The sequence below is a fragment of the Typopeltis vanoorti genome, chromosome 22 (genome assembly GCF_054136105.1).
Source record: "Typopeltis vanoorti isolate ZY-2024b chromosome 22, IOZ_Tvanoo_1.0, whole genome shotgun sequence".
In the NCBI taxonomy this organism is placed as follows: domain Eukaryota; kingdom Metazoa; phylum Arthropoda; class Arachnida; order Uropygi; family Thelyphonidae; genus Typopeltis; species Typopeltis vanoorti.
Genome location: NC_143570.1, coordinates 29,777,123 through 30,930,555, shown reverse-complemented (window position 1 = coordinate 30,930,555; position 1,153,433 = coordinate 29,777,123). Strand labels below are relative to the sequence as shown.

At 36.0% G+C, this 1,153,433-nt stretch overlaps 5 protein-coding genes across 11 annotated transcripts in view; 3 read left to right on the top strand and 2 right to left on the bottom strand.

Annotated features, from left to right (window-relative positions):
- The window catches only part of Bet3 (blocked early in transport 3), a 164,255-nt gene extending 5,180 nt beyond the window's left edge, over nt 1–159,075 (top strand). Inside the window, exons 2-5 of one of the 2 annotated variants that reach the window (XM_090412326.1) lie at nt 27,526–27,623; nt 40,679–40,775; nt 75,631–75,813; nt 158,860–159,075. In XM_090412326.1, coding sequence (XP_090268452.1) covers nt 27,526–27,623; nt 40,679–40,775; nt 75,631–75,813; nt 158,860–158,931 — 450 coding nt within the window. In that variant the 3' untranslated portion in view covers nt 158,932–159,075. Of the gene's footprint in view, nt 1–27,525; nt 27,624–40,678; nt 40,776–75,630; nt 75,814–101,543; nt 102,056–158,859 lie in introns of those variants that run through there. The other variant, XM_090412325.1, reaches the window with a different exon arrangement.
- Nucleotides 124,597–233,393, bottom strand: LOC150094273 (transcription initiation factor TFIID subunit 12-like). Its single transcript, XM_090412324.1, has 8 exons — nt 233,196–233,393; nt 194,983–195,066; nt 192,894–193,033; nt 178,516–178,692; nt 161,425–161,502; nt 140,493–140,607; nt 134,011–134,099; nt 124,597–124,942 (listed from the first exon to the last, which is right to left on the bottom strand). The coding sequence occupies exons 3-8, from the start codon at nt 192,993–192,995 to the stop codon at nt 124,904–124,906; spliced, it is 600 nt and encodes a 199-aa protein (XP_090268450.1). The 5' UTR covers nt 192,996–193,033; nt 194,983–195,066; nt 233,196–233,393; the 3' UTR covers nt 124,597–124,903.
- A 93-nt stretch (nt 233,394–233,486) lies between these two features.
- LOC150094272 (coiled-coil domain-containing protein 174) lies at nt 233,487–342,366 on the top strand. The gene is made up of 10 exons (XM_090412101.1): nt 233,487–233,851; nt 239,216–239,317; nt 251,591–251,691; nt 266,491–266,552; nt 278,660–278,819; nt 285,353–285,504; nt 292,130–292,224; nt 303,089–303,218; nt 312,570–312,737; nt 342,016–342,366. The coding sequence occupies exons 1-10, from the start codon at nt 233,804–233,806 to the stop codon at nt 342,288–342,290; spliced, it is 1,293 nt and encodes a 430-aa protein (XP_090268227.1). The 5' UTR covers nt 233,487–233,803; the 3' UTR covers nt 342,291–342,366.
- A 48,263-nt stretch (nt 342,367–390,629) lies between these two features.
- Dlc90F (dynein light chain 90F) lies at nt 390,630–455,874 on the bottom strand. Of its 2 annotated transcripts, XM_090412140.1 has the most exons (6): nt 455,749–455,874; nt 455,443–455,634; nt 425,802–425,843; nt 404,861–404,984; nt 394,374–394,451; nt 390,630–390,869 (listed from the first exon to the last, which is right to left on the bottom strand). In XM_090412140.1, exons 2-6 carry the CDS (start codon nt 455,473–455,475, stop codon nt 390,799–390,801), a joined length of 348 nt encoding a protein of 115 aa, XP_090268266.1. In that variant the 5' UTR covers nt 455,476–455,634; nt 455,749–455,874; the 3' UTR covers nt 390,630–390,798. The 2 variants fall into 2 exon arrangements, with proteins under 2 accessions (XP_090268266.1, XP_090268265.1); XM_090412139.1 differs by lacking the exon at nt 455,749–455,874 and having other exon boundaries at nt 455,443–455,705.
- A 159-nt stretch (nt 455,875–456,033) lies between these two features.
- LOC150094270 (protein DOP1A) lies at nt 456,034–1,069,382 on the top strand. 5 transcript variants are annotated; one of them, XM_090412136.1, is made up of 30 exons: nt 456,034–456,172; nt 489,177–489,344; nt 504,534–504,886; nt 533,147–533,336; nt 565,542–565,717; nt 571,235–571,403; nt 589,160–589,299; nt 595,892–596,213; nt 618,784–619,564; nt 645,306–645,736; nt 686,100–686,200; nt 710,708–712,238; nt 742,659–742,833; nt 757,123–757,345; nt 781,665–781,911; nt 808,003–808,185; nt 823,600–823,725; nt 839,847–839,984; nt 868,033–868,196; nt 881,441–881,507; nt 898,275–898,413; nt 905,512–905,624; nt 939,096–939,205; nt 939,295–939,506; nt 943,916–944,068; nt 950,197–950,333; nt 967,926–967,981; nt 1,001,401–1,001,568; nt 1,043,024–1,043,168; nt 1,068,496–1,069,382. In XM_090412136.1, exons 2-30 carry the CDS (start codon nt 489,198–489,200, stop codon nt 1,068,832–1,068,834), a joined length of 7,236 nt encoding a protein of 2,411 aa, XP_090268262.1. In that variant the 5' UTR covers nt 456,034–456,172; nt 489,177–489,197; the 3' UTR covers nt 1,068,835–1,069,382. The 5 variants fall into 5 exon arrangements, 4 of the variants coding, with proteins under 4 accessions (XP_090268262.1, XP_090268261.1, XP_090268263.1 ...); XM_090412135.1 differs by having other exon boundaries at nt 456,044–456,172; nt 489,147–489,344; XM_090412137.1 differs by lacking the exons at nt 1,001,401–1,001,568; nt 1,043,024–1,043,168; nt 1,068,496–1,069,382 and adding an exon at nt 981,463–981,580 and having other exon boundaries at nt 456,044–456,172; nt 489,147–489,344.
- Nucleotides 1,069,383–1,153,433: the final 84,051 nt, after the last annotated feature.

The following is a 1,153,433-nucleotide window of genomic DNA, read 5'->3' as shown; positions in this document are numbered from 1 at the left end:
AGATTTTGGAAAGTACATAGAAAATAAATATCAGAAAGGTGGCAAAATATTCCCAAGGCAATTGAAAAAGCTTAGAAATAGAGGAAAGTGTATTGTAAAAGAAATCAGAGATGATAAAGGTGACATGATAACTGAAGATAAGGATATTCTAGATGTCTTTAAAAGATCATAAATGAAACAATCAGCGACAGCATGATGGTAGAAAACATTCAACACGAGTGCATTCAGGAATACATGTTAATACTCGAAACAGAAAAAGCCATAAAAAAAATCTGCTGCAATACTGAGGACTCGGACCAATAGAAGAGTGGCGATTCCATTATATAAATCTCTGATTGGACCACATCTGGATTGTTGTGCTCAGATTTGGCCACTGGTATTTGAAGGGGATAAATTAAACTTGGAGAAGGTGCAGAGGCAGATAACGATATTCTAGATGTCTTTAAAAGATCATAAATGAAACAATCAGCGACAGCATGATGGTAGAAAACATTCAACAGGAGTGCATTCAGGAATACATGTTAATACTCGAAACAGAAAAAGCCATAAAAAAATCTGCTGCAATACTGAGGACTCGGACCAATAGAAAAGTGGCGATTCCATTATATAAATCTCTGATTGGACCACATCTGGATTGTTGTGCTCAGATTTGGCCACTGGTATTTGAAGGGGATAAATTAAACTTGGAGAAGGTTCAGAGGCGGATAACAAAAATGTTATTAGGACCATACAGTGTTAGTTGTGAGGATAGACTGAGGGCTGTATTGCAGAGTTTGGTAGATATAAGAAGAGGTGATATAATTGAGATATTCAAACTGCTGAGAGGTAGTTATGGAGTTACTAGTGGGTGGATGTTTCGTGGGTTACAACGAAGGAGCAAGAACAAACTGCCATTTCTGGAAGTCAACTTCTTGCTTCTCATGGAAATGAGAAGTAACAGGGTGAGAAGTGGCTTTTTTCCATGGAGGGTGGTTCAACTGTGGAATGCATGACCTGATGGGGGTAGTGAGAGTCTGAACAGTGAATTATTATTATTACAGGACACCTTCAAGGAGTCCAAAGATTCGTCAAAGGAGTCTCCACCACTCAATCCATCAACTATAGTGAACCACATCATCTACACAACCATCTACTGCCCACTACCACCACCACCACTAGTATTTTCACAGACAATCACAAACATCCATGCCCACGGCAGGATTTGAACCTGCAGCCTTTTGGCTGGTGAGGGGATACACTAACCACTCGGCCAACCAGGTCGGCAGGTATACTATCTTATTATTATACCGTATCTCCATGGAGTCTGGAGGCTCACCATGAGACACCTGAACTGACTATTGACACAAAATTTATCTCTCCTTAAATTTATTCACTGTCAGGGAACTCGCATCTAATTATGGTAATCAATTCCACCCATTCACCACTCTCCACACAAAAATCTGGTCTGTCTGCACATCCCTACTACCACACTCATACACAAATTGCATGATTGTCCCTAATTATCTATTTGTCATATATCGAAAAATTTCCTTTGCATCAATTTTATAAAATTCCTTTGATGTCTTAAAATTTCTATCACTCCACCTCTCTTCTGCCTGTCAGTTAAACTTTATGTAACCCACAAACTTTCAACCTATCCTCATAGGGAGCATTCCACAGATCTGTTACTAGCTTAGTCACTTATCTCTGAATTTTTTCTATCACCTTCTGGTCCCTAAGAAAAGAATGAGTTTAAGGAACGGTATGATAGACTTTTTTTTTTTTAATGGGCCTTCCACAGTGAGTCTTGTAAGTATAAAGGTCTCTGAATAATAATAATAGGATAACAGTTGCCTTCACTTTGCCAAACTCTACTTTTCTGTAATCATGAAAACTATAATGCACCTTTAAAGAAGCCAGTTGTCAACAGTGTGTCTTAAACTTTTTGAGACTGTGGAAACCTACATAAAAAATATTCCTTTTTTTTCCTGCAGCAGTTACCATTCTACCACTTTTATCCATTAACATTTTACCATAATCATTCATCCTTCAACTTGCCACATATCTAGAAAACTCCAAGGTTTTTTCCTCACAGAACTCATATGAAAATTTTCATGTAAAATTATCAGAAAGGAATTATAACAATGAATCTTAACTACAAATATTTTAATCAAGGTAAATTATGATACACAATATTACAAATAATAAAGTAATGTAACTATTCTACACTGATGTCCAAAACCTAAGGACGAACACTATTTCTGAAGTTTACAACCACAAATTCAGATGAATCAGCTTTAGCAGTTTGTATACCTGATGATTTGAGTAGAAAGTGGGTACACATTCAAATTTTTTAATCATGCACAAAGGAGTCACATGGTGGCACTCAACAGAATAAAAGGCAAAAGACTGCATGAAGCGAATTGTGTTTGAAGGAAGCTCTTTTCATGAAAGAAAGTTGCAAACTTGGATGTCTTCTAATGGCTCAAAGACATTATCTAGATGATTTCATGCAGAAAAGAATTATTGGAAAGCTTGAAGAAGTCTTCAGAGTTACTGATATTGCCAGAGAATTTGAAATCTCACTAAAATTGTATCCAGCCTCTGGGCAGTGTTTCAAAACAATGGAACGTGTTCCAGAGGTTGTCCTCCCTCTACCACGGAGCATGAAGACAGATTTTTGGTTATAACAGCAAAACATAATTGACATACTATGGCAATTCAGCTTTCAAATTATTATTAACATCTAACCTCAATGGAGTCAGAGACTCATCGTGGGAGGTACTATCACACACAGTGCTCATCCAGTTGTGCCTTAAACTGATTCACTGTGTCTACATTCACAACACACACTCGCAGTGCATTCCACTCACCAACATACTTTTCATGCAAAGAACTTACTCTCTCCTTATACAATTTCCAGCAATGGCCTCTTGTTCTACATCCCTTTCCCATTCTATGAAAAATCTCCTCTATGCCGGCCTGATTGGCCGAGTGGTTAGCGTATCTGCTCTCCAGCCAAAAGGCTGTGGGTTCAAATCCCACTGTGAGCATAGATTTTTGTGATTGTCTGCGAAAATACTAGTGGTGGCGGCGGCAGGCAGTAGATGGCATTGGTGTAGATGATGCGGTTCACTGTATTTGGTGGAGAGTTGTTGAGTAGATGTCCTCCCTCAATGAATCTTTGGACTCCTTGGAGGTATCACATAATCATAATAATGTCAACTTGATAACCCGACTTGCTTATATGTCTCAATAATATACTTCTCCCCCTCCTGCTATTCACGAGACTTTGCAGTTTACACTCTCTCAATCTGACTATTATAGACTAACCACTGACCACCTTTGTGAATTTTCTTTGGACCCTTTCTAACATATCCTCATCACCATGAACACCTGGTTAAATCTGTGCACAATAATCTATATGAGGCCTGATCAAGGTCTTATACAATGGCATCATAATCTCTGCATGTCAGGGTCCTCCACATTATTTGATATGACATCGTCACAATTTGTGCAGTGTGACTCTGAATTTCAGCTCCTTGGCCACCATCGCTCTCCCAGATCTCTAATGTCTTCTACCTCCTTTAAAGTTTCCCCACCAAGTGTATACTTTGCATCCCATCACTGTTTACCAAATTTCAAAACCTTACACTTTGCAACATTCAACTAACAGTTCCACTTACCTGCCCATTCATGCAACCTATTCAAGTCCTCCTGTAAGGCCATAACATCTGCTTGACTCTGCATCGCCATATACAACCTTCTGATACCTATCTGACAGCCAGTCACCAATCCAACTCACAAGTCTGTTATTCAGTCCCATCTGTTTCAATTTATTTAACAGCTTGTCGTGTGGCAGTCTATCAAAAGCTTTTGCAAAATCCAAGGTATTTGTCACCTTGTTATAGTACATAAATTAGTTAGTAAAACATGATTGTTTAATAATAATGATTTCCCTTTAACAAACCCATGCTGATAACCACAGAGATATACAGATTGGTCTATAATTTGTAGCCACAGCCCTATCACCACCTTTGTGCAATGGAACAATTCTATCTTTGCATTCCCTTGGAACCTGTGCTGTAGTAACTCTTATTAAACAAACATACCAATGCTACTTACCAATTCCCTGGAACATTCCCTTAAGATGCTTGGTGATATGTCATTAAATCCTATCACCTTATTGACATCAAGGTTATTTATTTCCTCAAATACCTCCTCCTCACTCACAATTAAGTCATCCTCTCCTATGTGCTCTACACTTAAGTTCCTCATGATTCCATCCTGATGAGAATGAAACATCCTTATAAATTGATCGCTGACTTCAACAACGTCTTCTGCAGCAGTTACCATTTTACCACTTTTAACCGTTAACATTTTACCATAATCATTCATCCTTCAACTTGCAACATATCTTAAAAACTCCAAGGTTTTTCTCTTCCTGATTTGCCAATTTCTGCTCATACTTCACTTTTGTTTTGTTACTAACTGAGTCACTCTCCTGGCTCATTCTTTATACTCTTCATGTAACTGATTATTATCATCATGCGCTATATATATATATATATATATATATATATATATATATATATATATATACACTGATTATTACTGCTTCCAAAGTACCTTCTTCCTCTTCCAGATTTCATGCTTAAGCCAGATTCCAAGATTCCATGCTTAGCACAAAACTGGGCCAGTTTTGTGCTAAGCATGGTATGATGTTGTGAGAGCTGCATCGCAGTTCAGGGTGACATATTCCATACTGAAATGTCTCTCTCTCTCTCTCTCTCTATGCATAGTTTTCTGTAAGCACTGTACATTAATTCCTTAACTACATTGTTAGGAAATTTTTAAATTTTCCCGAAAATGTATTTCAATTTAATTTGCTTGAAAAATATAACACATTTTTCGTGTAACATAATTTATTAGTATGCTGGCAATTAATTTATGTTCACATTTGGCTGTAGTCATGAAAATATTTTTTCATATACAGGTAAAAATGTACTTCATCCTTAGCTTTTGGACACCAGTGTAGAAATAAGTCGCTAAAAATTGGTATTTTCTCCTTCCGCTTAAGGTTTTTTTTTTCTGTAACTGAATCTAATCTTCTTCACCCATAGTCTGTTTAGACGGTTGGAGCACTATAAAGGTGACAGTCCTAACATATTCTCTCCAGATGTTTCTTATGTCTTGGGATCTCCTTAACGAAGTGGAGAATGAAGAATTAGTCCACTTTCTAATATTATCTATACAGGTGATTTTAGATAATCTCTGATGTCTTTTACTAGAAGTCAAGCCCTCTAGTGCTAATTTACTTAAGCTATCTGATCTAGTTATGTGGGCCAGCTGCCTGAGCTGTTTCTGATGTATTTTATTGATGATATTTTCTTGTGTTTTAGCATTGGAGTAGATTTTTTTTTATAACCTCGTAATTTGTTATGTGCATCGTATATGGTATCTTCAAAAGTTTTCTATCTCACTTTATCTCAAATGTCAATAATCTTTTCTCATATTCCTTTAGCAATGTCCAACTCTCACATCAATATAGTAAGACACAGTTAACAAGGGTATCGATGAGGCAGAGTCTTGTAGATAGCTGTATTTTATTGTCCTTCCAAAGTAACTTTAATCTCTGAAGGGCAACAGTTGCTTCAGCAATGCATGGTCTAATGTTATGTTTTAACTGGCCATCTCAGTGTTGTACTCTTGTCATGCAGCTGAATCGTTCTACTACTTCCAATTTTTCATCATTAACTGAAAGTTCCATATTGGTTATTGCCTGAAGACATCGTTTTAGATTTGAATGCTGATCTTTAATCCATATTTACGAAGTGCCTCCTTATAAACTCTGTCTGTTAATTCTTGTAACTGATGTTCATTCTCTGATATTAGGTCAATGTCGTTGGCAAATCTGAGGTTATTGATTTTTTCTGCCACCAACTGTAATTCCAGTACCACTCTTTTACAAGGCTAAATTTTTTATATATTCCAAATAAAGATTAAAAAGCATTGATGAAAGTGTGCAGCCTTGATGCACATCTCTTTTCATTTTGAAAAGCTTGCTGTAATTGCCATTGGTTTCTATTAACATTTGTGAGGAACAGTATCATCATCATCATCAAATTCTTGCCATGTACCCTCAAAGGGTGTACAGGATATGATAGTACTACATGAAAAAAAAATTACATCATTACTAACTTCCTATTACAATTTTCCTCCAAATCAGTCTGTTACTTGTCGAGACTCCAAAATTATCAGATCTTATATTTCTGTCGTCTAAGGCACTTTGTACGTATCAATCCACCTATATCTTGGTCTTCCTGTGAGTCGTTTTGCTGCCAACCTGGCAGAGAACACTTGTTTTGCAAATCTTTCTGCACCCATTCTGTTTAAGTGACCATACCACCTGAGATAAGTTCTACTAACGCATTCCTGGATGCTGACAATGTCAAGTTCTTTCCTAATATCCTCATTTTTAATATGATATTGCCATTGATGCCATCTGTTCACGCCTATAATATTTCTCAGGACTCTCATATCTGCGGTCTCTTGTCTTTGGTCAAGTGTTTTACTTCTGACCCAGCTCTCAGATCCATAAGTTAAAACTGGTTTGGACACTGTCTTGTATACAGCTAATTTAGTGTTCCGACTAATTTCTCTCTTATTCCATATGAATTTATTCAATTGACTTCCCACCATACCAGCTTTGCTGATTCTGTTGTCTATTTCTATATTTAATTTACCATCTTCAGTAAAAATCGTGCCTAAGTAGCTGAAATATTTCACTTGTTCCACAGGTTCTCCATTCACAACACAATTGACATTTTCAATGATTCTGCCTATTTTCATTGTCTTTGTCTTTTTATTGCTGACATTCATACCACATCTTTTACAACAGTTATTCAATTTAGTCAGAGAATCTTGCAGACTTTTGGCAGATTTATATAGAAGTAAAACAGCATCCGCATAAAGCAAAGAGCTGAGATTAACATCTCCAATTTTGATGTCATTTAATACCACTTTCCTTCATAATGTGATCCATATAGATAATGAATGACAGAGGGGATAATGTACATCCTTATCTCACACCAGATTTAACATTAAACCATCTTCCTGTACTTTCTTCAATTCTAACTGCTGACTTACAACTCAAATTAAGACTAAGTATTGCTTGATATAATGCCCCATTGACACCATATAACTGTAGCGTATTCAATTGCTTCTCTCTTGGTACCTTGTCATATGCCTTATCCAAATCGACAAAACCTAAATACAGATCTTTGTTATATTCCCATGCTTTCTCGACTATTTGTCGTAAAGTGAAGATCTGATCCTGACAGCCTCTATTTGCCTGAATCCAGCTTGTTCTTCACCCAGCTTTTCTTCCACAATTCGTCTCAACTGTTTCTCAAGTATGCTTGCATAGATCTTGCAGGGAACACTCAGTAGGGAAATGCCTCTGTAATTCTAACATTCAATTTTATTTCCCTTTTTATATTTTTGCTTGTTTCATTTAGCAGTTTTTCAAAGTAATTACTCCATACTTCAAGGATATCTTTTTCTCCCGTTTTCATGTCACCTTTATCATCTCTAACTCCTTTTACAGCACTCTTTCCTCCATTCCTAAGCATCTTCAACAACTTCCAGAATATTTTGCCACCTTCTTGATATTTATTTTCTATATTCTTGCCAAAGTCCTCCCATGACTTTTGTTCAGCTAGTTTTACACAGTGTTTAGCATTCTTGCATTTGTCTCTGTATTCTCTAAGAGCACAAGCTGACTTATTTGCCAGGAACTTTTGATATGCTTTCTTCTTTTCCTTCACTGCCTCTTTAACTTCCTGTGTCCACCATTGAGTTCTAATTTTTCTATCCTTGCAGACAACTTCGCCACATGCCTCTCTAGCTGAGTCAATCAGGGCTTTCTTCAAGGCTTGCCACTGAATCTCCAAGGTTTGATTCCTGTTCTCACTCTTTCATTTTTTCTTCAATAATTTTTGTGTATTTTAGTCTACAGTTCACATCTGAGAGCTGCTCAACTTTTATTTGCTTTAAAACTTTCTTACATGTTATTCTTTTCAATATGAAATTCAATTTTATCCTGCTCAAGACTAAATAGTGATCACTTCCAATTTCAAATCCTCTGTACACTCTGGTGTCCTACACCAGGGAGAAAACATCACTATCAACAATAACATAGTCAATTAGACTTTTCTTATTCCTTGCCTCTTCTCTCCATGTGAATTTGTGCACATTTTTATGTTGGAACATGGTGTTAGTAATAACCAATCCATGTCCTGAGCAGAAATCCAACAGGTATTTGCCATTATTATTAGCTTTGCTCTTTTCTCCAAATTTTCCCAAAATATTTTTGTATGTCTCACAATCATTTCCTACTCTGCTATTTAGATCCCCAACAAGGACCAACTTTTCCTTTTTCATTGTGTCAGTTGCTTTTTCTAAAGCGTCAAAAAATTCCTCCACTTCTACCTTAGTAGAACCTTCTGTGGGACCATAGGCACAAATAAGTCTCATTGTCCAGTTCCCCATTCTCATATTTTCCCACAGTACTCTACTTTAGACTGACTGCCATTCAAGAAGATTAGCCTCATATTTTGTGTTGAATACTATGGCTACTCCTTCTTTTCCTTGATTGTCCTTGACTGAATATAACATTTTGTATTTATTGCTCAGAAAGCTCTCACCAGTTTTTGTCTTTTTTGTTTCAGTCACCCCTATTATGTCGATCTGGTACTTATCTAATTCCTCAGCTAGGTCCATTTCTTTGCCATTCAGGCTTCTTATGTTGATAGTATCGATCTTTAACTCTGGTGATGTTGAGTTAGGGTGTGTTTTCAGATTTGTTCCAGTAGCTGACTTTTCGATGTTCACCCTGGTTCCCTGGTGAAAACAACGGGGGCCTTGTTTAACCGGGCAACACTCCAGCCAGCCTGAAATTTTGTCATGTTGTACCATCAATTTTTATTTTGGTTTAACCAATAAGAATACATTACTTAAATTAAGGGGATATTAAATCCCACATAGTTTTAAAACCGAATGAGAAACTCAAAGATTGGAATCAGAGAGTTTCTTGCCGAATATAGTAAACTATAAAGTATCGGCAACACTAGCGTTAGCAAATGCAAGTGATCCTAGTACGTAGTACAATACCGGACGACTCGTTGCAAAGGTGGAGGAAGTTCAGATCGCTATTCTTAGGTATTTTCCATAATGTAAAAACACATTTCCTAGGAAATGTATGTTGTTATTACATTATGGAGGGAGGTCACTACCCAGACCGGTTTCAGCCTTTTTTGAGGCTTCATCAGTGAGTAGCTAGACCTAATACCGAAGTGTATAGCGAAAAGAACTTATATACTCTGTGAACGAGTTTTCCAAACAGGTGCAACCATTAAGTTACTTAAGTATAAACTTCGGTATTAGGTCTAGCTACTCACTGATGAAGCCTCAAAAAAGGTTGAAGCCGGTCTGGGTAGTGACCTCCCTCCATAATGTAATAACAGCATACATTTCCTAGGAAATGTGTTTTTACATTATGGAAAATACCTAAGAGTAGCGATCTGAACTTCCTTCACCTTTGCAACGAGTCGTCCAGTATTGTACTACGTACTAGGATCACTTGCATTTGCTAACGCTAGTGTCGCCGATACTTTATAGTTTACTATATTCGGCAAAAAACTCTCTGATTCCAATCTTTGAGTTTCTCATTCGGTTTTAAAACTATGTGGGATTTAATATCCCCTTAATTTAAGTAATGTTTTCATTGCCGAAATGAAGCTTATTAGCTCTTTATACTTAAGCAATAAGAATACAATTTGGTCGGCTAAATCCCAAATTGCCAGCCCATCCTCGTTTGTTCAGTATCCAAGTAGATACCCAACACGGTGCACCACGAGAAGGTGAGAATTGGACACTAGGTCAGAAGCCCTGGTCGGTTCTCTGCATTCCTTTAAAGGCTATGTGGAGGTCTCCTCTCAGTTATACAGCTTTGACCCTTAAGCACCCCATGAGGAACAGTAAAGTGTTTTAATTAGACATACTATTTTATTATCTATTCCATATCAGACTAGTATTTTATTATGTTCAATATATTTTTCTGTGGAGATATATTATAAAGAAATGATCTATTGTCTCCTTTTTTATGGAATACTGCGTTCTCTGAAAGTATAATTTCTGTTTTTCTCTCTATCCTGGAGGGTATGATTTTTAGGAAAATTTTGCTTAGATGACTGATTAAACTGATTGTTCTATAATTGCTACATTTTGTACTATTCCCTTTTTTAGGAATAGGAATCAAAACAGAGGTGCACCATTTACTTGGCCTTGATTCACTGACACATCTTGGCGAACTTTGAACAGGGCATCTATGATAGGTTTTTTCCCCTTGTTTTTAGTAGTCTGTGCCTAGTGATTTTGCCATTTATAAAGAATTAATTGCTGCTTCTGGTTTGGCTGAGTGGTTAGTGTATCCACTCTGCAGCCAAGAGGCTGCGGGTTCGAATCCCACATAGGCATGGATGTTTGTGAGTGTTCTCTTCTAGTATGAACTGGGTCACCATGGAAGTAGTAGATCCAAAACCTCCTGCAATGGGAGAGGCCTTCACTCTGTAGTGGGTAAAAAAATAGGCTGTTAATTTATTTTTTAATTTAATTGCTGCTTCTATTTCTCTTACTATAGGGAAGTCTTATAAAGACTCATCCAATGTCATTTGTATTGTATCTTCAAGGTTTTGATCATTAAGGCCATCTTAGAAAAGGTTAGCCAAGTAATCATGCCAATGTTTCCTCCTTTCCTGTCAAAAGCTGGCCATTTTCATCCTCAGTTGAATAATTTGTATTAGTGAAGGTTTTGTTAATATTCTTATCATTTGGAAAGCACTTCTACGGTTGCTTCTTTGCAGTTCCTCTTCAATCTTTCAACATTCATTCAGAATCAAATTAGTTTTAGATGTTTTAATTTTGTTTTGTATTATTTTATTTAGTTCTATTTTTCCTTGCTATCATTTCTGTTTATAGTGGATTTCAAGGTTCTCCTTTGATCACATAGTTGTAAAATGTCTTCTATAATCCAGGGATTGATTATCCCACGAGATTTTCCTTTATGGTATCAGCTGCTTCTAAAATTATTATTATTATTATCATTTTACCCTCCATGGAGTCGGCAGACTTATCGTGGAAGGTTCATTCAACAGACGACATATTTATCATATAGAATCTTTAACACTCCTTGCATTAACAACACATTATGGTAACATGTTCTATTCACTGACAATTCTCCATTTAAAAAATCTACTCCTCACACCCCCTCTTCACCACACCTTTACATAACTTCCAGGGATGACCTCTAGTTCTTCCTGGATTTATCTGATAAAATCCTCTCACTAACTTAAATGTCTCTATCATATCACCTCTTTTCCTCCTATCCACCAAACTCTGTAATCCAGATCTCTTCAACCTCTCTGCATAGCCAGCATTCCAAAGTCCTGACATTGTCTTAGTCACTCACCTCTGGACCCTGTCCAATGTCTTCACATCACATTGAAAACCAGGTGACTAGATTTGAGCACAATAGTCCAAGTGTGGTCTGACCAGTGCTTTATACAGTGGCACAACCACTTCCTTGTCCCTACATGTTAGAGTACTTATCATAGCAGCACTATGATGTGCAGGCTTTGCAACACTAGCAATATACCCTCTAAACTTCAGTGTACTGTTTACGATCACTCCCAAATCTGTAATCTCATCCACTTCCTGCAGTATGGCACCATCGATATAGTACACAGCCTTTATTTCTGCACTCTCCAAAATGCAACACCTTGCACTTATTGATATTAAAACTATAACCACACTCTTTTGTTCAAGTAAAAAGTCTATTTAAATCTTCCTTCCTAAAGGGAATTAACATCAGCAGTGCTACTTATAATTCTTCCCAACTTTGCATCATCAGACTACTCAAACAAGTTAATCAGCAGGGGCCCAAGAACAGAACCCTGGGCATGCCACTGGTTACCCTTGTTATTTGAGACACTGCTCCATCATACACAACCTGCTGGTATCATTCAGAGAGCCTATGCTGTCTATTTCCATCCCCTGCAGCTTGTACAACAACTTATCATGTGGTCATTTATCAAATGCTTTTGCAAAGTCTAAGAATATCACTGTACATGATTCTCCCTTATCTAACACACTCGTCACCTTATCATAAAATGCAAGTAAATTACTGAAACAGGACTTACCCTTTACAAATCCATGCTGACCATTATAAAGACTGTTCATGTCCATCAACCCAATTCTGTATTCTATTCCGTACTAATCTCTCCAACACCTTGACCATGACTGCAGGTGTAGACTGGCCTATAGTTGGAGACTTCTGTCTTAGAACCATGCTTGTGGAATGGTACCATTTTGCATTCTGTCCACTCCTTATTAATCCTACCCACTGCAAGGCTTTCATTAAAAATCAGGTCAAGGACATAGCCAACTGTGGTGCACATTCTTTAAGAATATGTGGTGATATGTCATTCATTCCCACAGCCTTATCTGATACACCTCTGATTCTTTCACTTCCAATTTTCCCAATACTTTCCTCTGTTCTATATATTGCATGGCATCATTTACACCAGTATGATATATGCTAATTAAGTGCTCATTCGATAATTCCACAATGTGCTTTGCAGCTGTTATTCTGCTGCCATGGCTATCCACCAGTGTTAACCTGCCATAATCATTCTTTCTCTTGCTTGCCATATAGTGGAAAAATTTCCTTGAGTTAACCTTGGCTACCAGTCAATCTCCTCTCATACTGCCTTTTCTTTCTTTACCATGCTCATCACACCTTTCTAGCCTGCACTTTATACTTTTCATGGATCTGATCACCACCAACTGTCTTGTATCTCCTCCATAACATTTTCTTTTCCAGCACAGCTTGCTTGATTTCACTCTTACTCAGTTTACTTGCTTAATCTCTGGTATGCAGTTATACATTGCTTTTGTCAGATGCTGCCTTGTGAGTTTCAATGCATTGTCAGCATCTTTTCCGCTCAGTTCATCTGTCCAACGTACTGATGTTAGCCGACTACAGACAACAGAGCTTCCTATAATCACCTTTATACTTTCACAAGTATCCATTTTTGGCAGTAACCTTTTCTTGTTTCATCACTTCCCAAACAAGTTTCTCATGATCACGCTCACCAACTGGCAGCAGTCTCAACACCTGAAGCAACCACATCTTATGAAGTTATCACCAAATCCAAATCCTCTGGTTGCTTCAATCACATGCTGCTTAAGACACTTATCTCTCAGAAATTACACCAATTCACTTTCCTTGTTCCCATACACTATCTCCTCCTTCCATTCTATATTCCTGTAATTAAAGTCTCCCATCAGGATTGCCTACTTTTTACATGCTCAGCTAATTTGCATAAAGATTTTACAATTGGTATTTTCTGTGTTCTCTGGCCTGTAATAGCATCCTATCAGATATACTAACCTGTTTATTTCAACTTCACACCACACAGATTCAAAATCTGTGCACACTATCAACTTCCACACTTTGCAGGCACAATTCCTCTGCAATCATTGACAACACTCCCCCTCCTCTTTTCACATTTCTATCCTTCTGGAAAATTATATATCCTTCTTTTTCTATTCTTGACATCACATCCTCCTCAGAAAACCAAGTTTCACTTATTCCAATTATCTTTGGGCTTACTGGCTCAATCAATGCAATAAATTCAGCTCTCTTGTTTTGTGTATAAACATAACAATCCCTCTGTGTTTGAGGCTATTCTACCAGCACCAACATTCTCTATTCTAGCTGCTATTATTATTATTATTATGGGCAGCTCCAAGGAGTCGTTAGATTCATCGAGGGAGGCCCAACATCACATCAAGAACAACTATTCAACATTCACACAGTATCTATCATACTTCACCTTGAACTCATTTACAGTCATGGCACCCACAACAGACTCTGGCAGCTTATTCCACTCATTTACCACTCTCTCTCCAAGTAAAAAACCTAGCTCTAACACCCTTGCTAACCACACTCTTACCAAGCTTCCATGGATGGTCCCTAGTCCCACTACCAGTCCTATTCTTAAAAATATCTTCTGAATTAATCTTATAGAAACCCTTGAGTAATTTGAATGTCTCAATCATATCACCCTTTTACCACCTATCAACCAATTTCTGCAGCCCACAAATCTTCAACCTGTTCTCATAAGGTTCATTCCATAGTCCTGCTATTATCTTGGTCACTCATCTCTGGATCCTGTCCACCTCCTCCCCATCAAGAAGAAACCCTGGCACCCATATCTGGGCACAGTAATCTGAATGGGGGTCTTATCAAGGCTCGACACAGAGGAACAATAGCCTGTTTGTCTCTGCTCGTTAAAGTGTTTTTCAGCAACCAAGCGATTTGATGAGCTGATTTTGCCACTTTTGCGATGTGTCCCCTAAACTTCAACTTCCTATCCACCAACACTCCCAAATCCTTGGCCTCATCAATCTCCTGGAGTACAGTTCCACCAATGTGATATACTGCTGCTAATCTTTTCACCCCAAAATGCAAAACCTTACATTTTTCCACATTAAATTGACATCCATTCTCCTTAGTCCAGTCCTCTAAACTATCCACATCATCCTGCAAAATTTTGACATCCTGAGCATTCACTATTGCTCTACCCAACTTTGCATTATCTGTAAATAGATGCGCAGTTCCTCTCAGATCCTTCCCTATATTGTTAATGAACAAATTAAAAAGTAGTGGTCCAAGAACAGAACCCTGTGGCACACCACCAGTCACAGGCCGTCTTTTGGACTCTACTCCTGAACAAACCACTCTCTGATATCTCTTCATCAACCACCCTCCTATCCATCTCACCAACCCTATATCCATTCTCATATGCTGCAGTTTACTGATTAGAATTCCATGTGGTATCCTATCAAAGGCTTTAGCAAGGTCCAGTAGAATCACTATAAACCCGTTACCCTTATCCAGTTCAGCCGTCACTGTGTTATGGAATGTGAACAAGTTACTGAGGCATGATCTACCCTTCACAAAACCATGCTGTCCTCCATACAGTATCCCATTTTCATCTACCAATCTAGTATTTTCCTCTTGACTATTTTCTCCAAGACCCTGACAATAATTCCAGATATGCTGATCGGCCAGTAATTTTTAACAGCAGTCTTGGAACCTCCTTTATGCAATGGAGCTATTTTCCCCTCTTTCCACCCCCTTGGGACTAACCCAGACCCGAGACGGTCAAAGGTACTGACAATTCTTTAGCCGCTTCACGTACGACACGAGCTGGTATATCATCCAATCCTGCAGATGAATTGACATTGAGATTTTATAATAGACTATTCACCTCCACTTCATTCACCACAATTCCTGTATAAGCTGTTGGTTCTTCCATTTCTGCAATGTCACCACCTGGATGATATACTCTTGCAAAGTGCTCACTCAGTAATTCTACTATATCAACTGATTTGGTTACCTCGCTACCATTGGCTTTCTTTAAAATCAATCTGCTGTATACATTTATTCTTTTACTTGCAACATATCGAAAAAAACTGTTTGGGATTCTCTTTAGCCTGCATGGCTAATTTTCTTTCACAATCTGCTTTTGCTTTTCTTACCACACTTGTTACCCTTCTGGTCTGGGATTTATGCCGTTCATGTGCCTACAGGTCACCTTTCTCTTTAAATTCCCTCCACAGTTGTTTCTTTTTTTGCAGCTCAAGCTTAATGGTGTTATTCATCCATTTAATCCGTACTTGATTTATTATTCAGACTCTAGATATACAGTCAGCCATTGCCTTCTGCAAACACTTCTTAACTGCCTCCCATGCACTATCAACATCCAGCCCTTGCAGTTTTACATGGCATGGCACTGAACCAATCAAACTCCTAAGCTTGTCATGCTTACTAGCCCGATAATTCTACATGTACCCTGTCTTAATTGTAAATTCCGCACCTTTAGCCACCCCCCAAGTCAAGACCCTACGATCACTCTCACCAATTGGTGGCAATGTGGTCATATTCGTTACAGCCAAATTCTCAGATGCAATTACTAGGTCAAGCACTCTCTGACCCCTAGTATTTTCCATTACATGCTGTTGCAGAATAACTGCATAAAATCCAATTCCTTCCTTCCATGTGTCCTCTTCTCTTTCCAATCAATGTTACCATAGTTGAAATCTCCCATAATAATTACCCTCCTTCCACTCATTTCTTCTATTTGCTTATGCATACTATCTCCACCATCTATTCCATCACCTGGTCTATAGCAGCACCCAATTGTATATTTTGTTCTGTTAGCCTCAATCTCACACCAAATAGCCTCAAATGTGCTCTTTTCTCTATCCTGCAATTCAACTTCTATTTTCTTCTATTTCTGATTGTAGTGACTTTTTAGGCATTGCCCACAAGGTATTCCTGGTGAGATTTTTACAGGGTAGTTCACCATTGCATTCCCCCAACTCCCCAATTTTATCCGGGACCGGCATAAGGCTGAGACGTATTCATGACTGCAATCCATGTGTTCATGGGGCCAGTTTGCTTGTTCTGTGGGATGGTTCTTGGAAAAGATCTAGTCTTAGGAAGGTTTAACTGATGTTTTATGTGTTGTCCGAACAAGTATATAATCTATTAAATAGTGCGCAGATCCATTAGGTGAAGTCTATGTCCACTTTCCTGTTGGCGTATGAGGATTGGCTATCTGATAGGTATCAACAAGTTCTGTATTGGGGGGGGGGGCAATATCCCAGAAGAGAAAAGTCACTAGTGGTGTGCCTCAGGGATCTGTTTTAGGGCCATTGCCACTTAACTTATATGTTAATGATATTGGGGAAGATTTGAATGGAGATATTCAGTTGTTTGCAGGTGATGCAAAGTTGGGAAGAACTATGCAGAGTGGAGCTGATATTGTGGCCTTACAAGAGTACTTGAATAGACTGAGTGAATGCGCATGGGAATAAGGATGGCAGTTCAATGTTGCAAAATGTTAGGTTTTAAAATTTAGAAAAAGAAACATGGGATGTAGAGGTTACACTTGGTGGGGATACATTGTTGAAGATGGTGGAAATAAGACATCTTGAGGTGATGCTGGATAAGGATCTAAAATTTAGAGGGCACATTGCCAAAATTGTGAAGACAGCACAAATTCTGCAATGATGTAGAGGACATTGATTTGTAGAAGTAAGGATATTCTGGTTCCATTGTATAAGGCTCTGATTAGGCCACATATTGATTAAGTGCACAGATTTGGTCACCTGGTTTTCAGAAGGATGAAGATGTTGGTGGAGATGGTCCAGAGGCGATCAGCCAAAATAGTTTCTGATCTCTGGAATGCTAAATATGAAGAAAGGTTGAGACAGTGCAATTTGCAGAGTCTAGAAGATAGGAGGAAGAGGGTGGTATGATAGGGACGTACAAGTTGATAAGTAGTTGTTATAGAATTACCATCTCAAACCATGTTCATAAAATGGTTTCAGATTTGGGGAAATAAGAGGTCATTCCTGGAAGCCTTATAAGGAGGGTGTGAGTGCAGGGGAGTGAGAAGCAAGTTTTTTGCATGGAGTTGTGAATTATTGGAATGCATTGCCCGAGAGTTGGTGTCTGCAGAGAATTTGAGTGTGTTTAAGGTGAGGTTATGATGAGCTATGTGTATGACAGGGGGTGATCTCCTTAGATGAGTTTGTGGCTCCATGGGGCATTGGGATGATAATAATATAGAGTATTAGTAATAGTTAAAATTATTTTGAATGGCAAAATCAGTAAGTTTGTAATCTCTGTCATTGGTTCCACCAAAACCAAATACACCACGGTATAGTTTCGTTTGGAATTTGTTTTATCACAGAATTAATTTGTCTCTAGAAGTCATTAATATACTCTTCATGATATAATGATGTAGGTGCAGAGACCTGTATTATTGATACATTTATTGGTTTTCCTTTCAGTTTGCCAAGAGCATTTCTGTTATTTATAGGTTTAAAATCCATCACATATCTTTTGACAGTTTTATGAATCAAAATACCAATTCCTTCTCTTCCTCAAGGATGAGAACTGAATCTAATACAAATTATAAATTGTATGCACTGGGGAACTCTTAGAAGTCTTTGTGGAATCCTAAGGTTTCCTGGGAAAATGTTTAAGAAGCACTGGTATGCAAGTTATATTTTTCCTACGAAATTTTTCTGTAGGCCAGACATCCGCTTATGTTAATTCACATGGGTGAAATATTTAAAGATGTACATAAAAAGAGAGTGCATAAATCAGGTTTTCTAGTAATAAACATAATGTTTTATGGCAGTGAACTGAGATGCCTTACATATCATATAACAGTTACATCAGGAAAGTTCAAAACATTTGAAATAATTCACTCACTTGCACTGTGCATTAAAAACCAAGGTTTTAATACTCAGTTATGTGTCAATGGTTTCTACTTTGGCAGAAGCAATATAATCACCAGATAAACAATATAGTACATTTGATATTTAATCTCTTTGTAATAGAATTTATCTTTTGAGCATTGTAGAAACCTTTTTATTTAATTTTGAAGAGTCCACAAAACTTCAGATTTTGAATTAAAAAAAAAAAAAAAGAAGTGAATATAGCAGTTGTATGAAAAATAGTAAAAGAATACATATATGGAAAAAACAAAAAACTTTTTAACAGTTTCATATATTTTTTGTAGACCATATGAAGGTAGATAGCAGATACTGAGGGATGATGTATTATTATTAATATTATTATTATGTGATACCTCCAGGGAGTCCTAAGACTCATCGAGGGAGAGTGTGACAACAGCATAGAACGATTGATCTCCATCCAACTACTAACCACTCTAAAACTTGCTTAAGCTATTAGTAGCAGAGGCTCTACCAATTGACCAACCTTTGATTCATACAATCCATTATGATATGGGAGAACATAATGGCCTAAGTGATTTTTGTTCCCATTGAGACTGTTGGTAGACCTGCCAGTACAGATGTGTGTGTGTGTTTGTATGTGAGAGAGAGAGAGAGAGAATGAATCAATGAATACTCAGCTAGGGTATTTACTCATGCACATACAACATTATCTGAAGTGCTGCTGGAGGTACAACAATCAGTAAATATCTAAGTGGTACTCCTGAACTGAAGACATTTTGTGATGTGAGAGGCCTATGGATCAGTTAGACAAATGTAATGGAATGAGATGCCTATCTGAAATGAGCATATTGGAATGCATGATGCATTGCTGACTATAGAGTCAGTAATGCAGTGAGTTCTAATTTCTGTGGGCTAAAAGAGAGTTTGGGAAAAATGAGAGAATTTGGGTTTGTAAGGAGTGCAGCATACTTATGGATTATGAGATATCATTGAATGTAAGTGGTGGCAAGCAAAAGATCGTGGATTCAGCTACAGGAGTAGGCTGAGTTGATGGTATCGCTGAGTGCTTGAGCAGTAACAGTACAGCAGCGAGTGAAAGTGGTGATGAGTTAGTGATGTTGATTGGTAAGACTGCACATGTAGATGATGGTGAGTTAGTGGCAGTAAGCAGTATGAGAGCTGATGGCAAGTTAGCAGTGGTGAGTTGTAAGACAGTGAATGGGCAATGTAATAAAAATACGATTTGTGTAAATGGCACTGAAAAACTAATTCAAGATATGAAAGCAGGGTTGGCAAAGATGAGGCAAGAGATTAAATGTTTGAGGAATGAACTGAGGAGAATTATGGATTTGCATATAAATGTGAGGAACAATGGGACAAAAGATTTGAAAGAAATATCAAATGATTTGAGAGTGGCAGCGTATGGAGTGTATTCGATGATAAGAGATGTGGTGAATGAAAAGATGCACAAGGTCTATTATCTGGGAGGTAGAATGAGCAGGGTGGTTGAAGCATTGAATAAGAGGAGTACGTAAGCAAAAGAATTGATAGTGGTAGTTGGCATGAATGATCTGACTGGTAACAAGAAGAATATAAGGAGGGATGCCATGAGGCTGTTAAGGAGTGAAAGATAACTGTGTGGTAGGTAAGGTAGTCAGCATGTTACCCAGATATGATCATGAGTTGAGAAGGCAAGCAAAGATTTTGAACTGCTAGCAGAGTTGTGTGAAGAGGAAGGAGTTCATTTTGTGAATGTGTGGGATTAGTTTGAGGAATGGATAGATCTATATGAAAGAGATGGGCTACATTTGAATGGATTTGGTGTGAGTCAGTTGGAGAAATTATTGCTGCAAGAGAGAGAGAATGACTGAAGTGAATGTAAGACTTGAGGAAGCAAGAAGTGTTGTGGAAGAGCAGGAGAGTAAGTTCCGCAAGTTTGTGAATGGAGAGGTGAGTGGCACGAGTGGAGAGAATAAGAAGGAAGGAACATAATTGACATGGAAATGGGAGAGGTCAGCATGGACAGGGGTCACTGTGTGAAAAGTGTAGATGATGGTTTCAGGAGTAGATCTGTGAGTATGCAAGAAGGGATTAAGACAGTCAAGGATGTGGGGTGATATTTAGTGAAGAGGAAGGAGTTCATTTTGTGAATGTGTGGGATTAGTTTGAGGAATGGATAGATCTATATGAAAGAGATGGGCTACATTTGAATGGATTTGGTGTGAGTCAGTTGGAGAAATTATTGCTGCAAGAGAGAGAGAATGACTGAAGTGAATGTAAGACTTGAGGAAGCAAGAAGTGTTGTGGAAGAGCAGGAGAGTAAGTTCCGCAAGTTTGTGAATGGAGAGGTGAGTGGCACGAGTGGAGAGAATAAGAAGGAAGGAACATAATTGACATGGAAATGGGAGAGGTCAGCATGGACAGGGGTCACTGTGTGAAAAGTGTAGATGATGGTTTCAGGAGTAGATCTGTGAGTATGCAAGAAGGGATTAAGACAGTCAAGGATGTGGGGTGATATTTAGGTTTGGGAAGGGATATAATATCAGTGATGATAGACAGGAATGGATAAGGAAGAGTGTAGAGGAGTCATGTCTGAGAAGTGGGGTTAGTGGGACTTGTTATAGAAACAGAAATGAGCTAATGTGTATGTTTACAAATGTTAGAAGTATTTGAAACAAGGTGAATGAAATTGTAGCATTGATAGAGTTCATTTGTCCCAAAATTCTTGGTATAAGTGAGACATGGTTGAACAGGAATAGAGATGAAGGGATATCTAGTCTTTCACGAAGACAAAGTGAAAAGGGAGAAGTGTTACTGATGATGACAGAGAGTTGTGCTGATCTAGGGTTGAGATACAAGGAGCAAATACTGACAGTGATTTTGAAGCAGTATGGTGTGAAGTGGATAGGTTTAGTTTAGAAATGTTTAGTAGGATGTTGCTATAGACCTGGTAATATAGAAGGCAGTGAGAAGAAAATGTTGAGACAAACTGGTCTGGCTAATAAATAAAGGGTGATCATTATGGGCGATTTCAATTATGGTACTATAGACTGGAATGAAGAGATTGCATCAGGAACAAAATGATGATTTTTTTCAGTTTTTTAATGTATAACTACCTTAAACAGTATGTAACAGAGGCCACATGTGGTTCGAGGGTTGTGGATTTGATTATTTCATCAGAAGATATTGTTGTAAATGAAGTATCACATCATCCTCCAGTTGGTTAAAGTGACCATGAAGTGATCATTTGGGTGGTGGCCAACACATCAGGACTTTTGTGAGAAAGAGTTAAATGTGGAACTATAAGGCAGGTGATTATGGCAAACTCAGGAGGCAGTTAGCAGTGATATCATGGAATGAGGAATTACATTAGAAGGAAATCATTGCAGCTTGTTCTCTGCTCGGGAATTATCTGGCAAAGGCAATGACTGAGCATATTCCAAAGGTCAGATGATTAAATAATGTAGATATAAAATGGATGACTGAAGAGTGCAATCTTGAAGAACAAGGCATCACAAGATTAGTGGAGATAATAATTATTATTATTATTACGTGACGCCGCCAAAGAGTCAAAAGACTCATTGAGCGAGGGCACTCTCTACAACTTTCCATCTCCACCACTCAATCCACCAACTACAGCAAACCGCATCATCTAAACCAACTTCATCTACTGCCCACCTCCACCACTAGTATTTTCACAGACAATTACAAACATCTATGTCCACAGTGGGATTCAAACCTGCAGCCTTTTGGCTGGAGAGCGAATATGCTAACCACTCGACCAGCTATAATCAGTCACATGAGGAGTACAAAGAGCAAGCAAGGAAGGTGGTTCGCTTAGGTAGCAGAAGTGCAATATGAGCAGCAGTTAGCAAATGATGCTAAAAGAAATCCTAGGGAGTTTATGGCCAGTAGAAGGAGATTGATTACGGGAGAATGATGTTGGTCACTGATATTGGGAGAATGATAAACACTGAGGAGGATAATAGTAGAGGTGTTAAATGAGCAGTTCATTAAAGTACTCTATCCTTGTGATTGTAACATAATGCAGAACTTAAGAACTGTGGGAATGGGGGAGGAACCACTAATGGAGAGTGAGCAGGAGGTATATGAGGAATTGAGTAAACTTAATGTCAACAAGGCTATGGGATTTGATGGTATATATCATGTGTCTTGAGGGTTCACAGACAGTTCATCACAAGGAAAATTCTTCGTGAAAAAAATTTGCTGAAAATGTTATTCGCTAGAAAATTGAAATGATATTGCTTTATACTGATATATGAAAAGTAAATGCAGTGCAAGATAAATTTCACAAAATATAGTTTTTTTATGTATTATTTATATAGATTTTAATTAGATTTTCATAATATTTTTATTCTTATACAGTGAAAGCAATATTTTATTGACTGGTGTGTTTCCCAATTTTTGTGTCGTCTTAAGAAGTTATAAATATTCTTTCTTACTTTGATACTGCAGATTCTGTTGATGGAATATTAATATTTACAAAACTGGAATAGTGTGGTTTAGGGAGAAAGGGAACTATATTTAAGAATATTTATTCTGCAAACCGTTCGTTATTTTTCTGCGCACCTAGACACCCATCCAGATCTGATATATATATATATATATATATATATTTATACTGTATATACACACATTTTATCTGAACTAATTCAGAAGATGAGGTGTTTCAGTTATTGAATGCACGTGTGTTGTGAAATGACTCCACTTTTCCTGCATAGGATTGATATGTTGTATGCTGTTATCGTTTACAGAGATCATAGGTGCACTTTTGAGTAATTATATTAAAGAAAATTATAATAAAATTACATAAATGCTATCATAATGATGTAAATCAGCATAAGCTAAATTGCCATCTGCAGCTGCAATACTTTACCTTCTCCTCTAATGCTAGTATTTTCAGATGACAAAATTCATCTCTCACCTAAAAAAACAATTGCAAACAGCTATACCCATTGTGAGCAGTGAATCCACAGCTCATTGGTGGGAGAAAGTATCTATCTAATTGGTTGTTAATGGTGTATTTCTGATTACAGTTTATTTTTGAACAGTTCACAAGAGAAGTAATTAATTACGTATTTCACTTTGGGGGCATGAATCTATGTATTTTTTTTCAGTAAAGAAGACTAAATATAAAATTTAAAATTTTTCAATGTCATAAAATAGTAGTACAGTAAACTCTCGATTTAACGGACTATTAGGGGCTAAGGGTTGTCTGTAAAATCAAAAGTCTGTTAAATCGCGAATCTTAGGAATAGTATTGAAAATAAAGCACTTTCAGTGGTACAGTATTAATATATTTTAATGAGAACATTTTTATGTAAATACCATTTTACTGAGGATTGGGCTTGAAAAAAGTAACAAAGTTTCAGTTGCTTTCCACTTTTATACTGTTTCTTAATAATTAACGATTGAAATTGCCGAAAATGTTCATAATAAGCAATCCCTCTGGATCTGAAGATGCGCCTATGAACGAGATGATGCCGTCCATGTGTTCTCTACCACCAATAGTTTTGGACCAGCTGGAACTGCTTCTTCTTCCTCATTGTCAATCTCCTGATTCTCCTGTAGAACATCTTCAGCAATCTTTTCCTGGCTGAGAATTTGGTAGCCTGTGTTGTCCTCGTCGATGTTTAGCCATTGTTCAATGTCTTCTCATTGACATTATCACCAGCTTGCAGTAAGGTTTCACCGAAATCAGAGGTTTCAAAACCTCTGAAATCATATTCTGGTTCACTCTTATTCAGTAACTTGGTCCAGCCATTAGCCAATATTGTAGTCTTTATCTCCTTCCAAGCGGCAGCAAAATTTTGAAGTGTCCTGGCTCCTCTTGTATCTTCTTTGGGGTCACGCGTGCGAACTATTATGAGTACGCACAAAATATCACGAAATATATGCGAATGTATCCAAAGACACAATTTATAAACACTGCCGATTAACCATCGTATTATTATTTTTTTTTATTAATTATTTCATTATCTGTATTTATTTCTCAAATTATGTCCATTAAATCCGAAGTCTGTTGAATCGGGGTCTGTTAAATCAAGAGTTTACTGTATTGGAGGAAAAAGTAAAGACTAGTATTGAAACTGCAGATGGCAATATAGCTTATGCCTTTTTACATAATGATGATAGTTTACATAATTTTATTATTGTTTTCTTTAATATAATTACTCCAAAGTGCACCTATGATCTTAAAGTAGCTCTGCAAATGATAGCAGCATATATGATGTCTTTGTATGCAGGAAAAGTGCAGTGATTTTCAAAATACATGTGTATTCAATAACTGAAACACATCACCTTCTGAATTAGTTGAGATAAAAAAATATATCACACCTGGATGGATGTCTAAATGTGCATAAGAAAAATAGTGAACGGTTAGAAGAATAAATATTCTTAAATATTGTGTCCTTTCTCCCTAATTGTTCTTAAATATTTTATTTTCCCTAATAACTATTCTAACTATTAATAGTTAGCATAATTAATAGGAATATGTAAATAGTGAACTATAAATATTAGCCGGAAATAACTATTATCCTTAAATATGGTGCCCTTTCTTCCTAACCATCCTATTCCAGTTTTGTAAAAATTAATATTCCATCTACAGAGCCTGTAGTATCTAAGTAAGAAAGAATATTAATAACTTTGTATGGAATAAAAAATTTCAGAATGCTAAATATAATCAAAATAATAATACATAAAATATTTATTTATTTATTTATTTTTTCATATATGGAAATGACATGACCATGGGATTTCAAATTTTCTCACGATTAATTTTCCCCACAATGAATTGTGTGGACGTGCCTGTAACATACATTTTTAACATGAGTCTTATATTAGTCCAGGTCCCAAAGGAATGGAAAGATGGCAAAATTGTTCCACTTCATAAAGGAAGTGATAAGACTAAGGCTTCAAATTATAGGCTAATCTAATTGTTTAGAGTTGCGGTCAAGGTGTTGGAGAAGCTAGTGAGGACAAGGATTCAGAACTGAGTGGACAGCAGTAGAATTCTCTTTAATGGATAGCATGGATTTGCTAAAAGAAGATTGTGTTTTAGCAATCTGCTTACTTACTATGAATACATTGGACAAGGGAATGCATATACAGTAGTATATTTAGATTTTGCAAAGGCTTTCGATAGATTACCACATGACAAACTAGTAGTTAAATTGGAACAGATGGGGTGGATAGTAGATTAGTGCATTGGATTGGCTGCCTGATAGGTATCAACAGGTTGTGTATAGGGGAGTGATATTCCAGAAGAGGAAAGTCACTAGTGGCATGTCCCAGGGCTCTTGTTGTTGTTTAATTTGCATGTGAATGACATTGGGAAAGGCTTAAATGGTGATATACAGTTGCTTGCAAATGATGCAAAGTTGGTGCGAGTTATGAGAAGTAGAGCAGTTGTTGTAGTAGTTTTGCAAGAGGACATAAATAGACTGTCTGAATGGGCAAGTGTGTGGGATATCAGTTTATTTTATACAAAGTGTAAGGTTTTGAAATTTGGGAAGCAAAGAATGAGATGCAGAGTATAGGATTGGTGGGAATATTTTGGAGATGAAGGATTTGTGGGTTGTGGTGGATAGAGACTTGAAATTTTGTGGGCATTTTGCTAAACTTGTGAGGATGATACAGCCAATTATGGGAATGATGTGGAGAACATTGACATGTAGAAGTAAGGATGCTTTAATTCCATTGTACAAACTTTGATCAGGCCGCATATGGATTACTGTGCACAGATTTGGTCACCAGGTTTTCAAAAGAATGATGAGATGTTGGAGAGGTTTCAGAGGTGATTGACTAAGTTGGTCTCTGGAGTGTGGAATTTGAGGACAGATTGAGAGAATGTAAATTCCAGAGCCTAGTGGATAGAAGGAAGAGGGGAGACATGATCATGACGTATAAGTTGGTGAGGGATAATTACCGATTAGCATGGATGAGATTTTTTATAGAATATCTGGAGATGGGGGGGCAGAATGAGAGGCCATCTCTGGAAGCTGTATAAGGTGGGCGTGAGCAAGGTGCATAATGAATGAATTTAGGTCGAGGTATGATGAGCTGTGCATGTTAGAGTGGGACCTCCAACGATGAGTCTCTTGACTCCATGTGGGTCTGTTGATGATGATAATAAAAGCAAGCATCTAGAATCAGTTGGCACAGGAATACCAACACTTGACACTTAATGACATTGAAAGTTTATTTTTCACTTGGCTAGACTATAATAAATTTAGTTTAATCCTTTATCCAAGTGTGCGCAAACAAAGTTTGCACCTGAAAGTATCTTCAGGACTGGAGTAAGGTGGTACAACACCGGGCAACTCGTTGCAAAGGTGGAGCAAGATAACATCACTCCTATTTCAGTATCTCCCATAATGCAAAACACATGTGTTGTGTTTTGCATTATGGTAAGGTGGTAGATACTGAGATAGGAGTGATGTTAGCTTGCTCCACCTTTGCAACGAGTTTCCCGGTGTTGTACCACCTTACCCCAGTCCTGAAGATACTTTCAGGCACAAACTTTGTTTGCTCACACTTGGATAAAGGATTAAACTAAATTTATTATAAACTTAACACTTAAGGAATTGCAAAACGTTATCTGGTTAGTCTGAACCAATTTTTGCTCTACTTGCCTCGATGTCGGAAAGGCTATGGTAGTGACATCCGCATGATTTAACAGATCTATTGTGTTAGTTGTGGTGGCAGGAGTGGGAGGTTCTTTGCACTTGTTATTTTCTCTGATACTACCAGAGCAATATCTGAGTGTCGCAATCTGCTTAAACATGGTTGCTGACCAGGGACATCCTTTTGTATCCAGTTTATCCATTCATTAATAGTTCTGGTAGTAGTAGTAGCAGTATAGATTGTTTGAAAATGGCTCAAATACGTGTTTACTCCATTTATATATTCACTTATTATATACTTAATCTCAGATTGTGATATATTTGATCATCTATTGATTGAAATGGGTGTTATAGCATTGGATAGGTGTACATAATAAACTAATAGGTGTACATAATAAACTAGTCAGTGAATATGATTAAACATGCAGTATTTTAAGTGTTTTAATGTTCATGGTATCTAATTTATTTTATTGTATTTTTCTTTCCTCTAATTAAGAGTTCAGAACTTTTTATGCTAACATACGGTGCACTGGTATCTCAGATTTTGAAGGATTATGAAAATGATGAAGAGGTGAATAAACAGCTCGACAGGGTGTAAGTTGTAGCTTAAAAAATTAGTTTTGATATAGCAATGTAAGGAATATATTTATAAGTGATAATAAGATTAAGTTTCTTTAATTTTTTTTAAGAACAGAAACGATCAAAACATTCAGCATAGATGGAAATTTGGACAGCATTTTGGTATTTTATAGCTAACAGAAATTAGCAATTCCATGTGCAATTTGGTGGTGCACCCCTTTCATTTTGGAAATTACAGTATCAGTGTCAAGCTGAAACTATGGTGTTCTTGAGCTAAAATATAGAGAAAAATTACAAACGGTATAATTTGTGGCTGGCTTTAAAGAGAATGCAGATAGGACATGCTAGGAATATGTTATCCAGTATTTTTCCATTAAAAAAAATCACTTAGAATAAGAACTATTTTTTTTTTATTTTCTCAACTAGTTTCATGAAATTCTTTTGTTTCACTTCGTCAGAACAATTACATGAATAAACTAAAAAAAAACAAAAAAAAAAACAGAAAAGAAATAATAACAGTTAACAACTCTAGTGAAAATATTTGTGCATGATTAGACAGTGGAAAGCACTCATTCGCTATTATGCCGACTGGTTCATGGGTTGCTGTATACTACTGGTAGATATGAGTGTGTCGTGAATTAATGAAGACTAAACTTGATGTAAAATTATACCTTGTTTTTTATTGCACTGTAGAGGATGTTTCATCATGTTTTCAGGATCTGCAATGTCAGTTGTAGTTTACACTACATAGAACAGACAGGCAGATCAGGAGAATACTCTTTCAAAGACATTGAGAACAAAAGAAGACACAAATTAGTACAAATGGAAGTATGTACAACAGGAATAAAGCATCAAGTAGCATGGTGTTGGATTCTGATTAAGGAGAAATTTAAATTATTAATATTCCTTACAGAATCCAACTTAATCCACCATACCAAAGGCTATACTTGTAAAAAGTATTTGATATTAATCCCATGATTGTAAATTGTTATTCATGTAATTGCCTTGAGTTTATTTATTAAATTTTATTAATTAATCTAAAATGTGTGTTAGCAATGATAGGACCTTGTATTGAAATATTATTCTGTTTATTTTGATTATTCCTAATTTAATATTATGAGGAATTGTATATATAAGCTTAACATGCCTTATGTGAATTATAATATTTTGATTTTTTATTTATCACTACCAGTATGTAAAGGTATAATGTTATACAATATTTCTGTTTTTATTTTATTTTGTTTGTTACTATGGAGACAGGTTAGAAATAGCTAGCGCGTACATGGATCGCGAGATATGGTATTCAACTGCAGAGAAGGAATTGAGATAAGAGAGCGTGAGAAACAATTTTGGGTGGGAAAAAGAAGGGAGGTATATAAGCTGAGAGCAGAGAAAACCGGGGCTCTTCTCCTTTTCAGTACCGACTATTCTGGGACACGAGAGCATTGGGGATAGCACAGACAGACGAGGAGAACACAGAGAGGCAGCAAAGTGAATGCAAAGGATTGCTGTGTCTAGAATTTTAGCGCTGTAATTGGACTATTTAAGGACCGGGAAAGTAATAGGCAACTGAGAATAATCCTAGAAGTTAAAGAATTACTACGTGTTCTATTGGTTATATGGAACTTTAACAGACAGCTGAATTGGTCGAATAGTGTTAAAGAAGGAATGAGCATTTTCCTTTATCCAAGTACGTCTATACACATGAAGTGCGACCATTAATAGTTCAGTTATCATTGAGAAGATTTATTCTAAATAGTGTTGCCATAGTGTGCTAAGTAAATATAGTTATAAAGTGTGCCCATAATGAAATTGATGAGCAAAGGATTTATCCGGTAAGAACTGTCCAATTTTATGTTACTTCAATGCAGAGATATATGTGTAATTCCTCCTGTTATTCCCCACATTAACCATAATGTTTTTTGCTGAAATCAGCCGGAGTATGAAGTATGAAAATGTATACTCATGAAGCAGTTGTTGCCACCATTAATGTATTGAGACTTTACTGACAGTGTGATAATAGTAAAATTTGTTACTAAGAGATTTTGTGATATTGAACTCTATTAAAAGTTGTTTTAATATTGTGAAAGCTATAAGTCTGATAGCAGAATGCCCATAGACTGAATCTATAAAATGTTGTGACCAGTTAAGATAAGACATTTATATTATCTTGTTCTCAGAATTGAGTTTATATGTATAGTATATAACCCAGAATTAAATGTTTTGTTTTGATGATTTTAAAATTGTGTTTGCCTGAATCTCTTTTACTGCACTGTCCATGAAATTATCGGACCTAGCGGGAGCTTCAAACATAAGAGATAAACTTGGTCTACTTAAGAATTTTAGTGCTTTAGAAGTTTAGAATAATATTGATATAAAATTAGTTGATGGTTGGTGTCACTACATTTCATTAGACTAATCTAGATATAGAGTGGTGCAGTCTAAAAATATAAATTTCTCTGTATTTAAATTAGTAATCAACCAGCTACTTATTACTTGTTTAAGAACAGAGTTAAAACAAGTTGGCGGATCAAAAACAAGGAAGTATGATCCAACAATGGGAACAAATAAAAGTGCTCCATGTTTTTTCTCAGGAATGTTGAAAGAATCAGCTGAAATGCATCATCTATAATGCAATAAAAAACAAGGAATGATTTTACATCAAATTTGGTCTTTATCAATTCATCACTACACTCTCATATCTACCAGTAGTATACAGAAATCCATGAAACAGCTTGATAGTGCATGCACACTTTCTATTGTTTAATCATGTTCAAATACAGGGTGATCAAAATTAAAGTATTCCTGTTTAAGGCCTTGTGGAGCATCACCCCAATGATCCAAATGCTGTGTAACTTTGCAGAAATACATTGTGCATCAAGTGGAAGTGATATCTGAGAAGCAAAAAAAAGTAGTTCTGTGGGCATTGTATGATGCACCAAATGTGATGTAATTTTTCTGTGTATAAGGAGAAAAGCAATAAGCATAAATAACATTTTTATTCACTTCCATTATGTGTTCATGGGGTGTACTGTTCAATGTGCTGCTCTTCCCTTTGCCACAAACTGTATCCTCTGCACAATGTGTTCGACAGCAGAACACAGCTGGTCAGGACCGATGTTGCACACATTCTGCATTATTGTCTTTCAGGGGTAGCAAGTTATCAGGATGATCTCAATAAACCCTGTCTTTGAGAAATCTTCAGAACCAGAAGTCACAGGGGGTCAGATCAGGTGAACGAAGTGGCCATTCAGTTTCAAAACGCATGGCTGATCATTCTGCCTTCCATGAAATGTTCTTGAAGATTCTCCTATATGGATCAACTGATGTATGGAGGGGGGGCCCCCATCCTGCATGAAAATGACTGAATCCATTCACAGGCTCTGCTGTAGCTGTGGCACAACAAAATTGTTTATCATATCACAATATCTCTCAGCAATAACTGAGCAGGTCACAGAACCTGACTGGTGAATATCCTCAAAGAAGAATGGTCCAGTGATGAAGTTGTAAACCCACACCAGACAGTAACTTTGGGCGAATGCAAAGGAATTTGTTGGATTGCCTCATTTCTTCACAAAATCACCCACTACCATCTAGCATCCAACTCCACTCGAGCAAGAAATGTCAGTTGACTTTCAAAGTCCTGCAGGCACAACTCCTGTGTGAGGGTTATCTTGAGTGGATAGAAATGCAGAATTTTCCAGACACTTGTGTAAGCCACATCCGTGTGTCTTGATACAGCATGTGTACTGCAGAAACCAATGCTGTTATTCATGACCTGCTCCATAACGGCAGTAGCAACTTCATACATGGGTTGTGATTTGATTGGTTTGCGACCTCTGTCAGGTGTAACTCCCAACAATTACGTTTCTTCAAAATAACTAATCATTCACTGTATAGTACGTGGAAATAGTGGACCTCGTTGACATTTGTTCAGGTGATGAAATTTGCTTAGTGCAGTAACAGCATCACAATTGTGTAGGTAGTACAGCTTCACAAGCAAACATGTTGGGGCAAGGTTAGTACCATGACTGTGGGCGGTATTAACAACTAGAATGAAGGGGAAAATCCCATGTCCATCTTTTTAAACCCTCCAGGCACCTACAGAGTTGCATGATATGCAAATTATACGCATTTTTTTGAACAACTTTTATTTTTCTCGGTGTGTTTAGTTATCGCTTCTGCATGACGTACAATGTATTCCTGCGAAGTTTCACAGCATTTGGATCACTGGATGATGTTCCACAAGGCATTAAATAGGGATACTTGAATTTTAATCACCTTGTATTTTCACTAGAGTAAACTGTTATTACTTGTTCTCTAATTTTTTAGTTTATTCCAGAGGTTGAAATAAATATATGTAGAACAAATCCTTTTTGATCCTCAGACAATTATTCTAGATTGCAACAATGTATATTTTTGTAAATATATTTCTAGCCCACTGAAATAATTGATGTTTTGGTTATAGGCTATCTATCTTTGAGAATTTAATCCAGAGGAGCAAAATTTTTTTCGCTCCTCTGGATTACGAGACTTGCTAACTCACCTTTAGTTGAAAGAGATCAGATAAAGGTTCCTCACGTCATAGACGGGAATTGATCCCAGGTCGTTTTGACCAAAGGGCTTCATCTATGCTGAATGAGCCACAGAGGCTCAAGCTTCTATGACAGTGCTATATATGATTAAGTTTACATTATTATTAATCTTATATCAACAATTTTCCTCCAAATTGGTCTGTTACTTTGTCCTCCAGTGCTGTCAAATCTAACATTTTATTCTTCTTAGGCACTTCTGTCTAAATCACCCACCTAGATCTTTATCTTTCTCCTAGTATTTTTCTTGCCATCAAACACCTATTTTGCTAACCTTTCTTCTCTCATTCTGTTTAAGTGACCATATTACCTTAGATTAACTCTGCTCGCACATTCTTGAATGCAAATGTTTCTTCCTAATGTTGTCATTTTTAATGATTCTGGCATTGACGTCATCTATTCTGGCCACTCAATTTTCTCAGAACTCTCATATCTGTGATCTCTAATCTTTGATCAAGTGTTTTATTTTTAACCAGCTCTCATATCCATAACATAAAACTGTTTTAAATGCTATCTTATATCCTTTTCATTTAGTGTTTTTGGTCAATTTCTCTCTTATGCCACATAAATTTATTCAACTGGTTCCTTACCATATCAGTTTTTCTTATTCTGTTATCTCTTTCCAAACTTAATTTGCCATCATCACTAAAACTGTGGTGAAATAGCTGAAGTATTTAATTTGCTTTATAGGTTGTCCATTGAGAACGCACCTGAAGTTTTCTATGTTTCTGCCTATTTTCAAATTTGTTACAGCTTTAATTCAGTTTACTTAGAGAATCCTGGAGACTTGCATTGAATATGTTTAAGAATAAAATATCATCTGCATAAAGCTCAGTATGACATCTTTTATTCTAATATTAGGTTTAATGATACTTTCTTTCATAATGTTGGAAGTTTCTCCAATTGGTTATACTATAAAGTAAAGATGCCAAGAAATTATATTCTAGGTTTAATCCTTTATCCAAGTGTAAGCAATCAAAGTTTGTGCTTGAAGTAATTTCAGGACTGGGCAACTCATATACAGAAGCTAATGACTTCACATCACTTGCCTTAGTATCCCATAATGCAAAGCACATATCTTTACAGACAAGTTTAATGATATTCATTATGGGATGGGTCACTACCCAGACTGGTTTCACTATATAATTGAACTAAAGTCTCCGAGAACTCAGGCAATTCTCCAGATCACTCTATGCTCAGCAGGTGCGAGCGACCAAGAGGATAATTTTACTCAGCATTAGTTCCATGCAGTGACAGGCCTACCCTGCCACAGAGAGGAACCCTTAGTAGAGGCTCTGCCCAATGACAGGTTCACCTCCACCACCAAGCAAATCCATAATCTCACAGTGGTCCTACTCAGACAGGCAAAAACCTGTCCCCAAGTAGAGCCACTCATATCGTAGGGAAAGGAGCCCCTTCTACACAACGGCACATCAGTGGGAGCCAGACCCAGAAGTGATATCAAGGTTGAAGTAATGCAGAAGTCATATTTCCATATACGAGTAGCCAAAAGGTGTCACACCTTATTATTAAAATACTCTGGATTAGAGATAGATGTTGGAAGATTCTCCACTTGGTAATACTATAAATTAAAGATGCCAAGAAATTATATTCTTGGTTTAATCCTTTATCCAAGTATAAGCAAACAAAGTTTGTGTCTGAAGTAATTTTAGGACTGGGCAACTCGTATATAGAAGCTAATAACTTCACATCACTTCAGGTGCAACTTTGTTTGCTTACACTTGGATAAAGGATTAAACCAAGAATATAATTTCTTGGCATCTTTAATTTATTCTTCCATAATACATTCCATATAGATGATGAATAAGCATGGAGGTAATGTGCATCCCTCATAATAATGTGTAATGCTATAAACAACACCGAAAGGGGAAAAAATGAATTTATTAAACTTCCTAATATTTTGCTGGAGTACAGTTATAACTGTGACAGGCATACAGCACTGAACTAAATAATTATGGAAAACAATTCAAATTGTAACTGAAAATAGAACTAATGTCCTTAGATGGCCCCATATATGGGCTTGATAAACATAAAATTAATTTCGAGAAGTCAGGTCTCAAACTGATAGTCTCCCAGATCTTTGGTAAATTAATGCAACCATACTTACTTAGGTTGGGATTGTGCCTCATAGTGGATGCTGATTCTAAAAATAGTCTCTTAGACCTATAACGACTTCTATGTAATATAGATGTTTTCTTCTATCTAATCCTATATGAAGGAATATTCAGAGCATGATCTGCCAATCCCAACTTGCCATATAAATGATTGAGGATGTAATTTTTGTGTTCTTCAAGGCAGATATTAACTGATCTCCTGGTCTGTCCAAAGTATGCTAAACATCAGGCACAAGAAAGTTTACACTCCAGAATGTTCAAAAGAATGCAGTTGATCTTGAGGAAAATGGAGGAAGGTAGCTAGCTGAATGAAAGATTCGAAAGTGGTATGGAGATCATATTTGCAGAGAACTTTGGCTATTTTTATAAACACACTTTTAACATATGGGATAGTTTAACCGTGATCCTGTGTGTTTGGTGTAGGGGAATGCAGGGTGCAAGCATTATTTTATCAGTTTTAAATGGTCTGTAGCAAAATTTGCTAAAAAGGTGTTGCAAAGGTCCTTGAAATCAGTGAGTAAATCTTTTGAGAATACTTTGCTGTTAGGAAGGATGGGTGTGATTGTTTATGTAAATACCTTCCTGTTTGTTTCAGTAATGTATACTGTGAGTTGGCATATCGAAAAGAATTATAAAACAGGAGTCACGTAAAAAACTCTATTAGCATAGAAATTTTGCTTAGGTATCATAGGCATAGACAGTACAAGATCACAGAATTGCAATTAGATATTAACAGACAATTCTAAAAAGAAGTAGCTAATGTAAGATAACTATAAAAGGTCAATAATTTCCTAACTTATTATTATTATTTTTTAATTATATATATTTATATAATTTTTTATAATAGCTGATTTAAAAAGTACAATCTCCCACAAAGGGGATCCATGTAAACTATTAGATCTGTTTAAGTTAGGACAGTGAAGTAAAGTTCTCCACATTTCTTTATAAAGCTGTTCTGTTAATGTAACAATTTTTACAAAGAACTCATTTCTTGTTCCAGTTAACTCTGTTTTTAGCGTCGATAGCATGTTCCATAAGTCTAGACTCTACAGGCTCATGGTATTTAATATAAGACTTATGTTTTTCTAGGTTATCTTGTCCAAAATAAGATAACCTACAAGAGCAAGGAATCTGGTAGATGGCTGGATAATTGAGAGGTGGAAGTTTGTCCTTAGGAGAAGCGAGAAAGGTGGAGATATTTCTGATGGGGCAAAAGGCAACAGAAATATTTAGTGGTTTTTAAAACTTTTGCAATGTGTTCAGGACATATACTGGTTATTACTAACATAATGCTCCAACATAAATGTTGTAATAGGTTTCACGGTATAATAAGAACACAGATGGTTAAGAAAATAACTATTTATTAACTTAAAAGCTAATATTTCGCTGGTATTATATCCAGCATCTTCAGAGCACACAACACAAAGTTTGTTACAAAGGCAAGACAACCACAATCCGGTGTAACAGTGGGGCTAGTAAAAGTGATTACGGCGTGCAACACAAGACTAAAGTCCTAATATGGCACCATCTAGGTTAAAAAAAAAAAAAAAAAAAATCAAAGTTTTGAAATAGTAGTCCAAATGATAGTCTTAAAAAGTTTGAAAAGTATAAATTAAAAAATAAAAGTAATAAATATTAATTTGGTCTTAGGATGACTGTCTCCGAAATCTTTGGTAGATTTATACAGCCATACTTGTTAAGGTTTGGATTATGTTTTAAGGCTTCTGTTGATTCCAGGAATAACCTCTCTGACTTGTAGAAGCTTCTGTGCATTACTTTTGTTTCTTTCCAATTGATCCTGTGTGCAGGGGTATCCAAAGCATGGTCTGCCAGACCCGACTTACCATAGCGAAAGTGTCGGATATATTTTTTGTGTTCACTGAGGCGGATGTCCACATTTCTTCCTGTCTGTCCATAGTAGGCTTGATGGCAAGAACAGGGCACTTCATAGACACCTGGATGTGATAAAGGAGTGTATTTGTCCTTAGGTGAACGGATGAGAGTTGCTAATTTTATATAAGGTTTAAATACTGTGCATAGTTGGTGTTTGTTAAGCACTAGAGATATCTTTTCAGATGTGCCTTTAATGTATGGAATGGTAATGGTTTTGTTGTATTCTTCTGTGGTAGATGGAGGAGATTTATGGGTAGCATTTAGTATGTTATCTATGTAAGAAATTTTAAAGCAAATAAAAGTTGAGCAGCTCTCAGATTTTAACTATAGACTAAAATACACAAACATTATTCAACGAAAAATGAAAGAGTTTGAGTACAGGAACCAAACCTTAGAGATTCAGTGGCAAATCTTGAAGAAAACATTGACTGATTCAGCCAAAGAAGCATGTGGTGGGTTGTCCGCAAGGATAGAAAAATCAGAACTCCATGGTGGACACAAGAAGTTAAAGAAGCAGTGAAAGAAAAGAAGAATCATATCAAAAGTTCCTGGCAAATAAGTCAGCTTGTGCTCTTAGAGAATACAGAGACAAATGTAAGAAAGCTAAACACTGTGTAAAATTAGCTAAACAAAAGTGATGGGAAGACTTTGGTACAGAGGCATACTATTGAGGGGCAGAGGGTGAAAGTGCACCCCGGGCAGCACTTTGAACTTTTGCAGTTAATTTTAAATACAGTCTCAAGAACTCATTTCCAAATATTGTAATACTATTGCAAATTTTCCTCACAATTGCTGTAGGTGTTGCTAGTTATGAGAGGAGTTTTTATAAATGAAATAGATTAAGAATTACCTACATTATTATGAAATAGACTTTACCAATATCATCGACCATTTTGCTATAGAAAAGTAAGAAAAATAACATTTTAGAATATTGAAATTAAAGTTTTATTTAAAAAATAAACATAGTGTTTTAATTTATTTCATTATAGTTGTTTTGACTTTTTATGGTATTTTTGGTGTGTATTGAGAGGGGCGGCAAACTCAGGGACTGCCCCGGGCGGCAAAAGCTTTAGCTACACCACTGCTTTTGGTAAGAACATGGAAAATAAATATCAAGAAGGTGGCAAGATATTCCGGAAGCTGTTGAAAAAGCTCAGAAATGGAGGAAAGAGTACTGTAAAAGACTGCTGAATTAGAGATGATAAAGATGATAAGAAAACAGGAGAAAAAGATATCCTTGATGTATGGAGTAATTACTTCAAAAAATTGCTAAACGAAATAATCAGTGACAGCACAGTGGTAAAAACATTCAACAGGCATGAAACCAGGAATACACATCTGTGCTTGAAGTATAAAAAGCCATCAAAAGTCTGAAATTTGGAAAGGCAGCTGGAGTAGATGATATTCCACCAGAAATGCTCAAGTAGGGAGGTATAAAAGTCTTACACTGGCTGCACTGCATAGTTTAGAAGGGCTGGTCTGAGTGACGAATTCCAGATGATTGGAGTAGAGCACTCGTAATAATCATATATAAAAGGGAAATAAAACTGAATGTGAGAATTACAGAGGTATTTCCCTATTAAGTGTTCCTGGTAAGATTTATGCAAGTATACTTGAGAAACGGTTGAGAAGGAAAGTTTGGTGAAGAAAAAACTGGATTCAGGCCAGATAGATGCTGTCATGATCAGATTTTCACTTTACGACAGATAGTTGAGAAATCATGGGAATATAATGAAGATCTGTATTTAAGTTTTGTATATCTGGAAAAGGCATATGACAAGGTGCCATGAGAAAAGCTATTCAAAACTAGTTATATGGTGTCAATGGGGTGCTTTATCAACCAATACTTAATCTTTATTTGAGTTGTAAGTCAGCAGTTAAAATTGAAGGAAGTACAGGAAGATGGTTTAATGTTAAATCTGGTGTACATTATCCCCTCTGTTATTTAATATCTATATGGGTCACGTTATGAAGGAAAGTTGTATTAAACCTGATATCAAAATCGGAGATGTTAATATCAGCTCTTTACTTTATACTGATGATGCTATACTTCTAAATAAATCCAGTACAAGTCTGCAAGATTCCCTGACTAAATTGAATAACTATTGTAATAGATTTGGTATGAATGTCAGCAATAACAAGACAATGAAAATAGGCAGAAGCATTGAAAATATTAACTGCATTGTGAATGGAGAATCTATAGAACAAGTAAAACGTTTCAGCTACTTAAGCATGATTTTTAGCGAAGAAGATAAATATGGAAATAGACAACAGAATCTATAAAGCTTGTATGGTAGGAAGTCAACTGAATAAATTTATATAGAATAAAAGAGAAATTAGTTAAAACACTAAATTAGCTGTGTACAAGACAGTGTTCAAACCAATTTTAATTTATGAATCTGAGAGCTGGGCTAGAAATAAAACACTTGACCAAAGATTACACAGATATGAAAGTCCTGAGAGAGATTAGGGAACATGAAGAGATGGCATCAGTGGTATTAAGAACGAGGATGTTAGAAAAGAACATGACATTGTTAGCATCCAGGAATGTGTTAGTAGAAGTAATCTCAGGTGGTATGGTCACTCAGCTGCTTGAAAAAAAAAATTCAGTAACTTGAATTGCAGATATACTAAATGTTGGTTTGTATTAAGTTATTGCTATAGCATTGTTAATATTCAGAAATATCTGAGTCATTTTGTTTATTTAAGAAATAGAAAAGAAGAAAACCTTTGTGCTATGCTTTTTAGTGCTTCAACTTAATGTAGTACATATTGTATTTTCAATGGGAAAAGACCACATTGCCTTTCAGGAATGCAAACTGACTGCAGCTTATGACCTAATATCCAATCCTCACCTTCATGTGGTGTGCTCCATTAGTAGGTATGTACTGAGTACTGAACTAAGAAGGATGGGCTGGCTTAGGACTTAGTCAACCAAATTGCACTTTTTATTGGCTTAAACCATATATGCATATGATGGTACAACATCATGAGATTTCAAGCCGACTGGGTGTCACCTGATTGAACAAGGCCCCCACTGTTTTCGTCAAGTAACCAGGTGAACAGGGAAAACGTCAGCTACTGGAACAAGCTCCAACTCATCTAGAAGGAGTATCAATAAAAAGGAAATCGGACTTGCAGAAGAATTGGAAAAGTACCACGTGGACATAATTGTCATTACTGACAAAGAAGACAAAAACAGGTGCGATATTACTAAATAATAGGTATATGATGCTGTTTTCAGACTATAATGATCAAGGAAAGGAAGGAATAGCATTCAACACTGAACTTGATGATACATTTCTTGATTGGAAAGCAGTTTTAAGTGGAGTTATGTGGGCAGACTTCAAATTGGGGAAATGGACAATGAAACTTATTTGTGCCTATGGTCCCACAGAAGGTTCTTCTAAGGAAGAAGTGGAAGAAGTCTCTTCATACCATTCCATAACAGCTGCAGCTTTGTGGGCATGGGGCATTGTCATCTTTGATAGTAACATGGGTCCATTCCATAAAAACTCCACAGTATAGGCAGCACCTGATTATCCAGAATATCAAGGTACTGAGCTCCCACTCCAAACCAGCTGAATGTATCCCACACCATTACTCCACCACCACCAAACTTTACCAAGCTCCAGAGTACCGTTTTCCACTGGTCGGTTGTCCAGTTCACACATTCTTTCACCAGGCCAGAAGAGCCACCTTGTTTGTTGTTGTTGTGATGTTCTGCTCGTGTACTGCTACTCTACTGTGGAAACCCAGTAAATGGAGTTCATTTTGTACACTATTAGTGCTCACCATGTGTTACTGGTGCTCTGGAACTCATCATGGATGGTCTGTGCTGATTGTTGCTGGTTTTTGCATGCCACCCATTTTAACACTCTCCTGTCCCTGTCAGTCAGAGTGACAGCCACCCTGGGTATTTTCCTACACTAGTGATGCTAGAATGTCTCCATTTGTTGATTACATCACCAACCGTTGATTTTGAATGATCCAGTTGAATGGCAATGGCACATATGGATATTCCACCATTGTGACAGCCCACGATGCCACCTTTCGAAGTCACTGAGTTCATGTTTTATTGACATACCACCTGTATTCAAGTGCTATGATGAAATACTGCTTCCTACTATCTATACACAAGTTTTTATGTTATTAACAAACCTGGAATGTTCCATAACTTCAAATACAGGGGTGTCTGGATAATTATTAGTAGATAAGTGTATATTTGATATATATATATATATATTTTTTTTTTTTGTATTTTAGAAAGGTTATTTCTGCCATCAAATTTTGGCTGGAATTAGATTTAGATATTTGATGCATTTTTTTTTTTTTTTCCCCTCACCATCCTAGCATCTAGTTATTCTTACCATTTTCTCTTTATCCAGAAGGATTGAATCCCAGATAAATGATAGAATTTTGATTTTGTGTTTTTTCCATATTTTTTTAGGGGATATAATATTGGTTTACGATTAATAGAAGATTTTTTAGCTCACACTGGATCAGGAAAATGCTATGATTTTAAGGACACTGCAGATAAAATTCAGGTAAAATTTTACTGTACATAATTGAATCAGTACACAACTGAAACAGAGTTCATAATTGAACTGTTTATTTACTGGTCACATTAAAAATATTTCTTTTATAGACATCAGCATTGTAGTGGAGCTGGATTGCACCTGATTTTTATTGTTTTTTTTTTCTTGATCTGAGCATGCTTCATGATGATAAAGAGCGAAAAGAGTGGTTACAGGGATTGAAGGTGAACTAAATCTAATTACACTACACTGCTGGTAAAAATGTACTGATGTATTGATATATTCATTAATGAAATTTTTCTTGAATGGTTGCTACTCTTAATGTATCTGCTTCTTAACAGAAATTTCTTTGCTTGTTTCTTACCATCTTGAGTGTAGATATTGTACCATATATGCACTGCAAATGATTCTAATTTATGAACTCCAAAATATGCAAAAATAGATATCCTACATGTAACAAAAATAATTAACACTGGGTTTATAGGTCGTAATAGTTATTTAATTAAACCTATTGGTTTCACCACATGTGCTAGTGACTTCACCTGGGTTCATTAAAAATGAACAAACAAATATACAATAAACAGTAAATATGAATCATTATATAACTAAAAACTGAATATGTAGGAATCATTACACAAAAATAAAAGTAAAAACAGAAATACGTGGCATGGGTCAGTCATTATTCAGCAGGTGTGCACAATCGTTTGCAGAAAAATTGAAGTCCAACGTGTTGAAAGGTCTAATAAGTCAGTGGTTCTTAACCTTTTAGTAGTTGTGCCCCCCCCCCTAAGTATCCTAAAATATTTTCATGGCCCCTTAGTTTGTAGTAACATAATGATAAACTTATTTAAAAAAAAAATATATAGTGGTTTTACTTTCTGATTATAATGACAAAAATCAGAAAACAGAAATCAACTTTACTTAAATATTACTGTAAAAACCTTAGGAAATTTATTTGATTTAGGAAATCAAATAATGTTCTTTGTTTGCTCATTTTATAATGGGTAAATTTTAAGAAATAACAAATCAGTATTACAGCACTGAAAGTTTCGAAAATTAATTGCACTCAAGTAGCACTTAACAACGTTAAGTTCTATGCATTTAATTCTATGCATTCTATGCATTTGTACTGTATTGTTTAAACTTCAGAGAAACACTTCTATCACACGTCCAGTAGACAGATGCCACGACTTGCAGTGTTGCAAGCAGAGAAAAGTCGACTCGTAGCACCACCACAAAAGAAACTACCGCATTAAACTGCATAATTCAGATTACTAATACAAAACGATACAAGTTTGAAACAAAGTAAAATAAAGAGCAAAAAATAATTATTTTAAGAGATTTCAAAATTTTAAAAACTAGAAATGTTCTATAAATTTTCTGCAGCCCCCTAGAGGGCCACTACCCACTGGTTAAGATCACTGTAACAAGTGACTTCCGAATGTCACATAAAATCATTCCTTGGTTTCTGTTGAGACTGCCTTGTGAGTGGATTGCCATCTTTGCCTTTTTGGTGTTGCTGGTGCTGAAGTTGTCTTCTTTGTAAGATATGGAGCTCTTGTGCCATTCAGTATTGTGGTGAGTGTGGGAGAAATGGAATGCCAGGCCTGAGCTGTCTTCTATGTTATTTCTATTGATGTCTCCAATATGCTCCTTTTGCCTTATTTCTAAACTTCTTGATGTTTGTCCTATCAAACTTCCGTGTTCTTTTTTTGAAATTAGAATGTCTAAGAAAGGTAATTTTCCTTCATTTTCAAGTTCTAAAGTGAATTTGATTTTATGATGGGAGGAGTTAATAGATGAAAGAAAATTGTGTAACTCACCACACTGTTTTCCGTATCATAAATATATCATCTATGTATCTCCACCAAAGTGATGGTTTAGGATTTGTAGATTACAAGTCTTTTCAAAGTTTTCCATGAATAATAAGTTAGCACACGGAGGAGTTAGAGGGCTTCCCATTGCAAAGCCAGATATAATAATTGTTTGTAGATTTTCCCATTCTGTCGGAAAAAATTTGAGTTGAGACAATGTCTAAATAGTTGAGAGATTTCTTGAGGGAACAGATTAACTATAAGTTCGTCCACAGGAATATTTGTAAACAACAATACAATATCCAGACTAGCTAGAATGTCTGTTGATGAGATAGAAATTTCTCCTAGTTTTTCTACAAAGTGTTGTGAATTTTTGATGTAGGCAGTTGTGTATCTGATGTGCTCCTTTATAAGATTAGTCAGATGTTTAGATAACAAATAAGTAGGTGAGCTAATACCATCTATGATATGCCGAAGAGGAATATTGGTCTTGTGTACCTTCAGTGTTCCATATAATTGTGGAGCTAGGGGTGCATAGATTTCAATCTTTTTCTGAGATCTGTAGGCCATGTAGTCATGTTGCCTAAAAGGTTATTGGTTTCTTCACGGTTTGTCCAAGTAGGGTCATAATCTAATGGAGTGTAAGTAGAGGTGTCAGAAAGTAGAATTGAAATTTTGGACATATAATCAGTTGTATTCAAGATGATAGTTGAAATGCCTTTAACAGCCTCGAGTACTATAATATCTTTGTTCTTCTTTAAATTTGAAAGTGCTCTTTTTTTCCTAAGGAACTGATGTTCTTTTTAGGAGGATGAGAAGATAAGAGAAGGATTGCGGTCTTCAATCTAATGTCATTTGCAACTGGTTGAGGTAGAAAATAAAGGGCCTTTTCTATGTTGTAAATAATATCTATTTTAGGGATATACTCTGGTGTGACTGCAAAATTGAACCCTTTCTTTAAAATGCTAGCTTCTGCTGATGTCAAGTTATGATTAGAAACGTTAAATAATACCTTTTTGCAGGGTAGCTCTCAATTCTGAAATCTTCTCTTACAAAGTGTTAAATTAGATATCTTACATATAAGTTGACTGCAATATATGCACTATACTGATAAGTATTAAGATCACATGAATGGAGACTATACACCTGTAGACCGCCTGTAGACAGAAGAAGGAACCAAATTTATTATATCCTTATTAACAAAAGATGGAGGGCGAAAAATGTTAAAGCATTTCCCAGAGCTGATTGTGGCTCTGATCACCAACTCCTCATTGCTGATATGAAAATATGCTTGAAAACAAATAACATATCCACCCAGATAAGACTTCACAGGAATTACTGAGACATATAGCATTAAAGTGGAAAATAAATTTCTAAAACTAGAGAATTACTGATGAAACAACCCCAAGAGAAGAACTTTGGGATAAAACCAAAATAATATTACTGGAAACTGCAAAGTCAATGCTGCCCAAAAAATACAGAATCAACATACCCTGGATGTCAAATGAAACTGTGAAACGAGTCAAGAAAAGATGAGAAATAATATCAAAAGAACTTTCAACGGAAGATGATAGACAGATCTGTAGTGAGTTATCCAAGCTCATCAAAAAACTTTGCATTAAAGATAAAAACAACTTTATCAACAACATATGCAGAGAAATTGATGATCACTTAAATCAAAATCAGAACAAAGACCTATTTAGCAAAATAAGTCTGTTGAATAGAAAATTTAAACCACAGTATTCAATTATAGCTGATGTCAGCAATCGTCTTACTAATCCAATGGACATCCTTAGTAGATGGAAAGACTATTGCTCAAATCTATACAAAGATAATTCAATGTCATTCAACAAAGAAAACACCAGATTTCAACCTCTTCTTTCCCAAAGAAGAGGTCGAAGAAGCTCTAAAAAAAACTCAGAAAAGGGAAAATCCCAGGCCATGACCAAATACGAAGTGAACTTCTCACATCTAGGACCCATAGGAATTGAAATCATCAGAAAAATTTGTAATAAAATCTGGAAGACAGGAGATTGGTATGATGATTGCATAAAATCCATTTTTATCCCAATACACAAAATAGGAAATGCCAATGAATGCAATAATTATAGAACTATAGCCTTGATCTCACATGCAAAAAAATTAAGACAGACTTAAACAATATGTTGAGCAACATAACTTCCTGCATAACAGGCAGATTTTAGAAAAGGACGTGGAACCAGAGATCAAATTTCTAAACTAAGGCACTTGGTTGAAAAGGCTCAAGAATTTATTATTACCTTGTATATGTGCTTCATTGCTTATGCCGAAGCATTTGACCTTGTCAAGTGGGAGGACCTGTGGAAAATACTAAGTAAAATGGGCATCCATGAACATTTGACACACCTTTTAAAACAACTCTATGAGAGGAATCAGGTTGTGGTGAAGATGGATGGAAAAACATCCCAGTGACTCAATACCAAGAAAGGTGTGAGACAAGGATGCCTACTCTCCCCTGATCTATACAATCTTTATGGAGAATACATTATGAGAAAGGCAGTTAATGAATACGATAGTGGTTTCTCAGTTGGTGGTTTAAATTAAAATTAAAAAAGATAAATAACCTTAGGTATGCTGATGATACTGTTCTTATTGCCAGCAGCAAAGGAGAATTGAACTTCCTCATTAAAATTGAATTAGAGTTGAATGGGAAAGCCTGAAATATGATTTAAGAATTAATCATGATAAAACAAAATACATCACCATAGATGAAAATGACAATTTCTCCCACAACATTGACTTCAAGAAGGAAGATGAATTCATTTACCTTGGAGCTCTAATAAGCCCCAAGAGTAGATGTCAAATAGAAATTGAAAGAAGAATTACCATGGCGAGGTCAGCAATGGTGCAATTGCAGGAAATATGTAAAAGACAGCAACATTTCTATCACCACTAAATCAAGACTGGTCAATAGCTTGGTGTTTTCGATTTTTTCATTTATGGTGCAGAATCTTGGATACTCAGTAAAAAAGATATGGACAAGAAAAATAGTTTTGAGATGTGGTGCTTGTGAAGGATGTTGAGAGTCTCCTGGACGGACAAAAGGTCTAATGAAAGTATAATAAGTTAACTGAAAATCAAGAGGTGGCTATGTGACATTGTAAATGAAAGAATTCTCAGATATTTCAGTCACATTTCAAGATGTGAAAATGACAACCTGGAAAAACTTATCATCCAGGGCAAAGAAAAAGAGGATGACCAGGATGGTTGAACCAGATTAAAAAAGATCACCAGACTTATTTTGGAGTTGGCCACCTCTTCAACAAAAGACAAAAAGAAATGGAGAGACATTGTGGCTAGTGTCACGAGTCCTCAGACTTGAGGAGACTGATAAGTATTAAATAATGTAAAATGAAATGATGGTTAGATGTGATGTATATCTAGTTTATTAATAATTTTGTCTTTCAATATGATGTAAATTGCAGTTAGCTTATCCAGCAGTCACGCAGCTGAGGAATACAAAAAATATTTAAATTCTCAATATTTTGAAATCAATAACACACAGGTTTTGATTCACTGAAGGATTTTAAAATCCTTCAGTGTTTGATTTTTTTATCATTCATAGTCAAACTAGTGAACAAAAGACAGCATCTGAAATTCCATCAAGCATATGTATTTTGAATTTCTTTGTTTCATTATTAGTAATTTTGTTATGAAATTATTGACCTATTGCTCTGACCAGCTGTCTTTGTAAAATATTAGAGAAAATGGTTAATGTCAGAGTTCTCTGGCATTTAGAAAGCAATGATCTACTCTCCAATACATAATGTGGCTTTTGAAGACGTTGTTCAACTTTAGACCATTTGGTCCATTTAGAAATTTGTACAAGAGATGCATTCCTGAAGCACGAATGTCTGGTTTCAGTTTTCTTTGACATGGAAAAAGTTTATGCCACAGTCTGGGTGAACTTTCCAAGAGAGTGGGAAGTTTGCTATCTTGGCCATGTAATCAAGACCAGGGTGTTCCCAAAAGCTCTGTCTTAAGTGTGACACACCTTTAGCTATCAAAGTTAACTCAATCACTGAACAGTTTCCTTCCACTGTAGACAGTACTCTATATGTTGATGACTTCACAATTTACTGTCACTCATAACATTAGGGTAACTGTGAAAGACAACTTCAGCAAGCAATTGATCGTGTTTCTCTATGGGATCTTAGTAATGGGTTCAGGTTTTCAACAGAAAAAAGAGTCTTTGTACACTTCTGTTGAAAACACACACTTCACCCAGATCCTCAATTAAAAATGTGAGGAACTGTTATTCCAATAACAACAGAAGCCAAGTTCTTGGGACTCATCTTTCAGAGAAAACTTAAATACCTTGCACACATTCGTCAACTAAGAGAAAAGTGCAAGAGATTGTTGAATCTCCATCACACTCCATTCTCTACTGAATGGGGTGCCAATCAGTCCTCGTTGCTTCATTATTTTGTGCTTACACATTCAAAGCTGGATTATGGTGGTTCTGCAAGTCAGAATAACCTTGAATTCCATCTATCATCAGGATATACAGATAGCTACTGGGGTCTTTCGCACATCACTCACTCAAAGTCTTTATGTTGAAGCAAATGAACCGGCTCTATCACTTAGATGGAAAGAGTTATCTCTTAATTATGCCTTAAAGATGAAGTCTTTTCTAGATCATCCTACATGAACTAGTCTGTTTTCTCTGTGTTTGGAAGCTGAATATTGCACACAGCAGACTGCCATATGTCCTTTTGGTATGCATGTTAAAGAGACTATTCAAGCTATTAGCATCAGTGTTGACAACATTGCATACACTAAACATAACAGCATCTCTCCATGGCAGGTTTGCACTCTATCCTGCAGCCTCTCACTTTGTCAACTACAGAAGTCTCATACTCCATCATCTGTCTACCTGCAATTGTTTAATGCACACAGATCAGCCCTCTCTGATTTCTTACCCATCTGTACTGATGGCTCAAGAACTGACATCTGTGTTGGCTGTTCTGCTGTGTTTCCTGACATTACTATCTCCAACCAGATTCTACCTGATTGCCGCAATTATACAGCAGAGTTGCATGCCATTCAGCTTGCACTTGTGCATATAAAAGAAAACTATTACCAAAAGTGTGTAATTTATATAGACTCTTGAGCTCTTTACATGCCAACTCCTCTCTTTGTATAATCCATATCCAGCATAATATGAGGTGTTACATCTGTTGTACAGAATGAAAACTCTTAATTTTGATGTTTGGTTGTGCTGGATTCCCAGACATATCCAACCAATCGACCAACCGTTGCTGGATTCCAGCAAAGGTTGGTCGATTGGTAGAGCCTCTGCTACTAATGGCTCATGCAAAAAGTTAAGCAAGTTTGAGCGCGGTTAGTAGTTGGAAGGGATCAATCATTCGATACTGTTGGCATACTCTCCTTCGATGAGTCTTTGAACTCCCTGGAGGTATCACATAATAATAATAATATTGGAATTAAGGGAAATGAAACTGCAGCTGCAAGATCAGATCATACTTTCTCCAATGTACTATTTGTCAATATCATATACAGACTACAGATAGTTTATATGATCAAAGCTAATTGCTCAATGGCAGTCATCATGGCAGGAAGTATTGACAAACAAATTACATGACATTAAGCCTGAAATGTACAACATTCTAGTAAACATAGAAAGAGAAGAGAGGAAGTTGTTCTTGATAGGCTTCACATAGGTCACAGTCATCTTACGCGTTTTTATGTACTATGGGCTGATGACCCACCTATGTGAAAAAATGCAATATGCATCTTGCTATTTGTCGTATTCTTAATTTGTGCAAGCCCATTTGACTTTAATTTTATTTGTATGTAGACACTGCATTGGTTGTCCACGCGGTTAGCCTAGTGACTTTGAACTTCGCAACCATATGCCTGGGGAAGGAGTGTCCTAGGTTTGATTCCCTTCAGCGACATGAGGAGCTTAAGGATCTTCCTCATCCATAGCCAAGTTAGTTGGTCTTGGGCATGGACAGCAGGGTTCCCCCCCCCCCCCATTTTATCTGGGGTTTTTCATCCTGCAAGCAGACAAACCAGCCCCATGAACACACAGGATACAGTCATAGGATATAGTATGGCAACAGGAAACCACCTTGCTCATCATCATTTCCCTAGTATGATAGCATATAGCTACACCCACCAGCTGTATTGCCGAGCGAGGGAATAGAACCACATTGGTTAACATACGATGGGGGGGGGGGCTTCTGGAAAGTTCTGATAACACCTAGAACAAAAATGATATTAAAGCAACTGTTATAACCACAAGAAAAAACATATGAGGATATAAGAACATAAGTTACCCTCATGACTCTTCTACTGGTATGTTCTTTCTTGTGGTTATATCAGTTGCTTTAATATCATTTTGTTCTAGGTGTTTATCAGAATCCATTCTTTTGGTGTTGCACGGTGATCAGCATTCATTTTAGAAATTATGGACTTTACAACCATGTTATAAATAACTCTTTTAATTTCTCAACATTTCGATCTTCATATTAAGATCATCATCATCTAGAGCATATACAAATATACAGGACATGTTGAGTTACATTACATACAGTAAGCTAGAAACAACGATTTGATCACAGGTTATTCTACTGGCATGACCTCTAGTGAAAAAAAAATAAAAAATAAAAATAAATAATTATAAATTAATTAATTATTTAGAAACTACATCAAACAAAATTCTATTTATGATAACATGAGCAGACATTCTTTCTTATAGATAGATTTCTTTCAGTAACAATGATATCCTATTTTTAGCATTACAATTGTTATTTTTGATTTAGGATCCTGGATTATCTACAGTCCTGTTTATAGTTACTCTTAGAGAGGAAGGTTCTGTGGGTTGAATATGTGCCTTCCATATATTTGGGATTTTTAGACCATCATTATTGTTTAGATTGGGGCGGTTGATAATAATCTCATAGGTTTCTTTAAATTTGCGTTCATGCCATGTTTTGTGTGATGTAAACAACTAGTGCTTTTCCAGTCAATTTTATGTAAGGTGTTCAGGGCATGATCAGAAAGGCCAGCTTCACCATAGTTATTATATTTAATGTGTCGTTTATGTTCTTTTTGTTTAATAGAAATTGTGCGTCCTATTTTCCCTATATATGGTACAGGTGCAATAAATATGGTATATACTCCAGGGTGGGCCAGCAGAAGGAGTGGGTCTTTGGATGAATTGAGTAGGCTTTTCAATTTTGCAGGAGGTTTAAAGGTGGCTTTGAGGTTGTATTTTTGTAGTATTCTGTTTATTTTATCTGATGTCCCTTTAATGTAAAGAATGGTTATAGTTTTATTGTAGTGTGGTTTATCTTTGTTTTTTATTGAGGTCTCGTAGAGAATTTTGTTAATAGTGTTTGGCTGTAACCATTTTTTAGAAAAGTATTGCTGATAACTTTAAATTCGTTTTTCATTGCATGTTCACTGGAGCAGATCTTCAAAGCCCTGTTAGTATTAATGACACCTAGTTTTTGTATTGGGTGGTGGTAGGAGTTTATGTATATATATTGGCCAGTATGTGTCGGTTCCCACTAAACAGTGAAGGAAAGATTGCTAGAAGGAAGATGTGTGACAAGGGTATCTAAAAACAGAAGTGTGTTCTGTTTGTCAATCTCAATTGTGAACTGTATGCATTTGTGTTGTTTGTTTAGGTGGCTAAGGAAGGTGTCTGATGGCCATGGGACCAGATTGCAAAAACATCGTCAACGTATCTAAGCCAGACTTTGGGTTTTAAAGGAGAGGAATCAAGCATGTTGCTCAAAATGTTCGATATAAATGTTAGCAATGGGGGGGGGGAATAATGGCGAGCCCATGGCTGTGCCTTTTTTTTTTTTTTTTTTTTTTGTAGGTAGAAAGCGTTTTGCCATACAAAATAATCAGAACGTAATACATGCGCAAAGAGCGCCGTGATATCTGGAGGGAATTTGTTCTGTAAAAGAAAGATTGTGTCATTGATTGGGACATTCATAAAGAGTGCAGAGACGTCAAAATTGACTAATAAATCATCTTTTTCTAATGTAATGTCTTTGATAATGTTTATGAAGTGTTGTGTGTTTCTGATATAGGAGGGGGAATGACCTACCAACTTCTTGAGTGTTGCTGCTAATTTCTTGACTAGGTGATAATTTGGGCTATCTGTCCCTTCGACTATTGGCCAGAGTGGTGTGTTTTGTTTGTGTATTTTTGGTAGCCCGTAAATTCTTGGGGAACGAGCGTAGTGCGGAAATAGTTTTTTGACCGTATCTTCGGGCCATGTGGTAATTGATTTAAGTAGTTTCTCTGTTTTCTTTTTTATTCTGTTGGTCGGGTTGTAGTTAACGAGTTGGTATGCATTATTGTCCAAGACTAGCAGATTCATTTTTTCTAAATAAGTGGTTCAGTTTAGAATAACAGTGGCACTTCCTTTATCGGCTCTAGTTATTACGATATTCGGATTTGATCTTAATGATTTCACTGTTAATTCGTAGATAATCCAGGATCCGAAATCAAAAATAACAATTTTAATGCTAAAAATAGGACATCATTGTTACTGAAAGAAAACTATCTATAGGAAAGAATGTCTGCTCATGTTATCATAAATAGAATTTAACTTGATGTAGTTTCTAAATAATTAATTAATTTGTAATTATTATTATTATTATTATTTATTTTTTTTATTTATTTTTTTTTTTTTCACTAGAGGTCATGCCAGTAGAATAATCTGTGATCAAATCATTGTTTCCTTAGCTTACTGTATGTAATGTAACTCAGCTTGTCCTGTATATTTGTATATGCTCCAGATGATGATCTTAATATGAAGATCGAAATGTTGGGAAATTAAAAGAGTTATTTATAACACGGTTGTAAAGTCCATAATTTCTAAAATGAGTGTGCATCAGAACTTTTCCAGACTCCCCTCATGATTTTTGTACATACATAGGGTTTACTAATTTCTCTTTGACTGTTTATGTACTGGTGTAACCTTTGCTATAATTTTATTTATATGTAGATACTGTATTGCTTAACTTAATATTTGGACATACATGTTATTTACTAGTTTACCTCTGATTATTTATGTACTGCTGTAGCCTTTGACCTTGTGTATTGCTGTGACCTTTGCTGTTCTTGCTAATAAAACATAAACCAACCACCCAATCAAAATCATAAAATATCCTCATTTTGTTATATGTATGCAATCAGAGGATAACCATTTCAGTCACATTTTTTTCTATGTACTGAATGGTTTCTTTAAGCTTTATCTAAGTGCTGTAGCACTAAAGCCACCAACAGGTATCATAGATCAGTGAGTTATTTTCAGGTATTAGCTTCATTTTTGTCATTCATGCATTTGATTGAAATGTTTAATATATGAGAAACAATAAATGCAAAAGATGTATATGCAAAAATCTTAGCATATAAACTTAAATCTATAGTAGACTCAAAATTAATAGAACAACAAAATGGATTCAGAAAAGGCAGGTCTTGCATACATTATGCATTTACATTAAAATTACTAATTGAAAAACACAGAGAAATAAACATAGAAACACACATAGCTTTATAGATTACATCAAAGCATTTGATAAAATTATCAGAGGAAAACTATGGGAAATCCTGGAAGAATATGAAATACCAAACCAACTCTTTAGAGGGGGGTGCTTAAGGGTCAAAACTGTATAACTGAGAGGAGACCTCCGCATAGCCTTTAAAGGAATGCAGAGAACCGACCAGGGCTTCTGACCTAATGTCCAATCCTCACCTTCTCGTGGTGCACCCTGTTGGGTATCTACCTGGATACTGAACGAACGAGGATGGGCAGGCAATTTGGGATTTAGCCGACCAAATTGTATTCTTATTGGTTAAACCAAAATAAAAAAAAATGATGGTACAACATGACAAAATTTCATGCCGGATGGGACTTCGCCCGGTTAAACAAGGGCAAACAGCGAAAAGTCAGCTACTGGAACAAATCTGAAAACAAACCCCAACTCAACACCACCAGAGTTAAAGATCGGTACTATCAATATAAGAAGTCTGAATGGCAAAGAAATGGATTTAGCTGAGGAATTAGATAAGTACCAGATCGACATAATAGGGGTGAATGAAACAAAAAAGACCAAAACTGGTGAGATCTTTCTGAGCAATAAATACAAAATGTTATATTCAGGCAATGACAATCAAGGAAAAGAAGGAGTAGCCATAGTATTCAACACAAGATATGAGGCTAATCTTCTTGAATGGCAATCAGTCTCAAGTGGCGTGATGTGGGCAAATATGAGAATGGGGAACTGGACAATGAGACTTATTTGTGCCTATGGGCCCACAGAAGGTTCTACTAAGTTAGAAGTGGAGGAATTTTTTGAGGCTCTAGAGAAAGCTACTGACACAATGAAAAAAGAAAAGTTGGTCCTTGTTGGGGATCTAAATAGCAGAGTAGGAAGTGATTGTCAGACATACAAAAATGTTTTGGGAAAATTTGCAGAAAAGAGCAAAGCTAATAATAATGGCAAATATCTGTTGGATTTTTAAAACACTTAAAGAATTGAACAACGTAGTTAAGGATATAAATTAAATTATACTTTAATAAATATTTTCCGATATTTCGGCAATGTCACATTTCCATCTTCTAAAGGAACTTACAAAAAAAGCACGTGCACGTAGGCACTACAAACACAGTAACTGGGAATGAAGAGATGAAACTATTGTTCTCCTAAAAGTCCTGGTGGTGCCCTCTAGTGGGCTAAGTAGGTGTTCTTGGCCGTTGGGCTGAAGGTCTGCTGATGTAAGCCTCCCAAATTTTGGGCAGTCACATACAACCAAATTTGTTGAGGTTTGGAGAATTTCTTAGGGCTGAGGCCGATTCCATAAATAGTCTTTCGAATTTGTATTTGCTACTGTGTATTACTGTAGCTTTCTTCCACCGTATTCTGTGGCGTGTATCCAGAGCATGGTCCGCAAGACCAGAATGACTGTACTTGTGAAACCGGATGTAGTCCTTGTGTTCAGAAATTCTGATATTCGCTGTCCTGCCTGTTTGGCCAAAGTAAGACAGATTACAACTGCAAGGGACCTGGTATACACCAGGTAGGTCTAGGGGAAGTGGTTGGTCTTTAGTGGAGCGGATAAGGGATGCCAATTTTCTGTAAGGTTTGTAACAGGAGGTCAGGTCATGCTTGAGTAATTTAGAGTAATCCTTGTTGTGGAGGGGGGATCACTCCCCCCCTCCACAACAAGGATTACTCTAAATCCATCATCATTCCCTACATCCGAGGCACCTCAGAAAAGATTACCAAAATCTTTAAAAAGCATGACCTGACTTCCTGTTACAAACCTTACAGAAAATTGGCATCCCTTATCTGTAATTCAAAAGAACCTACAATTCTCCTTGCCTTTTTCTTGTGAGGAAATATCTTTTGCGTTTCAAAACAAGGAAGGCTCCTGGATTCAATAATATTCATAATGAATTCCTGATACATTGTGGACCTTATGCTAGACTGTGGTTGGCCAAATTCTTTAGCAACATACTTGAAAGTGGTTGCGTCCCCAAGAAATTTAAAAGGACAAAAATCATCGCTGTGCTAAAATCTGGTAAGCCAGCAGACAGAAGTGAAAGCTATCGCCCCATAGCCCATTTAAGTGCAACCTACAAACTGCTGGAGAGAGTGATTCTGAATAGGATCAGTGAGAAATTTCTGGAATGTGTTCCAATAGAAAAAGCGGGGTTAAGAAAAGATTGTAGCTGCACAGATCAGGTTCCTTAGCCTAACAACTTACATTGAAGCAGGGTTTCAAAGATGCTTGAAGACTACTGCAGTCTTTGTTGACTTGACAGCAGCCTACGATACTGTCTGGAGGAAGGATCTGAAGTGGCTGTTGCCATGTTTGGTTCCCAGAGCAGGGATTCCAGTTTCTGTTCACCCCCCCCTCCCCCAGTCTTTCAAAATGCAGTATGAATAGCACCCTTCAAGAGCATGACAGACATATCGCAGAGATCCAATGCCTTCCTCATCTTTGATGGTTCAGCTATGAAGCAGAGGCACTACTGAGGCAACATTATGGCGTGAAGTATCTGATGAGTTTCATTCAGATTCACCACATTTTTTTTTTTATTGAGTGACATATATAGTAAGCAGTCTTAATAAAAAGAATTGGAAAGAAATAGGGTTAATCAAATGCACATTTCTTTCACCCCTCCGTTTACTGTAATGTAATAATTCCTTTAATACTCTGTCACAAAATTTAATTTAATGTTGTAATTAAGTTCACTTGTCTTTCTCACCATAAAGAGAGTGAAAGTTTTGAAATTTATTTTGTAAAATGTTATGTAAAATGTTGTAAAATGCCGGCCTGGTTGGCCAAGTGGTTAGCGTATCTGCTCTCCAGACAAAAGGCTGTGGTTTCGAATTCTGCTGTGAGCATGGATGTTTGTGGTTGTCTGTGAAAATGCCAGTGAAGGGGGTGGGCAGTAGATGCTGTTGGTTTAGTTGTGGTTCGTTGTGGTTGGTGGATCGAGTGGTGGAGATAGGGAGTTATAGGGTAGGTGTACTCCCTCGATGAGTCTTTGGACTCCCTGGAGGTGTTGCATAATAATAATAATTATTGTTAAAATAGATCGCAAGTTTGGTTTATGATGTATTGCTAATTTTGGCCAAGGTTATCTAATGGCAGCGAAAGACAAATGCATGGATTTTGCAGTATACATAGTTCAAGTACTGCACTGAACTTTCATCCAGTAACTGTGAGTTTGGCGTGCACATGTGCAAAAAGAAAAATAAATGAGAAGAAAGAGAGAAAGAAACTCATGGTGACATAAGGAATGTATTTGACTACTGATGGATTTATCTGAAAGTAGTTATTTCATTTGACTGGTGTGTGACCACCAGGAGATAATCTAGAGGCAGGCCTCGAATATAGTTTTTGTTCCCAGCCACATTAGAATTAAGGGAAATGAAGCTGCAGCTTATAAGGAATGACAGTTGCTCGAGTTTGGAGAAAGCAAATTCCAACATGAGGTGTGTCTACCGTTTATTATAATTTTGCATTTGTTTCTATCAGTAGATGGAATTAAGTCAACATTTTATCGCAAGCAGAAAGTTTTGACTACTCTTCTAAACAGTATTCCTTGTGATAGTGTATATATTACAGAACATTGAAGACAAGAAGAAGACTGTTATTCAGTTAAGGATGGTAACTGACTACAAGTAATGAAGATTGCATTTAGAGTACTGTAGGCAGATGATTTACTCTAATGTATTTTATCATCATATTTCACTTTCTGGAGTGAGGCAAATATTCCTGAAGATAATTTGTATTCAAGTTATAGAGGAATATATGTGTTCCTTATTTTGTAATGGGTAACTTTCAGCCAATGTGAAAAGATTCCTTAATTGAAATTGATTGTATTAATATGCTGTAGTTGTTTAGTTCTAGAAAAGGATTACTAAAGAAATGTGGTTTCTTTGTTGTTTAATGACTGTAGTAAAAAGCTACAAAATAGTTGTTTAATCCAAGAGAGGATTAATAAAGGAATTTGTTTCTTTTGTTGCTGGAATTTTTAAAATTCCTGAATTTAAATTTCAAGTGGATGAATGTGAGAGAGAGAGAGAATGTGTAATCTCTTACAGTTTTTCTTAATGTAAGTAATTGTTTGTTAGTTATTTAATTGAACATCGTTTCTTTTGTATTACAATTTCTCTTGTCTTATTTTAGAGATAAAGATAAGTGAATGTGTTTTTAAGTTGCACCCACCCACAAAGGGTTATTAGTGACCTAAATACATTTTGTACCATGGGCATGTTAAGGATTTTATTTTATTTTTTTCATTTTTATCAATTTTATATATTTTTTGGTATTTTTAAATTTATTTTTACAGTCTAGAACCTCTGCTCATGGTGACATCATGAGCAGAGGTTCCAGACTGTAAAAATAAATCACAGACCATACATGGAACTTTTTCAAGCCACTTCAGGCCTCCAATAAGCAGAGCAGTGGTCTCTCACCATACAATGAAATTCATCTCCCACTTAAAGACAGTCACAAACATCCATGTCCATAGCGGGATTTGAACTCGCAGCCCACTGGTTGGAGAGAGCAGGTATGCTAACCACTCGGCCAACCAGGCTGGCATATATACACTTGATGGACAAAACATTAGAGATACCTACCTAATAGTGTGTCAATCCTCCTCTAGCATTAATAACAGCTGTACTCTCTGAGGCATTGACTCCATCTGATTCCGGAGGTAATTCCAGCCATGCCTGTTGCAGCATTGTCCACAACTCTACCTTACATGTTGGTCCTGGATACATAGATCTGATGTCTTGCTCTATGGCATCCCCGAGAGATTCAATTGGACTTAAATCCAGGGGCCTTGGGGGACGCTGGTTGGTCCCAAACTCAGATGAGTGTTCCTCGAGCCATGCCTGGGTGGTTACAGTCTGGTTAGGCAGTTCATTGTTCTGCTGAAACAGACCATTGGCTGCAGGATGCACGAAGGCCATGAAAGTGGTTGGTGATCATTTAAGGACCTCTGCAGACACGCCAAGAGACCTAATGTGTCACATGAGAAGGCTCCGCAAACCATCACAGAGCCACAGCCTCCTTAAACAGAGCTGACCTGGCATGATGGGACAATGGCCTCATGCTGTTGATGCCACACCCACAACCTCCCATCAACTTAGTTCGATTGATAATGGAATTATCACACCACACGGCTCTGGTCCACTCTGCAGAGGTCCAGTTTTGATGGTCTCGCCAGGGGCGGCACAGTGCGTGATGACAAGCTGTCATCTCCTGTAGCCCATGATATGTAGGGTATACGCCACACCATTCATTTGCTGACATTGCTTGGACCTTTGACATTGAAACTGGATGTGATTTGTACTGTCATTTCCCTGCAGTTGATCTGTATGAACCTGGACAGTTCATACAGATGGCCAACCACATGAATGGCATGTGGTTGGCCACCACTTGCTCGCTGGGCACTGTTACATCTGTTGATGGTATACTCACAGTACAGCCTTGATACAGTTGCCTTCAAGAACCCTTTCTTACCACTTGGGTGAAAGAATGACCAATCTGTCTTGTGCCAATAATATGTCCACGATCAAAGTTGTTAAGATCACTACATTTACCCATGTTTGTCGATTGCAGTACACTTTTGGAAAGCCCCAATGGCTGACTATTTACTGTCTGCATTTAGTTTAGGTGCAAGTGGGATGCCAGTGTCAACTTCCCATCACCCCTATCTCTAATGTTTTGTCCATTGAGTGTATATGTAATATATGAGTTTCAATAGTTTGGGGAAAATAGTATTGTTTTCAAAGTAAATGAACATATTGGAAGGAGACCAGAGATGCTTTAATGATAGCATTTTAAATAGATGCAGATGAACACAGATCAATAGTCAACACAAAATGATTACTGGTCTGATGTATATTAATGGTGTCACAGAGTCTGGATGCTCTATGTATGGGTAACATGTCTATGAGTCTATATCCTCTCACTGTACGTTCTTCTGCTCTTCACCTTTTCAGTGCCAGCATGAGCATACATCTAAATAAATGTGGTGTTACTGCAGTTAAATTAAATAACAAACCTGCCTCAAAAAGTTTAAAAATCTTACAAAAAACACTTCCACATTAATTTCACCAACATTGTAGTTTAAACACCATCCTAAATTATTTGCATCATCACCTACAGACATCCAAACCTGATATCTATGAAACCTCAAATCTCTGCCATAACCAATACAGCCTGCATATCATAACTGTCCAAATTACACCTTATATGATTCCTTCTGATAAAAGGGTGGTGTACCTGTGCTTTTGTGCAATTCAATATTCATTTGCAAGGGATGCCTAACCTTGAATCTCCCTTTTTTTGACCTTCTGTGATTTAGTATTCCCTTGTCTCATTCACCTGATGTCTTTACCTTTTCTCAAGTTTTGAGAATCATGCTGATCTCTTTAACTTCTTATATATGAAGCTTTATTTCATACGGTTCAAATTCCCAAACAGCAAGGTCATCTTCCTTGGTGATTTTAATGTCCACAATTTTAACTGGCTCCCTTTTTTTTTTGAGTTTCACTGGAAGAGAAGCAGAAATATTTCTTGTGAGTATCAATTTAAATGAAATCATTCATTTTATAACCATAATACCACATACCCAACACTGTGGATCTTCTCTTAACTAGTTTCAGCATTTATTGAGGTCTCGTCAGTGGGAAAGAAAGTTACTGTCTTTAAATCAATGCAGAAGTCATATATTTCATATATACAAGTAAGAAAATTATGTGTCACCATATTTTTAAAATACTCTGGATCAGAGATAGTTGTAGAATGGTTTTTTTTTTGCTTGGTTATTATATTTTTTAATCCGATACCATGCATAAGCAAACATCTGGATAGTGATCCTTTCCAAAATGGATAGCAATATACATATCTGAAAGGAACAAGTGTGCTTTGTGTTATGCAATACTAAGGCAATTGATGCGAAGGCAGCTTTTATATACAAGTAGCTTAGTCATGAAGATACTTCACATGCAAATTTCATTTGCTTAAGCTTGGATTAAAACAAGAAGATAATTTGTCTGTTATAATTTATTTGATAATCAAGCAAAAAAAAAACTTTCTACCACAACTGAGGATAAAACATACATGATTTGACAGAAATCTTACATAAAGAAAATGACATTACATGAAAAAGGAACAATAATGGGAGAAAAAAGGTAAGGGAGATCTTGAAAGATATGAAATAAAAATCAAAATTCAGCAGAATTAATATGTAAATTTCAAAATACAAATAACCCTCATATAACGCGGATGTTAGGATCCACAGAAATGGCGCGTTATGTGAGACTCAGATCACATAGAAAAAGTAGGGTTATGTTCCGAAATCATTTTTTTTTTTTTTTTAAATTGTATAAACAACAATGACATATCCAACAAAAAATATTTTTATTTAATTCAGTAATTCATGTAAGTTAAGAAAACAAACTATGAAGCAAAACATAGTATAAACTTATAAAAATACAAATTGTATGTAAACTTCATTGCCCATAATGCAGAAATATTTTAGGCAAAATAAAATAAAGTGCATAATTTAATCGTAGTCACTGTCTTCAAAACGAACATTTCTTAGATGTACTTTATTTATGAGTGGCTGGATGTCATCATCACTTGAAATCTCTTGGACATCATTTGTATAATTCTCATTGCATACTTCGGCTGGTTTAGTTATCAAGAAGTCAGTAATAAGACCTTGCTTACCACGATGCTGCAATTTTTTATTAAGTTCATGTTATGGAGCTAAACAAATCTCCAATTGTCTCGTGAATTTTCCGGAGCACTCCATTGAGGGATCATTATCCGTAAAATAACTTCCTAACTTTCTTGCCAAGTTCAATCCTTCTGCTAATTTCTTTAAGCTGAATTCTTTAACAGATTCATCACAATCTTTGGCAGAACTTTCCCTGCCATTTGGTTCAACAGCATCTATTAATTGTATCAGTTCCTTCTATTTTAAATCTATTTCCCCATTAATTAATTCACTAATTTTGCTTTCAATGATATCACAAAAGCCCTCTATGTGGCCATTAGTATAAAAATAAAATTTTTTCATAAAAAAAGCATTACATATTGTATGTAACTCACAATTAAAGTGCTCAGCTTGACATTAACACACTTATGATTTTTAATATGCTTTCCTGTCAGAAAACTAAGACAATTTTCAACAATAAACAATTTATACAGTAAACAATTGACATACATGTGTGCCAAAGGGTATTTCCCCTTTAACTACATGCGCGACGGGCAGACGCAAATTTAACAAAGATAAAATTTGATTTTTAAGTCACACGGTGAAAAATATATGAAAAGATAAAAGGTTACTACAATTTGTAGACGTGTTATATCGAAACCACGTTGTATAAGTACTGCGTTATACGAGGATTACCTGTATTATGATAGTTTCAGTTAATAGCACTTACCTGCAATCTTTATAATGAAATTAATGTATGCAATACATTAATTTCATTATAAAGCCCATGAAAAGGAAAGATGATTAATCTTTAAAACAATAATTAGACTTGAAATTATATTCAAACTTGCAAGAAGTCACTATTGAAGAAAATGAGCTGATAGAAATCTTATCCTGTATACCTGTTATTGACTTGAGTAGTAAGGCAATTTTGTAATTGATCAAGCAGGCAAATAATGGATTACTGGCATTCATAAGTTTCTTGATTGGTAGCTTAAGTCATGCAGGGGAGAGATTGTCATGGACATCTGGCTAGTATAAGTTAATACTGTTATTTCTAAGAACTGTAAAGTAAGGAAATTCAGTATGTAATGTGTGTGTGTGTGTGTGTGTGTGTGTGTGTGTGTGTGTGTGTGTGTGTGTGTGTGTGAATAACCTTAGATATAGAGGAGGAGGAGTGGTTTTTGTGTTTGAAAAGTTCTTAATTCAACTTCATTTTTGTCTCAAGCAATGATGAGAAACACTGCATTGCAACCTTTTAAGTTCTAGTTTCATTAAACAATCATAGAATGTTTAATGAGACTTGAACTCATTTTCCTTATGAAAAGAAAGTATTTTTTAATGAAAATAGCAACGCTTTTATGGTAATAGTGCCACCTTTATATTCCAACCTTAGGTAAAAAGTTACACAAAGTTTTACTATTTAAAAATTTATTATATTAGAAAGAGCATTAATTTGATACACCTGGGTGTATATTTTTTGAAGGTAGGGATAACATAGTTTTTGAACATGTAACTCCCATTCGCAAAAGCTATAGTATAATTAGTTATCTGTGCAGACTAAGGATTTTTTCTATTTTTATTAACTTTATTTTTTTACATTTTTTATGTAATCCAGAAATTCTTCTCCAGACAAAACTTAGATTTTTTTTAAGCAACTTTAGGCTTCCATAAGCAGGGAGATGGTTTCCCACCATGATAATTCATATCCCACCTAAAGGCAATCACAAACATGTGTCCTGTTAGTTCCAGAGTTGATATGCTAAACCATTCAGCAAACCAGGCCAGCATTTGGTACAAAACTAGATAATTGAGCCAAAATAGTATGAGATTTGAAAAAAATGTTGAAGGCAAAGAAGCAATAAGTGAGCATAAGAATATACAGGGTGATTATAATTAAAGTTCACATTTCAAATGGCTGTAACTGTATCCAGTGGAACAATTTAATATTTATAGAATTTTATTTTGCACAAAAAAACCAACATTAATTCTGATAATTGTCAACAGGGCAATACCATAGTGGAGTAATTCAAAACAGCACAAAATGCAGGGTACACACGGCGTGTTGTGTGGTTACACAACAACATGTTTGATATGCTCTCCTCAGTTGTTGGCAACATGCTGAAATCGCAAAATCACATGCTCAACCACAAAATATAACGTTTCACTTGAAATGTTGTGGATATGGCATGTAATGCTGGACTTGAGGTCCACTAAGTTGGCTATGTGTCTACGATAGACAATGTCTTTGAGATGTCCCCACAGTCAAAAGTTGCAGGGGATTCAGATCCGGTGAGCATACTGGCCACGCTGTACAAAAATGGTGGCTGATGATTATGTCCTTGGTAAAATGTCTCTGAAGCAACTGCTTGACAGGGGTAGCAATGCAAGGAGGGACACCATCCTGCATAAAAACTGTTGAATCCAGGCACTGATGCTGTTGTGTTGTTGTTGGGATCATCTGATTGGCTAAGAGAAATGTATATCACTGGCCATTAACAGTGCAGGTAACAAGACCAGCATGACAAAGCTTCTCGAAAAAGAAAGGTCTAATAATGAATTTTGCTGCCACCCCAAATTGTGACCTTCAGAGAATGAAGCAGAATCTGTTGCACAACATGTGGATTTGGGTTTTTGACCTTCAGAGAATGAAGCAGAATCTGTTGCACAACATGTGGATTTGGGTTTTTGCCCAAATTCTTCAGTTGGGCATATTCACAGCACCTTCCAGATGGAAGTGAGCTTCGTCAGTCCAGAAAATGCTCCATGGCAAGCAGTTGTCCAATTCAGTCTGAGCAAGAAACTGCTGAATGTGGGAAATCTTGTAAGGATAACAGCATGGAATTTGCCTTACGATTTCTTACAGGTTTGTCTAAAGACCATGCAATATGCAGTCCACTACTGCTTCCTACGACATTTGCCATCCTCTCTTCCAGTAATGCTATGACCACTTCCTCTGCTGTCTTGTTCGATGGGCTTCTACCCTGTGCCAGGTTGACATCTAAGGAGCCTGTATCTTCAAATTTCTGGATAATTTTGCATAAACCATTTGCAGTCATAGGACCCATTTTTAATTTCTTTTAATTTTTTGGAACAGCCGTGCCTTGACAGCTTTAACAATGCTGTCAAGGCTGTTGTTTTAGTAAAATGACTGCATGAAAAGTGTGCGATCCTTTGGTAATGGTGACATTGGGTTTTAACACATCTGCTCACAGTCAGTGAACTGACGCATTCTGCAGCTACGTGCTTTTATTGAAGCTTCTTTCGAAGCATGCATCATTGGGGACATCTGTCATTTGAATAAATGGCACAGTTGCAGAATTTCACTGGATACCAGGAGTATCATATATAATTTACATGTCTTGCAGTGCTATGTATTGCCCTAGTGACAACTTTTAGAATTAATGTTGGTTTTTGTGCAGAATAAAATTCCATTGCTGCATGCATCATGTTAAATATTAAATTGTTCTGCTGAAGAGTTCCCAGTTGCAGCCTTTCAGAATGTAAAGATTAATTATAATCACCTGTATATCAAATAGAAGAAATGAAGCATGAATAAAAACAGTAATGAAGATAGTGAATAAAAACAAACAAACCGAATTTTTAAATGTTAAGAATTAAAAATTAAAGAACAGCAAACTGCATGCAAGCCAGCAGTATGAATGACGATGTGCTGGCCATTTCTTATGATTTGTCATCAGATTTTACACTGTAGTAGTTTATTTAATGTAATTGTCTATAATAGAAATGTGTTACAAGAAAAGGGGTTAACCAGTTGTGTACTTCTTATTTGTAAAACCAAAGGAGAAAATTTCTTCCAGGAAAGTTGTAATTCTAATGTTGTAAAAAAGAAGTATAATAGCTGTGTGGGATTTGATTTTAGGATCATCATTATCATCAAATTCCTGACATGCACCCTCAAAGGGTGTACAGGATATGATAGTACTACATGAAAAATTTACGCCATTACTAACTTCCTATCTACAATTTTCCTCCAAATCAGTCTGTTACTTGTCAAGATTTCTATCGTCTAAGGCACTTTTGCCGTATCAATCCACCTATATCTCGGTCTTCCTCTGGGTCGTTTTCCTACCAACCTGGCAAAGAACACTTTTTTGCTAATCTTTCCTCGCCCATTCTGTTTAAGTGACCATACCACCTGAGATTAGCTTTGCCAATGCATTCCTAGATGCTGACAGTGTCAAGTTCTTTCCTAATATCCTCGTTTTTAATATGATATTGCCATTGATACCATCTGTTCACGCTTCTAATCTTTCTCAGGACCCCCATATCTGCGGTCTCTAGTCTTTGGTCAAGTGTTTTACTTCTGACCCAGCTCTCAGATCCATAAGTTAAAACTGGTTTGAAAACTGTCTTGTATACAGCTAATTTAGTGTTCCGATTAATTTCTCTCTTATTCCATATGAATTTATTCACATGACTTCCTACCATACCGGTTTTGTTGATTCTGTTGTCTATTTCCATATTTAATTTACCATCTTCACTAAAAATCGTGCCTAAGTAGCTGAAATATTTTACTTGTTCCACAGGTTCTCCGTTCAAAACAAAGTTGACATTTTCAACGATTCTACCTATTTTCATTGTCTTTGTCTTTTTATTGCTGACCTTCATACAATATCTGTTACAACAGTTATTCAATTTAGTCAGAGAATCTTGCAAACCTGTAGCAGATTTATTTAGAAGTATAACATCATCCGCATAAAACAAAGAGCTGACGTTAACATCTCCAATTCTGATATCATGTTTAATACCACTTTCCTTCATAATGTGATCCATATAGATAATGTACATCCTTGTCTCACGCCAGATTTTACATTAAACCATCTTCCTGTACTTCCTTCAATTCTAACTGCTGACTTGCAACTCAAATAAAGACTAAGTATTGCTTGATATAATGTCCCATTGACACCATATAAATGTAGCGTATTGAATAGCTTCTCTCTTGGCACCTTGTCATGTGCCTTATCCAAATCGACAAAACTTAAACACAGATCTTTGTTATATTCTCATGCTTTCTCAACTATTTGTTGTAAAGCGAAGATCTGATCCTGACAGCTTCTATTTCACCTGAACCCAGCTTGTTCTTCACCAAGCTTTTCTTCCACAATTCTTATCAACTGTTTCTCAAGTATACTGCATAAATCTTGCCCAGAACACTCAGTAGGTAAATTGAATATGGGTACTATTAGAGCTCTACTCCAATCATCAGGAATTCGTCCCTCTGTCCAGCCCTTTTGAACTATGCAGCGCAGCCACTGCAAGACTTTTATACCACCATACTTCAGCATTTCTGGTCGAATATCATCTACTCCTGCTGCCTTTCCACATTTCAAGCTTTTGATGGCATTTTCTACTTCAAGTATGGATATATATTCCTGACTGTATGCCTGTTGAGTGTTTTTTTACCACTGTGCTATCACTGCTTCTTTCATTTAGCAATTTTTTGAAGTAATTACTCCATACTTCAAGAATATCTTTTTCTCCTGATTTTCATGTCACCTTCATCATCTTTAACTTCTTTTACTGCACTCTTTCCTCCATTTCTAAGCTGCTTCAGCAACATCCAGAATATCTTACCACCTTCTTGATATTTATTTTCTATGTTCTTGCCAAAGTCCTCCCATGACTTTTGTTTAGCCAGTTTTACACAGTGTTCAGCTTTCTTACATTTGTCTCTATTCTCTAAGAGCACAGGCTGACTTATTTGCCAGGAACTTTTGATATGCTTTATTCTTTTCCTTCACTGCCTCTTTAACTTCCTGTGTTAACCAGGAAGTTAAAGTTCTGATTTTTCTATCCTTACAGACAACCTCACCACATTCCTCTCTGGCTGAATCAATCAGGGTTTTCTTCAAGGCTTGCCACTGAATCCCCAAGATTTGGTTCCTGTTTTTAAACTCTTTCATTTTTTATTCAATAATCATTGTGTATTTTAGTCTACAGTTCACATCTGAGAGCTGCTCAACTTTTATTTGCTTTAAAACTTTCTTACATGTCAATCTTTTCAATATGAAATTCAATTTTATCATGCTCAAGACTAAATAGTGAGCCATTCAATTTCAAATCCTCTGTACATTCTGGTGTCCTGCACCAGGGAGAAAACATCACTATCAACAATAACATACTCAATGAGACTTTTCTTATTCCTTGCCTTTTCTCTCCATGTGAATTTGTGCACATTTTTATTCCAAAAACTTTGGAAAATTAATGCAGCTATACTTGTTAAAGTTAGGAGAATGCTTCATAGCCATTACTGACTAAAAATAATCTTTCTGACCTGTAATGACTTATATATATATATTGGCACATTGGTTTTCTTCAATCTAATTATGTGTGAAGGGATGTCCAAAGTATGGTCTGCCATTCCACACTTGCCATAATAATTTAGAGTTAGCAATGGCTATGAAGCGTTCTACCAACTTTAACAAGTATGGCTGCATTAATTTGCCAAAACATCTGGGAGACTGTTATCCTTAAATCAACTTCTGCACAGCTGTAATGCTTAATCTTTTTTATAACATTAGAGGGTACCAAATTAGGACTCGAGATCTTTTTTCCCATTATAATTTGAATTGTTTCACTTACTCGTTGTCACCCTGTAAACGGCAACATGTTGTTTGCTCTGAAGATGCCGGTTTGAAACCCATTGAAATATAAACCAATTAATAAACATCTTTTTATAATTTAGTTTGTTTTGTGTTGTAATACCATTAAAATACCTAACTCTAACCCAAATTGATAACTCCTAAGCTTGTCATTTAGACAAGCTTAGGTGTTATCAATGTAAATGTCTTTAGTGGTAAATGAATTTCATTGCGTGGTATGAAATCAATTCCTTGCTTTTGAGGCCTGAATATTTTATTTATTTTTTTTTGTCTCTAAGAGCAAGAAAGTCCTGTTGTTATACCATTACAACAGGATTTCCTTGGAATGTACCTGCTTCACGCACTGTATATAGTACTATGCGTGAATGTGTTGTTACTTACCATCACACCTTAGTGGGAAAGGTAAAAAAAAAAGTCCATTTTGCGATTTTGAAATTTGCTTTATCCATTTGACATTTCTACCCAATCTTTTTTTGTGTGTGCGTGTGTGTGAAATATTATTCAGGGTTTTTGTAAGGTTGCGCAACACAGAAATAACATCTGCTTGGTTAATTACAAGTGTATGAAAAAATGAAACAGCTACAAATAGCAGGTTATAATTGGACCTTTATAATAACAAAAGAAGAAGAATAGGAACCGTATTATAACATATGTTAAAAGTGGCCACCTCCTTTGTGAATGCAAATTCACAATCTTTTTTTACCAGGTTTGATGCCATCTTGTGAAGTACCTGCACACTGATGTTTTCAATTGCTGTAAATGTTCATTTTTCATTCAGTGTGTGAGGATTATTCCAATAAACAACATCTTCGAGATACCCCAAAAGGAAAAAATCTGGTGATCTTGGAGGCCACAAATCTTTCAAGATTAGATGGTCACTAAAAAATTCTTGTAAAAAATGTACGGTACTTTTTGATGTGTGGTACGTGGCACTATCTTGCTGGAACCAACAATGGCATTTGCTAACATCAAAGAGTACTTTGAACTTTGTGATGATGTCTTGGTAGACGGAACTATTCACCATCGTTTCAAAGAAAATGGGTCCCAGCTAGAAAAAATGCAGCTGGAAAAAAGACATTTCACTTCCGCAGTGAACAAAGCTACACTGAGAAAACCTGTACCAGTCACAGTGAACTCGGCATACCTGATAGTTTGTAATAATATTATGATGACATCTAGATAGGGAAAAATATAATGATTTGGAAATAGTTGGTAAAAACTTTCAGTTGTGTAACTTTATGATCGTCCTGTAGTTATTCTTCTTTCCTGATAGCTGTTTAAATAAATTATCTTATTACATAGAAGATTCTTGATTGCTTTAATCATATATTTTGGTTTCGTCAGATAATGTATAATGTTTTACATAATTGAATAGAAGTAGGAATTAAATTCTTGTATAGTTAAACAGAAAATAATTTCCCTCTTTTGTTTTGATCACTTATGGCTATCTTGTGTTTTATTCTTTTTTGGAGATTTTTAGAGGTGTTTATAACTCTGTCACATTATTATGACTTCTGAAAATCAATTCACTTCAGATGTAGAAGAATATGCTATTATTCCCTACCTAGATAAACTCTCTATAAATCCATTTCTCTTCTTTTATCAAAAAAACATTTAAAAGAAATTAAAGTAAATTTAAAGCAAAGAAAATTGACACGGCAATTTTTGAAATGCTTATTATAAAATATTTAAAAATAGATCAAAGCTGTTAAATATTTTAAGTCTATTATAAATTCTGCATGGGAGACTGTTTGTTGACCAGTTGTTTTATTGAGTTTTAAACCTCTACATGTTGTATTATAATGTCTAGCAATGTGATAAGAAGAGTGTCGGAGATTCGTGTGCATTGGATTTTTGGTGAAAGATGATCATACCTGTTGTAGGGTCATACCAAATTATTTTAACATTATTAGCGACTCCTCTTTGAATGTTCTGATGAAGAAATTATAGTCATATAGGTTCGTTTTGTATATTGCCATACTTAATGTATTGTGTATGTTGTATGTACTGCTACTACTGATTGATGTTTTCTTTTTTCTCCATGTCCTTGATGTATCTTGACATACATCTCCCCCCCCCCTCAACTGGACTATTTATCTCATATTTGCTTCATGACTATTTATCTCATAAAGCAAATTCCACTGCACAAGTGATCTTGTATACTCCTTGTTTTTTTTTAAACCTTGAATGAGGAAGTTTTGGAGGACAAAGGAGACTAGAGATTTTGTTTGGCGGGGAGAAAGCAACTTTTATTACTCGTTGATGCAGTATTTTTGATATCTTGTCGATGACAGACCATATGTAAAGGAGAAATACTACCCCTCTATATTCTTGTTTTTTCTATCCATTTGTCTAGTGAGATGCTGTAGAATGTTCTCAACCATTTTTATAATGTCTCAATGAGTTGTAATAATAAATTTTTTGTGATTGGAGGTAGCAGGACTTTACATGGAGTTATCTTCGCGCACACATGCGTGCGTGTATGTTTACTGTAGACAAAACAGCTAAGTTTATTTTGTTCATATTCCTCCAGGAGAGTGTTTAATAAAGTTTAGGTCATAATTTGTAATTCTCCAGGGACTTTTTCAAACAATTTCATAAACAGGTTAGTTAAAAGTGAAAAAAAATGAATGCTAGGATTCTTTTTTTAGAATTGTAAGAAGGTGTTGTTGATGCAGTATTCAAATAAGATCACAGCATCTGGTAGAAATAGTTCTTGTAGCAGTCCTATAGTTTCTAATTGAGGTAGATTGGTGAGAGTAGGTTGACAATGTCCAGGCTTAAGAACTTTGTGTTTCTTATGTACGTGTCTGTCTTGCAAAAAATGAGACTGTCGGCTGTGTGAGATATTTAGAAAAAAAAAAAAAAAAAGAGGTGGTCAGATATCCAGATCCACTGGGGACTACATTGTATATCTTGCTTGTGTATCTTAGGAGTGCTGTAAATTCTGGGAACTAGAGGATGTGTACATGGAAGATGTTTCTTAACATCCTCAGGTCAGTTGACAAGGTCTTCAAGTTGGTCATGTTGTGGATGTGCCAAGTGGGGTTATAGTCAGGTAGTTGAGATGTTGATTGTTTCATTGAAATAACTTGCATTTTTTTCAATCTACTCCTATGTACCCATGACTGCTGTGACTTTATGATTGCCCACTTTTAATATTCGAGTGCCTAATAGCGCAGTTGGAAGAATGAATGATTCCCCTCGTTACGACAAGAATCAAATGGGTTTGATTCTTGTCGTAACGAGGGAAATCCTTATATGGGCTTTTTCAGTGGGAGGTGAGTTAGACAATCTCATACGGAGTAGCAGGGTTTTTCCTCCCGCAAACTCTGGTTTTTCATCCCGCCCACAGACAAATCGGTCTTCAGAACAAATGCAATTTACAGACAAAGAAATACAGATGTTGGTGATGATGGGTAGTGGATGGCATTGATGATAGTAGTATCATAATAGAATTAAGTAGTAATAGTAGTAGAGAGGGTGAGATGTATTTAGCAAAGTAGAGTGTCGTCCTGCAGTGAGTCCTTGAACACCCTGGAGGTGTCATGTAATAATAATAATAATTCCTGTCGTGCCATAATATGTGGATTATCGACTTTTACATTTTTGAGATATTTCTGTCATACTTAGAAAAGCAGTCATACTTAGAAAAGTATGACTGCTGTTTGGATGTTGATTAAATCTATGACATCTTTTGATAATTTCCTTAGTCCCTCTCTACATTAACAATGATGTTAAACTTGGGGATATTAGATGGAGATAATTCAAAATTAAAACCTTTGGACAGATATTAAGTTCTCTATTAGTAAACATGTGAAGCTATATTGATCAAGACCTTGTTGTGGGCTGGGTGCTTGATGTGCTGTTCTTTTTGTCTAATAACTTATTGAAGTTTATGTAAATTTCTTATTATTGGCTTTGGAAATTGAATTTTCTCTGTTTGAAGAATATGTACATTTTTCCATAGTTGATTTACTATGTAAGGAAGCATTAACTCTGAGTAGCGAGTTAATCTGTCTGTTGATTTGGGGTAATTGAAACCTAGTAGCTTTTGCCCCTTGAGGAGGGCAACTTCTGTTTGCTGGTAGATGCTTGTTCAGAGGAAATTTATCTCTCTACAGCTGATGAGGAAAATGAGTCTATTAATGAAAATTTTTTTGCTCGATGCACAATTCTTAAATCCTTTCACTTCATGTAACATCAACTCACCATGAGTTTGGATCCTGCTTCTGTGGATGCAGAAATGTTGTTTTAGTTTGGTATTAATTCTACATGAAGATTGTTTGTTAGCCAGTTATTTTATTGAGTTTAAGCCACTGCTACTGGTTTGTGTGCATTATAGTACACTTCATCAGGTGAGTGAAATAAAAATATGAGTGATAATAGTAATGAGAATGTTTGAAATGGATTAACAGTCATTATTATTATTATGTGACACCTCCAGGGAGTCCAAGGACTCATCGAGGGAGGGCACTCTACTCTGCCTCGCTAAATATATCTCACCCTCTCCACTATTATTTAATTCTACTAAAACACTACCACCACCATCAACACCATCTACTGCTCATATTACCATCAACAGTATATTTTTGTCTGTACATTGCATGTGTTCTGAAGGCTGATTTTTCTGTATGTGGGATGAAAAACTCAAGTTTCTGGGAAGGAAAAAACCCTGTTACCTCCACATGAGATCATCTAACTCACCTTCAGTTGAAAAGCTCATATAAGGATTCCCTTCGTCATGATGAGAATCGAACCTAGGTCTTTTCCAGTCAAAGGGCTCAATGTTCCATTGTTCTTCCAATTGCACTACAGAGGCACCATATTGTGTTTTGATGGCTAGCAGTGTGATGAGTTCCTGAGATCTGGATGCTCAAGGTTTTTGGTGAAAGATGAACAAAACTGATGTAGGATCATACTTGATCATAGATTTTTTTCTTGTTACAGGATCATTCTAAGTGAAATTAGTGGGGGGGGGGGGGGGAGAGCTGATGCTACATGATTTTTGATATTAATGAAAGTAAGTTATTTTATCACCTCATAATTAATAGGATGCCAGGAAAAAGAAAAAAAATTTTTTTTTAGATTTTTCCTGACATCCTATTATGATGGCAATTTTTTTCAGCAGATCCACAGAATTTTCACAGTTTCAGAGGGTTTTCAAATCAATTTATTTCCTGATTGTGAATGAAAAAATGACATTTTAATGCTTTAATTTTTGATTTCTGATTTGCATTTCAGCCCAGTGCCGTAACTAGCTTTTCATGGGCCCTGTGCAAGATTTAATTTTGGCCCCCCCCCCCCTTTTTTTTTTGGAAAAAAAATAATAATAAAAAATGATAGAAATAGATTGGTTAATTTTTAACTTTAACCAAAAACGTTATGGAATTGCCCCCCCCCCCCCCCACGGCAGCAAAATTTAAAATTTGTAAATGAAAATATAATACTGATTATTTTTTGATACCCCATTTCAGGCCCCTCTCATCCTGGGCCCTGTGCCTCTGCACCCATTGCACCTGCCTAGTTATGACACTGTTTCAACCAATTAATTTTTTCAAGGTGGGGGACACCTGCTTTGTGTTCTAAGTGCTTTTTTTCCCCATTTTGTACACTATTCTGTAGGCCCTAGGTTGAATCCAAGTGTGATTTGTTGTATATTTTATGTATATATGCAGTTGAATATGTATACTTCAAATCATCTTGACAGAAGCATCTCTTCTATGAAAAAAAAATGCCCCTGAAACTTTTTTAAAAAAATTAAAGACAGCTAATATTGAAGAGTGGAAAAGTTATGTAGAGGAAACAAATTTGAAATTTTTATGTGATTCTCATGATTAGGTGGCTATAAAGTAGAAGTAATCCTATTCTGTTATTTTCATCATTTCAGCTAAATAATCTTTTGAAAATGGCAAAAACAACAATTTTTTTTTTTGTTGCATCTTTCATCATATTTTAGTACATCTACTCACCAAGACCTTCGAAAAATTGCTAAATGAAACATTAGTGATGACAGCACAGTGGTAAAAAAAAAAACACTGACCAGGCATGTAGGCAGTCAGAAATACATATCCATACTTGAAATAGAAAAAGCCATCAAAAGCCTAAAATGTGGAAAGCTAGGAGGAGTAGATGATATTCAACCAGAAATGCTCAAGTATGGAGGTATAAGAGTCTTACAGTGGTGGCTTGTACATAAACACTGCAGCACCCCCCAAGGAAAAAATTAAATTTTGTTTGTGTTTATAAATAATAACAATGCTTACAACATTATATAAATGCAATACAACATGTTAAAGATTACAACTTATGTTTCGACATTAATTGAATAGTTAATAAACGGAATTGTTCGATTAACGCTTTAGATTACAAAACAAATGCACTGCAATCTAATGCAGTGTCGGAATTATCACGTTCGACCAATTGCAGCTAGACTCGCCGATATTCGTTTGCACTTGTGATTGCATGTTACAAGTGATTCCAACACTGCTCGTTTGGGCAGTGTCGCTTACAGATATGAAACTTTTATTATTGGTGTTTGTTCGTGTTGGGTATGAACTATTTTTAGTAAACTTATTTTATTTTGTTAAAATAACATATAATTATTCATTTATTATAGATAAAAGGTTGAATTATGACGAGTGTCACTGTTGAAAATATGAAAATAATTATTTTTTCAAGTATTGCAAAACAAATGCACTGCGATCTAACGCGATGTCAGAATTATCGCGTTCGGCCAATTGCAACTAGACTTGCCGATATTCGTATGCACTTGTCATTGCACATTACAAAGAATACCGACACTGCTCATTTGGGCAGTGTCGGTATTAATTTAACATGAGGTTTGAATACGGTGCGAATGCCATGTTTCATTAGTACTTTGGCTATCTTTTCTGATGTACCTCTGACATAAGGAATAGAAATGGTAATGTTTTGTTCCTGTGTATTAGAGGAGGGAGAAGTAATGGGCCTGTGTAGTATTTTATTTATTTTATAGGAATTATAGCCATTGGCCAAGAAAGTATGGTACAGATATTTGAGTTCTGTGGACAGAGTTGTATCAGTAGAACAGATGGCTTTGTGTGTGTTTTTAAAATGCCATACTGTAGGACTGGTGGATAATGATGTGATTGCTTATGTAGATATCTTCCTGTGTGTAGGCTTTCTGTAAATGGAAAAAGATAGTGATTCATCTGACAGGCAAGTGACCAATGTGTCAAGAAACACTAAAGAGTTATTATATTCTTTTTCTACTGTGAAGTGGATTTTGGAGTGTTAGTTGCTTAGGTAGGTGACAAACACCTTCAAAGTATCTTGTCCATGGGGCCAAATGGTAAACACATGATCAACATAGCATAACCACACTATGGGCTTGTATGTAGCTGTGGTAAGTACTTTGTTTTCAAAGTGTTCCATATAAAAGTTTGCTAAAGGGGAAGGGGGGGGGAACCCATAGTAGCAATACCGTTTATCTGTTTGTAGATTTTTCCTCCCCATGTAAAGTAACTTGTGTACATAATAAATTTGAATAATTCAAAGATATCAAGGGGAAATTCAGACTTGATCAAATCAAGAGTGGTACATTGGTAAATAAAGAAGTGACATCAAAACTAACCATTATGTTTGAATTTTTAAGGATATGATTTTTAACTAGTGATTTGAAATGGACAGAATTTTTTAGATGAGTTGCCAGGAAAGGGGAGGGGAGATTTGGCTAACTGTTGGACAAATTTATAAGTGGGACTGTCTGTTATTGACTATAGGGCATAGGGGGGGGGGACATAAAATTTTATTTTTATAATTATTTATTTATTTATATATTACATTAGAGGGTGCCAAAATAGGACTAGATCTTTTGTCCATTAATTGTATTGTTTCACTTACTCACTTTCATGTATACATGCTGTGTTGTGCTCTGATGATGCTGATTTTAAATTCAGCAAAATATAAGCAAGTTAATAAAACATCTTTTTATAAAATAGTTCATTTGGTGATGTTAATACCATTAAAAATAAGTCATGAATTACCTTATGTTGATGCAGGTTTTTTTTAACATTTCTGATGACTGAATACTCGATCGAAAAAAGCTGTAGTCAGTATAGGGCATTTTTATAGAATGCCATAGTTCTCAATGATGCTTTGTGTCTGTTGTATGTTCTGCTACTCCTTTATGTGTTTAATTTGCATATCTTTCCTGATGTGCCTGCTTGTTTGTCCCACATTGCAAATTCCATAAAAATAAATGATCTTGTATACTTCTGGTTTTTTGAATGGTGAATGGGTAAATTTCATAGATCGAAGGAGACTTGATTTTGTTTAGCTGGGAGAAAGCAACTTTTATTCCTTGTTGATACAATATCTTCAATATCTTGTTCGTGAATTGACCATATATAAGGGCAAGTTTATAAGTGGAACTGTCTATGTTATTGACTATAGGGCATAGGAAGACATAAAATATTTTGTATGTGCCAAAATACTGCTTGAAATATTATGTCCTGTCTCAAAGAGTTTTTATATTATCAATTTTTTGTAATGGATGGTAATGGGACTTTGCATAGAAGTAGCTTTGTGTGTGTGTGTGTGCATTGGTTGTCTGTTGTTTGAATAGCTGAAGTTTTTTGAGATCTCTTGGAAAGCATCTAAAAATGCAATCTATTTCAGTAGTGAATGTATTGCAGGGATGAATGTTAAGATGTCTCCCAATGAGACAGTTGTTCATCTTAACAAACATTCATCTTTATGCAAAACTCTTAGTGGTTTAAAATCAAAAGAAAATAATTGGTCAGCAGTCTTTATGTGGAATTTATACCTAACTTAAACATTTAACTCTCTCCATAGAAGTCTCAGAATCAAGATCACACCTGATCCAAAAGATTAAACCTATCTGTTATCGATAAAATGAATTGAGAGGTATTTATTTTTACCCTTCATATTCTAGTTCATTATTCATAGAATTTTTATCGTCCTAATTCTGGGCTGGAAGTTTTGGAAATTTTTGTAAGTGACATCAATTGATATAAATGACTCTGAATAGAAGATTGTAAACAACATTTCACAAAATAAATAGTGCATATTAAATATGAATAACCTCGTTTCATTAGATTTATAAATAGCTTTTTTGCTTCCTTTCTTTTTAGTTGGCATTTAAGCAGTACCTAGGAATTACTCCTTTGGTAACTAACTGGGGACCAGGTGGAGATGAATTTTCTCTTATTATGGAAAATAATCCTCTTGCTGAATTTGTGGAGCTTCCTGAAAATCATGGGAATTTGAAGTTCTCTAATGTTTTAGTTGGTGTTATCAGAGGAGCTTTAGAAATGGTAAGTTACTTTATTTAGATATGCACTTGTGTATTATTGACTGTTGAATGTAGAATGGTAAATTTACATCTGAATCCATATACAAAGAAATGAATCTGGGATACTTGGGTCTCATGGAAATTTCATAAACTGGAGATCCCACCTTCTAATTTTTTGATATTGCAGTAATTCCTTCATTATCAGATGATTCAAAATTGAAAATGTTAGTTGTTGGAAACAGATTTATATACAAGCAAATTCATTTTTCATATTGGGGAAGGGAACAGCATTGTATTCCATGTTATATAGTGTGTTAAATATAATGTTATTTTGTCATTATTAAAGCCATCTTCACGTTTATGGTCTAAGTCAGCCCATTCTGAACGTAGACCATTCTGAAGTAGCAGTGACCATCATGCTGGTGACCAAAGGATGGCTTGTCTATCTGCTTCATTCTTGATGATATAAACTGTCAATGTCATATGTTAGAGGCTAAAAAAAACCCTCTGTGGTTGCTTTAAAAATATGAAAGCATAACATTGAATATCAAATGCCTAATTTATTAAAGACAGAGTGAGAGAGAGAGAGAGAGAGAGACATTGTCACCATCATTATCAAATTCCTGATATGCACCCTTAAGGGGAAGTGTACAGGATACTATAAGAACTATATGATAAGTTTATAGTATTGCTAATATAATAGTTCTCAACAGCTTTTCCTCAAAATTAGTTCGTTATATGTCACAACCCCCAATGTTGTAAGATCTTATATTTTGGTCATCTGAGCACTTCTAACTGCATCAATCCACTTAGATCTTGGTCTTTGTCTGGATCCTTTTCCTGTCACTGTTGCATAAAGCACTAATTAAGCAATCATAAAACCTTAGATTAATTCTATTCACATTCTTGAATGCCAGTGCTAATGATATTAAATTATTATTTTATCTTTCCTCCAGGAGACCTGAGTCCCTCAAAGATGGCAACAGCATTAACTCTTAATTTTTTTCCATTAATTAATTAATTTATTTATTTATTATTATTTATTTATTTATAATTATTATTTTTTTTATGGGGAACCCATCCACAAGAGGTTGATCAACTTACAGTGTGTTAGTACTGTGGATAGGCAAGAAGGAACTTGTTCATATTTATCTTGAAAAGCTGTGGATTATATTCCTTGGGAAGCATATAAGATGGCAGACTGTTCTAGAGGGGCAGCAGTGGTAGGGATGAATGAAGAGGAAGAGAAATTTGTTCTGTGAGTTTTAAGATGTATTGTATGGGAGTACTGGTTAGTTACTGCATCTATTTAAACTGATTTGACAAAGAGTGGGGTACTGATGCTAATTCTGATGAGCAGCAGCCAAGAAGATGCAAGCAGCATAAACTGAGCACTTGTGTGAAAGTGAGAAGTGTATCAGTGAGTGGGGAATCATTGAATAGTCTGACTGCCCTTTTCTGTACAGAGTCTATCTTCAGGGAGCTCTTGGGGGCATCACCCCAGATATGGGAACAATATTCAATGGTCAGATGGATTTGTGATTTGTATAAAGTTAAGAGTTGTTTCGAGTTAAATGTTTCAAATGAAAAAGTAAACCTAATTTTTTGGAGACAGAGAAGACAATATTTGTAATATGTTTGACAAGAGAGTTTTGAGGTTAGTGTTATCCTGAGAAGATAAATCTCATCATGCACAGGGATTTGGGTGTTGTCGAAAGTAAGGCTGGAAGAGAAGGGTTCTTTTTTGTATGATATAAGACAGAGTTGTATTTTGCTTGCATTGAGATTGACCAGATTATCCAAACCCCACTGGTTATTTGGAAATCTGTATTTAAGGTGGTAGTGGTTAGGGCATTACTGTGTTTGTCAAATGAAAGGGAGGAATGCAGTGTGCTGTCATCAGCAAAACTATGCATTGGGTTGGTAGTCTGCTGGAAAGTCATTATATTTGTAGGAATCCCCTGTATTGGTTGTATACTTAGAAGATAAGTAACTGGTCCACCATTACCAAAAGTGAGCATCCATTCAGAAAGCTGGAAGTCCAAGTGTAGAAATCAGGGGGTAGACCAAATGATGGGAGTTTGCTTAACAGGACTTTTTTGCCACACCTGGTCAAAGGCTTTGGAGATATCAAGAGTGGCCACTTGGACAGGTTATCTTCTAAGTATACAACCAATACAGGGGATTCCTACAAATATAAATATTCTTACAAATATAATGACTTTCCAGCAGACTACCAACCCAATACATAGTTTTGCTGATGACAGCACACTGCATTCCTTCCTTTCATTTGACAAAAAAAATAATGCACAAATCACCCCAATTCCAGAGCCCTAACACCTGATGACCAAACTTTTCTGTGGTATTTCTCCAGATGTGGATGACATAAGTGAGTAGATCATCTGTTGACTGTCAGTGATAGAACTCATATTGGTGGTCATTTATTAGCTGAAAGTCTTCGATATAGCATAGCAGTTGGATGTTGATAGTTTTTTCCATTACTTTGGAAAGAACTGGAGTGAGAGTAAGAGGATGGTAGATTGAGGGTATTGATTTGTCTTCCTTTTTAAGGATAGGTTGAAATATGAGCTAATTTCCATACTGCAGGATGGATATCGATCCATCCTGCAGTATGGAAATAAGAGGGTGAAATAAGAGGGTGTGAAAAAGATGAAGAGTCATTTCTGGAGCACAGACCAATAGGACTATTGGAGGAATGCCATCAGGGGACTTATTGGTATCCAATTTCAGCAAAATTCTCCTGATCTCTTTTTTTGGCAAAAGGGTGCACTGAGTGTAGAGTGGATGGATTGGTTTGGAGACATTTACCAAAATCAGCAGTACAAGAATTGGAGGAGACGTAGCAAGCCAGGAAATGGTTTTTTTCTGTGGGTGATGATGCAACAGCAGTGAGAGCAGAAGTTGTGACCAATGGCTTTTTCTAGAGACCAGAATGCATGGCTGCCATGTGGGCAGGATGCAAGTTTCCTGCTTTTAGCTCTTTCAAAGTCATTTTTTTTGGCGTGTGGATAGTTTTCTTGCAACTATTCTGGGCTTTGGTATAGGTGGATGGACTTTTGGATGCAGGCCACTTATGGTATGCTTGGTTCTTTTTGGCACACTAGTGGAAGAACCAAGGTTTAGTTAGGGGACAGGAACTTAGGATGAAATGGGGGATAAATGTTTCCATGCCAATAAGAATTATTTCGGTGATATCCTCAGTAAACAGGTCTGTGTCAGATGGCTGGAAGCAGTAATTGATCCAAGGAAATGTGGCATAGTAGTTGCATAGATCATTCCTCTTGGCTTTCTTGTAATGCCATACGATGCCTGGATGCGAGTAATTGTGTTTCTGTTGTTGTTTCATGGGAGAAGAGATCAGCACGAGATTGTGGTTTTCAGCTACCGGACCAACTACATTAATGGTGTACTTGAATGGGTCACTAGTGAGAAAGAGGTCCATGGTATTTGGAGACTGGTTGGAATTACTCATTATTTGGACAGGCATGTGTACAATTTGTGTAAGGTCGTTGGTGATGACAAATGACTCAGCCTCTTTACCTGCTTGATCTGTGTAATTGTGGTAGGAGAGCCAGATGAACAGTCTCCAAGGAAAATGACCTTACTGTTAGGAAAGTCGAATCGAAGAATATTGACTTGTAAGGAAAGGAAATCAAAAAGTTCAGAAGTTTGTGACATTAGAGGAGCGGTAGAGACAACAAATGAATTTGATGGAATGGGGTACAGGGATTTTAGCCAGAGAAGGTCAAAATCAGGAAGTTCTTGGTTTGGCGCTCTTTAACATAGTTATGTTAGCATGAACACATGTACAAACCTACTTTTGGTGTTTCCCAGAATATGTAACTGGGAAAATTGTGAGTAGTGCTTGGGGTAGTAGAAATTTGGATTTCTGTCAGGAAAAGAAAGTTGGGTTTTGTAGACTAGAGATGGGAATGGACATCATTGAGGTTTGAACGAGGCCACGTGTATTGATGTAGTATATTAGGAAGGTTCTGCAAGGTTTGCTGTTTTCTGCATCAGTTGTTGGCATAATTTTCTATTTTGTCATTGTGCATGGTGAGATCTGGCTGGGCTCATACCTGACATAGCGATGATGCCTTCTGGCATGTTGTTCACAGTGATTATAAACACTGATCTGCATACTGGCATATCACAAGTCGCTTTGACAAGATGCAGGAAATTCGTTCTGTTACTCTGTGTGTTAGTGGGACTGAAGTAGTGATACCTGACAATTAGTGGGGTCAGATTTTCATCCTTTGGTGAGTTTGTAGATCTTGTTGTTTAGAATCATGTCTGTTTTGGAATGAAAGTTTACTACAGTGACGTATTTTTTATTTTCTGCCTCCATGGTGTCTTGGACTGACATGGCAATGAGATTGCGAAGTTTTCTGTTTTTTTTTCATTAGTGGGTATGTTAACATTGAGTCATTACCTGTGAATGAATCTCTTCTAGTTTTTTTTTCTAGTGCATCAACTTTATGTGAGAAAGTATTATCAAGCATAATAAGATGCTGTTCTAGGCTGTCCATGCACTTTCCAAAATTTAGAAACTGTTTATTGGAAGGGAGGCACTGGACAAAAGAATGGGTGACTGAGGTTGATCAGGAGTTTTACTGCCAATTTGTTTATCTTTGCATAGTTAGCATGTATTGATTAGCAGCGAAATTCAGACTGAAGGTTTTTTTTTTTTTTATCCAGCTGGATATTTTTATAATATCCAGCTTGCAATTATGGCATTTCTGAACTTCAGCTGGCTTATCAAAGTTAGTGAGATTTGTAGCACTCTTTCACCACTTGGCTTTGTTGTTGCTTTGCTTCGTGCTGCAGGCATATCTGTACATAGTGTATGGGTGTCTGCTTGGCCAATGTTTAAGTAGAAAAAATCTTGTTGTTGGAAAGTTCACAGTGCTTACAGTTTTAAAGGACCTGAAGATCCCAAGACATCTACAGCTGCTGATCCCTGGGATGTAAAATTGGGTAATTCACTTTAAATAGTGGTAAAATTAGAGAGTGCAAAATCTAAGCAACATACTCCAGAGCACAATACATCATTCCACATTGTGGTCCAGCAGTCATGAAATATGTTATAGACCATATTTAATGATTTTGAGATGAAAAATAGAATACTCAGAAGGGGGGAAAAAATCCAACCCAGCTACCAAAATTTGGTCCTTGTACCTGGCTATTCATCACTGTAATAGCAACTTAAAACCTGTGATACAGCTTCTTAAATTTTCAGCCTTGAACAGAATGACATATCTTCATTCCTTTCACTCTGTTTTTTAATATAAAATCACAACATTAACATGCTCATGTTGCTAATTGCACGTTATCAAGTGACCTAAACATTACTGTTTTTTTATTTTTAGAGGAACCTGTGGCATAGTATAATTATTAAAAACAACACGTAAGTCCCCAGTAATAACTTTAATTAATAAATAAGGTAGATATTTCATACTAAAACTAATAGTACATCTTCAGTGTTACAAACAGATAGGACTAGAATACAAGTAACGAACATTCGGTGGATCACCTATTAAAATACAATGTTGTCACAAGCTAGGAAATGAAAGAAATTAATAAATAATTAATATTTAAGATAATTAGTTTTTTAATGATTACATAAAATAAGTCTCCCAGATCTTCAAGAGAGAGAGGTAATCATTACTGTTTTCTTGAATGTCCATATCAAATACATATTATAAAGCAACTGTTATTCCCATTTATCAACATTAATAACTTCTTTTTTTTGTTCTTATGTCCCTACCCAAATTCGCCTTTGGCTTCCAATTCTGCTTGTCTAAAACTATTTCTCCAGTTTGAACATTGTAATATGATGGTTCTATCTTGACTAATGTTATGTATCTATCTTGTTGTAGGTTTTCCTTGTCATCTTTTACAAGAATTTTACTGTTTATTGTCTTATTAAGAATACAGTCATTTTCCATATGAAAAACACATCCTGCCCACTGCAACTTTTTGATTATACTAGATATCGTGGATGGTTTTTTATAAAGTTGATATACCTCATGGTATCTGATCTTCCAGAGACTATTATCATTAATTGGACTGAATATTTTTCTAAGGATTTTCCTTTGGCAAGGGTTGAAATCAAATTCTCAACAAATATATATATATATACTGATTTTTATATTATATATATATATATATATATATATATATTTTTATATATTTATCTTCCAATGAATATTTTTTGAACTGAGCACACATGAGAGAGAATAGAAAGCCTGATTACCTCTGTATATTTGATTCTGTACTTCTACCATCTCATTGGATTGGCTAGTGATTGTTACTTATAAATATTTAAATTGTTTCACTTTTTCTCTTTCAAGGTTTCCAGTTTTCACACTTGTATCAGTTAACTGATTCTGCCTAGCATTAACCATTATTTTGGTTTTCTGTTGGAATTTTAGCCCTATTTTTTGCTAATTTTTTAAGTTCCAAATACAATTCTTCTGCTTTCTGTTTGGTTCTTGACATGATGTTGATGTCATTTGCATATGCTACCATCTGCACTTATTTGTTTATTAGAGTGTCTTGTATCTATCATTTATATGGGTAGCCCATGGAGACATTGCAATTCAATCCAGTCATAGCCAATCCATGGAGTTTACTGGCAACAATTGGATAATATATTCGACAGCTAAGTTAAAAATTATTGTAGCTAGATTATCCACCTTGTTTTAATCCTTGAGTTATTGGGAAAGGATCTGTTAAATCATTTTGAATTTTACATGCACTTCTGAATATTTTGTTGTTAACCTTGTCTTATTAGCTTATCTGATATTCCCAAGTGTATCATATTCTCATATAATTTTCATCTATTAATGCTGTCATATTTGTTTGAAATTAACAAAAATCTAATTGATACTTATATCAAATTCTCAAAATTTCTCTAATAATTCTTTGAGTGTATGTATCTCATCAGTTGTGGATTTGGCTTTCCTGAAATCACCTTGGTAGTTACCAATTGTCTTCTACAGAGCCATACCTCTGTAATTTTCACTAGCTGTTTTGTCATTCATAGTACCAGGCAGATTCAGACTCTTTCTCCATTCTTTTGGCATTTGCTCTTTCTTCCATATGTTTAAAATAAATTCATATATTTATCTTCAAGTTTCTTTCGTCCTGCTTTTGATAACTCTGCAAGAATTTTATCTATTCCTGGGATATGTTGATACTGAATGAATGCATTATATTGTTAAGCTCTTGCCTTGATGGTAACTGTGCTGAATCATCTTCTTCAACAGTAGTTGATATGTAATTTTGAGTTGTAGATATAATGTTTTTATTTAGCAATTCATGATAATATTCTCTTCATCTGTTTTTTACTTTTTCTGGGTTTAACACGTTTCCTTGTCCATCTGTGCATATACTTCACCCAGGCTATAATAACAGGTCATAACATATCCATTTTTAGCTACTTAATAAGTTACTTATCACTTTGCTGACATACTTAAACTTATCACACACACACACACACACTACTTTCCCACAGAGATCCCCACACAAAAGGTACAGTAGTACCAGGAGTGGGCATAGGAATTTTTTTTTTTTCTTTCTGTTTTTATTAATTTTATATTTTTTGTATTTTTGTTTATTTTTTACATAGGGAAACCCTACTCTGTAGACTAAACATGGAACTTTTTCAAGCCACCTGAGGTTTCCAGTAAGCAGGGCAGTGGCCTCACACCAGACCACTCACACCAATGGTTACATAAACCATTTCATTTGATTTTGTTGACTCCAAATAAATTTCACACTTCAGACCGTCATCCACAGTATTTGTTACTGCTGCATCGAATACTTGCACTCCTTTTTGAAAACATTGTATGGTGCTGCATGCTAAGGTTGAAAAGAAAACTTTGAATGAGAAATATTTACATTTAATGAGTTATAATCACAGATCATGCCATTAGCAGACAAGAAGAATGGAGTTGTCCGCACGATTAGCCTAGTGGCTGTGCTCTTTGCAACCATATGCCTGGGAAAGGAGTGTCCTAGGTTTGATTCCCGTCGGTGACGTGAGGAGCTGAAGGATCTTCCTTGGCCATAGGCAAGTTAGTATTTGGTTCAAATACTAACTTGGCTATGGATACACCTTATCCTGTGAATGGTTTGAGGTCCGATGATTAATAAACCCTCGACACCGCAAGGTAAGGGAGGGTAAAAGGAAGATGAGATGAGATGAAAGGATGGAGATAGTGAATTGTGCAGTGTAGCGTGCCATCCTATGATGAGTCCTCAGACTATGGAGTAGTGTGAAGAAATATAAGGAAAATTTGGATAAAACTGCAAAGCTAAAATAATGGTAAGTACCTGCTGGATTTCTTTTCAGGACATGGACTAGTTATTACTAATGCAGTGTTCCAATATAAAGACAGGCACAAATTCACATGGAGAAAAGACACAAGAAATGTCTCATTGACTATGTTATTGTTGATAGCAATATCATCATACTAGTTCAGGACACGAGTATACAGTTCAAAAACAAGAACCAGGGATTCATTTGCAGATTCTGAAGAAAACATTGATTGATTGAATCACTCACCACTTGCCAGAGAAACATGTAGTGAGGTTTTCAGCAAGGATAGAAAGATCAGAATTCCATGGTGTACTCAGGAAGGTAAAGTCAGTCATGGAAAAGAACAGATATCAAAAGTTTCTAGCAAGTAAGACAGCATGTACCCTGACAGAATACAGAGAGAAATGTAAGAAAATTAAGCAATGTGTAAAAGTAGCTTCAAGCCATGGGAAAACTTTGGTAAAAAATATAGAATGTAAATATCAGAAAGGTGACAAAATGTATCTTGGAGGCTGTTGCAAAAACCTTAGAAATGGAGAAAATATTACTGATTGCCTGGCATTTCGAATGCATCTCACATTTATGATAATTTCCTAAATGTGAAATTATAATGGAGGTACAACCCTGCTATGCACATTTACAATGTGCATAGCAGGGTTGTACCTCCATGTCATAAGACATATGAAATAATTTATCAGATTTTCAAACAACAGTCATGTATATCTGATATTTTCAATTTCTCCTGTGATTTCTTTCTCCTCACTGTCTTTATCTTCTTTATCCCCAAAAAGATTCTCACCAGCAATTTCTTCTAAAGTCAGTAGCCAGGATCACCACTTCTTTCCTACAGACACATCTAAACATCCTCCATTGTGACATCACATTCCTCAGCAGCCATTAATGTCCTCTGGAAATTATCAGTTTTGAATTGAAACCAGTGATTTCAACATAACTCAGTTTTATCATATTGAAGTAATTACTTCCTACTGTTTTTCAGTGTAATTTTCTTGATGCAGCAAAGTTGCAGACTTTAGATTATAATTTTTATATGCTGACCTAAGGCATTGTTTTCCAAATCTTCCTCACACTTGATCACTACCAAAACTTCACATAGATATCTCCTTTGATATCATCTTTTACAGGCTTTAACTTCCTTGATCACTACCAAAACTTCACATAGATATCTCCTTTGATATCATCTTTTACAGGCTTTAACTTCCTCATGATCAAGTTTTAGGACTTACTCCTGGTATTTATGGATCTCTGTGAACAGTGTTTCAAAAGCAAGTCAGAAAAAATATCTCTGTTGAACCAGTGTTTCTTGACATAATAATAAATCACTTGCAAATCTCCTTCATGCAGTCCTTGTAAACATTGCTGCCTTGCTAACTGCCCAATCACTACTAACTTTAACCAGTGCATGCTATCAACATTAAGCACAACACATTGCTGAAAAGCGTTCTTTACTTATCTTACAGCCAGGTGTCTGTGCCTTCTGCTTGAGTATTTTGAAAGCAAATGCAAAACAGTCTTGTTTATCAGTATTAAACAGGACTGTTTTGCATTTGCTTGTAATGTAATAATTGCAGGCTCTTTTTTTTTTGATAAGGTTATTTAACTTTAAACTAAATGGTTCCACTTCTTTAGTTGCAGCACTTCTGCCTTTACCATGTAAATTCTGTAATTGTCATGGACTAGTAACGGTCCATGATAGTTATAGTATTCAGCGAAATTTTTAGTGTTCAAATGCTTAGTTAGATTATTAACAGCTGTATGGAGCTCTACCCCCAACCATTACCACCTGCCAAATACATCTTCATGTGCCATTTCTTAACTGCTTCCTCGAGGTTTTTATTCCCAGTGACTTTAATGTATTTTCTATTGCTTATTGAGGAGCCAGACTGAAAATAATCTATGTTGTACTTTAGAGAGCATACATGCTTAGTTTATTTTTATCCTTATAGTTATGCAGTTTGTTTCTTAACACCATGCTTATTACATAACTACACAACTAACACACCTGACTACAACTTTTCGTATACTCCAGCCTTTTAACTTTAATAAATCAATATATATGGTGGCATAGATGAAGGAAAGCCACCAATAACAATATTAAAGATAAATGATAAGGGATCTCCTTGTCCAATTCTTCTGCCTCTGTTCTCACATCAGCCCCCTGTCACCTCTGTCATAACATTCTTCCTCTTACTTGCCACATAATGAAAAAACTCTGGGATTTCCTTTTTTCTAATTTCTTCTCGCAGTATGATTTTGATTTCCTTACCATTCTGGTCATCTTTCTTGTTGGTCCTTGTACTGTTCATGAGTTAGCTGATCATCTTTCTCCTTATACCCTCCACAGCATTTTCTTTCAGCTCATGCTTGATGATACTACTCATCCATCTAACCCCTACCTGATTTATCCTCCTGATCTTGAGTATACAGTGTAATATTGCTTCATCTAGATATCCCTTGACTATCCTTCATGCATTGTGCACAAGGAAAATATCGTCAACATACCTTGGTCATATTTTGAGCTTTGTGTGGTATTTTCAGTGAGCATCTTTTCGAAGGATTCTATGTACACATTTGCTAAGAGTGGAGAAATCGTATCTCCCATTGCTGGATATTTGTGTTCTTAGTAAAAGAACACAAATTTGAAGAACATATTATTATTATTACATAGCACCTCCAGGGAGTCCAAGGACTCATCGAGGGAGGGCACCTACTCCACAACTCTCCTTCACCACCACTCAACTACATTCATCATCTACACCAACGCCATCTACCACCAACCACCACTACTAATAGTATTGTTCACAAACATCCATACCCACGGCGGGATTCGAACCCGCAGCCTTTTGGCAGGAGAGCGGATACACTAACCACTCGGCCAACCAGGCCGGCTATGTTATTATCTAGATTTGTTATCTAGATAATGTTTTAAAAAGGTTGATGGTGTTAAGTGGAAAAACTTCTTCCAGCAACTGTTGTGTTATCTGAGAACCTTGGTAAAAAGATTTGTCTAAACTCTCTAAGATACTGCCAGATCTAAAATAGTTTCTTAATTTTGTTGACGAAATCCTTCAAAGTCTTGAAGTAAGGGAGATGTTTTTCCTTTATGTGGAGTAGTTAGAAGTTTTGCTAAATATTTGGATAGATAATATGTAGGTGAATTCCTACATATTATCTTCATGATGAATTATGGATATCTTCATATCCACAATTAATCTTCATGGGATACCTTCCTTATGAATTTTACATGCACTGTGGATCCATAGAATGACTAAGTGGATCTTTAAATCTTTCCATATTTATTTTGCCACCTTCACTACAATTTGTTCCTGGCTGAAATATTTTACTTGTTCTATAGATTTGCCATTGAGAATGCAGTTGATGTTTTCATAGTATTTGTCTTTTCTTTGCTGATTTTTATTCTGATTTGTTATTGCAGCTATTTGGTTTAGGGAAAGAGTCCTGAAGACTTACTGAATCTATTTAGGAGTATAACATTATCTGTATTAAGGAAGTAGTTGCATTGAATAACAGCAGAGATAGCATCTTGTCCTTGTCTTACATCTTCCAGCACCCTCAGTTTTAGTTGCTGATTTATTACTTAAAATATAGACTGTATATCATCATCATCATCATCATCATCATCAAATTCCTGCCATGTACCCTCAAGGGGTGTACAGGATATGATAGTACTACATTAAAAAAATTACATCATTATTAATTTCCTATCTACAATTTTCCTCCAAATCAGTCTGTTACTTGTCAACACTCCAATATTATCAGATCTTATATTTCTATCGTCTAAAGCACTTTGTACCGTATCAATCCACCTATATCTTGGTCTTCCTCTCGGTCGTTTTCCTGCCAACCTGGCAGAGAACACTTGTTTTGCTAATCTTTCCTCGCCCATTCTGTTTAAGTGACCATACCACCTGAGATTAGCTCTGCTAACGCATTCCTGGATGCTGACAATGTCAAGTTCTTTCCTAATATCCTCGTTTTTAATATGATACTGCCATTGATGCCATCTGTTCACGCCTATAATCTTTCTCAGGACTCTCATATCTGCAGTTTCTAGTCTTTGGTCAAGTGTTTTACTTCTGACCCAGCTCTCAGATCCATAAGTTAAAACTGGTTTGAACACTGTCTTGTATACAGCTAATTTAGTGTTCCGACTAATTTCTCTCTTATTCCATATGAATTTATTCAATTGACTTCCCACCATACCAGCTTTGCTGATTCTGTTGTCTATTTCTATATTTAATTTACCATCTTCAGTAAAAATTGTGCCTAAATAGCTGAAATGTTTTACTTGTTCAACAGGTTCTCCATTCACAACACAGTTGACATTTTCAATGATTCTGCCTATTTTCATTGTCTTTGTCTTTTTATTGCTGACCTTCATACCATATCTATTACAAGAGCTATTCAATTTAGTCAGAGAATCTTGCAGACTTGTAGCGGATTTATTTAGAAGTATAACATCATCCGCATAAAGCAAAGAGCTCACATTAACATCTCCAATTTTGATATCATGTTTAATACCACTTTCCTTCATAATGTGATCCATATAGATAATGAATAACAGAGGGGATAATGTGCATCCTTGTCTCACACCAGATTTAACATTAAACCATCTTCCTGTACTTCCTTCAATTCGAACTGCTGACTTACAACTCAAATAAAGACTAAGTATTGCTTGATATAATGTCCCATTGACACCATATAACTGCAGCGTACTGAATAGCTTCTCTCTTGGCACCTTGTCATATGCCTTTTCCAGATCGACAAAACTTAAATACAGATCTTTGTTATATTCCCATGCTTTCTCGACTATTTGTCGTAAAGTGAAGATCTGATCCTGACAGCCTCTATTTGGCCTGAATCCAGCTTGTTCTTCACCAAGCTTTCCTTCCACAATTCTTCTCAACCGTTTCTCAAGTATACTTGCATAGATCTTGCCAGGAACACTAAGTAGGGAAATACCTCTGTAATTCTCACATGCAGTTTTATTTCCCTTTTTATATATGGGTACTATGAGAGCTCTACTCCAGTCATCGGGAATTCGTCCCTCTGTCCAGGCTTTCTGAACTATGCAGTGCAGCCACTGTAAGACTCTTATACCACCATACTTCAGCATTTCTGGTCGAATATCATCTACTCCTGCTGCCTTTCCACATTTCAAGCCTTTGATGGCTTTTTCTATTTCAAGTATGGATATGTATTCCTGACTGCATGCCTGCTCAGTGTTTTTTACCATTGTGCTGTTATCACTGCTTGTTTCATTTAGCAGTTTTTCAAAGTAATTACTCCATACTTCAAGGATATCTTTTTCTCCCGTTTTCATGTCACCTTTATCATCTCTAATTCCTTTTATAGCACTCTTTCCTCCATTCTTAAGCTTCTTCAACAACCTCCAAAATATTTTGCCACCTTCTTGATATTTATTTTCTATATTCTTGCCAAAGTCCTCCCATGACTTTTGTTTAGCTAGTTTTACAGAGTGTTTAGCATTCTTGCATTTGTCTCTATATTCTCTAAGAGCACAAGCTGACTTATTTGACAGGAACTTTTGGTATGCTTTCTTCTTTTCCTTCACTGCCTCTTTAACCTCCTGTGTCCACCAAGGAGTTCTGATTTTTTTATCCTTACAAACAACCTCACCACATGCCTCTCTGGCAGAATCAATCAATGTTTTCTTCAGAGTTTGCCACTGAATCTCCAAGGTTTGATTCCTGTTCTCAAACTCTTTCATTTTTCCTTCAATAATCTTTGTGTATTTTAGTCTACAGCTCACATCTGAGAGCTGCTCAACTTTTATTCGCTTTAAAACTTTCTTACATGTTATTCTTTTCAATATGAAATTCAATTTTATCCTGCTCAAGACTAAATAGTGATCACTTCCAATTTCAAATCCTCTGTACACTCTGGTGTCCTGCACCAGGGAGAAAACATCACTATCAACAATAACATAGTCAATGAGACTTTTCTTATTCCTTGCCTCTTCTCTCCATGTGAATTTGTGCACATTTTTATGTTGGAACATGGTGTTAGTAATAACCAGTCCATGTCCTGAGCAGAAATCCAACAGATATTTGCCATTATTATTAGCTTTGCTCTTTTCTCCAAATTTTCCCAAAATATTTTTGTATGTCTCACAATCATTTCCTACTCTGCTATTTAGATCCCCAACAAGGACCAACTTTTCATTTTTCATTGTGTCAGTTGCTTTTTCTAAAGCCTCAAAAAATTCCTCCACTTCTATCTTAGTAGAACCTTCTGTGGGAACATAGGCACAAATAAGTCTCATTGTCCAGTTCCCCATTCTCATATTTGCCCACATTACTCTACTTGAGACTGACTGCCATTCAAGAAGATTAGCCTCGTATTTTGTGTTGAATACTATGGCTACTCCTTCTTTTCCTTGATTGTCATTGCCTGAATATAACATTTTGTATTTATTGCTCAGAAAGATCTCACCAGTTTTTGTCTTTTTTGTTTCAGTCACCCCTATTATATCGATCTGGTACTTATCTAATTCCTCAGCTAGCTCCATTTCTTTGCCATTCAGGCTTCTTACGTTGATTGTACCGATCTTTAACTCTGGTGATGTTGAGTTGGGGTTTATTTTCAGATTTGTTCCAGTAGCTGACTTTTCGCTGTTCGCCCTGGTTCCCTGGCGAAAACAACGGGGGCCTTGTTTAACCGGGCGACGCCCCAGCCGGCATGAAATTTTGTCATGTTGTACCATCATCTGTACTGTACATAGACTGTATATTGCTCTGTATAATGTCGCTTTTACACCATACAATTGTAGTGTTTTGAACAGCTTTTCTCTTGGGGGCCTTATCATAAGTTACATCTAATTTCTGTGATTTCAAAATAGTTCTACCTTCCAGTAGTTGAGAGAAAATTAAGACACTGCTTCCATTTGAAAATGAAGAATGAAAGTGCTTGCATAACATAATGGAAATACATATTAGTTTCTTCTGTTCCAGTCACTGTAAAAATTATCAACAGTTTTTTTACTTCATTCAAACAAATTCCTGTAAGAAGTAGCTTGAAAATATTGGCACATACCTTATTATTATTAAAAGACCGACCTCCAGGGAGTCAGGAACTCATTGAGGAAGGCAATACTATTCGCACCAGATGTCAGTACCTGTTCTTGATTCATTCACACTACTTGCATACACAACATCCAGTGGCAATCCTTTCCAATCACGCACTCTATGAGAAAAAAATCTAGGCCTAACCTCCTTCTTGACAGCATTCATTCTCAACTTCCGTGGATACCCTCACTTACTTTCTCCCTCCTCGATAAAATGAAAAATTCCATCTACTGAAATTCTGTATACTTTTTCAGAAGTTTGAAAGTCTCAATCATTACTCCCCTCTTTCTCCTGTTTGTTAGTGTCTACAGCCCTACAAATTCTCAATCTGTCTTCATAATCTGTATATTCCACAATCCTGATATCATTTTTGACACTCCTTTGCATTCCCTACACTGTATCAGAATCGCCACGAAAACCAGATCTGCGTGCAATATTCCAAGTGAGGTTTTATCAAGGCCTTGTAAAGAGGCAAAATGACTTCCTTATCTTTATATCATTGCCATTATTCTCTGAGTATGTATTTACAATTTTTGTTATATGACCCTTTAACTTCAATTTCCTGTCTGCTAAAACTTTCTTAGCCTCATCAGTTTCTTCAAGCATAATCCCACCAGTACAATGTGACATTGGATATCTAATCACACAAAAGTGCACTTTACATTCATTAACATAGAAATGACAGCCATTTTCACATGTCCACAATTCCATCCTATTCAAATTATTCTGCAAGTACTGCATATCAGCAGCACTTCTGATTACCGTACCTATCTTTGCATCATCAGCAAATAGCTGTATGTCGCATGTCAAATCCTTTCTTATGTCATTTATGTACAGATTGAATAATAATGGACCAAAAATATGCCATTAACAGACTGTATATCATGTACTTTTTTAAATAAAGTCTCCATTTCATTCCTGAAATTTAATGAAAATTCTGGATCCAAATTATTCCATACTCGAATTTACCTCTCTCAATGTTGCAGTTTCCTTCTCGGTGCTCTCTAGCTATTGTTTCCTTTTAAGTGTTTCCTGCTGCTAACGAATGAAATGCATGATATCACGCAGATTGTGTTGGGCTCATCCATGTTCTTCACTCTTATTTTTAGTGATCAAAGCTTTCAACATGTGCTTTTTTCTGAAAGTAAACATCTTCCAAAAACCTCTGAAATATTATTGCATCACACTCTTCTTTGGTATTTTCTCACTTTATACATCTAAAATTTCTCTATGCATGCTAAAGAAAATTAGTTTTGGTTTTGGAAGTGCTCTGTTCTGATGTCAAATAATGGTAAGTGCTAACAGTACATGTACTCTACACAATTGTTTACATAAATATTCATTCTTGGCCACTTTTACATTGTCAGTATTTTATGAAACAAATATGAATTGTAATAATTCTTCTAAGGATTTCTGCTGCAGAGTTGAATCTTGCTTGTGTGGCCATTTTATTCCATGTAGCTTCATTCTTCATTTATGACCAATGCCTATTTATATGATGCTGCATTCATATTTCTTATTCCACTGGTATTTGTTTTTCAATTTTGGAAATTGGTATATATTTAATCCATTTCTAAGAAGGACTATAAATCTTTACCATCTAATTTCTCCTACTTTTAATTATTTCTAAAGTAATATAAAAAAAATTATGACCATTCAACTATGCCATCTGGAAATTCTTAACTAATAAACCATCACTAGTGTGGATTCTGCAGTTGTCGATCCACAAGAAGTCTTCTTCCATATGTTGCCCACTAAAAATCTTTGGCATCTTAAGTGGCTGCTCTTGATATATATATATATATATATCATGTTTGGCACAAAGGCTTGTTAAATAAGAACTTTATAAGATCTGCCTTTTGCACCTTTACTGGTTTGTTTATGTTTATGTGTGGTGGTGAATAGCTCTTCAGACTTTGCAACTGATTTTGAGGTTCTGCAGTGCTTTGTCTTTGTTCTTTCATCAGCTTTCTTCCTTTTGTGTACAGTAATACCTACCCAGCCTTATAACAGTCCACTCATATGACACATTTCAGTTATGACCAGTGTGCATTCATATATCTGACTGTTTTAGCAATATAACACTTCTGTGCATCAATCAATGTGCATTTTGTTTCATTTCAGTGAACTATTTTTTGTTTATGATGTCACTGCCCACTTACACTACATACTAAGATTAAAATGATTAAATTTAGTGACAGTGGTTTATTGAATACTGAGAGATGCTGCAGGCTAAACTTACTCACACTGTTATTGTTACAGTTGTTAAAACAAAGATAAAGCACTTAGCAAAGTGAAAAATGTGACACTCTTATTGCCAAAATGGAAGAACTTTTAAAGGTGTCAATTGGTGTCCAAACTCTTTAGTGTATTCTCTTAAGCCAAATTATTCAGAATAACTTTTCATTTGCATATCTGATGTCAATAAAGAATTTATTTGCATATTTATTTACACACATATATGACTACTTAAAAAGTTATGTGACAGTGGTCTGAAACCAAACATTTTGTATAACCAGAATATGCATTTATCAAAAAGTTTTTCCAGTGTTTTAAAAATCTGATACACAATTTTGCAGATGACAATACATTGCACTCCTCTTTTTGTTTGATAAATTACCAAAATTTCCAGAATATGAACAGAAGCAACTTAAATTGTTCTTAAATTATTCTTCATTGGAGTTCTGATAGTCTGGTTAATTTCATTGCCATAAAGCTCAATTCTGTCACATTACTAGAAAAAAAAAGGGGGGGGGGAGAAATCTTTCACTGTGACACACTTAAATCTCTAGATAAAACTAAATCTCTCTCTCTTGGGATAACTCACTTCCAATCTTTCTTGACATAAACATATGCCTCCTCAGCATCCACAAAATTAGGTTTTCCTCTTTTATTTACCAATGAAGAGCTATTAACATTATATAAATCATAATTCCATTGAATATTGTTCTCATGTTTGAGATGTTGCCCTAAGAGCTCCGTCAAAACACTTTTCTGTATGGAAGAGAGCAGTTAAATTGATTTATGATTCATCACTTCACCCTACTTACTCTTTCACACAGCCATTCAGTTTCTTCTGAGTATTTCAGCAACCACTGTTCTAATTGGCATCTGTGATTCCCCACTCTTATCTAAATCTGTTAAACATGAGCAGCAGAAGCTAATTAACATACATTGACAGTTCAACTCCAAACTCATAGAACATTTTAATTCCTCTTCATTTATTCCTTCTGCTTTTTGCTCTCTTTTGAACAGCCTCTTATATATCTCCCTTCCCACAAAGAATATAATCTATGTGTGTTCAAATCCAGTGATTAACAAGTTTATTCTTTCTTTTTTTCTTAACTTTCTGTCCACACACATTATTAACATTCTGTAGTTTTAAAAAAAACTCATGCATGAGAGTTCGTTCAGATTCTAAAATAATAATGCTTTTGATTTCAGGGTTTTGGTATATCCTCATCAATAACTGCATCTATTTTATTAAGAAATGCAGTGATATCTCAGTTCTCCTGCATTTAATTAACTGGCTAACTCATATTGGCTTTGAAGCATAATGATAAAATTTATATATATATATATACTAGTGGGGGACTCTGCCTCCCCTACCGCCTACGGCGCCCAACTCCCCTGAGTTCCAGGCTGGTAAGACAAAAAACATGACATAAAAACGTTTCAAATTTTGGCTTATCTTTTTATATATATAGAGTAAATATATATATATATATGCATTCCTTATAAATCATATGTTGCAAGGAGGTAGGGGGGGGATATATGTTCCTTATAGTATCTCTGAAGAAGCCTGAATTCTTACTGAGATAACTTTATTGAAATAATAGTCTCATACTTGAAGGGTTGTGTAATCTGATAGCACTTCTCTGGGTTAGGACCATCTAATTTTTGTTTACCAAGATTGTCTGAGAACCTGCTATAGACCAAATATGGCAATCATTCTTCTGACTCTTGAATGGGCTTATGGTACGGCCCATGTAATTGCACCTTCAGTTATTCAACTAACAAATTGCTCTCCCACTGTGGTTGAAGGCTTACTGTACTATATTTGGTCTACCACCAAAAAGACATTCATAAACAGCAATCAGTGGAAAGTAGAAATGCTCTCCATTTGCTAACTATGTCAACAATTGCAACTGGTCTGGATCATCCAGTTTACTTTTGTATTCACAGATGATTATTCTATTTCAAAACTATTCAATAAAAAAACAATGCACCAGGTGTGAATAATTGCTAAATTCTCAAGTGTTGCCTTAGAATATTAATGTTTATAGTTGTATACAAAAATTTGTTTTGCATCTAGTGTCATATTAGTGTACAGTCAGCTCTCACTATAGCAAACATCATTATAACAAATACTATGTCCATGCCATAAAGTCCTGAACAAGCTCAATAGGTACAATGCTGCTGTTCTTCGACAGCTTAAGGGGACCATTTATGTCTAATGCTGCCATTACTAGTTCTCTATCTGTTTCTGTCATAATCTACATCTGCCTTAAACTTTCATCACCACATATACATCATGTCTGGAGGTCTTCCTGTGGGTCTATTTTTGTCAATTTTATTTGTAAGTTCTTGTTTGATTCACTGGTATCTGCTCTCCAAATGCAACTAAATGACAGTATATTGGGACTTTTAAAAAGAGGTTTTGTAGGTCCTCATTATGTCATATTTATATTTCATATCTTCATTCATATACAGTCCAGTATTTTGATTGTAAAATGGGCTAAAAGGTTTTCTGAGTACTTTTCTTTTGAATGTAATAAGTTTTCTATTATCTCAATTTGTTGTTGACCATGTTTCAAACCATAGGTTAATACGAGTTGTAGATAGCTTAAATATAGTTTTTCTTTGGATTTTCTAGCTGGCCTGGTTGGCTGAGTAGTTAGCTTATCTTCTCTTCAGCCAAGAGGCTGCAGGTTGAAATCCGACCATGTGCATGGATATTTGTGATTGTCCTACTAACTCTATGTGGAAAGGACATCTGCGACCCTACCACTTCTTCTAGCATAAGACTTCCCTCCCAAAACCCAGTGATGTATGGGAGTGATCATATGGTGTCTACGGATGTCAAATGTGAAGGTTTTTATTATTTATTTTCCCTTTCTTCTTCTTCTCCCTCCTTGATAATATTTTAGACTATCCACAACAATTGACCTTGTCAGTTTGTATCTCTTGATACATAACATTGTAGCTGTTAATGGTGACTCCTAGATAGTTAAAATTATCCACTTGCTCAAGGATATAATTATCAACAACTAAGTTTGATTGGTCTTGATGGATCCCTGAAATGCACATACATATGCTTTAGTCTTTTCCTAGTTTATGATAAGACCCATAGCCTTACTTCCCTTGATTAAATTAGACATGGTTTTTATAACATCCTGATGAGAGTCTTCAAGGATAACAATGTTGCCAGCTAAAGCTAATAGGATGATGTTGTTCCCAGTCATTTCCATTCTCCTTTATTCAGTTAGGTCTCTAATGACTTTTCTAATGCTTGATTGAACATAATTGGAAAGAGAGAGAGAGAGAGCATCTCCTTGGCAGAGTCCAGAAAACTTGATGAATGTTCCCAGGAAATGTGCCTTGCAAATGGGTGGGATGATTTCTAAAAAGCCTCATTGCATTGTGATATATAATGTCATATGCTTGCTTATAGTTCACAAATACTATATGTAATTCTTTATCAAATTCATAATGTTTTTCTAATCCACCTTTCCTTGCAGAGTCACATTGATATTCTCCTAGATGTTTGAAGTATATACATTAGTTCTATTCAAGATCAATATAAACAATATTTTAGTGAGAGATTACTCTGTAGTTACTGGTTATCATAGGGTCCCATTTTTAAAAAATAGGGCATAATATGCTCTATTCCAGTAAACTGGGATTTCTTCTTTTTGCTATATCAGCTTGATAAATTCATAAAACTCTGTTGTTAAAGATGTTTCTCCAATTTTAAGAAGTTATGCTGTAATTTTATTTTCACTGGCTGCCTTATTTTTTAGTGCTTTAATGACATTCTCAACTTCAGAGATGGTTCCTCACTTGTGGATTATTCAACATTTTCTTCTATATATGGTGCCTCTGGTGTAAGGTTTTTTCTGGTGATACTTGTTTAGTAGTCTCTCAAAATACTGTGTGCAATTCCTCAACAGTTTGTTTATATAACATCCTTTGGCAATTAAATCTCCTTGGTTATTCAGTATTTGAGTTTGTGGTTTATATCGCTTTTAAGTACAGGAATCCCTTGATTAATACATCTGTGATTAGTGTGTTTTCAGATAATGCACCTATATACATCTTAAAAGTAAATGTTACAGATTTTAAAAATTTTTCTATCTATACATTTTTTATGGCCAACTATTTTAAAAAAATCACTCACCAGGATGAAATAATTTAGTTACCAATTTAAAACATTTTACAAAGTTATTTTTTAATGGCCAATGTACACTATGTTCCAAATTTACCACCAAAATTTGTTGTCTTGCTAATTACATAGCATTTTGCTGATCATATCTCATGCCTCTTTTGCAATTGTTTTCCTTACTTTTTTTTTATTTTAAAGTATTTTCCCAACCTTTCATCATGAGTAAAAGAATTAGTGAGCAAAAAAGTGAAAGTGTGTAAAAGATTCAAAAAGTAATCTCATTACTTTTCATTACATAATTTTTTAATGTTGGAAGAAAAACTTGAAATAGTAAAGAAAAATGAACAAGGTGAGTCCAGAGCAAAGATAGGACAAGAACATAAAAAGGATGAATCGATTATAAGAGCAATTTTAAGCAAAGCTGCTGAATACAAAGAGACAGGTAAGGCTGCTTCAAGTTCACCATGCGTGCAGACCACTCGAAATCAAAGTATTATAATGATTGAATTAGAGAGACTTCTTTCTACATGGATCAAAGATTGTAACCAAAAATGGATCCCACTAAGCACTGACCTTATTAAATCAAAAGCATTAAGTCTCTTTGCAACCTTGAAAGAAAGGGCTATCAATGATAGAAAAGAAAAATTCCACACCAGTGCTTGGGTGGTTTGAGCATTTCAAAAAGAGAAATAGGCTACATAATGTTTGAATCACAGGCGAAGCTGCAAGTTCAGATAAGAAGGGGACTGTTGTGACCAACAAATATTTAATGTTGATGAAACTGGCCTTTTTTGGAAGCGAATGTCTTCCAAAACTTTTCAGGCCAAATCAGAGAAAAATCTCAGCTCTGTTATAAAGTTGCAAAGGATAGAATGACACTTCTATTAGATGGCAATGCCAAAGGTGATCTAACGTTAAAACCCATGGTAGTTTATAGGGCACAAAATCTTAGGATCCTCAAAGGCATTAATCAAGCTTCCCTTCCCATTATTTGGAAGTCTAACAAGAACACATGGATTACTAAAGCTTTATTCAAAAGATAGTTCACAAGTTATTTACATTCAACAGTTGAGAATTTTTGCAAACGAAATATCTTGATTTTAAAGCTCTGCTTATTTTAGACAATGCACCTGATCACCTTACTTCTCTTGATTCATTGTGTGAGAACATTCAAGTGATATTTTTACCACCAAATGCAACTTCTCTCATACAACCTGTGGACCAGGGGATTATTGCAATCTTTAAGGCATACTATCTGAGAAGAACATTTAAACAGGCAATAGAAGCAACATCTGGGGAGAATTTTATGACATTACTAGAATTCTGGAAGAAATTTAATGTTAAATCTGCTATTGAAAATATTCATTAATCTTGGAACAAAATTACTGGTAGCAATATGCGAGCCATTTGGAAGCACATTCTTCCACATTGTGCAAATGATTTTAGAAGCTTTTCAAATGAAATGGATAATGTTGTTGAGGAAATTGCTAACATTGGACTGAACTGGGTTTTGACGAGATTGACAATGATAATGTCCAAGAGTTAATTAAATCTCATTTTGAGGAATTGAGTGATTCTGACTTGCTAAATTTAGATGAACAGCAGGAAGATCCTAAAGAATATGAAGAAAATTTAACCACTGACAGTCAGTCCAAAGAGATTTCACAGCAACAATTTGAAAATATTTTTCGTATAATTGAAGTTTTTAAGCAGCAATGCTTAGAGGCTGACCCTGATGAAGAGAGAAGCAGTAAAATTTGCAGAAGCGTAGAAAAGGCAATAGGACCATATAACGTCAATTGTATGAGAAAAAAAAAAAGAAACAGAATGTCTTCCAAACTATGTTAGCTCAATTCTTTGTTAAGAAGTAGAATAATAAATTTAGTTTCATCCTTTATCCAAGTGTGAGCAAACAAAGTTTGCGCCTGAAAGTATCTTCAGGACTGGGGTAAGGTGGTACAACACCAGGGCACTCCTTGCAAAGGTGGAGCAAGCTACCAACACTCCTATCTCAGTATCTCCCCCATAATGCAAAACACATTTCCTTGCAGATATGTCTAATGTTATGCATTAAGGGAAGGGCCACAACCCAGACTAGTTTCGACCTTTATTGAGGTCTCTTCAGTGGGAGCCAGGCCCATGTGGAGATGACCTGCTAATGCTTCTGCCTGGTATCTCCACATGGGCCTGGCTCCCACTGAAGAGACCTCAATAAAGGTCGAAACTAGTCTGGGTTGTGGCCCTTCCCTTAATGCATAACATTAGACATATCTGCAAGGAGATGTGTTTTGCATTATGGGGGAGATACTGAGATAGGAGTGTTGGTAGCTTGCTCCACCTTTGCAAGGAGTGCCTGGTGTTGTACCACCTTACCCCAGTCCTGAAGATACTTTCAGGCGCAAACTTTGTTTGCTCACACTTGGATAAAGGATTAAACTAAATTTATTATACTCTAACCAAGTGAAAAATAAATATGTTTGTCTTTCAGCTTCATGGTTTCCCTTTAACTAGGCCCTGAGATATACCCTAATTTCTTTATAAATAAAATTAAGGGCCAAAAAAGAAATATGAGGAATGAATTATATACAGGGTGTTCGGGATAAATTTGACAGTTTCGTAAGGAAAAAGAAAATCTTCTTTGTATCTATTAAATTTAATGAATTGACAAAAAAACATTACAGGCAGAGTTAATTACAATACTATCAACAAGATTTACTCAAAATAACCACCATTAGCATCGATCACAGCTTCAATTCTGCTTCGGAACCTCGAACAAGCTGATGCTACAGTCTCCCTGGGAAGGGCCGCAAAAACTGTTTTAATTTTATCCATTAACTGGGCTTTTGTATTACTGGAAGTGCGATTGGTGTCTTTTTCAACTGCGCCCCATACAAAATAATCCATGGGGTTAAGGTCTGGGGAGTTTGGAGGCCAAACATTTGGACTGGTGAAGTCGTAGAAATTTTCAGACAACCATTTTTGACTTTTCCCAGAGGTGTGGCAAGGGGCCGAATCCTGCTGCCATACATACGGCCTACCATTGCCTACCCTTGTTATCCAGGGCTTGACTACAGTTAGCAACTCCACGAACAAAGCCCGAATTCCAATGCCAGGGTTCTTCAACACCTGTTCCTGCAGATTTGCGAGGAATTCTGCTGTACGAACGCAATCAGATCGTCTGCTAGGGATCTTTCTTCTTGCTACATCCTCTTAGTCACCATTGCAAGTCTCTAGTTCATGCCTGATTGTTTTTACTGTATTCAGGGAGCATTGGGCAGCAGTCGTAATATCCTTATTTTGATGGCGGGCACGAATCATCATGATACAAGTTATTCTCTTCCATGATTCAGGTGGGTTCCAGCTATCCATCCTTTCTGACATCTTGTATGTGAATGAAGAAGGGTCCAAACTTTTAAATGAAGAGAAGTGTGTGTTAATACATGTAACTTACGGAAAAATATAATTAATTATAAATATGTCAAATTTATCCCGAACACCCTGTATACTTTTTCTCATAGGCTATTATATTTGATTAGTGCATTAATCGAGGGATTGCTGGATTCCACTGCATCTGAAAAACCTCTAGATTATTTTCAATTTCTTCAATTAATTTTTTCCTCTGCCAGGTACAATGGCATGCCAAAAGAAATTCACTATAGCAAAGTGCCATTATATCAAATTTTTTGTTGGGTTCTATAGTGTGAGAGTCAGCTGTAATTTTTGGTTGCATGATGTATTTGTATAAAATAAAATCCAAAGTTTAAACTTTGGATATGCTGTACTTTGGGGAATGGATGTTGGTTGGGAGAGTTCACATTTAGAAAAGATTTAGATTAATTTTTGTTTATTAATTATTATTTTTTTTTTTTGTGTGTGTGGTTGGGTGTAAACAGGTACAGGTAGAAGTTGCAGCATGGTTTATTCAAGACCAGTTAAAAGGTGATAATGTAACAGAACTGAGAGTGAAGTTCATTCGTCGATTAGAAGATGCAGTTCCTGCTGGAGAAGATTAATATTCACTGTATTCAGCTGAAATATTGAATGTACTCAAACACTATCTAGCAATAGTGTCAGTCTCATGATTCAAGCTAGTCATCTCTGAGACTGGTCAGCTGATGTCACTCATTTAAAGCCCCACATATGCTAGTTATTGAGTGACGGTCGCAGAGTTGACCACTTTGCAGTATGAACTGGATATCTACTTCTAACTGTATACTTTAGTTCTGAGATGAAAAAGAACATTTTTTTTAAAGTTTTGAAATTGTTTAAATGTCTGAAAATATTTGCTTATGAGTTTGAGTGGAAATATGTTGTAATTACATACATATTACGCAATACAGTTCTTTTATGTACTGTATATTTGTACATACTTTAAATAATTAAATGGTGTGTTTTGTTTTCATCACATTATCAAATTTTATTATACTTCGTACTGATAGAGCAGTACTACTCTTACATAATGTCCAAAAGGACTTAAGAAAGCCGAAGCCTTTACATAAAAAGAAAGATTACAAGGGTATCACCCGACACCATTCTTTGGTATCCTATTTGTCATGCGCTGATGGTAATGCCAAGTCACCAGTGTACCCTGTAGGGTCCTCAAAGAAATAACTTTAACATCACTCTTGGATAAACCAAGTAAGGACAAGTCTCTATAGCCAGCAGCACTCCACGCCACTCATAGAGACTGTGGCGCTGGTAAAACGAGGAGCCACCCCAAACTCCTTTTCTATTTGCCTGGCAAGGTCAGCATTTTGCTTGTAATAGTGAACCTCACTCTTATGGCAATAGGTAAGTGAGCACCCAGTATCAATCACCCAAACACCACCATCTTCTCCTCATTACTATATCTGGCTTTCTAATACCAGCAGTTGTTCTATAGTGTGGTTCAACTGTGGTCTCCCAACCTTTTTTATTAAAACGGTTAGCCAATATGGAAACTAAAGCATCATGTCTCTGCACCTGGACACCACATGTCCGGAAACAGCATTGGGAAATATGAGAAAAAATCTCGCTGTAACAGTAGCCAGCCCTACAGCTAATGTCTTTACTGCCCTAGTGGGCAAGTCATTTATTCTGATCCTTATTAAATCAATAAACTCAAAACCTGGAAATAATCTAGTCCCATCACATACCCACTGATGTTGTGGGGGTATCAAGTGTGACTCCACTAAGGAGGTAGCATCTACAGAACTGTAAAGCAAAGACCCCCATCTCTTATACTCATCTATTGCTGTCTCAATCTGGATATCCTGATACTAGATCCACCCCTTCATACATCTAAAGTCCTCTTGGATACTAGGGCTATGGAAATCCTCTCTACAGATAGGAGAGGATGAAGCTGCAAGTTTTCCTATTCTAGATAAGCACAGCCGTGGAATCTGCAACCTTAGTGGTGGGACCCCGAGCCAACCGTCTTTCACCCGAGCATGGAAATACGTTATTGGGGTGTCTGGCAGTAATCAGAGCCATGATCTAATGGCAGCTCGAACAGCCCTATCCATTCGGGACAGTACTGAGACATACGTCCTACGAAGAATGAACTTGTGGTAAAATCTAGGTAGGAGATAATAGGATAGAATAAAGAGCCTTTGCTGGGGCTTAAGAGAAGCTTGCCTCAAAACGGTAAGCCCAGACTCTAAGGCAGAAGGGACAGAAGACCTCCCCTTTGGAGTGAACATAACACCAAGGTATTTCCACTCCTCTAGGATGGTCAAAGCATGCAATGGTCTCGCGTGCAGGGAAAACTCTATACTCTCGACCTTTAGCTTTTTGTCGTGACCTGAAGGGACAAGAGCTAATGAACAGAACTTCTCAACGTTAATATTCAGGCCTCTAATATGAAAGAAGTCAACTGCCTGGTCAAAGAGTTCCTGTAAGCCTATCTTTGTGGAGGCTGCGAGAATAAGGTCATCAGCAAAGGCTATAGTATTGAAGAAAGAGGCACCTAGAGAGTAACCAATATGGTTAGGAAGAGAGCAAAAAAAACTCATCTATGATGCAGAAGAATAAAGGAGATAGAGCTCCTTAGCATAGGTAAGAAAAGGTTCTGAGCATCTGGCAACGGATAGCAGGAAGGAAGGAAGACGCTATTAAAGGCCTTTTGGAGATCCAGGGATGCCATGTATAGAGGCTTAAGGTGGCGTTGGGAATCTGAAAGAAGAGAGGAAAGGAGGTAGACGTTCTCAGCACAGCTATCCAAAGGGATAAAGGCTCTCTGCCAGTAGTCATGCTGTACATATTGCTGTAGTCGTCTGACCAATATCTTATGGTCACTGTAAATTATATAATTTACAGTTTGATAATATTACTAGAGCTGATACGGGCAATGCTTCTGTGGTCCTCGGTACCAGTCAGAAAATGAATTTCTCAAACACCACTTACAAACTTAAAATTATGACCACTAATTCCCAGAAGAAAATGTTAAAAAAACTTGCCACCTCTTGTTCCCCTGGATCTTATATAAAAAATTCCACCCATTTCAAATCTTAGATCCAAAATTTAGTTTTTAGCAGTAGTAAAATGGTCGGTTTTGACATCACTTTATTTACCAGCATCCCCTTTTCTGACAACTGAATTTCACTTACAATGCCATTTCCAACATTGCTGATCTCTTTCAATTTTTTATTTTTTTTGCCATCTGTTATTTAATTCACTTGGCAGGACACTATTTATAAACAGAAGGTGGAGCTATGGGTTCTTCCCTTCCTTAGTCAATTTCGAAAAATATGCCTGATACTGCCATTCTCAAATCTTCTATTGTTAAGACACACTGATAAGATAATATGTTCTCCATTTAGTTGAAACAGTTCTGAGTGTCCTCAGATATATCACTCTTTCCTCCTCTACCTCAGAATAGAGTTCAATATAGAAAACAAAAATAACTAGTATTTTCTAGACACTTTAATTACATCTTCTCAATAACATTCTTTCTCCATTTACAGAAAAATCTACCTGTATAGGTAGGTACAAATCCCCCCCCCCACACACACACACCTTCAACAATATGGTATCACAAAAGCTCTTGTTAACAGAGCTGCCAACTTCTATTCCAATCTCATCTCTCTTAACATACAGATTAGACTATAAGTACTATTACTATTCCCTATATTCAAGGTCCCACAGAAAAATTAGCTAGAACTTTAAAGACATTAATATAATGTCTTTAAAATGGCCTTATCTGCTCTCCCCAGGTTCAATCCCTCCCATCTCTATTGCAAGTGTGTACAAGGATCCTTATCTTGCAACTAGTTGTATTATGGACAAACTGGGAGATCTGCCTAGAAGAACAAAAGAAATATATATGCCAACACAGCCATGGTCAATCAGGTGGAGTTGACCATACTGTGGACACCTTCCATATCGGAAAAAACTACTATGCTTCACTGTAGCAAATAATAATAATAAAACGATCTTAATAAAATTGTGTGAAATTTCCTAAGATTTGGGTAACAACAAGAAAGCTACAACACCCATAGAGCATACCCCCTTAGGATTTCAGGATTCTAGTTTAACATTTTTTACTTATTTGTGTGGCAAAGAAGAAATAATAGAACTATTAAAATGTGATTAATTTCATTGTGCTGTGCTTATTCTATTGAAGATGATCAGAAAGATTCATATTGGCTGATTTTATAGAAGTGAGCCATGAAAACATTACCTTTTCAATTGGGATCTATTTTCTTTTATATAAAAAAGTAACCTTGATTTCATCTCTCTCACCTCACTGCATATTGTTCTTTGAGAATGCGGATTAGTTGTCAGTATTGTTTGCTAAGAAGTGATCTAAGCAGTTTTGCATTGATTAACTGTATATTTTTGATTGGGTAAGTGATAGGTACTGTCATGATTTCTCCCAAGTTACCAATAACCCACACACACATCCTACTTGGTAACTTAAGGACAATGCTGATCAGTAAACTGTATACAGTAGATAGCATTTAATTTGAAGTTCAGGGAGCTGGCAATTATTAGTTTTGAATTAAATGAATTTGAATGGTATGTTCATACATTCCCACCCCACAAAAAAATTCTCAAGTTAGAAGAACAGACTAAAAATTACAGAAACCAAGTCACATATAAACCATCTATACATTTTTTTTACCATTGTAAACTTCCAAGTATGTGAATCTAGTTCCATTGCAGTTACAAACTTCAATAATTATAATTGTAAGTTCTTTGAGCTCTGCAGTTATATTCAAGTTGTCCTTTCATAAGTTTGGCAAGTATAGTATTATTAGTTTCTTTAATTTTTATTTTCCTTGACATGAGTAAAAAAAAAAAAAGAATTACAGAGGAATTTATGTAAACATACATCAGAAAAGGCTAAGGGAGGGAAACTTGTGTTCAGGCCAAATAGACATTGTCAGGATCAAATTTTAAGACATATTGTTGAAAAATCATGATAACACAACAAGGATCTGTATTTGAATTTTGTAGATTTAGAAAAAGCATATGACAGCTGTTCAAAACACTACAATTGTATGGTGTAAATGGTACATTATATTGAGCAGTACCTAGTCTACATCTGGAATTGAAGTACAGGAAGATGGTCTGATGTAAAATCACATGGGAGATAGTGATGAGTTAGAAATAAAACACTTGTTGAAAGACTAGATAGTTCATATAGATAAGTTTTGATCTAAGGTTCTATGGTCACAACAGAGTTTCTATACTATCCTATCCCTAGTAGCTTTAAGGCCCACTACCTTCCAAGCATGCTTGAATTTCGTAACCACAGTATGAGGATAGAATGGTTACCCATATGCCTGTAAGTATTCCTGGCTGTATCCCTGTGTGTTCACGGGGTCAGTTTGCCTGCTTGCGGGATGAAAAACGCCAGATAAACTGACGGAAAAAACCCTACTGCCCGTACCCAAGACCGGCTAACTTGGCTATGCCTGAGGAAGATCCTCAAGTTCCTCACGTCTTCGACAGGGATTGAACCCGAGACACTCCTTCCCCAGGCACATGGCTGTGAAGCGCAAAGCCACTAGGCTAACCATGCGGTCAGTTTCTGTACTATGTAAAAATTAAAACATATACATAAAATTGATAAATATATATATATATATATAAAACAAAAAATCCTTATCCCATCCATGTTACAAAATGTACTACAGGTTTGTAAATAACTTTTCGTGGGTGGAAGCAACATAATAAAACCCTAAGACGACTGAGGTTGGAGTCCTGAAAGATAAATTAATGTGGAGAAAAACTGTCATTGGTAATAGTTTATAACAAACTTTTTATGTAGTAATATCCTGTACACCCTTGAGAGTACATATCAGGAGTTTGAGGATGAGAAACGGAATTTGGGCTTGGAGGTCTAACTGAAGAACTGTGGCATGTGGGGATTATGCAGACCATATAAAGGTAAAAAGTTGGCAGAGATAATATAAAGTTTATTCAGAAGCATTGTACAGAAATAGCTGAATTAAATTAAATACTGTAGATAAGTAACTTTGGAACAGTGTAATATTTCTTAGTGTAATATACTAAGAAGGGGTGCTTAAAGGTCAAAGCTGTATAACTGAGAGGAGACCTCCACATAGCCTTTAAAGGAATGCGGAGAACCGACCAGGGCTTCTGACCTAATGTCTAATCCTCACCTTCTCATGGTGCACCCTGTTGGGTATCTACTTTGATACTGAACGAACGAGGATGGGCTGGCAATTTGGGATTTAGCCGACCAAATTGTATTCTTATTGGTTAAACCAAAATAAAAAATGATGGTACAACATGACAAAATTTCATGCCGGCTGGCGTGTCGCCCGGTTAAACAAGGCCCCCGTTGTTTTCGCCAGGGAACCAGGGCGAACAGCGAAAAGTCAGCTACTGGAACAAATCTGAAAACAAACCCCAACTCAACATCACCAGAGTTAAAGATCGGTACTATCAACGTAAGAAGCCTGAATGGCAAAGAAATGGAGCTAGCTGAGGAATTAGATAAGTACCAGATCGACATAATAGGGGTGACTGAAACAAAAAAGACCAAAACTGGTGAGATCTTTCTGAGCAATAAATACAAAATGTTATATTCAGGCAATGACAATCAAGGAAAAGAAGGAGTAGCCATAGTATTCAACACAAAATACGAGGCTAATCTTCTTGAATGGCAGGCGGTCTCAAGTAGAGTAATGTCGGCAAATATGAGAATGGGGAACTGGACAATGAGACTTATTTGTGCCTATGGTCCCACAGAAGGTTCTACTAAGGTAGAAGTGGACGAATTTTTTGAGGCTTTAGAAAAAGCAACTGACACAATGAAAAAGGAAAAGTTGGTCCTTGTTGGGGATCTAAATAGCAGAGTAGGAAATGATTGTGATACATACAAAAATATTTTGGGAAAATTTGGAGAAAAGAGCAAAGCTAATAATAATGGCAAATATCTGTTGGATTTCTGCTCAGGACATGGACTGGTTATTACTAACACCATGTTCCAACATAAAAATGTGCACAAATTCACATGGAGAGAGAAGAGGCTAGGAATAAGAAAAGTCTCATTGACTATGTTATTGTTGATAGTGATGTTTTCTCCCTGGTGCAGGACACCAGAGTGTACAAAGGATTTGAAATTGGAAGTGATCACTATTTAGTCTTGAGCAGGATAAAATTGAATTTCATATTGAAAAGAATAACATGTAAGAAAGCTTTAAAGCGAATAAAAGTTGAGCAGCTCTCAGATGTGAACTGTAGACTAAAATACAGAAATATTATTGAAAAGAAAATGAAAGAGTTTGAGAACAGAAATCAAACCTTGGAGATTCAGTGGCAAACTCTGAAGGAAACATTGATTGATTCTGCCAGAGAGGCATGTGGTGAGGTTGTGTGCAAGGATAAAAAAATCAGAACTCCCTGGTGGACACAGGAAGTTAAAGAGGCAGTGAAGGAAAAGAAGAAAGCATATCAAAAGTCCCTGGCAAATAAGTCAGCTTTTACTCTTACAGAATACAGAGACAAATGTAAGAAAGCTAAACAGTGTGTAAAACTAGCTAAACAAAAATCATGGGAGGACTTTGGCAAGAATATAGAAAATAAATATCAAGAAGGTGGCAAAATATTCTGGAGGTTGTTGAAGAAGCTTAGGAATGGAGGAAAGAGTGCTGTAAAAGGAATTAGAGATGATAAAGGTGAAATGAAAACAGGAGAAAAAGATATCCTTGAAGTATGGAGTAATTACTTTGAAAAACTGCTAAATGAAACAAGCAGTGATGACAGCACAGTAATAAAAAACACTGACCAGGCATGCAGTCAGGAATACATATCCATACTTGAAGTAGAAAAAGCCATCAAAGGCTTGAAATGTGGAAAGGCAGCAGGAGTAGAATATATTCGACGAAATGCTGAAGTATGGTGGTATAAAAGTCTTACAGTGGCTGCACTGCATAGTTCAGAAAGCCTGGACAGAGGGACGAATTCCCGATGATTGGAGTAGAGCTCTCATAGTACCCATATATAAAAAGGGAAATAAAACTGAATGTGAGAATTACAGAGGTATTTCCCTATTGAGTGTTCCTGGCAAGATCTATGCAAGTATACTTGAGAAACGGTTGAGAAGAATTGTGGAAGAAAAGCTTGGTGAAGAACAAGCTGGATTCAGGCCAAATAGAGGCTGTCAAGATCAGATCTTCACTTTACGACAAATAGTCGAGAAAGCATGGGAATATAACAAAGATCTGTATTTAAGTTTTGTCGATTTGGAAAAGGCATATGACAAGGTGCCAAGAGAGAAGCTATTCAATACGCTGCAGTTATATGGTGTCAATGGGGCATTATATCAAGCAATACGTAGTCTTTATATGAGTTGTAAGTCAGCAGTTAGAAAAGAAGGAAGTACAGGAAGATGGTTTAATGTTAAATCTGGTGTGAGACAAGGATGTACATTATCCCCTCTGTTATTCATTATCTATATGGATCACATTATGAAGGAATGTGGTATTAAACCTGATATCAAAATTGGAGATGTTAATGTCAGCTCTTTGCTTTATGCGGATGATGTTATACTTCTATATAAATCCGCTACAAGTCTGCAAGATTCTCTGACTAAATTGAATAGCTGTTGTAATAGATATGGTATGAAGGTCAGCAATAAAAAGACAAAGACAATGAAAATAGGCAGAATCATTGAAAATGTCAACTGTGTTGTGAATGGAGAACCTGTGGAACAAGTAAAACATTTCAGCTACTTAGGCACAATTTTTACTGAAGATGGTAAACTAAATATAGAAATAGACAACAGAATCAGCAAAGCTGGTATCGTGGGAAGTCAATTGAATAAATTCATATGGAATAAGAAAGAAATTAGTCGGAACACTAAATTAGCTGTATACAAGACTGTGTTCAAACCAATTTTAACTTATGGATCTGAGAGCTGGGTCAGAAGTAAAACACTTGACCAAAGACTAGAGACCGCAGATATGAGAGTCCTGAGAAAGATTAGAGGCGTGAACAGATGGCATCAATGGCAACATCATATTAAAAATGAGGATATTAGGAAAGAACTTGACATTGTCAGCATCCAGGAATGCGTTAGCAGAGCTAATCTCAGATGGTATGGTCACTTAAATAGAATGGGAGAGGAAAGATTAGCAAAACAAGTGTTCTCTGCCAGGTTGGCAGGAAAACGACCCAGAGGAAGACCAAGATATAGGTTGATTGATACGGTACAAAGTGCCTTAGACGATAGAAATATAAGATCTGATAATGTTGGAGTCTTGACAAGTAACAGACTGATTTGGAGGAAAATTGTAAATAGGAAGTTAGTAATGATGTAATTTTTTCATGTAGTACTGTCATATCCTGTACACCCCTTGAGGGTACATGGCAGGAATTTGATGATGATGATGATGATATACTAAGAAGAAACTTTAAGTGGAAAGTCACTGATGATTATCTGGTATTGGATTAGTTGAGGGCATATTATAATTTCCAGTGTAAATTATTCCACTGCAGAAAATTTGTGAGAATGGGGGATACAGTGGCCGAGGGTTTTTTTTTTTTTATTTTTGAATAGGGCACAGACATCAAAGGTCATACTGTGTCAGGACACAGCAGTTATGGTAATTGGTTAGCAGGACAATCCAAAGCATCCGTGCCCTTTGCAGGATTCGAACTCACAGCCTCTTGGCTGTAGAGCAAGTGCTACGTTAACCACTCAGCCAACCAGGCTGGCAGTGACTGGTTGGCCACTGCTAGCACAGATAAGTGTCTTGAGAGTGACAAACTTGGGCTAGATCATACTCATTTTTGGTGAAAAAAAAAGCTGCCTGTGTGAATGAATCTGATGCAAAGAAAGATTTTAATAAGCAAGATTGAGTGTGTGTTAGAAACAGATTCTGGTATAAGAGATGGTGTTAAAATCTTTGACAATTCCATAGTAAGAGAGAAAAAAGTTACTTGATCACAAGAATGTCACTCAACTATGTTTGCCTGGAGCTAGTTTAAGTGACCCAAAGTTGTGTAAGGAAAATTATAAAAATTCTGAGGTTTTGTTAGTATCAATGAATGTCTAAAACTGCTATTTAAAAGACCACAAGGAGTGTTTCAGCATATATATATATATATATATATATATATAAACTGCTAAATAAAGAGTTCAAAATGGTATAATTAATAACAAACTTTATCTGGTTTGTTATTAATTAGCCTATTGTGAAGATTTCTGAAGTTCACTTTTGATGACATTAATTATCATCAAATTCCTGCCATGTACCCTCAAGCGGTATACAGAATATGATTGTACTACATGAAAAATTTACATCATTGGTCAAGTGTTTTACTTCTGATCCAGCCTCAGATCCATAAATTAAAACTGGTTTGAACACTGTCTTGTATACAGCTAATTTAGTGTTCTAACTATCTACAATTTTCTTCCAAATCAGTCTGTTACTTTTCAAGACTCTCACATTATCAGATCTTATATTACTATCGCTAGCACTTTGTACCCTATCAATCCACCTATATCTTGTTCTTCCTCTGGGCCGGTTTCCTGGCAAAGAACACTTGTTTTCATAATCTTTCCTCACTCATTCTGTTTAAGTGACCATACCACCTGATATCCCTGTTTTTAATATGATATTGCCATTGATGCCATCTGTTCTTACCTCTAATCTTACTCAGAACTCTCATATCTGCGATCTCTAGTCTTTGGTCAAGTGTTTTACTTCTGACCCAGCCTCAGATCCATAAATTAAAACTGGTTTGAACACTGTCTTGTATACAGCTAATTTAGTGTTCTGACTAATTTCTCTCTTATTCCATAGACTCCCTACCATGCCAGATTTGTTGATTCTGTTGTCTATTTCCATATTTAATTTACTATCTTCACTAAAAATCGTGCCTAAGTAGTAGAAATGTTTCAATTGTTCGACGGGTTCTCCGTTCAAAACACAGTTGACATTTTCAACGATTCTACCTATTTTCATTGTCTTTGTCTTTTTATTGCTGACCTTCATATCATATCTATTACAACAGTTATTCAATTTAGTCAGGGAATCTTGCAGACTTGTAGCGGATTTATTTAGAAGTATGACATCATCTGCATAAAGCAAAGAGCTGACATTAACATCTCCAATTTTGATATCATGTTTAATTGCACTTTCCTTCGTAATGTGATCCACACAGATAATGTACATCTTGTCTCACACCAGATTTAACATTAAACCATCTTCCTGTACTTCAATTCTAGCTGCTGACTTACAACTCAAAAAAAGACTAAGTATTGCATGATATAATGCCCCACTGACACCATATAACTGTAGTGTATTGAATAGCTTCTCTCTTGGCACATGCCTTTCCCAGATCTACAAAACTTAAATACAGATCTTTGTTATATTCCCATGATTTCTCAACTATTTGTCATAAAGGGAATATCTGATCCTGAGAGCCTCTATTTAGCCTGAATCCAGCTTGTTCTTCACCAAGCTTTTCTTTCACAATTTTTCTCAACCGTTTCTCAAGTATATTTGCATAAATCTTATCACAAACACTCAGTAAGGAAATACCTCTGTAATTCTCATATTGTTTTATTTCTCTTTTTATATATGGGTACTATGAGAGCTCTACTCCAAATCGGGAATTCGTCCCTCTGTCCAGACCTTCTGAACTATGCAGTGCAGATGCTCTAAGATTTTTATACCACAGTACTAAAGAATTTCTGGTCAAATATCATCTGCTCCTGCCGCCTTTCCACATTTCAAGCCTTTGATGGCTTTTTCTACTTTACTAAAAGGATAGCTTTTTCTCCCATTTGCATGTCACATTTATCATCTCTAACTCCTTTTACAGCACTCTTTACTCCATTTCTAAACTTCAACAATCTCCAGAATATTTTGCTACCTTCTTGATATTTATTTTCTATGTTCTTGCCAAAGTCCTCCCATGACTTTTCATTTAGCTAGTTTTAGACAGTGTTTAGCTTGCTTACATTTGTCTCTGTATTCTCTCAGAGCACAAGCTGACTAATTTTCCAGGAACTTTTGATATGCTTTCTTTTCTTTCACTGCCTCTTTAACTTCCTGTGTCCACCATGGAGTTCTGATTTTTCTACCCTTGGAAACAACCCCACCACATGCCTCTCTGGCTGAATCAATCAGGGTTTTCTTCAAGGCTTGCTTTTGAATCTCCAAGGTTTGATTCCTATTCTCACACTTTTTTCTTCAATAATCTTTGTGTATTTTAGTCTACAGTTCACATCTGAGAGAGCTGCTCAACTTTTATTTGCTTTAAAACGTTCTTACATGTTATTCTTTTCAATATGAAATTCAATTTTATCCTGCTCAAGACTAAATAGTGATCACTTCCAATTTCAAATCCTCTGTACACTCTGGTGTCCTGCACCAGGGAGAAAACATCACTATCAACAATAGCATAGTCAATGTGACTTTTCTTATTCCTTGCCTCTTCTCTCCATGTGAGTTTGTGCAAATTTTTATGTTGGAACATGATGTTAGTAATAACTAGTCCATGTCCTGAGCAGAAATCCAACAGGTATTTGCCATTATTACTAGCTTTGCTCTTTTCTCCAAATTTTCCCCAAATATTTTTGTATGTCTGACAATCATTTCCTTTTTCATTGTGTCAGTTGCTTTTTCTAAAGCCTCAAAAAATTCGTCCACTTCTACCTTAGTAGAAACTTCTATGGGACCATTGGCACAAATAAGTCTCATTGTCCAGTTCCCCATTCTGATATTTGCCCACATCACTCTACTCGAGACTGCCTGCCATTCAAGAAGATTAGCCTCGTATTTAGTATTGAATACTATGGCTACTCCTTTTCCTTGATTGTCATTGACTGAATATAACATTTTGTATTTATTGCTCAGAACGATCTCACCAGTTTTTGTCTTTTTTGTTTCAGTCACCCTTATTATGTCGATCTGGTACTTATCAAATTCCTCAGCTAGCTCCATTTTTTGCCATTCAGGCTTCTTATGTTGATAGTACCGATCTTTAACTCTGGTGATGTTGAGTTGGGGTGTTAGATTTGTTACAGTAGCTGACTTTTCGAAGTTTGCCCTGGTTCCCTTGCAAAAAAAAAAACGGGGGACCTTGTTTTACCGGATGACGCCCCAGCCGGCATGAAATTTTGTCATATTGTACCATCATTTTATATTTTGGTTTAAGCCAATAAGAATACAATTTGGTCAGCTAAATCCCAAATTGCCAGCCCATCCTTGTTCATTCAATATACAGGTAGATACCCAACAGGGTGCACCACGAGAAGGTGAGGTTGGACATTAGGTCAGAAGCTTTGGTCGGTTCTCTGCATTAATTATATTACGTGCATACTGAATAGGAAAAAAAGAGGAAGGGAAGAATGGGACAGTCTACCTAGTAAGACAGATTGTTAGAGAAACTTCATGATAAGTATCTGAAGAGCATACATGAACCTGCTAGAGAAGATGGAGCGAAATTAAGACAGCATCAAGACTGCTACATTACTTAAAGAAAATAACAAAGTTACCTACAAACCTATCTGAAGACTTAAGATCCCAAAACAGTAACCTTTATAAAATATATATATATATATCCAGAAATCTATAAAATTTATTGCTCATGCAGTTACTGTCTGTAAGTCATACCTGTAAAAAAAAAAAAAAAAAGCAATAGCTCATGAAAGGAAGAAAAAAATCATGCCTAAGTACATTGTCTTCAATAATAGAATAGAACTGCTCTTCTAGATGCTTTAGAAGAGCAGTTCTCATTGCAAATCAAAGAATTTACTGCAGTGATTCATTCTCATAGTTCTCTCAACAGGAACTAATGATTTTCACATGATGGCTGGAGGTCTAGCGCTATGATATATGAATTCAATTATGCCAATAATCATCTGAAAAGTTCCCGAGAGAACAGATAATATACTCTGCTGAACTTCTTGTCTTTTCCATAATGGTTTGTTCTGTACTCTTTATATACTTACACTAAAGAAGTAACCAGCCAGCAAACCCAATTTTATAAAAATAGTACACTCACTTATCTTGGAAATGAATCTTTGTCAAGTTTCTTGCATCAAAAATTTACTGTTATGAAAATGGAAAATATAAGTTGAGAACTTATATTTTGACTAAACCGTTTTGCCTTTGCACATATAAGCAGAAATTACTGGTCTTCTGCTAAAGTTCACTGCATGGCTGGTGTATGTAAAATATTACTTTTTATTAAAAAAAAAAAACTTTATACAGGTTCAGTTCTCTACACAGTAGTCTACTTTCACTGGCAAACAGTGCTTTAACAAATTACTAAAATCCTCACAGGCACAATCATAGAGTGAATTTTATTTGGAATAGCAAAAAACTAAACAAAAACATCTCCTGTTGAGATTTATTCAATGCTTTTAACACTATTCAGCAGTTTCCTATAAGGTAAATATTTACAAGTATCTGTGTGTGTATTTTTGGTCTTTCATGTTAGCTTCAGTGGCCTATCATGGCCAAGTAACTTGGCATCTAAGAAGCCTGATTACTGCTTACGATAAGGAGTTAATCCTAACTGCATTGTCTATAAATTGCAGTGTTCTTCTGACTGGTTTGACTGCTTTGTGGGATAAAAAAATAAGAGTAACTGGAAGGGAAAAACCTTGCCACCTCCATATGGGACCAGCTAAAATCAATTTCAGTTGACAAACCCTGAGAAGGGTTCTTTGTGTCCTAGGTGAGTTTCCAACCAAAGAGCACTGTTGATATTATGTGAAGCATTCTGATCTGCATCAGCAATCCTAGAAACCATTCTAATAGCAATGAAAATTATGGCAAAGCCACTTGATATTTTCTCATACTACAGTATTAGTGCTACAGTTTATCGGTATAAGCAAATAGAAGTATATGGAAAACTGATATTCATCGTTTTTACATGAAATCACTGAATTACAAATAAATGTCTTCTACAATTCCTTCATGAATAACATTTGTTTACAAAATGTATTTTAATTTCTTTTAATGTGGGTCAATAATTACTAAATAAGAATACTGAACCCATAATAGCACTATTTTCAGATGGTGCATTTCAATTAAAGAGGCAGGTTCATACAGAACATCAAATTAATTTCAAATCCAAATGTTTGTTTAATGGAACTACATTCTGTGTGCATATTAGAATGTTTAGCACTTTAAATGAACTAAAACACATACAAATAAAGTTTTGCAGTTGTGCATAGTGATGATATTCAATCAGAGGTTTACAGAATTTGTAAATATATTATCTGACCACAGATTCGAGATCCTAGTCTGGCAACTTGCCAAGAAGAGTCAATTCATGTTGAAGGGGAAAATGAAAGAAACTGATGTATGAATTGGTCACCAACATGAAAAATCATGTGCTTTATATGTAAATTTTTCCAACTGTTATACAAGTAAAATAGTTACCACTTTAAAAACTACAATGTTCATAAAAGAAAAGTTAATTATTTTCCGACACGTAATAATAACTCATCCCACAAGATGGACTGTGGGATGAGTTATGGCAGTCTTCCCTACCCTATTATCAGAATGGATTCTCCTTCTTCTGACATGTGCAGAAGTGTCGAAAGGTCTCATATCTGTGTGTGTACAGTATTGGTGGTCCCCGACTTATGTAAGAGTTACGCTCTGCAAACTGTATGTAAGTCGCATCTAACTCTCTCACCTGTTAATCGCCCTATTGCTTATGCATTTACAGCACATGTATGCTGTAATGTGTTATCATGTTTTAAAGTTAATTTCACACACAAATTGGATTTCAATATGTAACTGTTAATGCAAAGTATAATACATTTTAAATTATAAGAAAAATTTTCTGCTGTTTGACCTGCCTTGTGAAAGTATTATGATATAACCGAACAGTGGCTTGTTTCTTTTCTTCATCAATATCTCAATAACAGGCTAACACGTTACCTATTTTCTCTGTAGACTACTAGACTAATATCAAGATCGATGCAATCGATAAATTTATACAGCACTTAAACACTAAAAATATAGTGCATGCATGTGGAAGACTGCCATTAGAATGGCATGTGAATCACAGGGGGTTAAGTAAAATTTTAATAATTCACCAGTTTCTAGCCCTTTCAGGATAATTTGCTTAAGTCAGGGTCTGCCTGTATGCTGTCATCTGGTAGGAATGATGGTATCAACTTCACCTGAAAGTGGCTATTCATTTCACACAAGTTATGGCAATTTACCATTATAATCCACAATGAGTTCAATGTTTGAAATGTTTCAGAGACCAAAAATAAAATCCAGCAAATAAAAGTTTCTGTTGAGTTACATATTTAATTAAAATAAAATTGTAAATGAGGTGCAGTTTGTATTCAAGTTAGAAATTAAGCATATTTCAAAATAAGGTGTAAAAGCATGCAAACTATTGCAGAGGAAGATAAAATTCACCATGGATTAAGTAGAATTTAGTGTATTTTGAAGAAAGTTAGCATGTGTGTGTCTGTAAAAAAATGAGGACAACTCAGTTTTTAATTAGTAACAGTAATTATACAGCTTTAATTCAACATGTTTTTTTTATGAGCCTATTTTTATATTATTGCAGTTCAGCTAATGGCACCAAATAGTGGACAAGACATCAGGAGAGTCAACATGGAGAAGCTTGTGAGATTCTCCATGTTGAGAATTGTGTGTGTACTACATTATTGAGTGACTGTGTGTGTATTTATAAGAAGTGTTTGTTACATGAATGAATGTCCAAAGGGAGAGATTGGTAAGGCAAACATATTCATTAAATACCTGACATGTACCCTCAAGGGGTGTAGAGGATATGATAGTACATTACATGAAAAATTTACATTATTACTAACTTCCTATCTACAATTTTCCTCCAAATCAGTCTGTTACTGGTCAAGACTCCAACATTATCAGATCTTATATTTCAATTGTCTAATGCACTTTGTACCGTATCAATCCACCTATATCTTGGTCTTCCTCTGGGTCGTTTTGCTGCCAACCTGGCAGGGAACACTTGTTTTGCTAATCTTTCCTCACCCATTCTGTTTAAGTGACCATAACACCTGAGATTAGCTCTTCTAACGCATTCCTGGATGCTGACAAGGTCAAGTTCTTTCCTAATATCCTTGGTTTTTAATATGATATTGCCATTGATGCCATCTGTTCATGCCTCTAATCTTTCTCAGGACTCTCATATCTGCGGTCTCTAGTCTTTGGTCAAGTGTTTTATTTCTGACCCACCTCTCAGATCCATAAGTTAAAACTGGTTTGAACACTGTCTTGTATACAGCTAATTTAGTGTTCCTACTAATTTCACTCTTATTCCATATGAATTTATTCAGTTGACTTCCTACCACACCAGCTTTGTTGATTCTGTTGTCCATTTCCATATTTAATTTACCATCTTCACTAAATATTGTGCCTAAGTGGCTGAAATGTTTTACTTGTTCCACAGGTTCTCCGTTCAAAACACAGTTGACATTTTCAATGATTCTGCCTATTTTCATTGTCTTTGTCTATTTATTGCTGACTTTCATACCATATCTATTACAACAGTTATTCAATTTAGTCAGGGAATCTTGCAAACTTGTAGCGGATTTATTTAGCAGTATAACATCTTTACTATTTATTTATTTATTTAGCAGTATAACATCTTTACTGCCTATTTTCATTGTCTTTTTATTGCTGACTTTCATACCATATCTATTACAACAGTTATTCAATTTAGTCAGGGAATCTTGCAAACTTGTAGCGAATTTATTTAGCAGTATAACATCGTCCGCATAAAGCAAAGAGCTGACATTAACATCTCCAATTTTGATATCATGTTTAATACCACTTTCCTTCATAATGTGATCCATATAGATAATGAATAACAGAGGGGATAATGTACATCCTTGTCTCACACTAGATATAACATTAAACCATCTTCTTGTACTTCAATTCTAACTGCTGACTTACAACTCAAATAAAGACTAAGTATCGCTTGATATAATTCCCCATCGATACCATATAACTGTAGCGTATTGAATAGCTTCTCTCTTGGTACCTTGTCATATGCCTTTTCTAGATCGACAAAACTTAAATACAGGTCTTTGTTATATTCCCATGCTTACTGAACTATTTGTCGTAAAGTGAAGATCTGATCCTGATAGCCTCTCTTTGGCTTGAATCCAGCTTGTTCTTCACCGAGCTTTTCTTCCACAATTCTTCTCAACCGTTTCTCAAGTATGCTTGCATAAATCTTGCTGGGAACACTCAGTAGGGGAATACCTATGTAATTCTCACATTCAGTTTTATTTCCTTTTTTATATATGGGTGCTATTAGCTCTACTCCAATCATCAGGAATTCTTCCCTCTGTCCAGGCCTTTTGAGCTATGCAGTGCAGCCACTCTAACACTTCTATACCACCATACTTCAACATTTCTGGTGAAATATCTACTCCTGCTGCCTTTCTACATCAAGTATGGATATGTATTCCTGACTGCATGCCTGTTGAGTGTTTTATACTACTGTGCTATCACTGCTTCTTTCATTTAGCAATTTTTCGAAGTAATTACTCCATACTTCAAGGATATCTTTTTCTCCCATTTTCATGTCACCTTTATCATCTCTAACTCCTTTTACAGCACTCTTTCCTTCATTTCTAAGCTTCTTCAACAACCTCCAAAATATCTTACCACCTTCTTGATATTTAGTTTCTATATTCTTGCCAAAGTCCTCCCGTGACTTTTGTTTAGCTTTCTTACATTTGTCTTTGTATTCTCTAAGAGCACAAGCTGACTTATTTTGCCAGGAACTTTTGATATGCTTTCTTCTTTTCCTTCACTGCCTCTGTAACTTTCTGTGTCCACCATGGAGTTCTGATTTTTCTATCCTTACAGACAACCTCACCACATGCCTCTCTGACAGAATCAATCAATGTTTTCTTCAGAGTTTGCTGCTGAATCTCCAGTTTGATTCCTGTTCTCAAACTATTTCATTTTTTCTTCAACAATCTTTGTGTATTTTAGTCTACAGTTCACATCTGAGAGCTGCTCAACTTTTCACTTTAAAACTTTCTTACATGTTATTCTTTTCAATATGAAATTCAATTTTATCCTGCTCAAGACTAAATAGTGATCACTTCCAATTTCAAATCCTCTGTTCACTCTGGTGTCCTGCACAAGGGAGAAAACATCACTATCAACAATAACATAGTCAATGAGACTTTTCTTATTCCTTGCCTCTTCTCTCTATGTGAATTTGTGCACATTTTTATGTTGGAACATGGTGTTAGTAATAACCAGTCCATGTCCTGAGCAGAAATCCAACAGATATTTGCCATTATTATTAGCTTTGCTCTTTTCTCCAAATTTTCCCAAAATATTTTTGTATGTATCACAATCATTTCCTACTCTGCTATTTAGATCCCCAACAAGGACCAACTTTTCCTTTTTCATTGTGTCAGTTGCTTTTTCTAAAGCCTCAAAAAATTCGTCCACTTCTACCTCAGTAGAATCTTCTGTGGGACCATTGGCACAAATAAGTCTCATTGTCCATTTCCCCATTCTCATATTTGCCCACATCACTCTACTTGAGACTACCTGCCATTCAAGAAGATTAGCCCTGTATTTAGTGTTGAATACTATTGCTTCCCTTCTTTTCCTTGATTGTCATTGCCTGAAGTATTTATTGCTCAGAAAGATCTCACCAGTTTTTGTCTTTTTTGTTTCAGTGACCCCTATTATGTCGATCTGGTACTTATCTAATTCCTCAGCCAGCTCCATTTCTTTGCCATTCAGGTTTCTTATATTGATAGTACTGATCTTTAACTCTGGTGATGTTGAGTTGGGGTGTGCTTTCAGATTTGTTCCAGTAGTTGAGTTTTTGCTGTTCGCCCTGGTTCCCTGGTGAAAACATTTTGTATATTGGTGCTTAAACCAATATACAACTATTTTGTATATTGGTTTAAGCGAATAAGAATAGAATTTCGTCGGCTAAATCCCAAATTGCCAGCCCATCCTCTTTCATTCAGTATCCAGGTAGATATCCAACAGGGTGCATCACGAGAAGGTGAGGATTGGACATTAGGTCAGATGCGTTGGTCGGTTCTTTGCATTCCTTTAAAGGCTATGTGGAGGTCTCCTCTCAGTTATACAGCTTTGATCCTGCAAACATCTGTATATATAAAAAAAAGTGCAAATAATGAGAGGGTTGCAGAGAATGAAAAGAGAAATGTAGAAATAAGTGAAACTGAATGAAGTATGAATGATGAGTTAGAAGACAATGTGAAAGAAATGAAAATGCCAAGATGGATTTAACAAGTGAAATAGCAAGCTTGTGCACATTCTTTCATGAGAAATGGTGAGCTTGGGGGGGCACATTTTGAAAAGCACCTGGGAAGTGTTGCAGCAGAGAAGTACGAAAGGAGAGCGGGAAAGTAAAGAGAATATTCCATCCATCTGTTCGTTGGACATCCACAGATGCAGTATGATCACTCAGATGCAATCCAGAGGATATCAAGTTCGAGCAAGAGAATATTAATAAACAATAAAGGCAATGCAATGAGACATTGTATGGTGATTCCATAATAAGATATGTACTTGATGCAATGTGTCAATCACACATGTCTGGTGTGAATATATATGAGTGATGCCATTAGATTTCAAAAATGAGAAAGTGAAAGAGTTATAGGAAGAAGCAAAAAACAGGAGGGAGAGAGTAGTCTTTTATCTCTTACCAAGGTATGTCAGGAGTAAATTGAGAAGGGCCAGGATTGCAAATGAGTCCATACGTGGGTTGTGTATGAGGAATAGCATATGTTTTTTTCCAGATAATTTTCTTGTATACCATATTCACTCAAATATAACTCATACTTTTTCCCAAAAAATTAAAGTTAAAAAATCGTGGTGCAAGATATATGCAAGGATTTCCTGAAACTAAAGTTTTCCAGGCAAAAACTAAATTGAGGTTTATAATTAAATCCTAATATTCATTATAATTTATACTTACATTATTTATAAAATGAATGTATTTAAATTTTAATTATCAACATTATTTACACGATAGGCTGTTCACCTTCATCATGCGATATATTTAAATCTTTTGTGACAATGCTTTTGTAATTAATTATTTCTGGCAAAATCATGTCCCAAGCTCTCAAAATCCAGTTGCACAGCAGTTCTAATGATAGTCTCTTACCTTAACCCTCCCCCCATGCAATCCATGATCGAATAGAATTTAATGTTCTTACTCCCACATTTCCTCTACTAATTACCTCCATCACTATGCATATGATTGATGCGGAATTAACAAAAGATCACGCGACTCAACGACATTTGTTGAGTTGAAATGCTGATTCTCTTCAACCAAATTCCAAAATATCTGAAACTGCCATAATGACATTCACTATCTATTTCTTAAAGTTTTAAACTTTTTTCGTGTGCGAACTATATGTGAAGCGTTTAAATTTTTTTTTTTTCATAAAGTAAATCAGGGGGGTGCAAGAGAGCTATATTCGAGTAAATATGGTATGTCTAATGGATTGCATTTGAATGGATTCAGAGTTAGATGTCTGGATAAAGTCTCTCTCTCTCTCTATTCTCAAAGAATAGAGAGAGAGAGAGAGATAAAATAGACATTCAAAATCAGAGAAACTCAGTAGTATGAAGGTGAATATGATGCACACGCATTCAAACTGAGCGAGTTCAGAGGACTGATCACAAAAGTTAGCAAAAAAGCTCAAAGGATTGGATGTTAAAAAACACTGAAAAGCAGGGTTAAGAAGGTTGTTATCCTTTAAAGGCTTTTGCCATATTTGGACTACGTGTGCACAGATTTGGCCACTTAGGTTTCTTGAGAATGTAAGTGGCGGAGAGGATTCAGAAGTGAGTGATCAAAATGTTGATGGATTTGTGCAATGCACCCGATGAGGATAGATTCAAAGTTTGGATTACAAAGTTTAGCTGATGAGCAGAAAAGAGAGGATAAAATAGAAATATGTTGCTAATGAAAGCTTTTAATACCTAACTGGACCTGAGAGAGAGAGAGAGCAAGGAAGTAGTGTTACCAAAGATAATAAGAACTAAATTCTTTACTTGAATAGTAAATGAGTGGAATGTATTACCTGAGATCATGGCAAGTGCTCTGTCAGTGAACAAGTTTTAAGGAAAAGTGTGATAGGCAGTGTTGCAATAATGGTTACTGTGAGTCTTTTGATTCCATAATAATAATTCTACAGAACTTGAAGGTTTCTTCTGAAAATCAACTCCATTCACCTGTAATGATATTTGCAGCCATTTAAATTATATGGAACTGATTTCAAATGTTTTCCAATAACCTTGAGTGTGGATTATTCTCCTGTCCCAAATAAGTAGATTGCAATCATCATCTTACAAATTTTCTAGAACTGTGTGTATATAATGTCTGCTAAACATGGTCAACAAAGTTCTCCTAGAATTCTGATAGTTTAAGCCTCTTGGATTTGTGATTTTATTTTTTTACAGACCTGAAAAAAAGCTTTCACCAAATATCGGCAGGTAAAATCTCTTAGCTACAAAGAACACATTATAATAATGTTCAAGTGTAATATCAATGACATTAAAATCACTATCTTTTCAGAAAATCCTACATGTATTTAAGAAATTAGAAATATGATACCAGTCTCAGAAGCTGACTTGCTTTCAGTGATGCCCTTTGGCTATAGAGACCTGGGTTTGAATCTTGTATAGGATGCCAAGAACCTTTATCAGGACTTTTAACTATTCAGGTGAGTTAGCTGGGTTATCCTACAAAACAGGCAAACTGTTTTGTAGGTCAATTGCATGGATAGAATACATGCAACTGGCGTAATACACCATGCATATAAGATTGAATGTCCCATCAGAGCATTAATTAGGTTCAAACAGGCACTTTGGCTTAAAACCTACGGAAAAATAGGGTGGGATAATTGCTGATCATAATTTGAATTAACAATGAAGGCAATTATGTGAACCATTCCACCTCTTCATAAGACAGTTGAAAGGCCATTATAACAGTTCCTCCACATCCTAAATAAGATTTAAATTCAGGTCTCATTATAGTAAGCTCGTTATAACAACTGAAATGCTAAGTTACAGACATATAGGAACAACTGTTTCATATGAAAATTGACCTGTCTAGATAGATGTATGTATGCAAACACCTTTAAATTTTAAGCAGAAAGTACTTTCTTCAGTTTCTGATTTCATTCAGTATTTTATGTGCAGTCAATGCAAAAAAAAGATTCTCCCCTTATATCTCACATCATGGAACCTACTGAAAAAAAAATCAAAATGTTGCATGCACTTTATTGCATAATGTATGCATTTTATGCTGCTGAATTTCCCACAAATTATGAGCTCACTGTGCCAGTTTCTAGCACAATATAAGTGGAATAATCTGAAAAAAGAAATGTAAAATATTTTTCGAAACAGAGAAAAATAAGATATATTACATACAGTTCCAATTTTCAGAACATTCACATGAACAGTGCTATTTAATATTTAGAAGCAAATGAAAGATAATGATTTCATTTAATAAAATTTCTGGTTGACTGGTTGAGCATTTACATTTATATATATTTTACAGGTTTCAAATACTTAAAAAAATTACTGTATTTAAAATTCACAATTTCAGCCCTTACATACACACACATACACAATAATATACATTATGAAAAGTGCTGACCGTTACATTACATTAGGCACTAATCCAGTTTATTTTGGAGTGAAGTAGTCCATTAAAATACTTTGTGAATGATAATCTTTTCACATCATGACAAAATTTTACAAGCACAAGCTGTTAAGGTTACTTTTTTCCAATTTCAGTATTTCTTAAGAGTCTTGCGGATCAATGCCATCCTCTGAAAGAAAATATACATTTCAATTAAAATATACAAATATACATGAAATACATTTCACACTAACTAAATTTATTTCCACTTCTATAATTTTAGAAAATTCAGTTATATTAATTCGTGACAAACTACATTGTCAGTTTTCATTTACACCTGGTCTTATAACAATTTGATACCTCAGTAAGGAACTAGATTACTTGAAATACTTTTTTAAAATATTAGTTTACTTTTTATTACTGTGCTAAGTACAGAACAGAAAATGTGTAGGAGAATTTATATAGAGATATAATTGCAGCAGAATCTTCAAAAATTCTATTAGATCAAAAAAATAATCAAGGAATAGCCTGCACAACCTGTATAACTGAGAGGAGACCTCCACATAGCCTTTAAAGGAATGTGGAAAACCGACCAGGACTTCTGACCTAATGTCCAATCCTCACCTTCTCATGGTGCACCCTGTTGGGTATCTACCTGGATATTGAACGAATGAGGATGGGCGGGCAATTTGGAATTTAGACGACCAAATTGTATTCTTATTGGCTTAAACCAATATACAAGATAGTACAACATGACAAAATTTGATGCTAGCTGGGGCATCGCCTGGTTAAACAAGGCCCCCCCATTGTTTTTGCCAGGGAACCAGGGCAAACAGCAAAAAGTCAGCTACTGGAACAAATCTGAAAGCACACCCCAACTCAAGATCACCAGCGTTAAAGATTCGTACTATCAACATAAGAAGCCTGAATGGCAAAGAAATGGAACTAGCTGAGGAATTAGATAAGTACCAGATCAACATAATAAGGATGACTGAAACAAAAAAGACAAAAACTCATGAAATCTTCCTGAGCAATAAATACAAAATGTTATATTCAGGCAATGACATTCTAGGAAAAGAAGGAGTAGCCATAGTATTCAACACAAAATACGAGACTCATCTTCTTGAATGGCAGGCAGTGTCAAGTAGAGTGATGTGGGCAAATATCAGAATGGGGAACTTGACAATGAGACTTATTTGTGCCTATGGTCCCACAGAAGGTTCTACTAAGGTAGAAGTGGACGAATTTTTTGAGGGTCTAGAGAAAGCTACTGATACAATGAAAAAGGAAAAGTTGGTCCTTGTTGGGAATCTAAATAACAGAGTTGGAAATGATTGTCAGACATACAAAAATATTTTGAGAAAATTTGGAGAAAAGAGCAAAGCTAATAATAATGGCAAATACCTGTTGGATTTCTGTTCAGGACATGGACTAGCTATTACTAACACCATGTTCCAACATAAAAATGTGCACAAATTCACATGGAAAGAGGCTAGGAATAAGAAAAGTCTCACTGACTATGTTATTGTTGATAGTGATGTTTTCTCCCTGGTGCAGGACACCAGAATGTACAGAGGATTTCAAATTGGAAGGGATCACTATTTAGTCTTGAGCAGGATAAAATTGAATTTCATATTGAAAAGAATGACATGTAAGAAAGTTTTAAAGCGAATAAAAGTTGAGCAGCTCTCAGATGTGAACTGTTGACTAAAATACACAATGATTATTGAAGAAAAAAATGAAAGAGTTTAAAAAAAAAAGAACCAAATCTTGGGGATTCAGTGGCAAGCCTTGAAGAAAACCCTGATTGATTCAGCCAGAGAGGAATGTGATGAGGTTGTCTGTAAGGATAGAAAAATCAGAACTCCATGGTGGACACAGGAAGTTAAAGAGGCAGTGAAGGAAAAGAAGAAAGCATATCAAAAGTTCCTGGCAAATAAGTCAACTTGTGCTCTTAGAGAATACAGAGACAAATGTAAGAAAGCTAAACACTGTGTAAAACTGGCTAAACAAAAGTCATGGGAGGACTTTGGCAAGAACATAGAAAATAAATATCAAGAAGGTGGTAAGATATTCTGGATGTTGCTGAAGAAGCTTAGAAATGGAGGAAAGATGCAGTAAAAGGAGTTACAGATGATAAAGGTGACATAAAAAACAGGAGAAAAAGATATCCTTGAAGTATGGAGTAATTACTTCAAAAAATTGCTAAATGAAAGAAGCAGTGAGAGCACAGTGGTAAAAAAACACTCAACAGGCATACATACAGTCAGGAATACACATCCATACTTGATGTACAAAAACCCATCAAAGGCTTGAAATGTGGGAAGGCAGCAGGAGTAGATATTTCACCAGAAATGTTGAAGTATGGAGGTATAAAAGTGGTAGCGTGGCTGCACTGCATAGTTCAAAAGGCCTGGATAGAGGGACGAATTCCTGATGATTGGAGTAGAGCTAATAGTACCCATATACAAAAAGGGAAATAAAACTGAATGTGAGAATTACAGAGGTATTTCCCTACTGAGTGTTCGTGGCAAGATTTATGCAAGTATACATGATAAACAGTTGAGAAGAATTGTGGAAGAAATCGGTGAAGAACAAGCTGAATTCAGGCCAAATAGAGGCAATTAGGATCAGATCTTCACTTTACAACAAATAGTTGAGAAAGCATGGGAATATAACAAACACCTGTATTTAAGTTTTGTCAATCTGGAAAAGGCATATGACAAGGTGCCAAGAGAGAAGCTATTCAATACGCTACAGTTATATGGTATCAATGGGGAATTATATCAAGCGATACTTAGTCTTTATTTGAATTGTGAGTCAGCAGTTAGAATTGAAGGAAGTACAGGAAGATGGTTTAATGTTAAATCTGGTGTGAGACAAGGATGTACATTATCCCCTCTGTTATTCATTATCTATATGGATCACATTATGAAGTGGTATTAAACATGATATCAGAATTGGAGATGTTAATGTCAGTTCTTTGCTTTATGCAGACAATGTTATACTGCTAAATAAGTCTGCTACAAGTTTGCAAGATTCCCTGACTAAACTGAATAACTGTTGTAATAGATATGGTATGAAGGTCAGCAATAAAAAGACAAAGACAATGAAATAGGTAGAATCATTGAAAACGTCAACTGTGTTGTGAACGGAGAACCTGTTGAACAAGTAAAACATTTCAAGTACTTAGGGCACAATTTTTAGTGAAGATGTTAAATTAAATATGGAAATAGAGAACAGAATGAGCAAAGCTGGTATGGTAGGAAGTCAATTGAATAAATTCATGTAATAGATATGGTATGAAGGTCAGCAATAAAAAGACAAAGACAATGAAATAGGTAGAATCATTGAAAACGTCAACTGTGTTGTGAACGGAGAACCTGTTGAACAAGTAAAACATTTCAACTACTTAGGGCACAATTTTTAGTGAAGATGTTAAATTAAATATGGAAATAGAGAACAGAATGAGCAAAGCTGGTATGGTAGGAAGTCAATTGAATAAATTCATATGGAATAAGAGAGAAATTAGTCAGAACACTAAATTAAATACAAGACAGTGTTCAAACCAGTTTTAACTTATGGATCTGAGAGCTGGGGCAGAAGTAAAACACTTGACCAAAGACTAGAGACCGGATATGAGAGTCCTGAGAAAGATTAGAGGCGTGAACAGATGGGTACAATGGCAATATCATATTAAAAACAAGGATATTAGGAAAGAACTTGACATTGTCAGCATCCAGGAATGCATTAGCAGAGCCAATCTCAGGTGGTATGGTCACTTACACATAATGGGTGAGGAAAGATTAGCAAAACAAGTGTTCTCTGCCAGATTGGCAGGAAAACGACTCAGAGGAAGACCAAGATATAGGTGGATTGATATGGTACAAAGTGCCTTAGACGATAGAAATATAAGATCTAATAATGTTGGAGTCTTGAGAAGTAACAGACTGGTTTGGAGGAAAATTGTAAATAAGAAGTTAGTAATGATGTAAATTTTTCATGTAATACTATCATATCCTGTACACCCCTTGAGGGTACATGTCAGGAATTTGATGATGATGAGGACAATTGAAAAAAATTGTATATGTTAAATACGACACCAAATGTTTCTTTCCAGAGAGCTTTGGTTAGGATTGCAGATAAAGCACTCACAGCTATGACAGCAGTTATCTGCATGCATGTCTTTTTCATGGGATAAAAAAAACCTTGGCTTTCTAGGAGGAAACTCCATCTCTGTATGAGACTTACTAACTCACCTTCACTTGTAAAGCCCTTATAAAGTTCCATCTTAGATGGCATTCAAACCCAGGTTTTTCCAACCAACAGGCAAATTGCCAGGTCTTTGCAACTGCAATTTGGAGTATAAGGTAGTTTTGAATGGGTACTGAAAGAATATGCAACGACAGCATAGAAATGAATTTGCATCTGGTCTCCAGAGCATGCCTAATAATTGAAGAATCATGAATCTTTGAGACTGAAGGCCCTCAAACATTCCTCATATACAATTAAAGATATACACAAAGGCTATATATATGGTATAACACATAAAAACAGGTTCAACACATGCAAAGGAAATTAGAATTTGTTAAAAACTAATATTTTGCTCATTGTAACATGGTCCTCATTTAGGAAGAGAGCAAAAAAAATGATTACATTCAAAATATGAATACAAGAATGAGTTATAATAAATTTAGTTTAATCCTTTATCCAAGTGTGAGCAAAGTTTGCACCTGAAAGTATCTTCAGGACTGGGGTAAGGTGGTACAACACCAGGACACTCCTTGCAAAGGTGGAGCAAGCTACTAACACTAGTACAAAAGTAGCATACAGGTTGTAGATGCAAAGAATCCTTATTATTTGTTAAGAAGTACCTTTAGTGGAAATTCTTGATTTTTATCGATAAGTTAATTATTGATTAATTTCTGGATGATGTTTTTTTATATTATTAGATGACAACGTGATTTTCCTCTTTCATTTAATTCTTCTAATAGAAGAGAATACGCATAATAAATTTTACCTGACTTTTGATAATGCCTGTCTTTTGTGAAGGATGGCGACGTAAAGCTGGGCAAGTATAGCTGTGAAGGAAGGCCTTTAGTAAATTGAAAATTAAGTATTACCTGTAGAGTTACATCTTAGAGGAATGTATCCGGAAAGGAAAGACTGTTAGATTCATACTCAATAGTGAACTTGATGTGGGTGTATAAGGAACCCAAAAGCTAAAGAAATTCTGTTTCAGAGTGGGACCAGACTGCACAGATATCAACAAAATGTAGTCAGGTGTAAAGTCACATGTTCCATGAAGTAAACAGCCAGAGCAGGTGAGATGGGACTACTGTATATAATTGCTTATTTAATTTATTCTGCCACATATAGTATTTTGCACTGATGGTAAATTTAAACAATTTAACAATGTCATCAAGAAAATTATACTGTAAAAAAAAAAAAGTTTCCTGGAGCAGTATGTCTGTAAATAGAGAAAACCACATCGAGAGAAACCATAAATATCTTTTTGAAGTAAAACTATTTTTGATATAGAGTTCATTTGGCCAGTGAGGTTTCGAATAAGATTTGGAAGGTATTTTATGCAGCTCCACCTATAAAAAGCTTTTTGTGTGAACCTATAATTATATTAGTACTGTGGGAAGGTCACAGAAATGTAGGAGACAAGCATGATGAATTTTCAATTTTCAACAGCATCTAAAGAATGTTTGGTACAATAATTTATTTATTTAGCTTTGAGTAGAATCTCTACCAATTATACTCCTTAGTATCCATCAACACAGTGACACTGGCTTTAATGGCGACTTCAGCAAAGAGAATGAAAGGCACGCAGTTCTGACAATGGAATATTCAAAGGAGGAGGAGGTTTGGCTGTATACAAAATCTGTGCAATTTTATACCAAAGTTTTTTTAACTATTAATGCGCTTTTTCACACCTACTATAAAATCTAAATAAGGCACTTGTTGAGGTCATAATACAAAATGCAGACCTTTTAATAGTACACTTAACTCTTCATGGGTGAAAGGCCTGTTAGTTAAAATTCATAACCCATTTCAAACTTGTGAATCAATCTGCACTTGTAATTTAGTGTGCCTGCTGGCCAAGGAAAGAGAAATTCTACAAGCTAAGTAAAAATGTTTATGCCTAAGCTTGTTCTTTAGAAGGTTTAAGTTTATAGATTTCAGCATTACTTCAAAAGAAAATGTTTCTTAGTATAATGAATCAGATCTAATAAGAAGGCCTTGCTGGCTCTTTGATACGGATAAGCAAGCTTACCAGGAGAAGTGCTGAAATTTTACCTGTAGGGTTTAGGTGATAGACAGGATATGCAATCAGAAATCAGCTACAATAAAAAAACTGATGTTATAAGTGAACACTGACATCTCAAACAACGAATCATCCTAACAAACTCTTGTTTTGCTAATTTTCATAAATATTTGCTTTATTTATAGATTAGGACATTGTGATGTAATGTGTACATTAAAAGAAGCAGGGCTAGTAATGAAGTATGATAAATAAGACATCAAAGTAAGAAATAATGAATTCCAGAGAGCTGACGTTAGTGCATATTTTATAAGATATCTTCCTTGACTAGTAACAGTACAAGAAATTCCAACCTTTGATGTGTGTTCCAAAACACCAATCTGTTTTCTTTAAGCTGTACAAGCCATACAACCACTACTGGCTATCAAGTACTCTGGCAACAAACAAAAATGTCATACATTGATTAACTGTTTCACAAGAAAATTTAAGGAAGTCTCACAAATGCTTAGGATCCCTACACAATGCAATAAAAATCAAGGCTTAATTTTACATCAAGTATGATCTTTTTTCATCAAAAATCTAATTGCCACAGACCTAGGATATAGCATGCATGATACCACAGAAAGTGATAGCAACAACTAGCAATGTTCCAACATACATACAGTAACAAATTTGCCATTTGTATTCATCATCATCAAATTCCTGCCATGTACCCACAAGGGGTGTACAGGATATGATAGTACTACATGAAAAAATTATATCATTACTAACTTCCTATCTACAATTTTCCTCCAAATCAGTCTGTTACTTGTCAAGACTCCAACATTATCAGATCTTATATTTCTATAGTCTAAGGCACTTTGTACCGTATCAATCCACCTATATCTTGGTCTTCCTCTGGGTCGTTTTGCTGCCAACCTGGCAGAGAACACTTGTTTTGCTAATCTTTCCTCGCCCATTCTGTGTAGGTGACCATACCACCTGAGATTAGCTCTGCTAATGCATTCCTGGATGCAGACAATGTCAAGTTCTTTCCTAATATCCTCATTTTTAATATGAATTTGTATTCTGGCTTATCAATTATATGTTACAGTTGTGAAGTTATAAAATACATCTATTATGTGTAATTAATTGTTAATAGGGGCTTTTGTTGTGTAAATCTTTTATGTACCACTACCCCTGGTGATGAAAGTCTTACGATGCAGGAAACTTGTTGGGTTTTAATTATTTATTTTTCATAAACTCCTTATTACAATGTAGTCTCAATTCTGTAATCTTCCTACAGAACTGCTAAACCACAGAAATCTACATGTATAAATGTAGTTTGTCCTTAGCTTTTGGACACCAGTATAATTTTGGCAATTCATTCTACTCTCTTCAAGAAAAAAATCTAGCACACCCTTACTTACTCCACTCACATAACTTCCAGGGCTGACCCCAAGTTCTCTCTATTTGTCATTTATTGAAAAATTTCCTTTGTGTCCATCTTATAAAACTCTTTAAATAAGTTGCTATCATATACCCTCTTTTCCACCAATCAACTAAACCTAGTAAATGATACACCTTTAACCAGCTTGGTTACTTGTCTATGAATCATCTCCATCACTTCCTGATCACAAAAAACCCAGGTGATCAAATCTGTTCACATTAGTCAAGATATGGCCAAATCATACATAGCCTTAGAGATAATAAGCTCCCCATCTTTACTTGTTAGTATTATTCAACATCCAAGTAATCTTTTGAGCTATTTTACTAACTTGAAAACTTCAACTCTATTAATCCTAAGTCCATAGCTCAATTTCCTGCAATCCACCACCCTCAATGTGATGCACAATGCAACCTTTTCTACTTGAAGTGCATAATCTTATGTTTTGCAACATTAAATTGACAACCATTATTGTTTGCCCACAATGCCAATTTATTTAAATCATCCTGCAGGATATCAACATCACCTTTCTCAGCTATTGCCCCATTGCCTTCCCCACTTTTGCAACATTAACAAGCAACCGAATATCCTCTTCCTCCCTTAAATCTTTCTGTACATCATTAATATACAAATTATAGAGGAATGTTCCTAGTACAGAACTCTGAGATACTTCATTAGTCGTCACCCTCATTTTCCTGGATTCCATTCCACCTATATATTATATTACTCTCTGGTGTCTGTCTGTCAGCCATCCCCCTATCCATGATACCAGCTTCACATCCATTCCCATTTACTCCAACTTTTGTAATAGTTTACCATGAAATATTCTGTCAAATGCCTTGGACAAGTCCAGCAGTATCATGGTATAGCCATTTCCCTTATCTAATTCTGCTGCCACTATTATAGAATGTGAGTAAATTACAAAGGCAGGACCTATCTTTTACAAAACCCTGCTGTCCACCATAAAGTATTCTTATCCACCCACTGCTGGATTTTACCTTTAACCACCACTACTGAGATATTAATTGATCTGTATTGACACACCTTTGCAAAGTGATCATTCAGCTACACAATATTTCTTTTGCTTCTGTCACCTACCTACTATTAGCATTGATTAAAGTCATCCTTCCTCTTACTTGCTACATAATGGAAAAACTCTTTTGGATTTACTTTGGCCTGCTTAGCTTTTCTCTCATGATCAGATCTGACTGTTCTTACCATACTAGTCACCCTTCTTGCTTGTGCTTTGTAATGCTGCTCATGAGTATGCTTGATCACCTTTCTTTATATTTCCTCAAGAAAAAAGTGAGCATAATACTCATTTGTCAACTTCTTTGCTTTTATTAGTTTTAAATGACCAAATAGGTTCAATATCTTTTGCAATTGTAATGGTGCTGTATCATATCATTCATCAAAACAATCTTTGGCTTTATTATAACAGCAAGCATGGATTTCAATCTTACTGTGGATATGGACATTTGCAAAACACCACCTTGTAAATATTAATTTCTTTCACTCATGACTAATTATATCATAACTTAAAAAATCCTTTGAAACTTACCTGTTTATGTGCCTCTGTTGTGCTAGATTTCTTATATGGTCTAAGCTCTTCCGATCCAAACCCAGGTATCCACATATTCCAGTTTTTTTCTGAAAAGTAAACTTTCATTTAACTTAAATACAGTTGTGCTAATTTACATGAATAAGTAGATGTAATATTTATTTACTTATTATTATTAATTATTATATTTAAATTTGGCTTAAATGATAGAACTCATTCTGCCGCAGACTGTTTCAGCCCTACTGAGTTTCTCAGTGTTTTTTTGAGAACACTGACCACTCAAGATTATATATTTTTTTTTTCAGGGGCTGATTCCTGTGCCTTGTTTGATCCAAAAGAGGCACAGGAATCAGCAACCTTCTGAAAAATGTTTCCCCTTTTCTCAGGAGAGTAAAGCATATCTTTTGCAGCGGATATGCTGAACTGTCCCGAGAAAATGAGAAGTGCTGGTCTATTTGTGATCTGTTATTTGCACAAGAATATGAACTTTATTTCAAATTTTTAAAGAAAAGATTAGACATGTTTTGGTAGATCAAGTTATATGCATGAATAAAAAGTAACTCAAGTGTAGGGAGTATTTCATTGAAGATGGGAAGAAATTATGAATACTAATACAGTGAATTACTTAAATAGTACGTGCTATTTTAGTAGTTTATGCTGCAGTTTTACTCCAAGAGTAAACATTAAGGTAAGTGTACAACTTCAGTACTAGTATAGCTATCTCACTGTCTACTCCCAAAGTAAATTTCTAGCATCAGAAATATACTGTGATGTGAGCTTCTTTTATCAGATTACATATTTTTTTTATATAAAGTGTATATAAATTTAATTTACTTTTCAAAACCCCTTAAAAATAATAAATAAACAGAAATTCAGCACTGTCATCCTGAATTTCTGTTTTATAGAGTCCATTATACAAAATAAATGTATGAACACCATGTATCAAAGTAAGTGATAAAATGTTTTGCCTCTTTCATAACACATTTTCAAGCTACTAGTAAGCTTGGAAATTTTAGTGTTAGAGAAGGAAACACTACTACCAATCAACCACATCCAAAGTGCCATCTACTGCCCACCACAACCAGTGTTTTTTTGTCTGTAAATTGCGTGTGTTCTGAAGGGCCAATTTGTCTGTATGCGAGATGAAAAACCCAAGTTTCCAGGAGAAAAAACCCTGTTATCTCCAAATGAGATCAGCTAACTCACCTTCAATTGAAAAAGTCCATATAAAGATTCCTTCCTTCACGATGGGAATCGAACTTAGGCCTTTTCTAACCAAAGGGCGTACCATCGTTCTTTCAACTGTGCTATGGAGACGTTATAAAAAAAGGAAACAAAGATGATAAGGGAGATACAAACATTATGAATGTCTGCAGAAACCACTTTGAAAAGTTATTAAATAAGACAGCATTAAACCATATGAAATATCCAAAATAGAAAAGCCACCAGAAACCTGAAATGTCAGAAGGTAGCTGGTGCAGATAATATTTGGTGTGGAATATCAAAATATGGAGAAGTAAAAAATTTACTGCAGTAATCAAATTATCGCAGCTACTAATTGAAGAAAGTAAAGAATTTGGATTAGATATAAATGCAAAAAAGACCAAATTTATGAAAATCTCAAGAGAAAGCAGATCTGAGCCAGAAATATTCATAAACAATATTAAAGTTGAACATACAACAGAATACAAATATTTAGGCACCTACTTCACTGCAGATGGAAAGCAAAATAAAGAAATAAAAATAAGAACAGCCATAGCTAAAGATGCATTCTGGAAAAATAAAGATCTGCTCATCTTTATTTCCTGATATATACCCCTCAAGGGATGTTGTTCAGGCTACTATGGAAGTACCACATGATTAAATTTACATTATTAATCTCCTATCCACATTCCTCCAAATTAGACTATTACTTGTCAGCACTCTAATGTTTTTATATGTAACATTTTTTGCTTTTAAGACACCTCTGACTGAATCAATCCACCTAGACTTTGGTCTTCTTCCAAGTCTCTTTCCTGACATCTTGGCATAATGAAATTATGATTTCCATGATGATTTCATAGAATGGAAAGCTGTTTTAGGGGAACAAAGTTAATAACTGGGCTGTTTATCTCGATTGTGTTGCCGGTTACAGGAAAATTCATTGAAAAAACAGCTAATTGAAAGACAATTTAACGAATAACAATTCATCAAATGACCAATTCGTCGAAAAAACAATTCACCGAAAATTTTTCGATTACTCCTTTCATAATTCACCGAAAAGTCATTTTTCTTGCAAAGTATTGTTTAAAAATCTTCAGTAACAATATGGAACATTACTCATGATACAGACTACATGTGGAAGTGGTCATTGAAATGTAATAATTATTTTCTTGCATTTTAGAACATTTAATGTAAGTGTACATACCGCTTTATTGTGCAGATAGTGATTTATCTGTAGAGAAGACATTTCGTTTTCTACCAAATTTTGTCACAATAACTGTAACCCGACTGAAATTAAAAATTTCATTAAATTTCATCCAGCCAGAGGGAATTGTTAATATCATTTCGGAACTTCTTTACGGAAATGTTATGATAAAAGTGATCCATTTGGAACCAAAACTGAACCATGCAGACAGCTTCTTATACTGAAAACTTCTGCGAATTCTGCTAAGTCAGCGAGTTATTGTAATACATAATTTCTACACTTTTCTTTGTAGCCCCGAATATAGCTGAACTGAAAACTGGAACACTTCGACAATTTTTTTTTGTAAAAGTTTTAAATACCGAATCCGAGTAAAATTTGTCCATTAATAAATGTACGAGATGCATAATTTTTATCAGTCCTCTTCAACTGAAGGTAAGTTAATAGGCCTATGGATTTTAAGATGTCATTAAAAGAGTTTTTTTTTTTTTTTTTTTAAGGGGAAGGGGCAGAAATATGCTACTGCACGGGGTGACAAAATACCTAGGGCCGACCATGGGGCCAGATCTGGTGAATATGGTGTTTGAGGTAGACATTGAAATCCCAAGTTGTATATTATCTGTTGGATTTCATAAGCAGGTGCATTGTCCTGCAAAAGCAACATGCCTCTGCTTAGTTTCTCACAACATTTTTCCTTCAGTACCTCCTTCAATTCCTTCAGAGCTGCTGTAATAGTTTCACCTTTTTTTGAGGTACTTTGTAAGGATTATACCATCCATATCCTAAAAGACAATGGCAAGAACCTTCCCTGCTGACTTTTTGGTCAAAACTTCTTTGGCCATGGGGAACCTTTGTGTCTCCACTCCAATGACTGTTGTTTGTTCTCTGGGTCATAGTGACGAAGCCATGTTTCATCAACGGTCAGAATACAAACTAAAAAATATGCACCTGATTTCTCAAAATGATCAAAAATCCCTTGAGATGACAGCAAATGTTTCCTCGTTTGATCCAAACCTTTGGGGATACTTTGCTGAGAGTATCTGCATGTCCAGATTTTGGTAGATAAAGACACCAACTCGTTCCCTGGATGTCTCTAGAGTCTTTGCGATGTTTTTGGCTGGCATTTGTTCATCAAGGATCATGGCATGCACTGCATCGAAGTTTTCAGGTGTGATCTCTGTGAAAGGTCTCCCTGACCTGGAAGGATGCCCAACTTTCAATTGTTGGTTATACTGGAAGGCACAGTCCCCTAAATTCTTACACAATGCTTGGTGAATCTCAGTTGCAGACTTTTCTTGCAGCACGAAAAACCTGATGGCCTGCACCTCTGTGTCTTCGAATTTCTTCAAAATCACTAACATGTTTTCTTACATATCCTAAATGAAAAACAATAATTATTACAATTTCAGGAAACATAGGTGTTACAGGGTTTTAAGATATGGTCTTCCTTGTGGTTTATATCAGATGCTTTAACATCATTTTTGTTCTAAGTGTTTATCAGAACCCCCCCCGTACAGCTTGTTACTTTCTACTGGTCTTTTCACCACACCACTAGTGACTTCCTCTTCTGAGATAGCACAGACACACATGTTGATATATCAACAAGTCCTACATGCTGACTGATATAGAGTTTACTGAGTTCCTCAATATATACCTCCAACTCACTTACCATCACTGCTCTTCCTCCCTCCCCACTAACCTCAAGTTCTGTAGGATGTTATTTTCATGAGGATGAAATACCTTTATGAAATGTTCATTTAGCATCTCAACTATATCCTGCAACCAGTATACTCCACAAAAAAATCGCTTTCCAAACGAAATCGGATAAATAGTAGTTTACCGCATATAAGTGACTTAAAAGATATATCCCTCTCTCTCAAAAAAAAAAAAAAACCCACACACACTTCACCCCCCACATGCCTTATAATTGCGTTTTTGATTAACTGCTGATCAGTGAATTGCTTTTTTGATTAACTGTTGTTCAATGAACTGATTTTCGATGAACTGCTTTTTCGATAAATTGTCTTTTGGTGAACTCTCCAGATACCTGTGTTGCCATCGTATGGTAAGGAAACAGTGCCTCTGTAATTAATATCTGGATTAACACAGGAGTTTATTCAGAAAATAACACTTTCTTCATAGCTTCTTTGAGTAGCTGTTATGGAGGAATTGATGAAATAGGATTTGATGTTCCCTTCTTTTAATTTCATCATTCTAATATGCAAAATTTTATTTGTATAAGATTGCACAAGACACTTGATCACTCCCAGACTCTATACAATCTGAGAGTGATCAGGTGTCTTAAGTTGCCTTTTGAGATCTTCTGTAAATTCCTCGTTGTGGTGAAAATAAGCTGTATTAAACAGTCATATAAATAAGAAATATATGAAAATAAACTGTATTAAACATACTTGGGACAAAATGGGAGAAACTTAAAAATTTGTAAAAAAAAAAAAAAAAGAACACAGGTAATGTTGAAAATAAGAGAAAAGAAAGAAGCTGACGTGGCATGCATCTTCACAGAACATCACACTCTAGACAACACCAAACAATTTAATGAAAAGATGTTTTATTAACTGCTTATATTTCGCTGAATTTCAAATCAGCATCATCAGAGCACAATACACTTGTACATGTGACTTAAAAACTTAAGTAAAACAATAAAATTGCAGTGTACAAAAGATCTAAAGTCCTATTTATGGTGGTGCCCTCTAATAATGATGGGGGGATCACCCCCCCATCATTACAGTCTCCCAAATTTTTGGCAAATTAATGCAACCATACTTGTTCTGGAGTGTATGAAGTTCCCTGTAACTGTGGCCTACTATGGACAAACAGAAACATCAGTTAACATCTGCCTGGAAGAATTTAAAAAATACATTCGCTACTATTACTATGGTAAGTCAGGACTGGCAGACCACGCTTTAGATACTCCTTCACACAGGATTAAATGTGCTATTTAGGAGTTGTTACAGATCTGAAAGGTTATTTTTTGAGTCAGCAATGGCTTTGAAGAATTCTCCTAACCTGAACAAGTATGGTTGCATTAATTTGCCAAAAATTTGGGAGACTGTCATCCTAAGAGCAACTCCCACATAGCTGTAATGATTCCCCCCCCCCCCCCAATATTAGAGGGCACCATAAATAGGACTTTAGATCTTTTTGTACACTGCAATTTTATTGTTTTACTTACTCACTGTCGTGTGTACAAGTGTACTGTGCTCTAATGATGCTGATTTGAAATTCAGCGAAATATAAGCAGTTAATAAAACATCTTTTGATTAAATTGTTTGGTGTTGTTAATACCGTTAAAAACTTAAGTTGTGAATATATTTCATGATATCTGGATTAGTGTATTTAACACTTGGGACCAATGTTACGCAAGCTATCACATACAAGGTTTGCACCACAATGTACATGCTTTGCATTATGTGCCTAATAGTATGTATGATGAAACTGCCAATCAAATATCTTTCAATTTATAAAAAATAACAGCTGTTTGAGATTCCCCCCCCCCCCTCGATTTGTTAAATATCTTTATGAAGATGCTACAACCAAAAAGACAGCAAAGCATATATGAAGGGGGAGGGGTCTGGAAAGTTTTGATAAACACCTAGAACAAAATAATATTAACCACCTATCCGGCCATGTGGATAAAATACACATCCTCATACGTTTCGTATCCATCATATATTTCAATGTAATAACAATAGTATTACAATTTTAATATGCACTTTGCATCCATGATAACCGTCATGGCCGGTTGGGTGGTTAAAGCTACCGATATAATCACAAGAAAAAACATGAGTATATAAGAACATAAGTTACCTTCATAACTCTGCTACTGGTGCGTTATCTCTTGTGGTTATATCAGTGGCTTTAATATCATTTTTGTTCTAGGTGTTTATCAGAATACCCTCTCCACCCATAAATATATCATTAATTTTAAATTAATATATCCTTTCCATTTGACTATTCTTAGCAATAACACATATACTGTATATTAATTTTCAATAGCTTATCATATATGCATACTTATGTCTGAACTGTACCATTAAAAAGAAACTAAAATACTAACCAAGACTTAACTGAACATCTTTGACTTCCAAAGTGCTGGATTTACGATGTTTTGCTAACAAGCAGGAAGTGGTCACTACATTTTCTATAAAGTCATCTGCTATTTGAAGTAGTAACTGAAGGGGAAAAAAATTAAGAGCAGATATTACTTTCAATTGCTAATCCAATCCATAAACTAAATTAAAATAGTTTTTAATGATTATTAATAATAAAATTTTAATAAAGCATAATAAAAATTCAATACTATTGTCCACTGAATTTTCAACAGAATTTTTTTTCCTTGATACAAATATTATTACGTGACATAATCCAGGGAGTTCAAAGACTCATCGAGGGAGAGTGTGCCAACGGCATCAAACGAATGATCCCTTCCAACTACTAACCACACTCAAACTTGCTTAACTTTTTGCGTGAGCCATTAGTAGCAGAGGCTCTACCAATCAACCAACCTTTGCTGGCAAGTATGTAGTGCTCTTAAGGGTCATGTACAATAGGGAATATTTTACAATCATATAAAGTTTAAAGGTGTAGCCTAAGAATCAACCACTAGATAAATGGGAAAGTATCGTCACATAGCCTGTATGAAATATGAATTAGTGAGCAGGACTCTGATCCATTGTTACAATCATCACCTTCTTGTAGTGTGTCCCATTATTAGGAGTCTACATGGATACTGAATGAACAAGAGTTAGATGGTAATTTGGGACTTACTTCACCAAACTGTATTCTGCATTGGCTTAAACTACAAAAACAAATATATCGCACGATTGAATTTCACCCGAATTTTTGTTTCTTATCCTATTTCAAGTTCATGTTTCCATCATTGAACCATGATAAACAGTAAAAAGTCAATTACTTGAAAAACTTGCCATCAGTAGAATAGAAAATAGGCACCATCAACATGAAAAGTATTATATGTATCATATGATATGCAACTTACTCATATCTATGGTCCTACCATCATGCTCTACAAAAGAAGGAACAGACAAGTTTTAAAAGTAATTAGAAAGGGCAGCTAATATAAGTAATTCTTGTCAGAGATCTAGACAGCAAGGTAGAAAACAAATACCATTCATACAGGTTTGGGTAAATTTGGAGAAAGTACACAGCTTTTCACCAAATTTACCCCAAATAATAATGATAATTATGTTCTAGATTTTTTTTTCCCCTTCTCAAGGTCATGGCATACAAATATCACATTTCAACATAAAGATGTGCATATTCACATTGAGATAATAACCAAGAAGTCTTACTGAATATGTTATTGTGGATGGTGATGTCTTCAGAATCTTGTACTGGACACAAGAGTATACTGCAGGATATATCTGTATTAAAATTCAGAGATCCCATAAGTTAAAATATATTAAATAAATTGAAGTTAAGAAATTAGTAATGCTGTATTTTTAATTAGTTAAACATTTATTTTTGTATGTCGCAAGCAACACATTTTTCAACATTATATTTTTTATCTTTGATAACTTAGATGTGAAATAAAATTTTTTGTTTAAATTAGATATATTAGCAGTTAATTGTGATTTTGTATGAGCTGTCAAGTGTTGAAATGTTTGTGCTATTTGTATGTACTAAAATGTTACTTACAAGACATCTTCAAGTAAGAGGGAAGCGAAAGTTACTGCCGTATTTCATGTCACATGAATAATTAAATACGCTTACCTAAGTGAATAAGATTATGGAATGAAGAAATGTTTTAAATCATGGCTGTTTTCTAGAGAAAATATAACAAATAAACTTTTCTAAACTGTGAAGAAAGAACTTCATTGTTTCAAGCTCAATGCTGGAAAGCAGTAATGATGGCATGATGCTCGGAAATAAAAAGAATGCGACCAAACATTGGTAACATTCTTCCACACATGCTCGGAAATAAAAAAAATGTTACCAAACGTTGCTAGTGTTCAGCTGTCCATGGAGTAGAAAAGGAACACATACAAAAGAACACTGGTGTTTGTGTCTTCAATATGTGAAGATTGGACAGAAATTAGAAGTTAAAAATAGAAGACTGAGGGAGGATATCCTTGTATAAAGAGATGAGTGAAGTTTTTATAGTTATTAATCCATATAGGATTTATTTTATTTGAAGCTGAAAGGAACTTAATTGATTTTCAGTTTATATAGAATGGGCCCAGTAAAGTTTGTTTTATTTAGGATTCTCAGTCTGATAAGTAATTTCTAACTATGGATATGGTTTTAGTTATTTCTTTAGAAGCTTTCATACAGAAGGTTAATTCATTTTAAATGATGCTATGGTTGCAATAGTTTATTCAGTGGAGCTTGCTGTTACTTCCATATAGAAAGTGAAGTTATAGAAATGTCTTGGATGAAGTCAAGTTAAGTGTTTTCGTCAGTGTTCTGTGATTTTAGGACAAAAGAAGAAGAAGAATTTACTATGTTGTATTGAGAGAGCAGTTTTGTTTTGTGCTAGTCTTTCTCTTGTGTTAATTTAAGATGGAATAAAAGTTCTCTAGCTGGCAAGAGACTAAGATTCCAGGAATTTTTTTCCAGATTGGAAAAAATTTGTTGGTTTATGTGATTGTAGAGCAGTTGTGTAGCTATAGCATTTTACTTGTTGTGATTTGAAGAAAATACACTTGGCTTGCATAGTAGTTAATTTGATATTGTATATTTCTGTATTATTTTTTTATTTTTTTTATAAATTAAAGATTTTTATTTTGGTTAAAAAGCATTTGACTTAATCTCTTAATGGGTTAAATGAGCTAAGAAGTTATTTTAGAAGTTAGATTACATATAAGATATCCTGGCATATGAACCTGTGTCAAGCTAGATTTGGAGTTTAATTTCAGTGTTTTCTTTTTATTTTGAATTTAGGCATTTTAGCCATTTAGTATGAGTGTGTGTGTGAGAGAGAAGTGAGTAAATATGTATACCCCCCACACACACACACAAAATGAAGGGTTCATCACTTTAAGTAAGCTGAAAGTGAACATCCTACTGAAAAAAAAAAAAAAAAAATCAAATTTTCTCTTCAAGATACATAACTGAAAAAGCAAGAGAATAAAAGAAGGATCCATATTTAAGTTTTGTAGATCTGGAAAAGCATACAACAAAATTTCAAGAGAAAGCATGTTTAAAACATTAAAATTAAACTGTGTAGGTGGAAATTTAAATTGAGCAACACAGTCTATATTTAAACTAAGTCTGCAGGTAGAATTGAAGAAAGTATAAGTGGTTTGATGAAAAATCAGGTGTAAGACAAGGGTGTGGATGAAGTCAAGTTAAGTGTTTTCGTCAGTGTTCTGTGATTTTAGGACAAAAGAAGAAGAATTTACTATGTTGTATTGCTGCCATATAGAGAGCAGTTTTGTTTTGTGCTAGTCTTTCTCTTGTGTTAATTCAAGATGGAATAAAAGTTCTCTAGCTGGCATGAGTGTGTCAGGTTATTATTATCTATATATCAGGGATGGCTAACCCGTAGCACACTGGATCCCAATGATAATTTTTAATATATATATATATATATATATATATTAAAAATCAAATCAATGTTTCAGAGGTAAAATGTAGCCTCAAATATCAGTAAAGAAAAAAAAATGTAAGCATCTGAAAACAAGAGCCAAACCTTGAAGATGCAATTGCAGAATCTGAAGACAACACTGACTGATTTAGTCAGAGGAGGTAAGTAGTGAAGCTGTTTGCAAGGAGAGAAATACCCAAACTTCATGGTGGACTACAAAAGTTGAAGATGCAGTCCTGGAAGAGAAGAAAATCATACCAACAGTTTATGGCAGGTGGTTTGAGAGAATACAGAGAAAAATGTAAGCTAGCCAAGTTTGTTTGGTAGAATAGCTAAACAAAAGTCATGAGGAGACTGGTAAGAATGCATAGATGGTAATTATCATGAGAGCGAGAAGGCGATTGAAAAACTTAGAAATGATGAGGGTGGTATAAAAGGAATCAGATGATAAAAATTGATATGACAACTGAAGATAGCTATTTTCAGAGTCTAGCATAATTCAAGATTGTTAAAAAAAATCATGAATGAAAACAGTAGTAAAAAAAAAACACTCAAGAGGTATGCAGTGAGGTGTACATATCAATACTTGATGTAGAAAAAGCCATCAGAAACTTGAAATTGTTAAAAGAAGCTGGAGTATATTGATATTCAATCAGAAATCAATCAAACATGGAGGTCTAAGTTTTTCATTTTCTTATATAAAAACCTGTAGAATATCCAAACTATAGAATAACATGCATACCATGCCACAGTAAAATAAAGTTTATTAAGCAAATATTTTGTCTTATGTATCATAAGACATCATTAGTACAATTATCAAACAATAGGAATTGAATTAAAAAAACTAGTGTGCATCCTTGAAATCCCTCTACGTATACAGTTGTGTGTTCATGGATTAAAACTAATTAAAATATATAACAGATAAATTTATTTAATACAACTTAGGATAACAATTTCCTAAACTTTTGGAATAGTGAGACAGTCGTTATGATTAAGATTAGGTCTATTAAGTAAGGCTTCATCACTTTCTTTATATGAATATTCATGTTTATATATGATCTATGTAGCAGCTTAGCATTTTGCATTGGATCCTGTGGTTAGTGTTTTCAATTCCATGTGGAAGGCCAGATTTGTGAGCTTTGATAAGATGGATATGGTCTTGGTGTTCAGAGATACGTTTATTTATAGAACTTTCTGTTTGTAAGACAGGATACATGAACATGGTACTTCGTATACACCAGGCAGCATCATTGGTGAGTGTTTGTCTTTTGGAAAAGGTAGCAAGGTGTGAATTTGGTTGATGAGTTTATAGGTAGCATTGATTTGATATTTTTTCATAATTTTTACAACATGTTCAGAGATGCCTTTAATATATGGTATGGCAGTCCTGTGGGCTTCATGTCTGGGTTACTTTATAGGAGAGTGGTTCATTATTTTTTAGATTATATCCATTTATTAAGGCTGTTTCTTTGACAATTTCCAATTTGTAATTTTAGAATTACAGAAGTATTTTTCTGCTGTGTGTTCCAGGAAATATTTGTGCAAGTATACTTGAGAAGAGGCTGGGGTCAGGCCAAATTAGGGGTTGTTAGGATCAAATTTTCTCTTCAAGATACATAACTGAAAAAGCAAGAGAATAAAAGAAGGATCCATATTTAAGTTTTGTAGATCTGGAAAAAGCATACAACAAAATGTCAAGAGAAAGCATGTTTAAAACATTAAAATTAAACTGTGTAAGTGGAAATTTAAATTGAGCAACACAGTCTATATTTAAACTAAGTCTGCAGGTAGAATTGAAGAAAGTATAAGTGGTTTGATGAAAAATCAGGTGTAAGACAAGGGTGTGGATTTCTAAGGTTATTATTATCTATATATCAGGGATGGCTAACCCGTAGCACACTGGATCCCAATGATAATAATAATAAAAAACATAAACCTATTTTATGAAAAGAGTATTAACAAAAAAAAAACAATTTGTAGAAAAAAAGCTAATACTTAGTAATTATTTTTAGCAATTTTATTGTTTTGTGCACATTCACTTATTTGATTTGGAGGCACCAAGCATTAGCAAAGCAGTGCATCACAGGTTTTTGTCAGTCAGTTTACAATTGATCATGCACTATGGAGTTGTGCTTTGTTCATCCTTTGTGAATATTTGAAGTTTTGTACTTTTTCAAAAATTAAGCCTTGTTTTTATTCATGTACCCATCACAGTGCAAAAGAAAAACAGAAGGCAATAGTAAGCATGAATTTAACGAATAGTGGGAAAATGAGTTCTCCATTTTTGAATTTTTTGAGTTCTCCAAAATTGAAACTCCAGTTACAATTTTGGATATCACTACATTTCATTATATATTCATTATATTTCATTATATAGACGCAATTGTGATTCCTATCTTTAAAAAAGGTAATAGAGATGACCCTAAAAACTATAGAGGTATCAGTATACTAAATTTCTGTTACAAAATATATAGCAGAATCTTAAATAACAAATTAATGAAATATTTCGAAAACCTTATTCTAGAGGTACAGAATGGATTTAGAAAAGGACGATCATGTATAGACCCAGCCTTTTGCCTAAAATTAATAACAGAAAAAAGAAGAGAATATAATTTAGAAACACATATTGCATTTATTGACTTTGAAAAAGCATTTGACAAAGTTAAAAGAAACATTATTTAACACATTAAAAGAAAGACAAATACCAAATAATATCCTAAAACCTATCACAAGCATATATGAAAATAATCAAATACAAATAAGATTAAATCATGAGCTATCATATACGAGAGAGATAAACCAAGGGATCCGACAGGGATGTCCCCTCTCAGCAACACTTTTTAATATCTACTTAAATGAAATAATAATAAAATGGAGTAAAAATTTACATCAAGGAATTAAACTTTCACCTACAGTTAACTTAAACACTCTCCTCTTTGCAGACGACCAAATAATAATTACAAATTCTGAAGATAACTTACAGAAAGATATTTTAAATCTAAATGAGATATCTAAAGAGTATGGTATGATAATATCAATGGAAAAATCAAAAACTATGGCCTTTAAAGGACAAGATCCAGCAAGAACTAAAATAGTAATAGATAATAAGATCTTAGAACAGGCGAATTCATTTAACTACCTAGGATGTATGATCACATATGAAAATGAAAAAGATATAAACGTAAAAATTGCAAAATATTTAAAAATAACAGGCGTAATAAACTCTGTATTTAAACCAAACCTAGTTCAAAAACAAACTAGGCTAAAAGTATAAATACATTAGCCTTACCGGTCTTAATGTATGGAAGCGAAATCTGGACAATAAAACAAAAAGACAAACAAAGATTAACAACAGCAGGAATGACGTTTATGAGAAAAACTGCAAAGTATACCCTATTTGATCATGAAAGAAACGAAGATGTTATGAAAGAATTAAACCAAGAACCAGTAATAGAAAAAATTAAAAAATATAAACACAAATGGATGGAACACGTTCAAAGAATGAAAACAGAAAGATTACCAAAAGAAGCCTTAAAGTACAAGCCATTAGGAAAAAGAAAACCAGGACATCCTCTTAAACGATTCAATGATGACCTCTAAGGCTGGAACAGGCCATGCTAGGCCTAAATCCTTGATACGTATGATGATGATGACTATATTTCATTTCATGTGCCATTTTATGGTTATATTGTGGTCTAGCTTATCTGTTAACGTGAAGTACATATATCTCGTTTTATTGGTATTAATTTTAAGACCATTATTGCTAAACCACTTATTTAGTTTCAACATATCATGGTTAATCAGACTTTCTAGATCCTCAAGGATCATTTTGGTGTATGCTAATGCCATATCGTCAGCAAACGATATTATTTTGCCAAAAAGTTTGCATTTACACAGATCGTTAACAAACATTAAAAATAGGATGGGTCCCAGCACCGAACCTTGCATGATTCCGTATTTTACTATTTTTGTTGTGCTGTTAAATGTGCCGTAGTTGGTATATTGTTTTCCATTATTTAGATAGGATCTGAACGAGTCATTAGTAACTCCTCTCATGCCATATCTAGACATTTTCAGCAGTAGTAGGTCACGATTAACACAGTCAAATGCCTTATATATATATATATATATATCAAGAAAAATGGCTGCTGTGTACATTCCTTTATTTATTCCACTATAAACTGTTTTATGGAACTCCAACAGCACTTTTTCTGTATTGTATCTGGATCTAAACCCATATTGATTAGATGTGTAAAAGTATCCTTTTACACATTAATCTTTTTTTTTTTTTTTTTTTTTTTTTAAATTAGGATTTCGATAACCTTTGAGATTGTGGATAATTTTTGATTTCATTTCTATTACCTCCTTTAAATAAAGATTACTTCTGTTATTCCGTTAAGTGTTTGATAAATTTTCCTTGTTCAAAAGATTTATTAATCATATATGTAAAAAATTAACTTATGTTTAAAGATAACATTTAATTTTTTGACATTTATATGGTATGGTCACATCTCATTTTTTTTTGCCTTTTTTTTTTTATTCTAATTACTACACTGTTTACCCGATCTTCATTTACTCCTTACAGATGCATGAAATTCTTAATCCACGGAAGGTGACTCACGTACTTTATCCTCTCCGTAGAATCAAAATCACAGCTACCATAGTTTGTAAAGTGGTTGTTCATTTCATTAAATACATTGCCCTCTGGGAATTCATACATTTTCTGCTTTGTATTAACCAATTGTGTTAAAACCAACCCTCATTCTTTACTTTTATCATTCATACAAGAAAGAAATTTCTTGTATGAATGATCCTTATCATATTTTTTAGTTGATCTGTTATCTAGCACGTATGAACATCCTTTTTCAAAGTAACTCTCATGTGATATTGTGATTTGCTGTCTGTATATTTAATCATTTTGATCAATTCCTCATATAACTGATGTGAATTTAATATATTATTTTGAGGCAGTTGATAATTTTTTTATGTAATTCTCAAATTTATTATAATTGGTGCCAATTTCAAAATTTTTATGACTACCTGCACAGCTCATGTCAACACTATTAGGTAATGATAGATTCAACAATATAGAATGATGATCTGTAATTTTGCTAAAATAGATTGCAGAGGATACCTCATAGGCCATTTTGTTTCTTATGAATATACAATCAATACAATTTACTGAGTTGTTTGCTTCTCTCATTTTGCCATCTGTGTATGCAAGAAACCCATGTGTCAATAATATATTTTTATATTCTTCAATTTTGCTTTTATTCTTGTATAAATCCAAATTTATATCCCCACTAGTATGAAATTATCGTGTTTTAAGGTCTTTAGGACATTATTTAGCTCTGATAGAAATGTATCAACCGTGCCCATCACGTGCATGGTATATAGCAAATATAAGTATATTCATTATTATATCATAAATCATTACAGTTTCAGCACTATGAATATTTGATTCCAGTTTATGAAAATTAAAAGTATTTTTCCTAGTATTTAATATATCCATATTAAAGATGTTTATCTCACCAGCTCTTTTGTTTATGTGGATTGTATCAAGGTTTATATTGATATAATTTATGTAGATGATGTTATCTTCATCAAATTCCTGACATATATATGCTTCCAGGAAAAGTACAGGGTATTATGATAGTACTACATAAAAAGTTTAAATTATTAACACCCTACTGACAAATTTCCTTCAGATTAATCTATTACAGTAAAACCCCGAAGTTACGCGGTAGGTGGGACCAACAAAAAGTACGTAAGTCGAATTCGCATAACTCGGGGTATAATTTTACATGTAATTTATATATACAAACATACAATTGAAACAAAGGTTTACAAAAACACCTATATTTTTTAAGAAATATAATCATAATTGTAGTTTTTCGTACATAAAAAAAAGAAAGTTATTTTGATGTCAATGGTTTCATAAAATCTAATAGATTCGTCTGACGACATAATGTTTTTTTCTTGTCAAGTAAAAATTTCTTCACAGCAAGCTAATGATTTTTTATTCCTTGCCTTGTGGCTACAATTCGTTCCTCGTTAGAATCTATGTCCTCCAAAATCTGTAAACCTTTCTTTTATGATTGTTCTTACTGTGGATTCCTGTAGATCGAACTTCTTTGCTAGCTCACAAATTTTCATTCTGCCTTCAAAATCCTTAATAATGTTGAGTTTTGTTTCCAAAGTCAATGTTTTTCTTTTCTTGCTAGCAGTAGAAGAATCAGACTTGCTTCTTTTGGACGACATTATTATTTTTTATGTGATAAAATTTTTATCAAGAACATAACATTAAACAATCACAAAGTTTGTAGACTATAAAAATCGTATATGAATGGAGACTGCGTGAAACACATCAGTGCTTGTTCACAGCATGTCCAACACTGGCGAATGCGGCCGGTGCCTGAAAGATACGACTAGTGGTGAGGCGTGAAGGGAATACATACATATAAGAAACTGTGCAACTCCGGATTCGCGTAAGTCGGGGTATGACTGTATTTATGATAATACCATATCATCAGATCAATGTACACTCTAATTTATTCTGGCCCATATGCACAATAAAAGCATTTTGTGCGCAAGTTTGCAGTTGCAAAGTGTGCGCATTAATTTCGACAGCGGCAATCTGAGGGTTTAACAGTACTAAAACTACTAATGTAATATTTCTCATATAAATGTTGTCCTTTTTTCATCTAGATATAACCTGTAAAATTGCAGGCACTAAATTAATTTGCTTAAATATGTGTAACTACAAAAATTCATCACCATTTATAGGGGCTCAACAAAATGTGCAAAACCTTACTTGCCATGCAAAAATCTATCTCCTGCCCCTAATTTTTAATATGTCCTAATTAATCAATAGGAGTTCCACAAATGATTGGTAATACTATATATTGGTTGGAGATTTTTTTTTATGATTAAAAAAATATTCTATTTTTTTCCAGCCTGCAACTACTTGCCAGTTAGTAAAATCTACTCACCACAGGCGAGTATATTTGTCAAGCCCTGACCAGCAGACACTCTAAACAAATATGCCTCTGCAACTTGCTAACATCAACATCAGTTCACCCACACAGTGCAGAAGTTAGGATGGGTTAGAGAAGCGTTTCTCAAACTTTTTGGTCTCGGGACTCCTTTACACTTTTAAAAATTACTGATGACCCCAAAGAGCTTTTGTTTATGTGGATTATATCTATCAATATTTACTGCATTAGAAATTAAAAGTGATAAATTTTTATATATTTATTTATCGTCATTTAAAAATAACAATAATAGACCCATTACATGTTAACATAAATAACATTTCTTTACGAAAAATAATTATTTTCCAAAACAAAATAAAAATCAGTGAGCAGAGTGGCATTGTTTTACATTTTTGCCGATGTCTTTAATGTCTGGCTTAACAGAAAACAGCTGGATTATTATATCACTTTCTGCATTCAGCCTGTTGCAATATTGTTTTAGATGTCTGTCCTAATTTCTTGTGTTTTCTCTCCGAATTTGTGCACATCTTTATGTTGAAACTTGGTATTAGTAAAGTTTCGTATTAAGAGAAATCCTGTAGGTACTTGCCATTATTAGTAGTTTGACTCTTTCCTCCAATTCTTATTCTACTGATTAAATCTCCAACAAGGACCAACTTTTTTAAGTCAGCTTCTTTTTCTAATGACTCAAAAAATTCCTCTACTTCTTTCTAAGATACTATCTGTGAGCTCATAGGCACAAATAAGTCTCGTTGTCACAATTACCCATTTTGATGTTTGATCATAAACTGGCTAACTGGACAATGAGACTTAGTTATGATGTTACACTTTTAAAGAACTCTAGTACAAGTGTAAGGTTTCATAACTAAATTAAATAACTGCTGTAACAGATTTCTCATGAAAATAATATGAAGACAAAAAACAAACAGTCGTGAGAGTTCTAAAAAAATTAAAGAAAAGTGGTCAGTGGTATGCATAGCAGAATCATGTTAAAAATGAAGATATCAAAAAGAAACTATACATATTTAAGAATGTGAGAGCAGAGTTAACATAGCTAAAAAACACACGTACTAAGCACAGTAATGACAATTTAATTCATAAATATTTCATCCCAAGTATCTTGGGACATCATCAGTACAGTAGTTCAAACCATACTAGGAATAACATACAGTTAGGGTGCATGAGTACAATCTCAATATGCGTGAAGTAACGTGTTATAGAAGTAAATTAAATATAACTGAAAAAAAAAAAAAAAAAAAAAAAAAAAAAAAAAAATATATATATATATATATATATATATATATCATCATCATCATCATACGTATCAATTTAGGCCTAGTATGGCCTGTTCCGGCCTTAGAAGTCATCGTTGAATCTTTTAAGAGGACGTCCTGGTTTCCTTTTTCCTAATGGCTTGTACTTTAAGGCTTGTTTTGGTAATCTTTCTGTTTTCATTCTTTGAACGTGTTCCATCCATCTATGTTTATATTTTTTAATTTTTTCAATTACTGGTTCTTGGTTTAATTCTTTCATAATATCTTCGTTTCTTTTGTGATCAAATAGGGTATACTTTGCAGTTTTTCTCATAAACTTCATTTCTGCTGTTGTTAATCTTTGTTTGTCTTTTTGTTTTATTGTCCAGATTTCGCTTCCATACATTAAGACCGGTAGGGCTAATGTATTGTATACTTTTAGCCTGGTTTGTTTTTGAACTAGGTTTCGTTTAAATATAGAGTTAATTACTCCTGTTATTTTTAAATATTTTGCAATTTTTATGTGTATATCTTTTTCATTTTCATAAGTGATCATACATCCTAGGTAGTTAAATGAATTCACCTGTTCTAAGATCTTGTTATCTAATACTATTTTAGTTCTTGCTGGATCTTGTCCTTTAAAGGCCATAGTTTTTGATTTTTCCGTTGATATCATCATACCATAATCTTTGGATATCTCATTTAGATTTAAAATAGCTTTCTGTAAGTTATCTTCAGAATTTGTAATTATTATTTGGTCGTCTGCAAAGAGGAGAGTGTTTAAGTTAACTGTAGGTGAAAGTTTAATTCCTCAATGTAAATTTTTACTCCATTTTATTATTATTTCATTTAAGTAGATATTAAAAAGAGTGCTGAGAGGGGACATCCCTGTCAGACCCCTTGGTTTATCTCTCTTGTATATGATAGCTCATGATTTAATCTTATTTGTATTTGATTATTTTCATATATACTTGTGACAGCTTTTAGGATATGATTTGGTATTTGTCTTTCTTTTAATATGTTAAATAATATGTTTCTTTTAACTTTGTCAAATGCTTTTTCAAAGTCATTCAGTTATTTCCTTTTCAAAGTTTTGAAAAGGAAATAACTGAAGAAGAATTAGAAATCAGCCTGAAAGAAACAAGAAACGGAAAATCACCTGGAGAAGATAAGCTAGGTTCAGAACTATATAAATACGCAGGAACAAGATTCAAAGGAAGACTCTTATTATTTTTAAATAATATTTACTCAACTGGTATCCCCCCAATAGAATGGAAAAAAGCAATTGTGATTCCTATCTTTAAGAAGGGTAATAGAGATGACCCTAAAAACTATAGAGGTATCAGTATACTAAATTCATGTTACAAAATATACAGCAGAATCTTAAATAGCAAACTAATGAAATATTCCGAAAACTTTATTCTAGAGGTACAAAATGGATTTAGAAAAGGACGATCATGTATAGACCCAGCCTTCTGCCTAAAATTAATAATAGAGAAAAGAAGAGAATATAATTTAGAAACACATATTGCATTTATTGACTTTGAAAAAGCATTTGACAAAGTATATATATATATATATTTTAAAGAATAAATTTTAAATTATTTTAAACCGAGATAAAATATAAAATTTTAAATTTTAATGATATATATATATATATATATATATATATATATATCATTTTTTTTCAGTTTCAGTTGCTACACTGCATAATTCAGAAGGTCTGTGCAGACGGTTGAATTTCAGATGATTAAAAGTAGAGCTCTCGTAGTTCTCATCTATAAAAAGGGAAATATAACTGAATGTGAGAATTACAGAGGTATTTCTCTATTAAGTGTGTTCCAGATATGACTTATTATTATTATTAATATACAGGGACCTCCATGGAGTCCAAAGACTCATCACGGGAGACCAAATCTATCATACCTCTCCTTTAACCCACTAACAGACAAAGCACTGACGACTGACTCTGGCAACCCATTCCACTCATTCACCACTCTCCAAGCAAAAAATCTAGTCCTCACATGCCTACTAACCTACCTTTATTCAACTTACAGGGATGGCCCCTTGTTCTGGTCACTCTAGCCAAGTGCTAAAACATTTCCCCTGCATCTATCCTATAAAACCCTTTAAGCAACTTAAATATTTCTATCATATTCCCTCTTTTTCTCCTATCAACCAACTTCTGCAATCCACAGACCATCAATCTATCCTCATAGGAAACATTCCACAGGCCACTCACCATCTTGGTCACTACTCTCTGAATCCTCAGCACTGCTTCCTCATTCTCAAGAAACCCAGGGGACTAGACATGAGCACAGTAATCCACATGTGGGCATATCAAGGCCTTATAAAGAGAAATGACAATTTCCTTATCTCTATTTGTAAATGTGATCTTCAACAGCCAAATAATCTCATGTGCTACCTTAGCAATGTGTCCTCTATACTTTAACTCTCTGTCTACCACCACCCCTAAATCTCTAGTTTCATCTCCTTCTGGGAGTACGGTGTCGTCAATGTGACACACAGCTTGCAATCTATTTATCCCAAAATGCACAACTTTACATTTCTCGACATTAAATGATTACTCTTTTTGTGCCCATTATCTCTATTTGCATTTCTTCATCACTAGCAACCAATCCACCAGGTCTGTAACAACACCCCACTATGTAATTGATCTTGTTAGATTCCCCCTTACACCAAATGGCTTCAAATTCACTGCCACATGAAACACTGTTACTAATACTACAATCATAGGTCTTAACACTAACTGGATTCAAGTCATCCAATATCACTAGCAGCATGTCCAAACCTCTCCTATCCTGTCTATCCTTCCTAAAAATACTTGCTTTTACACTTGATATCAGTATGTCTGATTCTGATTGCCAGGTCTCACTAATGCCCACAATCTGAGGTCCCAACATATTGACCAATGCAACAAACTATCCCTTTGTTTCTGATACTCCTAGCATTTGTGTATAGACATAATAATCTACCTGCATGTTCTTTTGTATATTCTTGACTGCAGTCTGCATGACACAGTTGGACAACTTGCAGATTTCTATTCTTCTTTAGTGCCTTATACACAAAGATATCTTTGCACACATTTGATGGGTTCAAAATGGACAAAGTATGCATCGTTCTCTCTTCATAATCATTTCCATGATAATGCCCATTCCTGATATTAACACAATTGTATAACATTGTTGCTCTTGAACTCATATTCTCACCATTCTTCCCATTATAATTTAGTTTCACTGACTCTCCATGTTAGGTCTCATACCAGTTATTAGTTTTTCAAGACTCCTGATACCAAATGCATTCATGTTTAGGCCATCCCACTTATACAAATCTAATCTTCATTCAAACATGTTTAATGCCACTTTCTTTCATTATCTGATCTAATTGATGATGAAATTGTAGATATAATGTACGTGCATCTTACACCTGATTTTATATTAAACCACTTTCTTGCTTCCTTCAATTCTAATAGCTGATTTACAACTTAAGTATAGAACATTACATATACGAGGGTGGTCTGAAAAGTTCTCGGCCTCAACCATAGAGGGCAACACCATCGGCAAGAGATTTTTTTTTTCTAAGTTGGTACATATCTCATAAGCATCCATGTGAAATTGCAAGTTATTCTATCAAGTAGTTTGTTTTATACAGCTGTCTGAAGTAAAAGTGTTGCCTGTATCCCTCGAAATGGATAAAATAGAGTATCGTGCGGTTCATAAAATTCTTTGTAAAAGAAGGTTTAATGCCAAAAGAAATTCATTCGAAGCTCATAAAAGTTTATGGGCACTCTTCTCCTTCATTTTCAACAATTAAGAAATGGGCTTCCGAGTTTAAATGTAGCCATACCAGCCTTGAAAATGATCCACGTGAAGGACGTCCAAAAAGTGTAACAACATCAGAAATCATTGATCAAATACACGATATGGTATTGGATGACCAGCAATTCAAGGTACGTGAAATTATTGAAACTATAGGCATTTCAAAAGAACACATAGGATATATTTTGCATGAAGAATTGCAAATGAAAAAGCTTTGCACAAGATGGGTGCCACGCTTGCTCACAGCAGATCAAAAACACACTGGCATGAAAATCTCTGAACAGTGCATGGAGCGTTTTAACAAGAATAAAATTGATTTTGTGCATTGATTTATTACTATGGATAAGACTTGGATTCACCATTACACACCAGAATCCAAACAGCAGTCAAAACAGTGGACAGAAGCCAGTTGTTCAGTGCCAAAGAAGACAAAGTCAGTTCCATCAGCAGAAAAGGTCATGGCATTGGTGTTTTGGGATGATAAAGGCATTTTGTTTATTAATTATCTTCAAAAGGGTAAAACAATAACCAGGGAATATTATTCCGATCTTTTAACCAGACTAGATGATAAAATTCATGAAAAAAGAACTGGTTTGCAGAAGAAAAAAATCATCTTTCATCAGGATGTACTTGCCCACAAAAGTATTTTGGGGATGGGGAAATTAAGGGATCTGCACTATGAATTGTTGGAACATCCACCCTATTCCCCAGATTTGGTTCCTTCTGACCTCTATCTATTCCCAAAACTGAAACTCTTCCTCGCTGGTCAGCATTTCTTCGAATCAAGAGTGATTGCATCTATAGAGGGGTATTTTGCACCAAAGGAAATTGTGCTGGAATAAATGTATTATTCCAGCACATATAATTGTGCTGGAATAAATGCATTAGTCTTAAGGGAGATTATGTTGAAAAATAAAAATAATTTTGAAATTATAAATTTGTTTTTTCATTATTAGGCAGAGAACTTTTCAGACCAACCTCATATATCGAACATTACTTAACAGGCTATAGATTGCTCTATATAATGTTTTCTGCACATCATCATATGATTGTAGCGAACAGCTTTACTCTTGGCATATGTCTCTTCCAGATCTAGGAAACTTAAATACCAATTCTTGGTATACTCTCATAATTCCATGAAAACTTGTCTTAAATTAAAAATCTAATCCTGACAAATCCCTACCTGGACTGAGCCCAGTTTTTCTCCCTTCCAAGCTGTTCAATTTTTCTTAGCCTCAAGTAACCTTGCATGGATCATACCTGGCATACTCATTAGGGAATATCCTCTAATTCTTACATTTATGTTTACTTCCCTTTTTATTTATATGTTTCTGACTAGGCCATCCCTTTGTGAAATTTTTGTACCTCCATATTTTAATAATTCTGGTTAAATATGATCTACTCCAAGTGCCTTTCTAAATTTCAGGCTTATGAGGGTTGTTTCAACCTCAAGTAAGTTTGTTAAGTATGTACTCTTGATCACATTCCTCTCCTATATTTCTGATATTTAATTCCTCATTTCAAAATAACTACTCCTGACCTCTAAAATAACTCTTCATGTCAACTTTATATTTATAATCTCCGATTTCTTTTACACTAGTCTTTGCCCCATTTTAAAAGCATCCACAACATTTTGCCACTCTCGTGGCAAAACTCTTCTATATTCTTATCAAATTACTTTTGTGTTTGCTACTCATATACACTGCTCAGCTGTCTTACACTCATCTCAATATTTTCCCAGTGCACCTGCTGACTTATTTGTTAGGAACATTTCATATGTTTTAATTTTCAAGAGCAGCCTGTTTAACTTCTTGAGTCATCCTTGAAGTCTGCAGGATTTATCTATTGTTGCAAACAACTTTAGCACATGCCTCTCTCTCTCTCTCTGAATAATATTTTCTTCTAATTTTGCCACTGGTTCTCCAAGGTTTTCAAGCTCATGCTTTCTCCAATAATTTTGTATATTTGATTCTACATTTTATGTATGAAAGCTGGTTTACTTTGATTCTTCTTAAAGTTTTGCATTTTTCTAACATTCCACCCCCTCTTTTCAATGTGATATTCACTTTTTTTCCCTACTTAAAATTAAATAGTGATCACTTCTTATTTCAAATTCCCTGTATACTCCCTTGTGTCCTGCACAAGGTACTCAAGATACCATCCACAATAACAGTCAATAGGACTATTTGTATTTCTTATGAGTGAGCATGAATTTATGCATATCCTTATATTGGAATATGGTGTTTGTAATGACTAGTCCATACATGACTTGAAGAAAAATCTAGCAGGTACTAATGATTATTGTTATATTTGTCCTTTTCTCCAAACATTTCTATATGTTCAGTACATTCATTTCTTACTTTGCTGTCCAGATCTCTAAAAAGGATCAGACTTTCCTTTTTCTTTACATCAGCTGCCATTTCTATTATTTGAAAAACTCCTCTACTTCTTCCTCAGTAGAATTTTCTGGGAACCACAAGCACAAATAGTGTAAGTATTCAATTTCCATTTTTGAAAATTCTCCTCATTACTCTACTTGAAATGACTTGCCATTCAAGAAATTTATCTTCATGTTTAGTGTTGACTAAAGCTACTCCTTTTTTCTAATCACAACTAACCATATGTAACATTTTAAAAATATTTATATATATATATAAAACAGAGTATTTATATTTATTTATTTAAAAATAGATATCAGAAGAATCTTACCTGTTTTCTCAGTTTCAATTATTGACTATACCTATTGAATACCAATTATGTCAGCATGCTACTTCTCTAATTCTTCTTCTAGGTCTACTTCTCTTCCAGTATACTTCTTACGCTGAAAGTGCCTATCCTCCTGCTAATAACAAGTTTGTCCTAGTAACTGATCTTTCACTGTTCATCCTAATTCACAGACAAAAATTGAAGGGAGCCTTGTTCAATTGGGTGAAATTGCAGCTGATATGATATTTCATCATGTTATACCATTATGTCTGTTGTGGTTTAAGCCAACACAGAATACAATTTGGTCAGCTAAGTACTAAATGGCTACCCCATCCTCCTTCATACAATATTCAAATGGATAGCTAATAATGGATTGTATCATTAGATATGTGTTCATTAAAGGAAAATTTCTCTAGGGATTTAATATCCAAAGACTGCAAGAAACTGATTTTATAGTCTGTTAAAATCGATTTGTTTTTGTACATAACTCTTCCCCCGCTTTTTTTTTTTTTGATCCAATGTAATTTTTTTTTATATGGCATTCTCAAGCACAAAGTTGTAAATCTGTAGCAGATTAATTCTGAGTGAATGAAAAATTAGAATAATCTGGAAACCATTCTAGAAATCCAACATGGACCAAACACTTGTTTTGTTCTACACACTGATGGTGTATTATTGGTTCTGCAACCTCTCACATATAGAGATGATATATCATCTCTAAAAAAATATATTTACAAGTATATTTATAAGTTAAATATATTTAAGCACGTGTTCTAGGTAACTATTTAAGAATGCTACTGGTTAATAATCGCCAATAGTTGATCACAATGGGAAAAACAAAGGATCTCTCAGAGTTTGATAAAGGGCTCTTATTGTAGGTGCCTGTCTGGAGTCACAATTCTGAAAACAGCAGACCTGACTGGTTTTTCAAAAGGTGAGATATCCTGGGTGTTTAAATTGTGGAAAGACAAGCAATGTGGAAAAATAATCCACATTGCTTGTCTAAGAGGCATAACTGTGGTCCTAAGACAGTCCGTTAGGAATGAGATCACATTCATCTGAGAAGGCTTAAATGGACAAACAGAACTCCTGCATGCAGCAACCGACAAAATCTGGAAACCATTCTAGAAAGCATTTAATGAAGGCTGTTTCCAACCCATGTCTCACCAAAATATGTGCAGGGAACTGAAGAGAATCAGTATTAGCAGTTGCATGCCTATATGAAAATCAGCAATTTTTGCAACGTTTCTAATTCAGCAGCCAGTATGTGTACAAAATCAAACCCAAATTCTAATGACTAAAATGATAGATCAAGCAGGCTCTAGTCTAAAAGGTCTACTATAGCTCATATTTTTATATTATTTATTTATTACAATTTATCTTCAAAAAATATGCAAAAACCTTAACTGAAGAACCAAATTTACAAATAAATGACACAAATATCAACCACAAATATGAAGATCATGTTATTTTTGCAGAATCTTGAGCACACTTGAAAAAGTCAATAAAACTTTTAGTGAAGAATGCAAAACTTATGGGATGAAAATCAATCTAAGCAAAACAATAAGAAAACAGGAAGAGAAGAGTAAAAAATTTATTGAACATGTAAATTTCATTACATGCTCAATAAACTTAGAAAATCATATACTTGAACATGTAATGATTTGCATATCTCAGTAGCCTAGTCACAGAAATGGGAAAATACAGACTAAATGTAGATGGTTTAATATGAATAAATTACACAAAATATGGGGAAAAAATAGTATTTCAAAATAACATGATCTTCAAAATATGAAGATCATGTTATTTTTGCAGAATCTTGAGCACACTTGAAAAAGTCAATAAAACTTTTAGTGAAGAATGCAAAACTTATGGGATGAAAATCAATCTAAGCAAAACAATAAGAAAACAGGAAGAGAAGAGTAAAAAATTTATTGAACATGTAAATTTCATTACATGCTCAATAAACTTAGAAAATCATATACTTGAACATGTAATGATTTGCATATCTCAGTAGCCTAGTCACAGAAATGGGAAAATACAGACTAAATGTAGATGGTTTAATATGAATAAATTACACAAAATATGGGGAAAAAATAGTATTTCAAAAAGCCTCAAATTAAGAGACTAAAACCATTATTATATGAAGTCAAGACATGAAGATTCAATCAGAAAGAGATACAGAAAATCACAGCATTCAAAAAGAAATGCTTAAGAAAAAAAAAAAAAAAGACTCACTGGTCCAAACATATAATAAATAAGTCAAAAACTAACTGAACTACAGAGAAGATATCATAGATATAATTCTCTAGCAACAATTAAAATGGTTTGGAAATTTTCTGAGAATGTCTTCTCAGAAATTACCCAATATAGCCCTGAATAAGGGAAGATGATCAAGAGGAGGACCAAAATGAACTTCGCTACAATCACTGAAAGAAAGATCACAATTATCCAAACTTCAGCGAGATGACAAAAATGGTTAGGGATAGAGTGAGATGGTGGCGATTTGTTCAGGACTTAACCATCATCTGACAGATGAGAAAGAAGAAATCTATTTAAACCACATAAAAATATATATATAAACAATTGTTAACTATAAACATAAAAACACCAAGTTTTAAATACAGTTTCTCTTTAAATTTAAAATTACCTCTTCAACATCATCATCCAACTGTTCACTTGGATCTACTTCTCTTACTAAGTCTTGGAGGCGCTGCTTATTGAGTATCTAAATATGATCAGAAATGAATTAAAATTGTGTAAAATGTAACCCCCCCCCCAGAAATCAGACTCTAGAGCTACAAAACTAATTTGAGAAACAAATAAATTTTTGAGATTACGAATCCATTTATTTGTTTGTTTTTTGGATTTAATGGCACAACTGTGCCAAAAAACACATGTAATAAATAAGGGGTTCATATAGGAATAAAAACTATATATAAAAGTCAAAATAATAAAAAATCATAAATGAAACAATTCTTAGAAATATAATATTTAATAAATAAGTAATAAACATAAAACCAGTGTAGTAAAACAAATGTAAAAGAAGAGTATAAAACAGATGAAAAGCACAAAATGTACATAAATCTGAGATTTTATTAAAAAGATATTTACTATAACTAAAACACACACACCACTTATATAACGTGGTAAAGATTAATACTCTGTAAAAACTTAAAAATCAGGTGGACAATTTATGAGTCTGATAAAATCTGCCTAAGTGGGTAGGTAGGTAGGGCTCAAAAAGAATATAAAAGGGGCTAAAAGCGACTGTGTTCGTTGGTGAAACGAGGGCAGTCAATTAAAATATTGGGTGATAGTTCAAAGTCACAAATAGGCATGTCATCATCCCTCAGAAGGATGGAGTGGTGAGGTAACAATGACTTATGTGGAGCAAGGCAAGAACAACTTCCTCTGTTCAAACCCTGCATATGCTAGACTGCCATAATTTAATTTCAGGCTTCATTTGGTAGAGCTTATTATTACTCTCTCTCTCTCTCTCTCTGTTCCAAAGATAGCTGCCATTGGAATAGGAGCTTTTGTCTGACAATCTTCAGATAATCTGTGTATATGGTACAAACAGATGGTGGATGTTTGAGAAACAAGCTGACCTTCATGCAATATCTGCAGCAAGGTCAGTCAGATGCTGAAGCCTTGTTTCCTTTAATACCAACATGCTTAGAATACAACAGAAGCATACATCAAAGTGTAGCTTCTATAACTGGAAAAAAAAAAAAAGTGTCGACTTCAAGAGTGCACCGGATGTTGCTATAGTTCTAGATTTCTTATTCTCTGAAGAGAGCTTTGAGAGTCTGCATATATCATACACCTTTGATAGCAGTGGAATCTGAAGTATTTTAGAGCAAGCTCTATCGCATACAGGCCTGTTGTAAAGTTGTTTCATTCTAGTGGGATTTGTACAGAGTCTGGAAAGACAGTAGAAGATCCCACTAGATCCTCCAATTTTGAGCCATCTATTCAAACAGGCACAAAATCAGAATATTCAGTTCTATAAGCTTCAAGAAGCTGCTGGTAGGGATGGAAAATTTCAGTTGCTTGCTATAAGAAAAGCTGCATGCTGGCATGTATGATTGCCACGGTGGATGCGAGTTTGGTGGCATCTGAGTTATGTTGTCTAATTGCTAACTGCTATTTCTGGAGCTTTCTGCAAACCAGAGGATTTTATGGCAGTCTGTCAAGTGTTGTAGAGATTCTCTCATTGTGGCTAAAAATTAGTTGAATACGTGGGATGATCTGGAAGGGATTTTATTTTAGTTATGTACACAAAAACTCTGCCATAGGTGGAGCTTATGCTCATCCCTATGCCAGTCCTAAGCCCGGTTAAAAGAGGAAGGTTGAGCGATGGGCTAATCACCCATCCTTGTAAAAAATCCTTGATTACAGAAACCATAAGTGAAGCAAGAAATCCCTTGCTACAACCTGTAGTCTCCCAACAGACGAATATTTACAGGACTTGAGAGGGGAGCCAACATCTATGATGCAGATGGGGCCAAGTCTTATGGAACCTCACTTGCAGATGAAGTCAATCACTCACCCTAAAATTAAACTTAAAATCGGAACATGAACATTCGCACAATGTATCAAATTGGAAATACTAGACAGATAGTCAATGAGATGAGTAAATATGGTATTGATATCTTAGAAATTGCTAAGACAAGATGGACAGGTTTTGGTGAGATAAGAACAACCGACAAATACTGCATATTATATTCAGGAGATGATGAAAGACACGAGAAAGGAGTTGAAGTGATTGTAAGTGAGAAAGCAAGGAAAAGTCTGATGGAATGGAACCCAATAAATAATTAAATAATTAAAACTAGTTTTTTTCCAGACTTATGAAATTGACCATCGTACAAGCATATGCACCCGCAAATGATGCCGGAGAAATGGAGAAAGCACAGTTCTATGATCAACTCCAAAAAGGGATTGACAAAGTTCCTAAACATGACTTGTTAATTTTGATGGGAGACATGAATGCTTGAGTAGGGAAAAGAAAGACGGAAGATGAATGTGCTATAGAAAACAAAGCGAGTGGTGAACTTTTTACATCCTTCTGTGAATTAAATTGGAATAAGAAGTCCAATAAAGATGGAAAGTTAAATGTTAAATATGACTCTATAACAAATATTGAATCCCCTTTCAAAGAGATACCAAATAATCAATTTGAATTTCATGTAAACATGAGAGAGATCATGGTGCAAGAAATCATGGAAGCAATCAAGATCCAAAAAAATAGAAAAGCAAGTGGAAATTATAACATTAATGCTGAACTGCTCAAAGCTGACCTAAAAACATCAGCAACTATATTGTATGAACTGTTCAATTTCATATGGAATTCTGAGAAAGTTTCAAATACCTGGAAAGAGTATTTGAAAATCTTCACTAGAATCATAATAAACAGAATAAAAAATAGTACTGAGAAAATTCTGAGAACAGAACAAGCAGGCTTTAGAAATGGAAGAAGCACATTGAATCAAATTTTTATTCTTAGAAATATAATTGAACAGTGTTGAACTAAATTCAACTATGCATCTCAATTTTATTGATTTTGCCAAAGCTTTCGACAGTATAGACAATGAATGCCTATGAAAAATCCTGAAAATTTATGGATTCACAGACAAAATAATAAATATTATAAAACATTTATATGATGGAGGTAAAGGACAAATTCTATTAAATGGAACAACTTCCGAAAGTTTTTACATCAAAACTGGTGTTAAGTAAGGTTGTGTCATGTCTGGAACACTTTTCAACATTGTCATAGATTGGTAATGAGGTACACCCTGAAAACTGGAATAAGATGGAACATTAACACCACATTAGAAGATTTGGACTATGCTGACGACATTGTACTACTATCATCTAAATTCAAAGACATGAAAATTAAGACAGCAAAGTTAGAGGAAACTGCTAAACAAATTAGTTTTCTTCTAATTGATGTGTAAACCTAACTATTAAAGATCAACAGTAAAAAGAATGACCTAATCTTTATAAATGGAAATCAAGTAGAAGTGACAAACACTAAACACTTTTAATTACCTCAGAGCAACTGTCAACATGGAAGGTGGTACTAACGAAGACACTGCAATAAAAATAAAAAAATCTTGCTACGAATTTAAGACTTTACAGAAAATTTGGAAACCGTCCAACATAAAAACAAACTTAAAGTTGCAAATTTTTAATTCAACTGTTAAATCTGTACTACATTATGGAAGTGAAACATGGAAATTAACCAAACAACAAGAAAATAAAATTGATGCCTTCCAAACAAAATGTCTTCGCAAAATTTACTGGCCAAATAAAATCTCAAATATTGAAATTTATAACAAAACCAAAACCAAACCCATTACAATAACGTTAAAGAAATGCAGATGGACATGGATAGCCCATGTATTGAGAATGCTAACATCAGAACACACAAGAATAGCATTGTAATGGACGTCTGATTGTAAAAAGAAGAGGGGGAAGACCCAAAACGACATGGTGCCGGATGGTAATCAAAGAACGAAACAAACTAGGACGGCCGAGCTGGGGGAGTGCAAGAGAAGTGGCACCGGACCGAAGAGGATGGCATGCTAAACTCGTGGCCTCATGCACCTTATAGACATAAAGAGCAATAAGTCAAGTAAGTCATGTATAGCAGAGACATCTGCTATATGTAATGTGATGTGCATGTACTGGAGTGACATTGTGCTGAATCGAAGCGACAAATGTGGTTCATTTGCTTCATCATACAGGCTAGGAATAGGTAATGTGCAAAATGCTCCAGTTGCAACTCTGATGGCTTGATGGTGAATAGGATCTAGTCATCACAGCATACTCTCGGTGGCAAAAGCATAGACTTGGGACCCACAGTCAAGTTTGGATCTTATCAATACCCTATGCAAAGAACATCTGTCAGCACCTCAGCAGATGGAAGATAGATTGCATAGAATGTTCACTGCTTTACAGCACTTGTCTCATAACTGACGTACGTGAGGGCAGAAACTGAGTTTACTGTTAAATATCAGTCCCAAGAACTTGGCTTCTGATGCAACTGGGATTAGTGATTGTCCTAGTTGGAGTTCTGGGTCAGGATGAAGACTATGTTTACAGCAAAAGTGCATACAAACTGTCTTCTGCTGTGAAAATATCTGAAACCATTTTTGTAAGTGCCCATTTTTGAGAGATGGTTAATGGCCTGCTGCAACTGTTTTTCTATGACCCTCATATTACATGAGTGACAGAAGATGATCAAGTCATCCATACATAAGGCATTACTAACTGTTGAAGGAAGTTGTTTGTTATCAAGTTAACCTTGATTGGAAAAAGCATGATGCTTAACAAAGAACCTTGTGGGACTCTCTCTTCTTGGCTATAGGGGCAGGAGAGGGCAGTTCTCATTTGGAAGGTTTAGTTAGATAAGAAGTTTTTGATAAAAAGAGGGAGATTCCCTGCAAGATAAAAATTATTTAAGCCTTTGAAGTATTCCACATCTCCAAGCAGTGTCATATGTTTTTCCATATCGAAGAAAACTGATACTAGATGCTTGCATTTAAGAAAGGCATGTCTAAGGATGCCTCCAGCTGAAGAAAATGATCAGTGGTAGAATGATATTTTTGGATGCCAGATTGTGTTCAGGAAAAGAGGTTATTTCTTTCTTTCTTTCTTTCTCTCTCCCCCCCAGAAATTCCAGAATCTTGCACTAGCAGCTGGCCAGAGCAATTGAATGGTAGCTATTTAGGAATTTTGGATCCTTTGCTTAGGAAAGACAATTATAATTGCCTTTTGCCAAGTATCGAGAACTATGCTCTCAAGAAAATTTTGTAAAGATGCAGCAGTTAGTCCATGGTGATTGTTGATAGATGTTTTACCATCTTGTAATGGATATTTTCTGGTCCAACACCAGTTGAACAACATTTAAGCAAAGCAGCTTTCATTTCTCCTTTGATAAATAGTCTGCTGTTTTTTCTGCATTCCTTTTTTGGTCCCTGCCCAAAAAAGGAAAGCAACATCTTCTTACCTCTCCAAAAAAGGACCTTGGAGAGGTACAAAGATGTTGCTGATGTTTTTGCAAAAGTCTCACAGAGTGTGTCAGCAATCGCTGTTGGATCCGCAACTGTGCAAACAGTGCTCGAAGATAGAGAGCCAGATTTATTCTCACACTTTGCTGTTGGTAGATGTTGATATAGAAGTAAACTGGATTCAGGATTCCTTTTTGGCTCTGATGCCTGATGTGTGTCTTGCTCAGGCTCGAGCTTGTTTGATCAATTGTTGTTGTTGTGGGGTTTCTGCAAGAAATACACCAAGCTTTCTGAGCTTCTTTGGCTGCTGTGCAATCATCATTCCATCATGGCTTAGGAAAATGTAGTAACTGACTAATGTTTTAGGAATTGCAGTTGTGGCTGCTGCTATAATTCACTGTTACAATCATTGATAGGAGATGAACTGACTACTGCAGAATCAAAAACTGCTAATGAGGAAAAGGTGGATCAGTCAGCATGCTCAATTTTCCATTGTGATATCTTCGATATAGCACATGGTTGTCCATGTAGAAGAGTGGCTATCACAGGAAAGTGATTGCTCCCAAACAGGTTGTCATCAGTTTCCCACTTAAACAGTAAGAAAAGGGAGGGTGAGCAGATAGATAAGTCAATGACAGTGAACGTTTGGGTAGGCATAAGGAAGAAGGTATTGCTTCCTGTATTTAAGAGGGAGAGAGATTATTGTCGTCAAGTATATGTTCAACAACACTTCCTCTGATGTTTGTTTGTTTGGGTACTACCTGACAGTGTTATGTCCATTTAAACTGGTCATTAAAAGGGATTTGTTGGAATGGGGGGGTATGATTGCCCACAAGGATGGTGATTCCTCATTAGGTATTGCCATACCCTGTCCTGTCTTTATGAATAATGGTAACATTATGAAAAGCCAGATCATCACTCAGTTTTAGGTATGTTTCCTACAAGCAGAACCATACTGGTTTATACTTCTGTAAAAGAGCCTTGATGTTGTCTCTATGTTATGTTGGAATCTGCAACAATTCCATTGTAGGAATACTTCCATTATTTCTTTTTGGTAGTATCATCTGGCTTGCTATGATAAGTGGTTGTGTTTTCATTAGTCATGAATTTTTTATTTTTATTTTTTTTTCTTTTTGGAAAATTGTAGACGGCCAGTATCTATAATTTCTTCTTCTTCAGGAAAATATCCAACACTTCATTAAATTCCCCACCCTCTAGGGCACTCGGTCTATTGTTTCATCTTCCTGAAGAGGAGCAGAGGTATCCATGCTATCTGCTGATGGGCCATCTAATAAATGGTCTGGAGGCATATATTTGATCCTTTGTTGTAGACGTTGGAATATTTTTTTAATAAGAGGGTTTTCACATAGTGGGATCCTTTTTGGCATATTTTCGGGAGTGAATCCATAATGATTTCTCTCTCCTTCATTTGCTCAAAGGAGATAGAGAGCAAATATATCTTTCAGGAATTTTGTAGTTGCTAGAGGATGGGATTGATATCCTTGTTAATGTCCAGCAAACTTTCTTTACAGTTGCCTACTCAGCATAAGAGGGTTTAGCAGATGCTGTTGCTACTGTTATGGTATACTGCGCTTTTTGCTTCCTGGTATGTGATGCACTGCTTTATTTGTAACTTTGGTATCTCCGTTTCTTCCTTTCACCTTCGGCATCTTAGTAGTATGCCGGGTGGTCTCCCTCATAGAGAATTTTGGTATTCTGCTCTTGCAGTCTTGATTTTATTTTCATATTCTTTACTGCCACATCGGGTATAGATCGCAGAGCCACGACAGACAGTTTGAGAATTACCATATTTCTGATATCTGAAGCACTGTAAGGGATTTGGGATATAGAGCCATACTGGACAGTTGAGGTGTCTCACTTTGACAGATGTTGGTGGATTTGGTTTGTTAAAGGTAAAGATGATATTTCTAGTGGGAACCAGATGTCCATCACTATTCTTTCTATGGCTGTCACTCCTTGGTTTTTGATTTTGGAGCATATCTCTTCATTGGGAACAACAAGGAGTTCCTACTTGGATATTACACCTCTAGAGAAGTGTACAGTTTAGGGGCAGATGTTTTGCTCTTGCAGTCTTTATTTTATTTTAATGTTTTTTACTGCCACATCGGGTACAGATCGCAGAGCCACGACAGGCAGTTCGAGAATTACCATATTTCTGATATCTGAAGCACTGTAAGGGATTTGGGATATAGAGCCATACTGGAGAGATGAGGTGTCTCACTTTGACAGATGTTGGTGGTTTTGGTTTGTTAAAGGTAAAGATGATATTTCTAGTGTATAACCAGATGCCCATCCCTATGTATCACTGTTCTTTCTATAACTGTCACTCCTTGGTTTTTGATTTTGGAGCATATCTCTTCATTGAGAACAACAAGGAGATCCTACTTGGATATTACACCTCTAGAAAAGTGTAAAGTTTAGTGGGGGTGATTGTAATTGGTATCCTCCTAATAGATGTGGAGCATTTTTTCTGATTGTGCTGATATAACTGCTTTAATAAGTATATCTCCTGAACACAGTTTCTTTACATTTTTTGGAGTTCTTTCCAACCCTTCTGAATAAAAAAAAGTAAATTTTTCCAATTGGACATTCACTATTGAGTGTATAATTAGGAACTGTGGTGTATTTGTTGCAGCCTCTGATGTTTTTCGTTTCTTACTTTGCTTTTCTGTTGATAATTCTATTGTGTCTGTACCTGTTTGGGGACCCTGATAAACAAGAGGAAGAAGAAATGTTCATTCTCAGGAGTTGGATTCAGTGCCAGAGTTCCTCACCCACCACAGAGATGCAAATGGACACCCATTCATCAACAAGCAATGACTACACTCAAGAGTGGAACACAAGAACTATCCCAGATGCTATATGAGTACCACAGCGAGCCTTGGCCCTGTACTCAGACCATGGGAAAGGAGACTTACTCCAACACTCTTGACTCTTGCAGGCAAGTGAGCTAGCTGATTGATCCTGGCCAGGCCATCCAGGACCACCCATCTTACTGAAGCAGAGGCCAAAGCAATACAAGACTACCAGCATCCCCCTTTCTGGATGTCCACAGGTTGCATCACATGGCAGCAAGGTGTTAGATCCCAGTGATGGTAGCCTGGAATACAGAATAGCAAGAAACATTCAGGGAAAGTAGAGCGAAGTATATGGGAAGAAAAGCATTGACAAAGAATAAACATGAGAAGGGCCAGTACCATCACGGGGAGGTCCTCTCCACCATGAACAGGTGCCTCGCATGAAGGGGATCTGATTGTGTACTGAAAATTCTGATCTTTATTATTAACAAATACAGATGTTAAAAGAAAAAAAAAAAAAAGACTGAAGGAGGAACTGTAGTGTTATTCCCAACAGAATCACACTACATTCAGAAACAGTAGTTTTTAAAGTTTTTTTCCCCTATGCCTTTTTTCTAAGCCTTACCAAGAAATTAAAAAATAATGATCATATGTAGATAGCCAATGGATATAACTGTTTAAACATTCAATAAATCATTAACAATACTGTCATGTACAAGAACAGCAGAGACATCAAGTGAGTTTCAGCTTATAAGAATTCTAACCAGATCTGCCAAGTCCACTGCTTTTTACTGGTTATAATTCTAATTAAAATTATATTTCTGAAAGGAAAACTATTATTATAACTCTCAGAGTGAACTCCATTTTCTCAAAGATATAATTCTAATTATAGAGATACATTTTCAAAAACTTGTACTATTATAACCTTCAAAGAGACAACTTGTCGTAGAATAAATTAATAGGTTAATAAGCTAACACTTTTACTCACAGGTTTGAAGATGTGATATACAGACCAAATTTGATTAGAATTCTTGCAAACTATTTAGAGATCCTTTTTATATAGGATTCAGAAATCCTCTGGATGTCCCTTAGGTAGCCAATACTATTAATGATTTATTGAACAGTTATATCCATTAGCAATCAAGGTATTTATTTATTTTGGTTTGAAGATATATATTTCAATTCCCTAGTTATGTTCAATTCAAAATACAGTAAGTACAAGCATGGCACAAAGAGCCCTGACAACTTCCTAATTTTTGCAGTAAATGATGTCTGATAAATAAAATTACCTGTGAATGTGACATTCTGTAACACAAAAAGGAATCATATAACCTGCAATAATACCTTGCACCCATGACCATTATGTCATGCATACAAGTTACTAGTGTCAAGAAATGGAAACTAGAGTTACTAATTTCATTTTTAAGTAAATTGGATGTGTATATAAAGAATTTTTATAAAATGAAGTATGGTCTGTTTTAGAGCCAAAAACTATACAGGTTGTAAAACAGACATTAAAAATTTGAAACCATATGCAAGGTTGCAGGAATATCATTGTAAGCTAAAGCAAGAGATACCTGACTAATAACTACTATATCTTCAAACTGTTTGAAAATTTTATTCTTTCAATTAAAATATTCAACATTAATAGAAAAACTGAAAAGTTCTTTAATATCTTATGAAAAATCTCAGAAGAAACCAATGTTCTGGATGTGAATGTTTACAGTGAGACCAAAGGACAAGTAATCATAAGTTAGTTATCTTTCAGTTTAAAATCTTTTTGTTTTTTAAAATCAGCTGTATTCTTTATATGAATGGTCAGTGAATTTTCCAAGAATGCTAGACAACTGTTCATCCAGTCAGTGAGCCAATGGATCTACCACAGATCTCACAAGAATATTCTTTTTTTTTTTTTTTTTTTTATCTATTTTAGAGAAATCATAAGTCTGGGGATTTATGCATGGTAAATGTAGCTTGATAATAAGAGAAGATTCCCAGAAAACCACTTGCTTTATCTAATTTCATTTAGCCAGTTACGTTGAACTAGTTATTATATTACATGCAGATCTATCATGGAGCAATTTAATTTCTAGTTGTATTCTTAGCATATTCATAATTTAGCTACATCTGGCATTTATTGATCTGGAGAAAGCATACGATAGAGTGCCAAGGCAAGAAGTCTGGAGGTGTCTGAGGGAGAAGAAGGTTCCGGAGAAATATGTCAGGTTGGTGCGGGAAAAGTACAGAAATGTGAAGACGAATGTTCGGACCTGTCTGGGACAGACAGAAAGTTTTCAAGTAACAGTTGGCTTGCATCAAGGGTCAGCATTAAGTCCGTTTCTGTTTAATATTGTGATGGAGGTGGTAACAGAGGAGGTGAGAGAAGATGCGCCTTGGACAATTTTGTATGCAGATGACATCTTGCTGTGTGAGGATTCAAGAGAAGATGCAGGAACTAAACTGGAAAGATGGAGAAAAGTACTGGAAGAGAGAGGTATGAGACTGAGCAGAAGTAAGACAGAGTATATGTGTTGCACAGTGGGCAGCAGACAGGAGACAGATCTGCAGCTGGAAGGAAATGTCATCAGGAAGGTGAGAGACTTTAGATACTTAGGTTCAACATGGAAGAAGATGGAGGAGCTGAGAAGGAAGTGGGATGCAGGATACAAGTGGGTTGGAGGAACTGGAGGGAGACGGCTGGAGTGTTATGCGATAAGAGGGTGCCGATCAATCTGAAAGGCAAAATCTATAGGACAGTAGTAAGGCCACCTATGACATATGCTATAGAAACTGTGGCCCTGAGGAAAAATAACATCAGCAGGACGGAAGTAGCAGAGATGAGAATGCTTAGGTGGATGTACGGTGTGACCAGAAAGGATCATCTGAGAAATGACTATGTCAGGGGAACAGTGAAAGTTATGAACTTAGGAGCGAAAATACAGGAGGCAAGGTTGAGATGGTTTAGTTATATGATGAGGAGGGAGGATGAATATGTGGGAAGAACGGTCATGCAGATGGATGTGTAAGGAAGGCGGAAGCGTGGGCGGCCAAAGAAGAGATGGAGGGAGCTGGTAGAAGAGGACTTAAGGATGAAGAACTTGGATGTGGTGACAGCCCAAGACAGGAAGGTGTGGAGGAGACTCATTATCAACAGTGACCCCACTTAAGTGGGAGAAGCTGCAGAAGAAGATTCTTAGAGTATTCATAATTACTGTGATTTTGTCTTTATCTGAAATAATTATATTACTGTTAAAGCAGAGAGAGAGAGAGAGAGAGAGAGAGAGAGAGAGAGAGAGAGAGATCATAATGCCTGTATTTCTGGAAGAGGCATATCATACACTTTGGACTTGTGTAATATCAGTGAAACTTATTCTGTTTTTTTTGCTTTTTTTTTTTTTTAATTAATTAATTATAACATCAGTATAAGTTATTCATCATGTTGCTGAAGTATAGTCAGTAGTTCATTAATGCAGTGACTGATATGACAGGATTGATATGATATGAGTAGAGAAAACTATGACTATGAACCGTAGGTTTTTAGGATATTAAGAAATCTCTATTTGAGTAAGAGATTGGATGAGATATCAATTCATGTTTTACAGAAAGTGCAAGAGAAATGGCAGTGCCAAAAATAGGTGGTGTAAGGCTCAGCAACTACAAGAAATTAATAAGGCTAGGGATTCAGAAGTAATAGTGGACAGAGCTGAAGTTCACAGGAGAGATTACAAAAGTCAGCAAAGTTAAGAAACATACTGACAAACAGGATTAACAAGGTTATTATAAGAGGGAGAGAAAACAGTTCACAATCTGGACTAGTGTACACAGATTTAGTCACCTGGGTTTTTTTCTTGGGGGAACATAGAAGTCACAGAGGATTCTGCGGAGAATGGCCAAAATGCAACTAGTTTGTGGAGTGCTTCCTATGAGGATGGACTGATTCTGACAGACAACAAAGAAGGGATATGGTGGAAACATAAGTTACTAAGTGGACTTTTATAACAGAGCTAAAAATCTTTCAATGCATGACTGGACAAAAGAGAACAAGGGGTCGATCCTTGAAATTGTACAGCGTGGTTAGCAAAGATGCAAAATAACAATTTTTTTCTTGAGGTCCAGAGGTAGTTGTGAGCAATGTCAGTAAAAGCATTTAAGGAGAGGTATAATAGGCACTGTAAATAATGTAACATTAGTGTGAGCCTCCCTTGATATGTCTTCAGACTTCATGGAGTAATGTAATAATCACTTATGAGAAAATTAACTGCAGCTGTCAGATGGGTATGGTGGTATTTTTGCCAAGTCTAGAATTATTTTTGTTAATACAATGAATATGCTTTAGCCATGAGAATTCTTTAGTTCAGTGGTCGGCAACCTTCTTAATATGAAGGGTGCAATACTGCAAGCGCCATGACGCTCGCAGGTGCTGCATTGTCGACTCCTCCTGATTTAAATAATTAAACTTAAAATTACAAATGGCATGAATGGTTTTGAAATGTCTTTCTATATTACTTTTTTAGCCACACTCTATTATTGCATAATAAACAAATACATTTGCTATTATCATTGATAAAGCAAGGCGCATCTGAACTGACAGGCACATGCTAATTGTTAATACGAACATTCTTTTTGTATTCATTTTTAATGGTATTTTATATTCATTCATATATGACAAAAATATGTTGTAAAAGCAAGGTAAATAAAATAATGTTAAAATTTGAAATCTCATTTTTCGTAAAAACAAGTAACCATAGAATTTCTAAGAGTGAATGAGAGAAAAAAATGCTTGTGTCAAGAGCCCTCCGTAATTTTCAAATTTTATATTGCGCTCTTCATATTAAAAAAGGTTGCTGACCTCTGCAAGATGTGCTTTACATTTATGGAAAATACTAAGGAAAGAGGTCTGGATCTTGCTCCACCTTTACTACGAGTTGCCCATAAGTCACTACTTATGCTTGCATCCGCCGAAACTTTTAGTTTCTATATATTTGGCACGAAACTCTTGTAGTTTCTATATTCGGCTATGAAATAATATTGGATTCAATATTCACTTAATTTGTACCATCACGTATTATATTTGAAGTGTTTCTTCTTTATGTTTTCTTGCATTTTAACACATACTAGTAATGAATATATCTCTCAGATATACTGCGATCTACGCTGCAAACACCAAAGCACTTTTCAATAATTTCTCTGAGGGCGCACTAAAAATTCACTGTGGGAGCCATGGTGCCTGCAGGTACTGCGTTGCCGACCTTTGCTTTAGTTTATTCCAGTTCTCTCAAAGAATTCAATTTGTGTGTGTGTGTGTGTCTCACTGAGTTAATTTTTTCCCAGATACCTCTGTCTTGTGTCAGCAATTCTGCTTTTCTCCATCTCTCCCAACCAGCCATTGTTCTTTCCAATGCTGTCATTCTCATCATCAAATTCCTGACATGTACCCTCAAGGGGGGTGTACAGGATATAATAGTACTACACAAAAAATATACTTCATTACCAATTTCCTATCTACAATTTTCCTCCAAATCAGTATGTTACTTGTCAAGACTCCAACATTATCAGATCATATATTTCTATTGTCTAAGGCACTTTGTACCGTATCAATTCACCTATATCATTGTCTTACTCTGGGTCGTTTTCCAACCAACCGGGCAGAAAACAATTGTTTTGCTAAGCTTTCCTTACCCATTCTGTTTAAGTTACCATACCACCTGAGATTAGCTCTGCAAACGCATTCCTGGATGCTGACAATGTCAAGTTCTTTTCTAATATCCTCATTTTTAATATGATATTACCATTGATGCCATTCACACCTTTAATCTTTCTCAGGACTCTCATGTCTGCGGTCTCTAGTCTGTGGTCAAGGGTTTTACTTTTGACCCAGCTCTCAGATCCATAAGTTAAAATTGGTTTGAACACTGTCTTGTATACAACTAATTTAGTGTTCTGACTAATTTCTCTCTTATTCCATATGAATTTATTCAATTGACTTCAAACCATACTAGCTTTGTTGATTCTGTTGTCTATTTACATATTTAATTTACCATCTTCACTAAAAATCGTGCCTACGTAGCTGAAATGTTTTACTTGTTCCACAGGTTCTCCATTCACAACACAATTGACATTTTCAATGATTCTGCCTATTTTCATTGTCTTTGTCTTTTTATTGCTGACCTTCATAGCATATTTTTACAACAGTTATTCAATTTAGTCAGGGAATCTTGCAAACTTGTAGCGGATTTATTTAGAAGTATAACATCGTCCGCATAAAGCAAAGAGCTGACATTAACATATCCAATTCTGATATCATGTTTAATACCACTTTCCTTCATAATGTGATCCATATAGATAATGAATAACAGAGGGGATAATGTACATCCTTGAAAAGGATATCTTTTTCTCCAGTCACCTTTATCATCTCTAACTCCTTTTAAAACATTTTTTTCTCCATTTCTAAGCTTCTTCAACAATCTCCAGAATATCTTACCACCTTCTTGATATTTATTTTATATTTTCTTGCCAAATGACTTTTGTTTAGCTAGTTTTACACAGTGTTTAGCTTTCTTACATTTGTCTCTCTATTCTCTAAGAGCACAAACTGACTTATTTGCCAGGAACTTTTGATATGCTTTCTTCTTTTTCTTCACTGCCTCTTTAACTTCCTGTGTCCACCATAGAGTTCTGATTTTTTATCCTTGCAGACAACCTCACCACATGCCTCTCTGGCTGAATCAATCAGGCTTTTCTTCAAGGTTGCCATTGAATCTCCAACGTTTGGTTCTTGTTCTCAAACTCTCAAAATCTTTGTGTATTTTAGTCTGCAGTTCACATCTGAGAGCTGCTCAACTTTTATTTGCTTTAAAACTTTCTTAAATGTCATTCTTTTCAATATGAAATTCAATTTTATTCCTGCTCAAGACTAAATAGTGATCACTTCCAATTTCAAATCCTCTGTACACTCTGGTGTCCTGCACCAGGGAGAAAACATCACTGTCAACAATAACAGTCAATGAGACTTTTCTTATTCCTTGCCTTTTCTCTCCATGTGAATTTGTGCACATTTTTATGTTGGAACATGGTGTTAGCAATAACCAATCCATGTCCTGAGCAGAAATACAACAGGTATTTGCCATTATTATTAGCTTTGCTCTTGTCTCCAAATTTTCCCAAAATATTTTTGTATGTGTGACAATCACTTCCTACTCTGCTATTTAGATCCCCAATTTTTTGAGACTCTAGCTTTCTCTAGAGCCTCAAAAAAATCCCTCCACTTCTACCTTAGTAGAACCTTCTGTGGGACCATAGACACAAATAAGTCTCATTGTCAAGTTCCCCATTCTGATATTTACCCACATCACTCTACTTGAGACTGCCTGCCATTCAAGAAGATTAGCCTCGCATTTAGTGTTGAATACTATGGCTACTCCTTCTTTTCCTAGAATGTCATTGCCTGAATATAACATTTTGTATTTATTGCTCAGAAAGATTTCACGAGTTTTTGTCTTTTTTGTTTCAGTCATCCCTATTATGTTGATCTGGTACTTATCTAATTCCTTAGCTAGTTCCATTTCTTTGCCGTTCAGGCTTCTTATGTTGATAGTACGAATCTTTAACACTGGTGATCTTGAGTTGGGGTGTGCTTTCAGATTTGTTCCAGTAGCTGACTTTTCGCTGTTTGCCATGGTTCCCCGGCGAAAACAATGCGGGGCCTTGTTTAACCAGGTGACGCCCCAGCTAGCATCAAATTTTGTCATGCTGTACCATCATTTTGTATTTTTGTTTAAGCCAATAAGAATACAATTTGGTCGTCTAAATCCCAAATTGCCAGCCCATCCTCGTTCGTTCAGTATCCAAGTAGATACCCAACAGGGTGCACCACAAGAAGGTGAGGATTGGACATTAGGTCAGAAGCCCTGGTCGGTTCTCCTCATTCCTTTAAAGGCTATGTGGAGGTCTCCTCTCAATTATACAGCTTTGACCCTTAAGCACCCCTGTTGTCATTCTCTAGAAGGTTAATTTCAGTCTTTCCCTTTTCCTTCCAGAATCCATGTGAAAGCTACTATTGGAATCCCTGCTATCCATTCTCAGTACATGCACAATCCATTTCCATTTCCATTTTTTTATTTTATTTATTTCAATGGTGATACTTTTCTGCTCAGTCAGGTTATATAATTCATTGTTTGTTATATGTTGCGGCCAAAACATTTTTAATATTTTGTGCAAACTAAGTGATTTAGCTCCCTGTGTTCTGGTCAATTTTCACATCTCTGATCCATATAATAATATGGTCTTAACACTGCTACTGAGGATATTTATTTTACTTTATTATAACACTGGATGATTTCCATATATCATTCAATTTCCTAAAAGCAGTATTTTCATTTATCAATCTTTGCAACATACATATGTTGGTGTCAACATCAACTCCCAGGTATGTAGAATTCTTAACTTCTATTGCATGTTGATTAATTTTAATTTCTTTGTATTTGCTACTCAATTAAAAAGTTTTGCTTTATTCATATTTATTTTAAGATTAATGTTTTCGGCTGTTTTTATACAATACCTCTGATTCTGCTTGTATATCAATGTATTTTGATGATATCAAAACTATCTCATTGGCATAATCGAGATCTTCCAACTATAACATAGGATTCCATTTAATTCCTCTTCTTACACCTGTAATTTTGCTTATAATCCAACCAATGACTATGTTAAACAATAAACCAGACATTACACAATCCTGTCACACATTAGTCCTTATCTCAAACCATTCTGATGTTGTTTGCTGTGTGATTTTAGAGAATTAGAATATCAAACCTAAATATATATAACCATCATATAATCATGACCAAAAATGTTCAGAAAAAAATATCACACATAGAAAAAACCTTTAAAAATACATACTTGAGTGTTATCAGAACTTAATGGTAATCTGTCAGCTGCAGCTTTTAATACTGCAGAAACAGTATTTTGGGCAACAGCAGGAGAGGATATTGTAACACTATTTGCAGAATTTGGAGTAGCACTGATTACAGATAATGGTACAGTTCCTGGAACTACTGGTGTTGGCTGAGCTAGACCCTAATTGAAAAAAAAAACAATAATAAATAATTAAAGAAATATTTTAAACAGTACTTAACTATTTCATTAAAGGTTAAATCTCATCTCAGAGTGAGTTTCATTATAAAATTGAACATATGTTGCTCAGGAAATTCTTTATGGTTCATTATCCACTATAAAAAATGCATATAGATTGCATTCTTTAAAATACAATGAACTGCTTTCAATATTTAAAAAAAAAAAAAATCATGAAGTTACTCCATGTGCAAACTACTATTTGTATAGCTATGCCAGTGTACAACACAGTGAAAAAGAATGTAAGTCAAAAATACAATACAGAAAACAAAGTACAATTTAAAATATTTAATTTGACATAATTTAATTTAATAATAATCATGAAATTATTATTAAACTAAAAATAATAATATCAAATTATCATAATATCAAAAGCATACTGTTCATATCAGTTGACTATGCTATATCAATTTATTTGCTAAATGAATATTTTTGTTGAAATGCAAAACATTCAGTTCATGTTATTTGATATTAATAGAAACAGTAGTTTGGAGAGTATTCTAAAAATGCCAGTACAATTACTATCCTCACATATTAACCAAGATAGTAGGAGTTAACGAATATAATTTTTGCACATATAAGTTGTGGATTTTGGAAATAAACTTCATTGTATAAGCAATATTCAATAGGTTTTTGCATGAGGCATGTTCAGAAATGTCCATGAAAAGTGCAAGAAATATTATACATATATTTCTATTATTATTAAGAGGAATCTCCACAAAGTCATGGACTCATTGAGGGAGGTCACATACTACATGCACTGGCTATCATACTTAGTCTTGAATTCATTCACACTGCTTGCACTCACAACATCCAATAGCAAGCCATTCCAATCACTCACCACCCTATGAGAGAAAAATCTAGCCCTCAACCACTTTCTTAGTGGCATTGATTCTCAGCTTCCAAGGATACTCTGTTGTCGTTTCCCTCCATAAATTGAAATCCTGTATGAGTCTTTCAGAAGTTTGTAAGTCTCAATCATATCACCCTCTTTCTCCTGTCTGCAGTCTACAAATTCTCAATCTGTCTTCATAATCAATATTCCACAATCCTGATATCATTTTTAATACTCTACTTTGCACTCTCTCCAATATATCAGAATCACAATGGAAACCAGGAGACTGGACCTGCGCACAATAGTCCAAGTAAGGTCTTATCAAGGCCTTGTAAAGAGGCAAAATGACATCCTTATCTTTACATGTGAACATTCGTTTCAGCATTGCAATTATCTTTTCAGTTGTATTTGCAAACTTTGCTACATGGCCCCTGAACTTCAACTTCCTATCTACTAACACTCCAAGATCCCTAGCCTCATCAGTTTCTTCTAGCATAATCCCATCAATATAATATGACACCGGATATCTAATCATGCCAAAGTACATGACTTTACATTTACTGACATCCATTTTCCCATGCCCACAATTCCAGCCTATTCAAATCATTCTGCAAGTACTGCATATCAGCGGCATTCCTGATGACCCTTCCTATCTTTCCATCATCAGCAAATAGCTGTATGTCACTTGTCAAATTCTTCCCAATATCATTAATGTACAGATTGAATAACAGTGGACCAAGCACTAGTTACCTTATATCTTGCAGACTCACATCCTGTATCCATCCTACTAAAGACTAACTCTCACCTCTCACAATTCCTAGTATTCGTATATAGAGAGAGTTCCCTGTTCATGCAAGTTGGCATGCTAAGGGCAAACAGAAAGATCAGCCACTATCCACATAAAAGAAAATAAAAAGTATACCTGTAATATGTTCAATCAGGTCTTGCCAAACACGTTTTAGATACTACTTACAGAATTAACTGCAAAAAACCATACTGTTCCATAACAGCAAATTTAGAAGAGAGTGACTCTTTTTAGAATCTAGAGTTACCTTCAGAAATCACCCTTAATTAAATAGATACATATTTAAAAAAAAAAAAAAAAACTTTCCAAAAATAATGAAACATTAATTCTTTGAGATCCCAGTTTAAAACCTAGGTCTCCAACAGGCATTCTCAGAGGATTGGGACTTCTGTCTTTTCTACATGATTTACTTAGGTTTGTGGTATCTTTGCATGTGTGTGTGTGTGTGCAGGTGCTACAAGTTTTATATTTGTACTTCTTGAAGAACTAGGATTATTGTTTACAATAAATAAAATTAATTTAGAACAAATATAAAATTTTAAAACCTGAACATATGTGATTATGTTTGGCCAAATAATGTTTCATGATTATCTGGAATAAAAATTCTTTAGCGAACAAAAAATGCACCTTCAGCTAAATATAATTAATCAAAATTAACACATAACTTTGAGATTAAAACTGAACATTTTCTTTATGGTCTTCCTAAGTTACATAAAAAATGTTCTGTTAAGACCTATAGGAATTGCATAGGATGTCCAACTTATAAACTCTCAAGATATCTAATCTTCTCTCTGTGGTTACAGGAAACTGCGTCTTTCATAAAAAATTCAACAGATTTCAAGAACAAAATATCGGGATTATCCTTACAACCCACAAATCTTCTAGTAAGTTTTAATGTAGTCTCACTCTTTACAAATATTCCTCTGACTAATACAACTGAATTACTTCATATGATTTTCCTCCTGACATTGTAAATTTAGACTTCAGTTTGTCAGAAATTATACAAGCAGATAGAAGGAATAGCCTCCCATTTCTCCTATTCTGGCTAATTACTTTATGAAACATTTTGAACAGTATATTCTCAACATTTTTTTTTTACCTAAACCATTGACTTGGTACAATATGTTGATGTTTTTGTTGTATGGAACTCTTCTTTGTGTAATCTTCATGAATTTCTTGAGAAAAATCAAATTTACCATAGAAGAAGAAGATAACAATCATCTTCCTATTCTGGACATTCTTATTCAACAACCAAATGGCAATCTAAAGTTCTCAGTATGTAGAAAACCAATGTATACTGGCAAACATTGATTCTAATTCACATCGTCACCATGTCAGAAATCTGGTGTACTTAAATCTCTAGGCAATAGAATTCATAACATATGCCTCAACAATTCTCTTCTGAAAAGGAACCGTCTATTATCAGAGCTACCTTTATTTCTAATGGTTATAATACAAAAACTATCAATAAAAGAATGAATAATTATGGCCTTCATCAAGAATAAGTTTCCAGAATTTGTCTTCCATATGTTAAAGGACTTTCAAATAGAATAGCTAGATTTCTTTACCGGATTGATATGCAAGTCTCTGTCCAGTTCATAAACTAAATCCTTATCTCTCCAAAGGACAAATATCCTCCCTTTTCTTATCATGGAATTTACAGGATCCCATTCTTGCGGCTTATGTTATTATGGGTAGATTGATCATTCTGCACAAATTCATCTTGAAGCATCAAGACCAATAAATCTGGTTTAGAAAGCCATGCCTTATCTACAAAACACAGAATTCAGTGGAATAATATCCAATTTCTACACAAAAGTTATTTTCTTCTGGAAAGACTGTATAAAGAAAGCTGTGAAGCATACATTCACAATCCTACCCTTAATAATGACTGCCCTAAACTTTCTCGATTTTGGGAAGTTATCCTAATACTCACCATTCACGTGTTTTATAAATTGTAATTAATTATTTAAATTTAAAATATTTTATTAGTTATTTTATTTTAATTTGTTTCTTAATATCTATTAATACAGATGGAGTTATTCTCCTGCAATCAATAGCACATATAATATCAGATGCTTTCAATTTAATTGTTGTTCTCTCTTTTTGTGGTTATCTTCCTGTACTATATTGAAAATGACTATGAAACATAGCGAAAAAATTTTATAAATAAATAATTTTATGTAAGTGGTTTTTTAATTATTTAGTATTATAATATTTAATGAACATAGCAAATTAAATATGGAAACAGACAACAGAATTAGCAGAGCTGGTATGCAGTCAACATTAGTGGGTCACAATGGGCAGGGATGTGCAATATACAGCTTCTACCTGTCAAGTCAACCACACCTTCCCAGGATGTGGCTTGTTTCCACAAAAGGTGATCTGCCACTTGCAGTAAGCATTCCTGCTGCAAAAGTATATCTTCCTCGATGGAGGAAATTCCAACTAGACCACTAAGTGGTAGATGGCCTTCGTCACCCTGTGAAACACCACCACCACGCTGCTTATTGAGGGCCTGAAGGCGAATGATATGTTTGGTTTCCAGAGCAAAGGTTCCCAGTCTCCATCCTCCCTTTCTCTTTTCCACACAGTGTGCGAGTGATTCTCTTCAAGGGCACGCCTAACATACTTAGAGATCCAGGCCATCCCCCATTTTGAGGATACAGCAGTTAAAACAGTAGTAACACAGGCTGGCCGCTAGATAATATATATATATATATATATATATATATATATTATATTCCCTCACCAGGTCATGTCTGGTGAGGGAATCTGAGTAGTGGTATGCACTGTCGAAGACACAGAATGGTAAGGAGACTGGTCACTCTCTGTATGGGTGTTATGTTCAAGAGTCTGCCCCCCCCACCACTGAATGTCACCACTCTTTCATCTAATAATAAACCAAAAATGAAATGCCGACAACACTGCAAACAAAATAAATCTCCCTCAACAATCATTTCATCCAAACAAATCAAACTAAACATAATATTTCAAACTTACCATGATCCCTACCAAAAAAAAAACCATTTTCACATCCATGGATTAAATTCCAACATAAATGCCATTCATCACTGCTTACAGACATCCAAACCAGACCTCCTTATTTTAACAGAAACTGAAATTGCAGTTATATCAACCTCAGTTTACTGTATGACACTGCAGGCAATGTCATAACTGTATGTTATGACATTGCCTGCCAGATAATGCCAAATTTAGAATCCCCTGCTTTTGACATCTGGCTGAAGCCCCACTTAGTAACATTCATCTGACTCATTTACTGGTCTCCAAACTCTGAAAACCACAAAGACACCTTCACCTTCCTTTCCACGAAACATCAACCATCTACAATCCAACTATCCAAACAACAAAGTCATCATTCTAGGTAACTTGAATGCACACAACTCCAACTGGCTTCCCTTCTCCAACATTAATGATCAAGCTGGACATGATGCAGACGTTTTTGCTATAAGCAATGATCTAACACAAATTGTGCAGCTACCTACCCAAATTCCAGATAATCCCCTCCATTTTCTCAATATGCTTGATATCTTTTTTTTTTTTTAAACTAGTTCTCCTTCCAGCACAGTGTGGAGGTTACCTCTCCTCTCAGTAAATCAGACCGCAATCTTGTGCAAGTCATAATGGGATGATCTCCAGAATCACTACTCTTCTTCTTTCCCATGGCATGACTACTGCTTCTGCTCTTCTGACCCAAATACCTTCACTGAGCGAGTTGCAAAAATCATCCATTGTGGCATGAAGGCATTCATCTGCCATATGCCATCTTGCATTCCATCCAAAATTCCTGCCCACTTCAACAGAATATATATGAAAGCAGTCGAAAGAAGAAAAAAAAACAGCTTACTGCAGATGGCCTGCATCAAGAACTCAAGCTTCATACTCAAATGTAAAGCAACTATCAGCAAATCCATATCCAACTTCATAAAGGCCATAGCAGAAAACTCTTCTCTTGTCCAAATGGTAGCCATGTCCTTTGGTCCTTCATAAAAGCCATTGGTGAAAAAACCTCTCGCCAATCCAGATGGCACCACTGTTATGGCACCCAAAGAAAAAGCTGACCTCGTAGCATCACTCTTTTCCTCTAACTCCTGCAAGATTACAAAGGCAAATCACTTCCTTCTATACCAGCAATTGAGCACCATATGCCTCTCGACAGAAAGACATAAGAAGAATATTAGACAACCTGAATACTAGAAAGTTGTCTGGTCCCAATGGCATTTCTCCTACTGTACTCAAACGTTGAGCTCCAGAGTTGATACCTGTCCTATGTTGTCTGTTCCATCTTCTGTCTCTCAGGGCTCCATTCCTATCTCATGGAAACTAACATATATCCAACCCATTCCTAAAAAGGAAGACAAAAGCATGCTGTCCAACTATCAACCAATTGCCATCATCTCAATTCCTCTCCAAATAATAGAGAAAAAATCAATGATCAACTTCACTACCTAGAAGCTCACCAGTTAATCAGCAACCACCAATAATATGGATTCTGCCAATTCAGATGTACGATGTTATCTTAGCCTATATCACTCACCACTGAACATGCCATGGAAAGGTTTGGAGAAACACATGCTTTGCCTTCACATTTCCAAGGCTTTTGATCATGTTTGGCACCAAGGCCCGCTTTTCAAACTGCCTTCCTTTGGTCTACCACCCACCCTCTGTAATTGGATAGCTAGCCTCTTTTCTGGTCATTCACTGCATGTCATGGTGGATGTCAACCTCTCTTTAAGCTTTACCACCAATGCTCAGGGCTCCATTCTCTCAGCTATCCTTTTTCTCTTATACTTCCAACCTCTCTTGGCACAAACATCACACTAATGGCTTCCTCAGCTTCTAAAAAACAGCAGCACTGCTTTCTAGTTCCTTGCAAAAGCCACTGGATGCAACAAAATTGTGAAAGGGAAGTTTGCAGAACAAGCAGTATTCAGGCCAAATAGAAACTCAGGATCAGATTTTCACTATTATGGTGAGAATAGCTTAGACAAATAGCTAAGAATTCATGAGAAAAGGCCTAGACAAAGTGCCAATTAAAAAGCAACTCAAAACGCTAGAATTATGTGGTGTAAATGGTACAATAAGCAAAACACAGCCTATATTCGAGATATGTCAGCAGTTAGAATTGAAGGCAGTTCAAGAAGATATCAGAAATAAAATTAGGTGTGACACTGATTTTTCTTCAAGTGCCTCTACACTATCTCCATTCTTATTCATCATTTATATGGATTACATTATGAAGGAATATAGCATTAAGCTTGATATCAAAACTGAAGATGTCAATTTCAGCTCTGTTATATGCAGAGTCTGTGGGATTTAACTAAACTGAATAACTGCTTCAACATTCTTATGAATATGAAGAAAATAAAAATCCATAAAAAGCTTCTGATGTAATTATTTTTGATGCCAGTATTATCTGTCCAAAGATCTGTAAAGTAATCCAAGAATTCTTTTACATCTATTTCACAATTTATATTTGCAGTTTCTATTATATCAAATTATTATTTCTATTATATGAAAATCAGCAATAAAAAGACAGATCAGGAAAATATACAGGAACACCATTGATGCCTCTGTAACTAATTACGAGTATAGACCATATTGGTCTGTTCCAGTCTCATTATCCATCCAATATCCTTTTTTGAGGTCTACCCTGTCTTCTCTTTCCAATTGGCTTATATTTTAGTATTGTTTAGGATATCGGGTGTTGGCCAATCAGTTTACATGTTCAATCCATTTTTGTTTATAATTGTTTAGTTTTTCTTCTATTGATTTTGTTTTTAGTTCTTTTAAGATGTCTTCATTTCTTTTTTGTCTAATAATGTGCATTTTGCAGTTCTCCTCATAAATCTCATTTCACTTGTTTTTATTCTTTGTTTATCATCCAAATTTCACTGCCATATAATAATGTAGGACCTACTAAAGTATTGTACATTTTCAAATGCGTGTTTCTTTTTGTACTATATTTGGATTGAGTGTTCTATTTATCAGGCCTATAATCTGTAAAAATTTTGAAGTTTTTAATTTTATGCCTTTTTCTCCTTCATATGATATTTCACATCCAAGATAATTGCAAGTATTTATCTGTTCTATTATTTTATTATTAATAACTATTTTGCTTCTAACTGGAGTTTGTCCACAAAATGCCATTGTTTTAGTTTTATCTATGGGAATTTTCATTCCAAACTGTTCTATTATAATGTTTAAATTATATTGCTCTTTGTAAATTGTTTTCCTTATCTGATATTATTACCTGATCATCTGCAAATAATAGCGTATTTATTTTGTTATTCCAGGAAATTTGTATACCTTGATTGTTTAAGGTGTTCTGTATTGATATTTGATTGTTCACTGTATTGATATTTCATTAATGTAAATACTGAAAAGTGTTGGAGACAGAGGGCATCCCTATCTTACTCCTTGGTTTATAGATTGTTTTTCAGACAACTTTTCATTTATTTTTATTTCATTATCTTTTTATTTATTTATATATATATATATTTTGCATGTAGTAAAATATACGTAATATTTATTCTTTGTTATATATCAAACAGTATATATCTTTTTACTTTGTCAAATGCTTTTTCGTAATCTATAAACAAAATATGAGTTTCCAAATTAAATTCTCTTCTTTTATAAGTAGTTTTAAACAGAAAGCTGCATCCATTGTAGAGCGTCCTTTACTGAATACATTTTGACATTCTAATAATATTTTTTCACTGTATATTTTTAGTTTTTCATTAAGTATTCTGATATATATTTTGTAGCATGTATTCAATAAATTAATACCTCTGTAGTTAGCAGGTTTTGTTTTATCCCCTTCTTTAAATATAGGTATTACTATGCTTGTATTCCATTCCATTGGTATTTGTTCATTTGTATATATTTTATTTAAAAATTTTAGTAATCTTTGATGAAATTATTTTCTAGCAAATTTATACAGTTCGGAGTTTATCCCATCTTCTCCTGCTGATTTGCCATTTTTTTATTTTATTTAGGTTGTCCTTTAATTCTTTCATTGTATTTTGTAAGCTTCTGGTGTAATTATTTTTGATGCCAGTATTATCCATCCAAAGATCTGTAAAGTAATCCAAGAATTCTTTTACATCTATTTCACAATTTATATTTGCAGTTTCTATTATATCTGCATTCATGTGTTTCAGTATTTTGTACATGCTGGGTCTCATTTTGTATATGTCATTTTCTAGATATGATACAAATTTTTCCCAGCTTTCTCTGTTTCTCTTTTGGCTATTGCTAGTCTTTTTTATATTCAATTTCATGTTCTTGTTTTTTGTTACTTAACTATCTTTTAAAAGCCAGCTTTTTATTTTCGATTATTGTTTTTATTTCATTGTCCCATATATGTAATTTTTTATTTTTATGATATTTTTTGTGTGTTCCTAGACTTTCATATGCTGCTGATGAGATAATTTCTTTTATATTATTCCATTCTTTCTCAATATGTCTTCATTTTCTTGTATTTTTTCTAAGTAGTTATTAATCCTCTGTTGGTATAAATTTCTTATACTTGAATCATTTAGTAGTCTTACTTTGTAATTAGATTTTGTTTCTCTAGTTTTTTTATTATTATTATTAAATTATTATATATTGTAATCAATGAGTCGCTTTCCATTTTTGTTTACTGTTGGTTCTCCAAATTTTTGTATATTATTGTAAATTTTTTTCATTCCTATTCTGGCATTAAGATCTCCGGCTATAATTATATGGTCTGATTTATTTAATTTTTCATATATTCCTTGTAATTCTGTAAAAGTAATCATTTTCTTCTTCTTTTCCTTCTTCAGAAGCATACACTCCAACAACTGTTTCAAATTTTCTTTATTTAATTTTAATCACACTTCTAATATTCTTTTATTCCAGTATGGAATGAAAAAGACAGACCAGAAAAATATACAAGAACACCATTGATGCCTCTGTAACTAGCAAAGTCAGTATTGGCCATGATAAATTTAGTTTAATCCTTTATCCCAGTGAGAGCAAACAAAGTTTGTGCCTGAAAATATCTTCAGGACTGAATATAGTGTTGTACTATCTTACCTGGGTAAGTAGTACAACACCAGGCAACTCGTAGCATTAGTTGGAAATACTCAGGTTCAAATCCCATCGAGTACCTGAAGAACCTCCATAATTTTTGAAGTGAAGGTGAGTTAGCTTGTCTCATGTGGAGATGGCAGGATTGTTCATCCTGGAAATTCATGATGCAGTAGATGTTTTCACTGTCTCATCCCATTCCCTTTCATGTTAAGAACAGTGAAAGCATCTATTGCATCATGAATTGGGAACCTATAGAAATGTAAAACATTTCAGCTATTTATCCACAATTTTTAGTGAAGATGATAAATTAAATATGGAAATAGACAACAGAATAAGCAAAGCTGGTATGGAAGGGAGTCAAGTGAATAAATTTGTATGGAATAAGAGAGAAATTAGTCAAAAACTAAAGTAGCTGTCAGGCTGTACTTACACTTTTCCCAAGGCAGGCAGGGCCTGAGTGCTCTGGGGGTGCCCCCCCTCACTGTTTGGAGCACTTAAATTGGCCCTAATATTTTGGGGCCCCCCAGCTAAAGCCTCACACACCTGTGCATTAGTACGGCCCTGTAGCTGTACCCAAGAGAGTGTTCAAACTAATTTTATTTTATGGATCTGAGAGTTCTGAGATAATTAAAGTAGTGAACATCACACATCAATGGCAGAATCATATTAGAAATAAAGATATTAATTAAGAAGGAACATGACACTGTTAGCATTCAAGAATGTGTAAGCAGAACTAATTTCAGGTGATATCACCTAAACAGAATAAAAGAGGTAAGGTTAGCAAAATAGGTGTTACTTGCCAGGATGACATGAAAAAATACTCAAAAGGAAGATCAAGCTTTAGTTGAACCAATATTAGAAGTGGCTTTTGGTTTTCTAAGACCAAAACATAAGATCTGACAACAATGCAGTCCTGATAGATAACAGACTGCTTTGGAGGAAAACTGTTGACAGGAAGTTAGTAATAATGTAAACTATTCATGTAATACTATCAAAGTGTCTGTACACCCAATGAGGGTTTATATCAGGAATTTGATAATGATGATAACTCTTCACATAAAAACTAAGAGGTTATCTAGCTGTTAGGTGGCAATCTCAAGCATTCTCCTTATAGTTCTAGGATAAACTTTGCATTTAGCGTGGACCCTCCCAAAATGAGTCTTTGGATTCAATGGAGATGCCTCTATACTAATATTATAAACTAGCCACCAACACTGTAAGCAAATTCAAGTAAACTTTCAAGAGTTAGTTCTCTAAGTAGACTAGAGAAAGCAGATATATTATATCAAATGTATATACTGCAATCTCTGTGAAGGTTTATTAGTAATCATCCATTCCACTTTCAACATGAGACAGCAGAAATTTAACTGAAGAAACAAAATAGCCCTAACTCCCAGTAGTTAAGAGAATTTACAAACAATACTTCCATTCAAAATGAAGAATACGACTTCTTGCATAACATAATGGAAGTATATATTAGTTTCTCCTGTTCCAATCACCAGTGAGGAATTATCAACCATTTCCTTATATCATCAACTGAACAGATTCCTGTAAGAAGTATCTTGAAAATATCAGTATATCAGTTGCCAGTAAAAGACTGCATGTCCATGCACTTGTAAAATGAAACAAGTTTTCATTCCTTCAATTTATGGAAATTTTGAATCCATATTATTCCATAACTTCAAATTTTCCTTTCTCTGTCTATGCTATGCTCTCTCTCTCTCTCCTCGGCTAACTAGCTGTTATTCTTTTTGTTTTCAAAAACAAATGCAGCATGACATCATGCTGATTGCTTAGTTCATGGCTATCAACAGATGTGTTTGTCCAGAGGTACATATCTTCAGTAGAATATTATTCGGACTTTTCTTCAGCATTTTCTTGTGTAATATATCCAAAAATTCTCCCTACACTAAGGAAATTGATTTAATTTGCAACTGCTCTGCTACAAAGAAAAAAAACGCTAGCCCACTGTCAATTACATAATACTCAACTCAACATATTTTTATATATATTCAAACCTTGGCTACTTTTAAAAGCATTATCAATAATTTACAACATCTATTTACATCAAAATAAAACATTCACACACACATTCACTGATATCATTACCAAAATGGTAAATATGGCTAATATCCAAACAATATATCAGTCATATTTTATTTCATTTTATTAGATTATTTCAACAAAGTATATGCAACTACATTTCTTAATAGTCAAAATGTCTCTTTTTAAAATCTGATTAAAAAAAAAAAAAAAGACGCGCAATTTCACAACTTTTTAAGTCATTTCTAGTTTTAAAACAATGGTTTAAATGCTGCTTTATTTATAATCCTAAACCACTGATGATCACTAAAGAATTACATATTTCAGCCATTTTGTGTTGTTTCCAAGGGATTACAGGCTTTTGTAATCGCTTTAACTCTTTTTCTATAACAAACACTGTTGGAGAGAAATCACCATGACAAACACTTGAAAAGTACTGGCTGAATTATCAGAGCATTGATACTGTGCCAAAAGAAATTCATTACAACAAACCGTTTTTGGCCTTACGAGTTTGCTTTAATGAGAGCTGCTTGTATACAACACATGTAACAGTCAAATGATACTTATGTGAGGTGAATATTGTTTATGTGGTTCCCGTGAGCACATGTTAATAATTACATGGCTTTTTTGGTAAAAAGAAATAATTCTTGAAGCACATTTTATTCCCTGAATGGAGTACACAGCTCCTTTAGCCCCAACCAACTTTTTAAAGTACAGAATAAATAACGGAAAAAAACTCACGTAGAAAGATTATTATTTATTAGTATAATTTTCTCCTCAGTACATTAAACACTAACTGACAATTCCAAAAAACGCCACCTAAGTAGCTGGTGTAAGATAACTAAAAAGGTCAATAACTTTCCTTAAAAAAAAAAAAAAAAAAAAAAAAAAAAAAAAAAAAAAAAAAAAATTAATACAATAAAAAGTTAGGAAAGATTAGCTGATTTGTAAAGTACTATCTCCCATAAAGGGGACAGACGTAAGCCGTCAGATCTGTTTAAGTTAGGAGAATGAAGTAGAGTTTCACATGTTTCTTTATAAAGGCGTTCCATGAGAAACTGACTTTTGTGAAGAACTCTTGTCTTTCTCCAATGAACTCTGTGTCTAGTGAAGATGGCATGTTCAGAAAGTCCAGACTTTTCAGGTTTAAAATATTCAATATAAGATTGGTGTTCTTCTAGCCGAATAGAGGCAGATCTTCCAGTTTGTCCGAAATAAGATAATCCACAAGCGCACGGAATCTGGTAGACACCTGGATGATTAAGATGTGGAAGCTTGTCCTTAGGAGAAGTGAGAAAGGTGGAGATTTTTCTAAACGGTCGAAAGGCAACAAAAATATTCAGTGGTTTTAAAACTTTTGCTATACGTTCACTGATGCCTTGTACATAAGGGATAGTAATGCGCGTTATTTCCTCTGTGTTTGAAGAGGAAGACATATTAAAACTACTCAAAGTTCTTTCAATGAAGCAATTCTTATAACCATTAGATAGAAAGGAAGAAGTTATGTATTGTAGTTCTTTCTGTAAAAGATCGTCTGTAGAACAAAAGGAGTGGGCCCAATGAACCAGTGTTTTAATAGTTCCTGCCTTTTGACTGGGATGGTGACGAAAATTATACTAATAAATAATCTTTCTATGTGAGTTTTTCCGTTATTTATTGTGTACCGATATGTCTACTCACGGTTTACCTCTTTTAAAACTTACAACTTTTTAAAGACAGATGAACAGCCAGTCTCCATTATTCAAGCTTCACTAATAGTGAGCCCAAGCTAACCCAGAATCAAGGCTTATCCAAGGGAAGGAGGAGAACAGAGTACCTCAGATAACTGCTGTACCTTATGGTCCTAAATCCTAATGTTAATATTAGTAAATGTAATAGTGAGTTCTATGGTAGATTTTTTTGAGATGCAGCATTAAAAACCAATTTCCAAGGAGAAAACCAAACTTGCCCATGCCTTACTTTCTAAACCTTCTACCACTTCCTGAAGTGGCAGAAGGTTTAGAAAAAGTTCATCTAGTCAGCAAATAGTATTAAACCTATAATGGGCTTTCCTCAGTCAGCCTAGTACTATGAATGTGAACATCATTTCCACTGTGCTACACAGGCATATTTTCTGGCAATTATAAATAAAAAAATATTATGGGAGAGGAATTTATTTTATTTTATTTATTTATTTGTTATGATTTAGCTTAAGGCAAAAGGTCTGAGATATATCATCAATTATCATGGTAATTTGGCCTTGAACTTATAAGAATAACCATAAATTAAAAAAAAAAAGAAAATATTCTTTACATGCACACTAGTTTTGTAAATAAAAATTGTATATATATATATAAAAACATTTTTTCTTTCTTTCTTTCCCCCCTCCTTTTTGTAATGACTTACTGTAGATGTTAATGCTACATTTACTGTGGTTGTTGCTGATGGCACAATGGCTGTGGAGGCAGCAGCTGAAGGGGTAGCCACAGTGGATGTTCCAGTGGACATGTCAAACTGTGATTCTTTCTTAGAATTCCATTAAGAAACTGGCAATAACAACAAGAAAAATTTTATCATTACGTAATGTGTTTTCTGATATTAAATACAAATATTGCATTTTTAATTTCATTATACTAAAATAACATGAATGTAAGAATTTTTATTAGCATTGTTACGTCATTGTCGAGGGGCTTTGTGCCTATTGTTTGACGTCGACCTGTAGTGTGGGTATACTCTGTCTCGTCCTCCGATGACATCAGGCTGCTTTGTTTCGCTTTTTTCTTTTCTTTTGATTCCGTTTCTCTTGTGCGCTTTGTTGGGGCGCTGGGTGTGACTTCTTCCTCTTTCCTGCACGTTTCATGGTTTGCCACCTTGATGCTGGCAATGTTGTCATGCGTGTGGTGGCTTGCCTTGGGTATCTTTTGGATTTTTGTGGAGGTTGTGTTTTCCATTGATGCTCCCTTTTCAGCCTGTTGACAGAGCTCCGGAAAATCGCTCCTTGATACTGTCTCAGGCTTCCCGATGGGTGTAGCCCTAATCGGTATTATGGTCCCTCCAGTTGCTTCTGAGAGTGTCCTGTTTGGACATGTATCCACTTTGTAGGTCAGATCCCCACACTTCAGACAAGGTTCTGTACAGCTTTCTATTTTATGTTTTGATGCTTTGCAATTTCTGCATTGTATTCGAGGGCAATCTGCCCCAAGGTGTTCCTCCGAGTTACATCTAAAGCACCTTCTTTTCACACCCGGGTAGTTGATCATTACCCTCGTTCCCCCCCAAAAAAACGAAGTTGAGGACTTCTTTTTTCATTTCAATCTGGATTTCGACGTCTCCAGAGCTTATGCCACCTTTACCACGAGTTGCCTTGGTCTTGCACTACCTGTAGGATCAGCTAGACTTGCATCACTTGCAGGCACAAACTTGACTTGTTTGTCTGTTTGCTTACTTGGGAAATGGAGTAAAACCAGGTTTAAAATTGCTTGGTATTTTTAACATTTATTATACCCAAGGTAAAATACTTTCTACATTTATATCTCCTCCAGAGATTTTTATTTAATAAGGTTAAAACACCTTATGGTAACTTGTTCTGGTAAAATACTTATAAGCTCTGTATTACTAAATCTTGGTATTTCTAGCCTAGCTCCCACTGATGAGACCTCAATAAAGGTCAAAACCGGTCTGGGTAGTGGCCCCTTGCCTTTAATACAAATCATCGTGCATCCCCTTCTTGGAGATGTGTTTTGGCATTAAGGGTAAATATTAAGATTAGTGATCAGAGTTTATGCCACCTTTACCACGAGTTGCCTTGGTCTTGCACTACCTGTAGGATCAACTAGACTTGCATCACTTGCAGGCGCAAACTTGACTTGTTTGTCTGTTTGCTTACTTGGGAAATGGAGTAAAACCAGGTTTAAAATTGCTTGGTATTTTTAACATTTATTATACTCAAGGTAAAATACTTTCTACATCTAAACAGATATGCTTCAGCAACTTGGTGACATCAGCATCAGTTCACCCACATGATGCAAACTAAAAGTAACTAATTAGTATATTAAGTTGGAATGGGTTATAGTAATAATGGAGTGAAGACATTGGAGAAATTAAATAAAATAAGTGACAAGATTTATCATATAATTAATTTTTATAGTTCATTCAAAAATTAAATTAGAATTCTGAAAGCCAAATTTTGTGCACTCAGTTACTAGACGTGTGCACACCCTTTTTGATTGGTGTATGCACACACACACACACACACACACACACACACACACACACAGCTTATGGGGAATGTTGGTGAAGAGAGTTGTTCTGTAAATATATATGAAAAGCTAATACAATAAAATTTCAGTTTTTTTAAAAAATAAAATTTTGATTAGCAAGGCCTATTTGATACAGTTAACATGACTGACAAACCCTAAAGACTAATAACAACACAAAAAGCTAAAAATTTTCTTATTAATTTCATTCATTTTGAAAGATATTGATATATACATACCAGACATCTTTGAAAGGAAAGAAATCATTTGGCAGAATCTTCTGAATTACCAAGGATTTTTTGGAAAGAGCACTTAAAACAACACTGAAAGACAGGCAGTATAAAAGTGAAAACATAATATGTAAAGTGTAAGAAGTGATAATAATGTAAGAAACATACAATAACACAAATATAAACCAACTGAACATTACTAAGATAAACATGAATAGGAATGAAAAACTTGTAATGTTAGCAAACCAGCAAATCAACAATGGTATGCTGGCCATTTTCAAAATGTTTATGTACATTTTTGTGAAGCTTTTTAACTAATTTTTTTAAAATTAATTTTATTATGAAAATCACACCTAAGAAAAGTTACAAGACTACAGCACTTTAGCACTAGGGGTGTTAGATGATCTGAGTAAGGCACACACTAAATAGACGTTTTCAAGCATTTAGGATTCTTCTGATAAGTAACTCTCGTGATCACATATCAGCAGTTTAATCTGAACTCGCAGCCTACTGGCTAACCAAGCCAACATATAAATTTTATTTGTCATGACTATTACAAAGTTGTATATTACTATTAACATGTTCATTGCCAAACATGCGATATTGCGCGATGCGAGTTCTCACCAAACGGCCGATCACGGTTTATCGCGTGGATGTCGTTAACTAAATAAAAAAAATAAAAAAAAGTTGGCCACCACATGAAATTCCAATTTTCAGCTTGGCAACGAATGATATCGTGCGATAACGCGATGCGAGTTCTCACCAAACGGCCGATCACGCATTATCGCTTGGACGTCGCTAACTAAATAAAAAAATAAAAAAAATTTGGCCACCACACAAAATTCCAATTTTCAGCTTGGCAATGAAAGTGTTAACAATCATGCAATCAATAAAAAAAATTCTTACTCTTGTTTTTTCTTTCAAGTGAATTTTCCTCTATATTATACTTTCGCAGTGGTCATTGTGGCTATACTCGGCAAGATGACCCTAAATTGTACTTTGAACCTTCACTAATGCCAAGCATAAAGGAATTATGCTGAGGTGAACTTGTTAACATATACAAGGTGGCCATAATTAAAGAGGAGGTGTTCAGAGAACAAAAATAGTACAAAATTCTGCCACCAGGGGACATTTTGCACTATAAGCACATGGTTTGGGATTAATTAAACAGTAATAGCTAGAAGAGACACAACAAATCAAATTTCGTGTTCATATAACCACTACAGATGTGGTTCAATATGTCCTCCTTTCAGATGTTCTAAGAACTGCATTTTGTGAATGACATTTTCTACAGCGGAAAGCAACAGATCTACATTGATCTGCCTCACATGCTACATTATTCTGTTTTTCCAGGTTGCTAAATCAGGAACATGTCCTTCATGCACCATGTGTTTCAGATGGCCCCACAACCAAATGTCACCACAGGGTTAAAATCAGGCAAACGAGATGGTTTATGTTGTGGAAAATGCATTACTAATTACTCTGTGTTCTGTGAAGTGTTTTTGTAACATTAGCTGTACTGGCAAACCAATGTGAGGTGGTGCTCCATCCTACAAGAATATAGTAGAGTCAAGACAATCTTTGCTGCTGCAGTTGTGGAATAACAAAGTTGGACAGCATCTTTCGATACCTAACAGCAGAGACGGTACAAGTCACTGGTCCTGTCAGCCAAAGTTCTTTGAAAAAGCATGGAGTGATAATAAACAATGCAATAAAACCACACTACATTATGACTTTTGATGAGTGTACAGAGGTCTGTTGGAACATGAGGATTATTCGCACCCCAAATAAAGCAATTGTGTGGGTTCAGATAAAAATGTGTCTTTTCACTCCACAAAATCTTCCACAGCCATGCATCAACCATGTGCATTCGAGTTAAGAATGTCAGGGCAAACTGCAGTCGAGTTTCTACACCATGAGTTTGAGTATGGGAGATCTTGTAGGGAAAAAACCTCAGCGTCTGATGCAGGATTTTCCACACAGTTAAGTATGGCATGTCCAGTTGCCTTGATATTGCCTGAGCACTGCTGGACTCTTGTGCATTATTCATTCCGTGTTCCACAACGGCAGTTGCAACTTCATCAACTTGTTGAGGAATAATCTGTTTGCATCCTCATCCTGGCCTCACACTGCTAAAGATCTGCTATTTTCAAATTGCAGAATCGATTTTCTAAGATATGTTATTGTCATTGGACCTTTTCCCTTATCCTTCAAACACTGGAATTTTTGAAGCACAGCATTAGCGTTACTGCAATGTTGATAGTAAAGCTTGACTAGCAACGCACATTCCAGTAAGGTGAGATTCATAGCACTTCACTTTTGAAGTGCTATGAATCTCACCTTACTGGAATGTGCAGAACGATGCAAATCTTTTTCAGTCTTCCTTATATCCACAAACTCGTCAGTAGAAAAGTGAGATCATGAAAATGTCTAGTGATTCTAGTGCCAATTGTCTGCTGGTAGCAGAATTTCGTACTTTTTTTTTTTTTTTTTTTCTGAAAATCAAAACCCCATGTTCCAGAGTGTACTTACACTAAGTTTGGGTGAATTTCTTACAATAGATTTTTTGCTACAGGGCTCTGAATATCTCCTCTTTAAATATGGCCATCCTATATTTCATCAAATTCTCAAAATCAAATATTTGATTTCAAGAGCATAGCTTTAAAAACAAAAATGAAACTAAAGTATTCCCAACAGTCAGATATCGTGTAGACAGAAATCACCTACATGATTATTTTACCTTCAACATATGTTATTGTTGACAATATTAAGAATCAAGTATGTAATCATCATGCATAATGCCAAGTATGGTTATTTAGATCAATAATAATTCTAATATCTAATTCTAATATAATTTAGATCAATAATAATAAAAATATTTCTATTATGCTTGTTAAAATTGTCCAGATACAGCAGTAAAACAAAAATTAACAAATATGTAAACCAAAATACAATGAGTTAGAAAAAAAAAGTATTATCTTTTGAATATATACTGCTATACTATAAAAATTAAAAATGTCAATATTCAATGCAACTGAAAAATTTGCATTTTGGATAAAATTTCTGATGATGTAACATTTCATATAGACAATGGTCAACACTCAATACCACACCACAGAATACGGTGGAAGAAAGCCACAGTAATACACCATAGTACATTCAAATTTGAAAGGCTATTCATGGAATCAGTCTCAGCCCTAAGAAACATGCCGAACCTCAACTAATTTGGTTGCATGAGACTGCCCCATATTTGGGAGACTTACATCAGAAGACCTTCAGCCCAATGGCTGAAGGTCTTCTGATGTAAGTCTATAGGAGAAACAACAGCTTACTGCTTCGTCTTTAAGGCACTACACACATTTACTGTGTGTAGTGCCTGCGTGCACGTGTCTTTATTTTAAGTTCCTGTGAAAATGGCAACCAATTCTGAAATATCTGAATTATAGATTAAAGCATAATTTAACTTATATCCTTTGTAAGTTGTAATATCCTTAAGTAATTTAATAAACTCAATACCACCAATAATCAATTGCTCTTGATCTAAGAAATATCACTACACACAACTGAGAAAAGTTGGCAGTGTAAGCAAGCAGAGTGAGTAGCCAACTTTATACTGAAATATAGTATGAGTAAAGAGTGGCAGAGGGCATCCTAAATTTGCTATTGTAGGATGCCCCAGCATATCTTGAAAGATAATACAACATTAGCACATCATTATTATTCACTCTTTCCTTTTCATCACACATTTTCCAAAATATTTCCTGAATCTATGGATTAAATGAGAACAATTTCTTTTTTTGTCTTTGTGTAAGGTAACCTTGACAATGACTAATAATTCTTATATGCATTGTTGCAATAAATCCACCTTTCCCAAAATATTAGTTTCAAGTGGTAATATGGTGGAGGAAGAGGAACAACATTGCTTTTGCTTACGCCAACTTGTTGAAGTCATATATCTGGATAATCAAATCAATTTGGATTTGATGGATGATTCTGATAAGAAGGATGATGATTTTATCAAACTATAATACAGCCACATGCTGTGACGCTTGGCTGGTAGTTGATTTAGCTGTATAAAGTTGTTTACGCGTTTTAGTGAAATATTTTTGTTGTGGAGTATTTCTTTTAAAATTATGATGTTTAGGTTGAACACACTGCATATAGGTTTCTGTAAATTGTCTATTGGTTTTTAGTGAGTATATTTTATAAAACTGTAGTGGTAGAGAATGTGCGAGCAACTAAGCCTAATTTGAGTAGAAGCTTATTACAGTACTTTGTTGTATGCAACTACTTAAGGAGTTCAGTCGCTAGTACATGCTGCTCAATTTAGTTAAGGAATCCTAATATAAGGGGAGGGTTAGCGAGGGGCCAACCACACCTCCTGTAAAAACACTATTGGTTACGAAACAAGCACCACAGAAGCCTCGGAATTTGGATGCCTTTGCAACGATGATTATTAATCGTTTTGGGACCTGGAATATACGAAGTTTGGTGAAAGAAGGAGCTCTTTTTAATGTGACGAATGTCTTACGACAGTATAAAATTGGACTTTGTGCTGTACAAGAGGTGCAATGGCCGGGTCATGGCTCGACCCGCAATCAGAGGTACTTGCTATACTAGAGTGGTGACGACAGAGGACGAAAAGTACTCGGAACTGCGTTTTTAGTTAGTGATAAATTTTTGTGTAATATTTTAGATTTTGAACCTGTGAACAAACAATCGGCTGTGTACTATTAGAGTTAAGGGACGTTGCGAACTGTTATGCGCCTAATGAAGAGAGCTCGGAGGAAGCTAAAGATTGTTTATACGAAGTGCTTGAGCGTACTTGTGCTAATCTACTGTCCTATGACATTAAGCTAGTAGTGGGAGATTTCAACGCGAAGCTCGGGAGAGAACGTGTGTGGCGCCCTTTCGTGGGTAGTAAGAGCCTACATGAGGAGTGCAATGATAACGAGATCAGACTTGCGAATTTTGCCGCTGCTACAGGATGCTTTGTAAAGAGCACTATGTTTGTGCATAAAGACATCCACAAGCAGACCTGGAGATCACTGGACGGTAGAACTACTAACCAAATAGACCATGTACTAGTGTATCGACATCACCACAGCTCCATCTCGGATGTGAGAAGTTTCAGAAGAGCAGATGGAGATAGCAACCACTATCTGGTAGCCTACGATTTCAGGCATAGAATTGCGGTTCAGAAGCCCACGTGCCTTACCATATGATCGGCATGGGACCTGGACAAGTTGAAAACAGCAGAAGGTAAGAAGGCTTTCCAGTTAGAGTTACAGAATCGTTTTGGGGAGTTACAGGAGGAAGAGGATAATCCGGATGGGATGTGGGACACCATCAAAAACACGGTTGCGTTAGCTGCCTCAAGAACTGTGGGAAACAGAAAGAGGAGGAGAAAAGCATGGTTTAATAGAGAGTGTGAAGAACTGCGAAATGAAGGGAAGTACTATTGAACTACCTAGCGGATAGTAGGAAGAAAGCTGCATATGAGAGGGTGAGAAGAGTGGTGAATAGATGTCTACGCAGGGAAAAGCAGAAGTATCTTAATAAGAAAGTAGCTAGTATACAGAGAAATAGGGTAACGAATAATGGACGGGAGATATACCGGATGATCAAAGCCATGCGAGGGTGCCAGACACAAGTGGCAACCATAAGAGATGAGAGTGGAAATCTATTAACAAACTTAAAAGATGCTCTCGCTCGGTGGTGTAGATATTTCACGAACTTGCTGAATGCCAATATCGGAGGATTATACTCTTTATCATACTGCTGAACCATTTATTGAAGAGCCGACATTTAGTGAGATTACTCATGCTATCTGCATGCTGAAAAATAATAAGGCTCCAGGAGTGGACTGCATACCGGCGGAGCTCCTGAAGAATGGTGGGGGACATCCTGCTGGAGCAGCTGCACCGGCTCATCTTGATGAACTGGCGAGAAGAATGGCTGCCAGACGAGTGGAAGGAGTTGCTGATCACCCCATTATATAAGAAAGGAGATAAGGCTCAATGCGGCAACTATAGGGGCATCTCACTTATGTCGACTGGCTACAAGGTGCTGTCTAACATCATGCAAATGCACCTCACACCATATCAGAAGAGTGCCTTGGTGACTACTAGAAGGGCTTCAGGAGGAACCATTCTACAACAGACCAACTCTTCACGTTGCACCAAGTTTTTGAAAAGTGCTGGGAATATAACTGGGAAATTTATAATATTTTCATAACTTTTCTAAAGCCTATGACTCAATAATACGCCCAAAAATATGGCAGGTGTTAGAAGAGCTGGGAATTCCTCAAAAACTCCGAAAAATGGTGCAGGTGTACGTAGCTGGTTCGAGAGTGAAAGCAGAAGGTGACCTGTTGAACCCATTTCAAGTATAGACCGGTGTGAAGCAGGGTGATGGGCTTTCTCCAATTCTCTTCAATCTAGTGTGTTGGAAAAAGTAATTAGAAACACACAGCAAGTGGCAGGTGGAGTCGACATGGGGGGGGGGGGGGTGCAAGTTAGGATTCTTGGCTATGTGGATGACCTGAACGTCATGCCGCATTAACAGGACGACACAGCGGCATTGGTTACTGTTATTGAAGAAGCTGCAGAAGATAAACTCCGAGAAGACAAAATACCTTTTTATGAGTCGCCATGCTCCTCAAGATTCAGAGGGAGCTGCACAGTTTGAGAGGGTGAAGGTATTTAGGTACTTGGGTTCTTTCGTGACTGAAGACAACAAAGTTGAGGCTGATGTCCAGAGTCAGGTAAATGCTGCGAATGTGGCCTATTATCATTCGCCTCGCGCTTGCTGTCTTGGACTACAAAGGTGGGACTATACAAGACTTTGATCAGGCCTGTTCTCCTCTACGGTGCTGAAGCGTGGACTCTCACAGCAAGACAAGCCAATCACCTGAGAGTATTCGAGACCAAGATGCTACAACATATCTATAGAGGGATCATGGCAGACGGAGTCTGGAGGAGGTAGTCCAATGCTGCCATACATGCTTTATACAACTCGGCAGACGTCTTGATGGAGCTGCGAGCCCGGCGTCTTCAGTGGCTGGGGAACCTGTACTGTATGGGGTTCTGAAAGCTGTGAGATAAGTGTTGGAGGTCCAGCCCTGATCAGGGAGACCGAGAATGAAGACCTGTAGGCTGTCGGGATGGAGACCAGAAAGTGGCAGACAGTCACAGAGGACTGTGCCCAGGGCGACATGTGGTGCTTGAGGCCAAAAGTCCCCCCCCCCCGGGCTGATTGCGCCTGGCTAATGCAATGTAATAATGCAAAAATCTTTGCTAAGGCAAAATTTTGTTAATCAAAATCTTAATGAATTCTGGTGTTTCCAAATGACTGCATATCTAAGTTTTGGCAAGCAATGTTCTTTTAGCATTAATCCCATTTGGTGCAACCTACCTATGCAAATCTGGATTTTCAACATTAGTCAGTGTGAACAAAAAGTTTAGAAATTGCCAGCCTGATTGGCCGAGTGGATAGCGTAGAACAAAAGGCTGCAGGTTCGAATCCCGCAGTGGACATGGATGTTTGTGATTGTCTGTGAAAATACCAGTGGTGGTCGGCGGTAGATGGCATTGGTGTACTTGCAGTCAGTTGGTGATTGAATGGTGGAGATGGACTTGTAGAGCAAGTGCCCTCCCTCGATGAGTCCTTGGACTCCCTGGAGGTGTCAAATAATAATAATTATAAATTGACTGGATGCCAGACATGATATTCATCTAGAACTGTCAAAGCCTGTTCCTTGATTTTCTGTCATAACTGGTTGAAAGAAGCAACATCCATCTCATTAAAGGAATTATGAAGAATTATATATGTTTAGGATAAATAATTATTTTTGTTCTATTTGAACATTTGTATTTTATATATCTTTATTAAAAATAAAGTTCACTGTTCATTTGTGTTAATTTTAATGTTTGGATTTTTAGATGAGGTGTGTACATTAAGATTACACTACACAGAGGTGTGATGTTTAGGAACCCCTGTTCTAGAGCATTGCATAACCTGGATAAGAATTTTTGCAATAAAGGCAGAGGGGGGGGGAGGAATATCAGCACTGAAAGAATGCTCAAATGAACTGTCTAGGCCTTTGACATGCTTCCTAATTAATCTCGGCTAATGGAAAGAATGTACAATGATTTCCATTGCACAAAGGTGGCAAAAACACTGATATACTTAACTACTGACCTATCACATCTCAGGAGTGGCTGTATAGATTTTAGAAAAATAGTAAAAACATGCATGCAGAAATTGGATGAGAGATAAGCTATACTTTGAAAGGAACAGCATGGTTTACTAAAGGGAGGTCATGTCTATGCAATCTGCTCATAATAATGCTGTGGCTGATTTGGACAAAAATCCCTATGGAGACACTATAATACTGTTGGACTTCGCAAAGGCATTTTGTGGGATACCACATGAAAGGCTGTTGCATAAACTGGATAATATGGGATTGGTATATGAACTATTGACTGGTATAAGTGGTTGGCTGAGAGAAAGAAATCAAATTGGTATATGGAGATGTGAATTTGTTAGATTTAAAATCACAAGTAGTGTACCTAGGGATCAGTCCTCGAACCATCAATATAAGAATTTAACTAAATTTATTACAGTCTAATCAAGTGGAAAAAAACTTCCAACATCTTTCTCTAAATCCAGAGTAATTTAATAAGGTGGTACACCTTTTGGCAACTCGTATAGGTAAATATGACTTCTCCATTGCTTTTGCCTTAGTATCATCACTTCTGGGTCTGGCTCCCACTGATGAGAATCTTATTTGGTGGAATTTTGGTAAATTTAAAGGTTTGTTAATTAAAACTCTTGCCGTGTATATAAAGGGATTGTCGCAATTAATTTCAACGCGTTAAGCAAGGGATACCTGTATATAATTTCTTGGTATATTTAATTTATAAATTAATAAGAGCTGTTGATGAGGTAGAAGTATATATATTGTCCCCCCCCCCCTTTTTTTTTTTTACAAAGGCATTGGACAGGGTTCCACCTAATAAGTTGATATTTAAGTTTCACATATGCATTAGATATTAGGACACTGAACTGAATGGGAGACTAGCTAGGCTCACCATACATCCCGGTTTGAAGGTATGGTCTCGGCCAGTTTGTCATTTTGTCCCGGTTATTTGGTAAAAATTTTAAAGTGCAGAATATACACGCAGTACAAAAAGTGCAGCCTCGGAAAATGGTGATTAGGCAACACGAATACCCCACTTTGATTCTGGCCTGTACGCTGCATTGCAAGTCATTGTTGAGCACACGCAATCTTGGTTGAGTTTAGATTGCTACTCAGTGTTTCTTTTCGGCGTGTTGTTTGCGATTTTTTTTACTTCGTTAAGTTAATTTAACTCCAAAATGCCAAAAAGAAACTGTGTTTACGGATGAATTAAAAAAGGATTATCCGTTTTTGAAAAAAAGTTCGTGGTCATATGACAAAGTGAAATGTGAACAGTGCTTCAGAATTTTCTGTGGCTCATGATGAGCATTCAGACATAAAAAATCACTTGACATGTGCGAAACATAAGGCTAGTCTAGCAGCGGCAGGAACTTCCTCAAAGATAGTTATATTTTAAAGGTGCCGATCCAAGTGACAAAGAATTTTTAATAGCTGCTAAAGAAGCAACTTTTACATTTCATGTTGCTATTCACAATCTCAACTTTAAGTCTGCCGATTGTTCATCTAAATTGATATCAAAGCTTTTTGAAACAAAGTTTAGACTGGGTAGAACAAAACATGAAGCTGTCATTGTTAATGTGATTGAGCCACTGTTGTTTCAACAACTTTGTGAAGATTTAATCAAAACAAATTTTGTGACGATATCAATTGATTCTAACAACAGGAAAGAAATTAAAACTGTGCCATGTGTTGAGCAGTATTTTGCACCAGATTGTGGAGTAAAAGTTAAACTTTTAGACTTTCAATCAGTTCCTAGTGAAACTGCAGAAATACTGACAAACCATTTAATGTCAGTTATGAAAATTCATAATATAACAAAAAAAATTATTGGATTTTGTGGAGATAACTGCAATACCAATTTTGGGGGTGTAAAACGGAGAGGAGAAAACAATATTTATAGTCGATTGAAGAAGGAACTAGGAAGAAATATTTGGACATTGGTTGCGGTGCTCACATCGTTCACAACTGTCTTCAAACTGCAGTTGATGTTCTACCTATTGAATTAGAAGCTTTAGTAGTCAAAATTTATAAATATTTCCACATTTATATGGTTCGAGTCACTCAACTAAAAGCGTTCTGTGAATTTGTAGATGTACAGTATAAAAAGGTTCTTCAACATGGCAACACCCGTTTTCTTTCACTACTTCCTGCTATTGACAGAATAGTTGAAATATATATGAGGGACTGAAATCAAATTTTATTTCACAAGAACAATGTCCGGTGATGATAAAACAGTTCTTTGATAATGATTGTGATGAAATGTATTTGTGGTTTGTGCAAGGGCAACTCAAATTGTTTAACAAATCTATCTTGATTATGGAAAGTACAAAAGTGAGTGCAACAGATATTGTCATTAAACTTAGAAAATTAAAAACAAATCTTGAGGAAAGGCTTGATAATAAATTTATACCTCAAGAAGCAAAAAAGCTTTTTAGAATACTGAAAAATAATGGAAGTATTAATATTAATACAATACTACAAGAGTTTACAAAATTTTATGACCGATGTCTTTCTTACATTGAGCTTTGGGAAAACAGCTTTGGTGGAGCAGAATCTTTTATTTGGATAAACAACAATGAATTAACTTGGTTGGAAATTAAAGCTTCAGGTGAAAAAATTAATGAAACTCTTGCAAATAATGCAATAAACACGGATGAATTGTTTGATGAAGTGGTGATTGCAAAAGCTTTTTGGTCGGCAAACTATGACATTTTGAAAAATACAACATGAAAAGAAAATCATCATCATCATCATCATCAAATTCCTGCCATGTACCCTCAAGGGGTGTACAGGATATGATAGTACTACATGAAAAAAATTACATCATTACTAACTTCCTATCTACAATTTTCCTCCAAATCAGTCTGTTACTTGTCAAGACTCCAACATTATCAGATCTTATATTTCTATCATCTAAGGCACTTTGTACCGTATCAATCCACCTATATCTTGGTCCTCTGGGTCGTTTTGCTGCCAACCTGGCAGAGAATACTTGTTTTGCTAATCTTTCTTCACCCATTCTGTTTAGGTGACCATACCACCTGAGATTAGCTCAGCTAACGTATTCCTGGATGCTGACAATGTCAAGTTCTTTCCTAATATCCTCGTTTTTAATATGATATTGCCATTGATGCCATCTGTTCACGCCTATAATCTTTCTCAGGACTCTCATATCTGCAGTCTCTAGTCTTTGGTTAAGTGTTTTATTTCTGACCCAGCTCTCAGATCCATAAGTTAAAATTGGTTTGAACACTGTCTTGTATACAACTAATTTAGTGTTCTGACTAATTTCTCTCTTATTCCATATGAATTTATTCATTTGACTTCCCACCATACCAGCTTTGCTGATTCTGTTGTCTATTTCTATATTTAATTTACCATCTTCACTAAAAATCGTGCCTAAGTAGCTGAAATGTTTTACTTGTTCCACAGGTTCTCCATTCACAACACAGTTGACATTTTCAATGATTCTGCCTATTTTCATTGTCTTTGTCTTTTTATTGCTGACCTTCATACCATATCTATTATAACAGCTATTCAATTTAGTCAGAGAATCTTGCAGACTTGTAGCTGATTTATTTAGAAGTAAAACATCATCCGCATAAAGCAAAGAGCTGACATTAACATCTCCAATTTTGATATCATGTTTAATACCACTTTCCTTCATAATGTGATCCATATAGATAATGAATAACAGAGGGGATAATGTACATCCTTGTCTCACACCAGATTTAACATTAAACCATCTTCCTGTACTTCCTTCAATTCTAACTGCTGACTTACAACTCAAATAAAGGCTAAGTATTGCTTGATATAATGCCCCATTGACACCATATAACTGCAGCGTATTGAATAGCTTCTCTCTTGGCACCTTGTCATATGCCTTTTTCCAAATCGACAAAACTTAAATACAGATCTTTGTTATATTCCCATGCTTTCTCGACTATTTCTCGTAAAGTGAAGATCTGATCCTGACAGCCTCTATTTGGCCTGAATCCAGCTTGTTCTTCACCAAGCTTTCCTTCCACAATTCTTCTCAACCGTTTCTCAAGTATACTTGCATAGATCTTGCCAGGAACACTCAGTAGGGAAATACCTCTGTAATTCTCACATTCAGTTTTATTTCCCTTTTTATATATGGGTACTATTAGAGCTCTACTCCAATCATCGTGAATTCGTCCCTCTGTCCAGGCTTTCTGAACTATGCAGTGCAGCCACTGTAAGACTCTTATACCACCATACTTCAGCATTTTGGGTCGAATATCATCTACTCCTGCTGCCTTTCCACATTTCAAGCCATTGACGGCTTTTTCTACTTCAAGTATGGATATGTATTCCTGACTGCATGCCAGGTCAGTGTTTTTTTACCACTGTGCTGTCATCACTGCTTGTTTCATTTAGCAGTTTTTCAAAGTAATTACTCCATACCTCAAGGATATCTTTTTCTCCCATTTTCATGTCACCTTTATCATCTCTAAATCCTTTTACAGCACTCTTTCCTCCATTCCTAAGCTTCTTCAACAACCTCCAGAATATTTTGCCACCTTCTTGATATTTATTTTCTATATTCTTGCCAAAGTCCTCCCATGACTTTTGTTTAGCTAGTTTTACACAGTGTTTAGCATTCTTGCATTTGTCTATATATTCTCTAAGAGCACAAGCTGACTTATTTGACAGGAACTTTTGATATGCTTTCTTCTTTTCCTTCACTGCCTCTTTAACTTCCTGTGTCCACCAGGGAGTTCTGATTTTTTTATCCTTGCAGACAACCTTACCACATGCCTCTCTGGCAGAATCAATCAATGTTTTCTTCAGAGTTTGCCACTGAATCTCCAAAGTTTGATTCCTGTTCTCAAACTCTTTCATTTTTTCTTCATTAATCTTTGTGTATTTTAGTCTACAGTTCACATCTGAGAGCTGCTCAACTTTTATTCGCTTTAAAACTTTCTTACATGTTATTCTTTTTAATATGAAATTCAATTTTATCCTGCTCAAGACTAAATAGTGATCACTTCCAATTTCAAATCCTCTGTACACTCTGGTGTCCTGCACCAGGGAGAAAACATCACTATCAACAATAACATAGTCAATGAGACTTTTCTTATTCCTAGCCTCTTCTCTCCATGTGAATTTGTGCACATTTTTATGTTGGAAATGCAAAGTATACACTTGGTGGGGAAACTTTAAAGGAGGTAGAGAAGATTATAGATCTGAGAGTGGTGGTGGTGGCCAAGGACCTGAAATTCAATGGCCACATTGCACAAGTTGTGAAGTCATCATATCAGATAACAGCAATGATGCAGAAGACCCTGATTAGCAGAAATAGAGGTTATGATTCAATGGATAAGGTCTCAGAGGATTATTGCACACAGAATTGGTCACCGGGTTTTCATGGTGATGAGGAGATGTTAGAACAGGTCCAGAGACGATTCACCAAGGTAATCAGTGGTCATTGGAATGTGGAGTACAAGGACAGATTAAGAGAATGTAAACTGTATTCTCTCAGTGAATAGGAGGAAGGGGGGGGGGTATATAATTGAGACATAAAAGCTTGTCAGGGGGTTGTTATCAGGCTGACATGGAATAGATTATTCATAGAATGGGAGGGGGGGGGGGGTAAAAAAGAGGCCACTACTGGAAACTGTATAAGGAGGGTGTGAGCAGAATAGTGAGGAGCAGGTTCTTTGCATGGAGAGTGGTTGGTGGAATGCATTGCCTGAGTGTTGTGAATGTCGACACATTGAATCGGTTTGTAAGGCACAATTGGATGAGCATTGCATGTACCACCCACAATGAGTATCTAACTCCATGGAGGCTACATGTTAATAATAATAACATCCATCTCAACAATACTTGTGGCAGAAATACCAACTTAAATAAATGATATATACCATCATCAGTTCCAGACATCGAAATCTCATCTGTTTTTGATGAAATCCTCATTCACAGAATACCTGTCTACACCCAGCAGCATTCCTTCAGCAACTAGATGGGATATGTGTTTATATGGTCTACTACCTAGTACTAGACTAAAACAAACAATCTTAAAATCTGTTATTCCTTGTCACAGGATGCTAATTCTAGAATCTTCTATTTTTGACCTTCTCTGGCTGAAAGTTTTAATTTCTTATCCTTTACAACCAACTACAGCCTAATTCAGACATCTTCATTGCAACCTCCCCCCCCCCTTGTTCTATTATAATTAACTTAAAGATGCTAAGAAATTATATTCTTGTTTAATCCTTTCTTCAAGTGCAAACAAACAAAGTATGCATGTGAAGTATCATCACGACTAGTCTGCTTGTATATAGAAGCTAATGAGTTCACATTATTGCCTTAGTATTCCATAATGCAAAGCACATCCTTTTGGATGTGTATAATACTATGCATTATGAAAAGGGCCGCTACCCAGACTGGTTGTGACCTTTATTAAGATCTCATCAGTGGGAGTCACACCCGGGTTAACTGTTCTGCAAGATGGATTCACTGGACATACACTCCATTATTCCTTTGTAAGATATGCAATGAAATTTATGGATTAAGGCATATTATTGAGCACTTGGCTCACTCCTTGTGGACTATTGACTGAAAGTGATGTTTTTTTTTTAGAACTACTTGTTCAGTATGTTTTTTTTTTGTTTTTTTGGTATTTTTGTCGGGAGATATTTGTTTGTTTCAGTCTAGTACTAGGGTAGACTATAACAGACTTGGGATTTATTGAGCCTTTGACCTGCCCATTTTGGGCTTCTTGGAAGTGGGTTTAAAAAACTTACTTCTTCAGTAAATAATAAATTACACGATAACCACAGTAATTAATTTTAATGAAATAAAGGTACAAATATTTCATACTCAAATTAACAGCACATCATCAGTGTAAACAACAAACAGTTCAATGGAATGGAATACAAAGTATATAACAGTCGGTGGATTACCAATTAAAAACTGTTGCTGCGTGCTACAAATTAATATTAATAAAATATTATTAAATAATTCTTAAAAACTATTTCTTTGATGGTTATATAAGATAAGAATCTCCCAAACTTTTTGGAGAGAGAGAGAGAGATGATCATTTTGATTCAAATTTGGCCGACGTAAAAGGGCTTCGCAACTTTCTTTGAAAAGGCAATTCGTATTTAAACTTGCATCTATGGAGAAAACAAGCTTTATCTCACTGGATATTGTGTTGTGGCATGTTATGTCAGACCAGACTTTTGAGGTTTCATGTTTTTGATATAATATTGATGTCCCTTCATTCTTTTTTCCACAAAACAGCCTGTTTGTCCAAAGTATGTTAAATTACATTCACATGGTATTAGATAAATGCCTGCTAATGACAGAAGTGTCAGTTTGTCTTTTGTAGATGGCAATGAGTGAGAAATTTTGTTGATAGGAAAATATGTGGGATTGAGATGATACTTCTTCAAAATTCTGCCAATCGATTCTGAGATACCAGAAATATAAGGGATTGGAACCCTGCGGTCTGTTGAAGTATCCTGAGGTGTTGGAACATAGCAGTCAATTATCTGCTGGATTTGATTAGGGTTGTAACCATTAAATTCTATTAACCTTTTGATAGTGAAAAGTTCTTGTTGTAAGCTTTAGGGAGAGGAGCACACTTCATGTGCTCTATTAATTAACAACTTGATAACACCAATTTTTTGAGAGGTATGATGAACAGACTTTTGATGAATGTATCTGCCAGTAAAGGTAGGTTTATAAACAATGGCTGATAAATTACCAGAGGCTGTGCATGTAAGAAGGATGTCCAAGAATGGTAAACTACCAGTCTTTTCCTTTCCATGGTGAACCGAATGTGTAGGTGAAGGCTACTGATCTGTTGTAGGAATCTAGTAAGTTCCTCTTCAGCATGTGGCCAAATAGCAAAGACATCATCAACATAACGAAACCAAAGAGAGGGTTGGGGATGAATGGATGAGAACAAGGTGTCTTCCAGATGGTTCAAAAAATAGTTTGCCAAAGGTGGAGACAGAAGGCTACCCATGGCAGTACCTTCAACTTGTTTGTAGATCTTGTTTTCCCAGCTGAAATATCCTGAATGTATAACAAATTCAAAAATCTTTGCAATATCCAGACGGTAATCATATAGTAAATTGACAGTGTCAGATAATGGAATATTGGTAAAAAGGGAAACAATATCAAAACTGACTAACAAGTCAGACTCATGTGTTTGAACATCCTTGATTTGTTCAAGAAAATATGTCGAATTTTTGATGAAAGATCTGGATTGTCCAGTATGGGCAGTTAATGAACGTGACAGAAACTTAGAAAATATATAAGTGGGAGAGTCAATACAATTCATGATGGGTTTTACTGGATAACCTTCTTTATGAATTTTTGGGAGGCCATATAAACGAGAAGTTCTTCCAAAACGAGAGCACAACTTGTCCATGGAATTTTGATCCCAACTGACAACTTCATCAAGCAGCTTATTTAATTGTTTAATTTGTGATTTTGTACAGTTATGATTGATTTCTTAATACGTGGAGGTATTTGCAAAAGGTAGTCTACTTTTCTCTCAGTGTCAGCCTGGATATTGCAAAGATTTTTGAATTTCTTATACATTCAGGATATTTCAGCCTGATAAACAAGCTGAAGATACTGCCATGGGTAGCCCTCTGTCTCCACCTTTAGCAAACTATTTTTTGAACCATCTAGAAGTCACCTTGTTCTCATCCATTCATCCCCAACCCTCTCATTGGTTTTATGTTGTCTTTGCTATTTGGCTGAATGCTGAAGAAAAACTTACTACATTCCTATAGCAGATCAATAGCCTTCACCCATGCATTCAGTTCACCATGGAAAGAAAAGGCTGGTAGTTTATCATTCTTGGACATCCTTCTTACACGCACAGCCTCTGGTAATTTATCAACCAGTATTTATCGAAAACCTACCTTTACTGGCAGATACATTCATCAAAAGTCTGCTCATCACACCTCAAAAAAAAATTTATGTTATCAAGTCTTTAATTAATACAGCAAGTAAAGTGTGCTCCTCTGTTAAATTGTGAATGAAGATATTTTGTATGTTTTAATATTTCATTCACATTTAACATAATCCACCATGTTATAAACAAGACTTGTAAATATTATTTGTTGTTAGTCTCTTGCTTGTAATATATTATTCATATAAATGCTTCGAGTTTTGTTTGTTATTAATTAATTATTTAATCTTAGAATATGTAATAATAATGAAAAGACTATATAAATATGTCATTCATTTAATTGGTTTATTCTATAAAATTTATTATAAGAAACTGTGTATAAGTAAATTTAAATGTATATTATATGAATTATGATATATCTTTTTTATTTCTGCTTGTAAGAGTGATTTTATGTAATTCTTCTGATTGAATTTGATTGGCTGCTGAAAGAGAAACGGAGCTTGTTTTTAGTCAGCGCTTGTTTAGAACGTGAACGGCTGTGATATGAAGTGAAGTCAGTAGATGTAAGCTGATCTGGCTAGAACCGGATTTTGGCGGGAAGAATGAACGATTTTAATTGGAAAACGAAAGTAAAGAGAGGAGAAACCTTCAGGACAGCAAGGAGTGAAGTAAAGGGAGGCAGTAAGGGGATTTGGAAATGCCGTAAATCGATTAAGAAACGACAGGGAATTAACAGGCAATTCGGAATTCTAAAATTACGAATTCCAATTGTTTTGAGGAAGAATAGCGCAAAGCTGAATTTAATGCATAGAAGAAAATAAGGAATAAGTAAATTACCTGAAACGAGTGCGTCAAGACTTGTGAAACTATGTTTAATATTTCAGTTATTATAGTGAAGATTTCTTTTGAATAGTATTACTTCAAAGTAATAGTTAACTACAGTTTTAAGTGTGCCTATAGTAAATCCAGTGTAAAAGGTGTAACCCACTAAGAGCAGTGCTTTTTGTATTTCAGTGTGAAGAAATAAGAGTTAGCTCCACCTGATATATCTTAACATTAACTGTGGCGTTCTACTAAAAATAGCCGAAGTATGGAGCTTTAAAGTGTTTCCCCCTTGAAATGATAACTACCTCATAATTAAATTAAGTGTTTGTTGACTAAGAGAGAATTAGAGAATATTACCTTAAGAATAATTACTGCAAAATTCTGGAGCTTTGAACTGTGTGAACCATTTTCAATTATTCAGAAGAATATAGAATTGACAGCTGAATGTTTAATACCTAATGTATTATGTTTGTTATGAGTATTTGAACTAAGTAGATGTATAAAAGAATTGAATTATCTCATTGAATAGAGACAAGTTGTGATAATGGTATTTAAGCGTTGGAGAATAAGATCTGAAAATTTAACTTCAATCTTTAAACCAAACCGAGAGGCTACTAGTGTCTCAGAGATATTTTGAATATTGTTCAATTAGATTATCTTGCTTAGAAAATTATGCTTGAATGTACATGTTCTATAACCCTGTATTAAATGTTTAGTTTATTGAATTCAATTTGTTGTTTGCCTGATTTTTCTACATTGCACTGCTCATAAATTTTATTCGAACTTTGTGGAAGCCTTAAATGATAATATTAACCTCGGCCTGTATAAAGTGAGATTGCAAAAGTTAGTTGATGATTGATTCCTCTGTATTATATAGACTAATCTGAATATAGGGTGGCGCAGTATAATATAAATTTCCTTATATTTGGATCAGTATCAATCAGCATCTAACAAAATAAAAAGAATTTAAAAAAAAAAAGAATAGATCCAATTAACCAACATAAATGGATCAATTAGCAAGATGGACGACACAATGTTATCAAGTCTTTAATTAATAGAGCACATAAAGTGTGCTCCTCTCCCTCAAGCTTACAACAAGAACTTTTCACTATCAAAAAATTAATAGAATTTAATAGTTACAACCCTAATCAAATCCAGCAGATAACTGACTGCTATGTTCCAACACCTCAGGATTCTTCAACAGACCACAGGGTTCCAATCACTTATATTTCTGGCATCTCAGTATCGATTGGCAGAATTTTGAAGTAGTATCATGTCATTCCCACATATTTTCCCATCAACAAAATTTCTCACTTGTTGCCATCTACAAAAGACAAACTGGCACCTCTATCATTAGCTGGCGTTTACCTAATACCATGTGAATGTAATTTAACATACTTTGGACAAACAGGATGTTTTGTGGGAAAAAGAATGAAGGAACATCAGTATTATATCAAATATATGAAATCTGAAAGTCTGGTCTGGCACAACACAATATCGACACTAAGCACAATATCCAGTGGGATAAAGCTCGTCTTCTCCATAGATGCAAGTTTAAATATGAATGGCTTTTCAAAGAAAGTTGCGAAGCCCTTTTACATCGGTCAAATTTGAATCGAAATGATTGTCTCTCTCTCTCCAAAAAGTTTGGGAGATTCTTATCTTATGTAACCATCAAAAAAATAGTTTTTGAGAATTATTTAATAATATTTTATTAATATTAATTTCTAGCATGCAGCAACAGTTTTTAATTGGTAATCCACTGACTGTTACGTACTTTGTATTCCATTCCTTTGAACTGTTCGTTGTCTACACTGAGGATGTACTGTTAATTTCAGTGAAATATTTGAACCTTAATTAACACAAAACAGATGTTTGGATTATAAGACCATAGGTTTAACACATATATGCACAAATTCATCGACTAGTTTCGCTAGCAAAAACTGACTAGCTTTGTCAAGACTAAACAGTGAAAAAGAACTAATAAATGCAAAAAAAAAAAAAACAAAGGAATACAGTAATGGTTTACACCGGTTAGACAACAAAAAAATAGTTGGAATTTTAAAACCTTATAACATCAGAGTGGTGTTTAAACTGACCGCTACCATTAGACAGTTTTTAAGATCCCCTAAAGACAGAGTACCTTTTTTCAAATATGCAGGTGTTTACAGCATACCTTGTACATGTGGACTATCCTACATAGGCCAAACTTCAAGAAGCTTAGAAATTAGACAGAGGGAACATGTCAGAGATGTTAATCATAACAGAACAGACACCTCAGGTTTGGCACATCACTTCTCAACTTCAAACCATGCTATAGATTGGGATGACAGTTCAATGCCATATATGGAGGAAGATTACAGATGTTGAATATTTAAAGAAGCTGCAGTGGTCCTACGAACAGGAAACAACCTTAATAGAAACCAAGGAAATATTGAAAGATATATAGAAAAATCTTATTAACTCATTAAGTTTAGTGGAACTGCAGTATGCCCAAAACTATGTAACGCGTATTTATAATAATGACTAAAGTATATTGCTTCACGCACACCATGTCATGTGGTGCCTTCCAATTTTTTGTTGTCTAACCGGTGTAAATTGTTACTGTATTCCTTCGTTTTTTTTTGCATTTATTAGTTCTTTTTCACCGTTTAGTCTTGACAAAGCTAGTCAGTTTTGCTAGCGAAACTAGTCGACGAATTTGTGCATATATGTATTAAACCTATGGTCTTATAATCCAAATATCTGTTTTGTGTTAATTATAGTTAATAAAGACCAAATATAACTTTCAACATATCTGAACCTTTATTTCATTCAAGTTAATTATTGTGATTATCGTGTAATTTATTATTTATAGTTATGCCACAGGTACCTTCAAAGATCAGACTTACTTCTTCAGTATAGTTTTGGGACATTTCTATTTTGCAGGGTGATGCTCACTGTAGTCTACTGCTTGGCAAATTAATGGATTAGGGAAGATAGCATTTGCAGAGAATTGTGCAGTCTTTTTGAGTAGAAAAGTTCTGATCTCAGGGATATCGGATTCTCGGTGAAGTTGCATGTTTCTTACTAACCATGATGCATTGAACACTATTCATAAACATTTTTTTGGATAATCTGTAGTTTGCTAATGTTCGAATCTGCTATGTGACCCCATGCAGGGGCTTGATCAGCATCTCGTATAGTAGTAATTTAAGTTCCATGCTTAGCTGGCTATGACAATTCAAAAACAGGCATAGATACCCCACTGCCCCATTTGCTTTTCAGAAGATATGAATCTGCTGTGAAAAAAAAAGCCCTTTATCTAGTTATATGCCTAAGTATTTGGCTACTGGTACCATGGAATAAGGGTGTTAAACATAACTTTGCCTTCTTATGAATAGCAATGCAGTGCTCTTGTCTGCATTAACATCAATTTGCTAATTTTTGAGCCACCGTTGTAGTTCCGAGACTGTGTTTTAGTTCTTTTGGTTGCAGGGAGAAGACCATTATTACAGTATTTGTCTACATTATAGAACCATTATGGTGGCAACTGTGCATGGAATGTCTGACATATAGATAACAAAAAGCAGATGTGATAGCATGTTGATCCTGGGAGATGGCGGCTATGATTTTGATTGAGACAATATAATACCCTGTAGCTTCACTCAGAGTTCGTTATTACTGAGGTATAATTTGTCAAGTTTTACCAGTCCTAGGAATTTGGCTTGCAGGAGTTTGAAAAGAAGCCCATTGTACCATATTTTGTCAAATGCTTTGGCAATGTCCAGGAAGATTGCCTGTTTCCAGATGAACCCTAAATTGTTTTCCACAACTCTGAAACCTTACTGTTACGTGGAGTGATTGTCTTGAAATCCAAATTGCTCATCTGAGATGGGATTTAATTCTTTAGCAACTTCCTATTGTCTTATTAGCATTATCAACTCGGCCATTTTTCCTAGGCAGGAAAACAGGCTGATTGAGCAACAGTTTAAGAGAAGATATGCTGTTTTTCCTGATTTGGGGATTAAGATTACACATGCTGTTTTTCACCAGGAAAGTAATTATATCTTGATATTATTGCATTAATAATAGCAGAAACTGCTTTATGTGGCAGGCATGTGATGATTTTGTTAGAAATCCCACCTGGAACTAGTGCTTTCCTATTCTTAAGTTTGCTGATGATTTATAATGTTGGTTGGATGGAGTTTATATACTCTGTGCATTTTAGCATACAACATAGTCAGGTGCATACTTTACTGAAGAAGTCTATATCTACATGGGTATCATTTAAATTACACTGATTTTCGAGGATGCCGTAAAAAATTCAACCTTGTCTACATCACAGTAAACCAGACCATGCTCACCATGGATTGGTGAGAGGTGTTTATAGTCTGTGCGTAGAGCTTTGGTAATTTTACAGAGCATCTGGTCTTCTGTGTTTAAGTACTGAAGTTTTGTCTCCCACCGTTGAAAGTTTTTAAGTGCACATCATACTTCCTTTGTAGTCCTATTTAGCGCTTGGCAATGTTCTGGGGCCAGCATTCTGGTATCAGCATCTGGCTCTGCTCTTTTCATGAATAAGATTTTTAGTCTCATCCAGAAGTTGGTTGGAGTTTTTGCATGGTACATCTGCAGTGGCAGCTGTTATCGGCTTTTCCAATCTCAAAATTGAATCATCGATTTTTTCCTTGTGAGTTAATGGTTGGAACTGGGCCAAAACAGATTCATATAGAGTGGTCATTAGTTTTGTCCAGTTGATGGATCTGGAATATTTTCATGTTGTGAGCCCAGCTGGAGTAAAACTGGGTTGTGATCAGAGCTTGAGGTTGTCCATTACATTTATTTGGTATTTGCATACTGTTGGTAGTGGAAGGGTTTATGATTTCACTGTGTTCTATACTGAGCTTCAAAAATATGGAGTTTTTGCATGGTACATCTGCAGTGGCAGCTGTTATCGGCTTTTCCAATCTCAAAATTGAATCATCGATTTTTTCCTTGTGAGTTAATGGTTGGAACTGGGCCAAAACAGATTCATATAGAGTGGTCATTAGTTTTGTCCAGTTGATGGATCTGGAATATTTTCATGTTGTGAGCCCAGCTGGAGTAAAACTGGGTTGTGATCAGAGCTTGAGGTTGTCCATTACATTTATTTGGTATTTGCATGCTGTTGGTAGTGGAAGGGTTTATGATTTCACTGTGTTCTATACTGAGCTTCAAAAATATGGCTGCCCCCCCCCCCCCACCACACACACACACAGTGTTGGGTCTATCATTGCCGCATAGAACATAGTTCCTGAGTTTTGGGTTGTCAGCTGGTTGAAAGTGCATGTTGTTTACAAGGATTACCTCAACATTATATCGTGTTGTAAATTCTTAGTTCATTCAGTTTGTTTCCAAAATCATTGGCATTCCAGAACACAATCTGTAGAGAGTTTGGCCTTCTACGTTATTAACTATCAACTAGAGCAATAGTCTCACAAACTTGTCTGAAGAGTCCTAGCTAGGGTTTAGATTGCTGAACTTTATTAACAATTTGCCCACAGTGGATGCTACAACTGCAGCTTTGTTGGATATGGTTGGCCATAAGGAGTTCAGTTCTTCCAGCCAGTTTTATACCACTTCTGCATATGAGACACGTACTTGGGTGGTGTGTTGTGCTGTTGGGAGGAAGGTATCTGCATTTGTTGTGTGTGCTTGTGTATTTATTCGTGGGGCTCTTTGGTTTTCTTTTGATGATTTTTGAATGGCCGAGTATTGCTTGTAGTTGGTGGATTTAGCTGGCCCTTTTTTTTTATTTTTTTTTTTTGCAGGATGCAGTTGTATGGTTTTCTTTGCATTTAATGCAGTGGAAATCAGTATCTTGAAGCTGTATTGCAGGAAACCGAATTTGACAATCATGCCATTATCTAGTTGATGTCTTCCATCATAATGGTTCTGGTTTTATAGCCAGGTCACCAACAGTTTTTAGGTTGTAGATTTCTCAGTACCTGTTTGCTGATTTCCACTAGGACAAGAGGCATTGGCTGTTTATTTTCTCAGCGCATACATCTAACTTTAACAGGATTTAGCCTGCAGTTATGGAGATTTTTTTTTTTCCATTTTAAAATATCATCTCATTCACTTCCATATTATTTGATCACAGAAGCCTCCATTGAATATAATGAAGTTTTATTTTCAATCAAGAGATAGTATCATATGTAATTAATAAATTAATTCTTTCATATCTGCATAATTTTGAAATAAACAGTCAAGTATTCCCAAATGTTTTATTTTGTGTAATTTGCAAGCCATCACTATTCTCATAAAAATCAGAGATACCATTAAAAAAAAAAAATTTATTTACCAAGACCAGTTTTCATTTGTTTCAATGTCAACTGTGATTCTCCGAACACCCTCTTTAACCACTGCAATTGTAATGCACTATTGGCATAAGTTATTTTAACAATCACAAGATGAATTAGCTTAGTGTAATTATATACTTGGACATTTTACAAAACAAAATGGAAAAGCTTTTTAATAGTCATTGAAAAAAAAATAAATTATCTTGCAAAGAAGAATCAGAGATCACATCATGCTATTGACATTACGTTGTGAAAAGTTACTCTAGTCCCACTGCTAATGTTAATCATATTCTGCTGTTTTCATAAACTTTGTCTTTTCCAGTGAATTATTTTTATCGATAATTTATATAAATTCACCCTTCATGATGAACAATAAATGGAAGGAAATGCAAGCTACACTTTTCAGTTTTGCAGAAACACTGGAAAAAAAGAGTTCTGTTGTGTTATCGACAAAATACATTTAACACATGCATTCCATGACAAATGGCTCAAGAAATTCAAGTGGGATGTGCCATGAAGACGAAGTTGCATTCGGTAATATATAAAAAATATCATGGGACTGTTCACAGAAACTCTAAGTTACAAGATTTTCAAGGCCTTTTTAAAGTAGAAACATTCAGGTTTCATGAGGCATTCCATTTTCACAAAAAATTGCTGTGATATATATTTTGCAAGAAATCACCAGAGTACCACCAAGCTGCTTTCCAAAAACTTATTTTAATACAGCCATTTATAAAGTTAAATTTAATAAACCATTTCAAAAACTTCATAGGTTCACTAGTAGAATAGCATCAAAATGACATTAAATGTAAAGAATGTGTGTATCAATTATTGTTGATGTTGAACAAAAAGTAGCTAAGGAAATGAAAGACTCCAGCAGTGAGTCTTCTAGATAAGTCTACAGATATTTCAAATGAGGAGAAACTCATTCATTATATGAAATGCATAGATAAAAACTGGAAGAAACATTTGCTTACATAATTCCTCTCCAAAACTCACTTGCAGTATAATTTGATAGATTAGAGAGTGAAATGAACAGACTTTTCTTGCCAAAAGAGTGGTAATTAGTTAGCAAAAGCAGCAGGTAACATGCCAGAAAGAAAAAGGACTACTGGCAAAATTATCTGGATCTTACAAATTAATGCACATGATTTGTATTTGGCTATTAAAATTCTATTAAAAATGTTCCCTTTGTTGAATGAAATGAAACAGTGGGTGTTCATATATACATACATCTTTTACAATTCATACTATGTGAATAAAACTGTTTTGTGACTAGTAGATTTAAGTGGTATTTCTGGAAGCCTTGTTGTGCCACAGCATAAGGCACTAGAAGAGATCACACATCGACTACTGCTCAAATCTGATTAACTTTGTTTCAATGCAATAGAAAATTCTGGAAAATTCAGGACTGGTATGTTGGTTAGGGGAAAAGAGTGAAGAATGTAAATTGCAGAGCATAGTTGATAGGCAGAAAAGAAGTGATATGATAGAGGTGGTTAAGTTGGCGAGGAGATTTTGCAAGATTAATATAGAAGGAATTATACATAGAGTGAAGAGTGAAAAGGGAATAATGAGCAAGACCATCCCTGGAATTTGCTTAAAGGTATTGTAAAAAAAAAAAAAAAAAAAAAGGAGGTAGAAGTTGATTTTTCAGATGAAGAATGGCTGATGAGTAGAATACATACTGGAATGTGTTGTAAATGAATTTACAGTTCAGTATAACATGGTGCTTGATGAGTGAGACTTCTCATGTTGACTATATGAAGGTTTATTATTATAATGATAACAATGCAGAATGGGTTATTATGCATTGACATCATTCAGCAGCAGCCAACTGACACACACACACACAGTTACTGACACAAGTTACCCCAAATCATAATTGGGTAACTGCAGAGTTTGGTGGATAGAAGGAGGAGATGTGATATGATTGAGACTTTTAAACTGTTGAGAGGTGGTTACAGGGTTGACACTGAGGAGTTCTTTCGCTTGGTTGAACAGTGGGAAGGAGTGATAACTTCCATCCCTGGAAGTTATCACTTCCAGGGATGGAAGTGATAACCTCATGCTCACAGTTTCCTTTCGTAACTTCCATCCCTGGAAGTTACGAAAGGAAACTGTGAGCAAGAGGGTGTGGAGTGGTTTCTTTGCATGGAGGGTGGTTGAACCATGGAATGCATTGCCTGATGGAGTGGTGAGAGCAAGAACGGTCAATGAGTTTAAGGAGTGGTATGATAGACTGTGTTTCTTAGGAAGGGCCTCCCACGATGAGTCTTTTGACTCCATGGAGGCCTGAATAATAATAATAATAACTATCATAATGGCACCATGAACCAGTTCCTGAACCATCATAACAATCAACACTCCAAAATACAATTTACCAAAGAGTTGAAAGTAAGCAGTTCTCACCTGTTCCTGGATGTCAAACTTACTTGTGTGTCAGAAAAACTAAAGATCTCTATTTACAGAAAACTAAAGTTTCTTCTTACAACCTTCTAGAAGAACAGTTATCGTAAACAGACTATTAATAAGCTGTTATTTAATCCACCTGCTCACCATATCGAAGAAGTAATAATGTAAAAGGTTTTATATTTCTGCCGTATATCATTTCTGTTTCACCACAGTCAGCTAAAATTCTCATAAAATATAAAATCGCACTACTTTCACCCCTCTAATCAAACTCATTCCTCACTCAGTACATCCAAACCTAAATATGACAGCCTAGAGCAGGCATTGGCAACCTTTCCTAGTTTGGGGGCCAAATTATCATTCTGTCTCTGAGTCAAGGGCCAGACCAAATTATTAAATAAAATAAATTAATATTAAATGAATTAAAACAAGTTGCTACTTCATATTTCATTTATTTATAATATAATGCTTTGGTATAAAGCTCTACATAAATTTTATAATATAATGAACGACATAACAATTTAATGTGAAGATTGGCCTTGTACTTCAACTACGAGACTATCAATATTGATGGTAATATTACTTAAGGATAATGCAAAGATTTTGAGGTTTTCGTCCGTTATTTTTGTCCGAATTTTTGATTTATTGTATTTCATCCCTGAAAAAAACTGTTCACACATATATGTGCTACCGAAAAGACAAATGATTTTTCTTGAAAAGGCGCGTAAATTTGTATATTTTTTTTCCAACAAATAAAATTTATAAAAATCTGTCAAAGCAATGTTGTTAAATTGTAATTTTAGCACTAAATCCGTCTGAAGCTCAATAAGTTCCATCTGTAAGTTTTCTGGCACATTATTTACATCAGCATCCATCGGACGAGTAAATATAGCGAATGTGGAGTCTTTGTTTTTGAAGTCGGCAAACCTTATATCAAATTGCTCTATTAATGCCTTCAGTTCATCTTCATAACAATTATAAGGGATATTTTTTTATGAGTTGCTAGAGTAGGAAAATTATAACAATTTTTAGCTCTTATCTGACTTTCCAACAATCTTAGTTTATTACAAAAAGCTTTGACATGTCCATGCAGTTCATGAACTAATTGTCCTTGTTTTTACAATTTAAGATTCAGTTTGTTTAGGTATCCGGTGACATCTACATGGAATGCTAAATCACACACCCACTCATCATCTTTTACTTGGTTAATTGTGTTTCCTTTTATGTCCATAAAATCTGCAATGTCTTGTCTCAGATCATAAAATCGTTTTAACATTTTACCTTTACTCAACCATCTCACTTTACAATAATAAGACATCTTCATAATTTGAAAATAGGTCTGCCAAATACTCCTTAAATCGTCAGTGATTAAGTGCACTTGACTTAATAAAGTTAATACTGGCTACTACAACTTCCATAACATTTGTGAATTTAATCGATTTTGCACACAGATTTTGTTGGTGGATAATGCAGTGAAAATTTGTTAAATTTTCCAGATAAATCTGTAGTTCTATTGCTCTTTCATGAACTATTCCAATAAATCCCTTCTGTGCATCAACCATTACAGGGGCTCCATCAGTGCATATGCCAAATAGTGAACTCCATTTAAGCCCAAATCTCTCAAAGACTGTGTTGACTGTTTCAAATATATCTTCACTGGTAGTTGTTCCTTTTAATGGCCGAAGAGCCAATAATTCTTCTGTGATGTTTAAATCCGCATCAACTCCTCGAATAAATATTGCTAGTTGTGCTGTATCGGAGGCATCGGTGCTGTCATCCAAAGCAATTGAAAATGCTTCTAATCTTGCAATCTTCTCATTTAAACTTTTTTTGATATCATCAGCCATAATTTCTATCCGTCGGACAACAGTACATCTCGACAAACGAATATTCTCAAAGTCTTTTTTCTTTTCAGGACATATTATACTTGCAACATCCAGAAGACATTCTTTGATAAATTCTACTTCACCAAATGACTTAGAATGCTTAGCGATTTTTTCGCTTACCACAAAGCTGGCTTTGACAATGCTGTGGTGCTGCGCTCTTTGCTTGTTGAATATTTGCTGCTGGGTATCCAAGTTCTTCTTCAACTTTGGTATTTCATCTTTTCGTAGTTGTCCATCAATTTTTGGGTGATCTGCATGTCTCGAAGTAAAGTGTCTCTTCAAGTTGTATTCTTTGTTGACGGATACGGATTCGTTGCACAGCAAGCATACAGGCAAACTTTATTTTTCACTAGGTTAGACTATGATAAATTTAGTTTACTCCTTTATCCCAGTGAGAGCAAACAAAGTCTGCGCCTGAAAATATCTTCAGGACTGAATATAGTGTTGTACTATCTTACCTGGGTAAGTAGTGCAACACCAGGGATTGGCCATTACCCAGACTAGTTTCGACCTTTACTGAGGTCTCTTCAGTAGGAGCCAGGCCCAGAGTTGGAGATACCAGGCAGAAGCAGTAGCAAGGTCATCTTTACCTATAGGAGTTGCCAAAAGGTTTGCCACCTTTTTTTTTTATTAAATTATTCTGGATTTAGAGAAATTCAGTCCTGAAGATATTTTCAGGCGCAAACTTTGTTTGCTCTGACTGGGATAAAGGATTAAACTAAATTTATCATAGTCTAACCTAGTGAAAAATAAACTTTCAACATCTTTCTCCAGAGTAATTTAATAAAAAAAAAGGTGGCAAACCTTTTGGCAACTCCTATAGCTACGAGTTGTCTGGTGTTGTACTACTTACCCAGGTAAGATAGTACAACACTATATTCAGTCCTGAAGATATTTTCAGGTGCAAACTTTGTTTACTCTCACTGGGATAAAGGATTAAACTAAATTTATCATACAGGCAAACCTTTATTCAGAATAAAATAATAATCCTTTGTCCAGTTGTCTTGAAGTTGACGATTCTCTGCAACTACTTTTCTTTTTTTTTGCAATAACCCCTGACACTGTCCCAAATTTATAAGCAATATTCAGAACTGTCAAACAAAACTGTCTTCTACACCGCAGGCACTGAACAGAACACAACACAACATCAACGCAGGCACCGAACAGAATGCAGAATCAATGCAGGCACTGAACGTTGTAACATGTTCACACAAGCCGCTAGTCAAAGTGAGAAAGAGACCTTGGTTGGAGAAAACAGTGTTTTGCGCTAGTCACATGATGTCAGTTTAATGTGAGTTAGTAGAACATGTTTTCTCCCACCATGAATCAGACAAACTTCGCTTAAATAGATTAGGGCTGGATCCGGCCCGTGGGCTGCCCATATGTGGCCTAGAGTATCAAAAGGTTTACAATTTTTGGTGGTAAACCTCTTATTTTTTTCAGACAAAAAAATTAATCGAGTTGCACATGGAGGGGCATATGAGGGATAGCATGTATTGCAGAACTAGAGACAGCACTCAACCTAATCATGTTCTTAATTCTGCTAACTCTCATGAAGATTCTATCACTCATTCAGTGATCTGGAACAAAACAGAAAATATTTTTAGATGTTACAATGAGCTTGAGAGAAGAATTATCGAATTGATAGAAATTGTCCTCAATCCAGTCCACTTTAATACTAACCTAAGATATAACCTGATTGTTACTCCTAAGCTATCCATATTTGGCATATGTGAGATCATGCCCACATGAACATACTCAACAATACTATGCCATATTATTGAGTTTTTTTTTTTTTTTTTTTAATCACACTCAACAATACTATGGCATTCCGAACACCTTCAAATGTCAGTATTCTGTTTGCAACTTAATTTATAGCTATTGTTCTCTGGTAATGCATATTTTTGTATTTCCATTTTCATGTTAAGCAAATGAAGTCTCAAGAAGACAAAACTAGTTGTGAACTCATATAATAAATAGTTTTGTCTTTTCTAGGCTTAATATCATAGAGCCAAGTATATCTGTTGCATATATGTAAACCTTATACGTGAGGAAAAAACTTAACAGCGCCAAGTAAGAAGGTACACATTTATTTCATTCAAAAGTTAACAAAATCTGTAGTTTTTCAAGGAAGAGTAAAAGAGATTGGCTGCAGGAGAAAACTGTTCAGGCCACAAATGGACAGGAGCCCGAGTTTGCTCTGTGTGGGCAGTATGTTTGCAAGTCTGTCACCTCGCACTGCATGCCCCACTTCTTTTTATCTCTTCCTCACCAAATACAATGGAACACAACCCAAACAAATGCAATTTTACTGAAGATCTTGAAAATTCTCCCATAAAAAAAAAGTCAAAACAATCCAACCATAAAAAACATCAAAAAATTCATAAAAAAACAACAGAAATACAATCAAACAACTTAGTAACATTAATTCTTACAGAAAAAAAGTTTCACATTGACTTCACCAACATCTGTGGCCTTAACAGAAATATAAACAATGTGAACCACCATCTACAGTCATCTAAATCAGAATTACTATTCATATCGGAATCCCAAGTCTGCACGGTTAGCCTAGTGGCTGTGCACTTCACAACCATATGCCTGGGGAAGGAGTGTCCTAGGTTTGATTCCCGTCGGTGATGTGAGGAGCTTAAAGATCTTCCTCAGCCGTAGCCAAGTTGCCGGTCTTGTGCATGGACAATAGGGTTTTCCCCCAGTTTATCCTGGGGTTTTTCATCCCGCAAAGCAGGCAAACCGGCCTTGAGAACACTACAGACATAGGACACACCAGGGCATAGGGCTGACCACCTTATCCTGTGAATGGTTTGAGGTCTGATGATTAATAAACCCTCAACACTGCAACATAAAAGAGGGAAAGAAAGATGAGATGAGATCTGAACCCAACTGGCAACCTCAACAGTTACTGTCCACCTCAACTGCTTAAACAACACATTACACAGTTCTTTGGTTTTGCCACAAGGGTGACACGTACATTCATCAGAATCGACATACCTGCCAGAGACTGCAAATCCTTGAATTCCCACCATTTCATCCACTTTGGCTCAAAATTTCCAAATCAACCTGCCCTTTTCATATGCTCTCTTTTTTGCTCCACAAACTCTGTCAACCACTCTGACCTCTTCGACTATTTCTCTCTAAAGCTCAACTTTCTGCAATTGAAATACCCCAATAGTGAGGTCATCCTTCTTGGGACTTCAATTTCCACAATTCATATTGACTTTCATTTTCCAGTTTCACCAATCAAGCAAACAGGGATCCTCAGATGTTTGCTATCAGCAATGACTTATCTTTGATCATCAATCTTCCTATCCTAATACCTGACAATTCTCTCCAATTTTCCAACACACTTGACCTCTTTCAAATATACTGTGGTTGTGATTTTTCCTCTTGGCAACTCAGATCACAACCTCATACAAGTCTCTTTAGCCTCTGAACAATCACCCATCAGTTCACAGTTTCATGTCCTTGGGCACTACAAGGGTACCAACTGGAAAGACCATGATGTCTATTTCTCCTTCCCATGGTCTGATCTTTAGTTCATTTGATCCAAATACCTGCTCAGACAGTGTAACTGAAATCATCCTCACAGGAATGAAGGGTTACAACCGTTTTTTCCACTCCAAATTCTCAGCCACCATCCAAGCCTTGGTTTCTCAAAAATGTGTGCCAATGCTGTAAAGAAAAAAAACCTCTTCTTACCACGAATGGTTCAAGACCAAAACTCCAGCTGCTCGCTCTGCCTACATTGCAGCTTGCAACTCTTCTAAAAGAATCATTAAGTGAGACTTTGAAAGGACCAAATGTTGCAGAGGTTTTTTTTTTTTCTTTCTTTTTTTTCTAGTCCCTTGCCAAGACTTCTGTCCCACCCGGGTTTCCACCACTCTCACATCCCGATGGTACTGTAATGACCTTACCTAAAGACAAGGACAACTTACTAGCATCACTTTTCTCTTCTAATTCCTGCACTGATGACCTCAGCAACGTTCCCTTCACTCTACCACAGCTCCCTTCATGTCACCCATGGTTTTCTGACAAAAAAAGAAATCCCAAGAATTCTTAATAACTTGAACACAAACAACGCATCTAGTTCTGATGGTATCTGACCTATTGTGTTAAAAAACTGTGCCCCAAAACTAACACCTCTCCTGTATTGCCTCTTTAATCTATCCTATTCAACCAGTATCTACCCAACAACATGGAAATAGGCCCACATTCGATCCATTCCAAAGAAAGGTGTTAAAAGTCAACCAACAAATTACTGTCCAATTGCTCTCAACTTCTGTTCTCTCTAAAATTATGGAGAAGGTCATTAACAACCAACTACTGAACCACCTAGACACATACTAATCAGTGATCAGCAGTATGGATTCTGTCACTTGCAGAATTGTATGGATTCCGGCACATTCAAGCCACATCCATGAAGTTACTCATTGCAGGAGGGGGGGGGGGTACTAACCATTATTCACACGATGTCTATCATATTTCTACTTTAAGTCATTCAGTGACAAAGTGCTCAAGTGCTTCTGATGACCCATTCACCACTCTTCAAGCAAACAAACACTGATAACCAATTTATAGGGGTGGTTGCCCTCTGTTCTCTCTCCTCCTACCATATATTCATCATAATCATTTATTCATGTATGAACAGAGAACTATATACAAAAACATTCATATAGCAAAAAAAAACACTCATGGAGTTAAGATCTATTAAGATGAAAGTAATAAGCTGGGTTGCTCTGTTCTGTGCCAATTGGTAAATGTCAGATGGTTCAAAAACCTCATCTTCAAAAAGACATTTGCTTATATATATATATATATATTGCTAAAACTGTTTTCTTGATCTTACTTTCCATATGTGTCCATTAGTCGGCCTGTAGAGAGCACTGAACATAGGTGAAGGGGGATGTCTAAGTTGGTGTCCAAAGCATCTCAGTTGATTTTTTTAAATTGTTTCTGTTAGGGGTCTCTGCTGACTTTCTTCAAGAATGACAATATTGGAAATATGATCTTGCAATGTATATCCTAGTAATGTTCGAAGGCATGTTGTCCCAAAGCTATTGATGATATTAACTGCTCAAATGTACAGACGAATTTTGGAGTTTGTGGTGATGAGATTGGATTACCAGATAGGAAGGGGATCTGGAAAGTTCTGATAAACACCTAGAACAAAAATGATATTAAAGCAACTCACATAACCAGAAGAAAGAACATACTAGTAGCAGAGTTATGAAAGGTAACTTATGTTCTTTCTTGTAGTTATATCAGTTGCTTTAATATCATTTTTGTTCTAGGTTTATCAGAACTTTTCAGAACCCCAACCCATATTAGTTCAACTTTTATGGAACTGAAGAGCTTTGTGTTTTCTTTTCATTATATCAGTTAGATTATCGATGCATGAGCCAAGGTACTGAAAATCATTTACTTATTCAAGAATGTGGTCATTCAGTCCAATATTTCCTTTTATTCTATTCTTTAGAATTTCAGCTTTATTGCTAGACTGCCAACCCGATGAGTGCTGCAATTTTACATAAATTATCTAAGTGATTTTAGCAGTCTGAATGTTAGAGTCAATCAATACAATATCATCTGCAAAACAGAGACTGATTATGTGGGCTGGTTCTGCTGAATCTTTGAGAATTATTTATATGCTCAATTCCTGAGTCTGAATATATAATCAAGGATAATAATGAAAAGATATGGTGCTTGAAAAACTCCAGTGGAAATAGGAAATCTCTCAGTGATCTCTCCATTACCTTTGCCTGATAGTTCTGGTACGGTTCTGCTATTGCTTTGATTATTTTCATGGTATATCATAATAATTAAGAATTTAGAACATCCTCTGTGTATTGATTGAATCTAAAGCTTTTGAGAAATCTATGAAATTTAAGATCAAAGGAAGATATCTCTTGCTCAGTAGATACGTTCAACAGTGCTTCTGTTTTTCAAGAAACCTGCTTGATATTTGAGTAGAAGAGGTGTTACATATGGCTTGATTTGGTTTAAAAGCATCCTGTGATAGATTTTCAGTGTGGTAGGAAGCAGTGTGAATCCTTTGTAATTTTCTGGGTTGTTCAGATTACCTTTCTTGGGTATTGGTATTGTTAGGTCTTCTCTCCATTGTGATAGAATGATGGATGAGCTAGGGCTGTATTACACATGTTTAAAAATTGTTTCCAAAGCTCTGGTCCTGTATGTTTAATGGCTTCTGCTGTTATACCATCTAATCCGGGTGCTTCCTCATTCTTTTGGGTTTTTAGTGCAGTTTCAAATTCTTGCATCATAAAATTGCTACTTGTAATGGAAAGTTCTTCTTGGATTATTATTTCTGGCAAGGCATGATGAATTATTCAATAGTTTTTTTAAGTGGTTCTTCACTTTTATTTTCAGGTATCTTGCCATTTTTAGCTTTTATTCTTAGTCGTTTGGGCCTCCTCTCTTTTGTACATAAGGAATTATCTCCCTTATACATTTCTCTAGTTTTATGAATATTTTGATAGAGTTCTAGTTTTTGACAGATAGTCAGGATACGATTTTCCTTGTCATTTCGAAAGGCCATATATACTTTGTGTTTCTGTATTTCTGCTTAATGTTATTGGCATTTCACTGAAGAATTGGCATTTCTTTGCCAATTCTTCAGTGAAATGCCAATTTCTTGGAGAAGATCAATTCTTGGCAACCAAAGTTTTTGCTGCTACCTCATGGATGGATTGTACAATATGAGCAAAGTTTTGGGATAGTTCTTCAGGCATCGAGCATTCCATTAGTTTGTTTTGTAGTGCTTTATACTGAGTTTGTAATGAAAGAATTGGAATGACCTAAAGAGTTAGGTCATTCCAATGATATTTATTTATTCTTCTTCTTTTAAGTTTAAAAGCACTCAGACAAAATTTTAAATGTGCACTTACTATTCTATGATCACAGCTTAGTTCCATGTATTACAGAAAAAAAAAGAGGGGGGGTGAGAGGAATTCTGTTTCAATGTTATAAAATCCCTTTAAATACACTGGTGTCCAAAACCTAAAAACAAACATATTTCTGAGGATACCACAAATTCAGAAGAATCAGCTTTTGGCAATTTGTATAACTGATGATTTCAAGTAGAAAGCAGGTGCATACATTCGAAGGTGGTGTATGGAGGAGCAGAGTCCAGAATGAGGCAGGTGACCAGTGGTGTGCCTCAGGGCTCTGTGCTTGGGCCATTGTTGTTTAATTTGTATATAAATGATATAAGAATGGCTTAAAGGGAGATATTCAGTTGTTTGCTGATGATGCAAAGTTGGGTAGCGCAATAAAAAAAATTAAGCTCATGTTGAAAGCTTGTAGGATGATTTAAATAAGCTGGTAGAATGGGCAAAAGGTAATGGATGTCAGTTCAATGTGGAAAAGTGTAAAGTTATGCATTTTGGGATTAAAAGATTACCAGCTGTGTACTACATTGATGGAACAGTACTCCAAGAGATTGATGAGGCTAGGGACTTAGGGGGTGTTGGTAGATAGTTCAGGGGACATATTGCTAAGGTGTCCAAGATTGCAAGGATTACTTGGTTATTAAGGAACACACTGACATCCAGAGATAAAGAGGTTATTATTTCCCTTTATAAAGCATTGATACTTCCACATTTGGATTACTGTGCTCAGGTCTGGTCACCTGGATTCCTTGGAGATGAGAAGGCTGTGGAGAGGGTTCAGAGAAGAGTGACTAAGTTGGTGAGTGATGTAAAAAATGCTCTCTACATTGATAGAATGAGAGCTTGTGGATTGCAGAGGTTGGTTGATAGGCAGAGAAGAGGGGATATGATAGAAACATTTAAATTACTGAAAGGTTTTTATAAGATTGATGCAGGGGAAATGCTTCAGCTATGTGATAGTGATGGAAGAACAAGAGGTCATCTCTGGAAATTAAAGAAGAGTGTGGCTAACAAGGGTGTGAGAACAAGATTTTTTGCCTGGAGGGTGGTGAATGAGTGAAATTCATTGCCTGACTTAGTTATGAGCTCTTCGTCTGTAAATGAATTCACGAAGAGATATGACAGATAGTTTTGTTAGTTTGGGTCTCCTGCGATGAGTCTACTGACTCCGTGGAGATACCCGTAACAATAATAATAATAAAAAAATAATAATAAAATTTTTTTTTTGATTAGATTTTTGACTAACTTAATTTCTAACTTCAATGCAAGAAGCTGAATGATGCATATCAAATAGTACCTCACACTGTATCATGCTATTCATTATCGTTGTTTAGGAGATACTGGTGCCATGAGAGGCTTCTTCAATTAACACAAAAAAATATGAAGGATAAGCAATACTGTTTATTGAAGCTATATATTTCAGCCCATCAGTGGCAACAGTAGTTTTTAAATTTTTTTTAGCAGCCAACGAATCATAATGTTTTCTCAGTTATACCATTACATTGTTTTATGCATAACATCATGTGGCTCTTACTTTTTTCAAATCAATCCATTGTTCGCATTCTATTTGTAATTAACTATTGTCATCACTGGCATTTAATATTCAGGTTGAAATATATGGCATTAAATAAGTAGTATTACCATTTGTGTTTTTATATATTAATTGAAGAATCCATTCATCATAGCTACTTGGTATTTGGCTTATAGTACAAACCAGTCATCTCTCAACTGATCATACAAAACTAGCATTTACATGTAGCATTAATAGCTGCTATCTCATTACCAGTTTTCTCATAGTTGCAAAGATGCCTAATTTGTAGTATAAACCAAATGCTAAGTTGTTAATGAGTGAATGGACACATGATTTACTGTCACTACTGGAAACTAAGGTTGTGATTTTTAGAAAGGTCAAATAACTTTCCATCTAACTAACATCTCATATTTAACATTGGCTACTGACTTCATATCAAACTGCCTCAGCATCCCATGATGCGCAGCACATTCCCCTTTTGGGTATGTATACTTCCATGCTTTATGAGAAGTGTCACTGTGTAGACTGGGTTTGAGTTTAGTGAGATCTCATCAGTGAGTGATAGACCCATAAGAGATAGTGAGCGCTAAATCATAATGTCTCCATAATGTTGCAAAAACAGCATATCATTATATTATCAAAATATCTGGATGAGAGATAGCTGTAGCAAGTTTTATTATGCAGTTTTACTGCTCTTCTTCTTTCCCACTATCTATGGATGTTTGGCTTGTCGGAAGGAATTTTTTCTTTCTTTTTTTGATTTCTATAGTTAATCTCTTGTTAGTAATAGCTTCTAGCAACCTTTAAAATAAAGTGACAACAAAGTTGCCTAACTTTTTTTTTTCTTTTTGATATTTGTCACTATTAGGTAACGAATATTTACGTGTTAACAGCACACGATGTATGGGCTGTGGTGGTCAGGAAAGCATTCGTTACATCAGGAATAACAAGTCAATCATCCTATCTCCCTGAAGCCTCGCATGAGATTAATTATTTACTTCATTACAGAGAATGAATATCTATTAATGAATTAGAAGCAATTACAGCTGCTGCTACTACCACCAATATGATGAGCAGCCTGAGCACTGTTCAACTGTATAAATTGAACTGATTAGTTTTGAGAAGATATATATCACATAATTTCTTAAGAATAATTCTATTGATGAAAAATGTTGAAAACAGGATCATGTCATATAGCTTCATCAGTTACTTACCATATCTACATAAACGACAGGTACGTTGTAACGTGTCACCTCTATATACCACACACAAACACACATCCATAATCATGTTTCTCGATTTCTAAAACATTTAAAAACACCAAATCAGCGCCTTAACTGCCAAACACTTCTCACTATCTGGAAGATAATTAGAATTAAAATTCAGTGATGTGCGATAGTAGGTAACGTGGTTCTTAACTTTTTATTGGATAGTGAGAATCACGTGCTTACAATTGTTCATATAATACGCAACAGAGGTCGCTCTTTCTGTAAGGATGACAGAAAGGAAGTTGATACTCGCATGAGGTTGTTGTAGGTTTAATTTAATGTACGGTACACGAAAAAGATGTGTGTATTTAGTGTTGGACTTAATCTATAGCATCGTGGCTTTCCTGGGAAAGAAATATTACAAATTGTAAACCATAATTGTATATCTGTTATGCACATGTAACATCAAGAAACACAATACGAAATTGATACTATGTACATATATGTTGTAGAGATGAAGAAATATATGCTTTCATCGAATGTTTTTTTACGTCGGACTAATTTTTATGAATTGTTTTTTTAATTTTTTTCGCATTGTGCCATAGAATGTAAATATGTGTGAGGAAAAAGAAGTGAAGCCAATTCAACTGAATTCTGCTGCAGTAAGTAAAATAGTACTTCTTTAGAATTTTGTGAAATAATAAACGCTGTATCATAACTAGTAACACGAGTTACTACCCCTTGTAGGTTCAGTACCCGACAATTCCCTATTATCGTCATAGGTGCATAGTCATCTGTCAAGAATATTCGGCATGCATTTTACAGACCTCGGATTATTATTGTTACCTTAAGTAAATTCGTTGCTTTGTTTAAATTATATCAAATAGCAAGAAAAGTAATCTGTGCTACATATTTGGTTTGTTACATTATTATTATTACATAACACCTCCAGGGAGTCCAAGGACTCATCAGGGAGGGCACCTACTCCACAGCTACAATCCACCAACTACATTCATCATCTGCACCAACGCCATCTACCACCGACCACCATCACTAGTATGTTCACAGACAATCGCAAACATGCATGCCCACGGCAGGATTCGAACCCGCAACCTTTTGGCTGGAGAGCAGATACGCTAACCAGGCCGGCTTATCCTTTTAGCATTTTATCCAACTTAGCTGTCATGTATTATAAAATGTGAGCAAGTTACTGAGGAATGACCTACCCTTCACATAAGCCATTAATTCTGGGTATTTCTCTTGGAAGAACAAAATCTACAAACAGATAGAGGGAACCGCCATGGGTTCCCCCCTCACCCCCTTGCCAATTTCTATATGGAGGATTTCGAAAAACGAGCCATAGACTCAGCCCCACTCAAGCCTTCTATCTGGCTAAGATATGTAGATGATATGTTTTCTATTTGGCCTCATGGCCCAGACACGTTAGACTCCTTCCTCAGTCATCTCAATAGCCTACATCCAAGAATCCAGTTTACTATGGAAAAGGAAAAGAACAATTGTTTGCCCTTCCTAGACACCTTAGTCACATGCCTGCCTAATGATACACTTGGCTTCACTGTATACAGAAAACCCACACACACACACAGGCAGATACATTCACAAACTCTCCCACCACCACCCCTCACAACAATATGGCATCATCAAAACTCTTACCAAAAGAGCCCACAATCTTTGTTCCAGTGGAACTGCCCTTACTACTGAGCTTAACCACATACACAACACTTTCTTCTCCAATGGCTACAGCGAACACAGTATCAAAAAAATAATCAGTTCCTCCCCCATTCCCCGTCCTTCTCGTCAACAAGATTTTAAAAATGCCATCATCATACCCTACATCCGTGGCACATCTGAAAAAATAGCCAAGATACTAAAAAAGTATATACTACACACAGCATATAAGCCCTACCGCAAACTTGCTACCCTTATCCGTTCTACGAAAGATCGGCTCCCTCCTCTCTCGTTTACAAAGTACCCTGTTCCTGTAAGCTGGTGTACTTTGGACAGACAGGCAGATCAGCATCCATCCACCTGGAGGAACACAAGTCTTACATCTGTAAACACAACTATGGCTATTCAGGCTTGGCTGACCATGTTTTGGACACCACCCACAGAGTATCATGGAAGAAAACCACCATGCTCCACCACAGCAAATTTAAGAAAGAGAGACTTTTCTTAGAAGCAGCAGCAGCTCTCAGAAACCAACCAAATCTTAATAAATCCGGTTGCATTAAGCTTCCGAAGATTTCGGAAACACTCATCACCAGAGGTCCCACCTTACATTCCAGGCCACCTACTACTGCCCTTAGAGGGCGCTCCACCTAGATAGGACTTTAGTGTCACCCACGTGGTTGGGCTTAGTATTGTAAGATTTGTGTGTGCATGTTACATTAATTGTTTTTGTAATCGCCATAGATGTCCTAGTGACTAGGACGAAATATAGGAAGTATTAAATTCTATTTTAATTCTTTTTTGAGTGTTGTAAAAAATCCATTAAGCCTCCAACATGATGTCCTCACAGCACTTAAGCCTCTACATAACTATGCTGCCCCCCCCCCCCAATACAGTATCCCATTTCCATCTATATTCCTGTATTTTGCTCTTGACCAACTTCTCCAATCTTTGACGACTCCTGATATGCTGATTGGTCAAGGGCACTGACAATTCCCTTGCTGCTTCATGTAAAACTTGAGCTGTTATACCATCCAATCCCACAGCTGTATTTACATTAAAGTTCTGTAATACAGTGCACTTCCATATCATGTAGCTGAGTTCTTGTATAAGCCTTTGGCTCTCTGGTTCCTGCAATATCACCACCTGGATAATTACGTTTATACATATTTATATGTTTGTATATGAAGCACTAGTTAGGAAGATGAAAGTTGTCCAACTAGGTCAAGCAGACCGAAGAAGAGAGTATATAATAAAGTATACAGGTAACTTATTAGATTTGTACAATTATCAGGAGTATAGGGAATAAAGGGCTTAATTATTATTATGTGGCACCACCAGGGAGTCCAAAGACTCGTCGAAGGAGAGTGTGCCAACAGCATCGAACGATTACCACCCCTTCCAACTACTAACCACGCTCAAACTTGCTTAACTTTTTGCAAACCATTAGTAGCAGAGGCTCTACCAATCGACTGACCTTTACTGGCTAAAGTTGCTGGCTTATATTGAGTGAATATGTTGTGGCTGCAGATTATTGGCATTAGTGACAACTGGCTCTTAGATGCAGATGTATTGACTGGTGTTGAGTTAAAGGGTAGCATATTTTTAGGAAGGACAGACAGAAGAGGAGGGGGTGTGATGCTAATGATATCATATGATTTGAGTTTGGTTAGGGTAGATAACTATGACTCCAGTATTAGTAATAGTTTTCCGTGTAGCAGTCAGTTTGAAACTATATGGTATGAGGTGTAGTCTGACAGGATCAAATACATAGTGGTCTACTTCTTCAGACTTAGTGGATTATCTGCTAGTGATGATGAAATGTATAACCCAATAAACCTGATTGTTCATAAACAATTAATCATCATAGGTGAATTTAATTATCCAAATGCTAACTGAATAACAGGTTCACATGTCTATGTAGAAACAGAAAGGAAAGAAGGAACTCAAAGATATTAGACCTGATTATAGTGTCAGAGGGAGATTGGTTTCAATATGACACGTGTTGGTTCTGCCTCCAATTGCTGACAGCGATCATACTGTACTTACCTGGGAAGTGGCTAACTGTATCTCTCTTCATGCAGCTTCCTCAGTGAGAGGGTGCAGCACCATGTCCTTCCAGTTCTCTCTGTTGGTGGCTTTCCTTTCTGTTTCTACATAGACATGTGAACCTGTCCATGATCTTATATCTTCAAGCCATGTCCTTCGTTTTTTACCTCTTGATCCTTTTCCCATAGTTTTTCCTTCTGTCTAAAACTGTTAGTATCCTCTGTCCTGTCCTGCCAATCTCATCTTTCTCTGGATCATTTTCTGTAATAATGATCTGTGTTCTCATTCTCTGTAGGACATCTGGCTAACTGTATAGATATTCCTTTTACTATTATTACTATTACTATTATTACGGGCAACTCCAGGGAGTCCTTAGACTCATCGAGGGAGGCCCTAAACATCATGTCCACACAACTATCTTACGTTCTCACAGTATCTATCATACCTTGCCTTGATCTCATTCACTGTCATAATACCCACAACAGACTCTGGCAGCTTATTCCACTCATTTACGACTCTAAAAGTAAAGAACCCAGCTCTAACACCACACTCTTGCCCAGCTTCCATAGATGTCCCTTAGTTCTCCCACCACCAGTCCTGATCTCAAAAATATCCTCTGAATTAATCCTATAGAAACCTTTCAGCAATTGGAATGTCTCAATCATATCTCCCCTTTTCTGCCTATCAACCAATTTCTGCAACCCACAAATCTTCAACCTGTTCTCATAAGGTTCATTCCATAGACCTGCTATCATCTTGGTTACTCGCCTCTGGATCCTCTCCACCTTCTCTCCATCAAGAAGAAACCTAGGTGACCAAATCTGGGCACAGTAGTCAAGATGAGATCTTATCAAGGCTCGGTACAGAGGAACAATAACTTGCTTGTCTCTGCTCGTCAAAGTATTTTTCAGCAACCAAGTGATTTGATGAGCTGATTTAGCCACTTTTGCAATGTGTCCCCTAAACTTCATCTCCCTATCTGCCGACACTCCCAAGTCCCTGGCCTCATCAATCTCCTGGAGTACAGTTCCACCAATGTGGTATACTGCTGCTAATCTTTTCACCCCAATTCAAAGGGATTTTGTTCAAATTCCCGTTGGACTGTACACATGTTACATACAATACTAAATGTTAAGAGAAAAGACTATTTACAGGTGTTTTGGGTTCTGCCTAACTGTAAAAAAACTCGATGCGTTCATTATACAAAATTTATTCTTGTTGCATCAAATTTTTACATTATTGTAGCATTATCTCTATCTGTTGGTAAAATCAGTATTTAGGTATTATTTCATGGCCTTTTTTTGAACATATCTCTCCAGTGGTGTACGATTGTTGGCTAGTAGTTGTAATTTAAGATAATCGGTTTAAAACAAACAAGGGAAGTCTCATGTGGAGCTAAGAAAAATGTTGCATGCTCAATTTTCGTTAAAAGTTCTTTTGGTACTTTTCTAGAACATTGCAAAGTTTAGGCCTTTGCTAAGAACAGTTTGTTCTGCCATGGATAATGCGTATTTTGACCTGTTCATAACAGTTCACACTAAATGACTCTAGTAATAGCATAAAGTACTGGAAATAAGGTAAGGTGATATCTTAAGCTATCATATAAGTCACCATTGATTTTAATTTCATCACATTTAAAACATCCAGGATTAACTATTGCTGACATCATTAAAAGATGGTAATGTTATTTGCGAAAATATCCATCCACCTACCCCAAAAAAAATGGACACACAGACCACTGATATACATATCCAGAAGTGTATAGAATAATCTTAATTTGTTTTACATAGATGTCTTTATAATAGATTGATTTAACACCGGGCTCTTACTTTACTTTCATAATTGAATTGTTCTTACTTTCATCACATGTAATTGTGTAATTTAGTTATTTTCAGTTGTATACTTGCTGTTGATGATGAAACAAATATAAATTTTTTAAATAAAATTTAAGTGTAACAGAAATTCTGACCTGAATATCACACACTAAAATTCTGATCCTGTTAGTTATACCTTTGGGAATTTTACTGTCAAAAAAAAAAAAAAAGCAATTTGAGAAGTACACATATAGTATCCCAAATTGAAAATCTGCAGGCATTTACAAAAAAAAAAAAAAAAAAAAGTTCCTTCTTTATTATCTGATTATTATGGAATTTCTGAATAGTAATGAAGCAGAAATAATTTGCATAATATTTTTTCATGCTTAGGTCATTTCACATAAAATATATAAAATTTTAATGCCAGTTTGACTATTTTTGGTTTTATTATTGATATTAAGAATATTTTTTCAGCTTATTGGATTAAAAGCTGAATTATCCAGGAAGAAAGAGGCCTTTAAACAAACAAAACTTCAGAAAGAAGCCGGAATATTTGTGAAACATTCAAAACCAAAGGTTAGTAAATGTTAAGATTTTCTCTCACCCCTTCCCCTTCTCACTTTGTTGCATTTTGCAGGAAGCCTCTAAATTAAAGATACCAAGAAATTATATACTTGGTTTCATCCTTTATCCAAGTGTAACTTGAAGTATTTTCAGGATTGGGGTAACTCGTATAAGAAAGCTAAGACTTGACATCACTTGTCTTAGTATTCCATAATGCAAAACACATCTCCTTGCAGAGTGTATAATGCTATGTATTATGGGAAGGGTCACTACCCAGGCCAGTTTTGACCTTTATTGAGGTCTCTTCAGTGGGAGCCAGACCCAGAGGTGATACTAAGGTTGAAGTAATGCAGAAGTGATATTTTCATATACTAGTTGCCAAAAGGTCTCGCACCTGATTATTAAATTACTCTGGATTAGAGGAAGGTTGTCCGAAGTATTTTCACTTGGTTATACTATAAATTAAAAATACAAAGAAATTATAAACAGGAATACCTTATTGCAATTATTGTTGCCACGAAAAATACCGCAATAATCGAATCCGCGATAATCGGGATAAATAATGCGTGTAAAATGGGTAATCATTACCAAGGATTTTTCAAATCTATTAATTAAATTTTATATATGAAGTAAAAAAAGAAATGTGTTAAACGTGTTAAGTAAAAAATGAAGGTTCATTTAGAAAAACAAGATTATTTAATCTTTATTTATATATAAGGAGTACATACAGTACATGCAATTATTCTTTCTTGGATAAAAATTGGTGTAGAGTTGTCTTCGTATAAAACCGAGTTTTATATGAAGAAAAAAGAAAGAAAAAATTCCATTCTTTTTTCTTCGTATAAAACTCGGTAGCAACAGATGGAATTTTCAATTCCCTGACGAACTTTCATTGATTGCTCGAGATTAGGATCGCTGTTCAAGATTTTTTTTCTTTAAAATTTTCAGCAATCTAAACATTTCGTCCATTTCTTTGAGGGTAAATTCCTTCGGTGGCACATCAATTTGTTCGTCATTATCATTGATTTGAGCATCATAAACACGTTCTCTCTCTCGCAATTAATTAGGTCTTCATCATCCAGCTCCTTATCGTGTGACTGAAGCAGGTCCTGAACATCACCTTTTTCAATTTCTTTTAGTCCTCGATCGAAGCGAAGCTTAGTTATGTCATTGATAACACGGGTTACTTAATTTTGAAATCCTTTAAAATCATTTGCACAATGAGGAATAATCTTTTGCCACGCCGCTCTCAGGTTGCCAGATTCTCAATGCAATTTTTGATATTGAATGCCTTCCAGAATTCTGTCAAAGTCATAGCTTCATCTCCTGTAGTCTTTTCTATTGCTTGTGAAAAAGTTCTTCATAGGTAATATGCCTTAAGGGATGCGATTACACCTTAATCCATTGGCTGGATGATGGAAGTGGTATTAGGTGGTAAATAAATAACTTTTACATTTTCGCACAAATCATTCAGTGCTGTTGGATGACTAGGTGCATTATCTAATATCAACAAGATTTTAAAATCAAGATTTAATGACTTGCAGTACCTTTCAGCTTCAGGACAAAAACAGTTTTTAAACTAATCCTCAAAAATAGTTTTTGTCATCCAAGGTTTTCTATTGAATCTCCAATGAACAGGGAGAAAATTTTTATCTAAACTTCTAAGCGGGCGAGGATTTTGTGAATGATAAATAGAGGCTTCATCTTGTAATCTCCAGAAGCATTGCCACATAGTAAAAGTGTTACACGCTCCTTCGAAACCTTGTAGCCAAGCTGTTTTTTTTTTTCATTTTTTGCTAAAAATGTTTTTCTGAGCATTTTTTTCCATAATAAGCCTGTTTCGTCAGCATTAAATATCTGATCATCAGTATAATTTCCTTCTTCAATGATCTGTTGCAATTCACCAGGAAAACTAGCTGCTGCTTTTTCATCGACACTTGCAATTTCACCTTGTACACAAACACTATGAATGCTTGATTGCTTTTTGAACCAATCAAACCACCCTGAATTTGCAGAGAAAGTTTCTTCCACTACTGATGCCGAATCATTTTTTCTTTCTAAAGTTTCAAACAAATTCAATGCTTTTGTTTTTATAGTTGTTTGACTAAGAGGAATTCTCTTTTGGTTACAATCTTTTATCCACACTGACAATAGCGTTTCCATTTCAATCATAAGATGGCTTCTGTTTCTCGTAGTTTGGGACCCAAACGAGGTCGATGCACTTTGTCCTAGTTGCTTATAGTTTGCAGCGTGTTCTAAAATATAGGGAACAGTTGATTCATTTAGACCGTACCTCTTACAATTTTGGCTTTGGTTATACCTGCTTCATACTTATTTATCATATGCAACTTATCTTCTAAGCTGATCACTCTACATTTCTTCTTGATAGCTGTAGACTTGATATCATCCTTGTTTCTTTTAGCATTCATTGTAGGGGTAAATAAGAAGAGAAATAAATATTCACATGTACTTCAGGCAAAAGCAGACAGTTACTGGTGAGTAGGCACCGTCGAATAAAAACGAAGCACTACAACAGAGCGATACCTGGAGAGTGGCGACTTGAACTAGTTGCATATGTAGTGGGCTACATCTCACGGCTGCGATAATTCGAATTTGGAGCGCAATAATTAGAATTTTGGTATCAAATTATAAACTGCGATATTCGAGGTATTGCTGTACTTGGTTTAATCCTTTATCTAAGTGTAAGCAAATAAGATTTGCGCCCGAAGTATTTTCAAGACTGGGGCAACTCGTATAATAAAGCTAAGACTTCACATCACTTGTCTTAGTATCCCATAATGCAAAGCACTTTGCATTATACATGTCTGCAAGGAGATGTTCTATGGGATACTAAGACGAGTGATGTGAAGGCTTAGCTTCCTTATACAAGTTGCCCAGTCTTAAAAATACTTCAGGTGCAAACTTTGTTTGCTTACACTTGGATAAAGGATTAAGCCAAGTATATCATTTCTTGGTATCTTTAATTTATAGTATAACCAAGTGAAAAAATTTCCAATAGCTTCTGCCTCTGTTTTTATGTAATTTATTATTAAGTGATCTATCATTTACATTGTATCAGTAAATATTTTACTGAGTATGCATTTTTTAAGGATTTCAGACATTTTGGAATTGGGAATTGCCTAAGTTCTTATGAAAATTTCATTTCATAATGAAAGGTGAAATCTCATTTCACCTTTCGTTTCCAATCATTCTGGTTGCAGGGACACACACTTGTACAAAAAAGACAAAATATAACAAAATTATATATTGCAATAACTGTTCTCACTTAATGAAATTCAATAAAATATTGTTTTGGATAAAAAAATATTAAAAAAAATGTTTGTTTCAAGTTTAGTTTTATTTGGCATATTTTTATGGGAAATATTTGGTAAATTGACTGATATTAATAGTTCCATACTGGATGGATTGGAATGTAAGGAAATTCAGTATTGAGAATCGTTCTCTCTGTGTGTGTGTGTGTCAAATAATTTTAGTTTTGGTTGCAGTTGACACATTTTTATTGCAAAATTTAGGGAAAATATTCAAACTGATATTAATTCTGCACTGAATGAATTGAAATTTAGTATTTAAAATTTCTCAAATACTTTGTTTGGTTTCAGTTAGATTATTTATTGTCAGAACTTAGGCAAAAAAAAAATATATATATGTTTACAATACACCAGCCGAAAACAGGGTCAATGTGTTTTAATAAATACATAACATCATTTTTACAAATTATGTAAGCATATGTGTGATATTTCTCGCATTATTATTATTATCACCCCAAGACCTCAAGGAGTCAAAGACTCATCTAGGAGGTCCTTTTATCACACACACACACACACACACACACACACACACACAGCTCGTCATACCGTGTCTTAAACACATTCAAACTCCTTGCAGACACCACACTCTCAGGCAAGGCATTCCAATCATTTACAACTCTGCATGAAAAAAACCTGCCTCTCACTCCACTACTCACACCCTCTTTATACAGTTTCCAGGGATGACCTCTAGTTCTACCCCTATCTCCCACTATTTTATGTAGAATTTTTCCAGCATTGATCCTATAACAACCCCTTACCAACTTGTACACCACCAGACTCTGCAAATTACATCTCAATCTTTCCTCATACTCGACATTCCAGAGGTCAGAAATTACCTTAGTCAGTCCCCTTTGGACCCTTTCCAGCATCTCTTCATCCTTCTGAAAACCATATAACGATGATTATCATCATCATCATCATCACCAAAATAGTCAACTAATCATACTGAACAGTTATTTAAATGGTAGGAAGTTTCAAGAAGAAACTATTTTAAAATTATTTTTACAATTGTTTCTCTATGTTAGAATTTTATTAGTTTTGGTTTCGTAACCATGTATAATTGGCACTTGCAATGTGCTCTGATATATTGATATCTATGTTAAAATGAAATGTGAAGTATTTGAGATTTATGTACTTACTAGATTCTAATAACTGTAATAATTTTAATGGTTCTTTATCGTAATTAACAATTTTTAAGACAGATATCACAATTGTTGTGATTATCTGTCAATTGTAAAGACATTCTTTTTTCAATAACAATGTCAGCCATTACTAACTTCTTGATTTCCGCTTAGTGGAACAAGTGTGCATGCTCACCAAAGAGAACAATGGGTGAATGACAGTTGACATGAAGAGAATTCGTTATGGATTCTAATAACTGTAATAATTTTAATGGTTCTTTATCGTAATTAACAATTTTTAAGACAGATATCACAATTGTTGTGATTATCTGTCAATTGTAAAGACATTCTTTTTTCAATAACAATGTCAGCCATTACTAACTTCTTGATTTCCGCTTAGTGGAACAAGTGTGCATGCTCGCCAAAGAGAACAATGGGTGAATGACAGTTGACATGAAGAGAATTCGTTATGGAGGTGATGGAAAAAAACAAGAAAAGAGAGAGAGAATGGAAGTTAGAGAAGCAGACCAGAGAATTTTGTTTTATGAATTGTAAGTGGGGGGGTTTCTGTGGTTTAGAAGTTCATAGGCATATTCTGGTAATTGGTCCACTTTTTGCTTTTTGTTTTTTTTATTAAGCTAAAAGCACAATAAAGAAATAAAACCCGACAAGTTTCGTAAGGCGTTTGACTTACGTCTTCAGGGGTAAAAGGTAACTTAAAGTTTAAAACAACAAAAAAGAGAAATTCATAGTTCATACTATACAGTTGTAGCCGTCTGACTGTTTATATTGTTTATTTGGTTATATTGTAATATGATATCTTTACTCTATCTTTATTCTAATTAACAGTGTGTGCTTTTTCTCTCGTAACGTTTCTCACTTATTCTACTGCATACTATGTTTATCCACCTTCTGTATTTACTAGTCATATGCCTATGAACACTGGAAAATTTATTTGTAAGACTGCGCGCCACCAGTATTATTTATATTGGCAGAAGATTTAGTAATACGTCTAGTAGATCTCTCTCTCTTCCCCTCCCCCCCCCTTCTTTTATTAGCGCGAGTTCCTTCAATAAAGTTTATATAAACAATCGTGGTTCTTAAGTACTTAAACTGCACTTTTATTACCTTAGTTGTTTCCCTCTCACAAGTCAGATTTTTTTAGGACCAGTGTAGTTGTAAAATAAAAAAATTAGGCGGCACTCTATTTGCATATAAATAAAACAGATTTAATTACAATAATAACAAAGTACATTAAATAAGTGATAGGCAGGTTACTCTCTCTACCTATCCTTTAGACTTTTATCTTAAAGAAACAAACTTTCCCTTTTCAATACTAAATGACTATACAATATAATTACACTATTATTTCTCTGTTAAACAAAATCAAATTGCAGAGACTAAATTACTCATAAAGAGATTAGCTAGCTATGGCACGTTATCTTACAATTTATATGCCAGTTAACAATAAATCAGAGGACTCTAGAGATTAGCTATTTCTTATTTCTATTTCTTATCAGTCCATCTATGACATATCTCCTAGATTACAAAAAGAATGTACATTAAAGATTGAACTTACAGAGGCTCTTTGTCACATTCTTCGAAAGGTTCTGCATTAAAGTTTCTATGCCCTTTTCTTTCCTCAGGCCTTGGCTTTCATCTGGAGAGTCTTGCTTCAAGGGGGTTTGTCGGATTACTGTCGGGCCTTGGACTGCAATTTTTCTGGTATTCAAAAAGCTCAGGCAAGAAGTTTCAGCATACAGGCTTGAAGATCGTTCTGTGGCCTTTGACTCCTGTTGACTTCCCACGGCAAAAAGGACATCCGACACTCTTGGCTCGTTCGCCGTAACTTCTAACGACTGCCTCTGGTTCGGACTCTGCCTATGGTCTGCAGCTCACCTCCGCTCTGGTTCTGACTGTCCTCTCTTGTGGTTCCAACTGCCTCCCTCTTTAGTAACTGGGGCCTCTTTTGCCAACTTCTGATGCCTCTCCTCTGTAACTGTGGTCTTGCCTCTCCTCTCAATGTTCGGCTCATCCCCTTTTATTTTGCGATAACAGGACCTTGCACTAAGGGTTATAAACCCTGAAGAAAATCAGCATTTCTCCTTGATCCTTTTGATAAGGCCGGCCCATTCTTTCTTCTCATCCATGCACCTTTTTCCTTGTTTTTTCGAACAGCGGAAACTTTTCTGAAACTAGCAGATCTCTTTGATACAAACTCCAAAGATGTTTATGCTCAGAGCCTGCAACCACCTCTTACAGATACTTTATCGAAAACAACTTTCTTGTGGTCTTTATACATAGCTATTATACAAAGTAAACAACTTTTACATACACTTAATAGTAAACAAGTTTCTTGTGCTCTTTATACATAGCTGTTAAACAAGGTTCCAATGGCAAAGTATTGCCTTTATTTTTGACATTCTAGAAACTTTAGTTAGAGTAAATACAATTAATTCTCATAGGGTTACTTGCAAAAATATCTAGCATAAAAAACATAGAAACAGACAAGGTTATTTACAGTTCTCTTGGGATCTGACCTATGTAAAAATTGATGTAAAGCGCTATTGTATTTCCAAGCTACATAGAGTTTTTACACAATGAAATATCTAATGATAAAACAATAAAAATGCAGTTCTTATGAACATGAGTGTGTATTTATATAGGCCTGTGTGGCTCAGTGGAAGTGATATTTGCTTCCTCAGTGCTAGGCCACTCAAAGGCCTAGGCACAATTCTAGTCGGCACCAAGAGGAACTTTTTCGAAGTCTTTCCTCAACTGGTTTAAGAGTTAGTCAATCTCTGGTACAGGCAAGTGGGGTTTTTGTCCTGTAAGCATAAGAAAATTAACCATAGAATCCACACTATTACAAACAATAACTTATTGTGTTAGGATTAGGGATCACAAAATGGTGACACTTGTCAGTCATCTCTTTGGTGGATGCCACCTATAATTAGTGATAATCTTGGGCCAGCTGCTTCTGATTGGCTGTCAGTGGAGATTGAGTAGTCCACTCAGTCTCCAAAAATGAGATAGGGCTAAAATGGCCTCACCTAATTCCTATAATGGAATAAAAGGCATTAGCTGATCTTTTTTTTTACTACCTTGTCACACATGTTGGAAAGCCAAGGTTGAGATAGCAGTCTGACATGGGAAAATGACTTTCATTCTAGTAAGAATTATTTTAATTATTTAGTTTGAGTAGATATATGGATCAGAAGAACCAAAATGGTAATCAGTCCTATAAAGTAGGAGCAAATGCAGTCATGCCATTGTAATGCTCAAGGACATGAGATTTAGTGTGGCTTGAGTCATTGATGTTTTGAAGAAAATAAAACTGATGTTTATGACCTAAGGTACCAAGGAGAGAGAGGTGATATTTGATGGGAAAGTGTAGAAGATTATCTGACATTCAATAGTGTGTACATTGCTAACAGAAAATATACCTCAGTATCTCTTAATAACTGAATGCTTGTGTTCCTATTGAAGATGGTGCTTCACTGTTAGAACTGCAGCAAATTAAGCTGCAGAGACAAATAATATGGAAGGTTGAATGGTTGGAGTGGGAGAGTGTAGATCAGTGTTGAGGTCATTCACAAATGCAGGTTCCATTCTTGTGGCATAAGGAAGCATATAGAGTTTAGTTTGGAAAGTTGAGGCAGAGACGGTTGTGGTTACACCAGTGGATCTACTATCATGCTCTACTATTCTGTCAGTAATAGTAGATCATGATGATCAGCATGACGATTTTTTTAAGATTACTATGCTTTTTAGACTGAGTTTAAAAAGCATAGATATGTTACAGTTGAGTGAAACTGTAACATATGAGAAACTGATTCTTCAACATCCTATTCAGCTAGGGATATCTATAGAGGTTGCACATCTTTCCATTTAGCTCTTTCTGATCTGTTTCCCTTTTGTTGTCATTGTTTTGTGTACATGTTACCATTGTTAAGTTACATCCCAATGATATCACTGTAACAGAGATTCATTGATGAAGTACTGGAGTCATTAAACCATTTAATTAATTCCTGGTACTGCCTTCATTCCATCAAATTGTAATATGAACAGCAATACAGTCACTGTGTCTTCATTTTGTAACTCATATTGTCCTCCAAAAAAAAAAAGTGCCAATGCCTACTGAAATTTTAGTTCATTCATTTTGTATTTTATTGATGATATATGAGGGTGATCTGAAAAGTTCTCAGACTAACAATGAAAAAACGAATTTGTAATTTCAATTTTTTTTTATTTTTCAATATAATCTCCCTTAAGACTAGGGTTCATATATTTTTGAAAAAAAAATACGGGACACTTTCGGTTTGAATAAACCAACAAAAATTTTTTTGCTTTTCTTACTTACGAACATCAGCAAAGGGAAAAGAATTTAATTAATTATAGCAATCTTAAAATTGAACTTCAAACAATACTAAATCATTGATCTTTGCCTGTGATATACTTCTCAGATGACTGTATTTTCTCAAGTGAAGAATGATTATGGTTTACCAAGTTATGAAATTCCACACAGTCCTTATTGAAAAACACTTTAACAAGGAGCATAGCTTTCACAGTTTCTACAGATAACCTATTCTTTTTATTTGTCCATAAGGAATCCATCTGGGAAAATAGTCTTTCAATACTAGCATTTGTGCCAGGAATGCAGCAGAAGAACTCGACAGTCTTCTTCAAATTTATTAATTCATTTACTCCAACACTGTTGAATAATTCATACGAAATTTCTCCTGTAGATTTTGCTTTAATTTCTTTCTTCTCTGTAATTGCTTTTTTCAAGATCATCACCTCATCAAACAGTTCAGTTTCATTGATTTTTGTGTTTGGGCAGACCTCTTCAATAATTGCTACACTTTTCTGCACACTTTTCCAACTGAGACTGGCTTCTGGATTCTTCAATAAAATCCAAGACAAACTTTCAAAAGTTAGAGTGTTAGAAGACCATTCTTGGATGTATTCTATATAGGTGTTATATAAAATTCGTTTTTATAATTACCATAATTCTTCTCAGTGATGAGTCCATCTTCAATTAATGCCATCGGTAAGGACTGTTCTTTCCTTGTTGTAAAATCATTATCTCGTCTCTGCTGAAGTTTCTCTAAGAGGCTTTCAATAATGGATTTTGCTTCAGCAAGAGTGACTTTCTCACCTTCAATTGCACAAATTGTTGCATGAAACATTTCAGATCAGCATTCTAGAAATGTGACTATTAGCTCTGAAGCTGGATTACTAAAGAAATTTTTTAGGAGCAATGGTGGTTTATCAAGTGAAGGAACATATGATTTGAGAACTTCGTACATCTCATTCATCCTTTTGAGAGCAGGGTACAGAGGCAACCATCGCGTTTTTGAGTGCCCTAACACTGTCTTGTACTCAGTATTTAAAAAGTCACAAAAACCTTTGAGTGTATGCACTCTAACAGTATAGATATAAAAATGTTGATATAATTTTTCAATGACAGCTGGAACATCCATAGGCAATGTATCAGCTGCACATTGTATAGCATTATTTATGATATGGGATGAATAACCAACTCCTATCAATGTACGATTCAATTTTGATTTCGATTTATGAAAAACATTGTTCTTTCCTCTTCTGGAATTTCCACCAAAATTTGTATTAGTATTATCTGCTGACAAGGCAACAACTTTTTTTTCAATATTCTACTTTATCACTAGTTGCCATACATATTCTGTAAGTTGGTCTGCAGTTTCACATGGTAAATCTAAAATCTCTGGAACCATAGTTTTGATGGCCTCTTCTGGTATGAAGTATTGAACTGGAACTATTTTCAAAGCACCGTGGTTAGAACTGTCTAGCATTATTGACACATAATTAGCTTTCTCAAGTTTGTTTCTGAAAACAGCCATTGCATAAGGTGCTAATACACTCACAGTTATAGCTTGAGTCTTCTTTTGACCGCAAGTGAACTTTTTGTCATATAGTTTCCGGATTATTTTTGATGTGCAGTCCATCGAACTGAAACTCTGGTTGTGCATGCATACATGATATGCAAATGTAGCTTCATCAGCTGCAAGATTTCTTTCCATTTCACCCATTGTTTTTTTAGAAAAATAATCTGACACTTTATTACTTACACTTGCATTTTCTGCTAATTTGTGTCTCTTCGTAGCGATGTGCTGCGTGATGTCTGACCGACCGCCGTGTTGTATGCTGAATATTGCATTACATTGTGTACATTTCACTTTCTTGTCGACTTTGCCATCACAATTACAATAAAAGGTATAATAAAAGGGTATCCAGTCCTTAGATTTTCTGCGAGAGCACACTTTCTCTTTGGCATTTTAAAGGCATATAAAATAATAAAACTAATTATGTTTCATAACAGATCTGTGTCATATCAAATAAGCCGTGCTTAGTTATTACAACGTCCACTAGTTGCACTATTCTCACAACATGTCAGTATTGTCAATCGATAAGACAATTTTATGATCAATAACTAATATCGATTTCTTGGCAATTACATGTTTTATGTTTAAGAATGGGAATGTTAAACACAAATCCACAAATTACGGGACAATTCTGCATCCCAAAGAGTTTTATCGGGACATCAGGACACAAACTCATAATAAGGGACAATCCCGTAAAATATGGGACGTATACGAACCCTACTTAAGACTAATACGTTTATTCCAGCGACGATGCTCCAGCGCCATTATCCAGTCCCTGTAGTGGTCGGTAAGGTCTGCAAAATACCCCTCTACAGCTGCAATCATTATTGATTTGAAGAGAAACACTAACTAGCGTTTTTGTGGGCAGGTGCATTGTCCTGATAAAAGCTGATTTTTTTCTTCTGCAAACCAGGTCTTTTCTCACGAATTTTTTCGTCTGGTCTGGTTAAAAGATCAGAATAATATTCCCTGGTTATTGTTTTACCCTTTTCAAGATAATTAATAAATAAAATGCCTTTAGCATCCCAAAACCCTGATGCCGTGACCTTTCCTGCTGATGGAACTGACTTTGTATTCTTTGTCACTGAATAACCACCTTCTGTCCACTATTTTGACTGCTGTTTGGATTCTGGTGTGTAACAGTGAATTCAAGTCTCATCCATAGTAATAAATCGATGCACAAAATTAATTTTATTCCTGTTAAAACACTCTACTGTTTGGAGATTTTCATGGATGTACATTTTTGATCTGCTGTGAGCAATCAAGGCACCCATCTCGCACAAAGCTTTTTTATATGCAATTCTTCACACAAAATTTACCCTACACATTCTTTTGAAATGCCTATAATCTCAGCAATTTCACACACTTTGACTCGCCGGCCATCCGATACCATATCGTTCACTTGATCAATGATTTCTGGTGGCGTTACACTTTTTGGACGTCCTTCACGTGGATCATCTTCAAGGCTGATATGGTCACGTTTAAACTCGGCAGCCCGTTTCTTAAAAAAAAGTTAATGGGCACTCTTCTTCTTTGTCGAAAACAAAGAAGAAGAAGAGTGCCCATTAACTTTTATGAACTTCAAATGAATTTCTTTTGTCGTTAAACCTTCTTTTACCAAAGAATTTTATAACCACACAATACTCAATTTTACCCCTTTCAAGGGATACAGGTAACACTTTTGCTTCAGACAGCTGTATAAAACAAACTAATTAAACTAAAATAAAACAAAGCAATCAATTTCACATGAATGCTTATGACAGATGTACCCACTTAGAAAAAAAAAAAATCTTGCCGATAGTGTTGCCATCTATGGTCGAAACTGAGAAATTTTCATACAAACTTTTCAGTATGTTATATTATTACATCCTGTAATGTGTGTATTTATTTATTTATTTTCTATTTACAAAGAAAATATCAGTATGGGATAAAAGTAATGCTCAAGTTGCAGAAAGAGCACAAAAAGATCTTGTGTTGAAAACTGAAGAGGAAGACGTTCTCAAAAAATCAAGGTATATGTCTTTATCTTTGTATTAAGATGTAGTATAATAATTAATTATTATTATGTGACACCTCCAAGGAATCGAAGGACCTCATTGCAGGAGGGCCCTCCACTCTGCCCACACATCTGACTGTCTCACTTGCCACTTAATTCTACCACCACCACCAACAACAACAACAGTAGTTTTTTGTCTGTGAATTGCATGTGTTCTCATGGCTGATTTGCCTGTATACATGGGATGAAAAACCTGAGTTTCCAGGAGGAAAAAATCCTGCTTCCTCCATGTGAGATCGACTAACTCACCTTCAATTGAAAAAACCCATATAGAGATTCCTCTTGTCACGACGAGAATCAAACTTTAGCCTTTTCCAACCAAAGGATGCAACATACCATCAATTCTTCCAATTGTGCTATGGAGGTGCTTAAATAAGTATACTAAAACCTCTTAATATTTGAATTAAATATTTTATGACTAAAAACAATGAGAATAAAAAGGATTTTTTTTTTAGTCATTAAATTTTAGAATGTGTACCAACTAGTTTTGCTCACAAATAATTAGATTCTTCAGGGTTCATTAAAATCTCCATTCTTTTCTATATTCTGGAAAAGAATGGAGATAATTATTGGAAAAATTAAAATCTGTGTTGAAATACCTAATGAGAGATTTCCAGGTGTCATTTAATCTAAGTTCTTGGTTTCTGTTAAAAGATCCATGTGAATGAATAACTGTTACAAACTCTTCTTTTGAGGAGTGTAATGTAAATGTTTACTTCTGAATAAAGCATGGTAGATATATCCTGGTATACTGTATAGCTGGTAGTTAAAGTATTGTGGACCTAATAGATCTTTCATTTCTTTTGTGCTCATTGTCTCCAACATATTTCTTCTTTCTCATCTCAAATCATAGTGATTTTCAAACTTATTCAAAACATTTACATCCTTCTCAGATCTTCTAATGTCCTTAGAAGCTCTCCCTTCTACAAACACATGGGAATCTACATGATACCATGCTTGTGTGGTTTATCTTACATAGGGTAGACAAGCCTTGTGTGAAAAAAAATTGCATTGATATTTGCAAAAAATTAAAAACCGAACAAAGCCCAAAAATGCTGGACCAAATTTTTAAATTTGGTCCAGCATTTTTGATAATTTTTAAAAACAAAAATGATATCATTTCTTATAAGTGCATCATTTTAAGGAACTTTTCAGAAAACCACTTTGCGAAGCAAGATGAAGACAGTCATTTCACTGCATATATGCAGAATCCACACTGATCCATTTGCGGTATGTTTAAAAAAGAAAAAAAGTAGTGAGTAGCAGTTATTTTTATTTCTTAGATAAATAAAATTAGATACAATAGAAAAAAAAATTATCAGCACTTCAAACTATAGTGCACTTCTTCTTTACAAACCCTAGCAGTAAAATTATATTACACATGCCTAAGATTTTTATGGAGAACCCAACCACGAGAGTTGGGTCAACCTATAATACACAAATACAATGGATGGGTAATAAGGAATTTGTTCACATTCAACTTGAAAAGCTGTGGATGTGGTAGGAGACTGTTCCAAAAGACAGCAGTGGAAGGGATGAATGATGAGGAGGAGAAATTTGTGTTGTGAGTTTGGTATTGAGCTACAAGAGGGTGTTGATTGGCTGCTTCATGCATTTGTATGGATTTGACAGACTGGGGGAATTATTGATGAACAATTCTGATGATCAGTGACTATACAAGTATTTATACAAGCTGCAGAAACTTGAATGCCTGTGTGAAAGTAAGTGGAGTGTATTAGTGAGAGAGGGGATCATCAATCACACTGCCATTTTCTGTATAGAATCCAGTATTTTTATGGAACTCTTAAGGGCATCATCCCAGATGTAAGAGTAGTATTCAATGGTCGGGTAGATTTGCGATTTTTATGAGGTTGTTTTGAGGGAAGGAGGAAACCTAATCTTATGTTTTTTAAACCTAATTTTAAAAAATGCATTTTTTAAAATTTTTTTATTCCACTTTTTCAGTTGATAAGTGGAGTGCTAAATAAGCTAAAAGATGCAACAAAATTGTAGTTTTCTTCATTTTCAAAAGACTGTCTATGCTAAAGAGATGAGAATAACAAAATGGATCAGTTTTGCTTTATAGCATCTATCAAGAGAAAATATTTTTAAAATATTTATGATATTTATGATAATATTTGAAAATGTTATGAGATATAACATTTTCAAATGAATTTAAAAATGTTATATCTCATAACATTTTCAAATTTTTATTTGGTTTCCCTACTCGTAGCCATTTTAGGCCTCAAAATCTGTCATTTTTAATTTTTTTGGCAAAGCTTGAGGCAAGTTTTTCATTTAAAGAAAAAAAAATTGGTTTAGGTGATTTTGTGTGTGTGTGTCCCACCACATGTATCACAGTCTTGCCATAAATACTGTTTGAACTTCGGCGCGCGCGCACACACACATGCACCCTGCACTGTGTACAGGTTAACATGCAGTGGAGAGATTATGAAAACCTCCTAGATTTACATAATAGTACTTCACAAGGTTGCGATGCAGCCAGCTGTTATTTTCAACAGGCTAAAAAGCACTCGCGATGAGTAGGATGTTTGTGTATTGGACTATTAATTGTTATACCGATACAGAAGACATATCTGACTGCCAAAGAACAGGTTGACCATGCTGCTTTAGGACACAACAGCCTGTGAGGATTGTGAAGGCATTCCTCCACCATAATTCTGTGAGAATGCAAAAATTGATGTCACAAGAGATGAACATTTCACAGAGAATGATGTCACTATAGTAACTGATGACTGGGGGGGGGGTGAGAGCCTATTGTCATTCTACTGGACATTTCCTAACACCCCAACTTATCTGACAGAGGGTGATAAAATCAAAGGCACTTCTCTGGCAGTACATGACAAACAGACACAGAGATATCCTCTTCATAGATGAGATTTTAACCATTGAAGAGTCATTTAACCAACAAAACAATTGAGTATATGCTCTAGATGGTTGCACAGCACCAAGGATTCAGAGAGGTCATCACCCCACATCAATGATGGTTTGGTTGGGGGGGGGGGGGATAATGTATCAGGGAGTATTCAAGTTGCATTTTTGGGGGGGGAAAGGGGGTCAAAACTTTGCAAGTACAGATTTATTTTTTGAGGGTGTGAGCAGAGGAGTGAGGAGCAGGTTCTTTGTATGGGGAGTGATTGGTCAGTGGAATGCATTCCCTGAGTATGTTGTGAATGTAGACATATTGAATCATTTTAATTCATTGAATCATTTTAATCATTGAATCATTATTTCAGTTGGATGAGCAATGTGTGCAATAGCGTGTACCTCCCACAATGAGTCTCTGACTCAGTGGAGGTCGGATGTTAATAATAATAATCTCTGCCAAAGTGTATCAAGACACCATGCTGAAACCTGTGGTATAGTCCTGAACAACCCCTTTTTTTCATAGTAGCAGTAGACTTTTCAATAGGACAGCCCCTGCACACAAGGTGAGGACCACACAACAGTGGTTGGAGGTGGAAGATTCCCCAGCATTCCAAAGCCTGAAGGTGGATTTGGAGTGAGCAACGGCAGCATTTCTGTTGGATGTTGTGTGTGTGTGTGTGTGTGTGTGTGTGTGTGTTACCATCTAAGGCAAAAGGGGAAATTTTGAACATTGAGTGCTGCTATATGCACGTTATACATGTGGTTTTTGTGCTGAAAGCTGTAAATTATTTACTGATAGATTAAAGGTTTATGTGCTGTTCATTGTAACATTATTTATGGCTAGACTAGGTACATGAAACACACACAAAAAAAATCAGACTTGTGGATTCAGCAGTGGGCCTGCAGGGTACAGTACAAAATAGAGAAAAAATCACTCAGAACACACCTAAAGGAGGAACCTGCCACACCTTGCTTATTAAAATGGCAGGAAAAAAAAAAAAAACCATAAATTAGACAATCTTCAATTAAGTTGTGATTACTTTAAAAACTCTGCAGAATTGTGAACATTTTATGGGTATGCTAAATAAAAATGGTTGCCATACTTCTTCTATCAAAAGGATAAGGAGAAAAAATAACTTGCTATCACCAAAATCCAAAATTATACTGCTTCAGCATCAGGATAATTTCACTTGGATTATCCTCCCTACACACACATCCATACGATAATTTGACATTGTCAAGAAACAGTGTTTTATGAATGGATATAGAAATACAGAGCTTAAGAATATACGGGGATGGTCTGAAAAGTTCTCAGCCTCAACCATAGATGGCAACACTATCAGAAAGAGAGTTTTTTTTTTTATAAATTGGTACATCTGTCATAAGCATCCATGTGAAATTGCAAGTAAGTAATTCTATCAAGTAGTTTGTTTTATATAGCTGTCTGAAGCAAAAGTGTTGTCTGTATCCCTTGAAATGGATAAAATTTGAGTATCGTGCGGTTATAAAATTCTTTGGTAAAAGAAGGTTTAATGCTAAAAGAAATTCATTCAAAGTTCATATAAGTTTATGGGCACTCTTCTTCTTTGTTTTCAACAATTAAGAAATGGGCTGCTGAGTTTAAACATGGCCATACTAGCCTTGAAGATGATCCATGTGAAGGACGTTCAAAAAAAAGTGTAACAACACCAGAAATCATTGATCAAGTGCACAATATGGTACTGGATGGCCAGCAAGTCAGAGTGCGTGAAATTGCTGAGACTATAGGCATTTCAAAAGAACATGTAGGATAAATTTTGCGTGAAGAATTGCATATGAAAAATCTTTGTGCAAGATGGGTGCCGTGCTTGCTCACAGCAGATCAAAAACGCACTCGCATGAAAATCTCTCTTAGAGCCTTTTAACAAGAATAAAACTGATTTTGTGCATTGATTTATTACTATGGATGAGACTTGGATTCACCATTACACACCAGAATCCAAACAGCAGTCAAAACAGTGGTCAGAAGCCGGTTGTTCAGCACCAAAGAAGACAAAGTCGGTTCCATCAGCAGGAAAGGTCATGGCATCGATGTTTTGGGATGCTTAAGGCATTTTGTTTATTAATTATCTTGAAAAGGGTAAAACAATCACCGGGGAATATCATTCCAATCTTTTAACCAGACTAGATGAAAATATTGGTGAGAAAAGACCCGTGTTGCATAAGAAAAAAACATCTTTCATCAGGACAATGCGCTGCCCACAAAGATGTTTTGGCAATGGGAAAATTAAGGGATCTACATTATGAGTTGTTGGAACATCCACCCTATTCTCCCTATTTGGCTCCCTCTGACTTCTATCTCTTCCCAAAACTAAAACTCTTCCTTGCTGGTCAGCGTTTTTCTTCAAATCAAGAGTGATTGCAGCTGTAGAGGGGTATTTTGCAGATCTTACTGAGAACCACTACAGGGACCGGATAATGCTGCTGGAGCATTGCTGGAATAAAAGTATTAGTCTTAAGGTAGATTATGTTAAAAAATAAAAATAATTTTGAAATTATAAATTCGTATTTTCATTGTTAGGCCGAGAACTTTTCAGACCACCCTTGTACATGTATAAAAGTGGCAATTTGAATTAAGTTGTTTCTAAGTTTTTTCATTTTTCTATGAATGGAGATGAAACTTTTTATCTAGATCTGATCCACACATGAAAGGCCATAGGTGCGCTAAGCACATTAATGCTGTGTGTGGGCAAGAAGAAAGGAGGAATCTGTTCACATTTGGTTTGAACAGCTGAAATTTGTATTCTTTCGGGAAGGCAGAGTAGGGGAGACTGTTCCAAAGAATAGAAGTAGGTGGAATGTAAGAGGAAGCAGTGAATTTTTTTCACTTAGCTTCAAGTTGGACAGCAGCACATAGTCCATGGAAGTATCTATAGAAGCAGCACAAGGCAGAAGCTAAATGTGTTAGAGAGAGAGAGAGAGAGAGATTAAAGTGGATATGTGAGAGAGCAATCATTAATCAGCTGGATTGACCTCTTCTGGATAGAAATTGAGCAATCTTAGAAAGGATTTTGGTGTACCATCCCAAATATGGGAGCAGTATTTCTCAGTTGAGCACATCTGGGATTTGTATAGCGTTAGCATCTGTGAAAGTGTGTAGTAGTGTCCTATGTGAAAAAATACACCAAGTTTTTTGGTGCTGCAGAAGCTATAGTTGAAATGTTTAGCGATACACAACACACGTGTTAAAACAATTTCTTTACTTATTAGTAAAGTAACATTCGACATTTCGACCTGATGATGCCCTCAATACAGAGTATTGAGGGCATCATCAGAAAAATACATATGTATAAGAACCAAGCTACATGCTATTGCACTTTATAAACCTAAAATGAATCTAAGCTGCTTATTAATCTTTTATCTAGCCTGACCTCTAGTGGGAAAAGAAAAAATTAATGATATTAAAAAAAATAATAATCATAAAAAATAAAGTTTAAAAAAAAAAGTAGATATAAAAATCAATTAAAAACAGAACTATATTAAACATTTCTAAAGTCCTCTCATATTGAGATTTCCTTCTGGGCTTGTTCCGGTTGCTATAAAGGTTGCAGATGGGTCCTCCACATTCATGGAATGATTAGTCTGTTAATTTTTGTTCATGTTTGGATTGTGTTTGAGCGTTTTGGTGTGGTGTAGGAACTTGGTGCCCTTCCAGTCAATTCTATGGTATGTTTGGAGTGCGTGGTCTGATAGGCCTGTTTTTCCATAATGGAGGTATTTAATGTGTCGTTTGTGGTCGTCTTTTCTGATTAGGATAGTGCATCTTGTTTCCCCTATGTAGGGTAGGTTAAGTGTATATTGGATTTTGCAAACCTCTGGGTGGGCCAGGTGTGGAAGAGGATCTTTGGAAGAACCGATTAAATTTCTTAATTTTGTCAGGGGTTTGAAGGTAGTCTTGGTAGTGTTCTGTCTATTTTTTCTGAAATGTCTCTAACATATGGTATGGCTATGGATTCTTATAATCTTTTTTGTTTTTAGTGATATTTTTATGGAGGATCTTGTGAACTGTTTTTTTTTTTATTATAGCCATTTTTTACAAATTTATGATTAATTTCAAATTCTTGGTTTAGTGCTTGTTCATTTGGGCAAATAGTTAGTGCTCTGTGTTTGAGGGTGCATATTACTCCTAGTTTTTGTGTTGGGTGGTGATATGAATTTTTGTGTATGTACTGGCCTGTGTATGTAGGTTTGCAGTAGACCGAGAAGGAGAGACAGCCTGAGGGAAGATGTGTGACAAGTGTGTCTAAAAAAAGGAAGAGAGTTGTTGTTTTCAATTTCAGTGGTGAATTGGATACATTTGTGTTGTTTGTTCAGGTGGCATAATCGCATAATAATAATTCATCAGCACATCTCTGGCCCACTAATTATAGCCTTCCCACATCTCTAAAATACCATGGGCTGCTAGAAACCTTAAATATAAAATGTGAATTAAGTGATTAAATGAAATACATTAGTACAAATGATGCAGTACAAGTTTATTAGTACCAATGTAATAGTACTGTTAATTAAAAAAGTACTAATTGTAAATTAAATGTGAGTGATATGATTTAATGAAATACATGCATTAGTACAGGTAGAAATTATACAGGTTTATCAACAAAGTACAGCATAAATGAAAATAGGTTTATTAATTGCTGTACTTAGAGATTGTTGCAACACTACAGTTCTCAAAGTACAAAATTTGCACTTTACTGGACTTTTAGAGCTAATCACAAAAGTCTGGAAGTTGAGTGCTTTCAGGATTACTGTCATAGCTAACTGATTTATCATTGATCTGTGATATTGCAGTGGAAAACATCCCTGTCACATGATGCAAAGCAACAGAATTATCTGCTGTAAGCTTATGTCTCTGACACACACATTCTTCTTGGCTGTATTTTTAAACATTTCATTCAGGCAAAGTTGTTTGATGTGTTTGATCTTTTCCTATGTAATTTTTCTTACATCAGATGAAAATTCATTAGCTGTTTCTGTCACAAAAGTGCATTCTCAATCTCTTTGATTAATTCACCTGTTAACTCATCTAGCTTGTCAATAGTAAGTCTTTTATCTGCATCTGTGTTATCTTCATCACTTACATTGTTTTTAATCAGAACTTAAAACAATATAATTTCAGAATCACTTGATTGATGAACAACATGCGTTTTTTTTTTTTCAGTGTTAATCCACTCGGCCAACTTTTCTTCATTAAGCCTACTTGGCAAGAGGTCCTGACTCAACCAGCTCAGGAACTTATTTTTCCTTTGACATGTTGAATCCTGAATCATTGCCAGCCTTTCCTTGGTATCGATGCTTTTATCTGATCCCAGGCAGCAGAAATGAACCAGAGAACTTATTTCATGTTAAATATTTTAATAATTGTCTCTACAGGCTTGCCAGCATTTACAATATCTTAACAAACACTTCATGAAAAGTGAGCAGTACTTAGTCTTTATAGTAATATCTCTTGGTCTTTGGTTTGAATAAGGGATGTACAGTTTGGTGGTAAATGCATAGTATGAACATATTTCTTACACCATGCATTTACCACCAAACTGTACATCCCTTATCCAAACCAAAGGAGTTTAGTTCTGTGATGAGCTTGAACAGTGGTCTAGAATAAGGAAAATTTTGCAATCTTCCAGTAGGCCTACAGATGCACAGTATGCTTGGACTTAAGGTACAAAAAAAATTTTTTAAACCATTCCATCATAATTGTGGAAGTAATTCAGTCATTTTTATTTGCACGATATATTATGGGTAAATTTTAATGCATTTCAAGACCCTTGGGTATTTCTTATCATCAGTAGTTGACATCTATGTTTCAGTTTACATCTGTGTTTACTACTGTGTTTGAGTGCCTCTACTGTTAATAATAACTTAGTGTGTATCACCAGTATAATGCTATTTCATCAACATATACACTTGGTCTAGACTGAGGCTTATCAGCTACAAGCATAGCTAATTTGTTCATATTCTTGGTAGCTCCATTGTTTATGGACTGATTATTTTCACCACACACTTTATAGATGGAAATGACACTTCTTAAACCTTTGATACCATTATTCATGTGGCTACACTCGTGTTCTAATTTAAATTCTTTATGGAATAACTTAGCCTGTTAATCATTATTAAAAACTGAATACAAAAACACAAAGGCCGTGTGTGTGTGTTAAGCTTTGGCATAGGCTGAGTACAAGCCCAGCAAATCACGTGCGGTGAGCTGAATTTTTTTTTCAACTACTTTGTTACACTTTCTGTAGAGTCAGGTTGTTAACGGGGGAAGGGGGGGGTATTGACTACTTGGGGTATTAATGCTGCTGCGCCATTGTGAACTCTTGATTGTTCTCTATTATTACTACTGTTTCTATCTTATGTCTCCCTTTAGTGATTTACTCCTTCATAAAGTTTATCCACCTTTTGCATTACTTGTCGTATACCTATGAATACTGGAAAATGTATTTTTTGTTTCGACTCCGCCACCAGTATTGTTGCTTGGCATACAACTCAGTATTATGGCCAGTAGATCTTTCTCTCTCACTTTCTACATACATTCCTTCAATATAGCTAACATGAACAGTTGTGGTTCTCACGTACTTAAACTATGCTTTTAATGCCTTATTTGCTTCCTGCTCACAGATCCTCTTTTATTTGGGAACAGTGCATTGTAAATTAAAAGATCAGGCAGCACTTTGTTGTCATATAATCAAAACGCATTTATTTACAGTAAAACAATAATACATTAATTAAACGATAGGGAGGTTGCACCCTCTACCTATCCGTTAGACCTTTAGCGTAATAAAACAAAACTTTCCTTTTCAATACTAAATAACTTTACAGTACAATTACTCATTTACTTCTCTGCTTATTAAATCAAATTATTGATACTCTAGTTTGCTCACAAAGAGATTAGCTAGCTATGCCAAGTTATCTCACAAATTGTACGCCAATTAATAACAAATCAAAGGACTCTCTTATAGACACTGCAAATACCTTATATCTTAACAGTCCTTCTAAATTAATTCTCCTATATTACATAAAAGAAACATGGAAAAAAATTGGAATGAACTCACATATGCTCTGTCTCCTGGGTCACGCACTCATCCAAGGATTTTTCACTGGAGTCCTAGACTTTTCTTCCATCTGGGGTCTTAAATTTCTTTCTGCAGTGTCTTTCTTCACCTGTGCCTCATCAAGGATTGTTGGCGGGGCTTCGGAATGCTGATCTCCAGCACTCTTGGGCTTCTGATGAGGGTTCTAGCATGCGGAACTTATGCGGTCTCGTTCAGAAGGCAATGCATTCTCCTCTGGGTGCTGAAGTCTGCTACTCGATTATTAGCTTCCGGTAATCTTCCACAGCCAAATCCAAGATCGAAAACAGCCTCAGGTTGATCGTATAGCTGTATAGTTGTGTCCACTTTTTTCTGACTGCCGATATCGATGTTCTCCTCAGTCCCTTTTTATTTCACGTTCTCCGTGACCTTGCATGAAGGGTTGAAACCCCCGAAGAATTCGGCGTGACTCCTTGATCTTCTGTTTAGGCCGACCCATTCTTTCTTCTCCTGGTGTACCACAAAATTCGATTAGTTGGACACCGGAACTTCGTGTGATCCGTGCCTACCCCTTTTAAGAACGACCTTGACGGTTGGCATATACAGAGCACGTAAACAAAGGTTTTCAAAGCACTTAGTTAAAACAAAGATATATAGTGTCTAGTGACACAGCATTTTCCTTTGTTACTAACGTTAACTTTTTTTGGTTACTACAATTTTGGGCAGGCTATGTTTCCCTTAGGATTATTTACATTCTTTTATACACTGTTATTTTTTTTCAACACTCTTTTTTCAGATGTGACCTCTGTAAAAGTCAATGTAAAGCGCTTGTAAAAATCTTAAGCTACATCGAATTTTACAAGGGCCTGGAAAGTAAACAAGAATTTTGATCTGAATGGAGAAAGAAGGCAAGGATGTTGGTGAGGATAATTTCTGTGACTCGCTCAGAGCAGATATTTGGATTGGAGAAGTAGAAACGTAGTCAACTATGGAAAGGAGGAATTCTGGAGGTCATTTTGTTTTATTACGCTAAAGGTCTAACGGATAGGCAGAGGGAGCAACCTCCCTATCATTTAATTAATGTATTATTGTTTTACTGTAAATAAATGTGTTTTGATTATATGACAACAAAGTGCCGCCTGATCTTTTAATTTACAATGCACTGTTCCCAAAGCCAGAATTTTGGGAGGAAGTGGTGTTCTGTGAGAGAGAGAGAGAAGACTTGCACAGTATTGTGGTTTGAGTTACGGAGAGCAGTGATGACTTCTGCAGTGTATCTGGGAGAAGACCTGATTAAAAAAGAGATCAAGAGTATGGGGAGAGTGAAGAAGATTATCAGGAGTTTGGATAGGTAATGCACAATTTGCATTATGTCATTGCTTATAGCAAAGGTTACTGAACCTTGTCCAGCATAGTCAGTATTGAAAAAGTGTTGAAAAAGGGAGACAGTTTGAATTATGGACATTAAGTTAACCTTGGAATATGACTTCCCTATTTGGATTGCTTGATTGTAAAGGTTGAGCTTCACAGAGAGGTTGGAGTGGTTATTGGAGTTGGAAGACTGGTAAATGCAGCAAATGAATGTTACTAAATTGGGAAAAGAAACCTTGAGCCAGAGGTGATCAAAAGCAGGGGATTCTAAATTAGCATTCTCTGGCAAGCAGTGTTGGCTCTCACAAAGACACAGGTGCCACCTTTGTGTTGAAAGGAATTGTGAAGTGTGCAAATTGAGTATTGAAGGTGGACAGTAGTAGATGTAACTTCAGTTTGGGTTTCTGTCAAGAAAAAGATATCTGGTCTGGACTGTAAGTTGATGAATATCATCTATATTACTCTTTATATCACAAATTGATTGATTTGTAGTTCATTGGTACCAAACCAAAGTTTAGCAGCACTCAAAGTGATAAAAGGCTCTCCATCCCACTCAGCCTCTTGTCCTTTCTTTCAGCAATTGTAAGTTCAAGTTGGTAAATTCTTTTAACTGTCCATCCAACTCTTTTGTGGCCTACCTCTTTTCCATAACTGTTCTTTTTTTAATTTCATCTTCATTTACCATCATTTCTGATTCTGGACCCTGGTAAATCATAAATTTCAATGATTTCTGTTTTATCTCATTTATTATAAATTCGTTTAAATTGCCAGAAGTCATCACTTTTGTTTTGCTGTTGTTTAAAATAAGCATTTTAAGCTTTGTTGCTTTCCATCTTAACCAATAGATCAACCGCTCCAGATCTTCCTTTGTTTCTGCTATGAGGGTTGTCATCTGCATCTCTTAAATTATTTATTTTTCTGCCACCCATCTTAATTCCAGTTGGATCTTTGCCTAAATTAGCCATTCTCATAACATATTCACTATAAATATTAAAAATGTTAGGGTGGCAGTAATACATCCCTGCTGCATTTCTTTTTCCACTTGAACACTGACTTCTTACTGAAGCTTATTGGTTGTCATACAGCTCTCTTATCAAGAGAATTAGATGTTCGGGTATTTCCATTGATCTCATTACAATGCACAGTCTGTCACGATCCACTCAATCAATCAAGCTTTCTTATAATCAATAAAACAGATGAATACTTCCTTCTGAAATCTTCTTGTTCTTTCTGTAATCCATCTTATGCTTGCTATTTGGTCTTGACCTCTCCTAAAGAGGTCAAGACCAAATTCACTTTCAGCATAACTTTACTTGCATGTGAAATTAAACCGATGGTTCTCTAATTCTCACAATTTCTGGGATTTGATTTTTTTGGAATTGAGATGAATACTAATATTTTCCAATCTTTAGGCCAGTATATTTTCTTCCATACCTCTTGACAAATTTCAGTCAATTTATTCACTACTTCATCCCTAACTGCTCTCAATAATTCCACTGACACACACACATCATCAGCTACAGGAGTTTTTCCTTTGGCAGTTTTTAAATTGCTGATATCACTTCACTTTATTATGAACGGTTCTTCAACAAATTCTCTCCTTTCAAATTTTCCTTCAATATTATCATCTTTTTTGTACAAATCCTCTACATACTCTTTCCATATTTTTCACTGTTTTTTCTTACATAAGATATTTACCCAAATTACTTTTTACAACTGCTAATCCAGAGCTAAACTTCTCTGAAACATCATTTTTTTCCCCTCCTTCTAAACAGATCTCTTCTACCCATAATATTGCTTTCTTCAATTTTCTTGCATCTTTTGCTTAGATGCTTTTCCTTATCTTTCGTAGCCTGTCTTTAGAAATCTGCAATCAGTTGTCTAACCCTTTCTTTGTTTCTCTGACGTTTTTGTTTTTTTTCTTTCCTCTGCTATTTGAATAAAGTAAGTGGATAAAATAAAGTTTATAGAGTAAGTTTTAGAAATATAAAGTTAGGTGAAATGTGTTTGTATAAACTAATTCTTTGTGAAAAGCTCATGTAATTTGTTCATCTAATAAGGTGCATCATGCCATGTAATTAGTCACATGTTTTTAGCTGGTGTAAATTGTAGGAATATGATGCTCCCAAGTCAGTGCAATTGTGTCTGAATGAAATGTCTGTGAGAAGGGAACTGATGGAGTTTGAAAAAGGTGTTGTGATTGGATGACATGTTGCAGGCCTATTTGTTCAACATATTGTTGACAAATTGGACCATTCCAGGTCAACAATTAGTGATACCATACTGAGATGGAAGCACAGGAAGTCAGATGCAAGTGCCACCCACAGTGGATGACCCACCACACTTACTGAATGTGACTGTAGAGTGCTCCAAAGGATAATATGTAAAAACTGTCATTTTTCAGCTGACACGTTGAATGCGGAGTTCCAGGCATCGACTGCAACACAAATCTTCACAAAAACATTTGGAACCAAGGTTCACAACATGGGTTTCTATGATAGGACTGCAATATATACTAGCTCCAGATTATCCGACCAACATGCAGCATATACAATGGGACACGGAAGCTTGGAAAGCAGGTGTGTTATGGAGCGATGAATCATCCTCTACCTAGCAAATGGATGGGTATGGGTGTGGCAGATGCCCAATGAGTGTCTCTTACAAGAGTGTATAATCCCAACCATAAAATTAGGCAGTGGTGATGCGATCGTATAGCCTTCTGTTTCCTTGTTTGCCTCGGACCTCTTTTTATTGTGTCACAAACATTGAATTTTGAGAGGTATCTGAATATTCTGGACAATGCAATGCTTCCTACTTTGTGGTGTTTCTATAGAACTGACCATTGTCTCTTTCATCAAGACAATGCACCATGTCATAAGGCTGCTACTCTAACTGCATGGTTTGTCATGTGAACAATTTAATATGCCAAGAAATTATATTCTTGAAGTTTAAGATGTTTGGGAACTGCAATGTTTGTCAAATGAATAAGAGTAATGCAATGTGCTAATAACGAAACTGTGAATAGGGTTATAGGTCAGTGAGAGATCATTTATGTGTGAAGAAGAGGTTAGGTGATAAAACAAGAGCCCTAGAGTGTTTCTGCATTAGTCCATGAATGTCCATGGAAAGAGGAATCCATCCACTATAGAAGACTGGATACCCAGTTTGTTATAAATTTTTAAATTGTTGTCATACTAATCTTAGTTGCTCTGAGATGTTTAATAGGTAAACTTTCTGTTAAGAGATCAGTTTATCAATTAGTCCTCCTCAAATGTTTTGTGTGCATGAGATAACATTTGGATAACAGTGAAGAAAATTTTGCCATAAATGTTCCAGGAAAAACATTCCATTGCTTTTAAGTATAGATAATTTGAATAGCTCTGCATCTTCTAAATCTTAGCAAATGATTTTTTTTTCCCCATTAGAGAAGCTTTAGAAAAAAAGACTAAACTATACGACCATCTTACTAAAGGAGATATGATTCCAGGTAAAAGTTTATGTTAATCAATAGTAGAAATTAATGCATTTTCAATTTTAGTTGGACTATTTATAATTTGTGACTTTTTTAGTTATTTCTATTTATTTAATTTTACTTTATTTACATTTATTTAATTTTACTTTATTTACAGTATTTCCATTACCACTTGTATCCATTAAATACATTTGATACTAATGTTCACTGTTCATTTTCTTTTCTTTCTGCTTTTTTTTTTTTTTTTAAGTAAAGCATTGTTTTGAAAATCAGCTGTATGTGAAACTAATTTAACAGAAAATCTGCAATAATTACACTTCATATGTTGAGAAAATTTCATTATTACCTTGTTGATCTATTTTTTTTTATTAACTAATGTTTTAAAAGTTCTTTTTTTTTTTTTTTTTCACATTTGACGTCCATAGATGCCATATGGTCACTGCCATACCTCACATGGTTTTGGCAATGATGTCTTCTAGAATAAGTGGTAGGGTTACAGATTCCCTTTCCACACAAAGTTTGTAGGACAATCACAAACATCCATGCCCATGGCTGGATTCATGTGTTGAGAAAATTTCATTATTGCCTTGTTGATCTATTTTTTTTTATTAACTAATGTTTTAAAAGTTCTTTTTTTTTTTTTTTGCATTTGACGTCCATAGATGCCATATAGTCACTGCCATACCTCACATGGTTTTGGCAATGATGTCTTCTTCTAGAATAAGTGGTAGGGTTGCAGATTCCCTTTCCACACAAAGTTTGTAGGACAATCACAAACATCCATGCCCATGGCGGGATTTGAACCCACAGCCTCTGGCTGGAGAGCAGGCATGCTAACCACTCGGCCAACCAGGCAGTTCTAATACACTAATATATGAAAATATGAAAAGAGGTGCTTAAGGGTCAAAGCTGTATAACCGAGAGATCTCTGCATAGCCTTTAAAAGAATGCAGAGAGCTCACAGGGCTTCTGACCTGATGTCCAATCAACACCATCTCGTGGTGCACCCTGTTAGGTATCTACCTGGATACTGAATGAACGAGGATGTGCTGACAATTTGGGATTTAGATGACCAAATTGTATTCTTATTGACTTAAACCACAACGTAAAATGATGGTACAACGTGATGGAATTTCATGCCGGCTGGGACATCTCCTGCTTAAACAGGGCCCCCGTGGTTTTTGCCAGAGAATCAGGGCAAACAGCGAAAAGTCAGCTACTGGAACGTATCTTAAAACACACCCCAACTCAACATCGCCAGAGTTCAAGATCAGTACTATCCACTTAAGAAGCCTGAATGGCAAAGAAATAGAGCTATCTGAGAAATTAGATAAGTACCAAATTGACATAATAGGGATGACTGAAACAAAAAAGACAAAAAGTGGCAAGATCTTTCTAACCAATAAATGCAAACTGTTATATTCAGGCAATAGCAATCAGAGAAAAGGAGTTGCTATAGTATTTAACACTAAATATGAGGCCAATCTTCTTGAATGGCAGGCAATATCAAGTAGAGTGATGTGGGCAAATATGAGAATGGGGAACTGGACAATGAGACTTATTTGTGCCTATGGTCCCACAGAAGGTTCTACTAAGGTAGAAGTGGAGGAATTTTTTGAGGCTTTAGAGAAAGCAAGTGACACAATGAAAAAGGAAAAGCTGGTCCTTGTTGGGGATCTAAATAGCAGAGTAGGAAATGATTATCAGACATACAAAAATATTTTGGGAAAATTTGGAGAAAAGAGCAAAGCTAATAATAATGGCAAATACTTGTTGGATTTCTGTTCAGGACATAAACTGGTTATTACTAACATCATGTTCCAGCATAAAAATGTGCACAAATTCACATGGAGAGAAGAGGCAAGGAATAAGAACAGTCTCATTGATTATGTTATTGTTGACAGTGATGTTTTTCCACTGGTGCAAGACACCAGAGTGTACAGAGGATTTGAAATTGGAAGTGATCACTATTTATCTTGAGCAGGTTAAAGTTGAATTTCATATTGAAAAGAATAGCATGTAAGAAAGTTTTAAATCAAATAAAAGTTGAGCAGCTCTCAGATGTGAACTGTAGACTAAAATACACAAAGATTATTGAAGAAAAAACGAAAGAGTTTGGGAACAGGAACCAAACCTTGGAGATTCAATGAAGAAAACCTTGAAGAAAACCCTGATTTATTCAGCCAGAGAGGCATGTGGTGAAGTTGTCTGCAAGGATAGAAAAATCAGAACTCCATGGTGGACACAGCAAGTTAAAGAGGCAGTGAAGGAAAAGAAGAAAGCATATCAAAAGTTCCTGGCAAATAAGTCAGCTTGTGCTCTTAGAGAATACAAAGACAAATTTAAGAAAGCTAAACACTGTGTAAAACTGGCTAAACAAAAGTCATGGGAGGAATTTCGCAAGAACATAGAAAATTAATATCAAGAATGTGGCAATAAATGGTGTCCCAAAATTCACACAAGATTTAAATTTAGCGCTATTTGTGCGGTAAAGTGTTGCCAATGAGAAAAAAAAGACAGCATGACAGCTGACAGTTCAGGGTTATTAAAAATGGAGTGCTACACGAAAAAACAACGCATTTTCATTGTTGAGCAATATTTTAAAAATAATGAAAGTTTGGCAGCTACAGTTTGCAATTTTCATACAAAATATGGTCAGAATAGTGATTCAACTTCATCAACTGTGAAAAGATTAATTAAAAAATTCAAGGAAACTGGATCAATTAGTGATCTTATACACTCTGGGCGTCGTTCAACAGAAAACATCGAAGCAGTTCGTGAGAGTGTTACCGAGAGTCCAGAAACATCAATTCGGCACCGTGGTCTTGAATTAGGCATTTCGAGAAGCTCTATGCAGCGTATTCTCACGAAAGATTTGCATCTTTATGCTTACAAAGTTCGATTGACTCAAGAACTGAAGCCTATTGACCACACACAGCGAAGAGAGTTCGTTGAATGGATTATGGAACAACAACAAGTGGATGCTTATTTTTCGAACAAAATCATCTTCGGCAATGAGGCTCATTTTTATCTTGATGGCTTCGTTAATTGACAAAATTGTGGCATTTGGAGTTCAGAAAATCCATGAGTGATTGTTGAGAAACAAATGCATCCACAACGTGTCACTGTTTGGTGCGGATTTTGGGATGGAGGCATCATCGGTCCATTCTTCTTCAAAAATGCGGCTGTTAAGGCAATAACAGTTAATTGTGCTTGCTATCGCGACATGATAATCCAGTTTTTATGCCTAAATTGCAAGATATGGATATGGGCAACATGTGGTTTCAACAAGACGGTGCCACGTGCCATACATCCCGAGAAACAATTCAATTAATGCATGAGTCATTTCCTGGTCGTGTAATTTCCCGTTTTGGTGATCAGAATTGGCCACCCAGATGATGTGACTTAACGCTGTTGGACTTTTTTCTTTGGGGTTTTTTGAATTCTAAGGTTTATGCCAACAAGCCCACGACCACCCACGCCTTGAAGGAGGAAATTGAGCACTGTATCAATGAAATTCAGCAACATTTATGCAAAACAGTCATGGAAAATTTCGACAAAAGAGTGCATATGTGCCAGCAAAGCCATGGAGGCCATTTGCTCGATATGCTATTCCATGCATAACCCTATACTGTATACTTTATGAATCAATAAGAAATTACAATTTTTAATTAAAAACCTGTGTTTTCTATCAAAATTACTTCTTGCGTGAATTTTGGGACACCCTGTATATTCTAGAGGTTGTTGAAGAAGCTTAGAAATGGAGAAGTGAGTGATGTAAAAGGAATTAGAGATAATAAAGGTGACATGAAAACAGGAGAAAAAGTTTTCCTTGAAGTATATCTTTTTACTTTTAGTAATTCGAAAAATTGCTAAATGAAACAAGCAGTGATGACAGCACAGTGGTAAAAAAACACTGACCAGTCATGCAGGCAGGAATACATATCCATACTTGAAGTAGAAAAAGCCATCAAAAGCCTGAAATGTGGATAGGCAGCAGGAGTAGATGATATTTGATCAGAAATGCTGAAGTATGGTGGTATAAATGTCTTACAGTGGCTGCACTGCATAGTTCAGAAGGCTTGGACATAGGTACGAATTCCAGATGATTGGAGTAGAGCTTTCATAGTACCCATATATAAAAAAGGGAAATAAAACTGAAGTTTTATTTCCTTACTGATTTCATTTGTGGATTCAGGTCAAATAAAGGTCGAATTTGAGGCTGTTGGGATTAGATTTTCACTTTACGACAGATAGTTGAGAAATCATTGGAATATAACAAAGATCTGTATGTAAGTTTTGTAGATCTGTAAAAGGCATATCACAAGGTGCCAAGAGAGAAGCTATTCAAAATGCTACAGATATATGGTGTTAATGGGGCATTCAGGAAGTTGGTTTAATGTTAAATCTGGTGTCAGACAAGGATGTACATTATCCCTTCTGTTATTCATTATCTATATGGATCACATTATGAAGAAAAGTGGTATTAAACCTGATATCAAAATTGGAGGTGATAATGTCAGCTTTTTTTGCGGAAGATATTATACTTCTAAATAAATCCGCTACAAGTCTGCAAGAATCCCTGACCAAATTGAATAATTGTTGTAATAAATACTTTATGAAGGTCATCATTAGAAAGGCAAAGACGAAGAAAATAAGTAGAAACATTGAAAATATTAACTATGTTGTGAATGGAGAACCTATAGAATAAGTAAAACATTTCAGCTACTTAGGCACGATTTTTAATGAAGATGGTAATTAAATATGGAAATAGACAACAGAATCAACAAAGTTGGTATGGTAAAAAGTCAACTGAATAAATTTATATGGAATAAGAGAGAAATTAACCAAAACACTAAATTAGCTGTATACGAGACAGTATTCAAGCCAATTTTAACATTTTGATCTGAGAGCTGGGTCAGAAGTAAAACACTTGATCAAAGACTAGAGACCGCAGATATGAGAGTTCTGAGAAAGATTAGGGGCATGAACAGATGGCATCAATGACAATATCATATTAAAAACGAGGATACTAGGAAGGAACTTGACATTGTTAGCATTCAGGAATATGTTAGCAGAGCTAATCTCAGGTGGTATGGTCACTTAAACAGAATGGGAGTGGAAAGATTAGCAAACAAGTGTTCTCTGCCAGGTTTGCAGGAAAGTCGCAGAGCAAGGCCAAGAGGTAGGTGGGTTGATACAGTAAAAAGTGCCTTAGAAGACAAAAATATAAGATCTGATAATGTTGGAGTCTTGTCAGGTAACAGACTGATTTGGAGGAAAATTTTAGATAGGAAGTTAGTAATGATATAATTTTTCATGTAGTACTATCATATCCTGTACACCCCTTGAGGGTATATATCAGGAATTTGACGATGATGATGATGACTGTGTTTAAGCTATAAGTAGATCTGGAAAAGGCAGATGCCAAGAGAAAAGCTTTTCATAATATTACAGTTATATGATGTAAATGAAACATTATATCAAGCATTGCTTAGTCTATATTTGAGTTGTAAGTTAGAAGTTTGAATTGAAGGAGATATAGGAAGATGGTTTGGTTTGATGTTAGTGTGAGACAAGGGTGTACATCTTTACTATATTCATTATCTACTTGGATTAAATTATGAAGGAAAGTGGTATTAAACCTGATATCAAAATTGGAAATGCTAATCTCAGCTCTTCACTTTATTAAGTTATAAATCCTGTAAAAGTCTGCAGGATCCCCTGTCTGAATTGAATAACTGCTGTGATAAATTTGGTGTGAAAATCAGTAATAACTGAAAATTAGTAATAACAAGACAAAGAAATAGGCAGAAACATTACAAAATCAACCGCATTCTGAATGGAGCACTTACCAAGTAAGTTAAACATTTCATCTATTTAGGCACACCTTTTAGTGAAGTTTTCAGATTAAATATGAATATACACAACAGAATTAATAAAACCAGTTTGGTAGGAAGGCAGCTGAATAAATTTATATGGAATAAGAGAAAAATTAGCCAAAACACCAAATTAACAAATTAGTATACAAGACAGTGTTCACACCAATTTAAACTTGTGGGTCTGAGAGCTGGTTTAGAAATAAAACACTTATCATTGTCTGGAGGCCTCTGATATGAAAGTTCTGTGAAAGTTTAGTGAACAGATGGCATTAAAATTTAGGATATTAGTAAGAAACTTGACATTGTTAGCAATCATAAATGTGTTAGTAGAGCCAGTCTCATGTTGTATGATTATGATCACTTAAACAGAATGTGAGATGAAAGGTTACAAAAGAAATGTTTTTTTGCCAGGTTGGCAGAAAAAGACCAAGATCTAGATGGATTGATGCAGTAAAAATTCCCCAAAAAAGAGAGATCTTATATTCCTGCAGAGGTTTCTGTGGTTAAGAAGTTCAATATAATCATTCTGGTTTTGTGACCACATGTTTATTAAAAAAAACTTTTTAAAACTAAACACGTACTGAAAAACAACACCCGACAAGTTTTGTTAGTCGTCAGACTAACATCTTCTTGGGTAAAGAGAACTAAAAGTTTAAAGCACAAACTACTAGAAATTATGAAAATTATTTCGTTTGTTGGTATTGTGAACATCAAAAAAACGAATAACAGATCTATACAACTGTTAATGCGTGTTAGATAGAGGCAGTGCTGTTTATTATTGCGTTCTGTGGTTCACGCTCATTCTGTCCGAGGTCTGAAATTGGTAAATTTTTTAATAAATGATGACCAAACTTGATTTAAAATCAAACCTTGGTTTTTGTTGCATTGCGTAGGAATTTTAATCATATTTGCTTCCTCTTTTAATTTTCTTGTGAAACAATTCTTATCTATATAGGACATGTTTGTTCTATCCCAGAGTACATCATGACCTGTAGAGGTTGTGTGAAATGCCAATCCCGATTTATGTTCTCTCTTATTTTGTACATACTTTTGATGTTCGCTCATGCGGATTTCTCCCAATCTCCCCATTGCCAAGGCAAACTCTGGGAACAAAAAGGACGAGCAATGGGTTCACCCCCCCCCCCCCTCTCACCAGCTCTGACAAGCCTCTACATGGAAAATTTTGAAAATAAGACTACTAAACTGGCACAAAAAACTAAAAAATTGCCCTGTTGTGTGGACAATATCTTCATCAATTGGCCAGGAACAGCACTAGAACTGACTACATTTCAAGACTGTTTTAATAACTTGCATCCTAACATAAAATTCACTCTGGAACTAGAAGAAAATAAAAAAAACTTCCTTTCCTGGATATCCTTATAGAAATAAATGAAAGAAAAAACAGATTATTGTTCTCTATCAATAGAAAACCACACGCAGGAAGATTTCTGCATACTACTTCACATCACCACCCCAAGTAAAAAATAGGCCTAATAAAAACCTTAAGGGATAAAGCATACAACATCCCCAGTACAGAAGAAAAACAGAAAGAAGAAATACGATACTTAACTCAGATCCTGCAACTGAATGGTTTCAATACTAAGTTAATTAGGAAAATGCTCAATACAGCACCTACAAGAAACTTAAATAAGATTTCAAGAACACAGTTACCCTTCCTTATATCAAGAATGTAACAGATAAATTAGCCAAACTTCTCTACAAATACAACATAAAAGTGACTTTCCTGCTACTTGAAACAATATCAAGATCTCTTCATCCTCCGAAACCTCCACATCACCCAATGAAAAAAACAGGGGTTTATAATAATCACTGTTTCTGTGGCATCTGCTGTGTGGGCCAGATGGGGAGATTGGGAGAAATCTGCATGAGCGAACATCAAAAGGACATACAAAATAAGAGAGAACATAAATCGGGGATTGGCATTTCACATAACCTCTACTGGTCATGATGTACTCTGGGATAGAACAAACATGTTCTATATAGATAAGAATTGTTTCACAAGAAAATTCAAAGAGGCAGCAAATGTGATTAAAATTCCTATGCAATGCAACAAAAACCAAGGTTTGATTTTAAATAAAGTTTGGTCATCGTTTATTAAAAATTTACCAATTTCAGACCTCAGACAGAGTGGATGTGAACCACAGAACACGAATAGCATTGTCTCCAGCTAACACGCATTAACGGTTGTATAGATCTGTTATTTGGTTTTTTAACGAACTGCTTTGATGTTCACAACACCAACAAATGAACTGATTTTCATAATTTCTAGTAGTTTGTGCTTTAAACTTTTTAGTTCTCTTTACCCCTGAAGATGTTAGTGTGACGACTAACGAAACTTGTCAGGTGTTGTTTTTTAGTAATTGTGTAGTTTTAAAAACAGTTTTCTTTAATAAACATGTGGTCACTAAACTGGAATAATTATATAGAGAGATCTTATAATTTGCAGTCTTGACAGATAACAGAGTAATTTTGAGGAAAATTGTTGATAGAAAGTTAGTAATGATGCAACTTTTTCATGTAGTGGTATCATTATATCCTGTACACCTCCTGAGATTACATTAGGAATTTGACAAGGATGATGATGATTTAGTGTGCATTTTTAATGGTATTTTTATGGCTGTCATTTGTTACCTAGTATCTAATTTCTGCACTTCACTTTTCAACCATTAGTTTTCCATTCACTGTTTGTCTCCAGACTTCCTAAAATGTCATTTTTATTTTTATTCATTCCCTTTATTGCTGTTCTTCAGAATAACATTTCTTTCATAGTTTTCATGAATATTATAACCATACTTACTGAAGTTAAATGGTATCTCTGTAGTGCAGTATATAATAATAGTATGCTTTAGCTGAAAGGAATTGGGTTTTGAGACTTTGTGATATGTGAGTTTGGGCAGCCTGGTTGACTTACTTGCTGGAGTAAGTCAGATACCATGAAGGCTCAAAACCCAATTCCTTTCAGCTATGCATTACATACCTGCACCCTGTTGGTTGCTCTCCAAACAACAGGGTACAGGTTTGAATTCTGCTTTGGGTTTGTTTGTTTGTTAATGTGGAAACGAATTTTATCTCCTGGTGGAGGCCATCATCCTGCTTATCAGAGACCTGAAGGGCTTGAAAAAGTTCCACGTTTGGTCTAGAAATCAGGGTCTCCTCATTAGGTACAGTTTTTAGTGAAGATGGCAGATTAAACATGGAAATAGTCAACAGAATTAGTAAAACTAGTACAGTAGGAGGTCAGCTGAATAAATTTATATGGAATAAGAGGTGGGATTTATTAAAAATAAATAAAGAAATAAAATTTTTAAAAATCCTTAGTTCACCCATAGTACTAATTTATTATATCATTATAACCTTTTCATGGATTAAAATTACATAAAAATGGTTAGCGATCAGTCTGAGTATGTCAGCCTAAGTTTGCCCTCACTAGAAACTTACTTTTCCTCTCACAACAATAGACAAATTGGGTCAAACTGGGTTAGCAAAGATGGCAGATTAAATATGGAAATAGACAACAGAATTAGTACATGCCCCTTGGCAATAATTTTGATTTTTCTCAGATTTGTACTGTTTGTCATAAATTCTTATTAAATAGCTTAAGGAAATTACAATGTACAATAGAATATACATTAAAATAAATTTTAATACGCTTCCAATATTTCGGCAACGTCACGTTGCCATTATCACAGGAACTTAAATACAAGAGACGTGCACGCAAGCACAACACATAGTAAATGAGGAACGAAGCAGGAAGCTATTCTTTCTCCTAGAAGTCCTGATGGTGCCCCCTAGCAGGCAATGTTGGTATTCTTGGCCGATTGGTCTTCTGATGTAGGTTTCCCAAATTTGGGGCAATCTCATGCAACCAAATTTGTTGAGGTTTGAATTGTTTCTTAGGGCTGGGGCTGATTCCATGAATAGCCTTTTGTATTTGAATTTACCACGGTGCATTATCGTGGCTTTCTTCCACCGTATTCTATGGCGGGTATCCAGCGCATGGTCTGCAAGACCAGAGTGGCTGTATTGGTGAAAACGGATGTAGTCCTTGTGTTCCGAAATTCTGATATTAGCTGTCCTGCCTGTTTGGCCAAAGTAGGACAGCTTACAACTGCAAGGGACTTGGTATACACCAGGTAGGGCTGGGGGGGGGGGGGGGGGATCTTTAGTGGAGCAGATAAGGGATGCCAATTTTTTTATAAGGTCTGTAACAAAGAAGTTAAGTCATGTTTTTTTAGGATTTTTGTAATTTTTTCTGAGGTGCCTCGGATATAGGGAATGGTGATGGATTTAGAGTAATCCTTGTTGTGAAGGGGAGGAGGGGGATTGTGATTTATTGGTTTCAATATTTTTTGGATTTTTTTGGAAGGGGGGTAGCCATTGGCTAAGAAAGTGTTGAGAATGTGGTTTCATTCTGTGGTTAGGGTGTTGTCATTGGAACAGATAAGTTTAGCCCTGTTGTGTAGTGTCTTAATGACTCCATATTGTTGTGAAGGGGTGGGATTGTTGGTAAATGTATCTGCTTGTATGGGTGGGTTTTCTATTAACTGAGAAAACCAAGGTTCCATCAGGCTGGCAGGTGACTAATGTGTCTAAGAAAGGAAGGCAGTTGTTTTTTTCTTCTTCCAGGGTGAACTTGATTATGGGGTGTTGATTGTTTAAGTGTGTTAGGAAGGAGAGGAGTTCATCAGAGCCATGTGGCCAAATAGCGAACACATCATGAACATAGGGAAGCCATATGGTTGGTTTTTGTGGGGCAGAGTTTAAGGCTTTCTCTTCAAAAGTCTCCATATAAAAATTGACCAAGGATGGGGAGAGTGGAGAACCAATGGCTGTCCCCTCTATTTGTTTGTAGAATTTTCCTTGCCAAACAATGTGAACTGAAATAGGGCTGTGATATCAGGAGGAAATTTAGCTTGGATTAGCTCTAAGAATTCTTTGAGTGGGACATTTGTGAATAGGGAGGAGACATCAAAACTGACCATTACGTCAGTGTGTGTTTGAGTGTAAGGTTTTATATGCTGGCTTTGAAGTGTGCTGAGTTTTTTTTTTGTATGAAGGTGTGTTGCCAGTCTAGTGTGTGTTGAGGGCTTTGGACAAATGTTTAGCTAGTTTGTATGTGGGAGAATCAATGCCATCCACTATGGGATGTAATGGCACATTTTCTTTATGTAATTTTGGGAGTCCATATATATGGTCGGTGGGGGGGGGGGGCAGTATAGAGTTAAACGGTTTTAACTAAGAAACAATCCAAACCTCAACAAATTTGGTTGCATGAGACTGCATCAGAAGACCTTCAGCCCAATCTGCCAAGAATACCAACATTGCATGCTAGGGGGCACCATCAGGACTTTTAGGAGAAAGAATAGCTTCCTGCTTCATTCCTCATTTACTGTGTATTGTGCTTGCGTGCACGTGTCTTGTATTTAAGTTCCTGTGATAATGGCAACATGATGTTGCTGAAATATTGGAAGTGTATTAAAATTTATTTTAATGTATATTCTATTGTACGTTGTAATTTCCTTAAGCTATTTAATAAGTATAACCAACGTCTAAACCTTTCCACGAGAATGTTTGTCATAAAGGCAGTTATAGTTATGTTGCTGATTGAAAGTGATCAGCTAAGTAAAAGTAAGGGAACACTGTTATTATGTAAGATATTACAAGATATCCTGCTGAGCTATGTTTTTGATTTCTATATGAGCAGTTCATTCTTTCCTCCCATTGTTCCTTTCACTATGGTATTTTTGACTTTTGTTTTTCCCTTTTCAGTATTCTATTATCCATAATTTTGTTCAAAAAAAGAGCCAGTAAAGTAGAAAAGGTTGTATTAAAACTACTTTTTGTATATATACAAGATTGAAGTCATGTGTTTGTTATAAATTATAAAAGTTTTATTTGCCCAATAATAAGATTATTAATGTCGTTTTATCACAGAGAAAATGCATATCATTATAACAAAAAAAAATTATATAAAAAACCATATGTGATGGTCAGTTACAGCATTTTGATCTACAACGTGTAAGGTTTGCTAGTCCTCCCTCCAGGAGGACTAGCAAACCGAATCCTTAGTTCAGAATAGAACATAAATTTCAAATAAGAAATTTTTGCATGCTCTTGATTTTATACTTATACAAAGCTTTTAAATAAATATGCTTATGATTGAGTAATAAATGTTGAAATATTATAGTCACTTTTTTTTTTTTTTTTTTTACGTTACAGAAGATGAGTGCAATGAACTCTACCTTGTTGATTTTCAAAGAAAAGTAATTGATAAAATTCTACAAAAAAAATATGAGAACAAGGAGAGTGCATCTGTAATAGAAAGCAGAAAAATACAAGAGGAAGAAAATAAAGAAAAATCACCATCTACTGATGAGTGGTAAGATTATGAAATATTGAATACTGTCTGAATTTAGTAGATAATATTATTATTACGAAAGACCTCCAGTGAGTCAAGGACTCATCCATGTTACTCACAACCTCCAGAGGCAAGCCATTCCGGTCATGCACTACTCGATTAGAGAAAAATCTAGCCTTCACCCCTTTCTTCACTGCATTCATTCTCAACTTTCATGGATGCCCTCTCATTTTCTTCCTACCTTCCATAAAATGAAAATTTACATCTGCTGTTATCCTATATGATCCTTTTAAAAGTTTTTATATCTATCATCAGCCATCCACAGATTCTTAATCTCTTCTCATGTTCTGCACTCCACTGTATCTGCATCACCTCGGAAACCAGAAGACCAGATCTGCACACAGTAGTCAAAATGAAGCCATATTGATGCCCTGTAAAGAAGCAAAATGACTTTCTTATTCTTACATGCCAGTGTTCGTTTCAGCAATTATCCTTTGGGTTGTATTTCCAATTTTTTTTTTTTTTTTAAATGGCTCTTGAAACTTCAACTTCCTATCTACTAAAACTCCTACCAATAAAATATGCCATTGGATATCTCATTACACCAAAATGCATAACGTTTACTAACATTGAACTGATATTCATTTTTGCATGCTCACAGTTCCAATTTATTCAAATCATACTGAAAGTACTGCATGTCAGTTGCATTTCTGTTTAACCCTATATTTGCATCGCCAGAAAATAGCAGAATGCACCTGTTAAATCCTTCTTTGTATCTGTGTGTGTGTAGTTATGAATTCTTATTTTTTTGTAACTGACTTTTCTTTAAAAGCTGATGTACTTTTTATAGAGAAATTGAGTACTGAGCATGCACTTTTTAGTGCTAGTACAGCCTGTTAGTTCTCTTTGACAATCCAGTTATCCAAATAATTTAACAACCTTAGCCGTGTGGCCTGTAAACTTCAACTCTATCTGCAATCACTTTCAGATATCTCTAGCTTCATTAGTTAAGCTCGATATAGATCTAACTTAAGTGAATATTTTATTACATAAAATTTTTGCCCTAATATCAAGGGCAAATATTCAGTATGACTTTCAAATTAAACAAGAACAGAAACTGGTAGATTCAATGAAATGCATGAGCGTGATGGTAGAGTGTCATGGTCTAAATATGCTGGTGTAAAGACGTAGTTAAGGAATTAATGTACAGTGCTTATAGCACTGTACATTAATTCCTTACAGCACTGTACAGCATTTCTCCTTCAGAGCAAGGATAAGAGTTTGTTTGTTTTGTGCAGGGGAATTTACAGCAACAATACATCTCCCTGTTGTGTCCCAAAACATGTTCTATGGGGTTGAGATCTGGGGACTGGCCACCTGATTCGATTGATGTCCTCGGTCTCCAGAAGTATCTCCACTGCTTGTGTATGATGTGGTGTGGCATTACCATCCATAAAAATGAATTCTTCACCTAGAGTACCACAAAATGATTGAACATAATGTTGAAGAACTTCATTTCAATATCATTGACTCATAGTTCCTTTTTCCAATACTTGTAGCTCGGTGCATCCATTAAGCATATTGCCTCCCCACACCATGACCCCAGCACCACCATATCTATCCTCTTCTAGAACATTCTTGTGATGGTAAGCAGCATCACTTTCATACCAGATCAAGTGTCGTCTAGATTCACTTTTGACCGCTGATTGATTGATTTTGACCTAGTGGCCTTCACAAGTTTATCCAGTTCATTATATACGGAGGCTGTTCAATAAGTTATAAGACTATATTTATACAGAAAACAGATTACCTTTAATCGTCATCATTTACATGGTCTTTTTCGAAGTAACTACCGTGAGACGTGATGCATTTGTCCCAACATTGCGTCCACTTCTTAAACACATGTGAAAGTCCGTTTTTTGAGAGTTCTTTCAAAACCGCTTCCACAGCTTTTACACATGCTTTGTTGCTTTCGAAATGGCGGCCTCTTAGTGGTTTCTTGAGCTGAGGAAACAGCCAGAAATCGCACGGTGCGAGATCAGGACTGTATGGAGGGTGTGGTAGGATATCTATGTTGTTCTTCTGCAAAACGTCCACTACACCACCAGCAATATTTGGCCTTGCATTATCGTGGTGCAATAAGAAGCCATTCTTCAGCAATGGACGTTTCCTTTTGACGTGCTGCACCATTGTCCGTAAAACATTTGCATAGTATGAGCCGTTTACAGTATTCCCGGGTTCTACAGCGTGTTGGTAAACAATGCCTTCGTAGTCAAAAAAACATTATGGTCATAACTTTACTAGCCGATTTTACAGTTTTTGCTTTCTTGGGGGTAGGCGAAGACGGATGCTTCCATTCACTGCTTTGTTGTTTCATTGTAGGGTCATAGTGATACAACCAAGCTTCATCGGCTGTAATGATGCATTTTAAGAAGTTATTGCCTTCTTGTTCCAGTCTTTCTTTCCATTCTGTGCACACATCCACTTGATGCTGCATTTGCTCCGGTGTCAAGAGTTTGGGAATCCATCGGGCGCAAACACGTTTCAGTCCCAAATGTTCAGCCATGATTGAGTGAACACTTCCCACAGAAATATTCAGGACAACATGCAGCTGGCGTATTGTAATTCTGCGATCCTCCTTGATAATCGCTGCTGTGTTGATCATTGTCTCTGTGATGAACGTTGAAGGTCTTCCCTCACGTTCAAGATCTTCCACATTTTGCCTTCCTTCCTTAAAAGTTATATGCCAGCGAAAAACACTTGCCCTCGACATTGCTTCATCGTGGAAAGCTTCGCGTATCATGTTAAAAGTGTCTGATGCCGATTTTTGCAAACATACACAAAATTTAATCGCATAATGCTGTTCCAAGGACGCTTCCATTTCGACGACTGGTTGCAGCTCGTAGGCGCGCTGAAACAAGCTTGTGTTTAGTCACGTGACACTCTGGCACATCAGCCCATGTGCGTTATCTATCTACCTCTTTTGTTAATACAGACAGCAACATTTTTTTATTCCACAGAAATTAATATTGTGATGAGTGGTTTCGCGACAGTAAAATTAGTCTTATTACTTATTGAACAGCCCTCGTATATTTACAAAGTTATAAAATTACGAAAAATGTTACAAAGGTATATTTACATAACTACAAAGTTTTAATTTAGTAACTACTGTAATTGTTATAATATGATTGGTTGTGGTTATACTGGTCTTTTAACTCTAGAAATTCTCTAGAATGAAAATCCTTCTCTGAAATCTTTATAAATAATAATATCACAAGATTGATAGACATCTTGCGCATTCCTTAAAATGAATATTTTCAAAAGCCCATTTTCAACAATCTTGAGCATCAGTTCAAGAAAATCTTATAACAGGTGTGAAAGTAACTAGTGCTGCTTTCCTGCTATACAAGCAAGATCTGAAAGAACTTCAGAAAGGACTTAATAACTTCCTGTTTGTTGACAAATAGTATATTTTAAATTAAGAAATTTTTTATTATTATTAAGAGAGATCCCCAGGGAGTCAGGGACTCATCAAGGAAGGCCACATACTATACACACCAGCTTTTATACTTATTATTGAATTCATTCACACTACTTGCACGCACACCATCCATTGGCAATCCCCAATCACTTACCACCCTATGAGAGAAAAATCTAGCCCTCATCCCCTTCTTGGTGGCATTCATTCTCACTTTCCAAGGATGCACTCTTGTCCTTTACCCACCCTCCATAAAATGAAAAATTCCATCAACTGAAATCCTGTATGACCCTTTCAGAAGTTTGTAAGTTTCAGTCATATCACCCCTCTTTCTCCTGTTTGCTAGTGTCTACAATCTAATAATTCTCAGTCTGTCTTCATAATTAGTATTCCACAATCCTGATATCATTTTTAATGCTCTCATTTGCATTCTCTCTACTGTATCAGAATCACAACAGGAACCAGGAGACCAGACCTGCACACAATAGTAAAAGTGAGGTCTTATCAAGGCCTTATAAAGAGGCAAAATGAATCTTTATCTTTACATGTGAAAGTTTGTTTCAGCATTGCAATTATATTTTGAGTTGTATTTGCAATCTTTGCTACATAGCCTCTGAACTTCAACTTGCTATCTACTAACACTCCAAGATCCCTAGCCTGATCACTTTATTCTAACATAATCCTGCATTATAATACAACATTGGATATCTAATCACACCAAAGTACATGACTTTGCATTTACTGACATGAACTGACATTTTCCGATGGCAACAATTCCAGCCTTTTCAAATCAAGTACTACATATCAGCAGCATTCCTGATTACCCTACCTATCTTTGCATCATCAACTAATAGCTATATGTTGCATGTCAAATCCTTCCCAATATCATTAATGTACAGATTGAATAACAGTGGACCAAGGACTGAGCCTCATGGTACACCATTAGTTACCTTAAATTTTGCAGACAGACATCTTCCATATACCACTTTTTGATATGTCAGTCAGCCATCCTCTTATCCATGCTAATATTTTATAATCCAAACCCATATTCTCCAATTTATGCAACAATCTTCCATGTTGTATTCTTTCAAAAGCCTTAGCAAAATCCAAAAGTATCATGGTGTATCCATTCCTCTTGTCTAGTTCAATGGTAGCATTATTATGGAATGTGGCAAGTTGTTAAAACATGACCTTCCCTTAGTAAACCCATGCTGTTCATTGCAAAATAGATTCACTGTCAACCCATTTCTGAATGTGAGTCCTAACCAATTTTTCCAAAATCTTCACCACCACTCCTGAGATACTGATTGGTTAATAGTTGGATACATCGGTCTTTGCACCAACACCCTTGTGCAATGGGATTACCATACATTCTTTCCATTCCTGCAGAATCTTCCTTGTCCTGACACTCAAATTATATAGCCTAGTCAAAGGAATAGCCAGTTCAGCTGAACACTCTTTTAGCACCTGTGCTGATATCCCATCTGTCCCTATTGCTGAATTGTTATTCAGTTTGTGCAACAGCTCTAATACCTCCTCTTCATACACCTGAATTTCTTCATTCAGTAGAGAGGTAGCAGTGAACTCAATGTTGAATACACCAGGTTGATAACTTTACCAAAATGGGCACTCATTAGTTGAACAAAATCTCTTCTGCATCTGTCACCCTCGCACCTTCTGCATTCAGAAGAGTTGTTCTTTCATATTCATTCTTTCTTTTATTTGCAGTGTATCGATAGAATTCTTGTGGGTTGTCTTTAGCTTTCAAAGCCAGTTTCTTTTCATACTCAGACTTAACTTTCTGTACAATAGTTGTGACTATTCTAGCCTGTTGCTTATAATTTTTATAATGGATATCATCCTTATGCACACAGTATTCTTTCCACATCATCCATTTCTTACGAATCTCTTGCTTAATAAGATTACACATCCATTTGATCTCTACCCTATTTATTCTTCAAACTCTTGGGAAGCATTCTGATATTGCATTATTTAAGTATTGTTTAAATGCTCTTCATGCACTGTCAATATTCTTTCCATCCAGCAACTGCTACCATTCTGGTGAACTCAGTATACTCCTCAGTTCGTCATAATTTCCTGTTTTTTAAATTCAGCATGTAACCTTTTCTGAATGGAACATTCAGACTCTTTGCACATATGCACACTCTTTGACCTTGAGTTCCTTCTGTCACATGTGCTTGAGGAAGTTGTCTCACAACAGCTCAATAAATTCAGTTTCATTCTCATCAGATTTTACTGCTACCCAATCAATATTTGGATAATTAAAGTCTCCCATTATGATTACTCCTTTTGCACTTACTGTCTCTATTCGGTGATGTATCCTTCATCACTAAGTCTGTAATAATACACCACTATGTATTTGCTCTTGTTAGATTCCACCTTACACCAGAGGGCTTCAAATTCATCACATGAAATACTGTTACTAGTACTACAATCATAGGTCTCAACACTAATTAGATTCAAGTCATTCAGTTTCATTAGCAGCAAGCCCTCCTATCCTTCATAAAAATACTGTACCCTTTACACAAAGCATGTCTGATTCTGATAGCTTGGTCTAACTAATACCTACAATCTGCGGTCCCAACGTACCAAGGCAACAAACTCTACCCCTTTGTTTCTGATACTCTTAGCATTCATGTATAGACATAATAATCTACCTGCATGTTCTTTTGTGTACTCTTGTCCACAGTCTGCATGACAGTTGGACAACTTGCAGACCCTATTCTTCTCTAGTGTCTTATACATGTAGACATCTTTGCACACATTTCATGGGTCCAAACCGAACAAACACAAAGTCAAAATTGTTCTCTCCTCTTAATCATTTCCATGATAATGCAAATTCCCATCATTAGCACAATTATATAGCATTGTCACTGTTACACTCATATTCTCACCATTCCTCCTATTTATCAATCTTTATCTTGGCTGATTCCAAGTTGCTTTGGATTTTTATTGTTCATTATTTTTGCCATATTTTACTTTATATAGATTAGCATTTCTTGTTTGAATATTTGTTTAGTTCTAATTAAAATTAATAGAAATACTTTATTAATAGGGAAAAAAGTTTAGTATCGCCTACAACTAATTCCCAGCTACCATCTGAAGATTTGAAAAAAGAATTGCTAAGACAACAGTGGGCAAAAGAGGAAAAAGAAGCTATGGAGAAACCTATTGGACCAATTCATTATGAAAATATTCGGTTCAGTGGTAAGCTTTTTTGAGAAATATTTAATTAATAACAATTTGTAACTTGCAAAGTTCACAAAGCATCTCTGGTCAAATTAATATCTTTATTTTAACAACATTTCTTAAAATACACAAATGCTACACAACAATAACACGTGGTTTGTAATTATTCTTGTTTTGTTGTTGAGTAAGTTTACAGATTGCATAAGGAAAACTTTAACTTATTTTTTTATTGATCTACCTGCAGTGCTTCTCTAATTTCATTTTTAGTTCAGGAGTAATCATAATCACCACTGTGCAATCCCTGAAATACGGTACTCATTTATCAGGATAATGGTTAATAGCTTGATGTATAACTAGTACAGCCACAATCGTTTCTGTGACTCCCACCCATAAAACATTGTAAACCTATAGTACATTAGCATCATGGATAGACTACAGATTTTTTTCTATTTTTTTATTATTATTAATTCTGTGTATTCTTTCTCTATTCTTATTTTTTACATAATTCAGAAATCCTACTCTACAGACCAAACATGGAATTTTTCATGGACCAAACATGAAGACCACTGTCTATCAGAAGCCAAAAATGGCTTCTGATAGGCATTGGTCTCCCATCTGAAGAAAAATAACAGACATCTAAGGGCCTAGCAGGATTTTAATCTACAACTTGTTGGTTGATAGATCATCTATCATGATCAACAACTGGTAAATTTATGGTTTACAAATTTATGATATATATTTATCATCATCATCATTTATTTATAATTTTACAATTATAAATAGGGAAACCAATCAAAACAAATAAGTAGTCTGTGTACACTGAGATAATACTTGGAGGTTGTTATGACATGAAGGAAAACCAGGCTTCTCTGTCATATGCTAATTGACAGATCTATCTCTGATGCAGAGATCCCTAGAGGACTAGAGCATCATATGCCAATTGACTGATCTCTGATGCATAGATCTGGAGGGGCATAGAGGACCAGAGCATCAAAGGGTACAGAGGATGGATGTCTGAGTTGGTGGCTGAGCCATTTTATTTGGTTTCTTTGAACAGTAGAGTTGGAAATATATATAATACCATAGTAGAGTTGGGAATGTGGTCTTCTCAAGAGTAATCCAGGATATTTCTTAGACAAGTAGTTCCAAAGCTAGGGTTTGTAAACCATAAATTTATGGTTTACAAATTTTTTATATACATTTATATATATCATAAAAAATTTCGCCGGCCTGGTTGGCCGAGTGGTCAGCGTATCCGCTCTCCAGCCAAAAGGCTGTGGGGTCGAATCCCGCTGTGGGCATGGATGTCTGTGAAAATACTATTAGTGGTGGTGGGCAGTAGATGGCATTGGTGTGGTTGCGGTTTGTTGTAGTTGGTGGATTGAGTGAGTGGAGACAGAGTTGTATGGTAGGTGCCCTCCCTCGATGATTCTTTGGACTCCCTTGAGTTGTAACGTAATAATATTTAAGAAGTTGTCAGGGGTTTTGAAAATGAAAAAAAAATAGTATTGTTTTTAATCACTCTGATTATTTGAGGCTTTATGTGGCTTGAAAAAGTTCAATGTCTGGTCTCTAGAGCAGGGTTTGTGGAAGTCTTTCCTATTGTTTCATTTCCCTGAAGAATGAATTCTGTTATTTCCTAAATATCTTATCTAAATGATCATCAAATAATTTTTTACTGTTCATATGTTTCTATGCTGTGATTCATTTATCTTTCAGAGTTTGTATAGTGAAATAATTTTATGTGATGAGTCCTGGTCTCCATAGGGGGCACCCTATAATGATAATATACGAGAGTCATCTGAAAGGTTCTCGGCCTCGACCATAGATGGCAACACTATTGGCAAGATTTTTTTTTCTAAGTTGGTACATCTGTCATTAGCATCCATGTACAATTGCAAGTCATTCTATCAAGTAGTTTGTTTTATGTAGCTGTCTGAAGCAAAAGTGTTCTATATCCCTCGAAATGGATAAAATTGAGTATCATGCGGTTATAAAATTCTTTATAAAAGAAGGTTTAACACCAAAAGAAATTCATTCGAAGTTCATAAAAATTTATGGCTACTCTTCTGTTTTGTTTTCGACAATTAAGAAATGGGCTGCTGAGTTTAAATGTGGCCATACCAGCCTTTAAGATCATCCATGTAAAGGACGTCTAAAAAGTGAAACAACACCAGAAATCATTGATCAAGTGCACAATATGGCATTGGATGACTGGCGAGTCAAAGTGTGTGAAATTGCTGAGACTATAGGCATTTCAAAAGAACGTGTAGGATATATTTTGCATGAAGAATTGCAAATGAAAAAGCTTTGTGCAAGATGGGTGTCACGCTTGCTCACAGCAGATCAAAAATGCATTCGCATGAAAATCTTTGAACAGTACTTGGAGCATTTTAATAAGTAAAACTGATTTTGTGCGTCGATTTATTACTATGGATGAGACTTGGATTCACCATTGCACACCAGAATCCAAACAGTAGTCAAAACAGTGGACAGAAGCCGGTTGTTCAGCACCAAAGAAGACAAAGTCAGTTCCATTAGCAGGTAAGATCATGGCATCAGTGTTTTGGGATGCTAAAGGCATTTTGTTTATTATCTTGAAAAGGGTAAAACAATAACCAGGTAATATTATTTTGATCTTTTTTTGATCCGAGATTTAGGAAAATATTCTTGAGAAAAGAACCGGTTTGCAGAAGAAAAAAAACATATTTCATCAGAACAATGCACCTGCCCACAAAAGTGTTTTGGCAATGGGAAAATTAAGGGATCTGCACTATGAATTGTTGGAACATCCACCCTATTCCCCAGATTTGGTTCCCTCTGACTTCCATCTCTTCCCAAAACTAAAACTCTTCCTCACTTAGCAGCATTTTTCGTCGAATCAAGAGGCGATTGCAGCTGTATTTTCATCATGGCAGAAAGCTATAATTAAATCAGACTATATATATATATATATAGAAAAGAAACCTTTATCAGACTGCAAAAAATAATGGTGAAATGGCTCTTCTTGAGTAGTGATTAGGGATGCTTAAGGGTCATCGCTGTATAATTGGAAGACAACCTCCATATAGCTTTTTAAGGAATGTGAAGAACTGACTGGGAGTTCTGACCTAATGTCAAATTCTCACCTTCTCATGGTACATCCTGTTAGATATCTGGATACTAAATGAACGAAGATAGGCTTGCAATTTGGGATTTAGCCAACCAAATTACACTCTTATTGACATGACAGAATTCTATGTCGGCTGGGTTGTAAAATTTGATGCAAAAGAAATTTTTTAATTTTCAGCATCGACTTTTACAGACTTTTGGACATGTATGATGTTATGCATGTCCACTAGGAGATGCCTTTTACATTATGGGAAATACTAAGGATAATGATCAGAGCTTACTCCATCTTTACTACGAGTTGCTCCTGTCATGAAAGGTTTGCTTACCCTTGGATCTGCCGAAACTTTTATAGTTTCTATATTCGGCATGAAACTCTTGTAGTTTTTCTATTCGGCTTTGAAATCTCTTTGCAGGAAGAGTGGAGATCTCTTTCTACAACCAAAATTCTTCATAAGATTTCTTAAATTTTGGCATCAGCTGCAAAATCATTTTGCAGTTCAATTAGTTCTTCTTCCATGGCTCCCACTACCTCAGTATCGGAAAATGGATTTATTATCTAATCTGGAACTTCCAACAAAAGTAAATCCTTGATCTACTTGCCTTGTCAGGATGTACCTTCTTCAAATGTTCAATTATTCTGGAAGGCTTCATGGCCTCATTTGAGAAGACCCTTTTACAAATTGGCACAATGGCAGCTGCTGGTTTGTTGGTGCTGGTATGCATCCATATTTTAGGTATTCAAAGCTATACTGCCTACATTTCTTTGGCGTATCTGCATCTGCTATTTCTATTCTGGAACATGCAGAAATAAGCATACATACATATTTGAAAGCAGTTTTTATAAATAATAATCTTTATATCCTCACGATATAACAGAACCTATAATTTGCCAAGCTGTGACACAACACATACATAGCTAAACGCTTCACATTTTTGTTCAGTAAATAAGAATATCGGACAATACATTATAACACACTCAATACTATTAAGGTAAAAAAGGACCACTTCAGAAATTACCAACAAAAAACTCGAAAAATGTCTTGGAAACAGTATATGTCTTGGAAAACAACAACATGGAAAATAATAATAATAATAATAATCAAACAGCTGCAATTAATTATTGCACATTTCAGCATTTTGAAGCACACCTTCAACGCCCCCCCCCTTGCTGCCTGCTTGCCTCTTAGCACCCCCTTAAATAATCAAACCGCCCACCAGGGGGGCAGTACCACCCACTTTGGGAACCACTGCTCTACATCTAGAATTCAGTTGGTGCAGTCATTAATCAAATAAATTTTCCTGTATTCTGTTAGTGTAGGAGATAGTTATCTGTACCTGTGAATAAGCCTAGTTCATAGGCTTATTCATCAGCACTGTCACCGTTTGTAGGAATTGTAAGGTTAAAGATGGCCACATTCTACAAGATAAGAACAAAGATTCGTTATTACAATGGCACAATTAATACACATTTTAACAGGGGCATTGCCCAGTTGAACAAGGCCCCATTGTTTTCATCAGGAACCAGAGCAAACAGCAAAAATTCAGATACTGGAACAAAACCCAGTACATAGCTGAACTCAACATTATCAGAGTTCAAGATTAGTATTATCAACATAAGAACTCTGATGATGTTGAGTTTGGACATATTCTGGGTTTTGTTCCAGTATCTGACTTTTCACTGTTCGCTCTGGCTCCCTGATGGAACTTCAGTGGAAAGGAAATGGAACTAGCAGAAGAATTGGATAAGTACCAGATCGACATAATAGCATGACTAAAACAAGGAAGAAAAACAAGTGAGATCTTTCTAAGTGACAAATGCAAAATTTTATATTCGGGCAATGACAATCAAGGAAAAGAGGGAGCAGGTATAGTGTTTAACACTAAGTATGAAGATGATCTTGGATGGGAGGCAATGTTGAGTAGAGAGATGATGTCCCAACTCAACATCATCAGAGTTCTTATGTTGATAGTACCAATCTTGAACTCTGATGATGTTGAGTTGGGCCATGTTCTAGGTTTTGTTCCAGTATCTGAATTTTTGCTGTTTGCTCTGGTTCCCTGATGAAAACAATGGGGCCTTGTTCAACCAGGCAATGGCCCAGCTGACATGGAATTGTGTCATGTCAATAGGAGTACAATTTGGTTGGCTCAATCCCAAATTGCATGCCCATTCTCATTCATTCAGTATCCAGATAGATACCTAACAGGATATCATGAGAAGGCAAGGATTGGACATTAGGTCAGAAGCTCCCAGTCAGTTCTCCACATTCCTTAAAATGTTATACAGCTATACAGCTTTGACCCTTTAGCATCCCTAATCACTACTCAAGAAGATGCATGTAAGCAAATATGAGAATCGGAAACTTGACAATGAGACTTATATTTGTACTTATATTCTCACAGAAGGTTCTACCAAAGAAGAAATGCAGGAATTTTTTGAGGCATTAGAGAGGGCAGCTGGCTCAATGAAAAAGGAAAAGTTGGTCCTTGTTGGAGATCTAAGCAGCACAGTAGGAAATGATTACCAGACATAGAAATGTTTTAGGAAAATCACAAAGCTAATAATGATGGTAAATGCCTGTTGGAATTTCAGTTCAAGACAAGGATTAGTTATTACTAACGCCTTATTCCAACATAAAAATTTGCACAAGTTCACATGGAGAGGAGATGTAAGTTGTCTCGTTGACTATGTTGTAGTTGATATTGATGTTTTCCCACTGGTTCAGGACACAAGAGTATACAGAGAATTTGAAATAGGAAGTGTGATCACTATTTAGTTTAGAGTAGGATAAAATTGAATTTCATATTGAAAAGAAGAGTGTGTAAGAAAGTTTTAAAATGAATCAAGGTTGAGCAGCTTTCAGCATCTTGAACTGTAGCCTCAAATATTCAAACATCATTCAAGAAAAAATGAAAGACTGAAAACAAATACCAAACCTTGCAGGTTCAGTGACAAACCTTTAGGAAAGCAATGATAGATTCAGCCAGAGAGGCATGTGGTGAGGTTGTCTGCAAGGACAGAAAAATCAGAACTCCATGGTAGACTCAGGAAGTAGAAGAAGCAATCAAGGAAAAGAAGAAAGCCTGTGTGGTAAACAGTTATACACTTTGAAGATGTTTAGGAGCAGCACCAATTTTTTTTTTTTTTTTTTCCCCAAACCATTGATGTAGCACTTCTTTTAAGATCAGTCATATTAAAATATCCCTTGTGGAAAAGCTGTTTCAAAATCCAACTATCCTTTAATGATAGAAGGAAAGGAGTCCAGTTTATCTACGTATTGAGTGATAACAGAATTGTGCATTATTTTCAGAAAGGATTAGTATGAGTATAATTCATTAATTGGTTATATTGGATTCGTCTCCCTTTTTGTAGGCGAGGGGTATATAGGACTGGATATGTGCTGATTTCTAAACTTGTAAAGTAGAATAGAAGTTTGATAATTATAAATTCGGATATTTGCAACTGGAAATTCTTTATTATTTGTAAAGAGAAGCTCCATTAACATCAATAATAACCATTTTTTTATTTCAGAAATCAGAGATCATGGTGTTGGTTATTTTTCCTTCTCTATGGATGAGGATGAAAGAACAGCACAAATGAACACATTGAATGACTTACGAACTCAGGTGATAACATTTTTGTAATTGAACAGTCTTTTTAATGCTATTTCATCATTTAAAAGAATGTATTTTTATGTGAATTTCACCCACAAAATATAAGCTTGTATTATGTTAGTACCAATGGTGGGCTATGGTTGGATATCTGAATATACGGTTGGATATCTGATAAACACCTGGAACAAAAATGATATTAAAGCAACTGATATAACCACAAGAAAGAACATATCTTAAAACCTTTAACCACCATGATTCATCTAATTGAAATAATTTATTATTTTTCTTTTTAGGATATATGAGACGAATTATTTTATCCTATTCACATTCATTATTCAATTATGTTTACACATGAGCGTTGAGCAGCGTCTTTAAAAGGGGAGAGAGAGAGAGAGAGAATGATGTTTATCAGAGAATAAATGTTTATCAGAACTGTATGTCTTATCAGAACTTTTCAGTCACTTTCTCATTATCCTGAAATTTTTCCTGAAGAACAAATGTAGAACTTTTTCAGAAATCAAAAACATCCATGTTAACAGTGGGATTCAACCCATAGTCTGTTGATGAATCACAGGTATAACTAGGCTTGTATGTTTTTTCGTGCATTTATCTTTACTTTCCATACCAGTTATTAAAGTGTATAATATAGCAACTCAAGTCGTTATTGCTATGTTTAGAATATCACTATATAAGTGATATTCTAAACATAGCAATAACGGTGATTATCAGCTAATACACAGTAGTATTGAGTGAACACTTCTAGGCTGTTGTGGCTATCTGTCTCTGATAGGCTAGATAAGATAGTCAATATTGTTATAATTTAATTTATTATTTTATCCTATTCACATTCATTATGCAATTATGTTTACACATGAGCGTTGAGCAGCATCTTTAAAAGGGGAGAGAGAATGATGTTATAATACAACCATTCTCGGTGTTTTTCAGTCTTTACATCTAAATTAAAAAGAAGAAAAATTCATTCGGTTTGTGTTCTTTTTTATTTCAATAAAAAATTAGCTTCTGTCCTTAGTGAAATAAAATAATGGATTAAGTTATTACTTGAGAAAATGATTTATTAAAAAGTTTCAGTTAATGTTTCATTATCAATACATTTTTAAACTAGTAGACAGTATACTGGAGGACCACTGGATGTAGCTGCTCACCTGTGCTTCCAGCTCCTTCTGTTGTAACAATGGCACCACTGTTACAACACTTAAAGCTGACCTCTTGTCATCATTCTTCTTCTTCTTCTCCATCACCTGCATGACTGACCAGGACAAATCACTTCCTATCATGCCAGAAACAACTCGCACGTCCCCTGTGTGGTCTTTAAGAAAGACATCAGAAGAATCTTAAATAACCTACATAGCAAACAGTTTTCTGGTCCTGATTTTATCCCTCACCTCCAGAGTTGTGCCAGAGAAATAACACCTGTTCTGTATTGTCTTTTTATTGCAGCTCTCTTACTGTACATCACCCATCAATGGAAAGAAACTTGCAGTAGTAAAATTTTGAGAAACCTTTGCTTTACTCTTGACATTTCCAAAGTATCCAAGTTTGGCTTCAAGGTTAGTTGGTCAGGTGGTTAATATACCTGCTCACCAGCTAATAGGCTGCAGGTTTTAATTTTTCTGTATGCATGGATGTGTTGATTGTTTTCAAGTGGGAGATGAATTTTATCACCTGGTATGAAACTGCTGCCTTGCTTATTGGGGATCTGAAGTAGCTTGAACAAGTTCCATGTTTGGCCTCTAAATTAGATTTCCAGCTGTATAAGAAAATTTAAAAAAATAATAATAATAAATGGTGGAAAAACTCCTTAGCCTATCCACGGCCCACGCTCTAACTGTGAGTAGCCGGTTTTTCTCTAGTTGGTCATTGTGGATGCCTTCATCATCTCAAACTTCACTAATGCAGGAGTTCATCAGACTCTATAAGTTTGCCATCTTTCTCCTACATAATTGAATCATTTTTTCTTTGACCAATAATCCTATCTGTAGTTTTGTTCATTAACATACACTTCATTCCTACTACTTATCCTACAAATCATGCAGTACATAAATGTCTCAAGCTAAAAAGCTATTTTAACCAGTATCCACTAAACACTAGTCTCTATACTATTTTTTTAATAGGAAGTATAATCTGGTCACATTTGGTGCTACTGAAACTATTCTTGCATTCTTTCTCATAAAAAAAAAATCTCTGTTCATCTTCCATTATTCTTTGAAAATACTCAAATCACCAGGCAGGACCAGAACGTCTTGGAATGATATTTACCTGTATCGTCTCCTGGCATAAACACAACACAGTATTAGCTTCCTCAGCTTCAGAAAAAACTAGGCATCTTTTTAACTCAAGATGTTCCTTTTTATCCATCCAGCTATTAACTCTGTACAAATTCTAAATCAGCTATTCAAATCCCCTCTCTCTTTCTCTCACCAAGTCACTTCAGTTGCTGTTCACAAACTATTCTAGCTCTGGCTTTTGTATAGGAACTTCTGTGGACACCATTTCACAAAACCTGCATCCTATCATAACTCAACTCTACTTTCCATTGGTCTTGTTTAAACATGAGAAGGTTGTGGTTAAGTTGTTGGAGAAGCTTGTGAGAACTAGGATCCAGAGTTGGGTTGACAACAATGGTATTATCTTTGATGGACAGCATGGATTTGCTAAAGGGAGGTCATGTTTTAGTAATCTACTTACTTATTACAATAAAGTGACTGCTTCCTTGGACAGAGAAGAAGGATACACAGTAATATACTAAGATTTTGCAAAGGGTTTTGATAGAGTACCTCATGATAAATTGATAGTCAAACTAGAGCAGATGGAGTTGGATATTAGATTAGTGCATTGGATTGGAGACTGGCTATCTGATACGCATCAACAAGTTGTGTATGTGGGAGCGATATCCAGGAAAAGGAAAGTCACTAGTAGAGTGCCTCAGGGGTCCGTTTTAGGGTCATTACTGTTTAACTTGTATATTAATGATATTGGAGAAGATTTGGATGCAGATATTCAGTTGTTTGCAGATGATGCAAAGTTGGGACGAACCATGAAGAGTAGTGAAGATGTTGTGGCCTTACAAGAAGACGTGAATAAATTGAGTGATTGGGCACCGAAATCGGGGATGTGAGTTCAATGTTGCAAAATGTCATCATCATCATCATCAAATTCCTGCCATGTACCCTCAAGGGGTGTACAGGATATGATAGTACTACATGAAAAAAATTACATCATTACTAACTTCCTATCTACGATTTTCCTCCAAATCAGTCTGTTACTTGTCAAGGCTTCAACATTATCAGATCTTATATTTCTATCATCTAAGGCACTTTGTACCGTATCAATCCACCTATATCTTGGTCTTCCTCTGGGTCGTTTTCCTGCCAACCTGGCAGAGAACACTTGTTTTGCTAATCTTTCTTTGCCCATTCTGTTTAAGTGACCATAATACCTGAGATTATCTCTGCTAACACATTTCTGGATGCTGACAATGTCAAGTTCTTTCCTAATATTCTCGTTTTTAATATGATATTGCCATTGATGCCATCTGTTCACGCCTCTAATCTTTCTCAGGACTCTCATATCTGCGGTCTCTAGTCTTTGGTCAAGTGTTTTACTTCTGACCCAGCTCTCAGAACCATAAGTTAAAACTGGTTTGAACACTGTCTTGTATACAACTAATTTAGTGTTCCGACTAATTTCTCTCTTATTCCATATAAATTTATTCAATTAACTTTCTACCATACTAGCTTTGTTGATTCTGTTGTCTATTTCCATATTTAATTTACCATCTTCACTAAAATTCGTGCCTAAATAGCTGAAATGTTTCACTTGTTCCAAATGTTCTCCATTCACAACACATTTGACATTTTCAATGTTTCTGCCTATTTTCATTGTCTTTGTCTTTTTATTGCTGACCTTCATGCCATATCTATTACAACAGCTATTCAATTTAGTCAGAGAATCTTACAGACTTGTAGCGGATTTATTTAGAAGTATAACATCATCCGCATAAATCAAAGAGCTGACATTAACATATCCAATTTTGATATCATGCTTACTACCACTTTCCTTCATAATATGATCCATATAGATAATGAATAACAGAGGGGATAATGTACATCCTTGTCTCACACCAGATTTAACATTAAACCATCTTCCTGTACTTCCTTCATTTCTAACTGCTGACTTACAACTCATATAAAGACTATGTATTGCTTGATATAATGCCCCATTGACACCATATAACTGTAGCGTATTGAATAGCTTCTCTTTTGGCACCTTGTCATATGCCTTTTCCAAATCGACAAAACTTAAATACAGATCTCTGTTATATTCCCATGCTTTCTCGACTATTTGTCATAAATTGAAAATCTGATCCTGACAGCCTCTATTTGGCCTGAATCCAGCTTGTTCTTCACCTAGCTTTTCTTCCACAATTCTTCTCAACCGTTTCTCAAGTATACTTGCATAGATCTTACCAGGAACACTCTCTATAATTCTCACATTCAGTTTTATTTCCCTTTTTATATATGGGTACTATGAGAGCTCTACTCCAATCATCGGGAATTCGTCCCTCTGTCCAGGCTTTCTGAACTATGCAGTGCAGCCACTGTAAGACTCTTATACCACCATACTTCGGCATTTCTGGTCGAATATCATCTACTCCTGCTGCCTTTCCACATTTCAAGCCTTTGATTGCTTTTTCTACTTCAAGTATGGATATGTATTCCTGACTGCATGCCTGGTCAGTGTTTTTTACCACTGCGCTGTCATCACTGCTTGTTTCATTTAGCATTTTTTCAAATTAATTACTCCATACTTCAAGGATATCTTTTTCTCCGGTTTTCATGTCACCTTCATCATCTCTAACTCCTTTTGCAGCACTCTTTACTCCATTCCTAAGCTTCTTCAACAACCTCTAGAATATTTTGCCACCTTCTTGATATTTATTTTCTATATTCTTGACAAAGTCTTCCCATGACTTTTGTTTAGCTACTTTTACACAGTGTTTAGCATTTTTGCATTTGTCTCTGTATTCTCTAAGAGAACAAGCTGACTTATTTGCCAGGAACTTTTGATATGCTTTCTTCTTTTCCTTCACTGCCTCTTTAACTTCCTGTGTCCACCAGGGAGTTCTGATTTTTTTTATCCTTGCAGACAACCTCACCACATGCCTCTCTAGCAGAATCAATCAATGTTTCCTTCAGAGTTTGCCACTGAATCTCCAAGGTTTGATTTCTGTTCTCAAACTCTTTCATTTTTTCTTCAATAATCTTTGTGTATTTTAGTCTACAATTCACATCTGAGAGCTGCTCAACTTTTATTCGCTTTAAAACTTTCTTACATGTTATTCTTTTCAATATGGCATTCAATTTTATCTTTCTCAAGACTAAATAGTGATCACTTCCAATTTCAACTTCTCTGTACACTCTAGTGTCCTGCACCAGGGAGAAAACATCACTATCAACAATAACATAGTCAATGAGACTTTTCTTATTCCTTGCATCTTTTTTCCATGTGAATTTGTGCACATTTTTATGTTGGAACATGGTGTTAGTAATAACCAGTCCATGTCCTGAGCAGAAATCCAACAGATATTTGCCATTATTATTAGCTTTGCTCTTTTCTCCAAATTTTCCTAAAATATTTTTGTATGTCTCACAATCATTTCCTACTCTGCTATTTAGATCCCCAACAAGGACCAACTTTTCCTTTTTCATTGTGTCAGTTGCTTTTTCTAAAGCCTAAAAAATTCTTCCACTTCTACCTTAGTAGAGCTTTCTGTGGGACCATAGGCACAAATAAGTCTCATTGTCCAGTTCTCCATTCTCATATTTGCCCACATTATTCTACTTGAGACTGACTGCCATTCAATAAGATTAGCCTCGTATTTTGTGTTAAATACTATGGCTACTCCTTCTTTTCCTTGATTGTCATTGCCTGAATATAACATTTTGTATTTATTGCTCAGAAAGATCTCACCAGTTTTTGTCTTTTTTGTTTCAGTCACTCCTATTATGTCGATTGCCATTCAGGCTTCTTATGTTGATAGTCCCAATCTTTTAACTCTGGTGATGTTGAGTTGTGTGTTGCAAAATGTAAGGTTTTAAAATTTGGAAAAACAAAGATGGGATGCAGAATTTATGCATGGTGAGGATATATTGTTGGAGGTTGAAGAAATAAGAGATCTGGGGGTGATAGTGGATAAGGATATAAAATTTAGGGGACACATAGCCAAAATTGTGAAGATGACACAGGCTTCTGGGAATGATGCGGAGGACACTGATGTGTAGAAGTAGGGAGATTCTTGTTCCATTGTATAAGGCTTTGATTAGGCCATACATGGACTATTGTGCCCAGATTTGGTCACCTGGTTTTCAGAAGGATGAAGAGATATTGAAAAAGGTCCAAAGGCGATTGACTATGATAGTTTCTGACCTCTGGAATATCGAGTATGAGTTAAGATTGAGAAGATGTAATTTGCAGAGTCTGGTGGACAGGAGGAAGAGGGGATATATGATAAAGACCTACAAGTTGGTAAGGGATTGTTATAGGATCAATGCTGGAGAAGTTCTATAGAAAATAGTGGGAGATCAGGGGAGAACCAGAGGTCATTCCTGGAAACTGTATAAAGAGGGTGTGAGTAGGGGAGTGAGAGGCAGGTTTTTTCTGTGCAGAGTTGTAAATGATTGGAATGCCTTGCCCGAGAGTGTGGTGTCTGCAAGGAGTTTGAATGTGTTCAAGGCACAGTATGATGAGCTGTGTGTGTGTGATAAAAGGACCTCCCAGATGAGTCTTTGACTCCATGAGGTCTTGGGATAATAATAATAATGTCCTTTTACAGTATGCCAGCAAACTCACCAAGCCTGCTTCTTTTCTTTCTTTTGTGTCATCTGTCTCTGTTCTTTATTACATCTCCTTCACAAAACATTCTTCACCAGATAAGTTTTATCTTTTTACGCATTAAGTTGTCCAGGTAGTCATGATGGTTTTGGGTACGTCCACCAATGAACCAAGCAAGCCTTATCTAACTGAAACACCTCCATACCATTACTGAGCCTTCACCAAACTTGACAGTTAGAACGATGCAGTCCTGCTGGAACTGTTCCCCATAAAAATATGAGGTTCCTTTTCCTATGGCATCTTATACCCAGCACTAAGGTGATATAGATTATTTTTAATGTTTAGTATTGATAATCTTAAAGATTCACTGGTCGCACAGCTGTTTCAAACTCTTGGTTCTCATCAGAGATCATTCAGAAATATTCTGAGGACAAAAACCTTTTCAACACTTGAAATCTCATTGAAGTTGTTTATCATAAGTGAGTCTGATTGGTACATAAACTTAACTGTAAAATAAAACGACTTGAAAGGTTTTATTTGGCATTAAATTTATTCAAGGAGAAGATAATAAATACGTTTTATTGTTTTATGGCCAAATAGCAGTTATCAGTTTCAACTTGTTCTTTTAGGTTATTTTCCTACAATTTATACACAGATAAAGGGTTCATTTGGGAAAATACAACTTCAGACTAGATTTCTTGTTATTGAGAAGGTTTCTGTCTGGTCTCATGTAAAGTTTAGAATAGCTCTCAGGTCATTGAATCTCTTAATCAAAATCATTAATAATTAGCAGTGCATTGGATATACACTATGTTCACAAAAGTATTTGGATGCATAGTTGTGGTCAAAAAATGCATTTTAATTATATTTCTAGTACCTAGTGGAACTTGCCTTTGACCTGAATGGCAGTAATTACTCTTCAGGGCATGCTTTCAACTAATTTCTGATATATTGCAACTGGAATATTCTTCTATTCCTCGCAGAAAGCTAACCCCCCCCCCCCATTGCTGATGATGATGACAGCAGCTGTGGTCTGGAACGAATTGTGTGTTCTAATTCATCCCAAAGATGTTCAGTGGGGTTGAGGTCTGGACTCTGAGCCAGCCAGTCCAACATTTCACCATTGTTTTGTGGAAACTAGTCTCGGACATTTAGTGTAGAATAGCATGGAGCATTGTTGTGCTGAAACATGAAAGGATTGCTGCTGAAATACTTCCACAGTGCTGGAAGCATGAAATTGCCCAGGTAGTCATGATGGTTTTGGATATGTCCACCAATGAACCAAGCCCTATTTAACTGAAACACTTCCATACCATTACTGAGCCTTCACCAAACTTGACAGTTGGAATGATGCAGTCCTGCTAGAACTGTTCCCCAGGTAATCTCCAGATCCAAAGATGACCATCAAAGTGAAACATTTGGAAGCATGATTCATTGCTACACTGAACCCTTTTCCAGTCATCTACAGTCTAGAAACAGCGTGAAAGACAGTCAAAACATAATTTGGCATTGAAGCGGGGGTGATGATGATGTGTGACTTGTTTACAGTAGCTCTGCCATGGTAACCTGAGGAATGCAACTCTCTGTGGATATTCCTGATGCCGACAGAAGTCCTGTCATAATTTTCCAGGTTGACTGCAAGATCTGCCACTGATAATGTGCAGGATGCATGCTCAAACATTCTGAGACTGAGCTCGTCAATCTCAGTGAGTGAGTGAGTGTCAGTGGCCTCCCAAGATTTTCCTGCTATGGTAGCGCCATCAATTTTCCATGTATGAATAACATAATCAGTGGTGGATTTCAGTATAATGAGGTGGGTAACAATGTTGGAAACAGATTGACCACTAATGTGACACCCAACTACCATCTTACATTGGATGTCTGTGAGTTCAGCTGAATGTGGCATCTTGACATCAAGTACAGTGCAAAACATGCAGCGCATCCCACCTTTTTATTACCAGACTTATGCAAACACTCCCTAAATATTTGAATGTGGTAGGATTTGAAATTTGCATGACATGTAAAGTGTCTGAATACTTTTGTCAACATAGTGTGTATGTGTGAGATCCTGCACAAAATTAGTCATCTTTTAAGTAGTGCATTACTGTTGCAACTCAAATGCTGAAAGTTGTATTCCTGAGCTCTTGGTTTGATCTTTTTAAAACTAAGTTTCAAATGCTTTTTATATATATATATATAATTTTCTTTAAAACAATGAATATTCATTATCTGCTCTTTTAAAAGTTTTTTTATGCCAAATGAAGACTCATACTTTTCTGTGTTTCTGGCAACAAATTTCCCATATATATAAACATCTTTGGGGTGTTGAATGGATTAAGAGAGAGTGTTTGCATTATCTACTTCCTTAAATACTTCCCTCATTCTTTGTTCATATTAGCTAGATAAAGAGAATGTTTATAGCTGGCATTCACATAGTTTTGTGATCATGCCATCAGTTCAAGTTGGCAGGATAACTGGAAAATATGGACAAACAGAGGTGCTGATGCAGTACTGTTAACGTGCAAAAATCACATGCTAAGGATACTGCATTACTGTAAATTTATTGCCAGTAGGTAGGAATGTAAGTAGTAAACATTAAGTCACAGGAAGGCTAAGGTGAGCTAATGATGTTTAAGTATATCTATAGCACATGACCATGTTTGTTGTGTAGATCCATTAATCAGAAAACACAGATGCATTTACCTTAACATCTGACTAGGATAGGGTGGATGCATACCATGTTAGACACAGAAAACATCTGTGATATAGATTTCATAGCTGTAACATACTGAAGTGTTTCAGCTGACTGTTCATCACAAACTCCTTGGGATACTGCATGAAGTCATCTTGATTAATCAGATACATCATGCTTATTAATGATGTCATTCACATACTGTGAAACAGACATGAGTGGGTAAGACATTATAACCGAATGTTCTGGAATACCTACCACACAGTTCTGATCTAGCAGTTAGTGATTTCTATAATTTTTTAGCCACTGAAGATTCACCTTGCTAACATGGAATTTTCAACTCAGTAATGAACAGTGCTACTGTTTTCCAGTTAAACATGTAACACTGATTTTTTACTATATCAGGATAAATGTCTTGGAAAAAATGCATAAGCTTCTTTGGTTATAAAACATTCTAGTTAGGTGGGTAAATAACTTGTGTGGAGTCAATGTGTATCATATATGCTGGCCAGAATGGTCTTTCATATAAGAGTGCTTGTTACCTTACCATTTTTTGAAATGGTTTCATCTAACAAAACATGATCAAATGAAAATCCTTTGTCTTATTCTTTAGGCAGCTACTTAATGACTTGGTTAACATTTGTTGGAGTAATCTATTTTGAATACCTGACAGATGCTATTCCAGAGTTGATGTTCAGAACAAAACACCAAAGCAATTTGTGGAAATGTAAGAATAAGTTTTTTTTGTTTTTTTTTACTCAAGAAAAAACAAAATTAGGACACAGGATTGTTTTCACTCCATATGTGTGAAGCCTATGTAGGATTGAAATTCGTTTTATTTAGTTTTATTCACATAAAGAAGTTTTATTCTGTATGTGAAAATGTATGCTTTTCTTGTTTATTTGTTTAGTTTTATTACAGCTGAAGCAACTAAGGCTGTGAGACCATTGCACTGTGTGCATTCTCTGACCATTGCCTATGTTTTATGAAAACCTCAAGGAAAATGTTGCCTTGATATGCAACTGGCTAATTCACTTTAATTTGAAAAATCCTTAAAAAAGCCTTTTTGACCAAAGGACATCATTTTATTGATTGAACTGTGTAGACTTGCTACTTATTCTGGTTAATGCATAAAATAGTTAAACATTATGCATTGATCATGGAACTAAATTTACATAATTTACACAATAGTGGATAACAGTTTTAAATATGTATACAATTTCATCAGTTTTTTTTTTTTTTTTTTTTTTTTAAATTTGCATTTTAGTCTTATTTTTTGTGAATGTGTCACAAAAGTAAAAAATTCTTAGATGTTATCGGTTTGTTTTTCAGACACTTCAACAGCATACACTTAAAGAAAACTTGAAAAGCAAACGTGAAAAGATGATGAAATTGCGATTAGCTAAAGTTCGCCATAGAAAAAACATGAAACCTATAGAGCAAGAAATTCAAGCAGAAAAAGGTATATTATGTACATTTCATTTCTGTTTTGCTTTGACTTAGTTTTTAATGGTACTTATGTCATAATGACAATTATTAGAAACAGCATGTTATCACAAGAATTAATAATAATCATTTTATTATTGCAGATGTTTCAGCCTTAAATTAACAGACCATAATCACTGCAGAATCACATACACAAGGTGAAGTACAAGCAATAGATATCACTGTTTCCGTTGTTCATATTTTACCTTTTGAATGCTTGTGCACTGATGATGGCTTATTAGTTTCAGGCCGAAATATTTGCAATAATAAATTATTATTGTTAATTCTTGTTTTTCTAATAATTGTCACTTTGACTTAGCTTTTGAATATTTTGATCCTTGAACTTGTAAGCTGTATGTGCTCATATGTGCACGTGCATGCACGCACACACAGAGTTATGCATTGATCATGGGAAATAAATTTACTTAACTAATAATGGATGATACAGTTTTAAAACTATATATGTATACGCATTTTCATCACTTCTTTCTGTTATTCTGAAATCTTTTTTTAATCATTATATAGTTTCTGGTTCCTGGGCCTTAAGGGTCAAAGCTGTATAACTGAGAGGAGACCTCCACATAGCCTTTAAAGGAATGCGGAGAACCGACCAGGACTTCTGACCTAATGTCCAATCCTCACCTTCTCATGGTGCACCCTGTTGGGTATCTACCTGGATACTGAACGAACGAGGATGGGCTGGCAATTTGGGATGAAGCCAACCAAATTGTATTCCTATTGGTTAAACCAAAATACAAAATGATGGTACAACATGACAAACTTTCATGCCAGCTGGGGCGTTACCCGGTTAAACAAGGCTCCCGTTGTTTTCGCCAGGGAACCAGGGTGAACAGCGAAAAGTCAGCTACTGGAAAAAATCTGAAAACACACCCCAACTCAACCAGAGTTAAAGATTCGTACTATCAACATAAGAAGCCTGAATGGCAAAGAAATGGAACTAGCTGAGCAATTAGATAAGTACCAGATCAACATAATAGGGATGACTGAAACAAAAAAGACAAAAACTCGTGAAATCTTTCTGAGCACTAAATACAAAATGTTATATTCAGGCAATGACAATCTAGTAAAAGAAGGAGTAGCCATAGTATTCAACACAAAATACGAGACTCATCTTCTTGAATGGCAGGCAGTGTCAAGTAGAGTGATGTGGGCAAATATCAGAATGGGGAACTTGACAATGAGACTTATTTGTGTCTATGGTCCCACAGAAGGTTCTACTAAGGTAGAAGTGGAGGAATTTTTTGAGGGTCTAGAGAAAGCTACTGACACAATGAAAAAGGAAAAGTTGGTCCTTGTTGGGGATCTAAATAGCAGAGTAGGAAATGATTGTGAGACATACAAAAATATTTTGGGAAAATTTGGAGAAAAGAGCAAAACTAATAATAATGGCAAATACCTGTTCGATTTCTGCTCAGGACATGGACTGGTTATTACTAACACCATGTTCCAACATAAAAATGTGCACAAATTCACATGGAGAGAAGAGGCAAAGAATAAGAAAAGTCTCATTGACTATGTTATTGTTGATAGTGGTGTTTTCTCCCTGGTGCAGGACACCAGAGTGTACAGAGGATTTGAAATTGGAAGTGATCACTATTCAGTCTTGAGCAGGATAAAATTGAATTTCATATTGAAAAGAATAGCATGTAAGAAAGATTGAAAGCAAATAAAAGTTGAGCAGCTCTCAGATATGAATTGTAGACTAAAATACACAAAGATTATTGAAGAAAAAATGAAAGAGTTTGAGAACAAGAATGAAACCTTGGAGATTCAATGGTAAGCCTTGAAGAAAACCCTGATTTATTCAGCCAGAGAGGCATGTGGTGAGGTTGTCTGCAAGGATAGAAAAATCAGAACTCCATTGTGGACACAGGAAGTTAAAAAGGCAGTGAAGGAAAAGAAGAAAGCATATGAAAAGTTCCTGGCAAATAAGTCAGCATATGCTCTTAGAGAATACAAAGACAAATGTAAGAAAACTAAATAGTGTGTAAAACTAGCTAAACAAAAGTCATGGGAGGACTTTGGCAAGAATATAGAAAATAAATATCAAGAAGGTGGCAAAATATTCTGGAGGTTGTTGAAGAAGCTTAGGAATGGAGGAAAGAGTGCTGTAAAAGGAGTTTGAGATGATAAAGGTGACATGAAAACAGGAGAAAAAGATATCCTTGAAGTATGGATTAATTAATTTGAAAAATTGCTAAATGAAACAAGCAGTGATGACAGCACAGTGATAAAAAACACTGACTAGGCATGCAGTCAGGAATCCATATCCATCCTTGAAGTAGAAAAAGCCATCAAAGGCTTGAAATGTGGAAAGGCAGCAGGAGTAGATGATATTCGACGAAATGCTGAAGTTTGGTGGTATAAAAGTCTTACAGTGGCTGCACTGCATAGTTCAGAAAGCCTGGACAGAGGGACGAATTCCCAATGATTGGAGTAGAGCTCTCATAGTACCCATATATAAAAAGGGAAATAAAACTGAATGTGAAAATTACAGAGATATATATCCCTACTGAGTGTTCCTGGTAAGATATATGCAAGGATACTTGAGAAATGGTTGAGAAGAATTGTGGATGAAAAGCTTGATGAAGAACAAGCTGGATTCAGGTCAAATAGAGGCTGTCAGGATCAGATCTTCACTTTACAACAAATAGTGGAGAAATCATGGGAATATAACAAAGATCTGTATTTAAGTTTTGTCGATTTGGAAAAGGCATATGACAAGATGCCAAGAGAGAAGCTATTCAATATGTTACAGTTATATGGTGTCAATGGGGCATTATATCAAGCAATACTTAGTCTTTATTTGAGTTGTAAGTCAGCAGTTAGAATTGAAGGAAGTACAGGAAGATGGTTTAATATTAAATCTGGTGTGAAACAAGGATGTACATTATCCCCTCTGTTATTCATTATCTATATGGATCACATTATGAAGCAAAGTGGTATTAAACATGATATCAGAATTGGAGATGTTAATGTCAGCTCTTTGCTTTATGCAGATGATGTTATACTTCTAAATAAATCCGCTACAAGTCTGCAAGATTCTCTGACTAAATTGAATAGCTGTTGTAATAGATATGGTATGAAGGTCAGCAATAAAAAGACAAAGACAATGAAAATAGGCAGAATCATCGAAAATGTCAACTGTGTTGTGAATGGAGAACCTGTGGAACAAGTAAAACATTTCAGCTATTTAGGCACGATTTTTAGTGAAGATGGTAAATTAAATGTAGAAATAGACATCAGAATCAACATAACTGATATGGTAGGAAGTCAATTGAATAAATTCATATGGAATAAGAGAGAAATTAGTCAGAACACTAAATTAGCTGTATACAAGACAGTGTTGAAACCAGTTTTAACTTATGGATCTGAGAGCTGGGTCAGAAGTAAAACACTTGACCAAAGACTAGAGACCGCAGATATGAGAGTCCTGAGAAAGATTAGAGGCGTGAACAGATGGCATGAATGGCAATATCATATTAAAAACGACAATATTAGGAAAGAACTTGACATTGTCGGCATCCAGGAATGCATTAGCAGAGCTAATCTCAGATGGTATGGTCACTTAAACAGAATGGGCAAGGAAAGATTAGCAAAACAAGTTCTCTGCCAGGTTGGGCAGGAAAACGACCCTGAGGAAGACCAAGATATAGGTGGATTGAAACTATACAAAGTGCCTGAGATGATAGAAATATAAGATCTGGTAATGTTGGAGTCTTGACAAGTAACAGACTGATTTGGAGGAAAATTGTAAATAGGAAGCTAGTAATGATGTAAATTTTTCATGTAGTACTATCATATCCTGTACACCCCTTGAGGGTACATGGCAATAATTTGATGATGATATTTGGTCTTTGTATATTTAATAAACATAAAACTTATTCTTATATAAGACCATCTGTTTAATACACCTATGTACAAGAACATAGTTGTATTAAACAGATGGTCTTATATAAGAATAAATTTTATGTTTACAAAGTATTTGTTATTATCAAATTGTTTTCTTCACAGAATTGTATTAATCGTTCTCCTCTTGGATTTCTGTGTCCCCATGCTGGAGAGAACTTTTCTGAGCCTACTTTAGTGTTCAGGTGTTATTAAGTGCATTTTGAATGTCTTCACAGAAGTGTTCTACATCTTCATCTGTGTCATCAGAAATAGGTGCATATATATTTGGACAATAAAAATGTTAAAAGGGTAAGCTGCAATTTTTAATGCAATTGCTCTGTCACTTATGGGCCAAAATCCAAGTAAGTACTGGGCAATCTTATTTTTAGTATAAATGCTACTCCATTCCTATGACTGTCTCTCTCCATGAATATATAATTAAATGACTCATTCTGTTTATTTTTCACTGTTAGTCCATTTGACTTCACTGTTATACCAGGAAGTAACAGTGAGTTCTTGTATAAGTTTATATAACTTTCTAGCTTAAGAATCTTAAATTCTTAAGAAACCTTAAGAATCTTCTCTTAAGGTTTGCTTTCTGCAAACCTTAAGAGAAGATTCTTGGTTTTTAGACATGAAAGATCAGGAGATACCTTCCCCAGATAGTTTAAGGTATTTTCTTCACAAGCTATTTTCATAGTATCTGTATTACATTCCCCAGTTTCTTTCTCTTCTTCTTCTTCCATGTAATGTTTCCAAGAGACAAGGTCCAACCTTGTCTCTATTGCTTAAATCCAACATGGTTTTATGGTTTACTATGGATGGTTATGTGTGATGAGGTTCCTGTCTCAGAATGTGCTTGGACAATGTCACATTTTGCTGTCATGCCTTTGTTACTATTGTCAGTTTAAATCAGGGGTCGCCAAAGTTATTTGCCCGTCGACCCCTTCAACAGTTTCTTGACTTTTTATCAACCCCCCTCTATTTTACTATTATGTAATTATAATAGGACAAGCAAAAAAAGATGCTTATGTCAGTTTTTAGATTGTTTATTTTATAGTTAGTGTTTATTGTATGGATAATATAGTATATATTATTATATTACTATTACTACTACCATTACTCTCACTAGTAATATCACTGGTATTACTAGTGATATTAATAAACTACTGGTATTAATATCACTCGTATTACTACCAGCGTTGCTCAACTCTTCAACATAGAGAAGTTTAGTTCGTGAATGAATAACGATTGAATTATAATATGTATGTTGATGAATTTTAGAACATTAACTCTCACTTGTATGTCGATGCGCAAAAATGAGACTGGGATCGAATACTTGTAAGTATCAGTAAATAAGAACCACGCACGTGTTGCAATCTCGCTCCCACTGCGCTGGCCAGCAGGAACCACCAACATCCGTTTATTGGTAAATATGGTAAATATTGGTAAATACATCATTTTGGCCTACTTGATTGGCCTCAGTAACTATTTTCATGACCTTTCTCCATCTTACAAGTCCTATTCATGGACTTGTAAGATGGAGGTACTGATCCCACGATTCACTCTTAATTGCGTTGTCATTACCTCCATGTCTTTTGTCATGGAGGTAATCCAAGTTAACCGAATTAAATATTACCTATACAATGATGTCTTATATTTTTCTGTCGACCCCCAATTGACCCCTGAGCCTGAATCGACCCCCTAACAATGTTATATCGACCCCTTTGGCGACCACTGGTTTAAACGTTTGTCATCATGCTTTTTTATGAAGAATAACTAAAAATCAGTTGTTGACTATCGTTTCTTTTTGTCTTGGTGTGATGTATTAAGAGATTATTTTAGTGGAATTGTGCAAATTAAGATATTTGAGAAAGGAAGTACATGTTGCTATATCTTATCCTAGATGGAAAAATGTTGGTATTATTAACACTCATTTTCTCAGAATATTACATATGATAATATTACACAAATTTACAAAATATTTTAGTAAGGAAGGATAAATATCAATCTCTTAGCCAAATAACTGTCATTTACTTCAGTTAGTATGTATAAATGCACATACAAGGTTGGTCTGAAAAGTTCTCGGCTTTGACCATAGATGGCAACTATTGCCAAGATTTTTTTTTTTCTAAATTGGTACATCTGTCATAAGCATCCATGTGAAATTGCAAGTCATTCTATCAAGAAGTTTGTTTTATACAGCTGTCTGTATCCCTTGAAATGGATAAAATTGAGTATCGTGCAGTTGTAAAATTCTTTGTACAAGAAGGTTTAACACCAAAAGAAATTCATTCGAAGTTCATAAAAGTTTATGCGCAATCTTCTCCTTCATTTTCGGCAATTAAGAACTGGGCTGTCGAGTTTAAATATGGCCGTACCAGCCTTGAAGATGATCCACATGAAGGATGTCCATAAAGTGTAACAACACCAGAAATTATTGATCTCTGCACGATATGGTATTGGATTGTTATATTACTCTTTTTCTATATTTTCCCTTTTAGCCTTTAAGGTTAGTCTATACTTAACTCGTTGTTCTCTTAAATCTTTCCCCTTTTTAAACAAACAAAAATTTTGGCTGCTCTTAAAGTTTAATCACGTGTAGGATACTTAATGATTAGGGCTTTGTCCTAGAACGAGACGCGGCCATTAAACACATCTTCTGAGACAGTCCACCTGATAAGCATTGACAAATTTATTTTTTAACTGCGCAAGCCAATACCGAGGATAGATGAGATTCTTATCCAGGATGGCTCTCTCAGAGTGATACACAGTAACTAAACTACGATAAATATCTAACTTCTGTTCGCTATATTCTTGCATGCAGTCGTGGTCCGCTTCATTAAATTATACACGTGGGTTCTTCCTGCTAAGTTCGATAATATTTTTTATGAGTGGTTGTTTGAATTCATATACTAAACCAGATCAGGCAGGTACTAAGAAACATATTTATTAATTAAAGAAATGATACATGAAAGTCTTACTACTAGGTAATCTGAATCAAATTTTAGTAAGACCTCTGGTTCATTACTACTAATGAAATACATGAACAAATTTGCTTTTACCACCTCTATAAGTAACTTAACATTATCTCATCACAAGTTATCACACATTCTACACTCACGTGGTCACTGGTTATAACACTTAACACAACACAATTAATTCATACAAAATAAATAGAGCCCTTCTAGGCAGACAGTTCTCAAACAAAGATGGGTCTATGCTAAGTTGGAGGCAGTTCCTAAAGTTGCATATAATAAGTCCACTACACAAATGTTTTTTGGAAAACACACAATTCCTTAACTGGAAAATATAACACAAGGGTCTAGATTACCATCTCTGAAATGATACTCGCTCCTTTCTTCTGCCTTGTCTGGGCATCAAGGCTTCTTCTCAGTCTGCTGCTCGTCTGGTCACCTCCGACAACTGTACGGCCAGATTCTCAGCGGGAAGGGCGATATGGCTCAGGAGCTTAGCCAGAACGGACGGCATCTACTTGGTTTTTCCGACACACGATATACCATAGCTATCCTAGTCCAAGGAAATAGCTAGCCCTATTCCATACGCTGCGGCAGACGACTCATACCTTCCACAGCCAGCCTGGAACGTCTCTGTAGGTGCGGACTGGACCAACGTCCGAGAGGTCAGGAATCAGGAAAGCCTTGAGTGTGGGTTGCTTGTCCTTTTTGTTTTCATGCTCTTCCCGGCGTTTCTCATATATCACGATGCCCGCCAATGCGGTCACATAGGTTTTCGTCACGGCGTCGGATGACCGGCGAGTCAAAGTGCGTGAAATTGATGAGACTATAGGCATTTCAAACGAACGTGTGGGATATATTTTGCATGAAGAATTGCAAATGAAAAAGCTTTGCTCAAGATGGGTGCCTGCTCTTGCTAACAGCAGATCAAAAACGCACTCGCATGAAAATCTCTGAACAGTGCTTGGAGCTTTTTAACAAGAATAAAACTGATTTTGTGCTTCGATTTATTACTATGGATGAGACTTGGATTCGCCATTACACAAAAGAATCGAAACAGCAGTCAAAATAGTGGACAGATGCCGGTTATTCAGTGCCAAAGAAGACAAAATCGGTTCCATCAGCAGGAAAGGTCGTGGCATCGGTGTTTTGGGATGCAAAAGGTATTTTTTTTATTAATTATCTTGAAAAGGGTAAAACAATAACCAGGGAATATTATTCCGATCTTTTAACTGAAAAAATTCATGAGAAAACACTTGGTTTGCAGAAGAAAAAAATCATCTTTCAACAGGACAATGCACCTGCCCACAAAAGTGTTTTGGCAATGGGAAAATTAAGGGATCTGCACTATGAATTGTTGGAACATCCACCCTATTCCCCAGGTTTGGGGAATAGGGTGGATGTTCCTCTGACTTCTATCTCTTCCCGAAACTAAAACTCTTCCTTGCTGGTCAGCATTTTTCTTTGAATCAAGAGGTGATCGCAGCTGTAGAGGAGTATTTTGCAGATCTTACTGAGAACCACTACAGGGATGGAATAATGGCACTGGAGCATTGCTGGAATAAATGTATTAGTCTTAAGGGAAATTATGTTGAAAAATAAAAATAATTTTGAAATTATAAATTTGTTTTTTCATTGTTAGGCAGAGAACTTTTCAGACCACCCTCATAATTAACTGGATGCTTTAAGTGAAGATTCTTTTCCCTTGAAACTCAGGTTTTTTCATTCTACAGATATTTGCCAGAAGAACACACAATTAACAGGTATAATAAGACATAATGGTCTTATAGATTTAGTTTGTTTTCAGAAGAGCTTTTAAGGAAAATCATTAAATCTGTACATTGTTGCATGCTTGCACAAAACAGTTAGTAGATGACAAACGTATATGAACTTACTATAAAGTGCACATCATAATTTCAACTTGAAAAAACGAGTACATATGTAGAAGGATTATGAACATCTGTGAGCATTGTTGATGCATCAGACAACATAAGTTTGGTAGACTTGCTGGTTATTGAGTTTGAGTATAATCTTGTCTATATGCATTTGTTTCACACTACTGAAAAGTGGGTAGACTCGTGGACTTGTCTGGTACCCACTACAAATGGTAGCTGGGGGTTTCCTGCCTGCTCTTTTCTAAACAGTACTAGTTCTCCCTCCATGTGAAAGTTTTTATTTAAAAATTTTGAAGTTGAGATAATTTGAGCCATTTTTTTACTCAGTGAATAACATTAAGGTCAAAATGGTTGTAAAAAAATTAGAACAAATTTAAGTGATAGTATTTACAATGTTAAATTTAATCTACACGTTGTGTATTTGATTACATTAAAAAAAAACTAATTGAGAATTAAGTCTAGAAGAATACTTTACATGATTATATAGTTCTGTCTGGGTTTAAAATGATTGGATAATATTTACGTATTTATTTTTATTACCAGATGATTCTGAATCTGATGCGGAAAAAAGCGAGATTGAGGAAAAAATAGCTAAAGTTGCAGAAATTCCACCAACAGAGCTAATTACTAAAGAACTTAAAATTAGACCTTGGGATATTGGAAAGAATATGGAAGATGCAGTATGTATTAGGAAAGAGATATCTAAGAATGGTAAGTAGCTAAAGGAGTGAAAATAATTACATGAATTTTACAGTGAATAATTACAAAGCTTTTATTGCACTTGAATGTTAATTTTTAATGAAAATGATGGTTTATTGTGTTTCTAACTGAAAACAATGAATGAAGAAAAGAGCTTAAAACTATTCATTTTGGCTGACCCTTTTTAAAAGGGTGAGTAATAAATAAGTAATATAATAATAATAATAATAAAGTGAATATAAATAAATAATAGCTGTTGGTAGAAATATCAGATATAATCAGAATAAAATTGTTGCATTGAGTTCATTCACCCAAAAATTGTTAGAAGTGAGACAGGGTAGGATGAAGAAACCACCTGACAGGAATAGAGATTGAATGGTATGATATTTGTTCATGAAGATAGAAAAGGCAAAAAAAGAGAAGTGAGGTGCTGTCAGCGATAGAAAAGGAGTTGTGTGTGTGTGCATGGTAGAGAAAGTGGAAATAGTGGCAGTGGTTTTGAGGCAGTATGGTGCAAAGTACAGACAGATAGAATGAAATACTCAGTCAGATGTTGACATAAATGGGATAATGTGGAGGACAGTGAATGTATAAGTAAATTAGCCAAGCAAATAGGAAATGGATGATCATCATCGGGCGATTTTAATTATGACAATACACATAGCCTCCAAAAGTAAAGAAAACGAATTTCTCGAGGTTTTTGAGGAACAGCTACCTTAGGCAGTATGTAACAGACGTCATGCAAGAATTGAGGATCTCATCAGCGTATGTCATTATAAATGAGACGTTGACTCTCCCTCTGGTTGGCGATAGTGATCATAAAGTAATTACTTATATGGTTGCATCTATATGAGGACCTCTGTGAGGAAAGGATATATGTGGAAGAGAGAGATTGTAGCTGTGTCATAGAATAAGGAGTTAGGTAGAAAGAAGATTATTGCTGCTTGGATCTAGCCAAAGTAATGTCTAAATGTATTCTAAAGATCAGATGGTTGAATAAGGTTGGTGTGAAATGGGCAAACAAAGAGATTAAGCATGCTGGATGAGGAAGACATTACGGAGGTATCATAAAATGAGTGGCAATAATCAGTTTCATGAGGAATACAAAGAACAGGCAAAAAAGCTGACTTGGTTGGTGTGGGTAGAAACAAGTGCAGTGTGAGCAGCTGTTAGCTTTAAATATAATAATAAGATAGCCTAGCAGTTCTTTTAATATGTAGCAAGCAGGAAAAATAAATTATGGAAGATGATATTGGTTAGTAAAAATAGTACAAGGATAACCACTGCAAGGATGTAGTTGAGATATTAAATGACAGTTTATAAAGATATTTCATTGTCAGGAATGTAACATAAGGATTGTGTGTAACAAAGAAATAAATACAGAAATTCATAAAGAACTAAAAATAGACTCAGTATTTGACAAAGTATATGAATATTGAAGGAATGGACAGTTCAAGACCTAAAAAAAAAATACTCTGATACCACCCATTTGGAGGATTTATAAGTAAGGGGGATGACCAAGGAAAAGATGGAAAGAGAGTGGAACAGGCCACTGGGTCTAAATCCCTGAAAGGATAATAATTACAATGATGAATGTAACATGCATAGTTTGTGGAAAGGGAAGAGGAGAGGCCAACTGTGAGTAAACATGATTTACGGGTAATTGTGAGGAAACTTGATGATATACCACCATGTGTTTCAAGGGATTGTGCCAAGGAGTTGCCATCTGCCTTTATATACTTGTTTCATATGTCTTACATGGACCAAGTTTCAAAGAAAAGAAAGGAAGACAAATGTTTGCACATATGGACTACTGTGCACAGATTTGGTCACCTGATTTTCAAAAGGATGAACAGATATTGCAAAGGTTTCAGAGATAATTGATTAAGGCAGGTTTTGGAATGTTGAGTATGAAAAGAAGGTTGATAAAATGCAATTTTATCAACCTTCTAAAATCTAGTGGATATGAAGAAGAGCCTCTGTAGCTCAGTTGGTATAGACAGTCCTTTGGTTGGGAAAACGTGGGAAAACCTAATTTACAGACAGAAGAATGCTTCTGTCTGTAAATTAGGGCTAACCACTTAATCCTTAATCCTGTCTAGGAAGCAAAGAACCTTTATCAGGACTTTTCAACTGGAGGTGAGCTGGCCGATCTCATATGGAAGTGGTAGGTTTTTTTGTCCCATAACTATGCAAACCACTCAGTAGAACACACACACAATTTACAGACAGAAGAATGCTTCTGTCTGTAAATTAGGGCTAACACTTAATCCTTGAATTATGGTTATGAATTTTTTGATTCCATAGTCTTAAGATAATAATTATCCATTTGTTTTATATACCACATAATAAAGAAATAGGGCTTTTGCTTTGAACTTAAATTATTGAAAACTTACAAAGTACTATAAACTTGGCACAATTAAGTGACTTAATATTTCATTATCTAAAAGATGTGAACTAGAGCCTCTGTAGCTCAGTTGGTATAGACAGTCCTTTGGTTTGGAAAACGTGGGTTTGAATCCTGTCTAGGAAGCAAAGAACCTTTATCAGGACTTTTCAACTGGAGGTGAGCTGGCCGATCTCATATGGAAGTGGTAGGCTTTTTTGTCCCACAACTATGCAAACCACTCAGTAGAACACACACAATTTACAGACAGAAGAATGCTTCTGTCTGTAAATTAGGGCTAACCACTTAATCCTTGAATTATGGTTATGAAATCCAAGGGTACCTGTGGAAGGTCATGAGCACTTAAGTTCCAGGGGATATGCTAGAGACGTAAATTTGTAAATGGTTTTTATCAAATTAATGTTGAAGAGGTTTTTCACTGAATGGTAGGAGATAGTGAGTGAACAAGAGGTCATGCCTGAAGCTGTATTAAGGCAGATTTGAGCAAGAAGTGAGAAGTAGGTGTTTCTGCATGGAGAGTGGTGAATGATTGGAATGCATTGCTTGAAAGTGTGGTAACTGCAGAGAATGTGAGTTTATTTAAGGCATGGTATGATCTTTGTGTGTGTGTGTGTGTGAGAGAGAAGAACCTCCCACAGTGATTCTTTGATTCCATAGAGTCTTAAGATAATAATTATCCATTTGTTTTATATACCACATAATAAAGAAATAGGGCTTTTGCTTTGAACTTAAATTATTGAAAACTTACAAAGTACTATAAACTTGGCACAATTAAGTGACTTAATATTTCATTATCTAAAAGATGTGAACTAAAGAGTATGTATGTATTAAAGAGTATTATATACTCTTAAAAGCACCTTTTATAGGTGCTTTTAAGAGTTCTACTAACTGATATCAATGGTAAAATGTTAGTAGTAGCAATCTGTGTTTGAGTATCTTAAAAAGTTCCATTTGTAGTTTTTAGATAAAATTCAAGAATTTTATCTAAAACTACACATGGAACTTTTTAAGATACTTCATGGCCTCCAATAAGCAGGGTAATGAAATTTATCTATCTAGTAAAGACATTCACAAACATCTATGTCCATGTGGGATTGAAACCTAAGCCTGTTGGAGAGAAGTTATACCACTCAAATTAGGCTAGTGAACTTATTCTGTTTAATCTGCAAGTCAAATTACACTTAATGTAGAATTTTCATAGAAGAATTCATTTATGATGTTTTAATATACCCACTGGATGATCACTGTCTAACTTGTAGAAGAGAGAAGTGTTGAGCCAGTGCGTATATTAAAACATCATAAATGAATTCTTCTATAAAAATTCATCATTTTCATAGAACTGTCACTTCTCTTCCCCATGAATCTTGAACAATGAAATCTTAAGTATAGTAATCACAAGTTCTATGAAGCCTTACAAAAAAACACAGTGGCTTGCTTATTTCTACTTGCCATTTTTTTTATCTTACTGTTCTAAGATGGTTCCTCATCACGTTCTTATAATACACTCCCATCACTGTCAAGTATCATATATAATCTTTTCATCTTTAAATGCATAACCATGCACTTTGCCATGTTGAATTGGCAACCATTATCCTTTGCTTATAATGTCAATATATTTAAATAATTCTGCAGAATATCAATTTCATTAACTTTACTCTACCCAGTTTAGCATCAAACAGCTAGCTGTCCCCTCCACTCCCCTGAAGTCATCCCCAATATTATTAGCATACAAATAAAATAGCAGTGATCCAAACACATAGTGCTATGACATACCATTGGTCACCTGCCTACTTATTTTGCACTACCATGTTCTTTGATATCATTGTAACTAGCCAAAGGCAAGTTTTAAAAAAATAATAACAATTCCATAAAAAAACAACAAAAAATCAAAAAGCAATAAAATTACTACAAATAATTAATTCCAACAAAGAAAAAAAATGCAAAAGGGCAGCAGCTCTTGTGCACTCATCAGTGCTGATATCCCATGTCAGAAATTGTGAAACCTAGAATTCTCCCTCCCCTTTGATCTGCTTTGGCTCAAAACTTCTTGTTACATTCATTTGCTATCTCTATTGTTCTCAAAACTCCAATAATTATTCTGATCTTTGCAGCTATCTCTAAAGCTTAATTTTCTGAAATACCCCAAGAAGGATGGGGACTTCATCATCATCAACACCCCGTTGGCTTCCCTTCTCCACCTCCATAGATCAAGTGGGCAGAAATGCTGAAGCATTTGCATTTTTTCCCATGAGAGACAATCTATCACAAATATTTACTCCCTACCAGAATCCTAGATAATCCCCTCAACACACTTGACCTCTTCTTAACATGCTCCCCTTCCAAATATACTGTGGATGACAGTTCTCCTCTTGGTAACTCAGATCACAATGTCATATGTCCCCTTCACCTGACACTTCTCAGTCTCATGTTCTTTTGACTCTACAAGAGTTCTGAATATCATGACCTCTGAGTTCTACTCCTCCTTTTCATGGAGTTCCAGCTACTGCTTGTGTTCACCCACATCCACACACTTCCTCAAACCAAGTAACAGAAGTCATCCTCACAGGAATGAGGTTCTTCATCCTTTCCATCCAAAACTCCCCATTAATATTCAAGCCTTGATGCTTGAAAAAGTATGCCAACACAGTGCCAGGAAAAAAAAGTTCATTGCAAGGGGTTCAAGACCAAAACTTCAGCCACACGCACGCACACACACACACTACCGTACATTGCAGTTTGCAACAGCTATAAAAAACCAACAAATTCAAATTACATTTTGAAATGTTGCAAACTTTCCTCCTGTTCAAATGGCACACTTATTATTATGTTTAATAATATGAATAAAGGAAGGAGAATTCAAGATAAACCGTAACATCAGATTAGCTACTCTTCTTTTTGATGATGACCAAATAATCCTTGGAAATAATGAAGATGAACTACAAAAATCATTATGGAGTCTAAATAATCTGATAAAAACATATGGTATGGAAATATCAACAGACAAAACAAAAGTCATTGCCTTCTTCTTCTTCTGCAGCTTCTCCCACTTAAGTGGGGTCACTGTTTATAATGAGTCTCCTCCACAACTTCCTGTCTTGGGCTGTCACCACATCCAAGTTCTTCATCCTTAAGTCCTCTTCTACCAGCTCCCTCCATCTCTTCTTTGGCCACCCATGCTTCCGCCTTCCTTGCACATCCATCTGCATGACCCTTCTTCCCACATATTCGTCCTCCCTCATCACATGACCAAACCATCTCAACCTTGCCTCCTGCATCTTCGCTCCTAAGTTCGTAACCTTCACTGTTCCCCTGACATAGTCATTTCTCAGACGATCCTTTCTGGTCACACCGCACATCCACCTAAGCATTCTCATCTGTGCTACTTCCATCCTGCTGATGTTATTTTTCCTCAAGGCCACAGTTTCTATAGCATATGTCATAGCTGGCCTCACCACTGTCCTATAGATTTTGCCTTTCAGATTAATCGGCACCCTCTTATCACATAACACTCCAGCCATCTCCCTCCAGTTCCTCCAACCTGCTTGTATCCTGCATTCCACTTCCTTCTCAGCTCCTCCATCTTCTTTCACTGCTGAACCTAAGTATCTAAAGTCTCTCACCTTCCTTATGACATTTCCTTCCAGCTCCAGATCTATCTCCTGTCCACCGCCCACTGTGCAACACATATACTCTGTCTTACTTCTGCTCAGTCTCATACGTCTCTCTTCCAGTACTTTTCTCCATCTTTCCAGTTTAGTTCCCGCTTCTTCTCTTGAATCTGCACACAGCAAGATGTCATCTGCATACAACATTGTCCAAGCACATCTTCTCTTACCTTCTCTGTTACCACCTCCATCACAATATTAAACAGAAATGGACTTAATGCTGACCCTTGATGCAAGCCAACTGTTACTTGAAAACTTTCTGTCTGTCCCAGACAGGTCCGAACACTTGTCTTCACATTTCTGTACATTTCCTGCAACAACTTGACATATTTCTCTGGCACCTTCTTCTCCCTCAGACACCTCCAGACGTCTTGCCTTGGCACTCTATCATATGCTTTCTCCAGATCAATAAATGCCAGATGTAGCTCCCTTTGTTTCTCTCGATACTTTTCCATCATATGCCGTAACCCAAAGATAGCATCTGTTGTTGATCTACCAGGCATGAAGCCAAATTGTTCCTTTGCAATCTCCACCTCCTTCCTCAATCTACCATCAAGAACTCTTTCTAGGATTTTCATTGTATGGGACATCAACTTTATTCCTCTGTAATTTTTACAGTCTTTTGCATCCCCTTTACCCTTGTAGATAGGGACAAGTGTACTCTCCCTCCATTCCTCGGGTATATTTTCCTGTTGGCAAACTTTCATGAACAGGTCCCACAGCAGGTCAATTCCCTCTTCCCCCAGTGCCTTCCATGCCTCCACTGGAATTCTCTCGGGGCTCACCAATTTTCCATTCCTCATCCTCTTCGTGGCCTCCGTCACTTCCACTCTACTGATGTTCTGCACTATCCCCTCAGAAGGCTGCCCAACTCCTCTGTGAGTCCTTGCATTTTCCTCATTCAAAAGTCCCTCAAAGTATATTTTCCATCTGTTTCTTATGTCCACATCCCTCCGTAATACTCTTCCTTCAGCATCTTTGATCTGCTCACATGTATGATGTCCTTTGCTGCTTTATTTCTACATTTCGCTGCTAGTTGATAAATTTTTCTCTGTCCTTCCTTTTTTTCTAATTGATCATACAGATCTTGATATGCCATGGCCTTCGCTCCTGCCACAACTCTCTTGGCTTCTTGCGTTCTCTCTCTGTCCTCTTCCACTCTTGACTCATCCCACTTCTGCTTTGCCTTCCTCTTAGCTGTCACTGCCACTTGTACATTATTATTCCACCACCAACCCTCCTTCTGCTCTCTAATCTTTCCAGATGTCACACCAAGCACCTCGATTGCACAGCTCAGGATTACTTTTGAATTATGTTTCCACCAATCTTGTACACTTTCCAGTCCATCTGAAATCCTCTCTAACACCCTCTCCCTAAAACAATTCCTCACACTCTCCTATTTTATACGAAACCACTTAATTGTCTTCATCCCATGGCATCCAGAGGTTCTTATCTTCGATCTTATTTTAAAGTCTGCGCACAGCAGTCGGTGTTGCTGTGCTACTTGATCTGTTGGAATTGCTTTACAATTTGTCACAACCTTAAGATGTTTTCTTCTAGTCAAAATGTAGTCAATTTGTGAACTGTTGTTACCACTCCTAAATGTTATCAAATGTTCTTCCCTCTTGTAGAAAAACGAGTTCACAATTGCCAGATCAAACACTACTGCAAAGTCCACAACCCTCTCTCCCCTTCCTGGTTCATCATTCCCACTCCGTGGCCACCATGCACTCTTTCACAGTCTCTATTCTGTCTTCCTATGTGTCCGTTCAAGTCTCCTCCGACAATTACCATCTCATTTTCTTCCAATTCCCTCATTTCTTCATCTAACACGTTCCAGAACTCATCTTTTTCCTCTGCTGTACAACCAACTTGCAGGGCATATACACATAATACGACCACCCGCTCTTCTCCAAGACCAATTTCATTTGCATGATCCTGTCATTCCTTCTACCCACTTCCAGTACTTTACCCTTCATTCTGCCACACACCACAGTTCCTACACCATTTCTTCCCTCGTTATTCGCTCCAGAGTAGAACAATTTATATCCATCTCCCAGTTGCTTTGCCTTTCTCCCTTCCACCTTGTCTCCTGCACACATAAAATGTCCAACTTCCTCTTCCTCATCATATCTGCCATCTCTCTTCCTCTTCCAGTCATGCTTCCAACATTCAGTGTTCCCACTCGCAACATTCTCTCCACCTGCTGGGCTCGCTTCTTTAACCGCACCCGCCCTTCATGCGGTAGCCCTCGTCCACTTCTCGCAGCTGTAGGGCAATGTGTCTGTGCGTCGCTTAAGGAGTATGCCCTAGCCCTTATATCATTTTCTCTTTGACTCATATCATAGTTTGAGCTGGCATCAAAGTTTTCTGACCGGATGCCCTTCCTGACATCAACCCTCGCATTTATCCAGGCTTGGGACCGGCACCTATTGAGGCTAGCCTTCAAAAGTGCTAATCCAATAAGAAGCAAAATAGTAATGAACAACAAAATAATAGAGCAAGTAAATACATTCAAATATTTAGGTTGCACAATGTCATGAAAATGAAGCTGATATAGAACCAAAGATATCAAACTTTTTAAAAGTAACAAGCATTATAAATAAAATTTTTAAACCCAATTATGTACAAAAACACACACGAATAAGAATCTACAATACAGTAGCTAAACCAACCTTACTTTATGGCAGTGAGATATGGACAATAAAAAAAAGCAGATGAAAGAAGAATTGAATCATCTGAAATGAAATTTCTGTGCAGAACTGCAGGAGTCACAATAATGGACAAAATGAAAAGCAGCGAAATCAGAAAAAAACTTGGAATTACAACCTCCCTAAATGAAACAGTTATTTGCTATAGAGAAAAATGGAAAGAACATACTAAGAATGAATAGAAGCAGAATACCTAAACAAATTACCACCCAAAAGGTACTCGATGCAGAGGAAGACCCTTAAAAAGATGGAATTGAGTCCGGAACAGGCCACTTGGCCTATTAGCCTGGAAAGGAAGAAGAAGAGAAGAATAAAATGAATACAGCACATACATTTATTCGTGTGGAGTTCTCCTTGTTCCTCAACCGCTCCTCAGAACTGGTTGAGCCCTCCTAGTGAGGGATTAATTATGTATTTTATGACTGGATCAGTGTGTTCATGGGCCAGTTTGCCTGTTCTGAGGGACGAAAAAACCTGAGTTTCTGGGAGAAAAATCCTCTACCTCCATATAGAATACAGCACTGAGAAATTATGAAGCATGGTGTAATGAAATCCTATTATTAAGTTCTGAATGAAACTAAAATTAAGTTAATTAACTTTTCCTACAGACTTAACATGGGTTTACATTTTGAATCACATATTGATATATTGGGCTTACTAAATTCTTGTAATTTACCAAAGTATTACTAAATTGAGGATATTTTTTCACTACTTTATGTTATAAGGTAAAATATCGTAAATTGCTTAAATTCTTAAACCTTGCTGCTTCTGTGTAAGTACTTACAAATTGCTGGGAGAAAAGATAATCCGATTAAGTAACAGTGGCCGGAATCTAAACACATGCTACGAGTACACGTGCACCCTTTAAGTAAGCATGTAGTTCCCCCCCCACACACACACACACACAAACTCGGAAGAGTACGCTAGAATTCCGTATGTGGTGCTAAGTACTGGGTGACATGGAAAAAGGGAAGGAGGAAAACAATGACTTAGAAGTAATTGGTAGCATGCGATTTAAAAAGTCGTTGCAGCGCCTAAAACGCTCTCTTGCTCTTATGCTCTTGGACTTGTGCTCTGGTGTGTTGGAACTTCCTCGTGGCTCCTTCTCATCCCCCACTTGTTGACGTGGACTCGAGACAAAGATTGAGGAACTATGCCGTGAAATTCCTGAAAGTTTAGCGATCAGCCCAGCAGAAGGAAATCTCTCCGATATTTCCGGAGATATCATTATGATGTTGTGCCAGTTAACGAGAGAACAACGTATGCCTACTTTCGGCAGCGGAGATAACTACAGCTCGGACCTGTGAAGAATGCCTCAGAAAAAGCAGAATTGAACCAAGAATCGAAAATGATTGTCCAGTTGTGCTATGTGAAGTGGCCAAACAGTTCCCCAGCAGTCGGTAATGTACAGTCTATTTTTATAAGCAATTGTGTATAAGAAGAAAGTTTGTAATTATAGGAAGCACTCTAGAGATAATATTCTTTTTATAGTAGAGAGATTATGAAATTTTAGTGAAAGAATTATTGTAAGAGCACTTGGAGCTAAATTAGAAATTCAATTAGCAAATGTCCTTTAGTATTGAAGATCATAGAAGAGTATGTTTGATCTATCAAGTAGAAGTTGTAAACTATATATGAAGTTCTTTGTTTTGCATGTTATGATAAAGATAGAGAGGTTAAATAATTAATGCTCATTCCTTAGAAATTGTGGACTGCTTTATTAGTGTATATTCATAAAGTGTAAGATGTTTCAATTATAATTAAATGTTTTGCTTTTTAAGTTTAACCGGTGCCTTGCCTGATTTTCTCCTCTATTGCACTTTCTCATAAAATTCGGACCACAGCGGGAGATAAGTTAAATAGGGAGGTTACGACTGCATAAATAAGTTATAGTGAAATAAGATAGTATGCTAAACTGTGTTTAGCATACTATCTTATTTTTTTATTGTTTCCTTGATTCTGCACTATTTGTTAATCTAGGATTCAGGGTAGCGCAGGATAATAGAAATTTTCCCTGAATCCGAAAAAGGAATCAGATCCAGTATTGAAACAAAGGAATTGGTGTTGACCATTAGCAATTCCCTTGTCTTATATCCACTAGCATCATTCTTAAGAGTGAATAACGGCCCAGAGAGAATATTTAATTTAAAAAGGGTAATTAAAGTGTTAGAGATAAATTCATTAAGTACAAGCACATATAGACGAAAATTTTACAGAACAAAGAAGAAGAATAAGTAAGAATTTTACACTATATTTTGTCTGAGTCACAGAGACATCATGAGGAATATAATCTTAAAATTGTAAAAGCATACAAAAATAAATGAAAAAAGTAATACCAGACGCCTAGTCCTATGAGTGGGCATGTTCTGTGGATGTATTGTTTGACTTTAGTTGTTGGATGGAAAGCCTAAGAATTAAACTTTACCAAAATCTTTGGAAGTTTAACATTCATATTTATTAAGATTAAGTTGGTTTTTCAAATCTGTTGCCGATTCTAAAAGTATTTCAAGTTTGTTAAGGTGAAGCATAGTAGTTTTTTTCCCATTTGATTCTTTGCAAGGTATCTAAGGCATGGTAAGGTAGACCTGAATGATCAATTATGACAGCAGATGTATTTCTTGTGTTTTTCTAGGCAAATGTTAACAGATCTGCCACTTTGACCATAATATAGGTTGCAAGAACAAGGAACCTTGTAAATACCCAGAACAGAGAGGGGAGGAGAGTGGATAAGAGCAGTCAGCTTTAGAAGAGGTTTAAAAGCAGGGCAGAGATTATATTTCTTCAGAATTTTTTTAGGTGTCCCAGATATAGGAAATAGTGACAGTGTTACTGTAGTCTTTATGTTGAGGGGGGATGGAAGAAGATAATAGAAACAACTGATTTGTTGATCTTTTTACCATTGTAACCACTGTACTAGGAAGGTCTGTGAGTAAAGGAGAATTCGGCTGTAAGGAAAACCTAGGTGGAACACAGGCTGGATGCACTATTGATAAGGGTTTTGATAACACCATATTGTTGGGGGAAGGGGGGGATAAATTTGTGTATGTATCTTTCTGCCTGCGTGGATGGGTTTTCTGTAAACTGAGAAAGAAAGGGTGCCATTCAGAAGATGTGTGATTAGAGCATCTAGTCTGTAGTGAATTGGATTGTGGGGTTCTTGTTGTTCAAGGTAGAGGAGCAAGGAGCTTTTTGAGCCATGTGGCCTAATAGAGTACATAACATCTAGTATCTTAGCTGAATAGAAAGTTTGTGAATGGCAGTATCAGGAGAGAATAGCTAGTGTAGATAGCAAAATTGAAAGATCAATGATATCAGGATATTGGTAAATAAAGAGGTGACATCAAAGCTCACCATGATATCTTATTATTTAAGACTGAAGTTTTTATTAAAGAGTTGAATGAGTGGAATTTTTAATATAAGATGAAATATGACCATTAAGTGAGGTTAGTTAACTGTCTGCCTGACTTAAAAGAGGAGGAGTCAATAGTATCCACTTAAGGATACTACTGAGGGTTATTGAGGTTTATTAGGTTTATGAATTTTAGGCAGTCCATATATCTTGGAGGGGGCACAAAATTATTTTGTTATTGAGTTTTTTAACTATTTCAGGAGTCCAAGACGTGACTTTTTTTTTTTTTTTTTTTTTGAAACCTTTTTAATGCTTTCTTCTAAGAATTGGTGGAGTCATAATCTTGATGATGTGAGCTATGTCCAGCCTGATGTTATTGGTAATGGCAAGTTGCAGATGTAGCATGAAATCTAAGGATGGAATTTGATAAGACACTACAGTTTTAAGTAGTATGTGTGTGGTTTTTGAGAAATATGCTCATTTTCCAGTTATAGTCAGTAGCATTGATGTCCACAGTAGCATTACCCTTGTCAGCTCTAGTAATTGTTCTGTTATTGGCTTTGTGCAATTTATGGACAGCTGGTTGTTGAAGTAATTACTTTTGGTGATGAAGCTTGCAAAAATGATGTGAGCTATGTCCAGCCTGATGTTATTGGCAATGGCAAGTTGCAGATGTAACATGAAATCTAAGGATGGAACTTGATAAGGCACTACTACAAAGTTGTGGCCAAGGTTGCTAATAGCTGTTCAGTTGAGTCTGACAAAAGATTTACAACTTGAAGAGGCTGATTCTGCGACTGAGAAAAAGATCTCTGAAGATTGTTATATTTTTTATATGTTTATCTTATTTTTAGAAATTCTTTTTGGGCAGATTTTTTCAAAATGTCTGAGAGAATTCTCCAAAGATCGAGGTTGAGAATTAATGAGAGTTCAGTTTGTAGAAAGCTAATGTCTTCATTAATAGCAATAAGTTAATATAAGTGGTGGTGGCCGTCTGTTCTCAAATTAATACAAAATTAGCACGTGTAGCTACGAAGAGCTTTAGATGAGTGAAATTTTATTTTAAAATTCATACAGGTGGGTTTAATCCTAGTGTCCTTACATCTTTGTAAGAAAGCTAGCTGGTTAAATTTAATTTAGTGATAAACCAAGTTTCCACTTGTACTGTTTGGCTTTGCATGCTATGCCTACTCCATGTAGAATTAATAGATGAGTATTTAGATGTATATGCTGGTATAAACTCATTACTAGGTTTAATGAATGAATACAGCACAGAGAAATAATTAAACACAAGTTTAATGGACTTCGTATTTCATCTCAATCATAAAGACATCATCAGGAATGCAATCTTAAAACTGTAAAGGCACACACAAAAATAAGTGGAAAAAGTAAGATGAAGCTTACCTATCAGACCCATCCTCTATGGATGAATTTGACCAGAACTCTAAAGAAATATAATCTCTTCACTGCTTTCAAATCTTATCTAAAGCTGGATGCCCTTATCCACTCTCCTTCCCTCTTTGTTCCAGATATTTATAAGGTTCTTTTTTTCTTGCAACTTATCATATTATGTTCATAACTTCCCAAGATTTGGGAAATTTTAATTCTTGTGCTTCCTGCCCAACAGGCTAGTCTTAAGGCTAGTCAATAGCACTAATAGAGAATGCCCCATCAGTACTTTAGGCTTCTAGTCTTACTTTTTCTATGTATTGTTGTAGTTTTGTGTGTGTGCGTGCACACGCGCACATGCGCTTTTACAATTTTTAGATTGTATCCCTCATGAATCTCTGACCAACAAGAAATATAGGATCCTTTAAACTTGTTTTCATTATTTCTTTCTGCTGTATCCATTAAACCTAATAACAAATTTAATAACATTAAACCTAATAACGAACATAAGCCTAAATACTCAACTGTTCAATAGGCAGTTGAACCTTCTGATTCCTTGCCAAGGACATTTGGCCCAGCTTCTGCATATCTGTATTTCCACCACTCTCACATGTCTAAAGACAAGGCACCAACTTTTGGCATCATTCTTCTCTTTCAATACTTACATTAGTGACCAAAGCAAAGTTCTCTCTCTCTCTCTTTCCCTCCCTCTCCTTGCAGCACACACTTTACCAAGAACTGCTAACTCCATGTACTTCTAGTCTTTTGCCAGAAAGAAATCAGAGGAATCCTTAATAATTTGGACGTGTAGAAGCATCCAGTCCTATTGGTATCCCATTACTGTGTTAAAACTGTGTGCTTATAATTAACACCTATCCTATATTGCTTCTTCAATCTATCCTATTTGGCTGGCATCCACTCTATAGCATGAAAGGGTTCATATCCAGCTCATTTGAAAGATTGATACATCAACCAACAAATTACCATCTGTTTGCTCTCACTTCCATGCTCTCAAAAAGTATGAAGAAGGTTATCAACAGCCAACTTCTACATTACATGGAGAACCATCAGCTAATAAGTTGTAGAAAGTTTTTCCCTTGGTTAGGAATTAAATTAAGCTTGCAAGAAAATTATATGTTTATTTAATCCCTTGTCTAAGTGAAAAAACAAAGTTTGCACATGAAGAATCTTTATGACCAGGTTACTTTTATACAAAGGCTGATGACTCACATCAAGTGCCTTAGTATCCCATAATGCAAAGTACACTTCCTTTTGAATATGTATAGTGCTATGCATTACAGGAAGAATCACTGCCCAGGTCAGTTTCAACCTTCATTGAGGTTTCATCAGGTGCCAACTGATGAGACCTCAGTGAAGGTTGAAACTGACCTGAGTAGTGGCCTTCCTATAATGCATAGCAATATACGCTTTTCAAAGGCAGTGTGCTTTGCATTATGGGATACTAAGGAAGTTGATGTGAAGCCACCAGCCTCTCTCTATATATACAAGTAGCCTGGTCATGAAGATTCTGCATGTTTCTTACACTTAGATAAAGGACTTTCCTTTAAATTGTTTACAGGTTCTTTCCCCAGGCCTATATATTTGGTGTTTCATTGTGCCAGATACATGAAAACTAAGTTTTCATTTTATATATTTTATTAACAAAGTATGCACATATATAACCCTAACATATAAAATAAAATTATAAAATTATATGACCGTTCTACTCATTCACACATTCAAAACCTTAAAGCATTGGGTTTTCTGTCATTAAATACAAGATATCTGCAAAGGCAGAAGTTAACTTATCTTACTCAGAGACTCAAACAGATATTCACAAGAAACATGGCACACATTTCTCTAGAAAATCAGAGCCCAAAATTCTCATCAGTGCTTAAGTTCACTAAGGAAGACAACAGCAACACATTTTCTTGCGCACACAGGCAAATTGGGCAACTCATAGTGTACTCAACATATACTGAATATGCCTTACTTCTCTAGCATATTCAGTTACAACTTAAAACAAGTACCAACAATCTCAACAGTTTTCTTCATGAAATTCAGCTATCCAGCACTGAAGCAGAAAACAATGTATATGGAATACAATATTAGAATAAAACTTCAGTTTAATAGAAACCAAAATAATCACTAGACGTTTCGACCTTCATAAAAGGTCATCATCTGGAGTATGCATATATATATACAAAGGAACAAGCTGCACTAAAATCTACATGGTATGCTGAAGTTACATTGATTTACTCAACTGTTAAGACTACTGGCCTGACCTCTGGTGAAAAAAAACCCTTACTACATCAAAGCTAGAGTCCTGTTATTATCTATTAGGTTACAAAGTTAAATTAAGCTAGAGAGTAACATGTTCACACAAAAAAAATTTTACTTATGTAATATTAGAAGAACAAACCAGTACGGATGGTGGCCAATAAAAGCTGAAAAATTGCTTAGTCGGGGTTTGCTGGAAAACTTCAATTAAGTGGGCTGAATGTGTGCCATCCAAATTCTTGGGATTTTTAAGTGACCATTATTATTAAGATTAGTTTGGTTAATCAAAATTTCATGGGCTTCTTTAAATTTCCGTTCAGGTTTTTGTATGATGTAAGGAACATACTTTTCCAATCAATTTGGTGTAGGATGTTAAGAGCGTGATCTGAGAGGCCTGCTTCATCAAAATTATTAATGTGTTGTTTGGGTTCTTTTTTACAGATAGGATTGTGCATCCAGTTTCCCCAATATAAGATATCTTACAAGTGCAATAGATGCAATAAACTGCAGGGCGAGCCAGTGATGCAGGGGGGGGGGGAGATTCTTAGAGGAGTTGAATATGTTTTTTAGTTTTATAGGTGGTTTTAAAGTGGCATTCAGATTATAATGTTGTAGAATTCTATTAATTTTTTCTGATAACTCTTTAATGTATGAGATAGCAATGGTTTTACTGTAATCTATATTATTTTTGATGAAGTTTTATGAAGAATTTTATTAATAGTATTTTTGATATAGCTATTATTTATAAATGTATTGCTAATAGTTTGTAATTCTCATTTAAGAGCTTGTTCAGTAGACCAAATTGTTATAGTTCTGTTTTCGAGGGTATTAATGACTCCAAGTTTATGTGGAGGATGGTGATATGAGTTAGCATGTATATGTTGGCTAGTATGCGTAGTCTTGCAGTAAACAGTGAAGGAAAGACTGCCTGAGGAAAGACGTGACCAGTGTATCCAGAAAAGGAAGCGATTTTGGATTTTCAATTTCAATAGTAAATTGTATGCACTCATGTAGTTTGTTCAGGTGGCTAAGGAATGTGTTTAACGTTTAGTGGCCATGTGGCCAGATAACGAAAACATTGTCAATGTATCTAATAAGTTTTAAAGTAAAGGAATCTAGAGCACATTGCTCAAAAGCTTCCATATGAAAGTTAGCAATTGGGGAGGTGGGGGATGGTGGTGAGCCAACCGTGCCTTCTTTTTGTAAGTAAAAATTATTTTGCCGTATGAAGTAACCAGAACGTAGTATGTGGACAAAGAGAGGCATAATGTCGGGTGGAAATTTGTTCTGTAAGAGAAGTGTGTCACTGATTGGGACATTCATGAAAAGAGCAGAAACATCAAAACTCACTAAAGTGATTAGAGAAGGCCATTGACATAAAGGAAAAGTTGTTAGTCCTTGGAGATCTAAACAGCAGAGTAGAAAATGAATATCAAATATAAATATTTCAGTAAAATTTGGAATAAAAGAGGAATGTTAATAAGCACTTGCTGGATTTCTCTTAGCACATGGTGACAGATCACTCATTACTAATACAGTGTTCCACCATACAGATGTGCAAAAATTCATGAAGAGAAGACACAAGAAATAAATCTCATTAGCTGTGTTATTCTTAATAGTGATATCTTCACACTTAAATTATCATCATATTGAAAAAAAAAATATGTACAAAAGTTATAAACTAAATTAGTCAATCAGATCAGCTTTCTGAGATGAACTTTAAACTGAAACATGCAACTGTTATTGGAGAAAAAATGAATAAGTGTGAAAACAAAAATCAAATATTGGAGACTCAGTGGTAAACTCTGAAGAAAACATTCATTGATTCTACCAGAGAATCATTGGTGAAGTTTTTTTGCAAAGATAGAAAAATGTTAAACTTCATGATTAACTGAAGAAGACTCAGTCCTTGAACAGAAGAAAGCATGTTGAAAGTTCTAAGCAAGAAAGTCAGCTTATGCCCTGAAAGAATACAGAAAAGACTGCCTATGAATATAGGCAGGAACATTGAAAACATTAGTTGCATCCTGAATTTAGAATCTTCAGAACAAGTAAAATATTTCTACTCTTGGGCACAATTTTTATAGAAAATGATAAATTAAATATGAAAATGGATTTAAATGCAAGTAGAGTTAAAGGGACAATAATGTACTAAGTAGCAGTTGCTAGAATATACTAGGAACAAATTGCTAGAAATTTTAACTTGTACTTTGACATGTTTACATGTAAATAAATACATGGATGTGAGATGTCCATTTGAAATATCATTTGGACACTATTGAAATAACGTGGATATGAAGACTAAAATGATGCATTTCATCTATATGACTATTGGGGTGGTTGCCGTGAAGGGCTGATTTGTTTTTCTTTGCAGACAACTTGAATTGGTCAGTGTTTAGTTTTTTTTTTGACTGTATGGAGGCACCTTATAATAATATACAATAGGTGTCTTAAATTAATTCTCCAGAAATTCCAGCAGGTATCTGCACTGAGCGGAGGCAACGGTATAACTGACGCTCTCCCGCTGTAATCTCAGCCTTCGGAGCACATGGTTGCTGGTTTGCCTGTTTGGAAACCGATGCATTTTTTGTTCGGAAAATATGTTCTGGAACCAATTTGTTCGAGATGAGAGTCGTTCGACAACCGAGATTCCACTGTATATATTTCTGTTCATAATTTTGAACAGGATGTTTTTAGCTATAATAATTTATGAACATACCACTTCTTCTTTGAGCTTAATAGACCATTTATGTCTAATGCTGCCTTCACTAGGTTTTGCCATTAGTCTCTTTCATAATCCACATCTGGTGTAGAGTGTTCATCCAACTGTCTTAAGTTTCTCATTACCGCATCCATCCATCATGTTTGGTGTCTTTCTTTGGGTCTTTTCTTGTTAATTTTATTTGTAAGTACTTGTTTGATTAACTGGTCATCTGCTTTCCAAACATGGCCAAACCACTCAGTTCTTTTACTTCTTATAAATGACAAGATGTTGGGTCTTTGAAATAGATTTTATAGTTGCTAATTATGTCATTGCATTCATACAGTTCAGTATTTTGATTGCAGGATGTTCTAAAAAATTTTCTCAGTACTCTTCTTTCACATTGACCATAACTTAGTTTTTCTTTGGATTTTCTTGATAATAGTCTAGACTTCAGGCATTGTAAAACTTCAAAATATCTATGAATTGATTGGCCTTCTCAGTTCTCTCCTCTATCTCTTTATGCATATCATTGTAGCTGTTAATGTCAACTCCTAGATACTTAAAATTATCCACTTGCTCAAAGGTAATTATCAACAAACCAAGTTGGATCAGTCTTGATGGATCCTTGAAATGCACATATATTTAGTCTTTTCCTGGTTTATGACAAGACCCATATTGATTAAATTAGACATATAAATTAAAAATATCAAAAAATTATATACTTGGTTTAATTCTTTATCCAAGTGTAAGTAAACAAGTTTGCACCTGAACTATTTTCAGGACTGGGGCAACTAATATATAGAAGTTACGACTTCAGATCACTTGCCTTAGTATCCCATAATGTAAAGCACATATTCTTGCAGACATGTATAATGCTATGCATTATGGGAAGGGTCACTACCCAGACTGGTTTAGACCTTTATTGAGGTGAAAAAGTAAAGGATTACTCATCATAGGCCTAGAGTAGTTAGTATAGGAGTGTAAGAGAGCCTGTGATGGTATTAGCAGAAAGAAAGAAAGATAGATGGCATGAGAGAGAGAGAGAGAGAGAAGGCCTCAGCTCTTTTATATCATCATATAGCCAAAGGCTATCAGTTTTCCTTTTTCACCATATAGATGAACAATCAAAAGACCAATTGAAACTAAAGCGCAAAGTTGACTGATACCAAGGTGGTTAGCCCCCATCTGGGTTACTGCCTTGATTTGGCCTTCTCTGCCTGGGATTGCTCTCCAGTCATTCATCTCTCTGCATTTGACTATAAGACCACGTTGAATTAAGAGGATGAAATTATTTAATAAACCTCTTATTGCAAGAATAGACAGAATTTTATCTCCCTCTCGTGAATATTGCATAATGTGGGTGGCCTACACCATCTAGTGATAAATTTGATATCTTGTAGAATGCTTCTTTCTAAATACAAAATTCGTCAATAAACAATAAAATTTCCACAATAAAATATTATAAAGCATTTGGATGTCATATTGCTGGATTTCAAATCCATGTTTCTAATCTTCCATAGATGGTATTTTAATTCATTAATTATAAAAATCAAAATTCTCTTTCCATTGCTGACAGGTGGTGGGTATTGTAAAAATATAACCTGTTCTGTTGTAAGTAATGGAATGCCCAGCACATTACATAATCTGTTCCAAATACGCAGGGCAAGAGAGTAGCTGTAGAATGCATGTTCTACTGTTTCCAATCGGTAACAGATGTTACAGATTGGATCCCCAATGTTAAAATACCTCCATTTGATGGTATTGACTGGAAGGCGGCCATATGCAAATCTCCAAGCAAGATCCCTCCTGATACCCTTGAAACTTCAAGTTATGAAACAAAATATTGTTGTCTATACCTAACTGTGGAACTTCGCAACAAAAGAGATTAAAGATTTATTTATACCAAATTTGACCTTTATTGAGTTCTCATCAGTGGGAGCCAGACCCAGAGGTGATATAAAGGTTGAAGTAATGCAGAAGTCATATTTTCATATACAAGTTGCCAAAAGGTGTCGCACGTTATTATTAAAATACTTGGAATTAGAGATAGTTGTTGGAAGTTTTTCCACCTGATTATACTATAAATTAAAAGATTCCAAGAAATTATATACTTGGTTTAATCCTTTATCCAAGTATAAGCAAACAAGTTTGCACCTGAACTATTTTCAGCACTGTTTCAACTCATATATAGAAGCTTATGACTTCGCATAAGCTTCATACATGACTTCACACTTCACTATCTCTAATCCAGAGTATTTCAATAATAAGGTATGACACCTTTTGGCAACTCGTATATGAAAATATGACTTCTGCATTATTTCAACCTTGGTATCACCTCTGGGTCTGGCTCCCACTGATGAGACCTCAATAAAGGTCGAAACCAGTCTGGGTAGTGACCCTTCCCATAATGCATAGCATTATACATGTCCGCGCAAGGATATGTGCTTTTCATTATGGGATACTAAAGCAAGTGATGTGAAGTCATAAGCTTCTATATATGATTGCCTCAGTCCTGGAAATAGTTCAGGTGCAAACTTGTTTGCTTACACTTGGACCAAGTATATAATTTTTTGGTTTCTTTAATTTATAATATAACCAAGTGGAAAAACTTCCAACAATAAATTAGATGTAGTATGTATAACATCCTCAAGAGAGTCTCCAAGGATATCAGCATAAGCCAGTAGTATGCTCTTCCCATTTTCCATCCTCCTTTGTTCATTTAGGTCTCTAATGAATTTTTCCAGTGTTAGATCAAACAGGATTGCATAAGAGAGTATCTCCTTGGCAGAGTCCAAATTTTACTTCAAAATTTGACTGTTTCTGCCAGAAACATACCTTGCTGCAAGTGGGTGGGACGATTGCAAAGTTATATCGTATTTATAGATTTATATACTATTTTGGTATTCTAAAGTTTCATTGTATCCCATTATTATTATTATTCATATGGAGTTCCCTCCCTTTTCTCCTCCATCCCTATTGGGGTGAGTTGAGCCCCCTCATGGGGGGTTAAGTATTTATGACTGTAGATCCGTGTGTGTTCACAGGGCCAGTTTGCCTGCTTGTGGGATGAAAAACCAGATAAACTGGGGGGGGGACACTGCTGTCCATGCTCAAGACTGGCTAACTTGGCTATGGCTGAGGAAGATCCTTAAGCTCCTCATGTCAGCAACGGGAATCGAACCCAGGACACTCCTTCCCCAGGCATATGGTTGCAAAGCACATAACCACTAGACTAACCGCGCAGACTTATTGTATCCCATAATTTGTTGTGATGTATACTGTCATATGCTTGTTTATAGTTCACAAATACTAGATGTAATACTTTATCAAATTTATAATACTTTTCTAACAATTGTCAGAGAGTGAAAATATGATCAGTTGTTGACTTTCCCTTGCAGAAGCCACACTGATACTCTCCTATGATGTGTATACATTAATTCTTTTCCAGATCAGTGCTGACAATATTTTGTAGCAAGTGTCCAAGAGAGAGAGAGAGATACCTCTACAGTTACTGGTTATCATAGTCTCCTTTTTTAAAAATAGGGCACAGTATTGCTGTATTCCGGTCAACTAGGATTTTTTCTTCTTTTTTGCTTATCAGCTTGATTTCATAAATCTTGGTTGTTAAGGGTGTTCCTTCAAGTTTTAGTTCTGTTGTGTTATTAATTTTTAGTTCTTTAATAACATTCTCATCTTCAAGAAGAGATGGCTGCTCAATTGTGAGTTCAACATTTTCTTCTAAACATTATTCCTCTGATGTAAGGTTTTGATCTGATAGCAGTGATGACTTGTGTAGTAGTCTCTCAAAATATTGTCTGAATTCCTCAACAATTTAATAAATTTAGTTAAATCCTTTATCCAGGTGTAAGCAAACAAAGTTTGCTCCTGAAAATATCTTCAGGACTGGGGTAAGGTAGTGCAACAACAGGCAACTCCAAGCAAAGGTGGACCAAACTCTCATCACTCCTTGTCTCAGTATCTCCTATAATACAAAGCACATCTCCTTGCAGACATATATACTGCTATGCATTAAGGGAAGGGCCACTACCCAGAACGGTTTCAACCTTTATTGAGGTCTCGTCAGTGGAAGGCAGACCCAAACATGGAGATACTGAGGCAGAAGCAATAGGAGAGGTCATATTTAGCCATAGGAGTCGCCAACAGGTGTACTGTTAAGTTCTGAATGAAACTGAAACTGTATTAATTTATATTTTTCTTCAGAACTTAACATGCATTTTACATTTTGGCATATACTAATATATCAGGCGGATAAAATTGCTTGTAAATTACCAGAAACGTTAATAATTTAAGAATCCTTTTATTTGTCCATAGTGTTGTAATGTATTTACTGTGAATAGTCCATTGTTTAAATTTTGCTAAATTTGTATAAATACTTGTATATTACTAAGAGAAGGCTAATCGGATTAAGTACCGATAGCCAAGAGCAAAACACGTATGCCAAGCACACATGCACTGTGGAAGGAGAGCACGTGATCCCCCCCCACCACCACCACCGAAGAATATGCTAGGGGAGAATGTGGCGCTAGGTGCTGGGAGATGTAGGGTGACGTAAGCAAAGAGGGAGAAATTTAATGACTTAGTAAGGAAGTGTTGGTGCAGAATTTAAAAAGCAAAGCAGTGCCAGCTCAGAGGCTTTTTTGCTGAACTTTTCCTTTTGTTGTCCTCTTCGTTTGCTGATGTTTGTCCCCGTTCCTTGGAGGGATCGTCAAGGCAGAGATCATGGGAGAATGCCAAGGAATCCTTGGGAGATCACCGGTTAAGGATTTGCCCAGCGAGAGTTCCTGTTTACCGCAGAGACAGCTAAGCCTGATGACCAGTGAACGGCGAGCATGTGTCTTCATCGCCAGAGATATATCCAGTCCAGACCATTCAGTGGGGTAATGCAGACCAAGCAGAATGGAAAGTGGACCTGGAGGTGATGTTATATCAAGATATGTATGATGTTCTGATGGTTCCCCAGTAATTGGTAAAGTAGAAACTTTAATGTTTAGTGAAAGTATAAAGGAAAAAAGACTGTAATTTTTAGTTGGACATTGAGTTTAGAAGGTTGTGATTTTTATGCAAGGACTTTAGAGATATAGTTCAAGAGGGCAGTGTAACTCTGAGACATGAAGGAAGAAATTAGGGTGGTTTTAATATCTATGAATGAATAACCTTTAATATTGTGGAGTTTTAGCTTATGATTTACCCTTGATAGAATGTTTTAACTAAACTGATACTTATATATGCTAAGATAGAATAAGAAGGGTTAGATAATTATGTTTTTCTTTGAAACTGATATTGAAGCTAGCATGTGCAAAAGTTTATTCGTGATATGTAATCTGACTAGAGTGTAAATAAATGTTTTTCTTTAAATTCAATAGTTGACTTGCCTGATTTCATTTTGCATTGCACTGCTCATAAATAATCGAACTATGGCGGGAGGTAATTTATAGGGAAGGCTACGACTGCAAACTAAGTTAAAGATGATGAGATTTGGACTATTTTATATAGTTTAAGAAATTAGGGATAGTGTGCTATGCTAAGTTCTGGTTCTTTGATTTTTCATTGTTCAAAAATCTAGGATTCAGGGTGGCGCAGTATAATATAAATTTTCCCTGAATCCAAAGAAAGCACCAGCACAGAAACAAAGGAATTGCCATTGTCCATTGGGAATCTCTTTGTCTTCTACCCACGTGCAATATCCTTAAAGTTGTTAATGGCCCAAAGTAAATGTAGAGACTGCATAAATTAAAGAGTTAATGAGGTATAATTAAGGTTATAACAGAAAGTGTTGAATTAAAGAATTATTAATGATATAGACACGAAGTAAATATAATAAGACAAGTAAGAAGAAATATAAGGAGGTAACGACGTAACAGTACCACCTTATTATTGAACCACTCTGGATTTAGAGAAAGATGTTGGAAGTTTATTTTTCACCTGGTTAGAGACTATAATAAATTTAGTTTAATCCTTTATCCAAGCGTAAGCAAACAAAGTTTGCGTCTGAAAATATCTTCAGGACTGGGGTAAGGTAGTGCAACTCCAAGCAAAGGTGGACCAAACTCTCATCACTCCTTGTCTCAGTATCTCCCATAATGCAAAGCACATCTCCTTGCAGACATGTATACTGCTATGCATTAAGGGAATGGCCACTACCCAGACCGGTTTCAACCTTTATTGAGGTCTCGTCAGTGGTGTTGCACTACCTTACCCCAGTCCTGAAGATATTTTCAGGCACTAACCTTGTTTGCTTATACTTGGATAAAGGATTAAACTAAATTTATTATAGTCTAATCAAGCGAAAAATAAACTTCCAACATCTTTCTCTAAATCCAGAGTGGTTCAGTAATAAGGTGGTACACCTGTTGGCGACTCCTATGGCTAAATATGACCTCTCCTATAGCTTCTACCTTAGTATCTCTATGTTTGGGTCTGCCTCCCACTGACAAGACCTCAATATAGGTTGAAACCGGTATGGGTAGTGGTCCTTCCCTTAATGCATAGCAGTATACATGTCTGCAAGGAGATGTGCTTTGCATTATGGGAGATACTGAGACAAGGAATGATGAGAGTTTGGTCCACCTTTGCTCGGAGTTGCCTGGTGTTGCACGACCTTACCCCAGTCCTGGTAAGGTAGTTATTTTCAGATATTTTCAGGCGCAAACTTTGTTTGCTTACACTTGGATAAAGGATTAAACTAAATTTACTATAGTCTAACCAAGTGAAAAATAAACTTCCTCAACAATTTCTTTTTGTTTTGGTTAATTAACTCTCCTTGGTTGTTAGTATTCAAATTAGTGGTTTATATCATTTTTTAAGTATCCCACACCATCTGAAGAACACCTCTGAGTTATTTGTATTCTTTTCAGTTCCCTCAATTAATTTTTTTTCTTCCAGTCTTTTTTGGCAGAGAAAAAATGGTGCATTATTTTACTAGTTAAATTTTTACAGGTCATAATTCTCAATATTTTCTGCTGATGGGTTCTGTAGCATTTCTAACCTCAACTTATTACATCTCGTTATAACGTCTTTACATATATTATTGAGCCATTTATTTTTCTTTCTGTTGCTTGTGAATTGAAGGATTTCTTCTGCACAGTAATATTTTAATTTTTTTTGGTCAGTTAACATTTCTCCATTTGTTTTAGCCCAATATGTAGCCAACAGTTTGAACCTGATATGTACTATTACCATGTAATGATCAGTATCTGCATTAGATTCTCTGGAGATATGGACATTTTTTATGCATGTTTTGTGCCTATTGTTTATCATTTCATGATTTATTTGGTTGCTTAGTGGCCCATCTGGGGAGACCTAAATTTATTTATTGATATTGTGCAAATAATACATGCTACTAACTGTAAGCCCTCTGGAGTAAACAAAAATGCTCTCTCTTTTCCAGTTGTCATTACTAATGTTGTGCAGATTGGCACTGTTGGTCTGTATCTTTCCTCTTTGCCTATTTTAGCATTGAAATTACCCATGACTAATTTTATACAATCACCAGGTAAAGAAACATATATCATCTATGTTGATAATTGCAACATCAAATAGGTGACCAGAAACATATGTATCACAGAGTGAATCAACTACTGGTGTGAAAGTCTTTACACATGACAAGATGTTATTGTGCACCACAAAACTTATACCATTTTCATGTCTGTTTTTAATGTCCAACTGTAGAATATTAATCTATTATTTGTAAGTTTCTTGATCTGGCCATTTGGTTTCTTGTATAGCTAAGATCTGAGTATTATAAATTTCTATCCCATCAGTAACACATTGAAGAGATCCAGGTTTAAACAAAGGTTTTGTTCCACATTCCAACTCAAACTCCATTACCAGTTGGTTGCCATTTTGAACAGTCCTGTTTGTAAACCTAGTGCCTGGTTTCATGAGGCATGGATTTTTTTACATTTGATAGTAGTCAGCTCATCATAACCTCCATCCTGGAGGACCCTACTAGTAATTATGTTACTACCGGCATAGCTCTCTGACATGTGTAAGTCCTCCCATGACAAGGTGGAGACACCAGCAGAGGAATGAACTATGTAAGCTTATATTTTTTATAGTATAATAATAGTTGCTATATTTAGAGTTAACTGGCAAATGATTTGCTATAGTGAATTTCCTTTTTTTCTTGTGAGAGGTCATTACTTTTTTATAATGATGTTTGCTATAGTGAGAAACAACTGTATTGGACACCATGTTGTTTTTCCATAGATAGCAAAGGACAGATGTGCTGAAAGAAGGCAGACAGCACATGCTTCTAGAAAAGGAAGTGTTTTGTTTTTCAGTTTCAGTGGTGAATTAATAAATTTTTGTTTGTTTAGATCTTCAGAATTTTATGGCAATCAGATCAAATTATAAATATAGCCAAACTCAGGAGTTTTTAGAGGGACAAAGTCTAGGCACATTGTTCAGAATCTTCCATCTTAATTGTAGGTGTAGGTTTCTGTGGTTCAGCAGTTCATAAGAAAGATTCCGGTAATTGGACCTCCTGTTTATTAAGATAAATATCAATAAAAATAAAAACATTTTATTGATAAATCAAATCACAAATCAGGCCTAGCATACTATACAACTTCCACCAGCCATAATGTACTTGGCAAAAAACAAACATCTTACATTGAAAAACATTATTACATAAGAAAATTTAAAGAAGCTGCAAACATGCTTAGAATTCCAACACAATGCAACAAAAACCAGGGCCTAATTCTACACCAAGTTTGGTCTGCATTGATAAAAAATATACCCAAGTCAGATTTCGGACAATGTGAACATGAACAGCAGAACATGACAGCATCCAGCATTGTTCAGACTTAGTATTGCACTGAATCTGCATTCAGATATTTAATTTAATAAACAGTTAGACAGCCACAACTGCATCGAATGAACTACCAGCCATTATGGCTGGTAGTGCATCGAATGAACTACCAGCCATAATGTACTCTGGCAAAAAAACAAACATGTCTTACATTGAAAAACATTGTTACATAAGAAAATTTAAAGAAGCTGCAAACATGCTTAGAATTCCAACACAATGCAACAAAAACCAGGGCCTAATTCGACACCAAGTTTGGTCTGCATTGATAAAAAATATACCCATGTCAGATCTCGGACAATGTGAACATGACAGCATCCAGCATTGTTCAAACTTAGTATTGCACTGAATCTGCATTCGGATATTTAATTTAATGAACAGTTAGATGGCCACAACTGCATCGAATGAACTATTTTGAGTAATTTCTCATTTCTTGTGTTTAAACTTTTAGTTACCTTTGATCCCTGAAGATGTAAGTCAAACGACTTATGAAACTTGTCGGTTTTTTTTTTTTTTTTATTGATATTTATCTTAATAAACATGTGGTCCAATTACCGGAATCATTCTTCCATCTTAATGTTAGCAATAGGAGATGAAAGCTGTAAACCTAACATTTTCCAGAAGATGAACTTAATGTAAAAGTCAAATATTAACTAAATTTATTTTAAAGTTATGACTCAAACAAAGTCTTTATAATTTTTTTCATAATGAATGTTGAAAGTGCAACAATGGAAGGAAGGATGCTCCTGAAAATCACAAATAGATAAGTATTGTTAGATGTGTTATACTATTGTATCATCTTTTACATTAAATTGTCTTTAAACATGGTTAAATACGAAGTCAAATTTCTGTGATATCCCCTTTACACTGCAGATATATTTTTCAAAACAGAAAAATATTTTTGAAACTAAGTTTCTATTCATATGGCTATGAAATAAGGGCGATTTAGATTATCCCCTGTTTCTATTAATTTCAAGAGTCAGATTTGGGGAATCTTAATAAATTAGCAATGTTACTGAAAATTAAATTACTAGTGAAGTAGATGATATAAATTCTATTTATATATTTCACAGGTTCTATACTGAAAACTGGAGAATGAATATTTTTATTTTGTATTGTATTTGTAACACTGATTTTTTTTTTTTTTTTTTTTTTTTTTTATTTCCCATTCACCAGTTTGGCCTTATAAATACCATAATGCACAACTATTGTTCATCTGAGTTCTGACTTATCAAAAATTTGTGCATGCTCAATATTAGTCTAAGGTCATCAATTTTTGGTCCTGCTTACTATTTTAATTTCCTCACTCTTCTTCATTCGTCCTGATTGCACCCATCTGCAAAATGAGTATTTCCATCAATTAGTTGTGAAATGTCAGTAATTTACTCCCCTACTTAGCCATTTTGTCTTCCTAGTAGAAGTGTACTGATGGGTCTTCAGTCTCCTGTGAGTAGAGAAATTCTTATTGCATTTCATGCAATGAGAATTTCTATGTTATTTATCACATTTTTAATTAATAGTAATCATTTTGCCAAATGATTGGAAAAATGAGCCAAATGAAACCAAAATTGAACACATGGACAGAACAGAGTTATTGGATTGTGTAATTTAATCATGTTTTGATTCTTTGTACCTCTACACTTTCCAGTTCAATAAAAATTGGATAGCATAACTAATTTTTTTAAGGGTTCCAAGTACTGAATTTTAATTACATCTTCCTGGTCTGATGCATTCTGTGAAACATGTTGAAAAGAATATAGTTTATCATTTTTTGTACTGGATTTGTTTGACTTTTATCTTTTCAGATGGACAAGTGGATAAAATGAATCTTATAAATTAGATATATATGTATTCTATGAAATACTCCAGAAATGATACAGTTTATAATTTTGTTGTACTATGATGCAGTAAAATTATTTGCAATTTGTTTGACCATTTTTTCTTTAATCTTTCAGAAAACCATAAAGATTGGGTGACAAAAAGACGAGAGGAGAGACTTCCTGAATTTGCCCCACCAGATTTCTATTACACACACACACAGGAAAGTGGTTCTAGACTGCTAAAAAATCAGCATATGTCACTTCATAATGAACATCCAGAAAATATCTCTTATCCAACTTCTTTTCCTCAAATGACTGGAAGTTCTGTGAATATACAAGAAAATGCTGAAGAGACTGATAAAATAATTTCTGACACTTTGGCTTATTACAAAAATAGAAGTTATTATTAACTTCTGATTGCTTTGAGCATAGAATGTTACATTTTTAATAATGAAAATTATTCATAAAACCAATTAGTTTTGAAAATGCTCTATCATTACCATTATTTAAGTAGTTACACAAAATCATGGAATCATCAAGTATGGCTCTTTCTGATTTACACAATGCCTATCATACTTTTGTAATAACATCTACTTCCTTTACTTTTTATGATGATATTATTTATTTAATGTTGTCGGACTGCACCTTTGTGATGTCTTTTCTTATCAGTCATAATACTGAGTTTATCGTAGTTAATATCGTCGTTGCTTGAGCTAGTTCTTCATGCACAAAACTTGTGATTATTCTTAATCCTTTTAGTCTATAGTTTTACCCCCCCTCATTCTCTCAAGGTCGTGAATATGCTATTTCATGTGCTCGAAGTGTGAACTTAGGAAAAGCTTCTGGCTGGAACCAATTCCTTAAGCCACCCTTGCTGTATTTCTCTTGCTTTGATCCTTAAAAATTTATATATTTTTTCGACTGCGCCATTAAGGATCGCGTAAAAGAAATGTTTTTCTTTCTCCTACATGCAAGTGATACATTCAGCTAAGCACGAGAAATATCTCTTACTCTAATTCAAGCAACTCCTAATTCTTAATATCAGTTAGTCGTGGCTATTACTATTTTTAGGACACACAGGGTCTATATTTTTATAAGACAGTGCATTGGTAAGACAAGATCAAGCAAGTTATTAACAAAACAATTATGTTTATTCATTCAGAGACAAAGTAAATACAAAATTTAAACTGCACATATCAGGTGTCTGGTACTGACTAATTCAACTAGATAACAGTGAAGACAATACAAATCACATGTGTAATTCTCCACACGATTATATAAGCATTTTCGCTTAAGCTTTAAGACAAAGATATTAAAATTTCACATAAATTTTCAGATATGTCGATAGATTTAAATACACTTTATCTTTACTCAAGCTATAAATAGGAAAAAGTTAAAGCTTTTTAACCACATTCAATTTCTTTGCATTACACAACATTAGCAAATTCCTTAAAACATTATATAATACAATACTTATTCACATTCAAACAGAAGTACGGCTTTCTGACTTCTCTAATACTTTCTATGTTAATAGACAACAGAACCAACATTCGTAGCTTAAATTTCACAATCTAGGAATTTTACATAAATCATTTTACTTACAATCCTGCCAGCTTATTACATATAGTCCAGATCCTAAAGGTATATGGGCACATTCCACAAAAAAAGGAATTTCTGATAGTTGGTTACAGCAGCAGCACACACACACACACATAGATCATAAAAGAATCATACAGTAGGACATCTCGGAAAGACCATCTCTGCTGCTATCTAACTTCCCATCTTCGTCAAAACTCTTGATCGCAGAATGCGACTCTCCCTGTTCTCTTGACACACGAATAAAACTTCGAAATGAAGCCCTTTGGCTCCTAAATCTCTGCCTTTTATCTCCTTCTCCTGACCCTTCTTCAAATTAAGTCCCCCAGATTTCTGGAGGGTTTTCCTCCTCCACTCACGCTATCCCTGGGTTTTGGCAGGAAAACTCGTAATCTGGTGACCCTCACTATTTTCTCTAGCCTTAGTTCTATTTGTCTAATCCTGTCTGAGCTTATTTTTTGGTGTTTTTTTTTTCAATTCTAGTGGTTCTTATAAGAATGATCTAACAATTTGTTACCAGATTTAATACAGCAAAGTGAGTTATTACATTAATTACAAGTATTTTATGTAAATTTAATTTCCCATGTAAAAATCAATATAGAAAAAAATTACTTCTAATTTTTCTCTATACGAGATTTTACACTTTCCTTAATTCATTCTTCATGAATTCTTTCCAGCAATACATTCTATTTCTTACCATTAAATAAAAACTTTCTCTAGTTGACCAACTTGGAAGTTGGTCAACTTCTTAACTTCCAAAGTGACCTGTTCTTTTCCTTCATCCTGTTATTTATTGAAAAGTTCTCTTAATTCTATTCTATGTAAACCACCAAATCATGTGTTCACTACAGTATTCTTTTTCCATCTATTAATCAAATGTTGTATCCCATATTTTCTTACCTTTTGTAAATGTATTTATTTGAATTATTAAATCTGATGTTTCAGATTTTGTGAATATATGGAGTTAATGAATATGCTTGCAAAAATGTTGATCAGCATTTACACAGAATGAAACAAGTTAGAAATGTTAGTTTTTCCCCTTCTGCAAAAATACACAAAACATTCAAAGAGCATATGCAACTAAGCAGGCTAATGTAGTGAAGATTAACTGCTGTCATTTATTCATTCATTAGATTTGTATGAAGTTACTAGATGGTCATGTTGGGATTCATAAAAGTTCATTGAAAACAGTTAATTGAACTATAATTCATCAAAACAGTTACTTTTTTCTTGCTACATATTGTTTTAAAGTTTTCAGTCATATTACTTAAGATACAAATAACATACATACTTTTAATAATTATTGCATTGTATTTTAGGACATTTTTCTATAATGTATATTTACCACCATTAATGAACATGTGGTGTTTTTTTGAGAGGGCATGACATCATTCAATCTAACACATTAAAGAAAAGATGGGTCAAATGTGAATTTTCATTTCTAAAATTTCAAATTATACATAAATATTAATGTTCTCAACATGGATGTCTTGGATGCACACATACACATCACCAATTTCTTATCTGTGAACTATATTATTTCATTCAAAGCCTCATGCAAGTTCTGCTTAACTCGTGTGTTCACAAAAATTTGTTTAGTTTAAAACCAGTAAAAGATTAGTTAAATGGTTATCCAGAGAAAGAAAGTCCTTTTTAGATTTTTTTTTTTTTTTTTTAAAGTCACACGGTTTCTTTTATCAAGTCCTTCCACTAATCTCTCTTGGTTGGTTGAGTGGGCTAGCGTACCCATTCTCCAACCAACACACTGCACGTTTGAATCCTGCTGTGGGCAAAGATGTTTGTGATTGTCTTTAGGAGGAAGATGAATGTCATCACCTGTTGGAGACCACTGTCCTACTTATTGCAGGCCTGAAGTTGCTAAAGAAAAAGTTCCATTTGGTCTCTAGAGTAGGGTTCCAGACATGATAAAAAATTAATTAAAAACACAACAAAAGAAAAAAAAAAAAATCCTTATGCCACCCACAGTACAAAATGTACAATAGGTTTGCAAATAATTTTTCATAGGTGGGGGCACCATTAACCACATTATCGGCCAAGATGTCTACAAGGTTATCATGGATGCGAAGTGTATATTGAAATTGCAATATCATTTATCATCATCATCAAATTCCTGACATGTACCCTCAAGGGGCATACAGGATATGATAGTACTACATGAAAAATTTACATCATTACTAACTCCCTATCTACAATTTTCCTCCAAATCAGTCTTACTTGTCAAGACTACAACATTATCAGATCTTATATTTCTATCATCTAAGGCACTTTGTACTGTATCAATCCACCTATATCTTGGTCTTCCTCTGGGTTGTTTTCCTGCCAACCTGGCAGAGAACAATTGTTTTGCTAATCTTTTCTCGCCCATTTTGTTTAAGTGACCATACCACTTGAGATTAGCTCTACTAATCCATTCCTGGATGCTGACAATATCAAGTTCTTTCCTAATATCCTGTTTTTAATATGATATTGCCATTGATGCCATCTGTTAACGCCTCTAATCTTTCTCAGGACTCTCATATCTGCGGTCTCTAGTCTTTGGTCAAGTGTTTTACTTCTGACCCTGCTCTCAGAACCATATGTTAAAACTGGTTTGAACACTGTCTTGTATACAGCTAATATAGTTCCGACTAATTTCTCCCTTATTCCATATGAATTTATTCAATTGACTTACTACCATACCAGCTTTGTTGATTCTGTTGTCTATTTCCATATTTAATTTACCATCTCCACTAAAAATCGTGCCTAAGCAGCTGAAATGTTTCACTTGTTCCAAATGTTCTCCATTCACAACACAGTTGACATTTTCAACAATTCTATCTATTTTCATTGTATTTGTCTTTTTAATGCTGACCTTCATACCATATCTATTACAACAGATATTCAATTTAGTCAAGGAATCTTGCAAACTTGTAGCATCTTTATTTAGAAGTATAACATCGTCTGCATTAACATCTCCAATTCTGATATCATGTCTAATACCACTTTCCTTCATAATGTGATCCATATAGATAACGAATAATAGAGGGGATAATGTACTTCCTTCAATTCTAGCTGCTGACTTGCAACTCAAATAAAGACTACGTATTACTTGATATAATACCCCATTGACACCATATAACTGTAGCGTATTGAATAGCTTCTCTCTTGGCACCTTGTCATATGCATTTTCCAGATCGACAAAACTTAAATATAGATCTTTGTTATCTTCCCATGCTTTCTTAACTATTTGTCGTAAAATGAAGATCAGATCCTGACAGCCTCTATTTGGCCTGAATCCAGCTTGTTCTTCACCAAGCTTTTCTTCCACAATTCTTCTCAACCATTTCTCAAGTATACTTGCATAGATCTTGCCAGGAACACTCAGTAGGGAAATACCTCTGTAATTCTCACATTCAGTTTTATCATCATCATCATCATCATCAAATTCTTGCCATGTACCCTCAAGGGGTGTACAGGATATGATAGTACTACATGAAAAATTTACATCATTACTAACTTCCTATCTACAATTTTCCTCCAAATCAGTCTGTTACTTGTCAAGACTCCAACATTACCAGATCTTATATTTCTGTCGTCTAAGGCACTTTGTACCGTATCAATCCACTTATATCTTGGTCTTCCTCTTGGTCGTTTTCCTGCCAACTTGGCAGAGAACACTTGTTTTGCTAATCTTTCCTCGCCCATTCTGTTTAAGTGACCATACCACCTGAGATTAGCTCTGCTAACACATTTCTGGATGCTGACAATGTCAAGTTCTTTCCTAATATTCTCGTTTTTAATATGATATTGCCATTGATGCCATCTGTTCACGCCTCTAATCTTTCTCAGGACTCTCATATCTGCGGTCTCTAGTCTTTGGTCAAGTGTTTTACTTCTGACCCAGCTCTCAGAACCATAAGTTAAAACTGGTTTGAACACTGTCTTGTATACAACTAATTTAGTGTTCCGACTAATTTCTCTCTTATTCCATATGAATTTATTCAATTGACTTTCTACCATACCAGCTTTGTTGATTCTGTTGTCTATTTCCATATTTAATTTACCATCTTCACTAAAAATCGTGCCTAAGTAACTGAAATGTTTTACTTCCACAGGTTCTTCATTCACCACACAGTTGACATTTTCAATGATTCTGCCTATATTCATTGTCTTTGTCTTTTTATTGCTGACCTTCATACCATATCTATTACAACAGTTATTCAATTTAGTCAGAGAATCTTGCAGACTTGTAGCGAATTTATTTAGAAGTATAACATCGTTCACATAAAGCAAAGAGCTGACATTAACATCTCCAATTTTGATATCATGTTTAATGCCACTTACCTTCATAATGTGATCCATATTGATAATGAATAACAGAGGGGATAATGTACATCCTTGTCTCACACCAGATTTAACATTAAACCATTTTCTTGTACTTCAATTCTAACTGCTGACTTACAACTCAAATAAAGACTAAGTATTGCTTGATATAATGCCCCATTGACACCATATAACTGTAGCGTATTGAATAGCTACTCTCTTGGTACCTTGTCATATGCCTTTTCCAGATCGACAAAACTTAAATACAGATCTTTGTTATATTCCCATGATTTCTCCACTATTTGTCGTAAAGTGAAGATCTGATCCTGACAGCCTCTATTTGGCCTGAATCCAGCTTGTTCTTCACCAAGCTTTCCTTCCACAATTCTTCTCAACCGTTTCTCAAGTATACTTGCATAGATCTTGCCAGGAACACTCAGTAGGGAAATACCTCTGTAATTCTCACATTCAGTTTTATTTCCCTTTTTATATATGGGTACTATGAGAGCTCTACTCCAATCACTGGGAATTCGTCCCTCTGTCCAGGCATTTTGAACTATGCAGTGCAGCCAGTGTAAGACTTTTATACCACAATACTTCAGCATTTCTGGTCAAATATCATCTACTCCTGCTGCCTTTCCACATTTCAAGCCTTTGATGGCTTTTTCTACTTCAAGGATGTATATGGATTCCTGACTGCATGCCTGGTCAGTGTTTTTTATCACTGTGCTGTCATCACTGCTTGTTTCATTTAGCAAATTTTCAAATTAATTAATCCATACTTCAAGGATATCTTTTTCTCCTGTTTTCATGTCACCTTTATCATCTCTAACTGCTTTTACAGCACTCTGTCCTCCATTCCTAAGCTTCTTCAACAATCTCCAGAATGTTTTGCCACCTTCTTGATATTTATTTTCTATATTCTTGCCAAAGTCCTCCCATGACTTTTGTTTAGCTAGTTTTACACACTATTTAGTTTTCTTACATTTGTCTTTGTATTCTCTAAGGGCATAAGCTGACTTATTTGCCAGGAACTTTTGATATGCTTTCTTCTTTTCCTTCACTGCCTTTTTAACTTCCTGTGTCCACCATGGAGTTCTGATTTTTCTATCCTTGCAGACAACCTCACCACATGCCTCTCTGGCTGAATCAATCAGGGTTTTCTTCAAGGTTTGCCATTGAATCTCCAAGGTTTGGTTCCTGTTCTCAAACTCTTTCATTTTATCTTCAATAATCTTTGTGTATTTTAGTCTACAGTTCACATCTGAGAGCTGTTCAACTTTTATTCACTTTAAAACTTTCTTACATGTTATTCTTTTCAATATGAAATTTAATTTTATCCTGCTCAAGACTAAATGGTGATTCACTTCCCATTTCAAATCCAATGTACACTCTGGTGTCCTGCACCAGGGAGAAAACATCACTATCAACAATAGCATAGTCAGTGTGACTTTTCTTATTCCTTGCTTCTTCTCTCCATGTGAATTTGTGCACATTTTTATGTTGGAACATGGTGTTAGTAATAACTAGTCCATGTCCTGAGCTGAAATCCAACAGATATTTGCCATTATTATTAGCTTTGCTCTTTTCTCCAAATTTTCCCAAAATATTTTTGTATGTCTGATAATCATTTCCTACTCTGCTATTTAGATCCCCAACAAGGACCAGCTTTTCCTTTTTCATTGTGTCAGTTGCTTTCTCTAAAGCCTCAAAAAATTCCTTCACTTCTACCTTAGTAGAACCTTCTGTGGATCCATAGGCACAAATAAGTCTCATTGTCCAATTCCCCATTGTGATATTAACCCACATCACTCTACTTGAGACTGCCTGCCATTCAAGAAGATTAGCCTCGTATTTTCTGTTGAATACTATGGCTACTCCTTCTTTTCCTTGATTGTCATTGCCTAAATATAACATTTTGTATTTATTGCTCATTAAGATCTCACCAGTTTTTGTCTTTTTTGTTTCAGTCACCCCTATTATGTTGATCTGGTACTTATCTAATTGCTCAGCTAGTTCCATTTCTTTGCCATTCAGGCTTCTTATGTTGATAGCACCGATCTTTAACTCTGGTGATGTTGAGTTGGGGTGTGTTTTCAGATTTGTTCCAGTAGCTGACTTTTCGCTGTTTTCCCCTTTCCCTGGGGAAAGCAATGGGGGCCTTGTTTAACCTGGCGATGCCCCAGCTGGCATGAAATTTTGTCATATTGTACCATCATTTTGTATATTGGTTTAAGCCAAGAAGAATACAATTTGGTTGGCTAAATTCCAAATTGCAAGCCCATCCTCGTTTGTTCAGTATCCAGGTAGATACCCAACAGGGTATCTATCTGGATACTGAACTTCTACCATGAGAAGGTGAGGATTGGACATTAGGTCAAAAGGATGTGTATTTGATCCATAATGGTCGGTTCTCCGCATTCCTTTAAAGGCTATGTGGAGGTCTCCTCTCAGTTATACAACTTTGAACCTTAAGCACCCCAACACCATTGATATTACGTTGAAATATATGATGGATATGAAGCATATGAGGATGCGTATTTGATCCATAATGGCCGGTAAGGTGGTTATAAAAATAAAAAGGAAAAAAAGCACTCATTTTGTAGTTAGTATAATATAATTATTCTCATATAAATATAACATATCTGCATTTAAATAAATCTTAACAGCATCCTCAAGTTCTGTTGATTATTAAAATAGAAAAATGGTGACCTTTCATTTTCTTGCAGTATACCCTCTAGTGTAATATTTTGGAAGTAGATTTATTATAGATTACTGTTTTGGAAGAAGAATATGTGTTAAGTTGTGCTTAATGTAATAAATCTTCCGCTTTTGAAAAATTGCTCTAGAGAAATCGTTTTCTCACTGGATATATGGAAACAATAAAATTTGTTTTTAGTAGCAGTATTGTATAAATTTATGGTTCAGATCTAGTTTTTGAAATGGTTATGATAGTGTACATTGTTTTCTTTGAGTTATCTGCATGTTTTGTGATTTTTTTATTTTTATTTTGCATTATCTTGTTTGAATAGTTGTTGCTTGTTCTATCATCATTCAAAGAGCATACTATAGGATTTTGAAGTAGTCTGCACTTTTGTTATGTCTGCTTCTCATCAATTAAAAATGTGACAGATAAACTGGATTGTATGTGTGTATGAAATGTAGCAGTGGGATGCATTTGTTATGTGTTGGAAATGAGTGAGTGTCAGCAGGAAGATAGAGAATTGCATGATTGACAGTTTTGGAAACATATTAACCCATAGAAAGGTGTCTATGGATTTATCATATAAACCCATGGACAAGATTCCATATTTCCACAGTGACAAACCTATTTCTCTAGAGCAATTTTTCAGAAGTCAAGATTTATTACATTAAGCACAACTCGATATACTTGTGATTGATATTGTGACAAAGGATGAAAATTTGGCTGTTATGAATGAGAGTAAGAGGCGTCAAGAAAGAAGTATTCATGGTGAGGAAGTTTCGTGTGGATGTGTAGGTATGCGAGTTGAAGAGAGGGACATGAAGACTGAGTTGAGACATATCAGTATTTCTGATTTACTAAAATAATGAGCCAAAAGGCTTCAGTTCAGCGATGCAAAATTTATAGAAATTAACTGATATTAAATCCCATTATTTCAAAGCTGAATACAAAACTATAAAAGTTTCATATGAAATTTGTCCAGACAGTTGACGGGAATACATTCACTAGCGTTTACAAGTTGTCCTAGCCAGACCTAATAGGTAACAACGACCGCTATCATCATCATCTTCTTCCTTATACCCTCTTTTACCTTGCAGTGTCGAGGGTCCATTGATCATCAGACCTCACTCCGTTTACAGTATAAGGTGTAAGTTACAGTATAAGCGAATAGAATTCAGATTGTGGATGAGATGATTGTGATGACCAGTGACCAACACTGATCATAATCATCGTGTCTTTCCATACCTACTGGCACATAAGTCTGCAATGCTGGTTTTCCATCTGCCCCTGTCCCTCGCAGCTGTTCTTGCTTCTGTCCAACTCGCCCATCTTGCCTCCTTCATTTCTGATTCCATCATTCTCCAAGTTAATTTTGGACGACCTCTAGAGTGTCTTCCTTCTGGAGCCCAACTCAGTGCTACTTGGGGAATTCTGTTTATCCCCATGCAAAGAACATGTCTGGTCCATTTCCATCTTCTTAGGCGAATCTCATCTATTGATTTGTTGAAGGTTTTCTTTAAAAAGTTCCTTGTTAGTAATTGTATTTTTCCAGAAGATTTTTAAAATTCTTCTTAAACACCTGTTTTAGAAAATGTCCAATTTATTACTTTGTGCCTTGGTAAGTTTTGGAGCCATTATAGCAGTACTGCTCACACAGTAGATTTGTATACATTAATTTTCACTTTAACTGTAATATTCGATGCTTTCCATAATTTGTATAATGACCTGCAACAATTTTATGCTTTAGCAATTCTTTGTAAAATGTCTTCTTCAGTGCCGCCTTGTTTATTTATTACTGATCCAAGGTATGTAAAAGTATCAACGTCTTCAATTGTTTCATTTTTTTAACTTAATTTCTTTATTGAGTTTTCATTTATTCGCATGACCTTGGTTTTCTTGTTTATATGAAGACCCACAGTTTCTGCACACCATGCGAAGTCATCAGTTTTTAGCTGTAAGTCATTTAACTTGGAGGATAGGAGCACTATGTCATCAGAAAAATCAAGGTTTTCCAGTGTGGGTGTAAAGTCCCAATTAGTCATAATGATGATTAATTGAGTTTTTCATAATCCAATCAATTAAAATTATAAATAATAGACCAGATAGCACACAACCCTGCCTAACTCCAGTTTCATAAAGAAGTCTATAAGTTTTCCATCCACTTCCACGCAAGACTTGCTGCCATTATACATATTCTTAATAATTTTGAGAAATTTATAAGGTATTCCATATTCTTCTAATATTTTCCAAAAGTTTCTATTTACTGAAATCAATTAAGTTTAGGTAAAGTGGGGCTTCAAATTCTATACATTATCTGATTATATTTCTAAGAGTGAATATTTGTTGGATGGTTCTGCAACCAGTTCGAAAACCTGCCTGTTCTTCACTTAATAAATTTTAGATTTCCTTTTTTAATCTATTAATTAAAATTTTGGTAAAAACTTTTGCGGGAATTGGAAGAAAACTTATTCCTCTCCAACTTTGACACTTTGCAAATCTCCTTTTTGGGGGATTTTTTATTACTGCTTCTTTCCATTGTTCAGGAATTTTTTTCTGTCTTCCATATTTCATTGTATAACTTTTGTAATTTGGCAGTAGTTGTGTTAAGATCAGCTTTTAACATTTCGGCATTGATATTGTCATTTCCGTACGCTTTGTTAGCTTTTAGTGAATTCAAGGCATCTTTGACTTCGCTCAACGAAATCTCGTCTTCGGAAATGTTCAAAGTGGGTATTACATTACTTGTAATATTTTGCCCCTGTTGAGATCCTTTATCTACCTTTACATTCAAAGTTTCTTCAAAAGTCTCTCCATCGTGCTTCGATTTTGGAGTCAATTGTCAATAATTTTCCTTGCTTGTCTCTAATGGAGGAAGGGATTGTTTTTTGTTACCATTAATTCGTTTTATAATCTGATGAAGTTGTCTAATTTGTCCATTTTTCTGCAGCATGTTGCGCTTCTTTTGCTAATTATTCAATGTATTTTCTCTTGCAGCTCTCTTTATGCTTTTATTTAGTTCATTATAGCGATTGCTATGTACTTTATATAATCGTTCTGAATTTGTATTGTTCATTAATGATTTAATCTTTTTTCTTTCTTCAATGATCTTCCAAGTTTCTACATTTAACCATTCTTTATTTTTCTTTTTTCTTCGTTTACCCATTGCATCTTCAGCAACTTCATTGTATGTATTCCTTCTTTTCCCAATATTCTTCTACTTTGTTGTTTTCTACTTGCTACATCTTTTCCTCTATTTCTAATATGTTGAATCTGTTCTCTGAAAGCAAACTTTTCTTGTTTTTTTAATTTTTCAATATCAAATGTAGTTCTTGAACTTCTTTTCTTTCTATAATACACTTTGAACCTTTAATTTCAACTTCGTCACTAACAAGAAGTGGTCAAACCAACATCTGCACCACGTTTGACTCTCACATCAAACATGGATCTTACGAATTTATTATTGATAACAACATGATCGATTTGGTTTCTTGTATTGCTGTCTGGTGCGATCCAAGTCAATTTATGTATTTTTTTATGCTTGAATTTACTTCCTCCAATGACAAAGTTGTTCATTTCGCAAAAGGATACAAACATCATGGCATTTTCATTTTGGTCTCCACAAGCCTCGAATCCTAAGGATTTTTCTTCTACACATGACCTTTTACCCACTTTTGCATTAAGATCGCCAATGAATATTATCATATCGTGTTTTGGAATAGAATTTATTACTTTTTGGAGTTGTTCATAAAAGCATTCTTTTATTTCTTCATATGCATCATTAGTAGGTGTTTACAGTGGTACCTCGGGAGGGGCGGTGGGTGCCGTCCGCACCGGGCGGCATTTTTTATATTTAGTTATAGTTGTAAAAAACAACTTGTTCACTTCATAAGTTTACTATTCGATTTCCACGAATTATGAATTACTATATGATTTCGAATATTTTTCCTCGTCGTCAAGTCAATGTAGGGTTTGTTTGTTTATCCAAAAGAAATGAAATTATTTATTTATAAATATAAAATAAAAAATATTTAATGGTAATTTTTTTTTGTAAATTAGGTATATGTTTTGTCTCATAGGTGGGGAACCTGCGGCCTCCGTAAGTTTCTTGTGGCCTTTAAAAAAGTATCTTGTATTTTTATAAAAGTTGCATTTATAGGTATATCAACTTATGCGGCCTCCTTTATTACTGCCTAATTTAAATATGGCATCCAATGGTAAAAAAGCCCCCCCCCTATAGTTTGTCTCAATTACAATTATTTATTTATGTTTATTAATTTATAAAAACCACCATTTGTTTGACTTAGAAAGGGCGGCAAAAGTTCTAGGTCCGCCACTGGGTGTTTAAACCTGCACAAGTTTGATAAATTTGGAATAGAACCTGGCTTTTATAATTCTCTCGTTTACTGGTTCCCATTCCATCAGACATTTGGTTACTTTGGGGTTCAATATTAGCGCAACTCCTTTTTCATGTTTCTCTGATCCGGAGTACAGTGTTGTCTTTAGTTATAAGTCTACCAAAACCAGTTCCATCTGAGTTTGCTGATGCCTAAAATGTCTAACTTGTAATTATCCATTCCATTTGTTATCTGCCTAGATTTTCCTACCTGGTATAGTGTTCTGACATTCCATGATCCAATCTTTAAAATTTTGTGGCTTCATAAGTGGCTCTTTCAACAACAAGGGTTCCAAAAGACTTTCCCCTCGATGTGTCATATATACGTTACCCGCATCGGGCTAGATAACCGTGTTCTGGGGTTTCACAAGTCACGTCTGTTGCCAGGAGCATTTGTTCATCCAGATTTGCAGTTTCCGTAATCAGATAATTTTTACAGGGAAAGGTGATTAGCCCTTCGCCCAAACTCCGAAGGGGACCTGGCTATACACCCCCAGGAACTGGGTTTCCTTTTATCGCCTCTTACGATACGCAGGAGTGCAGTTGGGGTATTCTACTACCCGCCCCAACACTGAAAGGTATTGTAAATTTGGTAGTGATTTGATGAGAGTAGTGCTAAGAAACATGGAAGTAGAGAAAACCGAAATGAGTTGAGTGTATTGTGTCAGTATGATATTGCAGAGTTAAGGAAATGGGAAGTAATAATGAATGATATAATAAGAATGTGTGTGAAGAGAGAGGAATTTGGAATAATGTTTGGAGTGCATTTGATGACAAAAGAGATATATGCAAAAAAAAAAAAAAAGAGTTACATTTGAAGAGGCAAGGATTCAAGCGTTTGGAAATTTTCTCTGCAAATTAGTGTATTGAGTTAGGCAAAATAGCTTTCCATGGTGGAAGACAGGCAGTAGTTTCATTGGGATAGTTGCTTAAATGGAAAGTCAGTATATCACACAGAAGATTTTATTGACGAGAGAGCAAGCACTAAATATGTAACAGCTAGTGGGATGTTGACACTATGCTTTTTTTTAAAAAAAAACATAAGGTAAGAATATCAAGAATAAGGGGAATGAGTGGTGTAACAGACAATTCTAAAATGCACCAAAAAGTTGATAATTTCCTAACATTAAAATAAATATTGGAATGACAAAGTTGTTCATTTCACAAAAGGATGAAAACATCATGCTATTTTCATTTCAGTCTCCACAAGCTCAGTGGAAGAGTGGCGCTTGGTCGCTCGAAGTTAGACTTAAATTCAACTCTAGTCGCCGACTGGAGGAACTTTTTCTAAGCCTTTCTTCGACCGATTCTCGAGTTAGTCGTTCTCTGGCACGGGCAAGCAGGTTTTTCCTCCTGGAAACGCGGGTTTTTCATCCCGTAAATTCAAGAAAATCGACCGTAATACCCACATTATTTCAAACAGTAACATATCTTGTTAGGGTTAGGTATCAAGAGATGGCAGCATGTGTTTGCCAGCCTCTTCATCGGTGGCTGCTATAATTAGTGATAGATATAGGCTAGCTATCTCTGATTGGCTAGCGGCAGAGATTGAACTGCCCACTCAGTCTCCAAAAGTTAGATTGGGAATAATGGCCTCGTCTACTCCCTTTAAGGGAATAAAAGACAGCTGATTTTTTTTAATTTTTTTTTATTCAGACAAAATTAAAGTTAAGAAAAATTAGCAGATTTGAAAAGTATATGTCGTTTTTTCCCTATATATTTTTGTTGTTATCCTTAATATATAAATTTTTCCTTTCAAAAAACTCACTCTCATAGGGAAAGCTAATCTGTGTTACAGGTCGATTTCTAAAACTTTGTCACGTTTTCATTCTAACTACTAAAGGTTATTCCTTAATTAAGAACGAATCCTTTGGAATTTCTATCTGGGGAAGCCTGCTTTTCAGATATTGACGATTTTTTTTTTTTTTTTTAAAGCTGTGCCGCCAATATCCTAGGATAGAAGGGACTCTTATTCAGAGTGACCTTCCCAGAACTTTATGCTCATACTCATTAAACAAACACTCAACTAGGGCTATGTAAATCTCTTGCATAGGCTTGCATTCGTGACCTATAATCTAACACAATATACTTTTTATCCCCCCTCCCAATTAGGTTCGAGTTTATGAGTGGTAGTTTGATTTCATATTCAGGCAAGGCTCAGATAAGAAAGAAAACATGTTTATTGGGACCTTAAACATTTACAATTATAAAATACCACACACTCAATTAATTCAATATCATACTAAATCAAACTAGGAGAAGCAAGTAAACCCTATGGCATATGAGTAATAACACTTTCGCTTAAGATAAACATAAATACACATAATATAAATACTATGAACTTCTAATCAATTCTGTCTACAATCTTAGTCTCACACATTAAAATTTGTCACATACATCATTCCAGACAACGTATCTAATGGAAATCTGCCTATATAAGATTTAGATCATCACTTAAAGTTCTCTGATAATCTGTTCACATTAGACCAATACATAACGATTTTCTTTCCTCTAACATAATTGGGAAGTAGATAACAAAGTTCTGTAATTGGTCCATTAGATCCATTCACCTTTGTTGAAGTCGGTTCGGTACTGCCATCAGATCATGCCCATGTGGAGAGTCACGGTAGTCGTCTGATTAGGCTTTACTCTGCACCCGAAGTGTCCCATGGGAAGGAAGCAGCGAAACATTTCCTTGCAACTGGCAGGATCTGCTGCCGATCTTTCTCGTCTGTTCTGCCGGTTGCAAGGAAATGTTTCGTTGTTCCTTCCCATGGGACACTTAGCGAAAGTTCGAAACTATAGATGCCGACATCTCACGTTTGGCACCGTTCGGAATCTATTATGCATCCAAAGGAAAGGGCTCACCGTACCACCTTGAATTGATCAGGAACAAGCAAGTTCAAAGGAGACGAGAAAAAAAGCCTCGAGAACTTGTGACTTAAACTGGTGTGATGGAGAACCAAGCCCTTGGCTTTTACTCCCTTTGTCTTGTGTGTCTGTCTCTTGAAGGGGGGGGGGAGAGTTATTGAGCAAGTGCTCGCCCTATTCGGGCTGTGTGGTTTATAGTTAGCTTTGGAATAGCAGGATTGATTTGGGGCATTTGTGTTTCATTGTATCACGTTCATTATTAGTTGGTTTGGGTGTGTGGCTGCTTGTGTGAAGTAATTTGTGGCCGTTTGTTGGAGGAATTTGAGAATTGTCGGTATATTTGCTTCTCGATGGAGTTGCGTGTTTCGTATGAACCACAGGGCGTCAAATGACATTCTTAGACATTTATTTTGTATTGTTTGGAGTTTTTTGATGTTTTAAGGTGCTGTGTGACTCCAGGCGGGTGATCCATATGTTATTATGGGTCTTATTATTGACTTGTAGATGAATAGTTTGTTGTCTATGCTTAAGCAGCTGCGTCTGTTGGTTAGTGGGTATGTTTGGGCTATGACTGTGTTTACTTTGGCGCATGTAGTTTTATGTCAAGTATTCCTAGGTATTTCGTTGTTGTTACCCATGGGATTGTTTTGTTGAATATGTTTACTGAGTTGTGGGGGGATTTTTTTCTTCTTGTGAACAGTATTGCTGCGCTTTTGTCTCCGTTTACGTCGATCCTCCAGTTTTTGAACCAGAGTTCAAGTTCATTTGCTGCGGTTTGTAGACGTTTTGTTATCAATTTAGGACATAGAGATCTGGTTAAAATGGCTGTGTCGTCTGCGTAGTAGGCAGAAACGTTGTCTTGTTCTGTGGGATATCAGCCATGTAGATGGCAAATAGTAGGGGGGAAAGTAGTGAACCTTGTGGAACTCCGGCTGTGACTTTGCGTTCAGTGGATATTATTCCTTGTATTTTTACTCGGAATTTTCTGTTTTTTAAGTATGAGCTAATCAGGAGGACTAGATGTATTGGTACTTTTACTGTTAGTAGTTTATGTAGGAGACCGATGTGCCATACTTTGTCGAAAGCTTTGGCTATGTCGAGAAAAATGGCACCGGTTTGTTGTTCCATTGAAACCGAGTGTGATGTGATTCTTTGTACTTGTTGTACTGTGCTGTGCTGTGGTGTGGTCTGAACCCGAATTGTTCGTCTGGGCTGATGATGTTTTTGGCGGCTATTTCTTATAGTCTGGTCAGGATTACTTTTTCGGATATTTTTCCGAGGCGCTAGGGAACTGATGAGTCGGTAATTTTGTGTGAATTTCGGGTCTTCTGGTTTGGGGGATCATGATTACGTCTGCAGTCTGCCAACGGTTTGGGAAATAGCTGAGCCTGAGGATCGCGTTTGTGATGGCGACTATGTGCATGAGTGCTTTGTGCGGTAGATGTTTGATTATTTTGTTAGTGATTTTGTCTGGACCCTGCGCTTTTTTATTTCTAAGGTGTTTAATTATTTCGCGTATTTCTTTTGGAGATGTTGGGCGGATATTCGGTTGTTGGTTGTGTTTGTGCCTTAGTGCATACCACATCTGTCAGTGTATTTTTGTGATAAATGTTAGGCCTACTTTCTTGTAGTTGGGGCTGAATTGTAGCTCTAGGCTCTCCGCGGAAGCTTCCGCTTTTTCGTCATCGCGGTAGACCGTACCGCGTTCCCCATGAATCGGTGCTACGTAACTTGACGTGTTGCGAAGGTCTTTGAGGAGTTTCCATAGTACTGGGTCATTTGGTTATATAGATCGGAGTGTGTTTTCCCAGTGTTGGTTGCGGAAATCTTTGATTGCGTAGCGAACTAGTTGAGTGGCTTTGTTGAGTTCTTGTCGGTCTTGTGGCGCTAATGTTTTGTGGTATTGTCTGCGTATTTTGTTTTTGTGCTGAATGAGTTTTCGGATGTCTTCTGGGAGTTGATTTGGTTTCGTGCTGGATGTAATCGAGGTTACTGCTGCTAGGCTTAGCATTGTTTGTTTTTCTAGGTTGGAGACTGTAGTTTCGATATCTTGTTTCGTGGAAATGGTAGGTATGGATCCTATAGTGTCCTTGATTTTTGTGGGTAGTTGTGTCCAGTTTGAGGTGGTAGGGTTTGTTGTTGATTCGTCTGGTGTAGCACTCAGCTGGAGTAGGACTGGGTTATGGTCTGAACTTAAATCGTTTATTGTTATTAGCTGGTATTGATGGTTCACGTTTTTCAGGATAACGATGTCTAATACGTCTGGTCGCCCGATCGTGCCGTAGTGTGTGTTGGTTCGATCGGTCTTGCCACTACAATGTTCCTGTTAGCGGTGAAATTGTGTAGAATTTTGCCACTTTTGTTTGCAATCCTGCTATTCCATGCTGTGTGTTTAGCGTTTAAGTCACCAGCCATTATAATGGTTTCATTATTGTCTAGTAGCTGCGACAGGTCTGTGGTAGATATGTGTTTGTTTGGTGAGTTGTATGTGGCATAAATTTTGAGACTATTTGTGTTGGGTAGCTGAACTTGCAGTCCTGTGACTTCTAGGGTTGTGAGCTAGGGGGATTTTATTTTGTTAAATCTGAGTTGTTTTCTGATGAAGATAGCTATTCCTCCACCTCTGGCTGTTGTTCTGTCGGTTCTGAATAGGTGGTAGTTTCTTAGTTTTGGGTTGTCTGATGGATGCAGGTGAGTTTCGTTTATTCGTATTATGTCTGTGTCTATGCGTTGTATGAATTCTCTTAGTTCGTGCATTTTGTTGAGTATGCCGTTTGCGTTCTAATATATTATCTGTAGTGAATTGTTGGTGTTGATTGTGTAATTCATGAGTGAGGATAGAGAAGATTACTTGTGCGTTTTTCATGAAGTGTTTTGTTGAGTCTTGGGTGGAGTTTGTCTTACTGAATGCGAGTAGCAGTTCGCCTAGGGCGACTGTTAGTTTGGCTGAGTTGGGTGGGTGGGTGGGGGGGTTCTTGGTTTGTTCTTACTATATCGGCATATGTTGTGTTTATACGGGTAGTCGTGGGAATTACTGGTTTTGATGTGGGTGGCATATGTTTGTGTCTGTTGTGGAGCTTGGTTCTCTCGCTTTCCGTATTGTCACTTCGTTGGTTGGGTGTTTAGGACATCCCTTATAATTTGCAGGGTGCGGGCCGTCACAGTTTGCACATTTTGCTGGAGTTGTAGGGGGTTTAGTACAGGAAGCTGTGAGGTGTTTGTCTCCACACTTCAGGCATCTGAACTCTGCCTTGCATCGGCTCTGGGCGTGTCCGTACTTTTGGCATCGGTGGCACTGTCCAGTTGATGACCTCCTTCGAAGTGGTTCCATTCTGATGATGAGGTCGCACACTGTTCTTAGATTGTATATTTCATGTTTTTCTTGTTCGATCTCTATTAGGATTAGCGGCATCGGGGTTTTATCTCCCCTGTGCATTCTCGAGACTTTTATAGGTGCGAAGCCCTGTCTTGTTAGGTCTGCTTTAACTTCATCTGTTGTGATTGATTCTACTACTCCTCTTATTACGACTTTTAAGTTTTTCTCGCTTTTTAATGCGAACGTATGGTAAGGGATCAGTGAGTCGTCTAGTTTTTTAGGTTTCTGAAGTCTGTAACTGTTTCGGGTTGCATTCGTATTTCTTCTGCTGTATTTCCTCTGCTGTATTTCTTGCTGTAGAGAACTTGATCTGGCTATTTTTCAAGATATTTGCTGTCTCCGACCATTTTTTCTTCGATCGGAGGATAACTGGAGGGATGCGTTCTTTTTTTGTGTTGGTTGATGCGTCCATTGGTGTTTCCTGTTCAACTGTGTCCGTGACCTTCGTCTTTTGTTTCTGTTGATTACTTCGAAATCTTCAGTCTTGTCTTCTGAGTTAGAGTAGTGTTCTTGTGGGGACAGTTCTGGTTGTTCTACCGGATATCTGGTTTCCAGTTCTAAACCTATCTTCCTGAAGAGTGTCATTAGTTGGTCGTAATTAAAGTTTGTTAATTTTAGTTCCTTCATTTAGTTCTGTCGGTATGCTACTGTTAGTTGGTAGTGATGGGTAATAGTAAATAGAGAATTTACTTACAATGTCCGGATTTTCTTCCATGCACTTTCTTCAGTTGTTCAGTTGTAGACGATCCTAATCCACTGCAGATGCACTGATCACGAATTCAGTTGACGCAATCTGTATACTATATCCTATACTATTCTATTCGACTATAACATATACTATATCTGATCATTCAAAATTCAAAAGCTCGTAAGATAACACGAACACACTAGGCACAATCTGCCTTTGATCATTCCAATCCTCGTTCGCAAAATCAAGCCCCGAGAAACGGCGCGAATCCCCTTTTATTCTCTCTTCGTTGCGCCCTCTTTTCCGCTGTCCTTTTCCACACGTTACTCGTCCTCAGTGCCCCCTTGGCTGATCCATTATGCCCCATTTCCTCTTCGAGTGCTCTTTTCCAGGAAAGCGAGCTAGAGTCGCCTTCCGCGTAAGCCCTTGCTTCAAACCTTACGCTCAAGCAGGACGGCTCGCACGCGACCTTTGGACCATTGTTTACAACTTTACTTAGTTATTCACTGTATACAGAATGCCTTAATATTACTATAATTAACACACAAATCCTCTACATGATTTTTGGATAGACCACATTGAATCTTATAGATCTACATAAAGAGATACATTTATTCTTACATACAGTAAATAATTTCCTTATCTCCTGCTGGAGTACAAGTTTCTCTTTCAGCTGTTATATTAAATTTGTGGTGGGAGAATCTCAACCGAGAGAGGGAAGTACAATGATAGTGTGAGAATGACGAGCGGAATATGAATGAAAAAATAAAGAGTGGGGAATGTGGAAGGCTTGAATGATTGTGAAATTTTCGGAGATTGTCTTGATTTGGAGGATGAATGGCGAGAAAGTGTGGCTAACTTGCAGAGCGAGATAGATGAGCTGATAGAGGGGGGGTGGAATGTCTTGGGAATTAGACTAATTCCCAAGACATTAGAGTAGGAGTGAGAGCTATGGGAATGGGAATAGAAACAGTAGAGGACAGGGAATGAGAGAGAGAATTATGGGAATGATAGAAGAGGAGAGAATGGAAACACTCGGAGAGAAGGAGGAATGGAAAGAATGCGTGGGAGTGCTGGAACCAGGGATAGAGTGATGTCAGGACAGTAGGTAAGTAGGGGAACACAGAGAGAAAGGGTTAGAGAAGAGAGAGAGAGTGAGGGATGCACGTGAGCAATCAAGAAACAGAAATTTAAGAGGTATGATGTATGGAGACGCGATGATCTGTGGTGTGCAAGAGAGGATGCCAGAGGAGTGTTTGCCTGGAGGATCGATAGAAAGTGTGGCTATGGCAATTAAGCAGGGTGAAAGCGTGGATGAGATGATCGTGATGGAGGGTACGAATGACTTGAGAGGCAGCTTAAATCTTGTGGCAAGATCTGATATTCATACTTGAAGTTGTACAAAGAAAACGCAGAGGGGAAAATAGTGTGTGTTATCCAGGTATGATAATGACGAGCTGAGCAGAAGAACAGTAATAATGAATAGCATAATAGCCAGAATGTGTCAGAAGAGAGGTTTGGAATATGTGGATGCTTGGAGGGCATTCGAGGACAGAAAGGAGCTGTATGCGAGAGACCGATTGTATTTTAATGAGAAAGGACGTAGGCATCTGGAGAGATTGCTGTTTTCTGAATGAGTCGGTGCGTCAATGCAGGGAAACTAGAATTCCCAGGGTGAATGGTAGCGGAGTAGCCTCTTGTGGAAAGGGAGACGATATCAGGTAACACTGAGTTCAGTTGAGTCTGGAGGGGATAATGATAGGCATAGAAGCAGTGTTATTTTTATGCTTTAACTAATATCAGGAGTATCCGGAATAAAGGAGATGAATTGGTGGTGTTGATAGCATCAGTGTTACCAAAGATTATTGAGATCTCTAAGACATGGTTGATGGAAGATGATATAATAACGGTAATAAAAGTAGCAGGGTACATCATTTTTCGGCAGGATAGGAAGGGGAAAAGCGGTGGTGGAGTGACGAGTGATGGCTTACGTCCTCTAAGAGGGGAGGGTTTTGACACTAATGGTTTTGAAAGCATATGGCACGAGGTAGAGGCAGGCAAGACAGGATATTTAGTGGGATGTTGCTACGAGATAAGGAGCACAGAGGGTGGGGAGCACGAAATATTTTGGCAGTTGAGCTTGGAAACTGCAAGAATAATGATTGCTGTGGGAGATTTTAACTACAGCAGATAAGTTGGGAAGAGAAAATTGCATGTAGTAATAAGGGAATAGAATTTCTGGAATTCTTGAGGGATATGTCTTAGGCAACATGTAATAGAAAGAACTAGAGGTTCAAGAGTTTTGGATTTGGTCATAGCATCAGAAGAGTTGATAATAACTGAGATGACATCTCTCCTCCCTGTTAGAGAGAGAGAGTGACTATGGAAGATGAATAGGCATGCTGGAGTATCAAAGAAAAGGGAACGTATGTAGAATTATAAGGCAGGTGATTATAATAGTCTTAAATATCAACTTGGGTGCAATTCCATGTAGGGAAGAATTGGAAGGCTGGAATATCATTAGTGCATGGAAAATTGTGAAGGAATATTTGTTGGCAGCAATAGCAATACTGTATTCCATGAGTGGAGAAGAAGACATTTTGGTGTAAAGTGAATTGCAAACAATATTAAACAGGAGCTACATGTGAAAAAGAGACTATGGAAGAGATAAAGGGAGACACGTGAAGATCAAATGCATGAAGAATATGACACAAGCCAGGAGAGTGACTAGTATGGTAAGGAAGGCGAAACTGGGATATGAGAAGAGATTGGCTCTAAGATCCAAAGAAAAGTATAGGGAATTTTTTAGTTATGTGGCCAGTAGGAGGAGATATGATTGTGGAAGAATGACATTGTGGGATAAAAACGGGAATGGAGCGACTGATGCAGAGGACATAGTGGAATTATTCAATGAACACTTTATTGGAATATTTCATCCTGGAGGAGTAAGTTTTAATACTAGAGGGATAGGGTAGTTTCGAGGTGCAAGAGGAGAGTGTGTTCCAAATACTGACTACTCTGGATTTCGATAAAGCCGTGGGACTGGATGGTATTTCACCACGAGTTTTGAGAGAATTTGCTCAAGAACTGACAGCTTCGTTGACTGGCTTTTCAATGAAAGTCTGGCTACAGGAAAGGTCGCCAAAGAATGGAAGGAATTTAAGATAGTCCATTGCATAAGGGCGGTAGCAGACTGGAAGTGTCTAATGATAGGCCAGTTTGTGTTTCATCAGTAGTTGTAAAGATCTTGGAGAAATTAGTGAGGAATCATATACAGCGTTGGTCAGATGAGGGTAATGTTATATATAAGAGTCAACATGGATTTGTTAACGGGAGCTCTTGCTTTAGTAATACGATTGCCTTTTATAATAAAGTGACAAGAGCAGTTGATGAGGGAAATGTGTATACTGCCATTTTTTTTTGGATTTTGCAAAGGCATTTGATATGGTACCACATGAAAAACTGATATTTAAGTTGCAGCACATGAGTTTAGATGTCGGGTTAGTCAACTAGATACAGGATTGGCTAGAGAGTTGTGTATAGTGGGGCAGTATCAAGGGGAAGAAGGTTACAAGTGGGGTTCCACAGGGCTTAGTACTGGACCTGTATTGTGTAACCTTTATATCAATGATATTGTCAATGGATTGCAGGGGAATATTCAGTTGTTTGCAGATAATGTTGTGATGCTGGGAAGGGTTATTAGTAATAGGGCAGATGCTGCAGCCTTGCAAGAGGATTTGAATAAACTAGAGAGAATGTGGGTGTCGGTTTAATGCAGGAAAATGTAAAGTCTTGAAGTTTGGGATACATCGATGGGAGCCTGCATATCGATTAGAGGAGCTGTACTGGAGGAAGCATTGAAGACAAGAGATCTGGGGGTGATGGTTGATAGAAAACTGATTTTATGAGGGGTTCACTGATCGAATACACGAGTTTCTTCTGTTTTTGTGCATGTGATGAGTTCCTCGTTTAGGCTATCCTGTATTTCGTTCCATTAGTTATTATATATTAGTTGTCTTCCTTTGGCTAGACTGATCATATTTCCTTGAGACAAAAACGAACTTGAACTTCTCAGTGTTTCCTAAACTTTACTTCCACTTGTTGATATATTCTAAGCTGGTTTCATAGAAATTCTCAACTATTTCAAAAAGCTTAGCCTCATTAATTACTCCTGAATATTTTGTTCCATCACTACACATCTTGTCCGGTTTAATAAATTTGAATTCTTCCTGGAGATCGTCAATAAAACCACAGTTTCACCTCCTTGACATTGCAAGGATAGACTTCAAGCTTTAAAAAAGAAGACTTTAAAAAATATGAAATTTAAACCACCGGCATTGAATAACAAAGCCCACCTGTTAGCATACAAGCAAAACAAAAACTAACGCTACAGAGAACAGACGCCCCGTCTGAGTTGCTCAAGTGTTGGCAACATGTATTTTTTCTGAAAGCGACAATGGGACTCCATGGTTATACAAATTACAGGTACCTTGATAATGATATACGATTATATGTTATTAATAATAATTTATGATTGACCAATATTAAAGTATATTTATAGATTTTATTAAAAACGGAAGAAAGTTGACATTTTTATTAAAACGACGGGACGGCCGAGAAATATGAAAAAAAGGTAGTGTACCGTTCAAAACGTTACGTATCGTCAGCCTATCTTGATATGATGTTTAGGGCTTATTACTCTTTTCACTCTTAAATTCGAGCTTTTTTCTTTCTCCACACTTTTAAGTTTCTCTTCTAACACTGTTCTGTACCTTCTTCCTATTTCTGCTTCACTTATTTGTGCTGTATCTCTTCTATTCTGATGTTTATATTTCTTTTTTTTAATTTCATCTTGATGTTTGGAATCATTAAACTATGGTCCGAGTCTATATCCGCTCCTTGAAAAGTTCGACATTACTGTACTGATGTTATCCATCTTCTTTTAATCATAATGATATCAATCTTGTTTTTGGTTTTTCCATCATTTGATCGCCACGTCCATTTTCTACACTCCTTTTGTTAGAATCTTGTGTTACAGATCATCATCTCGTGGTCCACAGCAAATTCTAACAATTTTTCACCTCGTTTATTTCTTTCTCTGAAACCATATTTTCCCATGACTCTTTCCCAACCATCATTATCTATTCCAACTTTGGCATTCCAATCTCCTTCAATAATTAGCACATCTTGCTTTGGTATTGTTTCTATTGTCTCTATAAGATCTTTGTAGAATAAGTCAATATCCTCATCTGTGCTGTCAGATGTGAGTGCATATATCTAGATTATTGATATGTTGAATGGCTTTGCCTGAAATCTTGCTACTATGATTAGTTCATTAACTGGTGTGTAGCCTAACAGTGCCTCTCGAGCTGTTTTGCTAAGAAGGAAGCCAACTCCTGCTTCGTGTATGGTGTCATATCCTGACCATATTACTTCGCATCCATTGATCTCTCCAGATGATGTTCATCTCATCTCTACCAATCCTAGCATATCCCACCGATATCTATTCATTTCCTCACGAAGTAGCTTTAATTTTCATGACATCCAGAGTGTCCGCACATTCCACGTTCCTACTGATAACAGTACTCTTAGTTTCAGTTTCCTTTCGGTATCCCACTTTTCGATCCAACCCCGATCGCTCGATTGGTATCGCGGACCTTGTTTATCCAGGCGACGCCCGAGCCGGCATGTTGTAGCTGTTGATTGTAAAAAAATAGGCATCAGATAACAATTGTATTTTTTTCTTTACGGTCAGAGCATCGACACTCATCTGACACCCTCCTCCTTTATCCAGGCTTGGGACTGGCATGAGACCTCTAAGAATCCAATGGCGGAGTTGCCCACAGTTACTCTCATATAATGTCATTACCTACCCATCGAAATTCCAAACCAGGGAAATTTCCACCAGTACTTCACAATGATTCTTACGTTCATACTTATTTATCCAAGGGGTGGCTATTTCTGCAATCATTCTTGCACTGACTCAATTGTCCCAGTGGTGGCAGAACACATGCTTGATTTCTTTCTCCCCTACTATATCTAGTTTCCCTGGTTTTGCACTTCCAAACTCTTCCCCAACAACACTTTAACATAGCACCTAATTCCAAAACAATTTAAGTGCAGACCACCAGGCATAAGCAGGTCTTACATCCATCAAATTCACTCCACACATGTATAAACTGAACATCATTCTTCCTGCACAATCTACTCATTGGTAATGATGTCACTTCTTAATTCCGTCCAATCACACCAACGCAGTACTCACAATCTTTACTTTCTTAGTCTTTATTTTTGCTTCCTCTAACAGCTATTTCTTATTCTCTCTCATTGCATGTTTCTCACCTTTCAAATCATTTCTGTCTTCGAAAACAATTAAGTAGTTTGCTTCTTTCTTCTGCAAAGTTACAGCATCTAGAAAAAGTTTAGAAAACCCTTTCGCACTCACAGAAAAGTTTTGTAGTTGTCGCCTAGAAATGACCTTAGCCTTTTTTTAGGTGACCTAGCGCTGTAGAAACGAACGCCACTTCCACAGATGAGTCCTGAGAAAAATCAGAGAAATAAACTATTCGCGGAATCATATTAAATTTGAAGATATTATGATGGTATATGTGAACACAGGTAATCTCAAGTGGTACAGTCACTTACACAGAACAATGCAGGATAGGTTAACGAGGCAGGGATTTGTTGTAACGTTGCCAAGAAAAAAGACCAAGTGGCAAATCAAACTCTAAGGGGTTAATGCATTTAGAAGACCGACTGAGATATCTGAGTCCTGAGAATAAGCCTAATGAGAAGGAAAATTGTTAACAGGAAGTTAGTAATAATGTAAACTTTTCATGTTGCAATATCGTGTACATTCCCTGGGGATGCATACCTGGAATTTGATTATAACGATGATGTTTTGCCTACCTTCATACGGATACGTGGAAGAAACAGAAGTCACCTAACGTTCAAATACTATGCATTCCCTTATGCTATGATTGAGTTAAAGTTTGGACATGTCCCTTGGAACTGCCAGATGTTATCACCCCACATTTGGTTTTGCTTCTGTTTTGGATCATTTGCTTTTGATAAATTTGCCACTCTGCTGTTTCTTCGTATGGAGCGTTTTCTTTTATTCAAATCTCAGTAGAGTTGGACAGGTGTGCTTTTTCTAGTCAGACATTTGTCTTCCTGAATAAAAGCCGCATACATGTCGACGTGTTACAGCACAGCATTTGAAGTAGGTAGAAAACAAGTAATTTTTTCTAGTTAAATCTATATTTCTCATTGCTACTGACAAGAACAGTAGGATTTCCTTTATTTTCATACCCCCCCCCAAAAAAAAAAAAAAAATTATATATTTTCAATGTATCTGCGGCAAAAATAACGTAGTAATCCACAGTACTGTTAGTTCCTTAAGCCCAACCGAAATGCCGAGATTATAACCACAATTGTTTAGGATAAAATGGGGAATATGTAATTTTCATTCGACTGAAAACATGCAATTTACATTCACCTTACTATATATTGTGTAAATTGCATGTTTTCAGGCAGACAACTGCAGCTATCTCTTTGCCCTAAACCCAATTATATTTGTCTATGAGTTCTACTGACGAATTTTTGTTAATAATACTGTCTTGTGCCAGAGATCGACTAATTCGGGAGAGAGTCAAAGAAAGGCTTAACAAATCTTCCCATAGTCGGTGACTAGTATAGAATTACAAAGTATTTCTTTGGGTGGCTCAGAGCTATGAATGTAAACGTCATTTCCACAGAGAAATGCAGATACCTGTAAGCACAATTTCATTGTTAAACGATTTTATATCTGCGAAGATCTATCTTCTGGTCATTTGATCATCCTAGTTTCCAATATCTCATTCGAAGTAGTCTCCTTGGACGTATATATAGTAATAGCAGTGGTCTTTCCATGATTCTATTCATCCCTGGAAGTCCTGAAGTGTGATTGTGTTCGAATACCTCCTGCAAGTCTCCCTGGCTCTCCTCTATCGACACATAATGGCGAACGAGAATGAATGTCGTATTTCTGGAAACCAGGAAGTAGAAGCGGGGAGAAACCGTTGTTCTTCCACCTGTCTGGACAATTGCGCCAAATGCACTCCCCTTAGCTGTTTCAAAATCTCATAGCAAAACTTGCTGTTGACAGGGAGAAGACGAATTCCTCGTAAATAATGCTTTGGATGTAAAAAAAAAAAAAAAAACAGCACTGACCTGACATTCCAGTGAAATTACTCTTTTTTTCGCTCTTGGTGAATTTAGCAACTTCCACTGCGACAACTGCTGCAGCAGCATTTTTTTGCAAGTTGAAGCAAAATTTGAAGCAGATTCTTTGCTCCTTAAAATCTATTTCAGCTGGAGAAGAAAATCTCTAAATCATTAAAACAGGACACAAAAACATGCAACCTAAGAACTCTACCTCTCTTATTACCAAATATGAATTAGCATAATCTAGATCTACGTACCTTTTAGATTATATGACCATGCGAACACGTAAAAACGTAATATAAATTATAATAAAACTGTTATTTGAAAACATTCACAAAATTTGAATAATTTTTAACATGGTTCAAAATATTAGAATATTCCAAATTTTTCCGATTGGTTTTGAGGAGAGCATACAAATAGCATATATTTCAGTAACTGGCGAACTGACTCATGTGTAAAGAATCATTTGCAAGTGGATTTCAGTTAATCATTTGCTAAACATGGGTCGAAGGAGTGACATATCGGAAGTAGAAGTTTCGTGTGGTGTCTGTACACAAAGAAGGCCAAACTCAACAGCCTATAGCTAAAGAATTGAAATGTTCTCAATCAACCATGAGCAGAGTATTAAAACATTATTCTAATAACTGGAGTTTTCAAAATAATCGCTACAATAGCGGTCGAAGGGTAATAGCAATATCAAGAGATGAAAGGAGATTGAAGAATATCGTTTAAAAAAAGCCACTTTAGAGTGTAAGGTATTTTCACAGGAGATGGAAAGAACTAGGTGTGAATGTGTCTAAATCTATGACGTTGAGACGACTTAACAAATTGGGTTTTAAATCACGTGTGCCTAAGCACACGTGATTTAAAACCGTGACTAATAAGACGAAGCCGCTTATTAGTTTCAAGCAAAATGCAGCGCTAGAGTGCGATGGTCTAAGCAAAGACTGTTGTGGGGTCAAGAGGACTGGAAAAAGGTACTTTTTAGTGATGAAAGTATGTTTTATGTGTCCTATTGTCATCAAGGGATACGTGTTTGACGTCTTAAGCAAGAAGCATTTGATAAAGAATGCATGACACGTTCAGTGAAATTTGCTAACCTCTGTCATGGTATAAGCTTGTATGACCACAGATAGTCCAGATAGGCTGTGTATTGTGTACAGAAGAATAAATCCCAAAGTGTACCAAGAAATTCTTGAGCACTTTATGTTACCAGCATCGGAATAATCATGTGATGGTTATTTCCTCTTTAAACAAGATTCAGCTTTTTTGTCATACTTCCAAGATGAGTACTAGATGGCTCAAAGAAAGGCAAATCAATGTAACTGCTTGGCTAGCAAACTCACCAAATTTAAACCCAATTGAAAATTTGTGGAGAAGACGTCTTCAAAAAGTTGCTCCAAGACACAAAAATGAACTTGTTTCTAGTCTGCCTACCATATGGCCATGTTTTGATTAAAAAAAAAAAAAAAGACTGATCCGCTAGTAAATAATATGCCAAACCGTTTACGAACGGTGATAAAAGCTAATGGTGATCATGGCAGCTCGTGGCTTGAAATCTTGGGGGTGCTGCAACTTTCGAAATATACATACACACTGAAACTACAGTGTATACGTGTTTGGATAAAATATCAAAATTATGGCCAAAATTTTAAAAAGAATTAAACATAAAAAATATTGTTTATTATCGATACAATTATACAGTTTGGTATAATTCAAAATTACTTAAAAATAAAATATATTCTTCTTGTTTTTATTTCAAAAACATAGAACCCACATTATTTCAGATATTAAATACGAGTGTTAGGGTTGAGGACCACGAGATGGCGGCACTTGTTGAGCTGTCTCTCTTCACTTCGTGTCGCTTAATTAGTGATATCCTTGGGCCAGCTATTTCTGATTGGGTATCAGTGGAGATTGAACTGCCCACTGTCTCCAAAAGCTAGATACGGCTAAAAACTACCTCGCCTACTCCCTATATATATGGGAATAAAAAGGCGGTAGCTGATTTTTTGTTTTTGTTTTATTTCATGAAAAAATATTGTTTATTATCGATAAAATTATAGTTTAGTATAAAACAAAATTACTTAAAAATAAAATCCATTCTTGTTGTTTTGTTTCGAGTGAAAAGATCAATAACTTTTTACTTGATGTTTGTGTGACTGTTGAAGAATATTTTTTTTCAGTTGAAATCATCGCAAGTGCATTCAACCTATCCTGATTATTTAATTGTAATGTCCAAATCAGTGGCGACCGTTGAAAATTTTAAGTGGGGGTGCTGCATATAAAAAAAAAAATTCCTAATTAGTAACGAATTTATTAATAAATAAATTTACATATTAAATATTGCTTTATTAAAAATATTTCATCCTCACCACGAACAAACACCAATAATAAAAGTTTCGTATCAATAGCAATGACAAGCGCAAACGAATGTCGGTGCATTTGTTTCGTGTAACGATAATTGAAAAAATATAATTCTTTTCATATTTTCAACAGTGACACTCGTCATAATTCAGCCTTGTATCTATAATAAATAAATAATTATGTTATTTTAACAAAATGAAATAAGATTTACAAAAAAATAGTTCACCATGAACACACACCAATAATAAACGTTTCATATCTCACAGAAATAACGAGTCAGGCATGACGTAACGTGCAACGACAAGCACAAACGAATATCAGCGGTTGATCGCAGAGCATTTGTTTCGTGTAACGATAATTGAAAAAATATAATTATTTTCATATTTTCAACAGTGACACTAGTCATAATTCAGTCTTGTATCTATAATCAATAAATAATTATATGTTATTTTAACAAAATAAAATATGATTTACGAAAAATAGTTCACCACGCGCCAATAATAAACATTTCATATCTCACAGAAATAATGCGTAATAAAGCATAATAAAAATACACTGCCGTTTGAGCAGTGCTGGAATGACGTAACGTGCTATGACAAGCGCAAAGAATATCGGCGTTAGATCGCAGTGCATTTGTTTCGTAATCTAAAGCGTTAATCGAACAATTCCAATAATTAACTATTGAATCAATGTCAAAACATAAGCTGTAACATTTAACATGTTGTATTATATTTATATAATGTTGTAAGCATTGTAATTATTTATAAACACAAACAAAATTTAATTTTTTCATTTTTTCCATGGGGATGCTGCAGTGTTGCAGTGCTTATGTATGGGCCGCCATGGTCCAAATATTTAAAGAGACGGAGTAAACATTATAAGCACTACGAAAACAGTCTACCACTACTGGCGCAAACTACATGTAAACAACAGTAGAACTGTGCGACGGACAGTGCCGCATTACGGTAATATATTATTATTATTATTATTATTATTATTATTCCTGATACCTCCAAGGAGTCCGAAGACTCATCGCGGGAGGACATCTTCAACTGTCTCTACACCTTACCTCTACTACGAATCAACGCCATCTACCGCCCACTTCCAACACCACAACTAGTAATTTTTGTCTGTAAATTGCGTGTGTTCTGAAGGGCCGATTTGTATGTATGCGGGATGAAAAACCCGAGTTTCCGGGAGAAAAAACCCTGCTACCTCCGTATGAGATCGGCTAACTCACCATCGATTGAAATCGACCAGATAAAGATTCCTCCCGTCGCGACGAGAATCGAACTTAGGCCTATTCCAATCGAAGGGCGCAATGTACCGTCGTTCTTCCAATTGCGCTACGGAGGCGCTAATAGTTCGCATCTCATTATGACGTGCATGTGCTTGCGCGCGTAGCAATATGACACTGTGCTGCTAGCGTCCTTCGTCCTCCTAAGTGCTACAAGATGGATTTTTATTATTTTTTATACAAAATAAGAGAATTGTATAGGACTGTTGATGATAAAATTAAATATTACAAGCAAATATAAATAAATATATTTATATCTCGAGAAAAATTGGGGGTACTGCAATTACGCAGTGCCTATATACGATCCGCCCCCGAAAGTGAAATAACAAAGTACTAATTATCATGTTGTTTCACTCTGACTAGTTTTTGTGCATTAATTTTCACATTATTCTTATATTTTGAAGCACGTTAAAAATGATTCTAATTTTGTAAATGTTTTCAAATAACAATTTTCTTATAATTTATATTATATTTTTATATGTTTACATGGTTATATAATGTAAAAAGTACATAGGTTTAGATGATGTTAATTCATATTTGGTAATAATTATTTTCTATGCAATAAATTAGAATTGCAAATCATTCAATACATTTTCTTCAATTATAACTGAAGTGCGATCACCTCCCAATCAAAAAAGGGCGATAATTATCGCACTTTTTTGATTGGGAGGTGAATATGCTTAGTATTATCGGAGATGCCATGTGGTTAATCGGTAGCGACAGGGCCGTCACTAGATTAGAACGCGCCCTGAGGCAAACAATTAAATATCGCCCCTGATGGATTATAAGCCAAAAATATTAGAAAATCTCAATTTTGCTACTTTGTTTTTATTACAAGAGAAACATTAATGCAAAGCGATTACATAATAATAAAATAATAATAATAATAATTAAACGTTTGCTCTGCAGGGATATCGCACAAAAAATTGTTCATAAGTTCTTAATTTAAATTATAAGCTGTCTACCTCTATTGATATAGTTGCTAGAACAACCAATCTTTCTTGGATCATTGCTGTTTGCAAATAATTTTTAATCAGTTTAAACTTGGAAAAACGTCTTTCCGCACTTGCTATGGTAACAAGAATTGTTAGCGTAGTGACGACGCCTACTGCAATATGCGCCCTTATTAAGTCACACCGTGAGGCAGGCTGCTCTATGCTACACCCTGTCGACGTCACTGGGTAGCGATATAAAATAATTTAATTGTAGTTATAGGTAAACTTGTTTACTGTACATTGTAATCCTTTGGAAATAACATAGCAATGTTGAATGTATGCATATATTATAAATTAATGTATGTTATATAAGTGGATATTAGATCCAGCATTATTGCAAAGCCGAATGTAGAAACTATTAAAGTTTCATAAAAATAAGTTGGCTAGAGAGCTTACACGAATACACTCACTGGAATTCAGGAGTTTCCTTACACAGACTACTTAGAAAACATAAATACTGCATAGGCACTTATTTATATATTCGCTTTCTGTTAGTCCATTTTGATAAGTTTTCAGTGGCCAAACAGCTGTTTCGAACTTGTTGGTTCTCCTCAGAGACCAGGCACTGTATAAGTAAAGGCTTCTCTAAAATTAGGCAATCTCTCATACCGTTCCCAGCGAATGTGAGGAGGATCGTCCATCTCAGCGGTGGTTCAACTCAGTGACAAGCTCTCTTAAGTCGGAGAGCTGCATTTTTCGTAAACGAACTCTCAGTCGGTGCTTAAAGTATTTACTACAATAAAGAGCCAAAATGCTTCAGTTCGACGATACAAAATTATATAAGTAAAGTGGCTGCTATTACTATGTTACTCGCACGCTACGAGCATTTGACATTGAAACACTACGATAAACAACGTAAACTAATTACTAAAATAAAGAACCTTTTGAAAAGGCTTCAGTTCAGCGATACAATTACATAAGTAAAGTGGAGATTAGATCCAACATTATTTCAAAGCCAAATGTAGAAACTATGAAAGTTTCGTAAAAATAAGTTGACCACAGGGCTTACAGGAATACACTCACTGGTATTCACGCATTGCCTTAGCCTGGACTACTTACATTTGGCTTTGAAATAATGCTGGATCTAATCTCCACTTTACTTATGGTAATTTTGTATCACCGAACTGAAGCCTTTTGGCTCTTTATTTTAGTAATTAATTTACGTTGTTTATCATAGTGTTTCAATGTCAAATACTAGTAGCGTGCGAGTAACATAGTAATAGCAGCCATGTTGTCACTTGAACTTTGTTTTGAATATCAGAGTCACGATGTTAGTTGTTTTTTAGAACAGCTGTCGTTTGGGTAACAGGAATGCTAGAAAGGTAAAGAGTAGGCAAGCAAGGGAGCAGATCCAAAGAGGTTTAATAAACTGTGGAGTTAAGTTCTCAAATTTCGGAAAAGGTTTTATATGCATTTTGAACTGCTTTCCAAGAGTATGGAACTGTGAAGCTAATAACTGAAGTATGATCAGGACCAACGGTACAACGTGCATTTGCACGGGGCAGAAAGTTTTGGGGGAGACAAAATTAGCCTAAACTATATGAAAAATAAATCATAAAAAAAGTCATTTAATTTTTTCTCTTTTGAAACCAGACTTCAGGATGTCGTTAGTTAAATTTATACATAATTAAACTTCATTCTGTAGTATTTCAGACAGTAACATTACCTGTTAGAGTTAGGTACCAACAGATGGCAACACTTGTTTGCCAGCCTCTTCATCAGTGGCTGCCTATAATTAGAGATAGACATGGGCCAGCTATGTCTGATTGGCTACTGGTGGAGATTGAAGCACCCACTCAGTCTCCAAAAGCTAGATAGGGTATAAAGGCCTCGCCTACTCCTCATTAGGAAATAATCCAACCTGGGAAAGATTGCTGAAAAAATTATCCTTTCAAGACTACAAGAAAAATCAGACCAATTAGGAATAATTCCAAACGAACAATTCGGCTTCCGCCGTATGCACAGCACAGTGCAACAAATACACCGACTAGTGGAGCATATCACTCAAGGATAGAACTGGAACCTTCACACAGCTGCAGTTTTTCTGGATATTGCCAAGGCCTTTGATAAGGTATGGCATCAAGGATTACTCTATAAACTCATTCAGGCCAACATTCCAACAAACCTTACCCGTCTAATAAAATCATACCTCACTGACAGATCCATGCAGATAAAAATAAATGGCACCATCTCAACTAGGCGCAAAATCCTGGCAGGAGTACCTCAGGGATCTCTTTTGGCTCCTTTACTTTTCACAATCTACGTGGCTGACATTCCACAGAACCTGAGGACTACCATCACAGCCCTATATGCTGACGACACAGCCATAATGACAAGATCTCTCCGCCCACACCTGGCGATCAGTCGTCTCCAGGATACTATCACAAAGCTAGAGAAATGGTTCTCCGACTGGAGGATACAAGTAAACCCCGTCAAAAGCTCAGCTATACTGTTCACCAGACGCAAAGCCTTCATCCAAGATGATATTGAACTTCTCGGAAAAAAGATACCATGGCAGACATTGCCTTGGAGTACAGCTAGACAAAAAGCTAAATTTCAACAGCCATATCAAGCTCATAGGCACAAAGACATCCAGAACCATAGCCCAACTCTATCCCCTGATCAATCGCAACAGCAAATTGAATAAACGCAACAAGCTGTTATTATATAAGATGGTAATTCGACCAGTAATCACATATGCATCCCCGGCATGGAGTCACACATCCAAATCTAACATCCAGAAACTACAGAGGATACAAAACAAATGCCTGCGGATGATCTTAGACGCCCCATGGTTCGTCAGAAACACGCAGATCCACAGAGAAACCGGAACCCCTGACATCCGTTCTCTCCTTCATGACCATGCGGAAAAGTTCTTCAGCAAGGCACATTCTCATCCCAATCCACTAATCAGACAAGCTTCCAGTTATAGTGAACATGACTATCAAAAACACAAAAGACCCAAGGCAATCCTGCTTTCAGCAGAACAGAGCTAACTCCATAGTTCACAAAGTGCGAGCATAAGTCTCACAACCTCCCCTTCAAGCTTCTCCACACAGATAAAGGGGAAAATAAAAAGCATTTTATGCTTCACCCAGCAAGCCAGTAACGTTGTTGTTGTTGTATTAGGAAATAAAAGGCGCTAGCTGATTTATTATTATTATTATTATTTTAAAACTTCTTTGTACTGTATATTTTATAAAAACCATAATCATTTAAAATAATGTATTATGTTGCATTTAATATCGCACTCTCAGTGTTAATATCAGACCACGCTATTACTATGTTACATTACTATTACTATGACAATAACAGAACACCTCCTCTCGCATTTATTTCCGATTCCGTTGTTGGCCGAGAGTTGACCTTGACCTGAGGTTAAATCTCATTTAACCAATGAGACCAAACGATCATAATGTTATAATTGGTTAAGAGTTTATAAACCAATTAAAGAATTAAAATCAAAATACATAAATACAGTTGTGCAGTGATTGTTAATAATACTTTTTTTTTTATTTGGCTTTTAAAACAATTTTAACATTCCAATATGCCTGATAAAAGAAAAAAAAAACCATCATGCACAGAATATCGCAAACGAAAATCGGAAAAAGAACGCGATATTCAGAATATCGTGTAAATATTTAAAAACTGACACAGCTAATGTGGTACAAGAAAAAATACGCGAAAGGAACCGAAACTAAAAATTCTGAGCTCGTGGTAAGTACTTGTAATTGCGATCCCAGTAATGGCGATATTAGTAATAATTAATTTTAATTACCCATGCAGACGCATATTTTCAGAACAAAATTCCATTAAAGGGTTAATTATCTCTTTTTCTGTAAAAAAAAAAATATATAGCCTATGAGAATTTTTCATTAACTTATGAATTTTCATTTGCTAATGAAAATTCATAAGTTAATGAAAACTGATATTTGCTAAATGCTACTATTTAGAATTTATGATCAGATATGTTGAAGCCTAGCTTAACATCATGGCTTTTAAGATATCATTAAATAGTTTTTTAGGGGGAAAGCAGCAGCAAAACACGTTATTTCATGTTACACTAAAATTCCTAGGGTCAGCCCTCAGTATGATATATCAAGTCTTTATATGTGAAAATATTTTGTGTCAAATTGCAAGGAGCAATTTGGAACCCATGGTGAAAGATCTAGTATTGGAAATGAATTTGGAATTAGTTATTTAATATATTCCTGTTGTTTGTGAAACTTTTTACTTCAGAAAAGTGAGATAGATGCAGGGCCGCTGAGAGGGGGTGACATCTGAGACTTTTGTCACGGCCCCGACGTGTCACATAACTGTGTTTATAATACATAGTTTTAATTCTCGTAATAACACAACATGATAAAGGATAATGGCATATCGAGAATGATACTGTGTTTTGTTTTAGACAGACCGTCAGACAGCTACGTTTGTTATCTCGCCGTGAGTGTCCAGAAGACACTGATTCTTTCAGCGTGGATCGGTGTAGTTATAGCGGGTGATGACGTCAATAGGCGTTCGTGCAAGGTTGTTGCAGTCGGCTGCGCTAAAGCTAGCTAGTAATTGCATTCACAGTAATGTTCCCTATTAGAACGCTTCGTTCCTGTTAGTATTTTGATAGACGAAGGTATTGTGATTGTAAAGTGTGCAACTGTATAGTGTAGGCTGTGCACTAAAAAATAAAAGTATTCTTATTAATTTGATTTTTTAATTATCAAAATTATATTTTTAATTTCGTTCGTATTTTGTATGGTATGTAATGTATCAAACTTTGAATTTATTGTACACTTTTTTAAATAAATGTTTAATGTTTTATATGACTTTTTTTTATTAAACAAAAGTGATGCACTTTTTGTGGGACCCAGACCACAGACTTGTCAAGGGCCCGAAAATTTCTCTCGGTGGCCCTGGATAGATGTATTAAAGGAAACTTCTATATGGCCAAGTGAGACTACAGATCATTTAACTGAATCTTCTTTTCAGTCTGTTTTTGTAGAAATATTTTGTTTTGTCTCTCAATATTGAATAGCGTATGAAAGAAAATTGAGCTCATAGGTTATTTTAAAAATGGCCATTTAATTATTTGTTGTATCATATATTTATATAAACGTGTTTAAAGTAAATATTTTAATTATTTTTATAGCTGAACTTCATTCTTTAGAACACAACATATTGGTCCCTGGAGTCAATGCACTTTCACAGATACAAATCTGCAACATTCTAACCAACAAATATTAAAATTAAATATATTGCTATCTATACTCCATGACTGTCTTTGAATACAGGTTGGGCATAGGTGGGGAATGACATAATGGAGCAGACAAAGCTCACATATATTAAAGTATAACAATCTCGCACATTAATAACATGACAAATTGGTGCAGCTGGTGAGATGTAAGAATGAAGTCTTTAATATAACAAATGACCTCTGTGAAGAGTCCTTGGAGACGTCACATAATTATAATAAAATCCTTCCTGTCAACTACCATCTCACACCATCCTACCTTATAATCACTGCCTCCTTCTTTGCACCTCATTATCATCAACTGCACTCTCCCTCCCTTTTAGCTTTCCCTATTCTCACAAAAAACTATTCCGTCCATTTCTATTCCTGTTAAGATATCCAAATCCATGTTCCAACCCTAAGACTATTCTAAAAATTTTTTGTGCCAATAAATTCCAGTGCAGTGCAGGTACTAGGGTATTTGCCGCCCGCATGCAATTTCTAAGCGCCCCTGTAACTATCCGGGTGTGTGTGGTTCTTTTATGATAATAAAAATTTAAATTATTTGAAATTTCTTAAATAAATTTGAGAGAACAGCCACACGTTGGTTCGCTAATTGTAACAAACAAGGGGGGGTGTTGAATAGGCAGGATAATCGTTAAAAACCCGAATATTCAAAAAAATCTCAAATTTAAAGCAAATTTTGATAAAGCCACTTCACTTTAATCGTTGAATATAATACAGGGATTATAGCCTTCTCACCGACCCGAATCGCTAACAAAATTAAAATGAATTTTAATTAAAGTTAAAATTTATTTGAACTAAAGTTTAAAATTTTTTTGCATTTTACAAGTTACTAATTATAGGGGAATTAGCCTGCTGAATACAGGATATAAAATATATGCAGGAATATTAAAAGAGAAACTAAGCAGCATTTTAGAAAACAAATTACTAGAAGAACAAAATGGTTTCCGAAAAGGCCGATCCTGCATAGATCCAATTTTTACTTTAAAATTATTAATAGAAAAGAGAAGAGAATTTCAAAAAGAAACACACATGGCCTTTATTATGAAAAAGCCTTTGACAAAATTAGTAGACAAAAATTGTTTAAAATATTAACCAATTTAAACATACCAAACCAACTTTTACAATCTATTCAATAAATATATACAGGAAATAAAATAGCAGTTAAATTAGAACACATCTCAAAATGGAAAGATATATCAAGAGGAGTATGACAAGGATGTACCCTCTCACCTCTGCTTTTCAATATATATATATATAAATAAAATTATAACAATCGGGAAACAGCATAAACCATTTGGTATACAAATGACCCTGCAAATGAAGATAGACACACTACTATTTGCAGATGATCAAATAGTATTAGCTACATCAGAAGATGTAGAGAATTTTAAAAGATCATTAATGTAGCTCAGTGGATGTGGCGTTTGCACACCACCGCGCTAGGCCGCACGAAGGAAGTCTTGGTTTCGAGTCTAGTCGGCGACTAGAGGAAATTTTTCTAAGCCTTTTTCGACCGGTTCCCGAGTTAGTCGATCTCTGGCACGGGCAAGCAGGTTTTTCCTCCCGGAAACTCGGGTTTTTCGTCCTGAAAACTCAAGAAAATCGACCGTAGAACCCACATTATTTCAGACATTAAATATATTGTGTTAGGGTTAGAGACCACGAGATGGCGGCACATTTGAGCCGTCTCTCTTCACTGCGTACCGCTTAATTAGTGATAGCCTTGGGCCATCTGTCTCTGATTGAGTACCAGTGGAGATTGAACTGCCCACTCAGTCTCCAAAAGTTAGATAGGGCTAAATGGCCTCGCCTACTCCCGTATATACGGGAATAAAAAGGCGTTAGCTGATTTTTTTTTTTTTAAATCATTGAATGATATCTCAAAGCAATATAATATGACAATATCTAAAGAAAAAACAAAACTAATGGCATTCAAACGAGAAAACCCAATAAGAAGTAAAATAGTGATAGATGATAAAATATTAGAACAGGTAAATACTTTCAGATACTTGGGATATGATCTATCATACAGAGAAGAAAAAGACATAGACACTAAAATATCAAACTTTGTCAAAGTAAATGGCATAATAAATAATATATTTAACTCATCCCTAGTACAAAAACACACTAGAATCAGACTATATAATGTTTTGTCAAAACCAACTCTACTATACGGAAGTGAAACATGGACCATGAAAAGGAAAGTTGAAAAACGAATTCAAACAGCAGAAATGAAGTTCCTCAGAAAAACAGCTGGATATACTAAGTGGGACCACAAAACAAATGAAGAAATCTTACAATTCCTAAAAATAAAACCAATTAATTACTACATAAGACAGTATAAACAAAAATGGCTAGAACATTTAAATAGAATGGACAACAGCAGACTACCAAAAATATTATACAGATACAAAATAAGTGGAAAATAAGAATCAGAAGATCAAGAAAGCGATGGCATGAGACTGGAACAGGCCACTTGGCCTAAATTCCATGTTAGGAAGAAGAAGTAGTTACTAAATTCTTAGTAACTTGTAAAAAGTTTTTAATAATTTTTATAAGTGGAACTATCTTTTAAGAAAATAAAAGAAACTCAAGATAGATAATATCTTGAGTTTCTAAGAGAAAATAAGAAAAGAATTCAGAAATAATTAGAACATGTAATATAAGTATTCGAAAGATAAAATCTTCACAGAATAACAGAAAATAAATTAAATTACATAAATATACTTGAAATTTTTTTAATTCAAATTTTAGGGTTTTTGATTTCATATTCACAAAATTAGAAATAATGGTCTTAACGTCTAATTCCACACATATATAATTTTCAACCTGACTTGCATGAATATAGCAATTCATTTTTGGGTCTATAATGTCCAATCTAGCTCCCTTCACACCTGTTCCTGAATGCTCAAACTTTATCACACTTACCCCATATATATCATTTCAGGCTCAAGTAGCCACAGTCAAGTATATACACATTCACTACTTTCACTTTCAACATCCATTCACTTTATGCTGTTTCCTTCCCTGTCCACTTCAACTGGCATCAGAGAATTTATATTTTTGTATAAATCAGCAGTTCAACTTGCAACAAATACCAAGTGAATTTGGTGGCACTAATGTAATGAGGATGGGAGAATATTTTTATGAGATAAATTTCATGTTATTTATTGTAATTAAGAAATCAATGTCCTTGGATGACTGAAGGCTGAATTATCAATATAAAGGAATTGTTCCAATTTTTTTTTTTTTTTTTTCAGGTGCTCATTTACCTTTAACATTTCAAACTGAGTTATTTTGTTCTTGGGATGAAACTTCCCATACTGTAAATATGCCTTCTTTAAAGTTAAAGTCTAACAATATGAACTATTCACAAAAAAGATCTCATGAAGTTCAAAGATTCATAATGTTGAAGAGCATTGTTTAGAATCATATGGAATCAGATCCTGCCAATTTAAGCCTTTGACTCTGGCATGGGGATTTTTTTTAAATGAAGTTCTATATAAAGGAGTGACGTTTTTTTTTTTTTTTTAGCTGGTAAAAAAAAACATGAAAAGAACACAGAAAGGGGAGGGGGATTCGTTATCAGAAAGAGATTATGACATTTATGTGGAATCCTTCTTGTCTGCAGATGATGTTTAGTTATCCCAAAAGTAGGTATGATGTTATGAGGTTAATAATGCTTTTGTTTATAGCGAAGCATATTCCTATCTGTCTGACATCATTTGGTCCTTAACAGCACATAGCTTAATTCTAGTGTTATACATTCTTTTAAATTTAGTTTTACATCATTTAGTCCTATTATATCAAATTTTATTTTGCTTCTTTCATAATCCAGTTCTTTTACCTTTTTTTTGTCACCTGCTAATGTTCTTATATTGTATGTAGAAATCACGATGCTAGTTTTCTTGCACTTGTTTCAGAGTAGCTTGTCCAGTCCAATTGCTCTGTTTCTCTACTGAATGCTATAATTGAAAATTCTCTGGGAATTTTAAGGCCCAACAATGCTGGATACTGTGGGCTCAATCGTGTGTGTGTGTGGCATATTCATGGTTTTAATGGGTGGGAGAGGGGTCATCTTTTCTCCCACAATGACAAATCAGCTTGGGAGAGGATTAGCAGTAGTCCAGAGTTGTAGAATGCCATCACTATCACCTGTCTAAGAAAATAGTCTATGACAGCCTGCTAATTGAATATGCTACTTCCAGCACAGCTCAATACATCCTTGAAACAAACAAGACCCTTCATGACATCAGTGTGATGATTCTAGCAAAGACTGAAATATAGCAAACTTATATTTCATTCTTTTACCATACTACTAACTCATCAAACCATCTTAATCTTGAATATCCTTTTTTTTTTTTATTTTTAACCCATCCTGGTATAGAACACCAATTTGTTGACCACTCCTGTCCAATTCCTCTGTTTTAGTGACCCTATCAACTTCCATTAATCACATATTCATGGATGCTAATTATGTCATCTTCCTTTTTAATAGCATTCTTGCATTGACGTGATCAGTTCATTCTTCTAATTTTCTTTTTAATTCTCATATCTGTGATCTATACAGCTATGGTTAATTTCTTATTTCACGTAAATTTTTCATCTCGCTTCTCACCATATCAACTTTGCTTATTCTATTATCTATATACATATTTAGTTTTCTATCCTCATTAAAAATTGTCCATTTCTCATAGTTTCTATCTTTTTATTGCTGATTTAAATATCAAATTTGCCCCAACAGCTGTTTAATTTAGTTACAATCCTAAAGAAGTAGATTTATTTAGGAGCATAGAGAGAGCTGAGTTTGTTATCACACATTTTGATATCTAATTTAACATCACTTTCTTCATAATGTGATTCATGCAGATGATGACAAATAAGAGGGGATGTGCTTTGTTTGCTTACACTTGGATAAAGGATTAAACTAAACATATAATTTATAGTCTAACCAAGTGAAAAAACTTCCAACATCTTTCTCTAATCCAGAGCAATTTAATAATAAGGTGTGACACCTTTTGGCAACTTGTACAGGTAAACCTCGCATAACGTGGATGTTAGGTTCCACAGAAATGCCGCGTTATGCGAGACTCAGATCACATTCAAAAAGTAGGATTATGCTCCAAAATCATTTTTTTTTAAATAAAAAAAAAAAAAAAATATATATATATATATATATATATATATATATATATATAAACAATGACATATCCAACAAAAATATTTTTTATTTAATTCAGGTAATTCATGTAAGTTAAGAAAACATAAACTATGACAAATACATAGTATAAAATTATAAAAATTACAAATTGTAATTAAGCTTCATTGCACATAATGCATATATGTTTTAGGCAAAATAAAATAAAGTGCATATTTTAATCTTTCATAGCACGAGAATTTGAGGATTGGTTAATAAACATTGGTTTTGTCATGTAATCACCTGATGCATTACTACAAAACAGTAGAGTAATTACATCTTCGGAAACTTTGTATCCATGAGCTGATCTTTAATTTTTCAAAATATAGGTACATTTTAGCATATTTTCCCAATATAACCTGGATTTATCTGCATTGAACACCTGGTCTGCATTATAAATGTTTATAAACTTTGAGCTTTTGGTTTAATAAGATTTCCATCCAAAGGAATTTTCTTTTGAGTGCAATCTTCTATCCAAATCATTAGAGATTTCTCCATTTTTCTCATTAGAATATTGTGTACACAAGCAATGCACTTCGCACTTACCATCGACCCAACAATAAACACTTTCTCGGATTTTATGTTCATTGGGTTTGATTGTTCGAATTGTTGATTCATTTAAATTCAAAGTCCTTGCAACAACTGGTTTTTCTCCATTTTTCAACCAATCCATGATTTTAATTTTTTTTCTTCAAGAGAAATTTTTTCGAGACAGATTTTCTTTTCAATATTGATTTTTTCCCTTTCGATGCAGTTTGTGGCCATTACTATAAAACAAATTTTTTACATAAAAAAAGCATTACATATTAATTATGTATGTAACTCACCAGAAAATAAAGTGCTCAGCTTGAGATTAACACACTTATCATTTTTAATGCGCTTTCCTGGTAGAAAACGTAGACGATTTTCAACAATAAACACTTGATATGGTATACAATTGACTTACATGCATATTAAAGGGTATTTATCCCTAATATAAATTTGCTACTTATAACTACATGTGCAATACGGGCAGACACAAATTAATGAAGATAAAATTTGATTTTTAAGTCGCGCTGTGAAAAATATATGTAAAGATAAAGGGTTACTATAATTTGTAGACCGCATTATATCGAAACTGTGTTATACGAGGGTTACCTGTATATGGAAATATGACTGCTGAATTGCTTCAACCCTGGTGTCACCTCTGGGTCTGGTTCCCACTGAAGAGACTTCAAATAAAGGTCAAAACCGGTCTGGGTGGTGACCTTCTCATAATGCATAGAATTATGGGAAGTGTATATGCATAGCATTATACATGTACATTATACATGATATCCCATAATGCAAAGCACATCCCCCAAGGAGATGTGCTTTGCATTATGGGATACCAAGGCAAGTGATGCGAGGTCAGTCCACCTCTGCCCCAGTCCTGAAGATACTTCAGGCACAAACTTTGTTTGCTTACACTTGAATAAAGGATTAAACTAAATATATAATTTATAGTCTATCCAAGTGAAAAAACTTCCAACAAATAATATCAATATCAATTAAATAAATCACTCCTTTCGTGCAGTATTTTTTCTCTAACTGACCAGTGTTTAAACATTGCTTGGAAAGAAGTAAATGGACATCCTCATGGGCAATATGCATCGTGCCAAGTAACAAGTTGTGTTTGTAGCTGGTATAAACTGAAGGAATATGAGGCCTGCTGTCCATAATTCAGAGACACTCGGCTGGCTTAGTTATGAGCAAATCCTCCGATGATCCAGATCTAATGCACTTTATGGGTTTCCTTCACCATATGATATTTTAGGTAATTATCACTCATCAGCAGCATAAAACTTTCATTTTATTCCATTTCCACTTCACACTAAATAAAATCTTCCTTGTTTATTCATCAATGTGGTAAATAATGAAATAAAAGGAATGTTTTATGCAGCTGATGAGTGAAAATCGGGACGTCCACTGCAAGTGCTACTGACAGTGGATGTCCCACCACATCTACTGAATGTGACCATATGGTGCTACGAAGGATAACATGTAAAAACCACCATTCATTGACTGACACACTGAATGTGTAATTCTGGGCATGTTCTGAGCCTCAGTTCTAAATATCTACATCACTGGATGTGAAAGCTTTCACATCCAGTGATGCAGTGACAAATCACGCTATACACTCTACTGAACAGATGTGGGTGTGGCAGATGCCCAGTGAACATCTCTTACAAGATGTCCACTGGTCGTCCCATAACCCAAACTATGAAATTCAGAGGTGGTGTTATGGTATGGTCCTGTTTTTCCTGGTTTTGCCTCGAACCTTTATTTATGGTGCCACAAACACTAAACTCTGAGAGGTATTTGAACATATGGACAATGCAATGCATCCTACTTTATGGGGTTTCTATGGAACTGGCCACTGTCTTTTTCAGCAAGACGATGCACTGTGTCATAACGCTGCTGCTGGTGCTGTAACTGCATGATTTGTGGAGATGAACGTCACTACTCTTGACTGGCCTCCACAGAGCTCTTATCTCAATCCTATTGAATATGTAGTATGGAATGAACTGGAGCATTGGGTGATGTCAAGGGATATCTACCCCACAACAGTCCAGGGCCTCATTACATGCATACTGGAAGAATGGTCCAACATTCCCATTGATCGCTATTGTATGCTCCGTAGGATTACTGCAGTCATCACAGTGAAAGGAGATCCTACATCATATTAAGGTGGGTGCCATGACTGTTTGTTCCTCATACTATGGTGACTTTTGACTTCTTTCCAAAGAGCGTATATATAACTGTTAATACTTGTTAATTTTCCTATTATACCTCCATAGTTAGTTTTGAAATTCCATCCTTGATTGTTTCTAATCAAATTTTCTGTCATCAGTGTAAAGTTTATTTCAAAGTTCAATGATGACTACACTCAATGGACAAAACATTAGAGATAATACCTGTCTAATAGAGAGTCAGTCCTCCTCTAGCATGAATAACAGTCTGTACTCTCTGAGATTATCTTCTTCAGTTGCCAGAGGTAATTCCAGCCATGCCTGTTGCAGCATTGTTCACAACTCTGGCTCAGACATCAGTCCCGGATACATGGATTTGACGTCTTGCTCTACGGTATCCCAGAGAGAGAAAAATTCAATTGGATTTAAATCCAGAGACCTTGGGGGCCACTGGATGGTCCCAAACTCAGATGCATGTTCCATGAGCCATTCCATGGGTGGCCACATGTGTGTGTGTGTGTGTGTGTGTGGGGATATTGTCTTGCTGAAACAGATCACCAGCTGCAAGATGCGTGAAGGCCATGAAAGCGTGTAGGTATTCAGCCAGCACATTCTGGTAGCTTGCAGCGTTTAAGGACCTCTCCAGGCACACTAAGGGATCTAATGTGTCACATGAGATTGCTCCCCAAACCATCACCTCCTCAAACAGAGCCAATATGGCACGATAGGACCATACCTTCATGCTGTCGATGCTACATTCTCCTGTCAGCTTGGTACAACTGATAATGGAAGAATTCATCAGCCCACATGACTATGATCCATTCTGCAGAGGTTCAGTTTTGATTGTCCTGACGCCAGTCGAGGTACAAAGCCCGATGTACCACTGTCAACAGTGGTACATGATTAGGATGTCGGCTCCCATAGCCCAGGGGTATGCCCCTGCTATTCGCTTGCTGACACTGCTTGGACCTCCTACATTGAAACCTGATGTGATTTGTGCTGCCATTGTCCCAGTTGGTTTGGCTGGCCTGGATAGTCTATGTCAATCTCAGTCATCAATGGCATGTGGTCAGCCACTACTTGCTCAATGGGCGCTGATACGTCCATTGATGATATACTCGCAGTAGATCCTTGATACGGCTTCCCTCCAGAATCCTGGGGTTCCCACCAGTTGGGTGATAGAATGACCCATCTATCTTGCACAAATAATATGTCCACATTCAGAGTCGCTAAAATCATCATATTTACTCATGTTCTTCGATTGTGATACACTATTGGGAAGCCCCGATGTCTGCCTAATTTACAGTCTATCTGTTTTGGGTACATTTCACGAGAGGTTGGCTGATCAACCTATAGTACATTAGTACCATGATGGGTAGTGGGTTGGGAAAGAAGGTACTTGTTCAGATTCTATTTAAATAACTGTATATTGTATTCCTTGGGGAAACACAACAGGGGGAAAAGGCTGTTCCATAATACAGCAGTTGCAGGGATGAAGGAGGAGGGGAAGAAACTTGTTCTGTGGGTTTCAAGGTGAACTGTGAAGGGATGTTGAGCAGATGTACGTGTTCCAACAAGCTTAGTACTAAGTGGAGGAATTATTAATGCTATTTCAGATGAACTATTTCCATGGAAATATTTGTAGAATACACATAGTGCAGAGACCAATCGTCTGTACGAAAGTCAAGGGAGCGAGTTGGTACGAAATGGGTCATTAATAAGTCTGATTGCTCTCCTCTGTATTGAGTCAAGCATTTTGAAGGAGCTTTTGGGGCCCCCACCCCATATGTGGGAGCAGTATTCAATATCTGGGTGGATTTGTGATTTGTATAAGGTTAACAGCTGTTCAGGGGTGAAGTAATGTCTTGAGCAAATGAGAAATCCTAGTTTTTTAGAAGCTGAGGATGCAATGGTTGTTATGTGTTTATGCCAGGAGAGGCTTGATGTCATGGTAATTTAATTCCAAGAAGAGAAAATTCAAATTATCTGGAAATTTGGGTATTGTCAAAAATAATACTGGGAGAAAATGGTTCTTTTTTATGAGAAATAAGACAGTACTGGGTTTTATTAGCATTGAAACTGACTTGGTTATCTGAACCCCATTGGAGGATGGCTTGGAGATCAGAATTGAAGGCAGTGGTGGTTGATGTTCTGTAGGTTGAGGTGAGTTATGTAAAGTAAGGTTTATCAAAAGAAAGGGAGGAGTACAATACGCTGTTGTCTGCAAAACTGTGAATTGGGTTGGAGGTCAGCTGAAGTAGTCACTGATATATAGCAGGAAGAGGATTGGTGAGAGGACAGAACCTTGTAGAACCCAGGCACTAGTTGAATGCTGGGTTGCTCCACAAATTTACAACCCTTGTATTATGAGCTCTGACATCTTTCCAGTCATACCCCTTCAGTCAGAATTAATAAAAGGAGAGGAAATATTCATTAATCACAATAGCTTCCTATTAATATTTAGAATATCCTTCCAAAAATGAAATATTACATCAGGCACACTTATTTTTCTTTAGAAATATGAATTCATTAAATTCAGCATTATGTTCAGTATAATGCTGCTGTGTATTAGATATTTAAAGTAGCATTTAAGTAGCACCCCTCCCGTCAATATGCTGAGTATTTCACTTCTTAATGAACAGAATTCAGTAATGATTATTATGACACAAGGTGTAATATTTTAGTTGGCATGCACTTAAGAATAAATTTCTGCAGTTCATTTTGTGTATTTCAAGACTTTATTTCCAAATGAATTAAATATTAAAAATGTGAAAATATCTGTTCATCTGCTTTTATTTTTAATATAATAAAAATTTATTTTATTTATTAAACCTCAAATATACACTGGGTGATTTTATCACTATCTTACAAATGAATATCTAATGAGATGCTTAGAATATAGAATAATTACCAAACATATTGGTAATTTTTGAAATAACAATTCCTATATTGCCAGTCCAAACACTGACACAATGCAGTACATTGTTTTGTTTTCCCATCGAACAGTGCAGCTTCCTGCAAAGAAAATGGATAGCTAAATATTAAAAAATTCAAAATTAACGATATTACAAAAAGACATAATTAAATAATAAGTTAATGTCTGCAACTAGTCCTCTACTTACTATGATGCACATTATTTATTATTTTATTTTTTTTACAAAAGTTTAATCTCAAAATGAATTATAAGCTAGTTATTTTGTGAAAGCAGTCAGTAACATGTAAACTAATGAGAAATACCCAGTAAGGAAAAGTAATAAATTAATTATATATTTTAAACACCCAACCAGCCAAGACGTGTGTGTGTGTATATATATATATATATATATATATATATATATATATATACAGGTTACCATGGATGCGAAGTGCATATTAAAATTGTAATACCATTGATATCACATTGAAATATATGATGGATAGGAAGTGTAGAGGAGTGATGTATTTTATCCATATCAACGGTGACGTGGTTAAATATACCAGCTGAGTATGATGGAGCAGTGTCTCAAAAAAGAAAGGTAACAAGTGGTGTGCACAGATTACATTCATGGACACTGACTTTAACTTTTCCACTTGAAGGGTGCAGTCAATTGACAGGAACTTCAGTTGTTGGTTGATGATGCATAGTTGGGGAGAATTATAAGAAACACTGCTGATGTTAATTCCATTCAGTAAATAAATAAACTTGCCAATTCCTTTTATTCCTTAAAGGGAGTAGGCGAGGCTGTTTAGCATTAATTGTCACTTCTGTAGTGCAATTGGAAGAACAATGGAATACTGCACCCTTCAAGTGGAAAAGACCCAAGTTAAATTCTCATCATAAGAAGAGAAGTCTTTATATAGGTGTGTTTTCAATTGAAGGTGAGTTAGCCGATCTCATATAGGTTTTTTCTCTTGGAAACTCAGGTTTTTCATCCTGCATACAGGCAAATCAGTCATGAGAACATATGCAATTTACACACAAAAAATACTGTTGTTGGTGATGGGTGGTAGAGATGTAATTGACAAATTAAGTAGCTGGGAAGACAGTGAGATGAATGTAGTGGAGTAGAGTAGGTAGAGTGCCCGCCAGCAATGAGTCCTTGGAAGTGTCGTGTTGTAATACTAACTTTTGAGAACTTGGGAGGAAGCTAATCACCCACCATCTTATGGTCTCTCTCTCCACTATATATTATTGTCTGAAACAATGAGTTATATGGTTGATTTTCTAGGAGAAAACCCTAGGACAGAGTTTGACTACCTCAGAAACTGGTTGAAGGATTAAAAAAGTTCCCCTCTCTCTTTGTCTTCCTTCAGGCAGTTAGCATAATGCAAACACCATTTCCACACGGTTACACAACTCTGTTCAAAATCTGAATAGACCTTTTAGCTTGATTAGTAGGACAGCAATTTTAATATTAACAGTTTTACCAATACTGTGTGCTTCTGGAAATGGATAAGATTCGATATCTGTGGGGGACAGGGTATGACTACACAATGCATTACTGCTGCGATAAAGAGTACACTAACAAGCAGGGATAAAGAAGTGGTTATGCCACTGTATAAAAGAATTGTTCAAAACACACAGATTATTATGCTCAGATTTGGTTAGTAGCTGGTACAAAAAAGAACAATATACACCATATTAATGAAAGACAAAAATTAATGATGGTCACTTCCATCTCCAATCTGCCAAACCAAATCTATAGTGATTGGCCACTTGATTAGGAAAACCATTTAATAACAAGTGTCCCCCCCCCCATTTTGCCTTAAGAACAGCCTGCTTTCTCTATAGTACTGATTCAACTTAGTGTCTAAAACGTTCCTCTGGGATGTTTGTTCATGTTGTCTCAACGGCATCACCCAATTGTTCCATATTGGATGGTGGCACGTTGCTGCTATGAATTGCTCATTCCAGAGATGCTGAATTGGGTTAAGGTATGGAGGACTAAGCTGGTCAGTGAAGTAAAGGAAACTCGCTGTCATGTTCCTTGAGCCACTTCAACATACTAGGCACTTTGCAGTATGGCACATTGTCTTGATGGAAGTACTCATTTGACAATGGGTAAACTGTAGTCATGAATGGGTGAACAGGATCAGCAATGATTTTAAGATTGGCCAGTATTCAGGCAGTGTTCAACTGTTATGAGGGGAGCTAACATGTACCAAGAAAACATTCCCACCTGAAGCTGATGTCACCACATTCTGGTTCTGTCATCAGCATGATACAGTACAAACTAGTACTCATCAGATCAAGTGATATTTTCCCAGTTGTTAGCCATCCAGTCCTCCTGTCATATTTCACTGAGTTGTGATTTGACTGATTGCGGTCCTCCTGTCATATTTCACATTTTTGCCATTCTTCTCTGATCTCATGCATCAATGAGTTGTTTCTGTCCACAGGACTGCCATTGACTTAAAGTTGTCTGGTTATCACACCCTGCCTGGTAAACTCTAAAAGTTTCAAGTTGTACTTTTCAAGTACAACTTGAAAACTTTTAGGGTTTACAGAAGAGTAGACGTTTGTGAGATACTGGCACCAACAATCATACTACACTCAAAGTCACTTAAGTAATGCCTTTTACCCATTCTGATGCATCAAACAAAAAATAGAAGTCAGATACTTGTCTGCTTTATTTATATAGCAAATTGCAGCTACGTGATTCAACGTCTTTAGGAACACTGTATTTTACTAAATGGGGAGGTGTTCTTAATAAAATGGCCACTCACTGTACTTTTCCTAACAAAAATCTCAACTTTCTGTTAGGAATGGTAACATTTTTTGTAATCTGTCTGTTCTGCAATACTGTGTTCAACTAAAAATTGCCTCATTCTATGACATTTGTTTGTGGAAACTATTACACTCTCCTGATGCCACAAACCATTCTCAATTTTTTGATTTACTTTCTTAAAATGTTGGACTGGAGAAAATCAATTTCTTAAAATAGATTTTCTCCAGTCCAACTTCACTAACTGCAAAATCACATACTATTGCTATCATCAATGATCTCTCACCAAATGTTCACATCTACCAGAATACAAATAACCCTAAGCACTTACTCAGCAGTGATCCTGAGGAGGTTTTGTTGTCTCCTAGGCAATTCAGAGCACAGCAGACAACAAAACATCCACAGTTAATGTTTGTATGTAAGAGAGAGAGAGAGAAGGGGGGGGGGCTTATAAAAGTATTCTCATCTACATTGTTGTAGATGAGAATACTTTTATTATAAGCATGTTAAACAGGATGAGGATTATAAGCATGTTAAACAGGATGATCTTAAGGATTTCTGAACTTCACATCCTTGCACTGTTATTGTTTTATTGTTTCCTGTCAGATTTCAATAGCTGGAAACAAGTTGGATGTGTAGGAAACATTCATCTCTAATTTCACTTTAAATTTTGACTTTTCATTAAAGCTAATGGTTCTCCAAGAGGTATAATAAGGTTGTTAAGAAGAATCAAGCATTGTTAGAACAGTGTATACACAAATGATAATAATTAAATTTTACACATAATATTAAATGCTAAGTACTGATACTTTACCATCTGTTGTATTATCCCAAAAGCAGGAACTTGCTGTATGGAGTCCAGCACCATTCTTTTGCATTATCACACAGGTTACTGTTTAAAAAATAAAAATAACAAACAAATAAAGCTGAAATATTTTTACTTAAAATTGGAGTTTTTTTAAAAAATAGTCTGCAGGTGTCTTTCTCTTGAAAATGCACCGAGAGATCTGTTACTGTGACTAAGTAATCATTAGTCTAACAAAGTTATAAGATCATTTTGTGAGACCTATTTAGCTGATTTACTAAAGGATGATTAAGATGTATAACAATATAAAATATAAAAATATAAAGATGTATAACAATCTTTATTATGCCATATGGCATAATAAAGACACATGACATCAGAATATATAAATGCATATTTGTGCAGACAAAAATGAAACAAGTAATGCACGTTTTGATACTTTCAGCTGGGTAACATATTGAAATGTCAGTATTATCTATAAAAAATATACATGGAAAAGTTTCACTAAAGCAAGATGATATTTTTATATTTTAACAGGAAGAGCCACACACATATTGCCATTGCTCTGTTAGTGTTTCCCCAAAGTGTAGAATAGAAAAGATCTTTAAAGGGTTTGAGGCATCATTTTTTTTTTTTTTTTTTGTATTGGGGAAGACGAGTAGGTCTACTCTATAATTAATTTTTCAATAACTAAAAAATTTAAATAAAATTTTACACAAAATGTTTCTCTTGGCAAGTACTGACAGCCCACAATTAGGGTTGCATCCGGTTGATGGCACGATCACATTCAAATTGTGTGGTTTGAATCACGTGATTCACATTTGCATTAAAATGTTTAAATTCAAATACTTTGAACCACCTAGTTGGAACTTGACATGGAGCTCATCTGTGACTAAAAATAACAACAGATAGAGAACTGGATTTCATCACACTAACCTCTTCCTAACAAACAACTTAATTCGTCTCATTAAATGTTTTCATTACTAACAATTAAATTTCATAATTTGTTTCTACTATATGTACAATGGATTCATATAAGAAAAATGTATTTAATAATTAAAGAATAAACTTTTGCATAATTTATTGTAATACCAATGTTCAAAAATACATACCTTTATAATTATTTGTGTTTGAATGAAATATTATTATAACTTCTCCCAACTTGCCTTTGTCTAAGAGGGAGTACATCAATGTCATTAAATTTTAAAAGAGGTATGCGGAAACTGAAAATTTGGGAAATACTACTCTATATGATTAAAAGGAAAAGTACTGACCTCAAAGGATAGTCTTCCTTTTCATTACATTTGAATGTTATTTAAAGTTTTGGAAAAAAAAAATAATAAAAAGGCTTAGGTTAAAAAAAGGAAATACCTCATTTAAATACAATTTTATTAATACAGACCAGTATTTTACAATAAAAACATTTATTCAAACCTACCAGTTTCGCCAGCAAACTGTCTGGCTTTTTCAAGGCATTACGGAGATATGAAAGTTAGTAAATGCAAATTAAAAGGAACATAAAAAACGTTGTAAATCAAACTAGTATCTATGGTTACACGTTTTGCATGACAGAGATGACTTATTGTTCTCATTCATTATCATGCATGCGTGTTTGTTGTAGACTTGTAATGTGATTACTGGCTAGCTGTAGTTCAGATTGATTGAGAGAGAGAGGATCAAGTTTTTCCACGAACTGTTTAGAATTACACCCTGATTTCTGTTGAAGTTTCCGCCGGTTATTAGTACTATTGTGGCTTCCTTAAATACACGATGTCTGTAGTCGTCATCGAGATATGGCATGGAGCTGTTTAGCCAATCTATCACTAATAGATTGGAAAAACATTAACAATAGATTAACTCTCACTAATAGCCAACACATTATCACAAAATGGATATCCTCAAAACATCATCAAAAAATATCTATACAATGACAACCCCAGACAAGAAGAATCCCACCGTCAGCACATTTCTACCGTAGTGATACCTTTCATCAAGTCAATTTCTTATCAAATAGCAAGAATACTAAGAGCCCACAACATCAGAGTGGTCTTCAAACCAACCACCAACATCAGACAAGTTTTAGGATCTCCAAAAGATAAAGTTCCGTTCTACAAATATCCAGGAGTATATTACATTTCCTGCTCCTGTGGTCTTGTCTACATCGGACAAACTTCACGAAGTTTAGAAATTAGACAAAAAGAACATATTGGTGACGTAAACCACAACAGAAGCATCTCTTCCGGCTTAGCACATCATTTCTGCACGTCTAACCACACGATAGATTAGCTAAACAGCTCCATGCCATATCTCGATGACGACTACAGACATCGTGTATTTAAGGAAGTCACAATAGTACTAATAACCGGCGGAAACCTCAACAGAAATCAGGGTGTAATTCTAAACGGTTCGTGGAAAAACTTGATCCTCTCTCTCAATCAATCTGAACTACAGCTAGCCAGTAATCACATTACAAGTCTACAACAAACATGCATGTGTGATAATGAATAAGAACAATAAGTCATCCCTGTCACGCAAAACGTGTAACCATAGATACTAGTTTGGTTTACAACGTTTTTTATGTTCCTTTTCATTTGCATTTACTAACTTTCATATCTCCGTAATGCCTTGAAAAAGCCAGACAGTTTGCTGGCGAAACTGGTAGGTTTGAATAAATGTTTTTATTGTAAAATACTGGTCTGTATTAATAAAATTGTATTTCTATTATAAAACGACCAAAAATGTATAATTTAAAGGTTATCATTACCGATCTCATTCATATAAGCTTAAGTGTTAAAAATTTCTAGTAATTATTCAATAAAGAAATGTATCAATTATTTAGATTGGTGATTATCAAATTTAGGTTGCCATCTTTTGGATTGGCAAGTTAGTTAAAATTATTTTTAGGATAGTTGCTGCTTCCACTTTTGTAGAAGCTCACCAACATTCACATGCCACACCCTCATCTCTTACTATGTTTAAGTAAACAGATAACATATTTAACATACAAATAACACTGCTCAATGAATAAAATATGTTCTTAGTTTTAACACTTCCACCCACAAATGAAGAGATGCACAAGCAAGACCCCAGAAAGAGTTATAGTGAGGGAACTTGTCGTATAGGTGTATGCTGTAGCAAAAATTGACTATATAAACATTTTTTTAAAAATTCAAATGGTTAGTCCGAATTTATTTTTTAAGATAGCCAGCTGTAAAGCCTATCTCATAAAGGACAAAGCTCTCAGATCCATAATTTAAAATTGGTTTTAACACTGTCTTTTACATTGCTAGTTTAGTGCTTGGGCTAATTTCTCTTTTATCCCATATATAAATGCATTCATTTCATTCACCAACATGACTGGTTTGATTATTCTATTATCTGTTTCCATATTTAATTTGAAATCTTCACTAAAAATTGTGCTTAAATGTTTTACTCATTCTATAGGTTCTCCACTCAGAATGTTTTTTCCATATTCCTGTCTATTTTTATCCTCTGTCTTTACATTGCTCATTTTCTCACTAAATATGCAGCAGTTATTCAATTTAGATAAGATTTAGAATCCTGCAGACTTGTACTGAATTTATTTAAAAGTAAGCCATCACTGCATAAATTAAAGTAAAGAGCTGATATTAATATCTCTGATTTTGATAAGAACAGATTTAATACTCCTTTCTTTCATAATGCGATCCACATAAATGATGAACAGTCAATATAGTGTGCATCCTAGTTTTATACTTGATGATTTTTACATTAAATCTTCTTGTATCTTTTTCAATTCTACCTGCTGACTTACAACTCGGATATACACTACAATCATTATAATAAAATTATGGAGACAACTACTGTGTTAGAGTAATAACTTCAATTTAATATAAGTCAAAATAATCACAACACACACATACACAGAAACAAGCAAACTTTACAATACACTTAGAATGCTAAAATAACACTGTTAACACTACTGGCCTAATCTCTACTACCAGATAATTTAAAAAAAAAAAAAAAACAGCATTAGTGGTGACCAATAAATGAAATAAGTGTTGAAATTATTGCCTAGAGTCTTGAAGTGAGGATTTGCTGAAGAAAACTTGAAATAGAAGAACATGTGCCAATCATATTCTTCGTATTATTAGGCCATTTTTGGTTGATTAAAATTTCACAGATTTCCTTAAATTTGAGTTCATACAATGTTTTAGTAGAATGTAAGGAACAGGTTTCTTTCTAATCAATTCAGTGTAGCGTATTAAGAGCATGACAAGAGAGGCCCAATTAAATTTGATGTGATGTCTGCGTTCTTTTATCCAGATTGGAATTGTATGTCCTGTTTCACCAATATAAACTAAGTTACAGGTGTACTGGATTCGGTACTCCCATCCTAAGGCGTACCAAGATCCTTGAAGGAGTTGAAAATGTTCTTCAATTATGTAATGGATTTAAAGGTAGCATTAAAGTTGTAAGCATTTAGCATTCCATTTAATTTTTCTGATATTCCTTTGATGTAACGAACAGCTATGGTTTTACTGTAATCTATACTATTTCCATTTTTAGGTGTAGTTCTGTCAAGAATTTTATCGATGGTATTTTTGATGCAGCCACTGTTTACAAATGTGTTGCTAATAATTTGTAATTCAAATTATTAGCATGTTTAAGAGCTTGTTCAGCAGAAAAAGATCTTAAGAACACTATAATGAGATTGCTCATTACAGTCCTCTTTCCTCCCCTTCTAAACAATTTTAATAGGTTTCAGTGTATTTGTCAAATTAAATAGTTCTTTAAAACAGGCACATTTATCGAATATAATAACTTATGGGAAAAGTATAATTCGTTCCTCAAATTTCTTTTTTGACTTTTCCATCATTGATAGCCCTTTCTTTCAAGGTTGCAAAGAGACTTGATTTTTTTTTTTTTTTCCCTGATAAAAGAATTAGGGTATATCTCAGGACCTAGTTAAAAAAAAAAACCATGAAGCTGAAAGACAATAAATTATATTCAGAATATAAATTTATTATTCTACTTCTTAGCAAAGAATTGAGCTAACATAGTTTGGCAAACATTCTGTTTCTTTTTTTCATACAACTGACAGTATGGCCCTATTTACCTCTTCTACTACTTCTGAAAATTTTACTGCTTCTCTCTTCATCGGGGTCAGCCTCTAAGCATTGCTGCTTTTAAAAACTTTGATTGATTTGAAACAATTTGAAAAATATTTTTAAATTGTTTCTGTGAAATCTCTTTGGGCTTGACAGTGATTAAAGTTTCTTCATATTCTTCAGGATCTTCCTGCTGCGCATCTAAATTTAGCAGGTTGGAATCACTCAGTTTCTCAGAATGAGATTTAATTAACTTAGATTCATTTGAAAAGCCTCTAAAATCATTTAAAAAATGTGGAAGAATGTGCTTCCAAACAGTTTGCATATTGCTAGCAGTAATTTCATTTGACTTTGCGACTTATAAGCAGGCTGAGATTTCTCTGATTTCGTCAGAAAAGTCTTGGAAAGTATACGCTTCCAAAAAAGGTCAGTTTTATCGACATTAACTATTTGTTGATCATGACTTCAACCCCCCCCCCCCCTTCTTCCACAATTTTCTTTAAAATCTCTGGATAATTTGCAGCCACCTCCTTATCTGCACTCGCAGCTTCACACGTGATTAGAACATTATGTAGGCTATTCCTCTTTTTGAAACACTCAAAATCACCCAGCACTAGTGTGGAATTCTTCTTTTCCATCATTGATAGCCCTTTCTTTCAAGGTTGCAAAGAGACTTAATGCTTTTGCTTTGCAGGATCTGTTTTTGGTTACAATCTTCGATTCATGTAGAAAGAAGTCTCTCTATTCAATCATTCTAATAATTTGATTTCGAATGCATGCATGATGAACATGCATGCACTCGAAATCTTACCTCCTTACATCCTTACTTACATAATTCTCTTTGTATTCAGCAACTTTGCTTAAAATTACTCTTGTAGTTGATTCACTAATTTTTGTGTTCTTGTCCTATCTTTGCTCTGGACTCGGCTTTTTCATTTTTTTTTTTTTAAATTATTTCAAGTTTTTTATCTGATGACATTACTTTTCAAATCTTTTACACACTTTCACTTTTTTGCTCACTAATTCTTTTACTCATGATTAAAGGTTCGGAAAATACTTTAAAATAAAAAAAAAATAAGAAAAACAATTGCAAAGGAGGGACAAGATATGATCAGCAAAATGCTATGTAATTAGCGGATGACATACATTTTACCAGTAAATTTGGAACAGTGTACATAGAAATAGTGTAGTACTGTATGCCATTAAAAATAACTTTGTAAAATGTTGTAAATCAATAACTAAATTATTTCATCCTGTTGATTGAGTTTTTAAAATAGATTTAGCCATAAAAATGTACAGATAGAAAATTTTTAAAATCTGTAACAGTTATTTTTAAGATTTGATATATAGGCGCACTAATCAAATTTGGGTATAGAAAAAAATGATGCACTAATTGGAGGCGCATTAATCAAGGTATTGCTGTATTTATCTTTTATATTATTAAGAGAGACCTCCAGGAAATCAGGGTCTCACTGAGAGAGGCCAAATACCACACGCACCAGTTACCATATTTGTAATTGAATTCATTCACACTGCTTGCACACACAACATCCAATGGCAATCTACTCGTCATGAACCACTCTACAAGATCTAGTTCTAACCTCCTTCTTAGAGGCATTCATTCTCAGCTTCCATGGATGCCCTCTTATCCTTTCCGCACCCTCTATAAAATGAAAAATTCCATCAACTGAAATCCTGTATGACCCTTCCACAAGTTTGTTAGTCTCAATCATATCACTCCCCCCTTTCTCCTGTTTGCTAGTGTCTGCAGTCTACAAATTCTCAATCCATCTTCATAATCAACATTCCACAATCCTGATATCATTTCTAACACCTCCTTTGCACTTTTACCACTTTATCAGAATTACAATGGAAACCAGGAGACTGGACATGCACACAATAGTCCAAGTGAGATCTTACTAAAGCCTTGTAAAGAGGCAAAATGACATCATCTTTACACGTGAAAGTTTGTTTCAGCATTGCAATTATCTTCTGAGTTGTATTTGCAATGTTTGCTACAAGGCCCCTGAACTTCAACTTGCTATCTATTAACTCCAAGATCCCTAGCTTGATCAGTTTCTTCTAGCATAATCCCACAAATATAATACGACAATGGATATCTAATCAAGCCAAAGTGCATGATTTTGCATTTTCGGACACTAAACTGACATCCATTTTCCCATGCCCACAATTCCAGCCTATTCAAATCATTCTGCAAATACTGCATATCAGCATCACTGCTGATTACTCTACCGATGTTTGCATCATCAGCAAATAGCTGCATGTCACCTGTCAAATCCTTCCCAATACCATTAATGTACAGACCGAATAACAGTGGACCAAGGCTTGATCCTTGTGGTCAATGTTCCCTCTAAGCTGTGCACATGTGCGCACGCACACATTTTACAACTAGTGCACAAAGCAAAAAATATGCGCACACTAGATTTTCAAGATTAAATTAAAATTTATTAATTAAAGAAGTTCCACCTAAACATTAACCTATAAATTCTTTAAAAAATACAGTAACTCGGCAACGCTCAAGCCTATAGCCTCGCATTTTTTATTACATTCTCGAAGTTGCACAAAACTTATTAACAGGAACCCTATTTGAGGCTAGTGATTTGATGCCAAAGTGAAAGGGGTGTGGCTTAAATGTGTAATTTTTAAGTAACATATAGAATGGCACACAGTTTGTTTACATCTCAGGCCTGACTCATGGAAAATTCCCAAACGTGATTGGCTGATCAAATTAGTTCAAGATCATGACGAATTAAAGCAATGGTTTCATAATTTTAATAAAAATAATTAAATACTTTTAAAAACTTAAATTAAGAGTACAATTAAAAATATTGTAGCGTTTCAAAATTCTCTAATTTTTAAAAGGAATTTTAAAGTAGTGGAGCAACCTTCCTTGCATCTAGTGCAGACTGTGAGAGAGGGTTTAGTCTAATGAATCAAATAAAAACCAACTTAGAAACCATTCAGGAGAATGTCATTTGGATATGCTAATGAGAGTGAAAAGTTACCAATTATATGGAAATTCAATTAATTTAGATAGTGTGTATAAAGAGTGGGTGAATGCCAAAGACAGAAGAGAATTAGTAATGGGAATATTTTATTATGTGTGTTTAGAGTTATTTGCAAAGTTAGAAAATTTAATTAAAGGCAATCAGTCACTAGTGTTATCTTTTTTTTTTTTTTACTTTATTTCTTACTTCTAATCAGATCAATATTAAATACGTATAAAATATTTATGTTAGCTCTGTGATTGATGTCACACAACTTACTCGGTGATGGTAATAATACATATACTTAGAATCCTATCTAGTACAGTCAGTATCGTGTTGGCCTCGCATGCGTGAAGTCCCTGGATCGAGTCCTGCCCAAGGCTTGTGAATCATGATTTCCGATTGTTTACTGGGGAGGCTACTGCCGTGTGTGGGAACACGGTGGGGAGTTGGGGTGACCTGGCTGACGTCCCATTGACACCAGACGGTAAAGAGTGAACTAAAATTTTTTTAACTTTTTTGCTTAAATGATCAGTATGGTGACCTGTATGGGTGTGCACATACTTTTCAAAAGATGGTTTCAGGACTGTACGATGTTAATTATGAGGATCAGCTGAGGGAATGTGGATTGCAGAGTTTGGTGGATAGGAGAGGTGATATGATTGAGACCTTTAGACTGTTGAGAGGAAGTTATAGGGTAGACACTGGGAAATTCTTTCATTTGGTGAAGCAGCAAGAAGGAGCGATGACAAAGGGCTATCCCTGGAAGTTATGAAAGTGAGCTGTGAGCAAGAGGGTGAGGAGTGGTGGAACCATTGAATGCATTGCCTAGTAGAGTTGTGAGAGCAAGAATGATCAATGAGTGGTATGATAGACTTTGTGTTTCCTAGGAAGGACCTCCTGCGATGAGTCTCTCAACTCCATGGAGGCCTGAATAATAATAATAATTCCACACCTCTTTTTATGTAAAAGATTGATGAGTATGCTCTTCAGAATTAGTAACTCAGAATAGCCTACAAGAATATTTGTTAAACTGGGAGGTGGAGAAGGAGAAAGATTATTTAACTTACATCTCCTGTTTCCTGGCAATGTCATGAAAGATGAAGCATCAGTTTTCCATTCATTCCTATCTTTTTTCCTTCATTATCTTCAATTAGTTTCTGTGTAACCCTGCTGGAGACTGAAAAACTGGCATAAGGGTCTTACATTCGCTTTCTAACCTTTCATTTCTAATTCCCAAATTCTTGTTGATATTTGATTTTCCTTCATTCTTTGAAGCTAACCAAGCCTGAAGTCTTAGTTCATCTATTCTTTCTAACATCATCATCAGTGGCTTTTAACAGGCACTTAAGCACCTATGGCCTTCCAAGTATCCTTGGATTTCCTAACCGTAACCCTATACCTCACTCTTTCTAACATACAATGTAAATTTCTACTGCATATTCTGTCTTTAACTATAAATTATCAACAGAACAAGAGCACAAAAGTAGACACTGGAGGTCAAAAGCATAATTCTTAAAAAAGGAGCACAATACAACAGAATTGTTTTGTATGAACATTTATAAAATAGTCAGTTTTACTGAAAGTTTATTTTTCACTTGGTTAGACTATAATAAATTTAGTTTAATCCTTTATCCAAGTGTGAGCAAACAAAGTTTGCACCTGAAAATATCTTCAGGACTGAATATAGGAGTGTGGTTAACTTGGTCCACCTTTGCTACGAGTTGCCCGGTGTTGTACTACCTTAATGGGGTCAGTAGTACCTACCTTACCCCAGTGGGGTAGTACAGCACCATATTCAGTCCTGAAGATATTTTCAGGTGCAAACTTTGTTTGCTCACACTTGGATAAAGGATTAAACTAAATTTATTATAGTCAGTTTTCCTGAACATTCTTTTGTTTCACAATTTACATTAAACGGTAATAATTCTTAAAAAAAAGGAGCACAATATAACAGAATTGTTTTGTATGAACATTTATAAAATAGTTAGTTGCCCTGAACATTCTTTTGTTTCACAATTTACATTAAAGGGTAATGTCCAATGTGGACAATCAACATGGAGAATGAAAAAAAAAATTTTTTTTTTGCACTCTTTTTCTTCATTTCAACCGTTCTCAACTCCCAAAATCTGCACACACAAGCAGGTGAAAATTGATGTTACTGCTATTCCCAAATAGGACAATTTATCATTTTTGTATGTCACTGCAATTCTTTTCAACCCATTCATATTCTTGTACCATGCAAAAGGGAAAAGAGTGATTGTACTAAGGTTCAGGATTTAGTATATGATCAAAACATTAATTAAATGATGTTACTTATTTCATTCTATCTGAAACTGATTTTCCATATATTATAGCACATAAAAAATGATTTCATAAGTAATTTTGATACACTTACCAATATATTTGAATGGCTTGTTCAGCTTAGTCAACTGGCGTAAAATCTGCTCTACAATACTGTTTGTCCACTGATTAACTTTACTATGCTGGTAAGCATCTCCACCTATGGCTGCTTCAACAGACTTAAAGAAAATCCAATACAGATTAGAGTTATGCTGATTTCATTCTTTTGTGTAAAATGAATATACTCATTTCAAAAACACCTTTTTGTTTGTGTGTGTGTGTATTCTATACAAGGACCCAATCCTCCTAAGTTACTTTATCAGAAATTAAATTTTAGAGATGAGACATGAAATTCAAATTAGTCAAAATTAAAAGAGGATCCAACACACCTCAGAAATGATTCACCTTTTTTCCCTTTCATATTATGCAAAATGCCTTATAAAATTTTGAAGCACAAATTCACATTAAACAATGCTTTAATTTTTAATAAATTAATATCCTTTAAATTTTACATTTTTTAAAATGTTTAGTTTGAACACGAAAATCTTATAATAAAATCAAAATAACAAAAAATAAGACTGAATTAAGTCTTATTTTCAAAAAATAAGACTGAAGTAAGTCGGGGCTAGCCACATGAAATAAAGACTGGGAGATTTCTAAAAAAGACAGAAAGTGGTAAAGAGGAATAATTTCTTTCTTTCCTTTCTTTTTTTTTTAATTTACTAAAATACACACTGCCTTAACAGTGATACTGCAAAGCACTTTTGCTAGACCATTCAATCACTCATTAGATACTACCATAAAACTGTGGAGGGAATTTAAGGAGAAAGGTGACTGGCAGGCACATTATAAAACAGTATAAAGCACAGACCAGAAGGGTAATGAGTGTGGTAAAAAAAAGCAAAAGCGGATTATGAAAGAACATTAGCCATGCAGGCTAAAGAGAATCCCAAAGTTTTTTTGATATGTTGCAAGTAAAAGAAAAAATGTATATGGCAGAATGATTTTAAAGAATGCCAATGGTAGGGAGGTAACCAAATCAGTTGAATTACTGAGCAAGCACTTTGCAAGAGCATATCATCCAGGTGGTGACATTGCAGGAATGAATGAATCAATAGCTTATATGGGAATTGTGGTGAATGAAGTGGAGGTGAATAGTCTATTACAAAACCTCAATGTCAATACATCTGTGGGATTGGATGGTATACCAGCTCGTGTTGTGCGTGAAGCGGCTAAAGAATTGTCAGTGCCCTTGACCATTTTGTTTAATTTGAGTCTCGGGTCTGGGTTAGTCCCCAGGGGTGGAAAGAGGGGAAAACAGTTTCACTGCATAAACGAAGTTCCAAGACTGCCGTTGTAAATTACCGACTGATCAGCATATTAGGAATCATTGTCAAGGTCTTGGAGAAAATAGTCAAGAGAAAAATACAGGAATGGATAGATGAAAATGGGATACTGTATGGGGGGACAGCATGGTTTTGTGAAGGGTAGATCATGCCTCAGAAACTTGCTCACGTTTTATAACACAGTGATGGCTGAACTGGATAAGGGTTTATAGTGATTCTACTGGACCTTGCTAAGGTCTTTGACAGGATACCACATGGAATTCTAATCAGTAAACTACAGCACATGGGGATGGATATAGGGTTGGTGAGATGGATAGGATGGTGGTTGAGGGAGAGATATCAGAGAGTGGTTTATTCAGGAGTAGAGTCTTCAAAAGACTGCCTGTGTAGAGTCTTCTGGGGATGCTACTCCTTTTCAATTTGTTCATTAACGATATAGGAAAGGATCTGAGAGGAAGTGTTCATTTGTTTGCTGATGATGCAAAGTTGGGTAGAGCAATTATGAGTGCACAGGATGTCAAAATTTTGCAAGATGATTTGGATAGTTTGGAGGACTGGGCTAAGGAGAATGGATGTCAATTTAATGTGGCAAAGTGTAGGGTTATGCATTTTGGAGTGAAAAGATTAGCAGCAGCATATCACATTAGTGGAACCGTACTCCAGGAGATTGACGAGGCCAGGGATTTGGGAGTACTGGTGGATAGGAAGCTGAAGTTTAGGGGGCACATCGCAAAAGTGGCTAAATCAGCTCATCAAATCACTTGGTTGCTGAAAAATACTTTAACAAGCAGAGACAAACAGGTTATTGTTCCTCTATATCGAGCCTTGATAAGACCCCATCTAGACTACTGTGCCAGATTTGGGTGCCAGGGTTTCTTCTTGATGGGGAGGAAGTGCAGAGGATCCAGAGACCGGTGACCAAGTTGATAGCAGGTCTATGGAATGAACCTTATGAGAACAGGTTGAAGATTTGTGGGTTGCAGAAATTGGTTGATAGGCGGAAAAGGGGTAATATGATTGAGACATTCAAATTACTGAAGGGTTTCTATAAGATGAATTCAGAAGAGATTTTTGAGAATAGGACTGGTGGTGGGAGGACTAGGGGCCATACATGGAAGCTGGGCAAGAGCGTGGTTAGCAAGGGTGTTAGAGCTAGGTTTTTTACTTGGAGAGTGGTGAATGAGTGGAATAAGCTGCCAGAGTCTGTTGTGGGTGCCATGACTGTGAATGAGTTCAAGGCGATGTATGAGAGATACTGTGTGAATGTCGAATAGTTGTTCTTGACATGATGTTAGGGCCTCCCTCGATGAGTCTAAGGACTCCTTGGAGTTGCCAGTAATAATAATAATTCTATGAAAGAGCTGTTGTAGCATTGAATGAGTGGAGCAGTAACTTCAAAGTGGATTGAAAATATATGACTGCTGGCTACTGAAGTTTTCAGAAATTTTAAGGAGACTGAAAGCTCAGATTAACAATGTCTATTTGCAGAAAGGCAGAGCAGAGACTTAGTGTTCATGCAAAAGAAAGGATGCATATATTTCTTGAATATTTATTCAAGTATAAGATACACTGTCTTAATTCTTTTTAACTATTTTATTGTAATGTGAAATACTAATAATATGAAAGTGGCTAAGAATTCATGTAAAATACTTTTTGACATTGACACTGCAGCAGAGCTATTCCAAAAACTGAAACTGAATGAAACTAATAGGGGATTTTTGAAGTATCATGTAAGAAAATACTAAACAAAAGTATGAATAACATATTTTAGTGAAGTTGCTTACTGCGAGACATAGGCACAATGATAACAATATCAGCAAATAGAGTGAAGAACTCACATGTGACAGACACAACCCAAATTAATTAAGTCATGCAATCTGATAACAGCAACTGATACTTAAAGTACTTCTTATAATAATTTTCATTAAGCAAGGAAGTAATGTACTGTTGATAATTCTTGCCACTAGTGACTGAAAGAAAACAATTTATTTTTAATATACGCATCTCTGTTATGCTTTGTAAGAATTTTAATTTCTTCTGACTGCATGGAAGCAGTTTTTGTGTTTGATGAATTTTCTCTCTACTATTGGCAGATAATACTATTTCGTTCCTTCTAATAAATTCTCTCTCTCTCTCTTCTTAAAAAAAAGGAAAGGATGACTAAAATAAACCGATAATTCAGTACTAGGATTGATATAATTTAGTTGCTCTGCTTAATCCACCCAGAAAACTTGAAGTTGATTAATCTTTGATGTAATTTCTTGTCTTTTATGTTTCTCATTATGAGCTTGTTGATTTCACATGAGTTCAACATAGAGATTTACTTAGTGCACAGTTTAAATTGAAAGAATGTGTATGTGAGAGTAAATTAAGTGTTATTAATTTACAGTTTAAATGAGTTGTATATAATCACTGTAAATAATATTGATTAAATTATTTAATTGGATATATTCTTACTTCAGCTGTTAAAATTAAAGATGGTTTATTTCTTTTTCAGTTCTGAGGTCAGTAATGTCATTTCCCAAGGAAGAACCTGATCAGCATTTTGTCGTTCTGAATAAATGAAAAACACACACACACACACACACACACAAAACACCATCAATTAATATGTTGATCATCATCATCATCATTAGATGGAGTGAATTTACATTGAAATCAGCCATGTGAGTGCTCTATGTTTAAGAGCAATATGAATTTTTATGAAGATACTAGGGTATACCTCTCCAAACATGAATGAAATTTATAGAAAGTAAGTAGTAGTTCACCCAGCATGAAACCACTACTATGCTTATTGGAGGCTTGAAAAACTTTCATGTTTGGTCTCCAGAGCACAGTTTCTGGACTATATATATATATATATAAAGTAAATGTATGTGTGTGTATATATTCCTTTCAATTAAAGCCATGGTTATGGAAAAGGTATACTGATGATGTTTTTCTTAATTTGGAGCCGTGAACGGGATTCTTTAAAGGAGATCATGAACCATCTTAACAATCGACACCCAAGAACATAATTTACCTCGGGATTGGAAGTTAACAGTTCTCTCCTGTTCCTGTCAACTCATAGAGATCTCTATGAGATTTACAGAGATCTAGATTAGGATTAACCCTTACTTTATAGACTTAAATCTTAATCGGAATGACTGTCTCACTATTCCAAAAGTTTGGGAAATTGTTATCCTCAATTGTATTAAATAAATTTATCTGTTATATTTTAATTTAATTAGTTTTAATTTCAGCCCATTAGGTTTAATCCAAGTGTATACAGTGAACAAGCGACTGTATACACAGAGGGGTTCCAATTTAAGCATGCGTGCTACTTTTTTTTTTTTTAATTCAATTCCTATTGGTGTTCGATAAATGTACTGATGATGTCTTATGATACATAAGATGAAATATGTAGATAATAAAAAAAAAGTTATTTACTGTGGCACACATGTTAATCTATAGTTATAAACTGGAAGATATCCACAAAGTCTAACATGTCAAAGATACTGAAAAAAAAAAAGTAAGCATCAGAATGCAATATATTAGAATTCTATACCACAAAAGAAAAAAAATAATAATAATGTTATTATCCTGAGACTCCATGGAGTCAAAGACTCATCTAGGAGGTCCTTTTATTATACACAGAGCTCATCATACCGCACCTTAAACACACTCAAATTCTCTTCAGACCTGCTTCTCACTCAGAGGAGCGAGAAGCAGGTTTTGACTTGTTGATCTCCCACTGTTTTCTGTAAAACCTCTTTAACATTGATCCTACAACAATCTCTAAATGACTTGTAGGTCTCTATCATATCATCCCTCTTCCTCCTATCCACTAGACTGTAAAGTGCATCTTCTCAACCTTTACTCATATTCAACATTCCAGAAATCAGAAATTACCTCAGTCAGTCACCTCTGGACTCTCTCCAACATCTCTTCATTCTTTTGAAAACCAGGTGACCAAATCTGTGCAGAGTAGTTCATGTGTGGCCTAATTAGAGCCTCATACAGTGGAACAATAATCTCTTTACTTCTACAAGTCAGTGTCCTCCGCATCATTCCCAGAATTCTTTGTGTTGTCCTCACAATTTTAGCAATTTGTCCCCTAAATTTCAGATGCTTAACCACTATGACCTTGAGGTGATAGTGGATAAGGATCTGAATTGGAGCAGGTGTGCAACAAGGAACACAACAACAACTATGAGAACTCTGCTCTGCTCTAATCATCCGGAATTCGATCCTCTGACCTGGCCTTCTGAGGAAGCCCAAAAGACTACAGAAAACTAAAAATGGCAAGATACCTGAAAACAAAATGAACAACTGTGTTCGAAGAACCATTTTGAAAAACTGTTCAATAGTTCAGTGAACTTCACAATAAATGCTTTGCCAGAAATAATAATCCAAAACAAACTTTCCGTTATGTGTAACAGTTTTACAATGCAAGAATTTGAAACTGTAACGGAAAGCCCAAAAGAATGAGAAAGAATCTGGATTGGATGGTATAACAGTACAAGCGTATACCATTCAATTATTACTATTAAACATAGAGGAAAAGAGTTTTGGAAACGAATGTTAAATATCTGTAATATACAACTCTAGCTACATTCAACATTCCACCACAATGGAGAGAAGGCCTAATAATACCAATACCCCAAAAAGGCAATTTAAGCAATCTAGAAAATTACAGAGGAATAACACTACTTCTGGCAACACTGAAAATCTATAACAAGATGCTTCTATGCTTCTAAACTGAATCAAACAATGTGTGACACCTGTTCTATTCACAATTCAAACAGATTTTTTGAAAAACAGAAGCACTGTTGAACACAATTTAAAAGGTTTTTGGAAGGAACAAGAAATAAAACCCTTCCCCTAATCTTAAACTTCAGAGATTTCTCAAAAGCTGTCAGTTATTATGGCATACCCTTGAAAATAATCAAAGCAATGGCAAAACCATACCAGAAATATCATGCTAGACTACTGGTTAATGGAGAGATGGCCGAGAGCTTTCTTATTTCCACTGAAGTTCTTCAGGGAGACTCTTTGGGACCATATATTACCCTTGATTTCTCGAAACTGTCAGTTCAATCAGTAGATAAAGAATATTCAAAATTCCCAGTTATTATGGCATACCCTTGAAAATAATCAAAGCAATGGCAAAACCATACCAGGAATATCATACTAGACTACTGGTTAATGGAGAGATGGCCGAGAGCTTTCTTATTTCCACTGAAGTTCTTCAAGGAGACTCTTTGGGACCATATATTTTTATATTACTCTTGATTATGTATTCATACTCACAGGAAATGGATATGGAATAGCTCTTGAAGATTTGGTTGGATATACCCACATAAGCACTCTTTGTTTTGCAGATAATGTTGTGCTAAGACTGTCCAAAACCACCTAGATAATTAACTTTATTAACTGAACTGCACTGCCTCCTTTCTGGGGACAATGCAGTTCAGTTAATAAAGAGGATTTCAGTGCAACACCCCATGCATGTGAACAGTATTCCAATGTTGGTCTAATTTGGAATTTGTATTGAGTTATCAGCTGGACAGATGCAAAGTAGTGTCTTGAGCAGAAAAGTAGTTTCTGTTCTGAGTTTTTTTATTTGTGTCAGGAAAGGTTGGAGGTATAGGTTAGCCCAAGAAAGGAAATCTGAGTGTACTTGGATGTGTGGATATCTGGCTATTATTTCAAAGTCAGGAAAAGTGATGTTATCATTTGCAAGAAATTAGACAGGATTGAGTTTGAATAGTACTGAAGTTTATAAGATTGTCCTCACTCTATCGATATATAGCAAGGAGATCACAGTTTAAGGTATATTAGTTGTGGTAGATCTTGAGGCTTCTAATTGGGCACTATATATTTACAGAGAGCATTCAGTCTCCATACCATAGCACAGCCTTTACAGTGCCTCTCTCCTGGCATGGTATAGCAAGGTAGATGTCTGTGGAGTTATGAGACAGCTGATCTGGAAGCCATGTAAGCACAATACCTCCAGATGTGGTCTCATACTATACTATGTTGTATAAATATATAACAGATATTTTCAATAAATTACATTATATAATAGAATAAGTATGGCTATTATGTTGGAGCCATTTAAGCCATTGTTAGCAGATCTAATTTCAGGTGGCATGGTCACTTAAACAGAATGAGAGAGGAAAGATTAACAAAACAAGTGTTCTTTGCCAGGCTGGCAATAAAAAGATCCAGAGGAACAAAATGTCAATGGATTGATATAGTAAAAAGTACCTTAAAAGACAGAAAAACATAAGACCTGATAACGTTGGAGTTTTGAAAGATTAATTTGGAGGAAACTTGTTGATTGGAAATTAGTAATGGTGTAACTTTTTACTGTAGTACTATCATAATTATCCTGTACCCCCCCCCCCCCCCCCCAATGAGGGTACACATCAGGTATTTGATGATGATAATTCTTTAGTGCAAAAGGAATTAGCTACCTGGAACATTTCTCTGGTTTTTTGGGTATCTTGACAGAGTTCTAATTTTTGACACATAGTCTGGACATGGTTTTCTTTGTCATTTCAAAAGGCCATATATATTCGATCATTTATTTCTATTAGCTGAGTAGCGGTGGCGTCATGTGACCATTTCAGTTGGGTGTGCTGTAGTGCCTTATGCAACCCACGCTACAAAATTCACATCTGTTTGACCGTATGATTGCATTTTAATCAACTTATGAAAGTTTTAAGAATGTATGGCACATCAGTGCTCATCTTAATTGGTCTAATGCATTTAATTATAGGATAACAATGAATTCTTTAATTTATCAATCAATTGTAACCAAATCTGCACAGAGTGGGAGACAATATGTTTGTTTTAAGCTATTGTATATTAGAAAACAATAATGAAAGAGAATGCTATATTTGGTTGGCATATTTGAATTACTCAAAGGTGCAAAAATTGGAAGAGGAGGACAAAGCTTTCCTCCTTCGACTACAATACTGTTTCCCATTGTACATATGGGCAAAACGTTATTTGCTTGCTGTCATTGTGTTTCTTTATCAATTCTTCAGTAGTGTCTTGGTAATTTCCTTTGAGAAGATGAAGTCTTGGTAACCAAAATTTTTACTGCTCCTTCATGGATGGATTATACAATATGTGTGAAGCTCTGGTTCTTCAGGCACTGAACCGTCCATTAGTTTGTTTTTTAGTTCTTCTTTATACTGAGTTATATATGGTAGGAAGAGTTAAGGCATTCCAGTAATATTTATTTGTTATTCTTATTTTAGGTTTAAAAGCGCTGAGATGAAGTTCTACATTGTTGTAAGTGCTGCAATTTTAAGCGTATCTCACCCACTTTCCACTGATTAAAATATGATCATGTAATCTTGTTACATATGGATGTTTCCAGGTACATTTTTTCCAGGTGTATATGTGTGGAAGTTTGCTCTGTAGATTGACAAGGTTATGAGAGCTGCAAAGTTCAGCTACAAGATATCCATTTTCATTTGTTGTATTGTGCTACATGTAAGGACCCATATTTTTTCTGATTCCTATTAATTTTTTGTATTTCATGATGTATTATCTATAGTCATACTATGGTCGCAAGTCATACCTTGACTTGCGACCATTCGAGTTACGTCCTTTCAAAGATATGTCTGTGATCCCACAATGGAATAAACAACATTTTCGGCTATACTTTCGAACAACATGCAAGTGAGTGTAAAGTAAAAAGGTTTTTATTTAGCAACAATGCAGTGGCAACCTCCCTCGGTAGTCGACTTCAACAGTTCCTCTGTTGATTTTGTGTTTGAAAAATATGTTATTGTGTATTTATCGTTAAGTATTTGTGTTCTTTTGTGCAACATGGCCCCAACATAGTTTCTGAACTATAAAAAGCATAAAAACAAATATGTATCAGGGTGGGCCAGGTGCACAGTGCACACACAGAATAGCAATATCACCGATATTATATTTTTGCATTTATTCCTGTTAAAGACTCCCCTAATTGTTTTCTGGCTTCGCGTGATTCCTAAAATTAAACACAATATACTAATGTTTAATGAAGAGTGTGCACTTATCGACGCATAAATATTGCATCAGTTAATAGCCCGGGTGTGCAGTCACAAATATGGACACCTTTGAGCCCTTTGAACAGACGGATCAAATTGTTAGCGTTCCAGTGGTTTTAAACGATCCAGAAGGTGAAGCAGGGTGTGCACTGAGACAACAGCACACAGAAATCAGTGGCAGTGATTAGGCACCTAATCCAACTGGAAGTTGTCATTTGTCATGAGTTGCTGTTTTTGTTTTTTGAGTTCATCTGTTTTGCATGCGTGAACTGACGTGTTTAGGACACTGATATAAACAAGTAAATTTCTATAAATAATTTATAACTTTTTTGTCCATATTTACAATGGGGAAACAGTGTTGATAATCTACTGAATGTCCTATTTTCTGCCACAGCTTTTACAGATTGTATGATTATAGTGGAAGGAGGTTGGCACTTATGTCTAAATAAGTAAGTAAAATGAGTTATTGTTATTTCAGCCATTCCCAACTGATTGCTTCCTCTGATTTCTGTGTGTATTATATTGCATTGGACCAATTAAGATTAGCGATGATGTGCTATGAACTCTTAAAACTTTCATACATCAGTTAAAAATACAATCATATCAAACTGACGTGAATTTTGGCAGGTTGCATAAGCTACACAAGAGCACACCCAACTTAAATGGGTATCGACACCACTGATATAGATATATATATATCAGTGGCGTTGTGTGATCATTTCGGTTGGGTGTGCTGTCATGTTTTCCAGGAAGGGGGGGGGGCTTGGAGACAAATAATTACATCAATAAATTTTTATAATTATTGATTTAATTAAATAATTACATCAATAAATGTCATTTAGCTTTTTTATGTAATTATTTGTCGATGTAAACTATAAATACATTATTTTCATTTTGCATCAATTTTAATGATCTTTTTAATTCTTGGGGAAAAAAAGGTATTCAGAATTAATAGATTTTACACAATTTCATATATTAAAAAATTGACTGGAATATTTTATTAAAAATCAACTAATTATTTAATCCTAAATTAAATTATTTCAGTTTAAAAGCAAAAAAAATCAAAAAATTAACAGGTAAAATAATATTAAATTACATACACTTACCTTTTAAAAATGTATTGTTTTATTTAAATTTGTTTTACTATAAATTTACACACACTTCACTCTGTAACTTACTAGACAGAGGGCAAACTAACCGGTCACTGTTCACAAATCAGAAAAAGATGAAATAAAAACAGGAACACGTGTTTTATTACTGCAATATGGCTACCCAGCAACAGACCAACCTATAATAAAATTTTAAGATAGACAAAGCGTTCCCAGGGTCGAGGGTGTAAGATTACATATCTCAATCAATTATTACGATTATAATTTGTGGAATTTTTTAATTGATCCCAGGGAGAAGTGCCCCCCCCCCCCCTGCAGACACCCATGACTGTGGGATTGCATTTTATCGATGTACGAAAGTTTTGAGAGGGCATAATGCATCAGCACTCATCTTAATTGGTCCAATGCAATTAATTGCAGGATAACTTTATATACTTCTGTGTAGAGTGGGGGAACAATCTGTTTTATGACTGATTAGAAAACAACAATGAAGGAGAATGCAATATTTGGTTGGTATATTTGAAATACTCAGAGGTGAAAATATGTGAACCATCATTTATAAGACATGTGAAAATAGGAAGGAATAAGTGTGAGTAGAAACACTTTCATTAATGGTAAATGAATAATTAATAATTATCATTTGTGATATGTGTGTCCTAAAAGTTGCTGGGTAGAACAAATAGCACGATCCTATAAATTCTAAACATGAATAAGTGAATATATGATGGCATAATTAAAAAAAAAAAAACTTATCAGAGAGAGAAAAAGTATTGCAGGAATAAATATGGTTTGATGGAGCAGCAAATCATTTCGTAAAATTTGTTGCATATGTTATGTGTATTTTTCTGGTTAGTGTATACAGTATTTCGCTCCGTTTTCCAAGAATTTTATTTTGTTTACTGAGACTCAGTATACATAACATCCGATCATTATTGGAATTATCCACACTTTCGGGAATCCTAAATGTATTAGGTTCCCCCCCCCCCTTTCTTTTTTAGTATCAGCGGTTCTTCTGTCTTATGAATATTACATATGCTGGTATTTTGTTGTAGATCAACAACATCTTATAATATATAGAATATTCATTTTTATTCAGGAAGAGATATTTCTTACTGTCTGTTGTTTCCGAAGACTAGAATAAAAATGTCTCTATACTGTTAAAAAACTTTCAACCACAACAGATGCTATACTGCACAAGCACAAGAAAAAACAATTAGCATTTTTATTCTAACATCCACTTTCAAATTTTCATTTCCAGAAACATGTGTTGGCCTTTAAAGGAATGCAGAGAACCAACCAGGGCTTCTGACCTAATGTCCAATCCTCACCTTCTCGTGGTGCACCCTGTTGGATATTGACCTGGATAATGAACGAAAAAGGATGTGCTGGTAATTTGGGATTTAGCTGACCAAATTGTATTCTTATTGGCTTAAACCAATATACAAAATGATGGTACAACATGACAAAATTTCATGCCGGCTGGGGCGTTAAAACCCAGTTAAACAAGGCCCCATTGTTTTCACCAGGAAACCAGGGCGAACAGCGAAACGGCCAGCTACTGGAACAAGCCCTAAAACACACCCCAACTGTACTATCAACATAAGAAGCCTTAATGGCAAAGAAATGTAAGGAATTAGATTAGAAAAAGCTGAGGAATTAGATAAGTACCAGATTGACATAATAGGGGTGACTGAAACAAAAAAGACAAAAACTGGTGAAAACTTTCAGAGCAATAAATACAAAATGTTATATTCAGGCAATAACAATCAAGGAAAAGAAGGAGTAGCCATAGTATTCAACACAAAATATGAGGCTAATCTTCTTGAATGGCAAGCAGTCTCAAGTAGAGTGATATGGACAAATATCAGAATGGGGAAATGGACAATGAGACTTATTTGTGCCTATGGTCCCACAGAAGGCTCTACTAAGGTAGAAGTGGAAGAATTTTTTGAGGCTCTAGAGAAAGCTACTGACACAATGAAAAAGGAAAAGTTGCTCCTTGTTGGGGGATCTAAATAGCAGAGTAGGAAGTGATTGTGAGACATACAAAAATGTTTTGGGAAAATTTGGAGAAAGAGCAAAGCTAATAAAAAGGGCAAATACCTGTTGGATTTCTGCTCAGGACATGCACTGGTTATTACTAACATCATGTTCCAACATAAAAATGTGCACAAATTCAGATGGAGAGAAGAGGCAAGGAATAAGAAAAGTCTCATTGACTGTTATTGTTGACAGTGATGTTTTCTCCCTGGTGCAGGACACCAGAGTGTACAGATGATCTGAAATTGGAAGTGATCACTATTTAGTCTTGAGCAGGATAAAATTGAATTTCATATTGAAAAGAATGACATGTAAGAAAGTTTTAAAGTGAATAAAAGTTGAGCAGCTCTCAGATGTGAACTGTAGACTAAAATACACAAAGATTATTGAATAAAAAATGAAAGAGTTGGAGAACAGGAACCAAACCTTGGAGATTCAGTGGCAAACCTTGAAGAAAACCCTGATTGATTCAGCCTGGGAGACATGTGGTGAGGTTGTCTGCAAGGATAGAAAAATCAGAACTCCATGGCGGACACAAGAAGTAAAAGAGGAAGTGATGGAAAAGAAGAAAGCATATCAAAAGTTCCTGGCAAATAAGTCTGCTTGTGCTCTTAGAGAATACAGAGACAAATGTAGGAAAGCTAAACAGTGTGTAAAACTAGCTAAACAAAAGTCATGGGAGGACTTTGGCAAGAGCATAGAAAATAAATATCAAGAAGGTGGCAAAATATTCTGGAGGTTGTTGAAGAAGCTTAGGAATGGCGGAAAGAGTGCTGTAAAAGGAGTTAGAGATGATAAAGGTGACATGAAAACGGGAGAAAAAGATATCCTTGAAGTATGGAGTAATTACTTCGAAAAATTGCTAAATGAAACAAGCAGTGATAACACAATGGTAAAAAATACTCAACAGGCAAACATTCAGGAATACATATAAATACTTGAAGTAGAAAAAGCCATCAAATGCTTGAAATGTGGAAAGGCAGAAGGAGTAGATGATATTCAACCCAGAAATGCTGAAGCATGGTGGTATAAAAGTCTTACAGTGGCTGCACTACATAATTCAGAAGGCATGGACAGAGGGACGAATTCCCGATGATTGGAGTAGAGCTCTCATAGTACCCATATATAAAAAGGGAAATAAAACTGAATGTGAGAATTACATAGGTATTTCTCTACTGAGTGTTCCTGGCAAGATTTATGCCAGTAGACTTGAGAAACAGTTGAGAAGAATTGTGGAAGAAAAGCTTGGTGAAGAACAAGCTGGATTCAGGTCAAATAGAGGCTGTCAGGATCAGATCTCACTTTACGACAAATAGTGGAGAAATCATGGGAATATAACAAAGATCTGTATTTAAGTTTTGTCGATCTAGAAAAGGCATATGACAAGGTACCAAGAGAGAAGCTATTTAATACGCTACAGTTATATGGTATCAATGGGGCATTATATCAAGCAATACTTAGTCTTTATTTGAGTTGTAAGTCAGCAGTTAGAATTGACATACAGGAAGATGATTTAATGTTAAATCTGGTGTGAAACAAGGATGTACATTATCACCTCTTTTATTCATTATCTATATGGATCATATGAAGGAAAGTGGTATTAAACCTGATATGAAAATTGGAGACGTTAATGTCAGCTTTTTGCTTTATGCAGATGATGATATACTTCTAAATAAATCTGGCTGTAAAACTTATACTTTTAAATTAATTTGGCTGTAGAACTGCCAGGATTTGGGAAAACCTGTTATCCTCCAAATAAAACAAAGCCAGCCATCTTTGACTGAACACAAAGCTCTCAGAGGGCACAGTTCGAATACAAGTCTGCAAGATTCCCTGACTAAATTGAATAACTGTTGTAATAGATATGGTATGAAGGTCAGCAATAAAAAGACAAAGGCAATGAAAATAGGCAGAATCGTTGAAAATGTCAACTGTGTTATGAATGGAGAACCTGTGGAACAAGTAAAAAATTTCAGCTACTTAAGCACGATTTTTTAGTGAAGATGGTAAATTAATTATGGAAATAGACAAGAGAATCAACAAAGCTGGTATGGTAGGAAGTCAATTGAATAAATTCATATGGAATAAGAGAGAAATTAGTCAGAACACTAAATTAGCTGTATACAAGACCGTGTTCAAACCAGTTTTAAAGTATGGATCTGAGAGCTAGGCCAGAAGTAAAACACTTCACCAAAGACTAGAGACCACAGATATGAGAGTCCTGAGAAAGATTAGAGGCGTGAACAGATGGCATCAATGGCAATATCATATTAAAAACAAGGATATTAGGAAAGAACTTGACATTGTCAGCATCCAGGAATGCATTAGCAGAGCTAATCTCAGGTGGTATGGTCACTTGAACAGAATGGGCAAGGAAAGATAGCAAAACAATTGTTCTCTGCCAGGTTGGCAGCAAAACGACCCAGAGGAAGACCAAGATATAGGTGGATTGATACGGTACAAAGTGTCTTAGACTATAGAAATATAAGATCTGATAATGTTGGGGTCTTGACAAGTTACAGGCTGTTTGGAGGAAAATTGTAGATAGGAAGTTAGTAATGATGTAAATTTTTCATGTACTACTATCATATCCTGTACATCCCTTGAGGGATATATGGCAGGAATTTGATGATGATGATGATGATGAAAACATGTGTAACAGCTGTGTGTAATAAAGCCATCGGATATAGTAATCTCTCAACTCATGACAACATTCAATGGGATCGGTTGACACAATACCCAATCACAGCTGCTAGGTGCTGAGTGAGCTCAAAATTTATGCTCACCTAGTCAGGCCTTCTCAGTGGTTTAAAAATAATACAACACTAAGAATTTGACATGCTGCGCCCTCTTTACATCTTTTCGAATGGCTCAAAGATGCATGCATTTTGAAAGCACACCCGGGCTATTAATGGAAATGTGATGCAATGTTTACGGGGCGAAAGCGCCTTCTTCATGAAGCGCTGATACTTTATTATCCTCGTGAAGAGGACAATGTAGCATTAGTACAGTATATTGTGTTCAATTTTAGGAATCGCGCGAAGTCTGCAAACAATTGGATGAGTTTTAATGGGAATAAATGCAAAAATATAATATCGGTGATACTGATATTTTGTAGATGAGCACTGCACACCTGGAATATTCGCTCTTGATATATATATATATATATATATATATATACTAATAAAAATAGAAAATAAAATCATTAGCCTGCCTATGGTACTTATGTACAATAGGTCTGCAAAACCTTTCACGGGTGGGGAACCCAAAATTATATATTTATGAATCCATATGAAAAAAGTAGACTTGCACATCCTTCTCACTACTATATTAAAAAAAAAAAAAAAAAAAAAAAGCTTTTGAAGTAAAAGGTTATGGGAATCAGTGTATGCTCTGCATGACACTTAAATTTAAATTAATTTGGCTGTAAAACTGCCAGGATTTGGGAACCTCTTATCCTCCAAATAAAACGAAGCCAGCCATCTTTGACTGAACACAAAGCTCTCAGAGGGCATAGTTTGAATACTTGGTTGAAATTTTTTGTTCTCATTCAATTATGAATTGTGTGCTTTTTTGTTAATACTTGAAAATGTGTATGAAAAAATTCCATATATAAATAATTTTCCTTCACTTACCACACTGTTTTAAGCATAGCTTATCAGGGATGATAATAATATGATGTATGACCTCAGCGTGATGGGCCCATAAAAATCAAAAAAGGGACATCAGCAATGGAGAGAAGGGTGGGAAAGTTCAAAATTTATTCAAAAAACTAATAAAATAAAAAATTCTTAATGCAAATTGGAACAAATTAGGTATTTCAAAAGTACCATTTTTTATGTACTACAATATTTTAATGTAAATAGTGCGCATTTGTAGCAGCAGCAGTTTTAAGTAATAAGTAATGAATGGTTAAATGGGTAAATAGTAAATAAAAAAAAAGAAATTGACATTTTTTAATAATAAAGTGAAATTTCCAGTAAAAATCACATAACAAGTATCTAAATTACCCACTTCTTGCACCTGAAGTCCCAGTTTTTGTTTCTAGAAATTCTGTTGTAATGGCTGATGCAGCTGGCATGTTCTTGTCTCTTATACAAGTTTCAAAAGATTGCATCTTTTTAATTTTTTTTTCTTTATGTACAAACTCATTAAAATCATCATTTGTTTTTTTTTTTTACATAGGTTGTTATAACTATTACTGATTTTCGGTATGCAAATGATTTATCTCCTTAAGGCTGTACGGTTAGCCTAGTTGGCTTTGTGCTTTGCAACCATATGCCTGGGGAAGGAGTGTCCCAGGTTTGATTCCTGTCGAAGACGTGAGGAACTTGAGGATCTTCCTCAGGCATAGCCAAGTTAGCCAGTCTTGGGCGCGGGCAGTAGGGTTTTTTCTGCCAGTTTATCTGGCGTTTTTCATCCCGCAAGCAGGCAAACCGGCCTTGTGAACATATGCTGCTACAGCCAAAAATATATCCCCCCCCCAGTGGCAGATTAAGCGACAGGTCGGTTGGGAGTGGTACTAACAAGAAGTCGCATCTAAGTAACACGCGGACCCTGCATAGGAAGTGGGAATAACGCGTAGTGAAAGAAGAAGAAGAAATGATTTGTCTCCTTACTCTATAATAAATTCACTAAAGAGAACACTTTTTCTACTGAAGCAACAGACTCAGCCAGTGTCAAAATAATAAATTGAAAATTGGTTTTCATATTTTCAAAAGAAATGTTTTCATTATGAAAACTTTTTTTCACAATGAAAAAAAAAAAAAAAAAGACATCTAACACTAAGAGAAGTCTGATGATCATTCCAAAATGCAAATTTTTCAGGCAGTAAAATTCCTTAAATAAATTATCTGAATGTATGGCCCGTGTTTATTGTGGACAGTGAATTTTCAAGGTAGTGACGAAAATGTTCCACTCTAGTTTTATTTAGTGCTGTCCAGGGCATAGAATTAAACTGTTTGAAACTATTACTGTATTAGAGAATTAATCTACATTATTATTATTAACCAAGCTTTAATAGAACAAGCATACATCCAACTCATAAAAGATATCTACAAAGAAGGCACAACAAATATCACCCTTTTCAATCACCCGATTAAAATTAACTTAAGTAGAGGAGAGGAGTACGTCAGGGTGATGTCTTATGACCTAATCTCTTCATATCTATTCTGGACAGCATCATTCGAAAAATTGACATGAAAGGAGGAATAAACATTGATGGTGAAATGTTAAATATCGTATTATTCACCGATAATGTGGTATTAATATCTCCCTCACCCAAACTCTTAGAATCAATGCTGAATAACATAAACCAAAACTGCCAAAAAATTGGATTGGAAATACACCCGGACAAAACAAGATGGACGAAAAACAAATACTGTAAAGATCATACAATCACTCTAGACTCTCACACCACTGAAAAAGTTGAAGAATATATCTACCTCAGCTAGTCCATAAAAATGAATAACGATATAACAAATGAAATAGCAAGGAGAAAAAGAGCTGCTTGGATAGCCTTCAACAAAATAAAATCAACAATTACCAACCAAACATAGATATAGAAATAAGAGCCCATCTTTTAAATAGTCACATTTTACCAGCATTAACTTATGGCAATGAAACGTGGAACACAACTTTAAAAGAAGAACAAAGCTTAATAACAACTCAATGTGCAATAGAAAGACGAATGTGCAATATATACAAAACAGACCATGTAAGACACACAGAAATCAGGAAGAAGTCTGGACTCACGGATATCATAAAAACAATCTACAACAGCAAAAGAAGATGGGCAAGACATCTCGCCAGAATGAGAGACAGCAGATGGACAGTCAGAGTTACAAACTGGTATCTGAGAGATACCAAAAGGAAACCTGAAAGACCAGCCTTAAGGTGGGAAGACCCAATGATTAAGAAAGTTGAAAGAAAATGGAGAAGAAAGGCCCAAGACAGGAATAGCAGGACTCTTTACGACCTGCACTCATGGAGAAATTCTGACTAAAATCACAGGTCCATCAAGGTAAAATTATTATTAACATCTGACCTCCATGGAGTCAGAGACTCATCGTGGGGAGGTACACACTATTGCACACGATGCTCATCGAACCGTGGTTTAAACTGATTCAATGTGTCTACATTCACAACACACTCGGGTAATGCATTCCACTCACTAACCACTCTCTACTCACATCCTCCTTATACAGTTTCAAGCGATGGTCTCTTGTTCTACCCCTCCCCCATTCTATGAAAAATCTCTTCCATGTCAACCTGATAACAACCCCTGACTAGCTTATATGTCTCAATTATATTCCCCCACCCCTTCCTCCTATTCACGAGGCTCTGCAACAACTTACATTCTCTCAATCTGTCCTTGTACTTCACATTCCAAAGACTACTGACTATCTTTGTGAATTTTCTCTGGACCCTTTCCAACATATCCTCATCACCATGAAAACCAGGCGACCAAATCTGTGCACAATAATCCATATGAAGCCTTATACAATTGCATCATAACCTCTCTGTTTCTGCATGTCAGGGTCCTCCTCATCATGCCAACCTGGTTGGCCGAGTGGTTAGTGTATCTGCTCTCCAGCCAAAATGCTGCAGGTTCGAATCCTGCTGTGAGCATAGATGTTGTGATTGTCTGACAATACTAGTGATGGTGGTGGGCAGTAGATGGTGTTGGTGTAGTTGCAGTAGGTGGATTGAGTGGTGGAGATAGAGCTGTAGAGTAGGTGCCCTCCCTCAATGAGTCTTTGGACTCCCTGGAGGTGTCACATAATCATCATCATCATTGCCATTATCCAATGTGACATCTTCACAAGTTGTGCGATGTGGCCCCTGAATTTCAGATCCTTGTCCATCATTACTCCTAGATCTCTCATCTCTATACTTATACTTTTCATCCCATCGTTGCTTACCAAATCTCAAACCTTACACTTTGCAATAGAACTGACAGTTCCACACCTGTCTATTCATGCAATCTATTCAAGTCCTCTTGTAAGGCTATAACATCAGCTTGACTCTGCACTGCTCTCCCCAGTTTTGTCATCTGCATATCACTAGTTAAACCCATCTCAATATTTATACGTGTGGATAGGCTTATGTGTTCATCAGACATTTCTGTAATAGATTTCACGGTTTGATATAAACACAGATGATTAAGAAAATAACTATTTATTAACTTAAAAAGCTAATATTTCACTGGTATTATATCCAGCATCTTAAGAGCACACAACACAAAGTTTGTTACAAATGCAAAACAACCACAATCCGGTGTAACAGTGGGGCTAGTAAAAGTAATTGCAGCGTGCAACACAAGACTAAAGTCCTAATATGGCGCCATCTAGGTTTAATATTCTAATATTTCGTTGGATATAATACCAGCAAAATATTAGCTTTTAAGTTAATAAATAGTTATTTTCTTAACCATCTCAATATTATTATTATTATCCCAAGACCCCATGGAGTCAAAGACTCGTGTAGGAGGTCATTTTGTCATACACATACACACACAGCTCATCATACCATGCCTTAAACACACTCAAATTCTCTGTAGACACCACACTCTCAGGCAAGGCATTCCAATCATTCACAACTGCATGCAAAAAACCTGCTTTTCACTCCCCTGCTCACACCCTCTTTATACAGCTACATAAAACTCAAATTGTGAATGTGTCATAAAATCATTAATCAAATTATGCGAAACCTTATTTGTTTTCAATACTAGCAGGTAAATAGTCTTTATTTTGTTTCATTTTAATTTTGTCAATAAAGAATTCAATCTCAGCTTTGACTTCAAATGCTGATGTGTCTAGTCCTTCAGGTTCTGAATAACAGATGAAAAGAGTTTACGTTGATGATGTAAAAAATGCATTAATATAAGCAAAACAATATTTTAAAAAAATGTTAATAAGGTTGTGTATTTATCAATGAAAGAGAAACATGATTTAAGTACTCTAAATAACAGTCTATTGCTCTCTTCATCTTGACTGGTTGGCTCTTACATTTAAAGAAAATAAAAAAAAAAGCCAAGCATTTTGATATCAGTAATAAATTCATACATGACTTAGAGGCTACCAGAAAATAATAATAGCTACTTAGGTAACAGGTGCTTGTTTTATGGATGCTACACGAAAACATTTCATATTTGAAATAGGATACTGAAAAATGGAACATATTGACATCCCAAAAGCATGTCTTGGAACAGTGGGGCAATTTTCATAAAAATGGGAATATCCTATTCAAAATGAGATGGATGGATACCCTATCTTAGAGCAGCACAAAAATACAAATTGTCAGCATTATATGAATTACTTGAGTGAGTGAGTGTGTGCATGAGAGAGAGAGATTCTGAAAGAATTTCTGAAGAGAGAGAAAATGAATGAAGAGTATTTTAAAAATGAACCAACAGTGTATTACATTAAATGATATCTTGTGTGAGAAAAGAAAATTTCTCTTACCTCTTTAATAACATTGCTTACTTCATCTACAACAAAGGTTGGCTGAAATAAATTAAGTCAAAATTAATGATTTCATATTAGAATGAAATACTTTCTTATCAATATAAGTAAATATATTTATGTCAAAATCAGCTGCGTTATAATGTTCTCCTACTTGTACTACCCAAGCACCATTTAATGAATGAATGAATAAAGGCCTGACCTTTTACTAATAATCATTCTTAGCAACACATTTATTTACAACTATCATCAATAATGAATAGCATTTATATGAGCTCATCACTTCTCATTTCATGCAAAATTATCAATTCCTAATTATGATATTCTTAACTGTGATACTATGATAGCATTACATTGTTTAGTTTACATTATGACTAGTTTACTGTCAACATTGCTTTCCAAATTAATCTATCAGGTCTCAAATACTGTTAACTCTCACATTTTGGTGTCTTAATATACATCCTTACTGACCTGGCAAACATCTGTTTTGACAGCCCTTCATTTTTCATTTTGTTTAAGTCAGTACAGTAGCTCTACTTATCCAATCTTAACGAGGTCCAATTGCTTTCTGATATCTTCATTTTGATATAATTAATGCCATCTATACACTTGTATTTTTTTTATTTTGGAATTCTCATATCTGAGGGCTGTAATCTTTGATTAACCATTCTAAATCTTCCTAAGTTTTAGACTAGTTAATACTAGTTTTAACAATGTTTTGCATAATGTAATATTAAATGATTCCTCCCTTGCTCCATAGAAATTTAAAACAACTGATATCAGAGCCATCATCCCAGATTTACTTATTCTACTATTTATTTTCACATTTAATTTGTCAATTTCACTAAATATTGTGTATAAATGGCTGAAATAATTTATAAGTTCATCATTGAGTATGCATTTTATGCTTTTTTTTTTCCATGTTTGCCATTTTAATAATTTTCATATACAAAATTTGTTTTACAACAGTTATTCAATGTAATTAAAATGATACGAAAATCCTGTAGAGTTTATTTAGGAGTATAATATTATAATATAGTATAATATTATATATTAGGAGTTGATATTATAATATTATAATTATAATAGTATAATATCAACAAAGTAAACAGCTGAATTTAACATCTTCAACATAAGATTCATGTAGATCACGTCACATTCGTAATGTGATCTACATGAATGAGGATTAATAGTGGAGATAGCATGCACTTGATCTTATCTTATATCAAACCACCTTCTTTAATTCTAATTGATGACTTAAACACAAAACATCCCATGCATAATACATAACAACAGTGATTTGAACAGTTTTTCAATCTTGGCATCTTATCATATGCCTGTTCCAGATCTACAACAGAGATCATTGTTATATATGATGTCTTGACTATTTATTGTAAAATAAAAAAAATCTGGACATGACAATCCCTCCTGACTGAGGAAGAGTTGTAAGGTGAACACAGCTAGCCCTGCCAAGTTTCTGGTCACAATGTTTTTTTAGCTTCTTCAAGTGTGCTTACCTAAATCTTATCCAGAACACTGAGTAAGAAATTCCTTACTGTTTCATATTTTCACAATTTACACTTGCAATTTTTAAACACAGTTTTATTTCCCATTTTGTTAGTTGGTTCACCAGTCAGATTTCTCACTTGTCAGACGTTAGCCTTACTGTACTCCACCACAGTCACCTATTATGTAATAGTCACACATGTTCATCCCTGGATCTAGACACTTCATAAGATTTTTTGTAAATGCAATGGCTAATTTCTACCTTATATAACTATCAGTATTGAAGCAAATATATTAATTACTTATTAATTATTATTATTATGGGCTACTCCAAGGAGTCCTTAGACTCATCAAGAGAGGCACTAAACATCAAGATCTATCCAACATTTGAACAGTATCCATCATACTTTGCTTTGAACTCATTCACAATCATGGTACCCACAACACATCTATTCCCCTCATTCACCACTCTCCTAGCAAAAAACCTAGTTCTAACACTCTTGCTAACTACACTCCTACTCAGTTTCGATGGATGACCCCTATTTCTCTACCACCAGACCTGTTGTGAAAAATTTCCTTTGAATAAATCTTGTAAAAACCCCTCAGTAATTTGTGTCTTAATCATATCACCTCTTTTCTGCCTAAAAACCAGTTTATGTAACCCACAAATCTTCAACATGTTCTTGTAAGGTTCATTCCATAGACCTGCTATCATCTTGGTCACTCACCTCTGGATTCTCTCCACCCATCCTCATGGCCAAGAAACTTTGGTGCCCATATCTGCATGCATTAGTCAAGATGGGGTATTATCAAGGCTCGAAAAAGAAGAACAATAACCTGCTCATCTCTGCACATCAAAGTATTCTTCAGTAACCAAGTAATCTGATGAGTTGCTTTAGCCACTTTTGCTATGTGCTCCCTATCCACTAACACTCCCAATCTCTGGCTTTATCAATTTCCTGGAGTATAGTTCCACCAATGTGGCATACAGCTGATAATTTTTCACCTCAATTTATTCAAATCATTCTACAAAATGTTGACATCATCTGTATTAACTATTGCTCTATCCAACTTTGCATCATTGGCAAACAACTGAACAGTTTCTCTCAGATCCTTTCCTATATCATTAATGTACAAAGTCAACAGTAGTGGTTCAAGAACAGAACCCTGTGGCACACCACTAGTCACAGACCTTTTGAACTCTACTCCTGAATAGACTACCCTGATATCTATCCATCAACCTCCTATTCTCCTCACCAACCTTATATCCGTCCCGATGTGATGCAGTTTACTGATTAGAATTCCATGTGGTATCCTGTCAACGGCTTTTGCAAATTCCAGCATTATCACTGTGAATCTATTACCATTATCCAACTCAGCTATTACTGTATTATAAAATGTGAGAGAGTTACTAAGGCATGACCTACCTTCACAAAACCATGCCCCTCCCCCCCCTCTCCAATACAGTAACTAATTTCCATCTATCCATTCCTGTATTTCGCTCTTGACCAACTTCTCCAATGCTTGGACAACAACTCCTGATATGCTGATCAGTCAGTAATATGCTACATCAGTCTTGGAGCCTTCTTTATGCAATGGAACTATTTTCCCCCTTTTTCACCTTCTAAGGACTAACCCAGAGCTGAAACTTAAATTAAAAAAACATGGTCAAGGGCACTGACAATTCCCTAGCAGCTTCATGTAAAACTCGAGCTGGTATACCATCCAAATACCATTAGAGAGCAAAAGGAAAGGGTGAAAGAAATGATTGTTGTGGCAATGATTTGAAAGGAGATAAAATGGAAATGATAGAAGACCTGAATGAATTGTTTGAGGTAGTAAAAGAAAACAGTGAGAGAGTTAGAATGATTAGTCTTTTGCCACGGTATGACAGTGAAATGTTTAAAAGGAGGGCTATAATTGCGAATGACTTTATGCGTGGGTTATGTATGACGAGTGGTGTGGAATTTGTGGATGTGTGGAGTGAGTTTGATGGGCGAAAGGATTTATATAAGATGGATGGCTTGCATTTGAATGGTTACGGTGTAAGAAGACTTGAGAAAGTGTTGCTGAATGTAGCGGATGTGCAAATTCAAGGAAACTAGATTTGTTAGGGGGGGGGGCAGTAGAGATACAGTCCTTATGGAGGCAGTTGAATGTAAGAATGAATATAATATGCCAGAGCAAATAAGGACAACAAATCTGAGTGGGATAGTTAATATAAGGCATCAAGGTAGGGTTGAGGCTAATGGGGGTCTTAAATTCATGTACACTAATACTAGGAGTATTAGGAACAAGAAGGAAGAGTTTTTGGCCATGGTTGGCACTTCCAGACCACAGGTTATAGGTATTAGTGAAACATGGCTGACTGTAGATGATATAACTAGTGGGATTGAATGTGATGGGTATAGTGTGTTCAGGAATAACAGAGAGAATAAAATGGGGGAGGAGTATTGTTGATGATAGCTGATGAGCTCCAGCCAAGGAGAATAGAAGTTGAATTGCAGGATAGAGAAAAGAGCACATTTGAGGCCATTTGGTGTGAGATTGTGGCTAGCAGAACTAAATATACAATTGGGTGCTGCTATAGACCAGGTGATGGAAAAGATGGTGGTGACAGTATGCACAAGCAAATAGAAGAAATGGGTGGAAGGAGGGTGATTATTATGGGAGATTTCAACTATGGTCGCATTGATTGGAGTGAGGAGAGGACACACGGGAGGAAGGAACTGGATTTTATGCGGTTATTAAGGGTTATATACGGGAATTGTGGTTAATGAAGTGGAGGTGAGTAGTCTATTGCATAACCTCGATGTCAATACATCTGTGGGATTGGATGGTATACCAGCTCGTGTTGTACGAGAAGCAGCTAAAGAATTGTCAGTACCCTTGACCATTTTGTTTAATTTGAGTCTCGGGTCTGGGTTAGTCCCGAGCAGGTGGAAAGAGGGGAAAATAGTTCCACTGCATAAAAGTGGTTCCAAGACTGCTGTTGTAAATTACTGACCGATTAGCATATCAGGAATCATTGTCAAGGTCTTAGAGAAATTAGTCAAGAAAAGAATACAGGATTGGATAGATGAAAATGGGATATTGTATGGGGGACAACATGGTTTTGTGAAGGGTAGATCATGCCTCAGTAACTTGCTCACGTTTTATAACACAGTGACGGCTGAACTGGATAGAGGTAATGGGTTTACAGTGATACTACTGGACCTTGCCAAGGCCTTTGATAGGATACCACATGGAACCCTAATCAGTAAACTGGAGCAGATGGGTATAGATATAGGGTTGGTGAGGTGGATAAGAGGGTAGTTGAAGGAGAGATATCAAAGAGTGGTTTATTCAGGAGTGGAGTCTAAAAGACGTCTTGTGACTAGTGGAGTGCCACAGGGCTCTGTTCTTGGACCACTGCTTTTCAATTTGTTCATCAATGATATTGGAAAGGATCTGAGAGGAAGTGTTCACTTGTTTGCTGATGATGCAAAGTTGGGTAGAGCAATTGTGAGTGCACAAGATGTCAAAATTTTACAGGATGATTTGGATAGTTTGGAGGACTGGGCTAGGAAAAATGGATGTCAATTTAATGTGGCAAAGTGTAAGGTTATGCACTTTGGGGTGAAAAGAATAGCAGCAGTATATCGCATTGGTGGAATCATACTCCAGGAGATTGATGAGGCCAGGGATTTGGGAGTGTTGGTGGATAGGGAGTTGAAGTTTAGGGGGCACATTGCAAAAGTAACTAAAACAGCTCACCAAATCACTTGGCTTCTGAAAAATACTTTAACATGCAGAGACGAACAAGTTGTTGTTCCTCTGTATCGAGCCTTGATAAGACCCCATCTGGACTTCTGTGCCCAGCAATGGGCACCAGGGTTTCTTCGTGATGGGGAGGAAGTGGAGAGGGTCCAGAGACGAGTGACCAAGATGATAGCAGGTCTGTGGAATGAACCTTATGAGAATAGGTTGAAGATTTGTGGGTTGCAGAAATTGGACGATAGGTGAAGGAGGGGTGATATGATTGAGACATTCAAATTACTGAAGGGTTTTTATAGGATTGATCCAGAAGATATTTTTGAAAATATGACTGGTGGTGGGAGGACTAGGGACCATGCATGGAAGCTGGGCAAGAGCGTGGTTGACAAGGGTGTTAGAGCTAGGTTCTTTGCTTGGAGAGTGGTAAATGAGTGGAATGGGCTTCCAGAGTCTGTTGTGGGTGCTACGACCGTGAATGAGTTCAAGGCAAGGTATGATAGATACTGTGTGAATGTTGAATAGTTGTTCTTGACATGATGTTAGGGCCTCCCTCGATGAGTCTGTCGACTCCTTGGAGTTTCCCGGAACAATAATAATAATAATAATAATAATAATAATTCCACAGCTGCATTCATTAAGGTTCTGTAATATGCTATGCACCTCCATTTCATTTACCTGAGTTCCCATATAAGCCTTTGCCTCTCTCGTTCCTGTTCCTGCAATATCACCACCTGGATGATATACACTTGAAAAGTGTTCACTTAGTAATTCAACTATTTCAACTGATTCAGTTACCTCCCTGCCATCGCCATTCATTAAAATCATTCTGCCACAAACATTTTTTCTTTTACTTGCAGCATATTGAAAGAACTGTTTGGGAATATCTTTAGCCTGCATTAATTTCCTCTGATACTCTGCTTTTGCATTTCTTACCACACTAGTTACCCTTCTGGCCTGTGCCTTGTACTGTTCATGTACCTGCTGGTCACATTTCTCCTTAAATTCCCTCCACAATTCCCCCCCCCCCCAACTCCAGCTTAATGATGATATTCATCTATTTAACTCCCACTTGATTTACTCTCCTGATTCTAGGTATGCAGTCTGCCATTACCTCCCTCAAACACTCCTTTATCACTTCTCATGCACTATCAACAACTAGCCCTTACAGTTTTACATGCCATTGCATCGATCCAAGCAATCTCATAAGCTTGTCATACTTACTAGCCCCATAATTCCACATATATCCCATCTTAACTGAAAATTCCACACATTTAGCCACCTCCCAGGTCAAGACCATATCCAATTTTGCATCACTCTCATCAATTGGTGGCAATGTGGTCATATTCATTATAGACAAATTCTCAGATGCAATTATTAGACTGAACACTCTCAAACCCCTAATCTATTCCATTGCATGCTGTCTCGGGTAACTATCCCTTAGTAACTACATAAATTTCATTTCTTTCCTCCCATGTGTCTTCTTCTCCTTTCAACCTCTGTTCCCATGGTTGAAATCCCCAATAATAATTATCCACCCTCCACTCATTCAGTCTATAGCAGCATCCAACTTTATATTTTGTTCTGCTGACCTCTATCTCACACCAGATAGTCTCAAATGTGCTATTTTCACTGGCCTGCAGTTGAACTTTACTCTCTTTGGTTGCAGTTCATCGGCTATTATCAATAACCCTCCCCTCACCACCACCACTCTTTTCTCTCTATCTTCCCTGAACATACTACACTCTTCACATTCTATCCCACTAACAGTATCATCTTCTGTCAGCCATGTCTCACTAATGCCAATAACCTTTCACCAGGATGAACTCACTGATGCCAAATTCCTCCTGCTTGTTCTGAATGCTCTTGGCATTAGCACATAAAGTGCAAAAGTCCTTTAGGCCTACTGCTATCCTGATGCTTTATACTAACCATCCCATTATGGTTTATTACCAGTGGAACTTAGGTATATTATACACATTCTTACACTCAGCTGCCTCACTGATGTCTGTCTATCTACTCAACAGCTTCACCCCTCCCCCAACCTCCCCAAAAGCTCTAGTTTCCCTGATTTTGCACATCCATTCTCACTTCATTCAACAACACTTTTTTCCAGTCTCCGAACGTCAAATCCATTCAGATGCAAACCATTCTTCTTGTATAAGTCCTTTTGCCCATCAAACTCACTCCGCACCACTTCTCCTGCATAACCTATGCATCGAGTCCTCAGCTCTACTCTGTCATACCATGGCAACAGACTTACTATCTAAACTCTCTCCCACTCTTTTCCTTTGCTACTTCCAGTAATTCTTTCATGTCCTCTCTCATGCCATACTTTTGTCCTTTCAAATCATTTATTGCAGCCAGTACAATCATTTCTTTCACTTTGCCTTTGTGTGTTCTAATAGCCTCACTAGCATCATTAATTTTCACACCCAGAAAGCATGATTTTGTCAATCTATCATTGATCACACCTCTTATGATTGCAAGACCGCTCCTTCATTTTTCCTTCTCTTGGTCAATTGCCAGATATTTTTGTATTCATTCCAGCTCCCACTTCGCCTTGTGTATCACTTCACGTACCTGAGCTAAAGAACTCGTCCGTGATCATGACAGGATGAGTTAATAATCTGGGATCCACAGGTGGGATGTTTCATACTCATTTGGAGGAAGCAAGGGATCTTGGAGTGATTGTGGATAGAGATTTGCAGTTCCAAGAACGAAGGTTGTCAAGGCATCTCAGAGAATTGATGTGATGTCTAGGAGGACATTGACAATGAGAGATAAAATTGAGGGGTTCTCATTATATAACGCTCTGATCAGACAACATCTGATTTTCTGTGCTTGGATTAAATCACTAGGATTTGAAGGAGACGAAGTAACATTTGGAGAGGGTGCAGAGACTGATAAAAATGATATCAGGATTGTGGTGGATAGAAGACAAAGGGGAGGGGGAGATGATATGATTGAGACATTTATGCAGATGAAGAGTTATTATCATATTAACACTGTGGAGATTTTTCATATGGTAGAATGAGAGGAAGGAGCAAGGGCAAGTGATCAACTCTGGAAATTACAAAAGGAAGTGGTGAATAAAAGGATAAGAAGTAAGTTTTTGCATAGAGTATTAGGAACATGGTATGCCTTGCATGAGAGAGTGCTGAAAGTGCAAACAGTGGAGGAGTTTAATGAATGGTAGGATAGACTTTATATTGAATAGTGTTGACTTCTCACGATGAGTCTTGTGACTCCACAGAGGTCAAGAAAATAATAATAATATAGTTTTTCATTATGTTTTCAATTCCAACACTCATGTCTTGAATTGCTTCTATAGAAAAACAAACAATTTCTTCTCTGTAAACACTGAAAGCATTAAGTATCAGAAAAATGCTAAATAAAATAAAACCCTCAGGTCTACATATACACAATGTGTCTGTTAAGTAATGAGACAATAATTATTATATCAAAACAAAGCACTATATTTGGAATTGTCAATTACACAAATTCAAAATAATTTCCCTTAAACTCCACACAATGTTTACATCTGTCATATAGGTTTGAAGGCAGCAGTGAAGTCCTGAACAGGAACCTCCTTCAGTGTATGGGTCACACTGCTTTTGATATCCTCAATGTTGCTGAAGCACTCTCCTTTCGAGGCACACTTCATCCTTGGGAAGAGGAAAAAGTCTGCGGGAGCAAAATCTGGTGAATAGGAAAGACGTTTGATCACACAGATCGACTTCAAAGTCAGAAACTGCTTCACGGGCCACATGCAGGAAGATTGTTGTACAGCAGAACCAATTGTTGCTGTGAAACAGTTCTTTCTCCTAAATAATACTGACTTCACTCTGATACCCCAGGAACAAATTTGCAGTGGATAATTCCAGCAGCATTGATAAAAACAATGACCACTGTCTTGACACGTGATTCCTGCAACCTGACAGTCTTCTGCCAGGGAGAATATGTTCCAGCCATTCCATGCTCTGGAATTTCATTTCCGAGTCAAACTGAAAACATCAACTTTAATCACCATTGACAATTCTTTGCAATACGATCTTGATCAACTGCATGGATGAAATTTTCACAATATGCAACCCGGTGCTCTCTCTGTTCAGGTGTCAACACGTGGGGCACAAACCTTGAACAAATCTCTTTCTAAGATTAATCTGGCTATTTCCACTAAGCTGCACAGCGAGTAGCCTAGTGGTTATTTGTCTGTTATGGGCAACTATTTCCCTAGCTTTCACCACATTTTTATTTGTCCATGAAGAAATTGGCTGTCTACAGCATGGTTCATCCTCCAGAGGCTCACTCCCCTTTTTAAATGTTGAAAACCTGTGTGCGACTCAGACAGTCATCATTGTAAACTTTTTTTTTTTTTTTTTTTTTTTTAAAGTCTTGGTACATTTCTGTAGCAGTTTCAATCACAGCTCTTTGCTCCATGATGCAACTTCTGAAATGCTCCACTCACACACTCTTACTTCAACGGATGCCACATAAAAACTGCTGCGTCACCTGACTCAAAAGTTGCACCTGCGATTACAACACACTCTAGCAGTTAAAACGATAAATATGTTTGTTATAAACAAGCAACAACTGTGCTTGTTATATAGAGTGTGCTTAACAAGCACACTGTGTATAACTACATTAGTGCATTCCTGAATTCTGATTAGCTTCAAAACATTGTTGGATAGATAAGGCCGGTAAAGTCATTGACAAGCAACTCAGAAAACAAATAAAAAAACATTGAGGTTAAAATCAATATAATGAAATATTTGGGAAAATAAACACTTATACCTCAACTTGCCAATTTTTAATATTATTAATAGTCAAGTTCTGCACATTCTGTTACTGAGTAAGAAATTACTGCTGGCTGCTGCGTAACTATTTCAGGTTGCTGTGTCATGATCAATTGGTTACCATGCAGTATGAATGAGCATATAAAGATAAAATGATGCATTCTTATTCTGTATCCTATTCATTATAACAAAATCAGTGATAATCACCGAGGGGTGCTAACAGCCAACTTGAAAAACAAAGTTAAAGTATTACATAGGGAATGTGTATGACCCACTTGATTAATAACAAACCCCAAAGATACTTCTAGATCCACTTTACAAATATAGGTCTCTGCTCCAACCTCAGTGTTCACTTCCACCTCCAGTCTGCAAAACTCTCCTGGTTTTTCTGACAGAAAAAGCAGGAGGGGTTTCAAATTCCCAAATTTCAGACTTTCCAACACTACACACCTGAACTTTCCCAAATACATGCTCTTCAACTCCTTTCGACTCAAGGGCAGCGTTTGAGCATACATTCGCTGTGACATTCCATGCCAGAGAGCATTCAACTTAGAATCTCTCAATCACGATCTATTTTGGCTGAAAATTTACCCAACTCTGTCAAATTAACATGTTGTCTCTATGCTGTTCTAATGCCACAAACCAGTTGGAACTCTTTTACAGTCGATGTCCTTCAATCCAACTTTACTAGCAGTGAGATTATCTTCCTCAGCAATTACAAGGTACACAATACCAACTGGCTTTTCTTTTCCAACTACACAGACCAAGCAAGTACAGATGCTGAGACATTTGCTATCACAAATAATCTTATGCAAATTGTTCACATGCCCACCAGAGTACCAGACAATCCCAACCACTCTGGATCTCTTCCTCTCTAGTGATCCCTCCAAATATACTGTGAAGGTTTTATCTCTCTTAGGTAATTTAGACCAGTCTTGTGCTTATCTCTTAATCCAACAAGCAACACCCACATAGCCATTCACTACTAAGAGTCTTCTGACATTATTATTATTATTAATATTTGACATCTCCAGGGAGTCCAAAGACTCATCGAGGGATGGCACCTGCTCTACAACTCTGTCTCCACCAACTACACCAATTTCATCTACTGCTGACTACCACCACTAGTATTTCCACAGACAAACAAGCATTCATGCCCATGGCGGGATTCAAACCACAGCCTTTTGGCTGAAGAGCAAATATGCTAACCACTTGGCCAGCCAGCCTGGATGGCCGAGTTATAACAACACCAAGCAGGATGACTTTAAGTTTGCCTCATTCCCATGGTTAGGTTATTGCGTCTGGCCTTCCAGCCCAAGCTTATGCAATGAATGCATTGCTGAAGTAATCCTTTCCAGAATGGAAGAACATATTCCCCATTTCATGATAAATTCCCATTCCCTAAGTAAGCCCTAGTTCTCCAGAAGATGTGCCAAGACTGTACATATAAACAACCATGCATATTGCAACTAGCTGTCATCAAAAACTCTGCCTTCTCTCACACCCAAGCCCAAAACAGCTGCAAGAAAATCATCAATTCATTAAAAACCAATTTACAAAGAGCCAAAGGCCAGAAACTTGCATTGTGCCCAAATGTCAGCTGCACATTTTGGTACCTGGCCAAAGCTGTTGGCCACAACTTTTGCCCAACACTGCTACTGCACCCAGATGGATCTATTACATCATCACCACAATATTATGCAAAACGACAATATTACCCCTTTACTTAAAACTAACTTTATTTATAAATGCTTTTCCCAGCCATCACTGATGTCTTCAGTTTTGCCATGCATATTAGTTACTTTACTTGAAAGGACATAAATATATACACAGATACAGGGTACAGCCCATAGCTGTATCCTGGATCTGTTTATATATATATATATATATATATATATATACACATATATATCTATCTAGCCAAGTTCTGTATGGAGCATTTTGAAGAACCTGTTCTTGATACTGCTGTTTTCAAACCATCTATCTGGCTAAGATATATGAGGGTCGTTTGAAAAGTTTATAAAAAACAACAACTTTATTTTCGCCTTTATTTCTCAACATAGTTCCCATTGAGGTCTACACATTTGGTCCAGCGAGTTTCCAATTTTTTCATCCCATCTAAAAAGTAAAATTTATCAAATTGTGCAAAAGAGTCATTGACAGCCTTGATGACATCCTCGTTCAAAGAAACTTTTTTCCCACTGAGCCAAATTTTTAAGTTTGGGAACAAGAAGAAGTCACACGGGGCCAAGTCCAGAGAATACGATGGATGTGGAACCAATTCATGCAATTTTGCCATTGCGATGGACGATGTGTGGGAAGGTGCATTGTCTTGATGAAAGAGCACTTTTTTGTGTGCCAATCTTGGCCATTTTTTCTTCAGTTCTTCTTTTAAATGGTCCAACAATGATGCATAATATACTCTTGTTATTGTCTTACCTTTTCTCAAATAGTCTATGATAATTCCTTGGGAATCCCAAAAACCAGTGGCCATCACCTTCCCAGCAGACAAAACGACCTTCGCTTTTTTCGGTGTTCTTTCACCGTGCATTGTCACTGCTTTAACTGCTGCTTGGACTCAGGTGTGTAGTGGTGGATTCAAGTTTCGTCTGCAGTCACGAATCAACACAAAGAATCCTGCGAATTGCGACTAAACATCGCCAAACGCTATGTTGAAATATCTTTTCGCATACATTTTTGATCAACAGTCAACAATTGCGGCACCCATCGCACACACACAGCTTTTTCATGTGCAATTTTTCATGCAGGATATTATACGCCCATTCAGTTGAAATGCCTACAATCTCACTCGGTGGTCTTCCATAACGATACCATGGATTTTGTCAATCATTTCGTTTGTAGTGACCTCAGGTGGGCATCTGGAGCGTGTTCCATCTTCGATGGACTTGCGACCACGTTTAAACTCAGTTATCCAAAAATAAATAGTCTTTAATGCTGGTGCAGATTCCCCATGAACTGCACCTAACTCGGTTTTGATTTGCACGGATATCCACTTCTTCAAATAAAAGTGTTTTATCGCTACATGAAACTCATTTTTCTCCATTTTTATGAAAAATGCGAACACGGTCATTTTAAATGTTTGCCAAATGAGAACTACACACGTGGATATGCTTATGTGTTCGTCAGACATGTTGTAATAGATTTAATGGTATTGATATGAACACAGATGGATAAGAAAATAACTATTTATTAACTTAAAAGCTAATATTTTGCTGGTATTATATCCAGCATCTTCAGAGCACACAACACAAAGTTTGTTACAAATGCAAGCCAACCACAATCCGGTGTAACAGTGGGGCTAGTATAAGTAATTGCAGCATGCAACATAAGACTAAAGTCCTAATAGGGTGCCATCTAGGTTAAAAAAAAAAAAAACTCACTGAGAACTTTCAAAAATAAATTCCTCCACCAGTGTACTATGTGATATATTATCTAACATTTTGAACCCGGAGCTATGGGATATCTTGGATAGAATCTCTGACTCGACAGCCAATAAAGAATTTGTTCAAGTTAAAAATCGACACCGGAAAAAATTTGAAATCCTCCAGCATCACAATGTTATGCAGCGGCCGCAATTTCATCAAGATGGCGTCGTTGTGAACCTATCATCGACAACCTTATCCAAAGAGGCCACGAGTGCATTAAGTCTTGGACACAATTTTGCCATTACTCCTAAAGTAGTTCATAAAACCAAAATGATGGCTTCCGTTGAACGCGGGATATACTACTTGCCTCCAGCTATAGCCAATAATATTAGGTTAGATGTGGCCAATATCCTAATCCATTCTAAGCCTCCCAAAAATAATATCCCACATAAAGAAATAACAGCTCTAAAAGAACTACACAATAATAATCACATTACAATAACCAAATCAGACAAAGGAAACGCCACTGTAGTAATGGATACAACAGAATATGAAAGCAAAATGCATGCGCTGCTCCAAGACCGGTCTACATATCAAATCATAGATCGAGATCCCACCAATTCACAAAAGAATAACGTGTGCAGTTACTGAACAATGTCACTTCCTGGCCAAAAGAAATTGTCAAAAAACTCAAACCCTTGCAAGTTAAAACACCCAGAATATATGGTGCTCCTAAAATACACAAACAAGGTACACCTTTGCATCCTATTGTAGATAGTATAAACAGTCCTACATATAAACTAGCTAAACATTCAGCCAAATTACTAGCCACTTACACAAACAATTCTCCCTCTTTTGTTAAAAATTCTACCCACCTAAAAAGTATTTTAGAAAACCACACCTTAAATAGTTCAGACCTAATGGCGAGTTTTGATATCGCCTCATTATTCACTAATGTACCACTGATTGAAACACTTAACAAAAATTTACAATTTCCCCCAGATAAATTTCAGCTATTTAAATTCACAGTACAGGTAGGTTATTTTACATGGAAAGGGAAAATATACAAACAATTAGATGGGACAGCTATGGGTCCCCCCCCTTAGCCAACTTCTACATAGAACATCTGGAAAAACTAGCTATCAACACAGCCACTCTCAAACCTGTCTCTGGCTACGCTATGTTGATGATGTGGCCACATGGCCCAGGCACATTGAATACATTTTTAGTGCATCTAAATAGCCAGCACCCTAAAATCCACTTTACAATGGAACTAGAAGCCAATGACTGCCTGCCCTTTCTGGACACACTGATTACATGTCTTCCAGAAGGTTCCTTATCATTTCGGCTTATAGAAACCCCCCCCCCCACACACACACACAGGGAGATACTTACACAAACAATCATACCATCACCCCTTCTCAACAATATGGTATCTTAAAAACACTAACCCATAGAGCTAGAGCAATCTGTTCCAATAACATTGCTTTCACTGCTGAACTTTCTCACCTAAGTCACACCTTCTTAACCAATGGTTATAATCCCCCCATAAGATAGATAACATACTAAATGCTACCCAGAAATCCCCTCTATCTACCACAGAAGGCTATAACAAAACTATCACCATCCCATACATTAAAGGCGCATCGAAAAGATATCTAGGGTGCTTAACAAACACCAACTGTGCACCGTATTTAAACCTTATGTGAAATTAGCAACTCTCATCCTTTCACCTAAGAACAAATGCACTCCTTTATCACATCCAGGAGTCTATGAAGTGCCCTGTTCTTGTCATCAAGCCTACTACGAACAGACAGGAAGAACTGTGGACATCCGCCTCAGTGAACACTATTGTTTAATCCTTCATCAAAAGTGTAAGCAAACAAAGTTTTTGAGTGAAGTATCCTCACACACAAACTTCATTTGCTTCCAGACAGGTACAGGATTAAACAAGAATATAATGTTTTGTGAAAGTTTAATTTAATAGTTATCTTTTCTGGGCACACTAATCACATATCTTCCCAATGGCACTCCTTTTTTCTTAGTTTACAAAAAATCTATTCACATACACTAACCCCCCACCCAAACAACATGGTACTATCACTATCAAAACCCTTGTTAATAGGGCCTCCAACCTCTGTACCAACCAGGCTTCCCTCATAGATGAACCTTCCTTTATTCAATGTACTCTCCTGTTTAAGCTAAAATGAAAAAAAAAAAAAAGTTGAGAGGATCACATCCCCTCAACATATAGATTATAATAATAATACACCATGCAGCACTCAAGGAGAACATCCTAATCTTTCTTAAAAGAAAAATATTCAACAGTTGTATGTATACTTCCAGTCATGACATATAGAAGTGAAACGTGGACTTGGACTAAAATCTTGATCAACAAGTTGAGGATTACCCAGAGGAAAAAGTAAAGATCATTATTTGGTATTACTATTCTAGATAGAAAGTGCAATACTTGGATCAGAGCTTAGACTAGGGTGAAAGACATTGTAACAGCTATGAAGGATCCAAATGGCAATGGGTAAAGTCATATTGCAAAAAGTAGCACTCAAAAATGGACAAAGTTGATATCAGAATGGTATCCCAGAGGTGGAAAGAGCCATCTCTGGGACCATTTCTACAGGAAGACCAAAGAGACAGTGAGAGGATGAGATTAAAGAGATGCTGGAACTCAGTGGCACAGAAAAGCTCAAAACAGAACTGAATGGAGGACTTTGGGGGAGGCCTTCATCCTGCAGTGAACAGAAAATGGCTGATGGTGAAGAAGAAGAAGAATAATGCACATTTTAAAGATAGAGCAGGTGAGATTTCATGCATTATTATACTTTAAGGAACTTTCTATGAAGCCAAGTTTGGCATGACAGACTGACAAAGCTAACATATTAAAGGGAAGATGAGACAGCAGTAAAACTGAAAGAGTTCATAGAAGAACCCAATGAAAGAGACCAAACAGCAAAATCTGAAGAAAAAATTGATTGATTCAGGCAGGAGGAACATGATGACATTGTCTGAAAGAGCTGTCTGAATTCCTATTTTCAGAAGATAAATAATACTGCCTGAAGATGACAAGAATGAGATGAAAACTGGAAGATAAGGATATTCTGAATGTCTGGAGCAATACCTTGGAAAAATAATTAAATTAGATAAACAGATAGAAAAAATATTCATGAGAAAAGATAGAAAACATTCATATTCATAATCAATACTTGAGGCAGAAATAGCTATCAGAACCTGAAATGTAGAAAGATAGCTGGAGTAGATATCTGACCAGAAATGGTCAGATATCTACTCCACAGCTTTCCAGTGGATTATTCTGCACTATATTATTCTGAAAGCTTGTTCAGATGGTTGAATTCTGAATGACCTGAGTAGATAGAACTTACTTTAAACTGCAGAGGAATTTCCCTATTGAATGTTACAGGTGAGATCTGAGAAGAGACTAAGAAAAACTGCAGAAAAGAAACTTAGGTTAAGACAAATAAGGACTGTGATGATTAGATTTTCTCTAAGACAAACAGTTTTCTAGAGATACAAAATATTTCAATTTTGTAGCTCTGGAAAAAAACATACAATAAGATATCATGAGAAAAGCTGTTCAAAATCACTACCCTTTACACTGTACAATTGTAGTGATTTTGAACAGCTTTCCAAGCAAGCAGCTAGAACTGAAGGAACTACAGGGGATGGTTTTCAAGTAAAATTAAGTGTAAGAGAAAAGTGCATCAATCTCCAATGTTATTAATAATCAATGTGAATCACATTACGAAGGAAAGTGGCATTAAACATTACATCACAACTGGAGAGCTGGGAACGCAGTTCTTTATTTCATGAAATGGTGTTATACACCTAAACTGAATAAGTGCTATAACAAATTTGATATGAAAATGAGCAATATAGTAAAACTCCGACTCATGATGAATGGTAAAGCTGGTGAAAGTCTTGATCATTACGCAGAATGAATGCTCGCTGAAATTAAACTCATAGCTCTTTTTTGCAATGCAGATGACCTATTATACTATAGTATATGATCTAACTAGAAAATTATATTTGCTTGCAAACACTAATGTTGTACTTGTTCTCTCACTTCGGGCACATTAAAAAAAAAAAAATGGATACCACTCGGCGGAAACTTTGCTAAAAGAAGTCCTAAGCGTCGTCTGCTTCCGTTGTTACGACTGCCGCACCTCCTCGCCACCAGTACACAGTTTAAAGAGAATTCGCAAGTCTTCGTGACAAAAATCCTTACACCTCCCTTTGGGGGAAGCACATCCGTCACATGAGTGTCGATGTTGCATCTAAAAGAAAACTCAGGCGAGTAATTGACTCTAAAATACAAGAAATGAGGTAAGAGCTTTATGGTGCGATGCAGCTCCCACAAACAAACAAAACAAAAAAAAAAACTATATAATCATCATTAACTAAACATCATTAAGAAACAAGCCAATAACATTAATTAATTATATCAGTTTTTAATCTGGTAAGGGTATCGGCGTTACCATGACGACTACCCTTTCTATATGTAACGGTCATATTATAACGTTGTAGGGCTAAAGCCCATCAGGACAACTTGGCACCATGAGGGGCACTTTTAGTTAGATAGGTCAGAGGGTTATGATCTGAAATTACCTGCATTTCAGCACCAAATACCCATGTGTCAAACTTTTTCAACGCCTCCAAGACACAAAAAGCTTCCCTTTCAATGGTTGACCATTTCATTTGACAGGAATTTAGTTTCTTACTGAAGAAAGCAATGGGCAATTCTTTTCCTTGTTCATTGTTTTGAGCTAAGCATGCGCCAATTGCTGTTGCTGATGCATCCGTATACAACTGGAACGGCTTGTCGAGATCTGGAGTATGCAAAGAAGGCATTTTTATAAGCTCTTCTTCGAGTTTTGTAAAAGCTTCATCAGCATCAGTAGTCCAAGGAATATTGTTTGGGACACTTTTCTTAGTTATATTTGTCAGTGGTAATACAATTTGGGAGAATCGTGGTATGTAGTCACGGTAGTAGCTAGCCAGCCCAAGTAGACTTCTTACTTCCTTCTTTGTCGCTGGTGTCGCTAAACCTTTTATAACCTCGATCTTCTCTTGGTCCGGGGAATGTTGACCGGATCCAATCAAATGACCTAGGAACTTCACTTGATTTTTCCCGAATTTGCATTTTTCTAGGTTTACTGTTAAACCCACCTCTCTTAATGTTTTGAAGATTTCATCTATATGGGTGAGATGTTCAGATCATGTTTTAGAAAATATAGCCAAATCGTTGATATAAGATCGGCAGTATGCCTTATGAGGAGCTAGTGCTTTATCCAATGATTTCTGGAATGTATTTCCGGTGTTCTTCATTCCAAACGGTAAGACGTTCCATTGATAGTGACCAGAATGTGTCATGAATGCAGTGAAGGGCTTTGCTTCCTTTTCCATAGGGATTTGCCAATATCCCTTGGTGAGGTCAACTATAGTGATAAATCTTGCTTGTTCTACCTCAAATAATAAATCTCTAGCTATTTTCATTGGATAAGCATCTGGAATAGTAAAACTATTTAGCAATCTAAAGTCAATGCATAGTCTGACACTTCCATTTTTCTTAGCCACACAAACCACGGGATGAGCCCATTCACTGACACTTGGCTCAATGAGACCCATATCTAACAGTTCTTTGACTTGTCGATCTACTTCCTTTTGTAGAGTGATTGGCACCCTATAGGGTTTGATTCTCTTAGGGGAACAGTTCTCTGCAACTTTGATGGAGTGTCCGTCAACTTTGGCATGACCAGGTTTGGAACTAAAAACATCTGCATATTTCCGGAGGATGTCAAAAAGTTCTTGTTTTTGTTCTCCCGTCAAGAGAGCTTTCATATCCTCAAGGTGTTTCCTAATATCTTCGACTGATTTATTCATCTTGTCAGCGGGTGCATAGTGGAGTGTTCCGAAATCTTCATCTAGCTCGAAAACTAGACCGACATGATTAATTCTTTGAATATATGGTCGAAGCTTATTTATGTGGAGCTCCCTGATACTTCCATCCTTCATCTCAACCTTCGCAGAATGTGGTCTAGTAAGTTGGACAACTGTAACAGGTCCTGTCCAAGTATTTAGAAGCTTATGAGAGGATGAAGGTAACAATACTAAAACCTTTTCACCAACAATGAAGGATTTTTCTTTGGAACGAAGATTATATCTGGAGGAGTATTGTTCTTGAGACCCTTTGGCGTTCTCGGATGCAATTTCATGAGCTTTTCTTAGATTTTCAAGAAGCTCTTGTAAATAATTTTCAATCAAGCGAGAGGCAGTGGTTGGGATGCCTCGTCCACCAGTCCAAATTTCCTTTAACAAAGATAAGGGGCCTGGGGGTAATTTTCCATATGCCATCTGGAAAGGTGATAACCCAGTAGTGCTATGTGGTACTTCTCGGTATGCGAATAGAAGATAGGGAAGATGTAAATCCCAGTTTCTTCCATGCTTCTGTATATTCTTATTCATCATCTCTTTTAAAGTTCTGTTCCAACGTTCGACAGCGCCCATACTCTCAGGATGTCTTGGAGTGGAAAAACGTGGAGCTATGCCTAGCAGATCTTCAAAAGCTTGAGTGAGTTTAGATGTGAAATTCGTACCTTGGTCGGTACAGACCATTTTAGGAAATCCCGTCTGAGTAAAAATCCTCATCAGAACATTATATGTAGTTTTGGCACTTATTTCCTTGACAGGTATGGCTTCGGCCCATCTAGTGCATAAATCAACAGCACATATTATGAATCGATGTCCTCTTCCCAATGGAGGTTCTAACGGTCCGACACAATCTACATTCCATACCTCAAACAGAGTTTCTGGTCTGACGATAGGTCGTATGGGGATTCTATCTCTATATGTAGCAGTCCTTCTCATTTGACATTCCTTGCAGCTTTCGCAATATTTTTTCACATCTTGTTTAATGGTAGGCCAAAAGAATGAGTATTTGATTCGCTGACGGGTTTTCTTTTCGCCGAGATGGCCAGCAAGAGGGATTTCATGCGCCATCTTTAAGACATTTTCTCGTTTCACACACGGTAGCACTACTTGTCTAATATTCTTGCCACAAATATGTTCGTTATAAAGCAGAACCCCATTGTCAAACGCATAGGCATTTTTCTGCCTTTTTGCCAATTCAAAACACCTTCGGAGCGTCTCATCATCCTCTTGAAGTTTGCCGAATTCGAATTTTGTTTTTTCTGGTATACACTCATTTTCTGCACCTGGTGGGGACTCTACCGTACTGACTGCCAACGCTGTACTGGTTATTTTCGAAGGCATGTCTTCGTCTTCATCATCTTCTGACCGTTTATCACTTAAATCTTTTGATTTTAGAACTGGTGTCTCCCAATGATGACTACTCTCATGTAGCTCGACGCTTTCAACCAGTATTTCATAGGCAGAGGAGCTCAGTAGCAGATCGGTAACCAGTCTTCTTGAGACGGCACATGTGACTGGAACATTACCATGTAAATTATCATCAATTTTCATTTCAAAAATTCTCAAGGGTGTTATTCCATTTCCTCCGAAAGCAAAAGATATTTCTATCTTACTTTCTCCATCATGGGGCGTATCTGCCACTAAATCTTCGCGCACTACCGATATTTGCGCTCCCGTATCTATTATTCCATTTAAAACCCTACTTCCGCATTTGATTTTGACGACCTTCAAATCATCTACGTTTCGACCAATGTCCACTGATTTGGATACTGGAATGGAAATTTTGGCAGTCAACACACCTGATTTATTGTCATCCCCAGTGGTAGACGCTTGAATTAGGTTACTGTGTGCTGTAGCAGGAGTACCTTTTGGCCGACTATTTTTCATACAAAACTTGGCGATATGACCTTCCTTTCTACAAGTAAAACAAGTTGGTTTGTAGTGAGGCTTGTATGAATCATCAATTCGCTGCGGCTGGTACCATCTCGGTGGACTTTGAGAGGGAGATAATAACTTATTCTTGAATGTTCGCTCAGCAGGTGGAGTATAAGGTCTAAACTTTTCAGTAACCTTGTCCTTCGGAATAGCTCCAATGGGCTTCCTTGATGTACTACGAACACTGTCGTATTCGTCCAATCTGTCAGCCAACTTGGTTGGAGAAACGAATTTTGTCCAGTCATCAAAGAGATGTTCTCTCACTTGATGTGGTACTTTCTTCTTCAGTTGATCCGTAATAATTAGATCTTTTAACCCTTCGAAATCCTTGATATCAAGGCCACCAATCCACTCTTCGAAATAATTAGTTATTTCATAACAGAAATCCCTAAAAGATTTTTCAGCAATCTTTTGGCATCACAAACTTTTTTCTGAAACTTTCAGGATTCAGTCTAAATCTCTTTAGTAGAATTGTTTTAATATATTCATAATCTTCAAATTTTCTTCTGACTCTCTACCAATTAAATGGACAATCTCAAATGGTAACAAAGTCAAGAGACATGATATCCAGTCTTTAACATCTATTTTGGTTCTCTTAGCTTGTCTTTCAAACAGGGATAGGTATATCACAATGTCATCCTCTTGTAATCTAAACCTAGGCATTAGCTTAATTAGTTCAAGACAATATGGTTTATTGTCACTGGATACTGGAGTTGAGGTTGGTTGAACACGCGCTTCAATTTCCAGTTTCTTCAACTCGAACTCCATTTGTTCTCTTTTCTGTTGGGCTCCCAATTCATCTTTCCGGCATTGGGCTTCTAGTTCTTCCTTCCGCCATTTAGCTTCTAATTCTTCTTCATCAGTTCTTCCTCGAGTCTGGTACTAATAATCGTCTCCAACATCCCTTTAACAAATTCTTCTTCATAAAATTTACTTCCCGTAATAATCATTTTAAGATCTATCACTTTCATTTCAACAGTTGGCTTCTCTCCCAATTCTTCAGCCAATTTACGTAAATCTTCCTTTCTACCTTTGGTTAAATAAGCCATGGTGCTTAACAATAACTCTCTTACTGATAAAAAAAAATCATCCTTAAACAGGAATCAATTGCGATTTTTTTTTTTTTTTAAATGCCCAAAAAGAGATGTATATATTTGGCGATTATGGGACTCGTAACTAAATTCAACATATCATTTGTAAACATAAATAAATCTTACAATATTATCAGATAAAAAAAAAACTTCAACTACACAATTTACTACACTTTCAAATACACAAAAAAATCGGTAAATGCAGAACAGAACAAAATAAATTTAAAATGAAAAAAAAAAAAAAAAAAAACTATTCTGATTTATCTTGGATGAAAATATAGCTGGAACACTGGCGTGTTTTTCTTTTATCCAAACTATTGTACTACTGTTCCAGGATGGAACAAAATTTGAATACTGATGTATTCTTTCTCTGGCGAGAAATCAAAACTACTACTGTTCCAGGATGGAACAAACTCCGAACGCCATTTTTTTTTTTGTTTTGTATTAAAACAGACTTTCGCCCAAATAATCAAAATAGAACTCTAAAACATGGGAGCACGCATTTACATAATGAATTGCTCTCACCTTGTAGATCCTGTCGACTGCGCCAGTAAAACTCGGACTCGTGATGAATGGTAAAGCTGGTGAAAGTCTTGATCATTACGCAGAATGAATGCTCGCTGAAATTAAACTCATAGCTCTTTTTTGCAATGCAGATGACCTATTATACTATAGTATATGATCTAACTAGAAAATTATATTTGCTTGCAAACACTAATGTTGTACTTGTTCTCTCATTTCGGGCACATTTAAAAAAAAAAAAATGGATACCACTCGGCGGAAACTTTGTTAAAAGAAGTCCTAAGCATCGTCTGTTTCCGTTGTTACGAATGCTGCGCCTCCTCGCCACCAGTACACAGTTTAAAGAGAATTCGCAAGTCTTCGTGACAAAAATCCTTACAAATATAAATTATGAAAACTATGAAATTAGGTAGCAACATTTAAAGCACCAATACTTGGATCAGAATTCAGACTAGGGTGAGAGACATTTTATAACAGTCATGAAAGATCCAAATGGTAATGGGTAAGTCATATTGCAAGAAGTAGAACTAAAAATGGACAAAGTTGGTATCAGGAAGCTACAATGGTGTTGTCAACAGATATCTATAGAAAAAGAAATGTTTTGGCTATTCAGGCAAACGTTTTTAGTGAAGGTGGCAAATTTTATTCATTTGGCTTCCACCCATACTGGCTTTGATGGATATGGTTGTTATTATTATCAGACCTTCCAAAGATCACTGAACTGTGCCTTGAAACAATTCACAGTTTCTGCACTCACCACACATTCATGCAATGCATTCTGTTCACCAATCACTCTCCACACAAAGAACCTGCTTCTCACCCTGCTCACATCCTCCTTATACAGCTTCCATTTCAATTTCTACCTTGCCATCCTTTATTCTTCGAAATATCTTCTCCACATTAATCTGGTAACAACCCCTCACCCACTTACATGTCTCAATCATATCGCCTCTTCTTCTATTCACAAGGTTCCGTAAGTTGCCCCCCCCCCCCATCTCTCCTCATATCAGACATTCCATAGACCTGACACTAATACAGTAAATCTTCTCTGGACTTCTCCAGCACATCCTCATCCCCCTGAAAACAAGGCGACCAAATCCTTGCACAGTAGTCCATGTGGCCTGACCAAAACTTATACAGGGGAACCATGGCCTCTTTGCTTCTGCATTTCAATGTCTTCCTCATTATTGCCATAATCCATTGGAATTTACAATTTTAGCAATTCAACCTGTAAACTTCAAATCTCTGTCCACCATAACTCCCAGATCTCTCATCTCCTCTGCCTCCTTCAAAATTTCTCCATTAATTGTATACTCTGCATCCCAAACTTGCCTACCAAATTTCAAGACCTTGCACTTTGCAACATTAAACTGGCAGCTCCAATCATTTGTCCACTCACATAGTCTATTCAGATCCTGCAAGGCCACAACATCTGCTCTACATCTCACAGCCCTTTCCAACTTTGCGTCATTGGAGAACAGCTGCACATCTCCAGTTAAGCCAGTCCAAAAACAGATCCCTGTGGCACTCTTCCCACATACAACCTGCTGATACCTATGTGACAGCCAATCAGCTATGCCACTTACTAGTCTGTACCTAATCCCATATGTTTCAGTTTAGCTACCAGCTTGTCACGTGGCAGTCTATCAAAGACCTTTGAAAAATCCAAGTACACCACTGTATATGTATCTCCTTTATCAAATGAGTTTGTGACCTTGTTGTAATATGTAAGCAGACTGCAGAAACATGACCTTCCCCTAACAAACCCATGCTGACCATTATAAAGAATACTGCTATTATCAATCCACTTCTGAAGGCTAGTCCTCATCAATTTCTCTGATACCTTAACAACAATAACCCCATACACACAGATTGGTCTATAATTTGTAGCATCTTACCTTCCCCACCCCCACACACACCCTTTGTGAAGTGGAATAATTTCCCCCACCTTCTGTTAATTTGGGACCTGCCCTGTCACAAGACTCATGTTAAATAGTTGTGGCAAAGGTGCCACTAATTCAGTAGAAAATCCCTCAATACACATGCCAATATACTGTCAATCCTACTACCTTATTAACATCAAGTTTACTTAATTCCTCATATACTTCTTGCTCATTCACCAGTCCCTCCACCATCATACATTCTACACTCCAGCTTCTCCTGTTGCCTTCAAGAGGATGAAATACACCGATAAACTGATCATTGAATAATTCAACTATCTCCTCCACATTGGTTACAAATCTGCCAGTGTCATCAGCTAGCATCACTTTCCCATAGTCATTTTTCCTTCTACTTGCAACATATCGAAAGAACTCACTTTGGCGAATTTCTTCTCATATTCCATTTTTGTTCATCACCATCAAATTCCTGCCATGTACTCTCAATGGGTGTATAGGATATGATAGTACTACATGAAAAATTTACATCATTACTAACTTCCTATCTAAAATTTTCCTCCGAATCAGTCTGTTACTTGTCAAGACTCCAACATTATCAGATCTTATATTTCTATCGTCTAAGGCACTTTGTACCATATCAATCCACCTATATCTTGATCTTCCTCTGGGTCATTTTCCTGCCAACCTGGCAGAGAACAATTGTTTTGCTATCTTTCCTCACCCATTCTGTTTAAGTGACCCCACCTGAGATTAGCTCTGCTAAAGCATTCCTGGATGCTGACAATGTCAAGTTGTTTCCTAATCCTCATTTTTAATATGATATGCCATTGATGTCATCTGTTCACGCCTCTAATCTTTCTCAGGACTCTCATATTTGTGGTCTCTAGTCTTTGGTCAAGTGTTTTACTTCTGACCCAGCTCTCAGATCCATAAGTTAAAACTGGTTTGAACATTGTCTTGTACATAGCTAATTTAGTGTTTCGACTAATTTCTCTCTTATTCCATATGAATTTATCCAGTTGACTTCCTATCATACCAGCTTTGTTGATTCTGTTGTCTATTTCCATATTTAGTTTCTTCACTACCATCTTCACTAAAAATCGTGCCTAAGTAGCTGAAATGTTTTACTTGTTCCACTGGTTCTCTGTTCATAACGCAGTTGATATTTTCAACGACTCTGCCTATTTTCATTGTGTTTGTCTTTTTATTGCTGACCTTCATACCATATATATTACAACAGTTATTCACTTTAGTCAGGGAATATTGCAGACTTGTAGTGGATTTATTTAGAAGCATAACATTGTCCGCATAATACAAAGAGCTGACATTAACATCTCCAATTTTGATATCATGTAAACATGATATACCACTTTCCTTCATAATGTGATCCGCATAGATAATGAATAACAGAATGGATAATATACATCCTTGTCTCACACCAGATTTAACATTAAACCATCTTCCTTCACTTATAACTGCTGACTTACAAATAGAGACTCAAATAAAGACTAAGTATTGCTCGATATAATGCCCCACTGTCACCATATAACTGTAGCTTATTGAATAGCTTCTCTCTTGGCACCTTTTCATATGCCTTTTCCAGATCGACAAAACTTAAATACAGATCTTTGTTACATATCCATTTTTGTTGACCTTATCAATCGAGTCACTTTTCTGGTCAGCTGCTTGTACTCCTCATGCAACTGTTTATTACCAACATTCATCTTGTGATGCCACCACAGTGCTGCCTTCTTTCAGATTTCATGATTAATCCTTGTCATTCATCCATTTTACTCCTAACTTGTTTAGCTTTTTCACTTTTGGAATACACTCAGGCATTGCTGCTGTTAAATGACTCTTGATCAATGCCCAAAAAGCGTCTATATCCTTCCCACTCAACCTCTTCTTTCCATGCTATAGCTCCAAGTTGTCTCCTAAGCTTTCCATAATCACCAGCCCTGTAGTTCCACATATATCCCTTCTTTATAGAAGTGATCATGTGACTGGTTGCAACACGTGATCACTTCATGATTACTCTCTCTCTCGAACTGGGGTAAAATTAGGCATTCTATTCACAATATATCCTCTGATGTTATAACAATATCTAAGACTCTTAACTCCATGTGCCTTCCATTATATACTGCCTAAGATTGTTGTCCCTTTAGAACTCAAAAAATTTATTCTCCTTATTCCCTAATGCTATCTCTGCATTCCAATCAATATTGCCATAGTTGAAATCACCCATTGCTTGCTCACTAAGCGAAGTTAACAACATTTTTGTCTCCACCTTCTACATAGCCTGGCATGTAGCAACCCCACCAAATATCTCATTCTATCAACTTTCACTTCATACCATACTGTTTCAAAACCATTGTCACTTTTTTTTCTTTGTATCTCAACTTTGTGCAGACATAATTCCCCTGCTATTATCAGTAGCACTCCCCCTCCCTTCTTGCCTTTCCTATCTTCATGAAAAACATCATATACCCCTCCCCATTTCTATTCCTGTCAAGATGTCATTCTCATCCCGCCATGTTTCACTTATTCCAACTATTTTTAGGTTCATATCACATAGACTCAGTCAATGAAACAATTTCATCTCCCTTATTTCTGACACTCCTGAAATTTGTATATAAGCTTAACTATTAATTTCTAGCCAGTCCTATTCATGTTGTCCCCACCCCTGTGACTTCTCCCCACCTGCTCATCTTTTGCCCCAGATCAGTTGACTCCCAGACTCAACCCTCCTACATAATCCTGGCCATTCAATTCCATTCCATTCCTATGCTGACCATCCACATATGTGTATTCATTGCCACTTTGAGAACCCACTCTCCTTACACCATGTCTCCCTGGCCCATCCCGTTTCCCTGTCTAACTTGCTTTCCTGTTGTCACATTCTATTCACAACCACATCAGTCTCACCTAGTTCACTCTCCTGCTCATTCACATCATCTTTGATTTTCAATGATACCTTGTTTGCATCCCTCATTACACTTCTCTCCAGCAGCAACCTTCCCGAATGACTCACTAAAAAAAAAAAAAACATGCAGATGCAGTCAATCACTCTTCTACAGCTCCATTCATCCCTCAAACTCATCCCACACATTCACAAACTGTATTTCTTCTCTTCACACATTTCTGCTATTCCATTCAAGATCTTTGCTCTCCACCATAACTCATCATGTCATACCTGGGCAACACACAAACTACCCTTCCTACCACACTGTTGTCTTTAACTCTCCTCAATCTGCTGATATCCATTCTCACATTCTTCATATGCTCAACCAAATCATTCATCCCAACTACAACCACTAGGTCTCCTGTACGCTTACAGCCAGCAAAGGTTGGTCGATTGGTAGAGCCTCTGCTACTAATAGCTCGCAAAAAGTTAAGCAAGTTTGAGCGTGATTAGTAGTTGGAAGGGGAACAATCGTTCGATGCTGTTGGCACACTCTCCCTCGATGAGTCTTTGGACTCCCTGGAGGTGTCACATAATAATAATAATAACATTATATTCTCAAATCAGTCATCCAGTTCATTTTCTCTCCTGGAAACTGGAAAGCATACCTTGTACATCCTCTCCTCCACCACACTTTTTATGATAGATTCTCCATATAGTGCTATTCTTGAGTCATTCACTAGTTTTTTTTCCTCTTTACTTTCTTTCTTTTTATTCTTTCACTCTTTGCTTTAAGTAACATATCCACCATATGTTACTTAAAGCAAACAAGAGGAAACCTTTTCTTTTATTTCTAACATGGTTGTAGAGTCTATAATTTGTCTAAAACAAACAAAAGGAAAAGTTATCATATCGGGGCTGCTGTTTGATGCAAAAAGCAGAAATGTAAGAAGAAAAAGAACATTGATAAATACCTTATAAATGAATGTCAATGAGTAATCAAAGAATCAATTAATGTACGTTTTAAAATACATTAATTAACCGAACACATTAATAATAAAAAACTTTTTTTTTTTTAATCCAGTAACACTTATTAAATTTACATTCTTCTCAGTTAATCTTCATGCTATACAAACAGAATTAGCAATATATTTAATCTGCATATACATACAGTGAAAAGTGCATAATCATGCTAAAGGCACAACTGAAAAACCTGTTTCATGATACCTTAATTTTATTCCTTTAAATGTTTAAATGGACTCAACTGGTGATGCCCAGAGTTAGTAATACATTTCACTGACTGTCTAAAAGTAATTATATATAATTTCTTGATATCAAAGACACATTTATCTAAAAATTTAAGTTAATGGAGAATAAGTAAACTAAATGTTTAAAGCTCTGCTACTGCACATGGGTGTTAATGACCCACCTTTTAATTTTTTATGTGGGGAGGTTGACATTTGAAAGATCACCACTCCTGTAAAAAGTTACTAACTGAATTGGTCGTTATAATAATAGTAATAATATCAGGAATCAGGAATGGTATCAGGAATAATAATAATTATTATTATTATTACTATTATTATCAAGAATCGGCAAATAAAACAACAACTGACAATTAATACGCTGGTTGATTTTAATTAATACCATAATTTCTCTATACACCAAATTTTGTATGTTTATACTGTAAGAAATGAGTTTTTAGCAATATATATATATATATATATATATATATATACATATACTTACATTGCGTATATAATGTATGCGCGTCTACCAAAAACTCAAGAAAAGGAATGAAATTTGAAACAAAATATTATGCGCTCTCAAAAAAAGATGGACATAATTAACATACTAATATAACTAATATATTATATTAACATACCTCTTCTACTGCAGTTGGCTGCTGTTCTTCCATATCATAAATAATATTTTTTCCCCGAATGCAATTTTATAAAATTATTTCCAATAATTTATCTTGAATATTTCAGTGTTATGCTTGAATATTTTACACACCTTTACGTAGGTCTTTAATAAAATCTATTTTTCTCTTAATGATTAAGGGATCCACAGACTGCTGAAAGAAAGAAAGTTTGATTCAAGGGATTACATAATCATTTGCACATAACTTTACATGAATAAATACATACAAAAGTAACACCAAAAAATAAATAATGAATGACATTACTACCTCGGCGATACTATGCAGAGCTAAGACACCCACCCCACCTGTTGTCAATTTTGGTGAAAAAGTTTCACAACATTGTGGATAGTCGTGAGTGACGGAATGTAATATTCAGGAAAATTTCAGAATAATATTTTTGTTAGCACGAACATAAAATAGTAATTCAGTAGTGTGGAATTAAGAAACTTGTTATGGAAGTTCTGATATACTATCGATCAACAATACTGAGCACTTGACTTTATTATGATACAAACAATCGTAATCCTTGTATGAATGAATACTGCAATATGTGTGAGCTCGAGTTTAGCTCAGAAAATATACACACGCCAGGAGTTGATTCCGGTAATTGCACTCTTCCTGCAAATTTAAAATCTAGGTGAAAATGTTACTTCCCCGACGTCCACATCAGTTAATCTTTATAGGAAAAAATGTAAGTACCGGATTAAATCACTATCTGATACAATTAACGATCGGAAATTATTTATAATGTTTTCACATCATGTACTGAAAATAATTATCCAGAGACAGGGATTATCAGAGTATAACAGTGATTAAAGAATATACGAATTTGTCATTTGAGTACTAATACCTGTCATTTGCACGAAAATGACATCTTTCTGTTGCTAGAAGTGCGTCGTTTTTTGTTTTTAACTCAAAAATATTGTATTTTTAATATTTTACTTTTTTATGGTAGACTGCTAATTGATTTGTAGTAAGAAAGAAATATATATATATATCGCAACCCCCTTTCCAAGTTGCTCAGCATATGGCCAATGTGTGTGTTGCAATCGTTTCCAAGTGACTCATCATTAACAAGTAAATATAGTGAAAATTAGGTTAGTATGGGCCAATACTGTGAAGAATGACTTTTGTAATTTTCCTATATGCACAATTTTTTTTTTTTTTCGTGATGCAAAACAGATTGAGAACAAGGAGAATGTGAGACTGGATATCAGGATATTGTTGAGAGTTAAAGATGACAGCGGGGTAGCAGAGGTGGGTAGTTTCTTTCTCACTATCTCATTTCAGTGGTTAGATAATGAGCAGAGATGATTTGCTTTTGTAGCTGTTTGAAGAGAAAGGAGTACAATTTTTGAATGTGTGGGCAAATTTAGAGGGACTGATGGAGATAACACATACTGAGTGTATTTAAATAGTTTTGATGTGAGTCGACTGGACAAGTTGTTCATAGAAGGAAAAGTAATGACCGCAGTGAATAGAAGATTCGAGGTAAGAGGTAATGTGGAAGAGCATGTGAGTGAAAAGGTGATTTGTGAGTAAGGAGAATTACAGGAACTCAAGGCCAAAATGGAAATGAAGGCAGTTATGGTGGACAGGTAGACACCTAGTAAGAAGTGTGGATGCAGGATGCAGAAGTGAATATTCGAGCCGAAAAGAAAGGAATGGAATGTGAAGGAAGAGTGTATGATCTCCTCTTTCCATCGTAGAAAAGGTGGCATTCGATGGAAAGAGGAGATCATATATCCTTTGCAGAAGGCTGCCAGGAAGAGTGTTTATTAATAAGAACAAACATAGATACTGGTTTGTACTTCTTGAAGATTTTTGAAATTGTAGACCTGAAATAAACAGAATTGGAATACTCAGTACTTCAGGGTTGCCAGAAGTAGGCTTGTAGGAGTCAAAATTTTCTGTATTTTTTTTTTTTTTGTTTGGAGAAGCCATTTTTTTGCATGATACATTAGATGCCATCATATCAAGTTCTAGTTTTAGATCCTGGTGGTTAGAGTACATAATGTGAGTTTGATTTAGCAAAGTTATGATGCCCTTTTTTGAGATCAGCAATGCACAGCATTCTGCTAATATGTAGTGACCAGTGAATGTAGGTTTCAGTAAACAGAGGTAGACTTCTTAGACATCTTACTCTCCACCAGATGGAGAATGGGAGAGTAAAATGTTTAAGGTCAATTTACTGTCCTTTTCTACTTCCATGGTGAAGTTTATATGGGGATGTAGAGTATCTTTGGGATTGGACCAAATGGCAAAATCATCATCCATGTAGTGTACCCAGAATGATGGTTGAATGTATGGAGAAGAGGACAGTTTCCTCTAAATGTTCAACATAAAAATTTTCAAGTGCCAGTGAGACTGGACTTCCCATTGAAATACTTGCAGTCTGCTTGTTGAGTTTATTTTTGCAGATAAATTAGCTGGAAGGTGTGACAAAGTTGAATAATCTGATTGTCAGGTGCGAAGCTTGCGATAACAAATGAAGGGAATCATCAAGATAAACATTTGTAAATAAGGATTTGATGTCAAAACTGACCATGTTATTTCTTCAACCAACTGACATTGTCAGTTGGTTGAAGAAATAAGTTTTTCACTTTAGTTAGAAAATATAAAGAGTTTTTGATGATTGAGTTGGAATTGCCAGTTTGAGAGCTTAAAAGTCGAGATAAGAATTTAGCTATTTGGTAAGTTGGGGAATCAGTGCAGTCAGATGGAGCAGAGTGGGGAAATGCCTTCTTTGTAGATCTGCAGAAGACCATTAAAACTGGGCATGTCAAGCTAAATGGATCTTTAATTTTTTTCATAGTATCTTCATCCAGGAGAAGTTCGGGGGTTTTTGAATAAAATTCTACATATTTTTTGTTACATGTGTAGATCTGCAGAAGACCATTAAAACTGGGCATGTCAAGCCAAATGGAGCTTTAATTTTTTTCATAGTATCTTCGTCCAGGAGAAGTTCAGGGGTTTTTGAATAAAATTCTATATATTTTTTGTTACGTGTGTAAGCCATGAAGTTATTTAAAAAAGTAGACGGCAATCTTTCAGTAATCAGCAGTATCCACGACAGCAGTGAATCTTCTTTTGTCAGCCATGGTAATGGTGAGATGGCTGTTTTGTCTTAGAGATTGTGAGCCTTAAATTTCTGCAAAAGAGTTATTAGAGATGGGATATTTGGCTTTTAGGAGTACAGAAGCAAATTTGTTGGCATCATTATTGATACGGTGGATAAATTTCATTCTGATTTTCAGAGGAAATCCAAATATGTTTTTTTTCGTTACTATTTGTGAAACTGTTGCCTCCATCTTAGATGATGACCTGTTAAATATAGTTTTATGTATCCAAATGTTCTCTCCACTGTTGGCAAAGTCCTCCTCAATTTGTGTTTTAATAAGCACAAATAGCAAACTCTCCCTTTGCTGAGCAGATACTATCATATATCAACCCTGATTAAAATGGGTGGTCAACATCTCTGAACATCCTGTAACTCAGAGATTCTCATTCTCTCCAAAGGGCATGATTTTGCAGTGGTTTAAAAAAAAAAAATTCCATGTTGGATTTCCGACACAACATAGGACGAAACTTTTTAACCCTCTCCAGTGATAATTAAAAGATTCATTCACTTTCAGTGCATTGAAAGTAATTTTTACTCAAAAAGTGTCACTTCCCATATATAATTTGATGCTTTTGATGTATTCATAATATATAAGATAAACCAAAAAAAAAAAAAAACTTATTTGTTTTATTCAAAATGTGCAAGATCCAATTTTCAAGTAAAGCACTGAGATGATAACATGTAATGATGTAACATGTGGATAGTGGTAATATGCAGATAAAGTGATTAAGTTATAGATGGTGGGTTCTGGTCAGCAGCACTGGAGCCAGCTTACACTGGCTGGTACGAGCTGGTTGTTAAATTTTCAAGAATTTTGCAAGTTGGTTGTTAAACTGATAATAGTTATAAACTATAGCACAGCAAACATACTCCAGTACACAATGCTTAACATTTGGGCAATAAGTTTATATATGGTAATCTGGAAAATTTGATGGCCTTTATGCATCTTTTCCCCAGCCTCCTTTCCAACACAGGTTGCTGTGTAGGGATTATCTCCACTAGCAATTTTACAGTAATATTATTTTTCAACAATCAACAAGACAGAAATGTAGAGTAGGTACCCTCCCTCAATGAGTCTGTGGACTTCCTAAGGTGTCACGTAATAATAATAATCTGCTTAATTTTGCCTGAAATGCTTCTTAAAATTCCCATGTTTGATGTCTGTCAAAGATTTTGCCTTTCTAGAATTGTTGTGAATCTAATAAGATCATAACCCTCAGCACAGAATTAAGCAGATATATGCTGATAATAGAATTTGTTTATACTTTGGGGGAAAGTTGTAATTCTCATAAAGGGAAACCTGTGGTCCTTTTTTTTTTAATTTAATTAATTAATTTTTTTTTATTAAGTAAGCCAATGGTTAAAAATTTACCAGCACACCCTTGGTTGGGGTAGAGAGTGCCTCCCATGATGAATCCTTGGAGGTGTTATTTAATAATAACATGTAGTGGCAACTCATTGCACTTGCTTCATTACCCAAAAGGAAGCTGGAAGTGTGATGTCCTAGAGCAGACACTAGTAAGAAGAACATGTAACTACAATAATAGCTATTAGAGGAAAAAAGAGGATTTTGGAACTTGATAATGGATTCTGTTTGATATCTTTCCTATAGGGGGAAAAACAAAAAACAAACAACAAAAAATACCATTTAAAAAGTTCAATTATTGTGTTACATTGATGGTTAGTAAGAAAAATAGTAAGGAAAGCAAAAGTGCAATATGAACAGAAATTAGCAAATCAGGCAAAGAAAAACCTTAGAGTTTTTTTTTAGATATGTGGCAAGTAGAAGGGAGAATGATCATGGTAAGATGACGATAATGGATGAAAATAGTAGAATGGTAATTACTGCAAAAGACATTGTTGAGGTATTCAGTGATTAATTTATCAGGGTGTTGTTTATTATTTTAACGGTATAATAGAACACAGAAACTAAGTAAATAATTAATTTATTAACTTGATGCTGATATTTCGCTGGTATTATAACCAGCATCTTCAGAGCACAAAAACACTGTTTGTCACAATACACGAGACTAAAACAACATGGTGTACTTAAACAAAATTGTAGCAGCAACACAAAGACTAAAGTCCTGATTTTGGCACCCTCTATCTGAAAAAAAAAAAAAAAAAAAAAAAAAAAAAAAAAAAAAAAAACTATCATATATTACTAGAGTCCTAGAAAAGTGCTGGTTTTTTCTTAATATGACTGTCTCCCAGATCTTCAGCAAGTTAATACAGCCATATTTGTTGAGATTTGGAGTGTGTTTTAGGGCTTCTGTTGCCTCTAAGAACAATCTCTCTGATTTATACGGGTTTCTGTGTAGTACTTTTGTGTTTTTCCAGTTGATCCTGTGTGCATGGGTATCCAGAGCATGGTCTGCTAGGCCCGACTTCCCATAATGATAATTCCGGACGTATCGTTTATGTTCGCTGATGCGGATATTCACAGTTCTTCCTGTTTGACCGTAGTAGGCTTGATTGCATGAGCAGGGTACTTGGTAGACTACTGGATGTGATAAAGGAGGAATGCTATCCTTGGGTGAGCGGATGAGGGTGGCTAATTTGCTACATGGTCTGAATGTAGTGCGTAGCTTATGTTTATTGAGAATTCTTGAGATCTTTTCGGATGTGCCTTTAATGTAAGGGATGGTGACTGTTTTGTCGTAGTTCTCTGTGGTGGATGGTGGGAGGGGTTTCTTAGGAGTGTTTAGTATTTTGTTTATTTTATGTGGATTGTAGCCGTTGGCCAAGAAGGTGTGGCGTAAGTGAGTCAGTTCAGCAGTAAGAGCCTTGTCATTGGAACAGATTGCTCTCGCTCTATGGGTTAGCGTTTTTAATATGCCATATTGTTGAGAAGGATGATGGTGTGATTGTTTGTGTAAGTATCTGCCTGTATGTGTGGGTTTTCTAAAAACTGAAAATGATAAGGAACCATCTGGGAGACGTGTGATGAGTGTATCCAGGAAGGGCAGACAGTTGTTGGCTTCCAGTTCCATAGTAAAGTGGATTTTTGGATGTTGGTTACTTAAATGTGCTAAGAATGTTTTCAATGTCTCAGGGCCATGTGGCCAAATAGCAAGCACATCATCAACATAACGTAGCCAAAGTGTTGGTTTGAGAGTGGCTGTATTGATTGCTTGTTTTTCCAGGTGTTCTATGTAAAAGTTGGCTAGGGGGGAGCCCATGGCTGTCCCATCAATTTGTTTGTATATTTTCCCTTTCCATGTGAAATATCTTGCATGTATTGTGAATTTGAATAGTTCAAATATATCAGGGGGGAAGTGTGACTTCAGTAGATTGAGGGTTTCTATTAGTGGTACATTTGTGAATAGTGAAGTGATGTCAAAGCTTACTATTAAGTCTGAGCTTTTTAGGGTAAGGTATTGTAAGATGCTTTTTAGGTGTGCTGAATTTTTGACAAAGGAGGGAGAATTGTTAGTGAGAGTGGCTAGTAGCTTCGCTAAATGTCTAGCCAGTTTGTATGTGGGACTATTTATACTGTCCACAATTGGGCGTAGGGGTGTGCCTGGTTTGTGAATTTTTGGTGATCCATAGATCCTCGGTGTTTTAACATGGAAGGGTTTGAGTTTGTTAACTGTGTCTTTGGGCCAGGAAGTGACTTTTTTTAATAATTTTCGTGCCTTATTCTTTTGTGTGTTGGTGGGATTGCGATCTATAATTTTGTATGTTGACTGATCTTGTAATAGTGTGTGCATTTTGTTTTCATATTCAGTTGTGTCCATCACCACCATTGCATTTCCTTTGTCTGCTTTTGTTATGGTAATCTGGCTGTTGTTGTGTAGCTCTTTTATAGCAATGAATTCCTTATGTGGGATATTATTTTTGGGAGGCTTGGACTTGATTAGGATGTTGGCCACATCTAAACGTATGTTGTCAGCTATTGTTGGAGGCAGGTTGTATATTCCTCGTTCAATGGACGCCATTATTTCGGCTTTTGGAACTTGCTTGGGAGTTATGGCAAAGTTGTGCCCTCGACTTAAAGCAGTCGTGGCCTCTTTGCTTAAGGTGAGTGACGATAGATTCACGACGACGAGGTCTTGTTGTAATTGCGGTCGTTGTATGGTGTTCCGTTGTTGTAGATTTTCGAACTTATTTTGGTGCCGGTTTTTGACTCTATCGAAATTATCAGGGTATTTATCTTAATCAGGGTGGAATCATTAGGAACTTAAGTGTAGAGGACATAAGAGAGGATGGCTTAATCTTGAGTAAGCAGGAAGTATTTGAGGAAATAATAACAATGATGTCTATAAGACAATAGGATCTGATGACATATCACCACCCATCTTAAGGGAATGTTCCAGGTAATTGGCAGTATCATTGACATGCCTGTTTAATAACAGCACAGATTCCAAGGGAGTGGAAGGAGGGTAAAATTGTTCCACTGCATAAAGGTGGTGATAAGACTGTAGCTTCAAATTATAGGCCAATCTGTATATCTGCAGTTACTGGAGAGATTGATGAGAAGAAGGATACAGAAATGGGTTGATAACAGCAGTATTCTCTGGTTATCAGCATGGGTTTGTTAAAGGGAGATAATGTTTTACTAACTTATGTACTATAACAAACTGACAAATACCTTGGATAGGGGAGATGCATATATAGTAATGAACTTGGATTTTGCAAAAAGTTTTTGATAGACTGCCACACGACAAGTTGTTAAATAAGTTGAAACAGATGGGATTGGTTAGCAGATTTCTGACTTGTATCGGTCTGGCTCTCAGAAAGTTGTATATGGGGTTACAGTTCCCAAAAGAGGAAGGTTGCCAGTAGCATACTGCAGGGGTCAGGTTTGGAACCATTGTTGTTCAGTTTGTATGTTAATGATATTGGAATGGGTTTAACTAGTGATATGCAGATGATGCAAAATTGGGGAGAACAATGCAGAGTCAAGCAGACGTTATGTCTTTAAATGAGGATTTGAATAGATTGCATGAATGGGCAGGTAAGTTATTATTATTATTATTATCAACACCCGATCTCCATAGAGTCAGAGACCCATCGTGGGAGGTATTCACTATTGCATACAATGCTCATTTAACCTGCGTCTTAAACTGATTCAATGTGTCCACATCCACAACACCCTCGGGTAATGCATTCCACTCATCGACCACCCTCCATGCAAAGAACCTGCTTCTCACTCCTTTGCTCACACCCTCCTTATACAGTTTCCAGCAATGGCCTCTTGTTCTACTTCCCTCTCCAATTCTATGAAAAATCTCTTCCATGTCTACCTGTTAACAACCCCTGACCAGTTTATGTCTCAATCATATCCTCCCCTCTTCCTCCTATTCATGAGGCTCTGCAACTTACATTCCCTCAATCTGTTCTCGTACTCCACATTCCAAAGACCACTGACTGCCTTTGTAAATCTTCTCTGTACCCTTTTCAACATATCCTCGTCACCATGAAAACCCGGTGACCAAATATGTGCACAATAATCCATATGAGGTCTGATTAAGGCCTTATACAATGGAATCATAACCTCTCTATTTCTGCATGTCAGGGTTCTCCGCATCATTGCCATTAGTCGATATGGCATCTTCACAACTTGTGCAATGTGGCCCCAGAATTTCAGGTCCTTGTCCACCATCACACCTAGATCTCTCATCTCCGCTACTTCTGTTAAAGTTTCCCCACCAAGTGTATACTTGGCATCCCATTGTTGCTTACCAAATCTCAAAACCTTACACTTGGCAACATTGAACTGATAGTTCCACTTACCTGCCCATTCATGCAATCTATTCAAGTCCTCTTGTAAGACATAACATCAGCCTGACTGTGCATTGCACTCCCCAGTTTTGCATCATCTGCAAACAGCTGGATATCACTAGTTAAACCCAACCCAATATCATTAACATACAAATTGAACAACAATGGCCCCAAAACTGACCCCCTGTGGCACACCCCTGGTGACCTTTCGCTTTCGAGATGCTGCACCCCCATATACAACTTTCTGATATCTATCTTACAGCAAGTCACTGATCCAGTGGAAGTCTATCAAAAGCCTTTGCAAAATCCAAGTACACCACTGTATATGCATCTCCTCTGTCCAAGGTATTTGTCACCTTGTTATAGTACATAAGTGAGTTAATGAAACATGATCTCCCCTTAACAAACCCATGCTGATAACCACAGAGAATACTGCTGTTATCAACCCATTTCTGTATCTACTTTTCACCAATCTCACCAGGACCTTCACACAACTCCAGATATACAAACCGGTCTATAATTTGAAGCTACAGCCTTATCACCACCTGTATGCAGTGGAACAATTTTACCCTCCTTCCACTGCCTTGGAACCTGTTCTCTTACAAAACTCTTGTTAAACAGGCATGGCAATGCTACTGCCAGTTCCCTGGAACATTCTCTTAAGATGAGTGGCTATATTTCATCAAATCCTATCGCCTTATTAACATCAAGGTTATTTATTTCCTCAAATACCTCCTGCTCATGCACAATTAAGCTATCCTCTCCTATGTCCTCTACACTTAAGTTCCTCATGATTCCACCCTGATCAGGATGATGCACACTTATAAATTGATCACTGAATACCTCAACAATGTCTTCTGCAGCAGTTACCATTCTACCACTTGCATCCCTTAACTTCATCTTTCCATGATCATTCTTCCTTCTACTTGCCACATATCTGAAAAAAACTCTCTAGGGTTTTTCTTAGCCTGATTTTCCAATTTCTGCTCATACTCTACTTTTGTTTTCCTTACTAACTGAGTCACTCTTCTGCCTTGTTCTTTATATTCTTCATGTGACTGATTACCATTATTCATCTTGTACTTCCTCCAAAGGACTTTCTTTTTTCCAGATTTCATGCTTAAGCTTCACATTCATCCATTTTACACCAACCTTATTCAGCCTTTTGGCCTTTTGTGATACATTCGTACATTGATGCTGTTATGTATTTCTTTGTGAGTTCTCATGCAACATTTATTTCCTTACCGCTCAACTCCTCGTTACATGTTATAACTTGAAGTTGTTTCCTAAGCTTGTCATAATCACCAGCCTTATAATTCCACATATATCCTTTCCTCGCAACAGCCTGCATACGACTAACCACAACACAGATGATTACTTCATGATCACTTTCACCAACTGGAGGAAAATGTGAAACCCCTCTAACAATTACATCCGCTGATGAAATGATGAGATCTAGAGCTCTTGATCCTCTCATGCCTTTCTTTACATGCTGCCTGAGATGGTTATCTCTCAAGAACTCGAAAAATTCACTTTCCTTATTCCCAAATGCTATCTCTTCATTCCAATCTATACCGCCATAATTAAAATCACCCATAATAATTATCCTTCCTTTGTTCACTAATCCAAGTTGAATTGTCATTTCAGTGTTGCAAAGTGTAAGGTTTTGAAATTTGGTAAGCAGTGATGGGATGCAAAGTGTACACTTAGTGGGGAAACAAGGACTTGAAATTCAGGGACCGCATTGCACAAGTTGTGAAGACGTCACATCAGATAATGGCAATGGTGCAGAAGACCTGACATGCAAAATAAAGAGGTTATGATGCCACTGTATTTGGTCTTGATCAGGCCTCATATGGATTATTGTGCACAGATTTGGTTGCTAGGTTTTCATGGTGACGAGGATATGTTGGAAAGGGTTCAGAGAACATTCACAAAGGTAGTCAGTGTCTTTGGAATATGGAGGATGAGGACAGATTGAGAGAATGTAAGTTGCAAAGCCTTTTAAATAGAAGGAAGAGGGGGGGGGGGATACAATTGAAACATATAAGCTAGTTAGGGGTTGTTATCAGGTTTACATGGAAGAGATTTTTCATAGAATGGAGAGGGGAGTAGAACAAGAGGCCATTGCTGGAAACTGTATAAGGAGGGTGTGAGCAGAGCATAATGAGGAGAATGTTCTTTGTATGGAGAGTTTTTTGTGAATGGAATGCATTGTCCGTGTGTGTGTGTTGTGAATGTAGACACATTGAATCAGTTTAAAGCATGGTTGGATGAGCATTGTGTGCAGTAGTGTATACCTCCCACAATTCCTCTCAGACTCCATGGAGGTTAGATGTCAATAATAATAATAATGATGATGATGATTAGGATAACAGATGTTGAAGAAATACAGGGTATTTTGAACTTGATAGCAGACACTGTTGTTTGAAGCCTTTCATTTAGAAAAAAACATTTTTAAAAGTTATCAGCTGTTATGATACGACTTTAACTAAGGATAAAGCTGTTGAGGAGAAGAGGTGGCAAGTTGAATATCTATTGTTGATTTTTGCCTAGTAATCTTTCACATAGAAGAAAAATAATGAACTTTAAACGAGATAAAGAGAAGACAATTATTTTATGATAAAATGAAGGAGGAAAGTGAAAACAATTGTTTAATGTTGTGGCTTTTAGTTAAAATCAGGAAATAAAATCATGAGTGCTTTCCATGACTTTCAAACTGACTGCATTGTTTGAATAAAGGTTTCAAGGTTGAAACATTTTCTTCTCAAAGATAAGAGTTCTGCAGTGCTTTTCTGGAGTTTCTTTTGTAGAAGATGCTTTTTCTCAGCTGGAAGATTCAGCACCTTTGAACTAGCCATTTGAAAACTTTGTTGTTATTTAAACCAGTGCTTCCCAAACTTCAGGATGTCAGGGCCCCCTTTGGAAAAATTAAAATATTTCACGGCCCCCCTCGGAAAAAAATCGTAATATAGATATATATTATTATAATATTTATTGTATTTATATTCAATACAAAACATACACAGCAAATATTGCAAAAATCAAATGCAAATATTACATTTTTGGCATAATACATACACTTTTGACATGTTACATACACATTTCACATTGCACATTATCTCATATTTTTATATAGATTGATATATTGTTATTGTGCATTTGCAGTACAAGCACATGAAACATAAAAGGATTAGTAATAAAGAAAGAATTAAAAACTTAAAAGAAGTTTAATAGCAATTTAATGTGATGGATGTGTTTCAATACTGCTACATAAAAAGTCAATATCAGGTGAAATATTTCAAACTGCAATTCTTAGATTTCTGCTTTGAAATGAAACTTAAATAAGCATATAGTTACTAATATTCATTAAGTGCCAAAATATGCAGGAAGCAAAATTTGTGAACCCGTGATTTTTTTTTCATTAAAAATACATTTCTTTTAAGATAAAAAAATCTACTTAGTCTTAAAACAGTTTAAATTTGTTTTCATTATTTCATGCTGCCCCCTCCCCCTCAACAAAACCTACGGCCCACATTTTGGGAAGCGCTGGTTTAAACTGTGAAGTCAGTTGCATAGCGTACGATGAGAAGATAACCTCAGGTATGAAGACGTGATTTTTATCAATAGCCTTCAGTGAATTCTATCAAGACTGAGAATTTAAAAAAAAAAATTCCTTTTTTTCTGAGCTGGATAAAAATGATTTTACTTCTAAAGAAAAAGTTAGTTGTTTCCTTTAAAATTTATCAGAAATGTGGATGCAGTCAAATGACCTAAATTTGTACTTTATAAATATATAATTATATTCTGAGTCTGACCAGATGGCAAACACATCATCTACATATCAAACCTAAAAGGAAGGTTGGAGTTGTATTGAAAAAAATAGGGATTCTTCAAGATGCTAAAAGTAGAAATAAACAAGTGCATGTGGCATTGGGCTTCCCATAGCTGTTCCTTCAATCTGTTTGTAGACTTGGCTCCTGCAGATGAAATAGCCTGAGCACATGACAGAGTTGAACAGTACAACATTATTATTATTAAACAAGACCTCATAGAGTCAAAGACTCATCTAGGAGGTCCTTTTATCTCTCACACATCTCATCATACCGTGTCTTAAACACATTCAAACCCCTTGCAGACACCACACTCTCAGGCAAGGCATTCCAATCACTCACAACTCTGCACGAAAAAAATCTGCCTCTCACTCCTCTACTCACACCCTCTTTATACAGTTTCCAGGGATGACCTCTGGTTTTCCCCTGATCTCCCACTATTCTCTGTAGAACTTCTCCACCATTGATCCTATAACAACCCCTTACCAACTTGTAGGTCTCTATCATATCTCCCCTCTTCCTTCTCTCCACCAGACTCTGCAAATTACATCTTCTCAATCTTTCCTCATACTCAACATTCCAGAGGTCAAAAATTACCTTAGTCAGTCGCCTTTGGACCCTTTCCAACATCTCTTCATCCTTCTGAAAACCAGGTGACCAAATCTGGGCACAATAGTCCATGTGTGGCCTAATCAAAGCCTTATACAATGGAACAAGAATCTCCCTACTTCTACACGTCAGTGTCCTCCGCATCATTTCCAGAAGTCTTTGTGTTGTCTTCACAATTTTGGCAATGTTCCCCTAAATTTTAGATCCTTATCCACTATCACCCCCAGATCTCTTATTTCCTCTTCTTCCAACAATATATTCTCACCAAGCATAAATTCTGCATCCCATCTTTGTTTTCCAAATTTTAAAACCTTACATTTTGCAACATTGAACTCACATCCCCATTTGCTTGCCCAATCACTCAATTTATTCAAGTCTTCTTGCAAGGCCACAACATCTTCACTACTCTTTATGGTTCGTCCCAACTTTTGCATCATCTGCAAACAACTGAATATCTCCATCCAAATCTTCCCCAATATCATTAATATACAAGTTAAATAGTAATGGCCCTAAAACAGACCCCTGAGGCACTCCACTAGTGACTTTCCTTTTCCTGGATATTGCACCCCCATACACAACTTGTTGATACCTATCAGATAGCCAGTCTCCAATCCAATGCACTAATCTAATATCCAACCCAATCTGCTCTAGTTTAACTGGCAACTTATCATGAGGTACTCTATCAAAAGCTTTTGCAAAATCCAAGTATATTACTGTGTATCCTTCTTCTCTGTCCAAGGAAGCAGTCACTTTATTGTAATAAGTAAGTAGATTACTAAAACATGACCTCCCTTTAGCAAATCCATGCTGTCCATCAAAGATTATACCATTGTTGTCAACCCAACTCTGGATCCTAGTTCTCACAAGCTTCTCCAACAACTTAACCACAACACCTGACACACAGATAGGCCTATAGTTTGACATGTCTGGAAGAAACTCACCTGATAACAGTTGGAGAGTGTCAGCCAGAGGCACACTAGTAAATAAGGACTGGATATCAAAGCTAATCATTAGGTCTGTAGGTTGAAGGGTTAAGTTTTTTATTTTTGTCAAAGCTATACAAAGTTTATATAAATATACAAAAATACAGTTGATTATTATTTATATTCGTGACACCTCCAAGGAGTCCGAAGACTCATCATGGGAGGACACCTACTATACAACTGTCTCCACCACTACACTGAACCTCTACTACCAATTATCTCCATCTACGGCCCACCACCACAACTAGTATTTTTTGTCTGTAAATTGCTTGTTCTGAAGGGCCGATTTGTCCAAGTGTGAGCAAACAATGAGAGATACTGAGATAGAAGTGATGTTAGTTTGCTCGACTTTTGCTGCGAGTTGCCCGGTGTTGTACTGCCTTGCCCCACTCCTGAAGATACTTTCAGGTGCAAACTTTGTTTGCTTTCCCTTGGATAAAGGATTAAACTAAATTTATTATAGTCTAACCAGGTGAAAAATAAACTTTCAACATCTTTCTCTAAATTCAGAGTAATTTAATAAAAAGGGCACACCGTTTGACAACTCCTATAGGTGGAGATGACCTTGGTAATGCTTCTGCCTGGCATCTCCACTGGGCCTGGCTCCCACTGAGGAGACCTCAGTGGGGGTCGAAACTAGTCTGGGTGGCATCCCTTCCCTTGATGCATAGCATTATGCATGTCTGCAGGGAGATGTGTTTTGCATTATGGGAGATACTGAGATAGGAGTGATGTTAGCTTGCTCCACCTTTGCGGCGAGTTGCTTGGTGTTGTACTGCCTTGCCCCAGTCCTGAAGATACTTTCAGGCGCAAACTTTGTTTGCTCACACTTGGATAAAGAATTAAACTAAATTTATTATGAAGACATCAGAAGTGAGCTAGATATTTACAACATAAATGAAAAGATCAAGGTATGTAGAGAGAAATGGTAAGAGCTTCCCTTTGGTCTATATTTATCCACCTCCTTTGATAGCCAATAGCTTTCCATCCTAAATAGATGCTCTTACCATTTCTCTCTACATACCTTCACAGAGCCCTGTGAAGTTTGAACAGGCAAATACCTAATCTTTGAGTAGAAGAAGAAGATCAGTATTTTAGGAGTAAGTCTGGTTAAGATATTGGAAAAGTATGTTAAGGGCACCATTTAGGAATTTGTGGATAGGAATATGATACAATATGGGAGTGGTATGGCCTTGTGAAGGATAGCACTTTCTTTCATAATTTACACACTTTCTCTAAGAAAGTGGATAATCAAAATGGCTACACCATGATATCGATGAACTTTGTGAAGGCATTTGACATACTGCACATAACTGTTACCTAAATTGGAGCATATGAGAAGGGATATGAAGATGACATGAATAAGGAGGTGGATGATAGACAGTAAACTAATATATGGTGGAGTAGAATCCAGAAGACAAATTAAATTTCTATTTAATTTGTACAGTAGTGATATAAGGAATGATTTGAGGCTGAATATCTAGTTGTTTGCCGATGATGGCAGTTATTATTATTTGACACTTCCAGGGAGTCCAAAGACTCTTCGAGGGTGAGCATGCCAACAGTATCGAACGATTTATCTCTTTCCAATTACTAACTGCACTCAAACTTGCTTAACTTTTTCATGAGCCATTAGTAGCAGAGACTCTACCAATTGACCAACCTTTGCTGGCAGTTGTTAATAAAGGTTATGTAGATTCCTGCAGGATGATTTAAATAGACTGATGATGGGCTAAGAATAATGGTTGTCAGTTAATGTGGCACGGTGTAAGATTATGCACTTTGTAATGAAAATGTTACAAACTGTGTATTATGCTAATGGAACTTAATCTTTAAAGGTATCTGTGGAATGACTATAAACAATAAACTACACGATAACCACAGTAATTAACTTTAATGAAATGAAAGTACAGATATCTCGTATAATAATATTGAAAATAACAGTACATTATCAGTCTGTAGAAACAAGCAAATCAAAGGAATGGGAATGAAGTACATACATCAGTTGTTTTACTAATTAAAAACTGTTGCTATGTGCTAGAAATTAATGTTAATAAATAATATTATTAAAAACTATTTTTGATGGTTACATAAATCTCCCAAACGTTTGGAAGAGAGAGAGAGAGGATCGTTCTGATTCAGATTTTGCTGATGTAAAAGGGCTTCTCAACTTTCTTTGAAAAGTCGTTCATATTAAAAAAAACCGCTTCTATGGAGAAGACAAGCTTCATCCCACTGGATACTGTGTTTAGTGTCAATATTATGTTGTGCCAGACCAGACTTTTGAGGTTTCATGTATTCGATATAATATTGATGTTCATTAATTCTTTTTTTCACAGAATGGCCTGTTTACCCAAACTATGTTAGATTACATTCACACAGTGTCTGGTAAATGCTAGCTAATGATAGAGGTGCCAGTTTGTCTTTTGTAGATGGCAACAGATGAGAAATTTTGTTAATTGGAAAATATGTGGGATGAGATGATATTTCTTCAAAATTCTACCAATTGGTTCCAAGATACCAGAAATATAAGGGATTGAAACCCTGTGGTCTGTTGAAGAATCCGGTATTGGAACATAGGAGTCAATTATCTGCTAGATTTAATTAGGGCTGTAACCATTAAATTCCATTAATGTTTTGATAGTGAGAAGTTCTTTTTGTGAGAAATTTAGCAATTCTCTAGGTGGGAGAGTCAATACAGTTCACGATGAGTCTTATTGGATAACCTTCTCTTTTTTATATGGCCTCCCAAAAATTCATAAAGAAGATTATCCAGTAAGATCCATCATGAATTGTATTGACTCTCCCACCTATAGAATTGCTAAATTTCTGTCAAGTTTATTAGCTAACCATACTGGACAATCCAGATCATTCATCAAGAATTCCTCACATTTTCTTGAGAAAATCAAGGATATTCAAATACAGAAGTCGTATTTGAATATCCTTGAAGAAGAAACTGACTAACAAATACTTTTGTTAGTCAGCTTTGACATTGTTTCCCTCTTTGCAATGATATTGCAAAGATTTTTGAATTTGTCACACAATCAGGATATCTCATCTGGAAAAACAAGATCTATAGGCAAGTTAAAGGCATTACCATGGGTAGCCCTCTGTCTCCACCTTTGGCAAACTATTTTTTGAACCATCTGGAAGATACTTTGTTCTCATCCATTCATCCCCATTGCTCTCTTTGGTTTTGTTATGCTGATTATGTCTTTGCTATTTGGCCTCATTCTAAAAATGAACTTGCCGCTTTCCTACAACAACAGAGCAATAGCCTTCGCCCACGCATTCAATTCACCATGGAAAAAGAAAAGGCTGGTAGTTTAGAATTCTTGTTATGCGCACAGCCTCCAGTAATTTATCAACAGTGTTTATTGAAAACCTACATTTACTGGCAGATACATTTATCAAAAGTCTGCTCATGACACTTCTCAAAAAATTGGTGAAAACACCAAATTTTTGAGAGGTCTTTAATTAATAAAGCACAAGTCTATTAATTAAAGTCAAATAATTGACTAATTAATTGAATTAATTAATTAACAGAGTTTAATGAATTAAACTCTATTAATTAAAGTCAAGTCTTTAATTACCAAAGCACATAAGGTATGCTCCTCTCCCTCAAGCGTACAACAAGACCTTCTTACTTTCAAAACATTAGTGGAATTTAATGGTTACAACCCTAATCAAATCCAGCAGATAATCAACTCCTACTTTCCAACACCTTGGGATTCTTCAACAGACCGCAGGGTTCCAATCCCTTATGTTTCTGGTATCTTGGAACCAACTGGTAGAATTTTGAAGAAATATCATCTCATCCCACATATTTTCCAATTAACAAAATTTCTCATCTGTTGCCATCTACAAAAGACAAACTGGCACTTCTATCATTAGCTGGCATTTACCAGATACCATGTGAATGTAATCTAACATACTTTGGGCAAACAGGCCATTCTGTGGATAAAAGAATTAATGAACATCAATATTATATTGAATGTATGAAACCTCAAAAGTCTCTGGCACAACATAGTATTGACACTAAACACGGTATCCAGCAAGATGAAGCTTGTCTTCTCCATAGAAGCAAGTTTAAATATGAGAAAGTTGCGAAGCCCTCATACATCAGCCAAATCTGAATCAGAACGATTGTCTCTCTCCCAAAGGTTTGGGAGTTTCTTATCTTATGTAACCATCAAAAATAGTTTTTAATAATATTTTTAATAATAATATTTATTAATATTAATTTTTAGCATGCGGCAACAGTTTTTAATTTGTAAACCACCGACTGTTGTATGTACTTTGTATTCCCGTTCCTTTGATTTGCTTGTTTATACACACTAATGTACTGTTATTTTCAGTATGAAATATCTGTACTTTCATTTCATTAAAAATAATTACTGTGGTTATCGCATAATTTATTTTTTATTTACTGACAGAATTTGAACTGCAGAAAATTGTTGAAGCTAGGAGGGATTTTAGGAATTATAGTAGGTATAGGGGTTTGAAGTTCAGAGGGCATAATACAAACACGGGCAAAATAGTTTGAAGGACTTGGATTGAAAAACACTGAGAAACAAGGATAAGGAGATTATTATCCTTCTTTATAAGGCTTGATTATATCCATATGGTCTGCTGGGTTGGATATGGTGTGCTATGCACATATTTGGTTGCCCTGAATTTCTTTGGAATTTGGAACTAGTGTAGAGGATTCAGAGTGGAGTTGACAGGTTGGTGGAATCCTTCCATTGAAGATAATTTGAAGCTTTGCGATAGCCAGAAGGATATGAAAAAATATGTTACTAAAGGATTTTAATTGATTAATGCAGGAAAAAAATATTAAGTATGTGTAAAGAAGGGAGAGAACAAGGGATTCTCTTGAGAAGTTGTATAAGAGTGGGTTAGCAAGGGTGTGAGGACTAGATTTTTTTGCTTGGAGAGTAGTGAAAGAGTGAATACTTTACCAGAGGCAGTCATGATTGCTATGTCAGTGAATTAGTGTAAGGAGATGTATGATAGGTGTTGTGTGAATGATGGCTTGTGTGTGTACTATGAGTCTTTGACTTCCATTGAATTGTTCATATAATAATAATATGCCTGGTGGGAAATGAATCTCATTCAGAAACATTTTAGGAAATTTGGAGAAAAGGGTAAGGCTAATAATAATGGTAAGTACTGTATTTCTGTTCAGGATATGGGCTAGTCATTACTAACATAGAGGTGTGCACATCTCTGTGTTAGTTAGTGTTAGTATGTGCACAAGTTCGTATGGTCAGATAATACAAGAAATAAGAAAAGGCTCATTGGCTGAGTTATTGTTAAAAGTAATAGCTTATGTTGGTTCAGGATGCAAGAGTACACAGAGGATTTGAAATTGGAAGTGATCACCAGTCAGTTTTAAGTAGGATAAAAATGCACATCACAATGAAAAGAACAATATCAAAACAAGCTTTAAAAAGAATTAAAGTTGAGCAGTTTTTACAGGTAAACTGTAGACTCAACTGTATAAACATTAAAGGAAAAATGAAACAATTTGAGAACAATTTATTTATTCGTGTGGGATTCCACCTGTTCCCTGTTCCTCGACTGTCCCTTAGGATAGGTTGAGCCCTCCAAGTGAGGGATTAAGTATGTATTTAATGACTGTAGATCTGTGTGTGTGTGTGTGTGTGTGTGTGTGTGTGTGTGTGTGTGTGTGTGTGTGTGTGTGTGTGTGTGTGTGTGTTCATAGGCTGGTTTGCCTGTTCCCTCAGAACAGGCAAACCAGAATTTCGGGGTGAAAAACCCTCTACCTCCATATAACACCGGCTAACTCACCTTTAGCTGGTGAGTTAGCAAGGGTGTGAGGACTAGATTTTTTTTTGCTTGGAGAGTAGTGAAAGAGTGAATACATTACCAGAGGCAGTCATGATTGCTTTGTCAGTGAATTAGTGTAAGGAGATGTATGATAGGTGTTGTGTGAATGATGGCTTGTGTGTACTATGAGTCTTTGACTTCCATTGAATTGTTCATATAATAATAATATGCCTGGTGGGAAATGAATCTCATTCAGAAACATTTTAGGAAATTTGGAGAAAAGGGTAAGGCATTTCTGACCGAAGGGCTTTATCTATACTGACTGAGCTACAAAGGCTCTGAGAACAATAACCAAACTATAAATCAAGTCTCAGTGGCAAACTCTGAAGAGAACATTGATTGATTCAGCTACAAAGGGATGTGATGAAGTTATCTGTAAGGATAGAAAAATAAGAATAACATGGTAGACACAGGAAGTTAAAGAAGCAGGCCCAGAAAAGAAGAAAGCATACCAAAAGCTCTTAGTAAATAAGTCAGCAGATATCCTAAAATCTTACAGAAAGAAATGTAAGCTATATATAAACAAAAGTCATGGAAAGACTTTGGCAAGATTATAGAAGATAAATGTTAGGAAGGTAGCAAAAAGTTGTGGAGGCCATCGAAAAAGCTTGGAAATGAAAGAAAAAGAGTACTTTGAAAGGAATCAAAGATGATAAAAGTGACTTGAAAACTGACAATAAGAATATTTGAGATGTCTTCTGGAATAATTACTGTGAAAGATTGTTAAAATGAAATAAACAGTAACAGAATAGTTGTAGAAAATATTCAAAAGGAATGCAAACAGGAGTACATATCAATACTTGAGTTGGAAAAAAAGCTATCAAAAACCTGAAATGTGGAAAGAAAGCTAGAGTTAAATGATATCTGACCAGAAACGTTTAAATATGGAGGTATAAAAGTTTTGCAGTGGCTAACCAGGCATTCTGCATAATTCAGAGTGCCTGGTCAGAAAGTTGAATTCCAGGTCATTGGAGTAGAGTGCCCATATTTTCCCTTCTATAAAAAAAAAAAAAAAATAAAGCTGAATGTGAGAATTACAGAAGACTTTCTCTACTCTTAATGCTCCTGGTAAGATTTATGCAAGAGTATTTGAGAAGAAGCTGAGAAAAATTATGTAAGAGAAACTTGGAGAAGAACAAGCTAGATTCAGGCCAAATAGAATTGTCAAGATCAGATTTTCACTAGGATTATAACAGAGTATATTTCCCTTCTCTCTTTCTCCTCCTTTCTGAAATGCTAACATGACAGTAAACCTAAATAAATATAGCATCACTGCAGTTAAAATAAAAAAAATAAAAAAAGCTACCCTCAAAAAATTTACCTAAAATTTAAAACACTTTAAAAAAATTTGTTTACTTTTACTTCACCAACTTTCGTGGTATAAACACCATCCTAAATGATGTGCACCATTACCAATTACCTACAGGATAACCAGATCTACATGCTTGTTTTTGAGTAGACATCAAATTACTGCCATAATAACTATATGCTATGTTAATTGTCCAAACTGCATCGTCTACAATCCTTTTCACTACTAGAGTGGTACCTGTGCTTTTATGCAATCCAAGCCTTGCCAGAGGATATCTAATCTTGAATCTTCCCTTTTTTGACTTCTGTCAATTAAGATTTCCTTCATTCATTATGTATTGTCCTGCTGTTTCAATCGTTTCCTCATTTCTGAAGGTCATTCTGATCTCTTTGAATTCTTATTCTTGAAGCTTGATTTCCTACAGTCTAACTACCCTAACAGTGAGGACATCTTCAGCAGTGATTTTGATGTTCACAACTCCAGCTGGCTTTTGTATTCAAATTCTACTAATCAAGCAGCTGAAGTTTTGCTGTAAGCATTGACTGCAAGCAAATTATTTATTTACCAACTAGAATTTCTGACAATCCCCTCCACACTCAACACACTTGATCCTTTTTTAACTAGTTCTTCTTCCATATAGACTGTTGAGGTAACCTTTCCTCATGCTAATTCAGATCAAAATTCTTCTTCTTATTATTGAGTGACACCTCCAAGGACTCATCGCTGGAGGGCAACCCACTCTACTCTGCTATACACATCTCTCCATTTCCCCCACTACTTAATTCTTCACCTACATGCAGTGGCAATACAGCACCAGTGCTATCTACTGTCTATCATCATCATCATCACCACCACAACATCAGTATTTTTTGTAAATTGCATGTGTTCTCATGGACGATTTGCTTGTACATGGGATGAAACCTGAGTTTCCTGGAGTTAAGAATCCTACTACTTCTATATGAGATCAGCTAACTCACCTTCAGTTCAAAAAGTCCATATAAAGATTCTTCTCATCAGGACAAGAATCGAATCCAGGTCTTTTCCAATTGAAAGGCACACATTGTGCCTTTCAATTGGAAAAGACCTGGGCTGTGGAGGCATTATATATTATTATACAGGGTGATTATAATTAAAGTTCACATTTCAAAAGTCTGTAACTGGGTAATTACTCATCAGAATGATTCAATATTTAACATGACAACGTGTGTGGCAATTGAATTTTATTTTGTGCAAAAACCAACCAACACATTAGTTCTAAAAGTTGCCACTAGGGTGATACATGGCACTGCAATACCATAGTAAGTAATTCAAAATGTCACAAAATGTAGGGGGGGCACACATGCTCATTGTGTGGTTATGCAACAACATGTTCGATATGCTATCCTCCGTTGTCGACAGTGTTCTGAAATCGCGAAATCACATGCTCAATCACAGAAAGTAGAGTTTCACTCAAAATGTGGATATGGCATGTAATGCTGGTCTTGAGGTTCACTAAGGTTCACGTGTCTGCGATAGACAGCATCTTTGAGATGTTCCCACAGCCAAACATTTCAGGGGTTTAGATCCAATGAGCTCACAGGCCATGTTGTACAAAAATGCCATTTATGATTCTGACCTCAGTAAAATGTGTCTGAAGCAATCGCTTGACATGGGTAGCAGTGTGAGGAGGAGCACCATCCTGCATAAAAACTGTTGAATCCAGGCACTGTTGAAGTATTGGAATCACCTGATTGACTAAGAGAGATGTATATTGTGGCCATTAACAGTGCAGTAACGAGCCAGCAGGACCGAGCACCTTGAAAAAGAAAGGTCTGATAATGAATTCTGCTGTAAAACCACATTAAACGGTGACCTTCAGGGAATGTAGCGGAATCTGTTGCAGGATGTGTAGGTTTGCAGTTGCCCAAATTCTGCAGTTATGCATTTCACAGCACTGTCCAGATGGAAATGAACTTTGTCAGTCTAGAAAATGTTCCATGACTGGTTGTCGTCTAGTTCATTCTGAGCAAGAAACTGCAGGGCAAATGTTTCTCATGCACCCTAGTCAGGGTTAAGCAATTGCTGAAAGTAGAAAATCTTGTAAGGATAACAGTGTAGAATTTGCTTTGTGAACTGTGCTTTTACAGGTTTGCCTAAAGCCTGTGCAATATGCTATGCGCTGCTGCTTTTTACAACATTTGCCATCCTTCCTTCCTCTAACACTGTGCTACTTCCTTCATTGTCTGCCAGGTTTGACATCTAAGGAACCTATCTCTTCAAATTTCCAGACCATTTTGTGTAAACCATTTGCAGTCATAGGACCCATTTTTAATCCCTTTAATGTCCTGAACTTGCACAATGCTGCTGTCAAGGCACAGCTGTTATTTTGATAAAACAACTTAATGAGAAGTGTGTGATCCTTCACTAAGAGTGACATTGTGTTTTAACATGTTCTCTGCTCACAGGCAATGAATTGAAGCATTCTGCAGCTACCTGCTTTTATTAAAGCTTCTTTCAAAGCATACGTCATTGGAGACATTTGATATTTGCATAAATGGTATGGTCTCACCGTTTCATTGCATACTAGGAGTATCATACATAATTTATGTGTATTGCAGTGCCATGTATTTCCCTAGTGGCAACCTTTAGAACTAATGTTGGTTTTTGTGCAAAATAAAGTTTTGCATCACTGCACACATCATCATGTTAAATATTAAATCATTCTGCTGAGTAGTTACCTAGTTACAGTCTTTTGAAATGTGAACTTTAATTATAATCAACCTGTATTATGGAATGTCTTCTCCTTAGTCATGAATGAGTTTGAAAGCAAGAACCAAACCTTGAAGATTCAGTAGTAGACCCCTGAAAATAACTTTAATCGGTTCAACCAGAGAGGCTGGTGGTGAAGTTGTCTACCAAGATAAAGAAAACAGAACTCCTGGAATCATGAAGTTGAAGAGGCAAACATGGAAAAGAAGACAGCATATTGAAAGTTCATTGTAAATAAGTCAGCACTTGCTCTGAGAGAACAGAGAGAAAAATGTAAGAAAGCAGGGCATTGTGTGATAGTAGCTAAACAGAACTCATGATAAGGCTTTGGTAAGAATATAGAATGTAAATATCAGGAATGTGGCAAAATTGAAAAATCTTACAAATGAAGAAAAGAGTGTTGTTAAAGGAATTAAAGGTGATGAAGTTGACATGAAAACTGAAGATGTTCTTGGTGTTTGATTTGATTACTTTGAAAGATTTCTAAATGAAACAATCAGACAGAACAGGGATGCATAATATTAAGTATGAATGCAAACAGGTGGGCATATCAATATTCAACATAGAAAAAGTCATTAAAAACCTGAAAAGCGGAAAGACAGATGGAGAAAATGATATTTAATTAGAAATGCTCAACTATGAGAGTATAAAATTTTCAAAGTAGCTGCACTGGACAATTCATAAGGGCAGTTTCTAGATGAGTATTATGAGAGCTCTCTACCAATCACCTATAAAATGAGAAATACGGCTGTGTGCAAAATAGTAGAGGAATTTCCTTCTTAGTGTTTCATGTAAACTTTATTATCATCATCAGAGACCTCCAAGGAGTCAAGGACTGACCACACATCACCTGTTATATCTTCTCTTAAACTCACTCATTCTAGATTGAGTGAGTTTAAACTCATTACTTAAACAGGCAAACTGTTCCACTCACTCACTCAGTTCTGTGAGAGAAAACTCGTTCTCATGCCCTTCCTAACCACACAAAAACTTAGCTTCCACAGATCCCCCCCCCCTTTCCTTGTCCTCTTCTCACCTTCCATATAATGAAAAATTTCATCAGCCAATATCCACCAACACCCTTTCACAAGTTTATAGATTTCTATCATATCATCTCGCTTTCTCCTGTCTACCAGTGTTTGCAGTTTTCACATGCTCTTAATCTTTTTGGGTAATCTACTGATAGCATTTTGTAATTCTTTGCAGCCTTTCTACAGCGTCTTCATCTGTTTGTAACCCAGGAAATGAAATCTGCACACAGTACTCCAGGTGAGCTTGTATCAAGGCACTACCATCACTTTTAGTTTTCTGGCAGATACAAATGACTGAAATGAAATTATTATTATTATTAACAACACCAGACCTCTATAGAGTCCAGAATCATCATAGGAGGCAAATGCTGTTATACACAAAGCTCATCAAACTGTGCTTTAAATTCATTCAATGTATCTGCATTCTCCACAATATCAGTCAAAGCATTCCACTGACCAACCACTCTCCATGCAAAGAAGCTACTTCTTATTCCCTGCTCAAACCTTCCTTATACAACTTTCATGTATGTCCCCTTGTTCTACCTTCCCTTTCCTCATTCTATGAGAAGTTTCTTCCATCTTAACCTACCAACCTGGTAACAACCCTCTCTTCCTTCTATTCACAAGGCTTTGCAAACTGCATTCCCTCAATCTGCCTTTATATCCCATATCCGAAAGATCAGTTATGACCTCGGTCTTTTCTGGACCCTTTCCAATATACCCTCATCACCATGAAAACCAGGGGACCAAATCTGTACACAATAATCCATACAAGGCCTTATATAATGGAACCAGAATCGCTTTATTTTTACAAGTTAAGGTCTTCCACATTAATGCCATAATCTCATGTGATGTCTTCACAACTTGTGCAATATGACCTCTGAATTTGAGATCCTTGCCCACCACCACTCCAAGGTCTCTTATCTCGTCAACTTCCTCCAAAATTTCTCTACCAAGTGTATACTATGCATCCCATTGTTACCTACCAAATTTCAGAACCTTACACTTGGCAGCATTGAATTGACTGTTCCATACTGTCAATTCCATACTGAAAAACTAGAACTATTAAGGAGGGGGAGGAAGTGGATATGCAGACATCAGTGAGGCAGTTGAGTGTAAGAATGTATATAATGCGCCTGAGCCAGTACAAAGACAAGAAATCAGAATGGGATAGTTAGTATAATGCATCAAGATAGGGGTGAGACAAATGAACCTCTGCATTTCATGTATACTAATGCCAGGAGTATTAGGAACAAGAAGGAAGAATTTTTGGCCTTGGTTGGCTCTTCCTGGCCGCAGGTTATTGGCATTAGTGAAACATGGCTGACAGAAGATGATATAGTTAGTGGGATAGAATGTGTTGGGTATAGTGTGTTCAGTAGGGACAGAGAGAATAAAATGGGGATAGGAGTGTTATTGATGATAGCTGATGAACTGCAGCCAAGGAGAATAAAAGTTGTATTGCAGGATAGTGAAAAGATCTCATTTGAAGCTATTTGGTGTGAGATTGAGGTGGAATTACCGTGCTGGCAAGAATGACAAGCTTAGGAGATTGCTTGGTTCAGTGCCATGGCATGTAAAACTGCAAGTTGTACTGGATGTTGATAGGGCATGGGAAGAGGTCAAGGAGCATTTGCAGGAGGTTATGGCTGGCTGTATGCTTAGAGTCCGAATAGTAAATCAAGTAGGGGTTAAATGGATGAATAACACCATTAAGCTTGAGTTGCAAAAAAAAAAAAAAAACAACTATGAAGAGGGAATTTAATTAGAAAGGTGACCGGCAGGCACATGAATGGTATAAAGTGCAGGCCAGAAGGGTAAAGAGTGTGGTAAGAAAAGCAAAAGCAGATTATGAGAGGAAATTAGCCATGCAAGCTAAAGAGAATCCCAAACAGTTCTTTCAATATGCTGCAAGTAAAAGAAAAATTGTACACAGCAGAATAATTTTTAGGAATGCCAATGGTAGGGAGGTCACTGAATCAGTCGATATAGTGGAATTACTGAGTGAGCACTTTGCAAGAGTATATCATCCAGGTGGTGACATTGAAGGCTACATTAGCTTATACGGGAATTGTGGTGAATGAAGTGGAGGTGAATAGTCTATTACAGAACCTTAATGTGAATACATCTGTGAGATTGGATGGTATACCAGCACGACTCTTACATGAAGTGGCTAAAGAATTGTCAGTACCCTTGACCATATTGTTTAATCTGAGTCTCGGGTCTGGTTTAGTCCCGAAGGAGTGGAAAGAGGGGAAAATAGTTCCACTGCATAAAGAAGGATCCAAGACTACTGTTGTAAATTACTGACTGATCAGCATATCAGGAGTTGTTGTCAAGGTCTTGGAGAATAAGTTGAAGGGAAAAATACAGGAATGGATTGATGAAAATGAGATACTGTATAGGGGACAGCATAGTTTTGTGAAGGGTAGATCATGCCTCAGTAACTTGCTCACATTTTATAACACAGTGATGACTGAACTGGATAAGGATAATGGGTTTACAGCGATACTGCTGGACCTGGCTAAGGCCTTTGACACGATACCACATGGAATTCTAATCCGTAAACTGCAACATATGGGAATGGATATAGGGTTAGTGGGATCGATAGAAGGCTGGTTGATGGAGAGATATCAGAGAGTAGTTTACTCAGGAGTAGAGTCCAAAAGACTGCCTGTGACTAGTGGTGTGCTGCAGGGTTCTGTTCTTGAGCCACTTCTGTTTATTTTGTTCATTAACGATATAGGGAAGGATCTGAGAGGAACAGTTCATTTCTTTGCTGATGATGCAAAGTTGGGTAGGGCAATAGTGAATGCAGAAGATGTCAAAATTTTGCAGGCTGATTTGGATAAATTGGAGGTCTGGGCTAAGGAGAATGGATGTCATTTTAATGTGGCAAAATGTAAGGTTATGCATTTTGGGGTGAAAAGATTAGCAGCAGCAGCATATCACATTGGTGGAACTGTACTACTCCAGGAGATTGATGAGACCAGGGACTTGGGAGTATTGGTGAATAGGGAGTTGAAGTGTAGGGGGCACATTGCAAAAGTGGCTAAATCATCTCATCAAATCACTTGGATGCTGAAGAATACTTTGACGAGCAGAGACAATCAAATTATTGTTCCTCTGTATCGAGCCTTGATAAGACCCCCATCTTACTACTGTGTCCAGATTTGGTCACCTAGGTTTCTTCTTGATGGGGAGGAGGTTGAGAGGATCCAGAGGCAAGTGACCAAGATGATAGCAGGCCTATGGAATGAACCTTATGAGAACAGGTTGAAGATTTGTGGGTTGCAGAAACTAGTTGATAGGCGGAGGAGGGGAGATATGATTGAGACATTCAAATTGCTAAAGGGATTCTATAGGATTAATTCAGAGGATATTTTTGAGATCAGGACTGGTGGTGGGAGAACTAGGGGACACCTATGGAAGCTGGGCAAGAGTGTGGTTAGCAGGGGTGTTAGAGCTGGGTTCTTTACTTTTAGAGTGGTGAGTGAATGGAATAAGCTGCCAGAGTCTGTTGTGGGTGCTATGACAGTGAATGAGTTCAAGGCAAAGTATGATAGATACTGTGTGAATGTTGAATAGTTGTGATGGATATGATGTTTAGGGCCTCCCTCAATGAGTTTAAGGACTCCTTGGAGTCGCCTGTAATAATAATAATACTGTTGCCCACTGATACAGTAGGGTGACTAGATTTTCAAAACAAAAAAAGGGACATTTTGAATTTTACAGCAGTTTAAAAAAGGGACAAAAATGGGTCACTTCTGGTATGCTTTGCATAAAAATGGAATAACATATAAATATAATTACAGTACACAGGACTGAAGTGTGCATTATAATTATGGAGTATCAGCATTATCATTATTATTATATTTATATGAAGACATTATTTCTTCCATGTGTTGGTTCTTTCAAGATGCACTCATAAAAGTCAGAGCACGAAATGTCAAAGTGTGTCTTCATCACGGTTATTGCTTCCACAGTCTTGGTGTTGAAGCATTTGAAGCCAGTAGCATGAATGTTCATTTTTTAACCCTTTGTTGAGTCTTGAAAATACATTGTTGGAACCACCTTGTTTGTATCCACCTAAGTTGGTATTGCAGTTATCTGCAGAAAATGCAATAATTTTCTCAGTCAGCTGCTGTTTCTGCAGAATATCCAATATATGATTTGCAAGCAGTTCTGCTGTTTCTCCTGTTATGTTCTGAAAATCTATCGCTTTAACCTGAATACCTTTATTTGGGATGAAGTACCTAATAAGGACAGGCACCAACTTCAAATCTCTGTGGTTTGGTGTGTCTACCATAACTGACATATATTTGGCTTGTTTCAATTCAATTGCTATTTCTTGCATTGCGTGAGGTGCCAGGACATTCACTGAAATTGATTGGCACTTTGCTCGCCCACATGTAAATTTCTTTTGAAATAAATTTCTCACTATTGCAGAGGTGCTGTCCATTGACCTCAAAGAAAGGTTATGTTTCACTGATAATATTTAACGAAAGTTAATGTCTTTCAGCTCAAGAAAGTTTATTTGAAACACAAACAAATCTTCTTGAGCTGCAAGACATTTATCAATTAATTTCCCTTTTTGAATTTTTCTTGAAAAATGATGTAACATCTTGATTTGAACTGCGAGCAGCGGCTGCCAATTTATGTGTTTGCTTCGTAAAATGCTGTTTTATATCAGAATGGCCTCCATGTTCAATTGAAAAAACTGAATGACACACACAGTACATTGCAACTTGTTTGTTGTTTCATCGTCTTTCAAGAAGGGATATTCTTCTTTAAACTCTGAGTGAACCTGCACTTCCTTTTTGGCATGATAAAATCTGGGTGAAATATCACCACTCACAATATATACTCGCTTTAATGTTAACGATTACTAACAGACCAGCATAAGAAGCACAAAACAGTGGTATAGTAGACAAAGTAACCTTGTTACTGCCCGGATGCAGCAGTGCTGTCACTGGTTACAGCATTTTCGTCCTATCACAGAGAGATTGCATTTATAACAGTTGATAATTGTCATAGCATGCATGTTTTCAATCTCAAGCTATCACATGTCACTTGCAGAGACATTATCCTTTCTATATTCAAACATACAAGAATAAAGTCATGCCACGAATTCAAAAAAGGGACTAAACGGGACTAAAGTTAATAAAAAGGGACAATTAGCATCGCATTTAGTGAAGGGACCTCTGGTCATCCTATCATACAGTCTATTCAAGCCTCCCTATAAGGCCACTTCTACTGATTCCTCATCTCCAATTTTTGCATCATAATATTTACAATTTACAATTCAAATCTATATTTGAATTGTAAATTGGCAGTTAGAATTGAAGGAGTTGAGGAAGATAGTTTGATGTAAGGTCAGATGTGGAAACAAGCTGTTTACTTTATAAAGATAACATTATATTCTTAAATAAATCTAGTGCAATGTTTGCAAGATTCCTTATATAAATTTAATAGCATCTGTAACAAATTTGGTATGAAAATCCATAATAAAAATGCAGAGTATGAATATATGTAGGAACATTGAAAATATCAACTACATTCTGAATAGGACATGGAACGGTTAAAATATTTCAGCTATTTAACTACAATTTTTAGTGAAAGCGACACATTAAATATGGAATTTCATCATAACCAATGGACAACAGAATAAGCAAACCCAGGGATTCAAGAGAAAAATTTATATGCAGTAAGAAAGAACTTGGTCAGAACCCCAGAGTAGCAATATATAGGATATGTTCAAACCAATCTTAACTTATGGATCAGAGATCTGGGTTAGAAATAGTGTTTGTCAGAGACTGGAAACCAAAGATACAATATTTCTAAGAAAAATGAGGGAAGTGACACTTGACATTGTTAGCATTCAGGAATGTGGGGAGCAGATCTCATCTCAGGAGGATTTCACTTAAACAGAATGTCAGGTTGGCTGAAAAAAGACAGAGGAAGACCAAGACCTTGGTGGTCTTGAAATATTAATAGATACTTACAGGTTGAAATATAAGATCTAATAATATTGAATTTCTTACAGATTGCAGACTGATTTGAAGGAAAATTGTTTGTAGGAAGCTAGCAATAATAGAAACTTTTCATGCAGTACTATCTTTGTATCCTTTACACTCCTTGAAGGTATATATGAGGATTTTGATGATGGTGAATAATCATGCCTTTCATTTTCATCTTTATTACAGCAAAGTCATCCAGATGGATTTTATTATTATTAAGAGAGACCTCCAGGTAGTCAAGAAGTCATCGAGGGAAGTCATACTATTAGCACCAGCTGTCATACCTGTTCTTGAATTCATTCACGCTACTTGCACACACAACATCTGATGGCAATATATACATCTAATGGCAATCCATTCCAGTCGTGCACTACTCTATGAGAGAAAAATCTAGTCCTAACCCCCCCCTTCTTGACAGCATTCATTCTCAACTTTCATGGATGCTCTTGAATTCTTTCCTCACCCTCCATAAGAAAAATTCCATCTACTGAAATTCTGTATAACTCTTTCTGAAGTTTGTAATTCTCAATCATATCAACCCCCTCTTTCTCCTGTTTGTTAATGCCTGCAGCCTACAAATTCTCAATTTGTCTTCATAATCTGTATTCCACAATCATGATATCATTTTTGACATTCCCCACTGTATCAGAATACCATGGAAACCAGGAGACCCAGACCTGTACGCAATAGTCCAAGTAAGGCCTTGTAAAGAGGTAGAATTACTTCCTTATCTTTACATATCAAGGTTCGTTTCAGCATTACCATTGTTCTCTGAGTTGTATTTACAAATTTGCTATATGACCCTTGAACTTAACTTCCTGTCTACTAAAAACTCCAAGAATCCTAGCCTCATCAGTTTATTCAAGTATAATCCCACCAATATAATATGACATTGGATATCTAATCACACCAAAGTGCATGACTTTACATTTATTAACATTGAAATGACAGCTATTTTCACCAGCCCACAATTCCAGACTGTTCAAATCATTCTACAAGTGCTGCATATCAGTAGCACCCCTGATTACCCTACCTCCTGTCTTTTCATCATCAGCAAATAGCTGTATGTTCCATGTCAAATCCTTCCCAATGTCATTAATGTGCAGATTGAAAAACAGTGAACCAAGGACAGATCCTTAAGGCACACCACTGGTTACCATGAATCTTGTAGATCCCCCCCCCCCATATACCACTTTTTGATATCTGTCAGTCAACCATCCTCTTATCCAAGCCAAAGTTTATAATCCAATATCATGTTCTCTAATTTATGCAACAGTATTCTGTGCTGTATTCTGTCAAAAGCCTTATCAAAATCCAAAAATATCATGGTGTATCCATTCCCCTTCTTTAACTCAATAGTAACACTATTATAGAATGTGAGCAAGTTGCTGAAACCTCACCCTCCCTTAGTAAAACCCATGCTCTCCACTGCAAAATGGAGATTCTCTGTCAACCCATTTCTGAATGCAAGCCATAACCAACTTTTCCAAAATTTTCACCACCACTCCTGAGATACTAATTAGTTGATAGTTGGATACATCAGTCTTTGCGCCAACCTTGTGCATTGGGATTACTATACATTCTTTCCACTCCTGTGGAATCTTCCCTGTTCTGAGACTCAAATTATATAGCCTGGTCAAAGGAATAGCCAGTTCAGTTGAGTACCCTTTTAGCATCCGTTCTGATATTCCATCAGTTGCTATTGCAGAATTCTTATTCAGTTTGTGCAACAGCTCTAGTACTTTCTCCTCATCCACATGAGTTTTCTCATAAGGTGAAGAGGTAGCAGTGAACTCAATATCGCATACAACAGGTTGTGATAGCTTTTAGAAAAATGGGCACTCATTAGTTGAACAACCTCTTCTGCATCAATCACCTGTATACCATCTGCATTCAGTAGAGTTATTCTTTCAAATTCATTCTTTCTTTTACTTACAGCATAATGATAGTATTCTTGTGGGTTGTCTTTAACTTGCAGAGCCAGTTTATTTTCATACACAGACTTATCTATCTGTATATTTGTGACTCTTCTGGCCTGCTGCTTATAATTATCATAACTGACATCATCCTTATGCACACAATATTCCTTCTGCATCATCTTTTTATTATGAATCTCTTGCTTATTACACAATCATTTTACTCCTACTCTATTTATTTTTCGAACTGTAGGGACACATATCACATTATTTAAGTATTTTTTTTTACACTTCCCACACACTGTCAGTATCCTTCCCATCCAATAACTGATACTATGGCACAGAAACTAGCATACCCCACAGGTGAGGAGTATGTTGCATTCTGGGTTATCATTATGATTTGTAATAATATTCCTTTAATTGCTAGAAGTTAAATTTTAATGAATTCCTGTTCATGTATTCTTAGTACTTATTTAGCATTTAATCATATTTATGACTTTTTTTTTATGTTTCAGTGAATTTTCTTTATTATGTTTTATTGCAAGTGGAATATATATTTTTAAAGAATGACAAGTATTGCTATGGAAGAATATGAGCTGCTGGGTGATCCAAGGTACCGGTCATATGTGTCTGCGATTGATAAGGCATTGAAAAGCTTTGAATACACGAGTGAATGGGCTGATTTGATTTCTGCACTTGGAAAACTCAATAAAGTAAGAATTGATTATATCTCTTATACATATGGAATATAATCGTCATTATGCACAAAATAATTGTATTTAGATAATTAAGTCATTGTGACAAGAACATTGCATGATTTTTTTTTTTTTTTTTGTAACAGATATATTAAAATAGGCTCACAACCAAAATACTTCTCTCATGTAATGAATAATTTTGTAATTTTGAGTTCTCTAGCATTGATCTCAATGATATTTATCTGCATGCTGCAAAAATTCTTGAATTAACATGTAATCAATTGAAATATTAACAGATACTTACGGGACTGAAGTTCATGTCACCGAGTAAAACATGGTGAGATGCTTAGTCCTAAGGATAACTATCTGCGACAGCATGTAATGGAAAATACTAGGGGGTCAGAGAGTGCTTGACCTAGTAATTACATCTGAGGATTTGGCTATAACAAATATGACCACATTGCCACATGAAGAAAATAGGGATATGACAAGAAACGGCAAGGTTGTACCAGAGAATTGTGAGAGTGTGAATGTAGAAAGTATGAATGATAGTATTAATGGTTTTACTGAGAATAAAAAAGATGAGATAGATGCAATGAGTGAGATCGCGTTGTTGAATGGTGTGATACAAAGGGCAAAACAGCAGCTAGAGCGTATGAGCAAAAGTCGACTGAATGAACTAGCCAATAATAAAAAGTATGACAGGAAAAATAGACGTATGAGTGTGAACATGAACAAAATGAAGGATAGTGTTGTATGGAGACTCGTTAGTATGAGGTGTGATAGTAGAGGATTTGACAAAATCGTACCAACCTGGTGCGACCATAAAGGATGTAACTGAGTCTATTAGAGAGCAAAAGGAAAGGGTGAAAGAAATGATTGTTGTGGCAGGTACGAATGATTTGAAAGGAGACAAAATGGAAATGATAGAAGACCTGAATGAATTGTTTGAGGTAGCAAAAGAAAAGAGTGAGAGAGTTAGAATGATTAGTCTTTTGCCACGGTATGACAGTGAAATGTTTAAAAGGAGGGCCATAATTGCGAATGACTTTATGCGTGGGTTATGTATGACGAGTGGTGTGGAATTTGTGGATGTGTGGAGTGAGTTCGATGGGCGAAAGGATCTATATAAGATGGATGGCTTGCATTTGAATGGTTACGGTGTAAGAAAACTTGAGAAAGTGTTGCTGAATGTGGTAGATTTGCAAATTCAGGTAAACTAGATTTATTAGGGGGGGGGATAGATATACAGTCCTTAGGGAGGCAGTTGAATGTAAGAATGAATATAATATGCCCGAGCAAATAAGGACAACAAATCAGAGTGGGATAGTTAATATAAGGCATCAAGGTAGGGTTGGGGCTAATGGGGGTCTTAAATTCATGTAAACTAATGCTAGGAGTATTGGAACAAGAAGGAAGAGTTTTTGGCCATGGTTGGCACTTCCATACCACAGGTTATTGGTATTAGCGAAACATGGCTGACTGTAGATGATATAGCTAGTGGGATTGAATGTGATGGGTATAGTGTGTTCAGGAATGACAGGGAGAATAAAATGGGGGGAGAAGTATTGTTGATGATAGCTGATGAGCTGCAGCCAAGGAGAATAGAAGTTGAATTGCAGGATAGAGAAAAGAGCACATTTGAGGCCATTTGGTGTGAGATTGTGGCTAGCAGAACTAAATATACAATTGGGTGCTGCTATAGACCAGGTGATGGAAAAGATGGTGATAACAGTATGCACAAGCAAATAGAAGAAATGAGTGGAAGGAGGGTGATTACTATGGGAGATTTCAACTATGGTCGCATTGATTGGAGTGAGGAGAGGACACACAGGAGGAAGGAATTGGATTTATGCGGTTATTAAGGGATAACTATCTGCGACAGCATGTAATGGAAAATACTAGGGGTCAGAGAGTGCTTGACCTAGTAATTACATCTGAGGATTTGGCTGTAACAAATATGACCACATTGCCACCAATCGGTGAGAGTGATAGTAGGGTCTTGACTTGGGAGGTGGCTAAAGGTGTAGAATTTTCAATTACGACAGGTTGCATGTGGAATTATCTGGCTGGAAAGTATGACAAGCTTAGGAGTTTGATTGGTTCAGTGCCATGGCATGTACAACTGCAAGGACTAGAAGTCGATAGTGCATGGGAGATAGTTAAGAAGTGTTTGCATGAAGCAATGACTGACTGTATACCTAGAGTCCGAATAATAAATCAACTAGGGGTTAAATGGATGAATAACACCATTAAGCTTGAGCTGCAAAAAAAGAAACAACTATGGAAGGAATTTAAGGAGAAAGGTGACCGGCAGGCACACGAACGGTATAAAGCGCAGGCCAGAAGGGTAACGAGTGTGGTAAGAAAAGCAAAAAAGGATTATGAAAGAACATTGGCCATGCAGGCGGCTAAAGAGAATCCTAAACAGTTTTTTAGATATGTAGCAAGTAAAAGGAAAAATATACATGGCAGAATGATTTTAAAGAAAGCCGATGGTAGGGAGGTAACTGAATCAGTTGATATAGTTGAGTTACTGAGTGAGCACTTTGCAAGAATATATCATCCAGGTGGTGACATTGCAGAAACGAATGTACCAGTAGATTATACGGGAATTGTGGTGAATGAAGTGGAGGTGAGTAGTCCATTGCATAACCTCAATGTGAATACATCCCTGGGATTGGATGGTATACCAGCTCGTGTTGTACGAGAAGCAGCTAAAGAATTGTCAGTACCCTTGACCATTTTGTTTAATTTGAGTCTCGGGTCTGGGTTAGTCCTGAGGGGGTGGAAAGAGGGGAAAATCGTTCCACTGTATAAAGGTGGTTCCAAGACTGCTGTTGTAAATTACCGACCGATTAGCATATCAGGAATCATTGTCAAGGTCTTAGAGAAATTAGTCAAGAAAAGAATACAGGATTGGATAGATGAAAATGGGATATTGTATGGAGGACAGCATGGTTTTGTGAAGGGTAGATCATGCCTCAGAAACTTGCTCACGTTTTATAACACAGTGACGACTGAACTGGATAGGGGTAATGGGTTTACAGTAATGCTACTGTAAACCCATTACCCCTATCCTATCAAAAGCCTTGGCTACCACATAGAACCCTAAGCAGTAAACTGGAGCAGATGGGGATAGATATAGGGTTGGTGAGATGGATAGGAGGGTGGTTGAAGGAGAGATACCAGAGAGTGGTTTATTCAGGAGTGAAGTCTGAAAGACGGCTTGTGACTAGTTGAGTGCCACAGGGCTCTGTTCTTGGACCACTGCTTTTCAATTTGTTCATCAATGGTATAGGAAAGGATTTGAGAGGAAGTGTTCACTTGTTTGCTGATGATGCAAAGTTGGGTAGAGCAATTATGAGTGCACAGGATGTCAAAATTTTACAGGATGATTTGGATAGTTTGGAGGACTGGGCTAGGAAAAATGGATGTCAATTTAATGTGCCAAAGTGTAAGGTTATGCACTTTGGGGTGAAAAGAATAGCAGCAGTATATCGCATTGGTGGAACCATACTCCAGGAGATTGATGAGGACAGGGATTTGGGACTGTTGGTGGATAGGGAATTGAAGATTAGGGGGCACATTGCAAAAGTGACTAAACAGCTCACCAAATCACTTGGCTTCTAAAAAATACTTTAACACGCAGAGACAAACAAGTTGTTGTTCTTCTGTATCGAGCCGTGATAAGACCTCATCTGGACTGCTGTGCCCAGTTATGGGCACCAGGGTTTCTTCGTGATGGGGAGGAAGTGGAGAGGATTCAGAGACGAGTGACCAAGATGATAGCAGGTCTGTGGAATGAACCTTATGAGAATAGGTTGAAGATTTGTGGGTTGCAGAAATTGGTCAATAGGCGAAGGAGGGGTGATATGATTGAGACATTCAAATTACTGAAGGGTTTCTATAAGTTTGCTCCAGAAGATATTTTTGAAAATATGACTGGTGGTGGGAGGACTAGGGGCCATGAATGGAAGCTGGGCAAGAGCGTGGTTGACAAAGGTGTTAGAGCTAGGTTTTTTACTTGGAGAGTAGTGAATGAGTGGAATAAGCTTCCAGAGTCTGTTGTGGGTGCTACGACCGTGAATGAGTTCAAGGCAAGGTATGATAGATACCGTGTGAATGTCGAATAGTTGTTCTTGACATGATGTTAGGGCCTCCCTCAATGAGTCTGTCGACTCCTTGGAGTTGCCCGGAACAACAACAACAACAATAATAATATTTTCTGTCTCTTAATTAACCCCCCCCAACTGGCCATGACGTCGAGATAAATCTGGATACGAATCTTCAAAACCCATTGAATAACATGGATAAGAAGTGCAATTTGGTGTCACTGTTTCATCCACATTGGCCAGTAGGGAGGTTAAGAAATTTTTTAACTCTGATAAATTTATTTGCTGAGAATCAAAGAATAAGATGACTAGTTCTGAAGGTGGAGGATTAAAAAACTTGCCCAATGAACTCTGTAAATTTTTCAATGAGAAATTCTGTAGAAATAATAAGGAATGGTACAGATTGTCCACTTAGATTTAAAAAAAAAAAAAAAAGAAAGTAAGTAAGCAAAAGATCCCAACTAGTGGCTTTTAATTCAAGAAAAGTCATTGGGAATTTTCAAAGAATTATAAATTGAATTTAGCACTTCTTTTTTTTTTCATTAACCAAGAAATTCAATGATTGACAATATATGTTGTTTAAGTCATTTTGTCGTGATATTATTATTATTATTAGCACCAGACATCCATGGAGTCTAAAGACTCATTGCAGGAGGCAAACACTGTTACACACAAAGCCCATCAAACCATGCTTTAAACTTATTCATTGTATCTGCATTCACCACATTCCACTCATCATCAACTCCCTAAGTAAAGAATCTGCTCCACAAGTCTGTTCACAAGATTGACAAGAGTCAAAAACGACTGGATGATACATAACAACAACGACAGCAGCCATACTTTTTACCCTTCTTGCTTGTGGTTTGTATTGCTTATGAGCATGCTGATCACCTTTTTGTTTATATTCCACAATGCTTTTTTTTTTTTTTTTGCAGCTCCTGCTTTATTATTGCTACTCATCCACTTAATCCCTACTTGATTTATTTTCTGGATCCTGTGTATGTAGTCTGATACTGCCTTGCTCGAACAATCCCTGACCTCTTCCATGCACTGATGACATTCATTCCATGTAGCATTTTATGCCATTGTACTGCTCCAAGTTGATTCCTAAGTTTATCATAAATGCCTACTTTGTAGTTCCTCATAAACCCATTCTTGACTGAAAATTCAGCATGTTGGGCAACCTCCCAGAATAAAACCATGGTCACTTTCCTCTTCGGAAGTAGAGTTGCTACTGTAGTTATAAATAGATTTTTTGATGCTATTACCAGATCCAAACACTCTCAAATCCCTGATCTCTCCATTACGTGCTGTTTCAGGTAATTTTCCCTTAGTAGCTGTATACATTCCATTTTCCCATGTGTCCTTTCTTCCTTCCAATCTATATCCCCATAGTTGTCCCTCATGATAATTGCTTGGTCTGCACTCAGCGTGCTAATCTGCCAATCCATGTCATGTACATCTTCTTCTGGACCTTTTCTGCGTTTCCCCCCTAGGTCTGTAGCAGCAACTGACAATATATTTTGTTCTGTTGGCTCTATCTCACACCAGACAGCCTCAAATGAACTATTTCCTTCAGATCTACAATCTTCCTTAACTTCTAATTTTGTTGGTAGAAGTTCTTCACCTATCATTAATAATACCCCTCCTCCTCCTCTTGTTCTATTTCCTCTATCTTCTCTGAAAATGCAATATCCATTACATTATATCCCTGTAACTACACCATTCTCTCACAACCAGATCACACTGATGCCAATCATTTTTGGGCAAGTCGAGCTGACCAATGTCAAAAATGTCTTTGAAAAATTCATGACTTTGATATTGGAGAAGAAATTTTAATTTAGTGAAAATGAAAGCATAGATAACTTCACTAACATGATTGTAGCAAGTCTATCCATGGAAGTAAATCCTTGCCATTGGACATGAGGTTTAGAATGGCTCAGGGAAGAGCATTCCACTAAATATGAAACTTATTTAAGATTATTGTTTGAGAGAAGAGATGTGCTCAACAGTGTACCTGGAAAATGAATTAGTTAAGAAAAGATTGAGAATGTTCTGTGATTGAAAAGAATTGTCTGGATAATACTTCAGCTTTGTCAAGAGAATTGGGAAAAGATAGCTGGTTGTGATATTAAAAAGAGAGTTGTGGATATTAAAGTCATGAAAGAATGACTACTGTTTGAATAGTTGGATTGCAGGAAATCAAGTTTCAGGAATAAGAAGTCAAAGCAACCAGAGTAATTTTTAGAATTAGGAGAGTGATAGAAACGGCAGATGAATGACTAATGAAACAAGGAAACCATAAGCTATACTTAAGGAATAAACTTAAGAATACTTAAAGAATATAAATCACAAACTTCAATACTGACTGCTGACGACCAAGTTGGTTTAATGACCTGTGAAAAAAAGGAACTGCTGAATAATTAAAGTAGTATTTTATGATTTTATTTAAATAAATAACTAGCATCATCTGAAGGATATCTGATGTACAGTATTTAGAATTAATTGCTGAAGAAAAGTACTCATGGTTGAGGAACAATTTATAACAAGTAAAGAATGCTATAAAAATATTAAAAATATAGCAAGACAGCTAGGAAAAATAAACTTGTAGCAGAGCTTCTAAAAATTGAGCAGAATTCTTAATGGCTTGATAATATATCAATTATCAAGCTAATATGGCAAAAAAAAAAAAAAAAAAAAAAAAAAAAAAAAAAAAAAAAAAAGAGGAAATCCTAGATGATTCCTTTTGTTCACAAATGGGTGAAATACAGTCATTTTATGCTCTATTTTTTTTTTTTTTAAACAGACCTTGCGATTACCATTAACTATCAAGGTATCTCCCTCTGATACTTACTACAAGATACTATCTGCTGTCTACAATGATATGGAATGGAATTAATATATATGTTTCAAACAAGATTTGAATCCAGCCATGGACATGTTGTAATTGTCTTTAGGTGGGAGATGAATTTCATCACCCAGGGTGAGACCACCTTCTTGCTTACTGGAGACCTGAAGTGGCTTTAAAAAGTTTCAAGAACAGAGTTTCTGGACTGTGTAAAAATTAATTTAAAAAACACAAAAAATAAATATATAAAATTGATAAAAAAAAATAGAACAAAAATATTCTTAGCCCATGCGAAATGTACTATAGGTTTGCAAATGATCTCACAATGGCTGGAGTAACATAAAACATTATCAGAGACTATCACTGTGGCTTAAATAAAGGAAAAATAGACAATTTATCATATTTTCACATTTAAACAGTTGTTAGAAAAACATTAAGAAAAAAAGAATTGCATCTAGTATCTGTGGGCTCTAAACAAGTATATGACAGTATTCATTGAAACACACTATGGAGGCAATGAAATTTTTCAAAATATTCTAAAAGTATATAAATAAATATGATACAAATATGTAATTGCCACACCTTCTACAAGGTAAATTTTCTTAAGAAATATTCATCAAGGTTTGAAATAAAATCATAGCTTTGCCAAAGCAATGATCTGTCATCAACCTGTTCATTCTATCATAGGGAAAGTCATTAGAGACTTAAATGAACAAAGGAGAATGCAATGAATGTGGAATATAGCCTGTTCACTTAAGCTGTTGATATCATTAACCTTAAACTACATTCTCATACTATATTTAATTTAATTAGGCCTACAGATCTTGTCATAAACCAGAAAAAGACTAAGTGTATATGCCTTCTGAGGATCTATAATGTCTAATCCAACTTTGCCTATAATGCCACTTTTATTTTTGAATAAGTTGGTAATTTTAAACACCTTATCATCATTATCATCAAATTCCTGATATGTACTCTCAAGGGTGTACAGGATATGAGAGTACTACATGAAAAACTGACATCATTACTAATACAATTTTCCTCCAAATCCATCTGTTACCTATCAAGACTCCAACATTATCAGATCTTATATTTCTGTCTTCTAAAGCACTTTTTACTGTATCAATCCACCTATATCGTGGTCTTCCTCTGGGTCTTTTTCTTGCCAACCAAGCAGAAAACACTCGTTTTACTAATCTTTCCTTTCTCATTCTGTTTAAGTGACCATACCACTTGAGATTAGCTCTAATACATTCCTGGATGCTAACAATGTCAAGTTCCTTCCTAGTATCCTCATTTTTAATATGATATTGTCATTGATGCCATCTGTTCATGCCCCTAATCTTTCTTAGAACCCTCATATCTGTGATCTATAGTCTTTGGTCAAGTGTTTTATTTCTAACCCAGCTCTCAGAAATTTTAACTAATTTCTCTCTTATTCCATATAAATTTACTTATTTGAGTTCCTACAACACCAGCTTTGCTGATTCTGTTGTCTATTTCCATATTTAATTTACCATTTTTGCTAAAAATCATACCTAAGTATCTGAAATGTTTTACTAGTTCTATAGGCTCTCCATTCACAATGCAGTTGATATTTTCATCTTCTGCCTATTTTCATTGTTTTTGCCTTGTTATTGCTGACCTTCATACCAAATCTATTACAACAGTTATTCAGTTTAATCAGGGAATTTTTCAGAATTGTACTGATATCAAAATTGGAGATGTTATTTTGATATCAGGTTTACCCCCAACCAACCATGATGGCTATAGATATCCAGCCAAATCTGGATATGATTCTGTAACACTTATTTAATAACATGGATAAGAAGTGCAGTTTGGTCTCACTATTTTATCCACCTCAGCCAGTAGGGAGGTTAATACCGCTTTCCTTCATAATGTGATCCATATAGATAATGAATAACAGAGGGCATAATGTACATCCTTGTTTGACACCAGATTTAACATTAAACGATCTTCCTGTACCCCCTTCAATTCTAACTGCTGACTTACAACTCAAATAAAGACTAAGTATTGCTTGATATAATGCCCCATTGACACCATACAACCATAGCATTTTGAATAGGTTTTCTCTTGGCACCTTGTTGTATTCCTTTTTCCAGATCTACAAAACTTAAATACAGATCTTTGTTATATTCTCATGATTTCCCGACTCTTTGTTGTAAAGTTCATTCATTCATTTCGTATGGTGATTCAGCGGGCGTGAGCCCCTTTTACGGGGGAGGTACGGCACCACCTAAATCTCCCCTATTTTTATCCAGGCTCGGAACCGGCATATCTGACAATTTAGACCTATGGCTGGAGTGATTGTCTTAAGTATTCCTGACTGTATCCGTGTGTGTTCATGAGGCCGGTTTGCCTGCTTGCGGGATGAAAACTTCCAGATGAACTGGGAGAAAAACACTGCTGTCCATGCCCAAGACCGGCTAACTTGGCTATGGCTGAGGAAGATCCTTAAGCTCCTCATGTCGTCGATGGGAATCGAAACTACGACACTCCTTCCCCAGGCACATGGTTGTGAAGCACATAGCCCCTAGGCTAACTGCGCGGACTGTTGTAAAGTGAAAATCTGTTTCTGACAGCCTCTATTTGGCCTGAATCCAGTTTGTTCTTCACCAAGCTTCCCTTCCACAATCCTTCTCAACCATTTCTGAATTATACTTGCATAAATCTTTCCAGGAACACTCAATAGAGAAATACCTCTGTAAATCTCACATTCAGTTTTATTTCCCTTTTTATATATGAGTACTATGAGAGCTCTACTCCAATCATCTGGAATTCGTCCCTCTATCCATGCCTTCTGAACTATGCAGTGTGGCCAATGTTAGACTGTTATACCTCCATACTTGAGCATTTCTGGTCGAATATCATCTACTCTAGCTGCCTTTCAGGATTTTGGTGGCTTTTTCTACTTCAAGTATGGATATGTATTCCTGATTGCATGCCTGTTGAGTGTTTTTTTTTTCAGTGCTAAATGAAACACTGATTGTTTCATTTAACAATTTTTCGAAGTAATTACTCCATATATCAAAGATATCTTTTCCTTCAGTTTTCATGTCACCTTTATCATCTCTAATTCCTTTTACAGCACTTTTTCCTCCATTTCGGAGTGTCATCAACTACCTCCAGAATATCTTGCTACCTTCTTGATATTTTTTTTTTCTATGTTCTTATAAAAGTCTTCCCATAACTTTTGTTTAGTTAGTTTTACACGGTGTTTAGCTTTCTTTCATTTGTCTCTGTATTCTCTAAGAACAAGCTGATTTATTTGCTAGGAACTTTTGATATGCTTTCTTCTTTTCCTTCACTGCTTCTTTAATTTCATGTGTCCACCAGAGTTCTGATTTTTTTTCCTTGTAGACAACCTCACCACATGCCTCTCTTGCTGATTTTTTAATAAATATTTTCTTCAGAATTTGCCACTAAATCTCTAAGGTAGATTTGGTTCTTGTTCTCAAACTCTTTCATTTTTTCTTGCATAATGTTGTGTATTTTAGTCTACAGTTCACATATGAGAGCTGCTCAAATTTATTCACTTTAAAACTTTCTTATACGTTCTTCTTTTCAATATGAAATTCAATTTTATCCTTCTCAAGAGTAAATGGTGATCACTTCCAATTTCAAATCCTCTTTACACTAGTGTCCTGTACCAGTGAGAAAACATCGCTATCAACAATAACATAGTCAATGAGGCTTTTCTTGTTCCTTGCCTCTTCTTTCCATGTGAATTTGTGTACATTTTAAACACCTAGAAATCAGTATTAACAGTTTACAAGTGATTCGCAGCAAGAAATGAAGATTGTAAGACCTGGTCACAATAAAGGGAGATAACAGAGAACTTATTACATTTGAAAAAAGCCTATGTTAAGAATGATTTTAAACCATACTAGAGTCAAAATACGGAACTGTATGAATAAATCATGAAGAAATACAAACCCTGTTTTCAAGACTACATATCATTATTTATGAGAAATAAAAGAATTCAAGTGTTTTGGTCTTGTCTGGAGGACAGCTGACTAGTTGTTGAAACAAATACAACTAGAATAGATTTCATATATGTTGGAAGACCTGTGGGGGTGCTTAAAAGTCAAAGCTGTATAACTGAGAGGAGACCTCCACACAGCCTTTAAAGGAATGCGAAGAACTGACCAGGGCTTCTGACCTAATGTCCAATCCTCACCTTCTCGTGGTGCACCCTGTTAGGTATCTTCCTGTATACTGAACAAACGAGGATGAGCTAGCAATTTGGGATTTAGCCGACCAAATTGTATTCTTATTGGCTTAAACTAATATACAAAATGATGGTACAACATGACAAAATTTCATGCCGGCTGGGGCATCACCCAGTTAAACAAGGCCCCTGTTGTTTTTGCCAGGGAACCAGGACGAACATTGAAAAGTCAGCTACTGGAACAGACCCTAAAGCATACCCCAACTCAATATCACCAGAGTTGAAGATCGGTACTATCAACATAAGAAGCCTGAATGGCAAAGAAATGGAGCTAGCTGAGGAATTAGATAAGTACCAGATTGATATAATAGGGGTGACTGAAACAAAAAAGACAAAAACTGGTGAGACCTTTCTGAGCAATAAATACAAAATGTTATATTCAGGCAATGACAATCAAGGAAAAGAAGGAGTAGCCATAGTATTCAACACAAAATATGAGGCTAATCTTCTTGAATGGCAAGAAATCTCAAGCAGAGTGATATGGGCAAATATCAGAATGGGGAACTGGATGATGAAACTTATTTGTGCCTATGGTCCCACAGAAGGCTCTACTAAGGTAGAAGTGGAAGAATTTTTTGAGACTCTAGAGAAAACTACTGACACAATGAAAAAGAAAAAGTTGGTCCTTGTTGGGGATTTAAATAGCAGAGTAGGAAGTGATTGTGAGATATACAAAAATATTTTGGGAAAATTTGGAGAAAAGAGCAAAGCTAATAATAATGGCAAATATCTGTTGGATTTCTGCTCAGGACATGGACTGGTTATTACTAACACCATGTTCCAACATAAAAATGTGCACAAATTCACATGGAGAGAAGAGGCAAGGAATAAGAAAAGTCTCATTGACTATGTTATTGTTGATAGTGATGTTTTCTCCCTGATGCAGGACACCAGAGTGTATAGAGGATTTGAAATTGGAAGTGATCACTATTTAGTCTTGAGCAGGATAAAATTGAATTTCATATTGAAAAGAAAGTTGAGCAGCTCTCAGATGTGACCTGTAGACTAAAATGCACAAAGATTATTGAAAAAAAAATGAGAGTTTGAGAACAGGAATCAAACCTTGGAGATTCAGTGGCAAACCTTGAAGAATACCCTGATTGATTGAGCCAGAGAGGCATGTGGTGACATTGTCTGGAAGACGAGAAAAACCAGAACTCCATGGCGGACACAAGAAGTAAAAGAGGCAGTGAAGAAAAAGAAGAAAGCATATCAAAAGTTCCTGACAAATAAGTCAGCTTGTGCTCTTAGAGAATACAGAGACAAAAGTAAGAAAGCTAAACACTGTGTAAAACTAGCTAAACAAAAGTCATGGAGGACTTTGGCAAGAACATAGAAAATAAATATCAAGAAGGTGGCAAAATATTCTGGAGGTTGTTGAAGAAGCTTGGAAATGGAGGAAAGAGTGTTGTAAAAGGAATTAGAGATGATAAAGGTGACATGAAAACAGGAGAAAACGATATCCTTGAAGTATGGAGTAATTATTTTGAAAAATTACTAAACGAAACAAGCAGTGATAGCACAGTGGTAAAAAACACTCAACAGGCATACAGTCAGGAATACATATCCATACTTGAAGTAAAAAAAGCCATCAAAGACTTGAAATGTGGAAAGGCAGCAGAAGTAGATGATATTCAACCAGAAATGCTGAAGTACGGTGGTATAAAAGTCTTACAGTGGCTGCACTGCATAGTTCAGAAGGACAAAGGGATGAATTCCCGATGATTGAAGTAGAGCTCTCATAGTACCCATGTATATAAAAAGGGAAATAAAACTGAATGTGAGAATTACAGAGGTAATTCCCTACTGAAGTTCCTGGTAAGATTTGTGCTAGTATACTTGAGATACGGTTGAGAAGAATTGTGGAAGAAAAGCTTGGTGAAGAACAAGCTGGATTCAGGCCAAATAGAGGCTGTCAGGATCAGATCTTCACTTTACGACAAATAGTCGAGAAATCATGGCAATATAACAGAGATCTGTATTTACATTTTGTTGGTCTGGAAAAGGCATATGACAAGGTGCCAAGAGAGAAGCTATTCAATATGCTACAGTTATATGGTGTCAATGGGGCATTATATCAAGCAATACTTAGTCTTTATTTGAGTTGTAAATCAGCAGTTAGAATTGAAGGAAGTACAGGAAGATGGTTTAATGTTAAATCCAGTGTGAGACAAGGATGTACATTATCCTCTCTTTTATTCATTATCTATATGGATCATATGAAGGAAAGTGGTATTAAACCTATATCAAAATTGGAGATGTTAATGTCAGCGCTTTGCTTTATGCAGACAATTTTATACTTCTAAATAAATCTGCTATGAGTCTGCAACATTCCGTGACTAAATTGAATAACTGTTGTAATCGATATGGTATGAAGGTCAGCAATAAAATGACAAAGACGATGAAAATAGGCCGAAAAATTTCAAATGCGTTGTGAATGTAGAACATGTTGAACAAGTAAAACATTTCAGCTACTTAGGCAAGAATTTTAGTGAAGATGGTAAATTAAATATGGAAATAGACAACAGAATCAACAAAGCTGGTATAGTAGGAAGTCAGTTGAATAAATTCATATGGACTAAGAGAGAAATTAGTTGGAACACTAAATTAGCTGTATACAAGACAGTGTTCAAACCAGTGTTAACTTATGGATCTGAGAGCTGGGTCAGAAGTAAAACACTTGACCAAAGACTAGAGACCACAGATATGAGAGTCCTGAGAAAGATTATAGGTGTGAACAGATGGCATGAATGGCAATGTCATATTAAAAACGAGGATATTAGGAAAGAACTCGGCATTGTCAGCATCCAGGAATGCATTAGCAGAGCTAATCTCAGGTGGTATGTTCACTTGAACAGAATGGGCGAGGAAAGATTAACAAAACAAGTGTTCTCAGCCAGGTTGACAGGATAATGACCCAGAGGAAGACCAAGATATAGATGGATTGATACAGTACAAAGTGTGTTAGGCAATAGAAATATAAGATCTGATAATAATAAGTTTAGTTTAATCCTTTATCCAAGTGTGAGCAAACAAAGTTTGTGCCTGAAAGTATCTTCAGGACTGTGGTAAGGTAGTGCAAAGATCTGATAATGTTGGAGTCTTGACAAGTAATAGACTGATTTGGAGGAAAATTGTAGATAGGAAGTTAGTAATGATTTAATTTTTTTAATGTAGTATTATCATATTGTGTACACCCCTTGAGGATACATGGCAGGAATTTGATGATGATGGAAGACCTGTGGGAAAATCTGAGCATGATAGATGAATGTTGTAATGGATCTGAGACACCTGGATGAATGCTTTACACTGGATACATCATGTGACAAAGACAGATGCAAAAACATGTTGTGAAAGAATTTGAGCAAAATGTCCATTAAGCTGTTGAAGAAAAGCTATCCACTTTTGCATAACTCTAGCATAGAAATTTATTTGTAATCAGCAGCTGTTAAGATGTCCTATGCATTGGAGATCTGAAAGAAACAGTACCTGTTCTGATTCTAGATGATCATTTTGTTGACTTAACATTCTCTAGAAGTGGTAGGATGCATACATTTTATTCCATGCTGTGATGCCTTGATATATTAAGGGAAAAAAAAAGAAGAGGAATATCTGAATATTGTTCAGATGGCAAGATGATAACCGAAGCTAGTTACATCTTTATTAATATCCAACAAGGATCACAAATTTGTAGAGTAGTCTCACATTAATGCCTGCCAATATTTTTTTTTGTTTCAAGGAGGTCATACCCATGAAAAAGAAAGCTGTCGATTAATGGTTGAGGAACAAATTCCAATTTCATCCTTTTATGTGGGCTTAATTTTTATCTGTTTTTTAAATAAACAAATTATTCACAAGCTTTTTCCTTAATTTATGTAGAATTATTAGACTATTTTATCAGGTAGAAAAAACAGTTTTCAGTTTTTAATATTGCATTATTTTATGTTTTTATGCTATAAATATCTTGATTTGACATTACTCTTTGTTTACAGGTGTTATTAAACAACATCAAATATTCAGTAATTCCACGAAGAATTATCATCAGTAAACGTTTGGCGCAATGCATGCATCCAGCTTTACCCAGTGGTGTTCATCTCAAAGCTTTGGAAACTTACGACATTATTTTCAAATGCATTGGAACAAAAAGATTAAGTCAAGAATTATTTATATATAGTGCAGGCTTGTTTCCTTTATTAGGACATGCAGCAATGAATGTTAAACCTACATTATTGGCAATATATGAAACTCACTTTGTGCCTCTTGCAGAAAAACTAAGGCCTGGCTTAAATGGATTCCTTATTGGTATTCTTCCAGGTTTAGAAGAGGGATCAGATTATTATGAAAGGTAATTATCTTTTGATTTAACCAAGAGCATTTTTTTCCTTCATAAAATGAAGGAAAAAAATTTTTTTCCTTCATTTCCTTCAATTAAAAATGTATTTTTGTTCTCTTTAATGTTAAGCTTACACCTTAACATTTTTTTTTTTTTAAAACAAAATCTTTGAATTATATTTTTGTATCTTTTAATAGTTTAGTAAAATTCATAAACTATCCTTGTTGCTCTTTTTAGATTTAATTTTTGCAATGATTAGCAATATTCAAAAATATCATACCACAGTAGACTGAAATTATTATTATTATTATTATTATTATTATTATTATTATTATTTGAGACTTCCAAGGAGTCAAATTACATAAACATTTAAAATTTATGCCAAAGCAACTAAGGACAGGTGAATCTATCATAATTTTTCTGATATAGTGTATCATGATAATTGTCACTAGAGGGCCATAAGGTGTGTAGTGTTAGAAAAGGGTTCTGGAAAATATAAGTGCTATTTTGAGTAATAATTGGCAATATTGCTTGAATTTTATTGTAGTACTGTAGATTTTTGATAACTTAGTGCTGCATGATTTTCATCCTGATTTCTACATGATATATTAATTGAAATTTCCTTCTTTAAACAGAACACAATGTCGATACTCACGAGGTCAACCACATGGACATCAACCGGTCACCTAGGTGAGCACCCACCGCAAAAATCAAAATATAGATATTGATTTTTGTCTATTAACGATATAGACTTTTCACAAATGGTTCAATGTGGTGTGCACAATATGTATGTATGGTGAAATATAATAGATGTGCTTGTGGAGAGGCTGAATGAGAGATGAGAGAAAGTGTGGATTTGTAGGAAGTGCGATATACGGGGGGGGCTGCAAAGTTCTGATAAACATCTAGAACAAAAGTGATATTAAAGCAACTGATATAACCATAAGAAAGAACATATCTTAAAATCCTTTAAACCCCCATGTTTCATCAAATTGTAATAATTCGTTCTTTTTCTTTCAGGATATATGTGTCAGAGGTATTAGGATATGTGAGAGGTTTCAAAGAAATTCAAAGACACAGAGGTGCTGACCCTCATCAAGTTTTGTACTCTGCAAGAAAAGTCCACAACTGAGATTCACCAAACTTTGTGCGAGACTTTAGGGGACTGTACCCCAGCATATCCAACAGTTTGCAGATGGGTGGCCAAGTTTAAAACTGGGCATCCTGAGACTACAAATGTCCCCAGGTCAGGAAGACATTCCAGCAATCACACCTGAAAACATTAATGCAGTCCATGTCATAATCCTTGATGATAGATGAATACCGGCCATAAACATTGCAAAGACTCTGGAGATATCCAGGGAATGAGTGGTCATTATCCACCAACATCTGGACATGCAGAAGCTCTCAGCAAAGTGGGTCCCCAAATGTTTGAATGCTGGCCAAAAGAGAGAACGTGTGCTGTCATCAGAAGGTATTTTGTGTCGTTTTGAGAAATCAGGTACAAATTTTTTGGCTCATATTGTGACGGTTAATGAAACATGTCTTTATCATGACCCAGAGACCAAACAACAGTCATTGGAGTGGAGACACAAATGTTCTCCATGGCCAAAGAAGTTGCAAACCCAAAAGTCAGCAAGGAAGGTTCCTGCCATTGTCTTTTTGTGATACGTATTGTGTAATCCTTACCAAGTACCTCAAAAATGGTAAAACTGTTACAGCAGCAGCAGTTTATTTAACAGCACTGAAGGAATTGAAGGAGGGGTACTGATGGAAAAACACTGCAAGAAACTGAGAAGAGGTGTGTGTTTCTTTTGCAGGACACACACGTGCTCACACTGCTCATGAAATCCAGCAGACAATATACAACTTGGGCTTTCATAGTCTGCCTCACCCACCCAATTCACCAGACCTGGCCTCATCTGACGATTTCCTATTTCAAATTTAAAGAACCACTTGAAAAGAACAAAATTGACAATAGATGATGAAGAAGTCATATCTGCAACTGAGGACTTTTTTGTGCATCAAGGGGCACTCTTTTTTCTTAGAGAATTGCAAATGATGCAGCAGCATTGTAACCAGTGCATACCGTATTTACTCGAATATAACTCGCCCTCACGTATAGTTTGCACCCCCAATTTTACTTTATGAAAAAAGAAATTAAAAAGGTTCGCATATACTTCTCACACGGAAAAAAAGTTTTAATACTTTCACATCGGGGTGATAACTCACTCCCTGCGGTAAACAACATGCCCTTCCAAACAGCCACTATACTGCAGATGCAAGAAAACAAGTAGTTTTCTTGTATCACTGATAAAGTACAGAGACATTTGCAGTCTGTATAAAATATTTTTCAACAAATAGTGCAATTAGAGATAACGGATAAAAACGGCACTAACTAATGAATCACATGTTCCTCCCCCCCCCCCACACACACATTAACCATGCTGTATAGACTCAAGCAAAACCATATGTTGCACCTGCAAACACTAACTAAAAAGTATTGTTTTTAGCTAGACGTGTGTGTGAGTCCACCTGCCAGCTCGAATGCAAACAAGCAGCAATAAAATTCAACGGATTGTGCTAAAATTCATAAACTTGTTAAAACTAAGAAATATATAGTGAATGTTGTTATGGCAGTTTCAGATATTATGGAATTTGGTTGAAGAGAATTAGCATTTCAACTAAAAAATTGCGGGCTTGCCTTTGTCTTTGGGTCGTGCAATCTTTTGTTAATACTGCACCAATCATGTGCACATCTTCATAGCCACTCTGTCTTCTACTGGCCTACTATTGCTGTCTGTTTCACGCTCTGCTTTCACTTCTAATTAGTCATTCATAAAGGATTATTCGTTCTTCTTCTTCTTCTTCTTTCGCTATGCCTTATCCCATGTTAAACAGGGTCGGCGTTCCCATCTTTAATCTTCTTCTTCCAGATTCTCTGGTCCAGGGCATCTTCCCAACTCCATCCTTTCTCCCTAAGATCCTCTGCCACCTTATCCCTCCATCTGAGTTTGGGCCTGCCTCTTTTCCTCCTTCCCTCCACCTCCATATGTTCTACTCGTTTACCAACATACTCCTCACTCCTTCTCTCTACATGACTGAACCACTTCAGCCTGCTTTCTTGTACCTTCTTACTGATTGGCCCCACCTATCCTTCTTTGTAACACCACTCATCCATCTCAACATCCGCATCTCCACCATCTTCCTCTCCTGTGCCTTTGTTATCGGCCACGTCTCTGCACCATGGAGCATAGCTGGCCTCGCCACCATCTTATACAGCTTTCTTTTCATCTTACAACTCACTCTCTTGTCGCACAGGACCCTACTCATCTTCCTCCAGTTCATCCAGCCACATGTTATTCGGTGCTGTATTTCCTCATCCAGGTCACCATTCCTCTCGTTGACCCACCCGAGGTACATGAATTTCTTCCCTGAAGTTAACTTTTCACCCTGGAGTCGTATGATCATGTTCTCGTCACTCCCCGCTGACATATATTCGATCTTTACCCGGTTAATTTTCATGCCTCTCTCTCCTCCAATACCTTTCTCCACTCTTCCAGGGTCTTTTCAAGCTTCTCTCGAGATGATTCGCAGAGAACAATATCATCGGCAAACATCATGGTCCATGGTGCCTCCTTCTTGACGTCCTCCACTAGTACATCCATCACTAGATCAAAGAGGTAGGGGCTCAGAGCTGATCCCTGATGGATCCCTACGACAATGGGGAACCCCTCTGTCATGCCAACACTAGACCTGACCTGAGTTTTTGCTCCCTCATACATCTCCTTCACCAACCTCGCGTACTTTTCCGACACCCCCCTTCTTCCTCATACACCTACATACCTCCTGTCTGGCTACTGTGTCGTATGCCCTTTCCTGGTCTATAGACACCATATGTAGCTCTGCCTGCATCTTCCTATATTTCTCCATCAATCGTCTTAGGGCAAATATTGCATCCATTGTCCCTCTTCCTGGCATAAATCCAAACTGCTTCTCACCAATTTTTGTTTCCTGCCGTATCCTTCCTTTTCTTTCCCATATCTTCAACGTGTGTTACATTAGTTTGATCCCTCTATAGTTGCTACAATCTTGAACATCTCATTTTCCCTTGTAGATTGGGACGAGAATGCTTTTCCTCCATTCCTCTGGTATCGTCTTTTCCTGTTGGGCTATTTTCCTCATCAGATCGCATAACATGTCTATGCCCTCGCTGCCCAAGCTTCTCCACACTTCTCCAGGTATCTGGTCCACCCCCACAGCCTTTCCATTCTTTGTTTTTCCTGAGTGCCCAATACACTTCCTCTGCTTATGCCCCTGCACCGATCCCTCATTTGCCTCTCTATCCTCACACCTCTCTCTTGGATGCTCCTCATTTTGTAGATTACGAAAATATTCTTCCCATCTTCCTCTGATTTTGTCCTCCTCTTGGGTATCCTTTCGAATCGAATCGAAGGCCACAGCATGCTCTACGATTCTTTTACCTTCTTCATTTCTTTCACCACTGCTCCAACCCCCCGTGCACCCTTTCTTCACCACTTCGTTGCCTTCTTACATGCCCATTCAGGTCTGCTCCGATGATCACTCTCACTGTCAGGGATTAACATTACCACCTGGTCTAGTTCTCTCCAGAATGTCTCTTTCTCCTCCTCATCACAACCTACTTGTGGAGCGTAGCCACACACTATCACAGCCACGCTTCCTCCAATTCTTAATTCTTCTAAATTACTGGTAATTTTTACTTGAAATAATGGGAAAGAAGATGGCACTATTTGGGTAGATGACTTTGACACAAGGAAACTTCTCTAGCTGGAAGTAGTCATAGCGAATAGGAGATTCTTGGTAAGTCATACCCATTTTTAGTTTTTTCCTGTAAACTTTAGTTTCCGAAAATCCCTGCGTATATCTCACACCACGATTTTTTAGCTTTAATTTTGGGAAAAAAAATAGTGCAAGTTATGTTCAATTAAACGGTGATACAGGGTGGCCATAAATTAACTTTCCCTCTTTGGAGGTATCTGTAGCTAAAACTAATACATGGAATGAGACTACATTTTATATTGAGACCTTCAAAAGGCATGGGGGAGATGATTTCCGTGAAAAAAAGATTTAGTACCAAAAGGCGCCAATAGGGGAAATTTTGGCACTGGCAGATCCAAAAGCAGTCAGATATTTGCAGTAAACACAGGTAAAAAGATTATGCAAATTTTACTGTGCATACATGACAGCAGCGCCACCAATTCCACTTAAAAAAGGATTGGGAACATTCAGGCAGTTATTTGAATGACTGACGAATTGTGCTCAATATGCATCCTACCTTGCCTCAGCATGCTTTATTTGTTAAGTTGTTTTACCTTAAACAGTGCAATGCCATAATGGCCCTTCAGGATTTTAGAAGGCTTTATAACCTGCGTACAGGTCCCATATCAGCTGTAGCACTGAAAGCTATGATTAAGAAGTTTGAAGAAACTGGATCACTAGGAGTTAGACCTGGCAGAGGATGGAAAGCAGTGCAAGAAGAGAGTAACAGATGTTGCTACTGCAGTGTTCAATGACACAGGGACCAGTACTGGTCCAAGCGCTCGTACCATAGCTTGCAAACTTGATATGGCTTATGGTAAATTTTACGGAAAATGCTTCACTTCTATCCATATAAGTTCAGTTGTGTGCAAATACTAACCGCAGATGATGATAAGCGCATGACCTTCGCGCTGATGTTTCTTGCCCGAATGGAGGTCGACGATGACTGGCCTTGGAGAATATTGTGGGTGATGAGGCTCATTTTTATCTGAATAGGTTGGTCAACACTCACAGCTGCAGAATTTGGGCATCTGATCATCCTCAAGCGATCCAGCAAGTACCATTGCATTCTCCAAAAGTAACCGTGTGGTGTGGCTTCACAGCCGATTTCATAATAGGACCATACTTTTTTTTGAGCGTATTACTGCTACAAATCCTGTAACCTGCTCCATTACCGGAGAGATTTATCGAAGAATGTTGGAAAATTTTGTCATTCCTGTTGCAGCCAAGACGATGTTCGGATTCCATAATTTTTACATTGAACATTCAGTACAGCACCTTTTCCCAACTTGCATGTCTTGAAAGAGAACATAAAACGGGATGTTATGAACATCTAATCCGAGTCCTTATGCTCAGCTGTAGAGCATGTCGCACACCAGATGCAATTTGTTATACACAAGAAAGGTCAGCACATTGAAAATCGTGTATGTGGTCCAGGAGACCTTGATTCTGATGAATAAAACATTATTTCCTGTAAGTTCAGTCACTACATTAATTTCTGTGTCTCGCAAGTTGTTGTTTTAGCTTAATTATTATTATTATTGTTGTAACTCGCCACGTATCCAGCTGGAATGAGTGACGCGGCTGTCACTTACACTGTCGAAATGCTATTATTCCTGTTTATCTGCCTTTAATGTAATTATCCACTTGTTTTCAGCTCTGCTAGCGCCAAAATTTCCCCCATCGGCGACTTTTGATACTAAATCTTTTTTTCACGGAAATCATCTCTCCATGCCTTCAAAAGTCTCACTATAAATGTTAAAGATGCCAAGCAATTTTATAATCTAGGTTTTTTAATCCTTTTTCCCTAGTAAGCAAACAGACAAGTAAGTCAAGTTTGCTGCTGCACGTAATGCAACTCGTGGTAAAGGTGGAGCAAGCTCTGATCCCTTTCCTTAGAATTTTCCCCCAATGCAAAGCACATTTTCTTGGGAAAATGTATGATGCTATGCATTAAGGTAATGGTCACTACCCATACCGGTTTTGACCTTTATTGAGGTCTTGTCAGTGGGAGCCAGACCTAAAAAATGCCAAGGGTGAAGTAATACAGAGCTTATAAATATATGTTAAAGATACCAAGCAATTTTATAAGCTAGGTTTTTTAATCCTTTTTCCCTAGTAAGCAAACAGACAAGTAAGTCAAGTTTGCAGCTGCACGTAGTGCAACTCGTGGTAATGGTGGAGCAAGCTGTGATCACTTTCCTTAGAATGTTCCCCTAATGCAAAGCACATTTCCTTGCGAAAATGTATGATGCTGTGCATTAAGGTAATGATCACTACCCATACTGGTTTCGACCTTTATTGAGGTCTCGTCAGTGGAGCCAGACCTAAAAAATGCCAAGGGTGAAGTAATACAGAGCTTATAAATATTTTACCTAAACAAGTTGCCATAAGGTACTTTGACCTCATTAAATAAAAATCTCAGGATGAGAGTAATATGTAGAAAGTTTTTTATCTTGGTTATATATTATGTTAAAGATACCAAGCAATTTTATAACCTAGGTTTTTTAATCCTTTTTTCCTAGTAATTATCTTGGGAAAGATAATTACCTAGTGCAACACTAGACAACCACAAGTTGCCTAGTGTTGCACTACGTGCAGCCACAAACTTGACTTACTTGTCTGTTTGCTTACTTGCGAAAAAGGATTAAAAAACCTAGCTTATAAAATTGCTTGGTATCTTTAACATAATATATATATACTCAAGGTAAAAAACTTTCTACAATATTACTCTCATCCTGAGATTTTTATTTAATGAGGTCAAAGTACCTTATGGCAACTTGTTTAGGTAAAATATTTATAAGCTCTGTATTACTTCACCCTTGGCAAGGAAAACCTTGTAAACCTGAATGCCACCAAAACTCAGTTCTGTTTGATCTCTCACAAGAAAGAGCTTGCAACTCTTCCCCTTACCTTCAATAATACTGAGATATCCAAACACAATCAGATATCTCTTCTTCGACTGACTTGCACCTCCGATCTTTCCTGGCACAACCATATTTCAATTATAGCTTCTGCAGCAGCCAAAACACTTGGTGTACTTTTTTGCACAAGATACTACTTCACCCCTCCACAGCTGCTAACTCTATACAAAGTCCAAATCTGTCCAGCTATGGAATATTGTTCCCATATTTGGGAGGAGTGCACCAAAATCTTCTCTACAATTGCTCAATTCTATCCAGAAGAGGGCAATCCGGCTAATTAATGATCTCTCTCTCTCACAGACATTCCGTTTCTGCCTTATGCCTCTTCTACAGATTTCATGGACAGTGCTCTGCTGAATTGGTGACTATTATTCCTCCACTCTCCTCTAAAATCATTTAAAACAAGAGCCACTGTAACCAACATCCATTTACAGTCCATCTTAAAACTCACCAAGCTAATTTCACTGTCTCCTCTTTTATCCCATCTACTTCTGTCCTTTGGAATAGTCTACCCCACTCTGCCTTCTCCAGAGATTACTATCCTCAGCTGTTCAAGCAGAATGTAAACTGACTCCTCCTTTCTTATATTTCTCTTGTCCACACCAGGCACTCTTGTGCTATAGGTCTTGTGACCTTTCATGTGTGTGGATCAGATATTTAAAAAAAAAAAAAATTCAGTTCATCCAATAAAAGGGAACCAGAGGAGTAGATTGCATCAGTCCCATTTACAAGGCTCTTGACAACACTCATTCTCTGTGAAGAATCATGGTGGGAACTTGAGAGACTGCATCTGCCAGCAAACCAAAAATTCATCATGACCCACAGGATGTTGAACTATTAAGGCATCCATAAAGGACCACTGAGTTCATGCTTAATAGTGAACCCAACACGAGAGCACAAAGAGAGTCCATCCTCTCCAGAAATTGAAGCAACTCTGACTTAGAGCAGGACCAGGCTGCAGATATATCATCAACAAAATGCAGCCATACAGGAAGCTGAGGAAATTCAATGTCACACACATTATCTTTCACATTTGTAAGAGTTCAGTATATAGGAAAATTTATTTTATGTAATACTAGAGCTATATTTTTCTCTCAGAGAGTGGTGCGTGATTGGAATGGATTGCCATTGGATATTATATGTGGAAGTAGGATATTTTGTTACACATATATTATATGTATAACAAAATATCAGATATATGTTACACATATATCCAATATTATATTACACATAATATTGGATATTATATGTGTAAATAAATTCAAGAACAGGTATGGCAGCTGGTGCAGGTAGTATGTGGCCTCCCTCAATGAGTCTTTAACTCTTTGGAGGTCTCTCTTAATGATAATAATACTGAATTCTTACAGATGCCAGCTCTAATCTTGATAACTATGATCACAACTTTGTCCAAGTTTTCTTTTCTACACAACTTCATTCACATAGCCACTTTTAGTTTTGCATGGTACTAGATAATCTTCATGATTTCTTTCCTTGGGTGTGATTACTGTTTTCACTCTAATGATCTAAAAAAAAAAAAAAAAATTCTTACTGGAATTAAGGACTTATACTCCTATTCCACTCAAACTTGCAGGAACTGTCCAAATCTTCCTTTATGAGTGTTCCATAACAGTTGAAGAAAAACTTCAGCTATACACTTAGCCGAAAAGACATGCAAATATAAATTAAACTATGGAGCAGACTTAAGGGTAGAAAACTTGCCTTCTGCACAAATTGCAGACAAGCCTTCTAGTATCTTGTCAAGTCTGGTATCCTAACATCACCAAAAGACAAGACTGACATCCTGATATTATTTTTTTTTCAACTCATGCAAAGACAACCATGGAAAATATATCAACAAACAAACAGTTGCTGTTTATATATGCTTTATGTGAATCCTGCTCTCAAAAGGTATAGGATTTTCAAGCTTTAGTAGCATTTTTCATATTACATAGGAATGCACAGTATATCAGTAATTTACTCATTTATATATTATATAAACAGTTTTTTTTTTGGGGGGGGGGGCAGTGGTGCTGGGCTTGTCTCAACCAGCCTGACCTGATTGTTTTGTGGAACATCAGGAGCAATGCTCCATTGTTGTGATGCACACATGCTGTTGTAGAAATAATGCAAAATACCATTATGGTTGCATTGCTTTGCATCCACCAGCCTGGTTGGCCAAGTGGCTAGCATACCAGCTCTCCAACCAACAGGTTATGGGTTCAAATCGCACTGTGGCATGGATGTTTGTGATTGTCTTTAGGTGGAAGATGAATTTCATTGCCTGGTGTGAGACTACCCCTGCTTATTGGAGGCCTGAAGTGCCTGAAAAAGTTCCATGTTTGGTGTCTAGAGCAGAATTTCCAGACAATGTCAAATAAATAAAATATTACAAAAACATAATATATACAGGTGTCCCTTGCTTTACACAATTAATTGGTTCTACGAAATAATCGCGTAATATGAAATCGCGTAAAGTGAGTTGAATTTAGCATGGGTGAGATAGGGGTTTCTTCAGAAGGATAAAAAAATTAATACTTTACACCTGTGAGCAAAAGAAATTTTAATGAATGAATTGTTTAAATTATATGAATTATTTAAATGAATTATTCAGCTTATAAAGAAAACATACAAATTTTGTCGTTTCGTCAAGATTGAACACTTGCTGAGGCAAATAACCATTTTCCGGAATTACACTTAGAAATTTTGCTGGAAAGTTCTCAGCAGCAATAACATCAGCTCAACAGCCTTGCCAGTCAGCTTGAGATTATGGAATCCATGTCGCACCTTGAAACGTTCAAACCACCCAGCACTTGCAGAAAAAGATTGCACTTTAGGATCAGGATCTATAGTATTCAAATCATCAAACAAACTTTTCGCTTTAGCCTGGATAATCAAGGTGGATAACGGAACAGCACGTTGATTTTCATGTTCAATCCATTGGGCCAACATCCTTTCCAATTTCTCCATAATTGGTGCCCTTATTTGTGTTATCTTAGTTGTCGACATTCTCGTTGCACTTTTACAACTTTCTTTTATTTTCTCTGCTTGATTTCTTATTGTTCTTAAAGTTGATTCTGAAATTCCTGTAGCTCTGACTATGTCAACTGTGCGCTCATTACGTTCATACCTCTTTATAACTTCTAATTTTTCCTCCAGTGTTATAGCTTTTCTCTGTTTTTTAGTCTTGGAAGTATTTTGATCACAATTACCTCTTTTTTTCTATAATGTTTACGTTGCAGAAGACTCCAAAAATGGAGCTCACTAGTTCTACACCTTCTGTGAGACTGACATGCTGCACAATTCCTCCTTGTCAAAGCAGTGTGTGCACAAAGTCACGTGACCACGCACAGGGTGACTGCGAAATTGCTACCGGTTCGGTTGTGATTTTTAAAATTTACTTTTTAAAATCATGTTATAGCAAAAATGCGTAAAGTGAGATCGTGTATAACAAGGGATACCTGTATGTAAAATTGACAAAAATGGGAAAAAAATATCCTTGCCCACCCATGGTACATATATTCTATAGGTTTAGTAATAATCTTTTGTAGGTGGTAACCACATTAAAAAAAAAAAAAAAAAATATATATATACAGGGTGTTCGGGATAAATTTGACAGTTTCATAGGAAAAAGAAAATCTTCTTTGTATCTATTAAATTTAATGAATTGACAAAAAAACATTACAGGCAGAGTTAATTACAATACTATCAACAAGATTTACTCAAAATAACCACCATTAGCATCGATCACAGCTTCAATTCTGCTTCGGAACCTCGAACAAGCTGATGCTACAGTCTCCCTGGGAAGGGCCGCAAAAACTGTTTTAATTTTATCCATTAACTGGGCTTTTGTATTACTGGAAGTGCGATTGGTGTCTTTTTCAACTGCGCCCCATACAAAATAATCCATGGGGTTAAGGTCTGGGGAGTTTGGAGGCCAAACATTTGGACTGGTGAAGTCGTAGAAATTTTCAGACAACCATTTTTGACTTTTCCCAGAGGTGTGGCAAGGGGCCGAATCCTGCTGCCATACATACGGCCTACCATTGGCTACCCTTGTTATCCAGGGCTTGACTACAGTTAGCAACTCCACGAACAAAGCCCGAATTCCAATGCCAGGGTTCTTCAACACCTGTTCCTGCAGATTTGCGAGGAATTCTGCTGTACGAACGCAATCAGATCGTCTGCTAGCGATCTTTCTTCTTGCTACATCCTCGTAGTCACCATTGCAAGTCTCTAGTTCATGCCTGATTGTTTTTACTGTATTCAGGGAGCATTGGGCAGCAGTCGTAATATCCTTATTTTGATGGCGGGCACGAATCATCATGATACAAGTTATTCTCTTCCATGATTCAGGTGGGTTCCAGCTATCCATCCTTTCTGACATCTTGTATATGAATGAAGAAGGATCCAAACTTTTAAATGAAGAGAAGTGTGTGTTAATACATGTAACTTACGGAAAAATATAATTAATTATAAATATGTCAAATTTATCCCGAACACCCTGTATATATATATATATATAGATAGATAGATAGATACTCACTAGATGGAACAAAAGGGGAGTCACTGAGTCATAACTGGGAGAAAGAGTCAGAATTCTGGAAGGAGAAGAGATGTCAGGACTAATTGGTAGAAACTCATGAGTTCACAAGAAAGTAAGTCTCTAGCATTGGTGCAGAGAAGAGTGACTTGTCATGTCAAAAGCTAACTCATCATCAGACTCCAGGATGAGAGTATGTTGGAATTATGACTAATGAGTATATCATTAGTCATAATTCAGAATGACAAATAGATAATTGTCAGAACAGTCATCAGCCATGGAAGCTAATCTCAAGCTGATGTTCTTGAAACAGAAGGAAGTGGTATTCAGCTCATCTGAAATTGGAGCCTTCAAAAGGGCTGTGACTATTTATGTCCCACCCTCTTCACGTATTTCAGCAAGAAATTTTAAAGTGCTTATTTATTTAGGTATGCTGACATGCCTTGTGTTGTGAACTTAGAGCTGTGTTGTAAACCCTAACCCAAATAGGACCAGGCTGAGAAGTTAATATCTCCATAGGATAAGAGTTGTCTAAAGTTGATTTTAGAAATGCTAATGCTTAACTTAGTTTGATTTAAGCAACATTAGATGTGTTTATGAGTAATAAAAGTGTTAGTGCTGGTTAATTCAAATGTATAATATACAAAGTCATTGTTAATTAACCTATTATAGCATGTATAAACTAGTGTTGTTTGTTCATATTACATTGCTGCTGTTAATTAGTCCTTTATCTGAAGTCTGAACAGTCACCTCACTATTTTGCTCTTTTGTTAAGAAGCACTACCTTCTCATATAATCAAGAGATAAATCATTTCTGCACCACTCAGCACACTCTGACTTTGTGACTCACTTGGGTTATGACAGCATCCACAGATATTTGCATGGGAAACTGTATAACAAGAGATCAGGGATGTTGGGAGCACAGAAATGATTATCTGGTATTTTGTTAGACTGATTTTTGAAAGAACACTGCTGCCAGCAGATATCTCAGCTTCTCTTCCAGCTTGATTTTCTGCAGTCTGGTTATCCTCACTGTTTGGGTAATTAGACTGCAGAAAATCAGGCTTCAGTGATAAATAACCAGAGAGGTTAGAATGGTTATTAGAATAAAAATGCAAATGAATGTCTCTAAATTGGAAAAGGAAATTTTGAATTAGTTCAAAAAGAGGGATTCTGGATTTGTTGACATTCTTTGACACAGGACAAATGCATAAATTCGACTTTTGTAGTGGAAGTGATCATGTGAGTGAAGTTTGGAAAGTTAAGGTAGATGGCAGTTGTCAAGGTTGCCAGTCGTGACTATTAGAAATAACAGGTCACATTTAGATGTCTCTAAGTAGTGATGCACGTAATTTATATTAGATTTAAGACAAAGGACCTTGGCAAAGGATATATTTAATTTTTTTAGGTTTTTTTTTTTTTTGTGTTTTTACTTTTTATTGGATTTTGTTTTTTCCACTTTTCTGTTTATGCTTTTTGTTCTTTCACAAAGAAACATTTTTGACGAAGGGAAAAACAAAGTAAATTAAAATTCCTTTTCTTGTAGTGCTATTAAAATTAATTAGGATGCCTTGCATAGTTCAGTGTTGGGAAAGAGCTAACCCTTTCTGTGTGATGATGCCAATGTTGGTATCACAGAAAGACTTTTGTATTCTCTTCAGTGACTCTAGCATCATAATCATCACATTTTAATTTCTTTTCTAAAGGAGAAAATATTCCAAAATGCTTGTCAGAGCATTCCTGAAAAACTCTATAATGCTTTTTAATGTAATTGTCATTTATTTATTTATTTATTTTTATCAAAAAATCAAAGTTTTATGCATTATTCAAACAGTGTTGAATGTGTATCATTTGCTGATGGGTGTCAATTGGAAGGTGGTTAGCAATAAATTGCTAAGTTTTGTTTTGCATTCTTTTACAGTTAACAAGCAATTCTATACCTCTGGACTGTGAAAGAACTGCAAAAAAAATTTTGATGCTCCACATTTTTTTGTGAAGATATCAATCAACCTTTGAAAACTGCATTTCTTTGGGTGTTGATCAGTCATGTAATCCTATGGATGGCAACATCTTCCTCTGCTCATGCAATTGTGCAGTTCAGCTTCATGTCACATGTGAAGTGTGTAATTAGTTTTATATTTTTACAAGGGGATACAGATAGGCATTTTAGAGGTAAGCTCAACTAGAAAGCATGCAGAATTACTAAAATATGCTACTAGAAAAGTATGAAATTTATTTCTGTATTTTTTACAAAGTATATAATGGGCATTTAGAAAAAAACTCAACTATGAAATATACAGGAAAAAACTTCATGTTTTCTCTAAATTTCATAGTTGAGCTTTTTATTTAGAGAAAACATGAAGGTACGTTGTGTATTTTTTAGCATTTTTTTAATGCCTATCCATTTCCCCCTTTAAAAAAAAATACAAAACATTATACCCTTTCTAATTTCACTTTTTACTAATTTTGCATGGTTTCTAGCTGCATTTTCCTCTAATTACCTATCTATATTTCCTTATAGAAAATATGAACTAGTTGCTCGCTTTGCACTTTACATAAAGTCAAACTTCAACTGCACTGCATGGCATTGCCTGAATGGTGGAAGGATGCTGCTGCCTCCCATAGGATTCTATGACTGATCAACTTAAAAAAGTGCAGTTTCAAAGTTTTGTATTTTTTAATAAAAAAAAATAGTACTTGCCAAAATATTATAGTTGTTCTTTCCAAGTACAGAGGAAAGGAATAGTTTATGAAAATTTTGAAATTTCCAGGAGAATAATCCATTCTGCACTAATGTCAGTTTCATTTTGTTCTACTTACAGCTGTTTTCATGACTGATACTTAAGGGATTAATGGAAAAGTATAGGAAAATGACTAGTAGGCATTCCTCTCACACAGAGTACCTGCTCTCTTGTCACATGACCTTGAAAGGATATTTTTCTTGCCTACTACTGTTATGAGTTTTTGCACCTGTGGTTCTATTCATAGTACTAGTAGTGAAGGGAATTAATTCTCTGATTCATAAAAATGAAAATTGTTTGGAAGGGAAAAAAGAAACAGTAGGGGAAATTGGTGTTTGCTGGAGACCCAAACATCTGAATACCAAATGAGATGTTGCTGTTATGGAATATTTTAGCAAAATTCATATTGGAAAGGAACTTTGTGATTGACAAAAAAACTGTACATTTTCTGCTCTGGATAGACATTACTCTTCTGTTTCAGCCGAAAGATGTATGAATTCACTTGAATTGAACATTCCCATGTAACAATAAAAGCATTATTGAGTATATCATTGTTAATAGTAATAGTCTGAGTCTTGTTGATGTTACAAGATTCACTTGGAATTCGAGATAGGTAGCAATTTAGCCCAGCCATGACATTTGTTTACTGTACACTTTGTGGCCTCATATGTGGGAATGATATATATATATTAAAAAAAAAATCCCCATTTAAGTTCTGAGCATAATAAAAATGAATATGTCACACACACACACAAAAGAATGAAAAAGTTTTAAGAGGAATCATTTGGCTTGGACAGAATTAAATTTAAAGTAAAGAATTTAACAATTAGAGAGTAAGAATTCAAAAACTAGAGCCAAACTTTAGCAGTTGTAAGGCGAAACCTGGTGGAGGCGAAGTGCATTCAGATGCTTAGGCAATGTGAACTTTTATTATTATTATTATTGCACGGGCATTTCCATGGAGTCCTAAGACTCATTGTGGGAGACCCCAATGATCAACAGTATTTATCGTACCTCTCCTTGAAACCAGTAACAGAAAACAAAGCATTTGCGCACTCCAATCCATTAAATCCCTTAAGTGACTTAAATGCTATCATATTCTCCTCACCTCCTTTTCACCTATCAACCAACTTTCACAACTCACAAATCATCAGTCTATCCTCAGGAGGATAGATTGATGATTTATGGAGCATTCCACAGACCACTCACCATCTTGGTGACTTGTCTCTGGATCCTCTCCGCCATTTCCTCATCCCTAAGAAATCACACCTGAGCAGAGTAAATCAGATGAGGTCATATCAAGGCTTTGTAATGAGAATGATAACTGCCTTATCTCTGCTTGTTAGTGTGTTCTTCAATAACCAAATAATCCTCTTTGCTACCTTGGCTGCTTTAGCTATATATCCTCTAAACTTTAACATTCTATTTACTGCTATTTCCCCCCCCCCCTCAAAAAAATCCCCAGCTTCATCAATTTCCTGGATATAGTTAACTCAAAGTGATGCACAGCTTGTAATCTTTTGTTTCCCAAAATGCATACCTTTACACTTTTCTAGATTAAATTGACATCCATTATGTTTTGCCCATACTATCAGCTTATTTATATCATCCTGCAAGCTTTGTACATCATCTTAATTAACTGTTACATTACTCAACTGTGCATCATCAGGAAACAACTGAATATCTCCCTTTAAATCATTTCCTATATTATTTATATACAAATTAAACAGCAGTGGTCCAAGCACAGAGCCCTATTACATCACTCTTCTCCTGGATTCCGCTCCTCTATATACAGTACTATTTGGTATCTGTTCATCAGCCACCCTTTTATCCACATCACCAGTTTCATATCCATCCCCATTTGTTGCAGTTTGTGTAACAAAGTTCGATGTGGTATCCTGTCAAATGCCTTTTCAAAATCCAGCAACATCTTTGTGTAGCTATTCCCTTTATCCAACTCAGCTGTCACACTATATAAAGTTAGTAGATTTCTAAAATATGATCAATCCTTCCTGAAGCCATGCTACCCCTCATAGAGTATCATAATATTATCCATCCATTCATGAATTATATTTTTGACCAAATTTTACTACCACCCTTGAGTTGGTTTATAATACTGATTGGTTAATACTGATTGGTTTATAATTTGCTACCACAAACTTAGATCCTCCTTTATGCAAACAAATTATTTTGCCCTCCTTCCATTTCCTTGGGACTCTGACAGAGCTGAGAATTAAATTAGACAGCCTGGTCAAAGGCATCACCAATTCTCATGCACATTCTCTTAAAACATGAGCTGATATCTCATTCAGTTCTGCAGCTGTATCTGCATTCAGATTCTTCAATATCCCAAGTGCTTCCAGTTCATCAACCTCTGTTCTCACATCAGTCCCTGTCATATTTACTTGGGTGATATACCCTTTCAAAGTGGTCACTCAGTAGCTCAATAGTTTCATTTGCCGCTATCACCTCTCTACACTCTATACACATTAAAGTTATCCTTCCATAGCTATTCTTCCTCTTACTTTCCACATGATGAAAGCACTCTTTGGGATTTCCTTTTGGCTTCTCAGGTAATTTCTTCTCATAATCTGATTTTGCCTTCTTTACTATTCTAGTCACCTTTCTCCTTATATACCCTTCACAACATTTTTTTTATTTTATTTGCAGCTCATGCTTAATGTTACTACTCATTCATCTGACTCTAACTTCTACCTGATTTACTCTCCTGACCTTGGGTGCACAGTGCCCTACTGCTTCCTCCAGATATCCCTTTGACTATCCCCCCATGCACTGTGAACATCCTTCCCTTGCAGATCTTTATGTTCCACATATATCCCTTTTTAACTGGAATTTCCACATGTTTTGCTACCTCCTAAGTCAAAATAATCTCTTTCCCCAATTGGAGGCACTGTAGCCACCTGAGTTATGGACAGATCTTCTGATCCTATAAACCAGATCTAACACTTGTACCCCAAATCCATCACATTTTGCTTCAAGTAATTATCTCTGAGTAAGTGTATAAATTTCCTTCCTGCTATGGTATCTTTCCTTCTTCCAATCTATGTCTCCAAAACTGAAGTTCCCTCATAATAATTACTCAACTTACACTCTTTGTACTAATCTACTGATGCATGTCTTCCACATCATCCCAGATGCCCTGGTCTATAGCAGCAACCAGTTTTATATTTTGGTCCTATTCACCTCAATATCACACCAGATTGACTCAAAAGAACTGCCATCTGTACGACTGACTCTTACTCTTGTTGGCTACAGTTCATCTGCTATCATCAGCAGTTCCTTCCCCTTCCATCCTGTCTACTCTATCTTTCCTGAAAATACTAACACACACACTCTCTCTCTCTCTCTCTCTCTCTCTCTCTCTGTAACCATGTCATCTGCTGTTAGCCAAGTCTCACTAAAGAAGTTTTCTGTTAAGGATAGAAGGAAAAAAAAAAAAAAAAAGGGACTTGCTGTACTCAAGAAGTTGAAAAAAACAGCCCAAGGGAAAAAAAAAAAAAAAAAAAAAAAGAATCATATACAAAGTACCTAGAAAGTAAATCAGCACGTTCTTTTATAGAATACAGTTACACTGCAAGCTGTATAAGTAATGCGTTCCATGAACCTTTACTTAACTCGAAATTTATGTAGTTTGTAAATTACATATGTACAATAAAATGTTCAAAGGCTACTCGTACCGCTGTCTTGCATTAATTTTTTTGCTATTAATCAGATGTTTATCATTTTAAATATTTTTCATTTTTAGGATGATTAAAAAAAAATTCAATTATAAAAAAATTTATCAATTGTATTTGAATAATATACATTCTGTAAATATGAAAGTAGGAAAAATACATAATATAAAAACAAACTGAAATGTTCACTTTTCAAATAATAAAATGTATCGTGATGGCTAAGTTGGCTGCTCTAAGGAATGCTGTTCTGCGGGAAGTTTTACCCCTTTTGACATTGAAGGCTGAGGGTAGTCGGGGTCATCTGAGTTGTCATCTTCACTGTTGTGAACGGCATCTCACAAGCATGTCTAGAGTAGATTGTGTAGTCACACGCTTCTTGTCGTAGATGGCCTTGTAGCTAGACATATTGGAATAGATACGGCAGCTAACATTTTCAAACCTCTCAGTTTTCGGATCCATCGATTCTAATTTTTCTAACGCAATGTCTATCTAGTTAAAAACTTCGGCTAGTCCCTTCGTTGTAAATTTCGTTATCTCTGGTGGTTCAATCAGCTTAGTATTTTCTTCTGAATTTCGGAATGCCTCTTACTGAATAAGGTCATCATTAGTTAGCCCTTCATCGTGACTCAAAAGAAGCTCATTAATGTCACCGTTATCCACTTCCAGCTCTAATTGCTGTGCTAGTTGCACACAAGTCTCCATCGCCTGCTGTAATTCTTGTGTCAACTCATCACCCATATCAGTCATTGTTTGCTCTCCTTCCATGAAACGCTTAAAATTATGGACTGTTTCTGGGCAGAGTTTCTTCCACACAGCGTTCATTGTTGTCTGCTTGATTTCATCCGAAGCCACCCCGATGTTTTTGATAGTGTTAAGTATATTTTAGTTCCTCCAGAAATCACGTGGAGTAATGCCCTTACCACTATCAATGGCCTTGATTGCTTGGGAAAACGTACACCACAGATAGTAGGCTTTAAAGGTTGCAATAACGCCTTGATCCATACTAGAACTACCTCACCATTTGTGCAATAGTGAGGTAGTTCTAGGAGGAAGGTAAACAATGTTTATGTCAGGATCCAACTCTTCTGGGCGACTGGAAGGAGAAGCACGTTAAACGGGATTCCTTTCTTGGCACAATATTCCTTCATTCCACTGGTGAACGAAGTGGTAATTGAACCAGTCTCCGAACAGCACACAAGCCTTGGTGTTGGATTTCCAGATTACTGGCAGCATACTCACGTCAATGTTCTTAAAGGCACACGGTCTCTGGGATTGGTACACTGTAAGTGGTTTAAGTTTTAAGTCCCCTGAAATGTTGCCGCCAATCATAACAGTGATCTGATCTTTTGCGACCTAGAATCCAGGCATAGATTTTTTTTCTCTTTTGCAATGAATGTCCATGTTGGCATCCTCTTCCAAAACAGAGCCGTTTCATCGACATTAAATATTTGTTCAGGCAGATATTCCCTCCTCCTCAATTATTTCTGCCAGAAGTTTAGGAAATTGACTTACCGTGTCTGTATCTGCACTTGCTGCCTCACCTGTAATTTTGATACTGTGCAGATTTGTACGTTTCTTGAATTGTTCCAATCATCCAGCACTAGCTTTAAATGTACTCTCCTCGTCCGTGATGCCAGTGATCTCCTGGATAATCGGTAAACTTAACAGTATCCACTTCTGTGTCAGATCATCGATCCAGTGAGACAATAGGTTCTCCATCTCTGATATCAGGCCCAGCCTCTTCTTGATAATAATTGTGCCCTTCAATGTTACCACACCTTTCGTGCTTTCAACAATGCGAACTTTATCCTTCACTGTTGTATTCACTGTCAAAATAAGTCGATTTATTTCCTGAGCTATTGTTGATAGAATTTTCCCGCCTTCATACATACGAATTATTTTCAACTTTTCTTCTAAAGTAATTGCAGACCTTTGTTTTTTAGATTTATTACCAGCACATTTGGTTTTGCATTTGCATTTCATTTTAAGGGTGAAAAAACAACGAAGTTAGCAGTGGTAACAAGTGACTAAGCTAACTATGCGAGGCATCTACTACTGTATTATAATAAGGCTCTCAAAAACGCACCTGTGCAAAGCCGCAAATGTGTTCATATGCGCTAGTAGATTTATTATGTAAGTTGCGTGTTACGTAACTCGGGGTGTAACTGTGTGTGTGTGTGGTGTATAAACACACACACACACACAATGGATTCTGGTTAAGTGGGATACATCCGGACTAGAACCACTTTGTCCCAATTCAGCGACTGCCCCAGTTATGCCAAATTTTATGGAAAAAGCTAAAATATCACAAAAAATTAAAGTTTAAATATAGACAAAATTTCAGTATATATACCTTTGTTAACCATATTTTTATTTAAAAAAACTAGACATACATATTTGTGCAGTATCCCTAAAGAGATTAATTATACAAGTATCTATTAAAAAAGCATATTTTCCCTAACAATTATTTTGGAGAAATTTATTGGTTGTATCCTGACGTGTTCCCTTTCTAGACTGCAACTGAACAAAATCAGCACAGGTATCTAATTCAGATAATGGATTGCCTTCTTGCATAAAGTAACATTGTAATTCAGCAATAAATTTCCTGGTTAGTCACTCACTCGCTCATATTCAGGTGTGTCATCCTCATTACTTTCTTTATCTTCCAGGATCTTTAGGCGCTTTGTTGCAATTTGTTCAATAATTGCATCCTCACGATTTTTATTTTCACTGTAACATTGAAAGCTATTGTCAGTGAATAAAAACTCTTCATAGTTTCTGACTTACAGTTCCAAAATGATTTCATTTTCATTATCAGTTTTATCTGGCATTTCCTGATCTGAATTCTTAAAACCAGATCAAGCAGTTTTGAATTGCTTTGCTACTTATTTCTTGCCAACTATCTGCAACAAATTGTACTGCTTGTAAAATGGTAACCTTTGCACTGATTTCTTTGGCTGTTGAAGATGACTTCAGTAGATTTTCAGTTGTTTCAAGGATGTAGTGTACCAACCTTCTGTGATACAGTCTTCAAATTTTTTATGATTCCCATGTCCATTGGCTGTTCCAGGGACGTGGTGTTAGCAGGAAGAAATTCAAGTTGATTGCTTTTCAAACAATCTAATTGAGGGTGTGTGTGCTGCACAGTTGTCCAGAAGCAGAAGAATTTTTCTTGAATTTCTTTACAATTCTGTATCCAACTCATTAGCCATTCCTAAAAAATAACAGAAGTCATCCCTGCATTCTTGTCGGCATAATACAGAATTGGCAAATTGTCCATTCTAAACCCTTTATAGCATCGAGCCTTGGCACTTTTTCCAATAACCAATAGCTTCCATTTGTCACTTCCAGGCATGTTATAGCACACAACACATTAACGTGATCCTGAGAGCGCTGCAAGTTTATAGCTCAGGGAACCATCTGGTGTGGCACAGAAAAACTTACCTGTCTCTTCATCATCATAAATTTCATCCGGACTAAAATTCTGCAGCAATTCGGGTAGTTTAGTTGATTTCCATTGTTCAATGCTCGCAGTATCAGCACTGTCCTTCCCTCGTGGGAGTTGTTACCATTTTACCTCTGAGATGTTAGAGAGGTAGAAACATGGAAGAACAGAAGTTATGTGTCCCACAGCCATGGCGACTAACCAGAAAGCTTGACTGCCATTTGGACAGGAGCTAAGCTTAGTGCATTTGGCCCTTACAAAGTCTGCTTTGGAATTGTTGATGTTTTTTCAATTTTTATGCACTGTAGTGTAAGCTGAGTTAAGGCTGGAGTATTTTGACTGGAGTCATTTGGTATATGCTGAATTTTTGGCTTTGATTGCTTTGGCACAGTTGTTGAAGAACCAGGGTTTGGATAAGGGTGGAGAATTTTGCATGGAGTGAGGAATAAAAGCACTCATCCTAGCAAGAATAATTTCTCTTGTGAGATCAGATCAGGATCAGTAATCATGGAAATAGGCATAAAAGTCCCAAAGGTCAATCCAATTGATGCTATCATAGTGCCACAGGATACGAGGCTGTGAATGACTGGGAAAAGGAAGGTCTGTAGAAAAGGAGATATGGAGAAGGTTATGGTCAGACTTATCAACAGTAGAGCTAACATCAGCAGCGTATTTGGAGGTAGAATTGGTTAAGAAAAGGTCCAAAGTATTGGGAGAATTATGAAGATTATCTGGAATTCTAGTGGGTTGGTGACTAGTTTATGTTAAATCATTATGGATAGCAAACAATTCAGCTTCTTTTCTGGCTTGCTCTGCAAAGTTGGAGAAGGTAAGCCAGTCTCAGTTGTGGACATTGAAATCAGAAGGAAGATTATCTCAATGTTAGGGTCATTAGACTATATGTGATCAAATTCCACAGATGATAATTCAGAGGGCCTGGGCAGAAGGTCGAATTGCTCTCGTTGTTCCCATCTATAAAAAAAAGAATAAAGCTCAGTGTGAGAATTACAGGGGAATCTCTATTAATTGTTCCAAGTAAGATTTCAGATGGATTCAGACCAAATAGAGGTTGTAAAGATCAGATTTTCACTTTACGATAAATAGTTGAGAAATCATGGAAATATGATAAGGATTTGTAATTAAGTTTTCTAGAATCTGGGATCTTTCTTTTCTAGGCATATGACAAGGTGCCTAGAAAAAAAGTTCCTCAAAACACTACAGTTATATGAGGTAAATGGAACATTATACAAAGCAGTGTGTAGTCTATATTCAAGTTATAAGTCAGTAGTTAGATAAGAAGACAGTTTGATGAAATCAGGGGTAAGACAAGGATGCACATTATCTCCACTTTTATTCATCATCTATATGGATTGTATTATGAAAGAAAGTGATATTAAACCTGATATTTGAATCAGAGATATCAAACTTAGCTGTTTACTATATGTAAATAATGCAGTACTCCTAAATATATCCACTGCAAGTCCCCATGATTTTCTAAATTACATTACAGCTGTAACAAATCTGGCATGAAAATCAGTATTAAAAAGATTACAACTGTGAAAATAGGCAGGACTATTGAAAACATGAACTGCAACCTGAATGGAAAACTATAGAACAAGTAAAATATTTCAGCTATTTAGGAACAGTTTTTAGTGACGATGGCAAATCTTCACTAAATTAAATTTGTAAGTAGACACCAGAATAAGCAGGGGAACTAGTTGAATAAGTTTATGTGGAATAAGAGAGAAATTAGTCAAACTACCAATCAATAACAGAATCATATTAAAAATGATTCTACAGGCAGTAGGGAAAAATCCTATGCCTGCTCCCAAGACTGACTAACTTGGGTATGGTGCATGGGAAATAATCAAGGGATGTTTGAAGGAAGCAGTATCAGACTGTATACCTAGAGTCAGGAGGATAAATCAGTTAGGAATTAGATGAATGCTAGTTGGATACATCTGAGCAGGATTTGTAGGGGAAAAAAACTATGCAAGCAGTATAATAAATTTAGTTTAATCCTTTATCCAAGTGTGAGCAAACAAAGTTTGCGCCTGAAAGTATCTTCAGGACTGGGGTAAGGTGGTGCAACACCAGGCGACTCCTTGTAAAGGTGGAGCAAGCTACTGTCACTCCTATCTCAGTATCTCCCATAATGCAAAACACATCTCCTTGCAGATATGTCTAATGTTATGCATTAAGGGAAGGGCCACTACCCACATTATTATATTCTAACCAAGTGAAAAATAAACTTTCATTATGCAAGCAGTATAAAGAAAAAAGGTGATCAGCAAGCTCATGAGCAGTACAAGTCACAGGCAAAAAGGGTCATCTGTATGGTAAGAAGGACTAAAGTTAATTATAAGAGGAAGCTAGCTGATGAAGAAATTCCAAAGAATTCTTTCACTAAGTAGCAAGTAAAAGGAATGATGATTATGAAAACATGCAAAGGAGTCAGCATCTTTTCTTACCGAGCTGTTGAATTTAAGCTTTAATTCCGGGAAAGTGCCAGTGGAGTGGAAAGAGGGCAAAACAGTTTCACTGCTTAAAGATAGCTGCTAGACAGAAGTAGCAACTTTATTGGTCAATCAAGTTCATCAAATCAAATTGTAACGAGTGAGTGGCGGTGGCAGTAATACTGCTAGACTTTGCAAATTCATTTGATAATATAGCATGTGGAACTCTCTTGCATGAATTGGAGCACAAGATAAATGGGAATGGATATAAGCTGGTGATTTGGATCTACAGGATGACTTACTTAGAGGCAGTTTAAGCAAAGGTAAATGACTACCAGTTTAACATGGCCAAGTGTGAACTCAGAGGTACTGAATTACAGAGATTTTGGAGAGATTATGGGCAGGAGTTGAAGTTTAGGGTAAACTACTGTGCAAAGAAATCCAATACAGCATATCAGATTGCTGGCCTGGTTGGCTGAGCAGATAGCATATCCACTCTTCAATGAACAGGTGTTAGGGTGGATGTCTGCTCTACATGAGCATGATAGCACTTTGAGTATAGAGGGCTATATTATCAAATGAATTGTAAAACAACAAAAAAAAAATTTGATTGTAAAAACAACAAAAAAAAAGTTCATCAACATGTTCTTCAACAGTATAGTTTCATTGTTGAAGAACATACTGTCAGGTAGGGATAGGGGAGTTGTTATGATTCCCCTTTATAAGGCTGCACCTGGACTACTGTGCACAGATCTAGTTACCTGGATTCCATGGGGATGAAGAAGAGGTGGAGAGGATTCAGAGGCAAGTGACCAATATTACAGCAGGTCTATGGAATGTTCCCTCTGAGAATAGATTGAAGGTCTGTCTGCTTCAAAACTATCCGATAGGCAAAAATGGAACACAAGATATATATTATTGAAAATAATGTATAGGATTGACACTGACAACTTTTTTTTAGTACATGGCAGAAAGTGAGAGAACAAGGGGTGCACCCTGGAAATTGTATAAAAGTCTGGTTAGCAAGTGTGTTGGGACTAGGTTTTTTCGCTTAGAGAGTTGTGAATGAACAGAATGGATTGCTAAAGGTAGTTGTGAGTGCTTTGTCGGTGGATGAGTTCAAGGAAAGGTGTGATAGGCATTTTGTGAACAGTGATTAGAGCAGGTTAGTCTCCTGCGATGAGTCTTTGATTGTATGGAGATGCCTAAGGGGAAAAGATAATATACAGTTTGATACATTGAATTGGCAGCTATTATCATTTTCCAAACTTCATTGAAGGACAAATTGTGAACAGCATTGGATTCAGTACAGAGCCCTGTGACACACTACTGATCACCTGCCTTCTCTTTTATTCAGCTATATGCCAATATATGCTGATTTCCGGTGTCTAACCATCAGCCATCCTCTTATTTATATCACCAGATTCATATACGATCCCATTTGATCCAACTTATGTAAGCAAATTCCATGTGATATCCTGTTAAATGCTTTTTCAAAGTCCATCAGTGTTATGGTGTAGCCATTTCCCTTATTGAAGTCAACTCTTAATGTATTATTGAAATTGAGTGAATTACTACGACAAAACTTCCAATTCATAAAACCATATTGTCCCATCCCAGTCATATTCCTATCTACTCATTCCTGAATTCTGTCCTTAATCTACTTTTCCAGTACCTTAACCATAACTCCTGATATATTAACTGGTCTATAATTTGAAATCTCAGTCTCGGAGCTCTTTTTGTTGAATGGAAATCCCCCCCCCCACCTCTTGATCTTCCACTTCATGACACTCTATCACTGCTGAGACTTAAACAGTGTAGTCAAGGCACTGCTATTTCTTTTGCACTTTCCTGCATTCAGGCCTGGTATCTTATCCACGCCCATGGCTGTATATTTATGCAGAAATTTTTTAATATCAGAGACACCTGAGTTCATATTCTATTCTTGTCTCAATCTGGTCATGTTGGTCACAGCATTATCTCCACCTGGTTGATACCCACTTGCAAAGTGATTGCTCTTTAATTCAATAATATCTTCTGCTTCCTTACTTTTTTGCAAACATCAGTGGTCATTAACGTTATCCTCCCATAAAAATTCATCCTTTTGCTTGCTATGTAGCAAAAGAACTTTTTGGAATTTTCCTTGTTCCCTTACTTGGCTAATATTCTCTGATAATCTGATTTTCCTTTCCTCACATTGCTATTTACATTTCAGATGTCAAGAGTGGGTCGAAAGTTTTTCTATACCTTTCCATTGTTTAAGTCAGGGGGTGGGTGATGTGGACTAGGAGACTCACTGTTGATAGAGTGTTGGAACACATACTGGTGACTGTTTGACTGTTGATTAATTGGTGCGATCTATATATGAATAAAGCAGCTGTTGATAATTTTATTGATAATGATTTCATTTTTGCAAGACTTCGGACATAACTACCCAAGAGAAAATACCATCAAGACCAGCATTCTTGTTGTTCTCTAATCTATTCAAGGCATTGTTGATAGTTTATTTACAACCACATCCTCTGAGGCACTCACTGAATTGAGCACTCTAAACCTGTTTTGCTTTGTTTTACTCATTTTGTAATGGTATTCATCATTTCAGAAGTTTGGCATGCTGTATTTCTTGTTGTTAAATCAAACACTATTTGACAGAATACATGTATAGACTTTCAACAATCCATATTCTAGATTATCATTGCTACTCAACATTGGGAAAGTCTTATATGCCCTCCAGCAAACATTTTTTTTTTTTTTTTTGTTGTTGTATTTGTTACTGTGTTTAATAAGTTGAGTCACTTCACTAGAGACCCCATCCATGGCAGTGAAACATTTCTCTTGGAATTCTTCTTTCAACCTAAGGAACAGATTGAAGCCTGAAGTTAGATTTTTACCTCCATTTTGAAGTGATAAGAACACTAGAAACAGGATATAATGTTTTTACAATCATACAATGCTTTTACTCAGAGCTTAGTTTATAATTGACAGGAGGATGGAAACTGTTATTATAATTTCACTAGCCATTGTGCAGTGTGCAGAACTTTTGAAATGACTTTCAGGAACTGCTTCAAGTAGCTATTCTCCCCCCCCCCCCCAAAAAAACCCTCCAAAAAGTGACTTTCTACTAATTATTTCGGTAACTTGATTGTAGCAAATGTTTTAATGAAAACTGTTCTGACCATGGGAAAGAAGAATTCAAATTAGACGGATCATCCCACTTCATGCAGTTATAGCCCTGAGACATAGAGCTAGTATGGTTAAGGGGCGGGGGGGTTGTAGAAAAGGAAACTTGAGAGTTTGGCATGAGCTACTAGAAGGTATGTTGACATTTATACTTGGAAGAAATGGTTATAAAAAAAGGTTCTAAAGTGTTGGGAGAATGGGGAAGATTATCTGGTATTATGGTGGAGGAATGGATGTAAATGTATGTAAATAAATGTAAATTACATTAGGTCATTGCTCATAGTAAATATTTTGGCATCTGTTCTTTGAGAGAGGCATACAAATTTGGATGTATGAAAGTACAAGTACCTAATTTGACTGCAAATTTAGGTTCATTGAAGATAGAAAGTTAGTTCTTGTTCTCTGTAAGTAGCTCACACAAGTTATTTTCCAAGTTAGACCATGAATATTGAAGAAGCAGATTTTGAAGTTTTTTTTTTTTTTTTTTTCAGAACAGATGCATTACTACAAAAAGTTTGTGTTGTCGTTGAAAAGAGTTATTTCTATGGCTGTCTGTGGAAATGTATTCTTTCCAATCCATCCATCCGACTTCCTGCTATTACTTACATCATATGTCATTTTAACAAAAAAATTTCAATGGAAGACCAGTTATACATAATCGGTACTGACATTGATAATATGGTAAGTTCAAATTAATTTTGTTCTGATCATAGAAATGCAGCTTAATAATATACTTTTATAATTGAATAGTGTAAATATTTTATATTAAGTAGTATATTGCAGATAATTCATAAATATTGAGTACCGATCTTATGTTTTTCTCAGGAAGACTGACCACTTACTTATTTTTTAAAAAATAAGATATATATTTAAATTATTTTATATTTTTCATAAACATTTTTTTATTTCATATTATATTTTATACTATATTATATATAACGAGGTCTCTTCTTTGGTACATCAATCCGAAGATTGGTAATTATAGCAGCACATCACAACATCCTGTCTTGTGACCTCCTTTTACGAGGTGTGACAATTTAATTCCTAGAATACACCTGTAAAAAATCCATGTTTGGAACTATACATTAGTGACATATTCTCTGTTCTCAAAACTGAATGAAATAACATATGTGTTGCAAATGTTAGTGACCAATCAGCAAGGAAGTATAAAGAAAATTTTTCTACTGAAATTGAAGATCAAGGTAGTCTGTATCCAGTTATCAAATCTAATAATACTGAATACTTTAATAAATTTAGTTTAATCCTTTATCCAAGTGTGAGCAAACAAAGTTTGCACCTGAAAATATCTTCAGGATTGAGGTAAGGTAGTACAACACCGGGCAACTCACAGCAAAGGTGGATCAAGCTCTCAACTCCTTGTCTCAGTATCTCCCATAATGCACAGCACATCTCCTTGCAGACATGTATACTGCTATGCATTATGGGGTGGGGGGAGCACTACCCATACCGGTTTCAACCTTTATGGAGGTCTCGTCAGTGGTGCCAGGCCCAGAGTGGAGATACTAAGGCAGAAGCAATAGAAGAGGTCATCATACCTATAGGAGTTGCCAAAAGGTGTGCCACCTTATTATTAAATTACTCTGGATTTAGAGAAAGATGTTGAAAGTTTATTTTTCACTTGGTCAGGCACAAACTTTGTTTGCTCACACTTGGATAAAGGATTAAACTAAATTTATTATAGTCTAACCAAGTGAAAAATAAACTTTCAACTGAATACTTTCTTCGCTAGTTCATATTGTAGGGTGAAAGTGCTTGTTTCGAAACCATAGTGGCGTGATAAAATTTTTGGTGTTAAGAAATCTCTTATTGAAGGTGTTTTTGATGCAACAGATAGCGATTCATCCACTCCAGCCTACAAAGTGATCTCCAGGATGTACAAAAGGAGGGGAAAACTTCCAGCACACAGGAGAAAACGTCTGTGTTCACTTGTAAGTACTTATAATAATATTATAAATTTTTGGTGATTGGAATAGGATATGTCAATGAAAATCAGCACAAATTAATTTAATGATGTTGGCCTGAGGGAACTACAATATGCTACAAGATTTCATTGATAACTGATTTAAATGTAATTTTATATTTGTCAACATGTCACACGGTATACATAAGTGTACTTCTACTCTTTATGATTATGCCATAATTAATTATTAATACATTACAAAATAACCAAGGTGTTCCGTGAAAATTTCAGGATTTGTGAAGTGTTCCGTCGTAGGAAAAATATGAGAAACGCTGACTTATGCCATGTTGTTCTATTAAGATGCATACAAATACACATGGAGAGAAGAGATATAAGTAATGACTATATAATTGTTGCTTTTTATTTTTAGAATATTAATTGAAAACTTATCAGTACCTTCCTATATTTTGGCAATGCTGCATTGCCATCTTCAGGGATCACAAAACAATGATATGTGTATGCAGGCACTAACACAAAGCAAATGAGACTGAAGAAAGACAACTGAAGTCAGTCCTAGATTCCTAAAGGTGTCCCCTGCAGGCTAAATTCGGTTGTTTTAGCCATTGGGCTGATGTTCTTAGAATGCAAGCTTTCCAAATTTGGGGCTGTCTCATGCACACAAATTTGTTGAGGTTTGGGAATTTTTCATAGCTGAGGCTGATTCAAGAAATAATCTTTCATACTTGTAATTTGCTGCAGTGTAATAAAGGTGCCACTTTATTACACTTGGTTAAGAATCGTGGACACTAAATAAAATGGATAAAGAAAGACTCAACTCCTTTGAGATGTGGTGTTGGAGAAGGATGCTGATTTCATGGATTGAAAAAAATAACTAATGCTAGCATCATATCACAACTGAATATAAAAAAACGGCTAAGCGTTATTGTTGATAAGAGAATACTTCAATACTTTGGGCACATATCTCGAAGGAAGAATGATACTCTGGAAAAGATGATGATGATTATGATGATGCAGGGCAAGGTAGAAGGAAACAGAAAAAGAGGATGTCCATGGTCAAGATGGCTGGATCAAATCCCAAAAATATTGGGTATTTCGCTGGAGAAAGTTTCAGCTGCCACAACAGAAAGAAGAAGAAGATGGAGGAACATTGTTAACAAGGTAACGAGTCCTCAGGCATTTCCAGTAAATTAATTTTGTCAAGAAATTGTTCTTGTTTTATTCTTTATCCAGATTGCACATGAAATATTGTCATTACTAGGCTACTTGTATATAGAGGCTAATGACTACATGTTAATTACCTTAGTATTCCATAATGCAAAGCACACACATTCTTTCAGGTATATATAATGCTATACATTACAAGAAGGGCCACTACACAGACTGGTTTCAACCTTTATTGAGATCTTATCAGTGAGAGCTAGAAGAAATAACAAGGTTGAAGCTATGCAGAAGTCATATATTTCCACATATACAAGGCAAAAAGGTGCAACACCTTATTATTGTTCCTTTTACAATTATTTGGTCATAGCCAGGGTTTGGATCATGTAATAAGAAATAATAATTGGGCTATAGAAAGTTGGAGGAGAAGTTGTACTAACATAGGCTATCCTTTTTGTCAGGAGACACAAGACTTGAGAGTAGGAAGAAGACATTCCATAGAAAATGAAAACTCAGATGAGGTTATACCATTACTTGCAAAGAAGGAAAACTTTCATCTATACTATATTTGGAAAGAGAAATGTAATAAGAAATAATAATTGGGCTATAGAAAGTTGGAGGAGAAGTTGTACTAACATAGGCTATCCTTTTTGTCAGGAGACACAAGACTTGAGAGTAGGAAGAAGACATTCCATAGAAAATGAAAACTCAGATGAGGTTATACCATTACTTGCAAAGAAGGAAAACTTTCATCTATACTATATTTGGAAAGAGAAATAAAGTATTTCTTAATTGTTTATTCAAGTAAAATATATTCAGTCCTTGACTTACAATGTATTCAACTTACAACAACCATACCATTAACATATTTACAAAATACAACCTCACTTTTGTAACCCATGAATCAGGGTTGTTATTACTGCCTTCATGGCATATTATTTAAGAAATATTTTTGTTCATGTTCATGTTAGAAGCTTAATGGAGTGAAACAGCACTGAGAAAGAATTAAAAATTTTATTTAATTCTTCCAATATTTCATCTCAGTCACTGAGACATCGTCAGGGAGTACAGTATGTGACTTGCAACACATGCACAAACGTAACACAAAACTAAGTGATGTTGATGAAAGACTAGAGTCCTAACTAGGTGGGGCACCCTCTGTGGGCAACTGTTGGTGGCATAGGATGTAAACTGGGATCTCAAAGTTTCAGTGCTTCTCATATTTCAGGAAGTTTAATGCAACCATATTTATTTAAATTATGCTCATTTCTGAAAGCAGCTGCAGATTCCAAAGATAGTCTTCTCTCTTCTAAATTTATTGTGATGGATCATGGTGGTCTTTTTTTTCCAATTGATTCTATGAGCCGTATCTAAAGCATGGTCTGCAAAGCCCGATTCACCACAGTCATGGCTGCAGATGTATTTTTTAGTGTGTTCTTCCATGTGGATGTTGGCTGATCTTCCTGTCTGTCCATAGTAGTCCAACATGCACAAACAGGGTATTTTATATACTCCTTCTTCTCTGTGCCTGGAGTATATAAAATACCCTGTTTGTGCATGTTGGACTACTATGGATCATTAGACTACGATCTTTAGCAGAATGTAGAAGGATAGCAAGATTTCAGTGGGACTTGAAAGCTGTGCGGAGACTGTTTTTTCTGAAGTGCCTCAGAGATAGGGGATGATGATAGCATTATGAAAATTTTTTTTAATAGAAGGTTGAGGATCGGGGGAAGGCGTGATTATTTTTTTGAAACGTGGAAACTGTAGCCATTAGATAAGAAGGTGTGGTGTATGTGATTAAGTTATGCTGCGAGAGGGGACTGATTGGAACAAAGGCACAAATATTAACATTAAAGGTTGTTTGTAGAATGTATGTATACTCAACTGCAATAATCTCTTCCTGTTAAACACAGGAAGCATTGCCTTCTCCCATATACCTAACCAAACATTCACTACTACCAACTTAACAATCTGTTTTCCATCTGTCTTCTCACTGTTTAAGTGGGAGGTTGCAAACAACATAAATGGGAGCATCGTGATATGTGCTCTTTTACATGGGCAACTATGTACCTTATCATGGATATCATGATGAATTTGATTCTTCAATAGTTAGCCACTCTGTTTTTAGTTAAGCAGTAACCTATGTTACAAAGTGTATAATACAGGCTGCTACAACTGCAATAAAAAAAAATTCAGTTTCTACACTCCATGGTGGAATGTAGAATGCACAGCAAAAAAGCTCAAAACAAAGGTTGGAGTATCTTCTACAGACACCCCATCACAAGAAGCTTAATTGCCTGCAAATGTTCCCTCATGCCTGAATACAATACATCTACTCAGAACCAAAGGACTGCTAGATCCAGTTTACATCTTCTATAACAGGATCACCCAATACCAGGCTATTCTGGTATTGGGTGATCATATCTAGAAATATGATCGGGACAATATCTAGAAATGCAAACATTCCACCCATCTAACATCACTCTTGAACATAATGTTGCCATAATCTTTTAACAATTGTTGACCTAAAAGCAATTGCAGATACTCTTAGAGATGTTAGTAAAAGCATTTGGAACATCTTACTTTCTCCTGAATTTCTATCTAAAAAAATAACAGAAGCCAAGTGGAAAATCACCAAATTCTATTCTTCATGAACAATTTGGAACTTTACAGTAGGCCATTCAAGAAAAAAAGCAAAGAATTGAAAGCTGCTGTGTTTCAAAGTTTATCAAGTACTGTAGGACTTGATGCCATTCCATTATGAGATGGTCAAACATTTGCCAGTATATTCCATGTATCAGCTGCTAGATCTCTACAAAAAATCTTCTATGAATATGAATTTGCTTTCCAAAGCCAGATGAATATGCATAAGGCATCCATGTTGGATCACTTGAGGAATGCACATATTTGAACAGACATGAAAGTTGAAGAACCTTTCACTGAGAGAAAGGTATATACCTTAAAATGGTATGGACACATACCATTTTAAGCCACGGTTCAAAGGTCTGCCATTCATAGAAGAATGAGAAGCTATTGAGAATTATGAATTGTCATCCCCTGGAAAGAAGAACAAAGTTTACTCAGAGTGGGACCACTGTGAGAGCTATGAAGGAAAGAGGCTTACAGCATAAAGATTAGAAAAAATCATCAAGAATGGAATCTTAGGATAGGCAACTAACTACCAGTACATGAAAAACACTTATAAAAGTAAGTAACTTATATTATGAGGGTGGTTCTGAAAATTTCTTGGCCTTGACATGGCAACACTATTGAGAAGATTTTTTTTTTTTCTAAGTTGGTACATCTATCATAAGCATCCATGTGAAATTGCAAGTCATTCTATCAAGTAGTTTATTTTATACAGCTGTCTGAAGCAAAAGTGTTGTCTGGATCCCTTTAAATGGATAAAATTGAGTATTATGCAGTTATAAAATTCTTTGTAAAAGGTTTAATGCCAAAAGAAATTCATTCGAAGTTCATAAAATTTATGGGCACTCTTCTCCTTCATTTTCGACAATTAAGAAATGGGCTGCCAAGTTTAAACGTGCCGTACCAGCCTTGAAGATGATCCATGTGAAGGACTTCCAAAAAGTGTAACAACACCAGAAATCATTGATCTCTGCACGATATGGCATTGGATGACCAGCGAGTCAAAGTGCATGAAATTGCTGAGACTATAGGCATTTCAAAAGACCATGTAGGATATATTTTGCATGAAGAATTGCATATGAAAAAGCTTTGCACAAGATGGGTGCCGTGCTTGCTCATAGCAGATCAAAAATGCACTCGAATGAAATCTCTGAACAGTGCTTGGAGTGTTTTAACAAGAATAAAACTGATTTTGTGCGTCGATTTATTACTATGGATGAGACTTGGTTCACCATTACACACCAAAATCCAAACAGCAGTTAAAACAGTGGACAGAAGCCGGTTGTTCAGTGCCAAAGAAGACATAGTCGATTACATCAGCAGGAAAGGTCATAGCATTGGTGTTTTGGGATGCCAAAGGCATTTTGTTTATTAATTATCTCGAAAAGGGTAAAACAATAACTGGGGGATATTATTCTGATCTTTTAACCAGACTAGACGAAAAAATTTGTGAGAAAAGACCCTGTTTGCAGAAGAAAAAAATCATCTTTCATCAGGCCTGCCCACGAAAGTGTTTTGGCAATGGAAAAATTAAGGGATCTGCACTTATGAATTGTTGGAACATCCACCCTATTCCCCAGATTTGGATCCTTCTGATTTCTATCTCTTCCCAAAACTAAAACTCTTCCTCGCTGGTCAGCGTTTTTCTTCGAATCAAGATGATTACATCTGTAGAGGGGTATTTTGCAGATCTTACTGAGAACCACTACAGCGATGGAATAAAGGTGTTGGAGCATTGCCGAATAAATGTATTAGTCTTAAGGGAGATTATGTTGAAAAATAAAAATAATTTTGAAATTATAAATTATTCGTTTTTTCATTGTTAGGCCAAGAACTTTTTAGACCACCCTCGTATGTATGCAATAGGACTGAAAAGAAATACTAATTTTTTTTAATTTAAGCATTCAAAAAAAAAAAAAAATAGAAACTCAAGTTATGTCATTTTCACATTTTTTAGGAATAACTAGAAAACAGTTCAGTAGATTTTGCTTTTTTTTTTTTTTGTTGTTGTTATTGTTGTTGCTGATAACAAACTGAATGATCAATTTCCTAACAGTAAAATTTTTAAAATTTTGAAAATTTAATAAAAGTGTTTAGAATTGCATTTAAAAACCATGACTACTAATACATAAAACTTTCAAAGGAAATCTTTTTTTTTTTTTTTCTCAAGATATCTGGCAAACAACTTGTACTAAAAATTATTATATTTGAAAAATATTATATCACATTTTGTTTAATTTTCAAATTATTATTATTATTATTATTATTAAAACAAGACCTCATGGAGTCAAAGACTCATCTAGGAGGTCCTTTTATCTCACACACATCTCATCATACCGGGTCTTAAACACATTGAAACTCCCTGCAGACATCACACTCTCAGGCAAGGCATTCCAATCATTCACAACTCTGCACGAAAAAAACCTGCCTCTCACTCCCTTACACCCTCTTTATACAGTTTCCAGGGATGACCTCTGGTTCTCCCCTGATCTTCCACTATTCTCTGTAGAACTTCTCCACCATTGATCCTATAACAACCCCTTACCAACTTGTAGGTCTCTATCATATCTCCCCTCTTCCTTCTCTCCACTAGACTCTGCAAATTACATCTTTTCAATCTTTCCTCATACTCGACATTCCAGAGGTCAGAAACTACCTTAGTCAGTCGCCTTTGGACCCTTTCCAACATCTCTTCATCCTTCTGAAAACCAGGTGACCAAATCTGGGCACAATAGTCGATGTGTGGCCTAATCAAAGCCTTATACAATGGAACAAGAATCTCCCTACTTCTACACGTCAATGTCCTCCTCATCATTCCCAGAAGTCTTTGTGTTGTCTTCACAATTTTGGCGATGTGTCCCCTAAATTTTAGATCCTTATCCACTATCACTGAAAGATCTCTTATTTCCTCTACTTTCAACAATATATTCTCACCAAGCATAAATTCTGCATCCCATCTTTGTTTTCCAAATTTTAAAACCTTACATTTTGCAACATTGAACTCACATCCCCATTTGCTTGCCCAATCACTCAATTTATTCAAGTCTTCTTGCAAGGCCACAACATCTTCACTACTCTTTATGGTTCTTCCCAACTTTGCATCATCTGCAAACAACTGAATATCTCCATCCAAATCTTCGCCAATATCATTAATATACAAGTTAAATAGTAATGGCCCTAAAACAGATTCCTGAGGCAATCCACTAGTCACTTTCCTTTTCCTGGATATTGCACCCCCATACACAACTTGTTGATACCTATCAGATAGCCAGTCTCCAATCCAATGCACTAATCTAATATCCAACCCCATCTGCTCTAGTTTGACTGTCAACTTATCATGAGGTACTCTATCAAAAGCTTTTGCGAAATCCAAGTATATTACTGTGTATCCTTCTCCTCTGTCCAAGGAAGTAGTCACTTTATTATAATAAGTAAGTAGATTACTAAAACACGACCTCCCTTTAGCAAATCCATGCTGTCCATCAAAGATTATACCATTGTTGTCAACCCAACTCTGGATCCTAGTTCTCACAAGTTTCTCCAACAACTTAACCACAACACCTGACACACAGATAGGCCTATAGTTTGATGCTTGAGTTCGATCACCTCCTTTATGAAGTGGCACAATCTTGCCCTCCTTCCACTCTTTAGGGACTTGACCAAGTGCAAGACTCGTATTAAAAAAATATGTCAAGGTAGGTGTCAACTCTCTGGCACATTCCTTCAGAATACGTGGTGATATATTATCAAGTCCCACAGCCTTATTTACATCTAGTTTACTCAACTCCCCAAACACCTCTTGCTCACTTACAGTCAGTCTCTCCTCCCCATCATCAACTGCTCTCAATCTCTCCGTGAAGTCAAATTCACAAGATTGAAAGATCTTTATGAACTGCTCATTAAGTATCTCCACCACACATTCTGCTACAGCTGTCTCTATACCATTTTCTCCAATCAATGTCATCCTTCCATAATCATTCTTTCTTTTGCTGGCTACATATCGAAAGAACTCCCTAGGATTCTTTTTAGCTTCATTAGCTAACTGCTGTTCATACCTCTCTTTAGCTACTCTCACCAACCAAATCACCCTCCTTGCCTGGTCTTTGTAGACCTCATGAAATTGGTTACTTCCACTTCTCTTATGCTGCTTCCACAATGCCCTTTTTCTCTGTATTGCATGCTTAATCTCTTTATTCATCCATCTCACACCTACCTTATTTAACCTTCTCACCTGTGGTATACATTTAGACATTGCATCCACTAAATATTTTTTGAAAATCCCCCAAGCTGCATTGATCTCTTTTCCAGCTAATTCCTCATTCCATGCTACACCTGCAAGCTGTCTCCTGAGCTCTTCATAATCACCTCCCTTGTAGTTCCACATATACCCTTTTTTCACAGGGGTCCTTGCACTGCTGGCAACCACCCAAGTAATCACCTCATGGTCACTTTCACCAATTGGTGGATGATTTGATACCTCATTGATAATTACATCCTCCGATGAGATGACCAAATCCAAGACCCTTAATCCTCTTGTGCTCTCTGTTACATACTGTCTGAGGTAGTTATCCCTCAAAAACTCAAGAAACTCATTTTCTTTAATTCCAGTTGCTATCTCTTCATTCCAGTCTATATTGCCATAATTAAAATCACCCATAATGATCACCCTTTTCTTATTTGCTTGGCTTATTTGACTATACATTTCACTATCACCACCATCCACATTACCAGGTCTATAACAACATCCCACCAAGTACTTGATTCTATTCACCTCTATCTCACACCATACTGCCTCAAAACCACTGGCCCCATTTCCCTCTTGCATCTCTACCTTGTATGGACATAACTCTTTCTCTATCATCAATAGCACTCCCCCTCCCTTTTTACCCCTTCTATCCTCACGAAACACATCATACCTTTCCATCTCTATTCCTGTCAGGATGTCATCCTCATTTAACCATGTCTCACTTATTCCGAAAATCTCTGGGTGCACAGACGCAATTAGTGCAACCATTTCAGCTGCCTTGTTTCTTATACTTCTAGCATCGGTATACAAACACAACAACTCATTTCTGGATCTACAGCTAGTTCCACTGATACCACTCACTCGATGTGATCTCTCCATGCTGGACTGGGGCCATTTCCCTTTCTGCTTCTTCATTTTAGAACCCTTTGCAATTCCATCTGTTTCCTTTTGATCCCTGATCATCCCATTACTTTCCTGCCTACACATGCTCTCACCTCCTCTTGGAGCATCCACCTTTCTCACGCTGTGTATCCCTGTCCACCCTGAGCCTCCCCGTTTCCCTGCTCCTCTTGCACACCCATTCTCTCATTTTCTATACTCATACCACTCACTTCCCCATTCATTTCCACTCCTTCAATCTCTCCTGTCTTACTCTCCTGTTCTTCCACATCACTCCCCTCTCGATCTGATTCATTCTCTCTCACTCTACTCACTTCTCCACTTTCCAGCAGCAGTCTCTCCAAGCGACTCACACCATAACCACTCAAATGCAGTCCATCGCTCCCATACAGCTCACTTCGTCTCTCAAACTCATTCCACACATTAACAAACTGTACTCCCATCTCCTCACACATTTCAGCCAGAATATCATTCATAATCCTTGCTCTCCGCCTCATTTCACCACAATCATACCTAGGCAACACACTGACCACCCTTCCTCTCACACTATTCTCCTTTATCTTTCCAAGCAGTCTCCTGACATTCATTTTGACATGCTCTTTGTTCTCTCTCAAATCATTCGTACCAATTAATACAATTAACTCTTTTGCTCGTTCCCGCCTCATATTCAATGCCTCAATCACTCTACTCATTTTACCACCTGGAAAACATACCTTGTGCATTTTATCCTCTAGCACACCTTTAATAATGGAGTCACCATACAATGCCACTCGCTCATCTTTTGTTAACTCTTTCATGCCATCATGATTTATTTTAATAGATTTGACCTGAATTCTCTTAATTTCATTCCGCATCCATTTCATTTCTTGCTTCATCCAATCCAATTCACCTTCCGAACCTCACGACACATTCACTCTATCATTAAATCTTTCTAACTTTCTAACTCTCGACCCCCTCTTCTCACTTTCCCTCTCATTCATCCTTCTTTGTTTCCATACTTTCGGTCCAACATATGTCCAACTTTCACTATCATTCTTCTCACTTTCACTCTCACATATCTTTCTTTGTTTCCGTACTTTCGGACTAACATGCGTCCAACTTTCGCTATCATTCTTCTCACTTTTACTGTCATTCATCTTTCTTTGGTTCAGTACTTTCGTTCCAACATGCGTCCAACTTTCGCCATCGGTCATTCTTTTTTCGCTATCATTCATTCCTTCGATTTTTTTTACTTGCGATTTCTGCATCACGGCATTTCTATTTTCATTCGTTCTCACAATTTCGTTTCTTTCCGCCTCACTCTCGTCCCTTTTAACATCCGTTACGGTTGTCAAATCGCTCTTTTTCTTTTTTCCTGATTTTTTAACATTTTTTCGCCTGTCTTGCTCACCGTCCTTCTCTTTCAAACGTGCACTCACGATACAATCGGTAGTAGCACTTTCTGTCATCAACTTCATATTCGCATTCATCAATTCCTCGTTCAGGTCACATTTCGCACACACCCTTCTTCCATCCGCACTAAACATCCACAAATCATTTATGTAATCGAAGGAATACATATAACAGACCTCACACTTAACGAACCGACTGAAATCCAAATTAAAATCATGGAATGACAATGCCGCCGCCATTTTTTTTTTTTTTTTTCTGCAGGTTACTAGGTCTAATATTAACGTTTTCGTATTTAGTTTAAGCAAGAAAAAAAAAACCCCACACTAATAATATCGGTAGCGTACAACGTTTACAATACAACGTTAAAATAGAAATTTTGCACATGTTTTTGAGCACTCATGTTTCTTTATTGACCTGTCAGTCAATAAGGAAGAATAAATTTTCTTCCTTATTGACTGACAGGTCAATTTTCTTTAAATCATCTGCAGATAAATGTGAATTAGTCCATTTGTTATGCAGGTAACCCTCGTATAAAGCGGATGTTAGGTTCTCAGAAATGCCACTTTATATAAATCGCATTATGTGAGACTCAGATCACATAGAAAAAGTAGGGTTATGTTCTGAAGTGGTTTATTTTTTATTATATAAACAACAATGATATACCCAACAAAAAATATTTTTATTTAATTCAGGTAATTCATGTAAGTTAAGAAAACAGATAAACTATGAAACAAAATACATAGTATAAACTTTTAAAAATACAAATTGTACGTAAACTTCATTGCCCATAATGCATAAATGTTTTAGGCAAAATAAAATAAAGTGCATAATTTAATCATCATCACTGTCTTCAAAACAAACATTTCGTAGATGTTCTTTATTTACGAGTGGCCGGATGTCATCATCACTTGAAATCTCTTGAACATCATTTGTATAATTCTCATTGCATAATTCGGCTGGTTTAGTTATCAAGAAGTCAATAATAAAACCTTGCTTACCACTATGCTGCAATTTTTTATTAAGTTCATAATATGGAGCTTAACAAATATCCAATTGTCTTGTGAATTTTCCAGAGTGCTCCACTGAAGGATCATTATCTGTAAAATAACTTTCTAACTTTCTTGCCAAGTCCAATCCCTCTACTAATTTCTTTAAACTGAATTCTTTAACGGATTCATCACAATCCAAATCCAATCAGAATCTTCGACAGAACTTTCCCCGCCATTTGGTTCGACGTCATCTATTAATTGTATCTGTTCCTCCTAATTTAAATCTATTTCCCCATCAATCAATTCACTAATTTTGGTTTCAACGATATCAAAAAAGCCCTCTATGTGGCCATTACTATAAAATAAAATTTTTACATAAAAAGCATTATATATTGTATGTAACTCACCAGAAAATGAAGTGCTCAGCTTGAGATTAACACACTATAATTTTTAATGCGCTTTCCTGGCACTGAACGAAGACAACTTTCAACAATAAAGACTTTATACGGTAACCAACTGACATACATGCATGCTAAAGGGTATTTCCTCTAATATAAATTCGCTACTTATAACTACATGTGCGATACGGGCAGACGCAAATTTAACGAAGATAAAATTTGATTTTAAATCGCAGGGTGAAAAATATATGAAAAGATAAAGGGTTACTACAATTTGTAGACCGTATTTTTATCAAAACTGTGTTGTATAAGCACTGCATTGAATTACTACAATTTGTAGATCGCGTTATATCGAAACTGCATTGTATAAGTACCGCGTTATACTAGGGTTACCTGTACTATAAAGAATATGAAGGATTATTCTTGCCACGTGAGTAAATGTTTATGGTGAAGGGGACATCCAGTGATGGTACCTCCATTTTTCATTTTTCATCTTTGTCTATTCCTTTTTTCCCCTATTCTTTGCTCTACTTCTGAGTCTTTTTGCTGTCCTGTTTTTCAGACCACCATCACTGGAATCTAGTACCTGTGTTTCAATTTATGGACAGCTGGAAAGTCAAGGGTGAAGAGGCTCTTGGTAGGCTAGTATCACTTTGGCAACATGGACTGCCCTGCATGGCCTGGTCTGTATCAGTTGACTACTGGACTTACTTGCCATGGTCTGTAGACAGGGTCAAGGCTTCCTGTGGTGCCTATATGTATTTTTTCCAGGTAGCTCCAGTGTTCCACTTTCAAGTACACTCATTGCTTGCTAAATAGTAGACATTCACGTGTGACTCTTTGGTGAGTAGGAGCTTGGTGTTGAATTCTCCCTTTTTCTGAACTCATCTTTTGCCCTTCGCAAGTTTATCAGGCATTCTTCAATGAGCTCCAACCCAATATAGAAATTATATGCACATTACCCAGCAATAAAATTAAAGAGCAAAAAGCATCAGAGACATCTACAAATATACAGTCTTTTCTGATTGTATCTTCATCAGTTCAACATGTGACTGTGTGATTGGGAAAATGCTCCCCTGCTTTATCTAAAAAGGTTTGGCAGATCTCCAAAATCTGCAGAGAATCTCCATTCTGGAGACATTCTGGTTGAGACATCATCATGGAAACAATCAAAACAAATCCTTTTTGCAACATCAATTGGAGGAATACCAATCATTGTAACCTCCCCCTGACAAATCTGAATTTTCTTGAGGAGTAATATCAGAGTGGAATCTCTTTGACATTTAAAATAACAAAGAGTTAAAAAAAAAATAAATAAAGAGTAATGACTACAATAAGAATTCTTATAGGTAGAGATGGTATTCTGGTACTGAAGATACTCTTGGAATATAATACGTGTATGCCATTCCATTCCAGGAATATCATACATTTAAATCTCCAATCCCCTCCCGCATTAGTGAAAGCAAAATTTTAATTGTCCTGTTGTGCTCTGCATCCCATACCTCTTCACCCTACATAAATGTCAGAAATATGGTAATACTCAGATCAACTGTCATAACTCAACATGGTACTAAAGAGCATTAGAATAAAGACTAGGTGTGAAACACCCAAATGCGATAATCGAGAGCAAGAGCATCCAGGTTACTTCTGAGTGCCAAAGATGGAGAGACAAAAAGGAGATTCTAAAGTTCCAGATAGAGATGAACATACCATACCCAAAGAGGAAGTATACCACCACAAAAATAAACATCTAGTGGAAAATCCACTTATTCTGAGAACACATCAGTAATGAAAGTGTTAAAGGGGATATTAATATGCATGCCTGTCTTGTCCTACCTTCTTGTACTTACACCATCCCTGAGTAGTACCATTTCTTCACAATCTCTATGGAGCAAATTAGAGAAAAATTGAATAAGGTTTAACTACTGAAAACATGCCAAAAATAATTCCACTATATCAAAACCTTCTACTCCACCAATGTATGATGGAATAGAATTTGAGGTCTTGGATGTTTTTCCTGAGCAAGAAGATACGGACACTGGCTATCCACAATTTCTCAAAATGGAAAAATCCAGTAAACGCAGTGCAACACTGGAAGTCAGAAGTATCCACCAAAAATAAGTAATGAAATTTTTCTTACAGTGGAATTGCGAATTTTGCCAGAATGTTAATGACATCGAGACCCTCTTGTAGAATAATAAGCCAGTGGATTTTGTATGCAGTGATATACTTTAACTACTGAGATAAAGAGCCAAAAAGGCTTCACTTCGGCGATGCAAAATTATACAAATTAAGTGGATATTGAATCCAACATTATTTCCAAGCCGAAATAAGAAACTCTAAGATTTAGATTCGGCATGAAACTCTTAAAGTTTCATGCCGAATGTATAGAAACTATAAAAGTTTCAGCAGATCCAAGCGTAAGCCAACACCTAGCATGAACCAGGTGGTGGCTTACGCTTGGATCCGCTGAAACTTTTATAGTTTCTATACTTGGCATGAAACTCTTAGAGTATCTATCTATCATAGAGTTTCCATATTCGGCTTGGAAATAATGTTGGATTCGATATACTTAAAGCCTGATGAAGATACTTGATTATGGAAGGTTACCATCATCCTTAAGGTCTATTCCCTATCCTTAAGGATAGGATAGGGAATAGACCTTTCTGCAGAGGAGCTGCTATCCTTATAAGCAGCAATGCCCCATTCCAACAAGTTGCTGTCTCTATTAACACGTTCGCTGCCTCACTGCTTCGGCATAGTCTGTTCCCATACGCCAAGCGATTTCACTTCTTCGAGGTCAGTACGGTAATCTCGTTGCTGGCGGTAAGCGTCATACGAGTATACTCGTAGCTGGCTTGTGTAGCTGGTTTACCAACTACGAGTATACTCGTAGTTGGCAGCGAACATGTTAACATAAGAAATATTGCTATCTCTCTCACAATAGGATCTCTTTTACATTCTGCAGCATCTGTTTACCACCTGGTTCAGATATTTTTCCAGATGACTATATATATATATTGCACTTGCCACTCCTGTACCCTTAATCTTCTTCTTCTTCTGCAGCTTCTCCCACTTAAGTGGGGTCACTGTTGATGATGAGTCTCCTCCATATCCTCCTGTCTTGGGCTGTCATCACATCCAAGTTCTTCATCCTCAAGTCCTCTTCTACCTGCTCCCTCCATCTCTTCTTTGGCCACCCACGCTTCCTCCTTCCTTGCACATCCATCTGCATGACCCTTCTTCCCACATATTCGTCCTCCCTCATCACATGACCAAACCATCTCAACCTTGCCTCCTGCATCTTCGCTCCTAAGTTCGTAACCTTCACTGTTCCCCCTCACATAGTCATTTCTCAGATGATCCTTTCTGGTCACACCGCACATCCACCTAAGCATTCTCATCTCTGCTACTTCCATCCTGCTGATGTTATTTTTCCTCAGGGCCACAGTTTCCATATGTCATAGCTGGCCTCACTACTGTTATATAGATTTTGCCTTTCAGATTGATCGGCACCCTCTTTTTCATTATTATTATTATTATTTCGGACGACTCCAGGAGTCCTTAGACTCATCGAGGGAGGCCCTAAACATCATGTCCACACAACTATGCGATTACATTCTCACAGTATCTATCATACCTTGCCTTGAACTCGTTCATCGTCATAGCACTCACAACAGACTCTGGCAGCTTATTCCACTCATTTACCACTCTAAAAGTAAAGAACCCAGCTCTAACACCCCTGCTAACCACACTCTTGCCCAGCTTCCATAGGTGTCCCCTAGTTCTCCCACCACCAGTCCTGATCTCAAAAATATCCTCTGAATTAATCCTATAGAATCCCTTTAGCAATTTGAATGTCTCAATCATATCTCCCCTCCTCCGCCTATCAACTAGTTTCTGCAACCCACAAATCTTCAACCTGTTCTCATATGGTTCATTCCATAGACCTGTTATCGTCTTAGTCACTCGCCTCTGGATCCTCTCCACCTCCTCCCCATCAAGAAGGAACCGAGGTGACCAAATATGGGCACAGTAGTCGAGATGAGGTCTTATCAAGGCTCGGTACAGAGGTACAATAACTTGCTTGTCTCTGCTCGGCAAGGTATTTTTCAACAACCAAGTGAGTTGATGAGCTGATTTAGCTGCTTTTGCAGTGTGCCCCCTAAACTTCATCTCCCTATCCACCAACACTCCCAAGTCCCTGGTCTCATCAATCTCTTGGAGTACAGTTCCACCAATGTGGTATACTGCTGCTAATCTTTTCACCCCAAAATGCATAACCTTACATTTTGTCACATTAAATTGACATCCATTCTCCTTAGCCCAGAACTCCAATCTATCTAAGTCATCCTGCAAGACTTTGACATCTTCTGCATTCACTATTGCCCTACCCAACTTTGCATCATCAGCGAACAAATGAATCGTTCCACTTAGATCCTTCCCTATATCGTTAATGAACAGATTAAACAGCAGTGGTCCAAGAACAGAACCCTGCGGCACACCACTAGTCACAGGCCGTCTTTTGGACTCTACTCCTGAATAAACTACTCTTTGATATCTCTCCATCAACCAAACACCTATCCATCTCACCAACCCTATATCCATTCCCATATGTTGTAGTTTACGGATTAGTATTCCATGTGGTATCCTGTCAAACGCCTTTGCCAGGTCCAGCAGTATCACTGTAAACCCATTTCCCTTATCCAGTTCATCCGTCACCTTGATATAAAACTTGAGCAAGTTACTGAAGCATGATCTACCCTTCACATAGCCATGCTGTCCCCTGTACAGTATCTCGTTTTCATCAAACCATTCCTGTATTTTTCCCTTGACTACTTTCTCCAAGACCTTGACAACGACTCCTGATATGCTGATCGGTCGGTAATTTGCAACTGTAGTCTTGGATCCTCCTTTATGCAGTGAAACTATTTTCCCCTCTTTCCACACCTTCGGGACTAAACCAGACCTGAGACTCAGATTAAACAACATGGTCAAGGGCACTGATTATTCTTTAGCCGTTTCACGCAAGACCCGTGCCGGTATACCATCCAATCCCACAGATGTGTTCACATTAAGGTTCTGTAATAGACTAGTCACCTCCACTTCATTAATCACTATTCCCGTATAAACTAATGGTTCCTTCATTTTTTCAATGTCACCACCTGGATGATATGCTTTTGCAAAGTGCGCGCTCAGTATCTCCACTATATCGACTGATTCAGTGACCTCCTTACCATCGTCATTCCTTAAAATCATTTTGCCGTGTACAGTTCTTTCTTGCTTGCAGCATATTGAAAGAACTGTTTGGGATTCTCTTTTGCTTGCAAAGCTAGTTTCCTTTCATAATCTGCTTTTGCTTTTTTTACCACACTCGTTACCTTTCTGCCCTGCACTTTATACCGTTCGTGTGCCTGCAGGTCACCCCTTTCTTTAAATTCCCTCCACAGTTGTTCCTTTTTTTTGCAGCTCAAGCTAATGGTGTTATTCATCCATTTAACCCCTACTTCTTTTACTATTCGGACCCTAGGTATACAATCAGCCATAACCTCCTGTAAATGCTCCTTGACCACTTCCCATGCTCTATCGACGTCCAGCTCTTGCAGTTGTACATGCCATGGCACTGATCCAAGCAATCTCCTAAGCTTGTCATTCTTGCCAGCACAGTAATTCCACATATACCCTGTCTTAATCGAAAATTCCACACCTTTAGCCACCTCCCAGGTCAAGACCTTATGAGCACTCTCACCAATAGGTGGCAACATGGTCATATTCATTACAGTCAAATTCTCAGATGCTATTGCCAGGTCAAGCACTCTCATACCCCTAGTATTTTCAATTACATGCTGTCTCAGATAGTTATCCCTTAATAATTGAATAAAATCCTTTTCCTTCCTCACATGTGTCCTCTCCTCCTTCCAATCAATGTTACCATAGTTGAAATCTAATAATTACCCTCCTTCCACTCATTTCATCAATTTCCCTATGCATACTATCTCCGCCATCTATTCCATCACCTGGTCTATAGCAGCGCCCAACTGTATATTTTATTCTGCCCGTCTCAATCTCACACCAAATAGCCTCAAATGAGCTCCTTTCACTATCCTGCAATACAACTTCAATTCTCCTTGGCTGCAGTTCATCAGCTATCATCAATAATACCCCTCCCCCCATTTTATTCTCTTATCGCATAACACTCCAGCCATCTCCCTCCAGTTCCTCTAACCCACTTGTATCCTGCATCCCACTTCCTTCTTAGCTCCTCCATCTTCTTCCACTGTTGAACCTAAGTATCTAAAGTCCCTCACCTTCCTGATGACATTTCCTTCCGGCTCCAGATCTGTCTCCTGGCCACCACCCACTGTGCAACACATATACTCTGTCTTACTTCTGCTCAGTCTCATACCTCTCTCTTCCAGTACTTTTCTCCATCTTTCCAGTTTAGTTCCCGCTTCTTATCTTGAATCTGCACACAGCAAGATGTCATCTGCATACAACATTGTCCAAGGTGCATCTTCTCTTGCCTCCTCTGTCACCATCTCCATCACAATATTAAACAGAAACGGACTTAATGCTGACCCTTGCTGCAAGCCAACTGTTACTTGAAAACTTTCTGTCTGTCCCAGACAGGTCCGAACTCTTGTCTTCACATTTCTGTACATCTCCTGCACCAGCCTGACATATTTCTCTGGGACCTTCTTCTCCCTCAGACACCTCCAGACTTCTTACCTTGGCACTCTATCGTATGCTTTCTCCAGATCAATAAATGCCAGATGCAGCTCCCGTTGTTTCTCTCGAAACTTTTCCATCATCTGCCATAACCCAAAGATGGCATCTGTTGTTGATCTACCAGGCATTAAGCCAAATTGTTCCTTTGCAATCTCCACCTCCTTCCTCAATCTTCCATCAAGAACCCTTTCTAGGATTTTCATTGTGTGCGACATCAACTTTATTCCTCTGTAATTCTTACAGTCTTGTGCATTTCCTTTACCCTTGTAGATGGGGACAAGAATACTCTCCCTCCATTCCTCGGGTATATTTTCTTGTTGACAAACTTTCATGAACAGGTCCCACAGCAGGTCAACTCCCTCTTCCCCCAGTGCCTTCCATGACTCCACTGGAATGCTCTCAGGGCCCACCGATTTTTCATTCCTCATCCTCTTCTTGGCCTCCGTCACTTCAACTCTACTGATGTTCTGCACCATCCCCTCAGAAGGCTGCCCATCTTCTCTGTGAGTGGTTACATTTTCCTCATTCAAAAGTCCCTCAAAGTATATTCTCCATCTGTTTCTTATGTCCACATCCCTCCATAATACTCTTCCTTCAGCGTCTTGGATCTGCCTCACATGTAAGATATCCTTTGCTGCTTTATTTCTACATTTTGCTAGTTGGTAAATTTTTCTCTGTCCTTCCTTTGTTTCTAATTGATCATACAGATCTTGATATGCCATGGCCTTTGCCTGTGCCACAACTCTTTTGGCTTCTTGCTTTCTCTCTCTGTACACCTCTCTGTCCTCTTCCACTCTTGACTCATCCCATTTCTGCTTTGCCTTCCTCTTAGCTGCCACTTGTACATTATTATTCCACCACCAACCCTCCTTCTGCTCTCTAATCTTTCCAGATGTCTCACCAAGCATCTCGATTGCACAGCTCAGGATTACTTTTGAATTATGTTTCCACCAATCTTGTACACTTTCCAGCCCATCCCAAATCCTCTCTAACATCCTCTCCCTAAAATGATTCCTTACACTCTCTTCTTTTAAGCGAAACCACTTAATTTTCTTCATACCATGACTTCCAGAGGTTCTTATCTTCAATCTTATTTTAAAGTCTGTGCACAACAGTCGGTGTTGCTGTGCCACTTGATCTGTTGGAATTACTTTACAATTTGTCACAACCTTAAGATGTTTTCTTCTAGTCAAAATGTAGTCAATTTGTGAACTGTTGTTACCACTCCTAAATGTTATCAAATGCTCTTCCCTCTTGTAGAAAAACGAGTTCACAATTGCCAGATCAAACGCTACTGCAAAGTCCACAACCCTCTCTCCTTCCTGGTTCATCATTCCCACTCCGTGGCCACCATGCACCCTTTCACAGTCTCTATTCTGTCTCCCTATGTGTCCGTTCAAGTCTCCTCCGACAATCACCATCTCGTTTTCTTCCAGTTCCCTCATTTCTTTATCTAACACATTCCAGAACTCATCTTTCTCCTCTGCTGTATAGCCTACTTGCAGAGCATATACACATGATACGACCACCCGCTCTTCTCCAAGACCCAATTTCATTCGCATGATCCTGTCATTCCTTCTACCCATTTTCAATACTTTGCCTTTCATTCTGCCACACACCACAATTCTTACACCATTTCTTCCCTCTTTATTTGCTCCAGAGTAGAGCAATTTATATCCATCTCCAAGTTCCTTTGCCTTTTCCACCTTCCACCTTGTCTCCTGCACACATAAAATGTCCAACTTCCTCTTCTTCATCATGTTTTCCACCTCTCTTCCCCTTCCTCATCATGTTTGCCACCTCTCTTCCCCTTCCAGTCATGCTTCCAACATTCAGTGTTCCCACTTGCAACATCCTCTCCACCTGCTGGGCTCGCTTCTTTAACTGCACCCACCCTTGATGCAGTAGCCCTTGTCCACTTCTCGCAACTCTAGGGCGATGTGACTGTGCGTCGCTTAAGGGGTATGCCCTAGCTCTTATATCATTTTCTTTTTGACTCATATCATAGCTAGAGCTGGCAGCGAAGTTTTACGACCGGATGCCCTTCCTGACATTAACCCTCGCCATTTATCCGGGCTTGGGACCAGCACCTATTGAGGCTAGCTTGCCTCCTTCGGTGGCTGCATAAGACGAAATGACTTAGCAAGATAGGAAAGATTCACCCCTAGCTCTCGAATACTCTAATAGCATCAGGGGGAAGAAGCAAAGAAAGAAGGGGAGGGAGCAGTCTACAGAATAATATAACAGATGTATATTACATAGGTAAGGCATGGTCCAGCATCTGGTACCTTGGGTTTGCCATGCCCGTTCTAAAGTGAGCCCTTGAGGTCTCAATGAAGAATTAATGAAGAATACTACTACTCTTAATGAAGAATTTAAATGGCCACTACACTCTGTAGGTAGTATTCATACTTGCATCAGAGGGAAAAGTAGAGCATATGCTCGACAACAATAATCTCTTCTTAAGCATTTCGTTCCATATGCTTACTTGAAGATTCACCGCCATCACTTCAACAATCTGTTTACTGTCTCTCTTCCTGCTGTTTAAGTGTTAGATTGAGAAAAACTCTGAACCTAGCTTGGGACATCATCTGTAGATATCCCACAGCAACAAATCTGATTATTTTCAAAAATGCTTCTGCCTAAGCATGATATATTTATCATCTGAACCAAACATTTTATTCCAGACCAAAGAAGTCTGGAATAAAATCCAAAAAATTAATTGCTTTAAGGAAACATGTGTTAGATATATTTATAGTTACTTATATGGCTTACACAGTTAAAAAATATGGAATTTTATTCAAAACTCTGATATATTTCATCCAATGTAATATGGACATCATCAGGAAGAATGACCATTAAAAACATAAATCATAAGAATGAATCATGTATGTGTTTACTAGCTTATTGTGATTTAATTTAATGAATCATGTAGCATGGGCTTACTTGCTTATGTCTTTCAGCTGAGTTGATAAGATTACACTATTAGAGTTCAAAGGAACTGTTGTAAAAATATGTGCAAATTAAAAAATAATAATAAAAGTGTTAAGCAGTTAATAGTAATAACTTCCCAAAACTTGGAGAATTGGTATACAGTCAGAGCACTTAAGGTTCAGACAATTTCATGATATTTCATGTTTTTCAAAGAAAAGATGATCAAATTTGATCATCTTTTCTTTGAAAATTGTATCCTTGTATTTATTATATTATTAAATTAATGTATTATTAATGTATCCTTTGTAGATGGCAAGAAAGAAGATAGTTTCTGATCTGGTCTAATGTCTCTCTGTGCTGATGACTGATAATTATCATCCATTGACCAAACTACAATCCAACATCAAAAGAATTTTCAGTAACCTGTCTTAAAGAAACCTCCTAACAAATAGCACAGATTCTATGCAAATTCAATCTGTACACTTCCTTCAGACGAACTCAGAAACTATCTTCTTTCTTGCCATCTACAAAGGATACATTACACCTCTCTATTCTTGTCATTTGTGTATCAGCTACCCTCCTTATATCATTTTTGATATTTTGGATAGACTGGCCACTGCTCTGATTAGAATCCAAGAACATCAGGACTATTTAAATAGCTTTCACGGCTTACACATGTAACAAAAATTATTTAGAATTTTATTCCAAAACTCCAATATATTTCATCCAATTGCATCGACATCATCAAGGAGACAGACTGTTAACTACATTCAAAACATGAATTACAATAATGAGTCATAAATCATACATATAGCTCATGTCTCAGTCATAGCTAAAGTATATGATTACACTATTAGAGTTTATAGGAACAGCTGTAAAAAAGTGTGTAGGTAAATAGTAATTTACAATAATGATTAATTTAAAAAACAATTATGAACAATTAATATTGATAATTTCTCAAATAAAGATTGGCATACAGTATGATCAAAGTTTTGGGAAGTGATCACTATCAATTGTTTATAAATGTGCAACTTTTTACATTTGTTCCTTTGAACTCTAATAGTGTAATCATATACTTCAGCTGTGACTGAGATACGAGCTAGTATACATATTATTTATGTATTATGACTCATTATTGTGATTCATGTTTGGAATATAGATAACAGTCTGTTTCCCTGATGATGTCCATTTAATGTTAGATGAAATGTATTGGAGTTTTTGAATAAAATTTTATATATTTTTTGTTATGTGTAAGCTATGAAAGTTATTTACATGTCTGGTACACTTGTTCCATTAAAACTAATAATTAACATCATGACTATATTGCATTTTTGGAGTCCAGCAAGTCTCCAGCCTTGCTTCTCATGATATTGACACTAGGAATAAAGTTGTTTGGAAGCAGACAAAGATTCTTCATTTCAGAAAGTTCAAATTTGATAGTGTTTTCTTTCAAATGCTATGAAGCTTAACTGCTCTGACTGTATGCCAATCTCCATGTTTTGGGAAGTGATTACTATTATCTGTTCATACTTTATATATATATATACATACAACGAAACTTTGTTGTAATGAGCATGGAAATAACGAGATCACAGCTGTAATGAGCAAAAAGCCATGATTTTAATTTACACATATTCTCCAGCATTACTACACTGATATACAAATTTTGGTACCCTATGCAAACATACTTAGTTGCTCAGATTGCTTGGATTTCTTGGAATAGGCAAAAATGAAAGGAGTGACTTAGCTTTTATGCTCACCTGTATTGGATTATGGACTGGTTTATAACCTAATTTGAAACTATCACCACTCTACTTATCTTTCAAGTGTTCAGCCTCCATCCCTCTTCCTTTCCTTTACTCAAACACTGCCATGATTGTAAAATCAGTTAAAAATAAACCCTTCTTTCAGAAACATGTCTACTAAAATAAGTCTCTCAGTTTGCAAAAAATTTTAAATTATTTGTGATTTAGAACATTGTGCAAAAAAAATGTTGAAGTGTGTAAAAAGTTTTCTTTGTTTCCTTCAGCAGTATCAACATTGCGGAAGAATAAAGATGTGTACGCATCCGCACTAGAAAACAACATAACCAGAACAAAAAAAAAAAAAAAAAATTAGAAAGTTTTACAAATGTCAGTGAACCATCGTTTCAATGGTTCACTACACAAAGAAGTGCTGGAGTTTCAATAGACAGTCTTTAAGTCTGATCTTTAAGGCTCAAGCAGAAAAAAGTTTCTAAACAATTTGGACACAATGATTTTATGTGTAACAACAATTAGCTAGATAATTGAAATCATGTTTATTATTAATTAGTATTTTTAATTATGCAGAAATAAGCTGTGTTTAGTATTAAGTATATTGTAGTTTATACAAGCATCTTCTTACAAATAATATTGGTATGTAATTATATTATTTTTCTCTCTCTAATACTTTTGTGTTTTGAATCTTTCCTATCGAGTTACTGACAATTGAAAAAAAAAAAATAGGAGCTAGATTTAACTCATCACTGATCATCACCATTACACAATGGTTCTTTTGAAGTCTAATAGTATAATCATGTAAAATCAGCTGTGATCATGACATGAGCTAGTAACTGCATACTACATGATTCATCCTTATGATTAATCTGTGTGTTGAGGCTTAAGTGCTGTGAGGACATCATGTTGGAGGTTTAATGGAATATTTACAGCACTGGAAAAAAGGATTAAAACTAATTTTAATGCTTCCAATATTGAAATATTGGAAGCATTATTTAACTGATATTACACGAAATATTGAGACATCTTCAGGGATTACAAATAACTTTTGTAACAACACACTCAATACTAGGTAGTGTGCCCTCTATGGCCTAGGATGTAAAGTGGGATCTCTGATAATTAATTATTTAAAATAAAGAGCCAATAGGCTTCATCTGATAATTAATTTTCCCGAATTTTGGGAAGTTTTATTATTATTATTATTATTATTATTACAGGCAACTCCAAAGAGTCGTTAGACTTATCGAGGGAGGCCCTAAATAAGAACTATTCAGCATTCACACAGTATCTATCGTACTTAGCTTTGAACTCGTTCACAGTCATGGCACCCTATGACTGTGAATGAGTTCCATCACAGTCTGGCAGCTTATTCCACTCATTCACCACTCTCCAAGTAAAAAACCTAGTTCTAACACCCTTGCTAACTTCACTCTTGCTCAGTTTCCATGGATGGCCCCTAGTTCTCCCACCACCAGACCTGTCCTGTTCTGAAAAATTTCCTCTGAATTAATCTTGTAAAAACCTATCAGTAATTTGAATATCTCAATCATATCACTACTTTTCTGCCTATCAACCAATTTCTGTAACCCACAGATTTTCAACTTGCTCTCGTAAGATTCATTCCATAGACCAGCTACCATCTTGGTCACTCGTCTCTGGATCCTCTCTACCTCCTTCTCATTAAGAAGAAACTGTAAAAATAATCATATTAAAAATTCTGAATATTTTTACGTATTAATTTTGCTTGTTAGTTTTTGTTTTCATACACACAGTGTCTGCACTTGTGATGTGCTCGTTATGAAAATATTATGTTAGAAGTAATATGTAAAGAAGTAAAAATATTGAAGTACTTACTTAATTGATTATTTGTATTATTTATAAGAAAGTTTGTTGTATTTTTAAATGTTGAATTTTGTGTTTGTGAAAGACTTTCTTCAGCGCTGGTGGATACAGCGAGTCAGCCATATTATTACAATGCGTAGTTTCTGACGTTGTTGAAGTGCGCATGCTCCCGGAGTGAACTTGATGTTTGATTGACAGCTGACAAGAAAAGCGTTGCATATCCAAGTTACAGTGGTAAACAAGAGAGCGTTCGGAAAGTTTTTAGAACACTGGCCGAGGAATATTCAAGTTGGGAGGAACTTGATTTTTTGTGTGCGGCAGTCAAAAGGAAATTTCATATTGTATTCCGAAAAAGGAATAGTGGAAATAATATGTTTCAAGAAGGAATAAGTAAAGAATAAAAAGGAAATCTTGAAACTAAGTTTTTATAAACTGGCCAAGATATATTCAAGTAGGAAGGAACTTGATTTTTTGTGTGCGGCAGTTAAAAGGAAATTTCATATTGTATTCCGAAAAAGGAATAGTGGAAATAATATGTTTCAAGAAGGAATAAGTAAAGAAAAGGGAAATCTTGAAACTAAGTTTTTATAAACTGGCCAAGATATATTCAAGTAGGAAGGAGCTTGATTTTGTTTTGTGTGAGGCAGTAAAAAAGAATTTTAAAGGGATCCTAAAAATGAAGTACAGAGCCTTGTAACTTCTGGAAAAGAGCCTTAATAGAAAGAGAAAAAGACTATGAACATTTTTTTGTGATTGTGAAAGAAAAAAAGTGTTTAGTCTTAAGAGTAAGTTTATATTTTTTAAAATAAGGCCTTGGATCCATATAATCTGTAATTGTAGTTATGTATTTTTACTAGAAGTGTATATATATTGTTTTAAGTTTTATTAAATGTGTTTATTTTGTACTTGGTGTTGAGTCAATGATTAGTTGGATTCTGAAAGAGTGAGTTAAAGTCATTGCACCAATTGGAGTGAACTCTTTGTGCAAATATAATAACATATAGGGACACTCGGAGTCAAAAATAAAAATAATTGTTAGTAAATGAAATATTATTTATAATACACATTATAAATAACAATGGCGCAGCCTATAGGATAAATTCATTAAATATTAACAAAACCCTGGCTCCCAGATCTGGACACAGTAGTCAAGATGGGATCTTATCAAGGCTCAATAAAGAGGAACAATAACCTGCTTGTCTGTGCTTGTCAAAGTATTCTTCAGCAACCAAGTGATCTGATAAGCTGATTTAGCTAATTTTGCTATGTGCCCCCTAAACTTCAACTCCCTATTCACCAACACTCCCAAATCTCTGTACTGTAGGTTCAGTTCTACAGTACAGAGATTCAGTTCTACAGTACAGTTCCACCAATGTGTATATTGCTGCTAATCTTTTCACCCCAAAATGCATAACCTTACACTTTGCCACATTAAACTGACATCCATTCTCCTTTGCCCAGTTTGCCAATCTATCCAAATCATCCTGCAAAATTTTGACATCGTGTATTCACTATTGCTCTACCCAACTTTACATCATCGACAAATAAATGAACAGTTCCTCTCAGTTCCTTTTCTCTATCATTAATGAAGAAATTAAATAGCAGTGGTCCAAGAACAGAACCCTACGGCACACCACTAGTCACAGGCCTTATTTTTTTTCAGGAGTAGAGGAGACTCTACACCTGAATAAAACTGTTATTCAGATTAACCTGATTAGAATTCCATGTGATATTCTGTCAAAGGCCTTAGCAAAGTCCAGCAGTATCACTGTAAACCCATTACCCTTATCCAGTTCAGCTGTCACTGTATTATAAAACATGAGCAAGATACTGAGACAATGATCTACCCTTCACAAAACCATGCTTCCTGATAGATGGAAATGGGACGACTGACATGCTGATCAGTCAGTAATTTGCAACAGCAGTTTTGGAGCCTCCTTTATACAATGGAACTATTTTCCACACTCTCGGGACTAACCCAGAGCTGAGACTTAAATTAAACAATATGATCAAGCGCTCTGACAATTCCTTTTCCGTTTTGCATAAGACTCAAGCTGGTATACCATCCAATCCCACAGCTGTATTCATTAAGGTTCTGTAATATGCTATGCACCTCCATTTGATTTACCTCAATTCCCATATAAGCCTTTGCCTCTCTCATTCCTGCAATATCACCACCTGGATGATATAGACTTGAAAAGTGTTCACTTAGTAATTCTACTATTTCGACTGATTCAGTTACCTTCCTACCATCGGCATTCCTTAAAATCATTCTGCTGTATACATTTTTCTTTTACTTGCAGCATATTTAAATTCAGTTGATTTCTGAGTGCCTCCACATATTCTAAAACAATCTTTCTTTTTTGAATTTACTTTGGTGGAGCATGGTGGTTTTTCTCCAGGAGATCCTGTGGATTGTGTCCAAAACATGATCTGCAAGGCCAGATTCGTTATTGCAGATGTATAATTTGTGTTCTTCTGTCTGGATGGTTTCTGATCTGCCTGTCTGCCTTGAAGTAAGCTAGCTTGCAAGAATAGGTTACTCTATATACTCCAGGAACTGAGAGAGGAGGGAGCTGATCTTTGGTGGAATGGATAAGGATAGTAAGTTTACGGTGGGGCATAAACGCTATGTGGAGATTGTATTTTTATAAGGACCTAGCTATTTTTTCGATGTGCCAGAGATATATGGTATGGTGATGGCATTTCTGAAGAGATGGTTTTGTTAATGGGGGAGGAACTGATTTTTGTTAGTTCTGTAATCACTGTAGCCATTAGAAAGGAAGGTGTTGTGTATGTGGCTGAGTTCAGTTGAAAGGGATTTTCCACTGGAACCAAGCTTGTGGGCTCTATTGGTTAGAGTTTTAATAATGCCATATTGTTTAGAGGAGTGGTGGTGGGAGAGTTTGTGAATGTACTGCCTGTGTGAGTAGGTTTTCTATATACAGAGAAGGAAAGGTTACCATTTTATTTTTCTTTTGTAAATTGGATTCTTGGATGTAGGCTGTTTTAATTTCCTTTTTGTAAATTGGATTCTTGGATGTAGGCTGTTGAAGTGACTGAGGAAGGAGTCTAATATGTCTGGGCCATGAGGCCAAATAGAGAACATATAATCTACTTATCTTAGCCAGATAGAATGTTTGAGAGGGGCTGAGTCTATGGCTTTTTTTTTCAAAATTTTCCATGTAAAAATTGGCAAGAGGGGGGTGAGAGGTGGAAACCCACAGTGGTTCCCTCTATCTGTTTGGATTTTGTTCTTCCAAGAAAAATAACCAGAATTGATGGCAAAGGAAAAGAGCTTTAAAATATCAGAAGAAAAAACACTTTTTAAGAGTGTAAGGTGTCATTTAAGGGAATATTGGCAAACAATGAGGTGGTCAAAGCTTACCAATATATCTGTGTTATTTAAAGTTTGATTTTCAATTAAGGTTTTAAAATGGGTGGAGTTTCTTTACATAGGATGTGGTACCAGTGAGGGGGGGGGGGTCAGAGAGTTAGCCAGCTGCTTAGTTTGTAGCAAGGTTCACCAGTGGCATCTACTATAGATCCCCCTCCCCCTTCAAGACCTTTATTGGAAATATTGGAAGCATTAAAATTAATTTTAATCCTTTCCTAGTGCTGTAATTATTCAATTAAACTCATGATTAATGTTTTGAATGTAGTTACTGGTCTTTCTCCCTGATGTTTTCCATGTAATCTTGGATGAAATATATTTCAGTGTTTTTGAATAAAATTCCATATTTTTTTCTACATGTGTAAACAGTATAAGTATCTGTAAATTAATCCAAAAAAAAATAAATAAATAAATAAAAGCAAATATACCTACTACTCACTCATCTTTGATCCTAGGACACGAAGGGTGTAAAATTGCCGACAATAAAACAGCTGCAGATACTCTTGGGAAGAGTTTAGGCAAATGGTCTTGAAAAGCAAAGCAAAGAACATCAAATTGTCTTCAGTTTGAATATAATGGAGCCTTAAATAAGCTCTTTATAGAATGACAATTGAAAGCTGGTCTGCTTGAATGTTGTCCAGTTGCTTTAGGATTAGCTGACAACCAGTATGAGATGGTTAAAAATTATCTGCTTCTTTAACAGAATTTTCTGTGAACATGCATTTCCTAATTCCTGCAAAAGCTGATGATCATTACCTTTCCAAACTCAGGCAAAGATCTAGAAAGCACAACAAATTAACACCTAGTTCTGGAAAAAAAAATCATTTACTCTTGTCTTTTTTGGTTTATAATCTTTTTCTTTTTTTCTACTTCCCAAAATACAATCTGACTTCTGAAAACAGTTTTCAGCACTAGATTATTTCATCATACTAGAAACATCTATTAGAGATGCTTTCCTTAAAAGTGAGCTCCTGGTATTAGTTTTCTTTTACATGGAAAAGCGGATGATGCTGTTTGGCGATTCAGCATATTGAAAGAATTTCACAACAGTAGTCTTAGATGGGATCTCTCTCATAAAAATCTTTCTGTTTAACTGAACCTTTCAAGTTTAAGTGGGAAATACTCTCTCCCAGTTGTCCCGAGGTCCCCATAAAGGTTAGTTTTAAGCATCACACTATTTGCAGTCAGAGTAAGCCCAATAACTTCCTCCTACCACATTTCACCTGATGGTGAAATCAGGTGAAATGTGGTGAAAAAATAACAATTCCTGATTTCACCATCTTTTGTCATTAGCTATGAAATAAGGATGAATTTATAATTTTCCCTCTTTCTATTAATTTTCCAAAATGAATCCTCAATAATTAGAATTTAAAATTAGAAGCTTTTTCCAATAATTAGAATATTTATATTTTTTACTGATTTACTCAGACAGATCACAATTAGTCTAGTGGAGTATACTGCTGCTTTCTCAGGCAGCGCAATATCTAACCAGATTCTACTGGAATGTACAATTATACTACTAACTTATGTATCATAGAGCTTACCCTACATTATATGATGATGAAGCATTACCAGAGATGCATTATTTACAATAGCTCATTAACTTCTCTGCAGGCGAATAGTCTAGTATAGTGCATGTATCGAGTGCCCTGTCTCAGATCCAACATCTCTTCTGTCACACCTAGAGGCTTTGTTTGAATGTGTGCCTGTGTTGGATCCCAAGGTATGTTGGCATCAAGGAAAAATTAAGGCTGCAGATATGAGCTTGTTCTCTCTAATACTATAGCCTGCTTGTCCCTTACCTGGATTACAGGCAGATTATAAGAGAAAAATTAATATCCCAGTAGCAAACATCTCAGCATAGAGAAATCATATTATCAAGGTATCATATTAAGCCTGAAATTAAACTTTGGCAGTCCAGTCTTTGCAGAGATCATATAGCAGAAGTACTTTTTGCTTAGTCATAGGTCATATTCATCTTATACATGAACAAACTCACTCCTTCCTCCTGTTGAGGGATGGCTTTTTTTTTTTTTTCATGAACTCTGTTCGTCATATTTTAATTGATTTCCTTATTACTTTAATGAGTGCAGTCATTGTTTTACTGCTTTTAGTAATCTACCTGAGCCTTATGCATGCAGGTAGATTTTATATGATCCATCATATATACCCTGTGCTTTTCAATATTTACAAGAAATGAATCTCAGTACAAATATATAATATTTTAGAACTATATATTTAATATACTAATTTTATTTTTATTTTCATACTTTACCTTATTTTCACACACATAATTATCTGTCTGTGCTATTTTGCCTTTTGACATGGTACATTGTAGCTGCAGATGCCAATGCATGCATATTTGGACTGATACGAATAAACAGAAAGGTATCTTAAAAGAAAAGCACGAGATATTTTATGTTTCGCATTACATTTTGCCAAGTTATCTTATTTTACTGATTATGTTACGCTATATTGTGTGGTACCTCTAAGGTGTAACAAAAAATTATTCCATGTTTTATGTTATATTTTGTAACTTATTTTGCTTACTAGGTGCAAGCAATGTGTACTTCTCTACAAGATAATAGTGTTCTGGTTCAGCGTTGTGCTTTAGATTTACTAGTTTTAGGTTTTCCAGTACATAATAGTCAACTTGTTGTAGCTGACATGGTTCGCATTACTACGGCAGCTGTAACAGTGGTTCTTCGCAGAGATATGTCATTAAACAGGTAATTAATTAAAAAAGTGACATTTAAATATAATATCCTCTTATTATAGGCCATGCACATGACTGTTTTTTTAGAGCCTTAACAGCAGATTAGTTGGTAAGGCTCTAAAGCATTTAAATGTAAATTAAGTAATTAAATTAAATAAATTAGGACAAATGATGTAGTACAAGATTATTAGTATGAATAACAAGATTATTAATTAAACAGGTGTTAAATGTAAATTAAATAATTTAATGAAATATATTAGTACATGTATAAATAATTTGTACTAATATATTTCATTAAATCATTTAATTTACATTTAACACTTGTTTAATTAATAATCCTGCTATTCATTCTAATAATCTTGTACTATATCATTTGTGCTAATGTATTTCATTTAATACTGTCTAAATGATAGAGGTTTATTAGTACATACAGTATAAGTGAAACAGGATTATTAATTGCTGTACTTAAAAATAATATCACAACAGTTTCATTCCTAAAATGGAAAAATTTTAAAGTTTACTGCTGTTGTAGAGCTAATCATAAAGGTCTGGAAATTAAGGTCTGTCAGGATTACTGTTTCATTACTGTCTGCTTCATCTGTTTTAACATGGATCTGTGGATGTTGTGGAGGAGTAATCATAGGTAGAGCCTATTGCTGTGATACACATTTTCCTTGGTAATCATGAAACAACACTTGGGTGAACTGTTTTTATTCATTTCATCCAAGTGCAGTTTCTTCATAAGCTTTTATTCTTTCTCTCTGTAGTTTTTGATATATTAAATGAAAATTCACTTGTTCTCTTGCAAAGCTGCATTGCTCTATCCCTTTGATTAATTTATCCATCAATTCAATTAACTTGTGAGTAGTAAGTCTTTTACCTACATCTTTTGAACTTCATCATTTACACTGTTTTTATCAGGATTCAGTACAATATCTCTTAGTTCTGAGTCAGTATAGTGGTGATGCAGAACTAATAGATGTTGTACTGTGTTTTTCATCATCGTGGCCTTGACATCAGGTTCCAGCATTTGTTTTGCATACTCAAGCAACTCATGAACAACTTGTTCTACTTGTTTCACAGCTTATGCCAAGATTTATTTAATGCTAATTCTTATTATATTATATTATAGCAACAAGCCAAAGCACTTCTTTCATGTTAGATTCTTTAATAAATATCTCTACAGGTTTTACATCATTTATGACATCTAATCAATCTTTCATAAAAAGTGAGCTATACTTAGCCTTCTTGGTGTAATATTTCTTGGTATTAGATAACAAATATACAGTTTGGTGGTAAGTATACTGCATAAACATTTTTCTTACACAGGAGTTCAGCTCTGGCACTCAAGTATTCAGAACAGTTGTTCAGAATGAGAAGAATTTTGCAGTTTTTTGGTAAGCCTACAGAAGTGCATTGTGCTGAGGCTTCAGGCATAAAAAAAAACTTTTTTTAAAATTATTACTTAAATTAAGGGGATATTAAATCCCGCATAGTTTTAAAACCGAATAAGAAACTCAAAGATCGGAATCAGAGAGTTTCCTGCCGATTATAGTAAACTATAAAGTATCGGCGACACTAGCCCGGTATTGTACTATGTACTAGGATCACTTGCATTGGCTAACGCTAGTGTCGCCGATACTTTATAGTTTACTATAATCGGCAGGAAACTCTCTGATTTCGATCTTTGAGTTTCTTATTCGGTTTTAAAACTATGCGGGATTTAATATCCCCTTAATTTAAGTAATGTTTTCATTGCCGAAATGAAGCTTATTAGCTCTTTATACTTAAGTTTTTTTTAAATGATTCTAATCTAATTTCATTGGTAATTGGGCCATTTATTATTTGCATGGTATGTTATGGAGTAAATTTTAAAGCTGTTTAAGACCTCAGGGCATTTAGTTTTTACTATCATCAGTGGCTTACATCTGTGCTTGTTTTGTGTGCTTGAATACCCTAGGATAATAACTTTCTTTAGACTGTCTGAATCCTATGGCTCTTCCTTCTGCTAATGTCTTTTTCAATGTGCTTTGCCATTATAATACACTTGGGACTCAGGTTTTCATCAGCCAGATGAGCAAATTCATCCATGTTACAGTAACTTCTTGTGATTTGCAGACAGTTTTTCAACACACACTTTATGAATGAAAATGCAGAAAGACATTCTACGAAGTCTTCCTTCTCCGTAGTCACACTTGTTCTAATTTAAGTTCTTTGTCACCTTTTCCATTAACGTGCTATCCAATGAATTAAACTTGCAAAGAAATTATGTTCTTGTTTAATGCTCTGTCCACATTGTGAAGCAAACAACGTTTACACGTGAGCTATCTTCATGACTAGGCTGCTTGTATATAGAGGCTGATGAGTTCACGTCAACTCTCTTAGTATCTCATAATGCAATACACACTTCCTTTCAGACATGTATTTAATAATGCTATGCATTATGGGAAGGGCCACCAACCTGGCTGGTTTTCATTTATTGAGGGCATGATCATAATGATTCTTCATGTGCACACTTTGTTTGCTTACTCTTAGATAGAGGATTAAACAAGAATATAATTTCTTGGCAAGTTTAATTTAATTTGTTACCAAATTAAATGGTTACATCTTTCACACAAAGATGTAGAACTTTCTACAACTATTTCTGATCCACAGTATTTTAATAATAAGGTGATACACCTTTTTGATACTTATATATGGGTATTATATGACTTGTGCATTAATTCAACCTTAGTGTCTTTTCTGGATAATGGCCCTTTCCATAATGCATAGCATTATGCACACTCCAAAATGGAGTGTACTTTGCATCACTGTTATTATTATTAACATCTGACCTCTATGGAATCAAAGGACTCATTGCAGGAGGTCTATACTCTCCCATGTTAAAAGATCATTGAACTGTGTCTTGAATTCACAGTTTCCTCGCCCAGCACTCTTTCAGGCAATGCATTCCACTCACTAATCACTCTTCATGCAAAGAACCAGCTTCTCATTCCCCTGCTCACCCTCCTTATTCAGCTTCCATAGAATAAAAACGATTGCTTCAAACTAGCTGAGTATCGTGAGTTAATCTTACTATTATACCATTCACAATTTTTTAATTTACATATTTATGTGCTTAATTCCTTTGGACTCCATTGGTAATTAGGATTTGCGGCCCTGCATCTTGCTTTGCATGCACATCATTGCTGTAATCATTTTTAATTTCATCTCATTTTGCTTGTTTATAACCCTTATGTTTATAAACAATGACATCGTCATGAGACCTTGTTAAAAATTTGCCTCTGTTAAACCAATTCACATAAATGCTTTGTTCATTCATCCATTTGAAAAATTTCATCTGTGGCTTAATCTTCATTTTTTTATTTCATATAAATCATGTATTGGGGGGGGGGGCAGGAAAATCCTGATAAACATCTAGAACAATATGATATTAAATCAACTGATATAACCAGGGTGGTTCTCGAAAGTTAGGCCAGGATCTGAAAAGTTCTCGGCCTGACAATGAAAAAATAAATTTATAATTTCAAAATTATTTTTATTTTTCAACATAATCTCCCTTAAGACTAATACATTTATTCCAGCGATGCTCCAGCACTATTATCCTGTTCCTGTAATGGTTCTCAGTAAGATCTGCAAAATACCCCTCTACAGCTGCAATCACTTCTTGATTCGAAGAAAAATGCTCATGCGAGGAAGAGATTTAGTTTTGGGAAGAAATGGAAGTCAGAGGGAGCCAAATCTGGGAAATAGGGTGGATGTTCCAACAATTCATAAGTGCATATCCCTTAATTTTCCCATTGTCAAAACACTTTTGGGGCAGGTGCATTATCTTGATGAAAGATTATTTTTTTTCTTCTGCAAACTGGGTCTTTTTTCATGAATTTTTTTGTCTAGTCTAGTCTAGTTAGAAGATCAGAATAATATTCCCCGGTTATTGTTTTAAACTTTTCAAGATAATTAATAAACAAAATGCCTTTAGCATCCCAAAACACCTGTTCCATGACCTTTCCTGCTGATGGAACCAACTTTGTCTTCTTTGGTGCTGAACAACCGGCTTCTGTCCACTGTTTTGACTGCTGTTTGGATTCTGGTGTATAATGGTGAATCCAAGTCTCATCCATAGTAATAAATCAATGTACAAAATCAGTTTTATTCTTTAATAAATTTAGTTTAATCCTTTATCCAAGTGTGAGCAAATAAAGTTTGCACCTGAAAATATCTTCAGGACTGAATATGGTGTTGTACTACCTTACTGGGGTAAGGTAGTACAACACCAGGCAACTCGTAGCAAAGGTGGACCAAGCTAACAACACTCCTATCCCAGTATCTCCCATAATGCAAAACACATCTCCTTGTGGATGTGTATAATGTTATGCATTAAGGGATTGGCCACTACCCAGGCTAGTTTCGACCTTTATTGAGGTCTCTTCAGTGGGAGCCAGGCCCAGAGGTGGAGATACCAGGCAGAAGCAATAGCTAGGTCATCTTTACCTACAGGAGTTGCCAAAAGGTGTACCACCTTTTTTATTAAATTACTCTGGATTTAAGAAAGACGTTGAAAGTTTAATTTTCACTTGGTTAGACTATAATACATTTAGTTTACTCCTTTATCCAAGTGTGAGCAAACAAAGTTTGCGCCTGAAAATATCTTCAGGACTGAATATGGTTACTGGGGTAAGGTAGTACAACACCAAGCAACTTGTAGCAAAGGTGGACCAAGCTAACAAACAAAAAGTTTTATAACAAACAAAAAGTTATTTTAAACAAAAAATAAAACAAAAGTTTTATTCTTGTTTAAATGCTCCAAGAGATTTTCATTCGAGTGAGTTTTTGATCTTGTGAGCAAGCGTGACACCCATCTTGTACAAAGCTTTTTTCATTTGCAATTCTTAATGCAAAATATATGCTACATGTTCTTTTGAAATGCCTGTAGTCTCAGAAATTTCATGCAGTTTGACTTGCCAGACATATCGTGCACTTGATCAGTGATTTCTGATATTGTTACACTTTTTGGATGTCCTTCACATGGATCATCTTTAATGCTGGTATGGCCATGTTTAAACTCGGCAGCCTTTCTTAATTGTCGAAAACAAAGGAGAAGCGTGCCCATAAACTTTTATGAACTTCGAATGAATTTCTTTTGGTGTTAAACCTTCTTTTACAAAGAATTTTATAACTGCACAATACTCAATTTTATCCATTTCAAGGGATACAGGCAATGCTTCAGACAGCTGTATAAAACAAACTACTGGATAGAATGACTTGCAATTTCACATGGATGCTTATGACAGATGTACCAACTTAGAAAAAAAAATCTCTTGTTGATAGTGTGGCCATCTGTGGTCGAGGCCGAGAAGTTTTCTGACCACCCTCGTATATGCATGTATACATTTGTTTTTACAGAGTACTTTATCAGTTTATAAAAGTATTTTAAGTATATGATTCCTCTGATAATGAATGTATAAGGTAGAAAACTACTTATAAAAAGTATATTGTTTTATATGTATTAAAACTTTGTTCTCTACAGGCGTTTGTTTGCATGGTTATGGGGCACAGATTCTGTGAGTGTACCTGCTGAACAGTTAAAAGGACATCAGAATAAAATTATTTCAAATATTGAGAGTGGAAATTCCGATACATATTTTGATACATTTGTCAAGGATTTGCTTCTTCAGGCACTGAGAGTCTGCTTTGATGTGAGTATTTCCATTGAATTTAAGATGAAATTTAATGATTATCTTAGTACACACCCCACGGTGTATATAGGTTGTAAAAATAAGTTGTCTTAATTAAAATACTGAATTACTCAATTGGATTAATTTTTTATTGTAGTAGAAATCAGTTAAATATAGTAAACTCAAAGAATACTGAACACTTGGTGAAAAACAAAATAAAGTCTGAATTTTGTGTGTGTGTGTGTGTGTGTGTGTGTGTGTTAAAGATACCAAGTTATTTTAAACCTGGTTTTACTCCATTTCCCAAGTAAGCAAAACATACAAATAAGTCAAGTTTGCACCTGCAAGTGTTGCAAGTCTAGCTGACCCTGCACGTAGTGCAAGACCAAGGCAAGTCATGATAAAAGTAGAATAAGCTCTGATCACTAATCTTAATGTTTACCCTTAAAGCAAAGCACATCTCCTGGAGGAGATGTATGATGCTTTGTATTAAAGACAAGGGGCCACTACCCTTGATGAGACCTCAATAAAGGTCAAAACCGGTCTGGGTAGTGGCCCCTCGCCTTTAATACAAAGCATTATACATCTCCTCCAGGAGATGTGCTTTGCATTAAGGGTAAATATTAAGATTAGTAATCACAGCTTATTCTACTTTTACCATGAGTTGCCTTGGTCTTGCAACACGTGCAGGGGTCAGCTAGACTTGCAATACTTGCAGGCGCAAACTTGACTTGTTTGTCTGTTTGCTTACTTGGGAAATGGAGTAAAACCAGGTTTAAAATAGCTTGGTATCTTTAACATTTATTATACCCAAGGTAAAATACTTTATATATATATATATAAATATAAAGAGAATTTAATGACTGAAATGGAGAATAATTGTAATGGTATAACACACTACTAGTTTCGACTTTTGACAGCCTGCCTTCTTCAGGTGTCTTTTAAAAATATCAAACAGCATTAAAAACACTGGAAAAAATTGCAGTACATAATTAACATGAAAAAAACGTTGTAGTTACATTTAAATTGTTCTTTCAATCATGGCATTGCTTGGTGAGTGAGTGCGTACTAGCAGTCTCTCGTGAACGCCAGTACTGAACAACAGCAGAATGGCTATCTGGGAGGTTGTAGCTCAAATTGTTATTTAAATGTGCATGAGTAAGGATGATTTCTCTGGACTTCACAATTTTTCTTTCAAACTCATCATGGCAACGAAAGATATTTTTGGATCTATCCCAGCAGACTGAATGACCCTGGTGTTCATCATCAGGATTGTTCGAGAAACGAACATGACTAGACAAGGCACTGGCACGTGTTCTTTTGTAAGAAATGTGTCTCTTATCTCCTCTATACGTAATTCAATAGATTTATCTGTTTGACCAAAATAAGGGATATTACAGTCACACCACATCTTGTACATGCCAGGATATTTCAGATTATGATGATGAGGCTTTGGATGACTTACTAGAGAGTGGATTTTTGGGAGTGTAGTAAATAAAGTCCTGATGTTGTATTTCTTAAGAACTCTAGCTAATTTTTGAGAGACTGAACTGATGTATGGAATAGAGATATTACCCCTAATATTAGTTATTTCTTCAGTGCAGTGGCTAGGAGGATCTAGAAGGAATTTTTTAATGGTTCTATCAGAATATCCATTTTGTCTAAAGACATATGAAAGGAAATTAATTTCTTTTTGTAGTTCATCCTGGTCATTTAGAAGAGAGCGTGCTCTATATCCTAAGGTAGAAATAGTTCCAAGTTTTTGTGGAGGAAAATGATGGGACTGACTATGAAGATATCTATTAGTGTGTGTAGGTTTTCTATACATTTAAATTCTATATTTTCCAGAGCGGCGGGACAGTTTTATATCCAGGAAAGGTAGGGAATTGTCATATTCAAGTTCAGCTGTGAATTTTATATTAGAATGTTGATTATTGAGATGATCAAGAAAATCCATGAGAGAATTGTGAGCATGGCTCCAAATAATAACAATGTCATCCACATAACGTTTCTAAAGTTTAGGTTTAAACGAGAAGGATGATATAGCTTTTGTTTCAAAATTCTCTAAATAAATGTTTGCAAGAATAGGGGATAAAGGATTGCATATCGCTAGACCTTGGTTTTGTTTGTAGATGGTGTCTTGATATCAAAAGTAACCAGACTTAATGCAATGGATCATAAAGCAAACATTTTTTTTGGATAATTTGTCATTTAGTAATATCAGTACTTCTTCCGTAGGGACATTTGTAAATAAGGAAACTATGTCAAAACTAGCTATGATGTCATTCTCATTGATAGTTATATCCTTAATGTGTGATACAAAGTTCATGGTATTGTTGAAAAATGAAGACTTGTTAGAAAAACATTTGAGGTATTTAGCAAGATGTTTAGAAAGTTTGTAAGTCGGAGAATCAATACCTTCCAAAATTGGACGAAGAGGGATGTTTTCCTTGTGGATTTTAGGAACTGCATAAATATGTGGGATAAGCGGATGAAGATAGAGTAGAGAAGCTGAATGTTGCGCGATAGTTCAGTTGTTGTTTTTAATAAATTGTTGGTGTGATTTTGTAGTTCTCAAGTTGGATCTTCCTGAAGTATTGAATAGGCATTATTTTCAAGCAATTGAAGCATCCTATTATGGTGAACTGAGGGCAACTGTAGTCTGCCGGTAATATTATTATATCTCTGTTGTTTTTTAGACTTTTTATAGCCTGTCGTTCAGCTGAAGAAATATTATCTGTTGGAGGTTTTGCATTATAAATATTGAATATTTATTCAGTGTGTAGAAGTTTAGCATCTTGAGTAGGTAGGAATGAAGTGGCCTTTTCTATTTTGGTAAGGAGAGATTCTTTAGGCAAAATTTGATGCCGGCTGGGGCGTTGCCAAGTTAAACAAGGCCCCCGTTGTTTTCGCCAAGGAACCAGGGCAAACAGCGAAAAGTCAGCTACTGGAACAAATCTGAAAACAAACCCCAACTGAACATCACCAGAGTTAAAGATCGGTACTATCAACATAAGAAGCCTGAATGGCAAAGAAATGGAACTAGCTGAGAATGAGATAAGTACCAGATCGACATAATAGGAATGACTGAGACAAAAAAGACAAAAACTGGTGAGATCTTTCTGAGCAATAAATAAAAAATGTTATATTCAGGCAATGACAATCAAGGAAAAGAAGGAGTAGCCATAGTATTCAACATAAAATACGAGGCTAATCTTCTTGAATGGCAGTCAGTTTCAAGTAGAGTAATGTGGGCAAATATGAGAAAGGGGAATTGGACAATGAGACTTATTTGTGCCAATGGTCCCACAGAAGATTCTACTGAGGTAGAAGTGGAGGAATTTTTTGAGGCTTTAGAAAAAGCAACTGACACAATGAAAAAGGAAAAGTTGGTCCTTGTTGGGGATCTAAATAGCAGAGTAGGAAATGATTGTTAGCCATACAAAAATATTTTGGGAAAATTTGGAGAAAAGAGCAAAGCTAATAATAATGGCAAATATCTGTTGGATTTCTGCTCAGGACATGGACTGGTTATTACTAACACCATGTTCCAACATAAAAATGTGCACAAATTCACATGGAGAGAAGAGGCAAGGAATAAGAAAAGTCTCATTGACTATGTTATTGTTGATAGTGATGTTTTCTCCCTGGTGCAGGACACCAGAGTGAACAGAGGATTTGAAATTGGAAGTGATCACTATTTAGTCTTGAGCAGGATAAAATTGAATTTCATATTGAAAAGAATAACATGTAAGAAAGTTTTAAAGTGAATAAAAGTTGAGCAGCTCTCAGATGTGAATTGTAGACTAAAATACACAAAGATTATTGAAGAAAAAATGAAATAGTTTCAGAACAGGAATCAAACTTTGGAGAGTCAGTGGCAAACTTTGAAGAAAACATTGATTGATTCTGTCAGAGAGGCATGTGGTGGAGTTGTCTGCAAGGATAAAAAAATCTGAACTCCCTGGTGGACACAGGAAGTTAAAGAGGCAGTGAAGGAAAAGAAGAAAGCATATCAAAAGTTCCTGGCAAATACGTCAGCTTGTGTTCTTAGAGAATACAGAGACAAATGTAAGAAAGCTAAACAGTGTGTAAAACTAGCTAAGCAAAAGTCATGGGAGGACTTTGGCAAGAATATAGAAAATAAATATCAAGAAGGTGGCAAAATATTCTGGAGGTTGTTGAAGAAGCTTAGGAATGGAGGAAAGAGTGCTGTAAAAGGAGTTAGTGATGATAAAGGTGATATGAAAACGGGAGAAAAAAGATATCCTTGAAGTACGGAGTAATTACTTTGAAAAACTGCTAAATGAAACAAGCAGTGATGACAACACAGTGGTAAAAAACACTGACCAGGCATGCAGTCAGGAATACATATCCATACTTGAAGTAGAAAAAGCCATCAAAGGCTTGAAATGTGGAAAGGCAGCAGGAGTAGATGATATTCGACCAGAAATGCTGAAGTATTGTGGTATAAGAGTCTTACAGTGGCTGCACTGCATAGTTCAGAAAGCCTTGACAGAGGGACGAATTCCCAATGATTGTAGTAGAGCTCTCATAGTACCCATATATAAAAAGGGAAATAAAACTGAATGAGAATTACAGAGCTATTTCCCTACTGAGTGTTCCTGGCAAGATCTATGCAAGTATGCTTGAGAAACGGTTGAGAAGAATTGTGGAAGAAAAGCTTTGTGAAGAACAAGCTGGAATTTAGGCCAAATAGAGGTTGTCAGGATCAGATCTTCACTTTACAACAAATAGTCGAGAAAGCATGGGAATATAACAGAGATCTGTATTTAAGTTTTGTCGATTTGGAAAAGGCTTATGACAAGGTGCCAAGAGAGAAGCTATTCAATATGCTACAGTTATATGGTGTCAATGGGGCATTATATCAAGCAATACTTAGTCTTTATTTGAGTTGTAAGTCAGCAGTTAGAATTGAAGGAAGTACAGGAAGATGGTTTAATGTTATATCTGGTGTGAGACAAGGATGTACATTATCCCCTCTGTTATTCATTATCTATATGGATCACATTATGAAGCAAGGTGGTAACATGATATCAAAATTAGATATGTTGATGTCAGCTCTTTGCTTTATGCAGATGATGTTATACTTCTAAATAAATCCGCTACAAGTCTGCAAGATTCTTTGACTAAATTGAATTGCTGTTGTAATAGATATGGTATGAAGGCCAGTAATAAAAAGACAAAGACAATGAAAATAGGCAGAATCATTGAAAATGTCAACTGTGTTGTGAATGGAGAACCTATGGAACAAGTGAAATATTTCACCTACTTAGGCACGATTTTTACTGAAGATGGTAAATTAAATATAGAAATTGACAACAGAATCAGCAAAGCTGGTATGGTAGGAAGTCAATTGAATAAATTCATATGGAATAAGAGAGAAATTAGTCAGAACACTAAATTAGCTATATACAAGACAATGTTCAAACCAGTTTTAACTTATGGATCTGAGAGCTGGGTCAGAAGTAAAACACTTGACCAAAGACTAGAGACCACAGATATGAGAGTCCTGAGAAAGATTATAGGCATAAACAGATGGCATCAAATGGCAATATCATATTAAAAACGAGGATATTAGGAAAGAACTTGACATTGTCAACATCCAGGAATGCGTTAGCAGAGCTAATCTCAGGTGGTATGGTCACTTAAACAGAATGGGCGAAGAAAGATTTGCAAAACAAGTGTTCTCTGCCAGGTTGGCAGCAAAATGACCCAGAGGAAAACCAAGATATAGTTTGATTGATACGGTACAAAGCGCCTTAGATCATGGAAATATAAGATCTGATAATGTTGGAGTCTTGACAAGTAACAGACTTATTTGGAGGAAAACTGTAGATAGGAAGTTAGTAATGATTTAATTTTTTTCATGTAGTACTATCATATCCTGTACACCCCTTGAGGGTAAATGGCAGGAATTTGATGATGATGATGAGATTCTTTAGGAACAAATCTTATAATAATATTACTGGCAGATAAAGGCAATGCTACAGTTGTCCTCAGCAACATTCGTCTTCTTCTACGCTCTCTTCATCCGCTTATCCCACATATTTATGGAGTTCCTAAAATCCACAAGGAAAACATCCCTCTTCGTACAATTTTGGAAGGTATTGATTCTCCGACTTACAAACTTTCTAAACATCTTTCTAAATACCTCAAATGTTTTTCTAACAAGTCTTCATCTTTCAACAATACCATGAACTTTGTATCACACATTAAGGATATAACTATCAATGAGAATGACATCATAGCTAGTTTTGACATAGTTTCCTTATTTACAAATGTCCCTACGGAAGAAGTACTGATATTACTAAAAGACAAATTATCCAAAAAAAAGTTTGCTTTATGATCCATTGCATTAAGTCTGGTTACTTTTGATATCAAGAAGCCATCTACAAACAAAACCTAGGTCTAGCGATGGGCAATCCTTTATCCTCTATTCTTGCAAACATTTATTTAGAGGATTTTGAAACAAAAGCTATATCATCCTTCTCGTTTAAATCGAAACTTTGGAAACGTTATAGGTGACATTTTTATTATTTGGAGCCACGCTCACAATTCTCTCATGGATTTTCTTGATCATCTCAATAATCAACATTCTAATATAAAATTCACAGCTGAACTTGAATATGACAATTCCCTACCTTTCCTGGATATAAAACTGTCCCGCTGCTCTGGAAAATTTAGAATTTCAATGTATAGAAAACCTACACACACTAATAAATATCTTCATAGTCAGTCCCATCATTTTCCTCCACAAAAACTTGGAACTATTTCTACCTTAGGACATAGAGCACGCTCTCTTCAAAATGACCAGGATGAACTACAAAAAGAAATTAATTTCCTTTCATATGTCTTTAGACAAAATGGATATTCTGATAGAACCATTAAAAAAATTCCTTCTAGATCCTCCTAGCCACTGCACTGAAGAAATAACTAATATTAAGGGTAATATCTCTATCCTATACATCAGTTCAAAATACATCTCTCAAAAATTAGCTAGAGTTCTTAAGAAATACAACATCAGGACTTTATTTACTACACTTCCAAAAATCCGCTCTCTAGTAAGCCATCAGAAGCCTCATCATCATAATCTGAAATATCCTGGCGTGTACAAGATATGGTGTGACTGTAATATCCCTTATTTTGGTCAAACAGATAAATCTATTGAATTACGTATAGAGGAGCATAAGAGACACATCTCTTACAAAAGATCACGTGCCAGTGCCTCTAGTCATGTTCGTTTTTCGAACAATCCTGATGATGAACACCAGGGTCATTCAGTCTGATGGGATAGATCCAAAAACATCTTTCGTTGCCATGATGAGTTTGAAAGAAAAATTGTGGAGTCCAGAGAATTCATCCTTAATCATGAACATTTAAATAGCAATTTGAGCTACAACCTCCCAGATAGCCATTCTGCTGTTGTTCAGTACTGGTGTTCATGAAAGAATGCAAGCACGCACTCACCAACCAATGCCACGATTGAAAGACAAACTTAAATGTAACTACAACGTTTTTTCATGTTAATTATGTACTTCAATTTTTTCTTGTGTTTCTCAGTTTTTTTTTAAGCTCCAGTGTTCTTAATGCTGTTTCCTATTTTTCAAAGACACCTGAAGAAGGCTGTCAAAAGCCAAAACAAGTAGTGTGTAGTGTGTTATACCATTAAAACCTTACAATTATTCTCGGTTTCAGTCATTGAATTCTCATTATACAAATGTATCAAAACAACCGAGTTCAGTTCAGTGTTCCTCATCACACACACACATATATATATGTAACCAACTGGCATTTAAAACTGTCATCTTTGTCATCCAATTATAATCCTTATATAGAAATTGAAGGATTGTCAAAATTAGTGGAAAGTGGATAAAGAGAGATCATGGAAAGATATCACAAAATTTTAAAATCTGTACACACACATACGCATATTGATTTTTTGCAGAGCCTGAAGTTAATTTCTATGGCACTGAGTGTGCAGAATTAAGACTCCTGTATAGTATAGGTTTGATTCTAATTACTGAGAAGACTTCTCCTCTCCCCTCTTTTTTTTTTTTTTAAGTCAATTGCAGAATTAATGGATGTTTACCTTAGGTAAGTTGGTAATCTTCCAACTAAGCATGGTTGACTCATTGTGGATGAGTCAACTTCATCACCAATGCTGGAGTGCCTGAGGGCTCTGTTCTTTTTCTTATACATAAATAGCCTACACTCAGTCACACAAATCCTATCCACAGCTTTGCTGAGATAGTATGCTGCATTGATCCTGCTCGTTTGTCAAACCATACAGTGCTCATTCATTCCCAGTCAGGATCGTGATTACCAGTGCCTTAAACATTCATCTTCACTGGGGCAAGGGTAAGCTGTTCATCTTCACTGCTATGAAAACACAATCTTGTCTTCCTTTCTCTTGTAAAAGAAATACACAGAACAACAGATAGAATCAGATCTCTCTCTCTCTCTCTCTCTCTTCTTGGACTGACATTTATCTGTAGACTCTCTTGGCATAAACACATCATATCATAAACTTCTTCAGTCTCTAAAAAAACTAGGCATTCATTTCTACATAAGAAGTTACTTTTCATTCAACCAGCTAATAATCCAAGCCAAATTGCAAATCCTCCTCCTCCTTTCACAAAATTCTAACAGTCAACTCTGTGCTCTTTATAGTTTATATTTAAAATAAAATAATAATAATTATATGTACTGTATTTTTCATCTTATAAGATATGCTTTTTTGTACCTAAAATTTATCTGAAAAAATTGGGATGCATCCTATAAACCAATTGTGTCTTATGAACCAGTGTGTCTTATACATAAAAACACATCGGTGTATAAGACGCACTGGTTCATAAGACACAATTGTAATAGCATGTAATGGAGGGACACGAGGTTCGAGAGTGCTGGATTTGATCATACATCAGAGAACTCTGATGTATGATCTGATGTAAATCTCTGTTCTCTGATGCTAATGACACCATTAGCATCAGAGAACCTAACACTGATCAATTCAGTTACACTGGAGAAAGTGATAATATAATCTTGACCTGGGAGATTGCCTGACATGCAAAATTTTCTGTTAAGAAGGGATATATGTGGATATATAAAGCAAGTGATTTTGACAAGTTGAGCATTTTAGCAGTGTCATGGCATAAGAATTTGGAGGGGAGAGATGTTTATAGTGCATGGGAAGGTGGTCTAGGGATGTTTGAAGAAAGCAGTATCAGAATGTATACCCAGAGTCAGGATAAATCAGGATGGACTTAGATGGTATCACAATTATGAAATTCATAATTGTGATACCATTCCTTTATGACCATTGATTCCTAAAATGTGAGCCCATGTTCACATAGGGCTTCATGCCAAAGGCATTTGAATAATAAATAACAATTTCCACCAGCCCTTCTAAGAAAAACCAAGGACAAGAAAAATATCTTCCTCATAAACGTTTTTGTTAATTCTTAAATTAACAAAAATTCATGAGTGGTACTGATAAAATATAGACATTAATGTTCACGTAGGACCTTATACCAGAAACTCATAGACAAAGACCTTCAGACAAGAAATAACTTCCACCATTTATTTTAAGAGAAATTGAACACAAGAAATTTTTTTCAGCTGAAATATTATTTTAATTCTTAAATCAGAATCAAATCTTATGTGATATCAACATATGAGATCTGATGATAACATATAACTGATATCTGCGTAATTTAGTTCTTAAAGACTAGTTTGGTAAGATGAATGTATTAGCGCTGTCTGACCTTTAACACAAGAAATTTTTCTCAGCTGAAATATTATTTTAATTCTTAAATCAGAATCAAATCTTATGTGATATCAACATATGAGATCTGATGACATCATATAACTGATATCTGCGTAATTTAGTTCTTAAAGACTAATTTGGTAAGATGAATGTATTAGCGCTGTCTGACCTTTAGTCAATCCTTTCTTTGAAATAGTAATATCAGTATCAATAGCAATAACTTTGTGTACAGTTTTATTTTCTTCCTCTAATTAATAGCATATTTTATCTCACTGTTTTTCTTTCATCAGTTATTCTACTTATTTACAAGCATTGTCTTCATCAATATTGCTATGGCTTTTGTCAAACATGCTATTATATTTTGTTCTATTATTACATAATTCTACATTTTCTCATATTTTCTACTATAATATTACATACACTAGATATTATACTTTGTTCTCACATCTGAGATTGTGCACCAAAACCCTCCCTTAGAATGTTTGATTGTATCTAGAAAAGACCTATTCACTTAATAGGTAACTCTTCTTTCACTGATTCTCTCCAGTCAGGTGAGAATCAGTGAGATCATATAGATGCTATTTTTCTGCATTATCTGGCCACTCCTCCATGTTCCTCTAATTATGTGCGAATACTTACAGCTACTGGTCAACATCCATATATGGTTCAGCTCCAAACTCACTGAACCAACTTCTAAACCTCTCCCTTCAATTCTTTATGTGTGCCCTCCCTCCCTCCCTTGGAACACTCTTCCTCATATGATTTTCCCTAATGAATGCAAATCCCAACTCTTCAAAAAACATATTAAATTATTTTCTTCTTTCTAATCACTTTCCCACAGATGGCAGTGTTGTGTTATAGGTCTTGAGACTTTCTTGTGTGGAGTTGATATATAAAAAAATATTAAAAAAACGTATGCCTTCAGATTATGATTTTTTCCTGTCAATAAATAAGTTTTTAATGGTAGTCGGCAATTTAGAACCAAATCTTATAGTATGGTTATTGAAATTTGCATGCTGGAATACTTTTCACTGCTTGTGGTAATTAAGTTAATAAATAGATATAAAATATGAAGAGTAGTGCAAACACTCTGGCCTGGTTGGTTGAGTGGTTATTGATTCCGAGAAGTTTTATTAGATTGTTTTGGAAAGATGTCATTGTCTTAGAGTATTTGACTCTTTCATCCTATATAAATTCTTTGAACTTAAATCTGGTTTGATTATCAACATTTTTCTTGTGATAATGTTCGAATTTTTTTTTCTTTTTAATGCCAGATTTATTGTGGCATTTGCCACAATAAATCTGGGTTTTTAATATAAATTATTTTGCATGTGAAATGTACTGACAATTTTTTTTTATTCCTCTCTAAGTCCCAAAGAAACTATCCCTAACTTAATAGATAATTTTAGCTTCTGAAATTTATTGATAGTTATTGTCTTACTTTCAGAACAGGTTTTACATCTCTCTGTTTTACGGATGGACTAACTGCCCAAGCTGTAGTGAATTTATGTATCATGCTTGATCGAAATTCATTTATATCTTCATACCCTGAACAAGCGACTTCTGAGTTTTTGCTTTTGTGGACAGAACATATGAAAATTCAAAGCAGTGGAAAGGTTAAAAAACCAGTCTTTACCAATCTTTACAATTTGCATAAGTGGTGAAGTATTGTTCATAGTTTTCTTTCTCAAAAAATATTACATTATGGTTGATGTGCAATGGCAATTAATTTCTTTATGCTTAACAACGTTCATACTTTTAGAAATAGTTTGGCAGTGAAACTGAGCAATGATCATTCAATACAAAGGATTTTGGACAACCATATCTTCAAATGGCATTATCAGTTAAACAGTTAGCTAAGGTATAGTAGCCAGTCTGTTGTTATTGGAATGCTTCTAGATGTTGAGATAACATATTCAAAATTAAAAAAAAAAAATATATATATATATATATATATATATATATATATATATATAAAAGGAAATTAAATGACTTTATACTGAGAATGACAAATTTATTTTTAAGATACAACTAGTTTCGTTGAAATACAACTTCTTCAGGTATCATGGGCAAAGAATAAAATAAAAAATAACAGACACATGAAAAAATATATTAACAGATCTAGTATAAAACAAATACATTTAAAAAAAAAGAATGTGTGTCAGAGTTCCAACTGAAGTTGACTATGTGCGTGAGCTGGTATTAGTGCGCAAGTATTGGACAGTGGCAATGTGCGCATCAGAAATATTAAAGCTAAGGCTGTTATTAATATGAGATGAATCAAGCGATATTTCTTTAGATTCAATTATCCTTCTTTCCAGTTCATCATAGCACACATGGATATTAGAGGTTTTTTGCCAGTCAACGATGTGTTGGCGGCCATCATCTGCATTGATGGAGAAGAGAACGTGGCTAGAGAGAGCGCTGGCTCTGGTTCTATTTTAAGAAATGTCTCTTTGATGTTCTTCCATGCGTAAAAGGATGGACTTAGCAGTTTGGCCGTAATATGGTTTGCCACAATCACACAAAATCTTATAGACTCCTGGATACTGAGTAGGAAGATGTTTCATTTTAGGTCTGCTTAGTATGGAGCGAAGTTTAGGGAACGTAGTGAAGCAAGTTCTAATGTTGAATTTCTGAAGCATTAGTTCTCTTCTCCATCAATGCAGATGATGGCCGCCAACACATCATTGACTGGCAAAAAACCTCTAATATCCATGTGTTCTATGATGAACTGGAAAGAAGAATAATTGAATCTAAAGAAATATCGCTTGATTCATCTCATATTAATAACAGCCTTAGCTTTAATATTTCTGATGCGCACGTTGCCACTGTCCAATACTGGCTCACTAATACCAGCTCACGCACGTAGTCAACTTCAGCTGGAACTCTGGCACACATTCTTTTTTTAAACGTATTTGTTTTATACTAGATCTGTTAATATATTTTTTCATGTGTCTGTTATTTTTTATTTTATTCTTTGCCCATGATACCTGAAGAAGTTGTATTTCAACGAAACTAGTTGTATCTTAAAAATAAATTTGTCATTCTCGGTATACAGTCATTTAATTTCCTTTTATATACAGTTCTACCGAATAAATAATGAACATTAATATATATATATATTTTTTTTTTTTTTTTTTTTTTTTTTTTGTCAACTCTCAGTCTGAATTATTGGAGCAATCACATCAACAGCAGATGTGACATGTACTGAACTTTTGAAATGGAGCCTTACCTGTAAAAGGATTATGCAGCTGACCAATGTTACAAACTTTATAAATTTCCTTATATCAATAGATTTAAGTAGTTTCTCTGTCATCATCATCAAATTCCTGCCATCTACCCTCAAGGGGTGTACAGGATATGATAGTACTACATGAAAAATTTGCATCATTACTAACTTCCTATCTGCAATTTTCCTCCAAATCAGCCTGTTTCTCGTCAAGACTCCAACATTATCAGATCTTATATTTCTATCGTCTAAGGCACTTTGTACCGTATCAATCTACCTATATCTTGGTCTTCCTCTGGGTCGTTTTCCTGCCAACCTGGCAGAGAACACTTGTTGGGCTAATCTTTCCTCGCCCATTCTATTCAAGTGACGATGCCACCTGAGATTAGCTCTGCTAATGCATTCCTGGATGCTGACAATGTCAAGTTCTTTCCTAATATCCTTGTTTTTAATATGATATTGCCATTGATGCCATCTGTTCATGCCTCTAATCTTTCTCAGGACTCTCATATCTGTGGTCTCTAGTCTTTGGTCAAGTGTTTTACTTCTGACCCAGCTCTCAGATCCATAAGTTAAAACTGGTTTGAACATTGTCTTGTATATAGCTAATTTAGTGTTCCGACTAATTTCTCTCTTATTCCATATGAATTTATTCATTTGACTTCCTACTATACCAGCTTTATTGATTTTGTTGTTCATTTTCATATTTAATTTACCATCTTCACTAAAAATCGTGGCTAGGTAGGTGAAATGTTTTACTTTTTTCCACAGGTTCTCCGTTCACAATGCAATTGTGACATTTTCAATGATCTGTCTATTTTCATTGTCTTTGTCTTTTTATTGCTGACCTTCATGCCATATTTGTTACAACAGTTATTCAATTTAGTCAAGGAATCTTGCAGACTCGTAGTGGATTTATTGATAAGTATAACATCGTCCGCATAAAGTAAAGAGCTGACATTAACATCTCCAATTCTGATATCATGTTTAATACCACTTTCCTTCATCATGTGATCCATATAGATAATGAATAACAGAGGGGATAATGTACATCCTTTTCTGACACCAGATTTAACATTAAACCATCTTCCTGTAATTCCTTCAATTCTAACTGCTGACTTACAACTCAAATAAAGACTAAGTATTGCTTGATATAATGCCCCATTGACACCATATAACCGTAGCGTATTGAATAGTTTCTCTCTTGGCACCTTATCATATGCCTTTTCCAGATCTACAAAACTTAAATACAGATCTTTGTTATATTCCAATGATTTCTCAACTGTCTGTCGTAAAGTGTAATCCTGACAGCCTCTATTTGACCTGAATCCAGCTTGTTCTTCACCAAGCTTCTCTTCCACAATTCTTCTCAACCGTTTCGCAAGTATACTTGCATATATCTTACCAGGAACACTCAGTAATGAAATGCCTCTGTAATTCTCACATTCAGTTTTATTTTCCTCTTTATATATGGGTACTATGAGAGCTCTACTCCAATCATCGAGAATTTGTCCCTCTGTCCGGGCTTTCTGAACTATGCAGTGCAGCCACTGTAAGACTTTTATACCACCATACTTCAGCATTTCTGGTCAAATATCATCTACTCCTGCTGCCTTTTCACATTTCAAGCCTTTGATGGCTTTTTCTACTTCAATAGTTTCTCTGTTTTCCTTTTTATTCTGTTGGTTGGGTTGTTGTTAACACGTTGGTATGTACTATTGTCCGAGACTAGGAGATTCATTTTTTCTAATAAGTGGTTCGGTTTAGAATAACAGTGGCACTTCCTTTATTGGCTCTAGTTATTACGATGTTCGGATTTGATTTTAATGATTTCACCACCGTTAATTCGTGTTTTGTTAAGTTACTTGTTATTGTTTTCTTATGATTTATATTTAAAATGTTGGTGGTTTCTAAACGTATTTTGTCTGCTATGTTATTTGGGATGAACCTTAAGCCTCTTTCAATATTACAAATAAAATCCAGTTTGTTCATCAATCGTGGTGCTACGACAAAACTTAGACCTTTGCTAAGTAGTGAGAGTTCATCTTTGTTTAAGGCGTGGTTGGATAGGTTTACTATGTTGCTGTTACCAGTTGGCAATTGGTGGCTCCTCTTGCTTCTTGCTTCTGGTTGGTTACTAATGTTCGCTGTGGAGAAATTCGAATATGTCCGTTGGTTTTGTCAATCTTTTAGTCTATGAAATTTGGATATGAGATTTTCTTTCTTAGTTTGAAGGATATGGTTCGCCGTGTTGGTGAACCATATCCTTCAAACTTTGTACCTGGTTTTGAGTAGTGGCCAAGTTTTTTCTCGTAGCTTGGATCTGTGCTCTGAGTAACGCTTTCTCCATGCGGTGTTATATTCATTGCGCCTTTGTGTACCAGAAGCCAACACATACTGGCTTCCGGTACACAAACAATATATACACATAAATTCCTACCACCACCCAACAGAAAAACTAGTGTCATTAATACTCTAAAAAAAAGAACAGGGGTTTGAAGATCTGCTACAGTGAACAAGCCCTGAAAGACGAACTTAAAGTTATCAGCAGTACTTTTCTAAAAAATGGTTACAGCCAAAACACTATTAACAAAATTCTCTACAAAACCACAATAAAAAACAAAGACAAACCAGACTACAGTAAAACTATAACCATTCCCTACATTAAAGGAATATCAGACAAGATAAACAGAGTACTACAAAAGTACAACCTCAAAGCCACCGTTAAACCTCCTGCAAAACTAAAAAGGTTACTCAACTCATCCAAAGACCCACTCCCTCCGCTGGCCCACCCTGGAGTATACCGTATTTATTGCACCTGTAATATACCATATATAGGGGAAACAGGACGCACAATTCCTATCAGACAAAAGGAACATAAACGACACATTAAATATAATAACTATGGTGAAGCTGGCCTTTTGGATCATGCCCTGAACACTTTACATAGAATTGACTGGAAAAGCATCAGTTGTTTACATCACACCAAAACATGGTATGAACGCAAATTTAAGGAAGCCTGTGAGATTCTTATCAACCACCCCAATCTGAACAATAATGATGGTCTAAAAATCCCAAGCATATGGAAGGCACATATTCAACCTTTCTCTCTAAGAGTTAACTATAAACAGGACTGTAGGTAATCCAGAATCCTAAATCTAAAATAACAATTGTAATTGCTAAAAATAGGACATCATTGTTACTGAAAGAAGACTATCTATAAGAAATAATGTTTTTCTCATGTTATCTTAAATAGAATTTAGCTTTGATGTAGTTTAATAATTAATTTGTAAATTTTTTTTTACTAGAGGTCATGCCAGTAGAATAACCAGTGATCAAATTATTGTTTCTCTAGCTTGCTGAGTGTAATGTAACTCAGCTTGTCCTTGTATGTTTGTATATACTCCAGATGATGATCTTAATATGAAGATCGAAATGTCAGGAAATTAAAAGAGTTATTTATAACACGGTTGTAAAGTCCATAATTTCTAAAATGAATGGCCAAAGAAGTTTCAAACACAAAAGTCAACAGGGAAGGTTCCTGCCATTGTCTTTTGGGATATGGATGGTGTAATCCTTACCAAGTACATCAGAAAAGGTGAAACTGTTACAGCAGCAGTTTATTCAACAGCTTTGAAAGAATTAAAGAAGGAGATATGGAAGGAAAAACACCTTGGGAAACAGAGCAGACGTGCGTTACTTTTGCAGGACGATGCACCTGCTCGCACTGCTTATGAAACCCAACAGACAATACACAATCTGGGCTTTCGATGTCTGCCTCACCCACCCTATTCTTCAGACCAGACATCATCTGACCATTTCCTATTCCCAAATTTAAAGAAATACTTGAAAGAAACAAAATTTACCACAGATGAAGCCAAATCTGCAGCTGAGGACTGGTTTGTGCAAAAAGGGAAAGACTCTTTTTCTCAGAAGATTGCAAATGATGTACCAGCACTGTAACAAGTGTATAGCTCTTCATGGGGAATATATAGAATAATGTGTAAGTTATATGATTCTACCTGAATTCCTTCATGGTGATTATCACAACTTTTCAGGACATTCTTGTATATTTGTTAGAAAACATTTTTTTCTACTGTTTTAAAAACAACAGGATGCCTTCCTTATCCCATGAACTTTTTTATTTCTATAGATATTTTTTTCCGAAATTTTTCATGCTATTCCTCTAAGTAGACATCAATGCTTATAGTCCATTTGCTTATTTTATTAGCCAAAAATGAACCAAGATTATTTTTCATGATCTTTTCATGAAAAAACTATATGAGTCTATCCCACTCTAATTTACAAATGTAAATTCTATAGCCATGACCAGAGCAAATGAAATGATAATAATAATGTACACCAGAATTAATTGGAAATTTTAATCAGTAAAATGTAACATTATTTTTGCACTATCATTTATGGTAAACTGTTCATCTGTGGAGGTTCAGATTTCAATTTGCATATTAGATATGTGTAGATTTTCTAGCAGTAGGTCTTGATATGCCAGAGATTAGTGTAATTATTCTTGAATAGATTCTGATTGCAATATTTCAGTAAGGGTGCTCCTTTAGAAAAGAAGTCTAAACAATGGATAAATGGATTATAAGCATTCTTGTTTATTTATTTTCTTTGTATTTTTGAAAATGGATTTACAGCATGAAATATATGCATATTAAGAAAATAATTATACACTTATACCCTTTCAACATTTTGAATAACTACCATTAAATCAAAATTAATGAATATTTTTAGAATCCAGTGTCAGTAATGGCTCTGAACAGTGGGCTATCGGGATCTCCAGAATTGTGGTGTTACCGACTTCTTATAAGTCTTCTAGATAGACCAGAGATTAGTGCAATTATTCTTGATGAGATTTTGATTGAAATATTTCGGTAAGTATGAAAAAAAAAATTATAATAATAGTGCAACATTAAATATTTTTGTGGAATCAGTGAATGACCAACTTATACATAAGAATCACTTTTCCTTTCATAGAGATATTTATAGAGATATTTTTAAAAATAAACCACCAGACATCTCCATAAAAAAAATGGATGCTTTTGGTATCCCCTGAAAGTAAATTAAACGTTCCTACTGATCCTGACACATCAGATGTATTGTTAAGACCCAATCAGAACCCTACCTTAAGGAATTTCACTGTTGTATGCAAGGATAGAACTGGAAGTGGTCCTTCTCATGGAGGAGTAGCTATACTTGTGGGCAGTCATACTCCTTTCCATCATGTCCAGCATAATACTGCTCTGGAAGCAGTAATGAATTGTTTATCCATAGGATTTCTTATTATAGTATGTTCAATTTAGTTACCATCAAGTGCTGAATTGATTGAAATTAATCTTGATAACTTTATCTTGCAACTGCCTGAACCCACACTTCTTATGGTGACTTTAATGGAGACAACACTCTGTGGAGTAGTACTAACATAAATGGACAAGGTTGTGTCATCGAACAAATCCTCGATAATAACAATCTCTCTGTTTTTAATAATAGAATCAGTACTTTCTTCCATATAAATACCAGCTCATATTCTGCAATTGATTTTACAATGTGGTCTCCTGCCAATTTTCTACTGCTGACATGGGATGTTGAAGACAACATCTACAGTAGTGATCATTTTCCTGTTATTTTCACGTCTTTACATGAAACATGTTCTCCTACATGGATACCCATATGGAAAATGGACCAGGCTGACTGAATTACTTTTTCCCATTTTTCAAAATTTAATTCTGATACAGTCAGTCAAACACCCATCAACATAACAGTAAAGTATGTAACAGACTATTATCCAGGCATCAACAGACTCAGTTCCAAAAATGTCATCTCAATTTCCATTCTAGCGAAAGCCTTGGTGAAACTCAGAATTCCGAGTAGCCAAAAAAAGATCAACATAGAGCATGCTGTATATTTTGCAGATATACCACCACATCAAACTTAATAGTTTTAAGTGTTCTCAAGCTGAAGCATGTTACATGAGACACCAGAGTCAATAAGAATTTTGGAACAATTTACAATTAATCGAACAACCAGTGCAAAAATTGTATTCGATGAAATCTGGAATATGAAAGTTACATAAAGAATACACTGTTTGTCTACCTTAGACCATAATGGATGTGTTGTTGACCCCCAAAGCTATTGCAGACACTTTGAGAAAGAGAATTTTACCAGAATCTCAGTAACAGCTTCATATCATCCTGAATTTTTAATATTGAAAGAGCAACAAGAGAAACAATAGCTATACATTTGGCTATTATATTAATCAGGAACTGAAAAGAGCTCTTTTACTGTCTCACCCTAGTGCATTAGGTCCTGATGACATCCATTATGAAATGATAAAACATCTACCATTATCTTCTCTGAATATTCTTCTCTTAATATCCAACAAATGGATGAAAGAAGAAAATGGAAGAATAAGAACAACAACAAAGCCCAAGTCAGATATAAAGAGATCAATACACTAGCAGAAATTCTGGCTAAAAAGGCAAAGGAAGACTGACTCAATCAGGTCTGCAAGGAAATAGAGGACAATGATACAGCAAAGCATATGAGAAAGGTCTATGAAGGCTTGAACTTTATTTCAGGGAAGAAGTGAAGGATGAAAGAGGTAAGATTTTGTTGGAAAAAAATGAAAAAAAAATTATAAGGTGGAAGAAGTATGTAACAGGACTTTATGGAGATGAAGATAATTTGAAATGTGATCAGATAGAAAATGATGATACCCCAGAAATTAAGGAATGAGAAAGCCAAGCAGCCATTAAAAGAATAAAGGATAGGAAAGTTCCGGGAGTGGATGATATTCAAGGAACTGCTGAAGGAATTGGGAAAGGAAGGAATAAAACTTCTATCCATCATCTTTAATAGAAGTTTGGAGGAGGATAGAATACCTAAAGACTTCGTAAGATCTATTTTTATTCCTATTCCCAAGACTACAGGAATGATGGATTGAAATAAGCATAGAACTGTCAGCTTGGTTAGCCACGTTGCAAAAGTCTTAATCAGCATAATATATAGAAGAATGGAACAGATGATAGAGAGAGAGAATTAAATGAAGCAAAGTTTGGTTTCAGGAAAACCAGGGAAGAGCTATTATAACTACAGATATTGGGAGAAAGAACGATTGAGTGCAATAAAGATTTATATCTATCTTTGTGGATTACGAAAAAGCTTTCAATAATGTTAATCACTCTGTTTTATTTGATATTTTGCATAAAATAGGAATAGATGAAAAAATTATCAGACTGTTGTTCAGAATATATAAAACTCAAAACGCCAATGTTATTGAAGGAAAGGATACTGAATGGATCCCCATAAGAAAGGATGTGGGAGTCCCCACTCCTTTTTAATGTCTGTACTGAATGGATGATGAGGGAGGCCTTGGAAAATCTGAAGGATGGAATAAAGATAAATGGACATCTGATAAATAATATACGATGTGCAGATGATATTGTACTTATGAACAAAACAGAGAAAGGTTTGCAAAGAATTTTTAATAGACTGAACAGGGTTGGAAATGAGAGATATAAAATTAAAAGAAACATTCAGAAGACAAAAGTGATGAAGATTTCAAGGAAAGGAAATGATGGGATGGAAATCACTTTGAATGGACAAAGAATAGAGAATGTAAAATGTTTTGAATACCTTGGGAGTTGGATAACAGATGACAAAGATCAAATTATGAAATTAAGAACAGAATTAAAAAAGCAAAAGTAGCATTTTTCCAAATATATCACATATTAAGAAACAGAAATCTGAACAAACAGTTAAAAGTAAGAATCCTCAAGACAATGATCTGGAATGTGGAGACATATGGAGGTGAGTCCTGTATGATCAATAAGGAGATGAGTGACCGATTGAATGCATTCAAAATGTGGTGCTTGAGAAAAATGGATCATACCAGCTGGACTGAAAGAGTGAGCTTTGAATTCTTAAAAGAATTCAAGGTGAAAAGAGACTATATGGCTAGTATCCAAAGAAGAAAAGTAGCATTTGCAGGACATTTGATGAGGAGTTCTTCTGGAGAGCTCCCCAGAATAGTATTGCAGGGGATGGTGGAGGGAAGGAGAAGAAGAGGAAGATCTCGACTGCAATGGAAAGACAACATCAAAGACTGGACGGGCAAGCGTCTTACAGAAGCAAGAGATAAAGAGTCATGGAAGCGGACTGTTCATCAGCTGCAACCCTCTTAAAAGAGGAGACCACAGGATTAGATTAGAATATCCAACAGAATACTTGCAGAGTAAGAATTTCCAGATTCTTCACATAAATCAGTTGTCATTGCTATCCCCAAACCAGGAAACAAACAATTCATCACAAGCAAATAATTACCAACATATTGCTCTAAGATATTGTAGAAAATGATTGACACCAGATTTCTCTGCTATTTAGAAAATAATGATCTTCTCTCATTATTTTATCATCTCAATATGCAATGTGGCTTTTGTAGATATCGTTAAACTTTGAACAATTTGTTCTATTTAGAAACTTGTATATGAGGCATATTCCGGAAGCAAGAACATCTGGTTTCAGTGTCCTTTGACATGGAAAAAGATTATGACATAGCCTGGAGATATGGCATATTAAAAGACTAGTATAACCTAGGTCTATAAGGACACATTCCTTAGTTTTCAAAACCTTTCTGTCCAGACAAACTTTTCAAGTCAGAGTGGAAAGTACATATCTTGGCCATATCATCAATAACGGGATGTTCCCCGAGGCCTTGTCTTAAGTGTTACACTTTTTGCTATCAAAGTTAATTCAGTCACTGAACGGTTTCCTCCCACTGTAAGCAGTGCTCTATACATTGGTGACTTCACAATTTACTGTCACACTCGGCTAACATGAGGGTAATCAATAGACAACTTCAGGAAGCAATCGATCATGTCTCTCTATGGGTTCTTCGTAATGGGTTCAGGTTTTTAGCAGAAAAAAGTGTCTATGTACACTTCTGTCGAAAACACGCTCTTAACCCAGATTCTGAATTGAGAATGGGACAAACCTTTATTCCAGTAGCAACCAAAGCCAAGTTCTTGGGACTCATCTTTGACAGAAAATTCACATTCCTTGCACACATTTGCCAACTAAGAGAAAACTGCAAGAGAGTATTGCATCTCCTTTGCTCTCTATTGTCTACTGAATGATTGATCTGATCATTCAGTAGAGAATGATTGATTTGAGGTGCAGATCAGTCTTTATTGCTTTGGCTTTATTGTGTACTTATACATTCTAAGCTGGATCATGGGTCTCAATGGTTCTTCAAGGCAGAATAACCTTCAATGATTATGAGACGTATGAAACTGATATACCCTTATGGTGGATCCCATCCACCATCAGGGTATATCAGTAGCTACTGGTGTTATTCACACATCGCCCACTCAATGTCTTGTTGAAGCAGATGAATTGGCTCTATCACTTAGACAGAAAGAGTTGTCTCTTAATTATGTCCTAAAAATAAAGTCTTTTCCAGAGCATCCTATGTGTACTAGTCTGTTTTCTCTGTGTTGGGTATTGAGCTTCCCAATACCCAACACAGAGAGGTTGCCCAATGTCCTTTTGGTATGCATTTTAAAGAGGCCATGCATTCTGTTGGCATCAATGTTGACAACATTGCATACACCAGACAAATATAAATTAATATTTATTTAACTTATTACTTATTTGATGATATTTTGCTGATCCCATTGCTGTCCCATCCATTTGTTTGTATATCTTCCCTTTCCATGCAAAATAACTTGCCTGTACTGTAAATTTAAATAATTCAAATATATCTGAGGAGAAGCGTGACTTCAATAAATCCAGGGTTTTTGGAATCAGCAGCAGCTTTAAAACATTCTTTAAACATCAGAAAGTATGGCTGTATCAATTTACTCTGGAAAACAGTAATTTTAAGATCAAATGAGTACTTTTTTTCTCCCTTTATCTAACAATAGATGGTGTTAATTTGGACTTAAGTTTCTTGTGTTGTCTGTTATTGTTAAGTTGCCAGCATCATCTCTCCATGTCATGGTAGACAGTTTCCTCTCCTCAGATACCTCTCTTCTTCTTTCACATAAATGATCTTTCGCTGACTTCAAACCCTATTCACAGCTTTGCTGATGACAGTACACTCCATTACTCTTCCTTGTTTGACAAGCTCTTATTACTCGAGTTTCAAAAGCCTCAAGGTCTTTCATAACCATTTCCTAAGCTCTGATATCTTTGCTATTTTTTAATCTCTGAGGATAACTTTGTGAACTTATCTGCAACCAAAACACAGTTCTAAATAAGTAATAACTGACTTACACTATCCAGCCTCCAAGAAATCCTATGTATTTCTCTACTTAAGACACTTCTGCTCAGCTATGGAACATTGCTCACCCATTTGGAGTGGTGTGCCTGTTACCTCTCTAAGATTGCACTCTAAGATGCTAATCCAGAAGAACTCAATCTGAGTAATCAGTGGTCCCTTTTTAGATATTCAGTTTCTTTCCAGTATCTCTTTTATAGGTATACTTCAATGGACAATGTTCTGTAGAACTGACCACCATCATTTCCCTATTTCTCCCCAGACTATAATAAGAACAGCTCTATTTAGCATCCATTTACTGTCCAGCTCCAAACTTGCTGAACTAACTTCTCTTTCATTCCATCTACTTCTGTTCATTTGATTATTAACCCTCACTCTATCTTTCTCAGAGACTATTAGCTCTTCAAGAACCACATCAACAAATTGCTTCTTTCTTCTCATCCTCTTATCCACATGTTTAACTAATGTCTATTCAGAAGGGCCTGACCCACAAATGAAGGGTCTTGCATACTTTCATGTGTGGCTCTGATATATAAAGTAAGAAATAAAATGACTCTAGGTAAAGGATGTTCCATATAAAAGGAAATGTGTTTCTATGTCAGTCAGTAAATCAGACCAACCTTTAGATGTACTGTCTTTTTACAAGTACTTTGTCTTTTATATATTGTTTAGTTTGCATTCTAATTTTTTTCTATTATTTTTTACTTATTTGGGTTTCCTCCATGTGAATGTGAATATATGTTACACTTTCATGTTTCACTAGTTGCAGTGTTTGTTGTTAGATTTGCTTTGAAGTTTGCTATAATTTTTTGCATAACTGTATTTGTCCATAATCTTTTATGACTGTTTATGTAATGTAATTATAATAGCATTTAAATAAGAGTTGTGCTTCAAAAATATTAAACATTGTGATTGTTGCTTTGTATAATATGATAAAAGGCAGTATGTGGTCATACACTCAGCTATGAAGCAGTGAACCTAACAGAGCCAGTTTTCAGTTAGAAATAAGGTTACTGTACAACTATTCTTAAGCAAAAAAAAAAAAAAAATTAAATATTATTTCATATTATTGAAATATTATTCATTTTATGTAGGTGTTTGATAAATTTCATTTGTAGCAATCAATTCTTAAAAAGTGTAATCCGAATGGTGAAAGGAAATGTTTTTTTTTTTTTTTTTGTTAATAGGTCACTTTTTTTGGAATGTGCTGCTCATTATTCAGAAAATAATGAAAAGTATGACAAGAGAGATAATAAAAGCACTGAATTGATCAAAACTGCTAATCTCTTATTTGGAACGCTTGAGCCGAGCTATATGTGGGACTATTCTTGTAAACTTTTCTCAGTTGCATGTACTGAAGCCTTATATGAACATAATCATCTCCCTGTAGAACAGCATAGAAGAACAGATAATCCAGCTCTCTCACCTGTCCAACATGTTGGTGCTGGAAATCCAACCGTACTGGAACTGTGTGCATTAGTGGACTTTCTACTGGATATTGTATCACTGGTAGGTGTTGTGACATAAAGAAATTTGTATACCTACTAGATACTTTAGTTTGCAGATCTTCTAACAACACATCAAACTATCATAGAAACATCTCAATCTCTCTCTCTCTCTCTCTCTCTCTCTCTCTCTCTCTCTCTCGTGTGTTGTGTGTCGTGTAAAGCAGATACAGCTTAAAATGTACTTGTATTACCTATCTCAAAGTGGAAGAGAATGTTTTTTTTTAACTTTAAAAATATGCTTATTGTGTATCCATTCTTAAGCAGAAAAAAAGAAGTAAATATTGTTTAGCATTATGTAAGCATTATGTAATTATTAATTTTGTGCAGGTTTTTGATAATTTCAAAATCAAAATAGCAGCCAGAAGGTCCTAAAATTATTAATTGTTGCATATCTGTTAATTTTTTGTTGATAGCATGGTTTTGTTATTGATATGAGTTGTTTTTGTATATGTATGGGTGTGCATGTTTATATACTCCAGGGATAATTTCTAAGTTGGCTTAGGGTTAGATAATTTGAAAACTGTCAGTTCATAAAGTGTCTATGATTACACATATACGAGGTGTGCCTATTAAATAACGAGACTGGTTGCAAAAATGTGGTTTATTATTACAATTGTACAACTTAATTGTTATCCCCTTCAATACCCCCCCCTCCTCTATCTATACACCATTGCATATGGATTTTCCATCGTTGGAAGCAGTGTTGCAAGTGTTATCTGCTTCAGTAGCACTGCCATTTTATCCTTTACCTCATCCACTGAGGGAAAATGGGTGCCCTTCAATGTGGATTTCAACTTTGGAAAAAGGTAAAAGGCACATGGAGCTAAGTCCGACGAGTAAGGTGGATGGTCCAACACTGGAAAACTCCCACGTCACTGAGAATGAAAAAAGCAAGAATGAGCAAGTCAAAACTGAAGGCAATGCTGATCCTTTTTTTTTTTAATGTAATGCTTGAATGGATACAGAGGGTCAGAGAGTTAAACAGCATTATTACCTTGAGGTTCTGGCCAAGTTGAGAGAACGAGTGAGGAAGAATAGGCCCGATCTGTGGAAGAGCAGCGCTTGGATTCTCCATCAGGACAATGTTCCAGCCCACAGTGCACTGTCTGTAAAGCAGTATCTGGCTGATAAGAAGATCCCATTGTTGGACCATCTGCCTGACGTGCCGGAGTTAGCTCCATGCAACTTTTACCTTTTCCAAAGTTGAAATCTCCATTGAAGGGCACCCATTTTCTGTCAGTAGATGAAGTAAAGGAGAAAACTGCAGCACTACTGAAGCAGATAACACCTGATGACTTACAGCACTGTGGAAAATTTGTGTGCAACAGTGTATAAATAGAGAAGGGGAGTATGTTAAAGGGGGATAACAATTAAGTCGTACAATTGTAATAATAACCACATTTTTGCAATCAGTCTCGTTATTTAATAGCCACACCTCGTAAATGAGATACTTGCAGAATTCATTAATACTGTTTCTTTTTATGTAATAACACACCTTGACTGTTGCTTCTGCCACTATTGTTGAAACATTTATGGAAATCCATTTGGAATTAAGGGAAATGACAGTGCAGATGCAGCTGCTAAGTCAGCTCATATTTCTCGACATACTGTTTGTTAGTCCTTTATATTGACTACACACAGGTAATAAAATCAAAGTTAATTGTGGCAATACTCCTGGCTGGAAGCACTGACAAACAAATTGTTTAAAATTAAGTCTGCAACTAAGCACTAGCATTCTAGTCAACATAGGAACAGAAAAGAGGAAGTTGTTCTGGCTAGGCTCTGCATAGGTCACAATTATCTCACACATTCTTATTTACTGAAGGCTGTTGACCCACCTATGTGTGAGAAATGCAACACTCATATTACCATTAGTCGTATTCTAGCGAATTGTGAGTGCTTCACACAAGAGAGAAATGACATTTTTACTTATCTAGCTAAGCCTTATACACTCAACCAGTTGTTATCAGACTCAGACAGATTGAATGACGTTTTTAAATTTTTACAAAGCATTAATTTCTTCAAAGACTTTTGATTATGGTTTTGTTTATATGTAGATACCACATTGTAGATATTAAACTTTGCACAAACATTTCATTTCCTCATTTATCTTATAACTTTGTACATTTATTTTACATTATTCACTAATTTATCTCTTTGTAACTACTTATTTATTCATTTATTTACCTATCAACACCCTATGTATTGCCGTAACCTTTGTCCTGATGCAGTGTGACCTTTACTGTCCTTGCCACATAAAGCCCCAAACCAATCAATCAATCATTCTTGGAGTGTCTCAATGTATCTATTAAGTATCATATAATCTAATGGTCTCAGTATCTCAAAATCTGTTACATTTAAGGACTTTTGTTGAAATTTCTTCAACAAGAAAAAAAGTTGCACAAAGCTCAATTTGGATAATGGACTGCTGTTTCAAATATTTTTTAGCCAAAAAAAAAAGTTAGTAGAAATGTCACAAACTATGCTGAAACATTCAGCAAAGTTTGCACTTTTTATTCTTATCTTCGATTGTATATTTCATATTTGATTGTATATTTTATAACTGATCATCTGTTGAAGAACATGCTGTTCATTAACTTGTGTAAACATTCCATTTTCACAAGTTAATGAAATGTTAAAAGGTTTATTTTTGTTGTCAATGTAAACTTCATTAATGTCAGATTTTTAGAACTCTGTAGCTGATTTTTAGTAACTGAATTAATAGTTTATTTTCACCCTAATTTCTTTCTCAGGATGACAAGTGACCTATGGGATTTTGGGGGGCGTGACCATCCATCTGTATTTCTGTCATAGGTTGGATGTCATCCTCATCCAACTATATCTCACTTATTCCAACAATTTTGGTGAACAATCTTGATAAATACAATCAAAGTCAACCATTAATGTTTTGGGATCTAATGATGAAAGTAAGCCCTTTAAGGCACTGAATAATCTGCTGTAAATTAATTCTGATTTGCCAGGAAACAAAGCAAAAATCCGCCATGCAATCCTTAGAGGTCTCGTGCCAGTCACAACCCTGGATAAAGGAGGAGGATCGGTCGGATGAGTGTAGATGCTCTGACTTTAATGAAAAAAATACTGTTGTTATCGGATGCCTATACGATTAACAGCTACAACATGCCGGCTCGGATATCTCCCGAATCAACAAGTTCTGTGATATAAATCGAGCGATCGGGGGGGTGGAGGTTGAATCGAAAAGTGGGATACCAAAAGGAAACAGAAACTGAAACTAACAGAATTATTATCAGTAGGAACATGGAATGTACAGACACTTTGGATGTTAGGAAAACTAGAATTTCTTCGCGAGAAAATGAAGAGATATCAGTGTGATATACTAGGACTGGCAGAGTTGCAATGGACATCAGTAGGAAAGATAAATAGATGCAAAGTCATATGGTCATGGCATGACACCAAGCATGAAGCAGGTTTCCTTCGTAACAAAAAAGCTGGAAAGGTATACTGTTGGCTACAAACCAGTCAATGAACGAATCTTAGCAGCAAGATTTCAAGCAAAACCATTTAATATATCAATAGTCCAGATATATGCACCCATATCTGACAGCACAGATAAGGATATTGACTTATTTTACAAGATCTGACAGAGACCATAGAAACAATACCAAAGCAAGATGTATTAATTATTGAAGATGATTGGAATGCCAAAGTCGGAATCTATAATGATGGTTGGGAAGGAGTCATGGGAAAATATGGTTTCAGAGAGAGAGAAATGAACGAGGTAAAAAAATGTTAGAATTTGCTGTGGACCACGAGATAATGATCTGTAACAGAAGATTCCAGCAAAAGAAGTATAGAAAATGGATGTGGCGATCAAATGATGGGAAAAACCAAGAACATGATTGATATGATTAAAAGAAGATGGATAACATCAGTACAGCAGTGTCGAACTTTTCAAGGAGTGGATATAGACTCGGATCATAATTTAGTGATTGCAAACATCAAGTTGAAATTAAAAAGAAAATATAAATCTCATCATCAGAAATGAAGAGATACAGCAAGAATAAGGGAAGCAGAAATAGGAAGAAGGTACAAAACAGTGTTAGAGGAGAAACTTAAAAGTGTGGACAGAGAAGAAAATTCAAATCTAAGAGTGAAAGGAGTAATGAAGGCGATAGAAGACGTAGTTGAAGAAACAGTACCAGAAGAAGAACAGATCAAGAAGAAGTGGATTACACAAGAAACACTGAAGTTAGTACAGGAGAAAAGAATGTTGAAGATTAGAAGGGATACATATACTTGTTGTTCTACAAGTAGAACATAATTCTACTTGTAAGCTGACAGAAAAAGATAATCGGATTGAATCTATGGAAAACGACCCTGGAATGGAAAAGGTAAAACAAAAATGGAAACGACAAAATATAATACGCATAGCAAACTGGAATGTAAGAGGAATAGCATATAAAGAAATAGAATTAGACCAACTATTAAATGAAAGAAATTTTAAAATAGCATTAATCACTGAAACAAAAAAGAAATTAAAAGGAACTATGAGAACCGAAAATTTTAATGTGATATACAGTGGAGTCGGCAAAGACCAAAGAGCACAAGCAGGAGTCATGATTTGGATTCATAACTCCCTTTCAAAACAGTTAAAACATTATAAATTAGGGAATGAAAGAATATAGAAGCTAGAATAAAAATAGAGGCTATTTAACAATAATTGGTTTATATGCCCCAGAAGAAGGAAGAGAACAGGATAATATTGATTTTTATAATCAGCTACAAAACATATATAATAAAATAAATAAAAACGATTATGTAATTTTAGCAGGAGACTTACATGGAAGAACTGGAAACACGAAAATTAATAATAATATAGGAATACATGGAAAACACTAACTAAACAGGAATGGCAAAAAATTGATTGACTTTGTAGTTTATAATAACCTAAAAATAATGAATTCCTTCTATAAACACAAAGACATACATAAATATACTTGGACAGCAAGAGGATGGAAATCAATATTAGATTATTTTATATTAAATGAAAAGACATCGAAATTTTCACTAGATGTTAGAGTTCACAGAGGATATGAAATAAGCAGTGACCACTTCCTTGTTAAAATAAAATTAAGATTGCCACTTAAATGGCTACAAGTAACAAGAACAGAAAGAAAATTTGAAACATTTGTTTATAAAACTAGACTGTTGAATGACACAAATGTACAATGGCTATATGAACAAAGAATTAACCAATATCTAGATAAAATAAAACAAAATTAAGAAATAGAAATAGAATGGCTTAATATAAAAATGTTACTAAATGCAGCAGCAAATGAAAGCTTAGGAAAGACCAAAAAATTCAATACAAGGAAAAAACTGAAGATCTGGGATGCTACAATCAAAGAAATAATCAAAAAGAAAAAAGAAGCCTATCACAAATGGTTAAGCAGTAAAAGATTAGAACATGAAATAGAATATAAAAGAATAAGAGCCATAGCTAAAAGAGAAGTCAGAAAAAGATATAGAGAATCGTGGAACAAATTTGTATCTAATTTAGAACATGATTTATATAAAATAAGACCCAATGTATATAATATTTTGAAACACTTAAATGCAGATTCCAAAGAAAACATAAAATTAAACACTGAATTGAAATTAGAAGAATTTCTAAATTACTACACAGAATTGTGGATAGACAAATATTTTAAAAAAGACAACTGGCAAACAATTAATGAAAAGGAAATAACTAAAGAAGAATTAGAAATCAGCCTGAAAGAAACAAGAAATGGAAAATCACCTGGAGAAGATAAGCTTGGTTCAGAACTATATAAATACTCAGGAACAAGATTCAAAGAAAGACTCTTATTATTTTTAAATAAAATTTATTCAACTGGTATCCCCCCCCCCCAATGGAATGGAAAAAAGCAATTGTATTTCCTATCTTTAAAAAAGGTATTTGAGATGACCCTAAAAACTATAGAGGTATCAGTATACTAAATTCCTGTTACAAAATATATAGCAGAATCTTAAATAGCAAACTAATGAAATATTCCGAAAAGTTTATTTTAGAAGTACAGAATGGATTTAGAAAAGGACGATCATGCATAGACCCGGCCTTTTGCCTAAAATTAATAATAGAGAAAAGAAGTGAATACAATTTAGAAACACACATTGCATTTATTGACTTTGAAAAAGCATTTGACAAAATTAAAAGAAACATATTATTTAACATATTAAAAGAAAGACAAATACCAAAAAATATCCTAAAAGCTATCACAAGTATATATGAAAATAATCAAATACAAATAAGATTAAATCATGAGCTATCATATACGAGAGAGATAAACCAAGGGGTCCGACAGGGATGTCCCCCCCTCAGCAACTCTTTTTAATATCTACTTAAATGGAATAAAAATTTACATCAAGGAATTAAACACTCTCCTTTTTGCCAACGACCAAATAATAATTACAAATTCTGAAGATAACCTATAGAAAGCCATTTTAGATCTAAATGAGATAGCCAAAGATTATGGTATGATAATATCAACAGAAAATTCAAAAACTATGGCCTTTAAAGGACAAGATCCAGTAAGAACTAAAATAGTAATAGATAACAAGATCTTAGAACAGGTGAATTCATTTAACTACCTAGGATGTATGATCACATATGAAAATGAAAAAGATATAAACTTAAAAATTGCAAAATATTTAAAAATAACAGGTGTAATTAACTCTATATTTAAACCAAACCAGGCTAAAAGTATACAATACATTAGCCCTACCAGTCTTAATGTATGGAAGCAAAATCTGGACAATAAAACAAAATGACAAACCAAGATTAATAACAGCAGAAATGAAGTTTATGAGAAAAACTGCAAAGTATACCCTATTTGATCACAAAAGAAACGAAGAAATTATGAAAGAATTAAACCAAGAACCAGTAATAGAAAAAATTAAAAAATATAAACATAAATGGGTGGAACACGTTCAAAGAATGAAAACAGAAAGATTACCAAAAACAAGCCTTAAAGTACAAGCCATTAGGAAAAAGAAAACCAGGACGTCTTCTTAAACGATTCAACGATGACTTCTAAGGCTGGAACAGGCCATGAGGCCTAAATCCTTGATATGTATGATGACATCAGAACAAATAGAGGAGCAATATAGAAGAAAGTGTAATGAGATGAAAAAATCAGTCAGTCGGATAAGATGAAATGGTTAGATGCCCAATGCAATAATATAGAACAGTACTGTGGAGAGCATGAAACTAGGGAGGTGTACAAAATGATTAGAACCATTAATAGAAGGTGGCAACCAAAACAGACCACAGTTAAAGATGAAAAAGGCAAAGTATTGATGAATAAAGATAAAATTCTACAGTGATGGATAAGATACTGTAGTGAGTTATATGAAGAAAAACTAGATTTAGATAGCATTGGGAAAGTGACTGAAGAATTGAAGCAGATATCACCACCAGGTAATGAGTATGATATGGAATTGTTCGATTGGTATCGCGGATCTTGTTGATCCAGGTGATGTTTGAGCAGGCATGTTGTAGCTGTTGATCGTATAGGCATCTGATAACAATCGTGTTTTTTCTTTACGGTCAGAGCATTGACACTCATCTGACTGACCCTCCTCATTTATCCAGGCTTGGGACTGGCATGAGACCCCTAAGAATTGTATGACAGATTTTTGCTTTGTTTCCTGGCAAAGCAGAATTAAAAGAAGAACCAAACTCCCAGCACATTTCTACTGTAGTGATTCCCTTCATGAGATCAATTTCTTATCAAATAGCCAGAATACTAAAAGCCCACAACATCAGAGTGATCTTCAGTCTGATACTGCTTTCTTCAAACATCCCTAGGCCACTTTTCATGCACCAACATCTCTCCCTTCCATTGCCATGGCTCTGCTGAAAGGTGACTCTTCAGCTTTTCATAATCACTTGCTTTGTAATTCCACATAAATCCCTTCTTGGCAGAAAATTCTGCATGTTGGATAGCATAGTTATGTTGATTACTATTCATTCTCTGTTGATTACTATAACATTCTCTGATGCTATGACCAGAACCAGCACTCTTGAACCTCATGTCCCTTCCATCACATGCTGTCACAGGTAATTATCTCTCAGCAGCTGTATAAATTCAATTTCCATTCCTCCTTGTGACCATTCCTTCTCCAAATTAGTTGAAATCACCTATAATAATTACTTGACCTGCACTCGTTATGCTAATTTGCCAATGTATGTCATATATAATCTCCTTTATACCCACTAGATTATAGCAGCAACCAATTAATACATTTTGTCCTGTTAGCCTGTATATATCACACCAGATAGCCTCAAATGAACTATCCTCTCCATCCCTGTCCTTCTGATGTACTTCTACTCTTTTTGACTTCAATTCTTCTGTTATCATTAGCAAAACCCATTCCTCCATCTTGTTCCATCTGTCCTTTCTCCCAAGATATAAAATCCTTCATATTCTGCTCCTATGGCCTTCCTCGGTCAACCAAGTCTTATTAATGCGTATAACTTTTTTTGGGGGGGAGGGAACTAACCAATGCCTATAACTTCTCTCCCTTATTCCAAATATTTCTGACATTAGTATACATAAACTGCAATACCCTTTTCATCTCACAACTCCCTTGCACCTTATGTTGCTTAGCCTGCTGAAGTTAGGACCTAGGGAGTTACATTCAGTATTATGTGATCACTCTCTCACTTACTAACCTGGTTGCTTGGACCTATGCTTGCTCGCATCCCCGCAAACATTCTATTTCCCTGACTCTGCACTTCCAAACTTTCACTGAACAACATTTTCTCAAGATTCCTGATTCCAGATCCATTCACCTGCAAGCCATCCACTTTATAAAAATTCTTCATCTTTCCATCAGACTCACTCCACACATCCACAAACTCTACACTTTTCCTCCTGCACAACCTGTACAATGACTCATTTAAGATCATAGCTCTCCTTCTCATGTCTGTCATACTTTGGTAACAGACTTACAATTTTTACTTTTTCACTCTTCTTTTTTCTCATATACTGGCAACTTTCATATCTTTTTGCATACCACACTTGTCACCTGCTAAATCGTTTGTGCCACCCAAAATAAGCATCTCTTTCACATTCACTCCCTATATTCCTCATCTTTAACTAAAGAAACTTCACTACTAATATTGCTATCTTCTGTAGCCATTTTACTCGAGTCAAGATTTACTTTCTGGATTCTAAAAATAAGTTAAGTCATAACCAATCCTGTAGTCGATTGCGTCATTGTTAATAATTGGTGGATTTTTATATAGATAGAGTATTCATAGATATTATATCTTAATATTAATCCTACCATAGAGAATGATCTCTGTTTCTAACAATTATTTTTTTAATTCCGAGTGTGCCTATATGTTATTATATGCACAATTCACTCCAATTGATGCAATGATCTTAACTCTTTCTTTCAGAATCCAAATAATCACTGACTCAAGACCAAAATACAAAATAAACACATTTAATAAAACAAAAACAATATATATATATATATATACACTTCAGACAACTTTACATAACTAACTACAAATTAATTGGATCCAAGGCCTTTTAAAAATAAACTTACACTTAAGACTAGACTAAACACTTTGTTTGCACAATCACAAAATTCATTGCCAGTTTCTTTCTCTGTCAAGGCCCTTTTCAATAGATATATGACCCTATTCTTCATTTTTACAGGATCCTTTCTCATCACTTATGTAGCACACATTAATTCTTCCGAACTTAATTCTATCTCTTTTCTTCAGTAGAAATAACAGTCAGATCCGGCGTCCTTAATACAGATGAAACTTCCTAATCAGAGTTTTCTCGAAAATTCCTTTAGAATGTAAATAGCAAATTCTTCTTTTATTCACTAAATGCTTATTGACAGTTTTAACTCTTCCAATAAAAAAAAACTTACAGTTCTACGATTCCCTTTTTGGAATCTACTATTAATCTTTCAATTAGTGTTTCCTCCAATATTCCATTTAAAATGCATATAGCAATATTTTCCTATTATTCATCAATACTTATTCCACTTTCAAACTTAATAGTTCCACGATTCATTTTTCGGAATATACTATTAACTTTCTTCCGACTGTCACTAAAAAACTTAAGTTCCTTCGAACTGTAAAAATAATCATAATTTAAAATTCTGAATATTTTTACATATTGTTTATGTTAATATGTTTATTAGTTTTGTTTTCATAACACGCATTGTCGGCACTTGCGATGTGCACGTTATGGAAATTGTTTTGTTAACAGTGATATGTAAAGCAGTAAAAAATTTATATACTTACCGGATTTGAATAGTTGTCTAACTTTAAACAAATTTATTATGGTTTGAAATATTAAGTTTTGTGTTTTATGAGGACATTCTCTTGTCGCTAACGGAGACAACGTGTCAGCCATTATTTATACCTAACTTTCTCGCTTGTCACTTTTGTGGAGTGCACATGCTCGCCGAGAAGTTTGATGAGTGATTGACAGCTGACAAGAAAGCGTTTGGTATCTGAGTAACGGCTGTAAACAAGATAGCGTTTGGAAGGAATTTAGAACACAGGCCGACAGATATTTAGGTTCGGAGGAACTTGAGATTTTTTTATGTGACAGTCGGAGGAAAATTAACAGTATATTCCGAAAAAGGAATCGTGGAACTATTAAGTTTTAATGTGGAATAAGTATGTGGATAAATAAAGGGGAAATATTGCTATCAAGCGTTTTAAAAGGAATATTGGAGGAAACACTGATTGAAAGATTTATAGTAGATTCCAAAAAGGGAATCGTAGAACTGTAAGTTTTTTTAATTGGAAGAGTAAGACTGTCAATAAGCATTTAGTGAATAAAAGAAGAATTTGCTATTTACATTCTAAAGGAATTTTCGAGAAAACTCTGATTAGGAAGTTTCATCTGTATTAAGGATGCCAGATCTGACTATTATTTCTACTGAAGAAAAGAGAAAGAATTAAGTCAGGAAGAATTAATGTGTGTTACATAAGTGATGAGAAAGGATCCTGTAAAAATGAAGAATAGGGTCATATATCTATTGAAAAGGGCCTTGACAGAGAAAGAAACTGGCTATGAAAATTTTGTGATTGTGCAAGCAAAGTGTTTAGTCTAGTCTTAAGTGTAAGTTTATTTTTAAAAGGCCTTGGATCCAATTAATTTGTAGTTAGTTATGTAAAGTTGTTTGAAGTGTATATATATATATATATATATATACACTCTCACATTCAAAGCACCAGTACATGCCGTTGCAGGTTCTTACGCATTTATTCGTTTACTAACAAGCGAGAGCGGTGAGTGCTCCGATTCTGATCTGCGCACCACTTTGAATAATAAACTATATCTTTGGAATTTTTTCGAATTTCTTGATAAAAAGTTAGGAACAGATTTTTAAAAGTACATACTTACAGAAAATAATATTAAAAAATCGATTTTTTTGATCCTCTAAATAGTACTGCCTCCTTTAAACTATCAAAAACTTACAAATTAGCAAAAATAAAATGCCATAGAGGAAAAACCTGATGTGATAGAGAAAAATGGGTTTGATATTTGAAATCAGCGCACCTAAATTAGTAAAAAACAAGTTTCAGATCATAATCAGCAGAAAAAAAATTTTTTTGTTGGCCAGTGTAATCCATTGTTAGCATTCTACCTGTACATACTAGCCTGCCACTGAAGATGACCTGTCATTTTCAGGTTGAAATATTTGGCAAATGAAAGTTTTTGCATTATTTTGTTTCAGTTATTTGTTGTTGGGTCTATGTGTGTATAGCTATCATCATTATAGTGCAAGTATCTCTAAAGCAATGTAGATTTGCCAATGATGCAGAGTTGAGAAAGGTAATAAGGACATTTTCAATACAGAATCCTTACATGGTGATTCTGTGGGTAAATGACAGTGAATATCAGTTCAGCATTGCTAAGTGCAAGGTTACACATTTTGATTAAGGAATTGCAGACAGAGTATTTTATTAATGGTAAAATATCTGTTTAACAGATTAAATTATTGAGAATACGAAATAGTTCGTTAATAATGATGCCGATTAGAGTTTCAGTGATAATTATGCCATAAGATTTAACAGATTAACACAAAGAACAGCAAATGGATAACAGAAGAAACATATTATTTAAAAAAAAAATTAATGATGTTTGATTAGAATAATACTCTTCGATAGGGAGAGAGTCATTCTGATTCAGGTTTTTGGCTTGGAGAGGAAGGCTTTGGCACTTTCCTTAAACAAACATTCTAATACATGGTAGCAACAATGGATGAAATATGTTTCAAACCAAAGGATATTATAGTTGGTATCAGTTCCATGTTGTGCTAGGTCATGTTTCTCAGATTTGTTTTATTTTTTATTTTTCATTGGAGATGTAGGATAGGTCTTCTGGCAATCTTTTCTCCACTGAACATCCAGTTTGTCAGAAATAAGAAAGACGATCACACAAAACTTGGTAGATGTCAGGAAGAGACAATAAAGTATCATTATCCATTTGCATTGTTTTACGTATAACATCATGCAGTCTTTACTATTTTAAATAATCCATTGTTCTCATTCTACTTTGTATTTAAACTCCCTGATGCCATTGATGATGACCTATAAATATTAGCCAAACTATTCAAAATGTTCCATAAAGTAATTAGCTAGAGTTGGGGAAAGGGTTGCGAACCCATAGCTGTCTTCCCATTCCCCAAGTCTAGCTAATTACTTTATGGAACATTTTGAACAGCTTATTCTGGATGTTTTTTTTTTTCACCTAAACCATCATTTTGGTACAGATATGTTGATATGTTTGCTGTATGGAACTCCTCCTTGTCTGATCACAAATTTCTTGAAAAAGTTAATTCATTTAACTTTTTCAAGTTAATGGATTAGATGTGGTCTTCATTCTCTATATTCTCATTCTACATCAACCAAATAGTAGTTTACAGTTCTCAGTATATAGAAAACCAATTCATGCTGGTAAATACACTGATTCTGACTCCCATCATCACCCTTGTCAGAAATATATAGTCAAATCTTTAGTAGCCAGAACTCATAAGATATGTTCTATGGATTCTCTTCTAAACAAAGAATTTTTTATTATTAGAGCTATCTTTATCTCTAATGGTGATAATACGGAAACTGTCAATAAATAATCAGTAATATGGCTGTCATCTTAACCTGCCTTAAGAAGTTAAAAAAATTTGTATCCCATTAAAGGACTTTCAGAAAAATTGGAGCAAGACTACTTTGATAGATTGGCTTACAAGACTCTTTCTGTCCAATTTGTAAACTTAATATCTTCCTTATCTCTTCTAAAGATAAATATCCTCTTTTCTTATCCTGGAGTTTACAGAATCCCATGCTCTTGTGGCTTATGTTTTTTATGGACAGACCAGTCTTCTACACAAATTCATCTTGATGAGCATCAAGAATATATTTCACTTACAGAACCCAATAAATGTGTCTTAGCAAACTGTGCATTATCTACAAAACACAGGATTCAGTAGAACAAAACCAAAGTGTTACATTAAAGTTTTTTTTTCTTCTAGAAACACTATACAAAGAAAGCTATGAAGAACACATTCACAATCTAAACCTTAATAAAAATGATTGCTTTAAACTTTCTGAAATTTGGGAAGGTATACTGACTAATACTTGCTATTCATGTGTTCCACAAATTGTAATTAATTAATTGTTTACATTTAAAAATATTTTATTGTAATTATTTTTGGATATCTATTAGTGCAGATGGAGCTATTCTCCTGAAGCTGATATTGCTTATAGTATCTCATACTTTTAATTGAATTAATTATTATTATTTTTTTTTTTGCAGTTGTTTTCCTGTAATAGTATTGAAAACAGCTATGTCTCATTTCTCAAAAGAAAGACTATGCTTCACTCTCCCTCACTATTGACAATATTCTGCTCCCTAACCAGGATCAGTTTTTTTTTTTTTTCTTCCTGGTTGACTTTTACACCTAGCCTGATATACTTCTGGCAGAAGCATATCAGGTCTGTAGCCTCTGCTGCCTCAAAACGCTTGGTATTCTTCTTCATCATCAAATTCCTGCCATGTACCCTCAAGAGGTGTGCAGGATATGACAGTACTACATGAAAAATTTACATCATTACTAACTTCCTATCTACAATTTTCCTCCAAATCATTTTGTTACTTGTCAAGACTCCAACATTATCAGATCTTATATTTCTATCGTCTAAGGCACTTTGTACCGTATCAATCCACCTATATCTTGGTCTTCCTCTGGGTCGTTTTCCTGCCAACCTGGCAGAGAACACTTGTTTTGCTAATCTTTCCTCTCCCATTCTATTTAAGTGACCATACCACCTGAGATTAGCTCTGCTAACGCATTAGTATGCTGACAATGTCAAGTTCTTTCCTAATATCCTCGTTTTTAATATGATATTGCCATTGATGCCATCTGTTCACGCCTCTAATCTTTCTCAGGACTCTCATATCTGCGGTCTCTAGTCTTTGGTCAAGTGTTTTACTTCTGACCCAGCTCTCAGATCCATAAGTTAAAACTGGTTTGAACACTGTCTTGTATACAGCTAATTTAGTGTTCTGACTAATTTCTCTCTTATTCCATATGAATTTATTCAGTTGACTTCCCACCATACCAGCTTTGCTGATTCTATTGTCTATTTCTATATTTAATTTACCATCTTCAGTAAAAATCGTGTGTAAGTAGCTGAAATGTTTTACTTGTTCCACAGGTTCTCCATTCACAACACAGTTGACATTTTCAATGATTCTGCCTATTTTCATTGTCTTTGTCTTTTTATTGCTGACCTTCATACCATATCTATTACAACAGCTATTCAATTTAGTCAGAGAATCTTGCAGACTTTGAGCGGATTTATTTAGAAGTATAACATCATCCGCATAAAGCAAAGAGCTGACATTAACATCTCCAATTTTGATATCAGGTTTAATACCACTTTCCTTCATAATGTAATCCATATAGATAATGAATAACAGAGGGGATAATGTACATCCTTGTCTCACACCAGATTTAACATTAAACCATCTTCCTGTACTTCCTTCAATTCTAACTGCTGACTTACAACTCAAATAAAGACTAAGTATTGCTTGATATAATGCCCCATTGACACCATATAACTGCAGCGTATTGAATAACTTCTCTCTTGGCACCTTGTCATATGCCTTTTCCAAGTCGACAAAACTTAAATACAGATCCTTGTTATATTCCCATGCTTTCTCGACTATTTGTCGTAAAGTGAAGATCTGATCCTGACAGCCTCTATTTGGCCTGAATCCAGCTTGTTCTTCACCAAGCTTTTCTTCCACAATTCTTCTCAACCGTTTCTCAAGTATATTTGCATAGATCTTGCCAGGAACACTCAGTAGGGAAATACCTCTGTAATTCTCACATTCAGTTTTATTTCCCTTTTTATATATGGGTACTATGAGAGCTCTACTCCAATCATCAGGAATTCGTCCCTCAGTCCAGGCTTTCTGAACTATGCAGTGCAGCCACTGTAAGACTTTTATACCACCATACTTCAGCATTTCTGGTCGAATATCATCTACTCCTGCTGCCTTTCCACATTTCAAGCCTCTGATGGCTTTTTCTACTTCAAGTATGGATATGTATTCCTGACTGCATGCCTGGTCAGTGTTTTTTATCACTGTGCTGTCATCACTGCTTGTTTCATTTAGCAGTTTTTCAAAGTAATTACTCCATACGTCAAGGATATCTTTTTCTCCTGTTTTCATGTCACCTTTATCATCTCTAACTCCTTTTACAGCACTCTTTCCTCCATTCCTAAGCTTCTTCAACAACCTCCAGAATATTTTGCCACCTTCTTGATATTTATTTTCTATATTCTTGCCAAAGTCCTCCCATGACTTTTGTTTAGCTAGTTTTACACACTGTTTAGCTTTCTTACATTTGTCTCTGTATTCTGTAAGAGTAAAAGCTGACTTATTTGCCAGGAACTTTTGATATGCTTTCTTCTTTTCCTTCACTGCCTCTTTAACTTCCTGTGTCCACCAGGGAGTTCTGATTTTTTTATCCTTGCACACAACCTCACCATATGGCTCTCTGGCAGAATCGATCAATGTTTTCTTCAGAGTTTGCCAATGAATCTCCAAGATTTGATTTCTGTTCTCAAACTCTTTCATTTTCTTTTCAATAATCTTTCTGTATTTTAGTCTACAGTTCACATCTGAGAGCTGCTCAACTTTTATTCGCTTTAAAACTTTCTTACATGTTATTCTTTTCAATATGAAATTCAATTTTATTCTGCTCAAAACTAAATAGTGATCAAGAAGAAAAGCCAAAGTGGTCACTTACGCTTGGATCCGCCGACAGTTCGTCTGCATGAAACATTTAGATCGTAGTTTTCGATCTAGTTTCGCTTACTGGCCGAAAAAACAATAAGGGATTTTTATCCCCCCTTAACTTAAATAGTGATCACTTCCAATTTCAAATCCTCTGTACAATCTGGTGTCCTGCACCAGGGAGAAAACATCACTATCAACAATAACATAGTCAATGAGACTTTTCTTATTCCTAGCCTCTTCTCTCCATGTGAATTTGTGCACATTTTTATGTTGGAACATGGTGTTAGTAATAACCAGTCCATGTCCTGAGCAGAAATCCAACAGATATTTGCCATTATTATTAGCTTTGCTCTTTTCTCCAAATTTTCCCAAAATATTTTTGTATGTCTCGCAATCATTTCCTACTCTGCTATTTAGATCCCCAACAAGGACCAACTTTTCCTTTTTCGTTGTGTCAGTTGCTTTTTCTAAAGCGTCAAAAAATTCCTCCACTTCTACCTTAGTAGAACCTTCTGTGGGGCCATAGGCACAAATAAGTCTCATTGTCCAGTTCCCCATTCTCATATTTGCCCACATTGCTCTACTTTAGACTGACTGCCATTCAAGAAGATTAGCCTCATATTTTGTGTTGAATACTATGGCTACTCCTTCTTTTACTTGATTGTCATTGCCTGAATATAACATTTTGTATTTATTGCTCAGAAAGATCTCACCAGTTTTGGTCTTTTTTGTTTCAGTCACTCCTATTATGTTGATCTGGTACTTATCTAATTCCTCAGCTAGCTCCATTTCTTTGCCATTCAGGCTTCTTACGTTGATAGTACCGATCTTTAACTCTGGTGATGTTGAGTTGGGGTTTGTTTTCAGATTTGTTCCAGTAGCTGACTTTTCGCTGTTCGCCCTGGTTCCCTGGCGAAAACAACGGGGGCCTTGTTTAACCGGGCGACGCCCCAGCCGGCATGAAATTTTGTCATGTTGTACCATCATTTTTATTTTGGTTTAACCAATAAGAATACAATTTGGTCGGCTAAATCCCAAATTGCCAGCCCATCCTCGTTCGTTCAGTATCAAAGTAGATACCCAACAGGGTGCACCACGAGAAGGTGAGGATTGGACATTAGGTCAGAAGCCCTGGTCGGTTCTCCGCATTCCTTTAAAGGCTATGTGGAGGTCTCCTCTCAGTTATACAGCTTTGACCCTTAAGCATCCCCTGACCTTTAAGCATCCCCTTGGTATTCTTTTTTATTTTAAATAGTAATTTTCTCCTGCTGCTTAACTCCAGCACATTGTAAATCTCAAATCCGCCCTCCCTTAGAATATTGTTCCCACATTTGGCATGCTGCAACTAGGACCTCCCTCAGAATACTTCATTGTATTCAGAAAAGAATCATCAACTTAATTAATGACTCTTCTCTCCCACCAGCTGTCTCCGGTCACTTTCCCACTGCATTGTGTCTTTCTATAAGTATTTCCATGGGCACAACTTCATCATATTCCTTTGCTTTCTTCTAATCACGCACAAACATAGGTAGCTGCTGGTTCACAACCATATACAGTTCAGCTCCAATCTCATCAAACCAATTTTGTATCCTCCTCCATTTCCTATACCTTTGCTCTTTGGAACAGTTGTCCCCAGTGATTACAATTCTCAGGTCTTCAAGAAATACATCTACAAATTCTTTACATCTTTTAAGCACTTGCCTACACACAGCATCGTTGTTCTCTTATGTCTTGGGATCTCTCATGTGTGGAGCTGATGTCTTATATATACACACACACACACTAGGGGCTCTGTCCCCTGTTGCCTACCCCCCCACAGTTCTGGGCTGGTAAGCTGGTTATTTTTGGATCAGATGCTCGGAGCTTGCCTCCACCTTTGCAGCGAGTCATCTTGTTGTTGCACCACTTCCGAGTTGCCCTCATTTTGAACTACTTGCTAAGACTTGAAAACAGCCATTTTTGTTCAATATTAGCTTTGTCTTATATAATTAAAAATATCTATAAAAATAGTGCAAAGTTTAAAATTTTTCTATTTAAAAAAATATATATATTATTTTCCTTAAATTTTTTATATAAAAATAATTACACTATTCATATCAACATATGTTAAAAATATATGTTATGTTATATGCCGGACAAAAAAACGTGACATGAAAATGTTTCATTCAAAATTTGGCTTATCTTTATATATATATATATATATTATTATTATTATTATTATTATATAACCTCCAGGGAGTCCAAAGACTTGACTCATCGAGGAGGACACCTACTCTACAACTCTCCGCCAACTACAACTAACACTGCAACTACACCAACGCCATCTACTGCCGACTACCACTAGTATTTCCACAGACAATGACAAACATCCATGCCTATGGTAGGAGTGGATATGCTAACTGCTCGGCCAACCAGGCCAACAGATTTGTGACAGTGCATATCCAGATGGTAGTCTGGATATGTACTGTCACAAATGAAATGAAATGAAATGTCACTATATGAAATGATGAGGAAACGATGTATTTCCTCGTAATTTCAATAGGTCTTATGTACTTGATCATTTAGTTTAGATGATTATTACTTGAGCATCTACTTAATCCAACCATGTGTCCTCCTCTAAGTGCATTTCTTTATTAATTCTTCAGTAGTTTGTGTCATCCATTTTCTTTGAGATAACAGGTTTAAATTAAATTAAATTAATTTGAGATAATAGGCTTAATCCCATAACTCTACAATATAAGTAGAGTTCTGGGATGGCTCATCAGGGACTGAACCCTAAGTTAGTTTATTTTGTAATGTCTCTTGATACTGGATTTCTATAATAGGAAGATTCTGGTCTTTGCAATGATATTTATATGCCATTGTCATTTTAGATGTAAAAAGTGCTGAGACAAAGTTTTATATGTAAATATATGTATTTCTCTCTCTCTCTCTCTCTCTCTCTCTATATATATATATAAGGTTCGACATCCTTAGGAAAATATTTTAGATTGAACGAAGCTACCGTGAGATCTCTCAGTAGCTTCATTCAGTGCTGCAAAATAATAGAGTCACACAATCTAAGGATCGTGTGACTCTATTATTTTGCAGCAACGCTTCAGGAGATCATATATTAAAACCATTGCTCATTAATCGATCCCTAAGGCTAACGGCAATGAACGATGTGGATTTTAACATGTTACAAGTGCACTGGAAGGCAAACAAAAAAAGGTTGGGTTACAAAAGAAATTTTTAATGAATGGTTTCATCATTGTTTTGTTCCAGAAGTCAAATGCTATTTGATGGGAAAAAAATCTGGACTTTAAATGTTTTATTGATTATAGACAATGCGCTTGGCTATCCTATTTTAGAACACCCGAACGTGGAATTTTGTTTTCTGCCACCTTATACAACATCCTTAATACAACCACTAGTCCAGGATGTGATTGTTACCTTCAAAACATACTACATAAGAACATTCCAATACATTTTGGATAAATTAGATAAGAATAATTTATTGACAGTTATTGATTCGTGGAAGAAATTTTCTATTTTGGATTGCGTCAAACTTGCTAAGTTGGCATTATCAGAATTGAGACCATCAACTTTAAATGCATGCTGGCAAGCTACTTGGCCAGAATGTGTGAAAAAGAAAAACCTCATACCTTTGCATACAACTGGAATATCCCAATATCATCAGATTAGCACATGCAGTTGGCATAGAAAGATTTGATGATTTTTCGTCTGCAGATATTGAAGAATTGATGGTTGGTTGACAAGGCTGTTAGTGATGACAAAATAATAGAAGCTGTCCTTGAGAATCTCGATGAAAATGAAAAAAGCGATGATGAAGAAGAGATTCCACTCACTGCAGGAGTAATTAAAAGATGGGCTTCAAATGGCTAGTAAATTGCAAAGTCATTTTCTTACATATGATCCAAATACTGAATAAGTTGATTAGATTACAGAGTTCGTGGTAATAAAAAATCAACCTTCAGAATTATTGGAAATTAATGCTAATTTAGTTCCTTTTACTGAAGAAAATGTTTCGCTATTGCAGTATGAACAGGAAGGCCAAAGTGTTTCAAGTGATGGAAGTGATTTTATTCCAGTCTCAAACAAAAGAATGCGTCTACTGTCAGAAAATGATGGCTAATAAAATTTAACTAATAACCATATGCAGGTGTATTTTAACCTTTTCAAATTTCTGTTTTATTAGTGCCACTATTTTCTCTAAGAAAGATACATATATATATATACTTTAAATAAGTGCTTAAAATAAAAAAAAAAATATTCTTTTAAAATTAAATAGAGTTTTATTCAATGATTTTCTTATATTTTGTTTGAAAATAACTTACTGTTCATATCGGGTTTTCAAATTTGGAACCATTCGTCTATTTTTTCATTTGCACTGTATTCTTTTTTTACATGGTTTTCATTTACATGTTTTTTTCTGGAACCAATCTACCATGCAAATGGAGAATTATACTCATTTCTGTAATACTATTGCCATTGAGTTAGACAAGGAGAATGGATATACCACGATACTTTTGGATTTTGCTAAACTTTAACAGAATACAACATGGAAGACGGCTATATAAATTGGAGAATATGAGATTGGATTATAAAAAATTAGTATGGGTAAGAAGATGGAGTAATAGAAGATAAAGTTCCTGGTAAAAGAGGAAGGGGTAGACCATCAGCGAGATGGATGGATAGATGGTATGTGACTGATGAATAGTGACTGATCTTCAGAGAGTTGCAGCCTCCAGAAAAAAAGCATACAATAGGACCACATGGCGAGAACTGGTATCACATCACAGAGCATCTGATTGACCATCCGGCATCTGTTGATGTCCAATGAACAGATGGCTGAGAGGATGACTAACTGATAGATATCAAAAAATAGTATATTGGAAATGTGAGTGTACAAGATTTAAGATAACCAGTGGTGTAGCACAAGGATCACTTCTTGGTCTATTTATTCAATCTGTACATTAATGACATTGGAAAGGATTCGACAGGTGACTTATGGACTTTCACTAATGATGCAAAGATAGGCAGGGTAATCAGGAATGCAGCTGATATACAGTACTTGTTGAATGATTTGAATAGGCTGAATTTGTGGGCATGTAAAACTGGTTGTCCCTTCAATGTTTCTAAATATAAAGTTGTTCTCTTTGGTGGGATTATTGTAGAAGAAACTGATCAGGCTAAATATCTTGGAGTTTAATAGATAAGAAGTTGAAGTTCAAGGAAGAACACATAACAAAGATTGCAAATACAACTTCAAAGATAATTGGAATGCTGAAATGAACCTTAACATGTAAAGATAAGGAAGTCATTTTGCCTCTTTCATGGCCTTGATAAGACCTTACTTGGACTGTTATGCACAATTATGATTTTCTGGTTGCCTGGTGATTCTGATACCTTGAGAGTGCAAAAGAGTGTGTGTGTTAAAAATAATATTGGGATTGTGGAATACAGATTATGAAGACAGTAAGAATTTGTTGACTGTAGACACTAGCAAAGAAAAGAAAAAGAGACAATATGATTAAGACTTACAAACTTATGAAAGGATCATACAGGGTATCGGTAGATAGAATTTTTCATTTTATTGGAGAGTGGGGAAAAGGAAGAGAGAGTCTTGGAAGTTAAGAATGAAAGCTGTCAAGAAGTGGATGAGAGCGCTCAATTTTTCTTTCATAGAGTGCTACATGATTGGAATGGATTACTATTGGATGTGGTGAGTGCAGGTAGTATGAATGAGTTTGAGAACAGATATGACAGCTGGTGTGGGTGATATGTGGCCTTCCTTGATTAGTCTCTGACTCCATGGAGGTTTCTCTCAAGCTTTTAGCTTGAATTAAGGAAAAATTATCCAAGATGGTTTTCTTTAATGTATCTCTATAAACCGTTCATGTGAATTAGTAGCAGCTTAGTTTTCATTTCTGTTTGCTGACATCTTTTTAATTGTTAGAAGCTGAAAATATGTTATTTTATGAACATGAGGGGGGGGGGTGAATTAAAGTATGCTCTAGCTTTATTTATCCTGCTCCTCATCACATACACAGAATATAGTAAATTGTAGATATGGTCCTGAAAAGTAGGGTAATAAAGAACCTCCTCTGACATGTATTTTATCCAACTGATGTATATAAAGCATGCAGATTTTTTAACTTTTTGATTATTCAAGCTGTTCTTTATCAATTTATATTGAATGATTGTTAAATGTTGCATTTTAATTGTTTATAGGAAACCTATATAGAAGCCAAAACAGGACATCTTCCAAGCTTTCTATGCCACTTAGGGTCTACTTTAGCTGAACATTGTGGTATTCTTACATCCACTGAACTTACATCATCATTAAAGCTTTCTTCAAAGCTTTTATCTAAAATTCAGCCTGCTGTGATTAATTTATCAATTAATGAAAAAGAAGAACAGCATGGAGTTTCTGAAGAAGTGTGTAGCGCTAGCTATTCAAACTATGTAGATAACATTAATTTAATGAAAGAACTGAAAAAGAGTATAATAGTGGAATGTAGTGAAAGTGCACACTTAGAAGACATAACTAGTCAAGAATCAGCAGTTGTTTGTTATAATAATAATAATAATAATACACCAGTGAAATCTCCATTTTCTATTACTACTAAAATCACTCAGTGTGTAGAAAGTTTTCAGATGTTTTTTGTGCAGTTTGTAAAATTACGTCTACTTTTACATCCAGAGAAAGCCTTGGAACAGTTTGAAAATTTACATGTTCCCAAACGGGAGAGTGAAATACAGCGAGAAAAGAAACTGGAAAATCTTCTTCTGCAGTGCCTTAACACTACTTCTAGACTTGACATAAGTTGCAGTGCAAAAACATGTGAATTACTGAATAATGATGTAGATGCATTCCCAGTAGAAATGTGCTTTGATGTGTCATTGCTCTTAGAGGGGTTTCACGATATTTGTCACTTGTTAGTTGAGCTCTCTTCATTTCCTACATACTGTACCAGTTCCAAAAAAATTTTTGATGCAAGACTAAAAAATGGTAAGTTAATATTTTCTTTTTCTCAATTACCTCATACCTATATGTTGTTATTTCATCATCATCATCAAATTCCTGCCATGCACTCTCAAGAGGTGTACAGGATATGATAGAAATACATAAAAAATTTACATCGTTACTAACTTCCTATCTACAATTTTCCTCCAAATCAGTCTGTTACCTGTCAAGACTCCAACATTATCAGATCTTATATTTCCATTGTCTAAGGCACTTTGTACCGTATCAATCCACCTATATCTTGGTCTTCCTCTGGGCCGTTTTCCTGCCAACCTGGCAGAGAACATTTGTTTTGCTAATCTTACCTTGCCCATTCTGTTTAAGTGACCATACCACCTGAGATTAGCTCTGCTAAGGCATTCTTGGATGCTGACAATGTCAAATTCTTTAATAATTTCTTCGCTTTTAATATGATATTGCCATTGATGCCATCTGTTCACTCCTTTAATCTTTCTCAGGACTCTCATATCTGCTGTCTCTAGACTTTGGTCAAGTGTTTTATTTCTGACCCTGCTCTCAGATCCATAAGTTAAAACTGGTTTGAACACTGTCTTGTATACAGCTAATTTAGTGTTCCGACTACTTTCTCTCTTATTCCATATGAATTTATTCAGTTGACTTCCTACCATATCAGCTTTGTTGATTCTGTTGTCTATTTCCATATTTAATTTACCATCTTCACTAAAAATCTGGCCTAATTAGCTGAAATGTTTTACTTGTTCCACAGGTTCTCCATTCACAATGCAGTTGACATTTTCAACGATTCTGCCTATTTTCATTGTCTTTGTCTTTTTATTGCTGACCTTCATACCATATCTATTACAACAGTTATTCAATTTATTCATGGAATCTGGCCGACTTGTAGCAGATTTATTTAGAAGTATAACATCATCCGCATAAAGCAAAGAGCTGAGATTAACCTCTCCAATTTTGATATCATCTTTAATACCGCTTTCCTTCATAATATGATCCATATAGATAATGAATAACAGAGGGGATAATGTACATCCTTGTCTCACACCAGATTTAACATTAAACCATATTCCTGTACTTCCTTCAATCCTAACTGCTGATTTACAACTCAAATAAAGACTAAGTATTGCTTGATATAATGCCCCATTGACACCATATAACTCTAGCATATTGAATAGCTTCTCTCTTGGCACCTTGTCATATGCCTTTTCCAGATTGACAAAACTTAAATACAGATCTTTGTTATACTCCCATGATTTCTCGACTGTTTGTTGTAAAGTGAAGATCTGATCCTCACAGCCTTTATTTGGCCTGAATCCAGCTTGTTCTTCACCAAAGTTTTCCTCCACAATTCTTCACAACCGTTTCTCAAGTATACTTGCATAGTTCTTGCCAGGAACACTCAGTAGAGAAATACCTCTGTAATTCTCGGATTCAGTTTTATTTCGCTTTTTATATATGGGTACTATGAGAGCTCTCCTCCAATCATCAGGAATTCATCCCTCTGTCCACGTCTTCTGAATTATGCAGTGCAGCTACTGTAAGACTTTTATACTACCATACTTCAGCATTTCTGGTCGAATATCATCTACTTCTGCTGCCTTTCCACATTTCAAGCCTTTGATGGCTTTTTCTACTTCAAGTATGGATATGTATTCCTGACTGCATGCCTGTTGAGTGTTTTTTACCACTGTGCTATCACTGCTTGTTTCATTTAGCAATTTTTCGAAGTAATTAATCCATACTTCAAGGAAATCTTTTTCTCCCATTTTCATGTCACCTTTATCATCTCTAATTCCTTTTACAGCATTCTTTCCTTCATTTCTGAGCTTCTTCAACAACCTCCAGAATATTTTGCCACCTTCTTGATATTTATTTTCTATGTTCTTGCTAAAGTTCTCCTATGACTTTTGTTTAGCTAGTTTTACACAGTGTTTAGCTTTCTTACATTTATCTCTGTATTCTCTAAGAGCACAAGCTGACTTATTTGTCGGGAACTTTTGATATGCTTTCATCTTTTCCTTCACTTCCTCTTTTACTTCCTGTGTCCACCATGGAGTTCTGAATTTATTATCCTTGCAGACAACCTCACCATGGCTGAATCAATCAGGGTTCTCTTCAAGGTTTGCCACTGAATCTCCAAGGTTTGGTTCCTCTTCTCAAACTCTTTCATTTTTTTTTTCAATAATCTTTGTGTATTTTAGTCTACAGTTCACATCTGAGAGCTGCTCAACTTTTATTTGCTTTAAAACTTTGTTACATGTTATTCTTTTCAATATGAAATTCAATTTTATCCTGCTCAAGACTGAATAGTGATCACTTCCAATTTCAAATCCTCTGTACACTCTGTTGTCCTGCACCAGGGAGAAAACACCACTGTCAACAATAACATAGTCAATGAGACTTTTCTTATTCCTTGCCTCTTCTCTCTATGTGAGTTTGTGCACATTTTTATGTTGGAAGATGGTGTTAGTAGTAACCAGTCCATGTCCTGAGCAGAAATCCAACAGGTATTTGAGATTATTATTAGCTTTGCTGTCTGCATGGTTAGCCTAGTGGCTATGTGCTTCACAACCATATGAACCATATGAATCGAACCTGGGGAAGGAGTGTCCCAGGTTCGATTCCCGTCAAAGACATGAGGAATTTGAGGATCTTCCTCTGCCATAAGCCTAGTTAGCCGTCTTGGGCACGGGTAGTAGGGTTTTTTATCCAACAAACTGGCCCCATGAACACACACACGCATCTACAGCCATAAATACTTAACCCATGATGGGGCTCAAATCACCCCAATAGGGACGGGGGAGAAAATGAGCGGAAACTCCATACAAATAAATAAATAAATAAATTAGCTTTGCTCTTTTCTCCAAATTTTCTTAAAATATTTTTGTATGTCTGACAATCACTTCCTACTCTGCTATTTAGATCCCCAACAAGACCAACTTTTCCTTTTTCATTGAGTCAGTAGCTTTCTCTAGAGCCACAAAAAAAAAAATTATTTACCATTGGATTCTGAGTTAAGTGAGCTTGACCTTCATAACCGTATATTGCAACTGCCTGAGCACATACTCCTTTATGGGTGACTTTAATGGTCACAACACTCTCAATGGGGGTAGTGCCAGCATGATGCATGAGGTTATATCATTCAGCCAATGCTTGAGAATCATGACCCCTTCCTTTTTAATAATGGCATTAATACCCTCTTATATAGCCTACCCACTCATATTCTGCAATTAATCTTACAATCTGCTCCCCTGCCATTTTTCTACTGCCTTATTTGGATGTTGAAGCAGAAGCAATCATTTTTCTGTTATTTTCACTGTGTCTTCACAGGAAGCATATTCTTTTACATGAATACTTGTGTAGAAAATTGGCCAGTACTCCTGGCCAATTTTCTATAGGACTGACTGGAGTACTTTTTCCCTTCTAGCAAAATTTAATGCTCTAGCAGTCAGTGAAACACCTATCAGTGAAACAATAACATATGTAACAGATTGTGTTGTCCAGGAAGCAACAGCCACAATTCCAAAAACATCACATGCAAACTTTTTGAGTTCCACTTTATCCAAAACTCTGGTGAAACCTAGACTGCCAATCAGCCAAAAACAGCGTTTAAACATGCATGGGTTCAAAGCATGTTATGTGAGATGTCAGAGTGAAAAATAAACTTGGATATAATTTACATCATCGATTCATCAAACAAGCATTGTAAAAATGGTATGGGATAAAATCTGGAAAATGGATGGTAGATCTAAAACACACCACTTGTCTACCTTGTAACATAATGGATGTGTTGTTGCTGATCCCAAAGTTATTATAGATTCGAGAGAAATTTTTGCTATTATCTCAGCAACAGCAGCTAAACCTTTTCAATCAATAGCTTATCCAAGTGTAAGCAAGCAAAGTTTGCATGTGAAGTAACTTCACAACTGGATTACTTAGCTCAAATATCCAGACTAGTTTCAACCTTTATTGAGGTCTCATCATCAGTGGGAGCCAGAAGTGATACCAAGTTCGAAGTAATGCAGAAATCATATTTCCACATACAAGTAGTCAAAAGGTGTCACACCTTATTACTAAAATACTCTGGATAAGAGATAGATGTTGAAAATTTTTGTTGACATACGTGTGAATTGTACCTTTTCACAACTACTACTTCTAAATGGTGTGACATGCTTGCTACCACCTTTGAGGAAGGACTCACTTTTTATGACTTTTTCAAGTAGTGTGACCAAAAATGGTCCCACTACTTGAAAATCCTCTTATTAAAAAAATAATGGAATGTACTCTACAACAGATGGATGACATTGCCTCCAAATACATGACTTTTTAACAGATAGCATGGATACTTCTGCTTCTCCCACAGGAAGATAAAACAGTTAATTTATCTAGTGCCCTAAATGAAGTCCAATATGTCTCGGATATTTCTCCTGATGAAGTTAAAATGATGGACATTGGCCATCCACAATTCTTGAAAGAGAAAAAAATCTAAGACTAATGGAAACAAAATCTCTGAACATAGGAAGCCAAGTGGAAAATACACAATGGAATTGTCATAGCTGACAAAACATCAGCAGTGTTGAAGCGGTCTTGCAGAAGTATATGACAATATGCTTCTGCCTTCGGGAAACATACCTAAAGTGTTGTGATGATGGGCATTATGAAATGCAACTATCGTTCATAAGGACAGGATATGGGTCTGCCCATGGAGGAATCACCATCATAGTGGGGAGCCATATCCCCTTTCAGCCAGTTCCACTTAATATCAACTTAGAAGCATTGGCCATCTGACACTCATTTGGAACTCTGATAATAGTATTCTACATTTACTTTCCTCCTGCAACAGATGTCTTTCTCAGTGACCTGGATGATGTGATATGCAGTTACCCTCCCCCTTTCAGTGGAGGATTTAAATAGACACAAGACTCTGGGGTAGTGCCTGAACATGCACCATAGAAAAAGTTTGCTGAACATTTGCTCGATAACAACAATCTCTCTCTCTCCTCTTGAAAACTGGAAGCATCACCTTTCACTTGCCTGCCAAACATTTTCTGTCATTGACTTAATGGTGTGCTCATCATCCCTCTTCCCTAAAGTGGAAAACTGAAGACACTTTGTATGGGACTGACCATTTCCCCATGATATCAACCTTTTTGCTTGTTTAACTTTATATATATTACATATAGATATCATGATGGAAAATTGAGCAAGCTGACCGATTCACTTTCTCTACTTTAGCAGAATTCAGTGCTTTGATAGTCAGCTCATTTCTTATCAGTAATGTCGCAAACCACATAACAGTGTATTACACAAGTTGCAACATGAAGGATAATTTTTATAATCTGATTGTAGGAAGTTTTTGGATCAGTAGAGTGGAAACAATAATTGACCATAGAAAATAGCTGTCCTGAAGTTCATCTTCCTTGTTACTGTTTTAATTCTATTCATGTGGTTGAGAGCATCTGAAGAAAGGGTGTTCCATAGTATAGAAAACTTGCACAGGGTGATGGACTGAATGACTTACAGGTGAGGTAACCTCTATGCCAGGATTTCCCAAACTGTGTTCCGCGGAAAGTGAATAAGTGTTCCGTGAAAAATTATCAAAATTAATATGAGCTTGGAATGGTTTTAAATGCTGCGACAAGTTCAAAACATGTTTGTAAATCAAGCGCTCCTCACTTTGTGTGTGGATTGTGCTATTAAGGCTAGTGTGCGCTCAGTCTTGACTCTCTACTTCTTGACTCTCTACTTCACTCATGCTCTGTTGACACCTCCGAGCATGAGTGAAGTATGGAGGTATCTATTCTATGAAACGTGCAGTCACAAGCAAGGTCAGTGTGATGCAATGTGGCCCGGCATGTCTGTAGTGTGTGCTGTCACATTTTTGCTATGCGATACAGCCTGCTTTGGTGATGGTGTGCACTTAGCTTTACACTGAATATGAGACCAATGATACTCGACTCTAATCAAGGTGTTCCGTTAAAATTTCAGGATTTATGAAGTGTTCCATCATAAGAAAAGTTTGGGAACCGCTGCTCTATGCTATGTTTTGGACGGCCAGCTGTTTAAGGAGTGATCAAGGATGTTGGGAGAGTGGAGAAGGTTATCTGCTGTTCTGGTTGGTATATGCATAGTTTGCATTAGATCATTGGCTACAGCAAATGTGTCTGTTCTAGCTTGTTCAGTGGCAATGTAAAAAAAGGAAGCAATTTAGGCAATATCCAAATAGTGAAATCATCTTCCTTGAGAAAAGTTAAATGTATCAAGGAAGATGAATTCACTGTTTTGGTAATGGAGTGCACAGAATTAAGCTTCGTAGACAAGAAGTTAAAGAGCTCAAGGTGTAGTTCAGAATTTCAGGAATGGTTGAGACAGCAAATGAATGTTACCAAACGACACAAGGAAAACTTAATTAGACAGAAAATCAGAATGAGTAGATTTGGGTTAGTCATTCTGTGGCAGAGTATATTATCAAACTATGCAAATGAATAAGTACCATGCTTGTGATTAAAGAATCATACAGGATATAGTTTGGACATGTGATGTGTACAGTGATTGTTATAGGACTGTTTGACAGTTTGAAGTTCAATCAAAAACAAGAGTGAATTTCTGTATGTGTCAGTGCATGTCACTTATGTTGGCATTTATACCATGAATGTAGATGAAGAAATGGATGTAGAAGTCAGTTTTTTTTCTTTTTGGTGGGAATTATTTTGTTTATCTTTTTCTTTCTCTTTTTAATCTTTTAAGTGCTGGGAGGAATTGATGTTGGAGGCTTAATGGAGTAAAACATCACTGAGAAAGGATTAATTTAATTCTTCCAAAATTTCATCTGTCACAGAGACAATCTTCAGGTATTACAATATAAAGCTTGTGACATACACAGAGAGAGAGAGGGAGGGAGGAAGGGAGGGAAGCGAACAGCACACAAAACTAAGTGAAATACTTGGATAAAACACTAGAGTCCTAATTGGGTGGGTACCTTTTGGAGGTCTTGGATGTAAACTGTCATCTGAAAGGATTAGTATTTTCTATATTTTGGGAAGTTTTATGCATCTATTCAGATTTAGCTGATTTTTGAGGGCCTGATTTTAAGGACCGACTTCTTACTCTCTCAGTTTCTGGTGTATATAGAGTTCCTTGTTCCTGCAAGTTGGCCTACTGTGGACATACAAGAAGATCAGCCACCATCTGCATAGAAGAGCACAAAAAATCATCTGTAATCATGAGTATGGTCAGTCAGGGCTTGCAGACTATGCTCTAGATACTATTGACAGAAACAACTGGAAAGAAACCACCATGCTCCTTTACAGCACCTTTAGACAAAGACTGTTTTTTAAAACTGCAGCTGCCTTCAGAAATCAGCATAATCTAAATAATATGGATGCATAAAACTTCCCAAAATATATGAAATGCTAAACCTTTGAGATCCCAGTTTACATCTGAGGCTCCAAGGAGTTGCTCACAGAGAGTATTCCACCTAGTTAGTTCTCTTGTCTTTCGTCCATGTATTTCACTTAGTTGTGTGTTACCTTTGTGTATGTGTGTTACAAGTTTCATATTCTACTTCCTGAAGACATCTCTCTGACTGAGACAAAATATTGGAAGAACTGAATAAAGGTTTTAATCTTTTCCCAGTGTTGTATTACTCCGTTGATCCTCTAACATGGATCCCACACATGAACAGTCACAAGAAGCCCAATAACAAGGGTGTCATGTGTGAGCAAGTGATTAAGAAGAAAAAAAAGTAATCTGTTAATATGTTTCTTAAAAGTGAAGGATTGTATTCATTGGGAAGAACAGTATGTGGTTGTTCTAAAGAAAAGAGGTGGATGATAAAGGAAAATGACAAGAAGTTCATGTTTGGATTTGGATAGATGTGAGTGCTGACCAGCAGCTGCTCTATTTCAATGAAAGCATGGAAGAATCAGAATGCCACCTATAGGAATGTGACTGAAGGGAGTGTGTGTGTGAGAGAGAGGTCACCAATTAAGCAGATTGCCTGCTTCTGCATATCATCAAGAATTCTTGGTGAAGTTTTGAGTGCACCACTCCTAATGTGGGAGCAGTATTCCATGGTGAGTTGAATCTGAGACTTATAAAGTGTCAGGAGTTGAGCAGAGGAGAAGTGGTGTTCTGAACAAAAATGAACAGTTTTTTAGAGACTAAGGAGGACTATCGATGTAATATGCTTGTGCCAAAATAAAGTGGATGTGACAGTCAACCGAACAAGGCCATTGTTGGGTTGACTGTTCCAATATGATTTCTTGAAATCATATTGGAACATTATCAAAAGTAAGTGGGTGTGAAGTTGGTAATAAGACAAGACTGAGTTTTAATAGCATTGAAATTTACTAAGTTGTTTTCACCCCACTTGAGAATGGTGAGGTGAGCAGTATTTAAATCATTGTTATGGAAGATCTGATGCTTTTACTCATTTGACTACTACAGGGTTTCTTGAATGAAGAAGAGGAATAGAGAGTACTCTTATCAGCAAAACTATGAATAAGATTTGAAGCCAGAGAGAGAGAGTGAAGGTCATTGATGTAAAGGAGGAAGAGTGTAGGTGAGAGACTACATAATCCAGAGATACTCTAGAATTGACACTTGCAGCGAGCAAGCAAAAAAGGAAGCTGGCAATCCAGTTATAAAGAACAGGAGGGCAACCAAAATCTTGAGCCAAGCAGATTGAAAAGCTGGGATTTCAAGTTAGACAACCTTTAACAAGGGATACGGGATTTAATGAAAGCATACATAATTCCCTTTTTGCAGAATGTGTGCTTTCATTCTTGGAATAGTTGAGATGACCTGTAGTTGGGAGGTTGCCAATTGGAGGGTTCGGTTAGGAATAGCAGATCATTTATGTTTGCAATGATACCTCGTGTGTTAGGACTCGTTGTTCCTCGAGTCCTAAAGGACTCTAGAAACAACATTAGTTACTCTCTTTGGCCTCATTTGTTCATTGTTAGTGCCTGCATGCATGTATCAGTTTTATGGTCCCATGAAGATGGCAATGTAACATTGCCGAAATATAGGAAGTATATGTCGGCAATGTTACATTGTTGGTAACAATGTAACTTATACGTTGGTAATACATGACTAATAATTTTTAGTCATGTGTTACCAACGTATAAGCTTATCAACAAGAATTACTATCATCCATGGAGATTCTATCACAAGCAAGCTGAAGATATCAAGAGAACTAAATCGTTTGACTTTCTTAAAATGCTGCCTGGATAATAAAGTAATCCCAAATTGTGTGAAATTAAAGCACCACTTCTCTTCACAGAAGGCTCTCCGCATTTATAAGTGCACTAGCTTCACCCTACTATGCAAACAAATTGCCGCAACCCGCATTCTGTTGGCTGACTTCAATGAGGCTATTTGTGCATTAGAAGAAGAGCTTGTCACTACTCTGAAACACGACTTTTGGACGATTCTCTATGACATCTTGTGCGCTTCAGCAGATAAAGGATTCCAGAAAATACGATGTTGGCACATCAAAAAATTTGAAAATCTGAAAAGGAACTCTATCTCCGAACACCAACTACCGCTCAGCATGGTAATTAACCTGTCCTCTGTTATGTTGAAGCCTGAAGCACTCAGCACACTTGCACTTGGCCACAATTTTGCCTTAGCTCCAAGGAAAATACTGTCTGAAGAAATTATGATACAGATAGAAATTATGATACGTGGAATCCACAACCTGCCCAACCATATTTCCAACAATATCAGACTGGATGTAGGCGGTGTTCTGACCAAAGCAAAACCACCAAAAACTAACCTATCCAAGGAAGAATATAAAGAAGAATATACAAAAAATGAAGAACAACAGAGAAATAATAATAATCACCAAAGCAGATAAGAAATGCCACTGTGGTTCTCAACCAAACAGACTATACAGGTAAGCTTACTTCTTTATTGTTAGATCAGTCTACCTCCCTCCCTATTGAATATAATCCCACCAGGTCCAAATCAGAACACTCCAAAGGCTCCTTAACCTTCCAACCGGTCAGGATGTATATATACGTCCAGATAAATCTGGATACGATTCAATCCACCTGTTGAAAGAACATGGATAAGAAGTGCAATTTGGCTGTTCTGTCCTTTAGAAGGTGCGATAATCAAATAATCCTTCATGCTGTAGAGAATACTTAAACAGATTATCTAGCAAAGCTGAGTCTGAGTCTCAGTTCTCTATAACAAGGAATGCATTTCCTTGTTATAGAGAACTGAGCAACTGGACTCTTAGTTATATTAGAGAGACTAAAAATATTATGAATGTTAAGATACCTCTAGGAGTTCAGTGTTCATGGCACCACAAACAGAGGTCCAAGGTCAAATAAGCAAAAATAGGACCAGACCATTACACTGCCACCTCCAAATTTCTGTCACACCCACACTCATCTATCTGCTTGGTAGGGGGTGTAACATGATTCATCACTCCATTACACAGCTTTCCGAACTTCCATGTTCCATTGTATATGCACTTTGCATTGAAGACAATGCTGCATGTTGGTTCGGGTAATGTGGGGCTTGCATATTGCAGTCCTACCATGGAAACTCATGTTATGAGCCTCAATTCTGGATGTTTTTGTTTAGATTCGTGTGCCAACTGATGCCCTGAACTCTGCATTCAACATGTCAGCTGATGATTGACAGTTTTAACATATGATCCTTTGTAGCACCCTATGCTCATGTTTGGTGAGTATGGTGGATCGCCCACTGTGGATACATTTGCAGTTGACTTACTGCGCTTCCATCTTGGTATGGTATCACTGATTGTTGAGAGTTTTCTTCACCTTTATGCAATTAACACCAAGTTTTCTTTCCTATGAACAAACTTTCCTTAGCTACTCTTACCATCATATCCTTTGGAATTAAAACAATACCAAGTAAAATGACCTTCAGGACTAATTTCTATGGTCAAATTATTGGAGGAAATGCATTAGACCTATTAATTAATGGATGACCCTTTTTATCCCCGGTGAAAATATCCCTTTTCTGGAATAGACACTGATTTAACTAGTTAACCTTTGTTGTAAGCACACTGCATTACAAATGAAAGACCTAATTGATAAGTGATTGTTGGAGTCTATATATATTGTTCATCATCTCTCCATTATTGGTCCAAATGTGCAGCTACAAAACTAGTGTCCATTGCTCATGTCCAAACTAACTCTGCATGATTCCTTCTGTCACAGATGTGGTGCTTGTGCGCTCTCTCTCTCTCTCTCACACACACACACACACAGCTATAACGAAAGAAGTCAAATGCAACTGTCCACAAGATTCCTGCTGTGGACCAGGTTTCTGGTGCATCCAGTATGACTTGCCATTAAGACTTCCTTTCATTCTTCCTCTGCACATTTTCCCCACTTCCATTGCAGGGTCTGCGTTTCATAGATATAACTTTTGTTAGTACAACCCCCAACTGGCCTGTCGCCAAGCCTGCTGCTGAGGGGGAAATGTATTTTTCACTGCAGCGTGTGTTCACGGGGCTGGTTTGCCTGCTTGCAGGATGAAAACCCCCAGATAAACTGGGGGGGGGGGGGAATCCTGCTGTTCACTCCCAAGATCGGCTAATTTGGCTATGGCTGAGAAAGATCCTTAAGCTCCTCATGTTGTCGATGGGAATCGAACCTAGGACACTCCTTCCCCAGGCATATGGTTGCGAAGCTCATAGCCACTAGATTAGCTGCGCAGACTAAGACTTCCTTTCACTACTGAAACAAAAGTCAAAGCTCTTTCCAATGATAATATTTTTCCTAGCTAAGTCGGCAAGGATAAAGTGGGGATTAGGCCAACGAGCACTGAAAACAATATATACTGGTAGTATATATTGTTTTAGTGGTAGCTATACTACCACTGATAACTTATGCTGCACCTGCCTGGAAACATGCATTAAAATCAAAGGAAAACTGACAAAAGCCAAACAGAGTTCAACGCTTTATAGACATACTAATAATTAAAGGATACTGGAAAATATCTTTTGAGGTAGTTTTTGTTATTGCTGGTCTAACACCAGTCTGCCTGAAAATGCAAGAATTCTCTCTTATATATGAGGTCACTTCTGGATGATGTAATGAAATATGAAAATTCCAACATTGATCCAAATTGCTATGAACATTCACTTCACTGAAGTAGGTGGCCTCACCCAGCAGAGAAAACATATATTAAGGAGAAGGAAAGCTCTGAAAGTGACATTTTCCATATATACACTGATGGAAGCAAAGCTGAAGGGAATTGCATATTACAGATAGTTCATTATACAAGAACACTGCTCTGGACTGCATCCCTTCTGTTCCAACAACTAAACAGAACAACTTTCTATAGTTTATTCACTTACATATCTCTGGGAATTAGACCTCAACACCTCTCATCAAAATGCAGCAACAATTTACAGTGACATTAGAAGCACTATAGATGGAATAAAAAATCAGAACAGACAAGAAATCTGGTTTGGAATCTCACTCTAGAGGGATGGGAAATCAAAGTTTTGCTGGGTGAAGGCTCATACTGTGGTAGCATGAAATGAGAGAGTGGATCAGTTGGCTGAAGAAGTGGCTATAAATGAAAGGCTAGGAACAAGTTACCAAAAGTACTCAAAATCTGTTATAAAAACACTTCCAAAAGAAATAAGCCCAAACTTGTGGGAAGAAGAGTGGAAAACATCAAAAAATGGATCAATAACAAAAGAATTCTTGCCAATTATCAGAAGCAGACTCCTGCTTAAAAAACACATAATCTCTCCAGGTTTAACCACGCTACTAACAGGACATGGAAAATTAAGACACTACCTACACATATTCCATATCCTGGAATTCCCATTGTGTATTTGTTGTCTCCACCTTTAACAGACTGTCAGTCACATACTTTACAACTGTCAACTACTGGACCCCATCTGGATGCCCCTACTACAACACGTTATCACTTCTGGAGACAATAGTGGTCAGTGTCAAAACAGAGGCTTATCCAAAAGTATTACTCAGAATTAATTAATTTTGCCAATAAGATCAACTTCCAGTCATTTTACTGTAATATAAATTACTGATATTGTGTGAATTATATGGTGTAAATATATGTATATATAAAAATATAAATAAGGCTGTTAAGGTCGAAATATGTACACATAAATGTAAAAATATAAATGTAAATATGAATATTGATATAAAAATATAAATATAAATGTTAATCAGTACTTGGAAGCTACATGTAATAGAGAAAGAGAGAGTGTGTCCATTTACCCACCAGAATACCAAATAATACATATTCCCAACAACTTTGTTCTTTTCTTAAATAGTTCTTTTCCTTTCAAAAAGTATACTAGATGTTAGTGGTTAGCATATCCTCTTTCCAGCCAAAAGGCTGTGAGTTCAAATCCTGCCACAGGCATGGATGCTTGTGATTGTCTGTGGAGATGGCGGTGGTGTAGTTGCGGTTAGTTGTAGTTGGTGGAGATGGAGAGCTGCAGAGAAGGTGCCCTTGCTTGATGAGTCTTTGGAGTCCCTGGAGGTGTCACATAATAATAATAATGTCAGCCCCCCCCCTATGTGATAAAACACCATAACTTTATCCATGATCTTTTTCTTAGTAAAAACATTCGACCCTATAATGGGGCCAAATGGCATAAATCTGTGATTTCTACACTTCTTCCGTGATCCCATTAATGTTATCTTTTTTTCCCAATTCAAACAGCTGCTATGTCTGAGACAGTTTTTATTTAGTTGAAGCCTTAATATCCGTTTCATTCCAAATGGATGTAAAGGTCTAATCACTACCCAAGCTTTGGTTGTCCGACAAGTTCCAAAGTAGCAAAAAACACACATAAACGAGGCTGGAGTTTTTATCTTATGCCAAGTGGTATGAAATAAAAACTCCAGCTTCATGCTTAAATACACTACAGCTTGAAAGAGTCAAATGGAAAAATATCACCTCCTGCTCAAATAACAGCTGTGCTATCTGGTTCCGCTGTTGTTTGCTCTTCATCCTTCCTCTCTCTTCCAGGTGATCACTTGGTTCATTCTTTTCCTACAGATAGATTATCTAGCCAAATCATTTCTTCCTTATCATACTAAGGATACCTTCCAAGTGGTTTTTTGTCATTCCTATACATGGAATTCTATAAGGTCAATTGCAAATAAATATGTACAGGCTGAAAGGACAAAATTCTAATGTGGGCTAGTTGGAAAAAAAATCCTACTAGACTTAGGTGGTTGATGTACTCCATAATAAACACTTAAGCTGTGTCATCTTTGTCACTTATCTAGCATCCACTTTACAGGAAGGAAAGTCTCTCTTCAATCCATTATCAAGAAGGGAGATAATGAAAGTCAACCCTCAAACTCTCATTTTGTTATCCTCATAGTTCTCTCATTGGATAACTTGGTTGTCTGAGGAGGATGTGATCTTGGGAATAGAATTAGAAGGATATATAATTTTCTGGAAAGATAGAAATGTGAAAAGAGGAGGGGGGGGGTTCTGTTAATGATTTTAAAGGAATTGTATCTGCAAAGTGAGGAAGTTGATACTGCATACACAGATTTTGAATGTGTGTGGCATGAAGTTGAAATAAACAGGTTAGTATATCTGATAGGATGCTGTTATAGGCCAGGGAATGCAGAGAATACTGATTGTGAAGCATTTTAGGCAAATTAGTTGAGCATGTAAAAAGATGATGATCCTTATGGGAGACTTTAATTACAAGAATATAGAATGGAAGGAGGAGATAGTGTATGGAAACAAGGAGTGCAAGTTTGTGGAATTTCTGAGAGATAAGTATGTTAAGCAGCATGTGATTGAAGCAACTAGAGGCTTTAATGTTTTGGATTTGGTGATAACTTCATAAGATGTAGTTATTATTATTATTATTATTATTATTATTATTATTATTATTACATAACACCACCAGGGAGTCCAAAGACTCATTGAGGGAGGGCACCTACTCTACAACTCTCTATCTCCACCACTCCAACAACCGCAACTACCTTCATCATCTACACCAACGGCATCCAACGCCAACCACTGCCACTATTATTTTCACAGACAATCACAAACATCCATCCCCACCATGGGATTCGAACCCACAGCCTTTTGGTGGGAGAGCAGATACGCTAACCACTTCCACTAGGCCGGCTTGTTAATGAAGTGTTGAAACTGCTGACAGTTGGTGAGAGTGATCTGAGGTACTTGTTTGGGAAGTGATGAAACAAGAAAAGGTTACTGCCAAAAATGAATACATGTGGAAATATAAAGCAGGTAATTATAAGAAGCTCTGTAGTCAGTTAGCATCAGTTTATTGGGTAAATGAGCTGAGTGGAAAAGATGTTGATAATGCATGGAAACTCACAAGGCAGTATCTGAAAAAGCAATGTATGACTTCACACCAAGGATTAAGCAAGCAAATAGATTAGGAGTGAAATGGATGAACAGCAAAATCAAGCAAGCTCTGCTGGAAAAGAAAATGTTATGGAGGAGGTACAAGACAGTTGATGGTGATCGGATCCATGAAGAGTATAAAGTGCAAGCTAGAAAGGTGACAAGCATGGTAAAGATAGATTAGGTGCACCATGAGAGGAGATTGGCTGGTCAGGCTAAGGTTAATTCAGGAAATTTTTCTGCTACATGGCAAGCAAGAGAAAGAATAATTATGACAGATTAACACTGTTGGCAGCAGAATAACAGCTGCAAAGGATATAGTGGAATTATTGAACGAGCATTTTATCATATAATAAATTTAGTTTAATCCTTTATCCAAGTGTGAGCAAACAAAGTTTGCGCCTGAAAGTATCTTCAGGACTGAGGTAAGGTGGTACACACCAGGGCAACTCGTTGCAAAGGTGGAGCAAGCTACCAATACTCCTGTCTCAGTATCTCCTATAATGCAAAACACATCTCCTTGCAGATATGTCTAATATTATGCATTAAGGGAGGGTTTCAGGACTGAGGTAAGGTGTGTACCACCTTACCTCAGTCCTGAAGATACTTTGAGGCGCAAACTTTGTTTGCTCACACTTGGATAAAGGATTAAACTAAATTTATTATATTCTAACCAAGTGAAAAATAAACTTTCAACATCTTTCTCTAAATCCAGAGTAATTTATTAAAAATGGGTGGCACACCATTTGGCAACTTCTATAGGTAGAGATGACCTGCGAATGCTTCTGCCTGGTATCTCAGCTTGGGCCTGGCTCCCACTGAAGAGACCTCAATAAAGGTCGAAACTAGTCTGGGTAGTGGCCCTTCCCTTAATGCATAACATTAGACATATCCGCAAGGAGATGTGTTTTGCATTATAGGAGATACTGAGACAGGAGTATTGGTGGCTTGCTCCACCTTTGCAATGAGTTGCCCTGGTGTGTACCACCTTACCTCAGTCCTGAAGATACTTTCAGGCGCAAACTTTGTTTGCTCGCACTTGGATAAAGGATTAAACTAAATTTATTATATTCTAACCAAGTGAAAAATAAACTTTCATCATCGAGCATTTTATCAGCATACGTCCTCTATCCAAAAAGAAACCGAACTTTTCGAAAATAAAAGAAACTAGTGGTGCCAAGTGTTGTATCTTTTTGTTGTCGAAAGTGGCAACCTTCATAAGTGTTGTTTCAACTGTTTATGACATTTGTTTTATTAGAAGCCGAGTTATAGTGCCAAGAGTGACAGTGTGTTTTGACGAACAATTGGAAAATGAGTTGCAAACAGAGAGCTGCGATTAACTTTTGTGTTAAACTTGGTAAAAGTTTTACCGAAATGCATCAAATGCTTCAAAAAGCATACGGTGATGAATGCTTATCCAATACTCAAGTTTATGAGTGGTTTAAGCGATTTATTTCAAAGTGGTCGTGAGACGCTTGAGGACGACGAGAAGCCGGGCTGTCCAAAAACTGGACTGAGCGAAGTTAACATCCAAAAAGGGCATGATTTAATCAAAGAAAACCCGAATTCGTCCATGAGATTGATTGAAGATGAATTGGGGATTCCAAAATCAACTGTGCACAACATTTTGACTAAGAGTTTGGGTTTTCGTAAATTGAATTTGCGATTTTTCCCCACAAGTTGATCGACGACCATAAAACATGTCGAATTGAACACTGCAAGGACCTCATTAAAACCGCTCGTAAGGATTCAGACTTCTTTGAAACGATCGTTACTGGTGACGAAATGTGTTGTTTTGAGTATGAGCCTGAAACAAAGTGCGAGAGTGCTGAGTGGAGACCAGTAGAAGAGGGGCATCTGAAAAAAAAAAGTCACTTGGAGAAGTCAAAAGTAAAGACAATGCTGATTTGTTTCTACGATTCCAAGGGCATTATCCACAAGGAATTCGTTCCACTTGGCCAAATGGTCAATGGTGAGTTTTATCTCGAAGTTTTGAAGCGATTGATAGCGAGAATTCGTCACGTACAGCATGAATATCGTGATGCAGGAAGCTGGTCACTTTTGCACAATAATGCATCATCTCATCATTCGAACATTGTGAGACATTTTTTGAGCAAAAATCAAGTTTGTGTGTTAGATCACTTGCCGTATTCACCTGATTTAGCACCCTGTGACTTCTTTCTCCCCCCCCCCGACTTCATTTGCCGATGAAAGGAAAGTGATACACACCATTGAAAACGTTCAAGCGGCAGTAAGCACGACCCTCAATGGTATCCCAAAAAACGATATAAAAAAACTCATTTAACGAATTAATTGACCATTCCAAATGCTCAATTGAAGCCTGAGGGAGAGTATATATTGATTGAAATAAATGATTTGAATAATTATAATTGGCATGTGTTTTATTTTCTGTCAAAAGTTTGGTTTCTTTAGATGTTAATAAGGCTCTGGGAATAGATGACATCACCACATATTCTTAAGGAATGTGCACCACATTTGGCTGACATGGAATGGATGACATCACCACATATTCTTAAGGAATGTGCACCACATTTGGCTATGCCCTTGACCTGGTTATTTAATGAAAGTTTTGCAATGGGTAGGGTTCCTAAGGAGTGGAAAGAAGGCAAAATAGTACCACTCCACAAGCATGGTTCTAAGAGAGAAGTCTCCATCTGTAGGCCAGTCTGTATAACTGCAGTTGTGGTCAAGTGTTAGAGAGATTAGTAAGGAATGGAATACAGGATTGGGTTGATGGACATAGCATTCTTTATTGATGGTCAGCATGGATTTTGTAAAGGGTAGGTCCTGTTTTAGTACTTTACTTGCATTGTATGATAAGGTAACAAGTGTGTTAGATAAGGGAGAATCATATACAGTGATATTCTTGGACTTGGCAAAAACGTTTGATAGATTACCACATGATGAGTTGGTGTACAAGCTGCAGAGGTTGGGAATAGAGAGTATATTGGTTAGATGGATCAGAGATTGGCCCTCTGAACAACACTGCTCCATCATACACAGCAGGTTGTATATGATGGAGCAGTGTCTCAAAAAAAGGAGAGTAACCAGTGGCTTGTCCCAGGCTTCTTTTCTCGGGCCCCTGCTATTTAACTTGTGTTGTAAACTATATGTCATATGGACTGACTGGGATCTTCAGTTGTTTGCTGATGATGCACAGTTGGGAAGAATTATAAGTAGCATTGCGGATGTTAATTCCCTTCAGGAAGATTTGAATAGACTTGGACAAAAGAGTGGGGTTGCAGTTTTAATATCAATAAGTGCAAATGTTGCATTTTGGAGTGCAAAAATATGAGGCTGTACAATATATTGATGGTGATATACTGCAGGAAGTGGATGAGATTAGAGATTTGGGAGTGATGGTTGACAGTAGACTTAAGTTTAGAGGGCATATTGCTAGTATTGCAAAGGCTGCACATTGTAGTGCTGTTATGGTAAGAAGTACTCTAACATGTAGAGATAAGGAAGTGGTTGTTCCACTGCATAAGGCACTGGTCAGGCCACACTTGGACCTCAGATCAGACCACGTGCTCAGATCTGGTTACCTGGTTTTCAATGTGATGTGGAGACATTGGAAAGGGTCCAGAGGTGAGTGAATAAGATAATATTTGGACTTTAGAATTCTGGCTATGAAGAGAGTTTGAAGAAATGTGGATTGCAAAGTTTGGTGGATAGGAGGAAGAGAGGTGATATGATAGAGACATTTAAGTTAGTGAGAGTATTTTATCAGATTAATCCAGAGGTGATAGGGAAAGAACCAGAGGTCATCCCTGGAAATTAGTAAAAGTGTGGTGAAGAGGGATGTGAGGACAGGGCCGGCAGAAGCGTGCATACGGGCGCCACTACGAAGGGGAAGCTACCATCGGGGAACCGTTCATAAGTTCATTTTTAAGAAACAAAATTTTTATCATGAAAACAAAAAATTCTTAGAATGATCAATATTAAAATAAATAAGGCCAGATACACCGAATAAAAATTTAAAAAAATTGTATATTGCTGCCTCTTTGATCGGCCGGCTGTTTACAATTTTGGCAGCGAGGCCAGGCTAAATGCTTGCCTACAGAATGTTGTGTCTACTGCAGTCTATCTAATGTGAAATGGTGAACGGTTTTTATGTGCAGAAACGAATTTTTGTACAAAACATTTATTGCTAGTTAACCAGTTATATGGTACGCATCTCAGTAGGCTACTGAAATGCGTACCATAAAAGTTTTACGATTTTACGATTTATTATGATTTCGTGCACCGGATAAAAGTTATCCGGTGCACAAAATCGTAAGCATCATGCTTGCGAAAGAAGCAGATGTTAAGAAATAAACTGGGGCTCTTAATAAATTTGTTAAAATATTAAAATATTCTGATTCAGATTGTAACCAACTCGATACATCAGAATCAGAGTTGAAGAACCGTGCACATCATCCAGTTTGCATGAAAGTACTATTGCAACTAGTGAACAAGATATTGAACAGAAGATGCATGATTTAAGTGAAAAACAGTTTAGGAGAAGATTTAGTTATAGTTGACCATGAAACTAACACATCGTTAGTCTGTAAATTTAGAAGATCCAGGTGAATGGTGAAATATTGATGAAAAATTATGAGTTGTTTTAATTGAAATGGGGCCTGTTCAAAAGAAAAATATAATATATCCCAGAGATACATATGGTCGTAAATTTGGCGATGCATATTATAATAGAAAAATGGAAAACGGGGAGTTTGTGCCAAGAACATGGCTCATTTATTTCGAAACTTTAAATTCTGTTTTTTGCTTTTGTTGCAAACCTTTCGCACCTACCGAATCAAGCAGTCTTGTAGAAGGTTATAATGATTGGAGAAATGTAAGTACAACTTTGCATAGACATGAGACTAGTTTAACTCACGTGAAAAATTTCTTAAAATTGAAGGAAGTTGATAAAAATTTAAAAAACAAAACTACTATTGATTGCCAGACTCAATGGAAAAGAAACGTTGGAGTGTTTTAGAACTCTTCATTGAAATTATAAAATTCCTTGGTAAAAACTTAGCTTTTCGCTGATCATGTGATAAATTATATGAAAGGAATAACGGTAATTTTTTAAAATTAGTCGAACTGTTTGTAAAGTTTGATCCCGTTATGGAAAATCATGTTGAAAGGGCCCTACAACGAAACAATAGAATGCACTATTTGAGTAAAAACAGTCAAAATTAAATATTGGAAACTTTAAGTAACGCAATCAGGGACACAATTTTATTATCAATTCGAAAATCTAAATATTATTCCATAATTTTAGACTTCACCCCTGATGTAAGTAAAACAGAACAAATGACCATTATTATTTGCTTTGTTTCCTGTGACAATGGAATTGTCAAGATCAGGGAAAACTTTTTAGGTTTTGCAGATATATCCGATTCCACAGGACGTTGTTTATGTGGAACAACTGGAAAAATGGAACATTCCCATTGAAGACATGCAAGGTTAAGGGTATGACAACAGGGAAAATATGAAAGGGAAAAAATATGGGCTCCAAAATTTGCTTTTAAACAAAAATCCTCGAGCTTTTTACGTGCCATGTACTGCTCATACTTTCAATTTAATCATTAAGGAATGCAGCCAAAGTGAATGCAGATACAATTAGTTTCTTTGCAATTATTCAAGAAATATACAATTTCTTTTCATTCTCTTGGGCAATCCTTTTAAAGTTCGTAAAAATTAACATTGAAAGAGCCATCAGAAACGCGATGGGAATCCGCCCTCTACGATATCAGTTACGAGAAATTTACTATGCACTTTTTGAAATTTTAAATAATGAAAATTTTAATAAAGAAACTCAGCATGAAGCACAAACATTATGTGCTAAAATAAAGGACTACAAATTTATTTGCTCTCTTATAACTGGGCATGATTTACTTAACAGAATAAACTGAGTAAAATGCTTTAAGACAAAAATATGAACATTACACTTGCTTTAGAATCTATCGAAAGCTTAAAAATATTCTCACCAGAGTATCGATCGGATACAAATTCTAAAGAAGTTCTAAAACGATAAAAAAACTAAGGGAAGAAGTGGACAGAGAACAAGAATTTAAAACTGGTACAGAAGTCCGACGACATAAGAAGACATGACAATTTGACTACGAGCATCATGATGAAACGCCACAATCGCCAGAAGATAAATTTAGAGTGAATGTGTTTTATACACTTCTAGACGTTGCAATGTATTCGTTAATAGAACATTTTGAACAACTAAAAACATATGATAATTTCAATTTCTTGTATAGATTACTACAAATTAATAACGAAGATTTACGAAAAAATTATGACGATTTAGAGATTCTCTTGAAGGACGGCGACAATAAAGACGTAAATGCAATAGAACTATATGACAAGTTATGTACTTTCCGGGTTATTTTTCGGAAGGATAATTTAAATATTCAAAACCCTTTCAATATTCTTAATTTTATTGTATCCAATAATTTATCTTTCCGTAACTTTTCAATTGCTTTAAGAATATTATTAACCTTACCTGTTAGTGTAGTGAGTGGTGAACATTCCTTTTCCAAGTTGAAATTGATTAAAACCTACTTAAGAACAAGTATGTCACAAAAAAGCTTGTTAGTTTTGGCGTTAATAGCTATTGAAAAAATGATATATGTACAGAATTAGACGTTAAGACATTATTTCTAATTTTGTGAATATGAAATCAAAAACCCTAAAATTTTAATTAAAAAAAATTTCAAGTATATTTATGTAATTTATTTTCTGTTATTCTGTAAAGATGTTATTTTTTTGAATACTTATATTAATTGTTCTAATTATTTCTGAATTTTTTCCTTATTTTCTCATCTATCTTGAGTTTCTTTTATTTTCCTAAAAGATAGTTAAACTTATAAAAATTATTAAAAATTTTTTACAAGTTACTAAATTCTTAGTAACTTGTAAAATGCAAGAATTTTTTAAACTTTAGTTCAAATAAATTTTAACTTTAATTAAAATTCATTTTAATTTTGTTAGCGATTCGGGTCAGTGAGAAGGCTATATATTCAACGATTAAAGTGAAGTGGCTTTATCAAAATTTGCTTTAACTTTTGAGAATTTTTGGAATATTTGGGTTTTTAATGATTATCCTGCCTAGTCAACACCCCTGGTTCGTTACATTTAGTGAACCAACGTGTGGCTGTTCTGTCAAAATTTATTTAAGAAATTTCAAATAATTAAAATTTTTATTACCGTAAAAGAACCACACACGCCCGGATCATTACAGGGGCGCTTAGATAGACATTGCATGCGGGCGACAAAGACCCTTCTGCCGGTTCTGTGTGAGGAGTAGATTTTTTACATGGAGAATTTTCGGTGAATGGAATTATTCACCGAAAATTTAAGATTCTATGTGATAAATATGTTGTCAGTTGAATGAACCTCCCACAATGTCTGCCGACTCCATGGAGGGTGTAATAATAATAATAATAATAAATTTGGTATCCCACCACCTGCAGGTCAAGATATCAAGAACACCACATGTTTTTCTATGTTTCTCCATGTTTTGAGCCCATCTGCTGAAGATTGAGAGTAGTGGAATTCACGCTTGAGATGACATAGGTGTTACAAAGTCATGGGAGTCATGGTCATTGGAGATGTTATTGATGGTTGCGTACCAAATGATCCACATATTGTCTGCCTTCCATCCTTTTTTACTGGATGTAATTTTTTTTCGTGGTTTTTGCTATGCACTCTGTAGATAGGTTCCTTTCCTCATATTTCTCAACATCCCAGGGTTCTATATTTCTGCCTGTTCTCTTTCTTTTTTGCATAAATATCTTCTCCTCACTTGACCTCAAATCCTGTCTTTTTTTTTTTTTTTTTTTTTTTTGTTCTACTCCATTCCTTTGCTTAATTGGCAAATCTTATCATGCTTTAAACATCAGATTTTCTTTGCCATTCTTAAGAGAGATGGGAACAGTCTTGTGAGGTTTGATATCAAAATTCAATCATGTCTTCTTTTTTTTTTTTGCAAGAAAGATGTCACTTCTTCTTGTGCGATTTATTTGATAATTCAGATATTGCCCTTTGAGCTGACATATAATGTGCTCTGCCTCTTCAAAAAAGAAAAAAAAAGGCTGTGTTTTTAATAGGTACACTGAAAAAATAGTGTACCTATAAAATGTTTACATTATATAGTGTACCTACAGTAGATTTGTTTAGCAGCAACTCAGCATTATACTACCCACCATCTACATAGACCAATAATAGTATTTTTTTTTTAATTACATATATAATTCTCTGGCAGATTTATATGTATGTGGGAGAGTCACCCAAATTTCTGGGGTGGAAAGACTGCTAAATAAGAGTAATTTATTATTATTATTGTTGACATTAAAAGTTATAAAAATAAGATAAACCAATAAATTTGAAAAACTAAAATAAATTAATAAAATCACAAGAACATACTTTTTTCCCTGTCTTAAATAGCTGAAATATGACACTTTTCTGTTAAGATAGTGTTTTGAAAATTTAGAAATTATTCTGGTTCTATAGAAACATATTTTTTCTTAGAGCAAGAAGGACCAATAAATATATGTATAGGAACCATTGCAATTCTTATTACTTATATTTTAATTAAATCCATAACTTGCTTTCTTCCTTTTTTTTCATGATACATTAAATCATAACTTGTGGCTCCATGACTGGAAAAGGAGTTGGGAAAGTTTTAAACTTCTACTATTTACTGGAAATTTAATTTTTTTGATTTTTTGATTAGTTTTTTTTCTTTTATAAAAAGTTATAAAAATAAGATAAACCGATAAATTTGAAAAACTAAAATAAATTAATAAAATCACAAGAACATACTTTTTTCCCTGTCTTAAATAGCTGAAATATGACACTTTTCTGTTAAGATAGTGTTTTGATAATTTAGAAATTATTCCGATTCTATAGAAACATATTTTTTCTTCAAGCAAGAATGACCAATAAATATATATATATATATATATAGGAACCATTGCAGTTCTTATTACTTATATTTTAATTAAATCCATAGCTTGCTTTCTTCCTTTTTTTTCATGATACATTAAATCATAACTTGTTTATTAAGTGGCTCAATGACTGGAAAAGAAGTTGGGAAAGTTTTAAACTTCTACTATTTACTGGAAATTTAATTTTTTTGATTTTTTTTATTAGTTTTTTCTTTTTTCATTTTTTTATACCATTCCCATCCACAAAAGGCTTTAAATCTATTATACATTAGTATCATGTGTCAGCTAATAATTAGTTATTGGAGTTGGACTAAGAAAAAAAATAATTATTTTCCCCTCACTTAGTTGCAAATTAAATTAAACTTACCAAGAAAGTATATTCTTGTTTTATCCTTTATCCAAATTTAAGCAAACAAAGTTTGCTTAAATTTGGATAAAGACATATAATGCTGTGCATTATGGGAAGGTCTCATTAGTAGAGCCAGACACAAAGTATAATGTGAAGTCATTAGCTGCTATATACAAGTAGCCTACTTCAGACTTTGTTTGCTTACACTTAGATGAAACAAGAATATAATTTCTTGGCAAGTTTAATTTAGTTAGCTTCATCTTACATGTTAGGTTCATTGGCTTGTTGTTATAGCTAAATAACTTCACTTCAGAGAAATCTAATTAATGCTCTGAGCTCTGATAAGGTGGTTAATCCTATCAGATCATTAATTACTCTGATACATCAGTTACATCAATCCTGTGTATTATCTGGCTAGATTGTCCATCTTCAGCATGAAAAACCAATTTCCAGGAGTGTGTGTGTGTGTGTGGGGGGGGGGGTATCACCTCCATTTGCAACTGGTTAATTCACCTTCACTTGTCCTTAGAAAGGTTTATTTTTATTATTTTTTTTAAAGACAAGTTTTGAACCCCACTCTTTCAGTAAAATGGAATTGTTATCAAATGAGTTACAGAAGCTTTCAAAATAATGATCCTTCAATTAACTAATCTTTCCATATCAACTGATGCCTGGTAGAGCACCACATAATTGTAATTCAATTATCAAACTCTTTTGGATAAATGGTAGATTACTGGATACCTGAAAAAAAATGCATTGTATATAATACAGACTTTTTTTTTATTCTATTTTAGTATTTTTGTTGCTATTGTGTAAATAGTTTATGATTTTTACTGCTATAAATGAAGATAAATGTTGCTTATTTGTGAGTGTAGTGCAATGATACAAATATGAGAGTGTCAGCAATGAGTCTTCTGACACCATGGAGATACCCATAGATAATAATACTTATATTGTACTATTCAAAGGATTGTTTTTAATACTGGTTATAATAAACATTAATATACAAAAAAAAAAGGGCTATTTTCAGCTTATGATTTCTTGTTTATATTCTTAGGTAATTGCAGTGTATTACCTGAATGGCTTAAGATTCTTTTAGTTCTTGCATGTTTTTTGGAGACTGAAGATTTTCATCTTACTGCATTATCAACATTTTTAGACTTAATTGCACTAACAAAGTCAGTTACAGTAAGTCCAGAAGATACAGTTACCTCTTTCTCCCTTTCTCCATCTATACACACTTCGTCCCCTTCAGTGGTATCTGTTGTAATTGTTCCGATGATCAGCGTAGCAGAATTGACTTACATTTCAGAGCAGACTAGATTTTTCAGTTTGGCTGCAAGTAGTTTATGGAATTATTTGTCAAATACAACATTGGACCATCATCTTTGCATTGTGGAACTCCTGCAACAAGTACACAATTTGGCACCAGACAGTACCGTTTGTGAAGGAGTGATATGTAAATCTATGGCTAGTATTAATGAAATGGTAAGATTCTTTATTTTCTTATACAGTGCTTCTTACTTTTTATAAACATAAAAATATATTCTAAACATATATTGATATGTTTTTAACAGTTAATATATTTGTGTACATTGATAAGTCAGTTTTTTGTGTTATGTTTTAAATCACTGCTTGCCTTGATTAGAATTTCTGCATTCTTTCTTATCTAAATTTTTTTTCTATTTTTTTTTCTTTTTTATTCCTGTGAGATAGTATACTTAGTAACGGGTACATCTGAATGCAATAAAATAAATATTGTGAATTTTCACATTGCCATGAATAAAATTTTAGGTATAGAAGATCAGACTGTGTTTTTTCTTAGCTATCTAGGACTTAGGTCTGACCATGTTCTTTCTTTTGCCTGCATGTACCAGAAATCATCATTGTCATTTCAATGTCATTTCCTGGAATTAAGCATTTTCTACCCCTTCCCCAAATCTTCCACAGATGTGTGGAGTAACATAAATTGTTCATGAAATCACTTCATGAATATTATAAACCTTATAACCTTATAAACTTTTGAACTTTGGCATGGTTATAAACTTATAACCATGCCAAAACCTTAAAGAGAGAGAGAAAAAAAAAAAAGTTTAATGTCTTGATTCTCTTGATCGTTTAGTGCATCTGATGCTCATAGGATATTATTACTGGCCTTGAGTGGCTAGAGAATAGCATCTCCACTTTGCTCCCAATGGGTTGTACATTCACATCCTCATTTTAGCATGAATAGTTGTAAGTCATTGGATGGCTAATTGTTTTAGTTATCTGTTGTAAAAGCACCACATTTATATTTATTTTTCTATGTAAAGAACTGAAGAAGCTTAAAATATCAAAGATAGACATTCTGTATGGGTTAAGATGGAAGAAAACTTCTTACATAGAAAATAATCGCTACAAATTTAAATGGCAATTTTTTTTAAAAAAATCATCTTTAGCACATAAATTATTTCTGTAATCTTGTGTTTGGCTGTACAAGTTATTCGAAGTTTAGGATACCATAATTTTAAGACACCCAGTCCAGCCCTAGAACGCCCCTTTAATTTTAGTTACATAGAACACTTGTTGGTCTGTTTTAGCAATTACAATTTGAAAGTTTCTGTATCATATTTAGCATTTGTTCCTTTATTCTGTATCATGCTTAGCATTTATTCCTTTGTATCAGCATCATCATTCATGATATGTATACTCATGGGGTGTTTCAGGCTACTATGGCAGCACTACATGATTAAGTTTACATTATTAATAATCTCCTATCAACAACTTTCTGCAAATTGGTAGCTTACTCAGCACTCCAATATTGTTGTAACTAATATTTCACTCTTCTAAGACACTTCTGGCTGAACAATTCACCTAGACCTTCTCTTCTTCTGGGTCTTTTTCCTGCCATCTTGTCATCAAACACCTGTTTTGATAACCTTTCCTCTGCCATTCTGTTTAAGAGTGGCCGTACCACCTTAGATTAGCCACTACTCACACATTCTTGAATGCAAACAATGTCAAGTTCCTTCCTGATGTCTTTATTTTTAATATGATTCTGCTATTGATGCCATCTATTCAGGTCCCTAATTTTTCCAAGAACTCTCATATTTGTGGTCTCTAATCTTTGATCAAGTTATTTCTAACCCAAATCTGATATCCATAACTTAAAAGTAGTTTGAACACTGTCTTGTATACTGCTAGTTTAGTGTTTCAGCTAATTTCTCTCTTATTCCATATAAATTTATTCAGCTGGCTCCCCACCCACACCAGTTTTGCTTACTCTGTTATCTATTTGCCGGAAAAGGTTGGTCGATTGGTAGAGCTTCTGCTACTAATGGCTCAGTTAAGTAAGTTTGAGCGCGGTTAGTAGTTGGAAGGGGACCAATCGTTCGATGCTGTTGGCACACTCTCCCTCGATGAGTCTTTGGACTCCCTGGAGGTATCAAATAATAATAATTTCCATATTTCACTTGCCATCTTCGCTAAAAACTGTGCTTAAATAGATGAAATATTTTACTTGTTCTGTAGACTTTCCATTCAGAATGCAGTTGAAGCTTTCTATGTTCCTGCCTATTTTCATGGTTTTGGTCTCTTTATTGCTGATTTTCATGCCAAATTTGTTACAGTTGTTATTCAATTTAGTTAGAAAATTCTGGAGACTTGCACTGGATATGTTTAGGAGTGCAACAGCATTTGCATAAAGTAAAGAGCTAATTTTAATATCTTCAGTTTTCATATTAGGTATAGTGACACTTTCTTTCATAATATGATCCATATAGATGATGAATAAGAATAGAAATAATATGCATCCTTGTCTCATACCTGATTTTACATCAAACAATCTTCCAATATTTCCTTCAATTTTAACTGCTGACTTAAAGCTTAAATATAGACTCTCTACCCTGTATGATGTTCCATTTACCATATAGCTGTAGCATTTTGAAAAGCTTTTCCTTGAGCACCTTGCCATGTGTGTTTTCCTGATCTGCAAAACTTAAGTACAGATTCTTGTCATATTCCCATGATTTCTTAACTGTTTGTGTTGAAGTGAAAATCTGATTCTGGCAACTTCTATTTGGCCAGAACCCAGTTTGTTCCTCTCCCAGTTTCTCTTCCACAATTTTTCTCAGCCTCTTTTCAAAAATACTTGCATAAATCTTACCTGGAACTTAGAAGAAAAATTCCTCTGTAATTCTCACATTCAGCTTTATTCCCTTATTTATAGTGGGAACTATGTGAGCTATATTCCAATCACCCCAGAATTCAGCCTTCTCACCATGCCCTCTGAATTATCCAGTGTAGCCACTGCAAAAGTTTTCTCTCTCCATATTGAGCATTTCTAGTCTAATATCATCTATTTCATCTGCCTTTCCACATTTCAGTTTTTTGGCATCATTTTCTACTTCGGGTATTGATATTTACTCCTGTTTGTATTTCTCTTGAGAATTTTCTACAGTAATTCTATCACCACTTATTTTATTTAACAGTCTTTCGAAGTAATTACTCCAGACATCTAGGATATCCTTATCTTCAGTTTTCATGACACTTTTATCATCTTTGTCTCCTTTTACATTTCTCTTTCCTTCATTTATAAGTCTTCTGAATAGTCTCCAGAACATTTTGCTACCTTCCTGATATTTACCTTCTATATTCTTACCAGTCTTCCCCTTGACTTTTGTTTAGCTACTTTCACACATAGCTTAGCTCTTTTACATTTTTCTGTGTATTATTTTAGGGCATCTGCTGACTTATTTGCTAGGAACTTTAGGCGTGCTTTCTTCTTTTTCCAAGACTGCTTCTTTAACTTGTTATGTCCACCATGACATTCTTATTTTTCTATCCTTACAGACAAATTCTCACCTTCACATGGTGCGCTCTGTTAGTTGATATCCACTGGGTACTGAATGAATGAGGTTGGGCTGGCAATTTGGGACTTAGCTGATGAAATTGTACTCTGTTGGCTTAAACTAAACTACAAATAACATGATGGTTCCTTTATACGAGGGGGGGGGGGTCTGTAAAGTTCTGATAAACATAGAACAAAATGATATTAAAGCAATTGATATAACCATAAGAAAGAACATACGAGGATATAAAAATATAAGAACATAAATTACTTTACCTTCATAACTCCTAGTAGCATGTTTTTTCTTGTGATTATATCAATTGCTTTAATATTGTTTTGTTCTAAGTGTTTATCAGAACTTTCCAGACATCCTCGTATATGTTGTAGTTAATTGGTGTTCTGAAGATAAGTAAAACTTGGTAAAATATGATCTGTCATTATCAGCTTCAGTTCCTTTGGCTGTTTGTTTTGTTTTATAATTGCTTAATTCCTAAAAGTTAATAATAATAGTAACCGAGTATTGTCTATGTACTTTTATGTTTAGTGGAATGTTTGGAGATGATATATAAGGCAATGAGGATATCACTTTAATTTTTTTTTTTCCAAGTTTTTTTTAACCCCTTAACATTTTCTTAAATCAGAAAGCAGTCATTTTTCTGCCATGTTTTGGGCAAGGGTGATTTGCTGGATCAAATTCATCATTATTTGAAAAATAATGATAAATTTGTGCAAACGCAAACGAAATAGCCGATGCATGCCGTTGGTAACTTTTCTCGGCTGAAAGGAAATAGGCACAAGATTGTCTAGCATCTATATTCAGTTGTATTTATATGTGAAACCAAAATTCAAAATCAATTTTGGTGCAATAAACAAAAGACATGTCACAGACGTCTTTGTATGTTAAAGGGTTAAGCACTTTCAGGAAGGACAGAAAAGTCTTGAATATATGGTTTCTGTCTTGTCAGTAGTTAATAACACTGTTAAGATTGTCTTTTGACATGGAGGACTTGAATTTTTTTTAGGATGGCATCTCTCTAATGGGAATTTATTACAGCTGAATGTTTGTAGAAACTACTATAAAAGTTTTGTAAATTTGATAATGAGGATTGTCGGAGTTACCTTAACTTACACCCCAGCACCAAGGATTGCATTCTTGTAAGCTCTCAGGTCAAATTTATGAAACTTCCATAGTTTTTACAAAAACTATGAAAGTTTTGAAATAATGTTGGATCTTTAATATCCAATTTTTCTATGTAATTTACATCACTGCAATGAATCTATACAGCCCTTTCTTTAGTAATTACTTTTGTACACTGACTGAGAGTTCATTTATGAAAAATACATTTCTCTGACATCGGATTTATTTACTAGTAAATGAGTGTTTTTGCTCTCTTAAGAGAACTGCCTTTGGAGAGCTGTTGAGCATCTGGAGATTTGGGTCTTTTGGGGTGTTCTGTATTGAATTTACCTCAGCAGATGCTTTTCCTGGAATATATGCAATTCTGCTCAGTGGTAGGGTGAGCCTGTAGAACCACTACTGGGTTAGTTAAATGATCCTTTGAGTCACTCCTTGGGTTTAGAGTGATCTAAGGGATCGCCTAGTTTTTCGAGCACACCCTTTACTTATACGAGAGCTGTTTGATAAGTCCATGCAAAGATAAAAGAGATGCTGCCACCAGTACATATCGAGGTTATTTTTAGTTGTTGGCAACTGTTGGAGGATCACACACTAAGTTTCAGTCAGATAGATCTATTACTCTGTGTTTGGCGTTCATTTGAATCGATCAAGTATCGTGATTTGTGAAAAATGGATGAGAAAGAATTTCGTATAGTGATTAAACATTACTTTTTGAAAGGCAAAACAGACCAGGAAACCAAAGCTAAGCTTGATAAACATTATGGTGTGTCTGCACCTTTGATTAGAACGGTTTATAAGTGGTTTAGTAACTTTCGAAGTAGCCATATGAGCACAAGTGATGCTGAACGTTCTGGATGCCCTGTTGAGGTCACTACTCCAAAAATTATTGAAAAAATCCATGATATGGTGATGGATGATAGAAGAGTGAAGGTGTGTGAAATTGCTAAGGCTGTGGGCATCTCAAATGACTGTGTACATAATATTTTACATGAACATTTACATATGAGAAAACTATCTGCAAGATGGGTGCTGCGTTTGCTCACACTGGATCAAAAGCATCAATGTGTGAACTGTTGCAAGGACAGCTTGAAGCTGTTTCAACGGAATTCAGAGGAATTTTTGCGTCGTTTCGTAACAATGGACGAAAAATGGATTCATCACTACCAGCCTGCGACTAAGGACCAGTCAAAACAATGGGTTGCAAGTGGGGAATCTGCACCAAAGAAAGCGAAAACTGTTCCTTCAGCAGGAAAGGTTATGGCCACCATCTTCTGGGATGCTCATGGCATAATCTTCATAGACTTCTTGAGAAAGGGCAAAACAATTACCGGAATATATTATGCGTCTTTGGTGGATCGTGGCGAAAAAGAAGATGATTCTTTTTCACCATGACAACGCATCCACTCACTCTTCTGCAATTGTGACTGCAAAGTTGTTCAATTTTTACTATGAAGTCCTTTTGTATCCCCCCTACTCTCCAGATTTGGCTCCCTTGGACTACTATCTGTTTCCAAAGCCATGAAAAAATGGCTGGCAGGAAAGAGATTTTCATCAAACGATGAGGTGATTGCCGAAATAACTGCCTATTTTGAAGAGTTGGACAAATCATACTATATGGACAGGATCAAAAAACTCAAGCATCATTGGACTAAGTATAAACCTCAAAGGAGACTATGTTGAAAAATAAAAAATGTTTGTCCCAAAAAAATTATGTTTTCTTCATTTTTGCATGGACTTATCGAACAACCCTTGTATAGTGGTCTCTGAAGAGAACCAACCAGTTCTGAATAGCTGTCAGGACAGTGAAACCTTTATCAAATACACTAATAAAAGGTGAATATACGGATGCATTGGCAGCAGTTGTGTTCTTTTAAGTATTGCAAGCTAAATCAACTCCAATACCAAGGATTGTATTCTCGTAAGCTATCAGGTCAAATTCATGAAACTTTAATAGTTTCTATGAACATTCAGAGCCTCCATAGCTCTGAATAGACAAAGCCCTTTGTGTGAAAAGACCTGGGTTCTATTCCCATCAGTGAAGCGGGGAATCTGATCTCTTTTGATGAAAGGTGAGTTACGAGGTAGGGTTTTTTCCCTCCTGGAAACTCAGGTTTTTTGTTCCCCCAGAACCTACAAACCAACCCAGTGAACACACACAGGATTACAGTCATCAAAATTGCCCTTAGGGGATGCAGCAAGGAGTGACGAACCAGCTGCATTAAATTTGTCAGAAACCTCTCGTTAGGGGAACCCGAATGAATGAATCAATCAATCAATTAGTGAACATTCAGCTTTGAGATAATGTTCAATCTTTAATATCCACTTTTTCTATGTAATTTACATCACCGAAATGAAGTTCTGTGGCACTTTCCTTATCTTTCCAAATGCATGCATCTTTTTGTATTCAGATACAATCCATCTCTTGCATACACTTCTCTCCTCAGACCTACTCAAAATAACAGCATATTCTGGATCTCTCTCTCTCTTCCTGCATCTTCTCGCTATGATCTCATTCATTATCGCTACTCTTCTTCGCTCTTCATTATCATACTGAGACACCATGCTCATCATTCTTTCTGTCATACTTTCTGCTGCAAAATTCCTGATGTCAATCTCAAATATTTCTCCTGCATGATTCACACTACCTTTCAGATCATTCTTACAAACCATCACTATCATCTCTTCCACATTTTCACCTCACTTCATTGTGCCACTCTTTCTCTCCTCTAGGTAAGCACTCCTTTAATGTGCTCTGCATACAGGGAAAGAGAGGAGATACAAGTCAGCAAATCTACATTACACACTTCCATTCATTCTTTTCTCATTTGCATGCTTGCCCCATTTTGCTTGCACTCTCTCTTTCTTTCTCTATGTCTTCTCTCTTTATCCTTTGCTAGCACTCTCAGTTTTTTCGTATCTCCTCTCTTTCCCTGTATCTTTGATTCTCACCTACTTCACACTTTCATGCCCTCTCTCTCTCTCTCTTTCTCTCTCTCTCTCTCCATATGCTCTTTTCTTTGCACTAGCTAACTTCCTCATTCATCCTCCTCAACTCAGTATTCATACCTTCCATTTCCTTTTTCAACAGCTCTGTTTTTCTCTCCACACATCCTTCTTACACCACATATTCACTATATTCCTATTTTATTGTCAGTATATACTGTTTTTTCCTCATAAGTTCATTAATATAATAAAAAAAATCCTAAAATAACTCAGTTTGCTACTCTGAAAGTTTCATGATTATTCTTCTTTCAAGAATATACATTTATGGTTGTTGTTGTTTTATCAGTATTCTTTTTTAAATAAATCAATATTCTATGAATTTAAATTAAAACTCAAAATCTAATGATAGAGATGCAGGAAGTACTAAGACATACAGAGCAGTCAATCAGGCCTACCAACAGATAATAAAATTGCAGAGAGCAAACTGAAATGTGGATATAATGATCAGACACAAAGCAGAATTAGGTGAATCTTTAAATTGAAAACACATCAACATGTGTTGTATTCAAAAGACAAAATGGAAGGAGTCTAAATCAAGGAATATTGGAAATAGATACACCCTCGTTTACCATGGCAAGTTAGAAATCATAATGGAGTCAGTGTGGTACTTGATAGTGAACTCAACAAGCAACCATGCATGTACATTATCTCTGCTTATGTCCTGCAAACTGACTGCAGTGATAATGGAAGACAAAGTGCGACTTTTTTTTTTTTTTTTTTTTATATAACGAAATTACCAACAGAAAATGGGTAGTCAATTTATCTAACCGGCCACTAACAACAGACGAATTAAATGTTCTAGCAAGAGGTCGTAAATTTGCGATTTCACCCAAATGTTTCCCATATCTAGATTTCATACATACATAACATAGAGAGAAACATCTGTCATCTTTCCAGTATTGAAACCAACAGACTTCGTTCCCAGGTAGCAGAAGTAATCTACGATGCCAAACCTTCGGACTTAAATATCCCACCATCAGAATTGAAAGCTCTTACATCCTTAAAACGGGATAAAAATATAATCATTACCAGAGCTGGCAAAGGGAATACCACTGTGGTTCTTGATACCAATTCATATGACCGAAAAATGAATTTATTACTCCGAGATCGTAATACTTAGCAAACTAGATTATGATCCTACAAAACATCAACTGAGAAAATTAAACATGTTGCTTGATGAAACCTCCTTCTTAGATGAAGAAACAATTAAAAAACTCAAGACATACTATGCTAGACCTCCCAGAATTTATGGCTTACCTAAGCTTCATAAAATTAATGTTCCTCTCAGACTAGTCATAGATTCTATTAGCGGTCCAACTTACAAGTTATCAAGATTCTTATCTAACCTTCTCCGTCTTCATATAGGCCACTCAGCCTCTTCAATAAAAAATTCCACAGAGTTTCATGCAAAAATAAAAGACATTCAACTGTTAAAAACTGATTTGTTAATTAGCTTCGACGTTGTCTCCCTCTTCACGAACATTTCCCACAAAGAAACAGTAGAATTATTAACTCAAAAATTTCCTTCTGATATAGTTGAATTATTCAAATTTGTTATTACATCTGGTTACTTCACCTGGAAAGGTCAAACTTACAAACAAGAAGAAGGAACAGCAATGGGATCTCCTTTATCACCAAACTTAGCAAATCTGTTTCTAGAACACCTTGAAGAAAAAATATTCACTTTTGAACCCGAACCAAAAATTTAGTTATGATATGTCGATGACGTATTTGCAGTCTGGGATCATCCCGAACAGGAATTACAACTGTTTCCAGATGAAATAAACCTTCTTCATCCTCGCATCAACTTTATGCTAGAAAAAGAATCTCCACAGGGTATCTCCTTTCTGGATTTATACATTCAAAGAAAAGAAGACGGTTCCATCACCACGTCTGTCTATCGCAAGCCTACATTTTCAGGTCGCTACATTCACAATTCTTTTACTCATCATCCATCTCAGAAATTTGGCATCATTAAATCACTAGTTTCTGAAGCACACAAATTCTGCTCCTCTGAAGAGTCTCTAAACCAAGAACTAGAAATAATCAAAAATACAACTATACTAAATGGATATAATCTTAAAACAACTCAAAAAATCATCAGTCACCTTCCCACACATCAACCCAGACAAGAAGACGTCCACAGGATTCCCATACCTTACATCAAAGGCATCTCCGAACGTCTTTCAAAAATTATGAAGAAATACAATTTTGCCACTACTTACAAACCTATCAACCAAATCTATAACTTGTTTCCTTCTCCTAAGGACAAACTCTCCCCTCTGATGTTGCCTGGCTTTTATGAGATCCCATGCTCCTGCAAATTTTCTTACTTTGGTCAGACAGGTAGGTCTGTTCAGAAATGCATCTCAGAACATCATGACCACATTCGTCTTTTCAAACTCTAGAAATCTGGTCTCTCCCGACACAGAGTTGAAAATCCAAACCATATGATCCATTGGGAGAAGTCAAAACTATTGCACAGATCTTTATATAAATATGAACGTTTATATAAAGAAAGTGCTGAAGCCATACTACACTGACCAAATTTAAACCGCAATGATGTTCTTACTATTCCTAAAGTATGAGAAATTGTCATACAAAATTGTGTAAAATAATCTTTATATATATATATATATATTTTTTTTTTTTTTAATTTAATTTTATTTTATTTATTTATTTATTTATTTATTTTATTTATTTTTTTTCAGTTATATTTAATTTACTTCTATAACACGTTACTGCACGCATATTGAGATTCCATTGTAATCATGCGCTCTAACTGTATGTTATTCCTAGTATTGTTTAAACTACTGTACTGATGATGTCCCAAGATACTTGGGATGAAATATTTACGAATTAAATAGTCATTACTGTGGTTATTACGTGTGTTTTTAGTGATAAAGTCTGACTGTCACCTCCTCGTGGTGCCCTCTGGATAATCTAACAACAGCAGCATTTCTTTTTTCCCATCATGGAGGCAAATTTCAGTGATTAAAACTATGCTACCATGTACAGGTCAGCCGTGCAACTCTTGAGTTCAGTTGAGAAGAGTTGCAAGATGAGCAAATCATTCCACCCATTACGAGAAATATTAATATCATCCAGTGTAATTTAAATAGTATCGTTATACCAGTAAGCAAAGAAAAACTAAATGAACTATTACTACTAGCTTACAAACATGATACTGTGATGTTATCTGCATCCAGGAAACCAAACTTCGACAAACCAGCCGACTAAACATTAAAAATTATGATATCATATGACAAGATAGGCCTACTCACCAAAATGGAGGACACTGACACTAATTCTGACACTAATCCGAAACTTGTCATATAAAATTGTTGAATGAGACATAGTAGCATAAGGATCTGAAATACAAGGAATCCAAATCCTGAAGTATCCTGGAGTATTTTCAGGACTGGGGCAACTCGTGATAAAGGTGGTATAAGTTCTGATCACTTGCCTTAGTATCCCATAATGCAAAGCACATGTCCTTATGGGTATGTATAATGCTATGTAGTATGGGCAAGTGATCAGAACTTATACCACGAGTTGCCCCACGAGTTTCCCCAGTCCTGAAAATGCTTTAGGCGCAAACTTTGTTTTCTTACACTTGGATATAGGATTAAACCAAATATATAATTAGTAGCATAGTCAAGTGAAAAAGCTATCCATCAACTATCTCTAATCCAGAGAATTTTAATAATAAGGTATTGACACCTTTTGGCAATTGGTATATGGTGATATGACTTCTGCATTACTTCCACCTTAGTATCACCACCTCTGGGTCTGGCTCCCACTGACGAGACCTCAACAAAGATCGAAACCGGTTGGAAGCTTGGGTGATGAATGGCAATGCTGTAGACTGTGAAGTTTTAACTGAGGCCTGGCTATTGCTGTTACCCAGGTCCTGGGTGTGTGTGTGGGGTGGGGGGGGGGTAATGAATGGCAATGCTGTAGCCTGTGAAGTTAACTGAGGCACAGCGGTTGCTGTTTACCCCTCGGATGAGATATGAGCAAATGAGCGGCTCTACTCAGTGGTGGGGTGAGCCTGCCACAGTGTAGAGCCAACCGGTTCTGAGAGTTCTCAGTGGCAGGGTGAGCCTGTTACTGAGGGGAACAACATTGAGTTTTTGGAGTTTGACCTGTACTTGAACATTCAATGAAGTTCGAAACTGGTCTGGGTAGTGACCCTTTCCATAATGCATAGCATTATACATACCCATAAGGATATGTGCTTTGCATTATTGGATACTAAGGCAAGTGATCAGAACTTATACCACCTTTACCACGAGGTGCCCAAGTACTGAAAATACTTCAGGTGCAAGCTTTGTTTGCTTACACTTGGATAAAGGATTAAACCAAATATATAATTGGTAGCATAGCCAATTGGAAAAACTTCCATAAGACTAAATATCATGAAAAGTGTCTGGTAGAGAGTGGAGCGCTGATGCTAAAACCTTAAAAAGTCACATACACATCTATTATCCAACCTATAATGGAATATACTTAGCCAATCTGGAAGCAGACATCACAAACCAGTTTAGACAAGCTTATAAAAATTCCGAAAAATACTGCCATAATCATATGTGGACTAAGGAATGTAAAAATAGTAGAATTCAAATCCAATCTTGTTCTTTTAAAAATTAGGTGGCAAGAAAATATTACTAAATTTGTAGAAAAAAGAGCCAACATTGTGCATAATACAAGTGAAATTTTTAAAAAGCGGCAACCAACAAACAGAATAAAGAAAAAAATCAACAATGCATAAAATCATGCAAAATAAAATTCCTGTGGATTGTTCAAATAAAATAGCCAACTACACAGCATTTCCTCCAAATAAATTCCTTTGTTTTTTTTTTTATCCAATTGTTGCAGTGCTGTGTTAATAATATTATTATTATTATTATTTCCCAAGACCTCATGGAGTCAAAGACTCATCTGGCAGGTCCTTCTATCACACATACATCTCATCATACCGTGTCTTAAACACACTCAAACTCTTTGCAGACACAACACTCTCAGGCAAGGCATTCCAATCATTCACAACTCTGCACGAAAAAAACCTGCCTCTCACTCCCCTACTCACACCCTCTTTATACAGTTTCCAGGGATGACCTCTGGTTCTCCCCTGATCTCCCACTATTCTCTGTAGGACTTCTCCACCATTGATCTTATAACAACCCCTTACCAACTTGTAGGTCTCTATCATATCTCCCCTCTTCCTTCTCTCCACCAGACTCTGCAAATTACATCTTCTCAATCTTTCCTCATACTCGACATTCCAGAGGTGTCAGAAACTATCTTAGTCAGTCACCTTTGGACCCTTTCCAACATCTCTTCGTCCTTCTGAAAACCCGGTGACCAAATCTGGGCACAGTAGTCCATGTGTGGCCTAATCAAATCCTTATACAATGGAACAATAATCTCCCTACTTCTACACGTCAGTGTCCTCCGCATCATTCCCAGAAGTCTTTGTGTTGTCTTCACAATTTTGGCGATGTGTCCCCTAAATTTTAGATCCTTATCCACTATCACCCCCATATCTCTTATTTCCTCTACCTCCAACAATATATTCTCACCAAGTATAAATTCTGCATCCCATCTTTGTTTTCCAAATTTTAAAACCTTACATTTTGCAACATTGAACTCACATCCTCATTTGCTTGCCCAATCACTCAATTTATTCAAGTCTTCTTGTAAGGCCACTACATCTTCACTACTCTTCATGGTTTGTCCCAACTTTGCATCATCTGCAAACAACTGAATATCTCCATCCAAATCTTCGCCAATATCATTAATATACAAGTTAAATAGTAATGGCCCTAAAACAGACCCCTGAGGCACTCCACTAGTGACCTTCCTTTTCCTGGATATTGCACCCCCATACACAACTTGTTGATACCTATCAGATAGCCAGTCTCCAATCCAATGCACTAATCTAATATCCAACCCCATTTGCTCTAGTTTGACTGTCAACTTATCATGAGGTACTCTATCAAAAGCCTTTGCGAAATACAAGTATATTACTGTGTATCCTTCTCTTCTGTCCAAGGAAGCAGTCACTTTATTGTAATAAGTAAGTAGATTACTAAAACATGACCTCCCTTTAGCAAATCCATGCTGTCCATCAAAGATTATACCATTGTTGTCAACCCAACTCTGGATTCTATTTCTCACAAGCTTCTCCAACAACATAACCACAACACCTGGCCTATAGTTTGATGCTTGAGTTCGATCACCTCATTTATGAAGTGGCACAATCTTGCCCTCCTTCCACTCTTTAGGAACTTGACCAAGTGCAAGACTCGTAGTAAAAAAATATGTCAAGGCAGGTGTCAACTCTCTGCCACATTCCTTCAGAATACACGGTGATATATTATCAAGTCCCACAGCCTTATTTACATCTAGTTTACTCAACTCCCCAAACACCTCTTGCTCACTTACAGTCAGTCTCTCCTCCCCATCATCAACTGCTCTCAATCTCTCCGTGAAGTCAAATTCACAAGATTGAAAGATCTTTATGAACTGCTCATTAAGTATCTCCACCACACATTCTGCTACAGCTGTCTTTATACCATTTTCTCCAATCAATGTCATCCTTCCATAATCATTCTTTCTTTTACTGGCTACATATCGAAAGAACTCCCCAGGATTCTTTTTGGCTTCATTAGCTAACTGCTGTTCATTCCTCTCTTTAGCTACTCTCACCAACCAAGTCACCTCCTTGCCTGGTCTTTGTAGACCTCATGAAATTGGTTACTTCCACTTCTCTTATGCTGCCTCCACAATGCCCTTTTTCTCTGTATCGCATGCTTAATCTCTTTATTTATCCATCTCACACCTACCTTATTTAACCTTCTCACCCTTGGAATACATTTAGACATTGCATCTACTAAATAGTTTTTGAAAATCCCCCAAGCTGCATTGATCTCTTTTCTAGCTAACTCCTCATTCCATGCTACACTCGCAAGCTGTCTCCTGAGCTCTTCATAATCACCCCCCCCCCCTTGTAGTTCTACATATACCCTTTTTTCACAGGGGTTCTTGCACTGCTGGCAACCACCCAGGTAATCACCTCATGGTCACTTTCACCAATTGGTGGATGATTTGACACCTCATTTATAATTACATCCTCTGATGAGATGACCAAATCCAAGACCCTTAATCCTCATGTGCCCTCTGTTACATACTGTCTGAGGTAGTTATCCCTCAAAAACTCAAGAAACTCATTTTCTTTACTTCCAGTTGCTATCTCTTCATTCCAGTCTATATTGCCATAATTAAAATCACCCATAATGATCACCCTTTTCTTATTTGCTTGGCTTATTTGACTATACATTTCACTACCACCACCATCCACATTACCTGATCTATAACAACATCCCACCAAGTATTTGATTCTATTCACCTCTATCTCACACCATACTGCCTCAAAACCACTGGCCCTATTTCCCTCTTGCATCTCTACCTTGTATGGGCATAACTCTTTCTATCATCAACAACACTCCCCCTCCCTTTTACCCCTTCTATCCTCACGAAACATATCATACCCTTCCATCTCTATTCTTGTCAGGATGTCGTCCTCATCGCGACGTCCTCATTGTTTCCATACTTTTGGTCCAACATACGTCCAACTTTCACTATCATTCTTCTCACTTTCACTCATATTCATCTTTCTTTGTTTCAGTACTTTCAGTCCAACATGCGTCCAACTTTCGCCATCATTCATTCTTTTTTCACTATCATTTATTCTTTCGTTTTTTTCACTTGTGATTTCTGCGTCACGCCATTTCTACTTTCATTCGTTCTCTCAATTTTGTTTCTTTCTGCCACTCTCGCCTCACTTTTGTCCCTTTTAACATCCGTTATGGTTTTCAAATCGCCCTTTTTTTTTTCCCTGATTTTTTAACATTTTTTCGCCTCTCTTTTGCACCATCCTTCTCTTTCAAACATGCACTCGCGACACAATCGTTACTAACACTTTCTGTCATGAATTTCATATTTGCATTCATCATTTCCTCATTCAGGTCACACACCCTTCTTCCACCCATGCTAAACATCCACAAATCATTTATGTAATCGAAGGAATACATATAACAGAGCTCACACTTAACGAAACTACTGAAATCTGAATTAAAATCATGGAATGACAATGCCACCGCCATTTTTTTTTTTCCCTGCAGGTTACTAGGTCTAATAATAACGATTTCGTAATTAAATTTAGGCAAGAAAAATTCCCCACACTAATAATACTGTAGCGCACAACGTTTACATCCGCTCTTACTCAAACAATTATGCATATATAATTAATTATTCCTAGAATAACTTATCTGAATCAGGAGCTCTTCTTAGGTACGTCCACTATGTCTGTACACAATCTTATATCTATTAATTTTGCATGGTATGAGTTGCATCCTATACTGTTGGTTGTTTTTAGCTCTATATTTTGAGAGCCATATATAGGTATATATAGCCAAATATCCAAATGCCATTCCCAGAATTGCCATTTGGATATTTGGAGCTACACAAATGGCTCCAAATATCCATTGAGTCAGGTCCATATTTCATTATTTTTGAAATAGACAAACATGAGAAAAACAGCCTATAAAACCCTGAAATCTTGATATCATTAGCTCTTTCAAAAATAATGAAATATGGACCTGACTCAATAAATATCTACACAGATGGCTCCAAATATCCAAATGGCAATTCTGGGAGTGGCATACCTATCTATGGCCCTCAAAATATAGAGCTAAAAACAACCAACAGTATAGGATGCAACTCATACCATGCAGAATTATGAGTACACAGCATTTCATTACCACAGCACTTCAACATTTGGATAAACAAAACCCAAAGGATTTATAAGACTAAAATACCTTCAGTTTTTCAAACCAAAGGAATTTATATTTTTCACAGATTCCTTAGCAGCTCTTCAAGCTATTAAGAACTGCTATGCCATCAAGTAATACTTAGAGACATAGCAAAAAATAGAAACAAACTACATAAGGATTCTGAAATAAGTAAGTTTCCAGTGGATGTGAGAATCAAAGGGAAATGAAACTGCAGATTAAGTAGCAAAAATGGCTACAACATCAAGTGATACCACAGATTTTGATCTTTTTAAAACTACTCAAAAAGAAAACGTAAAAAGAACGATTCTCCAGGACATGATTCACCACTGATATTCAGCTGAAAAATCAGGTGCTACCATCAACTCCAAGTTCAATCACTGTGCCACTACTATGATCTCTCACTTCAAGACCAGCCACACAAGACCAATCAAATTTAGCAATGGCAAAAAAGTCTTCCCCATCTGCAAAATCTGTAACATCGAGGAAGCATCACCACTGCATATACTAACTTGTATGAATATTTCTAAATGTGAACTTTATAACAACCCAGAAAAGATGCTGTGTAAAATACATTAATTTGACCTCTTTGATCTGGTGTAATAACACCATGGGATAATTAGAAAAAAAAAGAAAAGAAAAGAAGTCATTCCACAATCCAAATGGCAATTCATGATCTTGATGACTGCAGTTTATACCAGCAAATGAGATAAAATATATAGGTAGTGATTTTAATGGCTATATAAGGACAAGTGAACCCTACCAAAGAGTTCATGGTAACGAAGGTTATGGGTCTATAAACCCACTGGATGAAGTCCATGTTGTTAGGTGATTTGAATTTGTGGGATTTTAAATAATGCAGTGTGTGAGATGTATTCATCATGAAAATTAAATGATATGTGAAAGGAAATTGAAAGTGGAGAGAGAGAGAGAGTGTGTGTATGTGTATTAAATGTTTCAAAAGTGAATGCCAATTAAGTGAGAAGAATGGAGCAAATGTTAGTAAAGTGAATAGTATCGATGGTAGGATGGAAAATATCGTAATTAGTGTTGAATGTGTGGTGGCAGAAATACAGGAGAATGAAATGGACATAAAGAAATAGTGCACTTGAATGTTATCCTGTGAAGGATAACATTCAAGTGTACTATTGAAATTGAAAAGTTGCAGAAACAGCAAGGGATTAGCAAGGCTGACAAGAGAAAGAAGCAGTTGGTGCAAAGTAATAATGTAGAAAAAAGAAAAAAAAAAGTTAAGGAAAAAATTATGTACTGAGACTGAATGATCACTGGAGTACTTAAGGAAAGTGTAACAAAATTGTTTTTCCTGGTGTAAAAATTCATGATATTAGTCATACCTTCCAGATACAAAAAAAGGTAAGTTGTAAAAACTGATTGTCTTGTTTACACAGATGATCTGCTGAGAGGTGAGAAGTATTCTATGAGAGAAGATGTCAAGGAGTTGTTAGATGAAGCAGAACTGAAGAATGAGAAGGTGAAGATTATGTCTTCTACCATGCTATGATAGAGGCAAATTTAGGAATATGTCAGCAAATGAATCAATGTAGATTGTACAAAAGGAATGATGTATGATTTGTGCTCTATGTTTGACGGAAAGAAGGATTTGTACAATGCTAATGGAAAATGGTTTTAGTGTTAGGTGTCGAGAGAGAGAGAGAGAGAGAGAGTGTGAAAGAGTTGTTCACTATGCATGCTGAAGCACAAATTCAGGAAAATTTAAGCAATTAGGGTGGAAGTTTGTGAATTTGTGTGAAGGTACCCATGAGGTGAGTGAGTGTGGGAATGACTAAGTGAGGAATCTAGTCTCTCAAGCAAAAATATTGAATAGGGTAGTCAATTCAGGAAATAAAAGTGATTGGGGGTCCTAAAGGGATGCTTCAGTTTTTATGTACTAATCCCAGAAGCATCAGGAACAAGAGTGAAGAATTCTTGATATTGGTTAGTACAGTGGTTAAATTCAGCCGGGGCCTGGCCCCAGAACTTTTTTATGCAGACTATCATGCAAAAAAATGTTCCAGGGCCCAGACCCAGAACGTTTTTCTGTTTTGCGACTTTTCTTCCTTTACAATAATTAAGCCTAACACAAAACAGACAGCAATGGCAGGTTATTAAGACTTGCATATGATTGTTGTGGTATTAACAAAAGATTGCACGATGGAAAGATAAAAGCAAGCTGACAATTGAATTGAAATGCTAACTCTCTTCAACCGAATTCCAATAATATGTGAAACTGCCATAACAACATTCACTATATATGTATTTCTTAGTTTTAACACTTTTAGGAATTTTAACACATTCGGTGAATTTTATTGCTGCTTTGCAGCGAGCGAACTCGCACACGTCTAATTAATAACAATAGTTTTTAGCTAGATACCGTGTTTGCCAGTGCTGCATATGGTTTTGTTTGAGTCTATACAGCATAGTTTCTGTATGAGAGGGACATGTGATTCATTCATTAGTGTCATTTTTATCTCACTTGTCTCTAACTGCATTATTTGTTGAGAAATATATTACACAGAGTGCTTGTACTTTATTCACTAACATAATAAAAGTACTTGTTTATCTTGCCTCTTCAGTATAATGGCCTATTGGAGAGGCCGTGTTGTTTGCTGTGGTATCAAGTTACTATTGCCCGGATGTGAATGTGTTTAAGCTTTTTTTCAAGTGCAAGGTGTATGCGAAACTTTTTAATTTCTTTTTTCGAAAAGTAAAATCAGGGGTGTGAGTTATAAGCGAGGGCGAGTTATATTCAAGTAAATATGGTATTTCAACAATGGATAAGTACATTGGTACCTTCTTTAAACGGAAAAATAGCTCTGATGACAGTGATAATACAAAACGAGTTTGTAATTACAGTTTGTAATGTGTAGTTTCTGAAGAGAAAGAGGTCTGTAACGAATCCACAGAAACACAGAATTCCCATCAGTTGCAATGCGATAATATTATTACGCTGAAAAATAGGAAACATTTGCTGACTTGCTGGACACTTGACCAGTGGATTGCATTCAAAGGTAAATACAATTGGTTATGTGTGGTATTTTTTCTTGACTATTATGTATATAAACTATTACACTTTTTATTTCATTTTATTTTTTTTATAATGTTAGTCAGGTTGCTTTTTATTTTATCGTCCTACATGTTTCACGAATTTTTTGCAGATTATCGGCATCTTCAGGGAATACAAATTAGTAAGCTATATGAAGGTAACAGACTAGGTTATAACTGATGGTTCTAATTCATACAAAAATTAGTATTGTGCGAGACAATGCGCGTGTCTTGGGAAAGTGATTTATTTGTTATGACTCATGATGTAATTGTCATGAAAGTTCATTTCTTTGATGTTTAATGATCTGATTAAAGCTTTCCAAATTTCTGGTAAAGTTAGACCTTGATTCTTGTATAGGTTTTCAGTTGTTCGGGCGACTGTAGCTGTTTCCTTGAAGGTTCTTGAATGGTAGTTATCTTCTATATAGGGCATTAGGCTCTTATCCCACTCAATGTGATGGTTGGTAGAGGCAAAGTGGCAAGAAAGGCCTGAAATGTCTTGTCTGTTTGACAATACATTTCCTGAAATTTCATTTCAGGCCTTTCTTGCCACTTTGCCTCTACCGGCCAGCACATTGAGTGGGAATTTTTTGAAGGAATTTTTTTGAGGCTCTAGAGAAAGCTACTGACACAATGAAAAAGGAAAAGTTGATCCTTGTTGAGGATCTAAATGGCAGAGTAGGAAATGATTGTGAGACATGCAAAAATATTTTGGGAAAATTTGGAGAAAAGAGCAATGCTAATAATAATGGCAAATACTTGTTGGATTTCTGCTCAGGACATGGACTGGTTATTACTAACACCATGTTCGAACATAAAAATGTGCACAAATTCACGTGGAGAGAAGAGGCTAGGAATAAGAAAAGTCTCATTAACTATGTTATTGTTGACAGTGATGTTGTCTCCTTGGTGCAGGACACCAGAGTGTACAGAGGATTTGAAATTGGAAGCAATCACTATTTAGTCTTGAGCAGGATAAAATTGAATTTCATATTGAAAAGAATGACATGTAAGAAAGTTTTAAAGCGATTAAAAGTTGAGCAGCTCTCAGATGTGAACTGTAGACTAAAATACACAAAGATTATTGAAGAAAAAATGAAAGAGTTTGAGAACAAGAACCAAACCTTGGAGTTTCAGTGGCAAATCTTGAAGAAAACCTTGATTGATTCAGTCAGAGAGGTATGTGGTTAGGTTGTCTGCAAGGATAGAAAAATCAGAGCGCCATGGTAGACACGGGAAGTTAAAGAGGCAGTGAAGGAAAAGATGAAAGCATATCAAAAGTTCCTGGCAAATAAGTCGGCTTGTGCTCTTAGAGAACACAGAGACAAATGTAAGAAAGCTAAACAGTGTGTAAAACTAGCTAAACAAAAGTCATGGGAGGACTTTGGCAAGAACATAGAAAATAAATATCAAGAGGTAGTAAGATATTCTGGAGGTTGTTGAAGAAGCTTAGAAATGGAGGAAAGAGTACTGTAAAAGGAGTTAAAGATGATAAAGGTGACATGAAAACGGGAGATAAAGATATCCTTGAAGTATGGAGTAATTACTTTGAAAAATTGCTAAATGAAACAAGCAGTGATAGCTCAGTGGTAAAAAACACTCAACAGGCATACAGTCAGGAATACATATCCATACTTGAAGTAGAAAAAGCTATTAAAGGCTTGAAATGTGGAAAGGCAGCAGGAGTAGATGATATTTGACCAGAAATACTGAAGTATGGTGGTATAAAAGTCTTACAGTGGCTGCACTGCATAGTTCAGAAGGCCTGGACAGAGGGACGAATTCCTGATAATTGGAGTAGAGCTCTCATAGTACCCATATATAAAAAGGGAAATAAAACTGAATGTGAGAATTACAGATGTATTTCCCTACTGAGTGTTCCCGGCAAGATTTATGCCAGTATATTATTATTATTACGGGTATCTCCATGGAGTCAGTAGACTCATCGCGGGAGACCCAAACTAGCAAAACAATATCTGTCATATCTCTTCTTGAATTCATTTACAGATGAAGAGCTCACAACAAAGTCAGGCAATGAATTCCACTCATTCACCACCCTCCAGGCAAAAAACCTTCTTCTGACACCTTTGTTAACCACACTCTTCTTTAATTTCCAGAGATGACCTCTTGTTCTTCCATCACTATCACACAGCTGAAACATTTCCCCTGCATCAATCCTATAAAAACCTTTTAGTAATTTGAATGTTTCTATCATATCCCCTCTTCTTCGCCTATCAACCAACCTCTGCAATCCACAAGCTCTCAATCTATCAATGTAGGGAGCATTTTTTATATCACTCACCAACTTGGTCACTCTTCTCTGAACCCTCTCCACAGCCTCCAAGGAATCCAGGTGACCAGACCTGAGCACAGTAATCCAAATGTGGAAGTATCAATGCCTTATAAAGGGGAATAATAACCTCCTTATCTCTGGATGTCAGTGTGTTCCTCAACAACCAAGTAATCCTATGTGCAATCTTGGACACCTTAGCAATGTGTCCTCTGAACTATATCTCCCTATCTACCAATACCCCTAAGTCCCTAGCCTCATCAATCTCTTGGAGTACCTTTCCATCGATGTAGTACACAGCTGGTAATCTTTTAATCCCAAAATGCATGACTTTACACTTTTCCACATTGAACTGACATCCATTTTCTTTTGCCCATTTTACCAGCTTATTTAAATCCTCCTGCAAACTTTCAACATCAGCTTGATTTTTTATTGCACTACACAACTTTACATCATCAGCAAACAACTGAATATCTCCCTTTAAGCCGTTTCCTATATCATTTATATACAAATTAAACAACATTGGCCCAAGCACAGAGCCCTGAGGCACACCACTGGTCACCTGCCTCATTCTGGACTCGGCTCCCCCATACACCACCTTATGGTATCTCTCCCTGAGCCATTCTCCTATCCATATCACCAATTTAATATCCATTCCCATCTGCTCCAATTTGCGTAACAGTGTTCTATGGGGTATCCTGTCAAAAGCCTTAGCAAAATCCAGAAGTACCACTGTGTAGCCAGTTCCTTTGTCCAACTCTGATGTTATTCTATTATGAATAGTTAATAGATTGCTAAGGCAAGATCTACCTTTAACAAAACCATGTTGGCCTCTATAGAGTATCATATCCTGATCCACCCATTCTTGAATTTTGTCTTTAACCAACTTTTCCAATACTTTTACCACTACTCCTGAGATGGTGATTGGTCTGTAATTCAATACTGCAGTTTTAGAGCCACCCTTATGCAAAGGAACCACTTTGCCTAACTTCCACTCCCTAGGGACCATACCAGAGTTCAAACTTAAATTAAATATCCAGGTAAGAGGGGTTGACAATTCATTTGCACATTCACGCAACACCCGAGCTGATATTCCATCTAAGCCTACCGCAGTGTTTGCATTTAAGTTTTGCAATATATTTAATACTTCTGATTCTTTAGCTTCAATTCTCACATTAGGTATTGCTATAGGTATAGAGATATCCTCACTTGGGTGATAGACTTTTGAGAAGTGATCACTCAGTAACTCGACTATTACATCTGATTTTGTCACCTCAATACCATCAGCACCCACTAAGGTTATCCTTCCGAAGTCATTCTTCCTCTTACTTGCCACATAGCGGAAGAACTCTTTGGGATTACCCTTGATCTCTTTGGCTAAGGTCTTCTCATAATCTGATTTAGCTTTTCTTACTATGCTGGTAACCTTCCTAGCTTGAGCCTTATACTGCTCATGGGTGTTCTGATCGCCCTTCTCCTTGTAAATTCTCCATAACATTTTCTTTTTTTTTTGCAGTTCAAGCTTGATACTACTGCTCATCCATCTAATGCCTGCCTTGTTTGACCTCCTGACCATGAGGACACAATCTGATATTGCTTTCCTCAGATACCCGCTGATTTTATCCCAAGCACTGCTAACATCTTTCCCTTGCAATATGTTCTGCCATGGGATGGCTGCAAGCTCACTCCGAAGCTTGTTATAATTGCCTAACCTGTAGTTCCGTACATACCCCTTCTTAATAGAAAAATCCACAGATTTTGCAACCTCCCAAGTCAATACCACATGATCGCTTTCACCAACTGGAGGTAACGAGGACACCTTACTTATGCATATAACCTCTGAACCAATAACCAGGTCCAACACTCTCACACCACGTGTCCCTTCAGTTACGTTCTGTTTCAAGTAATTATCTCGTAGAAGATGTATGAACTCCATTTCCTTTTTGCTACGTGATATTTCCTCCTTCCAATTGATATCACCATAATTAAAATCCCCCATAATAATCACTAAGCCTTCACTCATTGCACTAAGTTGCTGATGCATGAATTCAATATCTCCCCCCGTATTCAATATACTTGAGAAATGGTTGAGAAGAATTGTGGAAGAAAAGCTTGGTGAAGAACAAGCTGGATTCAGGCCAAATAGAGGCTGTCAGGATCAGATCTTTAATTTACGACAAATAGTTGAGAAATCATGGGAATATAACAAAGATCTGTATTTAAGTTTTGTCGATCTGGAAAAGGCATATGACAAGGTGCTAAGTGAGAAGCTATTCAATACACTACGGTTTTATGGTGTCAATGGAGCATTATATCAAGCAGTACTTAGTCTTTATTTGAGTTGTAGATCAGCAGTTAGGATTGAAGGAAGTACAGGAAGATGGTTTAATGTTATATCTGGTGTGAGACAAGGATGTACATTATCTCCTCTTTTATTCATTATCTATATGGATCATATTATGAAGGAAAGTGGTATTAAACCTATGTCAAAATTGGAGATGTTAATGTCAGCTCTTTTCTTTATGCAGACGATGTTATACTTCTAAATAAATTGCTTCAAGTTTCCAAGATTCCCTGACTAAATTGAATAACTGTTGTAAGAGATATGGTATGAAGGTCAGCAATAAAAAGACAAAGACAATGAAAATAGGTAGAATCGTTGAAAATGTCAACTGTGGGGGAACCTGTAGAACAAGTAAAACATTTCAGCTACTTAGGCATGATTTTTAGTGAAGATGGTAAATTAAATATGGAAATAGACAACAAAATCAACAAAGATGGTATGGTAGGAAGTCAATTGAATAAATTCATATGGAATAAGAGAGAAATTAGTCGGAAACAGTGTTCAAGCCAGTATTAATTTATGGATCTGAGAGCTTGGTCAGAAGTAAAACACTTGACCAAAGACTAGAGATCACAGATATGAGAGTCCTGAGAAAGATTAGAGACCTGAACAGATGCCATCAATGGCAATATCATGTCAAGAACGAGGATATTAGGAAAGAACTATACATTGTCAGCATCCAGGAATGCATTAGCAGAGCTAATCTCAGGTGGTATGGTCACTTGAACAGAATGGGTGAGAAAAGATTAGCAAAACAAGTGTTCTCTGCCAGGTTGGCAGGAAAACGACCCAGAGGAAGACCAAGATATAGGTGGTTTGATAATGTACAAAATGCCTTAGACGATAGAAATATAAGATTTGATAATGTTGGAGTCTTGACAAGTAACAGACTGATTTGGAGGAAAATTGTAGATAGGAAGTTAGTAATGATGTAAATTTTTCATATAGTACTATCATATCCTGTACACCACTTGAGGGTACATGGCAGGAATTTGATGATGATGACAAATACATTGTACTTGTCATCATCATCAACACATAAGCCTGAACACTAGAATTACAACCCTTTAAGCATAATGAAGGCTGCCTATAAACAGCAACAAGGAAACAAGATGGTCGAAGGACAAAGTAAAGGACAAGCTTCATAATAAGAAACTCCTTTTCAAACAATGGGAGTAAACCATAACTGAAGAAGACCACATTGTATATCAGGCAGCATCTGAACCGTAGCACAAGCAAATGCTAGTTGTGCAGATGATTTTTATGACTTGAAATGGCTATAAACTATAATGAAATCTTCAAGAATGCAAAACAAAGACATCATAGTTCAAATGACATCAAAGCAATCAAATACATTAAGACTGAACCCAGGGGAGGGGTGTTACTGAACAAAGAATGAAGACATAAGACAGAAATGGAAGGAGTATTATCATCACCTGCTAAATTAAAGCTACCCTAGCAAAGTTCTGCCTGATTTACCAACAACAGAAGGTCCTGTGCTGGAGATCAGAGAATTAGATGTAAAGTGAAGATTTGACAAAATGGCAAACAACAAAGCCACAGGACCTTATATCTTGACTGAATTGTGGAAAAGGTTGGGTGTTGTAGGTGTAATCTTCCTGAAAAATCTTTTCATCATTATCCTTGCAGAGTGAATCCTGGATGGATGGATGAAAAGCTATCTGATATTGCTCTGTAAAAAGAAATGAGATGTGCAACAAAGCCACAGGACCTTATATCTTGACTGAATTGTGGAAAAGGTTGGGTGTTGTAGGTGTAATCTTCCTGAAAAATCTTTTCATCACAAAGCCACAGGATCTTATATCTTGACTGCATTGTGGAAAAGGTTTGGTGGTGTAGGTGTAATCTTCCTGACAAATCTTTTCATCAGGATCCTTACAGAGAATCTTGGACAAATGGATGAAAGGCTGTCTGATACCGCTCTGTAAAAATAAATCAGATGTGCAACTCTGCGAGAATTATGGAGCCATAAAACTCATCCCTCACACATTCAAAATATAGGAGCAAGTGCTTAATCAGAGGTTCCAGGAGCTAACAAACATCACTGAAAATCAGTGCAGGTTCATGTGAGTAAAATCCTTAAAATTGAATGCTATATACTTGATAAAAATTTACTTGAATGGCAGAATGAAAATAAAAAGGATTCTGCACCTAATACTGATTTTTGATCACGTTCCACGGAAATTAATATGGCAAGCACTGAGATCACAGTAGTTCCCAGAATATCATATTAACCAAATGAAAGACAAGTACAGGAATGTCATAACTATAGTGAGAGTCCCAGAAGGAACCAGAGAAAACTGGAAGTCAAGGTGGAAATACGTCAAGAATCAGCACTGAACCTAATGTGAATGTGTTTAAGCTTTTTTTCAAGTGCAAGGTGTATGCGAAACTTTTTAATTTCTTTTTTCGAAAAGTAAAATCAGGGGTGTGAGTTATAAGCGAGGGCGAGTTATATTCAAGTAAATATGGTATTTCAACAATGGATAAGTACATTGGTACCTTCTTTAAACGGAAAAATAGCTCTGATGACAGTGATAATACAAAACGAGTTTGTAATTACAGTTTGTAATGTGTAGTTTCTGAAGAGAAAGAGGTCTGTAACGAATCCACAGAAACACAGAATTCCCATCAGTTGCAATGCGATAATATTATTACGCTGAAAAATAGGAAACATTTGCTGACTTGCTGGACACTTGACCAGTGGATTGCATTCAAAGGTAAATACAATTGGTTATGTGTGGTATTTTTTCTTGACTATTATGTATATAAACTATTACACTTTTTATTTCATTTTATTTTTTTTATAATGTTAGTCAGGTTGCTTTTTATTTTATCGTCCTACATGTTTCACGAATTTTTTGCAGATTATCGGCATCTTCAGGGAATACAAATTAGTAAGCTATATGAAGGTAACAGACTAGGTTATAACTGATGGTTCTAATTCATACAAAAATTAGTATTGTGCGAGACAATGCGCGTGTCTTGGGAAAGTGATTTATTTGTTATGACTCATGATGTAATTGTCATGAAAGTTCATTTCTTTGATGTTTAATGATCTGATTAAAGCTTTCCAAATTTCTGGTAAAGTTAGACCTTGATTCTTGTATAGGTTTTCAGTTGTTCGGGCGACTGTAGCTGTTTCCTTGAAGGTTCTTGAATGGTAGTTATCTTCTATATAGGGCATAAGGCTCTTATCCCACTCAATGTGATGGTTGGTAGAGGCAAAGTGGCAAGAAAGGCCTGAAATGTCTTGTCTGTTTGACAATACATTTCCTGAAATTTCATTTCAGGCCTTTCTTGCCACTTTGCCTCTACCGGCCAGCACATTGAGTGGGAATTTTTTGAAGGAATTTTTTTGAGGCTCTAGAGAAAGCTACTGACACAATGAAAAAGGAAAAGTTGATCCTTGTTGAGGATCTAAATGGCAGAGTAGGAAATGATTGTGAGACATGCAAAAATATTTTGGGAAAATTTGGAGAAAAGAGCAATGCTAATAATAATGGCAAATACTTGTTGGATTTCTGCTACAGGACATGGACTGGTTATTACTAACACCATGTTCGAACATAAAAATGTGCACAAATTCACGTGGAGAGAAGAGGCTAGGAATAAGAAAAGTCTCATTAACTATGTTATTGTTGACAGTGATGTTGTCTCCTTGGTGCAGGACACCAGAGTGTACAGAGGATTTGAATTGGAAGCAATCACTATTTAGTCTTGAGCAGGATAAAATTGAATTTCATATTGAAAAGAATGACATGTAAGAAAGTTTTAAAGCGATTAAAAGTTGAGCAGCTCTCAGATGTGAACTGTAGACTAAAATACACAAAGATTATTGAAGAAAAAATGAAAGAGTTTGAGAACAAGAACCAAACCTTGGAGTTTCAGTGGCAAATCTTGAAGAAAACCTTGATTGATTCAGTCAGAGAGGTATGTGGTTAGGTTGTCTGCAAGGATAGAAAAATCAGAGCGCCATGGTAGACACGGGAAGTTAAAGAGGCAGTGAAGGAAAAGATGAAAGCATATCAAAAGTTCCTGGCAAATAAGTCGGCTTGTGCTCTTAGAGAACACAGAGACAAATGTAAGAAAGCTAAACAGTGTGTAAAACTAGCTAAACAAAAGTCATGGGAGGACTTTGGCAAGAACATAGAAAATAAATATCAAGAGGTAGTAAGATATTCTGGAGGTTGTTGAAGAAGCTTAGAAATGGAGGAAAGAGTACTGTAAAAGGAGTTAAAGATGATAAAGGTGACATGAAAACGGGAGATAAAGATATCCTTGAAGTATGGAGTAATTACTTTGAAAAATTGCTAAATGAAACAAGCAGTGATAGCTCAGTGGTAAAAAACACTCAACAGGCATACAGTCAGGAATACATATCCATACTTGAAGTAGAAAAAGCTATTAAAGGCTTGAAATGTGGAAAGGCAGCAGGAGTAGATGATATTTGACCAGAAATACTGAAGTATGGTGGTATAAAAGTCTTACAGTGGCTGCACTGCATAGTTCAGAAGGCCTGGACAGAGGGACGAATTCCTGATAATTGGAGTAGAGCTCTCATAGTACCCATATATAAAAAGGGAAATAAAACTGAATGTGAGAATTACAGATGTATTTCCCTACTGAGTGTTCCCGGCAAGATTTATGCCAGTATATTATTATTATTACGGGTATCTCCATGGAGTCAGTAGACTCATCGCGGGAGACCCAAACTAGCAAAACAATATCTGTCATATCTCTTCTTGAATTCATTTACAGATGAAGAGCTCACAACAAAGTCAGGCAATGAATTCCACTCATTCACCACCCTCCAGGCAAAAAACCTTCTTCTGACACCTTTGTTAACCACACTCTTCTTTAATTTCCAGAGATGACCTCTTGTTCTTCCATCACTATCACACAGCTGAAACATTTCCCCTGCATCAATCCTATAAAAACCTTTTAGTAATTTGAATGTTTCTATCATATCCCCTCTTCTTCGCCTATCAACCAACCTCTGCAATCCACAAGCTCTCAATCTATCAATGTAGGGAGCATTTTTTATATCACTCACCAACTTGGTCACTCTTCTCTGAACCCTCTCCACAGCCTCCAAGGAATCCAGGTGACCAGACCTGAGCACAGTAATCCAAATGTGGAAGTATCAATGCCTTATAAAGGGGAATAATAACCTCCTTATCTCTGGATGTCAGTGTGTTCCTCAACAACCAAGTAATCCTATGTGCAATCTTGGACACCTTAGCAATGTGTCCTCTGAACTATATCTCCCTATCTACCAATACCCCTAAGTCCCTAGCCTCATCAATCTCTTGGAGTACCTTTCCATCGATGTAGTACACAGCTGGTAATCTTTTAATCCCAAAATGCATGACTTTACACTTTTCCACATTGAACTGACATCCATTTTCTTTTGCCCATTTTACCAGCTTATTTAAATCCTCCTGCAAACTTTCAACATCAGCTTGATTTTTTATTGCACTACACAACTTTACATCATCAGCAAACAACTGAATATCTCCCTTTAAGCCGTTTCCTATATCATTTATATACAAATTAAACAACATTGGCCCAAGCACAGAGCCCTGAGGCACACCACTGGTCACCTGCCTCATTCTGGACTCGGCTCCCCCATACACCACCTTATGGTATCTCTCCCTGAGCCATTCTCCTATCCATATCACCAATTTAATATCCATTCCCATCTGCTCCAATTTGCGTAACAGTGTTCTATGGGGTATCCTGTCAAAAGCCTTAGCAAAATCCAGAAGTACCACTGTGTAGCCAGTTCCTTTGTCCAACTCTGATGTTATTCTATTATGAATAGTTAATAGATTGCTAAGGCAAGATCTACCTTTAACAAAACCATGTTGGCCTCTATAGAGTATCATATCCTGATCCACCCATTCTTGAATTTTGTCTTTAACCAACTTTTCCAATACTTTTACCACTACTCCTGAGATGGTGATTGGTCTGTAATTCAATACCGCAGTTTTAGAGCCACCCTTATGCAAAGGAACCACTTTGCCTAACTTCCACTCCCTAGGGACCATACCAGAGTTCAAACTTAAATTAAATATCCAGGTAAGAGGGGTTGACAATTCATTTGCACATTCACGCAACACCCGAGCTGATATTCCATCTAAGCCTACCGCAGTGTTTGCATTTAAGTTTTGCAATATATTTAATACTTCTGATTCTTTAGCTTCAATTCTCACATTAGGTATTGCTATAGGTATAGAGATATCCTCACTTGGGTGATAGACTTTTGAGAAGTGATCACTCAGTAACTCGACTATTACATCTGATTTTGTCACCTCAATACCATCAGCACCCACTAAGGTTATCCTTCCGAAGTCATTCTTCCTCTTACTTGCCACATAGCGGAAGAACTCTTTGGGATTACCCTTGATCTCTTTGGCTAAGGTCTTCTCATAATCTGATTTAGCTTTTCTTACTATGCTGGTAACCTTCCTAGCTTGAGCCTTATACTGCTCATGGGTGTTCTGATCGCCCTTCTCCTTGTAAATTCTCCATAACATTTTCTTTTTTTTTTGCAGTTCAAGCTTGATACTACTGCTCATCCATCTAATGCCTGCCTTGTTTGACCTCCTGACCATGAGGACACAATCTGATATTGCTTTCCTCAGATACCCGCTGATTTTATCCCAAGCACTGCTAACATCTTTCCCTTGCAATATGTTCTGCCATGGGATGGCTGCAAGCTCACTCCGAAGCTTGTTATAATTGCCTAACCTGTAGTTCCGTACATACCCCTTCTTAATAGAAAAATCCACAGATTTTGCAACCTCCCAAGTCAATACCACATGATCGCTTTCACCAACTGGAGGTAACGAGGACACCTTACTTATGCATATAACCTCTGAACCAATAACCAGGTCCAACACTCTCACACCACGTGTCCCTTCAGTTACGTTCTGTTTCAAGTAATTATCTCGTAGAAGATGTATGAACTCCATTTCCTTTTTGCTACGTGATATTTCCTCCTTCCAATTGATATCACCATAATTAAAATCCCCCATAATAATCACTAAGCCTTCACTCATTGCACTAAGTTGCTGATGCATGAATTCAATATCTCCCCCCGTATTCAATATACTTGAGAAATGGTTGAGAAGAATTGTGGAAGAAAAGCTTGGTGAAGAACAAGCTGGATTCAGGCCAAATAGAGGCTGTCAGGATCAGATCTTTAATTTACGACAAATAGTTGAGAAATCATGGGAATATAACAAAGATCTGTATTTAAGTTTTGTCGATCTGGAAAAGGCATATGACAAGGTGCTAAGTGAGAAGCTATTCAATACACTACGGTTTTATGGTGTCAATGGAGCATTATATCAAGCAGTACTTAGTCTTTATTTGAGTTGTAGATCAGCAGTTAGGATTGAAGGAAGTACAGGAAGATGGTTTAATGTTATATCTGGTGTGAGACAAGGATGTACATTATCTCCTCTTTTATTCATTATCTATATGGATCATATTATGAAGGAAAGTGGTATTAAACCTATGTCAAAATTGGAGATGTTAATGTCAGCTCTTTTCTTTATGCAGACGATGTTATACTTCTAAATAAATTGCTTCAAGTTTCCAAGATTCCCTGACTAAATTGAATAACTGTTGTAAGAGATATGGTATGAAGGTCAGCAATAAAAAGACAAAGACAATGAAAATAGGTAGAATCGTTGAAAATGTCAACTGTGGGGGAACCTGTAGAACAAGTAAAACATTTCAGCTACTTAGGCATGATTTTTAGTGAAGATGGTAAATTAAATATGGAAATAGACAACAAAATCAACAAAGATGGTATGGTAGGAAGTCAATTGAATAAATTCATATGGAATAAGAGAGAAATTAGTCGGAAACAGTGTTCAAGCCAGTATTAATTTATGGATCTGAGAGCTTGGTCAGAAGTAAAACACTTGACCAAAGACTAGAGATCACAGATATGAGAGTCCTGAGAAAGATTAGAGACCTGAACAGATGCCATCAATGGCAATATCATGTCAAGAACGAGGATATTAGGAAAGAACTATACATTGTCAGCATCCAGGAATGCATTAGCAGAGCTAATCTCAGGTGGTATGGTCACTTGAACAGAATGGGTGAGAAAAGATTAGCAAAACAAGTGTTCTCTGCCAGGTTGGCAGGAAAACGACCCAGAGGAAGACCAAGATATAGGTGGTTTGATAATGTACAAAATGCCTTAGACGATAGAAATATAAGATTTGATAATGTTGGAGTCTTGACAAGTAACAGACTGATTTGGAGGAAAATTGTAGATAGGAAGTTAGTAATGATGTAAATTTTTCATATAGTACTATCATATCCTGTACACCACTTGAGGGTACATGGCAGGAATTTGATGATGATGACAAATACATTGTACTTGTCATCATCATCAACACATAAGCCTGAACACTAGAATTACAACCCTTTAAGCATAATGAAGGCTGCCTATAAACAGCAACAAGGAAACAAGATGGTCGAAGGACAAAGTAAAGGACAAGCTTCATAATAAGAAACTCCTTTTCAAACAATGGGAGTAAACCATAACTGAAGAAGACCGCATTGTATATCAGGCAGCATCTGAACCGTAGCACAAGCAAATGCTAGTTGTGCAGATGATTTTTATGACTTGAAATGGCTATAAACTATAATGAAATCTTCAAGAATGCAAAACAAAGACATCATAGTTCAAATGACATCAAAGCAATCAAATACATTAAGACTGAACCCAGGGGAGGGGTGTTACTGAACAAAGAATGAAGACATAAGACAGAAATGGAAGGAGTATTATCATCACCTGCTAAATTAAAGCTACCCTAGCAAAGTTCTGCCTGATTTACCAACAACAGAAGGTCCTGTGCTGGAGATCAGAGAATTAGATGTAAAGTGAAGATTTGACAAAATGGCAAACAACAAAGCCACAGGACCTTATATCTTGACTGAATTGTGGAAAAGGTTGGGTGTTGTAGGTGTAATCTTCCTGAAAAATCTTTTCATCATTATCCTTGCAGAGTGAATCCTGGATGGATGGATGAAAAGCTATCTGATATTGCTCTGTAAAAAGAAATGAGATGTGCAACAAAGCCACAGGACCTTATATCTTGACTGAATTGTGGAAAAGGTTGGGTGTTGTAGGTGTAATCTTCCTGAAAAATCTTTTCATCACAAAGCCACAGGATCTTATATCTTGACTGCATTGTGGAAAAGGTTTGGTGGTGTAGGTGTAATCTTCCTGACAAATCTTTTCATCAGGATCCTTACAGAGAATCTTGGACAAATGGATGAAAGGCTGTCTGATACCGCTCTGTAAAAATAAATCAGATGTGCAACTCTGCGAGAATTATGGAGCCATAAAACTCATCCCTCACACATTCAAAATATAGGAGCAAGTGCTTAATCAGAGGTTCCAGGAGCTAACAAACATCACTGAAAATCAGTGCAGGTTCATGTGAGTAAAATCCTTAAAATTGAATGCTATATACTTGATAAAAATTTACTTGAATGGCAGAATGAAAATAAAAAGGATTCTGCACCTAATACTGATTTTTGATCACGTTCCACGGAAATTAATATGGCAAGCACTGAGATCACAGTAGTTCCCAGAATATCATATTAACCAAATGAAAGACAAGTACAGGAATGTCATAACTATAGTGAGAGTCCCAGAAGGAACCAGAGAAAACTGGAAGTCAAGGTGGAAATACGTCAAGAATCAGCACTGAACCTACTTCTGTTTAAGTTGGTCATGGACTATCTATCAGCATACATTCAATAACCTGTCCTATGGGATATTTTGTATGGTGATGACATTGTCCTGGTGAGACATGGCCCAAAAGACTTATAATTTAGATAAGAGGACAGCAATGGAAAGTGGTGGCTTGCTAATTAGCTGACAGAAGACTGAGCACATGCATGCTGTGATTTTTCAAATGGCAACAACAATGACATCATATACTTGAAAATATCCCACTCAAGAAGGTTGACAGTTTAGTATTTGGGCTCAATCCTCTCAAAGGACAGCACCATTGACACAGACATGGTCAACACTGCACAAACACTGGCTGATGAATTGGAGAGTGTTGTCTGGAGTATTATGTGACAGAGCAAGTAAATGAGAAGATACAGTATGAACAATGTGAGTAAATGGGAAGATAGATAAAGCAGCAGTGTGAGTAAATGGGAAGATATATAAAACTGCAGTGTGACCTGCCATTATATGTCATGTGGAATGTTGGTCCCTTTAGAAACAACAAGAACAGAAGCTACATGTCACAGAGATGAAGATTCTGAGGTGGTCTGGATGAATTGCCATGCTGAGTAAATTGCATAATGAACATATCCGTGGGAGCTTCAAAGTTAGATTGCTGATAAAGTAACTTAGTGCCATTTTAGATGGTATACACACATCATGAGATGCCCTGTAGATCACATGACGCAGATGGTAATGGAAGTGTGTGTGTGTGGAACCAAGGGGACATGGTAAACCCTATTTAACATGGATGTCCCTTATAAAAAAAAGACCTCTAACCCCCAGTTGAAGACATTGACAACCCAGGACAGAATGTCCTCATGACTACAGGCTAGGTTGACTGACTTCAAGTGAAATAGTGAAATAGGATAATTTTAATAACAAAGAAGAAGATTCTTTAAATTTAACTTATTTAATCCACTAGTTTAGTCCATAACTCTTGAATTTGCACTGTTTTCATTAGCATAGCTTATGTTATATAGATTCACATAAGTTTTAGCAACTACATGAAGTTAGTTTCAGAAATCCCATCTATTGTGAGTCTGAAGCTGTTTTACGACACATTTTGAAGTGTATATTCACCTAACGTCAGAATAAATGAAACTTTTCTCTGAAATTTCTCCTAAGTTTCATAAAAAAAAAGTTAATATTGTGGTGAACAACTCAATTACCCTTATACCTGATAGATAATACTTGTGTAATGGTGAATTTTCAATTAATGTCCTACTCTGAAATCTAGCACCCTGATTCACATTGACAAGTTCACTTGATACCTGCTATCATATGTATTAAGTTTCTTATGAGTTCCTGGAACTGTTTGTATAAATATGCTTGAGTATACAACATACATGGAGAATCTGAGCATCTTTGGCTTCTCTGTCTTTGTGGGGAAAAAAAAAGAAATATATAATGCAACAGTGCGTGCACTCTTTAGAAACTGAATTGGTCAATGAAAAAAAATTTTTTTTTCAATAATGAGGTTCCTATGAATGTATGGTTATTGTCATCATGTTCGTTTGAAAAGAATTTTGTATTTTAATTGTTTACTTACTCAGCCATGAGTCAAGTAAATGATTGTGCTTACTTCACTGAAGATTTTAAACTTAACTTGTTATTTAACTTTAAAATCTTCAGTAATTTATAGTAACATTTGATTAGATCAGTTTGAAAACTGGAGAATTTATACAGAAAAAAAAAACCATGGTTTACAATTAGGTTTACGCAAAAGCCTTTTTGATATGGCTAATTTTGTTACCAAAAGTTGCTAGCTGGTTATATTTATCTGAAACTGACAGACTTTCATATATTTTTCATTGTGAGTGGTTAGTGTAATTTAACGCTCATATGAAATTGGTGATATTTATCTTCATTTTGTTTTTTCCTTAGAAAATTAGAGTTTTCTAGTAGATTTTCATGTTTTTAGAGTATTTAGTGTCTTTATAGTATATTTTTATTGTAATATTTTAATATTAAATATAGGTGTAAAAATGGTGCCAAAAACACAGAAGAAATGAAACGTTAACAAGAACAGCAACATAGTGAAGAAGAAGAAGAACTCTTTAATATTCACTAAAGGCAATATTAAAGAGTTTATTGAAAATAATTTAAACCCCGAGATCGCTCAGCTAAAGTAGAATATTAGACAGACGATGAAGGAACTACATAAAGTTGAGCAGCATTTAGAACACGGAGAATAAAAATGTTCACGAGCAAAATGGAAAACAAAGCACGGAATCAGGTAAGTTAGCACTTAATTACAAAAATCTGGTAAGTAAAGTTGATCATAAAAAGAAGGATGTTATTTGGTATGGTGATCATAAAACATGCCGTTGATGAGCGGGTTATAACATCAAGTTTTCCTGGTGCAAAAATTAAAAATATAATGCAAGCAATTCAAAAACAGAAAAGAAAAGTAAACAAGATCATAATTGCAGCAGGAACTAATGATTTAACTAGCGATAAGTTCAGTACGAGAGAGGACATGAAAGGGTTGTTGGAAGAGGTGAGATCAAAGTGTGAGAAAGTGAAAATAGTAAGTATATTACCTCGATATGATAAAAATGAATTAAGAAGATCTATGATGGCAAATGATTTGATGCATAGGCTGTGTAGAAGGAATGGATGTGTGCAGTGAGTTTGAGGAAAGATTGGATTTGAATGAGAGGGATGACCTATATTTGAATGCATATGGCATCAGGAGTCTTGAAAAATTATTAATTGATATAAGACCTAACACAGAGAGTCAGGGCAACTGAATTCTAATGGGAGGAATCGTGAGAATTGGTGTAAGAGCAACAATATAACTGTGTTAATGATAGGAATGATTTCTATTACGGAAATGATTATGGAGAGAGAGAACGATTCTGTGTTTGACTTATCAAGCATGTGTAAAGATGTCTGCATAAGTAAGGAACTAGATATGAGTAGATATTTGCAAGTTGTCTGTGTCATGCAGACCACAGATAGGTGTATGCAAAAGAGCATGCGGGTAATTGATTATGTCTGTACACGAATGCTAGGAGTATCAGAAATAAAGAAGTAGAGTTTTGTTTCCTTGGTTAATATATTGGGCCTCATATTATAGGAATTAGTGAGAATTGTCTATCAGAAGCAGATGTACTAACTGGTATTGAGTGCAAAGGACAGGATAGGAGAGGAGTGGGGGGTCATCCTGCTAATGATATCAAATGTCTTGAATCCATTTAGAATTGAGGCCTATACTATTAACAATTTTTCATGTGGTAGTGAGTTTGAAGCCATCTGGTGTGAGTAGTCTAACAAGATTAAATATAAAGCATAGTGTTGTTACAGACCAGGTGGATCGGTTGCTAGTGACAAAGAAATGAAATCAACAAATAAATATGATGATTGTGAACAGAGTAATCATAATGGGGAACTTTAATTATGCGAACATAGATTGTGTAGCTATGAAATTTAATTTATTGAGCTTTTACAAGACAACTTCCTCAAGCAGTACGTGACAGAAGGAAACCAAGGAAAAACAGTGTTAAATCTGATTATAGTGTCACAGGGAGGTTTCAATTAAAGATGTAAATATTCTGCCTCCAGTTGATGACAGCGATCATGTGATGCTCACTTTGGAAGTGGCTAAGTTTATGAACGTTCCATTCAGAAAAGGTTACATGCTGAACTACAAAGCAGGAAATTATGACCACCTAAGGGATATGCTGGATTTTGTGCCATAGTATCAGTTACTAGATGGGAAGTGTTTAAATATACTTATGATGTGTTTAAATGATGCAATATCAGAATCTGTCCCTAGAGTTCAAAGAATAAATAGAGTAGGAGTGAAGTGGATGTGTAATTAATTAAGCAAGAGATATCGTAAGAGAAGAAAATCATGTACTTTAGGATGATGTCAGTTATGATAATTATCAGCAGCAGACCAGAAGAGACATTAATGACACTGGGAAGGATTTGACATGCAAAATACAGCTCTTTGCTGATGATGCGAAGGTAGGTAAGTAATCTGGAGTTCTGCTGATATGCAGTACTTGCAGAATGATTTGAATAGGCTGGAATTGTGGGCATGTGAAAATAGCTGTAATTTCAATGTTAATAAATGTAAATTATACATTCTGGTGTGATTAGATATCCTATGTCGTATTATATTGGTGGGATTATGCTTGAACAAAACTAATGAGGCAAAGGATCTTGGAGTTTTAGTAGACAGGAAGTTGAAGGGTCATACAGCAAGTATTGTAAATACAACTCAGAGAATAATGGTAATGCTGAAACGAACCTTGACATTTAAAGATAAGGAAGTCATTTTGCCTCTTTATGAGGCTTTGATAAGACTTCACTTGGACAATTGCCCATGCTTGGTTTCCAGGTTTCCGTCATGATTCTGATACAGTGGAGAGTGCAAAGGAGTGTGTCAAAAATGATATCTGGATTGTGAAATACAGATTATGGAGACATATTGAGAATTCGTAGGCTGCGGACACCAGCAAACAGGAGGATAATTGAGACTTACAAACTTCTGAAAGGATTTCAGTAGATGGAATTTTTCATTTTATGGAAGGTGAGGAAAGGATGTGAGGGCATCCATGGAAGTTGAGAATGAGTGCTGTCAAGAGGGGGGTTAGGGCTAGATTTTTCTCTCATAGAGTAGTGCGTGATTGGAATGGATTGTTGTTGGATGTTGTGTGTGCAAGTAGCATGAATGAATTTAAGAACAGGTTTGAGAGCTGGTGCAAATAGTATGGCCTCCCTGTATGATATCCTGACTCCCTGGAGGTCTCTCTTAATAATAATAATAATATAATTTTGATTTCATTGGGAAGTAACTCTGAAACAATCATGCAAGCAGTGTAAGAAAAGACATTATGTAAGAAGTTCAAGACAGTCTGTATGGATCGGAGGTATGAAGAATATAAAATGCAGGCTAGAAAGATGAGAGGCATAGTAAAGCGAGAAAAAAAAAGAGTTCTGTATTAGACAAGATTGGATAGTCAGGCCAAAGATAATTCCTGAGAATTCTTCTAAATGACATGCAAGAGGAAGAATAATTATGAAAGAGTGAAAGTGGCAGATGGTGATATTAGTAGGGTGATCATGGCAAAAGAGATAGAGGAAATTATTTAATGAGCATTTTATCTCATTATTAAATGATGTCTTGCAACACATAGAAGGGAGCAAATAAGAGAATTAAAGATGGCTGCATCAGAGGTGTATCAAGTGTGACTAGACATTCATAATGCAGTGGGAATGGATGACATATCATGTATTTTTAAAGGATACAATGGCTATGCTCTTGACCTGGTTATTTATTGAAAGTGTTGCAATGGAAAAGGTTTCTTAAGTAGTGGAATGAAGGAAAATAGTCCCATTCTACAAACATGATTCTATGAATCATTTTTGTGGAGGGGAGACCGAGAAGTTTCTAATTAGAGACTAATCTGTACATATCTGCAATTGTAGTTAAGGTATTGAAGAGGTTGGCTAGGAATAGAATAATAATTGAATACAGGATTGGATTGATGGACATAGAATTCTCATATATGATTGGCAATAGTTTGTGAATTTTAGGAATATAAATGATAAATTTAGTTTAATCCTTTATCCAAGTGTGAGCAAACAAAGTTTGCGCCCATGGCCCTTCCCTTAATGCATAACATTATACATATCCGCAAGGAAATGTGTTTTGCATTATGGGAGATACTGGGATAGGAGTGATGTTAGCTTAGTCCACCTTTGCTACGAGTTGCCCGGTGTTGTACTACCTTACCCGCAGTCCTGAAGATATTTCAGGCGCAAACTTTGTTTACTCACACTTGGATAAAGGATTAAACTAAATTTATTATAGTCTAACCAAGTGAAGAATTAAACTTCCAGGAATATAAATGAGCTTAAGGCTCAGCAAAACAGATATGTTGCTAGTGGTCCTTCAATGATGATTCTCTCAAATGCATGGCATTGCTGTAGTAATAGTAATGTAGTGATTTCATGCTCAAGACTGTTTAGAACATAGATGAATAATCATAGATGATATACAAAAGAGGTGATTCACTTTTTTGCTTGATATAAATGAGTAAAGTTCATATTTAAACACAGTTCCTTTTACTAGTCTAAAAAGGTATCCAAGAAATATGTGTACACCTCATTCATCAACTGAACAAATCAGCTTCATCCACTTGACTCTTACTTTGGAATTTAGAAATCAGGAAGGCTACTCATTCACTATTGTGCCACCCCAAGTGTGGATAGAAAGATTTGCATGAAAGCTTTCTGAATATTGGATATGTGTGGAAAAATTCCAGAAGGAGTTAAAATATGGAAAACATTATACATTTAGAAAAAAGAGTTAGAACAAGAAATGTGTTAAATACTATAAATTATTAACTTAGATAGGCTATGCTGTAATTTTTTGATGAGTATATTTTGTAATTTGCTATAAGTGCAAGATTCCTTTTGCAAAATTATATGGAAACACAAAAGTTTCTTAAAGAAATTTTGTAACTTGCACATAAATACAAATAGTAAATGATTGTCATTTTTCCCATCTAGGAGCAGGTTGAAGCCCAAAAAAAATTTTGCATTCTTTGGCATTTAACAAGAGACTTGCAATTAAAATGCACACCATCTGCATTATTACGAGCCTTTGATAGGTATGCATTTTTTAAAACCATAACAGTATTATTCATGACCAGCTTATTTTTCCATATGAGTTTTGTTAGTGATTAACAGTGCAGTTTTAATGTTAGATACTTTATTTAATATTTTGAAGTAATTATTCCATGCATCAACAGTATTGTCTTTAGTTATCACCACCCCAACAGTATTTTTTGTCTGTAAATTGCATGTGTTCTGAAGGCCATTTTGTCTGTATGCTGGATGAAAAACCTGAGTTTCTGGGAGAAAAAATCCTGCTGCCTCCATATGAGATCGACTAACTCACCTTCAATTGAAAATATCCATATAAAGATATTGGTATTTTCATCGTGACGAGAGTTGAACCTAGGTCTTTTCCAATCAAAGGGCACAGTGTACTATTGTTCTTTCAATTGCGCTGCAGAGGTGCTTATTGAAACTATATAACACATTAGTGTTGTGTGGGATTAGAAACCGGGATTAAAAGAGAATCAACCTATTAATATTTCTGTTAACATCTGAAGATTGTAGTCCATAGTTAATATTGGCTGCATCAGAGGTGTATCAAGTGTGACTAGACATTCATAATGCAGTGGGAATGGATGACATATGTATTTTTAAAGGATACAATGGAAGGCTGTTCCAGAGAATAGAGATGGAAACCTCTCTCACTAGTTTTGCAGTTTAACTGCCAGGATTATTGAGTAGTTGCTGCTTGTGATATTGTAGGCCTATGGGAAATTAGTGGATTGGTATAAAAGTTTATTGAAGGGATGGCCATGGAGCAGAATAAGTATAAGGCAGAGATTGCATGTGTGATATGAGTCAATGTGAGATGGGGGGAGGGGGGGGGAGTCATCATTTAATCCAATAAAGCTTTTCTGGAGGGCATCCAGAATTTTTAGGAGAGCTTTTGGCATGTAATAACAAATGTTAGTGCAGTATACTGAAGTTGGAAAAATTTGAAATTTGTACAGAATTATTAGCTATACTTGGTGAGGAGTATCATGCTAAGTGAAAAAGGAAACCGTTGAAATTATGGAAGTATTGTGTTTGTGAAAAAAAAAAAGCAAAAGATGAATGAAACCCAACCTGAAAAAAGAAATGTAATCATGTCTGAGAATATAGTTATTATAAAAGGTAAGAGATGGTGAAACATTTCTTCTAAGAGGGAGAGAAGATAAGATTGTGTTTTCATAGTATTGAGATTGACTAAGATATAATCACACATTTGAGAATGGTTTGGAGATTAGTGCATAATACAATTTGTAAAAGTTCTACAAGCTTGAAATGCTTCATCACTGCAGTGAGAAAAGGTGGTCATTTGGGTATAGAAAGAATAGGGTAGAATGGCAGGGAAATTAGGAGGGGGGAAGTGGCTGCCCAATTACAAAGAATGACCATGAAATACTTTAGGATCAGAGCCAGTCAGCAACTCACAATTTTCTCCAGTTCTTTCCATTTCATGTCCAGCAATGGAAAATATATAATCTGAATATGGTGGAATCCATACTCAGATTACTAATTACTTGGTGATTTCCTGGTTGTGAAGATGATGACTTTCTCCATTGTTGGGAGAAATGGCAGGAAAATTAGAAGAGAGGAAAGTGGCCACCCAATTACATAGAGTGACAATGAAATAGTTTAAGACCAGAGCAATCAGCCACTTTACAATTTTCTCCAGTCCTTCCCATTTCATGTTCAGCAATGGATAATACAACAAGGAGATTTGCTATGAATTGAGAGTGGTAAAATTCATACTCAGATTACTAATTAGTTGGTGGATTCCTGGTGGTGAAGATGATGACTTTCTCCATTGTTTTTGAAAATTTGAGACGAGAACAGTGGGTTGATAAGTTTGGTGGTGTTTTTCTTTTAATTTTTTTTATGTATCTCTGTTGTTTAGAACATGCCAAAATGTAGTCCTGCTTCCATGCTGTGAGGTACAGTGTTGATATGAAAGAGTCTGAAAATCACATATATTGTGATGTTAGTTTTTGCTGACAAGTTTTGAGTACAACTAGAAGAAATTAGAAATTTTAGTATTAAGCTATTCAGACTTCTAATGCTTGACCAGAGAAGGCATGTGATGAATTATTTTTGGTTGCTGTTGGGTATGTTTTACCTGGTTTACTTACATAGGAATAGGAAAGGAAGAATCATGTTAGAAGTTTGGCTTTGTCTTTAGATAATATTATAGTGTTGCCATCTAGACATGATGGAGAAGGGTAAGAGCAAAGAGGTAAGTTAGTTGCATCCTGTTTTCTTGGTAAGGAACTAGTAATCACTACAACTGTTTCATAGAAAAAATTTCTACAAAAGCATGTTTTCTGCATTTATCCTTACAAAGACTCCAATTGGAATTTATTAATTATTTTTTGCAGCTATTGGGAACTTAAATATTTCCTGAAAGTAAAACTCAAATTTTTGTCTGAGTCACTTGTGATAGGCTGAATCTTTTGTTTGGAATGTCTTGGTACATTTGTTGGAAAACCAAGCCTTGGATAATGAGTAGCGATGTTGGATGGAATGGTAGATAACATCCTTCCTGTAAAATTCCTTCCTGAAACAGTAATCTCCTCATGAAAAATAAGAGAGGAAATTATATCATCCTAGTAAGTATCATAGTTACAGAGAACAAATGTTGAGAGTAGTAAGTGGAGGTTGTTCTGTACAATAGTAAAGCTATACAAGGTTATGGTCTGAGTTACTTAGAGAGAAGTTAATCTCTGCTGTATACTGTAATCTCATCTGATCTTCCTTTTTACCCTCTTTTACCTTGCAGTGTCGAGGGTCTATTAATCATCAGACCTCAAACCATTCACAGGATAAAGTGGTCAGCCCTACGGCCCGGTGTATCCTATGTGCTGTTGCGTTGAGTTCTCAAGGCTGGTTTGTCTGCTTTGTGGGATGAAAAACCCCAGGATAAACTGGGGGGAAAAAACCCAACTGTCCATGCCCAAGACCGGCTAAATTGGCTATGGCTGAGGAAGATCCTTCAGCTCCTCACGTCACTGATGGGAATCGAGCCTAGAACATTCCTTCCCCAGGCATACGATTGCGAAGCGTACAGCCACTAGGCTAACCGCGTGGACTTTATTATACTTTAATATACATGTTTAAAAAATGTTGTTCTGAAGAAAGATTTAGTTTTTTTTTTTAAATTATATATATACAACTCCATACACAGGAGGTCACAAAACCTGTAACACAAGTGCATGACTAATTAGTTAAGAAGGAAGGAAAACCGGTTGTGTATTTTTTAAATGGTTGGAAGGTATAGCTCTTGAGAAAAACAGTGTGAACAAAGCTGTTGACAAAGGTAAAAATGAAAAGTCAAATAAGACTTCCATCAAACCAACTTAAACCAAATCAACTTCTCATCTTTCTCTTTCATTCTGCTCTATATAATGAAAATGAAAAAGAGGATGAGATATTAATTCAGTACATTTGAAATTGAGTTGTGTTTGGATATTGTCTAGCAGTCTTATGTTCTTACATGGTTAGAGAAAAGTGGAGAATTTATGGTGTGTCAGTTTGAAGCAGAATCAGTCAAAATTACTGTGGTAGAAGTATAAGGCAGAAAGATTCTGTGAGAGAAAGGTCTTCAGTCTGAATAGCATCAAGCATTTTTAGGAAGTTTTTTAATGCACTGACCAAAATGCAAGAACAATATTTTAAGACTTTGTGAATATCAGATTTTTATAATGATAGGAGTTGTGTAAATAAGAAATAATTTCTTGAACCGAATAGGATGCCAAGTTTTTTGGAGATCAAGGAAGCTGTGGATGTGATGTATTTGTGCTAGAAAAAGTAGATTGCAATTCCATCCAAGGAATGTGATCTTGACTGAAGATATGAGTGGTATTAAAGGTCAGAAGAAGTGACATCTTTCTTGTGAGAAATAAGACAGGACTTAGGTTGGTAGCATTGAATTTCACTGTATTGTTCCCCCCGCAAAGCTAGAGAATTTCTTCACCTTACTGCATATCAATGTTTAAAGCGCTGGCTGTAGAACTTGAGGCTGGGAGCATTTGAGTGCTATAAGTTTGTCAAATGAAGATGATGATGAATGAAGTGTGCTGTCATCAGAAAAACTTGGAATAAGATTTGAGGTAAGTGATAGATGTATCAAAGGTACAATTAGATACAAAGAAGATGCTATCACTTATCTCAAATCTCTCTCTCTCAAATGTATCACTTTTATAGATGTATCAGAATTAGAATGTGGACTAAAGGACAGAGTCTTAAGTACTCCAGCATTGGTGGCTTACCTAAGATAGGCAGAAATCTAAAATGGGGAAATTAATCCTCCATAACATGTATCAAACAACAAGAAGAAACAGGTGATTTATTTACAAAGAGTGGAAGGCACACTATGAGATGGTAGCTTTGTAAAAAACTTCTTTAACAGCCTCGATGAAATGTCATTGGTTAAGCTGTGAGTAGGATTAGTGGTGATTGAGAGTAGGTCATTTATGTATAGAAGAAAGAAGGTAAGTGATAGAACAGAGGCCTGAGCACTCCTGATGCCATTAGTGGCAAAGTTCAAAGAGAGGGTACCATCCACACTGAGCAACCAGAGAGAAAGCTCACTGTCCAACTTCAGAGGATGGTAGGTGTACCAAAGGAAGGACATGTTGCAAAGCAGACCTTGACCCCAAACATAATAAAAATCCCTGGAAATGTCTAGGCAAGGGCAAATGCATGTTTCTCTGAATCTGTGACATGTATCCAGTGGTAGTGATGTAGGCTAAGAGATCAGCCATCAAACTAGATAGGCAGAATTCATACTGGTGGTTGCTGATTAAATGGTGGGTCTCTGTGCAGCAGAGAAGTTGACTGTTGATAACTTCCTCCATTATTTTGGGATGACTGAGGTAATAATGATTGGTCAGTAGGCTTTTATCTCCCCCCCCCCCTTTTTTTTTTTTTTTGAAATAGGCTGGATATATACCTTGCTTGATTCCATTTGTTGGGATAAGTGCCAGTTGAACATAGAAGAGAAGACAGAGGTCAGGTTAGCTCTGGAATACAGTTAAAGAAATACCATTTTGCTGAAAAACTACAGGAGGTACAGTGTTCAGTTGCTCACATGGAAGCAGGTGAATCTGTTGGAGTTTCCTGCAACAAATGATGAAAGCATTTGTTGCAGGAAAAGAGCAGTGCCAGGAGCTTGGCTTTATCTTTAGGTGTTGTAACATTGGTGGAGCGAGGAGTCAATATGGTTGAGAGGGATGGAATCGCAATGAGCAGAAGTTGATTTTTTTTTCCCAACTGCTTTCATACATCTTTTGTTGAACTAGGGCTTGTAAAGTTGATGGGAATTTTGGGTGGAATTGGAGATAGGGCCTTCATGTCAGTAAGGATAATGTTTTGTGACTTGCTCAGTGCACATGTCTGCAGATGAGAAGAGCAGAAGCAATAGTCAGACTGGAAAGGAAGAGTAGTTGTTCTGGAGGTCAAGTTGGTGCTTTTGTAGTGCCAAAGGACACGAGTTTGGGTGTGGTTGTAGGGGGTGCTCTTTGACAGTGGAAACTTGCACAAGGTTAATGAGAAAAGACGTTACCTCTGTGGTGTATCTGGGAAGAGAACTGGTTAAAAAAAGATCAAGGATATTGGGAAAGTTGAGAGTGCTATCAAGAATTTTGGTAAGTAGAGGTACAATTTGCATTAGGTCATTGCTTATAGCAAAAACTTATTAATCTCGTCCAGCTTGATCATTGGTGTTAGTTAAGGGTGTCAGGAGTGATGGATATTAAAGCCATCTACAAAGATCACTTCACTGTTTGGATAGCTGGATTACAGTTGATTGAGCTTCACGGAGAGGATGTTGAAAAGATCAGAGTGGTTTTGGAGTTTGGAAAATGCAGTAGATAAATGTTACTAAATAGAGCAAGGAAACCTGAGCCAGAGGAGTAGTACCAAAAGAAGTGGGATTATGGGTTATGATCAGTTGAGTGAGGGATGAAGTCCTCTCCTTCTAGAAAGGATGATTTATATTATTTGGAGCAAGTTTTGGATCAGGAGACTCAGTAATCAGACTATGTAAAGCAAGATTAGAAATCACAGAGATAATCTCATTTGGCCCATTGTAGTTTCAAAGAATGTAAGAGTGAGAATTCCTTAGTGAAGATGTCCAAACATTCGCAGTATCTTCATCAACTTAAAGATGTGTGTCGTTATTGACAGTTATCCAAACCAGATATGTTGTCATTGAACCCCAAATCTCTGCCACAATAATCACAGCCCATCTTAACTGTTCAAAAGAACCTATATTGTTCTTTTCGCCACAAGAGTGGCACTTGTGCTTCTGTGTGATTTGACATTCTTTGTCAGAGAATGCTTAATCATGAATATATCATTTTTAATTTTTTGTGGCTTAAGATTTCCCTGCCTTTTTTGTCTGCTGTGTCTATCATTGCCTGAATTCTGAAAATCATTCTGCCTCTTTAACTTCTTATTTATGATACTTGATTTCATACAGAACCTCCATAGCTCAGTCAGTATAGACAAAGCCCTTTGGTCGGAAAGACCGGGTTCGATTCCTGTCAATGACACGAGGAACCTTTATCTGGTCTCTTTCAACTAAAGGTGAGTTAGCCAGTCTCATATGGAAGAAGGGTTTTTTTTCACCTGGAAACTTGGGGTTTTCATTCCCCAGAACAGGCAAACCAGTCCAATGAAAACACATAGATTACAGTCATAAATACGTCCCAGCCATAGGCTGGTCCTGAGCCCGTATAAAATTGGGAGCGGGGGGGGGGGGAAGCAATGGTGAACTACCCTGTAAAAATCTCATCAGGAATACTTTGTGGGCAATAACTACAAAGTCACCTACAGTCAGAAACGACTGAAAGGGAAAACCAGGATTTCACACATTCCAAATTCTCTAATAGTAAAGTCATCTTCTTTGGTAACTTTACTCTGTACAGTTCTGACTCTCCCTTTTTCGAATTCCACTAAGCGAGCTGGAGAAGCTGAGATACTGGTTGTAAGTAATGATTTAAAAGAAATCATTCATCTTACATCCAGGATCCATGACAATCTTCTCCACACAGCCAATATTCTGGATCTTTTCTTCACCAGTTCTCCTTTTAGCTGCACTGTTGAGGTGACTGCTTCTCTTGTCAATTCAGATCATAATCTCATCCAGGTTTCATCTCTTGTGGAATATCCTGCTCTCAGTTATCCACAACCTCATGTAGTTCGGTATTACAACAATGCCAAGTGGGAGGATCTCTGTGACTTTTACTCCTCCTTTCCATTGTCAGACTATTGTTTCCAATTTTTAGATCCAGATACTTGTCGTAATCTTGTTACAGAAATTATCCATGTTGGAATGAAGGTTTCATTCCTCACTATGTTAAAAATTGCCACCGTATATATCCAAACTTTGGTTTAAAAAAAAAAAAACTATCAGCATTGGCTTGAGACAAACACTCCAGCTCCATTCACAGCCTACATTGAAGCCTACACTACTTGCAAAACCATCATTAAAAAAAGCTCTCTAACTTTGACAGAATAAAATGTAGAAAACTCACCACCACTTATGATAATGGGTGTCATTCCTTCTAGTCACTTGCACAAGCTGTTAGGTGTAATGTTTGTGCTTCCACCTCTTTCTCATCCAAATAGTAGTATTGCAACATTGCACCAAGATAAGGCCAACCTTCTGACACCATTCTTTTCATTCATTTGCTATATAGGAATTCATCCAATTTTTTCTGCTAGAAAGACATGAGAAGAATCTTGAACAATTTGGGTACCATTCTTCTTGTCCTGATGGAATCCCACCAATTGTGTTCAAAAGATAAACTCCACTAACACCTGATCTTTATCATCTGTACACCATATTATACTCAGTTGCCATCCACCCTACAGCATGGAAGTTGCCATCCACATACAGCTAATTCTGAAAAATAAAATAGTGATAAGCATTTACCATTCGACTGTCTGCCTATTTAGTGCCTACTCTTACATCAGTGTTGTCCACAGTAACAGAGAAAGTCATCAGTAATCAACTTTGATATCTGGAGAACTGCAAGATCTCCACATCACTTTTATTGACTTGCTCTACCCAGTTTTGTTTCATCAGCAAAAAACTGAATATTTCCCCTTAAATAATTTCAGTATCATTGATGTGCAAATTAAATAGCAGTGGCTCAAATACTGTCATGCACACACACACACTGCTGATCACTTACCTTATCACAACTCTCCATATTACATCAGAGTTCTTAGAAATGATGTCACTAACCATAGATTCATGGTGCTCAAAATTTTTTACGAAGGATGACGATGATGGCTGACCAATCAGAGCCTCTAATAGCTTAGTACAGGGTTTCTCAAACTTTTTCTACGATGGAACACTTCGCAAATCCTGAAATTTTCACGGAACACCTTGATTATTTTATAATATATTAATTAATAGATAATTGGTAACTTAGTTGATTTTTATTATTAATTAATAATTTCTAATTAATTATTAATTAATAATTAAACATCAATTAAACCACCATTAAATTAATTTGTGCTGATTTTCATTGACATATCCTATTCTGATCACCAAAAATTTATATTATAAGTACAGTACTTACGAGGGAATGCAGGCTTTTTCTCCTGTGTGCTGGTTTTGCAGAGTAGGTAAATATAAATAATAAATAAAATAAATGAGTAAATCTGAGCATTAAGAAAAAACAAACATTTATTGTCAAATGTTAATTATTAAAAACAAAACACATAAAAATAGTAAAATAAAATAGGGTATATAAACGTGTAGTGCAAATTAAGTTCTTAATGACTACAATGTTTTTGGGTCTTTGAATTACAAATTCTTTTGATATCAGGCACAATATTAGAAAGTTTAATTCTCATATTTGGTGTAGCGTCGACTCTGCTCTTGGACTTTGATTTGGTTGCAGCATAATATGAAAATCCTACCTCACATAAATATGTCGTTGTAAAAGGAAGTAAAACAAGAATAGCTAGTTTTGACACGCTGGGGTACTCTCCTGTTAAATTTGTCCAGAAATCATTTATTGGCAGTTCCTTGTATTTTAGTTTTAAATCAGAGTCACTAATTAAGTTGATTAGATTTTCATAATCACTTGCACTGAAGCCTGCTGGCTTAGCTGTCACTGTAAATGGATTTTGGAAAATACTGCAAAAGGGTTGATTGTAAATCATGCAAGTGTTCCAAAATTATGTTAGAAACTTCTTCATTTACTTTAGAATTTATTTTCAAAAATTCATGATAGGTGGGAAAACAATCAAAATTATTCTGTTCAACTGTAGAAATCCAGAATTGCAACTTCCTATCAAAAGATGCAATTTTATCTCTTGTATTAAAAATTGTAATATTCTTTCCTTGTAATGATAAGTTAATTTCATTGCACTTTTGTAAAAGTATCTGCCAGATACGCAAGACTCATCAACTATGAAGAATTTCTTAATAATTCTATAAAAGTTTGTCCTAAATTATGTGACGTCAAGAAGACCATTAACTCAATACGAAGTTCAAAAAGTCTCAATAATGCTTTTCCTCTGGATAGCCATCGCACTTCAGTATGCAATAAAAGTGCGTTATGTGCACTACCCATTTCATCGCACAAAAGTTTAAATAATCTGGATTGAAGTGTCGAGATTTAACATAGTTGGTCATTTTTACGGCTTCATCCAAAATAGTTTTTAAATATGTAGGAATTCTTTCTGTTACTAGTGCTTTTCCATGCAAAACAGTGACTTTTGTTGGCTCTTGTAGCTACTTTCAGGATACATGTTACAACTCCCTTCATCTTTCCTACCATTGCTTGAGCACCATCTGTACAAATATCAATACACTTCTTCCAACCGATTTCCTGTTTTGTAATATAATTATTAATACAGTTGAATATATCTTCCCCGGTAGTTTTTTCTTGTAGATATTGGCACGAGTAAATCTTTTTCAATACTTTTATCAAATACGTAACGAACAAACACTAGTAATACAGCGAGTCCTGCGACATCTGTAGATTCATCCATTTGCATTGAATATTCACTGCAAAGTCTAAGTCGATGAATTAGCTCTTTCTCTATGTCAGCAGAAAGATCTTTGATGCGGCGTGAAACAGTATCATTTGATAATTGTATTGCATCTATTTTTTTTTAGCAACCTGCTCGCTTAACATGCATGATACAGTGTCTTTCACACAAGGCTTAATGAGCGTCTCACCAATTGTATGAGCTTCACGATGAAGTGCAATGTGGTAACTCACACGAAAATATGCCTCTGTTGGATTTTCAGTTGTAGCAATTGTAGCCATTTGAAGTTTAGATTTTTCTAGTGAGTCACATCATCTCTTAAACAAAATTTATATATTTTCCTTTGTAATCAGTGTGTTTCATTTCAAAGTGCCTACAAAGTTCAGTTAGAGCCGAAGAACTGTTTATTAGTATTTTATTACATAAAACACGCATTGCATCAGGGACATATATATTGTCAATACACATAAATCCGTAATTTAAACAACTTTCATGGTACTTCCGTTTTGGTCTGTTCTTAGATGACAATTGTTCTTTAATATTAGCTTTTGAAGAAACCGCAGTTTGCAATTCCATATCTTCTCCAATCATACGAGTAGATGTGTCAGCAGAAGTACTTGCTCCTCCTTGTGTTAAAGTTCCTGTCTTTAAACAAGAATCCATGGGTAATTTTTGAATAATATTCAAATTCCAATATTTGCCAGAGCTATAATAAAAACAGAGGGAATTGTGTTGTAAAGGTAACTTTAGTATGAAAAACACTAAGATTATAAATAAGAAATGTCGAATAATATAAAAGTAAATTAGGGGGATAAAAATCCCTTATTAATATACAGGCAGTATGCGAAACTTTAAGATCGAAAACTACGATCTAAGAGTTTCGTGCTGACGAATCCAAGTGTAAGTGACCACTTGGTAGTACCACACCAAGGCAACTTGAAGCAAAGGTGGAGCAAGCTCCCTCACTATCCTTGATATTTTCTCATAATGTAAAAACACACAGCTCCTAGGAGATGTAATACTGCTTTACATTATGAGGAGAGGTCACTACCCAGACCGGTTTCAACCTTTTTTGAGGTCTCATTAGTGAGTAGCTAGACCTGGATGATATCAAAGTTTAAGTGAAAAAAACTTACTTACTTTCACTATACGAATGCCAGAAAGTTGTGCCCCTATATTATATTATAAGATCTTATATATTATAAGATCTTTTCATCTTAGTTATATTATAACTAAGATGAAAAGCAAACAGCTATTTTTTTTTTCTGGCGAAGTTAATTAAGGGGATAAAAATCCCTTATTAGTATACTGCCAGTATGCGGATTTTAAGATCGAAAATTACGATCTAAGAGGTTCGTCGTCATGAAACTCTTAGATCGTAGTTTTCGATCTTAAAGTTTCTTAAGATCGAAAAATAATAAGGGATTTTTATCCCCTTAATTTAATTAACTTCGCAGGGAAAAAAAAAATTGCCGTTTGGCTTTTCATCTTAATATAAAAGTAAATGAATAATACAAAAATAGTAAAAAAAAGATTGCAACAAACAAAAGTAAATATGCATTGTAACAATACTTGCAAGAAAAGTACTAAACCGTGCCAAATAATGTAAAAGCAATTGTAATAAGAATGATTTGATAAAATGTTCAGTAATAAAAATTAAACAGTTCGAAATAAATCAGATATTAATTTTAAAATTAGTTAAAAGATTAAGAATTCTTTTTTAAAAGCCGCCCACGCCTACTCTCTATATACGGGAATAAAAAGGCGTTAGCTGATTTTTTTTTTTTTTTTCGAGGGCCCGGTCCAACAAATTTACTCATAAATACCTTTCCAAAATTTTTTAAAGTTCATACATTAACATAATTATTAATAATTAATTGTGGCATAATTATAAAGAGTATTAGTACACTTATGTATACGGCTTGGCATTTGACAAATATAAAATTACATTTAAATTAGTTGTCAATCACTGGGACTAATGAAATCTTGTAGCATGTTGTAATTTCCTCAGGCAAACATAATTAAATTAATTTGTGCTTATTTTCATTGACATATCCCATTCTGATCACCAAATATATTTATAATATTATTATAAGTACTTACGAGTGAATGTAGACTTTTTCTCCTGGGTGATGGTAGTTTTCCCCTCCTTTTGTACATCCTGGAGATCTTTGTAGGCTTGAGGTGGATGACTCACTATCTGTTCCATCACAAACACCTTCAATAGGAGATTTCTTAATACCAAAATTAAACAAAGTGCCTTGTCTCTCTTCCTATTACTTTAAAAAAAAAAAAAAATCACGGCACTCCGGTTTCAGAACAAGCACTTACACACTGCAATATGCACTTGCGAAGAAAGTATTCAGTATTAATAGATTTGAGAACCGGATACAGACTACCGTGATCTTCAATTTTAGTCGAAAAATTTTCTTTATACTTCCTTGCTGATTGCTCACTGGCATTTGCAACGCAGATGTTATTTCGTTCAGTTTTGAGAACACGCCGCCCATTGTTATAATCAGCTTGCAGGCAATTTTTATGATCGGTCATAAATGGTGGTATTCTCTTTCCCGATTGTTGAAAGATTCCGATGTGTGAAAATTAACGATAATTCATGAATATTTCAATGTTTAAAAATATGCCACTTGGTCACTGACATTTACTACGCAGATGTCATTTCCTTCAGTTTAGAAAACTGAGAATATGACACCCATTGTTGTAATGGGCTTGCAGGCAATTTTTATGACCCCTCATAAACAGCGGTATTCCCTTTCCTAAATGTTGAAAGGATTCGATGTGTGAAAATTAACGATACACAGATGTTATTAGGCGTTCTGGGTCTGAGCTGTTCTACATATTCACGAATATTATTCTCCTCAGAATATTTCCACTATAAAATATTTATTCATGAAAAATGCTTAGAAAACTAAAATGACAAATTCCAGAACTTCTCGCGGAACACCTATTCACCTGCCGAGGAACACTAGTGTTCTGCGGAACACAGTTTGAGAAACCCTGGCTTAGTAAATGATTAGACATATTATAAGTTGGAGAAATCTGTACCTTCTGCATTGGCATAGGCATGTTCTCCTTGTGAACTGTGGGAACACCATAAAAACAGGAAATATTATAATGAAGAGATCTAAGGCCTGATGTTGTGTTTCTAGTGAATTCTCATGTTCTTCTAAGGAGTTTTGGATGCAGATTTATAATTCTGTTGTGGGATCTTGAATTTGTATGGAGTAGTTATCTGGGGTAGTTATCTGATTATTGTACTCATCCAGTATTACTGTAGCACTACCTCTATCATCTGGAAGGATAATATATTAGAATTATTCTTTAAACTCTTAAGAGCTGATCTTTCTGATGGTATGAACAGAAGCATTACTGTGTTTGGTATTGAGAGTCAATTTAAAATGAGCAAGGGTAGCTTCATGAGTAGGTGTGTGAGGGTGGGGGGGATTGTGTTGTTTTTCTGTTAATAGGAGTTACTTGGGTATTTTATTTTTCTGAGACAAACTGGAAGGTGGTGAATGCCTGCTGACGATATGACATATTTAGACTTGTTGACTCAATGGCCAGTTGTGAAGGCATAGATTCTGCAGCATATAGTCTTTCTAAACATCAAGCTGAACTATTAAAAAGCCTAATATTTTAATTGTTATTTGTTTTAAAAAAAACTGATTGCTTCATATCTATGGTGAACATTATCCATTTAAAAAAAAAAAGAAAGTCAGCTTATTCACTGATATACTGATGGAAGAGCTAATAATACTCTGTGGGAGAAACTCTCAAAAAAAAACCTCATAGTTTTACTTAAATATCAAATAACATCTAATTATTTCAGATGTAACAATGTCCTACATATAGAGACTCTAGGTCTAGTTGTGGGAAGCACTCTATCTCTAGTTCTGTATAATATCTGTATGCAAGCATTTGAAAAGAAAACACATCTGCTACTGAAACACTATGGAAAAATTTACCTCAGTCATCCATGAAGCTATGAAAAAATTCCTTTGCAATTTTTTAAACCATTTTAACAACTAACAGCCAGCATACAAATTACTGTTGAATTAGTCAGATGGTTCATTTCATGCCCTGAATGTAAAATTCATGGGATTATCTGAAGAGCCAATTAGTTTACTTAGCATTAAACATGTTAATGCTAAGTAAACCACAAAAACATGTACCTTCATGCTACTTCATATCATTTCATATTTCATAAATTAGGCATCACTTTAACCCTCGGGACATGTGCTTTACCATCTTATTAATTTTAATTTTTTTTTTTTATTTTATTTAATCCCAAAAGAGGAATGTCACTAGTGGAGTGCCACAGGGATCTGTTTTGGGACCATTATTGTTTAACTTATATGTTAATGACATTGGGACTAGCTTAACTGCAGATGTGCAACTGTTCATCAATGGTGCAATGATGGAAAGGGATACGAGAAGCAGAGCAGACATTGTGACCCTTGTAGGAGCATTTGAATAGACTGTGTGAGTGAGTAAGTGATTGGAACTGTCAGTTTAATATTACAAAGTCTTGAAATTTGGTAGGCAAGGTTGGGATGCAGAGTATACAATTAATTGAAAAATTTTGAACAAGATGGAGGAGATGAGAGATCTGGGAGTAATAGACAGAAACTTGAAGTTTAGTGGTCACATTGCTAAAATTGCATAAGAACATTGCAGTGGATTATGGCAATAATGAGGAGGATATTGATATGCAAAGGCAAAGAGGTATGGTTCCCCTGTATAAGACTTTGATCAGGCTATGTATGGACTACTTTCTGTGCACACATTTGGTTGCCTGGTTTTCCTGAGAATTACTCTGACTAGGGATTATGCTAATTACTCTGATTACTCTCTTGAGAAAAACTAATTTTTTGTATGCTGAGGAGGTAATACTTATGTTTTTGCCAAGAGAGATTCAATGGTGGGGTAATCCCAAGAACAGATGCCTCATCTTGTCTTCAGCAGATTAGATTGATAGCAAAAGTAAGAAAGTGAAAAGAGTTTTTTTTTTTTTTTTTTAATTTTAGAAATAAAACAGAACTGACTTTTACTTGCATTGAAATCAACAAAATTATCAGCATTTAGAACTGGAAGTTGATATTCTTCAACACACAAATCATGAATTTTTAATGATTTGTGTGATGCAAGATATGTAATAATAATAATAATAATAATAATAATAATAATAATAATAAAGCATTATACTGTCATCAGCAAAACTGAATTTGCATTTTTTTTGTTCTGATACGATGTTGAGTTTAGGTGGCATTCTTAAACAATTCTGTGGAAAATATCCAAAATTATTCAAAAGGTTTAGTTGTGATAATCAATAAACATATCCACTTTATTGATTATTGTATTTCATTTTGGATGGTGGATATTGTGTTCTTTTTTGTAAGAATTAAGTTGCAGGTGCATATATTTTGCAATTTCCTGTCAGGTGAGCTGGATAGAAATCCTTGGAGACCAAAAATAAATAAATAAATAAATAATTTTATAGGAAATTTAAAGGTGGTATTTATAATATGTTTGCAAAGTATTCTACATAAATCTTTCAGAAATAGCTATGGCATTATTGATATTCTAATGTTATATTTGTTATATACTCATGCTTCATACTTATTATATTATTTTGTATCAGGTGTATTCCTTTTCGGAAATATATCTAATCATGTCTTTCATTTTTAGATCTTGCTCATTAGAGCAGATAATGCTTTTTTTATTTTAAGGTGCTAATGAAACCTGGATTTTGTATCAGGTTGCATTGGTTGATTTACTGCCAAAACAACCAAGGTTATAGGTCAGTATATTATATTTGTTCTTTGCATGCATTGTTCTGTACATTTTGCCTGATGGGATGAAAACGCTAAATTTCTGGGAGGGGGAAAAATCCTTTCATCTCCACATGAGAGTGTCCATTCCATCTTCAGTTGAAAAGCTCTTATAAAGAAATTGGCTTTGCACACTAAAGGAAATTGAACCTAGCCTTTCCAAATGATAAACGATGTCTTTATGATTGATTGTATTGATATATATATACATCTGTGATTTTTGGTAGCCCTGAAAGACAGACATTCTGGTGGAAGACTTATAGCAATTGTATCCAGAAACAGAAGTGGAGTTCGGTTTTCAGTTTCACTGGTGGTTGGATATGCTTGTGTTGTTTATGGCTTCTATTCTCAGAACAATGGTAATGTTGCACTGTTACAATTGTTCTCAGAATAATGATAACATTGCAATGACATTTGGTGATGATAATGATGTTTTTGTTAATTTTCAAAAGTTTAATGGTGCTGGTTGTTGGTTCATTATTTTTTAAACAGTTAGTTGTTTAGAGTGTATTTTATCTGCATTGAGTAGATCTTAGGCCTTTTTCAGTGGTAAAAAATATCACGTTTTTTTATGTGTCTTTGGTGTTACTGCAAGATTTGGTGATTTCTGAAGGAGGAAGAAGTCACCATTTTCCATTTTTCAAAGTATAACTGGACAGGCGGTAAGCAGCACATTCTTTATCTAATGCTTCTCCCTGCTGATCATTGCCTTCCTGTGTGCTATCTTCAAGTACTCTAAATGATGACGATGACCATGGTGGGATGATGGAAACTTAGTGATATTTGATATTTCTGAAATAGTTTTGTCTCCCCCCCCCCTCACAAAAGAGACCTTATTACTTCTTTCCTTTTCCTTAATAACTCAGCTTAGCAGTCAAGACCAGAATCATTTTGTTCACCTAATTGAAGTAATTCTATAGGTTTAACCAGAAAAAAAAAAAAAAAAAAAAAAAAAGCTCATTTCTCACAATAACTACTCCCCACTTATTTTTCTCTTTCCCATCCATTTTTATTATTCATCTGAAATATCTCTTCTTTCACTAAGTTCTCTCCTTTTGCAAGAGGAAACTAAACCATATCTATGAACAAATAGTTTGCAGCTAACAATTTATTGCTACTACTACTACTACACTGGAGCTGATTAGAGTATGCTGCTTTCTTCTTCATATATTTGTTAATCTTGTATTAATGAATACAAGATTTTAACATACACAGTATTAAAACCGAGAATGACATTTTCATAAGATCAGCTGAGATGAAAGTGTGAACATGTTTCATGCTCCAGCAAATGTGGATGTTTCCATTGGCACAATGCTAATTTTAATGCAAGCATGTTGCTGTTAGATTTGTCATTGTCATTATAATTTGCAAACAAGAAATCATTTGATGGTTTTATTATATGCAGTCTACATTTCTTGGCTGGCCAGATTTTCCATATTGATGATCTTGCAAATGCCGAAATATATGCATTATCAGTTTATTATCAAGCTTGAAATGAGAAGCATTGTGACATTCTGAGACCACAAAATTTACCCACTACTTCCTTGTTCCTCTGATATGGATAAGAATGACACACACACACTATGTATGAAATGTTAAAATATACATGTGCAGCATTACTAATTGTCCCCCCCCCCCACTATATATATATATATATATTGTGGGGTACAACTGTTATGCAGGTGTACAAAAGAGACTGATGTTATTTTTTAAACATTTTTACTAATTACTAATTTAATAGGCCGAAAGGCTATTTTACTGGCGAAATTGTTAATAGATGAGGGGGGGGAAGGATGGTAAATCCCTTTATGCTTTTATAGCCGGGTACGAAACTTGGATCAAAATCCATAGTTTCATGCCGAAAAAACTATCAGCGAGCCCAAGTGTAAATGATCACTTGGGTATACAACACCAGGGCAACTCCATGCAAAGGTGGAGCAAGCTCCGTCACTGACTTTCATATTCTCTCATAATGTAAAACCCAGCTCCTAAGAGATGTATATGTATTGTTTTACATTATGAGAAGAGGTCACTACCCAGACCGGTTGTAAATGTCAGAGCCCAAGTGTAAATGATCACTTGGGTATGCAACACCAGGGCAACTCCATGCAAAGGTGGAGCAAGCTCTGTCACTAACTTTAATATTCTCTCATAATGTAAAACCCAGCTCCTAAGAGATGTATATATATTGTTTTACATTATGAGAAGAGGTCACTACCCAGACCGGTTTCAACCTTTTTTGAGGTCTCATCAGTGAGTAGGTAGACCTGGAATATCAAGGTTTACCAAGGGATTTACCATCCCCCTATCTATTTTTACTAATTGTTTCGAATGTTCTGTGTTTATGCATTCACGTGATGGTCTTGATTAACGAAGGCTAGGATGTATTCAAACAAGTTAATACTTTGGTTTATATTTACATGTTTAGGATCTAATGCTATTTCCAAAGATTACCATATTTTTCTTTTTTGTTGTATCATAGCAACAGTGTAATAGTTCTGATTTATAAGGAAACTTGATGTCTCATTTACAAAGTGTCTTGTGGGTCAATTATATATTTGGTTTAATCCTTTATCCAAGCGTAAGCAAACAAAGTTTGCATCTGAAGTATTTTCAGGACTGGGGAAACTCATAAAGGTGGAGTAAGTCTGGCTCTCACTGATGAGACCTCAGTAAAGGTCAAAACTGGTCTGGGTAGTGACCCTTCCCTTAATGCATAGCATTATACATGTCCACAAGGAGATGTGTTTTGCAATATGGGAGATACTAAAGCAAGTGATCAGAACTTATTCCACCTTCATCACGAGTTGTCCCGGTCCTGAAAATACTTCAGACGCAAACTTTGTTTGCTTACACTTGGATAAAGGATTAAACTAAATATAGAATTGGTAGCATAGCCAAGTGAAAAAAAACTTCTATCAACTGTCTTGTGGGTCAGCTGAAGAGAGTACTCACAACTCATCACTTCCAAGGATGAACTAGCCAAAAACTTCAACATTTGAAAAAAACTCTCCTTCAAAATGACTATAGTGATCACACTATCTTTTCAGACTACTCAATCGACATGAGACCAGAGAATTTTTAATGAATAAGAAAAAAGCAGTAGATTCATCATGATATATTAGCTCTGTGTCCATAAAACTAGCAAAAATACTTCAGGAATATAAAATCAAAGTCGTATTTACCCTCTTTATCAAGATGAGATCACTACTAAGATCCGCAAAAGCTTGACATAGCTCACTTCAATATCTGGGTGTTTATTGGCTGGTGCAATTGCCTGTCATCTTATTATGGATAGACAGAAAACTTAATTGAACAATTAAGTTTTGTGAACAATTAAGTTCACACAACTACTATTGGACTAGATAATATTCATTATAAGATGGCAAAGCATCCATAGATCAACTGTTGCATCTTTATTATTGAATTTTCTGTGTGAGCATAATTCTGGATACCCGGCAAAAGGCAATTATTATTGCCTTTTTTAAGCTAGGGAAAGATCCAAATGACTACCATGCAGTTGCTTTGACCAGCTCCTTATGTAAGATTATGGAAAAATGGTTAACTGTTGTTTTTCATGGTTTCCAGAGGGAAACAACATTTTTTCCAAAGCACAACATTGCTTCTAAAATTATTATTATACTACTGATCATCTATTTCAGCTGAAGGAATCCATTAAACATGCATTCATAAAATATGAGCATCTAATTTTGGTTTTCTTTTATATGGAAAAGCATATGACACTGCTTGGATATTTTGAATACTGAACGACCTACACAATGTCAATGTTAGAAGGAATCTTCTTTTCATCAAGAACGTCTTATCTAACTGAATCTTTCAGGTTTCAGTGGGATCTGCTCTCTCCTTACCATATAACTAAGAGGAGGGAGTCCCACAAGGTTCAGTTTTAAGTGTCACATTTTTTTGTAATCAAGGTCAACTTGATAATAGAACAACTAACTCCAACCGTAAGTAATGCCCTTTATGTGGATGACTTCACCATCTTCGCTCATTTTTGTAATATCAGGACCATAGAAAGACAGCTGCAGCAATCCATTGCCATCTCTCAAAATGGATGCTTCAAATCATTTCAGATTTCCACAGTTTGTGCGCACTTTTGCACTGATGTTGTCTTCATCCTGACCCAGAACTCTAGCAAGGACAAACGTTAATCCAAGTTGCACAAAAAACCTATTCTTGTGATTCATATTGTCAATAAACTCAGTTTCCTCATTCACATACATCAGTTACAAGGCAAGTGTTGTAAAAACAATGAACTTTCCCACCTGTATTCCACTTCTGGTGGAATACAGGTGGGAAAGACAGATGTTCTTTAGTTCAACTATATTGCATACTTATAAGATGAAAACTTAATTATGGGTCCCAAGTCTGCTAGAGAGAATACTCTGTGATAGCTGGACAGTGTTCACCATCAAGTCATCAGATTTGTCACTGGAGTTTCGACCTTCATCTTTTTCTCAACATCTGTACGTTAAAGCAAATGAACCATCTTTGTCGCTTTGACATTAACACAGTCTCTCTATTATACATAATGAAAATAAAATCCCTGCCAGACCAACCTGCATGGCCAATTATTTTTCATTCACAATAGGATAATCTGTACAACACTTGACAGGCTACCATAAAACTCTCTTGTGTGAAAATGACAGCTATCTTACAAGCTGTAGATATTTAGGTAGACAACATAGTTGAGATTCCACTAAATACACTACCACCATGGCATTCATGGATTCTAGCAAAACATATTATCAAAGCATAGATGGCCAAAACATCAAAGTTCTGCTGAAACACAACCTATTCTGTTTCTGTCTGCAGTAAACATATTTAAAACCCAGTGAGGTCTCAACCTTAAGACATTTCACTATTGTTTATGCCAGATTCCCTACCACATCATATCTTATTGCTTTCAAATGTTTGGGCCCAAGCACATTACATTAGATATTAGAGTTCAAAACAAAATCCTGGATCCAGTTAAATCTGTGATTAATCAAACAACAGGTGCAAAAATGATGAGGACAAATGTGGTAAATGAAGGGTTAGATATAGAATACACTTTGTCTACTTTGGATCATAATCAGTGTGTTGCTGCTGAACCCAAAACCATTGCTGACATTCTGAGAGATAATTTTGCTAGAATCTCAGCAACAGCTTCATATCTCCTGAATTTTTAATATTGAAAGAACAACAATAGAACTAAGAGCATGTTATCATTCCTGTTATATCCTTAACAGGAATACTTATGGAGATAGTGTGGTGGTTTGAGGGAAGGTATCTTGTTGGGTGGATGCACTGAATCGTATGTACTTCCTAGTGGAACTATAGCTGTTGCAACCAATAGAGACAAGGTAGTGGATCACTATGTTTTCTGTATGCAAGTGCAATAGGGGAAACGTTTATCTGATAAGTTTTGATGATGCTCATCCTCATCAAGCAAAGCTTTTGGAAGCTATCAATCTGTGGTACTGGCAAGTCAGATGTCCTCTGATCTTACTCCTGCTGAGTGTGATTGTGATGCTTTAGATAGATGTGTTACTGTTCTCAACCCCCCCCCCCCCCAAAAAAAAAAAAAAAAAAAAAAAAAACTAATGACCTAGGAGAGCTTTGCAGGAGCAGTCTTTCACATCTCGTGGAATCGAGTGTAGATTTTTGAAACAATTAATTTTCAAATCTTGATTATCTCTTTTAATAGATCACTGTTTATATGAGGATCATAACTAAGATAGTTATTACACATCATAAGGATTTACTTCCTATGGTAAAGCATGTTTTTTTTTTTTTTTTTTTTGAAAGATTACTATTTGCTTATATAAGGATTGTAAAATAAGTCACACTGTTATTGTATGGATATACTTCCTTGACCAAACCAGGTATAATCAAACAAGGTCTGCTGAAGCAAATTCAAGTGTGTGCATGAAAAGATGACACTGCTTCCAACTTCACTGTCACTTTACTGAAATTTATTAAACACTGTTTTCTGGAGAGGGAGGAAAAATTGCCATTTTTGATATGTACATTTGGATAATTAATGCTCATAAACAGTAGATTTCTTATAAAATCTATGCATTACTTATTGTTTATATAGATGGAAATTGACAAATATGAGTTATCTGGTGGTAAACAACTGTCTCTTTTTATTAACGAACTGTTGTAGTAGATCAAACCAATGGTTTCCAGTTGTAGCCTTTCCATTTAAAAATGACAGATAAAAGTAGTATTTGACCTGAAGTAAATGTGTAATATAATTAAAAATGAATTTTGCATCTTTGAAACATCAGCCATTGTTTGAAAATAACTGACCTAAAGATTATTTCCTGATCACTGAATACTTAGATTGAATTCTAGTTTTTAGATTAATGTGAGTAATAAAGAAATTAATTATTTTTATGGCTATTTTACCTGCTTTCGTTTAGGAGTGCCCCTTTTTTAATGTCATTGGCTTTTTACTCAAGAATTCTTAGGGCATTATCTATTTTATTGACAAATATATGTAGCTTAATAGAAGAAAATTCACACATACCTTTTCTTGGATGTTGTTGCTTGTGTTCTTTCTGCAATGTGCGTACTTCTGCTGTTATGGTGTTAAAAGGGCAGTGGGCAGGTTAGGCAATGTGAGAGAATTAATTTGAAAAAAAACCCGTTTTTTTTTTTTAATATATAATATATACATATATTATTTTTAAGGGTGGACAGCTTTTTTTGTAGGGTGGAAAAGAAATGAAAGAGGGGGCTGAAAATAGAAACTGTTTTTTTGAGGAAGGTGAAGGGTTATGGGAAAAGGGAGTCGGGGAGAGGGTTAACTGGGTGCGAGCCGTTTCGACCGTGTGTGTCGTCATCTGAACTCATGGAGGAAGCGGATGCTATGTCATGCAGGCTTGGTGTTTCTGCCTTTGAAGTGCTTGAGTTATCACCTATTGGTCGGAGTTGTGACCTAATTTTTATGTTATGGAGCTTCCAACACTTAGAGATTATGTAGGGTTGGTGGACATTGATTGAGATCTCATCACATTTTATGGCTATCGTTTCTGATATTCTAAGCATTGTTTCGTTGTCTTGTCTGTCTATTATGATGGCCTTGTCGATTTGCTGGGTATGTTTCTATTGAAAGGCATGAACTGCTATTTCTGTTTATCTGTACTTTGTATTCTATTTTTCTTTTTGATGTTGCGTTTTTTAGTGTTTAAATGTTCTGGAATAGGGATGTTACAGTCACGGAAGTGTTCTTGTAGTCTTGCCCATAAAGACCTGATAGTAGAACCTGTGTAGGTGATATTACATTCATTTTGGCAAGGAAATTTGTAGACTACATTGTGGTGTTCTAATATTTCTTTGTGTGTATGAGATTTAGTGGGTTTTAGAAGTGTTGCCAATTTTTGGTTTGTGGTGAATACCAGTTTATAATCAGTATGTTTAGAAAACATACTGACTATACTGACATACTGAAACATACTGGCATGCTAAAAACATTTTCAAACATACTGGCATACTAAAAACATTTTCAAACATGCTGATTATAAACTGGTATTCACCACAAATCAAAAATTGGCAACACTTCTAAAACCCACTAAATCTCATACACACAAAGAAATATTAGAACACGACAATGTAGTCTACAAATTTCCTTGCCAAAATGAATGTGATATCACCTACACAGGTTCTACCATCAGGTCTTTATGGGCAAGTCTACAAGAACACTCCCGTGACTGTAACATCCCTATTCCAGAACATTTAAACGCTAAAAAATGCAACATCAGAAAGAAAAATAGAATACAAAGTACAGAAAAAACAGAAATAGCAGTTCACGCCCTTGAACAGGAACATAGCCCACAAATTGACAAGACAACAAAACAATGCTTAGAATATCAGAAACGATAGCCATAAAATGTGAGGGGAACTCAATCAACGTCCATTGACCCTACATAGTCTCTGAGTATTGAAAGCTCCATAACATAAAAATTAGGTCACAATTCCGACCAATAGGCGATAACTCGAGCACTTCAAAGGCAAAAACACCAAGCTGACATGACATAGCATCCACTTCCTCCATGAGTTCAGATGATGACACACACAGCCAAAACAGCTCGCACCCCGTTAACCCTCTCCTTGGCCACCTTTTCCGATAAACCCTTCCTCAAAAAAACAATTTCTATTTTCAGCCCCCACCCTTTCATCTCTTTCCCACCCTACAAAAAAAGAGCTCTGCCCACCCTTAAAAATAATATATGTATATATTATATATATATATATATATAAAAAGAGTTTTTTCAACTTAATTCTCCCACATTGCCTAATCCCCCCCCCACTTCCCTTTTAACATCATAACAGCAGACAATAAGACAGGAAACAACATCCAAGAAAAGGTATGTGGGAATTGTCTTCTATTATGCTACATATATTTGTCTCTAAAATACATCTGCAGTGCCTTAAGAATTCTTGAGTAAAAAGCCAATGACATTAAAAAAGGGGCACTCCTAAACAAAAGCAGGCAAAGTAGCTGTAAAAATAATAGTTTTTAAGAGGAGTAACATGGGAGTTTTCCCAGAAATAATATCTATAAAGAAATTAATTTTTAATTAAGAATTAAGAAATGTATTTCTTCATGATAATGGCCAGTTTTATCTTTCATTCCTTTAGGTGTCTTTTCCTTATGCTGGATAGCCTCGGTAAAGAAACTGGTTCCCAGAAATCAGTTGCTCAAGGCTGGCTAAATCATTCATTACAGCGTGGTGATATTGCAAGAATACTGGAACCAATGTTGTTGGTCCTGTTGCATCCTGATTCTGCTCGAGTATCTGTACAACATGTGAGTGTTCATTGTCCTCAAAAAGTCAAGGTAGGGGAAACAGGAGATCAGGATGAGAATGAAGTAGAAGCAAAAATATATGCTATTAGTAGTGTAAGTGGCAACGTCATCTATCATGTTAGTGATGAAAGTCATCCATCTTCTCAACAAGCCAGTCCAGAGAAAAAAATATTTGCTCTTACCTCTATCATTAATATGGGAAGTGCCAAGGGATCCAAAGTAGTTACTTCTAATTCCATGCTTCAAGATTTTGAGTTACCTTCAAGCCATGAAAGAGATTTTCAACTTCCCATTTCTTTATTTGTTAATCCTTTTGGCTCTTTGTCTTCATTTGGAAGTGATCAGCATTTAGAATCCTCAGAACCTCCTGACTTATCAAATGCTAAAAGAATTAACACGTTGATAAGAAAAAGTTCTTTTGATGACACAGGGATTGAAGTAACAGAAGAAGAAGAATATAAGAAAATGACTAGTGCTGAAATAGTTAATAGCATTCTTGAGGAAATTTTGATTTTGGCCGTGTCTGGAGGAAAAGAAGCCATTTCTGATGAACTTATAGGTGCTTCAGATTACAACATTGATGATGCCTTTCATGACTTTGAAATGCTACATTCTTTCCAGTTTTCAAAGAGCCGCTCAGAAAGCATAAATAAGACATATGATAACAATCATAAACCTGTACCACCTCAAGAATTAACTGTACATTCATTGCACTCCTACATATTGCTTTACTGTCAGGTATATGATTCACAGAAAATTCTGTATGTACTGTATTCATTAAAAGCAGTTATTCTTACTAACCCAAGGGTAACATTGTGTAGCATGGCCACTACAACTATCAGCAGCTCTTTAAGTTGTAGAGGACAGCTTCTCCAAGTACTTCTTGCTAGACATAGAAAATCTATTTTTGGAAACAATTTCCATGGAGAATTAAGTGCCGAAGCCACTACTGTTTTTCGTAGTAGCACATTTGTTGAGGTAGTTGTTACTGCTTGCCTCTATTACATTCGCAGTTATTACCCAAATTTACCACAAGTGAGACTGACTGAAGAAGAAGTTATTGGTAATAGGAATGTGAGATTGCTGTGCACTGAAGTGTTGACTCTCATTTTTTCAGAACTTGTTGCAATTGTGAAAGATAGTGGAAGAAGTTTCGCTTCATATTTAAGTGATCTTCTTCAACGTTGCAAAGTGCAGAAGGCTCTACTGCATTGCCTAGTTGCAAGTGTTTATGATTCTCAACTTAAAAATGGTGAGCATGAAGTAACATTTTCAGAAGCAATTATAGAATTCAATGATAAACCTGGTAAAGATGAAAATATTAAAGATAATAAAGCTAATGATTTTCAGGATACTTTTCAGGTAAGTTAACTGAATCCATTTATTATTTATTTATTTATTTATTTTTATAATTATCTCATATACTACAAGTAGATGAACCTATAATATATCAATGCTATTAGTGGGGTACAGGTGAGAATTGAGAAAGAAGAAATCTATTGATGTCTCTTGAGGAACTGGAGGTTGTAGTTGTTGGGAAACACCTCATAAGGAAGTTGAAAATTTTTTTTTCACTTGTCGCTATTGCTTCTGCCTGGTATCTCCACCTCTGGTCCTGGCTCCCACTGAAGAGACCTCAATAAAGGTCGAAACTAGTCTGGGTAGTGGCCAATCCCTTAATGTATAACATTATACATATCCGCAAGGAGATGTGTTTTGCATTATGGGAGATACTGGGATAGGAGTGTTGTTAGCTTGGTTCACCTTTGCTATGAGTTGCACAGTGTTGTACTACCTTACCCCAGTAAGGTAGTACAACACCATATTCAGTCCTGAAGATATTTTCAGATGCAAACTTTGTTTGCTTACACTTGGATAAAGGATTAAACTAAATTTATTATATCTCATAAGGAAGGCTGGAGGAACATTTAGGTAGCAGATGTTTATAGTGTACTTGACAGTTTAAACAACACTAGAAGAATGAAATAAGTAATTAATTTATTAAGACACTAATGTTTTGCTGCATTTAAAACCAGTGAAATATTAGTATTTTCAAGCACAAATTACAACTGTGGTATGAGTACTCAGATTGTTGCAGAACCAATTCCAATTTTAACTGAAAAGAAATAAATGTTCTTTCACCATACCTGTAGATGCCATATCTTATAATGATCACCTCCCAGTTCTTAGACAAATAAATGAAGCTATACTACTTCATGGTATTAAAAAAAAAAATTTTGAAAAATAAATTCACTCATCAGTCTCTGTCACATCAGTAACTGCAAAATCTCCACCTGGGTGATGCACCCTTGCAAAGTGGTTGCTTAGTAACTCATCTACTTCTGTTTCTGTTGCTTTCCTACCATCAACATTGATTATACATATCCTTCCCTAATCATTCTTCCTCTGACTCACTACATAGCAAAAAATTCCTTGTGATTTACTTTAGCCTGCTTAGCTAATTTTCTGTCATAATCTGATTTGGCCTTCTTTACCATACTAGTTACTCTTCTTCCCTTTGCTTTGTATTGCTCATGAGAATGCTATTCACTTTTTTTGTTTATATTCCTTCACATTGTGTTTCTTTTTTTTTTTTCTTCTTTTTTTTTTCAGCTCCTGCTTTTTTATATACTACTCATCCATTTAATCCCTACTTGGTGTATTCTTCTGACCCTGGATATGCAGCCAAATATTGCCTCTCTCGAACAATTCCCGACTACTTCCCATGCCCTACTAACATTCTTTCCTTGTAGCTTCTTATGCCATGGCATTGCTCCAGGCTGCCACCTAACTTTATCATAATTACCAGCTTTGTAGTTCCACATAAACTCTTTCTTATAGGAGAATTCTACTTGTTTCGGCAACCTCCCAGAATAGGACTTCATGGTCACTTTTCCTAATTGTAGATAAGGTTGGTACTGTACTTATGGATAGATCTGATGCTGTTACTGCATCCAACACTGGAATCTCTGGTCTTTTCCATCACATGTTGTTTCAGGTAATTATCGCTTATTAACTGTATAAATTCCATTTCCATCTTACCATGGAAATGGATAGCATTTTTTTCTTTCTATCTGTATCTCCATAGTTGAAGTCCCATTATAATTTTGTGGCCTGCACTCATGTTAATTTGCTGATGCATGGCATCCACAGCTTCCTCTGGACCTCCAGGTCTATTGCAGCAACCAACAATGTATTTTGTCCTGTTGGCCTCTGTCTCACAAAAGATAGCTTCAAATGAATCATCTCCTAAAATACTCTTTAACTTTTATTTTTGTTGGTTCAAGTTATTCAGTTATCTGTTCTGTTCCCTCTATCCTCTTTGAATATACAATACCCCTAATATTCTCTTCCTCTAATTATATCATTTTTTGTCAACCAGGTCTTGCTGATGCTGTTAATATTTTGGCTAAGTCGAGTTGATCAATGATAAAGACTTCACTCCTTTATTTCTGATACTACTGACATTCATGTACATGCATTTTCGCATCCCTATGGACTAGCAGTTACCTTTGAGTACTGTCATTACCAGCCCATTCAAATTTGAAACTTGGGAGACCTTCCACCCATTTCTACACTTACACTTATTTGTCTGAGGAGTGAATAGACACATGTTTGAATGTATATCCTCGATACCTCTGGTTTCCATTACCATATTTCTGGCTGGTCTAATAGTCTATAAGGGGGAATGGGGAGTTTCTTAAATTAGGTTGCAAAATATGCGATTGCTGAAATTTAAAAAAACAGGCAGATCAAAATATAATACTGTAATTTCAGTTTATTTGTATAGTTTAATAATTTATATTATTATTATTATAGGCTACTCCCTGGAGTCCTTAGACTCATTAAGGGAGGCCAGCCCTAAACATCATGCCAAGCATTATCCAACATTTGTGCAGTATCTATCATATTTTGCTTTGAAGAGTCACTGTTGCACCCACAACAGTGACTCTAGCAACCTGTTCCACTCATTCATGACTCTCTCTCTCTCTAACACTCTTTCTCAGTTTCTAAGGATGGACCCTAGTTCTCCCACCACCAGGCCTGTTCTGAAAAATTTTGTCTGTATTAATCTTGTAAAAACTCTTCAGTAATTTGTATATCTTAGTCATATCACACCTTTTCTGCCTGTCAACCAATTTTTTTACCCGCAAATCTTCAATCTGTTCTTGTAAGGTTCATTCCATAGACCTGCTATCATCTTGGTCACTTGCCTCCAGATCCTCTCCACCTCTTCCTCATTGCCAAGAAGGCCAAGTGACCACATCAGCATGCAGTAGTCAAGACAGGGTGTTATCAAGGCTCAATAAAGAGGAATAATAACCTGCTTATGCAAAAGTATCCTTCAGTAAACAAGTAATCTAATGAGCTGTTTTAGCCACTTTTGCAACATGTCCTCTAAAATTTAATTCTCTTTCTATTAGTACCCTCAAATCAAACCATTTCCTAGTGTACCATCAATGTTGTACACAGCTGGTAATGTTTTCAGCCCCAAAATGCATAACCTTGCATTTTGCCACATTAAGTTGACATCCATTCTCCATTGCCTAGACTGCCAGTCTGTTAAAATCATCCTGCAAAATTTTAACATCATCTCTATTAACTATTGCTCTACCGAATTTTGCATCATCAGCATACAACTTCATAGTTCCTCTCAGATCATTTCCTATGTTAATGTGCAAGTTAAATCGTAGTGGCCCAAGAGCAGAGCCCTGCGACATGTCACTGGTCACAAGCCATCTACTGGACTCTACTCCTGAATAAACTACTCTCTGATATCTCTGCATCAACTGTCCTCTTATCTATTTCACAAAATTTATATCCATCCCCATGTGCTGCAATTTATTATTTAGAATTCCACAGTATCATGTCAAAAGCCTTTGTAAACTCTAGCAGTATCTAGGTCTGTAGCAGCAACCAACAATGTATTTTGTCCTGTTGGCCTCTGTCTTGCAAAAGATAGCTTCAAATGAATTATCATTACTTTTATCCAACTTAGCTGTCACTGTACTTTAAAAAGTGAGCAATTTGAAAGAGATTCATGTTGAATATAGTATCCCCTTTGTGTCTATCCATTCCTGTATTTTGCCCTTGACCAACTTCTTCAGTACCTTGACTCTGACTTCTGATATGCTGATTAGTTGGCAATTTGCTGCATCAATCTTGGAGCCTCTTTTATGCAATAGAACTATTTTCCTCTTTTTCCACCCCCTTAGGACTAACCCAGAGCTAACAACAATGTGAACAAAGGCACTGACAATTTTCTAGCATCTTCTCATAAAACCTGAGCTTGAATATTATCTAATTCCATAGCTGCATTCACATGAAGGTTCTATAATATGCTATGCACTTCCAGTTCATTTACCTCAGTTTTCATATAAGGTTTTGCCTGTCTTATTACAGCAATATCTCCACCTGAATAATATACTCTTGCAGTATTCAGTTAGTAATTCTACCATTTTACCTGATTCATTTACCTCTTTCCCATTGGCATTCTTTAAAATCATTCTGCCATAAACATTCTTTCCTTTTACTTGCAGCATATCAAAAGAACTCTTTGGGATTATCTTTGGCCTGCACTGCTTATTTCCTTTCATACTCTGCTTTTGCCTCTCTAACCACACTGGTTACCTTCTGGCCTTCCAGGCTTAATAATGATATTCATCCATTTAACTCCCATTTCATTTACTCTCCTGACTCTAAGTATGCAGTCTGGCCGATGTAGATGTAGCATTCTCAAACCTTATTCCATATCTTATCCCTTAGTAACTGCCTTCCATTTCCTTCCTCCTATGTGTTCTTTCTAATCTATATTCCCAAAGTTGAAGTTTCCTATAATAGTTTTCTGCCTTCCATTCATTGAGTTTATTTGCTGATGCATATTCTCCCCATCACCATTTACATCCTGTGGTCTATAGAAGCAACCAACTGTATATTTTGTTCTGCTGGCCACTATCTCACTCTAGATGGCCTCAAATGTGCTATTTTTACTGGCCTGCTGTTGAACTCCTACTCTCTTTGGTTGCAGTTCATTGGCTGTCATCCATAATACTTCACTCTCCATTCTTTTCTCTGCATCCTCCTTGAACACACTATACCATTCACATTCTATCCCACTAACTATATCGTCTTCTGTCAGCCATGTCTCACTAACCAATAGCCCCCTAGGCCCACTGCTGTCCTTATGCTTTATACTAACTATCCCATTCTACTTTGTACAGGGTGTCCCAAAATTCACGCAAGATTTAAATTTAGCACCATTTGTGCGGTAAAGTGTTGCCAACGAGAAAAAAAAGACAGCGTGACAGCTGACAATTCAGGGTTATTAAAAATGGAGGCTACACGAAAGAACAACGCATTTTCATTGTTGAGCAATATTTTAAAAATAATGAAGATTTGGCAGCTACAGTTCGCAATTTTCGTACAAAATATGGTCGGAATAGTGATTTAACTTCATCAACTCATTAACTGTGAAAAGATTAATTAAAGAATTCAAGGAAACTGGATTAATTAGTGATCTTATACACTCTGGCTGTCCTTTAACAAATCATTCAACAGAAAACATCGAAGCAGTTCGTGAGAGTGTTGCTGAGAGTCCAGGAACATCAGTTCGGCACCGTGGTCTTGAATTGGGCATTTCGAGAAGCTCTCTACAGCGTATTCTCACGAAAGATTTGCATCTTTATGCTTACAAAGTTCAATTGACTCAAGAACTGAAGCCTACTAACCACACACAGCGAAGAGAGTTCATTGAATGGATTATGGAACAACAACAAGTGGATGCTTATTTTTCGAACAAAATCATCTTCAGGGATGAGGCTTATTTTCATCTTGATGGCTTCGTTAATTGACAAAATTGTGGCATTTGGAGTTCAGAAAATCCATGAGTGATTGTTGAGAAACAAATGCATCCACAACGTGTCACTATTTGGTGCGGATTTTGGGATGGAGGCATCATCGGTCCATTCTTCTTCAAAAATGCGGCTGTTAAGGCAATAACAGTTAATTGTGCTCGCTATCACGACATGATAATCCAGTTTTTTGTGCCTAAATTGCAAGATATGGATGTGGGCGACATGTGGTTTCAACAAGACGGTGCCACATGCCATACAGCCCGAGAAACAATTCAATTACTGCATGAGTCATTTCCTGGTCATGTAATTTCCCATTTTGGTGATCAGAATTGGTCACCCAGATCATGTGACTTAACGCTGTTGGACTTTTTTCTTTGGGGTTTTTTGAAGTCTAAGGTTTATGCCAACAAGCCCACGATCACCCATGCCTTGAAGGAGGAAATTGAGCACTGTATCAACGAAATTCAGCCACATTTATGCAAAATGGTCATGGAAAATTTCGACAAAAGAGTGCATATGTGCCAGTAAAGCCATGGATGCCATTTACTTGATATGCTATTCCATGGATAACCCTATACCGTATACTTTATGAATCAATAAGAAATTACAATTTTTAATTAAAAACCCGTGTTTTCTATCAAAATTACTTCTTGCATGAATTTTGGGACACCCTGTATAAAGCATTGTCACTAGTACTAATTTAGGCATTTTCTGCACATTTTTACACTTAACTGCCTCACTGGTATCTCTGTACTTGCTCAACAGCTTCCCCCCCCCCAAAAAAAGCTCTGGCTTTCATGATTTTGCACATCCACTTTCACTTCATTCAACAACTCTTTCCAGATTCTGAACACCAAATGTATTCAGATGTAAACCATTGTTCTTGTATAAACCATTTCATCTGTCAAACTCACCCCACACTTCTACAAATTTTCATCATTCCTTTTGTATAACCTATGCACACTCATTCACTATTATTGGTGAATTATTCTAGAATAAACTGATCTGGCTAGGAATCTTGGAATTTTAGTAGATAGGAAATTGAAGTTCAATGATCATATAGTAAACATTGTAAATACAGCTCAGAGAATAATTGCAATGCTGAAATGAACCTTGACATGTAAAGATAAGGTAGTTGTTTTGCCTGTTTACAATGCCTTGATAAGACCTCATTTGGACTATTGCACACATGTCTGGTCTCCTGGTTTTCATGGTGATTCTGTTACAGTGAAGAGTGTAAAGGAATGTGTTGAAAATTATATCAGGATTTTGGAATACTGATTATGAAGACAGCTTGAGAATGTGTAGGCTGCACATTCTCAAGCTGTCTTCATAATCACTTGAGAATGTGCAGAAAACAGCAAACAGCAGAAAGAGGGATAATATGATTGAGACTTACAAACTTCTGAAAGGGTTATACAGAATTTCAATAGGTGGAATTTTTTATTTTTTGGAAGGTGGGGAAAGGACGTGAGTGCATCCTTGAAAGTTGAGAATGAATGTTGTCAAGAAGGGGGTGAGGGCTAGATTTTTCTTTCATAGAGTTGTGCATGATTGGAACGGATTGCTGTCGGATGTTGTGTGTGCAGTTGAATGGATTCAAGAACAGGTGTGACAGTTGGTGCTAATAATATAGCCTCGCTCGATGAGTTCATCATAATAATAATAATTATGGCCCTCCTTAGCTCAGCTCTGCCATACTGCAGCAACAGACTCATATCTTAATTTCTCACTCTTTTATTTTGTTTATTTCAGAAAATCTTTCATGTCCTCCCTCATACTATTCTTTTCTCCTTTCAAATCATATGCAGAAACATTAATGATGACTAGAAATGTATACGTTAATAACTAATGGGAGAAATGACATGTCTCTCTGATAGAAATGAAATATATTTAATTCATTAAACCAAAATGTATGTATGTGTGTGGTTTGTAAGTTGTTGTACATAGCAATTTTTTTTTAATTTTATTTAAATGCATGGAAAGAAAGTAAGATCTTTTATATCTTGCTGTCTTCAGGATAGATTTTTTTTATTCTATTATGAACATTAGCATAATTGCATATTATTTTCAACACTTGATTCTTAAAGAATAAATTTCTGGTGATCATTAATGTTGCATATAAATTATTAAACTAGTAATAAACTGGTGTTGCAGGTTTACGTTCTGGTCAACCTTTATTTTTAAATTTCAGTAATTACATATCTTGCATCTTATTTTAAGAAACACTTCCTTATCCAGATTATTCAACTAGCCAGATATATGGTATTTCCACTTTTGCCACCTTTTTTTATTTATTTTTTTATGATATATAATTTTCACAATTTGACGCAATATGCAAACAACTGAAACTGCTCTCTCAACAGTTAATCAGAACACAGAATCATGGAATTTTTCTTGTTAGTGGTCAGTAAGAAAATTCTTGGAAACTTTAACATGTTTGCAATGGGCAATGACAAGCGCTTCATTGAAACCAAATATATATGTGGGGTGGGGAGAATCTTTTTTGCTTCAGAATAACTAAATTTATATGTTAGTGTGTATCTGTGCAAAAATATTTTTTGTTCTTGAATATATGAGAGCTTATATACTTCCTGAAAGGATCATATAGGATACCAGTAAATGGAATTTTTCATTTTATGGAGGGTGGGGAGAGGATAAGGGCATCCAATGGAAGTCGAGAAGAAGGGATGAGAGCCTAGATTTTTCTCTCATAGAGTGGTGCATGATTGGAATGCATTGGCTGTGAGTGCAGGTAGTATGAAGAAGCAGCTGGTGTGGGTGATATGTGACCTCCCTTGATGAGTTGTTGACTTCCTCGAGGTCTCTCTTAATAAAAATAATAAAATCAAGTAATTAAGAGAAATTCTTTATTTCGTTGGTATATCTAAAGTAACTAATAATAGAAAGCACCTGCATGTATTGATAGTTTTGTACCGGAATGGAAATAACTCTGCGTAGTAAAAAATATCTATCCAAAGAGACTATACTGCACAGCTATAAGCAAAACAGTTTCATCCTAGTATTAAATGCAGTTTACTGGTATTGTAATCCATGTATCTGGCATTAGTATACATGCATTGTAGTATCATCTTAAGCTGACAAGCTGCGTTCTTTAATAACCATCTGGGTTTGATGCTTGACCAGAGATAGCAGCATTCCTTGAACATTTATTTAATTACCTTAGTTTGGGAGCAATAATTCAGTTTTCTGGCTTCGAGACTTATATCAGGATATCATTACTTCTTTTCTCCTACAAGTGAAGCTTCATTTAATTCAACTTTTTAATGAAATTATAATTATCCGAAGCTTATTATAAGTAAGTTGCTCCATTCTCCTATTATGGACAAGAATTGCTAACTTTTGCCTTGAAGAATATAAGAAATATGTATTGTATGCTACTGTATATGCAAATCAGGTGTAGCAGTTCATATGTTCAGTATCACTCCACAGAAAACTAAATGCAAAGTAATCATAGTACCACACAGAAACTGTTAGAAGTCTGATAGACTATTTTTGGTCAGTATCAGCAATGAATCACTTTACAAAAGAGGAATGATCAAGGTCAATAGGTCATGCCTATAAGTTAAAAGGAAGTAGTGAGTAAGAGAACTGGTTATTATTATCTTTTTTTTTCATGGAAAGTGGTTTATACCACATACATTGCATTACCTGAGAAGGTGGTAACAGTGCAGACAGTTAATGTGTTTAAGGAATGGTATGATATGCTTTGTGTTGTTGTTATCTAAGATGATCCTCCTGTGACAAGTTTTATGACTCCATGGAAGTTCTAAATAATAATAATAATGATGAAATTAAGGTCAGAAGATTAAATTGACATCATTAACCTTTTGTGGCTGCTGTCCATATTACAGTGATTTCAGGTATTACTACTACATAATTTTTTATTGATTTAACTAGTTTCTCACACATATGCAGTGTGCTTCTTCATCTGGAAAATATTTACAGAAGAGTTATTACACAAAAGCAGCTTTTAAAAAAACCTATAATGTCTGAAACTTTAATAGAATGTTAGGTTAAAAAATAATAAAATAATTCTTCATTCTTGATTAAAAAAACATATTGTATGTCCATTGTAACCAGCTTTGTGAAATTAAGATATTATATGGATGAAGCCTTTTTTTGCACAGAGTTGGATACTGGATGATATCCGTAGCTTTGAATTTTTGAACATAGCCATTGAACTTGATTTCTGCTACTTTTGTTAGCTGTCAGTTTACTTCAAAATTTCCATTTGTACTATGAATAGCTAGTCCTGACTTTGGATCCCTTTTTTTGTGAGTGCCTTTTAAATGTTTTTTCATATGAACTTCTTCCTCCTGATGGGACACTCGTCCGTGGTTAAGGAGACCTCCCATGGCCATTTTCATTCTTCGTTTTTTTCTTTGTTTTCCTTCCAGTATTCTTCACTCTTCTTTTCTTGAATCGTTTGTACTATTCTGGCTTCATACCACCATCACTTGGATCCAATACCCTTCTGCTGTGTTTGCTGTGCAACCCAGAGACATCTGGAAAGAGGAGCCTGGTATTTGTGCACTACTTTGCTTCGGCAAGAAGGGCTATCCTGGACAAACCAGCCAGGACCACTCTGCTAATGGGCTTCCTTACAAGTGTCAAGGGTATCACAGTAAGTCTTCTTCTTCCCCATGGTCCACTAACAGTGCCCACCTAGCATTTGGCACATTTGTGATCATTTAGTAGTATTCGTAATACGCCTGGCATTCCACTCCTGAGTGCAGTTATTGCTTACCTGAGAGTGGATGTTCATTTGTGGCTCCATGGTGGATGGGAATTGCTGGTACTTGAACTAAACTCCTCCTCAGAACGAATACTGCTTCATTCTCTTGTTTATCAGGGGCCCTCAATAAGTCCCAACGCTGTCACAAAACCAGAGAAACACCAACAGAAAATACAGAAAAAGAAAATATGAAACATCAGAAGCTGCAATCAATACACCACTTTTTTGATAATACATTCAACAGGAGAATGTCACCCTTCTTCCTTAAGAAGGGTTTGGAAGGGTTGTCATGATCTCCAAAGTTCATAAAGATGCTCTGTTCAGTAGATACACTGAGGCATCAAATAAGATACGATCAGAAAAGTTACTTCGTGCAACATCTGTCAGGGGAATACCAGTTATGGTTACCCCCAACAAAACTTTAAAGTTTTCCAGGTATGTAATATCAGAGTGGGAGCTGCAGTGTACCAGATGAAGAGTTCTGCTTTGAAATGAAATATCAAGATGACAGCCATTGTGGAGAATACTCATACTTAGGGATGCTCACCTGGTACGTACTAGGAACATCATCCTTACATTCACCACACCAAAAACCACCAACATCTGTCAAAGCAGGCCATCTCAATTGCCCAGCAAGGCTCTACATCCCAAACCATTTCTGTGATTTAAATGTCAGAAGTATGGTCTTCTCAAACTGCCTGTTATGTCTCTGCCACCATGTCTCATGCAGCAGTAGAGACCATAAAAACAAAGATTGCAGGAGAAAAACATTAATATGTGCTAATTGTGAGGGAGGCCATCCTATTTACTCCCAAGCATGCCAAAGTTGGAAGGATCAGAGAGAGATACAAAAAGTAAAAAAAATAAAAATAAAATTTTTCCTGTTTGTCCAAAATAAGATAACTTGCAAGAGCAAAAAATTGAGCAGACTCCTGGATAATTGAGAGTTGGAAGTTTATGCTTAGAAGAAGCAAGAAAGGTGAAAACTTTTCTGATGAAGCAAAAGTCAACAAAAATATTCAGTGGTTTTAAAATTTTGCAATGTGTTCACTAATGCCATGGCACATAAGGGATAAGAATGCAAGTTATTTCTTCTATATTTGAAGAAGTAGAAATACCATAACTGTTAAAAGCTCTTTTGATGAAAGAATCCTTAAAACCATTAGATAAAAACGTGGAATTAATATGCTGTAATCCTTTCTGTAACAGTTCAGAAGAACATAAAGAATGGGCATGATGCACTAATGTTCTAATAGCTCCAGCCTTTTGACTAGGACAATCATGAGAGTCAGTGTGGATATATAATGACCTGTATGAGTCTTCTTCCGAAAAACTGAAAAATTTGTGCTACTATCTGGTTGATGAAGAATTAAAAGATCTGGCTAACTGCTTATTTACTACTTCTAAGGTGAATTGGATCCTGGAATGAAGTGCATCTGATTTTAAATGAAAGAATTTGATGTAACTCAGAAGAAGAGCCATTCCAAATTTTAAAATATCATCCACGTATCTGAACCAGCGAGTAGGTCTTGGTGAAATGTTATCAAAAATGCATTGTTCCAAGTGTTCCATGAAGTTGGCGATAGTAGGAGAAATAGGATTGCCCTTGGCTTTTCCTTCAATTTGTTGATATAATTCTGATTATTTCTCCTTTAAAAACAAATTATATATCAATATGTTGAAATACTAGCATCAAAGAACCTCATGCTGGTTGCCCTTAGTGAAATAATTTGATCTGACAAGGACAACAGAGTTGTGCCCTTGTATTATTGATATGCAAAATTTCCAGGACAACTTGCAAAAGTCAAAAGGTGGGGATGATTTGTAGAATCTTGATTTTTTTTGAAGTGTCACAATGTTGAGCAAGTCGCATTTGGACATTCCAGCAATATTAAGAAATAAAATCCTCTCTTTTTGAGGTAGATTTGTCAGCATGGTTCATGAAAGTCTGGCTGAAAGGGAAGAGAGGCACTTCAGGCTTGAACCAAAATGGTCTAATGCAAAACAAATCAAGATAATTTTGATAGCTTTCTGTTGGAAATCAGTATGAATAGTTGTATGCTTATCATTCAAAATAAAAAGAGAAGGAATTCTTTTTAAGATTTCTGAATGTCATAAATGCTTCACTCAAAGTGATGCTCTAAATGAAATATCAGTGGCTGCATTTCATGCTTTAGATGTTGATGAGAACATTGATATATCAGCAATAAAACATTTAATACTATACTTCAAATTTAGATCAGTACAATTGTCAGAATGTAAAACATATTATAGAGGTATTGTTTAATTACATCGATGCAATGCTGACATGATAGTACTTGCCATCAAAGTTTAAAATGATCTCAGAAAAATGATTATGTTTACATCTGATGGTTCTGCAGTTAAGCTATGCAAATTGAACTGAGTAGTTAGTCAACTAAAACATGAAAATCCACATTTAATCTTACAGCACTGTATTGTGCATTGCAAAGACCTAGGTTTCACTGAAGCACGAAAAACAGATCAGGCAAATGAGGAATATTGAAACATTAACGAGAACTATTAACACGATCTTTAACAAACGAGTGTAAATTTGCTGAAATAGTGAATGCTTCTGAATGTGAATCAGTGGCTTTCAAACTACTTAATGAAGTACATTTATTGTCTAGACATTTTATGCTTCAAACCATTGTTATTAAAAACTACATTCCTCTTGTTAATTATTTTGAGCAAGAGAAAGAGAATGATCCTATATCTAATGACTGCTTAAAGTAGCTGAAATATCAAAAACATCAAGTAACGGTAGAAATTTTGAATGATGTTTTTTCAGAACTGGCATCATTAACTGCTTCAAAACCATAATCCGATACTTGTTGAGGCACTTCATTTCACACGAGCGAAGAATAATAAACTTAGAGGACAGTATCTCTGTGCTACTGTGTTATCAAGTGAAGACATAAAAGCAAGTATTAACTTTTATAAATGCTGTTTTCTTTCATCTGGAAGAGAGATTCCTGGAGAATGAGGTAGAAGAATGGTTTGTATTTAACTTCATAGCAATCTTGCAAGATCAGTTTGACTTCAGTTTTGGAACTGAACAGTCCTTTTTACTGTGCTCATGATATACAAAAACTTTCTTGGTGAAAGTGATGTTTTTCACAGTGATTTGAAGTATGGCAGAAGATTAAATTCCACTTGATTTCAAACTATTCATTCAAGTTGACATTTGCAAGTAAGAATAAACATTTTCAGTGGTTAGCAATACTTATAGATATTTGGAGGAACATTTTAGTATGATGCTCGAATTGTGAGCAAGACTTAAATTTAATCAACACATTGAAAAACCAAGCTTAGAAACTGAACATTTGGACATGTCGGTGCACAGCCAAATCTGGTGAATTGACAATGGGGTCATCATCAATTTGGACAGAGTGTATGGGGCAAAGACTGCATGAAAACTGTAGCATGTAGCCTCTAGATATATTGAATTTTATAGTTCTTTACAGATCACTTTGTACTCTGTAGTTTACCAAAGTAGGTACCACATTAGTAGTAATAAAAAGGCACAGAATTTCCTATTGTATAACCTGGCATAATTTGTTTATAAACTGCATGTATATACAGTATTTAAGTAGCTGAAAGAATAAGCATTTAGATGGCTCATATAGAAATCTTTAGCATGCAGCATATAAGATCTTTTAACAAAGATGTTGTTACCCATTTGATGTGCTTATTCCTCTTCTCTCCATTGGGAGCATAGGTCCTCCCACGGATCTCCATCTGACTGTTTTGTGCTTTTCTCTTCATTTGTGTCCAGATCTTTCCAATCTTTGATGTTGTCGTCATCTTCTCTTTGCCAGCTCATCTTTGATCTATCTCGCTTCCTCTGCAAGAAAGGAGGAAGAGAGGTAGCTCATCTTTGGTCTACCTCTCTTTACTTGCAGATTTTGATGTAATGCTTGTTTTACTTCATCTTTTTGAGAGATTTTCTTAGTGCATGTCCTATCCATCTCCATTTTCTCTGATTGATGCCATACATTATTGGATTTTGTTTAGTTTTTTTTTTTGCTGTAATTCTTTATTGGATATCTTTTCTGGCCATCTTATTTGTAAAATTCTTAAATGTTTATTTACAAACCTTTGCATTTTTTTCCCTAATTGCTTTTTTTGTTGTCCATGAATCTGATGCATAGAGTAGAACTGATTTCATATTTGCAGTAAATAATAACAGTATTAAACAAGTATTAAGTAAGAAAAGAATGAGAGAGTTAAGATAGTGAGTTTGTTGCACAGAGTATACAGCTGAGAAGGAAGGCCATGACAGCAAATCACTCAATGCAAAGGTTATGCAGGAAGAATGATGTGGAGTTTGTGGATGTGTGGAGTGAGTTTGATGGGTGAAAGGACTTATACAAAAAAAATGGTTTGCATCTGAATGGATTTGGTGTTCAGAGTCTGGGAAAGCATTGTTGAATGAAGTGAAAGTGGATGTGCAAAATCATGGAAGCTAGAGCTTTTTTTGGGGGGGGGGCGGGAGCTATTGAGCAAGTACACAGATACCAGTGAGGCACTTAAGTGTAAAAATGTGCATAAAATGCGTAAATTGGTACTAGTAACAAACTAGAATGGGATAGTTAGTATAAATTTAGCATAAGGACAGCAGTGGGCCTAAGGGACTATTGCACTTCACGTATGCTAATACTGGAAGCACTCGAAAAAAAGAGTTTTTGATATTGGTTAGTTCATCCTGACCAAAGGTTATTGACATTAGTGTGACATGACTGACAGAAGATGATATAGTTAGTGGGATAGAATGTGAATGGTATAGTGTGTGTTCAGGGAGGACAGAGAGAAAAGAATGGGGGAGTGAAGGATTATTGATAATAGCCAATGAACTGCAACCAAAGAGAGTAGGAGTTCAATAGCAGGCCAGTGAAAATAGCATATTTGAGGCCATCTTGAGAGTATGCATAAAAAAATAAGCTCAATGAGTGGAAGGCAGGTAACTATTATAGGGAACTTCAACTTTGGGAATATAGGTTAGAAGGAAGATTAGATTAGAATGTTTGAGGAAAGTAATGGCAGACTGCATATCTAGAGTCAGGAGAGTAAATGAAATTGGAGTTAAATGGATTAATATCATTATTAAGCTGGAGCTGGGAAAAAAAAAAATTGTGGAGGGAATTCAAGGAGAAAGGTGACTAGCAGACACATGAGCAGTACAAAGTACAGGCCAGAAGGTAACTGGTGTGGTAAGAGAGGCAAAAGCAGAGTATGAAAGGAAATAAGCAGTGCAGGCCAAAGATAATCCTAAACAATTCTTTCAATATGCTGCAAGTAAAAGAAAGAATATTTTAAATTAAGGGGATATAAAATCCACATTGTTTCAAAACCGAATGAGAAACTCAAAGATTGGAATCAGAGAGTTTCATGCCGAATATAGTAAAATATAAAGTATCGGCAAACACTAGCGTGAGCTAATGCAAGTGACCCTAGTACGTAGTACGATACTGGACAACTCGTTGCAAAGGTGAGGAAAGTTCAGATCGCTATTCTTAGGTATTTTCCATAATGTAAAAACACATTTCCTAGGAAATGTATGCTGTTATTACATTATGGAGGGAGGTCAAAGAAAGAATGTTTATGGCAGAATGATTTTAATGAATGACGATGGTAGGAAGGTAACCGAATTTTTTGCTTGAAGAGTGGTGTGTGTGGAACAGGTTGCCAAAGTGTTGTTATTTCTATGACTGTGAATGAGTTCAGAGCAAAGTATGATAGATACTGCACAAATGTTGGTTAGTGCTTGCCATGATGTTTAGGAGCTCCTTCAGTGAGTGTAAGGACTCCATAGCGTAGCTCATAATAATAATAACAACCTGATTTTGTGTTTTAAGCCTGTTTGCTTTGATCATATTTTCCTTAATATGTTAAAAATGATTTGTGCCATTTTTATGTTGGATTTTATATCTTCTGATCCTCTCTGTTTATTTATTATCGATCCTAGGTAATTAAAGTTCTCCACTGTTTCTAAAATGTGACCATTCATAGTATGTCTTTTTTTTTGTTTGTTTGTTTATGATTTGTGCTCTAAGTCAATAAGAAATAAACAATGAAATCTTTTCCACTATTCTACCAAAAAACACAATGATAAACTTAAATCTCCTCGAACCTTGTTCAAAAAAGGAGTCACAGCAAGAAAATAAAAGAAAAGGACTTGACACTATACATCACTTAAATAATTCAAACCATGTCATTGCCTACACTGATGGATCATCTGATAAAGCACTCAACCAAGGAGGTTCAGGGGGGTTTTCTAACTCTACCTGGAGGCGAGGAAATGCAAATCAAAACCACAGCTGGCAAAATAGCTTCAAACTTTACTTGAGAGTTAACAGCCATACAAACAGCTCTCAAATTCTCTCTCTCAAATCCAGTAATAAACATTACAGAAGAAATAACCATCTACAGTGACTCGAAATCTGCACTTGAGGCATTAAAAAACGGAAAAACAAAACTCACACAGGAAATTCATGAACTACTAATAACCTTAAATTTGAAAAATAAGAACTGCACACTGCAGTGGATGCCAGCCCATGTAAATATTGAAGGCAATGAAAGAGCAGACAGACCAACCCAAAATGCAAGATACTTACCTTAGAAATTACACCCGCTATCACTAACTAATACTAATCTGTCGCCAAAATAAGATTGGTAAAACAAACTATCAAGAAGAAGAAGATTGAAATCGGTGAAATTAATGAAAATAGAGAAATAACACAATCATCACCAGACTAAGGATGGAGCATTTTAAAGGCATGAAAATTCAGCCAGATGGTAGTAGGAGCTACAAAACATGCAAAAAACTGTCCAGGAGTTGAACTAACACCTGTCCATATTTATTCTTGTCCAGCAATTGCTGCTGCTCTACAGAAAATTGACAATAACCCCTAGAGAAAGGTTTACTCCATCAAAGTTCAACAGATTGCCAAAGCAGCTCTAAAGATCCACGGTGATATCTAGAAGCTCTTCAATGGACTCAACAACAACAACAGGCATTACCTGATTACTATTTATTTTTCTCTGTTCATAATCTCTTTGAAGTATTCTACTCATATTTATATTTTCTTTTTATTATTGTTTATTTCCTTGTTTTTTCTTTAATAATATCTCTTCTTTTTTTGCCTGTCATTGTTCTTGTAATATGATATAATGATTTAGTATCACTTCTGTTATTATTACATGATACCTCCAAGGAGTTCAAAGACTCATCGAAGGAGGGCACCTACTCTACAACTCTCCGTCTCCACCACTTACACCAATGGCATCTACTGTCCGCCACCACTACTAGTATTTTTTTCTGTGTAAATTATGTGTGTCCTCAGGGTCGATTTGTCTGTCTGTAAGTGGGCTGAAAAACCTGAGTTTCCATGAGAAAAAATCCTGCTGCCTCTGTATGAGATTGGCTATCTCGCCTTCAATTGAAAGAAAAAATCCATAAAAAGATTCCTCTCATCATGACGAGAATCGAAATTAGGCCCTTTTCCAATCAATGGGTGCAACATACTGTTGTTCTTCCAATTGCATTATGAAAGTGCATTATTATCTGCAATTTCTGCCTCATTTAATAGGTTTATAATAAACTGGCTTATCTTTTCTTGCATCTAACAGTTATCTTAATCTGTGGTTTGATATTGCTTCAGGAAATGATATTTAGTTGAGTCATGCATGGTAATGAACGATTCAGAGATACACAGATATATGGTTGTATAATCTGACTGTGAACATGGATGTTTGTAGAAGTCTTGAAGTATTAGTTTTCATCATTTGTTGTGTGACTATGTGACTACCCTTCTTATTGGAGGCCTGAAAGGATTTGAGAATAGATTGAAGAACAAAGGTTGGATGATTGCAGTAGATCTCCAATATAGGGCTTATAATACTTAATAATTAAGGAAGTCACTTACATAAAATTTGTTTATTTGTAGAATTTTCAGCTGTATTTCATAGCCATTTTGATACACTACAGCAGGGGTGGCCAACCTTTTACATTCCATGTGCCAATTTTTTCATGTACGGGTTCAGGTGTACCATTTAACTCTTGTTCCCTTAAAAATTCTCACTAAAATATGTTAATATAGTCATGATATATTGATTTAATATAAAAACAAGATTCTCTCTCTGTAACGCAGACCCAAGTACTACTTTCAGTTTTCCTTCTGTTTCAGTCTGATGTTGTGTTTTATAGTGTTTATTAAGATCATGTCTTTTATTATGTGAGAAAGTGTTTTCACAAACAGTGCACAAACAGTTTGCCTGATGGATTCACTATTAATAAGAACTCATTTTCCCACTCTTCAATGAATTCACACTTATTATCACCTGTTTTTCTTTTGCTCATTTTCTTTTGCACTGTGATTGGTAATAACTGAATGTAAAAACAAGCCTTAATTTTCAAAAAAGTACAAATGTTCAATTTGTATCAACTGTAAACTGACTGATAAAAACCTCTGCCACACACTGCTGTTGCTAATGTTTGGCTCTTCAGGATCAAACAAGTGAATGTGCAAAAGATGTGCACGAAACAATAAAATCGCTAAAAATAATTACTAAATTTTAGCTTTTTTTTCTACAAATCGGTTTTTGGTTAATACTTTTATTTGCATAAATAGATTTACTTTTTTATTTTTATCATTGGAGTGCAATGCAGCACTTTTGGTGCATGAGCCATAGGTTGGCCATCCCTGCACTGTAGGAGGAGAACCACAACAATTCCACTAATTAAAATAAAAGTTCATGATATTACATGTACTGAGGACTGCAGGAGAATAACTCCATCTGCATTAATAGATATCAAGAAATAAATTAAAATAAATAGTAAAATAGTTTAAATATAAACAGTTAATTAATTAATTACAATTTATGAAACACATGAATGGGCAGTATCATACGATAACTTCCCAAAATTTGAGGAAGTTTAAGACAATCGTTTTTGTTAAGGTAAGGATTGTGAATGTGTGCTTCCCAACTTTCTTTATACAGTCTTTCCAGAAGAAAATATCTTTTGGCTATTTTCATCTCCCACCCAAAAACAATCACAAATATCCATGCCCACAGTGGTATTCTAATCCATGACCTATTAGTTGGAGAGGAAATACACTAGCCACTCTGCCAACCAGGCCGGCATATATATATATATATATATATATGTGTGATTTTTTGGATATATTTCATATACATATTTTGTTTGCTTATGTTTGTGCAAAATATGGATCAAAACAAGAATAGTATTTCTTTTTTGGGCATAGTATTCTTTCCAATCCAACAGAAAGGCTTGATATATAACAAGGTCCCCCCCCCCCCCCCCCATTCAGTGGGAGAGTTCTTTATTTAAGAAACATGTCTTCTTGTCATTCATTCTGTTTTTATAAAAGTATAATATTTTTTCAATTAGAAAGCCAAAAGTAGTTGGGTTTCTAATTTGGAAAAAAAAAAAACTCATTAGTGGATTTGTTTAATTTAATGATTATCAGAGTACACAGTTTAATTGTGAGTCTATGCATGTGCCACATAACTGCAATGAAATTTGCTTGCCTAAGAAATCACTTTTTTTTTTAACCTTCCATTCTTCCAGAATTAAATGTTTTGCTAATTTTTATAATATAATAATTAGAAAAAGGCTCTGAAATATGGATTTTTGAAATCAGAAACTTCGTTTGTTAGAATACAAACTTTTTCCATTTAGTTTGAGATCTGTTGATACTTTTCCTTCCATTTTAAAATATTATAATATGTATTATTCTATCCAAATTATTTCTTTAAGGATCCCACCCAGAAAGAAGAATGGCAGTCAAAAGTGGTTGATTTTTTAGTTATATGTGTTATGTGTTTTGGATTTATGATATGCACCACATACCCAAGATGTTCATGTGATTCACTTGTGGTTTCAAGTGGCACATGATTATTAGCAAAATGATTTAAACTTGAATTATAATTCTGTATAGACTATCTACAGTTTAATGAAATTTTATATATAAGATTTTTATTAAAATTTGTTTAAGTCATATGCAGGAACAAGATTCAAAGAAAGACTCCTAATATTTTTAAATGAAATCTCTACAACTGGTAACTACAATGGAAAAAGCAATTGTGATTCCTATCTTTAAAAAAAGGTAGTAGAGATGACCTAAAAACTATAGAGGTATAAGTATACTAAATTCCTGTTACAAAATATCTAGCAGAATTTTAAATAGCAAACTAATGAAATACAGTATTCCGAAAACTTTATTTTAGAAGTACAGAATGGATTTAGTAAAGGACGATCATGTATAGACCCGGCTTTTTGCCTAAAATTAATAATAGAGAAAAGAAGAGAATACAATTTAGAAACACATATTGCATTTATTAACTTTGAAAAAGCATTTGACAAAGTTAAAAGAAGAATTTTATTTAACATATTAAAAGAAAGACAAATACCAAATAATATCGTAAAAGCTATAAGAATATATGAAAATAATCAAATACAAATAAGATTAAATCATGAGCTATCATATACGAGAGAGATAAACCAAGGGGTCCAACAGGGTTGTCCCCTCTCAGCAACTTTTTTTAATATTTACTTAAATGAAATAATAAAATGGAATAAAAATTTACATCAAGGTATTAAACTTTCTCCTACTGTGAACTTAAACACTCTCCTTTTTGCAGATGACCAAATAATAATTACAAATTTTGAAGATAACTTACAGAAAGCTATTTTAGATCTAAATGAGATAGCCAAAGATTATGGTATGATAATATCAACAGAAAAATCAAAACTATGGCCTTTAAAGGACACAATCCAGCAAAAACCAAAATAGTAATAGATAATAAGATCTTAGAGCAGATGAATTCATTTAACTACCCAGGATGTATGACCACATATGAAAAAAATGAAAAAGATATAAACGTAAAAATTGCAAAATATTTAAAAATAACAGGTGTAATTAACTCTATATTTAAACCAAACCTAGTTCAAAAACAAACCAGACTAAAAGTATATAATTCATTAGCCCTACCAGTCTTAATGTATGGAAGCAAAATCTGGACAATAAAACAAAAAGACAAACAAAGATTAATAACAGCAAATATGAAGTTTATGAGAAAAACTGCAAAGAATACCCTAGTTGATCACAAAAGAAACAAAGAAATTATGAAAGAATTAAACCAAGAACCAGTAATCGAAAAAAATTAAAAAATATAAACATAAATGGATGGAACACGTTCAAAGAATGAAAATAGAAAAATTACCAAAACAAGCCTTAAAGTACAAGCCATTAGGAAAAAGAAAACCAGGACATCCTCTTAAAAGATTCAACGATTACTTCTAAGGCCAGAACAGGCCACGCTATGCCTAAATCCTTGATATGCATGATGATGATATGATGATTTCGATTTTGGTTTCATTTGCACTGTTTGAAGTGACAACCTTATTATTATTATTATGCAGTGTCCTCTAATGATTCAAAGGTTTCATTGAAGAATGGAGAATCCTTTCACTCACTCAGATCTAAATACCAGTCACACCTCTCTTTGAATATATTTATCAAAAAAAAACAAAAACACATCACCTAAGAGTAACCCAGTCTACACACACACATTACATGCCATGAGAACTTGTAGCATGCTTCCTAACCATACCCATAGCCATCTTCCTGAATAAGTTTCTACATTTCCTTGCCTCTGTGTCTCAAACATTGAATATCACATTCCCTTAATCAGTCCTAACATGCAAAATTCCATAGGTCATTTATCAACTTTGTTACTTGCTGCTGCTGGATCTTTTCATATGTCTATCCGTTTTATCTAAACTTGCTGCACCGTATCTGTGCACACTGCTTGAGATGACATTATATCAAAGCTTGTAAATTAGGAAAATTACTTCCTATTTCCAATACAGAATTCCTGCAAATTGACATAAACAAACTGATTATATTGTGCAGATGACAATCACAAATGTCAGTTCAATGTTGCGAAGTGTAAGGTTACTCATTTCATACTGAGGGCATAGCAGGATAAGTGTTATATTAACATGTTTCACACTCGGTGGGACACAAATTATATCTTTCAATAGTTGCCCATGGAATAAAATGTGACAAATCATCTTTGACTTCCATTTTGGCATGTCAGGCATGGGACAAATCATTTCATGTGTTTTCTAAAGAAACCAATGTTGTGTTAGAAGGAAAAATAATCTTTACTTTTGTTATATAATTCACTGATAGTTAGGAGAAATTCTCTAATTGTTTGTAGTTAAATTTCTAAAAGTGTGAATATACCACAAAGACAGTTCACAAATCTGTGTGTTAAGCCTTAAGTGTAGAGAGGATTTTGGAGGTTTAATGGAGTATAACTAGTACCGATAAAGGATTAACAACTTTTCATTTTAATTCTTCCAATATTTCATCTAACCTGTGAAGTACATATTGAGATAATCTTCTAAATATAATGTCATAAACCGTTTTATAACGTATTTCTCAACCCTGCCTTGTCTTTGTTGTTCTTTTACTTAAAACTTTGTGAATTGTCATGAATGGTCAACTGCCTTAATTATCGGTTTCCACCATTTATTTATTTCTACTTGATCCTACATTCTCATGCTCTGTAGTCTGATAAATTTATCTGTTTTATGACTGCACCAGTTAGACTATGTATTGAGTGTGAGATTATAAGATTTTAAACTAAAGACAAAGCAGATGTTGTTTGTATTCCCACTTACATTAATCTTTACCTTAAATTAGTCGTGGCTTAATTATTGCTCACATAAACTTTTATCTTATGCAGGTTCGAAATTTTCAGGATAGTGCATTGACAGAATCAGTCCAATGTGTTGTTCACAAACCATTTAATTAAATTAAGAAGGAATATTTACAGTATGATTCACATTAACATATATATACAGTTTCGTTACAATTCTTTTGTTATTCTCAATTCTTCCTAATTCAAACTTAGTTCTAATTTCCTTCCTTTAAAGCTAATTCACAATCTACAATATGCTGCCAGTCATATATACATTAACTGACAATAAGGCATACCTTGAGTAATTTTAATTCAATATCAATTTACATTATCTTATTGCACCCATAAACAGACACATTTGATGTACCCTCTTGTTCGGAATTATCACATATATAACTACTTACAATTCTCATTTAGCACTACCTTTTTACATGAATCTTGTTCACTAAGTTCTCCTTCTTGTCTTTCTTTCCTTCTGCTGGCTCGTTCTTGATTTTCTGCCAAATTTCTTCCTTGTCCGAGTCGTCGATTATTCTGTAAACGTAAGTTTATTTGCACTTATTATTCTATGCTTCTGCACATTTGTAAACTTTCTCTATATCTTTATTTTTCTATTATTAATTTATTTAATTAATCTTCTCTCTTGTATTCTCTCATTAAATTATCTCTACTGCCTTCTTAACTCTTTATCCTTTACTATTTTAACTTCCTATTCTTTATTAATTTTACTCTACTCTTAATATTTTTCCTAAACCAGGAGAATTCTAGAAATTTATTTAGATTAATTGATTGCGCCACTAGTGCTCTCCTTGTGGTATAAGATATAGTAATACTTCCAGTAGAGTTCACTCTGAAATTATCCTAAAGCCTTTCTTAGGATATTATCGTGGTTAACATCAAATTCCTTCACTCACAGGTTCGTGTTTATTTCGAAACAGTGCATTGCGTGAAGATCAGGTGGCACACTTTGTAAACAAAACAAACATATTTATTTACACTAAACTGTAATTATACATCATCCTACAATAGGGAAAGATTCTCTCCTACTTCAGTTTAAGCTTAAAACTTAGAGAAATATAACATTTTAGAAAATGCTTAGAGACATGCAACATATTATATTTTTATCAACGTTCAAAAATAAAAACTATCAGCCCATTACAATTCAAGGATTATCATGCTCTGTTATTTGTAACTAGTAATTCTAACTGTAACTGTAAACAAACTATTCTTAGACTAGGTATAACAACTCATAAAGAAACTTATCAGCCCTTCTCAGACAGTTTCGCATATCATAAGCAAACACAATGAAATCAACTCACACGTCTTCTATAACTCTATTATGCACTCGTTCCTGATTCCTTCTTAGGTTCCTTCCTTGGGCTTCTCTTCCTCTTCAGGTTTTTACTTCCATGTAGAGATTTAATTGTCACCGTCGCTTCACTCAGTATGACTCGCGGGGCCTGGAGCTCATTTTTCCCGATGTCTATGAATCGGCCGAAGGGTGTCTGATGAACGAGGCACTCAGCAGATTGTCCTATTGGGAATGCATGCTGGTCCTGCTCCTCTTCTCCCTCGGTAGGTTCACGACTCCAGTGGCTGTCCTTCGCGACTTCATCTGGACTGACAAACACGGCATTTCGACTCCTTCTGAAGTTCTCTCCTCTCTTCCTCCCTTCCTTCCTTTTTCTCTGGTGTCGAACTCTTTCTTCATTCTTCGATGACTTTTATACAATTTTTCTCGGGTCTCTGGACGAAGGGTCGCGACCCCCCGAACATTCCCGTGCAAACTGTCTTGACCTTCACATTAAAGCTCACTTTTAGTTCTCACCAAATATGCACACTTAATCCTATTTTCAAAAAGGTTACCACAGACCTTGAAGGTGGTAGCAGGCTGACGTTGACCACATTAAATTTCACTTACACTATATACAAATTTCGACATCAATACAATGCTGATTTCTAAGGCATTGCCCTTAAACCTTACATTTAGACATTTTCTGTTTTGTACAATCTTGCATGTTAATTTCTTGGGGTTAAATACATGGGCTTTTAAGATTATTTATAACGTTAATACGCAGTTAGTTTAGCTTGTTTACGAGATGAGACCTCTGTAAAAGTCGATGCAAGGAAAAGGAAAATCTCTACTGCATCAAATTTTACAATTCCATGCCCTATAGGACTTAATATGGCAGCAATGTGCAGCTTTTTCTTTTCGATTTCTAAGAGCAGACCTCACGTGGCAATGGACCCAGGTAGAAGACTCAGAACCTACAATGCTTTTCTTTAGATTACTGATGGCAGACCCAGGTAAGAGAAGGTTGAGAACCCTAAGACAGACGACATTTCTCTTTAAATGACTGACAACGGACCTAACATGGAGGTGGACCCAGGTAAGAGAAAGTGAAAACCCTAAGACCCATGATGCTTCTCTTTCAATGACCGACAATGGACCTTACATGGCGGCGAACCCAGGTAAGAGAAGATGAAAATCCTAGGACCCTATTCCATCTTGGTGTCTTGTCTTATATACATCCAGACTTGCGTTGTACATGCGTGCATGTTTCTCGAACTTTCCATATATAGTCATGTATTGACCTTCAGACTTGATGATGTCATACTTCGTGCATCTTTTGAAATTGCCATATATGTCAATTCTTAGAATTCTTCACTGTTCTTAGAATTAGACTTACTGATTAGATATGAGTTAGCAAAGTTACATGATGACGTCAATTACCACATTATTTTCACAAAGGCTCATTTATTATTAACATTTCTCTAAGTACATTCATCTTAAAAAAGCATGTAAAAGCAAACATGATAAGTCACATAGTTACATATCATGAGAGATTTTACAATAACAAAATGATTATAAAACCTTGCAATGATCACCTACTTATATTTCTGCATCTTATTTTCCATGTTTTTATTACATGATAACTATATTACATGTTTTTTTGACTTCACAACTGTTCGTTAATTGAGAACCCAAATACAAAATGATACATTCGTTACTGTATGCTTGTTGGAACAATGCTAGTTGTTGCCATTCTGTGGCTCACATGTGTTATATCTGAGGTCCAAGGCAGTTAAATTTTTGATAAAGGCAGACAGACTTGATGTAAAATTTTCTCGTGAAACAGTTCTTATCAACATATGACATGTTTGTCTGTTGCCAGAGTACTTGATGGTCATTAGTAGCTGTGTGGAATGCTGAGCCTGATTTGTGTTCCCTTCTTTTTTCAACGTCTTTTATATGTTTAGCCATGTGGATTTCTCCTGACCTTCCTGTCTGGCCTATGTAACAAATGCCACAAGAACAGTGAGTCTGATAGACACCTGGTTTTTTTCATGGGATGATGCGGAGGTTTTGGTGGATGTAGGAATCTTGATATTTTTTGTAAAGGACGAAAAGCCACTTTTATGTCGTACTTGCAGAGCAATGTAGCCAATTTGTCCATGACATTCTTGATGTACGGCAGCTTGATTGCAATCTTGAATTACATCTTGTTTTGATAAGGGAGTTATAGGAGCTGTGTTAAGAATTTTTTTTGATTGTCTTGGGTTCAAAACCATTAAGTGTGAGGTTCTTTGTCTACATGTTTAATAAACATGTGGTCTCAATGCCGAAAACTATCTCCAGTAGTGCTCTCTGTTCAGATAACTTGTCCATCTTTCAATCTTGGTGCTTTTAATTTTTTATTATTATTTTTAAAATTTTTTATTTTATTTTTATTTTTTATATAAAATCCCACATTATGGTTTTTATATAAAAACCATAAAGACTTATAGCAAATAAATGCCTTGTGTGAGTTAGGGTCAAGAACAATGAACTTGTTTATATTCTTAAACAGCTGGAGGTTGTAGTCTTGGCGAATTAATTCATGTGAAGGCTGAGCCACAAAACTGAGGTAGATGAAATAAGACAAATGGGAGTAACAAGTTTGGTGAGTCTGCAGTTCAGCTAAAGGGATGGTGAGCAGTTGCTGCTCATGTTCCATAGGGTTAGGCAGAAATGGGAGGAGGGCATAATGAATGCAAGTTCTGCTGAACAGTAATTATGGAAATATCCATAGAAGAGACAACACATTGCAAAAACTGACCATCTATGAAACAATGGCTGAATAGAGAGTGTGAGTGAGAGGTCATTAATCAACTGAACCACTCTCTTCTGAACTGCATCAAGCATTTTTAGAGAGGAGTTAGGTGCACTTCCTCAATGTAAGAGAAGTAATCCAAGTTTGGGTATGTTTGAAATTTTATACATAAGCAACTGAACAGAAGAAAAGCAATGTGTTGAGTGAAAAACAATGCAGTTTTTTTGCTGCTGTTTGGTATCATTGGTAGAAGACGATCAAAAAGTATGATAGCAGATAATCATGCCACATTACACAATATAATATGACTGTAATATAATAACTTGAGGCACCATTTTCCTTTGAATGCAAATATTTTTATTCCCAGAAAATGAATAAGTACATCAGATGTTAATCTTTATCAATAATTCAACTTTTTTTAATAATAATTTGCATAGAATTTATTGATGGATTTTAAGTGATGAAATTGATAAGTACGGTAGGCCCTCAATTTAATGGACTAACTGGAAGGAAGGGAGGGTGTCTGCTATCTTACAATATTATATAATGTATTAAAATGTTATTATAATGTATAAGTATGAATAAAATATTATTATAATATATATTAAGAAATTTTAGGCCCATATGCTTAGCAAGCTTTTCAGTATCTGACTTTAACTCAACATCTCTAACATCAACACCACTTGAGCGCTGCTGAACAAACCACTTGTACACTGCTTCCTCTAGGTTTTTTCATCTTCAACCACTTTGATATATAAATACATCAACAGTCACAATATGAGCCAAAAAAATTTGCACCTGATTTCTCAAAATCACCCAAAATCTCTTGCGATGACAGCACACATTCCCTCATTTGGTCGGCATTCAAACATTTGAGGACCCACTTTGTTGAGAGCTTATGCAGGTCCAGATGTTGGTGGATAATGACCCCAACTCATTCCCTAGCTATCCCCAGAGTCTTTGCAATGTTTTTGGATAGTATTCGTCTATCATCAAAGGATCATGGCATGTACTGCATCAATGTTTTCAAATAATCACTGTGGAAGGTCCTTTCTTTTAGGGTTACACGGTGATCAGCATTCATTTTAAAAATTTTATGGAGTTTACAACCATGTTAAAAAAACCTTTTTTAATTATCTCGATGTTTCGATCTTCACATCAAGATCATCATCTGGAGCATACATAAATATACAGGACAAGCTTTAATTTAGTATTACAATTCTTATTTTTGATTTACAATACTGGATTTTTTACAGTCCTGTTTATAGTTGTTCTTGGTGAGGAAGGTCGAATATATACCTTCCATATGTTTGGGATTTTTAGACCATCATTGTTGTTCAGATTGGGGTGGTTGATAATAATCTCACAGTCTTCCTTGAATTTCGGTTCATACCATGTTCTAGTGTGATGTAGACAGCTGGTGGTTTACCAGTCAATTCTGTGTAAGGTATTCAGGGCATGATCAGAAAGGCCAGCTTCACCATAATTATTATATTTAATGTGTCGTTTATGTTCTTTTTGTCTAATAGGAATAGTGCGTCCTGTTTCTCCTATATATAGTATGTTGCAAGTACAATAAATCCGGTATACTCCAGGGTGAGCTAGTGGAGGGAGTGGGTCTTTGGATGAGTTGAGTAACCTTTTTAGTTTTGCAGGAGGTTTAACGGTGGCTTTGAGGTTGTACTTTTGTAGTACTCTGTTTATCTTGTCTGATATTCCTTTAATGTAGGGAATGGTTATAGTTTTACTGTAGTCTGGTTTGTCTTTGTTTTTTATTGTGGTTTTGTAGAGAAAAAAAAAAATTTACATCAAGCTAAATTCTATTTTACAATAACAGGAATAAACATTCTTTTAAATGGTTTTCTTTCAGAAACAATTGGTGTCCTGTTTTTAGTATTACAATTCTTATTTTTGATTTACAATACTGGATTTTTTACAGTTCTGTTTATAGTTGTTCTTGGTGAGGAAGGTCAAACCAAACAAAGACAAACCAGACTACAGTAAAACTATAACCATTAAAGGAATATCAGACTAGATAAACAGAGTACTACAAAAGTACAACCTCAAAGCGGCCTTTAAACCTCCTGCAAAACTAAAAAGGTTACTCAACTCATCCAAAGACCCACTCCCTCCACTAGCTCACCCTGGAGTATACCGGATTTATTGTACTTGCAACATACCATATATAGGAGAAACAGGACGCACTATTCCTATTAGACAAAAAGAACATAAACGACACATTAAATATAATAATTATGGTGAAGCTGGCCTTCCTGATCATGCCCTGAATACCTTACACAGAATTGATTGGAAAACCACCAGCTGTCTACATCACACTAGAACATGGTATGAACCGAAATTCAAGGAAGCCTGTGAGATTATTATCAACCACCCCAATCTGAACAACGATGGTCTAAAAATCCCAAACATATGGAAGGTATATATTCGACCTTCCTCACCAAGAATAACTATAAACAGGACTGTAAAAAATCCAGTATTGTAAATCAAAAATAAGAATTGTAATACTAAAAATAGGACACCAATTAATTAAGAAGGAGATGTTAAATCCTGTTTTATTTTATATTTTGTACCTGGCTATAAAATAAAACGGGATTTAACATCTCCCTCTTAATTAACAAATTCGCCAGTAAAATAGCCTTTCGGCTTATTATCTTTGTAGGACATCAATTGTTTCTGTGGAAGGTCCTCCTGATCTCAGGGCATACTGTTATCTCAGGATGCCTAGTTTTAAACTTGGCCACCCATCTGGCAACTGTTGCATATGTTAAGGCATAGTCACCTAAAGTCTCATGCAAAGAGACTTTAGGTGACTCATAAATTTCTTCGAAACCTCTGACATGTCTTCTTATATATCCTAAAAGAAAGAACAAATAATTAGAATTTAATGAAACATGGGTGTTAAAGTTAAAGGGTTTAAGATATATTTTTTCTTGTGATTGTGTCAGTTGCTTTAATATTATTTTTGTTCTATGTGTTTATCAGAACTTTTCAGCCTCCCCTCGTTCATGATGTACTACCCCGACCCCATCACTGGATGCATGATAAGACAATTTTGACTCATTGACCCAACTTTTTAGTGTGCTCTGTTTGTGAATTAAAATTAAAATAAAATAAAAAGATTTGAAATTTTTCCATTAGGACAGAAATATTTTGTTTGTTAATTCAGAGTTTATTAATTCGAGGGCCTAGTGTAGTATTAAATGATATATCAATAATATCAATTTGTGATTATTTAATTTTTCTGTAGATCCACTGATTTTTGATATTCATACTATCATCCTTTCCTTCCCCTGTTTAGGTGCATTTATTGAGACTTATGGCTACCCTTGTGGTGTTGGAAGATACTGTTGCATCACAAATTAATTCAGATAAAGATGCACGTATAGGTTCTGGTAAAATAGCAGATATAAGTTCAGACAGATCATCAAGAATGAGATATCAGACACAAATTGCATCTTCAAAATATCAACAAGGTCTGTATTTATTGATAATCTATATGTATTATGAAACTGTATGGTTTGTATTTACCTAGTAAAATCTTGTGAGCTCTGGTAGTATACATACATACATATACAAAATAAAAAAAAGTATTTCATAAAAATTACAGTTATGTATATATTTAATTTTAATTTTCAGCAATATCATCTGCATTATTCATTAATCTAAAGCAAATGTATATTTTCATCAGGAAAATCAAATTAAACAAGGTATGCTTTCATTCACAACTTCAGGTCAAAACTACATTCTTATATAATATAAGGTCTGACACTGAAAAAACAAGACTGTGCCTGTATCTCTTTTTATTTAACAAATTGAGAAAATCAACTATGATCTGCTTCAAAATAGTTATCTTCTGAGTTGACACACACAGCTGCATAGAATGCTGCCAAAGTTCAAAGCAATTCTGCAGATCATTTTCTGAAAGGCTATTAAGGATCTCCATCGTTTTTGCTTTCACATCTTCTACCGACAAAAAATGGGTCCTTTGAACACCAACTTGATCTTTGGGAAGAAGTAGAAGTCACAGGGAGTTAGGTCTGGTGAATAGGGTGGGTGCTCAAGCCCAGTGATGTTGTGATTAGCTAAAAAAAATGCTTCACAGACAAAGCATTGTTGGCTGGCGCATTGTCTTGCTGCAAAATTCAGCCATTTCTCCACAATTCTGGATGTTTCCTTCTCACACAGTTTCATCAAGAATTCAAGGTAATACTGTTGATTTACTGTCTAGCTGCTGGGAACCCACTCTGCCATTACAGTGCCCTAGATATCGAAGAAAACAATCAACATGGCCTTGAACTTCAAGTGACTCGTGTCCTTTTTTTGGTCTTGGAAATGTTGCTGACTTCCTTTGCATTGATTGTTGCTTGGTTTCTGAATCATACATAAATATCCAAGTTTCATCACAAGTAATTACTGAATTCAACAAATCTGGTTCATTCTTAATGTGTTGCAAAAGGCCCCAACATAGTTCCTTGCAACATTCTTTTTGTTCATCTGACAACATTTTTTGGAACCATTTTGTACAAACCTTTTTCATGTTCAATACTTCTGTTTAAATGCATTGAACACTTTCCCTGTCCAAATGAACTTTCTCAGCTACATCTCGAACACCCAACCTTCTGTCTTTTCGAATCACATCTTGTACTTTTTTAATGTTGTCATTGGTAACTTCTGTGCGTGGTGGGCAGCCTGGGCAATCATCATCTTTCATGCTTTCTCTGCCTTCTGAAAATTGTTTGTGCCATTCAAAAATGCATGCACAAGACATGCACTCTTCACCATAAGCTTCAGTCAATAATTGAAAAGTTTCCATTGTGGATTTCTTCCTTTTCACAAGAAACTTGATGTTAACTCACTGTTCACTGTTGCACTCCAACATTTTCCAACCAAGGGTAAGAAAATGTCTATATTTGAACACGCTTCCACTCGTACTGAGTAAAGCGATGGAGTTGAGCCTTGTCTCGTGGTGACAGATTAGAAGATGCTCTTTATAACCATCTCTTTGTCTCTCCCCTCCCACCCTCCATTCCCAAGCTATAGGGTTAGTTTTGTTTTTTTTGTGTTGGACCTCTTATATCATCATCAGCCATTTTCTGTCTACTGTTGTACGAAGGCCTCCCTCAAACTCCTCTATTAAATTCTATCTTGAGCTTTTCTATGCCACTGAATTCCATCTATCACTTTAATATCATCCTAATGTCTTTTTGGTCTTTATATAGTTCTTTTACTATCTCTGGAATTGTGGCCGGAAAATTCGGCCTTAGACATTTTACATTAATTTTTGTAAATAATCAATGGATGATAAAGGGTATTATAAAATCATTAAAAAGGCAAATCTTTATTAAGGTGAATGTCAGTGATACATAACATAATGAAATTATTTAAAAATTGTGCAAATTAAAAGAGATGCTGAGCATAGGAAGAAATGCTAATGCTATGAAGCATTTAATTTTCATGTTGAATTCAGCATCTGTTGGATAGCGTAACTTCAAACCAATGATAACAATTTTGCAATAAAGATTTTGTGCCATATGAAATAAACAGTCATTTATAGTTGTTGATGTAAATATATTAGAAAAAGCATTGATAGTTGCTTTTTGCTTTCTGGAAGTCAACCATTAATGTTTCAGGATCTAATGATGAACATAAGCCCCTTAAGACACTGAATAATCTGCTGTAAGTTAATTCTGATTTGCTAGGAAGCAAAGCAAAAAGCTGCCATTGAATGGAGGCTTTTTCCAAAAGCCTCCATTCAATGGAGGAGGAGGAGGGTCGATGCTCTGACTGTAAAGAAAAAACACAATTGTTATCTGATGGCTGTACAATCAACAGCTGCAACATGCCTGCTCAGACGTCGTCCATATCAACAAAGGTCCATAATACCAATCGAGCAATCAGGGGTTGGATCGAAAAGTGGGATATCGAAAGGAAACAGAAACTGAAACTAACAGAACTATTATCAATAGGAATATGAAATGTACGGCCACTTTGGATGTCAGGAAAACTAGAATTACATCGCGAGGAAATGAAGAGATATCAGTGTGATATACTAGGACTGGCAGAGTTGCAATGGACATAGCAAGAAAGAGAAATAGATATGAAGTCATATGGTCATGGCATGACACCAAACATAAAGCAGGAGTTGGTTTCCTTCTTAACAAAAAAAGCCACTGTTATGCTACAAACCAGCCAATGAACGAATCATAGCAGCCAGGGTTCAAGTAAAACCATTTAATATATCAATAGTCCAGATATATGCACCCACATCTGACAGTACAGATGAGGATATTGACTTATTTTACAAAGATCTGACAGAGACAATAGAAACAATGCCAAAGTCGGAATCTATAATGATGGTTGGGAAGGAGTCATGGGAAAATATGGTTTCGAAGAAAGAAATGAACGAGGTGAGAAAATGTTAGAATTTGTTGTTGACCACGAGATGATGATCTGTAACAATATACCAGCAAAAGGAGTGTAGAAAATGGGGATCAAATGATGGGAAAATCAAGAACATGATTGATATGATTAAAAGAAGATGGATAACATCAGTACAGCAGTATCGAACTTTTCAAGGAGCGAAGAGAGCAAGAATAAGGGAAGCGGAAATAGGAAGAAGGTACAGCATAGTGCAATAAGAGAAACTTAAAAGGGTGGACAAAGAAAAAAATTTGAAACTTAAAACTTTGTCCACACTTTTTAAGTGTGGACAATTTAAGAGTGAAAGGAGTGATGAAGGCGATAGAATATGCAGTTGAAGAAACAGTACCAGAAGAAGAAAAGATCAAGAAGAAATGGATTAGACAAGAAACACTGAACTTAGTACAGGAGAAAAGAATGTTGAATTTAAAAAGGGATACATCAGAACAAATAGAGGAGCAGTATAAAAGAAAGTGTAATGAGGTGAAAAAAGCAGTCAGAGATGAAATGGTTAGAAGCCCATTGCAATAATATAGAACAGTTAAAGAGCCAAGAGGCTATTTTTCCAGCAGCGTAAATTAAGTTAAGGGGATAATAAATCCCTCATTATTTTAAAGCCGGATACAAAACTGGGAGATCGAAATCTAAGAGTTTCATGCCGAAGAACTATCAGCGAGTCCAAGTGTAAGTCAACACCTGGGTGGTACAACACTAGGGCAACTCGTGTCATAGGTGGAACAAGCTCCGTCACTATCCTTAATATTTTCTCATAATGTAAAACGCAGCTCCTAGGAGATGTATTACTGTTTTACATTATAAGGAGAGGTCACTATCCGAGTTTCGTATCCAACTTTAAAATAATGAGGGATTTATTATCCCCTTAACTTAATTTACGCCATTGGAAAAATATCCTCTTGGCGCTTTATCGTAGTAATAATAATATATGGGTACACCGGTCTGGCAATTCGTTAGTAGGGGTATATGTAAGTTCAGTTCACTTAAACCTTGGTATTCTATGTCTACCTACTCACTGATGAGACCTTAATAAAGGTTGAAACCGGTCTGGTTAGTGACCTCTCTTCATAATGTAAAACAGTAATACATCTCCTAGAAGTTGCATTTTACATTATGAGAAAATATTAAGGATAGTGACGGAGCTTGCTCCACCTTTGGCACGAGTTGCCCTAGTGTTGTACCACCCAGGTGTTGACTTATGCTTGGACTCACTGATACTTCTTCGGTATGAAACTCTTAGATTTCGATAGATTTTGATCTCCGAGTTTCATATCTGGCTTTAAAATAATGAGGGATTTATTATCCCCTTAACTTAAATATAGAACAGTACTATGGTTAGCCTAAAACTAGGGAGGTGTACAAAATGAGTAGAACCATTAATAGAAGGTGGCAACCAAAACAGATCACGGTTAAAGAAGAAAAAAGCAAAGTAATCATGAATAAGGATAAAATTGTACAGCGATGGACAAGATACTGTAGTGAGTTATATGGAAAAAAAATTTGATTTAGATAGCTTTGGGAAACTGACTGAAGAATTGAAGCAGATATCACCACCAGGTAATGAGTATGATATGGAATTGCTCAATTGGTATCGCAGACCTTGTTGATCTTGGCAACATCCAAGCCGGCATGTTGTAGCTGTTGATCATATAGGCATCAGATATCAATCATGTTTTTTCTTTACAGTCAGAGCATCGACACTTATCTGACTGAACCTCCTCCTTTATCCAGCTTGGGACTGGCATGAGACCCCTAAGGATCCCATGGCTGCTTTTTCCTTTGCTTCCTGGTAAATCAGAATTAACTTACAGCAGATTATTCAGTGCCTTAAAGGGCTTACGTACATCATTAGATCCTGAAACATTAATGGTTGACTTTGATTGTATTTATCAAGATTGTTCACCCAGAAATTGTTGGAATAAGTGAGATATGGTTGGATGAGGATGACATCCAACGTATGACAGGAATACAGATGGAAGGGCATGATATATTTCATGAAAATAAAAAAGGGAGGTGGAGTGCTATTAATTATAGAAGAAAAAGTTATGTCCATAACAAGGTAGAAGAGATGCACAGGGGAAATAGTGACAGTGGTTTTGAGGCAGTATGGAGTGAGATAAAGGTGAATAGAATGACATACTTAGTCGAATGTTGCTATAGGCTTCGCAACATGGAGGGTAGTGACCATGAAATGCATAAGCAAATTATCCAAGAAAATACGAAAATGGTGATCATTATGGGTAATTTTAATTATGGCAGTATACATTGGGATGACAGGATATCAATTGGAAGTAAAGAAAATGACATTCTTGAGTTTTTGAGCAACAACTACCTCAGACAGTATGTAACAGAGGGCATGTGAGGTTTGAGGATCTTGGATTTAATCATCTCATTAGAGAATGTCATTATAATGGAAGTGTCAAATATCTCTCCACTTGTTGAGAGTATCCATGAAGTAATTACCTGGGTGATTGCAGGTCATGTGAGGACTTCTATGAAGAAAGGGTATATGTGGAACTACAAAGCTGGTGATTATGAGAAGCTCAGGAAACAGCTTACAGGTGTAGCATGGAATGAAGAGTGGAAAGAAGATCATTGCTGCTTGTGTGCTATTCAAGAAATATCAAGTAGAAACGGTGTCTAAATGTATTTGAAAGATCAGGAGGGTTAAGTAAGGTGGGTGTGAAATGGATGAATAAAGAGAATAAACATGTAGTACAGTGAAAGAAGGCATTATGGAAGACATGATTGGTAATAATCAATTGCATGAAGAATACAAAGAACAGGCAAGGAAGGCCAACTAATGTGCTGCAGAGTAGACATCTGCTTTGGCATATTTGTTTAATATGATTCTTATATTGGGTTGAGTTACATACTCAACCCAATATAAGAGGTGTAGAAAGAAGGCAAGATTGTATTGCCTCATAAGTGAGGTGACTGAACTCAAGCATCAAATTATAGCAAATCTATGTGTTAGAGAGGTTGGTGAGAACCAGGATCTAGAATTGGGTTAATAACAGTGGTATAATCTTTGATGGAGAGCATGGATTTTCTAAAGGGAAGTCATCTTTTAGTAATAATACTAAAACTATAATAATAACAATACAGTACTTTGTATCCATTTCCCTCAACAAAGCAGTGTACTTTGTTGAGGGAAATGGGCACAAGATTGCCAGTTGAGTGTTGCAGAATGTAATGTTTTAAAATTTGGAAAAGATGGGATGTAGAGTTTAAGGATAGTGACGGAGCTTGCTCCACCTTTGACATGAGTTGCCACTAGGTGGAGATATATTGTTATAGGTGAAGGAAATAAAAGATCTTGGGGTTGATGCTGGATAAGGATCTAAAATTTAGAAGATGCATAGCCAAAATTGTAAAGACAACACAATGAATTCTGGCAGTGATGAGAGGAAACTGACTTGTAAAGAGATCATATGGACTACTGTGCACAGATTTGGTCACTCGTTTTCAAAAGGATGAAGAGATATTGGAAACAGTCCAGAGGCAATTGACAAAGTAGTTTCTGGTCTCTGGAATGTTGAGTATGAAGCAAGGTTGAAAAGGTGCAATTTATGGGGTCTAGTGGATAGGAAGAAGAGGGGTTATATGATAGACATATAAGTTGGTAAGGTGTTATTATAGGATTAACATTGAAGAGACTTTTCATAAAATGGTGAGAGATGGGGGAAGAACAAGAGGTCATCCCTGGAAGCTGTATAAGGAGGGTGTGAGCAAGAGAATGAGAAGTTGGTTTTTTACATGGAGAGCTGTGAATAATTGGAATGCGTTGCCTGAAAACAGTGTCTACACAGAATTGGAATGTATTTAAGGTGAGCTGTGTGGATAAAGGAACCTTCTATGATAGAGCTTTGACTCCATGGGTGGGTGTGTGTGTGGGGGGGAATAATAATAATTTCTTTGGCCAGTTTAGCTAATTTTCTCTCATAATCTGTTTTAACCTTCCTTACCTTTCTTCCCTGTACTTTCCATTTGTTACAAGCATGCTGATCACTTTTTTATTTATTCCTTCCACTGTGCTTTTGTTTTTTTGCAAATTATGCTGCTTTATATTGATACTAATCCACTTAATTCCTACTCAGTTTATCATTCTGACCTGATTATGCATTCTGCTACTATCTCTCTATCTCCAACAGTCCGTGACCACTTTCCGTGCCATTCATTCCTGACATTCTGACATTCATTCCTTGTAGCATCTTATGTCATGCAAGTGTTCCGGACTGTCAATTAAGTTTGTCATAATTGCCAGCTTTGTAATTCAATGTAAATCCTTCTTGACTAAAAATTCCAAAAAATTCCACATGTTGAGCAATCTCCCAGGAGAACAGTACTGGTCTGTTTTGAAAATGACCTTTGTTGAAAGTGACCAGTACTATTCTTCTGGTCACTTTCAAAAGAAGCCTTGAGTTTTATGTACTTCATCATAAATCACAAGTTAAAGTTAGATATTTAGATTATGTAACAATGATTGGATCCTTTGGTCTTAGAAATCCTCCTCATTTTTTTTTTTTTTATAACTGTCTAAACATTGCACATTAGTGGGCACCTTCTTTGCCTGTTCTTTGTATTCTTCATGCAATTGATTATTACCAATCATGTTGCTTCCGTAATGCCTTCTTTCACTGTACTACATGTTTATTCTCTTTATTTATCCATTTCACACCCACCTTATTTAACCCTCCTGATCCTTCAAATACATTTAGACATGTTTCTACTCAATGTTTCTTGAATAGCACACAAGCAGCAATGATCTCACATGACCCGTATCTGCCCAGGTCATTACTTCATGAATACTCTCAACAAGTGGAGAGATATTTGACACTTCCATTATAATGACATCCTCTAATGAGACAATTAAATCCAAGACCCTCAAACCGCACATGCCCTATGTTACATACTGTCTGAGGTAGTTGTTGCTCAAAAACTCAAGAATGTCGTTTTCATTACATCCAATTTCTATCTTGTCATCCCAATGTATACTGCCATAATTAAAATTACCCATAATGATCACCATTTTCGTATTTTCTTGGATAATTTGCTTATGCATTTCATGGTCACTACCCTCCATGTTGCGAAGCCTATAGCAACATCCGACTAAGTATTTCATTCTATTCACCTCTATCTCACACCATACTGCCTCAAAACCACTGTCACAATTGCCCTACCTTGCATCTTTGCCTTGTATGAACATAACTTTTTCTTCTATAATTAATAGCACTCCACCTTCCGTTTTCTATTTTCACGAAATATATCACGAAACTAGTAGGCTATATTTCTGTACATGTCTCCGACCAATTAAACCCAATTTTATATGTTTACTTGTATAATATTGAGCTATTAACTGCAGAGAGTGAATGCTCATAATTGCCTAGGCCATAATTCCAATGAAACCAGAACTCGTATTTTGCAACTAAATGTAGAGACTTCCTTGTTCAGCACTATATTGCTAGCAATGTCGATGTGCTTTTTTTCCCCACTGCACATGAAATTTGCAGCCTCCTTTTCAAAACTTGTGATTAATAAAAGAGTAATTATGTTCCATAGATGATCTGATGAGACCTATCATTGCTAACTTCTAAAAGAAAGTCTGTTGTGGATGAAAGTGGAAGAATTGACCATGAAGTAATGCAGTAATATCTCGTCAGCACATATACGCTGAAGGCATAAGATTCATGGATCTGTTATAGCATGTCAACTCACTAGCTTCTCACTCGAACAAGAGTTAAAAAAAGGTATGGCATTTCATAATCAATTGATCATTACAAAAGTTACATACCATATTGTACCTGATTATCAATTCCTATCATTGATCTAACCCAGAAGGCTCTAATGTTTCACTGTGGAGAGAGAGAGTGAGTTAAAGGTTCAATATAGTCACACTATATTGAATAAAGTGTCAACATTTCAGAGCAGAATGGAGATTTGGGATGCACACCAGTTCCATATGCCACATGTAGACTAAATAAGCATGAAATTAAATGGAAAAATATGTGCCTACAATACTGTTTCACTGAGATAATTCATACTTATCATTGGAATGTAGTAATCTTCTTGAATCATTAACCACTAAAAATGTTAATAGATTAAAGATAAGAATGTTTGGTGTGATGGGGCCACTAGCAGAATATTTGGTACAGATTTCTAGGGACAGTCACATTTTAGAAGTGCATATCACTGTGCATGATAGCCAGCAAAGGTTGGTCGATTGGTAGACCCTCTGCTACTAATGGCTCACAAAAAGTTAAGCAAGTTTGAGCTTGGTTAGTAGTTGGAAGGGTATAATCATTTGATGATGTTGCCGTACAAGATTCTTCCTCAATGAGTCTTTGGACTCCCTTAATAATTAGTGTTTTGAAAGGCTAATTTTATGTGTGTCAAGAGACAAACTGATGGAAATATATCATGACAGAAAAGATCATCAACATCAAATTCCTGCCATGTATCCTCAAGGGGTGTACAGGATATGATAGTATTACATGAAAAATTTACATAATTAGTAACTTCCTATCTACAATTTTCCTCCAAATCAGTTTGTTACCTGTCAAGACTCCAACATTATCATCTTATATTTCTATCTTCTAAGCCACTTTTTACTGTATCAATCCACCTATATCTTGGTCTTCCTCTGGGTCTTTTTCCTGCCAACCTGACAGAGAACACTTGTTTTGCTAATCTTTCCCATTCTGTTTAAGTGACCATACCACCTGAGATTAGCTCTATTAAAGCATTCCTGGATTCTGACAATGTCAAATTATTATTATTGTTATTGTTATTATGTGACACATCCGGGGAGTCCAAAGACTCATCGAGGGAGAATCTTGTCTGCCAACAGCATCGAACGATTGACTCCTTCCAACTACTAACCGCACTCAAATTTGCTTAACTTTTTACACAAGCAATTAGTAGCAGAGACTCTACCAACCTTCTTTGCTAATATCCTCGTTTTTAATACGATATTGCCATTGATGCCATCTGTTCATGCCCCTAATCTTTCTCGGGACTCTCATATCTGCACTCTCTAGTCTTTAGTCACAAGTGTTTTACTTCTGACCCAGCTCTCAGATTCATAAGTTAAAATTGGTTTGAACACTGTCTTGTATACAGCTAATTTAGTGTTCTGACTAATTTCTCTCTTATTCCATATAAATTTATTCAGTTGACTTCCTGCCATACCAGCTTTGTTGATTCTGTTGTCTATTTCCATATTTAATTTAACATCTTCACTAAAAATCATGCCTAAGTAGCTAAAATGTTTCACTGGTTCTTTAGATTCTCCATTCACAATGCAGTTGCTATTTTCAGCGATTCTGCCTATTTTCATTGTCTTTGTCTTGTTATTGCTGACCTTCATGCCATATCTATTACAACAGTTATTCAATTTAGTCAAGGAATCTTGCAGACTTGTAGCAGATTTATTTAGAAGCATAACATCATCTGCATAAAGCAAAGACTGAGATCAACATCTCCAATTTTGATATCAGGTTTAATGCCAATTTCCTTCATAATGTGATCCATATAGATAATGAATAAGAGGGGGTTATAATATACATCCTTGTCTGACACCAGATTTAACATTAAACCATCTTCCTGTACTTCCTTCAATTCTAACTGCTGACTTACAACTCAAATAAAGACTAAGTATTGCTTGATATATTACCCCATTGACACCATACAACTGTAGTGTTTTGAATAGCTTCTCTCTTGGCACCTTGTCATGTGCCTTTTCAAGATCTGCAAAACTTAATACAGATCTTTGTTATATTCCCATGATTTCTCAACTATTTGTTGTAAAGTGAAAATCTGGCCCTCACAGTCTCTATTTGGCCTGAATCCAGCTTGTTCTTCACCAAGCTTTTTTCCCACAATCCTTCTCAACCGTTTCTCAAGTATACTTGCATAAATCTTACCAGGAACACTCAGTAGATAAATACCTCTGTAGTTCTCACTTCAGTTTTATTTCCTTTTTTATATATAGGTACTTAAGATTATAAAAATGATTTTCACCAAACAGAAAATGCAGCTTTTTAACTCTAAGGCTTCTGTAGTGAAAATAAAAAGAGGGGTTTGACAAGGTTGTATCCTTTCTCCAGATCTATTTAATATCTATATTAAATAGATCTGGATTTCAATGAAAAGATTGAAAAACAAAAAATAGGAATGAGCATCAATGGTATAAAATACAATAATCTTAGATATGCTGATTCTAATATCAGAAAGCCAAAATAAATTAATCAAATTACCGCAGCTACTAATTGAAGAAGGTAAAGAATTTGGATTAGATATAAATGCAAAAAAGACCAGATTTATGAAAATCTCAAAAGAAAACAGATCTGAGCCAGATATATTCATAAACAATATGAAAATTGAACATACAGCAGAATACAAATATTTAGGCACCCTACTTTACTGCAGATGGAAAGCAAGATAAAGAAATGAAAATAAAAACAGCCATAGCTAATGTTGCATTCTGGAAAAATAAAGATCTGGTCAGAAATTCTGTGGGTATCGAGACAAAGAAAAGAATGATAAGAACATTAGTGTGGCCAGTTTTCACATATGGAGATAATTGTTTAGCTAGTTTTACACGGTGTTTAGCTTTCTTACATTTGTCTCTGTATTCTATAAGAGCAAAAGATAATGGCCTTTGAAATGTGGTGCAATGGGAGAACTCTGAAAATCTCATGGAGAGAACATGTGACGAATATGGATGTACTACAAAAAATGAGAACACAGAGATATTTATTACAGGAAATGATCCAGGCAAAGATGAGATTGGCAGGACTGTACTGAGAGGTTCAGCAGAACAGAGGATACAAACAGTTTTAGAAGGAAAAATTATGGAAAAAGGATCAAGAGGCAAAAACGAAGGACATGGCTTGAAGATATAAGATCATGGACAGGATCATATGGCTATGCAGAAACAAAAAGGAAAGCCACCAGCAGAGAGAACTGGACGGACATGGTGCTGCACCCTCTCACTGAGAATGCTACATGAAGAAGAAGAATATAAGTACTATTAGAGCTCTACTCCAATCATCTGGTATTCGTCCCTCTGCCCAGGCCTTCTGAACTATGCATTGCAGCCACTGTAAGACTATTATACCTCCATACTTGAGCATTTCTGGTCGAATATCATCAATTCCTGCTGCCTTTCCACATTTCAGGCCTTTGGTGGCTTTTTCTACTTCAAGTATGGATATGAATTCCTGACTGTATGCCTGTTGAGTGTTTTTTACCGCTGTACTATCACTGCTTGTTTCATTAGCAATTTTTTGAAGTAATTATTATTATTATTATTATTAGATACCTCCAGAGACTCCAAAGACTCATCGAGGGAGGGCACCTGCTCTACAACTCCCTTTCTGCCACTTAATACACCAACTGACCGCAACTACACCAACACCATCTATTGCTGACCACTACCACTAGTATTTCCAATGACACTCACAAACATCCATGCCTGCGGCGTGATTCGAACCCGAACCCGCAGCCTTTTGCTGTAGAGCAGATACGCTAACCACTCGGCCAGCCAGGCTGGCAAGTAATTATTCTATTCTTCGAGGATATCTTTTTCTCCAGTTTTCATGTCACCTTTATCATCTGTAATTCCTTTTACAACACTCTTTTCTCCATTTCTGAGCTTCTTCAACCAACCTCCAGGATGTCCTGCTACCTTCTTGATATTTTTTTTTGTATGTTCTTCCCAAAGTTTTCAGTGTCTTTTGTTTAGCTAGTTTTACACAGTGTTTAGCTTTCTTACATTTGTCTCTGTATTCTCTAAGAGCACAAACTGACTTATTTGCCAGGAACCTTTGATATGCTTTCTTCTTACCGTCACTGAAAAGTTCTGATCTTGCTATCCATGCAGACAACCTCACCAATGCCTCTCTAGCTGAATCAACCAGTGTTTTCTTCAGGGCTTGCTGCTAAATCTCCAAGATTTGGTTCCTGTTCTCAAACTCTCATTTTTTCTTCAGTAATGTTTGTGTATTTTAGTCAACAGTTCATATCTGAGAGCTGCTCAACTTTTATTCGCTTTAAAACTTTCTTATATGTTTTCCTTTTCAATATGAAATTCAATTTTATCCTCCTCAGGACTAAATATTGATCACTTCCAGTTTCAATTCCTCTGCACACTCTGGTGTCCTGCAGCAGGGAGAAAACATCACTATCAACAATAACATAGTCAATGAGACTTTTCTTATTCCATGCCTCTTCTCTCCGTGTGAATTTGTGCACATTTTTATGTTGAAACATTGTGTTAGTAATAATCAGTTTATGTCCTGAGCAGAAATTCAACAAGTATTTGCCATTATCATTAGCTTTACTCTTTTCTCCAAATTTTCCCAAAATATTTTTGTATGTCTGACAATCATTTCCTACTCTGCTATTTAGATCCCCAACATGGACCAATTTTTCAGTTCAGTTGCTTTCTCTAAAGCCTGAAAAAATTCCTCCACTTCTACCTTAGTAGAACCTTCTGTGGGACCATAGGCACAAATAAGTCTCATTGTCCAGTTCCCCATTCTCATATTTGCCCACATTACTCTACTTGAGACTGACTGCCATTCAAGAATATTAGCCTCATATTTAGTGTTGAGTACTGTGGCTATCCCTTGTTTTCCTTGATTGTCATTGCCTGAATCTAACATTTTGTATTTATTGCTCAGAAAGATCTCACCAGTTTTTGTCTTTTTTGTTTCAGTCACCCCTATTGTGGCATTCTGGTACTTATCCAATTTCTCAGCTAGCTCCGTTTCTTTGCCATTCAAGCTTCTTATGTTGATAGTACCAATCTTGAACTCTCGTGATGTTGAGTTGGGGTGGGTTTTAGGATTTGTTCCAGTAGCTGACTTTTCACTGTTTGTCCTGGTTCCCTGGAAAATCAATGGGCCTTGTTTAACCTGACGACACTCCAGTTGCATGAAATTCTGTCATGTTGTACTATCATTTCATATTTTCGTGTAAGCCAATAAGCAAAACAGATTTGATCGGCTAAATCCCAAATTGCGAGCCCAAATCCTTGGTCGTTCAGTATCTAGGTAGATATCTAACAGGGTGCACCACCAGAAGGTAAGGATTTGACATTAGGTCAGAAGCCCTGGTCAGTTCTCCACATTCCTTTAAAGACTATATGGAGGTCTCCTCTCAGTTACACAGCTTTGCCCCTTAAGCACACCTTGAGATAGAAATATTTATTAATATCATACAGAAATATTATATTGCAAAAGTATGAAATAGGAACAGAGAAAATCTCATGTTAATTTCTATAGTTTGAAATTAATTAAAATTATTCCTAATTTCTATAGGTGTAGCCATACCATCCCAGCCCATGTTTCTCACAGCAATAACAAATGCTCTTCGACAGAAGCATAAAGCTCACCTCCATACTTACTGGTTATCCCTTGTGACATCTGCCTTACCATTTGCAGATCGCTCTCTCACTTGTCTTGTTGTTTCAGTTGTGAGTCAGTTGTGTCATAACTTAGAAACAGTTGCAGCAGTTTATTCTCATGCTTCAAAGCATGAAAGGTGAGAGTGCATTTTAAATATTTTCTTACATTTCAGTATGTTTCTATGCATTTTGATGAAATTGTACGCATGGCTTTTATTATCCAGAATATTACCATAACACCTAAAGTTATTATATATATTATTTTATTATTATTATTATCTGCACAAAAAATACTGTAAAGCCTTAAGTCAGGTGGAAATATTGTCACACCACAGTTGGCAGTGAACGATTTGCATTAGTACTATTTAATTCGCAGGTTATTTTGTAAATGTAATAAGGGCATAACGTTTATTTTAAATTTTCCACAAGTCTTTTTTTTTTTTCACTCTGTGATTAGCCTGATTGATACTCATCAAATGCAATGGATAAGTCTCTTTATTATATAGTCGACTCTTTTAAAATATACTTTAAAAGAGTCTGCTACATGACAAAAACTCTTTTGAAATATATTTTTGGCCTCCAGTTCTTCAGTAGCCATCTAAAACAATATTTTAACTGTATGCTTCAGGTATTGGAGAAAAAAAAACTAAATTGGGTTGCTGGAATTGCCATATATACACATTGCTTAGATGTGCATGGTGTTTATTATTGATTTAACAGTAAGCAATAATCATACAAAACAAACAAACAGAACTAGTAAATGATTACAAATTATTATTCTTTGAATTTCAAAGTAGCATCTTAAGAGCATATTACATTTGTTAGGAACACATTACACACACACAACGTGGAAAGAAGTCAACAGATACCCCAGTGTGTAAGGTGCATTGTGCCGTGTAACGAGTTATGTGTTTCTAGCCAGTATAAATTGGAAGAATATGATGCCCAGTCCTTGTAACTGTATCAGGGTAAAATGACTGCGAGAAAGGAACTGACAGAGTTTGAAAGAGGCATTTTGATAGGATACTATGTTGCAGGCCTATCCGTTTGACAAATTGGGCAATCTCAGGTCAACAATCAGTGATACCATTTTGAAATGGAAGCGTAGGGTGTCAACTGCAAATGCTGCCCCACAGTGGATGGCCCACTGCCTTCACTGAATGTGACTGTAGGGTGCTACTAAGGATGACATGTTAAAACTGCCATTTGTAGGCTAACATATTGAATGCAGAGTTCTGGACATTGACTGGAACAGATCTGCACAAATGACCCTTGGTTCTGAATGCTCACAGCATGGATTTCCATGGCAGTACTACAATATGCAAGGTTCACATTACCCAAACCAACATGCAGTGTTGTCTTCATTGCTGCAAAGAGCATATATAGTGGAATGGAAGATTGTAAGCTGAATTTATTGAGCAAAGAATCATGCTACTCTCTCTCTCTCTACTGAGTAGATGGACGGGCGTGGCAGATGATGCCCTGTGAACGTTTCTTACCAGAGTGCGTAACCCGAACTACGAAATTTGTAGGTGGCAGTTCGATGGTATGGTCCTTTTTTTCCTGGTTTGGCCTTGGACCTGTGTGGTGCCATGTACATTGAATTCTGAAAGGTATCTGACAATTTTAGACAATGCAATGCTTCCTACTTTGTGGCACTTCTATGGAACTGACCATTTAGAACTGCCTTTTAGTAGATAACTTCACTCCAGTTATCTTTGAATTTGACCAGGTGAACAAGACCTCTGGATTATGTGTGTGTAGCCAATGCAGGTATCTGACTTCATAGCCTTAGTTGCTTCACCCATGATTCAGAAACAACTACAGCATCTTTATGGATTTCATTTCAAATGCTATACAGGTGGAGGGGCTAAGTGTTAGATAATCCTGAAATGCTACTCTAGAGATCATACATAGAACTGCTTCAAGGCACTTCCACACTTTTTGCTGCTGTTGTCCTCTCAGATAGGTCGAGGATTATAAGTTTTCCATGCACTGCATATCTAGCATTCTGTCTTGGATATGGAGGATTGGAGATATATCAGTGGTCTGTTTTTCTCTGACAGGCTGCTTCCCTTTCCTGTCCACACTCTCTCTCTCTCTCCCTCCTCTTTGATAAACGAACTAAAACATCAACGGTAGCTGTTCATTCTTAATTACTGCCTGCTTTCTAGGCTCTGTCATGGGTTAGTCTTAGGTGTCTCTTTCTCTGTACCATTCCACGTGGATGTATCAATTTGTTCACTAGTCAGTTCTTGGTTATGTCTTCCTTGTGATATGTAGTAAGCATTTTTTTCATTCGACTCTAAACCATGGCAGTCTTGTTGCAATTGCTAATGCCTACATTATATGAATTGAGATGAAAGAAATTTTCCCTCTCCTCTAGATGGGTGCATATTTGTTTTATGGACACTGATTGCAACTGTCTCTGCTGAACAGAGGTGATCGGTTGTAATGTTGCATCATTCAGGTGACAGAGGTGCATTACCAGAATCTAAACTTGTTTATTCTTAACATCATTGGATCAGGGATGGGAATTGTCTCCTTTTTGGATGTACATATAGATTTGATCAAGACAATCAGTGCTTTGTTGACTCAGTGTCATACAAATCAGAGAAAAAGAGATGACAAGAACTGCAGAGCAAGTTGTCAGAGTATAGAAACTCTGGCTCGTGTTGCATAGCATTGTTATTGTGCACATGGAGTACTTAGCAGAGGATACAATGCAAAACTCTTGGTAACTCAGATCACAACCTCATACAAATCTCTTTTGCCACAGAACAACCTTCACCCACCAGTTCTCAGTTTAGTATCCTTTGACAAAAGGGTGCCAAATGGGACAATCTCTGTGATGTCTATTCCTCTTTCCCATGGCTCAAATACTGCTTCAGTTCTCTTGATCCAAACACCTGCTCAGACCAAATAACAGAAATCATCCTCATAGGAATTAGGGCCTTCATCCCTTATTCCTCTTGAAATTCACAGCCAGCATTCAGCCTTGGTTCTCAAAAAAAATGTACCAATACAGTAAAAGAAAAAACCTCTGCATACCATGCAGAGGCTTGGTATGCATAGTATATCATGAATGGCTCAAGACCAAAACTCCAGCTGCTCATTCTGCCTGTGCTACAGCTCGCAACAGCTCTAAAAGAATCATCACCAAATCCAAATCAGACTTTGAAAGGACCAAATGATGCAAACTCGCCTCCTGTTAAATCTTCTGGTCTCTTGCCAAGGCCATCAGGCCCAACTTTTGCCCACCTAAGTATTCCACCACTCTCATATCCGGATGGTACTATAGTCATCTAAAGGCAAGACCAACTTACTGACGTCACTCTTCTCTTATCTTCCTTCCTGCATTGATGCCCTGGGCAAAGTTCTCTCCACTCCACCAAGAACTGCTCTCCATGTCACCCATAGTCTTCCACCAGAAAGAAATCCGAAGAATCCTTACTAACATGAACACAAAGAAGACATTTGATCCTGATGGTATCCCACCTATTGTGTTAAAAAATTGTGCCCCAGGACTAACATCTGGCCTATATTGCCTCTTCAGTCTAACTTATTCAGCTAGCATCTACCCTACAACATGGAAACATGCCCACATCCAGCTCATCCCAAAGAAAGGTGATAAAAGTCTACCAATGAACTACCATCCAATTGCTCTCACTTCTGTTCTCTTGAAAATTATGGATAAGGTCATTAGCAACCAACTTCTTGAACCACCTAGAAAAGGTGGTTCAAAGGCATTTGATCAGTTTTGGAGCATGAGCCTACTTAGCAAACTGCCATCTTATGGACTACCTTCCACACTCTGCAACTGGATCACCAACTTTCTCACTGGTCACTCATGGACTGTTTTCTCTCCTCAGACTTCTCCACCAATGCAGGAGTACTAGATGGTTTTGTTCTCTCACCCACTCTCCTCCTCTTGTATATAAATGACCTGCTATCATAGACTTCTAGTCCTATCCATAGCTTTGCCGATGACAGTACACCCCATTTATCCTTTTCACTTGACAAACCTTGTAGTGCTCAAGTATGAGAATTCACAATTCACCATGACCAATATCCTGAACTCTGATCTCCTAGCTATATCCTAATGGGTCAAGGACAGCCATGTATACTTCAATGCCATCAAAACTCAGTGATGTTTGATCTCTCTCTCTCTCTCTCTTTCTCCCTTACCTTCAGTAATACCCAGCTATCTAAACACAATCAAGTATTCCTTCTTGGACTGACCTATATCTTCAACCTTTTCTTACAGAAACACATTTCAACCAATGCCAAAAAAACCTGAGTGTGCTTTTTTGCACAAGACACTACTTCACACCCTTATAGCTGCTAACTTGATACAAATCCCAAATTCACCCAGCCATTTAATATTACTCCCATATTTTATGTTGTGGACCAAAATCCTCTCTAAGATTGCTCAGCTCTATCCAGAAGATTGCAATCTGGTTAATTAATGATTCCTTTCTCAGTTATCCACTTCATCACTTCTCTCACAGATGTTTAGTTTCTGCCTTGTGCCTCTTCTACAGATACTTTCATCCATATTACTCTGTTAAATTCACCAGTATTATATATCCACATCCCTCCAAAATCATTAGAACAAAAATCACTGCTAACCAACACCTTTTTACAGTCTATTTTGAAACTCGCTGAACTAACTTCACTGCCTCCTCTTTCATTTCAACTACTTCTGTTTATTGGAACAGCCTTCCCCACAGAATACAATCTCCAATATATATAATAGAATATAAAAAAAAGTGAGGGTTATAGGGAATAAGTTAAAGTACAAAGGTTGGATCGCAGCAGCAGTGGAATCCCACTATTGGAATAACATAGGATTCAGGAAGCCTGATCTTGTTAGTAAAGAGAGGAGATAAGTTAGTTATAATTAATGTACAGATTGTGGGTGCTGGGCAGCCACTCACTACTCTTCATTGTGAGAAAGTTACTCACTACACTGAAAACCAAAACTTGATGCATAAACCTCAAGACCACCACCACATCATAGCAAAATTTATCTCTGGAACTGTATTTTTTAGAAGTGTGTGATGTCAACAAAGTTATATAAGCCTGCTAAGCTTTGGATTCCCATGGACTGATTTCAGGAAACTTTCTTAGTGTGCCAAACTTACCTGAGAATGACTTCCAAATCTCCAGGTCACAGGATATTGTTAGGGACCTCTTCTGGTCCAACAGGTTCAGCAATAGTATTAAGCACTGAATTCAGTGCATTGGTAAGAAAAATAATAATGCATAAAAAATAATGAACTTAAATAAATCTTCAACAAGCATGGTGGTGGTCTCGCAACAGGCAGTGAAAATCCTCCTCCTAAATTCACAAACATTCAGTGGCATTCAAACTTATGGCATGTCATAGAGATACCATACACCCAGCAGCCAAGCTAGCATCTCCTTATTACATTTCTTATTACTCTTTTTTTATAATTATATATATTAACCCCATACATGAGAAGTCAAAAGACCTATACAGATTAGTGTTGTGTGTGTGTGTGTGTGTGTGTGTGTGTGTGTGTGTGTGTGTGTGTGTGTGTGTGTGTGTGTGTGCGTGCATGTGATTCAGGAGAAAGAATGAGAAATCTGTTTGTTGAAGTGCTGCTAGAGGTTATAGTTATGGAGAAGGCTAAATTATGCTAGAAAAGAAAGTATATTCTTGTTTTAACCCTAAACCAAAGTGAAATCAAACAAAGTTTGCATGTGAAATATCTACACAACTGCTACTAGACAGAAGCAGATGGATTCAAATTAAATTGGAGTATTTTCATACTGCACAGCAAACTTTCTTTCAGATATGTATATTGTTGTACATCATAGAAAGAATCACTACCCAAACCAGTTTCAATCTTTATCGAGCTGAAAACATGAAGGGGTGTTCATGCAAGAGAGCCAAATAGTTTTAGGAGGTACAAAAATAATGATGGATAGTATCCTTTTCTAAGTGAAGAGAGCTAAATCATTGTGGAATCATATTTTCCATAATGAAATAGTAAAATGGTGTATCACTGTTTTAAAATGCTCTGGATTACAGATAGTTATAGAAAAAGTTTTTTCTTTGTGACAAAGTAAATTTTACTAGACAAGAAATTGTATTCTTCATTTATTCCTTAGCTTAAGTATCTTAACATCCAAGCTTTTTTTTTTTTTTTTTTGGAGGCAGATGACTTTACATCATATTGCCCTAGTATCTCATAAAGCACCGGCACACATTCTTTTTGAATGTATTATCATTATTATGAATCAAAGGACTCATTGCAGTATGAGTGTGGCCATCAATATGGCCGTTGATAGCTTACTTGGCAGAGCAGTGAACTGTAGATATCCATGAATTACTGTAATAGTTGTCTGACTGGCTCGATGGAAGTGTTACACTGAAAGTATATTGCCATGTATTATGGGAAGAATCACTATTCAGATGTTTTGGCATTTATTGAGGTCTCATCAGTGGGAACTAGATTCTTCTATTGAGAGCTAAATCAATGTCAGTCATATTTTCCATACGCAAGTAGCAAAATTATCATATTATTAAAATATTCTGGAATATGCTAGAAAAGAAATTATATTATTATTATTTTTAATCTTGACTAATGCATGAGCAAACAAAGTATTCACATGAAGCGTCTTAATGACTAGGCTATTTGCATATGGATGCAGATGACTTCACATCAAATTCCCTACACCATCTAATATAATTTACTTCATTAAACTCTACAACTATCTAATATAGAGTATTTTAATAATATGTTGACATAATTTTACTACTTGGATATGGAAAATATGACTTCTGTATTGATTTAGATCCCATTTATGAGTTATGAGACCTCAATAAAATCCCATAATGCATAGCAATATACAAGTCTGAAAGGAAATGTTCAGTGCTTTATGGGATACTAGGTTTATTTAACTAAAATGCAGGACCAAGTTGTAAAGGAGATAGTAAAATGTTGGAGGCTAGCACATATTGCATTATTCACTTGATTTCAGTCAGTTATTCCTCAACTGTTATACCTAGTTCATATAAAAATAATAAGTGATATCTCATAAAAATACATCTCACTTGTTAAAAATGGGCCAAGTTCTATTATGTTTCTGTTATGAGATGTCCAAAACACAGTTAGTAAGATTGTGTTTTGGACATCCAAAACACAGCATTAAGACTCTCCCATAATCTCATAAAAATATTTGTGTGTGAGAGAGAGAGAGAGAGAGAGAGATATCGAGAGAGTTGGGTGGGAGAGAATCAGTTAAATAATGCAACGTAGGATGATTTTGAGTCTGTATAGGTCAGTTGGTTTGGATGAGACCTTCTGCTGTTAATCCATTTATATTGTGTAGAAAAGCACAGTTGATCTTTTGTTTATATACCTAGTAGTTGTGCATTGTTAATACATCATGATTATGTACAAAGTTAATTTTTTAACAAAGTGAATGTAGTAGAAAATTTACTTGTAAGTTGATGTATCCAAAATAAGGATTACAATTTAATGTTTACATGTATGTTTAAAATAAAGTAAAAAAAAACTTACTTAGTTCACTGAAAGTGTGAGATTTTGCTGCTTTCAAGCAAAGTGCTATGAAGATAACATATAATGGTGGCAGCATGTCTCACTTCATGACTGAAGTGGAAAGTGCACTGCACACTGGAGAATACCTGAGTTAAAAGAATATAGTAACTAGTAAATAGCTGAGGAGAGAGCTGTGTGTGAGAGAGAAATACAGATGTAGAGAGATATAGAAGAATTTTTAAACAAGTTAGAGGACGGTTCCATTAGTAGTAGTCTCTCTTAAAGGAAGCTTAAAATATTTTAGCTCTTATGTTACGAAGGTAACTGAAATAATAGTCATTAAAGAAATTAAGGAAAATTTGGAGCTTGATAAATAAAGTTTTTCATATAGAAGGAGAAATGTTTATTAGATATTGAATATTCCATTTGAACAGTAACAATAATAACTGCTCTTTTGGAAAATAAATACGGCAAGTAGAATTTCAAGTAATTGATCATTTTCCTTGGAAATCCATTGCATAGGAAGAGAAAAAAGTTGTGAATCTTGAAGAAGAAGGAATGTTTATATATATATATATATATATATATATATATATATATATATAATTTTGCTAGAAAACATTAAAGGAGAAATGTTGGACAGTGTATGAATATGAATAGAAAATCTATTCATACACATAAAGGAAGTTTTCACTGAAGAGATGAAAGAAACCTCTCTTTCAACTTTTATGAAAGAAGTCCAAATTCATTTAAGAGACACTGATGTTCATTTTAGCTGGCATATTTTGGGCCCAGATAAGATGTGATTTGTTTAATTATCTTTTTAGCTTTTAAGGTGTATTTCCATTGTAGTTAAAGTTCAGGATATTGTATATATCTTTTAATGTATCTTGGTATTATTTCACTTTTTTTTTTGTAAATAGAAGTGTAAAAAAGATTTTACCCAATTTGCTGATTTATTGAAGAAATAAATATGGCTTTTTTAAGAATAAATTAGAGTTATCATAGTAGTATACATCTTGCTTGTATTGCTTAGATTTTAATATAGAAATCTGATATTTCTCGAAGCCTATTTTTACATTTGGCAGTCAATGACAGGATTTATTAACTAATAAACTAATAATCAAACTTTCTACAGGATCTTCATTTATATCCTTATCAAAACTAAATGGTGACCTTCAGTTCCAAATTTCCTTTATATTCTTATACCCTAAACCTATGCGAAGATATCACTATCAACAGTTACATAGTCAATAAAATTTTCTAATTTCTTGTTTGTGCTTTTCTTGTTAATGTATGCACACATTTTTATGTTAAAATATGATGGAGTAATGAGTTGTCCATGAAAGCTATAACAGTATTACTATTGCATGTAATGGTGAGTTTGAGGCTATATGGTGTGAAGTGGAGGCTAACAGTATTAAATATGTGGTTTGGAGTATCAGTACAGACCTGGTGGTTCATTTGCTAGGGGATAAAGAAATTCATTGCCAAATTACCTTTATGGGTACTAAACAAGTAATTGTTATAGGTAACTTAAATTATCCAAACATTGATTTCATAGAAGAGAAATCTAATCTCATAAGAATGAAGGAGAATTTATTGACTTGTTACAAGACAACTTTCTCAAGCAGCACGTGAAAGAAGGAACACGAGGTCAAAGAGTGTAAGATTTGATCTTAACGTCAGAAGGGATATCATGATATCATTTAGGATTGTGATTATTTTACCACCAGTTGGTGACAGTGATCATGCTATACTTACCTGGGAAGTAGATAACTATATAGATGTTCCAATTAGAACAAGTTACATGCTGATCTACAAAGCCAGAAATTATGAAAAAACTCAGGAAAATACTATGTTTGGTCCCATGGTATCAGTTACTGATTGGGAAAGATATCAGCAATGCATGGGAATTTTTGTAAAAGTTCTTAAATGAGGTAGTATCTAAATGCATTCCTAGAGTTTGAAGAATAAATAGGAATGTGCAATTATTAAACAAGAAATCCATAAGGAGTTGATGTGGGAGTAATATCCTGTGAATAAGAGTGAGAGGATGTAGAATGTTTTTACCTTGGGTATATATTATGTTAAAGATACCAAGCAATTTTATAAGCTAGATTTTTAATCCTTTTTCCCAAGTAAGCAAACAGACAAGTAAGTCAAGTTTGCGGCTGCACATGGTGCAACACTAGGCAACTCGTTGTAAAGGTGGAGTAAGATCTGATCACTTTCTTAGAATTTTCTCCCAATGCAAAGCACATTTCCTTGCGGAGATGTATGATGTTATGCATTAAGGTAATGGTCACTATCCATACTGGTTTCGACCTTTATTGAGGTCTCGTCAGTGGGAGCCAGACCTAAATGGCAAGGGTGAAGTAATACAGAAACTTATAAATATTTTACCTAAACAAGTTGCCATAAGGTGCTTTGACCTCATTAAGTAAAAATCTCAGAATGAGAGTAAGATGTAGAAAGTTTTTTTACCTTGGATATATATTATGTTAAAGATACCAAGCAATTTTATAAGCTAGGTTTTTAATCCTTTTTCCCAAGAAAGCAAACAGATAAGTAAGTCAAGTTTGCGGCTGCACGTAGTGCAACACCAGGCAACTCGTTGTAAAGGTGGAGTAAGCTCTGATCACTTTCCTTAGAATTTTCCCCTAATGCAAAGCACATTTCCTTGCAGAGATGTATGATGCTGTGCATTAAGGTAATGGTCACTACCTATACCGGTTTCAACCTTTATTGAGGTCTCGTCATTGGGAGCCAGTTTGCCTACTTGGGAAAAAGGATTAAAAACCTAGCTTATAAAATTGCTTGGTATCTTTAACAAAAGAGTGAGAGGAGTTATGAAATTATAAATCACAGGCAAGAAAAGTTCCATGTGTTGTGCAGAAAGCTAACTGAAGTATGCAAAAAATTGGCTGTGCATGCTAAAGGGAATCCAAAAGAATTTTATTGTTATGCCACAAATAAAAGAAAGAGAGAGAATGCTGAAGAATATCTTTACTGAATGCAGATAGCACTCTTGTGTCAGAAGACTGATTAGATTGTTCAGTTACTCAGTGCTCACTTTACTAAGATATATCAACCAAGTGTATATAACATGGTGCACAGTGCTTCTACTACATTGGTTGAAGATATACAGGTGTATGATAATGAGGTCGAAAAGCTGGTGCATAACATGCATACGAATTCAACAATAGGGACAGATGGAATAACAGCACGAATGCTAAATGAATGTTCAGCCAAATTAGCTGTGCCCTTGACTTGTTTGTATAACTTGAGTCTTGGCTCAGGAAAGAGAATGGATACACTCTGATATTGTTAGATTTTGCTAAGGCATGTGATTGGATGCCACATGAAATACTTTTGTATAAACTGGGGAATATGAGATTCGAATATAAACTCTTGACTTGGATAAGTGGATGGTTGAAGGACTGGTATCAGAAAATAGTATATGGGGTGAGGGAATCAGCCAGATGTAAGGTCACTGATAGTATACTCTAGAAATCAGTCTTGGAACATTGTTGTTGAACCTATACATGATTGGAAAGGACCTGACAGGAAATATTAGCTGATGATTCAATGATAGATATGACAATGATAGGCAATGAGGGGTGCTGCTGATTATTATTATGTGACACCTCCAGGGAGTCCAAAGCGTCATCAAGGGAGAGTGTGCCAACAGCATTGAACGATTGACCCCTTCCAACTACTAACTACGCTCAAACTTGCTTATCTTTTTGCGAGCCATTAGTAGCAGAGGCTCTATCAATTGACTAACCTTTGCTATACAGCACTTCTTAAATGATCTGAATAGGCTGGAACTGTGGACAAATGATAATGTTATCAATTAAATGTCAATAAGCATAAAGTGATACGATTTTCAATGGCATATTATATTGAGGCAGTTATGCTACAAGAAACTGATGAGGCTAGGGATCTTAGCATTATCATAGTGGATAGGAAGTTGAAGTTTGAAGATCATATAGCAAAAATTGCAAATACAAATCAGAGAATAATTGCTTTGTTGAAACGAACATTGTAAGTATAAGGAAGTCATTTTTGAAATAAGTCAGAGGCCTTGATATAATTTCACTGGGCTATTGTGCAGAGATTTGGTCTCTTGAGTTCTGAAGGGATAAACAGGCTGTGGAAAGGGTGCAGGTAAGTGTTACAATGATTATATTGGGATTATGGAATTGAGAACTGATTGAGAGTATGTGGACTGCAGGCTCTGATTACCAGGAGAAAGAGGTTGAGGGGAGTGATATGATTGACATCTATATCAGCTGATGAAATTTTTTATTATATGAAGGTGGAGAGAGAACAAAGGAGCATCTGTGAAAGTTAAGTTTGTTCACAGTTAAGAAAAGGGTAAGAGAGAAATTTTTCTCACAGAGCAATGATCGAAAGTGGATCAGCTTGTACAAGTGTTGTAGAGCCTCCCTTGATGAGGGAGAGTGAGAGAGAGAAATGTTAATGTAGACAACTAAACAGAAATATCAAAAGAAAACAGATGTTGCTTGAGGCTACATAAGAGAACAGAAGGGAATTGAACAGAAAGGGAAAAATATACTGTAGTGGATAATATAGTTATTTGCAACAGTGAAAGATGCGCATGAGAAAGTTTAATGATTAATGAGGCATTCTTTGGACTGAAGTAACCACCACAGTAGTAAATTAAATTTCTTCTAACGATTGGTCATGCAAACCTTGGAACAGTCTTATTACTTTAATTATTGTTGTTGTTGTTGTAAGAATAGTGTGAGAAAGAGAGAATCTTTCTTTTTAGATAAATAACCTAACATCAGTCAACAATTCAAACTTAGATGATTTCCAAGCAGTATCAATGAGGGATTTATAGAAACATATTTTATATCTGAGAAATATAATTAGTGAATGAAAGTTTTAGGTGATATGATACATTTCTGTATAGTTGATTCAGTGTGTGTGTGTGTGTGTGTGTGTGTGTGTGTGTGTGTGTGTGTGTGTGTGTGTGGTTTAAAGAGTATTTTATTTATTTTAAAATAAATACAATTACCCATTTTGAAAGTAGCCATGTGGAATGCACAAAGCATAAAAACAAAATTATTAGAATTGGTAAAAACAACTGAAAACTAAAAATATTACTATAGCTCTCATAACAGAAACAAAAAAGAAATTAAAGGGAACAAAATACATAGATGGTTTTACTATGCAATATAGTGGACCAATGTATCAGAGCTTCTAGTGGTGTGGCCATTTTAATCGATAATAAATTGAAAAATAGAATACAAAAGTACAATTTTGTAAATGATTGAATTATAACAGTTAAATTAAAAACAAGTAGAAGTGACTTAAATATCATAGAAGTATATGCCCTTAAGAAGGTAGGAAAGAGGATTCCGAACAATTTTATGAGAAACTACAAAAGTTAAATAAATGTAATAAAAATGACTATATATTAATAGCAGGAGATATTTATCATTATTATTAACATCTGACCTCCATGGAGTCAGAGACTCATTATGGAAGATACACACTATTGCACACAGTGCTCATTCAACTGTGCTTTAAATTGATTCAATGCATTTATATTCACAACACACTCAGGCATTGCATTCCACTCACCAACCACTCTCCATGCAAAGAACCTGCTTCTCACTCCTCTGCTCACACCCTCCTTATACAGTTTCCAGCACTGGCCTCTTGTTATACCCTCCCCTCCCATTCTATGAAAAATCTCCATGTCAATGCGATAACAACCCCTGACTAGTTTTTATGTCTCAATCAAATCCCCCCCCCCTCCTCCACCTGAGGCTTGGTAACTACATTCTCTCAATCTGTCTTTGTACTCCACATTCCAAAGACTACTTACCTTTGCAAATCTTCTTTGGACCCTTTCCAACATATCCTCATCACCATGAAAACCTGGTGACCAAATCTGTGCACAATAATCCGTATAAGGCCTGATCAAGACCTTTTACAATGGCATCATAACCTCTCTATTTCTGCATGTCAGGGTCCTCCACATCATTTCTATTATCCGATGTGATGTCTTCACAACTTGTGCAATGTGGCCCCTGAATGAGGTCCTTGTCCTCTATTACTCCTAGATATCTCATCTTCTCTACTTTCTTTAAAGTTTCCCCACCAAGTATATAAATTTTCATCCCATTGTTGCTTACCATATCCCAGAAACTTACACTTTTCCCTTCAAAAATATACAAAGGAAACAGAAGAAATATACAAAATCAAAAGAAATATAGCTAAAACCATAGTACAGAAAGCTCACCAAGATTCTCGGGACAGATTTATTAATAAAATAGAAGTCATGCATGGAAGATAGGACATAGCCTACAAAATATTAAGGAAATTAAACAATGAAGAAAGAGATACAGCACAAATCAACATAATACACAATGGATAGAACATTATAAGAATTTTTTGTATGACCCAAATTTAATAACAGAAAATAATAATGAAGAAATCGGCACTGATATCGAACCAATAGCATTGGAAGAAATAAAAGAAGCAATGAAAGTATTATCAAAAAACAGAAAATCAACCAAATTAGATGGCATAAATACAGAACTTTGGAAATATGGCAGAGAATATTTACACCACAGATTCTTAAAATTAATAAATAACTTGAAGGAAATATGAGGTTCCATCAGAGTGGTTAAAAGCTAAGCTTGTATCTATTTTTAAGAAAGGAGACAGAGATGATTGTGGAAATTATAGAGGCAAAAGTTTATTAATTACAGGTTACAAAAGTTACAGTAAAATCCTCAATAAAAGAGTTAGAAATATTACAAACAATCTACTCTTAGAAGAACAAAATGCTTTCAGACATGGAAGATCATGTATAGATATTATTTATGTGCTAAAACAAATTATTGAAAAAAAGACAAGAATTTAATTTAGAGACTCATATGACTTTTGTAGATTACAAGAAAACATTTGGTAAAATATATGGAATATAATGAGGGGAAAAAAATATATACAGAGTTTATATAAAAATACAAAAATGCAGTTAGGTAATAAATTAACAGAAGAGATTGAAATAAATCAGGATGTCAGACAAGGATATAGCTTATCTCCAACTCTATTCAATATATACATATTGATCAGATTATTGAAATATGGAAAACAACAATAAAATTAGTTATCCAGTTCAGAGGAACTGTTATCAGTACAATGCTGTATGCAGATAATCAGATTATATTACAAGACAATGAGAGATGACCTTCAAAAATCAGTTTACGAATTTTTGAAGGTCATTTTGAAAATAAGACAATAATACAATTTAAAAATTTCACAAAACAAAACAAATGTCATGGCATTTAAAGGTCGAGATCATGTTAGGTTAAAAATAGTCATAGAAAATAAAATAATAGAACAGGTAGCATAGTTTAATTATTTAGGCTGCATAATAACATATTTAAAAATAAAGATATTGATCAAAAAATAAAGAAATTTCCGAAAATCTGTAGAACAATTAAAAATTGTTAAAAATTAAAAACGATGAGAAATTCAACTAAAATTTTACAAAATAATGGCCATTCCCACTCTGTTATATGGTTCAGAAACATGAACAATTAAAAATTAAGATGAAAGTAAAATACAAGCTGCAGAGATGAGATTTTTAAGAACAATTAAGTGATGCACAAAATTTGACCTTATAAGAAATTAAGACATCAGAAAAGAACTAGATCTTTATAACATAAATGAAAAGAACAAAGAATATAGAGAGAAATGAAAAGAACATCTATTTAGGATAAAGGTATCAGCTGCCAGAAGAGGTGGATAAATATAGATCAAAGAGAAAGAGAGAGAGAGAGAGAGAGGAAGACCAGTGAAGCTGGTAAAGGCAAATGCCTAATCCTTGAAGAGAAGAAAATGAAGATTTTATTTATTTGAGTGAGTTGTATCAGAAAGCTAGAACAGAAGTTATGTTATTCTGCTGTGTGCTCAATGACCAAAATTACATGATCATCAGTTTTCTCTAATCAGTTTTGTTTAAAGCATAAAAGAATAATTAAATGAAAACATCATACAAGAATTGGCATTTATAAAATAAAAATATATATGAATATATTGCATTGGTGAAATCAAAGGATTTGGTTGCAAATAGTAAGATATAAGTTAAAGATATAAGAAATAAGAAACTTAAATCTTTTCGATTTCAGAAATTTACATCCCTGTAATTAGAAAATGGCCACGTGTAATATTAATTTGGAGAATCCTTGCTATTTGTTCGGAAATCCTGTTAGAATCGGATTGTAGTCTGCAGAATGATGATAAATTATCAATTATTTCTGGATGGTGATGGTTTCATTATATCCCTTATTCAACAATGTGATTCTTATTTTATTTAATTCTTCTAATAGAAAGGAGTCCAAAAAACAAATTGTGCATACTGTGTATCCAATACTTTTGATAATACCTGTCTTTTGTGAAGGATGATGACATGAAGCTTGAGTGAATATACCTGCCAATGAAGGAAGGCTTCCCCATAAATGGAAAACTCAGTATTACCTACAGTTATGACTTATTAAGGTGTTCGGAAAGGGAAGACCGTTGTTAGATTTATACTCAATAGTGAACTTCATGCAGGTTTATAAGGAGTATATTCTGTCCAAAAATTGAAGGAATTCTGTTTCAGAATAAGACCAGACTGCAGAGATATCATCAACAAAACATAGCCAGATATGAGATTGAGATAAAATGGTATTAAACAGTTAGCTTTCCAAATGCTCCATCTATTTGCTTATACAATTTATTCTACCACATAAACTCTCCTGCATTGCTGGAAACACTATTTTTCTGCAACCTTATATCTGGCTATGTTGGATATAAAGAAACCATCAACCAAAAAATGATAATTATCATCCTTTAGCTAGACTGCAATCTGATGTAAAGAGGATTTCTACCCTACTTTAAATTTAATTTTTTAATTAATTTTGAACACAAATATACTGGTTTTCCATGGAACTTTAAAGTGTTTTCTCCTATTCACTGAACTGCAACCAAGACACCTGAAAGTATACTCATGCAGTTTTTACTTATTCTTGCATTCATATTTCAAATGTTATAACTCTTTTGCTCTCTCTGTCTCTCTGAATGATGGTAATATTACAGTGAGCAAAATATATAAAAGTTTTCAATAAATACTGATTTCCTTTACATGTGTTAAACCATAATTTTTTAAAGTATTATGAAGATAATTATTTTTCATTTACCACCAGGTGCAGAAATTCAGGCTCTTCTGATTACATGTGCAAGAAATGTTGCCATGTCCTTTCAGTCTGATGAAACTATGTATATTGACTGATCATTTAGGAAAAGAAGTTCTTATTTATCCAAAAGGAACTAAAGAACATATTAATATTCATTTTGCAGTTTTAAATAAACTTGAAAAAGCTAATTTCTGATTCAAATGTTCTAAACGTATTTTTTTTTTTAAAAGGAAGTTGAATCGATACCTAGTATATAATTAACAGAGATGGAATAATTCTCTAAATCAAATGTTAAAGCAGTTTCAGATCCATTGCCTCCAGAAACAGTGAGGCAGGCATAGAGATATTTAAGAATATCTCTATGCCTGCCTTTATTATTTCATATTGTTCAAATATCATAAAACCCTTTTGTGCATTTAACAAAAAAAGGAGCAAGAATCAGTTCTTGCTCCTTTTTTTAGAGCAAGAACTGATTCTTGCTCTAAAAAAAAATCTCGTGGTAGTGTAGATTGTGACAATATCTTATCACAATCTACACTGTTAGCACATCCTAAATTTAGTGAGACATTTTATTTGTCTGAAGATGCTTCCAGTGCTTGTGTTGCTTCGATCTTGAAGTAGAAAGAAGGTGAAAATTTTAAACCAATAGCTTTTGTTTGCAGGAACCTTTCACATTCTGAATTACTTATTCATCACTTGAAAATGAGGCATTGGCAATAATTATGTTGCTAAGAACATTTAGGTATTTGTTATTGAAACAACATGTAAAATCTGATCATCAACCTCTTTCCTTTATACTTAACATGATGGATAAAAAACCAAGGCATAATCATGTGGGCATTAGAAATATAGCAATATAATATATATGTGTCTTTTTTCCATGCATGTAAAAATATATTACCAGGTTGCTTGTTTTGATCATCAGCAGCTGTAATGATATTGAACAGAATGCCTCAGAAGAAAATAATTAGGAATTTTCCAGTTTAGTAGGCTGAATGAAATGTATAATAATTAGAGAATAATTAGAGCCCAAAAGCTAGATTGAATATTAAGAAATCAAAAAAGAGCTGCAATGGAGAACAAAAAATATTGAGATACACATTTTATATAATGGGGTGCTTAAGGGACAGAGCTGGATAACTGGGAGGAGACTTCCACATAGCCTTTTAAGGAATTCAGAGAAACAACTAGGCTTCTGACCTAATGTCCTGTCCTCACCTCGTGGTGTGCACTCTGTTAGGTATCTACCTAGATACTGAATGAACAAGGATGGGCTGGCAGTTTGGGGTGTATCCAATCAAATTGTATTCTTATTAGCTTAAACCATAATGCAAAATGATGGTACAACATGACAGAATTTCATGCCAGGTGGCTTATTGCCTGAATAAACAATGTCCCAGTTGATTTTGTCAGGGAACCAAGACAAACAGTGAAAACTCAGCTACTGGAACAGATCATAACTCAACATCAGTTGAGTACAAGATTGACATTAATAAATTTAGTTTAATCCTTTATCCAAGTGTGAGCAAACAAAGTTTGTGCCTGAAAATATCTTCATGACTGGAATAAGGTAGTACAACACTGGGCAACTCGTAGCAAAGGTGGACCAAGCTAACATCACTCCTATCTCAGTATCTCCCATAATGCAAAACACATCTCCTTGCATTATGCATTAAGGGAAGGGCCATTACCCAGACTAGTTTCGACCTTTATTGAGATCTCTTGGGTGGGAGCCAGGCCCAGAGTGGAGATACCAGGCAGAAGCAATGAGAGGTCATCTTTACCTATAGGAGTTGCCAAAAGGTGTGCCACCTTTTTATTAAATTACTCTGGATTTAGAGAAAGATGTTGAAAGTTAATTTTTTTTTTTTTTCCAACTTGGTTAGACTATAATAAATTTAGTTTAATCCTTTATCCAAGTGTGAGCAAACAAAGTTTGCACCTGAAAAAAAAAAGACATCATTAATGGAAAAGAAATGGAACTGGCAGAAGAATTGGATAAGTTCCTGATTGACTTATTAGATATTACTGAAACAAAAACAAAAAGGTGAGATATTTCTAAGTAACAAAAAAATATGTTATATTCATTCATTGGCAATCAGGTTAAAGGAGGAGTAAGTATAGTATTCAACACTAAATATGAGGATAAATCTGCTTATATGGTATGCAATATCAAGTAGAATGATGTGGGCAAATATCAGAATGGTGAATTGGACAGTGAGACTTATTTGTGTCTATGGTCCTACAGATTTATAAGGGAAGAAGCAGAGGAATTTTAGTAGCATTAGAGAAGGCAGCTGACCCAAACTAAGTCCTTGATGAATATCTAAACAGCAGCGTAGGAAATGATTACCAAACATAGAAATCCTCTGGGGAAAATTTGGAGATAAGAGCAAAGCTAATAATAATAATAGTAAGCACCTGATGGATTTCTGTTCAGGACGTGAACTAGTTATTACTAACACTGCATTCCAACATAAAAAAGTGCATAAATTCACATGGAGCAAAGATGAAAGAGATAAGAAAAGTTGTATTGATTATGCTATTCTAGATAGCAATGTTTTTCCACTGGTTAAGTACACAAGAGTTATATAGAGGATTTGAAATTGGAAATAATCACCATTTGTTGTTGAGCAGGATGGAATTGAATCTGATATTGAAAATAAGAATGGTTAAGAAAGTTTTAAAGTGAATCAGAATTATTCAGCTTTCAGTGGTAAATTGTAGACTCAATATAGTTCAAGAAAAAATTAAAAAATATTGAAAACAAGAAACAAACCTTGGAAATTCAGTGGCAAACCCTAAAGAAAATATTAATTGATTCAGCCACAGAGGTATATGATGAGGTTGTCTGCAAGAATAGAAAAATTTAAACTTCATGGTAGACTCGAAACTAAAGAGGCAGTCAAGGAAAAGAAGAAACTGACTTATAAGTTTCTAGCAAGTTAATCAGCTTTGGATCTTAGAGAATACAGAGTAAAATGTAAGTAAGCGAGCACTGTGTCAAGCTGGCTAACAAAAGCCATGAGAAGCCACTTTGGTAAGAACATAGAAAATAAATATCAGGACAGTGGTAAACTATCCCAGAGACCATTAAAAAGCTTAGAAATGGAGGAAAGATACTGTAAAAGGAATAGATGATAAAGGTGGCATGAAAACTGAAAATATTCCAAATGTCTGGAGTAACTACTCTGAAAGATTGCTAAATGAAACAAGCAATGACACTGTGATGGTAGAAAACGCTGAAGAGGAATGCAATCAGGAACACATATCAATACTTGAAGTAGAAAAAGTCTTCAAAAACATGAAATCTGGAAAGGCAGCTTGAGTAAATGATACACAAGAAATACTCAAATATGGAGGTATAATATACCTCCATATTTGAAATACTCCAAATATGGATGATCGGAGTAGAGTTCTCATAGTACCCATCTATAAAAAGGGAAATAAAATTGAATAGCAGAGATATTTCCTTACTGTTAAGTGTACCTTGTAAGATTTATGCAAGTATGCTTGAAAAACAGCTAAGAAAAATTGTGGAAGGGAAGAATGCAGAAGAATAAGCTGGATTCAAGCCCAATAGAGGTTGTCAGGATCGAATTTTCACTTTAAGACAAATTGTGTAGACATCATGGGAATATAACAAAGATCTGTATTTAAGTTGTGTAGATCTAGAAAAGGAATATGATAAAGTTTCAAGAGAAAAGCTGTTCAAAACATCAGTGTTATATGTTGTAAATAGGACATTATATAAGCAATGCTTAGTCTATATTTCAGTTGTAAGTCAGAATGAAAGGAGGTACAGAAGATGGTTTGATGTTAAATCAGGTGTGAGACAAGGGCATACATTATCATCGCTGTTATTGATCATCTATATCAGGGGTCAGCAAACTTTTTTGAGACGGAAGAGCCAAACCTGTCCCTTACAACAATTTAAAAATTATTTGAGAGCCATAAATATATTTTTTACAAATAAGGAAAATTTAAAGTAATATTATAGTAAATTTTCACACAACAATTTTTTTTTTCACACGAAAAAAATCACACAAAAAATTGCTCTCATTGGTTTTAATCAGTGTGGGCAGTGAGCTTGCATTTTCTTACCTTTCTCCTCGCTCGTTTTCCCCTCCCTGACATTGTGCATCTTGGTGCCACGAAGTTTTGCGAGACCTATAAAACAAATGAAATCCCATTATGTGAATAAAATCCTTTAAAAATTTTATAAATGAAACTATGATAGTTTTATTTTCATTTTCAATTTTACTTCAGAGCCACATGTAGGTACCTAAAGAGCTGCATGTGGCTCGCAAGCTGCAGTTTGCCGGCCCCTGATCTATATGGATCATATTATGAAGAAAAGTTCTATTAAACATATCAAAACTGGAGATGTTCGTCTCAGCTATTTACTTTCTGTAGATGATACTATACTTCTAAATAATCCTGTACAAGTCTGCAAGATTCCCACTAAATGGAATAAGTACTGTGATAAATTTATTATGAAAATCAGCAATGAAATTAGGCAGAAAAATTTAAAACATCAACACTGTATCCCAAATGGAGGAGCTGTAGAACAAGTAAAACATTCAGCTATTGAAGCACAGTAATCTTATTAAGCAAGAGTTCATAAGAAAAGGATGATGTGGAAGGAATACCATGTACATAAGGATGATGTCCATTATGAAACTTATAAGCAGCAGGCTAGAATAGTCACAACTGTTATATGGAAAGCAAAGTCTGAGTATGAAAATAAACTGGCTCTGCTTGCTAAAGACAACCCACAAGAATTCTATCGATATGCTGCAAGCAAAATAAAGAATGAATATGAAAGAATAACTCTTCTAAATGCAGATGGTGTGAAGGTTAGAGATGCAGAAGAGGTTGTTCAACTAATGAGTGCCATTTTATTAAAATGGCACTGGATGAAGAAACTCAGATGTATGAGGACGAGGTATTAGAGCTGTTGCACAAACTCGATAAGAATTCAACAATAGGGACTGATGGGATATCAGTACGTGTGCAAAAAGAGTATTCAGCTGAACTGACTATTCCTTTGACCAGTTCTTTAATGAGTATCAGAACAGAGAAAATTCTGCAGGAATGGAAAGAGTGTATGGTAATTCTATTGCACAAGGGTGGTGCAAAGACCAGTGTATCCAACTATCGACCATTTAGTACCTCAGGAGTGGTAGATTTTGGAAAAATTGGTTAGGGTTCGCATTCAGAAATGGGTTGACAGTGAATCCCTACTTTGCAATGAACAGCACATATTTATTAAGGGAAGATCATATTTTAGCAACTTGCTCACATTCTATAAGAATGTTACCATTGAGTTCGACAAGGGGGAATAGATACACCATGATGCTTTTGGGATTTTGCTAAGGCTTCCTCCCAACAGCTTCCACTAATTCTTTTGCTCATTTCCTTCTCATGTTCAAAGCATGAATCATCTTGCTCACTCTCTCTCTCTCCTTATTAACCAATCCTCTAATAATGAGATCTCCATACACTGCTATTCTCAAATCACTTGTCACCTCTTTTACCCTTTTTTCTTTCATTCTGTTCTTTTGCATACTTTCATTTGTTTCCACTAAACATCTAATATCACTGTGCATATTCTTCATTTCATTTTTCAATTTGAATAACTGTTTCATGAAACTTGCATCCTGACAATTTTACTCTCTGTCACTGTCGTAGTGTCACTACCGCTCGTTTTGCCACATCTTACTTCTGTTTCTTCATTTGCTCCTTTATCACTTACTTTGGCTTCGACATTATTATTAGTATGGGCTACTCCATGTAGTGCTTAGAATATCAAGGGAGGGCCCTAAACATCACATCAAGCACTATCCAACATTTGTGCAGTATCTGTCATACTTTACTTTGAATTTATTCATAATAATGGCACCCACAACAGACTTTGGCACCCTATTCCACTCATTCAACAGTCTCCAAGCAAAAACCTACTTTGCTAACTACACTGTTACTCAGTTTCCAAGGATGCCCCTAGTTCTCCCATCACCAGACCTGTTCTGAAAAATTTCCTCTGAATTAATCTTGTAGAAACTCTTCAATAATCTGTATATCTCAATCATATCACCCCTTTTCTGCCTGTCAACTATTTTCTGAAACCCACAAATCTTCAACTTGTCCTCATATGGTTCATTCCATAAATCTACTACAATCTTGGTTACTCTTCTCTGGATTCTCTCCACCTTTTCTTCATTGCTGAGAAACCCTGTTGACCAGATCTGCACATGGTAGTCAAGATGGGGTGTTTTCAAGGCTCGATAAAGAGGAATAATAACCTGCTTGTCTCTTTCATCAGAGTATTCTTCAGTAAGCAAATAATATAATGAGCTGCTGCTTTAACTACTTTTGATATGTGCGCTCTAAACTTTAACTTCCAATGTGCACTCCTAAATCTCTGGCTTCGTCAGTTTCCTGTTGTACAGTTTGATTGATGTGGTATACAGCTGGTAATCTTTTCACCTGAAAATGCATAACCTTACATTTTGCCACATTAAACTGACATCCATTCTCCTTTGCCAAGACTGCCAGTCTATTCATATCATCCTGCAAAATTTTAACATAACCTGTATTCTACATCAACCACCCTCTTATCCACTTTACCAACCCTATTCCATCCCTATATACTGCAGTTTACTGATTAGAATTCCATATGGTATCCTATCAAAAGCTTTTGCAAAATCCAGCAGCATCACTATAAACCCATTATCTTTATCCAATTCAGCTGTCACTGTATTATAAAATGTGAGCAAGTTTCTGAGGCATGACCTACCCTTCACAAAACCATGTTCGCCCCCATACAGTATCCCATTTCTGTCTATCCATTCCTGTATTTTGCCCTTGACCAACTTCTCTAGTACCTTGACTCTAACTCCTGATTTGCTGGTTAGTCAGTAATTTGCTGCATCAATCTGGAAGTGTCTTTTAGGCAGTGGAATTATTTTCCCCTCTTTCTACCCTATTGGGACCAACACAGATCCGATCCTAGCAATGTAAACAAAGGCACTGCCAATTTTCTAGCATATTCTTGTAAAACTTTAGCTCGTATACCATATAATCCTAGCTATATTCACATCAAGGTTCTATAATATGTTATTCACTTCCAGTTCATTTACTTGAGTTTTTGTATAAGCCTTTGCCTCTCTTATTACTGCAATATCTCCACCTGGATGACATACTCTTGTAAAGTGTTCACTTAGTAATTCCATTATTTTCATTTACCTCCCTACAGCATCAGCATTCATTAAAATCATTCTGCCATAAACATTCTTTCTTTTATTTGCAGCATATTGAAAGAACTGTTTGAGATTATCTTGCACTGCTCATTTCCTTTCTTACTCTTCTTTCTTTCTTTTCTTACCCTACTAGTTACCTGTCTGGCCTGTACTTTGTACTGCTCATGAGTCTACATTCTTTCACTAATTCAGTCTCACTAGCTTTCCTTCCATTTCTTTCATTAATGCTATTCTTTCATTCCTTCCATCTGTTTTGCATTAGTTATCTTGTAGTCTAACAAAATATCGCACTTCCTCCTATTAGAACTGATAATTTTTTTAAATTAGAATTAATTATAACTTGTTAATTAGAATTGTTTTTCTAAAATGTGAATGTATTTATGTTTTGTGTTGTGAATAATGTATTCTTATTTAAATATCTTATAACAGTGATAACAAAAGTTTACTTGATCAACAAGATCCATTTCAAGCTCCTCCAGATTATTTGCTTACTCTCATAGAGGGATTAGCTACATTATGCCATTATTGTCTTCTGGATTCTCCATCTCCAGTTTCTACAATTATTAATCAACCACCTTTACCTCCTGTTCCATCACAACCATATGCTCCAGGAGCTAATGCATCACAGATCATCTCTAATCTTTTGCATGTTTTTAGTACTTCCAGTAGTCAAAAGGCTAGTCTCATCTATTAGTTTCAAAATATAGCTAATAATTATTTAGTTAGTAATTTAAAAATTTCTTGTTATAAATATATGTCTGCATACCTTGAATATTTTTAAATAAATGAAATCCATTATATATATAAAAGCATCATTCACTGAGTGGATGTTTACAAATGGATATCAAAGTGAACATTCTCTTTAATATTTTTAACAATTTAAATTTGTTTTCTTAATGGTTCTGTAGTTTGATGAAGCAATCTGATAAGCAGGCAAAACCATTTATATTACATCTAATACCCATAATTTTTATGCATATTACCTTAATATTGACACAGCTATCCAGGTATGTACTTAGTTGGGAATTAGCATGTTAAAATATAAATGTTTGCCTCATATTGGTTTAAGTAGTTATGGTGCCAAAGACAGTTTATTAATATGATGTGATATAACATTCACATGGGCTACCCTTCCAAAGTCATGGGACATGTTCAGGCATAAGTAACACATCTTTATTGACTTAAATTAATAACTTATTATCCTACCTTTGACTATTATAACTGCTTCGTTGTTATACTTTTGTTGTATTTTTTGGCAGATTCTTCATTGATGTTTTTCATGTTCCAGCTTGTTTTGGGGTTTTTTGACTGTTGATTTTCATATCAAATTTGTTATATCAATTATGTAATCCTATTAAGGAGTTGTAAAGACTTATAATGGATTTACGCTGCTTGGAAAGAAGTCAACAGGCACCATAGTGTGAAGAATAAAAGGCATCCACCTTAATAAGATCTAGGACCTCCTTTCACTGCAATGGCTGCAGAAAACCTACAGGACATACTTTCCACAAGTATACAATAGTGACCAGTGGGAATTTTAGATGATGATTCTTCTTGTAGGCATATAATGAGGTCTAGACTGTTGTAAGATGGACATCTCTTGACCTCACCAAACACTCCAGCTCATAGTGTTTTAATAGGGTTGAGATTAGGGCTCTGTGGAAGCTAATCAAGTGTAGTGATATTCATGTCTTCAAACCACACAGTACAGCATCCTTATGACACAGTTCATTGTCTTGCTGAAAGCGACAGTGGTCAGCTCCATAGAAACTCCACAAAGTAGGAAGTATTGCATTGTCCAGAATGTTCAGATATCTCTTCACACCCCCATCCCAACTTGCCCAGGCCTCGTCCCAAGATATAAATCCATCTTGCTGACTTCTCTTACCCATATTACTCTGTTGACTAGATGTTGTTCACCTGAGAGACCTGCTGTGGATATGGATGCAATCTGGGATGAAAATCGCACTCTCCCTCAGAATTTCAAGTGCCAACAGGAGCACTCTAGATACCGCAGGAGGCACAGTGCTGAGTGTGGATAGTTTCCATATCTCCAGACAAACCAATAACTTTCCCCTGGACTCCTGTCGACTTTTCTGAGTTTGGTTGCATATCCTATTTTTCTTTTTTTTTTTTTGCCTAAGTATATATCATTGCTTATGTCAACATTTCTCTCAGTGAAACTGTTTTCTGTTTGTACTGTAATTTATTTGTCATCTTCACTCACTAAAGTGAGCCTCAAGAGCTCACTTTAGTGAGGATGAGCATGTCAAACCCATGTCACCTGATGTAATATACATCTGTTATGTTATCTGTAGACTGGTTCCTCTCCTTCTTTCTTTGCTTCTTTTTTCTCTTCTTGCTCCTTCCCCTCCAATGCTATTAGAGTATTTGACGTCTAGGGGTGAATCTTTCCTATTTTGCTGTGTCATTTCGTCTTATGCTTCCACTCAAGGGGGAAAGCTAGCCCCAATAGGTGCTAGTCCCAAGCCTGGATAAATGGCAAGAGTTGATGTCAGGAAGGGCATCCGGTTATAAAACTTCACTGCCAGCTCTAGCTATGGTCAAATGAATCAAGAAAGTGATATAAGAGCTAGGGCATACTCCTTAGGGGGATGCAAAGCTACATCGCCCTACAACTGCAAGAAGTGGACGAGGGCTACTGCATCGAGGGTGAATGTGATTAAAAACGCGAGCCCAGTGGGTGGAGAGAATGGAGAGAATGGATGCATGACTGGAAGTGGAAGGGAGATGACAAACATGAAGAGGAAGTTGGACATTTTATGTGTGCAGGAGACAAAGGGGAAAGGGAAAAAGGCGAAGGAACTGGAGACAGGTATAAATTGTTCTACTCTGGACCGAATAAAGAAGGGGAAGAAATGGTGTCGAAATTGTGGTGTGTTGCAGAATGAAAGGCAAAGTACTGGAAGTGGGTAAGAGGAACGACAGGATCATGTAAATGAAACTGAGTCTTGGAGAAGAGCAAGTGGTCATCTTATGTGCATATGTCCTGCAAGTTGGCTGTACAGCAGAGGAGAAAGATGAGTTCTGGAATGAAGAAATGAGGGAACTGGAAGAAAACGAGATGGTGATTGTCAGAGGAGACTTGAATGGACACATAGGAAGACAGAATAGGGACTGTGAAAGGTTGCATGGCAGCCATGGAGAGGGAATGATGAACCAGGAAGGAGAGAGATTTGTGGACTTCGCAGTAGCATTTGATCTGGCAATTGTGAATTCATTTTTCTGTTAAGGGGAAGAACATTTGATAACATCTAGAAGTGGTAACAACAATTCACAGATTGACTATATTTTGACTAGAAGAAAACATCTTAAGGATATAACAAATTTAAGGTAATCCCAATAGATCAAGTGGTGCAGCAACACCGGCTGCTGTACGCAGACTTTAAAATAAGGTTGAAAATAAGAACCTTTGGAAGCCATGGGATGAAGATAATTAAGTGGTTTCACTTAAAAGAAGAGAGTGTGAAGAACCTTTTTAAGGAGAAGGTGTTAGAGAGTATTTCAGATGGACTAGAAAGTGTACAAGATTGGTGGAGACATAATTCAAAAGCAATTCTGAGCTGTGCAATCAAGATAATACTTGGCTAAACATCTGGAAAGATTAGAGAGCAGAAGGAGGGTTTGTGGTGGAATAATAATGTACAAGAAGCAGTGATGGCTAAGAGGAAGGCAAAGCAGAAGTGGGACGAGTCAAGAGTGGAAGAGGACAGAGAGAGAAAGCGAGAAGCCAAGAGAGTTGTTGTATAAGCAAAGGCCATGGAATATCAAGACCTTATGATCAATTAGAAATAAAGGAAGGACAGAGAAAAATTTAACAATTGGCAAAATGTAGAAATAAGATAGCAAAGGACATCTTATACATGAGACAGATCAAAGACTCTGGAGGAAGAGTATTAAGGAGGGATGTGGATATAAGAAACAGATGGAGAATATACTATCCGTTCCTGTTTATTATTTTGATGGAGGTGGTGACGGAGGAGGTCAGAGAAGACACACCCTGGACAATGTTGTATGTGGGAAGAAAGGTCATGCAGATGGATGTGCAGGGGAGGAGGAAGCATGGGAAACTAAAGAAGAGATGGAGGGAGCTGGTGAAGGAGGACTTGAGAATGAAGAATTTGGATGTGGTTACAGCCCGAGACAGGAGGATGTGGAGGAGACTCATTAAAAACAGCGACCCTACGTAAGTGGGATAAACTGCAGAAGAAGATATTATGTTTAGTTAAGGAATCCTGCAAACTTGTACTGGATTTAGTTAACAGTATATCATCTGCATAAGGTATATAGCTGAGATATATCTCCAGTTCTGATGTCAGGTTTAATGTACTTTCCTTCATAATGTGATCAATATCGATGATGAATAACATTGGAAACACTGGGCACCCTTGTTCACTACTGATTTTACATCAAACCATCTTCCTTTGAATCCTTCATTTTTAATTGCGGACTTGCAAATTAAATGTAGACTATATATTGTACTGTATAATATTCCTTTTACTCCATATAATTGTATCAATCATTTTGAAATGCTTTTCTCTAAAGCACTTTGCCATATTCTTTTTTCCAGATTTACAAACTTAAGTACAGATCCTTGGTTTATGGCACATAGCAGTGAAATCATGGGAATTATATTCCCATGATTTCACTGCTATGTGCCATAAAGTGAAAATCTAATTTTAACAACCTCTATATGAACTGAACCTTGCTCTTCTTCTCCAAGTTTTTCTTGCATAAGTTTTCTTAGCCTCTTCTCAAGTATTCTTGCATAAATCTTATCTGTAATTCTGTTCTGTTTTTTTTTCCCCCTTTTTATAGATGGAAACTATAAGCTCTACTCCAGGTTTCTGGAATTCAACCTTCTGACCATGCTCTTGTGAATCTCTCATTCATCCTTACTTGAGCATTTATTATTTTTAACATCAGATCTCCATGGATTCAAAAGACTCATTGCAGGAGGTGCCTTAAACCCATTTTCAGACATTCTGCACTTACCACATTTTCAAACAATGCAATTTTCAACAATTTGCCAACCACTCTCCATGCAAAGAACCTGCTCCTCACACTGTCTTTATACAGCTTACAGGGATGTCCTCTTGTTTTACCCTTGTCTCCTTCTACTCTTTTGAAAAATCTCCGTCACATTAATCTGGTAACATCCCTTCACCAACTTATGTGTCTCAATCATATCCCCTTCTTCTTCTTTTTCTATTCATAAGGCTCTGAAAATTGTGTTCTCTCAATCTGTCCTCATATCTCACATTTCATAGACCTGAAGCTGACAAATGTGAACCTTCTCTAATATATCCTACCCCCCCCCTTGAAAAACAGGCAACCAAATTGTGCACAATAGTCTATATGCAGACTGATCAAGGCATTATATAAGGGAACTATAACCCCTTTGCTTCTCCATGTTAAGGTCTTTCTCATCATTGCTATAATCTGTTGTGATTTTCTCACAATTTTAGCAATGTGAATCCAAACTTCATCTCTGTCCACAATCACTCCTAGATATCTCATCTTCCTCCACCTCTTTCAGAATTTCTCAGTGGATTATATACTCTGCATTCCAGCCTACCTTGCCTGGCAAATTTCAAGACTTTGCACTGTGCAACATTAAACAGATAGCTTCACCCACTTGCCTACTCACATAGTCTATTGAAATCCTTCTGCAAAGCCACATCTGTTCTACTTCTGATAGTTCCCAACCCTATATTTCAGCAAACAACTGCATATCTCCAGTTGAACCTGTCCCAATATCATTAGCATACAAGATAAATAATAATGGTCCCAAGACAGACTACCTGTGGTACTCCACTAGTGATCTTCCTCATTTGGGATACCATTTCCCATATACAACCTGCTGTTACCTGGCAGCCACTTACTTATCCAGCTCACTAGTCTCCATCCAGTTCCATCCATTTCAGTTTACTTAAAACCCAAGTATGCCACTGTATGTGCATCTCCCATATTTAGTGAATTCTTCACCATGTCATAGTACATAGGCAGATTGCTAAAACATGATTCCTCCCTAACAGGCTTATGCTGACCATCATAGAGATTACTGGTATTAGGTCTGGATTCTAGTTCTTTCATCTTTTTAACACCTTAATAACAACTCCAGGCACACAGTTTGGCTATTGGTAGCTTCAATCATAATACCCCCCCCCCCCCTGTATACCCAGCCAACATCCCATAACAGAGGAGACTCTTGTTCAGGGAAATAATTCTAAATTCAAAAGGGATACACACAATTATTAATCTCACGCTAGCTCTGTGCAGATTCAGTTAGCAGTCGTGACTCAAATCTCACTTAAGCAGTTACATCTAAATTCTTTCCCGCCAAAGGGTTCTATTTCATAAGTGGTAGTTTGAATTCGCAATCAGGCATAAACTCAGGTATAAGGTACAAAACATGTTTATTGGAAAAACAAAACATTTACAGTTAAGAAAATTCATTTATTCAATGTATCAAAATTTACTCTAAGGTAAGGTTCATACTGAATCACAATGAATCTGGGTATGCTAAATCCTTCAATTATGAAAGGATAAGATTAAGTGCAAGCATAATACTACTAGGATATAATTCCTTTCACAAGTCATTCACAGAACACGCATTGAACACTTTCATTAATACTCTACCAATAACTATCTTATTTCTAAATTTCATTAAGCAAGCCTAGCCATTCACAATCAAAATATTGCCTATCAAAAATTCTTGTTTGTTCCACAGGGTCTTAATTAATTCAATCAATTCTCACTTAAAAGTTCTCTACTAGTGTCCTTTAGTTTACAGTATACACAAATTTCTTATTCTTCTAAGCGATTTTTAACATAGAATGAAAATCTTTACATTACTGGATCCTTTCAGATTTCATGCTGCCATCTCATGTAGATCTGGGTGACCTTACTGTATATTCTTCGGCTGTCTTTGTGCCTGGCAATGCACTACGCTTTTTTTTAAAATTGTTTCCGAATGTGGCGTGCTGTCTATCGCTCCGCAGGAAACTTTCTCTGATGGGACATTCTGCTAAGGCTTGATTCCACATAGGCCATCATATTGCAGTCAGCTCCACTTGGAAATCTTCAAGCATTCTCAAGAAAAGAACCAGCCGTCCATCATCACCGTAGTCGATCCACCGCTCTCTCACGAACCCCCTGACGAAACTTCCTAAAACTTGAATCCAGGAACTGAAGAAGAAAAAGCCCTGTAAAAAAGGCGCACTTCATTTTTTATTCACCCTTTTCAGGTGCCCTCTATTCGATGTGGTTTTCACCCACGAACCCCATCGTTCATGCCCCTTGGGTGATCCTACACTCTGCCTAATCTGTTAGATTACATTTTTCCAGGTAGCCGTTCTGATGTCATTTTCCGCATAGGTATAGCCTCCATCACTACGCTCGACTCGTACAGATTATACGCAATTATTCTGGATTACTACTTATAATTTTTCTCAGAATTTCATAATGTACTGGACAGCTTAATGGGAATTACAAATAACTTAACAATTCCCTTACACAATTCTTACTATTTTGACACAAATTTCTCTGCTTCTCATTTCAGTTATACAGGAGTAACTCTCACTATATGGCACATATAGTGAGAGTTACTCCTGTATAACTGAGACTACACATTATTACATAACATAAAATAATACTTCATAATTATTAGCTGATGTGCAGATATCTCCATAATTAGTAGTAAATATCATGTTAAATCCTGAATAAAGAATTTACTTGTAAAACTCTCCATTCAGGATCTAACAAGGAGTTTCATAGATTCTTACTTTTGTTACTTGTTTGATGTCTCTTGCCTTCCATATTTTATAAAGTTGTCCAAAAGTTTGGGATGCTTGGCTGATTCATCTGTTTATATCTTTTATAATTTCACCATTGTACGCAATAACTTCTCCAAGGTAGATGAAGTTTTCAACCTGCTCTAGATTCTTACTATCAATTTCAATTTTCAGATTGGTGCTTCTTTTTCCTATTTGCATAATTTTTGTTTTGTCTATATTTATGTTTAATCCGGATTTTATACACTCCTCCTTTATTTTATCAGAAATTCACTGTAGGTTTTCTTCTGTGCTTGCAAGTAATGCAATGTCGTCTTCAAATTTTAAATTTGTCACATTTTTCTCATATATTTTGATTCTGGAGTCTTCATTGTTTAAGGCCTTATTAGTTGCTTCTTCCAGTGTAAGATTGAACAGGTCTGGTGACAGATTGCATCCTTGTCTTACTCCGCTCTCTGCGGGGAACTAGTTGGTTAAGGTGTCCTCCATTCGTACTGCACTTTCAGATTTCTCATACAGATTCTTTATAATTCTTATGGTTTTATTGGGAATTCCAAATTCTTCCATAGTTTTCTTCTATGGATTGAATCAAATGCCTGACGAAAGTCTATGAAATTTATGTAGCAACTTTGGTTGTACTCTAGTGTCTTTTCTATTAGCTGTCTTAAGATGAATAGTTGATCAGTCGTGCTTCACACTGGTCTGAAACCTGCTTGTTCTTCTCCTAGTGCCAGTTCTATATGTGGCTTAATTTGTTTTTGGAGTACTTTTGTAAAAACCTTTTAGTCTCCGCAGTACTTGGAATACTGTGGAGGCTAATGCCTCTGTAATTATTGCATTCTGTTTTATCTTCTTTTTTGTATATAGGAGTTATGACTGATTTGGTCCAATCAGTAGGCACTGCTTCGTTTTTGTAGATCCTTTCAAATAATATTTATAATGGTTCCAAAAGTTGTTCCTTTCCTGCTTTTAAGAATTCTGCATGTATTTGATCAATGCCAGGTGCTTTCCTAGTTTTGAATTTTTCTATGCGTGTGCTATTATTTCTTTGGTAAAGATATTTGTTTCCTCTTCCATTTCAGTGGCTGGAATCGTAATATCCTGGGAGCTGTTTTTATTATATAAATCTTTGAAGTATTCTTCCCATCTGGCCATTCTTTTTGTTTTACTTTCAATTAGTTGTCCCTCTTTGTTTTTGATCATTATAATTTTTGTTGTCAGTGTCTTACTAATTTGGTCCATTTGTTTATATAATCCATGAAGGTTATTTCCTTTTGATAGCTTTTCTGCCATTTTGCATTTTTCTTCTAACCAGTTATTCTTGTCTCTTTTAACTAGTTTTCTAATTTCTCTGGTTAATCTATTATATTCATTTCTGTTATAGTTCTGTTTTAGTTTCATGCTTTTCCTTTGATCGCTTAACCTTTTTACTTCATTCGAGATCCAATCCTTTTTACTTTCTCTTTCTGTGTAACCTATTGTTTTTTCTGCCGAATTTAATATTATTTCCTTTAATTTGCACCAATGTTCTTCGATGTTTATATTCTGTTTTGGTAGTTCCTTCAGGTTTTTATCTAGTTCTAGTTGATATTTTCTTATATATAATAGAATATTGTTGTCTTGTAGTTTTTTTACATTCAGTCTCCTTTTGACTCTAAAAGTGCTTCCAGATTTTAACTTTATTCTTAGGTTTGCTAATACTAGCTTATAGTCTGATCCACAATCTGCAGAAAAGGATCTGCAGTTTAGGATACTTGATTTCCATCTTTGGTTTACAATAATATAGTCTATCATATTTTTGGTTTGTCTGTCTGGTGATATCCAAGTCCATTTTCTTTGGGGGTTTTGGATGTTTAAAGAGAGTGTTGGTTATTGTTAGTCTATTATTTGAACAGAGGTTTAGCAGTCTTTCACCATGTTCATTGCTTTCTCCATACCCGAACTTTCCGATTACTCTTGGCCAGGTATCCCAGTCTTTGCCTACTTTTGCGTTTAAGTCCCCTGTTACAATTAGGAGATCTTGACTTGATGTCTGCTGTTCTGCTTTTTGCAAATCTATATAGAACTCCTCAGTGTCTTTTTCTGATGATATCGAAGTTGGTGAGTATACTTGAATAATAGTTAGTGATCCGATTGATGTTTTGAATCTTGCTTTAATTATCCTAGGTGAGATAGGATTGTAGGAAAATAGAGAGTTTTGAGCCTTTGGTTTTAATATATGTGCTACTCCTTCTTGGTGTTTGTTGTCCTCCCTGCCTGAAGTTAAGATTTTGTACTGTCCATGGTGGAGTTCTCCTTTTCCGGTCCATCTGGTTTCGCAGAGTCCAATCACTTCCCATCGGTAGTTGTCTAATTCATGCAGTAGTATTTCCAATGTGCCTTCCTGGTGAAGAGCTCTTACATTACATGTTCCTATGCTTGTTATGTTTTTCCTGTCTATTAGGTGATGTTTTGTTCCAGTAGCATATTTTTCGCCTTCACTATCTTGGTTCCCTAATAGTGGGCGCAACTTTTGACTGGACAACAGTCGAGCCGGCATGTATCTTTAGGTTGGTTAGAGTTCATTCGGTTTCAATGGTTAAGTTTTCGTCGTGTCAACCACCACTCCTTGACCTGAATTGAGCCACTCTTTTTAGTAGTTAGTGGAAACTACAGTTTAAGAGGAAAGAGTCATCCCCTCGCCCTCGAGTTGTTCTAATAGTACTAAGGGGGTGGCTGGAGAAGGAGTAAGAATAAGAGAGAGTAGAGGAAAAGAAGAGTAGAAGACCGGTCTCTAGAAATGATATACCAAGTGTATATTGTATGAAGTAAGATCAGATCTAGCTTGGGTATCTCGGGTTTGCCATGCCCGTACTCACTAATGTGAGCCCCTGAGAAAAATATGCATGTGCATAATATATGTACATAATTTTTTTAATTAAAAAAATTAAACAGCTGCTGAAATTTAATTAATGAGATATTTGGCTCTGTTTCTCTTCAACAAGCTTTTCGATATTGGGAGGTATGTTTGAATTTGTGACTCTAATACAAATTTTTTAGAAATTCACCATCAAGGCAATTTCGAGGATTGTTTTTTACAATTTTCATTTTCAAAAAGAGTTATTCACATAGATAAGTATTACAAATAAGCTCATTATTTGCCTAGAATGGGTAGCCAGCAAGGGAAATTTATCATTTGGAAAGTAACTCTTATAAAAGTCAATAAGTCTAACATTTTGAAACTTATTTCTTAATTCAGTGTTGCTTTGCAAATCAATTATTTCCATTGGAAAATTTTCAGGAACCTTTCAACATCTATATTAAAGGGTGATGAGAAAATATCAAAATTATTTACATTTTTGCATACGTTTTTGAACCACGAACTGAATTCTTCTTGTAGTCTGTATTTCCTCTGCATATTTTTTCATTTTAGGTGGATTTTCTTTTCTCAAAATTGGAAAATGAGCCCTATTATTAGATTCCTGTTGCCAATTCCAAACTTTTAGTATATTTTCAAAGGCTTTTATTTTATCAAACATTTCATTAATAAGTTTCTTCTGTCCTTGAAGATTTACATTTAATTCATTCAAATGTTGAAGAATGTCACTGCAAAATGCTAAGTTGCACATCCAGTTCTTGTCATTAAATTCTGGAAACGAGTTATCTTTCATCTCCAAGAATAACTGAATTTTCCTCTTCAAATCATACACACGCTTAAGCATTGTGCTGTGACTTAACCATTGAACCTCAGTGTTAAAAATTATATCGCCATATTAGCTTTCCATATCTCTCCAAAATTCCTTAAATTCGCGATGATTCAGTCCTTGAGATCTAATAAAATTTACAATTTTAACAGTCGGTGGAACAACATTGGACATTTCTCACTGCATTTTCTTGGTGTAAAATGCAGTGAGAACAGTTTTCAGTTCCCTGTATATATCTTTTCCAGTAATAATTCCTTTCAGTGAAACTAAAGATGCAACATCTTCGATGATATTAAAACTAGAATCTGTTTCTCTCAAAAAGGCAGCAAGTTGTGCTGTATCACTAATATCACAACTTTCATTCAAAGCCAAAGAAATTCATTCTGACTTGGAAATATATCCCTGCAAAATTTTGTCAATACTTTGCGAAAGATTGTCAATCCTTCTTGCGGTTGTAAATCAATTGTAAATCACAACAAACTGATTTTTGAAATTATATCTTTTTTATCAGGGAAAGCTACATCTGCTAACCCTGGTGAGCATTCTTTTACTATTATACAAATTAAGTGGATATTAAATCCAACATCATTTCAGAGCCTACTACAGAAACTATGGAAGTTTCTTGTAAAATTTTGACCAGAGAGCATACAGGATTTCAGATTTGTTCCAGTAGCAGACTTTTCGCTGTTTGCCCTGGTTCCCTGGCTAAAACAACTGGCCTTGTTTAACCGGGCGACAACCCAGCCGGCATGAAATTTTGTCATGTTGTACCATCATTTTATAATTTGGTTTAAGCGAATAAGAATTACAATTTGGTCGGCTAAATCCCAAGTTGCCAGCCCATCCTCGTTCGTTCAGTATCCAGGTAGATACCCAACAGGGTACACCACGAGAAGGTAAGGATTGGACATTAGCTCAGAAGTCCTTGCCGGTTCTCCTCATTCCTTTAAAGGCAATGTGGAGGTCTCCTCTAAGTTATACAGCTTTTACAAATCTGACAGCACACCCCAACTCAACATCACCAGAGTTATGTTGATAGTACCGATCCTTAAAAAAAAATATCTGAATGGCAAAGAAATGGAGCTAGCTGAAGAATTAGATAAGTACCAGATCGACATAATAGGGGTGACTGAAACAAAAAAGACACAAAAACTGGTGAGATTTTTCTGAGCAATAAATACAAAATGTTATATTCAGGAAATGACAATCAAGGAAAAGAAGGAGTAGCCATAGTATTCAACACAAAATATGAGGCTAATCTTCTTGAATGGCAGGCAGTCTCAATATCAGAATGGGGAACTGGACAATGAGACTTATTTGTGCCTATGGTCCCACAGAAGGTTCTACTAAGGTAGAGTTGGAGGAATTTTTGGGGACTTTAGAGAAAGCAACTGACACAATGAAAAAGGAAAAGTTCATCCTTGTTGGAGATCTAAATAGCAGAGTAGGAAATGATTGTCAGACATACAAAAATACATTGGGAAAATTTGAAGAAAAGAACAAAGCTAATAATAATGGCAAATATTTGTTGGTTTTCTGTTCAGGACATGGACTGGTTATTACTAACACCATGTTCCAACATAAAAATGCACAAATTCACATGGAGAGAAGAGGCAATAAATAAGAAAATTCTCATTAACTATGTTATTGTTGATAGTGATGTTTTCTCCCTGGTGCAGAATACCAGAGTGTACAGAGGATTTGAAATTTGATGTGATCACTATTTAGTCTTGAGCAGGATAAAATTGAATTTCCTATTGAAAAGAATAACATGTAAGAAAGTTTTAAACTGAATAAAAGTTGAGCAGCTCTCAGGTGTGAACTGTAGACTAAAATACACAAAGATTATTGAAGAAAAAATGAAAGAGTTTGAGAACAGGAACCAAACTTTAGACATTCAGTGGCAAGCCTTGAAGAAAACCTTGATTGATTCAGCCAGAGAGGCATGCGGTGAGGTTGCCTGCAAGGATAGAAAAATCAAAACTCCATGGTGGACACAGGAAGTTAAAGAGGCAGTGAAAAAAAGAAGAAAGCATATCAAAAGTTCCTGGCAAATAATTCAGCTTGTGCTCTTAGAGAATACAGAGACAAATGCAAGAAAGCTAAACAAAAGTCATGGGAGGACTTCGGAACATAGAACATAGAAAATAAATATCAAGAAGGTGGCAAAATATTTTGGAGGTTGTTGAAGAAGCTTAGAAATGGAGGAAAGAGTGCTGTAAAAGGAGTTAAAGATGATAAAGGTGCCATGAAAACGAGAGAAAAAGATATCCTTGAAGTATGGAGTAATTACTTCGAGAAATTGCTTAATGAAACAATTTTGTTTCATTAAGCAATTTGATAAAATGATAGCACAGTGATAAAAAACACTCAACAGGCATACAGTCAGGAATATATATCTATATTTGAAGTAGAAAAAACCATCAAAGGCTTAAAATGTGGCAGCAGGAGTAGATGATATTCGACCAGAAATGCTGGAGTATGGTGGCATAAAAGTCTTGCAGTGGTTGCACTGCATAGTTCAGAAGGCTTGGACAGAGGGACGAATTCCCGATGATTGGAGTAGAGCTCTAATAGTACCCATATATAAAAATGAATAAATCTGAATGTGAGAATTACAGAGGTATTTCCCTACTGAGTGTCCCGGACAAGATGTATGCAAGTATACTTGAGAAATGTTTGAGAAGAATTGTAGAAGAAAAGATTGGTGAAGAACAAGCTGGATTACGGCCAAATAGAGGCTGCAGGATCAGATCTTCACTTTACGGTAAATAGTGGCGAAATCATGCGAATATAACAAAGATTTCTATTTGAGTTTTGTAGATCTGGAAAACGCATATGATATGGTGCCAAGAGAGAAGCTATTCAATACACTACAGTTATATGGTGTCAATGGAGCATTATATTAAGCAATACTTAGTCTTTATTTGAGTTGTAAGTCAGCAGTTAGAATTGAAGGAAGTACAGGAAGATGGTTTAATGTTAAATCTGGTGTGAGACAAGGATGTACATTATCCCCTCTGTTATTCATTATCTATATGGATCACATTATGAAGGAAAATGGTATTAAACATGATATCAGAATTGTAGATGTTAATGTCAGCTCTTTATTTTATGCGACGATGTTATACTTATCAATAAATCCACTACGAGTCTGCAAGATTCCTTGACTAAATGGAATAACTGTTGTAATAGATATGGTATGAAGGTCAGCAATAAAAAGACAAAGACAATTAAAATAGGTTGAATCGTTGAAAATGTCAACTGCACTGTGAATGGAGAATCTGTGGAACAAGTAAAACATTTCACCTACCTAGGCACGATTTTTAGTGAAGATGGAAAATTAAATATGGAAATGAACAACAAAATCAATAAAACTGGTATAGTAGGAAGTCAATTGAATAAATTCATATGGAATGAGAGAAATTAGTCGGAACACTAAATTAGCTGTATACAAGACAATGTCAAAATCAGTTTTAACTTATGGATCTGAGAGCTTAATCAGAAGTAAAACTCTTAGCCAAAGACTAGAGACTGCAGATATGAGAGTCCTGAGAAAGATTAGAGGTGTGAACAGATGGCGTCAATGGTAATATCATATTAAAAATGAGGATATTAGGAAAGAACTTGACATTGTCAGCATCCAGGAATGTGTTAGCAGAGCTAATCTAGGGTGTTGTGGTCATTTAATCAGAATGGGCGAGGAAAGATTAGCAAAACAAGTGTTCTCTGCCAGGTTGGCAGGAAAACGACCCAGAGGAAGACCAAGATATAGGTGGTTTGATAGGGTACAAAGTGCCTTAGATGACAGAAATATAAGATCTGATAATATTGGAGTCTTGACAAGTAATGTTGTAATAAGAAGTTAGTAATGATGTAAATTTTTCATGTAGTACTATCATATCCTGTACACCCCTTGAGGGTACATGGCAGGAATTTGATGATGATGATGAGCTTACAGGAATACACCCACTACCATACTACGAGTTGCCCTAGCCAAACTTAATAGGTGGCATGAATGCTAAAGCACCATATTTTCACCTCTATTCGTTCATTTTGATAAGGTTTCACTGACCCGACAGCTGTTCAAACTCATTGGTTTTCATCAGGGATCAGGCAGAAACCTAATTGAGCAAAAACTCTCAGTACTAAGAAACTCGAAGCATCAGAGATGTTTCGAGTTTCATAGTACATAATTTGTATAATTTTGCATCGCCAATTTGAAGCCTTTGGCTTGTTATTTTTAGTAAATACTTTACACACTGACCAAGAGTTCCCTTACGGAAAATACACTTCTCCGATGCTAAGAGTTTCTTAGTACTGAGAGTTTTTGCTCTCTTAGGTTTCTGCCTGAACCCTGACAAAAACCAATGAGTTTGAAATAGATGTGGAGTCATTGAAGCATTATTGAAATGAACCAATAGGAGGCAAATATATGGGCACTTTACCTTTCATGCCACCTATTAGGTTTGGCTAGGGCAATGGGTGTATTCCCTTAAGCTCTCTGGTCAAAATTTTAAACAAAACTTCCATAGTTTCTGTTGTCGGCTCTGAAATTATGTTGGATTTAATATCCATTTAATTTGTATAATTTTGCATCACCAATTTGAAGCCTTTGACTCTTTATTTTTTTGTAAATTCTTTTATTATTTCTCCATTAGAGAATGATTTCATCATTCTTTTTTGTCAAAATTTGTTTAACAATGTAGCTTGCATGAACTGCAGTAACTGCGGTTAATGAAGCAGCTCTAAATACATTTTGCTGTTGTTTAAGATTTTTTGCAGTTGATTCACTTTGTCTTTTGCACGACTGTCCTTGCAAATTGTCAACTTTTGAAGAATGTTTAGTTTTATAATGCCTCTTTATGTTATATTTCTTGAGAAGAGATATCTTTTCACAACATATCAAACAAATAGCATTGTCTTTTATGCAAGTAAAAAAAAAAAAAGTCCCATATCCATCATTTGTTAAACTGACAATTTTTGTCCTCAAATTTGCATTTTCTAGATTTTGAACTCATTGATTAAACACAGGGTTCTGTTTGTAAAAAAAAAAAAAAAAAAAAAAAGAAAGAAAATTTGTAAAGGTGCAATTTTTTAAAAGAAAAAATTATATTATCATTATAAATTTATAATTTGCTTAGGTTTTGAAAGAACTTGTATCAATAAGTTTATTCAAGAATAATGCAACTACTTTCATATATCGTTAAAGTATGACTGTTCATGCACGACTGAAAATGCAAAGGCAAATGGCATAATCATGGGAACTATCATCACGGGCAAATGTTTTTTACATGACCTCTTAATGCGTGCTTCATATTGAATATTACATTGTGCCTTTTTCTAAATTTTTTACACTTCAGCTAAATGAAGTGCAACGTTTCAGCTGGCCACAGGTTTATAGTTGGAGGGCTGCATGCGGGCTATGGGTTGCACATCGCTGCCCTAGAGCATTCCTTCCAAACATACAGTAATATATTTTCACGTCCTACTCTTACTAACATCAAGTTTACTTAATTCCTCATATACCTTCTCATTCATCATCGGTGTCTTCTCTTCCATACCCTCTACATTCGTTCCAGATTTTCATGATTCTGCCTTTGAAATACCCTGATAAACTTCTCTCACTGAATACGTCTTCTATTTCCATTGCATCAGTTGCTAATCTACCGTTCTTATCAACTAATATCTTCCTTCCATAGTTATTCTTTCTTCTGCTTGCCACATATCAAAAGAACTCACCAGGATTTTTCTTGGCTTGACTGGCTAATTTCTGCTTATACTGTGTTTTTTGCTTTCTTTACTAACCAATCACTTTCTTACCCTTTGTACTATGCAGGCAACTGATTATTACCAATGTTCATCTTGTGTCATCTCCACAGTGGCCTTCTTACAGATTTCATGCTTAATCCCTTCATTTGGATATTGCTGCAGTGATATAGTTCTCAATCAATACCCAAGCACCATCTATCTCTTTTCCATCCAACTCTTCTTTCTATGCTATAGTATTAGTTATATCCTAAGCTTTTCATAATCACTGGCCCTGTTATCCTACTTATAGCCCTTCTTCACAGAAGTTCTCATGTGACAGTCAACAACCCAGGTAATCACTTCATGGTCACTTTTACCATTCAGAGATAAGACATTCCATTCACAAACACATCTTCTGATGGCATGATTTGACTCTCAACCCTTGTGTGTGTGTGTGTGTGTGTGTGTGTGTGGGTGGGTGGGTGGGTGGGTGGGTGGGTGGGTGTGTGTGCGCCCTCCATTACCTGTTTGTTAAGATAGTTGTCCCTTATGAACTCGAGAAATTCATTCTTTTTGTTCCCTGACACTATTGCTTCATTCCAGTTGATATCACAATAATACTGAAAATGATTATCCTTCTCTTGCTCACTAAACCAATTTGCCTGTACATTTTTTTTCCTCCTCAAATATTCTCCAGTCTATAGCAACACCCAACTAAATATCTCATCCTATCTACCTCCACTTTACACCATCCTGCTTCAAAATCACTGCTACTGTTTCTCCCTTGTATCTCAGCCTTATGTGCCCATAATTCCCATGCTATCATTACTTCTTGCACCTCCTATCTTCATGAAAAATATTATACCCTTCCATTTCTATTCCAACAGGATATCATTCTCATCCATGTTTCACATATTCTGTTTGTGGATGAATAAACTCAACAGTAATTTCATTCCCTTATTTCTGATACTCCTCACATTCGTAAATGAGCATAGATGTTCATTTCATGGTCGATAACCAGTATTTCCCATGCCACCACTCATCTATGATTTCTCACCTACTTCTGTCTGTTGACCTTTACCCTTTATCCCTGGAGAGATATATCTCCCCAGATTCAACTAGTTCCCATTCATCCCAGGCCCTTCCATTTCCCTGTTCAACTTGCATTCCTGTTCTCACATTCTCATCTCTCATACTGCATTCTCATATCCATTCATAATCATTTTGGTATCACCTGGTCCACTCTGTCACTTATTTACATCATCATCACTGACTTCTGCTGACACTTTGTTCACATCACTCGTACTTCCTTCCAGCAGCACCCTTTCCAGATGGCTCATGACAAAACTATTCAGATGCAGTCCATCTTGTGCAGTGACATTCATCCCCCAAACTCATCCCATACATTCGCAAACTGCATGACTGTCTCTTCATACATTTCTGCTAGTATAGCATTTAAATTAAAGATACCAAGAAATTATATTCTTCTGTAATTGTTTATCCAAGTTTAAGCAAACAAAGTTTGCGTGTGAAGTATCTTCACAACTGGGGTGCTTGTATATAGCAGCTAATGACTTCATATTAATTGCCTTAGTATCCCATAATGCAAAGCATACATCCTTTCAGGTGTGTATAATGCTATGCATTATGGGAAGGGCCACCACCCAGACCAGTTTTGATCGTTATTGAAGTACTTTTAAAGTGCAGGGGTTCTTCTCCAAAAAACCAAGTGAGCTACAAGATCACTCTAAATCTCAGTGAGTGACGCGATCACTTCTGAACGCATGACTCCTGACCTGAATCAGTTGAGGACAGGAAATTCAGTGGTAGTTCCACTCAATAACAGGCAAGGTTAGTTCTGCCACTAAGCAGAACTGCTGTACTCCCCAAGACAAACATTATTAAAATGGGGTAAAGTTATCTCTCCATAGACTATGAGTGATCTACAAGATCACTCTAAATCTCATTGAGGGACCCAAAAAGATCACTACTAAACTGATTAAACTCTCATTAGTGGCTTAGTGGCTCTGAGCCTCTGTATCTCAGTCAGTATAGACCATAGGTTCCCAAAGTGGGTGGTACTGCCCCCAGTGGGCACTGAAGCCTTCTGGGGGGGGGGCTATAGTGGGATCAGAAGCATTTGGGGGCGTTCAGGCAGTCTAGGGGTCAGTGGCTCTTTATAGAAGAAATTAATAATATATATTTAAAAATTAATTATTTTCGTGATTTGGTGATTAGATAATCATTTAAAATTTAAATATTGCATTTTAATTCATCTTATGCCCGTCTTACATGATCAATTTCTTTATCAATTTTCTATTTCAATTATTTAATCATTTGAAAATTTACCATGTCAGATAGAAATAGATGTCAATTTTCTATGTCAATGAGAAAATAGAGCATGTATATATGTGTGTATAATAGGTTATGTTTACAGTAGCAGATATATTCATTATATTTCATTTCAAAATATATATAAAATATATAAAACCACTTTTCTAATTGATTTGTACAAAAATAAACCCAATTTTATATAATTTAATATTACGAGTAAAAATAATAATGGCAAGAAAGAAATAAAATCATAAATTTTAGTTAACCTAGTTAGTACTAACTTATATTGCTAACTAGAGGGAAAAAAAATGAAGCAAATATTATTCGAAACTTATTATACTGTTTTCTGTGGTTATGTTTTGTAGGTTTGTTGTTTATATCTTGTGTAATTATTTTATTTATTAAACATGGTCAGACGAACAAAATGTACATGCGTGCAAAATAAAAAATTTAACGTGTCATACAGGATATTTTAACTTCTATTTTTTATATACTTAAAAAATGTATTCATTTTTTGCTATTATAAAAATTGATCGTGCCATACAGGCTTTAAGTCTATCCACGCAGCAGACGAGTCTTAACTAGTAGTATGTCGGTCAACTATTACATAGGTAATTCACTCGATTCAGCATGTTTTGACAGGAATATGGGTGCTTGCAGTGACTTGTTCAAAGCACGAGTACGATGGTATCGCAAACAAGTCAATGCATGCAAGTCGATTCGGGCTAGATTTCAAATCTATAAATACCAGTGGGTTAGGAATAAATTTCATTATTTTTTGTGTGCTTTGCCAGCAATCATCAGTCGAAAGTGTGATAGATAAGTGGAGTCATACAAAGTGTAAATTAAATCTTTTATTTTGTGAATATTTTTGCAAATTTTATTACTTCATTATGTCTGAATATAAGAAGAAATGTCGACAGTATAGTATTGAGTATTTGAAATAGTCTCCTGTGAACCAATTATTACCGATGTGCTTGATTTGCCAAAAAGTGTTTTCAAATGAAGCAATGAAGCCTTCTAGGTTACAAGAGCATTTGACTAAAATGCATGCTGACAAAAAGGATAAAGATTTGTCCTGTTTTCAAGTACTAGAAGAAAAATATTTTAAATGTCTAACTATATCAAAACTTTTTACGTCGTCCACTAAACGAGATAATGACGTATTACAAGCTTCTTATAATATTTCATTATTAATCGCAAAAGCGGGAAAACCACTCACAGTTGGTGAGGAATTAATCTTGCCAGTAGTAAAAGAAGTAACAAAAACTGTGCTTCATAAGCCAGCATCAGATATCATCAGGAAATTCCTTTGAGCAATAATTCAGTGCAAAGAAGAATTGATGAAATGGCTGAAGATGTTGAAAAATCATTGTGCAATTATTTGAAGACATGCCAATTTTCCATTCAACTCGATGAATCAACTCTCCCAAATAATAAACCACAACTCTTATCATACGTACGATTCATAAAAGAAGAAAAAGTTTGTTAAGAATTATTATTTGCTAAAAATTTGGAAGTGGATACAAAGGGAGAATCTATGTTTAATATCATGAATAAATTTTTTCAAGAGAAAGACATTCCTATTCGTAATATTTTGTCTGCTGCTACTGATGGTGCTCCAGCAATGACAGGGTGCCACAAGAGTTTCATAGCGCATTTGAAACAAATAGTACCAAATGTACTCGCTATACATTGTGTTTTTCATCATCAGCATTTGGTTGCGAAAAATTTAAGTGAACGCCTGTACACGTCGCTCCATTACGTTATTAGAGTAGTCAATAAGATTAGAAGCAATCCATTGAGTGACAGATTGTTTAGCCAACTTTGTAGTGAAAATGATGAAGATTTCACTCATTTGCTGCTTCACACAGAAGTTCGGTGGCTTTCAAAAGGTATTTGTCTGAATCGATTTTACAATTTGTTTGATTCAGTACTAGAGTTCCTAGAAAACAGAGACGATGGATTGCAGGCCAACCTGATTGCATCCGAAAATGACATCGCTTATTTGACAGACCTCTATAAAATATTTAATGAAGTCAATCTACAACTACAAGGTGATGAATTGAATTGAATTAAAACAAAAAACGTTATTGCCGCTTTTGTAGGGAAACTTCTTCTGTTCAAGGGGAATATGGGCCGAGGGGAATATAGCCACTTTTCAAATTTATCAGCAGTGTCTCTCAAAAAGGAAGATTTACTTATATACTGCCAACACTTGGAGGTTCTCCATGCTGATTTCAATGAGCAATTCAAGAATATTCTAAACATGAATATACCAAATTGGGTTCTAGATCCTTTCTCACATGTAAGCACAGGATCATCAAATTTAGAAGTGGAACTCATAGAACTCACAACAAATGAAGAACTAAAAATAAAATTCAAAACTGGATACCAGGAATTCTGGCTTCAAAAATCAATATTGACACTGTACCCTGGATTATGGGAAATAGTGCAGAAATTTTTAATTGCATTTCCATCTTTTTATTTGGCTGAGCGCGGGTTTAGTGCTGTAGTGAATTTACTATCTAAGAAAAGGAACCGATTGCATATAACTGATCGTGGCGATTTACGACTGTTTTTAACAGAAGTTGAACCCGATATTAACAGACTTTTAAAAATGCACCAGGCCTCATCCTCTACATTAATTTGTTATTTTTGCTTTGTATTTTTACTTTATAAGTTAGAAATAAACAATTTTGTAATATATTTAATGGTGTTTTAATTATTACAATAAGATTCTTACTAATGCAATGCAATCTCTTAATTGTATTCCACATTTTCATATTTAAACCATTGTATGAAACTGTGCATAATGTTATTCGAGCATACATTTTACAATCTTTACATATGGGCTACATTTCACCAAAATCGGTATAGCAGTAACTCTGTTCAAGATGAAGCACATATTGGCCACTTCTTTTTAAAAGTTTAATGGCATAAGCAGTAATGTATCATTAGTTGCTATTTACGTCAAAAATATCAAACGACTTGAATGCAGTAAACTGTTATAATGGGGGGCGTTACAAAATTTATGTCTTGCAAAGTGGGCGGTGGCCCCAAAAGTTTGAGAATCTATGGTATAGACGAAGCCTTTTGGTTGGAAAGACCTGGGTTCGATTCCCATCTATGACGTGCAGAACCTTTATCTAGTTTCTTTCGACTAAAGGTGAGTTAGCCGGTCTCATACAGAAGTAGATGGTTTTTTCACCTGGAAACTCGGGTTTTTCGTTCCTCAAAACAGACAAACTGACAAACTAAACAGAACCACTCTACTGCCTGGGAGCTAGACTCAAAAGAGATACAATAATCAAGTAATGCAGAAGTCATATGTTTCTCATATGTAAGTGGTGAAAAGGTGTAACTCATTATTAAAAAACTGTGCATTACAGCTGGTTGTTGAAATTTTTTTTTTCATTTGGTTATAAATTAAATTAAAAATGCCAAGAAATTATATTCCTGGTTAATCCTTTATCCAGGTGTAATATACAGTTTATGTGTGAAGTATCTTTATGACTAGACTACTTGTATATAGAAGCTAATTAATGACTTCACATTAATTCCCTTAGTATCCCATAATGCAATTTTCCATATTCCATAATTTATGTTTGAAAACGGCCACTATCCAGACTGGTTTTGACATTTATTGAAGTCTCATCAGTGGGAGCGATTCCTAGAAGAGATACTAAGATTCAAATGTCAATAAAAAAATTACCTTTGAATCATTTCCAAACATTCCTAATTTGTTCCACAAAGGAGTAACTTTCTCTATTGTTCTTTTTTGTAACCTTGGGGAAAAATTCCATATTCATATAATATTTCATAAACATTCTATGCCTTTTACCTAAAACTAATAAGTTTCTTTAAGAGGCACCCTGTAATGCCATGGCATAAAAATCGCAACGATAAACACCGTAGTAATGAATGAGAAATCAAGGATATTAATGGAAAGTGGTATCACATTGCATACCAAGGTTAGTAGGATAAATTAGGGGAATTAAATGGTTAAATAACATCATTGAGCTGGAGCTGCAAAAAAAATGAAATGCTTTGGAGAATATAACAGGAGATAAGTGATCAGCCAGCTCATGGTCAGTGCACACCAGAAGCAATCTATGCCTTTTACAAAAATGGATAACTTTCTTCAGGACGCACCATATAGCAGTGCCATGGCATAAAAATCACAATCAGACTGATCAGCATGATGAAGAAGGTAGAATCATGTTATGGGAGTAAATTAGCTCAGCAGGCCAAAAAGAAATCTCAAACAGTTCTTCCAGTGTTATAGGAAAAGGAAGATGATTATGGAAGAATGTTCATCTTTTTTACCACAAGCATTCATCTTCAATGGACGCTTGTGATAGGGAAGTGACAGAAGCAGAGGAAATAGTTGAATTACTGAGTGATCACCTTTTGAGAGTTTATCTTCCAAGCAAATGTATGCATTGATTCATGGACATGGATCAATTTGAGAATAGTGGTTGATGAACTGGAGGTTCAACCACCACTGTTCTCAAATTGATCAAATTAATTTTATATAAATTATATTAAGAAATCTCATTAAACTTGCCAAAAAATTATATTTGTGTCTAATTCTTTATCAGAGTGTAAAGAATTAGACACATGTGAAGAATCATCAGGACTGATTACATATGGACTGATGACCTCACATAAATTGCCTTAATATCCCATAATGCAAAGCACACTTTGTTTTGCATGTGAATAATGCTATGCATTATGAGAATGGCCTACTACCCAGACCAGTTTCGACCTTTATTGATGCTTTCATTAGTTCATGGTATACACATCATAGATTTCCATGGTCTCTACAACTAACGGTAAATCATCTTATTGTCATTATCATCTTTTATCCTTATGTAATTTTAAGTCTCAATGCTATAATCATATTAAAAATGAAGATCTTAGAAAGGCGTTGTTAGCATTCCATAATGGGTAAGCAGAGCTAATCTAAGGTGATATGGCCACTTAAAGAGAATGGGAGAGGAAAGGTTTGCAAAACAGGTGTTTGATGCCAACATGGCAAAAAAATGACCCAGAGGAGGCCCAAGGTGGTCTAGGTGGATTAATTCAATCAGAATATCCTCTTGAATATCCTCTTGAGAGTACATTTCAGGATGATGGTGATTATGATAATAGTGTGCAGAGCAACTTCAGCTGATTAACTAGATACATAATATCCCTGATTAGAAATAAATTGAATTCAGTTGTTCCTCCAGGAAACCCATAAATTTGTGTGCTTTGTTTGAACCAATTCTTTTAAGTGATTTTTAATTGTAGTGTTTAAAATTTTCTTAAAGATTTTATAATCCATGTTCATTAATGCTATGGGCTTCCAACTTCCTTTTTTTGGGAGGGGGGGGTGTATAACTCTCCACAAACCTTTCCACAATGTCTCAGTGCATTAAAAATTGTTAAAAATCATAATCTAATCAGTGAGAACCAGATCACAAAAGGATACCAATGTTGAATCATGGCAGACGTATATTTCCCATATACAAGTAGTGGAAAGATGTATCAAATTATTAATATTAAAATATTAATTTATTAAAATACTCTGAATCAGAGATACTTGTAGAAAATTTTTCATAGTTTTTATATTCTTTATTAATACTTTACCCAAGGTAACTAAACAAAGTTTACACATGATGTATCTTTATGACTGGGCTACTTCTATTTAGAGGCTGATGGCTTCATATAAACCGTCTTAGTATCCAGTAATGCAAAGAGCACACTTCTTTTTGGAAATGCATGTTGCTATGCATTATAAGAAAGGCTGCTACCAAGATTAGTTACAACCTTTATTGAAAGGATGTGCTTTGCATTATGGGTTACTAGGGGAGTTGATATAAAGTCATCAGCCTGTATATAAGTAGCCTAGTTCTGAAGATACTTCATGACTAAGTGACATCTTATATAATTTTTGTTTGTTTGTTTGTTTTGTTGCTCTATTTTATTTTATTTCATTTATTTATTTATTTGACACACTATTGAAAACCTGCTGTAGAGACAGATATGGTTTTTCAAGGCAGGCCTCCAATAAGGGGGATGATAGTCATACACCAGGTCATGAAATTCATCTCCCTCCTAAAAAAATCACAAACATCCATTTTAGATTTATTCAAACCTGCAGTCTGTCAGTTGGAGAGTAGATACCTAACCACTCAGCCATCCGTGATACTTTTAATGCTCATAACTGTGAGAAACACATTTCGCACATATTTAGTTATTGCATTTATTTTTATTAAATCTTTATTTTAGATTATTAAAATCATCAAATGAATAACATATTGAAAACTATTTCTTTGATGTGTATGACTTTATTTTTTAGAGAATGCATCGTGCATGGAAGGTTATGTTAATAAGATGACTTGTCTTTGCTTAACAGTATACTTCTCTTAATAGCTGGATATTATTGTTACCAAATGTTTGACATGCTCACTACATATCTGTTATATAACAGTTACAAAGAAATATCTTCATTATTGCTATGGTTTGCAAAATATTCATGCATTATACATAGAGGCATACTACAAAGTATGCTTCTATGTATAGTGCTGATAACTATCAAAGGGTAAACACTTACTCAGGTTTTAAAACAAATGTTACATAGCAGAGAGAGAGAGAGAGAGAGACAGGGGGAATAAATTAGCAAAGTAGGCATGTGTTGCACAGGCCACTTTTAAAACTATATTTCCTAAATTGACTTCTAGAAAGGTCTACAGGAAGCATGTGATAACCAGGCCTTACTGCATATGATAATTGCATATTAGGTGGTACTCTTTCATCAAGGATGTGTGAGAGCATCCCACTCAGGATTCTTTTCAATTTCTAATGTGATATCTTCATGATACAGTGGCCACAGCCATTCTTCTGAAATTGCCCCGTTTCATCAAGCAGAGCATTTATTTCATATTCATATATCTATAGGACTAGCAGTCACAAACATTTTGCCTCTTCCAACCAGAATTTAGATCATTAATGATTGTTAATAATTTGTTTCGATAAACATCAGCAGCCCATTTGACAGTACCACTTGTTGTATAGCTATGTCAGTCTCTGTGGTCTCAAATTTGACATATATCAGCACTCTGTGCTTTGCATACTTTCTTTCTAACCATCATAATTATTTTGCAACATTGAAATTTTATTTACTTATTGCAGGATTCTCTCTCTGGTTGGGAAACAAATAGCTCCATGGATCCTATAATTACTGCACGTCATTCTTTATTAAGTAACATGCCAAGAATATTGTCAAGTTTGGCTTGCATATGGCAGGTTATCACTATTGCAGATACTGAAAATCAGGATCATTCCAGCTGTAAGTGGATTATGGGAACACCTAAGGTACCTATTCCATTTTACTACAGTTATGTGTGACCAGATGTATTAATTGTGCCTATAGAAAGATAAATTATTTATGTATGTTTAGTTATTGAAAAATGTCAACCTTATGATCTCTGGAGCTTTACTCTACTTCTTAAACATTAGTTCTAAACTTCTAAAGTTTCAGATCATGGTATGAATTAACGACAATAATAGTTAATCTAATGAGAAGACTTACCTTGTGAATTATTATTATATGGGTATTTCCATAGAGTCAGATGACTCAAAGTGGGAGACCCATTCTAACCATTAGTCACACAATATCATACCTCTCTTTAAACTCATTCACTGTTAAGGCACTCATAAACTTACCCTGGCAATCCATTCTGTCATTCACTCTGTACTCCATTACTAACCACACTATTACTTAACTTACAGAGGTGACCCCTTGTTCTTGCCCTACCTATCACGTATTGAAAAATTTCTTTTGTGTCAATCTTATAGAATCCCTTTAATAACATAAGTTTCTACCACATCTGCTTTCTTCCACCTGTCAACTAAATTCTGCAGTCCACACACTTTCAGTCTGTCCTCATAATGAGCATTCCACAGACATGTCGCCAGCTTGGTCACTCATCTCTGGATCATGTCCACCACCTTCTGATTTCCAAGTGACCAAAGCTGTGCATTGTAGTTAAGATGTGGCTGAAAAATATTACAGGAATGATAATCTCTATGTCTTTATTTGGCAACCTGTTCTTCAACATCCAAATAATCCTTTGAGCTATTTTTCCAACTTTTACAAAATGCACTCTGAATTTCAAATCTCTGTCTACTGCCATTCCTCTGTCTGGCAGAAAATCTATATTGCTTTATCAACTATTTCCATCCCCAGTTTTGCATTATTGCAACAACTGGATGCAATCTCCCTCCCTTAAATCATTCCCTATATCATTATTACACAAATTAAAGAGCAGAATCCTAAGGCACTCCACCATACACTACTCTCTGTATGTCTGTCTTTCATCCACATTCTTTCCATCAGCTTCATATCCACTCCCATTTGCTCCATTTTATGTAATTGTTTTCCATGTGGTATTCTTATCAAATGCCTTTGCAAAGCCTAGTAGTATCATAGAGTAACCATTTCTTTTATCCAATTCTGTTGTCACATTATTATAAAATGTGAATAAATTACCTACCTTTTACAAAGAAGCCATACTGCCCACTGTAGATTATCATATTCATATCCACCTGTTCCTGAATTTTACCTTTAACCAACTTTTCCAGTACTGTAACAAACCCTCCATTGATACTAATTAGCCTGTAATTTGCTACTTCTGTCTTGGAACTACATTTCTGTAATGGAACTATCTTACCCTCTTTCCACCTCACCAGAGCTTAGACTTTGATTAAAAAACTTCAACAGAGGCACTGCCAGTTCTCCTGGACATTCTCATAGCACACTGGTGAATATGACATCCAGTCCCATTGCTATATGTATTAGTATCAATATTTTTCAATATGCTGAGCATCTCCAGTTTGTCTGCCTCAATTCTCACATCAGTAACTCTCTATTAGGATGATACACGTTTGCAAAGTGTATCATCTGAAGTGTACCATTTGATTACTTAGTAGCTCAACTATTTAAGCTTCTGTCACTCCTCTTTTTTTTGCAGCTCCTATCGTATATTGCTACTTATCTGTTTAACTCCTTGCTTGATTTATCATTCTGACTGTGAGTATGCACTCCGATACTGCCTCTTTCAAACAATCCTTGCATCCAAGCTGCAACCTAAGTTTGTTATAATCATCACAGTTGTAGTTCTTCATAAACCTTTTTTTGACTGAGAATTCCAGATGTTGAGCAACCTCCCAGAATAAGACTACACGACCAGTCTGTGACATCAGAAAATCTCTCCTTGGTTATGGATAGATTTTCTGATGTAATTACCAGATCCAGCACTTTCAATCCTTTGATCCCCTGTATGACATACTGTTTCAGGTAATTATTCCTTAGTAATTGTATAAATTCCATTTCCTTCTTGCCATGTACCCTTTCCTCCTTGTAATCTATATTCCCATATTTGAGGTCCATCACGATTATTACCAATGCATGACATTCACATCTTCTCCTGGACCCCCCCAGGTCTGGGAAACTACACCCAGCAATATATTTGGTCCTTTTGATCTCTATCTCATGCTAGATAACCTCAAATGAACCATCTTCTTCAGATCTGAAATTCTCCTTAACTTCTATTTTTGTTGGTTGAACTTCTTCAGCTATCATTAGTAACAACCCTTACATTCTATCACTGTGACAATATATTTGTCTACTTGGTGTCACTGACATTGATAATTTTTGGCCAAGTTGAGCTGACCAGTGTCAAAAACTCCTTTCCTTGAATTCTGATCTTCTGGCATTTGTGTTGATGCACATCAATATCCCCTTGGGCCTGCCTTTACTTTAAGTGCCTTTAAGTTACCTTTACTTACTCTCATTACCAATTCATTCAGATTCAAAACCTGGGAAACTGCACCCAGCTGTTGATGATCATTTCTGTATTCCCACTCATTTGTCCCGGAGGATGGCCAGACACATATTTGACTGCATCTTCCATAATACCTGCTGTATATGTTAGGATGACTGGCGTATAAGACGAGACCTAAATTTTAGGCTATTTTTAGGTTTTAAGCTTATGTCGGTTCTATAAAACTACCCCCCCCCCCTCCCAATTTCTTCTTTCTTGTATTAATGCAATGTTAGGTATTGTTGTTATATCCGTTATTTTTATATTTATGCATATCTGTTTTTTTTTTTTTTTTTTTTTGCATAGCATAGATTTAGTATTTATGCAAATTATCCTAATTAAAAGTGATTAGCCCCAATTTTAATTAATTATTAATTTTATATTTTTTTAAATTTTAGGATTATTAAAATTGTTATCATTTAAAATCATGGAAAGAGCAACAAAACGAAGAACGTATGAAGCTCAATTTAAAATAAGGGTAATTGAAATTGCAAAACAAACTAATAACTTTGCTGCTGCAAGAAAGTTTGACATAACCAAGAAGATGGTAAGAGAATGGAGGAAGAAAGAAGATATTTTTAAAAAATTGCCAAATAAAAAATGTGCGATGAGAACGGGGATCAACCGATCTCATTGCACTGGAAATTGTCGCAACTGGAAAATCACATTGCAGAATGGTTATCTTGTTACAAGAAATATGATTAGACCATATTCACTAAAATGGTCAAGATTGAATCCAGATGAAAGTATAGAAGTTCAAGCTACTTCAGGATGTTGTGATCATTTTATGAACAGATAAAATCTGATAATATGACAAAAAATTAAAATTGCTCAAAAACTACCAGCAGATCTTGACCACAAACTGGTAAGTTTGTGGTCAAGGTCTGCTTTTCCATAAATTTATTATTCAGTTGAGACAAGAACATAAATTTCTATTGTCAAATATTGGATATATAGATGAAACTCCTATGAGCTTTGATATCATGAGCAATAAAACACTGGAGTCTAAAGGTAGTAAGAGTGTGCTAGTTTGAAGTACAGGTGCTCATGAATGAATCTGAAGAATATTTTCAACAGATGATGAAGAAAATTAACATGAAAATTGAGGTTAACAGATATTATTTGTTTTTTAAGATCTATTGTAATATTTTAAATAAATTTATGTAACAAAAAATTAATCTGATTTGTTTATGAACACTGCCTATTTTCTTATATAACGTTGTATTGTAACTACCTAAATGTTCATCCAAGAAATTTAAGCTTCCCTTTTTATACTTACTGTATAAGACGACCCATGATTTTGAGGAGGTTTTCTGTAGTATTTGAGAGTTGTCTTATATGCCGACATATATGGTATTTCCCTGAATTGGCACTTCCAGCCTCTCACTGGATATCACTTTCTTCAACTCCATCAGGCATACAACTCCTTTCATCAATGAAATTCACTCCATACATCTACAGACTGTACACTATTCTACTTGCACAGTCTTCTTGACTCATTAGCAATCATGGTCCTTCTCAATTCTGTCCTATCATAGTAAGGCAGCAGACTGGCAATCTTTACTTTCTCACTTTTCATGTTCGAATCTTTAACAACTCTTTCATTGAATGTTTCTCACATTTCAAATCAGTCTTTGATTTATGTATAATTGCATTTTGCTGTTAATTATAAACTTGCAACATGCACATTGAAAAGAAATACTGCTGGTGATTATCCAGGTGATCATCTCATGATGGGTGGGAGGTGAGATGTTCCATTCACAATCTTGTCCTCTCATGATAGGATCATCAGATCTAAGACTCTTAGTCCTCATCTGTTCCTCATTACATACTGCCTAAAATAGTTGTCCCTCAGGGACTCAAGAAATTAATTTTTCTTATTGCTAGATGCTATCTCTTCATTCCACTCTGCATTGCCATAATTAAAATTATGGCAATGCAGAGTGGAATGAAGTTGTGATATTAATCACTAATTCAAGTTGGCTATCAATATTCCCTCTAATTTTTGCTGGCCCATGTGTGCATGAAAAACATTTTGTTTGCAAGTTTCCAGTCTCAGACTCAGTATATACATGATAATGTAATATTTCTCATATTAATGTTGCCCTTTTTTCATCTAGTTATAGCCTGTAAAATTTCAAGGACTAAATTCATTTGCTTAATCTGCATAGTTACAAAAATTCATTAGCATTTGCACAAGTACAAGCGGCTTTACTGTCTAAAGCAGTGTATTTCAAACTTTTCTGACCATAACCCATTATAAAAATTACATTTTACATCTTGACCCAGCAAACACACACACAAACAAAATATATATATAAGACCAAGAAGTGATACTCTGAAGATACTGAAGTTGTACAATACCAGGTAATTTGCAACAAAGGTGGAACAGGCTCCAGTTACTTTGCCACCTTTCAAAAATTAGTTTATCTTGTGTTCTATATCAAATATTAAGATCAGATAGTACACTCTTATATGAACCAAAAGGCCACGAAAATAATAGTGTCACTTTGATATCTCATACTGGCTCCATCAGCCCAAAAATCCAATTTCACTATGGTGCACCCGTAACTAAATTGGAAGAACAATGGAACATTGCGCCCACTGATTGGAAAAAGACCTGTGTTCGATCCCTGTCATGACGAAAGTAACTGCAGACTGGATAAAATAGATTTCAATCAAGCCCATGTAGCTCAGTGAAAGTGGTGTTTACCGTCCGAAGAAAGAGCATCATCAGTTCGATTCTAGTTGCCAACTAGAGGAACCTTTTTTAGGGGTGGTGATAGACAGAGAGTTAAAGTTTAGAGGACATATTGATAAGGTTGCTTAGCCCATAAGATTACTTGGCTAGTGAAGAACACATTAATACAAGTAGAGATAAGGAAGTTATAATTCCTCTTTATAAGATCTTGATACACTCACATCTGGATTACTGTGCTCAAGTCTGGTCTCCTGGGTTTCTTGGGGATGAGGAAGCAGTGGAAAGGATTCAGATGCGAGTGACCAAGATGGTGAGTGGCCTGTGGAATCCCTATTAGGATAGATTGAAGGTGTGTGGATTGTAGAAGTTGGTTGATAGGAGAAAAAGAGGGATATGATAGAAATATTTAAGTTGCTTAAAGGATTTTATAGGATAGATGCAGGGGAAATGTTTCAACACTTGGCTAGAGGGACCAGAACAAGGGGTCTCCCAGGAAGTTGAAAAAAAGGTGTGGTCAGTATGGGTGCGAGGACTAGATGTTTTGTTTGGAGAGTGGTAAATGAGTAGAATGGGTTGAAAGAATCAGTTGTGAGTGCTTTGTCTGTTAATGGGTTCAAGGAGAGGTATGATAAATTGGGTCTCCTGCGATGAGTTCAAACTCCATGGAGGTGCCCATATAATAATAATAATAATAAAATATTAAACTGATTTTTGGAATGCATTGAAGTGTGTGAGCTTACTACACCTTTGCCCCAACGTACCCTAATGTTGCACTACCTCGAAGATTAGCTTTTTTCATCAGGGAGAAAAGAAAAAAAACACACACACATACATATATACACACAAACACACACACACTAAACTGAAACAAAAGTTTCACAAAACCAAACATTCTTACTACATATAATAAAATAGAAACAAAAATGTAACAGTTCTCATATCGAACATGAATTTTGTTAGTATTTAAATACACCATAGAAGGGAAAAAAAACTAACAACGAAAAGAAATTTTGTTTTATGCCATGAGTAAGCGTGTCATAAAACATAAAAGGATTTATTTTATTTATAGGAATAAACAAATAATTAGCAGAGTTTTGCTTGCCATGCCTATTCTTTCAGAGGATAAATGAAAATGTCCTCTACCCAGCAGACACCATACTACAAATGCAAGAAAAATAAGTAGCTTTATTTTACCACTAAATACAAGTATGGGCACAATAAGAGATCTATGTACTATATGTAATGACAATTAGTTTAAAGAGACATCTGGAATGAAAACGACCTAATCTGCATAATAATGTTGGCTGCAACCTACTAAATGGATTTCACCACCCTGTGATAGGTCACAGCCTGCAGTTTGAAAAACACTGGTGTAGACAGTAAACGCTCTAAACAAATATGCAACTTGCTGATATATCAGCATCAGTTCACCTATATGGCACAGGCTAAAATTAGAGTGTATTAAGTTGGAATGGGTTAGAGTAATATTGGAGTGGTGACATTGCAGAAATTACTAAATGAAATAAGTGATATTTATGATTTTTCATTTAATTCAGTGTTATAGTACTTTCAAAAATGACTGACTGCAAATTAGAAATTCTAACAGCAAAAATTTTGTGCACACAATTACTAAGTCTTGTATCTCCTTTTTGACCTGTGCACATGCATATGGAACATTGTTGCCTATGCATTTTATCACTACTTTTCGTGACCTATAACAATATCCAAAAAAGAAAAAATATATATCCCTCCATTTCAATTTCTGTCAAAATTTTGTTTTATTGTACATTTGTTGAAGAACCCAGTATGTTCTCTGTAGAATGGAAACAGTAGTCTGATTGTGAAAAAGAGGAATAGACATTCTGGAGGTCATCTCATTTGATACTGTTGTAATGCCAAAGGATCTGTGTTGATGAAAAGTTGTTTCCTAGGCATTGAAACAATGTATGAGACTAGGGTCTGAGTTATAGAATGGAAAGATGATCTGTACATTATACTTAGTAAGGCAACCTGGAAATCAAATACAAGAGTATTAGGTATGCAGAGAAGGCTATCTGGTATTCTGATTGGTAGATGGATGATGTATATTATCCAGGATGTGGATAATACACATCATCCACATAATGTATTGTTTGCAGAAAATGCTGAAACCATCTCTTCCAATGTGTTCTGTGAAATTAAAAAGTCAGCCTGTTTAAGTTATAGACATTACAATTACCAAGGGAGATGATTTCACTGTTTTGGTTAGGTGGACTGCAGGAGGTTGACAAGCTCTAAATGTCATTATAGGTCTTTTAAAAATTTGAAATTAATAAATCCATTGATTTATTTGTCACAACTAGTTATTTGTATAATGCAGTTATTTTAGTTGACTTCCCAATTTTTATATTTTTTTGTATGCATGTTTTTTTTTTTTTTTTAGACTGTTGGTCACTTACATATACTTTGTTTAAAAAGGTAAAATCTTTCTGTCTTGCACTTAACATGATGATGGATATTTTTATATGAGTATAAAAATGTTACAGTACACTAAATTATAACCTTTACATGGACATACAGACTAATAAGGTGCACTTTGTAAAATGCATAGGCACTTGTTAGATTCATTTTGTCTGTCCATATGCAGATTTTTCTAGGCAACTCTGGCTTTGTGGATTTAAATGAAGCAATTTCCCTTTTCTCTTTCTCTTTCAGTTGGACCATTTGCAGAGACACAAAGGAAAAATGTGTTTCAGATGTTTATTGCAATAAACCTGCCTCTGGCAAAATGGAATTGAGTAACATATGATATGGTACACTGTTTGTTTCAGTCTGAATTCTTTTTATCAGCAAAATTTCAAAAATTATTGAAACTGATATTAATCATTATAAAGTAGCTGGATGAAATCTAGTATTTAGGATCTTTTGTTTCGGTGGTTTCATTTGGACCATTTGTCATAGTAAAATTAGGCAAGACAATTATGTTTGGAATATATTAGCCAGATATGCATTATGAACACACTCTAAATAAATGCATACATGCATTTATTTAGAGTGTGTTCATAATGCATGTATTGGATTTTTAGAAAATTACTACTGCTCAGTAGCATTCTTTGAATAGCATGAATGTCACACACATTATAATTTTCTTGAAAACAACAAAAATATTGACAGTTAAGAATTTAACTCCAAACATTGTCAAAACATATTGTATGCCAAGTTTATATGTTTATTTGGATATCCTTGTACACGGTACTGATAATGATTTTTATTGTTATACCATTTTCTAAAATCATGACTGCTTGATGAAAGAATCCTTTTTTCCTTCCCTGTTACAACTTTCTTTTTTTTTTTTTTTTAATTGGAAACCCATTATGATTTGTAATGTTCATACTAATGATATATATTTTACTCTTTTATTACTGTACTTGAACTGTTTTTATTGGCAAACTTATTAAATTATAATAGTTCATCCTGGTCCGATGCAATTTAATGAAATTTGGCATTCAAAATCTCTATTAAAACTAGTCACTTTGATTCAGCTGGAATATTTTAATAGCATAACAAAATTATAAGTACATATCCAAGAACTGGTTCAGCTTCAGCTGTTATAAATGAATGACCCTATACAAGAACACTATTATGCAATGCACCGTTTTATGTTTGTGTACACTTATTCCATGATTTATTTAACTTCCCAACTGGCCATAGTGGATAAACATATTAGCCATCTTACACCTTTATCCATATTATTTCAGTGGTATTGCAGCTGTAATGATACACCTTGCATCTGTGAAGCGTATCATCTTCATTCATCATTCATCTTCATCATCAAATTCCTGACATGTACCCTCAAGGGGTATACAGGATATGATAGTACTATATGACAAACTCACATCATTACTAACTTCCTATCCACAATTTTCCTTCAAATCAGTTTGTTACTTGTTAAGACCCAACATTATTAGATCTTATATTTCTATCGTCTAAGGCACTTTGTACCGTATCAATCCACCTATATGTTGGTCTTCCTCTGGGTCATTTTCCTGCCAACACTGGCAGAGAATACTTGTTTTGCTAATCTTTCCTCGCACATTCTGTTTAAGTGACCATTCCACCTGAGATTAGCTCCACTAACACATTCCTGGATACTGACAATGTCTAGTTCTTTCCTAATATCCTCATTTTTAATATCATATTACCATTGATGCCATCTGTTCAGGTCTCTAATCTTTCTCAGGACTCTCATATCTGCGGTCTCTAGTCTTTGGTCAAGTGCTTTACTTCTGACCCAGCTCTCAGATCCGTAAGTTAAAACTGGTTTGAACACTGTCTTGTATATGCAGATAATTTAATGTTCCGACTAATTTCTCTCTTATTCCATATGAATTTATTCAACTGATTTCCTACCATACCAGCTTTGTTGATTCTGTTGTCTATTTCCATATTTAATTTACCATCTTCACTAAAAAACGTGCCTAAGTAGCTGAAATGTTTTACTTCTTCCACAGGTTCTCCATTTACAACACAGTTGACACTTTCAACAGTTCTAACTATTTTCATTGTATTTGTCTTTTTATTGCTGACCTTCATATCATATCTATTACAACAGTTATTCAATTTAGTCAAGGAATCTTGCAAACCTGTAGCGGATTTATTTAGAGGTATAACATCATCCGCATAAAGCAAAGCGCATACAGTAACATCTCCAATTCTGATATCATGTTCAATACCACTTTCCTTCATAATGTGATCCATATAGATAATGAATAACAGAGGGGATAATGTACATCCTTGCCTCACACCAGATTTAACATTCAAACCATCTTCCTGTACTTCTTTCAATTCTAATTGCTGACTTGCAACTCGAATAAAGACTAAGTATTGCTTGATATAATGCCCCATTGACACCATATAACTGTAGAGTATTGAATAGCTTCTCTCTTGGCACCTTATTATCTGCCTTTTCCAAATCAACAAAACTTAAATTCAGATATTTGTTACATTCCCATGATTTCTCTACTATTTGTCGTAAAGTGAAGATCTGATCCTGACAGCCTCTATTTGGCTTGAATCCAGCTTGTTCTTCACCAAGCTTTCCTTCCACAATTCTTCTCAACCGTTTCTCAGGTCTACTGGCATAAATCTTGCCAGGAACACTCAGTAGGGAAATACATCTGTAATTCTCAGATTCAGTTTTATTCCCCTTTTTATATATGGGTACTATGAGAGCTCTACTCCAATTATCAGGAATTCGTCCCTCTGAACTATGCAGTACAGCCACCGTAAGACTTTTATATCACCACACTTCAGCATTTCTGATCGAATATCATCTACTCCTGCTGCCTTTCCACATTTCAAGCCTTTGATGTCTTTTTCTACTTCAAGTATGGATATGTATTCCTGACTGTATACCTGTTGAGTGTTTTTTACCACTGTGCTATCACTGCTTGTTTCATTTAGCAATTTTTCGAAGTAATTATTCCATACTTCAAGGATATCTTTTTCTCTCGTTTTCATGTCACCCTTATCATCTCTAACTCCTTTTACAGCACTCTTTCCTCCAGTTCTAAGCTTCTCCAACAACCACAGAATATCTTACAACCTTCTTGATATTTATTTTCTATGTTTTGCCAAAGTCTTCCCATGACTTTTGTTTAGCTAGTTTTACACAGTGTTTAGCTTTCTTGCATTTGTCTCTGTATTCTCTAAGAGCACAAGCTGACTTATTTGTCAGGAAATTTTAATATGCTTTCTTCTTTTCCTCCTCATCATCATCATCATCAAATTCCTGCCATGTACCCTCAAGGGGTGTACAGGATATGACAGTACTACATGAAAAAATTACATCATTACTAACTTCCTATCTACAATTTTCCTCCAAATCAGTCTGTTACTTGTCAAGACTCCAACATTATCAGATCTTATATTTCTATTGTCTAAGGCACTTTGTACCGTATCAATCCACCTATATCTTGGTCTTCCTCTGGGTCGTTTTCCTGCCAACCTGGCAGAGAACACTTGTTTTGCTAATCTTTCCTCTCCCATTCTATTCAAGTGACCATACCATCTGAGATTAGCTCTGCTAACGCATTCCTGGATGCTGACAATGTCAAGTTCTTTCCTAATATCCTCATTTTTAATATGATATTGCCATTGATGCCATCTGTTCACGCCTCTAATCTTTCTCAGGACTCTCATATCTGCGGTCTCTAGTCTTTGGTCAAGTGTTTTACTTCTGACCCAGCTCTCAGATCCATAAGTTAAAATTGGTTTGAACACAGTCTTGTATACAGCTAATTTAGTGTTCCGACTAATTTCTTTCTTATTCCATATGAATTTATTCAATTGACTTCCCACGATACCAGCTTTGCTGATTCTGTTGTCTATTTCTATATTTAGTTTACCATCTTCAGTAAAAATTATGCCTAAGTAGCTGAAATGTTTTACTTGTTCCACAGGTTCTCCATTCACAACACAGTTGACATTTTCAATGATTCTGCCTATTTTCATTGTCTTTGTCTTTTTATTGCTGACCTTCATACCATATCTATTACAACAGCTATTCAATTTAGTCAGAGAATATTGCAGACTTGTAGCGGATTTATTTAGAAGTATAACATCATCCGCATAAAGCAAAGAGCTGACATTAACATCTCCAATTTTGATATCAGGTTTAATACCACATTCCTTCATAATGTGATCCATATAGATAATGAATAACAGAGGGGATAATGTACATCCTTGTCTCACACCAGATTTAACATTAAACCATCTTCCTGTACTTCCTTCAATTCTAACTGCTGACTCACAACTCAAATAAAGACTAAGTATTGCTTGATATAATGCCCCATTGACACCATATAACTGCAGCGTATTGAATAGCTTCTCTCTTGGCACCTTGTCATATGAATTTTTCAAATCAACAAAACTTAAATACAGATCTTTGTTATATTCCCATGCTTTCTCGACTATTTGTCGTAAAGTGAAGATCTGATCCTGACAGCCTCTATTTGTCCTGAATCCAGCTTGTTCTTCACCAAGCTTTTCTTCCACAATTCTTCTCAACCGTTTCTCAAGTATACTTGCATACATCTTGCCAGGAACACTCAATAGGGAAATACCTCTGTAATTCTCACATTCAGTTTTATTTCCCTTTTTATATATGGGTACTATTAGAGCTCTACTCCAATCATCGGGAATTCGTCCCTCTGTCCAGCTTTCTGAACTATGCAGTGCAGCCACTGTAAGACTCTTTTACCACCATACTTCAGCATTTCTGGTCGAATATCATCTACTCCTGCTGCCTTTCCACATTTCAAGCCTTTGATGGCTTTTTCTACTTCAAGTATGGATATGTATTCCTGACTGCATGCCTGGTCAGTGTTTTTTATCACTGTGCTGTCATCACTGCTTGTTTCCTTTAGCAGTTTTTCAAAGTAATTACTCCATACTTCAAGGATATCTTTTTCTCCTGTTTTCATTTCACCTTTATCATCTCTAATTCCTTTTACAGCACTCTTTCCTCCATTCCTAAGCTTCTTCAACAACCTCCAGAATATTTTGCCACCTTCTTGATATTTATTTTCTATATTCTTGCCAAAGTCCTCCCATGACTTTTGTTTAGCTAGTTTTACACACTGTTTAGCTTTCTTACATTTGTCTCTGTATTCTGTAAGAGTAAAAGCTGACTTATTTGCCAGGAACTTTTGATATGCTTTCTTCTTTTCCTTCACTGCCTCTTTAACTTCCTGTGTCCACCAGGGAGTTCTGATTTTTTTATCTTTGCACACAACCTCACCACATGCCTCTCTGGCAGAATCAATCAATGTTTCCTTCAGTGTTTGCCACTGAATCTCCAAGGTTTGATTCCTGTTCTCAAACTCTTTCATTTTCTTTTCAATAATATTTCTGTATTTTAGTCTACAGTTTACATCTGAGAGCTGCTCAACTTTTATTCGCTTTAAAACTTTCTTACATGTTATTCTTTTCAATATGAAATTCAATTTTATCCTGCTCAAGACTAAATAGTGATCACTTCCAATTTCAAATCCTCTGTACACTCTGGTGTCCTGCAGCAGGGAGAAAACATCACTATCAACAATAACATAGTCAATGAGACTTTTCTTATTCCTAGCCTCTTCTCTCCATGTGAATTTGTGGACATTTTTATGTTGGAACATGGTGTTAGTAATAATCAGTCCATGTCCTGAGCAGAAATCCAACAGATATTTGCCATTATTATTAGCTTTGCTCTTTTCTCCAAATTTTCCCAAAATATTTTTGTATGTCTCACAATCATTTCCTACTCTACTATTTAGATCCCCAACAAGGACCAACTTTTCCTTTTTCATTGTGTCAGTTGCTTTTTCTAAAGCTTCAAAAAATTCCTCCACTTCTACCTTAGTAGAACCTTCTGTGGGACCATAGGCACAAATAAGTCTCATTGTCCACTTCCCCATTCTCATATTTGCCCACATTACTCTACTTGAGACTGACTGCCATTCAAGAAGATTAGCCTCGTATTTTGACTTCTTCTTCTTTTTCTTCACTGCCTCTTTAACTTCCTGTGTCCACCATGGAGTTCTGATTTTTCTATCCTTGCAGACAACCTCACCACATGCCTCTCTGGCTGAATCAATCAAGGTTTTCTTCGAAGCTTGCCACTGAACCTCTAAAGTTTGGTTCCTGTTCTCAAACTGTTTCATTTTTTCTTCAATAATCTTTGTGTAATTTAGTCTACAGTTCACATCTGAGAGTTGCTCAACTTTTATTCGCTTTAAAACTTTCTTTCATGTTATTCTTTTCAATATGAAATTCAGTTTTATCCTGCTGAAGACTAAATAGTGATCACTTCCAATTTCAAATCCTCTGTACACTCTGGTGTCCTGCACCATGGAATAAACATCACTATCAACAATAACATAGCCAATGAGACATTTCTTATTCCTTGCCTCTTCTCTCCATGTGAATTTGTGCACATTTTTATGTTGGAACATAGTGTTAGTAATAACCAATCCATGTCCTGAGCAGAAATCCAACAGATATTTGCCATGATTATTAGCTTTGCTCTTTTTTTTCCAAGTTTTCCCAAAATATTTTTGTATGTCTGACAATCATTTCCTACTCTGCTATTTAGATCCCCAACAAGACTAACTTTTCCATTTTCATTGTGTCAATTGCTTTTTCTAAAGCCTCAAAAAATTCCTCCACTTCTACCTTAGTAGAACCTTTTGTTGGACCATAGGCACAAATTAGTCTCATTGTCCGGTTCCCCATTCTCATATTTGTCCACATTACTCTACTTGAGACTGCCTGCAATTCAAGAAGATTAGCCTCGTATTTTGTGTTGAATACTATGGCTACTCCTTCTTTTCCTTGATTGTCATTGTCTGAATATAACAGATCTCACCAGTTTTTGTCTTTTTTGTTTCAATCACCCCTATTATGTCGATCTGGTACTTATCTAATTGCTCAGCTAGCTCCATTTCTGTGCCATTCAGGCTTCTTATGTTGATAGTACCGATCTTTAACTCTGGTGATGTTGAGTTGGGGTGTGTTTTCAGATTTGTTCCGGTAGCTGACTTTTCGCTGTTTGCCCTGGTTCCCTGGCCAAAGCAATGGGGGGATTTGTTTAACCTGGCAACGCACCAGCCGGCATGAAATTTTGTCATGCTGTACCATCATTTGGTATTTTGGTTTAACCAATAAGAATACAATTTGGTCGGCTAAATCCCAAATTGCCAGCTCATCCTCGTTCGTTTAGTATCCAGGAGATTTCAAACACGGTGCACCACGAGAAGGTGAGGATTGGACATTAGGTCAGAAACCCTGTCAGTTCTCCGCATTCCTTTAAAGGCTATGTGGAGGTCTCCTCTCAGTTATACAGCTTTGACCCTTAAGCACCCTCTGAAGTGTATCATTACAGCTAAATTTATTAAATTTGTTTTAAATGTGAAGTTGCTGTTTTAATGGTAATTAATTTCATAAATTTTATGCAAGAATTCTTCATTTTGTTGCTTGTTTAAACAGAAAAAAGAAATTGAATCAGCTTTTGTTCCTCCTTTCTATTAAGTAAACAAGATCCTCAAAAAGTTTTTGTGTGTGTCACACACACACACACATTTTTTTTTTTTCCATTCTGTTATATAATTTGTTGAGCAGAGCTTAAATGAATAAATAAGACATCATTTTCGTTATTATTAAATTTTTTTTTCTTAAAAGGCAGTGAAGCAGCATATTCTCAGTTTCTTAAGTCCTATTTCGCTCAACTATGGTTCTAATTTTATGGCTGCTATTGCCGTAGTTTGGTATGACTGCAGGTGTAAAGGACCATTCCCTGCCAAAAAGGTATGAGTTTTCTGTACTCACAGTATGCATATATACATATATATATATATATATATATATATATATATATTTGTTGTCATTGTTGTTTACTTATTTTTTATTTTATTTATTTTTCTAAATAGCATAGTAATGTTCTAGTATTATTTTTGTGATGTGATTTTTTTTTTTTTTTTTAATGTTGGGCCCAAACACACAAGAGTTTGGCTGGTGAACCTATAGTATGTTAGTACCGTATATCAGTAGTGGGTTGGGAAAGGAGAAACTTGTTGACATTTGATTTAAAAGCCTGCATATTGTATTCCTTGGGAAATACATCAGGGAGAAGACTGTTCCACAGTACAGAGGTAGCAGGGATGGAGGCGGAAAAGAAACTTATTCTGTGGGTTTCAAGGTGTACTGTGAAAGAATGTTGGGCAGCAGCTGTACGTGTTCCAGTGGGCTTAGTACAGAGTGGGGGAATTATTTATGCTGTTTCAGATGAACATTTCCCATTGAAATATTTATAGAATATACAAATTGCAGAGACCAAACGTCTATGTGAAGGTGAGGTGGGGGGGTGAGTTGGTAAGAGATGGGTCATTTATAAGTCTAATTGCCTCCTCTGTATTGAGTCAAGCATTTTGAGGGAGCTTTTAGTAGCCTACTCCAAATGTGAGAACAGTATTTGATAGCTGGGAAGATTTGTGATTTGTATAAGGTTAACAGCTGTTTAGAGGTGAAGTAACGTCTTGAGCAAAAGAGAAATCCTAGTTTTTTGGAAGCTGAGGATGCAATGGTTGTAATGTGTTTATGCCAGGAGAGGTCTGATGTCAGGGTAATTCCAAGAAGAGAAATATCATCTTGTCTGGGAATTTAAGTGTTATCAAAATAACTGGGGTAAAATGGTTCTTTTTTGTAGAAATAAGACAGAATTGGTTTTACTAGCATTGAAGTTGACAAGGTTATCTGAGTCCCATCAGAGGATGGCCTGGAGGTCAGAATTAAGGGCAGTGGTGGATGATGTTCTGTGGGTTGAAGTGAGTTGTGTGGAGTAGGGTTTGTCAAATGAAAAAGGAGAAGTGCAATGTGCTGTCATCTGCAAAATTGTGTATTGGGCTGGAGGTCAACTGAAGTAGATCATTGATACACAGAAGGAAGAGGGTCATGAGAGAACTGAACCTTGTGGGGGCCCCAGCATTAGTTGGATGGTGAGAGGATAGGGAGTCATCTACCATCACACACATAGTGTGCATCTAGACAGAAAGCTGGCAATACATCTGCAGGAGTCCTGAGACAGTCCAAATGATAGGAGCTTGCTTAGTAAGCCTTTGTGCCAGACCCAGGCAAAGGCTTTAGAGATATCAAATGCAACCACTTGGGATTCACCAAATTTCTCCATGGTATTTGTTCAGAGATAGGTGATATCTGAGAGTAGATCTCCTGTTGATCGGCATTGATGGAATCCGTATACTTGTGGTCACTTAATGGCTGGGTACCTTCAAGGTAGAGTAGGAGTTGAGAATTGATGGTTTTCTTCATCACTTTAGAGAGGACTGAGGTGGTTGAGATATGGCAGTAGTTAGGTGGCAGTGATTCAGTCTATTCCCTTTTTGGGATTGGATTGAATATAGGCCAATTTCCAGACTTTGGGATATATACCAGTGGAGTAAGAGGGGTACGTACAGGTGGCATAGGAGAGGAGTCAGTTCTGGTGCACAGACCTTCAGGACAATTAGAGGAATGCCATCAGGGCCAGGAGATTTTTTTGTGTCTAATTTAGCCAATAGGTTTCTGATTTCTTTTTTGGCAAAAGGATATAGGGAGTATTATATGTTGGGTAGTTGGAATGATTGGGGGGGGGGCATTTGCCATTGTTAGGTATGCATGCATTGGAGGCAAAGTGAGTCAGAGCTTTTTCTGTTGGTGGTGATGCAATAGAGAGGCTCCGTTCAAGAGATATATTTATCAAAAACACCATCAGAAGAGTTACTTCGCACATCTATTAGGGGAATACCAATTACAGTTAACCAGCCATAAAACTTGAAACTTTTCCGGTGGCATAATATCAGAGTGGGATCTCTTCAAAATACCAGATGAAGAAATCTGCTTCGAAATGAAAGATCAGAGATTCACAACCATGAGGAGAATACTCCTACATAGGGATAGTCACTTGGTTCCCACCAGGATCATCATCATCATCCTTAAATTAAACACACCAAATGTGCAAATATTTGTCAAAGCAGGCTATCTCCCACTAAGGCTCTATCTCCCAAACACTTTGTGCTGTGTTAAATGTGAGGAGTATGGGTTTTTTTCAAACAGTGTATTGTGGCTCTGCCATCTGTGCTTGATGCTATAGTAAAGACCATAAACACAGTGATTCTAAGAGCAATATACCAAAATGCTCTAATTGTGAGGGAGACCATCCGTCTTATTCCTGAACTTTCCAAATGTGGAAGAATGAGAGAGATCTAAAATATAAATGCATCAATGGGTCACTTATCAGGAGGTGAAGAGTAATGCAAAAGTATCAGCAATATCTGGTAAACTTCCTTACACTACAGGGATTCAAACTTATATTTCTGTCATACATTCTTACAATTACAGTATCACTGAATGATATTAATTGCTCACCGTCTCCCTAGAGCAAATAAGGAGATAAATCAGTATGAACTTGTTTATGAGGACACATCAAAGATGCACAAAAAGCAAATAAAAACGATAATGGAACATGCACCACAGAAGCTCAAAGAAATGGCTTGAGACCATTTATTAGATGTACTGTCAACAGATGGCATGGTTACCTCCATTCCCCCCCCTTCATAAAAGACAAAATAATTAATGCACCTAATGTTCTAGAGTGGATTTGACGATGTTTTGGATATTTTTCATGATAAAGAAGAAATGATGGATACTGGCTGCCCTCAGTTTTAAAAAAAGAAAAAATCCATAGCCAATAAAAGCAGAATTACTCAACACAGGAAGCCAGATACCACCAAAAAGAAATGAAACGTTACAATGAATTTGTTGCAGATTTTGTCAACACAATGATGATCTGAAAGCTCTCTTGCAGAAGTATAAACCACTATTCTTTTGCACATTTCCTACTCCCAGGAAATATGTAAAATACTACCATCAATACTAATGTATTGATGGTAGTAGTTTGCAAGGTCAGGACAGGAGATGAACCTGCTTATAGAGGAGTTACCAACCTTGTGGGCACCCATTCAGCAGATTTCACTCAATACTAAAGTAGAAGCAGTTGTGTCCAATTCTGAGTTGGAAATCTATTAACAGTATGCTGCATCTTCTTTCCTAACTAAGCAAGTTTCACTCAATACTAACATACAGTAGAAGCAGTTGCTATCAAATTATCAGTTGGAACTCTATTACCAGTATGCTGTACCTGCATTCCTCTTGCCACAAATATTTCTCATGATGACCTAATATCTCTCAAGATGACCTTGATGATGTTATATTGCATTTACCACCTCCCTTACTTTTAATGGAGGAATTAAATGGACAACTCTGCAGTATAGTGCTTAAACAAACATTAGAGGAAGAGTTGTTGAGCATGTGCTCAACAGTAAAAACAGTCTCTCCCTCCTACATGCAGGAAGCAGCATCTTCTTCCATATGCATGCCTACACATTCACTGCCATAGACTGGACTATCTGCTCTAGAGTGGATTTGATGATATGTTGGATATTTTTCATGATAAAGAAGAAATGATGGATACTGGCTGCCCTCAGTTTTAAAAAAAGAAAAAATCCAGAGCCAATAAAAACTGAATTACTCAACATAGGAAACCAGATGATACCACCAAAAAGAAATGAAACATTACAGTGAAATTGTTGCAGATTTCGTCAACATAATGATGATCTGAAAGCCCTCTTGCAGAAATATAAACCACTATTCTTTTGCACATTTCCTACTCCCAGGAAATGTGCAAAACTTCTTAATGTAAAAAATAAAACTTTTGAAAGTGAAAACTGGTGGGAACTTATTTATGAAAGGACTCTTTGGGATTTTCTTTGGCCTGCTTGGCTGCATTCTTCTCATAATCTGATTTTGCCTTCCTTGCCATGCTGGTCACCTTTCTCCTTATATACCCTCCACATCATTTTCTTCTGTTGTAGCTCATTCTTAATGATATTACTCACCCATCTAACTCCTATCTGATTAACCCTCCTTACCCTAGGTATACAATTTAATACTGCTTTCTCTAGAAGACACCTTACCTCAGTGTTTTATGCTATGGTAGAGATTTAAGCTTCTTCCTAAGCATGGCATAATTACTTGCCTTGTAGTTCCACAAATACCCCTTCTTGACAGAAAATTCCTCATGTTTTACAATCTCCTAAGTCAACACCACATGTAAAGAGGTGGTGACTATGTATTGCCATAGTCACATGGTCACTTTCCCCAGTCGGAGGCAATGCGGTCACCTTGGTTATGGATAACTCTTCTGATCCTATGACCAGTTCTAATACTCTCCCAGCCCATCCCCCTCCTTCACATGCTGCCTTAAGTAATTATCTCTTAGCAAGTGTATAAATTCTATTTCCTTCCTGCCATGTGATCTTTCTTCCTTCCAGTCTATATCTACATAGTTGAAGTCCCCCATAATAATCACTTGACCTGTACTCATTGTACTAATTTGGTAATGCATGTCTTCCAGGTCATCTATGAAACTGCCTGCCCTATAGCAACAACCAAGTGTATATTTTATCTTACTGGCCTTAAGCTCACATCAGATTGCTAAATGAACAGCCACCCTCCCACCTGTCTTCTGTTCTTTTTGCGATTAATCTGCTATCATCAGCAGTACTCCTTCCCCCATTCCTATCTTCTCTATATTTCCTGAAAATACTACATCCTTCACATTCAATCCCTGTAACTATATCATCTGCTGTTAGCCAATACTATTATAGGTATTAAAGTTATAGGTATTAGTCTCACTAATACCTGTAACTTTTGGCAAGGTTGCACTATCCAATACCAGAAACTCCTCCCTCTTGTTTCTGATACTTCTGGCATTAGTATATAGAAACTGCAGCATCTCTGTAGTCCCCCACCCACCTTTCCATTCTGAATTGACTAACCTGTTCAATATTTTTGCTTGAAAGAGTGGATTCCTCACTTGGTCATTCTCACACCCACTTGCTTCATGGGCTTTCACACATTTGTACTTTAGTTTTGTAGATCTGGAAAAGGCATACTAAAAGATGCATAGAGAAAAACTTTTCAAAATACTACATTTATATGGGGTAAATGGAACATTATACAGAGCAATACATAGTCTGTCTATATTTAAATTGTGATTCAGCAGTTAGAATTGAATTCTAACTGCTGAATCACAAGTCCGAAGTGGCTTGCAAAAGTTCCATGTTTGGTCTCTAGAGCAGGGTTTCCAGACTATGTAAAAAAAAGAAAACATATATACAAAAAAAAATATATGTATATATCAAGTTGATAAAAAAATGGGGAAAAAAATCTGTAGTTTACCCATGGTACCAAATGTACTATAGGTTTGCAAATAACCTTTCGTGGGTGTACACACGAAAGGTCTGGTGTGGTTTGTATGTACACATACAAACCACACCAGAATCTCCTCAGTAAAATCTTACTTCCAGTTCCCCTTTATTAACATCTGTGGCATTTACACCATCATAAATAACGCTCACTATTTGTTGCACTATTCCAGACAAGACATCTTACTCTTGACAGAAACCCAGTAAGCATACCAGATTGCAATTACATCTACTACCCACTTCCAATGCTCAAACTACACATTTCATGATTCCTTTTGCCACAAGGTTGGCACCTGGGCCTTTGTGAGATCTAACATAGTCTGTCAGTGAATGGCTAATTTAGAATCCCCTGCTTTTGACTTTAACACCTGCTGCAAACAAGTCTCAGAAATTATCATCACTGACATGAAGGCTTTCATTCCCTGTTCTACCCAAAATCCTCCTCCACTTTCCAAACCCTGGTTCAACAGATAATATATAAATACATTTGAAGAAAAAATTCAGCTTGCCACAGGTAGTTCATATCACCTGCAATTCATACATTATCTGGCATTGTGTACTGCTAAACAAATTGTTTAGCAGGATGGGCAGTTTGTCAGGTCTTCCTGCCACTCTCTTTAATTGGATAACAACCTTTCTCTCTGGTCATTCTCTGCAAGTCAGGATGGATGGTTCCCTCTCTCTTCAAGCTTCACCACCAATTCAGGAGTGCCTCTAGGCATTGTTCTATGACCTACTCTCTTTCTTTTGTACATACATAAATGACCTATTATCGATCACTATTCCTATGAAGAGCATTGTAGGTGATAGTACTCTCCATTCATCCTACTGTATTGAAGAAGATTATTAATCACCATTTGTTATGAGATGATCTCTATTAAGATTTTTTTTTATTATTCCGAATGTTTATTATTATTTACACAAGGGTTCAATTCCGATTGATGCAATGACTTTTAACTGTTTCTTTTAGAATCTGATAAATCACTGACTCAAGACCAAACACAAAAAATACATTTAATAAAACTAAAACAATATATTCACTTTAGATAAAATTACATAACTACAAAATACTGGATCCAAGGTCTTCTAAAATACATCTACATTTTAGAGATTTTCTTATCCAAAAATATTAAAATCATCCATTCTCTGACTCATTCTATTACTGGATTGTTTAGCATATACTTAATCATACCAGATTAAACACCTTGTTTTCACAAAAAAAAATTAGCTCAATTTTTGTTGTGAAAACAAAATACTCATAGTCACTTTCTTTGTTAGGGCCTTTTCCGAAAATATAAACATTTCTTCTACTTTTCCATGCGATCCTGTCTTATTACCCTTATGTAGAATACAATATTATTCCTCACTGAAGTATAAATACTCTTACCTTTTGCAGTTCAGTTTGATGCACAATTTACTAATTTTTGTACCAGAGAAAAAAAGTTTCTTCTACTACTTCAAAAACAACATATCTAAGTTGAGCTAATTCCGTCGCCCTTTTCAGTAGAAATAACAAATATATCCAGGCATTTTCACCGGCATCCAGGTGAAACTTTCCAGTCAGTGTTTCTGTGAACATTCCTTTAGAACATCAACTGCAATAACTTCTTTTATTTACTAATTATTTGTTGACAGTCTCAACTTCTCCAGTTTAAAGGCTCACAGTTTTGTTATTTCTTTTCGGAATCTACTATTAATATTCTTCTGACTGTCACATAAAATTAAATAAACTTCATAAGAACAAAATTCCTCCAGTCTGCATTCTTAAACTTCCATTAACTCTCTCTTTTTTTTTTTCGTTTCTTCAATACCGAACGCTCTCTCTCTCTCTGTCAGCTCTCAATCACCCAGCAAACTCCTTGGCGAGCATGCTCACTCCATGAAAGCAAGAAGTTAGGTATAATGGCTGACATGTTGTTTCCATTAGCGTAATGAGAATGGCTTTATAAAACACAACACTTAATAATATTAAACTACAATAAAATTTCTGAAGGTAACACATCTATCCAAGTCCAGTAAGCACATGCATTTTTTTAAATGCTTTGCATTTCATTTTGACAAAATAACATCAATAACGGGCACATCGCAAGTACCGGCAATACATGTTATGAAACCAAAACTAATAATGTACTAACATAAACATTTTGTAAAAAATATTCATAATTTTAAATTATGATTATTTTTACACTACCCCTTTGACAAATCATGCAGTACTCTGACATCCCAGGCTTCAAGATTATCTACAATTAGTGCCTTAAACTTTGATCATCCTTCAGTGGGCTGAGAACAATCTGTCACTTTCAATGCTACCAAAACAGTGTTGCCTTTTCTCTTGCAAAAGAATTCTCAGCTCACCTGCACTTACCATAAGTGATACACAAATCACCAAACAAGATAGATCTCTCTGCTTGAACTAATGTTTGCCTCCAGTCTCTTCTGGCATAAACACATTGCAGCAATATCTTCCTCAGTATGCAAAAAACTAGCCATTCTATTTCATTCAAGAGGCTATTTAACAATTCTTATTTTACACCCAACCAACCAACTCTTAACTTTATACAAAACCCAAATCCATCCATACTTAGAATACTGCTCACGTGTGTGTGGGTTAGTGCATCTAAAACTTTCCTAAAAGTCCTTGATGCTATAGAGGAGGGCATTTTGACTCATAGATGATCTCTCGCTTACAGATTTGCATATTCATTGCATCTGTGATATAGACTGCTACAGTGTCTATTTCACAGATGCACTGTTCTACAGGTTCTTCAATTGTCATTGCTCCACTGAACTGGCAATCATCATTCTTCTGCTTTCTGTTGTTAATACAGGAGCAGCAGCTGCCCAGTATTCCTTTAATGTGCAACTGCAAACATGCAAAAAAAATCTACTTCTTCTCTTCCTCTTTTATTTCCTCCACCTCTGACTTCTGGAACAGAATTTATATATATATATATATATATATATATATATAAAAACACTGCTTTCTATGCATTATCCATTCATATGCCTTTGCAGTATCATTGTGCAACTATTTCTTTTATCCAATTGAACAGTCATGTGTTATAGAAAGTGATAAATTAATTGCTAAGGCAAGACCTATCCTTCACAAAACCATGTTGACCACTGTAGACTATCGTTTCATATTCTTATCCACCCATTCCTAAATCCTGCCTTTGACCAGCTCTTTCAATACCTTAATCACTTCTCTTGAGATGCTTTCAGGTCTGTAAATTGATACCTGTGTCTTGAATCATCCTTAATGTAACAGATGTGTTTTTCTTTCTTTCTCCTCACTCCCATGAGACTTTGCTTAGAGTTGAGACTTAAATTAAATAGCCTGATCCGAGGTATTGTCAGTTCTCAATGTTCTTGGACTATATAGCTATTAACCCCATGTCTGCATTCCCTCTGACATTTTGTAAAAGCATCTTCATTTCATCAGCCTTTATTCTCTCATACTGTGACTGCACTATCTCCACCTAGAATGACTAAGAAAAATTATCTTTCTTTTGTGAAAGCCACGTAAAAAGAAAATTAAAAATAAATAAATAAATAACCTGAATGCTTCTATGCTATGTTACTGCTCCTCCAAGCTGTCTCCTAAGTTCACCTTATTCACTTTCTCTGTAGACTGGCATACATTTCCTTATTATTTGAAATGCAATACTGAGCAACTTCATAGGCTAAGTCACTATGATCACTCTCTCTAATCATAGGTTAAATGTCTACTTTGGTTTTGGATAAATCGAACACTTTCAAGTCTTTGTTCCTCTCCATCACATGCTGTTTCAACCAATTATCTTCTTCTAATTGCATAAATTACATTTCCTTCCCACTTTATATCATTTTCATCTTCCAATCTCTGGCCTTATAGTTAAAGTTCCCCTAATTATTCACCTGCACTCATTGAGCTAATTTTGCCTCTTCTTTTATCACCCTAGTTTTGTAGTAGCACATGTAGAAAAACAGTTGTTTATGTGATTGCTTTGTATCTCATAGTGAATTCTGGTTTATAGTTAATAGCAACATTTAGACTTCTGGATTGTTTAAAGAAAAGCAATTATATATTTCTCTGAGAAGATTGATTTGATATTTTCTGTATCAAATACTGAAAGCATCTTATACTGTAGTATTTATATGACTTCCACCACAAAAGATAAAACAACATGGTTAAGTACACCATGTTGTTTTAGTCTCGCGTATTGTGACAAACAGTGTTTTTGTGCTCTGAAGATGCTGGTTATAATACCAGCGAAATATCAGCATCAAGTCAATAAATTAATTATTTACTTAGTTTCTGTGTTCTATTATACCGTTAAAATAATAAACAACATGTTCGACGAACACATAAGCCTGTCCACACCACAAAAGATTGTAAACTTATAGTGCATTAACACCATTGGTGGGCTGAGAGGAGTTTATTTATTTATTTAGTTATTATTATTTTTTTTTTTTGATATTCATTATTTATTTTTTTATGTAATCAAGATCCTCTATTCTAGAGACTAAACATGGAACTTATTCAGGTCCCTTCATTCTTCCATTAAGAGGAGTAAGTGGATTCATACTGACCAGTTAAATTAATCTCCCACATAAAGACAGTAACAAACATCTATGCCCACGGCAGAATTTGAACCCACATCCTTTTTATTGGAGAAAGTTTACCACTTAACCGAAAAAGCCATTATACTCCAGGTAGACCAAATAAATAAATCACATAGTCAAACTTCTAAGCCACTCACTTAATATTCCATAATTGTAACTTTAATTCAATAAAAATACTGCATTCTTTTGGTTGCTTTAGCTTGATACTAAATAAGTCTTGTTCAGTTGCTTATGAATATACATAAGTGTATTCATAAGTATATGTAAATAAATCATAAATCAGTAGTCTTTTATTTATTTATTTTTCTGTTACTGTTCTTCACCTGATATTATTATTATTATTATTATTATTATTATTATTACCACAGGCTACTCCAGGAGTCCTTAGACTCATCGAGGGAGGCCCTAAACATCATGTTCACACAACTGTTCAACATTCTCACAGTATCTATCATACCTTGCCTTGAACTCGCTCCCTGTCATAGCACCCACAACAGACTCTGGCAGCTTATTCCACTCATTTACCACTCTAAAAGTAAAGAACCCAGATCTAACACCCCTGCTAACCACGCTCTTGCCCAGCTTCCATGGGTGTCCCCTAGTTCTCCCACCACCAGTCCTGATCTCAAAAATATCATCTGAATTAATCCTATAGAATCCTTTTAGCAATTTGAATGTCTCAATCATGCCTCCCCTTTTCCGCCTATCAACTAGTTTCTGCAACCCACAAATCTTCAACCTGTTCTCATATGGTTCATTCCACAGACCTGCTATCATCTTAGTCACTCACCTCTGGATCCTCTCAACCTCCTCCCCATCAAGAAGGAACCGAGGTGACCAAATCTGGGCACAGTAGTCGAGATGAGGTCTTATCAGGGCTCAGTACAGAGGTACAATAACTTGTTTATCTCTGCTCGTCAAGGTATTTTTCAACAACCAAGTGAGTTGATGAGCTGATTTAGCTACTTTCGCAATGTGCCCCCTAAACTTCATCTCCCTATCCACCAACACTCCCAAGTCCCTGGCCTCATCAATCTTTTGGAGTACAGTTCCACCAATGTGGTATACTGCTGCTAATCTTTTCACTCCGAAATGCATAACCTTACATTTTGTCACATTAAATTGACATCCATTCTCCTTAGTCCAGAACTCTATTCTATCTAAGTCATCTTGCAAGACTTTGACATCTTCTGCATTCACTATCGCCCTACCCAACTTTGCATCATCAGCGAACAAATGAACTGTCCCACTTAGACCCTTCCCTATATCGTTAATGAACAGATTAAACAGCAGTGGTCCAAGAACAGAACCCTGTGGCACACCACTAGTCACAGGCCGTTTTTTTGGACTCTACTCCTGAATAAACTACTCTTTGATATCTCTCCATCAACCACCCAGCTATCCATCTCACCAACCCTATATCCATTCCCATATGTTGTAGTTTACGGATTAGAATTCCATGTGGTATCCTGTCAAACGCCTTTGCCAGGTCCAGCAGTATCACTGTAAACCCATTTCCCTTATCCAGTTCAGCCGTCACCTTGTTATAAAACTTGAGCAAGTTACTGAGGCATGATCTACCCTTCACAAAGCCATGCTGTCCTCTGTACAGTATCTCATTTTCATCAATCCATTCCTGTATTTTTCCCTTGACTACTTTCTCCAAGACCTTGACAATGACTCCTGATATGCTGATCGGTCGGTAATTTGCAACCATAGTCTTGATTCCTCCTTTATGCAGTGAAACTATTTTCCCCTCTTTCCACACCTTCGGGACTAAGCCAGACCTGAGACTCAGATTAAACAACATGGTCAAGGGCACTGATAATTCATTAGCCGCTTCATTCAAGACCCGTGCCGGTATACCATCCAATCCCACAGATGTATTCACATTAAGGTTCTGTAATAGACTATTCACCTCCACTTCATTCATCACAATTCCCATATAAACTAATGGTTCCTTCATTTTTTCAACGTCACCACCTGGATGATATACTTTTGCAAAGTGCGCGCTCAGTAACTCCACTATATCGACTGGTTCAGTGATCTCTTTACCATCGTCATTCCTTAAAATCATTTTGCCATGTACAGTTTTTTCTTGCTTGCAGCATATTGAAAGAACTGTTTGACGTGTGGAATGAGTTTGAAGGGCGAAAGGACTTATACAAGATGGATGGCCTGCATTTGAATGGACTTGGTGTGCGGAGACTGGAAAAAGTGTTGCTGAATGAATATCCAAATACTAATTATATAATTAGTTAATTATATAATATAATATTATATAAAATGGGGTGCTTAAGGGTCAAAGCTGTATAACTGAGAGGGAGACCTCCACATAGCCTTTAAAGGAATGCGGAGAACCGACCAGGGCTTCTGACCTAATGTCCAATCCTCACCTTCTCGTGGTGCACCCTGTTGGGTATCTACTTGGATACTGAACGAACGAGGATGGACTGGCAATTTGGGATTTAGCCGACCAAATTGTATTCTTATTGGTTAAACCAAAATAAAAAAATGATGGTACAACATGACAGAATTTCATGCCGGCTGGGGCGTAGCCAGGTTAAACAAGGCCCCCGTTGTTTTCGCCAGGGAACCAGGGTGAACAGCGAAAAGTCAGCTACTGGAACAAATCTGAAAACAAACCCCAACTCAACATCACCAGAGTTAAAGATCGATACCATCAATGTAAGAAGCCTGAATGGCAAAGAAATGGAGCTAGCTGAGAAATTAGATAAGTACCAGATCAACATAATAGGGGTGCTGAAACAAAAAGACCAAAACTGGTGAGATCTTTCTGAGCAATAAATACAAAATGTTATATTCAGGCAATGACAATCAAGGAAAAGAGGGAGTAGCCATAGTATTCAACACAAAATACGAGGCTAATATTCTTGAATGGCAGTCAGTCTCAAGTAGAGTAATGTGGGCAAATATGAGAATGGGGAACCGGACAATGAGACTAATTTGTGCCTATGGTCTCACAGAAGGTTCTACTAAGGTAGAAGTGGAGGAGTTTTTTGAGGCTTTAGAAAAAGCAACTGACACAATGAAAAATGAAAAGCTGGTCCTTGTTGGGGATCTAAATAGCAGAGTAGGAAATAATTGTGAGACATACAAAAATATTTTGGGAAAATTTGGAGAAAAGAGCAAAGCTAATAATCATGGCAAATATCTGTTGGATTTCTGCTCAGGACATGGACTGGTTATTACTAACACCATGTTCCAACATAAAAATGTGCACAAATTCACATGGAGAGAAGAGGCTAGGAATAAGAAAAGTCTCATTAACTATGTTATTGTTGATAATAATGTTTTCTCCCTGGTGCAGGACACCAGAGTGTACAGAGGATTTGAAATTGGAAGTGATCACTATTTAGTCTTCAGCAGGATAAAATTGAATTTCATATTGAAAAGAATAACATGTAAGAAAGTTTTAAAGCGAATGAAAGTTGAGCAGCTCTCAGATGTGAACTGTAGATTAAAATACACAAAGATTATTGAAGAAAAAATGAAAGAGTTTGAGAACAGGAATCAAACCTTGGAGATTCAGTGGCAAACTCTGAAGAAAACATTGATTGATTCTGCAGAGAGGCATGTGGTGAGGTTGTCTGTAAGGATAAAAAAAATCAGAACTCCCTGGTGGACACAGGAAGTTAAAGAGGCAGTGAAGGAAAAGAAGAAAGCATATCAAAAGTTCTGTCAAATTAGTCAGCTTGTGCTCTTAGAGAATATAGAGGCAAATGCAAGAATGCTAAACACTGTGTAAAACTAGCTAAACAAAAGTCATGGGAGGACTTTGGCAAGAATATAGAAAATAAATATCAAGAAGGTGGCAAAATATTCTGTAGGTTGTTGAAGAAGCTTAAGAATGTAGGAAAGAGTGCTGTAAAAGGAATTAGAGATGATAAAGGTGACATGAAAACGGGAGAAAAAATATCCTTGAAGTATGGAGTAATTACTTTGAAAAACTGCTAAATGAAACAAGCAGTGATGACAGCACAGTGTTAAAAAACACTGATCAGGCATGCAGTCAGGAATACATATCCATACTTGAAGTAGAAAAAGCCATCAAAGGCTTGAAATGTGAAAAGGCAGCAGGAGTAGATGATATTCGACCAGAAATGCTGAAGTATGGTGGTATAAGAGTCTTACAGTGGCTGCACTGCATAGTTCAGAAAGCCTGGACAGAGGGACGAATTCCCGATGATTGGAGTAGAGCTCTCATAGTACCCATATATAAAAAGGGAAATAAAACTGAATGTGAGAATTACAGAAGTATTTCCCTACTGAGTGTTCCTGCAAGATCTATGCAAGTATACTTGAGAAACGGTTGAGAAGAATTGTGGAAGAAAAGCTTGGTGAAGAACAAGCTGGATTCAGGCCAAATAGAGGCAGTCAGGATCAGATCTTCACTTTACGACAAATAGTCGAGAAAGCATGGGAATATAACAAAGATCTGTATTTAAGTTTTGTCGATTTGGAAAAGGCATATGACAAGGTGCCAAGAGAGAAGGTATTCAATACACTACAGTTATATGGTGTCAATGGGGCATTATATCAAGCAATACTTAGTCTTTATTTGAGTTGTATGTCAGCAGTTAGAATTGAAGGAAGTACAAGAAGATGGTTTAATGTTATATCTGGTGTGAGACAAGGATGTACATTATCCCCTCTGTTATTCATTATCTATATGGATCACATTATGAAGGAAAGTGGTATTAAACATGATATCAAAATTGGAGATGTTAATGTCAGCTCTTTGCTTTATGCGGATGATGTTATACTTCTAAATAAATCCACTACAAGTCTGCAAGATTCTCTGACTAAATTGAATAGCTGTTGTAATAGATATGGTATGAAGGTCAGCAATAAAAAGACAAAGACAATGAAAATAGGCAGAATCATTGAAAATGTCAACTGTGTTGTGAATGGAGAACTTGTGGAACAAGTAAAACATTTCAGCTATTTAGGCACGATTTTTAATGAAGATGGTAAATTAAATATGGAAATAGACAAAAGAATCAACAAAGCTGGTATGGTGGGAAGTCAGTTGAATAAATTCATATGGAATAAGAGAGAAATTAGTCGGAACACTAAATTAGCTGTATACAAGACAGTGTTCAAACCAGTTTTAACTTATGGATCTGAGAGCTGGGTCAGAAGTAAATCACTTGACCAAAGACTAGAGACCACAGATATGAGAGTCCTGAAAAAGATTATAGGCGTGAACAGATGGCATCAATGGCAATATCATATTAAAAATGAGGATATTTGGAAAGAACTTGAAATTGTCAGCATCCAGGAATGTGTTAGCATAGCTAATCTCAGGTGGTATGGTCACTTAAACAGAATGGGCGAGGAAAGATTAGCAAAACAAGTGTTCTCTGCCAGGTTGGCAGCAAAACGACCCAGAGGAAGACCAAGATATGGGTGGATTGATATGGTACAAAGTGCTTTAGACGATAGAAATATAAGATCTGATAATGTTGGAATCTTGACAAGTAACAAACTGATTATAGGCGTGAACAGATGGCATCAATGGCAATATCATATTAAAAATGAGGATATTAGGAAAGAACATGACATTGTCAGCATCCAGGGATGTGTTAGCAGAACTAACCTCAGGTGGTATGGTCACTTAAACAGAATGGGCGAGGAAAGATTAGCAAAACAAGTGTTCTCTGCCAGGTTGGCAGCAAAACGACCCAGAGGAAGACCAAGATATGGGTGGATTGATACCCATATCTTGTAGTACTATCATATCCATTTTCATGTAGTACTATCATATCCTGTACACCCCTTGAGGGTACATGGCAGGAATTTGATGATGATGATATTATATAATTATATAAATTGTATTATTATTATAGTATCAAGCTTCCTATCAACACGATTATTTTCATATACATGAAAAAAAATTATGATTATATGTGTACCCAGAAAAATTTTATTTATCCTTAACACTGCATACTGTCAGTTAAAAGCAGTAAATATTTTTAGGTAATACCTCCGTGGTCACATGAACAACTTCTTCTTGTACAGCTGACAGCTGCAATAAAAGTACTACCAATGGAAACAATAGTTCAGAATGTTCGTCAAGTTTTACATCAGCCACCACCTACATCACATGACAAGAAAGTAAGAAAAGTTTATATTTATTAAACCTTATATTAATGCTGCTGATATGTTTCAAATGTGTTTTCCTTGGTTCAATGATTTGAAATTAGTTTTGATTCTTTCCCTTTGTCATCAATATCATAAAATTCCTGATATGTACCTTAAGTGGGTGTACAGGATATTATGATAGTACCATGAGATTTACATCACCATTAACTTCCTACTGAAAGATTTCCTCCAAATTGATATGTTGTCTGTCAACACTCTAGTATCGTCAGATCTTATATTTCAGTCTTCTGAGGCACTTCTTACTGTATCAGTCCACCTAGATTTTGGTGTCCCTCCTGTCTTCCTACCATTTTGTCAACAAATACTTGTTTTGCTAATCTTTCTGCTTCCATTCAGATTAAGTGACTATACACTGAGATTAGTGATGCTCATATATTTCTGAATGCTAAAAGTGTCAAGTTTCATCCTAATATCCTCGATTTTTATGTAATTCTGCCACCACTGATACCATCTATTTACTCCCTTAATCTTTCTCACACTTCTCATATCTTTGGTCTGTAGTCTTTGATCAAGTGCTATATTTCTAACCCTGTTCTCAGATTTATAAATTAAAACTGGTTTGAACATTGTCTTGTACATAGCTTATTCAGTGTTTTGACTAATTTCTTTCTTATTCCATATAAATTTATTCAATTGACTTCGTACCACTTCCTGTTTGCTAATTCTATTGTCTAGTTCTATATTTGAAATAGAAATGAAAGAAAAATGGTGGCCAGGGCTTCCTTGTTCACTGCATTTATCATGAAGGATTTTTATGATGTAGTGTATGTTCTATGTATTCATTATCAACATTGAATGGGTTATGGTATGAAGTGAGTGGAGAGAAGAGTGCCTTGTAAATGTTTTGTGTGCAAGTGCAAGAAATTTGAGCTCTGTAGAAAGTGGTAAAATAAAGTGACTAATATTAACAATATAAGGAAAGATAGCAAAAGTGTTCTGGAGAATGTGGAAGTAGTGAATGATAGAATTAAAAATAGGGCACGAAATATGAATTAGAACACTGAAGGCTGAAAGTAAGGTGGATGATGAGGTGACAGTAAGGAGTGAAATATCATGCTTATGTGGCTAGAGTGACTGGAGAAACAATTGTCGTGTGGTATAGCAGACAGGAGAATGAAAGAAAAAGTGATTGGGGAAAGTACAAAAGTGCGAGAAATTGGATATAAGGAGAAAGTATTGTATGGGGATTCAATAGTAAGAGGTATAATTAATGAGAACATGACGAAGCATGTTTCCCAGGTGCAAAGATCAAGGATGTTAGTGAAGCTGTTATTTTTACCAGAAGGGAATGAGTTTATAGAGAGGTACGATGTGTTTTGTGTTTATAAAAGTTAGTGTGTGTGTGTGTGTGTGTGCGTGTGCGCGCGCGCCCCCGTGAGTTTCCTGGCTCTGTAGAGATGCCATATAATAATTTAATTTGCCATCTTCACAAAAAATTGTGCCTAAATAGCTGAAGTGTTTTGCTTGTTCCTATAGTTCTCTACTCATGTTGCAGTTGATCTTTTTAGTGTTCCTGCCAGTTTTCGTGGTCATTTTTTTTTTGTTTCTTTTAATTGCTGATTTTCATGTTAAATTTATTTAAAAGGCATTCAGTTTTGTTAGGGGATCGAGCAGATTTCTGATGGATTTATTTAACAATATAACATCATCTGCATAGAGTAAAAAGCTGAATTGAATATCTCCAATTTTGATATCAGGTTTAATGGCACTTTTTGTATAGTGGGATCCATGGACAATGATAATATTGGCGATAATGTGTACCCTTGTCTCACATCTGATGTAACATCAAATTGTTTTCCTATTTTTTCCTTTAATTCTACCTCAAGTATTGATATTTACGCCTGATTGGATTTCTCCAGAATGTTTTTACTGCTATGCTGCCACTGTTTTGTTTTTCTCCCATTTAGCAATCTTTCAAAGTAATTACTCCAGACATCTAGACTATCTTCATCTTTATCATCTCTGATTCCTTTTATAGTACTTTTCCTCCATTTCTTGCCTTTTTTTTTCAATGTTTCAATGGACTTCAGAATATTTTGCCACCTTCCTGATATTTATTTATTAGTTTTATTTTTTTTGTATGTTTTTACTAAAGCTTTCCATGACTTTTGTATAGCTACTTTTATGCATTGCTTTAGTTTCTTACATTTTATCTCTCTATTCTCACAGAGAAAATACTGCTTTCTTGCAGAAACTTTTGATAAACTTTCTTTATTTCCTTGTCCGTTTGTTTAACTTCCTAAGCCTACCATGGAGTTATGATTTTTCTCACCTTCCACACAATTTCACCACATACTTTCTTTATCGGTACAGGCAGCCCTCGGTTTACGGAAATTCACAATAACACCAGATGCCTGTGCATGCTTTCTTACTGTAGTGTGGTCTGACTGAGAAATGACACTAGCAGGCACTCTAATGTTTGAGTGTTTACCGAGCTACTACGATGTATATGTATCAAACCTAGTTTTACTCTTGAATCTACCTAATTGTTCTATTTAATTTTTTTTTACATACATATGTATTTAAATTGATAAAGTAATAACAGTTAGCAGAACTTGGTGTTAAGAAGGCACGGAAATCAATCACACTTGAAAAGTAGATGGAGGTGATTTGGAGAATGGAAGATGGGCAGACACGTGCTAATGTCTGTAGAAGTATGAACTTACCTTTATCGACTGTTACTACAATTATGAAAAATGCAGATAGACTAATCCAGTCTGTGCAACAATCTATGACAGTACTAAATGCAAACCATGTAAGTTATGGCAGGGGTAAACTTCATGAAAAAATGGAAAAATTATTATTATGGGTGGATGACTTGAATCAGAAAAATATTCCTCTGATGCAGACTGTTATAACTGAGAAAGCAAAAGCAATTTTTGAGGATCTTATAAAGACAGATGGAGGCGAAGAAACATTTTGAGGAAGCAAAGGTTGGTTCATGAGATTTAAGTCTCGAAGTAAGTGCCATAGTGTCAAATTATGTGGTGAGGCAGCAAGTGCAGATGTTCCAGCATTGACTGCTTTTCCTAAAGAATTTCAAGACTGTGTAGAACAAGGAAGTTATCCTCCTGATCTCATTTTTAATGTTGATGAGACTGGGCCCTCTACTGGAAAAAATTGCCATTACATGCCTTCATTTCCTGTTAAGAATGTTCCGCTCCGGGTTTTAAAGCTGTAAAAGATAGACATGCTTTTGTTGTGTGCAAATGTCTCTGGAACTTTGAAGCTTAAACCAATGTTGGTGTACCATTCACAGACACCACGTGCCTTCAAGGGTCTAAAAGCCATGCTGCCAGTCTATTGGAAATGGAACAAGTAAGCTTGAGTTACACAAGACGCTTTTATCGATTGTGCACAAATTATTTTTGTCCTACCGTGCTTTACTTCTGTAAAGAAAATGATTTGCCAGCCAAGGCATTGCTTCTCTTGGTGGATAATGCCCCTGGACATCCTCAAAACCTTGCTGAAGTAAGAACACCATTGGATGTAATTACATGCCCTCAAACACAACATCGCTTTTGCAACCAATGGATCAGGGGATTATATCAATCTTCAAAGCCTGTTACCTCCATATAACATTTATGGAAATGATAAGAGTCTTGGACACTTCAGGAAAACTATTAAAGACTATTGACGGTCATTCGATATTTTGAAGGGCATTAGCAACATCAAGGCAGCTTGGAACGAAGTGTCAGCAAAGTGTTTAAAAGGAGCATGGCGAAAACTTCTTCCAGCATTTATGCACGACTTCAAGGAATTAGAGCAAGAGGAGAATGTTATTGAAGATGTTACCAAGTTTGCGCAAGAGGTGGGATTGGACGTTATTGCTGCTGAAGATGCGACAGAAGTCTTAGAGAGCCATGATAAACCGCTTTCCAATGAAGACTTAAAAGAATTAGCCGAAAAATTAAGTCAACATCCAAAGGAGGAGAAAGAAAATGAAGAAGGTCCTCTGAGAGATATAAAAACAGTCGATTTACAGTGTATCCTTGCAAGCATAGAGACATTGACTGATGAACTCTGTGAAATGGACCACGATTGGGAATGGAGTGCGAACGTAAAAAGGAGTGTAATCACATCTATTCGACCTTACACTGAACTCCTTAAAGAAAGAAAAGGAAAATCTAGGCAGTTAACACTGGATACTTTTTTCAAAAAAAAAAAAAAAAAAATGCAGGTGATCCGAAACCCAGAACTTAAACATAGAAATATGTAATATCTTTTCAAAGTTTCATATTTTTTGTATATCATTTTGTTTTGTTTTCATTATTAATAATTTTATTTTAACAAATATATATGTATGTATTATCAGAGCTTTAAATATAATAATATTATACATACTTCATGTGCATATTTTTTGACTGTGCGGAACATAACTTGTACCTCCCATTAAAATTCTGTTCATTTTACGCCGATTCAGTTTACGCCCGTTTTTTTGGGAATGGAAATGAGGCGTAAACTGAGGGCTGCCTCTATTTTCTTTGATACCCACCACTGATTCTTCAAGGTTTGGTTCTTGTTTTCAAACTCTGCCACTTTTTTTCTTGAATATTATTTCTGGAATTTGTGCATCTCAGTGGATACTTCACTTCTGAAAGCTGCTTAACTTTGATTCTTTTTAAAACTTTCTTACACACTTTTCTTTTCAATATTTTATTCAGTGTTATCCTATTCTAAACTAAATGGTGATCACTTACTGTTTCAAATCTTCTATATACTCTCATGTTCTAATTGAGTGTAAAAAATGTCATTAACAAGACTTTTATTTCTTGTGTCTTCTCTCTTTGTGAATTTGTGCACATCTTTATGTCAGAATATGGTGTTTGCAGTGACTAGTGCATGTCCTGGACAGAAATCTAGCAGATATTTATCATTATTATTAGCTTCGTTTTTCCTCAAAATTTTCAAACCTTCTTGTATGTTTGGTAATGATTTCCTACACTGCTGTTTAGATCTCCAAGAAGGATCAACTTTTCCTTTTTCTTTGTGTCAGCTACCTTCTGTAATGCCTCAGAAAATCCCTCCATTTCTTTCTTAGTAGAACCTTTTGAGTGACAATAAACAAATATATGTGAGTTAAAGACCTATTTTCTAGTTATAATTATTTCTCTTTTTGGGTCATAACAACTGTTTTCATTAGCAGCTCATTTACAGCAGGACTTGAACCCATGACATGTTTCTAGAGTAGAGATAATATCAGTATCAGCTGAGCTGGCATATATAGTAGTGAAGAGTTATATATTATTAAATAATCAAATCAGTAAAAAAAAAAATTATCCTCAACACTGTTTATTCCCAAAAGAAGTGTTATAGCTCCTTTAGCCTTAACTTTTGGTGGGCAGCTGATTTTCAGCCCAAACCACTTAGCTGTTAGATGAACCCAAGACCATCAGTTATTTCATAGACATCAGCAGAGTATGGCAGACAACTGCCACTATCCTATTGTCCTAAGCTCTAACAGGTATATATTGTCTGAAACAGTGGATTTTACAGTCAATTTTTGAGCTGCCTGTTCAAAATCCAATTTTTTTTTTGAAAGTTTGATCCTTGTTTATAGACTTTCGAGAGCATGCTGAAACTTATTTTCTCATATAATAGCAAAGTGAATCTTTTCATACCTCTCATAATAAGTATCAAAGGATATTAAAGTGTCAAGGTTGACAGAATTATTAAGATACTTTATAATTAAAATATCTGTAGTGATTTCAAATTAATTGTATTTCTGCAGGACATTTCTGAATTTGTGCTTATCGAGCAAGGGCAGTGATGGGAACACACAGCATTCCATCAAGAAAATATGGTCCTTGCGGAAGGATTTCACACTAGGAAAAAGGAAGTAAACTTTTTCCTTTTATTTTACTCCAGGGACATATTTCTGTCACGACTATTTATTAAACTAGATTTTGTGAACGAAAAACAAACTTTTGTTGAAGCATTGATCAAAATAGACATGCACCTAGCTGCAGATTTCCAAAAAAACTTTGAATTTGTGATATAAAAGATGAACTGAAATTAGAAGTCTAGAAATTATTTAATGATATTTTCGGAAAGTTTTGAAAGGACAACAGTGAATTGTCATATTCACTGTTGTTAAAGATCTAGTCCTTTTATACCGAAGTATTAATCATATATCAAGTACCACAAAATGGAGGAACACAATCATCCTTTAAGATCATCTTCATTCTCACTTGGTCTTCTTTCCAAAAAAGATCGATGCATTGAATGATCAGCAAGATGGATATTCCATTAGGAGATTGTAGTAACTGAAAAGATACTAAGAAAAATGGAATGTGATACTAGACTGCTATTGTTTACTTCTCTCTCACACACACACACTAGTAATAGTGCTTACTATGAAAACAGAATTTATGCATGCCTACTTTTATTTTTAATTTTGTCACTTCTGTTGTGTATCTGCTGTTTACTCCATATATGCACTCCTGAGATCCTCACATAATTGAACATTGTTTAGATAGAAGAGATTTGTCTATTCAAGTATGTTTAAAGTTGGGAGGGTGCATTCTACAGAAAATCCACAAATTACAGGGGAGGGCTATTCTTTATATTAAAAGTTACATTATCACCTTTGCTTATTCTTAAGGTAAATGATTAAAACAGGAACATAATTTCTTGTCTAATATAATTTACATTGAAGATCAAAATGTTTGAGTATACTACAAGTTTTGTCAATAAAAAAGAGGAATAGAGTACTGTCATCAGTAAAATGGATGAGATTTTAGGTTAGTAAGAGAAGAAAGGAATCTGTTAGTGTATTTCTTGAAGAGTTGGCAGTTGTATTTGTTGGGGAAAATAATATGGGCAAGGCTCTTCCAAAGGATAGTGGTATATCGATCATATGAAGGAAGTGGATGAGAAGGTAGTTTGTTGAATTCGGAGCTGAGTAGTATATGAATGTTGATCGATAGCTGCCTGTGTTCATACAAAATTAGTGGGAAGTGATGAAATGATGGCGATCAGTGCACTGCAACAGCATCCAAGGAAATACCTAGAAAAGAACATAAGCAAAGTGGCTATGGGAAAAGCAATTGGAGGGAATCATTAGGAGAGGGAGGATATGATCAAGCATTCTGATGGAGATTTTTGATGGGCATCACTCTATATCTGAGAACAATATCATAATGTTATGCAAATCTAGGGTTTGAAAGTATTACTAGTGGGCAGAAAGAAGTAATGTTTAGGAGAAAAAAAAAAACAAGCTTCTTTGAGATTTTTGTTGGGCACCACTCTAGATGTGAGAACAATATCATAAGATTATGCAAATCTAGAGTTTGAAAGTATTACTAGTGAGCAGAAAGAAGTAATGTTTAGGGGAAAAAAAAACAAGTTTCTTTTTGAAGGCTGAAGAGGCTATGGATGCGATGTGTTTATGCCAGAATAGTCAAGATGTGAAAATCAGCTCAGAAAATCAAAACTAATCTTAAGTGATGCAGAATGTTATCAAAAGTGAAAAAAATAGTGAGCCATGGTCTTTCTTCTAGGAAATAATAAGGCAGGAGAGTATTGTATTTTGGTAGCATTAAAATTTACTGAATTATCTTCATTCCACTTGAGAATGGCTAGAAGATTAATGTTTAAGGCATTGGCCATTGAATATCTTGAAGCTTGAGTTCATCTAAGCACTAAAAGATTTTGTGAATGATAAAGAGGAATATGCATTATTCCTCTTTGACATTTGTAGAAAAATCAGATGAGAAGGAATCATTCATCATGATATGTAATGAATGCCTAGGTAGGAAACTGGCAATCCATTCACAAGAAGGGAGATTATAACAGTAGCTTGGTAAGAAGACTGCAGTACAAGACTTGATAAGATGTTTTAGAAATACAAAGAGCAGCCACATGAGATCCTCCACGTTTTACCATAGCCTGTGTCCAAGGTTATCAAGGAAATGTGATGTAGGATGAGAATCCATATTGATGATCAACAATTAACCAATTAGTTTTTTAGGTAGTGAAGAAGAGGGTTGTTAATGAGTGCTTGAACATTTGAACTTGAACAACCTTGAACATTTTCCATTACTTTTGCAGTATAAAGGTGAGTTTTGTGGGATCTAATAGTTCAGTGAAAGACTGGTTAAAAGCTTTCATGCTGTTGGATAGATACTAGATGAGTACGACAGCTTGTAAAGGCAGTACAGGCTGGATGATGGTTCTGAAGAACATTCTCTTTGTAAGGTGATGAGGATAAATTAGAAAACATCCAGAAGATTGAAGTGATTACTATCTTTGAATGTGGACATGAGCTAAATTGAGCAAATGTAATTTGTGAAAAGGAGAGATGGTATGATTGAAATGTTTAAGGTGGTAAAGGATTGTTACTGGGTAACCTGGTTTGGTCACATATTTGCTCACCTAGTTTTCTTGGTGATGAGGATAAATTAGAAAGTGTCCTGCAGATAAACTGAGGTGATAACTGGGCTTTGGAATATCGGGTATTGAGACAGATTGAAGGGATGCAGTTTGCTTGCCAAGCATTATGAATAGGAGAGGAGATATGATTGAGATGTTTAAAGTTGGTAAGGGTTTTTAGCAGGTGAATGTAGAAGAAATTTTTCATAAAATGATAAAGCGTGGGGGGGGGGACAAAAGGCCATCACTGAAAATCATATAAGAAGGGTGTGAGCAAGGGAGTAAAGAGCAGTTGGCAAGCAGAATGCATTGCATGACAGAGTAGTGAATATGGGCACATTGAATAAGTTTAATGTGGAATTTGATGAGTCTTTTAACTCCACGGAGGTTCAGTGTTAATAATAATTTACTCTGTTACCAAGTGAAATAATGTTCTGCATCTATCTCTAATCCAGCATATATTAGTAATATGGTAGTATGTTATTTTGTTGCTTGTATATAGAAAATATATGATTTCTTCATTGATAGCCAGTTAGTTGGCCGAGTGGTTAGCATACCTGCCCTCCAACCAACGTCATGGGTTTACATCCCACTCTTTGTAAAAGCCTGCTCTGGACAAGCTTGTATGCTACTGAAGTTTATAACACCTGTCCAGTTTTCAGTATCTCCACAGGTTTAGCTCCTACTGATGAGATCTCTATAAAGTTTGAAATTGGACTGGGTGGTGACCGTTCCCATTATGCACATAGCAGTATACATGCTCAAAAAGAGGTGCTGTGCATTATGGGATATGCAATTAATGTAAAGTCAACAGCTTCTATATATATATATATATATACAACATAGCCTACTCATGAAATACAGGGTGGTCCATGAGTCATGAAGGGGTTTAATCATTTCATACATTTTTTATTTATTAATTTTTTTTTTCTTCATGACTTATAGGCTGTTGGATCCTACTTCTTCTAAATCTTTACCTTGGATCCGACATGTTAATCACTATGATGTTCTTAAACAATTGATAAGTTGCAAGTTGATTTCTAATTCAAATATAAAGAAAATTTATATTTAAAGACTGCGCCACTTTATATCTGAATTAATTCAAGAATTGAAGGTAAACCAACTCTTAACACCCCTTCTCTTATATGTTGTTATTATATATACTGGCCGAGTATATTTAACTTATTTATCTCTCCCGCTTTGGTTCGAATATTTTATGAATGGTGCAGTAAAAGAGATTCAGGCAAAACACAACTTTAGATTAACAAAAACAAACATTTAATTTAGAATCACAATTTACACTTAAGTTCAAATCACTAAGTAAGATATTATAAACATTTTAGCTCTCACAAAATTCAATTAACTGCTTGGTAAAACTCAAAGTCACAAAGTTCCACAGTAACCAATTGCACAAATATCTCACGGTTTCTTAAGTTTCAAATACAATAAAATTGCAGTAACACCTCTTCACAAGCATACACTTTTAAATCTATAGTTACTGTTAATATAAGGATATTCTAGGATGAAACTCACACACACCTCTCTGTATAGGAATATTAACGGTTGGAATAATCTTACCGATAATCTTCTTTCTTCATAAACTTACACACAAACATTTTTTATAACTTTAAACACTTTAAACAGTATACAGCACTCATTAAATAAATCTTCTAAGCAATAACTGAATTAATCGTCGGTCACTATACACATAAACAAACGTTCTCGCATGAAATACTACTGATCACCTATGAATTAAGGTAATACACAACAATTCCTTAACTTGAGGTTTTATATGCACAGCTGTTCATTCTTCCTGCATTCATTTAATTCTTTAGGCAATATGTTTCTAAGCACGGCTAACGGTAAACTTCAATTTTACAGCCTCTACTATTCACTAATAACTCTGTACTTTGCTTCAAGGTTCTGTATGTCCTTGAAAGGTCGGCCCTGAAATTGAATCTCAATTCAAATATCGCTAGTCTATTTAGTAGTCACTCAGCTGTCCTCTGTGGCTATAATTGTTATTCTACAATTTATTAGCTAACCGCCTCTCGACTAGTAGACTTTATTAGCTGCTTGAGTGACTTGCCGACTTGCTATTATCACACTGTGATTCCCGAATGCTCCGATTCCAACCTAATACCAATCCTCTCCTTTCTCTCTCTCTCTTAATTTCCTCTATATATATTTTCAGCGTTCTTTCCTTTTTATATCCATCCTTCCTGCCTAAATTATTCTCGTGATTTCTTTCTAAAACTCTTTTCAATAAACCTTCTCCTCACGTGGTGTTCCAAAACTTGTGCTCGCTTACTTACATGCGTCTCCATGACAACAAAACATTGAGCTATTACATAACGTTAAATTTCTACAAATAAGAATAAATAGAGAATATTTACATTTCAATTAATGCACAGTTAAATTATCAAATACAAGTTCTTATAATATTAATATAGTAATGAATAAAATAGCTTAATAATATTTAATACTTTCTTAATAATATTATTTAATAGTCTTTTCATTATTAATACATATATCCTTGATTAAATAATTAAATATTAAATCAAATTAAAGGTAGTTATATGAATATTAAATTATAAACAAGTGATTTACATTAAATAATATTTCCAAATGTAGCCTTTGCCATGGTGGATTATGTTGGATTCTGAGGAGAGTATTAATAATTTAAATTTCTCTTCATTCAGATCAGAATCCAACAAAAAATTGGATTGGAGTTAGGTTGGAATCGGAGCATTTGGGAATCACAGTAATGAAATACAGGGTGGCCCATGAGTCATGAAGGGGGTTTAATCATTTCATACACTTTTATTTATTAATATTTTTTTTTCTTAATGACTTATAGGCCACCCTATACTTCATGAAAAAATTTTTGCTTGTTCACATTTGGGAAAACGATTGAAATGGAATATAATTTCATGTCTTCTATGGTTTCCTCTCTAAATCAAGTGAGAAAATTTTCAATAACTTACTAACCTGGTGTTCAAGTGGAATGAGATATATTGGAAAGAGTCTAAAAAAGATTGACTAATATGGTCTTTAGTCTCTGGAAATCATACTAATCAATTATGAAAATTACGCTACTGCAATTTTCAGTGACGTACTGTATAATAGAAGAGTTATTGGGATATTATGCCTTTTTAAGAACCGATTTGTAGACAATATTATTAAAGTAAATAACAGTCAATACATGCAAATAAATATGTAAACATAGACCTATGGACTCCTATATTGCATCCTTCATACAAAGACATCATTAGGAAGAATTAAAAAGGAAACAATAAAAGAACATTCTTAGTAAGGTATGTCACATTGCATTCATTTACTAGTCAAAGCTGAGTGGGTAAAAGAGTGCACGGGATTTGAAGGAATGAATTAATAAGGGCTCACATTGGTAAGTACGGGCATGGCAATCCCAAGATATCCAAGCTAGACCTGATCTTACTTCATACAATATACACTTGATATATCATATCTGGAGACTGGACTTCTCCTCTTTGTTCCCTCTACTCTCTTACTTCTTACTCCTCCCCCCCCCCCTGTGCTATTAGAGCAACTCAAGGACGAGGGGGTGACTCTTTCCTCTCAAACTGTAGTTTCCACACTATCTACTAAAAAAGGCAAGCCTAGGTGGCAGCCCCACCACTAGGATACCTATCGTCATGCTAGTCAATTGACATAGGGAAACACATATTACTTTCAAGTCTCAACGAAATCCAAACAGCAAATGTGGGAAAAAACCTCAAACTGGAAAAGGTTAAGAAACTTTGGAAAAAGAAAAACATCGTGAAATAGGCTACATGGAACATTAGAAGTATAGCACATAAAGAAGAAGAATTAGATAACATTTTAAATGACAAAAATATAGAAATTGCAGTTCTTACAGAAACAGAAAAGAAACTTAAAGGAACAAAAGAAACAGCTAACTACAATATCATATATAGTGGAGTGGACAAACAAATACATGCAAAAACTGGTGTAATGATTTGGTTCCATAAATCAATTAAAGCAAAAATAACTTATTATATATACTGGAATGAAAGAATATTAGAAGTTCGATTAAAATTAAATAAGGAAAATTTAACAGTTGTTGGAGTGTATGTCTCTGAAGGAGGAAAAGAATAAAATGATTACTTTTACAAAGAGTTACAAGGAATATATGAAAAATTAAATAAAACAGACCATATAATTATAGCTGGAGATCTTAATGCCAGAATAGGAATGAAAAATATTAACAATAATATACAAAAATTTGGACAACAAACAGTAAACAAAAATGGAAAGCGACTCATTGATTATATAATAATTTAAAAATAATGAATACATTTTACAAATATAAAAATATACATAAATATACGTGGTGTGCAAGAGGATAAAAATCAATAATAGACTACTTTATAGCAAATGAAAAAGCAGCAAACCTCTTCCTAGACGTTAAAGTTAGAAGAGGGCTAGAAATTGACACAGATCACTATTTAGTACAGGCAAAACTAAGATTTCCACCAAACTGACTACAAAAAAATAAGGGCTTGATTGATTCAAGTATAAGAAATTTATACCAACAGAGGATTAATAACTATTTAGACAAAATACAAGAAAATGAAGACATTGAGAAAAAATGGAATAATATAAAAGAAATTATCGCATCAGCAGCATATGAAAGTCTAGGAACACACAAAAAATATCATAAAAATAAAAAATTACATGGGACAATGAAATAAAAACAATAATTGAAAATAAAAAGCTGACTTTTAAAAGATGGTTAAGTAGCAAAAAACAAGAAGATGAAATTAAATATAAAAAAACACATGCAATAGCCAAAAGAGAAACCAGAAAGAGAGACAGAGAAAGCTGGGAAAAATTTGTATCATATCTAGTAAATGACATATACAAAATAAGACCCACTGCATACAAAATATTAAAATACATGAATGCAGATATAAAATAAACTGCAAATATAAACTGTGAAATAGATGTAAAAGACTTAACAGATCTTTGGACAGATAATACTGGCATCAAAAATAATTACACCAGAAACTTACAAAATGCCTTAAATGATATGATAACAATGAAAGAATTAAAGGACAGCCTAAATAAAATAAAAAAATGGCAAGTCAGCAGGAGAAGATGGGATAAACTCCGAACTGCATAAATTTGCTGGAAAAAAATTTCATCAAAGATTACTAAAATGTTTAAATAAAATATATACAAATGGACAAATACCAATAGAATGGAATACAAGCATAGTAATATTTATATTTAAAAATGGGGGGGATAAAACAAAACCTGCTAACTGCAGAGGTATTAGTTTATTGAATACATGCTACAAAATATATAGCAGAATACTTAATGAAAAACTAAAAATATACAGCGAAAAAATATTATTAGAATGTCAAAATGTATTCAGTAAAGGACGCTCTACAGTGGATGCAGCTTTCTGTTTAAAACTACTTATAAAAGAAGAGAATTTAATTTGGAAACTCATCTTTTGTTTATAGATTACAAAAAAGCATTTGACAAAGTAAAAAGATATATACTGTTTGTGATATATTACAAAGAATAAATATACCTAATATTTTACTACATGTGATATTGAATACAGTCATACCCCGACTTACACGGTTTCTTATTTTATAGTCAATTTTATCAAGTTTATTGACTATTTTATAGTCAACCCTTGTGATTGTTTAATGTTATGTTCTTGATAAAAATTTTATCGAATAAAAAATAATAATGTCGTTCAAAAGAAGCAAGTCCGATTCTTCTACAGCTAGCAAGAAAAGTAAAACATTGAGTTTGGAAGCAAAACTCAACATCATTAAGGATTTTGAATGCGGAATGAAAATTTGTGAGCTAGCAAATAAGTTCGATCTACAGGAATCCACAGTAAGAACAATCATAAAAGAAAAGTTTACAGATTTTGGAGGATATAGATTCCAATGAGGAATGAATTGTAGCCACAAGGCACGGAATAAAAAATCATTAGCTTGCTATGAAGAAATTTTGCGTGACAAGAAAAAGACATTATGCCGTCAAACGAATCTATTAGATTTTATGAAACTATCTACATCGAAATAACTTTCTTTTTTTATGTACGAAAAACTGCAATTATGATTATATTTTTTAAAAAATATAGGCGTTTTTGTAAACCTTTGGTCCCAATTGTATGTTTGTATACATAAATTACATGCAAAATTATACCCCGAGTTACGCGAATTCGACTTGCGCGCTTTTTGTCGGTCCCATCTACCTCGTAACTTTGTGGTATGAATGACTGTATATACAAAAATAATAAAATAAAAATAAACGAAAAGTTGTCTGAAAAACAATCTATAAACCAAGGAGTAAGACAGGGATGCCCTCTTTCTCCAACACTTTTCAATATTTACATTAATGAATTATTAATACAGTGGAACACCTTAAACAATCAAGGTATAGAAATTTACCGGAATAAAAAATAAATACACTATTATTTGCAGATGATCAGGTAATAATATCAGATAAGGAAGACAATTTACAAAGAGCAATATATAATTTAAACATTATAGTAGAAGAATATTTGGAATGAAAATTTTCATAGATAAAACTAAAACAATCGCATTTTGTGGACAGACTCCAGTTTAGAAGCAAAATAGTTATTAATAATAAAATAATAGAGCAGATAAATACTTTCAGTTATCTTGGATGTGAAATATCATATGAAGGAGAAAAAGACATAAAATTAAAAATTTCAAAATTTTTACAGATTACAGGCCTGATAAATAGAACACTCAACCCAAATATAGTACAAAAAAGAAACACGCTTGAAAATATACAATACTTTAGCAGTGCCCACATTATTATATGGCAGTGAAATTTGGGCAATAAACAAACAAAATAAACAAAGAATATAAACAAGTGAAATGAGATTTATGAGAAGAACTGCAAAATACATCATTATTAGATCAAAAAAGGAACAAAGACATTTTAAAAGAACTAAAAACAAAATCAATAGAAGAAAAACTAACAATTATAAACAAAAATGGATTGAACATGTAAACTGAATGGCCAACACCTGACATCCAAAACAAATACTAAAATATAAGCCAATTGAAAAGATAGGGCAGGGACGACCTCAAAAAAGGATATTGGATGGATAATGAGACCGGAACAGACCAATGTGGCCTATACCCATACATGATGATGATGAATTAATAGGTGTTAATTAAATATGTAATAATTTGAAAGAAAAAACATATTTCTTAATTTGTTAGTGCATTTCTTAAGTGAATTACCTTAACAAAAAGATAATTCACTTATAGAATAATGATGTTCTTTTTGTATTAATTAATACAAAATAGTATGCATTTTTTCAATAAAAATTTATTGTAAAAATACATAGTTTTAAAAGAATTAAACTTTCTCATTTAAAAAAAAAAAATGCTTTATACATTTGTTTGTAGCAGACCAACTCTCTGTTAATGCCATTGCAGTGTAGGAAAAACAAGCCATGGTTTTTAAAATTTCTATTTTGAGTTTGAATCTAGTTTGTTAAACAGTGTTGAAAGGCTTATGTTGCACATGTTGATTGGATTTTAATGGTATAGATCCGAACGCAGATGATGATAAAATAACTATTTATTGACTTCATTGCTAATATTTTGCCGGTATTCTTTCCAGCATCTTCAGAGTACACAAACAAAGTTTGTTACAGTAGCTAGACAACCACAATCCTGTGTAACAGTGGGACTAGTATGAGCAATTTTAATGTGCAAAGACTGAAGTCCTAATTAGGCACCATCTAAGTTGGAAAAAAAAATGAGAGAGAAAGCAAGTATTAATTTGGGCTTAGGATGACTGTCTCCCCAATCTTTGGTAGATTTATACAGCCATACTTGTTGAGGTTTCGAGTATGTTTCAAGGCTTCTGTCGATTCCAGGAACAACCTCTCTGACTTGTAAAAACTTCTGTGCAGCACTTTTGTGTTTTCAATTGATCTTGTGTGCAGGGGTATCCAAAGCATGGTCTGCTAGACCCGACTTGCCATAGCGAAAGTGCCAGATATATTTTTTGTGTTCACTGAGGCGGATGTCCACAGTTCTTCTTGTCTGTTCATAGTAGGCTTGATGACATGAACAGAACACTTCATAGACTCCTGGATGTGATAAGGAAAGAATCTGTCCTTAGGTGCATAGTTGGTGTTTGTTAAGCACTCTAGATATCTTTTCAGATGTGCCTTTAATGTATGGATGGTAACAGATTTGCTGTAGTCTTCTGTGGTAGACATTGGTGGGGGGGGTGATTTGGGGGGAGTATTTAGTATTTTATCTATGTTATGGGGATTATAGCCATTGGTCAGGAAGGTGATGTAGGTGAGAAAGTTCATCAGTGTCATTGGAACAAATTGCTCTAGCTGTATGGGTTAGTGTTTTTAAGCTACCATATTGTTGAGAAGAGTGATGGTGTGATTGTTTGTGTAAATATCTCCCTATATGTGTGGTTTTTCTATAAACCGAGAATTATATGGAACTTCTGGAAGACGTGTGATTAGTGTGTCCAGGAAGGGCAGACACTCATTGGCTTCTAGTTTATTGTAAAGTGGATTTTTGAGTGCTGGCTATTTAGATGCACTAAAAGTGTATTCAATGTATCTGGGCCATGTGGCCAAATAGCCATCATCAACATAGCATAGCCAGAGACTAGGTTTGAGAGTGGCTGTATTGATAGCTAGCTTTTCCAGATGTTCTATATATAGAAGTTGGCTAAGGGGGAAGAAAGGGGGGAACCCATATCTGTCCCATCTAATTGTGTGTATATTTTCCCTTTCCATGTAAAATAACCTGCCTGTACTGTGAATTTAAACAGCTGAAATATATCAGGGGGGAATTGTGAATTTAGCAAATTAAGAGTTTCAGTTAATGGTACAATCGTGAATAGTGACGTGATATCAAAACTGACCATCTGAACAAAGCTGTGGTTTTTTAAAATACTTTTTAGGTTAGATATATACTATCTAACATTTTGAACCCAGAGCTATGGGATGTCCTGAACAGCATCTCCAACTCTACAGCCAACAAAGAATTTGTCAAAGTTAAAAACCAGCACCAGAAGAAATTTGAAATCCTCCAACAACACATTGCTACACAGCAGTTGCAATTACACCAAGATGGCGTCATTGTGAACTTATCATCGGTAACCTTAACCAAAGAAGCCACGAGTGCATTAAGTCAGGGACACAGTTTTGCTGTTACTCCTAAAGAAGTTCCAAAAGCCAAAATAATGGCTTGAGTTGAATGCAGGATATATATGACCTGCCTCCAGCACTAGCCAATAATATTCTGTTAGACGTGGCCAACATTCTAGTCCATTCTAAGCTGCCCAAAAATAATATCCCACATAAAGAAATCATGGCTCTAAAAGAGCTATGATACAATAATAACCACATTACCATAACCAAATCAGACAAAGGAAACTCAACTGTGGTGATGGATACAACAGAATATGAAAGCAAAATGCACTTCTCCAAGACCAGTCAACATACCAAATTATAGATCGGGATCCCACCAACTCACAAAAGAATAAGGTGTGCAAATTATTGAACATAGTTACTTCCTGGCCTAAAGAAACAGTCAACAAACTCAAGCCCTTCCACGTTAAAACACCCAGGATATATGGAGCTCCAAAAATTCACAAACAAGGTACATCTTTACTCCCTATTGTAGATAGTATAAACAGTCCTACATATAAACTTGCTAAACATTTAGCCAAACTACTAGCCACTCTGGAAGTTTATTTTGCACTTGGTTAGACTATAATGAATTTAGTTTAATGCTTTATCCAAGTGTGAGCAAACACAGTTTGCGCCTGAAAATATCTTCAGGACTGTAGCACGGTGGTGCAACTCGGAGCAAAGGTGGACCAAGCTCTCATCGCTCTTTGTCTTAGTAACTCCTACCATGCAAAGCGCATGTCTGCCTCCCACTGACGAGACCTCAATAAAGGTCGAAACCGGTCTGGGTAGTGGCCCTTCCCTCAGTGCATAGCATTATACATGTCCGCATGGACATATGCTTTGCATAGTGGGAGATACTGAGACAAGGCGTGATGAGGGCTTGGTCCACCTTTGCTCCAAGTTGCCAGCAGTTGCACCACCTTGCTACAGTCCTGAAGATATTTTCAGGTGCAAACTGTGTTTGCTCACACTTGGATAGAGGATTACACTAAATTTATTACTTTATCACAAACGATTCTCCCTCTTTTGTTAAAAATTCTACCCACCTAAAAAGTATTTTAGAAAACCACACCTTAAAAAGTTCAGACTTAATGGTGAGTTTTGATATCACCTCACTATTCATGAACGTACCATTAACTGAAACCCTTAATTTGCTAAATTCACAATTTCCCCCTGATATATTTCAGCTGTTTAAATTCACAGTACAGGCAGGTTATTTTACATGGAAAGGGAAAATATACACACAATTAGATGGGACAGATATGGGTTCCCCCCTTTCTTCCCCCTTAGCCAACTTCTATATATAGAACATCTGGAAAAGCTAGCTATCAATACAGCCACTCTCAAACCTAGTCTCTGGCTACGCTATGTTGATGATGGCTATTTGGCCACATGGCCCAGATACATTGAATACACTTTTAGTGCATCTAAATAGCCAGCACTCAAAAATCCACTTTACAATAAACTAGAAGCCAATGAGTGTCTGCCCTTCCTGGACACACTAATCACACGTCTTCCAGAAGTTCCATATAATTCTCGGTTTATAGAAAAAACACACATAGGGAGATATTTACACAAACAATCACACGATCACCCTTCTCAACAATATGGTATCTTAAAAACACTAACCCATAGAGCTAGAGCAATTTGTTCCAATGACATTGCTGTTACTGCTAAATTTTCTCACCTATATCACAGCTTCCTGACCAATGGCTATAATTCCCATAACATAGATAAAATACTAAATGCTCCCCAAAAATCCCCCAAACTGTCTACCACAGAAGACTACAACAAATCTGTTATAATCCATACATTAAAGACACATCTGAAAAGATATCTAGAGTGCTTAACAAACACCAACTACGCACCGTATTTAAACCTTATGTGAAATTGGCAACTCTCATCCATTTACCCAAGGACAGATTCTCTCTTTATCACATCCAGGAGTCTATGAAGTGCCCTCTTCATGTCATTGAGCCTACTATGGACAGACAGGAAGAACTGTAGACATCCACCGCAGTGAACACAAAAAATATATCTGGCACTTTCGCTATGGCAAGTCGGGTCTAGCAGACCATACTTTGGATACCCCCGCACACAAGATCAATTGGAAGAAACAAAAGTGCTGCACAGAAGCTTTTACAAGTCAGAGAGGTTGTTCCTGAAATCAACAGAAGTCCTAAAACATACTCCAAACCTCAACAAGTATTGCTGTATAAATCTACCAAAGATTGGGGGAGACAGTCATCCTAAGACAAAATGAATACCTGCTTTCTCTCTCGTTTTTTTTTTTTTTTTCCAACTTTAGATGGCGCCTTGTTAGGACTTTAGTCTTTGTGTTGCACACTAAAATTGCTCATACTAGTCCCACTGTTACATTGGATTGTGGTTGTCTCGCTATTGTAACAAACTTTGCGTGCTTTGAAGATGCTGGATAAAATACCAGCGAAATTTTAGCAATTAAATCAATAAATAGTTATTTTCTTATCAATCTGTGTTCGCATCTATACCGTTAAAATCCAATCAACATTTGTTAAACAGTGTTCCATTGCTTTGACTATATTTCCTTTTACCAGATAACTACAAACTAAATAAAGCTTGCACTTCAAGTATAATAGCATTTTTTTTTTCCGAGTTTTAAAATTTTGCTGTTCTTAAAACAATGGACCATTTTGAAGAACTGGAACTTGGGAATTTGCTGTTTTCATTATATTTTATGAAATCAGTTCGATTTTTTGCCACTTTTATCACTTTCATCCCTACATCTCCAGTTGGTTTCCATAATTCAAGGGTAATAAAAAAAAAAGAACTGTATATTTACATATACCATTATATTTTTATTACTCTTTAAATGCGCACGCACACACTATTAACTGTGAATATGTTTGGGAACTGGAGAATATTCATTATGACAAAGAAAGGGAAACAAATTACCAGACTGAACATTTTCCATAGTGCATTTGTAAAATTTAATTGACCTTCTCATGTTGCAAAGTGTTTCAAGCATGGAGTCCTGGAAGTCACAATTTATTATTTCACACTATGTTCATTTCTTGAAAGCTCATAAGTAGAGGTTTGCTTCTATTTGATGTAATTTTGATATTCCTGGATTCTAATCTCAGCAGATGTTGCCAGTCTGTCTTAAATAATATAGTTTGCAAGAACAAGGCACTTGATTTCCACTAAGATGTTTCTCTTGTCATTGATGGGATTAGAACCCTGGACTTTCCTTCAAAGAGTTCATCTACAACTGAGCTATGGAGGCTCTACTTGATTATGAAATGTATTAGTTATCCCAGAATGGTGAGCAGATTCTCGTGTTGCAAGCAATGTAAGTGGAATGCTTTGATGTTGAGAGTGGTGAGTGCAAAAACACTAAATGAATTAAGGCATGATTTGATGTGTTTTGTATATTACAGTAAGATTTCCCACAATGAATCCTTTGACTTCGTGGTGGAGTGGTGATGGTAGTGCTGATAATTTTTATTGACATAATTATTTGAAATGATTAGTAAGTAATGGACTAGTTAGTAATAATTATTATTAACAGGATGTATGCTTTCCCGAAAAAGGCTGGAGTTTGGATGGATAATGATAGTTGTGGAAGACTCTGCTGAAAATGTAAGGAAAGTGAGGAATTGAAGTGTGTCAGGTCATGAGATAGTTGTTGTAGAAGAAAGCCAGAATGTGAGAGAAAATAGTGGTTTGGTAGTAAATTGTGATGTTGTACAAGATAGCAATGAGAGCTGTGATGAAAGAGAGAGTGAAGGTAATTATACAGAGAGAGAAAATGGTTTACATGACGAAAAAAATGAGAAATTAGCTGTAATGAGTGAGATCGCACAGTTATGCGGAGTAATACATAGGGCAAAGCGGCAGTTGGAGCGACTGCAAAACTCTTTTATGAGTGCCCCGGCTAACGGAAATAAGCAAGTGTATGAAAGGGAAAATAAGCGTATGACTGGGAGTGTTTCAGAAATGAAGGAAAGAGTGTTGTACAGTGACTTGTTAGTAATAGATGTGATAGATGAGAGTTTGACTAAATCATACTTGCCGGGTGTGAAAATTAAGGGTGTAAGTGAGCGTATTAGAGCACAAAAGCAGAAGTGAAAGAAATGATAGTCGTAGCAGGAATGAATGATTTGAAAGGAGATAAATTTGATATGAGAGAGGACTTAAAGGAATTATTAGAGGTAGCGAAAGAAAAGTGATAGAGTTAAGATAGTGAGTCTGTTGCCGTGGTATGACAGAGAGGAGTTTAGAACGAGGGCCATAATTGCAAATGACTTTATGCGCAGGTTATGCAGACGGTGTGGTGTGGAGTTTGATGGGCAAAGGATTTGTACAAGATGGATGGCTTATATTTGAATGGATTTGGTGTGCGAAGACTGGAAAAAGTGTTGCTGAGTGAAGTGAGAGTGGATGTGCAAAATCAGGGAAACTAGAACTCTTAAGGAGGGGAGGAAGTGGATATACACAGACATCAGTGAGGTAGTTGAGTGCAAGAATGCATATAATGAGCCCGAGCCAGTACGAAGGACAGGAAATCAGAATGGAATAGTTAGTATGACGCATCAAGATAGGGGTGGGACAAATGGACCACTGCATTTCATGTATACTAATGCCAGGATTATTAGGAACAAGAAGGAAGAATTTTGGCCTTAGTTGGCTCTTCCTGGCCACAGGTTATTGGCATTAGTGAAACATGGCTGACAGAAGATGATATAGTTAGTGGGATAGAATGTGTAGGGTATAGTGTGTTCAGGAGGGACAGAGAGAATAAAATGGGGGAGGAGTGTTTTTGATGATAGCTGATGAACTGCAGCCAAGGAGAATAGAAGTTGTATTGCAGGATAGTGAAAAGAGTTCATTTGAGGCTATTTGGTGTGAGATTGAGACTAACGAAGAAAATGTACAGTTTGGTACTGCTATAGACCAGGTGATGGAATAGATGGTGGAGATATTATACATAGACAAATTGATGAAATGAGTGGAAGGAGGGTAATTATTATGGGAGATTTCAACAGTGGTAACATTGATTGGAAGGAGGAGAGGACACATGTGAGGAAGGAACTGGATTTTATTCAGTTATTAAGGGATAACTATCTGAGGCAGCATGTAATGGAAAATACTAGGAGTTCGAGAGTGCTTGACCTAGTAATAGCATCTGAGAATTTGACTGTAATGAATGACCATGTGGGCACCTATTGGTGAGAGTGATCATAAGGTCTTGACCTGGGAGGTGGCTAAATGTGTGAAATTTTCGATTAAGACAGGGTACATGTGGAATTACCATGCTGGCAAGTATGACAAGCTTAGGAGATTGCTTGGTTCAGTGCCATGGCATGTAAAACTGCAAGTTGTACTGGTGTTGATAGGGCATGGGAAGAGGTCAAGGAGCATTTGCAGGAGGTTATGGCTGACTGTATACCTTGAGTCCGAATAGTAAATCAAGTAGGGGTTAAATGGATGAATAACACCATTAAACTTGAGTTGCATAAAAAGAAACAACTGTGGAGGGAATTTAAGGAGAAAGGTGACCTGCAGGCACATGACCGGTATAAAGCACAGGCCAGAAGGGTAACGAGTATGGTAAGAAAAGCAAAAGCGGATTATGAAAGGAAATTAGCCATGCAAGCTAAAGAGAATCCCAAACAGTTCTTTCAATATGCTGCAAGTAAAAGAAAAACTGAACACAGCAGAATGATTTTAAGGAATGCCGATGGTAGGGAGGTCACTGAATCAGTCGATATAGTGGAATTACTGAGTGAGCACTTTGCAAGAGTATATCATCCAGGTGGTAATATTGAAGGAATGACGGAATCATTAGTTTATATGGGAATTGTGGTGAATGAAGTGGAGGTGAATAGTCTATTACAGAACCTTAATGTGAATACATCTATATGATTGGATGGTATACCAGCACTAGTCTTACATGAAGTGGCTAAAGAGTTGTCAGTACCCTTGACCATATTGTTTAATCTGCGTCTCGGGTCTGGTTTAGTCCCAAAGGGGGTGGAAAGAGGGGAAAATTGTTCCACTGCATAAAGGAGGATCCAAGACCACTGTTGCAAATTACCGACCGATCAGCATATCAGGAGTCGTTGTCAAGGTCTTGGAGAAAGTAGTCAAGGGAAAAATACCTGAATGGATTGATGAAAATGAGCTACCGTATGGGGGACAGCATGGTTTTGTGAAGGGTAGATCATGCCCCAGTAACTTGTTCAAGTTTTATAACACAGTGACAGCTGAACTGGATAAGAGTAATGGGTTTACAGAGATACTGCTGGCCCTGGCTAAGCCCTTTGACAGGATACCACGTGGAATTCTAATCAGTAAACTGCAACATATGGGAATGGATATAGGGTGGTTGATGGAGAGATATCAGAGAGTAGTTTACTCAGGAGTAGAGTCCAAAAGACGGCCTGTGACTAGTGGTGTGCTGCAGGGTTCTGTTCTTGGACCACTGCTGTTTAATTTGTTCATTAACGATATAGGGAAGGATCTAAGAGGAATGGTTCTTTTGTTCGCTGATGATGCTAAGTTAGGTAGAGCAATAGTGAATGCTCAGGATGTCAAAATTTTGCAGGATGATTTGGATAGATTGGTGGTCTGGGCTAAGGAGAATGGATGTCAATTTAATGTGGCAAAATGTATGGTTATGCATTTTGGGGTGAAAAGATTAGCAGCAGTATATCACATTGGTGGAACTGCACTCCAGGAGATTGATGAGGCCAGGCACTTGGGAGTGTTGGTGGATAGGGAGTTGAAGTTTGGGGGGGGGGGGCATTGCAAAAGTGGCTAAATCAGCTCATCAAATCACTTTGATGCTGAAGAATACTTTGATGAGCAGAGATAAGCAAGTTATTGTTCCTTTGTATCGAGCCTTGATAAGACCCCATCTCGACTACTGTGCCCAGATCTGGTCACCTAGGTTTCTTCTTGATGGGGAGGAGGTTGAGAGGATCCAGAGGCGAGTGACCAAGATGATAGCAGGTCTATGAAATGAATCTTATGAAAACAGGTTGAAGATTTGTGGGTTGCAGAAATTGGTTGATAGGCAGAAAAGGGGAGATATGATTGAGACATTCAAATTGCTGAAGGGTTTCTATAGGATTAATTCAGAGGATATTTTTGAGAACAGGACTGGTGGTGGGAGGACTAGGGGACATCCATGGAAGCTGGGCAAGAGTGTGGTTAGTAAGGGTGTTGGAGCTGGGTTTTTTACTTTTAGAGTGATGAATGAGTTGAATAAGCTGCAGAGTCTGTTGTGGGTGCTATAACAGTGAATGAGTTCAAGGCAAAGTATGATACATACTGTGTGAATGTTGAATAGTTGTGATGGACATGATGTTTAGGGCCTCCCTCGATGAGTCTAAGGACTCCTTGGAGTCGCCCGTAATAATAATAATAATATTATTATTATTATTATGTTGCATTTATATGAAAGCTAGAGTTAAAAAGTAAGTATGCTGTACTTCACAATTTTGAATAATTTTGTATTTTATCATATAAAATTTTCAACTTTGCTGAAATCTGTGTAAAGTAGGATTATGAACCACCAATTGTTGTTGTTATTATTATTATTATTATTATTATTATTATTATTATTATTATGTGGACTCATCGCAGGAGGGCACTCTGCTACACACATTTATCCATCTCTCTCTTACTACTTAATACACCTACTACACACAACTACCATCAACTGCCCAGCACCACTACCAACATTATTTTTTGTGTGTAAATTACGTGTTCTGAAGCCCGATTTGTCTGTATGCAGGATGAAAAATCCACGTTTCTGGAATAAAAAATCTTGCTACCCCCTGTATGAGATCAGTTAACTCACCGTCAAATGAAAAAGCCCATATAAAGATTCTGCTTGTAACGACAAGAATCGAACTTTAGACTTTTTCAATTGAAGGGTGCAATATACTATTCCAGTTGTGCTATGGAAGCACTGTAATATATGAGTTTAGTTTAACTAAACAATTAGTTTACACTCTAAGTAGTTTTTATTAAGATAATGTTGGATTTGTATTAAGGTTAGAGCTAGTAATTTTAAACTTGATTGTTATCTGCAGGGGAAAAAAAAGGTCAAAAGAATGGGGACACCTGACCGAAGAGTTTTTTTATGTATTTGAACAAGACAGTGCATGACAAGAGCATGTGGTAATTGTCACAGATGGGGATGTGCTGATCATATGAGATGGTGAAGGTAGTATTAGGTGAATTATGAGCACTGCTTAGAAATAGCTGAATTAAAGAAATGCTTCAGGAAATGATGGAGGATACTCAATCTAGACTTTTGAGAAAAGTCATTGAAGGTTATCTGAGTATACAATAACTGATAACTGATCACATAAATATGAACATTATTTAACTGAAGAGAATTAGATTTAGTTGAGGATAAGCATTCTGGAATAGAAAATGAAAAATTGACTAGATAATTTGTAAGAAAATGGTTGGTTTTGGTGGACCAGTCAATGGTGAGGAGACTGTTTAATCACTTTAAGAAAATTAAATGCAATTATGAATTGGATCTTCTGCTTTATTTTACTTTTCCTTTGTCTTCGTTGTGTCTCGATGTTGGCTATTGCTGTAATGTTTTCTCATCCACTTCAAGCCACACTACATAATTTTCATGCCTTTAAACAATGGTTTTTATGCTATTATATTATGTTACTTGTCTTGAATTTTAGTGAGTATTAGGTAGTCTGTGACAAATATCATTACACTGAACTTTTATGTTATACTAAGAGTCAGAACCATCAACACTGAGATAAACGAAATTCACTATTGCATGTGTCCCAAAAAAAGCAATTGTGATTCCTATCTTTAAAAAGGTAATAGAGATGACCTTAAAAACTATAGAGATATCAGTATACTAAATTCCTGTTACAAAATATTCCGAAATATTCCAAAAACTTTATTTTCAAGTACAGAATGGATTTAGAAAAGGATGATCATGTATAGACCCGGCCTTTTGCCTAAAATTAATAATAGAGGAAAGAAGAGAATACAATTTAGAAACACATATTGCATTTATTGACTTTGAAAAAGCATTTGACAAAGTTAAAAGAAACATATTATTTAACATATTAAAAGGAAGACAAATACCAAATAATATCCTAAAAGCTATCACAAGTATATATGAAAATAATCAAATACAAATAAGATTAAATCACGAGCTATCATATACAAGAGAGATAAACCAAGGGGTCCGACAGGGATGTCCCCTCTCAGCAACTTTTCAATATTTACTTAAATGAAATAATAATAAAATGGAATAAAAATTTACATCAAGGAATTAAACTTTCTCCTACAGTGAACTTAAACACTCTCCTTTTTGCCGACGACCAAATAATAATTACAAATTCTGAAGATAACTTACAGAAAGCTATTTTAGATCTAAATGAGATAGCCAAAGATTATGGTATGATAATATCAACAGAAAATTCAAAAAGTATGGCCTTTAAAGGACACGATCCAGCAAGAACTAAAATAGTAATAGATAACAAGATCTTAGAATAGGTGAATTCATTTAACTACCTAGGATGTATGATCACATATCCAAATGAAAAAGATATAAACCTAAAAATTGCAAAATATTTAAAAATAACAGGTGTAATTAAAATTGACAAAGTTAAAAGAAACATATTATTTAACATATTAAAAGGAAGACAAATACCAAATAATATCCTAAAAGCTATCACAAGTATATATGAAAATAATCAAATACAAATAAGATTAAATCATGAGCTATCATATACGAGAGAGAGAAACCAAGGAGTTCAACAGGGATGTCCCCTCTCAGCAACTCGTTAGTTGCTGAGAGGGGACATCTCTCAGCAACTATGAGAGATGTCCCCCTCTAAATCTAAATTTAATTAATATTGGAAATATTAATTAAATTTATTATTGTTTTGTATTTGGTCACTTATCATTAAAACTTGAGTTTTAATGATAAGTGACCTTATTTTAACATAATGTGGCCTTTAAAGGACAAGATCCAGCAAGAACTAAAATAGTAATAAATAACAAGATCTTAGAACAGGTAAATTCATTTAACTACCTAGGATGTATGATCACATATCAATGTCATTTATATACAAATTAAACACCAATTGCCCCAAAACAGGCCCTTGGGCACACCATTAGTGACTTTCCTCTTCTGGGATATCACTCTCCATACACAACCTACTAATACCTATCAGACAGTCAGTCTCCAATCCAATGCACATACATCTGAGATGTGATCATATGATAAATTTTAAGATTTTAGAGCCTCCTTTTAATGTAGTAATCACTTTTGTGTAATAAGGATTAATGATTGGCATAGTTAATTTTTTATACTATGATGGAGAAATCTTTATAGAACTTTTTTTTTTATTTATTCAGAAAAAAAATATTCCCTTGGAAGTGAACATACTGCAGTTCTTTCTGGCATATGTGCAGCATGCTGCAGCAAATCAACTGGGAGAATCATGGCAATCACTTTTAGGTTTATGGAAAGAAGGATTGCAGCTTGTAGCTCTCCCTCCTGTCCAATTTATCTTATTAGCGTAAGTTTTGTCTTTCTGTTTTTATCATTTTTAATAATTCACATTAGAATTTTTGCTGTGATTAAAATTAATTCATTCTTAAAATCATAATTTATTAATCACCCTAAAATATCTTTCTTTAAAAAGAAGGTACTCTATAATGTGCTTTTCATATTTGATAGAGAGTCTTATTAGTAAAACATGATATCAGAGTATTGCTTTGCCTTCTGAAAATTAGAAGAAATTGAAGGGAATCAGTTGAAGGAGACCAGATAGAGAGACTGAAAAATTTTGGGTGGGAGATTTTTATAATGATCATTATTATTATTATCATCATTATTATTGTGTGATACCTCCAAGCAGTTCAAGAGCTCATTGTAAGGGGACACTCCACACAACCAACTGTATACACTATGTAATTATCCTACATGCATACAACACCATTTACACACAATGCCATATACTGCCCACTACTAGTATTTTTTGTCAGTAAGTTGCATGAACTCTCTATCTGATTTTCACATATGCAGGATGATATATCAGAATATGAGGTAGGCTAACTTCACCTTCATTTGAAAAAAACCCATATAATGATTCCGTTCATCACAACATTGTAAAGTTTTACTTTTTTTCTTTTATATATTATATATGCATTTGTACTATGTATTTGTTAGGTTGTATATAATTAAGGTTTTTAGCTTTATATCCTCACTCACTTGTGCTCTATTAGCGTCCCCTTTCTTCTACTTCCTGCCTTGCCCTAATCTCTATTGCACGTATGGTAGGCTTTATTTCTAATCGCCACCAGCTATATGTTTGCGATCTATCCAATCTCTCACGCTCTACTGTCTAGCAAAATTTATATATTTTTTTTTTTTGACTATGCCAGCCATACTGCACTTTCGAGAGTGAGGGATTGGAGTGTAGATTAAAGACAGTGCAGGGACTCTATACCTTAATCGGGGCTATCTCTCTATCTTATTGCATCATTGTATCAGTCGCGTGACAACTTACTACTAGCACACTGGTTCGAAATTTTTTTGCAGATAGTGCATTGACAGATATCAGATCAGTGTTGTTTACAAGTTATTTATTATAACTGAGAAATGCATATATAGTCTGAACATCAAATAGATATAGCCTTTCCTAGTTTTTCTAAATCTTGATTCTAAGCTTTTATAGGACTTAAACATTGCACTAATGTAAGTTGAAGGATGGATGCTCTTGGACAGTTTGAGGCTAACCTTCTGACATATTATACACTACTAAAATAATGGCTCATTACATATATTCACACAGCTACTTATTCCATGCCACAAGAGTACTAACTTATCACAGTTATTTGCAGATCTTCCTTCACAAACAGTTCTTTACACTCAGTGAAAGTTCTGTTAGAATGTCCCGTTCTTCGGTCTTGTTTATAGCATTGCTCCTCTTCCTCAGAATGTCACAGCAATGATTTTCATCCTTTGTGATGGTTCAATGCGGACTGTGGGTGTTGTTCTCCTTTCCTTTCCTCGGCTGTTGACAACTGGAAGTCTTCAGTTGGGATAATGCCTAAGGAGTTCTGGGACTGGACTACATCGGCAAGGCCTCTCTTTTGGTTTCCGGCTACAGGTCCCAGTGGTCGCAGGGGAGAGTAAGTGCTGAGAACTTTGGAACCCCTTTTCCTACTCTTGAGGTCACTTAAATATATTTTGATTTCCTTTGTCTTTCACTTTCACACAGCTGAGGGTGAGCACATGTAATGTGCTCACCCTCAGGTGTGTCGACGTCACTTTTGCTCGCCTTTTCTGGAGTCTTTGTTCTTGGTGTTCTCTGACCTTTGCAAGTCACTTTGACTTTTTCCTTCAGGAACTTCCTTTTGTTCTTTATTAATCCAGACAACCTTTTTTTTTCTGGCTCATTATTTAACAAAGAAAGTTTTCTTTCTCTTGTGCTGAGTGCAATCGTTTACAAGCAATATCAAAACCTTACATATATCATGTATCATAAACTATTGTCACATATACACTTTATATCAATTTTATATTACATTTTACGTTTTTTTTTATTTATTTTTTTTTATTTAAGATCCTTGTAAAACCGAGCACGATAAGTTATAGAATTACTTGTTATGCGAGATTTTACACCATCTTTTGTAAATTTTTAATTTCATCTTGTCAGCATTGGCGCTTTGTCTACTACCTGCTGAATTTTTCCCAAATACTAAAAACAATGTATAGAAATTGGTATCCCTCAAGATGCCCATTGTTTTATCAGAATACTCTAATATTTTTTTTATTTCCTGTAATGATTGAGGAGATTCTTTTCCCTTGCACAACATATGAATTGTCACTTTCTTATGTGTATATATTATTATTATGCAACACCTCCAGGGAATCCAAAGACTCATCGATGGAGGGCACCTACTCTACAATTTGTCATCTCCACTACTCCACCAGCTGCAACTACCTTCATCATCTACAGCCACATTTCCCAAACTTTTCCTACGACGGAACACTTCACAAATCCTGAAATTTTCATGGAACGCCTTGGTTATTTTGTAATGTATTAATTAATAATCAATTGTTAATTTAGCTGATTTTTATTATTAATTAATAATTAATCATTTATTAATAATTAATTATCAATATCATTAAATTAATTTTTGCTGATTTTCATTGACATATCCCATTCTGATCACTAAAAATTTATAATATTATTATAAGTACCTACGAGTGAATGCAGACTTTTTCTCCTGTGTGCTGGTAGTTTTCCCCTCCTTTTGTACATCCTGGAGATCGCTTTGTAGGCTGGTGGTGGATGACTCACGATCTGTTGTGTCACAAACACCTTCAATAAGAGATTTCTTAATACCAAAATTAAACAAAGTCCCTTATTCATATTAAAATTTAAATCTGCAGGCCTATTACTTTTAAAAAATCACGGCACTACGGTTTCGAAACTTTCACCCTGCAATACAAACCTGCGAAGAAAGTATTCAGTACTACTAGATTTGAGAACCAGATACAGACCACCTTGATCTTCAATTTTAGTGGAAAAATTTTCTTTATACTTCCTTGCTGATTGGTCACTGATGTTTGCTACACAGATGTCATTTCCTTCAGTTTTGAGAACAGAGGATACGCCGCCTATTGTAATCGGCTTTAAGGCAATTTTTATGACTGGTCATAAACAGCAGTATTCCCTTTCTCAAATGTTGAAAGGTTTCGATGTGTGAAAATTAATGATAATTCATGAATACTTCCACGTTTAAAAATACACGTCTTGGTCACTAACATTTGCTATACAGATGTTATTAGGCATTCTGGGTCTGAGCTTTTCGACACATTCATGAATATTATTCTCCTCAGAATATTTCCACTATAAAATATTTATTCATGAAAAATGCTTAGAAAACTAAAATGACAAATTCCAGGAGAATTTCTCACGGAACACTTATTCACTTCTGCCGAACATTGGTGTTCCGTGGAACACAGTTTGGGAAACCCTGATCTACACCAATGCCATATACCACCACTAGTATTTTCACAGACAATTACAAACATCCATGCCCATGGTGGGATTCAAACCCGCAGCCTTTTGACTGGAGAGTGGATACACTAACCACTCGGCCAACCAGGCTGGCAAATATATATATATATTTAAAGTTCTAGAACCAATGCAAAGAGTAAGAAACTTAAGAAGATGGCATTTGACTCCTTTCTTTGGATTTTGAATCCAATCAAAAAGAAACCCATGGATTAGAAGTTTAATAGTATATTAATGTAGGTTCTTTTGATGATCATGATGCACTTCAGCTTTTCACTTACACCTGTCGTGACGTTCTATTTTCATGTTGTGTTCTAATTTACCATCTACTTTCAAGTCACTCTTATAAATAAAATAACTAATTGCGAATTGATCACCGATCCAAAAGTAGGGAAATTTATAATTATACTGCGCCACCCTATTTTAGATTAGTCCATATAAAATAGTAGGATCAATTCTTAATTAAGTTAGCAGTCTTCTCATTAGGCCGAATCATTTATTATTATTCTACTTGGGGCACCCGCAAGATTCGAATTTTTATGAACGGTGCAATAAAAAGGAATTCAGGCAAACACAATAATTAGATTAACAAAATAAAACATTTAATATAAGCTATATGACACATACATAAATTCTACCTCTAATTTTAAACAATACAATAAAGTTAAATATTAGGTCAAGTCAATCACATTAGTTCAATCTTCCAAACATTACATACACTTTCTCAGTTTCTGAGTCACAAAATTCCTACACTTAATTAAACACAATAGAACTTCCCATCAGAATGGTTTCCACACAGTTCTCAGCTATGTTATACACTTAAAGAACACCGCAGGCACTGATTGCAGTAAATATCTCTCAACAATTTTTATTTTCAAATTCTCATTCGTAAAGAATTTCCACAGTTAAAGTTAGGTTAAATGTAGCGTAACTAACATTCAATTCTTCATACATTGAAAATGATCAATATGCCAGTGCTTACCAGAAACAGTTCCTAGTACATCAATTACGTTGCGAATAACTTTCAAAATATATTTGTCGCACTTAAGAACTCATTTATAAGACTTCTCCGCAGTTATAACTAAAACACTATTAATCACGCTTCACGACTATGGATATCAACTGTAAGGTACTTTGATTATCCTTGTTACCACTCATTAAATAATTGAACACTGTGCAGTTCTGCTTAGGGCGATTTAGAATTAAGTCGCAATTCTAGATTAACTGGGTTTAATCAGAATTCTTCACTGAACGTCCAGTTTCTTCATATTATCTGATTGCGGCATTAAATTCCTTTAATTATCACTGCTGACTTTACTTTCAGCTAACTATAAAATTCACTTCGTCTTTTTTCGCTTATAATTATTATCCCGCCCTTGAGAACTTTTTATTTACTTCCACCTCTCTAGTTTATACCCTTGCTTCCTTTCTCTTCAAAATTTCCGTTCCAACTCTCTCTTGTTACCTCTATATAATTTTTTTTATTATCCTTCTCCTAGCTCATGCTCTGTTCCACTCGCACTCGCTTCTTCGTGCGTCTCCATGACAACAAATAAAATATAATAAAATTGAGCTATTGCATAACTCTAAACTTCTATAACAGAAATAAATAGACTATTTACATTTCAATTAATACGCAGTTAAATTACAAATATAAGTTCTTACAATATTGACAAAATAATAAATAAAACAGCTTAATAATATTTAATACAGTATTTTCATTATTAATACATATATCTTTGATTAATTAATTTAATATTAGACAAAATTAAGGTAGTTATATGAATATTTAATTGTAAAATAAGTGATTTACATTAAATAATATTTACAAGTTTTGCCTATGTGATGGAAGATCATGTTGGATTCTGAAACAAATAATAATTACTCTAATCTCTACATAATCAGAATCCAACACACCATTCTGTCTGAGGATGTGGAATAGAAAGGAATGCCAGATGTTGTTAAACTTGAGTCAGAACCACTTAATGCAGCTCTATTGAATGTTTCTTTGTGCTCACAAGCCAGAACAAAGTCCCTTGTCCCTTATTCATATTAAAATTTAAATCTTCAGGCCTATTACTTTTAAAAAATCACGGCACTATGGTTTCGAAACTTTCACCCTACAATACGAACTTGCGAAGAAAGTATTCAGTATTGCTAGATTTGAGAACTGGATTCAGACCACCTTGATCTTCAATTTTAGGGGAAAAATTTTCTTTATACTTCCTTGCTGATTAGTCACTGACGTTTTCTACACAGATGTCATTTCCTTCAGTTTTGAGAACAGAGGATACGATCTCAGAAGGAATAGATCTCAGAAGAACAGGCAAAAATTCTGCTAATCAGTATGGAATTCAGTACACTTAAATGTTTTTGGAATGAAAAGTGTGGCTAGCTACATAATTTTGTGATCTGTAGAGAGATAGGAATTAAAGTATCTAACAAGAATGGAAAGAATAAAATTTCACCTCTGACCATCATTCTTTGTCTAGCATTCTTTATTGAGCTTAGTATCTTCAGCTGCTGTAGTAGTAGATCTGTCAATCCCAAATTGAATATGAACAAGAAAAGCATTAACATTTTCTCTACACAGTTGAGTGAGAGTGTTTTCATGGAATTTGGCAAATTGACTGTTGAAGAATGCAGCTAAAGGAATTTTAAATTCCATTCCATTTAGTATTTAATTCCATTAAAATTACATTCAGTGCCATTGCTTGGTTTACTATGAATCAGTTTCACTCTTTATACAGGTCTTTAACATTTTCCTTTTAAGACAGGAACACATTTGATCTCTGTTTTACTGTTTCTTTGAATTTTTATCATGGACCTCAATCTCAGGTCACATTATTCTAATTGGGACAGAGGGCTGGACTTTAGCTATGAAGAGCGATGTAAAATCTGAGGGAAAGTGCGTGGACTGGGTTATGATCTAACATGTTGAAGTCAACATATTTGAGAAGAGCAGGTATAACTTAGATCAAGCCAGAAACCAATTCCTTTTGTGTAAATATAAACCTGGAAGTTAGAGTTGCAAATCCCTCAGATTTCTGCTAGTTGAGCATTGCCAAAAAAAAAAAAAATAAATAAATAATTGGTCACCACTTCTGGGATTCCTGTTTTGTCTAATGTAGGGTTTTCTGTGCAGTTCCAGTTTTGTTACAATTCTGTGACCTCTATAATGCAGTTGGGTACCATGTAAGCATGGCTACAGTGTCTAGAAGAATCATCCGTCATCTTAGTCTTGTATTGAATATGGCATATAAATTTATAAACCTTATGACACACACAACTCTGTGTCCTTTTGATATTACACAAATATCCAAGGTAAAGAAATGAGAACTCCTACCCAACCTTCCAAAGCTCCCATATGACAGAAATGGGTATCAATCTGCTGTGATTTTTTTATATTTTTATATTCACAGAAGTATTCTCTTGAATGAATAGCATCAGATTGCTGATCAAGGAATAGCATCAGATTGATATTCTTAGACTTTGCAAAAGCATTTGATAGATTACCCTGATAAGTTGGTGTACAAGCTGCAGAGGACGAGAATATATAGTATTTTGGTTGGATGGATCAGAGATTGGCTCTCTGAACGATACCAGCAGGTTGTATATGTGGAGAGGTGTCTCAGAAAAGGAGAGTAACCAGCGGGGTGACCTGGGGTTCTGTTCTTGGGCCCCTGCTGTTTAACTTGTTTGCAAATGATGTATCATGGGACTGAATGGGGATCTTCAGTTATTTGCTGATGATGCAAAGTTAGGAAGAATTATAAGCAGCACAGCTGATGTTAATTCAAATCTTCAGGAAGATTTGAATAGACTTTTACTTGGATATAAGAGTGGGGTTATAGTTTTAATATCAATAAGTGCAAGGTGTTGCATTTTGGAGTGCAGAATTTTAAGGCTGTGTACTATATCAATGGTGTTGTACTGCAGGAGATGGATGAGATTAGAGATTTGGGAGTGATTGACAGTAGACTGAAGTTTAGAGGACATATTGCTAGTATTGCAAAGGCTACATATTGTAGTGTTATGGTAAGAAGTACTCTAACATGCAAGGATAAGGAAGTGGTTGTGCCAATGTATAAGGCACTGGTCATACTACATTTGGACTATTGTGCTCAGATCTGGTCACCTGGTTTTCAATGTGTTATGTGGAGACATTGGAGAGGGGTCCAGAGACAAGTGATTAAGACAATGTCAGGACTTTGGAATGCTGGCTATGGAGAGAGAGAGGGGGGGGGGTTTAAGAAATGTGGATTGCAGAGTTTGGTAGATAGGAGGAAGAGAGGTGATATGATAGAGACATTTAAGTTAGTTGTAGGATTTTATCAGATTAAACTGAGGGGATTATAAAAAGAGTAGAAGGTGAGAGAGGAAGAACCAGAAGTCATTCCTGGAAGATATTTAAAAGTGTGGTGACGAGGGGTGTGAAGAGTAGAATTTTTACTTGGAGAATTGTCAGTGAATGAAATGCATTACCAGAATGTGTTGTTAATGCAAGGAGTGTTAAGGATTTTAAGATTCTATATGATAAATATGTTGTCAGTTGAATGAACCTCCCTCAATGAGTCTGTTGACTCCATGGAGCATATAATAATAATTATTATTATTATTTCATGACACCTCCAGGGAGTCCAAAGACTCAACTCTACAACTCTCTGTCTCCACCAGCTACAACTACACCAACGCTACTACCACCCACAATCACCACTAGCATTTCCACAGACAATCACAAACATCCATGCCCACAGCAGAATTTGAACCTGCAGCCTTTTGGCTGGAGAGCGGATATGCTAACCACTCGGCCAATCAGGCTGGCATCCAAGTGTAAACAGACAAAGTTTGCACATGAAGTCACTTCACGACTAGGCTACTTTTATATATAAGATTTCTTGCAACTTTTATATATATCAGTCTGCCACTGATGAGACCTCAATAAAGGTCTCATCAGTGGCAACCAGACCCAGAAGTGATACCAAAGTTAAATTAATGCAGAAGTTCTATTTCCATATACAAGTAGCCAAAAGGTGTCACACCTTATTACTAAAATACTCTGGATTATTATCACAAAGTTTGTTTGTGATAACAAAACATTTCAGAAGATATACACCCTCTGTCCAAAAAGAAACAAACTTTTCAAAAATAGAAGAAACTAGTGGCACCACCTGTTGTATCTTTTTGTTGTCGAAAGCGGCAACTTTCTTTAGTGTTGTGTCAACTGTTTATGACAGTTATTTCATTAGAAGCCGAATTATAGTGCCAAGAGTGACAGTATGTTTTGACGAATGGTCGGAAAATGAGTTTCAAACAGAGAGCTGCGATTGACTTTTGTGTTAAACTTGGTAAACGTTTTACCGAAACGCATCAAATGCTTCGAAAAACATACGGTGATGAATGCTTATCCTGTTCTCAAGTTTACGAGTGGTTTAAGCAATTTCAAAGTGGTCGTGAGATGCTTGAGGACAACGAAAAGCCGAGCCGTCCAAAACCTGGACTGAGTGAAGTTAACGTCCAAAAAGTGCATGATTTCATCAAAGAAAACCTGAATTCGTCCATGAGATTGATTGAAGATGAATTGGGGATTCCAAAAATCAACTGTGCACAACATATTGAGCGAGAGTTTAGGCCTTCGTAAATTGAATTCGCGATTTATTCCCCACAGGTTGACCAACGACCAAGAAACATATCGAATTGAATACTGCAAGGACCTCATTAAAACCACTCGTAAGGACTCAAACTTCCTTGAAACAATCATTACTGGTGATGAAACATAGTTTTGAATATGAGCCCGAAACAGTGTTGAGTGGAGATCAGCCAGACCCTGAAATATACCAAGTTTGATTTCTGCATTAATTCAGTTATCGAATACTGAGGTAATTGATGTGAAGTCAACAGCCTCTGTATGCAAGTTACCTAGCCTTGATCATACTTATACACAAACTTTAATTGCCTAGACTTGGGTAAAAGATTAAATAATATAATTTCTTGGAAAGTATAACTTACTTCTTTGTAACCAAGCAGGGGGGAGATGCTGTTTTTTTGTCAATGTGGGAGATATTCCAGGGCTCTGTGCTTTTATCTGTATTCTTCCTCCTATACAATAATAAGCTATCACTATCATCTTATCCTATTCATATTTTGCCAGTGACATTACATTCTATTACTCTTCATTTGATTTACTTTGTGTGCTCAAATGATTCAAACTTAAAAGTCTTCAATAATCAATGCCTTCAATACCAATCTCCATTAACAGCATTCTCCAGTAAGATGAGGATAATCTGGTTAATTTCAGAATTTTCAAAACAGAGTTTTGTCTTATCTCTAATACGAAAAATATTACTTTACTCTCTCACTTTTGATAATACTCAGTTCTCATCTCATCAGTTTTTGGGTTAACTTACACATCTAGTGTTTCTTGGCACAAATGCAATACACCCTTAGCTACCTCAGGCCTCAGTAATATTGGTGTTATCTTTCATTTTAGACAACTTCTTTCCTGCACAACTCCTGTCATTGTATAAATCCCAAGTCAGCCTAAACTTCTCTCTCTCTCTTTCTTATGCACTTCCTCCAGTTGCTTTCATGGAGATGATCTCTTTCTGCATAATATTTTTATAGTTACTTTCATGGCTACTACTCCCCTGAACTTAGCCACCATTCTCTTCTACACATAAAACATGAGATGCTGTTGACCAAGATCCCTACTCAGTTCATTTCCAGAGCTTTGAACCAGCATCTTATCCACTTCTCTCCCTCCCTCCCTCCCTCCCTCTCTCTCTCTCTGCCTTTTTTTTTTTCTTTTCAACAGCTTGCCTCGTGCAGTTTCCATCTCTTCAAGAAATATGAATACATTACAACTTCTCACTTGTCTGCTCACAGCACTTCTGAGTTATATTATACATCATTATACATTAAAATAATTTGACTATGTACAAATTATTTAGCTCAACACCAAGTTATCTGTGCTGTACAGCCATATGATGCTGCTTTTCTGGAATGAATGGAAGGAATGAACATGAGCAGCAGCTGTCAAGCACTACCAATCCAATTTCAAGTCCACCAAACTAAGTTCTCTTTGTCTTCTTTCATCTCACTTTCGTTCAGGAACATCAGTGTGTCAGTTCTTTGTTTAACTCTTCAGTGTAGGATTAGCCTGTGGCATTGACATAAAAGCTCTTTTATGGCAATTGATATCCATTCTGGGTAGGTTCCTAACACCATTACGTGAGCATTTTTACAGAAAGAACTAATATGTACAAGATGATTATAATTAAAGTATCCCTGTTTAAGGACTTGTGGATCACTATCCAGTAATCCAAATACTGCAAAATATTGCAGGAATATATTGTGCATCATGTGGAAGTGATATCTGAGGGGAAAAGTTCCAAAATTCGCCACCAGGGGCATTGTAAGATGTACTAAATGTAGATATAGTAATTTTTCTGTGTGTGTAAGAAGGAGAAAAGAAACTCAAGAAACTGGCCTAGTGGTTAGCGTATCTGCTCTCCAGCCAAAAAAGCTGTGGGTTCAAATCCTGCCATAGGCATGGATGTTTGTGAAAGTCTTTGGAAATACTAGTGATGGTGGTTGACAATAGATGGCATTAGTGTAGTTGTGGTCATTTGGTGGATTGAGTGGTGGAGACAGAGTTGTAGAGCAGGTGCCCTCCCTCGATAGTCTTTGGACTCCCTGGAGGTGTTTAATAATAATAATAAATGACTTTTTTTTTTTTCACTTCCATTATGCATTCATGGGCTGTACTGTTCAGTGTGTGTGTGGTCCTTCCTATTATGCCACATACTACATCCTTGGCACAGTGTATTCAATGGCAGAATGTAGCTAGTTGGGACTGATGTTGCGTACATACTTCATGATGCTGTATTTCAGTGATCCAAATACTGCAAAACTTTGCAGCAATACATTGTGCATCATACAGAAGCAATATCTGATAAAGTTCCAAAATTCGCCACCAGGAGCACAGTATGGTGTACCAAATGTAGATATAGTAATTTTTCCGTGTGTGTGTATATACATGAAGGAGAAAAGCAACACAAGCAGAAATAACAGATTTTTATTCACTTCCATTATGCATTCATGGACTGTACTGTTTAGCATGCTGCCCCTCCCAATATGCCACATACTGCATCCTTGCCACAGTGTGTTCAATGGCAGAATATAGCTGGTTGGGACTGGTGTTATGTTGTCTTTCAGTGCTGGCAAATTATCAGGATGATTCCAATAAACCTTGTCTTTGAGATATCCCTCCCCCAGAGCCAAAAGTCACTGGGGATCAGATCAGGTGAACGAGGTAGCCACTAATGGTTGATCATTATAGCTTCTGTGAAATGTTCTGGAAGAACCTTCTGTATGGATTAAAAAATGTGTGGAGGGATCCAGTCCTGCAAAGAAAATAACTGAATCCATGCACAGGCACTGCTGTAGCAGTGACACAACAAAATTATTTATTATATCGCAATACCTCTCGGCAGTAACTGAGCAGGTCACAGTACCTGACTGGCAAATGTCCTCATAGAAGAATGGTCTAGTGATAAAAATGAAGCTGTAAGCCATCACCAGACAGTAACTTTGGGTGAATGCAAAGGAACTTGTTGAATTGCATTCTGGTTTTGCATAGCCTACATCTAGCAATTGTAGGTATCCACAGCTCCATTCAGATGAAAGCAAGCCTCATCCCCCCCCCCACACACACACACAAAATTATTCATGACCATGCAGTGTCCAACTGCACTCAAGCAAAGAATACTAAATTGAATTTCAGTTCACTTTCAGAGTCCTGCAGGACTCTTGAATTGGTTATATTGAATGGGTAAAAATGACGAATCTTCTGTAGAATTTTCCAAACAATTGTGGAGGGCACATCCATGTGTCTTGATACAGCATGTGCACTGCAGGAACCAATGCTGTTATTCATGGCCTGCTCCACAACGGCAGTAGCAACTTCATTCACTTGTTGTGAATTGATTGGTTTGTGACCCCTGGCAGGTCTTATTCCCAACAATCGCATTTCTTCAAAATGACTAATCATTTGTCACAGAGCACATGGAGATAGTGGACTTTGTTGAGATTTGTGTAGGTGATGAAATTTTCAGAGTACAGCAACAGCATTGCAATTGTTTAGGTAGTACAACTTCACAAGCAAAGCACGTTGGGGAAAGGTTATCACTGTGGACAGTATTAACAACCAGAATGAAGGGGAAAATCCCATATCTGTCTTTTCAAATATTCCTGACACCTGCTGAGTTTCGTGATATTCAAATTTCATGCATTTGGTGTTTAGAACATTCCCTAGTGGTGAATATTGGAACTAGCTTATTTTTCCCAGATATTGCTTCCACATGATGCACAATGTATTCCTGCAAAGTTTCGCAGCATTTGGATCACTCTACAAGGCCTTAAACAGGGATACTTTAATTTTGATACCCTGTTCACCCTGTACGTGAATGTATATATAAACATACAAGAAATGTATATACAAATGATAAAATGCAATTAAGTGTAATTTTATATTAGTTAATCATATGTATAGTTATTTTGTTGTTATTTATTGATGTTAATAAATACATATACATTCCTATTTTCAACTAGAACAAGAAATTTTGTTATTCACTGCTTGCTATATTTTATGATTGTTCCCAATTTGTTGGTCCCAACACAGAAACAAATGTGAACTGAGTATTAAGAAATATTTTTGTTTTTAATTACAGTATTTTGCATGAATTTGTTCAGAGGGTCCCTCTGTTGGAAGACAAGAGATCACAGAAAGACTTGCAGGTGAGAAAGCAGTGTAACTAAATTGAATTTAAGCTTTTTATAGCACTCCTTTATAAACACACAAAAAAAATTGTTCAAACTTAATGGCTCCAAATATTGAGGTTGTCTCATACATCAGGATGGATGTAAACAATCTGAAACTTAGATTTGATACATCTGCATATTGCTTTTATTAAAGGATATACTGTATGATGAGATGTTTCAAATAACAGCCGTAATTACGAAAAAAGAAATAAAATACAGTGCATGTGCTCTGTATTTAACAAGCAAGTGCTGATCATCATAGCCATATAGATAATACTTCCGCTTTGCAACCAAAGCTAGTATCGTCCTATGAATGTGGACAAAGGACTTTAGGTGGTAGATGTTTCATCATTTATCACATGTGTACGTGTTTATACTTTGCTGCTGGTTAGAATTCATGTTGAACAGTTAATGGACTACATAAGAGGATGAATTAAACAGCAGTTTATTGCTTACAATAATCATCTATGTTACAGAGACATCATCGGGACTACAGTATAAATTATAGCAAACACACAAGCAACACAAATTAAGTGTGGAACTTAGTAGACTAAATAGACTAAAGACTAGAGTAGTAGCCAGGAAGAGTGCTCTTTGTGAGCACTACTAGGAAGCCTAGTTTATAACTCAGAGTGCCTAAGAACTGTCTTGAGAAGTTAAACATAAATGTTTATTTAAATTAGATTGGTTTTGAAAAATTAAAGAGGTACAGGAAAATGGTTTTAATATAAATCAAGTGTGAGAAAAGAGTACACATTATCTCCACTGTTATTTATCATCAATATGGATCACGATATGAAGAATTGCATATGCATCAAAATTGCATGTTAATCTCAGCTGTTTATACAGATGAAAGGAATCCAGTAAAAATCTCCAGGATTCTGTAACTAAATTGAATAACTGTTGATAAATAAATTTATTTGTTTAATGGTTTCCAAATACAACATCATAAAATCCTTAACGACCAGAATACACAAGATTTATTCCTTTGAGGGATTTCTCAAACAGGAATTGGAAACTATCAAACAAACAGCTCTATTACATGGATACAACCCAAGAACAAGACAAAAAATAGTTAACAGCACTCCAAGAGAAGAAGTTGAATTCCACAGGACTCCTATACCTTACATCAGAGATGACTCTGAATGAGTAGCAAAGATTATGAAAATATACCAACTTATCGCCACCTTCAAACCCATTAACCAAATCCACAATCTGTTATCCTCTCCAAAAGACAAACTCTCAACAACAGAATTCCTCTCATATCTGATGAGAGGAATCTTTATTTAGCAGTTTTTCTATTGAAAGTGAGTTAACCGATCTCATACAGAGATAGCAGGATTTATTCTTGCGGAAACTCGGAATTTACAGACAAAAAAATACTGTTGATGATGATGATGGGCAGTAGATGGCATTGGTGGTAGTAGTGTTGTGATGTGTATGTGGAGTAGTAGGGGAAACGGAGAGATGTGTGTAGCAGAGTAGAGTGGAGTGCCCTCCTGCAATAAGTCCTTGGAGGTGTCATGCAATAATAACAATAATAATGAATGTCTATGCAAAGAAAGTACTAAAGCCTTACTTCATTGACTACATTCATAACAACTGCCTTACCATCCCAAATTTGGGAAATTGTTTTACTCAATTGGGTTGAATAGATTGTATTATAAATAATTCAACTTTAATTATCATTTATCATTGGGTAGGCTTCGATGGAGAAAAGACATGCTAGGAATATGTTTTCAAGTTTTTTTCCTCGACTAGTTTCATGAAAATTCTTTTGTTTCATCGCATCAGGATAATGATATGAATAAACTAAAAACTTGAAAACAAATAATAAGTTAACAACTTTAATGAAAATATTTGAATGAATAACAATGGAAAGCATGCATTTGCTATTACGTTAGCTGTTCATTCCTGGATTGCTGTATACTACTGGTAGATATGAGTATGTAGGCATGAATTAAAAACTAAACTTGATGTAAAAATCATTCATTCTTTTATGCTTGCACAGTGATCAGAATATTACGAAAAATTAAGGATACAACTACCATGTTAAAGTAAAACTTCAGTTTAATATAAACCAAAATATATACACTCGACATTTCGACCTTCACATTAAGGTCATCTTCTGGAGTATACATATATATATATATACAAAGAAACAAGCTGCACTACAATCTGCATGGCATGCTAAAGTTACTGATCAACCGTTAAAACTATTTACCTGACATCTGGTGTTAAAAAAAAAACTCGCAACATCAAAGCTAGAGTCCTGTTATTATTATTATCTATTAGGTTACAAAGTTAATTAAGCTGGAGAGTAACATGTTCATGCATAAAATAATAGATAAATAAATAAACAGAAAATAAAATTACTTATATAAGTATACATATAAATTGCAACTTGTGTGATAGTGGCCAATAAAAAATGAAAAATTGCTTAGAGTCCTAAAGTCAGGGTTTGCTGGAAACTAAGTGGGCTGAATGTGTGCCATGTGTGCCATTGATTAACCACCCTAATCCATAGGATTAGGGTGGTTAATCAAAATTTCACAAGCTTCTTTAAATTTCCATTCATACCAGTTTTTGTATGATGCAAAGAACAAGTACTTTTTCAATCAATTCGATGTAGGGTGTTAGGAGCGTGATCTGAGAGTCCTGCTTCACAAAAATTATTATATTCAATGTGCCGTTTGTGTTCTTTTTTTACGTATAAAGATTGTAAGTCCAGTTTCTCCAATATTAGGTAAGTTACAGGTGCAATAGATGCAATAAACTCCAGGGTATGCCAATGGGTGGAGAGGATCCTTAGAGGTGTTGAATGTGTTTTTTAATTTTAAAGATGGTTTAAAAGTGGCATTAACATTATAATGGTGCAGGATTCTAGTGATTTTTATTGGTAACCCTTTAATGTATGGGAGTGTTATGGTTTTACTGTAATCTATATTTTTGATGAAGTTTTATGAAGAATTTTATTAATCGTATTTTTGCTATATCTGTTATTTATAACTCAGCGGATGTGGCGTTTGCACACCGCCGCGCTTGGCCGCACGAAGGAAGACTTGGTTTCGAGTCTAGTCGGCGACTAGAGGAAATTTTTCTAAGCCTTTTTTCGACCGGTTCCCGAGTTAGTCGATCTCTGGCACGGGCAAGCAGGTTTTTCCTCCCGGAAACTCGGGTTTTTCGTCCTGTAAACCCAAGAAAATCGACCGTAGAACCCACATTATTTCAGACATTAAATATATTGTGTTAGGGTTAGGGACCACGAGATGGCGGCACATTTGAGCTGTCTCTCTTCACTGCGTACTGCTTAATTAGTGATAGCCTTGGGCCATCTGTCTCTGATTGGGTACCAGTGGAGATTGAACTGCCCACTCAGTCTCCAAAAGTTAGATAGGGCTAAATGGCCTCGCCTACTCCCGTATACGGGAATAAAAAGGCGTTAGCTGTTTTTTTTTTTTTTTTTGTTATTTATAAATCTATTGCTAATAATTTTTAATTCTTAATGAATGTTTATTTTCTTGATCATCTAAGTAGAGTAATTATTTGGACTATAGATCAAGTGTTAACTAAAATATTTATTAAACCTATTAGTTTCACCAAACTTTAGCTGTTGGCATCTTCAGGGTACAAGCACTTAGGTTAAAAAACATTACACAAAGGTAAATAACTGTAAAATTCTAACGATTATAGTTGCAAACTGAAATAGCATTGAATGTGAGTGATACACATATCGTGTTACATGATTAACTAGTTGTTGCTAAGGAACGTTCTGTAGGTTGCATTAAAGTTCATTTTCTGCGTGTTAAGAGATCTAATTAGGTTTTTTCATATCTCTGGGAGTATTAAACTTTGGTTCTGTTAAGGTTATCAGCAGAGTGAGTGACTGTAGCTGCTTCTTTAAACATTCAGGAGTGGTAGTCTTCTTCTATGTAAAGGGAACAGCTTTTGTCCCACTCAATGACATGGTTAGTTATAGAAAAATGAGATGACAGGCCTGATATGTCTTGTCTGTTGTTTTTGACGTAACCAATGTGCTCCTTCTGTCTAATTTTGAGGCTTCTTGATGTCTGCCCGATGTAACTTGAACCACATGAGCATGGAATATTGTAAACTCCAGAATATTTATAGAAAGGATGGTATTCTTTTGGAGATCTTAGTAGTTTACAGATTGTTTCTATAGGTTTGAATGTCACTCTTATTTTGTGTGCTTTGAGGAGATTAGCGAGCTTGTTGGAGATGCCACTCACATACGGAATCGCAATAGTTTTGATATATTGAGTATACTCTCGTTCTTTTTGTGGTGGTTAAGAGAAAAGGATTTTGTTGACGAGTCTTCGTGGGTAGCCGTTCAAGTAAAGATTATTAGATATCAATGTTAACTCATCTTGAAGGTCCTTGTTATCTGTTGTGATGCGGACAGCTCTTTTCTTTAACATATGTACTACGCTGAGTTTGTGAGAAATATGGTGAAAGGAGCTGAAATGTAGATAGCAACCTGTATTCATAGGTTTGCTGTAAACCGATAGGTTTATATGGTCATTAATTTGCTTCTTAATTAAGATATCTAGGAACGGCAGTTGTTTGCCTCTTCAAGTTTCAGAGTAAATTTAATAGAATGATGAAAGGAGTTGATCTTATTGAGGAAGTCAAGTAGGTCATCCTTTTTGTGGATCATGTACACACTATACTAGTTAATCATGTACACACAATACGTGTATCACTCACATTCAATGCTATTTCAGTTTGCAACTATAATCATTAGAATTTTACAGTTATTCACATTTGTGTAATGTTTTTTAACCTAAGTGCTTGTACCCTGAAGATGCCAACAGCTAAAGTTTTAGGTTTAATAAATATTTTAGTTAACACTTGATCTATTGTCCAAATAATTACTCTAATTAGTAATTCTTGTTTAACAGCTTCTTCATTAGAGCAAATTGTTATAGCTCTGTTTTTGAGAGTGTTGATGACACCAAATTTCTGCAAAGGGTGGTGATATGAGTTAGCATGTATATATTGGCCGGTGTGTATGTAGGCTTATGGTAAACAGTGAAGGATAGACTGCCTGAGGGAAGACGTGTGACTAGTGTATCCAGAAACAGGAGCGAGTTCTGATTTTCAATTTCAATAGTAAATTGTGCGCTCATGTTGTTTGTTCAGGTGGCTAAGGAATGTGTTTAACGTTTGGCTGCCGTGTGGCCAGATAATGAAAACATTGTCAACATATCTAAGCCAAACTGTAGGTTTTAGAGTAAAGGAATCAAGAGCACGTTGCTCAAAAGCTTCCATATAAAAATTAGCAATTGAGGGGGATAGTGGTGAGCCCATGGCCGTACCTTCTTTTTGTAGGTAAAATTTATTTTGCCACACAAAGTAACCGGAACTTAGTACATGGACAAAGAGAGCTGTAATATTGGGCCGAAATTTGTTCTGTAGGAGAATTGTGTCATTGATTGGGACATTTGTGAAAAGGGCAGAAATGTCAAAACTGACTAATAAATCATCTTTGCCGAGTGTTATGTTTTTAATTTTGTTTATGAAGTGTGTGTTATTTATATAGAAGGGGGAATGACCTACCAACTCCTTGAGTGTTCATGCTAATTTCTTGGCTAGGTGATAATTAGGGCTGTCTATTCCTAAACTGTGAAATTACTTAAGTCTGTCACCTCTTGGCCTTCAGACACTGTTAAAAAATTATTACTCCATTATGCCCGTTCTCCCAGAATATATGGTGTTCCCTAGGTACACAAACATAACGTTCTGCTTCCACCGATAGTTGAGGGAATAGACAGCCCTAATTATCACCTAGCCAAGAAATTAGCGTCAACACTCAAGGAGTTGGTAGGTCATTACCCCTCCTATATAAAGAACACACAACACTTCATAACCAAAATTAAAAACATAACACTCGGCAAAGATGATTTATTAGTCAGTTTTGATGTTTCTGCCCTTTTCACAAATGTCCCAATCATTGACACAATCCCCCCCCCCCCCTCCGAATTGCTAATTTTTATATGGAAGCTTTTGAACAACATGCTCTTGATTTTCCTTTACTCTGAAACCTACAGTTTGGCTTAGATATGTTGAAAATGTTTTAGTTATCTGGCCACATGGCAGCCAAACGCTAAACACGTTTCTTAGCCACCTGAACAAACAACATGAGCGCACAATTTACTATTGAAATTGAAAATCAGAACTCGTTCCTGTTCCTGGATACACTAGTCACACATCTTCCCTCAGGCAGTCTATCCTTCACTGTTTACTGTAAGCCTACACATACACCGGCCAATATATACATTGTTAACTCATATCACCACCCTTCACAAAAAAAATGGAGTCATTAACATGCTCTTAAACAAGAATTAAAAATTATTAGCAATACATTTATAAATAATGGTTATAGCAAAAAAACACTTCATAAAACTTCAAAAAAAATAATATAGATTGCAGTAAATATAATTAATGCTAATAATTTTTAATTCTTGTTTAACAGCTTGTTCATTAGAGCAAATTGTTATAGCTCTGTTTTTGAGAGTGTTGATGACTCCAAAAACCATAGCTATCCCATACATTAAAGGGTTATCAGAAAAAATTAATAGAATCCTACACCATTACAATCTTAATGCCACTTTTAAACCACCTTTAAAATTAAAAAACATATTCATTACCTCTAAGGATCCTCTTCCCCATTGGCACACCCCCTGGAGTTTATTGCAACTGTAACTTACCTTATATTAGGGAAACTGGACGTACAATCCCTATCTGTAAAAAATAACACAAACGGCACATTAAATATAATAATTTTGGTGAAGCAGGCCTCTCAGATCACGCTCTTAACATCCTACATTGAATTAATTGGAAAAGTACTTTGCATCATACAAGAACTTGGTATGAACGGAAATTTAAAGAAGCCTGTGAAATTTATTCTCCAGCTTAATTAACTTTGTAACCTAATAGATGATAATAATAACAGGACTCTAGCTTTGATGTTGCAAGTTTTTTTTTTTTTAACACCAGATGTCAGGTAAATAGTTTTAACGGTTGATCAGTAACTTTAGCATGCCATGTAGATTGTAGTGCAGCTTGTTTCTTTGTATATATATATATATGTATACTCCAGAAGATGACCTTAATGTCAAGGTAGAAACGTCACGTGTGTATATTTTGTTTATATTAAACTAAAGTTTAATTCTAATATGGTTGTTGTATCCATAATTTTTCGTAATGTAAAAATCATTCCTTGTTTTTGATTGCACTGTAGAGGATGCAACTAGAAAATATCTGATGCAGTTTAGATAGGCTTTTTCCTATGAGAAATCAGAACACATTAGCACAGTTAGCAATGAGAGAATGAAGAAGAAATTATCAACCTTATCAGAGAGAAAAAAAAAGCAGCCATACTGACAAATTACCACTCAATAAAATAGTCACTAACAAGTCCTCAAGAACATTCTCTGATTCTTAAATTAACATCCTTTCGTGAGGTTTGAATTTTGGGATCTCTCCCATTAGGATTCCAAAATTAGATATTATGGCAAATGTAGAAAAAAGCTTTCAAAGAATTTTGAGAGATGCTGTAGATTTTCTTTATATCCAAACAGCCTCTGCACTTGTACAAGCAAAACCTCTTACTAATGATATTACAAAATTAGAACAAAAAGCTTTAAAAAACATTAAGAAAGACAAAAACATCATAGTACTGAAAGCCAACAAATGCAACTCAACAGTAGTATTGAACTTAGTAGAATACATAGAAAAAACGAAATCACTTCCAGACGACCCTAACACCTATGAAAAGTCAGATCATAATACCATAGGATATTTCCATAATAAGACCAACAACTTAATATAATAATAACAAACACCTTGAATCTAGACTCCCTCTGGTTCTTAGAATATATGGAGTCCCTAAGTAGCACAAACAAGACTTGCTATTGAGACCTATTGTTGATGCAAGGTACTCTCCAATTCTTTGCTATTGAAATATCTAGCAAAACTACTAAGTCCTTGTACTGAGCAAAAATCCACTTATGCGAAGAACACCATACAATTCTTAGAAAACATTAAAGACGTCACAGTTGCATCACAAAAACATCATAGTGGTTCTTGCTGATATACTTGCAGTCCAAGACGTAGTAAATCTGTTCTCAAACATTCCAAAAACAGAAACCATACAACTACTACAAGACCTCTTCCCACCAGATACATTGGATCTCTTTAAACACTTCATTAATAGCACATTTTTCAAATTCCAAGAATAATTTGAACAGAAGGAAGGACTAGCAATGCTCTCCTCTTTCTCCCTTGTTTCCATTGATTGCTTGTGGAAAGTATGTTCCATGGGATTGCTGCAGTCATCATAGTGAAAGGAGGTCCTACATCTTATAAAGGTGGACACCATGACTGTTTGTTCCTCTCACTATAGTGTCCATTGACTTCTTTTCAAGCACTGTAAGAAGAAATATTTGTGAATAAATATAATTTTCTGCTGCAGCATATGTGTGTTTGTATAATTATAATATATAAAAACACATATAACCTAGGTTTAACTGGTCGGAGTTTTTTTATTGTAAAGTAATAGCCTTACTAGTTTTGCCGACTTGACTGTTGGCTTCATCTGGGCATACAAAGTGACAAAACAGCCTAAAAAAGATAAAAAAAAACAAGCTAAGGATATCAGGTTAAAACATAAATGAATGTTAAATATTATCTAAATTGAAATAAAATGCTACGTCAAAGGATCATTCCTTGGTGACATATGGAAACTGTTCAGGCTGCCTCTTGAATGGATAACTACTGGTAGAAGGGTTATAGATCTATAATTTCTTACATCAGTTTTATCACGCTTCTTATATAGAAGGATGTTTTTTCCAGTATTCCAACTTTAGGAGTTCTTCCTATTCTTAAACATTTAGTATACAATTCTGCTAGTTTTGTGTGCAAGAGGTCTCCTCCATTTTTTAACATTTTTATCAGTATTCCATCAGTTCCAGGTGCCTTTTCATTTTTGTAAGTGAATGTTTTACTTCATTATCTTTGATCATATATTCTTTATTGTTTTAGTATCCTTTTCTATATTGCTGTTCTCTATTACTTTCCTTTTATTTGTATAAAATTCTTGATGAAATTTAGCTATGATAGACTTTGTGTTTACTAGTGTTGACCTCCTGCAATGAGTCTTGGGACTCCATGGTGGATCAGGAAAATAATAATAATGTTTGTTTTGTGTGTAATCAGTATCCCATTTTCATCTTTTATGCCTATCATATAAAGATTACCTGCATTATCAAGAAGTTTTCTTGTTTTTTCTGTTGTTATTTTTTATTGCTGTTCTTATCATTTTTGTGTTGAAGTGTCTTATATCCTCTATCTTTGTCATGATTGTTTTGCAAATTTCAGTATATGCTATGTTTCTTACACCATGTTTCTTCTTTTTTCTATTAGGTCTTTAGTTGTTTTTTTAATTTCTCTATTTTTTCCTCATTTTTGAATCCCAGATAAATTTTCAGCATTCTTTATTATACTTTTATGTATAATTCAGCTTAGGTACAAGGGGGGGGTGGGGTGGGGTCTGGAAAGTTCTGATAAACACCTAGAACAAAATTATATGTCCACACAGTTAGCTTAGTGGCTATGCGCTTCGCAAGGATACTCCTTGCCTGGGAAAGGAGTATCCTGAGTTCAATTCCCATCGCTCACATGAGAAACTTAAGAATCTTTCTCAGACATAGCTGTCTTGGGTGTGGACAGCAGGGTTTTTCAATCCAGTTTATCTGGGGTTTTTCTTCCCACAGGCAAGCAACCGTCCCGTGAGCACATGAAATACAGCCATAGGATATATCGGGAGGCATAGGGCTAGTCACCTTATCCCCAGGACAGGTTCGACTTAGAAGAGCTCAAGTCAGCTCTGTAACAGGCCAGTAGGGAGAGAACAAAATTATATTAAAGCAACTGATATAACCTCAAGAAAGAACATACTATTAGCAAAGTCATGAAGGAACTTATGTTCTTATATTCTTATATCCTCGTATGTTCTTTATTGTGGTTATATCAGTTGCTTTAATATCATTTTTGTTCTAGGTGTTTATCAGAACTTTCCATCCCCTCCCTCCTCGTACCTTGGGATTGCTAGTCCTGTGCTCACTTAGATGCATTAATTTCCAAACTGGAAGATGAAGAAACATTCACCATGACATGCACTGAATACTAATAGAAAGCTGTCTATCCAAATTGCAGAGAGTAGCAGGTAGAACGAAGCAATTTACTGAGCAAACCTCAATGCCAGACACAGTCAAAGGCTCTGTAAATGTTGAGCAATGGTACATGTTTCTCCAGTTCTTTCCATGGCATGTGTCCAATGGTGGATGATGTAGGTTAGAGGTCAGCCATGTTATTTTATTTATTTAACGTATGGCTCATACATGAAAAGTTACATTACATTAATCTTTAATATATATGGACATAGTAATAGACATATGTACAAAAATAAGACATAATACAGTCATAAAAGAGACACTCAAGAATAGGCTACAACTGAACGTCTAGGTTGATTATCCAGTCGACTGCACTTGGTGTAGCATGGATGAAGTATGACAGGTTTCCACTGTATGCACATTGGACACATTCTGCTGAAATATGATTAATTGTCTGCTGGGTGATCCACAGTCGCACCTGGGTGAGGCAATCATGCCCCATTTGTAAAGGTGGTCTGAACATTTGCCATGGTTGTTGCAGATTCGGTTAAGGGCAGACCACGTTTTCCAAAGTAGGTCAAAACCCGAAGGTATCTGTGTTGGGTCCACTAATTCATGGAAGATCTCTGTTGAAGTGTTACACCAGGACTCTTTCCACTTCTCCTTCATGTTGAAACCTGTCTCTGCAAGATTTTTTGCTGTTAAGATTGGAGGGTGCCTTCACTTTAGCCTGTTTATTTCTAGGAGTGGGATGTCTTCACGGATTGGAAGATTTTGGATTTCCATGATTTTGCTGTATTCATTTAGAAGAAAGTTGGATCTGCAGATGTGTGGAGGTGGGATGTTGCTTAGCACTGGGAGCCAGTAGGTTGGGGTTGATTTTATAGTTCCAGAAATAAAGCGCATAGTGGTGTTAAGGGGCATCAACCAAATACACATGGGCACTGTTCAGGCATAACAGGTGAGCAGTATTCAGCTGTAGAGTAAACAAGGCCAAGAGCAGTGCAGCAAAGCATTGTTGCTGAGGCACTCCAAGTTGTTCCACATAGTTTTTGCAGTATATTGTTTCTTGTTTTTAGCTTGGATGCTGTATTAATGAGATGTGGTTTAAAAAATAGTGTTCTATCTAGAGTGATGCCCAGATATTTCAGGAATCTGTTGTAGCATAGCAGTTTGTGGTTGAAGTAGACCATGAGTTGTTTGTTAGCCTGGTTATTGTTCAGGTGAAAGCATGAAACTTCTGTTTTGCTAGGATTTGGGTGTAATCTCCATTTGCTAAAGTATTCATCTATGAATGCAAGGTCATTTGTTAGTGTATCTTCCATTGTAGTAAAATTAGTGTGTCTGGTGGCTAGAGCAATGTCATCAGCATAGCAAAACTTCTTGGAGGCTGTATTAGGCAAATCTGCAATGTAAGTTAAAAAGGAGGGGGAGCCAGAACTGACCCTTGTGTTAGTCTATTATCCAGTGTTCTTTGTTTACTTTTTTTCTCATCCATACACACTTGGAACAGATGGTTGCTTAGCATATTATCGATTAGTTTTGCTATTGTTCTGCATGGGACTGCACGGAGCAACTTGCAGATTGCGCCATGCCTCCAGACTGTATCATAAGCTGTGGTAAGATCTACAAAAACTACAGCTGTTTTCCAGCATTGTTGGTAGCCTGCCTCTATATGTGTGGTGAGTGACAGAACCTGATCACAGCAGCTTCATTTATGTCTGAATCCAGCCTGTTCCACTGGGACTTGTTCTATTATCTTAGGGGCAATTCTATTAAGGATGAGCCTTTCTAGGAGCTTATAGCAGGTGCTAAGCAGGGCGATTGGTCGGTAGTTTTCTGGTTTGTTGTTGGTTTTTCCTCTTAAACTCTTTTGGAAGTCTACCAGTCTGGAGGATGTCAGAGAAAAAGCAAACCAACCACTGTCGAGCATTTTTGGCCTGTCTTCAACCAGAAATCGGGATGAATTCCATTGAAACGCGGAGCCTTGCCTGGTTTCATATCCATTAGAGCAGTGTTAATATCTTCAAGAGTGAAGGGTCATGAATATAGAGGGTCTGATGGTCTGTTATTTTTCAAATATGTAAGTTCTATTTTTATTTGAAGAGTGTGTTGTTTGTCCTTGGTGGTATATCTTGACGTGTTGACAATATGTGATGCATATTGGTTAGGAGAAATAGCTGATTGTTCCTGGGCAGTCAGGGTGCCACTACCTAGTTTTCTTAGAAGGCTCCATGCTTTTCTACTGGAGTACCGAAAATTGAGTCTTTCTACTGTTTCAGTCCATTTCTTCTGTCGGCTGGTGTCAAGGCTGTGAATGAGTTCTTCTGCAATGTCAGGATCACCACACTCTAGATATTCTTGATACAGTTTATTACTATCATCGTCCCATCCAGGGATATGCTCCTTCCGGAAGCCTCTAAGTATGGTCTTCTTACCTATAGCTAAGACAGCTCCCACAAATCTCTTGTAATTACTGCTTATTGGAGGGATCCAGCAGACATAATTATCAAGACAAGCAGCAAATGTATCCCAGTCGGCTTTCTGGAAGTTCCAGCAGGGATGTTAGATGGATCCGACAAGGGGTACCTGCAGACCTACCTCTAATATAATTGGTCTATGTTGGCTTCAGGGAAAGTTGGAGAGAACTCTTCTCTATGTAGGTAACGGTCGTCCATTGTTGTCTTAAATGACGAAGCAGAGGTCAGTCTTACTCCCTATTCCAAGCTGCTGACCTGAAGGAAGATCTATCTTTTGCATCGAAAATTAGGTGCATGTTGTGAATTTCTGCCCATTCAGTCAAAGTCTCTCCACATTCATTGTTGGAAGCATATTTCCATAGTGTGTGGTGGCTGTTAAAGTCGCCTGTGTGCATCGCAGGGTGGTTGTGCACTGGTAGAACTTATGGAGGCCACAAGAGGGCAGGGGGTTTATGCACATTGGTAATGGTTATGTTCCCTATCATAGTTGTTATCAGATGCATGCCACCAACAATGCTGGTTGTAATGAGGTGGGAATCTTCTGAGGTACTACTTACATAGGTGGCAAGGCCATGTGCATGATGGTGGCTCCAATGATAATGTAACCAGGAATTTGGCCCTTGCGGTGGAGCTGATCCTCATCCTTACAGTGAGTCTCTTGAATAAGAACAACGTTGACATTGATGTCATATAAAATCTTTGAGAGGTATTCACATTTTGCTCTACACATACCCTCAATGTTAATTGGCAAATTCGAATAACAGGTCCAATATTCTTAGTCATCTTGCCCTCAAGAGAGCTAATTCGTGTGTTTGAGTTCATGTGTGCTGTAACCAGGAGATCGAGAAGATAGTCTGGTTGGCAAGTCACTCTAACTCTTTAGCGTTATCCAGGATGCACCACAAGGAGACGAGCTAGGATTGCACCCCTGTCAGCAATGGATCTAGATTGACATAATCTATGTTAAAAAACGTTTAATTTTCTTGACCAAAAAGCTCTGGAAAGGCTTTTAATGGGATTATATTGATCAAGTGCATATAATAAACAACTATGTTATACCAGCTAGTTTCACCAACTAAGGCTGTTGCCATCTTCAGGGTACATAACTGATGTAAGGCACTAAACTATAATCGGTTGATTATAGTTTGTAAGTTTTTTACTTTTTAGTGCCTTACATCAGTTATGTACCCTGAAGATGCCAACGGCCTTAGTTGGTGAAACTAGTTGGTATAATATAGTTGTTTATTATATGCACTTGATCAATATAATCCCATTAAAAGTCTTTCCATGACATAATCTATATTAGTGATTATGCCTCTAGGTAGTGGATAAATTGACACTCTTAATGACTTACTCCATATTTTGGAGAAGAGTGAGGTGATGATGATGATGATGGTGGTGATCCATATTTGATTACAGTCTTTTATCTCCTTTTTTTTTTTTTTTGTTTGCTTCCATTCATTGGGATAGGTGCCAGCTGAGTATAGAAGATTGTTGAGACAATATATGGCAGCTGTTAGCTCTGGAGCACAATGTTTGAGTACAAATGGAGAGATGCCATTGAGCCAGAAGACTTTTTAGTATTTATTATGACCAAATACACATCACATGAACGTGCTCTTATAATTTCTACTTGCATGCTTTTTTTTTTAGAGGACTGGTATGTTGTTTTGACACATTTGTTGATTTCAGAGAGAGTTCTCAAATGGTGATCAGTTTTTATATGGGAAGAGGAGCACTACTGGTTCCAATGTGCAGTCCTTAGGTCAATCTCTCTCTCTCTCTCCAGTTCTAGATTCATTTACTGGATACTTTTTCTATTCAAGATTCCAGTATTTTACCATCTCAAAATCAGTATGCTTCACTTAAGCCTCTTAAAGCCCCATTTTACACATAGATGCTCTTCACTGAATTGCATTGTACCTTCTAAGGCTAATGTGTCTACATCTGCAATGAAAACTCCTTAGTTATTAAGAACTCATCTTGAATTTAAAAAAAAGTCATAGTAATCTGATTCTACAGGAATATTCATCACATCAGCAGTGTGAATCAGACCTGTATTTTCTAACCAAAGGTTGCAATCGCATAGTTCTTTCAACAGCACTGTTTTTTGAATTTAGTAGCTTTTCTGAGAAACTAATAAATATATTAGTTTCTCAGAAAAGCTACTAAAATGATTATGAAAGTTAGATCCAGTTTTATTATATGTACAGTAGATATAAATGGAATGGTGTTAGATTTAAAGAATAGTGATATGGAATGGAATTTTATCAATGGAATGGTGATAGATCTAAGATCTATCACCATTCCATATATCCAAGACACATCCAAAAACTTGACAAAAATCCTAAGGAAATACAACCTTATAACTGCTTTACAGACCACACAAAAATTTGACATCCCGTATCCAGTCCACCAAAGACCAACCACATTCCCTGGACCTACTAGGTGTCGACCAGGTCCCTTGCAGTTGCAAACTGTCTTACTATGGCCAAACAAGCAGTATAGCCAATATCAGAATTTCTGAACACAAGGGCTACATCCAGTTCCACCAGTACAACCACTCAGGACTTGCTGACCATGCTTTGGACACTCACCACAGGATATGCCGGAAGAAGGCCACTCTATTACACTACAGCAAATACAAGTATGAGAGGCTATTCCTTGAATCTGCCTCGGCTCTGAAAAACTTTTCAAACCCCAACAAATTTGGGAAGTACTTGTCTTCAGTTCAAAGGTCGAGACTGCCAAATCTAGCCCACTAGGGGGTGCCATTTAGGACTCGAGGCCGAAATTTGGTTGCCTTCAGCCTTATTTGTCTAGTGTTAGTGTCTGCGTGCACATATCATTGTGTTTGTGATTCCTGATGATGGCAATATAACATTGCCGAAATATAGGAAAGTATTAATTAAAGGTATTATATTTAATATTTTAGTATTTTCTGAAAAATAATAGTTTTGGAGTTCAGAAATAACTTATATAAAGCTCGGCAGACACAACATATCTTATAGGTACTTGTGCATTTTGCAAAATACAAAATTTTTATGCATTTCTGTGTGGCAAGTACAAAATTGTATACCTAGAAATGCAGGAGGAATCTAAATTGTCAGAAAAAAATCTCAAGTCCTGAATATCTTCCACCTGTGTTACTCATTTGCAACAAATTATTTGGTATCCAGTCTGTGAGTCATCACTTATATGCTATTTAGAGTCTACAATCCATAAATAATGTTATTTTGCATTCACACAGCACTCTTTCAAGAATTCATTCATTGATCATTCTCCACTTTTCATCAGTTGTGGTGTTCAATAGTTTTCCTGATCTGGGTTAACTTTTTAAGTGTATTCTCTGATTTTAATTTTGATAACCTATCTTTTGACATTGTCAACATTGGTGCTGTATGCACTGAATAGTTTCTAATGAATTCCCTTAGGCTTTTCTCCTACTAATGTGACTAGGAACTTAGTAACAAATCCATTGCTGCACATAGATATTACTTGAACTGGTCATTGTTAAAAACTTGCAGAATACTAATAATAATAAAAGTTAAAACATTTTACGGCAAAAAAGAACTGAGCATGTATAGCATGTAAGGTTTTATAAAGCAATAAGCATTACGGTTCAGCCTACCCTTGTACACAATTGCATGTAAATATTGTATTTTTTTAAGTACTTAAATCATCATCAGTGTCAAAAGATAGGTCATCTAAAGAAAAATTAGAGAATACACTTAAAAAGCACTTTGATCTTTATCAAAGTCATCTGGTTAATTGAAATAATCAACACAGTTGTTCTGACAAAGACACACAGATAACCAAATAACAATAACACTTTAAAAAAAAACATTTAAGTGGTGGACAAGTCTCAAGCACTGTTTAAATCTCATAACTTAAAAAATTGTTTAAGCAGCTACATGATGCTACTAGTAAAAGGATTGCAATGAAGAATATCAAGGATAATTGAATTTTTATCCTTTTAGCTGTATTCATATCTCAAAATTTTTGTTTAGAAATATGTATACACTGCATATATTTTACAATCTTTTTATCAAGTTGATTTAATTTAGGATATTGCCCAGAAATTAATAGAAGCATGCAGTACAGTGGCATGTGCATCTTTAGAACAGACTACTTGGTTATGGCGTAATTTAGCTGTCCGACCTGGTCCTCAGCAAGAAGTCCCAAGTAATGATGCTGATACTAATGGTATATCATTCTTTTTTTAATTAAAATAAAAAAGTTGAACATTATTAATGAAATTTTTTAAATAAAAATGAATGAAAATTGGCATTTATCCATACTGCCTACATTGCTTTTAGAATGAGAGTAGGCAGATTTCTCCACTGATGATATTCTCTTGTGCCTGATAGTTTTTTGTGTATTATGCTGCTACCATTTGGCAGCTAAATGGGTAAATGGCTATCATTCAGTGACAGCACAGATCTTTCCTCCAAAGATTTGTAGTTTTCGTAAAACTGTTTCGCTACTTTAAAAAGAAATGGAGGATTTTGGATAGGTGTTGTGATGGAAACAATTGTCCAGCAAATTTGGTCCACTAACCACTCTGGCCTGTTGGCAAAGTGATTACCCACCCTATTCCTGTAGCTATGAATTCAAATCCTGCAGTGGTTGTTAAATTATTAAAACGCTTACCAATAGAGCCCACAAGTCTTTGTTCCAGTGAAACTGCCCTTCCAACTGAACTCAAACATATTCAACACCTTCCTTTCTAATGGCTACAGTGACTACAGAATTAAAAAAATAATCAAGTCCTTCTCCATTCCCCGACCATCTCTTCAGAAGGACTCCAGAAATGCCATCACCATACCTTATATTCACATCAGAAAAAAATAGCCAGATCATTAAAAAAGTATAACCTCCATACAGCTTTTAAGTCCCACCGTAAACTTGCTACCCTTATCCGTTCCACCAAAGACCAGCTCCCTCCTCTCTCAGTGCCTTGGAGTATATAGAGTACCTTGTGTCTGTAAACTGGCTTACTTCGGACAGACAGGCAGATCAGCAACTATCCGGTTAGAAGAACACAAGTCATACATCTGCAATCACGATTATGGTCAATCTGGCCTTGCAGGCCATGTTTTGGATACAACCCACAGGATCTCCTGGAAAAAACCCACCATGCTCCACCATAGTAAATTCAAAAAAGAAAGGCTATTCTTTGCATCTGCACTCAGAAATCAACCAAATTTAAACAAATACAGTTGCATTAAACTTCCCAAAATTTGGGAAACATTAATTATCAGAGATCCTTCTTTACATCCTAGGCCACCTACAAATGCCAATAGAGGGCGCACCGCCTAGATAGGACTTTGGTTTCACTCAATATTGTATTACATTTGTGCGTGTATGTTGTTACAAAAAGTTTTTTTGTAATCCCTGAGGATGTCTCTGTGACGGAGACAAAATATTGGAAGTATTAAAATTAGTTTTAATCCTTTCTCAGTGCTGATAATATTCCATTAAACCTCCAACATGGAGCCTTGGGGAACACCCTGTTCTTGATAATATGGCCAAGATGGCATACTTCCCACTCTAACTTGGAAAGTTTGCTTGGACAGAAAGTTTTTAATAAATACAGGAAGGTGTACTTTGAGACCCAGGTTATAGAGGTCTTTTAATATGCCATATCTCCAGGCTGTGTCATAAGCTTTTTCATTGTCAAAGAAAACTGAAACAAAATGTTTTTGCTTCAGAAATGCATCTTTTATACAAGTTTATTGTATAAACGAACCAAATGGTTTAAAGTTGAATGATATCTACAGAACCCACATTGTGTATTGGAGAGAGAAGATTGTTGCTTTCTAAATACCAGAGAAATCTGCAATTAAGCGTTTTCTCTAGTATCTTACAAAGACAGCTGGTCAGAGCAATAGGTTGATAATTATTTGCTTGTGTTGGATCCTTTCCTGGTTTTGGGATAGCAATGACAACTGCCCTATGCCAAGAATCTGGAAACACTTCCTCTGCAAGTATTCTGTTTTATATTAAGAGAAGGAGGTCCATAGAAGATGATGATAGATGTTTTATCATGTCATAATGGATGTCATCAGGCCCTGCTGCACTAGGGTGAGACAGTAGAAGAGCTCTCTCTAGTTCCTCCCTAACAAATGGCTAATTGTATTGCTCAAGAATATTGGTAGAAAAAGTTAGCCTTTATTTCTCTTATTGGATTGTGGCAAAATTTTCTCCCAAAGTGCCTGTAATAGCTTTGGGATCAGCAATAACACTTACATTATGGTCTAAGGTAGACAAATGGTATGTTCTATATCTATCTCTCATTTTCTGGCTTTTATCCCTACAATTTTTGGACTGGTCATTTGATTAATTGATGTAGTAAATTGTACCCATGATTGTTTTTGACTCTGACATCTCACATAACATGCTTTGGCCCGAGAACGCTTAAAAGTTATTAAGCTTGATGTGGTAGGGTATCTATGAAATATATCCCATGCTCTGTGTTGATCTTTTTTTGGCTGTCTGGCATTCTGGATTCCACCAAGGCTTTGGATAGAGAGGAAACAGATGATGTTTTCAGCATGTAGGCTGTTGCTACCTGGACAGCGCACTCTGTTATATACTTTACCCCTTTATTGATAGATGCTTGACTGATGGTATCAGCATTAAATTTTGCAAGATGAGAAAAATTATTCGAGTTTGCCTGGTCTATTTCCATATGGGTATTCATGTGGGTGAACATGGTTCCTGTGAAGACATTTTGCAAAGAACAGGAAAGTGATCGCTTCCATATACGTTCTCTTCAACGTTCCACGTGAGCAATAGAAGGGGGAGTAGATTGTAAGATCATTTGCAGAATATGAATGGGTAGGCATATGGAGGAAAGTGTTAAGTCTGTTATTCAAAAGGAAGAGTTCATTATTATCAAGGATAATTTCATTGATTCGACCTCGTTTATTAGTGTTGACACTACCCCACAGAGTATTGTAACCATTAAATTTACCCCATCAAAAGTATGGGTTCAGGTGGTTTGCAAGATAAGGTTATCAAAGATCAGGTTCATTTAACTCAGCACTCAGTGGTAAATAAATCGAACATACTGTAATAAGAAATCCCACAGAGAGGCAAGTTGCTACTGCTTCCAGAGCAGTATTAAGTTTGATGATGGAAAGGGATGTGACTACCCACTCCTCCATGAGTAGGATCACCTCCAGTTCTGTCCTTGTACTTAAGACTTAATGAAGGTAGGGTCTTCATTAGGTCTTAAGTACGTTTCCTGTAGACAGAAACAGAAAGGTTTGTGTTTCTGCAACAAAATCTTGATATCATCGATATTCTGGCAAAATCCATGACAGTTCCATTGTAAAAATTTTGCTTTGTTTTGACTTTATAGACTTGTCCGGTTTTCAGGAGGTTGAGGGCTTACCTTTGTCAGGTTTATATTTATCAATTGTTTTTGGGAAGTAAGGACTGTCAGTGTCCATCTCTTTCTCTGGTAAAGTATTCAATGTTTCTGATGTGTTAGAGTCAGTTGATAAGTTTAATTTACTTTCAGTGGATACCAAAGTATCCATTTTTTCTGTGGGAATGTCTGGTGGTTTATCTTTAAGTGATATTATTATTATTATTATTATGTGACACTTCCAGGGAGTCCAAAGACTCATCGAGGGAGAGTGTGCCAATAGCATTGAATGATTGTTCTCCTTCCATCTACTAACTGTGCTCAAACTTGCTTAACTTTTTTCATGAGCTGTTAGTAGCAGAGGCTCTACCAATCGACCAACCTTTGCTGGTATCTTTGACATAATTTTTTTGACCACTGGATTCTCATCAAATGGGTCATTTTTGGATTGTCTCTGGAGTAAGGCCATAGGTCATGTGATTGATGCGCTCAATAGAGAATCACTTGCGATTATAAAGTTTAGGTATGGTGAAATTATCAGATGGTGGAACAGACATACGAGTTTGAGTTGCTGTTGGCACTTTCTTAATTGTTACCTTCTCAGCATAAGAGGATCTCAGAGCAGGTGTGATGTTGGCTACCTTTCTCTTTGCTTCCTCATGTGTTATTTTGCTCTGTTTTCATTTTTTGAATTTCTTTTTCATCTTTCCACTTCTGGCATGCACAAAAGTAAGCTGGATGATCTCCCTTATAGTTGACATATTTAGCTTTTTTTTTGCACAGCAAGATTTGTTGTTATCCTCTTTACTATCACATCAGGCACAGCTAGTAGAACCATGACAGGCAGTTTGGGCATGCCCGTATTTCTGACATTTAAAGCATCTTAGTGGATTAAGGATTTATATTCTAACCAGGACAGCTGAGATACTCTGCTTTTGCAGAAATGTTGGAGGCTTAGGTGTATCAAAAGTAAGGATGTTGTTCCTGGGTGAAACTAGGCGGTCTGGAAAAAAGGATAGACAAAGCCCTTTGGTTGGAAAGACCTTGGTTAGATTCCTGTCAGTGACATGAGGAACCTTTATCTGGTCTCTTTCAATTATGGTGAATTAGCCAGTCTCATATTTAGGTGGGGGGGGGTTTCACTCAGAAACTCGAAGACGGTCTTGTAAATGAAAATTTACAAACTAATGCAGCAGGAGAAATGATATTTAAATGCATTGACAATTTTATGAAGACTCGTGGAATAAGTTGGGAGAAAATTGTTTCAGTGTATATAGCGATGTGCGAAGTCAATGATAGGACCTGTGAAAGGAGCAGTAACATGAATTAAAAATGTTGCTAAAACGTGTACGAGTAGTCACTGTGTTCTTCATAGATATGTACTGGTTGCTCAAAATGTCCTTTCATCTTTAAAATGTATTTTAGATGAAGCACTGAAAATTATTAACTCCGTGAAAACAACCATTAAAAACAAGAGTATTCCAAATGATATGTAAAGATAACGGGCAGCCAACATGCATCTTTGCTGGTGCATGCTGAAATTAGATGACTAATGTGGCAGAATCTTCTTTGAATTACAAGAATAGCTTGCCATAGTCTTACACAAAGACAAATTTCTGTTAACAGATTGCATTAGAAACGTTTTGTGGTTGATAAAAATTGCTTATCTGGAAGATATAGTCACAAAATTGAATGTTTTTTCTCTCTCCCTTCAAGAATAAAATGTAAATATTTTCAACACGAATCATTATTACAAAAGTTACAATACTAGACAAGCTGCTGAAAAAATAATATGGATCCATGTCCAACTTTAAATGACCTTTTACGGGAATTGAACTGTGAAATTGTCAAGGAAATTAGAAAATAAATTATTTGTCATCTAAAATAAATAAATTTGGCATTAAATGAATACTTTCCTCTAATAAAAGATGACAATAACTATTGAGTTTTCAATCCTTTCAATATACAAGAAAAACCATAGGAACTATCTACTTCAGAATATGAAAATCTCATCGACCTGACATCAAACAGCCAAATAAAAGTTAAATTTAATGAAGTTTCATTATACAAGTGTTGGTGTGACTTGAAAGAAGAATATCCAGATTTATTCAAAAAGGCAGTTTGTTGTTTGTTGCCGTTTAGTATCACATTTGTGCGAAAGTGGATTTTTGCTCTACACTATGACAAAAACAAAATACAGAAGTAAGTTAGATGCCACTCCTGATATTAGAATTCAGCTGTCCACAGTTAAACCAAATTTTGAAAGAATATATGAAACAAAAAGAAATTTAATCCTTCACATTAATTACCAGTTTGAATTAATATCACTTGCTTTTCCATTATTAATCTGTATTTTTTGTTTGAATAAATTCTTTTTGAATTTTTAATTTGTTGTTTTATTTATAATCAGTAAAAATTGTCAAGGTTTTGCAGTTTTTTATGTCACGTTCCACAATAATTTGATATTTTTATAGATCATATAAAGATAATACATTTGCATGCTTTCTTCTTTTATTTATTTTTTTTTTCTAATTGCAGATGTGTTAAAGTAATTGTGAGGATATACAATAATATTAGCTTTATAGCCAGTTATATTTATTTTTATGAAGTTGTCCAAGTTATGTAAATTACTTATTTATGAGGGTGGTCTGAAAAGTTCTTGGCCTTGACCATAGATGGCAACACTATATACAGCTGTCTGAAGCAAAAGTGTTGTATCCCTTGAAATGGATAAAATTGAGTATTGTGCGTTTATAAAATTCTTTGTACAAGGTTTAACACCAAAAGAAATTGATTCAAAGTACATAAAAGTTTATGGCAACTCTTCTCCTTCGTTTTCGACAATTAAGAAATGGCATGCCGAGTTTACACATGGCCGTACCAACCTGGATGATGATCCACGTGTAGGACGTTCGAAAAGTGTAGCAACGTCAGAAATCGTTGATCAAGTGCACAATATGGTATTGGATGACCGGCGAGTCAAAGTGCGCGAAATTGCTGAGACTATAGGCATTTCAAAAGAATGTGTAGGATATATTTTGCATGAAGAATTGCAAATGAAATAGCTTTTCACAAGATGGGTGCTGTGCTTGCTCACAGCAGATCAAAAACACACTCGCATGAAAATCTCTGAACAGTGCTTGGAGCATTTTAACTAGAATAAAACTGATTTTGTGTGTCGATTTATTACTATGAATGAGACTTGGATTTACCATTACACACCAGAATCCAAACAGGCATCGGTGTTTTGGGATGCTAAAGGCATTTTGTTTATTAATTACTTTGAAAAGGGTAAAACAGTAACCAGGGAATATTATTCCAATCTTTTAAAGACTAGACGAAAAAATTCGTTAGAAAAGACCCAGTTTGCAGAAGAAAAAAATCATCTTTCATCACGACAGTGCACCTGCCCACAAAGGTGTTTTGGCAATGGGAAAATTAAGGGATCTGCACTATGAATTGTTGGAACATCCACCCTATCCCCCCAGATTTGGCTCCCTCTGACTTGTAACTCTTCCTCACTGTTCAGCATTTTTCTTCAAATCAAGAGGTAATTGCAGCTGTAGAGGGGTATTTTGCAGATCTTACTGAGAACTACTACACGGATGGGATAATGCCGCTGGAGCATTGCTGGAATAAATGTATTAGTCTTAAGGGAGATTATGTTACAAAATAAAAATAATTTTGAAATTATAAATTAGTTTTTTCATTGTAGGCCGAGAACCTTTCAGACCACCCTCGTATGTATACTTCCTATCGTTCTTTATGCTTATGGATTTTTCTTTATGTTCTTTATGCTTTTAGGATATTCAAGTATATGCTAAAACTTTCAATATGATTTCAATTCAGTTAAGTTCTCTTCATAAGAGAGAGAGCGAAGTGTTTTGGTCCTTTCAAGGTATTACTGAGTCATTCTTATCTTTCAGAGCCAATAAAACCAGAAATCCAAGAGAAATCAATCCCAGCTGAAACATCTGTTGGTAGCTTAACTTCGTGTAATTCACAATACAGTGTTCAGGCGTTATGTGTTCTTGCAGAGGTAATTATTGAAAACTAGAAATACTCGGCTAACCTACAGTAATAAAGACTAATGTAGAGATTAATATGAATTGCCATACTGCATGTATTAGTGTTATAATGGATTGAATTTGATGAAATACACCTGTGTCCAAAAGCTTGGCCGAACTATATTTTTACATGATTATGAAAATATTTTTATGAATGCATCCAAATTTGGGCATCAATTTATTCCCAGCATACTAAGAAATTACATTACATGAATGTGTTATAAATTTCATGCAAATTAAATTGCAATACATTTTTTGGCAAAAGTTACAAATTTCCTAAGGATGTACTTAAGGAATTCATGTACAGTGCTTACAGAAAACTATGCAGAGAGAGAGAAAGTGAGAGAGATTGGAATATGTCCATCTCAAACTGCGATGGAACTCTCACAATATTGTACCATTCTTAGCACCAAATGATTCAGGAGAGTTCTTGAAGCAAAATTAGCCCACTTCTCCTTCAGAGCAAGTATAAGGCCTTATTTGTTTTCTTGAGGGGGAGAGAATTTCGAACATCAGTGCGTCTCTGTATTGCATCCCAAACGTTTTCTATGAGGGTTGAGATCTGGAGAGCATTCTGGCTATTCAATTTGATTAATATTCTTAGTTTCCAAAAGTATATCCACTACTTGTGTATGATATAGTGTGCATTGTCATCCATAAAAATTAATTCTTCGCCTACTACAGGGCTGTCCAAAACACTGCCCGCATGCTGAATGCGGTCCGCGGCGCAATTTTGTGTGGCCCACCTTTGGGTTTTGATTTTCACAAGCTAAAAAATAAAATAAAAATTTGAATAATATGTGTATTAGATATTTTAAGTCTGTCACTAATCGATAATCTCAATGTTGGTAATTTTATTTGGTGTTTTTACATCACTATATACCCACGTGTTTTTCAAATATTAGATGTGTCAAAGAAGCGTTCTTACACTGTTTTGTTCCAACATGCATGCTCCAGGTGCATAGGACTCTCCAAGTAATTTAATATAAGTACTGTATTTATTATTCTGGATGTGGCCCTTGGATAAATCCAAGCCCTCGGATTAACTAAGGTTGGACAGCTCTGCTCTAGACCATGCATCTTCAACCACTAACACATACCTTGATATACTAAGTGAGTACAATATAAACCCTACCATAAGCTCCCCAACAAGAGAAGAAATACTCAACAAATCACTAACACAATTATGCATTAACCATATCAACATATGGGCCCCATCAATACATATACCTCATCAATTAACACCACTCCGATCACTACTTTGTCTCAGCTTCGTTTCATTACGCCACTTCCTCCTCCCCACAGCACTGCAAAAACTCTACAAAACTCCATCATATTAAAGAACATTGTCAACAACCTTGTAAAAAATACAGACTGGAATTGCCCACTCAAAATAAATGACCGTGTAACTTTATACGAGATCTTTGAACTAATATTCACAGAAATATACAAAAAAAGCAACAAAGCCTGCACAAACGAGGCGACAAACAGACAATAATCCATGGACGAATGCAGACATTCTGAACAGTATTACTGTAAAGGAAAATCATGGAAAAGACTAAAAATAAGTCATCCAGTAACACGAATCTACAAACATTATACAAACACACAAGAAATCAACTAACAAAAATTATTTGTTGGACAAAAAGATACTACTACTTTCAAAAATTTAGGGAATATAATGAAATATTAAACAAACATGGGTTACACTTAACGAATCACTAACTCGAAAAAAAAAACCTTCGGCACAAGATTTTATTGCAAAAAGCTTCGGTCAGGATATAAACCAAGAGGAACTAGCAGACTCATTCAACCACACCTTCACAAACAATATCACACAACTCAAAAAAGATAATCTACCGACGATCAACAAAAAATTACCAACACAAAGTCAACAGCAAACTATGTATTTTCCACCTGTAACAAAACAGGAACTGAAGGAAGCACTCTTAAGCTAAAACAAAAGACCACTCCAGGAATAGACAAAATAAGACTCATAGATCTTTTAACACACTTTCAACAAATAAATCCAATACTGATGAGACTCATGAACATAATATTCAACACTGGCATTATTCCACAACTAAAAACTGCAAGAATTATGCCAATTTATAAACATGGTAAAAGAAATGATACACAGAACTACAGACCAATAGCTAGCCTACCAGTCATCTCAAAAATCTTGAGAAAATAACACACACCAGACTACAGAAGTACATTATCTCACAAAACCAATACGGCTTTCAGAAAACAAAAAGCACTATCACTTTATTATATGACATCATCGACGCCATAAACAAAGCCCTAGATAAAAATAAGTACTCTGTTCTCATACTTCTTGACTTAACCAAAGCTTTTGATACACTTGAACATGAACTGACCAAACTATACTCATTCGGAATAAGAGGAACACTGCATACCTGGTTCAGGAACTATCTCTCAAACAGAACACAAGTAACAAAAATTGACACATATTACAGCCGGGGTATACAAATAAAACACGGTGTCCCACAAGGTGCCATATTATCACCTACACCAGGGCTGTCCAAAACACAGCCTGCAGGCCGGATGCGGCCTGGGGTGTGAATCAAAACCCTCACCCCAGGGCCTGTGGGTTTTGATTTTCATGAGCGAAAAAATAAAATAACAATTTGAATTGAATGCATATTAGATATTTTAATTCTTTCACTAATTGATAATCTCGATGTTGATAATTTTATTTGGTGTTTTTACATATACCCTATATACCCACGTGTTTTTCAAATATTAGATGTGTCAAAGAAGCATTCTTACACTGTTTTGTTCCAACATGTATGCTCCAGGAGCTCATGGTGAATGTGAGCCCACAATTAGTGTTCGTATGTTCATCTATTGAGTGATACCGTACTTTTTTTCTTATGAAATTTTCAAACTGCTTGCTAAACCTAACTAACGGTAGGACTCTCCAAGTAATTTAATATATGTACTGTATTTGTTATTCTGGATGCAGCCCTCGGATAAATCTTTTTATTTTAATGGCCCTCGGATTACCTAAGGTTGGACAGCCCTGACCTAAGGCACCACGGAACAACTGAACATGACATTGAAGAACTTCGTTGCAGTGTCATTCACCAGTCATAGTCCCTTTTTCCAGCACTTGTAACTCTGTGCATCCATTAAGCTTAATGCCTCCCTACATGTTGACCCGAGCACCGTTGTATCTTTCCCTCTCAAGAACATTCTCACAATGGTAAGCAGTACCACTTTCATGATCTCTTTGCATGCAATTTGAAATTTTGAATTAAATATATATGTAATCTGCATTCTACTCGAAATTGCCAGCTATACAAATTGCCATAAGCTAATTTGTTTGAATTTGCAATTGTAATCTTCAGAAATTGTGTTCGTCCTTAGGTTTTGGTCACCAGTGTAATTGCTAATAAATGTGCTCTAATATATCTTTGTGCATAACCATAAAAACTGTATGAGCTCCAGTATTTGCTATTTTAAGGATACTTGTGCAATAACATTTCTTAAACTTCACATGATAACACAAGGAAAAGATGTTGAAAGTTTATTTTTCACTTGGTTAGAGTATAATAAAATTAGTTTAATCCTTTATCCAAGTGTGAGCAAACAAAGTTTGCACCTGAAAGTATCTTCAGGACTGGGGTAAGGTGGTACAACCTTACCCCAGTCCTGAAGATACTTTCAGGTGCAAACTTTGTTTGCTCACACTTGGATAAAGGATTAAACTAATTTTATTATACTCTAACCAAGTGAAAAATAAACTTTCAACATCTTTCTCTAAATCCAGAGTAATTTATTAAAAAAGGGTGGCACACCATTTGGCAAATCCTATAGGTAGAGATGACCTGCAAATGTTTCTGCCTGGTATTTCCACCTGGGCCTGGCTCCCACTGAAGAGACCTCAATAAAGGTCGAAACTAGTCTGGGTAGTGGCCCTTCCCTTAATGCATAACATTAGACATATCCGCAAGGAGATGTGTTTTGCATTATAGGAGATACTGAGATAGGAGTGTTGGTAGCTTTCTCCACCTTTACAACGAGTTGCTCTGGTGTTGTACCACCTTACCCCAGTCCTGAAGATACTTTCAGGCACAAACTTTGTTTGCTCACACTTGGATAAAGGATTAAACTAATTTTATTATAAGGAAAAGATGAATAAAATTTATTTATATATTTTGGTTTATATATTTTATATATTGATATGTGTGTGAAAATATCAGATCATTTTCACTAGCATTAAGTAGTAGAAGACAAGGTATTACTAGAATAGTGGAGTATTTAAAACGGTGAGAGCTGCGCGATGTTATACATAAAACACGCAAAGCAAAAAAAATGAGAAAGTATAGTAGTATTACGTAATTGTATTAATTATTAAAAAAAATAATTATGTGTAATGTAAGACTTTCTCATATGAGAAAATCTACTTATTCTAATCACACATAAACTACTCTGTATTTTATTACCTAATACCACCGATTATCTGTAATTTTAAGATTGTAATATATGGCTTTTTAATAAATTTTATTCATCCTTTTCTTGTGTTATGTGAATTTTAAGAATCAGTTAGCTCTGCTAATTTTGTTTAAGCTACATCTTTAAAAATACATGATTGTATATGAGATTGCTTTTATATCAATATTTCAATAATTGATTCTCGATTTACCATCACATATTTTCTGAAACACTTCAAAAATTATGAGGGTGGTCTGGGAAGTTCTGATAAACACCTAGAACAAAGTGATAATAAAGCAAATGATATAACCACAAGAAAGAACATATTAGTAGCAGAGCTTATATCCTCATTTGTTCTTTCTTGGTTATATCAGTTGCTTTAATATCATTTTTGTTCTAAGTGTTTATCAGAACTTTCAACCCCCCCCCCAGGCTCCCCCTTGTATGATCAAAAATTTCTTGACAGTTTATTATAGACATTCTAGGCATTCTTTAACAATTTTATAGATGACTGCCATATAGAGCAGGTTCCCTCAAGATTACCCACACAAAATTTCATCATAAAGGATAGGAATTTGATTAATTAAACTAGAATGTGTATTAGATTCATTATCCTTCACAGGGAAGAATTTACTAAACTAACAGACAAAAGACCAACTTTTCCTGTTGAACTCAAATTTCAATGCCTTTCAAGTGCTATTCATCTCAGTCCTCAACTATACACACTCTTTGACTCAAGGTGGCATCTGTACATATGTTTGGTCTGACATACTATGCCAAAAGGCATCCACCCTGGAATCACCTGACTTTGACCTTCATCATCAATTTATTGATATGTGCCTTCAAAGAGAGTACAGGCTACTATGGCAGTACTACATGATTAAGTTTACATTATTGATAATCTCCTATGAACAATTTTCTTCTAAATCAGTATATTACTTGTCAGCACTGAAATATTGTTAAATGTAATATTTCAGTCTACTAGAGCACTTCTGGTTCTATCAATCTACCCAGATCTTGATCTTCCTCTTAGTTTTTCCCTACCATCTCAGCATCAAACATCTGCTTTGCTAAACTTTCCTTTCTCATTCTATTTAAGTGATCACCTTAGATTAACTTTACTCAGTGAAATTCATCTTCTGTCTCCATCACTCTTCCAGTGCTCCAAACCATTCTGAACTCTTTGACTTTTTCTCCTCAAATGTTGATATTCTTCAGTTCCACTTTCTCAACAGCAAAATTCATCTTCCTCAAAGATTTTAATATTCACAACACTACCTGACATTCCTCCAACATAGACCAAGCACACAAAATGCTGAGACTTTTGCCATCACTAATGACCTTATGTAAATTGTTCACATGCCTAAAAGAAAACTTTAATCATTCCTCTAACACCCTGGATCTCTTTTTCACTAGCAGCCCTTCCAACTACATTGTAAATATTGTATGCCCTCTGTAAAACTCGATGTAGCTTAAAAATACCAAAGCGCTTTACATCGATTTTTACTAAGGTCAAGTCTCAGGAGAACTGCTACAAAAATAACCTTGTTTGTCTCTTTGTATTTTATGTTAGATATTAATGTAAATAACCTTATGGGAATTGATTGCATTTACTGTTTTTACTAAAGTTTCTAGAATGTCAAAACAAAAGCAATGCTTTGCCATCGGAACTTTGTATAATAGCTATGTATAAGAGCACAAGGAAGTTGTTTACGATTAAGTGTGTGAGAAAATTGTTTGTGAGCTCTGTGCATTAACACCTTCAAAGTTAGTATCAAAGAGATCTGCTAGTTTCAGAGAAGTTTCTGCTGCCCGACAAGACAAGGAAAAAAGAGTGCACAGAGGAGAAGAAAGAACGGGTTGGCCTTAACAAAAAGATCAAGGAGAACTGTTGATTTCTTCGGGGTTTACAACCCTTGGTGCAAGGTCCTGCGAAGGCGAAAATAAAAGAGGACTGAGCCGAACATCGAGAGGAGAGTCCAAGTCCAGTTGCCGAGAGAGCAGAGGCGAGGTCCAGTTACCGAAGCAGGAGAGCGAAGCGCTGTTACTGAAGAGAGCCAGAGGCAGTTGACGGAGAACCAGAAGCAGTCAGACCCAGAGGACCAGACTTTACGGCGAACCCACACCAGAGGAAAAAAATGGGAGAACAGCTGATGCCACGTGCTGGTCGGATGTCCTAGTGCTTCTGCAAGTCAACCGAAGCCAAATGCCACAGAGTGATCTTCAAGCCTGTATGCTGAAACTTTTTGCCTGAGCTATTGAGTACCGGGAAGATTGCAGTCCAAAACCTGCTGATATTCCAACGTTACACCCCCCCCCCCCCGAAGCAAGACCCTCCAGATGGAAACATAAGGTCTGAGATGAAGGAGAAACCATAGAGACTTTGATACAGGACTTGTGGAAGGTGTCGTGACAAAGAACCTCTGTAAGTGCGTTACATCCTTTTGTGTACATTCTTTTTGTAATCTAGGAGATATGTCATAAATGGACTGATAAGAAATAGTAATAACAAATATCTATAAGAGAGTCCTCTGATTTGTTGTTAACTGGAATATAATTGTAAGATAACTTGCCATAGCTAGCTAATCTCTTTATGAGTAAATTAGTCTTAACAATTTGATTTTCTTAAGCAGAGAAGTAACAGAGTAATTATATTGTATAGTCATTTAGTATTGAAAAGGGAAAGTTTATTTCTTTATACCAAAAGCATAAGGATAGGTAGAGAGAGAGAGAGAGACCTCCCTATTGCTTATGTAATGTACTTTGTTTTTATTGTAAATAAATGTGTTTTAATTATATGTCAATAGAGTGCCACCTGATTTTTTATTTTACAATGCACTGTTCCTAAATAAAAACGAACTTAAGAGCGGGAAACCAACTAAGATAACCGAAAAGCATAGTTAAGTGCAAATAGACCACGACTGTTCGTATAAAGTTTTACTGAAGGAATTTTGTGTTAGAGAAAGAGAGAGAGAGAGAAATCAGCCAGCCATATTACTGAGTTTTATGCCAATTAAAAGATACTGGTGGCGCAGTCTTATCAAATAAATTTTCTAGTATCCATAGGCATAAAACTTGTAGGGCAAAAGGTAGATAAAGTAAGTATGCAGTACTAAGATGGAATAGTGAGAATAAGAAAGGAGTATATATAAAAACTAATAATAATGGTATTACAAAGGCGCAGCAACTAAGCAAGCCTATAAATAGCAATAAATTATAAATAGCACAACAGTTTACGCCTCTATGCAATTCAGACCATAATGTTGTGCTATCTCTTCTCCCATGAAACAACACTCAGAGTTAATCTCAATGAAGAGTTGTCATTATAACATTATCAAGGGATAATCTCTGTAACTTCCATGCTTCATTTCTCTTGTTCAACTACTATCTTCAACTTTCCAAATGAAATATATGCACGGAACACATCACCAGTATAATCCTTACTGGCGTGAAATATAATTATTATATTATTATTATCATTACTGCAGTCACCTCCATGGAGTTCCTAAGACACATTGTGAAAGATCCAAACTATCCACACAGTATCTATTGTACCTCTCCTAGAAACCATTAACAGACAGACCACTCACAACCAACTCTCATAACCCATTCCATTCATTCACCACTCTCCAAACAAAAAATTTAGTCCTCGCACCTTGTTAACCACACTATTACCCAATTTCCAGGAATGACCCCTTCTAGACAAGTGTTGAAATTCTCCTGCATCAATTCTATAAAACCTAAAAAAGTAACTTAAATATTTCTATCATATCTCCTCCTTTTTTCCTAGCAACCCACAAACCCTCAATCTATCCTCATAGGGAACATTCCACAGACCACTCACCATCTTAATCATTCATCTCTGTATCCTCTCCACCACTTCCTCATTCCCAAGAAACCCAGATAACTAAACATTAGCACAGTAATCTAGTCATATCAAGGCTTTATAATAATAACACCCTTATTTCCTTGTTAGTGTGTTCTTCAATAACTGGGTAATCCTGTGAACTAACCTAGCTACCTTTGAAATATTGCTAAGGTACTTTTGGCTGCCTTAGCAATATGTCCCCTAAATTTCAACTCTCTGCCTTCTACTACCCCAAATCCCTGGCTTCATCAATTTCCTGCAGTATACCTCCCTTAGTGTGGTACACAGCTTGTAATCTTTTTATCCCAAAATACATAACTTTACACTTCAAAATTGATATCCATTACATTTTGCCCATGCTGTCAGGCTGCTTAAATCATCCTGAAAGCTCTCTATATCACCTCAATTAACTATTACCCTACCCAGAGCCTGCACTAGGATCTTTGTCGCCCACATGCAATTGCTATCTAAGTACCCCTGTAATGATCCGGCTGCGATTCTTTTACTATAATAAATATTTAAATTATTTGAAATTTCTTAAATAAATTTTGACAGAACAGCTACACGTTGGCTCGCTAAATGTAATGAACCGGGGGTGTTGACTAGGCAGGATAATCATTAAAAACCCGAATATTCAAAAGATTCTCAAAAGTTAAACCAAAATTTGATAAAGCCACTTCATTTTAATCGTTGAATATAATAATACAGGGATTATAGCCTTCTCTTCGACCTGAATCGCTAACAAAATTAAAATGAATTTTAATTAAAGTTAAAATTTATTTGAACTAAAGTTTAAAAAATCTTGCATTTTAGAAGCTACTAAATTTTTAGTAACTTGTAAAAATTGTTTAATATTTTTTATAAGTGGAACTATCTTTTAGGAAAATAAAAGAAACTCAAGATACATGAGAAAATAAGAAAAGAATTCAGAAATAATTAGAACATTTAATATAAGTATTCAAAAAATTTTATCTTTACAGAATAACAGAAAATAAATTAAATTACATAAATATACTTGAAATTTTTTTAATTCAAATTTTAGGGTTTTTGATTTCATATTCACAAAATTAGAAATAATGGTCTCACCGTCTAATTCCGTACATATATCATTTTCAATAGCTATTAACGCCAAACTAACAAGCCTTTTTTGTGACATACTTGTTCTTAATAGGTTTTAATCAATTTCCACTTGGAAAAGGAGCGTTCACCGCTCGCTACACTAACAGGTAAGGTTAACAGTATTCTTAAAGCAATTGAAAAGTTAGGGAAAGATAAATTATTGGACACTGTAAAATTAAGAATATCGAAAGGCTTTTGAATATTTAAATTATCCTTCCGAAAAATATCCCAGAAAGCACATAACTCGTCATATAGTTCTATTGTATTTACATCTTTATTGTCACCATCCTTCAAGAGAATTTCTAAATCGTCACAATTTTTTCGTAAAACTTCGTTATTAATTTGTAGTAACCTATACAAGAAATTGAAATTATCATAATATGTTTTTGGCTGTTCAAAAGTTCTATTAACGAACACATTGCAATATCTAGAAGTGTATAAAACACATTCACTCTAAATTTATCTTCTGGCGATTGTGGCATTTCGTTGTGATGCTCGTAGACAAATTGTCGTGTCTTCTATCGTCGTCGAACTTCCGTACCAGTTTTAAATTCTTGTTCTCCATCCACCTCTTCCCTCAGTTCTTTTGCCGTTTTTAGAACCTCTTTAAAATTTGTATTTGATCGATACTCTTGTAAGAATATTTTTAAGTTTTCGATAGATTCTAAAGCAAGTGTAATGTTTATATTTTTGTCTTGAAGCATTTTACTCACAGGGTTTATTCTGTTAAGTAAATCATGCCAAGTTATAAGAGAGCAAATAAATTTGTAGTCCTTTATTTTAGCACATAATGTTTGTGCTTCATGCTGATTTTCTTTATTAAAATTTTCATTATTTAAATTATTTAAAAAACGTGCATCATAAATTTCTCCTAACTGATATCGTAGAGGGTGGGTCGCATTAATTTTACTTTCCCATCGCATTTCTGATGGCTGTTTCAATGTTAATTTTTTTACGAACTCTAAAAGGATTGCCCAATGTTTGTAAGAGAATAAAAAGAAATTGTATATTTCTTGAATAATTGCAAAGAAACTAATTGTATTTGCATTTACTTTGGCTGGATCATTAATGATTAAATTTAGAGTATGAGCAGCACACACTTTTTAAGAAAAAGCTCGAGGATTTTTGTTCAAAAGCAAATTTTGGATCCCATATTTTTTCCCTTTCATATTTGCCCCATTGTCATACCCTTGACCTCGAATGTCTTCAATGGGAATGTTCCATTATTGTTGCGCATAACTGCACATAATCTGATATATCTGCAAAACCTAAAACGTTTTCCCTGATCTTGACAATTCCATTGTCACAGGAAACAAAGCGAATAATAATGGTCATTTATTCTGTTTTACTTTCGTTAGGTGTGCAGTTTAAAATTATGGAATAATATTTAGATTTTCGAATTGATAATAAAATTGTATCCCTAATTGCGTTACTTAAAGTTTCCAATATTTCATTTTGACTGTCTTACTCAAATAGTGTACTCTATTGTTTCGTTGTAGGGCCCTTTCAACATGATTTTTCCATAACGGGATCAAACTTCACAAACAGTTCGACTAATTTTAAAAAATTGCCGTTATTCCTTTTATATAATTTATCAGATGATCCACGAAAAGCTAAATTTTGGCTACCAAGGAATTTTATAATTTCAATCAAGCGTTCTAAAACACTCGTCCAATGTTTCTTTTCCATTTCATAAATGCTTTGAGTCTGACAATCAATAGTAGTTTTGTTTTTTAAATTTTTATCAACTTCCTTCCATTTTAAGAAATTTTTCATGTGAGTTAAACTAGTCTCATGTCTATGCAAAGTTGTACTTACATTTCTCCAATCATTATAACCTTCTACAAGACTGCTTGATTCGGTAGGTGCGAAAGGTTTGCAACAAAAGCCAAAAACAGAATTTAAAGTTTTGAAATAAATGAGCCATGTTCTTGGCACAAACTCCCTGTTTTCCATTTTTCTATTATAATATGTGTCGCCAAATTTACGACCATATGTATCTCTGGGATATATTATATTTTTCTTTTGAACAGGCCCCATTTCAATTAAAACAACTCGTAATTTTTCATCAATATTTCCCCATTCACCTGGATCTTCTAAACAATGTCTTAGTTTCATGGTCAACTACAACTAAATCTTCTCCTAACTGTTTTTCACTTAAATCATGCATCTTGTTATCTTGTTCAATAGTTGCAATAGTACTTTCATGAAAACTTGATCATGTGCACAGTTCTTCAACTCGGATTTCTGATGTACTGAGTTGGTTACAATCTGCATCAGAATATTTTAATATTTTAACAAATTTATTAAGAGCCCCAGTTTGTTTCTTAATATCTGCTTCTTTTGCAGCATGACGTGCACTGGATAACTTTTTTTTAATTTTTGATTTCATTTCTATATTATACCCACAAGAAATTATTACACAACACGACACAGAGACGAAATAATAGTCTGCACTGCGGTACTATCAGTAGCCAACTGAGATGCGTACCATATCATTATTTAACTAGCAACAAATGTTTTGTACGAAAATTCGTTTCTGCGCATAAAAACCGTTCACCATTTCATTTTAGATAGACTGCAGTAAACACAACATTCTGCAGGCAAGCATTTAGCCCTCTTGCTGCAAAATTGTAAACAGTCGGCTGATCAAAGAATCGGCAATATACAATTTTTTTTAATTTTTATTCGGTGTATCCGGCCTTATTTATTTTAATATTGATCATTCTAAGCATTTTTTGTTTTTATGATAAAAATTTTGTTCCTTAAAAATGAACTTATGAACCGTGCCCCTTTCGTAGCAGCGCCTGCATGCTCTTCATGCCCGCTTCCGCCGGCCCTGACCCTACCGAACTGTGCATCATCATCAGCAAACAACTGAATATCTCCCTTCAGATTCTTTCCTATGAGGGTGGTCTGAAAAGTTCTCGGCCTCGACCATAGATGGCAACACTATCGTCAAGATTTTTTTTTTTTTAAAGTTGATACATCTGTCATAAGCATCCATGTGAAATTGCAGGTCATTGTATTAAGTAGTTTGTTTTATACAGCTGTCTGAGCAAAGTGTTGTCTTTATCCCTTGAATTGGATAAAATTGAGTATCATGCAGTTATAAAATTCTTTGTAAAAGAAGGTTTAACACCGAAAGAAATTCATTCGAAGTTTATGAAAGTTTATGGGCACTCTTCTCCTTCGTTTTTCACAATTAAGAAATGGCTGCAGTGCTTAAATGCCTTGAAGATGATCCATGTGAAGGACATCCAAAAAGTGTAACAACACCAGAAATCATTGATCAAGTACACGACATGGTATTGAATGACCGGCAAGTCAAAGTGCATGAAAGTGCTGAGACTATAGGCATTTTAAAAGAACATGTAGGATATATTTTGCATGAAGAATTGCAAATGAAAAAGCTTTGTGCAAGATGGGTGCTACGCTTGCTCACAGCACATCAAAAACGCACTTGCATGAAAATCTCTGAACAGCGCTTGGAGCATTTTAACAAGAATAAAACTGATTTTGTGCATCGATTTATTACTATGGATGAAATTTGGATTCACCATTACAGACCAGAATCCAGACAGCAATCAAAACAGTGGACAGAAGCCGGTTGTTCAGCACCAAAGAAGACAAAGTCGTTCCATCAGCAGGAAAGGTCACGGCATCTGTGTTTTGGGATGCTAAAGGCATTTTGTTTATTAATTATCTTGAAAAGGGTAAAACAATAAGCAAGGAATATTATTCCGATGTTTTAACCAGACTAGACGAAAAAATTCGTGAGAAAAAACCTGGTTTGCAGAAGAAAAATATCATCTTTCATCAGGACAATGCACCTGCCCACAAAGGTGTTTTGGCAATGGGAAAATTAAGAGATCTGCACTATGAATTGTTGGAACATCCACCCTATTCCCCAGATTTGGCTTCTTCTGACTTCTGTCTCTTCCCAAAACTAAAACTCTTCCTCACTGGTCAGCGTTTTTCTTCAAATCAAGAGGTGATTGCAGCTGTAGAGGGGTATTTTGCAGATCTTACTGAGAACCACTACAGGTACAGGATAATGGTGCAGGAGCATCACTGGAATAAATGTAATAGTCTTAAGGGAGATTATGTATAAAAATAAAAATAATTTTGAAATTATGAATTCGTTTTTTCATTGTTAAGCTGAGAATGTTTCAGACCACTCTCATGTATGTACCAATTAGACAGCAGTGGTCCAGTACCTTGGAGTACACCAGTGTCACCTGCTTTCTCCTGGATTCTTCTCCTCCATATACTACTTTTTTGTATCTGTCTATCAGCCACTCCTGTATTATTATTACTATTATTATTATTATGTAACACCTCCAGGGAGTCCAGAGACTCATCGATGAAGGCACCCACTCTACAACTCTCCATCTCCACCAATCTACTAACTGCACCTACCATCATCTACACCAATGCTATCTACTGCCAACCACCACACTAATATTTTCAAAGACAATTACAAACATCCATGCCCACGGCAGGATTTGACCCAACAACCTTTTGCCTGGAGAGCTGATACGCTAACCACTCGGCTAACCATGCCGGCATCCATGTCACCAGTTTCATATCCATTCTTGATTTGTTCCAATTTTCATAAAAGAGTTCCCTGTGGTACACTGTCGAATGCCTTTGCAGAATCCAGCAGTATCATTATGTAGCCAGTCCCTTTTTCCAACTCATCTTTCACACTATTATGAAAAGTTGGCAAAGTGTTCAGGCATGGCTGACCCTTCACAAAGCAGTGCTTCCACTCATAGATTAGAGTGTCATATTCTTATTTACCCATTCCTGAATGCTGCTTTAATATTGATATGCAAATTGACATACTCGAAAAAAATAAACATGGAAACAAACTTATGTGATTTAAATTTAATAGTTCTGAAATTTTCACCCATGTATCACAGGCATCCTGAGTAACTTCCTGGTGAACACAGGAAGTTAAAGAGGCAGTGAAGGAAAAGAAGAAAGCATATCAAAAGTTCCTGGCAAATAAGTCAGCTTGTGCTCTCAGAGAATACAGAGACAAATGTAAGAAAGCTAAACACTGTGGAAAACTAGCTAAATAAAAGTCATGGGAAGACTTTGGTAAGAACATAGAAAATAAATATCAAGAAGGTGGCAAGATATTCTGGAGGTTGTTGAAGCACAGAAATGGAGGAAAGAGTGCTGTAAAAGGAATTAGATATGATAAAGGTGATATGAAAACTGGAGAAAAAGATATCCTTAAAGTATGGAGTATTTACTTCGAAAAATTGCTAAATGAAACTAGCAGTGATGACAGCACAGTGATAAAAAACACTGACCAGGCATGCAATCAGGAATACATATCCATGCTTGAAGTAGAAAAAGCCATCAAAAGTCTGAAATGTGAAAGGCAACTGGAGTAGATGATATTAGACCAGAAATGCTAAAGTATGGAGGTATAAAAGTTTTACAGTGGCTACACTGCATTGTTCAGAGGGCCTGGACAGAAGGACGAATTCCAGATGATTGGAGTAGAGCTCTCATAGTACCCATATATAAAAAGGGAAATAAAACTGATGGTGAGAATTACAGAGGTATTTCTCTGATGAGTGTTTTTGGTAAGATTTATGGCAGTATAGTTGAGAAGGATTGTGGAAGAGAAGTTTGGTGAGGAACAAGCTGGATTCAGGCCAAATAGAGGCTATCAGGATCAGATATTCACTTTATGACAAATAGTTGAAAAGTCATGGGAATATAACAAAGATCTGTATTTAAGTTTTGTAGATCTGGAAAAAGCATATGACAAGGTGCCAAGAGAGAAGCTATTCAAAACGCTGCAGTTGTATGGTGTCATTGTATGGCAATACAGCTAATGCCTTTTTTATTCCCGTGGGAGTAGGTGAGGCTGCTTTTTAGCCCTATCTAACTTTTGGAGACTGAGTGGGCAGTTCAATCTCCACCGGTACCCAATCAGAGATAGCTGGAGGCTATCACTAATTAAGCGGCACACAGTGAAGAGGCGGCTCAACAAGTGCCGCCATCTCGTGCTCCCTAACCCTAACACAATATATTTAATGTCTGAAATAGTGTGGGTTCTATGGTCGATTTTCTTGAGTTTACGGGATGAAAAACCAAGTTTCCGGGAGAAAAAACCCGCTTGCCCGTGTCAGAGATCGACTAACTTGGGACCCGGTCGAAAAAAGGCTTAGAAAAATTTCCTCTAGTCGCCAACTAGATACAAAACACCAAGTCTTCATTCGTGCGGTCAAGCACCATGGTGTGCAAATGCCACATCCACTGAGCTACACAATTTGAGTTGTAAGTCAGCAGTTAGAATTGAAGAAAGTACAGTGAGATGGTTTAATATTAAATCTGGTGTCAGACAAGGATGTACATTATCACCTCTGTTATTCATTATCTATGTGGATTGCATTATGAAGGAAAGTGGTATTAAACCTGATATCAAAATTGGAGATGTTAATGTCAGCTCCTTGCTTTATGCGGACGATGTTATACTTCTAAATAAATCCGCTACAAGTCTGCAAGATTCCCTGACTAAATTGAATAACTGTTGTGATAGTATGAAGGTCATCAATAACAAGACAAAGATAATGAAAATATCAGCTGCATTGTGAATGGAGAACCTATAGAACAAGTAAAACATTTCAGCTACTTAGGCACGATTTTTAGTGAAGATGATAAATTAAATATGGAAATAGACAACAGAATCTACAAAGCTGGTATGGTAGGAAGTCAACTGAATAAATTTATATGGAATAAGAGAGAAATTAATCAAAACACTAAATTAGCTGTAATGCAATACAGTGTTCAAACCAATTTTAACTTATGGATCTGAGAGCTGGGTCAGAACTAAAACACTTGACCAAAGACCAGAGACCGCAGATATGAGAGTCCTGAGAAAGATTAGGGGGTGTGAACAGATGGTATCAATGGCAATATCATATTAAAAACAAGGATATTAGGAAAGAACCTTGACATTGTCAGCATCCAGGAATGCGTTAGCAGAGCTAATCTCAGGTGGTATCGTCACTTAAACAGAAAGAGCAAGGAAAGATTAGCCAAACAAGTGTTCTCTGCCAGGTTGGTAAAAAAAAAACCAGAGGAAGGCCAAGATATAGGCGGATTGATACGGTAAAAAGTGCCTTATAGATATATAAATATAAGATCTGACAATGTTGTAGCTTTGAGAGGTAACAGATTTGGCAGAAAATTGTAGGTAGGAAGTTAGTAATGATGTAAATTTTTCATGTAGTACTATCATATCCTGTACACCCCTTGAGGTTAAATGTCAGGAATTTGATGATGATGATATTAATATAATAATCAGGAATTTGCATAAAAATTATGTAATAATATTTCCCATAATGGGAATATCCGAAGGCCACAGATTTGTTTAAGTTTTGTTTCCATAGAAATGTCTCACAACTCTCTTTATATAAGTGATCTATGAGGAATCCACTTCTACATAAAAGCTTAGTTTTCTTCCACAAAACTCTATGTTTGATCGAGATGGTATGTTCTACTCTGCCAGACTGTTACGATTCGTGTTCTCTAGCAGAACATGTCATTTCAACAAACACAGAATTTTTTGGAAGAAAACTAAGCTTTTACATGGAAATAGATTGATTCCTTATAGAGCACTTATATGAAGAGAGTGCTTCTATAGCTCTGTTGGTATAGACAAAGCCCTTTGGTCGGAAAGACCTGGTTTGGATTCCCGTCCATAACGTGAGGTCAATTTCAACTGAAGGTGAGTTAGACGGTCTCATACAGAGGTGGGGGGGGGGGGGTTCACCCTGAAACTTGGGTTTTTTGTCCTTTAGAACAGGCAATCTGGCCCTATGAATGCACACAGATTTAGAGCCATAAATATATAACACCCTCGCATTAGGGGGCTCAACTCGTCCAAATAGGGACAGAAGAGAAAAGGGAGGTATCTCCAATATGAATGAATGAATAAATAAATATATATATATATAAAGAGAATTATGAGACCTTTCTTCACCGACTGAACTCAAACAGATCTGATTACCTTCAGTTATCCTCTTTATGGGAAATATTATTACATCATTTTTATGTAAATTTCTGATTATTATATTATTGTATTTTTTTTTAATTGGAAATTTCACTGACCATTTGTTGTCCTATTAACGCTTTAGTGGCACGTTTTGAAAATTATTCATTAATTGTAATTTTATATTGTGTTCCATTTTTCAATGTACTGAGGATGCCTATGATACATAAGCAAAAATTTTACAGCCGTTAAATTTATATCACGTGAGTTTTAGTTTCCATGTTTAATTTTTCTAAATTCCTGAATTCTCTTTTTGCCCAACTTTTACCACCACTCCTGAGATACTGATTAGTCTATAATTTGCTACCACAGACTTAGATCCTCCTTTATGGAGAGAAATTATTTTGCCCTCTTTCCATGTCCATCTTTCAGGTACTCTATTTAGATGACTGCTCCAAGAAGAGCAGTCATCTGAACAGAGCACCTTGAAGGTATACCAGTTAAAAAGAGATCCAGATTGTTTGATGAATGAAGTGATTGTCTGGAATTCTTGTGGGGAAATGAATTATCTGTATTAGGTCATTGCTTACAGCAAAGATCTCTGTCTCTCTTCCAGCTTGGATAGTGAAATTCGAAAAAGGGAGCCAGTTAGAATTGTGGACATTGAAATCACCAAAAAAAAATGACTTCACTGTTTGGAAATTTGGACTAAATAAAATTGAACTTTGAAGATAGGAATTTAGGGGTCAAAATGATTTTCAAAATTGGCAGAATGGTAAAGACAGCAGATGAGTCAAACAAAATGTGGCAAAGAAATCTTATTCTTTGCCACATTTTGTCAGGTTCAAAATAGTGAAATTCTCATTCAGACATCCTTTGGCAAGGGATATCAGACTATATAAAGGCATAAGCACCTCTCTTGTAGTGGGAGAAATAATATACGGGTTGTAAGGACATCTAAGATGGGCTGTGGTTGATGTAGCAGAAATTTGGAGTTCAGTCAGAAACAGAACATCTGGTTTCAATGACTGAAGATAATGATGCACAGCATTTAAATTATTACTGATGACATGAATGTTGGTAAAGTGAACATGGAAGATTTTTTGTGAGATTTTAGTTTAAGTTTTTTGGGGGGTAATTTTGAGTAGGTTTACTGTTTATTTTAACTGCAGACACACTATAATTATTTAGGCTTACTTGAATATTTAATGTTTCAAAAGCTGAAGAAAAAAAAGAAGAGGAACATGTAGTGGGAAAAAAAACAGACTCTTGACCTTATCACCCATACAGAGAGTATCCACTCTGCATTTCATGCTGCTAGCCACAACTTTTATTTGACTTTCATGGCAAAACCCTTATTCTTTCCCATTCTGTCATTCATTAAAAAAATTTTTTTCTCTCTATTCCATAAAACCTTGTTAGTAGCTTATATGTCTCTCATATCTTCTCTTTTCTCTGTCAGCTAAATTTCTGAACTTTGTAATCTACAAACATTCATTCTTTCCCTACCTCTGGATTCTTTCCACAACTTCCTCATCCAGAAGAATAAAAGATGACAAATGTGAGCACACTCATCCAGATATAGTTTTATATAAAGACTTTATGCAGAGATGATGATAACTTCCTTATCCCTATTTGTCAGTGTGTGTTTTTAACAATCAAGTGCTCCCTTGAGTTATTTTTGTGCCCCTTTTTGCAATATGTTTTTTGTATTTCTCTCTCTGTGTCTATCATCATTTCCCACTCTCTATTTCATCAATTTCCTTCTGTCGAGTTCCATTAGTATAATACATATTTTAGTCTTTTCCTTCTATTTGCCACATAAAAAAAAAAAAAAAAAAAAAAAAAACCTCATGAAGGTTTTTCTTGGCCTGATTTGCTCATTTTTGCTCGTACTGCACTTGTTTTCTTTACTAACTGAATCACTCTCCTGGCTTGTTCTGTATATTCTTCATGTGACTGATTACCATTATTCAACTTGTACTTCCTCCAAAGTATTTTCTTTTTCCAGATTTCATGTTTAAGCTCCACATTCATCCATTTTACACCTACCTTATTCAGCCTTTTGGCCTTTGGGATACATTCGTACATTGATGCTGTTATGTATTTCTTTGTAAGTTCCCATGCAGCATTTATTTCCTTACTGCTCAGCTCATCGTTCCATGTTATAGCTCCAAGCTGTCTCCTAAGCTTGTCATAATCACCAGCTATATAATTCCACATATATCCTTTCCTCATAGAAGTCTGCATATGACTAGCCACAATACAGGTAATTACTTCATGATCACTTTCGCTAACTGGAGGGAAGTGTGATCTAGAACTTTCGATCCTTGCATGCCTCCTTTATGTGCTGCCTGAGATAGTTATCTTTCAAGAATTCGAGAAATTCATTTTCCTTATTCACAAATGCTATCTCTTCATTCCAATCTATACTGCCATAATTAAAATTGCCCATAATAATTACCCTTCCTTTGTTCACTAATCCAAGTTGTTTATACATTTCTTCATCACCACCTTCCACATTTCCGAGCCTATAGCAACATCCAACTAAATATGTCTTCCTCTCAACCTTCACGTTACGCCATACTCCCTCATAACCATTGCCACTATTCCCCCCTTTCATGTCTACCTTATGTGGACTTAAATCCCCTGCTATCATCAGCAGCACTCCCCTCCCTTCTTGCCCTTTCTATCCTTGCGAAAAATATGGCATCCTTTCATTTCTATTCCTGTTACGACGTCATCTTCATGTAACCATGTTTTACTTATTCCAATGATTGTGGGGCAAATGAACTCAATCACTGAAACCATTTCATCCCCCTTATTTCTGATACTTCTGGTATTTGTAAACAAACACAACAGTTCATTTTTAGGTCTATAGCCAGTCCTATCCAAGTCGCGTGTTGGTTGTGATTTCCACACCACACCTGCCCAATCACCTTTATCACAAGTTACGACATCTATCTGCTCAGTCTCAACTTCCCCACCCACATCACAATATACTCCATCTTCATACATACATTCACTGCCGCTTTCAACATCCACTCTTCCTATGACATGTCTCCCTATCCACCCAAGCTCCCCCCCCCCCCATTTCCCTGTTCCTCTTGAATTCCTGTTCTCTCTCTCTCCATCTCTGACACTACTACTGTTTCCACTGCCAAGCACTTCTGTCTCTTCAGTACCACTCTTCTGATTTTTCCCTTCATCTCCTTCTTCTGATCTCTTGCACGCATCACAGACACTGTACTTTCATCCAGCAACACTTTCTCCAGTACACTTACTCCAGAGCTGTTTAATACAACTCATCATGCCTGTATAATTTCATTCTTCCCTCAAGCACATGCCATATCCACAAACTTCACTCCCTTCTTCTCACACAGCTCCACTGGCATACCATTCATGATTTTGACTCTCTGTCACAACTCATCATCGTCATTCCTCGGCAACACATTGGCAACCTTTCCTCCTACACTGTTATCTTTCACTCTTCTCAATAGCCTCCTGATATTCGTCCTGATATCCTTCTTATGTCCACTTTGATCATTCATTCCTACAATCACGACTAATTCTCTTGCTCGTTTCTTCCTCATGGCCAATGCCTTAATTATCCTACTCATTCTCCCACCTAGATAGCAGACCTTATGGACTCTCTCAGTAACTAGCCCTCTAATTATGGAATCATTCGTCACTTTTTTTACTCATTTTTCTTTCATTCTGTTCTCTTGCACACTTTCATTCGTTTCTACTAGATATCTAACATCGCTCCACATATTGCTCATTTCATTTTTCATTTCCAGTAACTGTTTCATTAAATCTTGCATTCTGACAATTTCACTTTCTGTCGCTCCTACAATCTCATTACCTCTCATTCTGCTACACCTTACTTCCATTTCCTCATTCATACTTTCTTTCGCTCCCTTATCACTAACTTTCACTTCTACATCTTTGCATTCTCTCAGTTTTTCTACTTTTCGTTTCATTTTCCCTTTTTTGTAACTTTTGCTTCTACATCCTTGCATTCTTTCATTCCCTCAGTTTCTCTAGCATCCTTTGCATCGTGGTATGGATTTGTCGCACTTGTAACAAATCGATACTTTCTCTCCACAAACACATCTCTTACACTCTGCCATGCATACATATTGTACTCACAACATGGAATCAGTTTTGAAAAGTCTATGCCATTTGACTTTCACACCATTCGCCTAGTAGCACTGGTCGACGCCTGCATGATTGACTTTGACTGCCATTGTGTTATACTTAAAAAGGCAATTTAGACCATAAATCTGGCAGAATTCACACAAAAAATCATGCAGATGCAGAATATACTCCAGAGCAAGATAAAATCTCCAAGACATTTTTTCCCTTTGGAACTGATCAGTTAGCCTAGTGGCCATACGCTTTGCAACCATATGCCTAGGGAAAGAGTGTCCTAAGTTTGATGAAGGATCTTCCTTAGCCATAGCTAAGTTAGCCGGTCTTGGGCGTGAACAGTAGGGTCCCCCCCCCCCAGTTTATCCTGGGGTTTTTCATCCCACAAAACAGGCAAACTGGCCTTCAGAACCCAACACTACAGGAACTACAGGACATAAGATACACCGGGGCATAGGGCTGACCACCTTATCCTGTGAATGGTTTGAGGTCCGATGATTAGTAAACCCTTGATACCACAAGATAAAAGAGGGTATAAAGAAGATGAGATGAGATTCCTATTGTCAGAGCAAATATCTTCATGCCCACTTCAGAAAAGAAGATGTTTTTTATGAAGCTTGCTTGCTACAGGAAGATATATACGAGCATAATAGTCAAGTGAGATCTTCAACATCTTTTATTGTGATCTGAGGAGTTTTAGAGGTAAGACAGATGAAATGAATGGAGTAGAAAATAGAAAAAAAATTATGTTAAAGAAGGCTGTGATTATATAAATGCTGAAAAGGAGGTTAAGTTTCCATGTATAGTCAAGTGAAACTATAGAACTACTGTTAGCAGAATACTACGTTCACTTTTTTGTATAGTATTTGATGTCATTCCTCAGAAATTAATTTAACTATGGGAGTCAGAGAACAAGAGATAAATATTTTTCTTTGAGCTCACAGTGTCTGTACAATGGCCATATAGTTTTGTATTTAATAAAAATTTAAAAGTTAGATATAGCGAACTTAGAAATTATTATTTACTAATCATGATCTGTAGAGAATAGGAATTTGTTAGATTTCCTTAGGAGGAATGATAGAGAGAGACTTACCATACAGAATTGTATCTATTGTACATTATACATATACATATGTATAATGTTTCATTCTTTTGGAATTCATATGTTGAATTCTGAAGCTAATATACCATGACTGGTACGAATCTAAAATATTCTACCCACTGAGTAAATGAAATAAATATCCAACCCTTTATGTTAATAGTAATCTTATGTTCCATGCCTGAGTGTTAATATAAAGGGTTGGATATAGAGAAAGGAAGTGGGAGGGTTAACATGTCTGTTTCTGCTGTTTGCTATGCTATTTAATTCAACTCTTTCTTTTACAATCTTCCTATTATCTGTAATCTATAACCATCTATAATCATTCTTGCTACTTTCCTTTGGCCTGCTTGGCTAAATTTATTCTTCTAAACTTGGATATGCAGTCTGATACTGCTTCCCTTAAACATCACCTGACCACTTCCTGTGCACTGCAAGCATTTCCTTTGCAGTTTCTTATGCCATGATACTTGCTGTTATTCTTTGGCCTTTTAGATGGACAAGCCCAGGGAAATCTAAGAGACTTCTTTCACTGTGTTAAGTAAAAGGGAAGCAAACCATGGGTTAATTAAAAAAAATGTGATAAGCACAAAACAAAAATGTAGAATGCTCTGGGTATTGCTGAGTTTTTAAGTAATTACTCTAATGAGAAATGCATTCCAGGCAGATGCACACCATTAGTTCTCTGGAAGCTGAGATGCAATAAGACAGAAAACATGTGGATAAAGTAGTAGAGGTATTAAAGATAATGTAAGAGCTTGATGTGTAGCCACATTGTGGGATTGGAATGGATATATCATGGGTGCTGACTGTGCAAGTGAATTAGTGTTGCCTCTAACCTGATTATTTAACTTTAATCTCAACACGAGAAAGATTCCTAACAAGCAGAAAGAGGGCACAGTAATTTCATTATACAAAGTTGGAGTTAGAAATGATGCAGCCAGTTATTAGACTGATTTGTATCTCTGGAGTAGTAGTTAAGATATTGGAGAGCAAAGTGAACAAATAGCAACTTGAACCTTAAATGTACAACAGATGGTTTGTTAAAGGTGGAGTTTAAAATAATAATCTGCCCACATTTTACAACAGTGTGACATCAGAATTGTATAAGAGGAGTTAATATAATCATTGTACTTCTGTATTTTGCCAAAGCATTCAACAGGATTTCAAATAAGAGGCTATTATACAAGCTCAAGATGATGGGTCTTATTATTACAAGAGACTTCCAGGTAGGCAGGGGCTCATCGAGGGAGGCCACATATTACTGTAAATGTAAATGAATTCATTTACATTATCTGCGCTCACAACTTTCAAAAGGCAATCTATTTCAGTCACACATCATTCTACTCTATGAGAGAAAACTCTAGCTGTCACCCCTTTCTTGACGACATTCATTTTCAACCTTCATGGATGCCTTCTCATCCTCTCCCCACCTTCCATAAAATAAAAAATTCCATCTACTGGTATCCTTTCTGATCATTTCAAAAGTTTATAAGTCTCTGTCTATCACCCTCACTTTCTCCTATCTGCAGGCCACAAATTCTTAATCTCTCCTCATCATCTACATTCCACAGTTCTAATAACATCTTTAACACTCTCCTTTGCACCCTCTCCACTGTATCTCAAAAAAACCAGCAGGTCAGATCAGTGCACAATAGTCCACATGAGGTCATACCAAAGCCTTGTAAATGGGCAAAATGACTTCTTTATTCTTATATGTCAATGTCTATTTCAGCATTGCAGCTATCCTCGGAGTTGTATTCACAGTATCTGCTATATTACCACTAAACTTCATCTTCCTATCTACTAAAACTCCAAGATCCCTAAACTGGTCATTTTCTTTTAGCAAAAGTACACCAATATAATGTGCCATTGGGTATCTCATTATATCAAAATGTATAAAATAAGATGTAATTTGCATTAAATAAATTAACATTGAACTGATGACCATTTTCACATTCCCCCAATTTGACCTTATTGAAATATCACTCCGCAAGTAACGCAAGTCCAGTTCTGATTACCCTACCTATCTTCGCATCATCAGTAAATAGCTATTATTATTATTATTATTATTATTAAGAGAGTCAGGGGCTCATTGAGAAAGAGGACATATACTACACACAGCAGCTATTGTGCTTATTCTTAAATTCGTTCACACTGCTTGCACTCACATCCAATGGCATTCCATTCCAATCCAATCACACACCACCTTATAAGAGAAAAATCTAGCCTTTACCCCTTCTCAGCTTACAAGGATGCCCTCTTGTCCTTTCCCCCACCCTCCATAAATTGAAAAATTTCATCAACTGATATCCTGCATAACCCTTTCAGAAGTTTGTGTCAATCATTCACCCCCCCCCTCTTTCTCCTGTTTGTTATTCTCTGCAGTCTACAAATTCTCAATCTGTCTTCATAATCAGTATTCCACAATCCTGATATCATTTTTAATACTCTCCTTTGCACTCCCTCCACTATATCAGAATCACAGCAGAAACTAGGAGACCAGACCTTGAGTTATATTCACAATATTTGCTACATGGACCCTGAACTTCAATTTGCTATCTACTAACACTCCAAGATCCCTAGTCTCATCATGACTTCTAGCATAACCCACCAATATAATACAACATTGGATATCTAATCACGCCAAAGTGAATGACTTTACACTTACTAAAATTGAACTGACATCCATTTTCCCGTACCCACAATTCCAGCCTATTGAAATCCTTCTGCAAGTACTGCATATCCGTAGCATTCCTGATTAATTACCTAACTATCTTTGCATTGTCAGCAAATAACTCTATGTCGCTTGTCAAATCCTTCCCAATATCATTAATGTACACATTGAATTACAGTAGACCAAGCACTAATCCCTGTGGTTCACCACTGTTTACTTTACATCTTGCAGACTAACATCCCCCATAGACCACATTTTGATATCTGTCAGTCAGCCATCCTCTTATCCATGCTAGCGTTCTGTAATCCAAACCCATATTCTCCAATTTATGCAACAGTCTACCATGCTGTATTCTGTCAAAAGCTTTAGCAAAATCCAACAGTATCATGGTATATCCATTCCTCTTGTCTAGTTCAATGATAACATTGTAATATGACCTTCCCTTAGTAAAACCATTTGCTCATTGCAAAGTAGAGATTCACTCAGTCATATCACCTCTCTCTCTCTCTCTCTCTCCCCTGTTTGCTAGTATTTCACAATCCTGATGTCATTTTTGACATTCCTGTGCACTTTCTCTCTCTCTCTCCCTCTCCACTCTATCAGAATCACCATGGAAACCAGAAGACCAGACCATGCAGTAGTCCAAGTGAGGTCTTATCAAAGCCTTATGAAGAGGCAAAATGACTTCCTTATCTTTGCATGTTAAAGATCATTTCAGCATTACAGTTATCCTCTGAGTTGTATTTGCAATCTTAGCTATATGGTCCTTGAACTTCAACTTCTTATCTACTGAAACTCCAAGATCCCTATCCTGATCAGTTTCTTCTAGTGTAATCCACCAATATAATACAACATTGAATATCTAATCACACCAAAGTCCATTATTTTGCATTTACTAATATTGAACTGACATCCATTTTCTTCCAGTGCTCACTATTCCAATCTATTCAAATTATTCTGCAAATAACTGTATATTGCCTGTTAAATCCTTCCCAATGTCATTAATGTAGAGAATGAATAACAGTGGACTAAGGACTGATCCGTTTGGAACACTTTTTGATATCTGTCAGTCAGCCATCCTCTTATCCATGCTAATATTTTATAATCCAATCTCATATTCTCCCATTTATGCAACAATCTTCCATGCTGTATTCTGTCAGTGGCAATGTTATAATAGAATGTAAGTTGCTAAAACATGACCTTCCCTTAACAAACCAATTCTGTTCATTGCAAAGTAGAGATTCACTGTCAATCCATTTCTGAATGCAAGCACTAAACAATTTTTCCAAAATCTTCACCACCACTCCTGCAGTACTAATTGGTCAATAGTTGGATGCATCGGTCTTTGCACCACCTTTGTGCAATGGGATTACCATACATTCTTTCCATCCTGCAGAATATTCCCTGTTCTGAGACTGATAATAAACATCCAGGTCAAAGGAGTAGCTGGTTCAGTTGAACACTCTTTTCGCACACGTGCTGATATTCCATCAGTCCATATTACCGAATTCTCATTCAGTTTGTGCAACAGCTCTAATACCTCGTCCTCATACACTTGAGTTTCTTCATCCAGTGAAGAGGTAGCGGTGAGCTCAATGTCACATACACCAGGTTAACAACTTTTAACAAAATGGGCACTCGTTAGTTGAACAACCTCTTCTGTATCTGTTACCTTCATGCCATCTGCATTTATAAGAATTATTTTTTCATATTCATTCTTTCTTTTACTTGCAGCATATCGATAGAATTCTTGTGGGTTGTCTTTTGTTTGCAGAGCCAGTTTCCTTTCATACTCAGACTTACAAGGGTGGTCTGAAACGTTCTTGGCCTGATAATGAAAAAACGAATTTATAATTTCAAAATTATTTTTATTTTTCACATAATCTTCCTTAAGATGAATATATTTATTACAGCGATGCTCTAGCCCCATTATGCCACTCCTGTAGTGGGTGTGGAAGTGGGATCATTTTGTTTCTCACCAGAAACAAAATGATCCCACTTCCACACCCACCCTACTCGCCAGATTTGGCTCCTGCAGACTCCACCCTCTTCCTGAAGATGAAGATCCAACTCAAAGGTCACCATTTTGACACCATTGCAGACATCCAGTGCGAATCGCAGAAGGTGCTTGACATGCTTTGAAAAGAAGACTTCTAGGACACATTCCAGAAGTGGCAAGAACGCTGGGAGCACAGTATTGATATGCAAGGGGACTGTTTTGAAGGTGATATTGTGTAAATGTAGATAAATAAAGTAATTTCTTGTAAACAGAGCTAGTCTCGAAACTTTTTGATACCACCTCGTATATGCTGATGATGCAAAGCTGAAACAGGTGGTAAAAGAGCATATCTGAGCAGGCAGACTTCAACAGGTTGATATTATGGGAAAATTTTTATGATTATCAATTTAATGTTGGAAAGTGGATGCTTATGCATTTTGAACTGAGGGCTAAATATTATGTTATATGAAGGATGAGTATTATATTAATGAGAATTTCTCCAAGTGGTTTATGGTGATGATGCTAGAGACCTAGGGGTAACGGTGAGTTATAATTTAGATGCCATACTGCTAAGGTAGTTAATTGTAATGTTGAAGAGAATACTACCCAGATAAGATTATATCTAGGCTTCTGTACTCAGATATGGTTCTCTGGCTTCTTGAAGGTGAGTTGAAAAGATGGAAGCTTATAACCAAAACTATATCTGGCCTGTGGAGTTTTGTATATGAAAACTGGTTGAAGGAATGAGATCTGCAAATTTTGAGAAACAGAAGGAAAAAAACGGAAATATTATGGAGACATACAAGTTGTGAGGGGGATTTTACAGTATAAATAAAAATTTTGCAACTTGTGCAGATGGGTGGGGGGGGGAAGGGATAGAATCAGGGTTATTCCTACAGCTGAGTAAGGATATTGTAGGAAGTATGTGAGGTTGAGATCCTTATCATTGTGCATGGTGAGTGAATGAAATAAACAGCTAATATCTGTAATAAAGCTTAACAGTATAACTAACACCAAGAGGTAAAAATACATTAAACTCACTAATATTGCACTGGTTTTCTACCAAGCATCATCTGAGCATAAATATTTTGCTGGATGAAAAAACCAGTGAAATATCTGTGAGTTTAATAACTGTATTTTTTTCTCTTAGTGTTAGGTGTTCCATTAAGCCTTATTATGGATAATGAACAAAACCTAAGCCTTTCTATACAAATAAACTACTAATAGACATTGTAAGTATATCTTTGGTTTAATTTATTTAAATTAAGGGGATATTAAATCCCATATTATTTCAAAGCCGAATAAGAAACTCAATCGGGATTCCGATCTTTGGTTAATACTTTCAAGAAGTATGATAGATACTTAGGCATTTGATATGATTTACAAAGCTCTCCCTTGACAAGTCCCTGACTGGAGGTATCCATATAATAATAATAATAGCACTTCTTCAGTTACCTCCTGAGATTTGCATAATTATTGGCTATGTAGTTTCATAATACACTCCTTCTAAACAAATATCTGCATTCTTTGCTACCTCCTGGCCAGATTGGATGATTACTCTTGCCCAATCGAGGCAAAGTGATCACCTCAGTTGTGGACTTAATCTTCCAATGCTGTCATCATATCCAGTACTTTTGAACTCCCAGTCCACCTCTGTCAGTGCTGTTTCTGGTAATTATTATTTTATTATTATTATTATTATTATTTGTCACCTCCAGGGAGTCCAAAGACTCATAGCAGCATGAATTCCGTTTCCTTTCTCATTGTCCTTTCTGTTTCCAGTCTGTATTTTTATTTGTAGTCCCTCACTGCTGGCTGGCCGAGTGGTTAGCGTGTCTGCTCTCCAGTCAAGAGGCTGCGGGTTCGAATCCCACCATGGGCATGGATGTTTGTGATTGTCTGTAGAAATATCAGTGGTGGTGTTGGTGTAGTTGCGGTCAGTTGGTGGATTTTGAGTGGTGGAAGCAGAGTAGATGCCCTCCCTCGATGAGTCTTTGGACTCCCTGGAGGTGACTAATAATAATATGTAGGACTGTTTATACTATCTACAATAGGGCATAAAGGTGTACCTTGTTTGTGAATATTTGGAGATCCATATATCCTGGGTGTTTTAACGTGGAAGGGCTTGAGTTTGTTGAGTGTTTCTTTAGGCCAGGAAGTGACTTTGTTCAATAATTTGCATACCTTATTCTTTTGTAAGTTGGGGGGGATCCCGATCTATAATTTGGTATGTTGACTGGTCTTGGAGAAGTGCGTGCATTTTGCTGTCATATTCTGTTGTATCCATCACCACAGTTGCATTTCCTTTGTCTGATTTGGTTATGGTAATGTGGTTATTATTGTGTAGCCTCTTTTAGAGCCATGATTTATTTATGTGGGATATTATTTTTGGGAGGTTTAGAATGGACTAGGATGTTGGCCACATCTAACCAAATATTGATGATGTTATAATAAATTTAGTTTAATCTTTTATCCAAGTGTAAGCAAACAAAGTTTGTGCCTGAAGTATTTTCAGGACTGAGGCAACTCATAGTAAAGGTGGACTTAGCTCTCATCACACCTTGTCTTAGTATCTCCCATAATACACAGCACATCTCCTTGTGGACATGTATAATGCTATGCATTAAGGGAAGGGCCACTACCCAGACCGGTTTCGACCTTTATTGAATGTTCAAGTACATCACAAACTCCAAAAACTCAGCATTGTTCCCCTTAGTAAAAGGCTCACCCTGCCACTGAGAAGAACTCTCAGAACCGGTTGTCTCAACACCATGGGAGGTTCACCCCACCACCGAGCAGATCCGCTCATTTGTTCATTTGCTTATATCTCATCCGAGGGGTAACAGCAACAACCATGCCTCAGTTAACTTCATAGGCTACATCATTGCCATTCATTACCCCTCCACCCAGGAGCTGGGTGACAGCAACAGCCACGCCTCAGTAAAACTTCATGGGCTAAAGCATTGCCATTCATCACCCAAGCTTCCAACCAGTTTCGACCTTTATTGAGGTCTCGTACGTGGTGCCAGACCCAAAGGTGGAAGCAATGGACAGGTCCTATTTACCTATACAAGTTGCTAAAAGGTGTCTCACCTTATTAATAAATTACTTTCAATTTAGAGAAAGATGTTGGAAGTTTGCCAGCACCCAAAAATTCACTTTACAATGGACCTAGAAGCCAATGACTGTCTGCCCTTCCTGGACACACTAATCACCCGTCTTCCAGAAGGTTCCTTATCATTCTCAGTTTATAGAAAACCCACACGTACATGGAGATATTTACACAAACAATCACACCATTACCCTTCTCAACAATATGGTATCTTAAAAACACTAACCCATAGAGCTAGAGCAATTTGTTCCAGTGACATTGCTTTCACTGCTGAACTTTCTTACCTACTTCACATCTTCATGACCAATGGCTATAGTCCCCCATAACATAGATAAAATACTAAATGCTCCCCCAAAATCCCCCAAACTGTTTACCACAGAAGACTACAACAAAACTGTCACCGTCCCATACATTAAAGGCACATCTGAAAAGATATCTAAAGTGCTTAACAAACACCAACTAAGCACCATATTTAAACCTTATGTGAAATTGGCAACTCTCATCCATTCACCTAAGGACAGATTCTCTCCTTTATCACATCCAGGAGTTTATGAAGTACCCTGTTCGTGTCATCGAGCCTATGGACAGACAGGAAGAACTGTGGACATCCACCTCGGTGAACACAAAAAATATATCCGGCACTTTCTCTATGGCAAGTTGGTTCTAGCAGACCATTCTTTGGATATCCCTGCAGACAGGATCAATTGAAAAAAAATGAAAGTGCTGCACAGAAGCTTGTCAGGGAGGTTGTTCTTGGAATCAACAGAAGGCTTGAAACATATGCTGAACCTCAACAAGTATGGATGTATAAATCTACCAAAGATTTGGGAGACAGTCATCCTTAGACCAAATTAATACCTGCTTTCTCTCTCTCTCTCTCTCTTTTTTTTTTTTTTTCAACTTAGATGGCACCTAATTAGGACTTTGATCTTTGTGTTGCATGCTACAATTTACAATTTACAATTGCTCATACTAGTCCCACTGTTACACTGGATTGCATTTGTCTTGCTACTGTAATGAACTTTGTTTGCGTGTGCTCTGAAGATACTGGATAGAATACCAGCAAAATATTAGCAATTAAGTCAATAAATTGTTATTTTCTTATAAATCTGTGTTCGCATCTATACCATTAAAATCCAATCAACATGTGCGACAAACACATAAGCCTTTCCACACGGCTGGGAGAAGATTATTTTGAAACCTTCATTTGATCAAGCAAGATCCCATACCATACCATACTTGTGGTAATGCCAAATAGCACTTTTAGGATCTCACATTTTACACTCTGTCTTTGCTTGTCTTCCAGCTGTGCCTGTATGCACAGGTACACACATGGCACTGAATTGCTAATGGCTTGCACCTTTCAAATATGGATCTGGAGGGGTAAAAGAGGATTATTTTTGATATTAAGTAAAGTGCAAGACAGGGTTTTTCATTGTTATTTTCACCACAGTAAGAAAAAATAATATCAAACATCTTAAACTCATCTTCTAAAATTTGTTGAAATTCTTTAATTTACCCATGCTTATGCATGGGTAAATTAATTATCTACCATAGCAGATATAATTAAATTAGAATGAAAATACATAAACTATGAAAATAACTGGTAAAAAAGTGAAAAATTTAGTTGCTCTCTTGATAATGATATCATAGAAAAAGTTGCATAATTTAGCTACTTTGCCAGTTTTTTTTTTATTTCACAGAAATTGCAATTCAATTGTGATAATAAATAAAATGAAAGAGAAATCAAACCACTTGTGACATATGGATTTGAGTTATAAATAAGACAATTAATCAAAGACTGGATTGGCAGCTTAAGCATTCAGAGAGAAAGTGGGGAATAGATGATAACAATAGAACCATATTAAAAGATTGTGGATACTGTTAATGTCTTAGAATGCATAAACATGGCTTAATCTGGACAAACAGAGTTGGAGATGAAAGATTAGCAAAATGACATTTAAAGCAAATAAAGTAGGTAAAATCAGACTAAAAGAAAATCAAAATAGAGATGGATTTGTGGTTGTTGTTTTTTATTATATATATATATATCGTTAGAAGAAAGCAAGAACTGGTCAGATTTTGAGATCTGATGAACAACAGATCAATTTGGAACACAATTGTTGATATTATATAGTAATAAAATGGTGTACATTCCTCTTGAAGGTTCTAGGAAATATTCTATCATTCTAGGAAATGATAATGTCATCTTTCTCTTCTTCTTTCACTACACGTTATTCCCACTTCCTATGCAGGGTCCACGTGTTACTTAGATGCGACTTCTTGTTAGTACCACTCCCAACCGACCTGTCGCCTAGCCTGCCACTGGGGGGATATATTTTTGACTGTAGAAGCGTATGTTCATGGGGCCGGTTTGCCTATGGGGAGAAAAACCCCCAAGACTGGCTAACTTGGCTATGGCTGAGGAAGATCCTCAAGTTCCTCACATCTTTGACGGGAATCAAACCTGGGACACTCCTTCCCCAGGCATATGGTTGCGAAGCGCAAAGCCACTAGGCTAACTGCGCAGAATATAATGTCATCTTTCATTCTATATAATTCTCCTGTTATTTGCAAAACTTATCTCTCCATTATATTGCCTTATTGTCTATCTTTCTTTTTTCTTTTCCTGCCATCAGAGAGTTGATTTGATATTTTGTTTCCAAAGTTTTTAATTGTTTATGATGTCTGAATGTACAGTAGTGAAAATTTATTGCCAATTATTACTATATTGTATGCCTTAATTTATATGGAATTAGTGAGTGTTATCACCCAAAATATCAAACTTGTAATATGCATGGCATTGTTTAAACTAAACTGGTTTTAAGATATGTATGTTAATCAGTTATAACTGTTTTAAAAATTTTAGAACAGTATGTAACTAAGGTAAAAAAATGAAAATCATAATATACTTTTTCTCATCCCTCTCAAAGTTTCTAGCTCCTGTTTTGGATGTAGTTTATATAAGTGAAGAAAAGGAAAAAGTAATTCCATTGCTCAGTACTATCATATACTATGTAACCCCCTACCTTCGCAATCACCGGTGAGTTCAGTTAATTATATAATATTTCTATAATAAAATTCTGACATTTATGTAGAAACATTCTGATATATGATGCAACTGATTTTCAGACCCCACAACATTCCAAGTTTTCGTGCATGCTCAGAACTACTAGCCAGTATCTCAAGTTATCAGTACACACGTAAAGCATGGAAGAAGGATGCATTTGAATTGCTGCTTGATTCTGCATTCTTTCAAATGGATTCAGCATGTATTGGTTATTGGAGGTCAATTGTGGATCATCTGATGACCCATGATAAAACTACATTTAGAGATTTTTTGGGTAAGAATGAAAATTGCAGTTGCAAAGTATTTCACCTTTTATTAAATTTTTAATTGATTTTATTGATATTTTGTGCAGTAAAATATCTGTGCAAGGGAAATTTTTGGCTATTTGCAGTTCATAATCACTTAATATAACTTGAATTATAAATTATTGACTAATGTGTATGACTAAATTCTATTCCTCCTTTACTATTGTGCATTAATAAAGTTGTTCTGTAGGCTGTGGCTGCCAGAGAATTATCACTAGTTGTAGAAAGTTTTTCCACTTGCTTAGAAATTAAATTAAACTTGCAAGAAATTATATCTTGTTTAATCCTTTATCCAAATGTAAGCAAACAGAGATTGTATGTGAAGCATCTTCACAACTAGGAAACTTGTATATAGAGGCTGATGACTTTACATCAATAGCTTTCCTATCCCATAATGGAAGTGTTCGGAAAGGAAGTGTGCATTGCATTATGGAATATTAAGGCAATTGATGTAAAGTAATCGGCCTCCATATACAAGTAGCCTAATTGTGAAGATGTCTCACATGCAAACTTTATTTGCTTATGCTTGGATAATGGATTAAACAAGAATATGGTTTCTTGGCAAGTTGAATTTAGAGGACCTACCTAATTCTAACATGTTAGGAGAGATCCTTATATATATAACTTGCTGCCAGGCACTTCACCTTCAAAATTTTCCTCAGTTGTTACATAGCTAAACCAATAGAAATAGACTGTTATGTAAAAAAAAAAAAACATAAGCATAAAATCTCACAAAAATAAAACACTGTATATATCCAAAAACACTGGAAAAAAAAAATCAATCAACATACATTGGTTCCATGAAAATTCATCAAAAACAGTTAATCAAAAGGCATATTCAATGAATGGCAATTCATTGAATAAACAACTAGGAACACCAATTCATAGTATGACAATTTGTCACAAAAGCAATTGATCGAAAAACAATTCACAATAGTGTTTCGATGAATTCCTTTCATAATTCATTGAAAGAGTAATTATCTTGCAAAATATTGTTTAAAAGTGTTCAGTAACAATACCTAACGTTAACTATGATAATATAGACAACATATGTAAGTGGTTATCAAACCTTAATCATTATTTTGATGTATTGTAGAACATTATTCTGTAAATGTACATGCTACTAAATTGTGTAGAGGGTGATTTATCACCAGATAAAAAATTTCATTAACAAAACATGGATTACAGGCCAAGCACCTAAAAAAAAATTTTTTTTAAATAAAAATAATTTTATTTAGTAAAAAATGCATAACCAACGTCTAAGCCTTTCCTCGAGAATTACGATAATCCACAGAGATGATATCGCACGTAAAGTGAATTACGGTAAAATGAAGTTAAAGCTGTCAAGACAACTGAATCGTCTCTCCTTCCTAAAACGCTGCCGGGATAACCAGGTAATTCCCAACTGTGTGAAATTCAAGCACCGTTTCTCTTCGCAAAAGGCTCTCCGTATTTATAACCGTGCCAGCCAAGCCTTACTCAGGGAACAAATCGCCTCACCGTTTCCTGAATGATGCTAATTTAGCTATCCAGGCACTCGAAGATGATCTTTCAAGCACCTTAAGCCACGAAATTTGGTCTATTTTATATGACATCTTGTGCACTGCTGCGGAGAAAGAATTTAAAAAAGTACGAGATCGACACATCAAAAAATTTGAAAATTTAAAAAAGAACTCGATCTCGAAACCACAACTTTCTACCGAAACGGTAGTTTAACCTTTCGTCATTTAGTGTGAAACCTGAAGCACTCGACGCCCTCGCACGTGGCCACAACTTCGCCATTGCCCCCAGAAGAATACATGCTGAAGATATTATGATACGAATTGAACACGGGATACGACACCTTCCCAGTCACGTTGCCAACGATATTAGACTGGATATGGCTTGTGTTCTGACCTAAGCTAAACCACCAAAAGCCAACATGCTCAGTAAGGAAATTAAATCTCTACTAGAATTAAAGAAAAACAAGAATATGATAATCACCAAAGCTGATAAAGGGAACGCCACAGTATTGCTTAACCAAAAGGTAAACTGAAAGCTCTATTGTTAGATCGGGCTACTTACCTCCTATCGAGTACAATCCCACCAACTCACAAATTAGAAAACTCCACAGGCTCCTTAAGAAGGTCACTTCTTGGCCTGTGGAAATCACTAACAAATTAAAACCATTTAACTCCATAACCCCCCGTATTTATGGACTCCCAAAAATACATAAGGAAAATGTGCCATTACGTCCCATAGTGGATGGCATTGATTCCTCCACATACAAACTAGCTAAACATTTGGCCAAAGCTCTCTCACACTATACTGGCAACACACCTTCACACATAAAAAACTCAGCCAATTCAAAGCCAGCATAGAAAATCTTACACTCAAACACACTGACATAAGTCAGTTTTGATGTCTCCTCCTTATTCACAAATGTCCCACTCAAAGAATCTTTAGAGCTAATCCAAGCTAAATTTCCTCCCGATATCACAGCCCTATTTCAGTTCACTATGAACTGAGGCTATTTTGTTTGGCAAGGAAAATTCTACAAACAGAGGGGAACAGCCATAGGTTCTCCACTCTCCCCACCCTTGGCCAACTTTTAAATGGAGACTTTTGAAGAGAAAGCCTTAAACTCTGCCCCACAAAAACCAACCATTTGGCTTCGCTATATTGATGATGTGTTCGCTATTTGGCCACATGGCTCTGATGCACTCCTCTACTTCCTAATACACTTGAACAACCAACACCCCAGAATCAAATTCACCCTGGAAGAAGAAAAAAACAACTGCCTTCCTTTCTTAGACACACTAGTCACCCGCCAGCCTGATGGAACCTTGGTTTTCTCAGTCTATAGAAAACCCACCCATACAGGCAGATACATTCACCAACAATCCCACCACCCCTCCTCGCAACAATATGGAGTCATTAAGACACTACACAACTGGGCTAAACTTATCTGTTCAAATGACAGTGCCCTAACCTCAGAACTAAACAACCACATTCTCAACACTTTCTCAGCCAATGGCTATCCCCCCCAAAAAAAATCCAAAAAAATATTGAAACCAGTAAACCACAAACCCCTCCCCCCCTCACAACAAGGATTACTCTAAATCCATCACCATTTCTCACTTACTAAATTTTTCACTTACTGTTTGTTGTGCCTGCATGCACGTGTCTTGTTCTTAAGTTTCTTGAAAATGGCAACATGACATTGCTGAAATATTGAAGTATATTAAAATTTATTTTAATGTATATCCTAGTTGACATTGTAATTTCCTTAAATTATTTAGTAAAAAAAAAAAAAAAAAAATCCAAAAGATATCATGAAATTCTGATGATAATAATAATACATATAGATGGACTGCCTAGTTTCCTGATGGTTCACCTATCCTCTTTCCAACCAACAGGCTGCAAGTTCAAATCCTGCCATGTGCTTGGATGTTTGATTGTCTTGCTTATTGGAGGCCTGAAGTGGCTTAATGAAGTTCTATGTTTGGTCTTTGGAGCAGCATTTCTAGATTATGTAAAAAATAAATAAAATAGAAAAAATAATGTTAAAAAATGCAAGCCTGTGTAGCTCAGTGGAAGTGGCATTTGCACTCCGTGGCACTTGACCTTATGAAATGTTCCTCTAGTCACCGACTAGAGGAACATTTCATAAGGTCAAGGCCTTTTTTATTTTGACCGATTCCTGAATTAGTCAGTCTCTGGCATGGGCAAGCAGGTTTTTTCTCCCAGAAACTCAAGGAAATCGACCGTCAAACCCACACTATTTTCAGACATTAAAAATATTGCGTTAGGGCTGGAGACCACAAGATGGCGACACTTGTTAGCTGTCTCTTCACTGCATGCCGATTAAGCTTGTGATAGCATTGGCCGAGCTGTCTCAGATTGGCTACCAGTGGAGATTGAACTGCCCACTCAGTCTCCAAAAGAGGTAGATAGGGCTAACATGGCCTCTCACTACTTCCTATAAGGGAATAAAATGCATTACCTGTTGTTTTTTTTTTTTTTTTTTTTTTTTGTCTTGGTCTCATGTACCATATTTACCAGTAATAGTTTTTTTTTTTTTTTTTTGTTTGTTTGTTTGTTTTTGCATTGTTATTGTTTAATTCCTTTATGCAGTTGCCCAGAATTATTGCTTCTCGTCTTTTAACAGATTGTTTAACTGTCTTTTAATAGATTGTTTTGTGTTGAATAAGAATGTGATCCTGTGTTTCAAATTTTTTATGTGTGATAATTTCCTCCACAATCTTCCTTAAAATCTGTACACAGTCTTGTGATATCACTAAAACTATTCAGGTATATAATTGTAATATTGGGGTATTTATAATTTGAAAATCCTTCCATACCTAAATCATTTACTATTTTCAAATATGTTTTGCAGCTCGTGTAGCAATGGCACAGTCTGGATCCTTAAATTTGTTTAGTAGTAAGGAGCAAGAATATGAACAAAAGGCACACTTACTTAAAAGATTAGCTTTTGTTTTATTTTGTAGTGAAATTGACCAGTATCAGCGTTATATGCCAGATATACAAGGTATGTATAGAATTGGCTATACATTACATATATTGTGAAAATATCCTTTAAATATTATGTCTTCATACAAAATTTTAGTATTCGGATAGTATATTTTATTCTCATCATGCTAGTTTTACTTTGCTTTCTTTCTAAATATAAAATATTTGCAATTCTTTCTCATAATGAAGAATGTTAACTAAGAAATAAATCTGATGATTTATTTCTTAGTTAACAAGTGTGAATAAATCATCAGACTATACCCATATTGCTTTGAGTATAAAATGGGTGGCATAAGAAATTATGCTACCCATTTTATACTCAAAGCAATATGGGTACAGATCTGCAAAGTTCCTATATTTCTCTAATTTTTTTTCTATCAGTCCTCATACTTTTACCATATTTTATTTAGAGTGAAAGTCGAATGTCATATCATTTTCTCTAACTCTTAGATATGGATGGCCTGAATGTTTTCAGAATTACCTTAATTGTTGGTTTCAGCAAAGTTAATAATACTAATAGGTTATATCACAAAGAAAAAAAGAAAAGTAAATCCAGTTTGCTTCATTTCAAGTTAATATGTATTGTTAATATGTTGTCAATATTATGTGCTTAAATTTCATTGAAACACTGAAAATCCTAAGTGGATTAGCATTTTCGGATTATTGTTCTGGATGATTTTGAAGATTGAATCATTTGAGCACTACAAAGTATTTTTTGAAGACAAAAAAATGGAGTATACTCTCATCTGCAAAATTATGGAGAAGATATGAGTTTTGGTGACCAAAAGTTATTGATTTACAGGAGGAAAAAATGTTGGTAGAAATTCTTGAGGTACACCAGCAATAGTGAGAAAAGCTGAGAAGAGAAAACTGTTTACCACAGCATATAATAAACAACTGGAGAGGAAGGTAGTAACCAAGTTGGTAGAAATTGGTAAACAGAAGAATTAGATAAGTGAAATAGTTGCATCATAATATTGCTGGACATTGCAATATTATGATAAAGTTGGAGCAAAATGGGAATAGATATGAAGCTAGTAGCATGGATGTGGGGGGGGGGAGTCTAACAGATAGACATCAGAGAGTAGTATATGTGTAAGTGGAATCTAGGAAAATGAGGGTGACTAGTGGTGTACTTCAGGGTTCTGATTAAGGCCACTACTCTTTAATTTGTATATGTAATATAAGGAAAGATTTAAGTGGGAGAGGATCAATTGTTTGTTGATTACTGGGGCATGCAGTAGTTAATAAATATGATGTAGATATCCTGCAGGATGATTTAAATAAATTGGCATTGTGGGCAAAGAATAATGATTATCGATTTAATGTTGCAAAATGTAAGGTTTCTTCAAATTTTCTTCATTACAAGATCCACATACTAGGCAACAATATTAGAAATGCACTTATTTAAAAACAGAAACCACACATGAATTAAATAACATAGAAGAGAGATGGGAAAATCTGAAACAAATCCTCACAAAAGCAGAACAGAAAGCTTAGGTATAAGAAGTAAATGGAATAGAAAAAGAGGACTACAAAACTGAGATGTAAGGAAAAAACATAGAGATGGAACAGTTTTGTAATAGAACTAGAAAATGATATTTCTAAGCCACAGCCAAAAACCTACAAAAACCTGGTTATCTCAATTTGTAAAAAAAGGAAATAAATATGACTGCAATAATTATAGAATAGTTAGTCTAAATACAGGGTATAAAATATATTCAGGAATATTAAAAGAGAAACTGAACAGTAGAGGACAAACTACTAGAAGAATGGAATGAATTCTGAAAAGGCCGATCTTGCATAGACTCAGTTTTCACTCTAAAATTATTAATCGAAAAGAAAAGAGAATTTCAAAAAGAAACACATGTGGAACTCATTGATTATGAAAAAGCCTTTGATAAAATTAATAGATAAAAATTATTTAAAATATTAACCAATCTAAATAACTTCTCAAAGTAGAACAAATATCAGAATGGAAAGATATATCAAGAGGAGTATGGCAAGAATGTACCCTATCACCTCTACTTTTTAAAATACAAGGATGGTCTGAAAAGTTCTCTGACTAATAATGAAAAAAACGGATTTATAATTTCAAAATTATTTTTATTTTTCAACATAATCTCCCTTAAGCTTAATACAGAGTAATTTATTAAAAAAGAGTGGCACACCATTTGGCAACTCCTATAAACTAAATTTATTATACTCTAACCAAGTGAAAAATAAACTTTCAACATCTTTCTCTAAATCCAGAGTAATTTATTAAAAAAGGATGGTACACCATTTGGCAACTCCTATAGGTAGAGATGACCTGCAAATGTTTCTGCCTGGTATTTCCACCTGGGCCTGGCTCCCACTGAAGAGACCTCAATAAAGGTCGAAACTAGTCTGGGTTGTGGCCCTTCCCTTAATGCATAACATTAGACATATCCGCAAGGAGATGTGTTTTGCATTATGGGAGATACTGAGATAGGAGTGTTGGTAGCTTGCTCCACCTTTGCAAGGAGTTGCCCTGGTGTTGTACCACCTTACCCCAGTCCTGAAGATACTTTCAGGTGCAAACTTTGTTTGTTCACACTTGGATAAAGGATTAAACTAAATTTATTTAAGCCTAATACATTTGCTCCAGCGCCATTATCCCATCCCTCTAGTAGTTCTCAGTAAGATCTGCAAAATATCCTCTACAGCTGCAATCACCTGTTGATTAGAAGAAAAAACGCTGAACAGCAAGGAAGAGTTTTAGTTTTGGGAAGAGATAGAAGTCAGAGGTATCCAAATCGGGAATAGGGTGGATGTTCCAACAATTCATAGTGCAGATCTCTTAATTTTCCCATTGCCAAAATACCTTTGTGGGCAGGTGCATTGTCCTGATGAAAGATGATTTTTTTCTTCTGCAAACCAGATCTTTTCTCACTAATTTTTTTGTGTAGTCTGGTTAAAAGATCAGAATAATATTCCCCGGTTATTGTTTTAACCTTTTTAACATAATTAATAAACAAAATGCCTTTAGCATCCCAAAACACCGATGCCACGACCATTTTTGCTGATGGAACCGACCTTTGTCTTCTTTGGCGCTGAACAACTGGCTTCTGTCCACTGTTTTGACTGCTGTCTGGATTCTGGTCTGTAATGGTGAATCCAAGTTTCATCCATAGTAATAAATCGATGCACAAAATCAGTTTTATTCTTGTTAAAATATTCCAAGCACTGTTCAGAGATTTTCATATGAGTGCGTTTTTGATCTGCTGTGAGCAAGCATGGCACCCATCTTGCGCAAAGCTTTTTCATTTGTAATTCTTCATGCAAAATATATCCTACACGTTCTTTTGAAATGCCTATAGTCTCGGCAATTTCACAGACTTTGACTCACCGGTCATCCAATACCATATCGTGCACTTGATCAATGATTTTTGATGTTACACTTTTTGGACGTCCTTCACATGGATCATCTTGAAGACTGGTATGGCCATGTTTAAACTCAGCAGCCCATTTCTTAATTGTCGAAAAGGAAGGAGAAGAGTACCCATAAACTTTTATGAACTTCAGATGAATTTCTTTTGCTATTAAACCTTCTTTTACAAACCGCACAATACTTAATTTTCTCTTTCAAGGGATACAGACAAAACACTCTTGCTTCAGACAGCTGTATAAAACAAACTACTTGATAGAATGACTTGCAATTTCACATGGTTGCTTATGACAGATGTACCAACTTTGAAAAAAAAAAAATCTTGCCGATAGTGTTGCCATCTATGGTCGAAGCCGAGAACTTTTCAGACCACCCTCGTATATAAATAAAATCATAATCTGGAAACAGCATAACCCATTTGGTATGCAAATAAGCCCACAAATAAAGATAGATACACTATTATTTGCTGATGATTAAATTGTATTAGCTATATCAGAAGATGAGCTACAGAGATCATTGAAATCATTAAATGAAATTTAAGAAGTCCGCACAGTTAGCCAAGTGGCTATGCGCTTCGCAACCATATGCCTGGGAAAGGAGTGTCCTAGGTTCGATTCCCATCTCCGACGTGAGGAGCTTAAGGATCTTTCTCAGCCATAGCCAAGTTAGCCAGTCTTGGGTGTGGACAGTAGGGTTTTTCATCCTGCAAGTAGGCAAACTGGCCCTGTGAACACACAGGACATAGGACACACCAGGAGGCATAGGACTAGCCACCTTATCCTCTGGATGGGTACGGCTTAGAAGGCCTATGGATAACTCCATAACAGGCCACTAGGTGTAATACATGAAGGGAAGAAGAAGAAGATTTAAGAACAATATAATATGAGAATATCAAAAGTAAAGACAAAAATAATGGCTTTCAAAGGAGAAAACTCAATAAGAAATTAAACAGTGATAGATAAAAAAATATTAGAGGAAGTAAATACTTTCAAATACCAGTCATGTGGCCTATCATATGAAGATGAAAAAGATATTGACATTAAAATATCAAATTTTCTTAAACAGCATAATAAACACTTTATTTAAGCCATCATTACAAAAACACCTTAGGATCAGGTGTTTTTGTAATGATGGCTTAAATAAAAAAAACTTTAATGGACAATAGCAGTCCTGAAAAAAAAGAAGAATTGGAAGACTAAGAAAGCAATGGCATGAGACTGGAACAGTTCATTTGGACTAAAAATGAAAGGAATAAGGACATTTGATTATAAGTCTAATTTATATCTAGATATGACATGGATTCTTTTTTTCAAAATTGTTTTCTTTTCCATACATGCTATTTATTTTTTTTATTACCCTCTGTACTGCTGCAACCATTGTAATGTCACAGTTTGACTTTGCAGTCACTGTAATAATAAACCACAAACTAACTAGCTGTCCAACCCCACTACTGACTGATGAAACTATAGATTACAGACTGAGATGGCTTGGATGGACATGTAGACAGAATGGATGAGAAGAGAATGATTAAATAAATGTTCGAGAATCCTGTATTGGATTGGAAGATCTTGGTATAGAAAAAAGTGGAAGACAATGGTAGCAAAGAACATGAGGGATTCAGCAAGCTAGAAGAAGAATGATTTATGAAATTCAGACATATTAAACTTTTTGAAATGACCTCTGTACTGTATTTGGAAGATAAATATTGCAATTTTTTGATAGAGCATTAGTTATTTATGTGGAATCCTGAAATTAACTTTGACATATTCACCCACTACTATGCCATTTAAAAATACCATTTCTTAGATATATTGAAATAAATCCATACTGTTATGTACACATACGAAAATGAGATATTTTAATTCTAATATTTTCTTAACTTATACACAGCATCATCATCAAAGAAAGTCACTGAAGTGTTACTTCAGTGACTTAACAATCAAAAGTTATGAAGGATTTAAAAAAAAAAAAAAAAAAGGATTATTCATTGCATTTAATAAATAAAATAAAGAGGACTGTTTTGTGTTGCAGAAATTTCAGTGTTGGATCACAAAACCTGCTATCAAAAAAATAGCTATATTACACATTTAAAAATGTAAGGCTAAAGATTATTTTAATTAGATGATGGTATTGTAAACATTTATAATCCTAACCATAACATGGTTCATATCAGTGTCTAACACAAAGTGCTCGCCTGGTTGTCCAAATAGTTAGCATATCTGCTCTCCACCCAAAAGGTTGCGGGTCCGTATCCCACCATGGGCATGGATGTTTGTGATTGTCTGTGAAAATACTAGTGGTGGTAGTGGGCAGTAGATGGCATTGGTGTAAATGATGATGATGATCATAATGATAGTTGTGGTTTGTAGTAGTTGGTGGAGACAGAGAGTTGTAGAGTAGGTGTCCTCTCTCGATAAGTCTTTGGACTCCCTGGTGGTGTCACATAATAATAATAATAATAATTTGCTGCATAAGTGTATGTAATGCTGTATTATTGCATCTTCTTCAATTTACTAAGTCCTGGTGTTACTTCAGTGACTTAGCTAACTTTCTTTGATGATAATGCTCATAAGTTAAGAAAATATTAGAATTAAAAGATCCCATTTCTGTATGTGTATATAACAGTATGGATTTATTGTTTCATTAAATAAATAGTGTTACAGTATAAAATGTGATGCCAAACATTTTGTTAATTTCTCTTAAAATTGAAACAACTTTGAAATGTACTTTATCTGTAGAGAGATTAGCAGAAAGTCTTCGTCTTCCCCAAGTGCCTTCAGTGCAGGCTCAAGTATTTTTATGTTTTCGTGTGCTGCTTTTAAGAATGTCCTCTCAGCATGTTACATCTTTGTGGCCTGTAATCATAACAGAAATGGTGAGTTACATTTTTTATTTTCACTTTAGTATGGTATTTCTCATCTAGGTTAATTAATTTTTTCTCACTAAGGTTAATGAATACTTTGTTTGAATTTATTATTGAATAGTATTTAATTTGCCTTTGTTCAGAAATGCTATAAATCTACAAACTTTACTTCAAGACCAAAAAAAAGAAAAGGAAAATGTGTATGTGTGTGTGTAAGAGAGAGGGAAAAAAAACTTCATGAAGAGTAAAGGTTAAAAAACACACAGAAGCATAACTCAAAGTAGAAATTATGTTCTTACTTCATTGTATATATGCAGAGAAATATTTTCTTTACAACTTTTAAAGCTTTTGAATCATCATTTGAAGACATTTTTGAAAGCTTTTTAATACTTGAAAAATTGGGATTTGTGTGTAGAAATTAATTGTGTAATAATAAAATAAAAAATAGATAATTTATATGCAGTCAAATTTTTCCTTTTAAAATATGGAAGAATGTGTTTGAATGTGTAAAAACATCGTATAATTTACTTTTTATATTGGATTTCGTATAGATATATGAAAGTTACAGTCCTTGACTTATGATGAGACTTCAACCCAACACTCCCATCATAAGTTGAAAAGGTTATTGTACAGCATGTAAAGCTATCATCGTTAGACTTTATTATTATTATTCTGAAACCCCAATGGAGTCACAGACTCATCTAGGAGGTCCCTTTTGTCATACACACAGCTCCTCATTCAGTGGCTTAAATACATTCAAATTCTCTACAGATACCATGCTCTAAGAAAGTCATTCCAATCATTCACAACTCTGCTTGCAAAAAAACCTGCTTCTCACTTCCTTGCTCTCTCACCATCGTTATACAGCTTTCAGGGATGACCTCTTGTTCTCCTCCAATTCCCCACCATTTTATAAAAAACCTCTTCAACATTAATCCTATAACAACCCCCCCTTACCAACTTTTATGTCTCTTTCATAAACACCCCTCTTCCTCCTATCCACTAGACTCTGCAAATTGCATCATCTCAACCTTTCTTCATGTTCAACGTTTCAGAGATCAGAAACTATTTTAGTCATTTGCATCTGGACCCTCTCCAACACTCTTCATCCTTTTGAAAACCAGTTGACCAAATCTGTGCAAAGTAGCCCATATGTGGCATAATGAAAGTATTATACAATAGTAGAAGAATCATCACCTTACTTCTACAAGTCAGAGTCTTCCACATCATTGCCAGAGTTCAGTGTGTTGTCCTCACAATTTTGGCAATATGTCCTCTAGATTTTAGCTCCTTATCCACCATCATCCCAAGATCTCTTATTTCCTTCACCTTCAACAATATATCACACCAAGAGAAAACTACATGCCATCTTGATTTTTCCAAATTTTAAAAACATTACATTTTGCAACGGTGAACTGTTTTTTCCACTCCCATGCTCATTCACTCAGTCTATTCAAGTCTTCTTGTAGGGCCACATCTGCAAACAACTGAATATCTTCATTCATATCTTCCCCAATATCATTTATATATTAATATTATATATATATATATATATATATATTATACATTGTATAATACTTTCATTTCATAGTTGTTTCAACCGAAGGTTAAACAGCAGTGGCTCTAAAAAATACTCCTGAGGCACATCACCAGTGGCCTTCTTCTTCTGGGATATTGCTCCCCCATACACAACTTTTGGATACCTATCAGACAGCCAATCTCTAATAAATGCACTAGTCTAATATCCAACCCCATCCATTCTAGTTTGACTATCTGCTTATCATGTGGTATTCTGTCTAAAAACTTTTGCAAAGTCTAAGTATACTACTATATATCCATTTCCCACATCCAATGCTGCTGTCGCCTTATTGTGATAAGTAAGTAGATTACTAAAACATAATCTTCCTTTAATAAATCCATGCTGTCCATCAACGATAATACCATTGTTGTCAATTCAGGTCAGGATCCTGATTCTTACCAGCCTTTCCAACACTTTAACCACAACATCTGACACGCACAGATTAGTCTATAATCTGATTTCATTCCTTCCACTCCTTTGGAACTTGACCCAGTGTTAGACTCATATTAAACAAATATGTCAAAGCAGATGTAAACTCCTTGGTATATTTCTTCAGAATATGCAGTCATATATCATCAAGATTCACAGCCTTATTAACATCAAGTATTCAAGATACCAAGTAATTTTATATAAACTTGGTTTTTAATCCTATTTCCCAAGTAAGCAAACAGATAACTAAGTCAAGTTTGTGCCTGCACATAGTGCAAGTCTGAGGCAACTCTTGGTAGTGCTAGTCTGAGGCAACTTGTGGTAAAAGTGAATTAAGCTCTGATCACTTTTCTTAGTATTTTTCCCTTAATGTAAAGCACATCCCCTTGCTGAGATGTATGATGCTATGCATTAAAGGCAATGGTCACTACCCATACCGGTTTCGACCTTTATTGAGGTCTCGTCAGTGGTAGCCAGACTTGGAAATGCTAAGGTTGAAGTAATGCAGAGCTTATGAATTTTACCTAAACAAGTTGCCACAAGGTGCTTTGACCTTATTAAATAAAATCTCCAGATGAGAGATAGATGTACAAAGTTTTTTAACTTGGGTATATTATGTATTCAAGATACCAAGTAATTTTATATAAACTTGGTTTTTAATCCTATATCCCAAGTAAGAAAACAAACAAGTAAGTCAAGTTTGCACCTGCACGTAGTGCCAGTCTGAAGAAACTCGTGGTAAAGGTGAATTAAGCCCTGATCACTTTCCTTAGTATTTTTCCCTTAATGTAAAGCACATCTCCGCAAGGGGATGTGCTTTACATTAAGATGCTATAATGCTATACGATGCTATGCATTAAAGGCAATGGTCACTACCCATACTGGTTTCAACCTTTATTGAGGTCTCGTCAGTGGGAGCCAGACCTGGAAATGCTAAGTTTGAGGTAATGCAGAGCTTATGAATTTTACCTAAACAAGTTGCCACAAGGTGCTTTGACCTTAATAAATAAAATCTCAGGATGAGAGATAGATGTAGAAAGTTTTCTAACTTGGGTATATTATGTATTCAAGATATCAAGTAATTTTATATAAACTTTGATTTTAATCCTATTTCCCAAGTAAGCAAATAGACAAGTTAGTCAAGTTTGCGCCTGCACTTAGTGCCAGTCTGAGGCAACTCGTGGTAAAGGTGGATTAAGCTTTGATCACTTTCCTTAATATTTTTCCCTTAATGAAAAGCACATCCCCTTACTTAGGAAATAGGATTAAAATCCAAGTTTATATAAAATTACTTGGTATCTTGAATACATAATATACCCAAGTTAGAAAACTTTCTACATCTATCTCTCATCCTGAGATTTTATTTAATAAGGTCAAAGCACCTTGTTGCAACTTGTTTAGATAAAATTCATAAGCTCTGCATTACTTCAACCTTAGCATTTCCAGGTCTGGCTCCCACTGACGAGACCTCAATAAAGGTCGAAACCGGTATGGGTAGTGACCATTGCTTCTAATGCATAGCATTATACATCTTCGCAAGGGGATGTGCTTTACATTAAGGGAAAAATACTAAAGAAAGTGATCAGAGCTTAATCAACCTTTACCACGAGTTGCCTCAGACTTGCACTACTACGTGCAGGCACAAACTTGACTTACTTGTCTGTTTGCATACTTGGGAAATAGGATTAAAAACCAAGTTTATATAAAATTACTTGGTATCTTGAATATATAATATACCCAAGTTAAAAAACTTTCTACTTTTATTAAGCAAATTTTTCAAGTTTGCTTAATTTCCCATATATCTCTACCTCACTCATAATCAGGTTTTCCTCATCATCATCATCCACTGCTCTCAAACTCTGTGATGTCACATTCACAAGAATGAAATACCTTTATGAATTGCTCATTAAATATCTCAACTATATCCTCTGCAGCCGTTGTCCCTATGCCATTTTCTCCAATCAGTGCCATCCTACCATAACGATTTTTTTTTTTTTTTTTTTTACTGGCTACGTATCGAAAGAATTCCCTAGGATTTTTTTATTTTTATTTTTTAGCTTCATTAGCTAAGTGCTACTGATACTTAACTTTTGCTACCATTACTAACCGAGTTATCCTCCTTGCCTGTTCTTTATATTCATATGGAATTGATTATTACCACTCCTCTTATGTTCTTGCCTACATAATGCTTTTTTTTCTATATTACGTGTTAATTCCTTCATTCACTCATTTCATATCTACCTTGCTTAACCTTCTAAGCTTTGAAATACATTTAGACATTGCTTCTACCAGATAGTTCTTGAATATCACCCAGCAGCACTGATCTATTTCCATTCAACTCCTCATTCCATGTTACAGCTGCAAACTTATCTGAGCTTCTTATAATCACCATCCTTGTAGTTCCACATATACCCTTTCCTCACAGGGTTGGCAACCACCCAGGTAATCACTTCATGATCACTCTCACCAGCTCGAGGAAGATTTGACACCCTTGATTATATTATAATTTGATTATAATAACATCCTCTGATGAGATGATCCAAGACCCTCAATCTTTGGGTGTCCTCTGATACATACTGCCTGAGGTGGTTGTCCCTCAAAAACTCAAACTCACTTTCTTTACTTCCAGTTGCTATCTTGTCATCCTTATCTATATTGCCATAATTAAAATCACTCATAATGATCACCCTTTTTCTATTTGCTTAGCTAATTTGCTTTCCATTTCCTAGTCACCCTCTACATTACCAGGTCTATAAGAACATCCAATGAAGTATTTCATTCTATTCACCTCTATCTCACTCCATACTGCGTTAAAACCACTACCACTATTTCCCCCTTGCATGTCTAACTTGTATGGACATTACTCTTTCTATTATCAGTAGCACTCCACCTCCACCTGTATTCCTGTCAGGATGTCATCCTCATCCAACCATGTCTCACTTATTCCAACAATTTCTGGGTGAACGAACTCAATCAATGCAGTCATTTCATTTCCCTTGTTTTTGATACTTCTAATAACAATGAAAATGTCCGAAAACTGATTGATTCAATAGACGGGAGAAAAAGGGAAAATATTCTGACAGTCATCAGAAGACAGATGAAATGGTTTGGACATGTAGAGAGGGCTAATGGCATTCCAAAGCAAGCACTAGAAGGAATCATTCCGGGACCAATGGTTAGGGGCTGACCTTGATTACAATGGACTGATAACATCAAAAAATTGACAAATTCCTCCCTTTCTCAACTGACATCAAGAACAAGAGACCGAGACGATTGGAGGAGGCTAACAAAGAATATCACCTACCAGCCATGAATGACCCAACTGTCCATTTAGGACTACGGAGAAGAAGAATATTCGTATACAAATATAACAGCTCATTCTTGGATCTATAACATGTCTCACTGATACCACTTATTAGATGAGACTTCTCCATACTTTCCTCAAGCCATTTCTTTTTCTCCTTACTCATTGCAGAATTTTCTTCAAATCCAACTGTTTTCTCTACATCCCAGGTCATTCTCTTCCCTTTTTGTCTACATAAGCATTCACATCCTCTTGGAGCATCACCTTTCTCATGCTATTATCTCTTGTCCACTCTGAGTTTCCCCATTTCTCTCTTTTTCTTGCACACTTGTTCTCTCCTTCCTTATTCTTCTGCTCTTTACATTGCTTCTTACTTGCTCAGATACATTCTCTGCATTCCAGCAGCAATCTCTCCAAATGACTCCCACCAAAACCATTTAAATGCAGTCTATCACTCTTATACAGTTCAGTTCTTCCTTCAAACTTATTTCACACATTAACAAGCTGCACTCCTTTCTCTTCACACAATTCCACTAACATATTATTCATAATTCTTGCTCTCTCTGCTTCATTTCGTCACTGTCATACCTGGGCAATACACTGATTACCTTTCCTATCACACACTATTATCTTTTATCCTTCTCAACAACCTCCTGCTATCCAATCTTACATTCTCCTTGTTCCCAGTCAAGTCATTTGTCCTACTACCAACTCCTTTGCTTTCCTTACTCCTCATATCTAATGCCTTAATCACCCTATTCATTTTACATCCTGGAAAACAAACCTCCTGCATCTTTTTTACCACACCTGTAATAATCAAATTGCCATACAACACCACTCACAGGTCTTTTGTTATCTCTTTCATACCAATATCATTTGTTTTCATCTTCTGTGCTCTTCCATACATATCTCCAATACTCTTACTTCACTCTGCATCTGTCTCATCTTCGCCAACTCAGCTTTCAAATCTTGCATCCTTTTTCACCACCTTACTGTTAATTGCACTCTGCTTTTGAATGTCATTATTGTCCACTTTATTGTTAATCGAACTCTTTTCTTCGCTATCACAATTCATTAATGCCTGCAAATACTCATCTTCTGTCACTGAAGTTTAAAAGTGACAGAAGTCACTTTTAAACCTTTAGATGTGTGATTTCTTGTCTTCTGGCAAGAAATCACATATCTAAAAGATCTTTGGTTATATAATGATAACCTCAATGGTTCCTAACAACTAATGGATTATGCTCTTCACTCTGCCCGAAATCATATACCTTCTTCTCAAAAGAAACATCAGAATCCCATATTAGCAAATTCTCATATGTTCATAATATTTATAAAACACATCTTCAAATTATAAAATTGTCTTCACTACCAGCAACAAACTACAAAATTTACTAAAACAGAACTCCAATAGCTCAAATCAACATGTTATTATGGCATAATGTTGTTTATAAGTTAAACTTCCTATTAAGATGCAATACCTGTTATATTGGATCTACTATTCCTTCTATAAAGTCACATCTAATTGAACATTAGCGATATTGCAATATTCCCATACCAGACTACTTACTTTCCATCACTAAGAAAAGACACAAACAAAAATGCACTATCAACAACAAAAATCCCACCACTGAGATATCCTTATATGCAATACAATGCAATGCAAACACTTCCCTGAATTGAGATCATCATCATTATTTATTTCCAACAAAATGCAACTAATTATGACTCTGAATCATTAGACCATATATTATGCCATAAACACAAAAAGACCCTATATACACTCTCTCTTCCTCATGATAATTAAATAAAATAAATAATATAAGTTATTGCCCATGACTCTCAAACCAACCAAACACTGATACTCTAGAACAACCAGCCTAACTCCCCAATACTCTTGACCCAACCTAACTCCTCTTAATACATTGTTTTATTAAACCACACAACAAGCTCACAGTTTTATCTCTGTTCTACATCTAATGACATTTTAAAATGAAGTGGCTAGCACACTGTCATGTTGCTGGCTTGCCATGAAGATAACAGGTATTATGTTCCTTTCGTTCTTTATTTTCAGTTCATAATTTATTTAATTCATTTTTTTTTATTGGTTTATTCATGTTTTGGGGCTATCTGATAGGTATTTTTGTGCTCAAATTATCTGTTCTTCATCATCAACACCTCCTAATTATGTACCATCTTAGCCTTATCAAGTCTTCAAAAAATGCATAGCAGTATGTCAAATTAATAAACCTTTTTTTTAATATAATTCCATTTATTTAGAATAAATGGAATTATATTAAATAGTTGGATAAATAAAAAGAGTGCTCCATTACCAAAATAGCTTTGCTTTCTTTGTTTAGTATTAAATATAGGAGCTTCATGATTTTCAGAATTTAAAGCATTCTGGTTATTTTTATTTATTTTTTTATTTTTTTGTCAAGATTTCAATACCACCTTCCATGCACTCATTGGTTCTTTGTTGTTTTCTTTCTAGTACTTTGCTGTTGGCAGCACCCTCACATTTCCATTTGCTAATAATTTTCCATGGCATTCATGGAGATGATTGGTAGTAGAGGTTCAGTGTACAGTGTAGTGGTGGAGACAGTTGTATAGTTGGTGTCCTCCCATGATGAGTCTTTGGACTCCTTGGAGGTGTCACGCATAATAATAATAATAATATTGCCTGCAGTTGGTTTTGGTAATGCAGTCTTATACCACTGTCACAAATGCATAGGCCATTTATATGTCATTCTGTGATGCTGCCTGTATTTCAATAAGTTCTTCTTCACTTCCATTAGCAGTACTTCAAATGCAGCTCATTCTAGAAATATGTCTCAAAACCAACACTATCAACCAATGATAATACCTGTCATATGTTTTTTTTAAATGCATTGACTGACAAAGCACTCACAACAGACTCTAGCAGCCCATTCCATTCATTCACAACTTCTCCAGTTAAAAAATCAGGTCCTCACATGTACAATGTTCTCTCTAAATTTTTCCAGTCCATGTGCTCAATTGTTTTCTAGTCTCAGGCTCCATGTGTGTCAGTAAACTGTACTCACAATAGCAAAAGTCATAAACTGCAAACTCTTAATTTGACGGCAATGTTGGCATTGCTATTTTAACATGTTTGTCCAGTCACTCATATTTAAGCGAATTTGCAATTTTTCCATTTTAACTTTGTGTGACATTTTGATGGTTTAACACACTAAACCCACTAATGTAATATTTTTCATCTAGCTATAAGCTGAAAAATTTCGGACACTAAATTAATTTGCTTAAATCTGCATTGCTACAAAAATCCATCACCATTTGTGGTGGTCTAGTTTGCCTACATGATTCAGACTAAAAGTAACTGTTTAGAGTGTATTAAGTTGGTATAATAAATTTAGTTTAATCCTTTATCCAAGTGTGAGCAAACAAAGTTTGCGCCTGAAAATATCTTCAGGACTGGGGTAAGGTGGTACAAGACTAGGGCAACTCATTGCAAAGGTGGAGCAAGATACCAACACTCTTTTCTCAGTATCTCCTATAATGCAAAACACATCTTCTTGCGAATATGTCTAATGTTATGCATTAAGGGAAGGGCCACTACCCAGACTAGTTTTGACCTTTATTGAGGTCTCTTCAGTGGGAGCCAGGCCCAAGTTGAGATACCAGGCAGAAGCATTAGCAGGTCATCTCTACCTATAGGAGTTGCCAATTGGTGTGCCACCCTTTTTTAATAAATTACTCTGGATTTAGAGAAACGGTGGCACACCAATTGGCAACTCCTATAGGTAGAGATGACCTGCTAATGCTTCTGCCTGGTATCTCAACTTGGGCCTGGCTCCCACTGAAGAGACCTCAATAAAGGTCGAAACTAGTCTGGGCAGTGGCCCTTCCCTTAATGCATAACATTAGACATATCCGCAAGGAGATGTGTTTTGCATTATAGGAGATACTGAGACAGGAGTGTTGGTAGCTTGCTCCACCTTTGCAACGAGTTGCTCTGGTGTTGTACCACCTTACTCCAGTCCTGAAGATACTTTCAGGCGCAAACTTTGTTTGCTCACACTTGGATAAAGGATTAAACTAAATTTATTATACTCTAACCAAGTGAAAAATAAACTTTCAACATCAAAAAAATGTATTAAGTTGGAATGGATTAGAGTAATATTGGAGTGGAGACATTGGAGAAATTACCAAATTAAATAAGTGACAAGTATGATTTATCATGTAATTAATTTTTATAACTGGCACTTGTCTGCCTCTCTTCACTGGTTACCATTTATAATTAGTGAGAGTATAATAAATTTAGTTTAATCCTTTATCCAAGTGTAAGCAAACAAAGTTTGCACCTGAAAATATCTTCAGGACTGAGGTAAGGTGGTACAACTGTTGGCAACTCTGAGCAAAGGTGGACCAAGCTCTCATCGCTCCTTGTCTTAATATCTCCACTAATGCAAAGCACATCTCCTTGCAGACATGTATAATGCTATGCATTAAGGGAAGGGCCACTACCCAGACCGGTTTCAACCTTTATTGAGGTCTCGTCAGTGGGAGCCAGACCCAAAGGTGGTGATACCGAGGTGGAAGCAATGGAGAAGTCATATTTACCTATACGAGTTGCCAAAAGGTGTCTCACCTTATTATTAAATTACCCTGGATTTAGAGAAAGATGTTGGAAGTTTTTTTCCACTGGGTTAAACTATAATAAATTTAGTTTAATCCTTTATTCAAGTGTAAGCAAACAAAGTTAGTGCCTGAAGTAAAAAAAAAAAATAATTAATGAGAGTCTTGGGCCAACTATCTCTGTTTGGGAATAAAAGGCGTTAGTGGCTTTTTTGGTACATTCAAAAATTATTTGACTGTAAATTAGAAATTCTAAAAGCAAAAATTTTGTGCACGCAGTTACTAGGCATGTGCACTCTCCTTTTTAGACTGGCATGCACGCATGAAACTTAGAGAGAACATTGCTCACATACCCTTACTATCCACACTCTTACACAGTTTCAGGGATGATCCCTTATTCTTTCTACTCTAACCAGGTGCTGAAAAAATTTCTATACATCAATCCTATAAAACCCTTTTAGTATCCAGAATGTTTCTATTATATCACTCTTTTCAACCAACTTTTGTAACCTAGGCGATAATACCTGAGCACAGTAATCTAGATCTAGCTTATCAAGACCTTATAAACAGAAATGATAATTTCCTTACTTTTGTTTGTTAGTGTGCTGCAATAGTCAGGGAATCCTATGAGCTTACCTTGGCCACCTTTGCAATATGTACCCTGAACTTGTCATCCTGTTTAAATCATCCTGCAAATCCTCAACATTACAGGGCAATATGTACCCACCTTTGCAATATGTACCCTGAACTTGTCATCCTGTTTAAATCATCCTGCAAATCCTCAACATTACAGGGCTTGCAGGATGACTGGATTAACCCTAATGCAACTCAATTTTGCTTCATCAGCAAATAGCTGAAAATTTCCTTTCATATCATTTCTATATAAGTTTTTGTATAGATAATACAGCATTGAGCACAGAGCCTTGCAGCACACTACTAGTCAACTGCTTTCTCTTGAATTAATATTATTATTATTACAGGCAGCTCCAAGGAGTCCTTAGACTATCGAGGGAGGCCAAACATCATGTCAAGAACAACTATTCAACATTCACACAGTATCTATCATACTTCACCTTGAACTCATTTACAGTCATTGCACCCACAACAGACTCTGGCAGCTTATTCCACTCATTTACCACTCTCCAAGTAAAAAACCTAGCTCTAACACCCTTGCTAACCACACTCTTACCAAGCTTCCATGTATGGCCCCTAGTCCTCTCACCACCAGTCCTATTCTCAAAAATATCTTCTGGATTAATCCTATAGAAACCCTTCAGTAATTTGAATGTCTCAATCATATCACCCCTTTTCTGCCTATCAACCAATTTCTGCAGCCCACAAATCTTCAACCTCTTCTCATAAGGTTCATTCCATAGTCCTGTATTATCTTCGTCACTCGTCTCTGGATCCTCCCCATCGAGAAGAAACCCTGGTGCCCATATCTGGGCACAGTAGTCTAGATGGGGTCTTATCAAGGCTTATCCACTATATTCAATATAGTGGAACAATAACTTGTTTGTCTCTGCTTGTTAAAGTATTTTTCAGCAACCAAGTGATTTGATGAGCTGATTTAGCCACTTTTGCAATGTACCCCCTAAACTTCAACTCCCTATCCACCAACACTCCCAAATCCCTGGCCTCGTCAATCTCTTGGAGTACAGTTCCACCAATGTGATATACTGCTGCTAATCTTTTCATCCCAAAATGCAAAACCTTACATTTTTCCACATTAAATTGACATCCAATCTCCTTAGCCCAGTCCTCCAAATCATCCTGCAAAATTTTGACATCCTGAGCATTCGCTATTGCTCTACCTAACTTTGCATCATCCGCAAACAGATGCATAGTTCCTCTTAGATCCTTTTCTATATCATTAATGAACAAATTAAATAGTAGCGCTCCAAGAACAGAACCCTGTGGTGCACCGCTAGTCACAGGCCATCTTTTGGACTCTACTCCTGAATAAACCACTCTCTGATATCTCTCCATCAACCACCCTCCTATCCATCTCACTAACCCTATATCCATTCTCATATGCTGCAGTTTACTGATTAGAATTCCATGTGGTATCCTATCAAAGGCTTTAGCAAGGTCCAGTAGAATCACTGTAAACCCGTTATATCCATTTCAGCCGTCACTGTGTTATAGAACGCGAGCAAGTTACTGAGGCATGATCTACCCTTCACAAAACCATGCTGTCCCCATAGAGTATCCCATTTTCATCTATCCAATCTTGTATTTTCCTCTTGACTATTTTCTCCAAGACCTTGACAACAATTCCTGATATGTTGATCAGCTGATAATTTTCAACAGCAGTCTTGGAACCTCCTTTATGCAGTGGAACTATTTTCCCCTTTTTCCACCCCTTGGGAATTCATTCTTCTCTTCCACATGCTCTATACCCATATGATATTCTCACAAAGAGAGCCCTAAAATCATTTCATTGCAGTGTGCAGACAAATGGTATAATATCAATATTTTATAACAAGTATCCAATTTAATGCCAAAAGACATTTGAAAAAAAAAATGAAATTGATTACATAATGATAGCTAAAGGATTGTATTCAAACTCTGACAAGAGTTTTCTACATTTTATTTTTTCATGTGAATTCCTCAAACAAAAGGTTGTAAACCTCTCATACAAAGAGTGCGATGGTTTGGCTTAGGGTTATATATAATCCATTACTCCAGTTCCATTGACTTTTTCAAGGAAATTTTAGAGGGTGATATTCTTACATTGGACAATTGAAATTGTCTACCACTTAGAACCTTTTATAAGCATTCATATTATAGAATGGGATTTGAATCTGTAGCTAGCTTCTTAGAGAGCAGAAGCAGTATTCATTTATCTAGTTGTCATAGTAGAAAAAACAGCAGTATTTGGGAGTTGTAATTCTCACAAAGGGAGACCTGCTTTTTCTCCCTTCCTGTAAGTATAATCTCTTAGATTATAAACATTTCTAGTTCAAAACTGGAGAGCAGATACACTAACCACTCGACCAGCCAGGCTGGCCGACTGGTTAGCATATCTGCTGTCAAGCCAAAAGGCTGCGGGTTCGAATCCTGCCACGGGCATGGATGTTTGTGATTGTCTTTGGAAATACCAGTGGTGGTGGTGGTGGTGGTCGGCAGTAGATGGCATTGGTGTAGTTGCAGTCAGTGGTGGAGACAGAGTCGATGAGTCTTTGGATTCCCTGGAGGCATCTAATAATAATGATAATTTTCAAGAAAGGTTATTATTGCTATATTGCTTTCTGTTTATGGAAGTTTTTTCACTTGGCTGTGCTACCAATTATATATTTGGTTTAATCCTTTATCCAAGTGTAAGCTAACAAAGCTTGCACCTGAAGTATTTTCAGGACTGGGGCAACTCGCAGTAAACTTACTCAACCTTTACTACGAGTTGCCCCAGTCCTGAAAATACTTCAAGTGCAAACTTTGTTTGCTTACACGTGGATAAAGGATTAAACCAAATATATAATTTCTTTCTCTTTGTTTGTCTGAACATGAGCATTTTGTGGAAACTGTTGCTGAATGTTATGATTTTAGTATTTAGTTTGCTTACAGTTTTGAACTAGAAATGTTTATAATCTTAGAGATTATACTTACAGGAGGGGAGAAAAAGCATTTCTCCCTTTGTGAGAATTACAACTCATGAAAGTATAAATGAAGTCCATTAATGGTAAGGATCATATTAGGTTCATGAAAATTGTAGAAATGCAAAAATCTTTGACAGCCATCGAGCATGGGAATGTTATTACCTTAAGAAGAAGTAGCCCAGGCAAAATTAAGCTGATGTTTAAAAACTAATATTCCTATAAATTGCTATCGGAGATAGTCCCTACACAGGCTGCCGCATAGAGAAAGGGGGGGGGGGTACAAAGGATGCCAAAATAAGCAATACAAGCTTATTGTCCAAATTCTGCTAGCCCTTGTGGATTGAAGTTTGTGCTGCTCTACAGTTTATAGCCATTGTTGGTTTAACAACTGGCTCACAAAATGCTTGAAAATTTAACAACCAGCTGAGCAAGTCAATGCAAGCTGGCTCCATCACAACAATGGATATATCTCAGATTTTCTGATATTATGTAGTCAAGCATTTTGTAGAAAATTCTTAGTACTTCAAATAAGCTTCAAATAAGTACTTCAAACACAGCAATTAAAATGCTGTTTTTAGACTTAAAAGATAATTCTTAAAAAATTTAAATAGTTTCTGAATGTCAAATGAATCAAGTTACATCTTCAGTCATTTCAATTCTTAAGGTTACAATTAAATTAAATATGTTGGAATGATAAAAATAGAATCATATGTACTTACAGTATACTCTGGATTGCTCAGCCTATTAGAAGAGAATGGGATGCATGGATAATTGAAATATTAAGATTATCTAAACTTTATATTTTATTGTGTTTACAAGCATAACTTATTTTCTGAATTGCTCTGATTTTGCTCCAGTGAACTTCTTTGCAGGAAGAAACTGCATTTTGAACAAGGTAGATTTATCACACTTGATATTCTATGTGTCATATGCCACATTATTATCTTTAGTATTTTCTTGGTAGAAATACATATCAAGGGATAAAATGCCTAAAGAATATCTTAATTAAAAAATGGTTTCAGTACAATAACATATTACTGCAAGATCCCAAGTGGCAATTTAACAGCAAAGAAAATTGCATCTATAAAAGTGATGTTGTTTATGCATGCACGTGCAAAATAAAAGCTGAGAGAATATTCTAGATTTTAAAACAGTATAACGTAAAAGTTTTTATGTGACTCCCACCTATGAAAGTTTTTTGTAACTTTATAGGATATTAGTATTGTGGGTGAGTGACAGGGTTTTTTTTTATTAATGTTATGTATTTTTATTTATTTTTCATAGTTCAGATGCCCTGCTCTACAAACCAAATATAGAACCATTTCGAGCCACTTTCAGGGCCCATTTATGATGGATCAGTCATAATACTGCCTTTTTTTTTATTATAATGCTTATGTTATTTATGACCTACCTCTAATTCTGAGTATAAATATCATGCAACTCACTGCATTCAATTAATCCATGTCAAATTCCAAAAATTAAGTGACCTCTTCTTAAAGTCTCCAAATTTGTACTTACAGTATAGATTTTTGGTCTTACCAGATCCTCTTCTATTTTTAATTTTTTGGTACAGTTTGCTTCACTTTTCCCATATTTGGTTATTAAGCTGGCTTTTCAAGGTCTGTTTCAGTATCTATGTCCATTAGTTGTTGTGTAGCCTTTTTCTGTCTAAAGAAGAGGATGACTTACAACAATAATATTGTTGCCAGTCATCCTTCTCTACTTTATACTTCATACTTTCTCAGTCTCTTCCTATGTTGGATTATAATTTGAGTGTTTGGTATGGCTCTTTGGATTTAATTTCAGTAGCAAATCAGAAAACCTGTTCTAGAGATCAAATACCATACATACTGAAACCATTCTAGGCCTCTTATAAGCTGGATGGTGGTATCAGACAAAATGATGAAAATAAATGCATTCAAATAACATACATTGTGTCACACTGGAATTCAAATTCCATTAATATTTTCCTATTTATAGTGACCATCATACTATTTCATAAATCATAAAATTATTTAGTAAATTTCATAAATCATAAAATTATTTAGTAAATAAAAGAATTCATAAGGGATTCAAGTTAAGTTATTTATTTAATACATCACCTTACATAAGTATTAAGACACGATGCAGTAGATTTATAGCCTTAGTTACACTGGCTGTATAAATCAAACCAAATCCCATGCATCCCATCCACATATCAGGAATAGACTCATGATTCTCTGTAAATATACATATTACTATCTCTCTCTTTTTCATCCTCATCATTTCCTAATGTGCACCCAATGGAGTTCTGATTTTCTATCATTGCTGACAATTTCACCATGTGCTTTCCTTGCTGAGTCAGTCAGTCAATGTTTTCTATAGAGTTTGCTTCTGAGCTTCACTGTCAAAAATCAAACATTTCAGGTCTGAAATGTTTGATTCTTTTTCCAGTGCTTTAATTTTTTTCCCTTGAATAAGTGCCTCGGTAGCGCAATTGGAAGAACAACAGAACATTCCACCCTTCGATCAGAAAAGGTATCGTTCTAACAAGAGGAACCTTTATATGGACTTTTTCAATTGATAGTGAGTTAGCTGATCTCATACAGAGGTAGCAGATTTTTTCATCCCCACATACAAGCAAATCAGCCATGAGAATACATACAATTTACAGACAGAAAATACTATTTGTGGTGGGTGATAGATGGTGCTGTGTATTGATGGTATTAGTTCTATTGGAGGAGTAGGCAGGGCAGATAGCAAGTTGGATGCAGTGGTGTGGTGTCTCCTCCTGCAATGAGTCCTTGGACTTCTTGGAGGTATCACATAATAATAATATTTGTATATTTTAGTCTATAGTTCAGCTCTGAAAGCTACTAAATTTTGATTTTTTTTTAAAAAAACTTTTGTACATATTTTCCTTTTGAATATAAAGTTCATTTTTATCCTGCTCAGAACTAAATCTCTCTTTTCATTCTTTTTATATTTGTTTCTGCATGCACTGAAAACTGGAATGGATCCTGAAATGTGTATATTCCACTTAATTAGTTCTATATTTTGAAACTAAACTAACTGCCGTAGCTGTCCATCCTTGTACATATCCAATTAATTCTTTTTCACTCTGCTATCCGTACAAATGCATATCTTTCTGTTTGGTCACTTTTTTGATTCATGCACAAATTAACAGTTTCGTTTTACATTATTATGTATAAGAAGTCATTTACTCTATCCTTTCATTCTCTCTTCCCATTTATTCTTTTCATTGATGAATAAATGACATTGTTTATATTTTGTTAATGCACTGCTAATTCTTGATGTACTCTTACTTCATACAAATGCTAGTTAAGGTGGTCATATCACCTAATATTTTTGGAATTAAATTCATGTGGAATGCAAGTTCACCAGCCTGGCTAGCTGAGTAGTTAACACACCCAGTCTTCACACAACATGATGCAGATTTGAATCCTTCTGTGACCATGGAAGTTTGTGAATTTATTTAGGTGGGAGATAAATTTCATCATCCAGTGTGAGACTGCTGACCAATGAAAAGGTTCCATGTTTGGCTTCTAGAGCAGGAATTCCAGATTATGTAAAAAATAAATAAAAAATACGAATAAAATCTCTTGGCTCATCAATAGTACTAATGTGCATATGTTCGCAACCTTTCACGGATGTGTGTTACATAAAAAGTATAGAATGCTTTAATCATTTAACAGAATAGTTCATTAGGTATTCAGAACACCAGTAATAAAGTCACATGTTCCTTATGATTTTATTTCGCAACACTTATGAAGACATGCTTCAGTCTCATTTTCAGTCTCAATTAAGTAGAATAATGAGATGTGAGATTATTGTTGCAGTTAATAGGAAACCAGCTTAATTATGCATTTATTGTATATTATTGTCTGACATCTCATTATTCTACTTAATTGAAATAGTACAAGGGAGAGAAGGGGAGAGAGAGAGATCTGTTTAGTTAGCACAGAGTTGTTTTCTGAATTTATGTATTTTAACTGATGGTATTTTCTTCCCACCCCCCTCTTTTAATAAGATATCTGCCACTCTAAATAAAATATTATGTTTTTGATTTTTAACAGGTTCAAGTCTTTCTTCAGATTGAACATGAACTCTGTACTGATAGTGAAGAATTTAGGTAAATATTGAAAAACACATTTATATCATTATTAAACTATTTTAATGTTTAATGATTGGGATTTATTCAGGTTTCAAATTTGGTAAGTGGTGTAATTTTTACAAAATATTCTTAATACAACCATGAATAATTTCTCTTCTTTTTTTTTTTTTATACTATTATTTTAGTGAAATAACTATTATATAAAATGCTTATTAATAGATCTATAAAAACAAGCTTGAGGCAGTTTACAATTTAAATTAGGGGCAGGGATCATAATGTGATCACGAGACGGGAGGTTTATACTGATTTAATATTTTCACTGCAGTGAAAATCAATAGTAACATGACATCAATCATTTTTAGGCCTTCCCAATGTTAAATAAGGATTTGATGCTCAGATAATTACTAAAAGTTCAAATAATAAATAGAACAGTGCATTTTCAGGTTGTACAAATATGTACATTCCTGTGCTGTATCGTATTACTGAATATCTCTTTGTATGCTGAACGAACTAGGATCGTCTGGAAACTTGGGACCTAGCCAACCAGAGTTGTATTCTCTATTGGTTGAAACATATACATTAAAAAAAAAATCATCTAACCTTTTATTCCTGTATAGGGAATAGGTTAGGCTGTTTTAGCCCAATCTAACTTTTGGAGACTTGAGTGGGCAGTTCAATCTCCACTGGTAGCCAATCAGAGATAGCTGGCCCAAGGCTATCACTAATTAATCGGTACACAGTGAAGAGACAGCTAAACATCTCCTAGTCCCTAACATAATATATTTCATGTCTGAAATAGTGTGGCTTCTACAGTCGATTTTCTTGAGTTTCCGGGAGAAAAAACCCACTTGCCCATGCCAGAGATCAACTAACTCGGGAACCGGTCATACATTATGATGATACGTTAAATATCTTGAAAATTATTAAAATATATCACGTTTAATCAGACAGTGAAAATAATTAAATTTAAATTATGCTGAATCCATGGAAATAAACTAGTTGATCTAAAGCCTTTTTTTATTTATCAGTATCACTGTTAATTAAGCAAAATCTTCCTATTTCCCAGAGGCAAGGTTTTTATTTATTTTATTTATTTGTATTCAAAACTATACTAGTATTCTCAGGCTGACAGCCTTCAAATATAGGACAGCCCATGATTCAATTAAATTAAAAATGCCAAGAAATTATATTCTTGTTTAATCCTTTATCCAAGCAAAGTTTGGATAAAGGATTAAACAAATATAATTGGCATTTTTAATTTAATTTATAATCAAATGAAAATACTTTCTACAGTCCATAATTCCTTTTAACCTGTGGAAAGTAATGAAGCCTATCATCCACTCAAACACTACTCATCTTAATTGTTGATGTATGTTAGATGAAGTATTGAGATGTGCAAGCTGCTTCGGTGCACTTATTGGAGAACTAGGGTTATGATAGTGGTCAGGGGGCTTTAAGTGGAGTGGGGAATGAAACCCTCATTCTAGAAAGGATTATTTATTTGAAAGAAATGTTTGGATTCTGAGAGCAGAAACAGATGAAACCATAGAAAGCAGGAGTAGAAATCACAGAAGTCATACCATTTCATATCTTTGTAATGTCAAAGGAGGTGAGACTGAGAATGTCTAAATTATAAGTATTCTGCAGAAAAAGAAATGCGAACAAGGTCATAAGCCTTATTTACCAAAAAAGGTGAACTGATATCCATAGTATATTTGGGAGGAAAACTGGCTAAGAAAATTCCCTGGGTGGGGAAGATGAAAAAATAATCCAGTGTTCTGTTAGGTAAATAGGCAATTTGTGTTATGCTAATACTGACAACAAAAACTTCACTATCTCTTTCAGCTTGATCAGTGAAACTTGAAACAAGAACATGAAGATGAACATGAAATCAACAAGAAAGTTGACCCTAATGTTTAGATAATAGGACTGCAAAAAAATCAAATGTCAGAGAAAAATAAAGAGGTCAGAGTGGTTATCAGTGTTTGGTGAGCAATAAAGAACAGTAAATGAATGCAACAAAGCATATTAAGGAAATATTCAGACTTAGCAGATCATAAAGAGGTTTAGCATTCTCTGATGTGAAATGCCAGATCTGACAAATGCACATATACTAGCTTACCTTTCATATGTAAGATATTTCATAGGAAACTGTAATTATAGGTTGAATATATGAGGTGGACAATAGTTGCTGAATCTAGCAGCTGAAATTCTACCATTATTATTATTATATGAGTAACTCCATGGAGGCCCTAAACATTGTGCCAAGCAATATCCCTCATTTGTACATCTATCAAACTTTGCTTTGAACTAATTCACAGTCATGGCACCCACAACAGACACTACAACTATTCCACTCATTCACCATTCTCCAAACAAAAAATCTAGTCCTCACATCATTGCTAACTACACTCTTACTCAATTTCCAAGGATGAACCCTAGTTCTCTCATCACCAGACCTGCTCTGAAAAATTTACTATGTATTAATCTTGTAACAATCCCTTCAGTAATTTGTATGTCTCAATGATGTCACCCTTTTTTTTTTGCCTGTCAACCAATTTCTGTAACTCACAAAGCTTCAACCTGTCCTCATAAAGTTCATTCCATAGATCTGCTATAATCTTGATCACTTGATGCACTATCGACATCCAGCGCTTGTGGTTTCACAAGACGACACTGATCCAAGCAATCTTCTAAGTTGTCATACTTACCAGCCCTGTAATTCCACATACATCCCTTCTTAATTGAAAATCCCACACATTTAGCCACCTCCCAGGTAAAGACTACATGATCACTCTCACCAGTTGGTGTCAATGTGGTAATATTGGTTATAGACAAATTGTATGATGCAATTACTTTTGGTACTCTCAAATTCCTAGTACATACCATCACATGCTTCCTAAGGTAATTATTCCTCAATAACTGCATAAATTTATTTCCTTCTTCCCATATATCCTTTCCTCCTTCCAATCTATGTCACACAGTTGAAGTACCCATAATAATTACACACCATCCACTTATTGTCGATGAATACTATCTCCATCATCCTTTACATCCTTTAGTCTATAGAAGCAACCAGCTGTTATTTTTTTGTTCTGCTGGCCTCTATCTGGTCAGACGGCTTCAAATGTGCAATTTTCAATGGCCTGCAGTTGAAATCTCTTTGGTGCCATTATCAGCTATCATCAATAATACTCCTTTCCTCCCATTCTTTTCTCTCTGTCCTCCCTGTAAACACTATACTCTTCACATTCTATTCCGACTAACTACAGGGTGTCCCAAAATTCACGCAAGAAGTAATTTTGATAGAAAACACAGGTTTTTAATTAAAAATTGTAATTTCTTATTGATTCATAAAGTATACAGTATAGGGTTATGCATGGAATAGCATATTGGGTAAATGGCCTCCATGGCTTTGCTGGCACATACGCACTCTTTTGTCGAAATTTTCCATGACCGTTTTGCATAAATAAGGCTGAATTTCGTTGATACAGCGCTCAATTTCCTCCTTCAAGGCGTGGGTGGTCATGGGCTTGTTGGCATAAACCTTAGACTTCAAAAAACCCCAGAGAAAAAAGTCCAATGCTGTTAAGTCACATGATCTGGGCGGCCAATTCTGATCACCAAAACGGGAAATTACATGACCAGGAAATGACTCATGCAGTAATTGGATTGTTTCTCGGGCTGTATGGCATGTGGCACCATCTTGTTGAAACCACATGTCGTCCACATCCATATCTTGCAATTTAGGCACAAAAAACTGGATTATCATGTCGCGATAGCGAGCACCATTAACTGTTATTGCCTTACCAGCCGCATTTTTGAAGAAGAATGGACCGATGATGCCTCCAACCCAAAATCTGCACCAAACAGTGACACGTTGTGGATGCATTTGTTTCTCAACAATCACTCGTGGATTTTCTGAACCCCAAATGCGACAATTTTGTCGATTAACAAAGCTATCAAGATGAAAATGAACTTCATCGCTGAAGATGATTTTGTTCGAAAAATAAGCATCCACTTGTTGTTGCTTATTTTTCGATAATCCATTCAACGAACTCTCTTTGCTGTGTGTGGTCAGTAGGCTTCAGTTCTTGAGTCAATTGAAACTTTGTAAGCATAAAGATGCAAATCTTTCGTGAGAATATGCTGTGAAAAGCTTCTCGAAATGCCCAATTCAAGACCACGGTTCCGAATTGATGTTCCTGGACTCTCAGCAGCACTCTCATGAACTGCTTCGATGTTTTCTTTTGAAGGACGGCCAGAGTGTATAAGATCACTAATTGATCCAGTTTCCTTGAATTTTTGAATTAATCTTTTCACAGTTGATGAAGTTAAATCACTATTCCGACCATATTTTGTACGAAAATTGCAAACTGTAGCTGCCAAACCTTCATTATTTTTAAAATATTGCTCAACAATGAAAATGCATTGTTCTTTTGTGTAACGCTCCATTTTTAATAACCCGGAACTGTCAGCTGTCATGCTGTCTTTTTTTTCTCGTTGGCAACACTTTGCCGCACAAAGCGCTAAATTTAAATCTTGTGTGAATTTTGGGACACCCTGTATATCATCTTCTGTCAGCCATGTCTCACTAATGCCAATTACCTTGGCCAGGATGAACTAACCAATGCCAAAAACTCCTCCGTTTGTTCTGAATGCTCCTGGCATTAGTGTATACAAATTACATAGCCCCTTAGGCCTGCTGCTGTTCTTATGCTTTATACTAACTATCCCATTCTGTTTTGTTACCACTAGTAATAACTTAGGCATTTTTTGCATATTCTTACACCCAAGTGGCTCACTGGCACCTGTGTACTTGCTCAGTAGTTTAGTATTATTATTATTACGGGTATCTCCATGGAGTCAGTAAACTCATTGTGGGAGACCCAAACTATCAAAACAATATCTATCATACCTCTTCTTGAATTCATTTACAGACGAAGAACTTACAACTGAGTCAGGCAATGCATTCCACTCATTCACCACCCTCCAACCAAAAAATCTAGTTCTCACACCCTTGTTAACCACACTTTTCCTTAATTTCCAGGGATGACCTCTTGTTCTTCCATCACTATCACACAGCTGAAATATTTCCCCTGCATCAATCTAATAAAAACCTTTTAGTAATTTAAATATTTCTATCATATTCCCTCTTCTCTGCCTATCAACCAACCTCTATAGTCCACAAGCTCTCAATCTATCAATGTAGGCAGCATTTTTTACTCACCAACTTAGTCACTCTCCTCTGAATCTCCTCCACAACCTCCTCATCTCCAAGGAATTCAGGTGACCAGACTTAAGCACAGTAATCCAAATGTGGAAGTATCAATGCCTTATAAAGGGGAATAATAAGGAATAATAACCTCTTTATCTCTGGATGTTAGTGCATTTTTCAATAACCAAGTAATCCTATGTTCAGTCTTGGACACCTTAGCAATGTGCCCTCTGAATTTCATCTCCCTATCTCCAAGTCCCTAGCCTCATCAATCTCTTGAAGCACCATTCCATCAATGTGGTAATGCCAAAATGCATAACTTAACACTTTTTCACATTGAAAATGTGGAAAACTATCAAAAGGGCATCCATTACCTTTGGGGCAAAAGGTAATGGATGCCCATTTTGCCAGCTTATTTAAATCATCCTGCAAACTCTCAATATCAGCTTGATTTTTTTATTGCGCTACCCAACTTTGCATCATCAGCAAACAACTGAATATCTCCCTTCAAGCCATTTCCTAGATCATTTATGTACAAATAAACAATAACGACCCAAGCACAGAGCCCTGAGCCACACCACTGGTCACCTGCTTCATCCTGGACTCTGCTCCTCCATACACTACATTCTGGTATCTCTCCGTGAGCTATTCTCTTATCCATATGACCAGTTTAGTATCCATCCCCATCTGCTCCAATTTGTACAACAGTATTCCATGGGGTATCCTGTCAAAAGCCTTAGCAAAATACAGAAGTATCACTGAGTAACCATTCCCCTTGTCCAACATAGATGTCATTCTTTTGTAAAAAGTTAATAAATTGTTAAGGTAGGATCAACCTTTAACAAAACCACGTTGTCCCGTATAGAGTATTGTATTCTGATCCACCCATTCTTGAATTCTGTCCTTAACCAACTTTTCCAATACTTTTACCACCACTCCTGAGATGGTGATTGGTCTGTAATTAACTACCGCAGTCTTAGAGCTACCTTTATGCAAAGGAACCACTTTGCCTTTCTTCCACTCCCTAGGGACCATACCAGAGCTCAAACTTAAGTTAAATAACCAAGCGAGAGGCGTTGACAATTCCTTTGCACATTCACGCAACACCTGAGCTGATATTCCATCTAAACCTACAGCACTGTTTGCATTTGAATTCTGCAATATACTAAGTACCTCTGATTTATTAACTTCAATTCTCACATTAGTTATTGCTACAGGTACCGAGATATCCCCACTTGGGTGATAGACTTTTGAAAAGTGATCACTCAATGATTCTACTATTACATCTGAATTGGTCATTTCAATACCATCAGCACCCACTAAGGTTATCCTTCCAAAGTCATTCTTCCTTTTACTTGCCACATAGCAGAAGAACTCTTTGGGATTACCCTTGATCTCCTTGGCTAAGGTCTTCTCCTAATCTGATTTAGCTTTTCTTACTATGCTGGTAACCTTCCTAGCTTGAGCCTTGTACTGCTCATGGGTGTACTGATCGCCTTCCTCCTTGTAAATTCTCCATAAATTTTCTGTTTTTGCAGATCAAGCCTGATACTACTACTCATCCATCTAACGCCTACCTTGTTTGTCTTCCTGACCATGGGAATACATTCTGATATTGCCTTCCTCAGACACCTCCTAATTATATCCCATGCACTGCTAACATCTTTCCCCTGCAATATGTTCTGCATTGAGATGGCTGTACGCTCATTCCAAAGCTTGTTATAATGACTTAACCTGCAGTTCTGTATATATCCCTTCTTAAGAGAGAAATCCACAAATTTCGCAACTTCCTGAGTCAACATGATTACCACATGATCGCTCTCACCAGTTGGAGGTAATGAGCACACCTTATTTATGCGCATGTCCTATGACCAGATCCAACACACACCACGAGTCCCTTCAGTTATGTGCTGTTTCAAGTAACTGACATAAGTAATTTCATATCATCTGCAAACAATTGAATATTCCCATGCATTAAATCACTAACATTGGCAATGTTAGTGATTTAATGGTTAAACAATACAAGTCCCAGTATTGAAGCACTGTGGAACCTCAGTTGTAATCTTCTGCTCCTTGATAGTTTCCTCATACATAATTCTCTGATATTTATCAGACAACCAATTCCATCATTAACCCGACATCTAAACTCATGTGCTATGACTTAAATATCAGCTTATCATGTGGCATCCTGTCAAATGCCTTTGTAAAATGTTACTTTATTATAAAAGGCAATCAGATTACTAAAACACAAACATCCCTTAACAAGTTCATACTGACTCTCACTAGCTTCTCCAAAATCTTAACTACTGAAGAAATGCAAATTGGTCTATAGTTTGATACTTCCATTCTACTACCACTGTTATGCAGTAGTACTTAGTACTATCTTACCTACCTTCCACTCCTTGCTAATTCCCTTAGCAGATTTTCTTAAACCACATGCCGAAATCTCATCTAGTCCCATTGTTTTATTGATGTCCAGAGTACTCAGTATTTCAAATACACTTTTAAATTGTGAACCCTCCCCATTACTTAAGTATTAAAAGCTATTTCTCCAGGATGAAATATCCCAGTTATAGTGATGATTAAGCAACTCCACTATATCCTCTATATCAGTTGCTCTACTCCCATATTTTTCTAATAATGCCATTCTTTGACAATCATTCCTTCTCTTACTGCTAACATAAAAGAATTTCTTAGGATTTTCCTTGGATCTCAGGGCAAATCTCTTCTCATATTGAAGTTTTGTCTTCCTTACCATACTAGTCACTCTACTGGTCTGAGTCTTACATTCTTCATGCATCTTCTCTCCATCCCCTCTCCTTACATCTCCTCCATAACACTCTTTCACTTGCAATTCTGCAAAGCTGCATTGATCTCTTTTCCAGCTAACTCCTCATTCCATGCTACACCTGCAAGCTGTCTCATGAGCTCCTCATATACAGGATGGTGCAAAAGTAGCAAAGGGGTTTACAATAGTAATAACTTTTTAAATTGAAGTTTTGAATTTATTTCTCTTCAAAACAGTGACATATAATCCATGGAGAATTTTATGAGCTAGGTATGGAAGACTATAAGTGACTGTAAGTGACCACCATTTTCAGCTTCACAAAGTTGGGCTCTTTTGAAAACATTTTCCATTACACGTGTTAGAGTATCTAGCATTAATTCCATTCCCGGATTTCAGCTCAGATGTTCTCCTTGAGCTTCTCTGTGTTTCTGGTTTATTCACATATACCCTTTCCTTAAGATGTCCCCAAAGGAAAAAGTCAGGGCTGTTTAATCTGGTGAAAGAGCAGGCCAGTTGAATGCTGAATTTCTTGAAATTAGATGTTTGCCAAAAATCTCCCTTAAGACCTCTATTGTGGCTCGAGCAGTGTGTGTGTGTGCACTGGCTCCATCCTGTTGGAACCACATCTCTGGAGTATCAGCAAGAGCTGTTCTTAAAAAAATTGTTGATCATATCGCGATGTCGCTCACCGGTTACAGTTACGGCATTGCCATTAGTTTCTTCAAAGAAAAATGGTCCAATAACACTTTGTGATGCAACTGTGCACCAGACCGTACACTTAAGTGGGTGTAATTCTCATTGGTGGATTACCCCTTGGATTCTTGGTACCCCATATTCTGCAGTCCTTCTTCTTTACAAAATCATTCAAGTTAAAATGAGCTTCATCACTCGTTATCAGATGATCCATAAAGTCATTTTGTTCTCGGACCAATTCTTGTAAGAGAATAGAGTACATCAGATGTTGTTGGTTATCTCTTGGGTTTCCCACCTTAAAAGCCAAGTTTCCCTAATTTTTCATATCCACTTTCACTTCATTCAACAATACTTTCAATCCATTCAAATCTATTCAATCTATGCAACCATCCATCTTGTATAAGTTCTTTCGTCCATCAAACTTACTCTACACATCCATAAACTTCACATCGTTCCTTCTGCATAACCTATGCATTAACTTATTTGTTATCATGGCCTTCCTTCTCAACTCATATCTGTTACACTGTGGCAGCAGACTCACTACTCAGTATCTTCACTCTTTTCTTTTGCTACTTTCAGTAACTCTTTTATGTCTTCCTTCATGCAATACCTGTCTCCTTTCGTATAATTCATTTCAGCCAAACCATCAACTTCGTTCACTTTACTCCTTTGCATTCTACTATCTTGTTAACACTTAATTTTTGCACCCTTTTATCAGCACCAAATAACATATGGTGCTGATAAAAAAAATTTTGGTATTGAGATCACGTTTCCAAACATAAAACGGGTTTATTAAAAGAAACAATATGACCGAACAAGTTTCATAAATCATATGACTTACATTATCAGGGATACAAAACTTGTATAAAAGCCTAGAAAAATTCATTACACATAGCAGATTATTATTATTACTGTAACCTCCTGGAATCAGTAGTTTCATCATGGGAGGCCACTCAGCCAGCAACATGTCTATCATGATGAACCTTGAAATTATTTACACTCCCTGCATTTACAATGCCAGTGCATTTACTATGGTCAGACAGGAAGAACTGTGGACATCTGCCTCAGTGAACATAAAAAATACATCCGGCACTATCACTATGTCAAGTTGGGTTCTAGCACACCATGCTTTGGATACCCCTGCACACAGGATCAACTGGAAAAAAACTAAAGTGCTGCACAGAAGCTTTTACAAGTCAGAGAGATTGTTCTTAGAATCAACAGAAGCCTTGAAACATACTCCAAACTCAACAAGTATGGCTGTATAAATTTACTTAAGATTTGGGAGACAGTCATCTTAAGACATAACTAGTACCTGCTTTCTCTCTCTCTGTTTTTTTTTTTTAACATAGAGGACACCTAAGTCCCATTGTTACACCAGATTGTTGTTGTTGTCTCGTGCACTGTGACAAATTGTTTTTTGTGCTCTGAAGATGCTGGTTAGAATACCAGCGAAATATCAGCAATAAGTCAATAAATAATTATTTACTTATCAGTCTGTGTTCTAATATATGCCTTCAAAATTAATCAACATTCTTCACCAAGTGTATACTGTTTGCCCACAGGTGCGAGACCCTTCGACACTTCTGCACATGTCTGAAGAAGGAGAATCTATTCCGATAATAGGGTAATCAATCCATCTTGTGGGATGAGTTGTTTATTATTACATGTCGGAAAATTAACTTTTCTTTTATGAACATTATAGTTTTTAAAGTGGTAGCTATTTTGCTTGTATAACAGTCAGAAAATTTTACGTATAAAGCACGTGATTTTGCAGTAAGTAACCAATTCATACATCCTTTATTTCTTTCTCCCCTTCAGCATGAATTGACTCTTCTTGGCATGTTGCCAGACTATGGTCTCAGATCTGTGGTCGGACAGTTGCAACATTGAACTGACAGTTCCACTTACTTGTCCATTCATGCAATCTATTCAAGTGCGCTTGTAAGGCCATAACATCTGCTTGCCTCATCATTGCGCTCACCAATTTGGCATCATCTGCAAATAGCTGCATATCAACAGTGAAACCCATTACAATATCATTAATATACAAATTGAACAACAATGGTCCCAAAATTAATCAGTGTGCAAACCTTCCTCTTTTGGGATACTGCACCCCATATACAATTTTCTGATACCTATCAGACAGTCAGTCACCAATCCAGTTGAGAAGTCTGTTATCCAATCTATTCTGTTTCAATTTATTTATCAGCATGTCGTGCAGCAATTGACAAGACATTTGTCACCTTATAGTACATAAGTAAGTTAGTAAAACATCATCTCCCTTTAACAAATCCATGTTGACAACCACAGAGAATACTCCTATTATCAACCCGTTTCTATATTCTAGCTCTCACCAATCTCTCTCTAGTACCTTCACCACAACTCCAGATATACAGATTGGCTTATAATTTGTAGCCACAGCCTTATCGCCACCTTTATGCAGTAGAACAATTTTACCTTCTTTCCTCTCCCTTAGAACCTCTGTTGTTATAAGACTTATTAAACAGGCATGCCAATGCTACTGTGAATTCCCTGGAACATTCCCTTAGGACATGTAGTGACATGTCATCAAATCCTGTTGCCTTATTGACATTAAGGTTATCTATTTCCTCAAATACCTCCTGCTCACTCACAATTAAGCCATCCTTTCTTGTCCTCTACACTTAAGTTTCCCATGATTTCACACTGATAAGGATGAAACACCCTTATAAATTGATCACTGAATACCTCAACAATGTCTTCTGCAGCATAACATTACCATTCCACCATTTCCCTCCATTAAAAACATTCATCATACTATAATCATTTTTCCTTCTACCTGCCACATATCTAAAAAACTCTATAGGGGTTTTCTTCACCTGATTTGTTAATTTGTGCTCTTACTGCACGTTTATTATCCTTACTAACTGTGTCACTCTTCTCACTTGTACTTTATATTCTTCATGGAACTGATTATTACCATTATTCATCTTTTACCAAAGTGTCTTCTGCTTCCAGATTTCATTCTTAATCCCCTCATTCATCCATTTTACATCTACCTTATTCAGCATTTTGACCTTCAGAAAAACATTCACACATTGATGCTGTTATGTATTTCTTTGTCAGTTCCTAAGCAGTATTTATTTCCTTACTGCTCAAAGCTTTTCATAATCACCAGCCTTGTTTGTACTTGCACATATATCCTTTCCTCACAGAAATCTGCGTATGGTTAGTCACAACCCAAGTGATCGCTTAATGACAAAAAGTAATGGGCTTGGCTAGGATATAAGTATAAGGGTATGCTTCACTATTCTGCATAAGAATTATGTATCCTTTAATAGTGGTAACACTTTTATTCCAGTAATTGGAAGCAGTACCCTTGATACTTGATTTTGAATCTCTTGATATGTTTACTCTTTTATCATTACATATATGAAATTATGAATGTTTGTTCTAGCTTAATTATTTTAATTTCTATTTAAAAAAAACATCATTGGTAATGTGTGTGTTTCATCAACATTGTTGTGATGTTTATATTTGCTCATTGTTATGATTCTATGTACTTTTTTTGATTTCTTTCCTCTCAGTTTTTAAAATAATTTGAGATATCACTGTTGAATTATCTCAACTTTCAACCTATATATATATATATATATATATAGGTTGAAATATATATATATATGTGTGTGTGTATATATATATATATATATATATATATATATGTGTGTATGTATGTATGTATGTATGTATGTTCAAAAAAAGACTGAACTTTTTAAATTGTGTGTCAGCTGGCACAGAGAGCGTGCTGTGGCTAGAGCGCACCTAGCAAGCAGGTTTTGACAACAAACTGCCATTTGCCTCATTCTGCTATGAGCATTAATTGTCGAGTTACATCTGCTGAAGTGAGCACATGTACAAGCTGTTAGTCAGATTAGTGACAAAGACGTTGAAAGAACAACGTGTGTATGTGTGAAATTTTGCTTCAAACTTGATATAAATTGAGATGTGGGTTTATGGCTATGATGTTGAAATCAAGATGCAATCATTGTGGGGAAAGGGTCTCCTTGACCAAAAAAAGCATGCATGAGTCGGTCAAAGATCAAGGTGATGTTGGTTGAGGTTTTTCATTGGAAAAGCATTGTCCATTATGAATTTGTACTACATGATCAGTGCATTTAAGGGATGCTCTGCGCAGGAAGAGGCCTGAATTGTGTGGAAAACTAGACTTGGATGCTGCACCATAACAATGCAGTGGCTCATGCATCGCTCCTCATCTGCAGTTATATGGCAAAACATCAGACGTCTGTTGTGCCCCATCTACCCTATTCTCCAGGCTTAGCCCCAGCAGACTTTTTCCTGTTTCCCAAACTTAAAACCACTTTGAAAGGACGTCGTTTCCAAACCATAAGGAGATTCAGGAAAATGTGATAAGAGAACTGGCTATGTATGCATGAATGCACTTTCACAAATATTTTTTGTGAAAGTGCATTCCAACAATGGAAGAAACTTTGGGAATGGTGTATCACCAGTAGAGGGGACTAATTTGAAGGGGACAGTGTTTAAAATGTAAAAAGAGCAACAAAGTCTTTATAGCAAAAGTTCAGTCTTTTTTTGAACTTGCCTTTGTGTGTGTGTGTGTGTAGATTCTTGAAAAATTTGTAAAAATATTAAAAAATCTTTTATGTTAAGAAATTTGAATGCAGAATTAAATTTATTGTTCATTATTATATGCTAGATTTACTACTTTGCTAACAAATATTTTTCCTTGTTGATGGTGATGCCATTCTTTTCCTTGCTGTAATCTGTGGTGGTGGGCAGAAAGATACCCAGGTACTGTAATTTGCTGTTTTGTGTCTCTCCTGCAACTGACGAAATCTTTTTGCTTGCATGATCGATTGTGATGCCCCTTCATGCTATTGTTGCACTGCATGTTTTGAACTCTCTGCTGTATTCTTGTTATAAACTCCATTGCATTTATATGCCCTATTAATTTTTAATGAAAACTTGGTGTATACTTTTTTTTGTGAATATTAAACTTTTCTATATATGTATATATATATGACAGAATGATCATTAACTCAGTTAACATACATAGTTTTATGAGGAATTGAATGACTAGAACCGAGATTTAAGTAAAAAGGTTTTAATATAAAAGCACTGCTAGTTTCGGCCTGTAACAGCCTTCTTCAGGTGACATTATAAAAGAAAGAAAAAACACTAAACATTGACGGTTAAAAGACTATGAACAACATAGACAGTCTCTATACATAATTAGCATGAAAACGTTGTAGTTGTATTTGAAGCTGTTCTTTCATTTGTTGCATTGTTGGGAGAGTGCGTGCTTGCAGCCTCACGTGAATGCCAGTACATGATTACAGCTGAATGACTATCTAGGAGGTTGTAGCTCAAGTTGTTATTTAGATGAACAGGATTGAAGATGATTTCTCTAGATTCCACGATTTTTTTCTCTAGTTCGTCACTGCAATGGAAGATTTTATATTAGTAGATATTAGTAGATTTTCCCCAGCAGACTTTGTGACTTTGGTTTTCATCATTAGGATTAGCCGAGAAAAGGATATGACTTGATAATGCACTCGCTCGCTGTCTCTTGTAAGTAATGTCCCTCGTGTGTTCTTCCATACGCAATTCGACAGATTTGTCTGTCTGCCCAAAATAAGGAATATCACAATCACACAATACTTTATATATACCAGGGTATTTGAGTTGATGATGACAAGGTTTTGGGTGGTTAATTAAGAAACGGATCTTTGGAAGTGGAGTGAACAAGGTTCTGATATTGTATTTTCTTAGAACATTTGCTAATTTATGTGAAACAGTACTTATGTAAGGAATAGATATATTGCCTTTGAATCTATTTGTTTCTTCTGAGTGATGTCTAGGAGGATTAAGAAGGAATTTTTCAATGATTTTCTTGGAATATCCATTAACCTCGAAAGAAGTTTTCAGATGGTTTATTTCTGTAAGAAGTTCATTTGGGTCATCAAGAAGTGTTTAAATGTAAATTAATGTGTGTGCGTGTGTGTGTGTGTGTGTGTGTGTGTGTGTGTGTGTGTGTGTGTGTGTGTGTGTGTGTGTGTGTGTGTGTGTGTGTGTGTACACACACATACATACATACACACATGCATATATATTAAGAATATCAGTCAAACTTGGTTGTTTTCATATTAGTGTTATTGAAATTGATTTTTTTAAATTTTTTTTTTTAAATTAAACTCATGAAATCATGAGTTTTGTGTCTCAGTTTTCATTTAAGATAAGAGTATAATTTATTATGTACTTTCATTTTGTAATTTGTTAAAAATGGTAAATAGATAAAAAACAAAAATGCCTTTTTTAAGAAATTGCATTGGATAAACTTTTTTTTTTCATATTTGTTCTTAATTAAGACACTTTTAGTCAAGAAAATATGTTTTCATTTTTAATGCGTATATGAAAAAAAAATGCACACAATACATGGTCAGAAGTGTTTAAATTTAAATTAAAGTGTTTATGAAAAATAACTTCACATTCCATATTCATGATTTCACAATACTACCAAACACCATTCATTACATTAGGAAAAAATATGTGACTGCTGAAATTTCACTGTACAGTTTCCATAAAAGAAGGTTATTAGCTTTAATGCAAATATTTTACAAACAAAATTTAAAATAATTTTAATAACTCTGAATATTTTAGAATTCTGATAATTACGAAATAATTCTGATTCTAAGCAGTGTTTTGTAGTGTACAACAATTCTAACCGGTGTTTTATGGTATTCAGAATTTGAGTAAATTTAAACAGAATCTTATTTAGTCCACCTAACAATAAATGTTTAAACAGGTATATAATCAATTTAAAAAAAAAAAAACTTAGAAGTACTTGAGTATCCTGGAAATTAATGTTTCTTGTTTGAGAAACCCTAGTCTCTAGGATCAAGAACTTCACTTCTCGGGTAACTATAAGCACATCCATGAGTCTGTTTTATAAAGTCTGAATAAGTGAATAGCCATGCAAATTTGGAAATGGAAATTTACCATGCTGGTAAATTTTTAACAACCAGCTCACTATTAAAAAAAATTAAAAAAAAAAAAAAAGTGTGTTTACAGGCAGTTCCTGCTTTATGAGTTTTTTTTTTTTAAAGTATCCACAACATTGAAAATATGAGAATTAATTGCAATAAATATATGCTATGCATTCACAACTACAACACTTCAAACCATGCATTTATTATTATTATTGTTATTATTACTTAACACCTCCAGGGAGCCCAAAGACTTATTGGGGAGGGCACCTACTCTACAATTCTGTCTCCACAACGAACCGCAACTACACCAACCATCTACCACACCACAACTACTAGCATTTTCACAGACTCACAAACATCCATGCCTACGCTTGGATTTGAACCCACAGCCTTTTGGCTGGAGAGTGGATATGCTTACCTCTCAGCCAACCAGGCCTGCTATACAACATATTTATTTAGTATACAATATAGTACTACTGTGTTCGACTTATCGATACAGTACTTTGTCCTCTCCTTAATTTTATGAGTAGTTTTGAAGATTTCAAGAACCAGCAGCGATCATACAAAATGAAGCAGTCATTAATATTGCCAACCAGTTGCAGCTTCAGGTTTCTACAACTGATATCACCGATCTGCATCAAGCACACAATGGAGAGCTTAGAAATGGAGACCTTGAAATGGCAATGTGAAGAGCCTGAGGAAGAAAATTTATTATTACTATGTGACACGTCCAAGGACTTATCACGGGAGGGCACTCCACTCTACTTCTCACTGTCTCCCCTAGTACTTAATTCTCCAAATATACACAGTGCTGTTGCTGCTACTACTACTGTCATCACCACCACCAATAATAACAGTATTTTTGGTCTGTAAATTCTGTGTGTTCTAATGGGCATTTGTCTGTATACGTGTGAGATGAAAAACCCAAGTTTCCGGAAGAAAAAACCTTACTACGTCTATATGAGATTGGCTAACTCACCATTTAATGAATGAAACTCTCTTCATTTCTTCCCTCTTAAGAGACTTGATGAAGCTTTTCAACACATGGAAAAAACAACCGAGATTTTTGAATCACAGATAAAAAACTAGCTGCAGATTTAAAAAATGCTTATACGCGATATAATGAATTTCATAAAGAAAAGAGAAGACTATCTTGGAAACAAATAACATTATAATTTGCTTGATTTTTAAAGCCTGTGTTTTCATACTTTTCATTTCTTTTGATAAATGAATCAATTTTTTGTTGACTTGTTTGACATTACTATGGTCAAATTTCATTGCTGAGAATGTAATCTCTGTTTTAAACATTATGTCTATGAGAAATAAATTCCCACTTTATGCGTTCTCGCTTTGCAAGTGCATGGTAGGAACAAATTAACTTGTGAAATCAGGAACTACCTGTATTTATTTTAAGTTTTACTGATTTACAACAATCTGGAATAAAAAAAAATTCAAAAGTAATAAAATATTAATTTTTTATTAAAATAAAGAGCCAAAAGATTTCACTTTAGCGATGCAAAATTATATAAATTAAGTGGATATTAAATCCAGCATTTGGCTTTGAAATGATGCTGGATTTAATATCCACTTAATTTATATAATTCATTTTTTATTTTCATTTTCATATAGCCCATTGATTCTCACAAATATGTTTTCATTGCCTTTTGACAAGCTCTTGTATCTGTAGCCAGTCTGTGGTTGTGATTCACCCATGATTTGGCAAATTGAGTTGCATCTCAATCCACTAACTCATTTCCCAATAAATTTATTGTCATTAAATCTCTTGCTAAACTATTTCTCACCTCTGCTCTTTTTGGAAAGTATGTTCTCCCATTTTTTAGTGAGAATTACAACCCCTAAAAGTATAAATGATTTCATGATCAGCAAGCATCCGCTTAATATTGCCTGGGCCACATTTTAGGGTAACGACCTCATTGGTTTCTGAACAATTCAAAAATGCAAAATTTTTGAAAGATGTTGAGCATGAGAATGCCACTACCTTAAGAAGAAGTGGCTGAGGCAAAATTAAGCGGCCATTTGTTGAAAAATAATATTCCTGTAAAATTGCTAATGCTAAGGCTGTCCACTGGGAGGGGGACAGTGGAAAGGAAGCACAAAAGGTACCAAAATAAGCACCACATAGTAACATGGATCACCATATATAAGCTTAGCTTATTGTCCAAATGCTGATAACCATTGTGAAGTGCATGCCGCTCTGCAGTTTATATCCATTGTTGGTTTATTATTATTATTATTATTATTATTATTATTATTATTATTATTCAGGCCTCCAAGGAGTCAAAAGACTCATCGAGGGAGGTCCTTTCTAAGACATAAAGTCTGTCAAGACTCATCGAGGGGAAGTCCCCCCCTGAGAAACACAAAGTTTATCATACCACTCCTTAAACCCACTGACCGTTCTCGCTCCCACCACTCCATCAGGCAATGCATTCCACGGCTCAACCACCCTCCACACAAAGAAACCACTCCTTACCCTCTTGCTCACAGTTTCCTTTCGTAACTTCCAGGGATGGCCTCTTGTCATCACTCCTTCCCGCTGATCAACCAAGCGAAAGAACTCCCCAGTGTCAACCCTGTAACCACCTCTCAACAGTTTAAAAGTCTCAATCATATCACCTCTCCTTCTTCTATCCACCAAACTCTGCAGTCCACATTCTCTCAGCCGATCCTCATAACTATCCTTGTACAGTCCTGAAACCATCTTTGTCATCCGTCTTTGTATCCTTTCCACGGTTAATTTATCCCCTTCAAATCCTGGGGACCAAATCTGAGAACAATAGTCCAAGTGTGGTCTGATCAGAGACTTATACAACGGAATGATAACCCTCTTATCTCTGCAGGTCAGTGTCCTTCTCATAATAGCAGCAATCCTTTGTGTTACCTTCACCACCTTTGCAATATGTCCCCTAAACTTCAGGTTTCTATCAATCATCAACCCCAGATCTCTTGTCTCCCCTACTTCCTCCAGTATAACTCCTCCCATAGAGTATGCAGCATCCCATCGATGTTTCCCAAACCTCAAGACCTTACATTTTGCTGCATTAAATTGAGACCCCCATTCATTTGCCCATCTATCTAGCTTATTTAAATCCTCTTGCAGGGCTACCACATCTGCACTATTACTAATAATCCTTCCAAGCTTCGCATCATCCGCAAACAACTGAATATCCCCCTGCAATCCACTGGCTATGTCATTGATATAAAGGTTAAACAATATAGGTCCTAGTACTGAGCCCTGTGGGACCCCACTTGTAACCCTCTGCCTCCTGGAAACTGCTCCACCATACACAACTCTCTGATACCTATCAGACAGCCAATCCTGAATCCAGTTGACCAATCTGACATCCAGACCCATGTGCTGCAACTTAAATATCAGCTTATCATGTGGCACCCTGTCAAATGCCTTCGCCAAGTCTAAGAAAATTGCAGTATATGCCTTTCCCTCATCTAATGCTCTTGTAACTTTATTATAAAAGGCTAGCATATTGCTAAAACAAGAGCGTCCTTTCACAAATCCATGTTGATTCTCACAGATAACATTACCCTCATCTGCCCAATGCTGTACACGGTCCCTCACTACTTTCTCCAAGATCTTAACAACTACTGATGACACACAGACTGGCCTATAATTAGACACTTCCAGTCTGTTACCACCCTTATGCAATGGCACTATCTTACCTTCCTTCCATTCCCTGGGCACCTTTGCCAAAGCCAGACTTTCATTGAAAAGCCACGTTAAAGGTATTGTCAATTCCCTAGCACATTCTCTCAAAACTCGTGGCGAAATACCATCCAGTCCCACAGCTTTACTGACATCCAGAGTACTCAGTATCTGAAACACACTCTCCTCCTGTACCTCCAGACCTCGTACCAGTCCTATCCCTCTAGCATTAAAACTGACTCCTCTAGGATGAAATACTCCAATAAAGTGTTCATTGAACAATTCCACTATGTCCTCTGCATCAGTCACTCTATTCCCATTTTTATCCCACAATATCATTCTTCCACAGTCATTTCTCCTCCTACTGGCCACATAGCTAAAAAATTCCCTAGGATTTTCTTTGGATCTTAGGGCCAATCTCCTCTCATATTCCAGTTTCGCTTTCCTTACCACACGAGTCACTCTTCTGGCCTGTGTCTTATATTCCTCATGCATCTCTTCACCTGTCTCCTTATATCTCTTCCATAGCCTCTTTTTCGCATGCAATTCCTGTTTAATATTGTTTGTCATCCACTTTACTCCAAATTGCGCCCTCTTCTTCACTCGTGGTATACAACTTACCATTGCTGATAACAAATATTCTTTCACAATTTCCCACGCACTGGTGATATCCTGGCCTTCCAATTCCTCCCTCCATGAAACTTCCCGAAGTTGACGTCTAAGACTATTATAATCACCTGCCTTATAATTCCACATAAGTTCCCGTCTCTTTGATACTCCTGCATGTCTATTCATTTTCCAAGTCAAAACCATATGGTCACTCTCTCCAACTGGTGGGAGAGACGTCAACTCAGTTATTATCAACTCTTCTGATGCTATAACCAAATCCAAAATTTTTGAACCTCTTGTTCTCTCTGTTACATGTTGCCTAAGACATTTGTCCCTCAAGAATTCTAGAAATTCCATTCCCCTATTGTTACATGCATCTTCCTCTCTCCAATTTATACTACTGAAGTTAAAATCTCCCATAACAATCATTCTTCTTGCACTTGCCAAACTTAGCTGTCTAAACATCTCCTGGTCCCCATCCTCTGTGCTCCTGGGTCTGTAGCAACACCCCACTAAATATCCTGTCTTGCCTACCTCTACCTCACACCATACGCTCTCAAAATCATTTGTCTCACTACCTTCCAAATTCTCCACTCTTAGAGGACATAGGTCATCACTTATCATAAGCAGCACCCCACCACCACGCTTTCCCCTCCTATCCTGGCGAAAAATGCTATACCCAGCGACTTCTATTCCTGTTTTTATATCCCCTTCTGTCAACCACGTCTCAGTGATCGCAATAATTTTTGGCCAGGCTGATGCTATCTGCGCCACCAATTCCTCTCCCTTATTCCGGATACTCCTGGCATTAGTATACAGCATATAAATGCCATTGTTTCTATACCCAGCATTATCCCTTCTAGACTCCACTGGGCTCAGTCTTACCTGACATTGTCTCCCTTCTCCCAAGTATCCATTCCCACAAGAGGCCACCCCTGCTATCATCCTCCCTGGGACACACTGACTCGTTCAGAACAGCAATCTCTCCAGATGCCTACGTCCTTCCTCATTCAAATGCAAACGGTCTCTCGCAAACAACTCCTCTCTTTCCTCAAACGCACTCCAAGCATCCACATATACCAGTCCTCTCTTGTCACACATTCTCGCTATTATGCCATTCAATATCACCGCTCTTCTGCTCAGCTCATCATTATCATACCTAGGCAACACGCACACTATTTTTCCTCTCTCTGTCTTCTTCCGTACAGTCTCAAGCAAAAATCTCATATCTCTCGCTGCCCGACTTACATTACCACTCAAGTCATTCGTTCCTACCATCACAATCATCTCATCCACCCTTTCACTTCTCTTAATTGCCATAGCCACCCTTTCTATTGTTCCTCCTGGCAAACACTCCTCACGCATCCTATCCTGAACACCACGGATCATTGAGTCACCATACATTATACCTCTTACCATTCCATCGCTCCTATTGTTTCCATTCTCTCCTCTTCTTTCATTCCCATACCTCTCTCTTGTACTGTTTCCATTCTCTCCTCTTCTAGCACTCCCATACATCTCTCTCATTCCCTCTCTCCTACTGTTTCCATTTTCTCCACTTCTAACACTTCCATATCCCTCTCTCATTCTGTCTCTCCTACTACTGTTTCCATCCGCTCGTCTTCTAGCATTCCCATACCTCTCTCTCATTCCATTCTCTCCTCTTCTAGCACTTCCATATCTCTCTCTCATTCCGTCTCTCCTACTGTTTTCATCCTCTCGTCTGCTAGCATTCCCATACCTCTCTCTCATTCCTTCTCTTCTACTGTTTCCAATCTCTCCTCTTCTAGCACCCCCATACCTCTCACTCATACTCCTTAAATTCTCTCTCTCTCCTACTCTGATTCGCCTTGCATTCATCTCTTCCATTCTCCTAATCTTATCTTTCATACTTCTGCTCTCATTCACTAGACATTCCACCTCCTCTTTCAACTCATCTATCTCCCGCTGCAGGTCAGTCACTCTTAATCTAAATTCACTCTCCCAAACAAAACCATCTCCTAAACTTCCACAGTCACTCACACCTTCCACACTATCAACCATTATTTTCTCATTCTCTCCTATCATACTACTCGTCTTCCTACATTCATTCTCCGTTCCTGGAGCAACAAAGTCGGATATCGATATATCTAATGTAGTTATTTCCTCCAACTGCCTGCATTTTGCGCACATACGCTCTCCACTCTCTTTAACAAACCACATATGTAATTCCTTAGAAGCATACATGCCGCAAGTACTGCATGCCACAAAGTCCCTTATGATATTGCTAATAATCAAGTTCTTAAATGGCGGAGGACTTGGCGTTACGTCACTTGCGACTGCTGCTGAATCCACCATCATTCCTTACTGCCGAGTAGCGTAATCCTTAATAATTATTCAATTAATAAATAAGAGGGGAAAAAAGTACAAACATCAGAACATTTAAGTACTAATATAATTAAATAAAATGAAATATAACTAAATACAAAGTAACTTAGCTTCGTTTTGTCTTCCACCGTTACGCGTTCGATTCTGACGGTACCAACATATGGCTTGTATGAACCAGCTTCAGCACACATCTGCAGATATCACTGAAACTCTTAGATAAGCCCATTTGTTATTTGCTACTTGGAGGATTTGAGTACTGTCTACATGGGCAGATGGAGATTATTGTTATTATTATGTGACACTCCGGGGAGTCCACGGACTCATTGCAGGAGGTCAATCTACTCTATTTCGCTAAATACATCTCACCCTCTCCACTACTACTTAATTCTCCAACTACAACACTACTACCATCTATCATCCATCATCACCAACAACAGTATTTTTTGTCTGTAAATTGCATGTGTTCTGAAGGCCGATTTTTCTGTACGTTAATACCTTTGTTATACCAATAACAATATCATTGCTGTTGCTACCTTCCAAATATGATATTTGGAAGGCAGCAGTGAGATGCCATGTTCCTATCCATAAAAAAGAACACAAACAACACATTAAATTTAACAAATTTGGTAAAGCAGACTTTTCACATCATACTCTTAACACCCTACACTAAATTAATTGGAAGGATGCATGTTCTTTACAACATCATACAAAAACCTGTTTGTTTTTTAATGTTTAGCCTATACACAAAAGGTTGGTTGATCAACCTATAGTACATTAGTACCGTATATGGATTGGGAACGGAGAAACTTGTTTACATTTGATTTAAAAGCCTGTATATTGTGTTCCTTGGGAAATACATCAGAATGAAGACTATTCCACAGTACAGCAGTAGCAGGGATGAAGGAGAAGGAAAAGAAACTTGTTCTGTTAGTCTCAAGGTGTACTGTGAAAGGATGTTGAGCGGCAGCTGTATGTATTCCAACAGGCTTAGTAGTACTGAGTGGAGAAATTATTGATGCTATTTCAGATGAGCATTTGCGTGGAAATATTTATAGAATACACAAGTTGCCAAGACCAAACATCTGTGGGAGGTGGGGGGTGAGTTGGTAAGAGATGGATCATTTATCAGTCTAATTGCTCTCCTCTGTATTGAGTCAAGCATTTTGAGGGAGTTTTTAGGAGCCCCACTCCAAATGTCAGAGCAGTATTCGATAACTGGGTAGATTTGTATAAGGTTAACAGCTGTTCAGAGGCGAAGTTAAGTCTTGAGCAAAAGAGAAATCCTAGTTTTTTGGATGCTGAGAACACACTGGTTGTGATGTGTTTGTGCCAGGGTAATTCCAAGAAGAGAAATCTCATCTTCTCTGGAAATTTGAGTGTTATTAAAAATAATACTGAAGGAAAATGGTTCTTTTTTGTGAGAAATAAGACAGAACTGGGTTTTTACTAGCATTGAAATTGACAAGGTTATCTGAGCTCCATTGGAGGATGGCTTGGAGATCAGAATTGAAGGTGGTGGTAGTTGATGTTCTGTAGATTGAGGTGAGTTGTATAAAGTAAAGTTTAGAAAATGAAAGGGAGGAATGCAAAACTGTGTTGGGATGGAGGTCAACTGAAGTAGAGCATTGAAGAGAAGGAAGAGGGTTGGTGAGAGAACAGAACCCTGTGTGAATCCCAGCATTAGTTGGATAGTAAGAAGATAAGGAACCATCTACCATCACACATAGTGTGTGTGTGTGTGTGTGTGTGTGTGTGTGTGTCCAGACGGAAAGTTGGCATTCCAACTGCAGAAGTCCTGAGACAGTCCAAATGATGGGAGTTTGCATATCAAGTCTTTTTTTGCGAGACCCGGTCAAAAGCTTTGGAAATATCAAGTGCAACCACTTGAGATTCGCCAAATTTCTCCATGGAATTCGTCCAGAGATGAGTGATATACGAGAATAGATCTCCTGTTGATCAGCAATGATGGAATACATACTGTTGGTCGTTTAATAGCTGGATTCCTTCAAGGTAGTGTAGGGGTTGGGAATTGATGGTTTTCTCCATCATTTTAGATAGGGTGATAGGTAGGTGGCAGTGAGATGTCACCCTTTTTGGGAGTTGGTTGAATATAGCCCAATTTCCAGGCTGTGGGATAGATAGATATATTTTTTATATTTCTTATACAGTGGAATAACAAAGTATGTACAGGCGGCATAGGATAGGAGTTATTTCTGGTGCACAAACCTTCAGGACAATTGGAGAAATGCCAGTGGGGCCAGGAGACTTTTTTGTGTCTAATTTAGACAATTGGTTTCTGATCTCTTTCTGGCAAAAGGATATAGGGAGAACTGTATGTTAGGCAGCTGGAATTGTTGAGGACATTTACCATTGTCAGGTATGTATGCATTAGAGGCAAAGTATGAAGCCAGGAGATTGGTTTTTTCTGCAGCTGATGATGCAATAGAGCCATCTGGGTATGATAGGAGTGGGATAGGAGAGATGATAGTGTTGGGCAAAATGACGACCAGTTAATTATTTTGGCAAGAGACCAAAAGGCACAGTTGCCATTTGGGCAGGCTGCAAGGTTTCCTGCATTTTGCCTGTTCAAATTCTGTTTTGGAAGCATTAATAGTTTTCTTGCATCTGTTTCAGGCTTGGGTATAAGCATTGAGCAAGGATGGAGTTCTTGATGTAAGCCATTTGTGGCATACTTTATTTTTCATTTGTACAGCCTTGGTATGTTTTTGTAGAACCAGGGTTTAGTTAGGAACAGCAGTTCAGAGTAGTGTGTGGAATGTATGTTTCCATGCCTGTGAGGATTACTTTGGTTCAGTGCATATGTTTGGATGGGAAGACTGGAAACAATAGTCCAGCCATGGGATATATATGAGGCATAGAAGTCATGGAGGCTGTCCCACTTGGCACTGTTATAATGCCAAACTACTCTTGTATGGAAGTGGCTGTGTAAACATTGTTGCATAGGGGAAGAAATGAGCACTAGATTCTGGTCAGAATTACCTAGGGACACTACATTCACTGTGCATTTGGAAGGGTCATTGGTGAGGAAGAGATCTAGGGTGTTTGGGAAGTGGTTCAGGTTATCTGGTATTTTGGTTGGCATGTAAACAATTTGCGAAAGTCGTTAGTGGTGGCAAATGTTTCAGCATCTCTGCCTGCAAGATCTGTACAACTGGAGGAGGAATGCCAGTAGGTGTTGTGGGTATTAAAATCTCCTTGGAGGATGCTTTTGCTGTTAGTGGGACTAGATAAAATCAGTATTTAAGGAGAGGGAAATTAAAGAGCTCAGAGTGGTTGGTGGCATTAGGAGAGCAATTGAATTTGACTGAGTGGGGAAGGGATATTTTCAAGCAAAAGTCAAAATTGGGTGATTCTAGGTTAGATGCTCTCTGGCAGGTTATATCAGAGCAGATATATGCACAGACGCTGCTTCCCTTGGGTCAGATGGAGTTGATGAGTGTGTGTAGTTTGGAAGGTTGAGATGGATAGTGCTGGGAGCGGAAAGGTGAGATTTGAGTTTCTGCTGAAAAGAGTAGGTGGGGTTTGGTGGACTGAAAATGGTAGTGGACACTAATAAGTTTGGAGTTGAGGCCACGGATGTTAGTGAAGTGGATGTGCAAGGTTCTGTGGGGCATATATTTGACTGCAAAGGTCTTGCATATTAGTCTCCATGATGGCTGCTAGTAGTGTCACTTGATTTTGCACTAATTTAACTTGTTTATAGTCGATGATCCAACTGTTATCTCCATTTTGGCGTTTTTCTTCAAGTTGTCTTTGAAGATGGCGTCCTTGTCTCTCTGAGCAAATGTTAAGTCAAATCAAGCACATATGTGCAATTGGAGCAAGTGTCCTTGAACGTGTTATTTATCGTCATTATTAATTTGGATATGCTTGTTGGTGTGTCACAGGAAGTGGAAGGTTCATTCTGACTTTTCTTTTATTTATTGGGTCCAAAACAATGGCATCTGACGATATTTCTGGGATTGAAGTTGCATGCTCTTGCTAATTTGTTGATGTCTTCTTTTAGTGATTTATCATTTTCTGTCAGAAAGTTCAAAATAATGTCATTGAGTCTCCTGTTTTCAGCCTCAATTGAGTCATGTTCCATTGATGCGATTAGGTCACACAGTTCATCAGCAGGCAAGGGTGCACCTGTGATGTGGCACTGATTGTCAATTAGCTCAAGCTTAGTTTCCAGCATTCGGATTTTGGAAGAGAAGGTTTCGATCATAGTATTAAGGTGTTGTTTGAGGTTTCTGATTCATTTGTCTTAGTTCAGAAGCTGTTTTACAGAAGGGAGGCACAGCGAACAGAAAAAAAGGCTGGTTGAGATCGATAAAAAGCTTGTGTTCCAATTAATATATTTTTGCACAGGAAGCATGTAGCCAGTAGCAACAGAAATCACACAATATACCCTTTTTTATCAGTAACTTTGGTTTTACAGCTGCAGTACTTCACGTTGTCATTGGTTTGTCGATGATCAGTGGTGCTACAGTGACGAGACTCAAGGTGCTCTTTCATCGTTGGCCTTTGTTGCCGCCATCTTTACTTCGTACAGTAAGCATACAGTGGGCACTTGCACATGACTGTTTTTTAATTGTAAGGATAACTGATTTGATGAACTATAGGTACTTACAGGTTGCATAGAAGTAATCGGCTCCTTAGTACCTGCTGTCAGTTTTCCATTTATTTACTGATTATTTTGCATGGAAAACATTTACCACAACAATAAAATGTGGGATCACAAGTTTAGAGTAACTTATTCACAGGTGCCACCTGATATCCTTGATGGTATGAATGCAAATTTAAAGAAGTCTGTGAAAATTTGATCAACCATCCTAATCATAACGGTAATGGTGGCATAAAAGTCCTAAGAATTTGAATGACAGACATACATCCCACTTGTTAAGTTCTTCAAGTTCTCCAGCAAACGTTTACTTGAGGACTATAATTCTTTTCCCACCAGAGGTCAGGCTAGTAGTGTTAATGAGTGACTAGCATACCATGTAGATTGTAATGTACCTTGTTTCTTTGTGTATATTTGTATACTCCAGATGATGGCCTTGATATAAAAGTTGAAATGTCTTGTAATTATTTTGGTTTATATTAAACTGAAGTTTTATTATAACACGGTAGTTGTTTCCAGAATTTTTTAATTCTGGAATAATGATAGTAACTGAAGACCACATTGCAAGATGTGATCTTCATTTACTATCAACACCCTTGGTGGTATCCAAATTTAGTGACATTCTTGAGTAAATTCTACTTGACGAGAAATGAGATTCTTATTCAAACAAAAGTTAGTTAAGAGGCAGTCAACTTCCTATCAAATTGCACAACATACACCCCTTTTGAATGTATATATCATGATGCATTATGGGAGAGAGGGATCACTCAATGAAGAGATTTTGGAATAGATTTAAAGAAGGGTGACAAAGGTATTGTAAGGCTGCAGAATGTTGGAACTGAGGGAATGCCATTTCCAGAAGCAGGCAAGTGGAAGGAGGAGAAGGTATGTGATTGATACTTATAGGTTGGCAAAGAGTTTTTACCAAATTAAGCAGAAGCAATTTTTTATAGAGTATAGGACTTAAAAGAGGCTATTCTTGTACAGTATAAGAGAGTGATGAGGTGCAGTGGGTTACCTGACAACGTAATGAGTGGACAATAAGTCAATTTAAAGCATTCTTAGCATTGCATTTGATATTGAGGACCCTTTATAATGACACTTTTGATTTCACTGAAGTCTGATGATAATAAGTTGGAAGAAGAAGACAGTTTGCACAACAGAGTAGCATTTTCAAATGAAGCAGCATTTTAGCTTTCAAGGATTGTAAACAGGCATGTTTATTAAATGTGGGATTCTAGTTTGAGTATTAAATATGTAGATCCACAAACAGAGATTCTAACAGAAAAGAAGAATCTCTCTTTGTGGGTGATGTGTTCTTCACAGAAGTGCTCACCCATATTTTGTTTAATTTGGGACAGAGGTAAAAATTATGTCCTTCCACAACTTGAGAAACATCCTTATATGATTTTTTCAGCTAGGTTGTGTCTCCTCACATTTTGGAACGATCATATGACAAAATTTTCTAATGTTTTCCCTTTCATTTGAAAAGGACTAAATTCACTGACTGCTTTATAGTCTTGATCTTACTCTCTTAGTTTTGGTGGGGTTTTGCATTCTTCACGTAAACAACTCATCTAAGTGGTCTCAACACAGGAATCAAAAGACAAAATTACAGGTCTACTTATAGATGCATTTAACAATGTTGGTATCCACATGCAAGAACTGTGTTATAGTTTGGTATATTACTGAACTGCACAACTGAACTTGTTCACTCCAGTTAAAAAACTTTATGTTCCAAACTGCCACTGACTGTTTGCATTTAAAATCAGCATTCTTTTGTGGAAGTCCTGTATACAGTCAACATCAAATAAATGCACACTTTAAATAAATAGACAAACAGATAAAGGTTCATAATTTACAAATCTTAGCTCTGTATTTTCTAAACTTAGATGTCATCCATGTTTTTGACCCCACTGCTATACACACATATGCAACTTTTTTACAAAATTGTTACTAGCCCATAGATATTCATTGTACTTTATTTATCATTTTTCCTCATATTTCCTGTGATGCTCTGCATTGTTTTCTGCAGAAAGATATTGAGCACAACACAGTATGGCATCTATTATAATCAGCTTTCAGAATTGTGTTTATCATTGGTCAATGAAAGATACATTACTGTACATTTGAGTCAAGAAAATTCCTGTGCTATATTGAGCCAGTGCTAAGTCTTGGATGGCTAGTACTTTATGGATTTGAATTTCAAGAAGAAATTAGATTCTTGTTTTCATCCTCTCAGTGTATGCAATCAAAAATTGTCATTAGAAGTATCGTCAAGATAGCTACTTTTTATAGAGAGGCAATAACTTCACTTATAATACAGATGAGTTATTCCATCATCTGTATTTAAATTTGTTTTTATGTGGCAATCATGAAAGATTTTTATAAAGTATGAGGCATATTCAAAAAAAAACTGAACTTTTTAAATAATGCTCTAACTGGCATAGAGAGCATGCTGTGGCTAGAGCACACCTAGCAGTAGGTTTTGACAATAAACTGCCATTTTCCCCATTCTGCTATAAGCATTAGTTGTCGAATTAGATCTGCTGAAGTGAGCACATGCACAAGCTATTCATCGGATTAGTGACAATGAAAGAGCTTGAAGAACAACGCGTGTATGTGTGAAATTTTGCTGCAAACTTGGTAAAAATTGAGACATGGGGTTATGGCTACGATGTTGAAGCCAAGATGCAATCGTCACAGTGGGTGGGGAAAGGGTCTCCTTGACCAAAAAAAAGCACGGATAAGTCGGTCAAAGATCAAGGTGATGTCGGTTGTGGTTTTTGATTGGAAAGACATTGTGCATTATGAATTTGTATTGCATGGTCAGATGTTAAACAATGAGTTGTACTAGGAAGTTTTAGCACAATTGAGGAATACTGTACATGGGAAGAGGCCTGAATTGTGAGAAAACTAGACTTGGATGCTGCACCACAACAATGCACTAGCTCATGTGTTGCAACTCATCCACAGTTATATGGCAGAACATCAGACACACGTTGTGACCCATCAACCCTATTCTCCAGGCTTAGCCCCAGCAGACTTTTTCCTGTTTCCCAAACTTAAAACCACTTTTGAAAGGATGTCGTTTCCAAACCATACAGAAGATTCGGGAAGATGTGATAAGAGAATTGCATGCTATCACAGAAAGTGCATTCCAGGAAGCACTCCAACAATGGAAGAAATGTTGGGAACAATGTATCGCCAGTAGAGAGGACTACTTTGAATGGGACAGTGCTTAAAATTTGTAAAAGGAGCAACAAAGTCTTTATAGCAAAAGTTCATCTTTTTTCGAACACGCCTTGTATAGTACATTAGTACTGTGGGTGGGCAACGAATGTTTTTGTATTTTTTATTTATATTATTTTTTATATATATATATATATATATATATAGTCTAGAAACCCTACTTGAGAGACCAAACATGGAACCTTTTCGAGCCAGTTCAGTCCTCCAGTAAGCAGAGTGGTGGTGAAATTTGTATACCAGAACATAACCACAAATATCTGTGCCTACAGGTTTGGGATTCAAACCTGTAGCCTGGTGGTTAGAGAGTGGGTACACTAACCACTCAGCCAACCAGGCCAGCAGTTATTGTGTGCTATTCATTATGGTCTTGATTTGTCTGTACTTGTATTTGTGCATAGATGAGGAAACTCTGAAGAGGGTCCTAAGATGAGGAACCATGAAAATGCTTCTCATAACCAAAATGATAGCTGTGAGAAGTGAATGAGAGAATGTCAATTGCATAATTTGATAGTTAGGCAGAAGAACAGTGGAGTCTAAAAGACGTCTTGTGACTAGTGGAGTGCCACAGGGCTCTGTTCTTGGACCACTGCTTTTCAATTTGTTCATCAATGATATTGGAAAGGATCTGAGAGGAAGTGTTCACTTGTTTGCTGATGATGCAAAGTTGGGTAGAGCAATTGTGAGTGCACAAGATGTCAAAATTTTACAGGATGATTTGGATAGTTTGGAGGACTGGGCTAGGAAAAATGGATGTCAATTTAATGTGGCAAAGTGTAAGGTTATGCACTTTGGGGTGAAAAGAATAGCAGCAGTATATCGCATTGGTGGAATCATACTCCAGGAGATTGATGAGGCCAGGGATTTGGGAGTGTTGGTGGATAGGGAGTTGAAGTTTAGAGGGCACATTGCAAAAGTAACTAAAACAGCTCACCAAATCACTTGGCTTCTGAAAAATACTTTAACATGCAGAGACGAACAAGTTGTTGTTCCTCTGTATCGAGCCTTGATAAGATCCCATCTGGACTTCTGTGCCCAGCTATGAGCAGCAGGGTTTCTTCGTGATGGGGAGGAAGTGGAGAGGGTCCAGAGACGAGTGACCAAGATGATAGCAGGTCTGTGGAATGAACCTTATGAGAATAGGTTGAAGATTTGTGGGTTGCAGAAATTGGACGATAGGCGAAGGAGGGGTGATATGATTGAGACATTCAAACTACTGAAGGGTTTTTATAAGATTGATCCAGAAGATATTTTTGAAAATGACTGGTGGTGGGAGGACTATGGGCCATGCATGGAAGCTGGGCAAGAGCATGGTTGACAAGGGTGTTAGAGCTAGGTTCTTTACTTGGAGAGTGGTAAATGAGTGGAATAAGCTTCCAGAGTCTGTTGTGGGTGCTACGACCGTGAATGAGTTCAAGGCAAGGTATGATAGATACTGTGTGAATGTTGAATAGTTGTTCTTGACATGATGTTAGGGCCTCCCTCGATGAGTCTGTCGACTCCTTGGAGTTTCCCGGAACAATAATAATAATAATAATATTAAATTGAATGAATTTTATCAAATGAATACTGAAGCATTTCTTCATGATTATTGCATGGAAGAAATGGAGGATGGGAAGGAGAAGAAAAAGGCCATCAATGAATGTATTGAACAAGGAAATTACAAGTAGATTTTTACTTGTACGGTATTGAGTGAACAGAATGCAGAGAACTGATATGCATATATGAAGCAATAGATAGATAGATAAATATGTTATTGTGTCAATAATATGGTGATCACAGTAAATACTATTGATTTTGTGTGTGAATGAGACAGCAGCCGAGATGTCTCATTCACACACAAAATGCATTCGTTATATAGTCAAATAATTATTAAATACCCTTTAAGACAAAATTTGGTTGTAAAAGGTGTTAGGTAAAAAATTGTAAAAACCTCTTATAAAACATTTTTATGCAATTACTTCATGTGAATCTTGGACAGTTAAAAATTTTGTACAATTTTTTGAAGCAGTGAACAGGGATAGTCAAGGATTTAATTGTTCGAAAAACATGTTTCCAAGATTTAGCATGCTAAAATCTGATAAACTCTTTTCATTGTCCCCAAAAAATCTGAAAAATTATAATTTTAATAAAGGCTTGTATGTATGTATGTACGTAAGCATTTCTTGGAAAATAAAAATTCAAACATTATATATCGGCTGGTTTGAAAGCTTACCAATGTATTTAATGTAATGTGTTAAAATATTTTTTTTTTTTTGTTCTGCCATTTTAGACTTTTTTTTGATGGATCTGAGTGCATGATTGCATCATAGCAGAAATTTCCTTCAGGATGTACTGAGTATAGAAACCAGTATTACAGGAAATGAAAGGCTGTGCTTGTGGATTACTGGACTCAAACTGTATATTGTTCTTTCTTTTAAAGTTAAACAGTTGTCGGCATTCGTTGTGAAGAATTTATGGAGACAGAAACACATGTTGGAATATTACTTTACTTCTAACTATGAAAATAATACTCGATGTTTCGACCCCTGTATCAAAGTCTTCATCAGAAAAATGTATACATATGCACAGGATACAAGCTGCATGACACTGTACAAAAGTAAGATAAATCTAAATGCTTTGTTAATCATTTATCCTAGCTTATCTTACTTTCATGTAGTGTTATGTAGCATGTCCTGTACATATTTTAGTTTTCCTAATGATGACCTCCATACAGAGGTCGAAATATTGAGTGTTATTTTCATAATTAGAAGTAAAGTAATACTCCAACACGTGTGTTTGTCTCCATAAATTCTTCACAATGTGTATTCTGTTGAAACTGCTGATAAATTCCAAGAAAAGCACCACTGAAAATCAATATATATATTTTTTTAAATCTTCTAATATACATTATATTCAAAAGACTTCACTTTTGCATTCTAACATGTACTCAGTTTTTGTTACAATGTTATTAAACAGTATCAGTTCCTAAAAAATGATGAGTCACTTTGATTGAAAACAGATTTTTATTGAAACAAAAACTTAATCTGATTTTGAATGTAATTTTATTTTCTTATAATATTTGAGAAATAATTTATTAATCCAGGAGTGAAAGATAAAATAATTATAATACAAATTTTGAACCAGTGTAATATAAAAATATTGGCATTAAGAGATAAAACTTTAATGGTTCTGCATTTTCTCCTCAATTTAAGCTCCCACTTGAGACGTCTATCAACTCTTGATTCTTCTTGGGTAATTAGTACAAGTAATGGCTTGAATGCTCATAATCATCCTGCTTGGCTTCAGCTGTATCTCTATGTTTGTAAATTATTGGATTTAGCAGTATCACTTCCAGCTGACATGTTACCTCAGTTTCAAATGTAAGACTTTTATAAGACTTATTTATTTACTAAATTATTTGCTTAATAAAGGAAGAAATCCTCAAATTAATTGTGTTTTTCATTATATTCATTTGTTTTAATACAAAGCAGACTAAGAATGTTTCTACTTTTAAATTTAAAAAAATTTTTAAATTATTGATAGCTGATGGAGTTGCATAATCAAGTCTGTCTTACTGTTATACTTTGTAAAAGAGAGAAATCCCAAGATTTCACCATATTTCTTTTTTTATGGTGCTTTTGATGAAGAAATCCACTGACAGAACTCTAATTTTTGTTTCTCTTCAGAGACTTGGCAGTAAACCAGAATGGTAAAATCTTACAGCAGGCCTCCCACAATCTTGGGTTTTGCAAACCAACCAGAGAACACATTCAGTTTTCCAGACCCTATAAATTTGTCTTATATGTTTAATTGCTTTAGCATAATCTCATCAACTTGTTTTGTTCGGCAAGTTTCTGAGAGTGAAAATACTGCCACCTGTGTAGGAAACACCAGCTAACTTGTCTTCAGTTGAAAGCTTCCAGCTTAGAAATTCACATGTCTCTGTCCATAGGATTTGTTTTGATAGTGCTATGTGAATGAACTACTTACACTTGGTGATGAGTTTATTAGATTTAACATCCTGCTCTTCATGTAATCAACTACTTATCAGAGATAGTTACATCCGTTCCAGACATGTAACTTTTGAAGTATTGCATGCAGTTTCTAGTGGGATAATAGCACAGTCTAAATACCTTTGAGCATGGTTTTGATAGCTAAGCCAGATATGCAGGTATTATCATCATAGAAATTGCAGATATTATCACAGAAACTACTTTCTTCTGGAGCATTCAGGTAGATTGTTGTATTGCTAGAACATAATGAGAATGGTTGAACAATCAGAAAACATCTAACACAAAGGTTCTGAGGTAGTAAACAACTTGTTGATGTAAGAGATCAGCAGAGAGGTACAAGAATTATGCATCGCATCACAGCATAACAATGATTTGAAGAGATGTATACTGGAATGCTCAAGATATTTGATCCTATCACTGATTTGTCACCTAAAAGCAAACAGCTAAGATACAGGTGCAGATAGAGTAGATAGCTGCGCTACCAGTGATCATATTAATATTTACTTAAATAATCCATTTCTAGTGTTTTGTGTGTGTTGTGGGGGGGGGGGCACCACTAGCACCAGCAGAATGAAATTAAAATATCAACTCCCCTAAGAGAGAACCTCTCACTATACAGGTATCCCTCAATTAACACGGTTAATTAATCCCTCGATGTTACCGCATATATCAAAATCACGTTAATCAAATCTAATAATCAATGGTAAAAATTACAATTTGTCCATGATCAATTACTGTATTAATTCGTTTTATATGGTACTCTTTTAGGAAAGATAAAAAATGAATGCAAAGTAAATGTTTAATGAATACTTGTACCTACATTGTTTACTGCAATTTGCTTATCAAAAGAAGTTATCAAGAGTCGTTTGAACAGATTTAGTTTTTTTCTTATCGGCATAAATTCTACGATAACAAGCAAAATGACTCTCCAGACCTCATCAAAAAGCAATAAAACATAAAGAAAAAACAATGCAAATATAATACATGATGGTACAAATTAAGTGAATATTGAATCCAACATTATTTCTTAGCCGAATATTGAAACTACAAGAGTTTCATGCCAAATATATAGAAACTAACAGTTTTGGCAGATGCAAGCATAAGCAACCTTATGGGCAACTCTTAGTAAAGGTGGAGCAAGCTCCAGATCACTTTCCTTAGTGTTTTCCATAATGTAAAGCACATCTCCTAGAGTAATACATGATGGTTTATTTATTTTCAATTACAATCTAGAAATTATTAAACAAAGAATAAAAAAAAAAAAATTAAATCATACTATACTGACATCGGAGGTCGCGGTATCTCTTAGATACAATTTGCTGTCAAATATCACAAACCTTTACATAACGTGTTAAACCAAACTGACAGCAAAAAACAGTGTGGAATCTATCATAACATATGAATGCACAGCTACTAATGACCTCCAAGCTATATACAGGGTGTTCGGGATAAATTTGACATATTTATAATTAATTATATTTTTCCGTAAGTTACATGTATTAACACACACTTCTCTTCATTTAAAAGTTTGGACCCTTCTTCATTCATATACAAGATGTCAGAAAGGATGGATAGCTGGAACCCACCTGAATCATGGAAGAGAATAACTTGTATCATGATGATTCGTGCCCGCCATCAAAATAAGGATATTACGACTGCTGCCCAATGCTCCCTGAATACAGTAAAAACAATCAGGCATGAACTAGAGACTTGCAATGGTGACTACCAGCATGTAGCAAGAAGAAAGATCCCTAGCAGACGATCTGATTGCGTTCGTACAGCAGAATTCCTCGCAAATCTGCAGGAACAGGTGTTGAAGAACCCTGGCATTGGAATTCGGGCTTTGTTCGTGGAGTTGCTAACTGTAGTCAAGCCCTGGATAACAAGGGTAGGCAATGGTAGGCCGTATGTATGGCAGCAGGATTCGGCCCCTTGCCACACCTCTGGGAAAAGTCAAAAATGGTTGTCTGAAAATTTCTACGACTTCACCAGTCCAAATGTTTGGCCTCCAAACTCCCCAGACCTTAACCCCATGGATTATTTTGTATGGGGCGCAGTTGAAAAAGACACCAATCGCACTTCCAGTAATACAAAAGCCCAGTTAATGGATAAAATTAAAACAGTTTTTGCGGCCCTTCCCAGGGAGACTGTAGCATCAGCTTGTTCGAGGTTCCGAAGCAGAATTGAAGCTGTGATCGATGCTAATGGTGGTTATTTTGAGTAAATCTTGTTGATAGTATTGTAATTAACTCTGCCTGTAATGTTTTTTTGTCAATTCATTAAATTTAATAGATACAAAGAAGATTTTCTTTTTCCTTACGAAACTGTCAAATTTATCCCGAACACCCTGTATATACACTGAATTGTATAAGAATATTTATATTAAACATTTTGCATGTATCTCTCAGATCAGCTGCGAGCTCCGCAGGATTAAAGGCACGTTAATCAAAACTCTTGCTGCATATATCAAGGGATTGCCGCGCTAATCAAAACCCGCATTATGCAAGGGATTTAGAATAATCAATATTACCAGTTCAAGAACTTATACACAAAAACATTAAAACCTTAGAAGACTGGAAAATTGAGCCATTTTCCTTTTCTTCTAAAGCCTTAATAGTACTTAATCCAGCATTAGTAAGATGGGGTGTCACAGTTATAGTCAATTTAAAATCTTTGGGGTCTGTGACACCCCATCTTACTAATGCCAGGTTAAAACCATAATCTACTCAGTTGTACTTAACTACAACTCGGAATATACAGATTGGCTTATAATTTGTTGCCTTAGCCTTATGGAACCTTTGTAAAGTGGAACAATTCTGCCTTTCTTTCACTTCTTTAAGACTTGTGCTGTTGTAAGACTCTTGTTAGACGGATAGACCAAGGCTGATGCTTAATCCTTGGAGCATTCTCTTGAGATGCATGGTGATATGTCAAGTCCTATCAGCTTATTGACATCTAGATTATTCGACTCTTCATACATAGCTTGTTTGCCCACCAGTAAGTCTTCCTATGTTTCATTCTGTACACTTGAGCTTCTAATTTATTTCATGCTGAAGATGAAACACCCTGATGAACTGCTTGCTGCATTCCTTGACTGTGTCCTCTGTAGTAGTTACCAATCTCCCACTTTCATCCATTAACATCATCTTACCATAATCATTCTTTCTTCTTGCCACATATAAAAAAAAAAAAACTCATGAAGGTTTTTCTTGGCTTGATTTGCTCATTTCTGCTCGTACTGCACTTTTGTTGTCATTACCAACTGAGTCACTCTTCTGGCCTGCTCTTTATACTCTTCATGCAACTAATTATTACCATTATTCATCTTGTGCTACCTCCAAGGTGCCTTCTTCCAGATTTCATGCTTAATCCCCTCATTCATCCATTTTACACCTACCTTATTCAGCCTTTTTGACCTTTGGAATACATTCACACATTGATGCTGTTATGTATTTCTTTGTCCGCTACCAAGAAGCATTTATTTCTTTACGGCTCAACTCCTTATTCTGTGCTATAGGTCCAAGTTGTCTGCTAAGCTTGTCATAATCACCAGCCTTGTACTTCTGCATATACCCTTTCATTACAGAAGTCTGCATATAGCCACAACCCAGGTGATCATTTCATTATCACTCTCACCGATCGGTAGGAAGTGCAAAACCCCACTGACAATTACATCCTCTGATGAAATGATCAGATCCAAAACTCTCAATCCTTGCATGTCCTCCTTTACAACGCTGCCTGAGATAAAAATTCATCGAGAAAGAATTTCTTGAGAACTCAAGAAATTAATTTTCCTTATTCCCAAATGCGATGTCTTCCTTCCAATTTATACCATCATAATTAAAATCGCCCTTCTCTTGTTGCTAACCCAAGTTTCTTATACGTATCTTCATCACCACCCTCCACTTTCCCTGGCCTATAGCAACATCCAACTAAATATCTCTTCCTGTCAACCTTCACCTCACACCACACTGTCTCAAACCTATTGACACTATTTCCCCCTTTCATGTCTATCTTATGTGGACATAATTCCCCACCTATCATCAGCAGCACTCCCCACCCCTCTTCTTGTCCTTTCTATGCTTGTGAAAAAATGACGTACATTTCCATTTCTTTTCCCATTAGGATATCATATTCATTCAACCATCTGTCACTTATTCCAATGATTTTAGGGTGAATAAATTAAATCCGAGGTCTGTCACATCCCACCTTACTAATGCCGTGTTAAAACCATAATCTTCCCTGCTCAGTTGTACTTAACTACAACTCAGAATATAAATTGGCTTATAATTTGTTGCCTTTATTTCATACTCCTGGCATTGTAAATAAACACAGTAGTTCATTTTTAAGTCTATAACCACTCCTACCCGAGCCACTTAGTTGTGATTTCCCCACTGCACCTGACCTTTCCCAATCACCTTTATCACTGCTGACCATATATCTGCTCAATCTCAACTACCCCCACTCACGTCCTGATCTATTCCATTTCTTTGCTAATCATTCTCCTACATACATACATACATTATCTACTACTTCTAGCTTCCACTCTCCCTATACCATGTCTCCCTGTCCACCCCCCCCCATTTCCCTGTTCTCTTGCATTTCCACTCTCTCTTAATCTCTCACACTACTACTACTGTATCCATTGACAAGCACTTCAGCCTCTTCTGTACTGCTCTCCTGATCTTTCATTTAACTTCTTACTTCTGATCTCTTGTTTGCATCACACACTGCCCCTCCATCTAGCAACAGTTTCTCCAGTTTACTCACTCCAAAGCCATTCAAATGCGATCTGCCATGTCTGTATAATTCCATTCCTCCCTCATATACATGCCATACATCCTCAAACTGCATTCACTTCTCCACACAACACACACAGCTCTGCCATCATATCATACATGAGCCATCAAATGGAGGTACTTTAACATTGGAGATCCATTCTGTGACATCTGTTAATAACTGGAAATGGTAGAACATGCCTTCTGCAGCTGCCTTCTTGTCCTGTGTATTTGGAAAAGATTATGTATTGTGTTGGGCATTCCAGTACGAACAGATTAGGTTATTTTTTTGCAGTACCCCCCCCCCCCCGCTCCACACCTGTCAACAATGGGAAGAGACTTCTGATTTTTATAATTATACCTGGTCATTGACTTACGACCACAAAAAAAAAATAATAAATTAATAATAAATCAGGCAGCTGCGCATACGATAACTATGGGATACGATAGTTATCGTACGATAACCCGCATCTCTCACATACACTCAGTCGCTTTCAAGCATCTGTTGCATGTGGTGTATTAATTAAAATTCTACTGAAATACTACCCATAAAATGTCTAGTAAAATGAAAATGCCTTCATCTACAGATACGCCAGCTAAGAAGTCAAGGCAAACTATTGATTTAGGGTGTAAAATGAAAGTTATCCAGAAGTATGAAGGCGGAAAGAAAGTGAACACGATAGCACGTGACTTGACGTTATCACATTCCACGGTATTGATGATACTTAAGGACAAAGAAAGAATTCGGGAAGCTGTGAAAGGTGCTGCATCTATGAAGTCTACAGTTTTAGCCAAACGACAACAGGGACCCATCCATGAAATGGAGAAATTGTTGTTTATGTGGATGGAAGATTTAATACAGAAAAATTCACCCATGAGCCTTTGCACAGTGCAAGCGAAGGCTAGAAGTCTGTTTCAGAATTTAAAATCACGCGCTGGAGACGATTACACAGAAGATTTTCAGGCTAGTACTGGATGGTTTAAGCGTTTTAAAAAAAGATTTGCTTTGCATAATGTACGTGTCACAGGAGAAGCAGGAAGTGCAGATGAAAATGAAGCCCAGAAATTCGTTGATTGTTTCGACTTTTTAATCAAAGAAGAAGGTTATCTACCGGAACAAATATTTAACGTAGATGAAACCGGCTTGCAATGGAAATGCATGCCTAATCGTATGTACATACACCAAGAAGCAAAAAGGATGCCAGGATTCAAAGCTTTTAAGGATCGGTTGACTTTGTTGCTTGGTGGGAATGCCGCGAGTTTTAAGCTGAAGCCTTTTGTCATTTATCGTTTAGAAAACCCTCGTGCATTTAAGCACATCAACAAGCACACACTACTCATTTACTACCGTTCAAACCCTAAAGCTTGGATGACTCAAGCACTGTTCAAAGACTGGTTCATGAACTGCTTTATTCCCCAGGCTAGTGAATATTGTGCAGAGAGAGGTATCCCTTTCAAGATTTTATTGATTATGGAAAAATCCCTGGCCACCCTCCTCATTTAGACGACCTTCAACATGATGTTAGAGTGGTTTTTATGCCACCTAACACAACCACTCTCATTCAACCCATGGATCAGGGTGCTATTTCAGCATTCAAGGCTCACTACCTCAGAACGACATTCGTACAAGCCATCAAAGCGATAGATTCTGATGCTGATTTATCTTTGCGAGACTTTGGAAAGCAGTACAGCATTCTTCGGTGTATCAAGAATATTTCAGCCTCATGGGAATGTGTAACAAAGAATTGTATGTCGGGAATTTGGAAAAAGTGTCTAAAATGTTATGCGAATACATTTGAAGGATTTGAAAAAGGAGAGGAACTGGAAGTGATTACAGAAAAAATAGTTAACTTGCAAAAAATCTTAAATCAGAATGTGAAATAGAAGACATAGAGGAGTTGCTAGATTGTGAAATAAAAGAACTTTTGGATGAAGAGTTGATTGAATTGGAAGCACAGAGAGTGTCAGAAGAAAAAGCGAGAGAGGAAGAAGAGAAAGAAGAAGAGGAGCCAGAAAAGAAATTCACTGCAAAGAGTTTATCAGATTCTTTTTCGCTACTGAATAAAGCTCTCTCCAGTTTCGAAGCAATGGACCCTAATGTCGAACGATTCACAAAGGTTGAACACATCATTCAAGATGCTGTGCGTTGATATTGTGAGATATATGAAGAAAAAAAGAAACAAACTGTTCAAACAAAGCTCAGCATGTTCCTCATCAAGAGAACAACCCAAGAACATGACCCTGATGATCCCCAACCCAGTACAAGCAAAGATTAAAAATTGATTTTGTAAATTTCATTTGTATTAATTTTTACATTAATTTTAGATTGTATTTTTGTGCTTACAGGACAGTATGTACAGTATTATTTTTCACATTATGTACAATATACATAATTATAAATTTAAAAGATTATAAAAATAAATTATAAAGATGATAAAAAGATTAGAAAGGTTAAAGAATACTGTTAATAAATATGGCCGACATACAACCAGATGACTTACGACCTGTCAGCCAGAATGGAAGTCGACGACCAAGTGTAATGAATTAAAATACCGTTTATGAAAAGTTAGGAAAAAACATCATCAAATTCTTGAAATGTACTCTCAAGGGGTGTACAGGATATGATAGTACTACATTAAACTTACATCATTATTAACTTCCTATCTACAATTTTCTTCCAAATCAACTTATTGCCTGTCAAGACTACAACCTCATCAGACCTTATATTTCTATCATCTAAGGCACTTTTTGCGATATCAATCCACCTATATATTGGTCTTCCTCTGGGTCTTTTTCTGGCAGAGAACACTTGTTTTGCTAATCTTTCCTCTCCCATTCTGTTCAAGTGACCATACCACTTGAGATTAGCTCTGTTAACACATTCCTGGATGCTAACAATGTCATGTTCTTAATATGCTCATTTTTAATATGATATTGCCATTGATGCCATCTTCTGTTCACTCCCCAGCTGGCATGAAATGCTGTCATGTTGTACCATTATTTTATATTGTGATTTAAGCCAATAAGAATACAATTTGGTCAGCTAAATCCCAAATTGCCAGCCCATCCTCGTTTGTTCAATATCCTGGTAGATACCTAACAGGGTGCACCACGAGACGGTGAGGAAAAAGCATGGGCTTGAAAACCAGCAACATGACACAAAATGTTTATAATATTGTGTTGTGGAAATTTTATTTTTCAGTCAGACAATTCTAGTCAGAAGCATTCTAGGAGATACAAAATTTTTGGGTATGTGGCGTGGACACCCATATTATGCTGTCTTCACCACAGGGAGATAAAATTCTGTCTGTTTTTACTCTGAGAGGTTTTTTAATTGGTTCCATCCTCTTAGTTCACTATGATCTTATGGTAAATTGCAGAGACAACTGGAACGCAATCACAGGCAGACAAGCCCAAAGCAAGGCTGTTAACTTAGATAAGGCTATCAGTCATCTTAGTGCTTTAGTTTTTTCAGAAAAAAAAAAAAAATAATATCCTTTAGCTACATTATGATATAAAAGATCTGAGGCCTTTTTTGTATCTCTCATACTGTCCAATTGTCTTTTCTTTCTCCTAATACTATCAGGCTCTCTTGCACTCCTATACTAACTAGTTTAGGCCTATGATGAACACCACTTCACTTCTTCACCTCAGTAGAGGTTGAAACCAATCTGTATAGCAACCCATCCCATAATGCTTAGCATTATTCACATCGAAAAGGATGTAATAAATTTAGTTTAATCCTTTATCCAAGTGTAAGCAAACAAAGTTTGCGCCTGAAAATATCTTCAGGACTGAGGTAAGGTGGTGCAACTTTGAGCAAAGGTGGACCAAGTTCTCAACACTCCTTGTCTGAGTATCTCCCATAATGCAGAGCAATCTCCTTGCAGACATGTATGCTGCTATGCATTAAGGGAAGGGCCACCTATCCACACTGGTTTCGACCTTTAGTGAGGTCTCGTCAGTGGAAGGCAGACCCATACATGGAGATACTAAGGCAGAACATTACTGTCTATAAGAATGAAACATAATGCTTTTAATCCCTGCTATCTGATAGGTTACTATGTAGGGAGAAATTTTTGAGCTACATGCTTAGCCCGAGTTTGGCAAGTTATAGATCCTATAAGGGAATTAGAATGGCCTTAGGTCATCTATATTTGCATAATTCCGATTCATCATAATTTGCTGGACTAATTTGTTAGACTAATTCATTTGGATGTGAGGATGATTTTGAGAAGTACTTTACTGAGAGAGATTGCAGGAAAGAGGAGATATAAGGGATATTTGTGTCTCGATGAAGTTGAACATTTCTAATGTACCATGGTGCATTTAAGATCATATGTAAGCATTTATTTTGCAATCTTTGCAGTTTAATATTTGAGCTGGAAGTATGGCTCCAGGCTGGGGACGCATAAGTGATAATGGGACGAATCATCAACTGATAGAGGAGCAATTTGATTTTAATATCTAGTTTGCTGTTCCTATCGATAAGAGGATAGAGCTGAGCAATAACTTTTGATGCCTTTGCACATAAGGATTTTGTATGTGGGCTGAAGGTTAGTTTTCTATCTAGGAGTATACCGAGGTATTTGACTTCTGTTTTCCAGGGAATTTTGATGTTAAATAGAATGATATCTTCTTTGGGAGATATTGAATTTTTTGTGAACATTAGAGCACTGCTTTTTTGAGGGTTTACTTTCAGTCTCCAAGTGGAGAACCAGTGTTCCAGTTTCAGAAGGTTATCTTGTAGTTTCTTTGTAACAAGATGTGGTTTAAGAGATCTGGCCAGTATCGCTGTATCGTTGGAAATGATAGATGACATCGGATTATGCGGGATGTCTGCCATGTAAATCGAGAAAAGTATCAGCGCCAGGAGGGATCCTTGAGGCACTTCAGCCAAGATCCGCCACTGGGTAGACACTGCCCCATTTAGTTTAACTTGCATGCGTCTTCCAGAAAGAAAGGACTTTATGAGGTGGATCAGATCCAATGGAATGCTGGCTAAAATCAGCTTTTATAGGAGTCCAAAATGCCATAATTTGTCGAAGACCTTCTCTAAATCAAGAAAGACTGCTCAGGTTTATTGATGCCAGTTGAAGCTAGTGGTAATGTATTCAACTAGTCTATGGATTTGTTGAGTAGTGCTGTGGAGTTTGCGGAAACCAAACTGCTTTATAGGAAGGATATTTAGCTTGTTTACTGAAACTTGAATTTTGGAGAGGATGACTTTTTCAGTGATTTTGCCCAAATTGGAAATCAGACTGATAGTGCAATAACGTTGTGGCAGCTGTGGGTCCTTACCATGCTTATAAATAGGGACCACATCTGCCAACTTCAAAGCATAGGAAAAGTATTTAAATCTAATGTATGATGGCCTTTTGGGGTAGCAGCTTAATAACTTTATTAGGAATGCTGTCAGGTCCAGGAGCTTTTTTATTCTTTTAATTCTGTATGATGTCATAGATTTCGGCTGGAGAAGTAGGTGAGAGTTGGCTGGTACTGGTTTCATACCGTTTTAGCACATATCTGATGTGGTAGTGGATTTTATAAATATGATTGAAGTTTAGGTTGTCATATGAAGGGCTGCACTGCTTTTCTAAGTTTTTAACTATAGTTTCGGCTTTTTCAGCATCTGAGTGAACTATGCCTAAATCCGATTTGAGAGGAGGAAGAGTTTTATTTTTGATATTTCTTAACAGTTTCCAAACGGTTTGATTGCCGGGTGAAATAGAAGCTAATTTATCTTCCCATAGTTTGTTTCTGTGATCCTTCAGTGCATCTCTCACTGCACTATTCAACCCATTAAGTAACTTTTTATTTTGGGGAGCCCTGGTATTAAAGTATCTCTTTCTTGCCTTATTTTTTTCCCTGCTTAAGTTCATAATCTCTTCTGGAAGGCTTTTAGGCTTAGAAACAGGTGTATTTGAGTTGATAGATGATAAGGCTGCATTGATTTGTTGAGTAAATTTATTGACTGCAGCATTGATTTGTTCCTTAGAGTTAATATGAGGAACAGGACCAAAGTAGTTTGGGAGCACATTGGATAATTTTTCCCAACGTATGAATGTGTGAGGTGGGAGGAACAATCCCTTCTGATTGCCTAATTGGAGCAGAATAGGGTTGTGGTCAGAAGTTAATTCGTCAGGTGAGTCCAAGTTGTACTGCAATTTGACATTTTAGAGGACAACTATGTCTAGGACATCGGAGGAGCCAATTGGACTGAGATGAGTTGGTATATTGAAGGACCAGCCACAGCTATGCAATTGGAACTTGAATAGTTAAACAGAATGCGGCCATTTTTGTTGGTAGATTTGCTGCTCCAGGCAGGATGTTTTGCATTGAAGTCTCCAGCGATGATGACCAGTCCTTTTATGCCAAGGATGGCATCCAGATCTGAGGTCAACAATGTTTTTGTTGGAGGGTTGTAGCAGCAAAAATTTTTAGGTTTCCAACTGAGTTTGTGAGGACATTAATGCCTGTGATTTCGAGGTTGCTGGTTGCAGGGTTGGTTATTGAATGATGGTTTATATAGTTTTTGATAAGGGTGGCTGTACCTCCACCTCTATACCCAAGTCTGTTGTTGTATCGACAAACCTGATACCCTCTGATTTTTAGGTTGTCAGCAGGCCTCAGGTGAGTTTCATTGATTAGAAGTATATCTGGATTATATCTATTATTGAATTCCTGGATTTCTAACACTTTGTTTTTGATACCGTTGGTGTTCCAAGCGAATCTGGAGTGATTTTTTTCCTATGCATCAGAGAGTGCAGATAATATTTATTGAGTTTACTGTAAAAATCTTTTTGTAACACTTAGTGATGGGTTGTGTTGCTGAAATCCTGCAGCATATTCGCAAGAGAAGAGGTGATAATAGCTGATAGATTTGAATGTGGATTAGCCAGGTTCTGGTTTTGTACTATCTGTTTGGAGCAGGCCACATCAGCAATGTTCTCGTTTGATGTTGAAGATTCATTTTCTTAAGGGGCTCAGTTAATGATGAGCGAGCACCTGTTGTCATGTTCTTTGTAGGACTGAGGAGCTTGAATTTCAGGAACTCTCGTACTAGATGATGAGGTAGGTTGACTATTTTGATCATTCCATCTGTTTTTGGGGTGATGAATACAACCTCTATAACAGTGGTGTTCAATCTTTTTTACTACGCGAGCTACTTTTCTATAATAAGTTATTCGCCGATCTACTCTCTTATATATAAGTTATTCGGCGATCTACTCTCTTATATATAAGTTATTCGGCGATCTACTCTCTTATATAGACACGTTCCCCCCACCACCACCACCACCTGATATCTTATTACGCACAAATAAACAACTAAAAACTTTATTTGTGCATTTAAAAATTTATTTATCACTTAATTATTTTAATACAACAAAAAAAAAAAAAATTATGTTGGAATAAAATATTTATTTCTCTATTTTGGAAAACCAGAGTTAGAAAAAACAACAGATTGATTACAAACTCACAAGTTACAGGAAATGCTGGTTGATTAAAAAAAAAAAGTTAATGTGAATTTGGCATTGTTTGGACTTTGCAATATTTTCATAGTCAAGTTGATATGAAGAAGTGGCCAATCGCAGACAATAATCAAATGATCATTTGTAATTTGGTTTCTTAATTGATTTTTTTATGACGGTCATATTTGAAAAAGCGGATTCTGACAAGTATGTCGATCCGAAACATGACAGAATTTTTTGTGCAATATCAATTAATATTGGGAATTTTTCATGTGTATACTTCGAAATGACTTCATTGTTTATTGATTTTAAATGTAAACTATTCTGAATGTTTATTATCTCAAGTTCTACTTCAGCTTGGTTTATATCAAACAGCCCACTAATTTTATTTGAAATTTCTGTAATGTTCAAGTTTTCTTGAAATGGATTATTGATAAAAGATACAATCATTTCAGTTTTATTAAAATCTTTAATTCTTGAATTTATTTCTTCCTCAACTAATTCTATTTCACGAATAAATTGTTTTAAATCATAGCGAAGCATTTCTTGATTTTGTTCAAAAAATTTTAATAAATATGGGAGATGTCTAAATTCGCTGTCATTTATATTTTTCTTTAATAAAAGTAGGTATTATTGGAAAGTTTTTATTGAACTTAAACATGTCAATTAAATTTTTATCACTACCTTGTAACTCTAAATTTAAATTGCTTAATTTCGTACAGAAATCTACTAAAAATAAGTGCAACAACCATCTTTTATCATTCAATTGTGGATAAATATCTCCTTTTTCATCAAGAAAATTTTTTATATCGTTAATTAATACAAGAAATCTTTCTAAAAATTGACTCCTGCTGAACCAGCGAACATCACTGTACAACAGAAGTTCCCTATCATCATCTGCCTGTAATTTAAATAACCGCCGTTGCAGGGCTTTTCCTCAAACAGAATTTACAATTTTAAATGTAATATCCAAAACATTTTTTGTGTTTAATCTTTTACTACACAGTACTTGTTGGTGAATAATACAGTGGTACGTTAAAAAATCTGGATATTTGTCATCGTTTTTACATAATGAAATGAAGTCTAATTTATTACCTATCATTGCAGGAGCACCATCAGTAGTAATAGACACAAGTTTAAAAAGCAGAAGTTTATGTTGTTTCACAAATTCATCAAATGCCGAAAAAATGTCTTCTCCCCTAGTCCTTCCCAATAATGGTATAATTTTCAAAAGTTCTTCTTTACTTGAATAATCTTGAAATACCAAGCAAATAAATACCATTAACTGAACAATATCAGTGAAGTCATTTGATTCATCAAATTGTAATGAAAACGCAACACACTAGTGAATGTCTGACTTAACCTGGCCTGGAAACTTTTCTCCGGCAATTGGAACTCTTCCTTTCAGCAATTTGAAACCTTGTCTATGGCCTAGAAGTAGTCTCTCTCTAGCGACATCTCTAACTGAGAAGCTCCTTTCTGGAAGAGTGAAACTCCTCTCTCAAGCAACGTGGATCCGGGCAGTCTCTCTGACGGCGACTCTGGACTGGGCGGCCTCCTCTCTGACTCCAATTCTGGAACCGGGACCCCTTCTGCTTGCTTCTGTCCCTTTTTATCAGGCCTCCTCTGAGACCTCGCATTAAGTTTGGCACACATTTTGTTCTCCTCCGCTTTCTTTTGGTTGTAAGTTGCCAGCCATCAGAAAGTTGTTTGAACTCTTTCTGACTAACTTCGGAGATGTTTACACTTAAAGCCTGCAAGCCTTTCTCATATATACAAGTTTCAATAACAATCTTTCTAAAGCTGCCATGTACAGCTTCGGCGACAAAAACATTGCCTTTGTTTTTAACACTCTAACATATTCTTATTAAAGCAGTATATACAGTTAGCTTCAAAAGAGTTATTTAAAAAAATATCCAATACAAACTATACCGAGACAAACAAAGTTTATTTTTTTACAATATTCACATGGGACTTAACCTAAGTAAAAAACCGATGTAATGTGCTTTGGAATATTTAATATTTAAACTACAATCGAGTTTTTACACTTTGCTTATAATCGTATTCACTCGGCTCGCTGTTTGACTTCCACTGATCCAAATTAATTCATTTACCCGGACTTATAAGAAAATTACTGATTTGACAGTTTTAACGAAAAATAAATAAACAATAGCAATACACTTAAAGCGAATTAAAAATAATACAAAATAATGATAAATAAAATATTATGTTTTCAGTTTTAATTAAATTTGTAAGTAAGGAGTAATACACAAGAGATCGACCAAAAATCACTCCGCGATCAATGGGTTGAACACCCCTGCTCTATAATTAGTGAGGACCACCACAATTAGCACACTTAGCCGAGGTGGATTTTGGCTTGGTGCAAGTGTTTGTGGGGTGATTCTCAACACATTTTAAGCATCTGTACTGAGCTTTGCACAACTTTTAGGCATGGCCAAACTTCTGGCATCTGTGGCACTGCCCAGAAGATGCTTCTTTCCTCAGTGGTTCTGGGGTGATTTTAAGTCCACAGGTTGACTTTAGATTGTAAATGTTATGAATCAGTAACTTATCTACTAAAACTAGAGGCATAGGTGTCTTATTTGATCTGAACATTCTACTGACCTTTATGGGAAGTAGATCCTGTAAGTTGAAGTCAGTGACTATTTCATCCATGTCAATATCCTCGGTGGACCACTTTCAGATTTTTTTCGGAGGTAAGTGAAAATGTATGGTATTGTATTCCTCTTGCGTCCAGCTCCTTTGTAAGATTTCTGTAATCAGCCACCAATAGCAGGCTGAATTTTTATTCCCTCATCTACATTTTTGGCCAATCTATAATTTATTTGTAGGTTTCTCCCTTAGGATAATCGGTGGAACCTTCTCATTGGGAGAGGCAGAGGAGTCTGAATTGGGAGAGTCTTCGTCAATACCAACTTCATTTGTTGGTTCAGAAGCGAGAGTTTTTTGCTTCTTATGAACGTGAGTTTCTTCTTGATTAGAGGCAGACACCAGTAAATTGAGCTTTTCCTCCATTTGAGGAGAGTCTTCATTTTCTTCATCATCAACCTCGGGTAAAGAATATAAGTTTAAGTAGCTGGGCCATTCTTGTTCAAATTTTTTAAGAAGCTTTTTAATGAAAGTGAGTACTAGCCCTTTGTCAAGAGAGTTGACGATGATGTTGGGATCAATCAAGTTAGCAGGACATTTCAGTTTGAACTTCTTTTGAAGTTTATTAATGAGTATGATAGCCGGCTCTTCGTCAAGCCAGTCAGTAACAATGTCCAAGCCAGGCACTCATATCGATTTAATTGCGTATAAGCGCAGATATAAATCCCGCAGGTCTAGAAGCCTGCCAGCAAAATTTCTGTAGAGAATCCTGCAGCCGCAGAGAACTGCCAGCAATGCCAAGCATTGGCTGATGCAATAGTCTACCAGCTAGACAATATAAGTGCAAAAATAGTCACAAAACGAAGAAAGCTTACCTCTAAAAATCATTCGGAATTCCCCCGAAAAATATCACATTAATCAAAACGCAAGATTAGTAACTTTAGTAACAAGTAGACTTCTTCACTCTCTTCATGATAGGCGGCATCAAACTCCACTCTCTTAAACTTTGTTTGCTCACACTTGAATAAAGGATTAAACTAAATTTCTTATAATGGTGGGTTACTTGTTGAATAGATTTTATTTAAAAATAATAAGTCTTGCTTTAAACCTTATTCCTGCATATTTATATAATTCTGAACCTAACTTATCTTCTCTGTGTGATTTTCCATTTCTTGTTTCTTTAAGGTTGATTTTTAATTCTACTTTAGTTATTTCCTTTTCATTTTCGTTAAATGTTTGCCAGTTAGCCTGTTTCTGAGTGGGGCCACCTCTGAGATTATGGCTCTGCTTGGTGGTAGGGGTGAGCCTGCCATTGGGTAGAGCCAATGCTGAGAAGTTCTTCTCGGTGATGTGGTGAGCTTGTCACTGAGTGGAACAACGCTGAGATGGGCGATCTTTCAGGATTGCCTAATTTTTAGAGCCTGCTTCACCTATAAAAAAGGTCGAAACTGGTCTGGGTAGTAGCCCTTCTCTTAATGCATAGCAGTATACATGTCTGCAAGGAGATTTGCTTTGCATTATGGGAGATACTGAGACAAGGAGTGATGAGAGCTTGGTCCACCTTTGCTCGGAGTTGCCAACAGTTGCACCACCTTACTTCAGTTCTGAAGATATTTTCAGGTGCAAACTTTGTTTGCTTACACTTGGATAAAAGCTTAAACTAAATTTATTATACTCTAACCAAGTGCAAAATAAACTTCCATCATCGAAAAGGATGAGTACTTTGTGTTATGGAATACTAAGGCAATTAACATAAAGTCACCAGCATCTATATACAAGTAACCTAGTAGTGAAGCTGTGTGTGCAAAGTTTTTTGCTTACGCTTAAACATAGGATTAAACAAGAATGTAATTTCTTGACATATTTAATTTAAATTATAATGAAGTGAAAAAATTTTCAACATGTAGCAGAAGGAGAAAAATTGACCAAGTTGTGTATGAAGTCACCAGGAATTTTTGATTATGGCAGCTGTATTGCACAATGGCTAGATTTGAAGAAACAAATAAAAAAGTTTTGAATATTTTGAGTTATGAGAGTGCTATAGGAAAGTAATGAAACCACAGTACATCAGAAAGGAAAAACTCCATATTATGTAATATCTGGCATGATATATCTAAATGAATATATATACACATATTTCAACGAATTGAAATGTAAGTAGACATTTTAAGAAAAATTAATACTGCAGAAGATTAATGTTAGACGTTTCATTTACTTTTTTTTTTTTTTTTTGCATAAAATTGTTGCCTAAGTATGAGGAGAATGAATTCAAAATGAGGGAGTATGAATTCAAAAGCTAAAGAATACACAAATAACATGACTGAAATATTAATAATGTGCATATGTCAATCACACTAGAATAAAGTAGCGTATCATGGAATGTATTTCCTTACAAGAATTGGGCAAAAATGCAAAACAAAACAAAAACGAATAAAACTTCTAACATCCATCATTTGTTGTATTAATTTTTCTTGAAATGTCTACTTATGTTTCACTTCATTGAAATATGCACACATATATTCATTTATGTCTTCAAGTTCTTCCAAATTAAACTGTTAATATCCTTTGCGAGCTAGATGAGTGCATTCAGTTTTTTATCTTTAGAAAGAAAACTCCCACTGGACTTTACATCCAGGTTCTCTCACACCACCATCCTATTTTAAAAAAATTTGGCACCATTAAAACTCATCCATCTGGCTCACTTCCTGTGTGCTCTGCCGAGGTATTACTTACCCAAGAAATACATTTTATCAAACCCCTTTTCATGTCCAGTATCATTCCTGAGTCATTTGTAAACAAGGGCATTAACAGTTATGGAGTTTCTTCATTGCTAGTCTCCCAAGAAGTTGTCAGTCATATTTCCATCCCATGTGTCAAAGATGTCTTCATAAAAAAATTTCTAAATTGCTTAAATCCATTGTTATCAAAAAACTTTACCCAAACTGCCAGCTGTGTAGCTGTTCATTATTGGGAACATCTAGATTATATTAAATTCCATAGGCTGTGAACAAGCTGGACTTGACAAAGATGCCACCTCCTCTAAACATAGGGTTCTTTGGAAAAGGACTAAAGCCCAAAATAAAAAAAAACGTTTTCTTATGAGCAGTTGCATGTGACAAGTTCTGAAACCTTGAAATCTGAATAGATTTGATCTGCTTAAGTTATCTCCTTTATGGGAAATCATTATTCTTCACACAGATCACCCTAGTTATTATTATGATTCATCATCATGTTTTTCAGAGCAGCTTGTTCTGGCCTTAGAAGTCATCGTTGAATCTCTTTAGAGGACTGTTTTCTTTTACCTAATGGTTTGTAATTTAAAACTTGTTTTAGTAACTTTTCATTCTTTCAACATGTTCCATCCATTTATGTTTATATTTTTTTTATTACTGATTCCTGGTTTAATTCTTTCATAATTTCTTCATTTCTTTTGTAATCGAATAGAGTATACTTTGCAGTTTTTCTCATAAACTTCATTTCAGCTGTTATTAATCTTTGTTTGACTTTTTGTTTTATTGTCCAGATTTCCACTTCCATACAATCGGACTGGTAGGGCTAATGTATTTTATACTTTTAGTCTAGTTTGGTTTTGAACTAAGTTAGGTTTAAGTATAGAGTTAATTACACCCATTATTTTTAAATATTTTGCAATTTTTAGGTTTATATCTTTTTCATTTTCATATGTAATCATACATTCTAAGTGGTTAAATAAATTCACCTGTTCTAAAATCTTGTTATTACTACATTTTAATTCTTATTGGATCTTGTCCTTTAAATGCCATCGTTTGGATTTTTCTGTTGATATTATCATTCCATAATCTTTGGCTATTTCATTTAAATTTAAAATAGCTTTCTGTGAGTTATCTTCATAATTTGCAATTATTATTTGATCATTAGCAAAACGGAGAGTGCTTAAGTTAACAGTAGGAGAAAGTTTAATACCGTGATTGAAATTTTTATTCCATTTTATTATTATTTCATTAAATAAATATTAAAAAGAATTGCTGAAAGGGGGACATCCCTGTCAGATTCCTTGGTTTATCTCTTGCAGATATGATAATTCATAATTTAATCTTATTTGTATTTGATTATACTTGTGATAGCTTTTAGAATATTATTTGATATTTGTCTTTCTTTTAATATGTTAAATAAAATACTTCTTTTAACTTTATCAAATGCTTTTTCAAAATCAGTAAATGTAATATGTGTTTTTAAGTTGTATTTTCTTCTTTTTTCTATTATTAATTTTAGGCAAAAGGCTGGGTCTGTACTTGGCTGTCCTTTTCTAAATCTATTTTGTACTTCTAAAATAAAACTTTCATATTATTTTATTAGTTTATTATTTAAAATTCTGCTATATATTTTATAACAGGAATTTAAATACTTGTACCTTTATAATTTTGAGGGTCATCTCTACTACTTTTTTTAAAAAAAAAGATAGGGATCACTATTGCCTTGTCCATTCTAATGGTGGGTTATTGGAAGTTTATTTTGCACTTGGTTAGACTATAATAAATTTAGTTTCATCCTTTATCCAAGTGTGAGTAAACAAAGTTTGCGCCTGAAAATATCTTCAGGACTGTAGCAAGGTGGTGCAACTGTTGGCAACTCGGAGCAATGGTGGACCAAGCTCTCATCACTCCTTGTCTCAGTATAAGATATTTTCAGACCAAACTTTGTTTGTTCACACTTGGATAAAGGATTAAACTAAATTTATTATAGTCTAACCAAGTGCAAAATAAACTTACATCTTTCTCTAAATCCAGAGTAATTTAATAATAAGGTGGTAAACCGGTTGGTAACTCTGAGATACTGAGATACTGACACAAGGAGTAATGAGAGCTTGGTCCACCTTTGCTCCGAGTTGCCAACAGTTGCACCACCTTGCTACAGTCCTGAAGATATTTTCAGGCGCAAACTTTGTTTGTTCACACATGGATAAAGGATTAAACTAAATCTTCCAACATCTTTCTCGAAATCCAGAGTAATTTAATAATAAGGTGGTACACCGATTGGCAACTCATATAGGTAAATATGACCTCTCTATGGCTTCTGCCTTAGTGTCATCACCTCTGGGTCTGCCTCCCACTGATGAGACCTCAATAAAGGTCGAAACCGGTCTGGGTATTGGCCCTTCCCTCAGTGCATAGCATTATACATGTTCGCAAGGACATGTGCTTTGCATGGTGGGAGATACTGAGACAAGGAGTGACGAGAGCTAGGTCCACCTTTGCTCCGAGTTGTCAACGGTTGCACCACCTTGCTACAGTCCTGAAGATATTTTCAGGCACAATCTTTGTTTGCTCACACTTGAATAAAGGATTAAATTAAATTTATTATAATGGTGCATTACTTGTTGAATAGATTTTATTTAAAAATAATAAGTCTCGCTTTAAACCTTATTCTTGCATATTTATATAATTCTGAACCTAACTTATCTTCTCCATGTGATTTTCCATTTCTTGTTTCTTTAAGGTTGATTTTTAATTCTACTTTAGTTATTTCCTTTTCATTTTCATTAAATGTTTGCCAGTTATCTTTTTTAAAATATTTATTTGTCCACAATTCTGTATAGAAATTTAGAAATTCCTCTAATTTCAATTCGGTGTTTAATTTTACACTTTCTTTAGTATCTGTACTTAAATATTTCAAAATCTTATGTACGTTGGGTCTTATTTTATATAAATCATGTTCTAAATTAGAAACAAATTTGTTCCATGATACTTTGTCTTTTTCTGACTTCTCTTTTAGCTATGGCTCTTATTCTTTTATATTCTATTTCATCTTCTAATCTTTTACTGCTAAGCCATTTATGATATGCTTCTTTTTTCATTTTGATTGTATCATCCCATATCTTCAAGTTTTTCTTTTATTAAGTTTTTTTTAGTCTTTCATTTGCTGCTGTATTTAGTATCGTTTTTATGGGTATGATAGAAGAGGAGAGAATAGAAACAGTAGAAGAGAGGGAGTGAGAGAGAGTTATGGGAATGATAGAAGAGAGGAGAATGGAAATGGTCAGAGAGAGGAAATGAAAAGAATGCGAGAGAGCGCTGGAACCAGGGATAGAGTGATGCCAGGACAACAGGTAAGTAGGGGAGCACAGACAGAAAGGGTGGGGGGGGGTGAGGAATGCAGGTGAGCAATCAAGGAACAGAGTTCTAAGAGTGTTGTGATGTATGGAGGCTTGATGATCTGTGGTGCACAAGATAGGATGCCAGAGGTGTGTTTGCCTAGAGGGACGATAGAAAATGTGGCTATGGCAATTAACAGTGGTGAAAGGATGGATGAAATGATTGTGATGGTGGGGACGAATTGCTTGAGAGGCAATGTAAATCAGGCAGCGAGAGATCTGAGATTGTTGCTTGAGGTTGTGCAAAAGAAAACGCAGAGAGAAAAGATTGTGTGTAAGTTGCCCAGCTATGATAGTGACGAGCTGAGTAGATCAGTAATACTGAATAGCATAATAGCCAGAATGTGTCAGAAGAGAGGATTGGAATATGTGGATGCTTGGAGGGCATTTGAGGACAGAAGGGAACTGTACACGAGAGACCGCTTGCATTTAAATGAGGAAGGACGAAGGCATCTGGAGAGATTGCTGTTTTCTGAACGAGTCAGTGTGTCAATCCAAGGAAACTAGAATTCCCAGGGTGGATGGTAGCAGGAGTGGTCTCTTGTTGGAATGGGTGCTTGGGGGGAAGGAGAACGACATCAGTTAACACTGAGTCCAGTGGGGTCAAGAGGGGATAATGATAGGTATAAAAGCAGTGACAGTTTTATGCTTTATGCTAATGCTAGGAGTATCCGAAATAAAGATGAATTGGTGGCACTGAGTGGGGTGTTGCTACAAACCAGGGAGCACAGAGAGTGGGGGAACAGGAGATGTTTAGGCAGTTGAGTTTGGCAAGTGCAAGAAGAATGATTGCTGTGGGAGATTTCAACTACAGTAGTATAAGCTGGGAAGAGGAAAATGCATGTAGTAATAAGGGGATGGAATTTCTAGTATTCTTGAGGGACAGATGTCTTAGGCAACATGTAATAGAGGGAACAAGAGGTTCATGAGTTTTGGATTTGGTCATAGTGTCAGAAGAGCTGATAATAAGTGAGATGACATCTCTCCCACCAGTTGGAGAGAGTGACCATTTGGTTTTGACAGGTTTATCAAAGAAAAGGGAAAGTATATGGAATTATAAGGCAGGTGATTATAATAGTCTTGGGTATCAACTAGGGGAAGTTCCATGGAGGACAGAATTGGAAGGCCAGGATATCGTTAGTGCATGGGAAATTGTGAAGAAATATTTGTTAGCAGCAATAGTAAGATGTATTCCATGAGTGAAAAAGGGGACAAAATTTGGTGTAAAGTGAATGATAAACAATATCAAACAGGAACTGCAGTTGAAAAAGAGATTATGGAAGAGATATAAGGAGAGGGGTGGAGGGCAGATACACAAAGAATATAAGACACAGACCAGGAGAGTGACCAGTATGGTGAGGAAGGCAAAACTGGAATATGAAAAGAGATTGGCATAAGATCCAAAGAAAGTCCTAGGGAATTTTTTAGCTATGTGGCCAGTAGGAGGAGAAATGATTTTGGAAGAATGACATTGCAGGATAAAAATGGAAATAGAGTGACTGATGCAGAGGACATAGTGGAGTTGTTCAATGAGCATTTTATTGGAGTATTTCATCCTGGAGAAGATTTTAATACTAGAGAGATAGGGCAGTTTCAGGGTTTAGAGGTGCAAGAGGACAGTGTGTTCCAAATACTGAGTAATCTGGATACCAGTAAAGCTGTGGGACTAGATCAGTGATGGTGAACCTATGACACGCGTGTCAGCACTGACACACTTGAGTATTTCAGGTGACACACCTTGGATGTTGAAAAATATTGGTATTCTGATGAAAAAAACGGCAATAAATCATGTAAGATCACTCTCAGTTAAGGTGAAGGTAGGTTTGTTAATTGAAAGAACTTTCTACCAGTACTCAGCAACAGAAAAGTCATTAAACGTAATGTAAGTTTGTAATTTCAGTTTATTAAATTAATTGTATAATATGAATTCATAGATTTTATATCAATGTCCTATTAAATAAATAGCCTAATATGATATGTATAAGTCACTATCTATGATTATGTAGTTACATTTATAATGCATGTATGCAAGTGGCACATCAACGTCAATATTTAAAAAAAAAAAAAAAAAAGTTTGACACACCTGGGTAAAAAGGTTCGCCATCACTGGACTAGATGGTATTTCACCACTGGTTTTTGAGAGAAAATGCTAATGAACTGACAGCTCTGTTGACCTGTCTCTTCAATAAAAGTCTGTAAAGGTACCCAAGGAAAGTCTGTAAAGGTACCCAAGATAGTGCCACTGCACAAGGGCGGTAGCAGATTGGAAGTGTCTAATTATAGGCCAGTTTGTGTGTCATCAATAGTTAGTAAGATCTTGGAGAAAGTAATGAGGGACTATATACAGCATTGGGCAGATGAGGGTAATGTTATCTGTGAGAGTTGACATGGATTTGTGAAGGGGTGCACTTGTTTTAGCAATATCCTAGCCTTTTATGATAAAGTTACAAGAGCATTAGATGAGGGAAAGGCATATACCACTATTTTTTTTTGGATTTTGCAAAGCCGTTTGACAGGGTTCCACATGATAAGCTGATATTTAAGTTGCAGCACATGGGTTTAAATCCGGGTTAGTCAAATGGATTCAGGATTGGCTGTCTCATAGATATCAGAGAGTTGTGTATAGTGGGACAGTATCAAGGAAGCAGAAGGTTACAAGTGGGGTTCCACAGGGCTCAGTACTGGGACCTGTATTACTCAACCTTTATATCAATGACATTGCCAATGGATTGCAAGGGGATATTCAGTTGTTTGCAGATGATGTGAAGCTGAGAAGGGTTATCAGTAATAGTGCAGATGTGGCAGCCCTGCAAGAGGATTTGAATAAACTAGACAGATGGGAAAATGAATGGGGATGTTGGTTTAATGCAACAAAATGTAAATTCTTGAAGTTTGGGATCCATTGATGTGTGGATGCATACTTGATTGGAGGAACTATACTGGAGGAAGTAGGGGAGACAAGAGATCTGGGGGTGATCATTCATAGAAAACTGAAATTCAGGGAGCATATTGCAAAGGTGGTGAAGGTAACCCAGAGGATTGCTGCAATACTGAGAAATACGCTGACCTGCAGAGATAAAAGAGTTATCATTCCATTGTATAAAACCCTGATCAGATCACACTTAGACTATTGTTCTCAAATTTCGTGCCCAGGATTTGAAAGGGATAAATTAACTGTGGAAAGGGTACAGAGGCAGATAACAAAGATCGTTTCAGGACTTTGCAATGTCAGTTACGAGGATTGACTGAGGGAATGTGGACTGCAGAGCTTGGTGGATAGAAGAAGGCGAGGTGATATGATCAAGACTTTTTAAACTGTTTTTGAGAGGCAGTTACAGGGTAGACATTGGGGAGTTCTTTCACTTGGTGGAACCATTGGAAGGAGCAATGAGATGGGGGCCATCCCTGGAAATTACAAAAGGAAGCTGTGAGCAAGAGGTTGAGGAATGGTTTCTTTGTGTGGGGGGTGGTTGAACTGTCAAATGCATTGCCTCAGAGAGTGGTTAGAGCAAGAACAGTCAATGAGTTCAAGGAGTGGTATAATAAACTTTGTGTTTCCCAAGAACAACCTCCCACGATGAGTCTTTTGACTCCATGGAGGCCTGGATAATAATAATTATTCTAATAGTAGGTAATAATAGTTCTTCATTTTGTTTTATTTTATCTAATTCATATATACTCTGCACAATAAAAACAACTTTCAAAATGTTCATCAGATATCTGTTGCACATTTACAATCTACATCCTCATGCTTCTTTTCATGCTAAAGGAAATGTACTTACATAAAGAAAAATTAATACAATTTAAGAATTATGTTAGAAGTTTTATTTACATAAAATTTTCACCCAAAATCTCAAGGGCATCTTCAGTATGAATTCAAAAATTAAAGAAGGCAACAGATTAACAGTTTAATTTGGAGGAAAACTGTCGTTAAGAAATTAGTAATGATATAAACTTTTCTTGTAGTACTATCATAATATCCTGTACGCTCCCTGAGGGTATGTATTCCTGATGACGTACCCTCGGAGTGTACAGGATGAACAAGGCAATATTATTATTTTGTATTAATCATTCACAAAAAAAATTATTAGGACATTAGATCAGTATCGACTATATTATATTTTCATGTGACTGACATATTGGCAACATTGATTTTTCAGTGATGTTCCTTGTACCTTGTTCATCATTATATTCCTGATACGTACCCTCAGGGAGTGTACAGGATGTTATGATATTACTGCAAGAAAAGTTTAGATCATTACTAACTTCTTATCAACAGTTCTCCCTCCAAATTAAACTGTTATTCAGTGGCCTTCTTTAATTTTTGAATTCATACTGAAGATGTCCTTGAAATTTTGGGTTGAAAATTTTATGTAAATAAAATTCCTAACATAATTCTTTCATTGTATTAATTTTTCTTAATGTATGCATTTCTTTTAGCATGAAAAGAAGCATGTATATTGTAAATGTGAAATAGATATCTGATGAGTATTTTGAAAGTAGTTTTTGTTGTGAAGAGTAAATATGAATTTGAGTCTTGAAGATGAAAGTGAATTTCATTTTGGTTGGAATTCAGGCCCTTGTGAAGTGAATTTGTAGTTTGGAGGGGACTTTTTGTATATATTTTTTTAAACGAATGCACATTAAATTTTCAAAAGAAGATTCACATATTGTTCACAAAATTTTGCTAGTAATATACTTACATAGTGTAGTGTGTGTGTGTGTGTGTGTGTGTGTGTGTGTGTGTGTTTTCAAAGATAAAATGATAGCAGAAAATTACAGTGAATAATGGTTAAGATAGAAGGATCAGGGCAGTGGTAGGAGGCTATAATGTAGTTCCCATTACTTTAGAATATTCTAAGCGGTAAACTACAGATGTCACTTATGTTTGAAAGAAATATTTATTACAAGCAGAATTTTCAGACTAGTTTCAAGACCATTTTCAATGTAAACTGTTAAAGAAACAAACTTGCATACATGATATATTGCAGGAGTAGAGCTGAGCTTGATCTGTTACTATTAGAATATGAGTAATGGCATTGAAATTATTATCAAATAATAAATTATTTAATCATGGACATTCATTTTCAGTTATCCTATTGTATTTTGTCATTTTAATTCACATTGAGAATGGTTTTGAAATTAGGCCAAAAATGTTGCTTGTAATAGATATCTTTCCAGTAAGTGACTTGAAAGCCGCTTGCACTGGAAATAGTTTACTGATGGTCCATAGTTTACTGCTTAGAATGTATCATTTTCTTATGTTTTTCTATTTTGTAATATATGCAGCTTGGATTTAATGAAATATATATGCATATCATCTTTAATGAGTATTTAACTACAGTGATATAATTACTTAATAATTGGTAACCTAAAGCATGTGCATATAATTTCAGATATGTCTCATATTGTATCCTTGGTGTAAATAACAAGAATGTATGTTCAGAATATAACAGAATGTAAAAATACATGTTAAGAATCCCAATAATGAATTATTACATCATTCTAGACAATGATGAACTGCTAGAATGATATAATAATTCACTATTAGGATTCTTTAAAAAGATAGATTAAATAAAAAAAAAATAGGTTTAGAAAAAAAAGTATTATATAGAAACTTATTTGATGTGGATGAGCATGACATTTCCAACTTTGGATAAACAAAATTCATCATCTCATTTTAAAATTGAGTAATTGCAAAAAATTAAAGATGCCAAGAAATTTTATTCTTGGTTTCATCCTTTATCTAAGTGTAAGCAAACAAAGTTTGCCGTGAAGTCACTTCACAACTGGGCTACTTGTGGCATACTAGAATACAATTTTGTCTCCAAGAATAAATTATAATATGTAATTTGGAAAAAAAGCTGTTTTTATGTAAATACCAGTCACAAACTTATAGTACATTAGTATCATGAGTTGGCTAAAGATTAGAATAATCTGGAAATCCCAATCAGATGAAACATTGAACTTTTTCAGTCATTTGAAGCCTCCATTATTGTTACATGTCATTACTAATGCTGATTATTGTTCTTAATAATGCAGTTTACTAGAATCCTAGAATGAATAGTCAGTGCATCATTATTATCCTGTTAAACTCTTCACACAAGCATAGCAATAGAGTTTAACAAACGGGATCGTGTAATGAGGATAATAATGATGCAGTGACTGTTACTGAGTAGGCTTTATTATCATGACAGATTATAATATCCCAGTTGTTGAAATCAGTTCTCTAGACTTACTGTGTGCAATATGTTACCTTTGTCTCAAACAAATAAGTGTTGTTTTTCTCCCTCTCTCTCTCTCTCTTTCTCTCCCTCCACTCTGTGTGTGTGTGTGTGTGTGCGTGCAATGCCATCTCATCTCCTTCCTCATTTCCTTTTAAGAATAATGTACTTTGGACAGTGACCATCTGGTAACACTGTTGAATGCTGGTTCTGCAAGACTTTTTGAGAGATCAGAGCACTAATAATAGTTGTTAAAAGTTGGCTGTTAGAGAGCATCAATAGGAATGAAAAATTGACCAAAATAAGAATGATACAATGATCAGCTGTAACGAGAAAGGGAGAGGAAAAAAAGACAATATGCATGTGTTCATAAGTGTTTAGGTGGTTGAAGAAATGTCTGATGATGAGTACAGGAGATAAGAAAAAGAACAAAGATGTGAAATGGAAGAGAAAGGAAAGTGTGAGACAGGGAAAGTACTGTATAGAGATTCTAGGATTAGAGATGTATTTGGTGAATGTGTGATAAAATCATGTTTTCCAAGTACTAAGATGAAGGATGTCACATATGCTCTTAGAGTGCAACAAGGGAAAGAGTGATAGAGGTGATTGTTTTGACAGGTGTGACTTGAAAGATAAGTATGGAATGAAAGAAAAGAGAGGATATGAAACAGCTAGCAGAAGAAGATAAAAAATTAAAAAAAAGGGTGGGTGAGTATGACTACAGATCTGTTTGCTATGGTATAATCAGGCCCGGCTGGTGGCGTGTGCAATATACACAGGTGCCACAGAAGAAAAGGTGCCTAAAAGATGTCAAAAAATATGAGATAAGAGTTTATCCGAACAACGAATGGTACAGAACGGTACATATAATTATGAATGTACATCGTCTTCCGTTCAAGCCCCTTCAGATCTTCCCGGAAACGAACAAATAAATTCTGAAATTGTATCCTGGACCCGATTATATATCACTGTAATTTTTTATTAAAATTTACAAAAATATACCTAAAATAGTTCTTTATTTTTTGATGTATCATAAATCAACCTATGATTAATTGTTGAGTTCTCTGTAAGGGCAGTATCCTAATTTTAATCGGATCGGATGCATGTGGTCCGGCCCTAAAAGTCAGCTTACTACTGATAACTCATTCTTCTCGACATTAGAGCCTGTTATATTAGTGGGCTGTTAGGACGGCATCAGCAACACAAAATAATCGGCGAACTCTCGAGTCCAATGCGAAACATTCTTGTAAAATTCTCTTATCTATTTTCGTCGAATCTTCAAAATTAATTCATTTATTAATGCAAAGAATATTTGAATAAATCTCTTAACTTTATATTACTATTTTATATTATTTTGAAAATTTATATAACTTGAAAAAATTTGTATAAGCAGGACTAATCTGCAGGTAACATTATACTGTAAAGCAGTTTTCATTTATTTTTCATTTCCTGTTCGTTTTATTCACACTTTATTCAAAAAAATCTTTTTTAGAAAGGCGCCGAACATTAATCGCACACAAGAAAAATACTATGTACCGGTTCTGGGTATAATAGTAGTGAATTAATAAATAAATTTTAAAAAAGGTCTGTGATTGTAAATAATTCAATGTGCAGGTTGTGCAAGAGGAATGATGTACAGTTTGTAGATGTAGGAATGAATTCAGTGAACAAAAGGACTTAGACCCGATGACTGCATGCAAATGGATTTAGAATTGATATTGAGGTACATTGAATAATAACAGGAGCTTCAGGAGTAAGGATAAAGAGTTATTCATATTGTTAGTTCTCCTTGGCTGAAAATTGTTGGCATTAGTAAGATTTGAGTGGTGGAGCATGATATATATTTTTCCTCCTTTGAAGAATTAGTTTTTTATAGAATATTATTGCTGATTTTCCTCCATTTGTTGCATTTGGTATATATCCTTATGTTTTGTTAAAGTACTGTAAGTAAAGTAGCTTTGTTGTAAAATGGCACCAAAAATCCACTAAAACAGTAGCAGCAAAGAAGAATGCTATCTTGAATAGTGAAATTGTGAACAAGGATGCTTGCTCCAATGAACAGCATCATGCCAGTTCAGAAACTAAGAGGATGTCAAATATTAAGACTAAAACAAATTATTAGACACACAATGAGATAACTAGAAAAAGTTGCAAAGTGATTAGAGAGGCATAAGAAAGACAAAGAAGGTAATCAACAGAAGGAGAAACAACAAAGTACTGAATCGGCAGAAAGAAATCACAAAATATAAATACAGCAGACATTGCAAAGTCAAGGGTAGTTTCATGTACAACTGTATGAATCATGGAACAAGTGAGACTGTGGAAGCAAAGAAAAGTTGGAATAAGGAAATGGTTATAATTTCCTTCAGGTCATTCCTTGACAAAATTGCCAATTTTCATCGGAGACAATATCTTACCTTTTGTATGTTTTAGAAACCTTGGAAAATGCTTAGTTTTTGAATTAATTGATATTTTGATAGGAACCCTTTCCTGTTGTTTGTTCATCTGACATTGAAGTCTATAGGTGACCGTAGCGGATGTACCGATGTGTGAACAGGCATCTCGTCTCCCTGCGTCATTGTGACGCAGGATCTTTAGAGGAGGAGGAAAGCATCTCACTGGTACCTAACCTAACAGTCGCTGGCAAGAAAATGCAGCCGAACACTTAACCAAACTAACCTAACCTAAACTTATCTAACTCACCTAACCTAACCTAGCTGGCGGGAAAATACGGCCGAACACCGGTGTACTGCTCATGCAAAAATGCGTCTGCCCCAGTCTCCCGTAGACTGCCATGTTAACGAACCGCCCATTGGCAGGGAAAGAGTCCAATTTTGCAAATGGATTTTTTGAAAAAATAAATAATGAGCGCTAATTTTTGAGTTGCGGTGTAATTATCGAAAGGTAAGAAATTGTCTGATATGCTACGTTTCGCATTTAAAGAGGAATGACCCCAAGTAACTATAGCCAAGGAAACAAAAGAAATTAGCAACAACCAAGATGGAGGAATATTGCAGGAGTAACAGATAGTGAAATGAGATGAAAAATATCTATGAGATAAGAAGTTTGGTGGATAGGAATGAAGGAAAGCAGAGAAAAAGAGATGATGAATGACTCCAGAGTAGCACCGTATGGAGTTTCCATTATTAGAGGTGTGGTAAATGAGAGGGTCCACAAGGTCTGTTTTCCAGGAGAGAGAATTAGCAGGATACTTGATGCACTGGATATGAGAAGCTGATGAGCAAGAGAGTTACCGATGTTTGCTGGAACAAATGATTTGTTAGGACATAAGAAGAAAGTGATGATGAATATCAGAAGGTTATTGAGAAGTGTGAAAAATAGCAGCATAGTAGAAAGGTAGTCAATTTGTTGTAAAGGTATAATAGTGATGAGTTAACACAGAGAGAAAGAATCATGAATAGTATTGTTGGCAGAGATGTGTAAGGAAAAAAGAATGGAGTTTGTAAATGTGTGGGATACGTTTGAGGAATGGATGGATTTGTACAAAAGTGACAGGTTGCATTGAAATGAATCTGGTGCAAGTCAGCTGGAGAGACTGTTTGCTAAAAGGAAGTGTAATGAGTGATGCTAACGAGTGATTAATCAGAAGACAGGAAGTGATGAGACTGAAGTGGTTGTAAGTGGTAATAGTAGTAGTAGTAGCAGCAGTGTAAGAGATGATGAGAGAACAAAAATGCAAGATAGGCCAAGAAATAGGGACAGTCAGGATGGATAAAAAAACACAATAAAAGGAGAGTGGATGTAAGAAGTAGTATTGAATGTGTTTGAGGGATGGCCTGGGATGTTAGGGGATAATTGAGTCCGAGGAGATATATAGGACAAGTGGTGATAAATTTAGGCAGTTGGACATTGGCTGATGTGGGGAAAATGGTAACCAACAAGTGGACTGGTAATATGTCATCAGCAGAAAGAAATCTGCTGGTGATAGCAGGGTAATTATGTCCACACAAAGTTCAGATACAAGAAGGAAATAGTAGCAATGGTTTTCAGTCAGTATGGTGCAAAGTGGAGATTGACAGGAAAAGATATTTATTGATAGTTGGATGGTGCTATAGACCAGGAAATGTGGAAGGTAAAAAAAGAAAGAAATGTATAAGCAATTTGAGTTAGTGAACAAGGGAAAGGTGATCATTGTGGGTGATTTTAATTATGTTAATATAAATAATGTAGATTGGAATGAAGAAATAGCCTTTGCATTTCTTCTCAAGAATTTAAGAAATTCATTTTCTCCTCTAGAAAATAAAGGAGGTAAGGAGATAAATGCTGCTTGGGAATTGACCAAGAGATATTTATCATCATCATCAGTGTAGAAGAAGATAAATATTAAATGAATGAAGCGATTAAGCATGAAATCTGGAACAAAGTACAGGTGACCCTCGAACGCGGTACTTATACAACGTAGTTTCAATATAACCCAATCTACAAATTGTAGTAACTCTTTATCTTTTCATATATTTTTCACCTTGCGATTTAAAAATCAAATTTTATCTTCATTAAATTTGTGTCTGCCCGTATCCCGCATGTAGTTATAAGCAGCAAATTTATATTAGGGAGAAATGCCCTTTAGCACGCAAGTATGTCAATTGTTTACTGTATACAGTGTTTATTGTTGAAAGTTGTCTTCGTTTTCTGCCAGGAAAGTGCATTAAAAATCATCATCATCAAATTCCTGCCATGTACCCTGAAGGGGTGTACAGGATATGATAGTACTACATGAAAAAAATTACATCATTATTAATTTCCTATCTACAATTTTCCTCCAAATCAGTCTGTTACTTGTCAAGACTCCAACATTATCAGATCTTATATTTCTCTCGTCTAAGGCACTTTGTCATGTTGGAGGCTTAATGGATTTTTTTACAACACTCAAAAAGAATTAAAATAGAATTTAATACTTCCTATATTTCGTCCTAGTCACTAGGATATCTACGGGGATTACAAAAACAATTAATGTAACATATACACAAATAACAAACAATACTAAGCCCAACCACGTGGGTGACACTAAAGTCCTATCTAGGTAGAGCGCCCTCTAAGGGCAGTAGTAGGTGGCCTGGAATGTAAGGTGGGACCTCTGGTGATGAGTGTTTCCCAAATCTTCGGAAGTTTAATGCAACCGTATTTATTAAGATTTGGTTGGTTTTTGAGAGCTGCTGCTGCTTCTAAGAAAAGTCTCTCTTTCTTGAATTTGCTGTGGTGGAGCATGGTGGTTTTCTTCCATGATACTCTGTGGGTGGTGTCCAAAACATGGTCAGCCAAGCCTGAATGGCCATAGTTGTGTTTGAAGATGTAAGACTCGTGTTCCTCTAGACGGATGGATGCTGATCTGCCTGTCTGTCCAAAGTACGCCAGCTTACAGGAACAGGGTACTTTGTAAACTCCAGGCAGAGAGAGAGGAGGGAGCTGATCTTTTGTAGAACGGATAAGGGTAGCAAGTTTGCGGTGGGGCTTATATGCTGTGTGTAGGTTGTACTGTTTTAGTATCTTGGGTTTTTTTTCAGATGTGCCACGGATGTAGGGTATGGTGATGGCATTTTTAAATTCTTGTTGACGAGAAGGACGGGGAATGGGGGAGGAGTTGATTATTTTTTTGATACTGTGATCAAAAAAATAATCAAAAAAATACTGTGATCAAAAAAAAAAAAATAATAATAATAATAATCAACTCCTCCCCCATTCCCCATCCTTCTCGTCAACAAGAATTTAAAAATGCCATCACCATACCCTACATCCGTGGCACATCCGAAAAAATAGCCAAGATACTAAAACAGGAAGAAAACCACCATGCTCCACCATAGCAAATTCAAGAAAGAGAGACTTTTCTTACAGCAGCAGCTCTCAAAAACCAACCAAATCTTAATAAATACGGTTGCATTAAACTTCCGAAGATTTGGGAAACACTCATCACCAGAGGTCCCACCTTACATTCCAGGCCACCTACTACTGCCCTTAGAGGGCGCTCTACCTAGATAGGACTTTAGTGTCACCCACGTTGTTGGGCTTAGTATTGTTTGTTATTTGTGTATATGTTACATTAATTGTTTTTGTAATCCCCGTAGATGTCCTAGTGACTAGGACGAAATATAGGAAGTATTAAATTCTATTTTAATTCTTTTTGAGTGTTGTAAAAAATCCATTAAGCCTCCAACATGATGTCCTCACAGCACTTAAGCCTCTACACACGTAAGGCACTTTGTACCGTATCAATCCACCTATATCTTGGTCTTCTCTGGGTCGTTTTGCTGCCAACCTGGCAGACAACATTTGTTTTGCTAATCTTTCCTTGCCCATTCTGTTTAAGTGACCATACCACCTGAGATTAGCTCTGCTAATGCATTCCTGGATGGTGACAATGTCAAGTTCTTTCCTAATATCCTCATTTTTAATATGATATTGCCATTGATGCCATCTGTCTCAGGACTCTCATATCTGTGGTCTCTAGTCTTTGGTCAAGTGTTTTACTTCTGACCCAGCTCTCAGATCCATAAGTTAAAACTGGTTTGAACACTGTCTTGTGTACAGCTAATTTAGTGTTCTGACTAATTTATCTCTTATTCCATATGAATTTATTCAATTGACTTCCCACCATACCAGCTTTGCTGATTCTGTTGTCTATTTCTGTATTTAATTTACCATCTTCAGTAAAAATCATGCCTAAATAGCTGAAATGTTTTACTTGTTCCACAGGTTCTCCATTCACAACACAGTTGACATTTTCAATGATTCTGCCTATTTTCATTGTCTTTGTCTTTTTATTGCTGACCTTCATACCATATCTATTACAACAGCTATTCAATTTAGTCAGAGATTTTGCAGAATTGTAGCGGATTTATTTAGAAGTATAACATCATCCGCATAAAGCAAAGAACTTTAGAAGAACTAAAGAATCCAAAGAACTAAAGCAAAGAAATTAACATCTCCAATTTTGATATCATGTTTAATACCACCACTTTCCTTCATAATGTGATCCATATAGATAATGAATAACAGAGGGGATAATGTACATCCTTGTCTCACACCAGATTTAACATTAAACCATCTTCCTGTACTTCCTTCAATTCTAACTGCTGACTTACAACTCAAATAAAGACTAAGTATTGCTTGATATAATGCCCCATTGACACCATATAACTGCAGCGTATTGAATAGCTTCTCTCTTGGCACCTTGTCATATGCCTTTTCCAAATCGACAAAACTTAAATACAGATCTTTGTTATATTCCCATGCTTTCTCGACTATTTGTCGTACAGTTAAGATCTGATCCTGACAGCTTCTATTTAGCCTGAATCCAACTTGTTCTTCACCAAGCTTTTCTTCCACAATTCTTCTCAACCGTTTCCCAAGTATACTTGCATAGATCTTGCCAGGAACACTCAGTACAGAAATACCTCTGTAATTCTCACATGCAGTTTTATTTCCCTTTTTATATATGGGTACTATGAGAGCTCTACTCCAGTCATCGGGAATTCGTCCCTCTGTCCAGGCTTTCTGAACTATGCAGTGCAGCCACTGTAAGACTCTTATACCACCATACTTCCACATTTCTGGTCGAATATCATCTACTTCTGCCTTTCCACATTTCAAGCCTTTGATGGCTTTTTCTACTTCAAGTATGGATATGTATTCCTGACTGCATGCCTGGTCAGTGTGTTTTTTTTTTTTTATCACTGTGTGTCATCACTGCTTGTTTCATTTAGCAGTTTTTCAAAGTAATTATTCCATACTGCAAGGATATCTTTTTCTCCCATTTTCATGTCACCTTTATCATCTCTAACTCCTTTTACAGCACTCTTTCCTCCATTGCTAAGCTTCTTCAACAACCTCCAGAATATTTTACCACCTTCTCGATATTTATTTTCTATGTTCTTGCCAAAGTCCTCCCATGACTTCTGTTTAGCTAGTTTTACACAGTGTTTAGCTTTTTTACATTTATCTCTGTATTCTCAAAGAGCACAAGCTGACTTATTGGCTAGGAACTTTTGATATGCTTTCTTCTTTTCCTTCACTGCCTCTTTAACTTCCTGTGTCCACCAAGGAGTTCTGATTTTTTTATCCTTACAGACAACTTCACCACATGCCTCTCTGGCAGAATCAGTCAATGTTTTCTTCAGAGTTTGCCACTGAATCTTCAAGGTTTGATTCCTGTTCTCAAACTCTTTCATTTTTTCTTCAATAATCTTTGTGTATTTTAGTCTACAGTTCACATCTGAGAGCTGCTCAACTTTTATTCACTTTAAAACTTTCTTACATGTTATTCTTTTCAATATGAAATTCAATTTTATCTTGCTCAAGACCAAATAGTGATCACTTCCAATTTCAAATCCTCTGTACACTCTGGTGTCCTGCACCAGGGAGAAAACATCACTATCAACAATAACATAGTCAATGATACTTTTCTTATTCCTAGCCTCTTCTCTCCATGTGAATTTGTGCACATTTTTATGTTGGAACATGGTGTTAGTAATAACTAGTCCATGTCCTGAGCAGAAATCCAACAGATATTTGCCATTATTATTAGCTTTGCTCTTTTCTCCAAATTTTCCCAAAATATTTTTGTATGTCTCGCAATCATTTCCTACTCTGCTATTTAGATCCCCAACAAGGACCAACTTTTCATTTTTCTTTGTGTCAGTTGCCTTTTCTAAAGCCTCAAAAAATTCCTCCACTTCTACCTTAGTAGAACCTTCTGTGGGACCATAGGCACAAATAAGTCTCATTGTCCAGTTCCCCATTCTCATATTTGCCCACATTACTCTACTTGAGACTGAATGCCATTCAAGAAAATTAGCCTCATATTTTGTGTTGAATACTATGGCTACTCCTTCTTTTCCTTGATTGTCATTGCCTGAATATAACATTTTGTATTTATTGTTCAGAAAGATCTCACCAGTTTTGGTCTTTTTTGTTTCAGTTATGTCGATCTGGTACTTATCTAATTCCTCAGCTAGCTCCATTTCTTTGCCAATCAGGCTTCTTACGTTGATAGTACCGATCTTTAACTCTGGTGATGTTGATTGGGTTGTGTTTTCAGATTTGTTCCGGTAGCTGACTTTTCGCTGTTTGCCCTGGTTCCCTGGCCAAAGCAATGGGGGGATTTGTTTAACCTGGCAACGCACCAGCCGGCATGAAATTTTGTCATGCTGTACCATCATTTGGTATTTTGGTTTAACCAATAAGAATACAATTTGGTTGGCTAAATCCCAAATTTCCAGCCCATCCTCGTTTGTTCAGTATCCAAGTAGATACCCAACAGGGTGCACCACGAGAAGGTGAGGATTGGACATTAGGTCAGAAGCCTGGTCGGTTCTCCGCATTCCTTTAAAGGCTATGTGGAGGTCTCCTCTCAGTTATACAGCTTTGATCCTTAAGCACCCCATCATGTGTGTTAATCTCAAAACTGAGCACTTTATTTTCTGGTGTGTTACATACATAATTAATATGTAATGCTTTTTTTTAGATAAAAAATGATTTTTGTAGTAATGGCCACAACTCATTTCCCTTGAAGAAAAAAAAATTAAATCTTGGATTGGCTGAAAAATGGTGAAAAACCAGAAGTTGTTGCAAGGACTTTGAATTTAAATGAATCAACAATTCGAACAATCGAACAAAATAAACATAAAATCTGAGGAAATGTTTATTGCTGGGTCAACAGTAAGTGCAAAGCACATTGCTCGTGTACGTGATATTCTAATAGAGAAAAATAGAGAAATCTCTAATGATTTCGATAGAAGATTGCACTCAAAAGAAAATTCCTTTGGATGGAAATCTTATTAAAAAAAACTCTCAAAGTTTATAAACATTTATAATGTAGAAGGTTTTCAATGTGGATCAGCTCCTGGATTCAAAGTTTCCAAAGATTAGAATTATTCTACTGTTTTGTAATAATGCATCAAGTGATTACATGACAAAACCAATGTTTATTAGCCCATCCTCAAATTCTCATGCTATGAAAGATTAAAATATGCACTTTATTTTATTTTGCTTAAAATATTTATGCATTATGTGCAATGAAGTTTACATACAATTTGTATTTTTTATAAGTTTATACTATGTATTTGTTTCATAGTTTATATGTTTGCTTAACTTACATGAATTACCTGAATTAAATAAAAATATTTTTTTGTTGGATATGTCGTTGTTTATATAATTTAATTTTAAAAAAAATTATTTCAGAACATAACCCTACTTTTTCAATGTGATCTGAGTCTCGCATGACGCGATTTATATAATGTGGTATTTCTATGGGCCTAACATCCGCATTATACGAGGGTTACCTGTACTGTGGAGACAGCACAAGATGATTAATAGTAACAGTTAGTAATGAGTGCATGAGGAGTATAAAGAGTAGGCTGAGAAAGTGACTCACTTGGTAAGTACAGCAAAATTGCAGTATGTGTAGAAATCAGCAAATCAGATGGAAAAAAAATCCTAGACAATTTTTTGATAGATGTCAAATAGAAGGAAGAATTGTTGTGGGGTAGGATGATAATGAATGAATATGGTAGATTGGTAAGTGCCATAGAGGATATAGTCCTTCAACAGTGTTTCATGCTCATCACTGAAATCGTGAGAAGCTCAAGTGTTGTGGAAATAGGATGGCTTAATTGTGAGTAAGAGGTAGTAGATATATATATATACAGGGTGTTCGGGATAAATTTGACAGTTTCGTAAGGAAAAAGAAAATCTTCTTTGTATCTATTAAATTTAATGAATTGACAAAAAAACATTACAGGCAGAGTTAATTACAATACTATCAACAAGATTTACTCAAAATAACCACCATTAGCATCGATCACAGCTTCAATTCTGCTTCGGAACCTCGAACAAGCTGATGCTACAGTCTCCCTGGGAAGGGCCGCAAAAACTGTTTTAATTTTATCCATTAACTGGGCTTTTGTATTACTGGAAGTGCGATTGGTGTCTTTTTCAACTGCGCCCCATACAAAATAATCCATGGGGTTAAGGTCTGGGGAGTTTGGAGGCCAAACATTTGGACTGGTGAAGTCGTAGAAATTTTCAGACAACCATTTTTGACTTTTCCCAGAGGTGTGGCAAGGGGCCGAATCCTGCTGCCATACATACGGCCTACCATTGGCTACCCTTGTTATCCAGGGCTTGACTACAGTTAGCAACTCCACGAACAAAGCCCGAATTCCAATGCCAGGGTTCTTCAACACCTGTTCCTGTAGATTTGCGAGGAATTCTGCTGTACGAACGCAATCAGATCGTCTGCTAGGGATCTTTCTTCTTGCTACATCCTCGTAGTCACCATTGCAAGTCTCTAGTTCATTCCTGATTGTTTTTACTGTATTCAGGGAGCATTGGGCAGCAGTCGTAATATCCTTATTTTGATGGCGGGCACGAATCATCATGATACAAGTTATTCTCTTCCATGATTCAGGTGGGTTCCAGCTATCCATCCTTTCTGACATCTTGTATATGAATGAAGAAGGGTCCAAACTTTTAAATGAAGAGAAGTGTGTGTTAATACATGTAACTTACGGAAAAATATAATTAATTATAAATATGTCAAATTTATCCCGAACACCTTGTATATATATGAGAAATTAAGTAAGCTTCATGTCAGTTTGGCAATAGGATTTGATAACATATTGCTCTTAAGATAATGTTCCAAGGAGTTGACAGTAGCCTTTGCATACTCGTTTAATATGAGTCTTACGTCACAGGTCCGAAGAAAGTGGAAAGAAGGTAAAATTGTTCCACTTCACAGAATTGGCGATAAGGCTGTGGCTGCCACAAATTATAGGCCAATTTGAATATCTGGAGTTGTGGTTAAGATATTGGAGAGGTTAGTGAGAGCTTGATATAGAAATGGGTTGATAACAGCAGCATTCTCTGTGATTTTAAGTAGGAGTTAGTTTAGTTAAAGGGAAGTCATGTTTTACAAATTTTCATGTGTACTAGAACAATGTGACAAATGCATTGAACAGGGAAGATGCACTTGTGGTATACTTAGATTTTACAAAGGCTTTTGATAGATTGCCACATGACAGGCTGGTAACTAAATTGAATTGGATAGGATTGGATAACAGACTAGTGAGTTGAATAGGTTGCTTACTGTAGGATAGGTATCAGCAAATTGTATAAGGGGTACAACAGTATCCCAAAAGAAGAAAGTCATTAGTGGTGTGAAGGGTTCCAGATTTGGGACCCTGATATTGGGACAAGTTTAACTGGAGATATGTGATTGTTGGCAGATGATGCTCGAGCAGATGAGGCCTTGATCAGGCCTCATATGGATTATTGTACACAGATTTGATCACCTGGTTTTTCTGTTGATGAGGATATGTTAGAAAATGTTCAGGGAAGATTCACAAATGTAATAACTAATCATTGGAATATGGCATATGAAGACGGCTTGAGGAAATGCAATTTGCAAAGTCTCTTGAATAGAAAGAGAAGGGATATAAGGATTGAGGTACATAAGTTGGTAATGGGTTGTTACCAGATTATTATGAAAGAAATTTTTCATAGAATGGGAGGAGGGCAAAACAAAAAAAAAGCAATCCTTGGAAACCATATAAAGAGGGTGTTAGCAAAGAGCATATTCTTTGCATGAAGAGTTGTAGCTAAGTGGATGCATTGCCTTGAGAGTGTGATGAATGTAGATGCATTGAATGAGTTTAAGCACAGCCAGCTAGATGAGCTTTGTGTATAATAGTGTACCTTCCACAATGAGACTTTGTTAATAATAATAATAATAAAAAAAATTTTAAATCATTCTTCTAGTTTTTTATGCTGTGTGATATACTTCACTAGAATATGGTTATTTCTGAATTTATTATAGCAGAATGATTTTTAAAACATAAAGTATTGGAATTGTTAAAATGATAGTTCATATCATATTGAAAAGTCATACACATGCTGCAAAACATCTGTCATGTCCTTGTGTCATGAATTTGAGGTCTTTTATGTAGGCTGACCAAAGTTGGTTTATGATATAGCACTGTGTTGGACATCATGTCATTTTGGAGGTTTCTTTAAACATATGAATATAGTTATTAAATTCAATATACAGTATTCTTGTTACTATCCAGACCCAATGTTTATTCCTTTGTAGTCATGTGCTAGGCCTGATTTGTGTGATCTTTTTGTCTTGGCATCCTTGTTCTTTTATTCAAATCTCTTCTGAACATCCAATTTGTTCAACAATGTAACAATATGCACCAAACATTTATGTACACCTGTCTTCTTGAGAAGTAGAGAAGTTTAGCTGACTAAACCGGCCTTGTTGGCTGAGTGGATATATCATACCTGTTGTCCAACCCACAGTTCTTGTATTTGAATCTCACCTTGGGCATGAATGTTTGTAAAAACCTACTCTGAACAAGCTTGTATGGCTTCTGGAGTTTATAAGGCTCGTCTTTCTTTGAAAGGAAAAAAAAAAAATGCATTACAAAGATTTTTTTTCATAGGCATGAAGACCATGCATGACCTTCTGGTTCTGCTGTTGTGATCAAGTAAATAAATTTTCTGTGAACACAGCTTTTATATATTAACTCATATAAAATTTAACTTACTCAACCTCTGTTATAATTCTATTGTAATTACGTTCCTTTTTAACAGGTATAGATGGGCATTTGTTGGTGATAGTCCACCACTGTCTTCTGAAACGAACAATAATATTAACGATGATGAAGAAGATGATGATTCATTATCACCTGAATTTGTGCCTCATATTATGCGACTAGCAACATTGTTGAATAAGAAGGTAATTTTTGAATTGTTAATTTAATATTTAGTTGATTATTCAGTTTAAATAAACTATTTAAATACCAGTGAAAGTTAATATTTAATAATTAAACATAAGTGGCTTCTGGGAATGATGCAGAGGACACTGACGTGTAGAAGTAGGGAGATTCTTGTTCCATTGTATAAGGCTTTGATTAGGCCACACATGGACTATTGTGCCCAGATTTGGTCACTGGGTTTTCAGAAGGATGAAGAGATGTTGGAAAGGGTCCAAAGGAGACTGACTAAGGTAGTTTCTGACACTTCTGGAATGTCGAGTATGAGGAAAGATTGAGAAGATGTAATTTGCAGAGTCTGGTGGACAGGAGAAAGAGGGGAGATATGATAGAGATCTACAAGTTGGTAAGGGGTTGTTATAGGATCAGTGCTGGAAAAGTTCTACAGAAAATAGTGGGAGATCAGGGGAGAACCAGAGGTCATCCCTGGAAACTGTATAAAGAGGGTGTAAGTAGGGGAGTGAGAGGCAGGTTTTTTTTTCGTGCAGAGTTGTGAATGATTGGAATGCCTTGTCTGAGAATGTGCTGTCTGCAAAGAGTTTGAATGTGTTTAAAACACAGTATGATGACTGTGTGTGTGATAAAAGGACCTCCTCCCAGATGAGTCTTTGACTCCATGAGGTCTTGGGGTGGTAATAATAATAATAATAAGTCTTTTTGGGTTATACCTTTGAGTGATATAATCTATATTAATAGACAGTAGTGCATTACTAGTTTCTTAGCAACTGATCATGCTATATCTTACACTTCATCCAGGTCCCTTTCCCCATTTTTGCTTCAAACACTTGTTTTTTCTCATTTTTCCCTCCCATTCTGTTTGGGTGATCAAACAACATTACTAATGCTCTGTTGACATTCTTTAGTATAGTAGAGATATAATTTTTATTTATCTGATTTTTCCATTAAAGCTATTACAGGTATCAATTATCAGTTTAATTGATAATTTTAAGAAAGATCCTACATATGAAATTCCATCCAGCGGATGGATGAAAGCATGTATTACTGAATGGCAGAATGTGTAAAAATCTGTTGTCTGTGTGTGTGAATTCTCACTAATATTATAGTAGCTCTTCCAAAAATGATGGAAATATGCTTCTGTGTGAAACACAAAATGGATAATTCTGTCATTTTCCACTTGTTCGTTGCATAAGGATCCTCCTAGTGATAATGTTAGCCCTTTTTCATTCTTCCACTTTTTTATACTTATCATATTCTTCACTCTAGTTCTTCACTCCTGAGTCTTTTTACTTTCCTGATCGCCTTCACTGTGATCCACCATGCAGTTTGCTATATCAGGTTTGCTGTGCAGAGTGATCCATGAATATCCAAAAAGGGAATTCTGATGGTATACATGCACTGCTTAGGCAAGAAGGAACAGCCTGCCTGCAAAAGTCAGTGTTGTCACATTGTCTCCTTCATCATAGTCCAAGGCTTGCTGTAGTGCCAGCATGACCTATGGAATAGTGAGCATCTCTTTGTGGCTTCATGGTGAGTAGGAAGCTCTAGTGCTAAATTCTCCCTTCTCTTGAGAAAAATCTTTCGTCCTCTAATTTATCAGGGCTCTCCCAAGGCCCAACCAGGTTTAAAAACCATACGGATATTTGGTATCAGTTGATGTGTTCCTGGACACATCACATCAGCTGATACCAAAAAAAAAAAAAACATAAGATACACTTTATGATACACCAAATTTTTTAGTAATGCATTGCTTTAGAGAAACACTCAATATAACTCCTTCTTGTAACATCAAACTACTGTTAAGTTTGTTATATATATGATGAAATGAATGATTTTCTTATGGTATTCAATCATCTATCATAATCCAGAAATCCACCCAGGTTTTTCTCCTATGGAAATTGAAGTATTAACTCAATACAAAAACTTCATCATTATCTTTTGTAGCTGAAGTCAGTGATTACTCCAACTGTATAAAAAATTAAATAAAATATTATTTACAATTATATACATGACATGCAAAGAAAATCAGATCAAGAATTAAATTATTTAGTCACTCTCACATATTTTCTCAATTTGAATCTACAAACAAATTATGATAAATGTATCGCGCTAAAGGGTTGCTTAAGAGTCAAAAAAACCGGGAGGAGACTTCCACATCACCTTTAAGGAATGCAGAAAACTGACTTAGACTTCTGACTTAATGTTCAATCTCACCTTCACATATGCACGCCATTAATTTCGTAATAACTAATTCAAATTACATTTGAATTCAGGTGACAGGCATTTTGAAAGACTTGCTTTATGGCCAAGTAAGTGTGTCACGGCAGGGAAATTGCATATGCAAGTATACTTGAGAAACGGTTGAGAAGAATTGTAGAAGAAAAGCTTGGTGAAGAACAAGCTGGATTCAGGCCAAATAGAGGCTGTCAGGATCAGATCTTCACTTTATGACAAATAGTCGAGAAAGCATGGGAATATAATAAAGATCTGTATTTAAGTTTTGTCGATTTGAAAAAGGCCTATGACAAGGTGCCAAGAGAGAAGCTATTCAATATGCTACAGTTATATGGTGTCAATGAGGCATTATATCAAACAATGCTTAGTCTTTATTTGAGTTGTAAGTCAGCAGTTAGAATTGAAGGAAGTACAGGAAGATGGTTTAATGTTAAATCTGGTGTGAGACAAGGATGTACATTATCCCCTCTGTTATTCATTATCTATATGGATCACATTAGGAAGGAAAGTAGTATTAAACATGATATCAAAATTGGAGATGTTAATGTCAGCTCTTTGCTTTATGCGGAGGATGTTATACTTCTAAATAAATCCGCTACAAGTCTGCAAGATTCTCTGACTAAATTGAATACCTGTTGTAATAGATATGATATGAAGGTCAGCAATAAAAAGACAAAGACAATGAAAATAGATAGAATCATTGAAAATGTCAACTGTGTTGTGAATGGAGAACTTGTGGAACAAGTGAAACATTTCAGCTACTTAGGCATGATTTTTACTGAAGATGGTAAATTAAATATAGAAATAAACAACAGAATCATCAAAGCTGGTATGGTAGGAAGTCAATTGAATAAATTCATATGGAATAAGAGAGAAATTAGTCGGATCACTAAATTAGCTGTATACAAGACAGTGTTCAAACCAGTTTTAACTTATGGATCTGAGAGCCGAGTCAGAAGTAAAACACTTGACCAAAGACTAGAGACTACAGATATGAGAGTCCTGAGAAAGATTATAGGCGTGAACAGATGGCATCAATGGCAATATCATATTAAAAACGAGGATATTAGGAAAGAACTTGACATTGTCAGCATCCAGGAATGTGTTAGCAGAGCTAATCTCAGGTGGTATGGTCACTTAAACAGAATGGGCGAAGAAAGATTAGCAAAACAAGTGTTCTTGCCAGGTTGGCAGCAAAACGACCCAGAGGAAGACCAAGATATAGGTGGATTGATATGGTACAATGTGCCTTAGACAATAGAAATATAAGATCTGATAATGTTGGAGTTTTAACAAGTAACAGACTGATTTGGAGGAAAATTGTAGATAGGAAGTTAGTAATGATGTAATTTTTTTCATGCAGTACTATCATATCCTGTACATCCCTTGAGGGTACATGGCCAGAATTTGATGATGATGATGGGTGGAATGCAGCAGGGATGGTCTCATGTTGGGGGGGGGGGGGGTGTACACTATGTTGCACAGTTTGAGAGGGTGTACACGATGTTGCACAGCCAAGGTGAATTATGAGGGAAGTAATAATGGCTGTAAGAATACTGGAAATGCACTGGTTTTTCTGCATATAAATGCTACAAACATTTATATTACAAGCATTAGGAATAAAGGGAATGAGTTTGTGACATTGATTGATTCATTCTCTTCAAAGATTGTTGGTATCAGTGAAACTTGGTTAACTGAGGAGAATGCTCTAACAGGAATAGAAATGGAAGTGTATAGTATATTTTGGCAGGATAAGATAGGTAAACATGGTAATGGAGTGTTACTCATGATAAGAGATGAATTGTTTCCTCTCAGGGTGGAGACTCACAGTGGAAATAACGCTAATGGCTTTTAGAGTATATAGTGTGAAATAAACAAGATATTTTGGATATTGTTGTATATACATGGTGATGAGCAGGAAATGCTTAGCTAAATTAGTTTGGCAAGTAATCATTATGGGGGGGGCTTCAACTATAGCAATATAAGCAATATAAACTGAGCAAAGGAGGTAGCATGGAGTACTAAGAGAACTGAATTTTTGGATTTCTTGAAGAACAACTGTCAGCATGTAGTGGAGGGAATACAAGAATCAAGAGTTTTGGATTTCGTCATAGCATCAGAGGATCTGATTATTAGCAAGATGCCATACTTATCCCCATTTGGTGAGTGACCACGTGTTCCTGACTTGGAGGATGAATAGATAAGTAGAAGTATAAGGCAGGCAACTATCATAAACTTAGAAACTGACTTACAGCAATACAATGGATGAAAGAATTCGAAGGAAGAGGGGTCATAGTACATGGGAGATGCTTAAGAAATTGTGATATGTATTGTGGTATGTGAGAGTTTGACATCTCAAACTGAGTGTTATGACATAATTTACATTCATTATTATATATAATAATTTTAAAATATTATTTACAATCATCATGAAGAAGATATTTTGCAAGCAGCTTTATCATTATGATTCGTAGAGTAATCTTTTGTCAAAAGAAAGGAAAAATAGCAGTTGTTTCCGTAAACAAAGTAGGAAAAATAATGAATAAAGATTTTTAAATATAAAGGCTTTTATTATCTGAAATATTTTGTGCAATTATTATAATATCTATAAAATTTCATTTAGCTTAATATAAAAACATAAACAGTTTTTTTATTATTATTATTTTTGTTATTTGACATTTTTGAGTAATGTTTAAATTTCAATACTTGGAATACAAAAGTATTAAATTAAAGAAGAAAACTTATCTATAGAAAACTCAGAGTATCAGATTATTAAATAATAGGAATAGGAAGTTGCTTAAATTATTATTATTATTATCAACATTTGACCTAGGGTGCATTTAAAGGAATGCGGAGAACCGACGAGGACTTCTGACCTAATGTCCAATCCTCACTTTCTTGTGGTACACCCTGTTGGGTATCTACCTGGATAATGAACGAAAGAGGATGGGCTAGCAATTTGGGATTTAGCTGACCAAATTGTATTCCTATTGACTTAAACCAAAATACAAAATGATGGTACAACATGCCGCTGGGGCATCGCCCGGTTAAACAGAGGCCCCCCCGTTGTTTTTCCCAGGGAACCAGGGCGAACAGCGAAAAGTCAGCTACTGGAACAAATCTGGAAACACACCCAAACTCAACATCACCAAAGTTAAAGATCGTTACTATCAACATAAGAAGACTGAATGGCAAAGAAATGGAGATAGCTGAGGAATTAGATAACTACCACATCGATATAATACAGGTGACTGAAACAAAAAAGACAAAAACTGGTGAGATCTTTCTGAGCAATAAATATAAAATGTTATATTTGGGCAATGACAATCAAGGAAAAGAAGGAGTAGCCATAGTATTCAATAGTAAATATGAGACTAATCTTCTTGAATGGGCAGGCAGTCTCAAGTAGAGTAATGTGGACAACGATCAGAATGGGGAACTAGATAATGAGACTTATTTGTGCCTATGGACCCACAGAAGGTTCTACTAAGGTATAAGTGAAGGAATTTTTTCAGGCTTTAGAGAAAGCAACTGACACAGTGAAAAAGGAAAAGTTGGTCCTTGTTGGGGATCTAAATAGCTGAGTAGGAAATGATTGTCAGACATAAAAAAAAATATTTTGGGAAAAGAGCAAAGCTAATAATAATGGCAAATACTCATTGGATTTCTGCTTAGGACATGGACTGGTTATTGCTAACACCATGTTCCAACATAAAAATGTGCACAAATTCACATGGAGAGAAGAGGCAAGGAATAAGAAAAGTCTCATTGACAATGTTATCATTGATAGTGATGTTTTATCCCTGGTGCAGGACACCAGAGTGTACAGAGGATTTGAAATTGGAAATGATCACTATTTAGTCTTGAGCAGGATAAAATTCAATTTCATATTGAAAAGAATTAAATGTAAGAAAGTTGTAAAGAGAATAAAAGTTGAGCAGCTCTCAGATGTGAACTGTAGACTAAAATACACAAAGATTATTGAAGAAAAATTGAAAGAGTTTGAGAACAGGAACCAAACCTTGGAGATTCAGTAGCAAGCCTTGAAGAAAACACTAATTGATTCAACCAGAGAGGCATGTGTTGAGGTTGTCTGCAAGGATAGAAAAATCAGAACTCCCTGGTGGACACAGGAAGTTAAAGAGGCAGTGAAGGAAAAGAAGAAAGCATATCAAAAGTTCCTAGCTAATAAGTCAGCTTGTGCTCTTTGAGAATAAAGAGATAAATGTAAAACTACCTAAACAGAAGTCATGGGAGGACTTTGGCAAGAACATAGAAAATAAATATCGAGAAGGTGGCAAAATATTCTGGAGGTTGTTGAAGAAGCTTAGAAATGGAGGAAAGAGTGCTGTAAGAGAAGTTAGAGATGATAAAGGTGATATGAAAACGGGAGAAAAAGAAATCCTTGAAGTATGGAGTAATTACTTGGAGAAATTGCTAAATGAAACAAGCAGTGATAGCACAGTGGTAATAAAACACTCAACAGGCATACATATCCTTATTTGAAGTAGAAAAAGCCATCAAAGGCTTGAAATGTGGGAAGGCAGCAGGAGTAGATGATGTTCGACCAAAAATGCTGAAGTATGGTGGTATAAAAGTCTTACAGTGGCTGCACTGCATAGTTCAGAAAGCCTGGACAGAGGAATGAATTCCCGATGATTGGAGTAGAGCTCTCATAGTACCCATGTATAAAAAGGGAAATAAAACTGAATGTGAGAATTACAGAGGTATTTCCCTACTGAGTGTTCCTGGCAAGATCTATGCAAGTATACTTGAGAAACAGTTGAGAAGAATTGTGGAAGAAAAGCTTGGTGAAGAACAAGCTGGATTCAGCCCAAACAGAGGCTGTCAGGATCAGATCCTCACTTTACGACAAATGATCGAGAAATCATGGGAATATAATAAAGATTTGTATTAGTATATCAGGAATCGTTGTCAAGGTCTTGGAGAAATTAGTCAAGAGAAGAATACAGGATTGAATAGATGAAAATGGGATACTGTATGGGGGGACAACTTGGTTTTGTGAAGGGAAGATCATGCCACAGTAACTTGCTCATGTTTTATAACACAGTGATGGCTGAACTGTATAAGGGTATTGGGTTTACAGTGATTCTACTGGACCTTGCCAAGGCCTTTGACAGGATACCACATGGTACTCTAATCAGTAAACTCGAGCAGATGGGGATGGATATAGGGTTGGTAAGATGGATAGGAGGGTGGTTGATGGAGAGATACAAGAGAGTGGTTTATGCAGGAGTGGAGTCTAAAAGACGGCTTGTGACTAGTGGTGTGCCACAGGGCTCTGTTCTTGGACCACTGCTTTTCAATTTGTTCATCAATGATATAGGAAAGGATTTGAGAGGAAGTGTTCACTTGTTTGTTGATGATGCAAAGTTGGGTAGCGCAATTGTGAGTGCACAGGATGTCAAAATTTTACAGGATGATTTGGATAGTTTGGAGGACTGGGCTAGGAAAAATGGATGTAAATTTAATTTGGCAAAGTGTAAAGTTATGCACTTTGGGGTGAAAAGAATAGCAGCAGTATATCACATCGGTGGAACCGTACTCCAGGAGATTGATGAGGCCAGGGATTTGGGAGTGTTGGCGGATAGGGAGTTGAAGTTTAGGGGGTACATTGCAAAAGTGGCTAAATCAGCTCATCAAATCACTTGGTTGCTGAAAAATACTTTAACAAGCAGAGACAAACAAGTTATTGTTCCACTATATTGAGCCTTGATAAGACCCCCATCTAGACTACTGTGCCCAGATATGGGCACCAGGGTTTCTTCTTGATGCGGAAGAGGTGGAGAGGATCCAGAGACGAGTGACCAAGATGATAGTAGGTTGTGGAATGAACCTTATGAGAACAGGTTGAAGATTTGTGGGTTGCAAAAATTGGTTGATAGGCGGAAAAGAGGTGATATGATTGAGACATTCAAATTACTGAAGAGTTTCTATAGGATTAATCCAGAAGATATTTTTGGTGGTGGGAGGACTAGGTATAAGCTGCCAGGGTCTGTTGTGGGTGCTATGACCACGAATGAGTTCAAGCCGAGGTATGATAGATACTGTGTGAATGTCGAATAGTTGTTCTTGACATGATGTTAGGGCCTTCCTCGATGAGTCTGTTGACTCCTTGGAGTTGCCCGAAATAATAATAATAATAATTTAAGTTTTGTCGATCTGGAAAAGGCCCATGACAAGGTGCCAAGAGAGAAGCTATTCAATACGCTACAGTTATATGGTGTCACTGGGGCAGTATATCAAGCAATACTTAGTCTTTATTTGAGTTGTAAGTCAGCAGTAAGAATTCAAGGAAGTACAGGAAGATGGTTTAATGTTAAATCTGGTGTGAGACAAGGATGTACATTATCCCCTCTGTTATTCATTATCTATATGGATCACATTATGAAAGAAAGTGGTATTAAACATGATATCAAAATTGGAGATGTTAATGTCAGCTCTTTGCTTTATGCAGACGATGACGTTATACTGCTAAATAAATCCACTACAAGTCTGCAAGATTCTCTGACTAAATTGAATAACTGTTGTAATAGATATGGTATGAAGGTCAGCAATAAAAAGACAAAGACAATGAAAATAGATAGAATCATTGAAAATGTCAACTGCATTGTGAGCGGAGAACCTGTGGAACAAGTAAAACATTTCAGCTACTTAGGCACGATTTTTAATGAAGATGGTAAATTAAATATGGAAATAGACAAAAGAATCAACAAAGCTGGTATGGTAGGAAGTCAATTGAATAAATTCATATGGAATAAGAGTAAAATTAGGCAGAACACTAAATTAGCTGTATACAAGACAGTGTTCAAACCAGTTTTAACTTTTGGATCTGAGAGCTGGGTCAGAAGTAAAACACTTGACCAAAGACTAGAGACCACAGATATGAGAGTCCTGAGAAAGATTAGAGGCATGAACAGATGGCATCAATGGCAATATCATATTAAGAACGAGGATATTAGGTAAGAACTTGACGTTATCAGCATTCAGGAATGCGTTAGCAAAGCTAATCTCAGGTGGAGATTAGCTTTAACACTTAAACAGAATGGGAGAGGAAAGATTAGCAAAACAAGTGTTCTCTGCCAGGTTGGCAGGAAAACGACTGAGCGGAAGACCAAGATATAGGTGGATTGATATGGTACAAAGTGCCTTAGACGATAGAAATATAAGATCTGATAATGATGGAGTCTTGACAAGTAACAGACTGATTTGGAGGAAAATTGTAGATGGGAAGTTAGTAATGATGTAAATTTTTCATGTAGTACTATCATATCCTGTACACCCCCTTGAGGGTACATGGCAGGAATTTGATGATGATGACATTTGACCTTCATGGCGTCAGAGACTCATCATGGGAGGTACTCACTATTGCATACAATGCTCATCCACAACACACTCAGGCAATGCATTCCACTCACCAACCACCCTCCATGCTAAGAACCTGCTTCTCACTCACTTGCTCACACCCTCCTTATACAGTTTCCATCAATGGCCTGTTGTTCTACTCCCCTCTCCCAGTCTATGAAAAATCTCTTCCATGTCTACCTGATAACAACCCCTGACCAGCTTATATATCTCAATTATATCCCCCCCCTTCCTCCTATTCACGAGGCTCTGCAACTTAGATTCTCTCAATCTGTCATTGTACTCCACATTCCAAAGACCACTGACTACCTTTGTGAATCTTCTCTGTACCCTTTCCAACATATCCTCATCACCATGAAAACATGGCTACCAAATTACATAGATTAATATTCTACAGGTATTTTAATATTCAAAATATTTACTGAAATTGATTAATTGTATTTTGTAGCCCTTCTGGAATATGTATTATCGTTATCAGGAAAAATCTCCTATTTCTGTTACTTCTATATGAGCTTATCTAATTCATCTTCAAATAAAAAGTTTATATGAAGATTTTTCTCACATCAATGAGAATCAAACCCACATCTTTTCATCCTAGGATACATGACTACTTTCAAGTGCAGTATGGAGGTGCTATAAAACCCTCATGTGAACCCAAAAACGTAGACATTGCAAACAGATTCTGAGATCTATCTCAGTATTACTTATTACAAATTAGGAGAGAAAAAAATATGTACTTAATATTTCTTTCTGTTAATTGTTTCCTATTTGATTGTTATGCAATTAAAAAGAGGATTTCTCGATGATGATGATGATGGCATGACTGTAATCTAGTAAGTACAATTGATGACATGATAGGCTTATTGAAAATTGTGGCTAATAATATTATTACTGCAGTCTTCCCCTCTTCTGGATTGCTACTTTCTCATAGTGGAGAGTATTGGGTGTTCCTATGATTTCTGAGGAACATCTCATATTTGATGGAGCCATCCTAGGTTTCAGGATTAGTAGGGTCCAGACTGAGTGCAATTCAAAGAAACCTTAGTGGCTGACAGACCATTGAAATATAGAATAAAATGTATTCTATATTTCAATGGTCAAAATGGCAAAAGAAGGTTCCATCCACAGTGAGATGCCAGTCATCTAAGTCTTCATGATATTGGATCTCCCATCTGTGAAATAATAAGCCTCTTATAGTGCATCAACAATGCCATATTTAAAAAGAGTCATGCTTTAGATCTTCCAGATAGGTACTACTAGTTATAAGAAAATCATATCAGATTATATGGAGAAATTCTCAATCATCAGGACTTCCTAAAAACACATATAGCCATTACAGAAAGTTGTGCGCTGACCAACTCAGCCATCTCTGAAGATAATTTTTTAAAACAGTCATACTTATTTACAATTAATTGCCAGTGACTTCATGCTAGACCTGCAATCTGTGAATATGCCTGTTTTTTTTTGTTTTTTTTTGCAGAGGTTCAACTTTTCTTAACCAGTTTTCTTGTTATTGCCACATGGTTTTTACTGCTGCTGCCTTTATCTACTCCTCTTCGCCTCCCTCCCTTACTTGATTTAGTCTCTCTGAACTTCATCAAGCAGTTATTGACTTATCTCCCCATCTGCTTGTTATTGAATTTCATATATTCAATTTATTCATTTATTCCTTATATTCTGGGAAGTTGGCAACAGACCAAAGAGCTTGTGTTACATTATATAAATAAAACTGGTGTCAAAGTTGCATTTTACACCAACTCATTAGTTCATTATCAATTATGAGAAGTCTGGCATACCACTATCAGATCGAACATCCCTTTCATCATCTCAGTTCATTCATATTGTGTCTGATCCAGCCCACAATATGATCAAGGGAAACAAGTCTACTGAAACTGCAACTCGGTCAGCTCATCCCTTAAGATAAATCATCTGTCTCTTCCCTACATCAATTACTGGTAGGTTATATCACAAAAATTAATGATCTCTCTATTCCACGAATAGAGAGATCATTACAAGCTATACCAGATTAGGTTTGAAATTAAACTGTTGCAGTTTAGCCTAATGTGATCATACAGAAGGAGTTGTTTTTGCTCAACTCTGCATAGGTCATGCTTATCTCACACACACTTCTTCCTGCTTGAGGGACGATAATATCAATATGTTTGACTATTGTTCAGCTGTTTTAACAGTTCACCATATTTCATTAATGAACTTCCCTCATTACTCAAATAAGTGCAATCATTATTTTAATGCTTTTACCAGTCTGCCTGAACTTATTTTGCACTTAACTTTATCATATCTATCAGATATAGCTGTTGTTTTTAAATTTCTACAACTTATTAATTTAAATATTCTTTAAATATTATTAATCTAAAAATATTTCAATATAATTTTATTGATATGCACTTTCATTTTTAAACCATAATGTAAAATGATGGTACAACATGACAGAATTTCATGCTGGCTGGTGTGCTACCTGGTTAAACAAGGTGCCCATTGTTTTTGTCAGGGAACCAGGGTGAACAGCGAAAAGTCAGCTACTGGGTACAAATCCCAGAACACTTCCAACTCAACATCAATAGATTTTAAGATTGATACTATCAACATAAGAAGCATCAATAGACAAGAAATGGAACTAGCAGAAGAATTGGATAAGTACCAGATAGATATAATAGGTGTGACTGAAACAAAGAAGACAAAAACAGGTGAGATCTTTCTAAGTGACAAATACAAAATGATATATTCAGGCAATAACAATCAGGAAAAAGCAGGAGTAGCTATAGTATTCAACACTAAATATGAGGATAATCTTCTTGAATAGCAGGCAATATCAAGTAGAGTGATGTGGACAAATAACAAAATGGGGAATTTAACAATAATACATATTTGTACTTCCCACAGAATTTTCTACCAAAGAAGAAATGGAGGAATTTTTGAGGCATAAGAGAAGGCATCTGGCTTGATGAAAAAGAAAAGTTTGTGCTTGTTCGAGATCTAAACAGCAAAGTAGGAAATGTTTGGGGAAAATTTTGAGAAAAGTGCAGAACTAATAGCAATGGTAAATATCTGCTGGATTTCAGTTTAGGGTATGGATTAGTTATTATTAACACCATGTTGCAACATAAAAATGTGCCCAAATTCACATGGAGAGAAGATTCAAGAAATAAGAAAAGTCTAGTGATGTTTTCCCACTGTTCAGGACACGAGTATACAGAGGATTTGAAATAGGAAGTGAAAAGTATTTAGTTTGAATGCGGTAAAATTGAATTTCACGTTGAAAAGAAAAGTGGGTAAGAAAGTTTTAAAATGAAACAAGATTGAGCAGCTTTCAGAGATGAACTGTACACTGAAATACATAAACATCATTGAAGTAAAAATGTAAGAGTTTGAAAACAAAATCCAAACCTTGGAGATTCAATGGCAAAATCTGAAGAAAATATTGATTGATTCAGCCAGAGAGGCATGTTAGGAGGTTGTCTGTAAGGATAGAAAAATCAGAACTCCATGGTGGATTCAGGAAGTTAAAGCAGCAGTGAAGGAAAAGAAGAAAGTTACAAAAGTATCAAAAATTACTGGCAAGTAAGTTAGCTTGTACTCCTAGAGAATACTGAGAAAAAAATGCAAGTGAAGAAGCACTGTGTAAAACTAGCTAAACAAAAGACATGGTAAGACCATAGAAAATAAATATCAGAAAAATTGCAAAATATTGTGGAGGCTATTGAAGAAAGCTTAAAAATGAAGGAAAAAAGTACTGTAAAAGGAATCAGAGAAGATGACAGAGGTGAAATAAAAATTGAAGATAAATATATTCTAGATGTCTGAAGTAATTACTTTGAATGATTGCTAAATAAAACAAGTAGTGTAGACACAATGGTAGAAAACTCCCAACAGGAATGCATCCAGGAATACATATCCATACTTGAAGTAGAAAAAAAGTTATTATAAACATGAAATGTGGAAAGGCAGCTGGAGTAGATGAAATTCAAACAGAAATGCTCAAATATGGAGTTGTTAAAGTTTTACAGTGGTCGCATTGCATAATTCAGAAGGCATGGTTAGAGGATCAAATTCCTGATGATGGGAGCAGAGTTCTCATCGTACCAATTTATAAAAAGGAAAATAAAACCGAATGTGAGAATTACACAGAGTGTTTCTGGTAAGATTTATGCAAATAAACTTGAGAAACATCTAAGAAAAATTGTGGAATGAAGCTTGATAAAGAACAAACTGGATTTAGGCCAAATTGGGGTTGTCAGGATCACTTCAAGAGAAATAGTTGAGAACTCTTGGGAATATTACAATTTGTATTTAAGTTTTGTTGATCTGGAAAAGGTATAGGACAAGGTGCCAAGGTCTTTTCAAAACACTACATTTATATTGTGTAAATGGGACATTATATCAGGCAGTACATAGTCTCTACTTAAGCTGTAAGTCTGCAGTTAAAATTGAATGAGGTACATTAAGATGGTTTGATGTAAAATCAGATGTGTGACAAGGGTGCATATTATCTCCACTGTTATTCATTATCTATATTGATCATATTATGAAGTAAAGTGGTATTAAATCTGATATCAAATTAGTGATGTTAATCTAAGCTCTTTACTTTATGCAGATAATAAATCCAGTACACGTTTGCAAGATTGCCCAACTCAATTTAATAACTGTTGAATAAATTTCATATGGAAATCAGCAATAAAAAGACAAAGACATTGAAAATAGGCAGAAAAATTGAAAACATCAACTGTATCCTGAATGGTGAACTGATAGAACAAGTAAAACATTTCAGCTATTTATGCACAATTTTTAGTGAAGATGGTAAATTAAATATGGAAATAGACAACAGAATCAACAAAGCTGGTATGGTAGGGATTCAGCTGAATAAATTTATATTGAATAAGAAAGAAATAGTCAAAACGAAATTAGCTGTATACAAGAGAGTGTTCAAACCAATTTTAACTTACAGATCTGAGAGCTAGGTTAGGAAAAAAACATTTGATCAAAGACTGGAGATTTCTGATATGAGAGTTCTGAGAAAGATTAGTGGGGTGAAGAGATGGCAACAATGGCAGTATCACATTAAAAATGAGGATATTTGGAAAGAACTTGACATTGTTAGCATTCAGGAATGTTAGTAGAGCTAATGTCAAGTAGTATGGTAACTTAAACAGAATGGGAAAGGAAAGACTAGCTAAACAGTGTTCGTTGCCAGGTTGGTAGGGAAAGAATCCAGAGAAAGACCAAGATGTGGATAGATTAATACATTATAAAATGCCTTAAAAGACAGAAATATACAATCTGATAATATTGGAATCTTGACAGATAACAGATTATTTTTGAGGAAAATTGTTGATTGGAAGTCAGTAATGGTGTAAGTTTTTCATGTAGTAATATCATAATTATCCTATACACCCCTCTCCCTGAGGGTACATATCAGGAATTTGATGATGATGGCTTAAATTTTTAAATGCAAAATTTTTTTGTATATTTCATTTACACTGTATTCAATGTTTATTCTCTTAAACATGGGCTTATCACATTGTAGCCATAGTTGATGATGCACCAAAAAAAAAATAATAACTATCAAAGATGAAGAGAAGATGCAGATGTCCAAGTATTATTATTATTAACTGACCTCCATTGCATCACAGAGTCAATGTGGGAAGTACATAGAAGTACATACTATTGCATAGTACTCATCCAACCATGCCTTAAACTGATTCATGTGTCCACATTCACAACTCACTCAGGCAATGCATTCCACTCTCCATGCAAAGAACCTACTCCTCACTCTCTGCTCACACCCTCCTTATACAGTTTCCAGCGATGGCCTCTTGTTCTACCACCCTCTCCCATTCTATGAAAAATCTCTTCCATGTCACCCATAAGAACCCCTGACTAGCTTATATGTCTCAATCATATCCCCTCCCCTTTCTTCCTATTCATGAGGCTTTGCAGCTTACATTCTCTCAATATTTCAAAGACTACTAGCCACTTTTGTGAATCTTCTCTGGACCCTTTCCAGCATATCCTTGTCACCATGAAAACTCAGCAACCAAATCTGTGCACAATAATCCATATGAGGCCTGATCAAGGCCATATACATTGGTGCATAACCTCTTTAGTTTTGCATGTCAGGGTCCTCTGCATCATTGCCACAATAGTTACATGACTACCATCTGATGGCAATGATGCAGAGGACCCATCCCAATATCATTAACATATACAAATTGAACAACAATTGCTCCAAAACTGATCTCTTCGGTTCACCACTAGTGACCTTTCTCTTTTGGGATACTGCACCCCCATATACATAAAATTATTGGAGAAAAATCTGAAGAAAATAGTAATTCCAAAAGGGAGAGTCTCCCCCCATAATTAAACTTCCTTTTCTATAGTGATATGCACATTTCATTTATTCACTTATGTTTCATTTATATATTTCTCTATAAAAAAAATAAATAACTGTCTTCCTTTAATAGATACAATAGTTACATGACTACCAGATGATTCATTAACATTGAAATTTGTTCTAATGATGCTCCATTTCCCTTTTCACAGAACAGTCATCTTCAAGATACTTTTTTAACAAATGACTAGAACCCAAATGAACTAGACATAATACTGCATCCTTCCCACACCTGACACAAGATCAAAGTAAAAACTATTTTCCTCAATATCCATGATACATCTCTGGTAGGCATGTAACTATTATATCTATTAAAACAGTTATTTCTTTTTATATAGTGAAATATAGCAGATGAGGAAGCTGTATTAAATTCTATACCTAAGGTAAGAGTGTTAATCAGGTAGGAGTTAGATGGATAAATAATATCATTAAGCATGAGATCAGGCAATTTGGGATTTAGCTGACCAAATTGTATTCTTATTGGCTTAAACCAAAATTTCAAATGATGGTACAACATGACAGAATTTCATGCCAGCTGGGGCGTTGCCCGGTTAAAGAAGGCCAACATTGATTTTGCCAGGGCAAACAGCGAAAAGTTAGCTACCGGAACAAATCCTAGAACTTATCGCAACTCAACATCACCAGCGTTCAAGATCGGTACCATCAACATAAGAAGCCTGAATAGCAAAGAAATGGAGCTAACTGAGGAATTGGATAAGTACCAGATCAACATAATAGGGGTGACTGAAACAAAAAGGACAAAAACTGGAGATCTTTCTGAGCACTGAATACAAAATGTTATATACAGGCAATGACATTCAAGGAAAAGAAGGAGTAGCCATAGTATTCAACACTAAATATGAGGCTAATCTTGAATGTCAGGCAGTCTCAAGTAGAGTGATGTGGGCAAATATGAGAATTGGGAACTGGACAATGAGACTTATTTGTGCCTATGGTCCCACAGAAGGTTCTACTAAGGTAGAAGTGGAGGAATTTTTGAGGCTTTAGAGAAAGCAACTGACACAATGAAAAAGGAAAAGTTGGTCCTTGTTGGGGATCCAAATAGCAGAGTAGGAAATGATTGTGAGACATACAAAAATATTTGGGGAAAATTTGGAAAAAAGAGCAAAGCTAATAATAATGGCAAATACCGTTGGATTTCTGTTTCAGGACATGGACTGGTTATTACTAACACAATGTTCCAACATAAAAATGTGCACAAATTCACATGGAGAGAAGAGGCAAGGAATAAAAAAAGTCTCATTGACTATGTTGTTGTTGAAGGTGATGTTTTCCCACTGGTGCAGGACTCCAGTGTACAGAGGATTCAAAATTGGAAGTGATCACCATTTAGTCTTAAGCAGAATAAAATTGTATTTCATATTGAAAAGAAGAACATGTAAGAAATTTTAAAGAATATAAAAGTTGAGCAGCTCTAAGATGTGAACTGTAGACTAAAATGCACAAATATTATTCAAGAAAAAATGAAAGAGTTTGAGAGCAGGAACCAAACCTTGGAGATTCAGTGGCAAGCCCTAAAGAAAACACTGATCGATTCAGCCAGAGATGCATGTGGTGAGGTTGTGTGCAAGGATAGAAAAATCAGAATTCCATGGTGTGGCACAGGAAGTTAAAGAGGCAGTGAAGGAAAAGAAGAAAGCATATCAAAAGTTCCTGGCAAATAAGTCAGCTTTTGCTCTTAGAGAATACAGAGACAAATGTAAGTAAGCTAAACACTGTAAAACTGGCTAAATGAAAGTCATGGGAGGATTGGCTAGAAAATAAATATCAAGAGGGTGGCAAAGTATTCTGGAGGTTGTTGAAGAAGCTGAGAAGTGGAGGAAAGAGTGCTGTAAAAGGAATTAGAGATGATAAAGGTGACACGAAAACAGGAGAAAAAGATATCCTTGAAATATGGGGTAATTAAAAACTGCTAAATGAAACAAGCATTCATGACAGCACAGTGGTAAAAAAACACTGACCAGGCATGCAGTCAGGAATACATATCCATACTTGAAGTAGAAAAAGCCATCAAAAGTCTGAAATGTGGAAAGGCTGTAGGAATAGATTATATTCGACTAGAAATGCTCAAGTATGGAGGTTTAAAAGTCATACAGTGGCTGCACTGCATAGTTCAGAAGGCCTGGACAGAGGGACGAATTCCTGATGATTGGTGTAGAGATCTCATAGTACCCATATATAAAAAGGGAAATAAAATTGAATGTGAGAATTAGAGGCATTTCATTACTGAGTGTTCCTGGTAAGATATATGCAAGTATACTTGAGAAACGGTTGAGAAGGATTGTGAAATAGAAGCTTGGTGAAGAACAAGCTGGATTCAGGCCATAAAGATTTTCACTTTTTGACAGATAGTTGAGAAATAAGTTTTGTAGAACTGGAAAAGGCATATGATAAGGTGCCAAGAGAGAAGCTATTTCAAATGCTACAGTTATATGGTGTTAATAGGGCATACTATCAAGCAATACTTAGTCTTCATTTGCGTATAAGATGGTTTAATGTTAAATATGGTGTGTGACAAGGTGTACATTATCCCCTCTCTTATTCATTTTCTATATGGATCACATTATGAAGGAAAGTGGTATTAAACATGATATCAAAATTGGAGGTGTTAATCTTAGCTCTTTGCTTTATGTGGATGATATAATACTTCTAAATAAATCCACTATAAGTCTGCAAGATTCCCTGACTAAATTGAATGTTGTAATAGATGTGTAGGTCAGCATTAAAAAGACAAAGACAATAGTCAGAAACATTGAAAATATCAGCTGCATTGTGAATGGAGAACTTATAGAACAAGTAAAACATTTCAGCTACTTAGGTACAATTTTTAGTGTAGATGGTAAATTAAATATTTAAATAGATGACAGAATCAACAAAGCTGGTAATGTAGGAAGTCAAATGAATAAATTTATATGGAATAAGAAAGAAATTAGCCAAAACACTAAATTAGCTGTATACAAGACGGTGTTTAAACAATTTTAACTTATGGATCCAAGAGCTAAGTTAGAAGTAAAATACTTGACCAAAGACTAGAGACTGCAGATATGCAAGTCCTGAGAAAGATTAGGGGCATGAACAGATGGCATCAATGGCAATATCAAAACTTGTTATTGTCAGCATCCAGGAATGCATTAGCAGAGCTAATATCAGGTGGTATGGTCACTTAAGCAGAATGGGAAAGGAAAGATTAGCAAAACAAGTGTTCTCTTCCGGGTTGGCAGGAAAAAGACCCAGAGGAAGACCAAGATATAGGTGGATTGATACAGTTAAAAGTGCCTTAGAAGACAGAAATATAAGACATGATAATATTGAAGTCTTTACATTTAACAGACTGATTTGGAGGAAAATTGTAGATAGGAAGTTAGTAATGATGTAAATTTTTCATGTAGTACTATCATACCCTCTACCACCCCTTGAGGGTATATATTAGGAATTTGATGATGCATGAGATCAGGAAAACAAAATGCTATGGAAGGCATATAACGATAAGGGTGACAAGTATGCTAAGGAAGGCAAAATCTAGGGAAATCACAGAGTTCTTTCACTATGTGACAAATAAGAGGAAGAATGACTATGGGAGATTAACCTTAAGGAGTGATGATGGTCATGAGGTGACAGAAGTGGATAAATAGTTCAGTTACTTACTGACCACTTTGCAAGGGTATATCATCCTAGTGAGGTTACCGCTTTAACCTATGTGACAGACACTGATGTGGGAACAAAAATGGATGAATTGAAGGTTCTCAGGATATTACAGAATCTCAATGTAAATACAGCTGTTGGATTAGGTGGGATATCAGCTTGTGTTCTGAGGGAATATGCAAGATTACTACTGGTAATGCCTCTGACTAGGTTTTTAATTTAAGTCTCGGCTCTGAGAGAGTTCTAAGGGATAGAGGGTAAAATAATTCCCTTGCATAAGAAAGGTTCTGAGACTGCAGTTGCAAATTATAGCCAATCAATATCTCAGGGATGATTTAAGTACTAGAAAAATTGGTCAAAAAGAGAATTCAGGAATGGGTGGATAGGAATATGATACTTTATGAGGGACAACATTGCTTTATGAAGGGTTGGTCATGCCTTAGTAATTTACTAACTTTTTATAATAGAATGACAGCTGAGTTGGATAGAGGAAATGGCTACATGATGATTCTACTGGATTTTGCAAAGGCCTTTGACTGAATACCACATCGATACTGTTACACAAATTAGAACAAAAGGGGATGCGAATCTACATTCCACTGGTTATGTGGATAAGAGAGTGGCTTCTGGACGGATCTCAAAATCTGGTATATAGAGAGGAACAGAGTCCAGGCAAAAGCTGGTGACTAGTGGTGTCCACAAGGTTCAGTACTAGTACAACTACTGTTTAATTTGTACATAAATGATATAGGAAATAACATGAAAGGAAATATTCAGTTATTTGCTTATGATGCAAAATTAGGTTGCGTAATAGCAAATCAAGGCAATGTAGATAGCTTGCAGGATGATTTAAATAGGCTGTCAGTATGGATTAAAGATAATGGGTGTCAGTTTAATGTGAAGGAACGTCAAGTTATGCATTTTGAGATAAATAGATTACATGCTATGTACCATGCTGATGGAGCTATACTCCAGGAAATTGATGAAGCTAGGGATTTAGAGGACTTGCTAAAGTTTCTAAGGTAGCTCATAAAATTACTTGCCTATTGAAGAATACCCTAACAAGTACAGTTGAAGTTGTTATTTCTCTTCATAAGTCTTTGATATGTTCAAATCTGAATTACTGTACTCAAGTCTGGTCTCCGAGGTTTCCTGTGGATGAAGAAATTGTGGAAAGGATTCAGAGGCAAATTACCAAGATGGTGAGTGGTATGTGGACTGCAGCAGAAGTTGGTTGATAGGCGAATAAGAGTGGATATACTAAATTCGTTTGTTTAAGTTAATTAAAGAGTTTTATGGGATTGATGTGGGGGGGGGGCGATGTTTTAGCACTTGGCTAGAGAGAGCAGAACAAGAGGTCAACCTTAGAAGTTGAGTAAAATTGTGGTTAGTAGGGGGAAGATAACTAGATTTTTCACTTGGAGAGTTGTGAATGAATGGAACAAGTTGCCATAGTCAGTCGTTGGCACTTTTTATGTGAATGGGTTCAAGGAGAGATATGATATATTGTGTGGATAGTTTAGGTCTCTCATGATGAGTCTTCCCGCTCTCTGGAGATCCCCATACAATAATAATAATAATTAATATTATCTGAGACCCTCAAGGAAATCAAATACTCATTGAGGGAGACATATATCACCTACACCAGCTGTCATAACTTTCTCTGAAACTCATTCACTCTGGTTGCATCACTACTTCAAACAGGCAAACTGTTCCATTCACTCACTGTGAGAGAAAAAAAATCTAGCTTTCACCCCTTTCTTTACCAGTGTCTGCAGTCCACACACACACACACACACGCACACACACACATTCTCTCACAATCTGTCCTCATAATCTACATTCCATAATCCCACTATCATCTTTGTTATTCATCTGTGCATCCTTTCTCCAGCTTTTTTTTTATTCCCTATGAGTCCAGGAGACTAAATTTGAACACATTAGCACCCAGATGCAGCTGTATCAAGGCCTTATAAAGAGGCAACTCTGTCTCATCACTTCCTTATCCTTACATGTCATCAGTGTTCATTTCAACATCACAAATACAAGCTCTTAGTTATATGTGCAGTTTTTGTTATGTGACCCTTGAACTTCAAAATCTCTAACCTAATCATTTACTCCAAACATAATCCCACCAATAGAATATGCTATTGGATATTGCATCGTGCAGTGCATATCTTTACACTTACTAACATTGAATTGATAGTCATTATCATTTATCCACACAGTTCCAGCCTGTTCAAAGCATTTTATGAGTGGTATATATCAGTAACATCTCTGATTCCTTTCCTAGCTTTGCATCATCAGCTAACAATTGTACTCCAGGCACTGGAGTACACCACTGGTCATCTTGAATCAGGCAGATTCTCCCCCCCCCCTCCTTCTCCCTCTATACTACATTCTGTTACCTATCCTTCAGCCACCCACTTCTCCAAGTTTATATTCTAATCTCATATTCTCCAGTTTATGCAATAACCTTTCATGTGATATCCTATGAAATGCATAGTAAAGTCCAACAGCATCATAATGTATCCTTTCCCTTTTTCCAACTCAGCCATAACTTCTTCTGGTTCCCATCTGCCGTATGGCCGTGGGAGGGTAGCTATATGCTACCATTCTAGTGAGAGATGATTATGAGCAAGATGGTTTCCCATTGCCTTCCTTGCCATAAGTATTTATGACTGTAACCTGTATGTTCACGGGGCCGGTTTGCCTGCTTACGGGATGAAAAACCCCAGATAAACTGGCGGAAAAAACCCTGCTGCCCACGCCCAAGACCGGCTAACTTGGCTATGGCTGAGGAAGATCCTTAAGCTCCTCACGTCGTGGACGGGAATCGAACCTAGGACACTCCTTCCCCAGACATATGGTTGCGAAGCGCAAAGCCACTAGGCTAACCGCACGGACTCAGCCATAACATTATTATAAAATATGAGAAAATTGATAAAACACTACCTCTCTTTAGTAAACCTATAATTCTCTTTACAAAGTGTAGCTCATCTGCCAATCCATTTCTGTATGAGAGTTCTTCCAACTTCTCTAAAATCTTCACCACCACTACTTCAGAGATATGGATGGGTTACTAGTTAGACATATTGGTTTTTGTGCCACCTAGCACAACCGAACTGTCGTACATTCTTCTCATTCCTGTGGCATCTTTCCTGAGCTGAGACTCAAGTTATATGAAAGCTCTAGCCAGTTTGACTGAACTTCCTTTAGTGTATGTGCCAATATCCTATCTGTCCCTATTGCAGAATTCTTACCCAGGTTATACAACTTCTCTTGAATCTCTCCTCCTCCTCCTCATGCAACTCTATCTTTTCATCCAGTATACTGGTGTTCCTATGCACCATGTTGCATACACCAGGTTGATAGATTTTTAGTAAAGTGAGCACTCATTATTTGAACAATCACATTTACTTTTGTTCTGCATTTAGTATTATTATTCCATATTCATTCTTTCTTTAGCTTGCAGCATAACGATAAAATTCTTTTGGATTGCCTTTAGCCTGCACAGCCAATTTCTTTTCATATGTCAGCTTGGTTTTCTGTACAATACTCATAACTTTTCTGGCCTATACTTTATTATTTCATAATTCCTCTTGTTCTTATACTCACAATATTGATTCTCTCATCTTCTTATAAATAAGGTTGCACATCCATTTCACACCCATCCTATTTGGTCTTTGAACTCTAGGGACTCATTTAGATACTGCTTCATTTAATCACCTTTTCAAAGCTTCCCATGTATTGCTGATATCCTTCCCATTCCTTAGCTGATACCATCAAACCAAATATCTTGTTCTCCTGAGTTTGTCTTAATTTCCAGTTTTATAGCTCTGCATATAACCTGTCCTAATTGGAACATCGATATAGTTAGCTACTTCCCTGGATAGTATGAACACTGTCACTGGTGGCAGAACAGTCATATTATTAACTGAGATCCCTTCTGATGCTGTGATCAACTCTCTTTGACATGCTGCTTGAGAAGTCTTGCAACAGCTCAATAAATTCTCCTTCATTCTTATCAGATGACTGCTACCCAATCAGTATTCAGATAATTTAAGTCATCTGTAATGATTACTCATTTAGTACTTATCAGAGTTGTTTGTCAATGTATTTCATTGCCCCCAGCAACTGAAAAGCCAGGTCTATAGCAACACTCACCATATATTTCATACCATTAGTCTCAATTTCATACCATAAACTTAGTCACTGCTATATATGAATTATGATTGTTTTCATGAATCTTTCTACTCTAACTGGACACATGTCATGAGTAGTACCAGATGCAGTTGTAATTTTCTCCTGATTTCTTCTGTCTTTTCTAAAAATACTGTATCCCTCACACTTGATTCCAGTTACTATATCTGACACTGAGAGCCAGATTTGACTAATGCCAAATAATCTTTGGCCAAAACATATTCACCATGGCAGTGAACTCAACCCCTTTCTTTCTTGTGTTCCTAGTATTTGTGTATAGATATAAAGTTACTTCCTCTTTTTTTTTTTTTTTCATATACTTACATTTGCAGTCTGCTTGGCCCAGTTGAACAACTTTCTTTTTTGCATCCCCAGACATACTCACGAAGTCTGAACTCAAAGTGTACATTTCTGCCCAATCACCAGATTCATAACCATGCTCAGAGACAGCCATATTTGCATATCATAGCTGATCTTACACACACACACATTCTCATCATTCCTCCTATGATGAACTGGCTTCCCTGACTCTGTATCCAGACTCCAGGTGCCAAATCCATTAAGTGTAAGCCATCCCTCTTCTACTTTTCCTCCTCCTATGATAAGGAGGAGGAAAAGTAGAAGAATGAAAATTGTTAGCTTAGCTAACAATTTTCATTCTCTCACTTCTGCCAGCAGTTTTTTCATATCCTCTCTGATATGATATTTATCACTACTTAAATCATTAGTTTCAACAAGCACTACCATCTCTTTTACTTTTCTTTTCTGTTTCTCTATTACATGTGTCATGCCTTTAATTTTCACTTCTAAGAAGCTCAGAGTAATAGTAACTCTGTCGGCAAGCACAAATTTCATGAACATATCACTGTACTATATTACTTCTTTTTTCTTGCATTCTAATTGATTTACTTTCTTGTTATTATTTATTTCCTTCTGCTTTTTGTTCTGATAATTTTTCTTATCTTGTCTTAGTTTCTGTAATCATTTTTTGGCTTTTTAAATTCTCTGGTTGATTGTCTTATCATTTATTTTAATCTGGATATGTCACATGTCATTATCCTCACTTACATCCTCAACATCGGTACTGCAACACTCAGCACGACAAAGATTCTGTCAGGTTTTTGGTGCCATTTTTAAGACTATCTAACATTAACGATATATCTACAATCATATTACTAAATACAATAAATCCACTAAAATCTACACTAATTAATCTAAGAAAACTTGATAAATCAGAAAAAATCACCAATCTTACAGGAGCTTTGTGATTACATGTTCACTGTTTTCTAGGAATTACTAGGTAAGTCGTTATTTCAATATTTAAATAGGCTTTTATTTTATTATAATATATAACTTGTCTGTAATTTTACATTTTTAGTTTCATAAAGTTAGAACAATTTAAAGAATTATAAAATCTGTTAACTTGTTTTTTATGTTAGGTCCCCAGTGAAGAAAGGCTTACATTTGTACCTGGACAACCTCTTCTAACAATGGCTACTATTAATTCTTTAATTCAGCTACAGCCATTCTTCAACACACTAGCTGATATGAACTTCAGCCAGCAACTCCATAGAAGTAAAAATAAAATATCAAAAGCATCACAACCAAATAATCATAAATGTCATGTTGTAAGTTTATCAAAATCGCAGTCTGCCCCAGAGCTGTTCAATTTAGAATCAACAGTGTGTAATATAGACAGTAGCAGATTAAAAACTTCACTACAAAAAATTGAAAAGATACTGGAATCTGATTTTCTAGAACTGCGGCCTTGTACATAGTAATGCTTTGAGGGATGGGGTATAAAATATTTTATATAGAATGATAATTCTATTTCCCTGTGGAACTAAGAAAATATTATTAAAAGAGTTTATTTTGTAAATAAAGCTAATTGGTACTAGGGATAAAGACTTCACAGTACAGATAAGGGTTTATTATTGTTGCATTTTTTAACTAAATATTTAAAATATCTTGATTCCATCCATGTAAATATGTACACTATGGTTGCCCCCCCCTTACTTATCTGTTTTGTAGTATATGTAAAAGATCATCCAAGCGAATATATTAAATGAACAGAAGTTTGAATTGTGAAATTATTCAGATTAGTAAAAAATATTGTCTTGCTTGTTTACTGTGTACTTTTTTTTTGTATAGCCATTTATATTTTAAATGTCTGTGATGATAAGATGGGGAATAAGTAATGTATATTTTTATCTGTGTATATACATCACACTCTTAATTTAACTTCTTAGGCCATGTATTTTTAATTTTTGTTAATTTGTGAATTCAGAATCATAAATTCATAATAAAAGTAATTCAGAAAAGCAAATTCAAAGCACTCCATTTATTAATAGCAGCAGTTGCAAAAAAAAAAGTTTGTGTGTGTGTGCGTATACTGTGTGTATGTACACACACACACACACACACACACACACACACACACACACACACATACATAAATTGCAGTCATGCCCTTGAATATCTTATTTATAATGTTAGATTATACAACACATCAATTTTATAAAGAAGGTTACAATAACATGTTTGTTTGAAAAGACTTTTAATGGGATTATATTGATCAAGTGCATATAATAAACAACTATATTATACCAACTAGTTTTTTAGTGCTTTACATCAGTTATGTACCCTGAAGATGCCAACAGCCTTAGTTGGTGAAACTAGTTGGTATAACATAGTTGTTTATTATATGCACTTGATCAATATAATCCCATTAAAAGTCTTTCCAGAGCTTTTTGGTCAAGAAAATTAAACGTTTTTTTAACATGAACATGTTTGTTTGTTTTTTTTTTCAGAGAAAAACAAAGTTATTAATGATATTTTATTTCAGTAAACAAAACATATTTCAAAGACTAAGCAATTAATATATTCTGATATTGTATATGGCATTAATAATGTGAAAAATTGCTGTTCAGAAGATATCAGGAGGTTTGCAATGGCTTAAACAAGTCAGACACATAGCTAAAATTTGGAAGGATGGATCCATCTCCACAGGAACAAAGCCAAGGGTTCTGGATGCAGCTATTTTTTCAATAGCAACTCATGGATGTGAAACTTGGAACCTAAAGAAGTTGCGTGTGTGTAATTACTGGAGACTAGTCATTGCAGATGCGCAACACACACAGCATACAACAGGACCACCTGGCAAGAACTGGTGTAGCACATCGCTGAGGAGCAGTGACCATATAGCATCTGATGTATAGTCACTACGTGGAAGAGTCTAAAAGGGGGAGGGATGCCAAAGACATTCTTCTGGAGATAGCCAAGTGGACTACATGATTACAGTCTAGAGCTAAATGTCAGAAGAATGCTGTTAGAACTGTATGTCCTGGCCACCATTTGGAGTATGCTAAACTTCTGTGAAGTATGGTCACTTAACAGCAACTAGATCTTCCATCTACACCTTCACATAGGCAGGCCCATTAGTAACCCTAGATATATATCTCCCAGCCAACAAGTATTAGAATATTAAACCAAAGGAAACTCTAAGAGCTGTCGGTGTCACATCTCGACTTCTTCAGGTTATAACACCCATAACCCTCAGATTAAATGCCAAATTTCTGCAGTACTAGGTATCACAAAGTGGTAGATGTGTTTCACTGTCCAATGTAATACCACCAGTTTGCTTATTGGAAGCTTGAAGTAGCCAAAAACCATGTTTGAATTCCAGTGCAAAGTTCTTTTTTCTCCTCCCATTTCTTCCAGCTTACAATGTGAGGGATTTTTTCAGAATTAAGTCAAACATCATAGAGAGACCCAACATTTCTTCTTTTTGAGGACACATTAAAAATGGTTATTCTGCAGACCAGATGCTAGATAGTATAAACCTAACTTAATCTTATGGTAATGCATTTGGAGGCTTCTAAATTAGCATGTGATTAATCTTCATGCAACTATTCTGTCAAATATGCCTAGAGGGAGTCAAGTAGTAGTTTGGTGGAGGTGTGGAGGGGGGGGGGCACTACCAAGGCTATGATTTGCAGAGGAGTTAGGTAACCTTTTCCCATGTGTACTGCTTCAAAGCATTTGTGCAATATATGAGGTTGCGAGAGAAGTAGCAGTGTGTAAAGGAGGTTCCTGTTTCTGATAAGTTTTTTGGAGTAATTAATTGTAAATAAGTGTGTGTTTATCAGTAAGAATTGCTGTAAAAGTTGTGGACTTGTTTGTTTAAGTTTGTTTATGGGTTCATTAAAATTAGAGCTTAGTAAAGTAACTGGCAAAGGAAGATGACAGCGGCTTTGTCCATGCAGGAATTTAATTTTGATTTCAGTCATTTCATGAAATGTGAGGTGTGCTATATGTATTATATAGATAAATGATTGATATTTAAGGAAGGTGTGTGCAAAGTGTGAGCTGAATGAGGACTTGATGAGTGCTAATGTGTTGAAAACTGAAAGTATTAGTAGCGAGAATGCTGCATGGAGGATGAGTGCTCGTCTGATAAAAAAAAAAGAAGGATGGTGTAAAAGAGCACTGAAAAAAATGGAAAAAAGTTTTGAAAAGGAGAACGAGCGATCTGAGAAACTTAACAATCTCTGGTAAGAAAGACAAAAGTGATACGAATGCAGCAGAAGTTAAAAAGCAAAACTCAGTTAAAGGTAAGGTGGCAAGCGGCATTGACTGTGAACAAGCGTGTATGTGTGTATGGCAACAAAATTGAGAGAGTGAATGAGAACGAAAATGGAATGCAAGATGTGAAAGTTGAGTTGGTTAAGATAAGGCAAGAGATGAAATAGATGTGGAATGAAGTTAAGAGAATTTGAAATACATTTGGAAGGGTGGAGCCTCCGTAGCTCACTCAGTATAGACTAAGCCCTTTGGTCGAGACCTGGGTTTGATTCCTGTCAGTGACATGAGGAACCTTTATCTGGTCTCTTTTGACTGAAGGTGATTTAGCCGGACTCGTACAGAGGTAGGGGTTTTTTTTTCACCCGGAAACTTAGGTTTTTCGTCCCCCAAAACATGCAAACAGGCCCTGTGAATACACGTTTCTACAGAGACATAGGACACCTTCAGGAATAAGGAGTAACCAACCTATTCCATAGGATTTCGGTTCTGAATACCTACATGGTGAAATTTGTAGGTTTACGCGTGAGAGTAAATTAGGATAGGATGGAAGAGTGAAAATGATGAAAACAAATATTATTGTTATTATTGTTCCGGGCAACTCCAAGGAGTCGACAGACTCATCGAGGGAGGTCCTAACATCATGTCAAGAACAGCTATTCCACATTGACAGACAGTATCTATCATACCTTGCCTTGAACTCATTCACGGTCGTAGCACCCACAACAGACTCTGGAAGCTTATTCCACTCATTCACCACTCTCCAAGTAAAAAACCTAGCTCTAACACCCTTGTCAACCATGCTCTTGCCCAGCTTCCATGCATGGCCCCTAGTCCTCCCACCACCAGTCATATTTTCAAAAATATCTTCTGGATCAATCTTATAGAAACCCTTCAGTAATTTGAATGTCTCAGTCATATCACCCCTCCTTCGCCTATCGACCAATTTCTGCAACCCACAAAAATCTTCAACCTATTCTCATAAGGTTCATTCCACAGACCTGCTATCATCTTGGCCACTCGTCTCTGGATCCTCTCCGCTTCCTCCCCATCACAAAGAAACCCTGGTGCCCATAACTGGGCACAGTAGTCCAGATGGGGTCTTATCAAGGCTCAATACAGAGGAACAACAACTTGTTTGTCTCTGCACGTTAAAGTATTTTTCAGAAGCCAAGTGATTTGGTGAGCTGTTTTAGTTACTTTTGCAATGTGCCCCCTAAACTTCAATTCCCTATCCATCAACACTCCCAAATCCCTGGCCTCATCAATCTCCTGGAGTACGGTTCCACCAATGTGATATACTGCTGCTATTCTTTTCACCCCAAAGTGCATAACCTTACACTTTGCCACATTAAATTGACATCCATTTTTCCTAGCCCAGTCCTCCAAATCATCCTGTAAAATTTTGACATCCTGTGCACTCATAATTGCTCTACCCAACTTTGCATCATCAGCAAACAAGTGAACACTTCCTCTCAAATCCTTTCCTATATCATTGATGAACAAATTGAAAAGCAGTGGTCCAAGAACAGAGCCCTGTGGCACTCCACTACTCACAAGCCGTCTTTTAGACTCCACTCCTGAATAAACCACTCTCTGGTATCTCTCCTTCAACCACCCTCCTATCCATCTCACCAACCCTATATCTATCCCCATCTGCTCCAGTTTACTGATTAGGGTTTTATGTGGTATCCTATCAAAAGCCTTGGCAAGGTCCAGTAGTATTACTGTAAACCCATTACCCCTATCCAGTTCAGCCGTCACTGTGTTATAAAACGTGAGCAAGTTACCGAGGCATAATCTACCCTTCACAAAACCATGTTGTCCCCCATACAATATCCCATTTTCATCAATCCAATCCTGTATTCTTTTCTTGACTAATTTCTCTAAGATCTTGACAATGATTCCTGATATGCTAATCGGTCGGTAATTTACAACAGCAGTCTTGGAACCACCTTTATGCAGTGGAACTATTTTCCCCTCTTTCCACCCCCTTGGGACTAACCCAGACCCGAGCCTCAAATTAAACAAAATGGTCAAGAGTGCTGACAATTCTTTAGCTGCTTCTCGTACGACACGAGCTGGTATACCATCCAATCCCACGGATGTATTGACATTGAGGTTATGCAATAGACTACTCGCCTCCACTTCATTCACCACAATTCCCATATAATCTACTGGTTTATTCGTTTCTGCATTGTCACCACCTGGATGATATACTTGCAAAGTGCTCATTCAGTAACTCAACTATATCAACTGATTCAGTTACCTCCCTACCATCGGCATTCTTTAAAATCATTCTGCCATATACATTTTTCCTTTTACTTGCTACATATCTAAAAAACTGTTTAGGATTCTCTTTAGCCTGCATGGCCAATGTTCTTTCATAATCCTTTTTTGCTTTTCTTACCACACTCATTACCCTTCTGGCCTGCACTTTATACCGTTCGTGTGCCTGCCGGTCACCTTTCTCCTTAAATTCCCTCCATAATTGTTTCTTTTTTTGCAGCTCAAGCTTAATGGTGTTATTCATCCATTTAACCCCTAGTTGATTTATTATTCGGACTCCTCTAGGTATACAGTCAGCCATTGCTTCATGCAAACACTTCTTAACTACCTCCAATGCACTATCGACTTCTAGTCCTTACAGTTGTACATGCCATGGCACTGATCCACTCAAACTCCTAAGCTTGTCATACTTTCAAGCCCAATAATTCCACATGTACCCTGTCTTAATTGAAAATTCTACACTTTTAGCCACCTCCCAAGTCAAGACCCTATGATCACTCTCACCGATTGGTGGCAATGTGGTCATATTTGTTACAGCCAAATCCTCAGATGTAATTACTAGGTCAAGCACTCTCTGACCCCTAGTATTTTCCATTACATGCTGTCGCAGATAGTTATCCCTTAATAACTGCATAAAATCCAATTCCTTCCTCCCGTGTGTCCTCTCCTCACTCCAATCAATGCAACCATAGTTGAAATCTCCCATAATAATCACTCTCCTTCCACTCATTTCTTCTATTTGCTTGTGCATACTGTCACCACCATCTTTTCCATCACCTGGTCTATAGCAGCACCCAATTGTATATTTAGTTCTGCTAGCCACAACCAAATGGCCTCAAATGTGCTCTTTTCTCTATTCTGCAATTCAACTTCTATTCTCCTTGGCTGCAGCTCATCAGCTATCATCAACAATACTCCTCCCCCCATTTTATTCTCCCTGTCATTCCTGAACACTATACCCATCACATTCAATCCCACTAGCTATATCATCTACAGTCAGCCATGTTTCACTAATACCAATAACCTGTGGTTCCGAAGTGCCAACCATGGCCAAAAACTCTTCCTTCTTGTTCCTAATACTCCTAGCATTAGTGTACATGAATTTAAGACCCTCATTAGCCCCAACCCTACCTTGATGCCTTATATTAACTATCCCACTCTGATTTGTTGTCCTTATTTGCTCAATAACATATCATGAATGATATGTTAGCAGAAATTTGTGAGGAGAAAGGAGTGTAGTTTGTTAATGTGTGGAATGAGTTTGAAGGATGAAGTGAACTGTATAAGAGTGATGGAATGCATTTGAATGGTTTTGGTGTGAGTCACTTCGAGAGACTGGTGCTGGAAGGTAGAAGTGAGTGCAGAGAATGAATCTGAACAAGTGGGAAGCACTGTGGCAGAATGGGAGAGTAAGACAGGCGAGATTGAAGAGGTGGTTATGAATGCATGTGCAGACAAAAAGGGAAGGTGATGACCTGGGATCAAGGGCAAACAGTTGGATTTGAAGAAAGTTCTAAGATGAATAGGGAGAAAAAGAAATCACTCCAGTTAAGCATGGAAAAGTCACATCAAATAAGTGGTATCAGTGGAACTAGCTATAGATCCAGGAATATGAGGCTGTGTTTGTATACAAATGCTAGAAGTGTAAGAAACAAGGCAAATGAAATGGTTGCATTAATTGAATCTGTTCACCCAAGAATTGTTGGAATAAGTGAGACAAGGTTAGATGAGGATGATATTCTGGCAGGAATAGAGATAGAAGGGTATGATGTGTTTTGTGAAGATAGAAAGCTTAAAAAGAGAGGGGGTGAGTACTATTGATGTAGAGAAAGAGATATATTCATAAAAAGTAGAGATGCAAGAGGGAAATAGTGGCAGTGGTTTTGAGGCAGTATGGTGTAAGATAGAGGTGAATAGAATGAAATACTTAGTCGGATGTTGTTATAGACCTGATAATGTGGATGGTAGTGACTATGAAATGTATAATCAAATAAGAACAGAGTGATCATTATGGGCAATTTTAATTATGACAATATAGACTGGGATGTTGAGATAGTAAATGGAAGTAAAGAAAATGACTTTCTTGAGTTTTTGAGGAAAAACTACCTCATGCAGTATGTAACAGAGGGCACATGAAGATTAATGGTTTTGGATTTGATTATCTCATCAGCAGATGTAATTATAAATAAGATGTCAAATCAGCTTTCAGTTGGTGAGAGTGACCATAAAGTCACTCTCACCAACTGATTACCTGGATGTTTGCCAGCAGTGTGAGGACCTCTGTGAGAAAAGGGAATATGTGGAACCACAAAGCTGGTGAATCTGAGGAGTTCAGAAGGCAGTTGTAGCATGGAATAAGGGGTTAGCTGAAAGGGGATCATTGCAGCTTGGAATATATTCAAGAACTGTAGTAGAAGCAAAGTCTAAATGCATTCCAAGGGTCAGAAGTTTAAATAAGGTAGGTGTGAAATGGATGAATGAAGAGATTAAGCATGCAATACAGAATGAAAAAGGCATTATAGATGCATCATAAGAGAAGTGGTAATAATCAATTACATGAGGATTGCAAAGAACAGACAAGGAGGGTGACTTAGTTGGTAAGGGTATCAAAAACGAAGCTAGCAGCAGTTAGCTAATGAAGCCAAAATGAATCCTTGGGAGTTCTTTCAATATGTAGCCAGCAACAAAAAAAAAAAATGATTATGGAAGGATGATATTGATTGTTGTAGAAAATGGTAAAAGATCAACTGCTGCAGAAGATATAGTGAAGATACTTAATGAGCAGTTCATATAGGTCTTTCATTCTTGTGAATGTTACATCATGGAGTAGAGTTTAAGAGCAGTTGATGATGAGGAGAGACTATTTGTAAGTGAGCAAGAGGTATATGGGGAATTGAGCAAACTTAATGTTAATAGGGCTGTGGGACTTGATAATATATCACCACGTATTTTGAAGGAATGTGCTAGGGAGTTGGCATCAGCCTTAACATATTTGATTAATATGAGTTTTATACTGGGTCAAGTTCCAAAGGAGTGGAAGGAGGACAAGATTGTGCTGCTTCATAAGGAAGGTGATAGAACTCAAGCATCAAATTATAGACCTATCTGTGGGTCAGATGTTGTGGTTAAGATATTGGAGAAGCTGGTGAACTAGGGTTCAGAATTGGGTTGACAACAATGGTATTATCTTTGATGGACAGCATGGATTTGCTAAAGGGAGGATCATGTTTTAGTAATCTACTTACTTATTACAATAAGATGACAACTTCAGTGGTCAGAAGAGAGGGATATACAATAGTATACTTAGATTTTGCAAAGGCTTTTGATAGATTACTGCATGATAAGTTGATAGTCAGACTAGAGTGGATGGAGTTGGATATTAGATTAGTGCATTGGATGGGAGACTGGCTGTCTGATAGGTATCAGCAAGTTGTGTGTATATAGGAACAGTATCCCAGAAGAGGAAAGTCACTAGGGGTGTGTCTCGGCAGTCTGTTTTAAGGCTATCTGTACTTGAATGATATTGGCAAAGATTTTGATGGGATGTTCAGTTGTTTGCAGATTATGCAAAGTTGGGACAAACTATGAAGAGTAAAGAAGATGTTGAAGAAGAAGACACTGACTTGTACAAGTAAAGAGATTCTTGTTCCATTGTATAAGGCCACACATAGACTACTGTGCACAGATTTGGTCACCTGGTTTTCAAAAGAATGAAGAGATGTTGAAAAGGGTTCAGTGGCAACTGACTGAGATAGTTTCTAACTCTGGAATGTTGAATATGAGGAAAGGTTGAGAAGATGCAATTTACAGCGTCCGGTGGATAGGAGGAAGAGGGATGATATGATAGAGACCTACAAGTTAGTAATGGGTTGTTATTGGATCAATATTGAAGAGGTTTTGCAGAAAGATGGTGGAAGATCAGGGAAGAACCAGAGGTCATGAGAGGGTGTGAGCAGGTTTTTTGCATGCAGAGTTGTGAATGATTGGAATGCCTTGCCTGTGAGGGTGGCATCCACAGAGAATTTGAGTGTGTTTAAGGTATGGTATGATGAGCTGTGTGTATGACAAAAGGTCCTTCTAGATGATTCTTTGACTTCATGATGTCTTAAGATAATAATTATAATAATAATAACTTGATCTTTGACAAGAGAGAGATACCATAGAAATGGAAAGAATGTGTGATAGGTCTGCTGTGCAAGGCTGGTACAAAATCCAACATCTCTAACTACCAATATATCAGTATCTCTAGGATGTGTGTGTGTGTGGGGGGGGAGACCTTAACATTAATGAATGGGAGAATTATAAAATCATGCTTACTGTGGCTCTAGGTGTGAGGAAAATTATGAGCAAAAGTGATACCACAGTTTATGTATACTAATGTCAGAAGCATCTGGAATATCAGTGAGGAGATTTTGGTATTGATTAGTTCAACTTGGGAAGTTGTGGGCATCAGTGAGACTGATTAACAAAGGATGATATAGTCATATTAATATATTGCATTGTGTATAGTATGCATAATATGTATACGTATGCAGTGTGTATTTTCAAAGGTAACAGGATGAGGCGAAAGATTTTGCTAACAAGAAGCCAAAAAGAAGATGGAGCTCCACAGGAAGATAGTGATAGCAGCCATATAAATGGAATTTATATAGCTTCTAAAAGATAACTATCTGAAATAAGATGTATTGGAGGGAACTTGAAGTTCAAGGGTCCTGGATGTGGTGATTGTATCAGAGACCTTCCATTTGAGGAGAGCGATCATGTGATCTTTACTTGGGAGATTACCAGACATGCAGAATTTTCAATTAAAGGAATGGGATGGAAGGAGGCATGTGTAAAATTACAAAGTGGATGCTTATGATAAACTGAGGAGCCAGTTTGGAGCAGTACAGTGACATAAGAATCTATAGGAAAAAGATGTTAGCATGCATGGAAGATAATGAGGGGATGTTAGAAAAATGCAATATCAGATTATATACTCACAGGAGTTACAAGCATAAATCATGCAGGAGTTGAATGAATGAGTAGCATTATTAGCAGAAAAAAAAATGCAGAGGGTATATGTAGAGAAAGGTGAGCAGCAAGCTCAACTGCATTATAAGGCACAGGGAAGAAGGCTGACCAGTCTGGTAAAGGAGGCAAAGGCAGATGATGAGAGGAAACTAGCTGAGCTGGCCAAAGAAAGTAAAGAGGTTTTCATTTTGTGGTGAGTAAAAGGAAAAAGGAGTGCTGATGATAAAGAAGACAAAAGAGTTTAGTAATTGAGTAATCATTTTGTAAGGGTATAATACCCAGATAGAGACATTCCAGTAATACCTTGATATTGTCTAATGTCAAAATAGAGGCAAATGAACTGGAGGTGCTTAAGATATTGCAGAACCTTAATGCAGATACAGCCATGGGATTAGATTAGATTTTAGTTGGCATATATAATTATTCTGAAATTATATTCAGAAACGCGTGGAAAAGCTTATGTGTTCGCTGTACATGTTAATTTATTTTTAACGGTATTGATGACAGACTGATAAGGAAATATTACTATTTATTAACTGATTTGCTGGTATTATATCCAGCATCTTCAGAGCACAAAAACAATTTGTCACAGTGCACGAAACAACAACAATCTGGTATAACAATGAGACTAGTTTAAACAATTGCAATAGACAACACAAAGACTAAAATCCTAATTAGGTGCCATCTATGTTGGGGAGGGAAAAAAAAAAACGAGAGTGAAAGGTGGTATTAATTAGGTCTTAAGATGACTATCTCCCAAATTTTTGGTAAATTTATACAGCCAGACTTGTTGAGGTTTGGCATATGTTTCAAGCTTTCTGTTGATTCCAAAATCAATCTCGCTGACTTATAACGACTTCTGTGTAGCACTTTTTTTTTTTTTTTTTTAATTGATCCTGTGTGTAGGGATATCTAAGACATGGTCTGCTAGACCTGACTTGCCATAACGACAGTGCCGGATGTATTTTTTTATCTTCACTGAGGCAGATATCCACAATTCTTCCTGTCTGTCCATAGTAAGCTCAATCACAGGAACAGGGCACTCCATAGACCCCTGGATGTGATAAAGAAAAAATTCTGTCCTTGGGTGAACAGATGAGAGTTGCAATTTAACATAGAGTTTAAATACAGTGCGTAGCTGATGTTTATAAGCATTCTAGATATCTTTTAAGATCTGCCTTGAATGTATGGAATGGTGACAGTTTTGCTGTGGTAGACAGTGGGGGAGGGAGATTTCTGGGTAGCATTTAGTATTATTTTCTATCCTATAGGATTATAGCAATTGGCTAAGAAGGTGTGATGTAAACTTAAAAAAGTTCAGACATAATGGTTAGTTTTGATATTACTTCACTATTCACAAATGTACCGTTAATTGAAACCCTTGAATTACTAACGTCATACTTTCCCCTGATATATTTGAACTATTTATTCACAATACATGCAGGTTATTTTACATGGAGAGAGAAAATATACAAACTCTTAGATGGGACAGCAACAGGCTCCCCTCTTAGCCAATTTCTGCCATAGAACACTTGGAAAAACTAGCTATCAATACAGCTGCTCTCAAACCAGTGCTTTGTCTACACTATGTTGATGATGATAATCATCATCATCATCAAATTCCTGCCATGTACCCTCAAGGGGTGTACAGGATATGATAGTACTACATGAAAAAATTACATCATTACTAACTTCCTATCTACAATTTTCCTCCAAATCAGTCTGTTACTTGTCAAGACTCCAACATTATCAGATCTTATATTTCTATCGTCTAAGGCACTTTATACCGTATCAATCCACCTATATCTTGGTCTTCCTCTGGGTCGTTTTCCTGCCAACCTGGCAAAGAACACTTGTTTTGCTAATCTTTTCTCTCCCATTTCTATTTAAGTGACCATACCACCTGAGATTAGCTCTGCTAACGCATTCCTAGATGCTGACAATGCCAAGTTCTTTCCTGATATCCTCATTTTTAATATGATATTGCCATTGATGCCATCTGTTCACGCCTCTAATCTTTCTCAGGACTCTCATATCTGTGGTCTCTAGTCTTTGGTTAAGTGTTTTACTTCTGACCCAGCTCTCAGATCCAAAAGTTAAAACTGGTTTGAACACTGTCTTGTATACAGCTAATTTAGTGTTCCGACTAATTTCTCTCTTATTCCATATGAATTTATTCAATTGACTTCCCACCATACCAGCTTTGTTGATTCTATTGTCTATTTCTATATTTAATTTACCATCTTCAGTAAAAATCGTGCTTAAGTAGCTGAAATGTTTTACTTGTTCCACAGGTTCTCCGTTCACAACGCAGTTGACATTTTCAATGATTCTATCTATTTTCATTGTCTTTGTCTTTTTATTGCTGACTTTCATACCATATCTATTACAACAGCTATTCAATTTAGTCAGAGAATCTTGCAGACTTATAGTGGATTTATTTAGAAGTATAACATCCTCCGCATAAAGCAAAGAGCTGACATTAACATCTCCAATTTTGATATCATGTTTAATACCACTTTCCTTCAAAACGTGATCCGTATAGATAATGAATAACAGAGGGGATAATGTACATCCTTGTCTCACACCAGATTTAACATTAAACCATCTTCCTCTACTTCCTTCAATTCTAACTGCTGACTTACAACTCAAATAAATACTAAGTATTGCTTGATATAATGGCCCATTGACACCATATAACTGCAGCGTATTGAATAGAGCTCTCATAGTACCCATATATTACAAGATGGCAAAATATTCTGGAGGTAGGTGAAGATCTGATCCTGACAGCCTCTGTTTGGCCTGAATCCAGCTTGTTCTTCACCTAGCTTTTCTTCCACAATTCTTCTCAACCGTTTCTCAAGTATACTTGCATAGATCTTGCCAGGAACACTCAGTACGGAAATACCTCTGTAATTCTCACATTCAGTTTTATTTCCCTTTTTATATATGGGTGCTATGAGAGCTCTACTCCAATCATTGGGAATTTGTCCCTCTGTCCAGGCTTTCTGAACTATGCAGTGCAGCCACTGTAAGACTTTTATACCACCATACTTCAGCATTTCTGGTCGAATATCATCTACTCCTGCTGCCTTTCTACATTTCAAGCCTTTGATGGCTTTTTCTACTTCAAGTATGGATATGTATTCCTGACTGCATGCTTGGTCAGTGTTTTTTACCACTGTGCTGTCATCACTGCTTGCTTGTTTCATTTAGCAATTTTTCAAAGTAATTACTCCATACTTCAAGGATATCTTTTTCTCCTGTTTTCATGTCACCTTTATCATCTCTAACTCCTTTTACAGCACTTTTTCCTCCATTCCTAAGCTTCTCCAACCACCTCCAGAATATTTTGCCACCTTCTTGATATTTATTTTCTATATTCTTGCCAAAGTCCTCCCATGGCGTTTGTTTAGCTAGTTTTACGCAGTGTTTAGCATTCTTGCATTTGTCTCTATATTCTCTAAGAGCACAAGCTGACTTATTTGACAGGAACTTTTGATATGCTTTCTTCTTTTTCTTCACTGCCTCTTTAACTTCCTGTGTCCACCAGGGAGTTCTGATTTTTTTTATCCTTACAGACAACCTCACCACATGCTTCTCTGGCAGAATCAATCAATGTTTTCTTCAGAGTTTGCCACTGAATCTCCAAGGTTTGATTCCTGTTCTCAAACTCTCTAATTTTTTTTTCAATAATCTTTCTGTATTTTAGTCTATAGTTCACATCTGAGAGCTGCTCAACTTTTATTCGCTTTAAAACTTTCTTACATGTTATTCTTTTCAATATGAAATTCAATTTTATCTTGCTCAAGACTAAATAGTGATCACTTCCAATTTCAAATCCTCTGTACACTCTGGTGTCCTGCACCACGGAGAAAACATCACTATCAACAATAACATAGTCAATGAGACTTTTCTTATTCCTAGCCTCTTCTCTCCATGTGAATTTGTGCACATTTTTATGGTGGAACATGGTGTTAGTAATAACTAGTCCATCTCCTGAGCAGAAATCCAACAGATATTTGCCATTATTATTAGCTTTGCTCTTTTCTCCAAATTTTCCCAAAATATTTTTGTATGTCTCACAATTATTTCCTACTCTGCTATTTAGTTCCCCAACAAGGACCAACTTTTCATTTTTCTTTGTGTCAGTTGCTTTTTCTAAAGCCTCAAAAAATTCCTCCACTTCTACCTTAGTAGAACCTTCTGTGGGACCATAGGCACAAATAAGTCTCATTGTCCAGTTACCCATTCTCATATTTGCCCACATTACTCTACTTGAGACTGAATGCCATTCAAGAAAATTAGCCTCATATTTTGTGTTGAATACTATGGCTACTCCTTCTTTTCCTTGATTGTCATTGCCTGAATATAACATTTTGTATTTATTGCTCAAATAGATCTCACCAGTTTTGGTCTTTTTTTGTTTCAGTCACCCCTATTATGTCGATCTGGTACTTATCTAATTCCTCAGCTAGCTCCATTTCTTTGCCATTCAGGCTTCTTACGTTGATAGTACTGATCTTTAACTCTGGTGATGTTGAGTTGTGGTTTGTTTTCAGATTTGTTCCAGTAGCTGACTTTTTGTTGTTTGCCCTGGTTCCCTGGCGAAAACAACGGGGGCCTTGTTTAACCGGGTGATGCCCCAGCCGGCATGAAATTTTGTCATGTTGTACCGTCATTTTTTATTTTATTATTTTGGTTTAACCATTAAGAATACAATTTGGTCGGCTAAATCCCAAATTGCCAGCCCATTCTCGTTCATTCAGTATCCAAGTAGATACCCAACAGGGTGCACCATGAGAAGGTGAGGATTGGACATTAGATCAGAAGCCCTGGTCAGTTCTCCGCATTCCTTTAAAGGCAATGTGGAGGTCTCCTCTCAGTTATACAGCTTTGACCCTTAAGCTGTTGTTGATGTGTTTGCTATTTAGCCACATGGTCCAGACACATTGGTACATTCTTAGCATATTTAAATAGCCAACACCCAAAAATCCACTTTACAATAGATGTCTGTCTGCCCTTCCTGGACACACTAATCACACGGCTTCCAGATGGTTCCTTATATTTTTTGGTTTATAGAAAACCCACACATACAGGAAGATATTTGCACAAACAGTCACACCATCATTATTCTCAACACTATGGTATCATAAAAACACTAACCCACAGAGCTAGAGCAATTTGTTCCAGTGACAATGTTCTCACTGCTGAACTCGCTCACTTAGTCACACCTTCTTAGCCAATAGCTACAATCCCCATAGGATAGAAAAAATACTAAATTCTCCCCAGAAATCTCCCCACCCCCACTGTCTAGCACAGAAGACCACAGCAAAAATGTCACCATTCCATACATTCAAGGCATATTTGTACTAATGCCAGGAGTATCCGGAATAAGGGAGAGGATTTGGTGGCGCAGATAGCATCAGCCTGGCGAAAAATTATTGCGATCACTGAGACGTGGTTGACAGAAGGGGATATAACAGGAATAGAAGTCGCTGAGTATAGCATTTTTCGTCAGGATAGGAGGGGAAAGCGTGGTGGTGGTGGGGTACTGCTTATGATAAGTGATGACTTATGTCCTCTAAGAGTGGAGAATTTGGAAGGAAGTGAGGCAAATGATTTTGAGAGCGTATGGTGTGAGGTAGAGGTAGGCAAGACAGGATATTTAGTGGGGTGTTGCTACAGACCCAGGAGCACAAAGGATGGGGACCAGGAGATGTTTAGACAGCTAAGTTTGGCAAGTGCAAGAAGAATGATTGTTATGGGAGATTTTAACTTCAGTAGTATAAATTGGAGAGAGGAAGATGCATGTAGCAATAGGGGAATGGAATTTCTAGAATTCTTGAGGGACAAATGTCTTAGGCAACATGTAACAGAGGGAACAAGAGGTTCAAAAGTTTTGGATTTGGTTATAGCATCAGAAGAGTTGATAATAACTGAGTTGACGTCTCTCCCACCAGTTGGAGAGAGAGTGACCATATGGTGTTGACTTGGAAAATGAATAGACATGCAGGAGTATCAAAGAGACGGAAATTTATGTGGAATTATAAGGCAGGTGATAATAATAGTCTTAGACGTCAACTTCAGGAAGTTTCATGGAGGGAGGAATTGGAAGGCCGTGATATCACTAGTGCGTGGGAAATTGTGAAAGAATATTTGTTATCAGCAATGGTAAGTTGTATACCACGAGTGAAGAAGAGGACGCAATTTGGAGTAAAGTGGATGACAAACAATATTAAACAGGAATTGCATGCGAAAAAGAGGCTATGGAAGAGATATAAGGAGACTGGTGAAGAGATGCATGAGGAATATAAGACACAGGCCAGAAGAGTGACTAGTGTGGTAAGGAAAGCGAAACTGGAATATGAGAGGAGATTGGCCCTAAGATCCAAAGAAAATCCTAGGGAATTTTTTAGCTATGTGGCCAGTAGGAGGAGAAATGGCTGTGGAAGAATGATATTGTGGGATAAAAATGGGAATAGAGTGACTGATGCAGAGGACATAGTGGAATTGTTCAATGAACACTTTATTGGAGTATTTCATCCTAGAGGAGTCAGTTTTAATGCTAGAGGGATAGGACTGGTGTTCGAGGTCTGGAGGTACAGGAGGAGAGTGTGTTTCAGATGCTGAGTACTCTGGATGTCAGTAAAGCTGTGGGACTGGGTGGTATTTCACCACGAGTTTTTAGAGAATGTGCTAGGGAATTGACAGTGGCTTTTCAATGAAAGTCTGGCTTTGGCAAAGGTGCCCAGGGAATGGAAGGAAGGTAAGATAGTGTAAGTAAGTGTCTAATTATAGGCCAGTCTGTGTGTCATCAGTAGTTGTTAAAATCTTGGAGAAAGTAGTGAGGGACCATATACAGCATTGGGCAGATGAGGGTAATGTTATCTGTGAGAATCAACATCGATTTGTGAAACGATTCTCTTGTTTTAGCAATATGCTAGCCTTTTATAATAAAGTTACAAGAACATTAGATGAGGGAAAGGCATATACTGCAGTTTTCTTAGACTTGGCGAAGGCATTTGACAGGGTTCCACATGATAAGCTGATATTTAAGTTGCAGCACATGGGTCTAGATGTCAGATTGGTCAACTGGATTCAGGATTGGCTGTCTGATAGGTATCAGAGAGTTGTGTATGGTGGAGCAGTTTCCAGGAGGCAGAGGGTTACAAGTGGGGTCCCACAGGGCTCAGTACTAGGACCTATATTGTTTAACCTTTATATCAATGACATAGCCAGTGGATTGCAGGGGGATATTCAGTTGTTTGCAGATGATGCGAAGCTGGGAAGGATTATTAGTAATAGTGCAGATGTGGTAGCCCTGCAAGAGGATTTGAATAAGCTAGATAGATGGGCAAATGAATGGAGGTATCAGTTTAATGCAGCAAAATGTAAGGTCTTGAGGTTTGGGAAACATCGATGGGATGCTGCATACTCTATGGGAGGAGTTATACTGGAGGAAGTAGGGGAGACACGAGATCTGGGGTTGATGATTGATAGAAACCTGAAGTTTAGGGGACATATTGCAAAGGTGGTGAAGGTAACACAGAGGATTGCTGCTATTATGAGAAGGACACTGACCTGCAGAGATAAGAGGGTTATCATTCCGTTGTATAAGTCTCTGATCAGACCACACTTGGACTATTGTTCTCAGATTTGGTCCCCAGGATTTGAAGGGGATAAATTAACTGTGGAAAGGATACAAAGACGGATGACAAAGATGGTTTCAGAACTGTACAAGGATAGTTATGAGGATCGGCTGAGAGAATGTGGACTGCAGAGTTTGGTGGATAGAAGAAGGAGAGGTGATATGATTGAGACTTTTAAACTGTTGAGAGGTGGTTACAGGGTTGACACTGGGGAGTTCTTTCGCTTGGTTGAACAGCGGGAAGGAGTGATGACAAGAGGCCATCCCTGGAAGTTACGAAAGGAAACTGTGAGCAAGAGGGTAAGGAGTGGTTTCTTTGTGTGGAGGGTGGTTGAGCCGTGGAATGCATTGCCTTATGGAGTGGTGGGAGCGAGAACGGTCAGTGAGTTTAAAGAGTGGTATGATAGACTTTGTGTTTCTCAGGGGGGGGACCTCCCCTTGATGAGTCTTGACAGACTTTATGTCTTAGGAAGGACCTCCCTCGATGAGTCTTTTGACTCCTTGGAGGCCTGAATAATAATAATAATATTTGAAAAGATATCTAGAGTGATTAATAAACCTGAGCAATGCACCATATTTAAACCTTGTGTCAAATTGGCAACTCTCATCCATTCACCCCAAGGACATAATCTCTTCTTTATCATATCCAGGAGTCGATGAAGTGCCCTGTTCATGGGATAGAGCTTACTATCAAGAAGAATTGTGGACATCTGGCACTGTCATTATGGCAAGTCAGGTCTAGCAGACTATGCCTTAGATACCCTTGCAGACAGAATCAATTGGAAAAAAAGTGCTACATAGAAGTCATTATAAGTCAGAGAGATTGTTTTTGGAATCAACAGAAGCCTTGAAACATATTCCAAACCTCAACAAGTATGGCTGGATAAATTTATCAAAAATTTGGGAGGCAGTCATCTTAAAACCTAATTAATACCTGCATTGTCTCTCGTTTTTTTTTCTTTCTTTTTTTTTTTTTTTCAACATAGATTTAGTCTTTGTGTTGTCTATTGCAATTGTTTAAACTAGTCCCATTGTTATACCAGATTGCTGTTGTTTTGCATACTGTGACAAACTGTGCTGAAGAAGCTGAATATAATACCAGCAAAATAATAGCAAATAAGTTAATAAATAGTATTATTTTCTTATCAGTCTGTGTTCTCATCAAACCCGTTAAAAATAAATTAACATATGTTCATAAAGTGCCTAATTATATTAGTAATGAATTTAATAGCCTTATTATTATTATTATTATTATTATTCAGGCCTCCAAGGAGTCAAAAGACCCATCGAGGGAGGTCCTTCCTAAGACATAAAGTCTGTCAAGACTCACTGAGGGGAGGTCCCCCCCTGAGAAACACAAAGTCCATCATACCACTCTTTAAACTCATTGACCGTTCTCGCTCCCACCACTCCATCAGGCAATGCATTCCACGGCTCAACCACCCTCCACACAAAGAAACCACTCCTTACCCTCTTGCTCACAGTTTCCTTTCGTAACTTCCAGGGATGGCCTCTTGTCATCACTCCTTCCCGCTGATCAACCAAGCGAAAGAACTCCCCAGTGTCAACCCTGTAACCACCTCTCAACAGTTTAAAAGTCTCAATCATATCACCTCTCCTTCTTCTATCCACCAAACTCTGCAGTCCACATTCTCTCAGCCGATCCTCATAACTATCCTTGTACAGTCCTGAAACCATCTTTGTCATCCGTCTTTGTATCCTTTCCACAGTTAATTTATCCCCTTCAAATCCTGGGGACCAAATCTGAGAACAATAGTCCAAGTGTGGTCTGATCAGAGACTTATACAACGGAATGATAACCCTCTTATCTCTGCAGGTCAGTGTCCTTCTCATAATAGCAACAATCCTTTGTGTTACCTTCACCACCTTTGCAATATGTCCCCTAAACTTCAGGTTTCTATCAATCATCAACCCCAGATCTCTTGTCTCCCCTACTTCCTCCAGTATAACTCCTCCCATAGAGTATGCAGCATCCCATCGATGTTTCCCAAACCTCAAGACCTTACATTTTGCTGCATTAAACTGATACCTCCATTCATTTGCCCATCTATCTAGCTTATTTAAATCCTCTTGCAGGGCTACCACATCTGCAAACAACTGAATATCCCCCTGCAATCCACTGGCTATGTCATTGATATAAAGGTTAAACAATATAGGTCCTAGTACTGAGCCCTGTGGGACCCCACTTGTAACCTTCTGCCTCCTGGAAACTGCTCCACCATACACAACTCTCTGATACCTATCAGACAGCCAATCCTGAATCCAGTTGCCCAATCTGACATCCAGATCCATGTGCTGCAACTTAAATATCAGCTTATCATGTGGCACCCTGTCAAATGCCTTCGCCAAGTCTAAGAAAATTGCAGTATATGCCTTTCCCTCATCTAATGTTCTTGTAACTTTATTATAAAAGGCTAGCATATTGCTAAAACAAGAGCATCCTTTCACAAATCCATGTTGATTCTCACAGATAACATTACCCTCATCTGCCCAATGCTGTACACGGTCCCTCACTACTTTCTCCAAGATCTTAACAACTACTGATGACACACAGACTGGCCTATAATTAGACACTTCCAGTCTGTTACCACCCTTATGCAATGGCACTATCTTACCTTCCTTTCATTCCCTGGGCACCTTTGCCAAAGCCAGACTTTCATTGAAAAGCCACGTTAAAGGTACTGTCAATTCCCTAGTACATTCTCTCAAAACTCGTGGCGAAATACCATCCAGTCCCACAGCTTTACTGACATCCAGAGTACTCAGTATCTGAAACACACTCTCCTCCTGTACCTCCAGACCTCGTACCAGTCCTATCCCTCTAGCATTAAAACTGACTCCTCTAGGATGAAATACTCCAATAAAGTGTTCATTGAACAATTCCACTATGTCCTCTGCATCAGTCACTCTATTCCCATTTTTATCCCACAATATCATTCTTCCACAGTCATTTCTCCTCCTACTGGCCACATAGCTAAAAAATTCCCTAGGATTTTCTTTGGATCTTAGGGCCAATCTCCTCTCATATTCCAGTTTCGCTTTCCTTACCACACTAGTCACTCTTCTGGCCTGTGTCTTATATTCCTCATGCATCTCTTCACCTATCTCCTTATATCTCTTCCATAGCCACTTTTTCGCATCTAATTCCTGTTTAATATTGTTTGTCATCCACTTTACTCCAAATTGCGTCCTCTTCTTCACTCGTGGTATACAACTTACCATTGCTGATAACAAATATTCTTTCACAATTTCCCACTCACTGGTGATATCCCGGCCTTCCAATTCCTCCCTCCATGAAACTTCCCGAAGTTGACGTCTAAGACTATTATAATCACCTGCCTTATAATTCCACATAAGTTCCCGTCTCTTTGATACTCCTGCATGTCTATTCATTTTCCAAGTCAACACCATATGGTCACTCTCTCCAACTGGTGGGAGAGACATCAACTCAGTTATTATCAACTCTTCTGATGCTATAACCAAATCCAAAATTTTTATACCTCTTGTTCCCTCTGTTACATGTTGCCTAAGACATTTGTCCCTCAAGAATTCTAGAAATTCCATTCCCCTATTGCTACATGCATCTTCCTCTCTCCAATTTATACTACTGAAGTTAAAATCTCCCATAACAATCTTTCTTCTTGCACTTGCCAATCTTAGCTGTCTAAACATCTCCTGTTCCCCATCCTCTGTGCTCCTGGGTCTGTAGCAACACCCCACTAAATATCCTGTCTTGCCTACCTCTACCTCACACCATACGCTCTCAAAATCATTTGTCTCACTTCCTTCCAAATTCTCCACTCTTAGAGGACATAGGTCATCACTTATCATAAGCAGTACCCCACCACCACGCTTTCCCCTCCTATCCTGATGAAAAATGCTATACCCAGCGACTTCTATTCCTGTTGTTATATCCCCTTCTGTCAACCACGTCTCAGTGATCGCAATAATTTTTCGCCAGGCTGATGCTATCTGCGCCACCAATTCCTCTCCCTTATTCCAGATACTCCTGCCATTAGTATACAGCATATAAATGCCATTGTTTCTATACCCAGCATTATCTCTTCTGGACTCCACTGGGCTCAGTGTTACCTGACATTGTCTGCCTTCTCCCAAGTATCCATTCCCACAAGAGGCCACCCCTGCTATCATCCTCCCTGGGACACACTGACTCGTTCAGAACAGCAATCTCTCCAGATGCCTACGTCCTTCCTCATTCAAATGTAAACGGTCTCTCACATACAACTCCTCTCTTTCCTCAAACACACTCCAGGCATCCACATATACCAGTCCTCTCTTGTCACACATTCTCGCTATTATGCCATTCAATATCACCGCTCTTCTGCTCAGCTCATCATTATCATAACTAGGCAACACGCACACTATTTTTCCTCTCTCTGTCTTCTTCCGTACAGTCTCAAGCAAAAATCTCATATCTCTCGCTGCCCGACTTACATTACCACTCAAGTCATTCGTTCCTACCATCACAATCATCTCATCCACCCTTTCACCTCTCTTAATTGCCATAGCCACCCTTTCTATTGTTCCTCCTGGCAAACACTCCTCACGCATCCTATCTTGAACACCACGGATCATTGAGTCGCCATACATTATACCTCTTACCATTCCCTCGCTCCTATTGTTTCCATTCTCTCCTCTTCTTTCATTCCCATACCTCTCTCTTCTACTGTTTCCATTCTCTCCTCTTCTAGCACTCCCATACATCTCTCTCATTCCCTCTCTCTCCTACTGTTTCCATTTTCTCCACTTCTAGCACTTCCATATCCCTCTCTCATTCTGTCTCTCCTACTACTGTTTCCATCCGCTCGTCTTCTAGCATTCCCATACCTCTCTCTCATTCCATCTCTCCTACCGTTTCCATTCTCTCCTCTTCTAGCACTTCCATGTCTCTCTCTCATTCTGTCTCTCCTACTGTTTCCATCCTCTCGTCTGCTAGCATTCCCATACCTCTCTCTCATTCCCTCTCTTCAACTGTTTCCATTCTCTCCTGTTCTAGCACACCCATACCTCTCACTCATACTCCCTAAATTCTCTCTCTCTCCTACTCTGATTCGCCTTGCATTTATATCTTCCATTCTCCTAATCTTATCTTTCATACTTCTGCTCTCATTCACAAGACATTCCACCTCCTCTTTCAACTCATCTATCTCCCTCTGCAGGTCAGTTACTCTTAATCTAAATTCACTCTCCCAAACAAAACCATCTCCTAAACTTCCACAGTCACTCACACCTTCCACACTATCAACTATTATTTTCTCATTCTCTGCTATCATACTACTTGTCTTCCTACATTCATTCCTCGTTCCTGGAGCAACAAAGTCGGATATCGATATATCTAATGTACTTATTTCCTCCAACTGCCTGCATTTTGCGCACATACGCTCTCCACTCTCTTTAACAAGCCACATATGTAATTCACGAGACGCATACATGCCGCAAGTACTGCATGCCACAAAGTCCCTTATGATATTGCTAATAATTGAGTTCTTAAATGGCGGAGTTCTTGGCGTTACGCCACTTGCGACTGCTGCTGAATCCACCATCATTCCTTACTGCCGAGTAGCGTAATCTTTAATAATTATTCATTTAATAAATAAGAGGAAAAAAAGTACAAACATCAGAACATTTAAGTACTAAATATAATTAAATAAAATGAAATATAACTAAATACAGTAACTTAGCTTCGTTTTGTCTTCCACCGTTATGCGTTCGATTCCGACGGTACCAAAATATATTATATCGCGACAGCAACTAACTTCCAAAAAACAACCACTGAAGTACACTCATATTCAGAGAAACAATTTAGCACTCAAAAACGTAGAAAAACGGGGAAAAAAGCGGACTATTCACCGATTAAAAATTACTTTTGCGTGCTTGCATTGATTTAAAGTTGGGATGACTATGAGGAATAGAGCAGATGTTGTGGCCCTAAAAGAAGACTTGGATAGAGTTAGTGAATGGGCACTTGATTGGGGAGGGGGGATACCAGTTCAATGTTGCAAAATGTAAGGTTTTAAAATTTGGAAAACAAAGATGGAAAAAAATTTAAGGTTTTAAAATTTGGAAAACAAAGATGGAAAAAAATTTACTGTTGGTGTCGATATATTGTTTGAGATGGAGGAAATAAGAGAACTTGAGGTTATGATGGATAAAGATGAAATTTAGAGGACATATTGTTAAAATTGTGAGAACAACACAATGAATTCTGGCAACAATGTAGAGGTCACTAACTTGTAGAAGTGAGGTGATTCTGGTTCCATTGTATAATATCTTTTATTAGGCTGCATATGAATCACTGTGCACAGATTTGGTCACCTGGTTTTCGAAAGGAATAAGAGATGTTGGAGAGGGTCCAGAGGCAATTGACCAAAATAGTTTCTGATCTCTGGAATGTTGAGTATGAAGAAAGGTTGAAACGATGTAATTTTGCAGTCTAGTGGATAGGAAGAAGAGGAGGCTGATATGATAGAGACGTACAAGTTAGTAATAGGGAGTTGTTATAGGATTATCGTTGAAGAGGTTTTACATAAAATGATGGAAGATTGGAGGAGAACAGGGGCGTCATCCCTGGAAGCTATATAAGGTGAGTATAAGGGAGTGAGAAGCAGGTTTATTGCATGGAGAGTTTTGAATGATTGGAATACACTGCCTGAGAGTGGGGTGTCTGCAGAGAATTTGAATATGCTTTAAGGCACAGTATGGCAATCTGTATGTATGACAAAAGGGACTTCCTAGATGAGTCTGTGATTCCATGGGGGTCTTAGGATAATAATAATAATATAGGAGTACCCTACTAGTCAGCCTGATTGACTGGAATCCTGTAGTGATATGATTAAGACATAGAAACTATAGAATGTTTGAGCTAATATATAAATCAAAAGAAAAAAGATTGCCATTATTTATTTTTAATGAATAGTAAAAATTCACCTTCAGGTGTGATCTGTCTTTATTCTTCTGTATTATTATTAACTGGATGAGTGATACAGACAGTAGATTGGATAATTTGGAAATAGTGGCGAAACATAAAAATAATGATAAATAATGTTTAAAACCCAGAAAGAAACTAGAACAACCAATATGGAAGGGGAATTATTAAAGTGTGCTTTAAACCTATAACTGTATAATGTAAATAGCTAAAATTTAAAACGATTGGAATAATGTAAATAGCTAAAAATTAAAACAATTGGAATGATTAAATTAAAATGATTGGAAAGCTTATTATGTGGAAAATAAACAATGGAAAGAAAAAAGATTGGTGATAAGAATAATTTTATTTTTAAACCTAGTTTTAAACCCATTAGTTTGCTATTAAACTTACTGATCAGTCCACATAGTACGATAATGTACAAGAAAATTGGAAGCTCCTTCATAGCTCTGAAAGATGAGAAGAGCAATAGTCAATAAAGATAAAGAAATTCTACAATGACTTAAATAGACTGGAAGTTGGGATAAATGATAGCAGCTGCTATGTGGCATAGTGTGAGGTCATCTGCTTTGGAAAGAAAAGATCACAAGCTATATTGATGGAACTAGATTACAAGAAATTAATTAGGCCAAGGATTTGGGAGTGATTGTGGGCAGGGGATTGAAGTTTAGAGGACATACTGCAAATGGTGGCCAATCAAGCTCATCAGATTACTTAATTACTCATTAGCATAGACAGGGAGATTATTAGTCATTTTTATGTGACCTTATTAAAGCCTGGATTATTGTGCTGATCTAGTCACCTTGGTTCCTTGGGGGGGGGGGGGGGATGATAGAGTGGATACAGAGATAAGCGACCAAGATTGTGATGCACAGACTTGTGTTTCACAGACTTTCAATTTACCCACAAAGGTAATAGGCAAGAAAGTGGCATATGATAGAAACATTTTTCTTGTTTGTCTCCTCATGTCTGAGTACTTGTTGACCCTAGCCACAATGTCTCTCCATTTCTTTCTGTCTTTTGTTTCAGCAGTCACCAATTCCAAAGTAAGTACAGTATTCTTTTTAATGATGTGTTATACGCTGGAAACATATAAGACATTAAAGGGACTTTATAGGATTGACACAGGCTAATGAATAGTTGCCAGAGTCTTTCATGAGTGTTTCATTGGTGAATGAGTTCAAGAAGAGTTATGATAGGTATTTATGTGAATAACAGTTGGTAAGGACCTCCCACAATGAGTCATTGACCCTGTGAAGATGTCCAAGAAAATAAATTATTCTCATTATGAATATTGCCCTCCTTTTTTCATGTATCTATTCATTTCCTTTATTTTATTGAAGAAATAAAATAAATTTTTGTTTTATTTTGATTTTTTTTATCATTTATTTTTTATTTTGATACCATCATTTTATTTGACTTTGCTATCACTACCAAATATTTTATTTTAATGGAAAGTGAACAGATTTGCCTGCCTGGTTGGCAGAGTGAATAGCATACCTGATGTTTGACTTAAGGAAAGGAAGAAACAAATTGAATAAAACACCTACAGCTTTCTTAACAGTTTCAACTGATTTAAGTTAACAAAAAAAAAATAACAAAATCTCATTTCACAGGAACACGTGCTGAATTGAGAGGGGGGGTGGAGAACTTTTATTTAATTGTCACAGTCACACATTTTGTTTTGCTCTTTTTTCTTTCTAAAGAATCTCTGTACATATAATCAAGATGCATTCTTGAAGAGAAAAAAAAAGTGTACTTACTTCTTTTATGTATCTTGAATTATTTTCATCTTTCTTTGTCAAATATATTGTGATATAACTATTTAATGAGTAGTTATGGCACGCGTGCCAGAGGCGGCGCGTCCGAGAATTTTGCTGGCACGTCAACGATTTACAGGTGACATCCTTTTATACGCTTATAAATTATTCAATCTTTTTTTTTTAATTGTTACAATATGTACAAATTAAATTTTGTTTTACACCAGAGAGCAGTATTAACAAAAGATTGTGCGACCCAAAGATGAAGGTAACCTACAATTGTTGAGTTGAAATGCTAATTCTCTTCAACCGAATTCCATAACATCTGAAACTGTCATAACAACATTCACTATATATTTCTTAGTGTTAACTCATTCACGACAGGGTGTTGTTTATCATTCTGATGGAACTTCTCATTACCTGCGGGCTCAGCTCACATCAAGTTCCAATCTTTGGTTGAATTTTATTGCTGCTTGTTTGCGTTTGAGCTGGCACAGGAACTCACACACACATTATGTGGCATGTTTCAATTTGTGGTAGAATTTTATTTGAAGTTAGCCTTTGTGATCTGTGATAATGACATCGAGAATTTCAAATGCAATAAAACAAACACTTATTTCATGTAATTGAAAAATTGGACAAGAGTTTTTAGTTAGATACTGTGTTTCCTGTTCAACATATGGTTTTGCTTGAGTCTGTACAGCATAGCTTTTGTGGGAGGGGACATGTGATTCATCAGTTAGCGCCGTTTTTATTACAGCTGACTGTAATTGCACTGTTTGTTGAGAAATATATTGCAAATTGCAAAAGACTCTGTACCTTATTCAGGGATACAATAAAGCTAGTTGTTTTTCTTGCATCTGCAGTATAATGGCTGTTGGGGAGGGCGTATTGTTAACCGTGGGGGAGTGAGTTATTATCGCCTCGACTTGAACATGTTTAAGCATTTTTCGTGTGCGAGATAATATGCAAAACTTTTTAATGTATTTTTTTTCGTAAAGTTCAGAGGTGTGAGTTATATGCGAGGGCGAGTTATTTTTAGGGTAAAATGTTTAACTTCATCATTTCCATCTGTGCTATCATCCTCTGAATTAATTTGGTTTATCCCAGATGCCATTTCCACCAAATTTGCTTCATCAGTCTCATCTGCCACCAGTAATTCTTGAATATCTTCAACATTCATATCGCCAAAACCTTCCCCTCCTAGAGACTTGGCAAGGTCTATTATTGCATTCATTCCGTTTTCTGCTGGCTCGATTAGATTTTCGCTTTGAACTGACTCTGACCATATATTTTTCCAATAGGCATTTAACGTTGTTGGTTTTTATTTCTTTGATAGATGAAGTTATGAGATTAATACAGTCCAAAATTGTAAAGTTTCCATGACTTCGATAGATTCGTCGTCTACTTTATTTAAAACCCATTGCAACGATTTCCTGATGTAATTAGTTTTAAATGTAGTTTATAATTCCCTAGGCATTCTTGTGTTGTATATCCAACCTGTTTAATAATTTTTTGCAATTCCTTTGGATAAGTTTTGGCAGCTTCATTATCAGCTGATGCGCTTTTCCCTGGTATTTTTATGTTTTGTAATGAAAACGTTTTCTAAAACAGCTGAACCAACCTTTGCTAGCAACAAAGTGGGTTAATAGCAGATTCTCCATTTTCTTTTAAGTACAGTAGTTGTAAATTTTTAAAGTTTTATTTTAATAAAGCTTTATTTAGTACAACATTTATTTAGGTAGTACAACACCAGGGAGTTGCCCAGTGTTGTGCTATCTTACCCCAGTCCTGAAGATATTTTCAGGCGCAAACTTTGTTTGCTCACACTTGGATAAAGGATTAAACTAAATTTATTATAGTCTAACCAAGTGAAAAATAAACTTTCAACATCTTTCTCTAAATCCAGAGTAATTTAATAAAAAGGTGGCACACCTTTTGGCAACTCCTATAGGTAAAGATGACCTCACCATTGCTTCTTCCTGGTATCTCCACTATTGGGTGTGACTCCCACTGAAGATACCTCAATAAAGGTTGAAACACTAGTCTGGGTAGTGGCCCTTCCTTTAATGCATGACATTATACATATCCACAAGGAGATGTATTTTGCATTATGGGAGATACTGAGATAGGAATGATGTTAGCTTGGTCCACCTTTGCTACGAGTTGCCCGGTGTTGTACTACTACTACCTTATCCCAGTCCTGAAGATATTTTCAGGCACAAACTTTGTTTGCTCACACTTGGATAAAGGATTAAACTAAATTTATTATTTATTTTAATAGCATTGGTGTCCAGTGGGATCCATTTTTTTTGAGCAGTCATCAATCTAAATACTAAGAGTTTTTCCATTTTTTCAAGTCTTGGTGCACTCTGGGACGAGCTGTCATATTTGCAGAGATAGAACAACCTGCAGCAATGGAAGCTCTAATTTTCTGTTCATTTTTCTCTATGGTCCAGATTGTTGCTTCATTTAAATCCAAGGTTTTTGCAATATATGATACTTTTCCAAAATCTGATCCAAAATTTGTATTTTTAATTCTAGCAAGATGAAATGTCTTTTAAAAGGTACTTTTTTACTTCCGGCAGACATTGTTCAGGGCTACAAATTAATTCACAAAAAATAAATATTTAACACACTTCTTTAAAAAAGGTTCAATATTACATACACAGAATAGTACAAACAAGAAAACAGTGAAAGTCTTAAAATATGTTTAATACTCCATGAACAAAATGAATTTAAAATTCTAATAAAGTCTAAAATTCTGTATGCCAATCTGACACGACATATATATGCTCGAATGAAAAATATCAAATGAGATGGTGCTTGCTCTTAAAAGCTCTCATTATGTCCCATGTTGTACAGAAATTTCCCCAATTCTCGAACCATGTTAAATGGGGTTACCTATATATCATAATTAATTATGACACAAACATTATGCAAGCTTAAACTGTGCAGAAATCTGGTTGCTGGTATCATATAGTGGTGCTGATGGATACCCTCTTAGAAGCTCAAGTTTCTGAATCCTGCAAAACAGGAAATTGGCCAGAAGAATATACACAATTACTAAACATAATACACTCATCTCAGAGCTTCATTTCCTTTGGCTGTAGTTCCAAAACAACTGTAAGAGAAATATGAGTGCTAAAGAGAGATGAGACTGGGTATAATTTACAGATGATGATGATGACCATAAATGGTTAGCAATCAGACATTTTCAGTTAGAGTTACTTCTGTCTATTTCAAATATTATTCCCACAAGAATAATGTCAGTTTTTTCCTCATCAGAAGTACTACCAGTATTTCTTATTTGCAGTACAACTGAATAGAGACACTGAAATTCAGCATAATTAATCAGACCTCACATTTCTATGAGATCTATTAATATGTACTTGAATGGATAATGTTGCTATATATATGATGAATACTTCACAGGCTTTTTGACAACAATAACTCATTTTGTTTAACAAAAAATATTATAGCTTTCTTATATATCTATTATTGAATAATGTAATATCATAATAAAGTTATAAACAGTTTCTCTCTGTCTTTAAAATTTTTAAATTCTCTTATTTTTTAAACAGCTTTGTTTTGTACAGTGTAAAGAGCTCCAATTTTTTTCTTATTAATTACATTTTGCTGTAATTATTACTTGGATCAGTTTAGTTTTGAACACTTACTACAATGTATAGCATGCACTTACATTAAAATATAATAAATTTCTAATTTTAATATTCATTGAAAGAGCCTAAATAAAGGATTCTGGCTGAGTCTTATTATTATACAGGTACCTCCAAGGAGTTGAGGGTGGTCCTAACTCTCACACATGGGATGAAATTCCTCTGAGCACATTCGCTGGAGAAGTACCACTTAAGTCCCATTGGTGGCTTATTCTAGCCACTCGTTACATGCCATAAGGAAAAAACATAGATCTCACATGCTTATTGACTACATCGTTATTCATCCTAATGGACAACATGGGTTTTTACTAAAGAAAGATTGTTTTAGCAATCTGCTTACTTATTATAACAAAATAACAAATACATTAGAAGGGGGAGGGGAGGATGCAGTATATTTAGATTTAGCAACTTTGATTATTAGAGTGGATAGCAGATTAGTGCAATGTATTGAAGATTGTCTATCTGAGGTTGTGTATACGGGAGTGATATCCCAGAAAAGAAAAGTAACTAGTGGTATGCCCCAGGGATCTGTTTTGGATCCATTGTTTAATTTGTATGTAAATAACATTGGAAAGGGCTTAAATGGTGATATATAGTAGTTTTCAGATTATGCAAAGTTTGGGAGAGTTATGAGAAGTAGAGCCAATGTTGTAGCTTTGCAAGAGGACCTAAATAGACTGTCTGAATGGGTATGGGGGATGTCAGTTTGATGTAGCAAAGTGTAAGGTTTTAAAATTTGAGAAGCAAAGATGGGATGCAGAGTATAGGACTAGTGGGGATGTTTTAGAGGAGGTGGAAGGGATGAAAGATCTAGGGGCGATGGTGGATAGGGACTTGAAATTTATTTTGTGGACATTTTGCTAAATTGTGAGGACAACACAGTAGATTATAGGAATGATGCAGAGAACACTGACATGTAAAAGTAAGGATGTTATGATTCCATTGTGCAAGGCTTTGATCAGTCTGCATATGATTTACTGTGCACAGATTTGGTCACCTGGCTTTCAAAAGATGATGAGGTGTTGGAAGGGGTTCAGAGATAATTCACTAAGTCAGCTTCTGGAATGTGGAATATGAGGACAGATTGAGAGAATGCAAATTACAGAGCCTAGTGGATAGAAGGAGGGGGGGCATGATCGAGACATAAACTGTATAAAGAGGGTGTGAGTAGGGGAGTGAGAGGCAGGTTTTTTTCGTGCAGAGTTGTGAGTGATTGGAATGCCTTGCCTGAGAGTGTGGTGTCTGCAAGGAGTTTGAATGTGTTTAAGACGCGGTATGATGAGATGTGTGTGAGATAAAAGGACCTCCTAGATGAGTCTTTGACTCCATGAGGTCTTGTTTAATAATAATAATAATATAAGTTGATGAGGAGTAATTACCAGATTAACATGAATGAGATTTTTCATGGAATATCTGGAGACTAATCTTCATTCTTTTCTGATAACAAATAGACCAAACTACAGTCAGACAGAAATTTTGTGTTAATAACAAATGAATGGTGTATCTATGAAACCTAATTATTAGGAATCATGATCCCTTCCATGAGAGATCTCTGTTTTCTTCCAGTCTCCAGTGAGAATCTGGTAAGATTCAAATAGCACTCAGGTCAGTAAAATATGTTAATATATTATAACAAAAGATGAAATAAGGTTCCTAAGAGGATCACCTAGTTTCTTGTTGAAAAGCCTAAGATTTCCATTATCTATCCAAATCATGGAAACATTGTGTCATCGTTCAACATGTTGCCTGCTGTTGCATGTTTTTAAAAATGTAGCCTTTATATTCTTCTCAACTAAATACTATATTTGATATACTTATTGATTCTTCATATGGAAGAACGACAAGAGGCCATCCCTGAGAGTTGCAGAAGGAAATAGTGAGTAAGAAGTGATTTTTTGCATGGAGAGAGAGGTAGTGGTATGGGATTCTTTGCCTGAGTGGATGTGAGAGTGCTGACAATGAATGAGGTTAAGGAGAGATATGAGACTGTATTGTCTGAGTTGGACTTCTCATGATTAGTCTTATAACTCCATGGACATCCAGAATAATAATAATATTGTTAATTATTATTATTACATATACATATGTATATAATATCTATATACACATGTATATGTACACTCAATAGACATTAGAGGGAAGTTAATACTGCATTCCCCCGTGCAGAGTGAAACGTACCCAAACCAAATGCAGATGGCAAATAGGCAGACATCAGGGCTTCCCAACAGTGTATCGCATTCGACAAATGTGGGTAAATGTGACGATATTAGCAACTTTCATTATGGATGTATTATTGGTGCAGGACAGATGGGTCATTCTATCACCCACTTACAGCTCTCAACGGCAACCGTATCAAAGGTCTAATGTCCTCTCATGTCATGAGTCAATGCCTCAGAGAGTACAGGCTGTTATTTGAGTATACCATCAACAGGCATGCATGAAAGAGACTAGATAAAGGTTCCTCATGTCACTGATGGGAGTCAAACCCAGGTCTTTTCGACCAAAGAACTTCATCTATGTTGACTTCATGCCAGACCCCAGTGAGCAGGTGATGGCTACTAACCACACATCATTGATAACCGGGTTTGACATAGATTGTCTAGGCTTGTAGACCAACCGCAGGACAATGGTTGTACAAATCACTTCCATTTTCAGTGTCAGAGGTCCAAGCAGCATCAACAAGCAAATGGTATGGTTCTAATCACGTACCACTGTTGACAGTTTATCATTAGGCATTGAGCCTCACCTGGTGTCAGGACCATCAAAACTGGACCATTGCAGAGTGGATCAGAGTCATGTGGTCTGATAAATCCCGTTATCAGTTGTATTGAGCTAACAGGAGGGTGCAGGTGTGGTGTCGACAGCATGAGGCTATGGTCCCTTCGTGTTAGGTCGGCACTGTTCAAGGAGTGGTGGCTCTGTGATGGTTTGGGGAGCCTTCTCATGTGACACATCAGGTCCCTTAGTGTGTCTTCAAGCTACCAGAATATGCTGGCTGATCACCTACACAATTTCATGGCCTTCATGCATCCTGCAGCCAGTGGTCTGTTTCAGCAGAACAATGCGCCGCTCCACCTGGCCGCAACCACCCGGGCATGGCTCAAGGTGATCTGAGTTTGGGACCATCCAGTGAACCCTCAAGATCCCCAGATTTGATGGTCCTGACACCAGGTGAGGCTCAATGCCTAATGACAAACTGTCAACAGTGGTACGTGATTAGAACCATACCATTTGCTTGTTGGGACTTCATGGAGAGATTGAGAGCATCTCTCCATGAAGGGGAAGAGAGACTGTCTGTAAGTAAGCAAGAGGTGTATGGGGAGTTGAGCAAACTAGATGTGAATAAGGCTGTGGGACTTGATAATATATCACCACGTATTCTGAAGGAATGTGTCAGGGAGTTGACGTCGGCCTTGACATATTTTTTTAATACGAGTCTTGCACTGGATCAAGTTCCTAAGTAGTGGAAGGAGGGCAAGATTGTGCCACTTCATAAAGGAGGTGATAGAACTCAAGCATCAAACTATAGGCCTATCTGTGTATCAGGCATTGTGGTTAAGTTGTTGGAGAAGCTTGTGAGAACTAGGATCCAGAGTTGGGTTGACAACAATGGTATTATCTTTGATGGACAGCATGGATTTGCTAAAGGGAGATCATGTTTTAGTAATCTACTTACTTATTACAATAAGGTGACTGCTTCCATGGACAGAGGAGAAGGATACACAGTAATATACTTAAATTTCGCAAAGGCTTTTGATAGATTACCACATGATAAGTTGATAGTCAAACTAGAGCGGAAGGGGTTGGATATTGGATTGGAAACTGGCTATCTGATAGGTATCTACAAGTTGTGTATGGATGAGCAATATCCATGATAAGGAAAGTTACTAGCGGTGTGCCTCAGGGATCTGTTTTAGGGCCATTGCTTTTTAACTTGTATATTAATGATATCTCCATCTAAATCTTCACGAATAATGATTCGTGAAGATTTGGATGGAGATATTGAGTTGTCTGAAGATGATGCAAAGTTGGGAACCATGAAGAGTAGAGATGTCGTATCCTTAAAGACTTGAATAAATTGAGTGATTGGGAATGGAGATGTGAGCTCAATGTTGCAAAATGTAAGGTTTTAAAATTTGTTAAACAAAAATGGGATGCAGAATTTATGCTTGGTGAGGATATATTGTCAGAGGTGGAGGAAATAAGACTGGGGGGATAGTGGATAAGGATCTGAAATTTAGGGGACACACAGCCAAAATTGTGAAGACAACACAAAGGCTTCTGGGAATGATGAGGACACTGACATGTAGAAGTAGGGAGAGTCTTATTCCATTATGTAAGACTTTGATTAGGCCACACATGGACTATTGTGCCCAGATTTGGTCACCTGGTTTTCAAAAGGACGAAGAGATGTTGGAAAGGGGTGTCCAGAGGCAACTGACTAAGGTAGTTTCTAACCTCTGGAATGCCAAGTATGAGAAAAGATTGAGAAGATGCAACTTGCAGAGTCTGGTGGACAGGAGGAAAGGGTTGTTATAGGATCAATGCTGGAGAGTTTGTACAGAAAATAGTGGGAGATCAGGGGTCATCCCTGGAAACTGTATAAAGAGGGTGTGAGTAGGGAGTGAGAAGCAGGTTTTTTTCATGCAGAGTTGTGAATGATTGGAATGCTTGCCTGAGAGTGTGTTGTCTGAAGAGAATTTGAGTGTGTTTAAAGCATGGTATGATGAACTGTGTTACGATAAAAGGACTTCCTAGATGAGCCTTTGACTCCATGTGGGTTTGGGTAATAATAATAATACTTTTCAACTTTTAGTTTTGTGTGTTGATATTAGTAGTAAGTGGAGGATTATGTATGGAGACAGTAAGTTGGGCATTGCAGTAATATGCCCTCCCATGATGAATCCTTGGAGATGTCATATAATAATAAATAATAATAATCTGAGCACAATCTCTGTTTTTTTTGGTACATTTACATATAATATTGTAAATACTTTCCTAAAGTTTTTCTACGTTCTGTTTATCATCCTATCCTATCCTTCTCATCCATCCCTTAAGACGGGTTGATCCCCTCCCCCCATACTCAATGAGGGGCTTACAACAAATTAATGTAGTCGATTCATCATTATTTTGCTGCATTCTTTAAGGGCAATATTCATGACTGTAATCGATGTGTGTGTTCACAGGGTCGGTTTGCCTGTTCTGGGGGACAAAATCCCAAGTTTCCAGGTTAAAAAATTCCCCACCTCCATTTAAGACCAGATGAAGGTTTTAATGTTGCTGACAGGAATCAAACCCAGGTCTTTCCGACCAAAGTACTTCATCTATATTGACTGAGCTATGGAGGCTCTTCTGTTTATCATACTTTTTTATATTACTTCCACACAAGAGACTGCAGAACCTATAGTAAACTACAGAGAATAGAGATATACAGAAAGTGAGAAAAATGAGTGGGAGTAGCAGCAAACCTACCACTACTTCTGCTTCTGTTTTTATATGAAAATGATTTCTGCTGCAGCAAATACTTCAGTAGTGTTTTTGTAGTGATCAGCCAAATTTAATTTAAAGTTGATTTTCACAAAAATCAAATTTTAATTAAAAGCATATTATTTTCTTTCATTAAGGTATTGATAACAGAAGAAATTCTAAAAAATCATATTTGAAACAATACCAAAGAAATATCTTTTCTGATGATTTTTTTTTTAAATTTCCTGCTTTAGGGAATGCAAATAAAAAAATTGTATGATGAAAATAACATGTTAATATAGTACTCATAATTGCTGAAAACCTAAAATCATTTTCACACAATACAGTTCATGTAGTAATTTTGTATAAATTTCTTTAACAAAATTAGACAAACCACTTGAATAGCCTGAAGTCATTATTGTATATAGTGTATATTGTGTGATACAGTATAAGAATAACTTTCTTGTCAATTGTTTTAAAAGAACATGTGTACTAGACATATTTGTTGATTCTTCACAGCTTACATATGTAGAAAAAATATAGAATTTTATTCAAAACTCTGATATGAACTTATATAAGATGAGCTAGTATCCACGAGCCACATAATTCATACTCGTGATTCATGTTTTGAATGTAGTTACTGGGCTTTCTTCCTGATGTTGTCCATGTTACAATGGATGAAATATATTGGAGTTTTTGAATAAAGTATTTTTTTTTTCTATATGTATAAACTGCATAAGTATTTATAAATATAACTTTCTTGTATTTACTATGTTGTGAGAGTAATGATCAAATAAAAAGGAGATTTCCATTTAAAACAACTGCATATATATGCACAATTATAAGTTTTCTGATGGTCTTCCATTTTGTGTGCCATTTAAATTCATCAGCCAGAAAAAAAAAATTCATAGCATAAAATTTGTATTTAAAAAAATAAACTCTAATAATTTCAAAGAGTTGCAGCTATAATTTCCTGTAAGCACATTAACCACTCACTCTCTTTGCTAAATATTATTTTTAACTAAAAAAAATTGTTTAAAAAAGTAATTCAGTTGGAAGTTTTTCCACTTGGTTATACTATAAATTAAAGATACTATCTCTAATCCATGAGTATTTTAATAATAAGGTGTGACATCTTTTGACTACTTGTATATGAAAATATGACTTCAGCATTACTTCAACCTTAGTACCCCTCTGGGTCTGGCTCCCACTGAAGAGACCTCAATAAAGGTCAAAACCAGTCTGGGTAGTGACCCTTTCCATAATGAATAGCATTATACATACCATACCCGTGAGGATATTTGCTTTGCATTGTGGGATACTAAGGCAAGTAATGTGAAGTCATTAGCTTCTATATACGAATTGTCCCAATCCTGATTATATTTCAGATGCAAACCTTGTTTGCTAACGCTTGGATAAAGGATTAAACCAAGTATATAATTTCTTAGTATCTTTAATTTATAGTATAACCAAGCGGATAAACTTCCAATAAATAGCTGAAATGTTTTACTTGTTCTATAGGTTCTCCATTCATGATGTGCAGTTGATATTTTCAATATTTCTGCCTATCGTCTTTGTCTTGTTGTTGTTGCTGATTTCCATACGATATTTATTACAACAGTTATTCAGTTTAGTCGGGGAATCTTGCAGACTTCTACTGGATTTATTTAAAAATATAACATCATCTGCATAAAATTAAGAGCTGAGATTAACATCTCCAATTTTGATATCAGGTTTAATAACACTTTCCTTTATAATGTGATCCATATAGATAATGAGTAACAGACGGGATAATGTACATCCTTGTTTGACAAGATTCAGATTTATCACCAGACCAACTTCTTGTACTTCCTTCACTTCTAACTGCTGACTTACAACTCAAATAAAGACTAAGTATTGCTAAATATAATGTCCCATTGACACCATATAACTATAGTGATTCAAATAGCTTTTCTCTTGGCACCTTGTCATACTCCTTTTGCAGATCTTAGTTATATTCCCATGATATCTCAACTGTTTGTCATAAAGTGAAAATCTGATCCTGATAACTAACCTCAATTTGGCCTGAATCCAGCTTGTTCTTCACCAAGTTTCTCTTCTCAACCATTTCTCAAGTATACTTGCATAAATCTTTCCAGGAACAATCAGTAGGGAAATATCTATGCAATTCTCACATTCAGTTTTATTTCCCTTTATATATATATATATGTATGTATGTTTTTTTTTTTTTTTTTTTTTTTTTTTTTTTTTTTAATGTTGGAGCCCATACACAGGAGGTTGGTTGTTCAACCTATATTACCATGTATGGGTAGTGGGTTGGGAGAGGAGGAATTTGTTTACATTTGATTTGAATGACTTTAAATTGTATTCCTTGGGAAACACAGCAGGTGGGAGACTGTTCCACAGTGCAGCAGTTGCAGGATGAAGGAAGAGGAAAAGAAACTTGTTCTGTTTGTTTCTAGGTGTACTGTGAGGAGATGTTGTGCAGCAGCTGCACATGTTCCAATGATCTTTGTACTGAGCAGAGGAATTATTGATGTTATTTTGGATGAGCATTTCCCATGGAAATATTTGTAGAATATACATACCGCAGAGACCATACGTCTGTGTGAAAGTGGAGGGGGGGTCTAATTGCTCTCCTCTGTATTGAGTCGAGCATTTTGAGAGAGCTTTTAAGAGCCCCACCCCATATGTGGGAGCAGTATTCAATAGTTGGGCAGATTTGTATAATGTTAGTAGCTGTTCTAGGATGAAGTAACGTCTTGAATGAAAGAGAAATCCTAGTTTTTTTTAGGCTGAGGATGCAATGGTTATGATATGTTTATGCCAGGAGAAGTTTGATGTGAGGGTGATTACAAAAAGAGAGATCTCAGACTGTCTGGAAATTCGGGTATCGTCAAAAAGGATACTGGGGAAAAATGGTTCTTTTTTATGGGAAATAGTACAGAACTGGGTTTTATTGGCGTTGAAATTTATGAAATCATCCGAACCCCATTGTAGGATGGTTTGGAGATCGGAGTTGAGGGTGGTGGTGGTGGTGGTTGATGTTTTGTAGGTTGAGGTGACTTGTGAAGGATAAGGCTTATCAAATGCAAGCAAGGAGTGAAGTGTGCTGTCATCTGCAAAACTGTGTATTGGGTTGGAGGTCAATTGCAGTGGGTCATTGATATATAGCAGGAAGAAGGTTGGTTAGGAAACAGAACCTTGTGGGACCCCAGCATAATTGAGTGGTGAGAGGATAGGGAGCCATCCACCATCACACACAGTGTGCGTCCAGACAGAAAGCTGTCAATCCAACTACAGAAGTCCTGAGTCAGACCGAATGATGGTAGTTTGCCTAGTAGGCCTTTATGCCAGACCCGGTCAAAGGCTTTGGAGATATCTAGTGCAACCACTTGAGATTCGTCAAACCTCTCCATAGCATTTGTCCAGAGATGGGTGACGTATGTGAGTAGATCTCCTGTTGATCAGCAGTGGCGAATCCATATATGGGCACTATCAGAGCTCTACTCCAATCATCTGTCTATGCCTTTTGAACTGTGCAGCGCAGCCACTTCAAGACTTTTATACCTCCATACTTGAGCATTTCTGGTCAAATATCATCTACTCCTGCTGCCTTTCCACATTTCAGGCTTCGTATGACTTCTACTTCAAGTATGGTTATGTATTCCTGATTGCATGCCTGTTAAGTGTTTTTTACTGCTGTGCTGTTACTGCATGTTTCATTTCGCAATTTTTTGCAGTAATTACTGCATAAGTCAAGGATAACTTTGTCTCTAGTTTTCGTGTCACCTTTATCATCTAATTCCTTTTACAGCAATCTTTCCTCCAGCTTTTTCAACAGACTCCAGAATATTTTGCCACCTTCCTAATAGTTATTTTCTATGTTCTTACCAAATCTTCCCGTGACTTTTGTTTAGCTAGTTTTACACAGTGTTTAGTTTTCTTACATTTTCATCTATATTCTATAAACGCTGACTTATTTGCCAGGAACTTCCTTGCCTGCAAGGATAGAAAAATCAAAATTCATGGAGTTTTGATTTTTCTATCCTTGCAGGCAACCTCACCACGTGCCTCTCTGGCTAAATCAGTCAATGGTTTCTTCAGGGTTTGGTTCCTTTCTCAAACTCTTTCAGTCTACAGTTCACATCTGAGATCTGCTAAACTTTTATTCACTTTGGTTGGTAGTAGTCAGTGGATTGAGTGATGGAGGCAAAGAGTTGTAGAGTAGGTGTCCTCCCTCCCTCAATGAATCTTACGACTCCATGGAGGTGTCACGTAATAATAACAATATTTTAAAACTTTCTTACATGTTCTTTTTGGTATGAAATTCAATTTTCTCCTCTGATCACTTCCAATTTCAAATCCTCTGTACACTCTGGTGTCCTGCATCCACTATCAACAATAACATAGTCAATGAGACTTTTCTTATTCTTTGCCTCTTCTGTCCATGTGAATTTGTGCACATATTATGTTGGAACATTGTGTAGTAATAACTAGTCCATGTCCTGAGCAGAGATCTAACAGGTATTTGCCATTATTATTTGCTTTGCTATATTGTCCAAAATTTATTATTATTATTATTATTATTACGTGACACCTACAAGGAGTCCAAAAACTCATCGAGAGAGGGCACCTACTCTACAATTCTGTATCCACCAACTACACTGACGCCATCTATAGCCAACAACCATCATTAATATTTACACAGACAATCACAAACATCCATGCCCATGACAGTATATTAAACCTGTATGTCTGACAATCATTTCCTACTCTGCTATTTAGATTTCCAACAAGGACATTTTTCGTTGTGTGAGTTGCTTTCTTTAAAGCCGCAAAAAATTCCTCCACTTCTACCTTAGTAGAACCTTCTGTGAACCATAGGCACAAATAATTCTCATTGTCCAGTTCTTCCTTCTGATATTTGCTCACATCACTCTACTTCATATTGCCTGCCATTCAATGAAGTATCTAGTGTTGAACTAGTTGTTGAATCTAGAACCTTGTATCTAGTGTTGAATACTATAGCTACTCTTTATTTTATACCTATATTTAACAATATAGGTATAAAGTTAAATATTTAACAATATTTAATTATGTTGTTAAATATAGGTATGGGTTGGCTTTTATATATGACGATGAAAGAACATTTGCTGCCACAATTTTCCTATTTCTCTTGAGAAACCTCCACAGGATTTGCTTACTCAAGTGTTGTACCAAAGAGAGTGCATTTTGAAAATGTAAAAACTATTAATCACCTTTTCTTATATTATTATTATTATTATGTAACACCTCCAGGGAGTCCATGGACTCGTTTGGGGGGGGGCACACTGCTCTACTTTGCTAAACACATCTCATCCTCTCAATTACTACTTAATTCTCCACTATGACACTACTACCATCTATTGCCCAGCATCACCAACAACAACAGTATTTTTTGTCTGTAATTTGTTCTGCCGATTTGTTCTGATGGCTGATTTGTGTATATGCTGGGAGAAAAAACCCTGCTACCATCGTATGAGATCGGCTAACTCACCTTCAGCTGAAAAAAGCCCATATAAGGATTCCCCTCATCACGATGAGAATCGAACCCAGGTCTTTTCCAATGGAAGGGCACAATGTTGTTGACATTTTTGTATGTTTGATTCATGGGCAAAAAAATGTTAACTTTTGTTTCTATAGACAATTTAAAAATAAAATTAGAAAAGTCTTAACATAATTTTTAAGGAATGTTTTTGTGAATGAATGAATAAATGGGAATTTGTTTAATATAAATTAATACTTCTGATATACATGTTATTGAAAAATACTTTTGTGTTATCTAATAAGAAGCCTCTGGTGGCACCAAGAAGCCAATTATAGTTAAGATACAATTTCTCCTAGAAATTCTCTTTTTTAATAGTTTTTCTCTCTTCTTTGTGGGCTGCCTTTTTTTTTTTTAACTTGGTTTAGCCATGTCTTGCTAGTAAACATCTTATTTTCGAGCTAGTATTCATTTCCAAAGCATCCTTTGTTAATGCAGTGTTAGAATTTTGTCCTTTCTGATTTCTCACACTTTGACTTTGGCGAGTTCAGCATATTCGATTTTATTTCTTGACTAGTCATTGCTCTTCTAGTTAAATGATTCTTATATTTTCCTACTAGCTGTTGATTATTTTTGCCAAGAATCTTGAATTTTTTTTTCCTTGAATACATGTAAATGATTGATTTGAGACTTTAATTGCTGTTACAGATTGAGGCAGCTGTCTATTCTGTACTAAGATGCCGAGTTAGTTTTGTATTCATAAACTACCGAACCTGCTTTGAAATGTTTATATTATTACATGGATGCGAAATGTCCATTGAAGTCAAAACAACATTTGGGTACTATTGAAATAAGTTGATATGAAGTTATATTTTTGATATATTTTATCCGTGTGTCCATTTGGGTAGTTAGTAATACCTGTATTTTGAATTAGATTTTAATTGGATTCTATTCTCTGCTTCTGCTTTTTTTTAACTAACCGAGGTTTAAAAATTCAAACTTTTATTCCAGATTTTGAATTAATACTGAATATTTTCTCCTATTTGTATATTTGCACATTCTGCATCCAGCAGGAAATGTAGGATAAATGTCTGTAGCCGTAACTAATTATAGAAGAAAATTAAACTCCAATGCTCCATCCTTAAAGCTTTTACTGATGGTGAGTGCAAGTTATCAGTGTATCAAGATTTTTCAGAAGAGAGAGAGAGAGAGCATCGTAGACCCTTGCAGTCAGGTCATGCCTCTAAACCACGACACTTATTATTGTCAGTAATAATTTGGTCCTCCGATATTTTTCAGATGCGTTGCTAAAAAAAAATGATAGTCCGTGGGGAACAAAAAACACATTTGCTGTGCCACAGATCGCCTAATCTTAGAAAACCTTCCCTCTGCCCAACGACGAAAATCGATGTTATAGCTTCTTTATTCTGGTAGCCTAGCATTTTAGATGCAAATACGATTTCCAAAAGGCTATACAGGCACAAACTAAAATGCCTAACCTGACCGGTGGTGAAAAAATTGGCAATCAATTTAAAAATTACTTTGGTCCAGTTCGTGGATTACATCTTTGTTATTAGTCTTTACAATTTGCCCTCCCACTTTATATTATTGTAATAATTTCAGTCCTGTTTATCCTTTAAGAAGGCTCACTATTATACTTATCCTAGAATCCTACTAGAATGAAACAGGGAATTTTTACAGTAATACTGGAGGGTGATAAATTGTAAAGTCAGGTGAGCTTGAACTCAGTATTACAACAGTCTGCCATTTTAGACAATCTGAGGGCATGGATCAGATGTGAACTTACCATTTCTTGAAAATTTTAAGAGATATGTGCAACCCACATTTAGCTCTGACAGCTGTTCATTCTCAGATTGCCTAGAATAGCAAACTCCCGTATTGCTCGTCAGGCTCATCCAAACTCTACAAACCGAAACTCGCACCACTATTCACGAGATGAATTTTGACAGGTCTGCAATGGCGATGAAATGGCAACGAGAGAGGTTTTTTCTTTCTTTTTGTTCCTTGCCCTTCCATTATTAATGTACAAAGTTTCAACTCCAGGTTAACAGCTATTAATAAGTCTTAAGGCAAAGAACAGCCTGTAAGCCGTGAATTCTTGTCATAACATAAAGTGATCGAACCAATTACAAGAAATAGAGGGCATCAGAAAGTAATTTCTAAAATTGGATGAAATATTAAATAAAAATTAGCAAGTGCATTTTATTCCCTTACAAAGAGTACCCGAGGCTTTCTAACCCAATTTAGTTTTAGAAAACTATCTGCGCAGTTCAGTCTCCATCAATAAGCAATCAGAAATAGCTGGCCGAAGACTATCACAGATAAGTGGCAACCGATGAAGAGACTGGCAAACAAGTGCTGCCATCTCTTTGTACATAACCCTAACAGAATATGTTCTTGTCTCGATTAGTGTGGGTTTCTACAGGATGAAAAACCTGAGTTTCTGGGAGATAAAAACCTGCATGATCATGCCAGAGATCGACTAACTTAGGAGCCAGTCAAAGAAAGTCTTAGAAAAAGATCCTCCAGTTGGCAACTAGACTTGAATGTATGTTTGGGTGGCCTAGTGCAGTTGACACAAGCGTCACTTCCACTTAGCTACACAGGCCTATGACTTAAAAAATTTAAATTTTTATTTTTTTTTAAACTAAGATTTCTTTAATTCCCCTTAAATGTTGATTTAATTTTAAATTAATTGTTAATTTTTTCTTAGAAGAAATAGCTAAGCAGGACAATTGGTAATCGGCATTGCTACTTTTAGTGTTATGATTCTTCTGGTGTGTGTCCAGCATATGCCCATGTTTACATATTATTATTATTATTATTATTTTAACGGTGTCTCCATGGAGTCAAAAGACTCATCGCGGGAGACCCGACATTGACACACTAACCATTATTTACACAATACCTGTCATACCTCTTCTTAAATTCATTCACAGTTAAAGCATTCACAACCAGTTCTGGCAAAGCATTCCACCCATTCACAACCCTCCAAGTAAAAAATCTAGTCCTAACACCCTTGTTAACCACACTCTTACACAATCTCCAGGGATGGCCCCTCGTTCTCTCACATCCTGTATTGGTCTTAAGAATATCATCAGTATCAATCCTGTAAAATCCCTTTAACAATTTAAATACCTCTATCATATCTCCTCTCCTACGTCTATCAGCTAGTTTTTGGAGCCCACAGATCATCAATCTATCCTCATAGGGAACATCCCACAGACCTGCAACAATCTTTGTAACCCGCCTCTGAATCCTCTCTACCACTTCCGCTTCACCAAGAAATCCTGGCGACCAGATCTGTGCAGAATAGTCCAAATGCGGCCTTATTAATGCCTTATAGAGTGGAATAATAACTTCCCTATCCCTGCTTGTTAGTGTGTTCCTCAACAACCATGTAATTTGATGTGATGTTTTGGCAATCTTAGCAATATGCCCTTTAAACTTAAGTTCTCTGTCCACAATAACTCCCAAGTCTCTTGTCTCATCAACTTCCTGCAGTTCAGTTCCGTTAATATAGTAAACAGCATTCGATGTCATCCTCCCGAAGTGCATCACCTTACACTTAGCCACGTTGAACTGACAGCCATTTACCTCAGTCCATAGCGTCAGCCTATTTAAGTCATCCTGTAAAATATCCACATCATTTGAATTGATTATCGCTCTTCCCAATTTTGCATCATCAGCAAACAAGTGGATATTTCCATTCAAGGTATTTCCAATATCATTGATGTACAAATTAAACAATAGAGGACCAAGAACTGAGCCCTGAGGTACACCACTAGTCACTTGCCTTTTCCTGGACTCAGCTCCTCCGTAAACCACTCTTTGATATCTGTCCACCAGCCATCCTTTAATCCAAACCCATTTGCTCTAATTTATGTAACAGAGTTCCATGTATTCTGTCAAAAGCCTTTGCAAAGTCAAGCAGTATCACTGAGTAAGGATTTCCTTTATCCAACTCCACTGTTACTTTATTATAGAACGTAAGTAAATTACTTAGGCAAGACCTACCTTTCACAAAACCATGTTGCCCCTTATAAAGTATCATATTGCTGTCCACCCAGTCCTGAATTCTAATTTTAACTAATTTCTCCAAAATCTTAACCACCACTCCAGATATATTGATTGGTCTATAATTTGCAACATCAGTCTTAGAGCCTCCCTTGTGCAATGGAACTATTTTCCCCTCTTTCCACTCTATTGGCACTTTACCAGAACTGAGGCTTAAATTAAACATCCTGGTTAGAGGAGTTGCTAATTCTCTTGCACATTCTCGTAACACATGGGCCGATATGCCATCTAACCCAATGGCAGTGTTAGCATTAAGGTTCTTTAATATATTAAGCACCTCAATTTCATCTATCTCTATACTCTCATCAGTCAATGGCACATCTGACACTGCACTATCACTACGAAGATGGTACACTTTTGCGAAATGATCACTAAGCAACTCGACTATTTGATTAGCTTCAGTAATTTCCTTACCATCAACACTTTTTAAAGTAATCTTTCCATGGATATTCTTCCTTTTACTAGCCACATAGCGAAAGAACTCTTTAGGGTTTCTTTTGGATTCATCAGCTAGCTTCCTCTCATAATTAGCTTTGGCTTTCCTTACCATACAGGTTACTCTCTTTGCCTGTACCTTATATTGCTCATTGGAACGCTCATCACCTGTATATATATATATTTACAGTATATATACATATACTGTATATATATATATATTTTTTTTTTTAAATATATATATATAATATAATATAATATATTTATATACGAGGATAGTCTGAAAAGTTCTCTGCCTCGACCATACATGACAACACTATCGGCAATATTTTTTTTTTAAGTTTGTACATCTATGTGAAATTGCAAGTCATTCTATCAAGTAGTTTGTTTTATACAGCTGTCTGAAGCATAAAATTGGGTATCGTGCAGTTATAAAATTCTTTGTAAAAGAAGGTTTAATGCCAAAATAAATTTTTTCGAAGTTCATAAACGTTTATGGGCACTCTTCTCCTTCGTTTTCGACAATTAATTAAGAAACGAAGTTTAAATGTGGCCGTACAAGCCTTGAAAATGATCCACGTGAAGGACATCCAAAAAGTGAAAGAGAAATCATTGATCAAATGTACGATATGGAATTGGATGACTGGTGAGTCAACGTGCGTGAAATTGCTGAGACTATAGGCATTTCAAAAGAATTGCAAATGAAAAAGCTTTGCACAAGATGGGTGCCGCGCTTGCTCACAGCAGATCAAAAACGCACCTGCATGAAAATCTCTGAACAGTGCTTGGAGCGTTTTAACAAGAATAAAACTAATTTTGTGTCTCGATTTATTACTATGGATGAGACGTGGATTCACCATTACGCACCAGAATCCAAACTGCAGTCAAAACAATTGACAGAAGCCGGTTGTTCAGTGCCAAAGAAGACAAAGTCGGTTCCATCAGCAGGAAAGGTCATGGCATCGGTGTTTGGGAATGCTAAAGGCATTTTGTTTATTAATTATCTTGAAAAGGGTAAAACAATAACCGGGGAATACTATTCCGATCTTTTAACCAGACTAGACGAAAAAATTAGAAAAGACCCGGTTTGCAGAAGAAAAAAAATCATCTTTCATCAGGACAAAGCACCTGCCCACAAAGGTGTTTTGGCAATGGGAAAATTAAGGGAACTGCAAGATAAATTGTTGGAACATCCATCCTATTCCCTCCAGATTTGGCTCCATGCTACTTCTATCTCCTCTCAAAACTAAATCTCTTGCTCGCTGGTCAGCGTTTTTCTTCGAATCAAGAGGTGATTACAGCTGTAGAGATCTGCAAAATACCCCTTTATGCACCAGCGCTATTATCCCGTCCCTATAGTGACTAGAGGGGCGGGTAATAGCACTGGTGCATCGCTGAAATAAATGTATCAGTTTTAAGGATATGGTGAAAAATAAAAATAATTTTGAAATTATAAATTCGTTTTTTCATTGTTAGGCTGAGAACTTTTCAGACCACCTTTGTATATATGTTCTCCTTAAAAATGACCCCGTGTTGTAAGATAATTGGTGGAAAGGTTGAAGATAATTTTATCTTTAATAATGTGTTCTATTCAGCAATAGAGAAAATATAAACAGCAGAAACTGAGCAGCTGGAAGTGAGAGGAATGAATTAAGGAAAGATAAATCCTTACTAACCTAATTTCTTCTGTACTGAGCATACGATATTAATAACTATAGAGGGTACAAACATACTATAAGTTTGTCAACCAACCTCTCGTGTATAAATTTGATATAAAAAACGAATGGAAATAGCATCTTGTCTACTGATATTGGGGTTATCAAATGTGAAATCAGATTTAATTTTATTAAAGAAAAAGTAGGATTTTGTTTTACCAACATATACAGTACTAGCAAAAAAATTAACAAGCTTACCAGAACCCCATTATACAATCTTATGGAGATCAGAACCTTTGATTATACAAGTTTTACTGATGTATGTAGTGTAGGGCTTGGATGAGACAGAGCATTGTAGTGTATATTGTCACCAACAGAACTCTGGATTTGCAGTCAAATAGAGAAGGTTACTGATTTATTGAAGAATGGAATGGGGATCACTGTTCTTCCTATGAGGTCAAAGAGAAGAATCTTGTGGAACACTAGTATTAGTTGCCTAATGATAAAGATCCATTCATCGTGAAACGTTATGTGTATCAAGAAAAATAAATAAAATATAAATCAGCTAATAACGCTTTTTATTCCGTTATAGGGAGTAGGCGAGGCTTTGTAACCCTCTCTGGCTTTTGGAAACTGAATGGGTAGTTCACTCTCCACCAGTAGTCAATCACAAGGGAAAGTCAATGTCAAGAAAGAAAAGCTTTCATCGAGTTGCAGAAGTCGAAACAATATATATTGTTTATCACAAATTTAACACCTTCCAATGACATCATGAAGTTCAAGTTTCTGGATTTAGATATTGTAATTTAATGCTACTTTTGGCAGTTGTCCTTCAAAACAAAAAATTTAGATTCCTTACTCCTATATATATATATATATATATATATATATAGCTCAATAAAATTAACTGAACGCTTAGAAAATATGGTGTAAATCTTTCTAGCAGTTGGTGATGAGCAGGACAAAATTTGATATGGTACATAGAATAAACATAAAAGAGAGAAATAGCGAGAAAGACAGGTATAAGGTACATTACATAAGGGTTTATAAGAATTATCAAAAAGGTCTACCATCTGGTTCATATTGCTATTAGAGCAAGATAACCGTTTGTTCTGGTTGACATAGCCAGAGGTGGAATCGAACAGCTCTACTTGTTAAAGACAACACCTCGCCACACATTATTATTATTATTATTATTATTATTATTATTATTATTATTATTATTATTATTTTAACGGTGTCTCTATGGAGTCAAAAGACTCATCGTGGGAGACCCGACATTGTCACACTAACCATTATTTACACAATTCCTGTCATACCTCTCCTTAAATTCATTTACAGTTGAAGCATTCACAATCACCTCTGGCAAAGCATTCCACCCATTCACAACCCTCCAAGTAAAAATCTAGTCCTAACTCCCTTGTTAACCATACTCTTACACAATCTCCAGGGATGGCCCCCTCATTCTCTCACTTCCTGCACTGGTCTTAAAAATATCATCAGTAATAATCCTGTAAAATCCCTTTAACAATTTAAATCATCATCATCATCATACGTATCTAGGATTTAGGCCTAGTATGGCCTGTTCTGGCCTTAGAAGTCATCGTTTAAGAGGACGTCCTGGTTTTCTTTTTCCTAATGGCTTGTACTTTAAGGCTTGTTTTGGTAATCTTTCTGTTTTCATTCTTTGAACGTGTTCCATCCATCTATGTTTATATTTTTTAATTTTTTCAATTACTGGTTCTTGGTTTAATTCTTTCATAATATCTTCATTTCTTTTGTGATCAAATAGGGTATACAGAGAGCCTGTGTAGCTCAGTGGATGTGGCGTTTGCACACCACCGCGCTTGGCCGCACGAAGGAAGTCTTGGTTTCGAGTCTAGTCGGCGACTAGAGGAAATTTTTCTAAGCCTTTTTTCGACCGGTTCCCGAGTTAGTCGATCTCTGGCACGGGCAAGCAGGTTTTTCCTCCCGGAAACTCGGGTTTTTCGTCCTGTAAACTCAAGAAAATCGACCGTAGAACCCACATTATTTCAGACATTAAATATATTGTGTTAGGGTTAGGCACCACGAGATGGCGGCACATTTGAGCCGTCTCTCTTCACTGCGTACCGCTTAATTAGTGATAGCCTTGGGCCATCTGTCTCTGATTGGGTACCAGTGGAGATTGAACTGCCCACTCAGTCTCCAAAAGTTAGATAGGGCTAAATGGCCTCGCCTACTCCCGTATATACGGGAATAAAAAGGCGTTAGCTGATTGGGTATACTTTGCAGTTTTTCTCATAAACTTCATTTCTGCTGTTGTTAATCTTTGTTTGTCTTTTTGTTTTATTGTCCAGATTTCGCTTCCATACATTAAGACCGGTAGGGCTAATGTATTGTATACTTTTAGCCTGGTTTGTTTTTGAACTAGGTTTGGTTTAAATATAGAGTTAATTACTCCTGTTATTTTTAAATATTTTGCAATTTTTATGTTTATATCTTTTTCATTTTCATAAGTGATCATACATCCTAGGTAGTTAAATGAATTCACCTGTTCTAAGATCTTATTATCTTATACTATTTTAGTTCTTGCTGGATCTTGTCCTTTAAAGGCCATAGTTTTTGATTTTTCCATTGATATTATCATACCATAGTCTTTGGATATCTCATTTAGATTTAAAATAGCTTTCTGTAAGTTATTTTCAGAATTTGTAATTATTATTTGGTCGTCTGCAAAGAGGAGAGTGTTTAAGTTAACTGTAGGTGAAAGTTTAATTCCTTGATGTAAATTTTTTACTCCATTTTATTATTATTTCATTTAAGTAGATATTAAAAAGAGTTGCTGAGAGGGGACATCCCTGTCGGACCCCTTGATTTATCTCTCTTGTATATGATAGCTCATGATTTAATCTTATTTGTATATTAAATTTGTCTGCAAAGAGGAGAGAGTGTTTAAGTTAACTGTAGGTGAAAGTTTAATTCCTTGATGTAAATTTTTACTCCATTTTATTATTATTTCATTTAAGTAGATATTAAAAAGAGTTGCTGAGAGGGGACATCCCTGTCGGACCCCTTGGTTTATCTCTCTTGTATATGATAGCTCATGATTTAATCTTATTTGTATTTGATTATTTTCATATATACTTGTGACAGCTTTTAGGATATTATTTGGTATTTGTCTTCCTTTTAATATGTTAAATATTAAACTTTGTTATATATTAAATGTTAAACTTTGTCAAATGCTTTTTCAAAGTCAATAAATGCAATATGTGTTTCTAAATTATATTCTCTTCTTTTCTCTATTATTAATTTTAGGCAGAAGGCTGGGTCTATACATGATCGTCCTTTTCTAAATCCATTTTGTACCCCTAGAATAAAGTTTTCGGAATATTTCATTAGTTTGTTATTTAAGATTCTGCTGTATATTTTGTAACATGAATTTAGTATACTGATTCCTCTATACTTTTTAGGGTCATCTCTATTACCTTTCTTAAAGATAGGAATCACAATTGCTTTTTTCCATTCTATTGGGGGAATACCAGTTGAGTAAATTTTATTTAAAAATAATAAGAGTCTTCCTATGAATCTTGTTCCTGCGTATTTATATAGTTCTGAACCTAGCTTATCTTCTCCAGGTGATTTTCCGTTTCTTGTTTCTTTCAGGCTGATTTCTAATTCTTCTTCAGTTATTTCCTTTTCATTTTCGTTAATTGTTTGCCAGTTGTCTTTTTTAAAATATTTGTCTGTCCACAGTTCTGTGTAGTAATTTAGAAATTCTTCTAATTTCAATTCAGTGTTTAATTTTATGTTTTCTTTGGTATCTGCATTTAGGTGTTTCAAAATCTTATATACATTGGGTCTTATTTTATATAAATCATGTTCTAAATTAGAAACAAATTTGTTCCATGATTCTCTATGTCTTTTTCTGACTTCTCTTTTAGCTATGGTTCTTATTCTTTTATATTCTATTTCATCTTCTAATCTTTTACTGCTTAACCATTTGTGATAGGCTTCTTTTTTCTTTTTGATTATTTCTTTGATTGTATCATCCCAGATCTTCAGTTTTTTCTTTTATTGAATTTTTTGGTCTTTCCTAAGCTTTCATTTGCTGCTGCATTTAGTATCGTTTTTATATTAAGCCATTCTATTTCTATTTCTTCATTTTGTTTTATTTTATCTAGATACTGGTTAATTCTTTGTTCATATAGCCATTGTACATTTGTGTCATTCAATAGTCTAGTTTTATAAGCAGATGTTTCAATTTTTCTTTCTGTTCTTGATACTTGTAGCCATTTAGGTGGTAATCTTAATTTTATTTTTAACAAGGAAGTGGTCACTGCTTATTTCATATCCTCTGTGAACTCTAACATCTAGTGAAAATTTTGATGTCTTTTCATTTAATATGAAGTAATCTAATATTGATTTCCATCCTCTTGCTGCCCCAAGTATATTTATGTATGTCTTTATGTTTATAGAAGGAATTCATTATTTTTAGGTTATTATAAACTACAAAGTCAATCAATTTTTTATCATTTCTGTTTAGAGTGTGTTCTCCATGTATTCCTATATCATTATTAATTTTCGTGTTTTCCCAAATTCTTGCATTTAAGTCTCCTGCTAAAATTATGTAATCATTTTTATTTATTTTATTATATATGTTTTGTAGCTGATTATAAAAATCAATATTATCCTGTTCTCTTCCTTCTTCTGGGGCATATGAACCAATTATTGTTAAATAGCCTCTATCTATTTTTATTCTAGCTTCTATTATTCCTTCATTCCATAATTTATAATGTTTTAACTGTTTTGAAAGGGAGTTATGAATCCAAATCATGACTCCTGCTTGTGCTCTTTGGTCTCTGTCGACTCCACTGTATATCACATTAAAATTTTCAGTTCTCATAGTTCCTTTTAATTTCTTTTTTGTTTCAGTGATTACTGCTATTTTAAAATTTCTTTCATTTAATAACTGGTCTAATTCATTTCTTTATATGCTATTCCTCTTACATTCCAGTTTGCTATGTGTATTATATTTTTTCGTTTCCATTTTCGTTTTCCCTTTTCCATTCCAGGGTCGTTTCCCATAAATTCAATCCGATTATCTTTTTCTGTCAGCTTACAAGTATGGTTATGTTCTCCATGTCAGGGGACTAGCCTGACGATGGAATAGTTTCAGTGGTAGGGCTGCTACCCTTAAGGCTTCTGAACTCGCCTTCTTCCGAATTTAAACCCATAGGAGGAATAGGGTATATTGAAGGGGAAAGGGTAGATTATAGAAGAAATATAGTAAGGTTTATAGAGAGGACATAGTTTTAAGGCCAGAAATGAAAAGACCCCATGGCCCTCGAACACTCTAATAGCACAAGGGTCATAAATTAAGAAGAGTTGGCTGATAAGGCCTTATAGGGAAAGATTAAAGTAAGTGGGTCTTCCTCAAAGTAGAAGAAGGAGAGGATAGATCCAGCTAGGGGTTCATGGGAGTGCCGCTTCCCTTACAATCAAGATGATTGCCCCTTATGGCCCTGTTGGTCCAAGAGTCCTTATTCAGTATATTCGGACCACCCCACCATATATATATATACACACACACGCACGCGCATGTACACACACACATGGTGGGCTCCCCTATCCGCCACCCAGGGGACGTGCTCTCTAGGGGTTACAGGGTCCCCTGAGAGAACAATTTAAATACCTCTATCATATCTCCTCTTCTACATCTATCAGCTAGTTTTTGGAGCCCACAGATCATCAATCTATCCTCATAGGGAACATCCCACAGATATGCAACAATCTTTGTAACCCACCTCTGAATCCTCTCCACCACTTCTGCATCAAGTAATCCTGGCAACCAGATCTGTGCACAATAGTCCAAATGCGGCCTGGATTAATGCCTTATAGAGTGAAACAATAACCTCCATATTCCTGCTTGTTAGTGTGTTCCTCAACAACCATGTAATTTAATGTGATGTTTTGGCAATCTTTGCAATATGCCTTTAAACTTAAGTTCTCTGTCCATAATAACTCCCAAGTCTCTTATCTCATCAACTTCTTGCAGTTCAGTTCCGTTAATATAGTAAACAGCATGCGATGTCATCCGCCGAAGTGCATCACCTTACACTTAGCCACGTTGAACTGACAGCCTTCCACCTTAGTCCATACCATCAGCCTATTTAAGTCACCCTGTAAGATGTTTACATCATTTGAATTGATTATCGCTCTTCTCCAATTTTTGCATCATCAGTAAACAAGTGGATCTTTCCATTCAAGGTATTTCCAATATCATCATTGATGTACAAATTAAACAATAGAGGACCAAGCACTGAGCCCTGAGGTACACCACTAGTCACTTGCCTTTTCCTGGACTCAGCTCTGCTGTAAACCACTCTTTGATATCTGTCCACCAGCCATCCTTTAATTCAAATCACTATCTTCAGATCCATACCCATTTGCTCTAATTTATGTAACAGAGTTCCATGTGGAATCCTGTCAAAATCCTTTACAAAGTCAAGCAGTATCACTGAGTAAGGATTTTCTTTATCCAACTCCACTGTTACTTTATTATAGAAAGTAAGCAAATTACTTTGAGTGAGACAAGGATGTGTGCTCTCACCACTCCTGTTCAACATACTGTATATGCAGAGGTAATCTTTAAAAAAGCATTGGAAGAATGTTCAGAGGGAATCACAATAAATGGAAAGATTGTTAACAACCTTCGATATGCAGATGACACCATGCTAATTGCAGATAATATTATGGATCTCCAAAAACTCATTGACAGAGTATACATAGAAAGCCAAAGAATGGGAATAAATATAAACATCAACAAGACAAAATACATGATCATCAGCAAACATCCAGCCTCCTCAATGAAACTGACACTCGATGGGAAAAATATTGATCAAGTGTCAAGATATAAATATCTTGGTTGCTGGCTTAATGAACGGTGGGATCCAGAAATAGATATAAAGACAAGGATTGAAGTTGCACGGCAGTCCTTCATGAAAATGAGAGCACTATTCTGCAATAAAGACCTAAACATGGAAGTCAGATGCCGAATGCTGAAATGCTACGTGTGGTCTATTCTGCTCTATGGAGTTGAAACATGGACATTGAAAGCTACAACCATCAAGAAAATCGAAGCCTTTGAGATGTGGCTATACAGAAGAATGCTAAAGATATCATGGACAGAAAAAATTACCCAATGAAGATGTCTTAAAATCCATTGGCAAAGCTAAACATCTTGTACAAATAATCAAGAAACGAAAAACATCATATCTTGGCCACATTATGAGAAACAGCAAATACCAACTTCTACAAACTGTTTTGATAAGAAGAATTTGGTGGCAAAGGAACTAGAGGGAAAGGGAAAAGAATATCACGGTTTGACAACATCAAGACGTGGACAGGAAAGAGCAGTGCACAACTGCTCAGATTAGCACAAGAGCGCAGTTTGTTCGCCAAGATGGTCGCTGACCTTCGATAGAAGATAGCACAATATGGGGGGGTGGGGGGGGGGGGGGGTGGGGGGGGGGGGGGGTGGGGGGGGGGGGGGGTGGGGGGGGGGGGGGGTGGGGGGGGGGGGGGGTGGGGGGGGGGGGGGGTGGGGGGGGGGGGGGGTGGGGGGGGGGGGGGGTGGGGGGGGGGGGGGGTGGGGGGGGGGGGGGGTGGGGGGGGGGGGGGGTGGGGGGGGGGGGGGGTGGGGGGGGGGGGGGGTGGGGGGGGGGGGGGGTGGGGGGGGGGGGGGGTGGGGGGGGGGGGGGGTGGGGGGGGGGGGGGGTGGGGGGGGGGGGGGGTGGGGGGGGGGGGGGGTGGGGGGGGGGGGGGGTGGGGGGGGGGGGGGGTGGGGGGGGGGGGGGGTGGGGGGGGGGGGGGGTGGGGGGGGGGGGGGGTGGGGGGGGGGGGGGGTGGGGGGGGGGGGGGGTGGGGGGGGGGGGGGGTGGGGGGGGGGGGGGGTGGGGGGGGGGGGGGGTGGGGGGGGGGGGGGGTGGGGGGGGGATAACAATATGCCCATAATAACAATATTTTAAAACTTTCTTACATGTTCTTTTTGGTATGAAATTCAATTTTCTCCTCTGATCACTTCCAATTTCAAATCCTCTGTACACTCTGGTGTCCTGCATCCACTATCAACAATAACATAGTCAATGAGACTTTTCTTATTCTTTGCCTCTTCTGTCCATGTGAATTTGTGCACATATTATGTTGGAACATTGTGTAGTAATAACTAGTCCATGTCCTGAGCAGAGATCTAACAGGTATTTGCCATTATTATTTGCTTTGCTATATTGTCCAAAATTTATTATTATTATTATTATTACGTGACACCTACAAGGAGTCCAAAAACTCATCGAGAGAGGGCACCTACTCTACAATTCTGTATCCACCAACTACACTGACGCCATCTATAGCCAACAACCATCATTAATATTTACACAGACAATCACAAACATCCATGCCCATGACAGTATATTAAACCTGTATGTCTGACAATCATTTCCTACTCTGCTATTTAGATTTCCAACAAGGACATTTTTCGTTGTGTGAGTTGCTTTCTTTAAAGCCGCAAAAAATTCCTCCACTTCTACCTTAGTAGAACCTTCTGTGAACCATAGGCACAAATAATTCTCATTGTCCAGTTCTTCCTTCTGATATTTGCTCACATCACTCTACTTCATATTGCCTGCCATTCAATGAAGTATCTAGTGTTGAACTAGTTGTTGAATCTAGAACCTTGTATCTAGTGTTGAATACTATAGCTACTCTTTATTTTATACCTATATTTAACAATATAGGTATAAAGTTAAATATTTAACAATATTTAATTATGTTGTTAAATATAGGTATGGGTTGGCTTTTATATATGACGATGAAAGAACATTTGCTGCCACAATTTTCCTATTTCTCTTGAGAAACCTCCACAGGATTTGCTTACTCAAGTGTTGTACCAAAGAGAGTGCATTTTGAAAATGTAAAAACTATTAATCACCTTTTCTTATATTATTATTATTATTATGTAACACCTCCAGGGAGTCCATGGACTCGTTTGGGGGGGGGGGCACACTGCTCTACTTTGCTAAACACATCTCATCCTCTCAATTACTACTTAATTCTCCACTATGACACTACTACCATCTATTGCCCAGCATCACCAACAACAACAGTATTTTTTGTCTGTAATTTGTTCTGCCGATTTGTTCTGATGGCTGATTTGTGTATATGCTGGGAGAAAAAACCCTGCTACCATCGTATGAGATCGGCTAACTCACCTTCAGCTGAAAAAAGCCCATATAAGGATTCCCCTCATCACGATGAGAATCGAACCCAGGTCTTTTCCAATGGAAGGGCACAATGTTGTTGACATTTTTGTATGTTTGATTCATGGGCAAAAAAATGTTAACTTTTGTTTCTATAGACAATTTAAAAATAAAATTAGAAAAGTCTTAACATAATTTTTAAGGAATGTTTTTGTGAATGAATGAATAAATGGGAATTTGTTTAATATAAATTAATACTTCTGATATACATGTTATTGAAAAATACTTTTGTGTTATCTAATAAGAAGCCTCTGGTGGCACCAAGAAGCCAATTATAGTTAAGATACAATTTCTCCTAGAAATTCTCTTTTTTAATAGTTTTTCTCTCTTCTTTGTGGGCTGCCTTTTTTTTTTTTAACTTGGTTTAGCCATGTCTTGCTAGTAAACATCTTATTTTCGAGCTAGTATTCATTTCCAAAGCATCCTTTGTTAATGCAGTGTTAGAATTTTGTCCTTTCTGATTTCTCACACTTTGACTTTGGCGAGTTCAGCATATTCGATTTTATTTCTTGACTAGTCATTGCTCTTCTAGTTAAATGATTCTTATATTTTCCTACTAGCTGTTGATTATTTTTGCCAAGAATCTTGAATTTTTTTTTCCTTGAATACATGTAAATGATTGATTTGAGACTTTAATTGCTGTTACAGATTGAGGCAGCTGTCTATTCTGTACTAAGATGCCGAGTTAGTTTTGTATTCATAAACTACCGAACCTGCTTTGAAATGTTTATATTATTACATGGATGCGAAATGTCCATTGAAGTCAAAACAACATTTGGGTACTATTGAAATAAGTTGATATGAAGTTATATTTTTGATATATTTTATCCGTGTGTCCATTTGGGTAGTTAGTAATACCTGTATTTTGAATTAGATTTTAATTGGATTCTATTCTCTGCTTCTGCTTTTTTTTAACTAACCGAGGTTTAAAAATTCAAACTTTTATTCCAGATTTTGAATTAATACTGAATATTTTCTCCTATTTGTATATTTGCACATTCTGCATCCAGCAGGAAATGTAGGATAAATGTCTGTAGCCGTAACTAATTATAGAAGAAAATTAAACTCCAATGCTCCATCCTTAAAGCTTTTACTGATGGTGAGTGCAAGTTATCAGTGTATCAAGATTTTTCAGAAGAGAGAGAGAGAGAGCATCGTAGACCCTTGCAGTCAGGTCATGCCTCTAAACCACGACACTTATTATTGTCAGTAATAATTTGGTCCTCCGATATTTTTCAGATGCGTTGCTAAAAAAAAATGATAGTCCGTGGGGAACAAAAAACACATTTGCTGTGCCACAGATCGCCTAATCTTAGAAAACCTTCCCTCTGCCCAACGACGAAAATCGATGTTATAGCTTCTTTATTCTGGTAGCCTAGCATTTTAGATGCAAATACGATTTCCAAAAGGCTATACAGGCACAAACTAAAATGCCTAACCTGACCGGTGGTGAAAAAATTGGCAATCAATTTAAAAATTACTTTGGTCCAGTTCGTGGATTACATCTTTGTTATTAGTCTTTACAATTTGCCCTCCCACTTTATATTATTGTAATAATTTCAGTCCTGTTTATCCTTTAAGAAGGCTCACTATTATACTTATCCTAGAATCCTACTAGAATGAAACAGGGAATTTTTACAGTAATACTGGAGGGTGATAAATTGTAAAGTCAGGTGAGCTTGAACTCAGTATTACAACAGTCTGCCATTTTAGACAATCTGAGGGCATGGATCAGATGTGAACTTACCATTTCTTGAAAATTTTAAGAGATATGTGCAACCCACATTTAGCTCTGACAGCTGTTCATTCTCAGATTGCCTAGAATAGCAAACTCCCGTATTGCTCGTCAGGCTCATCCAAACTCTACAAACCGAAACTCGCACCACTATTCACGAGATGAATTTTGACAGGTCTGCAATGGCGATGAAATGGCAACGAGAGAGGTTTTTTCTTTCTTTTTGTTCCTTGCCCTTCCATTATTAATGTACAAAGTTTCAACTCCAGGTTAACAGCTATTAATAAGTCTTAAGGCAAAGAACAGCCTGTAAGCCGTGAATTCTTGTCATAACATAAAGTGATCGAACCAATTACAAGAAATAGAGGGCATCAGAAAGTAATTTCTAAAATTGGATGAAATATTAAATAAAAATTAGCAAGTGCATTTTATTCCCTTACAAAGAGTACCCGAGGCTTTCTAACCCAATTTAGTTTTAGAAAACTATCTGCGCAGTTCAGTCTCCATCAATAAGCAATCAGAAATAGCTGGCCGAAGACTATCACAGATAAGTGGCAACCGATGAAGAGACTGGCAAACAAGTGCTGCCATCTCTTTGTACATAACCCTAACAGAATATGTTCTTGTCTCGATTAGTGTGGGTTTCTACAGGATGAAAAACCTGAGTTTCTGGGAGATAAAAACCTGCATGATCATGCCAGAGATCGACTAACTTAGGAGCCAGTCAAAGAAAGTCTTAGAAAAAGATCCTCCAGTTGGCAACTAGACTTGAATGTATGTTTGGGTGGCCTAGTGCAGTTGACACAAGCGTCACTTCCACTTAGCTACACAGGCCTATGACTTAAAAAATTTACATTTTTATTTTTTTTTAAACTAAGATTTCTTTAATTCCCCTTAAATGTTGATTTAATTTTAAATTAATTGTTAATTTTTTCTTAGAAGAAATAGCTAAGCAGGACAATTGGTAATCGGCATTGCTACTTTTAGTGTTATGATTCTTCTGGTGTGTGTCCAGCATATGCCCATGTTTACATATTATTATTATTATTATTTTAACGGTGTCTCCATGGAGTCAAAAGACTCATCGTGGGAGACCCGACATTGACACACTAACCATTATTTACACAATACCTGTCATACCTCTTCTTAAATTCATTCACAGTTAAAGCATTCACAACCAGTTCTGGCAAAGCATTCCACCCATTCACAACCCTCCAAGTAAAAAATCTAGTCCTAACACCCTTGTTAACCACACTCTTACACAATCTCCAGGGATGGCCCCTCGTTCTCTCACATCCTGTATTGGTCTTAAGAATATCATCAGTATCAATCCTGTAAAATCCCTTTAACAATTTAAATACCTCTATCATATCTCCTCTCCTACGTCTATCAGCTAGTTTTTGGAGCCCACAGATCATCAATCTATCCTCATAGGGAACATCCCACAGACCTGCAACAATCTTTGTAACCCGCCTCTGAATCCTCTCTACCACTTCCGCTTCACCAAGAAATCCTGGCGACCAGATCTGTGCAGAATAGTCCAAATGCGGCCTTATTAATGCCTTATAGAGTGGAATAATAACTTCCCTATCCCTGCTTGTTAGTGTGTTCCTCAACAACCATGTAATTTGATGTGATGTTTTGGCAATCTTAGCAATATGCCCTTTAAACTTAAGTTCTCTGTCCACAATAACTCCCAAGTCTCTTGTCTCATCAACTTCCTGCAGTTCAGTTCCGTTAATATAGTAAACAGCATTCGATGTCATCCTCCCGAAGTGCATCACCTTACACTTAGCCACGTTGAACTGACAGCCATTTACCTCAGTCCATAGCGTCAGCCTATTTAAGTCATCCTGTAAAATATCCACATCATTTGAATTGATTATCGCTCTTCCCAATTTTGCATCATCAGCAAACAAGTGGATATTTCCATTCAAGGTATTTCCAATATCATTGATGTACAAATTAAACAATAGAGGACCAAGAACTGAGCCCTGAGGTACACCACTAGTCACTTGCCTTTTCCTGGACTCAGCTCCTCCGTAAACCACTCTTTGATATCTGTCCACCAGCCATCCTTTAATCCAAACCCATTTGCTCTAATTTATGTAACAGAGTTCCATGTATTCTGTCAAAAGCCTTTGCAAAGTCAAGCAGTATCACTGAGTAAGGATTTCCTTTATCCAACTCCACTGTTACTTTATTATAGAACGTAAGTAAATTACTTAGGCAAGACCTACCTTTCACAAAACCATGTTGCCCCTTATAAAGTATCATATTGCTGTCCACCCAGTCCTGAATTCTAATTTTAACTAATTTCTCCAAAATCTTAACCACCACTCCAGATATATTGATTGGTCTATAATTTGCAACATCAGTCTTAGAGCCTCCCTTGTGCAATGGAACTATTTTCCCCTCTTTCCACTCTATTGGCACTTTACCAGAACTGAGGCTTAAATTAAACATCCTGGTTAGAGGAGTTGCTAATTCTCTTGCACATTCTCGTAACACATGGGCCGATATGCCATCTAACCCAATGGCAGTGTTAGCATTAAGGTTCTTTAATATATTAAGCACCTCAATTTCATCTATCTCTATACTCTCATCAGTCAATGGCACATCTGACACTGCACTATCACTACGAAGATGGTACACTTTTGCGAAATGATCACTAAGCAACTCGACTATTTGATTAGCTTCAGTAATTTCCTTACCATCAACACTTTTTAAAGTAATCTTTCCATGGATATTCTTCCTTTTACTAGCCACATAGCGAAAGAACTCTTTAGGGTTTCTTTTGGATTCATCAGCTAGCTTCCTCTCATAATTAGCTTTGGCTTTCCTTACCATACAGGTTACTCTCTTTGCCTGTACCTTATATTGCTCATTGGAACGCTCATCACCTGTATATATATATATTTACAGTATATATACATATACTGTATATATATATATATATTTTTTTTTTTAAATATATATATATAATATAATATAATATATTTATATACGAGGATAGTCTGAAAAGTTCTCTGCCTCGACCATACATGACAACACTATCGGCAATATTTTTTTTTTAAGTTTGTACATCTATGTGAAATTGCAAGTCATTCTATCAAGTAGTTTGTTTTATACAGCTGTCTGAAGCATAAAATTGGGTATCGTGCAGTTATAAAATTCTTTGTAAAAGAAGGTTTAATGCCAAAATAAATTTTTTCGAAGTTCATAAACGTTTATGGGCACTCTTCTCCTTCGTTTTCGACAATTAATTAAGAAACGAAGTTTAAATGTGGCCGTACAAGCCTTGAAAATGATCCACGTGAAGGACATCCAAAAAGTGAAAGAGAAATCATTGATCAAATGTACGATATGGAATTGGATGACTGGTGAGTCAACGTGCGTGAAATTGCTGAGACTATAGGCATTTCAAAAGAATTGCAAATGAAAAAGCTTTGCACAAGATGGGTGCCGCGCTTGCTCACAGCAGATCAAAAACGCACCTGCATGAAAATCTCTGAACAGTGCTTGGAGCGTTTTAACAAGAATAAAACTAATTTTGTGTCTCGATTTATTACTATGGATGAGACGTGGATTCACCATTACGCACCAGAATCCAAACTGCAGTCAAAACAATTGACAGAAGCCGGTTGTTCAGTGCCAAAGAAGACAAAGTCGGTTCCATCAGCAGGAAAGGTCATGGCATCGGTGTTTGGGAATGCTAAAGGCATTTTGTTTATTAATTATCTTGAAAAGGGTAAAACAATAACCGGGGAATACTATTCCGATCTTTTAACCAGACTAGACGAAAAAATTAGAAAAGACCCGGTTTGCAGAAGAAAAAAAATCATCTTTCATCAGGACAAAGCACCTGCCCACAAAGGTGTTTTGGCAATGGGAAAATTAAGGGAACTGCAAGATAAATTGTTGGAACATCCATCCTATTCCCTCCAGATTTGGCTCCATGCTACTTCTATCTCCTCTCAAAACTAAATCTCTTGCTCGCTGGTCAGCGTTTTTCTTCGAATCAAGAGGTGATTACAGCTGTAGAGATCTGCAAAATACCCCTTTATGCACCAGCGCTATTATCCCGTCCCTATAGTGACTAGAGGGGCGGGTAATAGCACTGGTGCATCGCTGAAATAAATGTATCAGTTTTAAGGATATGGTGAAAAATAAAAATAATTTTGAAATTATAAATTCGTTTTTTCATTGTTAGGCTGAGAACTTTTCAGACCACCTTTGTATATATGTTCTCCTTAAAAATGACCCCGTGTTGTAAGATAATTGGTGGAAAGGTTGAAGATAATTTTATCTTTAATAATGTGTTCTATTCAGCAATAGAGAAAATATAAACAGCAGAAACTGAGCAGCTGGAAGTGAGAGGAATGAATTAAGGAAAGATAAATCCTTACTAACCTAATTTCTTCTGTACTGAGCATACGATATTAATAACTATAGAGGGTACAAACATACTATAAGTTTGTCAACCAACCTCTCGTGTATAAATTTGATATAAAAAACGAATGGAAATAGCATCTTGTCTACTGATATTGGGGTTATCAAATGTGAAATCAGATTTAATTTTATTAAAGAAAAAGTAGGATTTTGTTTTACCAACATATACAGTACTAGCAAAAAAATTAACAAGCTTACCAGAACCCCATTATACAATCTTATGGAGATCAGAACCTTTGATTATACAAGTTTTACTGATGTATGTAGTGTAGGGCTTGGATGAGACAGAGCATTGTAGTGTATATTGTCACCAACAGAACTCTGGATTTGCAGTCAAATAGAGAAGGTTACTGATTTATTGAAGAATGGAATGGGGATCACTGTTCTTCCTATGAGGTCAAAGAGAAGAATCTTGTGGAACACTAGTATTAGTTGCCTAATGATAAAGATCCATTCATCGTGAAACGTTATGTGTATCAAGAAAAATAAATAAAATATAAATCAGCTAATAACGCTTTTTATTCCGTTATAGGGAGTAGGCGAGGCTTTGTAACCCTCTCTGGCTTTTGGAAACTGAATGGGTAGTTCACTCTCCACCAGTAGTCAATCACAAGGGAAAGTCAATGTCAAGAAAGAAAAGCTTTCATCGAGTTGCAGAAGTCGAAACAATATATATTGTTTATCACAAATTTAACACCTTCCAATGACATCATGAAGTTCAAGTTTCTGGATTTAGATATTGTAATTTAATGCTACTTTTGGCAGTTGTCCTTCAAAACAAAAAATTTAGATTCCTTACTCCTATATATATATATATATATATATATATATATAGCTCAATAAAATTAACTGAACGCTTAGAAAATATGGTGTAAATCTTTCTAGCAGTTGGTGATGAGCAGGACAAAATTTGATATGGTACATAGAATAAACATAAAAGAGGAAATAGCGAGAAAGACAGGTATAAGGTACATTACATAAGGGTTTATAAGAATTATCAAAAAGGTCTACCATCTGGTTCATATTGCTATTAGAGCAAGATAACCGTTTGTTCTGGTTGACATAGCCAGAGGTGGAATCGAACAGCTCTACTTGTTAAAGACAACACCTCGCCACACATTATTATTATTATTATTATTATTATTATTATTATTATTATTATTATTATTATTATTTTAACGGTGTCTCTATGGAGTCAAAAGACTCATCGTGGGAGACCCGACATTGTCACACTAACCATTATTTACACAATTCCTGTCATACCTCTCCTTAAATTCATTTACAGTTGAAGCATTCACAATCACCTCTGGCAAAGCATTCCACCCATTCACAACCCTCCAAGTAAAAATCTAGTCCTAACTCCCTTGTTAACCATACTCTTACACAATCTCCAGGGATGGCCCCCTCATTCTCTCACTTCCTGCACTGGTCTTAAAAATATCATCAGTAATAATCCTGTAAAATCCCTTTAACAATTTAAATCATCATCATCATCATACGTATCTAGGATTTAGGCCTAGTATGGCCTGTTCTGGCCTTAGAAGTCATCGTTTAAGAGGACGTCCTGGTTTTCTTTTTCCTAATGGCTTGTACTTTAAGGCTTGTTTTGGTAATCTTTCTGTTTTCATTCTTTGAACGTGTTCCATCCATCTATGTTTATATTTTTTAATTTTTTCAATTACTGGTTCTTGGTTTAATTCTTTCATAATATCTTCATTTCTTTTGTGATCAAATAGGGTATACAGAGAGCCTGTGTAGCTCAGTGGATGTGGCGTTTGCACACCACCGCGCTTGGCCGCACGAAGGAAGTCTTGGTTTCGAGTCTAGTCGGCGACTAGAGGAAATTTTTCTAAGCCTTTTTTCGACCGGTTCCCGAGTTAGTCGATCTCTGGCACGGGCAAGCAGGTTTTTCCTCCCGGAAACTCGGGTTTTTCGTCCTGTAAACTCAAGAAAATCGACCGTAGAACCCACATTATTTCAGACATTAAATATATTGTGTTAGGGTTAGGCACCACGAGATGGCGGCACATTTGAGCCGTCTCTCTTCACTGCGTACCGCTTAATTAGTGATAGCCTTGGGCCATCTGTCTCTGATTGGGTACCAGTGGAGATTGAACTGCCCACTCAGTCTCCAAAAGTTAGATAGGGCTAAATGGCCTCGCCTACTCCCGTATATACGGGAATAAAAAGGCGTTAGCTGATTGGGTATACTTTGCAGTTTTTCTCATAAACTTCATTTCTGCTGTTGTTAATCTTTGTTTGTCTTTTTGTTTTATTGTCCAGATTTCGCTTCCATACATTAAGACCGGTAGGGCTAATGTATTGTATACTTTTAGCCTGGTTTGTTTTTGAACTAGGTTTGGTTTAAATATAGAGTTAATTACTCCTGTTATTTTTAAATATTTTGCAATTTTTATGTTTATATCTTTTTCATTTTCATAAGTGATCATACATCCTAGGTAGTTAAATGAATTCACCTGTTCTAAGATCTTATTATCTTATACTATTTTAGTTCTTGCTGGATCTTGTCCTTTAAAGGCCATAGTTTTTGATTTTTCCATTGATATTATCATACCATAGTCTTTGGATATCTCATTTAGATTTAAAATAGCTTTCTGTAAGTTATTTTCAGAATTTGTAATTATTATTTGGTCGTCTGCAAAGAGGAGAGTGTTTAAGTTAACTGTAGGTGAAAGTTTAATTCCTTGATGTAAATTTTTACTCCATTTTATTATTATTTCATTTAAGTAGATATTAAAAAGAGTTGCTGAGAGGGGACATCCCTGTCGGACCCCTTGATTTATCTCTCTTGTATATGATAGCTCATGATTTAATCTTATTTGTATATTAAATTTGTCTGCAAAGAGGAGAGAGTGTTTAAGTTAACTGTAGGTGAAAGTTTAATTCCTTGATGTAAATTTTTACTCCATTTTATTATTATTTCATTTAAGTAGATATTAAAAAGAGTTGCTGAGAGGGGACATCCCTGTCGGACCCCTTGGTTTATCTCTCTTGTATATGATAGCTCATGATTTAATCTTATTTGTATTTGATTATTTTCATATATACTTGTGACAGCTTTTAGGATATTATTTGGTATTTGTCTTCCTTTTAATATGTTAAATATTAAACTTTGTTATATATTAAATGTTAAACTTTGTCAAATGCTTTTTCAAAGTCAATAAATGCAATATGTGTTTCTAAATTATATTCTCTTCTTTTCTCTATTATTAATTTTAGGCAGAAGGCTGGGTCTATACATGATCGTCCTTTTCTAAATCCATTTTGTACCCCTAGAATAAAGTTTTCGGAATATTTCATTAGTTTGTTATTTAAGATTCTGCTGTATATTTTGTAACATGAATTTAGTATACTGATTCCTCTATACTTTTTAGGGTCATCTCTATTACCTTTCTTAAAGATAGGAATCACAATTGCTTTTTTCCATTCTATTGGGGGAATACCAGTTGAGTAAATTTTATTTAAAAATAATAAGAGTCTTCCTATGAATCTTGTTCCTGCGTATTTATATAGTTCTGAACCTAGCTTATCTTCTCCAGGTGATTTTCCGTTTCTTGTTTCTTTCAGGCTGATTTCTAATTCTTCTTCAGTTATTTCCTTTTCATTTTCGTTAATTGTTTGCCAGTTGTCTTTTTTAAAATATTTGTCTGTCCACAGTTCTGTGTAGTAATTTAGAAATTCTTCTAATTTCAATTCAGTGTTTAATTTTATGTTTTCTTTGGTATCTGCATTTAGGTGTTTCAAAATCTTATATACATTGGGTCTTATTTTATATAAATCATGTTCTAAATTAGAAACAAATTTGTTCCATGATTCTCTATGTCTTTTTCTGACTTCTCTTTTAGCTATGGTTCTTATTCTTTTATATTCTATTTCATCTTCTAATCTTTTACTGCTTAACCATTTGTGATAGGCTTCTTTTTTCTTTTTGATTATTTCTTTGATTGTATCATCCCAGATCTTCAGTTTTTTCTTTTATTGAATTTTTTGGTCTTTCCTAAGCTTTCATTTGCTGCTGCATTTAGTATCGTTTTTATATTAAGCCATTCTATTTCTATTTCTTCATTTTGTTTTATTTTATCTAGATACTGGTTAATTCTTTGTTCATATAGCCATTGTACATTTGTGTCATTCAATAGTCTAGTTTTATAAGCAGATGTTTCAATTTTTCTTTCTGTTCTTGATACTTGTAGCCATTTAGGTGGTAATCTTAATTTTATTTTAACAAGGAAGTGGTCACTGCTTATTTCATATCCTCTGTGAACTCTAACATCTAGTGAAAATTTTGATGTCTTTTCATTTAATATGAAGTAATCTAATATTGATTTCCATCCTCTTGCTGCCCAAGTATATTTATGTATGTCTTTATGTTTATAGAAGGAATTCATTATTTTTAGGTTATTATAAACTACAAAGTCAATCAATTTTTTATCATTTCTGTTTAGAGTGTGTTCTCCATGTATTCCTATATCATTATTAATTTTCGTGTTTCCAATTCTTGCATTTAAGTCTCCTGCTAAAATTATGTAATCATTTTTATTTATTTTATTATATATGTTTTGTAGCTGATTATAAAAATCAATATTATCCTGTTCTCTTCCTTCTTCTGGGGCATATGAACCAATTATTGTTAAATAGCCTCTATCTATTTTTATTCTAGCTTCTATTATTCCTTCATTCCATAATTTATAATGTTTTAACTGTTTTGAAAGGGAGTTATGAATCCAAATCATGACTCCTGCTTGTGCTCTTTGGTCTCTGTCGACTCCACTGTATATCACATTAAAATTTTCAGTTCTCATAGTTCCTTTTAATTTCTTTTTTGTTTCAGTGATTACTGCTATTTTAAAATTTCTTTCATTTAATAACTGGTCTAATTCATTTCTTTATATGCTATTCCTCTTACATTCCAGTTTGCTATGTGTATTATATTTTTTCGTTTCCATTTTCGTTTTCCCTTTTCCATTCCAGGGTCGTTTCCCATAAATTCAATCCGATTATCTTTTTCTGTCAGCTTACAAGTATGGTTATGTTCTCCATGTCAGGGGACTAGCCTGACGATGGAATAGTTCAGTGGTAGGGCTGCTACCTTAAGGCTTCTGAACTCGCCTTCTTCCGAATTTAAACCCATAGGAGGAATAGGGTATATTGAAGGGGAAAGGGTAGATTATAGAAGAAATATAGTAAGGTTTATAGAGAGGACATAGTTTTAAGGCCAGAAATGAAAAGACCCCATGGCCCTCGAACACTCTAATAGCACAAGGGTCATAAATTAAGAAGAGTTGGCTGATAAGGCCTTATAGGAAAGATTAAAGTAAGTGGGTCTTCCTCAAAGTAGAAGAAGGAGAGGATAGATCCAGCTAGGGGTTCATGGGAGTGCCGCTTCCCTTACAATCAAGATGATTGCCCCTTATGGCCCTGTTGGTCCAAGAGTCCTTATTCAGTATATTCGGACCACCCCACCATATATATATATACACACACACGCACGCGCATGTACACACACACATGGTGGGCTCCCCTATCCGCCACCCAGGGGACGTGCTCTCTAGGGGTTACAGGGTCCCCTGAGAGAACAATTTAAATACCTCTATCATATCTCCTCTTCTACATCTATCAGCTAGTTTTTGGAGCCCACAGATCATCAATCTATCCTCATAGGGAACATCCCACAGATATGCAACAATCTTTGTAACCCACCTCTGAATCCTCTCCACCACTTCTGCATCAAGTAATCCTGGCAACCAGATCTGTGCACAATAGTCCAAATGCGGCCTGATTAATGCCTTATAGAGTGAAACAATAACCTCCATATTCCTGCTTGTTAGTGTGTTCCTCAACAACCATGTAATTTAATGTGATGTTTTGGCAATCTTTGCAATATGCCTTTAAACTTAAGTTCTCTGTCCATAATAACTCCCAAGTCTCTTATCTCATCAACTTCTTGCAGTTCAGTTCCGTTAATATAGTAAACAGCATGCGATGTCATCCGCCGAAGTGCATCACCTTACACTTAGCCACGTTGAACTGACAGCCTTCCACCTTAGTCCATACCATCAGCCTATTTAAGTCACCCTGTAAGATGTTTACATCATTTGAATTGATTATCGCTCTTCCCAATTTTGCATCATCAGTAAACAAGTGGATCTTTCCATTCAAGGTATTTCCAATATCATCATTGATGTACAAATTAAACAATAGAGGACCAAGCACTGAGCCCTGAGGTACACCACTAGTCACTTGCCTTTTCCTGGACTCAGCTCTGCTGTAAACCACTCTTTGATATCTGTCCACCAGCCATCCTTTAATTCAAATCACTATCTTCAGATCCATACCCATTTGCTCTAATTTATGTAACAGAGTTCCATGTGGAATCCTGTCAAAATCCTTTACAAAGTCAAGCAGTATCACTGAGTAAGGATTTTCTTTATCCAACTCCACTGTTACTTTATTATAGAAAGTAAGCAAATTACTTTTGAGTGAGACAAGGATGTGTGCTCTCACCACTCCTGTTCAACATACTGTATATGCAGAGGTAATCTTTAAAAAAGCATTGGAAGAATGTTCAGAGGGAATCACAATAAATGGAAAGATTGTTAACAACCTTCGATATGCAGATGACACCATGCTAATTGCAGATAATATTATGGATCTCCAAAAACTCATTGACAGAGTATACATAGAAAGCCAAAGAATGGGAATAAATATAAACATCAACAAGACAAAATACATGATCATCAGCAAACATCCAGCCTCCTCAATGAAACTGACACTCGATGGGAAAAATATTGATCAAGTGTCAAGATATAAATATCTTGGTTGCTGGCTTAATGAACGGTGGGATCCAGAAATAGATATAAAGACAAGGATTGAAGTTGCACGGCAGTCCTTCATGAAAATGAGAGCACTATTCTGCAATAAAGACCTAAACATGGAAGTCAGATGCCGAATGCTGAAATGCTACGTGTGGTCTATTCTGCTCTATGGAGTTGAAACATGGACATTGAAAGCTACAACCATCAAGAAAATCGAAGCCTTTGAGATGTGGCTATACAGAAGAATGCTAAAGATATCATGGACAGAAAAAATTACCCAATGAAGATGTCTTAAAATCCATTGGCAAAGCTAAACATCTTGTACAAATAATCAAGAAACGAAAAACATCATATCTTGGCCACATTATGAGAAACAGCAAATACCAACTTCTACAAACTGTTTTGATAAGAAGAATTGGTGGCAAAGGAACTAGAGGAAGGAAAAGAATATCACGGTTTGACAACATCAAGACGTGGACAGGAAAGAGCAGTGCACAACTGCTCAGATTAGCACAAGAGCGCAGTTTGTTCGCCAAGATGGTCGCTGACCTTCGATAGAAGATAGCACAATAAGAAGAAGAAGAAGCAAATTACTTGGCAAGATCTACCCTTCACAAAACCATGTTGCCCCTTATTAAGTATCATATTGCTGTCTACACAGTCCTGAATTCTAATTTTTGCCAATTTCTCCAAAATCTTAAACATAATTAACGCATCATCTTTGACTGCGAATGTCAAAGAATCATCTAAAAGATGGTGACTTGCTCCTGAAGGTTTTTATTAACCTACTGAGCAAACACCCAAACTGGAATGAAGTGATATTGTCGCAACCCGTGAATTTGTCTCATCTCATTTTCCTATGCGTGTTCGGCTATATGGCCTATCACATTTAAGTAACTTGGCTTCTAGATAACCTAATTAATGCTCAGAGAGAGTGGTAAATGTTAACTCTATGCTTATGGCTGTCAGTTGCTCGTGTTCATCTGGTCGGCTTGCCTGTTTTGTGGAAACATGAACGCTAGTTTTCAGGTGGAAACCAAGGTGCCTCAGTATGAGACCGCCTATCAGAGCTCATAAAGGTGATTTGCGTCCTAAACGAGATTCGAATCGAGGTCTTTCCATCCAAAATTCATCGGCGAAACCGACTAAACTACAGCGGCTAGTGCGTGTTTTTCTAGGCATGAGTAATTGCATTGTGTTCGGAGCTGATGAGTAGCAGGTCACTTTCTATTGGATACTCGAAACTTGCATTCAAGAATGCCTATTACATCAAATATTCACCTTCGGTGTTACTACAACAAATAAAATATTCATGAAACATTTCATTGTTTTAATTTTGTCTATCAGTATTGCATTTTCCTTTCAACCTATATTTCTAAAAAAAAATCAGCCAACGCTTTTTTATTGCCGTAGGGAGTAGGCGAAGTCGTTTTAGCCCTATCTAACTTTTGGAGACTGACTGGGCATTTCAATCTTTACTGGTACCCAATCAGAGATAGCTGGCCCAAGGCTATCACTAATTAAGTGGCACGCAGTGAAGAGAGATGGCTCAATAAGTGCCGCCATTTCGTGGTCCCTAACACAATATATTTAATGTCTGAAATAACGTGTTCTATGGTGATTTTCTTGAGTTTGAGGACCGAAAACCCAAGTTTCCGGGAGGAAAAAACCCACTTGTCTGTGTCAGATATCGACTAACTCGGGAACCAGTCGAAAAAAAAAGCTTAGAAAAATTTCCTCTAGTCGCCGACTAGATTTGAAATCAAGTCTTCCTTTGTGTGGTCAAGCTCTGTGGTATGCAAACGCCACATCCACTGACCTACATAAGCTCTTCAAGCTATATTTGCATTGTTAAAATTTCCCACAATGAATATACTTCTGCTTAAATTAAGGGGATATTAAATCCCGCATAGTTTTAAAACCGAATAAGAAACTCAAAGAAGTTCTTTTCGCTATACACTTTGGTATTAGGTCTAGCTACTCACTGATGAAGCCTCAAAAAAGGCTGAAACCGGTCTGGGTAGTGACCTCCCTCCATAATGTAATAACAGCATACATTTCCTAGGAAATGTGTTTTTACATTATGGAAAATACCTAAGAATTGCGATCTGAACTTCCTCCACCTTTGCAACGAGTTGCCCGGTATTGTACTACGTACTAGGATCACTTGCATTGGCTAACGCTAGTGTCGCCGATACTTTATAGTTTACTATATTCAGCAAGAAACTCTCTGATTCCGATCTTTGAGTTTCTTATTCGGTTTTAAAACTATGCTGGATTTAATATCCCCTTAATTTAAGTAATGTTTTCATTGCCGAAATGAAGCTTATTAGCTCTTTATACTTAAGAATATACTTCTGTTTTTTACAAATTGCTTATATCTTTCAGTTTCGCTTTTTTCCTGGCCCTATACAAACATGCAAACTAGTTAATTTATTCTGTCTGCTTCTATCCCTCACCATACTACTTCAGAACAACGGTCACCATTTCCCTGTAAATACGATTGCCATTCTTTCAATGCACGCTCCCTTTTCTCCTGTAATCACCTGTTAGAGGAAGATCCAATCTACCGTATTGATAGATTTGGTGATACTCGTATCTATATATTGCTGTGCACATGAGCATTATTTAATTGCTGTGAAAAGCAGCAATAAAACATTAGGAGTTTACATTTGCTTCTGCAACATTTAGCATCGCAAAAGGGCGTGTAGATATGTTTCATTTTTTGTAATATGGAAAAAGTAGTTATTGATGTAGATAAACGTAGATGCCCAATGAATCAATCACAAGACTATCATGAAGTTTTCTATAAAGCAAACTTAAAAATGTATACTCAGGATACTGTTTTTCAATCATTTCACTAGTACCAGTATCATCTTATCAGTATCAGATGCTTAGAAATGAAGGAATACTAGAGTAAAAAAAATTTAAAAATCAAATCCCCAATCCCCATTAGAGAAAGGCTACAGAAGCAGTGCCTTCACATGTCTAATGGCAAGGAAGTTTTGTGAATTACAACAAAAACTGAAAGATGAGAAGAAATAACTATGATATTCTTGTCCAAATGCAAGATCAGTAATTAGTATGATATGTTTTATATGAAAATGAAGGAATCTTGCTTAGAGAAAGATTGTACACAATGATTTTTTTCCTTAATCCTTAGAGCTAGTGAATTTTGTTAAAAAAATCACTGACATTATTAAGGGTTGAAGAATGTTTCTACACCAAATGAGAATGAAGTATAAGAAAGAGGGCGATCAGGTGGCCCTGATGACATGCATTATAGTCCAGAGAAAGATTTTGTGAGGCAACATAAATACTCGGTGAGGAATATGTTCAGTATTATCACTTGGATTATTAGGCACTTTCATTAGAGAACCAAGCAACAATGTTTGGACGACCATCTAGAACAGGAATCTAATAGACTAGGAATGTAGCTAATTTGAAAAGTTAGAGGTTGGCAATTATGAAATATCTCAGTATGAAACATCATTCTCAAGTCAATATTTAACATGGTCCTCTATACCCCATCCAGAATTTTATATCTCCATACCAGTTAGAAGGTGAGTCATAGCTCAGTTGGTATAGATGAAGTCCTTTGGTCGGAAATAACTGGGTTCTATTCCCGTCCATGAGTGAGGAACCTTCGTCTGGTCTCTTTCAACAAAATGTGTTAGCTGGTCTCATACAAAAGTAGGGGATTTTTTCACCACGAAACTCCGGTTTTTCATCCCCAAAATAGGCAAGCCAACCCTGTGAACACACACGTCTACAGTCCTGAATATTTAGGGCAAATTCCTAAGTATTTAGGAATTGTTCATTCTTAATCATTCCTGGTAAAACAACATATTGCTATTCGACCAACCATGAGGTTCAGGACTAAAACAACAACCAATCAAACTCATTTTATTTGAGAGTGTGAGAGCACAAAATCAGGAAAACCAAAGAAATTAGGGTGGATGCAGACGAGTGTTTGCGAAGGTACCCCTGAAGCAAATGATTCTGACAATGACCAATAGGTGCAGAATCTAGTCTCTAATGCAAAAATATTGAATAGGGCAGTCAATTCAGAAAGTAAAGGTGAATGAACCTACAGGGATGCTGCATTTTCAATATACTAATGTCAGAAGTTTCAGGAAGGAGAGAGTTTTTGGCATCGCTTAGTGCAATCTCGCTAAAGGTTATACACATTACTGAAACTTCACTGACCAATAGGGCAAAATATAAAATTGATTGCTGTTATAGTCTTGGTGGTGCCAAGGATTAGTACAATGAGGAAGTAAAGTAATTATTGGAGACAGATTGAAAGCAGGAGAGATTACATGACAGGAACTAAATGGAATTATACACTTAATGAGAGATAATTGCATTAAACATAATGTGACGGAGGAGACTCTGGGTCGAAAGTGTTAGATCTTATTACAGGATCAGAAGACATGTCCATAACTAAGGTAAACACATTGCCTCAAACTGGGAAAAAGTGTTCATGTGGTCTTGAATTGGGAAGTAGCAAAACATGCAGAAATTCCAATATGTGGAACTATAAGGCAGGCGATATAGAAGTGAGCAATATCATATTGTATATCCATGGTCATGAGGGTAAATCGGATAGGAGCTAAATGAATGAGTAGTATCATTAAGCATGAGTTGCAAAAAAGGGGGGGGGGAAGAAAAAGAAAAAAATGTTGTCGAGGGTATATAAGGAGAAAGGTGACATCTAACTCATGAACAGTACAAGAATAAGGAAAGAAAGGTGACCAGCATGGTAAGTAAGGCAAAATCATATTATGAGAAAAAAATTAGCCAAACAGGTGAAAGTAAATCTCCAAGTTTTTCAGCATGTGGCATGAGGAGTAAGAATGACTAAGGAAGGAAGGATAACTTTAATGAGTGCAAATGTTAGAGAAGTAATGGAGGCAGACGAAATTGTTGAGCAACTGAGTGACCACTTTCCAGGGGTCATCCAAGTGAAGATACTCTTATGACAGAGGTGAAAGGGATGGATGTGAGAACAGAGGTCGCAGAATCGAAGATATTTGGTATATTGCAGTATGTGATTGCAAATTAGCTGTGAGATTGAAGAGGATATCAGCTCGTGATTTACAAGAATATGCTAGGGAACTGGCGATGACAATTGACTAGACTGTTTAATTTAAATCTCAGCTCTGACAAAGTCACAGAATGGAAGCAGGGCAAAATAATTCTCTTGCATAAAGCAGACTCGTGGTCTGGTAGCAAATTGTACACCAATTAGTATCTTAGGAGTGCTGGCAAAAATTTAAAAGTTGGTCAAAATATAATTCAGGAATGGGTGGATAACAATATACTCTAGGAGGGGCAGTGTGGCTTTGTTGCACCTTACTAATATACTAACATTTTATAATAGAGTGACAACTGAGTTGGATAAATGGAATTGCTACAAGATGCTGCTAGATTTTACAAAGGCATTCGACAGGATACTACTTTTTATGGATACACCACTGAAAACGTGCTCTACAATAAGGTGTGGATAAGACTCAAGCCTTCGGGCATATAGGCCTGCTTATTGCAGGCCTCTTGCCTCAGTTTGTTGAGATATCTGCATAACTGTGCTTGCAAAGTTGACCTGCTGTGGTGCATCAATTACGTTTTGCTGTTATAACCAAAAATCTGTCTTCATGCTCTCTAGTGGAGCGAGGATGGCCTCTTAGCAAATGTCACATTCCATTGGTTTTGAAACACTGCCCAAAGCCTGCTTAAAATGCTATGCGAGATTCCAAACAATCTGACAATATCAGTAATTCTGCGGCCGTCTTCAAGCTTTCCAATAATTCTTCTGCAATCATCTAGATAACATCTTTGAGACATTATAAGACATCTAACTTTGCAACTTTATTCCTTCAAGAAAAGAACTTCCTTCAAACACAATTTGTTTAGCACAGCCTCTGTGCTTTTCGAAAATTTGAATGTGTACCCACTTTCTACTCGGAATTGTCAGCTATACAAAATGCTGCAAGCCGATTCGTCTAAATTCGCGAGATTCTTCTTAGGTTTTGGACACCATTGTACATAAATGATATAGGAAATAATTTGTTTGCTGATGATGCAAAGTCGGGTCGAGTAATATTTAATCAAGGCGATGTCGAGAGCTTGCAGGATGATTTAAACATTCCGACTGTATGGGCAAAACATAATGGATTTCAATTTAACATGGATAACTGTAAAGTTATGCATTTGCTATAAAAAGACTGCGAGCTGTGGTTCACATCATGGGAATTGTACTCCAGAAAACTGAGGAAGTCAGGATTTGGGGATAGTAGTAGAATGCCAAAGTTTAAAAGGCATGGCTCTTGCAGAACAGACAAGTAAAAATAAGGGAGTTACCAATGCTCTTTATAAAGTCTTGATACGAGCATATATGGATTACTGTACTCAGGCGTGGTCACCTTGGTTTCTTAGGGATGAGGAAGTGATGGAAAGTATAAATAGGCAAATTGGTGATGGTTTGTGGAATGATTTCTATAAGTGGATTACAAAAGTTGGTTGATATGCAAAAAGAGGGATATATGGTTGTAACTAATTTACATAAAGGCTTTTATTGGATTGATGCATGGGAAATGTTTCAGCACCTAGAGGGGAGAAGAATAGGAGGTCATCCCTTGAAGTTGGGTAAGAGTGTGGATAGCAAGGGCGTGACTAGATTCTTTGCTTGGAAGTTATGAAGGAATGAAATGGGTTGCTTGAGTCGGGTGTGAGTGCTTGTCCAGTAATACCTTCAAGGAGAGGCATGACAGATATTTTGCTGATAGTTTAGTTTTCCGCCTATGAGTCTTAAAAGTGCATAGATGTGCCCGTGCAATATTAATAATATTCGTAATTCTTGTTGCTGTTGCCATGATATTCAATTTCATTCAAATATATATTGCAAATAACTGCCTGCTTCTTTCTCTCATTTATGCATGCCTGAGAATTGTGTGAGCCTACAAATTGTTCACTGCTGTTCAATTATGCTGTTTAAGTACTCATAATATTGAGATTGTAATTTTACCATAGGAGCACATCCGTGGCTAACTAGCTGGATTTCAACGATACCCTTTTGTTGAAAAAAAAAACTCAGTCTGAATCCCGTCTGGAACTCATAGAACCTTTATCACGACTTTTGAAATGAAGATAAGTTACAGGTCTAAATACAGACTATTAGTTTGTTTTTCTTCCAGAAATTCAGATTTTTCATCTCGCAACCAAGCAAACTGGAGACCACATGAAATTTGTACATATATTTATATTTAAGCATAAAGCTGATTACATTATTGTAAACTTATGGTTAGTATACCCAATCTGAGCAAGTTGTGTGCCATGAAGGCCTGTGAAAGTCTCGCTGATTATTATTATATTATCACAGAGTGAGTTTCGTTGGAGTATTGTTATATAGGGGATCATTCCAACTGTTTGTGTTTTTGTCACATTTTAAGGTCCTCTGGAATTTTGAATATCAGCAAAGTTGCTGTGTGAAAGCACTGGAATGAACTGAAGCATTTTATAACACTGCTGTTATACACGAAACACAAAAAAGTAGCAATTTTGGCCACAATGTTAACACTTTGTGTTTCATATAAAAATAAAAAAATAAATAAATCAGCTAACGCCTTTTATTCCCTTATAGGGAGTAGGCGAGGCTTTTTAACCCTATCTAACTTTTGGAGACTGAGTGGGCAGTTCAATCTCCACCGGTAGCCAATCAGAGATATCTGGCCCATGTCTATCACTAATTATAGGCCCCGATGAAGAGGCTGGCAAACAAGTGCTGCCATCTCTTGGTACCTAACCCTAACAAGATATGTTACTGTCTGACATAATGTGGGTACTAAGGTCGATTTTCTTGAGTTTAAGGGATGAAAAACCCGTTTGCCCGCGCCAGAGATCGACTAACTCGGGAATCGGTCGAAGAAAGGCTTAGAAAAAGTTCCTCCAGTCGGAGACTAGACTTGAACTTAAGTCTGACTTCAAGCGACCAAGCGCCACTTCCACTGAGCTACACAGGCCTTTTTGTTTCATAAATATATTATTTGGTAAGAAGACAGCTTGGGATTTATATTATTATTATCTGGCACCTCCAGGGAGTCCAAACTCATCGAGGGAGAGTGTGCCAACCGCATCGAACGATTGGACACCTTCCAACCATTAACCGCGCTCAAACTTACTTAACTGAGCCATTAGTAGCAGAGACTCTACCAATCGACCAACATTTGCCGGCATATATAATATGTATAATTATCTATATTTATATATAATTATACACAAGAGGGGTTCGTCTATAGGGGCCGGGCCCACCTATATTTGTATAACTAGGCCAATACTTGTAGTTTTAACAAATGTTTCTTGTAATTATTATTTTTTATCTATTTCCCACACGTTTTATTGTTTAATAAAAAAATTACTGTAGTATTTTGTGGCAATATACGTGTAGAACACAGGGCATGTATGAGGCAAGTGCACTAGCGATCGTTTGTTTACCGGACGCAACGCTTATCTTGGGGCCAGGTTAGTCTGGCCCAGTCACTGTATTTTCACGTACGTACATAGCGCGCGATTCTTTGATTGTGAAGTACGTGCACTAGCGATCGGGTTTGTTTACAGGGCGCAACGCTTATCTTGGGGCCAGTTTAGTCTGGCCCAGTCACTGCGTTTGTACGTAAATAGCAGGCGATTCTTTCATTGTCTTATTAATTATTCTCGTTGTTGATCTGTTTTATTGTTTTTAGTGTGTTTAATTATTGTTGTCGTTTTTTATAATTCATTTTAAAGTTTAAATTTTTATTACGTCCATAAACAATACATTTTAACTATGAACAAAATCAAGTTTATTGGAAAAACGTTTCTCGTTATTTCTCGGAAGTTTCGACATTGATATATACAATAAATAATAGAATAACTTTTTTTTTGTTTTAACACTTGAAAAATATAAACATTTTGCAGAGCGGCCAGTTGGAGTCGAACCAGCGTCTTTGGATTTCCAGTTCACTGCTCTAGCCCGTTGAGCATTTTTTTTTTTTTTTTTGCTCTAGTCCGTTAAGCTATGCCCGCAATTGCAAACCTTTCGAGTTTTCGTGTTATTAATACGTTGAGCCCGTATGTTACGTCCTAACAATTTTAAAAACTTAATAGCTCAATGCATCAGTGGATTCTGACTAAACATTATTGTAATAGAAATAATAACTATAAATCAATAATAGAACCCAGTAAATATAAAAAAATTAAGTTCTTTTTGGCCCCTGGCTCCACCTGTTTCTATTGTCACCGGCCGCCACTGATTATACATATAAATCTTCTTTCACTACGCGTTATTCTCGCTTCCTATGCAAGGTCCGTATGTTACTTAGATGAGACTTCTTGTTAGTACCAATCCCAACCGACCTGTCTCCTAGCCTGCCGCTGGGGGGGATATATTTTTGACTGTAGTAGCGTATGTTCACGGGGCCAGTTTGCCTGCTTGCGAGATGAAAAACGCCAGATACTGGCGAAAAAACCCTACTGCCCACACCCAAGACCGGCTAACTTGGCTATGGCTATTTCCTCACGTCTTCACGGGGAATCGAACCTAGGACACTCCTTCCCCAGGCATATGGTTGCAAAGCGCAAAGCCACTGGCTAACCGAGCAGATGTAATTATACATATAAATATTTATATTCATATATAATATAATGATGGGATTCTTATCTTCAATAACAAAATCTGATTTGTTTACACTTTCCATTGGTTCATATTATTCTAAGTCAATCAACCTGTGCCAGATTTTCTCTTATGATTAACACTGATTCTTGTAGAGAGGCTTATACGCTGGTTAAACATGATAAGTAATAATTAAGGAATTGACAGCATACACTAGAAATATAAATTAAATAAACTTTAATATATGCTTTCCGATATTTCGGCAAACGTCACATTGTCATCTTCTTGGGAACTTAATACAAAGACAAGTGCATGCAAGTACTACATAACAGCAAATAAGAACCGAATCTAAGGAGCTACCGTTTTCCCTAAAGTCCTGATGGTGCCCCCTGGCGGGCTATATTGGTAGTTCTTGGCCTTTGGGCTGAAGTTCTTCTGATAAATGTTTCCCAAATTTGGGGGCAGTCTCATGCATCCAAATTTGTTGAGGTTTGGCATGTTCCTAAGGGCTGAGGCTGATTCCATGAAATCTTTCATATTTGAACTTGCTGCGGTGTATTACTGTGGCTTTCTTCCATCTTATTCTGTGGCGAGTATCCAGAGCATGGTCTGCAAACCCAGAGTGGCTGTCCTGGTGAAATCGAATGTAATCCTTGTGTTCTGAGATTCTGATATTTGCTGTCCTGCCTGTTTAGCCAAAGTAGGACAATTTACAGCTGTAAGGGACCTGGTATACACCAGGTAGGTCTAGCAGAAGTGGTTGGTCTTTAGTGGAGTGGATAAGGGATGCCAATTTTCTATATGGTCTGTAACAAGTGGTCAAGTCATGTTTTTTTTTAAGATTTTGTTGATTTTTTCCACCGTGCCTCTGATGTAGGGAATGGTGATGGATTTAGAGCAATCTTTTTTGTGGGGGGGGGGGGGAGGAGAAGGTGGATAACTGGTTAAGTATTTTTTGGATTCTTTTGGGGGGTAGCCATTGGCTGAGAAAGTGTCACGGATGTGATTTAGTTCAGTGGTTAGGGCTTGATCATTTGAACAGATTATTTTTGCCCTGTTGAATAGTGTCTTAATAACTCCATATTGTTGTGAGGGGGGGGGGGGGAGTGATGGGATTGTTGGTGAATGTATCTACCTGTATGGGTGGGTTTTCTATAAACTGAGAAAACCAAGGTTCCATCAGGTTGGTGGGTGACTAGTGTGTCTAGGAAGGGGAGGTTATTGTTTTTCTCTTTTTCCAGGGTGAACTTGATTCTAGGGTGTTGGTTGTTTAAGTGTGTTAGGAAGAAGAGGAGTGAATCTGGGCCATGTGGCCAAATAGCGAACACATCATCAACATAGCGAAGCCATATGGTACGTTTTTGTGGGCTGAGTTTAAGGTTTTCTCTTCAAAAGTCTCCATAAAGAAGTTGACCAAGGGTGGAGAAAGTGGTGAACCCATGGCTGTCCCCTCTATCTGTTTGTAGAATTTTTCCTGCCAAACGAAATAGCCTGAGTTCATTGTAAACTGAAACAGGGCTGAGATATTGGGAAGAAATTTAGCTTGGATTAGCTCTAAGGTTTCTTTGAGGTGGACATTCGTGAATAAGGAGGAGACGTCAAAACTGACCATTATGTCATTATGTTGGAGTGTAAGGTTTTCTATACTGGCTTTGAAGTGGGCTGAGTTTTTTGTGTGTGATGGTGTGTTACCACTATAGTGTGAGGGCACCTTGGCTAAATGCTTGGCTAGTTTGTAAGTGGGGGAATCAATGCCATCCACTATGGGACATAATGGCACATTTTCTTTGTATTTTTGGGAGCCCATATATGCTGGGGGGGGGGGTCTAGAGTTATACAGTTTTAGTCTGTTGGTAATCTCCACAGGCCAAGAAGTGACCTTCTTAAGGAGCCTATGGAGTTTTCTAATTTGAGAGTTGGTGGGATTGTATTCAATAGGGAGGTAAGTGGCTCGATCTAATAGTAAAGCCTTAAGCTTACCTGTGTAGTCATTAAGATTGAGTACCACAGTGGCGTTCCCCTTATCCGCTTTGGTGATAACTATTTCTTTGTTTTTCTTCAATTCTTGTAGTGACTTGTATTCACTAATGGATATGTTGGTTTCTGGAGGATCTGCTTTTGTGAGAACATAGGCTACATCCAATCTAATATCGTTGGCGATGTGATTTGGAAGGTGGCGAATCCCGCGTTCAATTTGGATCATTAATTCCTCGGCCGGTAATTTCCTAGGAGCAATGGCGAAGTTGTGACCATGTGAAGAGCGTTGAGTGCTTCAGGCTTCAAGATAACTGAAGAAAGGTTAACTACAGTGTTGATTTGTAGTTTAGGTTGGGATGCCGAGTTCTTTATTAATTTATCAAACTTGTTGATATGTCGACTCCGTATTCGTTCGAATTCTTTATTAGCCGCTGTACACGAGACGTCATGTAGGACTGACCAAAGCTCGTGATTAAGCGTATTTGAAAGCTCATTTTCTAGCATTAAAATAGCTCTGTTTATGTCGGCTAGGGAACCGTGTGTAGCGGTAATTTGCTCCCGAAGTAAAGCCTGGCTCGCCTGGTTGTAGATACGGAGAGCTTTCTGTGAAACGAAGCTGTATTTAAATTTTACACAGTTAGGGATGGATGACTTGATTATCCCGGCAGCGTTTTAGGAATACCAGAAGGTTAAGTTGTCTGGATAACTTCAGCTTCAGTTTGCCGTAATGGCGGGCTTTGCAAGCGAAGGAATCTCCGTGGATGATTGTAATTCTTGTAGAGAGGCTTATACGCTGGTTAAACCCAGACTAGTTTTGACCTTTATTGAGGTCTCTCAAAAAAGGTGGCAAACCTTTTGGCAACTCCTATAGGTAAAGATGACCTTGCTAGTGCTTCTGCCTGGTATCTCCAACTCTGGGCCTGGCTCCCACTGAAGAGACCTCAATAAAGGTCGAAACTAGTCTGGGTAGTGGCCAATCCCTTAATGCATAACAGTATACATATCCACAAGGAGATGTGTTTTGCATTATGGGAGATACTGGGATAGGAGTGTTGGTAGCTTGCTCCACCTTTGCTATGAGCTGCCTGGTGTTGTACTACTTACCCAGGTAAGATAGTACAACACTATATTCAGTATCCTGAAGATATTTTCAGGCACAAGCTTTGTTTGCTCTCACTGGGATAAAGGATTGAACTAAATTTATCATAGTGGTGACACTAAGGCAGAAGCAATAGAGAGGTCATATTTACGTATATGATCCACCTTTACTCTAAGTTGCCAACAGTTGCACCACCTTGCTACAGTCCTGAAGATATTTTCAGGCGCAAACTTTGTTTGCTCACACTTGGATAAAGGATTAAATTAAATTTATTATTGTTTACGTGACATCTTTAGAATGATACGAAGAAAGAAGGTGATACATGATGAAAGGATCAAGGGGATTATTGTCCCAATAACTACAGAGGAATAATTGCATCACAATGCAAAAATTTATGAAAGGAAAATGACAATAAGAATAAGAGATAAATCGGAGGAAGGTCTAAGGAAGAGCAGTTTGATTTTGAAACAGGTGATCAACTCTTGATTTGATTTTTACTGTAAGAGAAATAATGGAATGCCATTGAGGATTTGGAAAAAGCCTATTTATTGCATTTCTTGACTTGGAAAAGCCAAGAAAGTTTGGAAAAGATAAGCACAGAAATAGTCATGATAATGAATATGTATGTTAAGTCTAAGAGCTGTGTGAAGACTAAATTTGGTAATTTGGAGTAGTTTACACTTAAAAATGGACTGCGCTGATGAAATGTTTTATCTCTATTGCTGTTCATTTTGGTGATGAATAGTATTCTAGATATGGTTAATGACCAGAAAGGAGAAACAGGTTGTGTTTGCTAATGATGTGGCGATTTGGGCACATTCAGAAAAATAGCTACAGAAGAAACTGGATAAATATAATAGTGTGACACAGAACCATCATCATCATCAAATTCCTGCTATGTACCCTCAAGGGGGTGTACAGGAGATGATAGTACTACATGAAAAATTTACATAATTACTAACTTCCTATCTACAATTTTCCTCCAAATAAGTCTGTTACTTGTCAAGACTCCAACATTATCAGATCTTATATTTCTATCATCTAAGGCACTTTGTACAGTATCAATCCACCTATATCTAGGTCTTCCTCTGGATCGTTTTCCTGCCAACCTGGCGGAGAACACTTGTTTTGCTAATCTTTCCTCGCCCATTCTATTTAGGTGACCATACCACCTGAGATTAGCTCTGCTAACGCATTCCTGGATGCTGACAATGTCAAGTTCTTTCCTAATATCCTCGTTTTTAATATGATATTGCCATTGATGCCATCTGTTCACACCTCTAATCTTTCTCATGACTCTCATATCTGCGGTCTCTAGTCTTTGGTCAAGTGTTTTACTTCTGACGCAGCTCTCAGATCCATAAGTTAAAACTGGTTTGAACACTGTCTTGTATACAGCTAATTTAGTGTTCCAACTAATTTCTCTCTTATTCCATATGAATTTATTCAATTGACTTCCTACCATACCAGCTTTGTTGATTCTGTTGTCTATTTCCATATTTAATTTACTATCTTCACTAAAAATCATGCCTAAGTAGCTGAAATGTTTTACTTGTTCCACAGGTTCTCCGTTCACAACGCAGTTGACATTTTCAATGATTCTATCTATTTTCATTGTCTTTGTCTTTTTATTGCTGACCTTCATACCATATCTATTACAACAGTTATTCAATTTAGTCAGCGAATCTTGCAGACTTGTAGCGGATTTATTTAGAAGTATAACATCGTCCGCATAAAGCAAAGAGCTGACATTAGCATCTCCAATTTTGATATCATGTTTAATACCACTTTCCTTCATAATGTGATCCATATAGATAATGAATAACAGAGGGGATAATGTACATCCTTGTCTCACACCAGATTTAACATTAAACCATCTTCCTGTACTTCCTTCAATTCTAACTGCTGAGTTACAACTCAAATAAAGACTAAATATTGCTTGATATAATGCCCCATTGACACAATATAACCATAGCATATTGAATAGCTTCTCTCTCTCTCTCTCTCTCATATGACAAGGTGCCAAGAGAGAAGCTATTCAGTATAACCATAGCATATTAAATAGCTTCTCTCTTGGCACCTTGTCATATGAGGTGTTGTATCACCTCACCCCAGTCCTGAAGATACTTTCAGGCGCAAACTTTGTTTGCTCACACTTGGATAAAGGATTAAACTAAATTTATTATTGTCATTGTTCTTTTCCAGATCGAC

What these genes read in the sequence shown, in the direction of transcription:
- Dlc90F (XM_090412140.1), bottom strand. Translation starts at nt 455,475, where the DNA reads ATGGAAGAACAGCAGCCAACTGCAGTAGAAGAG. An exon ending in AGCCAACTGCAGTAGAAGAG is followed by an intron (nt 425,844 to 455,442) that starts GTATGTTAATAT and finishes AATTTATTTCAG; the next exon opens with CCAACCTTTGTTGTAGATGA. An exon ending in TTGGGATAATACAACAGATG is followed by an intron (nt 390,870 to 394,373) that starts GTAAAGTATCAG and finishes TTTTCTTTGCAG; the next exon opens with GAAGCTGCACTGTTCGATGG.
- LOC150094273 (XM_090412324.1), bottom strand. Translation starts at nt 192,995, where the DNA reads ATGTCCACTGGAACATCCACTGTGGCTACCCCTTCAGCTGCTGCCTCC. An exon ending in TAAGTTCTGATAACACTCAA is followed by an intron (nt 161,503 to 178,515) that starts GTATGTATTTTT and finishes GATCATATTTAG; the next exon opens with ATACTCAATAAGCAGCGCCT. An exon ending in CAACAGAGGCACATAAACAG is followed by an intron (nt 124,943 to 134,010) that starts GTAAGTTTCAAA and finishes ATTTTCTTTCAG; the next exon opens with AGGATGGCATTGATCCGCAA.
- LOC150094272 (XM_090412101.1), top strand. Translation starts at nt 233,804, where the DNA reads ATGTGTGAGGAAAAAGAAGTGAAGCCAATTCAACTGAATTCTGCTGCA. An exon ending in GACGTTCTCAAAAAATCAAG is followed by an intron (nt 251,692 to 266,490) that starts GTATATGTCTTT and finishes TTTCCCCATTAG; the next exon opens with AGAAGCTTTAGAAAAAAAGA. An exon ending in GAAAGAGATATCTAAGAATG is followed by an intron (nt 312,738 to 342,015) that starts GTAAGTAGCTAA and finishes TTAATCTTTCAG; the next exon opens with AAAACCATAAAGATTGGGTG.
- LOC150094270 (XM_090412136.1), top strand. Translation starts at nt 489,198, where the DNA reads ATGACAAGTATTGCTATGGAAGAATATGAGCTGCTGGGTGATCCAAGG. An exon ending in CATGCTTCAAAGCATGAAAG is followed by an intron (nt 757,346 to 781,664) that starts GTGAGAGTGCAT and finishes ATCTTATAACAG; the next exon opens with TGATAACAAAAGTTTACTTG. An exon ending in GATCACAGAAAGACTTGCAG is followed by an intron (nt 881,508 to 898,274) that starts GTGAGAAAGCAG and finishes GATTTAATTTAG; the next exon opens with GATATTGCCCAGAAATTAAT.